General features: G+C 45.0%; 1 protein-coding gene across 1 annotated transcript; it reads right to left on the bottom strand.

The window, feature by feature from the left end:
* Positions 1–213,257: 213,257 nt before the first annotated feature.
* On the bottom strand, positions 213,258–880,568 carry LOC147725836 (vomeronasal type-2 receptor 26-like). The gene is made up of 6 exons (XM_086962796.1): positions 880,327–880,568; positions 771,924–772,215; positions 653,624–654,457; positions 315,736–315,972; positions 217,204–217,327; positions 213,258–214,141 (listed from the first exon to the last, which is right to left on the bottom strand). Exons 1-6 carry the CDS (start codon positions 880,566–880,568, stop codon positions 213,258–213,260), a joined length of 2,613 nt encoding a protein of 870 aa, XP_086818922.1.
* Between the last annotated feature and the right edge of the window lie 135,294 nt (positions 880,569–1,015,862).

Here is a 1,015,862-nt window from a genome sequence, read left to right as displayed (position 1 = left end):
GACTTCACCCCAGCTGCACCTCTGATGAATAGAGCCTCGAGGCGCTAGAAGTATAACCCTTCCCCTGGACTCTGGGTCACAGTGCAGCTGTCTCTCTCTGACTTCACCCCAGCTGCACCTCTGATGAATAGAGCCTTGAGGCGCTAGAAGTATAACCCTTCCCCTGGACTCTGGGTCACAGTGCAGCTGCCTCTCTCTGACTTCACCCCGGCTGCACCTCTGATGAATAGAGCCTTGAGGCGCTAGAAGTATAACCCTTCCCCTGGACTCTGGGTCAGGGTGCAGCAGTATATAGCTGACTTCACACCAGCTGCACGTCTAATGAATAGAGCCTTTAGGCGCTAGAAGTACAACTCTTCCCCTGGACTCTGGGTCACAGTGCAGCTGTCTGTCTCTGACTTCACCCCAGCTGCACCTCTGATGATTTAGAGCCTCGAGGCGCTAGAAGAGTAACCCTTCCCCTGGACTCTGGGTCAGAGTGCAGCAGTATATAGCTGACTTCACACCAGCTGCACGTCTAATGAATAGAGCCTTTAGGCGCTAGAAGTACAACTCTTCCCCTGGACTCTGGGTCAGAGTTCAGCAGTCTATAACTGACTTCACCCAAGCTGCACCTCTGATGAATAGAGCCTCGAGGCGCTAGAAGTATCACCTATCCCCTGGTCTCTGGGTCAGAGTGCAGCTGTCTGTCTCTGGCTTCACCCCAGCTGCACCTCTGATGTATAGAGCCTCGAGGCACTAGAAGTATAACCCTTCCCCTGGACTCTGGGTCACAGTGCAGCTGTCTCTTTCTGACTTCACCCATGGTGTTTGCCTGATAGTTAGAGCCTCATGGTGCTAGAAGTATAACCCTCCCTTGGACTCTGGGTCAGAGTGCAGCAGTCTATAACTGACTTCACACCAGCTGCACGTCTAATGAATAGAGCCTTTAGGCGCTAGAAGTATCAACTCTTCCCCTGGACTCTGGGTCAGAGTGCAGCTGTCTGTCTCTGGCTTCACCCCAGCTGCACCTCTGATGAATAAAGCCTTGAGGCGCTAGAAGTATAACCCTACCCCTGGACTCTCGGTCAGAGTGCAGCAGTATATAGCTGACTTCACACCAGCTGCACGTCTAATGAATAGAGCCTTTAGGCGCTAGAAGTACAACTCTTCCCCTGGACTCTGGGTCAGAGTGCAGCAGTCTATAACTGACTTCACCCCAGCTGCATCTCTGATGATTTAGAGTCCAGAGGCGCTAAATGAACCACCCTTCCCCTGGACTCTCGGTCAGAGTGCAGCTTTCTGTCTCTGACTTCACCCCAGCTGCACCTCTGATGAATAAAGCCTCGAGGCGCTAGAAGTATAACCCTACCCCTGGAATCTCGGTCAGAGTGCAACAGTATATAGCTGACTTCACCCCAGCTGCACATCTGATGAATAGAGCCTCGAGGCGCTAGAAGTATAACCCTTCCCCTGGACTCTGGGTCGGAGTGCAGCAGTCTATAACTGACTTCACCCCAACTGCACCCCTGATGAAAAGAGCCTCGAGGTGCTAGAAGTATACCCTTCCCCTGAACTCTCGGTCAGAGTGCAGCAGTCTATCTATGGCTTCACCCCAGCTGCACCTCTGATGAATAGAGCCTCAAGGCGCTAGAAGTATAACCCTTCCCCTGGACTCTAGGTCACAGTGCAGCTGTCTAGAACTGACTTCACCCCAGCTGCACCTCTGATGAATGGAGCCTTGAGGCGCTAGAAGTATAACCCTTCCCCTGGACTCTAGGTCACAGTGCAGCTGTCTAGAACTGACTTCACCCCAGCTGCACCTCTGATGAATGGAGCCTTGAGGCGCTAGAAGTATAACCCTTCCCCTGGACTCTAGGTCACAGTGCAGCTGTCTAGAGCTGACTTCACCCCAGCTGCACGTCTGATGAATAGAGCCTTGAGGCGCTAGAAGTATAACCCTTCCGCTGGACTCTCGGTCGGAGTGCAGCAGTCTATAACTGACTTCACCCCAACTGCACCCCTGATGAAAAGAGCCTCGAGGTGCTAGAAGTATACCCTTGTCCTGGTCTCTGTGCCACAGTTCAGCAGTCTATAACTGACTACACCCCAGCTGCACCTCTGATGAATAGAGCCTCGAAGCGCTAGAAGTATAACCCTTCCCCTGGACTCTGGGTCAGAGTGCAGCTGTCTAGAACTGATTTCACCCCAGCTGCACCTCTGAAGAATGGAGCCTTGAGGCGCTAGAAGTATAACCCTTCCCCTGGACTTTAGGTCACAGTGCAGCTGTCTAGAGCTGACTTCACCCCAGCTGCACGTCTGATGAATAGAGCCTCGAAGCGCTAGAAGTATAACCCTTCCCCTGGACTCTGGGTCAGAGTGCAGCTGTCTAGAACTGATTTCACCCCAGCTGCACCTCTGAAGAATGGAGCCTCAAGGCGCTAGAAGTATAACCCTTCCCCTGGACTGTGGGTCACAGTGCAGCTGTCTGTAACTGACTTCACCCCAGCTGGACCTCTGATGAATAGAGCCTTGAAGCGCTAGAAGTATAACCCTTCTCCTGGACTATGGGTCACAGTGGAGCAGTCAATAACTGACTTTACCCCAGGTGCACCTCTGATAAATAGAGCCTCGAGGCACTAGAAGTATAACCATTCCCCTAGACTCTGGGTCACAGTGCAGCTGTCTGTCTCTGGATTCACCGCAGCTGCACCTCTGATGAATAGAGCCTTGAGGCGCTAGAAGTATCACCTTTCCCCTGGACTCTGGGTCAGAGTGCAGCTGTCTGTCTCTGGCTTCACCCCAGCTGCACCTCTGATGTATAGAGCCTCGAGGCACTAGAAGTATAACCCTTCCCCAGGACTCTGGGTCACAGTGCAGCTGTCTCTTTCTCACTCACCCATGGTGTTTGCCTGTTAGTTAGAGCCTCATGGTGCTAGAAGTATAACCCTGCCTTGGACTCTGGGTCAGAGTGCAGCAGTCTATAACTGACTTCACACCAGCTGCACGTCTAATGAATAGAGCCTTTAGGCGCTAGAAGTATCAACTCTTCCCCTGGACTCTGGGTCAGAGTGCAGCTGTCTGTCTCTGGCTTCACCCCAGCTGCACCTCTGATGAATAAAGCCTCGAGGCGCTAGAAGTATAACCCTACCCCTGGACTCTCGGTCAGAGTGCAGCAGTATATAGCTGACTTCACACCAGCTGCACGTCTAATGAATAGAGCCTTTAGGCGCTAGAAGTACAACTCTTCCCCTGGACTCTGGGTCAGAGTGCAGCAGTCTATAACTGACTTCACCCCAGCTGCATCTCTGATGATTTAGAGTCCAGAGGCGCTAAATGAACCACCCTTCCCCTGGACTCTCGGTCAGAGTGCAGCTTTCTGTCTCTGACTTCACCCCAGCTGCACCTCTGATGAATAAAGCTTCGAGGAGCTAGAAGTATAACCCTACCCCTGGACTCTCGGTCAGAGTGCAACAGTATATAGCTGACTTCACCCCAGCTGCACGTCTGATGAATAGAGCCTCGAGGCGCTAGAAGTATAACCCTCCCCCTGGACTCTGGGTCGGAGTGCAGCAGTCTATAACTGACTTCACCCCAACTGCACCCCTGATGAAAAGAGCCTCGAGGTGCTAGAAGTATAACCCTTCCCCTGAACTCTCGGTCAGAGTGCAGCAGTCTATCTATGGCTTCACCCCAGCTGCACCTCTGATGAATAGAGCCTCAAGGCGCTAGAAGTATAACCCTTCCCCTGGACTCTAGGTCACAGTGCAGCTGTCTAGAACTGACTTCACCCCACCTGCACCTCTGATGAATGGAGCCTTGAGGCGCTAGAAGTATAACCCTTCCGCTGGACTCTCGGTCGGAGTGCAGCAGTCTATAACTGACTTTACCGCAACTGCACGCCTGATGAATAGAGCCTCGAGGTGCTAGAAGTATAACCCTTGTCCTGGTCTCTGTGCCACAGTTCAGCAGTCTATAACTGACTACACCCCAGCTGCACCTCTGATGAATAGAGCCTTGAGGCGCTAGAAGTATAACCCTTCCGCTGGACTCTCGGTCGGAGTGCAGCAGTCTATAACTGACTTCACCCCAACTGCACCCCTGATGAAAAGAGCCTCGAGGTGCTAGAAGTATAACCCTTGTCCTGGTCTCTGTGCCACAGTTCAGCAGTCTATAACTGACTACACCCCAGCTGCACCTCTGATGAATAGAGCCTCGAAGCGCTAGAAGTATAACCCTTCCCCTGGACTCTGGGTCAGAGTGCAGCTGTCTAGAACTGATTTCACCCCAGCTGCACCTCTGAAGAATGGAGCCTTGAGGCGCTAGAAGTATAACCCTTCCCCTGGACTTTAGGTCACAGTGCAGCTGTCTAGAGCTGACTTCACCCCAGCTGCACGTCTGATGAATAGAGCCTCGAAGCGCTAGAAGTATAACCCTTCCCCTGGACTCTGGGTCAGAGTGCAGCTGTCTAGAACTGATTTCACCCCAGCTGCACCTCTGAAGAATGGAGCCTCAAGGCGCTAGAAGTATAACCCTTCCCCTGGACTGTGGGTCACAGTGCAGCTGTCTGTAACTGACTTCACCCCAGCTGGACCTCTGATGAATAGAGCCTTGAAGCGCTAGAAGTATAACCCTTCTCCTGGACTATGGGTCACAGTGGAGCAGTCAATAACTGACTTTACCCCAGGTGCACCTCTGATAAATAGAGCCTCGAGGCACTAGAAGTATAACCCTTCCCCTAGACTCTGGGTCACAGTGCAGCTGTCTGTCTCTGGATTCACCGCAGCTGCACCTCTGATGAATAGAGCCTTGAGGCGCTAGAAGTATCACCTTTCCCCTGGACTCTGGGTCAGAGTGCAGCTGTCTGTCTCTGGCTTCACCCCAGCTGCACCTCTGATGTATAGAGCCTCGAGGCACTAGAAGTATAACCCTTCCCCTGGACTCTGGGTCACAGTGCAGCTGTCTCTTTCTCACTCACCCATGGTGTTTGCCTGTTAGTTAGAGCCTCATGGTGCTAGAAGTATAACCCTGCCTTGGACTCTGGGTCAGAGTGCAGCAGTCTATAACTGACTTCACACCAGCTGCACGTCTAATGAATAGAGCCTTTAGGCGCTAGAAGTATCAACTCTTCCCCTGGACTCTGGGTCAGAGTGCAGCTGTCTGTCTCTGGCTTCACCCCAGCTGCACCTCTGATGAATAAAGCCTCGAGGCGCTAGAAGTATAACCCTTCCCCTGGACTCTGGGTCGGAGTGCAGCAGTCTATAACTGACTTCACCCCAACTGCACCCCTGATGAAAAGAGCCTCGAGGTGCTAGAAGTATAACCCTTGCCCTGAACTCTCGGTCAGAGTGCAGCAGTCTATCTATGGCTTCACCCCAGCTGCACCTCTGATGAATAGAGCCTCAAGGCGCTAGAAGTATAACCCTTCCCCTGGACTCTAGGTCACAGTGCAGCTGTCTAGAACTGACTTCACCCCACCTGCACCTCTGATGAATGGAGCCTTGAGGCGCTAGAAGTATAACCCTTCCGCTGGACTCTCGGTCGGAGTGCAGCAGTCTATAACTGACTTTACCGCAACTGCACGCCTGATGAATAGAGCCTCGAGGTGCTAGAAGTATAACCCTTGTCCTGGTCTCTGTGCCACAGTTCAGCAGTCTATAACTGACTACACCCCAGCTGCACCTCTGATGAATAGAGCCTCGAAGCGCTAGAAGTATAACCCTTCCCCTGGACTCTAGGTCACAGTGCAGCTGTCTGTAACGGACTTCACCCCAGCTGCACCTCTGAAGAATGGAGCCTTGAGGCGCTAGAAGTTTAACCCTTCCTCTGTACTCTCAGTCAGAGTGCAGCAGTCTATAACTGACTTCACCCCAACTGCATGTCTGATGAATAGAGCCTCGAGGTGCTAGAAGTATAACCCTTGTCCTGGTCTCTGTGCCACAGTTCAGCAGTCTATAGCTGACTACACCCCAGCTGCACCTCTGATGAATAGAGCCTCGATGCGCTAGAAGTATCACCCTTTCCGTGGACTCTGAGTCAGAGTGCAGTAGTCTGTCTCGGGCCTCACACCAGCTGCACCTCTGATGAATAGAGCCTCGAGGCGCTAGAAATATAACCCTTCCCCTGGACTCTGGGTCAGAGTGAAGCAGTCTATAACTGACTTTACCCCAACTGCATGTCTGATGAATAGAGCCTCGAGGTACTAGAAGTATAACCCTTGTCCTGGTCTCAGTGCTACAGTTCAGCAGTCTATAACTGACTACACCCCAGCTGCACCTCTGATGAATAGAGCCTCGAAGTGCTAAAAGTATAACCCTTCCCCTGGACTCTGGGTCACAGTGCAGCTGTCTCTCTCTGACTTCACCCCAGCTGCACCTCTGATGAATAGAGCCTTGAGGCGCTAGAAGTATAACCCTTCCCCCGGGCTCTGGGTCACAGTGCAGCTGTCTCTCTCTGACTTCACCCCAGCTGCACCTCTGATGAATAGAGCCTCGAAGCGCTAGAAGTATAACTCTTCCCCTGGACTCTGGGTCAGGGTGCAGCTGTCTGTCTCTCACTTCACCCCAGCCGCACCTCTGATGAATAGAGGCTCGAGGTGCTAGAAGAGTAACCCTTCCCCTGGACTCTGGGTCACAGTGCAGCTGTCTGTCTCTGACTTCACCCCAGCTGCACCTCTGATGAATAGAGCCTCGAGGCGCTAGAAGTATAACTCCTCCCCTGGACTCTGGGTCAGGGTGCACCTGTCTGTCTCTCACTTCACCCCAGCTGCACCTCTGATGAATAGAGCCTCGAGGCGCTAGAAGTATAACCCTACCCCTGGACTCTGGGTCACAGTGCAGCTGTCTGTCTCTGACTTCACCCCAGCTGCACCTCTGATGATTTAGAGCCTCGAGGTGCTAGAAGAGTAACCCTTCCCCTGGACTCTGGGTCACAGTGCAGCTGTCTGTCTCTGACTTCACACCAGCTGCACCTCTGATGAATAGAGCCTCGAAGCGCTAGAAGTATAACCCTTCCCCTGGACTCTGGGTCAGAGTGCAGCAGTCTATAACTGACTTCACCCCAGCTGCACCTCTGATGAATAGAGCCTCGAAGCGCTAGAAGTATAACCCTACCCCTGGACTCTGGGTCACAGTGCAGCTGTCAATCTCTGACTTCACCCCAGCTGCACCTCTGATGATTTAGAGCCTCGAGGCGCTAGAAGAGTAACCCTTCCCCTGGACTCTGGGTCACAGTGCAGCTGTCTGTCTCTGACTTCACACCAGCTGCACCTCTGATGAATAGAGCCTCGAAGCGCTAGAAGTATAACTCTTCCCCTGGACTCTGGGTCAGAGTGCAGCAGTCTATAACTGACTTCACCCCAGCTGCACCTCTGATGAATAGAGCCTCGAAGCGCTAGAAGTATAACCCTTCCCCTGGACTCTGGGTCAGGGTGCAGCTGTCTGTCTCTGACTTCACCCCAGCTGCACCTCTGATGAATAGAGCCTCGAAGCGCTAGAAGTATAACCCTTCCCCTGGACTCTGGGTCACAGTGCAGCTGTCTGTCTCTGACTTCACCCCAGCTGCACCTCTGATGATTAAAGCCTTGAGGCGCTAGAAGTATCACCCTTCCCCTGGACTCTGGGTCAGGGTGCAGCTGTCTGTCTCTGACTTCACCCCAGCTGCACCTCTGATGATTTAGAGCCTTGAGGCGCTAGAAGTATAACCCTTCCCCTGGACTCTGGGTCAGGGTGCAGCTGTCTGTCTCTGGCCTCACCCCAGCTGCACCTCTGATGAATAGAGCCTCGAAGCGCTAGAAGTATAACCCTTCCCCTGGACTCTGTGCCACGGTGCAGCTGTGCATGTCGGGGGATAAACTGGTCACTCAGAGAATCATCCGGGCGGTGCCTCGAACATCTGTCTGGTGCTTTAACTCCAGGAAGGAGTTATTCTCTCTGAGACTGATAATGAACCGCCTTCTCTTCCTTCATCTTGTGCCCTCAAAAAGTCTCTCTCTCTTCCACCAGAACAACTAAGGCAGCCAGAGTATTGCATAATTAAGGATATCTGGTGTTCAATTAGTGCCCGGATCAAGAGCCTGTCGTCTCCTCTTCCTGGAAGTATTTATTTTGTTTTTTTATAAATGCTGTTCAGAGTAAGAGTCATGCCTGCCCTTGAGCTGCAGCGCGCATGCGTGACCCGTCCATGTGCGGATGGACCCTCGACCCCGGCACAGCCCTCCCGCAGCTTCCAAGGGTGAAGGAAAGCATCCGTGAACACAGAGCATCCTGGGTAAACATGTACGTGCTGGGCCTCGTCAGGAGTCCACTGGCCCCAGCCATTGCCCTCACCAGCCCTGCAAAGACAGCCCCCATGTACCGACCCCCATCACAGCTCCACTATCACCACAACTCGAAGATACAAGACCCCAAAGAGACAAGAACGGCTCGAGCGGCCCCGAGCGCCCCTCGGAATGGAAACTATTCAAAGACAGTCTACACTTTCCTATCATGTGCTTATCTCTCCCTCTGTCCCGAGCAGGCAATCCGATGCTGCGAATCAGCGCTCTGCTTATCACTAATCAAAATCCCAGCTAAACAAGCACAAGTAAAGCACACAGGCTGAGCACTGCTGACATACCTGGAGTCCGGCTTCACAGCATCAGCACCTCTGCTCCTGGACACATCTCCCTTCTTGCAGCAGAAACAACACCTAAGAGTCTGTGAAATGGGGCAGCAGGACAGACTGCACATGGGACGGGCCATGCCCTCTTCTTATAGACGAGACCAGCTCCATATGATGAAATATTGCATCAGGATTACAGACCTCTACTTCGACCTATAGATAGACTGCAGGTCAGAGCACCAGATGGAAGAAGAGCACAGTCGATTATTCCATTTTAATACTTCAATCTGAAGGGGATTCGGATTAAAAACATGTTTGTATCTTGCGGTTTACATCTCTGAGGTTTGCAAAATAGAGCACAAGGGTAAAAAAGAAATTGTTGAACTGAACAACCATCAGCACAGATTTTTGGAAGGCCTATGGTCCTGAGTCAAGAAGGGAAACTTACACTTTATTTAAAGTTTACAATTGTTTGCTACTCACAAAAAGATATTACTAGTACCATCTTTACTCTGCTTGCTGAGTCTGCACATACAAAGATCAGACTGTCCTATCATTTATGTGTAGAGACTCGGCAGTATCAATCAATCAAAGTACTTGTAAAGTGCGCTACTCACCCGTGAGGGTCTCAAGGCGCTGAGGGGAAGGGGGTGTCACTACTGCTCAAAGAGCCAGGTCTTGAGGGCTCTTCTGAAGGCGAGCAGGTCCTGGGTCTGCCGTAGGTGGGTAGGGAGGGTGTTCCAGGCCTTGGAGGCGAGATAGACCAAGGATATGCCACCGGAGGTCATTCGTTGGATGCGGGGGACAGCGGGGAGTGTGAGGCTGGCGGAGCGGAGCTGGCGGGTGGGGTTGTAGAGGCTGCGTCTGCTGTTCAGGTAGGCTGGTCAGGCATTGTGGAGTGCTTTGTGTGCTTGGGTGAGGAGCTTGAAGGTGATCCTCTTGTCGACTGGGAGCCAGTGTAGGTCTCTCAGATGGGGGGTGATGTGGCTGCGATGTGGGAAGTTGACGATCACTCGAGCAGAGGTGTTTTGGATGCGTTGTAGTCATTGTAGGTGTTTGGCTGGGATTCCTGCGTAGAGTCCGTTGCCGTAGTCCAGTCTGCTGCTGACGAGAGCCTGTGTCACTGTTTTTCTTTTTTCGGTCAGAATCCACTTGTATATCCTGCGGAGCATGCGGAGGGTGTTGTAGCAGGGGGAGGAGACGGCGTTGACGTGTTTAGTCAAGGAGAGAGAGGAGTCGAGGATAAAGCCTAGGTTGCGTGCATGGTCGGTGGGTGTCGGTGCTGCTCCCAGTGTGGTCGGCCACCAGGAGTCGTCCCAGGCTGAGGGGGAGAGTCCGAGGATGAGCACCTTCGTTTTGTCTGAGATCTTCTTCAACCGGCTGCTCTTCATCCAGTCTGCAACGGCCTTCATTCCCTTGTGGAGGTTGGTTTTGGCGGTGTGTGGCTCCTTGGTGAGGGAGAGGATCAGCTCGGTGTCATCAGCATAGGAAATGATGTTGAGGTTGTGATGACGGACTACTTGTGCGAGGGGGGCCATGTAGACGTTGAACAGCGTCGGGCTGAGGGATGAGCCCTGGGGGATGCCCCAGATAATGTCGGTGGCTTCAGATTGGAAGGGTGGGAGGCGGACGCTCCGGGGTCTGCGGAGAGGAAGGATGTGGTCCAGTCAAGGGCATTCTCTTGGATTCCAGCTTCTAGGAGGCGTGTCTTTAGGGTGCAATGGCAGACCATGTCGAAGGCGGCCGACAGGTCCAGGAGGATCAGTGCTGATGTTTCGCCGTTGTCTAGTTGGTAACTGATGTCGTCTGTGGCCACGATGAGGGCTGTCTCAGTGCTGTGGTTTCGTCTGAATACAGACTGGGACGGATCCAGGATGTTGTTGTCTTCTAGGTGGCAGGCCAGTTGCATGTTGACAATTTTCTCGATGACTTCGCCGGAAACGGGAGCAGGAAGATGGGCTGGAAGTACTTAAGGTCCTTGGGGTCTTGCTTGGGGTTCATGAGGAGGGCGTTGAGTTTGGCGTCCTTCCATCTTACCGAGAAAGTCACTGATTCGAAGGAGATGTTGATGAACTTCCGTAGTTTGGGTGCAATGGCTGCATCTGTTTTGTTGAATACGTGGTGTGGGCACTGGTCTGACGGAGATCCTGAGTGGATGGAGTTCATGACCGTGCATGTCTCGTCATTGACATTGGACCAGGAGGTCAGGCAGGTGGTGCTGGTGGTGTTTTCGGGGGGGTGGGGTCTGGCGTAGTTGCGGTGGTCATGGTGTTGAAGCCGGAGTGGATGTCAGTGATCTTGCGGTGTGAGAAAGTGGCTAGTGAGTCGCATAGTTCTTGTGAGGGCGAGATGTCGTTGGCGTTGGTGCTGGGGTTGGAGAGTTCCTTTACGATGCTGAAGAGCTGTTTACTGTCGTGTGCGTTGTTATCCAGGCGGTCTTTGAAGGAGGATCTCCTGGCTAATCTGAAGAGATGGTGATTTCTGCGGGTGGCGTCCTTGTGGGCTGCATGGTTGTCCGGTGTGCGTTCGTGAAGCCATATCTTCTCCAGTTTCTGGCAAACGCGTTTGGAGGTCTGGAGGTCGTTGGTGAACCAGGTGGCTTTCTTGCTGGTGTGTCTGTTGGAGGGTTTCTTGAGCGGGCGAGGGTGTTGGTGCAGTCATTGATCCACTGTCTGAGGTTGTGGGCTGTGGCTTCTGGGTTTGTGGGGGCAGTGGGTGGGTTCTGGGCAAGGGTGGTGATCAGCTGGTCTTCGGTGACTATGCTCCTGCAGCGGCGAGGTAGCTGTTGGGTGCGGTGGTGCATGGTTGGTTTCTTGAAGGTGAAATGGATGCAGCGATGGTCGGTCCGGTGGAGTTCGGTGATGTAGTTGAAGGTGACGTGAGTGCCTGTGTAGCAGGTGGGGTCCAGCTTGTGGCCGGCAGCGTGGGTGGGTGTGGTGATGAGTTGTCTAATACCGAGGTTGGCGAGGTTGTCGATCAGGGTGGCGGAGTTGGCGTGTTGTTCTTGAGGTGGAAGTTCAGGTCTGGAGGAGGATGAAATCCGTGGAGGCGTGGGTGCTGGCGAGGTCGGCGATGGAGTCGCTGAACTGAGCCCGGGGACCAGGGGATCTGTAGATGAGTGTTCCTCTGAGGGTGGTGTTGGGGTTGATGTGGATCCGGAAGTGCAGGTGTTAGGCGGTGTTGAGGGTGTTGTCTGCGTGTGAGGAGACCTTGAGGGTAGACTTGTGGACGATGGCTATTCCACCTCCGATTCCGTTGGCACGGTCTCTACGGGTGATCTTGTAGCCATCCGGGATGGCTATAGCGATGTCGGGCGCCAAGGAGTCATTCCACCAGGTCTCGGTCAGGAAGGCAACTTCTGGGGCGAAGGTGTCGAGCAGGTCCCAGAGCTCGATGGCGTGTTTGCGAGCGCAGCAGATGTTGAGAAGTATGCAGTGGAGGTTGTTGTGTCGGTTCTTTGGATGTTTGGTGGCTCAGTCGCAGGTGAAGCTGCAGGTGTGGCAGGTGAAAGGTCCGTGGGTGAGTTTTGGGGTGGTCTGGAAGCAGCTTTGGTGTTGGCTGGTGTTGAGTGCATGGAGGGTTCTGGTGTCATAGCAGAGTCTGGTGTTGTAGCGGTTGCGGGGTCCAGGGGTTCTGGCGCTGGGCCAACAGCGCGCCTGCTGCGTGTGTACACCATTAAGGCCGGGAGGGTGGGTCAGTGGCGAATCAGCTGCATGAAATAAACAGAACAAATGAAATGTAGTACGGTCACAGGCAAACCAGTCAACCAGGGGCTCACTGAGGGAGCGGCAGCAGGGGAGAAGGCACAAACACACTGGCGGTGCTGTGCGGCGTGGGGAGCGACCTGACCTGCGAGCAGGGACAAGGTAGTAAAGTTACTACTAGTAACATATCTTTGTGAATACCAAACAATCCTAAACTTACAGTAAAGTGTAAGTTAACCTTTGTGAATCAGGCCCTATCTTTCTAAACATTAAAGCACTAACAGACAGGATTATTGCAATTATATCTGCAGCTCTGGTGTTTGTGCTAAACTGACCAAGATTTCCAGGATAGATCAACAGAGCAGTTTGCAAAAAGAATGCATAATGCAATAATACATGGAAAAATGTGTATTTCAGATTGATTTTAAGATAAAAGATTTGTTAGAAATGGGATCTCCGGCTGGCCAAGGCTCGCGCCAAAACCAGTTAGAGACCACCACTCTAAGTCAGGGCAAGGGAGTTACACACCAAGAAAACCCCTGCTCACCCCCTTGGTAACGTGACACGAGCAGTAAGGCTAAACTCGGAGGCGTTGGAAGTTAAGCGTTTTTGCACGCACCCTGCAACAACACCCAAGGCCCACCACAAAGGAAACTCCACACAAGGTTATATATAAATATAGCCTTGTAGTGTAGTTCCTATTTTCCCAATAGGCCCTGCACATTGGAATAACATAAACAGTAGTATTGACTTAGAAGTGCGGATCTTCCAGGCCTCTACTGACTATGCTAAACTTAATTGGGTTTGTTACCAACTAGCTCAGAGGTCACTGGAAACTTTCTTGACTGAATAGGAAGTGATCAGCTTCCCTGGTACAGACAAGAAGGGATTCAGTTTTCCAACAACAGTGCAACATGACAACTTTGCTCCTCAGATAAGAGTCAATCTCTAGAGTCGTGTGAACAATAGACAGTTATTTTACTCAGTCAGTTGTTGTTCAGATTACTTTCACAATATGTAGAGAATAGAGAGACGGGCGTTTTCAATAAAGGGTAACATTTATTGAACAGTCTTTCTTCTCGTACAAGAGAATTGAATTGCCACAATTGCAAGACTTGTTATTATAAAAAGTACGTACAGTAAGATGAGTATTGTGAAATAATACTGTAAAAGCATTGCTATGGTTTCTTAGCCATACAATGGTTTAAAATGAATAAAACATATATACATTCATATATACATTAGGCTAAAATACTCAACTGGTGCATCTAACTACGCCTACCCCAGTGTACCTGACCTAAGCCTAATACTTGGGAGGGGAGTAAGAAAGTAGCTTTAAGTTAAGTTGGTTTTGCCAAGGATTGCTTCAAGAATTCTCTCAAAGGGTTTAGTCAACACCATACCTATGGAATAGAATGATGGAGGTCTGGCATCTCCTTCAGGGAACTCGATATCCCAGTCACTCGCAAGAGTAGACTGGAAACGCCGGAGCTGGATTTCTCTGCAGGAGAAAAGACAGCGTCTCTCTCTGCAAGTCGAGGAAGAGGAGGGGCAGCGTCCGCGGGCAGCTTGCATCTGCTGGGCTCTTGCAGGGGGACGGCTGTTCAGCTCCTAAGTTCACCACACCATCGTTCGCTCGTTAGCAGCGATAGCAGTAGCGATAGCAGCTATGGAATCATCAGCATAACAGCAGCAACTTCAGCTTCAGCGAAACAGCAGCGTTTGCTTAAGGCAATGTTGGTAATATTTATACCTGAAAGGTGCCTTGTTTGCCGTAAGTTTTTGGACATAAGACGTCAATAAAGATGTCACTAGGAAGTGATCGTCTATCAGTGCTCATTAGAGTTCTATTACTAATCAAAACATAGCAAGCGGGGCTTTCCCAGGTTGCTGAGTTTTTATCTTGTTGAAGAACTCGGAGTGTTAATCTAGGAATCTTAGATAGTAACTTCTGCTATGTCATTGCACTAATTAGCTGCAAAGGAAGTGGCAGAGGAAGCGATTCTGAAATGTGGCTCTGTCCGTGTGAGGCCAGAGACGAGTTTCTGAATATTGCATTTGATCGGTTATGCCAATATATGGGTATAAGGGGATTATAGCTGTATAGGGGCATAAGGTCACAGTATCGATCAGGGTCCTAGATGAGAACGCAGCACCCACTCCACGTATTCATGTCCATCAAATTACTAAAACTAGATCAATAAGATGCATGTGTAACATTGCCCACCCCAAAATACATATATGCATTTGAAATAGGCGTATTTGTAATACGTGAAAATATAGGTACTGTACGTTTTTGAAGCATAGAAATCATTCAAAATTATAGCATATGAAATCAATGAACGATTTTGCAAAAAGAATTATACATGAAATATCTCTGAATACAGAAAAGAAGGGCAAGATAATTTCATCACATATAAATGCATTGCAGTAAAATGTGCTAGAGGCTGGTGCAAAGTTCTTATTTCTCTAGATGTATCTAAAAATAGAAGTAGAAGCTTGTGTTCTCTATGAATAGTTCTACTTTAAGCAAAGAATTTTTCGTGCCAAAAACAGTGAATATTAAAAAGTGTTCAACTCAAAAGAATTATTGCTTGAACGGGGAAAATAGAGTTCCAACGCTTTTAGCAGTTTTTGTTGTTCAAAACGGAAGGCCGAATTCAGAGTTCATGGGAACGCTGTGTGTTGGAATGCTTCTCTAAAGTTATTGTTTCTGTTCGGGTGAGAACATCATATCAGACAGGCTCTCAAAGAATTGGTCTACAAAATCAGGTGACAGTTCGACCAAATTCGATAGTGCTGTAACTTGGCAGGTGTGAGAATGATTGCTGTCATCAAAGGCTGGATCAGCAATGTTCACAGAAGGTCGTACCTGGGTGATGTTGCTTTTTTCACTCGCTCCACTGTTACCACCTAGTCGTAGTACAGGAGTCTCAACGAATGCCGTCATCAGGATTGGTAGCCGCTGGGGACAACACATTGCGTGAGCCGTTATCGGACTGAGCAAAGTATCGATATCCATTGGTACTGCTGATGGAAGTGCAAGACAGGTGTCCAACACGCACTCATCTCCGCATAGCATACATCGTAGTACAGGTAGGATGCAGTTTTGCCATATAGGTCTGAATGAAAGGAACCAGGTCATGTTTAGATCTCTCAGCCTGGCCAATCCAAGGACTCTAGTTATTCTGTCCCGGTAGCGCACTGCTAGGACTGTTTCTTTCATTCCCATAGGAGTCATGAATGAGCTGTGGCTTGCCATATCGAAGCAGGAGGGTCAAAAATAAAATCCCTGCTACAAGTCTCAAAAATAGGGGTATGCCGCCAAAGACTGAATGGACAAAATTAGGAACGATTCCCAGAATTGCTTGAAATGGTGTAAGCAGTCCCGTAAAAATCGTCTTAAATATGCCTGGGATGCCTGTGGCACTATACATGTTAAGGAGTTGGCTCAGCATTTCTACGAAATGCACGGGGCAATTTGTTGATAAAAGGTCATGAACCTCCGTAGCTGTCCTTGCAACTAGGAGATCATACGTCTCTTTTGATGACGTGATGGGCACTGTTGTCTGCAAAAGCACAGACTTCATTTTGCTTAAAGTATCAATTCGTATAGAAGAGAAATGCAGATGAGGCCAGATGGGAGTCTCTATGTCTCCAGGGCCGCTCGGGAACAATGCTTGCATACAGCATTTGACCATGGAAGTTACGCTTACGAGATATGCTTTCCCTGGCAAAAGGCCACAACATCTGTGATCCGTTCTTAGAATGTAACTCCCATTCGCGAGCTGCATAAAGAAAGGCTCTATCTGCTTTGCAGGTGTGACAAGCTGGTGGCATGAAAGGTTGTTAGAATTACCTTCACAGGCTCCATGTAAATTAATACCCTGGCACAAAAGTATACCGCTTAGTGAACATTTACAGTTTTCACCACTAAGAAATACATTTTTGTCGCTGTCACTATAGCATGAATGTGTGTATGGTAATTTCCATGCTGACTTAACATATCCTTTACCTAATCGTTCATACTGGCCAGTAGGTATGTATTCAAGGCACTTTTTAAATCGGAAAGTTGTTATCGGAATTGTGATAATCCCGTGTATTATCCATTCAATGACAGGACTTTCTGACATTGTCAATGGTAATCTCTCAAGTTTTTCGATGCTCAGGATTGTATAGTCTGCTCCTTTCTGTGCCAAGCTGATTTGTTTATCAGTAAGGTTAAAAATGGAAAACAATGACGTTGTGTTGATTAAACGCAAAGGCACATAGCCTGAACGAAGATTTTGCAGCATCCAGCCTAATTGTACAATAGAACGTAATTGTGACTGGCCATGCTGTAACATTAGCAAGTCTCTGTCTATTATATCAAAGGCAGAGGATACAATATTGTCCAATGAATTTATTCTGGAGGACAGAGTCATTAACCCATTGTCCATTACAGAATGTGATTTTCCAAATTAATACAATCAATTCTTTCAGCTGTTTCAATTTGTGTGACTTTCCAAGCCTCGTTGTATGCAGCATAGATACTGGTCGCTATGAAACGCTTTTGACGCTGTTTGCGTGGTCCCATAATAAAATCGCGCAAATCAGCACCATCTTTAAGTAAAGACAAGTGTTGCTTATTTTCAGCCAGTGTGGATGATCCTAGCCATTCGAGGCAGAATTTCCCTACACTGTATGTTGTTACTATCCCTGGATGTTGTCTCTGGGAGTATCTAGGGTCTTGTCTGGTCATTTTTAACCCCTGTGTTTTATTCAGGAATCTATCTTGACAGTTGTTTGTGTCAGTGGGCCAGATTAACCACTTTTTCCAATCAGGATGTGTTCTGTTTAAATGTAAAATTTTAGTTACGTCTATCTCAATATCTGTTGTTGCATTTTCAGGTATTGGTTTTGGAATAGACGGTTTGTAAAGGTCTTTAATCTTAGCTAGGCCAAGACAGGATGTTGGATGAATTGTGTCATTTAAAAACATCATCTGTTCTGGTATCATGCAGGTTCTGAATAATGCTTTTAGGCCTTGTACCTGCCAATCTTTTGTACACAAAATGGTTTTTGTTTCAATGTTATTTTTCCAATAATCAAAACCAAATGTCATCATTTTTTCATAAAATGCTTCTGAATATTTCAATTTAGTGTTTGTCTGCATTGTATTCATTCCTGTTTTATCTAACAGTTTGTAATAAAACGTTTCTGCATCACTGGTGTTAAACCCTGAGAAGTACTTGAATTTCTCAAAGAATGTTTTAGAACTGCTTTTTGGTGGTGAAGCACAATGTTCCCATTGGTTATACTTAAAAACATTTCTAGGCTGTGCAGTTTTATGCAAATAATGATTGCCATAATGTGTAAAACAGAACATCTGTTCATAACTAGACGAACCTTGTAAATAATCATGTTCTGTGAATCTAGCTGAAATTACTAAATCAGACATCATGTTATTAATACTGTCAAAGTCCCAATCATCAGAGAATTTACTAGGTTGGACAAAGTCACTTAAGGAAACCTTCAGTTGATGAGGATACATCAGGATCTCGATCGGACCATAGATCTCATAGTCAGTTTTCTCCCATACTACCCCACCGGGTATTGGAATGGCTGTGACGTTAACTGTTGACAGTTCTCTTTTCTTCACGTGGGATAATCTGTGTGGTTTGAGGACTAAGTTGATGTTCTGACTTGCTGTGTCCATTGTATTGTAATAAACCTTCCTAAAATTAAAACAAAAATTAGGCATAGTAGGAGTATAAATACCCCTGAACTAATCCAATGCTTAATCAACGGTGCATCCAGATATACTTCTTTGATTTGTTGAAAGAGTTCAGTTGCTTTTTCTTTAAAAGTCTTTTTTGTTTCTGGCATCACTTCGGAGTTGCTTTGATCCTCGGAAAAGTTGTCAAAGTCGATGAAATAACCAGAGGCAGTTCTGTCAATTGTTGGAATTGTTCTTTCAATTTGTCTCTCGATAGCACTTTCTGATGCCACATCATTGTAGACTGGTGTTTCTTGACGAACTGTTTCAATCTGTGTCTCAAGAGGCACGAGTTCCATGGCATTATTGCATAGTCCATCTCTGTGCACTGCAGGCTGATCGAATGTGATTAGTCTTTCAGGTTGAACCTCTCGGATTGTTGCAAGTTTGGGTATTCTGTTGTTTCTTGGGAGTCCACTGGGCCTACTATTGATTATAGGCCACATGCTTGTGGTTTTACCAGGTCGATTGATACAACTCTGTTCTCCTTTTTACCAGCAAGGGGCGGTAGTACTACTGATCTTGTTCCGGTGACTGCCAAGACAGGTACTACTTTTCTGTAAGAAGGCCCAAATTCCTTCTTCACCACTATTTTTCTCTGACTAGATCCCCAATCTTTGGAATCCGGACAGGCCTTGCTGGGGCTGTTGCTTGTGGAGCCTCGTCAGTGGAATCTGGCTGTTGCTTTAACTTTATGTTGCTTAAGTATTTTCTTGTTTCATTCAAGTCCTGTAAAACAGCCAAATGATCTTTGATGTCAAAGTCTGTTTTCTTATCTTGTACCACTGATACTTGACTATCTAAGTCCTGAACTCTCATTATAGTTCTGAACAATAGTTTGTATGGTCTGAAACCTTTTAGAGAATTTCTTGGCAAATTATTAAGACTGATTTGGACACTTATTAGATGTTTGACCCACCCAGCACCAGAACCTAATACCTTTGCTGTTATAGATTGCTTTATGTCCCGGTTTTTTCTTTCTACCACACTGTTTCCTTCGGGGTGTGACGGACAAGAATACCGCAACCCAACTCCCATGCTGGCCATGGCCTCCTTATAAGCTCGAGAGCTGAAAGCAGGACCCTGGTCAGAATGGAACATGGCAATTGCGTATGTGCCGATAAAGACTCGCAGATCTTTTATAACCGTTCTGGCGTCTGCTGAGCGCTGGAGGCCACATTTTTTAAGTGTGTTTAGCCTTAATGATGTACAATGGGACGCGTTTCTCTTTTTTGATAGCGCAGATAGATTGCCTAATGCTTTCTATTAGGGCTTCTGACAATACACTTGCCGGTTCTCCACTGCGATCTCTGTTGCAGTCTTCACAGTTTTTTGCAAAGTCATGAATACCTTCACTCATTTCCGGCCACCAGTACTCTGATTCTAATTCTCTCAGAGAGTCCCTGATTGTTTGGTGTCTCAGACCCAACCCCATATGTGCTTCCTGTAATAGGAAGCCCCTCCGGTCCCTGTTTGGAATTACCATCTCCCCCACTCCAGGGATTCGAGCAAAAGGAACGGAGTTTGCATCAATTACGTATGCATAATTGAGTGGATAGTTCAAGGGTAGTGCTGCACAGTCGCCTTTTACGGTCGTTTTTACTGCCAGCATGGTTTCCCTGTCTATGTATTTTTCTGCACACTTTTTTGTGGCTACGGAAGGCGGTTTAGTTGCTTCCGCTGTGGCTGTATTAGCCAATGAATTCCCTGCAACGTGAACGCCATCACGTTGAAGACTCTGTGCGTGTATCACATGAGTCTTTTGTAGTTCTTTCTGAAAAAGAGCTACCTGTTTCCAGAGCAATTTATGCTTTATTGTGGCACCTGTGTCATCTTTGTAATTGTTTTCAATCCAGCTCTGCAATTTATTATTGTAAGAGTTGACGCAAAAATGAGAATCGCACACGATTAGTGTCTGGAATTCACGTTCTGCATTTCCGAGCACCATCTTTAAAGATCTGATTTCAGCTCTCTGAGCCGAACAGTTTCTTACTGATTCAGTTTTTGTTATTTTCGGTCTGAATTTACTGCACAGCCAAAGACCTTTACAATCGCACAGGCTGCATCGTAGGATTGGCTCTCTACGTTGAAATGCTGTACAAATCTATCTGTATAGATTATACAGGCGTACTGTGGGAGAGGCAGAAGTTCGATTGGCAGAGGATATTCTTATTCATATTCTAAATCATTCAGTTCTTCGAATTGTGGGGCGAAATAGTATTTCACATCTTCCGCTCCTAGAGAATCTTCATACTGTATCCATTTCGGATCCAGTGACACTGTAGGCAGGTTTACTGGGCTGAATAGCGCCTCGAAGGCAGATTTCGCTGTGAGGATATTATTCCTTTTACCATGTGCTAATTCTCTTTCATTTGCTAATGCAATTTGCACTGCTTTCACAGTATTTTCTGTGTGACTGAATGTTTTTTCTGCTTGTGTGTACAAGTGAGATTTGATTGAAATTGGTACCTTTTCTCCCTCATTAGAGGTCAGGTACGTGAATCCGCATCTTCCTGGGATAACTCGGATTACAAGATTGTGTGTGTTGTCACGTGTATCTAATTTTGTTTTTGCTAACATGTCTGTTTGCAGTGATCTCAAAATTTCTGTGTGTTTTTGAGTCCAGGTGATTTGTTTAAAATCAGGTTTAATTAGTTTGTAGAGAGGTTTACCCCCTCTCTGCTTAATTTAGAATGTATGTTCTACCGAAATTCAGAAAGCCTAGAATCGATTGTAAATTCTTCAGCGTTTTTGGAGCTTGGAGTACAGCGCACTTCTCTAAAAAGTTGTCCGCTAGGCTTTTCCCTTCACTTGATAATTCCTATCCTAAAAATAATACTGTCAGATGGGCAATTCGAGACTTTTTAAAGTTGAATTTGTAACCCTCTGCTGCGAACCCAAGTATAATGGAGTTCACTCTTTTCAAGTGAGTCTCCAAGTCGTCGTCTGTGAGATAGATATCATCTACGTAAGATAATGCCTCATCATCATATATTTGTAGTAACTCTGTTACTCTAGCTGAGAATAGTCCTGGGCTGTTCTTGAACCCCTGTGGGAGCCTACAGAAATTTTTCCTAGACCCTAATTATGTTGTTCATTACTGCAGCACTATGCGAATTTTGTACTGCAAATGTTTTGCAACATGCATTAAGGTGTCTGTAGTCCAAAACTAGACGATATGAATTGTCTGGCTTGGAGACAGGAAACAAAGAATTGTTCATTTGAGAGGTGCATGTTTCAATCACCCCCTGGTATTCAAGTTGATCTAAGATATCCCTGAATTGTTTTTTTAGCTTCTTGCTTAATGGGATACTGCCTTTAGGCAGTTGGTTCACTTTTTAACTGCATTTTGTGAGGAGGTGAGTCCTCATCCCATCCTACGTGATTTTTATATAATGCCAGTGCCTGGGCCACTGCCCATTTCCTTGCATAAGTATATTTTTTGTGAATCGGAATGTGATTCGAGAAGGCAGGCATAATCATTTCTTTGCCACGAGGGCACTCCCTGACAAACTCTGGGGGCCAATCTTTTTCAGCAAACAGAATATCATAGCCTTTTGAGAGTTTATCCCAAAATAGACCCTTTATTTTCCTAGTCTTATCACCCTCTATACTCAATGTTACTTTGTATATTTTATGGGGCTCGCTAAGTCTGGTGTCGGCAGTTTCAACCTGAATGTATTCATTCGTGTCCACTGTCTCCAGATGACTCATCAAGATCTTGCGGGCTATACTGATTTCTGCTGCACTGTCTAACATTGTCTGTGCCCACTCCCCGTTTTTCAACTGTGTCCTCAGTATTCTCGGCATGGTTGATTACTCTAATACTGGCTACCTTCTTTTTTGGAAATTGAGATTTTTTACTCTGAGCAGGTTCCTTGTCTTTGGACTTGGTGTGCTCTCCTGGGTCTGACCGTCCTCTTCTTTCCGATTTCTGCGAAAAAGATCTAGAGGGACGTGTATCAATACTTTGATATCTATCAGGTTTTTTCAAATTATCCCTATTTCTAAGGTTATATCTGGTGTTCTCGAGTTGGAGTTCTTTCCCTCCGTCGAGGAGACCTTCCTCTGGACTGGAAAACGTTTTCCTTGGGAGTGGATGGTTTATTTCCATCCCAGCTCTTCTTAGGAGTGTTTGAATTATTTTTAATAAATAATTTTTCTGGATTTTCGAGCAGTTGGGGCTTTACTGGTTTCCCACCCAAGCTGTCTCTACCTAATTCTTCATAGCATTTCTCTATGATTCTGGCAAGCTCAATTGGCTGATCTGTTATATCTGTTTCCCTCAACTTCTGGCGGATCGCCACAGATGCTGCTTCTCCTTTTATGTTGGCTAGTAATATAGCCGAGACCTGCTTGAAGTCTTTCAGTAATTTCATACCAAGAGTTAAAGCAGGTTCTGGACCGTATTCATTTTGAATCTGTCTTAGTACATCTGGTATTACCGCCAAAGACGGAACACCATGTGTTTTTGTGTAAATGGAAGCAAAGACTGTACCCCAAGTGTCACAGTCCTCCACGTGTGGTGCGATTCCCATACGAAGGCAGATGGTCAAGATTCTGTGTTTCTCGATAGGGGTAGTACCAGGAAATACTGCCTCGATTTGAGTGGTTTTCTGCGCTAACCAGAAAGGAATTTTTTCCAGTTTTATGGGTGTGTTACCAAGACATGACTGTATGTTCTGTGGTTTAATTTTATTAGTGTTCCCCTGGTGAGGGGTCAGCTGTGGTACAATAACAGCTGGTTGGACTGTTGCGGTCCGCATTACATATTGGACTAAATGCCTATGTATTTTTATAAGTGTTTTTAGCTGTACTAACAGCTCTTCTTTTGAAACTTTTTTCAATGTCCGGATGTGGTGTGTAGCTGGCTAGAACCGGCCACGTTGCTCCTGGTCTACCTAGTGGACCGAGCCTGGTAATATGATCATTATGTTTTAGGGCGCCTTTAAACTAAAGTAAGTGTTCTTGGTATTTTAATGGGATTTCAGTCTCCTCGAAAGGAGCGTACTCTTCCGGTGGATCCTCTACTGTATAGTAGTGGAACTCGTGTGTTGCGGCGTTTGCCGCTGGAAATTGTATCCATGAATAGAATACCTCTGTCTGCCGATATTCGTGTGCCTCTATCACGAAGACGACTGTGCCACCTAGTGTGGTCAGTCCATTTTCTATAAGTTTTAACGTTATAGATTTTCTTAAATGTGCCGGGATGATTATTGCACCCGGTACAGTAGTCCCGTCGGGACCCTGCTGAGTCGCATTTACTGTGACATCAGCTCAGTTGTTTTCTACTGACATTTTATAAATGTAGGTTTTGCAGAGCAGGTCTCCAAGGAGACAAATATTAGGTGCCCAATATTTTGTAACACTGTATCCTTCAACATTGAATAAACCAGAGCTTTACATAGGAATCTCTTCCTACTGAGTTTGGGCGGATTTTAACCTTTCACCCACTCCAGACGTCTATTGGAGTATTTACGGGAGAAAGGGGTCTGTGTGAAATATGCATGACTGAATTACTCTAACGTCTTGCGTTAGTTTATCGCCTTACCAAACGTTGGGCGCCATGTAGTGTAGTTCCTATTTTCCCAATAGGCCCTGCGCATTGGAATACCATAAACAGTAGTATCGACGTAGAAGTGCAGATCTTCCAGGCCTCTACTGACTATGCTAAACTTAATTGGGTTTGTTATCAACTAGCTCAGAGGTCACTGGAAACTTTCTTGACTGAATAGGAAGTGATCAGCTTCCCTGGTACAGACAAGAAGGGATTCAGTTTTCCAACAACCGTGCAACATGACAACTTTGCTCCTCAGATAAGAGTCAATCTCTAGAGTCGTGTGAACAATAGACAGTTATTTTACCCAGTCAGTTGTTGTGCAGATTACTTTCACAATATGTAGAGAATAGAGAGACTGGCGTTTTCAATAAAGGGTAACATTTATTGAACAGTCTTTCTTCTCGTACAAGAGAAATGAATTGCCACAATTGCAAGACTTGTTATTATAAAAAGTACGTACAGTAAGATGAGTATTGCGAAATAATACTGTAAAAGCATTGATATGGTTTCTTAGCCATACAATGGTTTAAAATGAATAAAACATATATACATTCAAATATACATTAGGATAAAATACTCAACTGGTGCTTCTAACTACGCCTACCCCAGTGTACCTGACCTAAGCCTAATACTTGGGAGGGGAGTAAGTAAGTAGCTTTAAGTTAAGTTGGTTTTGCCAAGGTGTGCTTCAAGAATTCTCTCTAAGGGTTTAGTCAACACCATACCTCTGGAATAGAATGATGGAGGTCTGGTATCTCCTTCTGGGAACTCGATATCCCAGTCACTCGCAAGAGTAGACTGGAAACGCCGGAGCTGGATTTCTCTGCAGGAGAAAAGACAGCGTCTCTCTCAGCGCGTCGAGGAAGAGGAGGGGCAGCGTCCGCGGGCAGGTTGCATCTGCTGGGCTCTTGCAGGGGGACGGCTGTTCAGCTCCTAGGTTCACCACACCATTGTTCGCTTGTTAGCAGCGATAGCAGTAGCGATAGCAGCTATGGTATCATCAGCATAACAGCAGCAACTTCAGCTTCAGCGGAACAGCAGCGTTTGCTTAAGGCAATGTTGGTAATATTTATACCTGAAAGGTGCCTTGTTTGACGTAAGTTTTTGGACATAAGACGTCAATAAAGATGTCACTAGGAAGTGATCGTCTATCAGTGCTCATTAGAGTTCTATTACTAATCAAAACATAGCAAGCGGGGCTTTCCCAGGTTGCTGAGTTTTTATCTTGTTGAAGAACTCGGAGTGTTAATCTAGGAATCTTAGATAGTAACTTCTGCTATGTCATTGCACTAATTAGCTGCAAGGAAGTGGCAGAGGAAGCGATTCTGAAATGTGGCTCTGTTCGTGTGAGGCCAGAGACGAGTTTCTGAATATTGCATTTGATCGGTTATGCCAATATAGGGGTATAAGGGTATTATAGCCGTATAGGGGCATAAGGTCACAGTATCGATCAGGGTCCTAGATTAGAACGCAACAGCCTTTGTATTGTACTAAACAAATTACATAAAAACACATACTTTACAATGTGCCAACAGGCACGGGCAGAATTTACAGGGGATATATGTACAGGACAGGGTCACATGGACCACTGTCAGGAATATGCACTTTTAGATCTAGAATACTTGTTAGAAATAGCATTTTGTAGGAATAGTAATACTTGAAAGGATAGCGCTTAGAACATACAACAATAATAACTGTAGTACAAAATACAAAATAGCACACAACCAGTAATCACTGGTAACAGGTAAGTACCACCTATGCAACCCTAACCATCTTAGGAAAATATCACGCAGGGAACCAGGACCTCACTAGCAACACCAGTACTTGGAAGAACAACCACCTAAGCATCACAATGCAATTAGGGGTATAGGCATAACAGCATTACACATGATGCATAAAAACACATTCAGAGGTGCAGGAAGAACACATGAAGCAGAAAAACACATTCAGAGTGCAGGAAGAACACATGATGCATAAGAACATGCTCAGAGGTGCAGGGAAAACACATCAATCAATCAATCAATCAACGCATTTATATAGCGCACTACTTACCCAGAGGGTCTCAAGGCGCTGGGGGAGGGGGATCTGCTACTGCTCGAACATCCAGGTCTTGAGTTGCTTCCTGAAGGCGAGGTGGTCCTGGGTCAGGCGGAGGTGGGTGGGGAGGGAGTTCCATGTCTTGGTGGCGAGGTAGGAGAAGGACCGTCCCCCTGTGGTGGCTCTTCGGATGCGGGGGACGGCGGCGAGGGCGTGGCTGGTCGATCGAAGCTGGCGTTTGGGAGCGTAGAAGTTGAGGCAGCTGTTGAGGTATCCTGGGCCTTGGCTGTGTAGGGCTTTGTGTGCATGGGTGAGGAGACGGAAGGTGATTCTCTTGTTGACCGGGAGCCAGTGCAGGTCTCTCAGGTGTCCGGAGATGTGGCTGCGATGGGGGATGTCCAGGATGAGTCGTGCTGAGGCGTTCTGGATCCGCTGGAGTCTCTTCTGGAGTTTGGCGGTGGTTCCGGTGTAAAGGGTGTTGTCGTAGTCCAGACGGCTGGTGACGAGGGCCTGGGTGACCGTCTTCCTGGTCTCAGTGGGGATCCACCGGAAGATCTTACGCAGCATGCACAGGATGTTGAAGCACGACGAGGGGACGGCGTTGACTTGTCTGGTCATGGAGAGGGAGGAGTCCAGGATGAAGCCCAGGTTGCGTGCGTGGTCTGTTGGTTTGGGTGCGCTGCCTAGGGTGGGGGGCCACCAGGAGTCGTCCCAAGCGGCGGGTGAGGATCCCAGGATGAGGACTTCCGTCTTATCTGAGTTCAGTTTCAGGCGGCTGTTCTTCATCCATTCGGCTACCTCTTTCATCCCTTCGTGAAGGTTGGCTCTGGCGATGGCGGGGTCGTTGGTAAGGGAGAGGATCAGCTGGGTGTCGTCGGCGTAGGAGATGATGTTGAGGTTGTGCTGGCGTGCGATGTCTGCGAGGGGGCTCATGTAGATGTTGAAGAGGGTTGGACTGAGCGAGGAGCCTTGAGGAACGCCGCAGATGACTTTGGTTATATCAAGAAAGGGAATGCCAGGACTCGAATTCAAATCACAGCAGCTTGTTTATTCAGCTGATGTGTACCCTCTTTGAGTGACTTAAAGAAGGTATTTCTTCAAATATTTCACTTTTGTTAAATATTACAAGGCTGTATAAAAGTTGACGGAACCCAAATGTTAGGGGTTGACACATAAACATAGGGTGACATAATTAAAGTCAGGTTGCCCAGAATGTCGATTGGTTGAAAAATTAGTTGTAAAAAAACCAGTCTCGGTGTACATGATTTAGAGTTAACCGTGATTTGAATTGTAATTATACTTGAATGCTTTATTTGTTTTGTTTAAAAGTTTGTAATGTTTTGAAACATTGTACTTTTTGTTTTCTCAACGAAAGGAAATGTTTTATCCTCTGAAGTGTCATAAAATGTAAATATGTATTGAAATATTTAACAAAAGTGAAATATTTGAAGAAATACCTTCTTTAAGTCACTCAAAGAGGGTACACATCAGCTGAATAAACAAGCTGCTGTGATTTGAATTCGAGTCCTGGCATTCCCTTTCTTGATATAACGTATGTTGTCCAGCCAGGACCCGTAGGACAAAACCCCCCATTGATTAAGCAGATGACTTTGGTGGCTTCAGATCTGAACGGAGGGAGGCAGACTCTCTGTGTCCTTCCGGCGAGGAAGGAGATGATCCACTCCAGTGCCTTCTCCTGGACTCCGACGTTGCTGAGGCGTTGTACTAGGGTACGGTGGCAGACAGTGTCGAAGGCCGCGGAGAGGTCGAGGAGGATGAGGGCCGCTGTTTCTCCGTTGTCGAGCAGCGCTCGGATGTCATCGGTGACTGCGATCAGGGCGGTCTCGGTGCTGTGGTTGGCCCGGAAGCCATATGATGAATAAAAACACATTCAGAGGTGCAGGAAAAACACATGATGCATAAAAACACATTCAGAGGTGCAAGAAGAACACATGATGCATTAAAACACATTCAGAGGTGCAGGAAAACACAATTGCGCAGAAATAACATAGGCCACAACCTGCGACTGACCCCAGGCCAACTGACCTCTCTGGGGCTAGGAAGCCCTGTGTCCCAAATGTCAAGGGGCCTAAATGGAGCTGCTGCCCACTAAGTGCTGGGCAGCTGTGGAGACAATGGGACCAATCCGGTGGAGCCTCTTGGGCTCTGAACACAACCTGCCCCCTTGGATGCAGGAACCTGGAAGGCTCTGGCCACCAAAACACTTGTGCCCTTTGAGCCTCTCTGGGCTCAAGAACAACTGTGGGCCAAAGTGGGAGCAGCCCGCTGCCTTTCGGGGCCGCTTCACCAATCCAAAATGCCCCCAAAGACGTTGGAGTCCCTCTCAGGGTACTCAAAGTAAAATTGTGCCACCGAGCCTCTGCGGCTCGAAATAAAAGAAATGCCCTTGAGCCTCTCAGGCTCTGGAGAAATGCCCCCGTAATGTAGAAGCCCCGGTCGGGGGGGCTCGGAGTGGACAAATGCCCTCTGAGCTTCTTGTGGGCTCAAAATGCCTCAATGCCCCCTGAAGCCCTCGTGTGCTCAATCAAGAATGCCCCGGGTGTGGGAGTCTCTCTCTGGGGGACTCGAAAACCATAATGCCCCCGGGAGCCTCGAGGGCTCTAGATCAAATGGCGGCACTAATGTTGGCGTCCCTCACGGGGGACTCAACAGACAATGGCCCCTGGAGCCCTCTCAGGGCTCTAAAACAACAATGACTCGTGTTGGGGGTGACAAAGGCGGGGGCGGCCCAGTGCCTTCTGAGTCCGCCCCAAGAATATGCCCGGTCCCCCACGGGGCCTTTAAAGAACAATGGAGCCCCCTTGGAGCCACGGGGCTCTGTTCAACAAAATGCCAGAAAATGCGGCACTTTAGTAGAGGAGCGACCCGCTGCCCTCCGGGGACGCTCCTTGCTAAATTGGGACCCTCCGTGAGACATCCCCACTCGCCGGAGAGGCAGCGGCTCCGCGGGGCTTCCCTTCTACTTTCTGTGGCGGCCGGGGCTCCTCTCAGCCGGGCCTCTTTCGCGGGGCTTCCCTTGCTTCCTGGAAGCCCCACTCACGGGTGACGTTGCTGGGTTTGCCTTCCGGGTCACGCTAGGCAGCGGCCTGGAGGGTTTTCCTCCTATGGCTCGGGCCGCGGCGATGCAACACGGGGTTGGCTCCTGGTTAAATTAAACAAACAACTCTTTCGGCCGTGTCCCTGGCGGGGTGGGCACCCGTCAGGGGTTTAGTAAGTTTAAAAGAAAGCGCTCCTAAGCGCTAGGGTTCACAAAAACGGCAGATAAACAGGGTGGGCACCCGTGCCGTAAATCAGCAACCAGAGGAGGAATCTCCCCACACGCTGGGGGATCCCTTAGGCCAGGGATCACCGCTCCAGCGGCGCAATTGCGCTATTTTCAGGAGGGGTGGTAGGAAGGAATCAAAAAGTCTTTAGGCAGGCAGGGGGGGCAAGGCTGGGCCCAGGGGACAGCTCACAGGGCCCTCCAAGGCAGGGAGGCAGTCCCAGTGGCATTCCTCCTGGTGCCCAGCAGCAGCAGCATCCCCCCTCAAGAAAAGGATCCAGGAAGAGAACAACTTTCATGTGGACACAGCCCCTTTTTATACAGGTACATCCTTTCTTCCTTAGGTGCAGGGTGAAGGTAAAACCAGATGCAACTGGTTTTGGAGCAGTGTGATGTGCTCAGCCCCTCTTCTCATTCACTGGCCTGGCGAGGGACATTAGACGCACCTCAGGGGGCAGAGCCAGCATTGTGTGGGGAAAGCCCAGCCCTATTCAGGTCCCAGGTGCACTCCTCTCTCACATCAGCATGCTAATCTCAACACTCACTGTCGGGGCAGACCCATCCTGACTTCTGTAGCTAGGCTCACCAACCAGCTCCAGCCAATCACACGCCAGACACAAATTACACTGGGTCAACATAACAAGCAAAAAGTTTAGGGGTGAACCTGCCAGAAGGGACAAGTCCACACATTAGGCTTACAAAGAAACGACCACACGGTTCAAAATAGATATTGTAGAAATAAGAACATATAAAATAGTTAGGGCTTCTCAGTGCGCACTCCTTGCGACATACCTGATGCATCATATTTATGTATGATGCATCATGTCGCAAGGAGTTACAGATACATCAGTATTTCGGATGTATCTGCAAGCGCAAAAGAGACGCATTGCTGGAGTGTGTCATAAAAGTGACGCAACTCCAGCAGTGTTTCCTTTCACATGGGCAAACCCCATGTGAAAGGGCCTGCATCAGTCATACGCCTGCTGTGAGGCAGGTGCAATAGTTTGATGCAATGGCGTCCTAGAAGTAACGCAGTGAAATCTCATTAATTTCACTGCGTCACTTCTATGAGGCTTTTTCCGGGGGAACGCCCCCCTGCATTCATTATACCAGGAGAAGGTATAATGTAGCACAGGGGTTTACAAAGTGACACATCTGCTTAGATGCATCACTTTGTAAATAGTGCGCAACAGGAGGCATGTTTTACACCGCCGATGCATCACAAAAAGTCCTAAATTTAACAAAAGAGTAAAAATTATGACTATCAAAGATATTGTACATATCTGGCAGGCAATGGCTATAAGGTTTAAATTACCTATATTTCTCAAATATTATTCGATATGGGGAAATCCAGCTCTCCCGGACGTGTTTCAGGATCCAGCAGGCAAATTTTGGGCGACTTATGGAATAACTAGATTGGGTGATCTATATAATGATAAAGGGCTCAAGCTATTCAAAGATTTACAACTAGTTTATAAACTCCCAGATCATTTTTTGTTCAAATATATGCAGATCAAAAACTATCTTAAGCCAAATTTGGGAGCTAATGAAATTAAACAATCAGACATTTGGGATTGCATTTATGGAGGGAAGACTAAATCAGTTATTGGTTTAATGTATGCTTGTTTTTTCAGTTTTAGGACAGAGGGCAGTGAAAAACTGGCAGGACAGTGGACACAAACACTGAGAATTAATGTAACACCGAGAATGGTTGAACAGGTTTTATGCAATGTCAAGGATTCAGTTCATTCTGTTAGTTTGCAGTTACAGCAGTTATGTATTACATGTGGGTTATATTACACGCCGGCAAGAATTGTTCAGTGGGTCAAGGGAAATAATACAGGGGCTAAGGCAAACTGTCCAAAATGTGGGTTATATGCAGCCAATCTGAAACATATGTTCAAGGAATGCCCAAAATGAAGGGGATATTGGAACGACATTGAAAATAAATATTACATCTTAAATTAGGATTGGGTCAACCACTCACAGATCTTGAAATTATGCTGGGATATAAAGATGATGCCCCAACGAATGGTCAAGTTAGATGGAAGGTAATATGATTTACTAAAAGAAATGTAGTAATATGCCCTCCTATTTAAAATAAAAAGGAAAAGGATATCTTATATACATTTTGTCACCCCACACAGAGTAGCAATTTAAACAGATGGAATGTCTATTAATATGATTTTGATTTTGGTTTTGTGTATGATGTTCAAAAATGATCATTACATTTAAATCAATGTATTATGTATAAAATAAAAATAATATTTAAAAAAGTGACGCATCAGAAGTGCAAAACTGACACAAGACCTCATAAATGAGGCCCCTACTATTTTGCTCCTGATTTAGAGGAGGGACGGATCTGTCCGTCAGGCTGGCTGATCACCGTACTTAGAGTTTGGCCTGACGGACCACTGTCCAATATAATGAACAATGGTCCATCACCTAATCCTCATTCCTGATTATTGGCCCCCCCATCCACCACCGACAGATACAACTCCATCACATTGGTATGGTGGGCCCCTATCCACCACATTTAGAGTTGTCAACCTTCCGAGTGGGATGGAGGGACCTTCAACGCAGAGGACAGCAATGGTGGATGGGGTTTCTGGCAGTAGATGTCCATTAAGATGATGGACACGTCCATCAACACAAAACTTCAATGAATCAAATTAACTGAACACTGCAGCTCATACAACAAAAGGCACTCGTCCAAACACAGAAACCATATACCTATTACAACAAAAAAATCAGCAGCAGACCTACGCCAACTTTTCTTTTCACAATGTTTGGAAGGGGACACCCAAGATTCTCTGAAATGAGTAAAGGGGGTGAGGCAATTAGGGTCAACCAACAGTTGTTTGTAGTCCTAGTCCATAAAACCATGAGCAAGAGAAGACACATATGTGCCTGAATAGTGGATCAGGTAAATGCTGTCTGCAGGAGCATACTCCCACAGGAGGACATCTGCAAGTGGTGGACTGACCTGCTAGCTTCCAGGGCACATCAAGCTTCCCACGCAATTGATGGTACCTGAAAGGTTTTCAACCTCATGCACTGCGAGGAGAATGTGTTGCCCTTACTCTACCCTGAAGGCATTATATGAATTCCAGCTGGAGCGGAGACTGGTAAGTATAAAGTCCCCAGTCGGCTCGGATGCCGGCAGAGAAGTACCGACGGACAGAGCGGTGCTTCACTCTTTTCCTGAGCCGTTGCCAGGTGGGGTGAGGTCTCTACCTCTTTTGAGTCTGTGATATATACGACTCAAGAGACAAGATATGACGTGGACACCCAGTGTACTCAGGTGATCTCTGTACTTGTCTCTTTATTATCATTATCTTGAATACATCTTTTATTTTTGTTGTCACTTCGTTGCAGTAGCTATTAGTCGCTTAGGTCCTGAAGAAAGCAAGGACATAATATGTCAGGAGTTGCTGAAACATATTGACCTTGTACTACATCTAGGCAGTTATTTTATGAAAACTGTCACTGACTATTTTTAATGTTGGAGGAGTGAGTAGCAACAGAATAAAAATTGTCTTCAGTGTTCCCTCATCCAATTTTATCACACTTCTTTTTCTTATTTTTTTACACTTTTTTTGCACTGCGACATCAGTCGCTCTGCTTCACTAATACCCTCATAACAGAGTAGCAAGACCATAGTGAGACCTGTCTGATCGGGTGCGGGCTGTTACCATCTAGGCCATCTTCTGTGAAAGTTACAGGCTCTTTCATAAAAGGTTGTGAAGGAATCCCAAACGATGAAGGGCGGTTCTGTGTGGTGACTGATGGGTATCCTCAGTTGACCATTATATAGGCTTTTGAGGGTTGATCCTAGATATACGCTGTAGTTAGGGTTAGGTGTCTTGTTCATTCACATTTTGCGTATACATTTACCTTTTCCTAGACCCTTTGACACTTTTGTGTAGATAAGTTTGATTAGGGAACGTGTCAAAGCTTGGTCTTAAAAAGTCCCTTCGGCCCCCAAAAAATCGGTATTATGTTTGTTTGTTTAATTTTTTTTAAAAGTATAAATACTAACCCTCTATCACTAACAAAGTCAACCTCTCCACACTCTGGTACCCTATTCTCTACCCCAAATCTCTACACTTATGACAACTTATTCACACATTTGCTAAATTACATTTGTCACAACTCACTATATACTTTACCAAATCACAATCTACTATTTCATCACTCCGTTAAACAATTTTCTTTAATACAACTTCTAATAGAAAACCATTTATACAGGTGTAACATCAAATTTTTAGCACAGAGCACACCTTCTCCCATTTAATACCTACGTCTCACAATTCACTCATAGCAATATAAGCTTTACCCACTCACATTCCACCCTCCTACCTAATCATGATCTGCTATTTCTTTTACTCTAGTGCACCACTTTCGTTAACACAACTTGTGAGAAGGTGAATTATTGTGGTGGATGGTAACCCGCCATAAGTCATAATGCCACTGTATAGTTAGATCCAGTCAAAAGGTTCAGTAATTTAAAAATAAACTCAACCTCTGTGATTGCCATGCTATAGAGCAGAGAGGCTTAATGTGCACGGGGCGAATCAACTTGGAAGGTTGGTCTTCTGGTAGTCCAAAGAGGGATGCTTAGATAAGTCCCTTTAGATACATCCACTTGTCCCAGGACCTCATGAACTGAACCTGTTGGTCAAGGCACTCCATCAAAGGCCACCAGCATGGTCAAGGCCAGGTCCCAGCTAGTAATGTTCAGCTGGGTACTTCAGGAAAGTCCTCTTGCAGCTTGCTGTGGCTCTGAAGCTTATAGAGGAGGTCAGCCAACTCACTTAAAGTCCCCTTCTTTGTCTGGGGTAACGGTGGGAGCAGGTACAGCCCCTGGCTATCCTCTCAGGTTCCAAACCGTAGGATGAGTCCAGTTATGTTTTGAGGAGGGTACCAAAGGATGGCATATTTATGCCCAGCACTATCTTGTGGGTGAGGATAACTCTTGTTCACTGTTTAAACCAATAGAGAAATGTTCCCATGTGTAACCCTGCTTACTGTCCCAGCAGTTTGCAGCAGTTCCTCTGTCACCTTCTGCGAACATGCCTCAGTGCACTTAACTCACTAACTGCAAGTTGAAGGAACCCTTCTCCCCTTGTGCAGAAACTGTGAGCCTATCCAGAGGTGTGGCTAAGGTAGTAAGTTGTCCTCCCCCCAGTGCCTTAGTGCATGGGTTACTTTTACATTTCCATTAAATGGGCACATTTTCGCACCATATACCATAGCCTTATAGGGAAGTTAAATATTTTATTGTGAAGGAAGGCAATTGCTACATGTTCTACGGCTCAGAGCATATGTACTGGAACCAGGTTAGCAGTGTCCAAATACACACACTCAAACAACCTGCAGCATCCATCACAAACAATGGGGAAGACCATGAAAAAAAGAGGCTCTTCCTAAAAGCCCCTGACAAAAGGCGAGAAGTTACTCCTGTCTCATCTGCATTAGCCACAGGAGATGTCTGTGGTCCGATTGAACCTGGAACTGAGTCCCAAACAGGTAGGGACTGTGGGAGCAGATTTAACATTTTTTAATACAACACACAGCACTAAACAACTTGCTGTACTGAGGTGGGGTAGTGTTCTAGCATAGTTCAGATGTGTTTATGTACCATAGGGGATCATGCTAGGGATAGCTTTCTTGGGTTTAAGGTAGTGCAGTGGTGTTTTTGTAGTGTATGGGGTCGTGGTAGGGTACTGTCCTAGGAAATAAAGTGGTGTTTTGGTAGAGTAGGCAGTTGTGATGAGTTAGATTTAATGTTTAGGGAAGTAAAGTGGTGAATAGGTAGTGTAGGTGATCATGCTGGAGGTAGATCAAGGGTTTACAGTAATGCAGTGGTGTTTGGGTAGTGTAGGAAATGAGTCTGAGGGTAGTGTCAATGCAAGACTACGTGTACCTTTTTTCAGCAAAAACATCAAGCATGCATTCCATATATTTCAGAACTGAATATTACTTTTAATACTAAACTCATTTCCGAAACACATAACCAATTACTATTTTTTAATTCTACCAAAATGTGAGAACACAATACATTTTTAACCAATTACATGTCGGGAAACACCTGAATTACCAAAAAGCTTCTCTCAGAGTGATTCCTAAATGCACAGACTCACTGTGTGACTCTAGACAAATAACAATATTTCTTATACATACAGTAGTAGGATAGTATAGTGTTGTTTAGGTAGTGTAAAAGGTCCTGGGGTGATAGATTTAAGTTTTAGAGAAGTGAAATGGTGCTTAGGTAGTATAGGGAGTAATACTGTGGTAGTGCTCTAGCACAGTGCAGTGGTGTTTATGTACCGTAGGTGATTGTGCTAGGGATAGCGTTTAAGGGTTTATGGTAGTGCAATGGTGTTTATGTACTGTAGGGGATCATGCTAGGGATAGCGTTTTAGGGTTTAAGGTAGTGCAGTGGTGTTTGTATTGTGTAAGGGGTCATGATAGGGTAGTGTTATAGGAAATACAGTGGTGTTCGTGTAGAGTAGAAGGTTGTACTGGGGTATATTTAAGGTTTAGGGTAGTGAATTGGTGAATAGGTAGTGTAGGTGGTCGTGCTGGAGGTAGATTAAGGGTTTAGGGTAGTGCAGTGGTGTTTGGGTAATGTAGAAAGTCATACTGATGGAAGTGTCACTGCAAGACTACATGTACTTATTTGTCTGCAAAAACATCAAACATGCATTTCATATATTTCAGAACTGCATTTTACTATTAATATTAAACTCATTTTGGAAACACATAACCATTGACTATTTTCTAATTCTACCAAAATGTGAGAACACAATACGTTTTTAACCAATTACATGTTGGAAATCTCATGAATTACTAAAATGCGTCTGTCCTGCTGTGATAGATTTAAGCTTTAGAGTAGTGAATTGGTGTTTAGGTACTATAGGGAGTAATACTGTGGTAGTGCTCTAGCACAGTGCAGTGGTGTTTATGTACCATAGGTGATTGTGCTAGGGATAGCATTTTAGGGTTTATGGTAGTGCAATGGTGTTTATGTACTGTAGGGGATCATGCTATGGATAGCGTTTTAGGGTTTAAGGTAGAACAGTAATGTTTGTGTAGTGTAGGGGGTTGTGGTAGTGTAGTTTACTAGGAAATAAAGTTTCATTAGTATAGAGTGCTTCTATCAAAATAATTCCTAAATGCACACAAGACTCACTGTGACACTCTAGACAACCAACACTATCCATTGCATTTTACCAAAACACATTTCATATTCTAGAATGATCACTGCATTTTAATGTAGACATTTGAGTCATTTTTGCAAATAAACAAAACACAACTGATGTCTAATTATACCAAAACATGGGAAGAGCATAGTTATCTGTCTGCAAGCACATAACATACAAAAATGCTTATCTCAGAATGCTTTTTAAATGCACACACACTCACAATGCACCACATACATTCCCTCACAAATTAATAACTCACCTTTCAAATTGTTTTGTAGAATACAAAATATGTCAGTCACACAGCAGATTTTCTAATACAGAATCTCTGTTTTGAACACCTCTCAAGAGAACCAAAGAATGGCACAGTTTCACTCTTATTTTGAACACATATACACCTTCACATCAAATCACATTACTTCCCTCAGTAATTCAAAAACAAACACACATTTCTATTGGTTACAGATTTCAACCCTTTCCAAATTACATAAATTTCATGCCTACCCTCATCTGCCTTCTGCCTGTTACCATCTTACCATAAAAACCGTTCATGGAACACTTAACTGAGCACACAGGTCAACAGTTCATCGCACGATGTTGCTAATGAAAACAGCAAGTTTGCTTGACTTCTCAATATACCAGCTTATCCTACGTAATGTTCTTTTCAATAATTTTTGATAACCAATAAGAATCATGTTTTTAAAAAACAGAAACAAGCACCCTAGTTTTCATTGTAGAATGCTGTCAAAACCAATTATTTATTTTCTGTTTTTCAACACTGCATATTATCCACCATTTTAGAAACTGCCACTTCATTTACAGATACCATCTGAATACGTCCAGACTTCCCTTCAAGATGCTTAGAGTGTGGATTGTGGGACACAGCTTTAATTTCTGGAGCCATGGGTTCGCAGAACAGAAAGTAATTTACAAAGTCCTAGGTTTACCAAACGTAGACATTAAATGGATTGGACAGAGAGGGTTAAAGTGGCACCAATTGATGACATTGGTTACAGCCTTTTCGCATCTCCAACACCCTGACCTCATAATGGTGCACTGAGGTGGCAATGACCTAGGCACTTTGACTGGGGTAGGTCTGGAAATGCTTATGAAAGACACCTTTGGAGAATTGATTTCACTTTTACCAAAAACTGCCTTTGTCTATTATAACATATGCCAAAGGCAGAAATAGAACTGGTCCAATGAATTTTGCCCACAGATTGCAAGGAAACATGTGAATAAATCTGTTTCTGATTTTCTCCGAGACTATAGAATGGGGTCCATATGCCACAACAATCTGCGTTTCAATATGCATGGCATGGCATTAGCGCTGGGACGCCCCTTCGCTGGGGTAGCTGTGCGCTTTAGAAACCTTTTAACATAAAATCCATAGGAGAGATGGTGTACATTTTACAGATGAAGGTAACAGAGTCTTTCTCTAGAACTTCAGACTCTGCATCGGTACTTACTTGTAGGTACTAAAATCTCTCAATAAACACAAGGGCTCTTTTTAGAACCACCTAACAACTAAACACATAAGCTTGATGGATATCTGAAAAATATTATTTGTTTTTGGCTTGGAGTCGCGCACCCAATGCATGAGGAGTAGTGCATCCAATGCGCACAAGTCATGCACCACACGTGCTGGAGTCGTGTACCCTATGGGTTAGACACCGTACATCCAACGCGTACACACTAGGGGCCACACTGAGCGCAGCGCTGGGTGCACGACTCCTAATTTTACGTAAAACAAAATGTGCCCCTATCAGTAATTTTTATTATCCCCGGGCACCCCATCCCCCGGGGCTTATGTAATACGTTGGAGACCGTGGGGGAAGCCTGAATGACCCCACAGTCCCAGCCGGCTCCCCACGTCCTTTGGGAACCCACGTCCTTCGGGAGCTGGCATTGCTTTTCCTCAGGGGGAGCTGCTAACATGCTGCTCCCCCTGAGGAAAAGCGATATGCTTTCCTATTTGGAAGAGAGAACAGGTTTCCTGCTCTCTCTTCCAAATAGAAAAGCAGTTTGAAATGACAGGGTGGGAACTGCAAGGCTCCTGCCCTGTCATTGCAAATGGCAGTGTCCCGGGGGTGGGCACCCTGTGACACTGCAGGAGCTGGCCCTGCTGGGTGGCGGTCCCCAGGGCCCCCCTCTCACTGTAGTGGAGATGAGCTTTGTATTCACACAGTGTTAAGTTAGCAAGAGCTTATTAGAAGTTTAAACGCCATTTTTACTTTCCTGCTCTGCATTGCACACGGCACACACTGGTGCTATTGTTTAGAGAAGGCTGAGTATTTAGCTTCACAGGGAAATGACTTGTTTTTCTTCACTTCTAAACTGCTTCGGGAGTTTACGCTGTACAGTGAGTGCCGCGGCAGTCAAGGTGAACACTGTGCCTGTTATTCGGAATAATCAGCGCACATTGTAGTCATAACACATATGCAGCTGTGGCCATCTCTGATACTGGCGCGTTTAATAATGCACTGTGCTGGCATGATCACACACACTTGGAGTACATTTGTATGTTGGGAGCTTGTGCAGAACTCGATGTGATCTGCTTCTGCTAATACCTGAGGATTGGGGCCGCTCATGTAATCCCATGAGACCTTCTGTAGTTATAAAGTAACCAACTAGCAAGGGAGGGTGAAATAATATTTTAAACCTGTATCCATTTAGCATTATAACATGCCTTGTCCCTTAGTATTTTATGGAATAGTAACTATGCTGACAATCTTTTTTCTAATAATATTTTTGCTTGCATTAGCTAAGATGCTGCACCTGAGATCACAACGTTAGACATAAATATTTTAAACTTGCTCGTGTCTCCTTTACTCCCTGTTTTAGACTGGTATAAAAGTGTAATGAAAGAGTGTTCTTGTTTTCCACACCTCCTGAGGTAACCTAAGTCGCATTTTCTGGGTTGTCTAATCATTGGTATTTTCGCTATAGGATGAAGAACCAATGTGACACTGATGCTAGTCTGGTAGGGCGTTTGTGTACTAAAGTGAGTTTTGGTACGCCCTAATTCACTGAGGTCCAAAGTCTCTGTGCACAGTTCTGTGTAGGAGCAGAATCCCTGCAACACCGGAATGCTTTGAACCCCTGGGGGGTGGCAGTCCCCAGGGCTGGGGGGACCTAAGAGCCCCCACACCCATTTTAAACAAGCTCCGGGGGGCCTGGTCCCTGGGGCTGCGTGGGGGGGGCACCGTGAGCCCACCGCATATATTAAGTTACATTCCCAGGGGGTGGAAGTACCCGGGGCAGTATGGGGGGGATTGGGACCCCCCACACTATTGTTTTAAAAATGCCCCAGGGATTTGGCCCCTGGGGTAAAATTAAAATATATAGCGCGGGAGATCGTGTTTCCTTTTTTTATTGGATGCGTGGATCCTACGCGCATTCCACTTTTTACAAACATATTTCACAGACTTCTTTAGCCTCGCTTCTACCGAGGCACAAAATGGCTGCCAACAGTTTCTAATTTCGAATGTTGACAACCACTTGACAGCCAATTATCAATCAGCGTGTGATCGAGTGGGTGCACTTATGGTACGATGACAATCAGCACAGGATCCGCGGATCCACTGCGCCCATAGATATATATGTACATTTAAATGTAATTTTCTCAGAAACTACTTAACAGATTTATACCAAATAAGCAAAAGGCATGAGTCTCAACTGAGGACTACCACTTAGCCAAATTTGGTGTCATTCCGTTCAGCAGTTCGGGCTGTAGCTGCGGCTAAAGGTCCTGTGGGAAATTGCATGGGGAAAATGCGTTTTGGGACCTCCCTTTTTACTCAGTCCACGCTTGACCAATCACCCTCAAACATTCGGGGAAGGAGGGGAACTGAGCTGGCCAAAAGTGTGGAAAATCTCACATACATTCATCAACTGGTGCAAAAGTTATTCCAAATAGAATGTTGCAGATTTCCTATGGATGATAGGTCCTAACTTTAACTACCTACTGGCGACCACCAGTAGGTAATATACTACCTACTGGCAGTCACCAGTAGGTAGTTATAGTTAGGACCTATTTTGAATAGGAAATCCGCAACATTCAATTTGATGAATCTTCGCAAAATTTTCAAAACTGGTGGGACGCTGCAGTCCGCGCTTATCCTGTAAGTCTTGCAGGGATTCGTGAAGCGGGGTCTAAGAAAAAAGGGGGGTCCTAAACGTGTTTTCCCCATGCAATTTTCAATAGGTACCATTCATCACGGCTACAGCGCGAACGGCTGAACGGATTTACACTAAATTTGGCAAAGTTGTAGTCCTTGGTTCAGACTCGTGCCTCTTGCTTATATGGTGTAAATCTTTGTAGTAGTTCCTGAAAAAATTACAATTTAAAGTACATATATATCTATGGCCTCGGTTGTTCCGTGCAATATTATAAGCTCACAGTCATGATCATGCGCAGAAGGCTGATTGGCTGTCAACATTCGAAACCAGGAAGTGTTGGCAGCCATTTTTTGAAGCGAGGATCTAGAAATCAGTGGAACGAGTTTTGAGAAATGTATATAGGGGGATGGTAAGAAATATTTTGACCCTCTAAACCCACTTAGGGGGTCCCAAAAGGACCCCTAAGGCCCAAGAAAGATGTCTTTATTTTTAAACCGAGAAATGTGCGCTGGATGCATTGATCCGCCGTACAAAAACATAGAAAAGAAGCACGGGCTCCTGTGCTCGTTTTTTAAAAATAAGCTACGTAGGAAGGAGAAATCCTGGGGTCTAAAATATTGCATTTGAAGTGGGGGCCGAGAAAAAGGGTGGTCCCAAAACGGGTTTTCCCCATGCAATTTTCCATAGGAACTGTTCATCACAGCTACAGCCCGAACAGCTAAACGGAATTACACCATATTTGGCAAAGTGATAGTCCTTGGTTCAGACTGGTGTCCTTTGCTGAAATGGTGTAAATCCATTCAGTAGTTCCTGAGAAAATTACACAATTAAAAGTACATATATATATATGGCCTCATTGGATCCGGTCATCTTGTCCCGATCATGCGCTGATTGCTAATTGGATGTCAATTGGTTGTCAACATTGGAAACCAGGAAGTGTGGCAGCCATTTTGTGCCTCAGTAGAAGCGAGGATCTAGGAAATATTGGGACAAGTGTTCAACACGTATAAAGGGGGCAAGTAAGGAATATTTGACCAGCTTAGGGGGTCCACAGGGTCCCCAAAAATTATTTTGGGGGGGGCGGGGAAACTGAGAAATGTGCGTTGGGTACATGGATCCGCCGTAAGAAAAAAAAAACGAAGCAGGGGCTCCTGTGATTTTTTTCTAAAAATTAGCTACTTAGGTGGGTCTAAAATATTACATTTGATGGGGGTCCTGAGGGGCCCTGTAGCCCGGGGACCACAATTCCTCGGTGCTACAAAATAAATGGGTGAGGGAGCTCAAAGGTATGTCTAAGGCCTGAGGATTACCACCCTCTGTGGCTTTTTATATTTTGAGAGGGAGGCCGTGTGGTCTCCATTCTGGAAGCCTTGGGCACCACCACCCGGCAGGAGCGGCTCCTGCTGTGTGTCAGGGTGTCTACCCCGGGAAACTGCTGTTTGGTATGGCAGGGCGAGAGTCGAGGTTCCCATTGTGTCATAGCAAACTTGAGGGCATATTAACATTTGCCATTTCTCCGCAAATTAAACAAAATGCCAAAAATGTGGCTATAAATTATTTCACCCTAGTTACTAGGTGGCGGTAAGATGCATTAATGCATGCTAGAAGCCGGTTTGCTAAGAGTTCGCCTCGCTTCTCCAATGAGTTGCAATGTAGGTGTTCTCAGTGGCATTTTAGGTGTTTCTATGAGAATATAAAAAGGAAGAGGGGGGTATGACAATAGAGTTGTATTTACTAGGCGGTCTGGATTTGTAGACTGATAGGAAAACTCTCGCTAATTGCGGTTTATGTCGGATCCTAGCATCTGTTCTGAAGTAGACTGAAGCATGTTTAATATGCGAGGTGGATTGATATTTTGAGTCCACAGTCTTATATTAATAAGCTTTTCACTTAGGAACATAAATTATCGCTGTATTTCTCACGATATTGGGGGCATATTTACAAGGACAGCGTTAAAATTGACATTGCTTTAGCGTTAGGAAAGTGTTGTTAAAGTGGCCATAATGGCTTAATAATAGGATTTTTTGAAAATGTATGAGAGATCCAATAGAAGCTCAGGAGTACACCAGAACATGTTAACGCTGTCCTTGGTAATATGCCCCCAAGTTTGCTATGGCAGGGCGAGAGCCTCGGCTCTCACTCTTGCATAGCAATTAGCTATATTGAAAAAATCTTCTGGTAAGATAACAAAGGATTTTGAAGTCCAATATCGTCGTTTTAGTTGTAGTTTGCTGCCGTTAAAGCAGCGACAATTTTAACGCCGTCCTTGTAAATATGCCCCTAAGTTTTGTAATGTCGACAATCCCCTCTTCCATTTAAATAGGCACGAAGTACTTAGTGAAGTGCATTGTGAATCATGAATTGACACTGTCTAATTGTGATTGATAGAGAATTCAAAGAGTTGTGTACTTCTTTTTCTCATAATGTACATAGAGGTAGATTTAAAAGTCCCTTGTGCCACTATTGCATCTCTTTAACCATGGGTCAAGTGGTGCGAAAGTGGCACAAGGGGCTTGTAAATCTGCTACACAGTGTTTTGTCTTAGTGTGCTTTGCTCTCTGTCATGTTGAGGATCTTGGGTAAATATAACAGTTTCTGGACAGCCAGTACCTTTCAACCTACCCCCAACCTGCTTACTGCCTGTTACCATAGTAACAGTTCAAGGATCACTTAAGTGAGCACACAGGTTACAAGTTCACCACACAATGTTCATAATCCAAACAGTTACTGTGCTGGAGATTCTAAAATTTTCCATAGGAACCATTAATCGCAGCTACAGACTATGGTAAAGAGCTGGTAAAGATGTAGCCTCAGTATTATACTTCTAGTTATAAACATCATCACTATTTTAATTGTTTAATGTTTTCTAAGCATATGATTTTCACACTAAATAATAAATAACTTGAAACACAACTTTAAGATAACAATATAATAAATAACTAGAAACATAACTTTAACATAACAATATAATAAACAAAATGTGAAATGAATTCCAATGGAAGGAGGGTGGGTAACCTGAAAAACAAAAATGAAAATAAGTGTTTAAAATCAGATTGATGTGACTGAATGAGGTCAAAGATCACAAATTAAGGTAACACTTGGCAATATTTTGGTTATTTGCACATCTGCACGGGTGCCTGCGACATTCCATCTCTCATTTAGGCCCACATTGAAGAGGTGACTGTACGGAAGTACCTACTGTGTCAGATTTACAGTATGGGCCAACAGATCTTTAAAATGATTCAGAGATAAGACAGAATTAGGTGAGAGATCACTTCACTATGCAGGACAATATTGATTATTACAAACACATTTAATTGGATGCATTGTGTATCTAGGCAGCTCTGCTTACTTTGTGTGAACACTGTGGCCAACAGAGTTCACATCTTGAGTTTTGATTTGGTTCTACACTGCAGACTGTATTAAATTCAACCTTGATTTTTTTTATCAGCAGAGTGTACAGCAGCGTCCATAAGAGAGAGAAAGAAAGAAAATACAACATTAAAAGTGTGAGAAAGAGAAAATAATAGATGGAGCAGGGGAGGTAGTGCTATTAACGGAGAAAATCTTCATAGCTCACCTTTTTGCCTCCGTTTAGTGTCCAAGCACGTGCCGGTTCATAGTGCATCTTCAGGTTTAGTGATCTGAAAGATAGAATGGAGTTAATAATAGCAGAGTACATACTACTGCAATAGTAGATTTCTGCTTTATGTCTTTGCACACACAGGATACTGTATTACATCTAAGCATAGGCGAATTTAGCGAATCTCGCGTTCGCGAATTTTGCGGATTTGCGAACTCACAATCCGCAAAATCGGCGAATTCTCGCGAACTTGCGGATTTTTTTTTTTTGTGTTCGCGCGGGTTTCTGCCTGGTCGCGAGGGTTTTTGTACAATTTCGCAAACGCGAACTTACCTGTCGGGTCGCAAGTTTTGCGAACTTGTTGTTTCTACGTGTCCAGCCTGTTTGGGACACTCTTCTTCATCACTGCCACCCTCTGTCACCACATGCCACCCTCTGGCTCACCCATGCCACCCTCTGTTTCATCACAGCACCCTCTGGTTGTCCAGTGTACATTATTGTGGCAAAGCAAAGCACACCTTCCCTGCCTCAAGTGACCTGAATTAATTTGGGGCTGATTAATGTGTCACAGAATATTTTTTTAGCTGGCACCTGCTTCCTTAGTGCTTCCTGATTAGTGATCTGTTGCACTTGCTAAGTGCTTTCATTGTTGCAAAATTAGTTACAACACCTGCCCTGCCCCAACTGACAATAATGAATTAGGGGCTGATTAATGTGTCACTGGATTTGAACTTCCAGCCTGGCTCCTGCTTGTCTGCCTTAGCTGTAATTCAGGACCTTTGTGTAACTATTCTGAGGGTCAGAGCAGGGTCACATAATAGTTGTAAGTAGGCAACTGAACTCTGGAGGGGCCCCTCAGGAAGCACTACAGGAAATGGCTACTAATGATGAGCTTGAACTTTTGAACCTGGTAAGTAGTTTCAGTTTTGCTAAGATCGTATTTCTGCAATTTAGCGCTTATTCTCGGGGCTCGAATTTGAACTGGGAAGCCGCGAACTCACGCGAACAGTGCGAGCAAGCCATAAAATCCGCTGCTCGCGGATTTGCTGATTTTGCGGGAAATTCGCAAATCTCGCGGATTGCGAATTTACCGAAAATCCGCAAAATCCGCGAGCGGAACAGATTTTCCGCCCATACTTAATTACATCAACTTCCACTGCAAGGAGGTGTCTGTGTGCTCTTTTTCTCCCAGAGTACTATACCCCATGCACTCCCAGTGCATCGCGATGAGTTCTCATTACTGCATACCCAGACTGTTGCCCCCCATTGACTCCCAGAGACCGGTGGTGAGTTTCTTTTCTTGTGCACTCAGGGGCAGATTTACAAGGTCCTTGCGTCATTTTTACGTCACTTTTCCCATGTTAAAAGTGATGCAAAAGTGGTGCAAGTGACTTGTAAATCTGCCCATCAGACTGTTGCAAACAATCCATCCTCACTGCCCGAAGGTAATTTTACATTCCTACGCAGTCAAGCTTCTGCACACTACCCCCTCTCTCCGCTCACAGGTGACTTGTTGTTGCACCGGAAACAAGCTTCTTTGCTCACCTTGTGCCATTGGCGTGATCAAAAATGGTGCTTTCGAGGTGTTGGGGACACAAATTTGTGAAACACAACCTGTAAGATAAAAAGGAAAGTAACATGTGGTGTCATTGCTTTATCAAAGTAGAGAGGAAATGAAAGAGTGACTGAAAAGAATATTTGCAGCTCACCTTTCTGTCTGTGGTGTGTTTTTCACCACGTGCTGGGACATAATGCACCCTGAAGCTCTACATCTTAAAGATAGTAATGATTGGTATTTGTTAATGTCTTAATGTGGAGTAGATTTACATCGCCCTTTCACATACCTTCCCTCCAGCATTTAAAAAACAACTATTTGTACAGTTCCGACTTATTTAATAGGCTTCGATGTTTGTACAATTAGTATAGTAGTAATGTTTTTTATCCGGTTGTGAAAGCAAGTGGTGCGCAGGAAAACACGTGGCTTCGATCATCACAAGCGACGGACATTTGATTGAATATTACAACTTTCCTGCTATTGTAAAAAAAATACAAATGCAATAAGATGGCGTATGCCTAAATCGCTGCGTCGCCTTTTTGTATCCATCCTGCTGCACCCTATATACTCCCTCCGCTGCGCCCCCAGGCCAGACAGATCACCTTTTCATGGACAGGGCACCTTCTACATCATGCAGTCCTGCTCTGCCATCAAGAAGTCTCACATATGGTGCTGACTCTTGATATCACTATGGCTAAGGACATACTCGTGCTCCCATCATGATCGCCGGTTGCTCACCTGCTAAGTCCTTGCTGCACCACTAACTCAGTGACCAAAGAGGCAACGCATGTGGTTGTGGGCTCCCAGCTTGGTGGTTTGGGCCTACATGAGGTGTCCGAACCACTCGATGGGCCATCAGAGCACTTGCGATGTGAGCAACTCTAAAATGGTATAGAGCACGTGCGCCCCGTATTTTTATAATTGTTAGGGTCAGGTGTGTAGTGACGTATGTGCTGGATGGGTGTGATGTGGGTGTATACCAGCCATGAGGGAGTGTGTGTGTGCCGTTCTGACAACTAGACCTGAAAATAAGAAATCACTACAATCGAAATCTGAGCCATGTACGTACTGTTGTTGTGTTTTCCTGGAAGCATAAGGGGAGTGTGCTGGACTGACGTATGCCAGTGCTGCGCAAGGCTGTGAACGATGAGGCGTGGTTCCGTCGTGAGCTATATGAAACATCTACTGATTTGGGTATCCATGTTGTAGTGCTGCTGTCTTACTTGCAAATGTGCCATTATGTCTGTAAAGTCCCACAATATGGCTAACATGGAAGGTATGGGGTATCACTGACCCTATATTCATCCATAGATGGACACATAAAAGATGGTTGACATGACGCATTTCTGCGAATATGAATGTTTGTTGTACATTCAGTGGAGTGTTGTAGCTGTAGTAATACAGGGCTGTGAAAGGTTTAGGTTGCAGTTTTTGGCACATGAAGGGCAGATAATATATAAATGTACGTGGTCATTTAGGTATACTGTCGAAGTTGGTGCTTGAAATCATTGTTCTGTCTGCAGTGTAGATCGAAGGCGGTAGTTGACACAGACATAGAGGAATTTTTTTGTCACATAATTTAACAAAATCTGAGGATACAGTACAATTATCTTTGCCTTAAATAAATCCATACTGAGTTCAATGTTGTCTGTAGTGCTGATTAAGCATGGGCAAATTTTGCGGATTCGCGATCCGCGAATTTGAGGATTTGCGAATTAGCGATCCGCAAAATTCGCGAATTTGTGTGAGTTTGCGGATTTTTGTATTTGTGCGTGTTCGCGGGGCGCTTTGCGTGTTCGCAGGGTTTTTTTTGTGCGAGAATGCAATGCGCCCTCTGGTTCATCACTGCCACCCTCTCGTTTTTGTGCCCTTCTGCCCTCTGTACCACTCGTTTTTTGTGCCTTTCTTCCCTCTACCCCACTCGTATTTGTGCCCTTCTGCCCCACTTTTTGTGCCTTTCTGCCCCACTCATTTTTGTTCCCTTCTGCCCTCTGCCCAACTCGTTGTTGAGCCCTTTCTGCCCTCTGCCCCATTCGTTGTTGAGCCCTTCTGCCCTCTGCCCCACTTGTTTTTGTGCCATTCTGCCCTGTGCCCCACTCGTTGTTGTGCCCTTCTGCCCTCTCTCCCATTTGTTGTTGTGCCATTCTGCCCTCTGCCCCACTCGTTGTTGTGCCATTCTGCCCTCTGCCCCACTCCTTGTTGTGCCCTTCTGCCCTCTGCCCCACTCCTTGTTGTGCCCATTCTGCCCTCTGCCCCACTCATTGTTGTACCTTTCTGCCCTCTGCCACACTCGTTGTTGTGCCCTTTTGCCCTCTGCCCCACTCCTGTTTTATTTTAGAATGGCGCCGGCAATCTGCCAGCGCCATTCTAAAATAGTTACTAAGTTAGCTTCATCAGGAAGCACTAATAGATAAAATAAAGCAGGTGTTCGAGTTGAAGCTCAAATTCAGTTAATCTCCAGCACCTGCTTCATTTTATCTATTAGTGCTTCCTGTTGAAGCTAACTTAGTAACTATTTTAGAATGGCTCTGGCAGCTTGCCGGCGCCATTCTAAAATAGTTACAAGCTTGAAACTTTTGCCCCCCGGATCTGTTCCGTTCGCGGATTTGCGGATTTTCGGCAAATACGCGGGAATTTGCTGATCGCAAATTTGCCGAAAATCCGCAAAATCCACGAGCGGAATGGATTTTCCACCCATGTGCCTCTAATATCAAGTTGTAAACTCTACTGACCACAGTGTAGATCGAAGGCAGCAGTCAGCACAGACATCGATGAAGAATTTTTATCACTTATATTAACAAAGCCCGAGGACGTAGAGTAGAATTGTCTCTGCCTTACATAAATCAAGGATAACTTCAATGCTGTGCATAGTGTAGATACAAAGCTGAATTCAAGTTTTTAACCCTGCTGTCCTTAGTGTAGATCAAAGGTAGTAGTCGATACAGACATAAGTCTGCGGTGTTGTCGCGCTGAGTTTGTAATAGGCCTGTATCGAGAAGGCACGTGGTCATTGCAGTAGCCACATGGCAGGGTGAGGGCCTTCGCTGTGGTGGAGTCTCTTTTCTTTGCAGAAGTGAACCATCCCAAGGTGTAGGCTAATTATTTATAGTCTTACGCTGATGTTGCGTACGTTGGACTAGCCTACTCCGCTTCTGCTTCAAGGGGGACGGACAACATAGCTACATGATCAAGATATTCCCCAGTGTATGAGATAATACGGTTGCGTCCACTGTACAGTACACTACACATATCAATAGTATATGTACACGCGAAAAAAAATTTGGTTTGTATAGTGAGTTGTTTATAGCATATCATCGATAGTATTAGCAGTGTGTACATTATTTTGATGTGTGAGTTCCTTCCCTTATACATAGTTGATTGCCATATCTCTGAACATTGAGCTAGTGTGCTGTTGAGGAGATATTGAGGTAGTAGAGAGGGAGCAGTCAGGAGGGGTGGTTGTTGTGGGGGTGGCGCTAAGTGTTGTGATTTTGTAGGGTGTCAGAAGTGTATAATTAGTACCTCTATTACATTTTTGTCTTTAGATATGGGTGTGAGTTGGATGTAATTCACACAGTACATAGTCGACGTCCTTACACTAGTTAAAAGTTAATATTAATTTGTTAGTGGTGAATGGAAATATCGCCTGTTTTTTTAGGTAGCATTATAGATTTGGTTTGTTGTTGAAAGCATGGGAAGTGGTCGGTTTTTTTGTTATTGTTTTCCACGGGAACGCTTCGTTTCTATAATATTGACATTAGTTGTGGTTCTGGTTTCGTAGCGATTTTCTAGGAGGAAGGAATACATTGAAGAGTGGTAATATTTGCAGATTGTACTACATTGAGAACGGGATGATAATTAAAAAAGATAGAAAAAACAGATATGCTTAATGACCATTATAATTAGGAATTATCATTTAAAAAACCTTTGACATTCACTGAAGAAACCATAGGTTTCAGGCAGGTTATAGTAAGAAATTATCATTTAAAAAACCTTGGAAATTCATTGAAAAAAACATAGGTTTCAGGGGTTTTATACTTAGCTGTACATTTCACTCCTACAAAACCATTGAATTTCCTCTGTTATAGTTTATTTATTTATTATTTATTTAGGGACTTGTAAAGCGCCTGGTGACCCAAGGGCATCCCCGCGCTGTAAGAATTGTTCTCCAGATGAGAAGGGGGAAGAGGGGAGGACTTTATTTAGGGAATAGAAGTGTCTTCAATTTCTTCCGGAAGACCATAGTTAGTTGTATTAACTGTAACTCTCGCGCCCGCAATCTACTGGTGATGATGTCACATATTACATCATTCATAACTTGGTCAGTGACATCACTGATGACATCACTGACGACATCGCAAATGTTAATGTTAATGTCATGGAGCATTTGTACAAGCGCACGGCTACTCCAAGGAGTGTCCCGGCACTAGGAAAAAAGAAAAAAGAAAGAAAGGAGATCCTGGAAAGAGCAACACCGATACTTCACTGCTCCTACCTAAATCACATTATTGCTGAAACAGCCAGGTCTTAAGCTGGCATCTGAAGCTCAAGAGCTCAGTTTCTTGTCTCAAGGGTAGAGGTAGCGTGTTCAATAGGCTACTCACTACCATCTGGAAGGAGCGCCCCCCCTTCCTTACCCTAAAGGCTTTAGGCATTAACAACAAATGTTGGGTAGATGACTTCAACATCCTAGCTGGAATGTAAGGAATAATTATTTTTCTGATGTACTGTGCTCCACTGTTGTGCAACGCCTTGAAGGCTAACACCAGAGATTTGAAATCAACTCTGTTTTTTACTGATAGCCAGTGCAGTCGGCCGGATTCTGGACAACCTGGAGTCGCTTCAGTAAGTACTTTGGGATTCCTAAATAAAGCACATTCACATAGTCCAGCCTCGACATTATCAAGGCCTGGACCACCGTCCTTCTATGTGCCAGTGGCAGTAATGGGAGGACATTTCTTATAATTTTTAACAGCCTAAAGCATTTACCAGCCACAGCCTGCTCCTGTGACTTCATAGAAAGATCAGAATCCAGCATAACTCCAAGATTTTTAACATTGGTGACAGGGATGGAAGGGGCCGGTTGGTCCTGAGGCCACCACTTCCTCCATTCATGATCCAGGCTATGTCCGAAAAACATAATTTCGGTCTTGGCAAGATAATTGATTCTGCCGAAACCAGTCAAACACAGTCTTCAGACATAAATGTATCTGGGCTTCATTAAACAACACATATTTTTCATAAGTAAACAGCAGTTGTGTATCATCCGCGTAGTTCAAAACCTTGGCCCCAAGATTCTCCGCTACAACAGCCAAAGGTGCCATATAAATATTAAAAAGAGTGGGGCTCAAAACTGAGCCCTGAGGCAACTTTTTGCTGAGAAATGTCAACTGAATAGGGTGGCACCCAGACAGATTGTTGACGGCCTACCAAAAAGGAAGTAAACCACTTCAAGACCGTGCCCCCCAGGCAGCATTCCCTCAGCCTCTGAAGGAGTCGCCCATGGGGCACAGTATCAAAGGCCGCCGAGAGGTCTAATAATACCATAACTGCCTTGCCTCCTCTATCCAGGATGAGTTTGATACTTTCTGAGACTTCAAGTAGGGCTGTCTCTGTACTATAATTTTCCCTGAAGCCCGACTGACTCGGGTGAAGGGCATTGGTGGCTTCAAAAAAATCTGAGGTGACCTTATTTACATGCTTTTACAAAGTCTTAGCGAAAAAAGGGAGCAATTAAATTGGCCTATAATTACTGGCTACGGTAGGGTCCGATGAAGGTTTCTTCGAGAGAGGTAAGATTTTGCCCTGTTTCCATCAGGTCGGGACCTGCCCACCAGACAAGGAAAGGTTCAGGACTTTATTTACGGCAGGGTTTAGAACTTCCGCAATAGATGCTAATATTTTAGCTGGGCATGGATCCACAGGGGACCCCGATTTAAGTATCTTCATAATGTAGAGTGAGGTGTCAAGTGACATCAGAGGGAACTCCAGCAGAGAGGCCCCCATCCGGTCCTCCCTCAGAGAGCACCCCTCATTCTGATTCAGGGAGACAGACATAGCAAAGGTTTCCTAAATGGTTTTGATCTTATGATAGAAAAAATCAGCAATCTGAGTGGTCCATTCAAGCGTGGGGGCAAAAGAACTCTGAATCGCTTTAGGAGAGAAAAAATCCTTTACAATCCTAAAGAGTTCCCTGCTACTATTTCTGGCAATGTCAATATTAGGGGTCAGATATCTTTTTTTCTCGTTGCGTACCTTAAGATAATGTACTTTCAGTGCCTGTTTATATATATGTTTACTCTTCAGGTCAAAACTCCTTCTCCATACACGTTCCAAACTTTTATAAGCACTCTTGCTTTTCTCAGTTCATCTGTAAACAAGGGGACACAAATACTTTCTTGCGAAGCCCTGCATGACTTTAAAGGAGCAAGATGCACTTCTGCAGCCAGCTTTCAAGGGCAGAGACATCGTCTTCCAGAAACCCCTCTCCAGGTATGGGGTAGTGACCTAATATTTCAGTCAGGGAATCATGGGTAATAAGCTTAAAGGAATTATTTTGTTTGATCACTGCTCTTAGATCAAGTCTCAATCAGATCTTTCTCCAACCAAAACATGATAAAAAAATGGTCAGACCATATATTAGGGAGGGTATTTTCAAGAACAATACTGCTTGTAGAGAAAATCTGGTCCAAAGTATGACCTTTCTCGTGGGTAGGAGATGTTACAAAGGGCAACAAACCGAAAATATCCAGGCATTCACATAGCTTCTTAGAGTCAGTGGCCTCCTTTTGATCGAAGTGAAGGTTAAAATCTCCAAGAACCATACACTGGCTAAATCTGGTCGCAATCGGTTCTATGGCATGGCCGATGGTTTCTAGAAAATGGCTGGGTTGCCCCGGTGGTCTATAAATTATTACCCCGGCAAATGACTGGTGGGCGGAGACTGACGTAAAAAAACCTAAGCCTTCTGCATCTTCAAGACCAGACATAGATATAATTGAGCATGGGAGGGAGTTCTTAAATATAATTGCAACTCCACCTCCTCTGCTACCAGATCTATCTTTCCTAATAATCCTATATTCTGAGGGTATGGCATTCATCAGAATGGGGTTAGAGCCCTCATGCAGCCAGGTCTAGCTAATAAACAGGATATCCGGCTTGGCATCTGAGAGTAAGTCATAGATTTGATCTTCATGCTTCTTTATGGATCTAGCGTTAATTAGAATAGCCTTAAGCTTGTCCCCGGCCATATCCGCTTGGGCACATTATGATATGGGAGTAAGGTCATTTTCAGCTGCAAAGTTTTCCTCTTTCCCACTGCAAGTCCCCCTCCAATTACATGTGTTGCAATGCAGATGCACCAAGTCTGCCGATAGCTTCATCGGAAGATGACTTCTGCTTTGGTTACCAGCGCAGTGTGCCCTTTTATCTCCTCCAGAGCAACTAGACTGCCCCACAGGAAGGAAAAATGGCAGCTCAGGAATATAAATCAGGCAGTGAAAGACCAGTTCAAGTCCCCGCCTGCCCAGCATTTTACACCACCCCCAAAACGAATTCCCACACAATTCAAAATACAGTGTCACCACAAAAAGGATAGCAAATAATTGTATTTTAAAAGTGCTTTCAGGAAAAATTAAAAATCGGGTATTTTTGTAAAATCGGGCATGAAGGAGCTGGAAAGAAATGTCTACTCGTAACAAGGGTCGGGCGCGCTGGTGCAGCGTGCCCTTTTATCTCCTCCAGAGCGACTAGACCGCCCTGAAGGAGGAAAAATGGTGGCTCGGGAATATAAATCAGGCAGTGAAAGCCCGGTTTGAGTCCCCGCCTGCCCAGCATTTTACACCACCCCCAAAACGAATTCCCACACAATTCAAAATACAGTGTCACCACAAAAAGGCTAGCAAATAATTGCATTTTAAAAGTGCTTTCAGCAAAATTAAAAATCGGGTATTTTTGAAGCACATTCAGCAAAATGTAAAATCGGGCATGAAGGAGCTGGAAAGAAATGTCTACTCGTAACAAGGGTCGGGCGCGCTGGTGCAGCGTGCCCTTTTATCTCCTCCAGAGCGACTAGACCGCCCTGAAGGAGGAAAAATGGTAGCTCGGGAATATAAATCAGGCAGTGAAAGCCTGGTTTGAGTCCCCGCCTGCCCAGCATTTTACACCACCCCCAAAACGAATTCCCACACAATTCAAAATACAGTGTCACCACAAAAAGGCTCGCAAATATTTGTATTTTAAAAACGCTTTCAGCAAAATTAAAAATCGGGTATTTTCGAAGCACATTCAGCAAAATGTAAAATCGGGCATGAAGGAGCAGGAAAGAAATGTCTACTCGTAACATCACTGATGACATCATCCACGTGACAATCCGATACACCTCATCATACACTAGTATAACCTTTCATCACTCACTGTGAAATACAGAGTACCATATTTGAATCCATTGACACAGCAATACAAGTATCAAAAAACCCAGTCAGTGGTTCCTAGATCTACACACACATCTAATCAATTAACTATAGATTCACTCATACATGTTGTCAATGATCAATAGAACACTATCAAGTATACTTATATACCTATATTGACATTACACACCAGCTCACATCGTATTCAGTTATGCAGTCATCCTACTCACATTTGCAAACAAAGTGTCATATTTACATTTACTCATCTACACACTTATACAAACAGCACTTCATGTATTCATATAGATTGTAACTCAAACTTAGTATGTTATGAAATCACTATTACAAGTAAACAGTTATCCATACAGTCACTCATGCAATTAATGAGTTTTCTGTATAATTATTTATATACAACTGTCACATACACTGCCTTTTATTTTTCTAGTTTGTTGGACATGTACCATTGAGAAATATATTTACTCATCACCACACCCATAAAGATATTCACTCACCCAAACAACTACTATAACACGTAGACTTAACCTCATATTCATACTGAATTAACTATTCACATATCTTTGGTCATTCAAAGGTCCCCCACTGAACCACACACACATTCACTCTCCCATACAAATAATCAGTTAACTAATCAATAACTAATATAGACATTCATGTAGCTAGTAACCAACTGGTGCATCAGTTTACACAACAACTGGCCAAGTAATATAGATATTCACACAGTTTAGTCACTATCCAATTTATTTAGTGAGACACTATAAATGACTCAAGTAAACAATCAATCGCACTGCTACTAAATCCTCTAGCCAGGTATTTATATATCCACTGATTCTTCAATGCAGATTGGTGAATATATAATACATATTTAAATAACAAACCAAACCACATTCACTGGATGATTTCATCAGTGATGTCATTTGAGATGTCATCAGTGATGTCCCTGACCATGTCATGAATTATGTCATATGTGACATCATCACCAGTGGATTGCGGGCGCAAGAGTTACATTTAGTACAACTAACTAAAACGGAGTAATTTCAATGATTTTGTGTGAGTGAAATGTCCATCCAACTATAACAACCCTGCAACCTATGTTTTTGTTCAATAAATATATATAAATTCACTGAAAAAAACCATAGGTTTTCAGGGGCATTATAATTAGTTGGACATTTCACTTGTACAAAACCATAGAAATTCCTCCTTTATATTTAGTACAGCTAACTATAACTTGTGCGCCGGCAATGCAATGCTGATGATGTCACACATTACATCACTCATGACATGGTCAGTGAATTCACTCATGACATCACTGATGACATCTCAAATGACATCAGTGATGGCATCACTGATGACATCATCCAGTGAGTGTGTGTTTTTCTGAAAATTAAGTATGTTTTATATATGTATATCCCAAGGTCGATGGAAGAGTAAATGTTGTAAAAATGATAGGATAACTGACTGATTAAGTGTATCTTACTGAATACATGGGTTAGTGAGTAATGTTTAAATATGCAAATATCTGTATCAGTTTCTCACTGTGTATACGTGGCTTTATGGGTTGGTAAGTAGCTACATTAGTGTTTATATAGGTAAATAAAATTAGTATCAGTATAAGTGTGTGGGTGTCTGTATGGTTTGGTAGGGGGTATTACGTGGTGCATTGATGCATGAAAGATTGACTTACTGTTTATATGTATTGAAGACAGCATGTGTGCAGGACTGTGTGGGTGGATGAGTGCTTGTATGGGTGTGTTAGTGAGTGAATGTCTCAATGGTGTCTTTCTGAGTAACTACATATGTATACGTGAGTATTGTTCTATAAGTGAGTATAGGTGAGAGTGAGAGATTAGAAGAGTTCCTATATAAATTAGTATGTGTTTCTAGAAGGGATTGCTAAAAAGAGTAAGTATATTTAGGTTTTTGTAGAAGTAAGTGTGGTGGTGCGTGTATAACTGTATATGCAAGTTAATGGACATTTGATACTTTGCATGTGTGACTGTGTATGAGTAACTCTATAGATGAGTGTCTATGTATAACATGATGCACAGGTGTATGAGTAAATAGGATGAGTGAGTACATGTATGAGTGACTGTATAGGACTATTGGTGAATGAGTGGATGTGCGTGTAGATCTTGGAATTACTGAATATGTGTGTTTTAAGTGGTATTGGTATGTCCATTGTTTTGAAAATGTTTTTACTCTTTTGAGTGTGTGTATCAAAGGTTATATTAGGGTGAGAGGAGGTCTGCCACTCTATCACAAGGATGATGTCATCAGTGATTTCGTTTGAAATATCATCAGTGATGTCATGAGTTATGTAATATCTGACGTCATCAGCAGTGCATTGGTGGCACGCAAGTTATAGTTAGCTTAAATAACTATAACGGGGGAACTTCTATCGTTTTGTACAAGTGAAATGTCCAACTAACTATAATGCCCCAGAAACCTATGTTTTTTTCAGTGAATTTCTAAGGTTTTTTAAATGCTAATTTTTAACTATAACCTGCCTGAAACCTATTTTTTTTCAGTGAATATATATATATATATATATATGTGTGTGTGTGTGTCAGAAAACACATTCTATTATACATTTATACATTAAACTATTTAAAAATCTATAACAGTTCCCAGTAAGGAAAGGGTTTGATGGCGGCGGGGTGAGAGAGGGACCAATTTTACCATATAATACCCTGAGACATTCTTATCACTCAGCCAGCATAAACACCTGTGTAGGCCCTTCTGTTTAATATATAGGACCTTGGATAGTGCTGCCATTTTTCTGGTTAGCAGGTCAAGGGCATGTTTGATCAAAATCTTATCCAGTTCCACTCTGTGTGAGGCCTCCTGCTCTAAACTAAGAGCCCCCACTCACCCGTGCGCGAAGTTCACAAATGTTAAAGTTCAACATCCCTCTATTCTTTCGACATAAAGCAGACCGCATCCTAGGTCTGTGCATGAGATTAGGGAACTTTCTCACCGCAGCAGTACATTACACGCGCAATTTATAGTGAGTCCAACTAACTATAACGTGGAATTTCAATGGTTTTATGTCAGTAAAATTTCCAGGTAACTATAACTGGTGTGAAACTGTCAGGATCCTTCCTAATGAACGGCCAGCAAGAGTTCTCAAAATGAGCCAACAGGACTGGAATCTGGCCCCTTCCTGGTCCAAGGCGTGGAATTCACGGAATTCCAAGATGGCGGGCGAGCAGGACAACTGCCAGCCTAAGCTGCCAGTCTAGTCTCCTGAACATTCTAGAACAGAGTTCAGGTGAGGCGCGCGCTCTATCAGAGCTGCGCACTTCATCAAGAATTCAGCCCGAGGCAGTTAGAGATTTCGAGTTAGAGTAGGAAACGTTTAAAGGAAAGGTTATTTACTGATTTCCGGAGCAGTTTAGAGATTTATTCCTGGTAGCAACTAGTACCATACTTTCCCTGCAGAAATTGCCACGTTGGGGTCTGACAGAAGAAAAGAAAAAAAAAGAAACATTCTGAGAGACTTCTTCAAGAGACCGTGTGCCGCTTCAGGAGCAGAGCCAGCTGTCTTCACGTCAAAGAAAACGGCTTTCACAGAGCTAAGTGAAAATTAATTTAGACAGTATTGTTGCAGAAAAAAGGAATTACGCTTTCAGCCTGTGACATTTAAAATCTAAGAGATAACAGTTGCGTTTTCAGCAGGTGTTTCGAGACACAGCAACAAGAAATTAAACTCGTCTCCCAGAGAATTGTAAATAGTTGTTAAAGGGCAATTAAGACAATTACTTGAAGTAAATGGAAAGAAAGGCTTACCTGAATCTAGTGAGACGAATAACTCGAGCAGGAAAGTAGCAGTCTGAAAAGAAGAAAGACAAGTACAGATCACATAAAAAGAATAGCGGAAAGCAGCATTGATGAGGTATTCACAAGCCAACATACAACACAAGAGGAAGAATAAAAGACACAGAGTTGCATAGCGTGGTAGGTCTGTAGTCTAGAAAAACACATATTCTAAGAGAAATAATAGAGTGGAATATTAACACAGTCATTTCATTTTAGTGAGTTTGAACACAAGGCAACTCCAGTTAAGAAAACACACAGTAGAAAGAAGAGCTGCAGGTCTATGCAGTCCCATGGGTATGTCGGTTTAATTAACAATAGAAGGAGGTAGAACAGAGTTAAGATTTATAGGCAAAAAATATTTGTATGTTTTAGTATTCACAGGAACCTAGTTTGGCTGATAAAGTCAGAGGAGGATTCGCTGGAGTATCGAGGGACCGGACCAGTCTCTTCTGTGCCTTTCTTTTATTATGGTTATTTTCTCCACTTTTCCCCTTCCCTTCTTCTGATTGCTTGGAGTTATGATTTTAATCTGACTCCGACTGATTGGAGAGAGGGAGTTGGAAAGTAAGCATCTTCTGTTCCTGTGCAAGTCGACATAGAAGAAAAGGATTGGAAATTCGTGGAGCCCTGACAGAGTGAAGTGCCCACGTTGTAAATTTGCACCCGAACAGAATGGCTGAGGGGGTTAATTTACAGACCTTAGGGGCGGTATTGGATGCCATCCAAAAAGAGTTAGTGACAGTTAAGGAAGAGAATCGGGGTTTGAGGCAGGAGGTGATAAATGCCAGAAAGGAAACAGCAGAGTTGGCGCAGAGGATTAGGGAGTCACCTCCAGGAAATAGGGAAACTCCCACCACATCAGCTGGGGATGTCAATAGGTTAACTACACAGGTGATACATTCTTTGTCACCAGTCATTCCCTTAGCTGCACCAGAGAGATTTAGTGGGGACCCACAGAAAGCTCAAGTATTCATTACGCAATGCTCCCTGCATTTCATGTGTCGTCCTTCTATCTTCCCCGACGCACAATCTAAAGTGGCATTCATCTTGTCTTATTTGAGCGGAGATGCAGCAGCCTGGTCAATGCCCATAGTGACTCGAGATGACCCTCTCCTGCAGAATTATGATGAATTTAAAAAAGAATTCTTGCGCATATTTGATCGAAGGCGAATCTCTCAAGCTGTAGACAATGAGCTATTAGAATTAAAACAGGGGAATCGAGATTTGGTGGCGTATTTGGCCCACTTTAATAAGTTAATAATGGAAACAGATTGGCCAGAAAGCAAAAGAACAGCAATTTTTTATCGAGGCCTGAGGGATGAATTAAAGGACGGGTTGGCGCAGATTCCCAACCGACCCACAGAGATTTCAGCTCTCATAGATTTGGTCCTGGAGTTGGATTTCCGGCAAGGTGAAAGCCGAGGTGAAAGGAAGCGAGAATTTCGAAGCACCGTGCCCCGTTTTGAAAGGGCAAGAACAGACGTAGGAAGAGTTGCGGAAGGGTCCAACAACCCAGAACCCATGCAGATAGGGGCAATAAGAGGTCCGCTTACCAAAGAAGAAAAGGAAAAGAGACGAGCCAGTAATTTATGTATGTATTGTGGTTCCGGTGGACATTTTGTCAGGAATTGCCCAAAGAAACCCAAGTGATCGTACAAGCCGAAGGAAAACTAGTTGCACCACCTGTAGAAGGAGTTGTACAGGTGGATGCGAGTCAAAATCCAACTCCACAAGAGCATCAGCTGGCCAATACGCTGCAGTCATCCTCCCCGCATCTGATTCAATCCATGACAATTAAATTCCGTCAGGAGGTTAAGAAAGGAGTGACGGTGATGGTGGATTCAGGGGCAACAGGGAACTTTTGCAATCAAAAGTTTGCTGCCAAAATAGGATTGAAGGCAATACTCAAGGAAAAGAGTGAACCAGTTAGAGCCATCGATGGAACAAACCTATCTTCTGGGCCCATAGTGAGTCATACCGAAATGGTGCGGTTGATGAGAGAAGATGGACATCAGGAAGAAATCCAGTTTAATCTAATCGATGCTCCTCAATTCCAGCTAATCTTAGGACTTCCTTGGCTCACAGAGCATAATCCGACCATCGATTGGGCCGCAAGAACTATAGAAATGACTTCGGATTATTGCAAGAATCATTGCTTTGGAGACCAAAAGAAAAAAGATCAAGACAATCCAGCTCAGGCCTTGTGTTCAGCGAATGCAGTCGTGTGCGTAATCAACACACAGTCAATACCATCGCAATATCAAGATTTTGAAGATGTGTTTGATGAGCAGGAAGCTGAACAACTACCTCCGCATAGAGTATACGATTGCAAAATAGACTTTGAACCAGGAGCAAATATGCCATGTAGCCGAGTTTATGCTTTAACTGAGAAGGAGCATAATCATTTAAAGGAATACATTAACAAGTATTTGGCTAACGGATTCATTCGCCCCTCCCAATCTCCGGTATCTTCGCCTTTGTTTTTCGTGCCTAAGAAGGAAGAGGGCGAGTTAAGAACTTGCATAGACTATCGCGCAATCAATCGGATAACCAAGAAAAATAGGTACCCCCTCCCCCTCATCTCAGTTTTGTTGGACCAGGTGAAAGGAGCTCAGATATTCACCAAACTGGATTTGAGGGGGGCCTATCATCTCATTCGAGTAAGAGCCGGCGATGAGTGGAAAACCGCCTTTAGAACTCGCTTTGGATTATTCGAATATCAAGTGATGCCTTATGGGTTGTGCAACGCCCCAGCTGCGTTCCAGCATTTCATAAACGATGTCCTTAGTGAGTTTATCGATCAATGTGCAATAGTGTATATAGACGACATCTTGATATACTCCGTCAACACCCAGGAACATCAGAGTCAAGTGAGAAGAATATTACAGAAGCTGAGAGAAAATAAGCTGTTCATCAAACTAGAGAAGTGTGCCTTTGATGTGACAAAAGTGGAATTCTTGGGGTTTGTCATCTCGCCAGCTGGAATACTCATGGATCAGCGAAAAATTCAGGCCGTCTTGGAGTGGAAGTCTCCGACCAGTGTGAAGGAAGTACAGGCATTTATTGGCTTCGCCAATTTTTATCGAAGATTTATCAGCGAATTCTCTCGGCGAATGCTGCCTCTCACACAATTATTGAGAAAGGGAGTAAAATTTCAGTGGACAGCAGATGCAGAGATGGCATTCAAGGCATTGAAGGAAGAATTCACGTCAGCTCCAATTCTTCTTCACGCAGACCCATCAGAACCCTTTTATGTGGAGACAGATGCCTCAGATTTGGCAGTGGGTGGAGTTCTGTCTCAGAGAAATAAGGAGACAGGTCAATTGCATCCGGTTGCATATCGTTCAAGAAAGTTGTCACCAGCTGAAATCAATTACACAATTACGGAAAAAGAACTGTTGGCAATAAAGGATGCCTTCAAGGAATGGAGACATTATTTGATGGGAGCTCATCATATTGTAACGGTGTACACGGACCATCGAAACTTGAAATTCTTGAAGTCAGCTAGAACATTAACCCCGAGACAGCTTCGTTGGTCATTATACTTTGCCGACTATGACTTTGTCATCACATACAGGCCAGGAGCGCAGAATGGCAAGGCGGACGCCTTGTCTTGAATGGGAACCGGAGAAGAAAAAGATCAAATCAAGACACAAGCCATCATTCCAGAAACCAAAATCATAGGCGTTGTTGAAACTCTGAGTGTGAAAGAACAGATATCTCGAGCCTTGTCACCAGCAGAGATGTTGGAGTGGACGCAGCAGGAAGACAATAGAGAAGTAGTAGATGGTCTACCTTATCACTCAGGAGCCTTGTATTTGCCTACTTCAACACTGCAGAACCAAGTCATGAAGGAATGTCATGATCATTTGTTGGCTGGGCACAAGGGAGAACAGAAGACGATGGATTTAGTAAAAAGAAGTTATTGGTGGCCACAAATGAACAAAGACATAGAGAGATATGTGAAAACTTGTGAGATATGTGCGCAGGGGAAGTCAGAACGACAGGCACCTAAAGGGCTTTTACAACCCTTACCTACTCCTCCCTATCCTTGGCACACAATCACCTTAGACTTGATAACAGATCTCCCTTCCTGTCAAGGTTTCAATACTATTTTAGTAATAGTCGATGCATACACCAAAATGACACATTTTGTGGCTATGAAAGGAATTCCAACGGCAAAACAGTTAGCAACACATTTCAGTGCTCAGGTTGTGCGGTTGCATGGAATTCCTAAGGTTATTATATCAGACCGAGGAACCCAATTTGTTTCTCATTTCTGGAGAACCTTCATGAAGGCACTTGGAGTAGAGACACGTTTGTCCACCAGTTTCCATCCGGAAACGGATGGACAAACAGAACGAGTGAACCAGGAGGTAGAGCAGTATTTGAGGCTATATACCTTAAAACAGGGCGGGGAATGGTTGGACTATTTGTGGGCTGCTGAGTTCGCTCATAACAACGCCACAAATGTGTCCACTGGTTACTCCCCGTTTTATTTGAATTATGGCAAACATCCAAATGTTACTATGTTAGATGTTTCGCTCCCAGTTCCAGCAGTTCAGGATTTGGTGACACATTTGAGTCAGGTACATAATGCAGCATCAGAAAATCTAGAACAGGCAAAGATTAAGTATAAGAAATATGCAGATAGGAAGAGAAGAGATTCCCCTCACCTAGAGATAGGGGAGGAGGTTTGGTTAAACACCAAGAATTTGGCCTTGAAAGGGAATCGGAAGTTCCAGCCTCGATTCATTGGTCCCTACCCTATTGAAGCACAAATTAATCCAGTGACCTATAAACTGACACTACCCACGAAACTCAAGGTTCACCCAGTCTTTCATGTTTCTTTGTTAAAAAAGGCAGTTCCAGGATTAAGACGAGAGAGTGCTCCACCACCAGTTCAGTTGGAAGCTGGAGTGGAATTTGAGGTTAAGGATATTTTAGATTCCAAAAGAGTGAAGAGTAAGCTGTACTATTTGGTGGATTGGAAGGGCTATGGACCAGAGGAACGCTCTTGGGAGTTAGAGTCAGATGTACATGCACCTAGATTAGTAAGACTTTTCCATCAGCGAAACCCAACCAAACCCGGACCGGGAGGGCCTTCCTTGGTGGGGGGTACTGTCAGGATCCTTCCTAATGAACGGCCAGCAAGAGTTCTCAAAATGAGCCAACAGGACTGGAATCTGGCCCCTTCCTGGTCCAAGGCGTGGAATTCACGGAATTCCAAGATGGCGGGCGAGCAGGACAACTGCCAGCCTAAGCTGCCAGTCTAGTCTCCTGAACATTCTAGAAAAGAGTTCAGGTGAGGCGCGCGCTCTATCAGAGCTGCGCACTTCATCAAGAATTCAGCCCGAGGCAGTTAGAGATTTCGAGTTACAGTAGGAAACGTTTAAAGGAAAGGTTATTTACTGATTTCCGGAGCAGTTTAGAGATTTATTCCTGGTAGCGACTAGTACCATACTTTCCCTGCAGAAATTGCCACGTTGGGGTCTGACAGAAGAAAAGGAAAAAAAAGAAACATTCTGAGAGACTTCTTCAAGAGAACGTGTGCCGCTTCAGGAGCAGAGCCAGCTGTCTTCACGTCAAAGAAAACGGCTTTCACAGAGCTAAGTGAAAATTAATTTAGACAGTATTGTTGCAGAAAAAAGGAATTACGCTTTCAGCCTGTGACATTTAAAATCTAAGAGATAACAGTTGCGTTTTCAGCAGGTGTTTCGAGACACAGCAACAAGAAATTAAACTCGTCTCCCAGAGAATTGTAAATAGTTGTTAAAAGGCAATTTAGACAATTACTTGAAGTAAATGGGAAGAAAAGGCTTACCTGAATCTAGTGAGACGAATAACTCGAGCAGGAAAGTAGCAGTCTGAAAAGAAGAAAGACAAGTACAGATCACATAAAAAGAATAGCGGAAAGCAGCATTGATGAGGTATTCACAAGCCAACATACAACACAAGAGGAAGAATAAAAGACACAGAGTTGCATAGCGTGGTAGGTCTGTAGTCTAGAAAAACACATATTCTAAGAGAAATATTAGAGTGGAATATTAACACAGTCATTTCATTTTAGTGAGTTTGAACACAAGGCAACTCCAGTTAAGAAAACACACAGTAGAAAGAAGAGCTGCAGGTCTATGCAGTCCCATGGGTATGTAGGTTTAATTAACAATAGAAGGAGGTAGAACAGAGTTAAGATTTATAGGCAAAAAATATTTGTATGTTTTAGTATTCACAGGAACCTAGTTTGGCTGATAAAGTCAAAGGAGGATTCGCTGGAGTATCGAGGGACCGGACCAGTCTCTTCTGTGCCTTTCTTTTATTATGGTTATTTTCTCCACTTTTCCCCTTCCCTTCTTCTGATTGCTTGGAGTTATGATTTTAATCTGACTCCGACTGATTGGAGAGAGGGAGTTGGAAAGTAAGCATCTTCTGTTCCTGTGCAAGTCGACATAGAAGAAAAGGATTGGAAATTCGTGGAGCCCTGACAGAAACCTATGGTTTTTTCAGTGAATTCAATAGGTTTTTTAAATGCTAATTCCTAACTAAAACTGGTGTGAAACCTATGGTTTTTTCAGTGAATTTCATAGGTTTTTTAAATGCTAATTCCTAACTATAACTGGTGTGAAACCTATGGTTTTTTCAGTGAATTTCATAGGTTTTTTAACTGCTAATTCCTAACTTTATATAGGGCCACATACCTATGTGTTTTTTATTGAATTCTAAGGGTATTTTTTAGCAAATGTCTATAGCTAAGAAAGGTATTTTTTTCTAAACATGAATCCTATATTGTATATTAATATAATATTTTTTTTAAAAGTATATTCATTTTTTTTTATGTTTCACCCTGGAGCGCTCCCGGGGCGCGTACCAGTGAGCTCACCGTTGAGCGCAGTACATCGGCACGCCCCAGTGCGCGTATCGGGACGTGCCTGCGCACCCGTTAGCGCACCCCAAAAAAAAATAAAAAAAAATAATGAAGGAGTGAGCATGAGCAAAGGGGACAGAAACAGTGGTGTAAAGAGAAAGAGAGCTAGAGGGAGGAACACAGAGGGACTGTGTAATAGATAGTAAAACAGAGAAAAGGTATAAGAGGAAGTAACTGAGAAAAGGAAAATGAATAAGGGAGCAAAAGAAGAGAAGATGGAGGAAGAATACTAAAGCAGAGGTTCTGAGAGAATGTGAATGGGTGATGAAAGTAAAAAAAAGGAGAGTAAAGGATGGGGAATGACAGGTAGTGACGGAACCAGAGAAAAGGAACAGCGGTGACGGAGGGAAAGAAAATAGCATTGAATGTAAGTAAAGAGGAGTGAAAGAGGGTGGATAAAAGTGAATAAGGGTAAGACATGGGGAGTGACAGAGAGAAAGAACAGAGAGAGTAAAGGAAGGAGTGTCAGAAAGGGACTGGGTGAACCAGAAAAAAAAGGTAAGTGAGGGAGTGTGGATGAGCATGGGCACTGAAAGAAGTTGAATGTGGTAGAAAAGTAAGGAAAAGAGAAGTAAACATGGAGGATAAGAATAAGTGAGGGAAGCAGAGTAAGGAAACAGGGGTGAGGTAGGGTGAGAGAAAAGTAGTGAGGTTAAAGCAAAGAGTGATGACAAACTACATTTTGTAGTCACACTTACCATGTAATTAATGAAAATTTAATTGCATGTTTAAACTACACTTTGTATCTGTGAAAGACAAAAGAAAAAACAAGTTATAATTAGTAAAATATATATTTTAAAATAGAAGAAACAGGTAAAGAGGTAAAAAATCAAAAAAAGTGTACTAAGAAATAAAGCAAGAGTTAAGGATACAGAAACAGAAATAAAGTAATGTAGAAAGACAAAAAAGAGGGAAAAAGAAATAGAAGGAGAACAAATTACTGAAGATAAGTAAGATACTAAAAGATTGTGAGATACAAAAACGAAATCAGGAAAGAGAAGAAAGTAAAAGGAAAATGACTGAAAGGGAAAGGAGTCTAAATTAAGATCCTTTAATAAGAAAGAGGAATGGAAGATGACTGAGAGTGAGTGAAGGGGAGTCACAGAGTGAAGGGATGAAAGGAATGAGGTTAATATAGAACGATAGAGAAAAAAGGAGTGAAGAAGTAAGTACACAGAAAGACAAAGGGAAGGACTAGGTGAAGTGCAGTACAATGAGTGAAGAAAGGAAAAAGAGTAAAGGAGCAAAAGAAGGAAAGAGCGGGGAAGAGAACTAAAGCAGTGGTACTGAGAGAATGTGAGAAAACTGAAAAGTGGTGCAAGGGAGAGAGGAAATGCAGACAGTTGAAATTGGATTGAGGAGTTGTGAAACAAGTGGAGTAAAGGAACAGCGATGAAACAAAGTGAAAGAAAGGCGGTGTAAGTGAGTAAAGAGAGCTGAATAAGGGTGTAAAAAGGAAAATGAGTGTGAGACAATGGGAATACAATATAAATTACACAATGCAAACTATAGAATGACTTATACAATATGTTATATTGTTTATTTTTGCTGTTCTCAGAAAATACTGAATTTTACTTAAAACAGTGAGTTCAAACTCTTCATCATATGACAGCGGGAATAAAAACACAATCTAAAAGATTGTGTTTCAAAAAACCCATATAAACTTACAAATCATATATGTACACTAATCTTTGATTCACTTACTTTTCCTTGAGGCCAAAGAGTAGATAGTGAAGGTCCTTTTGGTAGAAAAAAGTCTGCTGTTCTCTAAAACTTCCATTTCATCGACTTCCTATGAAAAAAGATCTAAGAACATCTGAAATAATTCTCAACGTTTTCATTTTCCTCCTTGTGTTAAGTTATGACTTATTACTCATACCTTGAATTTTCCTTATGGCCAAATAGTGTCAGATATATGAGTATATTTTGAATTTTCTCTAATTAAAGTCTGAAATTACTGTTTACCCGAAGTTTTCAAAGAAAAGCTAATATGATATTTTCACAATGTTTAAAAATGCATATTCTCTTTTTTGATCACTCATGTTCAACATTTCCTATAAAACTGATATCACTTACTATGAGATCCACTTACAGTACCTATATGAGATACATAATTTTAAACATTAGACTAACTAACTAACTAACTAAATAACTTTTATTAACTACTCCCATCTTCAAAGGCCAATTACCTTTACTAAAACTTTGGTTTTAAAAACACTAGGTAAGAATTTTTAAAGTCATAAGGCAAACGTTGTTTATAAGTCAAATGAGAATCATTGCAGTAACTCCAACCTTTTTGACATTTTAAGTAGCATGTACAATGTCCTGATGTTTTCGAAGGACCGTCATGATAAATAATAGCTACAGTTGTAAAGGTTCTTCCTGAAATTGATAACTGAGAAGCCACAAATTTTTTGATACAAGTTGTCAATTTAGTTCCATCAGGTCTACATCGTTGGAAAACTAAAATGATATACTGACCATAACTTTGTATAAATAATGTGGACAGCATTGGACACTTAAATTGGGTACACACCATATTATGATCTGCTGCTTTAACTAGATTATTAAATGACACTGATTTACAGTCTGGTAAAGTCAAATATATAAATCTTTCAGTGTCTATTCTAGTAGTACTTGATGAACTACAATTGTGGTAGTCATGCTGCCATTGATAAGAAAGGCTAAAAAGATTTTCTACATCTACACCGTCATCTTCCAAAACACCAAACATATACATTAAAAATTCCTGACAATCCTGCTGAATGTTCTGTTAAAATTTATCTTGACCAGAACACATGTCTAAAATATTTCGAATTTCTGTTACACTTTCTATTTTTGCTCTATCACTGCTACATTTCTCAAACACAGAATTCAATAAACCACACAATCTTTGATCTCGATTTTCAACAATCTGTTCTTGTAAAGTTTGAAGAAAAAAAACAACATTAACCACTACATTAGCAGAGCAGTTGACACCAGAACTGTTTTCAAACTGAAATCCAAAAACATTTTCATCAGAACCCTTTTTCATTCTGTTTTGATTTACATTTTCATCTACTTTTTGTCTTTTTGCTACTACCTCACTGCAATTATTCTCATTTCTTCTTTTTCAGCCTACCACACGTTTTTCAAACAGAGGATATGGAGGCAAATGTGGAGCATACTCTCTTCTTAACCTATTGTATTCTTTAACACAATCTAGATCTGCACAAATCTTTGTCTCATCACACTCAATCAAGTACAATCCTGATAAAGTTCTGACTCGTGATAATGCCACATATGCCATACCCTCTTTAAACACAGATCTTCCAATGTTCACCAAAGCACTATCTACACTTAAACCTTGAGATTTATGAATTGTCACTGCATATGCCAAACAAACAGGAAACTGTTTTCGGCGAACATATAAGTCTTTTACAAGCAGAAATCTAGCAGAACAACAACTGATTTGTTGTACTTGCTCAATGCCATCAAATTGTATTTTTAAAAATTCAATTCCATCTCTATTTCTATAATTCACAAAATCAACAACATAACCCATTGATCCATTTACCAGACCTCTTTCAACATTTAAATTCTTTCTCAAACTGATGCAACAATTTAAACACACATTCAGAGTCTTTTCAAAACCAGCTGTTTTAGAAATACTTTTCTCTAATGAATCCAATTTTGTTTTCAAATTTTCTGACAAAACAATTGTTGCACCCATAAGCTCTATTTTATCTATTACTTCCAGTTTTACAATTTCTTCATTTTCTAACTTTAACATTTTGTTGTTGAAGATGGAACATTCTTGCAGAGTTGGCATCAAACATATCCCAGATTTCTTCTCAGTCATTTTTTAAAAAAATATTCTCTGGAAGAATGTTTTCATTTGGATACAAATTTTAAAATAATCGAGCATGTAAAGCTTCTTTCTCAAGCTCACTTACTCCTCCGATTCTTACATCTTGTAGAATATTTTTATGATCTTTATCCTTTGCTTGTCGCATATTTTGAAGCAGTTCTGCATATTTAAAATTTAACCATATATTACCGTTTCCAATGCTTCCAAGGGACTTCCTGGTATCTTCATGCGTAAGCATTTTAAACACTGGTTGTCCTTTTACTGGAGTCAACTGCAGTAGATCTCCAAAAACAATAATGTGTTTTCCTCCAAATAACACATCATACTCTGTTCTAAGAATTTCTTGCATTCTCAAATGCACAAAAGCAAGCATGAGATTTGAGACCATGCTTACTTCATCAATGATAAGAAGTTTCATTTTCTTCAAGACTCTGGAAACTTCAGAACACACATCTCCAGATAGCTTGTTGTAATGCAATTTATTATCATGCTTAACTGGCAGCATCAGTAAACAATGAAGAGTACTCCCTTTAATGTTATGTGCTGCCAGTCCAGTTGGAGCGGTAACAACACAAGACAGCAGTGATTCAGTTCTTTTATGCAAATATGTTGCAATGGCTTTAATCAGAAAACTTTTTTCCTGTTCCCGCTTCTCCACTTACATACAGTCAAACAGGCTTAAATGATGTACATGAGCACACTTTTTCTGTTCTGTGACTTCGTCATATATCTTTTTCTGCTCAACGTTTAGTTGCTTTCCCAAATCTTTTAAGTTAACGACATCCTCTTGAGCTTGTTCCATAGCTCTTTCCACCTCATCCATGGCAGTTGCAGCTTCATTTTGGATAATTGGTCTTCCTAGTGGATCCTGACTCAATGAAGTAGAACTCTGAATGTGCACTGTCTCTAGCAATCTCTTCAGCAATTGTGGTTTCTTGCTCTATTTCTTCGTTCAACATTTGCAGATAATTTGGAAAAACAGGACTTTCTTTGGTATCCTTAGTTGCATTAAAGGAGTCTTCATAACAGAGAAAATCTCCAAGTAGTTCCTCTTCTGTACGCCATGGTTTAAAGAGTTGCAAAAGAGCTAAATAGTAAAATTCTCTTTTGTCCGGAGCTTCGCAACTCAATTTCCGATGATTAATCAAATGGCCTTTTCTCTGCTTCACTAGACATCCTTCATACCCAATGACAGCATATTTACCATTATTGATATCTTCTGTAATGTTCCTCTTATAACTGTAGTTTTGCATACAAACAAGTGTTCTCAAGGTGAGTACTTCTATTTGGATAGTTTGTATCCAACATGTTTGTCTTCAAAATATCTGTACTATTTGGTTCTTTCTCCACCAAATATTCAATTTCTTGTACAGATTTCAAAAATCGGAATCGTGTTGCAGCAAGACCTAGACTCACCCAAATGATTGTTCTTGATTTGGCATAGAGACTTGCTGATGATAACCGATCAGAACATTCATATGCTCCAATTTCTCGATGCAACAACATCTTCAGACTGAAACTGTATAATTTTTTACTTATACTCTTTTCATGCAAAATGTCTTCCCACATTTCCTTCAGTTCAGTCTTTTCTTTTTTTGTGATGTAAGAAGTCACATATCGAGCCACAGCAATAGAGTTGTCAGCAACAAACTGAATATCCATGTTAGCATTCCACATGGATAAAATCACTGGGTTGCAGTTGTTGATATACTTGGACTCTTCGTTTCTTTTTAAATTGTATCTATTTTTTGGTGATTTCCTTGTCACAGTATGCCACAGAGAAGACATCAAAATATTTACTCTTCCTTTAGAAATCACTGATCGTGGAAACGCAAAACAACATTTTAGGTAGAATTTCTCTATGTTTTTAAATTTTCGACGACAGTACTTTCCACAACGATAAGATTGAAAACGTAAAACCTGTTGCCTTAAACTGTTTTCTTCAGTAGTTTTTGGAACAGCACATGTTGAATATTCTTTAATGAAACTCATCATTGTGTCATCCGTATCAGTTCCAAATTTGGGTGCATCTTTAATCCATAACAACATATGTATATGAGGAGCACCTCTCGCTTGATATTCCTTCCTTCAAAAGAAATCCAAAACCTCTCCAAGGGGAGGATTTTTTTTGTTGGTAATAAAAGACATCATAGCTTGAAATCTATGATTAAAATATCTGCAAACATTCACTGGATCCAAAGAACACAGTTCTCCAGGTGTTTTCAATTCTATATTTTGTATGTTTCCATTTGCCTCTCGTAGAAATTGAAGTAAGTCGTCCCATGCATACTCAGCACAGCTAAGAGTGAGGAACCATGCAGGAGTTCCTACGTTTTTTAGCATACATTTCAATTCCCCATGACGATGGAACCAATACTCGTTTGTTCCACGCTGACATGCCATGAGATTGATTAGCTGAGATTCCAAAATACTGTCTTGCAGATTGACTTTCTCCATAATGTCCCTCGCCGAAACATTTTGCAGATGAGCTACACTTTTCAGTATATGATTAATTGCATAAGAAAGCCTAGACAAATCACTTTCATACAGTAGATGAAACAAAAACGGAATGCATTGACAAAACCTTGGATCTTCAGCATATAATCTTAAAGTCCGGTATTCAGCTGCAGGAATTTGAACTGGTCGATCGTCATATCATCCACCTCGAGCTGTTGGAAATAACTGTGGAAAACAACGAGCTTCCAAACTTTCTTCCCATACACTAATAGGACTTCCTTTTGCTGCTTTCATTTGAAACAAGTCAATTGCATTCCCCATTACTTCTTTGGACTGCAAAGGATGAACAGTATAATGTTCATATATTTCTTCACTTCTAGACACATCAGCTTTTTCAATTTGGCCAACTGAACAATCACTGTCTTCTTCTGTAGCTGTTTCCTCTGCTCCAACACTTACATCTTTATAGTACTCATTGTTTTTGACCAAATACAACATTGCCTTTTTGACTTTCCTATCATCCACTAAATCTTGCCAGATTTTCTTACTCTTTGTCGGAACCCCATTAACTAGAATAACCAGAGGATCCTCTTCTACTCTTTCTACACCAATTGTATCAATATTTTTCTTGACATCTAGAGGCAAATAAACAACTCTTCCCTTTAATCCTCTTTGTAAATCTGTAGGAGGTAATTTCCCTATCTTAGGCAACATGCGAACAATAGCTTGAAAAGGATGGACTCATTGAATCAAAATTGATTCATAAGTATTTAAATCCATCAATTCAGAAGGAAAATCTATCAACTGAGGATTATTATGAGCAGCTCTAGCAGGCATTTGGAAAGGGGCGACCACTCGGTCCCCCCGAACGTATGGTAGGGTGCCCTGACCCCCCCGGGAAACCATTTTGGGCGGGAGGCGTGTCTCGGCTGGTATGCCCGAAGCGGCGTAGCCGGGGCGCGCCTTTTTCCCGCCCAAGAGGGGTTGTCCTAGACACCTTCACCGTTGTCCACGCCCTGTAGGCGGATCGGAGGAGGGTACACACCCTCCCGAGGAAGAATAAAAGGAGCAACAATCCAAAGAAGCACCCTCTTGTTCCTGTGCTTGGAAGCTGCACCTCCTCGTTGCACGTGAGCCCTCGACGGAACAAGGAGCCAATTTTGAGAACTTGTAATTTTTGTGCTTCTCTTTTCAGTGACTCCGACTCTTTGGATCCAGGACCTCGTCGAGCGGCAAGTTTCGAATATCCGATAACGATGCCTGGCAAGAAGGTTGGAAAGAAGGTTGGGACCGAACAGATGCTTCGCATGCTGGTGAAAGACATGGCGAACATGAAAAAACAGATGGCGACAATGAATAAAACAGGCAGGCCGAAGAAAGTCATCGGACCAGCATTGACGGGAGTAGTCCCTGCCGGGAGAGGTAAAAGGGCCAGGAATGGGGCGGCAGGGGGGGAAGCCCCAGTTCCCGAGTCACCCCCGGCGAGCCCGGTCAGTCCAGTGGAGGCCCCAGTTCCGATCCCGAACGCGGGACAGCCGATCCCTGTTGTGGTTACACCCGTTAACGAGGAGGGTATGCCTCCCGAGTTGGCAGCCCAGTTAGCTGCATGGTTAGGCAAAAGCACCGAGGGTGCTACGGCGCCAGGAGACACGGCCGAAGAGGCCAGGTTACTAATGAAGCAGTTGCGGCAGTTGAGAGATGCTGCGAAGGTGCCTTGTCCTCTTGTTTCCCCTCAGGTTCCCTCGGAACAACCGGCGTCTGGCGTTGGAACAACAGCAGGATCAGCTACCGATTCGGGTAAGCAGTCGTTGCCAATGGCAAGGGAGGGACGTTACCCTCAAGAAGGGAAAGGGTGGTTCAACATATCCCGATGGCCACGAAAGAACTGATCTGGGCTGATAAATATGTGAACATGTTTCCTCTCTTGACCGTCCACGTTAAAAGTCAGAAGGATTTGTTGCATACGAGTGTATGGCGTGCAAAAATGGCGGGATTCAGGGTGGATGAGACGATCGCTAATTGGGCCAGGGCGTTTGCAATGTTCACTGCGATCATGGGGGAACGTAGACCAGAGGTATTGACTGAATTGGCTTGCTACCAGACACGTATAATGGATTTCTATGAGACGTATGAAGGCAATCAATGGCTGGGTTATGATAATAAGTTTCGTAAGGCCAAGGAGCACGACTCATCTCTGACGTGGGATTGTTTCGACTCCATCTCTTGGCAGAAGCAGCTCATGCCGAGCACGACGAAGCCGTCTTCGCTTGGCGGGAATGGGGCGGAGCCCTCCCGCCATTATCCGGCGGCGCCCTTTCGGGCAGCCATCAGCAGTGATCAACACACAAGGGGTAGTGGGAACTCGGGTAGAAAAGGGGTCTGTTGGAGCTTTAACAGAGTCAAGTGCACGAGGCCACAAGGGGCATGTAAGTTCAAGCATGAGTGTGCGGGGTGCGGACAATCTTCACACCCCGAGAGTTCGTGCAGAGCCAAGAATGGTGATACAGGGAGTAGAGGAGGAGCCAAACAGGTCTAATGTCGACCGAGGGGCACCGCTACCTACTCCCGTGGACATCATGGCGATGATCCCTTGGCTGAACGAATACCCTGATCATGTCTCCGCCGGGGTGTTGCGAGACGGTTTCTCATATGGTTTCCGCATCCCGGCGGGGGATTTTCGGGGGGAATCACAGTGTAAGAACCAACTGTCGGGTCAACAGAATACGGCGGTAGTGCAAGCTAAGATTGCAAAAGAGGTGGCCCGTGGTCGGGTTGCTGGACCCTATGGGCATCCGCCAGTTGCTAACTTCATTTGTTCACCGTTGGGAGTAGTCCCCAAGAAGGACCCAGGTGAGTTTAGGTTAATCCTTAACTTGTCCGCTCCTAGGGGTCTTTCGGTGAACGATGCAATTGACCCCGGAGTTTGTTCGGTGCGGTACGCCTCCTTCGATGAGGCCATCGCCATGTTGAATCGCCTGGGGCCCGGAGCGCTGATGGCAAAATCAGATATTGAATCAGCGTTCCGGTTGCTCCCGGTACACCCGCTGGATCACCGTTTGTTAGGTTTTGTGTTTCAAGGACGCTACTACATGGATAAATGTATGCCAATGGGTTGCTCTGATAAATGGGCAGTAGTCAGGTGCAAAAGTAACTATATATGTCTATGGGTGTGCAGTAGTCATGTGCTGAAGTTGCTATGAATGGGAAGTGCCTAAAATTGTACAACTCCCATGTAAATAAGTGTCTATGAGTGGGGACTAGTCAAGTGCAGAAGTGCCTATAATGGTGCAATGGCCATGTTCAAAAGTGCCTATAAGTGTGCAGTAGCAGGTGAAGATATGTTTATGAGTGAGAAGCAGTCATGTGCAGACATGGCTATTAGGGAGCAGTAGCAACCACAAAATCGTCTTTGAGTATGTAGCAGTCATGGGCAGAAGGGTCTATGAGTGACTAGCAGTCATATGTGGAAGTGTAAATGAGTGGACAGTAGTCAGGTACAGAAGGCTCTATGACGGTGCATCAGTAAGGTCTAGAAATGTCTATGAGTGGGCAGCTGTCATGTGCAGAAATACTCATGAGTGTCTAGAGGCAAGCGCAGAAGTGGCTAGGAGTGTGCAGTAGCAGATGCAGAATTGCCCATGAGTGTCCATAAACCAGGTGCTGATGTTTCTGAGTGTGCAGTGGTCAAGTGCAGAAGTGCTTAGGAGGTAGAGCAGTCAGGTGCAGAAGTGCCTCTGAGTAGGCATTAGTAGGGGCAGAAGTGTCTATGAGTGGGCAGCAGTCAGATGCAGAAGTGCATATGAGTGAGCAGTAGTCAGATGCTGGAGTGTCTATAGGTTAGCAGCAGTCCGGTGCAGTAATGCCTATGAGTGGGCAATAGCAGGTGCAGAATTGTCAATGAGTATGCAGTAGTCATGTGCACAAGTGGTTATGAGTGAGCAGCAGTTAGGTGAAGAGCTGCCTATGAGTGTGCAGTAGTCAGGTGCACAATTCATTATGAGTGGGCAACAATCATGGACAGAAATGAGTATGAGTGTGCAGCAATTATGTGCAGAGTGCTTATAAGTGTGCAACAGTCAAGCACAGTAGTGGATATGAGTGGGCAGCAGTCAGGTGCAGAAGTGTCTATAAATGGGCAGCAGTCAGGTGCAGAAGTGTCAATGAGTGTGCTGTAGCAGGTGCAGAAATGCATATGAGCATGCAATATGGGATGCAGAAGTTCCTATAAGTGGGAAGTAGTCAGGTGAAGAAGTGGCTATGAGTGTGCAGTAGTCAAGTGCAGACATGGCTATGAGTGGGCAGAAGTCAAGCGCAGAACTGACTATGATTATGCAGCAGTCATGTGCAGAAGTGGCTATGAGTGTGCAGTGGTCAAGTGCAAAAGTGCTCATGATTGTACAGCAGTCATGTGCAGAAGTGCCTATGAGTTTGCAGTAGCAGGTAAAGAAGTGCCTATGATCAGGCGCAGTCATGTGTGGAAGTGTCTATGAATGGGCAGTAGTTGGGTGGAAAAGTCTGTATGAGTGGGCAGTAGTGGGGTACAGAAGTGGGTACGAGTGGGTAGCAGTCAGGTACAGAAGGGTCTATGCATGTTCAGTAGATATCTGCAGACGTTTAGTGGAATGGTGTGGCTCACTGGTTGGAGGCGGCAGACCCGGAAGCAGAGAACGGCCCGGGACCAGGGTTCAAATCTTGACGCGGTAGGGTCGTGGACCAGGGTCAGCGGACTAGAGTATTTTTTTCCTCGGTGCCTACTCTAACCAGTGATCACACTCGGCAACTCTGAGCATTAGCTTGCCTCATCTCTACAACGGCCCCCCACATTCGCCGGGGATGCCTGGTTTCACCTTGGAGATACCCAGTAGGGACCACCTCACAGGGATAGCCAGGACGGGTTCCCCAGCGGTCTACAGCGCCAGGACGCCTCAGGGCAGCAGTGCGCTTTACCAGATACATTACATTACATTACATTTCTATGAGTGTGCAATAGAAGGTGCACAAGTGCCTATGAGTGTGCAGCAGTCATGTGCAAAAGTGCCTACTAGTGTGCAGCAATTTGGTGCAAAAGAGGATATGAGTGTGAAGTAGTCAGGTACCGAACTAGCATTGAGTGGGCACCAGTCAGCTGCAGAAAAGTCTATGAGTAGACAACAGCAAGTGCAGACGTGTCTATGAGAAGGCAGTAGTCAAATGCAGAAGTATGTATGAATGTGCAGCAGTCTTGTCCAGAGTGCCTATAATTATGCATTAGCAGGTGAAGAAGTGCCAATGAATGTGCAGGAGTCATGTGCAGAACTGTCAACGAATGTGCAGTAGTCAGGGGCATAAGTGGCTATGAAAGGGCAGAAGTCAGATGCGGAAGTGGCTCTGACAGGGCAGTAGCGGGTGCAGAAGTGCCAATGAGTGAGCAATAGTCAGATGCAGAAGTGCCTGATTCACAAAGGCAATCTCTGACAAAAGTCTAACTTTATGACTTTTGGTATTTACAGAGGTGAGCCCATCATAATATGGCTGGCGATGTCTAATGGACACCGCAACGATATGAACCCTTTTGCGTCCTGGCCGCAAGGCGCCCAGGGGCGGAAAAGCGGAGGATGGTGTTTCTGTCCGTCGCGGTCCCCCCACCATAGTAATATGGCGGGGGAAATGGGTGGCGGGCAGGCAACGATGTCGGGCGGATTGCCACCACCCGCATGGCGGTGGCGATCCGCCCAACATCCTAATGGGCCCCTTAGTGTTGAACTTAATGTTGACACTACTGTCAATGTCCAAGCTTAGAGCCCAAGTTGAGTCTGCTCAGATTTTTGTGCCCTTTGGCAATTTCTTTTGCACCAATCCAAGGAATTTTACCAATCAACAGTTCAACTGTGGATCATTGATAGCAACACAGGGCAGCAGTGCCTGCCTCCGTGAACGGATACCTCTTTGGTTGTACAGAGCTTTCAGCATTTGTCTTCTTTCTTCCAGCAACTCTTCACAGATGCATAGCAGATGCAGTAAGTCCTCAGTGTTCAAGCCACACAAGCAACAGCTCTGCACAGGTGCGTAGCAGATGCAGTAAGTCCTAAGTATCAGAGGCAGTGTGTAAAGCATTTGTAAATAAGTAATATTTATCTGAACTTCAAACAAGATCAAACTACAAAATTCCACAGCACAGTATCAAAAATATCCTTAAAAATAGGTAATTCTCTTGAACACAGTCTCTAGCAGCAAATAACTCCACTTTGATTTATTACGGCGTAATGACCAAAGAAATCCCAAAGTATGGTGCCAACCACGAGATGCGCGGTGTTGGGCCCACAAACAACAGTACCTCAGAAAAGCAATGAAACAAAGATGGCTCACGGCATCGGGGAGATGATGCTTAACTGCTGCCGCGTAGGGTCGGTTCCTTATGATTCCAGGGAAGGTGAAGACGCTGTTCATTACTGCAGCGCAGGGGAGGTGAGACAACTGTTCCCTACTACATCGGGGAGGTGATGTCACGATGACACTGAAGCTTTTGTCCCTAACGATGATGCAATGTCAATGGATTCAGGGAGTCACCAACATCGAGGATTGGATCCGTGATGATGAATTTGCCTTCTGAGTCTATGTGGCACAGCATCAGGTGTCGGCCTACCTCGCAAGTCGGAGCGGCACTCACGGCTCCGGGCAGGTTATGGCATCGCTCGCTGGTGTCGATGTGACAGAGCGGCCGGCGGCCGGCGTCCGGTCTTCTTCGCAAGTTGGAGCAGTGCTCACAGCATCGGTGCAGATTATGGCATCTCTCTCCGGTGTCAGTGTTTCAATTTCCTTCTGTAGTAGCTAAAACAGCATCTCTAGATGCAGGAAGATGGAAGTGATGAAGTCTTTGTGTTCCCGAGACTTCCGAACAGGAGGCAAGCTCAGTTTGAAGCCCTTGGAGACCTTTTTTGCAAACAGGTGACAAAGAAAAATAGTAAAGTCCTTCTTCTCCTTTCCTTGGATGCAAGCAGCCACTGCAGGCCAACCCCAGGCAACAAACAGGCACAGGGGGTAGGCTTATCCTTGGCAAAGGTTTCCTCTTGATTTCCCAGTAGTGATCTAAATTTGTGGGGTCTGGGCCAAAATATTTATATCGCAAAATCATTTGTTTTCTGAAGGCAGAGTGTCGGGACCCAGCCAAAACCAGTTCCGTCCTCACTGGTGCAGCTTCCTGGCAGGAGGTGGCAAACAAGATCAAACTACAAAAATCCACAGTACAGTATCAAAAATATCCTTAAAAATAGGTAATTCACTTGAACACAGTCTCTAGCAGCAAATAACTCCACTTTGATTTATTACGGCGTAATGACCAAAGAAATCCCAAAGTATGGTGCCAACCGCAAGATGCGCGGTGTTGGGCCCACAAACAACAGTACCTCAGAAAAGCAATGAAACAAAGATAGCTCACGCCATCGGGGAGATGATGCTTAACTGCTGCCATGTAGGGTCGGTTCCTTATGACCCCAGGGAAGGTGAAGACTCTGTTCATTACTGCAACGCAGGGGAGGTGAGACAAATGTTCCCTACTACATCGGGAAGGTGATGTCACGATGACACAGAAGCTTTTGTCCCTAACGATGATGCAATGTCAATGGATTCAGGGAGTCACCCACATGGAGGATTGGATCCGCGATGATGAATTTGCCTTCTGAGTCTATGTGGCACGGCATTAGGCGTCGGGCCTACCTCGCAGGTCGGAGAGGCACTCACGGCTCAGCGTAGGTTATGGCATCGCTCGCTGGTGTCGATGTGACAGAGCGGATGGCGTTGGGTCTTCTTCGCAAGTTGGAGCAGTACTCACAGCTTCGGTGCAGATTATGGCATCTCTCTCCGGTGTCAGTGTTTCAATTTCCTTCTGTAGCAGCTAAAATATCATCTCTAGATGCAGATGGATGGAAGTGATGAAGTCTTTGTGTTCCCGAGACTTCCGAACAGGAGGCAAGCTCAGTTTGAAGCCCTTGGAGATCTTTTTTTCAAACAGGTGACAAAGAAAAATAGTAAAGTCCTTCTTCTCCTTTCCTTGGATGCAAGCAGCCACTGCAGGCCAACCCCAGGCAACAAACAGGCACAGGGGTAATCTTATCCTTGGCAAAGGTTTCCTCTTGATTTTCCAGTAGTAATCTAAATTTCTGGGGTCTGGGCCAAAATATTTATATCTCCAAATCTTTTGTTCTATGAAGGCAGAGTGTCGGGACCCAGCCAAAACCAGTTCTGTCCTCACTGGTGCAGCTTCCGGGCAGGAGGTGGAGACAGCATTGTTGAAAGCAGACCAGGCCGATTCAGGTGAAAAGGAAATCTTCTCCCCCTACTCCAAATGCAACCCAGGTCTATTCAGCCCAGCTCTGACTCATCAGACTTCTAAAGCCACTGCCCTTCTCAGCCCCTGCCATCCAAAAAGCCAGACATGCAATACTCAAACTTAGCAGAGGCACACTAGATGCTTAGGCAAGAAAATACCTACTTTCTGAAAGTAGTATTTTCAAACGCAGAATGTAAAAATCACCCTCCCTTAAAGATGAATCTTAACATTCTGAGTTCAGGCAAACTAAACTTTATTTTCCTATCTTGTTCCTAGGGTAAAATTAGATATTTTCCAAATCGTTGCATATGCAATGTAGATAACATGTCTGATCAACAATGTGATCTTGATTTGCTGTTTTTAGCAATTTGTTAAAATACACTGTTTTGCAGTCTGGTATTGTTAGCTATAGGAATTGTTGTCCATGGATTTCAGTAGTAATAGGTAAATAAAAAAATCTTATGGTCCCATTTGTCACTTAGTCCATATAAGTTATCAATGTTTATTCCTTTGCCTTCTAATACGCCCAGCATGACCCTTATAAATTCCTGTGCAGCTTATTTCATGTTGAGGGTAAATTTCACTGATCCGCTACATATATCCAATAGATGTTCAATGCCAGAAGCAGTATGTCTCTTACTTCTCACAGTAAGCAACTGTTGATGTAAATGATGTAGTACAGAACAAATTCTTTTTTTCATGGTTTTCCATGATTTCGTTAAGAAGGTGTGGTAAATAAAAGACTACATTCAGAACTACATTAGCAGAACAGTTGGTACCTGAACTGTTTTATAATTGGTAGTGTTGGACTTGGCCCTTCTGGCAGGTTCACCCCTGAACTTCTTGCCTTTTAATGTTACATCATTATAGTCATTTCTGGTCTTTTCGCACTTTAGCACTTTGGCGCAGTGTATAGTGTCTGTGCTCCTAAGTGCGTGTGTGAGATTGGCCTGCCCTCCCATAGGAATGCATGGGGGATATGTGTGTCCGTGGTAGTTCCCGATGTGTGGGGAGTGCAGGGTCGAGTTTGGTGTGTGCGGACTCGTGTTATTAAATGCTACGCAATGATGTGTGCAGCATTAATGTGTCTAGTGTGGAAGTGCCACATCTGTGTCATAAATGTGAATTGACTGTCTGGCTTGTGATTGGCTGGAGCTGGCTGGTGTGCCTAGCCTGTCCCCTGAATTGGGGGAGGGGCTGAGCACAACAGAGTACTCCAGTACCAGCTGCGTCTGGTTTTCCCACACCCTGCACCCTAGAGACAAAGGGATTTGGTGTATAAAAAGAAGCTGTGACCTCATGGTAAATGTTCTTGTTCCTGACTAGAATCTGCCAGGGACGTGCTGCTGCTGGGGCCCAGGGGAAGGCTTGCCTCCCTGGGCCCGGCCCAGCCCCTGGATGTCTGATGGACTTTTCCTTGCTTTGGGGCTTCTTTCTGCTCCAGTTACTCCTTTGGAACTTTGCCTTTCCTCCCAGAGAAGAGAAGGATCCTCTGCTTCATGAGGGCGCTTTATTTTACTTTGGTAATACCCCTGGGAGCACTGTGCTCCTTTTCCTTGTAGCCCCTTTAAGAGGGAATCCCCTGGGGAGGGATTCCCCTGTGACTCCTGCCTGGCGGGTGCCCGCCCCGCATATTCAGCTGGATTGTGTGTTCTACTCGAGCAGGATCCTACCCTGCATTTGTTCCTTTGTTGTTGCCTACGGGGGCCACCACGTTTATTTATTCAAACATTTAGGCACGGGTGCCCACCCCATTTTAATGCCAGTGACTATGCGGGTGCCCACCCTGCTGTTTATTTTTCCGACCGAGCGAGCCTACCCCTCGTTTTTGCCCGCGAAATCACCACCGCAGCTGTGGGTCGAAAACAGGAAGCCAGGCAGCCCTTTGCCTGGTGGTGGGCTGCCTGGCTTCCTGTGAGGAGGTAGAGATGCGGGGCTCCTGTGAGCCTGAGAGAGCCCTGCATGTATGGAGATGGCAGCAGAAGGGCCCCGAGGCACATTGTTGGTGCCTGCCCCCCTCCCTTATGAGGAGTGTTGCTGGCAGAGTCTGCCGTGTCTGAAGAGGAGAGTCCCGCCAGAAGGAGAGGAGCCAGTGAGTGTGACCTGTGTACAGTGTTGAGGGGGGGCGTTGGGTCACTTTGCAGGTGCCCACCCCTCCCCTCTTGCCGGTGCGGTGTCTAGAGCCGGAGAGACTCCACCGGTGCAGGGGCATTTCCGGTGGTAGAGCGGCCCCGGTTTGCAGTGGGCCGCTCCCACATCATTTTGCAACATTTGTTTTAGAGCCCCGTGGCTCCAGCCTGATTTGGGGGCCCTTGTTGTCCGAGCCCCCAGAAGGGGACTCCAGCGTCTGTTGGCATTTCCTGGTCATCTAGAGCCCACGAGGCTCCACCAACAAAGGGGGTATTTCAGAGGGTAGACCGGCTTTGTTGGCAGCGGCCCACTCCGTCAGTGTGGAGCACAGATATTTCAGAGCCCATGAGGCTCCACGTTGTTTTGGGCACCATTATTTATTCAGAGCCCCAGAATATAGCCAAGAGGCACGCTGGTGCCAGGCTCAGTTCCTACAGCTGCCCAGCACTTAGTGGGCAGCTGCTTTGTTTAGGCCCTTGCGAATCTTCATTGGCTGCCTGCGCAGCCAGCCAAGACATTCTGGACATTGGGCCTGTGAGCCCCTGAGAGGCCAGGTTGGCATGGGTCTGTGATTTATGCATAATCATAATATGCTTGTGATACCTCTAAATGTGTTTTAATGCTTGGGAGGTTGTTTTTCCTAGTATTGGTTATACTTGTGAGTTCATGGTTCCCTGCGTGATAAATACCAAAGGTGGTTAGGGTTGCGTAGTGTATACCTACCTTCTACCAGTTGTTACTGGTTGTGTGCTACATTTGCTATTTGGTGCTACAATTATCCTATGTTCGAAGTGCTATTTCTACAAAGTGCTAGTTCTACCAAGTGCTTAACCCTGACAGTGGTCCACGTGGCCCTGTCCCATGTATATAATCCCTGTAAATTCTGCCCTTGCCAGTGGCACAGTTCAAATTGTGTGTTTATTATTTCATGTGTTTGGTATAATACAAAGGCTATTTTTATATGTAACCTTGTGTGGAGTTTCCTTTGTGGTGGGCCTTGTGTTTTTTGTCCTGGGTGCGCGCGTAAACGCTTTACACATTGCCTCCAGGATAAGCCTGACTGCTTGTGCCAAGCTACCAAGGGGGTGTGCAGGGGTTATTTTGGCGGATGACTTCCTTTCCCTGACTAGAGTGGTGGTTTATGCCTGGCTTTTGCGCAAGTCTTAGCCAACCAGAAATCCCCATTTCTAACAGGTATCCTACAACATCACCATCAGTTCCCATTTTTTTCATTTAAGCCCTCAACTTTCTTTTTAATGTTTTTTTTACCTTGAACTTCAGTTGAATGTTTGATATATTTCCTTGTGGACACAGTATACGGTTCTCATATATTGGGTATTGACCTTAAGGAGGAGCATAAAATCTTCTTAAGCAATTGTACTCTCTTACACAACTTGCATCAGCGCTAACATTTTTCCCATCAAATTCAATCAAATACAAACTGGACAATGTTCTTAGCATGATGCCCAATCTATCTACCTTCATTTATCTGGTCAAATGTTCACAAAATCACAACTTTTCCCATCGCTCAATTTACCAATCCTTCCACTACATTCAAATTATGATGCAATGTTACTCTACAGAGTTACATACATGTAAACACTTTTCTAATCCGGCAGTTCTAGATACAGTCTTTTCCAAATAATCCAATTTAGCTTGTTGTTTTTCTCAAGTAGAATTTTTAATCATTGGTGCTCCATTTTGTCAATAGCTTTAATTTACATAATTTGTTGTTTTTCCAGTTTCAGTAGTTGTCCATTAAAGTTAGAACACTCTTGTAGTGTAGGCATTAGACAAACTATTGATTTCTTTTCTGCCAGCATATTGTGCATTAGTTCTGCTGGTGTTTTTTCCAGATTTAAACTAATACCTTATTAGCTAACTTTCTAAAGCTTGTTTAGAATGTTTAGTCAACATGCCAATTCTTATGTCTTTAAGCATATTTCTGTAAACTTCATCAGCTGCTTGTTGTATATTTTTAACAAGTTATTTATATTCAAAGTTTAACCAAATATTTTCATTTCTGACACTTCCCAAATATTTTCTTGGGCGGGTTAATCCAGTTGGAGGTGTTACAACACAAGATAAATGAGATTCTATAGTTTTGTGTTTATAACTGGTCAAAACGTTAATAAAGAAACCTTTTCCTATTCCAGCTTGACCACTGAGGTACAATAGAATAGGTTTAGATGATGAACATTGGCGTTCCTTTTTTTCATGCAGCAAACCATGTTGTCCCAGCTGTTTGACTTGGAGCCATATTTCTTTTTGCTCATTATTTAGTTGTTCTTTTCACTTTACCATCTGAATAATGTCCTGTTTTGCATTGCAGTTATTGCCTCATTCATGGCTATTGCTGCTTCATGTTCAATAATTGGTTGTCCTAGTGGTTCTTGAGTCAGTGGACCAGTACTTTGACTACTTTCGGAACTAGCTATTTCAGCTGTAATAGTACTTACATGTTCCATCTCATCATTTAACATTTGTTGATAAGTTGGAAAAATTGTGCATGTAATGCTGCATTTACTTGCATTAACAGAATCTTCATAACAGTTTCACTACGCCAAGGCTTGAACAGTTGCAGAAGTGCTGAATAGAAAGATTCTTATCTGGACTTTCAACACTGAGTTTTCTGTGGTTGATAAGATTTCCTTTCGCATGTTTTAATAAAAATCCATAACAACCAATTACTGCATATTTCTCTTCTTTTATATTTTCTGCAATATTCCTTTTAAACCTGTAATGTTGAAGTATTTCATACAGACATAGATTTTCTGAGATGTGGACTCTTTTTGGGATAGTATGTATCCAACATATTAGGTATTGATCTATTCTGCCCTAAGTATTCGATTCCATGTAAAGATTTCAATACTCTATTCCGTGTGGACGCAAGACCTAGACTTACCCAAATGCTCCCTCTTGACTTTGAATATAAACTGGCTGAGCTCAAGATATCCGAACATTCATAGGATCCAATCTCTTAATGGGAAAGCATTTTCAAGCTGAAGCTGTACAATTTCTTGCTAAGACTCTTCTTTGCTAAAATTTCTTGGTCATTTCTTTCATCTCTGTATTTTCAGATTTGTTTATATATGATGTAATATGGCGAGCAATAGCAATTGAATTATCTGCAACATACTGAATATGCATGTTTGCATGCCACATTTTCAAAATGACTTGATTGTAGACATTAATATAATTTGAAGCTTCTGTTCTTTTTAAGTTGTATGTATTCTTGGGATATTTCTGAGTTATTGTATGTCTTAGTGCTAACAAAAAAAGATGTACTCGTCGTTTACAAATTATAGGATGTGGCAATCCAAAATAACAGTTTGTATAAAATGTCCTTTTACATTTGTATTTTCTGCAGCAGTATTTCCCACATCAATAACTTTGTATGCATAAAATGTGTTGTCTTAGGCTCTTCTCTCCACCATCTCTTCGAATGGCACATGAAACATACTATCAATAAAAGACAAAACAGTTTCTTCACAATCGGTTCAAAATTTCTGTGCCTTTTTTATCCATAATAGTATCAGTACATGAGGAGCACCTCTGGCTTGATACTCCTTTATCTAAAAGAAATCTGTTACCTCTCCAAGAAGTGGAATATTTTCATTGCAGATAAATGACATCATAGCTTGAAACCTCTGATTAAAATATCTACACACATTTACAGGATCCATGGAACACAGTCTTCCAGCTCTCTTCAATTCAATGTTTTTGCTTCTTTTAGAAAATCAAGCACATCTTCCTTACAAACCATGTAGGAGTACCTACGTTCCTTAACATTCATTTAAGTTTTCCAAGATGATAAAACCAATACTCATTGGTACCACGTTGGCATGCCATCAAATTAATTAATTGAGATTCTAAGTTGTCATCTCTTTGTTCAACATTGTCAATGAACAATTTTGCAGAAACATGTTGTAGACGTCCTTTTCTTTAAATGTGGTTCACTGCATACGAAGGTGCAGGTAAATCGCTTTCAAACAGAAGATGAAATATATATGGAATTGTTAGACCTGGCACCTTGGCGTGGGTCTCCCTTCCACTTTTTGTTGCTGTGCCTCATATGTTCTTGCTGGTGTTAGCTGCTCAGAGCACTGTGCCACTGCCATCCAGTGCCACATTGCAAGTGCTCCCTGTGTAAAATGTCTATATTGATTAAATTCCATGATTGGCTTATTTGGTTTACTGTCAGACTCTACTACAGTGCACCAGGAGTGCCTAGGGCTTGTAAATCCAAATGCTGCTGGTGGGCTTGCAAACAAAACAGGTGATGGACCGAATGTGGATCAATGTCACACACTCACCCCAGTCCGAAGATCTGGGCCCAAATCCATCATTTTTTTGCACTCCACACCACCCTGGGTTAGACAATGGCGATATGCAAATCAGCTCTGACCCTGTGCCCCATGGGAACAGTCCAGTCCGAACTACAAAAGCCATGTCCTTGCCAGAACGGAATCAAGCATCCGAGGACCGGACCGGTTTCGAGGTAACACCTCTTATCAGCCCGGCTAGCTTGACTCCAGTGGTGTGGAGTGCCTGGGACCCACGTCTGGGCATCCCCAGCGCACTTAGGGCGGAATATGCAAACAAAACAGGTGATGGACCGAATGTGGATCAATGTCACACACTCACCCCAGTCCGAAGATCTGGACCCAAATCCATCATTTTTTTGCACTCCACACCACCCTGGGTTAGACAATGGCGATATGCAAATCAGCTCTGACCCTGTGCCCCATGGGAACAGTCCAGTCCAAACTACAAAAGCCATGTCCTTGCCAGAACGGAATCAAGCATCCGAGGACCGGACCGGTTTCGAGGTAACACCTCTCATCAGCCCGGCTAGCTTGACTCCAGTGGTGTGGAGTGCCTGGGACCCACGTCTGGGCATCCCCAGCGCACTTAGGGCGGAATATGCAAACAAAACAGGTGATGGACCGAATGTGGATCAATGTCACACACTCACCCCAGTCCGAAGATCTGGGCCCAAATCCATCATTTTTTTGCACTCCACACCACCCTGGGTTAGACAATGGCGATATGCAAATCAGCTCTGACCCTGTGCCCCATGGGAACAGTCCAGTCCGAACTACAAAAGCCATGTCCTTGCCAGAACGGAATCAAGCATCCGAGGACCGGACCGGTTTCGAGGTAACACCTCTCATCAGCCCGGCTAGCTTGACTCCAGTGGTGTGGAGTGCCTGGGACCCACGTCTGGGCATCCCCAGCGCACTTAGGGCGGAATATGCAAACAAAACAGGTGATGGACCGAATGTGGATCAATGTCACAGACTCACCCCAGTGCAAAGATCTGGGCCCAAATCCATCATTTTTTTGCACTCCACACCACCCTGGGTTAGACAATGGCGATATGCAAATCAGCTCTGACCCTGTGCCCCATGGGAACAGTCCAGTCCGAACTACAAAAGCCATGTCCTTGCCAGAACGGAATCAAGCATCCGAGGACCGGACCGGTTTCGAGGTAACACCTCTCATCAGCCCGGCTAGCTTGACTCCAGTGGTGTGGAGTGCCTGGGACCCATGTCTGGGCATCCCCAGCGCACTTAAGGCGGAATATGCAAACAAAACAGGTGATGGACCGAATGTGGATCAATGTCACACACTGTAAATGTAAATGTAAATGTATGTATAGGCATTTATATAGCGCACTACTTACCCGTAGGGTCCCAAGGCGCTTTGACCGCTGCAAAACCCTTCCTGGCTTCCCTGAGAGATGGTCCCTTAATGGGTATCTCCAGGGTGAGACCAGGCATCCCCGGCGGTCTGGTGGGGCCGTTAGTGAAGATGAGGCAAGCTAATGCCCAGAGTTGCCGAGTGTGATCGCTGATCAGAGTGGGCACCGAGGCGAGAGAATTATCGAGTCCGCTGACCCTGGTCCAGAAACCTGCCGCGCCGGGAATCGAACCCTGGTCCCGGGCCGTCCTCTGCTCTCGGGTCTGCCGCCTCTAACCAGTGAGCCATACTACTTCACTCACCCCAGTCCGAAGATCTGGGCCCAAATCCATCATTTTTTTGCACTCCACACCACCCTGGGTTAGACAATGGCGATATGCAAATCAGCTCTGACCCTGTGCCCCATGGGAACAGTCCAGTCCGAACTACAAAAGCCATGTCCTTGCCAGAACGGAATCAAGCATCCGAGGACCGGACCGGTTTCGAGGTAACACCTCTCATCAGCCCGGCTAGCTTGACTCCAGTGGTGTGGAGTGCCTGGGACCCACGTCTGGGCATCCCCAGCGCACTAAGGGCGGAATATGCAAACAAAACAGGTGATGGACCGAATGTGGATCAATGTCACAGACTCACCCCAGTGCGAAGATCTGGGCCCAAATCCATCATTTTTTTGCACTCCACACCACCCTGGGTTAGACAATGGCGATATGCAAATCAGCTCTGACCCTGTGCCCCATGGGAACAGTCCAGTCCGAACTACAAAAGCCATGTCCTTGCCAGAACGGAATCAAGCATCCGAGGACCGGACCGGTTTCGAGGTAACACCTCTCATCAGCCCGGCTAGCTTGACTCCAGTGGTGTGGAGTGCCTGGGACCCACGTCTGGGCATCCCCAGCGCACTTAGGGCGGAATATGCAAACAAAACAGGTGATGGACCGAATGTGGATCAATGTCACACACTCACCCCAGTCCGAAGATCTGGGCCTAAATCCATCATTTTTTTGCACTCCGCACCACCCTGGGTTAGACAATGGCGATATGCAAATCAGCTCTGACCCTGTGCCCCATGGGAACAGTCCAGTCCGAACTACAAAAGCCATGTCCTTGCCAGAACGGAATCAAGCATCCGAGGACCGGACCGGTTTCGAGGTAACACCTCTCATCAGCCCGGCTAGCTTGACTCCAATGGTTTGGAGTGCCTGGGACCCACGTCTGGGCATCCCCAGCGCACTTAGTGCGGAATATGCAAACAAAACAGGTGATGGACCGAATGTGGATCAATGTCACACACTCACCCCAGTCCGAAGATCTGGGCCCAAATCCATCATTTTTTTGCACTCCACACCACCCTGGGTTAGACAATGGCGATATGCAAATCAGCTCTGACCCTGTGCCTCATGGGAACAGTCCAGTCCGAACTACAAAAGCCATGTCCTTGCCAGAACGGAATCAAGCATCCGAGGACCGGACCGGTTTCGAGGTAACACCTCTCATCAGCCCGGCTAGCTTGACTCCAGTGGTGTGGAGTGCCTGGGACCCACGTCTGGGCATCCCCAGCGCACTTAGGGCGGAATATGCAAACAAAACAGGTGATGGACCGAATGTGGATCATTGTCACACACTCACCCCAGTCCGAAGATCTGGGCCCAAATCCATCATTTTTTTGCACTCCACACCACCCTGGGTTAGACAATGGCGATATGCAAATCAGCTCTGACCCTGTGCCCCATGGGAACAGTCCAGTCCGAACTACAAAAGCCATGTCCTTGCCAGAACGGAATCAAGCATCCGAGGACCGGACCGGTTTCGAGGTAACACCTCTCATCAGCCTGGCTAGCTTGACTCCAGTGGTGTGGAGTGCCTGGGACCCACGTCTGGGCATCCCCAGCGCACTTAGGGCGGAATATGCAAACAAAACAGGTGATGGACCGAATGTGGATCAATGTCACAGACTCACCCCAGTGCGAAGATCTGGGCCCAAATCCATCATTTTTTTGCACTCCACACCACCCTGGGTTAGACAATGGCGATATGCAAATCAACTCTGACCCTGTGCCCCATGGGAACAGTCCAGTCCGAACTACAAAAGCCATGTCCTTGCCAGAACGGAATCAAGCATCCGAGGACCGGACCGGTTTCGAGGTAACACCTCTCATCAGCCCGGCTAGCTTGACTCCAGTGGTGTGGAGTGCCTGGGACCCACGTCTGGGCATCCCCAGTGCACTTAGGGCGGAATATGCAAACAAAACAGGTGATGGACCGAATGTGGATCAATGTCACACACTCACCCCAGTCCGAAGATCTGGGCCCAAATCCATCATTTTTTTGCACTCCGCACCACCCTGGGTTAGACAATGGCGATATGCAAATCAGCTCTGACCCTGTGCCCCATGGGAACAGTCCAGTCCGAACTACAAAAGCCATGTCCTTGCCAGAACGGAATCAAGCATCCGAGGACCGGACCGGTTTCGAGGTAACACCTCTCATCAGCCCGGCTAGCTTGACTCCAATGGTTTGGAGTGCCTGGGACCCACGTCTGGGCATCCCCAGCGCACTTAGGGCGGAATATGCAAACAAAACAGGTGATGGACCGAATGTGGATCAATGTCACACACTAACCCCAGTCCGAAGATCTGGGCCCAAATCCATCATTTTTTTGCACTCCACACCACCCTGGGTTAGACACTGGCGATATGCAAATCAGCTCTGACCCTGTGCCTCCTGGGAACAGTCCAGTCCGAACTACAAAAGCCATGTCCTTGCCAGAACGGAATCAAGCATCCAAGGACCGGTTTCTGGCTATCAGCCTTCATCAGCCTGGATAGCTTGACTCCAGTAGTGTGGAGAGCCTGGGACTCACGTCTGAGTATACCCAGCACACTCGGGGTGAAAATTGCAAAAAACACAGTTGATGGACAGAATGTAGAACAATGTCATACATTCACCCGGTACAAGGATCTGGGCCTAAATCCAGCTGATTTGCATATCGCCATTGTCTAACCCAGGGTGGTGTGGAGTGCAAAAAAATGATGGATTTGGGCCCAGGTCTTCGGACTGGGTGAGTGTGTGACATTGATCCACATTCGGTCCATCACCTGTTTTGTTTGCATATTCCGCCCTAAGTGCACTGGGGATGCCCAGACGTGGGTCCCAGGCACTCCACACCACTGGAGTCAAGCTAGCCGGGCTGATGAGAGGTGTTACCTCGAAACCGGTCCAAGCACCGTCTGCCTCAATCAACGCGGCTTTCCGCTCATTGATTTGTAACATTGACTTCCACGAGCCGTAGCTCGCACTGTGACTGTCCGACATCTCAACGTACAACGCTCGCTGCATCAAATTATCCTGGTCGGAACGACACGTATACTGCTGCTGAGTTTGAGTCTACCAATCACACCTGGAGAGGAGTACGCCTCGCACATCCGTGTCGAACCGCCGCACAATGGATCAATGACTGTACATCTCAGCTCCCGCAGTACGGCTCGTATGCCGCAACGTAAGCTGAATGCACAGCATCAAGCACTGTCCGCCTCAATCAATGCTGCTCTCTGCTCAATGACTCGTACATACAACCTCAACAAGCCAGAGCTCGCAGCGTGACTGGCCGACAACGCATAGTGCATCGCCTTCTTTTTGCAACGCATCGTACGTGCCGGACGCACCAAGTAAAGGTACTGTGTATGACTTGAACCAACATCCTGAACGCATCGGACAGAAGAGTCCGCTGCGCTTGTTAGACTCTTTGTGGTATTTTCATTGTCGTGAGAGCCGGACAAAGAGTACGAATCACACAGAACTCTAGAACTATGCATTTTAACAAGAACTCTTTATTGCTAATAGTACTGTGGGGTATTTTTGTCGTTATTTGGTCTTGTGCTTAATCTTATATAAAAACTAACATTTTTGATACAAAACCTGTGTGGTGTCCATTTGTAGTGTTGTCACTTGATTACTGTATGTGTTCACGAATGCTTTACACACTGCCTCTGAGATAGGCCTAACTGCTCATGCCAAGCTACCAAGGGGGTGAGCATGAGTTATCTTGGGAGTGTACCCCCTTACCCTGACTAGATGATAGGGTCCCTACTTGTCACAAGTACCTACCTGTGCCAACTAGAGATCCCCGATTCTAACAAGAATGAACTGCCGAAATATTGCATCTTCACAATATGTTCTTGTTGATCGGTATTCTGAAGCTGGAATCTGTAAACCTCACTCATCAAATCGTCCTCCTTCTCCAGTGGGAAATGGCTGGGGAAAACAACAAGCTTCTAAACTTTTTTCCTATACACTCATGGGAATTCACTTTGCTTTTTTCATTGGAAATATTTCAATATTGGTTACAATTATTTATTTTGAATGGAAGGATGTAGTGTATAAAGTTCATAAATCTTTTCAGTCCTGCACTCGTCCACTTTTTCAAATTGTCCAGTTGAAATTACTCTTTCAACGTGTAAGCATATTACGTCTTTATCAATATTCACATTCTTATAATAAATGTTATGCTGTCGCAGTTATATTGAAACTTTTTGAAGTTTGCTAACATCTACAAACTCTTGCTAGGCCTGGGCTTAATTTGCAGTGGCGTAGTCAGTGTAAACTGCAGTTAGTGCTGGTATTTCTGTCGCTCGGGTAGAAATTCTACTCAAGCGGCGGACTTACCGTCTGCAATTGTGAGCGGGGAAAAAACACCACACCACATCGCGAAGTGGAGTTTTCTGCACTCTGCCAGTTCCACAGAGTGCGGAGTGCAGAAAACTCCACAAACTGAGCAAAGCTCACCGCACAGGCCTAACACAGATTTTACGACTCTTTGTTGGTATACCCTTCACTAGATGAACAACTGGCTCATTTTCTTCTCTGTGTGTACCAGTAGTTTCAATGTTTTTCTTAAAATCTAAAGGTAAGTAGACAACTCTTCTTTTGAGACCTTTTTGTAAATTCTTGGTGGCAGTTTACCTCTTTTAGGCTCCTTATGAACTATGACCTGAAAAGGGTATACAGATTGAATAAGAACATACGCATATGCATCCTGGGGATTTAGGGATTACAGGGAGGTTTTTAGACTATTAAAATATGATACTACCCCTGTGATTGTGTTTGCGACCGCCAGATACTTGATGTCAATGTGGTTTACAAGACGAGCAAGAATTAACCTAATTAACTGTCAACCAGTTGCTCCTGCGCTGGCATAATTATTGTAACCCAATAGGTTGCTCACATCATAAATCACCCTGGGTCTACCCATTGACTGTCCTAGCTTTAAAAGAATTCGCCCTGGGTGTATTTACTGATTGCCCTATTTTTATCCTGAATTGATTTTTATTATGTCTGTACCTTCACAGTCACTTCTCACTAATTTTATGAATTCAGGTCTTTTTGAATGCTGTATAATATTTGAAACGTTTTATTTGTATTTTGTACATCGTGCTTATATTGTTTTCAACCAATGATAAAGCTTTTTGACTGACTGACAATCCCACTTATATTCCGGGGTTTGTGTACGCCTCCCTTAAAAAATCTTCAGCTATTACCTCTTCCACATTCCTACAAACCATTTTTTCCTTAGGAATTGGAGAACCACCTTTCATCTCATTGCATCGACCACTAGTACCAACTACATGTACTGAATTGTTCTGCTGAAAATAGCTTTTTTTATTAAAGAAAGGCTCAGTACTGGAAGTGTGCATCCATTTTCCACTGAAACATTTACATAGGTTACATTCATTCATTCAAAATTATCTGTATTTTTTCAAAATTTACAAATCCTAAAAAGAAGATCACCCAAGTTTATTCTGTTTCACATTTCAAGAGTAAAGTCTCTACCAGAGTCATGAATTTTACTCCACGGCATATGAGGATGTTCGATGACGCGCCCAACCAGCAAGTGACCGGCTGCCTGCAGGTGCAAATTCTTAAAACGTCTAGGACTGATTTCAATAAAAATATTCTTTCTTTTTTTACTGTCTTGCACGTGCACATTAGATCGCACAAACTTTCTGTGTGGTACCCACAAAGGCGGCATGTCTTTTTTTGCTTTTTGCTTTTCCATGTTGGATTTAAATCTTTTGAGCAATGATCACCCAGTCTATATGCCATGAATTTTATTTTTAGCGATAGCCTAAAGTGCGCTTCAAGGTAGAGTTGTGGTTTTATTCTTTTGTATGAGTTGATTACGGACCAAGCATGACGGCGTTTAGCTAAAATTCTTTTGTCTTCTATCAAGGATAGTAACTTTGCATTTAGTTTGCAAACTTTGTTGAACGATGTTCGTTCCAAATGGCAGAGTGTAAATATATGAGGTCCCGAAGGATAATGGAGGATTAGGAAGGTCACATTTTACAGTTTAATGCGTATTATAAGGTCAAAGTGTTTAAATTTTATCCAAAAAAGGAAACAAACAGAAAAACAAACCCCCCTTTAACTTGGTCAATAAGTTACATGACTGTCAGGTTCAGAGCAGTCCGGTGCATATATGGAACTAAAACGCATTTAAGTGCTTGGAGTCAGGTAGCAATGGGCTGGCTTATATTTCCAATGAGCTAGACTGCGTGGTTAGAGGAGGCTCACATATGTTCCCCCTGTACTCGTTCCACCTGGACCATATGTCCACCCATTTGCGAGGACAGCCTCTTGAGACATACACTGTCTTTTCCTGTAGCATGCACCAGTCCATGTCGCATTGCCAGTCTCTCAGTTTCGGCGGATTAGGATCACCCCACAGCCTCGCAATGTTCCTTTTCGCCACCATCAGCCCAAGCGTTACCCAAAGTCTCCCTTTGTGTGATAAGTCAGTTGGTTCCCATATGTTGAGCAGGCATCTTTTGGCCTCCAGTCGAATTTCTACCTCCCACACCTCCTGCATGCAGTGCACCACTCTCCCCCAGTACATTTGCACTTTTTGGCACCCCCAAAGGATATGAAAGAAGGTACCCTCTGCACCACATCTCCTTCTGCAGAGTCCGTCCCCACCTTTTCCCATCAATTGCAGCCTAGTACATGAAATATAAATTCTGTGTAGTATTTTCAGTTGAACTAGGCGCAGTCGGGCTGATATTGCCACCTCACGGGGAGAGGCAAGAGCATACGTCCATTCCTCCTCATCAATTTCCAACCCATCAGCAATCCATTTCTCTTTTAAGGGAAGGAGTAGGTCGGCGGGAGTTATTGAGTAGTTTTTTGTACGTGAGAGATATTGCGTGTTCTGGAATAAGGCCATATAATAGTCTGTCTTCAAGAGGGGAGCTTTGAGGCAGTGTGGTGTCAGGTGGAATGTTTGTCTGAAGGGAGTGTCGCACCTGTAAGTATCTGAAGTATTGGGCGTGTGCCAGTTCGTACGTTGCCTGCAGCTGGGCGAATGTGTGAACACCTTTAGGGCCCCAGATGTCTTTTATTTGGGAGATCCCTATCAGGTCCCAGTTCCGGAACCCTTTAGTACGACCCAGGTTGCCTAGTGTTTCCGAAGCCCAGAGTGGTGTAGCCATGGTGGGGACCCCGGACCAGCCTAGTGTTTTGTGGGCTATGTGCCATATCTGTACCGAGTGTTGTGTAGGCCCAGTGAATTGATGTTTTCCCATTTTAGAGTAGAGTGCATTTTCATAGTTCCCCCCAGGGAGTTGCCATCTGTCCATCCCATAGGCCGGATCATTTCCATCCCCATAGGTCCCTTGATTAATCGCCGAGAGATGGGCCGCCCAGTAGTACTTACGGATGTCGGGGAGGGCTATGCCACCGTCATACCACCCCAGTGTGAGTTTTGACAAGGCAATACGAGGGGCGCCCGCCCAAAGGAGGGTACGCTGAGCCGCCTCAATTGCTGTGAAGTAGGCGTTAGGCACAAGGTTGGATAATTTTGGAGGGCGTAGAGGAACCTAGGCAGCGCCATCATTTTGAATAAGGCAGCTCGGCCTAGTAATGACAATGGCAAGTCCTGCCAGGACTTGGCCTCTCTTTGGAGACGCCGTAGGGGAGGGCAAAGATTACGCTCGTAGGATAGGGCCTTGTCCTTGGAGATGAACACTCCCAGGTATTTGAAGCCTTCCTCAGCGACTGTGATGGGACACGTGTCGGGGAGCTTCGGGGGATCCCCGCTGAGGACGTAGAGATACGATTTGCTCCAGTTGACTCTGAAGCCGGAATTGCGACCAAAGCTCGAGAAGATGTTGAGTGCAGCAAGGATCGACCGTCGTGGCTTGGAGAGGTATAGAAGAATATCGTCTGCGTAGAGGGATATTTTGTCTTCCCATCCCTCTGCCCACTCTATTCTTCGAAGGTATACGTCTTGTCTGATCCAGGCAGCCAGCGGTTCAAGGGAGAGGGCGAACAGGAGGGGAGAAAGGGGGCAGCCCTGTCTTGTTCCCCGCTCTAAAGTGAAGACCTCCGATACCTTGTTATTCACTAGGACCTGTGCCAGCGGCTCCGAATAAAGGAGACGAACCCACGCCGTAAAATGGGGTCCGAAACCCAGTTTACTCAGAACAGCGAACATGTATGGCCATTCTAGGGTGTCAAACGCCATGGTGGCGTCCAGGGAGACCACAACCCAAGCACCCCGTGTAAGCGTTGGATATTGAGGGCTGTATTGGGGTGTGGCATAAAGCCTGACTGGTCAGGATGTACCAATGTACCCAGTACTGGTTTAAGTCTATTGGCGAGTGTTTTCGCCAGTATCTTTGGCTCAGCGTTGAGGAGGGAAATTGGCCTGTAGGAGGCACAGGATTCAACTGGTTTCCCCTCCTTTGGGATTGCCACTATAGTAGCAATGCGCTTGTCACGTGGCAGTATTCCTTCCTTTCTGCTGACCTCAAACATGGATTTAAGATGCTTACTAATAGTACCAGGTTTAATCTTGTACAATTCTATCGGGAGGCCGTTGGGTCCCAACGCCTTCCCTGGCCGGAGTTTCATTATTGCGCGCTGTATTTCGGCCTCCGTGAGCGGGCTATCAATAGTCTCCCGATCCTCATCAGATAGACACGGCAGTCAGATATCGGCGAGGAGGGCTATAGAGTCTTCCTCTGGACAGTCAGACACCCTCGTATAGACCTGCTTGTAGTGTCTAGCAAACTCGTCCACTATATCCCGAGGCTCTGTGAGAATCACTCTAGATTGCGTCTGAATTAACGGGACTATCTTCCTGGCCTGTTGCTTTTTATCTAGCCAGGCGATGGTTCATATTGTTTCTTAATTTCCAGCCAGCATAGGTTGTTTAGTGATCCTGTTTCTGATGCTCTAAGTTTCCAACACCATTTTGCAAAGATTGCTTTCCTCTGGTAGACTTGCTTTTGTAATCCAAATTCCAGGCGTATTTGTGCTTGGGACGATCCTTTAAAAAGATTAAATAAAGATTTATATACACTAATCTGTAATTCATTTAGGATGTTGATTTCTTTCCTGTGTCATATTTCCAACCCATAAGACAAGGTAGGTAACAATTGGTCTGCCATGACCTTTAGAAGATGATTGTACGAGGGGCATTGAATTTTCTTTTGGAGTAGTTTATAGGCGAAGGTCAACGATTGTGCTTTAGCTGTGATATCTTGTTTTTGTTCCATCATGGACATGTTTCTGCACAGTTTGATACCCAAATATTTATATGTGGTTGTCTCCTCAATTTGAATGTTCTTTGCATACCATCTAAAAGATCCTTTGCTCGGGCCCGCCAGTCTCACGACCTTTGTTTTTTTATTGTTGAGTTCCAAACCTACTAGGTCAAAGTACTCTGTTAATTTGTTTATCACCCTTTGTAGCCCTATTTGGTGTGTGACTTAAAACCACAATATCATCTGCGTATTGCAGAAACTGAATTGATTCATTTGCCAATTTCGGGGGGTGACCATTTACCTGTAGCAGGTAACTGTCTAGGTCTGCCAGATACACTTTAAATAAACTTGGAGAGAGCACACAGCCCTGTTTAAGTTCATTTCTTATATTTGTTTGTTGTGATATCCTTCTCCCATCTCCAAGTTTTACTTTGGCCCATGTTTCGCTGTATAAGGCGATTATTATATCTATTAGTTTCTGAGGGAGCCCCCAAGATTCTAGTTTTTTCCCAGCCGGTCTCTTGGCACTCTGTCGAACGCAAATTTTAGATCAATATAGCATGCCAGAAGACCTGCCTTCTTTTATTTCTGCTCTTTCTATTAACAAAGATAGGATGGTGAGATTTGTAGTGCATCCCATGCCTTCTCTAAAACCCGTTTGGAACTTCGGGACTATTTTGTTTTTATTTATCTATTCCTGTAGATGGCGTAATATACTTGAAGAAAAAAGTTTTGCTTCTACTTCGATGAAGGCTATCAGCCTATAGTTCCCGGGTTCCAATCTGCTCCTGTTTTTATAAATAGGGTGGAAGATGTTACCATACCAGGACCGTGGTATCTTTTCATCCCTGAAGAGTTGGTTGAAGAGTGGGGTAAGATAATTTGCCCAGAAGTCGGGGTCTTGTTTAAATAGGGTGTTTGGTAGCCCATAGGGGCCAGCTGCGCCTTCGGCTTTACATTTTTTTATCAATAGATTTGTTTGTTTCACTGTTGTCAATGGGGATGGCTCCATAGGTGTCCCGCTTGGTGTTTCTTTTTCCCATTTGTCTTTTCCGTATGTTGTTACTTCATTTCCCACGTCCTTTCCCTTGTTTGTTTCCTTCCTTGATTCTGTGCAGGAGGATGCAACGTATTGTTGTTGTATAGGGTGTCTATGTGTTTCAGCCATGAGTTTTCACTTATTCCTATGTTTTGCTGCAAGCCAGGTCCTTTTGATAATTTGTTGATTCGGCTCTAGAATTTGCTGCTATTTGGGAGTTTACTTGTCCTTAGCTGGTCTACCCATATTTTCCCCGTGTTTAGCCTTTTTGCAATTCCACAATCTTTTTTATATTCCCTCCGCATTTTCTGTAACTCGCTGTTGCTATTTACCAGTCTTTTTCTTTTACTTTTCTCCTACATAAACACCGTTCCTTTGTCTAATGCTCACATTCTCTTCAATATTAAAATAAATAATGTTTATTTTATTTCAAATGCTAGGTCTACTGCGCATTCAATCTGTTGCTTGTTTTTATTAGCTGCTCATCTTTCTTTTATATTTTTTAGAGTCTTTCAATACATTTTGTACTACTTTAATTCTAAATATTATTTTTCTTAAGTCCCTATGTTCTTTCAGCCTTTATGTTATATCTATTGTTGTAACAACAAAAGAAAAAGAAAAAGAAAAACGCTGTTCCCTGGGGAGAATGAGGGCGAAGGAGTGCGTAACCAAGCCCAACCAACCGGTAAGGCACAGAAGGTGGGAAGGGAAGGGGGAGATTCCCCTTCCGGAACTAAAGCCCTCACACACCCAGCAAGCTAGGTATCATGCTTCATCATTTGGGTTTTGCTCCTCGTCAAACTGGCGCTGCAATGTTTGACGGGCTCCCATAAAGGGGCTCTTTATCGGAGATCTTTTATTCCTACCAATTGGTGCATGTGGGTATGAGGGTTTTAGGGAGAGTGTAGACGTGTATGTGATTGTGGGAGTATTAAAAAAAGTGAGTGAATCCTCTGGGATTTTTTATTAGTGTGGTTTACTACTTTAATAAAAACAGTGAGTAGAGTGGGACTCGCTAGTGATATGATCCAGCGGTGTCTAAATCTACCTAAAGGTCAACATGTTTCATGCTCAGAAGAGGAATTCGTCAGGACCTAAACATCAAGTGGTGAGTGCTACACATCAAGGGAAGGGGAGATACTACTTCCACTTCGAAAATTCAATGCAGGCCAGGTGGTCCTGCAGTTTCTAAGTGAGACCTAAGAAAGGGCAACAAAAAGGTACATCTTACTGCCCATCAAGCATGGTGTCATAAAACAAGGTCGCCACTGTTGGTTACATACTCATTCGTAACAGCTGAAGGGGAAGGAGGGTAGTAATAATACATTAGTATCAATGACCTAGTGATTTACTCATATGTTAAGGCAATGCAAGCGGTCCAAGGTAGGAGTAAACACGGGCCGGGTTAAAAGACTGAAACACGAGTCAACTGGCTCAACAACTGTAAGCAGGCTAAAAGAAACAAAATACAGGTTCGTTTGAAGTCTCACCCTACTAAGGAAAGAGGAAGACTTCAACGGTCATCTCCGGTGTGCTTGATATCCTCAAGGTGAGGTACCTAAGTAAGGGGAGAGAGAAAGAGAGACACGAGTAAACGGGGTAGGTAAGTGGCCGTGGGGAGACCAGAACACGCTTGGTCATAATGAGGATGGTGAAGCGATGTGTCACAAGTCTAGCAACCCCAGGGGGCAGTTCAGTATCCCGTTTAATGACCATGAGGATGGGCAAGAGTGTCCCATGTAGAAAAGCGGGCAGCGATGTCTTCCCACCCCGCTTCCTCGTAAGGGGGTAATGGCGAGGCAGCGCAGCCACACGAAACCAACAAAGGCACCACGACTCACCCGAGACCATCCACAAGTACCGTAAATGCCAGTCAGAGGCACAAGCAAGTAAGCGCAACAGCCCAGCCTCACATGAAAGTAGGCGGACCATGTGAGTGTCCAGATGGGGCCCTCACAGGGCGTGAATCAATAAAGCTTACCTGTCCGCAGTCTGGACTTGCCTGTAGAACCTTCCCGCTAGTCGGGGACTGGGGGAGAGACCGGAGCAAAGTCTCGATGGCGGCTCCCATCCAAAAAGGCTTCCGATCCAATTCTCGTAGACCTCCGTCACGTGATGGGGGTGCTAGCAGGAAAACCTGCACTTGCGCGGTAGCGTTAAGAGCCGGCCCGAGTAGGCCACTCAATTGTGTCGGCCATATTGTAGTGTGTTCAGGGTACACCCATGGTCACATGCCCGAAACTCTCTCAGTAAGGAGAATCGAATCAATGTCTGTTATAGTATCTAGGTATTTTTGATAAACAGAACACAGGACACTTAGAGGGTGTACAAGGTCAGGGTAAACTTAGGCAGGAAAATGAGCTCAGGGGTGGAACTCACAAGGCCCATAACTCGTATATGATTTGGAGATATCTTCTGGGAAGACCTACTAGTGTCGTAAACTATGGAGTGGATGTATCTCTAACTAGGTCAATTAAGTGGAGATAAATGCAATTTTATAGTCAAAGCAGCTGGGGCCAAATGGGGCGGTCCAGAAAGGAAGTTGGACACAGGGCAAGGTTGGTGAGTGTCCAGTTCAAGTCAAAGACAGACAACCCCAGGGGATGGAGTCATTGAGGCCGGTGCTGTCTGTGGCCAGGTGGTGGACCCATCTCTGTTTAATTTTAAAGAGAGCCTGGGGTGTGATCTGTCTGTGGGACTCTAATACAGTCCAGTGTAGACTGTTTGCAGAGTCGTTCATTTCTAGACAGTGTGTGTAAAGCTTTGTGTGTGTTTTCTGGCACCTAATATTACTTCTGTGTTCCGTGATGCGTAAATTCACTTGCCTCATGGTCATACCAACGTAGAAGATAAATGCACCAGGGGGTGTTGCAATTTGTTTGATGCCTACGATGCCAAATAAAAGCATCAGTGAGTTGGATCTCCTTGCTGGCACTAGTTTGGCCACACACTGAGCAGCCTCCGCATGGGTAGTGGCCTGTCACAGGTGGGAGATCCCACAGGGTTCTTTGTGTGCCTAATTCTTTGACCCTGGGCCTCGTGTGTACAAGCTGGTCATTCAGGTTGGTGGTACGTTTAAAAGCAAACATTGGACGGGGCAAAGATAAGTCACCAGAATTGACAATCCCCCAATGTTTGTTAATTGTCTTCTTAATGTGTGTAGAAGACTTGCTGAAGGAAGTCACACATGTGATGGTTTCAGATTGTTCATTAGTTTTGGTTTCAAGGAGCGTCTCTCGTGGATTGTTCAGAGCCCTCTTGTAGGAGTTTTGGACTAGCCTCTGTGGGTATCCCCTCTCCTGAAGTTTACTTTGGAGGTGTTTGGCTTCTTTTTTATAGTCCTCCAAGAGGACTATAAAAAAGTGAGGCACAATCCATGATGAAGGGAATGGGAGTCGGAGAGGACCAATCCTCTTTTCGTAGGCCCGCTTCTACTGCCTCTAGGGTGGCTTGTTGAGGAATATTAGTATACAATGCCTCTACATCTAGAGTGACCAAGAGGTCCACTCTGTCTGTCTTATTGATGTTGTTAATTAGGCGTAAGACATCCCTGGTGTCCTGGAGTAAGGAAGGGATTTTTCTCACTAGGGGTTGGAGAAACTTGTCAATGAATTTGGACAATGGTTCGAGCACCGACCCAATCCCTGAAAACAATAGGCCTGCCGGAGACAGGTGATGTACCCACATGAATATTAGGTAAGAGGTAGAAGTATGGTATTCTAGGGTTGTCGGATATCAGGAAGGATGCCTAATGTTTGCTGATCCACCCGTTAGCTTTGCCTTCCGTAACTAGAGAGATTATCTGGGCAGCGAGTCTCGGTGTCGGGTCAGCAGCGAGGGGAGTGTAGTGTGTGATGTTGGAAAGTTAACGCTTACACTTGCAGTCATAGTCCTTGGTAGATTGTATCACAATGGCACCCCCCTTATCTGCTTGTTTGATAATGATGGTGGGGTCATTAGCAAGTGACTGGATGGCCTCTCTTTCAGTTTTACACACATTGTGGTAGGTGGGGGAGACAGGTCTGTTTTGAAGATCCTTCATTACAGCACCCTCGAAAAACAATATCTTGACGGGAACCATGTTGTTAGAGGGGGTAAAAGTTGAAGGGTTACACAAACCAGTTTCATCTGGTTCAGTGTCTGTCATGGAAAAAGGCCTTCAGGCGCACTTTTCTGAAAAACTGTTTAAGTTCACAGGTCTCCTTGAATTCGTCTGGGGAAGGTGTGGGGATGAAGCTTAATCCCTTCTCCAAGACCTTGGTCTCAGTGGGGGAGAGGATTCTCTCAGAGAGGTTAACCACTAGGCTCTGTTGTCTCATAAAATGACTTTTTTTAACATCTCCATTTGCATTTTGCTTCTCAGTTGCTTCTCAGTTGTAAAACATTCATTTTTTAAACATTTTTGTGACTTTTTTCAATCTGTATAACTGTTGTTTTCTTGTCACCTTTTTTGATCTTTTTTCATCATTTTGAAAAAATGATATATTTATATTCATAATAATGAATAAACAAATAATAATAATAATAATAATAATAATAATAATAATAATAAGGAAGTTTATAGAGCGCCTGGTGACGCCATCCCGGCGTGTCCCCGCGCTGTGGAGAGCAAGTTATCAGAGACATACAGACATCCCAACACCCAGCGCCTTTTCAGCTGCTTATAGTTTATATAAGTACGTTTTTAGCATTGTTCTAAATTTAGTTTCAGTTTCTTCCAGCCTTAGGGATGTGGGGAGAGCATTCCATTTTTTTGCCACTACATATCTAAAAGAGCGACCACCTAGTTTTGCTCTTTTTACATGGGGGATCGTCAACAAACCCATCCCCTCTGATCGTAAGGCTCTGGTTGGCTCATACCTAAGAACTATATCTAGCAAATAGGGAGGGGCTTTATGTTGGAGTATCCTGTGGCACATTAAGTGGGCTTTGAACATCACTCTCTTCTTGATCGATAGCCAGTGTAGAGCCGCTAATGTTGGTTTTGATGCTGTTTTTCTGGGGAGTCGTAATACAAGACGAGCTGCTGTATTTTGGAGGACCTGTAGGCGCTTTAGACTGTGTTCTGTAGCACCCAGGAACAAGACATTCCCGTAATCGATACGGGAGGTCACCAGCGCCTGGGTCATAGTGCGTCTAGCCTCCAGCGGGAGTAAATCCAGGGTGCGATTTAGTGTTTTCAGGACCCCAAAACATTTTCCAACGAGGCGACGAATGTGGCCTTCGTAGGACAGAGTGGGGTCTACCCATACACCCAGGTTTTTGGCTTCTTTAAAGGGGACAGGCGTGGGACCCAGACATGTTGGCCACCAATCTGGAGACCAACTCAGGTTGTTCCCACCCACAACCATTACCTCCGTTTTAGATCCATTTAGTTTCAGCCAATGTGCGTCCATCCATTCGGCTAGTGCTTGCATGCAAGCCTTAAAATTAGATGCTGCCGTTGATGGTGCTTGAGACAGCGAGATCAGCAGTTGGGTGTCGTCTGCATAGGAGACCAACTCTACTCCGTACGCCCGCACCACTTCGGCCAAGGGGGTCATATAAAGGTTGAAAAGAGTTGGACTCAGGGCCAAGCCCTGAGGAACCCCCTGTTCTAAGGCCATCTCTGCTGATCTACTTTCAAGTACAAGTACATATGTAGAATATTGTACTCTACACGTTAGCAAACCTGTCACAAGAACACACACCTTTGAACAGTAAAATGGGAAAGATTGCTGTTTTAAATTTTGATACCCCCAACATTCTGAGCAGTTGGTGTAAACTGAAGCTGCAAGAGGAAAGTGATGGTTAAGACATGTTCACAGAGGGATTAGTGATTAGGCCACTTCCTATAAGTCTGTGGAAATGTGCACTTGACATAGGCCATGTAGGTTTAGGGCCATGTCTCCTTTCTCCATCACTCTGTAAACACACATCCTGGTGCACTACTATGTCTGGATGATGTCCCCTTGGCTTTTGAGAGTCCTTGGGGGCCAACTAGCCCTCCTGTTACCTCCATTAAGGCCCACACAGCTGGATTGCTGAGTGTTGGTCAGAGGTCACATTCCCTTGTTCCGTCACTCTGCAAACTCGTCTCCGGGCACACATCTACTTCAGGTAAGAAGTCCACTTTAGTCTTGAGGCACTCAGGAGGCAAAGGGGCATCATCCCCCCACCAGCAGTGCACGTGTCGTAATTTGACAATGGCTGAGTTAGCGCTTAGCTGTGCTACACGTTTCCCCGCTTAAATTGGCTATACCTGGAAATGCCATTTCGTATGTTACGACGGCCATCTTAGATCATGAGTGGCCTCGTGGCCAGCGTGCCCTTTAGTCCGTTGTCCGTGCCACTGACCATTCGAGTTTGCCTAGCAACAGGCTATATTTAGTACTGGTCAAGCCGGTACATGCGCAGTCCCCACTGACCAGTTACCCCTCAGGAATGTGCCGCCAAACTGACCAGCGGGTTTGTAACCCTCCAATGAGCTGGCTGTGTTCCAAAAGATGACCATATATGTACATAACGCTCTGTAACTGTGTGCCGCCTATCTTTTTATTACCTGCAAATTGTATAAAAGAGCGGGTCACACCGATGTTCGGTGTGATACTTCTTGCATTACCGAAGGGTGCTGTAGGGATGTACCACCACCCCATGGGGTCTTAATAAACTTGTTCTTTGAATTTTTCAGTTTCCGTGCCAACAGTTCTTGAATGTAAGTGGGTTATCTTCGGAGCATGTAGGCCTTGGGAACCCGATACCACGAATTGGCGACCACGAAGGGACTCATCGGCGACTCGGATGCCCGAAGGAGAGGTCGTGACGAAGGTTTGGAAACTCGCCATGGACGCGTACGCTGCCACCGAGTGACCCGAGTCTTGGCACCCGCGGTGTTTCTTCCTTTCCTTCTGATCTGACCTTCCAGGTGGCGCCGGTCTCCGACTGAGTTCTTGATCGTCTGTGTTGCTGGATAAAGTGCCGTTTGGCTGATTCGATTAAAAGACCTTGGCAGTTGGAATCTGGACCTTTGAGACTTTGGGTAAGATTTGTGATTGGTAAGGTAGTCTGCGGACGCTTACTGAAGTTCTATGATTTGTGATCGGTAAGGTAGTCCTCGGACGCTTGCCGAAGTTCTATGACCTATGACTTTGATTTGAGTTAGCTAACATTTGTGAATTTGTGAACTTTGAATTTATATGTGTAGTGCACTTCACATAGGCAGGCATGTAGAGATGTTTCTCTAATTTTGTTTTTTTTTCCTTTGTAAATGTAAATGTAAATGTGGGGTATTTGTAAAGCGCACTGTTACTCTAACCGAGTGTCCTGGCGCTGCAGACCGCTGGGGAAACCATCCTGGTTTTCCCTGTGAGATGGTCCCTTTCTGGGTATCTCCAGGGTGAAACCAGGCATCCCTGGCGTCTGTGGGGGGCCATTGTAGAGATGAGGCAAGCTTAATGCCCAGAGTTACCGAGTGTGTTCCCAGGTTAGTGTAGGAACTGAGGCGAGAATTATCGAGTCCGTTGACCCCTGGTCCACAACCTTGCCGCGTTGGGAATTGAACCCTGGTCCTGGGCCGTTCTCTGCTTACAGGTCTGCCGCCTCTAACCAGTGAGCCACACCTCTCCGCGGCACATTTGTGTGAAGTACTGTAAGTGCCATTTTATACGGTATCGCGCTTTCGTGAACATGCCTGTTTTAAGCACACTCCGAGGGATATACTGTCTTGGAAATGGTACCACAATTAGGTTAGCGGAAGCACAGCCGGCTCCACCAGAAGGAACACCAAATCGTGAAATGTATATCAAATTTGGCCTTCCCCCTATAATGTACAGTAAATTATGGAATAAGTATACTAAATCGGATCCTGAATTGCAATGGCCTCTACATGGGTCGTTCGATTTGCGTAAAGTACAGTTTGTGGAGCAATGTTTGTTTCAACGAAGGTCTAGACAAAATATGTTTGATTGTGTACGAATGTGGGAGAAAGCGGTGCGTGAGCGAATGAAGCGTGAAGTTGCCTTGGCGGACAAAGAGCAGCGCAAGGCTGCTCGAGATAAGGCTTTACAGCATGAGGAAAAGGAGGCTCAGGAGAAGAAAGAGAGGGAGGAACGGGAACGTAAATTGCAAACGACTGGTCAATTCCCTATTCGCCGCCCGTTTTATCCTGTCCTTAATAATGAAATTGATGATTTTTCATTGCTAGATCGATCACCGCCTCCATATGTTTCGCCTACGGCTCCAGCTGCAGATTTGGATGATGATGGACAGGATAAGCCGGGAAAGAAGGGTGTATCTGGTCTCAGGTTTTCTGCGGAGAGATCCGCACATTTACGTAGTTGGGCTCGTAAAGTGAATACGAATTTTGTTTCTCAGTCTGAAGTTGTTACGGAAAGGGGTAATTGGACAAATCAAGAATTACTGTATTTTCTGGCTACTTTGGCAGATGAAGTTGTTACCGCATATCGTCAACTTTCAGATACGTTAGAATCTAAAGCTGTGTCAGTTCACCGTGAGAATCTGGATAAAGGTTTATTTGATCTTGCAGATGTTGATGCCCTTTACAAGCAACTGATCCAGCTGCGAGACGAGACTACCAGATTGCGGGACGAGCGGAAAAAGAATAAGGAGTCCGGGCCGGAGTCTAATGGGCAGTCTAAGGAGTGTTCTCTCCGGGGTTCAGATAAGAGTTCTGCACTGCATGTTATGCCTATGCGTGAAGCCGCACCCTTGTATGTTCCACCAAAAGGGGAACGTACAGACGATGATAAATTGTCAAAGGATGCAAAGGGATATTTTGTATATAACTGGGTGTATACGCCTTGGAATAGAGCAGATGTTATGGCGTTGAAAAATTCTTTACCTGATCTTCGTAAAAATCCAGCGGCATTCTATGAAGGGGTGGAAGGGGCTATTTCGTCTTGAGTGATGACTCTTGTTGACATAGATCTGTTTTTTGGGTTAATTCTTCCGCCTGATATGTGGAGACAGATCCGTAAAAATAATGATGAAACGATACTCGGGGGAACATGGAAAGAAATAACTGCAGCTGATTTAGATAGGGAACCGGCGTGTAAGCCTTGCCAGTTGATTTTGGACCTCACGGCGGCTATCTTGAATAAATTAAAAACGCTCGTACCTTCTAAAAAGATCGATTGGACTATGTTAGCTTCGTGCAAACAAAAGCCAGTGAAACGGTTTCAGATTTCTTTACACACTTCGAAGAGGCGTTTCATGATTACAGTGGTCAATCTTTAACAGAGGATACGGGTCGGCATTTCTTTGTAGATAAGTATGTGGCTAATCTCCTACCGGAGATTGCAAAGCGATTGAAATCGAGTGAAAGTTCCTGGGCCACGGCGACCCCTGCGTCTTTGTTAACTATGGCTCAGTATTATGAGCGGCAGGAGTTGGAGGCTAAAGAAAGTGTTGATAAAAAAGCTAAAGAATTGAAAACGAAGGTGATGTTGGCACAGGTTTGTGGAACACAGGGTAGAGGGCAGGATAGAGGTAGACGAGGTGGAGGCACTACGTCGTTTGGTCGTACGGATATAGAGGAGGATCAATGTGCGTACTGTAAAGAGTTTGGGCATTGGGCTGACGATTGTCCGGTACTTCGTGAACAACGTAGTCAGCGTGGTCGAGGAGGTGGTAGGTCGAGAGGAAGTTATACGGGAGCAAGAGGTGGTGGAGGTGATCGTGGAAGGACTGAGGAGAGGGGCCGTGGCCAGGATGAACGAAATACTTTTGATAGACGGAACCAATAACAGATATCGGAGGGTGAGAATGTGGAGCACCAGGATTATGTGCATGCATAGGACTGCGTAGGATGGGGTACGGAATCAATTGAAGTGCCGGTAGATCAGAAGGGTCCATATGTAACAGTGGGCATCTTGGGTTCTACTGATCAATTTCTAGTCGACACAGGAGCTACTCGTAGCGCTTTGTCAAAAAACTTGGTTCCGAAGGCTCCCCTGTCTGGCGAAATGATAACATGTGTAGGGTTCGATGGCACACCCTCCCCTAGCCCATTGTCAAAACCCCTTGCACTTTGTCTTGACAAATTTTTTAGTTTTGGTCAATTTTTGCTATCGCCCCATACACCAGATAATATCCTGGGCATTGACTTGCTTAAATACTTTCGAGCAACGATACGGTGCGCTCATGAGGGAGTGCGGGTTATCCTGAATGACAATTATCCTGACTCAGATAGGTTTTGCACTATACTAGACATTCCAGCTTTGGCCTCTCTCCCGCACACGTTATGGGCGACCTCAGACACGGATGTAGGAGAGATGCGTATTCCACCTATTCATATTACTGTTCAGGAGGGGGCCTCTCTGCCACGGGTACCACAGTATAAGATTTCGAGGGAAGGTGAAATTGCCCTGACACATATTGTTCAAGATTTGATAACTGCAGGAGTGGTGGAGGAGGTTCCTTATAATGTTTGTAACAGCCCTATTCTTCCGATTCTTAAGAGAGATACTGACGACAAAGTCTATCGGTTTATTATTGACTTGAGAGAAATTAACAAAATTGTCATTCCCCAATACCCGGTGGTGTCCGACATTACGACCTTGCTCACATTGGTCCCACCAACGGCCACGACCTTTAGTGTAATTGACTTGAAAAATGCGTTCTTTTCCATCCCTGTCCATCCTGATAGCAGATATTTGTTTGGTTTCACGTTAAATAATAAATCGTATAGATTTTGTCGTGTTCCTCAAGGTTACACTGAGAGCCCGAGCATTTACAGCCAGGCTTTGAAAAGACAGCTTGATTCCTTTGAGTTACAGTCGGGGGTTGTCCTTATCCAATACGTGGATGACCTTCTGCTTGCTGCAGATTCTTATGAACAATTTGAGGAGAGTACGATTGCGTTGCTTTCTTTTCTGGCACAGAATAATCACAAGGTTTCTAAGAAAAAGCTTCAATACTGTATACCCACGGTGACCTACCTCGGTCATCTTTTGTCTAAGGAGGGGCGTGCATTAACATCAGATCGAATTCAGGCGATTTTAGATACACCAGTCCCCCGCACACAGAGAGATGTACGCGCCTTCATAGGGTTAACGTCCTTTTGTAGGCAGTGGATCATGGGGTTTTCGTACATTATAAAACCTTTGCTAGCGTTACTGTCCAAAGCTACACCAATGCCCCTTGAATGGACAGATGAATGTCAGAATGCTTTTGAACAATTGAGACAGGCCCTTTGCTCCGCCCCTGTATTAGGCACACCAGATTACATGAAGATTTTCACATTGTACGTGCACGAGAAAGAAGGGTGCGCGTTATCCGTGTTAGTGCAAGCACACGGGGATAAGCAGAGACCATGTGTGTATTTCTCTGCCATTCTTGATCCTGTAGCACGAGGGTTACCTGGGTGTTTTCGAGCAGTGGCAGAAACAGCAGTAGGGAATAGTGTTATCTCACAAATTGTTGGTGCTAGTTCCCCACGCAGTAGATGCCCTGCTAAATCAAACAAAGACTCAATATCGTACGAGTGCACGGTTAACAGGATATGAGCTTACACTTTTGGCGCCACATATCACACTGAAAAGATGCGCTACCCTGAACCCTGCCACTTTATTGCCCTATCCGGTCGAGGAGGGTCAGGAAGACAAACAACACGACTGTGTTTTTCTGACCGAGGAACAGACAAAGGGTCGTGTTGACCTGCAGGATATGCCACTTCCAGATGTGAATGGGGAACTGTGGGTTGATGGATCGTGTTTGAGGCTGCCAGATGGTACGACTTCCGCAGCCTATGCGATCACGACACTTAAGACAGTGGTAGAAACAGCTAGAATACCACAGAAATCGGCTCAAGCAGCGGAGCTGATAGCCTTGAGAAGAGCCTGCGAATTGAGTGCTGGCCCATGTGTGAACATATACACAGACAGCCGGTACGCCTTCGGAGTAGCACATGACTTCGGGCTACTCTGGAGAGAACATGGGTTTTTGACTTCTCACGGAGTACACATTATGCACGGAGAACTAGTGCGTGATCTCCTAAACGCGTTGCTTTGTCGAAAGAAAGTAGCGATAATAAAATGTAGTGCCCATAAAAAGATCACTGATAAAGTGGGTCAGGGAAACGCTTTTGCGGACAGCATAGCGAGACAAACGGCTATGTCCCGAACTGACTCCCCCATGTACGTGACACAATCACAGGCTGAGCGCTGGAACGATGCTAGAGCAGAGATCTTAGATATTCAGAAATCAGCTACTGAATCAGAACTTGCGGCATGGGCAGCAGATGGGGTGCTAGATGATGAAGGTTGTTGGAGAAGTAAGGACATGGAGAAATGAAAGTTGCCTGCGGCTTACTTACAAGCGATGGTCCAGATGGCACATGGGTTGGCGCATGTGGGAGCTCTTGCAATCACTCGACTGTTAACACGAGTTTGGGAACATCCCGAGATTGCTAATAACGCCAAGAGAGTAGTGCAGACCTGCCTGGTATGTTTGCAGCACAATCCTGCAAAGGGGACCCACACTCCGAAAGGAGGGTTCGTTCCACCTTCTGCACCATTCGAGGTACTCCAAATGGATTATATCCAGCTTGAGCGTTGCAACAATCTGAAGTATGTCTTAGTGGTGGTATGTGCTTTTAGCAAATGGGTAGAGGCTTTCCCCACGAAAGACAATACAGCTTTGACAACAGCTAAGGTGTTGCTTAAGGAGTTTTTCCCTCGATTTGGAGTTTGCAAATTTTTGTGGAGCGATAATGGGCCTCATTTTGTCGGGAAGATTGTGGAGTATGTGCTGAAGGGGCTAGGGATTCAGCAGAAGTTTCACGCTGTGTTTCACCCTCAGTCGGCAGGTCTTGTTGAGCGGTACAATGCCACGTTGAAACTCAAACTGGCTAAGATTGTGGCATCCACGTCGTTGAAGTGGCCGGATGCTTTGCCGCTAGCATTACTCTCTCTTAGATCCGTGCCCCACTCGCGAACTGGCCTCACACCGTATGAGGTGGTGTTTGGAAGGCCTATGAATATTTGGGGGGTGCCCAAGCCGCGATTAATACATGATGTGCCTTGTATAATGATGAATGATTATTTGGCACGATTAACAAATGATTTGCTTTCTTTTCATCAACAGGTTCGAGAAGCGCTCCCTGACCGCTCTACTGGAGAGGGCCATGATCTTCGCCCTGGTGATCACGTTATGATCAGATCGTTTGAGAGGGCGAGCAGCTTGGAACCGAGGTGGCGGGGCCCTGAGCAGGTCCTTCTGGCGACCCGGACAGCTGTACGAGTGACCAATAGGAAGCGGTGGGTGCACTCAACTCTCTGCCGTCGTGTCTCTCCTGATCTGGTGAATCCTGCTGTGTTAACAGACTACAAGGAAATTTTGGAGAAGGAAAAGAGCCCAGCTGTGACATCGGCCGAAGTTGAGGGAGCCTTCCCGGACCACACTGTTTCTGGACGAGAGCGCTATAATCTGCGGCCACGATAAAGAAGAATTTTTTTGGTTTTTTGAGACTGGTTGGTTACCGCTCTGGGGTTTGTGAAACGGAAACCGGGAATCTCAAGGGGGGGGATCAGTTCTGCCAAGAGTAGCGACACCCGTCTTGACCCCGGAGAAGAAAACAACGGCTACCTCGGAGCTCAGCACCGTATTTTTTCTTTTTTAGGTATATACATATGTATATTTGAGACTTTGTGAACAATTTGAACTATCTGAGACATTAAGAACTTTTTGAACAATGGTGTCTTCCGCATCACGAGACAAAAGAATACTTGGTGCCATCCTTTTTGTCTTGACAATCGTGGTAATAGCTGTGATAGCCTGGGTAGTTGAACTTGTGGTGCCTGTACGTGAACATTTACTGCCGACTACCCCGGCTCCATCTGAACATTTTCACTTCACGTTGCCCTATCATGAAGAACGGCACCGACAGACTTATTTGAACAATAGCTTTATTCAGATTCTGCATCATACGCATAATATGACAAACACGTCTAATTGCTGGGTGTGTGGGATGTTGCCTGGGCACCAGAAGAAAGGGGGCACTACACTCATTCCTCTCCCGTTTTCACATAATGGATCCTGTAATGCCTGGTACACTCTCCTCTTCACTCTGAGATGGCCAACAAAAGGGGGGGTGCTTTTCCGTTTGAATAAAATTTGTTATCACGACAGGGATGAGTTTCCACGGGCTGAGGGTACTCGATTTGAATGGGAGGAGTACCGCCCCGATAATGTGTCTGCCCCGCGTGTGTACAGTAATCAACGGAATATCAATGTATCCAGCTCACATGTCATTAATGTCATTGCTACTAAAGCTGATTTGTGTATACGTAATAAAGGGTCAATACCGGTGGGGAAAAGTGAATGCAACACCACACTTACCTTTGATAGTCCGAATGGCATCTCATTTGTAGCATTTATTTTATTTATTTTATGGAGTTTGTAGAGCGCGCAGCTACCCCCGAGGGGGTGTCCCGGCGCTAAAATCCAGGGGTACCCAAGTGAAAGGGGAGGTGAAAAAGAAGGAGATGAAGGGGAGACTAGAGTCCGGAGAAAAGCCAGGTTTTAAGTTTGGCTCGGAAGATGGTTTCAGAGGGACAAAACCTCAGCTCAAGCGGAAGGGAGTTCCAAAGTCTGGCAGCAATGACACCGAAACCTCTGCCACCGGTTCTGGACAGTCTGAAACGGGGCGAGATCAGGAGGCGGAGGTCATTGGATCTCAAGGATCTGGTGGAGCGGGATATCGAGACCCGATTTTGCAGGTAAGTAGGACCGAAGTTGTTGACGGCTCGATAGGTAAGAGTGGGGACCTTAAACTGGATGCGGCTAGCCACAGGGAGCCAGTGGAGTTTCCTCCGGTATGCAGAGACAGATTGACGGTACGGGATATTACCGATCAGTCTGGCTGCAGCATTCTGGACAATCTGCAGCCGGCCAATCAGGTACTGGGGAGCCCCTGCATAGAGGCTATTGGCATAGTCCAAGTGGGACGTGATAAGGGCCTGGGTGACTGTGCGGCGGGAATCCATGGGGAGGTAAGGAAGGATCTTTCTTATCATGCGTAGTTTCATGAAGCAGGCGGAAGTAACTTTATTGATCTGAGTTTTACATGACAGGGAGTCATCAAATTGGAAACCAAGGTTCCGTGCCGAGTGAACCGGGGATGGGGCAGGATCAAGAGCCGTAGGCCACCACCAAGAAGAGGGGATAGAGGTTTTCTGATTAAAAAACAGAACCTCTGTTTTATCTGCGTTCAATCTAAGGTGGTTCGTAGTCATCCAGCCACTGATGTTAAGGAGGCATTGGCGAAAGTTGAGAAATGCGGAGTCCGAGTGGTCCCGAAAGGAAAACACCAGCTGTGTGTCGTCAGCGTAAGAGACCACCCTGACTCCGTAAGATTCCACCACGTCCGCCAAGGGGGCCAGATAGACGTTGAAGAACAGGGGGCTTAGGGCGGAGCCCTGCGGCACCCCACAAGATAGAGGTTTTTTCTCTGACTTAAAAGGGCGTAGCAGTACCCTTTGACTTCTGGATGAGAGGAAGGACTCGATCCAGCCGAGGGCAGTGCCACCGATGCCTATCTGCTTAAGACGATCCAGGAGGATGGAGTGAGAGACCGTGTCGAATGCCGCGGACAGGTCGAGGAGAACCAACATGGCCTCCTCGCCCCTGTCCACGCACTCCCGGATGGTCTCAGACACCTCCAGCAGGGCCGTCTCGGTACTGAATCCTGCTCTGAAACCGGATTGGGATCCATGAAGCAGAGAGTGGTCTTCTAAATAGTCCGTAAGTTGGAGCTGTACGGCTTTCTCCAGGACCTTGGCGGGTTTAGGAAGAAGGGAAATGGGACGGTAGTTGGAAAAGACAGCGGGGTCTGCGTCTGCCTTTTTCAGAATGGGGATCACCAATGCCTCCTTCCAGGTGGTTGGGAAGAAGCCATGGTGAAGGGAGGCATTCCAGACGGAGAGGAAAGGGCAAGCCAGTGAAGGCGCCAGTTCTCCCATGATTTTAGCGGGGATCGGATCGGAGGGGGCACCAGATTTACAGCCGATGAGTAGTCTGATAGCCTCGTCCTGGTTGAGTGTATTGAATGCAAGGAAGGATGGAGACTCAGGGGGACTGATAGGGGAAGATGGAGTGACAGACTCTGTGGGGAAGGAGACACAGAGTTTGTTAATTTTTTCCAGAAAGAAATCTGAGAGTCCCTCACAAAGAACCTGACAGGCGGTGTTCTGGGGGGCCCTAGCCGGAGGGTTAATAAAGTCTTTAACGATGTTAAAGAGCGTTTTAGATGAATTTTTGGCTTTATTGATTTGAGCGGCAAAGTGGTCTTTCATCGCGCATTTTTTAAGTTTAAGGAATTGTTTTAGGGCCGTTCTGTAGAGATGTTTGGCTTCAGGGTCGTAGTTAAGTCTCCACTTGCGTTCTAGAGCCTTACATCTGCTTTTCTCCTCCCGAAGGGGGGTGGAGAACCAGGGAGCCGAGGGTCGCGACCTGGTGGAGGAAATGGTTATCTGGGGGGCAATAGAATCAATTGCTTTGAGGAGAGTAGAGTTCAACCTAGAGACATTTTCATCAATGTCCGGGGAGAGGTGCTCCGACTGATAGTGGAATAGTGGATCCAGGGTAGCGCAAGTGACCTTATGCCACTTTCTTCCCAGTTCCTTCCTAGGGGCCATTGGGGCAGATTTGCGTCCCAGAGTGAAAGAAAATGGGACGAAGTAATGATCGGTCCAGGTCAGAGGGAGAGGCTGAAGGACAGTGATGAGCGGGAAGTTGGCGAATATAAGGTCCAGGGTGTGGCCTGCCACATGGGTGGGACCTACAACCAGTTGTTTAAGATTGAGGCTATCCATGGTGTCCACCAGGTTGGTAGCCTTAGCGCAAAGCGGGTTGTCGATGTGGAGGTTAAAATCGCCCAGGACAATGAAATTTTGATGTTTAATAGATAGATCAGCCAATAAGTGGACAAGGGCACTGAGGGAGGGGGCGGTGACGGGAGGGGGACAGTAAACTAGTGTGCCAGCTAAGATTGCTGACGCGGAGTCAGAGATTGAGAAGTACATAGCTTCGATTGTACCTATTTCAGCAAGTTTAGTGAAAGTCAGCTGGAAAGAGGATTTGAATATGACGGCTAGACCACCACCAGACTTACCTCCGGCCCGATTCAGGCATTTGATGTCATAACCTGGGGGGGTAGCCAGATAAATATCCGGCGAGGAAGAGTCTGTGATCCAGGACTCAGTTAGGAAGAGAATATCCCATTCATCAGACGAGATGGACATCCAGATGTCATTGGCGTGACGGGGAAGAGATCGGCAATTGATCAGACCTGCTCGCAAGGTATACTGATTAGAGGAGGATGGCTGTGATGGTGGGCAAGGGGAGAGACGAGGTTGGCAGGGCGGGAGTGTAAAGTTGCATTGTGGGCAGAGATAATGAGCGGTTTCCAGGTGATTGGGGATGCAGCGAGGGCAGGTCGGGCATGAGCGCGTATTAAGTAGGTGTAGTTGGGCAGTAGTCCAGCAGATGCGGGTGGGGCAAGAGGAAGAGGCAGGGGGACTGGCCCTGGGCCCGGTCCAGGCCCGGACGGGCCCAGACGGGCTTGCCTTTGGCGCGCCTTCGGCGCGCTGACGGCGCGCCCGCTGCGCCCGTCCGCTGCGCTTCCTGGCAAGGCACATCTTTTATGTTCGTGTGAGAAGGAACATGGGGGTGTGGCCAGCTGAGGTGGGCGTGTCCGCCGTGGCGCCTCGCCCTCAGTGATGGCGACAGGTAGCGTTCGTTGCAGCGCTAGGAGCGCTGTTTAGGTGCACAGGTAAGTGAGGTTTAAAAGCAAAGTATCACACAGAAAAGTTTTTAAAAGAACATAATTCACTCCCGGCTTCCGCCTCAGGAGACTCCCAAATTAAAGTGACGCGCTTTCCAGCCGCGCGCACTTTATAGTGTCAGGGGAGGGGGCGTGGCCAGCTGAGGTGGGCGTGTCCGCCGTGGCGCCTCGCCCTCAGTGATGGCGACAGGTAGCGTTCGTTGCAGCGCTAGGAGCGCTGTTTAGGTGCACAGGTAAGTGAGGTTTAAAAGCAAAGTATCACACAGAAAAGTTTTTAAAAGAACATAATTCACTCCCGGCTTCCGCCTCAGGAGACTCCCAAATTAAAGTGACGCGCTTTCCAGCCGCGCGCACTTTATAGTGTCAGGGGAGGGGGCGTGGCCAGCTGAGGTGGGCGTGTCCGCCGTGGCGCCTCGCCCTCAGTGATGGCGACAGGTAGCGTTCGTTGCAGCGCTAGGAGCGCTGTTTAGGTGCACAGGTAAGTGAGGTTTAAAAGCAAAGTATCACACAGAAAAGTTTTTAAAAGAACATAATTCACTCCCGGCTTCCGCCTCAGGAGACTCCCAAATTAAAGTGACGCGCTTTCCAGCCGCGCGCACTTTATAGTGTCAGGGGAGGGGGCGTGGCCAGCTGAGGTGGGCGTGTCCGCCGTGGCGCCTCGCCCTCAGTGATGGCGACAGGTAGCGTTCGTTGCAGCGCTAGGAGCGCTGTTTAGGTGCACAGGTAAGTGAGGTTTAAAAGCAAAGTATCACACAGAAAAGTTTTTAAAAGAACATAATTCACTCCCGGCTTCCGCCTCAGGAGACTCCCAAATTAAAGTGACGCGCTTTCCAGCCGCGCGCACTTTATAGTGTCAGGGGAGGGGGCGTGGCCAGCTGAGGTGGGCATGTCCGCCGTGGCGCCTCGCCCTCAGTGATGGCGACAGGTAGCGTTCGTTGCAGCGCTAGGAGCGCTGTTTAGGTGCACAGGTAAGTGAGGTTTAAAAGCAAAGTATCACACAGAAAAGTTTTTAAAAGAACATAATTCACTCCCGGCTTCCGCCTCAGGAGACTCCCAAATTAAAGTGACGCGCTTTCCAGCCGCGCGCACTTTATAGTGTCAGGGGAGGGGGCGTGGCCAGCTGAGGTGGGCGTGTCCGCCGTGGCGCCTCGCCCTCAGTGATGGCGACAGGTAGCGTTCGTTGCAGCGCTAGGAGCGCTGTTTAGGTGCACAGGTAAGTGAGGTTTAAAAGCAAAGTATCACACAGAAAAGTTTTTAAAAGAACATAATTCACTCCCGGCTTCCGCCTCAGGAGACTCCCAAATTAAAGCATCTCGCAATACTTATTTCATTTGTGGAACGAAAGGTTATCATCAGCTTCCGTTGGGATGGTTAGGCACTTGTTATGTATCTTTTGTACTACACCCTGTATTCATCGCCCCACCAATGTACCATAATGATTATATTTTGTACCACGACTTTGTTTTGAATCGTGTCAAACGGACTGTTCGACCAGACCGATACTGCCTTACAGCAATATGTGGACTTTAATTTGGGACTGTTTTCCTTTGTAGGGGCCGCTTTAAATAGTCGGAAAGTACGACGATTGACCCGTGTTGTTGAGGCTGTAGCCAATGATACTGCCATTGCACTTGGGAATATTACGGAAGAACTCCAGATTTCTATAATTGTTACACTTCAGAATAGAATGGTGTTAGACGTAGTTCTAGCTGACCGTGGGGGGGGCATGTAGAATTATCGGAAGTAGCTGCTGTGTTTATGTACCTGACAATTCACCATCCGTTTATGATGCTATCTCTAAATTGCATAAGATAGATGCTGAAATACACCCGGACAATGGAACTTGGACTCTTTCAGGGTGGTTCTGGTCAATGCTTACCGCTTGGGGTTGGAAACTGCTAACGGTTCTATGTATCATTGTAGGGATACTGTTCTCTGTATGCTTATGTATTCAATGTGGCCCAGCTTTATGTTCTATGTGCTTATCAGCTTGCATACCATCAAAACGAGCTCTTGCTCATGACAAAATGATGCTTCATAAAGAAGTAGCTCAACTAATGCTAATTGATATCGAGGATGAACACCCTGACTATGTCCATTATGAGGTAGCTTCAGCTAAACGCTAAAAGGGTCGTCAGTCGTAATTTGACAATGGCCGAGTTAGCGCTTAGCTGTGCTACACGTTTCCCCGCTTAAATTGGCTATACCTGGAAACGCCATTTTGTATGTTACGACGGCCATCTTAGATCATGAGTGGCCTCGTGGCCAGCGTGCCCTTTAGTCCGTTGTCCGTGCCACTGACCATTCGAGTTTGCCTAGCAACAGGCTATTTTTAGTACTGGTCAAGCCTGTACATGCGCAGTCCCCACTGACCAGTTACCCCTCAGGAATGTGCCGCCAAACTGACCAGCGGGTTTGTAACCCTCCAATGAGCTGGCTGTGTTCCAAAAGATGACCATATATGTACATAACGCTCTGTAACTGTGTGCCGCCTATCTTTTTATTACCTGCAAATTGTATAAAAGAACGGGTCACACCGATGTTCGGTGTGATACTTCTTGCATTACCGAAGGGTGCTGTAGGAATGTACCACCACCACATGGGGTCTTAATAAACTTGTTCTTTGAATTTTTCAGTTTCCGTGCCAACAGTTCTTGAATGTAAGTGGGTTATCTCCGGAGCATGTAGGCCTTGGGAACCCGATACCACAAATGGAGAGGAACATTTGCAGAGTGGTGGATAAAGCGGCAAGGCCTCTGACCACCTCTCGGAAATCTAGCTGTGTGGGGCTCACTGGAGGTAACAGGTGGTCTCCTTGCCCACTAAGGACCCTTAGTGCCCAAGAGGACTTTGGGACAGATGTGCAATAGATTTATGCATGCACAAATGGGTTAAGACCGTTTGCGCATGCAAAAAAACAGTGGGCCATGTACTAACCCTATTTTGTGAGTCGCAAACAAATTGCGACTTGCAAAACAGGGTTTAGCGACTCGCTATTAGGAAGAGGCATTTCCTTCCTAATAGTGACTGCAAAAGGCATGTTAGAATGTTTTGCAACTGCAATTGCAGTAGCAAAACACTCTAACATGCCCAGTATCTTCTCAGAAGGATGGTAAAGCACTCGCAAATGTTAAGGGGTCCCCGGTAAGCGTGGGCGGAAAATCCGTTCCGCTCGCGGATTTTGCGGATTTTCGGGAAATCCGCAATCCGCGAGATTTGCGGATTTCCCGCAAAATCCGCAAATTCGCACGCAGCGGATTTTTTGGGCGGCGCGCGGCGTTGGTGATACAATTTTTGCGGCGCGCGGCGTTTATCATCGTTTGCCGAGTTGTTTTTTTCGATAGTTTGCGAGTGCTGCGCCATTTTGGATCTTGCTGTGTGATCCCGCGGGAATTGGCGAGCGCGATTACGTCATCGCGGCTTGCCAGCGATAGTTTGTCAACGCGAGTACGACGAGATCACGTCTCGCGGTACTTCGCAATTGCGAGATTTGAGATGCGGCGCGCGAAAATATAAATTTGCAATTCTGCACAAGAAATCCACCAGCAAGCAGCATAAACCTTCTAGAAATGATGATTTTTATGTGAATAACTCCTTAGTTTGACATTTGCCTGCACTTTTTTAGCGAGGAGTCCATTTTGGGGAGGGGGGCAGGGGGGTGGGAGGAAGGAAGTGCCCCATAGTCTTCAACTTCCTGTTCCTGTTCAGCAGGCTCCTCCCAGTGCTTTGTCCATCTCCTGGTCACTTTTCATTCGGATGTGGACCTGGAAGGATTACCTTTTGTGGATGCTGCTGGATCTTTGGATTTGAGGCCTTTTTGACTTTCTTTGGATCACTGTTGGATTAGAAATTTTACAAGTAAGTTTGTTTGGGGCATTACAGTTGCTGCAACTAAAATTTTGGGATTTTCGATTTTTGGGCTGTTTTGGGGCCTTTTCCCAGGGGTACTCAGTGGTGGGTGGACTGATTCTTTCTGTGGGTTGTCTTGAATTTAAACATCATGGAGGCCATAGATGAATTGGGATTGTGCTGATTTTTCTGTGTTTTTCGATTTTTTTTTTTTGTAAAATTTTGTGTTTTTCGATTTTTGACCTGTTGTTGGGGCCTTGACCAGGGGTAGTGAGTGGTGCATGGGGCCTAGTCTTTCTGTGGGCTGTCTTGAATTTAAACATCATGGATGGAATGGGATTGTGCTGATTTTGCAGTGTTTTTCGATTTTTGGGGGTGTTCATGGGGAGGGACATGCCATGTGGCTGGTGGCCATTTTGAGTGCAGCTACAGGCACTGGCCATGTGCTGGCAGGCAAGTGGCCATTTTGAATGCAGGCTTTGTTGTTAGGCCTCCAACCATTTTGCCTACTTTTCAACCTTTATTTATGCCAGGGGTAGTGAGTCTTGCATGGGCCTAGTATTTCTGTGGGTTGTCTTGAATTTAAACATCATGGAGGCCATGGATGGAATGGGATTGTGCTGATTTTGCAGTGTTTTTCGATTTTTGGGGGTGTTCATGGGGAGGGACATGCCATGTGGCTGGTGGCCATTTTGAGTGCAGCTACAGGCACTTGCCATGTGCTGGCAGGCAAGTGGCCATTTTGAATGCAGGCTTTGTTGTTAGGCCTCCAACCATTTTGCCTACTTTTCAACCTTTATTTATGCCAGGGGTAGTGAGTCTTGCATGGGCCTAGTATTTCTGTGGGTTGTCTTGAATTTAAACATCATGGAGGCCATAGATGAATTGGGATTGTGCTGATTTTTCTGTGTTTTTCGATTTTTTTTTTTTGTAAAATTTTGTGTTTTTCGATTTTTGACCTGTTGTTGGGGCCTTTTCACCAGGGGTATTTGAGTCTAGCATGGGCCTAGTCTTTCTGTGGGCTGTCTTGAATTTAAACATCATGGAGGCCATGGATGGAATAGGATTGTGCTGATTTTGCAGTGTTTTTCGATTTTTGGGGGTGTTCATGGGGAGGGACATGCCATGTGGCTGGTGGCCATTTTGAGTGCAGCTACAGGCACTGGCCATGTGCTGGCAGGCAAGTGGCCATTTTGAATGCAGGCTTTGTTGTTAGGCCTCCAACCATTTTGCCTACTTTTCAACCTTTATTTATGCCAGGGGTAGTGAGTCTTGCATGGGCCTAGTATTTCTGTGGGTTGTCTTGAATTTAAACATCATGGAGGCCATAGATGAATTGGGATTGTGCTGATTTTTCTGTGTTTTTCGATTTTTTTTTTTTGTAAAATTTTGTGTTTTTCGATTTTTGACCTGTTGTTGGGGCCTTGACCAGGGGTAGTGAGTGGTGCATGGGGCCTAGTCTTTCTGTGGGCTGTCTTGAATTTAAACATCATGGATGGAATGGGATTGTGCTGATTTTGCAGTGTTTTTCGATTTTTGGGGGTGTTCATGGGGAGGGACATGCCATGTGGCTGGTGGCCATTTTGAGTGCAGCTACAGGCACTGGCCATGTGCTGGCAGGCAAGTGGCCATTTTGAATGCAGGCTTTGTTGTTAGGCCTCCAACCATTTTGCCTACTTTTCAACCTTTATTTATGCCAGGGGTAGTGAGTCTTGCATGGGCCTAGTATTTCTGTGGGTTGTCTTGAATTTAAACATCATGGAGGCCATAGATGAATTGGGATTGTGCTGATTTTTCTGTGTTTTTCGATTTTTTTTTTTTGTAAAATTTTGTGTTTTTCGATTTTTGACCTGTTGTTGGGGCCTTTTCACCAGGGGTATTTGAGTCTAGCATGGGCCTAGTCTTTCTGTGGGCTGTCTTGAATTTAAACATCATGGAGGCCATGGATGGAATAGGATTGTGCTGATTTTGCAGTGTTTTTCGATTTTTGGGGGTGTTCATGGGGAGGGACATGCCATGTGGCTGGTGGCCATTTTGAGTGCAGCTACAGGCACTGGCCATGTGCTTGGCAGGCAAGTGGCCATTTTGAATGCAGGCTTTGTTGTTAGGCCTCCAACCATTTTGCCTACTTTTCAACCTTTATTTATGCCCAGGGGTAGTGAGTCTTGCATGGGCCTAGTCTTTCTGTGGGTTGTCTTGAATTTAAACATTATGGAGGGCATGGATGGATTGGGATTGTGCTGATTTTGCAGTGTTTTTCGATTTTTTTGTGCTCTATAACTGAACTGATGTTCCTCTGTCTTCCATTTTTTTTAGGTGCACAAGACTCAAGAGAACCACCAGTGCCAGGAAGAAGTCCTGCAGCGGTGTGTGTGTGCAGCATAACGTCACGCGACGTCACGTCTGGCCTCAGACAACTCTACAATTCGTGCAACTGCGGCCTGCTGTCTGACCTGCTCTGAAGAAGATGGCCCCAAAGAAAGTTCTCCGTAGCTCCTCTAGCAAGAAAGTTGCTAGTAAGGAGCAGAAGAAGCAAGTTACCAAGGAGGCTGGTGTGCCACCCGCCACTTTTTTTGGGAGCAAAAAAAAAAGTACGCCTGCAGCAGCAGGATCTGCTGGGGACCAACCTGAGAGCAGCACCCCTGCTCCATTGGGTTCAGTGCCTCCACCACCACGCCAACTTAAGTCAAAGCCCTTGAGTGCTTCAGAGGCAGTCAGTGTACTTCTCCAATCACCATCGACCAGTGATGTTGGCTCATCGCAAGAAAGTAGCAGCAATGTCCCTGAATCAACACAGGTTGTTGTAACTCATCTGACAAGTGTTGAACAACCACAGCCGCAACAACAACACCATGTGCAAGTACACGCCCAAGTACATGTGGAAGGAGAGGCAGCAAAAGGAGATGCGCAAGCAAAGGTGCATGGACGTTCACAAGTGCCCACAATAGTTGTTCCTCCCGAAGTAGGGGCACATTTGGAAATCGACAATGAAGCTGAGGTATCATTGGAAGCCACTCCTCCTGATGATCATTCATTGTCTTCCACATCCCTAGCAAGGAAAAGATCAAGGGGGGTGTCTACATCTTCTTCAAGCCCACCTCGTTCTGGTGCAAGTGATCTGTCTTGGGAACCACGACAACTGCGGTCTGACAGTGAGGCAGAGGCACACCATGATCTGCCACCGGTACCTAAGCGTAAAAGGAAGGTCGTCCAAAAACTCAAACCTATGGAGTGTGATGAGGCTCAACAAGAAGTGACAGATACTGCTGGTGATGAAGCCTCTCACGATGACGACGAGGCAGTCATCACAAAGGTCACTGCAGCCCCACCGGGCATGCAGCAAAGAGACATTTTGACCCTATCCCGAGAAGCTGCTGAGCGTGATGATGATGTCGGCGAGGAGGCAATGGAAATGGAATCATTAGATTTGGAGTTAAGTAGTACACCAAAACCTACCGCTTCCATATTTCTTCCTCGCAAGAAGGTACCCACCTCGTCCTCGACCTCAATTCGTGGTGGTGAAAGTGCAAAACGTACTGAAGTTCGGCAATCCACATCCTCCACTTCATCTGTCATTAGCAGCAGGACCACCACCACCAGTATCGCCGCCTCCTCCGGCCCCCGAAGACATTTCAAGTCTCCAGTTTGGGACTTCTTTAGTGTTTGCCCAAAAAAGGAAAACGTAGCCATTTGTAGCCTTTGTAAGCTTCGATTTAGTCGTGGTAAGCTTGGTTCTAACTATGGTACCGGAGGCCAGAGAGGTCATCTTGAGAGAAGGCACCCTGTCGAATGGTTTCCGCACCTAGAGGCGGTCAAGAAAGCCGGAATTGCACGTAATGAAAACGTTGATTTGTCATCTGCTGATGACGAGGAGGTAGAAGACGATTCAAACACTTCACTTACACCCAGTTCCCATGTCAGCAGCACACCCCATGGGAGCCACACTAAGAGTGTGGGAGAGAGTGAGACATCAATGCGGAAAAGTTCATCAGCGAGCGTAACTGGGTCGAAGAGATCATCATCATCCCGTAAATCATTGGTCCAGGGCAACATTAAAAAGATGTTGTTTACAGAAGCGCAATATGAACGCAACCACCCAATGACCCGTCTGTATAACACTAAGCTGGCTAAAATGCTAGCTCTGGACCTTCTCCCTTTTTCTTTTGTAGAAGGGGTTGGTTTTCTAGAATTAGTGACAGTGCTCTGCCCTAAATGGAAGGTTCCTAGCCGGTTCTATTTTGCCCGAGTTGCGGTTCCAGCACTACATGAAGATGTTCTGAAGGTGATTGGGGCAGCTTTGCAGAAGAGTGCTGTTCACACTATACATCTGACAACAGACATGTGGACCAGTGGCGCAGGCGCTGATTACATGTGCATCACTGCACACTGGGTCTCTTTTTCAGGGGCTAAAGCAAAGCTAAACTCAGGTGTTGACACTAACATTGTTTTTAAAGGTGCTCGGAAACATGCAACACTAGCCATGTTTGGTTTGGAGAAACGTCACACAGCAGAAAACATTTTGGATGTCTTTAACACAAAGGTCCTTAACTGTCTGTCCCCACTAAAACGCAAGGTTGGTTATGTTTCCACAGACAATGGCTCCAATATAGTTAAGGCCATGAGGGACGGTTACTATTTCAGAGTGCCGTGTTTGGCGCACTGTATAAACCTGGTTGTCCAAAAATTCTTGGGTAATAAACGCAGTGCAGCGTACAGTGTATTGGAGAACTGCCGAAAAATTTGCAAGCATTTCAGGCATTCTTTTAAGGCCCGCAAGCAGCTGAGGAGCATGCTATATCAAAGTCAAATGCCAGTGAAAGCACTCATCCAGGAGGTGGTAACACGTTGGAACTCAACCTTCTACATGCTTGAGCGTCTGTATGAGCAGTATACGCAACTCGATCAATATTTCTTGAAAGAGGGTATAGAGGAGCTGAGGATGGGTGGGCCGCAATGGAACATAGTTGAAAGCCTAACACGCATGCTTCGTCCTTTTGAGGTCTTCAAACGTGCAGTCAGCAAGGAGGACTCTAATTTGGGAAAAGCTATCCCATTGTTGTACATGCTGGAGGACCAACTGAAGGAGGTGTGTTCTGTGTTTCGAAAAGATGACAAAAAGAAAGACTCTTTGCTTCTGGCTGAGAAATTATTAGAGCTCCTACAAGGTGATGAACGTCTTCAAAAGATCCACTCAGAACAGCATTACATTTGTGCTACTATTCTGGATCCACGCTACAAAAAGGCGCTGGCAGGCAGAGCATTCTTTCCTTTTGCTGATGAAGATGTTACAAAGTACAAACGTTGGCTAGCCTTGTCAGCCAAGAAGTTTGAAACAGAACGGCTGGAAATTGAAGGAAATGGCAGTACATCAGCAGGCCATCCCCAGTCAAAACAATCCACTTCTGCACCTGTGGCTGTGGCACAAGTGACCTCTCAGCCGTTAAAGACACCGGCAACCGCATCATCTGCACGAAAGACAGCAGAAACATTGGAGGCTGAAGAGGATTGGCTAGCTCTGCGTGGGTTTGGTTCTCAAAAGGCCAGAGGCACAGCAAGAGCTACGCAAAGTGGAGGAACCTTGGAGGAGGACCTTGAGTCGATGGTGAAGGACTATCTGAATGACTCCACAGAGGTCTATGTTAATTCTGACCCATTGGCGTATTGGCATGGGAAAAAAGAATTGTGGCCACAGCTCACCAACCTGGCTTTAAACTACTTGTCTTGCCCACTCGCAAGTGTGTCTTCTGAACGGGTTTTCAGTGCGGCTGGTGGGATTGTAACTCCCAAACGGAGCCGCCTCTCGCCCAAAAATGTGGAGAGGTTAACAATGATCAAGATGAATCAGCACCTCATACCACCAGATATAAGAGTACGAGAGAGCGTGCCGGATGAAGAGGAGGTGGCCAGCACCATAGATGAGGGAATTTCTACTCTGTCAGGTGGCACTGACCTCACCCGGGCTGAATTCGCAGAGTATGATGACGAAGCCTTATTCTTATTCCTGGACCGTGATTCCGACTTCGAGCCCTGAAAATGAGACAACGAATCAATAACTTTCTTTTTCATCCTTATTCACTTTTATTCCTGTGTGTCTGTCTTTCTTTGTTGTGCACAGTTAATATAATTCAAACTTTAATCAGATAATCACAAAGACAAGCCCATCAGCAGAACTGTCTTCACTTGTTTGCTAATTTATTTGAAGGTGCCGCAGTCTGCATTCCTCAGGTTCACAAGTTCAGAAGAACATGCTCCTCTATCCTCCTCCTCCAGACTCCTATTTCCATCAAAGCAGAGGGCTGGTTTACGCCCAATGAAGAAAGACTCAGCACTTGTGGGGGTGTTGTTCTACCTCTTTGCAGGTGAGTTGACGGGTCTGGGGCCATTGCTGGGAAGCACTAAAAGTGGTTTGTGCCAAATCCGAGGCGGAAATTTTTTTGTGTTTTTGATGACTTGCTTGCCTTTGAGGTGCTCTTAGGGGGGGTTCCGTCTGTTTGTGGGTGAGTTTCATGGTCTGAGAGCATTGCTGGGACACTCTAATCTTGATTGCATTTGCTTTTCAGGAAATCCGTCGTGCCAACCCCGACTTATGGCCCAGCTACGCAGCGCGTTTGGACCGAAGGCCCAGAAATATTGCAAGTATGAGAGTTTGCTTTTGGCCTGTTTGGGGGTGTTATACTTCTTGGCGGGTGGGTTGCCGGGTCTTGGGGCATTCCTGGGAAGGTCTAATACCGGGTAGAAGTGGTTGGGACTAAATCCAGGCCGATTTTTTTTTGGGCTATTTCTGACATTTTGCTCTATGTAGCGTTTTCGGGGGCCTGTTTGGGGGGCTTCCTGGTGTTTCTGGGTGAGTTTCGTGGTCTGGGAGCACTGCTGGGACACTCTAATCTTGATTGCATTTGCTTTTCAGGAAATCCGTCGTGCCAACCCCGACTTATGGCCCAGCTACGCAGCGCGTTTGGACCGAAGGCCCAGAAATATTGCAAGTATGAGAGTTTGCTTTTGGCCTGTTTGGGGGTGTTATACTTCTTGGCGGGTGGGTTGCCGGGTCTTGGGGCATTCCTGGGAAGGTCTAATACCGGGTAGAAGTGGTTGGGACTAAATCCAGGCCGATTTTTTTTTGGGCTATTTCTGACATTTTGCTCTATGTAGCGTTTTCGGGGGCCTGTTTGGGGGGCTTCCTGGTGTTTGCGGGTGAGTTTCGTGGTCTGGGAGCACTGCTGGGACACTCTAATCTTGATTGCATTTGCTTTTCAGGAAATCCGTCGTGCCAACCCCGACTTATGGCCTAGCTACGCAGCGCGTTTGGACCGAAGGCCCAGAAATATTGCAAGTATGAGATTTTGCTTTTGGCCTGTTTGGGGGTGTTATGCTTCTTGGCGGGTGGGTTGCCGGGTCTTGGGGCATTCCTGGGAAGGTCTAATACCGGGTAGAAGTGGTTGGGACAAAATCCAGGCCGATTTTTTTTGGGCTATTTCAGACATTTTGCTCTATGTAGCGTTTTCGGGGGCCTGTTTGGGGGGCTTCCTGGTGTTTGCGGGTGAGTTTCGTGGTCTGGGAGCACTGCTGGGACACTCTAATCTTGATTGCATTTGCTTTTCAGGAAATCCGTCGTGCCAACCCCGACTTATGGCCTAGCTACGCAGCGCGTTTGGACCGAAGGCCCAGAAATATTGCAAGTATGAGATTTTGCTTTTGGCCTGTTTGGGGGTGTTATGCTTCTTGGCGGGTGGGTTGCCGGGTCTTGGGGCATTCCTGGGAAGGTCTAATACCGGGTAGAAGTGGTTGGGACAAAATCCAGGCCGATTTTTTTTGGGCTATTTCAGACATTTTGCTCTATGTAGCGTTTTCGGGGGCCTGTTTGGGGGGCTTCCTGGTGTTTGCGGGTGAGTTTCGTGGTCTGGGAGCACTGCTGGGACACTCTAATCTTGATTGCATTTGCTTTTCAGGAAATCCGTCGTGCCAACCCCGACTTATGGCCTAGCTACGCAGCGCGTTTGGACCGAAGGCCCAGAAATATTGCAAGTATGAGATTTTGCTTTTGGCCTGTTTGGGGGTGTTATGCTTCTTGGCGGGTGGGTTGCCGGGTCTTGGGGCATTCCTGGGAAGGTCTAATACCGGGTAGAAGTGGTTGGGACAAAATCCAGGCCGATTTTTTTTGGGCTATTTCAGACATTTTGCTCTATGTAGCGTTTTCGGGGGCCTGTTTGGGGGGCTTCCTGGTGTTTGCGGGTGAGTTTCGTGGTCTGGGAGCACTGCTGGGACACTCTAATCTTGATTGCATTTGCTTTTCAGGAAATCCGTCGTGCCAACCCCGACTTATGGCCTAGCTACGCAGCGCGTTTGGACCGAAGGCCCAGAAATATTGCAAGTATGAGATTTTGCTTTTGGCCTGTTTGGGGGTGTTATGCTTCTTGGCGGGTGGGTTGCCGGGTCTTGGGGCATTCCTGGGAAGGTCTAATACCGGGTAGAAGTGGTTGGGACAAAATCCAGGCCGATTTTTTTTGGGCTATTTCAGACATTTTGCTCTATGTAGCGTTTTCGGGGGCCTGTTTGGGGGGCTTCCTGGTGTTTGCGGGTGAGTTTCGTGGTCTGGGAGCACTGCTGGGACACTCTAATCTTGATTGCATTTGCTTTTCAGGAAATCCGTCGTGCCAACCCCGACTTATGGCCTAGCTACGCAGCGCGTTTGGACCGAAGGCCCAGAAATATTGCAAGTATGAGATTTTGCTTTTGGCCTGTTTGGGGGTGTTATGCTTCTTGGCGGGTGGGTTGCCGGGTCTTGGGGCATTCCTGGGAAGGTCTAATACCGGGTAGAAGTGGTTGGGACAAAATCCAGGCCGATTTTTTTTGGGCTATTTCTGACATTTTGCTCTATGTAGCGTTTTCGGGGGCCTGTTTGGGGGGCTTCCTGGTGTTTGCGGGTGAGTTTCGTGGTCTGGGAGCACTGCTGGGACACTCTAATCTTGATTGCATTTGCTTTTCAGGAAATCCGTCGTGCCAACCCCGACTTATGGCCTAGCTACGCAGCGCGTTTGGACCGAAGGCCCAGAAATATTGCAAGTATGAGATTTTGCTTTTGGCCTGTTTGGGGGTGTTATGCTTCTTGGCGGGTGGGTTGCCGGGTCTTGGGGCATTCCTGGGAAGGTCTAATACCGGGTAGAAGTGGTTGGGACAAAATCCAGGCCGATTTTTTTTTGGGCTATTTCTGACATTTTGCTCTATGTAGCGTTTTCGGGGGCCTGTTTGGGGGGCTTCCTGGTGTTTGCGGGTGAGTTTCGTGGTGTGGGAGCACTGCTGGCTATATATACTTTACTTTGCAAGAGGTTTGAAGCAAATCCATGGTGGCTGAGGGGACTTAGGGCCTAGCTGCAGAGCGCGCGCGGAGTGATTTGGGAAATTTGTGAAAAAGTGACTAAGTCCCCATTTTTGTACTTTTGCTCTTTGGCTGTTTGGGGGTCTTCTACTCGTTTTCTCCTGGGTTGACGGCTCTGGGGCCATTGCTGGGAAGCTCTAATACCGGATAAAAGTGTTTTGGACCAAATCCCAGGCGGAATTTTTTTTGTGTTTTTGATGACTTGCTTGCCTTTGAGGTGCTCTTAGGGGGGGTTCCGTCTGTTTGCGGGTGAGTTTCGTGGTCTGGGAGCACTGCTGGGACACTCTAATCTTGATTGCATTTGCTTTTCAGGAAATCCGTCGTGCCAACCCCGACTTATGGCCTAGCTACGCAGCGCGTTTGGACCGAAGGCCCAGAAATATTGCAAGTATGAGATTTTGCTTTTGGCCTGTTTGGGGGTGTTACGCTTCTTGGCGGGTGGGTTGCCGGGTCTTGGGGCATTCCTGGGAAGGTCTAATACCGGGTAGAAGTGGTTGGGACAAAATCCGCGCAGAAAAGCCTTTAGTTTTGGCACTTTTTGTAACTTAGGGTTCGTTAGGGTTAGCCCTAGCAGCAGGATTGCATGTGTTTCGGGGTGTTCTAGATTTTTCAAACTGAGTTCTGGGGTCTTAGAGCACTCGTGAGAATGTGTAATTTTGGTTGCAAGTCATTTGAAGAAAATCCATGGTGGGAAAGGGGGGATTTGGCATAGTTAAAGAAAGCCTTTGCCACTATTCTTAACTTAGGGTTCGTTAGGGTTAGCAGTATTTCTATTGCATGTGTTTGAGTGGGGGGGATTTCGAGTCTTGGAGCGATGCTGGCTATGGCTACTTTTGCTTGGTTGCTTGCAAGTGGTTTGAATGCAATCCACGGTGGGTAATGGGTAATTAGGGTACTTCGGCCTACTTTTACTTTCAAAGTAAGTTTTGTCACCAGTTTTCTGCTAGGCCTCGTTTTTTGAGATTTGATTGGGGGTCTTCTACATTTTTGCGACTGGCTTTAGTAAGGGTCTGGGTGGGAGCACTGCTAGGAAGATCTAATTTTGTTCTAAAACACAGTTTACAGTACACCTAGCTTGAGGGGCAAGATCCGATACATTAATTTGCCCATACATCCTTCAAAAGGTGACTCAGAGTACGCACTTTCAAAAACATTGTACTGTCTACTAGGAAAAACAAATTGTGACTTTTTGCACTCCACAGCCTACATGCCTTATATTTATTTATCAGTGGTGTTGTAATATTATATCACTTCCTGTTTTTCGTTGAATAATTACAGGCCGGGTTTCAGTCTCTGCAATGGGGAAAAAAGGATGGAGTCAGGCTTCACAGTAGCGAGCCACAATTCAGCATCAGGCAGGCAGTGGACAGGGTGTCTTCTGGTGACCAACATCGATGGACGAAGCGTCGGCTGCAATGGAGGAGTGCCGCTAATAGGAGGATTTTTTTTCTGCGGGCAACTTACTTACCACTTCCAACAGGACCACTACAACCACATAGATACAGTATCCCTTGCCTTTTTCTCTGACTGTGACTGCATTTCTTGGCTCTCTCTCTGCTTCTACATTGATCCCTTAACACATCACTTAGTCCACTCCACTATCACATCTGCACCACACATAGTCATTTGTAAGTGCTCCTACGTAATTCGCAAGTCGCAGCACGCCCCAGGCCGTAGAGGACTGGGATGGCCCCAATGATGAAGCATGTCACCAAGGGGCAACCCTGGTGAGTGAGGGGACACCTAGAAAAAAAGCAATTTCTCCTTTTCTATCTACTATACCTTCTGTCAGGTTACGCAGCCCCTAAGCGCCTACCGTACTATGAAACTACATTTCCCATGAGTAGGCGGGAGACTTGCAGACTATTTAGTGAGACTATATGAGAGTACCCTTGTATGTTAGGACAGCACTTCACTGATGCCTGTCTTGTCTTCTGTTACAGGTATCCTTTCCCTGCTGACCCTACCTTTACCCATCCCACATTTTTTATTTTAGTTTGTTATTTTTCTCCCCCGCCTAATGCCTCGAACACCCTGTGTTTACACTTCTGGGTGTTGGTGACATTTGGAGGTGGAACCATATTTGCATCGACTGGATCACGGGGAGTAAACCTGACACCTTCCAGACCAACCCCATTGAGTGTTGTTGTGAATGGATTTATAGTGACCAGCAAGGCTCTCAGGTATCTGGCTACAGAGACCTTATGTTGAATATAGTTATCAATATTTCCACCCACGCCCTGTACTGTCGCATTCTTTCTTCCACAGTTGTCGAAAGTACTAATTACTTTTAACTGACATGCATGCAGTTACAGTAGTGTATGCACTTTCAAAGATTGAGGGATAGGTTTGTACCCAAAGATTTGTTTATGTTCACAATTGTTCGTCCATGCTGTGCTACTTTTTCTTGTCTCCCAAAACCTTTCCCAAAAACCCCCGTACCCATCCATTTTTCAAACCCTAACCCTCTTCCCCCGGGCTGTGTGGTTTTGATTGATGTGTGACTAAATTACAGCAATAAATCCACACACTTGCTGGGGAGGATAAGGTGATAGCAACAGGCTGGTGAAGAATTCCGAGGATATATTCTTACTCTGCTTGACAAAGACCCATGGCTAATGTCAAAGAACTTCAACCGAATTAGTTATACTTTAACATTTGTTAGGCTACAACGTGGCACTGTTCTAGTGTACTTCTGTCACCTGCTATATTCTGTATTGTACCTTTGTATTGCTCAGGAGGACAAACCAGATTTCATTTTCTTTTTTTCATAGGCAAGCAACTGCCACTGTGTCACACCAGTAGTACCACCGCTATGAGGAAATTTTATCCGCCCAGGATTGCCAACCTTATTTGCTGTTTCCCGTGGAGCCAGCCCTGGGCCTAGCCCTACTTGCAAACAGAAATTACAGGTAAGATAGGCGTTTGGTTGGAGGTAGTATAATGGAGTATTAGGAGAGACGAGAGATTTGATTGACGGTAGTACTACTAAAGTCCTAGGACTATTCAGGAAAACAAACTTACTGTTATGTTAAACCCCCACCCACCAGACTCAAAAGCAGTAAAAAACAGGTATGGTCAGATAAAGTTTCAAAAAGTATATTTTTATAGCCCTAACAAAAGAATCTCCCGCAAGACCCTCCCTAACCCCAACGATTGTCCTTCAAAAGTCCCCAAAAATCACAACTCCCAATTCCCACCCCCCAAAAGTCTCTAAAAAAGGGGCAAGGGACACTATGGCAGGGTGCTGTTGGAATTAGCAGCCAGGGCATCATGCTCCTTGCGGAGGGTGGCAAGTTCGAAGCGGAGGCCCTCCACCACGTTCTTATAATTATGGACCTCCTGCTCCAGGTAGGACAGTCTGAGGGATAAGCGGCGCCGGTGTGCCTTGCAAATCCTGTGAGGGGCAGCTGCTTTCTTTGCTGCTGGGCGGTGGCGTTTGGCTTTGGTAGCCCGGCTCCGTACCGCTGGAGCACTGCGCTGGCTGGCAGCCCGCACGGAGGAGGAGGCAGCTGTCCCAGTGGACGTTGTTGTTGTTCCAGACTGCGTCTCCTCCTCCTCCAGGGCCACCAGCCGCCGATATTCAGCAACAGTGGCATCCAGCCTCCGTTGCCGGGCCATTCGAGCCTGCTCCTTCCTCCTTGATGGTGTCTTGGATTTGGAAGGAGCAACTACATGAAAAAAGAAAGACATAGTCTGTAACCAATGCTCCTTAAGATTAACACAAAATGATTGAGCAGAAAGTTGTCACAGTACAAGTAGCAAATTGAAAGCACAGTGCATAACTATTGAGGACAGTATCTATGTAACCTCCGACTTCTTCATCCTTGCTCTAACATTAGTGGGAGTTTAAGGAACAAATTCTACGAGCACTATGGACTTCTATTACAGTCGACTATGACAGTACACCACTCTTATTCTTCTTCTTCTCTCTTGTTTAGGACAATTGGTACGTTATCTTATGCAAGCCGGCATAATGCCAGCGCAGTGAACTTGCACCCGAGAAAAACAGACGCACACCATGGTGAGTGAGACAGACTTGCGTTACTGTACCGGTCCAGTACATGCAGATGGTGAAGCTCTTACTTTTCTATTACGGGTGGCACTGAGAATACTCTGTTAAAAGGGCTACTGCTTAATTAATTTAGCTTTCACCCTACAGTGCAAATGAGTATTAGAAAAGGAAAATGAAGAAGCTAAATTATCTGATTATCTATCACTTCACATGGGATGTATTTGATGTCATATGGGATGACTTTAGGTGCTTTGCTTATTATTGAGTGAACAGTGATACCCCCACACATGAATGACGTACTACTACTAAACTAAAGTTATTAAGGGAGGTAGGGAGTGCCCACCGTAATAACTGGATATATGCTGTGCTTGCAGTTGCAATACAAACTACTGCTACTATTCATGGTAGTCTTTGGACAACGTTACAACTTCTTTTCCTTGCCTTTCCTACACTGGAACGGACGTGCGGGTGCGGTGTTACATGCTCTTCAAAGTAACACTTAGTTCATCCAGTGACCGTCTACTCTCTCTAGATTCACATATGCTATCTAAGAGTCAGATAGTACCATGAATGATCCAGGCATCCATCCATTCAAAGTATATTGCACACATACAGTTTCTGTCTCACCCACCCAGGCTGTTCTCCTTCCACCCATCCTTGCTTCATCATTCACCCAGCCATGCACCATACCATTTTCTTACCTTCCCAGCCACCTCGGGGACCAAGCAAACACATATCATTCTTCTTTGCCAGTCATCATTACATTTCTCGTGCTTCCACACTTACTTACACCCTTCTTTCGCTTTTCGTTCATCCCATCCATCAAGTTCACCTCAGATCTGATTGGGATTCTTCTCGCCAAAAACTTCACAGCTAAGTCGAAGTACATTTAGAGGAGGCTACTACCTGCTTTTTTTATAATACACCCGTGCAGAAAGCACACTCTGCAGTCTTCAATCTCAATGACTAAGGAATGTATAGCTTACCTCTGCCCGCCACCACCGTGTGAACCCTCACAGGCATGTCCTTTTCCGGCACTTGCACCGCCTCCTCCCCAGAGTTGTCCTCCTCGTCCAATGCCACCACCTCCGCGCTGGCCCCGTCTCCAGATGTTCCACCTACAAAGTACATTTAATAATGTTAGAATACACCACTCACTACTATATAATATTTGGTCTAGGAGGAAGAAAGAAATGTGAAAAAAAGTGTACAATTTAATAATTTTTGACTGTGTACTCTAGAGTAAAAAGGTCCCTTTTTCCAGGGAAGGCTGTTGTCTTGCTGCACTTTTTGGCACAACTGATGAATGTTTGCTTTTTACTTTTTAACACGCACCACTTTTTCTCCTAACAGACAGAACCTTGACTTCTAAGAACACGAGCAGGATCAAGTTCAAACCAGGTGAGAGCTCGGCTCGACCACAAGAAATGTGTCCAATTAATCGTCAGCACTAAGCACTTTTCCATTTTCAGTTACACGTTCACTTTTATGACAAACTTGAATTTAATAAATGTGTTTACTTTTAATAAAGCTTTTAAACTTAAATAGAGTCTGTGGTTTTTGGTCCTCCAGACTAGAGTGGATGAGCTAAAGGTTTTCAAATTTTTGCAAGCATGAGTCCGTGCCTCTGCCATCGGTGACTTTGGGAGCTAAATGACTCTGCCACACTATCTAGTCAGTAAGGAGATTGGGGCCGGGGTTCAACTACAAAGTCTGTTATCACTGAGGTATGTGGAAAGTCTAACAGTTACAGCACCTATTATAATTGATAAGCTAAGCGATGCATTATTTAGTGTCCATAGTTCTGTTTGTGCAGATTTGTCCCTGCAACAGTAGTAGAATGGATTGTCCTATCCAAACCAAAAGTAAAGTAGTATCTTATTATTTCTTGGTGGTGGTCATTCACCTTTTTATTGTTGGCAATGGTCAAAGCATAAACATTTAGAATACTTGAAAAGACAATATGGACAATCCCAGAGGACTACACTCAGTGCATAGAGCTATTGCTGACTAGAATGGGAGTCCAATGGAAATGCCAAATGTGCAATCTTAGTTAGCTACACAGACAGACTAATAAGAATAATCTAGTAATACCACACGGAGTCATAGGGATAAGAATTTAGATCCTGTCTACAAGAAGATCAAAGACGATTTAGAAAAAATCGAATGAGGAACGCTAGGAAAAAATAAGTACTCTATATTAAAATTAAAACTTACTGGGGCCAGCAAAGGAGCCCTCGACTGCCCGGTCCTGGCCTGCATCGACAACAGCACCCTCCTCCTCCTCCTCCTGTGTCCTCCTCTTGCCCCTGGGGGAAGCTGATGTACAACATGAAAGAAAGAAAAACAGAAAACATGGATGATATTTATTTCTCAACCAAATCAAACATTTAAAAAAGAACTAACAAAGTAACAAAATATTTTTGCGAAATAGCAAATAGGGAACGACTCCACGGGATATATTATTGACCAATCTCATGTGGTCGACTACGTCATTACTTTAGTATTGCTTGATTTGCGGACCGTCGAATTGGAAACTACCCTATGTAACTCACTAAACAAAGTACTAAAAAGGTTTGCCTAGGATTGGCAGGCAGCAGTCCGCAGCACGCAAAGTGACAGCCAAAGTCCATTGTGATTGAAGATCAGCGACAACACTAAAGTTTCCTACTACATTCACCAGTCATTAAAATACTCAAACTATTAATCCACCACCACTATTTCTTCTTATCGCCATGTGTACAAAGGAAGGACTGGACTTGAGTCTGTAGGGGCTGATTTATAAGGCCCTTGCGGCTCTTTTGCTCCATTGTTGCGTGACTTTTGTGACGCAGCGACAGCACATAAGAGGCGCAATGGTGCGGCGTATATTAACAACGTGACGCATCTGGGAGATGCATCACGTTGTAAAGCCCTGCGCCAATAGGGGTGTTCCGGCGCAAGGGAGGGCGTTCCTGCGCAGGAACGCATCCTAAAAGTGGCTGAGGGAAATCTACAAGATTTCAATCAGTCACTTTGAGGACAATGATGCGTGACTCAAACCCTGCGCCTGCTTGAAGCAGACGTACGGCTTGACGCAGCATTGGGGAGATAGGGCACCCCAGAGAATTGATGGAGCTGCACCATCGTTGCGACGCAACTCCAGCAATGCGCCACCTTTACGGCACAGATGCGTAACGCTTTGGTGACGTTTTGGGCCCATGGCGCGCCGCATTGTAATACGGCGCACCATGGGTGATGGTGGCGTGACGCACAATTACTGGCGCATCCCTGCAACTTTGCAGGGATGCGCCGGTAATTAAAAATCTGAACCTTAGTGTGTAGCATTGCGCAGTTCTTTCAACTACACTCATACATAATTTCACAGGCCAATGAAATGAACACAAAATCTAAAACAAATAAGCATAGTAGCAACACTACTGAGAAGGAGAGCAGTGTACCTGAAATGCACAGAAGATTTTGAAATAAAATGTACCTACAATGTAATGAGCAGCATTATTGCTCTTGTAAAAAAAACAAAAATTTGCAATATAATAACACAGCAGGAGAAAACATAGTAGTAAAGACATAGCTACTACTACTCACCAAGCCCGGGGATCTCAAGGCCAAGGAGGTCGAGCAGATCTCGCTCACGGGTCAGGACATCCGTCCAGCGGTGGGTGGCCTGGTTGTAGGTGCGCCAGACCCGAGAGTGGTGGTAAATGGCCTGGCACACCTTCTCCCACCGCTTCCGGCGCTCCCGGGCCCCGTACCCGGCACTGATCTTGCCGCCTCCCATGATGGTCCTGGGGAGGCGGCGCTGAACATAAAAAATGAGTTGGCCCACCTCCTCCGGGGTAAAGATCTCCCGTGGCATCACTAGCTCCCCCCTCAAACGCCCGCACGGGAGCCGGACACGGGGTGCGGGACCCTTCCCCTTCTCAGGATGCTTCCCGGCTCCCTTCACCATGGTCTGGGCGGAAAGGAATAAAGAAAATAGAATAGGGAAGAGAAGAAAAGAAAAGAGTTTACAAAAGTAGTTTAAAATTAACCAAAAGTAGCAGTAAACACAAAAATATAGGGCTAGAAAAATAGAGGGATAGATAATAAGTAAAATAGATAAAAAAAAACTTCAAACAAGCAAAGGATGGCAGAGATTGACAGAGGATACAAAGACCATGCCCAGAACCATAGCAATGAATGAGAAACAAGATGGCCGCGCCCGTTCACGACCGCGCGGGTAAGTTCGCGCGAGATTTTCCTTGCGAACACGCGCGAGACTGTACTGGCAAACCGCGGACTTTGCGAGATTACACTTCGCGCCCGGAAACGGAAATACGTCAGGCAAACAAGATGGCTGCGCCCTTGCACGACCGCGAGGGTAACTTCGCGTCTTGCGCTACGAGCGGCTCGCAAAAACGCACAAAACCTTGCCAACTAACACGCTGCAAAAAAAACAAATTGCATATTCGCACGAATTTGCGGCTTCCGAATCCGATCTTGCGCGTGTTCGCACCCCGCGAACCCCGCGAAATTGCAGAAAAACGAGTTTTTCAAAAGTGAAAGCACTCGGCAGGGGCAAGAGTTCAAACTCATCATTAGTAACAATTCCCGGTAGTGCTTCCTGACTGGGGCCCCTCCAGAATTCAGTTGCTAGTTGCAACAATTGTATGACCCTGCTCTGACCCTCACAGCAGGCTCATACAATAGCTACAAGTAGGCCACAAAGAAGGTCCTGGGGAAAAAAAATGCACTGCAACAGAAAGCAAAATTACAGATAAGGAAGCAGGTGCCAGACTGGAATTTTAAAACAGTGACACATTAATAAACTAACCCCAAATTAATTCATCTGAGTTGAAGCAGGGATGGTGTGCTTGCTTTTCCCCCCCATAATCTACAGTAATGATGAACCAGAGGGTGGCATTGATGTAACAGAGGGTTGCAGTGGTGAAACAGAGGGTGCTGGGAACCTGTGATGATGAACCAGACGTAGAAACAACATAATTCGCGACCGTTGCGCGACGAAATGTAAGTTCGCAATTGCGAACTGGTACGAAACCCTCGCGAACTGGCAGAAATCCTTGCGAACACAAAAAAAAAAAAAAATCCGCAAATTCGCAAGAATTCGCGGATTTTGCGGATTGCGAGTTCAAAAATCCGCAAATTCGCGAACGCGAGATCCGCAAAATTCGCCCATGCTTAGTCCCCGGGAGATAGCAGGAGCCAGCCCTGGGGGATGATGATCCTCAGAGCCGCCAGTGGCTCCAGACGGGGTATGCACAGACGTTCCAGGGCCTTTTATGGCCCAGGTTGGGAAGCCGTGGGGCTGCCCTCCGACTAATATTTTACACATGCCCTGGGAAGATTGTGGTCCCCGAGGTGAAATATAGCCCTGAAGGGGGGATGCCTGGCCCCCTTCCCCTAATTTTTGTGGCCCATGGAGGTACTGGTCCCCAGGGAAAATTTCAACTCAGAGGGGGGTCCTTTACCTTTAAAATTAAAACATGCCCCCAGGACGTGACCCAATAGGGGCTGGGTAAAAAACAAATCTGGGACACTATACATGGTTGTTTGAAGATGTTTCCCACGGATTCAGAACCTTGTAAAATTTTGGGGGAATTATTAAAAAATGCTTTGTTGCCTGGCTGAACCCAGAGTAAGATAACCCAAGGGTTATCTTACTCTGCCCCCTTTTCTTTATGTTTTTGTTAGGACTCTGGTGAGGTCAATTTCCAAAATGGCTGCCAAAACTTTGTGTTTGAAGGGTTGGCAGCAAATCAGATATCAGCACTGGGACTGTTGAATCCCTGGAGAATGTTTGTCCTTATATTTACAAATTTGGATTTCGTGTAATAACTCTAAAAACAGATTTACACCTAATACCAGATTTTCTAGACCAAGAGCTACTTTTCTGCCAAATTTGATGCAGTGCTTTCCAGTGGTTCAGGCTATACTTGTGTGTAAAATCTCTATAGGAATTAACACAGAAATGAACTTTTTTTATCCTGTTTTCTTGGCTCCCTGCTTGACCGGTCACAAAGAAACCTTCCATGCACAACAAGTCCCAATGTGACACTTTCATGAAGATTAGACAAACAATGCTAAATATATAGGCAAGTCAAAAATGCTTTTCCTACTTATAACTACCTACTGGTGACCTCCAGTATGTAATATATACATGTTGCATGGCTACTGCAAAGGTCTTCTGGATTAGATTTTTTTTTAATGAGGCATGGCCAGAGTGTCCACAGTGTGATGCCATTAACAGGCGGTTGGTCTTGTGAAGGTCATTGATGGTGGGGGACCTGGCTGCCTGCGGGGGTTAGATGCACAACCTGGCCACAGGCCTGACCATGCATGGCAGAGGCTAGCTGCCTGTGGGGGGGTTGGATCAGAGCCTGCTGCCAACTTCATACCATGCACAGCAAAAGGCTTTGCATGGCAGTGGTTTGGATTGACTTTTGCTAAACAAATCTTGCTATACATTAGAAAAAAAAACTTAAAATTCACTGATAAAACAAAGGGTAAAATTACGTTATAGTGGAATAATAATAATATCGAACCTTCCATTAAAAAAACCTCTGAAATATACTGAAAAAACCAAAGGTTTAAGAGACGCCATAGTCCTGAGTGAACAACTGTGCAGCAGGGGAAGTGTAGAGAGGTGTTTGCAGGGTTCTGTGTGGACTAATACGCAATCAACAAATTAACCAAACCGATGCCCATCCAACAACCCCAATGGGCATATGAGCTTGTGGATCGATTAAGTTCTGCAAAGTAGTTGAATATCTAGGACTTGGTCAGCGGGTACTAGCAAATTGATTTGACACAAAACACCAAGGAGAATAGATACTGCATTCTCTATTCCAAAGGGTGATATAAGTTCAAGGTGAAAATCTGCGGTTAAATAGAGGATCGGGTTTGGCAAGAAAGGCTTAATATTCGGAAAAAGGTTGGAATATTCAGATGATTGTATCCGTGGGACCCCACTCTCTACCAAACATTTTTTAAAGTAGAAAAAAAGCAGCATGGGGCTGTGTGGACATAACTTGACCCAAGGCCAATGTCCAGAACTCTCAAATAGCCCCCCTTAAGTAAAATAATTGGGTAACCAGTACCATGAAATTAGACCCAGGGAGTGTGATAGGGTTGGGTGTAGAGCAGATGAGGGCCCAATCTGGGGTTGGCAGTAAAAGCGGTTGGTACTCAAGTTTGGATCCTCAAGGATTAAAGCTATCAGTAGGTGTTGAAATATCAAAAGAACTAATGTTTAAAAATGAAAAAACACTGAAATTCACTACTTATAGTTTAGTGTATATAATATAGTTCTAACTACAACTTGAATCCCTGTCATGCAGTACTTCTGAACTCACTTATTACATCACTCATGCCATATTAAATGGTATCATGGAAAACATTACTAATGATGTCACAAATAGCCATTTCCCCCCAGTGCAATGCAGGTCTGACCCTTGACAATGCAACCTTTTAAATCATCCTAGTACCGACTGGAGCACCCTGCAGGCATCATGCCTTTGGATAACGTATCCTAACGCAACATTAAGAAAACCTTAAATAGGATCTGTCCTTGGAAGTCATATGTCCACTATTCCCGATTTTCTATATTTCTTATACTTGTTTGTGTTGAAGTAAGACAGTGATCACCCTTTCCTTGACTAAAGAGCTTCAAGGTGCAGCATTAAATTCCAGCGTTTTTTTTTTTCGTAGCTCAATAAATAAATCAACAATTAAACACATAAAATCATTTGTCATGTAGTTCATATAAATCTTTATATTATCTGCACGTTTAGACAACGTACGCAGCAGGATTGGATTCAGACTGATTACAGAAACCCTCACCGTGTATGTTCTCCTGTATACCAGCTAGCTCACAGTGCCACTATAAACCCCTCTTACCAAGGAAAGAATAGTTCTCGGCAACTATCGAACATGACAACTCTGTTGTATTAGGGATTGTGGAAACAGTACAATACTTTTTGCTTAGTCACTCAAGCTCACTTCCTCTCAGAGAAATACAAGGAATAAACAGTGGGGACATTTTCAATAGGCATTTATTGAACCATTGTCATTTTAATGTAAAATATGTGTGCTGAAACAACCATGAGACAGAAACAGATATAAATGTTTATTTATTTATTTATTTTTATTTTGAAATTTTTATATAGATCGAACACGATCTTTGCAGATATCAGAGCGCTTTACAAGACAACGGGGGTGATACAGTAATACAATGTAATAGTTGAGGTAGTGAGGTAGTTGCATAGTAGTTACATAGTTACATAGGTAGGTCAAAGAAAACATGAGGTAGGTCACAGGTGAGGTAGTGAAGGTACAAGGTGCATAGTCAAACAGTTGTGCCAATACTATAAAGTGCAAAAATAAGGAGCATATACTTGCTTAAGCGTGTTTAACATTTTTAGAGATAGCATAAAGGAGGGCATAGTTGGTGGGTGAGTGCAGAATGTGTAGTTACATAGGTGCATCAGTAGTACAAGAGTAGGGATCGTTGAGGTGATGTAGGTACAGTGTGCAAAGTCAGACAGGTGCGTCAACAATATAACAATATACAAAGAGGGAAGGTAGACAATCAAGTAAATCGATAATACAAGTAATACATAAAGACCAAGGTGGTCAGGCAGGTCTTATAGAGCAGATTCATGAGAGATACAGAATAATAGATCATATGTGTTTAGCCATGAGGAACGCTTTTACTTCTTTCTTAAAAAGTTTGTTGGAGGAGATGAGCCTGGTTTCAGGTGGGAGTGAGTTCCAGATCCTGGGTGCCATTCCTGAAAAGGAGCGTTTATAGGTTTTTTCCTTCCGAAATCTTCGAGGCTTCAGTAGAAGATTGTTTGTGCTTCTAGTAGTTCTAGAGCCACCCGAAATTGTCAGCTTTTGAGTGAGGTAGGCGGGTGAGTTCATGTGTACAGCCTTGTGTGTCATGCAGGCGATTTTCAGATGAATTCTGGCTTCAAAAGGCAACCAGTTCAGGGTTTTAAAGTCAGGGGAAATATGCGAGTGTTTTTTTGAACCAGTGATGAGTCTCGCTGCAGCGTTGAGGGATGCTCTTAGGGGTGCCGTTGTAGTTAGGGGGAGCCCGCAGAGGGCGGTGCTACCATATTCTATGTGCGGGATAACTATAGATTGTACTGCAGTTTGGAAGTCTTTGGCTGGAAGGAAGGGTTTAAGTTTTCTCAAGGTATTGATTTGGAAGTTCGCTCCTTTGGTTGCCTTGCTGATGTGCTGCTGCATGTTGAGATTGGCGTTGAGTGTTATGCCTAGAGATTTTGCCGAGTCTACGACGGTAGGTTGTACATTTAGAGCTGTTAAGTGTTTAAGCCATGTTTGGGCCGTAGAGATTTTTGCGGGAGGTGAGATCAGGAGGAACTCAGTCTTCAGCGCATTGAGTTTGAGGTGATTCTCAGCAAGCCAGGATTGGGTGTTTCTGATCGTGGTGTTCAGAAGCATGATGTCCTTGGGAGATTGTATTTTGAGATAAAGTTGGGTGTCGTCGGCATACATGTGAAAGTGAACATTGGATGGCTGTAGCAAAGTAGTGAGGGGTTCCATAACTAGGTTGAACAGTGTTGGGGAGAGGGAGGATCCTTGAGAGACGCCTAGCGATACAGGTACCGGAGGGGACAATAGGTTATTACTTTTGAATCTTTGTGACCGGTTTTGTAGAAAGGAGGTGAAACACTTGAGAACAGTCCCAGAAATGCCCATTCTTGTGTTTATCAGTTCGAGTAAGTTCTCATGTTTAACTGTATCGAATGCTGAGGAGAGATCCAGGAGGATGAGGAGGCAGGTATGGTTTTGGTCTAGGATTTGGAGGGCGTCGTCCACTATGTGAGTCATGGCCGTTTTGGTACTGTGCCCTGCTCGGAAGCCTGACTGATGGGCGTTGAGGAGATCAAACTTGTCTATGTGTTTAGTCAGTTGTAGCTGTACGCATTTCTCCAACAGTTTAGCGAGGGTGGGAATATTTGTAATAGGGCGGTAATTGTTTAGATCAGTGCCGTCTGCTGTTGGTTTTTTTAGTAGCGGTGTGACTTGCCCGACTTTGAGGGCGTTAGAGATGGATCCTTGTTGAAGAGAGCTATTGATAATCTTAGTCCAAAGTGGGAGGAGCAAAGGGGTAAAGTCTTTTACAGCGTTAGCCGGAAGGGGGTCAGTGAGGTGATTGGATGGTTTCAGGGTGCTGAGCAATCTGCCAATTTCTTCTTCGGAGTAGGTGCCAAAGGATGACCATGTGGCATTGTTCTTTGGTTCAGGCATAGCTGTGTGTTGGGGGTTGGAGTACAGGATTGCGTCATTGAGGAGATCGCTTCTTATGTTGTCAGTTTTTTGGATAAAGAAAGCAGAGAAGTCTTCACAGGAAGGTGTAACGCCCATGGTGCTGAGTGTCTGGGGTTGTTCTTTGGATTGTGTTCTGTTTAAGTCAAATAATTTTCTTGGGCGGTTTTTTGCTTGGGCGAGCTGGAGGCTGAAGAAATCTCTTTTTGAGCGTTTTATTTTCCTGAAGTAGGCGTTTCTATGTTTATTCAGACTTTTTAGGTGCGCTGCAGAAGGGGCTGACCTCCAAGTGCGCTCTGCCAATCGCATGGCCCGTCTATCCTCATTGAGGCTCCCGTCATACCATGGGTTGGAAATCTTGGACGAAATTCTTTTCAGTTGCATGGGTGCAGCCTCATTGATTATTGTGGACATAGCATTGAGATAGTGGTCAGTCAGTAGTTGAACGTCCGTAGCGCCGGGAGGAGGGAGTAGTCGATTGCGGCTGTTGGGCGGTAAGGAGATTGGGTGGAGTTTCTTCAAGTCTCTTTTCCAAACTTTGGGCTTAGAGGGTTGAACAGGGTTAAATTTAGGTTTTTCATTGATGAGGAAGGAGACAATATGATGATCTTACCAGTCACAAGGTTGGATTGACTCAAGTTGAATAGCGTCCTCTTTGGATATGATAAGGTCTAGGATAACCAGATCTCTTCAGTAATGGGTAACCAGATCTCTTCAGTGGTGGGTAGCTGTACCAATATTATTCGACAGCTACGGAAACTAGTACCCGTCATCTCCCAATCTATGTTACGCTCCATTGTCGCAGCCACCGTGCTTTCAAGGATAGACTATGGAAATGCCCTCTACCTTGGTCTGCCAAAAATCCTGACAAACAGGCTGCAGGTTGTGATGAACGATGCTGCTCGCCTCATTTTTAGACTGCCAAGACAAACTAAAGCATCTCCCCTGTTACAGAGCCTCCACTGGCTCCCTATTAAGGAGCGAGTGGAATTCAAAAGTTTGTGTATAGCCCACAAAGCCATCTATGGCATGGCGCCTGCATACATTAAAGACCGTGTGGCGGTGTACAGCCCAATGAGAACCCTCAGATCCTCAGACTCTCAATTGTTGGTCTGCCCTCGGTATAAACTTGTCACCAAGGGTGGAAGAGCCTTCTCGGTGTTGGTTCCTCAACTATGGAACACACTACCTGAGCCACTGCGGAGGGAAGAGAACTTCCTACGCTTTAGAAAGGGGTTAAAAACGCTGCTATTTAGGAGGTCCTTGAGTGCCAACTAGGCTATTGGTTGCCTCTCTGTGTTGCTAAAGTTGTTGTTTGTACCATCGATTTCCGAGCGCTTAGAGGCCTGCAGGTGATTGGGCGCGTTACAAATTAAAAATAACAATAACAATAACAATAACAATAGAGCCTCTCTCGTGGGTTGGGCTATTGCATATTTGGGTGAGATCAAGTGCGTTGAGGAAGCTTTTGAGGCGGTTTACCACTGTGTCACTGCTGTCATTCCAGTGGAGATTGAAGTCGCCAATCGAAATTTGGGTGTTCTGCCGTCCCGAGTTGGCTGATATTGTATCCATGAGTTGTTGGGAGAAGGAGATCTTGTCCCTCTGTGGGTGGTATATAATGTGTAGTGAGCATACCGGTTTGCTTTCACTGATGACATCAAGGCAGAGGTATTCACAGGATGTAAGTGAGGGGGTAGACCCTTTAGAGACTGAGAGGTTGCTTCTGTAGATACAGGCAATTCCACCGCCTGTCTTTTTGGCCCTGTCAAGTCTAATGATACAGTAGTTGGGGGGGACTAGGATATCCAAGATAGGTGTAGAGGAATCAGACAGCCATGTTTCAGTTAGAATGGCTAGATCCGGTTCCGTAGACATGATGAGGTCGGCGACCTCCGCGGAATGTCTTTGGGCCGATCTGCAGTTGAGAAGTATGCATTTAAGGCTAGGGGTGCAAAGGGTGGAGGAGGGTTCTATAGTGAGGGGTACATTAGTGAGGTTGTTTGGGACGGCGCCTCTGTTGTTATCCTTTTGGTGCCTGAGGGGGTTAGAGATAATCGTTGGGATGGACATGTGGTTGGTGGCTAGGCGATTTTGGGGAGCCGCAGCGTAAGAGTGGAGAAGGGTGAGTACGTCATGGTCTGAGATCGTATTGGTAGTGCGTCTGGGGCGATTGGTGTTATTGCGATAGGGGGTAGAGGTCCAGTGTGGGGAGAGATGTGTGATAAGGCGAGTAGGAGGTGATGAGGAAGTGTTGTTAGGTGTAGTGGGAATATTACGCTTGGTGGTAATGTGATTGCGATTGTTATTGCGATTGGTGGTATTGCGAGGGGGGATAGAGGTCCTGTGTGTGGAGTGTTGTGTGGTAGGGCGAGAAGGAGGTGAGGGGGAGGTGTAATTAGGTGTAAGGGTGGTGGTGGGATGAGGGTGTCGGGGGTATGAGATGAGCAACTCTTTGATGGAGTGTAGTTCTTCTTTCATTTGGAGGAGGGTGGACATAATCATGTCCAGCGTGGTGATGGGCGCGGGGTTGGGGGGGGTACTGGCGGTGAGCAGGCGAATAGGTTGCTGGAGACGGGGGGGATCGGGGTGGAGAGGTGGAGCTGGTGAGGGGGTTGGATGTGTTAGTGAGAGGATAGGTGTTGGGGTTGGTGTTGGCGTTATTGGGAAGGGCATCAGTACTATAGGGGGAAGGGTAAATGGGGGCGATGTGGAAGCTGGCTGTTGTGGGGGATGAGGTGTGATAGTGGGGTGTGAGAGGTTGAAGGAGGGGTGAAGGCTAGGCGTGACGGGAGTGCTAAGTGTGGGGGGGGAGATAGGCGGAGAGAGAGTCATGTTGTGTGGGGTGCCATTGGGGGAGGAGGGGTGTTCTGAGAAGATTGGTGTGGAGGATGGGGCAGGAGTGCAAAGTGTGGGGGGGGATGTGGGAAGATGAGCGGAGGTACGAGGGTTGGTAGGGAGAATGGGGAGCAGGTGGTGTATGAGGAGTTGATATCTATGTCTGTGAATGAGGGTGGGGGAGGGGTAGCTGCAACAGGTGGGTAATTGACTGCAGTGTTGGGTGTGACGGTGAGGTGTGTGTGGTTCTGGTGCTGAACTGGGTTAGGAGAGTTAAGGGTGGGCGCTGTGACGTCAGGGGAGGTAGGACAGAAGGTGGTATGCGTGTAAGTCCGAGGGTTGGAAAGGTGCTCTTTGAGAGTGGGGACCAGGTTGTCAAGTAGTTCCAGGTTCCTGTCTGTCGCTTGAATTAGGACAATCCCGTTATTGTATATAGTGATGGTGGTTCTGCCTGGGAAGAGTTGGGATGGTGTGATGGAGAGGGTTAGGCCATGAGCGGTTTTGTTGGTGGTGGAGACGGTGAGTAGGATTAGGAACGCTTTTCTCCATTGAGCTCTGCGTGAGGTGTGGAAGATGATATCAATGTTCAGGGCTCCATTGCTCGGTGAGAAGTAGGTGTCGGCAAAGGGGGTTTCAGGGTGCGACCTCATGAAGTTGTGTTTAAAGCATTTAGCGGCTTTTTTGGTGAGAGAGGAAGGGTAGTTGATTCTATATGTGTGCTTGCCGATGAGATTCATGTTAGGATGGCTGTAGCGGTGGGTGTGGGAGGAAGAACGATAATAAGACACATATGCAAAGAACAGCTGTCAACCGTTGGTTACAAAGCACAGGAGTGACACTAGTGAGTGGCCCAAAGTAGGCAAAAAGAGTATAAGAGGTAGCAATCAGTGCAGACCTGGAACAAACAGTGCGTAGGTGCAGCTTACTAAGTGTACAATAAATGAGAGGTAGCAATCAATTAAGTGGAGCCAAATTGACACATCAGAATGTAAGAGGTAGCATCGGTGTAATCCAGGAATAGTAAGTGAGATGGGAGCAGCTTACAGGACTTAACCAAATAAAGGAGGTAGCGATCAGTGAATAATAGGGATAAAAGTGAGGTGGGTGCAGCTTACAACCTATACAGTATACAAATAGGAATAAAATACTAATGAATTACTGGAACCAATATAGGTGCAAACAAATGACTGCAATAAACAAATATGACACTAGTGAGCAACCGGTAGAATATGTGGTGGCAATCAGTGCACTGTCTGTGAGGAAAAGTGAAAATGGGTGTAGGTTACATAAAGTGTACAAATACCAGTAGTAATATAGTACTTCAGTAGAAGGCAGACACTTAATCACACAAAGATTTAAATACAGAGCTATGTAAAGACTGTGGTACCGATAGTCAAGAGTAGTCAGAAAGACTAGTCCATGATGGCCGCCATAGAGAGAAAGAGTAGTCTAAAAATGGCCGCCAAGTAGGGGGGGATAGAATCATTAGTCCTCTTTTAGTTGTTGCTATTTTCGGAGCAGGGAAGAGCAGTTTCAGATCTATTCCGCTGGCTCGGGATCTTGCATGCCATGGGGAGTTTTATCTCAGCTTTTGTTATCTTAAGTGGAGCTGCTGAGGGGCCTTGTGGGTTCCGTCGGTACAGGAGGGGATTAAGTGCTCACTTTATGGCCCTGGCCATTTTGAACAAAAAGATTTTTTTTTCCTTCAAAACAAGAGGTTTTTTCAAACAAAAACGAGTGGTGCAAATTAAGTACCTTTCGAGCACAAACGAGTGGGGCAAAGTAAATACCTTTTCCAGCCTTCGCTTCAGCCTGTGCTCTGCAGACCCAGCCTCAGGGGCAAAGATGATCTTTGGCAGCTTTTGCAGCTCTGCTCCCAGGGTCACGGTGGCAGTGGCGCTCAGATCCACAAGCTCACCTCCGAGCCGAAGGGGGGCCGCCTCTGCTCTTGTGTATTTTTCATTGTGAGGCACGATACCGCTGGGGTGAGAAGCAAAAGGGGGGGGAGGAACGACGAGCCCCCCAACAGCAAGGCGCCAGCTTCCTCCAGTGCCTCGACGGTGGCTGCAGGCGGGGGACGAGCAGCCAGGCACACAGCTCACCAGGCAGGGCAGGATGCGCTGGACACAGCCCGCAGCGATCAGCCAGGCGGGGAAGCCCTCACTCGCCCGCGCTCCGCCAGTCTGCCACGTCCCGCACCTCTTCTGCCTCCACGACCGCCGGGCGCCCACCTCCTCCGACGTCACCGTGAGGCGCAGGAGACAGACCGGAGCGAGCAGCAAGGCGCAGAGCCCAGCGGACGAGACAGGGCACACAGCTCCCAGCGCGAGCCGGACACTGGAGGTCCCGGCAGCAACCACAGATGGGCAGCACCATTCCGCAACGATGTGTCCATCGTACTCCAGGCGCCAGCAACGGTCCAGGTCCAGGTCCACTTCAGCAATGTCCCGCAGGCAACCACCGACCTTGCCAGGCACACCAGACGTCCCCAGCCGGCTCCAGGCAGCAGGCATCCGTATCGAGCTCCGCAAGTTGGTCAGCGGGGAGCCCAAGGTCCGAGGAGGAAGGCGGGAGTGGCTCAGTCCTCTCCTGCGGGTCTCAGTCTCCAGTCAGGTCGGGGATCCTCAGCAGGTTTCATCCAGCCGGTGAGGAAATTACTTGTTTAAATCCTGTTACTTGTAGTTACTTTTGCGTAGCGTTGCTCAAGACGGTGCAGCTCGGAGCTGACAGGGATAAAACCAAAAAACTGGATCCCCATCACAGGAGCTCTTACAGAGAGCTCCTATCCGGCGGCCACCTTGACATGATTTGTAAGCGCCATTAGAGTAGATTCCAACCATAGTATTAAAACAATGAATACAGGCAAGTATAAAAATACATGACAGTAATAATGCATTCTCCTATAAAGCAACACTGTCTAGATGTACCTACGTGTGCCTAACATGCATGTAGGTGTAGAACCAAGAATTCCCCTATGATAAAGCCAATCCCATTACCTGATTCCAGAGACATTGAGGGCCGTCTTGGACTTGAGATGGACATTCTGCGAGGGATGTCAGGCCTCTGTGAGCTGGAGTGTCTATATGCAGGAACCTCAGCATCTTCTTTTCTCCTTTCCCTGCCTCAGCAAAGATATGGTGTGTATTCACCCAAAATGTTACCCTCAGGGGATATACCTTGCTGTGTCATGTCGGACTAGGATGACATAAGGAATTACCTTAATACATAGTTATTATGCAGGAGATAGAAATCATGGTAAGATTCCAAGAATCCTCATGCATAATGAATGAGGCACGTTTTTGGAAAAAAACTTACTTCCTTTAGGCAGTATCGTAACTAGGTAAAAGGTCAGTACCAAGAACCATTATGTAGAGTAATGGCAGGGGAAAGATAGGTGAAAGGGTTGGTTAGTACCTGAGCCTAAATCGGGGTACCTGTATGAGACATAACAGCCATCCTCATCCTACTGGATGCCATAATAAAAAGGACTAAAAATGTTCTAAATTAATCTAATACTTAATAAGTCTATGTGTTAAAAAAAGCGTGGAGAGATGCAACGTCACTGCTGCTTGCCATTACAAATGACGGTCCCTGCAAGGCCTCACCGATCAGGTCAATTGAACACATATGATCTTCTGCAGTGCAGGGGAAGCCTGTACACGATCCAAGTTCTGCATGCCTGTAGAGGAACCGGTCTCTCTTTCAATGGAGCTGAAGCATCCTGAGGTGACTCTAAGAATGCAGACATCAACATGGGAATAAACGGAGGAAACAAAAGTACATGGGCCTTTAACTGGTCCACTAAAGGATCAACATCTGGTGGTGCAACCGATGGAAGTGTTAGACAGAGATCCAAAATACATTCTTTTCCGCATAACATGTATAATTGGACAGGCAGAACACAGACAATTCAAACTTGTTGAAAGGATCGGAACCAAGACTCACTTAGTTCCCAAAGGTGAGGTGTGCTCAGATGGAGTACCATGCGATCACGGTGTTGGCGCTCCAACAGCTCTAAGATCGCCCCCCCCAGCCCATCTCCTTGTAGACTGGGACGTCCCTTGCTGAGCAGAAACATTATAATCAGGATTAGTAGCAGGATTAGCGGAAGTCCTCTGAAAATGCTTCTGAATACTGACTGTATGAAGGCTGGAATCACTCTAGTAGACTGTCTGAAAGATACTTAACAGTCCAGAACCAATAGTCTTAAATAATTGTACTATACCCTTCATATCAGACATGTTAAAGATATGCTGTACCATTTCTGAGAAATTGAAACAGCAGTTTCTTTCTAGTCATTGTTATTGTTATTGTCACTTTTAAAGCACACTATCACCCTATGGGTATCATGGCACTATCATACATGTGCCCAACGGAGCTCATAGTACTTGGGGTATCTAACCAAGTGAGTGAAATCATGCGCCAGGATGGAGCCATGTCTTCAGCCTTTTGGTAAACTGAAGAATATCTTCCAGCTGTCTCATCTCAGGTGGACGATTTTTCCAGAGTCGCACAGCTGCAATGATAAAGGCCCTCCCTCCTCATTTTGTTCTTTTAAATCTTGACACTTTCACCAACTTAGCAGAGGAAGAACTGAGGCTCCGGGCAGGCGAACACCAGGCAAATTTGTTCTTCATTGGTGTATGTCCAGCCCCATGCACAGCCTTAAACACAAGCGGTTGTATCTCAACTGAGGACCTTCTGACCTGAAGATCAAAAGTCTATTGGGCCGAGGTTAAAGGCACGGTTTTCAATAAAAGCATGGCTTTCATTTCACTGAGTATTAAACCATATAAATGAAACATTAAAAAAAGTCATAACAGTTCCTCCGTGACTGTGTGGGTCAGTGGAACCAATACTTGCATAGAGCAAGTAACCCTGGAGCCCACAGTGACAAGATTTGCGATGCCAGGAAGCATTCCACAACAACCTTGATCAGTCATCATAAAGTAACTCCCATTTAGGAGCAACCTGTACACTGGAATAATCACAGCAGATGTGGAACCTTTCAAATGACAGGATTCGTTTTCAACTGAGCCATTATATGCCCCGTGAAGCATGTTATCCTGGCAAATGAGTGATCCACTCAAAGAGTTCTTGCAGTCTGTACTGCTGAGAAAGAAATCCATGTCCCCAATTGTGCTTCGAAATCCATACAGTAATTCCCACGACTCATTGATTAATTCCTTACCCATCTCTTCATATCTTCCCACCTGTAGTTGTTCTTCACATTACTCAAACTGGAAGGGTGTGACCAGTAACATTGTATGGGCATGAATTAACCATTCTGTGGGTGGTGACTCTGCCACAGTACAAGGTAATTGGTCCAGGTTTTCAATATGCAGCATTAAAAATTGTGTTCTTCTTTCTGCCATTGGGCTCATCTCTCAGCCCGACACTGCTCAACGTCTACATGGCCCCCCTCGCACAAGTGGCCCGCCATCATGACCTCAACATCATCTCCTACGCCGATGACACTCAGCTCATCCTCTCCCTCACTAAGCACCTGCACACCACCAAAACCAACCTCCACGAGGGAATGAAGGCCATTGCCGACTGGATGAGGAGCAGCCGCCTGAAACTGAACTCAAACAAGACTACTGCTTTTCAGTCTAGCCAAGTCTGTCCGGGAGGTTTTATACAAGGTGGACAACCAATCTGAGGATTTAGCGGATGTGACCTCAACCCATCTCTTACATATTTCTCGCCTAGCCAACAGCATAGAGTAAAACAAAAAACTCCTGCTCAAGCCTGTGATTTCACTTGATATACCAAAAATGACAAGACTGAGAGGAACGTGTACTAAGGTGGCCCAAAATATCTGTTAAGGTGTTTCCTACTCTCTTCTAGAATTCTTGGATGGCTGGACAGTCCCAGAACATGTGCATATCAGAGGCCTTCACCATACCACATTTTTTGTAACTGGCAGGGAGACCATTAACGATTTTAGAAAGCCTAGCCGGGGAAAAATAGGCCCTGTGTATAGAAAAATAGTGGTTTCTCCTGAACCAGGCTGGTTTTACAAATGTAAATAATGTGTTAAAAGAAATGTGTAGTGTAGATGATCCCCACAGTTCTTCGGCTAGCCTACAATCCCCATCAATAGCTTCCTCAATAGACCAGTAAAAGAAAGATACTTCTCTCTTCTCTGCGGGTATCTTACCAGTTGCTCTTCCGGCGCGTTCCCTGTACCTGTTGGTTTTTTCAGATTCTGGAACCAACTCTTTAATTGTAAATATTTATACCCACACATACCTTTCTCCAATTTGTTATTTAGTAGTGCCCAAGGTAAAAGTGAATGTTCAACTGCCACGTCTCCCTACATCAGGATCCCAGCTCTTTTTAGAGGGGCTGCTAATTTATCCTTCAGACAGCTCCCGGAGAACCCCACAGTGGAGCCAGACTTAAAAAGTAACCTAAACCAGTGCATTGTTTGATTCTAGTCGATGTACGAGCTGTACTCATTAAGACCTTCAGCCTCATCTTCTTAAAAAAATTCTGGTCTCCACATTTAAAAAGAAAGTCCTCTTTTGGTAGCCTGCCCGATCTAACATAGCCAAACATGTTACCCCCCTCTCTGATGAATCAGGTGATTTCAACAACATTCTTGAATGTATCAGCTGGAATTCCCAGGCGTAGTACTGCAAATCTGGCAATGTCAGGCTCCCCTTTTCCCTCCTGCACCTTCATTTTTTCCAAAATATCCTCAGCGCTTTATAGGCCCACACAAATGAATTAATAGACTACTGATGTTTAGCAATTGTGAGTGTCTTAAAAAATAAAGAAATGCTGTTGAAAAGAAGAGTAATTTTTGGGAGGATTACCATCTTGATTAAATTGATTCTCCCCAAAACAGTCAAAGGAGGATGGGCCTAAGATTTCAAGAGTTTCTGACATTCTCGTGAAACATTCGCCAGATTGGTCTCAGAGATCTTGTCTATATTATGGACAATCTTTACTCTCGGATATCTCATCTTGTTCTTAATTTGATATCGACACCCCAGCAAGTTCCAAGCCATTTTGTTTGTTTTCCCTACATTGACCTTGTATCCTGAGACTAGGCCAAAATCCTGTGCTATGTGAATGACATGGGGGTAAGACACTTCGAAATCTGATGAAAGGATTAGTACATCATCAGCATACAGGGCTACCTTCCTCTCCCATGCTCCGCATTTAAATGGTGTGATGCTCGTCTCGTCCATGAGACGTTTAGCCAGAAGCTCTATGTACATATTAAATAGGAGGAGGGACAGGGGGTAGCCCTGTCTAGTTCCTCATTTTATCTTAGATTGTTTGGTCAGATTGCCTCGCTGAAGGATAACTTTATATAAGATTGATGACTCGACTGAAGTTTGGCCCAAAGTTGAAGTTCTCCAACACTGTGGCTAAGTAGTTCTAATTAACCCTATCAAATGGCTTGGGGCGTCTAGTGTCATTGCTGCCAAAGGAAGAGAAAAGGTGGAGGCGAAATCAATGGCACCTATGAAATCATGGGTAAGATTGAGAAGAATCCTTCCTCTCAAAAAACCTTTTTAAACTGCACCCAGTTTATCGGCCAAAATTCTAGTAAAAACCTGATTATGCGCATTTAAAAGTGAAATGGGTCTATCTGACCCACAGTTGACTGGAGGCTTTCCAGGTTTTAGAATCAGTGTTATGGTGGCTTCTCCCCAGGAGATAAGGCGCCTCATTCATTCAAGCAATATTTTATTAAAAAGGGTTGTCATTATCGGTATTATCACTTTTCCCAAGAATTTATACAGTTCTACAGGAAGGCCATATGGCTATCTGGCCCCATGGCCTTACCAGCTTTACAGGCAGAAATGGCTTTCCTGACCACCTGTTGAGATATCTCTGAATCTAGGTTTTCTCGTTGGGAGGCAAGTGGTTAGGTTGACCTGATTCAGCCATTTCCGTGCACAGTTGCTATCTACCTCATTTCCTTCATTGTACAGATCTTGAAACAAGTTAAAAAAAGCTTCTCCAACCTCTTCGTCACTAACTGCTGTTAAATAAGTATATTCATTATCAATTTGTTTTATTAAATTTTGTACCCTGTCCATTTTAACCTTCCAAGCCAGGAGTTTGCTAGCCCCCTTACCGTATTCGAAAGGGCAACCTTACTAGCTTCTCTTCATTTCGAGATCCTGATCTGTATAGTATCTTCTAAGTGATCTTTCAAAGTTTTCAATTTCATGGCATGTGCCTGGCATGTTACTTAGTCAACCTCCTTATTGATTAGCCTTTCAACCTTCTTAATTTCGTCATCAATATGTGCAATTCTCTTCCTATAATGCTTGTTCTTGTGAGAGATCCTACTTGTTACTAACACTCTCAGATAGGACTTCAAGGTGTGCCACACCACCGGAATCTCTGCCGAGCCCATGTTTGTATTTAGGATAAAATCCTGAGCGAGTTAACAACCTTCTGATTCCTCTAAAAGAAGTGTGCGATCGAATGTCTACACTCTCAGTTGTTCTTTTTCTAATAAATTCAGGTCCATCCACACTGTCGTGTAGTGTATTAGGTGAGGAGTCAGATAACCTATATCCTCAATTTTGCCCCTCAAATCATTGCTGATCCGAATGTGGATTTGTGTCCGTATTTCCGATTACAAAATGAGAAGCCTAATTTTGTGCCCAATCTTTCCCTCCAAATATCTGATAAGACATTTTACCTAATCATCAGCTGGAGGTGTGCCGCTGGAGGTATGCCCTTGATTTAGATAAAATGTTTTCCCTACTGCTTTGGGATTTATCCAATTGAGGATTCAGAACTATATTAAGATCTCCTGGTAAGATGGTTGAATCTGGACATCCTAGCAAGTTCCCAAAAATTGTTTTCAAAGCAGTGAGGTCATACTGGTTGGGGCCACAATAACCTAGAAGAGAGGCTTTTGCTTGCTTTTTCACTAGGATAGCAAACTCCCTAATGTTAGCACTTTGTCAGGAACTGACACAGTGCTCCACCCATCTAAGCTCCCCAAAGATCTCACTTATTTCATCTCTCAGGAGATGTGTTTCCTGTAAAATAATGATCTGTGCAGGGGAGTCTTTGAGATATTGGAGAATTTTTTCCCTCCTGCTTTTAACCCGGAGACCATTGACGTTCCAGGAAAAAACTGTAACAGCTTCATGGTGGATCGAGAAGTGAAACCCTAAACATGTCTGATTTCTTCAAGTGTCGGCACCAAACCAAGAACAATAATCAGTAGAAAACAATTTGGGCAATAGGCGAATGACGATTTTTAATTTTGTTTTTACCCAAATGCTCCCCCACCGTTGCTCCCCCTTCCCCCTTCCCCACCCTCGAAACCCTTCCAGAAGAACCTTTCCCTCATTTACCTGGACTATAAGTCCAGATTCTGCTTGCTGGGGCGCTCTGTCCCTAACTATTCCATCTTTATATATTGAACAGACAGCTAAGAACTCTTATTACCACCATTACTGGTGATGTTTTCTGGTCTTGGCCTGGTCTTGGGCTAATGTAGTGTTCTGTTATGTTATACTATGTTGTGTAGTGTTGTATAATGTTGCATTGTGACCCCATAACCTCTATAGCGCTCTCGATCCATGTGTATACTAATTTGCACCTAATTTCTGACCCTAATAAGCTCATGTATAACTTTACGCCAAGTTTGAGTTTCTTACGGATTTTTTGTTAAAATTGTAAGAGCTCCTCCGCTTCCTTCACTGTCCTCAAAATATACATTTTATTGTTGTGCATAATATTTAAGTGTGTTGGGAATTTTAATTGGGCAACAGCCCGAGTTTCCTCATCGTCCGTTTTTTACCCTAGCTCCCATTGTCGATCTAATGTGAATCACACTAGATCCAGACAAATTTCAAAAGTGAAGTCTCTAGGTTTCAGTGCCTTCTGCTTTAGAGCAACATTTAATATCTTTTCCCTCAGAGCAAAGGTCACAAAGTTTATTAATATTTCTCACTTTGTTTGATTGGGGTTTCTCCTAAAGGGGTCCCTATATATCCTTTGTATGTCTCTCCTAAGGTCCTCCTCAGACTCCTCAATCTGAACTGCTTATTTATTGAGGATCACAATGAAAACCTTTAGTTCCTCTCCCTCTTTGCCCTCAGGGATATTCAAAAGACGTAGATTGTTTCGCTGGGAGTTGTTTTCCAGTGATTCTAGTCTATCTAGGAACTCAACTTCTTCTTTCTTGAGAGTCCCAATATCAGCTTTAACTGCTCCCACATTATCTTTGAGTTTCCTCAGGGATATTCAAAAGACATGGATTGTTTCGCTGAGTGTTGTTTTTCAGTTATTCTAGTCAATCTATGAACTCAACTTCTTCTTTCTTGAGAGTCCCAAAATCAGCTTTAACTGCTCCCACATTATCTTTGAGTTCCTCCACTGAGTTTTGTAGAGCCACAGTACTGGAGTTGAAAAGGTCAAATGTCTTCTCAAGCGATTCACAGAAAAGCCTGATCTCTCCCTGATTCGACTCTGACATAGAAAATCCATTCTAATATCTGTAGATAAGATAGAAAAAAGAGCTTCTAAAGATGCCCCTGAGAAACTCCCTTTCTCCGAAACCTTTCCCCCTTCTCCACAGCTATTACCAGTACCAGAACCATAATTACTCCCAATGCCATTGCCATTACCATTGTTGTTACAACTGCCACTGATGTCTATATTTCCTGTGACAATGTTTACATTGTTGGTATGCTCATCTCCTTCAGCTGAGGACATTATTGTGCCTGTTATGCCTACTATGTCTGTCCCTGAAGGTTCAAAATTGCTTACTGGTTCAATTTGGTTCAGCTGGTACACGGCAGGTAAGAGGAGTATTGTCGGTATTGGTGGAAATATTCCATATAACCTGTAGTTGACTGTCTTCTTAGCCCCAGTTCTTTCCTAAGAGTCTCTCCCTGCTTTGCTACACCCAGTACTTGTGGAAGAATTTAAAAACATGACCTTAGTGAAGGAGTGATTTTTATTTTAGAATCTAGGAAGTGACCCTTCTTCTTACTGATTTTGGAGCCTCTTCCTCTGCCCTTAATCTCGAAGGACTGAGAGGGTGAGCTATCTTTCGGTTCTGTTTCTTCACTTGTACAACCTTTCTTATATGCGTGTTTGGCAAGTTTGCCCACTAAAGGGAGCTTAATATTGTTCTCAGTCTTCTTCTCAACAATTTTCGCTTTTATATACCCTCTTGCCACACCTTGTTTCCTGTCCCTCTTCGCGGATTGTGTTGTCGGGGCCTTTCCAATCAAAGGTGTGGCATTTCCTGATCGACCAATAAGTTGTATCACATTGGTCTCAGGTAGCCCCCCCCTCCTGGCCCTCCACTATCTGTAGAAGGCTCTCAAGGTGAAGAGGTAGTACAAACTCACCATTCTCTGTAGCTTTACTTGTGCCCCCCTCCTCCTGGCTTCCCAATAGTTGACATTGGACCAGTGCAGGGCACAAAATATTTGGAACCAACCCGCGGCTCTCCAGCGGCAACCCCCGACCTGCTTCCTCTGCACCGGCAGTTCTCTCCTGTGCAACCACAGCATTGTGACTTGTGCTGCCTCTGCCCCTTCTGGACTCCACACAAAACGGACAAAACAGACCACAAGCCGCTGCCCTCCACCCCCTTCTCAGCTCCATGGCCGCTACAAACCAACGGCGGAGATCTGCAAGTGCTCCAATGCACATCCCTCAGCTAAACCAAACCAAACGCCAAATGTTGTTGTCTTTAAAAATTACGCGAATCGCGCAATAACCCACTTTTTTTCAATAATTTTAATAGTTTCAAATATTTTTCAAAATGAAACCTTAATGACTATTCCATTTACAAACATGCCATCGCTATCACCACAGTCTTATCTTGCGGATTCTTGCAGTTTTGCTGTTCGTTGAACGCACGTCAGAGCTAGTAGGGACAGGAGTGCCACCAGTGGCAAGCGGCCGCACAGCTCATAGCCACCATGTTCTCCTTAAACAGGGACGTATTGTTGATAAATCGCCAAGGCACATAAACAGAATGAAAACGATTGTGGCATCCTGCTCAACAACATAATAGAATGTAACTCAGAATGTACGTGTTGTAATATGGACAAATCCTGTTCCAGTATATATATATATCAGAAGATACAATGTTGCCAGGTGAATAAATCCTGGATGTTAAAGTCGTCATACCATTATCAACCACTGCTAAGGCATTTTCTAGGTTAATTCTGTCAATTTCACAAAGTCTCTCTGCAACTTCCTATTGAGAGATTTTCCAAATTTCATTATGAACAGCGCATAAGAAACATTTCTGATGTGGCTTCCGGGGACCCAGCAAAAAGTCCCTGTAAATTCATTTCTTCTGATAGCAAGGATAAGTGTTGTGTCACCTGGGATAGTTCGAAGTTTTCAGCCAATTGAGGCACAACTTTACAACACTGTATGAAGTCACCACCCACAGATGTTCTCGTTGTACATAGCAATGGTCCGGCCTATGGATACTAAACGCTTTGGTGGTACCCTTGAATCATATTTGCCACTTACTTGTGTCTGTAGGCCAAACTGACTATCCCTTCCCTCAATGTGTGATGGTGAGGGAATCTGAAGTGTATTCAAATCTTTGTTCTTGGCTAGTCCAAGACAGGAAGTCTGTTGCAGAGTGTCATGCGGAAAGATAATTTGCTGTGGAGTGAGGCAGTCTCAAAATAGTACCTCTGTTCCTTGAACTTGCCAATCCTTTGAACCCCAGACTGATTTTACGTCTATAGTGTCTTTCAATAAGTCAAAACCTTGTTCAGACAATTGGGTAATGAAGGATATAGAGAAAATGTGTATGGCGTTTGTTAGCATACTGTTCTGTGCAGTTGGACGTGCAACCTTATAGTAATATGAGGTTGGGCCTGAAGTATTAAACCCTGAAAAATAGAGAACTTCGGTGCAAATGTTCTTGAACTACCTTTCAGAGGTGTTGGGCATTGTTTCCATTTTGGGTATGAGAATACATTACTTGGGATACTGAAGTCATGTAAAAAGTGATGACCATAATGTAGGTAACAGTACATTGTATCATAATCAGTTGTGTCCTACAACATTTCAATGCGTAAAAATGCAGCAGATTGTTCTAAATCAGACAACATGTTATTTACAGTTTTATAATCCCAATCATCAGAAAATGTACTGGAAGTAATGATATCATTCAAAGAAATTTTAAATACATTAAGTACATTACATACATTAAGTATTTTCAAAAGTTCATTGGGACCAAATACATCACTCTGTCCCAAACTTAACCATCAGGAATTGGAACAGTTGAAATGTTTATGAAAAACAGGTCTCTTTGTTCAAGATGAGATGACATGTGAGGTTTCAGGATCAACTTCACATTAGATACTTCAGAGCATTCCTGGAGATAGTTTCCATTCACTAGACCAATCCAGAACAGAAAAAAAATATTAGTTATTATCCAGAGTTGTATCCAAGGTAATACTAGGTAAGTCTTTTCCAGAAAACTGTAGACTTCATGAAGCTGTTGTGTATGGGAAACTGGAGCTGGCGTTGATTCAGGTTCACTAGGATCAAGAGAGAAGTTATCAAATGTAATTTTTGTTTAAATTTTCTGTTTCAACAGTAATGAGTTTCATTTCCTCACCATGGGAGGAAGATCATTCTCCTACCTAGCTGCCAAAACCTGGAACTCACTTCCCATGCACCTTCGCCTCACTCAAAACCACCTAGCATTTAGAAAGCAGCTTAAAACCTGGATATTCGAGAAGTAATTCCCCACCCCTCCTCAAGCGCCTTGAGACCCTCTGGGTATGTAGCGCGCTATATAAATTTATTGACTTGACTTGACTTGACTTACCTTGTATTGTTGACTCTCAAATTTCCATCTAAAGGTCCTGTGTGGTACTTAGAGGAGAGCGTTGCTTCCCAGAAGCCCACAATGCCTACTATTCAGTATCTGCCACATAGTGGGGTTTGATCAGATCTATGAATACAAATCGGTTTTCTTTTTTGCTGGCAAAACACAGAAGAAGTACTGTTCTTGTTCCTTTGAGAGCCAGGACATGTACAAGCTTTCGGTATGATGGCCCAAATTCTTTCTTGTCCACAATCTTTTCTCTGACCAGATTACTGACTTTTTGGATTCAGACAGATCTTGCCAAGACTGATTTGACTTCCCCAGTGGTGGTACATTTTAATTGCACACTGCTTTGTAGTGCCTGGAATTTATTGAGGTCCTGAAAAACATCCAATTGTTAATTGATGTTAAATGGTTTTTCATCCATCACTGTGGTTTCATAATCAAGATCATGTACCCACATGTTCCTCCTAAATAGGACTTTGTAAGGAGTGACACTACCTAGGGAGCCTAATACCCTTGCTGTTAAAGATTGTTTTAAGTCGCGTTTTTTCCTTCTCATGACCATATTTCCCTCTGGATGGTACGGAGAGGAGTACCACAGTGCAACACCCAAACTTCCCATAGCTTCCTTGTAAGCCCTAGAGCTAAACGCGGGGCCATGGTCAGAATATAATGTGCCAACTGCATATGTCCTTATGAAGAATAGCAAGTCTTTTATAACAGTAACAGAGTCAGATGAGCACTGAGATCAAACCCACAGGAATCAAGAGCATAAATACACTGCCACCAAGATATACTTGTAAGCCCCATCTGATTGTAGGGGGCCGCAATGGTCCAAGAAGACACAAGCGAGTGGTCTGCCTGATATCAATAATGGTGTCTGCGCAGGACGTGCAACGGGGAAATCCTTCATCTGCTGACAGATGTCACATTTAAGACAAAATTTTCCAATAACGTTGTTTCTGTAAATAATCTTTTGCAGTATCTCCAGCATGTTCAGATCCTCATGTTCAGCTACTAGTAATCCTAACCTGTGATCCATGTTCGATATTACTCTATCCCCTTCTCACAAAGTTTGAGCATACAGAATGTTATTTGCAACTAACATTGCTTTAGTATGGCTGAGCTTTTGTGTAAAGCACTGACAGCTACCATTATTTATTACACAGAAGACACTTGATCTAAGAGACACGCCGTGCATTATGCTGAGACTTAAGAAATATCCAAGGAACTCGATACATCGTCGAAGCTGACTGACTACATTTGACCTCAACCGCCCTGAGGAAGCCCCAGGCTGGATGGCCTTGTAAGGGGTGAAACACATGTTGGTTCTTCACTCATCTCACCCACTCTGGTGAACAGAGTGCAAATAAATGTTCAAACATTTAACGTGAATTATTGGAATTCTTGCCAGGAAAAATCATTGAAGAATTTATCCTGCCCTGACAAAAACATGTTGCTTGTTACTTACTTTAGGGGGTCAGGGATTGTACCCCCGTCTAGGGCAAGAATAAAAGAGAACACTACATGCTCATTGTGTGGCGAGTAAGGGATTTGAACCTTTTACCCCAACACTCCTTGAAGCTACCATTATTTCTCTGTCTATTCTAATTCTAGAATGAGTGATTGCAGGATCTACGGCTTTACAACATGTGTTTTTAGTTACTGTTCTGTCAGTTTGGATTTTGTCTGTTTTTCCCAGTAGGTAGTCTTTTTGGCATTAAGTTTGGATGTGACAGGTCGGAGTAGTCTGTATAGAAGTGAGACTTGGTGCCCTGTCTTGTTTATGTTATACATAAACTGGAAGATAGATGGCGTTTGTCTGCGTAGTTTTTTTTTTTTTTTTAAACCTTTATTGTGCAGGTGGAAGCATACATATACGGGCCTACAACCAGTCAGGCCGGACACGACACATTATGAAAGCACATGAGACAATAATAAGATTTCCCGGCAGTCACCCAACGTTGTACAAGCAAGCGATCTAATAAGAAAAGGGCTGAATATGACCGCTGGAAACAGGATTAAGGAAGGTTAATTTTATATTATAATAGGGAGTATAGCAGGATCAGTTGCAACTTTTAGCCATCTAAGTTCCCTTGGCGGGCCACATGTCCAACATCAAAACAGAAGGGCATCGATAAAAACAGGTAACAGCCGCGGTTAACAGGAATCAACTTATAGACACCCCAGTTCAGAACAGTCCCACCGTGGCCCATCACGCACCCGTCGACCACCTATATATGTGCTAGTACATAACAGAGGAACCAGAGCAGCAGCTTAGTTGTATTCATCCTCTATACTAACCCAAGTACATAGAAAAAAAAAGGGGGGGGGAAGGAGGGAGGAAAAAGTATTAGAAGAGGGAGAGAAAGAACGCCGCACTACTGCACGCGCCCCACAGCGATAGAGAGATCTGCTATCGGGGTTAGGGCGTGTAAGTCATGATATATGCGCAATCAATACCGTAGAAGCAAGCAAGTCATCCCCCATACCGCCAGCTATCATACCCTGGGAAGCACGTACAGCCACAGCGTCATCAGGAGCAGCAAGCAGTATATGTGTAGTCTCGCCGCCCAAGAAAGCGAGGTCTCCCCCGCAAGGTAACAGCGGAGCCACACCAAAGCAGTTCGAATCGAGCATCCACCTCGCTCCCCAGTCATTCGGGCATGAACGGGCCCTGACGTGGGGCCCACGCCCGCACCCGCCACAATCAAAGCTACCTGGAGATTCGGGGCCGCAGGCATACAGTCCTGCAGATGCACAGCGGCAGCACTCCTCGCAGCAGCTGAGGGGGGCGAAGGAGCACACATTCGAAGTCGAGCCGCGTTGAGGTTCCGTGACAATTGTAAGTGGTGTTTTCGACTCGCACGAATATGGTCGAGTTTTCGCATATATATTTGTGAAATAAAGACCGTAGGGCCACGCGCGTACTTCCTTCTGGTTAGTAGGTCTTGACACTAGGTTAAAGACCGTCGGTTCCTGGGAACTCCTAGGGATTGACTGCTGCTACACAGAACGAAGTGCGTCAAGAAACGTTGCGGACGGTCGTAGGGGATGGCATTTTCGAAGCTGACGGACTTGGAAGGAGCTCAAGCGCAAAGATTTAAGCTGCAGCAACTCAGTCGTACCAAATGTTTTATGTTCCAAATATTCGTATTGTTTTTGACTGTTTCTGCATTATTGCCGGGTGGGGTGTATTACACGATGTCTTACTTCTTACCTTCTGCTACACCTACTCCTACCCCTGACCCTAAACTTACCTCCACTGCTTCTCCTCATTCTTTTCATATCTTACCTGAACACGAGCAGGCTAGACGTGCAGAATTCCGCAACAATTCCTTTATTCAGCTCCTTCATCAGCATCAGTTAGTGGTTAACACTACTAATTGTTGGGTGTGTGGGTTGATGCCACATACTACGGATAAGGGAATTCCATATCTGGTGTTACCGTATAGTTCCCAAGGGTCTGCTCGAGCATTTCAAACAATGTTTCGAAGCGCACTGGGTTTCCACCCCATTCGAGAACCACGTTCCCCCTACTCTGGTCCTACCTCGTACCAAAAACCTTTGTCTATAGCAATTGAAGACTTAGATAGCGATATCTATGATCCCTCGCTTATTCCTGAAGAAGAGGTACAAGCCTACAGGGTCCTGAGTAGAGGCGAGTATAGTGTGTTCACCAGTGAAAAACAGCCTAAAAGCTCGCCTCCGATATGGGTCGTACCTCACATTGGTAATTTTTGTCTAATAGGTCGTGGCCGAAGATCGAAAGCCCGACTTGGAGAGAGTGCTTGCACCGAAAATTACATGCTGCCGATGGTCTCGTCCCCTGTGTTTCTGGCAGCCAAGGGTAGATACTTTATCTGTCATGATCGTGCATATGCATGGTTGCCCTCTGACTTTATGGGCTCATGTTTTATCGCAAACTTGTTGCCTCCGACGTTCACTGTAGATGCAGATTATCACAAGACTAGAGTTGTGAGAGGCGTAATTAGCGAAGAGGATACTGCCGGCCAAGAGGCCGGAGACTTTTTCAAGGGTTTCCTCCCGTTTTGGGGACCTATGGTTAATAGTAGGAACCTGAGACAGTTGATTCGAGTGGTAGAATCAACAGCTAATATTACTGCCAGTGCCCTTGGTAATATCACCACAGAACTTCAGGCGGATAGACTTATGACGTTACAAAACCGTATGGTTTTAGACGTGATCTTAGCAGATCGAGGTGGGGTATGTAAGGTGATCCATTCGAGCTGCTGTATTTTCATTCCTGATAATGCTCCGACTGTCTATCAAGCCATCTCGAAGTTGCATAAGATCTCCGAATCCATGCACGTGGATGTAGGGGATTGGACGCTACTTGGATGGTTTTGGGGCCTGATGTCGACTTGGGGTTGGAAGATTCTGATGATCATCGGAGTCGTTGTGGCATTCCTGTTCACGTGTTGCCTTTGTGTGCAGTGCGGTCCTGCCTTATGTGGCCTCTGTGCTACAACGTGTATGAGACAGCCACCTGTTACCAAGGGGACTCGGTTGGACAGAGCTATGCTACAGCAACATCTCGATGGTCTGATGAATATCGAATATGATTCCGACTAGTGCTTGCCTACATGAGGGCAAAAGGAGCGTCTGAGGTTAAGTGACAATTGTAAGTGGTGTTTTCGACTCGCACGAATATGGTCGAGTCTGGTATCTACGAACCGCAAATGACGAGTTTAGTAAGTGTGCGCAGTTTCGCTGTGCTAACTTAAACCGTTTGTTTGTTATGTGGGTTTTTCATCTGTACCCACGGGTTCCATCTTAGATCCGGCATCCATTTTGTCTCTTGCCCTCAAGTAGCCAGCGAACGGACGCTGTCCGCTTCGCGACCCTGGGACTCCCAAGATATTTGCGGAAGACACATGTCCTTTGTAAGTGTCTTTATGACGAGGGGGATGATACTGTAAGGCAGATGGCCCCGCTCGAGGCTCATCTTGCCGTGCCGGTTTATTGTCTCAGCCATGCATCTCATTAGGCACGTCCCTCTGATGCCTGTATCTCGTGTTTCCCGATACCTCCCCTTTTACACCCTTTCCGATCTCCCCACTGTCTCCATCTTCCTCTGCACCTGTCTTTGCTCCTATTTCGATCTGTTTTTACTGCCGATTGGAATGCACTAATGTTGGGAAGATGGGTTTTTACAGTTGGGAACCGCCAAATGTTTCTGCACTTATGTTCCGGACCTTGTGTGTATCAAAGTGACCAAAGAGACCCCTCTGGGGGATAATTGTGGGAACCGGGTTGTAAACCTTTGTGTATCATGTTGTCCTATGGGTAAATTCTGTATAAAAGGAGCGATCCACAGAACCAATTTGAAGCAGTCTCCCCAAGTTGCACGTGTTGTACTTGTCGTGACTTCTGTGTTCCCTGCAGTAAATAAACCTTGAATCTTTGACGCCGAAGGAAGTGTCCCGTGTCTCTGTCATTCGTACGCCGGAGCAGGTTACCCACGAAGGTTTCAGGTGTTGTTCCCTGGCACCGCTGGGTCTTAAAGAACCCAGTCCTTCAGTGTCCATGAGGGACGGCCCAACAAACATGGCGGCAGACCGATTATCTTTCACAACGGAGCCGAAGACCATGGCCTCACGTAAAGAATGCAGGGTGCCAAGGACATCACCAATCGTGTGCTCACGATCACAGGACGCGGCCCTCGTGCACTTCAGCAACCCAGGTTCGCCGCTCCGAGTAGATCTGTGACTCAGGGCACCGGTCGCCATCTTGTAAATTCAGCCATGCCCCTCCGCGCCTCAACTTCTGGAGTGGGCTCTCAAGCAAGGCCCACCGCTGGAGTCCCTTCGAGCCACGGAAATGGCAACCTTTGTGCAGAAAGGAGGGCCACCAAAAACGGGGATCGCCAGCGGCACCGTCCCACGGACACCGCCCGCCGAATCCGGGCAAAGGGCTTCAAGATGGCCGGACAGGGCAACAAAGGGGGGGCATGCCTCCTGCGCGGTCTACCCCTATCCGCAGCGGGCCGCGCACTACCACAGGGCCCCCAGGCCGCCAGACCGGGCCCGGTCAGTAGCCACCGGCACAACCGCACAACGGCCTCTTCAGCCGACCCCTCTCCTCCACCAGGGGCCGCCGCCGACACCCTCACTCCGGCCGACCGTCACAGGCAAGTCCCCGGTCTGCACGCCACGAAGGCCCCAGACCAAGCAAGGGCATAACTCCAGATCCGCAGCACACAGGAGCCCCCGGGACAAACGGTGAGTGGGAGCATTGTTTCACCATTCCATTTCTTGCCGAGTGTGTCGTCTCGGAGCAGGATGAAGATCAGGATATGCGTTTAGGCAGGAAGGTTGGTGGAGCCGAGCTACGGTGCGGCCATCACGGTCGCGAGCTTGGCTCCTCCCCCTGTCTGCGTAGTTTTGATTTAGTTAAGGCTGTTTTGATCGGCAGGAAATTAAAGAGTTATAAATCTGGGAGGTTGTGTTTTTTTTCAGATTGTTGAAAATGTATGGCATTCCTCCCGTTTCCAGTTGTACTGGGAACTGAATTCCTTGCTTCCTCCATGTACTCATGTCTAGTGTTTTCAGCCTGTATTTAATCTAGTGGTTAGACCACAGTGTCTCCCACTGCGAGTTTTTGATGCTGATTTCTAGGTTACGGTCTACCTTCAGTAGCGCTTGTTTTGTGGTCTTTAGGATCGGGTTGTTGTTGAGTGCTTGTTTGTTAGCAGTGTGAGGGTCTCGGTGTTGTTCAGCACGGCTTTCTCTATGGCCAGCAATGTTGGCGTGCATTTTTGTATAGGGAGCAGCCAGTGCACCCCTTGTCTGGCTATGAATGCTTGTTGAAATGTTTTCAAATCCAATAAGTTGAGCCCGCCTAATTTTTTCCCCAGTCTCAGCTTCCGGAGGCCTATTCTAGCTTTTTCCTTTCTCCATATAAATTTGTTGACCATTAGGTCTATTTTCTTGGGGAAGTCTTCTGTCAGGGTCAGGGGAAGCATGTCTGTCAGGTAGTTGATTATAGGAGTTTCCATCATTTTGATGGTGTCTATTCTGCCCGACCATGTGATGAACTTGGGTGACCCCGTGTCTAGTAGTTCTTTATCTTTCCCAGCGTGAGCTTCTTGTGCAGTTCTAGTGTGCCTCTTAAACTTCTTTTAAATTGGATGCCCAGATATTTGACAGCCTTTGGTTGCCAAGCTAGGCCTGTGTTACCTATTACTTCCCTGGTTGTGTGTATGTTGAGTGGCATACACAACACAACAGCTTTGACAACCAAACCGGAAACCAACCCACCCACCATCTGCTGACCATCTTCCCCCCATGAACACCCTTAACGCTTGGAACCCAATCTCCACTGAGGACACCATCCGCCTGATGAATTCCATCCACTCAGGATCCCCCAGAGACCCATGCCCTCACCACATCTTCAACAAAGCACACTCCGTCATAGCACCGCACCTCCGAGACGTCATCAACTGCTCCTTCAACTCCGCTACCTTCCCAGAAGACTGGAAACACGCTGAACTCACTGCCCTTCTGAAAAAACCAACAGCGGACCCCACCAAACTCAAAAATTACCGCCCCATCTCGCTTCTTCCATTCCCGGCCAAAGTCATCGAGAAAGCCGTCAACAACCAGCTCGCCGCTTTCCTCGAAGCCAACAAATCCCTCGACCCCTCACAATCTGGCTTCCGAGCAAAACACAGCACTGAGACCGCCCTCATCGCAGCAACAGACGACATTCGAACTCTACTGGACAACGGAGACACAGTCGCCCTCATCCTCCTCGACCTCTCTGCAGCATTCGATACAGTCTGCCACAGCACCCTTCTACAACGCCTCAATAACATCGGAATCCAAGGAAAAGCACTTGAATGGATCACCTCGTTCCTCACCGGAAGAACCCAGAGAGTCCGCCTTCCTCCATTCAAGTCCGAGGCCTCTGAAGTCATCTGCGGCGTACTTCAAGGATCCTCACTCAGTCCCACCCTCTTCAACGTATACATGAGCCCCCTCGCGGCCATCGCACGCCAACACAACCTCAACATCATCTCCTACGCGGACGACACTCAACTAATCCTTTCTCTCACCAATGACCCCAGCACCGCCAAAACTAACCTACACGAAGGAATGAAAGAAGTTGCCGAATGGATGAAACAAAGCCGTCTGAAACTGAACTCAGACAAAACAGAAGTCCTCATCTTAGGTACTTCCCCCTCTGCATGGGACGACTCCTGGTGGCCGGAAGCCCTCGGAAAAGCACCCATCCCGACAGACCACGCACGGAACCTTGGCGTCATCCTGGATTCTTCACTCTCAATGAACAGACAAGTCAGCGCCGTATCCTCTTCCTGCTTCAACATTCTTCGCATGCTCAGAAAAACATTTCGCTGGATCCCCCCCGAAACAAGGAAAACAGTCACCCACGCTCTGGTCACGAGCCGACTGGACTACGGAAACACCCTCTACGCGGGTACTACCGCAAAACTCCAGAAGAAACTCCAACGAATCCAAAACGCATCAGCCAGGCTCATATTAGACATCCCACGCAACAAACACATCTCTGGTCACCTTAAAGACCTCCACTGGCTACCCGTCAATAAGAGGATCACCTTCCGACTGCTTACCCACGCACACAAATCACTCTACGACATCGGACCAGATTGCCTCAACTCTCGACTGTCCTTCTACACCCCCTCCCGCCAACTACGGTCTTCCAGCCAAGCCCTCGCCACTGTACCTCGCATCAACAAGACCACCATGGGAGGCAGATCCTTTTCATACCTGGCTGCTAAAACATGGAACTCACTCCCCGCTTACCTTCGCCTCACCCAGAACCACCTAGCGTTCAGAAAGCAGCTTAAAACGTGGATATTTGACAAATAATCCTCCTCTCCTTCCTTAGCGCCTTGAAACCCTCTGGGTATGTAGTGCGCTATACAAATTTTATGACTTGACTTGACTTGACATGCATTCTGATTTGTCTTTGTTGAGTTTGTAGCCTGAGTCTTTGGCATATGTTTCGATTATGTGCATGAGTGCTGGTATAGAGTGGGCTGGGTTGCTTGTTTATATAAGTAGATCGTCCGCGTAGGCGGGCGATCTTGGCTGATGTGTTGTTAATTGTTATTCCTGTGATGTCTCCGTTTGCTAGGGCATCTGTGATCAGAGGTGCTAGAGCTAGTAGAAACAGTTGCGTTGATAGCGGGCACACTTGTCTCGTTCCTCTTTCTAGATCGAAAGGGGCCGATGAGCCACCATTTATGGTAATTGTAGCTGTCGGCTTTTTGTACAGCACCATGACTTTCTTCGTGTACTCATCCCCTACATTGTACACTTGCAAGCATTTCTCAAGGAAGTACCAGGAAACCCTGTCAAACGCCTTTTCGGCATATAGTGTGATTGCGACGGCCGTGCGGGGTGAGTTTGAGGAGTGTTCTATGACTTGGCATAGGAGTCTTGTGTTGTCGTGCAACATGCGAGATTTCATGTAACCTACTTGCATGTTTCCAAACAGCTGGTGTTATATCTTATTTAGTCTTGTGGCCAGTACTTTTGCTCATATCTTGCAGTCTAGGTTAATTAGCGATATGGGGATGTAGTTTTGGGGCCCTTGTTGGTCCTTATCCTCTTTTGGAACGACAATTATGTTGGCTTGTGCCATTGTTTCTGTTATTGTCCCTTCTGTCCGCAGTGGTTGAAGGTTCTGGTCAGAACTGGTGTGAGAAGTTCTTTGAATTTTTTTTAAAAGGGTGCTGTGTAGCCGTCTGGTCCTGGTGCTTTGTTCTCTTTTAGTGAGTTTATGGCTATTGCTATCTCGGTCTCTTTGAAATCTTGGCCTAGTGTTTTCGCTTCCTCTTCCAATATCTTGGGTAGGTTGAGTCTTTAGGTAGTCTGTGGTGCCTGCCTTGTCAATGTTGTCATCTTTTGTGTATAGTTCTTTGAAGAACTCCCTGAAGGTTTGTAGGATTTCTATGTGGCATGTATGTGTTTTGTTGTGCTGGTCTGTGATAGTGGATATGCAGTGCGGTCTCTGCTTGCGTGTGAGGTATGTCGCTAGTGTTTTCCCTGCCTTGTTTGCTCGCAAAGGTTGATCTGCTTGTACTTTCTTATCCACAGTCCCACCGTCTCGCTGAGGATTCTATTAAATTCATGTTTATTCCCTGTCAGTGCTAGAAGGAGTTCTGAGTTTGAGGTGTTGTCTATGTGTTGGGTTTCTAGTTGTTTCATGTCCATTTCAAATTTGTCGAGCTGTGATTTTGCATCTTTGTCCCACTTGGCTTTGATTTCTATCAGGCTCCCTCTGATGGTTGATTTAAGGGCCGCCCACTGGCATTTTGGGTCGGTATCTGGTGTGTTGTTCTCATTAATATAGTTTTTGATTGCTCTCTCTATCGTGTCTTTGTCCTCCTGCTTTGCGATCATTATGTTGTTGAACCGCCATCTGCGGGTAATGTGGTCATTGTGCCTGCCAGTAAGGTGTAGACTTATTTATTTATTTATTTATTTAGAAGTTTTCTATAGCGCTAACAAGACCCGAAGGTATCAGAGCGCTTCACAGTAGTGGGCATGAAAAAGAGAACAACATGAAACAAACCCAATAAAAGCAATCGGCGACAGACAATTTGGAAAGAAGAAAAGTTCGGACAGCAGGGCTTCTCAGTACTGGATTCAACAATACCGCATGGATTCTGAGACGTTTGCAGCTCCAAGTTATCCATAACCAAGGGAGCGGATCAGGCACAAGGATTTAAGTTGGCTCTTGAATTCTGCATAGGACAGTAGAGTTCTGATGTGCGGGGGGATGGCGTTCCATATTTTGGGGGCATTTCCTGAGAAAGAGCAGTCCGCAGTTCTCTTCCTTCTGGTTTTTGGTAGGATGAGCAGTAGGGAATTAGAGCTTCTCAAATTTCTGGCTTGGCCTGCTTTTTTGAGCTTGTTAGCCAGGTATTCCGGTTTGCCGGTGTGGAGGGCCTTGTGGGTTAGGCAGGCCGTTCTGAAGGTACTTCGCATTTCCACAGGGAGCCATTCGAGTTCTTTAAGAGCCGGGGAGATGCGATCATATTTTTTGCAGCCTGTGATCATTCTTGCTGCCGCGTGAAGTGTTGTTTTTAGTGGAGCCAGGTGGGATTTGGGGATGCCTGTTAGGATTGAGTTCCCATAGTCCAGTCTTGATAGAACTAGAGATTGCGTGGCTAGTTTGAGGTCCTTGTTGGGAATGTAAGGTTTAATTTTGTTCAAAAGTCTGAGGTTGAAGAATGCGCTTTTCGCCGAGTTCTTAAGGTGATTTGTCAGGGTTAGTTTAGGGTCTAAGGTGAAGCCCAGGGATTTAACGGAGTCGGCTAGCGTGAGGTTACCCTTGAGAGCATCGATCGACTTTAGCCACTCGGTGATTTGAGGGTTATCTTCTTTGTTTGAGATGAGGAGTGTTTCTGTCTTATCGGGGTTGAGTTTCAGGTGATTCTTTGTCAGCCAGTCTTGAACTTCATTTAGGATATCGTTGAGTCTCTGGATGTCTTTAAGAGAGGAGATTTCCAGGTAAATCTGCGTGTCGTCCGCGTAGAGGTGGAAGTTGATGTTGGCGTTCCTGAGTAACTTAGCGAGTGGCTCCATGTAGATGTTAAAGAGCTGGGGGGAGAGCACCGATCCTTGAGGGACACCCTTGTTGACTTGCTGGGTATCGGAGGTGAAGTTCTTGATTTTTATTAGTTGCGAACGGTTGTGTAAAAAGGAGGAAAACCACTTGAGAACTACCTCGCCAAGGCCGGCTCTTTCTTGGAGAGTCTTGATGAGGAGCTTGTGGTCCACCGTGTCGAACGCTGCTGAGAGATCAAGGAGTATGAGGAGGCAGCACTTGTCAGCGTCAAGAGATCCATGGATGTCATCTATGATGTTCAACATCGCGGTTTCAGTGCTGCGGCCTTGTCTGAAGCCAGATTGGAGGGGGTCCAGGAGATTGATTTTGTCCAGGTGTTGCGTCAGTTGCAGGAGTACACAGCGTTCAAGTGTTTTCGAGAGTAAAGGGAGGTTAGATATTGGTCTGAAATTGTTCAGGTCAGTTGAGTCGAGACCGGGTTTTTTCAGGAGGGGAGTGACTTGTCCCATTTTTAGACAATCGGGGACCACACCGCTTTGTAAGGAGCTGTTTATGATTCTTCCCCAGATAGGCGCTAAGGTAAGCTTCATTTGTTTGATTAAAGATGGGGGGATGGGGTCTGAGATGTGTGCTGAAGGTTTGGAGGTCGAGATCAGCGCGATTATCTCAGTTTCCTGGACGGGGCGAAAGCTTAGCCAGGGGGAGGGAAAGGAGTCGGATGGGAGTGCCACTGGGGAGGTCGAGTAGCTCTTCTGGAGGTGTGGGTTGTTGATGTCTAGAGATAGTTCGATTTTTTGGACTTTGACGTTGAAGAAGTTGGCAAAGTTGTCACAGAGTTCTTTGGAAGCCTGTAGGGTTGAGGGCAAGGGCTTTGTTGTTTGTTGTCTGATTATGTTGTAGAGTTCTTTGGGTCTGTTTTTGGATTTGACCAATGCCTCACGGAAGAAGCTGGATTTCTTGTTTTTGATATGGTTGTTGTACTTCCTACGGGCTGATTTTAGTTGAAGGCGGAGAATGGCGGTTGGGTTGTTTCTCCACTTTCTTTCTTTGATTCTCAGGTTTCTTCTTTCTGCGTTGAGGTCCGCAGTGAACCAGGTTCTGGATGGAGTGGCTCGGCTTCTTTTGAGTTTAAGAGGAGCTAGATTGTCAAGTATGGCGACTACCCCCGAGTTATAGTGGTCGACGAGGTCGTTGGTCGAGAGGTGCATAGTGTTATTTGAAAGAAGAGCGCTTAGTTGACCTTCCAAGATGTCTTGGGGTACTTGGGAGAGGTTTCTCGACCATTTAGGCGGGTCTTGCGGAGGTTTAAGCGAGAAGATGGGGTGATTGATGTGGAATAAGATCATGTGGTGATCTGACCAGTCAACTGGTAGTATGTGGTTGACCGTGATAGAATTCTTTTGGGCAATGATGGCGTCCAGTGTGGCTCCTTTGTAGTGAGTCTCCTCAGTACAATGTTGGGTGAGGTTGTTCTCATCAAGGAGGCTAGATAGCGATTTGATTAGAGGGTTGTGGGTCTCATTCCACCGGATGTTCAGGTCGCCAAGAATTAAGTTTTTGGAGTCGCCCAGTGTGTCTTGTGCAATCAGGTTTGATAATTGGTCTCCGAACTCGTTATTTCTGCCCGGCGGGTGATAGAGTAGGTGGCACAGTGGAGAGTCATTGTCTTTTGTCTTGATGACAGTGGATAGGCATTCAAAGGAGTCATACTCGAAGGAGGCGGTTTCTGTGATGCTCCAGCTGTCCTTGTGGATGATAGCGACCCCACCTCCTCGTTGTTCAATCCTATCTTTGGAGATGAGGGAGAAGCCGGGTGGAACCAGCATGTCTAGGCAGGGAGGGGATGTCTTATTAAGCCAAGTCTCCGTGAGGAACGCAACGTCAATGTCATGGGTGAGGATGGCTTCGGCTAGGTCCGTTGCGTGTAGAGAAGCCAATCTGCAGTTGATTAGGAGGCAGTTGGTGAATTTCTCCTGATTACTGGTGGTTCCCTCTTCTGCAAGAGTGGTCTGAGACCGTTCTTATTGCTATATCTGTGTGTTCTATCAGGTACGTATGCGACTTTGAGATGAGATTGAAGTCGATTCTGCTGTATGTGTTGTGCGGGTTGAAGTAGAAGGTGTAGTCCCTGGTGTCTGGGTGCTGTAGTCTCCATGGGTCTTGTAGCTCAAATCTGTTGCTGATATTTTTCAGGATGTTTTAGGAGGCAAAGGGTCTCGTCTGGTAGCTTGATTGTCTGTTTAAGGTGTGGTCTAGGACTAGATTGAAATCCCCAGCTACGATATTCAAGTTGTGCGTTTGGTTCTTTTCCAATTTCCTTGTTACCCCCTCCCAGTACGTTGTGTCATCTGTGTTTGGTGCATAAATGTTAGGTATGGATATTGTTTCCTCTCCCCTTTTGAGTTGGGTACACAGAAGTCTGCCTTCGTCATCTTGTTCTACACTTTCAATCGTTATTTTGGACTTCAAATCCATCTCGCTTTAATCTTATTCCGTCTTCTAATGATAGTTTGGTTTCCTGCAAGAGGATGATATCCCCTTTCGTTTTCGCTAAGTAGTCTAATATATTTTTCCTTTTTACTGGTTGGTTCAGGCCCTTGACGTTCAGGGACATAACCTTGAGGTCAGACTGCAGTGTGTCCATGCTACTCATTGTGGTTGAGTGTTAGTTGCGTTATTCCCAGCTTGTGAGTGCAGTGGTAGTTGTTTTGTGTGTAGGATCTTCTTGTGCGAGTGACTGGTGTGCTGCTTGATTGCTCATGCTTTCTGCCTGAGGATACGTTTAGTTTCTGGACATGACTAACTTGTCAAACGTGATGGACATGACGGACATAACAAACTGGACGCAACAGAACCCCCCTTCCTCTTACCCTTCCCCCCTCCAATCCCTCCCCCCAACTGACATGTCTTACCGAAAGCATGCAACAGCAAGGTCCTCTGCCCCCCACCCCCTGGGACGTAGTATAGTTTGGTTAACTTTTTCTTTACAAAACGTCTTTTGGGTCACACACAACCCCACACTTTGAAGTTGCATAGTTTTAGATAGGCAAGATCCCCCTATAGTCCCGTCTATAAAAGGATATCTTTGTTCCTGGGTAGATCGTCGCTTTCTGGCCAAGGTCTTGTGCTTGCTCTTGTTGTTGATTCTGCTCTCGAATACTCTATTGTTCTTTTGCGTTTTCTTCAGTTTAAGGTAAGCTTGTGTAGACCTTATATGAGGTAGATACTTTGCTTTGAATGTGGTAGATATGTTGCTGGTTGTGCTCTGTTTCGTGTTATTTCCTTTATTTTGTGCCACTCCTTTTATGTCCATCCTGCGAGTCTATTTAGCTTTATTGTCCTGTGACGCTCTTCTTTTCGATGATGCGGTCACCAGTTCCATTTCTTGTGGTTTGGTTGATGACAGGTATCGCGATAGCTCTGAAGGGTTATCGAAGATTATCGTTGTTCCTTTGTTGTTTACTCTGAACCTTGCTGGGCCAACAAAAGAGAAGGTGATGTTTTTCTTCCTTAGTTTGTCTCTTTGCCTCAGGAAGCCCTTTCTGATGTCTACTGTGGTTTTCGAGTAGTCCTGCGTGAGGATGATCTTGTTGCCATCCCGTTGCAGGTTCGGGTTTTTCCTTGCGACTCTGAAAATGGCTTCTGTTTGGTGTGAGCGCAGGGGTTTGCATATAATTGGGCTTGGTGTTTGTCTATTGCCTTGTTTGTATGCAGGTACTCTGTAGGATTTGTCCAGCTCAAAAGGGAATTCGAATTTTCGATTTGTTATGTTTGGGATGAGGTCTTGAAGCATGGCTACGCAAGAACCAGCTTTATCTTCTTCTCCTTCTGGTATGCCAAGAATTCTTATATTCCCCTTTCTCTGTCAGCTGCTTGCTTTTGTAGGTCTGTTGTTGCTTTGGCAATATTTCCCATTGCCTTGCTCGCTAGCTGTGATTTGTCTTCTATGTCGCTCACTCTCTGCTCTACTGTTGATAATCTGTTGTTAGCTGTGTGGATGTCTGCTCTACATGCCGCTAGCTCGAGTTGCATGGTGTCGGTTGTTTTTTTCGTTGATTTGGTCAAATCGTAGACTTCGGCAAGTTTTTTGAGTATACTGTCTAGGGTACTGCTGATATCAGCTTTCTGTTTAAAGGAAGAATCTGGCGTGCCCTCGGCTTTCGGCTTTTTTTGTTGTTGTGCCACCTTCCCATCTCTCCCTGCCATTTTACACTGCCCTCTTTTGCTTTGTAAGAGCTCAAATCTCCTTTTGTTGCCTTGTGGTGGTGCTAGAGTAGATTTCTTATTTTGACTGTTTGTGCACCCTTTGTTTGGTGTTGGGTATGTTAAAACTGCATTCAAGGACCAGCTGGACAACAACGCACACAACTGCAAGGAACTCTTCAACATCGTGAAAGAGCTCTCCAACCCCAACGCCGGAAACAACGACATCACCCCATCGCAAGACCTCTGCAACTCCCTCGCCTCCTACTTCCACAACAAGATCGCGGACATACACAACAGCTTCAGCACTCAACCGACGCACGCCATGACGGAACCAACGCCCCCCACCACCACCCTCCGCGCCTGGACTCCGATCAGCACCGAAGACACCGTCCGCATGATAAACTCCATCCACTCCGGATCTCCGACCGACCCCTGCCCTCACCACGTCTTCAACAAGGCTGACGCTGTCATCGCACCCCACCTGCGAGACATCATCAACACCTCCTTCGACACCGCCACCTTCCCGGAGAGCTGGAAGCACGCCGAACTCAGCGCTCTACTAAAGAAACCAACAGCGGACCCCACCGAACTCAAGAATTACCGCCCCATCTCGCTCCTCCCGTTTCCAGTCAAAGTCATCGAGAAGACCGTCAACAAACAGCTGGCCGCCTTCCTCGAGACGAATGGATCCCTCGACCCCTCATAGTCTGGCTTCCGAGCCAACCACAGCACCAAGACCGCCCTCATCGCTGCCACCGATGACATCCGAGCCCTGATGGACAACGGAGAAACAGCCTCCCTCATCCTCCTAGACCTCTCCACGGCATTCGACACTGTCTGCCACCGCACCCTAGTGCAGCGCCTCAGCAACGTCGGAATCCAGGAGAAGGCACTGGAATGGATCATCTCCTTCCTCGACAGAAGAACACAGAGAGTCCGTCTACCACCGTACAAGTCAGAGGCCACCAAAGTCATCTGCGGCGTCCCTCAAGGATCCTTGCTGAGCCCCACCCTCTTCAACGTCTACATGAGCCCCCTCGCGGCCATCACACGCCAACACAACCTCAACATCATCTCCTACGCTGACGACACCCAGCTGGTCCTCTCCCTGACCAACGACCCCGCCGCCACCAGAGCCAACCTTCACGAAGGGATGAAAGACGTAGCCGAGTGAATGATGACCAGCCGCCTGAAACTGAACTCAGACAAGACAGAAGTCCTCATCCTGGGCTCCTCGCCCCCCGCCTGGGACGACTCCTGGTGGCCCCCTGCCCTGGGCACCGCACCCAAACCGACAGACCACGCACGCAACCTGGGCTTCATCCTGGACTCCTCCCTCTCCATGACCAGACAAGTCAACGCCGTCTCCTCGTCGTGCTTCAACATCCTGCGCATGCTACCGAAGATCTTCCGGTGGATCCCCACCAAGACCAGGAAGACGGTCACCCAGGCCCTCGTCACCAGCCGACTGGACTACCGCAACGCCCTCTACGCCGGAACCACCGCCAAGCTCCAGAAGAGACTCCAGCGGATCCAGGACACCTCAGCCAGACTCATCCTCGACAGCCCACGACACAGCCACATCTCCGGAAATCTGAGAGACCTGCATTGGCTCCCCGTCAACAAAAGAATCACCTTCCGTCTCCTCACCCACGCACACAAAGCCCTACACGATCAAGGCCCGAGCTACCTCAACAACCGCATCAACTTCTACGCTCCCAAACGCCATCTCCGATCAGCCAGTCACGCCCTCGCCGCCATCCCCCGCATCCGAAGAACGACAACAGGAGGAAGGTCCTTCTCCTACCTGGCAGCCAAGACCTGGAACTCCCTCCCTCCCGACCTGCGTCTGACCCAAGACCACCTCTCCTTCAGGAAGAAGCTCAAGACCTGGCTGTTCGAGCAGTAGCAGCAACCCCCCCCCAAGCGCCTTGAGACCCTCCGGGTAAGTAGTGCGCTCTATAAATGTCTTTGATTGATTGATTGATTGATTCTTGTGCTTGAGCTTCTTCCCCTGCAGCTGCTTTCCGCCTATAGTGTTCCTCTGGGTGCCTTGTGTTCTATGTCTTTTGTTTGTCTTTTCTCCGTCTTGCTTGCAACTGCAGCTATTTGCAGTTGTTAAAAGGTTGTAAAAAAGGTCAAGGTGCACAACTTCAATGTTTTCAGAGACTGTTAACTTAGATAAGGTCAACAGAAATGATCACATAAGCTATTACTTGTATTCTTGAAAGTTATTTTATTCAATTCAGTTGAAAATGTAAGGTATACACAGGAACTACAGCTGACGCATTTTGTCCTCTTGGGACTTCTTCAGGGCAAAAGTAGTCACTAAAGGTAATGTTCTTGGATATTCTCCCGTAGTTAAGGGATGCGTGAGTATGTCAGTGACGTTCTATTTTGGTACAAATGGCATCCTGTTTAACAAACAAATCTCCGTGGAGGATTCTGTTCTGGCGGATCAGTTCTTATTAATAGGCGGTGTATGTCTATTCGTAGTCAAATTCAGCCAAATCACTCGCGTAATAAGAGGTATTTCAATATTGTGCATACAAGCCTCATCAAAGTGAAGGTAATAATCCAATAATGTTGGAACCAGGGTAGCGAACGTGGAATGGAAGTTCTGTCTGTCGTCTTCTATTGTTTTCTTGTTGTGGGGGAAATATATAATGATCCTCCCGCTTGGGCACTCCTAATAAAGTGAGCTATAGCAACCCCTGGTTCCTAAATCAGCGTGCAAAGCGGCGTCCTCCTCCATTAGGTACCGGCAGCTGCGGAGAAGATCCAAGAACATTACCTTTAGTGACTACTTTTGCCCTGAAGAAGTCCCAAGAGGACGAAACGCGTCGGCTGTAGTTCCTGTGTATACCTTACATTTTCAACTGAATTGAATAAAAGAACTTTCAAGCATACAAGTAATAGCTGATGTGATCAATTCTGTTGACCTTAAGTAAGTTAACAGTCTCTGAAAACATTGAAGTGGTGCACCTTGACCTTTTTCAAATCCTTTCACAGTTCATGTTTTGAACCGACACTGTAGCGGTGGGTGTCTTTGAAGTGTGCACACAGACTGTCCCATGTACTAGAGTGTGGGCCAAAAATATTTTTGGGAGAATATTTGACTAGGTGCTGTTCTGTTGGGAATCCTCCACTGTTGTTCTTTTTCTGAACAAATTGTTAAAAGGTTGTGTTGCAGTTGCACTACTGTGTGTTTTGTCTGTATCTCTGCTATGTTAATATTATGTTTCGTCTGTCCATTTCCTTGGTTATTTTTTCTCCGTTTTGTGTTTATATGTATCTATAGAAGAACAATGAAGGTTTTGTCTTTGCCGTCCTTACTCTGTGTTTGGGCAGGATTGATTCTTGTTTCCTGTCTCTTCTTTGCCTTCTTTGCTTTTGTGCCGCTCTCACTGTGGTTGATAAGATGACTGCTGGCTTGGTGGCGGGTGGCGGTGCGGTGCAGACCATGACTTTCGTCTTAAGTTGACCTATTTTGAAGTTGGGCAGCGATCCGATTTTAGAGGTTGTGCTGTTTTTTTTTTTAACCTTTGCACAGGTGGGCCCTTGCTGCAGTGGTTTAGTTCTGTTGATCATTGGCTTCGTACAATTTTCCTCTCTCTTTCTCTACGGCACGCCTTTAAGATGGCCACCCACTTGGTTGCAGTTTCATTTTAGTTCTGTGCGCTTTTGGCAGCGTATGTCTGGTGTGGCTGGGCGGCTACACTGCCTCCCACTGGTAGATCGGGTGGCCCGAGGCTCTGGTGTTGGTTGCTTGCCTTTTTCGGTCACTTGTTTTTTCATATTGCTCGCGCTTAGCGTGCTGCGTTCGATCTCCAGGGGTGTACACGGCTACTTTACCAAGATGGCTGGTCTTCGGTACGGTACGGCTGAGCGGCTTCACTGCCTTCCACCGTTAGATTGGGTAGTACGAGTCTCTGGTGTTGCTCGCTTGCCTTTTCGCTCGCTCTTATTTTCTCTTATTTTCCCGTAATGCTCACGTTTAGCTTGTTGAGTTCGATCCCTGCGATCTCCACTGTTGCTTTACCAAGATGCACACTTTCGGTGTCACAGCTCAGTTTTTATGCTTCTGCGTTGGTAGAGCACGGTAGGGCTGTTGGCTCCTATTGCTCCTCCGGTGGGTAGGTCACTGGAGAAGCTTCTGATCCACCTGTTCTTGGTCCGCCTATCGCTCACTCGCTCACCATTATCTTTAGTTGTTGTGTTGTTATGCTGGTTTCTTAAGATGGCCGCCCCCTTGAACAGCTAGATTCCCTTTCGTCGCTGGGCTCTATACCCTAGCTGGGGTCTGCGTCTTTTGCACAATCTTTTGGCTAAGGGAGGCCTGCTTTCTTTTGTTAGGGGGAGCGCAGGCACTGACCTTGTTTTTTCATTTGCTTCAGCAATGCGAGCGTTCCTTCATCAGTGAGTTGTTGTTCGGTGGTTTCTTCTAAACGGTCACCGCCATCTTGTTTGGTCCGCTACTACCAAGCGGCTGCTACTGATTTTGCTTCATTTTGGTCTTGGGTTAGGGCACTCCTTATTCTGTGCCAGACGAGTTCCAGTTGTGATTGTGCTGTTTGGTTCTTGGAGTGGCTCATGATGTTTCGCCGATTTTCTTGGTTGAGTCCCGGAGTGTGGCGGAGCGCTGAACTTAGTCAGCTCTTCCCATCACTGTCCAAATCATTAATATTGAGTTTTAAATATCATAGGAACAGAATATCGAAATCAAGAACATCAAACATTGAGGGAGTGCGCAGCGGCGGCAATATGGCCATGACCTGAGGAGTTCCGTAGCGCCGAGCCACGTTTTCTCCCAAAGGCTGCCCACAAAGGAACGCCCATGCATCGGAAGTTGCCGGGAATGAGTGGGCAAGTTTTAGCTGAGTTTGTGGTTGATTCGACCACCATTTTGTGCTCTCCTGCTGCAGCATGCTATTAAAAGTTAGGCCGCCTTCCTCAAGACCAACATATTGAGCGTTATGGCACTGCTCCTATTTCAACATTCAAGATGTTTGTGAACAAAAGCTACTTCTCAGAGTTTTAAATGCCTGGGCTTCTGTTTACTTGGATTTTTTTTCCAGTCAGATGATGTTTTGATCATCTCCTGAAACTAGCTTGATATAAGGCATATATCCTTGTTTTTTTATAGTGACTCTTCTTCGCACACAGTATCGTTTTACTAAATACTGTTTGTATATGGCTTTGGTTTTACAACTTTTTACAAGCATGCTGGTTGCATCGTCCCTTGAATTTTGCTAAGTTGTAGTATTTTTCTCTGATAAAGGCCATTTCTGTGCACAATGTATATGTCGGCTGCTGGCTCATTACCCCTCAGCCTCTGCTTGACTTAATTTACGGTGACTTTGTCATCTTTTCTTGGCCTATACAAGTGGTGTTTTGTGTCCGCCTCACTTATCCTTTTTACCATGGAGCATTCGTAGTCTTATAAATCTCATGGGGGTGCAGGTGCTCCTTCTGGTGGTCGCAAAGACTCAGCGACTAACACTAGTAAGCAACTTAAAAAGGATCCTTCCTCTCCATCTAAATCACCTCTCCCCCTCACATTAGAGGATATCATGTATGAACTGCGCCTCATTCGTCCTTTTATTTCAGGAACCACTGTTACCCTTCAAAGTATTGAAGAGAAGTGGTCTGGCCTTGATTTAAGACGTTCTGATGTTGAACAAAAGATAAGCGATGCACAAGATTTAATTGCCAAAGTCAACAGTCTCACTAAAGAAGTTAACCAACTCAAGAAAACTAAGGAGGACTTGGAAAATCGAAATTGATATAATAATCAATGCATTTATGGAATTCCAGAAGGTTCAGAAGGTTCTGACATGATCTCCTTCCTGAAACCTCAAGTCTTGCAAATTGCTGGCCTTCAAAAATCAATAGACTTCAATATTCAAAGAGCGAAACGACTAGGGCCTCAGAATGCATCTTCATCTGCTAAACCTAGAGGTATCATTGCATATTTCTTGCTGTATTCTGACCTTATGACGATCCTTAATGCTGCCAAACAACATAATCAGATGATATGGACTGGCTGCAAAATCTTTTTTTAGTCAGGATGTCTCTAAACCAACAGTTAACAGACATAAGGAATTCCTCTACCTCAGACCAGCCTTGAAGTCCATGAATGCTCGGTACGGCCTTTTACACCCTTGCTTCTTTAAAGCAACCTATAAAGACAGAACATATTAATTTGAGGATCCAGCTGACTTTCAGAAGTTTATCCACACTCATCGAGGATAACCTAGGGATTTTAGCAAACATTGAATGTCTTGCATTCTGTTTTTCATGCATAATTCTATCCTTTTAAGTTTAATGTGTGGAGTCTTGTATCTTAATTCTCATGTAAGATTCTCATTTATTTCTTTTACGTTCTTCCTGTGCTGCTCTATTGTTGAAGATTCATGACTCCACCGTCCTTTTGTCTATTTTGTCTGACTCATATCGTGGTACACAGATAAAATATCGATTTTTAAATATCGACATGCGAAAATATCGAAGTTTAAATATCGAAATACAAAAATATCGAAGGTAAGTAATATCGATAGTCTAAATATCGATATTGGTATGATATCAGTAATATCGAAGTTGTAAATATCGATGTTAATAATATCGAAATTAATAACTTTGATGTTACTAATATCAATTTTTAAATACATTTAGTGTATATTATATTGTATTTATTATGTTTTATTATTTATTTTTAATGTTATTTTATTAAATATTGTCTTTTACTACTGTAGCGGGTTGTGGGTTTATAGGGGAATAGGGTGGGAAGTAATTTAATTATGTTAAATTAATTATTAATTAGTAGGAATTATTAATTAATTAATTGAGAATTATTTTTTTATTATTTTTAATTAATTTATTAATTGATAAATATGTTCTGTAGCGGGTTATGGGTTTATAGGGGAATAGGGTGGGAAGTAATTTAATAATAATTAATTAATTGATATATGTTTGTACATATTTTAATTATTAATTAATTGGTAATTAATTTCTATTAATTAGTTAATTAATTATTATAATTTTTAACATATTTATAATTATCAATTAGTTTGTAATTAATTATTATTAATTATTTAATTACATTAATTATAGTGAATTTTTTATATATAATTTATTGTTATTCTTAATTAATTAATTGGGCAAAATAATATTAATTATTAAATTGAATTAATTACAGCAAATGTGCTAATATATTTACTTTATTGTTATTGTTAATTAATAATTAATTGGTAATTAAATAATATTAATTAATTTTGGGTACAGGGGTATTTTTAAGGTTCAGGGTCAGTTTTCAGTTCATGGGTACAGGGGTATTTTTAGGGTTCAGGGTCAGTTTTCAGTTTTTGGGTGAAGGGGTATTTTTAGGGTTCAGGGTCAGTTTTCAGTTTTTGGGTAAAGGGGTATTTTTAGGGTTCAGGGTCAGTTTTCAGTTCATGGGTAAAGGGGTATTTTTAGGGTTCAGGGTCAGTTTTCAGTTCATGGGTAAAGGGGTATTTTTAGGGTTCAGGGTCAGTTTTCAGTTCATGGGTACAGGGGTATTTTTAGGGTTCAGGGTCAGTTTTCAGTTCATGGGTAAAGGGGTATTTTTAGGGTTCAGGGTCAGTTTTCAGTTTTTGGGTAAAGGGGTATTTTTAGGGTTCAGGGTCAGTTTTCAGTTCATGGGTAAAGGGGTATTTTTAGGGTTCAGGGTCAGTTTTCAGTTCATGGGTACAGGGGTATTTTTAAGGTTCAGGGTCAGTTTTCAGTTCATTGGTACAGGGGTATTTTTAGGGTTCAGGGTCAGTTTTCAGTTCATGGGTAAAGGGGTATTTTTAGGGTTCAGGGTCAGTTTTCAGTTTTTGGGTAAAGGGGTATTTTTAGGGGTCAGGGTCAGTTTTCAGTTTTTGGGTAAAGGGGTATTTTTAGGGTTTAGGGTCAGTTTTGGGTTTTTGGGGTACAGGGATATTTTTTGGGTTCAGGGTCAGTTTTGGGTTTTTGGGTAAAGGGGTATTTTTAGGGTTCAGGGTCAGTTTTGTGTTTTTGGGGTACAGTCGTACAGGGTAAAAATAAAATAAATTTAAATTAAATCAATTAAATGAAATAAAAAAATATAAAATTACATTTAATTATTAAGATTTTAATTTATTTTAAATGTATATGTATTAGTTTTCATTTTTTAATTATGTTTTAATATTTTTATTTAATATTTGTAACATTATATGTATTTTATAATTATTTTTACATTATTATTAATACATTTAAAAAAACGATATTTTTAATTACGATATTTTTGTACTACAATATTATTTTTTCGATATTTTTGTACTTACCTTGTTAGGGATAGGATTCCGATATTTTTGACTTCGATATTTTTGTCCCGATATTTTTGTACTTCGATATTTTTGATTTCGATATTTAGTCAGACATTCTCATATCGTAGCTTTGTTCCCTAATGTCTGGTAAGTTCCCTTCCTCCGATTTTTATTCGTTTATCATCTTTTTGGAGTTTTTCTCCCTACCTTTTTTTATTGTCTTTTTTTTCTTGATTGTTATGGCTAATGCCACTTGGCTTTCCGTCATCTCTTCTATTCCAACTTTTCCCATGCAGCTGTTTTCCTTTCCTCTATTGCTCTTCCTTCCCTCCCTTTTCCCTCTCTTCTCCTTTTCTTGCTGTATTCTGCCTTTCCTTTTCCCTCTATTCATCTCGGCCTGTTCCAGTGGTGGTCATATGGTTCAATTTTTTCTCCCTTAATTGTCCCTTGCTATCTTCATCTTTCCATTTATTTTTTATCCTTATGTTCTCTTCTTCACACCTTTTTTGACTTCTCTTAAGCCAACTCATATTCAAATTTAAGGGATGAATGTTTTTGCGTTATCTCATGGAATGTCAAAGGTATTCACAACCCTGCTAAAAAATGTATTTTATCTCATTTAGCGAGCTTAAAATGTCAAGTTGCATTGTTTCAAGAAACGCACCTTAATTTACATGACCTGTCTTCACTGCATAAACAATGGGTAGGAGAAGCATGTAATGGGTGGGACTGCGCATGTAATAATCTCCTTCTGCTCCCCGGCAGTGAACAACAAAAATTGAGTTATTTTTTTGTTTCATAAGTCATTAAATGATCAGTTACAAAATATGTTTCATGATAATAATGGCAGATGGTTGTTTTTAAATAATACTGTTAATAACACACAACTTTACTTTTGTAATTTTTATGGCCCTATTGGCATTGATTTAACCTTTTGGAATTCATTTTCCACACTTCTTTCTGCACAAGCGACTGATGATTTAATTGTGGGCCGTGATTGTAAACAACTGATGGATTCCTTTTTGGACCGGAATTCAAAAAACAGATATGTTCCCAATAAGATACAGAAATCCTTTTATAGAGCTATCTCTTCCAGAGGCCTAATAGATTCCTGGAGAATATCTCACCCTGTCACACTAGAATTCTCCTTCTTTTCTCCTGTTCATATATCTCACTTATGTATAGACTATATTTTTCTAACTTAGCATGATTTCCAATTTATGACTAATTCAGAAATAGGTTCACTTCTTATTTTAGATCATGCCCCCATTATTCTGGACGTGGACTACCCCTTAACTTTTGGCGCTTTAATAACTCTCTCATCCTTGACTCCCAGTTTATTGAGCAATTCACTCCTTTCATGGAGGAATTCTTTCACAATAACCTTCACTCTACTTCTCAATTTCACTTTATTTGAGATGACTTCAAGTCTGCAGCCAGGCCAGAGGTTTTATTTTTGACTTTGCATCTCGAAAAAGGAAAAAAGCCTTTTCACAGTCACTTGACATTCTTAAACAAATTAAAGAATTTGAACATCTATATTTCACCTCAAACTCCACTGATACACTATCTTCTCTTATCAAAGCGAAAATGCAATATAACAAGCACTCCTGGGACTGCGCATGTAATAATCTCCTCAAATTCAATGCAAAAATGTGTGCAGGGTGGAACAAAGCAGGCAAATCCCTTGCAAATGTTCTTAAAATCAAAAAGAAAAATCCTAAATTATAGCTATTACTGATACCCATGGACTTCGTCAGTCCTCTGATAATATAATTCATGATTGTTTTGTTCAATATTACTCTTTCCTTTACACTCTATCCCAAATCCCCTGATAATCTTACAGATCTTTCATCCCTAAACAATCCTATTTCAGAAAAGGAAATAATCCAGGCCATTACTCTCTTACTCAAAGACAAAACACCCGGTCCGGATGGCTTTACTGTTTGATTTTACCTTCACTTTAAGAACAATTTAATACCACTCTTACTTTCATTGATCAACCATTTTCTTACCAAAGGAGAATCTAGGGGATCTTTTACACAAGCAATGCCATGGTTAATCCCTAAAAAAGATAAGGACCCTTCCCTTTGCAAAAACTACAGGTCCGTGTCTTTAATCAATACAGATTGTAAAAATCTATACCAACATTTTATCCATTCATATTAACACAGTCATTCCTGACATCATTAATAATTTTCAATCTTGGTTTGTCAAAGGTAGATCTATTACAATAACTTGAGAACTCTCCTTAACATCATCCCTCTTGCTTCAAAGATGAACTCCCCAGTCGCAGCTATCACATTAGATGCTGAAAAAGCATTCAATAGGGTTAGCTGGGACTTTATGTTTGGAGCACTGAGATTGCACAGATTTAGCCCCCCATTATTCAATATATTCAATTATTCTATTCTGCCCCCTCTACTTCTGTTTGGGTTAATGGCTCCCAATCTAATTATTTTCTCTTCATAGAGGCACCAGACAATGTTGTCCCCTTCCCCTCTACTTTTTATTCTCACTTTAGAACCTTTTTAAGAAACAATTCAGCGTTTACCATCTTATGCTGGCTTCACATTTCAGAATATTGAGAATAAATGTACTGCTTATGCTGATGATATCCTACTCTACATTTTCAATCTGTCCACTTCTTTACACTCGCTTTTCTCTTCATTACAAGAATACTCCTTAGTCTCTGGATAGAAATTGAATATAGATACATTTGAAGTTTTACCTCTAAATTATTGTTGCCTCTCCCATATATTTCATGGTCTGGCTTTGCATGGAATCCCAGGAATTTTAAGTGCCTAGGCATCCTGTTCACTAACACTATTAGAGAAACTAATAAATTACCAGAACGGACATACTGGAAAAGATCTCTGCAGTCATTAATGGTTGGTCCCCTCTTTTCTTACCCTAGTGGGGGAGGCTAGAAACTATTAAAATGATTAAGCATGGGCGAATTTTGCGAATCTGGCATTCGCGAATTTTGCGAATTAGCGAACTCGCAATCCGCAAAATCCGCGAATTCTCGCGAATTTTCAGATTTTTTTTTGTGTGTTCGCAAGGATTTCTGCCAGTTCGCAAGGATTTCGGACAGTTCGCGAGAGTTTTGTAACAGTTCGCAATTGCGAACTTATATGTCGGCTCGCAACGGTCACGATTATGTTGTTTCTACGTCTGGTTCATCATCATAGGTTCCCAGCACCCTCTGTTTCACCCCTGCCACCCTCTGTTTTACCCATGCCACCCTCTGGTACATCAATGCCTTATGCCACCCTCTGGTTCATCATCACTGTAGATTATGGGGGGAAAAAGCAAGCACACCTGCCTGCTTCAACTGACATTAATTAATTTGGGGTTGATTTATTAATGTGTCACTGTTTTAAAATTCCAGTCTGGCACCTGCATCCTTATCTGTAATTTGCTTTTTGTTGCAGTGCAATTTTTTTTCCAGGACCTTTGTGGCCTACTTGTAGCTATTCTATGAGCCTGCTGTGAGGGTCAGAGCAGGGTCATACAATTGTTGCAACTAGAAACTGAACTCTGGAGGGGCCCTTGTCAGGAAGCACTACAGGGAACGGTTACTAATGATGAGTTTGAACTTTTGAACCTGCTTTCACTTTTGCAAAACTCGTTTTTCTGCAGAGCAGCATTACAGCAACTTTAATGCCCCACCAAGCTTATATGAGAAAGTTGATTTCTAATCCAAAAGTTATCCAAAGTAAATCAAAAGGCCTCAAATCTAAAAAAGTGCAGGCGAATGTCAACCTGAGGAGTTATTCTGATAAAAATAATCATTTTCAGAAGGTCTCTGCTGCTTGCTAGTAGATTTCTTGTGCGGAATTGCAATTTTTGTAATTTCGCGAGTGCGAGATTGTTGATTCCCGCCGCACCTACATGTTCGTAATTGCGAACTTACACCGCAAAGAAAAAAAATTTGCTGCGTGCGAATTTGCGGATTTTGCGGGAAATTCGCGAATCTCGCGGATTGCGAATTTACCGAAAATCCGCAAAATCCGCAAGCGTAACGTATTTTCCGCCCATGCTTAAAAATGATGCTTCTTCCTATCGAGAATTTCTATCTCTTGATGCTCCCTATTTCTCTCCCACTCTATTTCTTTAAAACCAGAAACCACATCATAACAAAATTCTTATGGAATAATCGCAAAGCTAGGGTTTCTCTCTCCTGTCTCCAACCACCAAAAGATTTAGGGAGAGTCAACTTTCCTAAACTTATTCATTTTCAATCAGCTTTCACTTTAAAACACATTTGGCTTTCTTTAACAGATTCATTTAGTCCTCCCATAACAGCTTGGAGCTCAATCGAGCTTACACAAATGTCACCTTTCTCATTCCTTATAGCTACTCGTTTATCTCAGCCTCTGAAGCGGTTTCTAAGCCCCATATTTAAACACTCCAATGCACTCGAATCTAAAAAATGCACGTCCTGCTCATGTGTTGACAGTGATTTTCTTCATTCTTTGCCCATTGGTTATATCCCATTGGTCTCACATATGGTCAAAATTAAATGGCATTTTAGCTACAGACTTTCCTTTTGAGATTGTTCATATTTTCTGGGTGATTCCTTACCTCCATGGAATGTACAATGTAATGTACATAAATGTATCAATCTATATATAGCCATTTCCTTTCAGATAATCACAACCAATTGGAAAGATACTTCAAAAGTTTCCTACAATGCCTGGTGGAACCTGTTATGTGATCATCATAGACGTGACCGTGCCTTTGTCACCACAGTCACCACAGTACCTTTGTTGATCAAATGGTTACCTTTAATTGATTTCCACTCTAGACACATTCCTTGAAGTTTACCTTTTCTCTCTTTTCTATTTTCAATTCTTATTATTACCTGCATTTCGCTTTTATTTTGTTATGAATGAATGAATTGAGTTTTATAGAGCGCACATAGCTGCCCTGAGGCGTCCAAGCGCTGAGATTACTAACTGATGCTTACAATGCTTGAGGGAAGGTTATCTACCCAACTACTAATTAGTGAACAGGAACGTTTTCAGCTGTTTGCGGAAGGAAATGAGATCGGGGTTGGACCTTAGGTGCTGGGGGAGGACATTCCACAGCTTGGCCACATTATAGGAAAAAGAGCGGCCTCCCGATCTTGATTTCTTTATTTTTGGAACAGTGGTTCAACATCCTGCGCATGCTACGGAAGATCTTCCGGTGGATCCCCACCGAGACCAGGAAGACGGTCACCCAGGCCCTCGTCACCAGCCGACTGGACTACGGCAACGCCCTCTACGCCGGAACCACCGCGAAGCTCCAGAAAAGACTCCAGCAGATCCAGAACGCCTCAGCCAGACTCATCCTCGACATCCCAAGACACAGCCACATCTCCGGACATCTGAGAGACCTGCATTGGCTCCCCGTCAACAGAAGAATCACCTTCCGTCTCCTCACCCACGCACACAAAGCCCTACATGATCAAGGCCCGAGCTACCTCAACAGTTGCGTCAACTTCTACACTCCCAAACGCCAGCTCCGATCAGCCAGTCACGCCCTCGCCGCCGTCCCCCACATCCGAAGAACGACAACAGGAGGAAGGTCCTTCTCCTACCTGGCCGCCAAGACCTGGAACTCCCTCCCGACTGACCTGCGCCTTACCCAAGACCACCTCTCCTTCAGGAAGAAGCTCAAGACCTGGCTCTTCGAGCAGTAGCAGCACAACCCCCCCCCCAAGCGCCTTGAGACCCTCGGGGTAAGTAGTGCGCTCTATAAATTTCTCTGATTGATTGATTGATTGGCCAAGTTGGCATTGGTTGAACGCAGCTGTCTGGCAGGGTGATAGGGTGTAATGAGGGGAAGATTCATTACTGGGCCTAAAGACCAAAAGGCCTGATGAGCAATACAGAGTGATTTAACATTGACACTTTCCCTAACGGGCAGCCAGTGCAGTCTCCTTAGGCCGGACTTTACTGAAGATCTGCGGGGGATTTGTAAAAGAGTCTGTGCAGCGCAATTTTGTATGAACTGCAATTTGCGCAGGGTGAAGTCAGGGGCTCCCAGGTATAGAGCATTCCCGAAATCTAACCGTGATTGGATCAGGACCAGAACCACGGTCTTTCTTGCTTCGAAGGGGAGTAGAGGGAGGATCTTTCTGATGACTCTGAGGATGCTGAAACAAATGGCAGATAGTCTTATTGCCTGCTGGTCGTATGACAAGGACCTGTCCAGCCAGATACCAAGGCTCTTAATGGTATCTTTAGGTGCTGGGGCAGGTCCTAAGCAGGGTGGCCAAAGAGTGTTAATAGAAGATGGTGCGAGACGACCTAAGAGCATGAGCTCAGTCTTGTCTCCGTTGAGTTTGAGAGAAGACTTGTTCATCCAGCTCTTAACCATCTCCAGGCAGCCTGCAAGATCCACTCCCGCTATGGAACCACCTTCCTGCGCCAGAGAGACCACCAGCTGAGTATCGTCCGCGTAGGTAATGATCTTGATATCATACGGATGGACGATCTCAGTCAGTGGCCTCATATAGACGTTAAACAACGTCGGGCTCAGCGATGATCCCAGCGGGACTCCACATCCCAGAGGCTTACTGGTGGAGGTGACATTTCCCTCATATACCTGAAAAGATCTATCATTCAGGTAGGACCTGAACCACTCCAATGCTTTGTCAGATATTCCGGTATCCAGGAGACGCTGCAAAAGGATGTCGTGGTTAACGGTATCAAATGCAGCGCTTAGATCGAGGAGGATGACTGCCACCGATCCTCCCTGATCTAAGATCCTTCTGGACTCCTCTGTGACAGCCAGTAGTGCAGTCTCTGTCCCATGCTTGGGCCGAAAGTCTGTCTGGGAGGGATCGAGCAGCTGTTTTTTTTCGAGAAAGGTTGTTAGTAGCCCGTTTATGTATTTCTCCAAGATTTTGGATGCCCAAGGTTATGAACTTAATGATATTGAATATATATTTCATGTTGCCTATCTTTTCTTTCTATCCCTCCCCCTTCTCTCTCTCTTTCCTCTCCCTCCCTTCCTTAAAACAAAATACTTTTAGAAAAGCTTTTTTTCCTTGGTATAGTTTAAATATCCCTTTTTAGGGCTGAACTGCCTAAATGTTAATTTTGATTTTCTTTCACCTTCTTTTTATTGCCATATGTTTCTGAACTGATGTTTTACTATGCCTATTATATTCAATATAGCTTTCTAAACTTAAGAATATCAAACATTCAATGCTGTTCTTCCTTGCCTCATAGTATCCCTTCCTGCATAGCCTGCTATATATCCGTTTATTGTATTACTCATCCTGTGTTATTTGACTTGTAATTAAGTTGTGATCCCTTTTTTTGTATTCTTACTTGATGGCGTCATTGCTATTATGTCTTTCCTTCCATCATTTTTGTAAAGCGCTCTGATATCATATGGGATCTTGTTTGCGCCGTATAAAAGTTATAAAAAAATCAATGACCAGAATATCGACCTGAAGGTAAGAAATATAGTTTTTCTTAATATCAAAGTTTGTAAAATCGATAGCAAAAATATTGATGTTAATAATATTGATGTTTATACTAATGTAATGTTTTACAGTAAGTGTGTGTTCTATATTTTTTGTTAGGCATTGTACTGTTTTTTAAAATATATCTATCAAATTTTTAGACGTCAATCAATTTTTTAAAGTGAATTATCCGTTTTAGTAACGTAGCGAGTTGTGGGTTTATAGGGAATAGGGTTGGAAGTAATTTAATTATAAAATTAAATAATATTTTTTAGGAATTATTAATTCTTTTTAATTTCATTTTGTGTTTTAGTTCTGTAGCAGGTTGTGGGTTTATAGGGGAATAGGGTTGGAAGTAATTTAATTATAAAATTAAATAATATTTTTTAGGAATTATTAATTCTTTTTAATTTCATTTTGTGTTTTAGTTCTGTAGCAGGTTGTGGGCTTATAGGGGAATAGGGTGGAAGGGAATGTTATTGTAATTAAGTAATTATTAATTTTTATTTATTGGTATTGATAATGAATTAAATGTTAATTATTAATTGGTAATTAATTTTTATTACACATAATTATTGGTATTGATAATTATTATTGTGTTGATTAATCATGAAATGGTAATGTATTTGTAGTAATTGATTAATTGACAAGTAAACTCATTGTGTGGAATTTTATGCGGAGTGAGTTGTGTGCTTCTTGGGGAATTGGGTGAGAAGAAATGTATCGTTATTAAAGTAATTATTAATTTAAATCTATTGTATTTTTAATCTACTGTTAATTTATTAATAAATCATTTAATTACAAAAACTATTTAATTCATAAGTATGTTATATATAACCCCTACGATATCCAACGCTTTCCCTACTGTTGCACTCTTTGGTGTAGGAATAGTAATTTTTACCCCTACAGGATCTAACACTTTCCCTGCTGTTGCACTCTTTGGTGTGGGAATAGTCATGTTTACCCCTATGCTATCCAACACTTTCCCCACTGATTCACTCAATGTAGGGGGAATAGTAATTTTTACCCCTACGCTATCCTACACTTTCTTCACTGTTGCACTCACTGGAGTGATTTGATTGAGAACTACTCTGTTTATTTAGTCCAAAGTCTTTAAACACAAAAAGAACTTGTAAACAAATAAAACCACACAATTCTTTAAAACTAGATTAGCTTAGTACATATGTTAAAAATGTTGGTTTCCACCTTCTCTTCCAAAAGCATCAAAGTTTTCAATATTATATACACAAATTAAATAAATAAAATTAATTGAACCCCGGTACCATTAATACTCTAATTTAAAAAGGGTACCTTGTCCACATCCTTTCCCCAATAGCAGCAATAATTATTATTTAAAACAGTTGGATCCATAAAATGTTCGTTAGGCTAAGATTTTTATATACTCAGAATAGGGGGATTTAAAAAGCAAATAACATTTCTAACCTCGCTTGAGTGTATCCCGTACAAAACGGTTTAAGCCTTTTATGTAATTTCCTAGTGCAATAGCAATATACATTTTCTCAGACTTAAAACCGCATGCCAATCTAGCAATATATGCAACATTTTGGATCTGGTCCCAAGCCCACATTTACATGTTCCATCTGGGTATAACTTTTCTGCCTGTATTTTTCCCTCCATTAGCCCTGGGTTAATGCTGTTTCGTATTCTTAGGATTTCGCACCTAAGCCTGTGGTTAGGCAGAGTTTTCAGATACGAATTCCAAGCAGCATTTATCCTGGAGTTTATTATACCTTGAACTGATTTTTTCTTACTCAGGTACTCCCGATCGTAATTCCTTGACTGCTCCAAGCCTTGGTACCTGAGGGATCTCTTGGTAAATTCTACATCCAGGTGGTGCTGTGTTAAACTCACGTTTAATCTTCCTGCTATTACCTGGATTTTCCTTCACGCTTTCTTCGCCCATTTGAAACTACTGTGCCGGATCTCCTCACTACACCAATGTGACACTCCCCCTGGAACCTGGCGTTTCCAGAATCTTAACGGAGACATTTGGACCTGACTGCACCACGCTATTGTTTCTGTCTCCATTCTAATTGCCTGAATCATTGCAGAGCTTGGTAGGGACAATAGAGTTTTTAAGGCCTTACCTTCATCCCGATCCCACCCTCCTTTACCACTTAGATGAAGAACTACTGCCCCATATATTACTTGAGGTGGAATCATAGTTTCATTAGGTTTTAACATTGGTCTATGCGACATATCCCCATAATCTTTATTACATTTTTTTAGCCCACAACTAGATGAAAAAGATTTTGTTTTTTGGGCTTCTAGGTGGGAACACCATTTTAGGGAGCTGTCGAACCAAAGGCCTAAATATTTATATTCTTTTACAATTTCCAGTTGTATTTGTCCTAAAAACCAGCTACATTTTTTGTCTCTCTTACCAAAACATAAAATCTTCGTTTTATCCAAATTTACAACTAAAAACTTTGCTCACAGTATTCTCTAAAAACATTTCATTTCCTTTGGAGCCCAAGTTCCGTATGATCAATTATCACAAGGTCATCTGCAGAATAGAAGACTTGCTACTTTCATACCACTTATTCTGGGGTTTGCACTTCTTTCCACTTCCAGTGCTGCTGGTAAATCAGCTAGGAATATTGGGAAGAGCTGGGGGGCCAAGGGGCAACCCGGTCCTAGCCCATTCTCTATGGCTAGTTTCTGTGTCAATGACCCTTCTCTATCCTTAATTACTTGGACCTAGTTAGTCAAGTCAAGTCAAGTCATGAAATTTGTATAGCGCACTACATACCCAGAGGGTTTCAAGGCGCTTAGGAAGGGGAGGAAGATTATTTGTCAAATATCCATGTTTTAAGCTGCTTTCTAAACGCTAGGTGGTTCTGGGTGAGGCGAAGGTAAGCGGGGAGTGAGTTCCATGTTTTAGCAGCCAGGTAAGAAAAGGATCTGCCTCCCATGGTGGTCTTGTTGATGCGAGGTACAGTGGCGAGGGCTTGGCTGGAAGAGCGTAGTTGGCGGGAGGGGGTGTAGAAGGATAGTCGAGAGTTAAGGCAATCTGGTCCGATGTCGTAGAGTGATTTGTGTGCGTGGGTAAGCAGTCGGAAAGTGATCCTTTTATTGACGGGTAGCCAGTGGAGGTCTTTAAGGTGACCAGAGATGTGTTCGTTGCGTGGGATGTCTAATATGAGCCTGGCTGAGGCGTTTTGGATTCGTTGGAGTTTCTTCTGGAGTTTGGCGGTGGTACCTGCGTAGAGGGTGTTACCGTAGTCCAGTCGGCTCGTGACCAGAGCGTGGGTGACTGTTTTCCTTGTTTCGGAGGGGATCCAGCGAAATGTTTTTCTGAGCATGCGAAGAATGTTAAAGCAGGAAGAGGATACGGCGCTGACTTGTCTGTTCATTGAGAGTGAAGAGTCCAGGATGACGCCAAGGTTCCGTGCGTGGTCTGTCAGGATGGGTGCTTTTCCGAGGGCTTCCGGCCACCAGGAGTCGTCCCAGGCAGAGGGGGATGTACCTAAGATGAGGACTTCTGTTTTGTCTGAGTTCAGTTTTAGACGGCTTTGTTTCATCCACTCGGCAACTTCTTTCATTCCTTCGTGTAGGTTAGTTTTGGCGGTGCTGGGGTCGTTGGTAAGAGAAAGGATCAGTTGAGTGTCGTCCGCGTAGGAGATGATGTTGAGGTTGTGTTGGCGTGTGATGGCCGCGAGGGGGCTCATGTATACGTTGAAGAGGGTGGGGCTGAGTGAGGATCCTTGAGGTACTCCGCATATGAGTTCAGAGGCTTCTGACTTGAATGGAGGAAGGCGGACTCTCTGGGTTCTTCCGGTGAGGAACGAGGTGATCCATTCAAGTGCTTTTCCTTGGATTCCGATGTTATTGAGGCGTTGTAGAAGGGTGCTGTGGCAGACTGTATCGAATGCTGCAGAGAGGTCGAGGAGGATGAGGGCGACTGTGTCTCCATTGTCCAGTAGAGTTCGAATGTCGTCTGTTGCTGCGATGAGGGCGGTCTCAGTGCTGTGTTTTGCTCGGAAGCCAGATTGTGAGGGGTCGAGGGATTTGTTGGCTTCGAGGAAGGCGGCGAGCTGGTTGTTGACGGCTTTCTCGATGACTTTGGCCGGGAATGGAAGAAGCGAGATGGGGCGATAATTTTTGAGTTCGGTGGGGTCGGCTGTTGGTTTTTTCAGAAGGGCGGTGAGTTCAGCATGTTTCCAGCCTTCTGGGAAGGTAGCGGAGTTGAAGGAAGAGTTGATGACGTCTCTGAGGTGCGGTGCTATGACGGAGTCTGCTTTGTTGAAGATGTGGTGAGGGCAAGGGTCTGTGGGGGATCCTGAATGGATGGAGTTCATCAGGCGGATGGTGTCCTCAGTGGAGATTGGGTTCCAGGCGTTAAGGGTGTTCACGGGGGGAAGATGGTCAGCAGATGGTAGGGTGGGTTGGTTTCCGGGTTGGTTGTCAAAGCTGTTGTGGATGTCTGCAATCTTGTTGTGGAAGAATGAAGCTAGGGAGTCGCAGAGGGTTTGAGAAGGGGTGATGTCGTTGGAGTTGGCCCAGGGATTGGAAAATTCCTTGACGATGTTGAAAAGTTCCTTGCTGTTGTGGGTGTTGTTGTCAAGTCGATCCTTGAATGCTGTTTTCTTGGCTTTTCGGATCAGTTGGTGGTGAGTGCGGGTGGCGCTTTTGAAGGCGTCCTTGGTGCTGGTGGTTGGGTCTTTTTTCCAGGCCTTTTCAAGGGAGCGGCAGAGTTTCTTGGACTTCTTGAGATCATCGTTGAACCAAGAGGCTTTCTTGCTGCCAGGTTTGCTTTGACGTTTTTTCAGTGGGGCTAAAGAGTCGGCGGTGTTGGATAACCATAGGGAGAAGTTGGCGGCGGCTTCGTTGGCGTTAGAAGAGTGGGCTGGGGGGTTTCGAAGGAGCGATGTGGAGATTTGGTCCGTGGTGATTTTGTTCCAGTTTCTTTGAAGGGTAGGTTGGGAGTGGTTGATGGGTTTCGGCTTGTTGTAGGTGAAGTGAACGCAGCTGTGGTCGGTCCATAGGACATCCGTAGTGTGGCTGAAAGAGACATGATTGCTGGATGTGAAGATGGGGTCGAGTGTGTGACCTGCGATGTGGGTGGGGAAAGTGACTAGTTGTTTAAGTCCGAGGTTGTCGAGGTTGTCCACGAGGGTGGCGGTGTTGTGGTCGTTTATCTTTTCAAGGTGAAAGTTGAGGTCTCCCAGAAGAATATAGTCTTTGGAGGGGAGCGCGTGTGGAGAGATGAAGTCCGTGATGTCTTCACTGAATTTTGCGCGAGGTCCTGGTGGTCTGTAGAGGAGGGTGCCTCTGAGTGTTGTTTTGGGGTCGATATGGATTTGGAAGTGAAGGTGTTCGGAGTTGGCGAGGTTGGCGTCAGAGCAAGTTGAGATGCGGATGGATTTCTTATGAACGATAGCGATTCCTCCTCCTGTGTGGGTGGTACGGTCTTTGCGGGTGATCTTGTAGTCTTCAGGGATGGCAATGGTGATGTCTGGTGCGGAGGAAGCGTTCATCCATGTTTCTGTTAGGAAGGCGACGTCTGGAGAGAAGGAGTCTAGTAAGTTCCATAGGTCAATGGCGTGCCTGTGCACCGATCGGGTGTTGAGAAGGATGCATTGAAGGTGGTTGGGGTCGGGAATCTGTGGAGTGGTCGTAGCGGAGGTGTTGTCGGAGCCGATGAATTTGCAGGAGTAGCAGGAGAAAGGTCCATGGGTGTGTCCAGGAGCGGCTTGGACGCAGTTGGGAGCGCGGCCGGGGTTAAGAGCTAGGAGGGTGGCGGCATCGTAGGTAATGCGGGAGGGCTGGGCATCGCGAGGGGCAGGGGGTCTGGCGCTGGGCGCGGTCCAGGCGTAGACGGGCTTACCTTTGGCGCACCTTCGGCGCGGCCGTAGCGCGTGGACGCTGCGCGTGGGGGCATTGGTCATAAATGGGGAGTGGAGGGGGCGGAGCGTGGGAGGGTCAGCTGGGAGGCGGGGTCTAGGTGCAGGGAGGGTCTGCAAGGGGTCCTAACAAAATGGCTGCACAGTAAACAAACAGATCAGCAAAGCTCCGACAGCAATCTCGAGGTGCAACAATCAAAGCGCTAGCAGAAACAAATGCGAGGCAAGTAGCGTTATTGAGCGCTGCGTGAAATAATTAATTAAAGCACTTGCAGAGGCACTAAAGCGCACAGGTCACGAGCGCTGCACAGTCAATAATTAGAATAGCGCCTGGAGTACAACTTAGCACAGGACACGAGCGCTGAGCAGAATCAATTGAAATTAAAGTGCCAGGAGTCCAAATGAGCACCGTTCTCGAGCGCTGCACAATACCAGTGATACCAGCAGGAGGGGGAGGTGAGGGGAGCGGCCGCTTCTGCGAGGAGCAGGACGGTCACAGCTGTACACGAGGGCAAGCACAGGCTCTACCTCTGTGGGTGGGAGGGTCAGCTGGGAGGCGGGGTCTAGGTGCAGGAAGGGTCTGCAAGGGGTCCTAACAAAATGGCTGCACAGTAAACAAACAGATCAGCAAAGCTCCGACAGCAATCTCGAGGTGCAACAATCAAAGCGCTAGCAGAAACAAATGCGAGGCAAGTAGCGTTATTGAGCGCTGCGTGAAATAATTAATTAAAGCACTTGCAGAGGCACTAAAGCGCACAGGTCACGAGCGCTGCACAGTCAATAATTAGAATAGCGCCTGGAGTACAACTTAGCACAGGACACGAGCGCTGAGCAGAATCAATTGAAATTAAAGTGCCAGGAGTCCAAATGAGCACCGTTCTCGAGTGCTACACAATACCAGTGATACCAGCAGGAGGGGGAGGTGAGGGGAGCGGCCGCTTCTGCGAGGAGCAGGACGGTCACAGCTGTACACGAGGGCAAGCACAGGCTCTACCTCTGTGGGTGGGAGGGTGAGCTGGGAGGCGGGGTCTAGGTGCAGGGAGGGTCTGCAAGGGGTCCTAACAAAATGGCTGCACAGTAAACAAACAGATCAGCAAAGCTCCGACAGCAATCTCGAGGTGCAACAATCAAAGCGCTAGCAGAAACAAATGCGAGGCAAGTAGTGTTATTGAGCGCTGCGTGAAATAATTAATTAAAGCACTTGCAGAGGCACTAAAGCGCACAGGTCACGAGCGCTGCACAGTCAATAATTAGAATAGCGCCTGGAGTACAACTTAGCACAGGACACGAGCGCTGAGCAGAATCAATTGAAATTAAAGTGCCAGGAGTCCAAATGAGCACCGTTCTCGAGCGCTGCACAATACCAGTGATACCAGCAGGAGGGGGAGGTGAGGGGAGCGGCCGCTTCTGCGAGGAGCAGGACGGTCAAAGCTGTACACGAGGGCAAGCACAGGCTCTACCTCTGTGGGTGGGAGGGTCAGCTGGGAGGCGGGGTCTAGGTGCAGGGAGGGTCTGCAAGGGGTCCTAACAAAATGGCTGCACAGTAAACAAACAGATCAGCAAAGCTCTGACAACAATCTCGAGGTGCAACAATCAAAGCGCTAGCAGAAACAAATGCGAGGCAAGTAGCGTTATTGAGCGCTGCGTGAAATAATTAATTAAAGCACTTGCAGAGGCACTAAAGCGCACAGGTCACGAGCGCTGCACAGTCAATAATTAGAATAGCGCCTGGAGTACAACTTAGCACAGGACACGAGCGCTGAGCAGAATCAATTGAAATTAAAGTGCCAGGAGTCCAAATGAGCACCGTTCTCGAGCGCTGCACAATACCAGTGATACCAGCAGGAGGGGGAGGTGAGGGGAGCGGCCTTTAGGATGGCCAGTAGTGAGGTTCCGTGACGATTTGAGCCCGTGTTTTCAAATTTGTCGGAAATATATAATATTGGTATCAGCGAACCGCAAATGATCCATTTAGCATACCCTGGTGTTTTCGCTACGCTACAAGCAAGAGCACTCCTTTTATTAACACATTTCTGATCTACCCACGGCATCCATCTTAGATCATGGCAGCCATTTTGTATTTCTTGCCCTCACATACGCAATAGCCTCTGATCACTTCATTTCGATTAAGGACACGTAGCCTTAGCCGGAGATTCACCTCTTTCATGACACGTGCACCTTAAACCAGATCACGCTGTAGCTACATGACTCGACAAAGGCTGCCTCCTCTGCCCGAGGCCAGTCCTGCTAAACTGGTCTTCGTGTCCATTGTCCTGATCATGATTAGGCGGCCGAAGCCGGTAGCCTTGCCCATTTACAACCCACAAACATCTCTTATCCCGCTTTCCTATCTTCCACACCTGGCTCCGTTCCTTTCTTTCTGAATCTTTATTAGGGGGAGGTAACGAAATTTACGATGAGGCGGTCCGGCTCTTGAATGCAATATTGACAAGGGATTGTGATGAACTAGTGGGAACCCCTCTTCGTAGATGTTTCGTATCAGATTTTATCAACGGTTCCTGTGTACGCCAAATATTTATTGTTTATGACACAAAGGCTTTGGGAATGTACCAACATGTGAAGAATTCGCCTGAAGGCCAAAATTTAGTATATAAGGAGCAACCCACTTTGTACAATTTGAACAGGCTCCTAGATACTGCCCATGCGTAGTTTCTGTGACTTCTGTGTCCCTGCAGTAATAAATCTTTGGTCTTTGACGCCACCATCGAGAAGCCCGTGTTTCTGTTCATTTGTGCACCAAGGCAGGTGGAACTCCGGGGTCTTTGGGTGTTGTTCCCTGACACCTCTGGACGGAACCAAAAAGTCCAGAACTCCAGTAGGCCTTCCGGTATATCATACTTTATCAGGCACTCCTATAAGCTCTTGTGATCCATTGAGTCAAAAGCTGCCCGAAAATCAACAAAGCAGCAATACATTTTCCTCTTTTGCTCTATTGATTTCTGGGTGAGCGCCCAGAGGGCGAAACAATAGTCTATGGTGGAATGACCTTCTTTGAATCCCCCATGTTCAACCTGTACCACTGAGTTCTGGTTCACCCAATCTTTTAGTTTACCTAGTATTATTTTTGCCAAGATCTTTTTGTTGTGCTCCTGCCCAACCCACACACTGCAGGAACGAGGATCAATCCAGTCCACTTCCCCGACTCACCAGCCACTCACTGAATGATACAATGAGGAAGCTGCTGACCCAGAAAAGAGGGTGGAAATCAAAAGGTAACCAAAACTTCCACCCTGGGAACGTACGGTACAAGGTACACCCACCTCCTTCTTCTGCACCTGCATACAAAGGGAAACACAAAACATGCCCTATGATAATTTATCAGTCCCCACTCCTACCTCTGAGCATATGACCATAATCCAATGATTACCCTTTCACATACACTTACCAATAGCATGAGCAGGCTTCGCTTCAAGGAGTAGTCAGTCAAACTCTTACCCGAGATAACCTCTCTCAGGTGACTGATGTGCAAGACGGTCCGTCTTGAAAGGGTGTTTGGTTTGGTTTGGGACAAAAAATAGGAACTTACAGGGTAAAAAACACACCTATTCGTCAGGCATGAAAAACCCCTGTATTGTGTGACCTCGGGAAAAGGGGGGGTAAAATGCTCCTCAGACGCGTTATCAATTCCGCTCCTTAGCGTTCTAAACAGAGGAAAAACCCAGCCGGGTTTCCTCGCGGAATGGACGATAACGTCACTTCCGCATACAACGATGCGGACAGGTCGCGCTCCAAACAACAATGCGCGCGAATCGCCGGTACTTTCACCGCGTCTCCGTGACAGGAGAGCGGTAATAACAAACAGGAGCCCCTGAATGCCGGCTACTAACGCCCAACACGGACAAGGGAAAAATCAATAACAAAGGGGGCGGAAAGGGGGTGGGAAGGGCTGAAAGTATTCTAAAGGACCCTAACTGAAAAGGCAATTCAAGAATAAACGGGGCGGGCAGGAACGGGGTATTTACATGAAACAAGGCTTCAGAAACAGGAACTACACAAGGAAGGGGATAAAAAAGGTATCAGAAAAAAGGGAAATAACCAAGTCTCTGCACGAGCCCGTGCAGAGACAGCTGCAATCAACAGGAAAGCCTGGAGCCAGGAAACAGGAACCCACAGATAGCAATAACAAGCATGGACATAAGGGTAGGACTCCTTTTTATGCTACTGGTGTGTCATGTGATGGTATTGGACATGGTCAACAAAAGAGGACTGGGGACCAAATCCTAACACTTTTTCCCAATATCTTTCAGATTAATTAATCTGTTGTTCTTTGAGGCATGCATATCGCCTTTCTTGTGTATAGGCCGAATTATTATACCCTTCCAATTATTTGGGCACTTCCCAGTATCTAAAATGACATGAAATATCCTAGAAAATAATTCGGCCCACCAGTTCAACTAAGTTTTAATTATCTGGGCAGGGACGTTGTTTGGACTGGCTGCCCTTGTTAAATTCAGAGATTTTATTGTGTTTTTCACTTCTGTGGCCGAAAAGTTGGCTTTTAAATCTGCTACCAGACCGCTCCAATCCGGTTGCACACCCTCTCCTGGTTCTCTCCCTGGGCTGTATAATTCCAGCAAATATTCCTCGCAAACAGCTTCTTCTACCACACAGTTCACTGTATTCTTTGTTTCTGTTGCCTCAAGCAACTTTGTCCAACAGTCTTCTGTATATGTTCTTTTTGCCCTCCTAATTTACTTGTTATATTCTCTTTTTAGTTTTGTGAGAATATCAACCCTAACCTGTTCATACTTTATGCTAAAACATTTCTTTGAGAACCACCTTTTTTGTCTTTCTGGCTTTTTTTGTTCATTTTGGCATTTATTGTATCTTTCCTCAGACCATCGCAATGGCTTTGGACCACTTCTTCAATTTTTCCCACAGACCAATTCAAACACTGACCACTTCCTGTGCCTAGATCTAGGTTCTGCTGCAATCTTACTAACCGGGCTATATATACTTCTGTAAGCCTCATTGTGATCTGCATGGGATATCCCACCTGTTGTTCAATGACTTTGTTACAGGATTCAAATGAACATCTAGGAGGTCTAGTTCTAAAGTGTTATTGTCACTTCCTTCTCTGTTTGTAATTATAAATCCTTTAATTAAATAAAAATTCCAAGGTGCCGAAAAGACGGAATCTATTGGGCAATTTTGTGAGCCTAATTTAAATGTTGTCTTTGCTGGAAAGTCTACGGTTGATCTTCCATTTAGGCAAAAGATGCTTTTAGTCCCCGAATAGTTTCCCAGCTGAATATCATTGGTTGTGGAGACACAATCTGGGAAAGTTGCTTAAGTTATATCATAAGCCTTCAACAATTCTTGGAACCAGCAATCTACTTTCTTTGGGTGCAGTTTATGATTAAAATCCATCGTTAATATAATCAAATCTGTGCCATACTTTCCACATATTACGTCCATGTCTTCTTTAAAATATCCCATTTCAACCGCATATTTCTCTGTACTACCCCATTGCATATACACATTTAAAAGCATCAGTATTGTATTCTTTCTGTCGGTGGCAGATAATGTTAACCTACATGCAAGCAACCATTTACATTTTGCGGTTAATTTATCTTTTTCACAAATTTAGTTGACAACAATGTCATTATTCTCCCCGCTGGGTGCCCAAATATTTGCTTCTTTGCTAAGGGATTGAACCATCGAATTTCGGGGTCTTGCCGCATAGCCAGTTTTCCTAGATACAGATGATCTTGATATTTTTTCCTAATTTCCTTAAATGTTCTTGTTTAGATTGATCTCCAAGGCCATTTATGTTCCAGGAAGCTATTCTTATGCCATGCGGCATACCCTATACCTATTGGACGTCATCTAGGAATCCTTCCTCCCCAAGCACCTCAGTATACCTATTTGAGGGGCCTACTTAGCTTATTCCCTGACTTCAGTTTCCCAACCAATTTTCCACATCTGTATTATTTGGTACCATTTAAAAATGTCCCAGGACTACTCCTTCATCTTCTTCCAGGTCAATTACCCTTACCCATCTCTTTCTTAATCCTGTTTGGCACCTTAGAAAATTATTTCCTTGCAACTCCTTCCCTTCTACTTCTTTTTCCACTTCCTCTTCGGATATTATCCATATCCCTACCTTATTTACCTCTCACACCGCTTTTTCTGTCATAATATTTACGAATCTGAGTACACCAATACCCTGGTCACATCCTTTCCTTCCATATTTTGCTTAAATCCCACTTGCCTTAAGTCATTTGACCCTTTACCTTTCAAGTTTGGGTACTGGGCAAACGCTTGCAGAAGTTGTGACCTATTTAGCGGCAACCTCTTCCTTAACTTCTTACCAGCTTTACCTATTGGGATTGGTTCAAAGTATATCCACGTATACTCTTTACCCTCCTTCCTTACCCCTTTTGATGCCAGACGTTGTACCATGTGTGCCATATTTATCTGATTATCGTGCCTACTAATTCCTGGCTCCCGAGTATTCCCCGGTTGTAAATTTGCTCCGTAGCCATGACCTGGATGACTACCGGGGATTTTGGGTTTAATTAGAGTTATGTACCTTACTTGTTTCTCCTGCGTATATGAGTTATTATCTAATTGTGCACTTTCAAATATTCGACTAATGGTGTTGAGTGACTTTGATTCTTACACCCTATCCCCACCTCGCACCTCAACAACCCTTGATCTTTTCACTATCTTGTCACTCCCCTTTTTTTGTGGATTTCTTTACTACTCGTCCCACTCTGTTTGCTATGCTAGCCCAAATCTGGGGACCTCGCCTCTTCTTATTACTTAAATTGGCCATCTTGATATGTAAACCTCACGTATTTCTTTTGGTGAGTCAACGGTTTCAGCGTGTTCCTCTACAAAGGTCTGTGGGTCAGGGTCTGGGACTGGTCTTACCATAGATGGCATTTGACATCTAATCCCCTGGAGCTCACCCTCTATCTTGGCTAGATAGTTTTATGTACTTTTAAAATGTCATTGTTTGACAGTGTAACTTCTAGAAGCCTTTGTAGAGTTCTCTGTAATATTAGCATAAGGTCCAACATTGAAGACGCGGGCATTGCAGAGAGTTCCAGATTTGACCCCGGGGTTAAGTTCAGTTCCACAGTTTGTTCTGCCACTGTTTTTGGGTTATCAAGCCAATTTTGATTTCTTTCCGGCCTTAACTCTCTACCAGGTGTCCCCTCTTCTTCTATCCTCATATCCTCATTTGAGATCGTGCAATCCCCGTTTCCTACCTCCGGATCATAAGTAAACAGACCACGTGGTAAAGAAGACGACCGTGGTGACAATAGTCCCTTTTGGTTCCATAAGAGCTTTAGAGACTGATTGGTCAAAATTAGCTACTCAGTTGTATGCTCCTCAAGGGGTGGAGAGATATTCCCATTCCCACTCCTACTCCCACTCTCATTCTGCAGAGCGGCCTCTATTATCCTATGTCAAGAGCCTTCACTGGTGAAAAAACTTTTTTCAAATATTTCCCCATGAATTCTTTTATTCACCTTGTTTTTTGCTTATGGCCACACTTCTCTTTGCTTTTTTCTTTGTTCCCTTCTCTGGTCTCGGATCTGGGTTCCCTCCACTTTCTCCAGAGGCTCCCAAATCCACTGAGATCGCTCTTGACCCCATACTCTAGCTCCAGGATACTTTTGTTTTTCTAGGGGGTCATCCCCGATGCTCGACCCTGGGATTACAAACTCTGCGTACTCCCAGGTTAGGTCCAGCTCTTTGAAGGCTCAGGGTGAGCAACTAACAATACCACCAGCAATCCATCAGACAGTGTGTAATATCATAGGCTCACACAAAATCGCGAACTCCAGCACTTACCTCTGTTGTGGGTGCCATTTACCCATGCCCGTGCCTGTATCCATGTCCCCGAGGCCACCGAGCCGTTCAGCCTTTCAGTAATTCAGCCGCTCGGCGTTTTCTTTGTGTTTTTCCACTACCTGCCAGCTCCATTCTGCTACGCTTGTCGCTCTCATCGTTCTCCTCATCGGCGCTGGTGCGCTGGAGCTGGCACTGTCTCTGGCGTATGGCGTAGGGTCGGGGCTACTGCAAGCGGGAAGCAGGAGTTAGGTATTCGGCGTACAGCACAATAGTGGGAATAGTAATTTTCAGCCCTATGCTATCCAACACTTTCCCTACTCTTGCACACTTTGGAGAGGGAAAAGTAATTTTAACCCTCTGCTATCCAACACTTTTCCTACTGTTGCACCCTTTTGGGTGGGAATAGTATTTTATACCCCTACGCTATCCAACACTTTCCCTACTTTTGCACTCTGTGGAGTAAGTATATGTATTATTTTATAAATGTATATGTTTAATTTGTTTTAACTTTATAGGTATTAATTTTAAACATGTTTTAATATTTTTAACTATGTTTCTTTTAATTATATGTATTATTTACTTTAGTTCACATTATTGTTTTAAAATTTTACAACAATTTTTTTACTTCAATATTTTTTGGGGGATATTTTTGTACTTACCATGGTGTAGATAGGATGTCGATATTCTTGACTTTGATATTTTTTCTCCAATATTTTGTTAACTCGATGTTCGGTCTGTCGATATTTTGTCAGTGATCTCCCAAAAGTAGGAGATTGAGGTGGGCTATTTTTGATTTTTGAAATCGAATTTGTAGCCTTCAGAGGCGAACCCAAAAGTTATGTTGCTCGCCGTAAATGATCCATTAAATCATCATCCATCAGAAAAATATCATTTTCATAGTACAATGCCTCTTCATCCAAATTCTGAATTAACTCAGTTAATCTAGCTGTGAATAACCCCGGACTGTATTTATACCCTTGGGGGTGTCAACAGAATCGAAGGGAGAACTGAGCGCTAACAATGCTGTCAAATTTCTTTGTATTTTCATCACACAATGTTATTCAATAATGCGCCACTGTGGGCAGTCTGTACTGCAAATGTTTTAGTGCGTGTGTTCAGATGTCAGTAGCCTAAAACTAGACTTTATGTATTATGATGGTTCAGTACAGGAGGCAACGGGTTATTCATTGAAGAGGTAAAAGTTCCAATCACACCCTGGTATTCAAGTTGATATAAGATCTCCCTGACTTGTTTTTTCACTTCTTGTTTTATTGGGTATTGTCTCTGTGGTGTTGAAGTAGTTTTTACTGGGATTACATAGTGAGGTGACTCAGCATCCCACCCAACATGGTTGCAATATAATGCTGGAGCAAGTGCTACCACCCACTCCTACGCGTCTGAATGTTTTAAGTTTAGTGGAATGAGGTCAGAAAAAGCTGGTAAAATTACCGTTTCTCCCTTTGGTCAATCCATAAACATTTCTGGCGGTCAATTTTTTTCAGCTATTGTTTCTTCTGCCGCACTGTCTAGCATCATCAGGGCTCATTCCCCATTCATAAGTTGAGTCCTCGGAATTCTGGGCATATCCAATCTTTGAGACCAGCTACCTTCTTCTTTTTAAATTGAGGTTTTGAATTTGGTTTCTCTTCTTTTTTGGAAGTATCGTCTGAAGCACGTTGAGTGTCTCTGGACTTTGTACGCTCTTCTTGTCTGTGTTTTTACCGTCCTTCCCTCTCAGACTTTTTTGATGTACCCTGAAAGGAACAATAGTAACAAGAGGAAGGTGTATCAGTATCCTGATACTGTCCATGTTTTTTAATGTTATCTCTATTCCTACGGTTGTACCTCCTTTCGGAGGGCTCCTTGTTGAGGAGATACACCCCTGGATTTTGACATATTTTCTCTATTCTTTTGTTTTTGAGTATTATTGTCCCATTTATTCTTAGACAAATGCAGTGTTTTCTTGGTTATCTTTATCAAGCCCACCCAGGAGTTAAGGTTTTGTCGCTCTAGCTCCAAAACTATCTCTACCTAATTCGGCATAGGTGTCTTCAATATTTTTATGTAAATCCTGCTCCTGTTGTAAAGTAGTGAAATCCCTCAGGCGTTGGCGTATTACCATTGCTGCTGCCGCCCCTTTTATATTTGCTAATATAATAGTTGATACCTGGGTAAAATCTTTTGACACTTTCATCCCTAAGTTCAGAGCAGGCTCTGCTCCATAATCATTCTGTATTTGTCTTAATACATCTGGTGTCACTGATATTGAAGGGATACCATGATGTCTGGTATACATGGCAGTGAAAACTGTACCCGAAGAGTTACAATCTTTTATCTGTGGAGCTATACCCGTTGGCAAGCAGATTGTTTGCATCCTGTATTTTTCTTGAGGGATTCTGCATGGAAACACTGCCTCTAGGTGTGTTATGTTTTTTAGCTATCTAGAGGAGCATTTGCTCATGTCTAGTGGGTATTTTACCCATAACTGTGTTTAGAGTTTGTGGAGTTATCTTAGCTGTAGACCCCTGAATGTGTCCTATAGGTGTAGCCGTTGTTGGCTGAGGTGTGAGTGTTCTCATCATGAACTGTGTCAGGTGTCTGTAAAGTTTTATTATTTCTTTATGAAGTGGAAGTAAGTCAGCTACTGGCATTGAGTCAAAGTCTTGATGTGGTGGGTAAGCTTCGAAGACTGGCCAAGTTGCTCCATCTCTTCCCAGCGGACTGAGTCCAAGTGTACAATATTCATCTGGTGTTTCATCTTCAGTGTAAGAATGAAATGTATTTGTGCATGCATTCGCTGGCAGAAATTTAACCCATGAATAGAATACCTCTGTTCTGTATGATTCATGTGCTTCAACCACAGAAGTTACCGTCCCACCCCTAGCTATGACTCCATATTCTGCTAGTTTTAAAGGTTAGTTCTGACATTTCCTGAAATGTATATTTCACCTTCCTGCTCTTCCTCCCTTGCTGCAGTTGCATGTTGTGCTGGTTCAGCAGTCTTTGTCAATGTTTATTGAAACAGGAGAAGATTCATAGAAACTGAGATAAGGTTTTATGCACAGCAGGGAACTATTTGTCCTTCAAGATTGATAAACCTACAGCCGATACATATGATATGTCTGCTCAGCTGTGGCAAAATGTTCCCAGACGTCTGGAAAAATGTGAGTAGGGGTCTGTGAGAACAGCCTGACTGAACTACTCAGATTTGACTGTTAAATAAGTACCAAACCAAGTGTCATGTTGTGTTGTTCCTTTAAATCTCTATAGGATTTGTGCTTTTAGATAATGCAGGATTGTTGTCCAGACTGATTCCAGACACCCCCACAGCGTATGTTAGCCTGTTTACCAGCTCACTCACAGTGCCACAATAAACCCTTCTTACCAGGGAGACAATTGTTCTTGGCAACTATCGAACATGACAACTCTGTCCCATCAGGGATCATGGACACAGTAAAGTGCTTTTTGCTCAGTCGCTCGTGCTCACTTCGTCTCAGAGAAATACACAGACCAAACGGCGGGAACATTTTCAATAAGCCTTTATTTAAGCATCATCATTCTAATAAAAAAGAGGTTTGCTAAAACAACCATATGACAGAAACGGGTATAAATGATTGTAAACACCAATAGAGTAAAAGGATGGTAGAGTCCTACCATAGTGCTAAAACATGAATACAGGCAAGTATAAAAATACATGACAGTATTAATGCACACTTCCATGATACAACACTAACCAGATGTATCTACGTGTACCTGACATGTATGTAGGTGTTGGACCAAGAATCCCCTATGATAAAGCTAACCCCATTACCTGATTCGGGAGACTTTGGGACCCCATCTTGGTCTCGAGATGGACACCTCGCGAGGGATGTCATACCACTGCGATTTGGAGTGTCAGTGTGTCAGCATGGAAGTCCTTCTTTCCTCTCCCTGCCTCAGCAAAGATATGGTGTACATACACCCAAAGTGGTACCCTCAGGGGATCTACCTACCTGTGTCATGTTAGACTAGGATGACGAAAGAAAGACCCTAAACATAGTTATTGTGCAGGAAATGGTAGTCCTGTTGAGATTCCAAGATTCGTTAATTATAATGAATAAGGCTAGGTTTCAGAGAAAACACCAAGTCCTTTAGACAGTCCCATAACTTGGTAAAAGGTAAGCGCCATGAACCGTTATTTAGTGTAATGGCAGGGAAAATAAGGATGAAATGTTTAGTTGCTTCCTGTATCTGAGTACCTGTATGAAATGTAGCACATGTTTATATATCGATCTTCACAACATATTTCTGGCTCATCGAAGCATTTTAAATCAGAACTATTGCCACTGCCCGGTTGAATGGTACTCTGTCAACTGACCATGGACTGGGGCTTAGTTAGGCTTGCAGGGTCTTCGTGGTCTGCAGTACCTGCTGATCTCTGCATGTGTCAGCAGTAGTCATTCCACTCTTGCTGCTATTACGGCGCCTTTGGCATTGGTGTTGTTTCATCATCACAATATGCAGCATCCACTCACTTCAGGCAAGTTCTTCTTGATGTTGTTGTAAATAATATGACTTTTTTTTCCTTGCTATTATCTTCCCTTCTTGCTTACTGTGAATGCCATGTGATAATCAAGTTATTCAAAAAGTGGATATGTACGATCTCATCAAGCGCACAGCCTTTTCATGGCAGGGTTCTTATGTAGATATGATAAATAAGGTAGCATGAATATGTTCAGAGCATCCAATCATTAAAGCTGACCATGTCAATAATTAGATGATTATCATGAAATAGCAGAATTTGTAGAAGGTTGAATTCTGAGTTTTTCATCACATAATAGAGTGAAAATATCTAAAGGGTATAACTACATGCTCTGCTGATTGTTTATTCTAAAAGTAATCAACAAGCTCTTAATATTTTTTTTTTTAAATGGACGGAGAGCTGGGGTTTTGAAGAGTGTTTACTCCTGAGACAACAAGACAAACATAATCACAGCACCAACTATAACTGAAGGCTTCTGGGAGGCAATTGGCCTGAGGTCGCTCTCTGACTGGCTGTCTATACTTATATCAAACACACTCAGCTGCCTTTTTTGGATGAAAATAGCCGGGTTGCTATTAAACCGAACAATAAGCTGCATTAGTAGGTGTCAGTGAATCCTCTTTGAAACTCAGAATAGGAAATTTTACTTGCAAATATATTGGAATTAGTATAGAGCTTAGAAATTGAAAATTAGGGTTTTAGTGCTATAAAATATATACAGCGGATACCGTTCATATCTTTTGCACTAAATTATGATTTTAATTTTAAAAGTATGCATTTTAAAATGTACATTTTGTTTTCTATTGATTTTTGAATGTATTGTTCATTTACAAAGAATGATTTTGTGCTCCACTAACTGTCCTTAAATTCATGCCAACCCTAAACTACGGGTCATTGATATTCAAAGACGGTATCGCAGCATGGCTGTACAAAGCTGAAAGCCAATGTGGTGGGCTCTTGTTCCATCTGACAGATGCCCCTCCATCATCCCAAATACAATTGGAAGGCACAGATCCTAGACAACTATGCCAAACTCAAGTCGGCACCCACAGGATCCAACTGCTATGGCTAGGTGTCCAAGTTCACAAGCTCCAATGAGAATCTTAGATGAGGAGCTGGATAGAATTTTAGGACACGCAGTGCATTATGAACCAAAACCTTTCATCAAAGGTAACCTAAACATATTTAGCTAAACATGCTAAAATATTATTGGGAGATGAGGACAGGTGCAAATTAGCACAAATGACTTGAGTGGATCTACCCATAGCTCTCTACCAAGATCTGGGGAAAGTATCATATCTTTTCAGCCATATGAAACTGGTCTTCAAAAAATAATTTATGAGACTCAGATGCATACTGAAACCAATAAAAGCGTACAAATGTGGGCGCCTAAAAGGCTCCTGTGATTATAATTGTTGACTATGTAGGTTTTTGTCTAAAAAAGCCAAAGGGGCTACTATTGGTAACGCCAATACCCCATCATATGGGCATGTATCAATGTAACAAGGCTATCACTGCATGTCTGAATGCCATCACTGGACTTTAGCCCAAGAACAGCCCTTTAAGCCTGATGTTATTGCACTATGCTCTTTATTCACCAGCCTGCAGCCTTAGTTTGACACCTTGTCCGGAACTAGTGAGGATTAGGTATGTTTAGCCTAGGCTGAGGACAAGGGAGACTTGATAGGGTCCTAGGGCTGGGCGGAATTTGCATAGTCGCGCTATGCAAAGCACTGCAAAACTGTAAAAAAACCTCTGCGAGCGTGCAGAGTTCGCGAACTTGCGGAATTGCTTATACCGCCGGTTTGTGATGCTTTTTTCCTGTTTGCAAGCGCTGTTTGCGTGCTTGGGGGAAATATCTCTCGCGCACACATTTTGAAAGCGCAAACAAGCAAAAAATTCTGCGAAGCCGAGGATCATGGAATTTTTGGCAATTCAGTGTTCTCCGCAGAAAAAGCAAAATTACCCAAATTCTCCAAATTCCACAAGCAGAGCCGAATTTACCGCCCAGGCCTACCCTTGACATATTATGGGCACTACACTAGGACCGCCAAAGAACCGCTCACCAGTGACGGTAATACTTGTAACCTGGTGAGCTGTGTCCACACAGGTTTGGCAGTGTGGGAGTGCGGCAGTGGCGTGTCAATTCGGCATCCAGACCGCAAGCTTGGATTTTTGGAGGTGTTGCTATATGCTTTATAATTAAAGTGACAGTAACAACCTTGTGTGGTTGTGTGGGGGTATACTTACTATGTGTTTGCTGTTTTTAAATGGGTTAGGAGTTCATTATAGCTACTGCTTTGTTTATTTGAGAGTGGAACATATATGAAAGGGACACTGTTGTTTTGATAGTCACCATGTATGGTGTATATCTTTCCATATTTTGAAGGTACCTTCGCTATCCAGGTTTGAAATTTGGTACGTTTTATTGAGATGTTTGCAGTGGAGAAGATTAGCGTTCTTTTTGCTATTGTCATGCAAAAGGAAGGATTATTTTTTATGTGTGATTGTTAACTGATCTGGTATGTCTATGTCCTGATATGTTCTACAAGCAGGTCAGGTGTTGCTTGAGCCTTTTTTAGTGAAAGTAATCGGACATTTTAAAGTGTGGATAGTTAGTAGTTCGCCAGTTATGTGTTCACGAACTTTGGGTAGTATGTCTTTAAGGTTTTTTTAGAGTACTATTGTGTGCCTCTCTCATGTCTTGTGAAATTTCTCTCACTTTATTCTGTATCATTTGAGGGGTGGATGTGCTCGTTCAATTAAATTCGAACATTTTATTTTTTAGTTGCCCTTTCATAGCATGCATGAGAATAATATTTAGTACATTTCCAGTTTACAGGTTCTATTGATGCACTTTCACAGCTGTAGGTGTCATTCAGTGTTTCCTTTCAAAATTTGAATTACAAATTTCCCATACTTTTGGTACGGTTCAAATGTAATTGTAATCCATAAATACACGAGTTATCATAAATTAACATTGGACTGTAAATGAACTTGACCCATAAAAAGAAATATGTGCTTCCAGGTGGATCTATAGCACTATTTTCCCATTAGAGCCTCTCATTGCATCTAAGCATGGCAAGTACAACTACTGAAGATCAAAAAAACTTGAAGAAGACGGAAGTTGAAACACGTTGTGGTGTTTTGGTTCAGTTATGCTGCTGCTGCTTAATAAATGGATTCTATCAGAGGAATCCTTTGGGAGTGCAGGGCTGTGATTTGGAGTGCTTTACCCCCAACGCTGCACCAAAAGTCATATAATATGAATTTATTTGTTTTGACATTATGTTTCTTTGCATTTGAATTTTAATGCTCATAGTTAATAATATTGTTTCAGATGTGTTTATTGAGATTTTTTGGGTGCACTCTTTCTATGGGGCTAAAGTTTACATTTTGGGTGATGTAATATATGTTTTTCAAGTAATTGGTTTATGTAAAAATAGGGTTGTGATGTTTTTATTGATTTTTGTTGTTTTTTTATGATGGGTTTGTAGTCAATATTGTGTTAATCAATATGTTTGACATGAAATAAGTTTATTTATAGGTAACAATATTATTTTGTGATATCGGATATGTAGAAATCAATACTTTAAAAAAAAATATCTGTGTGCTTGATATTAGTGATTTTTATAGTTATGTCTCCAACGTCAATATTCTTTTCTTGCTATTTAATTTCTCATATTTGTGGTTCTCAACATTTGTTGGATTGATAATATGCCACTGATCAATAAGCCTATGTGCGGATCACTTTACTATGTTTGTGATATAAATGAATGATCCCATTTGAAATACTAATACATTTTCTAATGGAAGAAGATAGAAAAGCAGATGGTCTTCACCATATTCCATGTTGATCAGGTTATACATTTGGTTTTGTGACTACCAATTATTTTTAGCTCTTAAATGCATCTTTTGTTGATATCTGGTCTGAACAGAATGATGTAACACTTTGGAATGAATATACAGCCGAGCAGTCCAGCACTGGAAGCCAAGATGGCAAAGATCTCCACGGACACCATGTATCTACCCTTAGAGCTAAGGTAGGCTGGAAGGAAGGACACCCAGACGCTGCAGAACACCAGCATGCTGAATGTGATGAGCTTGGCCTCATTGAATCTATCAGGAAGGTTCCTGGCGAGGAAGGCCACAGTAAAGCTGGCAAAGGCCAGCAGACCCATGTAAGCAAGCATCCCGTAGAAAGCAGTGAATGAACCGTTGTCACACTGTAGGATCACCTTTCCAATTTCAGACTGAGTGTCAGTGGCTGGATGAGGAGGATAAGTTAGCAGCCAAGTGAGACAAATTACTACTGCCCCCAGTGTGCACACGAGGACCATAGACGCAGACACCTGAGATCCCAGCCATCTGCTTAACCTGCTACCTGGCTTGATGGCATTGAAGGCAATTACAACAGTGATGGTTTTCACTAATACGCAAGACACAGCAAGAGTGAAAATAATGCCAAATGCAGCTTGTTGGGTCAAACATGTCAATAATGCAGGGCGTCCAATGAACAGAAGAGAGGTGAGGAAGGCCAGCAGCAGAGATAGAAGGAGAGCGTAGCTGAGATGCTTGTTATTGGCCTTCACTATTGGGGTGTCCCGATATCTGAGAAAGATTCCCAACAAACCAGCTGTGAATATGGATAGTACAATAGCTACAGATGCCAACACTGCTCCAAGGAAATCACCATAAGAGAGATAAACAATGGCTTTCTGGATACAACCATCCTTTCTATCAGTGGGCCACTGGTCCTCGGGGCACTTCATGCAAGATTCCATGTCTAAAATATAAAACATCAGATTAAAATCAAATTAAAAATATAAATATTGCAAATAGCTGATCAACATAACAGAGCACAAATGAAAGTGAACCTGATATTTGATAAGAAATGTATCAAAAGTTTCGTCCATAAAGAGCTATAGCTGCTCTCGGACTGTAAAGCACGTTGATACTATGGGATCAATGGATCATATATGTATGTTGCTGTGGACAACATAGCATTATTACAGCACAATCAATTATTCCTATTCCCTTTTGCATTTCTCAATGTAGAGATCATGGTGTTCAGTTTAGACAATCCAGTTTGAGGTATAATCCGATGTTCACATTTTTAACAGTGTGTTGCTGTACAATAGCAATAAATCATTTAATGCTGTGGAGTGACCACAAGTGAGAACTCCCCCTCTTATTTCATTTGTCTCAGGTTTTCCTATTGAGTGAATACTATTCTCCATCTGTAGTCTTTTTGTTTATAATGAGAGTACTAAAATAACTGTTCAGTAAATAACTTGGGGCCAGATATACAAAGCGTTTTTGTAGTTGCAAAATCAAAATATCTGATTTGTATTCAACCTAAAATGCTTTTTTCCTGTAGAACCACCAAACTACAATCCTACAGGATCTCAATTTGGGTTTTCAATTCTGTATTTAGAAAGAGTTAATATTGATGCTGAATCTCAGTGGAATGTATTAATGCTTTGGAACCGACTTGCAGTTGCAAAACTTTTAAAATGTACCACCTCCTGAAAGGAGGAGGCAACCCCTTCACAAATTGGAAGGGGTTCACAATGCGTCCTTTCCCCTTTGAGAAAGGTAACAAAATATCTTTTTGAAGAGCAGGCACTGACTAGTCCCAAAGACCAGTACCTAAATTTGAAAAATTAAAGGTAAACGCTTAATTACTTTATTTTTAAACCCATCCTAATTTCCTTTAAATAAAACATTCTAATTTGTTTTAAAACGTTATTTTTTTAAAGCAATCACATATATGGTGGTCTGCTGACCCCAGCAGGCCAACAGCCCTCTGATGGCTATAATTTCTAATTGGTTGCCACTGTGAACTGCCAAATTACTATTCATGAGGTACATTGATATGTGGCCCCCTATGAATATCTAATGTAAAAATAAAAGTTTCAAACATTAGGAATGGGAATCACCTAATTGCGATTCTGAGAACAACTTTTTCCTTCTCCCTCAAAGCAGTGCAATCGTTTTCAGTAAGTAATTAAAGTGAATAAGGGAAGGTTTTTTGAACAAGTGAACGCCAAAGTGTTTTGGTGCCAGCAGATCCTCAGAAAATAGCCAAAGTGAACAGAGTTTTTTAGAGAAGGCAACAAAAATCTATGGCCCAGATGTAGGTAAATCCGATTTACCGACTCTAGAATACCGAATTTTACCGATTCGGCATTCTAGATTCAGTAAATCAGATGTAGGCAAAAAATCAGTAATTTTTACCGAATCTGTATAATTCGGTAATTACCGAATCGGTATTTACCGATTCAGTAATTGCCATTGATTGATATGGGCCTACAGGCCCATAGGAGTCAATGTCAATTACCGAATCGGTAAATGGCGATTCAGTAAAATTACTGATTTTGCAAGGGGGACAGGGTGTCACTTTGACACCCTGTTGCACCCCTGATTTTGGCTTGTGGGCCATGTGACACACATACATGCCCTTAGGGCATGTCTGTGTGCCACATGGCACAGGTGTACATGCACAAATGTGCATGTACACTGGAATTCGTTATTTACCATGCAATTATATTACATGGTAAATAACGAATCGGTATTGGCCTGTGGCACTGTTTGAAGTGCCACCTACATCTGTATTTACCGATTCAGTAATTGGCGACATACATCTGGCCCTATGTCTTTAGTGACCTCCTAAATAGAGTATAACTCGGTTGAGATCTTAAAGACAGAGTCAGAGAGTTGTTTACTGGCTAGAAAAGAAAAACTCCAGCCTCCCCAGGTAGCCCTTTTTATTTTTGAAATGACCACCAATTTAGCAAGAGAAAATCTTAGTTCTCCGAGTGGGGAATACCACTTGAACATATTCTGAGAGTATAAGGGGCCTGAGCCATGCAAAGCTTAGAGAGCACCTTAAATTTGTTGCAATAAATAAATAAATACATTTCACTTTCTCATCCACCGGCAGCCAATGCAGACCCTGGATTGTTTTGGAGACGGTAGCAGAGCTGACACTTTCTGTAGAGATTGAAACTTTGACTGAAATGGTTTGTTTTTCCCTAAATAAAGGGTGTTACTGTTATCTCTCCTAGATAGTATCAGAGCTGGCACAACAACTAAAGCAGTTCAATAGCAATGAAAAGGAACCTTTTTAGTATCCTAATTAAATAAAAACAAGAAGATGTAGTGCAATTGATCTGACCTGAAAAGTTTAGACGTTCATCAAATAAGATACATACATGTTGAACCTTCGGGACCAGAGAGGCCAATGGTTCAAGATTAGTAAGCCTCCATGGATTGTTCCAGAACAAATTGTTCCTCCCAAATAGAATAACCTTTATCTTCTCAGTGTTTAGTTTTAGTTTTCCTGCATCCAGACTGAAACATGAGTCAAACAGTGAAATATAAGCCATCATGACTACCTTATCCGGGATTGATATGATTAGTTGCATATCGTCTGCATAGGAGACGACAGAGAGACCAAAGGATTGATTAACTTACACCAGGCGAGTGATATCAATCTTAAAAAGCGAGGGAATTAAAGAAAAACCCTGAGGCACCCCACAGGGCAAAGAGAAAGCAGCAGATTTATAATTGCTCAACTTCACTTTAGCTAAGAAGGAGCGTAACACTTGCTGCTGCACTGCAATGCATATAAATTTGGTAAACAGACCCCTAGGTCTCCTAATTCTCAAACGATAGCAATAGGGTGTGCTGTAGAAGATGACAGTGATAGTTAACATTTCTGATAGATATGCCACTTATGTTATCATATTTTTCTTACACTCTTCAGCCTCATTTAACATCAGTGCTATTGCAGTAGTCAGACATTAAACAGACAGTAGAATACATTTTAATTGCTTCTTTCACCTGTGCTATTTGAATACTCCCCTTCTGCACATGGCACACAGTAGAAGCAACAGATGGGCTTCCCTTCTATAGGAGCTTTACGGTACCCTGGAAGGCAACTCTCACTGCAGACTGAGCAGGGAATCTGTAATAAAACAAGTGAAGGACTATAAACAAATTTAGAAAGAGTGTGATACCTAAACACAATGACTGCAATATAGCAAGAAGAGAAACACAGTCACCGACTGATCGAATAGTTCTTTGTTACAATCATCAGGTCACAGTGTTGTTCTAACAGGACATATTAAGTACTTAAGATTGTATCGGTGTACCTAGGTCCACAAAGAAGCTGTAAGGTGGGTCTTAAATGAGGCTGGAGGTTCCTTTCACACGGAGGAGTTGACACTAAACATAAAGTAGGTTACATGAGGATAACAGACACAAATATAAATGCTTACTTTAGAGGATAATTTTTGTAGGAAACCCAGGCACAACACAAATCTGCATTAGTGTTTTTTTGCAGCATTGATTATCTAGCAGATGTAGTGTTCTAAGTAATAAATGCTGAGTTATGGACTGACCAATCGATTGGGAACCAAGGTACAGTTTAAGCAGGATAAGGCTGGCCCCTGTATCTGATCCATGCTCCATCGTGATTGGCCTGGACTTGTGGAGTTGACTAACCCTGGGAGGCCAACTACGCTACGCTCGTGAAGTTTGGGTAGTAGGTGCTACTTTGCACTACGCGAATTGCAAGTAGGACAGTGAAAAATCGCATCGCGAAGTTGGCAGTTTTTGCATCAAGTTGGCAAACGTAAACTTGCAAAATGACATCCCGGCGAGACTTTTTCCTCTTTGCGATCAGCAACATCAAGTTGGCAATCGCAAAAGAGGAAAATAAATCTCTGGGCGAGATTCTCAACGCGGGGAGGTCAGGTTTCTCATTGCGAGTGGTCGCGAATGCTCGTGACCGCTCGCAATGAGAAACTAAAAGTCCGCGTTGAGAAAGCTGCTGCTTGAGTGAAAATCTACTTGAGTGGCAGAAACGACAGCTTCCACTGTGCGAGATGCTGTTTTCAATGATTGCACAGTGCGGACAAGCATCCAGCACTGTGTAATCATCACGAACAGCGTATTACACAGTTTGCGTAGCGCTATGCGTTTCTTGCGTTGTGCGAAGTGCACTCCGCAGAGCTACGCATAGCACAACTACGCGAACTACGCCCAGGGTTACATTTGACACTGTCTAGCATGACCAGATATTCCTGGTTTATGCTTTTAAGCAATACATTTCAAGATATTATTAAATAATTCATAACTGCAGTTATACTTATTGTATTTTTGTTTTTTTGTCTTATTTTGTTCAATTTACAAAGCTATGTTTTTTAACCAGATGTGGTATTTTTTGTGTGGTGTTTTCAGTGTTTTACTCTTGGAAGTGCTGCACAAATACTTTACACATTGCTTCTTAAGTTAAGCCTTCCTGCTCTGTGCCAGGCTACCGGAGTGTGAGCACAGGTTAATTTAGGGTATGGATCTGACGACCTATTAGATGACACTCAGTTTGGTTTCCGACAAGGTCATGGAACAGAAACTGCCTTGATTAAGGCCGCAGATGAAATAAGAACTACAATGGACGACGGAGGACAGGCTGTCCTGATTTTGCTGGATCTATCTGCGGCTTTCGACACGGTCGATCGGTCCACCATCGGTATTTAAACACAAAGCCAGAGATCTTATCACATCCTTCCTGGCTGACCGCAAACAGGCAGTTAAGTTAGGTACTTTCACCTCTCCTACCTTCAGCCTTCCTTGCGGAGTGCCGCAGGGTTCCTCGCTAAGTCCGACCCTTTTTAATATCTATGTTTCGGACTTAGCGAGGGTAATAAAAGCCTATAACATCAACCTAACAACATACGCTGACGATACCCAGTTGGTATTATCCATACACAAAAATGGTTCCAAGATAGCAGCAAACTTCAAGGACGGCATGAGGGCCATCAGCAGTTGGATGGCTTCCAACTGTCTAAAACTTAATTCTTCAAAGACGGAAGTCATGCTCTTTGGTAGGATTCAGCCTCTGTGGTCTCCCTTATGGTGGCCGGAGGAAATGGGAACTCCACCTCAACCAGTCAGTAAAGTCAGAAACCTGGGAGTTATATTTGATGATAAACTCCTTTTCCATCATCATGTGAATGCTGTAGTATCATTATCATTCAACATCTTAAGGAAAATAAAAAAACTTCTCCCTTATCTTCCTACAACTACAGGAAAAACACTAATATCAACACTGGTGTTTTCACACACTGACTACTGCAATGCCCTCTTCCTCAACGCACAACAAAAGGTCATCTCTAAACTTCAAATGATACAAAACGCCTCAGCCAGAGTTCTATTGGGCTTTCCTAAATTTAGCTCTATCTCTAGATATCTGGACCAACTGCACTGGCTTCCGGTCAGAAGTCGCACGAAATTCAAGGCCCTTTGTATTGTCTACAAGGCAATAAATAACGTGGGACCCAAATTTCTTAGGAATTCATTCAAGCCTTTGGCAACCCCCCAAACGCTTCGTTCTAACACTGCTCATCTGCTCCACGTACCCAGAACAAGGAAAGTTAACTGGGGAGACAGATGTTTTACCATCGCAGCCGCAAAACTATGGAATTCCCTTCCTTTTAATATAAAATCCAGTCCAACGCTATTCATCTTCAGAAAGCAGCTAAAGACATGGCTGTTCTCTCAATGATATGATTATTCATAAATCACTTCAAATACTGCTTCAGAGATCTATTTTATTGGTATCAGTTCTAGCCCTCAGCGCCGAGACACCTAAGGGTAATTGCAGCACTTTAAAAATTGCATAAATAAATAAATAAATAAATTGTGGTTCCTGCCTCGACAGGGGGCATACCTCTGCCAACCAGTAACCCATTCTCTAACAATTGTGAAAGACACCTATTAATAAAGGGGATAAATTTTTAGGTGTTTATTCCAATATTAAAGTCAGCTGTACATCAGCCAAAGTGACTTTCTCTAATCTTACACAATTAGCATTCCAGTTCAGTTCAGGAATCCAATTTTTAAGACTCCTGTGTATGATTTGGCCTCCAAATAACAGGACCTTCAACACTGTCAAAGACTCTGCTAGTTCTTGTGAGCATTTGCCTTTTGTAATGAAAAAGGCTGTTGAAACATTGCCAAGTTACTTTAAACAAAAGCTTTGTTTAAGACCTCACCTGAAATATAAAAGGTTTGTTCTCAAATGTATGTTTCAACTTTGTGAACGTTTTCCATGTCTCATATGGGCACATTCTGAGGATGTTTTTTTCCCATTAAAAGGTGGTTATTCCTCTGCCAATGTATTTTTTCTACTCACAAACTGACTGCTAGCCCCACTCTGGAATTCACATACAGAATTCGAACTAACATATACATCAAATGTTTTTAGTTTGTTAAATTGGGTTTTGTGGAGAAGTGTGGCTCAATGGTTAGAGGTGGCAGACCCGGAAGCTGAGATCAGCCCGGGACCAGTGTTCGATTCCCAACGAGGCAGGGTCTTGGGTCAAAATGTCCGCGGGCCTGATAATTCTCGCCTCAGCGCCTACTCTAACCTTGGGCTCCACTCTGCAACTTGCTTGCTTAATCTTCACAACGGCCCCTTCAATGCAGGGGATGCCTGGTCTCACCTTGGAGGTGCCCAGAAGGGACCATCTCACAGGGAAAGCCAGGACGGGTTCCCCAGCTGTATACAGCGCCGGGACGCCTGCGGTGCGGGCAGCTGTGTACTTTACAAGTATACAACATTTACATTTACATTTACATGTGCATATATACAGGTATGCATAGAGTGTAAGTCTTGGTAGCGAGAAAGAGCCCCAAACGTAGTTAGAAGATATTTCCTAGGAGAAGGAGGACCTTTGGGGGGAGGGGACCATTACATTCTTGAACTCTAGAGAAACAAGCATTTACAATGCAATAGGTCTTGCATTTGCGAGAGTTTAAGTTATTTGCATTATAATGACAATGCCTTTTATTTGTTTTGAATACCAGTACATAAATAAAAGGCATTGTCATTTACAATGTCAATAGCTCAATCTCATGCAAATGTGATGCCTATTGTATTTTAAATGCTTGGGATCATTAATAAAGAAAGAGGACTCCTCAAATTCTAGTTGTCCCTTTGATTTCCTGCTAGAAGATATGTTTGCTGAACAGCCTATGATGTTCCAGCACCACTAGTTTTCCCACTACAGTGCACACAATAATGTTACTTCTACAGTGGGGCACTGTAATGCCAAATCTTTCTAGTTTTGGGTTGTTCTCACCTGAACTTCAATCTTACCTCTGTAAAAATAAATCCACTTTTTTTAATAATAGTTAAATAAAAAATTTCCATAGGACATAGACATGTCCAAGTACTCCAGAACTGGAAGATACATTAACATGAGCAGATCCAAAGTCTACAATCCAGGTACAAAGATAATCACTTGAAGTCCTGCAGGCCCTGTCGTGTAACTGTGCTACCTCCAGAATGCAAATTACCAAAACTTGCGAAAAGCACTAAGTAAAACAAGCAAATCCCAGCAGACCATCAGACTACACATACATCATTGAAAATTAATCTTCCTTTACACTCCCTCATCCCCTTTGCAAAATGTAAGCACTTCACTTCTTAATGGCAAGGCTTGGAACACAATGATTCCTGTTTTGCTACATGTCTGTAGATGGTGTATACCCCTCCCCAAATGTTCAATCACAACTTTCGACTGTTTCAGGAAATAAACAAATTGCAATAATAAATGGGCCTCCAGCCCCTTCTGTAGCCAGTCACGGTATCTTCAGGTTAATCAATCATCAAAGAGGGTGATGAGAAACTGAGGGACACCAAAGACCAGAATTCTGCCAATTCATTTTTTGGTAATCTGCCCTGTCTACCAATGAAGGATGCACCCATTTCAATCAATGGGGCATAGCCTTTAAAGCTTATTGACACAGTATTCTATGCATCAGTATTTCAAATCACACTAAGGGAGGATATGTGAATAGTAGTCCACAAACAAGAAGTCATTCAGTTACACAGTTCACACCTCCAGAAAATAAGGTATGGACCCAAGCTTACCCCAGTGGCCCTGCTACCCAGAAGCCACTGCTAGTGAATAGAGAACTGCTCCCTTACCTGATCGATGTTCAGTTAAAATGTTCCTCTAAGTCCTGTAATTTTGTTATCCCTTGCAACTGTAATCGAGAAGCCACACTTGGCATATCTCCATTTTCAGTCATGCTGTGAAGCACTACCCTCGCTCTCCATTTAGTATCTTTTCTTTGCTCTGGTCTAGTTCTATTTCATCCATGCTGACAATGATCTCTATAAATGGTGACAATGTACTACTAGTTAGGTTTACACATCAGGAATATTTAAAAAAAAAGAAATGTGCTATCAACTATGGACAATATAACAACATAGATGACTCTGATGGACCGCAACATCTTAAATGAGGTACAGGACAATTGTTATAAGGTGCAGGTTAAGACAAATAGAACATTTTAGGTAAACCTTAACCATATGGTGCATGACAGAGACCTGGCCTGACTGTAAACCCCAGAAACACAAATATGATGAGATTAGAAACAAAATACAAAAGTAGAGGGTTGCAGTGTGGTAACTGTTCGACTCCAGGCTCCCGCACTGAAAGCGTAGGGCTTTCATTTCAGAAAGAGTAGCATTATAGTAAACAGTGGTTTTGCTCTTTCAACCTCTGTCTGCTTTTCACTTCACTCCATTGGTCTACTTTCTATTTGTTGGGCTCCCTTTCAGATCCACTGTTTCTACTTGCTTCCTCTATAAAACCTCGAATTTGATCTGTTCCAACAAATCTGTCTAATCCTTCTATAGCACTTGGTTCTGCTCCTATTGTTTTGCTCCATCTGCATCATATGTTGCCTTCCCTGTGGCCTGCAGTGCTGTTTTCATCTTCCTGTAACCCAGTTCTCTGCCGTTTTGCTCCATTTGTGACCCACTGTTCAGGTTTATTTGTTGCATCTATGACTTCTATTCGGCTCAATGACTTCTGTTCTATCTGTGATTCTGAGGGACTTGTTTTGTTCACTCTGTTCTGCTCCTCTCAAACTACTTCCACCTGTGGGCCATGAACATCTACTTTTGCTTCATCTGCCCAAGTCCATCTATGACTCCGTTTTGCTCCCTGGGTGATGTTTGCTACACAAACGTTTGTTTCACTCTAAAGTCTCTCTCGGCTGATATCCAACGTCTGAGGGCCCAGCCTATTTTAGGGATTCCAGGAAATCCCTTCCATCCAACTGCTCTGCCCTTTCCTCGTGTGAAAGAGGATATATTGTACCATTTTCATTGCATGCCTGCTGTGTGAACTATATTCGATAAGAAAGTGTGCATTGTTATAATATATACCAAACGACAACAACCACAAAAATCCAAGAAATCATATACAAACGCACTCAACCAAGTGCCTTTTAGAGACATTGTTATGTACATGCAACAATTCCATATTGCTATATCACAACGGCACTTGCTAGTCTATTATATTCCATCTACATATCTTCTTACTCCACTCTGAACAAAAAAACAAAAAAAACACATAGGACACCTCTGTGAGAAACGAAGGTATGTGGAAGAGGGCAGCGGGTCAAGAAACCACATCTACCCAACACATATGTACATATCGGCCCAATGACTAAAAGATGAATGAATGAATGAATGAATATTGAGTTAGCGCATAGTTACCCGGAAGCATCCCAGCGCTAAACCAAAACAGAGAGACCGGAGTGGAAACCAGAGAAATAAATGTACAAGATTTAAGGAAATAGGTGGGTTTTTAAGAATGTCCGAAAGCGCCGATGGCAGGATTCGGCCCGTAATTTCAGGGGGAGGGAGTTCCACAGTATAGCTGTGTTCACCGAGAATCGCCTTCCTCCAGTACGTGCCTTTTTCACTCTGGGCACAATGACCAGATGCTCGCCATCTGAACGAAGTGGTCTGTTGGCTTTGTAGGGTAGGACTAATTTCTTCAGTATGGGGGGCCCCTTACCCTGCAACAATTTGTGGGCGATACATAGGGATTTGAATTGTACCCTTTCGCGTATTGGAAGCCAGAGCAGCAGTTTAAGTGCATGTTTGGCTGAGGTTCTGACTGAGGTGCCCGTGAGAAGCCGTGCTGCAGCATTCTGAATCTGCTGGAGTTTGTTGAATGTGGTCTCTGGTGCACCGAGGAGGATGGCGTTGCTATAATCCAATCTGGACAGGATCAGACCCTGGATAAGCAGCTTCTTAGAGGAGTGTGGAAGAAGTGGCAGACCCTTCCGAGCCGATCAGAGGAGGCCAAAACATACTCCTGCCATTTTTTGGCTAGGGTCCTGAAGGAGAGATCCTGTTCCATCCATACCCCAAGGCTTTTGATCTCATTTTTTGGGTCAGGGGGTCCCCCAGACAGGTGGGCCAGATGTTGGGGGGCAGGGAGGGCCCTTTATGCCCTAGTATTAGAAAAAAAGGGGGGTTGATTCAGTTGAGGGGATCAGAGGTGGAATCTCTAACAATATTTAACAACACTATTACCTCTGACACCATAAATGAAAAGTCAATCTTTTCACAGAAGTCCCTTTTATTGACTCTGTATTATTGTTCATTCAATTTTCTTTATATATTTATACATTGGTATCCGCATTTTTCAAGCGCTCTCCTTTTTACACAAAAAATCATAAGGGTTATTACCACAACAAAACGTGTTTGTATCACAAAAACAATGGGTTATTACCACAACAAAACGTGTTTGTATCACGAAAACATATAACTTACACAAACATATATACATTCACAATACAATCAAAAAAAGGTGCGACTGTACACTTCATTTGTATAATACATTCTAGTCATTTCTAATCATCCTACTGTGCTTAGAGCAAGTTCTAGATCTGGGGTGTATTTATCCCTCAGGTTTTTTGGATTGAATCAATAGTCCCATAAAGTGTAGGAGAAAATAACTCTTAGCAATTATGCTCTTCGGGGGATAAGTCTTTTTTCTTATATATACATATAAGTGTAGTTGTCGAGCATAAAGTACTCCAATCCACTAGATACTGCCAACGCGTTTCGACCGACTTATTGTGAGGACTGGATCTACTTTTGTAGTGCGGTCTTCATCAGGGCTGAGATTGGGTTGTAGGTCATCACCTGTAAGAGGTAATGGTGCCATTTCAGTATTAGTGTACAGGTGTTTTATAATTAGACATGTGTGATTAAACAGAAATGTGATCACGTACCATTTGTCTTTTCAGTCCATATATTGGAATGCTGTTGTTTCTTTTCCAAGGTGTCTGGAATCGAGGTTTTTGTTTTCTCTGTGGGGGGAACATGGCGTAATGAGTTCTTTTGTTTATGGTCTGCTCTAGTGTCATTGAAAATTCTGCATTCTATTCTAGTTGTTGGTCTAAAGTTGAGTTTATTTATTAATTTAGGAGCAGGTTTTGTCATGGAGAACAGAGTGCTCTCAGCGGAGCTTGAGGCTCAGAGCGTTTATTTGGCTTAGCGCTATGGGTCACAGGTACTCGGTTACTGTTTCTGTGAGTTTCGCTTATGCGTTGTGTTTCTCTCGGCGTGGCTAGCGGTTTGGGGCGTAAACTTTGCTCTACGCGCAAGGACAGAATTCAAGTGTTCGCTTGTCAAAGGAGCTTGTTTAGGAGCTTGTTCTGCTCCTAAATTAATAAATAAACTCAACTTTAGACCAACAACTAGAATAGAATGCAGAATTTTCAATGACACTAGAGCAGACCATAAACAAAAGAACTCATTACGCCATGTTCCCCCACAGAGAAAACAAAAACCTCGATTCCAGACACCTTGGAAAAGAAACAACAGCATTCCAATATATGGACTGAAAAGACAAATGGTACGTGATCACATTTCTGTTTAATCACACATGTCTAATTATAAAACACCTGTACACTAATACTGAAATGGCACCATTACCTCTTACAGGTGATGACCTACAACCCAATCTCAGCCCTGATGAAGACCGCACTACAAAAGTAGATCCAGTCCTCACAATAAGTCGGTCGAAACGCGTTGGCAGTATCTAGTGGATTGGAGTACTTTATGCTCGACAACTACACTTATATGTATATATAAGAAAAAAGACTTATCCCCCGAAGAGCATAATTGCTAAGAGTTATTTTCTCCTACACTTTATGGGACTATTGATTCAATCCAAAAAACCTGAGGGATAAATACACCCCAGATCTAGAACTTGCTCTAAGCACAGTAGGATGATTAGAAATGACTAGAATGTATTATACAAATGAAGTGTACAGTCGCACCTTTTTTTGATTGTATTGTGAATGTATATATGTTTGTGTAAGTGATATGTTTTCGTGATACAAACACGTTTTGTTGTGGTAATAACCCATTGTTTTTGTGATACAAACACGTTTTGTTGTGGTAATAACCCTTATGATTTTTTGTGTAAAAAGGAGAGCGCTTGAAAAATGCGGATACCAATGTATAAATATATAAAGAAAATTGAATGAACAATAATACAGAGTCAATAAAAGGGACTTCTGTGAAAAGATTGACTTTTCATTTATGGTGTCAGAGGTAATAGTGTTGTTAAATATACTTTATGCCCTAGTAGCATAATTTCTGTCTTGGATCCATTCAGCTTGAGGGAGGACTCACACATCCAGGTATAGATATTAGATAGGCAGGAGCGAAGGGTTTCCGGGCACTGGGCATGTTGGGATAAGGAGACGACCAGTTGGGTGTCGTCAGCGTAGCTCACGATTTTGATTCCAAATGGGCAACCACCTCCTCCAGTGGGGCCATGTAAACATTAAATAATGTGGGGCTTAGGGATGAGCCATGTGGTACCCCGCGCTGGAGGGGGATTGCCACTGATCGCGAGTTGCTGTCCCAGACTTGGAAGGTGCGGTTGCTGAGAAATGAGGTCAGCCAGGACAAGGCGGTCCCTACTACACCCAGTTCTGACAGTCACCGAATGAGGACTTGATGATCGACAGTGTCGAAAGCTGCACTCAGATCCAGGAGGATCAATGCCACTGATCCTCCTGAATCTAAAATGCGTCTTGACTCCTCGACGACTAGCAGGAGGGCGGTGTCCGTAACCTGTCCAGGACGAAAGCCAGTTTGTGAGCTCCGGAGAAGGTCATTGGACTCTGAAAAATGGGAGAGTTTTTGCTTGACCAATCTTTCCGTGATTTTACTAAGTCCAGGAAGAAGTGAAATTGGTCTGTAATTGGCTAAATCTACCAGGTCTAGGAGAGGCTTTTTGAGAAGGGCTTTCACAGTAGCTCTTTTCAGCCAGGTGGAACCATTCCCTGAAGAAGCGAGGCATTAATAAGGTTGGTGACTGGTGTAGCAATGGTGGTTGCGATCTGTTTCAGGATCCGCATGGGTACAGGATCTCTAGGGGATCCGCTTTTGACAACGGCCAGGGTTTTAATTACCTCGTCCTCTGACACTGGACCGAAGGCTTCAAGCTGGGTGTTGAGCAATACTGGTTGGCAGCTAGTATGTATGTATGTATGTATGTATAACACACTTATAAAGCACTTCTGTCACCCAACGGGCATCCTGGCGCTGAGATCAAGCAGATCCTGAAGCACAGTCAATGCGGAGTCGACAAAAATAAACTACCCTGACCTAGGGAACATATGTGTTTTTAATTCTTTTTTAAAGGAAAGAAGGTCTCCTGAGCATCTGAGCGACAGTGGCAGATCATTCCACAACTTAGATGCCGTGAAGCCAAAAGAGCGGCCATCCATTCGTTTTCTCCGAATCTTGGGAACAACAGCCAAATAGGCAGAGGCAGATCGGAGAGATCTGGTGGGGGTGTACCAGGAGAACATCTCCTGTAGGGGCAGCGGTCCCGATCCATGCAAAGCCCGGAAAACCAGGCATAAAGCCTTAAACTCAATCCGCTGAGGGATTTGAAGCCAATGCAAGCCTCTAAGAGCTGCGGAAGACGAGTCAAAACGTCGACGGGAAAGTGCTAATTTGGCCGCGAAATTCTGCACTCGTTGTAGCTTGCCTATCGCCGTAACAGGTGCCCCCAGAAGCAGTGCATTGCAGTAATCGAGTCTGCTTAAAATGATGCTGCGCACTACTTCTGGTCGAGCATGGGCGGGGTGTAGAGGGAGAATCTTCCGTAGGGAACGCAGCAGACCCATACAGGTAGACACTGTTTTGTCAATGAAACCATCCAGTTGAAGATTAGGTTCCATTGTCACTCCCAGGTTCCGAACCGAGGTAGCTGCTGCTGCTGTACCCTGAAAGGAGGGGGGCCAGAAGTCCTGTGGTAGAGGTCGAGGGACCCGTTCCACTGAGCAATGCAACACCTCTGTCTTGGAGCTGTTAAATTGCAGCGAGTTGTTACACAGCCATGTTACTGTGGTGACCATACAGTGGTGAAAGGTCTCCTGAGACACTGAATTCTCCCCTTCAAAGGAGAAAATGAGCTGGGTTTCATCGGCGTAGTTGGTGACTGAAATGCCAAAAGATTTAATTAGCTTGACCAGGGGGTGGAGGTAAAGATTAAAAAGAATGGGGCTGATGGCCGAGCCCTGGGGTACTCCCTGACCGACCCTTTTGATGGTGGACTTAAAGGGGGCAGAGCAACCACCTGATGTCTGTTGGCCAAGTATGATACAAGCAAATCCCGGGCCAGGCCCGTCACGCCAACCACCTCCAGTCTCCTGGTCAGGATGGCATGACTGACCGTATCGAACGCTGCCGACATGTCAAGCAGCACTAGAAAGGCTGCTCGTCCATAGTCGGCACGCGAACGAAGGTCACTCAAGACAGTCACCAAAGCTGATTTGGTTCCATGCGCTGGTCTGAAACCAAACTGCGCCGCGTCCAGACAGTCATTAACTTCCCAAAAACTGGACAGATGTTTTGTGACCAGTTTTTCCAGAATCTTAATCGGAAAGGGAAGTAATGAAATGGGTCTGTAGTTAGCGGGGCATAGGGGGTCCAGTGACTCTTTCTTCGGCAATGGAGATACAACCGCTAATTTCCAGCTATCCGGCACCTGGGCAGAGCCAAGAGATTGGCAGCAAATTGCGTGGAGAGGAGGGAACAGCTCTTCCCTAAAAACTTTCCAGAGTTTGTGCGGAAGTACATCGAGAGGAGAACCAGAGGATACACTATACGCTAGAGCACCAAACTCTGCGAAGGACGGAAGAGGAAAACTTTCCAGCCTGGCTTTTCCAGCCTCCATCTCAGATGTAGGTGAGTGAGCAGCTCCTGGTGTCATGGGACTCAAATAATAAATGTGGTAGAGGTCGAGGGACCCGTTCCGCTGAGCAATGCAACACCTCTGTCTTGGAGCTGTTAAATTGCAGCGAGTTGTTACACAGCCATGTTACCGTGTTATCATATCTATAATATTCAATCTTCATTTCTTACTCCACTCTGAACAAAAACAAAAAAAAAACACATAGGACACCTCTGTGAGAAACAAAAGTATGTAGAAGAGGGCAGCGGGTCAAGAAACCACCTCTACCCAAAACATATGTACATATCGGGCCCAATGACTAAAAGATGCCTCAAAAAGTACCAGCCAGAAACAAACACCTTTCCATGGAAGCTGGACAAATGGCTAGTGACATTTAGCCACCAAAGAGTTCCCGGAGGCCGAGAAACTGAGGGAAATAAAAAGAACCGTATGGTTCCATAATACTACGCTATAAAGGCCCCACAGGATCAGACACTTCGTATTCATACCATCCACTGATAGACAACTTTACAAAATATTATGTAGGCCATTTGGGGCAACTTCTGTCCGGTCGGTGATAATCACAGATCGGTAAAGGGCGTCAGTCTCCGAAAGGGTTACAGGTACTTACAAATGTTAACAGTGTGCTATAAAAAAGGTGGTGTAAGAAACAGAAGAAAACCAGCTGTGAAGTCAAGGGCTTGGCTGTCACATGTTAAAGACTCAAGACAGCATAACAGGTTTCTGCTCGGTGATCGGACTGGAATATGCACAGAACACCGAATAGCAAGGAAAGCGCTATTTTTGGATTTGCTGCTCCGAATTTAGATGTAAAACGCAGGAAATGTTTCAACTATCAATAATTTCTCCTTAGGGTTAGTGCAGTGCCATTCGGAGAGGGAGAAAAGCGGAGCTCAACCAACTCTTTACCTCATATTCTGAAAATGAAACAGACGAGGAATTGTTCGCCTACTCTATTCCTACTGTAATTATCTGTCTGACAAATGAACCTGTCATTAAATCAGCAAAGGGTCCACTTATGGACAAAACCATATTTTTTTATTTTAAATTTGATGAATGAGCCATAGATTGTGAGCGGTCCAGCATTGAGCAAAAAAATGTGCAAATCACTTGTGTAACTAGGCACGGCCTCACCAGTCATTCTCGGCAGCCAGTCTTTCATTTGAGGGAATACTTTGTGTGTGTCACCTTATTTATCTCCACAGCACAGGCAAAAATGGCGCTAAGGGCACGAGCGCTGATGACACCCAAGGCCAGCAAATGCCCCTTACGTGCATGGCTTTAAGTGCTCGGCACCGGCAGTCCTAACAAGCAATGTCTGCAAAGGTACATGAGGTGTAAATGTCTCAAATATTTCCTCGTTATTTGTGGAGAGTTATCAGCCTGTCTGCAGTGATAAAGAGAGACGTAGGTACAGTTTTGGTAGGTATGAAACCACTGAAAAGAGGAAACAAGGAAAACAAGTGGGGCACGCACAACACACCAAGACATCTGTTTCCTATTATCGCGCATGCCTCTGAGCACGATAATTGCAAACAGATGTCGGGTCTGCAGGTAAACTACACCAATAGGCCATGGGCGGAGCAATGCACCCGCCTATGGCCAATTGCGTGCTGTCTTTGTTAAAAAGACACACACAAAGGCTAATAGGCTGTCAGCTAAAATACACACACACATGAGCATGTGAAAAGTTGTGGTCAGCTCCAAGAGGTCGTTTTCCTATTGCAGCGCATGCGTGCTGCTATAGGCTCGACCTAAAAATAGCAGAGGTTTCCCGGTCCTTAGCTTTATTTCCTCGATTTCTTCAATGGAATAATACAAAAGTGTCTGAAAGAATCAGCATGGGAAGGTTGTTGCAATCAGACATAGTTTTTTCTTCCTTATGGAGACAAGTTCATAAGGTGGTGGCTATGAAAGAGAATCAGAACTCAGATACGTGGATGTTAAAGGAAGTCTGGACCTTTCTGGATGAACACAGTATAACACCTTGGCTGCTAGAGTCATTCTTCCTCTATGCTGGAACATAATGGAAATGGGTGGCTTGATGACGAGCTGAGCTCGTCATGAGCACGGAAGGGGTTAAATCAGTTATTGCTACATTTGAATGGGATCATTAGATCAATGGGATAATTCCCTCCTTGAGAGTCAGTGATTGTGAGAGTTGCTGTATAGATGAGTGTATATACATAATGATGTAATATGTGACATCATCAGCAGTGCATTGCTGGGGCACGAGTTATAGTTAGCTGAACTAACTATAACAGCAGCATTTCTCTGCTTTTGTACGAGCAAAATGTCAAACTAACTATAACGTGCCTGAACCCTATTTTTTTTTCAGGGAATTTCAATGGTTTTATAAATGCTAATTTCTAACTATAAGGTCCATGAAACCTATATTTTTTTCAGTGAATTTCAATGGTTTTATAAATGCTCATTTCTAAATATACCGTCCCTGAAACATGTGGTTTTTTCAGTAAATATATATATATATATATTCTGAGCAACAGGTCAGTCTTTCGCTAGGCAAGGGGTAAATGGTCTGGCTTTAAAAGGGGAGCTGAGGTCCCCCTGTAGGCAGGTGCAATAAGTGACTGTCCCCACCTTCCATTAGATGCTTTTAATGTCCATGGGACCACCATTATTTCATTGCAAGATTTGCACATGGGGGTGCACTGAATGTGTGCCATCTCTGCATGACGCACAGTCAGGGTACTCCCTGATGCCATCTTTGCCCCTGTACCTGTGTCTGTAATATGGTGAAGGTGAAAGAGAGTTTTTAATTTGCAGGGGTCCTTGGAAATGGGGCTCTGTCACTGTGGAGTTCTGGACTTTTTCGGTACCGTCCAGAGGTGTCAGGGACGACACCCGAAGACCCCTGAGTTCTACCTGTCTCGGTGCACAAATAAACAGAAACACAGGCTTCTCGATGGTGGCGTCAAAGACCAAAGGTTTATTACTGCAGGGACACAGAAGTCACAGAAACTACACGCGGGCAGAATCTAGGAGACTGTTCGAATTGTATTAAGTGGTTGCTCCTTAAATACAGAATTTTTGGCTGGGGGCAACATTCTCCACATACTAGTGTGTTTCTCAAACATGATGTCCTAAACAATAAATATTTGGCGTTACACAGGAATCGTCAACCATATCTGATGTCAAAATATTACGAATCAGAGGTTTTCCACTGTTCCATCATAATCCCATGTCATCTTTGCATTCAAGAGCCGGACCGCCTCATCGTAAATTTCGTTACCTCCCCCTAATAAAGGCCCAGAAGGAAAGGTGCAGAGCCAGGTGCAGAAGATAGAAAAGCAGGATAAGAGATGTTTGTAGGTCGTAAATGGGCAAGGCTACCAGCTTCGGCCACCTAATCATGATCAGGCCAACGAACACGAGAACCAGTATAGCAGGACTGGCCTCGGGCAGAGGAGGCAGCTTCTGCCGAGTCATGCAGCCACAGCGTTTCTGTCCTAAGGTGCACGTGTCACAAGAGAGGTGAATCGTCAGCTAAAGCCTACGTGTCCTTAATTGAAATCAAGTGATCAGAGGTCACTGTGTGTTCATTGACTATGTGAGGGCAAGAAAACAAGATGGATGCCATGATCTAAAATGGATGCCATCGGTGCATCGGAAATGTGGTTATAACAGGAGTGCTCTTGCTCGTAGCATAGCGAAAACACCAGGATATACTAAATGGATCATTTGCCGTTCATCGGTACCAAAATTATGAATTTACGACAATGTTGAAAACACGGGTTCAAATCGTCACGGAACCTCAGACCCTCCTTTTGCCCTTACATAGGCAATTACTCAGTCTATGTCAGAGTCTATCTCGATGTTCATTAGGTCAATGACATGTTGTTGCATCATCATCCTTTCTCGCGCCTTGTCTCCAAATACAGGCGGTTTTCTGAGACAGGTTGCAGCACAGAGGCTACACAAAGCGGAACCACATTGGATAATGAGGCAGCACGAGAATAGGAATACCAAGATAATACCAACAACCATCAGAACCTTCCACCCCCACGCTGAGAGGAGAGTCCAGAGCCATTCCATTAAGGACCAGTTTCCCTTGTCTACATGGATAGAATCAGAAATCTTATGAAGCTTAGAGATCGCTTCATATACTGTCAGAGCATTATTGGGGATAAAAACACAGCAGCTCGATTGGATCATTCTGCATACCCCACCTCGATCTGCAAGTATTACGTCAAGAACCATACGATTCTGCAACGTCATGAGACGATCCGCCTGGAGCTCAGCTGTTAAATTACTAAGGGCACCCGCAGTTTCTGTAATAGTAGATTCAACTACCCGTGTTAGCTGACGTAGATTTCTACTATTGGCCATAGGCCCCCAAAACGGAAGGAAACCTTTGAAGACGTCTCCGGCTTCCTGACCAGCGGTATCTTCCTTGCTGAAAACACCTCTTGCTACTCTGGTCTTGTGATAATCTGGAGAGGCAGTGTATGTCGGAGGCAATAGTCGAGCAATATAGCATGAACCTGAAAAGTCAGCAGGTAACCATGTATACGCCCTATCCTGACAAATGAAGTAGGTACCCCTAGCAGTAAGAAAGGCAGGGGAAGAGTTAGACGGATACACGTAAGTCTCAATGCACTCACTCTTCCCTAGCTGAGCTCTTGGATTTCTCCCATATCCTTGCAAACAGACTTGACCTCGGTGAGGTATGACCCAAATTGGAGTGGAGCTCTTACGCTTGCTTTCACCCAAACTAATGCGATACTCCGTAGAATTCCAACTCAGATATACTCGTAATTCATCTTTAGGATAAGATGGGGTGTTATTGACGTCTTTAATCATGTCAATGATTCCCTTGACTAAAGCTTTATTGGCAGAGTTATATTTAGTGGAACGTGGTGGACGCGGAGGATAGGTCTCAAGGGCATAGACAAAAGTAGTCTGAAAGGCCTGAAATGATCCATTATAGCTAAAAGGCAAGACCAAATAGGGAATGCCTTTATCCATAGTGTGTGGTATCAGACCACATACCCAGCAGTCTGTGGTGTTAACTACCAGTTGGTGTTGATGCAAGAGTTGTACAAAAGTGTTGTTTATGAATTCTGAGCGTCAAGCTTGTTCGTGTTCAGGAAACGGATGAAAGGAATGGTAAGAAGCAATAGTAGAAGAAACAGGATCAAGGGGAGGTACTGTAGTTGTTATCGGTGCAAAGATCAAATGGACGCCTAAGACGATTCCACTCACCAACATTATTAAAATAATTAAAAACATAATTGCACATTGTATCATAAAACATTTGTTGTGTAGAATCTTGTACAGTCTATTTCTGCGAACATAAATTACATTCTCTCGGTGCAGCTCAGGAAGCTCCATCTTCTACAACCGCTCGCGACCACTGATGGTATGTACGTAGTTGAAAATGCCTCTACCAGCCCTGGGAGTTCCCAGAACTGACCGAAAGACCGACCTTGTGTCTGGCCCCCGCAGATTCAACTAAGCACAAAGCCACGACCCTACGGCTACCCAGACGGCAAGGTATTAAGCACAAATAGAAATGAACAATGTTTGGCAAACTTCCTGGCTAGAGGCAATGTATCAGAGCAAAAATGATTAAAAATAGGCAGTTTCCTGCTTTATTAGTCTTTTGATTGAGAACGTAAGTTGTATCTCAGTTTTCCTGGTGCAGTTTGATCCGGAAATAGATTATGTTCAACAGGAGTAACAATGTTCAGGTTCGCAGATGACAAGTGTTCGTTTGATGCAGAGGACAAATGCTCAGTGTTCAGAGGAGCAATTTCAGATGGGGAGTCAGAGTTCGGTGGATCAGTAATTAGTTCTGCATCGCTGAAAGGAATGTATCTAGGAACTGGTTCGGTTTCAGAGGCACCAATTCCTTTTCTCACCCAGTTATCGTAAGGAAGCGGTAAGGGAACACGCTTTGCGTGCGTCGCGTGGATCCAGTTTTTTCTACCGGCCACTCGTACAGCAGTCCTCGTCGCCAGCAGCACCTGGAATGGTCCAACGAATCTTGGTTGAAGATTTCTGGTTCGTCCAAAGTTCTTTACAACGACCAAATCTCCAGGTTTCAGCTGATGGCCTGGACTTTCAGGAGGCTTTGGCAATGCATCGAAAACCTGTTGATGAATGAGACTCAATTTAGCAGTCAAGTCAAAAAGATAATCGATTAACATTGGGTATTCCAGCTGCTTAAACGACTGAACACTATCTTATAGGGACTAAGCCCTACTAGGAAATGCACAGTCGCTCTTGTGGATAGCAGGGCCAAAGGTAAGGCGTCTGGCCAGGCCAAGCCCGTGGAGGCTTGTATCTTAGCCAGTTTCAGTTTGAGGGTGCCATTGTACCCTTCAACTAAACCTGCTTACTGGGGGTGATTCGCACTGTGGAACTTTTGCTTTATCCCTAAGCCTGCACACACACTCTGCATAACTTTCCCTAGGAACTCACTTCCATTATCTGACCATACAATCCGTGGCATTCCGTATCTGGGGAAATATTCTTTGAGGAGAATTTTGGCAGTAGACAAAGCAGTATTGTCTTTAAGTGGATAAGCTTCGATCCATCTTGAAAAAGCACAGACTACCACTAGGACGTACTTGAGATTATTACATCGATCCATGTGAATGAAGTCTAACTGAATCACTTCAAAGGGACAGGAAGGAGGAGCGAAATGACCAGCAGGTGTGGGTGTTCCCTTGCCAGGATTATGCATCAAACATATCATGCAGTTTCTCACCACTCTTTCTGCACACTTACTAATTTCATCATTCTTCCAGACTGGTGCTAACATCTAACAAATCCCTTTAGAACTGATGTGCGCTGCTCCATGCTCCATCGTTACTACCGCAAGCACGTACGCATCAGGCAACATCCAACGCTGCTGTTCCGTCAAACCAATCCAACATCCATTCGAGTCCAATTTACCCGTTTCTTTCCATGCAAGTTTTTCCTCTTCAGTCGCTTCTTCTTGAATCGTTCTCACACTTTCCATTGTGTCTTCACACATTCCCGAATCAGTAACCCATCTTGCAGACGTTGCAACATACATCCTACTCATCGGGTTTCTAGCTGTCTGTTTTGCTGTCTTGTCAGCAAAGGCATTTCCTCGACCAACATCATCCGTGATTGCTCGATGAGCACTGCACTTCACAATCGCAACTTCCACTGGTAAGGTTAGAGATTCCAACAAGTCATTAACTAGCTGACCATGCTGTATCTTAGTCCCATGGGACATAATAAAACCTCTTTCCTTCCACAATCGTCCAAAACTATGGGCTACGCCAAATGCGTACTGACTATCTGTGAACACATTCACTCTCTTTCCCTCACGCTCTAGTCAACGCAATCAATTCTGCAGCTTGGGCAGAATTCTGACTCACTCTTGCAGTCTCCACAATCGTACTCAAAGTCGTTACTGCATAGGCATCTGTCACATCACCATTCTCCAATTTAAAACACGACCCATCAACATACAACGTGCCATCTGGATCAGACAACGGAGTGTCTTTTAAATCAATTCTTCCTTTTGTCTCCTCCTCAGTTCTAAAACAACAGTCATGTGGTTCAGAATCACTCGACTCTTGACTAGTCGGCAACAATGTTGCTGGATTCAATACATTGCATCTTTTGATCTGAATATGACTTGCTAACAGTGTCAGCTCATAGCCTGATAATCTAGCACTGGTAAGATGCTGCGTCTTTGTTCAGTTCATGAGTGTATCCACGGCATGTGGAACCATGACCACTAGCATGTTGTTCATAACCAAACCAGCAGATTGCCGAATGGACGCTGCAGCTGCCGCTGTAGCTCTCAAGCAACTAGGCAACGCTCTGGCTACCGGATCTAATGTTGATGAAAAATACGCACAAGGGCGTTGTTTATCACCAAATTGCTGCGTCAGAACACTCAAGGCGCAACCTTCTCTCTCGTGGACATAGAGTGTAAATGGCTTACTGTAGTCAGGTGTACCCAACACAGGAGCTGAACATAGTGCATTTCGTAACTCAGAAAAGCTCTGCTGACATTCATCAGACCATGGCACTGGATTCGGAACACCTTTCCCAGTCAAAGCCACTAACGGTTTAGCCAAAAGAGAAAAATTTGGGATCCATTGCCTACAGTATGAAGTAATACCCAAAAACGCACGCACTTCTCTCTGTGTGCTAGGAACATTCATCTGCGTAATTGCTTTTATTCTCTCTGGGGTCAACCTTCTTCCCTCCTTTGACAAGAGATGACCTAGGTAGGTCACTTCTTGGCAACAGTATTGCATTTTGGAAGGAGATACCTTGTGGTTCAAATCAGACAAATGATGCAATAAAGAAATTGTAGCTGCTTTGCAGGTTTACTTGTCATCGGCAGCCACTAGAAGATCATAGACATATTGCACTAAGGCAGAACCAGGAGTAAGTACAAAGGAACTACGGAAACACCCTCTACGCCGGTACCACCGCAAAACTCCAGAAAAAACTCCAACGCATCCAGAACGCTTCAGCCAGGCTCATATTGAACATCCCGCGCAAAGAACACATCTCCGGTCACCTGAAAAGCCTCCACTGGCTCCCCGTCAATAAGAGGATTACTTTCCGGCTCCTAACCCACGCACACAAAGCACTCTACGAAATCGGACCCGAATGCCTCAACACACGACTGTCCTTCTACACCCCCCCACCCCGCCAACTACGATCCTCCAACCAGGCCCTGGCCACTGTACCTCGCATCAAAAAAACCACCATGGGAGGTAGATCCTTCTCCTACCTGGCAGCTAAAACCTGGAACTCACTTCCCACTCACCTTCGCCTTACTCAGAACCACCTAGCATTCAGAAAGCAACTTAAAACGTGGATATTTGACAAGTAAATCCCCACCCTTCCTTCAAGCGCCTTGAGACCCTCTGGGTATGTAGCGCGCTATATAAATTTATTGACTTGACTTGACTTTTTAATGCCTGACTGTAAATAGATGGGCTTTCACAATAGCCTTGTGGAGCACGTTTAAACCTGATGCTTCGGCCTCCTAAAGAGAAGCCGAAAATATCTCTGCTTTCCTCGGCTATCGGAATGCTGAAAAAGGCATTTTTCAAGTCGATCACAGAGAACCACGTGGCTGTAGCGGGGATCAACGTTAACAATGCAGTAATGTCTGGCACCACAGGAAACTGTGGAATCACAATTTTATTAACCTCTCTAAGATCAATTACAAATCTATAGACTGGAGGTTTTGTGGGGTCAGTTCGTTTCAGAATAGGCAATACAGGACTATTACAGACATTTCCTCTAGTTTCCTCTATTACATCCTTCTTGATCAAGTCTTGCACTAGCAATAGGAGCGCACGCTCACCTTCACTAGTGATTTTGTATTGTGGGATTCGTGGAAATGTAACATTTGCTTTCAAAGTCACTACATATGGTGGGATTTCCAAAAGACCTACATCGTTAGGACCAGTCGCCCAAAAAGTATCAGGGAGAGAACGCAGCTCCAGTGGGAGCGCATCCATTGACAAATACATCGGGGAGGTGATTCTCTTACCTAATGTAAGCTGTACTCCTGAAGGAGAACAGTATAATGTCGCATATAGGCGTTTTAACAAGTCTAAACCAAGCAGATTTTCATTACAACCAGTCGTCAAAATCAAGGGAGCTTTCAATTGACGAGGCCCAACAGAAATAGACAAAGGGCCAGAAACAGGGTTGTGAACAGGGGCGCCTGAAAAACCTACAGAAACATTTGTTAAGCCGGACAAAAGTGCGCCAGGGAATTTTGCATGTATGATAGAACTTTTTGCTGCACCAGTATCCAACAGAAACGGTTCGACTACACCTGATGTAGTTACTGCGACATAAGGCCCACTCTAGTCTACTGGAACTAACACTACTCCCTCTCTTTGTCCATGGCTGTCCTAGTACTCATTTTGCTGAAATTCCTCACCAACTTCACAATAATCTTCAACATGATACTGTTGAGATCTAGCTGGCTGTGTAGACTGACCATTTCGTTGATCAAAATAATTAGACGGGCGATCATTCGTTTGCGGAGGCATAGTACCTCGTCCTCGACCTCTAGAATTTTGCATAGAACCACCACGACCTCTCTGAGCTGCTGCAGCATTATTTTGTGCCAATACCGGACACTCATTCTTGTAATGACCTTCCTTTTAGCAATAAGCACATTGATTCCATTGGTATTGCGGTCTCTGTGAACCATAGTCAGTCCTCTGATACGACCCTTGCTGTGTATTCGTTTGATTCGTGCGGGCGGATATGCTTGTTGCAAAAGGACTTTAGTTTTTAAATCTTTCGTCTTTTTATCTGATTTTTCCTTCTCTTCTTTATCCCTATTTTCATAGTACTGGGCAGTTGCAAGTATCTGCGCAGTCGTAGAGACAGCCCACGCACTTTCAGAATTCTTTAATTTATTACTAAGCTCTGGCAATAGATTGTGCACAAACTTATCAACAAATAATCTCTGACCTCCTTCTGTGCTCATATCCTGACCACTGTGATCTACGAAAGTCTCTTCGAATCTGGTGAAAAAGTCGGAGACGCTTTTGTCTTTCTCTGCCTGCATGCGGACAACTTGTCCCAATTAACACGCAATGCCGGCATCAGAGTTTTCATTAGATCAATTATTCTACCGGGCAAATTAGCAATTAAAGGTTCAGGTTTAGAACCCCCAATTTGTTTACCATCTGCCGCAATAATAGCTGCCCTGTCACCACCTAGAGCAACTGGATGATTTTCTCTACGAATTTTAGCCCAAATTGGTTGCGGTATTACATTACCAAATAGCATATCAATGTCCGCTAGATTCATTACGCAAGCCTCAACTGTTTGCGCTAACTCTTTGTAGTACCCAGCAGGATTTTTACGCGGATCTGGCAAGGCCTGTTTTACTGCTAACACTTCAGCTCGCTTCCACGGAATGTGTATCCACACTCTCTGGAATTGCGCTGGAGCGGCTGCAATACCACGTACTGCATCAGCTTGTACAGCATCGCGCCATATCGGCAGAACCTCTCTCATAGGGTATTGTCGACCTTTATTTGCGCTACCACCCCTTGGTGAACGGAGAGAAGGATCAACCCTACAATCTAAAATTAGTTCTATTGCTTCTTTTATCTCCTGACCAACTATCATTCCTGCGGCAAATTTTTGTTGAATATGAATTAATTCGTCTGGAGCTTGTTCAGAATCATTCTCATCCCATTCCTCACGCAATAGAGAACACATAACATCAAACACATAGCGTTGTGTCGGTTCGTTCCATTGCATAAATGTATCTAGTACATCTCGTACACTATATCTTCCCACTTTCCAAACCCATCTAAGAGCAGTGGAATCTAATATTCCTCGTTCTTCGATATTAGGAAGTTGACTACGTCTCTGAACAGATTCAGAGGCAGGACTCTTAATCAAAGTTTTGTAGAAAGGAGAGAGAATATTAGAGACAGAATCAGTGATTCTCCGCCGAACAGAAAGCGGTGTCATATAGCTAGAGGAAGTTTGAAGTAGAGTAGTAGTCGGGACAGAAGAAACAGTACCAGTAGGTGTAGGAGGCAAAGTAGCTTGCAAAACAACAGGTATTAGAGGCACAGGTATAGGCAAAGGAGCAGGAGCTGGCAACCCTGGAAGAGGAGGTGCCGGAGGAACATTGATAACCACAGGGACGACAGGAGCTTGATTCAGGGGAGCAGGAGCAGGTATACCAGGCTGTCCAGCAACCGGTAACACAACATTCGGCAGAGGTGGAGCCGTAGCACCCTGTGCATACGGTGGGGGTGACCTCAACAAATAAGACAACAGAGGATCATTTTCAGAATCCTCCAATATCTTAGTTGTACTCGATGGCAAAGCAGGGTAGCACTTGTCTATCGCAAAATTACGCTCTCTATCGGCTACCTCTATCGCTTTCTCAGATTCATTGAGTTGCAGCTGCTTAGCAGACTGTTCTAGAGTCAACTCCTGTTCTTTCTGTTCTTTCTTCAACTTTTTAGTCTCTCTCTGTTTGGATTCTTTTCGCCAACAACGGAAAGAATCAAACATTGCCGGCCGGGCTTTCTTTTTAAACAATCTTCTTTCTAGATTATCGAGAATTTCAGGTTCAAAACTACCATGTAGTGGCCAACTAAGGACACCATCTTTCTCCGTATAGTGGATCCATACCTCGTTATAAGAGATAGGGCCCACACCAAATTTGCAATAAAGATCATAAAGAGGAGTTCCAATCGGAGGAACCGAACATGAGTCCTCCAACCGGGAATCGCTGTTGCAACCAAAACATGAAAACAGACAACTTTTCCGACTTACCATTTTATAAACCGGAACACAGAACAAACACAAACTACAGTGCGCACTCGAACTTAGGCCTACCAAAGAGAACAAATGTATCGATACCCAGACTAAACCAAAAGATTATCGTAACTAGAACAACCAGTGATAATCTTACGAAACCAAACCAAACCAAGGAACTAAAAGGATTATCCGACCCCTTACGAAGTAACCAAACAACTCGCAACCACTTCATACTTAACTGAGGTACTGAAGACGTCACCAAGGAGAAACCCGTCACGTCTTGCTGTACTAAGGTCTGCACCTCGGGTCCAAGACAGGGCGACGGTCAAGGCAACAGACCACTTCAGCCGTCCGAACGGGAACCCTCGTGGAAGAGAACGTCAGGCCACTTTTGCGATATGCCGGGATCGATGAAGTGGGGCGCCTCCATCCGGAATCTTCACACAAAGTTTCTCGAACTCTTCAGGCTTTTGGACCGGAACCAAATGACGTCGCCCCACGATGGGCGCCAATTGGAGTTCTGGACTTTTTCGGTACCGTCCAGAGGTGTCAGGGACAACAGCTGAAGACCCCTGAGTTCTATCTGTCTCGGTGCAAAATAAACAGAAACACGGGCTTCTCGATGGTGGCGTCAAAGACCAAAGGTTTATTACTGCAGGGACACAGAAGTCACAGAAACTACACGCGGGCAGAATCTAGGAGACTGATCGAATTGTATTAAGTGGTTGCTCCTTAAATACAGAATTTTTGGCTGGGGGCAACATTCTCCACATACTAGTGTGTTTCTCAAACATGATGTCCTAAACAATAAATATTTGGCGTTACACAGGAATCGTCAACCATATCTGATGTCAAAATATTACGAATGAGAGGTTTCCCACTGTTCCATCATAATCCCATGTCATCTTTGCATTCAAGAGCCGGACCGCCTCATCGTAAATTTCGTTACTTCCCCCTAATAAAGGCCCAGAAGGAAAGGAGCAGAGCCAGGTGCAGAAGATAGAAAAGCAGGATAAGAGATGTTTGTAGGTCGTAAATGGGCAAGACTACCAGCTTCGGCCACCTAATCATGATCAGGCCAACGAACACGAGAACCAGTATAGCAGGACTGGCCTCGGGCAGAGGAGGCAGCTTCTGCCGAGTCATGCGGCCACAGCGTTTCTGTCCTAAGGTGCACGTGTCACAAGAGAGGTGAATCGTCGGCTAAAGCCTCCGTGTCCTTAATTGAAATCAAATGATCAGAGGTCACTGTGTGTTCATTGACTATGTGAGGGCAAGAAAACAAGATGGATGCCATGATCTAAAATGGATGCCATCGGTGCATCGGAAATGTGGTTATAACTGGAGTGCTCTTGCTCGTACCATTGCGAAAACACCAGGATATACTAAATGGATCATTTGCGGTTCATCGGTACCAAAATTATGAATTTACGACAATGTTGAAAACACGGGTTCAAATCGTCACGGAACCTCAACTGTATATGATATTCTTATTGTCTGTAACAATGTTGAGAATAGTCAAAGTAATCGTATTGCCTCGAAGAGGTAGTTTGGATGACTCTGACTGACCTACATGTAACCTCCCACTGGACACTGAATATTTCATATGACTCAATTAAAAGCCTTTCTCACGAAACCATTAAAAACCTGTCCGAAAATGAAATCCTCACACTAAAATCTAAGCCTCACAATCGGTTTGTAGTAGCGACCTATGTTGAGTTGAACCTGTATCCTTATCTGTGACTCTTTTTGTTAAATTCCCATAAATTATGTCTTTTAAGGCTGAGAATGGCCCTATTTAATGTCTCGGAAGTTCTCAAAAGATGGAAACTTACACAGGCAGGATATTCCTGCCACTTCTGACCATACCAGAGGAAATCACTGACCCAGGTATTGTGTTCCTACACTGGGTTCGCGTGGGAACAGTCATTTTGGCTTAAGCCAATTATTTTGAGAACTGAACATTCGCTTATGTCAGGACGAAATCGGCCACTGTTTTAAGGGAAGGGATTTCAAGATCACAGTGTGCTTTCTAAAGTTTATGAACAGTGGCCACTGAAGTTCCTCACTAGCGAACCCTGCAAACGCTGAAATACAGCACATACGCTACATCTCATAAAATAATATTCAGTCTTGCACTTTAGATAATATTTTAAGAATCCCCTTTTAACCACCCCACATATGTTTGGTATATATGAACTGTGGGCCATATGTACGATGAAGTGGCGGAGAGTGTCGTTAGCCTTCTGGGCTTAATGACATGCTATGCCACTTCGGAAATGCGGGGCTGCACCATATTTACAAGAATGTGGTGCAGCCGTGCGTTTCCCCCTGTGATGGCGCTAAGTTTCACAACTTAGCACCAATGCAGGCACCCTTGCACGAGAGTGCAAGGGTGTCTGTGAGCAGGGGAGGATTGGTTATGTGAAGGAAGTTGTCCCTTCCTGCACATAAACAATCCTAAAATGCCATTTTGTAACTATCATGTGTGCTGCTTCGGAGTTTGGCGGCTTTTGTCCCCGGGGCAGCACTGAATATCACCGAGTCTGAGACTGCGAGTGCGATGAGAAAATGGTAGTGTACCGCTAGCTGTGACGGCGGGTGCAGCGATAGATCAGTAGCTGTGCAAAAGTGGCTGAGATGGACTGCGGCAGCCCTGCGGGAGCAGACAGAGCACTTTAGGCTGTGGTGTGCGGTCAGGACAGCGGAGGTGTGATCGGACTGGCGGGTGCCTGCAATTGCTGTAGCTGAGGAGGCCCTTCACTGGAAAGGGTGGAGTGTAAGTGTGAGCGGGAAATCCGTTACGTTCGCGGATTTTGCAAATTTTTGGGAAATCCGCAATCCGCGAATTTTGCGGATTTCCCGCAAAATCCGCAAAAAAAAATCCGCGAGCGTAATGGGTTCAAAAGTTGAACCCCCACTCATGCAACTATTTTACAATGGCGCCAGCAAGCTGTCAGCGCCGTTGTAAAATAGTTACAAAGTTAGCTTGCGCAGGAACCACTAGATAAAACGAAGCAGGATCCGGTTTATTTTATCTAAGTGCTTCCTGTGCAAGCTAACTTTGTAACTATTTTACAACGGCGCTGGCAGCTTGCTGGCGCCATTGTAAAATAGTTACAGCTCACAGCTCACTCAAGGGACCCCTGCGCCCTTCGGGATGATTGCATAGTAACACACACATGGACGCTCGAACTAGTTGATGCTCAAATTCAGTGACTCATTCATTAGCCCAATAACAATCGTGAGCGTTGTCGAGGCTGGACAGGTGTGCCTTCTTCCCAAATCTACAGTGGAAAATCAGCAATGATGCTGGATAGGCTTTGCATCCTTGACTTTCAAGAGCACAATACCCGTGCTGTTCCTGTGACCAGGAGCTTCTTTCTCTCCATCTGCTGAACTGATCTTTCTCTGACCTTTTATTCACACAAGACAAGGCACATACCCTACTGGGCACATTGTGTTCGCACGGGTTTCTGCAAGTTCACACGCGTTTTGTACAATTTCGCAATTTGCGAAATTGAGAAATTGTACAAAACCCTCGCGAGCTTGCAGAAACCCGTGCGAACATAAAAAAAAAATCTGCAAATTCGCGGGAATTCGCGGATTTTGCAGATTGCGAGTTCGCAAATCCGCCTAGGCTTAGTGGAGTGGCCCTTGCTGGGGAAGAAAGCCATCTGGAGCAGGATGACATGAGCTGATTGTGGGGTGATCCATCCGGGCCGCACAGTAGAAGCAGTAGCGGGGGGCCTGGCCACTGGTGGTGAGTGGGGCGCTGGCGAGAGCTGGATCTGCTGGGCAGGCGTGGCACTGAGCCCGGCTGGGGTGAGGTGCCTCGGGTGTCCGCGCTGTTGGACTGCGATAGGTGGAGGTTTCAGCTGTGCTCCATTCCTTGACTAGCAGGTCCCGGTGCTGTCCCTCGGTCCTGGTGTTGCTCCCGGGATTCGTCTATGCCCCACTACTGTCCCTACACTGGGTGTGTGGGGGTGGAGGACCTTGGTGAGTTACGCAGGTGAGGGGGAAAACAGCAGGGGCGTATGCCGGGGAGCGCAGACACACAGTGAAACCCCCAACTGGTCATTGAAGAGTTGCCCATATCCAGACATACCAGAGGGCTCGTTGAAAGACACAGCATTTACGAGACACTCGTGGGGTGGCATGGATGGGTAGCAGTGGGGCCCCCAGAGCAGGCAGTGCGTGGTGACAGCGAATCATTGCTTGTGGAGGTTGCTGGTGACCTGGGTGCCGGTGAGGTGAGGAGTTGTTGGCTGCGCCGGCAGTGCGGGCAAGATCAGAGTGCTTCGTACAGGCTGAGTGAACCTGCAAATATGGGCAAATCTGAGCCGAAGCATGCGAAACTACAATTCGAAAATAAGAGACTAACCCGAACTGCAGATGGCTCGGGGGACCAGGGTGAATCCACAAGTGCCTCAGGCCTAGCAGAGGGGGTGGAAGATGACACAAGATCAATCCTTCTGAAGCTACGTGCAGGGATGAAAACTATTGATAGTAAGTATTATGCTCTGGCAACGGGAATCAATTTGGTTAAAAAGAAAGTTGAGGAACATGAAAATAAACTGGATGTTCTCGAGAACAGGGTGTCTGATGAGCATGATGCACAGGCGGAGTCACGTACACAGCTGCTTCAGATGGAAAAGGTGCTGGCGGTGATCAGCGCCAAGAATGAGGATTTAGAAGCGCGCTCGCGCAGAAACGTCTGCATACTCGGTCTATCGGAAACCACGCCCGTTAACAAAATGGAGCCTTTCATAGATGTACTATTTGGCCCGGCCCTGTTGGGGTTGATGATAGTGGAGAGGGTGCACCACTCCTTGGGGCCACGGCCCAAGCCGGGTGCACCTCCAATGCCAATCATTGCACGACTCCTAAACTACGTTGACAGGGAGGCTGTTCTGAGAGAAGCCAGAGCCATAGAGCCAGTGGTGTACAAAAGAGACAAGCTATCGCTCTTCCCTGATTATACACCCGTGGCGCAATAGGCACGGAGAGAATTTGTGCCAGTGAAAAGGCTACTGAGAGAGGCGGTGGTACCCTATGCTATGATGTACCAGGCCAAATTATAGATCACACATGAGGAACAATCGCACTTCTTAACGGACGCAAAATCGGCGCTGACATTAGCGAAACACATTTGAAAGGTGAAGCTCTAGCAGAAGTCAGTAGAAGTTGCAATGTTGTAATCGGGACTGAACGATCAGGAGTGAGTCTAAGGAGGTTGTCTTGGTGGACCGCAGTGCTGCCTGAAAGAATCGAACTGGCGACGGCATAGACGATGATGGACCTCGTTTGAGTAGGGGCGGTGGAGGGGACACAGTTCTGGCAGTTATCATAAAGTTTTATTGTTCAGTGGGAGGAGTATTGTATGACTGTTGGTAGCATTTTGTAGGAGGTAAGGGGGGCAAATAGTGATTCTGGCAACTGCACCTCGATGCAGGATCTCGTGCCGAGACTCTCCCTGATGCGGGTGTTCCCCATATAGTGACTGGGGTAACGAAGAGCAAGGGGTTGGGGATGTGGGGGGGGTGCATGGTCTCGACCTGTTTGGGAGGTTGTAGTGGGTGGCGGGCGGGAGGGGATGGAGGGGAGAGGGATGTTGTTGTTTGTTTTGTGTTTTGTTCTTCTTTTTGTAGGCAATCCATGTTTTTCAATTGTCTGTCAGGGGAAGCGATGCTGAGAGGCGGTAATATGCCTGGCGTCCCTCTAGAGCTGGATAGCTTTCGGTTGATCACAAGCTATACACTACTAGATGGCAGGTAGATGTAGACTGTTAACATGGAATGTACGAGGCCTCAACTCTCCCAAAAAAGTAAGACAGGTGGTGTTATACTTGAATAGACACCAGATACACATCGCTTTATTGCAAGAAACACACCTGACCAAATATACTGAGCTGGAGATTGCGAGTCGATGGGCGGGCTTCCGTCTGGCTGCATCATACTCATCTTATGCAAGCGGTGTACTGATTATGGTTAAAAAATGGGTGGAGTTTACGCCACTGCACACTTACACAGATGAAGAGGGGAGATGTGCGATGGTATGCGGTAAGCTATATGGTGAGTTGATATCTGTTGTTAATATGTATGGCCCGATATTGGATGATCCGGCTTGTGTAGACCGCATTAGTGGAAGGTTGTGTGGGTGGCCAGCCTCTCCTGTAGTATGGGGGGGAGATCTAAATACTTATTTGAATGTGATATTAGACAAGTCCAGCCCCGTCTCACACCGGACCCCCAAGGTGGCTAAAAGTATAGTGAGAGCCATGGAGGTATTTGGGCTATATGACATTTGGAGAGAAAGACATCTGCCGATGAGGGAAGGTACACTTGCAACACCTACATATGGAAGCTGGTCGTGGCTGGACTACCGGCTGGTCAGAGGAGAGGTGATGGACTGGGTTGTTGAGGTGACACATATGGCTCGAACACTATCGGACCACAGTCCGGTGATACTGGAGGTGGTGGTCCTGGGGGCAGTGAGGCGACCTTTCACTTTGAGACTGCACTCTGAGGCGTTATTTGATCCAATCTATGAGTCCACTGTGAGAGAGGCTAAAGTACAATATTTTGCTTTGAACAAAGGGACAGTGGAAGAGTCTTCTAAGTTGTGGGAGGCCTTTAAGGTCACAATTAGGGGGGTCTGCATAGAAACCACAGCAGGCATCCTAAAGGACATACATACCCAACTCCAAAACACTGAAAATAGACTGCATGCGTTGGAGAGAGAGTACTCAGTCAAACCAGAGGCGGGAACATTAGCTCATATACAGGAACTAATCAGGGTTTATGAGGACTTAGCTGACACAGAGATAAAGTATATCTCTAGAAGATTTGCAGCAAGACGGTATGGGGACCTGGACGCACACTAGCGCTCAAAATCAGGGAGAGGCTGGAGCAGCCTCGAGTGGTCATGATAGTTGATGACTTGGGGGGCGAGCATTACAGGCGGGAGGATATTGTACAACAATTTCGCAGCTTCTATGCAGAGCTTTATAAGTCGCGCAGTGCTGCAACGGAACAGGAATTTGAGGCATACCTAGATAATATCGCTTGTGCCTGGCTCTCTGATGTACAGAGGAAATATCTATGTTTACTCATAGATGAGCAAGACATAAAGATGGCGATAGCGGCGCTGACTAATGGAAAAGCGCCTGGCCCGGATGGGCTCACAGTAGAATTCTATAAGAAATATGCGGACCTGCTCACCCCGCACCTCTTGGATATGTACCCTGAGGCATACGAGGGTGGAAAACTGCCTCCTTCCCTGAGAGAGGCCTTGGTCATTACGCTCCTTAAAAAAGATAAGCCACCGGAGAGTTGCGAGTCCTATCATCCGCTGTCACTCATTAATATTGACGCCAAAATATTGGCAAAGATTTTGGCAACTAAGCTGCAGCCGTTGCTACAGGGGCTAGTACTACCTGACCAGGCAGTTTGCATTCTGGAAAGGTTCACCTCGCACAACCTCAGCATGATTTTCTCAATGTTTCATGTTTTAGACCCCAGTTTGGAGGCGGCAGCGGTGCTGCTGGACGCGGCTTACGCATTCGACTCAGTGGAATGACCCTATATGTACCACGTGCTGCAGTGCATGGGCTTCCCCCCACACTTTGTGCAGTGGATTAAAGTGCTGTATACGGTGCCGACTGCAAGGGTGCAGGTGGGGGGACTGACATCCGAGTCATTTTGCATTGAGTGAGGCACTAGACAAGGCTGTCAACTGTCGCTTTTGTTGTTTGCGATAATTCTGGAGCCGTTGGCTTGTGTGATACGCCAGAGACACAGGGAAACTGCACTTAATTTTGATTACAGACCGGTGGCGATATCGCTATATGCGAATGACATGGTTCTATTTGTGCGAGAAGCGGCCACATATTTAACACAACTGCTGCGGAATATGTCCAGTTTGGCTATATATCGGGCCTCCACATCAACTGGGAAAAATTGTACATTATAGCGCTGACGGAGCGCACTACTAAACGCAGTTTGGAGTTCTAACTGTGGGCAACTGACCCTATTAAATATCTGGGAGTCTGGGAGTCTGGATTCATCGCGATCCGGTAATTGTGGTTCGTGAGAACTATGTAAGGGCATGTTTGAAATTGGAGGACTGGGTACATGTCTGGATTACGCTGCCTCTTTCGCTGGCTGACCAAATTGTGTTATTCAAGATGATAGTGCTGCCGAGGTTCCTTTACCTTTTTGTGAATATTCCTGTGGTACTCACAAAGGCTTTCTTCAAGAATCTTCGGAGCCAGCTGATCCGGCTGGTATGAGAGGCAAGGCGGCGAGAGTGCAGTGGTCGATTCTCACAAAGGGATATGAGAGGGGAGGTTTTGCGGCCCCAGACTTTTATGCGTACTACTTGAGTGCGCAGGCCCAATATGCTTATCACTGGTACAGACCACACGCTTCTACTCCGCATGTTGCAGTTGAAGAGGGTGATGCTGCTCCGATCCCTCTCCTTAGCATTATCACTCATTACGCGCGTGGCACTCCTATATCAGAAATAAATGCGCTTGGCCCCACGATTGCGGCCTGGAGTGATAAAGGGCGCCTAGCGCGAAAGCTGCCGCTCTATGCCTCACTCATGCATTTAGAATATCATGCCGCTTTGTCAGTCACGCATGGAGGCCCCACTATGAGATTGCTGCGGGAAGCAGGAATTGTACATATGAGTGACATTTATCCACAGCTCCAGAAACGCTGCAGTGTGTCAGCAACCAGTCACTTCTCTTTCGTTTTGCAGTGCATGGACTGATGCACGAGGTCCGGACGCATTATCTCACGTATCCGCAGGAACCCCATGAGCTGTTTTCACTGCAGTTTGTGCTTTCCTCTCGCCCAATAAAAAACTGGTGTCCCAACTGTATAGGATGATGAAGGATGAAACTGTTGAGATGCCTGATAAAAGTTTGGAACGGTGGAACGGTGGAATGAATGCCTGCACCATTACGGAGGAGAACTGGATGCACATTTGCGATATGACAGGGAAACTCACAATGACTTCTAACTTGCGGATCATCCACTTTAAATATATTCATCAAGCGTATCATAACCCAGCGAGGCTACACAGGTTTGGGTTGCCTGGTACTACGTGTTGTGATAGATGTGGGCAAAATTGGTCAGATTTCATGCACTTGGCGTGGGGCTGTTGGAGAGTGGGTGAGTTTTGGAGCGCAGTAGTGGGCAGTATACAGGAGATGGTTGCGGTAGACATGCAGTGCAATCCGCTGGTGTGTCTGCTCTGCTGTGTGCCACACATTCGTGGAGTGGCTGGCACTTTTGTGAGATTAGCGCTATCACGTGAGGTGGCAGATCTAAACATAGTTTATTGTCGAGACACTCTTAATACATATGTGGAGGAGTTGCTGGTCAGTTCTCGGCCGAGGGACATCTGGGAGCCTCTGATATTGTACTTAATCAGTAAGTCGGTGTGATGCTTTCCAAGTATAAATGCCAAAGGAGGGGGGTTGGTACAGTTACAAAGACGTAGAGGTGAGCTGTACCTGCTCGTAGCTGGATGGGCTGGAGGGGTGGCTGATGGTGGACACACAGCTGTGGCATTCTTAAGAATTGCCTATTTTCTTGTTTTTTCTTTTTCTTTGTAGATCGATTTTTGTTTTTTGAGTATGACGTTATTGTATAGTTTCATTGTATAAGGTTATTGTTCTCCCTGCTGGTCCAAACGTTAGAAAGGTTGCAGAATCAAGGTGTTGATTGCTGTACGTGGCGGGGGGGTTTGAAAATGGCAGACAAGTGTTTGATCTCAGTCAAATATTCTGTTCTTTATTTATTTTGATTATTGATTTAAGTAATTGTGTAGTGTTTGTGGTGTCAAAAGAGAGTGTCATTTTCATTTGATTTACAGTATGTTTTGTCCTTTAATATAACATCAATAAAAAAATATTAAAAACCAAACCTTTTTTTGCGTTTGTGTTTCGCATTTCTGCGGCACCGCGTTGACTTTATCGCGGACTTTTGACACGTTATTGGGAGCCTATCGCATGGTACTGCCATGTTGAGAATACAATGTTAACACTGCAATATTTTCCCGCAATAGACTGCGATGTGAAGCGTTTTGTTAAGCTTATTTTGCGGTAATTATCACACGTTCTTGAGAATTTCCCCCCTAGTGGGGTTAGTAAATAATATCTAATATTTTGCCTTGAAAGTTTGTTTGACGCAACACACGATCATCTTCAGGTCTCTTGCTTTGCATAACATACACAGCGATAGGTTGGGCATCCTTACCATTCCGTGGAAAGGCGAGGGTTATGGTCCCACCTATTCATCAGTCTTAATTCAAATAACGCTGCTCTAGCGCTGCGCGCATATCGCTCCTTGCCTGTAGAATTTTAAAGATTCACTTGCCTTGTTTTATGTAAATTGCGCCGAGCGCTTCGCGCTTTTAATTAGTATTCTTCTACCGCTTAGGGGGAAATAAGGGAGTCTTACCCGCACCATAATCGCCACATACCCACATTTGTGGGCTAGAAGGGACTCGGGGGCTCTGCAGCATCATCGCGCCGGTTGTGAGCGCCATCTTGGAGTGGGGAGAAGTCCTTCCACTCTCAGCGCCATCTTGGTGAGGGAGAGACACTCGCCCTGCCAGGACCCACGTGACATCCAGTCGGCCATTTAAGATGGCCGCTAGACAAGTGTGCAGCGACGGTGCGCAGCGGGGGCGCCGTAGGGGCGCCGGAGGTGCGCCAGAGGTAAGCCCGTTTGCGCCCGTTCGCGCAACGGACGCGCTTAGGGCCGCTACCTCTGGCCCCTCCGGTCCAAACCGCATAGCTTACACTCGGAGTGAGCTCATCGAACTCAGACCTGGGCAGGACCCGGTCAGACCTTCTACCTCCAAGCCAATCACCAGTGGTTTGCTTAATGTCAGATCCCTCTGTAAGCACCACACGGAAATAGCCTTCCTCATTGAGTCTGAACAGCTCGATGTCCTCTTTCTCACAGAAACGTGGACTCGGGAGGACTGTGAGGTCGAGCTGGGCTTAGCCTGCCCTTCAGGATATAAAATTAGCCACTCACCGCGCCCACTTAACCGACGAGGGGGAATCGGATTCATTCATAGAGACTCGCTTACCCTCTCCCAGTTAAAGATTCGAGAGGTACCGGGATTTGAACTGATGGGTTTCTCAGTCAAACAGCAGGAGTCGATCTGCTGCTCGGGTGTTCTTTGTTACCGTCCCCCGGGACCAGCACCATCCATTCCTCTTCTCATTGACCTGATCTATGAACTTGCCAGCTCCCACTCCAGGTTATTAGTTCTTGGAGATTTCAATCTGTGGGCAGGCAGCTCGCTGGACAATGCATTTTTCTCTCTTAGCCAAGCCTGTACAGATATCAACTTAGTACAGCTGGTGAACGCCTCCACGCATCGGAGAGGCCACACTTTGGACCTGGTGTTTGCGGATCCTCAATGGGCATCATTCGTGGACATCAAGTGCCAATATTGGACGGACCACTTTCTGATCAGGTTTTCCCTTTGGTCGGAGGACCCTACTTCGCGTAAGGCTGGACTACCTCTAGCTAAGCTAGAGAGACCTTGGTCCTGCATCCTAAACACTGTTCCATTGCCGAACATCTTAGATGAGGACTTCAAACTTGGCAATACAGTCGAAGATAGTTATACCCTCTTCTGTCAGTCCATAGCTAGCTCGCTGGATAAGTTAGCGCCCCTTCGGAAGTCGCGAGGGAGAGTGAACCGAGCTAGTCCTTGGTACACGAGCGAACTTCGCCAGCTCAAACTCGACTGCAAACGCGCGGAAAGGGTCTGGAGGAAGCAGTACCTAGACTCTGAGAAAATTGCATTTAGGTCTGCTATGCATAAATATAAAGCTCAAATTAAGATAGCGAAAGCGACCTTTCTTGAACTCACTCTGAATCAGGCCCCAAACAAGGCTCAGGCCCTTTTTAAAATCGTTAAGGACCTGGCTCACCCTACGTGTGTGGCTAGTGCTGTTCCCTCGTCGCAAGCTCTTTGTGACTCTCTTGCGGATGCCTTTGAGGAAAAAATCCGTAAAATCCTAGCAGGTCTGCAGGACCCACGGAATTCCACCACTGAGGAGGGAGCTCCGGAGGAGATGGCCAGTCGACCCCTGCAGAGGGCTACTAATCTCTGTCAGGAAGCTCCGGTCACGCCCTCCAGTCGACACCGACCAGATGAGCAGCCCCCCAGCTTGGGAGCTCCGGCGGCGGAAGCCAGTCGACCCCAGCTGAGTAGCCCTCCTTTCTTTCTTTTGGATCAGGCCCTCAGCTTGGGAGCTCCGGCGACTGCGGCCAGTCGACCCCAGCTGAACTGTTCTTCCCTCGCAGCCCCTGATTCGGCTCCATGCTTGGGAGCTCCGGCAATTGTAGCCAGTCGACCTCAGCAGGGTAGCCTTCTCCTTCTTCCTGTGGAGCCAGCTCTCAGTCTGGGAGCTCCGGCGAGCGAGGCCAGTCGACCCCAGCTGAGTGGCCCCTCTGTCCCCACTTTGGATCAGGCTCTCTGCTTGGGAGCTCCGGAGACCGTAGCCAGTCGACCCCAGCAGAGGAGTCCCTTTTCTCCTTCCTTGGAGCCGGCCCTCAGTTTGGGAGCTCCGGCGAGCGAGGCCAGCCGACCCCAGCTGAGTAGTTTCCCCCTTCCATCCCTGAAGGAGTTCGGCGACTTAGCCCTGACGATTTCTTCTGGTTCGCCTTTGGATCCTCTCCCTCCAAGACTATGGAAGGTGTTTCAAGAGGACCTCTTCCAGCCCCTGCACGCCATCTGCTGTCAGTCATTCGAGACAGCTACTGTTCCAAGCTGCTGGAAGAAGGCAGTGGTATCCCCGCTTTTAAAAAAACCTACGCTCGACCCTGCCTGCCTCTCTAACTACCGGCCAATTTCCCTGCTCCCTTTTCCGGTTAAAATTATGGAAAAGCTGGTCACCCGTGCTCTGTCCAGTTTCCTAGAAGGGAACAGCTGGTTGGATGAGACGCAATTCGGCTTTCGCCCAGCGCATGGGACGGAATCCGCGTTGGTGACCGTGCTAGACAATCTGCAGGCGCGAGTCGACAGCGGTCGGGCAGCATTTTTGGTGCTGCTCGACATGTCGGCCGCGTTCGACACGGTCAGCCATCCCACCCTGATTTCTAGGCTGGAGGAATGCGGGGTCAGTGACAAGGCCAGAGATTGGTTAATCTCCTATTTGGACTGCCGTCAGCAACGGGTTTCGTTACCCCCCTTCAGTTCAGAGGAGCGGAGAGTGGGACAAGGAGTACCTCAGGGCTCGGCCATCAGCCCCATACTCTTTAATGTCTACCTCCGCCCCCTAGTCCAGCTCATTAAAACCTTCGGTATCTCCGCATTTAATTATGCGGATGATACCCAGCTGGTCTTTTCTCTGGAGGGACAGGATGCAGTTACACTGGAGACCTTTCACCGGTGCATGCAGGCGACAGCGGAATGGCTCCGGTTGAACTCGCTACAGTTCAACGGAACAAAGACGGAGGTCTTACACTGTTCCACTGATCGAGTTCCTCTCGATCTCCCAGTAGACTTCTGGCCTCCGTCCTTCTCAGAGACGGTGTCTGCGGCACAATCAGCGTGCAATTTAGGCGTCACTTTTGGGCCTAACCTGCAGTTGGATCTACATGTGAATAAGATCTCTTCAACATGTATGATGCTGATTCGTATGCTGCGCAAGGTCCTTCCTCTCCTCCCTGCGCAAGCCAGACCAGAAGTAGTGCGTTGTACCATCCTAAGTCGACTTGACTATTGTAACGCACTACTTCTGGAGGCCCCGGTAACACTCTTGGGCAAGTTGCAAAGGGTGCAAAATATCGCTGCTAAACTCGCCCTTTCTCGCCCCTACCACAGTTCTTCTACGGCAGCACTGCGAGAACTTCACTGGCTGCCAGTTCATCTACGGGTGCGCTACAAAGCAGCGTGTATTGTGTTTAGGGCTATTCATGACCTGGGCCCCATTCCTTTGCGGCGAATGTTTGCCTGGTATTGTCCATCTAGAGCTTTACGCTCCTCGTCATCCAGGCTACTGGTAGTCCCACGATTCCAGAGAGTGAGGATGGGGGGGCCGCTCTTTCAGAGTAGCGGCAGCCAAACTCTGGAACTCTCTGCCTATATCCTTGAGAAGCCTTGGAGATCTCTTATCTTTTAGAAAGGCTCTAAAAACTCATCTTTTCCCCAGGATAGGCTGAGCTACTGTTTTCATTGAGTACGGGTCAAAGCGCCAGGATGCCCTTGGTGGTGACAGGTTGCGCTATATAAGTATGCCACAATACAATACAATACAAATATATCTGAGGCATGTACAGTGAGAGGACATCCTAGGTGCGATAAAAAGTGTCTTTATTAGGCACTAATACAGGATAACTCAAGAAGGGGTTGCCATCCCTGTAGGATAAGTTGTCAGACAACTTCACGTACACAAATGCTTCCCTGTGAAAGTCTGAACCTCTTTTCATGCACTTAATGTACAAACGAGTTTCCCCTTCGTGCATTAGTCCTTGGGCCCAGCTGTGAGCCATGAAGACAGATGTGCAGCCACTCTGGTGTACAGAGCCAGGCACACCCTGGAGGTATTCCTCTGGAGCAGTGATTGGGTGTGAACCAGCTCCTCCCACCATCAACATTCGGTTACAATTCATAATTTAAAGGTCTGACTCGTGATGTAGGTGACCACCATAAGACTTGCTTGAAATGTGGCGTGTTAACCCTACAACTGTCAACTTAAATGCAACTTCTCGCCGTGGTGTAATAATACTACATTCCAATAGTAAAAGCAGCGGCGGCGTTACCAGCGCTCCGTGGTGTTTCTCACTGGCCTTTCCTAATGAAACACTAAATTGACTCCATTTTGCTGGTACTTCCTTTGTTTCCAGCACAGCGGCGGCACTTCGAAATTAGGCCACAAAGGGCGGCTATCCAAACAACCGTCCAGAAAACCAAGGCGCCAGAATCTTGAACAAGAGGCAGTGAGCGCACGGCTGACATTAAATAGACATTTATTTAAGGTTAGACTGCTAAGTAACATACAAATGTTATACCAATTAAACAACATGAAAACGTAGCGACCTCATTCACACAGGTTTGCGGCAAGGTGTACGCAATCTGCATTCTGTTTTCCCGCCAGGCTCGTGTGATCATACATTTAGGCAATGGAACATTTAGATTTTAAGAAAAATAGCAAAATGACATATGTTGCTGGTGCGCAATGAAAAAACAATGCGTCCAGAGAGTGGCACAGAGCTAGCAATGGGTGTAAACTCAAGCCGGAAGTACAATCAAGGTCAACTTAGCACTTGATGTCACACCCTCTGCACTTTTTTACTCAGACAAATGCATCCAACTTTCCTAGGTGTGTTCTTTTGTTTTAGGTCTCTGTGGATAAATAAACTCCTACATTTGTTTTAAACAACTAAGGGGCCTATTATGATCGTGGGTGGATCGCCACCGCCTGACCGCGGTGGTGACCCACCCGCCAGAACTCTCCGCCCGACGGCCATATACACCCCACCACATAGCATGACAGGAGTACCGCAGCGGATGGAAAGACCGTCCGCCACATTTCCGCCGGCAGGCATCGTCACGTTTGCCTGTGGGGCAGAAAAGGCCAACAATATGGTGGCAGTGCCTTGCAGGCACCGCCATCCATATTAGGATGGGTGCATGGGGCATGCCTTTCCATGACAGAGATTGCGCCATGGAAAGGCATGCGGAGAATGCCTTTGGGGGCCCATTGCAGGCCCCAGGGGGTGGGGGGTAGATGCCTGTACTTGGGGGGTACTTGGTACCCCCTTCATTGGCATACACAAGGTGGCAGGTACCACGTGGGGCCTGGCACGTTGTGCATGCCAACGCACAACATGCATATTTTGCATTGCAGCGGGTGCTGCTGACAGCACCACAGGCCACATTGCATAATATGCAGGATGTGACCACCAGGGTGGCGGACGCATTTTTATTGGCATAGCAGGACTGCCACACCTCTGGCAGTCGGTCCCGTTTACCGTGCTGGGGTATAGACAAGGGGTTGTACCCAGAAAGTGTCACTGGGACCTGGGCTATCAAAGTGATAAGAGGAAGGGGTCCCAGTAATCAAAGAACAGTTTACTAAATAATAACAAATAAATCAACCAAGAAACAAATCTGTCCACATTGTTTTAATCACAATGTGAAATGTATATAACAAATATATAATTTTGTCTCAGAACGTGAACATGGTTTCACAGTGCCCCAGGTATAATAAAGAAACAAGGGGAGGGGGAGTGATCCTGTGAGGAGGAAGTGGAGGGAAGGAGGAAGAAATTCTCAAGTGACAGTTTAATCAAAATATATACATCATTTGTCCTCACTACACAGTGTGTGTAGAGATGGGGACCACAAGGTTCAAATAATTATTTCCACAGAACAACAAGGTTCAGAAAATGAAAACAATGGGGCGTGGAGTTGGTAATGCGAATAGTTGTCGACGTTTCGACCCCCTAGTATGCAGGTAGAGTTGCTATCCTTGCTGTGGGGTCTTCATCAGGACAGGGGTGGGGACACACCTATTTAATATAAATGTATAAATTAGTGTAGGAAAACGAATCCCTATATTATTCCAATGAAAAGCACATCAGTACTAAAATCAAGTGGTGGGGGAGAAAGTCATTGCTGTGCCATAGAATTAGTGTGAATTAAAATGGTACGCCACATGGTTAGTGTGCGTTAGAATAATTGGCAATTTAATCATGAGCGCATGAAGGACAATGGAATAGCGCTAAGTGAACAGATTAAATCTGAGGGTCTTACGAAAGAAGGAAAAGCAGCCAGTCCGGGTGGGAAGGCAGCAAATGGACATCTCAATACCCACTGAAGGGGAATCTAGTAGGCTCACAATATGGGCAAGAACGAGCAATATCCAGGTATTAGCAGATAAATTAAAACTTACCACGAAGTGGTATTCAAAAGACCGTGGTACAGTCTACTGGCGCGGTCCAGATAAATCGTCAATGGTGATGATACTGTTAATACGCAATCAAGGCGAACAGTTAGACCTAGTTGAAGATAGGCCGATTAGTTAAAAGATCTAAAATAATCAGGAAGGTGAACTTACCACGAGTTGGTATAGGGACGACCCCGATTTAATCTATTAACATGGTCCAAGGTATTGTCGAATAAAGTGGAACTGCAGAGTGTAAATAATAGAGGGGAACCATTATCACAACGGGCTGGATAAATCATAACAGTCAGAGTGAGACAGGGATTGAAATTGTCTCGCAAAGCTCTGGGGTGGTGACTGTTATAGTGTAATAATGAATTCCTTTCGGTGGGTTTGCGGTAGAGTGTTGTTAGTAGGTGGCCCGAACATTCATAGATGGTAAGATCAAGGAAATTGATTTTGTGGTTGTCTAATTCAATGGTAAATTTGAGGTGTCCCGATTGGTTATTCAGCCAACCAAAAAACAGCATCAAACCATCCAAGTCTCTGTTCCAAATTGGCAAGATGTCATCTATATACCGCATCCAGAGACCAAGCTGGTCTCTGAATGGGTTGACTTCGTTGAGAAAAGTGTCCTGCTCAAAGGCTGCCATGTACAAAATGGCTACATCAGGAGCAAAGGGCGCCCCCATTGCCACTCCGGATGTTTGAATATAGAATTTGTCTCTGAATATGAAAAAATTCTTTGTCATGGCTATACGTAATAGGGCAACAATGAACTCGGTTGGGACTTGAACTGGTGCCAGGCGTTGATTCAGGCAGCGTGTAATGACCGTTAATGCCTCATGTTGGGGGATCGATGTATAAAGAGATACAACATCACAGGTGGCGAGTCGTTGCTGTGAGGAATCAAATGCAGAATTTTCAATAATGTTAATGGTGTGCATAGTATCCCATAGGTATGCAGGAGTGTCTTCCGCCAGTGGTTTCAAAAAGAAATCGATATATTTACCTAGGGGCTCAAGCATGGAGCCACACCCCGAGACAATTGGACGACCAGGGGGGGCTACCGTGGACTTGTGGATCTTTGGCAGAGTATAGATAGTTGCCAAGTGTGGATGCTTTTAATTCAAGAAATTGAACTCTAGTTCTGATAGAAAACCCTGTTCAAGGCCCGCTTGGGTTAGCTCCAAGATCTCATGCGCAATAGTCTTTGAGGGATCTGATCTCAATTGCTGGTAACTGGTCCCATCATTCAATTGTCTGAGAATTTCGGACTCATAGGCGGTGATGTCCTGCACCACGATTGCTCCGCCTTTATCAGCAGGTTTGATAATAAGTTGTTCATTGTTGGCAAGCGATTGTAAGGCCATTTTCTCATTCTTACTGGTGTTATATTTGATAAATGGTTTAGTACCCAACAGTTGTAGCACATCTCTGATGACAACTGATTCATAAGCAAGGATCTTATGCGACATTGTGCTATTGAATGGGACAAACGTGGAAGAAGGTCTAAGCCCCTTAACCAATGATTGTGTCGAAGGTTCAGAGTTACGGAAGAAGTATCTTAACCTAATCTTCCGAAAGAATTGAAAAAGCTCAGTGCGAATAATGAAGGCATCAGGATTATTAGCGACTCCTCTCGGGGATAATTGTGGGAACCGAGTCGTAAACCTTTGTGTAGCATGTAAACCTATGGGAGAATAATGTATAAAAGGAGCGACCCACAGAACCAATTTGAAGCAGTCTCCCCGAACTACACCCGTTGTACTTCCTGTGACTTCTGTGTTTCCCTGCAGTAAATAAACCTTGAATCTTTGACGCCGAAGGAAGTGTCCCGTGTCTCTGTCTTTCGTACGCCGGAGCAGGTTACCCACGAAGGTTTCAGGTGTTGTCCCCTGGCACCGCTGGGTCTTAAATAACCCAGTCCTTCAAAGTCGAAGGCGGCTCGTAGGTCCACAAAAATTGTGTACAAACTGCCGCCCTCGAACTTTGCTATCCTCCAATAGATTAGATTCAATCTAAAAACCTGGTCCACAGTGGAAACCCCCCTCCTAAATCCCGCCTGGTAGGGACTAAGTGCACCCACCTCCTCCATCCAATCCTGAAGCCTGTTCAACAAAACCCTGCCAAACAGCTTCTGTGCTACATCTATCAGACTGATTGGTCTGTAGTTGGCTGGGAGGAGGGGCGAGCCCTTTTTAAAGATGGGGACCACCTCTGCCCCCAGCCAAGTACTAGGGATTTCCATTCCACTGAGAACACTATTGAAGAGGGCAACAAGGTAAGGCACCCAGACAGTGGGCTCCTGTTTAAACAAGTCCCCCGGTAGGCCGTCCAGTCCCGGCAGCCAGACCTGAGATGCTAGCAGTGACCTCACCCAGTGTTATTGGATCCCCTTGGCAGCCCGGCCGGTCCACCTCATTGGAGGCAGGGAGTTCTCCCGGCTCAGAGCTGTACAGGGACTGGAAATGAGCCTGCCACACCCCAGGTGCTATATTAGGCTCTAGTGCCGATTGTAAACTCCCTGATCCCCCATTCACGGTCCTCCAGAACAGGCGTTGATCTTGGATCGCTAGGGCCTTGGTGAGTTCTTCCCACTGTTTTTCTTCCCATTCCACTTTGGCCTGGACAAGAAGCTTCTTGTAGGCTCGCCTGCTTTGTTTAAGGCGTTCCCCTCCTATACCCTCCTTAATTACTCCAAGAAGTTCTGTTTTGGCCCGTCTACATGCTGTGTTGTATCACAATGTATTGCCTTGGCGCCTCTCCCGTGGCTTCCGTGAACTACAGGTTAAATGGGGTGCCACAGCTTTTATAAGTTCCGCATGGGCCTTATACAATTTAGTCTGGGAGTCTCTATTGTTTGCCTCTATGTCAAGGCTCCCCACGGTTTCCAAGATGGGAGTAATCTCAGCATAGAGCAAAGGGAGTTTATCCTTATTTGTAACCAGATGCTCCCACCTGATTCTTCTCCTGCTGTTATCCAGGAGAAGCGCGGGGTTGTTCCCTTCCACTTTAGGCACTGGAGCTTGGGGGGCTGGATGAACAAGGTCGAGCTCAAGGGCGTTGTGGTCGCTATCGGTCCTTTCCGTCACCCTAAAATCCTGAATTGTTGGCCACCTCACGAATTGGGCCAAGACATAGTCCAAGCGGGACTCTCTACCCAGTCTATTGTAGGTAGTTTTACTGGGTATGCCGGATCTCATTCGCCCATTACAGGCTCTGATTCCGAACCTTAGGGTGAGGGCAGTGATTTGTAGGGCTAGTGGGGTCCATGCTTTCGGGGGTGGAGCTTCTACCGTGGGTACTGCCCACCTAGCCTCTTCTTCCGATGAGAACCCTTCCAGGAGGCCGGGGAGTGGCTCAAAGTGAGAATTAAAATCCCCGCCCACCACATAGTATGAGTCATTCGGCAGTTCAGATAAAAATTTCGAAAGTTCGTCAATGGTTGGTGATTCTTTTGCCATTCCCATCGGCCTGGAATAGATGTTAACCAGCACAAGTTTGACTTTGTTTGGCCATAGTAGTGAGACCGCAAGAATGTCTTCGGAATTAAACGGACACCGTGTGGCCACACAGCCCAAATGAGATGCAACCCACGTCGTAAGCCACCCTGACGGACGGCCTTTACCTTCCCACCTTGCTGGGATGGAGAATGATGTATAGCCTTGGTGCCCATAGTCCTCTCTGGCCCAAGTTTCCTGGAACATACATACATCTCCAGTCTCGATGTAATTTACCCAGTCCGGCTCACCCAATTTGTTGGCCAACCCCCGCAATGTTCCAGCAGATTAGCTTCAAATGTTCAGGGGTATCGGTTGCCATGCCATAGTGGTTGGGGGAAATTTTTCCAGGCACCACTTTCATCGAAGGGCCTGAGACAAGGGCAGCAGTGGGTGCAAGTGGCTCAGAGAGTCTAAGAGAACTGTTGTCCACAGGCAAAAGGTCCTTGGCTGTCCCCTGGGCTGAGTCTGAATTATCAGCGGTTGGCTGGAAAGATCCGGTGGCTCCGTTAACAAAAGGCACTAGATCGTTCAGTGGGCCAAGGTTTATGCCAGTAGCCACAGTAGGAGGTTCAGAAGGTCCTCAGGAGCCGTTATCCCAGGTCACTGGCTGGTGTACAGCGAGTCAGTCGACCCCGTCCAAGCCGTTCAAACAGTTGAAACGATTAAAGTGGAAAAAGGGTGTATCCGGCGGTTGGAAGTGCGGGCGTTGTGCATAGTCCTTGTGTCTGCGTCTGCGTTCCACCCTTGTCCATTCATCATGCGGTGGGGCCTGGTGCATGCGAATGGGGGGGGAAGAAGAAGGATACTGGGAGAGTCTGAATGGTAGAATCCAGTGATCTATTTACTCCTTCACAGATGTGCAGAACGGTGCCCGGGTCTTTGAAAGTTACCAGAATACAATCCCCTATTATGGTTTTTCTGGTCTTCCCTAACCAGGGGACCCTTCTCACCATAATAATCTCATTGTTAAAATGGGATGGTAGGGGTCGGTTCCAATTAAGCCATTTGATGACCTTTTTCTTAAGGGATTGGTAATCTTCGTTTTCCCCTGATCTTAGATGGGGGGCACCTGCTAAGACCACCGTTAGGCTATTGGCTTCAGGCGGGAGGTCTGGCCTCCGTGGTCTTGGGGCTTGCCGGATTGGAGAATGTGGGGGGGCTTTACCGTCTTCTTGGAATCTTGTATTGGTCTCTGCCTGAGATCTATGGGGGGCATGGTCTATTGGTTGAGTGGGACCATTGGTTTGGTTGTTAAACTGTGCCTGAAGTGGGATAGCCATAAGTGGTTGCAAAGGGGGTGTAGATGGCACACTCTGGCGGGAGGCTTTGCTGGTAATTGTTGGAGCTCCTACTTTTGGAGGGTCCCCTGCGGAAAGATGAGTTCCCACTAGCTTGGTTTGCTTACTGACTAAGGTGTTCAGGGTAGTAAGGGAAGTTTCTAATAGAGTGAGCCTAATCTCAACTTTTTTCAAACTGTCGCTAATGGGCTGCAGGAGGGAGCGGAGTAAGAATTCGATACTTCCTGTGGCTGTGAGTGGAGGGGTTTTGTTCGGTGTGTTAGCCTCTAATTCTTTGGTAGTATCAGCTATAGTGGGGCTTTGAGCCTTAGGAGGTGGGATGGCAGGCACGATCTCATTAACCTTCCCCGGTAGGAGTGGGTTAGTGTGTTTCTTGCCGAAATCAAGATGAGATAGTTTAGATTTCCCCTGTCCCCCAATTGACTTCCTAGTGCGTTTACTAGGTGGAGGCCTATGCACCTCCACCACAACATTTGGTTTTAGCTTACTTTTCTTAGCTGTTTGCATAGGGGGAGTTTGGGTTACCAGGTTAACAGGGGTAACGGATAACAATGGGGGAGTTAGGTCTGCGTACTTTCCGGGCACTCTCCCTGGGGTGGAGGGGATTTCCCCTAATAAAAGAGGGAAGTCCTCGAGGGTCGGGGGATTTGAGGTGTTAAGGGGCGTACCTTCCTCTTGGGAGGTAGGGTAGGGGATGATCTCATTCAGGGGTCTGTTTTTCATGGATTCTATAGAGCGCCTCCGCTCCGCCCTACGTTTCTCTAGTGAGCTTTCCTTGCCCATATCTGCCTTAGCTGATTTGAAATAGTTGTCCAAAGTCCCTGTGCTGGAGGCCCCCTCCCTTGATGGAGTTTCTCGTGGTGGTGGGGAGGGCATTACCTTATTTATATTGGGAACTGGGATTAAGGGAATGGGCCCGGCCCGGCCTCCTTCGGCCCCGGACGGCCACAGACGGTCCCGCCCTTGTCCCGGGCTTCTCCCGGCGCCCTCCCGCGTGCTCCCGCGCAGCAGGGCTATTCCCTCCTTTTTGTTGGTTTGCAAAGGACACCAAGGGGGCGGGCCGGCAGGGAGAGGAGCCCAGCTGGAATCGGGCGCGCGGAGACTCCTGGTCCGTGGAGTCCTCCGCTCTACCCTCGCAGCCCTGCCGGTCAGAGAATCACCAGGTGTTGCCCCTAGAAGTAGACAGCCGCTGTAAACCGCGAAGCGGGACCCGCGAAGCGGGTCCGGCGAGGCGTGGCGGCTCACAGCAGGCTGGATCTGGGTCCAAGGTATGAGGAGGTCTGTGCAGCGTGGAGGCAGGGATTCCGCCAAAGGTGCGTTTACCAGCGACTTAAGACGAGAGGTGATGGGGGCGGGGCCGGAAGGGAGAGGAGCCCAGCTGGAATCGGGCGCGCGGAGACTCCTGGTCCGTGGAGTCCTCCGCTCTACCCTCGCAGCCCTGCCGGTCAGAGAATCACCAGGTGTTGCCCCTTGAAGTAGACAGCTGCTGGAAACCGTGAAGCGGGACCCGCGATTCGGGGTCCGGCGAGGCGTGGCGGCTCACAGCAGGCTAGATCTGGGTCCAAGGTATTAGGAGGTCTGTGCAGCGTGGAGGCAGGGATTCCGCCAAAGGTGCATTTACCAGCGACTTAAGACGAGAGGTGATGGGGGCGGGGCCGGCAGGGAGAGGAGCCCAGCTGGAATCGGGTGCGTGGAGACTCCTGGTCCGTGGAGTCCTCCGCTTTACCCTCGCAGCCCTGCCGGTCAGAGAATCACCAGGTGTTGCCCCTTGAAGTAGACAGCCGCTGGCAACCGCGAAGCGGGACCCGCGAAGCGGGTCCGGCGAGGCGTGGCGGCTCACAGCAGGCTGGATCTGGGTCCAAGGTATTAGGAGGTCTGTGCAGCGTGGAGGCAGGGATTCTGACTGGATTTGAGAGGCTTGGGTACAGCGCGATGTTAAGACCGCAGGTTTCTGGCACTGCGCCCGGTCATTCCATTTTCACAACTCACAATTTTTTTTTACATCAATGATGTTTTCTGTGAATGTTAGTTTACTGAAAGATATGTGTGTGAGCAGATGCAACGTTCAGTTTTAAATGTGACAATGGCGGTCTTGTTCATGTCTTCCGATTCAAGGTCGGTATTCGCTGCCAAATATAAAGATCAAGAAACGCATGCGTGGGGTACATAGTCTGCATTCTTAAAGGAAAGCAAATGAAGGGTTATTTTTACCACGTTAGCATTGTCGTTTAAAAAGTTATAGTGATTTATATTATATGTTAAGAAAGTGTCACTGATGAAGACTGAAAATAAATCCTTATAAATGATAGGGACTGGTGTATTTTAGAAAAGGTGTGTAACATTACATGAATTGTGGAAAAAAAAATAATGTAATTGAAAGTGTATGGTTTGAAAATGAAAAGTAGAGGTTTATAGTTCACGTTTTGAAAGCAGTTGTAGAGGGTCAGATGAAAGTGTATGGTTTGAAAATGAAAAGTAGAGGTTTATAGTTCACGTTTTGAAAGCAGTTCTAGAGGGTCAGATGCATGATAGATTTATAAAAAATAGAACATGTTTTTGAATAGTTTTTAAATAGTATTATGTACAGGAAGGTGTCCCTTCCTGTACATAAACCATCCACTGCATTTGCTTCTTCCATGTGGGCTGCACAAGGCAGCACACATGTAAAAAAGCAAAAAAGAGGATAAATAATGCATCTAACCTCTTTTCGCCATCCACAACAACCACTGCATGCCCCTTTCAAGTTAAGCATAGCGTGAAAGGGTGCCTTATGTACAAGGCAGCGTTAAGCCACATTAAGCGGCTTAACGCTGCCTTGTACATAGGGTGCATCCCCTATCGCCACAGGGCTTGTACATATGCCCATGTGTGTTTTAGATGTATAAACTGTACGTGTTTTAAAGATTTGAATCCTTTCATTTAACTATGAAATAAAGATTCTTATAATCATATTAAGGACAAAATTCTGAGTTGGAGAAAGTAATTTCTGCCGCACCTGATTATGAGTTCCTCGACGTGAACTTTCACCCAGTGTTATCATGTGTAACACACAAAACTTCCTCTTGTAAAAAACTGAGATCTGTGTGCAGCGACAATGTCAGAATTAGGAATAAATATTGCGTCTGAGTTGTGCGTGATTACTGCACCTAGGGGCATATTCTCAACAATTTATCACTGACTTATCTGCACTTTCTCACAGTCAAAGTGGCAAACATTCATCGCCCTATTCGCAAGCTGGTGCTAACAGCCCATATCGCCTCTTTACCAGCAATAACAGCCGCAAAACACATCGCCACAGATGGCCCTGGCAACTAACGCTAATGAGATGTGGAATAGGTGTTCCCGTGCAAAAAGCAACAAACACACCAGTTAGCAACATTCTCAACGACAAGCAAGATGAGCCATGAGATCCCAAAACAGGCAATAAGATGCGTTAGCAGCTGGAATTTAACACCTGCTCTGACCTGATGTAAAGTCAGATGACAACCTGAACCAGAAAAGGGAGCCCAGCCCAGAGCCACACCTGAAGAACAACAGATCCCATGGAGCTAATGATCATGCAGCTCGGAGCCCCAAGAGGGCCACAACACCCACCACCACCACCCCACCTTTGAGTTTTGTGCCTTTACGGTGCTGAGATATTGGTGAATTACATACTCTTGTGTATTGTTTGTCATCAGATGTCTTGTTGAGGTCAGGGTGTCGTAATTGGCCCGGCCGCATTAGCGATTAGCTGAACCTACACGTTGTCCTCCTTAACTTGGCTATATACGGAAACGCCATTTTGAATGTTGCGGCGGCCATCTTAGACCATGAGCGGCCTCGTGGCCGGCGTGCCCTTTAGTCCGTTGTCCGTTACACTGACCACCCCAATCTGCCCAGCAACAGGCTATTTTTAGTATTGGTCAAGCCGCACATGCGCAGTGCCCACTGACCCGTAAGCTTTCAGGAATGTGCACCAAACTGACCAGCGGAGTTGTGCCCCCTCCAATGAGCTGGCAGTATTCCAAAACATGACCATATATGTCCTTAAATGTGTCTTGACTTTTGCCGCCTATCTTTTATTGCCCCAAAATTGTATATAAACGGGGTCACACCGGTGTTCGGTGTGATACCTCTTGCATTACCGAAGGGTGCTGTTTGAGTGTACCACCACCCCATGGGGTCTTAATAAACTTGTTCTTTGCCTTTTACAGTTTCCGTGCCAACAGTTCTTGAGTATAAGTGGGTTATCTCCGGAGCGTGTAGGCCTTGGGAACCCCGATTTACATCAATTGGCGACCACGAAGGGACTCATCGGTGACTCGGATGCCCGAAGGAGAGGTCGTGACGAAGGCTTGGAAACCCGCCATGGGCGCGCGCTGCCACGAGTGACCCGAGTCTTGGCTGCCACGGTGTTTTTTCCTTTCCTTCCGATCTGACCTTCCAGGTGGCGCCGGTCTCCGACTGAGTTTTCGAAGTGTCTGCATCGCTGAGAAAGTGCCGTTTGGCTGATTTGGCTTACAAAACCTTGGCAGTTGGAATCTGGACATTTGGGAATTTGGGTAAGATTTGTGATCGGTAAGGTAGTTTTCGGACGCTTACTGAGGTCCTATGATTTATGTTCGGTAAGGTAGTCTTCGGACGCTTACTGAAATTCTGTGATTTGTGATCGGTAAGGTAGTCCTCGGATGCTTGCCGAAGTCCTATGATCTACGTCTTTGATTCGAGTTAGCTAACATTGTGAATTTGTGATCTTTGAACTTATATGTGTAGTGCACTTCACATAGGCAGGCATGTAGAGATGTTTCTCTAACTTTGTTTTTTTTTTTCCTCTGAGCGGCACAACCGTGTGAAGAACTGTAAGTGCCATTTTGTTCGGTGTCACGCTTTCGTGATACTTTTCGAACATGCCTGTTTTTAGCACACTTCGAGGAATGTGTTGTCTTGGAGAAGGTACCTCAATTAGGTTAGCAGAAGCACAGCCGGCTCCCCCAGAGGGAACACCAAATAGGGAAATGTACATAAAATTTGGCCTTCCCCCTATTATGTACAGTAAATTGTGGCATAAGTATACTAAGGCCGATCCTGAATTACAATGGCCTCTACACGGGTCGTTTGATTTAAGTAAAATACAATTTGTAGAGCAATGTCTGTTTCAACGTAGGTCTAGACAAAATATGTTTGATTGTGTGCGAATGTGGGAGAAAGCGGCGCGTGAACGAATGAAGCGTGAGGTTGCCTTGGCGGACAAAGAGCAGCGCAAGGCTGCTCGGGATAAGGCTTTACAGCTTGAGGAAAAGGAGGCTCAGGAGAAGAAAGAAAGGGAGGAACGGGAACGTAAATTGCAAACGACTGGTCAATTTCCTATTCGCCGACCACTTTATCCTGTCCTTAATAATGAAATTGATGATTTTTCTTTGTTAAATCGGTCACCGCCTCCGTACGTTTCGCCGACGGCTCCGGCTGCGGATTCCGAGGATGATGGACAGGATCAGTTGGGCCAGAAGGGGGTATCGGCTCTCAGGTTTACTGCGGAGAGGTCCGCTCATTTACGCAGTTGGGCTCGTAAAGTGAATAAGCATTGTGTTACTCAGGAGCAGTTGTTAACAGAAAAGAAAGGGTGGTCGGATCTTGAATTAATGTATTTTCTGTCCAGTCTGGCGGATGAAGTTGTAAACGCATATCGTGAACTTTCTGATACGTTAGAGCCTAAAGTGTTGTCAGTGTATCGTGAGAATTTAGCTAAAGGTGATTTTGATCTTTCAGATGTTGACGACCTGTTCAAGCAATTGATCAAGCTGCGGGATGAGACAACCCAATTGCGGGAGGAACGGAAACGGAGGCAAAAGGAGTCCGAATCGGAGAATAACGGGCGGGCTAAAGAGTGTTCTCTCCGTGGTTCAGATAAGAGTTCTGCGTTGCATGTTATGCCTATGCGTGAAGCCGCGCCTTTGTATGTTCCACCTAAAGGGGAAGGTACGGATGATGATAAATTGTCGAAGGATGCGAAAGGGTATTTTGTGTATAATTGGGTATACACGCCATGGAATAGAGCAGATGTCATGGCATTGAAAAAATCTTTACCTGATCTTCGGAAGAATCCGGCGGCATTTTATGAGGGGGTGGAGGGGGCTATATCGTCTTGTGTGATGACTCTTGTGGATATAGATTTGTTTTTTGGGCTAATTTTACCACCTGATATGTGGAGGCAAATTCGTAAAAATAATGATGAAACGATATTGGGGGGGACATGGAAAGAAATAAATGCTGCAGATCTGGATAGAGAACCAGCATGTAAGCCTTGTCAGCTAATTCTAGACCTTCCGGCAGCTATCTTGAATAAATTAAAAACGCTTGTTCCCTCCAAAAAGATTGATTGGACCATGTTAACGTCGTGCAAGCAGAAACCCGATGAAACGGTCTCAGATTTCTTTACACGCTTCGAGGAGGCGTTTCATGATTACAGTGGTCAATCTTTAACTGACGATACGGGTCGGCATTTGTTTGTAGATAAGTATGTAGCTAATCTCCTACCAGAGATTGCAAAGCGATTGAAGTTGAGTGAAAGTTCCTGGGCCACGGCGACCCCTGCGTCCTTGTTAACTATGGCTCAGTATTATGAGCGGCAGGAAGTGGAGGCTAAAGAAAGTGTAGAGAAAAAGGCGAAGGAATTGAAAACGAAGGTGATGTTGGCGCAGGTTCGGGGAACACAGGGTAGAGGGAATGATAGAGGTAGACGAGGTGGAGGAAACGCATCGTATGGTCGTACGGATATAGCGGAGGATCAGTGTGCGTATTGTAAGGAGTTTGGGCATTGGGCTGAAGATTGTCCGGTACTTCGCGAACAGCGTAGTCAGCGTGGTCGAGGAAGTGGAAGGTCAAGAGGAGGTTATACTGGAGCGAGAGGTGGTGGAAGTGATCGTAGGCAGACTGAGGAGAGGGGCCGTGGCCAGGACGAACGAAATACGTTTGATAGACGGAATCAATATCAAATTTCTGAGGGAGAGAATGTGGAGCACCAGGATTATGTGCATGCATAGGATTGCGTAGGATGGGGTAAGGAATCAGTTGAAGTGCCGGTAGATCAGCAAGGTCCATATGTAACAGCGGGCATTTTGGGTTCTACTGATCAATTTCTAGTCGACACAGGAGCTACTCGTAGCGCTTTGTCGAAAAACTTGGTTCCGAGTGTCGTAATTGGCCCGTTCGCATTAGCGATTAGCTGAACCTACACGTTGTCCTCCTTAACTTGGCTATATATGATAAACGCCATTTTGAATGTTACGGCGGCCATCTTAGATCATGAGCAGCCTCGTGGCCGACGTGCCCTTTAGTCCGTTGTCCGTTTCACTGACCACGCTTATCTGCCCAGCAACAGGCTATTTTTAGTACTGGTCAAGCCGCACATGCGCAGCTCCCACTGACCCGTAAACCTTCAGGAATGTGCACCAAACTGACCAGCGGAGTTGTGCCCCCTCCAATGAGCTGGCAGTATTCCAAAACATGACCATATATGTCTCGAAAATGTGTCTTAACTTGTGCCGCCTATCTTTTATTGCCCCAAAACTGTATATAATAGGAGGTCGCACCGATGTTCGGGGTGATACCTCTTGCATTACCGAAGGGTGCTGTTAGAGTGTACCACCACCCCATGGGGTCTTAATAAACTTGTTCTTTGCCTTTTACAGTTTCCGTGCCAACAGTTCTTGAGTGTGAGTGGGTTATCTCCGGAGCGTGTAGGCCTTGGGAACCCCGAAATACTTCAATTGGCGACCACGAAGGGACTCATCGGCGACTCGGATGCCCGAAGGAGAGGTCGTGACGAAGGCTTGGAAACCCGCCATGGGCGCGCGCTGCCACGAGTGACCCGAGTCTTGGCTGCCACGGTGTTTTTTCCTTTCCTTCCGATCTGACCTTCCAGGTGGCGCCGGTCTCCGACTGAGTCTTCGAAGTGTCTGCATCGCTGAGAAAGTGCCGTTTGGCTGATTTGGCTTACAAGACCTTGGCAGTTGGAATCTAGACAGTTGGGAATTTGGTAAGATTTGTGTTCGGTAAGGTAGTCTTCGGACGCTTACTGAAGTTCTGCGATTTGTGATCGGTGAGGTAGTCTTCGGACGCTTGCCGAGTCCTATGACCTTTGATTTGAGTTAGCTAACATTGTGAATTTGTGATCTTTGAACTTATATGCGTAGTGCACTTCACATAGGCAGGCATGTAGAGATGTTTCTCTAACTTTCTTTTTTCCTTTTGAGCGGCACAATCGTGTGGAGAACTGTAAGTGCCATTTTTGTCCGGTGTCACGCTTTCGTGATACTTTTTGAACATGCCTGTTTTCAGTACACTCCGAGGAATGTGTTGTTTAGGAGAAGGTGCCTCAATTAGGTTAGCGAAATCACAGCCGGCTCCCCCAGAGGGAACTCCAAATAGGGATATGTACATAAAGTTTGGCCTTCCCCCTATTATGTACAGTAAATTATGGCATAAATACACCAAGGCCGATCCTGAATTGCAATGGCCCCTACACGGGTCGTACGATTTGAGTAAAATACAATTTGTAGAGCAATGTATGTTTCAACGCAGGTCTAGACAAAACATGTTTGATTGCGTGCGAATGTGGGAGAAAGCGGCGCGTGAGCGAATGAAGCGTGAGGTTGCCTTGGCGGACAAAGAGCAGCGCAAGGCTGCTCGGGATAAGGCTTTACAGCTTGAGGAAAAGGAGGCTCAGGAGAAGAAAGAAAGGGAGGAACGGGAACGTAATTTGCAAACGACTGGTCAATTTCCTATTCGCCGACCGCTTTATCCTGTCCTTAATAATGAAATTGATGATTTTTCTTTGTTAGATCGGTCACCGCCTCCGTACGTTACGCCGACGGCTCCAGCTGTGGATTCCGATGATGGCGGACAGGATAAGTCGGGCAAGAAGGGTGTATCTGCTCTCAGGTTTACCGCGGAGAGGTCCTCTCATCTACGTAGTTGGGCTCGCAAAGTGAATAAGCGTAGTGTTACTCAGGATCAATTGATATCAGAAAAAACGGGGTGGACGGATCTTGAATTGATGTATTTTCTGTCTTCCTTGGCTGATGAGGTTGTAAGCGCATATCGTGACCTTTCTGATACGTTAGAGCCCAAAGTGTTGTCAGTGTATCGTGAAAATTTGACTAAAGGTGATTTTGATCTTTCAGATGTCGATGACCTGTTTGCGCAATTGATCAAGCTGCGGGATGAGACAACTCGATTGCGGGAGGAGCGGAAAAGGAAACAAAAGGAGTCTGAATTGGAGCATGATGGGCAGGCCAGAGAGTGTTCTCTCCGTGGTTCAGATAAGAGTTCTGCGTTGCATGTTATGCCTATGCGTGAAGCTGCGCCTTTGTATGTTCCGCCGAGGGGGGAAGGTACGGATGAGGATAAATTGTCAAAGGATGCAAAAGGGTATTTTGTGTATAACTGGGTTTACACACCATGGAATAGAGCAGATGTCATGGCATTGAAAAATTCTTTACCTGATCTTCGGAAGAATCCAGCGGCATTTTATGAAGGGGTGGAGGGGGCTATATCGTCTTGTGTGATGACTCTCGTGGACATAGATTTGTTTTTTGGGTTGATATTACCACCTGATATGTGGCGGCAGATTCGTAAAAATAATGATGAAACGATATTGGGGGGGACATGGAAAGAAATAAATGCTGCAGATTTAGATAGGGAACCAGCATGTAAGCCTTGTCAGCTAATCCTAGATCTCCCGGCAGCTATCTTGCATAAATTAAAAACGCTTGTTCCCTCCAAAAAGATTGATTGGACCATGTTAACGTCGTGCAAACAGAAACCCGATGAAACGGTTTCAGATTTCTTTACGCGCTTCGAGGAGGCCTTTCATGATTATAGTGGTCAATCTTTAACAGATGATACGGGTCGGCATTTGTTTGTAGATAAGTATGTAGCTAATCTCCTACCAGAGATTGCAAAGCGATTGAAGTCGAGTGAAAGTTCCTGGGCCACGGCGACCCCTGCGTCCTTGTTAACTATGGCTCAGTATTATGAGCGGCAGGAAGTGGAGGCTAAAGAAAGTGTAGAGAAAAAGGCGAAGGAATTGAAAACGAAGGTGATGTTGGCGCAGGTTCGGGGAACACAGGGTAGAGGGAATGATAGAGGTAGACGAGGTGGAGGTAACGCATCGTATGGTCGTACGGACATTGCGGAGGATCAGTGTGCTTATTGTAAGGAGTTTGGGCATTGGGCCGAAGATTGTCCGGTACTTCGTGAACAGCGTAGTCAGCGTGGTCGAGGCAGTGGAAGGTCAAGAGGAGGTTATACTGGAACGAGAGGTGGCGGAGGTGATCGTAGACAGGTTGAGGAGAGGGGCCGTGGCCAGGACGAACGAAATACGTTTGATAGACGGAATCAATATCAGATTTCGGAAGGAGAGAATGTGAAACATCAGGATTATGTGCATGCATAGGATTGCGTAGGATGGGGTAAGGAATCAGTTGAAGTGCCGGTAGATCAGCAAGGTCCATATGTAACAGCGGGTATTTTGGGTTCTACTGATCAATTTCTAGTCGACACAGGAGCTACTCGTAGCGCTCTGTCGAAAAACTTGGTTCCGAGGGCTCCCCTGTCTGGCGAAATGATTACGTGTGTAGGGTTTGATGGCACATCCTCCCCCAGCCCATTGTCCAAGCCCCTTGCACTATGCATTGACAAATACTTTAGTTTTGGCCAATTTTTGTTATCACCCCATACCCCAGACAATATCCTGGGCATTGATCTGCTTAAATATTTTCGAGCAACAATACGCTGCGCTCCAGAGGGAGGGCGGGTTATTCTGAACGACAACTACCCTGACCCTGATGATTGCCCTGACCCTGACAGATTTTATGCCATTCTAGACATTCCTGCTTTGGCCTCTCTGCCGCACACGTTGTGGGCGACATCAGATACGGATGTGGGAGAGATGCGCATTCCACCAATACACATTACTGTTAAGGAGGGGGCCCCTCTACCATGAGTGCCACAGTATAAGATCTCGAAGGAAGGTGAAATTGCATTGACACATATTGTTCAGGATTTGATTTCTGCAGGGGTGGTGGAGGAGGTCCCTTATAATGTTTGTAACAGCCCTATTCTACCGATTCTTAAGAGAGACTCAGATGGCAAGATCTATCGATTTATTATTGATTTGCGTGAAATAAATAAAATTGTCATTCCCCAATACCCAGTGGTGTCCGATATCACGACTTTGCTTACTTTGGTTCCACCGACGGCCACCACTTTTAGCGTTATTGACTTAAAGAATGCGTTCTTTTCCATCCCTGTTCACCCAGATAGTAGATATCTGTTTGGTTTTACGCTCAATAATAAATCGTATAGATTTTGTCGTGTTCCCCAAGGATATACTGAAAGCCCTAGCATCTACAGTCAGGCTTTGAAACGACAACTAGATTCCTTTAAATTGCAGTCCGGCGTTGCGCTCATCCAGTACGTGGATGACCTTCTACTTGCCGCCGACTCCTATGCACAATGTGAACAGAGTACGTTTGCGTTGCTTTCCTTTTTGGCACAAAACAATCACAAGGTTTCCAAGAAAAAGCTTCAATACTGTAGACCCCAGGTGACCTACCTCGGTCATCTGTTGTCTAAGGAGGGGCGGGCATTAACATCTGATCGAATTCAAGCAATTTTAGACACACCAGTCCCCCGCACGCAGAGAGATGTGCGTGCCTTCATAGGGTTGACGTCCTTTTGTAGACAATGGATCATGGTTTTTTCACATATCATAAAACCTTTGCTAGCATTACTGTCCAAAGCCACACCGATGCCTCTTGAGTGGACAGATGAATGTCAGAGAGCTTTTGAACAGTTGAGGCAGGCCCTTTGTTCCGCACCCGTGTTAGGGACACCAGATTACACAAAACTTTTCACATTGTACGTACATGAGAATGATGGGTGTGCGTTGTCAGTGTTAGTGCAGTTACACGGGGATAAGCAGAGACCATGTGCATACTTCTCTGCCATTCTGGATCCTGTAGCACGAGGGCTGCCTGGGTGTTTTCGAGCGGTAGCGGCAACAGCAGTAGCCATACGACAGAGTGAGGGCATAGTGTTATCACACAAATTGTTGGTGCTAGTCCCCCACGCGGTAGATGCCCTGTTAAACCAAACAAAGACCCAATACCTCACGAGTGCACGACTTACAGGATACGAGCTGACACTCTTAGCGCCACACATAACATTGAAAAGATGCGCTACTTTGAACCCTGCCACCTTATTGCCCAATCCGGCCGAGGAGGGTCAGGAAGAAAAACATCATGATTGTGTTTTCCTGACTGAGGAACAGACAAAGGGTCGTGTCGATTTACAGGATGTGCCACTTCCAGATGTGGATGGGGAACTGTGGGTTGATGGATCGTGTTTGAGGCTGCCAGATGGTACGACTTCCGCAGCATATGCGATCACGACTCTTAAGACGGTGGTCGAAACAGCTAGAATACCACAAAAATCGGCTCAGGCAGCAGAGCTGATAGCCTTAACAAGAGCCTGCGAATTGAGTGCCGGATTATGTGTGAACATATACACGGACAGCCGGTATGCCTTTGGAGTGGCCCATGACTTCGGGCTTCTTTGGAGGGAACGCGGGTTCTTGACATCACACGGGGAGCACATTATGCACGGAGAGCTAGTGCGTGATCTCCTAAATGCGTTGCTTAGTCCTAAAAAAGTAGCGATAGTGAAGTGCAGTGCCCATAAGAAGATTACGGATAAAGTGGGTCAAGGAAATGCCTTTGCAGACAGCATAGCAAGGCAGACGGCTATGTCCCGAACTAGCTCCCCTATGTACGTGGTACAATCACAAGCTGAGAGATGGAGTGATGCTAGAGCAGAGATACGGGATATTCAAAAATCAGCCACAGAATCTGAACTTGCGGCTTGGGCAGCAGATGGGGTGCTAGATGACGAAGGTTGTTGGAGAAGCAAAGACATGGAGAAGTGGAAATTGCCTGCGGCTTACTTACAGGCGATGGTCCAGATGACACATGGACTGGCCCATGTCGGAGCTCTTGCAATCACTCGCCTTTTAACACGAGTTTGGGAACATTCTGAGATTGCGAATACTGCAAAGAGAGTAGTGCAGACCTGCCTGGTATGCTTGCAACACAATCCTGGGAAGGGGACCCATACTCCGAAAGGAGGGTTCGTTCCACCTTCTGCACCGTTTGAAGTGCTTCAAATGGATTACATCCAACTCGAGCGCTGCAACAACCTGAAGTACGTCCTAGTGGTGGTGTGTGCTTTTAGCAAATGGGTTGAGGCCTACCCCACGAAAGACAATACGGCTTTGACAACAGCTAAGGTGTTGCTTAAGGAATTCTTTCCTCGCTTTGGAGTTTGCAAATTTTTGTGGAGCGATAATGGGCCCCATTTTGTTGGAAAGATTGTGGAATATGTACTGAAGGGGTTAGGGATTCAGCAAAAGTTCCACGCTGTATTCCACCCTCAGTCAGCAGGTTTGGTCGAGCGGTACAATGCCACGTTGAAGCTTAAGCTGGCCAAAATAGTGGCGTCTACATTGTTGAAGTGGCCAGATGCGTTGCCGCTAGCACTACTATCTCTCAGATCAGTACCCCACTCACGAACTGGCCTTACGCCCTATGAGGTGGTGTTTGGCCGCCCTATGAATATCTGGGGGGTGCCCAAGCCGCGATTAATACATGATGTGCCTTGTGTTATGATGAATGATTATTTGGCACGATTAACAAATGATTTGCTCTCTATTCATCAACAGGTTCGAGAAGCGCTCCCTGATAACTCCACTGGAGAGGGCCACGATCTTCGTCCTGGGGACCATGTAATGGTCCGTTCGTTTGAAAGAGCAAGCAGTTTGGAGCCCAGGTGGAAGGGCCCCGAGCAGGTCCTCCTGGCGACCCGCACCGCAGTACGAGTGACGAACCGGAAGCGGTGGGTGCATTCGACACATTGTCGCTGTGTCTCTCCGGATCTGGTGACTCCTGCTGTGTTGACTGATTATAAGGAGATCTTGGAGAAAGAAAAGAGCCCAGCTGTGACGTCGGCCGAAGTGGAGGGAGCCTTCCCGGACCAATCTGCTACCGGAAGAGAGCGTTACGATCTACGTCCACGATAAGAAGATTTTTGTTCCTTTTTTTTATGACTGGTTAGTTACCGCTCCAGGTTTGTGAAACGGAGACCGGGAATTCCAAGGGGGGGGGATCAGTTCTGCCAGAGTAGCGACACCCGTCTTGGCCCGGAGAAGAAAACAACGGCTACCTCGGAGTTCAGCACCGCATTTTTCTTTTTTAGGTATACACGCACGTGTATCTGAGACAATTTGTGAAAACATTGTGAACAATTTGTGCCACTTGAGACTTTGCACAAACTTTTTTGAACTATGGCACCAACGGCATCTCGTGACAAGAAAATATTGGGTGCCTTTCTCTTTGTCTTGACCATTGTGGTGATTGCTGTTATAGCCTGGGTAGTCGAACTTGTGGTGCCTGTACGTGAACATTTGCTGCCGACTACCCCGGCACCGTCTGAACATTTTCATTTTACATTGCCTTTCCATGAAGAGCGCCATCGCCAAACGTATTTAAATAACAGCTTCATTCAGATTCTTCACCACACGCATAATATGACCAATACCTCTAATTGCTGGGTGTGTGGAATGTTGCCTGGGCACCAGAAGAGAGGGGGCACCCCACTTATCCCACTCCCGTTTTCGCACAATGGGTCATGCAATGCCTGGTACACCCTCCTCTTTACTCTGAGATGGCCAACTAAAGGGGGGGTGCTTTTCCGTTTGAATAAAGTATGTTCCCATGACAAGGATGGGTTTCCCCGGGCTGAGGGTACACGTTTCGAATGGGAAGAGTACAGGCCTGACAATGTATCTGCTCCACGTGTATATAGCAATCAGCGAAATGTGAATGTATCTAGTGCTCATGTCATAAATGTCATTGCTACAAAAGCCGATTTATGTATTAGAAACAAGGGCACGATTGCAGTGGGGAAAAGTGAATGTAACATTACTCTCACGTTTGATAGCCCGAATGGCATTTCATTTGTTGCATCTCGAAACACCTACTTTACATGTGGAACGAAGGGGTACCATCAGCTTCCAGTGGGGTGGTTGGGCACGTGCTACGTATCGTTTTTGCTACCTCCGGTATTCATTGCCCCTCCAATGTACCACAATGATTACACATTGTACCACGATTTCGTTTTGAACCGGGTTAAGCGAACTGTTGCCCTAGAGGACATTGATCAAACGGACACTGCATTACAACAGTATGTGGATTTTAATCTGGGACTATTCTCCTTTGTGGGGGCTGCATTGAACAGCCGGAAAATAAGACGACTGACACGCGTTGTCGAGGCTGTTGCGAATGACACTGCCGTTGCCCTGGGGAATATTACGAGGAACTACAGATTTCCAGAATTGTCACCCTCCAAAATCGAATGGTTTTGGACGTTGTTTTGGCTGATCGTGGGGGGGCATGTAGAATTATCGGAAGCAGCTGTTGTGTATACGTCCCGGACAATTCTCCATCTGTGTATGATGCTATTTCCAAGCTGCATAAAATAGCTGCTGAGATACACCCTGACAATCGGACTTGGACACTTTCAGGATGGTTCTGGTCCATGATTGCGACGTGGGGCTGGAAACTGTTGACAATTCTCTGCATACTTGTGGGAGCAATGTTCTTTATATGCTTGTGTATTCAATGTGGCCCCGCCTTATGTTCAATGTGTCTATCAGCTTGCTTACCATCGAGGCGAGCTCTTGCCCATGACAAAATAATGCTACACAAAGAGGTGACACGAATTATGTTAATAGACATCGAGGACGAACATCCTGACTATGTTCATTATGAGGTAGATTCAGCTAAACGCTAAAAGGGTCGTCTGTCGTAATTGGCCCGTTCGCATTAGCGATTAGCTGAACCTACACGTTGTCCTCCTTAACTTGGCTATATATGATAAACGCCATTTTGAATGTTACGGCGGCCATCTTAGATCATGAGCGGCCTCGTGGCCGACGTGCCCTTTAGTCCGTTGTCCGTTCCACTGACCACGCTTATCTGCCCAGCAACAGGCTATTTTTAGTACTGGTCAAGCCGCACATGCGCAGCTCCCACTGACCCGTAAACCTTCAGGAATGTGCACCAAACTGACCAGCGGAGTTGTGCCCCCTCCAATGAGCTGGCAGTATTCCAAAACATGACCATATATGTCTCGAAAATGTGTCTTAACTTGTGCCGCCTATCTTTTATTGCCCCAAAACTGTATATAATATGAGGTCGCACCGATGTTCGGGGTGATACCTCTTGCATTACCGAAGGGTGCTGTTAGAGTGTACCACCACCCCATGGGGTCTTAATAAACTTGTTCTTTGCCTTTTACAGTTTCCGTGCCAACAGTTCTTGAGTGTGAGTGGGTTATCTCCGGAGCGTGTAGGCCTTGGGAACCCCGAAATACTTCACGAGGGCTCCCCTGTCTGGCAAAATGATTACGTGTGTAGGGTTTGATGGCACACCCTCCCCCAGCCCATTGTCCAAGCCCCTTGCACTATGCATTGATAAATATTTCAGTTTCGGCCAATTTTTGTTATCACCCCATACCCCAGACAATATCCTGGGCATTGATTTGCTTAAGTATTTTCGAGCGACAATACGTTGCGCTCCAGAGGGAGTGCGGGTTATCCTGAATGACAATTACCCTGACCCTGACAGATTTTATGCTATTTTAGACATTCCAGCCTTGGCCTCTCTACTGCATACGTTGTGGGCGACCTCTGATACGGATGTGGGAGAGATGCGTATTCCACCAATACACATTACTGTTAAGGAGGGGGCCCCTCTGCCACGAGTGCCACAGTATAAGATTTCGAAAGATGGTGAAATTGCATTGACACATATTGTTCAGGATTTGATTTCTGCAGGGGTTGTGGAGGAGGTCCCTTATAATGTTTGTAACAGTCCTATCCTTCCGATTCTTAAGAGAGATACTGACGGTAAAATCTATCGATTTATTATTGATTTGCGAGAGATCAACAAAATTGTCATCCCCCAATACCCGGTGGTGTCTGATATTACGACCTTGCTTACCTTGGTCCCACCGACAGCCACCACCTTTAGTTTCATTGATTTAAAGAATGCGTTCTTTTCCATTCCTGTTCATCCTGATAGCAGATACCTGTTCGGCTTTACACTCAATAATAAATCGTATAGATTTTGTCGTGTTCCCCAAGGTTATACTGAGAGTCCTAGCATCTAAAGCCAGGCTTTGAAAAGGCAGCTAGATTCCTTTAAATTACAGTCTGGCGTTGCGCTCATCCAGTACGTGGATGACCTTCTGCTTGCCGCTGACTCCTATGCACAATGTGAACAGAGCACACTTGCGTTGCTTTCCTTTTTGGCACAAAACAATCACAAGGTTTCCAAGAAAAAGCTTCAATACTGTAGACCTCAGGTGACCTACCTTGGTCATCTGTTGTCTAAGGAGGGGCGTGCATTAACACCTGATCGAATCCAAGCAATCCTAGACACACCAGTCCCCCGCATGCAGAGAGATGTACGTGCCTTCATAGGGTTGACGTCCTTTTGTAGACAGTGGATCATGGGTTTTTCACATATCATAAAACCTTTGCTAGCATTACTGTCTAAAGCCACACCAATGCCTCTTGAGTGGACAGATGAATGTCAGAAAGCTTTTGAGCAGTTGAGGCAGGCCCTTTGTTCCGCACCTGTGTTAGGTACACCAGACTACACGAAACTTTTCACATTGTACGTGCACGAGAATGATGGGTGCGCATTGTCAGTGTTAGTGCAATTACACGGGGATAAGCAGAGACCATGTGCATACTTCTCTGCCATTCTGGATCCTGTAGCACGAGGGTTGCCTGGGTGTTTTCGAGCGGTAGCAGCAACAGCGGTGGCCATACGACAGAGTGAAGGAATAGTGTTATCACACAAATTGTTGGTGTTAGTTCCCCACGCAGTAGATGCCCTGTTAAACCAAACTAAGACCCAATACCTTACGAGTGCACGGCTAACAGGATACGAGCTGACACTCTTGGCGCCACATATTACATTGAAAAGATGCGCTACTTTGAACCCTGCCACTTTATTGCCCTATCCGGCCGAGGAGGGTCAGGAGGAAAAACATCACGACTGTGTTTTCCTGACCGAGGAACAGACAAAGGGTCGTGTCGACTTACAGGATGTGCCACTTCTAGAAGTGGATGGGGAACTGTGGGTTGATGGATCGTGTTTAAGGCTGCCAGATGGTACGACTTCCGCAGCATATGCGATCACGACGCTTAAGACAGTGGTAGAAACAGCTAGGATACCACAAAAGTCGGCTCAGGCAGCAGAGCTGATAGCCTTAACAAGAGCCTGCGAATTAAGTGCCGGATTATGTGTGAACATATACACGGACAGCCGGTATGCCTTTGGAGTGGCCCATGACTTTGGGCTACTTTGGAGGGAACGTGGGTTTCTGACATCACACGGAGAGCACATTATGCACGGAGAGCTAGTGCGTGATCTCCTGAATGCGTTGCTTGGTCCTAAGAAAGTAGCGATAGTGAAGTGCAGTGCCCATAAAAAGATCACGGATAAAGTGGGCCAAGGAAATGCCTTTGCAGACAGCATAGCAAGACAAACGGCTATGTCCCGAACTAGCTCCCCCATGTACGTGGTACAATCACAGGCTGAGCGATGGAGTGATGCTAGAGCAGAAATACGGGATATCCAAAAATCAGCCACTGAATCTGAGCTCGCGGCTTGGGCAGTAGATGGGGTACTAGATGACGAGGGTTGTTGGAGAAGCAAAAACATGGAGAAGTGGAAATTGCCTGCGGCTTACTTATAGGCGATGGTCCAGATGACACATGGACTGGCTCATTGCGGAGCTCTTGCAATCACTCGGCTTTTAACACGAGTTTGGGAACACCCCGAGATTGCCAATACTGCAAAGAGAGTAGTGCAGACCTGCCTGGTATGTTTGCAACACAATCCTGGAAAGGGGACCCATACTCCGAAAGGAGGGTTCGTTCCACCTTCTGCACCATTTGAGGTGCTTCAAATGGATTATATCCAACTCGAGCGTTGCAATAACCTGAAGTACGTCCTAGTGGTGGTGTGTGCTTTTAGCAAATGGGTTGAGGCCTACCCCACGAAAGACAACACGGCTTTGACAACAGCTAAGGTGTTGCTTAAGGAATTCTTTCCTCGCTTTGGAGTTTGCAAATTTTTGTGGAGCGATAATGGGCCCCATTTTGTTGGAAAGATCGTGGAATATGTACTGAAGGGGTTAGGGATTCAGCAGAAGTTCCACGCTGTATTCCACCCTCAGTCAGCAGGTTTGGTCGAGCGGTACAATGCTACGTTGAAGCTTAAGCTGGCCAAAATTGTGGCGTCTACATCGTTGAAGTGGCCAGACGCATTGCCGCTAGCACTGCTCTCTCTTAGATCAGTACCCCACTCACGAACTGGCCTTATGCCTTATGAGGTGGTGTTTGGCCGCCCGATGAATATCTGGGGGGTGCCCAAGCCGCGATTAATACATGATGTGCCTTGTGTTATGATGAATGATTATTTGGCACGATTAACAAATGATTTGCTCTCTATTCATCAACAGGTTCGAGAAGCGCTCCCTGACAACTCTACTGGAGAGGGCCATGATCTCCGCCCTGGTGACCATGTGATGGTTCGCTCGTTTGAGAGAGCAAGCAGTCTGGAGCCCAGGTGGAAAGGCCCCGAGCAGGTCCTTCTTGCGACCCGTACCGCAGTACGAGTGACAAACAGGAAGCGGTGGGTGCATTCGCAACATTGTCGCCGTGTCTCTCCGGATCTGGTGACTCCTGCTGTACTGACTGATTACAAGGAGATCTTGGAGAAAGAAAAGAGCCCAGCTGTGACGTCGACCGAAGCTGAGGGAGCCTTCCCGGACCAAGCTGCAGTCGGACGAGAGCGCTACAACTTGCGTCCACGATAAGAAGATTTTTTGGCCTTTTTATGACTGGTTGGTTACCGCTCCAGGTTTGTGAAACGGAAACCGGGAATTCCAAGGGGGGGGGATCAGTTCTGCCAGAGTAGCGACACCCGTCTTGGCCCGGAGAAGAAAACAACGGCGACCTCGGAGTTCAGCACCGTATTTTTCTTTTTTTAGGTATACACGTACGTGTATCTGAGACTTTGTGAACAATTTGTGCTATTTGAGATTTTGCACGAACATTCTTGAACTATGGCATCAACGACATCTCGTGATAAGAAAATATTGGGTGCCTTTCTCTTTGTTCTGACTATTGTGGTGATAGCTGTAATAGCCTGGGTAGTCGAACTTGTGGTGCCTGTACGTGAACATTTGCTGCCGACTACCCCGGCTCCTTCTGAACATTTTCATTTTACATTGCCTTTTCATGAAGAGCGCCACCGCCAAACGTATTTAAATAACAGCTTCATTCAGATTCTTCACCACACACATAACATGACTAATACCTCAAATTGCTGGGTGTGTGGGATGTTGCCAGGGCACCAGAAGAGAGGGGGCACCCCACTCATTCCACTCCCGTTTTCGCATAATGGGTCATGCAACGCATGGTACACCCTCCTCTTTACTTTGAGATGGCCAACAAAAGGGGGGGTGCTTTTCCGCTTGAATAAAGTATGTTCTCATGACAAGGATGGGTTTCCCCGGGCTGAGGGTACTCGTTTTGAATGGGAAGAGTATAGGCCTGATAATGTGTCTGCCCCACGTGTATACAGCAATCAGCGGAACATTAATGTATCTAGTGCCCATGTTATAAATGTCATTGCTACAAAAGCCGATTTATGTATCAGGAATAAGGGCTCGATTGCAGTGGGGAAAAGCGAATGTAATACTACTCTCACGTTTGATAGCCCGAATGGCATTTCATTTGTTGCATCACGAAATACATATTTTATCTGTGGAACGAAGGGCTACCATCAGCTTCCATTGGGGTGGTTGGGCACGTGCTATGTATCGTTTGTGTTACCTCCTGTATTCATTGCCCCTCCGATGTATCACAATGATTATACCCTGTACCATGACTTCGTCTTGAATAGGGTCAAACGAACTGTTGTTCTGGAAGACATTGACCAAACAGACACTGCATTGCAACAGTATGTGGACTTTAATCTGGGACTATTCTCCTTTGTGGGGGCTGCACTGAACAGCCGGAAAATCAGACGACTGACGCGTGTTGTCGAAGCTGTTGCGAATGACACTGCTATTGCCCTGGGGAATATTACCGAGGAACTACAGATTTCCAGGATTGTCACACTCCAAAATAGGATGGTATTGGATGTTGTTTTAGCTGATCGTGGGGGGGCATGTAGAATTATCGGAAGCAGCTGTTGCGTGTATATTCCGGACAATTCTCCATCTGTGTATGATGCCATCTCCAAGCTTCATAAGATTGCAGCTGAGATACACCCGGACAATGGAACTTGGACACTTTCGGGATGGTTCTGGTCCATGCTTGCAACATGGGGCTGGAAACTGTTGACGATTCTGTGTATACTTGTGGGAGCTATGTTTTTCATATGCCTATGTATTCAATGTGGCCCAGCTTTATGTTCAATGTGTTTATCAGCTTGCATACCATCAAGACGAGCTCTTGCCCATGACAAAATGATGCTTCACAAAGAGGTAACACAAATAATGTTAATAGACATCGAGGACGAACATCCTGATTATGTTCATTATGAGGTAGATTCAGCTAAACGCTAAAAGGGTCGTCTGTCGTAATTGGCCCGGCCGCATTAGCGATTAGCTGAACCTACACGTTGTCCTCCTTAACTTGGCTATATACGGAAATGCCATTTTGAATGTTGCGGCGGCCATCTTAGACCATGAGCGGCCTCGTGGCCGGCGTGCCCTTTAGTCCGTTGTCCGTTACACTGACCACCCCAATCTGCCCAGCAACAGGCTATTTTTAGTATTGGTCAAGCCGCACATGCGCAGTTCCCACTGACCCGTAAGCTTTCAGGAATGTGCACCAAACTGACCAGCGGAGTTGTGCCCCCTCCAATGAGCTGGCAGTATTCCAAAACATGACCATATATGTCCTTAAATGTGTCTTGACTTGTGCCGCCTATCTTTTATTGCCCCAAAATTGTATATAAACGGGGTCACACCGGTGTTCGGTGTGATACCTCTTGCATTACCGAAGGGTGCTGTTTGAGTGTACCACCACCCCATGGGGTCTTAATAAACTTGTTCTTTGCCTTTTACAGTTTCCGTGCCAACAGTTCTTGAGTATAAGTGGGTTATCTCCGGAGCGTGTAGGCCTTGGGAACCCCGATTTACATCAATGGGTTGTTTGTGCATGTGGGTGTGTCAGAGTGTGACCTGCTCCTTTCCGGATGTGGTCCAAACTAATCCACCTCAGTGTCGTGGCGTGCACAATGTCATGGTGATGGTACTGCAGCCATGCTGATCGTCATGTAGAGTCAATTGAATTGTCGGTATGGATCACCAATATGCATCTGTGCAGGGTTTTGCATGTGTTCATGTGTAGGTTGTGGGATTGTTGATCTGTGGGGTGGGGACCCTTTGGGCACATGGTGGACAGCGGCCTACCTGGTGTTTGTATGTTTGCTGCATTGTGCCACGGAGATCAGGGACATAATCCAGGGTCATTGTGGGTTTGCCGTGTGCTACACATCGTTGTGCATGTGTGCCATTGTGCCCATCTCCCCCATCCCCCCAGTTCCTGATCGTTACTCACCTTGTTGATGTTGTGTCAGGTTCTACTGAGCTGTGTCCAGACCCCCAACTTCTTGCACGTTTCTACACTGATTACTGTGGCCACCATTTCCTCAAGCTCCTCCTGTAGAGCAGGACTCCCACCTCCAGTCGCTTTTGCAGTGTTCCTGTTGGCAGCAGGTTTGTGCTTGGTTTGGCTTTTCACATCATTCAAGCGCATCTTGGCCTCCTCCATTGACCTCTTCGACAATCCGACTGTATTCCTGTTTGTCAAATTGAAGTTCAGTTGATGGTAGTGTTCTTTCACCTCTGTGACTCTGATCCGGTTTTGCTGCGGACTGCATCCTGTCTTCCTCTTCCTCTTCTCCTTGGCCTTCCTCGACCCTGAGGTTTCTTGCTGGTGGTATGTGGGGCTTATGTGGTTTATGTTGACCTCTGAATCCGGTCTGAGTGCATCCATGGTGCTACACAGTTTATAGTTGTTTCGCTTTGTTTTTGTTCAGCGTTTATGGTGCCTTTTCCCGCTTGATGTGTGGGAATTGCAGGCCTGTTGCTGATTTTCACTGTTTTTTGTGTCACACTTGGCTTCAGCACAACTTTTTTTGCGTTTCTGGGGCGTGGCTTAGGTGTGTTGCAGAATGGCTGCCATCAGAGGGAGCTCTGCGGGCCAGAATTCTCACCGGGCGAATACCATCCTTCTAGTCCCCCACTACTTGTGGTGCAACTCCCTAAAGGCATGCGAGCTAGTTAAGGGCACAAGTTGGCGGAGTTTGACGGCTTTTGTCCCCGGGGCTGCCCTGAATATCGCCGAGTCTGAGACTGCGAGTGGGATGGAAAATGGCGGCGTACCGCTAGTTGACCCGCAAAAGCTGTGACGGTGGGTGCAGCGATTGATCAGTAGCTGTGCAAAAGTGGCTGAGACGGACTGCGGCAGCCCTGCAGGAGCATACAGAGCACTTTAGGCTGTGGTGTGTGGTCAGGACAGAAGAGGTGTGATCGGACCGGCGGGTGCCTTTAATTGCTGTAGCTGAGGAGGCCCTTCACTGGAAAGGGTGGATTGGCCCTTGCCCTGGGAAGAAAGCCGTCTGGAGCAGGACAACATGAGCTGATTGTGGGGTGATCCATCCGGGACGCACAGGAGAAGCAGTAGCGGCAGGCCTGGCCGCTGGTGGTGAGTGGGGCGCTGGCGAGAGCTGGATCTGGTGGGCCTAGCCGGCGCTGGGCGGGCGTGACACTGAGCCCGGCTGGGGTGAGGTGCCTCGGGTGTCCACGCTGTTGGACTGCAATTAGGTGGTGGTTTCAGTTGTGCTCCATGCCCTGACTAGCAGGTCATGGTGCTGTCCCTCGGTCCTGGTGTTGCTCCCAGGATTCGTCTATGCCCCACTAGTGTCCCTACACTTGGTGTGTGGGAGTGGAGGACCTTGGTGAGTTACGCAGGTGAGGGGGGAACAGCAGGGGCGTAGGCCTGGAAGCGCAGACACACAGTGCTGGTCATTGAAAAGTTGCCCATATCCAGACCTACCAGAGGGCTCGTTGAAAGACACAGCGTTTACGAGACACTCGTGGGGTGGCATGGATGGGTAGCAGTGGGGCCCCCCGAGCAGGCAGTGTGTAGTGACAGCGAATCATTGCTTGTGGAGGTTGCTGGTGACCTGGGTGCCAGTGAGGTGAGGAGTTGTTGGCTGCGCCGGCAGTGCGGGCAAGATCAGAGTGCTTCATACAGGCTGAGTGAACCTGCAAATATGGGCAAATAAGAGACTAACCCAAACTGCAGATGGCTTGGGAGACCAGGGTGAATCCACAAGTGCCTCAGGCCTAGCAGAGGGGGTGGAAGATGACACAAGATCAATCCTTCTGGAGCTACGTGCAGGGATGAAAACTATTGATAGTAAGATTGATGCTCTGGCAACGGGAATTGATTTGGTTAAAAATAAAGTTGAGAAACATGAAAATAGACTGGACGTTCTGGAAAACAGGGTGTCTGATGAGCATGATGCACAGACGGAGGAACGGACACAGCTGCTTCAGATGGAAAAGGTGCTGGCGGTGATCAGCGCCAAGAATGAGGATTTAGAAGCGCACTCGCGCAGAAACAACGTCTGCATACTCGGTCTATCAGAAACCACGCCCTTTAAAAAAATGGAGCCCTTCATAGATGTACTGCTGCGCAAGCTATTTGGCCCGGCCCTGTCGGCGTTGATGATAGTGGAGAGGGCGCACCGCTCGTTGGATCCACGGCCCAAGCCGGGTGCTCCTCCGAGGCCAATCATTGCACGACTCCTAAACTACGCTGACAGGGAGGCTGTTCTGAGAGAAGCCAGAGCCATAGAGCCAGTGGTGTACAAAGGAGACAAGCTATCGTTCTTCCCTGATTATACACCTGTGAAGCAATCGGTGCGGAGAGAATTTGTGCCATTGAAAAGGCTACTGAGAGAGGCGGCGGTACCCTATGCTATGCTGTACCCGGCCAAATTAAAGAACACACACGAGGAACAATCGCACTTCTTCACGGACGCGAAATCAGTGCTGAAATTCACGAAACACATTTGTAAGTTGAAGCTTTAGCAGCAGTCAGTAGAAGTTGCAATGTTGTAATCGGGACTGAACAATCAGGAGTGAGTCTAAGGAGGTTGTCTTGGTGGACCGCAGAGCTGTCTGGAAGAATTGAACTGGTGACGGCATAGACGATGATGGACCTCGTTTGAGGAGGGGCGGTGGAGGAGACACAGTTCTGGCCGTTATCATTAAGATTTATTGTTCAGTGGGAGGAGTATTGTATGACTGTTGGTAGCATTTTGTAGGAGGTAAGGGGAGGCAAATAGTGATTCTGGCAACCACATCTCAGTGCGGGATCACGTGCCGAGCCTCTCCCTGATGCGGGTGTTTTCCATATGGTAACTGGGGTAGCTAGGAGCAAGGGGTTGGGGATGTGGGGGGGGTGCATGGTCTCGGCCTGTTAGAGAGGTTGTAGTGGGTGGTGGGCGGGAGGGGATGGAGGGGAGAGGGATGTTGTTGTTTGTTTTGTGTTTTGTTCTTCTTTTTGTCGGCAATCCATGGCAATCCAGGCAATCCATGTTTTTCAATTGTCTGTCTGGGAAAGCGATGCTGAGAGGCGGTAATATGCCTGGCATCCCTCCAGAGCTGGATAGCTGTTGGTTGATCACAAGCTATACACTACTAGATGGCAGGTAGATGTAGACTGTTAACATGGAATGTACGAGGCCTCAACTTTCCCAAAAAAGTAAGACAGGTGGGTATAGACGCCGAGGGCTGGTTTTCCGGTTTTGGCGGCCATATTGGGTGTGGGCCGGGCTGGTGACGTGCTCTAGCAGCGCTTTAAAAACGGACGGCGATGACTCCGCGCAGCGGACACGTACAGCGGACGCGCCGGACCTGCGCCAGAGTCGTGCCAGAGTCCTGCCCGTCTGCGCCCGTCCGCGTCTCGGAGGCAGACGGCGCGGCGGGAGTTGCTGGGTCTAGGCTTTCTTATTCCACGGCTGATCTTCTGACAATTAGGAAAGGTATGGCCACGTGTCAGATGGTCTTTCCTGGACGGTATAGAGGTAAACGCCAGTGCCCTGGCTGTGGATGGCTCCCAGGTAATTCCCCGGTGTTCGGGGCCTCTAGCCCTAAGACCACTGCTAATTATAAGTGCCTTTTACTCAATACTCGCTCCTTGAGCAGACATGCTCAGGATATCTACGAGCTGTAAACGGTTGAAAAACCTGTATGCCTAATGCTCACGGAAACGTGGCTAGGGGAGTCTTCAAACCCTGATATTGCTATTGCTATCCCTCCTGATTATGTAATTTATAGACATGATAGACCTATCGGGAGGGGTGGAGGGGTCGCGATTGTGGTCCAAAGATCTGCCACATGTGTGGTTGTTCCTATGGCACCCATTTCTGGTTGCGAGTCCCTGGCTTTTGCTATCGCCCTATCTTCTCATCAATCCTTTTCGGGGCTCCTGGTCTACAGACTGTGAGAAGTTGGCCCGATATGCAACGTTCGCTATTCTAGCGACCGCTATGTATCGTTCCAACGACCCTTATGGTGTTTGGTTGTAAGTCAACCTATAGACCAGCTATCCTAGTAGCGTGGATACGAGCAGTCTAAGGCTAAAGACTCGAGAGGGCGCGTTAAGCCAGCTGTTTACCACACATGTACCCCTTGAACACCCAGTGAAAGGACACCACACAAGTGTTATGAAAATAAACAGTATATTTATTAAGAATCACAACAGCCCTGTACTCTTTATGAGGACAGGGTACTAAGCACAAACCAAATCTCTTTAACAAATACTTCAAGTGCACAATTAAAACAAGTGTCCGAGGACACGGAAAGTTTAAGGTCTCGGGCGGACCCGATAAGGCAAGTCGGAAGCGAGGGACTCAGGACCCTAGAGTAAGGAGGCTATGCAGGCACCGAAATGCCGAGTTACCTAGCCACGAGGGCTGCGGCTGCACAAGTCTTACAGGCGTCGGGGTCTTCCCTGACGAGCCAGGAGCCGGAAGAAAGGAGTTGCTGGCCGGCGACCAGTGCTGAATAGTTCGTAGAGATCCAAGCCTGGATCGGAGATCGATGAAAACCTGAAAGCAGAGGGGACCAAGTTCGTACTACTAGCCAGTAGTCAGAGGGTACCAGGAAGGCACCGGTTGGCCGTCACCTCGACCAGGTGAGTGGGCGACGTTAGGCTCTGCAGTCTCACGGACCAGGAGGCGTTGTCGGCGACCACGGTGGAGGTGCGAGCTGTCCCACGAAGGATGATGCTGTCGGCGTCGCTGGGCCCAGGATGGGGCAACAAGCCTTGGCAAATCTCAGGGCCACGTGGTGGGCCTAAGATGGCGTCTAGAGTGGACCAGGAGGGTCCGGGGTGCTTCTCGCAAAGATGGAAGCAAGGGCCAGTCTGGAACAACCAGACCAGCAGTGTTGTTTGTCGGTCGTCGTCAAGGAAGGGCACCAGCCAGCGGCTAGTGACCAGACAACGGGCTGAGCAGCGAGCAGAAGGGCCCCACGCAGATCGTGGAGATGCCGGGGGGCTGCACTTCGGTGCTGGAGCGGCTCAGGGTCGGGGCTTCTCGGACCCCAGAGCACTCACCAGAGAGTTACCTCGATGGTCGTGCTGGTTTTAAGAGCGTGCAGGTTCTGATGATGGCCGGTCCCTCGAGGTCTCGTCGCACCCACAGATCACAGCTGAGCTGATGACGTGGGTAGAGGTCAGAGGTGCCAGGGAAGCCGGTTCTCGTCGAGCTGGGCCGTCGGATTCCTTGAGGAAGGACTTACAGCAAACCGCAGAGTTCTTAGGTGGTGCCTGCTGATGCAGGGTGACTACTCCTTAGTCACAAGGGAGAATCTTGAGAAGAGTCTTGAATGTCCTTTCGTAGAAAGTAGTTCTTGAATCAAAGATGATCTAATTTGGAAGGGTCCCCGCTCCGGCCTTTATTCTAAAGAAAGGGTGGGTACATGACTAGGTCCTGCCCTAAGGGTGGGACCAGGAAGGGGGGTAGTTACACCCCTCTCCCCTGCCGGACTTTCCCCAGGCCAGGGCTGTTGCCCCTGGAACTGGTTCTAACCGGCAGATGCGTAGTGAGCACCGGGGCGCCACTCCGCAGTCACCTTCTCGCAAAAGCCCTACCTACCCAGAATACACAAACCCTGTCTGGGACGGTGCGAACACCGCCCTCGACAGGAAACCCTTTGTCCGAGCGCTCCTCGCTGGAAGGACTCCCAGCAGCAGGAGGTCAGACTCGTGTCTGTGGTGGCAGCATCCATTTTGTGGAGCTGAGGCTTCAGTTAACTTTAACCGGGGTTCACAGTTACGTACATGTCGTGTCCCTCTAGAAGGGTGGAATGCTAACCTCATCGCCAGAATTGGTGAGAGGGCAGCACCCCGATTCGTATGACACCTTACTCGACATGCCTTGATAACGCGACACCGGAGTTACCGATATGGTACGCGTCATCATGGAACAGCCATTGGGTCTTGATTCCGCAAGCTGCAACCGGGCTCGGCTCGGGCCTGAACCTAGCTCACACGAGCCCACGCACTCTGCCCTCAGGATTGTTAAGGCCTGCCATAGGAGTGACTGATAGGAACTCGAGTGTCCATTGTATGGTTAGATATAGTGCTACTATACCTAAAGCGAAGGGTGGTTACACGTCTTCGCCCCAGCTGTCGTGCAGCCAGTTGTGTCAAATTTAGGAGGCCAGCCAGGGGTGGCATAATACATGCTTCAGCCCCTGGCGGCCCTGGGTACACCTATGCCCTGCGTTACGGGGTCTGATAAGGTGGCCCAGTACCAATTGGTAAATGCACCTAGGGTACATATCGTAATTTAGAAAGAGAACAGCCAGGCTGGGGGTCTGATTAGCAGGCCCACAGCCAGAGAAAGTCGTAAACCAGTGAAACAAAAGCAAAAAATCTGGGTGATCATAGGATTGCAGACCCTACTCTCCTACACAGACCACCTGGTCTGCGAGGGTCTTTTTATGAGGAGTTGCAGGCACTAATCACGGCACTTTGCCTCAAGACAGAACACTGTATTGTGCTTGGGGATTTTAACATACACATGGATGCTGGGATGGACGGCGATTCAATTAAAATCAATGACATCACCGCCTCCCTGGGTCTTATTCCCTATCTGTATGTTCCTACCCATAACAAAGGCCACACTCTTGATCAGGTGTTTTCTACCATACCTCTTGCTATGGCTAGTCCCGTCCCCGTCCTTTGGTCAGACCATTTTCTGATTTGCTTTCAGATTCAGGGAACCAGCAAATCACCTTGTGTAAATTCTAATCATTTCAGGCACCCTAGTCGGGCATATCATCGGGTGACTCCTGAAAGTTTGGCTCAGGCCTGTTTGGAGCATCCCTGTCCCCTATCAGGTGACTTAGAAAGTGATCTTGACTTGTTACAGAAGTGGTTAGTGGAGCGGTTGGATGAGCTTGTTCCGCTTATTGCGCCCCGGTCATCCACAAGGCGGACATCGGCGCCTTGGTTTACGGAGTCTCTTGCACTGTCCAGGCGTAATTGCAAGGCAGCAGAGAGGCTTTGGCACCAGCAGTATGATCTGGAGGCCATGGCTGCCTATAGGGCTACTATTAAGGTCTATCATGCAGACATTTTGGCAGAATAAAAGAATTATTTTTCTGCAGGAGTTGAGAAGGCTTCAAATTCTTGCAGGGAAATTTTTACTATTGTCAAGGAGTTTGTTACCCCTAAGGCCAGTGCATTGCATCATGAGTTTTCTGAGCCATGGGTGATTTCGTTAGCGAACTTTTTTACAACTAAAATCAAGCGGATTCAAGATTCCTTCCCCTCCGCGGGCCCTAGTGTTGTTACCATCCCGAGGAACCAGCTGATCTCGACAGCAGAATCTGGTCCTTTTCTTTCAGAGTTTCCAGCTATCTCTGACTCTATCTCCCAGGACCTCCTTTCGAAACTTAAGTCAGGCTCTCCCTCGGACCCCTGCCCTGCTACTTTTCTGGCCAGGGCTGCAGAAGTTTTGAACCCTCTGATTAATCCGGTTCTTAATTTATCACTGACCAGTGGTGCTGTCCCTTTGGTTTGGAAACAAGCAATGGATGTTCCACTCCTTAAAAAGCCGGGCCTTGATCCCGAGAGTCATGCCAACTATAGGCCAATTTCTCTTTTGCCTGCTCTTGCAAAGATAGTGGAAAAGCATGTTCATTTGGTGCTCTCCACTTTTCTCGAAACTCATAGCCTGCTGCACTCCACCCAGTCAGGCTTTCGATCAAATCTAAGCACCGAGACGGCGCTTCTGGAAATCAATGAAGCCATTAAGGAAGTGTGGATTCAGGTGGAAGAGCCATGCTGGTAATGTTAGATCTGTCGGCGGCTTTCGACACCGTCCCTCATGAGGGTCTACTCAGCAGACTTTATGAGATCGGTCTGAGAGGGACGGTGTTGAGCTGGTTTAGATCTTATCTAGCTGGTCGCCGGCAGGTGGTCTGGGCCCCCCTGTACTCAGCCGAAGTGCCGCCTTTGGAGGTCGGAGTCCCACAGGGGTCGGTGCTTAGCCCGACTCTGTTTAATATCATCATGACCCCTTTGGCGGTGCTGGCGGAGTCTTTTGGGGCTCAGATCATGTCATACGCCGATGACACCCAGCTCCTTTTCACTTGTGGTAAGGGAGCTGAGTTCAATGGAGAGAGCATCCGCTGGTGCCTTGGGGCTGTTTTCGACTGGTTTCAGCGAAACAGCCTCAAGTGAAACCCTGACAAATCAGAGGTGCTGTTCTTGGGGTGTCAGGCTGACCCGAGTTGGCAGGATTGGTGACCTGTGAACATGTTTCCTCCCCTGTCCTCTTCTCTGGTGGCTAAGAACCTTGGGGTCAAAATTGACAACAGCCTATCTCTTAAGTCCCAGATCTTGGGCCTGACTGGCACTTGCTATGGTCTCCTTAAAATGTTGCGCAAGTTTCGTCCCTTGCTCCCTTTGACACATAGGAAGACGACGGTCCAGGCTCTTATCTGCTCCAGGCTGGACTACTGAAATGTTTTATATTTGGGTCTTCCGGACTATCTACTACAAAAACTCCAGGTGGTCCAAAACTCGGCGGCACAGGCAATTTTTGGCCTACCTCGACGAGCGAGAGCCTCGGACCTGTTAGGAAGCGGATTGTTTTTAAAGCACTTACCCTGGCCCATTAGGCACGGTGCGGTGGGAGCTGAATATATCCAGAAACGCCTTGCTTTCTACAAACCTACAAGATCCCTTAGATCGGAATCTCTTGGTTTGGTTATTGTCCCTGCTGTTAGGAAAGCAAGGGTAGGGGGACGTTCTTTCAAACACCTGGCTCCTCAGTTATGGAACCCCCTCCCCCTGTTGCTTCACTGTACCTCGAACCTGCTGGCCTTTAGAAAAGGTCTGAAAATGTGGCTCTTTGGACAGTGATCGGTCTGTTTTTTTTTTACCTTTTCCTTACTCCTTCTGTAGCTTTGCTGTGGGTCGGAAAGCGCCGGGACACTCCTTGGAGTAGCCGAGCGCTATGTAAGACACCCATAACATTAACATTAACAGATACACATCGTTTATTGCAAGAAACACACCTGACCAAATATACTGAGCGGGAGGTTGCGAGTCGATGGGCGGGCTTTCGTCTGGCTGCATCATACTCATACTCATCATACTGGTTAAAAAAGGGGTAGAGTTTACGCCACTGCACACTTACACAGATGAAGAGTGGAGATGTGCGATGGTATGCGGTAAGCTATAATGTGCGTTGATATCTGTTGTTAATATGTATGGCCCGATATTGGATGATCCGGCTTGTGTGGACCGCATTAGTGGAAGGTTGTGTGGGTGGCCAGCCTCTCCTGTAGTATGGGGGGGAGATCTCAATACTTATTTGAATGTGACTTTAGACAAGTCCAGCCCCATCTCGCACCGGACCCCCAAGGTGGCTAAGAGTATAGTGAGAGCCATGGAGGTATTTGGGCTATATGACATTTGGAGAGAAAGACATCTGGGGTTAGCCTACCGAGGTAAGTGGAGCCTGCATTTGTTTCCCTGTACACATGAACACTGATTGTACCGCACTCTACAGGCAGAAGTTGCTAGCTTTTCAGAATTTGGTTGGGACTAGGTGTGGGCAGAATTTGCGTAATTGCGTTACGCAAATCTCAGCGAAATGGTAAAACATCTCTGCGAACACGCAGAAATTCCACAAACACGTGGAATTGCTTGTTCGTGATGCTTTTTTACTATTCGCAATCGCTGTTTGCATGCTAAAGGGGAAATATCTTGCTAACACGCATTTTAAGAACGCAAACAAGCAAATAATTTCGCAAAGTTGCTGAACTCTGAATTTTGGACGATTTCGAGTTCTCCGCAGAACGCAAAATTACCCAAATTCCGCAAACGGAATGTAATTTACCACCCAGGCCTAGTTGGGACCCTGTAAGTTTAGACTGGGCACTCAGATCTGACTTATCATTATTGGCAGCTCAGTTATTGAAATCGGATATGGGGATCCCACGGTGATGGGCAGAGTATTGAACCTCATTGGCCGGTCCTGCGGGTATATGACCTATACAAACTAGGGCACACAGAACCACCTTACCTGGACCAATATCCTTATTTATGCCATCAATATAATCCCTCATATTGCTTAAATATATATCTATGGAGGAAAGCTTAATTAACATAACTTCAAGTACATTTTTAATACAATTAGTTAAGTCCTCTTTGAGTGTTCCAAGGAAAGGTGTCAGATGAGCGTGAATGGAGTTTTCCACAACAGTAGCGCAATGGACTTTGGCCCACTCTTCCGTGCCCAATAGTCCTCTACTCCCCGCCCCAAGCAGAGTCAATAGTATTTGCCCCCAACTTCAAACCCTTTCTGTGTTTGCTCTTGATTATAGCTCCCATTGTGGCAGCTCCCCCAATCTTCTGCCACAGTCTCCCATGGGATAATGGGCAGTGGAAAGAATATCTCATGGCACCTCAATAGGGGCTTGCTCTTCCGTCTCAGAGTCTAAATCAGTGCTAGCACCATTTAAATAGGATTGTACGCTTTCACTTGGTATCTCACAAGAGGTGTTCTGTAAGTTCTTATCAGGGCTAAAGTCTCCCCCTAATCCCAGCTGCTCCTCCATAACATGGATTTCCTCATTTAACACCCCAACAGCTGTTGTCAGATATGAAATACTGAAAGCCTAGTTATCCAGTATTAGGGGTGTCTTTCATAGATTCACATGCCTGAATCATTCCCCGTCGTCGAGACGGGAGCCTCCGGTAAATAAAAAAGTAATGTCCATAGACATACATAGAGAAAAAGGGTCTAAGGGCCTCCCCTTAGTAGCCTTTCCTTGTCCTTATGTAAAAAGGACCAAACTCTCACAGTCAGCCAATCAGCTCCGACCTCCCTCTAGAACCTTCCTGGGAGGAGCCTCAGTCCCTCAGATTTTCTACCGCACGTTGTGCTAGGGAGTCTCCAGCCTGAGCTCTCCTCAGGATTACTCAAAATCCATCAAACTTTCTTGGAAAGTGTTCTCTGAACCCTCAACTCTTCAAGGACTACTTCACTACACTGTCTTGACAGTAAGTGTGTTTTTTCCACTGCTTCTTCCATGTCTGACTCAAAGAAGAAAGCCCTGTTCAGGGCCTGCTCTTCCTGTAGCAAGAAAAGAATCCATGTGGATGATCAGCACGACCTGTGCTTGTATTGCCTTTACCCGGACCATGTCTCAGACAAATGCAAGATTTGTAGGTCTTTTCCAAAAAAGACCGTGAGAGATAGGGAAGGTCGCCTTCTTATTTGGCTGGACAGGCTTAAGGACAGAGACAATCTGGACTCCTCTGTGAGCAGTGTTTCCAGGACCTCAGCTGTCTCTCAAAAGAGGCCTAGGGTGTCTTCCCCTGGCCCCTCAGACACTCCTCCTACGAAGACCCACAAAAAGTCTTCAGAGGCGAGATCTGCGACATCTTCAGTGTCTGCTAAGGAGGATAAAACCTTTAAGAAGCCTGCTCCGTCCTCTAGACAAGCCCAGAGGACTACCTCAGTCACGACCACAGTGTCTACCACATCAGCGTCGTCGCCTTCAGCGTCGACGACGACGACTACGTCCTCCTCATCTTCAGGTAGACCTGTTTCTTCTATTAGTCTCCTAAAATCGTCGACGACGACAAAGACCAGGTCGACAACGAAGACTACACCGTCGACGACGCCGTCGTCATCGACGAGCCCATCGTCGTCGAAGGCGCTACAAAGGATCCCACCGTCGACGACGAAGGTGTCGACGAGAGACTCGACGACGAGGACGTCGTCTAAAAAAGCACCGTCGACGAAGACGTCGACGACGACTTCGCAGTCGTCGACGACCAAGATCCCATCGCCCACTCCACCGTCGACGAGGACCTCGTCGACGACTCCGTCGACGAAAGGCTCGTCGCCGAAGACCCCGTCGACGAAGACTCCGTCGACGAAGGACTCGACGACGACACCAAAGACTCCGTCGACGAAGGACTCGACGACGACACCGTCGACGGAGGGCTCGTCGTCGAAGGGGGCACTGCCGGAGCCATGGAAAAAATCGAAACCTGTAGAGGTATCGACCCTGATGCTGCCGCCGTCGACGGTTCCCTCAACGACGACAGGCTCTGATGTGCAGTCTGGCAAGCCTAACAAACCACAAATTACCCCGGAAACAACGTCTCCGAGCAAAGTGGAAAAGCAACCACCTCAGGAAATCTTCCAAAGCAAAGAATCCGAAGAGGATGACCATCTGGATCCCGCTACTTCGGTCTCGGACCTTAACATCAAATGCCAAAGCACTGATGAGGAGCAGGAAGACTTCACCTATCAGGAACACTCTGTCCAGACTAGTGTCCGCACGGAAGTCACCCCCATGATATGCTTACCGGCGACCCTTGTTGATGACTTAAGATTCCTTGTACAAGATTACAAGCAACGCTTTCCAGAGGCGGACAGAGGCGGTCAAGCGCCTAAGATTCATGCGACTGAGGACAAGGGGAATCAGACACCTACAGTCCAAGTACCAGTGTCCACACCAAAACAAACTCAGCATCACCCTCAAACCCACCATGACGTCCAGCCTCAGGTGGTGGTCTCTTCGGACGATGATGAGGATGAGGAGGAACTAGAAGAAGGAGAGGTCTAGGAGGTACACTCGGACCACTCAGACAAGGATGAAGAGGATGAATATGTAGCATCATCCCCAGCTTCACCACAACCACGTCAAGCGGACTCCCCGCCTGTGGACATTGCCGGCTTCCATAAGCTTGTGGAGAGAGCAGCAAAGAGATTCCATATGGCTGTGGAATCAACAGAAACGGACTGTTTCTTGCACGATTTTAAGGAACAGACTCAAAAGTCCGCAAAGGCTATTCCAATTATAGAATTTTTGTGGGAACAAGGAAAGAAATTAATGCTGACACCTGCTTCTGTACCGGCGGTTGTTCCACGCCTAGACAAGAAATACAGAGCACCACTTACTGCGGCGGCTTGCCTCAATGGTCACCCCAAACTAGACTCGGTGGTGACGCAGGCGGCCCAGAAACACTCCCGCAACCCTTCCTCACCACTGTCCGCTCCCCCGGACAAGGAGGGCAGGAAACTTGACACGATTGGAAAACGTTTCACATCCACATCGGCCATGACCATCAAGGTGGCCAACTCCATTGCCTTGTTGGGGCGTTACAATCGCCAGCTCTGGGAGGACATAGCCCCTTACGTGAAGGAACTACCTGATGCAGTCCAGGGTGAGGTGAAGGCGCTCCTGGTGGAAGGTCAATCTTCAGCAGCGGAACTAATTGACTGTGCTATCGACGCAGCCATGACAGGCTTCCGTCAACTTGCGGGGGCTGCAGTCCTATGACGCCAAGGATGGCTGAGAGCAACATCATTCCGCCAGGAAGTACAATCGAAGGTTCTGGACATGCCCTTCGACGGGCAACACCTTTTTGGAGAAAAAATCGACGAGGCACTGCAGGCCATTAAGAAGGACACAGACACTGCAAGGGCACTGGGCACTCTGCAGTCCAGAAACCAGTCCTTTCGGGGCAACAGATCCAGAGGACAGTCCTCTTATCGAGGCTCCTATCAGAACAGGTCCTCGTTGTCATACATTCACAAAGGCCAATACCAAAACAAACAGCAACAAGGCCGCCAGTCTTCGTTTGGAAGATCTAGCTACAGAGGTAAAAATACCAAGAGGGGTGCTGGCGGCTGCCAGTGACCGATTACTCCAGCCAGTCCAAGCACCCTCTCCATCCTTTCAAATTGGAGGAAAACTGACCCATTTCCTCACCAATTGGCAGTACATCACCACGGACCGGTGGGTTCTTCAAATTATTCGATTCGGCCACTCTCTCGAATTCACCTCCATCCCTCCCAATACCCCTTCACGCAGACGGACGCACAAACACCCGCGCCTGCTTCTCAAGGAACTTTCGACAATGCTACAGAAAGGGGCAATCGAAAGGGTGCCGGCATCCTCACAGGGGAAATGATTTTACTCCCACTTCTTTCTTGTACAGCAAAAAGAGAACAAGTGGAGGCCCATCCTGGATCTCCGGGCGCTCAACACCTTCCTACGGAGCCAATCGTTCAGGATGGTGACGATTCAAGAAATTCTGGGCATTCTAGAGAAAGGAGATTTCATGACATCATTAGATCTCCAGGATGCCTACTACCACATCCCCATCCTCAGAAATCACCGGAAATTCCTGAGATTCGAGGTGGCGGGCCGTCACTATCAGTTCAAAGTCCTGCCATTCGGCCTCAAGTCCGTGCCGCAGATTTTCACGAAGTGCCTTGCGCCAGTGGCAGCCTTCCTGCGTCAACTGGGCCACCAAGTCTTCCCCTACCTAGACGACTGGCTGGTGAAAGATCCCTCACCTGGAGACGCAGTCACATCCTCCAACGCCTGCACCAATCTCTTTCAGAGACTGGGATTGACGCTCAATCTCAAAAAATCCTGCATGGTCCCCACAACGAAAATTACCTTCCTAGGGGCCACATTGGACACAGAGTGCACAAGAGCCTTCCCCTCGAAGGAGAGGACGGACAAGATCTTATCCCTGGCCACGGCAGCAAAAACGCACCTAAAAGTTCGGACTTACACCTCCCTCCTGGGGATGATGTCTTCCTGCATACTCCTCATCCCGCACTGAAGACTCAGAATGCGGCCCTTGCAGGAGGCACTCACGAGCCAATGGACTCAAAGTACTGGCTCCTTCGAAGACATTATTCGGATCACACCAAAAATGTCCAAAGCTCTGCAATGGTGGAAACGTCGCCAGAATCTAACTGTAGGGTTACCGTTTCTCCTTCCAGCATCACCTCTAGTGATACCCACAGACGCCTCCCTAGAGGGATGGGGCGCTGTTCTCCATGACCTTCGGATCAGAGGCAAATGGGACACTCAGGAAAAATCGCTCCATATAAACCTTTTGGAGCTAAGAGCCGTGTATCTGGCTCTCCAGGCCTTCTTGCCACGCATCCAGAACTCCCCGGTGCTCGTCAGGACAGACAACACCACGACGATGCACTATCTCAACAAACAGGGGGGAACGCGTTCGCTCTCTCTCTCACGCGAATCGCAAAAGATCTGGAACTGGCTAGTGCTGCACGGAATCCCGCTCAAAGCGGAATATGTCCGAGGAAAGGACAATACCATCGCGGACGCCCTGAGCAGGCAAAAATCCCTCTCCCATGAGTGGGAACTTTCAGACAGCGCCCTCACTCACATCTTTTCTCTATGGGGAGTCCCGAACATCGACCTCTTTGCCACCAAGAGGAACGCCAAATGCCCAAGCTACGCAAGTTGGCATCCCCAACAAGGATCACTAGGAAATGCATTTTCCATCGGATGGTTCAGCGCCTTTGCATACGCTTTTCCTCCATTCCCGATGATCCCACGGCTCCTCAGGAAGATGAAGGTGGAACCCTGTAACCTGATACTAATTGCCCCGTTCTGGCCGAGGCAACACTGGTTCTTGGATCTGCTTCGACTCTCCATCAGATCACCGATTCGCCTGAAACAACACCCGAACCTCCTGACGATGTCCAACGGGCAAGTGCAGCACCCGAACCTCCAATCGCTCAAATTATCAGCCTGGCTCCTGAGCACAGAGAGTTCGGTGGCCTGAATATCCCACAAGACTGCAGGGATGTATTAGCCAAAGCAAGGGCAGACAGTACGAACAAAACCTACACTCTCAAATGGAAGAGGCTCTGCATTTGGTGTTCCGACCAGGGCCTACGGCCCCTCGCCATCACCCCTGAACAGATATTACCATACCTCCTGCATTTGGCTCAGTCGGGACTGGCGCATGCGTCCATCAAGGTTCACCTGGCGGCTATCCCGAGGTTCACCAGAACTGTCACAGGACCTTCTCTGTGGTCAAGTCGGCTAGTCAAGCAATTCCTCAAGGGGCTATACAGATCCTTTCCGAGGCCTCGGAAAGTACCTCCTACATGGCAGCTTAATCTGGTACTCAACCAACTCATGCGTCACCCGTTTGAGCCCATTCATCGGGCATCTCTTAAACACATCTCATGGAAGACAGCGCTCTTGCTCGCTCTAACATCTGCCAGAAGGGTTAGCGAGCTGCAAGCTTTGTCCATTCAGGAACCATATATGCAATTCAGACATGACAGGGTGATACTGCAACCAAACCCTAAGTTCATTCCAAAAGTACCTTCGGACTTTCATCTCAATGAACCAATAGTCCTTAAGTCCTTCTTTGCCAACCCTTCAACAGCAGCGGAAAGGTCGCTGCATTCTTTGGACCTTATGAGATGCCTAAAGTTCTACCTGGACAAGACTAAGGCTCTCAGGAAATCTTCACAACTGTTCGTGGCATACAGCAGACCACGAATGGGCCTGCCTCTCACGAAGCAAAGCATCTCCAGATGGATCTCCTCTGCGATTTCATTCTGCCACGACAAGGCCGGCCGGCCTTTGAATGATCATGTTAGTGCTCATTCCACCAGGGCAATGTCCACGTCAGCAGCACTGTTTGCTGGAGTGCCGATCCTGGACATCTGCAGAGCGGCGACCTGGAAGTCACCGCATACTTTCTCAAGACACTACTGCCTGGATATCGAACTCCAGAAAGATGCGGCAGTGGGCCAGGCGGTGCTTCGCCATCTGTTTCAGTAAGGTGAGCCTTCCTACATCCCGCCTTCCAGGTATGCACATTCTTGCTCTGATGATGTTCTATCCATGCTGTCTCCGTGTCTCCGAGCAACTCTACTTTACAAATGTGCTACTATGATTGCTAGCTATTCTGATTCAGGCATGTGAATCTATGAAAGACACCCCTAATACTGGATAAGAAATGCGTTACTTACCTGTAGCAGCAGTTATCCAGTATTGGTGTCTTTCATAGATTCACATGCAACCCTCCCGCCTCCCCTGGAAGGACTCACTTCCCTCTCGGACTATATTACGCCAACCTAGCTGGGTGCGTACGAAAATCTGAGGGACTGAGGCTCCTCCCAGGAAGGTTCTAGAGGGAGGTCGGAGCTGATTGGCTGACTGTGAGAGTTTGGTCCTTTTTACATAAGGACAAGGAAAGGCTACTAAGGGGAGGCCCTTAGACCCTTTTTCTCTATGTATGTCTATGGACATTACTTTTTTATTTACCGGAGGCTCCCGTCTCGACGACGGGGAATGATTCAGGCATGTGAATCTATGAAAGACACCAATACTGGATAACTGCTGTTACAGGTAAGTAACGCATTTCTTTCTGGGAATCTTAGCCTTTACTTTCCCCCCATCAGAATTAGAGGGACATTTTCTCTTACCCATGGCAAGTTGTAGATGAAAGAGGCCTGGCCCAGTCCAGTCTCTGCTACGTGCTGCCGGTGTCATATGGGTCCGCCCTTGGCCTGGGATTTGCCTGTGCACAGCCTGGGGTCCCCTGTGCATGTTCCTCCCTGCGGGCCCTGTGGTGCTTTTCAAGGCACCTCCGGGTGCATGTGAACAGCGTTGATGGCAGCTGATTGCTGCAAAAGAGCCTGGGACATGTAGTCCTGTCCTGCTCCCCCTTTCTGGTCTTGGTGGTGAAGACAGCAAAGGTAAGGGACTTCCCATGCTGCGGGAGCCCTCTGGGGCTTTGCAAGGCACCTCCGAGTGCCTATGGACAGCGTCGGTGGCAGCTGCTTGCCACAAAGGAGCATAGGATGTGTAGTCCGGTCCTGCTCCATCTTCCGGTCCCGGCGGTGATGGCAGCAAAGGTAAGGGACTTCCCTTGCTGCAGGAGCCCTCTGGGGCTTTTCAAGGTGCATCTGGGTGCATTTGGACAGTGTCGGTGGTGGCTGATTGCCGCGAAGGAGCCTGAGATGTGTAGTCCTGTCCCGCTCCCCTTTCTGGTCCTGGTGGTGATGGCAGCAAATGTAAGGGACTTCCCACACTGCGGGAGCCCTCTGGGGCTTTTCAAGGTGCATCTGGCTGCATTTGGACAGTGTTGGTGGTGGCCAGTGCCTTATTACTAATCTGGCTTTCATCAGGACTGTAAAATATGTGTGAGTTAAAATAGGGGTTGTGTAGTGTAGTCTATGTGTCTACACGCCCTAAAGTGTATCTAACTGTGAGAGGGGGGATTCCCTTCTCAAGATCACGCTTTCAAGGCTTGTTTTTTGCTCCAACGTTATTGAAGTGGCAAGGTTCTGCGAAGGAGGCACAACAGGTCCCACACTGCTGCTGGCCAGAAATCCTGGCCACACCTTGCCACTACACAACCCCTATTTTAACTCACACATATTTTACAGTCCTGATGAAAGCCAGATTAGTAATAAGGCACTGGCTGAAACATGTTGACACTCTAAGGACGTAGGAGGTCGTAACCCGCCTCTAACGTCCCACAGCCTTATTTTTAACCGCTGACGGAGGCCCTTTTAATAAAGTATCCTCACCTCAGGGACCATCCGCCAAGCCGTTTTAACTTCACATACCTGAACACCCCACACCGCACACACAGTGACATACCTGCTCCGCTGTAATCAGGCGTCGAAGCACACCCGGGACACGCTAGGTGTCACTGGGTGGGCCCGATGATGAAGCATGCCACCAACTAGGTTGGTGGGTGAGGGCTTTCCAAAGACACCCAACAGGTGCCACTGCCAATCGGCAAAACCATACTGAGTCGCTAGGAAAACAATAATAATAATGTCAGATTAACCCCTGCTCTTGAGCTAGTCTCCTTTTGATAAACTTAATTATAGAGGCTGCTCAGCAGTATAAAAATAATGAAGTAGACAGTGCGAATGAGATGCTGGAGAGACAACATCGCATGGAAATCGATAGATGCTATCCGATGCTGCCTATTCCCTCCTCAGACAAAAGTAAGGACTTGGAAGTAGGCATGAGCGGATTTTGCGGATTGGCAATCCGCGAATTTGCGGATTTGCGAACTCGCAATCCGCAAAATCCGCGAATTCCCGCGAATTTGCGGATTTGTTTTTTTTTTGTGTTCGCCCGTGTTTCTGCCAGTTCGCGAGGGTTTTTACAATTTCGCAATTTGCGAACTTACCTGTCGGGTCGCAAGTTTTGCGAACTTGTTGTTTCTACGTGTCCAACCTGTTTGGGACACTCTTCTTCATCACTGCCACTCTCTGTCACCACTGCCACTCTCTGACTACTCATGCCACCCTCTGGCCCACCCATGCCACCCTCTGTTTCATCACCACACCCTCTGGTTGTCCAGTGTACATTATTTTCGGCAAAGCAAAGCACACCTTCCCTGCCTCAAGTGACCTGAATTAATTTGGGGCTGATTAATGTGTCACAGAATATTTTTTTAGCTGGCACCTGCTTCCTTAGTGCGCCCTGATTAGTGATCTTTTGCACTTGCTAAGTGCTTTCATTGTTGCAAAATTAGTTACAACACCTGCCCTGCCCCAACTGACAATAATGAATTAGGGGCTGATTAATGGATTTTAACTTCCAGCCTGGCTCCTGCTTGTCTCCCTTAGCTGTAATTCATGACCTTTGTGGCATATGTGTAACTATTCTGAGGTTCAGAGCAGGGTCACATAATAGTTTCAACTGGCAACTGAACTCTGGAGGGGCCCCTCAGGAAGCACTACAGGAAATGGCTACTAATGATGTGCCTGAACTTTTGAACCTGGTAAGTAGTTACTTTCAGTTTTGCTTAGATCGTATTTCTGCAATTTCGCACTTATTCGCGGGGCGCGAACTCACGCGAACAGTGCGAGCAGTGCGAGCAAAATCCGCTGCTCGCGGATTTGCGGATTTTGCAGGAAATTCGCAAATCTCGCGGATTGCGGATTTCCCGAAAATCCGCAAAATCCGCGAGCGGAACGGATTTTCCGCCCATGCCTACTTGGAAGAAGATTCCCTAATGTCTTGCTTATTGAATTCACCTCTGCCCTATGCCCAAAATCCTAATGCACCTCCGTTACCCCCTCCTATTGCTCAACCAGAGGTTGCTCAATTGCCGATTGTTCAGCAACAGGCTCAGCCTACTAATGCTTCTTGCCTACCTCTGATCCGTCTTTGGAAACTGTAATTCAGCCCCCATCTCCTCCTCAATCCCCCGCTCTTGTTCCTCAGTTGGCTACGTTCCAGTCCCAGTTGCCTTCCACATCTGTAATGCCTCCTGTTCTCCTAAGGGATTCCCCTACTTCACACAGGAGACTAGCAGATGCTTTTTTCGAATTTCTTTTCTCCTCTTCTTGGGTCTTTGAACTTGTCTCCAGCTTTCTCTAGACAACAATCTCGTTGTCAACTTCCTTTTACAGATGAGAAAGTAATTTTGGGTTCCCTAGCTCATAAATGGATTGAGAATGGACTAGAATATAGTGCAGGGGACATTATGAGTTCCTTTCATCAATGGGTAGAGCCCACACAAAGATATGTTTTTAATGTCATGTGTCAGACTCTTATCAAAGGTTGGGAGGATATGGAGCGGGATACGGTTCCTTCGGAGTTACTGAAATTACAAGCTGATTTTGATAAAGGTTTTATTGTAGGACCACGAATTGAAGAGGTGGTGAATAGACCTGTTGCGTTTTGAACAATGTTCTTGTCCCTATCTTTTTCCGAGGCTGATCCTGCTAAAAAACAAGGCATTAAGAATTATCTGATGTGTGAAGTTCCTCCCGTATAGAGAGAAGAGAGGGTTGGCCCGCCTCAAATTCCTGCTCATTTCCAGCGTATATGGGTTCACGAACCCCAGAAAAGGTCTGAAGTATTGGTGCTTAAACAAACTCTTCCGGACCCTCGTAAAAATCCTGCTGGATATTATAAGGAATTGTCTCAAACAGTTGAGGCTTGTATTATGAATTTGGTCGATGTTGATATGTTATTTGAAAACGTTGTTCCGCAAGCATTATGGGCACAGATTCGCAGGGAAAATCATGTTGGTGAATTAGGTGGTGATTGGGCTGCTATTAGAGCCGCTGATGCAAATCAAGTGGGTGGTGCAAAGCCTGAGGATCTGATTACGGCCCTACCAGGCAGAATAATTGAATTGATGACAACTATGATGCCTGCGGTGCGAGTAAATTAGGATAAGCTGGCTGCATGCAAGCAAAAGAAAGACGAAAGCATCTCGAATTTCTTCACTTGTTTTGAAGAGACGTTTATTGATCATAGTGGTCAGGATTTGAGTGTAGAGGGTGGTCAGCGGTGGTTTGTGGATAAGTTTGTATATAACTGGCTTCCCGAATTATCAAATAAATTTGAAGAGTTCTGAAAGTGCATGGGCTGTCTCTTCCCCTGCTAAAATACTGGCTACTGCACAGTATTATGAGAATAGAGATAAGGAGGAGAAGGAGAAACAAGAAAAGAAAAATAAGGATTTGAAAATGAAGGTTCTTTTACAGCAAGCTTATCCTCCGCGCCCCGCACAGCGTCAGTTTTCTCATCCCCCGCAGTTTCAGAAAGTGTTCCAGAAACCTGAGTATTTTGCACCCCGTCCTTCGTTATTTCCTAATCAATGTGCGTATTGTAGGGAAGAGGGACATTTCAAGAATAGTTGTCCGGTTTTATTACAGCGTAATAATGGTATGTCTGCTCCACGAGGTCGTGGTAATTTTCAGACAGGACATAGACGTAGAGGACCAGGTGTGTCCTCTTAGGAGCAGTGTTCTTTTCCTCCATCTACTAGGAATTACTTTGATCAACAGAGAGTTCAGTCTACGCAGTATTATAATGATGAGTATTGTGAAGAAAGGGCTGACGATTTTCAGATTGAATAGGACAGCCATGGATGAAGTGAGGGGGTTGTGTCGATTCCAGTAGATCAAAATTGGCCGTATGTCATTATTAATACTATGGGTGTTTCAGAACCATTTCTTTTGGATACTGGTGTGATGAGAAGTTCTATTATGCATTCTAAACTCCCTGGGGCACCTTTGTCTGGCTTAATAAATACTTCTGTAGGATTTTCTTGCGCCCCAGTCCGTAATCCGGTTTCTTGTTCCTTGCCCATTTCGATTGGTCCCTATGATTTGAATGCTCCACCTATTCTGACAACTGGTTGTTGCGAGAACTTGCTAGGTCTGGATTTGTTGAAAAAGCTACATGTAACATTGTATTGTTCCCCTTCTGGTGTGCATCTTACGTTAGGGAGGAAATTAACATCTTCCATGTATTTGTCCCGAGACCAGTTTCCACCTGAGTTGCTTTCTCTTCCTGAAAGTCTTTGGGCTACTGGCCCAAATGACGTGGGTCGTCTTGCAATACCACTGTATGTTGTCACAGTTTAAGAGAATGTTAGAATGCTACGCATTCCTCAATACCGTATCTCTAGTGATGGAGAGAGAGCACTTTTGGCTATTGTTGATGATTTTATTCAGAAGGGTGTGGTTGAAGAAAGCAGAGGCAATGTTTGTAACAGCCCCGTTCTTCCGATTCTTAAGAGAACTGATCCTTCACAGCCTCCTGTTTATCGATTTGTTATTGACCTTAGAGAAGTCAATAAAATAGTTGTGCCACAGTTTCCTGTTGTCCCGGACATTACTGCTTTGTTGACGATGATTCCCGCTTCGGCAGCCTGGTTTTCAGTCATTGACCTCAAGAACGCTCTCTTTAGTATTCCTATTGCGGAAGAAAGTAGGGACATCTTTGGTTTCTCTTTAGGTGGCCGAAGTTTTAGATTTAAAAGAGCACCTCAAGGCAATTGCAAAAGTCCCTCCATCTATGGCAAAGCTCTTAAGTCACAACGTGATGCTTTCTCTTTGCCTCCAGGTGCTATGCGTATTCAGTAAGTGGACGATTTGCTGGTGCTTGCTGATACGGAAGATGTGTGTAAGCATGTGACTGTTGCGTTGTTTTGTCATTTGTCCGCTCTACATCATAAGGTGTCTCCCTCTAAGTTGCAATATGCCCACCAAGAGGTTACCTATTTAGGTCATCTCTTGTCGAAGGAGGGAAGGCGATTGACCCCAGAACGTATTCATGCTATTTCACTGATGTCTGTACCTACCACACAGAGAGAAGTGAGTGCCTTTTTGGGTATCACTTCCTACTCTAGACAATGGATTCCCAATTTTTCACTTTTTCCCAAACCACTGTTGGCATTAAAGTTGAAAGATACGCCCCATCCGCACCCTTGGACGGATGAATGTCAGAAAAGCTTTGTTTATCTACGTACTGCTTTGTGTTCTGCTCCAGTGTTGGGTACTCCAGATTATAGCAAGTCCTTTCCACTGTACGTACACGAGAGAGAGGGTTGCGCATTGTCAGTTTTGACACAGCAATTTGGAGATAAGCAGAGGCCATGTGGCTATTTCTTCCCTACACTAGACCCAGTAGCTAAAGCTTTGCCCAGTTGTCTCAGAGCTACAGCAGCTGCGGCGATTTCTATTAGACCGTCTGCCAGATTAGTGTTGGATAACACACTCATTGTTTTGGTTCCACATGCAGTGGATACCGTGTTGTACAGAACAAGAACACAGCATCTTAAGAGTGCTTGTTCATCTGGATACGAGCTGACACTTCTAGAGAGTGATATACATATCAAAAGATGTAACACATTAAACTCAGCTACACTGTTACCACTCCCAGATGAGAAAGACGTTCAGGAAAAACATGATTGTTTTCTTCGTACAGAAGAAGAAACAAAGGGTAAGATTGATTTAAAGGACACTCCGCTCAAGGACCCGGATGGAATCCTATGGGTGGACGATTCTTGTTTCAAGCTTCCAAATGGGGAGACTACTTATGCTTATGCTGTCTCCACCTTATGCACAATTGTTGAGAAGGCACGTATTGGACATAATTCAGCCCAAGCAGCTGAATTGATAGCCCTGACTAGAGCGTGTGTGTTGTCGAAGGGAAAGAGAGTGAATGTGTACACAGATAGTCAGTATGCATTTGGTGTTGCACATAGTTTTGGTAAGTTATCGAGGGAGAGAGGATTCTTTACCTCTCACAGGACAAAGATCCAGCATGGTCAGTTAGTGACTGATCTTCTTGAGTCACTTACCTTACCTGCACAGATAGCGATTATAAAGTACAGGGCACATAAGAAAGTCATAGATGATGTGGGTCGTGTAAATGCGTTTGCAGATGAGGTAGCAAGAACTACAGCTAGAGACATGGCTAGCCGAATGTATGTGGCAAGTCCTGCAAACTGGGTTAGGGAAATTGGAATGTGAGAAGACACGATTGCGAGTGTGAAAACGATTCAGGGAGAGGCTACTGAGGAGGAATTGAGAACGTGGGAAGAAAGTACGGGAATGTTAGACTCAACGGGTTGTTGGACGGAATTGTCGGAACATCAGCGATGGTTATTACCGGACGCTTATGTATTGCCGGTTGTAACTATGGCTCATGGTCCAGCTCACATTAGTGCGAAAGGCATATGTAAGCTCTTAGCCCCTGTGTGGCCAAATGAAGGAATCCCGAAATGTGCAGAGAATGTGGTTAAGCATTGTATTGTTTGTTTAATTCATAACCCAGGAAGGGGTACCCCAAGTCCGGCAGGTCATTTTGCTCCCCATCATATCTTTTTGAGGTGTTGTAGATCGATTACATTCATATGGATCGATGCAACAACCTTAAGTATGTTCTGATGGTGGTATGTGCCTTTTCCCGCTGGATAGAGGCCTACTCCTTGAAAGATAACACTGCTCTATCAACTGCTAAATTGTTGCTTAAAGAGCTCTTCCCCAGATATGGTTTGCAGCGAATTGTCTGGAGTGACAATGGACGTGAATTTGTGGGTCAAAATATGCAGAAAGTGTGTTCTGGTCTTAGTGTTAGACAGAAGTTCTATGCGGCAAACCATCCACAGTCAGCGGGTTTGGTTGAGTGTTATAATGGTACACTCAAGCTTAAACTAGCTAAGATTCAAGCCAGTTCGGGTCTTGCTTGGCCAGATGCCTTGCCCCTAGCTCTTTTGTCAACCAGAACTACTGTGCACTCTTGTATGGGACTTAGCCCGTGTGAAGTGGTATTTGGACGCCAAGCTAATATTTGGGGTGTCCCTCGTCCCAAGATATACTCTGACATACCATATCCTCTGTTAAATGATTATTTACATGACTTGACTATTAAATTAAGTATTATTCGTCAACAGGTACAAAGTGCTTTGCCGGAGGCTTCCACAGACCCAGGTCACACCATTTTGCCCGGTGACTGGGTCTGCATCAAACAATTTCAACGAACTAAGAACCTGGACCTTCGTTGGTCTACGCCTACGCAAGTTTTGCTCAACACCCGCACAGCTGTGAAGGTGGTCGGCAAGCGAAATTGGGTGCAAGGCGTGCACTGTAAGAAGGTGCAATTGCCATTACCCTTCGACCAGTGGATTTGCAGTGGTGTAAGGAAATCGGACACTGCAGCGGTTCCTTGTTTTGTGCCTTTCAGTGATGCTCAAATTTATGGAACTCAGTCTGAAAAAGCAGATGATGCTATTCTTCAATCCGCTGTGCCTGAGCATCTTCGAATAGACACTACCAATCCAGAAACTCTATTTAAGGACCAGACCGTGCCGTTCAAAACACACTACAACCTGAGGTTGAGAGCTGACCAAAGGAACACTTTGACCACTTTTTTCCTTATTACTTAAAGACATTTTCTTTCCCTTTTTTGGACTTTTTTTTATGTGATATATTTAGTATTAGATGTGCCATCTGTCTCCGTCGCAGGGTCACAGTAGGAGACTCAGACTGTAACCTGTTTTTTGTTCTTTTAGCAACTGGCTACGGCCTCAGGATATACAGAAGTAAGTAGCTGAGTGATTGAGGAAGATTGCCGTGAGCGATTTTTTTTTTAGGGAAAATGGATGGTACAACAACCTTAGGTAGGGAAAATAGGAAGCAGGAAATGAGATTGAAATATTGTCGATTTGGCGTAACTTTGTGTGTTTTTATGTTTTTGTGTATTTTATTAGCTTACAAAAGTTGGATTGTACATATTCTACACCCGAGAAATGTAACTAATTATACAACTTCTTTTCCCTCTCGTCTTTCTGTCTTTTCACATAAAATGCATTCTCTACCCCCTCATGAACAGATAAGGAGAGCTGAATATATGAATAATACGTTCGTCCAGTTGTTGCACCAACATCAGTTGGCTATTAATATGACTGACTGTTGGTTGTGCGGACTTATGCCACAAAATACGCGAAAGGGGATGCCATATTTGGTTCCTCCCTTTTCATATGAAGGTTCAGCTTGGGCTTACCTGACTATGTTTTCAGCCGCATACCACAACAGACTTAGAAGCCCTGTGAAGACTTCTGGGAATGGATTGGACTTTAGCCATAGCACCTTGATTAAAGGTATAGTGGTTATGGCTAAGATAGTAGAGAAGAGCAAGATTCAGTTGGATGAGAAGAGAGCTTATGATGGATGGAATGTTACCCACTATGTTTCTAGCCTTGGTGACAAAACTAGAAAGGGTGAGTCTTCTCCTGTATGGACTGTACCCCATCAAGGTAATCTTTGTCTCCAAGCCAACAGGCGTACCCTGCGCCGCCGGGTCTTAAGGCTGCGGTTCTCCAAGACTGCGAGGCCCAAGTGACCTTGGAGGGCTTCGACACTTTGGGGATCTTTATTACTGGAGATCCCATGGTCTATACAGCTTGGAATTTGCAGCCAACCTCTAGACTGCCTCCAAAGTGACATCTGTCACTTGTGGACCCTCCCTCTGTTGCTGCTTAGTAGAGTGGCACTGTTCAGAATGATGGCGTTGCCATGTTTTTTGTATGTTTTCCAAAATACCCCCTATCCAGTTCCAGACACGTATTTCAATGCCATTGTTAGCTTGGTTTGCACGTTGTTGTGAAAAGGGGCTCCCCCAAATATCGCCCAAGGTTCTTAAAACATAACAGACTTGCACGATTAGAACTGGCCGGAGGCACTGGCCTCCCCAAGAGAAGTGCCTATCAGGGCCTGTTTAAAACTGGTCCAGTTAAAAATCCTACATATAACTTATATATCATGCACCACCCTAGTGAAGATGGGACACAGGACTGACAATGTTTGTAACAGGAGTTGTTGAGAGGTGGGGTCTTTCTACCACATATTCTGGGCATGTCAAGAAATCCACTTTTATTGGTAGGCGATAATATCCTGCATGTCAGGCGTGGTGGGGGAGGAACTGGCACTTCGCCCTAATGGTATCTCCTAAATGTGTGGGAGGATTCCAACCTGGGGTGTGCAGAGCAAACGTGGGCTATGTTAGGTTTTACGGTGGCTAAACACCACATAGTACGACAATGGGGGAAGTAGTGCTTTCCAGGCTCCGGGATTAGAAAAAAAACATGGATTGGTCCAAATGGAATGACTACAGGGGAAATCCATGTACTCCCCTTGGGAGAGACTTTATTTTCCAGGATTCAGGCAGAGTCGGATGGAATTATGCAACAAGGAGAGGTTTGATTGCTGTATGGTTTTGAGAGGGGCTGAGATATACCTTGTACTGTGCTGTAATTATGTTTAGTCTATGTCTGAATGTGCACAAATATCAAGTTGTCATTTCTGCTGTGTTGAAAAAAAATATATATTTAAAAAAAAGAAAAATGCCACTTCTGTCCATCAGTTGTTCTTTAGGCACTTTTAGAAAGTTGGCATGCTTCTGCTCTTAAGCCCTGTGTGCCTATGCCTGTTTCCAATACATGTATGAATTGGGTGACAGTTTAGTGTAGTCCCTCTAGATAGTCACATACAAAGGGAACTGAGGTGTGCCTGCTGGGCCATTTCTCTTCCTGTTAGGTCATCCATCCTGGGCATGATTGGCAGGAAGAGCTGACATTTACATCTGAATCAGGCTGTGCCTGACCCCGTATAAAGAGCTGCTTTGTGGTGTGTCTAGGGCCAGGGAAGGAAGTGCCTTTGTGCACTCCAAAACCCCTTCTTAAAGTGTCCCTACTTCAAAGGCATCACTGGATATCAAAACTGAACTTGTGACCCCTCCAAGCAAGTGCAATTCTGGACCTGTGGATAATCTGCCCGGAAGAATGACCTCGGTGCTGCTGAATGAATACCACTCTGTTGGGCAGTTGCTCTGGGAGAGCTGCCTTTCTGCTGTATTGCCCTCCACTAAGCATGGGCGGAAAATCCGTTCCGCTCGCAAATTTTGCAGATTTTCGGTAAATTCGCAATCCGCGAACGCTCTCGAATTTACCAAAAATCCGCAAATTCGCACGCAGCGGATTTTTTTTTCTTGGTGATACAATTTGGCGGCGTGCGGTGTAAGTTCGCAATTGCGAACATGTAGGCAGCAACAATCTCGCACTCGCGAAATTACGAAAATTGCAATTCTGCACAAGAAATCCACTAGCAAGCAGCATAGACCTTCTGAAAGTGATGATTTTTATCAGAATAACTCCTCAGGTTGACATTTGCCTGCATTTTATTGGATTTGAGGCCTTTTGACTTTCTTTGGATCACTTTTGGATTAGAAATCAACTTTCACAAGTAAGCTTGTTTGGGGCATTACAGTTGCTGTAATGCTGTTCTGCAGAAAAACGAGTTTTGCAAAAGTGAAAGCATTCAGCAGGTTCAAAAGTTCAAACTCATCATTAGTAACCATTCCCTGTCAAGCTTCCTGACTGGGGCCCCTCCAGAGTTCAGTTGCTAGTTGCAACAATTGTATGACCCTGCTCTGACCCTCACAGCAGGCTCATAGAATCGCTACAAGTAGGCCATACAAGGTCTTGGAAAAAAATTGCACTGCAACAGAAAGCAAATTACAGATAAGGAAGCAGGTGCCAGACTGGAATTTTAAAACAGTGACACATTAATAAATCAACCCCAAATTAATTCATGTCAGTTGAAGCAGGGCTGGTGTGCTTGCTTTTCCCCCCATAATCTACAGTGATGATGAACCAGAGGGTGGCATTGATGTACCAGAGGGTGGCATGGGTGAAACAGAGGGTGGCAGGGGTGAAACAGAGGGTGCTGGGAACCTGTGATGATAAACCAGACGTAGAAACAACATAATCGCGACCGTTGCCGACAATTGCGAACTGGTACAAAACCCTCACTAACTGGCAGAAATCCTTGCGAACACACAAAAAAAAAAATACGCAAATTCACGAGAATTCGCGGATTTTGCGGATTGCGAGTTCGCAAATTCGCAAAATTCGCGAACGCCAGATTCGCAAAATTCGCTCATGCTTACCCTCCACGCTGCCTGCTGCCCGCTCTACCTGTGTGAGAAGAACTGGACCTACACCTCTTGAACCCAGAGTGACTCCAGGGGTAGTCACTAAGAATATTTCAACAATGCGATATCTATGTAGATAAAGTGGCGAAGTACATCCATGAGCAAGTCAAACACACAAACATGGTCATCCATTATTTACATATATTCCTATTCTTCAGAGTCTGTTGATGCAAAAGGAATCACAGTCTGCAGAGATTATACATAGATTTATACATTCAAGTAATTGAGTAATAAAAATACCTCTTCATCACTTATCCTTCCTTTGTAATTACAACAGCTGAAGATAGTGCAAGTCAAGCAAACTCACTGTATTGAAGTGCACACAGGGCACAGCTTAGAAGGGATACCTGATGACTTGTAACAACAGATCCATTTAGGGACCCAGGTGAATTCCAGACGAGGAAGCTTGTGTCGATGGAAAGCTGATGACCAGGTGGAGCTGAAGAGTCAAAGGTTCCAACTTGAATGCTTGATTTGGTTCTATTAGGAAATATATCCGTAGCCAAAACATCATAGAGAGCTGGCACCTCCCCATTATCATCAAAACCAAACTCAGCTCCTGCGGTAGTCTTGAAATGAATCTTCTGAAGGAATTTATTTACCTAAAAATAGGATGAAATGGATTTGATGTGGCTGAAAGTTAAGGTATGATAGCGTTCATATTTATATACTTCTGAGAGAAACATCAATTATTTAGTGCCTGTTTGATCTAACACATTTGTTAATAGATGAGATTCATTCAGAAACATTAGTATTGCACATTTTTAGAGCTCCAATGTACTGCTTTTGCAAGGATTAACAGAAATCGAGTAGGACAGAATACATATTGAATATTTGCACATTATTCCATCTAACTACAGCTCCGGCATTACTATGCTTTGGCGGGATACTGCTCTGCTTGAAGTCAAGTTGGACTAGTGCAGTTTAACCGTTAGATGGAGCTCAGTTCACAAAGCTTGGGGTTGAAGAGGTACTCTTTGCTAAATAAGGTAAAGTCTGAGTGCACCTAATGTGGGTTGCAGAGGTTGTTTGAAAATAGGCCCACAAACCACATGGGACAGTGTCACAGTTATTATCTGATGTCATCTGTAATCTGTCAGATGTCATCATTCATGTTATTTAACACCATGGTGCAAGGGCACCTGCATTGTAAGCAGGACACCTCCCTGCATACAATCAATCCTCTGAGACATTTTCCTCAGAATGCAGCACACAAAGAAGAGAAAATAATGAGGAGAAATAAATATATTTCTCCTTGTTTTGCCTCTCCTGGGAAGGCGAATCATTTTTACACATTCCCAGGTCCACCACTAATGGTTACGGCAACTCTGGGCTATTGCTCTGCTTGAAGTCAAGGCAAGGCATTTTGAGACCTGAAAGGTGTTAAGAAAGCCTCAAACATATTTACTTTCTTGAATGTTTTATTGAACATATTTTGTGATAATCAATATTATTTCAATTGTAATGTATGAATTTATGAAATATACATTTGTTACTTGCGCATTTCTGATAAAGTCAATTGATCTGCTTTACATAGGTCAATATGTTGACCCCTTGTTCAAGCCAATGTAGCAGGAATTCTGTTCTCCTAAAGAACTGTGCATAGAGACCTGGAACCTCGGTGAATAGGATGGCCCAAAGCTCACCTCAGTACCCAAAATCCCCTTACCGAGCTACCTACAGTGTCTCATTGGTCATAACAAACTCCCAATGCTTAGACAGACCAGAACATGAACTTAGATTACCTCAGGTATCGTGGAACACATGAACACTCTTTCACTATATAATCATTTCAAACCAGAACATGGAGTAAATGAGGACACGTGCATGTTTGAAATATTTATTTACTAATGCATGGTTCTCAAGCGCAGTATCTTGTACAATACTAGCAAACATATTATAAGCAACAAAGTTCTCAGCATAGTTATCAGTCCATAAAAGGCGAATGGTGACAGCATACTAAGATGCAGAAATGAAAAGGAATTAACAATGCCTAATTCCCACCCTCCCTATTTAGCATGGTATTTTATATCTATGAAGGTCTCATTTGGGTTTTAGCAGGGCGGGCCCATACCTCAAAATCTCAGTGGCAGAGGATCACATCATCTTCCACCAGCTCTCTGCATGCGAAGCACCATCAAGTGTGTTTCGTGTGTGTTCAGCACAACAATATAAAACCCGCCTAGAGCCAGATTTTGGCAGCAACATGTGTGTTATGTCTATGGAAGTGCGAAGATCAGACTTCACAACAACATCGTGTTGAGTTATCCATGCAGCCTTCAGCACTCACTGTGCAGACAGTGTACCGAGCAAAACTGATATCAGAGCAATAACATATTATTTCTCAAGTAAATCACGAAGCTCTTCTGGGTTGAAAGCTAAAACAACAATTATGTGTTGTGTGCAAAATGAGGCAGAAAGGTAAAATGGCGTTTAAACATTTAATAAGCTTATGCTAACTTAACACAGTATATAGAAAAGAATTAGCTATATGACACCAATAAGCTCACTGCTTTTTATATGTTAGTGCTCTGAGCCTTTGTCAAAGCCGGCATGTCTGCCTTACCCTATTTTGTTACATGTGATAGGTCTTGGCGCAATGGTTATTCCACCCCAATGGTGATGGATCTCCAGTCCGCTGAGCTATAAAACCCATAGGACATAATGGGACTAATATTTCAGTGGATGGGATATCCATCACCGTTTGTGATGGAGTAACCCATCATCTGAGATCTAACTCAGCCCCATAGTCAGCCATGCACAGTGGGGGTTAGGCACCCAGGCGGATGCCGCAAACTAACATGGGCATCTTGGTTACAGTAAAAAAAGAAAATTCACTAAAAGTAACAAAGGTTAAACTGATATTATAGTTAGGAATTGTAATAGTATCTTACTTTACATTAGGAAAAAGCCTTAGGAACTCACTAGAAAATAGAAAGTGGATTATGTTGAAGCCCAGTGCACCACCAGTGCTTTTAATGAAGTTCCGGTGACCCGCTGGGCCTACCCATATCTACGAGGTCAGGCAAAGCCGCTCTGCATGGCTTTTAAATAGTCTCATAGACATGGTGTGAGGCAACGCAGTGCAAGTCGCTGCATTCCCTCACACGTAGATGGGGAGGCGTGCCATGGGGGTTACATTGGGTATTCCCACTTGACACCCGCGGCATTTGACACATTCCCAGATTGACAACATGCTGTAAACCTGGAAATGCATCAGAGCCGACATCTCCCCAAGGGTGACGTGTACGGAATGTTTTTGTGAGGGACAGTGTCCCTTCAACAACATAAACAACCTGATTTCAACACAGTCACCCTTACACCACAGTGCAAAGGTGCCTGTGTTGGTGTAGCCATTTGTGCGCCAGCGCTGTGAAAGAGGACAGGAATGTGTCTCATCTCATATATACGGCACATTCCAACCCTTTTGTATTGATGTAGGGCAGCACTACAGGGAGGCTTTGGAGCTGCCCTACGGCAAAAATATTGTAAATGAAGCCCTAGGTTTAAAGGGTCATTAGAGTTCAGTGAAAATGTCAGTTTACACATAATATTTTACACTTGTACCTAAAAAGTAACTACAACTCTCTCCCTAGCCAAGCACTCCTAATTATCTCACGCTTTACATCACTTGTTACATGTTTTATGAGACCATTGAGAACGTCAATACTGCATCTGAAATGACATAATCAATAACAATTCTGTGCATGGTGGGGTGCAATTTACTGTTTCTTTAGAACACAATTTATAGTTTCTGGACATAACCATAAGTGGTTTATTTCAGTGTAAAAATGTATGATTTAACTGACATTTTCACATAAATATAATGTCCCTTTAGCCTTTAGTGTCTTCTGTAGATATATGTCCCTTTCCATTTACTGCCCCTCAACCAATAATCTTTAAATGTACCTGAGCTTTACCCTTCTACTCAGTATCCATAGCTCCCTAGACACGTTCATACAATACTATATTATAGAAACACCCATACCTGAAGACATGCATGTTTTTCAAGATGTTGCCTCTTTACCAATGTATAAATACATGAATAAATGACCAAACCACTTATAGTTAATCATTCAGAATTCATCATATTTTATTTAGGCAAAACCCTCTTCTGTTCATCGTCATGAGGTTGGTGAGTGTTGGTGATTATTAGGTTTTCTGTCTGAATTGTAAATGTGATTGAGTGGTTTAGTTAGTGGGTGAGCAGCTGAGTTATAAATAACCAGAATCACAGACTCTAGTAAGTAATCTTTACATGCCAAAACAGTCATCCACAGGCAAAATCATCATACAGACATTCTGACCATGCATCAGACTTACGTGTGTGCCATCTCGAATTTGGGAGAATGCTCTTTGGAATGAATCTGAAAGGAGAAATACTAGGGATTTGACCAGCTAACATTAACCAAGCGACTTCCTAAAGTGAATATTTGATATATCATAATACAAATTTATAATAATGTCACTAGATGAAGACAAATTGTCACTTGGATTCTAGGCTTACAGAGGTAGTTCATATTTTTTTCTTTTTGCATGTGTCACCCCGAGTGGGACGGGTATGCCCAGGTGTGGATCCCGTATTCTCTATGCCACTGGAGTCAAGCTATCCTGGCTGATGAGGGCTGAAATCCCAAAACCGTTACTAGGATGCTTGTTTCCAGTCCAGAGAGGACCTGGCCTGGCAGTTCGGGATGGACAGGTCCCACTGGGCTCAGGATCAAGACTTATTTGCATATGGCTTGGTCCAAACTGGAATGGCATGGTGAGCAAACACATGATGGATTTAGGCCCAGATCTCTGTACTGGGGTGAATATATGACATTGTTCTGCATTCTGTCCATCAATTGTTCTTTTTACAGAGGTTGAACAGCGGGTTAGTGATGCTTAAGCTGCAATGGCAGAATTAGATTCCCTGTCCAAAGAAGCTGGTCTATTACAAAAGCAGACAGAGGACTTAGAAGACTGCAACAGATGCAACAAACTGAGAATTTATAACATCCCCGAAGGCAAAGAGGGCTCACAAATCACCCCTTCCTTAATGTGAATGTTCCCAATATGGTTGGCATGAAAGTTTTTTCTGACCTTAGTATTCAAGAGTTCATCATATTGGCCTTCCACATATGTCATGCATCCACTGGATCCATGGAATCACTGCCTTTTTTCTGTAATAATCTGACCTTATGAAAGTCCTCAGGTACCAAGTAACATAAACAATTGTTATGGTCTGGTCATGAGATTTTTTCAGTCAGAATGTAGCCAGATCAATGGCCACCCACAGGGAAAAAAATTTGATTTGAGTTTGGCTCTCTGCTCCTCTCCATGAACGTGAGATATAGTCTTTTTCCCCTATGTTTCTTTGAAGTTACCTATAAGGAATAAAGAACCACCTTTGATCGGACGATCTGAAACAACTCATCCATACACATAGACAGAGAGATATATAGTTTCTTCCTTCCTATATTCTCCGCTGGTTAAGAGTATATCCATTATGTGATAACCAACCTATTATTTAATCAAAGTACCTCTTACTTATATCATATTTTCAAGTCATCCTCCATTTTTTATTTCCTATGTATTGTCACTCTGTGAGGATCTGGTTTGGGCTGGCTTCTGCTTTTATGCTCCACCCACTTCAACATTTATCATATACTTAATTTTTACTCTAATACTCATGGCTAACCTCTATTGGCTTTTGTCATCTTTTCTTCATTAATAACATGGAGTTTCTGTACCTCCCTACTTTCTCTTTTCTCTCTCACCTTCCTATCTAGCTCTATACTCTTTCCTTTCCTCTCTCCTTACCTTCATTCCCTACTACAACATTTCTTTCCATATGCAGCCTTCGTTTACTGGTGTTTTATCTGTTCATTTTTCCTATATTCTTTTAATGTTATAGTATTTCACAATATTGGTGTATTTAAGGTTTTAATGATAATCTTCTTAATAGATGTCTGTTATGAACTATTTACGTGATGTGTCTTGGACAAAGCCAAAAAAGGCATACAGAACCAATACCATGTCCACCATCAGCAGTCAACTTTTTACATAAGAAAACAAAACAGTACTGCTCCAGGGCAGGAGACACTAAATCAGGAGAAAACAAAGCAATCCACAGCTCCGATACTTTTTCCATATGGCCCCTTCAGCTATCATACATCATGAAAAAGTGACCATCCCTTCCAAGTACAGTTAAAGCACAGCAGGCTTCGAGGACCAAGGAGGGGGCCCCACATATACCCAAAGAACTGCCATGCTCCTCATCACCCGTCATTTATTGTTTTTTTTAAATTTGTTGTTATTGTTTTTTTAACATAAGACAAAACAAAGGCGCAATATGTCAACTCGTAGCCAGTCAGACCAGATCCATACGACAAGTTGCAAAGAATAACATAGCATTTCGCATCCCAGTACATGTTGCAGTGTTATACAGTAAAATCTCTACTTATCAAACGTTTGGGCGTAAACAATGGGCATTATCAGAGGTACAATAAGCAAGGTCAGCGTATCCATTCCATTACAGAGCTCTTCATATTACACTTATGTCCCATACATAGCAATAAATGTAATACATCACCTTGACACATGAATTAAAGTGTATCCACACCCTTTATTAGCAAGCAGAGTCCAATTACATTTCTGTCTACCCCTCAATGCAACCCAAATCTTGAAATTCCTGGTCTTCAGCTGCCCGTGACCACTCCAAGAATAGTTCCCATATATCCTTTGGGCGGGATGTGGATGGCATCTGCTCCCAAAAGAGCTTCAATTGAGTATGCCCATAGGTCACATCCAGTAGCAAAGCCTTAAATTCTGGCACACGCTTTCTACCCCAGCGCATAGCAACTTGTCTACGAGCATATAACAGTAAAAGAGCATGCAATTTAAGCCTCTTGGGCACTGTGTCACGCACATATCTTAAAAGACCCAGCAGTGGGGATAGTTGGTCATCTCTGCCAATAATCCTTTTTACTGCACTAAATATCTCGCTCCAGTATTCATGTAAGTGCGGGCAGTCCCATGCCACATGTAGAAATGTTGCCCGATCACACCCACAACTCCAACACCTAGCATCTTCCCTCAACTGCATGCATACAAACTAACCGGAGTTAATTAATTCCCCATTCCAAAGCTCCATGGATTTTGGCCTCACAACTGGATAAGATGACTGCATAAGAGTGTAAAGCCTCGTAATCAGCGTTTTTGCCGATTGCGACTTAAGCACATTTATCCAGTGGTAACATGATTGGGGGTGCGTCAGGGAACTCCGTCTGCATTGCACGACATGCAGTGGATATCTGGTGGTACAGAAATCTTTCTGCAAACGGCACAACACCCTCGTCAGTATCCAGGGGGAGGGGGCCTGAAGATTCCCTCTGGGTAAAGGTCTTATCGACACCTTTCACCATGCATGCTAATGTAGGAGTATTTTCCAATAGCATTTATGGCGCATATAGCGTCTTCACACCTGCCTGTTTCTGGAGTTCCTGCCATGCCCAGCAAAACATCCCAGCTGTATCAACATCCTCCCTTGGCCTACTAACAGTGCAATATAATGCCACAGCTAGCGTTGTCGGAGCCACCGGGTCTCTCTCGACCGCAACATGGGGCTGAAATGAGGTCTCATGTGCACATAACGCATATAGTTGCATATCAGGAGATCCCAGCCCGCCCTGTTTCAGGGGAAGAGTTAAGAGATCCCAGGATACCCTGGCCTGCCCTCCCAACCACACCAAGGACAGCAGCTGTGTACGCAACAATGAACAAAAATGTTTAGTAAGTGGTATAGGCACATTCACAGAAAGATAAAGAAATGTAGGCAATATAATCATCTTCGCCAGAGCCACTTTACCCGCCACAGATAGAGGCAATGTAGACCAAAGAGCCACCTTTCCTTCTAGCCATGAATAAGCCCTCCCAATGTTCAGTGTCCATATGTCTTGACGACTATGGCTTAGCCACACCACCAAATATTTAACTTCGGTAGCCTCCCATCGAAGGGGGAACTCAGAGCAGACCTCCCTCGTGCCATCAGTAAGCGGGAATATCACAGACTTAGACTAGTTTATAGAAATGCCTGTAAATCCCCCAAATCTTATAAACTCATGCAGCACTGGATCAAGATTTACCTCCGGGTAAAGAATGTAAAGTGTAACGTCGTCGGCATAAATAGAGATCACAAGACTACGTGCGCTAAATCCTATTCCTCTGGCAGTATGGTGCTGTCATATCCGTGCATCCAACGGCTTCATAGCTATAGAAAATAATAACAGTGACAGCGGACATCCCTGTCTCATACCTCTTGATATTCGGAAAGGACCTGACACCATGTCATTTACCCAGACCCGAGCTCTAAGCGCCTCATACAGCAGTTTTATTCTATTAATAAATAGGGGGCTGAATCCCATGCGTTGGAGGACCAAGAATAAATATGTCCACTCTAAGGAATCAAATGCCTTAGTGGCATCTAGGAATATCGCTGCAGCTTGAACACTAGAATGTAGGTAATGGATGACTGAGAATAGCGTCCGCAGATTATGCGACGTCGATCTCCAGGAATAAAACCCGACTGGTCAGGTAATGCAATCATTGGTAACATTGGTTAGAACCCTCCCAGCAGACCCGGCAGCAAGAAGACCCCCTGGTTCACCGACGAAATCAAGGAATCCAAGAAGAACTGCCGCACCCTCGAGAAAGCCTGGTGGCTCGACCAGACCACAGACAACAGGTCCGCCCTCAAGCACGCCACCCGCAAACACCATCAGCTGATTCGCGCCACCAGGAAGACACCACTCAAAGAACAACTGGAAAACAACGCCCACGACAGCAAGGAACTCTTCAGCATCGTCAAAGAGTTCTCCAACCCCAGCGCCGGAAACAACGATATCACTCCCTCGCAAGACCTCTGCAACTCGCTCGCCGCGTTCTTCCACCGCAAGATCGCCGACATACACAACAGCTTCGACGCACAGACCACGCACCCTATCACCGAACCAACGCCCACCACCACCACCCTCTGCAACTGGACCCCGATCAGCACCGAAGACACCACCCGCACGATGAACTCCATCCACTCCGGATCACCAACCGACCCCTGCCGATGCCATCATCGCACCCCATCTCCAGGAAATCATCAACTCCTCCTTCCACACCGCCACCTTCCCGGAGAGCTGGAAGCACGCCGAGCTTGCCGCCCTCCTGAAGAAACCAACGACGCCCCCCCCCCCGACCTCAAGAACTACCGTCCCATCTCGCTCCTCCCTTTTCCTGCCAAAGTCATCGAGAAGACCGTCAACAGACAGCTTGCCGCCTTCCTCGAGACAAACGGATCCCTCGACCCCTCACAGTCCGGATTTCGGGCCAACCACAGCACCGAGACCGCCCTAATCGCAGCCACCAACGACATCAGAACCCTGATCGACAACTGGGAAACAGCGGCCCTCATCCTCTCTGCGGCATTCGACACTGTCTGCCACCGCAACCTAGTGAAGCGCCTCGGCAAACATCGGAATCCGGGAGAAAGCTCTGGAGTGGATCATCTTGTTCCTCGCCGGAAGAACCCAGAGAGTCCGTGTTAGACCTGTCTGGCTTTTTGCGTAGTCCCTCCAATGTATTATTTATTTTTTTCCCTTTTTGCCCCTCATACCCTTAATAATTTTTGTGTCCACTAGTTTTTCTAGGTGTTGGTCAAGGGGATAGGTGTTCTTTTGTCCCTCATAGTTTTTCACCTCAGGCCCAGAGGCCTGTTCTGTCAGGAAAATGCTGTAATTCACAAAATGGAGGGCCCTAACTGTTTCCAACTGCCACATCTTAGACTGCCCCATAGGATAACCTTAGGCCTTCCAGAACTTTCTGGACCCTACTGGACCCTGTGGGGGTTGTCTATAAAAGGGCAGGGGTTGGGTAGCCATTTTGTGTTGACCAGAGAGTGGAGGAGTGAGGCAGTGGTGAGAGGAGGAGGACGCACTGGGAGCAGTTAGTTTGTCCTTGTGACAGACAGCCACTACAGGGAGACGTTCCCCCTTCAACCCCTGACCAATCCCTCCCAACCGCCTTCTTCTACTGCAAAGATCGATCTGTCCGCGGTGGAAGCCCCTCTCTAATCCCTGGCCCCATTGATCCCTGTCGGAACGCTCCTGCTGGGAGACTTCACCTTATTCCCCCTTTGGCAGAGCTTCACCTACCAGCGTTGTGGAGGAAGCAGATTCAAGCCAGGTGTTGTGTTCTGTATTTCCCCGAAGCTTCGAGGGAGAGGCGAGTGTCTGCGGAGCCTTTGTGGCCCTGAGAAGTGAGCGTTCCGCTCTGGGCAGCGTTATCCTTGGAGCCAGGTGAGGGGAAAGACTGTGAGCGAAGGAGTGGAGACAGGGCGGCACCAAGCGGGAACACTAGTCCCTCGCGCCCGCGCTGCCTCGCTCCTTGTCTGTGGAAGCGGATCCTGTTACGCGCAGGCCTGCGGGAGGCGAGGCCAGCGGGAGGCGGGGCCGAGGAAGGAGCGTGTCTCAGAGGCGAGGCGCCTCAGTGTGCGAGTGGCCTGGGACACGAGTTGGAAGCGTCAAGGAGACGCGCAGGCCCAGTGGGAGGCCGGCGGACCCCTGTGTAGCGTCTCGGCGGGAAGCGGAGAGCTGCTCTTCTGCCCTCGTTCTTTGCCGCTAAGGGAGCCCTCGCCTAGCGCTGTGTCGAGGTAGCGTGGCTGCACTGAGGGGATCGGTAGGGAAGGCAAGCCGCCCTACAGGAGCTCCTCCTTCAATCCTTTTGTTCCCCTCTTCCCCCAGCAGTACTGTTCAGCGTGGCAAGGGGACCCTCAACGAAGTAAGGAGAGTGGGCGTGTGGGAAATCAGTGAGCAGGGAGCCTCTTCTACCGGCAAAGAGTCCTTGATACAGGAGGGGATTTCCTAAACCTTCTCAGTTGTCATTAGGGATTACAGGCTGACAGGAAGCTAAAGAGCCTGATAAAGAGGTATCAGAGGAGTGATCCTAGCCATCCTACAGGGTGCCATCGTTGGGTTGACTGCCTGAAAGAAACCTATCACTTGTGACCTCGCCAGAATGTCCCTAGAGTAACTGAGGTTATTGATCTTCCCCACTTTAGTCAATTGCTCAATGACTGTACCCTCTTTACTAAAAAGTGTGTGAGACAGAGGGGTATACGTGGAGGAAGTTATAGGGGTTTTCTTCAGTGTTCAATTGTCCTGCTTCTCCCCTTTAATTGAATTGTAATGTCATGAAATTGTAGAACATAGGTCTATTGTGATTCCTACTAAAGTTGAATATGTATTGAAGTGAACTGTTGATGTCAGTAATGAATTGATTTGGTAATCTGAAAAGTAATATCATCTATTCTCAAAACAAGCTGTAAAATACTAAACTGCATTTCTGAACCAAAGAGCAGAGCTATATTTTTATAAAGCAGTACTTATTTTTCCAACTTTGGTGTAGTGTTATTTTTGTGTGCTATTGCGTGGATTTACTATTGGGTGGTTTGCAACCTTACACTTGTGCCTCTAGAATTGTATGTCTTGCCCCTAGGCCAGGCTACCCTAGGTGACCTGACATCCCAGGTTCCAACAGATTGGTGCCTAGCGGTGGGATCCTGACTTGGTTGCAGCTACTCAATAGTAATTCAACGTAATACACTAAACCTACACCAGGAGTTTTCTCCTTGTGGCCCTCCTAATTTGTCTTTTTATTTTTCCAAATTTGTTCCTGGTGTTGGAGTTTGCCTTGGAAAACCTAGAGGTCTATTCTGTGGCTCAGCTGAAAGTGTTCTGCCAGCAAATGGGGGTATTTTTCAAGCATGGTGCCAGGAAGGGGGAGCTCCAGACCAGTCTCAGGGCTTGGGTGGAGGCACACCAAGAAAGGAAGGAGGAGGATGAAGGGGTAGACCAGGACACAGTGGTGGAGATAGATGGGTTATTCCACTCTGAGGGGGACAACTTACTCCCAGGACCAGTGTCCTACTCCAGAAGGGGCAGTAGCGCCTCTGGGGGAAGCTTAACTGAAGCCGAACTCACTGATAGGAGGGAGAAAAGACAGTTGAGATGGGAGTTGGCTAAGTTGGAGCAGGAGAAGGAGGAGAGGAGGATGGCCCATGAGTTCAGGCTGAAGGAATTAGAACTCAAGAGCCTGCAACAGGGGTCTTCTCCTGAAATGAATGGTGGCAGCGAGACAAAAGAGACAGCCAGGGAGTCCAGACCCTATTTGCCGAAAGACCTTACAGCTAGCTTCAGTCAGGGGGATGACATAGCTAAGTGGCTGGCTGCTTATGAGGTCTCCCTAAGAGCCCATGGGGTGCAGGAAAAGCACTGGGGGGGTGGTTTGTATAAATACATGCCTCCTGCTGGTCGGGACACCTTGCTAGCCCTGGAACCAGAGGAACAAACCAACTACCCCACCATGAAGCTGGCGTTGTTAAGGAAGTTTGGGCTTACCCCAGAAAGGTACCGTCAGAAGTTCAGGGGGAGCCACAAATTAAGCACCCAGAACTGGGTGGACTTCCTTGACTACGCCAGAAAGGCCTTAGAGGGTTGGGTCAAGGGCAGCGAGGTGAAGGATTATGAGGGGCTGTATAATCTATTTTTGAAAGAGCACCTCCTCGAGAAATGTTTTCCCGAGCTGCGCCAACACCTGGTGGACAGCAAGCTGACCAATCCCCGGAAGCTTGCAGAGGAAGCGGACATCTGGGCAAGTACCCGGGTGTCCTCAAACAGGACTGGAGGGGATTCTCAAAAAGCCGGACAGGGCGCCCCCCAGAAGAAGGAGGGGGGAGATAAAAAGAAGGAGTTCTCCAAAGGTCCCCAAAATAATTTCCAAGGAAAGGGAGCAGGTTTCACCCCTAGGGCAAACCCGCCCAGAAACCCTAATCCTGGCCAAAGCCAGCAGCCAAGGGTTCTCCACTGTTTTGAATGTGGTGGTGTTGGACATTATAAGGGGGATGTCAGATGCCCAAAGAGACCACCCCCTCCCACCGGAGGAAAGTCACCGGGAGTAGCTAGTGTTGCGCTCGGGGAGGAGTTGCCCTTAGATAAGGGGGGTGAGTGGGCGGGTGTCACCTTAGTGTCCCTGGGAGAGCGGGAGATGGTTCCAAAGATCCAGGTGCCCCCAAATACTACAAAGTATGGGCAATGGGTCACCATCAATGGCCAGAGAGGGGAGGCTCTGAGGGATACAGGAGCCAGTATGACTATGGTGAGAAGTCAACTGGTGTCTCCAGAGCAGGTGGTTCCTAATGTACTCCACCCCGCCGCGATGGCTGACGGCAGAATGGGCCACTATCCAGTGGCTGAGGTTCCCTTTGAGTGGGAGGGGGTTGCAGGTTCACTTCGAGTTGCCGTAAGCCCTACTGTGCCAGTCGATTGTCTGTTGGGGAATGACATGGAACACAACACTTGGAGAGAGGTGGAATACCGGACGCATTCTGCGATGCTGGGTACACCTGACTGGGCCTTTGTGAGCACACGGTCTGCGACAGCCCGGAGAGGGAGTTCGCCTGGGTTGGAGCCTGGAACAATGGCCCAACCCGCTGCTAAAAAAGGACAGACCCGGAGACAGGGAGAGCCTGCTCTGGCTTCCACACCCCATGAGACAGATCGGCCACCAGCGGTGGTGGACCAGGAGTCCGTGGAGGGGGAAGTAGACTCTCTGGAGGATTTACCCATTCCTGCTGAGTGGCATGTTAAGGGAGGTCCTACCAGAGAGGAATTCTGTAAGGGGCAGAGGGAGTGCCCTACCCTTGAGGGACTGAGGCGACAGGCTGAAGCCCAAGCAGCAGGTGATGTTACGGGACACTACCATATTTACTTGGAGGAAGGACTCCTCTACAGTGAACCCAAGGTACCCTTGCCTGGTTCATCAAGGGCCTTGGTAGTCCCGCAACAATTCCGAGCCTTTCTGCTTAAATTGGCTCATGCTATACCCCTGGCAGGACACTTAGGCCAGGACAAGACCTTTGCACGGCTTGTCCTCCACTTTTACTGGCCTCAGATGAAAGTGGCGTCCAACACTTACTGTCGAACATGTGTAACCTGCCAGGCCAGTGGGAAAACAGGGGTGAAGCTAAAGGCTCCCCTGGAACCACTTCCAGTCGTTAGCACACCCTTTGAGACGGTGGCCATCGACATTGTAGGGCCTTTAGATCCACCAACAACAGCTGGTCACAGGTTTATCCTGGTTCTGGTGGAACATGCCACACGGTACCCAGACGCAATTCCTCTGAGGACAGTCACTGCACCTGTAGTGGCGAGAGCCCTAATGGGGATCTTTACCCGAGTGGGATTTCCCAAGGAAGTTGTGTCCGACAGGGGGAACCAACTTCATGTCAGCTTACATGCGGGCAATGTGAAAGGAGTGTGGAGTGACCTACCGGTTCACCACTCCTTATCACCCCCAGTCGAATGGACTGGTTGAGAGGTTTAATAAGACCTTGAAGGGCATGATCAGAAGTCTGCCCGAAAGCCTGCGGAGGAAATGGGACGTCCTCCTACCCTGTTTGCTCTTTTCCTACAGGGAAGTGCCACAGAAGGGAGTGGGCTTCAGCCCCTTTGAGCTTCCGTATGGGCACCCTGTACGCGGTCCTCTCAGCCTGGTGAGGGAAGGTTGGGAGAAGTCTCCCAGGAAACCCCCCCAGGATGTGGTGAGCTACATGCTGGCCTTCAGGAGCCAAATGGCGAAGTTGTGGAAGCAGGCTTCTGACAACTTGGAGGCCAGCCAGGCAGTCATGAAAGAGTGGTATGACCACAATGCTCACCAGGTGGAATTGGAGCCTGGCCAGAAAGTGTGGGTGATGGAGCCTGGAGAGCTTAGTGCCCTCCAGGATCGCTGGGCAGGCCCCTTTGAAGTGTTGGAGAAGAGGGGTAAGGCCACATACCTGGTGGACCTTAAGACCCCTCGACAGCCCCTATGGGTGCTGCATGCCAACCGTCTCAAACCCCACCATGAGAGGCCCGAAGTCATGTTGATGATGGTGACTGACGGGGAAGAGGAAGCGGAAAGCGAACCTCTCCCAGATCTATTCTCGTCTCAAGAGAAGGATGGGTCAGTGGAGGGAGTGATTCTCTCTCCTACTCTAACTCCTGAGCAACGGGAGAACTGCCGCCAGATCTTGGAGCAGTACTCTACGTTGTTCTCCCTTGTCCCGGGAAGGACTCACCTGTGTACCCATGACGTGGACACAGGGGACAGCCCACCAGTGAAGTCGAAGACCTACCGGCTGTCCGACAAGGTGAAGGCTAGCATCCATGGAGAGGTTGCCAAGATGCTAGAGCTGGGAGTTATTGAACCTTCCAACAGCCCTTGGTCCAGTCCGGTAGTGCTCGTGCCAAAAGCCGCACCACCAGGCACCACACCCGAACTGAGGTTCTGTGTGGATTACCGAGGACTGAACTCAGTGACAAAGACTGATGCTCATCCGATCCCTAGGGCGGATGAATTAATTGACCGGCTAGGAGCTGCCCAATATCTGAGTACCTTTGACCTCACTTCGGGGTACTGGCAGATCTCCTTGACAGATGGAGCAAGGGAAAGGTCAGCCTTCTCCACGCCTGAGGGACACTTCCAGTTCTGTGTGATGCCCTTCGGGCTCAAGAATGCCCCTGCCACATATCAGCAGCTGGTGAATCAGGTCCTCTCTGGAATGGAGAGTTTCTCTGCTGCTTACCTGGATGACATTGCTGTCTTCAGTAGCAGTTGGGAGGACCATTTGCAGCATTTGCAAGCAGTTCTCCAGGCCCTGAAACAGGCTGGATTGACAATCATGGCCAGCAAATGCCAGATTGGGCAGGGGTCGGTTGTGTACCTTGGACACTTGGTGGGTAGGGGGACTGTGCAGCCCCTGCAGGCGAAGATTGAGGCAATCATGGCCTGGGAACCCCCCAAGACACAGACTGAGGTCCGAGCTTTCCTGGGCCTCACAGGCTACTACCGTCGCTTTGTGAAGGGGTATGGCACTATTGTAGCGCCCCTCACAGAGCTCACCTCAAAGAAACAACCTCGACGGGTAGTTTGGACGGGAGCTTGTCAGCAAGCTTTTGAGAAATTGAAGCAGGCGATGTGTGCGGCCCCGGTCCTGAAGGCCCCAGACTTCTCCAAGGAGTTCATTGTTCAAACAGATGCATCAGAACATGGCATTGGGGCAGTGTTATCGCAACTAAATGAAGAGGGCCTGGATCAGCCTGTAGTCTTCTTATCCAGGAGACTGCTTCCCCGGGAACAGAAGTGGAGTGCAATTGAGAGGGAAGCTTTAGCGGTGGTGTGGGCTCTGAAGAAGCTGCGGCCATACCTCTTTGGCTCGCACTTCCTGGTTTAGACTGACCACCGACCCCTTCGTTGGCTGATGCAAATGAAGGGGGAAAATCCCAAGCTGTTGAGGTGGTCCATCCCCCTACAGGGAATGGACTTCCGGGTGGAACATCGGCCTGGAGTGGACCACGCCAATGCAGACGGTCTCTCCAGGTATTTAAGCCTTAGTGATGAGGACTCCCAAGGGGTTGGGTAGTTCTCCCCACTTTCAGCTGGGGGGGACGCGTGTTAGACCTGTCTGGCTTTTTGCGTAGTCCTTCCAATTTATTATTTATTTTGTCCCCTTTTTGCCCCTCATACCCTTAATCATTTTTGTGTCCACTAGTTTTTCTAGGTGTTGGTCCAGGGGATAGGCGTTCTTTTGTCCCTCATAGTTTTTCACCTCAGGCCCAGAGGCCTGTTCTGTCAGGAAAATGCTGTAATTCACAAAATGGAGGGCCCTAACTGTTTCCAACTGCCACATCTTAGACTGCCCCATAGGATAACCTTAGGCCATCCAGAACTTTCTGGACCCTACTGGACCCTGTAGGGGTTGTCTATAAAAGGGCAGGGGTTGGGAAGCCATTTTGTGTTGACCAGAGAGTGGAGGAGTGAGGCAGTGGTGAGAGGAGGAGGACGCACTGGGAGCAGTTAGTTTGTCCTTGTGACAGACAGCCACTACAGGGAGACGTTCCCCCTTCAACCCCTGACCAATCCCTCCCAACCGCCTTCTTCTACTGCAAAGATCGATCTGTCCGCGGTGGAAGCCCCTCTCTAATCCCTGGCCCCATTGATCCCTGTCGGGACGCTCCTGCTGGGAGACTTCACCTTATTCGCCCTTTGGCAGAGCTTCACCTACCAGCGTTGAGGAGGAAGCAGATTCAAGCCAGGTGTTGTGTTCTGTATTTCCCCGAAGCTTCGAGGGAGAGGCGAGTGTCTGCGGAGCCTTTGTGGCCCTGAGAAGTGAGCGTTCCGCTCTGGACAACGTTATCCTTGGAGCCAGGTGAGGGGAAAGACTGTGAGCGAGGGAGCGGAGACAGGGCGGCGCCAAGCGGGAACACTAGTCCCTCGCGCCCGCGCTGACTCGCTCCTTGTCTGTGGAAGCGGATCCTGTTACGCGCAGGCCTGCGGGAGGCGAGGCCTGCGGGAGGCGGGGCCGAGGAAGGAGCGTGTCTCAGAGGCGAGGCGCCTCAGTGTGCGAGTGGCCTGGGACACAAGTCGGAAGCGTCAAGGAGACACACAGGCCCAGTGGGAGGCCGGCGGACCCCTGTGTAGCGTCTCGGCGGGAAGCGGAGAGCTGCTCTTCTGCCCTCGTTCTTTGCCGCTAAGGGAGCCCTCGCCTAGCGCTGTGTCGAGGTAGCGTGGCTGCACTGAGGGGATCGGTAGGGAAGGCAAGCCGCCCTACAGGAGCTCCTCCTTCGATCCTTTTGTTCCCCTCTTCCCCCAGCAGTACTGTTCAGCGTGGCAAGGGGACCCTCAACGAAGTAAGGAGAGTGGGGGGGTGGAAAATCAGTGAGCAGGGAGCCTCTTTACCGGCAAAGAGTCCTTGATACAGGAGGGGATTTCCTAAGCCTTCTCAGTTGTCATCAGGGATTACAGGCTGACAGGAAGCTAAAGAGCCTGATAAAGAGGTATCAGAGGAGTGATCCTAGCCATCCTACAGGGTGCCATCGTTGGGTTGACTGTCTGGAAGAAACCTATCACTTGTGACCGCGTCAGAATGTCCCTAGAGTAACTGAGGTTATTGATCTTCCCCACTTTAGTCAATTGCTCAATGACTGTACCCTCTTTACTAAAAAGTGTGTGAGACAGAGGGGTATACGTGGAGGAAGTTATAGGGGATTTCTTCAGTGTTCAATTGTCCTGTTTCTCCCCTTTAATTGAATTGTAATGTCATGAAATTGTAGAACATAGAAGGTCTATCGTGATTCCTACTAAAGTTGAATATGTATTGAAGTGAACTGTTGATGTCAGTAATGTATTGATTTGGCAATCTGAAAAGTAATATCATCTATTCTCAAAACAAGCTGTAAAATACTAAACTGCATTTCTGAACCAAAGAGCAGAGCTATATTTTTATAAAGCAGTACTTATTTTTCCAACGTTGGTGTAGTGTTATTTTTGTGTGCTATTGCGTGGATTTACTATTGGGTGGTTTGCAACCTTACACTTGTGCCTCTAGAATTGTATGTCTTGCCCCTAGGCCAGGCTACCCTAGGTGACCTGACATCCCAGGTTCCAACAGTCCGCCTCCCCCGTTCAGATCCGAGGCCACCAAAGTCATCTGCGGCGTACCGCAAGGATCATCACTCAGCCCAACCCTCTTCAACGTCTACATGAGCCCCCTCGCAGCCATCGCACGCCAACACGACCTCAACATCATCTCCTACGCCGAGGACATCCAGCTTATCCTCTCCCTTACCAACGACCCCACCTCCGCCAGAGCCAACCTACATGAAGGGATTAAAGACGTGCCGACTGGATGAGGAACAGCCGCCTTAAACTGAACTCAGACAAGACAGAAGTCCTCATCCTGGAATCATCACCCTCCGCCTGGGACGACTCCTGGTGGCCCCCGGCCCTGGGGCACCGCTCCCAAGCCAACGGACCACGCACACAACCTGGGCTTCATCCTGGACTCCTCCCTGTCGATGACCAGACAAGTCAACGCCGTCTCATCTTCGTGCTTCAACACCCTGCGCATGCTCTGCAAGATCTTCAGATGGATCCCCACTGAAACCAGGAAGACCGTTACCCAGGCACTCATCACCAGCCGACTGGACTACGGGAACACCCTCTACACCGGAACCACAGCCAAACTTCAAAAAAGACTCCAACGCATCCAGAATGCCTCCGCACGACTCATCCTGGACATCCCCCGACACAGCCACATCACCGGACACCTGAGAGACCTGCACTGGCTCCCCGTCAACAAGAGAATCACGTTCAGACTCCTCACCCACGCACACAAGGCTCTCCACGACCTGGGCCCCAAGTACCTCAACGACCGCATGACCTTCTACACGCCCACCTGCCAGCTACGAGGAGGAAGATCCTTCTCCTACCTGGCAGCCAAGACCTGGAACTCCCTCCCCACCCACCTTCGGCAAACCCAGGACCATCTCTCCTTCAGAAAGCAGCTCAAGACCTGGCTATTCGAGCAGTGACATACCCCCTCCCCCAGCGCCTTGAGACCCTCCCGGGTGAGTAGCGTGCTTTATAAATGCCGTGATTGATTTATTGATTGATTGATTGATTGATTGATTGATTGGAGACGGTTTGCCAGTAATTTGGTATATATCTTGACATCAACATTAATCAAAGATAGTGGCCTGAATGAATGAATGAATGAAGTGTTTTTTATATTGCGCAAACTTAGCCCAAAGGGCGTCAAGGCGCCTAAATCAAATGTGGAGGTTAAGACCCCTCTCTGCAGCATTATCTCATAGGTAAGCCCTCTTGAAGAAGAAAGTTTTAAGAGCCTTCTTAAATGTCTCTATTGAGGGAAGAGTTTTTATTTCAATAGGGATGGAATTCCAAAGCTGAGGGGCAACCACGGAGAAGGCTCTGGCTCCCCATCTAGCAAGTTTAAAACGGGGCACAACAAGTTGACAGAGTTCCGTAGAGCGAAGGTCTCTTGTAGGAACATAGCGCGAAAGAAGAGAGCCCATGGCACTTGAGGGACCTTCTGTCAATGCTCTGTAGGCCAGACACAGAATTTTAAAGGAAATTCTGTGCTGGACAGGAAGCCAATGAAGGTCTTTCCTGGCCACAGTAGCGGAAGAGGATTTGGGGAGGGCCAGGAAAAAAGCGCGCTGCAGCATTCTGCACAATCTGCAGTCGGTGTATAAGGCTTTTGTTGGCTTCCATATACAGAGAGTTACAATAATCTAACCTTGAGCCCACCAGGGCGACTGCAACCTGTTTGCGAGCCTGGGGGGAAAGATATGCGCGGATTCTGTTAAGTATCCTGATCACACCCCAGCAGGTGGCCACTGTCCTGTTGCCTTGTAGGGACAGAGAAAGTGAGGTGTCAAATATTATACCAAGGTTTCTGGCAGATTGGGAGGGAGTGGGGCAGATGCCAAGAGAAAGTGGCCACCACTCACTCGACCAAACATCTTGGTTTTTCCCAAAGATCAGCACCTCAGTCTTTTCACCGTTCTGTTTGAGGGAATTTATAGTCATCCAGTCTGCCATATACTGCATGCATACCCTGAAACTGGCGGCAGATGTCCTAACAGAGGAGTGAGCCAGTGACACCATGATCTGGGTGTCATCTGCGTAGGATACCACCTCCATCCCCTGTGATCTAATTAGTCTTGCCAGGGGAGCCACATAGATGTTGAATAGGGTCAGACTTAAGGCCGACCCTTGTGGCACCCCACTCTGCAGTGACTTAGCAGGGGAGAGGTGGTTCCCAAGCATCACTCTCTGCTCCCTATCCAACAAAAAGGAATTGAGGAGGCTCAAGGCCGGTCCCATAACACCAGCTTCCCTAAGCCGAGATGTAAGAATGGCGGGGGACAGGGTGTCGAACGCGGCCGTGAGGTCTAACAGAACCAAAACCGTAGTTTGGCCAGCGTCCCTTTTGCGTCGGATGTTATCGACCACACAAGTGAGAGCGGACTCAGTGCTGTGATGTTTTCTGAAACCATGTTGCGTGTTATCAAGGTATTCAGATGAATCAAGGAAGGAGGACAGATGAAGGTTCAGATGCGCCTCGAGCATCTTAGCGGGAGCGGGAAGGAGGGAAATCGGTCTAAAGTTTTTCAAAAGGGCCGGATCGAGGGACGGCTTTTTAAGAAGAGGTTTAACAATCGCCTTCTTCCATACAGGAGGAAAAGAACCCTGAGTGATAGCTTTGTTCATAACCTCAAGCATGGGAGGAAGAAGTTTATTTCTACATTCTTTCAGTTTTTTCAGTGGAAGAGTATCCTGGGGGGAGCTAGATTTGGTCCTGTAAAGTAACAGGTTCAATCCTTCCAGGGATAAAGATGGAAATTCCATGAGTAGGCGGGAAGGATCTTTGCCTAAAGAATCGAGACTGGATATGACAGGCGGGATGCTTTGATCCAGAGCATGGCACTGGGCTTCTAAGGAGACATGTATATCAAGAATTTTTTTATGAAAGAAGTCAGAAATATTATTGCAAACCTCTTGCAAACTAACTACGGGATCTGGGATTTGTAGGGAGCATAAGGTGTCGGCGATTTTAAAGAGCTCCCTAGAAGAGGAGAGAGAGCTGGTGAGATTGGAGAAGTACTCCTGCTTCTCTGTTACCACTCTTCGTTTATATTCCCGCAGTGCAGACTTGTGAGCCTCTCGATCACTAGGGTCCCAAGATTTCCTCCAGATTCTTTCACTGCTCCTACATCCCTGTCTAAGGAGTCTCAGCTGATCAGAAAACCAAGGTGCCGTGGGTTTTCGGCGAGCTACATAACGCAGAGATGAGGGGGCAAGTTGTTCAACTGCATTGGAAATGGAGTCCGTAAGATCTTGAGCTGCCTCGGCTGCGTCTTTTAAAGATAAAGATTCGGGGGTGAAGACAAGAGGGGAAAGAGCCTCATCAGAGATAATCCTAAGGTTTCTCCTGAGGGTGAATGGCGAGGTTTCCAAGTTAGTAGGGCATGAGGCAGGGATGGAGTCTAGCTCATTTTCGGCCTTTTCAGGTTTCAATAGCGTAATAATCATAGCCTCCCTCATTGATTGGGGCAAAATTTCCGTCTCCAGTGCCTCCTCATAAACTACCAGTAATTTTTGAGCCAACTTCTCAGCTTACGCCTTATAGAAGGCAGTCGTCAGGCCATCCGGACCCGGAGCCTTGTTTAGAGGTAAGATTGTAATCACTTTCGCCACATCTTCTTTCTTTATGGGTAAATCCATGTATAATCTGTGGTTATCATTGTACCACGCCAGGGCAATTGAATCTCAAAATTCCGACATGTTATCTGGATCAGCCATTCCAGTTGTTTTATACAGGTTGGAATAGAATTCCTGAAACGCCTTCAGTATTCCTTCCTGGCCTCTAATAGTCTCCCCCGTTACACTGTTAACCTCATGCACAAACGTGGTCCCTGTCATTGGCCTGATCATATTTGCCAGTGTGCACCCCGGCCTATCTCCCTCTCCATAGTGTCAGGCTTCTGCATACTTGCCAAGGAATTTCACTTCCCTAGTTGCCTCTTCCTCAAACTCTCGCAGTTTAGTTTTTAAAAGGCCTGCTATCTGAAGGTCAGTTCGCAGATACATCTAGTTCTCTAGATCTTTAATCTCTTTTTCCAACCTAGCCAACGTCCCCCTGATGGCCTTCAACACCTGCCTGTCTCGCAATACACTGTCCACGTACAACGTCTTTAAAGGTGTCTCATAATATAGCCTCAGTCTCTACTGATCCATCATTTGTTTCAAAGTACAGCTCTATGTCCTTCCGGATCACTTCTGTGAATGCTTCATCTAACAAAGCGTTCTGAGGTAGATGCCAGGTAAAAGCTCGTGAGGGGGCTCCGGACAAAGCTTGACGGAGGATGCAAGGTGCATGATCTGACAATGAACGCGCCATATGGGCTACCTCCACAGTCCAGGTTGCAACGTTTCTTGAATCTAGCTAAAAGTCCAATCTGGACCAGGCATGGTGTTGGGTGGATATACATGTTCCTTCCCTTAGGTCGGGGTGTGTAATAATCCAGGGAAATTAGTCTTTTAAAAGGTTTATTAATCAGCACAGCATAAGATCCTTGTACAGCAAAAACAGGATGACAACTGACAGGAAATGCAGAATGTTACATGAGCAAAGCTCTGTTCAGAACATAGAATGCATTAAGAAACATAACATGGTGCATGCACTTAAAGGACCAAGAGGAAAAGGTTAAGCAACAGTAAAACTCATGACAAGGATATAAAACATCTCCTTTTTTAAAGGAAATGAACAAAATTAAGATTACACAAAGTCTTGTAGAGAAGCAGGTTTCCTTCTGACTCGCATATCATTTTTGATTCTTGATGCCACAGAGTCAGAAAAGGAATCAGGTTGAATTTCATCATTAAAATTATTACATTGACTAAGATTAACTTGAGACTGTATCACATTTTGTGTAGGACACTTAGCTACTTTACCTACATTCCAAACCTTGCCATCTTGGGTGATGACAGAATTATTGAAAACTTTTTTTATCTGAATGGGTCTTCCATACTTACTCATACCCTTGCTAACCATAAAAGGTTTCAGGATCCTGACCCAAACCCCAACCTCCAAGTTATGTTCTCTTGTCTTCCACCTCTTATTGTACCACAAAGCTGACTTGTTTTGTTTGCACCCAAATTTGTCTGCAAACCTTTGGATGTCTACCACATCCTCTGTAAAATCTTTACATTTTTCCTTAAACCACCAGGGACATATATTAGACGCAGGATCCCTTCCTTTAAGTAGTTTAAAAGGACTATTTTCTGTGGTGGTATGAGGAGTTATGCGATAAGTCCAAATCTTCTCTCTAATCACATTTAACCAATTACTTTTCTCTTTAATAGCATCAGAAGCAAAACTCTTTAGTACTCGGTTAAATCACTCAACTTGTCCGTTCTCATGTGATTCATAAAGAGATGTCCAACTGTGCTTAATGTTGCAATTCTGTAAAAATGATTTCATCCAGATTATTATTATTATTATTATTATTATTGCATTTATTGAGCGCACAGCTACCCGGAAGTTTCCCGGCGCTTGCCTTGGGAACCCGTCCTGGCTTTTTCCCTGTGAGATAGCCCCTACAGGGCATCCCCAAGGAGAAAGCCAGGCATCCCGCCGCAGGGGGGCCGTTGTGGAGATTAAGCAAGCTTAATCCCCAGACTTGCAGAGTGAGAACCCATGATTAGAGCAGGCACCGAAGCGAGAATTATCGAGTCCGTGGACATTTGAGCTCAAGACCCTGCCGCGTCGGGAATTGAACCCTGGTCCCAGGTCTGACCTCAGCTTCCGGGTCTGCCTGCTCTACACCGTGAGCCACAGCTGCACATCATTGTCAGATACTAACACAGAAGGGCACCCCTCTCTTGCAAAAACTTCTTTGAAAAAGGCAATAACAGCATCAGAAGTTGCCTTAGCAACACATTTCACTTCTGGCCATTTCCGATGATAATCTATAATAACTAAAGCAAAACGTGAGGCTTCTGGTAAAAGATAAAAACGGCCTGAAATATCAAAAGCTATTTTACTCCAAGGAAATTCTGGCCATTTCACAGTTTTGAGAGGTGGAAAATGCAATTTTAGCATCTTATCACTCGTACAGCACTCACTACACTCTCTAACAGTACGATCAACAAATCTGTCCATCCCTGGCCACCAAAAATGTAATCTGATCAGGCTCTTCATTGCCGAGATTCCGGGGTGAGTTTTATGTGCCAATTTTAGTGTCAACTCTTGTACTCCACTAGGCCGGATACATTTCCCAGCTTTGAAAATCAATCCACCTTCACACCATAACTCTTCTGCAACATTATAAAACGTAAGTAAATCATCTCTGACATTGGTTTTGTTTGGCCAACCTTCTAAGAGACATTTTTTTAACATTACAAATTTCTCATCATCATCTTGACATTTCATCCAAAATTGTTCAGTGATGTCCTGATATTGAGGAGAAACCAAATCAGACAAACCTAGCACAAAATCAACCTCCCTGAGTCCATTCACTCGGTCATTACTACTTTCACAGGGACGGCGCGACAGACAGTCATCAGTAACATTTTTTTTTCCAGGGATGTATTCTACTGAAAAATTGTATTCTTGTAACTTTGATGCAAGGTGTGCAATTCTTGCTGTGGAATTCCAACCTCCTCCTACAGATAAGATATGTTCAAGCGGTTTATAATCCGTTCTTAAGATAAACTTGCTGCCCCAAATGTAAATTCTATAATGTTCGATAGCCCAGACACAAGAAAGCAACTCTCGTTCAATGACTGCATACCTGCGCTCCGTCTCATTTAACGTCCAAGAAGAAAAAGACACATTCCATTCCATCACACCATCACACCATCCGTCTGAGATAACACACACCCAAGACCATACAGACTTGCATCAGTGGTGATGATGCATTTCTTCCCCATCCTAAAAGGTTTCAAATTTGGTGAATTGACAATATCATTCTTATTATCAGTGAATGCTCTTTCTTGTTCTGCTTCCCAGACAAACGCATGGCTTTGCCTTAGTAATCTTCTTAAAGGCTCCATTTTGGTAGAAACATTTACAACAAATTTGCTGTAAAATTCGCACATACCCAAAAATGACAGCAGTTGTTCCTTATTGCTTTGGGCAGGAGCGTTAAGTATAGCTTCTACATTTGATTTTTTAGGAATCAAACGCTCCCCCGATAACGTGTGTCCCAAGTACTCAACAGATTCCTAAATAACTTGCATTTGTGTGCTTTGAGGGTAAGACCATATCTTTCAAGTCTACTACATACCTCATCTAAATGTGATTAGAAAAGATTAAGATATCGTCTTGAAAGCATTTCACAAACAAATCAAGGTCTCTAAAAATTTGGAACATAACCCGTTGAAAAACAGAAGCGCCAGAAGCCAACCCAAAACACATTCTTTTGTATTGAAAAAGTCCCATGTGAGTGATGAAGGCTGTACATTTTTTGGATTCTTCCGTGTGCTCAATTTGATGGTACGCTGACCTAAGATCCAGGGTAGAAAAGATCTGCGCACCATCAAACAGGGAAACAAGCTCATTAATATTGGGGAGGGGATGACAATCAATAATAATGTTAGAATTGAGTGCCCTCAAATCAATGCAGACTCTCAACTTTTGATCAGGCTTCCGTACAAGAACTATGGGCGAAACCCATTCTGACGACTCAATAGGCTCTATGATATTATCCTTCAGCAAATCATTTAACATTTCTTTTAACTCGTCTCTAACATTAAGAGGAACTCCTCTTAGTTTTTCTTTAACCGGAAGTGCCCCATCCTTAAGAACAATTTTATGTGTGAAATTTTTCAATTTCCCTAACTGGTCACAGAAAACGTTGTTAAACTTGTTGCTCCGAAAGGAGATATCATTTTTTCCTTCTCAACTAGTACAAATAACATTTATCATGTCTTGCTCACTACAAAGAGAGACAGGATCTTTGACATGTGGATTTAACTTGATGCCAAGTTCCCACTGGTCATGCTAACCGAGTACATTGACTCCCTTCACTGCAATATACAGTTTTATGTGAGCCAACCTGTCCCTAAAACTTAAAGGAACGTTTAAATAACCTTCAATATCAATCATGTTTCAGTTGAAACTTTCTGCTATTATATCAGATTGTTGTATTATAGAAATATCACACATATTTTGCAAATTTTCGTTAAAATATTCCCTGGTAATTATGGTCCACGGGGACCCTGAATCTACCATAAGTTCAATTGCAACAGTATAAACATAAAAAACACATTTGGTTGACTTCGTACTGGTTAGAATTCACATCCACTTTGAACAATAGAGACAACATAACCTCTGTCAAAATCTTGTCTCATTTCCTCAACATTGCTAATAGAAGAAACTTTTGCAGGAATAACATTATTAGTGGATGGACGTGATTGTCCAGCACGTAATTGACTATTATAACGTTTTTCTCCGCAAACGTTAATAAAATGACCTAACCTACCACAAATATGACATTCTTTACTAATAGCAGGACAACCTTGGAATGACGCAATATGTGATTTGCTAGCACACCTAAAATAAGAAAAAGAATTATTAGAAAAGTGTTCTCCTGTTATTGATACTATAAGAGTTTTTTGCTCTCCCTTGAGTAGGAATAAAATGTTTGCTGTCTAATTTGGGCTTTACAATGCATACTTCTTCTTCAGTAGTGGTTTTGCTAGAAGTAGAACTTTGTTTACTAACAATGTCCATCCATTTTTCTGACATTTCCGTGGATTTAGCGATGGTAATAGTTTCCTCCAAATTTGGATCACCTATGCACCACAATTTATCTTGAACTTTTTTGTTCTTAACATGAACAATAATTAGGTCATGAATCATTTCGTCGGACATGACTCCAAAATTACAATGCAAGGATAAGGCTCTTAATGCAGTGAGGAACTCATCAAAAGATTCATCCTGCTTTTGTGATCTAGTGTAAAATTTGAAGCGATTTAGAGCAATATTAGCTGTAGGTTTAAATCTTTTCTCCAATCTGTTAAGAGCTTCTGTATAAACATTTATAGTATCACCACTGCCAGAAGGAACTGTCAACTGTGGTAAAGTTCTAAAAAGCTCTTGTCCCTCAGAGCCAATACAGTGTAAAAGAATGCTTTTTTTTCTTTCCGCCCCCATGCGTTCTCCATCAATAGCTCTCATATAGTTGAAAAATTGCTCCTTCCATCTAGACCAAGGCATGATCTGTAAAAATGTTGCTGGAGGGTCAAACTGCATTGTTATAATAAGCAACTGAAATGAATTAGACCAAAATGTAATAAAATAGCATAAAACAAAAATAAAACAGTTTAATAGTACTTGCCCAGATAGTGATCCACAAGAGAACCGAAGAAATCAGATTTGACTTGAAGCTGACACAATCAAAAGAAAACTATAAGCGTTGTATTTGGTATAACAGAAGATGGATTTCAATAAACTTTGTTTCAGTATTTAATCTTAAAATGCGTGGAAATGTACGGTTTAAAGGAAATGTACACGTTAAAATGAAAGATCCTCTGATGCTTATAGCTGCCCGGCCACACACAGTAGGATTCGATGATGTCAGCGTCGTTCGAGGGATTAGAGGAAAGAAGTGAAGGACAACTAGCTGCACGCGCTTACATCAGTGTCGTCAGCTCCAATGAAAACACACAGCAATGGTTGCCAAGAACGTCAGATTGAACGTAATGCAGTGGAAATGGTTGCCGAATGATCCAGACGTCAGCTTAAAGGTTCGTTCCTCCGAGTGATACAGACATCCTCTTAAAGGCTCGAGCAGGAACGGCAACGTAAGGCAACAGTGAGTTTAAAAGATGCGTAAAAGAAAATTAATCTCTTTAAATGTTGATGAATCCAAGAAGGCAGTTAATACATCAGAGGTACATTACCCACTTCTCAGCAGAATGGTAGTAATATTTTCCTCAATGTCTTGAATTAGGAGAACAAAACGAAAATCCAAATTGTAGAATAATGTAAAAATGGGTTCAAACTCCAGTCCTGTGCTGGAAATGGCTGAAGTAGGCTTGTCCTCGTCGCCAAAAATTATAATAATCCTGGGAAATTAGTCTTTTAAAAGTTTTATTAATCAGCACAGCATAAGATCATTGTACAGCAAAAACAGGATGACAACTGACAGGCAATGCAGAATGTTACATGAGCAAAGCTCTGTTCAGAACATAGAATGCATTAAGAAACATAACATGTCGCATGCACTTAAAGGACCAAGAGGGAAAGGTTAAGCAACAGTAAAACTCATGACAAGGATATAACATGGTGTCTGTCCCTCCAAATGTCCAGAAGCCCCCCATCCAACATTATATCGTGCAGGGCTATGCACGCTTGTGGGTGTAGCGATTTAGCTTTGCCCCTTCTATCAGCCTCATCTGACAGCACTGCGTTAAAATCCTCTCCCCAGATCACAGTTTGGCATCCTAGTGCTCTTATCTTGGACCATATAAGTCGGAAAAAATCAGGGGAGTCCGTGTTTGGACCATACACTGCAGCAAACGACACCTCTTCACCCCCCAACCTCCCATTCAATAGCACAGAACGACCTTCCGGGTCTACATGTGTATATGTACATTTCCAATCAGAGCCTCTCTTAATAAGGATAGCGACTCCTCTCGCATAGCTAGAGTAAATTGCTGAATATATCTCCCCCCATCTGCTATGTTTAAGTCTCTGCAATGGTGTTCCATTCAGCTGCGTTTCCTGCAGAAAACGTATATCTATAGCATGTGTCATTAAATATGCATGGACTAGCCTCACTTTCCTGTCATCATTCAAACCACTGACATTCCAGGTGACAATGTTCAACGTTTTTCCATTAGGTGTCAATACAATAAAGCAAACATATAGTGATGTCCCTTATGCTTACAACATCGTACCAGCATTACTACTGTGCTATGTGTATGATCCTGCCATTTTGTCTTAAATAAAATGACACCCCACACCCCATTCCACCCCCCTCCCACACCAACCCCCCCATTAGGTTGTAGTGTAACCCTCCCATGTGTAACATTTACTAATATTAACAGTTCATAGGGAATCTTCCCAGGTGTGCGAGGGTAGACCGGCTTACTCCCCCACTTTCGCAGGGTGACCAGTGTTTTACAGCCAGTGCTTACCATGTACCACTAGAATTGGCAAATTGAACTATTACAAGGCAGTGCCAGATGTGGAGGGATACCAGCGTGACACTCCCACATAGTCAGCAGCACTCCTGGTCTACCCTAGGGAAGAACATTGCAATCCAACTTACCAGACAGCTAATATCAGCCTTAACAAACATACAGGAACTTTAACCATTATTGCAACATTGTTTCAGTCATTGTCACTTAGCCTGCGGGATTCAGACTCGTATGCAGCTCCTTTCTTTTTGGCCTACTTGCCAGCTACATGTTTGGCGAAATTCAGCGCCGATTTTGCGTCCGTGAAATAGTGCGGTGTGCCATCATGAGACACCTTCAATTTCGCCGGATACAAATGGGAGTACGGGATTTGTGCTTGTAATAGGAGTCGCTTGGCTGATATGAATTCTCTTCTTTCAGCTTGTACCATTGGAGTAAATTCTGGATAAAAAGAAATAGTGTTCGCCTGGTACGTGATCTGTCCTTTCTCTCGCGCCGACCGCAGTTTTGTGTCCCTATCTTGGTAGTTCAGCAATTTTATCAGTATGGGACGTGGTGTACTCCCCACTGGTGGCTTCAGGCCCAGTGTTCTGTGCGCCCGCTCCACAATGAACACTGTTGAGAGGTGCGGATCAAACCGAGCATGTAGGAGATCTGACATATAGGTTTCCATTTTGGACATCGCTGTCGTTTCCGGAATGCCCACCATGCGCATATTGCTTCTACAAGAGCGGGCTTCTAAGTCATCATTCTTGTCTCGTATGACTCCCAGCAGCTTATCCATATGGAGCAGTTGCTCCTTAGTTTCCGTCTGAAACTCATGGAACTCCACCTGTCGGTTTTCTAGACCATCCAACCTCGTCTCAGGCACCGACACCTGAGTCTTCACTGTGTCAAGTTGTTGGGTCAGCGTATCCAACTTGGAGTCAATACTTTTGATGCTCAAATGCATCTCTAGTAGCAGGGCCTTCACATCTTCGTCCCCTGCCCCGGACTGCATATCCATCTCCGAGCCGCCCATCTGTTTTGTTTTGCCTGGTCAAACGCCTCGAGTCAAATGTGATCTTCGGCTGTTTAGGATCTTGTTTACCAATATTGACCCCAAAATGGGGTTTCACTTTGCAGTTTGTGCTGCCGGGAGTAAAGTCACATGTGAGGGAAGCACAAATCTTGGGAGTTCCCTATAGCACCACAGGCGCTCACCCTAGCAGCGTCGCTGCCCACAGCAGATATTACAAGGCATAAAACAAGTACATTTGTTCAAGTCCTCTGCAAATCAACGTTGACGTAGCGGGTTAGTGGCACACACCGGAGTTTGAGGTTCCGTGACAATTGTAAGTGGTGTTTTCGACTCGCACGAATATGGTTGAGTCTGGTATCTACGAACCGCAAATGACGAGTTTAGTAAGTGTGCGCAGTTTCGCTGTGCCAACTTAAACCGTTCGTTTGTTACGTGGGTTTTTCATCTGTACCCACGGGTTCCATCTTAGATACGGCATCCATTTTGTTTCTTGCCCTCAAGTAGCCAGCGAACGGACAATGTCCGTTTCGCGACCCTGGGATTCCCAAGACATCTGCGGAAGACACATGTTCTTTGAAAGTGTCTTTATGACGAGGGGGATGATATTGTAAGGCAGATGGCCCCGCTCGAGGCTCATCTTGCCGTGCCGGTCTATTGTCTCAGCCGTGCATCTCATTAAGCACGTCCCTTTGATGCCTGTAGCTCGTGTTTCCTGATATCTCCCCTTTTACACCCTTTTCGAGCTCCCCACTGTTTCCATCTTCCTCTGCACCTGTCCTTGTTCCTTCTTCGATCTGTTTTACTGCCGATTGGAATGTATTAATGGTGGGAAGATGGGTTTTTGCAGTCGGGAACCGCCAAATGTTTCCGCACTTATGCCCCAGACCTTGGATGTATCAAAGTGACCAAAGTGACCCCTCTCGGGGATAATTATGGGAACCGAGTTGTAAACCTTTGTGTACCATGCAACCTTATGGGAGAAATTTGTATAAAAGGAGCGATCCTCAGTAGCAATTTGAAGCAGTCTCCTCGAACTTACACTCGTTGTACTTCCTGTGACTTCTGTGTTCCCTGCAGTAAATAAACCTCGAATCTATGACGCCGAAGGAAGTGTCCCGTGTCTCTGTCATTCGTACGCCGGAGCAGGTTACCCACGAAGGTTTCAGGTGTTGTCCCCTGGCACCGCTGGGTCTTAAATAACCCAGTCCTTCAGTTGGCGCCCAATGTGGGGCTGCATCAGTGGTACCGGTCCAAGCCCGACGATCGTGAGGAACTTCGTGTGAAATCTCCGAGGGAAGGTGCACTCCGCTTCATCGATCCTGTTGTCGAAACAAGTGGCCCGAAGACTTTTCCCGCGAAGATTCCCGCCTCCTGACGGCTGCGACGGACTGCTGCCCTGACTGTAGACCTGTTTCGGCGCCTGGCGTAGACCTTGGTATAGCGAGACGACTGACGGGCCTTCCTGGTGACGCCATCGATCTTAGAGTTAAGTATTTGTGGGTCGCTCCCAGAGTTCTTGGTTGTGGTTGCTTAGTTGTTGCATGGTTCCATTGCATTTGTGGTTCTTGGTACTTTGTTGTGATATTTGACGACTGCAGCCGCCAAAGACCGGGGGTTGTTGCTCTTTGCAGGGACTTGGTAAATCCCGTAACCCTTGACGTTTGTGAAACTCGGCTAGTGTGCAAGATGCCTGGTCGCAGTACTTTGTTTAGTTGTTTCAGACGTTGTGGTACGGATTCCCGACTGGAGGACTCGTGTCCGATACCTCCGGTTGGAACTCCCACTTATGAGCACTACAGCAAACACGGGCTAGGCCCGATTACTTTGAATGATTACTGGATTCGTTATACCAAAAGGGATGGTGCCCTTAGTTGGCCACCTCATGGTAGTTTTGAGACAACGATTCTAAATAATCTTGAGGCTAAATTGTTTGAGAAAAAGTCAAGGCCGGCCATGTTTGATGCCTTTCGGTTGTGGCGTAAAGAAGCCCGACAGAAAGAGATCAGACAGACTAAACGTAATCAGAGAGATGGTGTTGCTACCATTGTAAAGAAAGCAGAGCAGTTTCAGCGTGATAAGGAGGATAAGGAAAAGGAAGTGTTTGATAGGCTACAACGTATGTCCATAGATAAATGCTATCCTGCTTTGCCAATGGAGTCGGATAAGAAGGAAGAATCAGTTGAGGATCCTTTAATGTCTTATCTTATGAAGTCACCACCTCCGTACGTACAGGGTACCGCAGCTCTTGTGGCCCCCCCTGTACCTGTTCCTCAACCTGTTCCTCAACCTGCACCCGTTCTTCCGACTGTTCCCGCTCCTTTGCCTACTGCTATTCCTACTGCTCCTCCGCTTCCACATACTCCTGCTCCCGCTACTGCTCCTGTTCTACTTACTCCTGTTGCTTCCTCTGTTTCTACCCCTTCTCTTGTTAGTCCTTTGTGCTATACTTCTCCGGCTACTCGAAGTCGTACTCCTTCGGTTGCGGCTAGTTGTTTCCATTCTCTTGGTCCTGTTTTTGGGTCCGCTGGTTCGGACGGTCCTCAAAGACGTAGTCAGCTTCCAGGTAACAGGGAACGTGCTGCGCTATATAATATGGCAATGGGTTGGGTGACGCACCCTCTTAGAAATCCTCCACGTGCCGTACTTAATACATTCTGTCAATTCAATGTACCGACACGTGTTCGAAGAAATGTGCAAGACTCTGCGTGATCAGATATCGGCCGATGCATCTGATGATGTGTTGACCGCTTTGTCTGATCTCCAGCTTCAGTTCTCGAACGGACTGATAGTAGATACTAACGTTTGACGTGCTGTTGAGCGGTTGTTATCTTTCCGTCCCACTCCTATACCTCAAGCCTTGTTCGTTGAGGATGTTGAGAGTCAGTTAGATGCATCTGGTCAGTTCCCCATGCGGGAAGTTCCACCAGTGTGGATGCCAGGTAACCCTGGCGCTGCTCCACCGATCTTGCCGCATTTCCAGAGAGTATGGATACATCTCCCATGGAAACGCTCTGAAGTTTTACAGGTGAAGCAATCTTTGCCTGACCCTCGCAAAAATCCTGCAGGGTATTATAAAGAATTGTCGCAGCTCGTAGACGCTACGATAATGAATCTTGCCGATATCGACATGCTGTTCGCAATGTCGTACCTCAACCGGTATGGGCTAAGATTCGTCAGGAAAATCACGTAAACGAATTGGGTGGTGATTGGGCTGCCATTGTAGCGGCGGATGGGTTGCAAACTGGTGGTGCTAAACCCGAACAGTTGATTGTTGCTCTCCCTCAGAGAATAATTACGCTAATGAAAACTCTTATGCCAGCTATGAGAGTGAACTGGGACAAATTGTCAGCTTGTAGACAGAAGAAAGACGAGAGTGTCTCTGATTTCTTTACGAGATTTGAGGAGGCATTCATCGATCATAGTGGTCAGGATATGGGCACTGAGGGTGGTCAACGGTTGTTCGTGGACAAATTTGTCTCTAACTTATTGCCCGATTTGAGCAATAAATTAAAAAATTCTGAGAGTGCGTGGGCCGTTTCTACCTCGGCTCAAATATTGGCTATGGCACAGTATTATGAGAACAGAGAAAAAGAGGAAAACGATTGCGCTGATAAAAAGACGAAAGAACTTAAAACAAAAGTGTTGTTGCAGCAGGCCTATCCTCCGCGTTCCAATCAGAGCGCTCCTCAGTAAAATAGACCGCAGTCGCAATCGAATAGGTCACAACCTCGAAATGACTCCTCTTCCCAAAGATCTTCGTTAGGGTACAATCAGTGTGCCTATTGTAGACATGAGGGTCATTTAAAATTCAACTGTCCCGTTCTAAACGATCGTAACAGTGGTAACTCATCTAGAGGAGGTCCTGGTGGTTCTCAGCAGACATCACGTGGTAGGGGTCGAGGTGCTCCAAATGATCGCTCAGATAACTCATCCAATTCCAAAACCTGTTTTGATCAACGTGGATCATCGCAAGGAAGATCTGCTCAGTACAATGTAGATGATTATTACGTCGATCAGGATGCTGACGACAGTAATTACTAGGACAGCCATAGACAAGGAGAGGGAGTGTGTTGCATTAATAAAAAAGATACTTCTTTAAGTAAATTAATCCTGTAGACGTTGGTATACTTAAGATGGTATTTATTAGTTAAAATAGGTGAAAGGAAGGTAAAAAGGAGTAAGGGAGAAGGCCCCACCGGGAGCAGCATCCAGCTGCTCAGCCCACTCAATCAAACTGACCACACATTCAAAACATGCACACAGGAACATTCCAATGACATCACACACACACAGGCTGAGCAGCAGGGAAGGAGATGATCAGGATATAACACATCTCCCTCTTTTAAACAATGAAAACAAGAGAGAGAGGATGTAACTAAATACAGTGAGTCCTGACGATGACAAAAACAGGATTTTAAATAACAGTCAACATAAGAAATGAATAACTGTAAGTAATGTCACGAAATGAACAGTCAACATATAAAATGAATAACTGTAAATAATATCATGAAATAGCAATGAATCATCATGAAAGATACATAGAGAGGAAAAATATCTTTTCGCACAAAACCAGGAATAATGTCTTCTCGCACCAAACGGAGAGAGAAAACACATACAACCATCCCCCATCTCAAAGAAAGACACAAAATATTACCAATCATGCCAGTTGGCCAGACTGTCACGAAAAGCAATACTAGGGAACCAAACCAAACAAAAAAGCGTCCCAATAGAATAACAAATTTAGGACGTAGGAGTTACCACGCTGTCCAAAACCACTTAACAAAGTATAAAGAATAGAGCGCATAACACCTAATGCATGGGGTACATGGCTACCTAACGACTCTCTGTAAAACTGAACACCTCTAACTAAATAGAGCACTTGCGTGGTTCAGAAAAAATAGAACAAGAATAAACAGAACTGAGGACTCATCCTCATAAGATTTGATAAACAAATGGAGCACCTCAAACCATGAGCACTAATGTGGCTCCTCTCACTATTACATAAGTGGTTCATCAAAGATCAGCATAAATAAATATCAACATGTAATGAACACCTCAAATTAATTGAGTGTGAACCCCTCTATTTAAAATAGAGCACTACTACTTAAGTGGTTCATCAAAAATCAGCTTAAACAAATATCAAAACGTAATGAACTCCTCAAATTAATTGAGCACAAAGTGGTTCATTTATATCAATAAATTCAAAGTTTGTCAAAACTAAGCATAGTAAACCTGACCTTAAAATCACCCATTGAAGAAAACACTGTAAATAAATTAATTCATAAATTTCAGCATAAAACAGTTCCAAGTAGTGTAAGAAATTAAGTAAATCACTCAGAACGCAAACAAACCAATACCTCAATATCAGTACATAACAGTTCCATAAATCACTTAAAACACAACATGTACATAAATTTATATATAAATAGTGACTGATGGAAAATAAGAAACTAAAATAATAAAAGTAGTCACCGTTGTCATGTCAGATGTTGTGGATTGCGAGACCTGAATAGAAAAAAAAAACAGTACCTTGTCTCTTGGAATATAAATGAAAAGATCTCAGGGAGTTCATAGCGTGCCAGTCGCTGTGACACGATGATGAAACGATGGCAGAAACCCACAAAAGCAAAGCATTAAGGCAGAGACCCTGTAGAAATGAAAACGTTTGATCCACGAGCAGCTCAGCGCATTAAGAACTTATCAATGTCCTTCACATCAGGAAGCGCTTGGTTAACGAGGACAGCACGCAACAAACATCATGCTGTCAGTTACTCCTTCGCCCGATGGCTCACAGAGAAAATGCGCTTCAAACAAGGCGGTGACTCATCGGCGGTGACTCATCAGCTGACGTCAGGAGCAGAGCGCGAGGGGAGCTTCACATCGCCAGCACCTCGGAACCCTCAGACGACGTCATCACAAAGGCTGAAGCAGAGGAAAGGCAAGGATCTCCGGAAACCAACTGACAACTCAACCGCCATACCCAAACAGGACGGTGAGTGTCAGAGTTTTACATCAAAAGGTCGGAGTTTTGCATGACATGCTCCGTTAAATTGAGCGCGCTGGCATAAAATTGTCTCTGAACACTGCTGCAATTAACTTCAGATTATTAAAAAAAACGGAAGCGTCAGAGTGGAAACGTGTACACATGCTTGCAGATAATGAATTGAAAAGGCAGTTAACTTCCATGAACGCAGCGCTCATTTGTTTCAAAGCTGCAATTTACTTTTAAATGGTCCAGATATCAGTCACAATCCACTTTGAAATACCGCAGTAATAGGTTTCAATAATCTTCCAAGTTTATAAAGTGAACAGCCGCCTCAGATAAATTACTGAAAGGTTGACATCTTTGCTCTTGCAATATAAATAGACGTTTAAGTTGCTAAAGGGTTCGCATCTTTGCCCTTGAAATGTAAATAGTTATTTTAAGTTGGCTCTGAACATCTTGACAAAATATATTGAAAAATAAACAGTCATTTTAAGTTGGCTCTGAACATCTTGACGAAATATATTTAGGTTTTCCACCGTTTTTCTCTGACAACAGTCATAACTCGAAACTTTGATGTTCCAGCCAATAAATCTCCCAGTTTAAAATTCAATAATCTGTAGAAAGACCAACGCTTGAAACATACCTTATTTGATGTTTCCTGTAGGCTGTCAGATGTGACATGACACCGGTGGGGCATCAAAAGCGTTGATAGTCTTCTTTTAAAAGCTTTACTTTCCATCTTTGTAGTTTCATTTTTTAAATCCAGTTCCTGCACACGCAGTTCTTTCCGTCTCGTCGCCATTGTTGCATTAATAAAAAAGATACTTCTTTAAGTAAATTAATCCTGTAGACGTTGGTATACTTAAGATGGTATTTATTAGTTAAAATAGGTGAAAGGAAGGTAAAAAGGAGTAAGGGAGAAGGCCCCACCGGGAGCAGCATCCAGCTGCTCAGCCCACTCAATCAAACTGACCACACATTCAAAACATGCACACAGGAACATTCCAATGACATCACACACACACAGGCTGAGCAGCAGGGAAGGAGATGATCAGGATATAACAGAGTGGTATCAGTTCCGGTTGATCAGAGAGGGCCTTACGTCGCAGTTGCTACATCGGGCGTCGTTGAGCCTTTTCTGTTGGACACTGGTGCAGCGAAAAGTTCCATAATGCATTTGAAAATCCCTGGCGCACCTTTGTCTGGCTTAACTAATGTTTCCGTTGGATTCTCTGGCGCCCCTGTTAGCAATCCAGTTTCACGCCCTTTGCCCCTTACAATTGGGCCTCGTGAGCTCCAAGCTCCGTTGATTTTAACTACTGGTTGTGGTGAAAATCTTTTGGGCCTGGATTTGCTAAAATGCTTGTATGCAACTTTGTATTGTTCTCCTGCGGGTGTAAAGCTTACGTTAGGAGAGAGGGTTGTCTCTCCTATGTACTTGTCTCTCGATAAGCTTCCACTGGAATTGAGTTCTCTTCCTGCATCTTTGTGGGCAACAGGTCCCAATGACGTGGGCCTGCTTGACATCTCCCCTTATGTTGTTCAGCTGAAATCTAATGTACGATTGCCACGTATTCCCCAGTATCGTATCTCCCTTGATGGTGAACGAGCACTGTTAGCGATCATTTATGATCTAATTGAGAAAGATGTTATTGAAGAGACACGGGGAAACGTGTGCAACAGCCCTGTATTACCCAATCTAAAATGTACAGATCCTTCGAAACCGCCTGTTTATCGTTTTGTTATTGATTTACGGGAGGTAAATAAAATTGTGATTCCTCAGTTCCCTGTTGTGCCTGACATCACGGCGCTACTGACTCTGATTCCAGCTTCTGCATCATGGTTCTCGGTGATCGATCTGAAGAATGCTTACTTTAGCATTCCGATTGCCGAAGAAAGCAGAGACCTTTTCGGTTTCTCTCTTGGTGGTCGCAGCTTCCAGTTTAAGTGCGCTCCTCAGGGCTACTGTGAGAGTCCATCGATTTACAGTCAAGCCTTGAAGGGTCAACTGGATGCATTTTCGTTGCCGGCTGGTGCGGCCTTAATCCAATATGTCGATGACTTATTGGTGACTGCAGATACTCAGGACATTTGCAAAGTTGCTACGGTGTCGCTGCTGCAACATCTCTGTGACTTACATCACAAGGTGTCACCTTCTAAACTCCAATATTGTTGTCAAGAAGTAACCTATCTAGGTCACTTATTGTCAAAGGAGGGAAGACGGTTGACCCCAGAGAGAATTGCAGCAATTGCACGAATGACTGTGCCAACAACCCAACGAGATGTGCGTGCCTTTCTAGGTATCACGTCATACTGCAGGCAGTGGATTCCAAATTTTTCATTGCTAGCGAAACCATTGGTGGCTCTTACATGCAAGGATGTTCCAACTCCTTTACCATGGACGGAAGAATGTCAGAAAAGTTTTTCTGAATTACGTGACTCATTGTGTTCGGCTCCTGTGTTAGGTACCCCTGACTACAGTAAGCCGTTTACACTATATGTTCACGAGAGGGAAGGTTGTGCTTTGAGTGTCTTAACGCAACCTTTTGGTGGTAAGCAACGTCCATGTGCATATTTTTCCTCGACCTTGGACCCGGTAGCTAGAGCATTGCCGAGTTGCTTGAGAGCAACAGCGGCAGCTGCGGTGTCCATCCGACAATCAGCAGGATTGGTCATGGATAATATGCTTACGGTGATGGTTCCGCATGCGGTCGACACTCTTTTGAATCGTACGAAAACTCAGCACCTGACGAGTGCGAGGTTGTCTGGGTACGAGTTGACGCTGTTGGCAAGTCACATTCAGATAAAACGTTGTAATGTCCTGAACCCGGCGACTTTGTTACCAATTAGCACAGAGTCAGATGAAATAGCAGCCCATGACTGCTATCTGAGGACTGAAGAGGAAACAAAAGGTCGAGTGGACCTTAAAAACACTCCTTTGGAAGATCCAGATGGAACTTTGTATGTGGATGGTTCATGTTTTAAATTGCCGAATGGTGATGTGACTACTGCGTATGCTGTTGTGACCTTGAATACTGTTGTGGAAACTGCGAGATTGAATCAGAACTCTGCTCAGGCTGCAGAGCTGATCGCTCTAACTAGAGCGTGTGTGTTAGCGAAAGGGAAACGTGTGAATGTGTTTACCGACAGCCAATATGCATTTGGCGTCGCGCATAGCTTTGGACGGTTGTGGAGAGAGAGAGGTTTTATGACATCGCATGGTACGAAGATTCAGCATGGACAACTTGTGAATGATCTTTTGGATGCACTTACGTTGCCTAAGCAGGTAGCGATTGTTAAATGTAGTGCACATCGTAAGGTGACGGATGATGTTGGTCGTGGTAATGCATTTGCGGATGAGATTGCTAAGGAGACTGCCCGGAACCTTAGCACTAGAATGTATGTGACGAGTTCGGTTAGGTGGCCTACAGAGACTAGTATGTGTGAGGACACTATCGAGAGTGTGAAAGCGATTCAAGATGAGGCCACCGAGACTGAAAAGACGAAGTGGAAAGAAAGTACGGGAAAGTTGGATGCGAATGGTTGTTGGGTTGATTTGTCGGAACATAAGAGATGGATGTTGCCGGATGCGTATGTGCTAGCTGTTGTGACAATGGCACATGGGTTAGCACATATTAGTGTGAAAGGTATCTGTAAGCTGCTGTCCCATGTGTGGAAGAATGATGGTATCACGAAATGTGCTGAACGATTGGTTAAGAATTGTATGGTATGTATGTTGTACAATCCTGGTAAGGGGACCCCAACTCCTCCTGGCCACTTTGCTCCCCCTTCATGTCCTTTTGAGGTGATCCAATTAGACTTCATCCATATGGAGAGATACAACAACCTGAAATACGTTTTAGTTGTGGTTTGCGCGTTCTCCCGATGGATCGAAGCCTACCCTCTTAAAGACAATACTGCCCTGTCGACTGCGAAAATCCTACTGAAGGAATACTTTCCTCGGTATGGAATGCCTCGGATTGTATGGTCTGATAACGGAAGTGAGTTCGTGGGGAGTGTGATGAAGAGTGTGTGTAAGGGCCTTGGAATTAATCAAAAATTCCATAGCGCCAATCATCCCCAGTCAGCTGGTTTAGTTGAAGGGTATAACGGCACCCTTAAACTAAAGCTAGCGAAGATTCAGGCTACGACTGGTCTTTCGTGGCCTGACGCTTTACCCTTAGCTTTATTGTCAACTAGGGCAACTGTACACTCCCGAGTAGGGCTTAGTCCCTATGAAATAGTGTTCTGTTGTCCTGCGAATGTCTGGGGGGTCCCTAGACCGGGTGTGTTCTCCAGTCTTGAATATCCAATGTTGATTGACTATCTTCATGATCTGACTGATAAACTGAGGTTAATTCACCAACAGGTTTACGAAGCATTGCCGACGCAGACGGAGGGTCCAGGCCACCAGCTCCAGCCCGGAGACTGGGTGGTAACCAGAAATTTTGCCCGTAAGAAGAATTTGGAACCCCGGTTCACTGGACCCTACCAGGTCCTCCTTGCCACGAGAACTGCCGTCCGTTTAGAGGGCCGAAAAAAATTGGGTGCATGCCACCCATACAAAGAAAGTTCATTTTCCTTTACCGGCAGACTCGTGGGTGAGGAGGGGCATTGCTTCAACTGAATCCGAAGGATTGCCGGCGTTTGTACCTTTTAGCGACGCACAACCTGTCGGAGAATCCTCAGTGCAGCAGAAAGACTCTGTTGAACATTTGTCATCAAAAGACTCGAGACCAGAACATTCGACTGATCAACAGGACTCTGTTTCCTCATCGGATCCTTTGTTTGATGAACATACACGTCCTGGGAAAACACAATACTTTTTGCGTTCCAGCACTAAGGACAAATAAAAAGATTTCGTTCTGTCCCTTGACAATTGCATTATCCCGTTTTCCACGATCAGTCTGAACACCCGTATCATTGTAATTATTTTTGTATATATTGAGTTTCGTTCCACATGTATTTTTGCTTCCACAGCTGAGAGACATTTTGCATATACATTGTGAATAAAGGCCGTAGGGCCGCGCGTGTACTTCCTTCTGGTTAGTAGGTCTTGACGCTAGGTTAAAGACCGTCGGTTCCTGGGAACTCCTAGGGATTGACTACTGCTACACAGAACGAAGTGCGTCAAGAAACGTTGCGGACGGTCATAGGGGATGGCGTTTTCAAAGCTGATGGACTTGGAAGAAGCTCAGGCGCAAAGGTTCAAGCTACAACAACTTATCCGTACCAAATGTGTTATGTTTCAAATGTTCATATTGCTTTTGATTGTTTCTGCACTATTGGCGGGTGGGGTGTATTACATGATGTCGTACTTCTTACCTTCTGCCATACCTACTCCTACTTCTGACCCTAAACTTACCTCCACTGTATCCCCTCATTCTTTCCATATCCTACCTGAACACGAGCAGGCTAGACGTGCAGAATTCTGAAATAATTCCTTTATTCAGCTCCTTCATCAGCACCAGTTAGTGGTTAATACTACTAATTGTTGGGTGTGTGGACTGATGCCACATACCACGGATAAGGGAATTCCATATTTGGTCTTACCGTATAGTTCCCAGGGTTCAGCTCGAGCATTCCAAACAATGTTTCGAAGCGCACTAGATTCTTATCCCAGTCGAGAGCCACGTTCTCCCTACTTTGGCCCTAGCTCGTATCATAAGCCTTTGTCCATAGCGATAGAAGATTTAGATAGAGATATCTATGAGCTGTCGCTCATCCCAGAGGAAGAGGTACAAGCCTATAGGGTCCTGAGTAAGGTCGAGTATAGTGCGCTCACGAGTGAGAAACAGCTTAAAAGCTCGCCTCCGATATGGGTCGTACCCCACATTGGTAATTTTTGTCTAATGGGTCGTGGCCGAAGATCGAAAGCCCGACTTGGAGAGAGTGCTTGCACCGAGAATTACATTCTGCCGATGGTCTCGTCCCCTGTGTTTCTGGCTGCCAAGGGTACATACTTTGTCTGCCATGATCGTGCGTATGCATGGTTGCCCTCTGACTTTATGGGCTCATGTTTTATCGCAAATCTGTTGCCTCCGACGTTCACTGTAGACGCAGACTATCACAAAACTAGAGTTGTGAGAGGCGTAATTAGCGAAGAGGACACTGCCGGTCAAGAGGCAGGAGACTTTTTCAAGGGTTTCTTCCTGTTTTGGGGGCCTATGGTTAATAGTAGGAACCTGAGACAGTTGACTCGAGTGGTGGAAACGACAGCTAATATTACTGCCAGTGCCCTTGGTAATATCACCACAGAACTTCAGGCGGATAGACTTATGACGTTACAAAACCGTATGGTTTTAGACGTGATTTTAGCAGATCGAGGTGGGGTATGTAAGGTGATCCATTCGAGCTGCTGTATTTTCATTCCAGATAACGCTCCGACCGTCTATCAAGCCATCTCAAAGTTGCACAAGATCTCTGAGTCCATACACGTGGACGTAGGGGATTGGACGCTACTTGGGTGGTTTTGGGGCCTGATGTCGACTTGGGGTTGGAAGATTCTGATGATCATCGGAGTTGTTGTGGCGTTCCTGTTCACGCGTTGCCTTTGTGTGCAGTGTGGTCCTGCCTTGTGTGGCCTCTGCGCTACAGCGTGTATAAGACAGCCACCTGTTACCAAGGGGACTCAGCTGGACAGAGCTATGTTACAGCAACATCTAGATGGTAGAATGAATATCGAGTATGATTCCGACTAGTGCTTGCCTACATGAGGGCGAAAGGAGCGTCTGAGGTTCCGTGACAATTGTAAGTGGTGTTTTCGACTCGCACGAATATGGTCGAGTCTGGTATCTACGAACCGCAAATGACGAGTTTAGTAAGTGTGCGCAGTTTCGCTGTGCCAACTTAAACCGTTCGTTTGTTACGTGGGTTTTTCATCTGTACCCACGGGTTCCATCTTAGATACGGCATCCATTTTGTTTCTTGCCCTCAAGTAGCCAGCGAACGGACGTTGTCCGTTTCGCGACCCTGGGATTCCCAAGACATCTGCGGAAGACACATGTTCTTTGAAAGTGTCTTTATGACGAGGGGGATGATATTGTAAGGCAGATGGCCCCGCTCGAGGCTCATCTTGCCGTGCCGGTCTATTGTCTCAGCCGTGCATCTCATTAAGCATGTCCCTTTGATGCCTGTAGCTCGTGTTTCCTGATATCTCCCCTTTTACACCCTTTTCGAGCTCCCCACTGTTTCCATCTTCCTCTGCACCTGTCCTTGTTCCTTCTTCGATCTGTTTTACTGCTGATTGGAATGTATTAATGGTGGGAAGATGGGTTTTTACAGTTGGGAACCGCCAAATGTTTTCGCACTTATGCCCCGGACCTTGGATGTATCAAAGTGACCAAAGTGACCCCTCTCAGGGATAATTATGGGAACCGAGTTGTAAACCTTTGTGTACCATGCAACCTTATGGGAGAAATTTGTATAAAAGGAGCGATCCTCAGTAGCAATTTGAAGCAGTCTCCTCGAACTTACACTCGTTGTACTTCCTGTGACTTCTGTGTTCCCTGCAGTAAATAAACCTCGAATCTTTGACGCCGAAGGAAGTGTCCCGTGTCTCTGTCATTCGTACGCCGGAGCAGGTTACCCACGAAGGTTTCAGGTGTTGCCCCTGGCACCGCTGGGTCTTAAATAACCCAGTCCTTCAAGTTCCTTGGGGCTTCGACAACCTGTGTCCCACTCTGCAACGTTATGTATACGCAATATACTGCAAGCGCACCCTCAACCCCTACCGCCTCTCTCCACAATCAACCACTTTATTTCTTCAGCATGGATCAAGTTACGACCATCTCCTCACTTCCCACCATTCAGTGCCACTTGTGCCGCCTCTCCCACAACAGCATTCATCTGGCAGGCTTCCAGCGCAGACCAGCAGTGTCAAGCCAGATATCAGTATCCCATGGGTCGAGCCTAGATATAAGCTGTTCCACACAGTCAATATACCTCTCTGCCGCTCACACCCTGAGGACAGCAGCCAGTGCAGCGCCCCTTCACTGCTCTCTATCAGGTTATGGTTCTATCTGCCACACGATTCCAGTTTGGCTCTACTCCGTCGCGCACTTCAATGTATACCGGCCGATCCCTTCATCCACCTTTCATCCACTGCGGGTCTTCCCCCTTAATCACCGGTCGTATCGGGGCTACCGTGAACTCATAGCTGCGCCGTCTGCCAACATGCACAACCCGCTATGTAGCATCCAACTTCAGGATTCAGATCCACAGGGCGCTGCCATTTTGTTGAAAGTCAGGCACATACACTACAGTAGTTTTCAGCAAATACTTCCAAACGGCCCAAACTTTCCACTCGTATCAAAGTTATACTTGCACTGACCGAGTCGCAGGCATCTGGTTTCGCAGTCCGTCAGGTGTTTTTGTATGCTTTTCACAACCTCACGTAGTTGCGGCCTCCAGCCTCACTCTTCTCCACGGGCTCGATTTTAGCAGCAATGCAGCAGTCCTCGGCCTCGGCTAGCGCAGCTCCTCCCGGTCTGGCCTCGCTGTCCACAGAATCGTGTCTAGCAAGTCGTGTTTCTCACCACTTTTCTGTCAGTGCGTGCACAGCCTTCTCCCCCACAAGCCAAAGTTTACAACAGGGCAGCAGTAGCTTTTCTTTCAGGATCGGAGGAGCTCGCTCAAAGCGTCCATCTTGCAGCGCGGTTAGCCACGCCCCCCACCCATCATTTATTGTTGCATCCTTTGTTGCCCATAAGGCCCACAGCAGCTATCAGGCCACAGGCACATGTCAGCACCTGCTACATAGATATGTCAAGAAAGGGGTCCAAACTTTTTCAAAAGTAAGCCCTGTATCACTTTCCATGGCATATAGGCCCCAAATCTTAACCCCCCAAAGCGTCATCATCATCAAACATCTTTATTTTGGTTTTACAGTACCATAAAAGAAGTAAGCACATTAATCTTATATGACAATAAACAGGATAAAAGAGCCATGGTGGGGGTCACTAGGTCCTCCCACTGGAAAACAACCACTCGACTAGCGGCAAGGATACAGTGCTGCTCTAGCATTTAGAGGTGGTGTATTGTTCCATGTAGAGGCCCAAACCTACTTCAATGAGGGTATCACTGTCTTTGGGATTTTAAGCAGAAGAACTCTAACAGTATATATATATATATATATATATAACAGCTGTGATAAAAATATCTTCTTAAGGCATTTAAATGATCTACCCCTCCACGAAACCTCAAGTCAACCCTATCAATAGAGGTCCTTGAAGAGTGTGTCAAGAAGAGGTGGGATATTAAAAAGGAACATATCGGAGGGGTTCTGGGGGATGGATACAACTAGGTTTTGGAAGCTACTGTGCCCATGAAAGACCTGTAGTTTCAACAAGCTGTTGAAGTTTGGCTGACTGTTGAAGGGCCAAAGCCCTATTCCCACTGACTCTTTATAAAAAGATGTTAAGCCGGACACCTCCCTATACTCATGTAGTGCAGCCTTAAGAGTGGCCAGAAAGTCACTGGGAGAGGTCATAATCAAAGAGTATCGCAGACGAATATCATTATCTTTAACTTCCTGTCCTCCAAAGGGAGACCCTGTATGTGGGCCTTTGATTTGACCTTTTGTATAAGGGGTTTAACCCCTTCGAGGCTGATGACGAGCTGGGCTCGTCATGGTGTAGCCTCCTCGCACACTGATGACGAGCCCAGCTCGTCATGAACAATGGGTTTTTTAAAAAGTCAGCGTTCCAGCAGAATAAGAGCAGCGCGCATGTGGTTAATGCACAATACAAACAAAGAGGGAGTGAAGGCATATCCCTGACAGGTTCCTCTAGATAGACAGAAGATCACAGTTTTAATCCTTGTAGATACTGTTAAATGATTGCCCAGGATGTAAGATTTTAACCTCATCGCTGCTACACATATTCCCCTCCTGTGCTGAAAAATCATTATCATTATGGTTTCATGACGGAACGGTTCCGTCATCAGCACAGCTCCACTGTGCCTCATGACGGAACCGTTCCGTCTTGAGCATCGAAGGGGTTAAAAGTGAACCTACAGTCACCAGGGTCAAACCCTTGGTCAAAATTGCCAGTTGACCTGGTCAAACATTCCCCCATCTAACAACAAGAGAAGCAGCTGCTTACCTTCATTCAATAGCATTGACCATCAGTCGAATGTTATTCCCTGTCTGGCTTTGTCTAATAAAGTCATTCTAATAAGAACAAACAAGCATGGGCCAAAGCCCTGCTAGATTATCATTCTAGATCTTTGTAAATATTTTGATGTTTCAGAAGAAAATTGGTCTATATGATCCACATTGACCAGGAGGTTTAGATGGCTTCACAGTCATAGAGCTCACAGTAATTGCATGCATCGGGTGTGAGCAGGTTAGCAGCAGCCAGCCACAGGTGAGCTGAATTCCTCCACCCATCCTTGGCCTGCAGGGATGGAGACAAAGCAGTGGCCAGGTAATTCTAGGTAATGGAGATTCAGGCATGAGCAGGCTGGCTTCCACAAAACCCAGCAAGGATTGGGAATGGATGTCATTTACCAAATATTGTCAAAATGGCTGGAAGTCAGTATATGCATGAAGGGGAAGGTCCAGAAGCGTATTATGACAGTGGAAAGGCTCACAATTCAGCTTCCTGGTGGTGGGCACAAGAGCACTGGGAGCACGACGTGACAGGCTATATATATATATATATATTCACTGAAAAAACCATAGGTTTCACACCAGTTATAGTTAGCTGGAAATGTTACTGACATAAAACCATTGAAATTCCACGTTATAGTTAGTTGGACTCACTATAACTTGCGCACCTGCAATGCACTGCTGATGACGTCACATAATACATCACTCATGACATGGTCAGTGACATCACTCATGACATCACTGATGACACCATCCTTGTGACAGAGTGACAGACCTCCTTTCAGTGTAATGTAACCCTTGAAACACATATTCAGAAATAGAAACTAACATTTTCAAAAAAATGGACATACCCATACCTTATATAAAAACAGTGAGTTCAAACTATTCATCATATGACAGCGGGAAAAAAAAACGCAATCTAAAAGATTGTGTTTTAAAAAACCCATATAAACTTACAAATCATATATCTACACTAATCTTTCATTCACTTACTTTTCCTTGAGGCCAAATAGTAGATTGTGAAGGTCCTTTTTGTTGGAAAATACTCTGCTGTTCTTTTAAATTTCCATTTCATCGACTTTCTATAAAAAAAGATCCAAGAACATCTGAAATAATTCTCAACGTTTTCATTTTCCTCCTTGTGTTAAGTTATGACTCTTTGTTCATACCTACACCTTTCCTTACGGCCAAATAGTGTCAGATATATCAGTATGTTTTTAAATTTCTCAAATAAAACTCTGAAATTACCGTTTACCCGATGTTTTGAAAGAAAAGCTCATATGACATTTTCACAATGTTTAAATATTCATATTCCCTTTTTGGATCACTCATGTTCAACATTTCCTATAATACTGATATCACTTACTATGAGATCCACTTACAGTACCTATATGAGAACTGGATTTTTTAGATTATGTTGATCACTTTTACTCACAATATAATTTTAAACAGTAGACTAACTTTTATTATCTGCTCCCGTCTTCATAGGCCAATTACCTTTACTTAAACTTTGGTTCTAAAAACACTAGGTAAGAATTTTTTAAGGCAAAAGGCAAACTTTGTTTATAAGTCAAATGAGAATCATTGCAGTAAGTCCAACCTTTTCGACATTTTAAATAAGCTGTATATTGCCCTGATGTTGTCGAAGGACCGTCATGATAACTAATAGCTACAGTTGTAAAGGTTCTTCCTGAAATTGATAACTGAGAAGCCACAAAATTTTTGGTACAAGTTGACAATTTAGTTCCATCAGGTCTACATTGTTGGAACATTAAAATGACATACTGACCATAAGTTTGTATAAATAATGTGGACAGCATTGGACACTTACATTGGGTACACACCATATTATGATCAGCTGCTTTAACTAGATTATTAAATGACACTGATTTGCAATCTGGTAAAGTCAAATATATGAATCTTTCAGTGTCTATTCTAGTAGTACTTGATAAACTACAATTGTCGCAGTCATGCTGCCATTGATAAGAAAGGCTAAAAAGATTTTCTACATCTACACCTTCATCTTCCAAAACACCAAACATATACATTAAAAATTCCTGAAAATCCTGCTGAATGTTCTTGACCAGAACATATGTCTAAAATATTTCGAATTTCTGTTACACTTTCTATTTTCGCTCTATCACTGCTACATTTCTCAAACACAGAATTCAATAAACCGCACAATCTTTGATCCCGATTTTCAACAATCTGTTCTTGTAAAGTTTGAAGAAAAAAAACAACATTAACCACTACATTAGCATAGCAGTTGACACCAGAACTGTTTTCAAACTGAAATCCAACAACATTTTCATTAGAATCCTTTTTCTTTTTGTTTTCAATTACATTTTTATCTAGTTTTGTCTTTTTGCTACTACCTCACTGCAATTATTCTCATTTCTTCTTTTTCGGCCTACCACACGTTTTTCAAACAGAGGATATTGAGGCAAATGTGGAGCATACTCTTTTCTTAACCTATTGTATTCTTTAACATAATCTAGATCTGCATAAATCTTTGTCTCATCACACTTAATCAAGTACAATCCTGATAAAGTTCTGACTCGTGATAATACATATATGCTATACCCTCTTTAAACACATAACTTCCAATATTCACCAAAGCACTAGCTACACTTAAACCTTGAGATTTATGAATTGTCACCGCATATGCCAAACAAACAGGAAACTGTTTTCGGCGAACATATAAGTCTTTTACAAGCAAAAATCTAGCAGAACAATGACTGATTTGTTGCACTTGCTCAATGCCATCAAAATTAATTTGAAAAAATTCAATTCCATCTCTATTTCTATAATTCACAAAATCAACAATATGACCCATTGCTCCATTTACCAGACCTCTTTCAACATTTAAATTCCTTCTCAAAGTAATATGGCAATGTAAACACACATTCAGAGTCTTTTCAAAACCAGCTGTTTTAGATATGCTCTTCTCTAATGAATCCAATTTTGATTTCAAATTTTCAAACAAAATAATTGTTGCTCTCATATGCTCAATTTTATCTATTGCTTCCAGATTCACAATCTCTTCATTTTCTAACTTTAACATTTTGTTGTTGAAGATGGAACATTCTTGCAGAGTAGGCATTAAACATATCCCAGATTTGTTCTCAGTAATTTTCTTAAAAATATTCTCTGGAAGAATGTTTTCATTTGGATACAAATTTGAAATTAATCGTGCATGTAAAGCTTCTTTCCCATGCTCACTTACTTTTCCAATTCTTACATCTTGTAGAATATTTTTATAATCTTCATCCTTTGCCTGTCGCATATTTTGAAGCAGTTCTGCATATTTGAAATTTAACCATATATTAACGTTTCCAATGCTTCCAAGGGACTTCCTGATATCTTCATGCGTGAGCATTTTAAACACTGGTTGTCCTTTTACTGGAGTCAACTGCAGTAGATCTCCAAAAACAATAATGTGTTTTCCTCCAAATAACACATCATACTCTGTTCTAAGAATTTCTTGCATTCTCAAATGCACAAATGCAAGCATTAGATTTGAAATCATGCTTGCTTCATCAACGATAAAAAGTTTCATTTTCTTCAGGACTCTGGAAACTTCAGAAAAAGCATCTCCAGATAACTTGTTGTAATGCAATTTATTATCATGCTCAACTGGCAGCATCAGTAAACGATGTAGAGTAATCCCTTTAATGTTATGTGCTGCGAGTCCAGTTGGAGCGGTTACAACACAAGACAGCGGTGATTCAGTCCTTTTCTGCAGATAAGTTGCAATTGCTTTAATCAGAAAACTTTTTCCTGTTCCCTCTTCTCCACTTACGTACAGTCGGACAGGTTTAAATGGTGTACATGAGCACTCTTTTTTCTCTTGTCTGAATCCATGTTCAATCTGTTCTGTGACTTCGTCATATATCTTTTTTTGCTTAACGTTTAGTTGCTTTACAAAGTCTTCTAAGTTAACTACATCCTCTTGAGCTTATTCCATAGCTCTTTCCACCTCATCCATGGCCGTGGCAGCTTCATTTTGGATAATTGGTCCTCCTAGTGGATCCTGACTCAATGAAGTAGAACTCCGACTGTCTTGAGAACTGTCTCTAGTAATCTCTTCAGCAATTGTGGCTTCTTGCTCTATTTCTTCGTTCAACATTTGCAGATAATTTGGAAAAACAGGACATTCTATGGTATCCTTCGGTTGCATTAAAAGAATCTTCGTAACAGAGAAAATCTCCAAGTAGTTCCGCTTCTGTACGCCATGGCTTAAAGAGTTGCAAAAGAGCTAAATAGTAAAATTCTCTTTTGTCTGGAGATTCGCAACTCAATTTTCGATGATTAATCAAATGGCCTTTTCTCTGCTTCACTAGACATCCTTTATACCCAATGACAGCATATTTTCCATTATTGATATATTCTGTGATGTTCCTCTTATAACTATAGTTTTGCAGAACTTCATACAAACAAGTGTTCTCAAGGTGAGTACTTCTATTTGGATAGTATGTATCCAACATGTTTGTCTTCAAAATATCTGTACTGTTTGGTTCTTTCTCCGACAAATACTAAATTTCTTGTACAGATTTCAAAACTCGGTTTCGTGTTGCAGCAAGACCTAGACTCACCCAAATTATTGTTCTAGATTTGGCATAGAGACTTGCTGATGATAACCCATCAGAACATTCATATGCTCCAATTTCTCGATGCGATAACATCTTCAAACTGAAACTGTATAATTTTTTACTTACACTCTTTTCATGTGAAATGTCCTCCCACATTTCCTTCAGTTCTGTCTTTTCTTTTTTTGTGATGTTAGACGTCACATATCGAGCCACAGCAATAGAGTTGTCAGCAATGAACTGAATATCCAAGTTAGCATGCCACATGGGCAAAATCACTGGGTTGTAGTCGTTAATATACTTGGACTCTTCGTTTCTTTTTAAATTGTATGTATTTTTTGGTGATTTCCTCGTCACAGTATGTCGCAGAGAAGACATCAAATTATTTACTCTTCCTTTAGAAATCACTGATCGTGGAAACGCGAAACAACATTTTGTGTAGAACTTGTCCTTGTTTCTGAATTTTCGACGACAGTACTTTCCACAACGATGGGATTGAAAGCGTAAAACTTGTTGCCTTAAATTGTTTTCTTCAGTAGTTTTCGGAACAGCACATGTTGAATACTCTTCAATGAAACTCATCACTGTTTCATCCGAATCAGTTCCAAATTTGGGTGGATCTTGGATCTTCAGCATATAATCTTAAAGTCCGGTATTCAGCTGCAGGAGTTTGAACTGGTCGATCGTCATATCGTCCACCTCGACCTGTTGGAAATAACTGTGGAAAACAATGAGCTTCCAAACTTTCTTCCCATACACTAATGGGACTTCCTTTTGCTGCTTTCATTTGAAACAAGTCAATTGCATTCCCCATTACTTCTTTGGAATGCAAATGATGAACAGTATAATGTTCATGGAAAGGGGCGACCACTCGGTCCCCCCGAACGTATGGTGGAGTACCCCGATCCCCCCGGGAAGCCATCTTGGGCGGGAGGCGAGTCTCGGCTGGTATGCCCAAAGCGGCGTAGCCGGGGCGCGCTTTTTCCCGCCCAAGAGTGGGTGTTCCTAGACACTGAAGCCGCCAGCCACGCCCCCAGAGGCGGGCGGAGGCGGGTTTACACCCGCCCGAAGAAGGATAAGAGGAGCGACGAGCCATGGAGGCATCCTCTTGTTCCTGTGCTCTGAAGCTGCACCTCCCCGCTGCACGTGAGCTCGAGACGGAACAAAGAGCCAATTTTGAGCGTTGTAATTTTGTCCTTTTTCTTTCAGAGATCATCGTTCGAGAATGCCGGGCAAGAAGGTCGGAAAGCGGGTCGGTACCGATCAGATGCTTCGCATGCTCGTGAAAGACATGGCTGAGATGAAGAAGCAGATGGCGGCAATGAACGGTGTAGGAGGCCCGAAACGAGTTGTCGGACCAGCATTGCCGGGGATAGTCCCTAGCGGGAGAGGTAGAAGGTCCAAGAGGGGGGCAACTGGGGGAGAGACCCCGGTTCCTGAGGCGCCGCCTGCGCGCCCCGATACACCGACGGAAGCCCCGATCCCTGTCCCGAAGGAGGGGCAACCAATACCGGTTGTAGTCACCCCCGTGAATGGGGAGGATATGCCTCCCGAGTTGGCGGCACAGCTGGCAGCGTGGTTGGGAAAAGATAGCGAAGGCACCACGGCGGATGACGCCAGGGCAGTAATGAGGCAGTTGCGACAGTCAAAAGAAGCCGCGAAGGCACCATGTCCTTTTGTTCCCCCGCAGGCTCCAGTGGGTGAAATCGCAGCAGGCACGATTTCGGCAGCGACTATGGTTACAGCCTCTAGTTCAGGTAAGCAGCGACTGCCGATTGCGGGGGAGGGGTCTGTACCCTCGAGAAGGGAGAAAGTGGCTCAGCATATCCCGATTGAAATAAAGGAGAGGATATGGGGTGAGAAATATGTGAACATGTTCTCTTTGCTAACTGATCATTATGAGATCGAGCACGTGAAAGGTCAAAAAGAGTTTATGCACCCGAGTGTTTGGCGCGCCAAGATGGCCGCTTTTAAGGTCGATGAAAACATAGGCAATTGGGGCAGAGCATCTGGCATTTTTACTTCAATTATGGGGGAACGTAGGCCGGAAATGTTGGCCGAGTTACCCGTGTACCAGACACGTATTTTTGAGTACTCTCAGTCATATGAGGGCAATCAGTGGTTTTGTTACGATAATATTTTTAGGAAGGCCAAGGAGTTCGACACATCGCTGACGTGGGATTGTTACAACTCCATTTCTTGGCAAAAGATGGAGAAAACAGGCATGTTAAAGGCACCATTGGTGGGGGGAAGCGGGGGAGAGTTTTCCCACCATTCATCTGGGGCGCCCTTTCGGGCAGGTTCAAGTAATGAGCATCACTCGAGATCAAGTGGCAATACAGGCAAAAAAGGCATCTGCTGGAATTTTAACAGGGGAAAGTGTACAAGGCCCCAGGGGTCATGCAAGTTTAGGCACGACTGTGGGGGGTGTGGGCAATCCTCGCATCCTGAGACCATGTGCAGAGCCAAAACGGGTGATAACGGAGGTAGGGGAAGCGCTAAACAGGTCTGAAATAGTCCGAGGGGCGCCTTTACCTACCCCGGTTGATACCATGGCAATGATTCCTTGGCTCAATGAATACCCGGATCATGTCTCCGCTGGGGTGTTGCGAGATGGGTTTTCGTATGGTTTCCGCATCCCAGTGGGGAATTTTCAGGGTAAGGCACAGTGGAGGAACCAACTGTCGGTCCTGCAGAATACGGCGGTGGTACAGGCGAAGATTGAGAAAGAGTTGACCCGGGGTCGGGTAGCCGGACCATTCGACATGCCACCAGTTGCTAATTTTGTTTGTTCCCCCCTGGGAGTGGTCCCCAAGAAGGACCCGGGTGAGTTTCGATTAATACATAACTTGTCCGCCCCGAGAGGTCTTTCGGTGAATGATGCGATAGACCCGGAGGTGTGTTCGGTGCGGTACGCATCTTTCGATGAGGCCGTCGCCATGTTGAATCGCCTGGGGCCCGGAGCGCTGATGGCCAAATCAGACATTGAGTCAGCGTTCCGGTTGCTCCCGGTACACCCAGACGATCAGCGTCTCCTCGGTTTTATGTTTCAAGGGCGCTATTACATGGATAAATGTATGCCAATGGGATGCTCCATATCTTGTGCTTATTTTGAGAAATTCAGTTGTTTTTTGCAATGGGTATTCACAAGAATGACGGGGTTTCAGCATGTTATGCATTATCTTGACGATTTTCTGTTCCTGGGGGCAGCTGGGGATCCAGAATGTGCATTAGCTCTAAATGAATTTTGTGGTCTGATGAACCAGTTTGGTGTGCCATTGGCACCAGGTAAGACGGTGGGGCCCACAACCTCCCTCGAGTTTCTCGGAATAGAGCTCGATTCACTGGAAGGTTGCTTCCGGCTGCCCAAAGAAAAGGTGGGGAGATTCAGGGCCTCCCTGGAGGCATGTATTCGGGAAACCAAGGTGAACTTGCATCAATTGCAGCAAACTGTGGGTCAGTTGAATTTTGCCCTTAGAGTAATGCCAATGGCCCGCCCTTTCTCCCGCTCGATTGCTCAAGCCATGGTCGGTCTTAAAGAAGGGCACCATCGCACGAGGCTCTCGGCCGAGATTCACCAGGACATGCGCATTTGGTTGGCATTTCTGGCGGATTTCAATGGTCGGGTGGTCTGGAACAAGCCGGCTGTGTCCTCCGAGGAGTTGGGGCTGTGGACAGATTCGGCAGGGAGTATAGGCTTTGGCGCCATATTCGGTACTCACTGGTCGGCCCAAAAATGGCCGTCATGGTGGCACGAGTGTGGGCTGATGAGCAACATTGCGTTTCTCGAACTGTTCCCTATTCTGGTGGCCCTACAAACATGGCCTGAGGGGTTCCGGGATCACTCTGTGGTGTTCTGGTCGGATAACATGACCGTGGTTGAGTGTATCAATAGTCAGGCAGCTCGATGCAAATGGATTCTGAGATTGCTTAAGGAAATTGTGTTACTATGTATGCAATTGAATGTACTCTTCAGGGCGAGACATGTGCCAGGAGTACTGAATCAGGCGGCTGATGCGCTTTCTCGTTTCCGTATGCAGGCCTTCTGGGGTTTTCTGCCCACAGCGGACCCGGTGTCGGCACCATTTCCCGAAGCTCTCTGGTCTCTCGGTGCCCCGAACTACAAAACCTCGTGGGAGAGAGTTTAGCACCCAGGACGAGGAAGGCATATGAAGGGGCGTTCCGTTGTTATCAGTCTTTTTTGGGTTCGGCTAGGGGAGAGTTTTGGGGTCAGGAAGAATATGTTGTAAAGTTTTTGCTGTCATTACATCAGGCAGGCAAATCGGTAGCCATGGCCCAGAGGCATCGGGCCGCCATTTCCTTCATGGCGCGGGCTCATGGGATCCAGGACCCTACTGCATCTTTCGTAGTACAGAAAGCGCTGCGTGGGTGGCAACGCCTTGAGGGTCGCAGAGTAGATGAAAGGCACCCGATAGGTCTGGAGAGGTTGGCTCTGTTATTTTCCATTCTCCCTGCGACTTGTTCATCACAGTCTGAAACAGTGTTATTCAGGGCCGCTTTTGCATTAGCATTCCATGGGGCTATGCGGGTGAGCGAGCTGGTGGCAAGAAACAAGCAGGATACGGGGGGGACTGTGCCAAGAACATGTTCTAGTTAAGGGGGACACTATGATTGTCTCGTTTGCCAGGTCCAAGACCGATCAGGGTGCGATCGGGGACAGTGTAGTAGTCCAGCGGATTCCCGGATCTCCCATGTGCCCCGTGGTGTGCGTTGAGGAATATTTGGCGCAGAGGGCGGCATCGTGGGGGGGGACCTTGTTGAGACAAACTGATGCCACCCCACTGACGAGGTTTCAGTTCCAGCGGGTGCTTGCAATGGCAATCTCTGCCGCGGGCTTGAACCCGGGCGAGTTTGGAACCAACTCCTTCCGGATAGGGGCTGCTACAGAGGCTACAGCCAGGGGTCTGAGTGTGGAAAAAGTGAAACAACTGGGGCGTTGGTCCTCGAATTGTTACAAACGGTATGTGCGGTTGCACATGTTGTGAAGCTCTAATCATGTACTCACGCTTCTTGTTTTTGTTTGGTTTACAGTTTCGCAAGCTTACGAGGCGGGGCGGACTGTGCAGTCGACCCGACACCTGGGAACCAGCGGTCAAAGATCACCGGCTGAGGAAAAAGTGGTGTGGGTCGTGGGCCACTCATACGTGAGGACGTATTCAAAGCAGGTGACATGATTCACATGGCTGGGGAATACGGGTACAGGGTGACCTTCTACGGAAGGGGCGGGCTCTGTATTGACCAGTTTCAACCTTTTGTTGAGGGTTTGTTAGGGCGGACAAGGTCACCGCCGTCTATAATCATAGTACATCTCGGGGGCAATGACTTGGTGACCATTGGTAGACGACTACTTCTCGAGGCGATATTATCCACAGTAAGTTGGTTGGCGAGAAGAGTTCCAGGGTGCACGATTGCATGGTCCCATATGATTCCACGAAAGGTGTGGCGGGGGGCGAATTCTGTGTCTGCTATAAATCATTCAGTGAAGAAGGTAAATAACAAATTGGGTAGACTGTTCCGTTCTAGTTCATTGCATTCGATTCCTCATGGTTGTATTAGGGGGGACAGTATGTATCTAGAGGATGGGGTACATTTGTCTGGGGTGGGGAATTCTTTACTCATAGGAGACCTCGTGGCATGGCTAAAGAGTTTACAGCATGACCTATAGGTAGGAGTTTTGTGGGGTTTCCTGATAGCCGGTCAACTATCCGGCCTGTGGCGGTAAGGTCATGATCGGTGAGCAGTAATTGGAAGATCCCTATGGGGGGGGCGTCACCCATTACGGATGGGAGCGCCCGGGGGGAGGTGGCCATTGGCCCCTCAATGGGGAGGCGGTACCTTCTAAGGAGGGGACGCCGAAAGGAAAAGGAAGGCGGTCAAGGCCCCTTCCTGGATAGGAGGGGCTACGGGCCCCTCCTGGGAATTTCCCGGGGCCAGGACATCTGCGACGGCAGATGTGGTAAGTTGTGTGGGGTGGGGAGGGGGGTCTACGCTACCTTCTAGACACCTCACACGAGTCCTCGGACGACCAATAAGATGGCGTCGAGTTAATGGGGCCCCCGTCAAGAAAAGGGAAATTGGTATGTGCACATGAGGTGCAGTCCTCTGTGCGGCTGCCCCTCACAAGTGAGGGCGGAGTTCTGGTTAGGGATCTGACACCGGTTACGACCTTGCCGTTGGCCCTTAACGTTAGGATGTACAATTTCAATTTAAAATGCATTTGTAGGATGTTAGTATCGGCTAGGAGAACCTTTGTATTAGAGATGTGTTAAGGTCAGCCAAAACATCGTAATGTGGAAATGAAATTGTACATGATATGAAACTGTTATTTTAATGTTTTAATTTTGTTTCATATTTTAATAAAAACGGCCGGGAGGGTAACTCCCTCCCGCCTTCCAAAAGTTCAGAAATGTTTCCGTATTCCCATTCTTGGGGATTGTGTTGAGAGGGGGTGGTGAGTATCTCAGCCATATGGAAAGGGGCGACCACTCGGTCCCCCCGAACGTATGGTGGAGTACCCCGATCCCCCCGGGAAGCCATCTTGGGCGGGAGGCGAGTCTCGGCTGGTATGCCCAAAGCGGCGTAGCCGGGGCGCGCTTTTTCCCGCCCAAGAGTGGGTTGTCCTAGACACTGAAGCCGCCAGCCACGCCCCCGGAGGCGGGCGGAGGCGGGTTTACGCCCGCCCGAAGAAGGATAAGAGGAGCGACGAGCCATGGAGGCATCCTCTTGTTCCTGTGCTCTGAAGCTGCACCTCCCCGCTGCACGTGAGCTCGAGACGGAACGAAGAGCCAATTTTGACCCACCCACCAGCCCCTGAGGACAGCAAGTTGTTTTTTGGAAATAAAGTTATATGATGTGATAATTCTTTTCTTTCAGGTCGTTCTGAGTAAAGTTATGATTCAGTATGCAATAAAGTGGATATTTCGTTTAATCTGTTTTATCGAATAAAATATGTTGCACCTAAGTTGGTCAGTAATGTTTAGCAGCTCATACTTGGAATAAGTGTCCTTTTTCTTTAGTCTCTCTAGTTTAGTTTGTCGTATTTATTATTTGGTCGGGCGGTAAGGTCATGATCGGTGAGCAGTAATTGGAAGATCCCTATGGGGGGGGCGTCACCCATTACGGATGGGAGCGCCCGGGGGGAGGTGGCCATTGGCCCCTCAATGGGGAGGCGGTCCCTTCTAAGGAGGGGACGCCAAAAGGAAAGGGAAGGCGGTCAAGGCCCCTTCCTGGATAGGAGGGGCTACGGGCCCCTCCTGGGAATTTCCCGGGGCCAGGACATCTGCGACGGCAGATGTGGTAAGTTGTGTGGGGTGGGGAGGGGGGTCTACGCTACCTTCTAGACACCTCACACGAGTCCTCGGACGACCAATAAGATGGCGTTGAGTTAATGGGGCCCCCGTCAAGAAAAGGGAAATTGGTATGTGCACATGAGGTGCAGTCCTCTGTGCGGCTGCCCCTCACAAGTGAGGGCGGAGTTCTGGTTAGGGATCTGACACCGGTTACGACCTTGCCGTTGGCCCTTAACGTTAGGATGTACAATTTCAATTTAAACTGCATTTGTAGGATGTTAGTATCGGCTAGGAGAACCTTTGTATTAGAGATGTGTTAAGGTCAGCCAAAACATCGTAATGTGGAAATGAAATTGTACATGATATGAAACTGTTATTTTAATGTTTTAATTTTGTTTCATATTTTAATAAATACGGCCGGGAGGGTAACTCCCTCCCGCCTTCCAAAAGTTCAGAAATGTTTCCGTATTCCCATTCTTGGGGATTGTGTTGAGAGGGGGTGGCGAGTATCTGCCACCAGCCATATATATTTCTTCACTTCTAGACACATCAACTTTTTCAATTTGGCCAACTGAACAATCACTGTCTTCTTCTGTAGCTGTTTCCTCTGCTCCAACACTTACATGTTTATAGTACTCATTGTTTTTGACCAAATACAACGTTGCCTTTTTGACTTTCCTAACATCCACTAAATCTTGCCAGATTTTCTTACTCTTTGTCGGAACCCCATTAACTAGAATAACCAGAGGATCCTCTTCTACTCTTTCTACACCAATTGTATCAATATTTTTCTTGACATCTAGAGGCAAATAAACAACTCTTCCCTTGAATCCTCTTTGTAAATCTGAAGGTGGCAATTTCCCTATCTTAGGCTCCATGCGAAAAATAGCCTGAAAAGGATGGACACAATGAATCAAAATAGATTCATAAGTATTTAAATCCATCAATTCAGAAGGAATATCTACCAACTGAAGATTATTATGAACAGCTCTAGCAGGCATTCTGTTTTCATTTCATTTTTTAAAACAATAATTACAAATACGCTGATCAGAATCAAAAGAATTCTCCACCAACAAATAAGTTACACAATCCTGCCATTCACTATTGTTTTCCATTTCAGTTTTTGCATATCAATCAACTAACCTAATCTGAATCTTATAATGAGTCCGTCGACAACACACACTAGTAAAATTAGGCCTTTCACTTGATTTAACCTTAAACTTGGTAATTTCCTCGTCAAACATTTCTGTACTTAAAATCTGTACATTGCCTTCCACATTACCATTTATTACTATATCCATTTCTACACTGTCCTCTTTGGCCCCAAAATAACAAAACTCAATTTCTTCACAAATGCTCTTCACATCTAATTCAGATCAATGAAAAAGAGCACTGTTTAACTGTTTAAGCTTAAGTGCTGGACTTTTTGCATAATACAACCTTCTCACTAATTTCCTCACTTTATTATGATGCACTGCTAACATCCTAAAATGATTAAAAACACTCTGGCATACTTTTATAGAAAGACAAGCCAGTGAATGCCCATGCAAACCTGTCTTTTCTCTCACTCTGCAAGGATCTAACTCTTGCAAGATCATCATTTTCTGTTTTACACTTTTCTTACTATATGTACGTAAGAAATTACGAAGCAAATCGATTGAATCCTGTCGCACACTACAAATACTACTACACTTCCATGTGTACACTGGACCCTTAGTACGTCTCCCTAAAACTTCATCAGCTAACACCTCTTCTGCATCTCTAGAAACAAGTTTCTCTTTTTCCATCAGACAACCGTCTTTCACCTCATATGCTCGACCACTGGTGTCAACTGCATGCACCAAATCATTCTCCTGGAATTAACTCTCCTCATTAAAAAAGGGCTCAGAACTTGAACTTTGCATCCATTCTCCTGAAAATACTTCACAAAAATTAGTCCGATTAATTATTCTTTTCCATCTACTGTTCGATTTGAAAACATCAATTGCCTTGTTAAGTATCCTAATTCTATTGATTACTAAAATAAATATTTTTTTCTTAACTTCGAAAGCCTGATCAACAATCTTCTCTACACTTTTCTTTTTCTTGTAGAAAGCAGATCTCTGTTTACCTTTCTTCATATTTTTTAACAAATTTAAAAACTACCCTATTACGAAACATTCGTCTACAAATGTCCCTAAATTGGTTTTGTCTTCTATTACTATACATACTGTTCTCTCCTGGTCCCGTAGTAACACTTTTGGGGGGGCCTCTCCTTCCTTTTCAAATTTGCTCTCTCCTTCTGTATATTCTCTTTCGCATTATCATTTTTTTTTGCTCTACATATATTCCGAAAAAAAGACTTAGTTGTCTTACCAGAAGCTTTTTTTGTGTTTTTTAAGTACTTGTTGTAGAGGAGTGCTTTAATTCCGTTGCTGTTTTTGTTTTTTTCCGTATGGCATCTTTCCTTCTCCTCTGCCTTGAAGGCATATTTCCAAAACTTTTGAATTGTTGATATCAATCTGTGGTAAAGAAAATAATAACACATTAATGACCACTATTACCAAACAACAAAGGAATGACAATAAGCAAACGATATAAACACTAGTTTACAACATATCTAAGTTTATATCACAGCAACTATATAACTAGGAGTAAGACAGACAAAAACAGCTAGACGGAGTAACACAAAGAGACAGACAGAGTCAGAGAAAGAAACAGGTAGAGGGAGTAAAACATAAAGAAGGAGTAAGACAGAGAGAGTGTATAATATGGTGTAAGACAAAGAAAGGATGTAATATGGAGAGGAAGTAAGTCAAAGAAAGGGAGAAAAAGAGTAAATCAGAAAAAAGGTGTAACAGGGTGTAAGACAGAGAGAGGGTGTTAGAAGGGAAGAGGATGTAAAAGAGACTTAAACAGAGAGAGCCTGCTTGGTAAAGAAATGTTGATGCATAAAGGAATTGCATTTTGAAAATAAGTGACATTTCAGTAGTGTAATAAAATACTTGTACATATGACCTGTGCTCTGTTTTTTTTTTAATTATTTAAAAAAAGATTTACAGCACATGAATTAGTTTTACATTATTCACAAGGTTTATATACTGTGTACATGATTGCACATTTTACCTGTGTTTCCTCAGATTAGGAAGCAGTTTGTGCAGATGAGGTGAGGCCTGTCCAGAAGCGCAGAGGAGGTGAAGCCTGTCCAGGGGAGAAGAGATGGTGAGGCCTGTCTCTAAGAATGCAGTCGACTGGATTTCATGAAGCCTCTACCGCACTGCATTCTTTGACACAGCCCTCACCTCCTTTGCACCCCTCGACAAGCTTCTAACCCACTGCACTTGTGAACACAGGCCTCACCTCGTCTGCACACCTGTACAAGCCTCACCTAATCTACAACCCTAAACAGGCTTCACCTCATCTGCACCCCTGGACAGGCCTCACCTCATCTACACTATGTATTCCTTCTCAAAAATGTAAAAACCATTAATTTGCCCCAAAATCGTTTTTCGCATCACATTTAGGAAACACAGCACAGGTCCTATGTACAAGCATTCCATGTCACTAGAGACACTTCTCAATTTTACATAATGCAATTCCCCTATGCTGCAAAACCTATTTACCAAGCATTATCCAAAAACATGACTCAAACCAAACAGAAAGAAGCTCAATCTGCATCCTAATCTGAGGTAACGCAGGTGAGATCATTCTAAAAGGTTCAAATATATTTATTTAATGAGCAAACACTATTAATTCTGTCTCAAAAATATAAAAGCCATTCATTTACCCCAAAATCGTTTTTTAAATAACATTTTACAAACACAGCACAGGTCCTATGTACAAGCATTCCATGTCACTAGTTAAACTTCTCAATTTTACATAAAGCAATTCCTTTATGAGGCAAAATCTATTTACTAGATTAGGAAGCACATTAAGCTTTTCATTCTTCCTTTGTGTCATATTTCTTGATAATACTTGGTAAAGAAATGTTAGTGCATAGAGAAATTGTATTTTGTAAAAAAGTGAGGTTTCAGTAGTGTAATGAAATACTTGTACATATGACCTATGCTCTGTTTTTTTAAATGTTATGTAAAAATTGATTTACAGCACATGAATTGGTTTTACATTATTCACAAGGTTTATATACTGTGTACATGCTTGCACGTTTTACCTGTGTTTCCTCAGATTAGGAAGCAGATTGTGCAGATGAGGTGAGGCCTGTCCAGAAGCGTAGAGGAGGTGAGGCCTGTCCAGGGGAGCAGAGGTGGTGAGGCCTGTGTCTAAGAATGCAGTGGACTGGACTTCATGAAGGCTCTCCCCCACTGCATTCTTAGACACATACCTCACCTCCTTTGCACCCCAGGAAAGGCTTCTCTCCCACTATACTCTTGAACACAAGCCTCACCTCATCTACAACCCGGAACAGGCTCCACCTAATCTGCACCCCTGGACAGGCCTCACCTCATCCACACCCCTGGACAGGCCTCACCTCATCTACACTATTTATTCCTTCTCAAAAACTATAAAAACCATTCATTTGCCCCAAAATCATTTTTCGCATCACATTTAAGAAACACAGCACAGGTCCTATGTACAAGCAGACAATTTCACTACTGAAACCTCACAATTTCACAAAAGACAATTCCTCTATCTTGCATATGTTAATATCAAGCATTTCCCAAAAACATGCCACAAACCAACAAGAAAGAATCTTAATCTGCTTCCTAATTTGAGGTAACGCAGGTGACATCATTCTAAAAGGTTCAAATATATTTATTTAATGAGGCAAACACTATTAATTCCTTCTCAAAAATATAACAAACATTCATTTACCCCAAAATCGTTTTTAAATAACATTTTACAAACACAGCACAGGTCCTATGTACAAGCATTCCATGTCACTAGTGAAACTTCTCAATTTTACATAATGCAATTCAACTATGCAGCACAGTCCATTTATCAAGCATTATCAATAAACATGATACAAACCAACAAGAAAGAAGCTCAATCTGCTTCCTAATCTGAGGTAATGCAAGTGACATCATTGTAAAAGGTTCAAATATATTTATTTAATGAGGCAAACACTACTAATTCCTTCTCAAATATATAAAACCCATTCATTTACCCCAAAATTGTTTTTTAAATAACATTTTAGAAACACAGCACCGGTTCTATGTACAAGCATTCAATTTCACTACTGAAACGTCACTATTTAACAAAATACAATTCCTCTATCTTGCATATGTTGATATCAAGCATTTCCAAAAAAACATGCCACAAACCAACAAGAAAGAATCTCAATCTGCTTCCTAATTTCAGGTAACGCAAGTGACATCATTCTAAAAGGTTCAAATATATTTATTTAATGAAGCAAACACTATTAATTCCTTCTCAAAAATATAAAAGCCATCCATTTACCCCAAAATCGTTTTTTTAAATAACATTTTACAATCACAGCACAGGTTCTATGTACAAGCATTCCATGTCACTAGTGAAACTTCTCAATTTTACATAATGCAATTCCTCTATGCAGCAAAATCTATCTACCAAGCATTATCAAAAAACATGATACAAACCAACAAGAAAGAAGCTCAATCTTCTAACTAATCTGAGGTAATGCAAGTGACATCATTGTAAAAGGTTCAAATATATTTATTTAATGAGGCAAACACTATTAATTCCTTCTGAAAAATATAAAAACCATTCATTTACCCCAAAATCGTTTTTTAAATAACATTTTAGAAACACCGCACAGGTCCTGTGTACAAGCATTCAATTTCACTACTGAAACTTCACTATTTCACAAAAGACAATTCCTCTATGTTGCATATGTTGATATCAAGCATTTCTAAAAAAAATGCCAAAAACCAACAAGAAAAAATCTCAATCTGCTCCCTAATCTGGGGTAATGCTAGTGACATCATTGTAAAAGGTTAAAATATATTTATTTAATGAGGCAAACACTATTAATTCCTTCTCAAAAATTTAAAAACCATTCATTTAGCCCAAAATCGTTTTTTAAATAACATTTTAGAAACACAGCACAGGTCCTATGTACAAGCATTGAATTTCACTACTGAAACTTCACTATTTCACAAAAGACAATGCCTCTACGCAGCAACATGTTTTAACCAAGCATTATCAAAAAACATGACACAAAGCAACATTAAAAAAACACAATCTGCTTCCAAATCTTTTCCATAGAGCATACAAGTCTCTATCTAAATTAAATGAATCATTACTTACCTTTACACATGCTTTGGGAGATTGAGAACAGTGTCAGACACACACACCAATTTTTCTTTAGCAGAGCAAAAGGTATGTACTCAAGACACTGCAACCATGACTGGCACAGAAAACGTCTAATTCTACACACATATGCCTCATTTTAACCAATCAAAACTCTTTACTCACTATTTTCAAACCAACACCCTTCCCCCCTTAGACCTTTCTACCTGTTACCATAGCAACTCCCTCCTTACTGAACTCTCAGGTTCAAAAGTTTATTCTACAATGTTGCCAAGGAAGTCAGCAAGGATGTTTGACCTCTCAATACACCAGCTTATCAGGTGCAATATTTATTTAATTGACTTTTTCTTAACCATTCAAATTGCTTCTTTCACAAAACACAACCATGCACCCTAACTTTTAGTTTTCAACTATCTAAATCCACCAATCATTGCTTGTGATTCAAGAGCAGTGAAACTCCACAATTATTTTTTCGTAAACTCCTACTGTTCCAACTGCCATTTCATTCCCACACTTCATCTGACTGCACCAGAACCTTCTCTGTTTGGATTATTGGACATAGCTACATCCACTGGGCTCACAGGTATAGCTAGCAGAACTTTTCACGACCTTGATTTATCAAAAGTGGAAATCAAGTGGATTGGCCAGAGAGGATTCAGATGTCACCAATTGATAGGATTGGTGAAAACCTATTTGCATCTGCCAAACCCTGACCTCTTAATAGTGCACTGTGGCGGAAATGACTTGGGCACTTTAATTGGGGTAGGTCTGGAAATGCTTTTAAAGGACACCTTTGGTCAATTGATGACACTTTTTCCACAAACTGCCTTGGTATATTCCAATATATGTCAAAGACAGAAATGAAACTGGTCCAAACAATTTTGTACACAATTTGAGAAAGCACGGAAACATGTGAATAAATCTGTTTCTGCTTACATGAGAGACTATGGAATGGGTTCAATATACAACAATAACTTGTGTTACAACATGCAAGATATCTACAGAGGAGATAGTGTGTACTTTTCAGATGAGGGGAATAGAATATTCCTCCTGAATTTAAGACTGTGCATTGGAACCTACTTGTAGGTACCTAAATCAGACACAGAACCTAAAAGCTCTTTTCAGGGCTACCCTACGTTTGATCACTCTAAATTATTATTTTACTCTAACTTTTTTCACTATTTTTCACCAAAGTACACTCCCCGGTGCGCGTACCGGGTGCTCCCCCCGCGAAATTCTTTTTAAAAAATCGGTTTTTTTTGCCTATATAGGCCTCCTAAGCCCCCCTCAGAAAACCTAGGGGATCAGGGGCTGTCTACCGTGCCTCCTTCTACCCATTCCCAACGTTGTTTGTCCTCCATCTTGTGTCTCAATTGTACCGAAACACAAGATGGCGGACTCCTCCAGCGCTCCCGGTGCGTGTACCGGAGCGCGCACCGGTAAGCGCTCCCTAAAAAAATGTGGGAAGTTAATTTTCATAAAAACCACAGGAGACACTTTCACCAAATATAGAATAGGCCCTACTACATAGCAGTCCATACCATTTCCCAAATTTGGTGGTATTCCATTGAGCCATTTAGGCTTTAGCCCTGTCTAAATATCCTGAGGTAAATTACATGACAAAAACACTTATGAAAGTGTTGGAATTTACATCCAATTAAAATGTTACTTACATTTTGTACTTTTATGTGCTGACATTTGATTGATTAAGTACATGAATATATATGAAAAATGAGAGGGAAACACAGCCATTTTGACTAATACTACCTGAGGTACATTTTGAAAGAATTTTCACAGAAAACTTCAACTACTTTGAAAAAGGTAAGTTGTTAATTTGGAAAGGGAACTATGTTGTACACTTTAAGTTAATTTGGGAAAACGTTTTCTGATAGTTATATACTGTCCCTCTGTAAAAGTTAGAGATTGAGATACACTTCTCTATTATAATTATTGATTGAGTTAGGCTTCTCTGGTATAATTATGAATTTACTTAGGCTTCATCACAGGCACTTTTTAATAGTTCTACTTCGTGCCTGAAACCATACACTGCTCAAAAATTACTTCACTGTTAAAAACTCAGAAGTACTTGTCTGAACTTAAACCCAACCGTACCCTAACTCTACTGATATAGTTATTTTTTATGCAATTTACAGCAAGAAAATGGAAGGAAAACAAGACAAAATTAATATTTCTTTCGAAGTTGTTGTTGAGAACAATCCTGAGGAAGATATGGATGACTTGGACTTCATGGATCAGTCACTGGACCAACAATTACTTGACATTGTTAAAATATTAGAATCATTGAATCAAAATGAGGACATTCCAGATGATCTAATGTTAGAAGTTCTTTTAAATTTTGAAAAATCACAACAATAAATTTATATTTAGTAATTAAAAATTATTTGAGACATTATTCATTATTATATGTAATTTATGAAATAGTACCAAAACTATTATAATATAAAGTGAGACTTATTGTGCAACTTTTTTGTGTTACATAGTAAGTTTACTCATAGTTACTATCTTTCTCCCACTATATTATCTCCAATGTGTATTTTACATCTCTTTTTCAACATAAGGGAGCAGGATAGACTACCCCTGATCCCCTAGGACGTTTCAGGGAGTGCTTAAAGTATCTGTTTCTGCTTTCCTGACAGACTATGGTATGGATTCCATATACCACAATAACTTCTGTAACAACATGCAAGATATCTACAGAGCAGACTGCATTGGTACCTACAAGTAGGTACTTAAATAAAAAATAAAAAAACAACAAAAGAACATTTTTTTAAAACAACTACTTTTTTTTAAAACTGTCATTCTTTTTCCCCATGGTACGCTCCCCGAGGCACGTACCGGGCGCTCCCCCCGCGAAAATAAAAAAAAAGTCATAATTTTGTTTTGCCTAACGGGGCTCTTTTATGGCCCCCACATCAAACCTAGGGGGTCAGGGAGGGTCTACCCTGCCCCATTTTGGTCATTTCCCCCATTGTTTTTGCCACCTCTTGTATCTCGATCCTACCGAGTCACAAGATGGCGGCAGCTCCGGACTGTTTGGAATGTTTACAGACACCCGAGAGCCAATCAGCTTTACGCGCGTGAACTCGCGTAGCACGCTGGTACGCGCCCCGGTGCACGTACCGGAGCGCTCTTATAGATATATATATATTTTTAACCTAAACTACTCAAAATCCACTGGAGCACATATCTTGAGACATAGCAAAGGCACATCGGGCTACCAGTCCCTACAATATTGCCAAGTTTGGTGGAAATCCATTCATCCGTTCGGGCTAAAAGTGAGGTCGACCGCCCAATGGAAATTAACATGGGGAAAACACATTTTGGGACCCCCTTTTATCTCAGCCCCCACTTGACTAATCCCCCCAAACTTTCAGGTAAGGAACAGAGCGCGGCGAGGCAAATTTGAGGAAATTTTCAGGCAGATTCCTCAACCGGCGCCAAAGTTATTCACAATAGAATGTTGAGATTTTGTATTGAAAATAATCCTAACTATAACTACCTACTGGCGACCGCCAGTAGGTAATAAATATATATATATATATATATATATCCAAAGAAAATCCAAGTATTGACTGCCTCCACCAGATCGAGAGTTGCGTCGTCTTAATAGGACTCCTTGGATTGAGTCCCTCACACTTCTTTCCATAAACGACCACGCCAGGTGAGATTTTCAAAGTTTCTTTATTGCAGCGGCAATAAAGAAACTTTGAAAATCTCACCTGGCGTGGTCGTTTATGGAAAGATATATATATATATATATATATATATATATATATATTCACTGAAAAAACCATAGGTTATAGACCATATATAGTTAGGAATTCACATTTATAAAACCTTATTTTACTCACACAAAACCATTGAAATTCCATATATATAGTTAGTTGCACTAACTATATATCGCGCACCCGCAATCCACTGCTGATGATGTCACATATTACATCATTCATGACATGGTCAGTGACATCACTGATGACATCACTGATGACATCTCAAATGACATCACTGATGACATCTCAAATGACATCACTGATGACATCACTGATAACATCTCATTTGACATTACTGATCACATCACTGATGATATCATTCATGTGATAATACGATGAACCTCTTCAGACTCTAATATAACCTTAGATACAATCAGTGTAAACAGACACTCACAGACTGTCACTCATCCATGGAGTTACTCACACACCTAGTCAGTCATGCAAAGAATCAATCACACCTCCATTTCCTCAACTATACAGTTATACAAACTTTACTTATTCAAACATATACTAACACATATTTACTCTCTTATACAATCCCTGATACAAGTTCACAATGATCCATACAGCCACTCACACATTCACTGGCTCTTATGCACAGTTATTTATATATGTCAACTCTCACATGTACTGTGTTTTACATATGTACTTACTTTGACATGTAGCACTGAGATATCCATTCACTCACCAATACACTCATGCACACAGTCAACCGCCCATACAGCTGTTTCCACATGCACTTTTGAAACCATACATCTAGTGAATCAACTGCTCACACATCTATGCACAGTCATACACCTCCCAGCCACCCACACACACACTCAGTCTCCCATACAAATACTTGGGCAACCAATCAATAACCCATATAGTTACTCATATAGCTACTTATCAACACATGCAACAGTTTACAGAACAACAGACATAATGATGCACAAATTAAGACAGTTTAGTCACTAACCCATGCACTCAGTGAGACACATTTAATCACTCACTCATACAGTCAGTCATGCACCTACTAAATCCTTCATCCAGACAGTTATACATCCACTCATTCTTCAATATGTAAGACATATTTTAACTTTACAGAAACATACAGTCACTGGATGTTGTCATCAGTGATGTCATCAGTGATGTCATTTGAGATGTCATCAGTGATGTCATCAGTGATGTCACTGACCATGTCATGAATGATGTAATATGTGACATCATCAGCAGTGGATTGCGGGTGCGCGATATATAGTTAGTGCAACTAACTATATATATGGAATTTCAATGGTTTTGTGTGAGTAAAATAAGGTTTTATAAATGTGAATTCCTAACTATATATGGTCTATAACCTATGGTTTTTTCAGTGAATTTTCAAGGTTTTGTAAATGCTAAATCCTAACTATATATGGTCTATAACCTATGGTTTTTTCAGTGAATTTTCAAGGTTTTGTAAATGCTAATTCCTAACTATATATGGTCTATAGCCTATGGTTTTTTCAGTGAATATATATATATACATACATATATAAACATATATCATCTGTATATCTATATAAATACAAACATAAATGCATGCATACATATACTTATATGCATTTTAGGGTTGTTAGGGCGTTTTCGTGTGTATTATGTTGCTTTTTTAGGGCTTTTGGGTCAATTAAGTAGGGTTCCCGGAGCCTAGGGCTGAGGGGCCGGTTCAGTTTCGTGCGTATTGGTGTTGGCAAGGTTTTGAGGGATTTTGGCGGTTTTTGGTCGAGATTTGGCCGTTTTATGGCTTTTTTTTGTGTTTGCGGGGGCGCGTATTCGGGTTGAAATTCGTCCCCGTTCCAGTGAATGGATTGGGCTGATTTTTGGTGAGATGTTAGGGAATCGCTGGAACTAGTGTCCAGCCAAGTTTGAAGCGGATCGGAGCAGTGGAAGTGCTTTAAAGAGCAATTTTTGTGCGGAGTAGTGAATTGCCATGTTATTCAATGGGAGTTTTTGGTGCGCATGGAGAAGGTGAATTTGGGGTGTTCCAGTTGCGCTAGAGGGACGGGGCTTGGGTGAGCTGTAGGGAGAGTGGATCGGAAGGTGTGCCGAATTTTTGGGATTTGTTGGCCGAAGGGAAGGGTGTGCTTGGGCAAAGTCGATTTGGTGAAAACGGTGCGTTATTTACATGAAAGTTGAAAAAACACTAATAAAAGCAAAGCTAAAAAGCCACCTCATTACAAACAGAATGGCTTTAACTTAAACGAGGGCGAGATCTATTGCATTTTCAATGCTTGTTTACTTTGGTTCCATCAAGAAGGCATTCAGATGTGTCACACATTTGCCATAAATTCTGAATGTTAGCACTCTAGTTGCACATTAGATCACTGTAGTAAAGCTACTGCTCACCAGGGACGTCTGCTGCTGGTATTCAAAGTGCATGTTTCAGTCTGCATGTCAGAATTTTTTTAATGAAATAGAAGAGGATTTGAGAAGTCACTCAAAATGATCCCTAATTTTTCTTTCTGAAGCACTAATCATACTTTCTATGGCAAAATTAACCCCCTCATGTTGTTCCTTTTTAAATTGAGTGTTTTCAGACTTACCACTTCATTCCAATCAAGATGGCTTCTGGTGTGCCATACTTTTGTCATAAGTAAGACTGTTAGCGCTCTAGTTGTTCTTTAGAACACTCTGGGACATTCTGTCATTGGGCTATACTTGGGGTACATCTGGGTGATATTTGGGCTACATTTAGGCTCTTTTGTCTCTGGTGGCCATCTTGGGAGACTATGTCAGAATTTTTTAATGAAATTGAAGAGGGTTTGAGAAGTCACTCAAAATGTGCCCTAATTTTTCTTTCTGCAGCACTAATCATAATTCATATGGCAAAATATACCCCCTCATTTTGTTCCTTTTTAAATTAAATGTTTTAAGAGTTACCACTTTATTCCAATCAAGATGGCTTCAGGTGTGCCATACCTTTGTAATAAGTAGGACTGTTAGCGCTCTAGTTGTTCTTCAGAACACTCTGGGACATTCTGTCATTGGGCTATACTTGGGCTACATCTGGGTGATATTTGGGCTACATTTGGGCTCTTATGTCTCTGGTGGCCATTTTGGGAGATTGCATGTCAGAATTTTTTAATGAAATAGAAGAGGATTTGAAAAGTCACTCAAAATGTGCCCTAATTTTTCTTTCTGCAGCACTAATAATACCTTCTATTGCATAATATACCCCCTCATTTTGTTCCTTTTTAAATTAAATGTCTTAAGAGTTACCACTTTATTCCCATCACGATGGCTCCAGGTGTGCTATACCTTTGTAATAAGTAGGACTGTTAGCACTCTAGTTGTTCTTTAGAACACTCTGGGACATTCTGTCATTGGGCTATACTTGGGCTACATCTGGGTGATATTTGGGCTACATTTGGGCTCTTTTGTCTCTGGTGGCCATTTTGGGAGACTGCATGTCAGAATGTTTTAATGAAATAGAAAAGGATTTGAGAAGTCACTCAAAATGTGCCCTAATTTTTCATTCTGCAGCACTAATCATACTTTCTATGGCAAAATATACCCCCTCATGTTGTTTCTTTTTAAATTAAATGTTTTAAGAGTTACCACTTTATTCCAATCAAGATGGCTTCAGGTGTGCCATACCTTTGTAATAAGTAGGACTGTTAGCGCTCTAGTTGTTCTTTAGAACACTCTGGGACATTCTGTCATTGGGCTATACTTGGGCTACATCTGGGTGATATTTGGGCTACATTTGGGCTCTTTTGTCTCTGGTGGCCATTTTGGGAGACTGCATGTCAGAATGTTTTAATGAAATAGAAAAGGATTTGAGAAGTCACTCAAAATGTGCCCTAATTTTTCATTCTGCAGCACTAATCATACTTTCTATGGCAAAATATACCCCCTCATGTTGTTTCTTTTTAAATTAAATGTTTTAAGAGTTACCACTTTATTCCAATCAAGATGGCTTCAGGTGTGCCATACCTTTGTAATAAGTAGGACTGTTAGCGCTCTAGTTGTTCTTTAGAACACTCTAGGAGGCTGCAGTAGAACACAAAGGAATCAACTGACAGTCTCTGTCCTTGTTGGATGTACATGTTTTACTGAGAATGTCAGACTTCATTTTCACATGACTGAGAAAGATAATGTGAATTTACAGAAAATATGCTTTCAGTTTAGCTTATAGATCCCCTTCCAAACCACTGTGGGAAAATCATGAGATATTAGTTTTCTTTCAAACAATATTCATGATATCACAGCAGAAGGTTTTTTCACATGGTAAAATCACCTTAGAACCCACCACAATTCCTAAAACGAGTGTGGTACCATCAACAAATGATTTATAATGTAACTAAAGTCCTAAAACCCTCTATTAACTACAATGCTTTTTAATGAGGTGCTATCATGTATATTGGTCCCAAGATGGCTGCCAACACTTCTTGGATGAAGTGCTGACAGCCAATCAGATCAGATGTGTGGTTAGGCTCCGCCCAGATATATATATTTTTTTGAACCTAAATTACTCAAAATCCACTGGAGCACATATATTGAGACCTAGCAAAGGCACATCGGGCTAACAGTCCCTACAATTTTGCCAAGTTTTGTGCAAATCCATTCAGCCGTTCGAGCTAAAAGTGAGGCCAACCGCCCTATGGAAATTAACATGGGAAAAACGTGTTTTGGGACCCCCCTTTTTTCTCGGCCCCCCCTTGATGAAACCCCCCCAAATTGTCAGGGGCTGCTCAGAAACAAAATGTTCCATTTTCCTGAAAATTTCAGCCAATTCCGTCCACAAACGCCAAAGTTATTAGACATAGAATTTTCAAAAATCCCATAGAGAAAAAATCCTAACTATATATACCTACTGGCGACCGCCAGTAGGTAATATATATATATATATATATATATATATATATATATTCACAGAAAAAACCATAGGTTATAGACCATATATAGTTAGGAATTAGCATTTACAAAACCTTGAAAATTCAGTGAAAAAACCATAGGTTATAGACCATATATAGTTAGGGATTTGCATTTACAAAACCTTATTTTACTCGCATAAAACCATTGAAATTCCATATATAGTTAGTTGCGCTAACTATATATCGCGCACCCGCAATCCACTGCTGATGATGTCACATATTACATCATTCATGACATGGTCAGTGACATCACTGATGACATCACTGATGACATCTCAAATGACATCACTGATGACATCTCAAATGACATCACTGATGACATCACTGATGACATCTCATTTGACATTACTGATCACATCACTGATGATATCATTCATGTGATAATACGATGAACCTCTTCAGACTCTAATATAACCTTAGATACAATTAGTGTAAACAGACACTCACAGACTGTCACTCATCCATGGAGTTACTCACACACCTAGTCAGTCATGCAAAGAATCAATTGCACCTCCATTTCCTCAACTATACAGTTATACAAACTTTACTTATTCATACATATACTAACACATATTTACTCTCTTATACAATCCCTGATACAAGTTCACAATGATCCATACAGCCACTCACACATTCACTGGCTCTTATGCACAGTTATTTATATATGTCAACTCTCACTTGTACTGTGTTTTACATATGTACTTACTTTGACATGTAGCACTGAGATATCCATTCACTCACCAATACACTCATGCACACAGTCAACCGCCCATACAGCTGTTTCCACATGCACTTTTGAAACCATACATCTAGTGAATCAACTGCTCACACATCTATGCACAGAGTCATACACCTCCCAGCCACCCACACACACACTCAGTCTCCCATACAAATACCTGGGCTACCAATCAATAACCCATATAGTTACTCATATAGCTACTTATCAACACATGCAGCAGTTTACAGAACAACAGACATAATAATGCACAAATTAAGACAGTTTAGTCACTAACCCATGCACTCAGTGAGACATATTTAATCACTCACTCATACAGTCAGTCATGCACCTACTAAATCCTTCATCCAGACACTTATACATCCACTCATTCTTCAATATGTAAGACATATTTACACTTTACAGAAACATACAGTCACTGGATGTTGTCATCAGTGATGTCATCAGTGATGTCACTGACCATGTCATGAATGATGTAATATGTGACATCATCAGCAGTGGATTGCGGGTGCGCGATATATAGTTAGCGCAACTAACTATATATGGAATTTCAATGGTTTTATGCGAGTAAAATAAGGTTTTGTAAATGCAAATCCCTAACTATATATGGTCTATAACCTATGGTTTTTTCACTGAATTTTCAAGGTTTTGTAAATGCTAATTCCTAACTATATATGGTCTATAACCTATGGTTTTTTCTGTGAATTTCATTGGTTTTTTAAAAGCTAACATCTGTAGCTGTAAAATGTATTCTTCTTTAAATCTTAAAATATATTTTAGATGTTTATTGATAATTTTTTTTTTAATATTTTTTTTTCTTCGCTTCTAGTTCGCGAACCGGGAAGCTTTCCGTTAGCTCATCTTCATGCCGCGACCTAGTCCGCGAACCGGTCAACGTTACGTTAGCGGAACTGTGACGCGTCGCGGAAGCGCGACGTATCACGTTGTCGCGTAATGCGTCTAATGACGCGCTGCGTTAGCGCTCCCGGAAGTGCTCCGGACCGCTAACCGGAAGCGATCCGAGACGCGGCGCGGACCGCGTAACGTAAGCGGAACAGGTCATGTGACTTGTTTATCAAACTTTTCATTGGTTCATTTCACTTTTGGTTTCCAAATGATGTATGACTAGGTCATGTGACCTAAAAATAACACTTTTCATTGGTTCAGAACTTTTGCTTTTCCCAAATCATGTAAACCCCTCCTTCTTTCCTCACTCTGACTTTCATCTTGGTGAGAGAAAGACCATTTACCTGAAGTTCAACAATGGCTTCCATTCTTGCTGCAGCTGGTGCACCCCCACCACCACCTCCACCTCCTCATAAGAAGAGAGGACCACCAAGTCAATTTACCTCCAACAGAGAGCAGGAAGAGGAGGAAGAAGAAGAAGATGATCCAGATCAACAACAATTTATCCCAGAGTTGCCCCGTGTTTCAAAGAGAAAAACTAGTTTCATCTGGCAGTTTTTTTCCATCCCTCCAGGGGAGAAGAAGGTGAATGCGAAATATGCCACCTGCCTCATCTGTGATTACAGATTGTCAAGAGGCACAGAGAAGAAATATAGTATGGGCAACTATACTATGCATCGACATATGACCAGGTGGCATCCCTTGAACTACAGCCGGGCTGAGTTAAGGGACCTACAAGACAATCCCCCGACAACTCCTGTGGCCAGATCTACCTCATCAATGTCTTTGTCAGGAAGAGAGGCACAGGAAACTGTGCCAAATATTCAACCAAATTTCCAACATATGAGGTTTACTTGTATATATTGCGGTGCTATGTTGTCGTATGGGAACATGAGCATCAACTTGATTAATATGGTGTTCGAAAACCATAAGTGCCCTAATGCACCCAAGCAGTAATTTTTTTTTTGCTCCTGTTGAGCCGTTTTCAATGCCTGTTTTTTTGTTGTTTCCCCTCCATAAAAAACACAAAAAAACATAAAACTGTTCTAAAAATACAAAAAAATCAAAAAATGTTCAGAAAAAAAAAAAAATATATAAAACAACAAAAACAAAAAAAAAAGTTCTTTTCAGAACTACCTCCCCTTTCAAATAAAATTGCTAGAATGTTTATCACTCTGGCAAGCTCTATTTCTTTTGGTTCGCTTCAAGTTCGCTGACCGGTTCGCGAACTTTAAGCGAACTAAAAAAATATTTTTTTTAAAAAAAGAAGAGTTAGTATAAGGTAAGTAAACAGAGAATAATGTAAAAAGAAAGACAGCTATAGAGAGTAAATGAGAGATAGTGTCAGTGACATCATCAGCAGTGCATTGCGGGTAAAAAGAGTAGAAAACATTTACCTTATAATTCTTGTTACCTTTTTAAAATATTTTTTCATACTTTCAATCTGTAAAACAGAGAACAAACATTTCCAAAAATATTAAAACATGTACTTAAAAATTAGAAAAGACAAGGGAAAAGGTTCAAGAACAAACAGTTTTTCAACAACTTTGACATTTACAGAAGTCTCTGCTTCTCTACGTCCCCTACACAATCCTAAATATATATATTTTACAAAAAACTGTATCTTGATGTTGAAGAACTGAGGCCTATTTTGGAACATGGTGCTTTTTTTGCACTGCTAATGTCTCACAATAGTGATGCAAATGCAGCGCAAAAAAGATGTAAAGCCATCATAAAATTGTGTCTAACATTTTAAATGATTGTTTCAGGATGCAAATAAGATGTCTGCTTTCAACAGCTTTCTTTGAGGTGAGGCCTATTCATTTTTTTTTTAAAAAAAACAGTACCCAGAAGTACAGCACTGTAAGGATTAAAATTGACACTTACAGAAGACTCAGTTTCTCCATATCTACTTCACATTTCTAAATGTATATCATAAGTACAAAAAGCAAAACATTAATTATACATGTTAAATGGTTTATTTTTGCTGTTCTCAGAATGTATCAAATTTCACTTAAATCAGTGACTTGAAGGTATTCATCATGTAACAGCGGGGAAAAAAAACACAATCAAAATGATTGTGTTTAAAAAACCCATTCAACATAAGAAATCTGAATTCAAAACTCCTTAAAATTAACTTACTTTCAATGACGTCGAAGGATGTCCTATGAACAGCGTCCACTGTGTTGTGCTATAAATATTGTCAGCCCGCCACTTTCTGAAAGAAAACCTCCAACGATTCGAAAAATATGCTACATACAAGAAAAGACTTCTCACATTCTACCACATGTTTCCACTTGGCCAAATCATGATGCAGCTATTCACAAGTCTTGTAATTCTTCCAATCAAATCCCGTCATTTTCTATATTCGCAACTTTCAAAAAGAAAACATTTAAGATAATTTTCACAATCCTGGACTACTAATATCTTACCCTTCTTTGCCACTCATGTTCTCCTTTTCCTATGACACTGATACTGCTTACTATGAAGCAGACTTACTTGCATCAGGTTTATATAGTCGGATTTTACAAAATAACATTACAATTAAAAGTTTTGGACCAATAATCTAGACAGCATTGCAGACTTACATTCCCTCAACTAGATGAACCTTTTCCAATTCTTCATAGGAAATCTCGAGATTCTTTCTTTAAAATTTTGGTTTTAAAAACACCAGGTAAGAATTTTTAAGGTCAAACGGCAATTTTTTTTTGAAACTTACAACGGAATCATTGCAGAATGACCAGCCGTTTCGAGACTTTAAATAAGCTGTATAATGTCCTGAAGTAGTTGAAGGACCATCGTGATAGATAATTGCTACAGTTACAAAAGTCCTTCCTGATATTGAAAGCTGAGAAGCCACAAAATTTTTTATTAAAGTTGACAATTTTGATCCATCAAGCCTACATCGTTGCATCATTAAAATGACATACTGGCCATATCTACGTATAAGTAATGTTGACATCATTTCAGATTTACATTGGCTACACTCCATGTTGTGATCCGCTGCATTTACTAGCTTATTAAAGGAGACTGATTTACTGTCTGGCAAAGTTAAATATATAAATCTTTCTGAGTCTACACTAGTAGTACTTGATACCCTACAATTCTCGCAGTCATGCTGCCATTGATAAGAAAGCCCAAACAGTTGATCTACATCTACACCCTCATCTTGCAATACATCAAGCATATACATTAAAAACTCCTGACAATCTTGCTGATTATTTTCAGAGAAGTCTGTTTGACCTGAACATTCATCTAACAGATAACGAACTTCAGACACACTTTCTACTTTTGTTCGATCAGTGCTACATTTCTCGAAAACAGAATTCAACAAACTGCATACAATTTGTTCTGAATTCAACAGAATCTGTTCTTTTAAACTCTCTAGTGAAAAGAGAACATTAACCACTACATTTGCATAGCAGTTGACACCAGAACTGTTTTCAAATTGAAAACCAACAACATCTTCAACAGAATCCACTTTCTTTCTGCTAACAATTTTCGGTTCATTGACTTTTAGTCTTTTTGCAACAACCTCCCTACTATTACTGCTATTTCTACGTTTCCGGCCTACCACACGTTTCTCAAACAAAGGATATTGAGGCAAATGTGGCGCATACTCTCTTCTTAACCTATTGTATTCCTTAACACAATCTAGATCCGCACAAATGTTTCTGACATCACAGTCAATCAAGTACAATCCCGATAAAGTTCTAACTCGTGACAATGCCACATATGCCATACCCTCCTTGAACACAGAACTGCCAATATTCACCAATGCACAGTCTACACTTAAACCTTGCGATTTATGGATTGTCACCGCATATGCCAAGCAAACAGGAAACTGTTTACGGCGAACATATAAGTCTTTAACAAGCAAAAACCTAGCAGAACAACGACCAATTTGCTGTACTTCCTCAATGCCATCAAATTTAATTCTTAAAAATTCTATTCCATCTCTATTTCTGTATTTCTCAAAATCAACAACATTACCCATTGATCCATTTACCAGACCTCTTTCTACATGTAAATTCCTTCTCAAAATGATTCGGCAATTTAAACACACATTCAAAGTCTTTTCAAAACCCGCTGTTTTAGATATAGTCTTCTCTAATGAATCCAATTTTGATTTCAAATTGTCTGACAAAATAATTGTTGATCCCATATGCTCTAATTTGTCGATAGCTTCAAGTTTCACAATCTCTTGCTTTTCTAAATTCAACATTTTGTTGTTGAAGATGGCACATTCTGCAAGAGTTGGCATGAGACATATCCCGGATTTCTTCTCAGTAATTTTCGGAAAAATATTCTCAGGCACAATCTCTTGTGTGGGATATAAATTTGACAGTAATCGTGCATTTAAAGCTTCTTTCCCATGCTCAGTCACTTTTCCAATTCTAATATCTTGTAGAATATTCTTGTAATCTTCATCCTTTGCCTGACGCATATTTTGATGCAGTTCTGCATAATTGAAGTTTAACCATATATTGACGTTGCCAATGCTCCCTAGGCACTTCCTGGTATCTTCATGCGTGAGTATTTTGAACACAGGTTGACCTTTTACTGCTGTCAGCTGCAGAAGATCTCCGAAAACAATGATGTGTTTCCCACCAAATAACACATCATATTCAGTTTTAAGTACTTCTTGCATTCTCAAATGCACAAAGGCAAGCATGACATTGGAAACCATGCTTACTTCGTCAATGATAAGTAGTTTCATTTTCCTCAAGACTCTTGAAACTTCACAGCAAGCATCTCCAGATAACTTGTTGTATTGTAATTTGTTGTCATGCTCCACCGGCAGCATCAGTAGACGATGCAAAGTAATACCTTTAATGTTATGTGCTGCCAGTCCAGTAGGAGCGGTGACAACACAAGACAGCAATGACTCAGTCCTTTCCTGCAAATAACAAGAGATTGCTTTAATGAGGAAACTTTTTCCAGTTCCCGCTTCTCCACTCACGTACAGTCGGACAGGCTTCAACGATGTACATGAGCACTTGTTCTTCTCATGACTTAATCCGTGCTCAATTTCCTTGGTAACTTCATCATATATTTTCCTCTGCTCAACGTTGAGTTGTTTTTCCAAGTCTTCTAAGTTAACTGAATCCTCCTGAGCATGTGCCATGGCTCTTTCCACTTCATTCATAGCAGTGGCAGCTTCATTTTCGATAATAGGTCCTCCAAGTGGATCTTGACTCAATGAAACAGAACTCTGACTGTCCTGAGAACTGTCTCTGGCAATCTCGGCTGCAATCGTTGCTTCCTGCTCAATTTCCAAAGTTAGCATTTCTTGATATTTAGAAAAAGCAGGACATTCTATGGACTCCTTGGCTGCATTGAAAGAGTCTTCGTAACAGAGGAAATCTCCAAGCAGTTCCTCTTCTGCACGCCAAGGCTTGAAAAGTTGCAAAAGTGCTAAATAAAAAAACTCCTTTTTTTCTGGAGATTCACCACTCAATTTTCGATGGTTTACTAATTGGCATTTTCTTTGCTTGACCAGGCATCCCTCACTTCCAATTACAGCATACACTCCTTTCTCAATATCTTCTTTGATGTTCCTCTTGAATATATAATTTTGGAGAACCTCATATAGACAAACATTCTCAAGGTGACTGCTTCGATTTGGATAATATGTATCCAACATGTTGGTCTTCAAAATGTCGGTACTGTTTGGTTCCTTTTCTGCCAAATACTCAATTTCCCGGACAGGTTTTAGAACTCGATTTCGCGTTGCAGCAAGACCAAGACTCGCCCAAACGAGACTCCTGGATTTGGCATAGAGACTTGCTGAAGACAACCGGTCAGAACATTCGTAAGCTCCGATTTCTCGATGCGACAACATCTTCAGACTGAAACTGTACAACTTCTTGCTGAGGCTCTTTTCATGGGAAATGTCCTCCCACATATCCTTCAGTTCGGTCTTTTCTTTTTTGGTGATGTAAGATGTCACATACCGAGCCACAGCCATACAGTTGTCAGCCACAAACTGTATATCCATGTTAGCATTCCACATGGACAAAATCACTGGGTTGTAGTCATTGATGTACTTGGACTCTTCGTTCCTTTTCAAATTGTATGTATTCTTGGGTGATTTCCTCGTCACATTATGTCGCAGCGAAGACATCAAACTGTTCACTCTTCCTTTAGAAATCACCGGTCGTGGAAAGTTGAAACGACATTTGGTGTAGAACTTGTCCTTGTTTCTGAATTTACGACGACAGTACTTTCCACAACGATGGCTTTGGAAACGTAGAACTTGTTCTCTTAGACTTTTCTTCTCCGTTGCGTTTGGAACAGCACACGTAGAATACTGTTCGATGAAATTCATCACTAAGTCATCCGGATCTGTTCCAAATTTAGGTGCATCCTTGATCCACAACAACATATGTATATGAGGGGCACCTCTTGCTTGGTACTCCTTTCTCCAGAAGAAATCCAACACCTCTCCAAGAGGTGGATTCTTTTTATTTGTGATGAAAGACATCATAGCTTCAAATCTATGATTGAAGTACCTGCATACATTCACTGGATCCAAAGAACACAGTTCTCCAGGTGTCTTGAATTCAATGTTTTCAATATTTCCATTTGCCTCTCGTAGAAATTCAAGTAAGTCTTCCCAGCCATACTCGGCACAGCTCAGAGTGAGGAACCATGTTGGAGTTCCTAAGTTCCTCAGCATACATTTTAAATCACCATGACGACGGTACCAGTACTCATTAGTACCACGCTGACACGCCATGAGATTAATTAAGTGAGAATCCAAAATACTGTCTTGGACATTGACTTTATGCATAAAGTCACTTGCCGAGATGTTTCGCATCTGTATACCACTTTTTAAGATGTGGTTCACTGCATATGACAGTCCAGACAGATCGCTTTCAAACAGGAGATGAAACAAATAGGGAATGCATTGCCGAAACCTAGGATCTGCTGCATACAATCGTAAAGTCCGGTATTCAGACGCAGGAATTTGATGAGGTCGCTCATCATATCTTCCTCCTTGACCTGTGGGAAATAGCTGTGGGAAACACCGAGCTTCCAAACTTTCCTCCCAAACACTAATGGGACTCCCTTTGGCTTGTTTCATTTGAAACAACTCAATAGCATTCCCCATGACTTCCTTGGAATGCAAAGGATGAACACTATAATGTTCATATATTTCTTCCCTTTTAGAGGCCTCTACTTTCTCAATTTGGCCAGCACACAAATCGCTATCCTCTTCATCACTTACTTCCTCTTCTGCAACATATACATTCTTATAGTACTTATTATTTTTCTTCAAATACACTGTTGCCTTTTTGACTTTCCTAACATCCACTAAATCTTGCCATATTTTCTTATTCTTTGTCGGAACCCCATTAACCAAGATAACCAGAGGTTCCTCTTCCACTTTTTCTATTCCAATTGTGTTAATGTTTTTGTTCAAATCTAGAGGCAAATAAACAACTCTTCTCTTTAATCCTCTCTGTAAATCTGCTGGAGGCAACTTCCCTGTCTTTGGCTCCATTCTTACAATAGCCTGAAAGGGATGGATACTTTGAATCAAAATAGATTCATAAGTATTTAAATCCTTCAATTCAGAAGGAATCTCAACCAATTCCAGATTATTATGAACTACCCTAGCAGGCATCTGGTTTTGGTTTAATTTATTACAACAATAAGTACACACACGTTGATCCGATCCCAAATCAAAATAATTTTCTACCATCAAGTATGTGGCAAAATCCTTCCATTCACTATTATTTTCCCTTTCACTTTTTGCATATAAATCCACTACCTTAGTCTGATTCTTATAATAAGTGCGTCGACAACATACACAAGTGAAATTAGGCCTCTCACTTGATTTCATCTGAAACGTGGCAATTTCCTTCTGAAAATTATCTGTACTGGAAACCTGTACATTATCTTCCACATTACCCTCTACTTCTGGGTCAATTTGAACATTCTCATCTTTACTACCAAAGTAACAAAACTCAATTTCTTCACAAATATTCTTCACATCTATTTCAGAACCATGCAAAAGAGCAGCACATAATTGTTTAAGCATAATTGCTGGACTCTTAGCATAATACAACATTCTCACTAATTTTCTCACTTTATTATGATGCACTGCTAGCATCCTGAAATGATGAAAAACACTCTGGCATACTCTCCTGGAAAGACAAGCCAGTGAATGACCACGCAAACCTGTCATTTGTCTCACTCTGCAAGGATCTAAATCTTGCAACAACTTCATTTTCTGCTTCAAACTTTTCTTATTAAATGTCTGTATAAAATCACAAAGCAAATTGATGGAAACCTGTCGCACACTGCAAATAGAACTACACTTCCAAATGTACACAGGACCCTTAGGACGTCTTCCTAAAACCTCATCACTTAGCGCCTCTTCTGTCTCTGTTGTCACAAGTTGTTCTTTTTCAACTGGACAACCATCCTTCACTTCATAAGCTCGACCACTGATGTCAACTGCATGCACCAAATCATTATCCTGAAAATAAGTCTCCTCATTAAAAAATGCCTCAGAACTTGAACTATGCATCCATTCTCCGGAAAAAACTTCACAAAAGTTAGTACGATTTACTACTCTCTTCCATCTACTTTTTGTTTTGAAATCAGAAATTACCTTGCTTAGTTTCCTAATTCTATTGATTACCAAAATAAACAACTTTCGCTTAATTTCAAAAGCATGATCAATAATTTTCTCTACATTTTTCTTCTTCTTATAAAATGCCGCTTTCTGTTGGCCTTTCTTTTTAATATTTTTCAATAAATTAACTAATATCCTATTACGGAACATTCGATTTCGAATGTCCCTAAACTGTTGTTTCCTTCTACTATCATGCACAGAGTTATCTCTTCCTCTACCAGTAACATTTGTGATGGGTCTCTCCTTTCCATTTAAATTACTTTTCTTTTTGTGAACTGAAACATTTTTTTGAGCAAAACTTTTTTTACTACAAATATTTCTTAAGAATGATTTCGTGCTCTTACCCGGACCTTTCTTGGTGTTTTGACAAGTATTTGGGGAAGAGGACTGCTGCAATAAAACATCATCCTGCTGTCTTTGACGTTTTCTAGCCTTTCTTATTCTACTTTTGGAAGGCATTTTACAAACTATGAAAGAATCTGCAGTTGAATCTGTGGAAAAATATAATATAAAATGTTATTTACCACTATTACCAAGCAGTAAATAAATAACAGTCATCTAAAACTTAATGCCGTACTAATTATTTAACATAGCAAATATTTTCCACCAGCACTGCATCACAAAAATGACACTCAATGGTACAAAACAGGCATACAACACTCATAAATCACTCCCTAATATTTTAAATCATTAATTCAGGATGACGATAAGATGTAGCCTATCTAAAGATTTGTTTAGGCCCAGATCTTTAGACTGGGGTGAATGTGTGTCATTGATCCACATTCATTCCATCACCTGTTTTGTTTATTTGAGGTGAGGCCAACACATGGTTGCAGATAAGATTATCACTGAAAAAAACCAAGGTAAAAAAACATGTGAAGGCCTACCAATGAAGTAAATCATTAAATGAAAACCAATACATTTCTGGAAATATGCACTACTAGTGCTTCATAAGATGTTTTGGGTCATATTTATAAGGCATTTGAGTGTCTAGTATGCTATTTTACGTTGTTCATGGTGCAAATTTATTGTAAATACGCTCCCACCTGCGGTTGGCAAATTTAGATTTTGATTATGGGAGTTAGATAGGCATGTTAATAATTTCCCAAAAATGGTGTATAACCCCAAACAACCTTTGAAGCAAATGCTCTTAGCCATGTTATCCACCTCCCATTGGATAACATGGCTAAGAAGTGCTTGCAAATGTGAAAAAAACGGCCGCAATGCATGAATATCGCAGAAAAATCAGCGATATTCATACATTTTCCAGCAAATGCTCTTAGCCATGTTATCCACTTCCTATTAAATAACATGGCTAAGAACTGCTCAGGGCCTCATGAGGAACGCTTTCCATTTAAAAAGGGAAAAATAACATCAAAAACACTAAAATGCCTTCTAAATATGACCCCAAACAACCTATGAAGCTCTAACAGTACATATCCTGAAATTTAATTGATTTCAAAATTCGTTTTTAAACACAGCATATAAATCAATTGTATACCTGCATTCATGAAGAAATGACTAAAAATGTCCTTGAGACACATGATTGTGTTTTCTGGAATGCCCTAGCACCATTTTTGGGACACTATTAACATGGCTAGGTAACTCCCATAATCAAAATTTAAATTTGCCAAGCGCAAGTGGGAGCGTATTTACAAGACACTTGCCCCAAGAGGAACGCTTTCCATTTAGAAAGGTAAACATAACATCAAAGACACTAAAATGCCTTCTAAATATAGCCCTAAACAACCTATGAAGCTCTAAAAGTACATATCAAGAAATGTAATTGTTTATCACAAATGCGATTAAAAACAGCCGCAATGCATGAATATCGCTGAAAAGTCAACGATATTCATGCATTATCCAGCAAATGCTCTTAGCCATGTTATCCACCTCCCATTGGATAACATGGCTAAGAACTGCTCGCAAATGCGAAAAAAAACGGCCGCAATGCATGAATATCGCAGAAAAGTCAGCGATATTCATGCATTTTCCAGCAAATGCTCTTAGCCATGTTATCCACTTCCTATTAAATAACATGGCTAAGAACTGCTCAGGGCCCCATGAGGAACGCTTTCCATTTAAAAAGGGAAAAATAACATCAAAGACACTAAAATGCCTTCTAAATATGACCCCAAACAACCTATGAAGCTCTAACAGTACATATCCTGAAATTTAATTGATTTCAAAATTCGTTTTTAAACACAGCATATAAATCAATTGTATACCTGCATTCATGAAGACATGACTAAAAATGTCCTTGAGACACATGAAAGTGTTTTCTGGAATGCCCTAGCACCATTTTTGGGACACTATTAACATGGCTAGGTAACTCCCATAATCAAAATCTAAATTTGCCAAGCACAAGTGGGAGCGTATTTACAAGACACTTGCCCCATGAGGAACACTTTACATTTTAAAAGGAAAACATAACATCTTAGACACTCAAATACCTTATAAATATGGCTCAAAACAACCTATGAAGCTCTAGCAGTACATATCCAGAAATGTAATTGATTTCTTAAATCGTTTTTAAAAACAACATATCTGTTTCAGCTTACATAACAAACCATGGAATGGGCTCCATGTACCACAATAACTTGTGTTACTGCATGCCAGAATGTTAAACCAAATATGCAATTACAATTTCTCTATAAAACTAATTCTATTACTATATCACTAGAGACAAAACCACATTTTAAAAACACAGCTTTCTTCATCATTTTCTCCTTAAATCATACTATTCTCTATCTAAATTAAATAAATCTTTTCTCACCTTAGCAAATATTGTTTGAGTTTTGAAAACAGTCTCAGAAATACACCAAATTGTCTTCAGCAGAAGAAAAAGGATGCACTCCAAAGGCTGCAGCTATTGAAAGCACAGAAATACAGATATTCATTTCACATATCTCTCATATTAGCCAATCATACCTCTTCCCTCACTTTTTTCAAATCAAAACCCTTCCCCCCTCTGCCCTCTCTCCCTTGTTTCCATAGCAACCACCTCCTGGAAGACCTCTCATGTTTGCAAATTCACACAACAATGTTTCAATTGAACTCTGAACTCTCAGTGCACCTGCGTATCCAGAGCAATCTTTCAATAAATGTTTCTTCCTTGACCATTCAAATTACATCTTTCAAAGAACACATCCATGCACCCTAACTTTCTGTTTTCAGAAATGGAAATGCACCAATCACTGCTAATGAATCATTAGCATTGTAAATCCACAGTTTTTTTTCTTTAGAAACTCCTACTGTTTCAACTGCCCTTTCATTACCACACTTCATCTGACTGCAGAACAACCTTCTCCCACCATGTTTAAGGTCTGGATTGTTGGACATAGTTACATCCACTGGGCTCAAAGGTATGCTGAGAGCAGAAATTTACCTAACCTCAATTTACAAGATGTGGAAATTAAGTGGTTGGGCCAAAGAGGATTAAAATGTCACCAATTGATACCATTGGTGAAAACCTTTATGCATTTGCCAAAACCTGACCTGTTAATAGTGCACTGTGGAGGTAATGATTTGGGCACTTTGACAGGGGTAGGTCTGGAAATGCTTTTAAAGGACACCTTTGAGCAATTAATGGCACTTTTTCCTCAAACTGCCTTGGTATATTCCAATATATGCCAAAGACAGAAATGGAGGTGGTCCAACCAATTTTGTCCACAAATTGAGAAAGCGAGGAAGCATGTAAACAAATCTGTTTCAGCTTACATGAGAGACCATGGAATGGGCTCTCTGTACAACAATAACTTGCGTTACTACATGCAAGATATCTACAGAGGAGATGGAGTTCACTTCTCAGATGAGGGCAACAGAATTTTCATTCTGAATTTAAGACTGTGCATTGGTACCTACTTATAAGTACCTAAATGTACCATAAACCCAAAAGCTCTTCTCAGAGCTACCCTACATCTGATCACTCACAATTATTATTTTTCTCTAACTTTTTTCACTAATTTTCCACAAAATTCGCTCCCCGGAGCGCTACCCGGTTCGCTAACCGAAAGCTAACCTCGCGGATTTTTTTAAAAAAAGTTTTTTTTCCGCACATATAAGCCTCCTCAGCCACGCTCAGAAAACCTAGGGGGTCAAGATAAGTCTACCATGACCCCTTCTACCCATTCTAAACATTATTTGCCCTCCATCTTGTATCTTAATGCGACCGAAACACAAAATGGTGGACTCCCGTGACGCTTAAGGTTCGCTAACCGGGCCGCTTTCCGGAAAGCGGTCCTAAAAAAAGGCGGGAAAGTAATTTACAGAAAAACGACTAGAGACACTCTCACCAAATATAGATTAGCTCATACTACATAACAATCCCTTCCATTCTCACAAATTTCATTGAAATTCCATTTAGCCATTTAGCCTGTAGACCTCTCCAAGTACCGTGAGGTAAATTACTTCACAAAACACATCTGAATTGTTGGAATTGACAACCAATGAAAATGTTACTTTCATTTTCTACTTTTATTACCTGACATTTGATTGGTTATATACCTGTATATATATAAAGGGAGAGAAGGAAACACAGCCATTTTGACTACTACTTCTTGTTGTACCTCCTATTTCAATAGCTTCAAAAAACTTCAACTTCTTTGTGAAGGTAAGTTATAATTTAATATATTGTGCACTATAACTTAATATAGTAGACTTTTTCTGCTAGATATACACTATCCCTCTGTAGTAGTAATGTATTTAGATAGACTTCTCTGTTATAGTTATCAATGGAGTAAGGCTTGTCTTGGTTAAATCACATACACTTTTTTATAGTCCTATTTCCACTCTCATACTATACACTGCCAAAAGATAAATTCACTGATAAAAACTGCCTATCTAAAATTAATCCCAACAGTGCCCTATCTCTACTAATATATATTTTTTTAATCCAAATTTCAGGCAAAATGGAAGGCGAGCAGCAAGTTTCTTTTGAGATGGACCTGCAAGAGAGCAGCCAGGAATTAATTGAACAAATTGACATGGAATTTATGGATGAAAGCTTGGATAATGAACTGCTGCAATGTGTCCAAGCAGTAGATGTCCTCCTTGCAAATGAGGACATTTTGCAACCTCACAGATTGCAAACAATATTTCAAGAAAATAATGACATTTCAGACACTGAAATGTTAGAAAGTTTAATAAATTATGAAAAAGAATCAAAATAAAAAAAACACTTTAAAAAAAAGAAAACAAAAAAAAACAAGAAAAACAACAAACAATTAACATACAGCATTAGAAAAGTCTTTCATTCTTTTATCCATAAAGTTCGCTGCCCAGAACGCTTTCCGGTTCGCGAACTTGGCGCTTACCACGCAAAAAAAAATTTTTTTTTTTTTTTTGGACCCTCCTAGGCCCTTTTAAAACCTCCACATAAAACCTAGGGGGTCAACGAGGATCTACTATGCCCCCTTATGGTAATTTCCCCCTTTGTTTTGGCCTCCTCTTGTCTCTCGATCCTACCGAGAGACAAGATGGCGGCCGCTCCGGACTGTTTAGAATGTTGACAGACACCGGAGGGCCAATCAGCTTCTCATCGCAAAGTTCCGATACGCGAAAGGTTCGCTAACCGGATAGCTGCCCGGAGCGCTGTTACAGATATATATCTTGATTTAAACGTTAATTTCTCAAAATCCACTGAAGCACATATATTGAGACCTAGCAAAGGCACATCGGGCTAACAGTCCCTACAATTTTGCCAAGTTTCGTGAAAATCCATTCAGCCGTTCGGGCTAAAAGTGAGTCCAACCGCCCTATGGAAATTAACATGGGAAAAAGGCGTTTTGGGACCCCCCTTTTTTCTCGGCCCCCCCTCCACAAAACCCCCCCAAATTTTCAAGGGCTGCTCAGAAACAAAATGTGCCATTTTCCTGAAAATTTCAGCCAATTCCGTCCACAAACGCAAAAGTTATTAGGCATAGAATTTTCAGAAATCCCATAGGGAAAAAATCCTAACTATATATACCTACTGGCGACCGCCAGTAGGTAATATATATATATATATATATATATATATATATATATATATATATATATATATATATATTCACTCAAAAAACCATAGGTTATAGACCATATATAGTTAGGGATTAGCATTTACAAAACCTTAATTTACTCGCACAAAACCATAGAAATTCGCATATATTGATAGTTGCAATAACTATATATCGCGCACCTGCAATCCACTGCTGATGATGTCACATATTACATCATTCATGACATGGTTAGTGACATCACTGATGACATCACTGATGACATCTCAAATGACATCACTGATGACATCACTGATGACAACATCCAGTGACTGAATGTTTCTGTAAAGTTAAAATATGTCTTACATATTGAAGAATGAGTGGATGTATAAGTGTCTGTATGAAGGATTTAGTAGGTGCATGACTGACTGTATGAGTGAGTGATTAAATGTGTCTCACTGAGTGCATGGGTTAGTGACTAAACTGTCTTAATTTGTGCATCATTATGTCTGTTGTTCTGTAAACTGCTGCATGTGTTGATCAGTAGCTATATGAGTAACTATATGGGTTATTGATTGGTTGCCCAAGTATTTGTATGAGAGACTGAGTGTGTGTGGGTGGCTGGGAGGGGTATGACTCTGTGCATAGATGTGTGAGCAGTTGATTCACTAGATGTATGGGTTCAAAAGTGCATGTGGAAACAGCTGCATGGCAGTTGACTGTGTGCAAGAGTGTATTGGTGAGTGAATGGATATCTCAGTGCTACATGTCAAAGTAAGTACATATGTAGAACACAGTACATGTGAGAGTTGAATATATAAATGACTGTGCATAAGAGCCAGTGAATGTGTGAGTGGCTGTATGGATCATTGTGAACTTGTATCAGGGATTGTATAAGAGAGTAAATATGTGTTAGAATATGTTTGAATTAGTAAGGTGTGTATAACTGTATAGTTGAGGAAATGGAGGAGTGATTGATTCTTGTCATGACTGACTAGATGTATGACTAACTCCATGGATGAGTGACAATCTATGAGTGTCTGTTTACACTGATTGTATTTAAGGTTATATTAGAGTCTGAAGAGGTTCATCGTATTATCACATGAATGATATTATCAGTGATGTGATCAGTAATGTCTAATGAGATGTCATCAGTGATGTCATCAGTGATGTCATTTGAGATGTCATCAGTGAATCTCAATGGTTTTTAATAGCAAATATGAAAAGCTGTAAAATGTCAAGTACGTGGTAGGTAAACACATTTTTGTATTTATGCACGCTGATGTGCTTTGAACGCTGCCCCCCCCCCCCTCCTCTGTTCTTTTAAAAATTGGAAGAAACAAAAAGTATTCCCTTCCATAAATAACCCAAGACTTTAATTTTGTTATGGCAAGGGAACGAAATAGAGAATAAACTATAGTTGGTCACCATGGGGTTTAAAGAAGGGATGGTTCTTCACCAGATTAGATATTTTCCCAGACCCTCATTCTCCAATGTGATGAACTAGGCTAAAATTCTTCTGGTGCCTGCACCCTGTCACAGAATATCACCCTAAAACATGGAATCTCCCAAACACCAGATTGAGTTGAACCCCACAGTAAGCCTTATTTCTTCAGGGCGTCAGAATTTCTTTTGCTTTGCTCATGGAAATTGTGGGATATAGGAGAGATAAGGTGTCACCATTAAGAAAGGGTAGTATTTAAATTTGCATATCAATTATGTTAAACCTTTTAGACATATGATATGCTAGCTTGAACTTATGCTTTACATTTGAAGCCAAATTCAACAGCTTAAGTAAGTAGGTTTTCGTAGTTGTAACTTTAAAGGGTGATCTAGAAAGCTGTAAAGATTTTCTAAAACAGTGGAGCATATTTAGTTTTTTAATGTACATGTTTATGAAACGATTACATAAATGAAACATTTGTGAGTTTTAAATTTCCGGAGAAGTATAATTCACCAATAGCTTTCTCTGTAAATGTTTTTCCATTAACAATCCCAGTTCCATCACCCGCCCAGGATATCACTACTGTTAGTTGTCATTGTTGCTTCTGTTTTAATAAAAAATGTTTTAAGGTGTTTACTGTTTTTGTTGCGATGTAGATATTTATAAGTTATTAAAGTGTTATAATCCTACTAATTTTTTATCGATTATTGCTCTTTGAGATATTCCCTGTCTACAAACAGAGAAGAATAGGAATATTCTGTCTCCCTTTGCAGATAGTGAAGGATAGGTAATGCGGACTTTTGTCCCCCGTTGTAATCCATCATGCCTGTTTTTCTCCCCACTGATTGATTGATTGGCTGGACATTTATTGTTCAAGGAATAGTTCTTTCGAGGTATTCTCTGTTTGCAAATAACGTGGAATAGAAATATTCTGTCTAGTCTTTGCAAGTAGTGAAGGGTGGGTAATGCGGACCTTTGTCCCCCGTTGTAATCTGTCATGCCCATCTACTCCCCACTGATTGATAAACTAGTTCCACCCGGACCATTTATTAGAGGTACATCATCTGGCTCAACCGGAGGGTACCCCTAATAAAGAAGACATATGTAAAATACGAAGTAATCACTGTATCCTGTTAAACAGAAACTTTAGCATGAAACACACTTGAAAAGGAAGGGAAAGAAATCGAACAAAATCAGTAGGCCACTGATGAGTTATTGACTTCGCTAGAAATAAGAAACATGAAAGTGGTGAGAGAAGCCAAGCTTGACGTTACGGCAGCCACGAGGTAGCTAGGCTCCGCCACCCCGCACTGCTCCAAGCATGTCTGTCCCACCGCCCGCCACGCCCAATAATGGTAACATGAAATAGATACAAATCATCAGATACCTACCCCCATTCCGGAAACTCCAGAAGTGCAACAGGTTCGCGGCTACACCCATCCGGAAGACGAGGCCGTCGGCACGTGTAGGGCGAGTCCTGCTGGCAGCCGTCGGCCGGGGAGGTCATCGCGTAAGGTGGGCCAGGAGAGGAGCCGAGGCCGACGGGATCCCTTGTCCCATCCTCTTCTTTCTTCAATAATGGCTGCGACAACGGGGGGGGATGTCTTGCACATGCCACCGACCCCCCCCTCCCCTCGTATCTCCTGGTCTGGCCCCGGCTTGGTATGAGCTCCCCGTTCGGTCCTGAAGCGGCACCCTGCAGGCCACGGGGTGGATGTCTTGCCTCTGCCTCCGACCCCCCCCCCTCTTATCGCCTGGTCCAGACATCACGGATATCAACGCCAGGTGTCGGCGTGGGGTGCGCTGGGAGGGAGAGGCGGCGCGAACGAGCCTCTCTCACCCCCCCAGGTGGGGGCCCCTCAGCTGCACCCCCAACGCTCCACTCACCCAACAAAAGGTCTTGTCCACTATTGCGAGGCAATGATGCTCCGCTCACCCAGCGGGGGTCTCGTCCACTGTTGCGGTGCAACAGCGCTTCTGAGTTCAGCTAGAAAATGAGTCCTGCATCCAGAAACGTTCTCCTCGACTTTGAAGATTCTATAAGAGCCACGGGGGCCCCCGACCCCCGCAGACACCCTAGATGGGGAATGACTGCCATGATCATCCACGGAACGACCACGACGTAGCCGCAGGACGTCGGCGTGCTCATGCCAGCGCAGGCCTCAGTCTTGAAATGACCAAAATCCTGCAAGACTACCAACTTGATCAGTTCCGGTGGGACAACAGTATGACCCGGTAGGAGAGATTGTTGCCTCCCACCCCACTTTGACTGATGGTTCATGTCGCCATTCCCCTCTGCTACCCTTCAACGAAAACTTTTGGACTGCCGAAAGAGGTCCCGGTCCAACCACGAGTTTGTGGAGACATTTTGACTATACTTGGACCTTCCTGACCTCACCCAAAATGGCGCCGGTACAAATGAAACTCTCAACTCCTTGTTGTGCCCCGATTGCTCAGCCTTGATATCATGAGATATGTATGCAGTTTTTAGCACATGAATTGATATGGGATAAGACTGATTATATGTTTGGACAATGAATTGATCCGGGATGGGTATTGATTATACGTTCGAACAATGAATTGACATGGGACGGATACTGATTACACGTTCGGACAATGAATTGATATTAAGTTCTAATGTATCATTGATTACTGTATTTATTGAAGGTTAGAATTGTCGACACTTTTGGTACTTGCTCACACTGAATTATCGATATGATTTTGTCGCACTTGTCGCACTTTTTACTGATTATATGTTCGGACAATAAATTGATCCGGGATGGGTATTGATTATACGTTCGAACAATGAATTGACATGGGACAGGTACTGATTACACGTTCGGAAAATGAATTGATATTAAGCTCTAATGCATCATTGATTACTGTATTTATTGAAGTAATACTGATCTCTCCGCATGAAATTAATTTTCCACATGCTACACAAGTCAATCTCATCTGCCCAAAGTTCTTTTGCAGATTTGGGACCGTTTCCCTTGCCTCTGACTCACTTATTGCTAAGTCATTGGTGGATGTTTTTGCCGGTCGGGGGTTATCCCCCAAATCTCGAAGGTTTGCTTTAGAATAATTAAAAGGGTGCCACCTCTCCATGTGCCGATGCATGGTATGATTACCATAGCAATATTTTTTTTCGGTCCCTCTCGAGAGTTTTTTTTTTGCAGATGAGGCAGGTAACGAACCTGGCTTTAACTTTCTTTTCATGAGAAGGAAAAGTAAAAAATTGCCAAATAAAATTCACTTTCGCATGGGACGTTCTTGGCATTTCTTTTAGTTTTTTAATGTACATGTTCATAAAACGATTACACAAATGAAACATTTGGAGTTTTAAATTTCCGGAGAAGTATAATTTACCAATAGTTTTCTCTGTAGATGTTTTTCCATTAACAAACCCAGTTCCATCACCCGCCCAGGATATCACTACTGTTCCCCATGTCATAAAACCTTAGGATGTTCAATAACTGAAACAGCTAATATGGGTTTACTTACCGGGGACATCTTTTGTTCTGTTTTGTAAAGTAAAACTATTGTGAACGCAAGTATTATACATAGTAAGTGTTTAATATAGCATTTGTCAGTCATTGGTTAAGCAGCTAGGACCTGTTCACTCTTGACACCCCAGGTGCTGTGTATGTTGCACTATAGTGCTGCATCGGGAATACGGACAACCTTATTGATGTTGATTTTTCATTATTGATTATTGTAAAGAAATGGCGACTCCCCCCTTTAGCAGATTAGCTAAATCTTTGCGTAATTTGGGCATAAAAGTTATATTATTGGAAGTAGATGGGTATAGTTCTGGTTAATTTCCATTCAGAATGTCGTACACAGCACCACTCTAGGTAAATATGCTGCCTTGGGACTATTCGCACAACAGACCGCTACTGACCATTGTTGCTTCTGTTTTAATAAAAAATGTTTTAAGGTGTTTACTGTTTTTGTTGCGATGTATATATTTATAAGTTATTAAAGTGTTTTTTTCCTTCTACTTTTTTGTGAGTGCTATATATTTTTAATGTGACACATCATTGTGAAGACTTTGATGTACAAAAAGGCATCCCTGGAATCTTCCGCTTCAGGCTCGTCCCACACACCCTCACAGTGAGAATCCCCTCTCCAATCACAATACAGGATGGTTATCAGATTGCAGGAACGCGTGTAGTGTGACGGATCTCATCGGGTGGGGGCCTTGATCTACTGTAACTTCTTTGAAGAGGGGTGATTCTTTACAGTTGAGGCCATAAACTACATCTGCAGGGCTAGGTGATAGCCTGGGACGGGCCTGGACAATCGTACACAGAGGAAGAGGAGTGTCAGAGGGTGCGGTAGTGAATAGGGTGAAAGGCAGGTGTCGGGCGGGCACAGGGTGTGATTCTCAGAGAAGAACAGCGCAGATGGGAGGAGGTTTCTAGCCCATACATGAGAAAGAGAGCGGGAGTGACCAGTGCGTGGGGGAGATGCTTGCGAGGGTGCAGACAGTGGGTCTGGTCAAGGCATCTAAAATGGCTGCTGTGCTACACAAAAATGTGGCATTGCAAAAAAGGCAAGATGGCGCAGACAATGTTTATAAATAATGATTTATTTATAACAAATAAAATATTTACTCGCAGTGACAAAATGGCGGTCAACACTTCCTGATTTCCATCGAATCGAATGTTAACAGACGTCACGCAGCAAAAAAAAAAACGCTCACGCACACCCGCTGGAAGACATGTATCAACATATATGAGCCTCCTCAGCCACCCTCAGAAAACAAAAGGGGTCAGGATACGTCTCCCGTACCCCCTTATACCTAGTAATTTAATGAAATCGAAACACAAAATGGCGAATTCACGTTTCGCTACCAGTTTGCGACCCGGTTCGCGAACCGAGAAGCGCTTCTAGCGCGAAAAATCATTTTTTTTTATTTGCCCCACGGGACCCTTTAATAACCCCAACATCATTCCTAGGGGTTCAAGAGGGGTCTACCTAGCCCCCTTTCATTAAATTCTCCCTTCGTTTTTCTCCTCCTCTTGTCTCTCGATCCTACCGCAGACAAGATGGCGGCCGCACCGGACTGTTTAGAATGTTGACAGACACCGGACAGCCAATCAGCTTCGCTACGCAAAGCTCCGTTACGCGAAAAGTACACGATCTGGAGTGCTATCTGGGACGCTGTCACAGATATAAGTGTTTTTTAAACGTTAATTTCTCAAAATCCACTGGAGCACTTATATTGAGACCCAGCAAAGGCACATCGGGCTAACAGTCCCTATAATTTTGCCAAGTTTCGTGCAAATCCATTCAGCCGTTAGTTTGCGACCCGGTTCGCGAACCGACAACCGCTTCTAGCGTGAAAAATCAAATTTTTTTTATTTTCCCCACGGGACCCTTTAATTACCCCAAAATCATTCCTAGGGGGTCAAGAGGGGTCTACCTTGCCCCCTTTCATTAAATTCCCCCTTCGTTTTTCACCTCTTCTTGTCTCTCGATCCTACCGAGAGACAAGATGGCGGCCGCATTGGACTGTTTAGAATGTTGACAGACACCGGAGAGCCAATCAGCATCGCTTCGCAAAGCTCCGTGATGCGAAAAGTACGCGATCTGGAGCGCTCTCTGGGACGCTGTCACAGATATATACATTTTTTAAAACATTAATTTCTCAAAATCCACTGGAGCACTGACCATGTCATGAATTATGTAATATGTGACATCATCAGCAGTGGATTGCGGGTGTGCGATATATAGTTATTGCAACTAACTATATATGGGAATTTCTATGGTTTTGTGCGAGTAAATTAAGGTTTTGTAAATGCTAATTCCTAACTATATATGTTCTATAACCTATGGTTTTTTCAGTGAATTTCAATGGTTTTTTAATAGCAAATATGAAAAGCTTTAATATGTCAAGTACGTGGTAGGTAAAAATTTTCGTGTCTATGCACGCTGATTTGCTTTGAACGCTGCCCCCCCCCTTTTTTCTTTTATCAGTATTCTCTCTTTGCAGATAGTGAAGGGTAGGTAACGCAGGCCTTTGCCCCCGTTGTAATCCGTCGTGCCTGCTTCTCTCTCCATTTGATTGATTGTTATCCAAGCATTTACTGTTTTAGAATTGGTTCTCTTTGGTTCATTCTCTAATAACAAACAAGCACAGAGTCGCAATACTCTGTTTAGTCTTTGCAGATAGTGAAACATTGTTTTAAAAAACAAAAGGAATCGAGCAAAATCAGTAGGCCACTAATGGGATCTCTTTTTGACCTCGCTAAAATAGAAACATTAGGAACAACCCCTCATGAGAAATACGAAACTAATGAGATGAACTGAGCTCGACGCCATGATGGCTGCAAGACAGCTCGGCTACGCCACCCACCCCGCCCAAATTCTATCAGTTCCGGTGGAGCCCCAACGTGAACAGGTAGAGAAGAACTAGCCCTCCCCTCTTTGACTGAAGGTTCTTGTAGCCTGTCCCTTCTGTTGTCATTTAACAGAACTTTTTGGACTACTGAAAGGGGTTGTGTTCCGACCGCTGGTTGGTGGAGACATTTTGACTATATTCTGGACCTGCGTTGTCGCGTAATGCGTCATATGACGCGCTGCGTTAGCGCACCCGGAAGTACTCCGGTGCGCAAGGGGCAGCTTCCCGGAAGCGATCCAGAGCGCGGCGCGCAGCGCGTAACATAAGCATAACAGGTCATGTGACTTGTTAATAAAACTTTTCATTGGTTCATTTTACTTGTGTTATTCTAATGATGAAAGGCTTGGTCATAATAACGCTTTTCATTGCTTTCGAACATTTTTTTTTCTTAAACATATATGTTATAATGTTCCAGGCTAGTGTATTTTCCCGGGAAATTTACAACTGTCCTGCAAGTAAAATGTTCCTATTTCGAGAAAAAGGGCGTTTCTTCATCCCATGAGGGAGCCGTTGAGCAAAAGAGGCTCGGCCTGCTGTCTTAGTCGCCGATAGGCCTGAATATCAGATTCTTATCGATCACTTTATGTTGCAGGAGTAGAAAACACAACAGCCCTTGACCATTTATCTTTACTGCGTTCCTGCGTATTATACCTTTTAACCGTCATGTAATTGGACTGCTTTATTTCACTTGCTTTTTATTGATTCGAAAACAGTGGCTATTGTTCAAAACTTTTCCAATGTAAGTACTACTACCATGTTTTGTTTTAAAAACCTTTATTGTGAAAATGTCAGTATACAAATACGGGCCTATAACCACGTGGGCCGGCCACGGAGCAAACTGGAATCGTATATGATGAGGGGACATTTACACTGTAGAACAACGTAACGGGCGACCCATTAGGTTGCAAGAACTAAGGTGTCTAACATTTGCGGGATCGGTGGACGTACATTTTATAATTAAAGTACGACAGGGCCAGTTACAATAAAATTATCTAGATATACATTTGCGGGCAAGTACCATGAGTGACGTTAAATCGAACTTTCAATAGTACAGTAATCAATAACACATCAGAACTTAATATCAATAGGGATGTCCAAATGTTCAATCAGTACTCGTCCCCGCCCGCCATGTGCTTCAAAACTGCATACGTATCTCGTGATATCAAGGTTGGCCAACCAGTACACAACAAGGAGTTACGAGTCCCATTTATACCGGCGCCATTTTGGGCGAGGCCGGACAGGTCCAGGATATAGTCAAAATGTCTCCACCAACCAGCGATTATGATGATGTTCATAAGCTCTATTGATTAGAATAACACTCCTCTCTCCACATGAAATTAATTTGCCGCAAGTTAAACATGTCATTTTCAATTGTCCAAAGTTCTTCTGAAGATTTAGAACCGTTTCCCTTGCCTCTGATTCTGTCACTGCCACTTCATTGGTGGATGTACTGGCAGGTCGGGGATTATCCACCAAATCAAACTGCAGATGAGATGCCTTAACCTGGGGAGGCGGAAGAGGTCCGTTTACACCGCCTCAAACCACCCCCCCTCCGCACCCCACGCCGTCTTTCGACGCCGTATTGTAGAATGGCCACACCAGTGCGGCAACTTGCTGGACACCACCTCGGTGCCATCCGGATCTCGGCGCGTTCGACTCACTGTACCGCAAGAGCGGGAGAAACTCAGCTGGACACGCCGTCTTTCGGCGCAGCATTGTAGGATGGCCACACCAGTGCGGCAACTTGCTGGACACCACCTCGGTGCCATCCGGATCTTGGCGCGTTCGACTCACTGTACCGCAAGGGCGGGAGAAACTCAGCTGGACGCGCCGTCTTTCGGCGCAGCATTGTAGGATGGCCACACCAGTGCGGCAACTTGCTGGTCACCACCTCGGTGCCATCTGGATCTCGGCGGGTTGTGCTGCCTTCAGCCTACTGTAGCAGCAAGTGCGGGCGCAACTCGGCTGGACGGCGTGTGAAACGCTAAGGGGCGCCGCACTGCAGATGAGGTGCCTCCACCTGGGGAGGCGGAAGAGGGCCGTTCGCTCCGTCTCCCCCCGGGCACCCCACGCCGTCTTTCGGCGCAGCATTGTAGGATGGCCACACCAGTGCAACTTGCTGGACACCAACTCGGAGACATCCAGATCTCGGCACGTTGTGCTGCCTTCGGCCTATTCGCACATCGGTCCGCTACTGACGCCGCCTCATGGGCCAACGGATTTTGTACGCTTTTTATAGCCCAAAGCCGCATAACAGGTCATGTGACTTGTTTATAAAACTTTTCATTGGTTCATTTTACTTTTGGTTTCCTAATGATGAAAGGCTTGATCATATGACCTAAAAATAACACTTTTCATTGGATTAAAACATTTTTTTTTCCCAAACGATGAAAGACCCACCTTTTTTTTTCTCACTCGGCAATCAAAAATGGTTCCGTTAGATGACAACAGAGGGGACAGGCAACAAGAACCATCACTCAAAAAAGGGGAGGGCAAGTTCTTCCCTACCGGGTCACATTGGGGCTCCACCGCAACTCATTGAATTGATAGTCTACAGTGTTTCTGAATGTTTCAGACTGAAGCTGGCGTCAGCATGAGAGCACCACCATCTTGTATCTCCGTTGTGGCCATTCCACAAGAAATCATGGCAGCCGCTCCCCACCGGAAGCCTGCGGGAGTCGGGGGCCCCCAAGACTTTTGTAGAATCTTCAAGGCTGGGGGGACGCTTTCGAGAATGGAGCCCAAGCCCTAGCAGACAAGTGTCCGAGTTCCAAGGTGTCCCAGGGCCATTTTAGGACCAGGCTCAAATCCGAAGAGCCGGCCGCCATTTTAAGAGTCCTGGGGCAGCCGCCTATAGCTGCACCGCAAGAGTGGGCGCTACAAAACTACATGGTGAGCGAGACGCTGTAGCCGCAAGAGCGGGCAATAAACAGCTGAATGGCGGATGAGGCACAGTATAGAAAAAGCGGGCGGAATGGCAACTGAAACGGTAAAGGGGCGCCCCAGTACAGCAGACGAGCCTCCACCCGGGGAGGCCCGTTCACGCCGCCTCCCCCCTCCCCCGGGGCGCCCTAGGCCGTTTTTCGGAGCAGCATTGTAGGATACCAAAACCAGTGCGGGAACTTACTGGACATCACCTGGGTGCCATTCAGATCTCAGCGCGTTCTGCTGCCTTGGACTATTCGCACAACAGACCGCTACTGACGAGGCACAGTGCAGCAAAAGTGGGCGGAAAACCGCTGAATGGCAAGTGAAACGCTAAAGGGGCGCCCCACTACAACAGACGAGCCTCCAGCTGGGGAGGCCCGTTCACGCCGTTCCCCTCCCCCCCCCCCCCGCCCCCCCCCCCCGGGGCGCCCCACGCAGTTTTTCGGAGCAGCATTGTAGGATACCAAAACCAGTGTGGCACCCAGGTGACATCACCTGGGTGCCGTCCAGAACTCAGCAAGTTGAGCTGCCTTGGGACTATTTGCACAACAGACCGCTACTGACCATTGTTGCTTCTGTTTTAAAAAAAAAATGTTAACGTGTTTACAGTTTTTGTTGCTATGTATATATTTATAAGTTATTAAAGTTTTATAATCCTACTACATTGTTGGAGTGCTATATATTTTTAATGTGACAAATAATTGTAAAATCTTTGATGTACAAAGAGGCATCCCTGGAATCTTCCGCTTCAGGCTCGGTCCCACACACCCTGACAGTGAGAATCCCCTCCCCAATCACAATACAGGATGGTAATCAGATAGTAGGAACGCGTGTGGTGTGACGGATCTCATCGGGTGGGGGCCTTGATCTACTGTAACTCCTTTGAAGAGAGGTGATTCTTTACAGTTGAGGCCATAAACGACATCCGCCGGGCTACGTGATAGCCTGGGACCGGCCTGGACAATCAGACACAAAGGAAGGGGAATGTCAGAGGGTGCGGTAGTGAATGGGGTGAAAGGGTGGTGTCGGGCGGGCACAGGGTGTGATTCTCAGGGAAGAGCAGCGCAGATGGGGGGAGGTTTATGGCCAGGCATAAGACAGAGAGCGGGGGTGACCAGTGTGTGGGGGAGTTGCTTGCGAGGGTGGGGAGCCATGCTGAGGATCGGCGGCGTGCAGAGAGTGGTTCTGGTCAAGGCATCTAAAATGGCTGCTGTGCACGACAAAAGTGTGGCATTGGAAAAAAAGCAAGATGGCGCAGACAATGTTTATCAATACGAATTAATTTATAACAATTATTTTTAACAATATATTTACTCGCAGTGTCAAAATGGCGGTCAACAATTCCTGATTTCCTTCGAATCGAATGTTAACAGACGTCACGATCGGCGGCGTGCAGAGAGTGGGTCTGGTCAAGGCATCTAAAATGGCTGCCTTGCACGACAAAAGTGTGGCATTGGAAAAAAAGCAAGATGTCGCAGACAATGTTTATCAATACGGATTCATTTATAACAATTATTTTTAACAATATATTTACTCGCAGTGTCAAAATGGTGATCAACACTTCCTGATTTCCTTCGAATCGAACGTTAACAGACATCACGCAGCAAAAAAAAAAAAAAACGCTCCCGCGCAGCCGCTGGAAGACAAGTATCAACATATATGAGCCTCCTCAGCCACCCTCAGAAAACATAGGGGGTCAGGATACGTCTCCCGTACCCCCTTATACCCATTTCTCACATTGTTTTTCCTCCATCTTGTAATTTATTTAAATCGAAACACAAAATGGCGAATTCCCGTTTCGCGTCCCGATTCACTACCCGGTTCGTGAACCGGAAAGCGCTTCTACCGCAAAAAATCAATATTTTTTTTAATTTTTGCCCCACGGGACCCTTTAATAACCCCAACATCATTCCTAGGGGGTCAAGAAGGGGTCTACCTTGCCCCCTTTCATTAAATTCCCCCTTCATTTTTCTCCTCCTCTTGTCTCTCGATCCAACAAGAAACAAGATGGCGGCCGCTCCGGACTGTTTAGAATGTTGGCAGTCACCGGAGAGCCAATCAGCTCCGCTACGCAAAGTTCTGTTACGCGAAAAGTTCGCGAACCGGAGCGCTATCCGGGACGCTGTCACAGATATATCTGTTTTTTAAAACGGTAATTTCTCAAAATCCACTGGAGCACATATATTGAGACCCAGCAAAGGCACATCGGGCTAACAGTCCCTACAATTTTGCCAAGTTTCGTGCAAATCCATTCAGCCGTTCGAGCTAAAAGTGAGGCAAAACGCCCTACGGAAAACTCAATGTTAAAAACGCGTTTTGGTACCCCCCTATTTTCTCGGTTCTCCCATGACGAAACCCCTCCAAATTTTCAGGGGCTGCTCAGAAACAAAATGTGCCATTTTCCTGAAAATTTCAGCCGATTCCGTCCACAAACGGCAACATTATTAGACATAGAATTTTCAAAAGTTCCATAGAGAAAAAATCCTAACTATATATACCTACTGGCAACCGCCAGTAGGTAATATATATATATTCAATACAAGGAAATGAATCGCTGCACACTTCTTGGATCTTCACGCAGTTATTTAATGGACACACTGTCCAGAGTTACACACTATGATCGAGGATCAGGTACACTGATTCACGATCCATTCTGCTCGTGCTTTGCACGATTGCGAGCTAAAAGCGAGAATATCCCATAACTCTGGGATCGCTTTCAGTGAAGTAACCTGATTTACTAGCAGGCGCGGCCCTCAAAGCGCGATTCAATTTGAGCAAAACACTAGGGACAACTACAAGTCCCAGAATGCCCCATGATAATTAAAGTGGCGTGCATCAGTATAAATACAGAAAGCAAAAAGGGACTATTCACAATTACTACCGTGACCAGGAACTACGGTTGGAAACGCGTAGGAGTGTGGCACGTTTGAATAAATAACTGCGTCAAGATCCAAGAAGTGTGCCGCGATTCCTTTCCTTGTATTGAATAATTCTTGAGACACTGTCCTGGTCTCAACGCTGGCACCCACTGAACAGTGCTCCCGCTCCCGCCACCTCCTCCACAATCTGCCTGAAAATGTCCTCAAATTTGCCTCGTGGGGCTCCGGTCCTTCCCTGAAAGTTTGGGGGGGGGGGTCCTGAAGTGAGGGACGAGATACAAGGGGGTCACAAAACTTGTTTTCCCAATGTTAATTTCCATAGGGCGGTCAAACTCACTTTTAGCCCGAACGGCTGAATGGATTTGCACCAAACTTGGCAAAATTGTAGGGACTGGTAGCCCGATGTGCCTTTGCTATGTCTCAAGATATATGCTCCAGTGGATTTTGAGTAATTTAGGTTCCAAAAAATATATATATCTATGGCCGCGCCCTGGTACGCGCACCGGGGAGCGCACCGGGCACGCTACGCGACTTGCGCACGGAAATCTGATTGGCTGTCGGGTGTCTGTAAAAATTCTAAACAGTCCGGAGCGGCCGCCATCTTGTGTCTCGGTAGGATCGAGACACAAGAGGTGGCAAAAACAAAGGGGGAATTAACCATAAGGGGGCAGAGTAGACCCCCCCTTACCTCATAGGTTTGATGTGGGGGCTATAAAAGGGCCCCGCGGGGCAAAAAAATATTTTTTCTTTTTTATTTTTGCGGGGGGATCACCCGGTACGCGCGCCGGGGAGCGCACCAGGGAGCGTACTAAGGGGATAAAAGAATGACAGACTTTTCAAAAATGTTATGTTTATTAATTGTTCTTATTTTTGTTGTTTTTTATTTAAGTACCAACATGTAGGTACCAATGCAGAGTCTAAAATTTAATATACACTGTCTCCTTTGTAGATATCTTGCATGTTGTTACAGAAGTTATTGTGGTATATGGAATTCATACCATAGTCTGTCAGGAAAGCAGAAACAACATGGAGGCAGGAGATGATAAAGAGATGTTAAATACACATTGGAGATAATATAGTAGGAGAATGGAAGTAACTATGAGCAAAATTACTATGTAACATAAAAAAGTTGCACAGTATGTTTTAAGTCTCACTTTATAATATATCTATTTTGGTACTATTTCATAATTTACATATAAAAAAGAATAATGTCTCAAACAATTTTTAATTTTTCAATAAAAAATATTGCTGTGATTTTTCAAAATCTAAAAGAATTTCCAACAATATTTCGTCAGGTATGTCCTCATTTGGATTCCATGATTCAATTTCTTCTACACAATTAAGTATGTTTTGGTCCAGAGACTGATCCAAAAAGTCTAATTCATCAATGTCTTCCTTAGGATTGTTCTCCATATCAATTTCAAATGAAATATTAATTTTATTTTGTTCTTCCATTTTTTTGCTGTAAATTGCATAAAAAATAAATATATCAGTAGAGATAGGGCACTGTTGGGTTTAAGTTCAGACAGGTACTTGTGAGTTGTTAACAGTGAAGTTATCTTTGGGCAGTGTATGGTATGAGGTAGGAAGTAGAAATATAAAAAAGTGTATGTGTAGAAGCCTAATATAATTCATAATTATACCAGAGAAGCCTAATTCAACCTATAACTATAACAGAGAAGCCTACCTCAATCTGTAACTATAACAGAGGGACAGTAAATAACTGACAGAAAACGTTTTTACAAATGAACTTAAAGTGCCCCTTCACAAAGTTGTAATCAAAATGGCTGTGTTTCCCTCTCATTTTTCATTTATATTCATGTACATAACCAATCAAATGTCAGGAAAAAAAAGTAGGAAATTAAAGTAACATTTTAATTGGTTGTAAATTCCAACACTTTCATATGTGTTTTTGTCATGTAATTTACCTCAGGATATTTAGACAGGGCTACAGCCCAAATGGCCGAATGGAATTCTATTAAATATGGGATAATGGTAGGGAGTGGTATATAGTAGGGTCAATGCTATATTTGGTGAAAGTCTGTCCAGTAGTTTTTATGTAATTTCGTTTCCCACATGTTTTTTGAGGAGCGCTCACCGGTGAGCGCCCCGGTACGCGTACCCGGAGCGCTACGGGACTCCGCCATTTTGTGTTTTGGTCGAATCGAGACACAAGATGGAGGACAAACAACGTTGGGAATGTGTAAAAAGGAGCACAGTAGACACCCCTTGACCCTCTAGGTTTGCTGAGGGGAGTTTCGGAGGGGCATATATGCCCCAAAGAATTTTTTTTTTTTAAATTTCTTGGGGGGAGTGCCCAGTACGCGCACCGGGGAGCGTACCGGGGAGCGTACCCTGGTGAAAAATAGTGAAAAAAGTTAGAGAAAGATAATCATTTTGAGTGATCAGAGGTAGGGTAGCTCTGAAAAGAGCTTTTGGGTTCTGTGGCTGATTTAGGTACCTACAAGTAGGTTCCAATGCACAGTCTTAAATTCAGGAGGAATATTCTATTCCCCTCATCTGAGAAGTGAACACCATCTCCTCTGTAGATATCTTGCATGGTAAAACGCAAGTTATTGTTGTATATTGAACCCATTCCATAGTCTCTCATGTAAGCAGAAACCGATTTATTCACATGTTTCCGTGCTTTTTCAAATTGTGGACAAAATTGGGTGGACCAGTTCCATTTCTGTCTTTGACATATATTGGAATATACCAAGGCAGTTTGTGGAAAATGTGTCATCAATTGATCAAAGGTGTCCTTTAAAAGCATTTCCAGACCTACCCCAGTTAAAGTGCCAAAGTCATTTCCTCCACAGTGCACTATTAAGAGGTCAGGGTTTGGCAGATGCAAAAATGTTTTCACCAATCGTATCAATTGGTGACATCTCAATCCTCTCTGGCCAATCCACTTGATTTCCACATTTGTTAAATCAAGGTTGTGAACATTTCTGCTACCTGCATACCTTTGAGCTCAGTTGATGTAGCTATGTCCAATAATCCACACAGAATACATGATGAGAGAAGGTTCTGGTGCAGTCAGATGAAGTGTGGGAATGAAATGGCAGTTGGAATAGTAGGAGTTTACAAAAAAATAATTGTGGAGTTTCACTGCTCTTGAATCACAAGCAATGATTGGTGGATTCAGATAGTTGAAAACTAAAAGTCAGGGTGCATGGTTGTGTTTTGTGAAAGAAGCAATTTGAATGGTTAAAAAAAGTCAATTAAAGAAACATTTCATCGGATAAGCTGGTGTATTGAGAGGTCAAACATCCTTGCTTAGTTCATTTGCAACATTGTAGAATAAACTTTTGAACCTGAGAGTTGAGTAAGGAGGGAGTTGCTATGGTAACAGATAGAAAGGGCTGAGGGGGGAAGGGTGTTGGTTTGAAAATAGTGAGGGAAGAATTTTGATTGGTTGAAATGAGGCATATCTGTGTAGAATTAGAGGTTTTTTGTGCCAGTCATGGTTGCAATGTGTGGAGTGCATACCTTTTGCTCTGCTAAAGAAAAATTGGTGTGTGTGTGTGACATTGTTCTCTATCTCCCAAAGCATTTGTAAAGGTAAGAAATGTATTTTAGATAGATACTTGTATGCTCTATTGAGAAGATTTGGAAGCGAAACGCGGTCGGACAAGGGATAGAGGCTGCAGAGAACCACGCCTCTGCGTAGTCTCCCGTGACCCAGAACCTGGACTCCACCCTCGTAATGGCGACGGCGGGACGCTAGCTGCTCTGGACCGGAGCTCCCTGCCTGAAGGCTAAGCAGACTAATCCCTCGGAAAAAGGCATTGGATATTGGGCGGAGGTTTAAAAAAATAAACGCTGAGAAAGTTGCTGCTGCTGCAGTTTCTGTCACCACGTGTATCTGGACGGATTGTGGAGTGGAGTGTGTGTTATACAGGAGGTTATACAGGAGGTGCTCCCAATATCAGCTACTAGGCGCGCTGTTGGGGAGCTCAAGCGTACTTCTTTTACCTTCTGCCTTTGAGGTGAGCGGCTGTTGGGCTGTTTGGGGTGGCAGCTACTTGTGGACTGCAGACTGTGGATTGCTAAGGACATTAGCCGCTCCCTGAGCCTGCTATAGCAACAGATCTCTGGACCAGGACCAGGGTGCACCACCCGGAACTTGTCAAAACCCGGTGCAGATTTATTTATTTATTTTTAATTTATTTTTTTCTAAAAGCTGAAATAACCTTGGAATCTGGGGGTGAAGGAGAGAAGGGGGTGAAAGAGTAAAAAAAGGAGAGGCTACAATGGGTAAGCCCATGAAGGAGGAAGAGGACGTAGTAAAATTAAGTAAAATCGAAATGGCCGCTCGTTCAAAGGCAAGGACTCGACTCGCTCAAGCCAAAAAAGCTACACGTAAGGCAGCCAAAGAAGAGAAGAGCAAAGACAGGATGAACTTTCTCCCCCCTCTCCCTCCCTGCAGGACAAGGGCACAGGAAAATAGCCATAGAGGGGTGTAAAAGTTTGGATTCTATGGATCAACCCGAGGCAGGGGCTCAAGCGCAGAATCCCACTCCTATCCCTGTGGTAAATATTTAATTACCGTCCTAATTTCTATGCAGGTAAGTACTAAAAACAAAATAACTAAATCGGAAAGAAAGACGCAGAGTCCGTGGTGTTTTATTCCTTAAAAAGGAATGGTTCTTGAACCGGATATCGGGTTCCTGACACCACTGGGGTTCAGGAAGGGATAGAGCATACTTTATTGATAAGACATAACTTTTATACTTAAATCATATAATGGAAACCAATACAGTAGGCGTAACAGCTGAGAGAAACAAGATAAAAGCACACACGTGTTAGCAATACGTAATCAGAAGGCGTGAACTAGGTGTGAACATAGAGGTGTGTGCTAGAAACGTCACATGAAAGTGTCACAAGTGGGTGGGTACATAGCAGAATCTTGCAATGTCAGCAGAAATCTGAGATTTGGATGCGCGCGCAGCTGCATGACGTGTGATTGACGTGGAGCTGCAGGGTGCAGGGGACTTGACATTTACACTAGAGGAAAGAGACAGAAGTCTGGCATGTCAGATCAACTCGTTCCTATATCATATCTGATATCTGATGTTTGGGAACCATATTATCTAGAGGGAAAGGTCTCTTGGGCAGAGGCTATTCTATACTGACTGTGAGTGCGTGTATAAGCGTCTACGTGTCTGCATGAGATGCGAGGGGGCACGGGCCTTCCATGGTAACAGGAGCTATGAATTACTTGCATGGAGACAGTGAGGCCGGGCCCTTTGCTCTGCAGCTGGAAGGATGTTTACTTGAACTAGTAGGCAGGAATGTATTTTTGAGGAGCGGAGCAGATAATTCGAAGGTTGAATACAGTCTTGGCAGGCAACAGGCTGAGCTAAGCGCCGTTAGCCGCGCAGGGAGTAAGTCAGAGGTCACGGGTACAGAGGCAGGCCCAGGCTGAGGCATTAAGAGTCAGAAGGCAGGAAAAGGCTCGATGGCAGAATTCAGGGCCTACTTCGCCAGAGCTGAAAAACGTGTAAAGTAAAAAGACGTTGGCAAGGCATACTTAGGAACGGAATATTCAACCCATTTAGGGTGGATCTGAAAGAGGACATGTTAACGTTGGACGCAAATGTATTTGCGTCTTCATAGCTGGCACAGGAGGGAAGTTACATGCACTTTAAGCTCGTACATGGAGACGGTGGGGTACACGTTAGGGAACATATCTTGACCATAAAATGTATATTTCCTCATTCCCTCCTTGTTCCCTACGGACCCTTCATGATATATCGATCCTCATGAATCGATCAGTCTGTTCATGTAACATCATTTGCTCTTCTTTCTTCTTTTCGCGTTTTGAGTGGAAACTTGAATGCGGAATACATGATGTGGCGCACAGACCACAAATCGCTGGCCCACATTGTAGGCACAGGCAGCAACTGAATACTATGAGAAGGGCAATGCCTAGGAAGGATAGGATCTTCCATCCCCAAGCGGTCAACGTTGTCCAGAACCAACCGGACCAAGTCCAGGTGCCTGGATTCTGATGTATCAAACTTGCAATTTTATGAAGACGTGTGATAGCTTTATATACTGTTGGCGCGTTTTCTGGAATGAAAACACAGCAACACGACCCGATGACCTTACAGGCTCCGCCCCTATCTGCTAGGATGACGTCAATAACAAGACGATTTTGAAGAACAACAACCCGCATGGCAGATTGCTCCTCTGTCAAGTTGCCTAGAGCGGAAGTAGTTTCATTCACTACTGCTTCGAGGGTTCTAGTTAATTTTCGTATCAGTTTACTATTAAAGACAGTTCCTAAGTAGGGGAAGAAACCTTTATTGAAATCTGTGTATTGCTCCCATGCCGTTTCAGTATAGTCGACAATCGGGAGATCTCTTCGGAGTCTATTCGTTACTAGATTTGTATTTCTGTGATAATCAGGAGGGGCTAGGAAAACAGGTGGCAGAAGGAATGCAATGTAACAGGTACCATCCCAATCTGGAGGTAAGCGTATGTATGCGGTATGGCCACAAACAAAGTAGGAATGACGAGTAGCTCTAAATGTAGACCTGCCTTGGTCGCTGAATTCGACCACAGTAGTACATTTACTATGACCTAAGTGTACTGAACCCTTCTTTCTGACACATAAGTCACCCGTGACTGGTAATACTGACATAGCAGGGAGAACTGGTGCGGCTTCGGATTCAACAGTAAGAATCATGAGGTTAATTGTATAATTACCTAATCCATATACTTCATTTTCTAGATCAGTTCCTGTCCTAGTGGGAAGTCCCTTCTTGTCAGGGTAACAGGCGTTAAGCAGAACTAAGTTCAGGTTTCCCCAAACCCAACTTCCTTCGAAAACAGCAATATCGGAGTCTAAAGAATTAATTAATCTAAACCATGCTCCACATGAGCCATTGTGAGTGAACGGGTATGGAAAGAGAGGCAGAACTCTCTTGTATTTCTGATAGGGAGGGAGTCGGCCACATATCCAACAGTTTGTAGCATTATTAGTCTGATGGGAGTGATGTAACATACTAATGAATGTGTTGTTACGCAGCGCAAGTCTGTAAGATAACTCATGTGGGGGTAATTCGCTAAAAGAATGTTCGGCAGTGACATTGTAAGCAGATTGGGTACGCTTGAAGATAGGGTAATATATATGCAACAATATACTGGCAGCAATAATCAGAAGGCTTGGAAAAAACATAACCAATAAAGTCACTATACAGTGACTACGAAGTGATTTACAATATGCACGTTTCTTAAGTTGTCTCTCTCTCTCTCTATCTCGGTCTAGGGGATACATGTCAGAAACTAATTTAACCGATTCACCTAGAGGAGGACTTAAACAATTAAACTGTCTGACTTGCTAGACCGTAACTTGGATTTATACTCCTCTTGCGGAGTTTTCTCTCTCTTGGAAACTTCAAAGTCACTAGAATCGGGGCAGTCCTTTGAGGGGGTGGAAGAGTCAGTGTCTGGCAACAGTTCATTACACTTTTTAATGTGACTCGTATGGATCCACCCCTTTCGGCCCTCCACCTTGATTGCAGTCCTCATGGTCAGAAGGACGAGCTTCGGCTCCTGCCAACGGGGCTCCAGCGGACTCCTCCTATCGAAATTTCGTATCAGAACAGTATCACCAGGACGGACATCGTGTGGCTTCACATCAGTGTTGTCGGGAAAAGCTGCGGCAACCTGTGAACGACATGATTGGAGTGCAGACATCAAGGAGGCAAGGTAATCTGTCAGCATATTACAGTCAACATCGGTTATTTTCTTAGGCATGGGCGTCCCCCACACATTTGGTGGTCGGCCAAAGACCACCTCATACGGGGATAGTCCTGATCTCGAATGGGGGACCATTCTCATGTAGAATAGTGCAACTGGCAGGGCGACTATCCAGTCGACCCCTTTCTCTTTACATATTTTGCCGAGACGTGTCTTCAGTGTCTGATTGTGCCTTTCTACAAGGCCAGCTGCCTCGGGATGTCGGACGCAATGGAATTTCCACTGGTATCCTAGCAGAAGTGAAACCTGCTTCATGAGCTCGGATGAGAATGGCTGTCCGTTATCTGAGTACACGATACGAGGCAAGCCGTACCGTGGGAAGAATTCACGAACCAGCTCTTTGGCAGTGGTCGGGGCAGTGTAATCTGGGACTCGATATGCTTCGGTCCAACAGGAAAGTGCACAAACAACTACGAGGACGTACTTGAATCCTCGACAACGGTCCATCTGGATATAATCCATCTGGAGGACTTCAAAAGGGTGATCGGGAGGATGAAATCCACCTTGCTCTACAGGGACGCTTTTACCTGGATTGAACTGACAACAGATCATGCAAGTACGCACTTTCTGTTTTGCGGCTGCTCGTAAATGTTTGTTGTACCAGAGATTCTGTAAACTGTCTAACATCGCTTTTTCTCCTAGGTGTGCTGGACTATGTGCTGTATTTATTATGACTTGAACCATAGGGTCGGGGAGAAACCATGTAGATTTCCCCTTTGTCATCCATCCTTGATCTGTCTGGATCCCTCCTAGTTCAGTCCATTTCTTGATTTCATCTGGAGTGGCATGTGTCTGAATATCGATTACATCTAGTGTGGGATCCCTAACTGTCATACAATGTGTCGGCACTACTGTCTTTGTCACATCAGTTGTCTGGGTGTGAGTCAATGCTGTATGTTTTGCTGTTTGGTCTGCCAGGTCGTTACCCTGGGAAATAGAGTCTGTAACTTTAGTATGTGCTTTACACTTCATGATAGATATGCCTGAAGGCAGATGTATTGCTTCTAACAGTGCTTGAATAAGGGGACCGTGTTGAATCTTGGCACCGTGAGAGGTCAAGAAACCTCGTTCTTGCCATAACACTCCGAAGTCGTGTACGACTCTGAAAGCATAACGTGAATCGGTGTATATGTTAACATTTCTGTTCTTGGCTAGTATACAGGCTTGGGTCAGAGCGATAAGCTCTGTTGCTTGAGCGGACAGTGTATCAATACGGTGTGTTTCCTTGACTTCAGTTTCAGTGGTCACTGCATACGCGGCCACCAATTCTCCTGTGTTTGTTCTCATACATGAACCGTCCACGTAAAGTGTCAGGTCTGGATTTGTCAGTGGAACATCTGTTAAGTCTCGTCGGGGCTTTGTTACTGCATTAATGATCTCTATACAATCATGCGGGGCTGAATCTGTCATAATCGAAGGTAACAATGTTGCAGGATTTAGAATGTTACAGCGTCTGATTTCTATGTGTGGCTGGAATAGCGTCAATTCATAACCTGTCAGTCGTGCTATAGTCAGGTGTTGAGCCTGTGTTCGGTTTAGAAGGACCTCTACAGAATATGGAACTTGTACTGTCAATGGATGTCCTAATACTATTGAGTCGCTTTGTCTGATTGCTAGGGCTGTCGCTGCAACTGATTTTAAGCACGCAGGCAGAGCCTGGGCCACTGAATCCAATGTACTTGAAAAATAAGCACAAGGCTTATGTGAACCTGCTTGATCTTGAGTGAGGACAGACAATGCTGTACCATCACGTTCTGTAACAAAAAGTGTAAAAGGTTTGCTGTAACATGGTGTTGCTAAAACTGGTGCTTGACATAAAGCTTTCTTTAATTCCTCAAAGGCCTGTGTATGTTCCTGAGTCCAAGGGAGGGCAATCGAAGTCGCTGCCTCCTGTGTTGTCAACTGAATGAGGGGCTTAGCTAGAAATGCATACTGAGGAATCCATTGTCTGCAGTACGAGGTGAGGCCTATAAAGGCCCGCACTTCCTTTTGTGTCTGAGGTTGTGGCATGTTTACAATTAACTGGATGCGATCAGGAGTGAGCTGTCTCCCCACTTTGGACAGCAAGTGACCCAGGTACACAACTTGCTGAACACAGAATTGTAGCTTCGAAGGAGACACCTTGTGTCCCTTGTCGGCCAGAAAATGTAAAACTGTCAGTGATGCTTGTTCACATTCGGGTTCACTTCGTGCGGTGATCAGCAGATCATCGACGTACTGTAGTAAGGCAGTGTTAACTGGCATCTGGATACAATCAAGTTGTCTTTTCAGTGCTTGGCTATAGATGCTGGGGCTTTCTGTGAATCCTTGAGGTGCGCGTGAAAATTTGAAACTTTGTCCATTTAAACTGAATCCGAAGAGATATTGGCTCTCTGGATCAATGGGTACACTGAAGAAGGCGTTCTTGAGATCAATTACAGTAAAGAACGTCGCTTCTGAGTCAATAGCAGTCAATAAGGATGAGATGTCGGGAACCACAGGATACTGTGGAACAATGCATTTATTCAGTTCTCGTAAATCAATCACCAGCCGATATACTGGCGGTGCATTGGGATCAGTACGTTTAAGAATCGGAATGATAGGGGAATTACAGATATTGGAGTCGGTTTCTACAACCACTCCTTGGGCAATGAGCTCTTCAATGATTTCCAGTAAAGCCACTACAGCATCGGGTGGTAACTTGTATTGTCTGATTCGCGGTAAAACAACTCCTGGTTTGAGTGTAACACGGTATGGTGTGATGTGCATGCAACCTACATCGGTTGGGCCTTGTGCCCACAGGTGTTTCGGTACATTTTTCAATCTGACATCAAACTCTCGTAATACATAGTGACCCTTAAAGTCACGTAGAAAAAGTCTAACTCCTTCCGGAGAACAACATATCACAGCTCCTAGAGCCTTCAATGTCTTGATAACCTTCTGGACATGATTTCGTGAGTAACAAGTCTGTAACGCGTGATAATGGACCTACTGCTAGGGGGACTGGTTTCGATACTTCATTTACAATAGGCTGTCCTGAAAAACCAAGGGAAACATTCTGTGAGCCTGAGAGGGGTGCCCCTGGGACTTCATCATGGCTGATTGTTGTGCGGCTTGCCCCTGTGTCAATTAAAAACTTTCTGTCTTTTCCCAATACTTGACTGTGTACATAAGGACCCTCTTGATCTACAGGAATCTCAATAAGAGGCAAGCCAACCTCCCTCTCTAGGCTGTTTCATGTGTATCGCTGATAATCGGGATAATCAGATTGGGCATACTGGCTCATCTGCCGTGAAACTTGCTGCGTAGCGGCAATAGGCTGTGGCTGTGATACCGCTGCGGTCTGTACTGTATGTGGTGGAGCATGCATAGGCTGTGTATTCTGGGAAGTCTGTTGCTGGACCTGGTCTTGTCTAGGCTGACGCGGTCTTTCTTTAGTTTTACCTGTTGCTATATTGTGTTTCAGGACTGGACATTCATGTATGTAGTGACCTGGCTGTTTGCAATAGTTGCATGTCCCTTTAACGGGAGCTGCTGAATTACCTGTCTGGGTCGCACCCTTTCTCTGACCGTCGGCTGGAACCGACTGGGCCACTAACATTTTCATTTTCGTGTCTTTCATACGTCTCTGTTCGTGATCCTGTTCTTCTCTAATTCTGTTCTGGTGGTATTGTAACATTTGTAACATCTGGGATGGCGTATTTGCTTGCCATGTACTTTCAACCTTATATACACGATTCTTAACTTGTGTCAGGGAGTTCTCAACTAATTTTGTTACAAAAAGATGTGGGTATGACTCGCTACCTGGTTTCAGGCCACTATTAATAATGAAACATTTCTCGAATCTTGAATAGAAATCACTAGTATCTTCATCGTGTTTCTGTTTACAGGCTGAGATTGCGTCCCAGTCTTCCTTTTTAGTTGTCAATAATCTTGGCAAAACCTGTACTATTAAACCTGGTAATGCTTTAGCTTTGTCCCCAAGGCCTAGCCCTGGAGTACGACCTTTTTCCTCGTCTTCTATTTCAGTCCAAATAATCTTTTTATCTCCCACCTCCCATTCTTTTTCCTTGAGTTTCTCGTAAATGCCGGTGGGCAGCAGTACTTTTAATAATTTCATAATATCCGTATACGTGTAATCTCCCATGAGTAACATGTCTTTAAGTTCTCGGTGAAAACCTGCAGGGTCTTTATCATGACAGGGTACTAGTTTCTTCATTTCTAACAGTTCTAACTTTGTTAAAGGTGTGTACACAAACACACGTTCCAAGGCATGATTGGCATTCATAACTGGGTGTACTTCTTGTAAAGGATTCTGCCTGTCAAAATGAAACATTTTTCTTTCTGGGGGCGGAGCTGAAACATATTGTGGGCCTAAGAAAGTGTTATATCTGCGGCGTTGTTCTATAATTATTTGAATTAACTTGGTACTTAGGCCTCTCCATCTATTCATAAGTAGTGCTACTAATGTATCAGGTAAGGGACCTGGATCAGAATGTTGTTGTCTGTATAACGTGATGAGATGCTGAATCATGTATACACCAGCTAATTTCTGCTCGTCTGGGGAAAGGTTCAGAAATGTCTGTGCTACTGTATCATCATTGTATGTACTAGTATTGTCAGCCCATAGTACTGCTGACCGGGCTAGTTCTTGTTCATCCATAGAATTGAGTACATGATACCCCATTCGTTCTTGAAGACTTTTATCGGTACCTTGAAACAGATATTCAGGAGAGCTTGGTTTTAATATACCAGAGAGAAAAACTCTCTTGCTTTCTGGACGAATGCCTTTTCTAAGGTAATTTCCCTTACCCACATATGCTATCATTTTTTTAGCCGTGTCATGTTCTTCAGGTCCGTCCTCCTCGGAGGAGTCATTCCTGTCACTTTCTTTTTCTTTTTCTTTTTCGTGTATTTCTATTACTGCTTTTCTGATTTTCTTGTACATACTTGCTATACAATTTAGTTTATCATGGTTTCCGTCGGCTATATTTTGACCCCACCTGTTTAGTGCTTCCATCTCTTCCTGGTCTACTCCAGGCCTGTCTCGTTCTCTTCTTAAGCAATTTATGAAGAAACGTAATATACAACCTTGAGTGTCAACTTTCTGGTGAGCCAGGGCCTCCTTAATACTTTCAGGATTTTCCCCAGTCTGGATAAAATGATATATTCTATCTAGGTGTTCAGTCATTCCTGGAAATAACACTAGGTAATCTGTAACTTTTCGTAAACGTAGGGATGCTAACAACATTCTATCGTCTTTACCGGGTACTGGATCGTATCTGCAAATTGGAAGTGGTTCTTTAAGCATGTCTAATCTTGGTGTTTGCGGTGTACGTTGCTTCATTATGTCCCTAAGGTTCAATCTGTGTGTTGGTGGCGGGGTCTGGAGACCTCCTGTCGCACCTCTTGTAGCGGAGGCTTGAAAATTGTATGTCTGTGGAATCGGTATCTGCACCTGAACTTGTCTCTTATTAGGATCAGGCGCAATCGGATTTGGTATATTAATCTTAGATGTGGGAAGTGGTGGAGGTGGAGGAACAGGTGGAGCAGGCTGTCGAACGGGTGAACTTTGTTGCGGCAATGGCTGGACATTGTCTCGGAGCGGGTTGCCACCTCCGTCACCGTCAGTAGGCGGTACGTTGGCACGTGGGTTGGTGTAAGCGGGAGCTACATCGTCTAGATAGGAAGCAAGGAATATGTCTTTGGTGGTCCTGTGACTTACTTTAGTCGGAACCGATGGCGGCGGCAGATCTTTCAGTATTTCTGAAGTGGCTTCAGGCAAACCCTCGGCCACAAAGTACATGCCATTTACAAGATTGTTTCGCATGCGGTCTACTTGTTCTGCTTTTACTCGGATCCCTTCGTTAACTAATTTGTTTTCTCGGACTTTATCCGACTCTTCTCTATGTCTGTCTTCCTTTCGGAGTGCTTTTTCGGCACGTTTATGTGATTCTTTACGCCACAACTCTATGGCATCTTTCTGAGATTGTCTGGCTTTCTTTTTCCATAGCGCTTCTTCTACTTTCATGATGCACTCGGCATCCCATGTTCCTGTAACGGGCCATCTGTGTCTCTCCTCTAGGTGCTTGGTATAATCGGCCCATAAATCTAGATACAGTATGGCATCTAAGCCATGCTTATGGTACATAAAACTTCCAGGAGTGTCCCTAGGGGGGATAGGAATTTCTTCCTCTAGTATCCCTTTCCTAGTTCCTATCTGTCTTAATTTATTGAAAAACGGCATCTTGTTACTTAGTACTGGATACTCGATACTTGTCACTTACTCTGAACACAGCTAGTTACACAAAAACACAGTAATGTACATCAAACAATCACTCATACCACGACATTAATCACATGAAAACATTTTTAACACATATGACTACCCTTGATACTAGATGTACTGCTAAACAGCACAGATACACTGTTGAGAACAGTGCAAGAACTTGAATGCCTGATGTACTGCTAAACAGTACAGATACACTGTCTAAAACAGTGCAGACCGTGTTTGTGTACCCAAACCCGTCTTTACCGGATACATAATAATGCACCCGTCTAGATGCGTCCCCAGCAATGGTACTCACCGGGAAGCACGGAACAGAAGGCCTCGGAAAACTCGACTGGACTGGATCGGACTGGACTCGACTCGACTCGACACGTGGATACTTCGGAACTGGTGGGCCTCTTGACACCTCGGACCTTGCTTCTTTCGGCTAGGCTCTGGTCGGGATCCTCCGCACTCCTCACCGCCTCGTCTGGGTGCTGATCGCAGTCTCCGTCACCTCCGTAGGCCTGAGGGAGATACAAGAAATCCTGCGGGTACGCGTAATTGTCCGTCTTGACTTATGGCAGGGGGCAAAGGTTGCAACGCACCAACAGGCGCATAAGGTGGGGGAGGGGTCCCTATTCAGGCGCCAAAATAATGTGGTAAATATTTAATTACCGTCCTAATTTCTATGCAGGTAAGTACTAAAAACAAAATAACTCAATCGGAAAGAAAGACGCAGAGTCCGTGGTGTTAGAGTTCTTAGGGGTTTTATTCCTTTAAAAGGAATGGTTCTTGAACCGGATATCGGGTTCCTGACACCACTGGGGTTCAGGAAGGGATAGAGCATACTTTATTGATAAGACATAACTTTTATACTTAAATCATATAATGGAAACCAATACAGTAGGCGTAACAGCTGAGAGAAACAAGATAAAAGCACACACGTGTTAGCAATACGTAATCAGAAGGCGTGAACTAGGCGTGAACATAGAGGTGTGTGCTAGAAACGTCACATGAAAGTGTTACAAGTGGGTGGGTACATAGCAGAATCTTGCAATGTCAGCAGAAATCTGAGATTTGGATGCGCGCGCAGCTGCATGACGTGTGATTGACGTGGAGCTGCAGGGTGCAGGGGACTTGACATTTACACTAGAGGAAAGAGACAGAAGTCTGGCATGTCAGATCAACTCGTTCCTATATCATATCTGATATCTGATGTTTGGGAACCATATTATCTAGAGGGAAAGGTCTCTTGGGCAGAGGCTATTCTATACTGACTGTGAGTGCGTGTATAAGCGTCTACGTGTCTGCATGAGATGCGAGGGGGCACGGGCCTTCCATGGTAACAGGAGCTATGAATTACTTGCATGGAGACAGTGAGGCCGGGCCCTTTGCTCTGCAGCTGGAAGGATGTTTACTTGAACTAGTAGGCAGGAATGTATTTTTGAGGAGCGGAGCAGATAATTCGAAGGTTGAATACAGTCTTGGCAGGCAACAGGCTGAGCTAAGCGCCGTTAGCCGCGCAGGGAGTAAGGCAGAGGTCACGGGTACAGAGGCAGGCCCAGGCTGAGGCATTCAGAGTCAGAAGGCAGGAAAAGGCTCGATGGCAGAATTCAGGGCCTACTTCGCCAGAGCTGAAAAACGTGTAAAGTACACCACAAAAAGACGTTGGCAAGGCATACTTAGGAACGGAATATTCAACCCATTTAGGGTGGATCTGAAAGAGGACATGTTAACGTTGGACGCAAATGTATTTGCGTCTTCATAGCTGGCACAGGAGGGAAGTTACATGCACTTTAAGCTTGTACATGGAGACGGTAGGGTACACGTTAGGAAACATATCTTGACCATAAAATTTATATTTCCTCACCCCTACCCAGGTCTCGGTCTTAGCTCCATCTCAGGCTACAGAGGAAAAGATGAAGAGTGATAGTGGAGGAAAGGAACTGAGGAACTTCCCTCTATTTGCTAAAAAAAAACTCCCCCGAAATCTCTCCCGCCACCTCCTTCACAATCTTCTATTGTCTCCATTGACATTGTTGACCTCAGAGATTCTGCTCTAATGGAGGGTGATGATCAAAGACCCGAGGCTTTATTGATACATGCACCGCAAATCCCCCACATAGCAACAAAGGAGATAACTATGGAAGGGCAGACTCGACAAAATGAAATATTTGGAGCAGGAGAGACAGAAGATTCTAGTCTACCCAGTTCGGAAGCAAGATATCAGTTAGATATTCGTGAGATGTTAAACCTGATCCTGGACGAAATCCGGGAAATAAAGAACAACCAGCAAACCGAGATAGCTGCTCTCCACGCCAGGATGGATAAATTGGAAGAGTTATGCACGGCGCTCTCGATCAGAGTTCAAGAGGCAGAGGGGAGGATCTCTGTCCTCGAGGATCGTAAAAATCTAGCTATGGGGGAGGCTAAGGAAGCAGCAAAGAAGATGATCTTTATGGAGAACAAGCTGGAGGAGTTCGAAAAATACTCACGAAGATCCAACTTAAGGATTGTGGGGGTTCCGGAAGGAACAGAAGGCTCTGATACTATCCAGAGGGTCAATTCCTTCATCCAGAAAGCAGTTCTACCTGAGTTTGAAGGAGACCTGACTATAACTAGGGCCCATCGAGTCCCGGCACCGAGGTTTGCAAATTCAACATTCCCGAGAACTATTTTACTGAACTTTGCAGACTACAGGATCAAGGAGAGGATTCTTTCAAAAGCCTATCAGCAACGCCAATTTGCTGTGACCGAAACTATAAAATGTAGGATCTTTTCCGATATGACAGCGGCAGCAGCAAAAAGAAGGAAAGAATTTGTAAAACTTCTGCAGTTATTCAAAGCAAACGGTGCTCAAGCCTCGATTGCTCAGCAATCAAAGCTGAAAGTCCTGGTCAGGGGAACGTTTTTTTTATTTTCGGATCTAGATGAGGCGCAATCTCTTTTGAAGGAGATTTCCTCAGGGGGTAGGGAGTGAAAAGGTGGGGAAGGAATTTACTTTTTTCCTTGTGTTTTCGCCTTTTTTCGCCTTTTTTCCCCTTCTTTGTGCAATGTTTTTATGTCTTCTCTTGGTATTTTGCAGGCACGAGGAGGGAGGGAGGAAAGGGGGGAAGGGAGAGAAAAGGGAGGAAAAAAAGAGAAAAAAAGGCGAGCAAAGGCATAGGGTGAACTAGCGCTTTATAAGAAATATTGTGAAAAACAGGGTGGGTCCAGTTAGACTGGTCACTAAGGGTGTAGAAAGAAGACACCCAGTTGAGAAGGAAGGGAGGGAGGAATGTGGTCTGCGCGGAAGTTCAGGGTGTTACCACATTCCTGGGGTGGGTGGGCCAAGGGGGAGGGAAATGCAGTAAAAAGGAACATAGGTAATGGATGTAACAGTTGTTTTTTAAGCATTAGGTACTTAACAAGGACAAGAAATGTCTCTCAAGATGAATCTTGATGTATGTAAGATCCTGTCAATTAATGTTAATGGTATGTTGAACAAACACAAATATGGGGCTCTCTTGAAGTGGGTAATCTCACTGAATCCTCAAGTGGTCTACTTTCAAGAGACACATCTGAAAACAAACGCCCGTAATTTGTTTATTCCAAGATATTTTAGTCAAGGTGTTTTTTCATCTGCAGGGGTTGCCCAGAGAGGGGTAGCAATTTATTTCCCTAGGAATCTACCCTGGGAGTTTATCCAGATCAAAAGGGACTACAAAGGGAGGTGGCTTTGGGTTTCAGTTAAACTTCATGGGAAAGCTCTAAATTTTGTGAACTATTACGGCCCTATTCTTGATGACGTTTCTGCTCTGAAAGGAATTCATGAGGCTTTAAGAGGTGTCCCAGGACAGATTATTTGTGGAGGGGATTTTAATTATATCCAAGATCTGAAAAGGGACACTTTAAATAAAAATAAAAAACAGTTGAAGCCCAAAACTAAAGGCTCTCTCGAAGAATTGATATGTCAAGTCAAGTCAAATAGGCTTTATTTCGACATAAAAAATATCTTAAAAAGCGTACATACATGGTAAATTCAATTAAAACATTACTAGATAAAAAACATAAAAAGCCCTTAATATACTAAGACTCAACGTTTTTTTCTACGATTTCTGAAGGGGGAATTTATTTAAATTAGCTAAAAAAGAAATAGGCCAGAAACAGACCATATGTTAAAATCATGATTAAACAATTTGCCTAAGTCTTTTTGACCGTATTCGCCATGCCCAACCTAGGTACTTCGAGGTGGCGCATGCGAAGAATGAACGAGTGTCTGTAAGTAAGATTCGTAGTGCCACATTACAATGTCTGGTGCCCAAGGTGAGACACATTGGTTTAATCCATTTCATGCGAGGAACCTTGTAGGCAGGGCACTCGAATAACAGATGGGGGACAGATTCACGGCGCTGAGGGCAGAATGGGCACCATGGCGCAGTCTGGTATGGAATTTTCCAGTGGCATGTGAGCTCCATTACAGGGAGAAGACCTACTCTAAATTTGAAATACAGGGATCTATCCCATGGGGCAGAAATAATGTCCAGATACAATTCTCTGATGGGGACATCTTTGAACTCCACAATGTTTCTGGTGGATTTACAAGTCGTTGAGGAAGAGTTTCTTTTGTTTGCCACCCATGACCAATAGAGTTGTTTTAACATGGATTTAGGCAGGGCTGACTGTTGGTGCCATGCTTCTTCCAGCCCCAGATTGGCAAGTAGAGCCTTAATGTCCCTTAGCCATTTTATTTTTGCCCAACCTGTGGAATGAATTATCTCCCGTAGGCCATCCGCATAGCTTGAGAGCTCTGGCACTCTCCAGATGCGGGCCCACAGTAGCAGGGGGCGTAATTTTGCTTGATCTTCAATCGCCCGGCAGCCCATGTCCAGTTGCAAGGGTAGAATAGGGACAGAAGGACCGAGAGACATTAGGCTTCTCAGGAAGGCATTCTCGGCTCGGGTTAGCTCTTTCATGTTTGACATCCCCCAGAGCTCTGCCCCATAAAGTGCTGCACTCACTCCTCTGGCCGAGTAAATGTCCATTACTGCCGCTATTGGTCTTGTAGATGCTGCTCTCTGCTCTTTCAACAGGGCCCCAGTCACTCTTTTCAGGCTCAACAACATTTTAGTCAAATGACAGTCCCATTTCATAGAGTCCACCAAGCGGATGCCCAGGTAGTCAAACATCTTGGTTCTTTCCAGTGCAACGGGCCCCAATGTTGGAGGGGGGCCGAGCTTTTGTGGGGGGTTCAGAATGAGATACTTAGTTTTGTCTGTATTGATACAGAGACCTCTCTGCTTGCAGAAGTTGTCAAATCCGGAAAGAAGCTGCTGGAGGCCCATTGGAGATTTTGACAAAAGTAAAGTATCGTCAGCAAAGAGCAAGGTAGGGATTAAGCGACCTGCCAGATGGGGCGCATCTGCTGGTATCTGGGTCAAGAAGTCCACCACCCCATTTACATATAGGGAGAATAGGGTTGGGGCAAGTACGCAGCCTTGCCGCACACCTCTATTCACCTCTATTCTTGGGGTCTTTTGTCCATTTGGCCCCCAGCGTATTTGGGCGTAGTTATTTTCATGGAACCTCATGATCATATGGAGCAAGTAGGGTGGCATACCGAGGTCACACAGCACCTTCCACAAGTTGTTTCTAGGCACCAAATCAAAGGCCGTCCGGAGGTCGATGAAGTCCAGATATAAGGTACCCTTCCCAATCGTGACGACCTTCCAGTAGATCATGAGCAGCCTTAACGATTGTTCTATTGTCCCTGTACCGGCTCTGAACCCAGCCTGAAAGTCCGAGAGTATCTTATTTTCGTCTGCCCACTGCTGGACCCTAGATAAGAGGACCTTACCCGCCACTTTTTGGGAGCAATCTATTAAGCTAATCGGTCTATAATTAGCTGGGTCGTCTCTTGAGCCTTTCTTGTGCAGGGGGACCACCTCAGCTGCCATCCAAGAAGCAGGGAGGGGGCGCCTGCCATAGCTGCGTTCAGTAGCGATGCAATTAGCGTACCCCATTCGCTTATGTCCATGCGGAGAAGGTCACCAGGAAGGCCATCAGGTCCAGCTGCTTTGCGGGGGACCAGAGATTTTATGGCACTTTCAGCCTCTTTCCTGGAGAATAAGCTCTCCTCATAGCTGCCATCACCTTGATGGATCTGAGGTGGGTGGAAAGTCCATCGCTTCTACAGCAGATGCTGTATACAGTTTTGAGAAGTGTGAGTACCACAGATCTTCGGTTATATTGCATGTAATGACAGTGTCCAAAGGTCTGTGTTTCTTTCGTAACAAGTCCCAAAAACCTTTTGCATTTTTTTCTGCACTAGCTGCACGAAGTTCCTGCCAGAAGGCATCTTCCCAGTCTCTCCTGGCTGCCTTTAATACAGATTTGTAGGACTTGCGTTTGGCAGCTATTGCTGATGCATCACCACTCTTTACTGCCAAGATTAGGGCTCTCTTTCCAGCACGGCACGCCGATGAGTACCAGCCTGATTTGCCCTGTCGCTTATCATGGTTTTTGTTTCCCTTAGTGTTTAGTTTAACCATGAACAAGTCCCCTATCGATGTCGAAACCTCGCTAAACATAGCTGAAATCTTGTGCGGGCTGGGAGGATGACTTTCCAAAATTTCAGAAGCTGCAACAATAACGGCTCTGATGCAGGATAGTTTTTCTTCATCAATAGCCACTTTGTCCCATTTTAAACGTCTGGGGCAATTTGAGGGGACCACCCCCCCCGATGACCTCTGCTCAGATGCGTCAGGAGCTCCAAGAAATGAGCCGCTGTCCCTCCACCAATGTATTAGGGATAATGAAAGTGCATTGTGATCACTTTCCAAGGAAGGCAGAACTATCATGTCCTCCATGTAGGCCCACAAAGGAAAGTTTAAAAGGATATAATCTATCCTAGATGAGTGACCCACTCTATTATACGTGTGCGCCCCCTCTAGGTCTGACTGTGTTCTCCCGTTGGCTGCTCTCAAGCCATACTCTAGTGTGAGGGAATTCAATTGGACGATTTTAGGTGTCCATCTTTTGACAATTAGAAGATCAAGGGATGGAACGCCTCTCCTTGAATCTTCGACATGCAGGTCCAAGGATTCGTCGGCCATCAAGGGCTCGAATGTGCAGTTAAAGTCCCCCATCACCAAAATTAGAGAGTCTCCACGGCACTCCCCCAAGGCTGCTTCCAGAGCCATGAGGGTTGGTGACGAGGCCCTCCCTGAAACCCCTCGTGTGTAAATATTAAAAATCTCCAGTTTCTCAACTTTATTTGGGCATTTTACTGTGAGCCACATCAAATCTGGTGATTTTTGGGGATGATGGTGTACTCCCCATCCTAGTGATATGTCGACCCAGACTAGGAGACCTCCAAATGGACGCCCTCTTCCTGATACTGGGATACCTGCCGGGACAGAGAAGGTAGCATGTCCTACTCTGTGCCTTGGTTCCACACACCACGTTTCTTGGAATGCACAGACTGCGTGGGGCTCAGTGAGCGCCACCCAATCCGGGGCATCCAACTTATTATTTAAGCCTGCCACATTCCAGATGATAGCCTTCAGGGTAGGGCGAATCGGAGACCCAGCACATCCAGCGTCCCCACCCGGGGCCCCCGAGATTTCTACTCCTTCCATGGACTCAGTAAACTCAGTCCGACAGCCTAAGGGAGAGGGGGTGAGGGAGGTGGGCGTGGGTTGGGGCGCAGGGGGGTTAACTAATATCGGGGAGACCCTCCCAGCTGTGCATGGTACAATAACCTTAGGTAAGGGGGCGTTTAATACCACTTGATCGCCAAGTCACCAACCCCATCCCTGGGGTGGGGCCGCTTGGGTCGGCGTCCATGCCCTAGCTCTAACATCCAAGGTTGGATAATGGGGGTACCATGCGCCTCTACCCCCATCCGGCAAAAACTTCTTAAACCCAGGTGACGGGGGGGGGCGATAGAAGTACCCCAAGTCCCTAGTTTGTATGTCGCAGAAGTTGTGTAGCGACTGCTGGCTGCAGATCATACCTGCTGCTCTAGGATCGCTGAAATTAATCAGCACGCAGTCCCCAGTTAAATCCTTGCGTCTATTGCCAATCCACCCCACACGACGGACATAGGCTATTCTGCCATCAATATGCCCTGGGAGGGGTCTATTTGCTTTAAGCCAGGAGAGGGTCTTGTGTTTGAGATCAGAGTACAACTCACAAGAACCCTCTTCAAGCTCCGGGACCCCCGTGAGGATTACCACATACGGTTTGCACCCAGGGGGGAGGCTAGCATTGGGTGTGTATGTTTTTGCCCTGCCTGATGATAGTTTAGCTGGAGATTTAGCTAAGGGTTTAGGCGCAGCCTGACTGCCAGAAATGGGAATGGATAGAGTTATATTTCCATTCGGCGTGGTTGGCGCATTTCCTGCTACTTTAGAGGTTGACGCTATAGGCTAAGGATTGGGAGCAAAGTTAACCTTGGGGGCCTTTGGTGCTTGAGTATTGGTTTTTTTCCTTTGGGGGCCCGAACTGGGTCTAAGATTAGAGGTTTGTGGAGCGGGGCTGGTTCCAATGTTAGATTGTAGTGTCTGTGGGGCCTCCCCAAGTACAGGCACTTTTTGACGAGACATTGGCTCCGAGGGTACTAGGGTAACAGCACCACTCCTTGACCCTCCATTGTCTTCGCCCTGCATCTTGGAGTGAAATTTAACCAGTGATTTCACAGCGTAAAAATTATCCAACATTGATTGCTCAAGGGTGGCTAATTTTCGTGTGAGACTGTCGATCTTATCTGCAAGGGGCATCACCACAGACCTGATTAGGCTCTCAACATCTAAGGGTGGGGTGGCGATGTCAGTGTGCACAGCCTGGGGAACTGGGGTGGTGCTAAAAGACGCTGACGGGCCTGATATGCCTAGCGGGCAAACAGGACCCTTGGGTAGAGAAACTCTAGTGTGGATGGTAGTGGTTTTTGGGTGTAGAATGTGGTTTGAGGAGGTACCCCCTTTGGTCACATTGTGCCTACTTACTTTACTGTGTGGCTTTTGAGAACCCCCCCTGCGAGGGCTAACAGGACGCTTTCTCTTCCTGTGTGCAGCTAATCCTGGTGCTGGTTTCCCTGATGGGGTAGTTTCTGAAGCCGCTACTAGGGAGGTACTAGCTTCAATAGGTGCGGCTATGGGGGGAGGGTTTAAAGCTTCGTTGGGCGTGACAGAAGGACTTTGGGCATTGTAGATCTCATGATCAAGTTCATAGTTTTGGGCCCCCAGCAAAGGCTCAATTGGATCAGGTGGGTTTGGGTGTGTTGAGTCGTGAGCAATGTCTAGTGCAATGGTCGATAGCCTTTCTAGGCTTGCCCTGATCCGACTCACCCTCTCGTCAATGTCCGGAGAGTCAGTTACCACCAATGGTGTAGTTGGTACATTTACTGGACTAGGGGCTAGGGCAAGGGCGCCCAGGGATGAGCGCTTGTGTGATAGGCCCTTGGAGTCCCGGGATAGTCTTCGTTCCGCTAGGATTATCTCCTTTTCTACAATGGAGACAGCCCGAGTTATAAATTGATCCATTGTACCTATGACTACGTCTCCCGCAGCTTTCCTAGATTTGCTTGCTCTGGTGCCTGTGGCCATGCTCCCGTAATTCCTGTGACCGCTTAGCAGAGCCAAGAGATATGGCCAGGCCCGGCCTCTTCTGGCCCCTGATGGCCAAAGATGGTCCCGCCCTTGTCCCGGGCTTCTCCCGCGATGCTCCCGCGTGCTCCCGCACAGCGGGGAAGCGGCGTTCCTTTATGGGGGAGTGAAGCCAGGGGTGGGAGGGGCAACAGGTCAGCAGGTGTGCCGGAAAGCAGGGGCTCCTGGTTAGGTGAGTCCCTGCAGCGGCGCTGATGGTGCGAGCGTGATCCCTGCTCCCTCGAGTCCTTCCTGAAGGCTGTGAGAAAACGTGCTCCCAACAGCCACACGAGCCCAAAACAGCAACGCGGCACCCGCGGAGCGAGTGCGGCTAGTTGTAGAAGAAAGCAGCTACAGCAGTAGCAACAGCGACCACAAGAGAACGCCGGTAAGCCCTCGGCGTGTGTGTGTCCCACTGGAGTGAGGAGTTCCGCTGCTTTTCACCCTCTGAGCGAGCGGTGGGAGGGGCAACAGGTCAGCAGGTGTGCCGGAAAGCAAGGGCTCCTGGTTAGGTGAGTCCCTGCAGCGGCGCTGATGGTGCGAGTGTGATCCCTGCTCCCTCGAGTCCTTCCTGAAGGCTGTGAGCAAACGTGCTCCCAACAGCCACACGAGCCCAAAACAGCGACATGGCACCCGCGGAGCGGGTGCGGCTAGTTGTTGAAGAAAGCAGCTACAGCAGTAGCAACAGCGACCACAAGAGAAGCCGGTAAGCCCTCGGCGTGTGTGTGTGTCCCACTGGAGTGAGGAGTTCCGCTGCTTTTCACCCTCTGAGCGAGGGGTGGGAGGGGCAACAGGTCAGCAGGTGTGCCGGGAAGCAGGGGCTCCTGGTTAGGTGAGTCCCTGCAGCGGCGCTGATGGTGCGAGCGTGATCCCTGCTCCCTCGAGTCCTACCTGAAGGCTGTGAGCAAACCTGCTCCCAACAGCCACACGAGCCCAAAACAGCGACGCGGCACCCGCGGAGCGGGTGCGGCTAGTTGTTGAAGAAAGCAGCTAGCAGCAGTAGCAACAGCGACCACAAGAGAACGCCGGTAAGCCCTCGGCGTGTGTGTGAATACCAACTACGGGATCCTTGGCGCTCCAGGAATGTAGAGTGGGAGCTGTTTACATGTTATTCTCATCGATTCCGGACTGCATCCAGAATAGATTTTTTCTTGATATCAAGATCTCTGCAGATCTCAAATAATCTGATTGGATGCAATCCTTTTTCCGATCATGGCAGAATCGAATTAGATCTTGCTTTGGGAGAAGTCGATAGGGAGCGCCCAAGATGGCAGCTGGATCGTACTTTGCTTCAAGACCAAACCTGGGTATCAGGGTTTAGATCATGGATTGTGGAATATTTTGAAATAAATGCAGCAGCACGGGGCAAGATAATTGCTTTCACAAGCGCCCAGGCGAAGGAGAGTAAGCTAAAAATAGCTAAATTACAATCTGCTGTCGAGGAGCAGTATGTATTACAGCTTCAGTTTCAGCCAAATCAATTGGAACAAGCAGAAGCATGTTTAAGGGATTTTTTTATTCTTGAAGAAATAAATAGTTCAAAAACTTTCCAGCAGAAAATTTACAAAGACAGTCAGTTGGTTGGGAAATTACTAGCCAACTCTGCAATAAAAAAACAGGAATCTTCACATATAGTGAAAATACAGGACCCTCTGACTGGGATTGAAGAGGTAGAAAGTGAGAAGATTTCCGGGACTTTCCTGGACCACTTTAAGAGAATGTATTCCGCAAACTATCAGGTAGAGGAAGAAAGGATTCACGAGTATTTCGCGAATATAGAGATTCCTAAAATCTCAGAACTTCGGAAGACTCAAATAGGTAGTGAATTAACTGTTTCAGAAATTCGTAAAAGTGTCAAGGCAACTGCTGGGGCCAAGGCCTGTGGCCAGGATGGGTACCCTATCGAATTTTATAAAGTATTTCTTGCAGAACTAGAACAACCCTTAAAAAAATTATTTAACCATTTTAAGTTAGGTGGCCACGTTCCTCGGGTTTTCAAAGAATCAACAATTATATGCTTTATAAAAAAAGATAAAAATAAGGATGATGTACATTCATACAGGCCAATCAGCCTTTTGAACTCAGATTACAAAATGTTCATGAAGATATGGGCAGAAAGATTTGTTCTGGCAGCCCTGGATGTAATCCATCATGATCAGACTGGGTTTATTGCAGGATGCTATATTGCCACAAATACGGAATATCTAATTCAGGCATTGGACTATCTGAATGTCAGTTTGGTGCCAGCTTGCATTTTAATGGTCGATGCCGAAAAGGCATTCGACCTGGTGAATTGGGAAGCCCTATTCTATTCTCTCGGCCAATTTGGACTTCTGGCGCAAATAGTTAAGATGCTACGTAATATATATACTGGAGCATCTGCTCAGGTAATATTTAATGCGAAACAGGCCGGGAGAATTAATGTAACCAGGGGCACTAGGTAGGGCTGTCCCTTATCTCCCCTGCTTTTTACCTTTTTTATTGAGCCCTTGGTGGCAAGGATTAGGGATAATGCGGCTATTTTGCCCCCTATCATCGGCATGTCTAAACTAAAATTATTTGCCGACGACATTATCCTTTATCTTGCTCCTGAAAAGAAGGTAGTTGAGAATTTATTGAAAGAGTTTAAAGCGTATAAAAAGATCGGGGGATATAAGATAAATGATAAAAAAACTGAAGTCCTTGCTTTAAATACAGATATAGGGTTTCTCCCTAGTTTCTTGCAAGACCAAGCTGCAAGAAGAGACCCAATAAGATATCTGGGTATTTTTGTAACTGCAGAGTATGATAGGCTTTTTGACCTGAATTACATCAGAATGAAAAATAAAATCAAGCACCTGTTAGATAAATGTTTTTTGCTCCCATTGTCAGTGATCGGTAGGGTGTCAATGGTTAAAATGTCAGTTCTGCCTCTACTTATATTTTTGTTTACTAATGTACCGATAAAAATTTATTTGTCTTTTTTTAAAGAATTAGAAACAATGTTAAGAGGATTTATCTGGAGCAATACAACTCCAAGAATTAAGCTCCAGGCGGCACAACTCTCAATAGATCAGGGAGGGTTTGCGTTACCCCACTTAAAGACATATTACAAAGCTGCTTTTTTTGATATAGTGGCATGTCTTTTGAGGGTTCATCAGACAAGAGATACATTTTTTTGGGAGAAAATGGTTCAAGAAGCAGGTTCCCAGGTTCCCAAATCCCAAAGCTTCCTAAAAAATTGAGGTATAAGACGCTGAAAGAATATACAACGCGCTTGCTGCTGCTTTTTAAAAAACATGGGTCTGATGGTTCCCAGTATCTAAGTTTGTCCGAATGTAGTAAAATAGAACTTCCATTAAGTTTGCCTAAGATTAAAAAATGGGAATCGTGTGGGTTTCGGGAGTTGAGAGACTTGCTAGTCCAAAATAGGGTTATTAGCTGGCAAGAGGTAAAAACTAGAACAAACATTCTAAGGAGACAGTCTTTTTTTGAATATCTACAGGTTATTAAGTGGCCTGTTGAATGCCCCTAATAACTTACTAAATACCCTTTATGGAAGGAAGAGCAGCGGGGTAGGGCAGTGGTATAAATTGCTCAACTGCTCGGGTCAATCCCCACTGATCGATAAACATTTGAATAAAGTAAGTCTCTCGACCCAGTGCTTTTTCTCCTTGAAAGATTGGGAGGCTCTCTGTTTACTGGGAAACAAATCCTTGCGCGCTGCCAACTATAAGAGGATGGCCTTCTTGTCCCGTTGGCTAGCTTATTATACGCCTGAGGCTATGGAAAGAATGTTTCCTGGAACAGAAAATAAGTGTTTTAGATGCTCAGAACATGGTCAGGGAGGATGGTATCATATCTTTTTGCCTGCCCGATGTTGGAATCTTTCTGGAAAGAGATATTTGCGGAAATTGAACTGGCCAATGGAAAATCATTTTTGCCAATGGTAGAAGCGGCCTTGTTTGGCATAAACAAGGATAGGAGCAGGTTTAACAAATCTGAAGAGGTATTTATATTTATATCATGTGCGGTCGCTCGCTCTTTAATACTACAAAACTGGAAATCAAGGGAAATTCCATCACTGATAAAATGGTTCAATAAGATGAGGAAAACCTGTGTCTTTGAAAAAGCATACGCTGGCAGAGTAGGTTCTATTAGGAGGTTTGAAAGGAATTGGAAGTATTTTGGGGATTTGGAACAATTAAAGGAGGGATGAGCTGAAAAAGAAGGATGGAGATAAGTAAAGGGTCTTTACATTCGACTGCACTAGCACTTTTCACTTTATTATAGCTTTTTGCACTTGTAGTAGCACTTTATTGCAGGGTTTTGCACTTTCTTGCAGTGTCACTTTATAGATTGCGGATTTTGCACAGACCCTTCTTGATAAAATTGTTGTTTGTATTCCCTTTCTGTGCTTTATGAATTTCTTCTACTCTTCCTAATCCTTGTTTCCCATGCCTGATATATATATTTTTTTAAAGCCTTTTTAACTATTGAAATGATTATTGAAAATGAAAAATGAAAAGATGTTCTGTACCTTTGATTATCCATTGCTATGTTCAATAAATTTTTTTTTTTAAAAAGAGAAGATTTGGAAGCAGATCGTTTTTTTTAATGTTGTTTTGTGTCATGTTTTTTGATAATGCTTGGTTAAAACATTTTAATGCATAGAGGAATTGTATTTTGTGAAATAGTGAATTTTCATTAGTGAAATTTAATGCTTTTCTATAGGACCTGTGCTGTGTTTCTAAAATGTTATTTAAAAAACGATTTTGGGGTAAATGAATGTTTTTTTTAATATTTTTGAGAATGAATTATTAGTGCTTGCCTTAATAAATAAATATATTTGAATCTTTTACAATGATGTCACCTGCATTACCTCAGATTAGGATGCAGATTGAGTTTCTTTCTGGTTGGTTTGTGTCATGTTTTTGGATAATGCTTGGTAAATAGGTTTTGCAGCATAGGGCAATTGCGTTATGTAAAATTAAGAAGTTTCTCTAGTGAAATGGAATGCTTGTACATAGGACCTGTGCTTTGTTTCTAAAATGTTATTTTAAAAACGATTTTGGTGTAAATGAATGCCTTTTATATTTTTGAGAAGGAATTATTAGTGTTTGCCTCATTAAATAAATATATTTGAACCTTTTACAATGATGTCACCTGCACTACCTCAGAATAGGATGCAGATTGAGTTATTTCTGGTTGGTTTGTGTCATGTTTTTGGATAATGCTTGGTAAATAGGTGTTGCAAAATTTAAATGTTAAATTGAGAAGTTTTTCTAGTGACATGGAATGCTTGTACATAGGACCTGTGCTGTGTTTCTAAAATGCTATTTAAAAAACGATTTTAGGGGCAAATCAATGGTATTTACATTGGGCCTTATTTATGATTGCCAGTGCGTCACTTTTAACATGGGAAAAAGTGACGCACCGGTGGCGCAAGGCCTTTATAAATAAGGCACTGAGTTTCTTTGCTGTTGGTTTGTGTCTTGCTTTTTGATAATGCTTTCTATCAACATTTGCAAGATAGGGGATTTGTATTTTGTGAAACAGTGAGGTTTCAGTAGTGAAATTGAATGCTTGTACATAGGACCTGCGGTGTGTTTCTAAAATGTTATTCAAAAAACGATTTTAGGGGTAAATCAATGGTATTTACATTTGGGCCTTATTTATGATTGCCTTGTGCCGCCGGTGCGTCACTTTTAACATGGGAAAAAGTGACGCACCGGTGGCGCAAGGCCTTCATAACTAAGGCCCTGAGTTTCTTTGCTGTTGGTTTGTGTCTTGCTTTTTGATAATGCTTGCTATCAAGATTTGCAAGATAGAGGATTTTTCAAACACAGCACAGGTCCTATGTACAAGCATTACAGGTCACTGGTGAAAGTTCTCAATTTTACATAATACAATTCCTCTATGCAGCAAAATCTTTTTACCAAGCATCATCAAAAAACATGACACAAACCAACAAGAACGAAGCTCAATCTGTTTACTAATCCGAGGTAATGCAGATGACATCATTGTAAAAGGATCTAATATTTTTATTTCGTGAGGAAGACACTATTAATTCCTTATCAAAAATATAAAAGCCATTCAAAGACAATTTCTCTATGCAGCAAAATGTTTTAACCAAGCATTATCCAAAAATATGACTAATCTGAGGAAACATAGATGACATGATTGTGAAATGTGCTAATATATTTTTTGAATCATGCAGATACTATCTAATCAACCTTTTTCTTTGTAATATTCTAGCCTTGAGTTACTCCCTATTACACCTTTTGTCTGTTTTATACTGTCTCTCTTTCTCTTTCTGACTTTTTTCTCTCTTCCTGTTACACGTTACATTACGTTACGTTATGTTAAAATTATTTGTAACGCGCACTATCACCATCGGTTTCTTGGCGCTCATTGACAGGTAACGTGATCCAGAGTGAGAGGGTTAGTCATATGCCTCTGTCTGACCTACTTCTTGTAACATCCTGTCTCTGATTTACTTCCTCTTACACCCTCTCTCAAACTTAGTCTCTATCTCTTCCTTTACAGGCTCTCTCTGTTTTAGTCTCTTTTACAACCTTTTCTCTTCTAACACCCTTTCTCTGTGTTACTTCCTGTTACACCATTTCTCTGTTTTACACCCTGTTACATCCTTTTTCTGACTTACTCCCTTTTTTTGACTTACTCCCTCTCCCTATTACATCCTTTTTCTGTCTTTCAACATATTATGGAAAGGGGCGACCACTCGGTCCCCCCGAACGTATGGCAGAGTACCACGATCCCCCCGGGAAGCCATCTTGGGCGGGAGGCGAGTCTCGGCTGGTATGCCCGAAGCGGCGTAGCCGGGGCGCGCCTTTTCCCGCCCTAGAGGGGGTTGGCCTAGACACTGACGCGGCTGGCCACGCCCTAGGGGCAGGCAGGGGCGGGTTTACGCCCGCCCTGAAGATGGATAAAAGGAGAAGCAAGATCCGAAGGCATCCTCTTGTTCCTGTGCTCTGAAGCTGCACCTCCTCGCTGCACGTGAGCTCGAGACGGAACGAAGAGCCAATTTTGAGCGTTGTAATCTTTCTTGTTTATTTTCCAGATACTCTGTTGAAGAATGCCGAAGAAGGCGGAAAAGCGCATGACTACTGACCAGATGCTGCGCGTTCTTATGAAAGAGATGACCGAGTTAAAGAGGCGAATGGATGAAAACGAGAAAGGGGGACCGAAACGTCCTTTGGCGGGAGCAGCCCCGGGAGGGAAAAGCAAGAGGCCCAGGAGAGGGAGAGCTGTGGAAGACATCCCGGGCCCCAGTACCCCGCTAGAGGCACCCACCCCCGTGCCGGAGGGAGGGAATCCGATTCCTGTGGTGGTCACCCCCGTGTCCGGGGACGATATGCCGCCCGAGCTGGCAGCACAATTAGCAGCATGGTTGGGTAAAGATAGTGAGGGCGCCACGGCTGTCGACGTGCAGGTGCTGATGAAGCAACTGCGTGAGTCACGGGAAGTAGCAAAGGTATCCACGCCGGCTGCGGCAGTAGAGAAGCCACAGGGGACAGGTTCGGTCGCGGAGACACCGTCCGGTTCAGGTAAGCGGCCATTGCCGATTGCAAGGGATGAGTCTGCACCTTCTCGTAGGGAAAGGGTGGGTCAGCATGTTCCCTTGGCTATTAAGGAGAAGATATGGGCGGGAGAATATGTAAACATTTTCTCGTTACTTACTGATCACTATGAGATGGAGCATGTTAAGGGCCAGAAGGATCTCATGCATCCGAGTGTTTGGCGCGCAAAAATGGCCGCCTTTAAGGTGAACGAAAACATTGGCAATTGGGGCAAAGCGTGGGGGGTCTTTACATCGATCTTGGGGGAACGTAGGCCCGATCTGCTACACGAATTGCCGATTTATCAGTCACGAATCATGGGGTACTCGGTATCACATGAGGGTAATCAGTGGTTCTGCTATGATAATCTGTTTAGAAAGGCTAAAGAACATGATAAAAACTTAACTTGGGATTGTTATGATTCTGTGTCTTGGGATAAAATGAAGGAGACTGGTATGTTGACAGTGCCATTGGTGGGGAGTAACGTCGGCGAATCCTCCCGCCAGTATGCGGGGACGCCCTTTCGATCAGGTGCGGGTATCGACAATCACTCGAGGCCTGCCGGAAATACAGGAAAAAGGGGGGTTTGTTGGAACTTCAACAGGGGTAAATGTACCAGGCCCCAGGGATCGTGTAAATTTAGACACGAATGTAGTGGGTGTGGGCAATCATCCCATCCTGAGTCCACGTGCAGAGCCAAAACGGGTGATAATGGGGGGAGGGGAGGCGCCAAACAGGTCTAACATAGTCCGAGGGGCGCCTTTACCTTCCCCGATTGATACTCTGGCGATGATCCCCTGGCTCAGTAAATACCCGGATCGTACTTCTGCTGGGGTGTTGCGGAACGGGTTTTCTTATGGTTTCCGCATCCCAGTGGGGGACTTTCAGGGTGTGGAGAAATGTAAAAATCAGCTATCGGTCTTGCAGCATACGACCGTGGTACAGGATAAAATCCGGAAGGAGGTGACTCGAGGTCGAGTCGCCGGCCCGTTTACTGTACCCCCGGTTCCTAACTTTGTTTGTTCCCCTTTAGGTGTGGTCCCAAAGAAGGACCCGGGTGAGTTTCGGCTGATACATAATTTATCAGCCCCACGTGGTCTTTCCGTTAACGAAGCGATAGACCCGGAAGTGTGTTCGGTGCGGTACGCATCCTTCGATGAGGCCGTAGCCATTTTGAATCGCCTGGGGCCCGGGGCGCTGATGGCAAAGTCTGATATCGAGTCAGCGTTCCGGTTGCTCCCGGAACATCCAGCCGACCAGCGGCTCCTAGGTTTCATGTTTCAGGGTTATTATTACATGGATAGGTGTATGCCGATGGGGTGCTCTATATCCTGTGCCTATTTCGAACAATTCAGTAGTTTTCTACAATGGGTCTTCACAAAGAAGACGGGTTTCCAACATGTGATGCATTACCTTGATGATTTTTTGTTCCTGGGGCCAGCTGGGGATCCGGAATGTGGGCAGGCTTTGGCTCAATTTTGTGTTTTAATGAATCAGTTTGGCGTGCCATTGGCACCAGGTAAGACTGTGGGGCCTTCCACTTGCCTCGAGTTTCTGGGGATCGAGTTGGACTCCGATGAAGGTTGTTCTCGTTTACCTGCCGAAAAAGTGTCAAAGTTCAGGACATCCCTGCAAATATGTATAAATGGATCCAAGGTTAAGCTGCATCAGTTACAGCAGCTAGTTGGCCAGTTGAATTTTGCCCTGAGGGTTATACCAATGGCCCGCCCCTTTTCTCGTTCGATTGCTCAAGCCATGGTCGGCCTGAAGGAGGGCCATCATCGCACGAGGCTCTCGGCTGAGGTCCGCCAGGACATGCGCATTTGGTTGGCATTCCTGGCGGATTTCAATGGTCGGGTCGTCTGAACAAACCAGCCGTGTCCTCGGATGAGCTGGGGCTGTGGACGGATTCGGCAGGGAGTATAGGTTTTGGTGCCATCTTCGGCACAAGATGGTCTGCACAAAAGTGGCCGACATGGTGGCATGACAGTGGGCTGGCAAGTAACATTGCTTTCTTGGAACTTTTCCCCATTTTAGTGGCCCTGAGAACTTGGCCCGAAGGGTTCATGGATCACTCTGTGGTATTCTGGTCTGACAATATGACCGTGGTCGAGTGTATCAATAGCCAGGCAGCACGATGCAAGTGGATTTTGAGACTACTCAAAGAAATTGTTTTACTGTGTATGCAATTGAATGTGTTATTCAAAGCAAGACATGTCCCAGGGGTAATGAACCAGGCAGCTGATGCACTGTCTCGTTTTCGTATGCAGGCTTTCTGGGGTTTTCTTCCCACAGCGGACCCGGAGCCGGCACCCTTTCCCGAAGCTCTCTGGTCTCTCGGTGCCCCGAACTTCGTAACCTCGTGGGAGAGAGTTTAGCACCCAGGACGAGGAAGGCATATGAAGGGGCGTTCCGGTCCTATTTGGCCTTTTTGGGGACTGATAGAGAGGAGCTTTGGGGCCAGGAAGAGTGGGTGATGAATTTTCTGATGTCCTTACATCGGGTCGGGAAATCGGTGGCCACGGCTCAGAGGCATCGGGCTGCCATTTCCTTTGTTGCTAGGGCCCACGGGATCCTTGACCCGACAGCGTCTTTCGTTGTACAGAAAGCGCTACGAGGGTGGCAACGCCTTGAGGGTCGCAGAGTAGATGAAAGGCGCCCGATAGGTTTAGATAGGCTGGCCCAGTTGCTATCCAGACTCCCTGCTACGTGTTCATCTCAGTTTGAGACAGTGTTATTCCGAGCCGCTTTTACGCTGGCATTCCATGGGGCTATGCGGGTAAGCGAACTAGTGGCGAGGAACAGGCAGGATGTGACAGGAGGATTGTGCCAGGAGCACGTCCGGATCAGAGGGGAGACGATGACGGTCTCATTTGTCAGGTCCAAGACCGATCAAAGTGGGATGGGTGACTGCGTAATCATACGCAGGATTCCCGGGTCCTCCATGTGCCCGGTAAGGTGTCTAGAAGATTATTTAGCACGAAGGGTGGCATCATGGGGGGGGACCTTGTTGAGACACGCTGACGCCACCCCACTGACAAAGTTTCAGTTTCAGCGGGTGCTTGCGATGTCGATTGCCGCTGCGGGCTTGAACCCGGGCGAGTTTGGGACCCATTCCTTTCGGATAGGGGCTGCTACAGAAGCTACAGCCAGGGGTCTGGATGTTGAACAAGTCAAACGGGTGGGGCGTTGGTCCTCCAATTGTTATAAAAGGTATGTGCGGTTGCACATGTTGTGAAGCTGTAGCAATGTACTCACGCTTCTTGTTTTTGTTTGGTTTTCAGTTGCGCAAGCCTACGAGGCGGGGCGGACTTTGCAGTCGACCCAACACCGGGCCAGCGGTCAGACATCACCGGCTGTGAAAAAGGAGGTGTGGGTCGTGGGCCACTCATACGTGAGACGTGCCGCGGACGTATTCAAGGCAGGTGATATGATTCACGTAGCTGGGGAATACGGGTACAGTGTGTCCTTCTACGGAAGAGGCGGTCTCTGTATTGACCAGTTCCAATCATTTTTTGAGGGTTTGCTAGGGCGGACGAGGTCACCGCCGTCCGTAGTCATAGTACATCTTGGGGGCAATGATTTGGTCACCACTGGTAGACGACTTCTTCTTGAGGCGATGCTTTCCACTGTAAGTTGGTTAGCGAGGAGAGTTCCAGGGTGCACAATTGCATGGTCCCATATGATCCCACGAAAAGTGTGGTGGGGGGCTATTTCGGTTCCTGCTTTAAATCATTCTGTGAGGAAGCTTAATAACAAAGTGAGTAGGTTGTTCCGTTCCAAGGCACTGCATTCTATTCCACACGGGTGTATTAATGATGATGGTATGTATTTGGGGGATGGAGTGCATTTGTCTCGGGTGGGGAATGAGTTACTCATAGGAGACTTCTTAGCATGGCTAAAAACGTTACACCATGACCTTTAGGTAGGAGTGTTGTGGGGGGTCCGGATAGCCGGTCAACTATCCGGCCTGTGGCGGTAAGGTCATGATCGGTGAGCACTAATTGGAAGATCCCTATGAGTGGGCGTCACCCAGCACGGATGGGAGCGCTCGGGGGAGGTGGCCATTGGCCCCTCAACGGGGAGGCGGACCCTTCTAAGGATGGGTCGCCGAAAGAAAAGGAAAGGCGGTCAAGGCCCCTTCCTGGGTAGGAGGGGTTACAGCCCCCTCCTGGGGAATTTCCCGGGGCCAGGACGTCTGCGACGGCAGATGTGGTAAGTTGTGTGGGGTTTGGGGGGGGGTCTACGCTACCTTCTAGATACCTCACACGAGTCCTCGTACGACCTCTAAGTGGCGTCGAGTTTTATTGGGGCCCCCGTCAAGTCAAGGGAAATTGGTAATTGCACTTGAGGTACGCCTCTGGGCCGCTCCTCACAAGTGAGGGCGATATTTCTGGGTTAGGGATCTTGACACCGGTTACGACCTTGCCGTTGGCCCTTAAACGTTAGGATGTACAATTTCAAAATTTCAAGTAAATGTTTTGTAGGATGTTAGTTCGGCTAGGAGAACCTTTGTATTAGAGAATCTGTTAAGGTTAGCCAAACATCGCAATGTGGTAATGAAATTGTACATAATATGAAACTGTTTATTTAATGTTTTAATTTTGTTTCATATTTTAATAAATACGGCCGGGAGGGTTACTCCCTCCCGTCTTCCAAAGACTTCAGAACTGTTTCCGGTTTCCCATCCTTGGGGATTGTGTTGAGAGGGGGTGGCGGGTATCTCAGCCATATGGAAAGGGGCGACCACTCGGTCCCCCCGAACGTATGGCAGAGTACCACGATCCCCCCGGGAAGCCATCTTGGGCGGGAGGCGAGTCTCGGCTGGTATGCCCGAAGCCGCGTAGCCGGGGCGCGCCTTTTCCCGCCCTAGAGGGGGTTGGCCTAGACACTGACGCGGCTGGCCATGCCCTAGGGGCAGGCAGGGGCGGGTTTACGCCCGCCCTGAAGACGGATAAAAGGAGAAGCAAGATCCGAAGGCATCCTCTTGTTCCTGTGCTCTGAAGCTGCACCTCCTCGCTGCACGTGAGCTCGAGACGGAACGAAGAGCCAATTTTGACCCACCCACCAGCCCCTGAGGACAGCAAGTGGTTCTTGAATAAAGCTGATGGATAACTCTGATTTTCGTTTACAGGTTGTGGTTTTATCGTGATGATTTTGATTATGTAATAAAGAATGGTCGATTTGTGTTACGTTTCGCAAATAAAGAAATTCTGCTTTAGTGTTCATTGTTAAGCAGGCTTTAATAAAATTGTAGTAGTTGCTACTGTCTTTCTTAGTTTAGTTATTTAGTTAGCATTGTCGTATTTATTTTGGTCGGGCGGTAAGGTCATGATCGGTGAGCACTAATTGGAAGATCCCTATGAGTGGGCGTCACCCAGCACGGATGGGAGCGCTCGGGGGAGGTGGCCATTGGCCCCTCAACGGGGAGGCGGACCCTTCTAAGGATGGGTCGCCGAAAGAAAAGGAAAGGCGGTCAAGGCCCCTTCCTGGGTAGGAGGGGTTACAGCCCCCTCCTGGGGAATTTCCCGGGGCCAGGACGTCTGCGACGGCAGATGTGGTAAGTTGTGTGGGGTTTGGGGGGGGGTCTACGCTACCTTCTAGATACCTCACACGAGTCCTCGTACGACCTCTAAGTGGCGTCGAGTTTTATTGGGGCCCCCGTCAAGTCAAGGGAAATTGGTAATTGCACTTGAGGTACGCCTCTGGGCCGCTCCTCACAAGTGAGGGCGATATTTCTGGGTTAGGGATCTTGACACCGGTTACGACCTTGCCGTTGGCCCTTAAACGTTAGGATGTACAATTTCAAAATTTCAAGTAAATGTTTTGTAGGATGTTAGTTCGGCTAGGAGAACCTTTGTATTAGAGAATCTGTTAAGGTTAGCCAAACATCGCAATGTGGTAATGAAATTGTACATAATATGAAACTGTTTATTTAATGTTTTAATTTTGTTTCATATTTTAATAAATACGGCCGGGAGGGTTACTCCCTCCCGTCTTCCAAAGACTTCAGAACTGTTTCCGGTTTCCCATCCTTGGGGATTGTGTTGAGAGGGGGTGGCGGGTATCTCAGCCATATACACTTTCTTTCTCTTAGTCCTTTTGTATGTTTTACTCCCTCTACCTGTTTCTCTGTCTGAGTCTCTCTGTGTTTTTGTGTTACTCCCTCTAGCTGTTTTTCTTTGTCTTACTCCTAGTTATATAGTTGCTGTGGTATAAACTTAGATATGTTGCAAATTAGTGTTCATATTTTTTGCTTATTGTCATTGCTTTGTTGTTTGCTAATAGTGGTCTATAATGTTTTATTTTTTTCTTTACCACAGATTGAAATCAACAATTTCAAAAGTAAGCAAAAATGCCCTCAAGGCACAGGAGAAGAAAAAATACCATACGGAAAAGAACAAAATCAGCAACGGAATTAAAGGAATCCTCTACAACAAGTACTTAAAAAAACCAAAAAACTTTCCTGGTAAGACAACTAAGTCTTTTTTTCGCAACATATGTAGAACAAAAACAAATGTTAACGGTAATGTGAAGATCCAGAAGGAGAGAGCAGATTTGAAAAGGAAGGAGAGGCCCTCAAAAAATTTCTCTACTGGAGCAGGAGAGAAGAGTATTGATAGCAATAGAAGGCAAAATCAATTTAGGGACATTCGTAGACGAATGTTTCGCAATAGGGTAGTTGTAAATTTGCTAAAAAATGAAAAGAAAAGGTAAACAGAGAGCTGCATTTTACAAGAAAAAGAAAAGTGTAGAGAAGATTGTTGATCAGGCTTTTGAAGTTAGGAAAAAATTATTTATTTTAGTAATCAATAGAATTAGGATACTTAACAAGGCAATTGATGTTTTCAAATCGAACAGTAGATGGAAAAGAATAATTAATCGGACTAATTTTTGTGAAGTATTTTCTGGAGAATGGATGCATAGTTCAAGTTCTGAGCCATTTTTTAATGAGGAGAGTTACTTTCAGGAAAATGATTTGGTGCATGCAGTAGACACCAGTGGTCGAGCATATGAGGTGAAAGATGGTTGTCTGATGGAAAAAGAGAAACTTGTGTCTAGAGATGCAGAAGAGGTGTTAGCTGATGAAGTTTTAGGGAGATGTTTTGGTATTGGATACTTTTCCCATCACGTGGTCAGATCATAGGGCTATTATCTTTGGGATACATATCCAGATTATAAACCCCCTTCCCCCCAGGCCACGAACCAGGATTGGGACTCGTGCCTGGAAGAATGCGGATATCCCTCAGATGCTAGATCTCTTGGCTTCTTCTTGTCCCAAGGGAGGAAGCAATCCTACATTACTAGCTTTCGATTTCCAAGACTGGATTCGAAATGCCGCTGATCAAGTAGCCCCGGAGAAGTTCATGAGACCTAATAGAACGTCTACGTCCGCGGCCTGGTACACTGAAGATCTCAGACTCCATCGGCAACATTGCAGGAGCCTGGAAAGGCGTTGGAGGAAAGTTTACTGCCCCATAGCCAAGCAAACCTATAAAGATGCCCTTATAATATACAAAAAGGCGATTATCGCTCGAAAAACTGTATTTTTCTCTGCCCAAATAGAGAATGCCAAAAACTCTGCTAAAGAGCTGTTTTCTGTTGTCACCACTCTGTCCACTCCCTCCACGGGCCCCGGGGTTGAACCCTCACAGACTTTTTGTAATGATCTATTCACCTTTTTTACTACCAAGGTGGCAGACATATACTCATCCTTCGAAGGGGATACAAGGACTAGACTTAGAGTTTGCACTGAGGAAGAAGTAACCTCTGCTCATGATCATGATCGCCTTCCCTGTTTTGCTTCCATTACGCAAGACCAGATTAGCAGACTCATTTCCACCATTAAGTCTGGTTCCCCCTGGACCCCTGCCCTCCATCTGTGATGGCAAACCTTACAGAAGTGATCTCACGGCCACTCATGGAAATCTGCAATACTGCATTCCAGACCGGTCAATATCCCAGGTCATGGAAGAAGGCTGTGATTAAACCACTTCTGAAAAAGCCCTCCTTGGATCCTACAGCTGTGGCCAGCTATAGACCTATTGCGTGTCTCCCCTTTCCTGCCAAAATATGCGAATCTCTGATGAACAAGCAACTCTCAGAGTTTGTCGATACTCACCAACTTCTTGACGAAACGCAGTTTGGTTTTAGGAAAGGGCATGGAACGGAGACCGCATTATTAAAGGCCTCAGACGAGATCAGAGCTATTATGGACCAGGGAGGTGCGGCCGTCCTGATCCTTCTGGATTTGTCTGCAGCTTTTGACACGGTCGACCATGTCATTCTGGTCGACCGTGTCACAGCTCTGGGGATAAACGGCACGGCCAGGGGTCTTATTTCATCTTTCCTGGAAAACCGTACCCAGACAGTGAGGCAGGGTGATTTCTACTCCCCTATCTCTGCACTCACTTGTGGAGTCCCACAGGGCTCCTTGCTAAGTTCCACGTTATTTAACATCTACGTAGCGGACTTAGCAAGGGTAATAAAGGCCCATGGGGTACGGCTAACATCTTACGCAGACGATACCCAGCTGGTTCTGGCAATCCATAGAGACGGCCCAGCTGTGGCAGCCAACTTCCAAAAAGCCATGCTTGCGGTCAGTACTTGGATGGCCTCTAATTGTCTGAGGCTTAACTCGGACAAGACCGAGATCATGACCTTCAGCAGGCTTTCCCCGTAATGGTCTACTATCTGGTGGCCTGCACAGTTGGGCCCTCCTCCTGTCCCGGTAGAAAAGGCCAGAAACCTGGGAGTTATTTTTGACAGTAAACTATCTTTTGGCCTTCACGTCAACAAGGTTGTGTCATCAGCATTCTTTATCTTAAAAAAGATCAAGAAGTTACTGCCTTATCTCCCTATCTCAGCTGGGAAGACTTTGGTCTTCACTTTAGTATTCTCAAAAATAGACTACGGGAATGCCCTCTTCTTAAACACTCAGAAGCGTGTTTTAACGAAGCTACAGTCTATTCAGAATGCGGCTGCAAGGATTCTTCTTGATATCCCTCGCCGCCAGACTACTACTCCCGCCATTCGTCACCTCCACTGGCTGAGAGTAGAGAGCCGAATTAAATTTAAGGCCCTCTGTATTGCCTATAAGGCAGTGCATGGCGTCAGACCCAGGTTCCTCACAGAAGCGTTTCAGTTGTATACACCCAAGAGGCAACTTAGATCTGCTAATACCTGTCTCCTTTCAGTACCGCGCACGAGAACTGCCACCTGGGGAGATTGGCGTTTTTTTGGTGGCTACTCCGAAACTTTGGAATCTTTTGGCATTGGCGATTAAAACAGCCCCTAACCTGATGACTTTCCAGAGGCTCTTAAAAACGTGGTTGTTTAACCAGTAACTGATGTCTGACATCCAGTAAATTGATGACTGATCTCTATTAGCTACTCATGCGCCGAGACACCCCAGGGTATTCGTTTGCGCAATAAAAATTTTGAAAATAAATAAATAAAGATGTACTAAGGGTCCAGTGTACACATGGAAGTGCAGTAGTATTTGTAGTGTGCGACAAGATTCAATCGATTTGCTTCGAAATTTTTACGTACATATAGTAAGAAAAGTGTAAAACAGAAAGTGAAGATCTTACAAGAGTTAGGTCCTTGCAGAGTGAGAGAAAACAGGTTTGCATGGGCATTCACTGGCTTGTCTTTCTAGAAAAGTATGTCAGACTGTTTTTCATCATTTGAGGATATTAGCAGTGCATCATAATAAGGTGAGGAAATTAGTGAGAAGGTTGTATTATGCAAAAAGTCTAGCACTTAAGCTTAAACAGTTAAACAGTGCTCTTTTGCATGGATCTGAAGTAGATGTGAAGAATATTTGTGAAGAAATTGAGTTTTGTTATTTTGGGAACAAAGAGGACAGTGTAGAAATGGATATAGTAATGGATGGTAATGTTGAAGACAATGTACAGATTTCAAGTATAGAAAAGTTTGACAAGGAAATTACCTAGTTTAAGGTGAAATCAAGTGAAAGGCCTAATTTAATTTGTGTGTGTTGTCGACGGACTAATTATAAGATTCAGACTAGGTTAATTGATTTATATGCAAAATGTGAATTGGAAAAAAATAGTGAAAGGAAGGATTTTGTAAGTTATTTGTTGGTGGAGAATTCTTTTGATTTGAGTTTTGATCAGCGTATTTGTAATTATTGTTTGAAAAAATTAAATGAAAATAGAATGCCTGTTAGAGCTGTTCATAATAATCTTCAGTTGATAGATATTCCTTCTGAATTGATGGATTTAAAAACCTATAAATCAATTTTGATTCAATGTGTCCATCCTTTTCAAGCTATTGTTCGCATGGAGCCTAAGATAGGAAAATTACCTCCTACAGATTTACAAAGAGGATTAAAGGGAAGAGTTGTTTATTTGCCTCTAGATGTCAAGAAAAATATTGATACAATTGGTGTAGAAAGAGTAGAAGAGGATCCTCTGGTTATTCTAGTTAATGGGGTTCCGACAAAGAGTAAGAAAATCGGGCAAGATTTTGTGGATGTTAGGAAAGTCAAAAAGGCAACGTTGTATTTGGTCAAAAACAATGAGTACTATAAATATGTAAGTGTTGGAGCAGAGGAAACAGCTACAGAAGAAGACAGTGATTGTTCAGTTGGTCAAATTGAAAAAGTTGATGTGTCTAGAAGTGAAGAAATATATGAACATTATACTGTTCATCCTTTGCATTCCAAAGAAGTAAGGGAGAATGCAATTGACTTGTTTCAAATGAAAGCAGCAAAAGGAAGTCCTATTAGTGTATGGGAAGAAAGTTTGGAACCTCGTTTTTTTCAACAGTTATTTCCAACAGGTCGAGGTGGACGATATGACGATCGACCAGTTCAAATTCCTTCAGCTGAATACCGGACTTTAAGATTATATGCTAAAGATCCAAGGTTTCGTCAATGCATTCCATATTTGTTTCATCTACTGTATGAAAGTGATATGTCTGGGCTTTCTTATGCAGTTAATCATATACTGAAAAGTGAAGCTCATCTGCAAAATGTTTCGGCGAGGGACTTTATGGAGAAAGTTAATCTGCAAGACAGTATTTTGGAATAGTATGTTATGTTATGTTATGTTATGCATTTATTTTTATAGCGCACGGCTACTACAGAGGAGTATCCCGGCGCTTTATCGAGGCAATTCAGAATAAAAAACATAACACCATACAGCGAACAACTGAGAAAGAACAACAGAAGTACTAAAGGTTAAAAAGCCAAGTCTTCAGGCTCTTCCTAAAGTGAAGCAGATTAGTGGAGAAACCATAGGGCCAAAGGAAGGGTGTTCCACAACTGAGGGGCCTTTAGACTAAAGGAGCGCCCTCCAGTGTGTGCCTTCCTAAATCGAGGAACCACAGCCAAGAACAGAGATTCGGATCGTAAAGATCTGGCAGGGCGGTAGAAGGCAAGCCTGCGTTGGAGGTATTTCGCGCCCACGCCAAAAAGCGCTTTATGCGCCAGCGTCAGAACTTTAAACATGATCCGCTTCCAGATGGGCAACCAATGTAGCGACTGCAACAAACCAGAGGCTCCAACTTGCCTACGGAGGCCAAAAATAGCGTGAGCTGCAGCGTTCTGCACAACCTGCAGCCGCTGAACAAGATAGTTCGGGAGACCACTGTACAGGACATTAGCGTAGTCCAATCAGGAGCCAACCAAGGCCTGTACAGTGATCTTTCTATGCTCCTCCGAGAGCAGTGGCAGAAACTTCCAGAGCATCTTGAGTAGCCCAAAGCAAATGCCCGTTAGACCACGTACATGTTGCACCAGTGTCAAGCTGTTAACCATCTTCACACCCAGATTCTTTGCCACCAGCGATGCAAGGGCAGGGGGACACATATCCGCTCAGCTAATCAATCAATCAATATCTCAGCTAATCAATCTCATGACATGTCAGTGTGGAACAAACGAGTATTGGTTCGGTCGTCATGGGGAATTGAAATGTATGCTAAAAAAATTAGGAACTCCTACATGGTTCCTCACTCTTAGCTGTGCTGAGTATGCATGGGACGTTTTACTTCAATTTCTACGAGAGGCAAATGGAAACATACAAAATATAGAATTGAAAACACCTGGAGAACTGTGTTCCTTGGATCCAGTGAATCTTTGCAGATATTTTAATCATAGATTTGAAGCTATGATGTCTTTTATTACCAACAAAAAAAATCTTCCCCTTGGAGAGGTTTTGGATTTCTTTTGGAGGAAGGAATATCAAGCGAGAGGTGCTTCTCATATACATATGTTGTTATGGATTAAGATGCACCCAAATTTGGAACTGATTCGGATGACACAGTGATGAGTTTCATTGCATAATATTCAACATGTGCTGTTCCGAAAACTTCTGAAGAAAACAGTTTAAGGCACCAAGTTTTACGTTTTCAATCTCACTGTTGTGGAAAGTACTGTCGTCGAAAATTTAAAAACAAGGAGAAATTCTACACGAAATGTCGTTTCGCGTTTCCACGACCAGTGATTTCCAAAGGAAGAGTAAATAATTTGATGTCTTCTCTGCGACATACTGTGACAAGGAAATCACCAAAAAATACATACAATTTAAAAAGAAACGAAGAGTCCAAGTATATCAACGACTACAACCCAGTGATTTTATCCATGTGGAATGCTAACATGGATATTCAGTTCGTTGCTGACAACTCTATTGCTGTGGCTCGATATGTGACGTCTTACATCACAAAAAAAGAAAAGACTGAACTGAAGGAAATGTGGGAAGACATTTCACATGAAAAGCGTATAAGTAAAAAATTATACAGTTTTAGTCTGAAGATGTTGTCGCATCGAGAAATCGGAGCAAATGAATGTTCTGATTGGTTATCATCAGCAAGTCTCTATGCCAAACCAGGAACAATCATTTGGGTGAGTCTAGGTCTTGCTGCAAGACGAAACTGAGTTTTGAAATCTGTACAAGAAATTGAATATTTGGTGGAGAAAGAACCAAACAGTACAGATATTTTGAAGACAAACATGTTGGATACATACTATCCAAATAGAAGTACTCACCTTGAGAATACTTGTTTGTATGAAGTTCTGCAAAACTACAGTTATAAGAGGAACATCACAGAAGATATCAATAATGGAAAATATGCTGTCATTGGGTATGAAGGATGTATAATGAAGCAGAGAAAAGACCATTTGATTAATCATCGAAAATTGGGTTGCGAAGCTCCAGACAAAAGAGAATTTTACTATTTAGCTCTTTTGCAACTCTTTAAGCCATGGCGTACAGAAGAGGAACTACTTGGAGATTTTCTCTGTTACGAAGATTCTATTAATGCAACCAAGGATACCATAGAATGTCCTGTTTTTCCAAATTATCTGCAAATGTTGAATGAAGAAATAGAGCAAGAAACCACAATTGCTGAAGAGATTGCTAGAGACAGTTCTCAAGACAGTCAGAGTTCTACTTCATTGAGTCAGGATCCACTAGGAGGACCAATTATCCAAAATGAAGCTGCAACTGCCATGGATGAGGTGGAAAGAGCTATGGAACAAGCTCAGGAGGATGTAGTTAATGTAAAAGATTTGGTAAAGCAACTAAACGTTGAGCAGAAAAAGATATAAGTCACAGAACAGATTGAACATGGATTCAGACATGATAAAAAAGAGTGCTCATGTACATCATTTAAGCCTGTCCGACTGTACGTAAGTGGAGAAGCGGGAACAGGAAAAAGTTTTCTGATTATGGAAAGGGGCGACCACTCGGTTCCCCCGAACGTATGGTTGGGTGCCCCGATCCCCCTGGGAAACCATTTTGGGTGGGGGGCGTGGCTAGGCTGGTATGCCCGAAGCGGCGTAGCCGGGGCGCGCCTTTTCCCACCCAAGAGGGGTTGTCCTAGACACCTACACCGAAAACCACGCCCAGTAGGCGTACCGGAGGAGGGTACACGACCTCCCGTGGAAGAATAAATAGAGCAGGAATCCGAAGAAGCGTCCTCTTGTTCCTGTGCTCTGAAGGCTGCACCCACTCGTTGCTCCTGAGCCCTTGACGGAACAAGCAGCAATTTTGAGAACTTGTAACCTTGATGTTTCTCTTTCAGCTACTTGGAGTTCGAAGAGTCCGGAACCCCGTCGATCGGCTAGGAGCGGAATACTCGACATCATGGCTGGGAAGAAAGCGGGAAAGAGTTCCGAGACGGACAAGGTGTTACGCCTATTGTCGAACTGGATGGCTTGCATGGACCGAAAACTCAGACAAGTCCAATCGATCGGTAGAGGTTTGACGGAGGCCAAAAAACAGCTGGCTGCACTGAGCAACCCGGGTCACTCTAAGCAGGGAATAGGCCCGGCCTTGCCGGGAGTCGTCCCTGAGGGTAGAGGGAAACGGGTCAAGAAGAGGGCAGTTTCGGGGGAGGTTCCGGTCCCAGAGGTACCCCCAGTCGCCCCCTCATGCCGGTAGACAACCCGGTACCAAATCCTGATATGGGGCAGCCGATCCCGGTTGTAATTACTCCCGATAATGATGAGGATATGCCTCCCGAATTGGCCATCCAGTTGGCAGCATGGCTCAAGAAAAAAGCAGGGGGATCAGTGGCCCCTGGAGATCCGGCCGAGGAGGCCAGACTAATAATCGAGCAATTGCGGCAGTCGAGAGATGTCGCAAAGGCGAATGTTCCTCTTGTTTCCCCACAGGTAGCACCGGTAGGACCTGCAGTTGGTCACGAGAAAACGGCGGGAACAACGGCCGAACCGGGTAAGCTCGCATTGCCAATGGCGGGGGAGCGTTCATTACCCTCGAGGCGGGAGAAGGTGGCACAGCACATCCCCTTGGCCACAAAAGAGTTAATATGGGGGGACAAATATGTTAACATGTTTTCCTTATTAACTGACCATCGCGAGATGGAATATGCTAAAACCCAGAAGGATTTGTGGCACCCGAGCGTCTGGCGCGCCAAGATGGCGGAATTCAGGGTGGATGAGACAGTAACGAATTGGGTTAAGGCCTTCTCTATATTTACGCCAATCATGGGGGAACGAAGACCCGAGCTCATGACTGAGTTGACTTGCTATCAAAATCATATTATGGATTTTTATTCAATGTATGAGGGGGGGAATGGAAAGGTTATGACACGAAATTCAGGAAAGCCAAAGAATATGATGCTACTTTGACTTGGGATTGCCTGGACTCGGTGTCATGGCACAAGCAGCTCCTGCCAGGGGTGGCAGGTACGTCCTCGCCAGGCGGGAGTGGGTCGGGGGTCTTCCGCCAAAAGCCCGCGGTGCCCTTTCGAGCGGGCGCCGGTGGGGATTACCAGCCTAAGACCGGTGGGAATGGCGGCAAGCGGGGGGTCTGTTGGGGCTTCAATCGAGGCAACTGTAACAGACCGCAGGGAACATGTAGGTTCAAGCATGTATGTGCGGGCTGTGGGAACTCCTCACACCCGGGGAGTTCATGTAAATCGAAAAATAGCGGGACGGGAGGAAAAGGAGGCTCTAAGCAGGAGTGAGGTAGAACGTTGTGACCGATTGCCTACACCCGTTGATCTCATGGCTATGACTCCTTGGTTAAACAGATACCCTGATCATGTATCCGCTGGGGTGTTGAGGAACGGATTCTTACATGGCTTCCACATCCCGGCGGGGGATTTTTGGGGGGACTCCTTCTGTAAAAACCAGTTATCAGTACAGCACAACCCATGCGTGGCAGAGAAGAAAATAGCAAAATAAGTCAGCTTAGGGCGAGTGGCAGGGCCTTTCCATCGCCCGCCGGTGGCAGAATTCATCTGTTCCCCGTTAGGGGTTGTCCCGAAGAAAGACCCGGGGGAGTTTAGACTTATTCATAACCTGTCTGCTCCAAGGGGTTCCTCGGTGAACGAGGCCATTGACCCAGAAGTCTGTTCAGTACGGTACGCATCGTTCGATGAGGCCGTGGCCATGTTAAATCGCCTGGGCCCCGGGGCGCTGATGGCGAAATCAGATATCGAATCGGCGTTCCGGTTGCTCCTGGTACACCCACAGGATCAGCGCTTGCTAGGTTTTGCATTTCAAGGGAGTTATTACATGGATAAATGCATGCCTATGGGTTGCTCCATTTTTTGTGCCTATTTTGAAATGTTCAGTTGTTTTTTAGAGTGGGAATTCACCGAGGCCACAGGGCATAGGCATATTATGCACTATCTTGATGGCTTCCTGTTCTTGGGAGCAGCCGGCGACACGAGATGTGCGCAGGCGCTGCACGACTTCTGCATCCTCATGAGGGAGTTTGGAGTCCCATTGGCACCAGGTAAGACGGTTAGACCATCTACTTCACTGGAGTTTCTGGGAATTGAGCTCGATTCTGTGGAGGGATGTTTCCGTTTACCGATGGAAAAGGTACCCAAATTTAGGGCTTCCTTGATGCAATGCCTGGGTAGGGAAAAACTGACCCTGCACCAGTTACAGCACACAGTGGGTCAGCTTAACTTTGCTTTGAGGGTAATACCAATGGCCCACCCCTTCTCACGCTCTATTGCACAAGCCATGGTCGGTCTCAAAGAGGGGCACCACCGTACGAGACTGTCGGCAGAGGTTCGCCAGGATATGCGCATTTGGTTGGCATTTCTGACGGACTTCAACGGTCGAGTCGTGTGGAACAAGCCGCCAGCGTCTTCAGACTAACTAGGTCTGTGGACTGACTCAGCGGGGAGCGTGGGATTTGGCACCATCTTAGGTAATCGATGGTCGGCGCAAACATGGCCGGCCTGGTGGCACTCCAGTGGTCTCACAGGTAACATTGGGTTCTTGGAGTTATTCCCCATTTGGGTTGCTCTGATGGCATGGCCTGACGACTTCAGGGACCGCTCAGTGGTGTTTTGGTCTGATAATATGACTGTGGTCGAATGCATTAACCAACAGGCAGCACGCTGCAAATGGATCTTGAGATTGTTGAAGGAAGTTGTGCTGCTTTGCATGAGACTGAATGTACAGTTCAGGGCGAAACATGTGCCAGGCGTACTGAATCATGCAGCTGATGCACTCTCTCGTTCACATATGCAGGCGTTCAGGGGTTATCTACCTACAGCGGACCTAGTGGCGGCACCATTCCCCGAAGCACTATGGCTAATCGGTGCCCCGGACTACAAGACCTCGTGGCAGTAAGCTTAGCCCCCAGGACAAGGAAGGCATACGAAGGAGCGTTTCATTCCTATTGCACATTTTTGGGACCAACAGGGAGTCAGAGCTGGGGTCAGGAGAAATCCTTCCTGGGGTTCCTGGTAGCGCTGCACAGAGAAGGCCGATCAGCGGCAACGGCCAGTAGCCATAGGGCGGCCATTTCGTTCATGGCGCAGGTGCATGGCATAAGAGACCTAACGGGTTCCTTTTTGGTTAAGAAGGCCCTTCGCAGCTGGCAGCGCCTCGAGGGTCGCAAGCAAGATGCGAGGCGCCCGATTGGCTTACACAGGTTGGCTCTACTTGTAGCGAAACTAGACGAAACGTCCTCCTCCCATTTCGAAGCAGTTCTGTTCCGGGCAGCTTTCGCATTAGCATTCCATGGGGCTATGCGGGTGAGCGAACTGGTCGCAAGGAATTAGAAAGACGTTGAGGGAGGCTTGTGCAGGGATCACGTCCAAATTAGGGGTGATTCGATGGTGGTCTTGATAGCCAGGTCCAAGACCGACCAGGGGGCTATGGGGAATAGTGTTGTCGTGCAGCGCGCGCGAGGGTCCCCCACGTGCCCAATAAAGTGTATAGAGGAATACTTGGCACTAAGGGCGGCTACATGGGGGGGGGGTTTGCTGAGGCACCAGGATGGCACCCCGATGACGAGGTTTCAGTTCCAGAGGGTGCTAGCACTGACAATCGCTGCTGCGGGCATGGATCTGTGCGATTTTGGGACCCACTCCTTTAGGATAGGGTCTGCTACTGAGGCTACAGCCAGGGGTCAGAGTGAGGAGGAAGTGAAACAGTTGGGACGATGGTCCTCGAATTGCTTCGAAAGGTATGTGCGATTGCACATGTTGTAAAGATCAATTGACATGCACTCACGCTTCTTGTCTTTTGTTTGAATTACAGTTTCGTGAGCCTGTCACGCGGGGCAGAATTTGCAGTCGACCCAGCACCAGGAGACCAGCGGTCAAGGTTCACCGTCTGGAGAGAGAGTGGTATGGGTCGTGGGCCACTCATATGTGAGGCGCGCCGGGGACGTATTCAAAGCAGGTGACGCGACTCACGCAGCTGGGGAATACAGGTACAGAGTGGCCTTCCATGGGAAGGGCGGGCTCTGTTTTGACCAATTCGAATCATTTCTTGAGGGTCTCCTAGGGCGGATAAGGTCACCGCCATCTGTAGTCATAGTAAACCTGGGGGGCAATGACTTGGTGACACTGGGTAGACGAGTGTTGTTCGAACAAATTTTGTCTGCTGTCAGCTTGTTGGCTAAAAGAATCCCAGGGTGCACAATTGCCTGGTCCCACATGATTCCCAGGAAAGTATGGCGGGGGGGCCTTTCAGTGTCAGCACTGAACCATTTGGTGAAAAGGGTTAATAATAAAATTGGGAAATTGTTTTGCTCTTCGCAGTTGCATAGCATTCCTCACGGGTGTATTCGGGGTGATCTCATGTATCTGAAAGATGGGGTTCACCTGTCCAGGGAGGGGAATGATTTACTCATAGGAGACTTCATAGCATGGCTATGGGGTTTGAGGAAGCATGACCTTTAGGAGGAGTTGGGGGGGCCGGATAGTCGGTCAACTATCCGGCCTGTGGCGGTAAGGTCATGATCGGTGAGCAGTAATTTCAAGGTCCCTAGAGGGGGGCGCCACCCACAACGGATGGGAGTGCCTGAGGGGAGGCGGCCATTGGCCCCTCCCATGGGGAGGCGGCACCCACTAAGGATGGGTCGCCTAGGGGGAGATGGCCATAGGCCCCTCCCAGGGGCGGAGGCGGCTAGATGCCACTCATAATAATTTCCCGGGGGCCGGATATCCGCGACTGCGGATAGAGAGTGTGGGGATGGGGGGGAGTCCATGCTGTCCTTCCTACAGATACCTCACACGGGAACTCGGATGACCTTTAAGATGGTGTCGAGTGGAAAGGGGGCCCCCACCACGACAAGGGAAGTTACAGTTGGCAACGAGGGTAGAGTCCTCTGCGTATGCGCCACTCACACAGTGAGGGCGAGAGTTTTGGTAGTAGGGATCTGACACCGGTTAAGACCTTGCCGTTGGCCCTTAATGCTAGGATGTACAATTTTAATTTAGAATGTTTACATTTGCAGGATGTTAGACTCGGCTAGGAAACCTTTGTATTAGAGATCTGTTAAGGTTAGCCAAAGAACATGTCTTCATCGAAATGTAATAAATGTAAAATTGTACATAATTATGAAACTTTTATTTAATGTTTTAAATTTTGTTTCATATTTTAATAAATACGGCCGGGAGGGTGACTCCCTCCCACCTTCCAAAAGTTCAAACTTGTGTCCGACTTCTCCCATCCTTGGGGATTGTGTTGAGAAGGGGTGGCGGGCATCCCGGCCATATGGAAAGGGGCGACCACTCGGTCCCCCCGAACGTATGGTTGGGTGCCCCGATCCCCCGGGAAACCATTTTGGGCGGGGGGCGTGGCTCGGCTGGTATGCCTGAAGCGGCGTAGCCGGGGCGCACCTTTTCCCGAGAAGAGGGGTTGTCCTAGACACCTACACCGAAGACCACGCCCAGTAGGCGTACCGGAGGAGGGTACATGCCCTCCCATGGAAGAATAAATAGAGGGGGAATCCGAAGAAGCGTCCTCTTGTTCCTGTGCTCTGAAGGCTGCACCCACTCGTTGCTCGTGAGCCCTCGACGGAACAAGCAACAATTTTGACCCACCCACCAGCCCCTTATGGCAATGTTGGTTTTAAATGAAGTTTTGCTGAGTAGGCCTTTTTTCCTTTGTAGAAAAGTAAAAGAATGTTTATGATAAGGATGTGACTTCTGCCATGTAGGATAATGTTTTTCTTGGTAGGAGTGAGCAGTCGATGACGCATCGAGGAAATGTCAGAATATTTTCCTTTAGTAGGTAAACAACTGTCGTATTTATTTTGGTCGGGCGGTAAGGTCATGATCGGTGAGAAGTAGTTTCAAGGTCCCTAGAGGGGGGCGCCACCCACAACGGATGGGAGCGCCCGAGGGGAGGCGGCCATTGGCCCCTCCCACGGGGAGGCGGCACCCACTAAGGATGGGTCACCTAGGGGGAGACGGCCATAGGCCCCTCCCAGGGGGGGGAGGCGGCTAGATGACCCTCCTACTAATTTCCCGGGGGCCCGATATCCGCGACGGTGGATAGAGAGTGTGGGGATGGGGGGAGTCCACGCTGTCCTTCCTACAGATACCTCACACGGGAACTCGGACGACCTTTAAGATGGCATCAAGTGGAAAGGGGGCCCCCACCACGACAAGGGAAGTTACAGTTGGCAACGAGGGTAGAGTCCTCTGCGCATGCGCCACTCACACTGTGAGGGCGAGAGTTTTGGTAGTAGGGATCTGACACCGGTTAAGACCTTGCCATTGGCCCTTAATGCTAGGATGTACAATTTTAATTTAGAATGTTTACATTTGCTGGATGTTAGACTCGGCTAGGAAACCTTTGTATTAGAGATCTGTTAAGGTTAGCCAAAGAACATGTCTTCATCGAAATGTAATAAATGTAAAATTGTACATAATTATGAAACTTTTATTTAATGTTTTAAATTTTGTTTCATATTTTAAGAAATACGGCCGGGAGGGTGACTCCCTCCCGCCTTCCAAAAGTTCAAACTTGAGTCCGACTTCTCCCATCCTTGGGGATTGTGTTGAGAGGGGGTGGCGGGCATCCCGGCCATAAAGCCATTGCATCTTATTTGCAGAAAAGGACTGAATCACCGCTGTCTTGTGTTGTAACTGCTCCAACTGGACTGGCAGCACATAACATTGAAGGGATTACTCTACATCGTTTACTGATGCTGCCAGATGAGCATGATAATAAATTGCATTACAACAAGCTGTCTGGAGATGCGTGTTCTGAAGTTTCCAGAGTCCTGAAGAAAATGAAACTTCTTATTATTGATGAAGTAAGCATGGTCTCAAATCTAATGCTTGCTTTTGTGCCTTTTTAGAATGCAAGAAATTCTTAGAACAGAGTATGATGTGTTATTTGGAGGAAATTACATTATTGTTGTTGGAGATCTACTGCAGTTGGCTCCTGTAAAAGGACAACCAGTGTTTAAAATGCTCACGCATGAAGATACCAGGAAGTCCCTTGGAAGCATTGGAAACGTTAATATATGGTTTAATTTTAAATATGCAGAACTACTTCAAAATATGCGACAGGCAAAGGATGAAGACTATAAAAATATTCTACAAGATGTAAGAATCGGAAAAGTAAGTGAGCTTGGGAAAGAAGCTTTACATGCTCGATTAATTTCAAATTTGTATCCAAATTAAAACATTCTTCGAGAGAATATTTTTTAAAAAATTACTGGGAAGAAATCTGGGATATGTTTGATGCCAACTCTGCAAGAATGTTCCATCTTCTACAACAAAATGTTAAAGTTAGAAAATGAAGAGATTGTGAAACTGGAAGCAATAGATAAAATAGAGCATATGGGTGCAACAATTGTTTTGTCAGAAAATTTGAAGATAAAATTGGATTAATTAGAGAAAAGTATATCTAAAACAGCTGGTTTTGAAAAGACTCTGAATGTGTGTTTAAATTGTCGTATCATTTTGAGAAGGAATTTAAATGTTGAAAGAGGTCTGGTAAATGGAGCAATGGGTCATGCTGTTGATTTTGTGAATTATAGAAATAGAGATGGAATTGAATTTTTAAAAATAAAATTTGTTGGCATTGAGCAAGTACAACAAATCAGTCATTGTTCTGCTAGATTTTTGCTTGTAAAAGACTTATATGTTCGCCGAAAACAGTTTCCTGTTTGTTTGGCATATGCTGTCACAATTCATAAGGTTTAAGTGTAGATAGTGCTTTGGTGAACATTGGAAGTTCTGTGTTTAAAGAGGGTATGGCATATGTGGCATTATCACGAGTCATAACTTTATCAGGATTGTACTTGATTGAGTGTGATGAGACAAAGATTTGTGCAGATCTAGATTGTGTTAAGGAATACAATAGGTTAAGAAGAGAGTATGCTCCAAATTTGCCTCAATATCCTCTGTTTGAAAAAAGTGTGGTAGGCCGAAAAAGAAGAAACGAGAATATTTGCAGTGAGGTAGTAGCAAAAAGTCAACAACTAGATGAAAATGTAATTGAAAACAGAATGAAAAAGGATTATGATGAAAATGTTGTTGGCTTTCAGTTTGAAAACCGTTCTGGTGTCAACTGCTATGCTAATGTAGTGGTTAATGTTATTTTTTTTTTCTTCAAAGAACAGATTGTTGAAAATCGGGATCAAAGATTGTGTGGTTTATTGAATTCTGTGTTTGAGAAATGTAGCAGTGATAGAGCAAAAATAGAAAGTGTAACTGAAATTCGAAATATTTTAGACATGTGTTCTGGTCAAGATAAATTTTCACAGAATATTCAGCAGGATTGTCAGGAATTTTTAATGTATATGTTTGGTGTTTTGGAAGATGAAGATGTAGATGTAGAAAATATGTTTAGCCTTTCTTATCAATGGCAGCATGACTGCGACAATTGTAGTTTATCAAGTACTACAGAATAGACACTGAAAGATTTATATATTTGACGTTACCAGACTGCAAATCAGTGTCATTTAATAATCTAGTTAAAGCAGCTGATCATAATATGGTGTGTACCCAATTTAAGTGTCCAATGCTGTCCACATTATTTATACAAACTTATGGTCAGTATGTCATTTTAGTTTTCCAACGATGTAGACCTGATGGAACTAAATTGACAACTTATATCAAAAAATTTGTGGCTTCTCAGTTATCAATTGCAGGAAGAACCTTTACAACTGTAGCTATTATTTATCATGACGGTCCTTCGACAACATCAGGACATTATACATGCTACCTAAAATGTCAAAAAGGTTGGAGTTACTGCAATGATTCCCATTTGACTTATAAACAACATTTGCCTTTTGACTTAAAAAATTCTTACCTAGTGTTTTTAGAACCAAAGTTTTAGTAAAGGTAATTTGCCTTAGAAGATGGGAGCAGTTAATAAAAGTTAGTTAGTTAGTTAGTCTAATGTTTAAATTATCTATCTCATATAGGTACTGTAAGTGGATCTCATAGTAAGTGATATCAGTTTTATAGGAAATGTTGAACATGAGTGATCAAAAAAGAGAATATGAATTTTTAAACATTGTGAAAATGTCATATGAGCTTTTCTTTGAAAACTTCGAGTAAACGGTAATTTCAGAGTTTAATTAGAGAAAATTCAAAATATACTCATATATCTGACAGTATTTGGCCATAAGGAAAGTTCAAGGTATGAGTAATAAGTCATAACTTAACACAAGGAGGAAAATGAAAACGTTGAGAATTATTTCAGATGTTCTTAGATCTTTTTTCATAGAAAGTCGATGAAATGGACGTTTTAGAGAACAGCAGAGTATTTTCCTATGAAAAGGACCTTAACTATCTACTATTTGGCCTCAAGGAAAAGTAAGTGAATCAAAGATTAGTGTACATATATGATTTGTAAGTTTATATGGGTTTTTTTAAACACAATCTTTTAGTTTTTTTTCCCGCTGTTATATGATGAAGAGATGGAACTCACTGTTTTAAGTGAAATTCAATGTATTCTGAGAACAGCAAAAATAAACTATGTAACATGTTGTATAAGTTATTCTATAGTTTGCATTGTGTAATTTATATTGTATTCCCATTGTCTCACACTCATTTTCCTTTTTCCACCCTTTTTCAGCTCTTTTTACTCACTTACACTGCCTTTCTTTCACTTTGTTTCATCGCTGTTCCTTCACTTCACTTCTTTCACAACTCCTCAATCCAATTTCAACTGTCTGCATTTCCTCTCTCCCTTGCACCACTTTTCAGCTTTCTCACATTCTCTCAGTACCACTGCTTTAGTTCTCTTCCCCTCTCTTTCCTTCTTTTGCTCCTTTACTCTTTTTCGTTTCTTCACTCATTGTACTGCACTTCACTCAGTCCTTCCCTTTGTCTTTCTGAGTACTTACTTTCTCACTTCTTTTATCTCTATTGTTCTATATTAACCTCATTCCTTTCATCCCTTCACTCTGTGACTCCCCTTCATTCACTCTCAGTCATCTTCCATTCCTCTTTCTTGTAAATGGATCCTCATTTAGACTCATTTACCTTTCACTCATTTTCTTTTTACTTACTTCTCTTTCCTGATTTCGTTTTGGTATCTCACATTCTTTTAGTATCTTACTTACCTTCAGTAATTTGTTCTCCTTTTATTTCTTTTTCCCTCTTTTTTGTCTGTTTACATTACTTTATTTCCTTTTCTGTATCCTTCATTCTTGCTTTTTTTTTTAATTCCCCTTTTTTTGATCTTCTATTTTAAAATATATATTTTACTAATTATAACTTTCTTTTGTCTTTTACAGATATAAAGTATAGTTTTAACATGCAATTACGTTTTCATTAATTATATGGTAAGTGTGACTAAAAAATGTAGTTTGTCATCACCCTTTGCTTTAACTTCACTACTTTTCTCTCACCCTACCTCACCCCTGTTTCCTTACTCTGCTTCCCTCACTTATTCTTATCCTCGATGTTTATTTCCCTTTTCCTTACTTTACTACCACATTCAACTTCTTTCAGTCTTCCTGCTCACCCACATTCCTTCACTTTCCTTTCTTTTCTGGTTCACTCAGTCCCTTTCTATCACTCCTTCCTTTACTCTCTCTGTTCTTTCTCTCTGTCATTCCCTATGTCTTACCCTTATTCACTTTTATCCACCCTCTTTCACCTCTCTTTACTTACACTCACTGCTCTTTTCTTTCCCTCCGTCACCGCTGTTCCTTTTCTCCGGATCCGTCACTACCCGTCATTACCCATCCTTTACTTTTCTTCCATTTACTTTTATCACCCATTCACATTCTCCCAGAACCTCTGCTTTAGTCTTCTTCCTCTTTCTTCTCTTCTTTTGGTCCTTTATTCATTTTCCTTTTCTTACTTACTTCCACTTATACCTTTTCTCTGTTTTACTATCTATTACACAGTCCCCCTGTGTTCTTCCCTCTAGCTCTCTTTCTCTTTACACCACTGTCTCTGTCCCCTTTGCTCATGCTCACTCCTTCATTATTTATTTATTTTTTTGGGTACGCTCCCGGGACTCGCCCGGGTACGCGCACCGGGGCACGCACCTGGAGCGCTCCAGGGCGAAACATAAAAAAAAAAAAATGAATATACTTTAAAAAAAAGGTATTATATTAATATACATATATATATATATTCACTGAAAAAAACATAGGTTTCACACCAGTTATAGTTTGGAATTAGCATTTAAAAAACCTATGAAATTCACTGAAAAAACCATAGGTTTCACACCAGTTATAGTTAGGGATTAGCATTTAAAAAACCTATGAAATTCACTGAAAAAACCATAGGTTTCACACCAGTTATAGTTAGGGATTAGCATTTAAAAAACCTATTAAATTCACTGAAAAAAACATAGGTTTCACACCAGTTTTATTTATCTGGAAATTTTACTGACATAAAACCATTGAAATTCCACGTTATAGTTAGTTGGACTCACTATAACTTGCTCGCCTGCAATGCACTGCATTTTACAAGTAAGTTGGTGTTGTTTGTTTGGGGCATTGCAGTTGCTGCAACTACAATTTTAAAACTTTTTCACAACTGTAAAAAAACAATATTGTGGCCTGTGGGTAGCCACAGTATCCAGTAGGCCCAGGGTCAGTCATGGGTGCATGATACAACTGTGATACAACTGTTTCTGTGATTTTTTTTAACTTAATTCTCATTTATTTCATGGAAGTTTTTATGTTATATGTTGATTTTTTTTTATTTTGGGGTGTCTGTAAAGCTTCACTAGCCAGTAGGCCCAGGGGTACTGAGTGGTGCATGGACCAAGTCTTTCTGTGGGGTGTCTTGAATTTAAACATCCTTGAGGGAATGGATGGCATTGGATTGTGGTGATTTTTGTTTGCTTTTTTACTTTTTGGGGTGTTGTTGGGGCCTGGCCATGTGGGTGGGGGCCATTTTGAGGTCTGGTCCAGGCAGGGCCTGGCCATGTGGTGGGGGCCAAGGGCCTATTTTGAAGCCAGGCAGTGTGATCAGGCCTGCACCCAGTTTGCTTTGCTTTCATCCATTTTATGCCCAGGGGTACTGAGTGGTGCATGGACCAAGTCTTTCTGTGGGGTGTCTTGATTTTAAACATCATTGAGGGCATGGATGGCATTGGATTGTGGTGATTTCTGTGTGCTTTTTGACTTTTTGGGAAGTTTAACTGATGTTCCTCTGGCTTCCATTGCTTTTAGGTGCACAAGATAACCACCAGTGCCAGGAAGAAATCCTGCAGCGGTGTGTGCAGCACAACGTCACGTGACATCACGTGTGGCCACAGACAAGACAACTTTGCAACTCGTGCAACTGCTGCCAGCTGTTCTGACATCTGAAGAAGATGGCCCCAAAGAAAGGTGGCCGTAGCACCTCAGCGAAAAAAGTTGCCAGTGCCACTGCCAGTAAGAAGGAGCAGAAGAAGCAAGTGGCACCACCTACCAAGGAGACTGGTGTGCCCACCGACACATTATTTGGGGAAAAAAAATATGCCTGCAGCAGCAGCGGTGTCCGCCGGGGACCAAGCTGGAAGCAGCACCTCCGCTTCATTGGGCTCAGTGCCACCACGCCAAGGTAGGTCCAAGACCATGAGTGCTGCTGCGGCAGCCACTTTGGTTGTTCAATCACCATCGACCAGTGATATTGGCTCATCACAAGAAAGTACCATCCAATCAATGCTGGGTGTAACTCAGCTGACGAGTTTTCAACAACCACAGCCACAACGACAACCACAGGTGCAACTAGTACAAGCGCAAGTTCATGGGCAAGGAGAGGCGCAAGGAGAGGCGCAAGGAGAGGCGCATGGAGAGGCGCATGGAGAGGTGCAACTAGAGGCGCATGGAGCGGCACAACTGCCTACAACGCTTGTTCCTCCAGAAGTAGGGGCACATCAGGAAATTAATATTGAAGCGGAAGTATCATCGGTGGAGGCCACTCCTCCTGATGTTTATCCATTGTCTTCCAGATCCCCAGCAAGAAAAAGGTCAAGGAGGGCTACTACTACTACAAGTTCTTCTTCAAGCCCCCTTCATTCTGATGACCTTGATTCTGATTGGAACCCACTAATACAGTCTGAGAGTGAGGCACGCCATGAACCGACAAAGGTAGCTAAGCCCAAAAGGAAGGTTCCCGCAAAAGTTCAAATCATGGGTGATGACGAGGAACAAGAAGTAGTGTCTTCTGCTGCTGATGAACAGTCTGACGATGACCCAGTCATCACAGTCATAACTCCAGGCCCAGTGGGCATACAGCAGACAGACATTGTAACCCTATCCCGAATGGCTGCTGAGCGGGATGTGGATGTGGGCGGCGTGGCACTGATACCACCACCAACGCAGTTAACTACAACACCAACACGACCTACAGCTTCCATATTTTTTAGTCAGAAGGGCCGGCAGGTACCTCCATCCAGCTCAACCTCAAGTAGTGGTGCTGTAAGTGAACAACAGAAACAAATTCAGCCACGCCCATCCTCCACTTCATCTGGCATTGAAAGTCAAAGTTGCATCTCCACCACCAGCAGACATTTCCAGGCTCCAGTTTGGGACTTCTTAACTGTTAGCAAAAAGGCGGAAAACATGGTTGTTTGTTCGATTTGTAAAGTATCAGTTAGTTGGGGTAAGCTTGGTACCAACTATGGAACCGGAGGCCAGAGAGGTCATCTGAAACAACACCACCCTATCCAGTGGTATATGCACCTAAGAAGATCGAGGAAGCCAAAACAAAAACAAATCCAAATGTATCCCTTGATATTGCATCTGATGATGACGAGAGGCTGATCGTGCAGGGGGGAAGTGAAGAAGCGACAGACATTTTTTCTGGTACACCCAGTACCCCTGGCAGCAGCACTGCAGTGGTATCGCTCACACCCTCTACCCCTGCAACATGTATGAGGCACACTAAGAGTCTAGTAGAGACACAAATGCGAAAAACTACATCACTGGGCCTAACTGGTTTGAAGAAGTCATCATCATCATCATCACCTAAAATGGTCCAGCCCACCATTAGCAGATTGTTCTGGTCGGAGGCGCCATTTGAACGCAACCACCCAACGGTATGTCTGTATAAAGCAAAACTGGCTAAAGTGCTAGCGCTGGACCTTCTCCCTTTTTCTTTCGTGGAAGGGGTGGGGTTTCTAGAATTTGTGGCAACAGTCTGCCCTAAATGAAAGGTTCCTAGCCGGTCCTACTTTGCCAGGGTTGCTGTTCCAGCACTACATCAAGATGTGCTGGAGGTGATTGGCGCAGCTATTCTGAAGAGTGCTGTTCACACTATCCACATGACAACAGACATGTGGACCAGTTGCTAAGCCCTTGATTACATGTGCATCACTGCACACTGGGTCTCTTTTGCAGGGGTCACACAGCAGTTAAAACAAGCAGGTGATGTCACGGAGAAAGTTTTTCAAGCTACTCGCAAACATGCAAAAGTAGGCGTGTTTGCCATGGAGAAATCTCACACTGCAGCTAACCTTTTGGAGGAGTTTAACAGGAAGGTCAAGGAATGGCTGCATCCAAGAAATCGAATAGTTGGTTATGTTTCCACGGATAATGGCATTAATATAGTTAGGGCCATGACTTATGGTGGATATTTCAGAGTGCCATGTTTGGCGCACTGTATTAACATCATGGTGCAAGAATTCTTGAAAAAAGAAGACACAGTCATCAAATTACTGACCATCTGCTGAAGAATCTGCACACATTTCAACCATTCTTTTAAGGCCCGGAAGCAGCTGAAGAGCATTCAACATGAACGTAAACTGCCAGTCAACGGACTATTCCAGGAGGTGGCAACACATTGGAACTCAACCATTTACATGCTTGAGCGTCTGTCTGAGCAGTGGGGGGTAATAAATAAGTATGTCTATAAGCTGGGTTCTACTCAGAAAGAAATGAGGCTAGAGTTGGAGGAATGGAAGCTAATTGCAAGCCTGACAGACATGCTTCGTCCTTTTGAGGTCTTCACACGTGAAGTCAGCAGGGAGGACTGTTCTTTGGGCAAAGCTATCCCATTGTTGGTCATGCTAGAGCCCCAACTGAAGGAGGTGTCTTCAACGTTCAGAGATCATGGTGAAAAGCGAGAAGCATATGATTTGGCGGAGAAGTTATTAAGGCGCCTACTTCACAATGAAAGGCTTCAAAACATACATACAGAACAGCATTACGTTTGTGCCACTATTCTGGATCCACGGTACGAAAAGGCAGTGGTTAGCAAAGCATTCATTCCTTTTGATGATGCACATGTTTCAAAGTACAAACATTGGTTCGCTGTGTCAGCCACTCGGTTTGGAAAAGAGCGGCAGAAATTGCAAGGACACAGCACAAGTACCACTGAATCAGCAGGCCATCCGGCGTCAAGTTCCACTTCTGAATCCGTGGCCGAAGTGAGTCACTTCCCCTCACAGCCGTTAACGACACCAGCCACCATGTCATCATCATCCTCACCTGCACCGGGCCCCAAAAAAATATTGTCGGAAGCGGATTGGCTAACGCAGCATGGGTTTGCTTGGTCCAGTGCTGTAAAGGCCAAAGATTGCACACAAAGTGGAGCAACCCTGGAGAACCATGAGTCGGTGGTGCAGGCCTATCTGGATGACCCAACAGAGGTCTGTGTTAATGAGAACCCATTGGTTTATTGGTATAGGAAAAGGGATGGATGGCTACTGATCACCAACCTGGCTCTAAATTATTTGTCTTGCCCACTCGCAAGCGTGTCTTCTGAACGTGTTTTCAGTGCTGCCGGTGCCATTGTAACTTCAAAAAGGACCCGCATATGGCCCAAAAATGTGGAGAGGTTAACAATAATCAAGATGAATCATCACTTCATACCACCCAATTACAAAATACGTGAATGCACGCAGGAAGGAGTGGACACCGACTTAGTTGACGCCGATGGAAGTTCTTCTCTGTCACCTGACCTACTCCTGTCTCAATTCATAGACTTTGAGGACGAGCTCTACTTCCCTGACAACGAGGCCTGAAAATGACTTCCTTTTTTTCGTCCTTATTCACTTTTATTCCTGTGTGTCTTTCTTTGTTTTGCAACTTTTATCACAACAAAAGTCTAATCACCTTATCACAACAAGTCCATCATCAGCACTGTCTTTATCTTATTTTCCTTATTGATTTGAAGGTGCCGCAGTCTGCATTCCTGATGTTCACAAGTTCACAACTCAATCATGCTCCTCCTTCAGACTCCACCATCCATTTACCTCAAGGCAGATGGATGTATTGTGGAGAAAAAATAAACTTTGTCTTTGTAGACGAGTGCCCTCAAGTGGGACTGAAATAACTGACTGACTACATGCTTGCTGATTGTTGACAGACTTACTTCTGAAATTGACAGGAGAGGCTGCCGTGGCCTGTGGGACCTCACTTTCCGAAGAAGATGCGGAAAAAAAGTAGAACAGGTAATGAATAATGAGAAGATGGCATGCAGTGGACAGCAATGGCTGTCTGTCTCTGTTGAAACCAATTGCTGTTTGTTTTTTGTGTTTTTTGTGAACAGCGAAATTTGCTGTGTTTTGAATATACCAGTATTGCAGATTTTTGCGGGTTTCTTTGGGGGTGTTGTAGATTTGCGGTGCTGGGTCGGGGGGTCCGGGGGGTCCGGGAGCACTTCAGAGAAGGTTTAATTTTGAGTGCATTTGTTTTTAAGGAAATCCATGGTGGAAAAGGGGAGTTATGGCCTAGCTGCAGAGGGCGTTTGGACATAATTGAAAGAAGGCCGAAAATATTCTAAGTATGAGATTTTCCATTTTTGCTTTTTGCCTGTTTAGAGGGTTCTGCTTTTTTGCGGGTGGGTAGGCGGGTCTTGTGGCATTGCTGGGGAGGTCTAATATCGGAATCAAGTGGTTTTGACAAAATCCATGGTGAAAATGTTTTTCCATTTTTGCTCACTTTCCCTTTTTTGGGGGGCTGTTTGGGGGGTTCCTGGTGTTTGGGGGGAGTTGGAGGGTCTTGGAGCAACGCTGGGTATGGTTAGTTTTGATTGCAAGTGGGTTGAAGAAATCCATGGTGGCAAAAGGGAGTTAGGGCCGAGCTGCAGTGCGCTTATTGAGTGATTTTGGAACTGGGCCTAAATATTTCTCAGTCAGTGGGGGTGTTAAACTTGTTTTTGCCTGGGTTGACTGGGTTGACGGGTCAGGGGTTGGGGGGTCTTGGATCAATGCTGGGTATGGATAGATTTGATTGCAAGTGGTTTGAAGCAAATCCATGGTGGCAAAAAGCAGTTATGGCGTAGCTGTAGAGTGCGCATGGAGTGATTTTGGAACTGGGCCAAAATATTTCTGAGTGCCTGTTTTTGTATTTTTGCTTTTTGCCAGTTTAGGGGTCTTCTACTGTTTTTCGCCTGGGTTAAAGGGGCTGGAGGCATTGCTGGGAAGGTCTAATACCGGATAAAAGTGTTTTGGAGAAAATCCATGGTGAAAAAGTTTTTCACTTTTCAGAGTTTTCGCTCACTTTCGTGTTTTCAGGGGCTTGCTTGGGGGGGTTCCTGGTGTTTGGGGAGGGTTGGGGGGTCATGGAGCAACACTGGGTATGGATAGATTTGAATGCAAGTGCTTTGAAGCCAATCCATGTTGCAAAGGGGAGTTAGGGCCTAGCTGCAGAGCGCGCATGGAGTGATTTTGGAACTGGGCCATAATATTTCTAAGTGCCCGTTTTTGTATTTTTGCTTTTTGCCTGTTTGGGGGTCTTCTACTTTTTTTCGCCTGGGTTGACTGGTCTGGGGGCATTGCTGGGAAGGTTTATTACCGGATAAATGTGTTTTGGAGACAATCCATGGTGAAAAAGTTTTTCACTTTTCAGAGTTTTCGCTCACTTTCGTGTTTTCGGGGGCTTGCTTGGGCGGGTTCCTGATGTTTGGGGGGTTTGGGCGGTTTTGGATCAAAGCTGAGTATGGATAGATTTGATTGCTAGTGGTTTGAAGAAAATCCATGGTGGCAAAAGTGAGTTAGGGCCTAGCTGCAGTGCGCGCATGGAGTGATTTTGGAACTGGGCCAAAATATTTCTAAGTGCCCGTTTTTGTATTTTTGCTTGTTGGCTGTTTGGGGTGTTAAACTTGTTTTAGCCTGGGTTGACGGGTCTGGGGGCATTGCTGGGAAGGTCTAATACCGGATAAAAGTGTTTTGCAGACAATCCATGGTGAAAAAGTTTTTCACTTTTCAGAGGTTTCGCTCACTTTCGTGTTTTCGGGGGCTTGCTTGGGGGTTCGTGTTGTTTGGGGGTGGGGTTTGGGGGGTCTTGGAGCAATAGATAGATTTGATTGCAAGTGGTTTGAAGCAAATCCATGGTGGCAAAGGGGAGTTAGGGCCTAGCTGCAGAGCGCGCATGGAGTGATTTTGGAACAGGGTCAAAATATTTCTAAGTGCCCGTTTTAGTATTTTTGCTTTTTGCCTGTTTGGGGGTCTTTTAATTTTTTTTCCCCTGGGTCGACGTGTCTGGGGGCATTGCTGGGAAGGCTTAATACCGGATAAATGTGTTTTGGAGACATTCCATGGTGAAAAAGTTTTTCACTTTTCAGAGTTTTCGCCCACTTTCGTGTTTTCAGGGGCTTGCTTGGGGGGGTTCCTGGTGTTTGGGGGGGGGGTTTGGGGGACTTGGAGCAACGCTGGGTATGGATAGATTTGATTGCAAGTGGTTTGAATCAAATCCTTGGTGGCAAAAGGGAAGTTAGGGCCTAGCTGTATAGTGCGCATGGAGTGATTTTGGAACTGGGCGAAATATTTCTAAGTGCCCGTTTTTTTATTTTTGCTTTTTGCCAGTTTAGGGGACTTCTACTTTTTTTCGCATGGGTTGACAGGTCTGGGGGCAGTGGTGGGAAGGTCTAATACCGGATAAAAGTGTTTTGGAGACAATCCATGGTGAAAAAGTTTTTCACTTTTCAGAGTTTTCGCCCACTTTCGTGTTTTCAGGGGCTTGCTTGGGGGGGTTCCTGGTGTTTGGGGGGGGTTTGGGGGACTTGGAGCAACGCTGGGTATGGATAGATTTGATTGCAAGTGGTTTGAATCAAATCCATGGTGGCAAAAATGGAGTTAGGGCCTAGCTGCAGTGCGCGCATGGAGTGATTTTGGAACTGGGCCAAAATATTTCGAAGTGCCCGTTTTTTTTTTTTTTGCTTGTTGGCTGTTTGAGGGTGATAAACTTGTTTTCGCCCGGGTTGATGGGTCTGGGGGCATTGCTGGGAAGGTCTAATACCGGATAAAAGTGTTTTGGAGACAATCCATGGTGAAAAAGTTTTTCACTTTTCAGAGTTTTCGCTCACTTTCGTGTTTTCGGGGGCTTGCTTGGGGGATTCTGTTGTTTCGGGGTGGGGTTTGGGGGGTCTTGGAGCAATGCTGGGTATGGATAGATTTGAATGCAAGTGGTTTGGAGCAAATCCATGGTGGCAAAGGGGAGTTAGGGCCTAGCTGCAGAGGGCGCATGGAGTGATTTTGGAACTGGGCCAAAATATTTCTAAGTGCCCGGTTTTTTATTTTTGCGTTTTGCCAGTTTGGGGGTCTTCTACTTTTTTCGCCTTGGTTGACGGGTCTGGGGGCATTGCTGGGAAGGTCTAATACTGGATAAAAGTGTTTTGGAGACAATCCATGGTGAAAAAGTTTTTCACTTTTCAGAGTTTTTGCCCATTTTTGTGTTTTCGGGGGCTTGCTTGGGGGGGTTCCTAATGTTTGGGGGGGTTTGGGGGTCTTTGAGCAACGCTGGGTATGGATATTTTTGATTGCAAGTGGTTTGAAGCAAATCCATGGTGGCAAAGGGGAGTTAGGGTCTAGCTGCAGAGCGCGCATGGAGTGATTTTGGAACTGGTCAAAATATTTCTAAGTGCCCGGTTTTTTATTTTTGCGTTTTGCCAGTTTAGGGGTCTTCTACTTTTTTTCGCCTGGGTTGACGGGTATGGGGGCATTGCTGGGAAGGTCTAATACTGGATAAAAGTGTTTTGGAGACAATCCATGGTGAAAAAGTTTTTATCTTTTCAGAGTTTTCGCTCACTTTCTTGTTTTTGGGGGCTTGCTTGGGGGGTTTCTGTTGTTTGGGGGTGGGTTTTGGGGGGTCTGGGAGCAACGCTGGGTATGGATAGATTTGATTGCAAGTGGTTTGAAGCAAATCCATGCTGGAAAAGGGGAGTTAGAGCCTAGCTGCAGAGCACGCATGGAGTGATTTTGGAACTGGGTCAAAATATTTTTAAGTGCCCGTTTTTGTATTTTTGCTTTTGGCCTGTTTGGGGGTCCTCTTCTTTTTTTCGCCTTGGTTGATGGGTCTCGAGGCATTGCTGGGAAGGTTTAATACCGGATAAATGTGTTTTGGAGACAATCCATGGTGAAAAAGCTTTTCACTTTTCAGAGTTTTCGCTCACTTTTGTGTTTTCAGGGGCCTGCTTGGGGGGGTTCCTGGTGTTTGGGGGGGTTGGGGGGTCTTGGATCAATGCTGGGTATGGATAGATTTGATTGCAAGTGGTTTGAAGCAAATCCATGGTGGCAAAGGGAAATTAGGGCCTAGCTGTAGAGCGCGCATGGAGTGATTTTGGAACTGGGCCAAAATATTTCTTAGTGTCCGTTTTTTTATTGTTGCTTTTTGCCAGTTTGGGGGTCTTCTACTTTTTTTCGCCCTGCGTTGACGGGTCTGAGGGCATTGCTGGGAAGGTCTAATACCGGATAAAAGTGTTTTGGAGACAATCCATGGTGAAAACATTTTTCACTTTTCAGAGTTTTCGCCCACTTTTGTGTGTTCGGGGGCTTGCTTGGGGGGGTTCCTGGTGTTTGGGGGGTTTGGGGGTCTTGGGACAACGCTGGGTATGAATAGATTTGATTGCAAGTGGTTTGAAGCAAATCCATAGTGGCAAAGGGGATTTAGGGCCTAGCTGCAGAGCGCGCATGGAGTGATTTTGGAACTGGGCCAAAATATTTCTAATTGCCCGTTTTTGTAATTTTGCTTTTTGCCTGTTTGGGGGTCTTCTATTTTTTTCGCCTTAGTTGACGGGTCTTGGGGCATTGCTGGGAAGGTTTAATACCAGATAAATGTGTTTTGGAGACAATCCATGGTGAAAAAGTTTTTCACTTTTCAAAGTTTTCGCTCATTTTTGTGTTTTCGGGGGCCAGCTTGGGGGGGGTTCCTGGTGTTTGGGAGGGTTGGGGAGTCTTGGATCAATGCTGGGTATGGATAGATTTGATTGCAAGTGGTTTGAAGCAAATCCATGGTGGCAAAGGGGATTTAGGGCCTAGCTGCAGAGGGCGCATGGAGTGATTTTGGAACTGGGCCAAAATATTTCTAAGTCCCCGTTTTGTTATTTTTGCGTTTTGCCAGTTTGGGGGTCTTCTACTTTTTTTCGCCTGGGTTGACGGGTCTGAGGGCATTGCTGGGAAGGTCTAATACCGAATAAAAGTGTTTTGGAGACAATCCATGGTGAAAAAGTTTTTCACTTTTCAGAGTTTTTGCCCACTTTCCTTTTTTCGGGGGCTCTCTTGGGGGGGTTCCTGGTGTTTGGGGGGTTTGGGGGTCTTGGGGCAACGCTGGGTATGGATAGATTTTATTGCAAGTGGTTTGAAGCAAATCCATGGTGGCAAAGGGGATTTAGGGCCTAGCTGTAGAGGGCTCATGAAGTGATTTTGGAACTGGGCCAAAATATTTCTAAGTGCCCGTTTTTTTATTTTTGCGTTTTGCCAGTTTGGGGGTCTTCTACTTTTTTTCGCCTGGGTTGATGGGTCTGGGGGCATTGCTGGGAAGGTCTAATACCGGATAAAAGTATTTTGGAGACAATCCATGGTGAAAAAGTTTTTATCTTTTCAGAGTTTTCGCTCACTTTCTTGGTTTCGGGGGCTTGCTTGGGGGGTTTCTGTTGTTTGGGGGTGGGTTTTGGAGGGTGTGGGAGCAACGCTGGGTATGGATAGATTTGATTGCAAGTGGTTTGAAGCAAATCCATGGTGGCAAAGGCGAGTTAGGGTCTAGCTGCAGAGCGCGCATGGAGTGATTTTGGAACTGGGTCAAAATATTTCTAAGTGCCCGTTTTTTTATTTTTGCGTTTTGCCAGTTTAGGGGTCTTCTACTTTTTTTCGCCTGGGTTGACGGGTATGGGGGCATTGCTGGGAAGGTCTAATACTGGATAAAAGTGTTTTGGAGACAATCCACGGTAAAAAAGTTTTTCTCTTTTCAGAGTTTTCCCTCACTTTCTTGTTTTCGGGGGCTTGCTTGGGGGGTTTCTGTTGTTTGGGGGTGGGTTTTGGGGGGTCTGGGAGCAACGCTGGGTATGGATAGATTTGATTGCAAGTGGTTTGAAGCAAATCCATGCTGGAAAAGGGGAGTTAGGGCCTAGCTGCAGAGCACGCATGGAGTGATTTTGGAACTGGGTCAAAATATTTTTAAGAGCCCGTTTTTGTATTTTTGCTTTTTGGCTGTTTGGGGGTCTTCTACTTATTTTCGCCTTGGTTGATGGGTCTCGAGGCATTGCTGGGAAGGTTTAATACCGGATAAATGTGTTTTGGAGACAATCCATGGTGAAAAAGTTTTTCACTTTTCAGAGTTTTCGCTCACTTTTGTGTTTTCAGGGGCCTGCTTGGGGGGGTTCCTGGTGTTTGGGGGGGTTGGGGGGTCTTGGATCAATGCTGGGTATGGATAGATTTGATTGCAAGTGGTTTGAAGCAAATCCATGGTGGCAAAGGGGATTTAGGGCTTAGCTGCAGAGGGCGCATGGAGTGATTTTGGAACTGGGCCAAAATATTTCTAAGTGCCCGTTTTTTTATTTTTGCTTTTTGCCAGTTTGGGGGTCTTCTATTTTTTTCGCCTTAGTTGACGGGTCTGGGGGCATTGCTGGGAAGGTTTAATACCAGATAAATGTGTTTTGGAGACAATCCATGGTGAAAACGTTTTTCACTTTTCAGAGTTTTCGCCCACTTTTGTGTGTTCGGGGGCTTGCTTGGGGGGGTTCCTGGTGTTTGGGGGGGTTTGGGGGTCTTGGGGCAACGCTTGGTATGGATAGATTTCATTGCAAGTGGTTTGAAGCAAATCCATAGTGGCAAAGGGGATTTAGGGCCTAGCTGCAGAGCGCTCATGGAGTGATTTTGGAACTGGGCCAAAATATTTCTACGTGCCCGTTTTTGTAATTTTGCTTTTTGCCTGTTTGGGGGTCTTCTATTTTTTTCGCCTTAGTTGACAGGTCTGGGGGCATTGCTGGGAAGGTTTAATACCAGATAAATGTGTTTTGGAGACAATCCATGGTGAAAAAGTTTTTCACTTTTCAGAGTTTTCGCTCATTTTTGTGTTTTCGGGGGCCTGCTTGGGGGGGTTCCTGGTGTTTGGGAGGGTTGGGGGGTCTTGGATCAATGCTGGGTATGGATACCCAGCCTGGGTTGACGGGTCTGAGGGCATTGCTGGGAAGGTCTAATACCGAATAAAAGTGTTTTGGAGACAATCCATGGTGAAAAAGTTTTTCACTTTTCAGTTTTTGCCCACTTTCCTTTTTTCTGGGGCTCTCTTGGGGGTTCCTGGTGTTTGGGGGGTTTGGGGGTCTTGGGGCAACGCTGGGTATGGATAGATTTGATTGCAAGTGGTTTGAAGCAAATCCATGGTGGCAAAGGGGATTTAGGGCCTAGCTGTAGAGGGCGCATGAAGTGATTTTGGAACTGGCCAAAATATTTCTAAGTGCCCGTTTTTTTATTTTTGCGTTTTGCCAGTTTGGGGGTCTTCTACTTTTTTTCGCCTGGGTTGATGGGTCTTGAGGCATTGCTGGGAAGGTTTAATACCGGATAAATGTGTTTTGGAGACAATCCATGGTGAAAAAGTTTTTCACTTTTCAGAGTTTTCGCCCATTTTTGTGTTTTCGGGGGCTTGCTTGGGGGGGTTCCTAATGTTTGGGGGGGGTTTGGGGGTCTTTGAGCAACGCTGGGTATGGATATTTTTGATTGCAAGTGGTTTGAAACAAATCCATGGTGGCAAAGGGGAGTTAGGGTCTAGCTGCAGAGCGCGCATGGAGTGATTTTGGAACTGGGTCAAAATATTTCTAAGTGCCCGGTTTTTTATTTTTGCGTTTTGCCAGTTTAGGGGTCTTCTACTTTTTTTCGCCTGGGTTGACGGGTATGGGGGCATTGCTGGGAAGGTCTAATACTGGATAAAAGTGTTTTGGAGACAATCCATGGTGAAAAAGTTTTTATCTTTTCAGAGTTTTCGCTCACTTTCTTGTTTTCGGGGGCTTGCTTGGGGGGTTTCTGTTGTTTGGGGGTGGGTTTTGGGGGGTCTGGGAGCAACGCTGGGTATGGATAGATTTGATTGCAAGTGGTTTGAAGCAAATCCATGCTGGAAAAGGGGAGTTAGAGCCTAGCTGCAGAGCACGCATGGAGTGATTTTGGAACTGGGTCAAAATATTTTTAAGTGCCCGTTTTTGTATTTTTGCTTTTTGCCTGTTTGGGGGTCCTCTTCTTTTTTTCGCCTTGGTTGATGGGTCTCGAGGCATTGCTGGGAAGGTTTAATACCGGATAAATGTGTTTTGGAGACAATCCATGGTGAAAAAGTTTTTCACGTTTCAGAGTTTTCGCTCACATTTGGTTTTCGGGGGCCTGCTTGGGAGGGTTCCTGGTGTTTGGGGGGGTTGGGGGATCTTGGATCAATGCTGGGTATGGATAGATTTGATTGCAAGTGATTTGAAGCAAATCCATGGTGGCAAAGGGAAGTTAGGGCCTAGCTGTAGAGCGCGCATGGAGTGATTTTCGAACTGGGCCAAAATATTTCTAAGTGCCTGTTTTTTTATTTTTGCTTTTTGCCAGTTAAGGGGACTTTCACTTTTTTTCGCATGGGTTGACAGGTCTAGGGGCAGTGGTGGGAAGGTCTAATACCGGATAAAAGTGTTTTGGAGACAATCCATGGTGAAAAAGTTTTTCACTTTTCAGAGTTTTCGTCCACTTTCGTGTTTTCAGGGGCTTGCTTGGGGGGGTTCCTGGTGTTTGGGGCGGGGGTTGGGGGTCTTGGAGCAACGCTGGGTATGGATAGATTTGATTGCAAGTGGTTTGAAGCAAATCCATGGTGGCAAAAGGGAGTTAGGGCCTAGCGGCAGTGCGCGCATGGAGTGATTTTGGAACTGGGCCAAAATATTTCTAAGTGCCCGTTTTTTTATTTTTGCTTTTTGCCAGTTAAGGGGACTTCTACTTTTTTTCGCATGGGTTGACAGGTCTAGGGGCAGTGGTGGGAAGGTCTAATACCGGATAAAAGTGTTTTGGAGACAATCCATGGTGAAAAAGTTTTTCACTTTTCAGAATTTTCGTCCACTTTCGTGTTTTCAGGGGCTTGCTTGGGGGGGTTCCTGGTGTTTGGGGCGGGGGTTGGGGGTCTTGGAGCAACGCTGGGTATGGATAGATTTGATTGCAAGTGGTTTGAAGCAAATCCATGGTGGCAAAAGGGAGTTAGGGCCTGGAGGCAGTGCGCGCATGGAGTGATTTTGGAACTGGGCCAAAATATTTCTAAGTGCCCTTTTTTTTATTTTTGCTTGTTGGCTGTTTGAGGGTGATAAGCTTGTTTTCGCCTGGGTTGATGGGTCTGGGGGCATTGCTGGGAAGGTCTAATACCGGATAAAAGTGTTTTGGAGACAATCCATGGTGAAAACGTTTTTCACTTTTCAGAGTTTTTGCTCACTTTCTTGTTTTCGGGGGCTTGCTTGGGAGGTTTCCTGGTGTTTTGGGGGGTTTGGGGGTCTTGGGGCAATGCTGGGTATGGATAGATTTGATTGCAAGTGGTTTGAAGCAAATCCATGGTGGCAAAGGGGATTTAGGGCCTAGCTGCAGAGGGCGCATGGAGTGATTTTGGAACTGGGCCAAAATATTTCTAAGTGCCCGTTTTTTTATTTTTGCATTTTGCCAGTTTGGGGGTCTTCTACTTTTTTTCGCCTGGGTTGACGGGTCTGGGGGCATTGCTGGGAAGGTCTAATACCGGATAAAAGTGTTTTGGAGACAATCCATGGTGAATTTTTTTTTAACTTTTCAGAGTTTTCACTCACTTTTGTGTTTTCGGGGGCTTGCTTGGGGGGTTTCTGTGGTTTGGGGGTGGGTTTTGGGGGGTCTGGGAGCAACGCTGGGTATGGATAGATTTGATTGCAAGTGGTTTGAAGCAAATCCATGCTGGCAAAAGGGAGTTAGGGCCTAGCTGCAGAGCACGCATGGAGTGATTTTGGAACTGGGTCAAAATATTTTTAAGTGCCCGTTTTTGTATTTTTGCTTTTTGCCTGTTTGGGGGTCTTCTACTTTTTTTCGCCTGGGTTGATGGGTCTCGAGGCATTGCTGGGAAGGTTTAATACCGGATAAATGTGTTTTGGAGACAATCCATGGTGAAAAAGGTTTTTCACGGAGGTCCTCATTCTGGGCTCTTCACCCTCCGCCTGGGACGACTCCTGGTGGCCTCCCGCCCTGGGCCCCGCACCCAAACCGACAGACCACGCACGAAACCTGGGCTTCATCCTGGACTCCTCCCTCTTCATGACCAGGCAAGTCAACAACGTCTCCTCGGCGTGCTTCAACATCCTAGGTATGCTACGGAAGATCTTCCGGTGGATCCCCACCGAGATCAGGAAGACCGTCACCCAGGCCCTCGTCACTAGTCGACTGGACTACGGCAACACCCTCTACGCCGGCACCACCGCCAAGCTTCAGAAGAGACTCCAGCGGATCCATAATGCCTCGGCCAGACTCATCCTCGACATCCCACGAACCAGCCACATCTCCGGACATCTGAGAGACCTGCACTGGCTCCCCGTCAACAAAAGAATCACCTTCCGCCTCCTCACCCACGCACACAAAGCCCTACACGACCAAGGACCGAGCTACCTCAACAACCGAATCAACTTCTACGCTCCCAAACGCCACCTCCGATCAGCCAACCACGCCCTCGCCGCCGTCCCCCGCATCCGAAGAGCGACTTCAGGAAGAAGATCCTTCTCCTACCTGGCCGCCAAGACCTGGAACGCCCTCCCGACCGACCTGTGCCTGACCCAAGACTACCTCTCCTTCAGGAAGAAGCTGAAGACCTGGCTGTTCGAGCAGTAGGGGCACCCCCCTCCCCCCAGCGCCTTGAGACCCTACGGGTAAGTAGTGCGCTCTATAAATGCCATTGATTGATTGATTGATTGACTTTTCAGAGTTTTCGCTCACATTTGGTTTTCTGGGGCCTGCTTGGGGGGGTTCCTGGTGTTTGGGGGGGGTTGGGGGATCTTGGATCAATGCTGGGTATGGATACATTTGATTGCAAGTGGTTTGAAGCAAATCCATGGTGGCAAGGGGAAGTTAGGGCCTAGCTATAGAGCACGCATGGAGTGATTTTCGAACTGGGCCAAAATATTTCTAAGTGCCCGTTTTTTTATTTTTGCTTTTTGCCAGTTTGGGGGTCTTTTACTTTTTTTCGCCTGGGTTGACAGGTCTGAGGGCATTGCTGGGAAGGTCTAATACCGGATAAAAGTGTTTTGGAGACAATCCATGGTGAAAAAGTTTTTCACTTTTCAGAGTTTTCGCCCATTTTCGTGTTTTCGGGGGCTTGCTTGGGGGGTTCCTGGTGTTTGGGTGGGTTTGGGGGTCTTGGGGCAACGCTGGGTATGGATAGATTGGATTGCAAGTGGTTTGAAGCAAATCCATAGTGGCAAAGGGGATTTAGGGCCTGGCTGCAGAGCGCGCATGGAGTGATTTTGGAACTGGGCCAAAATATTTCTAAGTGCCCGTTTTTGTATTTTTGCTTTTTGCCTGTTTGGGGGTCTTCTATTTTTTTCACCTTAGTTGACGGGTCTGGGGGCATTGCTGGGAAGGTTTAATACCAGATAAATGTGTTTTGGAGACAATCCATGGTGAAAACGTTTTTCACTTTTCGGAGTTTTCGCTCACTTTTGTGTTTTCGGGGGCCTGCTTGGGGGGGGTTCCTGATGTTTGCGGGGGTTGGGGGGTCTTGGACCAATGCTGGTTATGGATAGATTTGATTGCAAGTGGTTTGAAGAAAATCCATGGTGGCAAAGGGAAGTTAGGGCCTAGCTGTAGAGCGCGCATGGAGTGATTTTGGAACTGGGCCAAAATATTTCTGAGTGCCCTATTTTTTTATTTTTGATTTTTTACCAGTTTGGGGGTCTTCTACTTTTTTTCGCCTAGGTAGACGGGTCTGGGGGCATTGCTGGGAAGGTCTAATACCGGATAAAAGTGTTTTGGAGACAATCCATGGTGAAAATGTTTCTCACTTTTCAGAGTTTTCGCTCACTTTCGTGTTTTCGGGGGCTTGCTTGGAGGGATTCCTGGTGTTTGGAGGGTTTGGGGGGTCTTAGAGCAACACTGGGTATGGATAGATTTGATTGCAAGCGGTTTGAAGCAAATCCATGGTGGCAAAGGGGAGTTAGGGCCTAGGTGCAGAGCGCGCCTGGAGTGATTTTGGAACTGGGCCTAAATATTTCTAAGTGCCCATTTTTGTATTTTTGCTTTTTGCTTGTTTGGGGGTCTTTGACTTTTTTGCGGGTGGGTTGGCAGGTCTTGGGGCATTGCTGGGAAGGTCTAATATCGGAATCAAGTGGATTGGACTAAATCAATGATGAAAAAGTTCTTCGGTTTCTGCTCACTTGCCTGTTTTTGGGATGCTGTTTGGGGGGGTTCCTGGTGCTTAATTAAAATTAATTTAATAACGATTTGTAAAGTGCCTGGTGACCCAAGGGCATCCCCGCGCTGTAGGAGTTGTAATCCAGTTGAGGGAGAGGAAGAGAGGAGAGACGTTTATTTAGGGAATAGGTGTGCCTTCAACTTTTTGCAAAATACCAGGTAGTTGGGTTCAAGTCTGAGGGAACGTGGTAGGGCGTTCCATCCAGTGACTGCTTGAACAGAGAAGCGTCGTCCTCCTGTACGTGTCTTTTTGAATCTGGGAATGTTGGCCAGGTGCTCATTCTCGGATTGTAGGGATCTGGGTGCTTTGTAGGGTGTGATCATGCTGCTGAGGATCGCGGGGCGAGATCCGTTGATCAGCTTGTGTGTCGTGCACATGGCTTTGAATTCCACCCTTTGGCGCACAGGGAGCCAGTGCAAGGCCTTGAGGGCTGGTTTGGCTGACACTCTGGAAGGAAGGTTCATGAGCAGGCGTGCTGCAGCATTCTGTGTCCGTTGCAGTCTCGTCATGGTGGCCTTAGGGGCTCCCAGGTAGACCATGTTGCTATAATCCAGACGAGACAATACTAGTCCCTGGATCAGAAGTTTCCTGGAAGCGGGTGGTAAAAAGGGGAGAATCTTGCGGGTCATGCGCATGAGCCCGAAACAGGTGCCCGAGGTTTTGGCTGCTTGCGTCTTCATAGAAAGCTCTGGTTCGAGCCATACGCCGAGGGTCTTGATTTCACGCTTCGGGGGGGGGGATTTCTCCGAACACGTCGGGCCAGAGTGCTGGGGGGATGGTCGTCCATTGTTTCCCCAGGAGCATCACTTCCGTCTTTGACCCATTTATTTTAATGATGAGTCACTCATCCAGCTGTGGATTTCTGTGAGGCAGTTGGTCAGGTTGTTTGGGTGGTCGATTAGTAGTGATAAGGAGACAACCAGTTCAGTGTCATCAGCGTAGCTTACCATTTTTATGTCAAATGGTGTCACCACGTCTTCAAGGGGGGCCATATATGCATTAAAAAGCGTTGGGCTCAGGGAAGAACCCTGAGGGACCCCGCTTGTGAGGGGGAGGGTGGACGAGTGGTGATTGTCGTCCCATACCTGGAACATGCGCCCAGTGAGGAAGGATTCAATCCAACTGAGTGCCGTCCCGGTGAGCCCTGCTGCCGCGAGTTGATGGAGAAGGACACGGTTGTTGACTGTGTCGAAGGCTGCGCTGAGATCCAGGAGGATCACTGCCACTGACCCTCCTGAATCCAGGATGCGCCTTGCCTCCTCGATAACGGCAAGAAGGGCGGTGTCTGTGCCATGACCCAGGCGGAATCCAGTCTGGGATTGCCGTAGTACGTTGTTAGTCTCGAAGAACTGAGATAATTGTCCATTGACCAATTTCTTGGCTACCTTGCTGATTCCGGGGAGGAGTGATATTGGTCGATAGTTTGACATGTCCGCTGGATCGAGCTGGGGTTTTTTTAGAAGTGCCTTTACCACCGCACTTTTCCAGCTGTCAGGGACAGATCCCTGGGCAAGCGAGCTGTTGATAAGCTCCATGACCGTGGGAACGATGACAGGGGCCACGGTTTTGAGGAATCTGATGGGTGCCGGGTCCAGAGGAGATCCGCTTTTCATTTTAGTCAAGGTTCGTTCTACCTCTGTGCAGGTTACTGGCCAGAATGTCGCAAGTATGGGGCGTAAACTGCTTTCGGTCTGGCGGGGGATGAACGGCTGGCCATGTGGCTAGGGGGGCTGGGCGGTGGGAGGGAAGCCAGGATGCGGGAGATTTTGTCGTTGAAGTAGGAGGCTAGTTCATTACTTCGGTCGACCCGGGGGGAGATGGAGGGAGGAGTGTTAGGTACTTTAAGCAGCTCCTTTACAATTAGGAAGGATTCCCTGGCTGAGTTGGAGGATTCTTTTATCCGCGCGTCGTAGTGGGAAGCTTTGGCGTGCCTGATGGCCTCTTTATAGAGTCTGACTGTGTTATGGTATGCTTCCTTGCAGGCGTGCTTGGGGATGGGTTTTGGGTTCTGGGAGCACTGCTGGCACAGTCTATTTTTGATTGCATTTGTTTTTAACGAAATCCATGGTAGAAAATGGGAGTTATGGCCTAGCTGCAGAGCGCCTGTGGACAGTATTGAAAGAAGGCCGAAAATATTCTAAGTATGAGATTTTCCATTTTTGCTTTTTGCCTGTTTGGGGGGGTTCTGCTTTTTTGCGGGTGGGTTAGTGGGTCTTGGGCCATTGCTGTGAAGGTCTAATATCAGAATCAAGTAGGATTTTGACAAAATCCATGGTGAAAAAGGGGGGTTAGGGCCTAGGGTTAGAGTTAGGGTCAGGGTTAGTGTTAGGGTTCTGAAATCGCTGTTTCCACTTTTCTCATAGCTTGAGGGGAAAGATTTGCAAATTTCGCCCACACTTATTTATCCTTGAAAAGAAGACTTGTGACACTGTGCATTTGTTTGCTCTCTGCTTTAATTCATCCCTCCAGCTATTTAATGTACAAATTGGTTCTTCTCTCTGATGGCAGATAGTGAAATTACGTAATTACTGCAGCCCTGTACTGTCACATTGTTTTTTCTTCATAGTACATTGTCGAAAGTACTAATTACTTTACAAAAATCTATCCATTTAGAAAACTACTTCATGCATGCAGTAGTGCATGCACTTCCTTTATGTCCCTTAAAAGATTTATGAATAGCTTTGTATTCAAAGATTTATTTATCTTCATTTGTTGTTTGTCCATGCTGTGTTTTTTTTTCCTCTCTCCACAAATCTTTACCCACAAACCCCATTCCCATCCAAGTTTCAAACCCTGACCCTCTTCCCCTGGGCTGTGCGGTTTTCCTTGAGGTGTGAGCAAATTACAACAATAATTCCACACACTAGCAATTTGCCAGCACAGTATAACATTTTGGCATGTATCTTTCCGCTGTCTTTGTAGGCCAGTACCAGTGAGAGTTTCAGGAATTCTACTACCAGGCAGCACTATGGACTCAATACATAGTCAGAGAGTCAGAGAGTACACAAGTAGAAATTAATTACTTGTACGTGAACTTGTGCTAGGTGGCATAATGACAGCTCAGTCAGCTTGCACCCAAGAAAAAGAGACACAAGCCATGATGATGCAGACTTGAATGCATTACTTTAAGCAGTATATGCAAGTGGGGATGGGAAGCTCTTACTTTTGTATAGGGGTGGCACTGGCCCTACTCGGTTACATCAAGGGCTACTGCTCAATGTAATTCTCAATTGTTTAGTACTACAAAAGGAAAATGAAGATGATTAATTTCTGATCATGTCTCCAGCCGATCACATGATCTCTTTGCTTATGTGATGCATGACTTTAGGTGCTTTATTCTGATAGATTGAGTGAACAACAGCGATAGTCCTCCCATGATTAACGCAGCAGAAAGAACATTATGAACATAGGGAGTGAGTGTGGTAACCATAATTGCCGGAGGAAGGGACTTGACTTGATATAATTGTCAACTATACAATACATACAAAATATATGCTGTGCTTGCAAAATAAACTACTGTACTGTTACTTTAGGCAAGGGAGAGTTTCAGAACAATCACAACTTGTAGTATTTGGATTTCCTCTGCTTTGCTACTCTGGCACAGACATGCTGTTCGAACAAAGTAACACTCTTCATGAACTGAGCGTCTGCTCTACATACACCTCTGCTATGTATGAGGAAGAAGATACCATCCAGGCTTCCAAAGTAAATGTCTATCATTTTTCTTAATGTCTCAACTGTAACAACTTTACTTTTTTTCATCAACCAAATAATACCCTTTTCATTTTATTTGGTAAACCACCGTCTTCTTGACTTGCATTTGAGTTTCACCCAAATGATATATTGCAATGCACACCACACATGAATTTTCTGATTGACCCACACAGACAGTCATTTTTTCTTTCTCCTCCAACGATCCTTGCTTCAAGCAGCCATGCATCTGATTCCTTCCTATAAGCCACCTCTTGCTGCATTCAGAAACACGTATCATTCTTTAGTCATAAATGTTATGACTCGCTAGTCCTTCCATTGGCCCTTTTCATTCTTCACATCCCTCACGTTCATCTGATATGACTTGGCTTCACGATAAAAGTTTCCCAGCTGATGTGAAGTCAAATAGAGGGGTCCATTGCTTACTCGAGAACTACCACCGCTAATGCTATTGCTAAGTCAAGGGTGACTGTCGTCTCCGTGATTGGCTAAAATGTAGTTCTAAATCAGTAACTGTTCTTAACAGTACAGTGTACTTGTAGTAGTGTACTTTCTATTGTACAGTACATCATACATTCCTTTGCGAGCCTACCCTGAAATGTCAATAAGTAAGGAGTATAATAATAACTTACCACCGTCCGCCGCTGCTGAGCCATCCCCCTCAGCTCATCCTCGTGGCGCCGCCGCTTCAGTGGACATCTCCACGCTGCTAGCCCCGGCATAGGTGGTGGCAAGTGCTGCATCAGATGTTGTGATGCCTAGAAAAAACATGTCATATTTTTAGATGCCATACACCAACCCCTACTTCGTCTCGTAATGGAAGAGAAAAGGTTAAACAATTTTTTTTGTCACGGTTTTGGGGAGGGTGTTAACTTATATGCTTAGCCATAACATGCAACTATTTTTGGCACAACTGATGAATGCTTGCTCTTTAACGTGCATCATTTTTATAATTACAGACAGAACCAAATACTCCTCATCACAACCAGGAGGACTTGAAGTTCCAACAAGGTGAGGGCTCCAGAGTAACGCACAGTTACTTCTGACTGAGGTATGTGGAAAGTCGAACTGCACCTATCATCAACAATGTCCTATTTCTCTTGTCCATACTTCTGTCTGTGCAGAATAGTCCCAGAAACACTAGCGGTATGGGATGTGCTACTATCAAATCAAAAATACAACTACTAGCTTATTCTGGTGGACATTGACATTTTGTTTATGGAAATTGTCAACGCACTAACATTAAGAAGACTGGAATAGACAGCAAGGGCAACCCAGAGGGCTGCACTGAGTGCTCTTAGAGCTATTGCTGGACCAGAGTTTTGTTTACCCCGTTTGCCGACTAGGCAAGCTTAGCTACCTACATAGACCGACTCAGAAATAATAGTAAATAGTAGTAGCACAGAGAGTGATGGTAGAGAGGCAGGATAAGAATGTAGAAACAGTGTACAAGGAGATCAAAGACTATTTTGTAAAAAATAGAGTTAGGGAATTATAGTTATATTAACAACAGAACTACTTACTGGGGCCAGCGGAGGAGCCTGCACTGGATCGTTCCTCCTGCCCACTCTGTTCCACCGGAGTCTGGGGTGGTGCTGTCCTCTTGCCCCTGGGAGGTGCTGATGATCATGAAATAAACACAAACATGGATGATTGTTTTTTAGAAATATTTGATTTCTTTGACCACAATCCTAAATTATCTTGGGGAAACAAATTAGCAAGAATTGCACTACATGTATAGACCTATCGGATCTGGTAAACTCGGAGGATACTAGTACAGTATTGCTAGATTCGTAGACCGTCTACTTGGAAAGTCATGTAAATCACTAACTAAACCAACAACAAAAAGGTTCTACTATGACTGCCAGCACTCAGCAGCACGCGACGTGACAGACAGGATTGCCGACCAAATAACAAGTCATAATATACTCAACCTGAACCTATCAATCCATCACTATCTCTTCTTCTTATTTATTTATTTATTTATTTTTTAAACTTATATGGCGCAACAGCTACCCAAGAAGGGTTTCCCGGGGCCTAAGAGCACAGCATCAGGGATGGACTAATACAGCAGAGGTCGTTCAAGGTTACTGATCGAACAACCAGGTCTTTATCTCTTTACGGAACCTGGAAAGACTTCCCTCCTTTTGTATGTGAAGTGGTAGTGTGTTCCAGATAGAGCGACCCTGATGGGCAAAGGATCTTCCTCCCATCCTGGAGAGCATAAATCTAGGTACACAGAACTTTTCAGCTGATTGAGAGCGTAGGGTTCTTGTTGGAATGTAGGGATGGGCTAGTGTCTGAAGGTATTTGGGAGCGGTACCTGCTCTGATTTTAAACATAATACGATTTTCCACCCTCAACCAGTGCAGTTCACGCAAGTAGGGGGACACACTGGTGTTTTTAGGTATATAGCAAAGGAGTCAGGAAGCTGCATTTTGTACAAGTTGCAGTCTCTTTATGACTGCCTTATTTGCACCCATGTACAAGATGTTCCCATAGTCAAGCCGGGATGTAATTAAGGCATTGACTACTGTTTTTTGCCAGGGGATAGGCAGCATCCACAGGATCTTCTTGAGCCATTTTATGATAGTAAAGCAGAGACCCACTACTTTGCTAGCCTGTTGCTTCATGGACAATGCATTGTCCAGAATTACTCCCAAATTTCTTGCATGAGGCACTGGTGTTGGAAGATCACCCATCTGGGCAGGCCAGTGTGATGTACTCCAGAGATCTGGCTTTCTTGCCCAGAAGGAGGATCTCCATATTGTCTCCATTTAATTTCAACTGGTTAGTTGTCATACAGTTGAAGATGTTCAGGAGACCGTCTTTGAGAAGGGACGAAGATGATGATTGGGATTCAGAGAGTGAAAACACAATCTGCATACGTCATGAAGGTGAGTCCTGCTTTTTCCACTAGGTCTGCTAAGGGTCTAAGATATAGATTGAAAAAGAGCGGGCTAAGGATGGAACCCTGTGGTACTCCATGAGGGGAGTTGAAATGTCCAGAGCATGCAGTAGCAGATACTATTTGGTATGTTCGTTGGCTGAAGAAGGATCTAATCCATTGCAGAGCAGCTCCACAGATTCCATTTTTTTCAATCATAGTGAGTAGCCTTTTATGCGACACAGTGTCAAAGGCTGCGCTTAAGTCGAGTAAAATAAGCGCAACCGTATGACCGTCGTCGAGGAGTTCCCTAATGGTTTCAGAGACTCCCAATTGGGCAGCTTCTGTAGAGAAACCCGCTCGGAATCCTGACTGGGTAGGGTGGAGAAGGGCATTTTCTTCTGAGAAAAGAGTTAGGGCTGAGTGCACATGTCTTTCCAGACATTTGGAAAAAGCTGGGAGGAGTGAGATGGGTCTGTGATTGGCTAATTTTTCCGGATCTGCTGTGGGTTTTTTCAACAGTGGGGACACTATGGCATGTTTCCATAGGGTAGGTACTGTGGCTAGCTCTAGAGATGAGTTTAAAGTGTCTGCAATAATTTCAAGGGTGGGCGTATCCAATAATTTTAATATATTGATAGGAATGGGATCTTGTGGAGAGCCAGACCCAATCGACTTCATGATGGAAATAAGAGTGTCGATTGTAATGGGCGGCCATTTTTGTAGGGTTTGATTTACGGTCGGAATGTACTCCCATTCTTCCTTCGAAGCAGTGTGAAGGTTTTTCTTATCTATCTCAATGATTAATTTATCGATGTTATCGTAGAAAAATTGGGCTAAGTCCTGACATTGCTTCTCATTTAGTGGGCGTGATGGGGCTGTAGTTTGAGCTACCGCAAAATCTTTGACCGTGTTGAACAATGTTTTAGCTATATTTACAGCTCCCGTGATGGTATTGGCTACGTACGCGGCACTTGCTTTTTTACATGCGGTATGGTAGAGATTTCTAGCTGTATGGTACCTAGTTTTTTTATCAGGGTCGAAATCTTTGCGCCATACTCTTTCAAGAGCCTTACATTTGGTTTTTTCCTCTTTAAGTGAGTCATTAAACCATGGGGCAGCGGGACGGTGTATATTACCCTTGGTATTGGGAGTGGGTAGACAGGACTCAGCCGCATTGGTAAGCCATAGTTGGGGGCAGTAGCAATACTTTCCATAGTTTGGTTCTTATTGGGCGGGTTCATACTGAGTTCCATGTTGAGTTTAGAGATATCTAAGGATTTCCAGTTTTTCCTTAGTGCGGCCAGTAACATATTATGGTCAGCAGAAGTAATGAGTAGTTTGAGAATAAATTTAATTAAAAAATGGTCAGACCAACACACAGGAGTGGTGTGATTCCAGGTAAGCACGAACCCTCCTGAGGCGGATGCCGGAAGTTTCTCTGTTGTTATTTTAAAAAAATTCTGTCACGTATTGCTGATTTTAAAAGCACTCACTTGTTTGTAAACTTCAGGACTCTGTCCTCTAGCGCACCACACAGCCGAGTAAACGCTGGTCGCGGACCCTTCCAAACAAACATTTCCCGCTGGGGAGACGCGAGGCCACGCCCACTCGGAGGCCACGCCCCCCTCACTCTGCTTAAAAGCGCCAATCCCTGCACCTGCAGTTAGAAGCACGAACCTTCCTGAGGCGGAAACCGGGAGTTTCTCTGTTGTTATTTTAAAAATGTTCTGTCACTTATTGCTGATTTTAAAAGCACTCACTTGTTTGTAAACTTCAGGACTCTGTCCTCTAGCACACCGCACAGCCAAGTAAACGCTGTTCGCGGACCCTTCCAAAAAAATATTTCCCGCCGGGGAGACGCGAGGCCACGCCCACTTGGAGGCCATGCCCCCCTCACTCTGCTTAAAAGCACCGATCCCTGCGCCTGCAGTTAGAAGCACAAACCCTCCTGAGGCGGAAGCCGGGAGTTTCCCTGTTGTTATTTTAAAAATGTTCTGTCAAGCACTCACTTGTCTGTAACCTTCAGGACTCTGTCCTCTAGCGCACCGCACAGCCGAGTAAACGTTGGTCGCGGACCCTTCCAAACAAACATTTCCTGCCGGGGAGACGCGAGGCAACGCCCACCCGGAGGCCACGCCCCCAGGCCACTAGCACTCCTTATTTAGCATGTGCTTGTACCGTACGCCCGTCATCGCCACAACATCGCCTTTCGCCAGTCCCCCTGGTCGAACTCTGCCTCAGGTGCCCTTTCAGTACGATAGAGAACACCTCCTTGCCTTAAACCCTGGGCGGAGATGTGTTGACGTTACAGGCATTCTTGGCCACACAAGCCTCCAATGCAATTTCTGCCATTTCACCGCTGCTAGCCCGAGTCGCACTCAAAGAAAAACGATACTCACCTACCACTTCTCTCCTCACGATTCTTCAACTCAATGTCAGGTCGCTCATCAAACATCATCTTGAGATTAACTCCCTCATTCTGGATGAGAACCCTGACATTCTCTTCCTCTGTGAAACCAGGCTACGGGACGGCACGTCTGCCATTCCCAACCTCACGCTCCCTGACGACAACCACATGTCAACTTTAAATCGTGACGCGAGAGGCGGTGGCATCGCAGTAATTTACAAAAAGCAATTTGTTTGCTCATTCACTAAAGAAGATCTTCCTGGCTGTGAATGTGCCCGCTTTAAATTTACAACTACTTTACCCTGTCTGGCCTTTACATCTACCACCCACCTGGCTCTGCTTCCAGGTTTATCGAAGCCCTTCTTGAGGTGGCAAATGCTCTTGTGACCAAATCTGCTAATTTCACCATTCTAGGCGACCTCAACCTTCATTTTGATCTGTCTAGCGACTCCACTATTAAAAATCTTCTTGCCGATCTTTCTGCCCTACAACTTAATTCCCTTATTCAGGCTCCAACTCATTTAGTCGGACATACTCTAGACCCGGTCTTTACCAACATTCAAGAGGTCACAACAGAGATGCCTATACCAATGGGATGGACGGACCACTACCTCATTAAACTGACTATCCTAGTCAATGGACGTGCGCATAAAATTGAACCAACCCGCCGCCTTAAAAGACCATGGCACAAACTATCCACCGCTGACTTCCACGACACCCTTGGTGAATTCCATCGGGGAGCCAACCAAGACATCAATACGACCTACAGCGCCTTTAATGACTGGATTACGGGAGGAATTGACACTCTCATTCCAGCTAAATGGACTAAAGGGCGTACCACACCCTTCAACCCTTGGTACAATGACACCCTTAAATCCATGTGCAAGGAATGTAAAAAAGCAGAACGTCTCTGGAGAAGAAAATTCGACAGTGAGGACAAAGCTAACTATATATCAAAACAAAAATTGTACCACAAAGCGATCCGCACGGCTCGCGCAGCTTTCTATGCTGACAAAATCAATTCGAGTCCCAACCCTGCAAAAATAGTTTTTAAACTCGTCCAAGAACTTCAGAGCACTAGGTCACCTTCTCCCAACATTGCATCCGCGGAACAATGTGAGGAACTCGCCACGTACTTCATAGAGAAAGTTCAAAATATTTACTAAACTTTCTCTCAGCACCCCCTCAACCCTATCAATCCGACCAATTCCAACTCTGACTATACTCCTCTAACTCAAATCCCTGATATTTCTACGGACGATCTTATTAAACTGTGCAGAAAGGTGAAATCAGGCTCCCCTGCGGATCCTATGAGCCCTACTCACTTCATGGACTCGCTCGACTTCTTCCTGCCTCCCATGACTGCCATACTCAACCTCTCCTTCTCCTCTGATAATGTTCCGACAGCCTGGAAACAAGCATGGGTTTCACCCATTATCAAAAAACCCACCCTAGATCCATCTAAGCCGGAAAACTTCCGACCCATATCTCTGCTCCCTTGGCTGTCCAAAATTGCAGAGGCCCACGTAAACAGCCTCCTGTCCAAACACATGGACCTGAATAACATCCTGGACCCATCTCAAAATGGGTTCAGACCGGGCCACAGTACGGAGTCTGCCCTTCTGGCTACCTCCGAATATCTCCGGACCATCTTAGATTCCGGTCAAAGTGCTGCGCTGATCCTTCTCGACCTCAGCGCAGCCTTTGACACGGTATCCCACGACATCCTTCTTAAGCGTCTGGAGATGACCGGAGTCTCTGGCCTCGCTTTGACCTGGCTCCGCTCCTTCCTTGAGGACAGATCCTTCTGGGTGTCAGCCCCTCCATTTCTATCCAAACCCCGTCCTATTGCACAGGGAGTCCCTCAGGGCTCCGCGTTGAGCCCTTCTCTCTTCAACCTTTACGTGCAGCCTCTTGCTGCAGTGGCCAAAGAGTGGGGGCTGACGTTGGTGTCATATGCCGACGACACCCAGCTGGTCATCACCCTCACAGAAAGCCCCTCCATCTCGGCCTCTAGTTTCAGGAATGGCCTTGCGGCAGTGGCCCAATGGATGACGGATAACTATCTACAATTTAACGCGGGAAAAACGGAAGTGCTGCTCCTTGGCAAAAACACCAGCCTTTGGAATTAGCACTGGTGGCCGTCATCCCTAGGCCCCATGCCCCCCCCCTAAGTCTCTAGGAGTCTGGATGGATGCTTCACTCAGCTAAGACTCATACCAAGAGAGTGGCCGCCACCTGTATAGGTCTATTGAGAAGTCTCAGCTCTATACTTGGCTTTTTCGACTCGAAGGTCCGACAGCTGATCGTCCAAGAGACAATCCTTTCTCGCTTGGACTACGCTAATGTCCTCCTCCTAGGCGCAAACAAAGGAGAAATTGCAAGACTCCAACGCGTGCAAAATGCGGCGGCAAGAGCTTTGGTCGGCCTTCCCCGCAGATACTCAGCCAGAGCTACCATCCGCAAACTACACTGGCTACCCGTTGACGCCAGAATTCAATTCAAAGCCCTCATCATGATCTTCAAAATCTTTAAACTGGGAAGTCCTACTCTCCTTCAAAATCTCCTCATTCCTTACTTTCCAGGACGTGATATGCGCTCCTCCAACCAGTACCTCTTGAGCGTTCCCCGCACAAAGCTTTGCCACATTGGGTCTTAGGACCTAAGCTTTGGAATGCTCTGCCACCCACCCACCCTGCGATGAGGGTGGTCTGGAATCACTCGACCACCCTCATCGCAGCAACAGATGACAGACGACATTCGAACTCTACTGGACAATGGAGACACAGTCGCCCTCATCCTCCTCGACCTCTCCGCAGCCTTCGACACAGTCTGTCATAGCACCCTAATACAACGCCTCAGCAACATCGGAATTCAAGGAAAAGCATTGGACTGGATCTTCTCGTTCCTCGCTGGAAGAACTCAGAGAGTCCGCCTCCCCCCTTTTAAGTCAGAGGCCACCGAAGTCATCTGCGGCGTTCCACAAGGATCTTCTCTCAGCCCTACCCTCTTCAATGTTTACATGAGCCCCCTCACAACCATCGCACGTCAACACAACCTCAACATTATCTCCTACGCTGATGACACTCAGCTGATCCTCTCACTCACCAAAGACCCAATCACCGCCAAAACCAACCTACATGAAGGGATGAAAGAAGTAGCCGAGTGGATGAAGCACAGCCATCTGAAACTGAACTCGGACAAAACGGAAGTCCTCATCTTAGGTGCATCCCCTTCCGCCTGGGATGACTCTTGGTGGTCAATGGCCCTAGGAAAAGCTCCCATACCGACGGACCACGCGCGGAACCTGGGCATCATCCTGGACTCCTCTCTCTCGACGACCAGACAAGTCAGCGCCGTCTCATTGTCGTGCTTCAACATCTTACGCATGCTCAAAAAAACATTTCGCTGGATCCCCACCGAAACAAGAAAAACGGTCACCCACGCACTGGTTACTAGCCGTCTGGACTACGGAAACACCCTTTACGCCGGCACTACCGCAAAACTGCTGAAAAAACTCCAACGCATTCAAAACGCCTCAGCCAGACTCATACTAGACATCCCCCGCACAGACCACATTTCCGGTCACCTGAAAGACCTTCACTGGCTCCCTGTCAACAAAAGGATAACGTTCTGTCTCCTCACGCACGCACACAAAGCCCTCTACGAACATGGACCTGACTGCCTCAACACGCGCCTTTCCTTCTACACTCCCACCCGCCAACTACGTTCGTCCAACCAAGCCCTCGCCGCTGTTCCGGGCATCCACAAAGCCACCATGGGGGGAAGATCCTTCTACTTAGCGGCCAAAACCTGGAATTCCCTTCCCATCCACCTCCGCCTTACCCAAAACCACCTAGCCTTCAGAAAACAGCTTAAAACCTGGATATTCGATAAGTGAACCCCCCCTCCTCAAGCACCTTGAGACCCACTGGGTATGTAGTGCGCTATATAAATTTTGACTTGACTTGACTTGAAGGACTAGACTTGAGTCTCTAGTCTCTCTAGCATTACGCAGTTCTGTAAAGTACTACACTCATACATATTCAGGCCAAATGAGCACAAAGTTGCAAACAAGTAAGCATAGTAGCAACGCCACTGAGCAGGCGAGCACCTGCAATCACAGAAGCTATTTAAACGTTAATATACCTGCAATGTAATCGAATAGGCAGCATTCTTGCTCTTCGGCAAAAACATACATTAGCAATATAATACAGAGCAGAAGAAAACAAAGTAGTTATTAAATAGCTACTCACCAAGGCCAGGGATCTCCACACCGAGCAGGTGGAGCAGGTCCTGCTCGCGGTCAAGGATGTCCGACCACCGGTGCGTTGCTTGCTGGTAGTTGCGCCAGACCTTTGACTCTCTCCGCATGGCCGGCACACCTTTTCCCACAGCTGGCGACGCTTCCGAGGGCCATACCTGCCGCGATCCTGCCCCCTGCTGCCACGGTCTTGGGGAGGTGGCGCTGCACATAAAAGATCACTGCGGCCATCTCCACCGCGCTGAATGTCTCCCTGGCCATCACTTCCTCCCCTCGCAACCGCCCGCAAGGGAGCCGGGTAGGGGGTGCGGGACCCTTCCCCTTCCCCTTCCTCTTCCCAGCTCCCTTTGCCATGGTCCTGTACAGCAGAAAGAAAAAGGAAAGAAAAGCGAAAAAGTAAAGAAAAAAAAGTTTAAAAAAGTAGATTTAAAATTAACAAAAAGTTGAAAAAAACACAAAATATACATCTAGAAAAAAAGAGGGATAGATATAGACTAGAAAAGATAAAAAAATTCCAAAGAAACAAAGGATTGCACAGATGAAAGGAGGATTAGAAAGCATGCACAGAACCATAGCAATAATTGAAAAACAAGATGGCCGCACCCATTGAGGACCGCGTGGGTAAGTTTGCGCGATTTTTCCCCTGCGAGTACGCAAAAACTCGTAATAGCGCGCCGCACACAACGCGACATTGCCAATAGCGCCCGGAAACGGAAATACGCAACGCGCACAAGCTGGCCGCACCCATGTACGACCGCATGGGCAATCACGCGGTCGGTGCGTGGCAAGCGGTCCGCGAATTGGCAAAAAAATGCGCGAACATGCAAAAAAAAGAAATCCGCAAATTTGCACGAATTCGCGATTTCTGCGGATCACAAATTCACTTTCGTGCGATCTCGCGGACCACGAATTCGCAAATTTCGCTCATACTTAAATAGGAAGTTGACCATTTTTTATTCATTCAGTGCCATTCTCTACTCAGAGAAGCATCCTGATACATCCTGCTGCTCTTTGCATCATTCATGGCCCCAACATGGCTAAGGAATTTGATGAGAAGGCACCCCCCCCCACAGTGAGACTGAGTTAAATATATTTAGTGAGGTGGTGCTTGCAAAGTACCCTCAGGTTTTTGTGTGAACAGATAGGTAGCCGAGTACTGCAGCCCATGCCCAAATTTGGAGGGACATTACCACATCCTGCAGTGCAAGGGAGTGTACAAGTGGTGGGTCGAAATGTTCAGAAAATGCTGGAAGACTTGCAACACTTGGCTCAAAAAAAGACCCAGGACATTATGGATGTGTCCTCCCAGCTGCATACAAAGCGCCCCCGACTGGCCCCACCGTACCAGAGGGTCCTACAAGTTGCCTTGTTGGCTCTCTATGCTCAGCTGAGTGTGTTTTAGCAGCAGAGAGATGGTAAATACATGCACTTTATTAAGTAATTCATTATTTGTCGCCTGTTTTTGCATGAGTGGTGGGAGAGAAATCCTCTCATGTGTTATTTGTCACTTTTAACATAGTCATAGCTGCAACATGTCCATACAATTGTATGCCATTCAGCTATTGTTTTCAAAGAATTCTGGGACTTGGAGTGCTCATTGTACAAATGAATAGGATTGCATTACAAAAGCATTTCTTCAATAAAAAACTGGGAGTGGCATAAATAGGGACACAAGCACCTTTGGAAAGATGATGCTGCGCTGAATTGTTTCTTAAGTATGGTTGTAGTATGACAGTCTGCGATATGACTATGTCCTAGCATCCATGCTTTTTGTTTGCTTTGTTTCTCTTAACTATTTGTTAAATTAAATATAGTCAAGACTAAAATTGGGTAACTTTACCTTACTTCATATTAAACATACATATCCAAAATGTTTGAATTTGCATATTTTATGAAGAATGTCACATAAGCTATGTTTTCAATTTATATATAGCAATACTAAGTAAGCGCATATGCTTTGCAGTATGCTTCCTAAACAAATCCTTATTGCAAGTGAAACAGTGACTTTACTCTGGCAAAAATTGGAAGTTCTCTTGAGTAATATTTTTTTTTTAAATGCCAATTTTTATTATTACCTTCAACATATTATCTGTGAAAAACGTTCATGTTTTTGAAAACGTTAATTGCACTTGATATAATTCAAAGTTATTATATTTTACTACACCCAATAACCATTAGTTAGGTCAATGAAAGCAATGTAAGAGTGCAGTAGGGAGGTTCATAACCAGTCTTATGGTGGTGTTTTGAATGGTTTGGAGCTTGTGTGTGAAGTGGGTGGGTATTCCATGGTAGAGGGTGTTGCCGTAGTCTAACATGCTTGTTATCAAAGCCTTGGTGACGGCCTTCCTGGTGTCCGGGGGACATTTGAAGACCTTTCTGAGCATGTGGAGCATGTTGAAGCAGGTGGATGTGACAGCGTTGATGTGGAATCTCATGGAGAGTTTGGTGTCTAGGATAATGCCTAGGTGGGTGTTGAAGTGGGACCCAGTTTGCTGGACCACCAGATGCAGCCCAGCAGAAGTTGCTAGGTCTAAAAATCCGGACTTCCGTTTTCTCAAAATTGAGTTTCAGACAGTTGAAGCTCATCTATGTGGGGATTTCCACCATGCAGCATTTGAAGATGTTTTTGGTGTTTATTGGGTATTGTGAGAAGGACAGGATGAATTGCGTGTTATCACAGTATGACGTGATTCTGAGTCCTGAGTCGATGGGAGTGGGTTAATGTTGAAGGGGTGGGGCTGAGGGATGAGCCCTGTGAGACTTTGTAGCAGATGTCTTTGGGTTTGGAGGTGAAAGGCAGCAGCCTGACCGGTTGTGTTCTTTTGGTCAAGAAGCAATGCTTCCTGGAGCATTGAAGGGCAGGTCCTTGAATTCCTGGGTCATGGAGTCTGGTGATGAGTATGCGCTGGGAAACCATGTTGAATGTGGCGGAGAGAGTGAGTAGAAATAGTGCTGCAAAGTGTTCTTGGTCCATGCTGGTGCAAATGTCATCTGTTGCTGAAATGGAGTCAAGCAAGAGAACTCATCCGAATTGCATTATAATAATTATCAACATTTGTAACCTAAGCTAACACATGTTTTTTTTTTAATAACTTTCTGTTACTAACGAATGAAACAGTTGAGAGAAACCAAATAAGGCAGTGGAAAGAAATTGAGGGTCTGAGATTTTGTTAAATACACTGTGACTCTGCCTACACATATATATTTGTGTATTTACACTTTTCAGCAGCCAAGCAAATTCTCAGCAGCACCAGGGGAAGGAAAGATGATTCATGCCCCACAATAGGGCACATCAGCTTGAGACCTTAACTGACGATGAACCATCGACCAGAACAGGTAGTGATCAATGCCAGAGAATTACTCGACCATTAGCTAAAAGACTCCGGTGAAGGCTGAACCGGCTCAAGGGGTGGCAAGGAAATGGATACCCCCAGCCAAGAGGGGGAATAAGTAGGGTCTCCAAGCTTGCATAAAGAACCTTTAGAGGTAATGTCTTTAGAGGAGGCCCCAACATCATTTTAGCCTGCAGCCAGCCCTTCTCTAACTCATGAGGACACCATTCTAATGGGGTCTCAAGTTACACCCCCAGCCACTACTTCTCCTTCCAGTGCCTGCCTAAAAGACCACACGTCGAGAAATACATCTGCCCCCACACCCATCTTGTGAAACCCAATCCATTCTATCTCTGTTCCTGTGGCTGCACTCAAGGGATTGATGATAGCCATAGAGGAGGCCTACACAGTGATCTCTAAGGATATCCAGTGCCAAATTAGAGAGGTTCAGATGCTCCGAGAAACACTGCCTGGCCAGCCTGAAACTTTCACTGCTGCCATCACCAACTTGACTGCAGCTACTTTGTCTACATTGGCGTGTAAGCCCACCTAAAGTACTGTTGACCGGTTTTCTACTTTGTCTATCTTTACTATTTCCTTGCTACCCCTTGCATGTCTCTTCCCATTGGGTGTCCGGTCCTGCAGAGGCCAGACACATTTTGGCAGTATTGGAAGAAGATTGAACTTTATAATAAAAACTGAGAGCTAGGATGGCCAGTGACTGTCCCCCAGATGTTGCTTGGGGGACTAACATTACTATTTTTGTTAACTGTGAACTCTTATGTTTGGACTGTGTTTTGACTGAGAACTATGTTTGCGTCCATTTGTATATAGACTAGTTCTCCTGATGCTTCCTTACTTTTTTTTATGTTGACCGGCCACATCCAAGTTCCCTCTTCCTTTCTGCCTGAAGACTTTATTTGTGTTAATTTCTCCCTTTCTATCTGTCTTTGTTGTGACCTATATTCATATAGAAGTGGTTTTGTCCAAAACTAAAACATGTTGAAAATATTATTCGTTATTCTGCATAATATTTGGTGTATTCAATGTGGTTACATGAACATGTGTTGGTATTTAGTATATGCTTTTAACATGGCATCTTCTGACTAAAATTGTCTTATTCCAAATGTAGTACTCACAAAAAGTGATATTGAAAGATATGTACTACAGCCAGAGAAATGATTACAAAAACATACATTCAACGTGAGGTTAGGGATTGTGAATAGTGGATATATTTATTTAATTATTTAATGAGTTTTATATAGTGCTGGTTAGACCCGAAGGTATCAGAGCGCTTTACATGAGAATCCACAAAATTACATCAGTTAACAGGTTACATAAGTTACTAGTAAAACATATAAAGAGCATAGGAGATGAGATAAATGGAGCATAGAAGGGTTAGGGGGTAAGGTGAAGGTGTAGGAGGGAGATACGACAGCAAGACGAAGGAAGCATGCCAAGTCCGGCTGGGCAGGTGACAGCCTAGGGGAAAGTCGATGGCCCATCTCCTCTTTAGCTATCAGGTAGGTCCACAGGGCATCGGTTAAATTGCAAGGGCTCGGTTAAAAAACATTTAAAGAGCATAGGAAGATTAGGTAGTAATGGTGCATAGAAGGGTAGGGGGAAGGGTAAAAGGGTAGGGGGGAGATACAACGGAGAGATGAAGGAAAGTCTGCCTAAATTCCGACTGGATAGGACAGCCGAGGGGGAAGTCCACAACCGATCTCCTCTTTAGCTAACAGGTAGCTTCACCGGGCATCAGTCGGCTAGCTAGGTCGTTTCAGTGTGGTCAAAAGACCTCACTTTAGCTACTCTTTTTGCATTGTTGAATATTACGCTAACTTGGTTAATGAGCCGCCGATTTCTATGGTGAACCTCTTGGCGTTTTCCAGGCTGGGAAGACCTCGTCCGGCGGCAGCATGATGCTCTTATCCAGGCACTCCCCGCTCCTGCCACCATTGATCGCTGCCATCTTGTAAAGTGGTTCCTTTTTTTCTTAGAACCCACAATAGCACAAGAGACAGTATATGTCCAACTCATTCTCCTAGCAGAAACGAGAATCCAATCTCATCTGATCTCCGCATGCTTAGCTTATAAAATATGTTGCCAACCACACACTCAAGGTATGTCTGCTTGCAGAAAACGAAAAGCACAAGAAACACCATACCCACACTTCAAAAGACCACAATGCCTCTCCACCATCTCACTCTTGCAGGTGCACCAAAAAAAACTCCACAAAAAAAAATGGTGAGTATCAAAACATATTTACAATATTTACAGGGATATCTTTAATGACAGCAGTTGTGGAATTGAAGATCTTTGTGAGTGTGTGCTCATTTTGGGTGTGTGACAATGTATGAGTGGATGAGTGGAATCTGCCTGGAGAGATACTTCAAGTTGCTGAACTGGTGGAGCCAGTGCTGTTGCAGGCGGGGTGCCGGAGGATGTGCTGGTGGGGGTGCCAGGGACTATATATATGGAGCATATGATTGTGGAGGTGGATAAGCTAACATTCCCTCAATCATCGTCATTGCCAATGCATGGAGTTTTGCATTCTGTATCCAACACATATTGAGTTGACAATCAAAAAACGGTAGTGGTGGATGCGAGGGTTGCACATCAATGGTTAAATATGTAAATAATGGGCTATGAAGTACAGAGATTGATCTTGATAAATCAAGAAGCATAGAGATGTGTAATGGTGCCACTCAGTGTAAAAATCACCCCACTACCTTAGGTGCAAAAAACACAGGTACCCACAGAAGTAACCTGTGAAATAGTACACAACAAAATATACCCCGGCACTCCCTATATTTGGATTACAAATATGTGACCTTATTGAGTCAGAACTAATGGAACGTAAGTCTAATTAACCACAGGAAAACACCAGAGATTTGTTTTACAAATATTCCTAAATTTATTACATACAAAAATTCCAATTCAGTTACAAACATTTCAATACCATTTTTTACAGGACTGAGTATACTACACATTCAACAAATAATACAGGAATAATTTTCCTCAAATAGTAGTAATGTCAATCAGTCCTTGTAACAGAACACCAGAATAGCCAACACATGTTTCGTCACATCCCTGATGTCCTCAAGGCACTTGAAAAGTAATTGTGCTATTAGACGATAGTAGTTCGCCAATACATTTTTTCTGACAGAGTAGGTACATCACTTAAGATTCCCAGTAACATCCGAAGGTTCAAATTTCACATGAAGAGTCCCAAAAGACTTCAATTGAATCTCGAATAGTGCATTCAATAGGGTCTTTGAGATTGACTTTGCATCTTATGCCAATGATAATTCAACAGCCAGGTATTAAAGTCCTGCTCCCTTGTTAAAGTCCCTTGTCTTTGGCTCAGGCCTTTAATGCTGTAGTGGGCTTTTAATAGCTGGTAATGCTCGCTACGGCGGGTTATAAGGCTACATTGAAACATTTGCATATGCTGTAAAATCATTTCTGCAAGAGTGAGGTATTGTTCAAAGTATTCAGTTTTGTAGTAACATACAAAAATGTGTTCCGATCAGAGTGCACACGGACTGACGGCGGCAAGGAGAGTTAGGAGCGGGAGGCAGCAGGAGGCAGCTGGTTTCTCAGATCGCCTCCGCTGGTTTTCTCGGCTCACGGCTCTTGCCAATAGCTGTCAACAGCCGGAATCCACGGCAGACAAACTGCAAGTGCGGGTTGAGCCAGAGTTGAAACCGCAACGTTTTTTCTTGGTGCTAGGCACTTTGCTCTGCTCTGCACTCTCCAAGCCATGATTTACTCCGTGCTTTCTCCCCGGGGAGGGAGGCGCAGGAGTTGTCAGCGGAGAAGTGCAATGTTTTGACCGGAGAGGCCCCATTTCAGCCAGGGGGTGGCCCCAGATCCCTTTCCAGTCCCCGTTAGCAGTGGGTCTTTGACAGCAGGGAAGAGCAGGAATCAGAGTGGATCTGGGGGAGATTGCAGTGCCAGTGGCCACAGAGGAGATGATTTTGCTCTCCTACATAGAAAGGAATAACGGGAGAGGAGTGAAAGAGTTAAGAGGTGAGTGCAGTTTGGCTGAACTTCATTTTATCTTATCTTATCTTATTCGGGATTTGTTAAGTGCACAGACACCCAGAGGTTTCATGGCGCTGAGAGACAGATAGTGACTAAAGAGACAGATGGTAACAATGCTCTAGCCATGCGCTTGTTTGAATAGCCAGGTCTTCAGGGCTCTCCTGAATTCTACTAGCTTAGTGCAGTTCCGAATAGACAAGGGAACGGAGTTCCAAATTTGGTCTATAGGGAGCCAATGGAGGGAGGCTAGCAGAGGTTTGGCCGACTTCCTTCGATTGCTCTTAAAAATTAATCTGGCCGCTTGATTTTGGGCAATCTGCATGCGTTTAACGAGCGCGAGGGGTAAGCCCAAGTAGATGGAGTTTGAAAAATCCAGTTGTGAAAGGACCAAGGCGATTACCACCTGAATGAGAGCAGAATGAGTTAGCAAATGAGCTATTTTTTTGATCTTTCTTAACTGAAAAAACAGGAAGAGATCACTGTTCCGACCTGGGTTTTCAATGAGAGGTCGGAGCAGAGAGTGACTCCAAGGCTTTTCACTGACTGAGAGGGGGAGGGAGCCGTGCCCATCGAGACTGGCCAAAAGTGGGGGCCCCAGCTTAAGGCGCTGTTACCGGGGAGAACAAGCTCGGTCTTTCCTGGGTTGAGCTTAAGATGGTTTTGGTCCATCCAGCTCTGGATGTGCAGCATGGTGGTTTGGAATTCCTTAGTAGAGTCCGTAAAATTGAGGGGGAATATCAGCTGTAAATCGTCCGCGTAGTTGTAGATTGTGACTTTTCTGTGTTTCAGAAAGTGCAAAAGCGGTTTGAGATATAAGTTGAAAAGGAGGGGGGATAATGAGGAGCCCTGTGGGACACCGCAAGAGGTGGAGAGTTTGGGTGCTATAAAGTTCTCCAGATTTACTGCCTGGGATCTGTCCATTAGAAAGGACTTAATCCAGTCAAGGGCTGCGCCATTGAGGCCGGCTTGTTCGACACGGTGTAATAAGATGGTGTGATCCACCGTGTCGAACGCAGCCGACAGATCGAGGAGTACGAGGGCTTGATGAATTCCATTGTCGGCGTTGGTCCTTAAAGTATTCTGGACAGCGAGGATTACCGCCTCGGTGGAGTGTGCCTGGCGGAACCCGGCTTGGTTAGGCTCCAGGTAGTCGGATGTTTCTATAAAATTGGATATGCAGCTGGTAACATGGGCTTCGAGCAGTTTGGCGCCATAGGGGAGAAGGGATATGGGGCGGTAATTGGAGAGATTGGAAGGATGAGCCCCCTGTTTCTTAATAAGAGGGACTAAAGTAGCGTCTTTAAATGAGTTGGGGACTATTCCTTGTAGTAGGGATGTGTTCAAAAGGGAGAGTATGCCTTGAGGTAGTGTGGTGTAGACTTCCTTCAGTATATGCGGAGGGCAGGGATCATTGGGGGACCCAGATTTTACACGGTTCATCAGCTCCAGCAATTTGGGTGGGTCGATGGAGGGGATCATCTGGTAGCCCTCTTTGGGGAGGGGTGGCAGAGCCAAGGTCTCCCCTCTGCTGACAGGTACTGGACTTTCGAGACTGTGGTGCACAGGCGGCATACATTTCTTGAGGCAAAACGAGCCCTCCTCCTCCCCTAAGGAGCATCAAAAACAGAGGTGAGGGGGTTACACAATAGAAGGAGCGTGACTCTAAACACTCTGAGGTCCAAAGGGCAATTGGCAAAGTATGATTAACACAAGAAACATAAATAAGATATAATCATAAGTGTAAGGTTGTTTTAAGTATTCAACAGCCACTGGACAAGCAGAGTAATCAGAGCAAAAAAAAAATGGAAAAAAGAGCAGAAAAAAGATGCGTGCGAAAGGGGACACAATGCGGTCTGGAAGGACCCGTGGAGCGCCCTGTCACGGAAAATAAAAGAAAATGAAGAGAGCGAGGGAGGAGTCACCTAAACTGGATACTTCACAGGAAACAGTGCACATTCTGACAATGGAAAAGAACAGGACTCCGCTCTCATAACAACAGAACAAAACAAAGTAAGATCGGCAAAATAAAAAAAGAGGGAGGGATATGAAATAACGGACATTATAATAGCATAAAGTTCATTGAAAGCAAGCCCCAGAAATAGTAATTCAAATCTTAATATGGAGGGAGAGAGTAAAATTGATAAAAGAAATACAATTATCTGTAATTTGAGAGATCAAGGCCTAGAGGAGAATGAAGCTGGTAAAATCATGCAAGGTACTAATACAACTCAAATAGGCACAATCCAAGCAGAGTTTATAAATTGAACTCGAGGGACTCTATCTCCTTCTTAAACCTTAACAGCAGGGATTATTTGAGCCCATCGGCAACTGAAAAAAATCATCAGAGTCCATTTGGACCTCCGGAACTAGATTTTCCTCTAATTGATTTACTTAATACTTCAATGCTTATACAGAGGATGAGCCAACGGTTGGTTAACTATCCATCAGAACAGCCACAACTATTTTCACAGGGAGAGAAGGGCAGACTGAGGGACAGCTTAACAATAACCCAAGCACATTTGGGACTGGCAGCATTAGCCCTCTGGGTAAAAAACTATTTAACTGTGGCAATTTAATGCTGGCACCTTTAATTATTAAATCTGAGCATTTTCTGGCCTTGTTAGAGGAAAATGAGTCAATAGGAAGAAGTTCTACCCCTAAGCAAAATTACAAAACCCAGGATTCAGCAAATAAAACACCAGCCAGTACATGGGGGATACTTCTATCAACCAGGGACACAATATCGAAAGCAATTCAGCATCAGCCTGACAAGTATGACCCACAGGTGGACCTGTTCAACGTCATGGCAGTACATATAACGACTATTGACAACAAGTTGTAAGCATTGAATGACCTGGTTAGGAAGGCCTAAAAGCACAACAATACACAGCAAGTTACCTGCCAATGTGCAACAGCAGGAGACAACCTACAAGTTTCATCAAGATTCTTACGGAAATATTGATGGAAGTAAAAGCACAAGCATTAAGCCAACCTATGAGACTAAGGGGCAGATTTACAAGCCCATTGCGCCGCTTTTAAGCCGCTGTTGCGCCATGGTGAGCGGTATTTACAACATTACGTATCTCCCTGATGCGTTACTTCGTAAATCCCTGCGCCAGAAGAGGCGTACCATCGCAGGGGGAGGTGTTCAGGTGCAGGAACGCCTCCCAAAAGTGGCTGAGTGAAATCTACAAGATTTCACTCAGCCACTTTTGGGCCCATGATGCGCCAAAACCCTGCGCCTGTTTGGAGCAGGCATAAGGATTGACGCAGCATTGTGCACATAGGGCCCCCCAAGCCTTGCAGGAGCTGCGTCACGCTTGCGATGCACCTCCAGCAATGCGCCGCTTTTACGGCACAGATGCGTGACGCATCTGTGCCGTTTTTGCCCCATAGTGCGCCGCATTATACATGCGAACAGAAGGAGTCAGGTCCTGAGCGGGACTGAGGGGGGCTGGACCGTAATTTATGAGAAGAAGCAACAAAGTGCCCACACCTCTCAGAATAAACAATGATTCAAGAAATTGTACAAGTGTAACTTAATGACACATGTGGAGGTACTTTTATTTATACCCACTACTCATAATTTTTATATTTTTCAGAAATTTGTTTTAAAAAAGCAAGAAAAAAGGTAAACCCACAAAAACGATACAGTGATTATACAAACGATTGTAGACAATTGTGAACGACAACAATTCATGGAAAACGTGAATACACAGAACAAAAATACTAACAACACATTTAGTAATTCATGGTTACATATAAATGCCTGTTTTGAAACCACCAAAGCGAAGTGAAAGAGCAAGAGCTTGCACAATGTTCATTAGCATAGGCACATTTAATGTATTGATACGCTCTTGCAAAATGCCGACGCGTTTCGGGTTCGAGCCAAACGTGTTCGAACCCTCATCAGGGCTTTGTGAGTTGTCTGTGTGAAAAAGAAAAAATGGAATAAAATTGAAAGCCAGGACTCACATGAATCAATGTAATTCATGAGGTTGTGAAAAAAAGGGGGGGTACCTGTAATTATCAGGCTCCTATGAACTGATCGATGGACAATAAGTTACACTTGTACAATTTCTTGAATCATTGTTTATTCTGAGAGGTGTGGGCACTTTGTTTCTTCTTCGCATTATACATGCGGCTCATCAAGGGTGGCGGAGCTGTGGCGCACAGTTACTGGCGCATCCCTGCCAAAATGCGTAAGTAATTGTAAATTTGCCCCTAAGAGTGAAAGACTATGAAACCAAAGAGCCAATGAAAATGGAGGTGATTTAAGAAACATCCCAAACAAGTAAGGACAACACTTTTCCCATATCCAAAAAACAAGAGCCATAACCCCATGCAAACAGTACAAATATAATCATAGAAGACAAGAAAAAGAATATGAATACAAATACATAGCATAGGCGAATTAGTAGTCTCAAAAAAGGACAAAAAAGGCAAAGAAAACCCTGTAAGAAAGGGAACAGTAGCCAACAAGACAACATATGACAACTGTTCTCATAGTATAGGAAACAAATGACTCTGGAAGCTCAGGATCAAAACAAGGAGGATACAGAATCAAATAAACAACCATCAGATATGCAGGTAGTTAAACTCATAATAACAAGTTCAAAATCAGTTCGCAGATTAACAGAAAAAACAAAAGACCCATCAACCTCAGCTCTTCACACTGAAATAGCAGTTTATCAGGAGGATGACATAAAAGCACAGCATAAACAGGAAATAAAGCAGCCTAACATAGTACATCAAAGCCCGGAAGAAAATACTTTGTTGAAAACAATTGAACGCACGCGTAAACCAAAGAGCCCAGAATACAAAGAAAGTCAACAACCGGAGTTGACTCGGAGACAAATCGTTGTGTCGGAAAGTGTAAATAAAGCCCACGAGTGGGATAAGAACAAGCAACCAGAAGAGTGCCCCCAACACCAAAATCTCGACATAAGAGGGAATGACCTAGAGAAGCAACACATAAAAGGGGGAGGCCAAGCAAACAAGTTTCTGTTAATCCCAAATTATGCATCAAGAGGGCCGTTTGATACTTTAAATAGAGGCACAGTTCTGAAACTAACTAAGGAAATATGGAACCTTGCCCATATCAAATCTTCTGACTTAAGCCCAATTGAATTTAAAACTCACCCCCTAAGTAACAACAGAGAGGCAACAATGACAAATTGGGACTCAAAGGAGATAATAGAGTAAATATTGATAAAGCACCACATTTTCAAAGCATGGGGGATTAAGCTACAACAGATCGAGCCCCCACATTATCCAGGACCACTGCTTCCCTCAATGGGAAGAGGGAGATCGGTTTTAGGAGGAGCCGCGGGTACAGGTTTTAATCAGAGAACTTGCGAAAATCTAACAATTGTCAAGTTTGTAAGTAGCTCCATCCAGGGTGAGGATCCTCCTGAACACAACAATGGCACCCCGGCAAAATCATGATAGCTCATGGCCCAAAAATAATCGAATCACAATGCAGCCTGACAAATCAATAGAAAACCCTAACATGGTGCAAAGCAACAACATCAGCATTTTCTCCTGGAATATTCATGGGCTAAAGAACGTACTACAAAAGAATGATATTATGACATTCCTTCAAGATCACAATATAATCTTGATGCAGGAAACAGTGAGCCCATCGCCAATATACATCACAGGCAAATCAGCTCATCATGAAGCAGTTAATAGATCTGCGAAATTTGGTTACCCAAAAGGGGGTTGTTCCGTATTTGTTTCGATAAAACACAACTGGTAGACAGAAAAATTGGAAACCAGACTAAACCTGATTTTAGCAATCAAGGTAGACAATCAGAAGGCGAGCATTTCAACAAGAGTAATCATTCTAATAAAAGTTTATATCCACCCAAGAAAAGAAACAAAAGGCAAACACATGAACATTTTCCTTGAAATAATAAAAACAATACATAGACAACACACATTACCTCTGTTTATCATCACTGGAGACTTTAATACAGATTTGTGTAAGAAATCTTAAAATACTCGTCAAAGTGAGAATGCATATAAAGCGCAACTTGAACAGTTAGGGATACGCCATCTGAACGGAAACACAAAATATGACTCACCTGCATCAATCACTTTTGTAAGTGGGAGTAAAACAGCAACTATTGACCACACATTGGTAGTGATTTTGGAAAGCCTCAGGTATGCCAATTTAAAGTAACTCCTCGAACTGAGAGAGACCATTTTCCACAAATCATCAGGATGATATAAAAAACTGATTTGATACCATCAATTAAAGAAATAACTATGGGCCCTCAAGTATATAATCTAAAGAACCCGAAATGGAGAGGCACGCTGATGACGGAGGACTACTCCTGTGCAGATTCCATAGATGTAATAAAAAACTAATTAAATCCACAAGAAAATATGAATTTAGAAGAAGGTGAACAGCAAAAGGCATCGGAAACATTTCAAGCAAAACATCAACTAAGTAAGAATAATTTCAGCACAACACTCAATAATATATTTGGATCACATGACTAGTACATCGGAGAATAAATTAACCAAAAAAAGCGAATATTAAAAGAAATTAGGAAAATCAGGAAGCAGCTTAGAAAAGTCCTCCAACCGGATAAAAAAAGATTGCAAAATGTAAGAACTCAATATAAGAAAAATTGCTGAAAAGCAAAAACAAGATCAAAAATTAACCTGTGGTATAAACTCTTGATGGCAAGTTAACATGAGAATAGTAAAACAATTTGGCAGTTGCTAAACAGATTGTCTCTAGCAAAGAATAGACAACAAAATGTGGGGATAAACGCTGCCTCATGGGACACTCACGTTCAAGGAATGTTCGTTGATCAAGAGCCTAAGGTTAAAAAAGGGAGCATAGATGTAGATTCCTTAATGCGAGAAGGCTTATTCCAAGAATCCTAGACAGACAACACAGTTTATGAGAAGGATAACACAAAAAATATACAACACAACGCAAATTCATTGTTAATACCAGACATAGATCAATTGATAAGAATCATAAAGAAATTAAAGCCAGATGGTGCGTCAGGACCAAACGGAATTCCAAACACACTATTTAAAGGAGAAGTGATATGTTGGGCTCAGTAATTCTTTCCGCTATTCAATGAGTTGTATCGCACAAATCGAATCCCGGACTCATGGAAAGGTAACATCTTTCAAACGATATTTAAAAGTGGAAATCCGTCATCACCAGCAAATTATAGGCTCATTGCCTTAATTGACGTAGAAGCAAATCTCTATGCCTCCTGCCTATTGGAGCACCTTATTTCATGGACGGAGGACAAAAAGCTTATACCGCGGTTCCATACAGAATTTAGGGCAGGTATGGGGACATCAACAAATTTAACAGCATTAAGATTCTTAGCAGAAAAGGCAAAAAACAGAAGACCGAACTCTTTGCCTGTTTTGTAGACCTTAATTCCACATTTGATTGAGTGCCTTGCGTGCTCTTATGGAAAACATTGGCTAAATGGGGGATTAACAGCAGTCTGATGAGGGCTATTATCGAGTTATGTACAGGAACCTGGGAGTAGGTTAAAATTGGAGATGGGAAACGAGTGACAACAAAATAGAGACAAGGAACAGATTAAAATAGGGGTGTGTGGTAGTCCCCAACTTGTTTAATTTATATCTTGCCAACCTTGCAGAAGCTCTTCAGGGCCTTTTCGAGCTCTCCCTGTGTGAGCACCAGGGCTGCGAGCTATTCTGAGACCAGATTCCTTCATTGCTGTATTTTAAATGTGATTGCACTTGTTTTATATTTCATTTCAAATTGTGCTGAAAAATCTTCTGGGGGCATTTTAATTCTACTAGATTAACTGGGAATATGTTAGAGGCACTCTAACACCCCTCTCCACGCTATCTCACCTTTCTTTCGCCTGCCTTGCTGCTTCATTGATTGCAGGCGCCGGCGGGCGCCATTTTGGGTGTGGGCTGGGGCTGCGCTCTAGTCGCGCTGGCCTCCCGCCCTCCCAGACTACTTAGCTGGCCGTTTTCAGTCGTTCGCTGCCTTTTCGAGCTCTCCCTGTGTGAGCACCAGGGCTGCGAGCTATTCTGAGACCAGATTCCTTCATTGCTGTATTTTAAATGTGATTGCACTCGTTTTATATTTCATTTTAAATTGTGCTGAAAAATCTTCTGGGGGCATTTTAATTCTACTAGATTAACTGGGAATTAGTTAGAGGCACTCTAACACCCCTCTCCACGCTATCTCATCTTTCTTTCGCCTGCCTTGCTGCTTCATTGATTGCAGGCGCCGGCGGGCGCCATCTTGAGTGTGGGCTGGGGCTGCGCTCTAGTCGCGCTGGCCTCCCACCCTCCTCACAGCCAATAAATGAGCACTAACAACAGACGGCGCAGCGGGCTGGCGCAGCGGGCGCACGCCAAAGCCGCGCCAAAGCCAAGCCTGTCTGCGCCCGTCCGCGGCCGGACACGGCCTAGGGCCATAACCCCTGGTCCCCGACTGCTGTACTCATCTCTGCACCTAAGAGAGCTGAATCCTGGTAACACCCATCAGGATTGTACCCCCGCCTCTCTTACTGTTGGGAGGGACACTAGCCCCCCCCTTGTCCAGGCTGTGGCTACCAACTTCCTCATTCCCACCCTCTAACCCATCTAGATCCTAATTATGTCTCGCCCTACGCTGCAGACAATGCTCCCCCGCATGGCTGTCGAGCTGCGCTTATCAACACGCGCTCACTCCCTTGCCACAGTTTTTACATCAAGGAGTTCATCATCGCTCATAATCTAGATCTACTGTTCGCTACTGAGACATGGGCAGATGCCGGCTCAGGTCCGGATTTTTGCGACGCTATCCCAGATGGTTATAGCGTTGCTAGACATGATAGGCCCATTGGAAGAGGTGGTGGTCTCGCTATTATCTACAAAGATAAATACCGGACAACACTCGACCCTATAAATTCTGTTAATTGTGATTCAGCTGCCTTTGCGATTAACATTAACTCCAAGCAAGCCCTAAAGGGTATAATATTATACAGACCCCCAGGTCCTCGTAGCGCCTTTCTCTCCACTCTTTCCGACCTAAATGACAATGTTGTCGGCTCAGAAAACTACACGATACTTGGAGATTTTAATTTCCATCTGGAAGAGAAGGATAATTTTGATACTATTCAACTAACGACTGACCTCTCCAATTTAGGACTTCACCAATTAGTTAAGGGCATAACACATCAAGCTGGACACACCCTTGATGGTCTGTTCACCAATGATCCTGACATCTCGATACTGGATATTATTCCCATCACGTGGTCAGACCACAGGGCTATTATATTTCAACAAAACATACGACCCTCACATCCTTCATTTCCGAGACCCCGAACTAGGGTGGGGACGCGGGCTTGGAAAAACGCGGACATTCCTCAGATGCTAGATTCCCTTGCCTCCTCCCTTCCTCAAGGAGGAAATTCTTCAGCATTATCAGCTACAGATTTCCAAGATTGGATCCGAAGTGCCGCCGATCTAGTGGCCCCGGAGAAACTCTCGAGACCTAACAGAGAATCGCCTTCGGCTGCCTGGTATAATGAAGATTTAAGACTTCATCGCCAACATTGTAGAAATCTAGAGAGGCGCTGGAGAAAATCTTACTGCCCCATAGCCAGACAAATTTATAAAGATGCCCTTACGATTTACAAAAAGGCAATAGTGGCCCGAAAAACTGTCTTTTTCTCGGCACAAATTGAAACCACTGCCAACTCTGCCAGAGAGCTGTTCTCCGTTGTTATGACCCTGTCCACCCCCCCCTCTGGCCCTGGGGTAGAGCCCTCACAGACCTTTTGTAACGATTTATCCACCTTCTTCACCACAAAGGTGGCAGATATATATGCTTCATTTGAAGGGGATACCAAAACTGAACACAGAGGTGGTAGTGTGAAAGAGGTACTTTCTCATCATAATGACGACTCTTTTTTATGTTTCTCACCTGCCTCTCTTGATGACGTTATCACTCTCATCTCATCTACTAAATCTGGTTCCCCTTTGGACCCTTGCCCCCCTTCTGTGATGCAAAAACTCACTGAGGTGATCTCACGCCCCCTCATGCAGATCTGCAACACTGCATTTCAGACAGGCCAATTTCCAAGCATATGGAAGAAGGCTGTTATAAAACCCCTTCTGAAGAAACCCTCCCTAGACCCCACAGCCGTCGTCAGCTATAGACCCATTGCCTGTCTACCCTTCGCCGCCAAAGTATGCGAATACATTATGAACAGACAGCTTTCAGAGTTCGTTGAGACCCACCAACTTCTCGACGAAACGCAGTTTGGCTTCAGGAAAGGGCATGGGACAGAGACCGCCCTGATTAAGGCCTCTGACGAGATCAGGGCAATCATGGATCAGGGGGGGGGGCGGCTGTCCTCATCCTTTTGGATTTGTCAGCGGCCTTTGACACGGTCGACCATGCCACCTTAGTCGACCGTGTCACAGCTCTGGGCATAAACGGTCCGGCCAAGGATCTCATTTCATCTTTCCTGGCAGACCGTACCCAGACTGTAAGGCTGGGAGATTTCTATTCACCCATCTCTGCACTTCCTTGTGGAGTCCCACAAGGTTCCTCGCTAAGTCCCATGTTATTTAACATTTATGTAGCGGACTTAGCGAGGGTAATAAAGGAATATGGAATACGGTTAACATCTTATGCAGATGATACCCAGCTGGTCCTGGGCATTCACAAGGACGGCTGCACAGTGGCAGCCAACTTTCAGAAAGCTATGCTTGAGGTCAGTACCTGGATGGCCTCTAATTGTCTTAGACTCAACTCGGACAAGACCGAGGTTATGACCTTTGGAAAACTCTCTCCAGAATGGTCGGCTAACTGGTGGCCGGAAAAGCTCGGCCACCCACCTGTCCCAGTGGAAAAAGCCAGAAACCTGGGAGTCATTTTTGACAGCAAGATGGTCTTCGACCTGCATACAAACAAGGTTGTGTCGTCTTCATTCTTTATCCTGAAAAAGATAAAGAAGCTGCTGCCTTATCTCCCTCCCTCAGCTGGGAAGACTTTGGTTTCTACCTTAGTCTTCTCCAAAATGGATTACGGAAGCGCTCTCCTTCTCCACACCCAGAAGTGAGTCATAACAAAGCTGCAATCCATTCAGAATGCGGCAGCCAGGATTCTCCTGAGCATTCCTCGCCGCAATTCTACCACTCTTGGCATTCGTCAACTCCACTGGCTGAGAGTTGAGAGGCGCATCAAATTCAAGGCCCTCTGTATTGCATATAAGGCAGTACACAACATAGGACCCAGGTTCCTGACGGAAGCCTTTCAGCCATATATTCCTAGACGGCAATTAAGATCGGCCAATACCAACCTCCTCACTGTGCCACGTACAAGAGCCGCCACCTAGGGAGATAGACGTTTCTTGGTGGCCACCCCAAAACTCTGGAATCTTTTGCCACAGTCCATCAAATCTGCCCCTAACCTGATGAGCTTCCGCAGGCTCCTAAAAACTTGGTTATTTAACCAGTAAAAGGATCACTGACCCCAGTAGCTCCACAGCGCCGAGACACCCCAGGGTATTTGTTGCGCTATAAAAATTACGAAAATAAAAATAAATAAATAAATGATAACTGCCACCCTCCTTCTCTGGCGGACAGGTAACAAGATATCTTCAGTATGCAGATGACATTGTTCTATTAAGCCAAACGTCAATAGGACTACAACACAGCATGAAAGCTCTAAAAATATATATAGACAAACAAAGATTAAAAATAAATCTGCAAAAAATGAAAGTAGTTTGACTGGTAGACTGTAAATATGTCATACTCCTTGTTCGTGGAAATGAAAAAAGTCAAGGTAGCTGAAACACGTAAATACCTAGTGTGAGAAGTTGGCCTGGTACATAATGCTCACTAATTCTAGTGATCACTTTGTACCATGCCAAGCAACCGTTACATTGGTGAGCAGCGGATTGGGATCTGAGCTTGCTGTTGTTTTACCATTACAATCTTTGAGATTATCATTTGAAAGATCATACAGGTACCTGCTAGGTACATATAAAACAAGACTAGTATACATAAGTTCTACTGAACTTAGTTGTTGTAGAGCAAAGGGAGTAGCATACCCTGACTACAACTACTAGATAGGTTTAGTAGGTAAACACCAGTGTAGGTAGATTGCAACACATCCACCCACACTAGAGCAATGTCTGGAGCAGAGGGGTCCAGTGGGAACATCCCTGTTGAGAGTGACCCTCCAAGGGCACCATCCAGATTTGCTATTTTTTCCTTTAAGGAACTAAGACAGCTTTCTGTCTTAAGGGGTCTGAGGACAGGGCCTTCCCCTACCAAAGAGCACCTAAGAGAGCTCTTGGATCAGTCTGAGACTCTAAAGACCTCTAAGGCAGACCCCACAGGGGATGCTGAAGGAGGCCATCCTTCAGAGGATGACACTGTAGATACCCCTGGCCCTATCATCCTAGTAGATGAGGAAGCCCCCATCACTGGAGCTCCTCAGGTAGATGAGGAGTAAGAGGAAGAGGAAGAAGAGACAGAAGGGGAAGCAGTGAGTCAGATGATGACAGAAATAGTCAGGTCATGGTCAGTAGACTGAACCAGGCTAACTTAAGCCTATTTGGGACTGAATCAGGTAACAACCCATTCAGACCCCCAGGTGGACTTAACCAGAAGCCTAGGAGGAGAAGGACTCACTCAGGTGACTCTAACAACTCCCATGCTTCTAGAGGTTCTCATGGTTACTCCAGAAGGGAGATGACTAGCCCTCAGAGAAGGGAACATGAGGCCAAAATGAGAGAGGCTGAGCTTAGGATCCAGAGGCAAGAGTTAGAGGTTGCCCTGGCCCAAGAGAAACTTGCTAGAGCAAGACAGCCTAGAGAGAGTGGGGTAATAGAACCCACTGGTGGCAGCAATATCCACAAGGATATTTATTTTATTTATTTATTTATAAAGTTTTGTATAGCGCGGACAAGACCCGTGGGTATCAGAGCGCTTAACAGGGAAAAGAGTTACAGGTATACATTATAGTAACAGTAATAACAACAACAAATAGTTATGAGGTAGAGGGTAATATACCGTAAGGACATGATTAGATATATAATTACTAGTGTCTGTGCAATTAGCATTAGGTGACGAACGAGGTTTAGCTTGTGTCCTAGTACCAATACAAGCTCGATGAGGTAGGGTTATATGGCAATCCAGTGCATATCAAGGATAAGATGGATAAATAAATAGGGTGAGAAAGCCGTTACATATATTATGTCTGTGAGATATAGTTATAAGTTCACAGACAAGTGAGGTAGTTATAGGTTCACAAAATACGAAGTAGCAATAACGTGTCTAGCCTCGGCTTGACCATGGAAATACAGTTCGATATCAGTTATTGATCCTCCAATTTTCATGCCGCGGACAACCCTCTGTTAGCGTAAATGATCATCCCAATAGTCCATCGGCTTCTTTATGTAGGGTATTTACTCATCAAGTGGGTCTTCAGTTCTCGTTTGAATGTTGCTGTATTTTGAATCTTCCTGAGGTTTGGAGGGAGTGAGTTCCAGATTCTGGGAGCAGCTCCAGAGAATGCTCTGTTGTATGTCTTTTTCTTGTGGAAAAAGGCTGGTCGCAATAGTAACTCTTTTGTGCTTCTGGTAGGTCTGTTACCTCCTGATAGCTTAAGTTTCTTGGCTAGGTAACTAGGCGTGTTGTAATGAACCGCTTTATGTGTAATACAGGCCATCTTCATTTGAATTCTGGCCTCGTAAGGTAGCCAGTTTAGTGCTTTCAGGTGTGGAGATATGTGATCAAATTTCTTCGATCCCGTGATTAGTCTAGCCGCTGCGTTGAGGCAGGCTTTTAGTGGTGCTGTGTCTGTTTTCGGAAGGCCAGATAATGTGGTGCAGCCGTATTCGATCCTCGAGATCACTAATGATTGGATAGCCAGTTTTAGATCCCTCGCTGAGATAAAGGGTTTCAGTTTTCTTAAGTAATTCAGGTGGAAGCGGGCGCTCTTGGCCATTGAGTTAATGTGTTGTTTCATGTTGAGGTTTTCATCTAGCGTGATTCCTAGTGATTTAGCTGAGTTAACTAGGATCGAGGTGCAATTTAGCGCCGTCACCAGTTTAGTCCATTCCTTAACTTCAGATTGGCTCCTTGTCGGTGAGATTAGCAGGAATTCTGTTTTCAGGGTGTTTAGTTTCAAATGGTTCGTTGTTAACCATCTCAGGGCTCTCTTTAATGTCTCGTTTATTCGGTCAATGTCCTCAAGGGAGGTGATCTTCATGTATATTTGCGTGTCATCTGCATACATATGATAGGATATCTGAGATTTTTGAAGGATCTCTGTGAGAGGTTCTACATACAAGTTGAATAGATCGGGGGATAGCGTTGAGCCTTGTGGGACCCCGATTATATTGGGTGTCGGGGAAGATATTACTTGGTTAACCTGGAATCGCTGAGTCCTGTTCTGTAGGAAAGAGTTGAACCATTTCAGCATGTTTCCGGACAAGCCCATCCTATCTTGTAGCCTGGTCATTAGTATTTCGTGCTTTACCGTGTCAAATGCTGATGACAGGTCTAGGAGGATCAGTAGACATGTTTGATTTCGGTCTAGAGCCTGTAGGGCATCATCGACAATATGCAGAATCGCAGTCTCAGTACTGTGCCCTGTTCTGAAACCTGACTGGCAATCATCTAACAGCGAGAACTTGGTGATGTGTTGGCCTTGTTGGCCCTGCACACATTTCTCAATGACTTTGGCCAGTAGAGGGATGTTAGTCACTGGTCGATAGTTGTTTAGATCTGTTGCATCAGCTGTCGTTTTTTTGATGATGGGTACTACCTGTCCTGTTTTTAGGCAGTCAGGGAGGATCCCTTGTGCAAGTGAGGCATTTATTATCTCGGTCCAGATTGGAACTAGCGTGTGGCTGATTTCTCTTACACATTTTCCCGGTAGAGGGTCTTGATAGTGGTTGTTTGGTCTCATTTCGGCCAGCGTTTTGGCGATCTTTTTCTGGTCGTATAATTCGAATGTGTCCCAGTTTGCCTTGTTTTTTTTTTGGAGACCCTCTGTTGGCGCATTGGTCTCATTTTTAGATGGAGGAAGGGTCATAAGGTTGGCTGCTGCGTTTGTGAGTTCAACTTCTAGCATTTTCGATTTTTCTGTGAAAAATGATGAGAATTCCTCGCAGCTTATTCTCTCGAACCGTTTTGGCTAGTTTATTTGATTGTTGTTTTAAGATCTCGAAGAGTTTTCGTGGTCTGTTTCTGGCATTGTCCAGTTCCGCTCTGATAAATTATTTTTTGGAGTTGATTATCTTTTTGTTGTAATCTTTTCTTGTTTTTCTGAGGGCTCTCAGCTCGGGTGAGGCGGGATGTTGTCTCAATTTCCTTTCGGCCATTCTCAATTTGCGCCTGTCCTCGTTCAGTGACTCACTAAACCAAGGATTTTTTGGCTTCTCTGAGCAATTTTTCAGTTTTTGGGGCATGGTGTCATTAACGATATTACCGATCACCGTTGTGTAGTGATCGGTCAGCGCATTGACATTTTGCTTATTAATGGGTGGCTTCAGGTCTTTCTCACACCTTTCAACCAGTAGTTCAATATTAGCCTCTTTTGTGTCTCGGATCAGTTTCTTGAGCTTGCGTGGTTGCACGGTCTTTCCCTTTTTCATTGTAGGTATCGTGAATGTTATGATGTGATGGTCGGACCAATCACATGGTTCTATAGCGAGGATTGATGTCTCTGTATTTCTTGAAATAATCCAGTCTAAGGTCGCTCCTTGTGTGTGAGTGGGTTGGTTGCATGCTTGTGTAAGTTTTAGCTCACAAAGGAAGTCTTTAAGCGAGTTGACCAGCTTGTCATTGCCGTCGTTCCAGTGGAGGTTAAAGTCGCCTAGGAATATGTTATTGGCCTCCGAGTTAGAGTTGGTCGTTATGATCTCTATCAATTGCTCTGAGAACTTTGCGTTGTCTCCTGGTGGATGGTAGAATGCATGCAAGTTGCAACTTTGGTTATTTGGTGATCTCACATTAATACCAAGGTATTCACAGGATTCTAGGGGGTCAGACTGGAATTCACGGACCTCAATCTCTGAACGGTGAATGCACGCTATGCCTCCTCCTACGTTCCTTGGTCTGTCTAACCTGACGATGTTATATTGTGGTGGTATTAGGAGATCCATGGTAGGCGATGATGATTCATTGAGCCATGTTTCGGTGAGGATGGCCAGATCAATTTCATTGTTAATGATAAGGGCAGCTATGTCTGATGCATGTTTCGTTGCTGAGCAACAGTTAAGAAGTAGGCACTTCAGGGGTTTCTGTGAATTAAAGAGTTTTACACTATCAGATTCGGCTGCGGTTAGCTGAATATGTTGTAGATTTTGGTGAATTGCTTTCCGGTCATTCTTTCTGGAAGTTCTGTTAGAGTCAATGGGTACAGTTTTGATATTCTCCTCTCTTCCAAGGGCAATTTGTTCGGTTTGTTCATAGGATCGGAGTAAGGCCAAAGCTTCTTCATTAGACAAGGGCTTGGTCCTGTTAGGTCTGTTGGGTCTGAGTACGAGATTCTGGATGTGTGAGACCTTGGTGTGCGTACTTATCGCCATCTCCCTGATTCTTCCAATTATCTGTGATATTTTCCTCGAGTTTTGTGCCAGGTTTCCTACGAGTTTCTGGAGTTCCTTGACTTCTTTCTGTGTTCGGGATGAATTCTTATATGGGATAAATCTGGCTGGATGGGTATTGCAATTTGCTCTTTTCCATGACTGATCTGTTCTAGTTGCCATAGATCTTTTCTTGGTATCCTTGGTTTGGTTACGAATACTGGGTCTATTGGAGGTGTCCTCATTACTTCCTGTATTAGGGGATGTAAGGGGTGTTTTTGTGAGTATGGCTCTATGGGACTCATGTCTTGCATTCGAGGGAGGATGTGAAAGGTCGATGTTATCTGCCTTGTTTATTCCGTTAGCTTCATGGAGGGACTCGTTTGGAGTTGAGGTGCATTCTTCATGCGCGGTCGAGTTGTGCGTAAGCGGCAGCTGAACTTTCCTTGGTGTCTGGTAATTCTCTTTGATTCCAAGGTTAGTAGATATCGCTATCCTTTCTATCTCAGTCTCAGGTATTACCCTCGTGTTTTCGGTTAAATCTCTAGTGTTAGAGGCTTGGTTGTTCCGGTCGTCCGATTGACTGGTGTCTCTAGTGTTGGATTCAATGTATTCAGGTGTGGCATCTGGTGGTGTCATGTTTTGTTGGTGGTTTGGTCTTTCTATGTATTTCTTTAAGTTATGGAAGGTTGTCTCAAATTTCTCGAGTTCTCTGTTGGCTGCTTGTATCAGCACTATTCCTGTTTTATACATGGTAATGTATAATTCTGTCTCACTTCTTTTCGTAAGGGAGGTCGTTATTTTTGTTCCATATGGTATGTTTTTTATAGTTTTGGTGAAAAGCATTTTTGTAAGGGCGTTGCGCCATTTAGCTGTTTTGTCTGTGTAGAATATAAGGTCAAAAGACAGGTCTTTTGATAACAGAAACCTGAGTAAGATTGTGCCCCCCCTACAAAGCTGGGGATGATAGCCATAAATGGATAACTGCAATGGAGAGAGCCTGCAGAGTACAGCAGATCCCTCAGGAGCAGTGGGCAGCAATCTTGTGGCTCTCCTTTGAAGGTAGAGGCCGAGACAGACTCCTCACAGTTAGTGATGGGGATTCTAGAAACTACCTGGTCCTGAAGAGTGCTCTGATTGATGGGTTAGGCTTAACCACTGAACAGTACAGGTTAATGTTCAGAGATACCCAGAAGACACAGACTCAGGACTGGTCTGAATTTGTTGAGTGTGCCATTAAGGCTCTGGAGGGATGGTTGCTGGGAAGCAAGGTTACAGACTATGAAGGATTGTATAATTTGCTGATGAGAGAACACATTTTAAATAATTGTCAGAACCAGCAGTTGCATCAACATTTGGTTGACTCAGATTTGACCTCTCCCCAAGAATTGGGAAAGAGGGCAGATAAATGGGTAAGAACCAGAGTTAAGCAAAAGAACCAGAACCAGAACCAGGGTGGTGACCAGAAGAAAACAGACCAGAAGGGTGGGGAGCAGAAAACTAAAGACCAGAAGTCTTCAACAGGGCCCCAAACTGATACAGAGGGTGGGTCCCAAACTTCCAAGAAGAAGAAGAAAGAAGGTGAGAAGAAACCCTGGTGTAAAACTTGTAAAAACACCTCTCACTGGACAAGTGAGTGTAAAAAGGGTGGAGCCCCCAGCACTGCAGCCCCTAAGGCAACTGCACCCACTAGTACAGCTAGAAGTGCTGGTCCACAAACCAAGGGGATAGTGGGTATCACCTTGGGAACTGAAGGAGATTCTGACCTAGTCAGAACCCTTACACAGGCTGTTCTGATTTGTGAAGGGGACATAGATTTGACCCCTGACATCAGTCCCAGTAACCTGGGCAAATACAGACAGACGCCTTTGATTAATAACAAAGTGGCTCAAGCTTACAGGGACACATGTGCCAGTGTCACAATGGTGACACCTAACTTTGTGGACCCTGGACAATACATGCCAGGTGATAATTACCTGGTGACCAATGCCAGCAATGTCACTACTACACATAGTGTGGCACTTGTTAACTTTTCCTGGGGAGGGGTAACTGGCCTAAAAAGGGTTGTGGTTAGTGCTGATCTCCCAGTTGAATGTTTGTTGGGCAATGACCTGGAGAACTATCTATGGTCAGAAGTTGAGTACAGGACTCATGCAGAGATGTTAGGGATATCATCACATGTCCTTGCTGTGACCAGGTCACAGGCCAAAAAGTGCCTCTCTGAACCTCAGGTCTTGGATCCTGGAACAATGGACCAAGCACCTTCCAAGAAGAAGAACAGGAGGGTTAAGGCTGTGCCTTCCCAACTGCCTGCAAGTGAGGATCAAGCTTCACAGGAAGCTGGTCTTGGGACCCCTGAAGGAACTGTCTCTGAAGAACTTGAGCCTGATCAGGTTGAGTTTTTGGGGACAGGGGGACCTTCTAGGGCAGACTTGGGGCAGGCTCAGTTAACCTGTCCTTCTCTTGAACCCCTCAGACAGCAGGCTGCTGCTAAGGCTGCTGGGAATGCTCAAGGTGGCCATAAAGTTTATTGGGATGAAGGACTCCTTTACACAGAGGGTAGAGACCCCAAGCCTGGTGCAACCAGGAGGTTGGTTATACCTCTGCAATTTAGGGGTTTCCTTCTCACCTTAGCCCATGATATTCCTCTAGCAGGACACTTAGGCAAGAATAAGACCTGGGACAGGCTTGTCCCTCAATTTCACTGGCCCCACATGTCTAAAGACACCAAGGAGTTTTGTCGCTCCTGTGAAACCTGCCAAGCCAGTGGTAAAGCAGGTGGAACAACAAAGGCCCCCCTGATACCACTACCTGTGGTGGGGGTTCCCTTTGAAAGAGTGGGGATTGATATTGTAGGTCCAATGGATCCCCCTACAGCATCTGGGCACAGATTCATACTGGTGGTAGTGGATCATGCCACCAGGTACCCAGAGGCAATTCCACTTAGGACCACAACAGCTCCTGTTGTGGCCAGGGCCTTACTTGGAGTTTTCTCAAGAGTGGGGTTTCCTAAGGAGGTAATATCTGATAGAGATGCCAACTTCATGTCAGGATATTTGACAGCTATGTGGAAGGAATGTGGTGTTAACTACAAGTTCACCACTCCTTATCATCCACAATGTAATGGGCTTGTTGAGAGATTTAACAAGACCCTAAAGGGCATAATTAAAGGATTACCTGAAAAGCTAAGACGAAGATGGGACATCCTACTGCCCTGCCTTTTGTTTGCTTACAGAGCGGTCCCTCAAAAGGGGGTCGGCTTCAGCCCCTTTGAAATGTTGTTTGGGCACCCTGTAAAAGGACCCCTGTGTCTGGTGAAGGAGGGATGGGAGTTACCCCTCAAAAAGCCTAAGCAAGACATACATAGTGGACTATGTACTTGGTCTCCGCTCCAGGATGGCAGAGTACATGGAAAAGGCATCCAAAAACCTTGAGGCTAGCCAAGAATTACAGAAAGCTTGGCATGACCAAAAGGCTGTCCTTGTTGAGTTTCAGCCTGGACAGAAGGTATGGGTGTTGGAGCCAGTGGCCCCAGCAGCACTCCAAGACAAATGGTCTGGACCCCATACAATTCTGGAGAAGAAGGGAGAGGTTACCTACTTGGTGGACCTAGGAACTCCCAGGAGCCCCCACAGGGTGCTCCATGTGAACAGATTGAAGGCATATGTCAACAGGGAAGACATGGGCTTGCTCATGGCTACAGATGAGGGACAGGAGGAAGAGAGTGACCCTCTCCCAGACCTGCTCACTCAGTACCCTGAGGATGACTCAGTTGATGGTGTGGCCTTAGGTGGCAGCCTCACTGAACATCAGCAACATGACTGCAGACAAGTTCTACAGGCATACAGGCATATGTTCTCATTGACACCCAGTCAGACTAACTGGTGTACCCATGTGGTGGACACTGGTGACAGTCTTCCTGTAAAGAGCAAGATTTACAGGCAACCTGACCACGTCAGGGACTGTATAAAGACTGAGGTGCAAAAGATGCTGGAATTAGGTGTTATTAAACCTTCAGAGAGCCCCTGGGCTAGGCCAGTGGTTCTGGTCCCCAAACCTCACACCAAAGATGGCAAGAGAGAGATGAGGTTCTGTGTGGATTACAGAGGACTCAATGCTGTCACCAGGACAGATGCACACCCTATTCCAAGGGCAGATGAGCTCATTGACAAGTTGGCTTCTGCAAAATATTTGAGCACATTTGACTTGACAGCTGGCTAATGGCAAATCAGGTTAGCTGAGGAGTCTAAAGCCAAGACAGCATTTTCTACCCCTAGTGGGCATTATCAATTTGTGGTGATGCCCTTTGGTTTGAAAAATGCACCTGCCACCTTCCAAAGGTTGGTGAATCAAGTCCTCACTGGGTTGGATGACTTTTGTGCAGCTTATCTGGATGATATTGCTGTCTTTAGCTCCACCTGGGAGGATCACCTGGTCCACCTGAAGGAAGTGCTTGAGGCTCTGCAAAAGGCAGGCCTCACTATCAAGGCAACAAAGTGCCAGATAGGGCAGAGCAAGGTTGTATACCTGGGCCACCTTGTAGGTGGAGGCCAAGTTCAACCACGGGAGAGTAAGATCCAGACCATCAAGGACTGATCCCCTCCAACTACCCAGACTCAGGTCAGAGCTTTCTTGGGCCTGACTGGGTACTACAGGAAGTTTGTTAAGAACTATGGGTCCATTGTGACTCCTCTTAATGATCTGACATCTAAAAAGATCCCCAAAAAGGTTCAGTGGACAGAAAACTGTCAAAAGGCATTTGATGACCTGAAGAAGGCCATGTGCTCTGCACCTATTCTGAAGAGTCCTGACTACTCAAGAGAGTTCATTGTCCAAACAGATGCTTCTGAGTTGGGAGTGGGATCAGTGCTTTCACAGCTTAATGTAGATGGCTAGGACCAGCCCATTGCTTTTATTAGCAGAAGGCTGACCCCCAGAGAGAAACGTTGGTCAGCTATTGAGAGTGAGGCCTTTGCTGCGGTGTGGGCCCTGAAGAAGTTGAGACCATACTTATGTGGCACTCACTTCAAGATACAGACCGACCATAAGCCCCTCTTATGGCTTAATCAGATGAAGGGTGAAAACCCCAAACTACTCAGGTGGTCCATTTCCCTACAGGGGATGGACTTTACAGTGGAGCACCGCCCAGGGACTGACCATGGCAACGCAGATGGTCTCTCCAGGTACTTCCACTTAGTACATGAAGACACAACTGGTCAAGGTTAGTCTAATGTCCCTGCGTTTTGGGGGGGGGGGTTATGTAGGAGAGTAGGGTCTGCTATCCTATGGTCACCCCAAATTTTTGCTTTTTGCTTCACTGGTTTATGACTTAATGTGGCTGTGGGCCTGCTAATCAGACCCACAGCCTGCTGTTCTCTCTCTAAATTACTGCCAATGCACTTTAGGTGCATTACAAATTGGAACTGGTTCACCTTATTGGCCCCTGTAACAGTGTACCCTAGGTACCCATGGCATAGGTGTTTACAAGGCCTACCAGGGGCTGCAGCATGTATTGTGCCACCCCTGGCCTCCATATTTGACACAACTGGCTGATCACTCAGCTGGGGTAAGTTGGTGTAATCACCCCTTACTTAGGTACAGTATGCCTGTGCCTAACCCTAAACTGGACACATATGTTCCTATCAGCCACTCCTATGGAAGGCCTCATCAATCCTGGAGGCAAAGTGCTTGGAAATATGTGAGATGGTGCTCTAGCATGAGCTGAGCCTGTCTGCAGCTGTCAGGAAGCACTCCCTAAGCTGTTCCGGGATATTGTCATACCATATACTCTTAAGTGCATTATAATCCTCACGGTTAAATGCTATCTTTAGTTTGGCTTTATCAAAACATGTCGAGTAAGGTGTAATACGAATTGGAATACTATCCCCTCGACAGTTCTGTTGACGGGGATAGCATTCCACCCTTCTAGAGGGACACGACATGTGTGTAGCCTTAACCCCGGTTAAAGTTAACCAGAGCCTCAGCATCACAAAATGGATGCTGCCACCACAGACACGAGTCTGGCCTCCTGCTGCTGACCGAAACTCGGCAGATGGTGGCCTGGACAAAGGGTTTCCTGCCTTGGGAGGTGCGAGCACCACCCCAGACAGGGTTTTGTGTATTGGGTAGGACAGGGCTGAATAGAATCAGACATGCCCGGGGCACACAAGGTGTCCCCGTGCATAGGCCAGTCCAAACCGGTCCTGGGACTTTCCAGACCCAGGCCTGGTGAAGAGCTGGACAAAGGAAAGGGGGTGTAACCGCCCCCCTTCCTGGTTCCTCCCAGAGGAGGGACCTAGTAGGTGATCCACCCCTCAGATTGGGAATAAGAGTGGGAGCAGTGCCATTGCACAGCAGATCCTCCTGAATCAACTTTAAACAAAGAAGAAGACTGGACTTCGACATTCTGCTGCTCAGAAGACTGAAGAGAATCTCCCTTGTGGCCTAGGAGTGGCCACTCTGTGAACACAGGCACCAACCAGCAACTCGACGTCTGCTTTGCCGCCGCCTCCCGCCGGAGCCCGAGCCCAGAGCCCGACAAGACTCAGACTCCCAGACCTCTCAGAGCCCGATCCATAGTCCCTGCAAAGAAGGGACCCGTGGAGGCACCGAGTGACGTGGGACCGGACATCTTGGAAGACACTCTAAAAGCTGACTGCGCAGCATCTGGGGAATCCTCAATGTTGTGCTCTGGGGACTGAGAACCCCCACCATAGAGCAGCCCTTGCACTGAAGATCAGCCCCCCAGCATCTCCACGATCTGCGTGGGGCCCTTTTGCATTGTGCCACTCGACGCGCCATCCCGGCCACTAGCCACCTGTTCAGCGGCCATCTTGGCGACGAAACCGACAAACTACAGAGCGGGTCTGGTTGCTCCAGACTTGCCCAATCGCCTGTGAAAAGGAGCACTCGCTCTGACCTTGCTGGTCCGAGTGTTAAGTATCTTTTGATTCCTGTGTGGCTTGCATTAGCCAAGGCCTGTTTGCTCAGATCAGGTCGCCAACACCGCCAACAGCGAGAAGCCTGCGTGGGACAGCTTGTGACCAACTCCTGGACGTCCTTGACCCCCGGGGTCCACGTGGCTGCAGAGAGAAGCTACCTGACAACACCTGTTTGGACCCGACATCGCCTGGTTCCAATCTGGTTCCTCGGTAGTCACTGGCTAGTGACTTTGAACATTGTCCCCTCTGCTTCCAGGTCTTCACAACTTTAGATCCACCCTTGGATCCACCGGAACTCTTCACATCGAGCCGCCTGCAGCATCTTCAGCTCCAAGCACCATCGACCAGCGTGACGAAACCCAACCCTAACCCTACTTCGACCCTGTGCACCTGCTTCCTGTGGGTGAGGTAACTCAGCTCCGCCGGTGTTCCTACACTGGTACACATCTCAAGGGCCTGTGTCTTAAGTTTCAGCGTTCCAGGTCACTCGGAAGGTTCCTAACTATCTAACTTTGTACTTTTTACGCACCATAGACTTTACATTGGAAAGTGCGTGCACTTTGAATACTGTCCCGCGGGCCTTTCCCGACTTAGTCACTGCTAGTCTCGAATAGCTCCAGCGATTTCCAATGCCCTAGGCCTGTTCCCATTCCGATTGGTATCTCATATACCACTTTCTTAGTATATGGTTTAGGTGGCCCCTAGGGCTCATCCATATTGTGCAACTTTTGTGTATTTTAAACTGTCTTGTGATTTAACGCTTGTGCTTCTGTGCTCATAAAGAGTCCAGGGGATTTTATAGTTAATAAATCAATATATATTTTCGGTATCCACAGCCATCAGCGGACTCATCCCTACCCCCGTTTCAAACCCACCACCAACAAATAACATTACTAATAGCACCCTTCCTGGCGCCCCTCTGTTTGCACCGATCTCTGCTGCTGTTGCTGAGGATCCACCCACAGAAAAAGGGACTTTCGAGCTTGTGGTTGAAGCTTCCCCACTGGTACTTATCCTTGCCAATGTTCCTCCTTTGGCTCAAGGAGAGCGGGAAACAACATCTTCTCTAATTAACAAATCTTTATCATGGCTAACCAACAACATGGTAATCACTCCATGGGGAAAACAGCAACTCTCTCAAGAGCTCGTCAAAGCTAGAAGGGTCCAGTGGATTGGGGACAGGGTGAAAAAGTTTCAGGGGGAGTGCGTCGTTCTACACTTCTCTGACCCTGGGGTTCTGCCCAACATCCTACCTAACATTCTACCACCACAAAGGAGATCAACCTCTATAGTTCCATTGACTCTGGATTTCTTCTATCCCAGAAAGGGTAGTGGCCCAAACGCAAGCATCCTAAGAACCAAATGGAACATTGTGACTAAAAGAGGGAGGAAGGATGTCGCGTCTGTGGATTGGGGCCTGGGGCTGGAAAATCGTTTCTCTGCATTCTCTAATTTAGAAGACTGCGACTGACAACCATCTATCGGTAACCCCATCCCCTTGCCCTGCGTTGACAAAAGAACTCCTGACGCAATCAGTAATTTTACAACAGGCTGTACCCAGGGGTATCCGCTCAATGACCCTCCAGGTCCATCAAATGTAATTACCATTAATCAGGCCAATGGGGGCAGGGCGTCACATAAGCCCACTACACACCCCTGTTCTCCTATGACACTCATTTCGAAGGAAGAAACAGGCTGTAAAATTATAAGCTGGAACATCGCCGGAATTAGCACAAAAAGGAACGACAACGAGTGGGTCTCCTTCGTCGCAGGCCACGACGTCATCGCCCTACAAGAAACTTGGGACTTGTCTTCTAATCAATGGTTGGACGGTTTTGTAGGTTTTTCAGTCGCGGCCCGCCCCAGTGCTGCAGGCAGAGCGAGGGGAGGTCTTTCGACCTTTTTTTCTTTGGACCTCTCTGGCACACTGAAAAAAATTGATTATGATTCCCCAAATTGTCTAATTGTGGAAAGGCAAATCTGCCCATTAAAAAGCATTCTGTTCATCAATTTCTACAACTCTGTTAATAAGGAATTTGGGGGCAATAACATTACCCAACTGGACGCATTTTTAACTGCTTTTATCCAAAATTCCCCCTCCAGTCATGAACTGGTGTTAATGGGAGATTTTAATATTCACCCCTGTAATCTGGGTTGCACCATCCTAGGAGTTACGGAGGCTTGGGAACAGGAGGGTCCACACTTCGAACATACCAGGCGTGGTGAGGATCTGGAGGATTTTCTGGCCAAATTTAACCTCCTTGAATTTACAGCAGGAGAGGGGGTACCTAGAGCATCAACGTTCAAGGGCTCCCCCATGGGTTCTATTATTGATTATATTTTTGTGACCTCTGCCATTTTTAATTGTATTATTTCCTATTGTACTGTGTTTTCGCCTTTTAGTGATCATAACCCTGTTTTCCTGTGCATCCGCTGGGGGGGTGCTTTGGGTCCCATGCCAGGGCATTTTAAACAGGGCCTCACCCTTCGCACAACAGACCAAGGCAGGCGTTTGAAATGGGGGAATGTGGTGGCAGATGAGTTTTACACTAATATCGGCCAAAAGATTGAAGAGCACATCAAAATCTGTCAAGATCCGACTGTGCCAGGTAATGACATCATGGCCGCCTTTCAATCAATATGTCATATAGTGGCTGAGAATCTTACGGTATCAAAGGGTAGGGGTGAACAAAAGCTGCATAAATGGTTTGATTCTGCTTGCACCAGGGCCCTTAGAGATTTAAAAATGGCCCTTAAAGCACAACCTAGGGACAGGGCTTTGGTTTCAGTATTGAGAAAAGAGTATAGGGCCGCCACAAAGTCCAGAAGGGACAGCATCAAACAGGAGGCATGGGACCAACTAAACGACATTAACATCTTGAGAGACAGCAGGCAATTCTGGGCCGTAGTAAATCACCCTTATTTTTCAGATTCTCCAAATCTAGATACCGATTGTGTAATACCCGATGAGAAGTGGCTGGCCCACTTCAGATCTGTCTATGGCGAGCCTGGTGCCTGTTCGCTGCCACAAAAGCGTGCAGGTTCTGTGGCCACACCTATACAATTCAACAGCGGGGAAGTGGAAAAAGCAATCTGTGCCACAACAAAGAATAAAGCCCCCGGCCCAGACGGAGTACCAGCTGACTTTTATTTACACTCCCCCAATTTCTGGGCTGGTATCCTGGCCAAAGTGTTCACAGCCGCAAACACCACGCCCCCCCCCAAATACATGGGCTACGTCCACCATAGTGCCTATATTTAAAAAGAGCAGAAGGGATGACCCAGGGTGCTACCGGCCCATTTCTCTCCTGGACTCTGCTATTAAGATCCTGGGTAGAGTCCTTTTAGTGAGATTAAGAGATAGCCTGGAGGATTGCGGTGGCCTGGCTGACATACAGTATGGCTTTAGGGAAAAAAGGGGCACGCTAGAACAGTGCTCTAACCTGCACCTTCTGATTTCCAAGTATACGGTGGCCAAGGAGGGGACCTTGTATTTAGCATTTATGGACCTCTCCTCGGCCTTCGACCTGGTCAACAGATCGAAACTTTGGGAAATCCTAACTAACATGGGAATCGACGCCGACTTGGTGGCTTTTATAGCTTCTATGCATCAGGATTTATTTGCTGCTGTAAGAGTAACCAAAGAGGGAAGATGCACGTCAAGTTTTAGATCTCTACGGGGAGTTAGGCAGGGATGCATATTGGCCCCCTGTTGTTTACTATCTATATAAATGACCTAGGCAAGCATTTACTCGAGGCAGCATGTGACGTACCGCGTGTAGGAGAAGTTAAGATCCCTGCTCTCTTATACGCGGATGATGCTGTACTCATTGCACGCACAGGGGTATGCCTCCAAAAATTGTTGGATGCTTTTGGGACTTTTATGGACCGGTTGGACCTGAAGGTTAATGCATCCAAATCGCACACCATGGTTGTAGGGACACAAGGGAAAAGTGGCAAGAGAGGAACCAAAACCTTCTTTTGTAAAGGGGAGATTGTGTCAGGAGTTCCCGTGTTTCCATACCTGGGAGTGCTCTTCGATAGCAGGGGTACCTGGGGCCCACAGATACGTGCAAAAAGCCTAGCGGTTACAAGAACATCTAGGGCCATCTTAAGTTTTGCTAAAAGGCTGGGACATAGACCCATGAAGGCAATCATCCAGGTTTACAACAGTAAATCCCTTCCTGTGGCTCTGTATGGTGCCTCCTTATGGGGTTACACACGACTAGAAGAAATCCAGGTAGCCGAAAATATTTTTTTACGTTCAGTCCTGTCCCTCCCCCAATCCTCCCCGGTTTTCTCCATTCATACAGAACTTGGTTTGGATTACATCCAGGACAAACTGAGATTGGCCCCATTAATATACTGGCTTAAGACCTGGTTAAACCCTGAACTTCTGTTAAATCACACGATCATGAGGGATGTGATGAGTTTAGAGTACAGTCACAAGATACCATGGATGGCGTATTTGCACAAATCTTTTAATGAACTAGGACGACCAGAATTATTCACCTCCCCCTCGTGTATCACAAAGCAGGACGTGAGTCTTATAAAAAAGCAGTTTATGTCTAGGGCATACATGTTGCGAGAAGAAGTCGAATTATCAAAACCATCTGTTCGAATGCATTATTTGTCACTCCAGTCACCTGCAATTGAACCCTATTTATGTTTTGTCACTAATCCGTTCCATAGATTTTTGCTAACAAAATTCAGATTTAACACTATTCATTTTTATTTGGGCCATTTTAATACCTGGATGAAACCTGAGTTAGCTCCCCCCTGCACTTGTGACAATTTTTCTGTTCAGGACAGTTTACATTTTGTTATGTTTTGCGATTTCTTCTCCGACCAAAGGAAAAAATACCTGTTACCAGTCTTAAGAGAAGCGGGCTTCTCCCAGGTGAGACCTGCCATGTTATATTTAAAATCACTGGGTAACATCTGTATTACTTTCGCCATGGCCAATTTCCTTGTGGCAGCAACCAGAGCCAGAAGGGGCATGAATTTGGAAATCTGATGTACATAATGTGTTTCTTAAAACATTTTAACGTACTGATTTTTCGTCTCATTAACTTGCTCATAAATGAAATTGTTTAATTCCTTTTTAAATTGTAAATAATACTGTTTTTATGTACTTTGTATGATTTTAACAAATCGAATAAAGTTAATTTGACTGACTGACTGAATATATATTTTCAATATATATCTGTGTGGTGTCCCTTTCATTTGGTACAGGCCGCTTGGCAACAGATACAGATTACTTGCACTGCCTATGCAAGACCTACAAAACTTGAATCTAATAACATTTGTACACTTGCCTGATGATGACATGGTAGAGGGCCCAGGTATTGCTGCCAGTATGTTGTCTGATCCCCTAGATGTATCTTTATCTAGGTTGACAATCACAGACTTGTTCCTGACAGCAGCTAAATTAAAGGCAACCAACACATATCGGAGCCTTTTAGTGTGTGCTTATTTTTTCTTTATTTGACTTTTATAGTAACATACTACAGAAAAAGAAAAAAGAAAAAGAAGCAAATACATAGAACTCTTTGTAAATGCATCGAAACCCTTACATCACATCGGTACTCCAGGACAAACAGGGCATGATCTTGTACACATCGATTTAGCTGCATTTACAATGATGTTGGAAGGGGAGTTGCTCTGTTTGCTCAGAGTTTTAGATGGGAGCTGAGGGGGATCCAATCATCTTTGGGGTGAGATGTTGTGAGCATCAGTGTCCTATAGTCCTCCAGTCTCTCTTGGTGGTACGCCACATCCTTCATCTAATCATCAAGTCTAGGGCTTGTAAGCCTTCCTCAATGCATCACCACCCTTCTCTTTGCAAGAAGTAGTAGCATTGCCATCAGGTGTTGGGTCCCAGCCAGGGTATCCTTTATTTATCCCAGCAGGGCTGTAAGTGAAGTTTGGGGCATTAGGGGGCATATGTATCAAAGAATGGTTTTGCAATTCTAATAGCTATTTTTAGAGAATCGCTAAATGAGATGTAATTCAAAATTAGCAAATATTTTGCGATTCCTTAGCATTCCTTAATTGCGAATCTAAATTGTGAGTTGTAATTAGGTAATGGCTTCCCATTAATTTCTATGGCCCAAGAGGCCCATGGGAATGAAATGGAATTGCAGGCGCAATTTGCAAGTGCCTAAAAGCTACTCGCAAATTGCGCATGCAATTTCAAGAATGCAAGGGTTCCAAAACGACACCCTGTTGCACTGCTGAAATGTGCATGTGTGCACATGCGGCGCACATACATGTCCTAAGGCCATGTATGAGCGCCACATGGCACTTTGAAAAATGCAAAAAAAAGTGCATTTTTCAAAGAATCACATATTACTACCAACTTCAAGTTAGTGGTAACTTGTGATTTCTTAACCCAAAATCGCACAACTTCAGTACTTCCTACATTGCATTTAAAGAATCACAATGTGCGATTCCTTAAATGATTTGAAAAACAGGGAATTGCAAATTTCGTGATTCCCTATTTTGCAAGGGCCTTTTGGGATGATACATCCCACAAGGCTTTTTTCCGTTCGCAAACCGTGAATCGGTCTGTTAGAGAAATGAAACAGTGCTTGATACATATGCCCCTAGAATCTCTATTATCACTTCTATACAAATGAGAACCACATCCCAGTATACAGTCAGTCTGGCACATTCCCAGGCAAGGTGTCAGACTTCAACTCCATCATCCCCTCAACACTCACTTATGTCTCCAGGGGCAAGGCCATCTATTGCAGGACTGTGGTTGTGCAATAAGGACAGTGTAGGAGTTTTTTTAGCCCCAGCCTATAATTGGGCAACAGCAAGCTAGTTTAGAAGCAGCAGTACCTCCAAGTCCCTTCCTTAAGCACATCGCCCAGATCACACCTATCTCAGCAGTACCCTGGGCAGGATCACAGGGGTTTAACCTGCATGGCAGAGTACCTGCAAATGATCAATCATTTTGGGGATGACAGGCCTGCAGGCTTATGGAAAAATGAGATGTGTGCTGCCTTACAGGTGTTGCTCAAGCTGTAATATAATAACATGTCTAATGGCGTACAATGGGTACCTGCTTGTAGGTCCTGCATGGATAGGAATTGCCCTGTGCGGTAATGGTCACCTATGCTCTCCAGACCCAGCCTGGGCAGCCATCATTTGCCAACTACATCTATAGCTGGTGCCAGCACTGGGTTATCAGTGAGTGAGAGGTCTGCAGGTAAGACAGGCAGGCTCTCATAAGGAGACATTCACATGGGCACACATTGCAAAGAACTGTGTCATCTCCTCATGTATGCCCGCAGGTGAGTTGCAAATCACTGTGTAAGGGGCCGGTCTCAGTAGAGTCTTCCTCTATTTTAGTTTGGTGTAGAAATTTGACTGGATGTATCCAGTAGAAAGCATATTGCGCTTGTGCACAGTAGTAGTGGAGCTCTATGTCTGTGGTGCATAGTCCTGGTCAGTGAATACCAGGAAAGTCTCGGCTATCGGCAAGCCCATGTCTACTGGATCAGGAGAAAGCGAATCCTGGTGAAAAATGCTCCAGTGAGTGGAGTGCAAATGTTTACAAACAAGTACAGGAGCTTAGGTAGCACTTCCATTTGTTCAACAGCCACACGCCTCAGGATGTATAGTGGCAGTCGAATCCTTGGAGTGGGCTTATGTATTTGTGCTCTTGCAGCCCTTAGGCTTCAGCCCAAGATGTTATCCTGTGGATCAGACTCCTGTACACATGCTCAACAAACAGATCATAAGGTGAAAAGAAGACCTAAAGTGTGCAAGGCGAAGAAACTCTTACATGACGTTGTGGTCAATGACTACAGTTCATCGCTAGAGGACACTACGGATACTACAGATGCCAGGCCACACCTCTTTGTCAGGGGGCTGAGGTGGAGAGCAGCACAGCGTAGTGAAATGTCAGCATCAGAGGAGTGCCACCACGCCACCTTTGGTCATTCCTGGGCAGGCAGAATCACCCGGTCATTCATCCGCTCCGGCCACCCTGTCTGGCACCGGCCACCCAGTCTGGCACCAACTGGCCTTCCCAAACTCCGGCCACTATTTCAGAGGTGAGAGTTGAAAGGGTTAAGGGGGACCTGATTCAGTTTCAAGGCCCTCCACTGCCCCCAGCTTCCACTGCTCTGGTTACATCTCCAGCAGCCTGGTCTCTCTGTTTGCTCCCAACTGCGAGCTGTGAGATGTGGTGGGCTCTGTGGACTGTGTTTGGCTGTGTTGGCTGTGGGGGGCCTGCCACTGCGATGCCTTCTGTCCTGTGTCTCGCAGCACACTCTGTCCAGGACACTCCAGGTCATTTCATACAGCCTTACCAGAGACTTGTTATAAGACCAGCTCAGGACTCACAAGGTATGCTGGTTGTACCTGGATTGTGAAGCAGTGATCCCCGGGATCTAAGCTTTGATTTTTCTCAAATTCCTTAACTTGGAAATTTGAGGGACATTGAAACTACACTATGTCTGGTCATTTTTGGAGGAACCAAGCCCCTTCAGGGTGCTACCATACTTTGTATGTGGCAATAAAAGGCACAAGTGGCAAAAGAAGTGCAAGAGGATTAAACACCTGCTATTTGGAGTGCTGCTAACTTTGAGGTGAGGAGCATGTGAGGCATAAGAGGTGTGGAGGAAGATTTTGGGTTCTGCTGCTGAACAGTAGCAGAGACGGTCTGGCTAGGTCCAGGTGCGGTCTTCAAGTCCCCTGTGATCCCCCCCACACTTGGCCCAAAATTAACAACAGTTGTTTTTAGTACCAGCTACACCACTACTATTACTATTGAAAGGATGTTCAAATGAAAGAAAACAAAGCTGAGGAATGTGTTGGGCTCACGTGAGCCAGCTACAAGTCGCAGGGCAGCATTGATTAGGGACCGCTACCAGAGGGTAGAGCTGCTCGGGAGTAGGATGGCCTCGCTAGGGTTAGGTGCGGCCTGCTAGCTCCCTGAGAGCTCTCTGACACTTGGCTTAAAATAGCTGTTCTCAACATCAATCTCAACTCCCTAAACACCCCTTTTATTCCATTTGTATAACGTCTTCATGGTTTCTATAAACTCAGCCAATAATCCTAGTTAATTTCAAGTTTACTATAGTATTTAGAATGCTCCTGATAACCAGCTTGCCTATTGCACGAGGTCTGATCTCTCTTGAGTTTATAAAATGTTAACTGATTTTTTTATGCTTCCCGGCATGGTGTCCCCAGCAGCTGCTTCTGAATGTGCAAATACCCAGCCCTCTCTCAGGGATTATTTAAAATATCCAGAAAACCCCCATAAAGACTTATATCATTTTAGTCAAGTCTGGATCTTGTTAACACCTCCCAAAAAAATATAAACATCGAATACCAGGCAGTAAATTTGAGAGAGTGTAGATTGTAAAGTAAATTGTAACCGGGTGCATGGGTAGTGCATAGGTCTGGCACTACCCATGCAGTCATCCAATCAACCAGGCACTACTCATGAACTCATCCATTCACTCCTGCACTATCATTTCACTCATCCATTCTGCCAAACACTACCCATGCTCTCATGCATTCACTCAGGCACTACCCTTGCACGCATTCATTCACTCAGGGACTACTCATGCACTCATCATTTTGCCCCGGTACTACCTATGCACACATCCAATCACCAATCACTACATTTGGACTCATCCATTCACTCAGGCACTACTCATGCACTCATCATTTCACTCATGCACTACCTTTGCACACATCCATTCACCCAGTCACTACATTTGCACTCATCCTTTCACTCAGGCACTAGCTATGTGCTCATCCAATCACCCAATCACTACCCATGCACTCATCCAGTTAACCAGGCACTACCCATGCACTCACCCAATCACTCCTACACTGTATGTGCACTCACCCAATCACCGAGCCACTACCATGCTCTCATTTTATCACTTGGACAGCACTCATCCAAATACACTGACACAACTCATACTCTCACCCAATCTTACATGCACTTCTCATCCAGTCAATAAGGCACTACTCATGCATTCATAAAATCACTCAGGGACTACCCATGCACTCATCCAATCACCCTGTAAGTACCCATATACACATCCATCAACTCAGTCACTACCCATGAAGTCATCCAATCACCCAGCCAGTACCCATGTACACATCCATCAACTCAGTCACTACCCATGAAGTCATCCAATCACCCACACATTCAATCATGCAGTCACTATCCATGCAATCATCCATTCACACATGCACTACCCTTGCACTCATCCATTCAGCCAGGATCTAATTATGCACTCACCCATTTACTCAGACACTACCCATGCACTCATTCTTTCACCCAGGCACTACCTGTGAACACATCCAATCACCCAGTCACTACATTTGCACGCATCCCTTCACTTAGCACTTCCCATGCATTCATCCAATCACTCTGGCACTACATGTGCAGTCACCCCATTACCCTGCACTCATCCAATCACTCAGACATTATACGCATGTACCCATCCAATCACCCAAGCATTACCCATGCACACATTCATTCACTACATACAAAAGAATAGGACAAAGCATATTTTCACCACTAATAACATACGTATAACAAACATAATGTCTATCTTTAACCAGAATAAGCGGTTCAAGAAGCACCTTTTTATTTTGTAACTCTTTTGCTATTTGTATTTTTGAACTATTTCGATTTTATTTTTTTACTTTTTGAAAAAAAACTTTCAGACAATATTTCTTCACAGTGAAGAAACAATTTAAGTACAAAATAAAACTAACACTTGATTCTTGATAAGTGTTATATCAGCTAAGATAGAGTGTTCTCCAACACATAAGATAGTTTGGTAATTGCGGAAATGTATCCCTGCATCTGCCAACTCAGGATATGTCATCGGTTGTGGTGAACAAAGTACTCCACCAGATTAAGTACTAGCTTCACCACGTTGAGCTTGCTCTCTTTTCTCTGTAGCACACTGCTTCGTTGCAAGTCAACTAGGTTGGATGGTTGGAACGTGCTTCATCATAGCAAACATTGCTAACGCCACACATTTCCATTCTGAAAATACAAGGATGTGCTATATTCACAAGAATGTGGCACACCCTTGTGTTTCCCCTAGTGATGGCACTGAGTTTAGCTGCCCAGCGACAAGGAAGGCACTGTGGCACCATAGTGCAAGAGTGTCTGGATTGGAAGTAAACAAATTGGCCCAATTAGGGTCACACGGGTCACTCACGACCACCTCTAAGCCCAAATGAAGAGTTGGTCAGACAGTAGAGTATACAAACCAATAAAGTTTTGTTTTTTTAAAAACTTTATTTATCATTTTTAAATAATAAGACAATGATGCATCTCTCTTTACATATCATAGTGGGTAAATTATATTAAAAATGGAAAGCGCGCATACAAAACACAAATTAATACATGGTATATCGATCGGGCTACTAAGAAACAATGAACTGTATAAATGGGGGAATATGTGAGATATAAGGCACAGAAAGAGGAAATGAAGAAGAAGAAAAAGGCATATACAACCACACTAACATTATATTGTATATTTAATAGCATGACACCACAAAAAAGACATCAAGGGGCAAAAAATCAAGCAAATAGAAAACAGATGCAAATCGTTTACAATTGCAAGGAACATCAGCCAATTCCCTCAGGAACTATGTGTATTCTGGCTGAGACTGACGGTCAGCAGCAAACTTGGTAATGTAGGAGCGATATGGCCCCCAAATATCAACAGGTCTGGACGCACTGGGGACCTGTGTGGAGTACTCCACACAATTAGTATTACAAAAGTCCATGCTCTCAAGCCATGACTTCAATCTCAGAGGTCATCTATCACACCATAGTAATGCAATTTCCCTCTTTGCCAGAATCCCAGTGCGGCAAGCTTTCGAACAGTGCGTGGGGAGTTGGAAACATAGCCCAGCAGCACAATTTCTGGAGTGGGGACCAGGTTCATGCCTAAAGTGTCACTGAGAGTACGGTGTACCTGGGACCAGTAACCATGAAGAAGGGGACAGGTCCAAGAGAGGTGGGCGAAATCTGCAAAGGGGGCCTTGCACTTGGGGCAGTGGTGGGGACGACTAAGGTCTATTCTATGTGAAAGTGTTGGGGTGTGATACAACCTACAGAGAAATTTAAAATGGATGAGTTTGTGCCTATCGTTCAGGGAAATTTCTTACTAGCTTTACAGCACTTTTCCAATTGAATGTCTGAGATGGGTTTCCCCAGATCCTCCTCCCACGCGGTACGAACTTTAGCGTCCAAAGCGGGGATTGAGACACTGCACAATTTATATAATTTAGAAACCATGTGCGCCCCCGATGGGTGTTGGATGAGAAGCTTAAGCAGGGGAGCAGAGTCAGGAGCCAATGGAAATGTAGGAAATGAAGCTCGCAACATGGATCATAATCTAGTCAAAGCAAAGGAGTCCATGAACGAGCGTTCAGGGAAACGAGGGTCCTCAGATGTGGAAAAAGCGTGGCCCTCAAGAAAGAGGTCACCAATGGTATGAACGTAGAATTTAGCCAATGTGTTTTTGACAACTAATTCCCCGGTGATCGGGAACCAAGAAGCATTGGGCAAAGAAAGGGCCGCTGAGTACAACTGGTCCAGGCCAAGAAGCATACGCAATCTGACCGGTCCAGCAGGTTGACGAGACAGTCTGTATGTCCTGCGGGTCACATGCGGGTCACATGCGGGTCACATGGGAAGAGAGGAGCCCAGGAAGGACCGAGTCTGCTTCAGGTTTCAAGTACAAAATGCGAGAATCTGGGTGGGACCAAGGGTACGCGTAGGAACATTGTGCGATTAAAAAATAGAGATAAAAATTGGGAACGCCGAATCCGCCTCTTTCATATGGAAGAGTCATCACACACCAGGCGACACATGGATTTTTGTCTCCCCAAACTAAGCGCAACAACAAGAGCACAGTTGGGGAAAAAAACTTTGGTGAGAGGTATCAGGATATTATTAAAAAGATATAAAAATTGAGGGAGGACAACCATTTTAATTATGGCAATACGCCCTGCCATAGATAAAGGGAGGCAAATCCACCTCTCAACCTGGCTCTCCAGTAAACTAACTGCACCACCATAATTTAATCTAATCATGGCGGCAGTATCCAGATGAATATGAACACCCAAATATTTGACTGAATCGAGACTACACTCAAGGGTGGAGGGGCAATTCCAAATGAAAGTGCTAGGAGTAAGTGGAAAAATCACTGATTTGTGCCAATTGATACGAAGGCCAGAGAATTTGCTAAAGTGGGTTATTTCCAAGATAAGGGGTTCAGGATTAATGTGAGGCATCTTGACATATAAAATCGTATCGTCCGCATACAGTGAGATCAGGAGAGGACCAGTACGGAACTGGAGCCCCCGGTGTAGATGCTTTTCTTGAAAATGACAGACCAGAGGATCCATCCTCAGGATGAAAAGTAGTGGGGATAAGGGGCATCCCTGACGTGTGCCACGCGACAAGGAAAACGGCTCGGTAATAGTGCCATTAAGGCATAGCCTAGCCGTAGGCGCAGTATATAAAAGCGCCACCGTGGAGACAAAGTATTCTGGCATGCCCATGCGTCTCATGATGGACAAGAAGAAGGGCCACTCCAAAGAGTCAAACACTTTCTCAGCGTAGAGAAGGATCGTGGCAGCCGGAGTAGAGGGGTCTATTCGAGGTAAGACAGAAAACAGGGTCCTCAAGTTCAAAGAAGTGGCGCGATGTGGCACAAAAGCAGACTGTGCTGGGGATATGATAGCCTCCATCAACAATGAAAGACAGATGGCGATAACTTTAGCAAGAATCTTATAGTCGAGGTTTAATAAAGAGATAGGCCTGTACAAGCTGCATAATTTGGAGATTCTGCCCGGTTTGGGAAGACGAATAATGACTGCCTCTCTGAACATGGGGGGGCAGACAGCCCGTCTCAAGTGCCTCGGCATATACTTCCACTAACCGCAGGACTAAGGCCTCTTTGTAGGCCTTATAAAACTTGGCGGAAAAGCCATCTAGTCCAGGTGCCGAAGAACCCCTTAACGCATCAATAGCTTTGACTATGCTATCTTGAGTGATGGGCACAGCTAGAAATTCTTGCATATGTTTTTCCAGATAGACCATGGCGATCTCGTTGAGGTAGTCACCCTGATCCTTCAAGTCGCCCATCAGTGTGGACGTATATAAAGTTTTGTAATAGGACAGTAAGGTGTTGCAAATTTCTGGCGTGGAATGAAGTAGATCACCCTGTGGACCCACAATTTCTGTGATGTAAGACGAGTTATAAGGGGGGCGAAGTAGCTGAGCTAGCAACTTGCCAGGCCTGTCGCCCTCACCATATTGACGTGCTACGAATTGTTTGGTAGGAAATTTCAGTTCCCTGTCTGCTTCATCTCTAAATTCCATCATTAATGACAAGCGTCTGGCTTCCCTCTCACTGGAGGGGGTCAGTAATAGTTCCCTGTCTAACGCAGCAATGTCTTTTTCAACACAGGACAGTGTGGAACGAATGTCCCTCAACACACCAACATGTTTAGTAATGCAAACTCCACGAATGTACGCCTTGAACCCCTCCCACAGAACCACCCAGGATTCCACCGACCCATTTTTGAGGTCGAAATAATCCTCGATTGCCTGCCAGACTTTCTCTGTAAAGACAAGGTCAGATAGTGCCCTTCCGGGAAATCTCTACTGTCTCGCATATCCACCCAGTCTGGGGACCTTTAATTTAAGAACAATTGGAGAGTGGTCTGACAGTGAGCGAGGGAGTGTGATGAGGTTTTCTACCTAACCGGCTACCGCAGGAGAAATGAGCCAGTAGCCTCTTCTGGTCCAGGTATTGTGGAACCCTGAATGATGGGTAAAGTCAGGAATATGTGGGTGTAGCCTCTTCTCGATGTCTATTAAGGAGAATTGTGCGAACATGTCAAGCAGAACCGGGCGTGATCTAGTTTAAGTATCGGGGGAAGAGGATGTGCTGTCTCTAGCGGGATTCATCAGTAAATTAAAGTCACCGCCTACAATCAACAGTCCAGGTTCGAGCGTGAGAAGGCTCATCTGCAGGTCTTGGAAAAAGGAAGGGGAGTCGACGTTCGGGCCATAGATCCCGACCAGTGTGAGTTTATGTCCCATAAGAGTCCCACTGACAATCAAATAACGGCACTCTTCGTCAGTCGTAGTGTTGGAAAGAGCAAACGGTACTCGTTTGTGTATAACTATGGCTACTCCTCTTGAATATCTACTATAGTTAGAAAAAAAACGGTGTGAGCCCTAAATTCTGGCGACGTGAGCATTTACGGATGACCATATAGCCTCTATTCTGGCCGGACCTTCCCTATTACCAGATACACCCCTGGGAGGGACAACCACGGTCCGGGACGAATGGGATAAATTATCCACATTGAGAAAATGGCAAATTAGGATAGCTCTACATGGAGCATTAATGACTGAATACCTAAGGGCTGGGGCAGCACCAGCCAGCCTTTTGGTGAGGTTGGAACCCAAAATATTCCTGGAGGATAAGCGGTTCCGGGTGGACTGGAGCTACATAGCAAACAAGTGCACCTGTGACTGGCTCATCTTGATAATAAACACAACACAGCCAAATGGCTAAGTGAAGAGCTCCTCAAATAAATATTGGATCTCGAGATGAGCATAAAGAATGACACCACGATAAAAGATGGGAAGGAACAACTGTCCAGAATCCAAAATGATTTGGGTGAATACCAAGCCTACATGATCAACCAGAAAATTAAGGGCTTAAAACGCAATCTAGATAGATTCAGTCATGAATGGGCCTTCCCGTAAACAGAAGACCAATATTACCAACAAACAACTAATCAGAATACAGGACTTCCACGTGGGAGGGGTGGGCGATACCCAGGCAAAAGGGCCCGCTACAACTGGGCATTTGATAACACAAGCAGTGAAGATGAAGAACAGGCTGCACCTCCACACGGGAACACTCGAGTGAGGTTTAATTCCCAGGACAACACAGATCAAGACCTGGGTGCCCTCTTCAGGGCTTTTTTAAGACAACATCCACCAGACCTGAGAGGGGCAAACTCCGGAGGCAGAGGCAGGGGACGGTGACGCCAGACTCTCAATGCGACCTGGCAAGTGTTCTCCCCCAGAATCACCCATAGCAGGGGACGAGCGCCAATATAGATCCTAAAAACAACATTGCCGTCAATCTACCGCATTACACACTCACTGAAAGCGAAAACGCTATCCTGAATAAAGGCGTGGGGTATGTCCCAACTCTGAAACATGACAGTTTTCAATTCAGGGGTGAATTTAATGGATTAATGTAGAAGATAAAACAAAAAAAAAATTTGAAGGCAAAGAAATGACACCTTCGAATTTGTTTTGCACTAACTTATGGCAACCTTCAAACGTCACACCCCTTAACCACCAAGTGGGCCCGGCAGTGACGGTCTTTGAGCAAAAGGTCGTCAAAGACATTAGTAACTTAGAACAACAACAAACGATGACACACAGCAACATGTCTAAAGCAGACTGGATGGCTATCAAATCCCTCCAGGACAACAGCTCCATCACCATCAAACCCGCCGACAAAGGTGGGGGGAAGGTGGTGATGAACACCACAGATTATGAGAACGAAATCAACATACTCCTAGGAGTCAGAGAACATTACAGACCACTGGCCAAGGACCCCACCAAAGAATTACAAACCATCATACTTGCCATGGTAGCGACAGCTAGGGTGAAGATATGGCTCACAACCAAGGAAGCAGAATTTCTGGTCAATCCATCACCCAGGGTACCGGCTTTTTACATCGTGCCAAAAATACATAAAGCCCAGCGCCCCCCGAGGGCTGCCGATAGTTTCTGGTATCAATTCAGTACTTGAACCTCTGTCCCAGTTCTCGGATTTCTTCCTCAGAGAATGTGTGATATCGCAATTGTCCTATGTACAGGACACTACTGACATACTTAGATACCTACAGACAGTGACATATAACCCTGCTGAACAATTTCTAGTGACGATAGACAACGAGTCACTTTATACAAACATCCCCCAAGGTGCAACGCTGGTGGCAGCAGCACGCTCCTTGAGGGAGTGTGAATGGTTTTACGACACGGCACCCACATTTGTACTGCAATGTATTGAGATTGCACTGACGAGCAATTTCTTTTCGTACCAAGACCAGCTGTACCTCCAAACATCTGGGACCTCGATGGGGGCAACTTTTGCCCCTAGCTTGTCTTGTATTTATGTGGGAAAGTTCGAAACCAACTACATTTACCATGCATCCAATCTCTTCCAGGGGAACATTGTCTTCTGGAAGAGATGACATCCTATGTATTTGGAAGGGGTCTGAAACTGAACTGCAGAAGTTCTTGGCCTGGCTCAATAGCCTTGACAGATGTCTAAGATTCACATGGCATGTGGATCGGCTTAATGCCACATACCTGTACCACGACATACAGGCTCTAGACAATAAATTAATAACAAAGGGCCATCAGAAACCGACCGATAAAAACTCGTTATTACACTATAGGTGCTTCCATCCAAGGGCGCTCAGGGACAACCTTCCAGTGGGACAATTTTTGAGATACCGCAGAAATTGCTCGTCCACGGAGAGTTATTTAGAACAAACTGAGGAACTGGCCAGTAAACTCACCTCGAGAGCCTACCCTCGGAAAGTCATGAAACAGGCATGCACGCGGGCCCTCAATATCCCTAGGGAGGCCTTAATGAAAAGACACACCAGAGAACAGAAGGAATGCATCTGGTGGTCACAACTTTTGGTCCCTGCTCCACGAAAATACGCTAGATAATCAGTAAACACTGGCACCTACTGAGCACTACCACAATGCAAATGCCTCAACCCAGATTCACCTTCAAATGGTCCTCAAGCCTGAGGGACAGACTTGGTTCACACACGCCCTATGCGGCAGACGAAGGAATCTGGTATTCCACCTGGACACTATCCATGTGGGGGTTGCACAGTCTGTGCACTAACGAGCAAGTCCGAAATGATTACACGGTTTAATGGGAAGACCTGGTATCTCAACAGTTTTAGTAACTGTAATTCTAATAACGTTATTTACAGACTTACATGCCCTTGCGGGATGCACTGGATAGGGCTTACAACAAGAAAAATTTAAATTAGAATCTAAGAACACCTGAGCACACTTAAAGCAGCCAAATTGACCACCAAACTGGTACAACATTTCATCACACAAAAACACCATCCCAGGGATCTGAGGTGGCTTGTGATTGAAAAAGTGTTGAGTAACCAATATAATATGGAGAACAGACTCTTCAGGAAAGAGGCACGTTGGATTTTTGAAGAGGGTACAGACCGTCATGGCCTGAATGATGTTATTGAATGGAATAGAATATCTACCACTTAGTTCATACAACACTGTAATTACACAGAGACTACGATAATTAGCATCAGGCCGGACCAATTACTGGTGGTCTGCTAGCTCATGATGATCAGTATAGAGCACAATGTTCTAACTGGGGGCCAGGATATTGTATCCACTAATACCAAGTAACTCACCATATGTATGGACTATGATATACATGAATAGCTCTGTTAGGGCGTGGTGTCCGACTGGGCATTCTCGCCTCGCTCTGATATACAGTCACCAATGATAGCACATTGAAGTGGCACTATGAGTCGAATATACAATATTAGCAACAGACACGTATGTACGCAAAGGTACATTTACAGGGAACTTTTAAAGTAGCTCTAGGGGCTCATAGGCCTATGAGTGGTAGTAGCCACCCACCGAGAGTGTATTGACTAGTTTAGGTGCTATAAACCATCAATTAACTATACACACTCCTGTTTAGAAATTATGACTGTACCTCCGACTTTTTGGATGAGATGACTAAAATAAGTGATAACACTGGTAACAAGTAAATCAATATACATTTGATCCTTTAATTAAAACCGGAACTAATACCGAGGCAGCACTGGGAAGTAGATACAGCAGCTTCCTGATTAATCTCAGATTGAACACCCCGTTCCAAGATGACAGCGGTGCATACGCCTGCTCGGGTACCCACGCACTGGGATGTCAGGGTGTAACCACGGACGCCAAAATCACGTGGGCTGGCTCGGCTTGCTTAATAAACAAACACCAGTGAGCAGTCCACATAGACAGGTGAGCGGAGGCCATTCCTGCATGAATTTCGGTAAGGTTAACATTTCCTACTACACCAGCAGAATCACGTTGTTGAAGCATGGCTTGAGCATAGCAGGTAGAATGACGAGAAAGGGGTCTAGCAAAGCGCGCTTCGTCTTCCCTGACGCCATCGCCTCCTCTTCAAAGAAATCATGAATCGGGCGGCAGGGCGTCTTCTCTGTAAGTAAATGTTAATCTAACTGGGGGATGATGTATACATTCGGTGACATCCCTAGCAGACCAGCATCAAAGTAATATGTATAAGGGCGCAGTGATACTAGCAAGTCACATAGATATACAGACATGGAGAAGCAAGTAACGAGTGGAAGGGATATGATTGTTTCGAATGTTTTTAAATTGAACATATGTCTCCCCCCATTTTAGAAACTGACCTAGGGCGGTTTACGAAACCTAATGTGAGCTATAGAATCCGGCAACCCTGATCCTTCTACGGGGGCAGTGGTAGGCATGAGTTCAACAGCCACCTGGTAATGTATTCTTTGATACACTAGACGGTGTAGTTGATGTTGCCGCTGGGTATATCCCAGCAAGACACAGTGAGTAAATGTTTGTGTGTGCTTTTATTTTCGTGTACAACCACAGGTACAATATACGGAGAATCAAGACGTGCAGAGATCACGCTTACCCATAGCCCTGATGAAATTGCTGGTAAATATAACTAGGCAATGAAACATGTTGGCTTTTTAAACAGAGTGGGCACACAGCATTGAATAAAATTAGTCGAGCCAGTGTAGCCTATCACTTTTTAACAGGTGGTGGGACCAGATCTCAACGTGTGAGTTTGGCATACCATATTGGGTCTTCTACACACAACACGTACAGGTGTTCTTTTTCTGCACTGTTTTTTGTACCCCTTATGTTGATAATTGGCAGATGCTGATGATGAGAACGTGAGGATACAGGCGAGTACCAGCCTGTTAACTCCTCCCCGGGTGTTGCTCCCGTGAGGCTCTGCCAACTCCCCTCCCTACTTTTTTTGAATGTTACATCTGTTCAGGAAGGCACTGGGAGGTTATGGTTTAGTTACACGGTTGTTACGCACACAGTTTTATCGTTTGAAAGTTGCGACTTTATTGAGCACACAAAGACAGGAAGTTGTAGAAGACGCTCTGTCTAAGAGGCACAAATACATATAACAGGGGACACAGCGCACTCACCAGGGTGCAGCGTTGTTGGCGGAAAGGGACCGCTTACTGCCAGGAGCCAGGAAGGAGTCGCGGCGCTCTCTGTCAACGAGCGCCGCCGCAGTCCAGCGGGGGCAGAGACTACATCCCCCAGAGTCCCTAGCGGGAGGAAGACGCGGACCACGTTTTGGCGCCAGGCAGCGCATAAAGATCAGGACTTCCCCCGGCAGAGCGGGGGACACAGCGCACTCACCAGGGTGCAGCGTTGTTGGCGGAAAGGGACCGCTTACTGCCAGGAGCCAGGAAGGAGTCGCGGCGCTCTCTGTCAACGAGCGCCGCCGCAGTTCAGCGGGGGCAGAGACTACATCCCCCAGAGTCCCTAGCGGGAGGAAGACGCGGACCACGTTTTGGCGCCAGGCGGCGCATAAAGATCAGGACTTCCCCCGGCAGAGCGGGGGACACAGCGCACTCACCAGGGTGCAGCGTTGTTGGCGGAAAGGGACCGCTTACTGCCAGGAGCCAGGAAGGAGTCGCGGCGCTCTCTGTCAACGAGCGCCGCCGCAGTCCAGCGGGGGCAGAGACTACATCCCCCAGAGTCCCTAGCGGGAGGAAGACGCGGACCACGTTTTGGCGCCAGGCGGCGCATAAAGATCAGGACTTCCCCCGGCAGAGCGGGGGACACAGCGCACTCACCAGGGTGCAGCATTGTTGGCGGAAAGGGACCGCTTACTGCCAGGAGCCAGGAAGGAGTCGCGGCGCTCTCTGTCAACGAGCGCCGCCGCAGTCCAGCGGGGGCAGAGACTACATCCCCCAGAGTCCCTGGCGGGAGGAAGACGCGGACCACGTTTTGGCGCCAGGCGGCGCATAAAGATCAGGACTTCCCCCCGCGACGCGGGAGCGCGCGGGAGCAGCCCGGGAGAAGCCCGGGACAAGGGCGGGACAGTCTACGGCAGTCCACGACAAGACCAGGCAGGGCTGGGCCACCGACCGTACATTTTCTGCTAAAATGGGTAAGCGGAAAAGCGGAGCTACCGCAGATGATGGTGGGAAAAAGGCAAAAGTGGCAAAACAATCTGATTCCATCTTGTCCTACCTTACTTCTGCGGTGGGTGCTTTAACTAAAGAAATCGCCACAGCTCAGCAAGAACTGGGTATATTAGCCAAGTCCCCCTCCACATCCATATCACCCGAAGCACAAGCCATTCCCTTAGAGCCTGATGTTATTATAACGAAACCCACTACTGCTACTGTTTCCACTTTACCACAAGCTTGTGCATCCCAAACTTTGCTTCCCACTGTGACTCCGGACCCACTGGGTAATTCAAAATTGTCCTCGAAAAAACGAAAGAAAAGGGAGGTCCTTCCACAAGTCAGAAATGGGATGGAGGAGTCTTTGAAGGACCATCTTGAGGCTCTTTTTGAGGAACGAATTGAACCCCTACTAGTGGGAATTGCAAAGGACATAGTAGATACCATGAACACATGTCTCGAAGGCTTGCTAAAAAAATGCATCCTGATAGACGATATAGTAAAAAAACTTGATAGCATGTCTTTTGGTAATAAAAAGGGTGTAGAATGTCACAGCGTACAGCAGTTACCTTTACCACTTCTTGTGGCCACTTCTGAGCCCATGGAATCAGATAGTGTAGGGCTACAGGTCCCCCAACCATCCATACCCATCACCCGACAGGAGGTCCCCTTAACATCAGGGGAAACTAGTTACTTGGAAAGCAAGATTCACCTAAATTTTCCCCCTGCGGTAGTACCCTATGTAGCTGATTTCCTAGGGGTCCCCCCGTTAAGGCAAGGCGAGGAGGAGTCTACTCCCGCACTTATAGGAAAAGCAAAAAAATGGTGCGATGACCTAAGTAGCGGTGATTCAAACACATCCTCTAGCATCATAGCGGCGAGAAGGGTAGGGTGGGTGGGAAAACGGGCAAAAAATGTGAAAGGTGACTGTGTGGTGATAAACTTTAATAATGATCATTGCCCGATTACCCTGTTCTGGGATGGATCAGACATTAAGGTAAACGACAGTCTTAGGGCGGTTCCATTAGGTTTCTTTTACCCCCCACAGACTCGCTTCAACCCACATAGGATGGCCCCCCCCAATATTGTCCCAGCAGCTAATGGGTGGCAAACTGTAACTAGGAAAGCAAAACGAAATTCATCTATAAACTATAACACAGGCCCAATTATGGACCTGGTTAATCGCTTTAATCCCTTAAGTGACTTGAATACAAACGATTGACTACCAACATCTTTAACACCACCTATAATAGTCAAGCCTGAGAGGGTAACTTCCTTACCATGCACATTCATGACTTGGAATGTTGCAGGAATAAGAGCTAAAAGAACGGACCCTACATGGATTCAATACATTTCCAAACATAAGGTTATAGCTCTGCAAGAAACTTGGGACACTTCACTTTCCTTTTCCTTAGATGGCTTCCTAAGCTTTACAATACCTGCTAGTTCTAATAACGCGGGGCGAGCAAAAGGGGGGCTTATCACATTTTTTTCTCTAGATTTAGTAGGGACTTTTAATTTGTTGAATTCAGGTTCCCCAAACATCCTAGCAATAGAATGGACAGTCTCCCCGAGTTGTATTATACTTGTAATTAACTTTTATAACGCCTGGGGTGGACTAAATGAATCTGAACACTTGGATTGTTTGGTGAACTTTATAAACAAATACAGTCAAAATTCACATACTCTCTTCGAATTTTTTTTAATGGGTGATTTTAATAGCCACAAATGTCAATTGCCCTGTCAACCATTAGATGCAGATTCTCCTGCTGGAGCCTGCATTCCTCACTTTGAACACACCAAAATGGGGGAGTCACTTGATTTATTGTGTGCTAATTTTAATATGTATGAATCATACAAAACTGCTACTAATGAGAAGGTCCCCACCTTTAAAGGTACAACTAAGGGATCGATAATTGACTACATATTCATGTCCTCAGGCTTGATTTTAAAGACAAGAGACTATAAAGTTACTGTCTCACCCCATAGCGATCATAACCCTCTGTCAATTGAAATACACTGGAGTGACTTATGGCGCAAACAGGTGGACCAACCTCGGGTTTGCGCCATGGCGGTGCCCAGTGATCAGGGCAGACGGCTCAGATGGGGTATGGCCATGGAGGAAAATTTTATGGAAACCTTACTTCCTAAAATTGAGGGACCGATAGAAACTTGTCTAGACCTTACTGCCTCGAACCCTCAGGTTGTCACTGCTTTTAATTGTATTTGTGCACAAACCGCCAGGGATCTTACAAAACCCAATTCTCAGTACCCCACAAAGCCCCACAAATGGTTTGATAGCAAATGTTCAAGGGCACACATCTCTCTGCAGCCGGCCCCTGCTAAGATGTTGGAGACCCATTTGAATTTCCATCTTTCAAACTTCCTTGACACCTCAGGCTTCCTGGACGGGTCCCAACATGGTTTCAGAAAGCTGCATAGCACGGAGTCTGCCCTGACGAAAGTCATGGATAACATCCGCAGAAAAGTAGATTTGGGTCTCACCACCGTACTGGTGCTGCTAGATCTTTCAGCAGCATTCGACACCCTGTCTCCCCTAACTTTAACATCTAGGTTAAGGGAGGCAGGGGTAGATGGACCGGCGCTTAGCCTCCTGAGCTCCTTTTTACATCAACGAGAGCAGCGTGTCATGCTAGGTGAATACCTCTCCCCTGCTAAGTCTTTGCAATGTGGGGTGCCACAGGGGTCGGCATTGAGTCCGACCCTGTTCAACATCTACGTGGCCCCCCTTGCAAGACTAATAAGATCTCAGGGGATGGAGGTAGTGTCGTATGCTGACGACACGCAGATTATGGTATCCCTGACCCACTCTGTAAGTGAAACTGCTTCTAACTTTAGGGCCTGCATGCAACTTGTTGCAGAGTGGATGGTCTCTAACTCCCTAAAGTTGAACGGGGACAAGACAGAGGTCCTGGTCTTTGGCAAGGACCAGGACATGTGGTCAGGTGATTGGTGGCCTCCTTCTTTAGGTAGCTGCCCTATACCTACACAATCTGCCAGGAACCTAGGCGTCATCTTTGACACCCAGCTCTCCATGGAGCTTCAGGTTAACAGAACGGTGGCTACCTGTTGGGGTGTCATCAAGACCCTGAAAAGGATCGTGCACTATCTGTCACCACAGGCACGGAAACAGGTGGTGATTGCCCTTGTTGGCTCAAGGCTTGACTACTGCAACTCAGTATACGCCGGGGCCAACAAGGGCCTGCTTCAGCGTTTGCAGGTCATACAGAACGCTGCAGCGCGGTTTGCTCTCGCTTTGCCCTGGTTGGCATCTATGACCCTAGCAAGGAAGAACCTCCACTGGCTCCTCATTCCCTCAAGGATCACTTTTAAACTCCTTTGCCTTACATATAAGGCTCTAACTGCAGGCTCGGCTGATGCTCTTGGTTCATTACTCACCAGATATGTTCCGAGCAGATGTTTACGATCCAGCGAGCTTAACCAACTGGTAATTCCCAGAGCCAAGAAGGCTAGATGGGGGAGCAAAGCTTTTTCCATACTTGCACCTCTGACGTGGAATTCACTCCCCCTTGAAATCAAACTACTTCCTTCCCTCGACCTCTTTAGGAAGTCACTGAAAACTTGGCTCTTTATTAAGGCATACCAGTAGGCTCTGTTTCTGTCTGCTAACAGCTTTTTATTTGGCTTAGGCGCCTTGACGCCCACTGGGCATAGTTGCGCATTACAAATGATATTGCATTCTTTCATTCACACAGAGAACTGAAACTGGCCCTCAAGGCTAAGGATAGGGATAAAGAATTAATTTCTCACTTGAGGCGGGCCTATAAAGCCAATGTGAAGGCAAGGAAAAATGAAATTAAAAACAACGCATGGAATGATCTACTTAATGTAGATGTCCTGAAAAATAGTAAACAATTTTGGGAAATCATTAATCATTCCTTTTTTTCAGGGGAGAACAATCTGAGTACAGATTGTGTAATTCCCGATGAGAGATGGGTACAGCATTTTAGCAATATTTATGGGGGTGAACCGTCAAATTGCCCAAGTATTACTGAGGTGGTCCACTGTGCAGCCACAGTGGTGTTTACGGAAGAGGAGGTCCTTAAAGCCATTATGGATACCACAAAAAATAAGGCACCAGGCCCCGATGGTGTGCCGGCTGACTTTTTTAAATATTGCCCAGCACTCTGGAGTAAAGTATTGACCAGAGTGTTTAGAGCAGCAAATGAAGGACCCCTACCTCAAACATGGGCATCATCTACAATCGTTCCCATCTTCAAGAAGGGAAACCGGGAGGACCCTGGGTGTTACCGCCCAATCTCCCTTATCGACTCCACTTTTAAAATCCTAGGTAGAGTCCTTTTGGTTAAACTAAGGGAAAATTTAGAACAGAATGGGGGACTCTCGAATATTCAATACGGCTTCCGTGAGAATAGGGGGACGCTGGAACAATGCTCCAATCTCCACCTTCTAGTCTCCAGGTACACGGTGGCCGGGGAGGGGTCAGTTTATTTGGCCTTTATGGACCTCTCCTCGGCCTTCGACCTGATGAATAGGAGTAAGTTATGGACTCTTCTACCAGAGCTAGGCATAGAGGAACCCTTGGTGGCATTTATGGCAAGGTTACACCAAGATCTCAACGCAAAAATACGAGTTACCAGGGATGGAAGGTGCACGGAAAGTTTTAAATCTGAGAAGGGGGTGCGCCAGGGTTGCATCCTGGCCCCCCTTCTCTTTACCATCTATATAAATGGCCTGGGGAAATACCTAGAAACAGGACTGGCCGATGTACCGCGTGTAGGAGGAGCCCAGATTCCAGCCCTCCTATACGCGGACGATGCCTTCCTAATAGCACGAACAGGCATTAGCCTACAGACCCTTCTGGACCGCTTCGGCTCCTTTATGGAGAATCTAGACTTGAAAATTAATGTTTCTAAGTCCCACACTATGATTCTAGGCCACAGAGTAAACATGTTGCAAAAAAAATCATTCATTTGTAAAGGGGAGACTCTTTCTAGGGTACCAGTTTTTCCTTACCTCGGAGTCCTTTTTGATCAAAGAGGGTCCTGGGTCCCCCAGATTAAAGCAAAGAGCCTTAGCTTAGCACGATCTTCATCAGCCTTGTTGGCCTTTACAAAAAGATTGGGAGCCAAACCAATGGAGGCGGTGATTCAAATATATAACAGTAAGTGCGTACCAATTGCCATGTATGGGTCTGCGATTTGGGGTTACGCAGACATGGCAAAAATACAGAGGGTAGAAAATGGTATTATTAGGAACTTTTTATCCGTCCCTAATTCCACACCCACCTTCTCTATCCATGAGGAAATAGGTCTACCATACATTACTGATAAATTAAAACTAGCCCCCCTCCTTTTCTGGGCCAAAACATGGCTGAACCCCGAGCTAACGCTAAATCATGCCATCCTTAAAGACGTTATTGCAAGGGATAATGCCATGAGAATTCCCTGGCTAAAATATATTAAAACGACATTACTTATGCTGGGAAGACCGGAACTTTTTAACGACCCAACCAACATCAGAAGGGAGGATGTCAGATGGATTAAGCAGGCGTTTCTGGAGAGGGCTTGTTTGGATAGAGAAGAGTCGGAATTGAGGAAACCCATGGTAAGGGCACATATAGTTTTAACGACCTCGCCCGCCTTGGAACCATACCTAAAAGTTGTGACTAATCCTCTCCATAGACTCTTACTTACAAAATTTAGGATGAACTTAATCCATTACTCCCTAGGAAATTTTCCTGTGTGGTCAAAACCTGAAGACGGTCCGCCATGTGGATGTGACCAATTTTCAGTTCAAGACACCCTCCACTTTATATTTTTTTGTGGGTTTTATAGTAGTGAAAGGGCAAAATACCTATTCCCTGTCTTGAAAGCGGCGGGTTTTACTCAAATAAGGCCAGCTTTAATCTTCCTCCAAATGTTAGCAGATACTCACACCATGTTTAGTGTTGCTTGCTATCTAACTGCTGCATTTAGATCTAGGAAGAAAAGATTACCCCAGATAGACCTATTTTAATATAAATTTGTTCTTAAATGGAGAATTTTTAACACTTGTAAATAAATTTGTAAATTTTGGTATATTTGTGTAACAACCTGATGAAATGAAGTCATTAAGTAGAAAACTTTTGTAATGAGATCAAGTGATGTTTTTAAAAATTGTATTTTAAAAATTGTATTTGTATTGTGCCCTTTTATGATTTTAACAAAAATCGAATAAAGAGTATTTTGACTGACATATAACAGGGATCACTGATTCCATGGTGTACTTGGGCAGGCCATTGTTGTTCTAGATGTCTTGAGTGGGGGGCGGCCTGTATAAACCCCTTTTCATTCCCCCTGAGGCCCCTAATAGGTGAGAGGAGTCAGAAGAGGACAAGTGTATCTCCTGTAGAAAGGTAATATCAATGTTGTGTCTAGTGATGTAGTTGAAAACCTGTTTACATTTTTTTGTATTATTCAGCCCCCGAACGTTCCAGGACATCAGAGAAAGCCCGGAAGCCCATGGCTGAAGACCTAACTTGGCCATGCAAGAATCAATATCAAAGTTAATCTGAAGTGCACGCTACTCCATCTCAACCTAAGAGCATAATAAACAATGCAACAATCATAAACAAAAAACTAAACAAAATCCTGCCCCCCCACCCAGCCTCTTGTCAACCCCCAAGAGGCGAACCCACTGAACTAATTTAGCGCAACATCTTAATGTGCATGACACTGACCAAATAGGAAAACAATAAGCAATTCCAAAAAACCACACAAAAATCAAGAAATCGAAGGCATCCGCCATGGGGGGCAGCAACGCCACGACGGTCAGGTAGACCCATATGACAAGTCACGAATAAGCAGAGGAAATGTACAAGATCATGTAACACAGCAAAATTAAAAGGATATGAAGTACTGAATCATTAGCCAGTCCCTGGATCCATGAAGAGTTCTATGCTTTTTGGGAGTCGCCCTCCACAGGAGAAAGTGAACCAGGAGCGACAGCAGCGCCCAACTCGTTTTTCTTGTAGGTCTGGGAGAACTCCTGCGCCTCCGTGGGGGTGTCCAAAATGTGAAACCTGCCGGCAACATCTACCTTTAGTCGCACTGGATAGAACATTCCATACTTAAGGCCCAGGTTCCTCAGGGTAACCTTGACGCCATTGTACTTACGTCGTGCCTCCTGGACCATGAATGTGAAATCAAGAAAGAAAGACAAAGTACTGCCCTGCCACTGGACCTCACCTTTCTTGCGCGCTACATGCAGAGCAGCATTGCAATCACGGAAATGTATGAGCCTTGCAATGATGGGGCGTGGAGGTAGGCCAGGGTGAGGACGGGCCCCAGTGATGTGTGTGCCCGCTCCACCACAAACCCCTGCGTGAACACTTCTCCTTTTCCATGAAGATATCCATGCGTCCAGTTGAGGTTGTTTCTGCCATGCCAAGGATGCAGATGTTATTGCGTCGGCTACGTGCTTCAAGGTCCTCGTTCTTGATGGCCACATTTTTGAGGATCTTCTCCATTCGCTCCAGACTTTTCAACGATTTTGAGTCGCCGCCCTCTATATCCGAGACTCTGGACTCCACCACATCCAAACGCCAGTCGTGAGCCTGGACCTTAGACCCCATGTCAGCCAGCTTTTGCTCGAGGCTGTCAAAGCGGCTGTCAAGCGACTTGAAACTGGCTCTCATCTCACTCATCTTGTCAGTGACCAAAGAAGTTGCGTTGTTCCGATCAGCAGAATTCCCAGTGCCCGTGGAGGAGCAAGGGGGTATCAGAGGTGAGGCCGGCGAAGAATCCACAATCTGGCCAAGCGATGGCGAGGGCGCAGAGCTGCAGCACCTAGGGCCAAGGAGCGAAAGCAGATGGCCGCGTCCGCCTACCGAGCAAAAGCTTTATGTCCCAAAATAGCACCGCAGTGGAGGGCAATAGGTTCGCTCCAGGACAGCTATCGGGCAAACACTGAAGCCTCCCCAAGCGTGCAGTAGTCATCAACACCATACCCCAAATGGCTGAGGTGGGGGGCCCAGGGAGACCGGGAAGCAGGGCTGTACAATAGAGGCCACAGGACGGCCGGGCGCTGGCAGCCAGATCGCGTGCAGCAGTTCAGGAGCGAAAGGTAGCGTTGCAGTCGGGGCGGAGGCAATGGGCCGCCACAGGGGAAGGGAGGGCGCTCACCCCCACAGGACCCGCCACCACTGCCGCGCCCCACCGTGGCACACGGGGCACCCACTCCAGGCCCCCGTCCACCGGAGAGGACCGCAACTTCAGGCCCGGGACCACGCAGAAAGCCCGATAGCCGAGAGCATGTCCCGGAGACCGGGATCCAGGCTGGCCCAGCCCCACAAAAGAAAGGGGGAGGGGGATGCACCGAGCACCGCGAGGGAGCGCAGCCTGCAGCACGGACCCCATAGGCGGGCTGGGCACAGATAGGATCTCCAAGGGAGAGGGAAGTGGGGTCCTCAATCCCCTCCACCGTTCTCGTGCCTCACACTCTTGCAAAACACCAATCGGGCACAAGAAGGCTGCAGATGGGGACTGTTGTTGAAAGAAGCAAGTTTGCTGGACTCAGGAATGAGTTAAATTATTGAAATATGGATAGTTGGAAGCACAGCCGGCGGAGCTTCAAGCAGAGGCAGCCATCTTGGTTGCCTCTGTGGCCGCGCCCCCAACCAATAAAGGTTTAATCAAAGTACTCTCAGAGCAGAGCCCTGTCTGCCCAGTCACTAGGAGTGCTGCAGAGGGACAGACATCAGCAAGCATAACAATGCATTATTTACACTTCAAAACCACTGAAAGCATGCCCACCATGGAATTTTCCAAAGAGATGCAGCTGGACAGCCAATTACAAAGGAATACGTTTTGATTCTGAAACTGGGCATATATTATCTACTATTCAACGTGACTCTGCCTGTACCCACCACTAGACAAGTGGGAGCATGCCTACGTCTAAAGGAAAGGTATGCCCTAATAAGAACAGTGCATTCATTAGTTCAGCAAACCTGAGCACCGAAGAAACATAACCTAGAGAAGGCTGTTTCTTTGAAATACCAAAGGATTAGTTTTGATCATGATACAAAATGGCGCCCTTCCACAAAATGGTGCAGTGAATGCTAACTTACCTTAAACAATGCTAAAGAATATTTTTCTATTCTAATACGGGAAGATTGTTTATGTGCAGGAAGGTCTCCCTTCCTGCACCTAAGAAATCTTTAAATACTGCTTTGTAACTTCTATGTGTGCTGCTTATTGCAGCACACTTAGAAGTTGTAAACCGGCATTTAAAAAAAAGATCTTTGGGTGGGTCAGAGTGCGTGTAACTGTCTATATGGATGAGTGCATGGGCGAGTCAGTGGCTGTACAGGTTAGTGAATGTGTTTGTAAAGGGCTCAACCGGTGAGTGAATGTATGTGTGTGTATGGCTGTGCTGGTGAGTACACGATTGTGTCAGAGGTCTGTGGGTTAGTAACTGAATATGTGAAAAACATTATAGATAAATGTTTGGGTATGTGAGTGATTGTATGTTTGACTGAGTGATTGAGAAAGTATCCGTACGAGTGAGTGTGTAGTTGTGTTAATGACTGTATTGTTCAGTGAGTATATGATAGTATCTGTATGAATACATGAGTGGATGTGTGTCTAATTGTATAGGTGAGTAAATGGCTATGTGATTGACTCTATACATGAGTGAATAGATGAGTGAATAGATATGCGAGTAGCTCTATGAGTGACTGACTTTGTGTGAGTGGTGTATGTGTGTACAGGTGGATATATCAGTGGCTATATTAGTGAGTGAGCACTATATTTGTGTCGAAATATGGGTGACTGAGTAGATGTGTGTGTTGTCATATGAATCAGTGAGTGGGTGTATAAGTACTGGTATGAGTGTGTTAACCCCTTCGATGCTGATGATGAGCTTAGCACGTCATCAGCTACGGCGCTCGTATGCTGATGACCAGCTGAGCTCGTCATGTAACGCAGGTTTTTGAAAAATCCAGCGCACAGCGGGAATACCGCTAGTGCGCAAGGGGTTGATGGTTTTGAAAATGGTAGTGTGGAAGTTGGAGTGGGTATATGAAATGTTATATTGGGGTTTGAATGGGTGCATAAGAGATTCTGTGAATTATCATTTAAAAAAAAGGGAGAGGTCTGTTGGAAGAAGGGCAATCACCACTTCGAAGTTGTGGTAGGTCCAGCCACAGTTTTGCCCTAAGGACAATAGTAATTACAAGTATACTGGGTTGTTCCTAAGTAAAAAGAAATTAACGTGTATCTTAGGTATAAAGGATGGTGTAGGGTCCCAAGAACTCCTACATATGGGCATCCATTATGTTGGATGTAATGCCCTCACACACCCTTTCAGGTGTCATGCTTCATCATCTGGACTTGCTCCTCAATGGGTCGGCGGTGCAATACCCAACGGGCAACACCTCAAAGAGGGGCTCTTTGGCGGAATTCTTTTATTCAGCTGCCATTTAAAAGAAGTGCGGGTGTGGGGCCAGTACTGTGTAGACGTTTGAGTGTGAGTTAAAATAAAGCTGGGGTACTGGGAAATTACTTTATTCTGGGGGTCCCCTGCTTTAATTAAAAATAAAACTATCCGCTACTTGCTGGAATGTTATGCTTCCAGTTTGCGAGTGACAGTATAGTATGTGCTGTGTTTGGTCGACATGTTTCTCGCTCTAAAGCAATTAGCTAGTGATTCTTCAGGACCTATCAGTAGAAAGTGATTCTAAAGTGTTAACAGTCTACGTCAATGTAATTGATGTCAGTCAGACAACCAATCTGTTATGTATCGCTCACAGAAAAAAGGGTGTTTCCTGCATCATAACTCTGTCGCTCTGCATCTCCCTGGATTGGGAGAAAAAGGAGCAAATCACAACAGGTATGTAAATACAACCATAGAGTGGAGAATGTACATTCCTAGTGCCATGCTAGATCCAGTGTTGCTAGCATATGAGCTATAACTAAAAAAAACACGTGTTCATGCAGATCCTTAGTGAGCAATGTGGTGGGCATGATCATGTGGATGGTTAGGCCTGTTAATTAAAATTAAATGTTAAAATCAAAGTAGATACAAAATTAAATGACACGGAGTCGGGTCAACAGGGTATGGTGGTTTGGCTAAAAACTCACCTAATTGGTCTTGTATACAGTCCCCAACAGTGTCTGGCGGGTTATATAATGTGTTGAACCATCAAAAATCTGGCAGGTTATAGGAGGAGAGCCATTATTCAAAGCTAATTCCTGGTAGTGTGTATCACTAGCTAATAGTTCAACAAAACGGTTATGGGTTACTGGCTAATCCATTTTCATAAGCTAGCCTCCTTATTGCCAAACAACTACCTTTGAACAGGCAGTATTGAAAGATATGAAAAACATGACTGGACACAGAAACCATGCTAATATCTCTAAAAAAGATCTTGAGATACTTGAATCCCTGGCAAATGACTCCAAAATAACGATCAAACAAGCAGACAAGGGAGTTGCCACCGTGCTGATGAACACAACCGACTATGACGCTGAATGTCATAGACAACTGAACAATGCACGTTACTACACTCCCATCCCCCAGAACCCTACTGAAAATCTTAAAGACACCATCTCAAGGATGGTAGAGTCAGCTGAATGCCAAGGGTGGATGAGCAAAAAGGAGGCAACATTTCTGGCCAAAAAAGATCCCCAGGTTCCAAACTTCTATATTCTCCCCAAGATTCACAAGGAGATCACCCCAGTTCCAGGCCGCCCGATAGTCTCCGGGATTGACTCGGTACTGGAACCGTTGTCGCAATTCTGCGACCACTTCCTTCAACCTTTGGTCGAAAATATCACATCCTATATACATAATTATCAACCCACTCAGAGACTAAAACACCCACTAACAAACTCACTCACACACAGATTCACTCACTCAGAGCTCTACACAGACAATGGTGCATCCTTTCACAATTTTACTGAGCTACTGATGTAGGCAGTCCGAGACCCACTCAAATGCTAACGCACACATCTCACATCCGCTTAGACAGTGAGATATCCACTTCGACTCTGATGGACCCACTGCGACCTTTATGTCCTGACCTAGTGAGACACTGATACACTCACTCTTAGACCCAAACAGACACTGATGCACAATTTAACAGACCCACTTAGTTACTGATGTATCATACAGTCTAGAAAGCTGCTGGTGGTATATATTTTATTATGTAACTAGAATAGATTTTGGTACTGATCTGCTGTTTTTGAATATCAACAAGACAAGAATAAAATGTTGTCACAATAATTGATTCATCTGCTCTTTTTTTTTCAAACATTGTCTAGCTTGTTTATATAACTTTGATAGGTAGAGCAGCTTGCTAAACTGTCTGATATCTTGACTTTCCCCTATTGCTCAACCTCTATCGTTCCAGGGGTCCACTCTTACCTAGTGGTTAGTCACTGATGTAGTCAGTATGAGACGCACTGAGATACTAATAAGCTAATTCACACATCCACTCACACACCCCAAGACACTAACATAGTCAATCAGACAATGATGTAACCATTGACAGACTCAGTGAGAGATTCAGATATGTACTCACAGACATACTCAGATTCTGATATAGTCATTCACAGACCGTCTCAGACACTGACACACCTATTCAGAAACCCACTCATAGACTGTTCCACCCACTTATGGACCCACTCAGAGACTAACACACTCACTGAGAAACACATTCAGATATTGATGCACCCTCTCACAGACCCACTCAGACACTGATGCACCCATTAACATACTCACTCAGACACTAAAACTGTCACTCACCGATCTACACAGACACTAATGCACCCATTTGTAGATCTAGTCAGACATTGACACCCTTTAGACAATGGTTCACCCACTCACATAGTTACTAGTAGAGTGATGCAGCAATTCATATTCACTCTCAGATAATGATGCACCCATTTAGAGACCCATTTATTAAGTGAGACAACCAGACACTGTTTTTGTGAGACACATGCATTCATTTACATTTCCACTTAGACTTAGTGACTGTCTGGTGCACTCTGTCAGAAACCCACTCAGACATTTGTGAAGCCTCTTAGAAGGTACTCAGAGAGAAGTATACTCCTACATTCACATTTACAGAGGATCATTTTTTATATGTATAGAAATACAATTGTATTTAAAATATAAAATGTGTCGTGTGCATTGAGATCATGCTTTTGATTTGTGGATCCATGATGGGTTCACAAATCCAGAAATTATTTTTGACAAATATACTTTTGAAACACACTTTTCAGTTTTGGGTCATTGGATGCTTCTGAGAATAACCTTTGTGTTCATTGTAAGCTTGTTGCACCCACTTGTAAGTGTGGATGCACAGTTTCAGGTTGCTTAAAAGCACATTGTTCCCTTCATCTGTGAAGTGAACTCCAACACTTTTTTTGATCCTATGCATGTCAAAATGCAGGTCATTGTTGATGGATCCCATGCTATAGACTCTAAGGTAAGAAGAAACATTTTTATTAAAAATGCTTCCTGGATTTGTAAATCTGTGGACAGAACTAATTTGGCCACGTTCATGTCTGTCTTTGGCACAACTTTGAGTACACAAAGAGTATTTGAAGGAAAAGTGACATCAGTTGTGCGAAGGTATCCTTGATTAGGATTTCTAATCCTACCCCAGTGAGTGTGCCAAGGTCATTTGCCACCACAGGCCACAATCATGAGGTCAGGAGATTGAAGATTTAAAAAGGTTTGTAACCATAGGCAGTGTCAGGAATGCATACTGCACAGGTGCCTTTAGTACTTGTGTAATTTGTCAACATCCCAGTGGTCTCCATATCAATCACATTGTAATCAATCATTTTTTATTAAAATGCCTAAAATATGTTTATTGGTACCATAAGACATATTATTGTAGTCCTAGATTTTATTCCTTAATTGTTGTTGCTGTCAATGTATGGTTTTCCAGTGGTGCTGCCAATGCTTGTTGTGTTTTATTGGCAGCATACATTTCTTGTTGAATAGAAAGGCTTATTGGAGCCTGGAGGACGCACATTGACTTGATTTCCTCATTCCTAGGGAGGCATGCAAGACCATGGCGCATGACGGTTGCTAGGCACATGAAATAATAACGTTGCCAGGCACGTTATGAAAAACGCCTGACAACGCCCTGCCAGTAGCTATAAATAGCACTTCCCTTCAGAATACGGCACTTGGCTTTTTGTTTTGCTGCGTCTGGACTGTGTGTGAAGCTTGTTCTCCTGGTGGCAGAAGAACTGAGTTTCCTGTCATCAGGACATGTCAAGGACTCCCTCTGTTCACACGGAGGCTACATTCGGGACTAGGAAGCTAAGTGAACGCTTCATCTTTACCGCATGTTCTGCTCAGTGTGTTTCATGTTTTGAGCTGACAATACTTGAGCTTCTGAATAGAGCGCTTTCCTGTTGATTAGTTTTTTGGTATAACAAAAAACCTTTGCTCTGATAAATGACTAGAGTATTTTCATGTGGACATTATCATTGATGATTTGGATTATTTGACATTATATTTCGATTATTCATCTTTGAACATTTAGAGCATAAGCGATCATTATCTTCATGCACCAGAGACAATCAGCACGGCACTCATTTACTATTACCATGTTCCCATACTATTAGGGTGAGAGAATGTCAGAGTGAGGCATATGACTACTTCCTGAAGAACTGTTACTTGATAGTATATTACAATTTACTCTGTGTGTCTCCTGGAATTCAATTGTTATACCTAAAGCATAGTAGTTCCACAGATCCCTGAGATGAGAGATAGTGCACCAAGAGTCTCACTCCTATATCATTAAAGGATATCTGGACGTGTGAAAGGACATAGATTTCTATGAAGCAGCAAGTGGTTAAGGTTGCCTCTACCTATTTTACTATTTTAAAATGGCTCAGAAGAATTCTCTGGATGCTTCCCACCTCCACGCAAAAAACTGTCACCAAGGCCTTGATCGTGTCCAGATTGGACTACAGCAATGTGCTGTATCTGGGTTCAATACAAGGAGGTGCTTCGAAAGCTGCAAGTCGTACAGAATTCTGCGGCCAGACTTTGATGCCAATTACCCTGAACACCCTCTATTACTGGTCCACTTCATGACCTCATCAACTAAGGATTGATAATCAAGCTAAATTCAAAACCCTCTGTTACATGCATAGGATTCAAAAGGGCTCAGCACCGCACTATCTTGCCACTTTGTTACAGCCTTACATCTCATCACGTCTCCTAAGATGCTCTAACCAGTTAAGATTGCAAGTTCCTAGGGTTAAACGAGCGCGAATGGGTGGCCGTTCATTTGCCTATCTGGCTCCTTCACTATGGAACTCACTTCCATTTCTTTTACGTCAAGAAACAAGATACCACAAATTTTGTAAAGATTTTAAAACATGGCTTTTTAATCACTAGAGTTTTTGACCCCTTTTCTCCTTGTAGTGCGTGTCCGTAGGCACCGGGAAACCTCCAGGTAGCTGTGCGACAAATCAATTTTAAAAATAATAATAATAATAAACCTGTGTTTTCAGTAATATTATTGTTTGTTCATCATAACATATCCCCGTTTATTCCTAAGTTACAAGACAAGCAATGCTCTCGCAGTCTCAGATTGTCGATCCTGGCTGGCCAGGTGACAACAGAAGAGTAGCTGTGTCTTTTTCTCTTCTCTTTCTCTCATTCAAATACTCTTCCCTCTTGGGACACCTGCCAGAGCTTCTGTCTATACCAGTAGCAACAAGAGGTGTTCTAGGAGGACTGGGGAATAGTCATCGCCCCTGTAGACAGTCCTGGATTTAAGGTGAGTTGCTTGACTCACATCGAACAGGCAGCAGTTGGTGCCACTATAATTCTTCCTGTCAAACCTATTAATATCTACATTATACAAACAAAAGTCTTTGTCAATACCTTTGTCTCCAGCATACTGTTTGCCCCAGGAAATACAGCTGTGACATACAATCAATACTGTAAGCATTTTAAAGGCAGGTGTGCAAGGCATCAACCAATGTTTATAGCTGAATAAGACAGCTATTATAATGAAGGCTATCAAAAATGGGCAACAGAATGTCATTTAAGAAAAGGAGATACATCATTGGGAGTTCATAGTCATTGCCTACCTAAAAATAGGTTGCATCTTGGTTTGCAAAAAAAGTACCTTTCTGATTTATTAAGGAGAAAATATTGAAAGGTACAGTACACTGGATAAGCTAATATTTTAAAGTAGTCATCCACACCTGTTATTGTTGATTTGGAAGAAAATGTGCTGCATTAAAAAATATGGTGAACTTTGACTTCCTGGTATAATTGAATGTTGCAGAAACTGTTACCATGGAAATTAAGGTGAACCAGTGTGGGGGCAAGCGGGAAAAATACTCTGCTGCTCTACGCGCAGCAAAAAAGTCTGCAAACTCCGTGAACAGAGCAGGGTTCACTACTCAGGCCTAAATAATAGGACTATTATTGGAAATGGGTTTTTGAACTCCCTTAAGGGTTTGCAACTCCATTGCAATGTTACACTGGGGGTCGTGCTGAACAGCACAGACGAGTCACGACTCCACTAAGTTAGACCACCAGATTGGGTTAATTTAGAAGAGGATAATGGAGGTTTAATATAACTATTAGGGGGAGAGGAGTTGGCCTAAGGGCTAGGGCTGTAGACCTCGAATCTGGGGAACTGGGTTTGAGTCTCTGCAATGACAGCTGAACATCCTGTGATTCTGAGCAAATCACTTAATCTCCCTGTGCCTACCAAAATTAATGTGTCCTCATGTAATGCAACGGGTGCTATGTAAAGCGCTCTGATACCTGATTCGGATCAAGTTTGCTCTATATGAAACTCTGTAAAAAAAAAACTATTCTATAGAAAGTAGTTTCCAATTTTGAAAAAGGAAGGGAATATTTTGATATGTTACTTACATGGTTTTCGTTGGAAAATAAGAGGGACATTATGCCATTACTTGTTCTTCCTTATTGAAAGTGCTACATCAATTTAATGTGTTGGGAAGTAAATTATCTAAGAATTTTTGATATTTCTAAAATCTATAACCAGATTTTACGGGTGAGTTACAAATGTGTATGGAGTGTGATCTATGACGCAGGAGTACTTATTGATTGTAATGAATTTTTTACCTATGAGATGGACTATTTTTAAAAGTTGTGAAGTGTTAGAAAAATGTTAAGTTAAAAACATGATGCCAAGTGTATTAACCTTCATCCTAGTCCATATAACTCTCTACAAAGGTAGATTACAAGTAGGTTGTACATAGTGATATGTGTGTTTGAAACTGAAATCCTATTCCATCAAGTTTGAGTGCCTGAGTTCCACCATGTCCCATGTATGTATGTACTTCTCCGTGTTGTTTGACACATGTGGTCACTTAAAAAGTATGCGGTCTATGATACCCCTAGATAAATCTTGTCAGAGCTACTTCAGCATTCAGTTTCACAATCACTGATCCCTTAGCTAGGCAGGTCTCGTGGTAGCACTTAAACACACATCTTCATCCCTGGCTGCCCTGTATAGTGAGCACAAAGATTTCCATGCTGTTCTTCTTCACACATATTTACAGAGGATACAGTGTGAAACAGAGGTAGGGTCATACCTATAGCCTACATTACATGTGTTATCTCACACCTCAAAGGCACTGACACAGGGATTGATGTGTGTTGAAAAATGCTGACACCTATAATAGTGCCGTGAGAGGAGACAGTCTTTCATTTTGGGCTGGACCTGGCACTGTGAGCTCCGTCTGTGTAATTAAACTTGTAGAGAAATGTGAGGTTTTAAAAGATATTGCCAAATGTATTAAGCTTTTTCACAGTCCATATGTTTCTCCACAAAGTAAAACTACAAGTAGGCCACAGATAGTGAAGTGTCTGCTTGAAACTGAAAGTTTATTCTGTCAAGTTTGAATGTCAGAGGGGGGCACTAGAGAGTCCGCAGCATGATGGCCGCGCACTAGCGCAGCTCTGCTGGCTGGTATGATAATCCACTAAATATCTACATAAATGTGTGCTGCCTAAGCCATCCGACCTCAGTTTCTGCAATACAAAGGCAAATGCGACCTGTTGCCACTGCTCTGCACTCCTGAATCACCCTGAATGCGGAGAACGGGGACAAAATGCTACTCTCCCTGAACGTGGGCAAGATGGGCGTGAATGGCGATGTGGATCTTGCCCGACGAGCATAGAGATCGTCAGGCAAGACCCACACCTCCCAACCTCTGTCCTAAAGAGGTGCAGAGCTGGTGAGTGCCCATTACCGGCACTATTTATTGAAGCAATTGGCTGTCTGAGGTGAAAGGATGGTGAAGTGCGATACTACTGATGCACTCAAAATGGCGGCTCACATCGGAGTACGGTTGGCCCAGCACTCGTGCCAGGCCCATCACCCTCTCACCTGCTGAGCGAAGATCATGCTGTATGCACTACGGAATGCAGCCCATCTCCATGTCTGATGTCGACAAGTGATGCAAGCTAAGAAAAACGGTGCCACTCTCAAGGTGCACAGACTCGGCCATTCTGTATCCTGCAATAGTGCTGTGTCAGGGGATACCAACCACCGGCGCTGTGCATAACAATATCTAGCTGTGTGCTGAGACAGAACGGTGGGGTGCTCAAAATGGTGGCGCTCACCGGACCGGTGCCTACCCTGTAGCCGCAGCGAAACCACAGTGCACCTAATCCATCATTCCCCCCGGCAGTCAAAACTGCGTCTGGGGTGGATGAGCTGCCGACTATGCCAGTTCCACATGAATAATGTAGGCAAGTGATGCACGCTACTAAAAGTGAATCTACAAATGCACTGCAATCATGCTAACTGATGCTGGCTGCCGCATTTTGAGGCTCTAAAAAATGTGTGCCCTAGCTCCTATTCTGCTTTGTGGACACAACAAACTCCCCTATCCGCCTCAGCACTCCATAACTGCAATGCCCCAGGGCAGCAAATGCCAGATGCAGTAACATGTCGTATCTGGTTCCCACTGTACTGTGCAACTGCAGGTTGTGGTGACTACAGATGCAGGCTTCTCAGCGCGACTACAGGAATGGTGGAGAACAGACCTGACAAACCCTATCTCTCGCGCTGTGTCCGAACTGCTCTCTGCATCGCCCTTGTATGCACACAGTGCTTTCAGTGCCTATACCAGCTGAGAAATCCTCTGCCAAACCACCAGAAGCAGCATCTATAAGCAACCAAGCGCAAAGCCTCCAGCATGTGGGTAGTACCATTCACCAGAGCGCCCTCTCAAAAGTGCACCCTCCCTCAGGTAACTGGCAGCAGCTTAAGCCATCAGGATAGGAGTATCACCTCTCGCCTTGAACTAATCTGCTCACAATAGAACCAACATAGCAAGAACGACAACCTGGTATTAGTGCCATTATGACACCTGGGTGCAGGTGAAGCTGGGAAGTGGGACCTATCTGTCTTCCAGAGTCCGCACGACTAAAGGGTTAAAACAAGGGTGTGTGCTGGCCCTGACTTTGTTCAACCTATTTATGGCAGACTTATCTGGCCGACTTGACACATCCAACTCCCACTCTCCGAGGCTGGGAGGAAAAACCCTGAGTAATTTATTATATGCAGATGACGTGGTACTCCTTAGCCACACACATATTGGCCTCCAGAATTTGCTGATCGAAATGCACAGCTACGCAATGGAAAATAATTTAAAAATCAATCTAAGTAAAATGCGTACAATGTCGATCAACACCAGGAACAAACATCAGATGTCCTGGACTCTGGGTGGCCAAAAAATAGAGTCTTCACGTGAATACAAATACTTGGGACTTATCTTTGACACCGCCGGCTCATTCATTCGGCAGATGGAGGAAACTAAAAGAAGAGGTGCCTTGATCGCCATCACATTGAAAATCTAGCAAACCAACTATTGGGGCCAACCTTGACACCATATCTAAAAGTCATCCAGGCTAAATTGCTCCCCTCAATTTCTTACGGCAGCGAGGCATTACGAGGAAGAGAACTTAGATAACATCCAGGTAAAAGCATATAGAACTCTGTTCTCACTTCCGTCTTACACCTCGCCTGCCCAAATTAAGCTGGAGTTTGGCCTAAAAAAACAAGACCTTGCAAGACAAGGAGCCTACATTATCTGCTGCCACAAACTCCGCTCTTCTTCCAATGATACCTTAAACGCGATGCTGTGGCAAGACATACAAAGCAGGGATGTATCTCAGGCATGCTCCCACTTAAAGGCAGCATTGGGGGCTGTCAAGGCTTCCGCACTTTGGGACATGCAACTGGGTCACAACCCGTTTAATAAAGCGGTTTGGAAAAACGTAAAAAATCTTTCCCTAATAGAGGACAAGGCCGCTTTTGCTAAAAGAAACCATGCGTGGATGACATTAAACACGTATACATCCCTGACACCACAACTTCACTTCAGCTAGGGCTATCCCAAAACCATCAAACTGAGGTTTCTGAAATACAGATTAGGGATCCTGCCCAGCAGAGAGCATCAACCACAATGGCTCAGGAGCAATGGCCATGAAGCCTGTCCGCTCTGCAACCAAGCAACTGGAGACATACTCCACATGACCTGTCTCTGCGAGGAGCTCCGACAAGTCCGCCGACAGCTACTACGGGACCAGCTCAAGCAGATAGGGACCAGCACGCGCAGGCAGGCTGTGCTTGCATGCTTGAACCCTGGGAATACAAAACTGAATTGTAGATACGTCAAGTTTCTGACCACGATAGAGCAAAGACTACCAAATCTACAACTTGCAGCAAGCACGGGTTCTGGCACCTAGCGGACGAATTTTGGGCTACAAACGCCTAGCCCGGCCGGGCTCAGAGAACTCTGCTAGACAATTATTCTCGGTCCCTCACGGCTTGAATTTTAATAAGGACAATTACACAGACTATTCTCACCATATTTTAAGTAATTTTTTTCATTGCAACGATTGTATTGGTTTCAATTAACTATACAAAACAAAATTTATCTTATCTGGTATAAGTGCCTGTCATCAGGTGCGAGCATGGGTGATCATCGCATCCACCCACCAACAGAGCTCAAACTGTGAAGTAAAACACAAAGGACCGCACGTAACGTGGCAAAACCATCTGTGGTAGAAGACGTGGATCTATTGTTTACAGATCAAAGATAAAAATGGTCAAAACTGATAAACTGCAAGCAAAATTGCCATTTGAACCCCGCAGAACCTCCAGACTCCCTGGATCAACGCTGACGCCAACCCAGAGATGGAGAAAATGGCTGAAGCAAATATGGAACTCTCACTAAACGCAATACACCAAAGCTTATAAATCGTCGACGGGAAGAAAAACACGCTAACTAAGACTGAACAATATGTCCACCAGACTAGACAAACATGGAGAACGTCTAGATGCCTTAGAACAACGTGTCTCATCAGTCGAGGACAAGTCATTTGTGACAGCAAACAAATGCACCGATATGGATAAACTTCTGGAGGTCATAAAAGCCAAAAATGAAGACCTCGAAACCCGATTAGCTGAAACAATTTCTGCATCATGAGGATACCTGAGAGCACCAACACCGGCTGCCTCAAAGATTATGTTGAAAAAATGCTGAAAGACATGTTTGGTGCAGAACACTTTCCTCCTATGCTTATAGTGAAAAGAGTGGATAGATCTCTTGCACCCAGACCTCCACCTGGTACCCCGCCATGACCCATAGCGAACAGAATCCTAAATTATAGAGATAGGGAGAGGGCACTTCGGCTGGCGAGAGAGAAACAACAACTACACTATAATGGATATGAGGTGTCCATATACCCGGACTTCACAGTATCAGTTCAACTAGCCCGAAAGTACTTCAGCCCTGTCAAGAAGAAACTATGTGACATGGGTGTTCCCTATGCAATGCTTTACCTTGCCAGACTATGTATCACATATGAAGGAACAACGAGGAACTTGGCAACACCGAAAGCAGCTCAAGACTTCCTTAAACACATTCGATCGAAACAAGCAGTCTCGAGAGAATCCTCTTCACCAATAAACTTGAGCTCCTAAACTGTCACATGTGTGTGTCTCAGAATCGGACAACACAAGTTGCATGACATGAGTCAGTAGCCGATACACGCTGGCCGGTCCTGACCCCATCCTTTGACTTCCACCCAATGTTCTCCAAATGAACTTAATATCAATAAACTATCCATGAACAACAAAACTATTGTATATATCACTTCACAATCACCAGGCCTGTTGCCCCTCCGAACCTGCAACCTATGCCACCGGCACGCCGGTACCAAAGTTATGTTATAATCTAGAGCAATGACTCATATGTTGTACCTATGGACTTTTTGGCCCACTACACTAAAATTGTTATAAGATTAAATGCAATGTATCGTCTCGCATTTCCTAGGAATTCCATAGCTACTACCGTACTCTGGACCCATCTGTTTGCGGATGGTACACTGAGCACCTGGCCGCTCCCTGACAGGTAATCCCTAACGTAGTTAGGTTGCTATCAACAGTTAAGTTATGGGTGTGTCTTTGGTATGATTGGGATGCTAAAGTGGGTGGGGGTAAATGTGGGTTACATGTTTTGTTTTTCCAAATTCTAGAGTGATGGTTAATAATGCACTTATATGTGTACACAGACTGCTATGTCATATAAACAGCCAAGCAGCATCTACTGATAACCGCACACAAACTACACTAATCCTCAATAACTACCAACTCAGCTACCCTAATGTATAAAACCACTACTGCACCACCAATACGGTTAACCACATGGATTGTAAGAGGTCTCAACAACCCAGGAAAGATTAAACAGGTGCTTGCGTACTTACAAGGACATCACATAAATATGGTCCTGCTCCAGGGAATGCACCTACTTAAGCAAAAGGCAGATGGGAAGCGATGGGCTGAAACAGTGATCGCATCTTCTGACTCCTCCTATGCTAGAGGTGTCAAGACCTTAGTTAAAAAGGGGACGTAATTTGTTACAGAACAAATACTATCTTGTACGCAAGGCAGGTATGTGATACTCATTGGCATACTACGGGGATCAAAGGTAGGCATCATTAATACATACGTCCAAATGTGGGTGACCCCGAATTCTTCGCAAACATTTGGAACATACTTCCAGAGCTACTAGATATGAAACTAACTTTGGGTGGAGATCTGAACTTAGCGTTAGATACAACACAAGACAGATCACCTGCAACAACTGAACACCACCAGGTGCAGCCACTCTATACTAAACGGTATGGCAGAATTCAGACTGCACAATATATGGTGTATGCGCAATCCACATACACATAAAAGCACTCACTCATCATCCGTACATGGGAGCTGGTGTAGACTTGACTATTAGTTGATAACAGAAATAGCGAGTATATGTAGACAAGAAGTTAAACACCTCCCCAAAACTTTATCAGATCACAAACCTGTCATACTAACTCTTAATATTCCAACGTACATCCCTCCACCATTTGTATGGAGTTTCAACGCCACAGCACTTTTAGACCCAATATAGGAAAAAACCATTCGGGTGGCAGTTGAATTTTTTTTTTGCACAAACACTCGGTAGACAGTGCGAGTGTGCTGAGGGAGGCTTTCAAACAACACTGTGAGGTGTATGTATTAGCACTAATGCTGGTATATTAAGAGAGATAAGAACACAACTAAAGAAAACTGAAGCCAATATTCAGAAATTAGAGGCCGAACACAATATCTCTCGCAATGCTGCTATATTGGGTAACATCGGAGATGAACTAACCAATTACAAGAATTGGCAGATTGTGAAATTAAATACATATTGTGATGACATACATCTCGAAAACTGGGAGAGGGGGTAGACCAGGTCAAATCTTAGCACAGACTGTCTGACTGGAACATAAGCAGCAAGCAGTTCTAAAAATGGTAGATGCCAAAGGTAACATCCCAAACAATGTACAAGACACAGCACTTGCATGGCTATCGGATGGACCAGAAGGACTTTCTGGTGCAACCAATTACCATAGACGACATACAAGAAGCCATAAAAACACTACTTAATGGCATAACCTCCAGCCCTGGTGGCTTTTTAGGAGGATTCTATAACGAATATTCAACGTTGATTAGCCCACATAATGCTGAAATGTATGAAGATGCATATAATAAATAGATCCTTCCATCAACACTACGAGAAGCATGAATAGTAGCGTTACTGAAGCCAGATAAAGATCGGAGCAAAGCGAATCATATAGACCGCTATCCCTAATAAGCACTGACGCTAAGATACTAGCTAAAATTATAGCTACTAGATTACAGCCACTCATGCAGCCTATCGTTCCACTGGATCAGTCTGGTTTTATACCAACCCGTTCGACAGTGCACAGCATCCGTCCCATATTTGTACTCCTGCACCAACCAAACGCCAACTTTATAGCTGTCACTGTGCTGCTTGCTGCAGCTAAGGCATTTGATTCTGTGGAGTGGACGTATCTGTTCATATTGCTAAACTTGTTCAAAGTTCTAGATACCAAGCCCACTGCACGCATCAAAGTGAATAAACACATTTCAGATATCATACACATTCAAAGAGGAACACAGCTGGAATGCCCACTATCCCCTTGCTATTCTCCATTGTACTGGAACCCCTGGCATGCAAAATACATCAACAGCATGCACATACCACATTACGGTTACATTTACGACCTAACAGCATATCAATGTATGCGGACCATAAAGTATTATTTATACGTGATGCCAGTATTATTCTCTCACCGGTATTGAGAGAATGTATTACATTTGTATGGCAATCAGGCCTGCAAATAAACTGGAACAAATCTGCAGTGCTTCCGCCCATGAAAACTAAATAACATGCAATTTGTTCTCGCCTGGCACGAAGACCCCATTAAATATTTAGGAATATGGATATATTGTGATCCATAAATCGTGCTAAGAGTAAATTACAACATGGCCATTGACAAACTTGAAGTGCAAATTGATAGGTGGATAAATCTATTGCTCTCCCTAGCAGACAGAATATCACTCATAAAGATGGTGGTATTGCCCAGAGTGTGTATATCTTCACTAACATCCCTATAACCCCACCTGCCCCAACATTCAAAAGACTAAAGGTGAATCTTATGAAAGACATATGGGCAGGTAAACAAGCACAAATAAGTTCATGCACACTGACTTTACTGTATAAACAAGGTGCCTTGACAGTGCCAGACGTATTACTTATTTATGTTGCAGGCACAATGTGCACACTATTGGTATCACCCGGTACCTTATATGCCACACCTTGCAGTAGAGGATGGAGATGTCAATCCCATAGCACTCTCTAACATACTACCACACCACCAACCTCTTTATCCAAACACAAAATCAATACTATACAATTTCCATCCTCAGCTTGGCTACAAATGGGCCACATGATCCACAAAAGCCCGCTATAAGCACCAACTATGCCGCTCAATCAACACCCTTCATTATCTTTCACTCAAGACAAGGGAAGTGTGGAACTTCTAGGGCAGGTGGGTCTAGTGGTAATGGGGATCTATATATTACTGGGACATTTATCACCCCTGACGACCTCTCATGTGTAAGTAGCCACACAATGCTATTCAAATTTACATATCACAGACTCCTTGAAGCAATAAAAAAGCTCTACACCAACTATCCAAATGAGTCACCCACGCTAGAGCTGTTACAGCTGATAATCACAAACCCAGACAATACTCACATAGTGGTGAAACTCTATAGAATTCTGCAAGATGGACTAGGCGAAATAATGCACAGTGCTCAAGAGAAATGGAATAAGACACTAGACACACCATTGGAAGACAACGAATGGCAATCCTGCTGCACACTCACTGAATTGCTCACTCCCAATGGTAATTTATGTATAATACACTACAAATACACACACCAAGCATATCACACTCCACTCAAGCTGCAGAAATATGGCCTATGTGGCGTTGTAAAATGCCGTAGATGTGGGATGGAACACGCAGATTTTGTGCACCTTGCATGGTACTGCATTAAAGTTAGATTGTACTGAGAGCAGGTAGTATAATTACTGGGGGGAATGTTCAACTGTAGAATGGTTTGCTCACTGAATCTCTGCTTACTGGGCTGTTTAACGCATTTGCAATCTGCTAAGCAAAAATGTGGAGCTTTCGCATTGCTCCTTGCAAAAAGAAAAATTGAAATGCACTGGGAGAGTAAAAAGTCCCACACGGTTGAACGCTGTGCAATGGACTCCATACTCTGAAGAGACAATTTCTTATTATATGCAGAAGAGCTGCCGTCAGCTGCCAAACCTACAAACTTTTGAGAGCCCATTTACTTAAGTGCTCATCCCAATCTATGTAAAAACAATGTACAAAGTGATTAGTTGGAATAACTATGTTCAACCACATAAGCTGCGTGATTATAAGTATGACAACTGTTAAAACATGCTTGGATTGTTTATTATCAATGTTCTGTAATGATCAATAAAATCTTATTAACAAAAAAATTCAAAAATAAAAAAGTTTGAATGGCTGACTGCTACCATGTCTTAGGTATGTTTATACTTCGACATGTAGTTTGAAATATGTGGTGCAGCTGATGACTCTAAGTTAAAATCTGCATGGTCTATCATATAAGTAGACAAATCTTGTTAGAGCCACTTCAGTATTCAGTCCCAGAAGCTCAGAGCACTTTGCTAGGCATACCTTATAGAAGCACTTGAGCACAGAACTTCATACCTGGCTGCTCTGATAGTAAGCAAAAAGTGTTCCAGGCTGCTTCTTTTATACATATTTACATGGGATATAGTATGAAACAGAGGTAGTGTTTTACTTATAGCCTACTTTACATGTGGTTTCTCGCCCCTAAACGGCATTGACATCATGATTGAGGTCTCTAGAAAGATAGTGACACTAATAAGAGTGCCAAGAGAGGAGATAGTCTTTCTTTTTGAGTTACGCCTTGCACTGTGAGTTCTGTCTCCTCATGAAACTGGTATAGAAATGTTGGTTTAAAACATGTTGGCAAGTGTATTAACCTCTATCCTACACCATATATTACTCCACAAACTAAAACTACAAGTAGGCCATAGATAGCGATGTGAAACTGAAAGCATATTCTGGTTAGTTTGCATTTCTGACTGCTACCATTTCTCAGGTATGTTGGTATTTCTTTGTGTCATTTGACATATGCGGTGCAGCTAATGACCCTAACTTGAAATGTATACACTGTATGATGCCCCTAAACAAATATTGACAGAGCTACTTAAGCATTCAGGCCCAGAAGCACAGATCACTTAGCTAGGTAGTCTTCATTGACACACTACAAAAACACAACTACACTCCCCTAAAACCTAAAAGACTACCCTGTGTATGACCTCCCCCTACCCTAAACACTTCAAAAATACAAAGCCCCTCTTAGCTCACGCATTTTTACATCTCATGCGTTGTAACGCTTGCGAAGTAATGGTATGCGGAGTATAAGCCGCAAAGTAATGTGTGATTACCAGATGAGATATGCTGAGCACCTGTCTCTACAAGAATAACAATCACAGAAGATTTTTAAACGTAATGTACCTGCAATGTTAGAAAGCAGCATTCTTGCTATTCGCTATTTGCAATATATAACACAGCACAAAAGAACACAAAGTAGTAGTAATAATTAATAGCTACTCACCAAGCCCCGGGATCCCAACACCTAGCAGGTCCAGCAGGGGCTTCACCCAGTCTACGATATCGGTCCACCTGTGCGTTAGTTGGTTAGGGGTGCGCCAGACTCCAGAGCTGAGAAACACTGCTCAGCGCACCTTTGCCCACCGCTGGTGATGCTCCCAGAGCCTGTACTCGGACTCAGGCCTGCTGCCAGGATTAAGGGGAGGTGGCACCGTACAAAAAAAAACAGCGCAGCCACCTCCGGCTCACCAAATAAGGCCCATACCTGCACCCATTCTGGGTGCCGCCTTCTGCAAGGAAGGTGGTTGTGGCTACAGCTATGAGCCCTGTGGCCCTTTGCCGTGGTTCTGGGTAGACAGGGGCGGAAAATAAAAGGTAGGAAATAAAAAAGTAAGTAAAAAAAATGATAAAGCAAGTAATAGAAAAAGAGTGAAAAAGTAGTGAAAAACACACAAAAAGTAAAAAAAAACTCAAAATATAGTATCAGGGAAATAAAGAGATAGATAATAAATAAAAAAGATGAAAACAAGTTTCCAGAAACAAAGGATTGAAAAGGTAGAGGGAGAATAGAAAAGCAGGCCCAGATCCATAGCACAAAAGTGAAAAACAAGATGGCCGCACCCATTGCAACTCTATGGGAAAGTTCATACAATATTTCTCCCCCGAGCATGCAATACGCATTCCCGAACAGGAAATATGCAGCACGAACGGGAGGGACTAGTGAAAAACAATATTGCCGCACTCATTGGCACCCTCATGGGTAAGTTTGCGAGATATTTTTCTGAGCACGCAAACAGCATCTCAAACATGCAAGACCCATTCCGAACAGGATAAACACATTGCGACTGGGCAGAACAAGCAACTCTGCATGATTGCAAAACTCCACGTAGCTCGCAGAATTTTTTTTGTCACTTCGCAGAACTCCGTGTAGCGCGACTATGCAAACTCCGTCCAGGCTTAGTTGTTTTCTGAGCTATCCAGAATGGCATTTGTTTGTATTTTGCGGTATCTTACCCATTACTGCATGTAATGTTTGCAGTGAAATTTTAGTTGCTATATTTTTGAACATGAGGTGTATTTGTTGTTACCATCGCTGGCTGTACTGTAAGGAGCATTTCTCAAGGACTTATTGCAGAGTTAACTGCACTTTATCGTAGCCAAAGGGGTGATAAATGTATTGCCCCATTCACAAGCTGGTGCAAACAGCCCATATCAACCGTTCACCAGTGATAGCAGCTGCAAAAAACATAGCCACAGATGATGCCCGCAAGATGCAGTGTAGGGGTTCCCATGCAAAAAGCCGCAATGACACCACTCCTCAACATTCTCAACGACCAGCCAGATGGGCGATAAGAACTCAAAACAGGCAATAGGGCATGTTAGCAGCCGAAACTTAACACCTGCTCTGAACTGGCATAAAGTCAGACAGCAGCCGGCCCAGAGAAGGGAGCCCAGCTCAGATCCACACCTGAAGGGCAACAGATGCCATGGAGCTACTGATCATTCAAATCGGAGCCCTAACAGGCCCACAACACCCACCACCACCACCCCCAGGCCTGCCAAACCCCAGATCCCTCACCACCCATCGGAGCACCCTCGCACTACCCCCCGGACCACCACAGAGGCAGCACAGATACACACAGCAGACCTACAGAAAGCGCACCAGCCTCACAGACTTAACACCAGAGTATGCCATTGCCCACTACAGGCTCAAAGGGACAACCATCCTCCGCATCTTGACTATCATAGCCCACAGGCTGATGGTACCAACACAGTGGACAACCAACATCCCTCCGCAGACAAAGCTGCTGGCCGTGCTGCATCTGTTGACCTCTGATACCTTCCAACCAACAAAAGCCAGAGTCGGAGGAGTCTCACAGCCAGCCCTATCAAAGTTCCTCAAACCTATCTTGGATGCATTCACCAGCTTGGTACCCCGGTACCTATACTTCCCCCACACTGCGCGGTAATAGCTGGAGACCAAGCAAGGCTTATACGCCATAGCTTGCTTCCAGCACATGTTGGGGCAATCAACTGCACACATGTCCTACTTGTGCCCCCTGCCGACACTGCACACAATTACAGCAACAGAAAGCACATGCATTCCATCAATGTGCTTGCAATAGTGGACCACCGGTGTCTCTTCACCAACGTCGTCGTCAACTACCCAGGCAGTGTGGATGACTCCTACATCTTCCAACAGTCCATCATCAACCAGCGCTTCCAGGTTGGTACCTATGGGAATGCAATGTTCGTTGGTAAGTACCAAATGAACACACCACACATCTCAAATACACAATCATGCAATCCACAACTCTGGGAATGTACACGTCACAGAGTCACAAACAACATGCCAAACATGCCCACACACCAGAAACGACAGCACAACTCACTGTGGGAACCCGGCCTAGTCATGTACATGAGCCATCAACGTCATGGCACCTCGGCTACAAAATAGCAGATTATGGGAAGAGGAGGGAACCAGGTATGTGCAAAGTAGGTGATGTGACTAATGAATGAGACTGCACACAATGTCAAGTGTGGCGTGAATGTGTTGGACAGACTGCAGTATGCTGACCACAGACATATCCATGTTGACACACACCACTGGTGTTTGGAGTGTAGTGGACAGTGGATGCACCAAGTCACCACAGCCAGTGGGGGAGAACAAGGAAATGTAGCTTGTTACATCCCCCTCATAAGTGTGTGCGGAGTGGGCTGGCCCGACATATGCCAGGTCAGCGTAGGGGTGTGAATGAAAAGCACATAACTCTGGGCTTGGTCCTCTTCTGGAAGGGCCAACGTCCCTGCCAGAGCTGAGCCTCTCACCCCTGCACAAGTCCTACACCGTGAACGCTGGTGCCTGGGATCCTGTGCGCCTGTTGCACTCCAGGCCGGTGGTCCCCGAAGCTGTCATGGCCTCCCCTGCACGTCCAGGCATCACTGCTCACCTGCTGACACTGGAGTTTGTCAAAGAGGGCCCAGCATGTGCCCCTGCAATCTCCAAGCCTGAGACCCATGACCTTGGCAGCCTACTCAGATCATCATGACACCCGTAACACAGGTCAGTGGAACTCCTTTCTCTTTGATGTACTCCACTAGCATACACAGCGGACAAGTAGGTCACACATTTGGAACTGAGTCTTGATTACACCATGGCAGAGAACATGAATTATGGATGAGTTTATGTCACCATACCCCCTTCGATGTGGTGCCACCAAGGCTGTGCATAGGACTCCCACCAAACCTGTCTGTGGGCCCTTACTGACTGCGGCCTTCGGCCTACACAGCGGTCCTGCAGGCCTCACACTAATCCAATGCAGTCCGTCACAGGCAGGACACGGCATCGTCGCCTGCTGCACACCCGCCCAGCTCTGGTGCCACTGCCTCCATCAGCTACAAATCTAATCCACATGCCATTCCATTGTCGTGTGCTAGAAATCCAGGAGGATATGGCTGGACAGCCACATTAACCTGCGCTGACCGCTGCCTCAGGCCAACAATGCAGCCAACTAGGTCACACTTTTGCAACTGAGTATTGATTTCTTCATGGCTGTGTTCACGTCACAGTACGCAAGGAGAGGAGTAAGAGGAAGACGTGCTTCAGTCCAGAGGAGAAGAAGGCTCACCTTTATGGAGGTGAGGGGGCACTACCAACAACTGCACTGGTGGCACTGACTCTCTGCAGCGCATGCCTACCACACTGTGGCTGTGGGCCACTGCTGACCGCTGCCTCCAGCACACAGTGCGGTGGGCTAGGTCACACAATTTGAACTGAGTCTTGCTGTCTACATGGCAGAGTCCATCTCATTGTACAGCCTCATCGTAGACTGCATCCCCTTCCAGCTCTGGTGCCACTGAGTGTGTGCCCTGAAATTCATGGGCAATCTCTGGTTGAACATTGGTGGCGCCTGAGCCCATGGGCTGGGGTTGTCTTCATCTTCATGTAGCTGATACTGATATGGTGGAAAAGAGCAGTTTGTAGCATTCATTTCTGCCATTTGCCTGTTTGTGCTTGCTTCTGCCCTCTGTATCATACCCTGGAAGGACACCTTCCACTGTCCATCGCAACCTTCTGCAAAATAACCCCTAGGTAAGCATGAGCGAATTTTGCGGATCTCGCGTTCGCGAATTTTGCGGATTTGCGGATTCGCAATCCGCAAAATCCGCGAATTCCCGCGAATTTGCGGATTTTTTTTTTTTTGTGTTCGCCCGTGTTTCTGCCAGTTCGCGAGGGTTTTGTACACTTTCGCAAATTGCGAACTTACCTGTCGGGTCGCAAGTTTCGCGAACTTGTTGTTTCTACGTGTCCAGCCTGTTTGGGACACTCTTCTTCATCACTGCCACTCTCTGTCACCACTGCCACTCTCTGACTACTCATGCCACCCTCTGGCCCACCCATGCCACCCTCTGTTTCATCACCACACCCTCTGGTTGTCCAGTGTACATTATTTTCGGCAAAGCAAAGCACACCTTCCCTGCCTCAAGTGACCTGAATTAATTTGGGGCTGATTCATGTGTCACAGAATATTTTTTTAGCTGGCACCTGCTTCCTTAGTGCGCCCTGATTAGTGATCTTTTGCACTTGCTAAGTGCTTTCATTGTTGCAAAATTAGTTACAACACCTGCCCTGCCCCAACTGACAATAATGAATTAGGGGCTGATTAATGGATTTTAACTTCCAGCCTGGCTCCTGCTTGTCTCCCTTAGCTGTAATTCAGGACCTTTGTGGCATATGTGTAACTATTCTGAGGTTCAGAGCAGGGTCACATACTAGTTTCAACTGGCAACTGAACTCTGGAGGGGCCCCTCAGGAAGCACTCCAGGAAATGGCTACTAATGATGAGCCTGAACTTTTGAACCTGGTAAGTAGTTACTTTCAGTTTTGCTAAAATCGTATTTCTGCAATTTTGCACTTATTCGCGGGGCGCGAACTCACGCGAACAGTGCGAGCAGTGCGAGCAAAATCCGCTGCTCGCGGATTTGCGGATTTTGCGGGAAATTCGCAAATCTCGCGGATTGCGGATTTCCCGAAAATCCGCAAAATCCGCGAGCGGAACGGATTTTCCGCCCACGCCTACCCCTAGGACATCGACCAGTATACGCTCAGCTCGTATGGCTCTACTTCAGTGCACCACAAGTCACATGGCGGTCTGCCTGTGCCAGCCACTGTGCATCCGGGGCCACTAACTCTGTGCTGCACAAGTCAGGGACCCTTGAAATTTGTACCTTGTATTGCTGATTGTCTGCTCACTGTTGTGGTTTTTGCCAGCACCAACCAACCCCTGAGTGGAGGCTTACACTACCCACCACCCCTCCAGCACTGGTGTCACTGGAGATGTGACCCTGGCAATCAAAGGTGCCGGGAGCACGCGCCCGTAGCCAGTTCCACAAACTCACTCAGTGTGTCCATGATGTCATTATGTATGCATGAGGGACCGGACCATTTCACATTACATAGTGCTGTGTAACCCATGCGCAACCATGTCAGCGCAGGCATGGTATAGACCTGGGACATGTAACTTTGTCGTACCTCCATGTGAGCGTAAGTGTGGTGGACAGGCATGCAATAGTACAGTGTAGGGGAGTGGGTCCTCCACACTTAGATCTGGTTGTGGTTCACTGTAGGCCTTGCCAATGATGTGGCTGAATCGTGTGTCTGTTGTAGTGTCTCTGCCACCCGTCCCGCAATTGACAATGTTACTATGTGGCATGCCCCCAGTGTTGGTGCTCGGCTGAAGGGGTACACGGAGGAGGACATACCCGCTCAGGGTCAGGGATCACACATGCCAACTGGTGTGTGTGTAGCTATTAGCGCAACATGAGCCAAAGATGTACCCTGAAATGCATTTTGAGTTCAGCCAGGCAGGTGCTCTACATCTGTGTCAGCCCTGTCCTTGAAATGGGCCTACACACATGTGGCAGGCAACACTCTGTGCAGCATCATCACTGTGTTGTAGTCAGGCTTGTGGACATGCGCAGACAGGCATGACAATGGTGTGCCATAGGGCTGCATGTGATGCAATCGGGCTGCACAAACTAGTGAATGTGCTCAGGTGAGAAAGGTGCAGCAGTGAGGTTACGTAATACACATTGATGCAGCTCATTTACAACACACAGTACATGTCATACAGGAATCACTAAGGCACACATATCACACACCAAGGCACCAGTGAGCCTGCCAACACATCATGAAGTACGTAGTCTTGACTCGTGTCTCTCTGCACTGTCACAGGTAACCAAGAATATGCACTCTGTGCTTGGATGATGACACCCCGCCGAGCCACTACCACACAAGCCCAGAGGCAGTACAATTTGGCCCACAAACTCACCAGGGACATCGTGGAGCGCTCATTTGGTGTGTTTTTATTCACATTTAAGGCTCTTGTACACCCCAGACCTCGTGTGCAAGATGATTGTTACAACATATGTGTACGCAGCAAAACCCCATGGATACGAGTGCCAGAAGCACCGGATGATGATGATGAAGGTGAGGCAGGTTGACCACACCCCACTGCAGCCGCAGCAGGAATAGCCCGTAGGGACTACATCATTGACAATGTTTTCTCTGGTTGACATCACATTGTGAGGGTTCTTAGCAGTAATGGGACAGTATGATGACTGACTACAGGCACAGCATTTGCAAATAAATGCCTTCCAATTAACATTCCCTGGGTGCATGTCACTCATATATACAGGCACTTCACTCAGACAACCTTTGCAGAGATGTGTGTGCCACCACCTAATTTCACCTGCACCCAGGTGAAATTGTCAAATTGTCAAATTACGACACAGGTATCCGTATGCAGAAGTTCTAGCAAAGTGTGATGCGGTATGCCCCGTTGAGCCAGTTTTCCCCACAATCTGCTCATACCAACGTTATTGAAGGCAGCGCTGAAGTCAATATAATATAAATGTAGAGGTATTTCTGAGGCTTTGGCTGCGTCAATTAGTAGCGAAATAGTGAGGATGTTTGTGGATGTAATTGCCATTTTGCGGAAGCTGGTCCGATTCAGCGGTATTATGGAATTCATCTCGGCCCAGTTTGTCAGCTCCTCTAATACAGTGCCCGAGAAGTATTTTGCTTCAATGTCTATTAAAGCTATTTGGCAATAGTTATTGGCCTCTGCTTTATCACCTGTTTTGTAGATTGGCACTATGGTTGAGCCTTTCCATGATTCCGGAATTCTATTTAACCGCCTAACTTCCAAAAATATTAGATTCAGGATGATCGCCCAGTCCTCGCACTTCGCTTTAAACAGGGCTGGTGGGATTCCGTTCAAACCAGGGGCCCCTTCCTTCCACCCTTTGGCTATCAGCTTCTTGATTAAGAGGGGCTGAGAGCAGCTGTCTGGAGTGAGAGTGGTGTTTTATTTGAGCGGCGGCGCCTGATCCCTCATACGCGATTTACTTGCTCCATCTTGATCTCCGGGAGTCCTGCTTTCAGCCATTAGTGTTCCAGCACTATCGGTCTGATTGTTGAAGTGAGTGGTAAGGAACTTTACCCAGTTTGCTTCTGAGATGTGTGACCCAATACCCTTGTGGCATGGGTGAATAATCCTGTTCACCGTCTTCTAGAAGCCAGCGCTGTTATTGCTGTTTGTTTTGTATAAAAGTTTTGCCTAAAACACATTCGTAAGGTTGCTGTCGATGTTCCATTTCAGACTTTTTAATTTTGCCCGTTGCTTATTCAAGGAGGCTCGTGCAGTGGCGTTCCCTGGGGTTCTTCTCAGCCAGAGCAGTGTTGTATTTATTGATGTTTTGGTATATTTCAGCTGCTATCTCTGGTCCTTCGAGATTTAATTTTTCTCCCATGCTTTCTGGGAGGTGTTTTTTGTTTGTGCATATTGATCTAAAAGCTTGTCTGTGAACTGTTCCCAGTGGGCAATTTTGTCTTCCGTGCTGAATGTTGGCGACCTAAAGAGTGGAAAGGGGTGACCACTCGGTCCCCCCGAACGTATGGCGGAGTACCCCGATCCCCCCGGGAAGCCATTTTGGGCGGGAGGCGAGTCTCGGCTGGTATGCCCGAAGCGGCGTAGCCGGGGCGCGCCTTTTCCCGCCCAAGAGGGGGTTGTCCTAGACACCAACACCGCTAGCCACGCCCTGGAGGCGGATTGGAGGTGGGTCCACGCCCGCCCGAAGAAGGATAAAAGGAGCGACAAGCCAAGGAAGCATCCTCTTGTTCCTGTGCTCTGAAGCTGCACCTCCCCGTTGCACGTGAGCTCGAGACGGAACTAAGAGCCAATTTTGACCCACCCACCAGCCCCTGATGACAGCGATTTGTTGGAATAAAGTCGAGTGTCGTGATATTGTTTCTCTTACAGGTTGTTTTGAATAAAAGTTGGTAATTTGGTGTGTAATAAAGTTGATAATTTTTTCCTTTTCAGCATGTTTTATTCAGCAAAGTAGTTGCACCAGATGCTCGGTAGAAATTATACTTTGATGCTTAAGTATAAATTGTCTTTTCTCCACTTTAGTCTTAGATTGTCGTATTTATTTTGGTCGGGCGGTAAGGTCATGATCGGTGAGCAGGAATTAGAAGATCCCTAGAGGTGGGGCGTCACCCATTATGGATGGGAGCGCCCGGGGGGAGGCGGCCATTGGCCCCTCAAACGGGGAGGCGGTCCCCTCTAAGGATGGGGACGCCGAAAGGGAAGGCGGCCATAGGCCCCTCCCTGGGGAGGAGGGGCTAGGGCCCCTCCTGGGAATTTCCCGGGGCCAGGACATCTGCGACGGCAGATGTGGTAAGTTGTGTGGGGTGGGAGGGGGGTCTACGCTACCTTCTAGACACCTCACACGAGTCCTCGGACGACCACTAAGATGGCGTCGAGTTAACAGGGGGCCCCCGCTAAGACAAGGGAAATTGGAAGTAGGCACAGAGGTACAGTCCTCTGTGCGACCGCCCCTCACAAGTGAGGGGGGAGTTCTGGTATTAGGGATCTGACACCTGTTACGACCTTGCCGTTGGCCCGTAATGTTAGGATGTACAATTTCAATTTTGAGTAATGCATTTGCAGGATGTTTAGTATCGGCTAGGAGAACCTTTGTATTAGAGATGTGTTAAGGTCAGCCAAGAACATCGGAATGTGTAAATGAAATTGTACATGATATGAAACTGTTATTTTAACGTTTTAATTTTGTTTCATATTTTAATAAATATGGCCGGGAGGGTAACTCCCTCCCGCCTTCCAAAAGTTCAGAACCGTTTCCGTCTTCCCATCCTTGGGGATTGTGTTGAGAGGGGGTGGCGGGGATCTCAGCCATATTGAATTGCTGCTTCGGCCTTGGAGTTTGTGTTATTTATTGTGCAATTTATCCTTCTTAAGCTGGATATGGATCTGCGCCCCAGAATTACATCTGAGCTGATAGGTCTTGCTGCGGTTGCTGTTATTTGAAATTCTTGCGGTCGATGGTTGCTATCGCCCTTTGCTACGGTCGCTGTTATTTGAAATTCTTGTGGGCGATGATCACGATAGACTGCGATGTTGACAGTTGTGTTAAGTTACTTTTGCGATGGTTATCCCACGTTCTTGAAAAAATGCCCCTAAGTGTCCTCATGATGAATTGCGTCATGTTCCAGTAAGGTTTTATTGATTCTTTGTGAAGTATGAGTAATTCTGGTCGTGGCATGTTTTCAATGTCAGGAAGTGGTGTGTAGGCTGCTAATATTGGCCATGTTGTTCTTTCTCATCCGGGGGCGAGTCTTACTCTGTCTCTTATTTAAACCAGTATAAGTGTTCCTGGTATGTGAACAGAACCTCAATCTCCTCCTACAGACAGTATTTCGCTGTTGCAGCACCTTCTGTGTAGAAGTGAAATGTTTTTGTCCTTGCATTTGCTGATGGGAATGTAACCCACTATTAAAATACCTCAGTCCTGTATGATTTGTATGCTTCAATCAAAAAAGCTACTATGCCACGCCTAGACGTTAGACCATGTGCAAACAGTTTTCAGGGTGACTGTATTTCTAATATTTTCCGCAATGTGAATTACATCTTCATTTCTTTTTCATCTGCAAGTTTTGCCCGACTCTTTTCACGTTGTCTGCATCTTCAGTCATTGTTTTTAGAGAAGAAGAACTTTTCAAGGATACTAAGATAAGGTGTTTTGCACAATTTTAGGAGCTTTTTGTCCTTCAAGCTAGATTAACCACCAGCCAATAAATAGAATTTTTCGCCTAATCAGCTGTTGCTCTGGTGTTTTGTGCGTAGGGATTTACAACACTAACATGACTGTACTTCTCAGATTCCACTGTTAAATAAGTACCCAACTCGCATTGGTGGTGCCATGTTGTGTAGGTCCTATGGAAAGTATACAGGATTTGCACATATAGACAACATACACTGTAGGATTGGTGTGAGATGAACTCTGATCACCACCACCAGGTACGTTGGCCTTCTGTACCAACTAGCTCTCAGTACCACTAGAATCTCCTCTTACCCAGGAGAGAATAGCTTCTGGCAACCATCGAACATGACAACTCTGATCCCTCAGGACCATAAAAGCAATATATTACCTTTTGTTCAGTCATTCATGCTTAATTCGTTTATCTCAAAGAAATACACCAAATAAAACAGGCTTGGATTTTTCAATAAGAATTTATTGAGCAGTTGTTATTCTGGTGTAAAATAGATGCGTTGCAACAATCATTAAACAGTATAAGATAATAATAATGAACAGTACTATAAAGGTAAAAGAATGATATAGTTCTATAATCTTACTATAAGCATGAATACAGTCAAGTGTAAAAAACAGATGTTAAAAAGATGTGTACTCCTATGATGCCTTCTCTAACTAGATGTACCTACGTATACCTAGGTTGGGTGTAGGTGTTAAGCCAGGAAACCCTCTAGGATGTAGTCAATCTCATTACCTGAAGTGTGAGACTCTGGGACCGCGTACTGGTCTGGAGCTGAACACCTGCAAGGAATGTTAGATCACTGTGAGCTAGAGTGTGTGTTTGCAGGAACCTCAGAGTCTCTGGTTAATGTGTCTGGTAGGAAGACTCAATCTCCTCTGTCTATTTGTTTTTTTTTAAACTGTGTTTTTATTGCAGATAAATAAATGACATACAAACATTTGTTCTGAGTGTCCCGTCTCCCAGTAATGGTCCGCACCATTCGTAAAATAAACTTCACACAGCCATTCAGGCCACATCCCGGAGGCCGGGCGGAAATAGTTACTTAGTGCCAAACTAGAAACACAAAAGGAAACAATGACATCTACTCGGTAAAATGATCTAGCATCTGCTTTTCTTTTCTTCCTCAACCCTTAACCCCAACACATAACTGGCACTGATGCTCAACCGATATGATAATTAGTACTAACAGAAGCAGGTAGTCCACCTCCCGCCTACTAGCCTCCTTTTGTAGCTGCCTCGTATAAACACCCCTCCGAGTACTACCCTCTAAGCAAGGGGGTGCTTTAACCAGTCATCCACCCTAAATGTCACATCTGCTATCTTCAACGTGCAGTCCCCCCACGTGCTAACACAAGAACTCTCACTTACCCCTCCCATACCCTCCCCCCTGATAACTGCTGGTGTGGGCCCAGTGTCGGTACAACTAAGCATGGGCGAATTTTGCGAATCTGGCGTTTGCGAATTTTGCAAATTTGCGACCTCGCAATCCGCAAAATCTGCGAATTCTCGCGAATTTGCGGATTTTGTTTTTTTGTGTTCGCAAGGATTTCTGCCAGTTCGCAAGGATTTCTGACAGTTCGCGAGGGTTTTGTAACAGTTCGCAATTGCGAACTTACATGTCGGCTCGCAACGGTCACGATTATGTTGTTTCTACGTCTGGTTCATCATCATAGCTTCCCAGCACCCTCTGTTTCACCCCTGCCACCCTCTGTTTTACCCATGCCACCCTCTAGTACATCAATGCCTTATGCCACCCTCTGGTTCATCATCACTGTAGATTATGGGGGGGAAAAGCAAGCACACCTGCCTGCTTCAACTGACATGAATTAATTTGGGGTTGATTTATTAATGTGTCACTGTTTTAAAATTCCAGTCTGGCACCTGCATCCTTATCTGTAATTTGCTTTCTCTTGCAGTGCAATTTTTTTTCTAGGACCTTTGTGGCCTACTTGTAGCTATTCTATGAGCCTGCTGTGAGGGTCACAGCAGGGTCATACAATTGTTGCAACTAGCAACTGAACAATTGTTGCAACTAGCAACTGAACTTTGGATGGGCCCTTGTCAGGAAGCACTACAGGGAACGGTTACTAATGATGAGTTTGAACTTTTGAACCTGCTTTCACTTTTGCAAAACTTCGTTTTTCTGCAGAGCAGCATTACAGCAACTTTAATGCCCCACCAAGCTTATATGAGAAAGTTGATTTTCTAATCCAAAAGTTATCCAAAGAAAATCAAAAGGCCTCAAATCTAAAAAAGTGCAGACAAATGTCAACCTGAGGAGTTATTCTGATAAAAATAATCATTTTCAGAAGGTCTATGCTGCTTGCTAGTAGATTTCTTGTGCAGAATTGCAATTTTTGTAATTTTGCGAGTGCGAGATTGTTGCTGCCCGCCGCACCTACATGTTCGCAATTGCGAACTTACACCGCAAAGAAAAAAAATCCGCTGCGTGCGAATTTGCGGATTTTGCGGGAAATTCGCGAATCTCGCAGATTGCGAATTTACCGAAAATCCGCAAAATCCGCGAGGGTAACGGATTTTCCGCCCATGCTTAGGTACAACTAATCCCAAATGAAAGAGACCTGTAGGATCACTACTCATCTGTCCTTGTATCTCCTGGAACTTCATTCAGTACCTCCCCTCCCGTGTCCCCTTCGGCCTCCTGATAGTCGCGTAATGTGTGTACTAGTTCTTCCCATGCTCGTGCCATTTCCATACTCCTCTCATTAGCTCTGCGGGCTGCTTGTCGGAGTCTAACTGCACCTTCACTACAGGCCCATCTAAGCAGTTTGTTCGCCCATCGTCTGCAAGAAGGTCCCTCTCTCGATTTCCAATGGCAGGTTATTTCCCTCTGGGCTAAGATTAGACCCAGATCAATGAATTTGCTAGTGATTTTGTTTGTTTTCGCATGAGGAAACCAGAGCAACAAACAAGTCGCCTTATCATACTCCTCCTGCCGGTCGGTGATCTCATTAATAAGCACTCCCACCTCAGATCAATAGCTCCCCAGTCGCGGACAGTCCCACAACATATGATCTAGTTCCACGGCAGGCATCGAGCATCTAGGGCACGTTGCATCTTGCACCTGGAAATATCTCCATATCTTCCCCGGTGTAAGGTCAGCTCTATGCACTATAAAAAAAATGCACTTGATGGAAGCGGGCATTCCTACATCCCTTCCATGTCCGTTTCAAGATACGCCCCCATGTTGATTCCGGTATAGGCTTCCCCACACTCGCCTCCCACTTTTGTTTTAGGACCGTCAGTGGTTCCAAGCCCTCATGCAATATCCGAGAATGCAGGCACGTAACCGCCTTGCAAGTGCCCGCCAACATCACCACATATTGGCAAGCCATTGTGGTCTTCGGCTCTGCCTGCCCAGACTTTCAATGCTTCCTAATCGCTGTCGTGACAGCCATGTGCAATAAGAAACTTCCATCGGGATGGCCGAATTGGATATGCATTGCCCGAAAGGGCAACAACTCACCGTCAGCGTATAGGTCGCCTACCATATGAAGTCCCATCTCTTCCCACTCCGCGAGCGGGGACCAGTCCCCACCGTGCGGTAATGCTGTCAGCATTTCCAGCGGGATTTCAGGTGCGTATGGGTGCACTACACCCGCCCTCTTCTGACTCCTATTCCAGCACAACCTCAGGGTCCTTTCCTCTAGGGTTAAGTCCCGTAGCACTAGCTGCTGCTGCATGATGATATACGAGAGGACATGCCTCTGTATTCCTGTCCCTCGGGCATGGTCTGGGCCCCGAAATTCTCTAGCAATATTCTGTGTTAGGAACTGCTGCTGCGCTGCTATGTAGTAAAGTTCGAAGTTAGGAACTGCCATTCCCCCCTCTGATTTTGGCCTCAACAGCATATCCAGCGCTACTCGCCACCGCCCATGACCCCATAGGAAGTCGATGGTGAGCGTCCGTAATTCTTTGAAGAAACAGGGAGGTATCCATATCGGCAGTAATAAAGTAGCCGGGGCAAAGCCGCCATTTAAGGCAGCGCCACTCTCCGCACCACGTAAAGGGGAAGAGTCGCCTAAAACCCCATACAGCCCCTCAGAGCACGCATACAGCGTCCTATATTCCCCTCCAGCATGTCTGCAGCGCTATGATAAATCCAGACCCCCAAATAGGTGAAGCATGAACTCTCCCACATCAAACCAGCGGCCAATGGCGGCAGGGGCATATCCTCCCGCAGTGGGAAAACGCATGTTTTAGTCCAATTCACTCTGAGTCCCGATAGCTTTCCAAAGTCCGAAAGCAAGTCTACCGCCCCCTGCAATGCTTCTGTTGCGTTCCCCAAAAACAACAGCAGGTCATCTGCATACAATGAAATGTAGTGCGGAGTACCACCACACATGACACCACCGTAGGCCGTCCCCGCACGTGCTCGGGACGCCAAGGGCTCGATTGCTAGCGCGAACAGTAGGGGCGAGAGCGAACATCCCTGCCTAGTTCCCCTCCTCACCGGGTACCCCGCAGATATCACAGGTCCCAAGCGCAGCCTAGCAGTAGCAAGGGAATACAGTACCTTCGTCCAACATCGAAAGCGCGCTCCCAGACCAAAATTTTCCAAAACCTTATCTAGGTAACCACACTCCAGGCTATCAAACGCCTTTTCTATGTCCACGGACAACACGGCTGGCATTATATCCGTCACTCCCCAATACTTTTACTAGGCGTCGGATATTGTTTGAGGTATTCCTAGTGGGAATATACCAAGCTTGATCCGCATGGATTAGTGCAGTCATGTGGGCCAGCAGTCTTGTAGCCAGCATTCGGCTCAAGATTTTATAGTCCACCGTCAACATAGACAGGGGTCTATAGGCGGTCACATCACTACTCTCCCTTCCTGGTTTCAGTAAGGGGACAACCAGCGCTTCCCTCATGGATTCCGGTAAGTGGCCTAATTCTACCGCCTCATTGTATACCTCCACCAAGTGAGGCGCCAGGAGGTCGATGTATTTAACATAGAATTCTATCGGTAGGCCATCCACTCCTGGCGTCTTGTTCTGAGCCATTTGCTTAATCGCTCCCCGAACCTCTGCCAAGGTTATAGCTTGGCCCAGATTCTCGGCATCTTTTTCATCCAACTGTGGGAGTTGGATTCAAACCAAATAGTCCCCCGTGTCCAGCAAGCCGGCCCCCTGGGAACTCTGGTAAAGTGTCTCATAGTAGCCCAAGAAACGCGAGATAATCGCATTCTGGGAATAGACCATTTCTCCTGTCTCCGTACGTACGTTCAAAACCGGGCACCCAACCATCGTCGGGTTCGCCATTCTCGCTAGTAGTGTACCCACCTTGTCCCCCTCGTCATGAACCATCATCAGGTATTGTCTGTAATCAAAGCTCCGTAGCCTCTCTGTTTCCGCCGCTACCGGTTCCTTAGCCACTAAGAGCTGCTCCTGCAGTGTCTTTTGCTCTGGTCTCTGTCTCTCTAATGCCTGCAACGCCTCCTCCGCCTTTTTAATATTCGCCAGGACCACTAGTCTCTCCTCAGAGTGCTTATTTATACACAACCCTCTCATCACAACTTTAAACGCGTCCCACTCCACAGCCCTTATTCACTGTGAAATAGCGTTCAATACCATTCCTAATTTCAGAACTAAAGACCTGATCCTCTAGGGTGTTTTAGTTGCAATCTCCAAGTGGGGATCGCCGCCCTCTCACGCTGCCATTGGAAGGACACCAACTGAGGATTATGATCTGAGATGGTCCTAGCCAGGTATTCCGAATGCGTCGCCAGCTGCGCTAATGAATTGCTACATAAGATGGTGTAAATTTTAACATGCAGTGGGTGAAGTGCTGAAAAAAACGAATAGTCCCTATCTCTTGGGTGATGTCCCCACCATACATCGACCAATCCACACCCATATTGCCAGTCTACCCTCTGCTTCGCTATCCTGCGGACCTGTGAATCAGTCAATGGTGGGTGCGATCTGTCTAATGTGATGTCAGTGATTGAGTTAAAATCTCCCCCAGTGTGACCTGGCCCACCAAATAATGTGCTAATGCCCCTGATATTTTGTCCAAGAATCGGGGCTCTTCCGTGTTCGGGACATAGAGACTGCAGAGCACCACATCCCTGACAAACAATCTTCCCTCCACCGCCACATACCTGCCCTCCGGGTCAATGACAGTATTTCTAGCCTGAAATGGAATCCCCGCTCTCACCCACACCAGGACTCCCCTGGCAAATGCAGAGTAGGCGGTGCCAAATATTTGACCCCGCGATCGCTTCTGCAACGCAGCACATTCCTGCTTGGTAAGATGTGTCTCCTGAAGCAGCGCTATTTGGATTCCCTGGCGCACCAAATACGCATGCACCCTGTGGCGCCTGGACATTGTATGCAATCCACGTACTTCCATGTAATACATTTCAGTTCACACCAGAACCAAAAAAAAAAAAAACGTCAACACTCCAGGGAACATCCCCGACCCTCCCCCCCCAGAACAGGACCCAATAACTGATTATCAGCCCCCATCCAAACTCCCATAACAACACCCACCATTCTAGTCTGTAGTAGCCACTACAAATAGCCTTAAGGGCAATAAGAGGGTGGTTCAGGGCCAACGGGTGGCAGGACTCGCCTCCACCCCTAGCCTCTAGATCCCTTGTGAAAAGGCGTCATCTGAATTACATTTCCAAAGTGTACCATGTACCTTGTTTCTGCCAGGAGCAGTCCACAGGAAGTATGCTCTAGGAGGGGTCAGTTGTTAAAGATTCCTTCTGCCGTTTGGGGGGTGACCACCGGCCCTTTGTCACTGTCAGCATCTGAAAGTTCTGCCCTGGTTTTTCCCCCACCCCACCCTCATCAGAATCCAATTCCATTGTCGATCCACCTTTTTGCGAGCCCGTGATCGCTGCCATTGCAGCCAGGGCTCCCTGTCTGTCGGCAGCCATTTGGTCTCTCTTTTGCGTCTTCCGAGTCTTATTCCGCTTGCGGAGTCGTTGTGATTTGCGCAACTGCAGTGGTTTTGGTTGCCCACGTTCCCCTCTACCTCTACGGTCCGTTCCAGCCCTATATGATTCAATCCAAGTCCATGCTTCCTCTGGGGTTAGAAAAAAGTGCGTAGTCCCATCCATAATGACTCTCAATTTTGCTGGGAAGAGCAGAGAATATTGTATCCCCTCATCTCTGAGTTCCTTCTTCACCGTTAAATAAGAAGCCCTGCGCCTTTGAACTTCTTGGGTGTAATCCGGAAAAATCGTGACCGCACTGTTGTCCACTTGGAAAGGCCCCGCCGATCGTGCTCTCTGAATCAGCAGGTCTCTATCTCTGAAGTGAAGAACCTTGACTACCACCGGCCGAGGGGGATGACCCAGTAAAGGTGGCTTGGCCGGAACCCTATGCGCCCTCTCAAGGGTGAAGAAGGGGGATAGACCCTCTGGGGCCACAACCGTCTTGAACCAATTCTCCATAAATGCGACCATATCAGCCCCCTCTGACTTTTCGGGCAGACCCACTACCCGGACGTTATTATGCCGATTACGGCTTTCGGAGTCCTCAGCCCTCTTTTCCAAGACCGCCATGCAGGCCAGCACATCAGTCAGTTTGTGTTCCACTGTGACCACTGCCGGTTTCAGGTCTTGCAGTATCAATTCGTTTTCTTTCACCCTGTCCACCAATTTGGAGTGATCCACTCTCAGGAGCCCCATTCCCATTGCCACTTGCACTATGTCCTGGTGCAAGGACTCCTTAGTCGCCGCTATGGCATTCAGGATACTGTCAAGGCGTTTATGTAGCCGCTGCTCCTGCGCTGTTACCTCAGGGTCAGTGTGAGCACCCTGGCTGTCCCCCGCCTGGACATCGTCCTGAACGGCCGCTCCCCTCGCTCCCTGCTCCCATCCCAGTGCAGCGTCCACAGCCCACAGCTGAATCTGGTTTTGCCTGTGACTCGCCTGCAGAGTCTGGTATCGTGGATCTAACCTGCTCAATTCGCTCTGTGCATTTTCTAGAGGCAGCGCTTTGTAACTTATATGTGCATGTAGTTTTGGCAGCGCTTTTTAACCTATAAGTGCATTCATTTTAGACAGCTTGTTTTTTAAATTGTCAGCGCTCTTACCGGGACTCTCTGTGTGAGCACGCTGGTACTTATTTGCATTAGACATTACCAGGCTTCGCATTGCGCCCTCCCGGTTTCACTTTCCAGCCACCCCACCATCTTGTTGTTGTGCTTTTCCCCTGGCCCGCCTCCACGTCCCCGCCTCCCAGCGGACCCTCCCACCCACGGATAGAGAGCTCACCTCCTCCCAGGACTGATTGTGACCGCCTGGACATCGTCCTGAACGGCCGCTCCTCTCGCTCCCTGCTCCCAGACCAGTGCAGCGTCCACAGCCCACAGCTGAATCTGGTTTTGCCTGTGACTCGCCTGCAGAGTCTGGTATCGTGGATCTAACCTGCTCAATTCGCTCTGTGCATTTTCTAGAGGCAGCGCTTTGTAACTTATATGTGCATGTAGTTTTGGCAGCGCTTTTTAACCTATAAGTGCATTCATTTTAGACAGCTTGTTTTTAAATTGTCAGCGCTCTTACCGGGACTCTCTGTGTGAGCACGCTGGTACTTATTTGCATTAGACATTACCAGGCTTCGCATTGCGCCCTCCCGGTTTCACTTTCCAGCCACCCCACCATCTTGTTGTTGTGCTTTTCCCCTGGCCCGCCTCCACGTCCCCGCCTCCCAGCGGACCCTCCCACCCACGGATAGAGAGCTCACCTCCTCCCAGGACTGATTGTGACCGCCTGGACATCGTCCTGAACGGCCGCTCCCCTCGCTCCCTGCTCCCAGCCCAGTGTAGCGTCCACAGCCCACAGCTGAATCTGGTTTTGCCTGTGACTCGCCTGCAGAGTCTGGTATCGTGGATCTAACCTGCTCAATTCGCTCTGTGCATTTTCTAGAGGCAGCGCTTTGTAACTTATATGTGCATGTAGTTTTGGCAGCGCTTTTTAACCTATAAGTGCATTCATTTTAGACAGCTTGTTTTTAAATTGTCAGCGCTCTTACCGGGACTCTCTGTGTGAGCACGCTGGTACTTATTTGCATTAGACATTACCAGGCTTCGCATTGCGCCCTCCCGGTTTCACTTTCCAGCCACCCCACCATCTTGTTGTTGTGCTTTTCCCCTGGCCCGCCTCCACATCCCCGCCTCCCAGCGGACCCTCCCACCAACGGATAGAGAGCTCACCTCCTCCCAGGACTGATTGTGACCGCCTGGACATCGTCCTGAACGGCCGCTCCCCTCGCTCCCTGCTCCCAGCCCAGTGCAGCGTCCACAGCCCACAGCTGAATCTGGTTTTGCCTGTGACTCGCCTGCAGAGTCTGGTATCGTGGATCTAACCTGCTCAATTCGCTCTGTGCATTTTCTAGAGGCAGCGCTTTGTAACTTATATGTGCATGTAGTTTTGGCAGCGCTTTTTAACCTATAAGTGCATTCATTTTAGACAGCTTGTTTTTAAATTGTCAGCGCTCTTACCGGGACTCTCTGTGTGAGCACGCTGGTACTTATTTGCATTAGACATTACCAGGCTTCGCATTGCGCCCTCCCGGTTTCACTTTCCAGCCACCCCACCATCTTGTTGTTGTGCTTTTCCCCTGGCCCGCCTCCACGTCCCCGCCTCCCAGCAGACCCTCCCACGCTCCGCCCCCTCCACCACCTATGTTAGTCAGATGGTTCCACGCGCAGCGTCCACGCGCTACGGCCACGCCGAAGGTGCGCCAAAGGTAAGCCCGTCTACGCCCATCCGCGCCTGGACCGCGCCCAGCGCCAGACCCCCTGGCCCTCGCATTGCCCAGCCCTCCCGCATTACCTACGATGCCACCACCATCCTAGCCCTTAACCCCGGCCGCTCCCCCAACTGCGTCCAAGCCGCCCCTGGACACACCCATGGACCTTTCTCATGCTACTCCTGCAAATTCATCGGCACCGTCAACAACTCCGCTACGATCACACCACAGATTCCCGACCTCAACCACCTACAATGCATCTTGCTCAACACCCGTTCGGTCCACAGGCACGCCATTGACCTATGGAATCTACTAGACACCATCTCTCCGGACGTCGCCTTCCTAACAGAAACATGGATGAACGCCTCTTCCGCCCCAGACATCACCATAGCCATCCCAGAAGATTATAAGATCATACGCAAGGACCGAACCGGCCACACAGGAGGAGGAATCGCTATCGTCCATAAGAAATCCATCCACATCTCAACCAGCTCTGACGTCAATCTCGCCAACTCTGAACACCTTCACTTCCAAATCCACATCGACCCCAAGACCACACTCAGAGGCACCCTCCTTTACAGGCCACCAGAACCCCGCGCACAATTTAGCGAGGACATCACGGACTTCATCACTCCACACGCGCTCCCCTCCAAAGATTACATCCTTCTGGGAGACCTCAATTTTCACCTTGAAAAGAACAACGACCACAACTCCACCACCCTTTCGGACAACCTCGCCAACCTCGGACTTAAACAACTGGTCACTTCCCCCACCCACATCGCAGGCCACACTCTCGACCCTATCTTCTCCTCCAGCAATCATATCTCCTTCAGCCACACTACGGATCTCCTCTGGACTGACCACAGCTGTGTTCACTTTACCTACAACAAGCCCACATCCAACAACCACCCCGAACCCACTCTGCGAAGAAACTGGAACAAAATCACCATCGACCAGATTTCCTCATCGCTTCTTCAAAACCCCCCCGCCCACTCCTCAAACCCCGACCAAGCAGCCACCAACCTCACCCAATGGTTATCCAACAGCGCCGACATCCTAGCACCACTGAAAAAATGACAAATCAAACTAGGCAGCAAGAAGGCCTCCTGGTTCAACAATGATCTTAAGAAATCAAAGAAACTCTGTCGCACCCTCGAGAAGGCCTGAAAAAAAGACCCAACCACCAGCACCAAGGACGCCTTCAAAAACGCCACCCGCATACACCACCAACTGATCCGGAATGCCAAGAAAGCCGCTTTCAAGGACCGACTAGATAACAACGCCCACAACAGCAAGGAACTTTTCAACATCGTCAAGGAATTTACCAATCCCTCGGCCAACTCTAACGACATCACCCCCTCCCAAGCCCTCTGCAACTCCCTAGCTTCATTCTTCCACAACAAAATTGCAGACATCCACAACAGCTTCGACAACCAACCCGGAGACCAACCCACCCAACCATCTGCTGGACCTTCACCCCCCTCGAACATCCTTAATGACTGGAACCCAATCTCCACTGAGGACACCATCCGCCTGATGAACTCCATCCACTCAGGATCCCCCACAGACCCATGCCCTCACCACATCTTCAACAAAGCAGACTCCATTATAGCACCGCACCTCCGAGACGTCATCAACTGCTCCTTCAACTCCGCCACCTTCCCGGAAAGCTGGAAACACGCTGAACTCAGAGCCCTTCTGAAAAAACCCACAGCGGACCCCACCGAACTCAAAAATTACCGCCCCATCTCGCTCCTTCCATTCCCGGCCAAAGTCATTGAGAAAGCTGTCAACAACTCCTCACAGTCCGGCTTCCGAGCAAAACACAACACTGAGACCGCCCTCATCGCAGCAACAGATGACATTCGAACTCTACTGGACAATGGAGACACAGTCGCCCTCATCCTCCTCGACCTCTCCGCAGCCTTCGACACAGTCTGCCATAGCACCCTTCTACAGCGCCTCAGAAACATCGGAATCCAAGGAAAAGCACTAGAATGGATCACCTCGTTCCTCACCGGAAGAACCCAGAGAGTCCGCCTTCCACCATTCAAGTCAGTGGCCACTGAAGTCATCTACGGCGTACCACAAGGATCTTCACTCAGCCCCACCCTTTTCAACGTATACATGAGCCCCCTCGCGGCCATCGCCCGCCAACACAACCTCAACATCATCTCCTACGCGGATGACACTCAACTGATACTATCACTCACCAATGACCCTAGCACCGCCAAAACTAACCTACACGAAGGAATGAAAGAAGTAGCCGAATGGATGAAACACAGCCGTCTGAAACTGAACTCAGATAAAACAGAAGTCCTCATTTTAGGTACCCCCCCCTCCGCATGGGACGACTCTTGGTGGCCAGAAGCCCTTGGAAAAGCACCCATCCCGACAAACCACGCACGGAACCTGGGCATCATCCTGGATTCCTCACTTTCAATGAACAGACAAGTCAACGCCGTCTCCTCATCCTGCTTCAACATTCTTCGCATGCTCAAAAAAACATTTCGTTGGATCCCCACCGAAACTAGGAAAACGGTCACCCACGCTCTGGTCACGAGCCGACTGGACTATGGAAACACCCTCTACGCCGGTACTACCGCCAAACTCCAGAAAAAACTCCAACGAATCCAAAACGCCTCAGCCAGGCTCATATTAGACATCCCGCATAAAGAACATATCTCTAGTCACCTGACAAACCTCCACTGGCTTCCCGTCAATAAGAGGATCACTTTCCGGCTCCTAACCCACGCACACAAAGCACTCTACGAAATCGGACCAGAATGCCTCAACACACGACTGTCCTTCTACACCCCCTCCGCCAACTACGATCATCCAACCAAGCCCTTGCCAATGTACCTCGCATCAACAAAACCACAATGGGAGGTAGATCCTTCTCCTACCTGGCAGCTAAAACCTGGAACTCACTTCCCACTTACCTTCGCCTTACCCAGAACCACCTAGCATTCAGAAAGCAACTTAAAACGTGGATATTTGACAAGTAATTCCCCACCCCTCCTGAAGCGCCTTGAGACCCTCTGGGTATGTAGTGCGCTATATAAATTCTCTGACTTTACTTGACTTGACTTGCTCTGCCTCATCCTCCTTTCTCGATTTCGGCTTCATCACACCGCCGTTTGTGGTCCCTTGTGCTAACTAGTCCACTGCCGCTATATGAGGTGTTCCGAGCTTGCTCCCCTGCAACCCAATGGGCTATCCACGTTGTCCCAATTGTCCCTGGTCAATACCCAGGTCTCCGCCTCCGCCAGCCAGCACCACTCCTGGTCTCTGGTCTCCTCGCTAGGATCAGCCGTCACCTGCGCCTATCTCCCACCAGGCCCGGGTCGTCTACAGCTACTCGGTACACAGCGGGAGTTGCCTGCAGTACAACCAGCCTTGCGTGTCCCCATGCTTTCCATCAGGCTACTAGCTTGCCGCCCTTAGGCCGTTCTGCAGCAGATACGCCATTAAGCGCCACAATGCGGATCGACCCCTCCAGCTCGTATCGGTCTGTCAGGGCGCAAGTCCAGGCGGCTAGCCCCGCTGCTATGAGAAACGTGCTCTTGGCAGCGAAGGCGCAGCTCCGGTTTACAACTGCCACTCTCTCTCAGGGGCCAGTGGTGTATCAAATCCTGCCGATATAGTCCACTCGCCCGTGCACAGGTGTCACCCACCAGGGGGTCAGGTAAGGCACTACCAGGGGTCTATTAATTGTATAATACTTAAGGGATCATTGCCGGCCAGCCGAGGTATACACGCACTGTCAACACATGTGGTGGAGCGCAGCGGCTCAGTGCTCTCATCCACTACCAGACCAAGCATATGCACCGCAATGCAGCACCCGCATCGCCTCCAGCCACCGCCGTCTGAGGGCTCACAACCGCTCCTCCATTCTCTCAGTTTGTGCCATGCTGCAGACCCGCCCCTGCCTCCACCGCCTAAGCACCGGGTGCAGGCCCACAGCGCCGCACTCACCAGGGTCACCAGGGGGGTCACCGCACACTTCTGCTTGCCGCTCCCGACCTCCATCGCGATGTCCCCCCGTGCAACAGCACCCCCCCGGGCGCTAGGATCCCGCAAAAGTCCAGGTCAGTGCCTCATCACCGTTACTGCTCCCTGTCTCGTAACGGCTCCCCTTCAGGATACAGGCCTCCACGCCCGAGCTACCACTCATGGGTTACCTCACTGTGCAGTGTTTCGGAGCTCTCTCTGCTGCCAATACATCCAGCGGTCACCGTCATCAGCTGGCTTAGTTCCCAAGGCAGCAACCAGCTGCTGCCATCATAAGTCGCCGCCCGGGCCGTCTTTTCCGCGGCACAGGCACTCCAGCTATGGCCTCCCCCACAGTCCGCCGGACCCCTCCTCTGTACAGCAGGTTGTTCAGTGCCCCGTCCCGCTGCTATCTTCCGGCCCTGTTCTCCTCAGCAATCCCGTAGCTAGTCTCACTGCCTCGATCTCCCCGATCGTCCGGAGGTCACCGCCATTTTGTCCGCAGCCCTCAGCTTCCCCAGCTGTACCGCTGGTTCTCGTGGCACAGTAAAGCCTCCAGCCGCCACCAAAGTGCTCACGAAGGCTGCCCCAGGTGTTCCGCTCAGTGGTCCTGTACTTTAGAGGACATACAGGATATTTCACAGGATTAATTGTGGGATCGGGCGCGGAGCTATCGGCTCACGCCGCCGTCTCCATCGGTGCCCTAGCCACGCCCCTTCAATCTCCTCTGTCTATCTTAGCAAGATGTGATGTATGTATTCCCATAGGTCTCCCAGGGGTCCTACAGTGCCCTATTACTGTGTCGGCCTAAGGATGACATTGGGCATGAACTTTAAACGTAGATTTTATACAGGAAATGGCAGTCCTGCTTTGCTTCCAAGAATCCTCATGCATATAATGTATGAGATTCCAAACTAAGGAAAACCAGCTTTCTGAATGCAGTGTAATATCTAGGTAAAAGGTCAGTCCCTGTAAACCGAGACAAGTGTAATGTAGGGAGAGAATATAGGTGAAAGATAACACGTTTACCAAGGCCTATATTATGGTACCTATATGGAATATAACACTTAGCGTTGGCTAGCCGCGAGCGAGAACAAACTCAAAAAGTTGGCTATAACTCCTCCTTACGAGTGTAACGCAAAGTGACCCAAACCCCGAGATCTCCGCGAACGGCGCAGAATTTATCACCCATCTCTACTAATGGCCCACTTTCTTACACCCCCTTAAATATAGTTGACGTTTAGACATTCATGAGCAAATACAATCATGGCCAAAGTAATGTTTCTAGGAGCATGATCACCTCATCCAATGAAACTCAATTGAAGAAAATGGAAGTACTGAGAAACGTGGAAATCAAAACAAACAGATGTACTGATTCCCTAATAAAAGTTGTAATACTTAACTACAACTCTAGGACTGTGAGCTTTATTCCTGTGTGTTAAGCGATTGAGCTGAAATCCTATTTAGCACATGTTAAAAAAGTTCAGAAACCTATCCTTTAATTTTTAAGCTGTATTTGTGTCTAGATGTAGGGGTTAAACACTCATAACATAGGATGAAAGTAGGTTTCTGTTTTCAATACATGGGCTATCAAGATTTAAATGTCTTATAGCCACAATGATGTTGCTTTGGTGCAATTATTATTGCAGCATTCCATCTGGATAAACAAGAAACCCTTTCTCACTCAACTTGTCTAATGATCTTACATCATATCGAACAGCTTTGCCAAGTGCTGTGGGTGTTTCTTTAAATACTCACCTTTTAAAGTTGAATATTGTGTTTTCATAATTCTGACACTCTTAAAAGTATTCGTAGAAGTGATTGAAGCTGAACTACTCTGCTTGTGTGATAGCTTTCGGGAGATTTTACGAGGTTCAAAAATATTGTCTATGCTGACATGGACCATTGGAAAGACAACTTAAATAGAACTTTCAACAGGCATTATTACTTTAGATTACTGCTGTGCAGCAAAGCTCGAGAGTAACTAAGGGATTCTGGGTCTTCCTCCATCTGGCCCTTTGGAAATCACCTCAATCAATGTTTTTGAATATGAGCTATAATATTTTCTTTGAAAGAGGTTGCTCTAAGAAGCATTTTATATTTTCTCCATTTCATTGATCTTAATGTATAATATTTTCCTTAAGATGCTGTTGTGATCTGTTTAAGGTCAACATGGCAGTTTTTCACTGCTGAACTTCCACTATGGTTAGATTTTTTTTCCTTGAAAACCTCTCTGCAGGATGTGTCTTTACTGGCTGATAATAATAATATGTAAAAGGGTCATGCTTCAATTATACTTCTAAATACTGTTTATTCAATACCTACGCCATGATCCTTGACATTCTGGGGCCACAACTAGTAGATTATGTAAGCCACAAAGTCAAGCCCATCCTTTTCAGAGAAAGAAAAACCTAGCACAAGTCTCATAGCACTCTCACAGATCTATGTTAACAAACCTGCCAGAGAATTGTTTACCTTCAGGTCATTTTATACTGAATACCAAAAAACTATTCACATATCTACTGCTATTTTACAATTAGTCAATATCTGTTTTTCTTTTATTTTCCAGTCTACAGCATTTGAGGGTAAACTATTGTCATAATTATAAGCATCTCAAAATATGAAATGAGTGGATGGGTGAAGGTCAAATACACTCCAATAACATTCCATTACAATTTGGAGATAGTGTTTTACTATTTACTCTCTCATAGATCGATCTTTGTATATTTTGTACCAAATTGTGTGCAGGCATTGCTATTGTTGTGGTTTTAATTAACTGAACAATAAACATAGTTTCCCTCCCTCCTTTGTGCAGGCATTGTGTACCTTTTATGCCAATAGGCTTAAAGACAGAGCACAGTTTTTCAGCATCCGTTCACAAGTTGTCCATCGGACTTACTCGGCCCCTATCACAAGTACTTGACATGCATTTTTCCGCTTTGATTATCTACAGAGCAAATATGGGCTTTACTCGTGCCCTGTTTTGGTTGCATCTCACAATAAACATCATACATTTTTAGGACATCATTTTAAAAAAAAACAATACACTTTTTCAAAATAAGGAACACAGAAAATAAAGTATACAAAGATATTGAATAAATAAATAATAATGCCTAGCTCTTTCCTCAAAACCAAAATATGTTCTTTACATTTTTAATCACCTAATCAAAATATATATTACAAATATATGCGGAAAATGATCGATTACTAGAAGAAAATAAATCTTGCATGTTTTTCAAGAAGCCGTTATGTTTGCTTAAAATATATGTGTTTTTAGGTAACTATACATATTTATTATCTGATTAGGAATTATATAACTGTATGAAACTTGTTTTATTTTAAAGTGAAGATACTTCAAATACAAACTGCATTGTTTTATCAACACGTCTAAATACTTAAAATAATGTTTAAATATCTGAAGGGTGCATTGTTCTTTACAACATTGGAATTTACTAAAATGCCTATTTTTTTTACAAATATTTTAAACCTCTGTCTACAATGTCATACACATTCAGGGAATACATTTAAATATAAAGTTAGAGAGAAAACAATTGATGACAGAAATGTAAATTTACTAAAGTAACCCAAAGCAACAAACAGTAGGAAGATAAATAATGCAGTTAATTTCTAGTAGTAATCTGATCACACTGCCACAAAAATTGGAGCACATTCAAATTTTTGGGGAGAATAATGTACTTTTTTAACCACAGATAAAATACATTGTTGAAAGGGCATACATTATGGGGGTGATGGTATATATTATCTTTATTACTCTAGTAGAGTAACTTTAAGTCCAATTTCAATGATGTTGAAGGTATGTAAATTTGGGGGGAGGATTCCTATTTACTATCATAACTTCAATAAAAAAAAAAAAAAATGCAGAAATCATACTATTAAAACTCCAATATCCTAAACACTGAATAAAGTTAGAACTTCCTCTTAAGGAGAGTTCCCACAACTGGGGTTGGTGGTAAAATGCGTTTTTATAACTCATGTCCTATAAACATTATCAAAAGTGCTCAAATTTTTGGGGTAATTAAATTCACTGTTCAAACTCCAGTCCTATAAACACTGGAGAAATCATACATTTGTAGTTGTGGGATTTACTCTTCTAATTCTCTTCTAAGAAACATTAGGCATAGACGTGAATTGAGTGGGAAGGAAGTGATTTAATTTTCTAACTCCAGTCCCTTCAACATACAGCAAAAGTGCATACATTAAAGGGGAGGGATTTTTTGTTATATCTTTTGAACAATACTTTAGGTTAGTTGACATTAAATTAAGAAGGGACTCACTTTCCTCCTCCTGACCACCATCAGTGACCTCCAGGATGGTCATGCCAATCCTGTCCTGGTGCCGTTTTAGGTGATTTACGGGGAGTACCCTGTGAGGGCTTCTAGTCATGCCTACATCTACCAGGTAGGTGACTTATCCTTTCTTCTACAAAATGGGACAGAGCCCAGTCCACTTGTCTATGAGGGCCCTGGGTGCCCCAGCCTCCAACTCCCACATAAACTGACCTGGTTGGTATACATTCTTTGGTCATACCAGTGCTTGATAAGCTATTCTTAAGCTGCTTCTTTGTTCTCTTCATGTATGTTGATGGACAGAATGCAGAACAATGTCATACATTCACCCCAGTACAGAGATCTGGGCCTAAATCCATCATTTGTTTGCTCGCCATGCCATTCCAGTTTGAACTTAGCCATATGCAAATCAGTCTTGACCCTGTGCCCCATGGAAACAGTCCAGCCCGAACTGCCAAGCCAGGTCCTCTCTGGACTGGAAACAAGCATCCTAGGACCGGTTTCAGGCCTTCAGCCCTCATCAGCCAGGATAGCTTGATTCCAGTGGTGTGAAGAGCACTGGACTCACGTCTGAGCTTACCCGTCCCACTCGGGAAAGCATGAATAACATTAGCCTCAACCATCTAGTCACCAACCCCATACACAATGCAGGACACAACCTCAACTCCATCTTTAAGGCAAGCTGTCAAATACAGCAAAAACAATGGATTTAGGCCCAGATGTCTGTACTGGGGGAATGTTTATTTTCTTATGTAATGTATTATGCTGCGTGTAATGCTGAAGATCTGGATTTGAATTCTGCAAACTATTCTGATTTATTTTATTACCAGCATTATGGCCATCATAACCTACATAAAGCTAATACATTTAGGAGTGTTGGTAATTACACACAATGGGAACATTGCTCAGCTCCCATTGAAGGCAGTTCGAAGACACTTTTGAAAAAATGTGCGTACTTTACTTATATTAAAAAATCCAATCCAGATTTGTTTTATTTTAAATGTAACACTACACCCAGTTCTAAAGTCAGGGTGTGGTACTGAAAATTCTGGACCCGTGTTATAAACATCGTCGTATCATGACGATTTTTGTATCAGCAGACCGAGAATGATTGGAATACTATGCACAAGCATTTTTGTCATATTCGGGTGACGAAATCACCCTGAAATCGGAGTTTCCGTCCTGAACCCCCGGGTTCCATTTTGTGAACGGCAGCCATTTTGTGATTGCCCTCACATAGGCCAATGACTAAGGCCAAAAATGAGTCCGAAGGACACGTACACCTTTGCTGACTCCTCTGTGACCTGGGCAAGCTGACTCCACTGCCTGAAGCCAAACCTGTTCGGCCAGTTCCTTTCCCAGTGGCCGAACGAGATTAGTATCAAGGCACAACATATCATAAACCTTTCATCGCACACAAACCATGGCTAATCTTACGCACACCTGTCCCTGTTAATTTCTTTATGACTTGCTTTACGAGGAGGAGGTGCCCGTTTTTATTGAGGGTCCGTGGATATCTGATGAAAATACTGGGCCTTGCCGGGTAATTGATTGTGGGCTGGACAAACTGAAAAATGGGCTTGTCATCATGACTCTGATTTTTCTTTGTAGTGAAAATATGTGAATGGTCAACTGTAAAATAAGGAATGCTTGCCTAAAGCATAATATTTTGTATAAAAAGAGAAGGCTGGCTTTGTAAGATTGAGCAGTCTCCTGAGAATATACACCGTGTTGTACTTCTAGGATACCTGTTACTGGCTGCAGCCAATAAATACGATCTTTGACTTCACCAAGAAGACTCTGTGTTTCTGTAGTCTGAAACAGGAAGGACTCGAATCTTCGGGTGTGTTCCCTGGCACCGCTGGGTTCTTAAAAACCAGTTGGCGCCCAACGTAGGGAGATTTCAGCAGTACCGGTCGAAGCCAGAGGTTCGTGAGGAGCTTCGTGTTAAAATTCTGGAGGAAGGCCGCCACTTCATCGACCCCTGTATGTCGACGTGGTCCAAAAGTCTTTGCTGCAAGGTTCCCCGCTTCCCGACGGCTACGAAGGACTGCTGCCCTGACTATCACCGTGTTTTGGACCCTTGATGATTGGTAGAGCGAAACGATAGACGAGTCTTTTGGTGACATCATCAATACCTCAGTTAAGTATAAGTGGAGCGTCTCCCATTCCTTAGTTTGGTTCTTAGTTTGGTATCCCCCTTGGGATCTTTGATTTGGAACTTGCAAGTACCAAAGCCGAGGGACTCGTGTATTCACAAGACTATCGTATTCGATAATCCTTTGAAGTGTGAAGCTAGACTAGAGAGCGAAGATGCCTGGTCTTGGAAATTTGTTTTGTCTTGGTTGTAATAGGGATTCCCGATTGGAGGACTCGTGTCCGGTTCCTCCGATTGGAACTCCAACCTATGAACTATATGTGAAACATGGCATAGGCCCCATCACATATAATGAAGTATGGATCCGATACACCAGAAAGGATGGTGTTTTAAAATGGCCCCAAAAAGGTAGTTTTGACACAGAGATTTTGGATAATCTAGAGGTTAAACTTTTCAAGAAGAAAGCCCTGCCGGCGATGTTTGACTCTTTCCGCCTATGGCGTAAGGAAGCCAAACAGAAGGAAATTATATTAGTAAAGAGAAATAAGAGAGAAAGGGGTATCTCGATAATGCAAGCTGCTACGCAGTTTAAAGATAATGAAGAAGAACAGGCAAGTGAGCAGTTGCACAGGCAACGTAAAATGGCGATTGATAAATGTTCTCCAGTTTTGCCGCCTCTTCAGCAAGATGCAGCAAAAGAACTTGAAAAAGATCCTTTAATGTCACACTTATTGAGTTCACCACTCCCTTATGCGCAGAGTGCTACAGCACCTCCACAACCTTTAGTTGTGCAACCTCCGGTTATTGTGCCTCAGGTTCTTCCACAGCCGCCAGCTCCTTTTCAGTTGGCTCCTACTCCTATGGTGCAGCCCCCTCAAGGGCCGCCGACTTTGCTACCTGCTCCATCTGTACTTCCTACGACTTTGCCTACTGCATCGACTGCCTCTTCTGGTATTTCTTCTGATACTGCCTCTGAGTCTGCCTCTGTTTTTCCTCCTGTTCTTTCGTTGACTTCTCCTTCTGTTCGACAGAGAATAACTGATATCGTTGATAACCTTCTATCTCCTTTCTTTGGAGCAGCAAGTATGACCCCTGTTTCAACACGCAAACAGTTGCGTAGTCAAATGCCTGATTCTAGAGAGCGGGAGATATTTGATCATTTGGCACATAAATGGATTACAGACCCGATAAGATATGAGCTAGAATCTGTTATGGATGTCTTCCATCAATGGGAAGCATCAAAACAGAGATACGTTTTTGAGAAAATGTGTGCCTTTCTTTGTGAGGAATTGGAGGAAAATGATTTGGAATCCAATCCGCCTGAGTTGTGTCGTGTACGGTTCGAGTTTGCAAAAGGCACAATTATGGGTTCTGATGTTAAGAAAGCAGTTGCGACATTGTTGTCGTTTAGGAGTGAGGGTATTTCCCAGTCGTTGCTTGAGTCTGATTTTTCTGTTAAGAAGAAGGCGAGACAATATCCCATGAGAGAAGTTCCCCAAGTTTGGAGAGAAGGGGACGCAAATGCTAATCCATCCATTCCGCCACATTTTCAGCATGCGTGGGTACATGTTCCAAGGAAGCGAGCTGAAGTTTTGGCTCTTAAACAGACATTGCCTGATCCCCGTAAAAATCCTGCAGGGTATTACAAGGAATTACCACAGACTGCAGGCTCATGCATTATGAATTTAGCTGATATAGACATGTTGTTTAGAAATGTTGTTCCACAGCCTTCATGGGGAAAGATTCGTCATGCGGATCATGATCAGGAGTTAGGTGATACATGGGCTAATATTAGTGCTGCTGATGGCAAGTTGGTGGTGCTAAACCCAAGCCCTTGGTAGAAGAACTTCCTGGTAGGATCATTACTTACATGAAAACTTTAATGCCTGCGATGCGTGTGAATTGGGATAAATTATCTGCGTGTAAGCAGAAGAAAGATGAAACAGTGTCTGATTTCTTCACCAGGTTTGAAGAAATGTTTATCGACCACAGTGGTCAAGATATCAGTACAGAAGGTGGTCAACGGTTGTTCGTTGACAAGTTTGTGCACAATTTGCTTCCAGATTTGTGTAAGAAATTGAAAGATTCAGAAAGTTCTTGGGCCGTTTCCTCTTCAGCACAGATATTGGCTACTGCACAGTTCTACGAAAATAGGGATAAAGATGAGAAGGATAGAGCAGACAAGAAAACTAAAGAATTAAAGACTAAGATTCTTTTACTACAGGCGTATTTACCATGTGGTGGTTAGAGTAACTATCAGCAACCTCAACAGTTTCAGAGAAACTCACAAAGGTTTGAGTTTTCTCAACCACGTGTTCCTGGAGGTCCCAACCAGTGTTCATATTGTAAAGAAGAGGGTCATTTCAAGTATAGTTGTCCTAATTTGTTACAGCGTACGAATGGTGCTTCTGGCGCAAGAGGTCGAGGTGTTCAACAAGCTCCTAGAGGTAGGGGACGTGGAAATTTCCCCCAGAACGCGCGCTCCTTTCCGCCTCAGAATTTGATGAATAGTTTTGATCAGCAGAATAACGCATCTGGTAGGACAGCTCAGTACTATGCTGATGACTACTATGCAGAAGATGAGAATATGGAAGGTAATAATTGCTAGGACAGCCATAGACAAAGAGAGGGAGTTGTTTCAGTTCCAGTAGATCAGAGTGGACCTTATGTTGAGGTGATTACATCAGGTGTGTCAGAGCCTTTTTTGTTGGATACTGGTGCTACAAAGAGTTCTTTTATGCACTCAAAACTCCCTGGCGCACCTTTGTCTGGCGAAATGAATGTTTCAGAAGGTTTTTCTGGTGCCCCGGTTAGGAACCCGATTTCTAGCCCTATGTCCCTTTCTGTTGGACCTTGTGAATTGGAAGCACCCCTTATTCTGATGACAGGTTGTGGTGAAAACTTGTTGGGATTGGATTTGTTGAAAAGATTGTATGCGACATTATATTGTTCTCCTTCGGGAGTACAACTTACATTGGGTAAGAAAGTGGTCTCTCCAATGAATTTGTCGAAAGATAAACTTCCGACCGAATTGTCGTTTCTTCCTGATATTCTTTGGGCTACTGCTCCTAATGATGTGGGTCTTTTGGAAATACAGCTATATGCTGTGACATTGAAAGCCAATGTTAGAATGCCGCACATTCCCCAATACAAGATCTCTAGCGAAGGTGAAAAGGCGTTCTTAGCGATCATTTATGATCTGATTGAAAAAGATGTTGTTGAAGAGACAAGAGGCAACGTTTGTAATAGTCCTGTTCTGCCTGTTTTGAAGCGTACTGCTCTTTCTCAGCCACCTGTTTACAGATTTGTGATTGATCTTAGAGAGGTCAATAAAATAGTTGTGCCTCAGTTTCCAGTTGTCCCTGATATCACTGCCCTATTGACTATGATTCCAGCTTCAGCCACTTGGTTCTTGGTGATTGACTTGAAGAATGCTTAATCCCCGTCTTCGTCAGCTTTGAGCCTTAAAAACTCTTGAGACCCCCTTCGAAGACGACCGGTTTTGACATTTTAGACAAGCTGATGCCGGCGCTTTCTATCCCGGTAACCACCCGACTACTGCAGCGGCTGCTGCGAGGACGGATCAGCAGCTCCGGGATCGGTTGGTTGGGTCTTGCGGTCAGCCAGCGTCTGAGCGCCGGTGTCCTTTGGCTACGGAGGATGTCCCCTAAAAATCCTAACCCGTTGCCGCCGAGACAGACCCGGAACAGCAAACAGGCGGTGGCCACAGCAGCGGCGGCCACGACGACAGCAGCGGCAGCGCCAGCACCCCCGGTAACCTTCCTTCCCGTTTCTGCTCCTACCGCTGCTACTATTGTTGATGCACCCCAAGTTACGGCGCCAACCATAGCGACGGCAGCGGCCGCTCCCCCAGAGATTTTGGAGCTGTCAGAGAACAATGGGAGCAATGAGGCGATTGTGTGCACCTTTACTCAAGCGCCTGCTTCAGCTCCTGCTTTAGCTCCTGCGGGGGAGAGGAAGACTACCAGCACCAGCACCGTCGCATCGAAACAGGTACTGAGACCTTCTGTTTTTCCAGCTGGGCTGCAGAATAAGGCAGACAGAAAGGGGGCTAAAGCATCAGCCACTTTGAGGGGGGCGCTGGGAGAGATAGTCCCACAACCCCCACAAGCCTTAAAGAATACTTCCACTAATCCAATACAACAGAGGGAAGGAATAACAATGCCCCTATGCTACCAAGGTGCGGAGTCAAATCTAAGCCCCGAAATAAGTAGGGGCGCAGACTCTAGCGACTCCTTAAGTGTACAGAATCTGACTATGGAGCCCGATGTTAGTAAAATAAACAAAATCTGTCCCAAGTCACCTTCTAAGATAATACTAAAGATACCCCCTAATGACATTAATCCAAGTAATTTGGTGGATATAACAGAAGCCCATGGGGGCGAACTTGAGGTGCCTGAGGCGACTGAGGAGACGGAGGAGAACCCAACACATATTCTGCTACCCGTAGATAACGAGATCGATTCTTACGAGGATTGGGAGGCGGAATCTGAAGTTGAAGAAGACAAGACCCCAAAAAATAAGGAAAAGGGCAAGCAGAAGTTTAAGAAAAACAACAGGGCCGGTGCTATCTCTAAACGACCAAAATCAAAGACTGGTAGTAACCTACCCTTGAGAAAACACACATTGGAAAAAAGCCCGCTAAGAAGCTGGATTGTTACAAAGGGTCTGGTTAAAACTATGACACTGCGGCTATCTGGCGGGAGCCCTACAGACACCCTTTCAGTAACGATACCCCCGGGGAATAGCTTACCAATTGATTTAGATAACTTACCCTTGATGGAACAGACCGAAGGGCAACAACCTCAAGGACAAGTACAGGAACAAGATCAAGACCAAGACCAAGACCAAGACCAAGACCAAGAGCTGGCGAAGGAGCCTTATAATGGGTTGGAATCAAGCTTATCGGATGAGGCGAGCATTAACTACTTGAACATCGACTCCACCGCTCTACATTCAACTACTCATTTATCTACTCATTTATCTACCCAACTGCACAACCATGCAGCAGGTAACCCCTCTCCTACAACCGAGATATGTGGGGATTCTCCCTCGACCCCCCCCAAACTACCGACCCAACTAGAGAAAGAGCCGGAGTTGGTACATCCTCTCTAGACGAAATACTTATCACGCTGAGCAAACAATTGAGCAACCAGCGGGCAGAGGCACAGGAACACTACCTTCAGCTTAGGGAGGATAACAACAAGATGCAATCTTCCTTACAGGACCTTACCACCAAAATCGGGGGGGTCTCCCAAGAAACCATAGAACTGCAGGAACGTGTGGTTCAGGTGGAGGAAATAAATATCAAACTTGAAGGAGCAGTAGGAAAACACGATGACCAGCTGAAGGCACTGCAGCTAAAGGTCGAAGATTTGGAGAATAGACAAAGACGATCCAATCTACGACTTTTTGGTATCCCGGAGAGATCAGAGGGCGCGGACCCCAGAGCTTACATAGTGGGGGTATTTCAGAAGGCCTTCCCAGACCTAGCGGACTGGGACTGGGACTCGCAAATTCAGAGGGCCCATCGCTTGCCCCTGTTCCAGAGGAATAAAGGAAACCAATTCCCTCGCCCTTTTCTCATATATTTTGGCAACTTCCTTCTACGACAAGCGGTTTGGCAGAGAGCTCGCCCTAACTCCCCGATTGCGGTAGGAGAGCTCTCGATTTTTGCACGCTCAGATCTTAGCAGGGATACTATGGAAAGGAGGTGGCAACTCCGGAAACTCATGGACCCAATTAAAGATCACGGAGGGCAGGTATTTCTTCAAGAGCCCGCACGCCTCAAGGTTATAAGAAACGGACATACGTATTCCTTTAACGATGTAAAAGAGGCAGAGAACTATCTCTCTAGTATTAGCTCTAATCAGAGCTAAAAACGCAATATAACAGCATTGTCACTACTGATGAATTGGGTACATGAGGGTACATGAGGGAGGCCGAGGGGGAGTAAACACACGGTATACACACGTGGGGGTGGAGGGGAAAAAAGGGAAGGGGGGAAAAAAACAAAACAAAAAAAAATAATAATAAAAAAGTGTGGGGGGGGAAAAAATTCACGCAATTTTTACAGTTTGTATCATGAAGTTTGCTTATGGAAGTGGGGGGGGGCGGGAGAGACTCATGGGTGTGTCACCATACGTGCTGCCTCACCAACGGCGGCAGCTACTGGAGGGTGGTTCTTCCCCGGCTGGGGAGAGAGCCAGGGGGAGGGGGATGGGAGGGGGGTGGGGCCCCTACTCCGCAGGTTGGGGGCAAGGGGAGGGGAAGAGGGGGGGGTTATAGTAAAAACTGTTGGCAGGATGACAGGGGGAATCAATTCGATAAAGTTTGCAACCTTTTACTGATTTCTGATGGTACCATTTTGTGTTATAGAGGCTCTAGAGAACTAGCTTTCTTACATGGTTATTTGAAGAGGAGCGTAGTATTTTCACTGGCATTAAAATGCATTTTATAAAATGTTTAGCTTGGAACGTGGCAGGGCTGAATAGCAAAAATAAAAGATCCCTAGTAGCAGAAGAGCTGAAACTACATAACCCCCATTTTTGTTTATTAATCAGCTATGCAAATGTTAAATATGTCCTATGTGCCGTTTATGGCTCAAATATAGACGAACCAAAGTATTTTGACCAACTAAACGTGAAACTTCTGGATTGGGCGGGGGAGATAATTGTAATGGGAGATTTTAATTGCATTCTAGACTACAAAATTGATACAACTAAACCTCACGTACATCAAAGGATGCATAGGACTAGATCATCAATATTAGATTTATGTCAGATACATAACATTAAAGACGCTTGGAGGTATTTATATCCAACCCTACCAGGATATACGTACTATTCTGCTCCCCATAAGATGTGTAGCAGATTAGACATGGCTCTAGTGAGCGATAATTTATTACGGACAGGTTATTTGATCCTCTGTCCCCGGATCACATCTGACCATAACGCGCTAATATTGACATTTAATACACAAAGTACCAGGACACCACCTAGGCCATTTTCTTTTCCAAGATATCTAATTTCAGACACTACTTATGTGACACAACTTAAGACTCATATAAACGAATTTATTAACATCAATAGGAATTCAACCGGGTGCTGTATGGTTTGGGATGCTTGTAAGGCAAGCATTAGGGGCTTTACCCAGGCGTACGTTCTTAGGCAAAACGCAGAACAAAAGCAACATAAGATTACAGTACTAGAGAACATAACCAACCAAGAAGACTTATTAGCTAAAGCTTTACAGATCAATTCTCCATCGGCAATGGAAATTAACATAAAACTTAGCGCACTGAAAAATGACATAAAAGCTAATCTTATTCGTAAAAATAGCGCAAGGATTCAGAAATTTAAATTTGCCCAATATGAGGGTGGAGACAAGATTGGTAGAATTTTAGCCTACAAGGTGGCGGAAAAAAGAGCTGACACACTAATTCCTAACATTCGAGGACTGGGGAACAAGATATATAACCGACCACAAGACATACTAGACCAATTTGCATTATATTACGAAAACTTATATACCCCGGACAGTCCCGTAAATATAGATCAAATTAAGGAATACTTGAACGACTACACAGTAAACACAGAGAATTTATTAGGTTTGGATGCACTCTCCAACGACATACAATTGATCGAACTTCAACAGGCTATCAATACATTACCAGCAGGAAAGGCGGCAGGGAAGATTCGATACCTCTAGAACTGTATAAAATCTGTAGACTAGAACTAGAACCACTTCTTTTAGAAGTAATTCAATCAATCGGAATAAATGGAACAACCCCTAAATCCTGGAACCGGACCAAAATAATTTTTTTTTTAAAAAAGGGGAAGCCTAAAGAGGAGAGAGGGTCATATCGACCCATCTCTCTAATAAATACAGATGCCAAAATATTCGCCAAGATCATCGCACTCAGACTTGCCCCATACATGCCTAGAATTGTAAACCCGCAACAACACGGCTTTATCTCAGGGAGAGACACAACGATACACGTAAACATGGCAATAACGGCATTCGATATTGCGGAGATTGAATCCACCCCACTCGGTATGATACTATTAGATGCTGAAAAGGCTTTCGACCGGGTGGGGTGGACTTATCTCTGGTGCGTACTGTCTAAAATGGGCTTTGGGGGCAGCTTCCTAAAGGGTATAAAAGCGCTCTATGATAAACCTACCGCCTGTATTAGTTATGGGGGCCTGACCTCATCAGAATTCCCAATAAAGCGGGGGACCCGGCAGGGGTGCCCCCTTTCTCCCCTTTTATTTGCTCTTACACTGGAACCTTTCTTATCTGCCCTTAACTCCCAAATATTGAATGCTCCTTTTAGCTCCAGTTCACAGGAACTGAAAATGACAGCTTATGCTGACGACATTGCAGTATACACCACAGATGTAGCCAAGGCATTGAAGGGGATATATATTGAGGCTGAGAAATTTGGGAAGGTGTCAGGCTATAAGCTTAACCAGCAGAAGACGCAAGTTATAGCCAATTATTCTCCTATCGCACCTATTCCTGAGATATGTAAAGAGGCCACTTATTTAGGGGTGAAACTAACAGCTAGAATACAAGACATCAATAAGATAAACTATAATGACCTGACTAAAAAGACTACTCTCATATTGAAAAAATGGAACAAACTGCCTCTGAATATGATTAGCAGTATAAACCTTATAAAAATGAAAATACTCCCTAAATATGTTTATTTATTCCGATCGATTCCACTGGCATTAAATAATAAATTCTTCCAACACTTAGATGGGATTTTTAGTAGCTTTATTTGGGGTTACAAAAAAATCAGAAGGTCACTAAAAATGCTGAAAAACAATATAAATAAGGGAGGGTTGAATGCCCCAGACTTCAAACTATATTTTTGGTCTTCATTTATTACACGCATACGCTCTTTACTGCATGGGGGTAGTACACTTTTTTTTCATTATTTTATGTTAAAACAAGACTCATTATCCTTTTTGTTCAGAATCAACGACCCAAATTATTACAAAAGGGTAAGATTTAAGACTGCTAGAGATATCATTAAAATATGGGAAAACATATTAAAATTCTGTAAAACAACTTTTTTCCACTCAAAATTACCATTGTGGGGCAACCCAGGTCTCCCGGCTATATTTACAGATTCCACCATCAACAGCTGGGCTTCTTCAGGGATTAATATTTTAATGGACTTATATGGTGGGCAAGGGTTTCTAGATTTTAACACGCTTAAACAAATATATGATTTACCTGAAACTTCAAGATTTAAATATATGCAAATCCACGATTATTTGATTAATAAAAAAAAGATACTAACTTTGTCTGAATGCGATATATGGGCATGCCTTTATACAAATAGGAACAAATCCACTATCAGTGAAGCTTATCGAATATTCAACACATTCAAAACAAATGATAATGACAAACTGGCTTTGAAATGGAGCATACAATTAAATCTAAATGTTACGCCCAAGCAGATAGAGAATTCTCTTACTAACATTAATAAACTGGTACGCTCATCTAGCCTTAGGCTCCAACAATATCGAACGACTTGTATGCTCTACTACACACCTGAAAGGATCGCTAGATGGTCTCCGAACCCTACGTTTAGTAGCCGTACCAAATGTCCCAAATGTTCGGCTGTAGCAGCTAATCTAGTTCATATCTTGTACTCATGCCCCAAACTTAAGAGCTTTTGGGATGATATACTGAGGGTTTTAAGAATAAAAAATATCCCACTGCCCACCATCACGGCCGTTTCGGTTCTGATAGATTTTAATTTATCTACATCTCCACTATCTCCTTTAACGACTATATTGTTTTCATGTGCTAAATTAACTTTAGCTAGGGCTTGGATAGATCTAGATACTCCGACGGTTTGGAAATGGTGGACATTGGTAACAGAGGTACATGCTATGGAATTGGCTCTAGCTAATCTCAGGGGAGCACGATCTTTAAAAAAATTCGATAGAATCTGGGGTAGCTTCATAGATTAAAATCAGGAATTTGTTTTCATACTGTTGAAATGTGAAACTCTCATGTATTAAAAATGTAACTGCAACTTTAATTAAGATGACCACACACCATAACTAATCTGTTTTTTTTTTAATTATTTAATTTCGCTAGTTTCCTTTCTGTAAACAACTTACGATTGTCTTACGAATGTTTGCTGATTTTTGCTCTCTTGTTTTTTTTCTGTCATCCTGTCAACATCAATAAAAAAATAAAAAAAAAATAAAATGAAGCTCAACGGGGAGAAGACGGAGATTCTTCTCCTAGGTAAAAAGAGAGATCTGTGGCAGGATACCCATTGGCCGCCATCCCTGGGTGCTTTTCCCAGCCCGGCTACCCAAGTCAGGAACTTAGGGGTATGCATCGACGACTCTTTATCGATGAAACAGCAGGTCAATAAAGTAGCTGGTACGTGCTTCACTATCCTTAAATGGCTGCGGAAGATCATCTGGATGCTGCCTGTGGATACCCAGAAGACCGTAGTCAATGCACTTATTACATCTAGGCTTGACTACGGTAACATCTTATATCTGGGTTCCAATTCAGCTGTGATTAAGCGACTCCAACTGGTCCAGAACTCCGCAGCCAGGCTGCTATGTAAGATCCCTAGGACAGCTAGGATCTCGAAGCATCTAAAGGACCTGCACTGGCTTAGAGTTGAGAACCGGGTTCGGTTCAAAGCATTGACCTATATGTTTAAAATCAAGGCAGGGACCGCACCAAAGTACCTGCAAAAACTGGTTAGGCCCTACGTTCCTGAACGCAACCTCCGCTCTTTAAATGGAGCATACTTTGTGGTTCCTAGATTTAAACTGGCCCGTATGGGGGGAAAGTCTTTTTCCCATCTGGGACCAGTCCTTTGGAACTCCCTTCCCTTAGCCCTGCGTACGGAGGAAAAACTCGCCAGCTTTAAGAAAGGCGTTAAAACCTGGCTCTTTGATAAATAATCGCGGTCTTTGAACGGGTTGTTTTCTGCGCTTTCTGTGCTTTCAGCCTTCCAATCTTTGCGCCGGGAAACCCTTTGTGGGTATCTGCGCGCATTATAAGTGCAAAAAATAAATAAATAAATAAAAATATCGATCCTGGATCATGGGTGCTGGTCAAGAACTTCCGGCGGACAAAGAATGATCAGCCCCGTTAGACCGGCCCCCACCTCGTCCTTCTCTCAACAAGATCAGCTGTTCGAGTGGAAGGGAAAAAGAACTGGATCCACGGCGTACACTGCAAGAGGGTCCCTTTGCCTCTACCGTACGACCGGTGGGTCCAGGAGGGGATCGCTGACTTTGAGACTGAGACTGTGCCTCGTTTTCTGCCTTTTAGCGATGCACGTGTAAAAGGAACAATTTCTGAACGAGAAAGTGACAATCTTTTGCAAGAAGCTGTGCCACCGTCAATTCGATTGAACACTAGAGAGCCTGAACTCTTGTTCCAGAACCAGACAGTACCTGGAAAAAGCCGATATAATTTGAGGCCGAGAACTATGGACAAATAAAAAAAAAATATTTTTCTTTGCTTTTTTTGAAAGTGCAGCTCTCTCATCTGAGAAACTTTCTTATTTTTGTTTTTTGAACTGCCATCCGGGTTCAGCTGTAGGGTTGTGGTTGCCCAAGTCTTTGGAGTGCAGCTGAAGACGTTAGGTCGACAGTTCTGGTCGGTCTAAGGGAGTTGCCCTGGACTGGCAGAAGCATTCCTTAGCATAGAACACCCTACCACCGCGAGCAGCTATTAGAGAGGGTGGAGTTTTTCGAGATGGAGAGACCTGCCAAACAGATTGACCTTAAAGCCAGAATGTGTATAATGATGACAAAGAAACGATTTTTGTTATTATGTATTTTCATGTTGCTTAGTGTAATGACGTTTTTAATAGGATATGTTTTATTCTCTTTTCAAGTGACATTTGCACCCACTACACAGCCCATACCTCCTTCTACTGTTTCCTCGCATTCTTTTCACCCTCTGCCTGAACACGAGTCCGCTAGAAGATAAGAATTTGTCAATAATTCATTCGTTCAGCTTCTACACCAACACCAATTAGTAGTAAACACAACTAACTGTTGGGTGTGTGGTCTTATGCCTCATACTACTGGTAAAGGTATCCCTTATCTGGTCCTGCCATTCAGCCATAATGGTTCTGTGTGGGCATACAGAACGATGTTCATATACGCTCATGAAGTCAACCCCCTACGTTCTGTGAAAGATAATCCTAAGAATAGTGCTCTAGTTAAGGGTATAGTAGATATGATTAGGGAAGATATTTCCTATGAGACTATTCCGAGAGATGAGACACTAGCATATATTGGATGGAACGTAACAGGATATGGAGTTACTCTGAGTGAGAACCAGCGAGCAAAGAGATCCTCCCCGATTTGGATTGTACCCCATCAGGGTTACCTATGTCTGCAAGGTAATGGCAAGAATCCCAGAGCTCAGTTAGGGAAAAGTATCTGCACTGAAACATATGTTTTTGCGTCTCAGACTTCCCCTTCGTTCCTAGCAGCTACGGGTACCTATTTCATCTGCCATGATAGAGCTTATACATGGTTGCCCCCTGACTTCTCGGGCACATGTTTTGTTTCGTTCCTGTTGCCTCCCACCTACACGGCCGCGGCAGATTACCATAAGACAAGGATAGTTAGAAGTGTCATCAGTAAAGAAGACACTGCAGGACAAGAATTTGGAGATTTCGTAAAGCGTTTTTTGCCGTTTTGGGGGCCTATGGTTAACAGCAGGAACATAAGGCAATTGACAAGGGTGGTTGAATCCACTGTAGTTGTAACCGCCGGTGCCCTTAGTAATTTGACTGCTGAGCTCCAGTCGGATCGCCTTATGACTCTTCAGAACAGGGTCGCATTAGACGTCATACTTGCAGACCGAGGTGGGGTATGTAAAGTGATCCAAACAAGTTGCTGTGTTTTCATTCCAGATAACGCTACGACAGTCTACCAGGCCATTTCCAAACTGCATAAGATCTCTGAATCTATTCACGTGGATAAAGGAGATTGGATGATCTTAGCCATTCTTTTCCTGTTCTGTCTGTGTGTACAGTGTGCTCCTGCAATATGTGGCCTCTGTGCTACATCGTGTGTAAGGAAACCTGTATCAAGAGACGAGCTAAGTAATAGGATGATGCTACATCTCAATGACTTTATGAATATAGACCTGGACTCAGATTAGCTTGAGTATAGGTAATTGCCTATGTAAGGGCAAAAGGAGGTCTGTGGTACTGAAAATTCTGGACCCGTGTTATAAACATCATCATATCATGGCGATTTTTGTATCAGCAGACCGAGAATAATTAGAATACTATGCACAAGCATTTTCGTCATATTCGGGTGACGAAATCACCCTGAAATCAGAGTTTCCGTCCTGAACCCCCGGGTTCCATTTTGTGAACGGCAGCCATTTTGTGATTGCCCTCACATAGGCCAATGACTAAGGCCAAAAACAAGTCCGAAGGACACGCACACCTTTGCTGACTCCTCTGTGACCTGGGCAAGCTGACTCCACTGCCTGAAGCCAAACCTCTTCGGCCACTTCCTTTCCCAGTGGCCAACGAGATTAGTATCAAGGCACAACATATCATAAACCTTTCATCGCACACAAACCATGGCTAATCTTACACACACCTGCCCCTGTTTCTTTCTTTATGACTTGCTTTACGAGGAGGAGGTGCCCGTTTTTATTGGGGGTCCGTCGATATCTGATGAAAATACTGGGCCTTGCCGGGTAATTGATTGTGGGCTGGACAAACTGAAAAATGGGCTTGTCATCATTACTCTGCTTTTTCTTTGTAGTGAACATATGTGAATGGTCATATGTAAAATAAGGAATGTTTGGCTAAAGCATAATATTTTGTATAAAAAGAGAAGGCTGGCTTTGTAAGATTGAGCAGTCTCCTGAGAATATACACCGTGTTGTACTTCTAGGATACCTGTTACTGGCTGCAGCCAATACATTCACCTAGAAGACTCTGTGTATCTGTAGTCTGAAACTGGAGGGACTCGAAGTCTTAGGGTGTGTTCCCTGGCACCGCTGGGTTCTGAAAAACCCAGTACTTCAGTGGCCACCCACAATGATTTACTGTATTCCAAGTCCTTTATTGATCAGTTGGCTATAGGTGGCTATGAGCTATGGAAAGATACAGTCGATCCTAAATCTGTTTGGGTTTCTAGATCCTGGCAGGTACAGGAGACGGAGGCTTTACATCGCGCTTGCCTTATCCCAACTCAAATCCGGTTTCTAAACAGTTTGATTTATCAAACAGCCTGTTTTGGTTTTGCTACTTCAAAACAAAAAAAATGCTCCGAAAATTCCTGATCTGCAGGTTTATGAGACCTGAAACAATCATACAGAGTTGACCCTTGGTGAATTGCAGTCATTACTTTCCAATGATTCGTTCAATGTTTCTAGCCTGGACCCCCAGGTTGGTTGGTTTGGCAAACAAGTTCAGATTGTTGCCAACACCGTTTCCTCGGCAAGGCACCTGGTTTTGTACAGGATGGACCTGATCCACGTTTTTCTAGCTCCCATTCCGTTACAACCTATTAAGTAGGTGAATTATGTCAGAATTCTTTGAAACAATCAGCGCTAACGTCAGTAAAACAATTTATCTTTATTAACAAATGATATTGGGCCCAATTACCAGAACTAACTTAAGACAAAATCCTAAATTTACTACTCTTGGTATTTACATAAGGCATTTAGTAGTAGTAAAGTTAGGATTTTGTCTTAAGTCTTTATTACGTCTGTCTTAAGTCTGTCTTAAGTCTATCGTAAGTTTGTCTTAAGTCAAGTTTAAGACAAAATCCTAAGTTTACTACAACTAAATGCCTTCTGTGAATACCAAGATTAGTAAGTTTAGGATTTTGTCTTAAATTAGTTCTATGAATCGGCCCAATTGTTTGACATATTTTAGAAAAGGACCCGCAGGTCCTAGATCGATGATATTTATTTATGCTATTTACAATGAAGTCTGGAAACTGTCACAAGTTGAAGCAGCTTCGCGTCTTAGGGCAAAAGACCAAGCTAATTTGGAAAAAGTACTTGCAATAGTTTATAATAGCATTAACTCTCTGTCCTCCCACATTTACACATTGGACAATGTTGTCTCATCTGTTGTTGATATTGTACATGATGAAGTGTCTGTTTTTGTATCATGGTAAAAATCATTTGTGTTCAATCATGCAGTTTGCATGGACTTTGCAAACTTTAAAGATGGGTAAGGTTCCTTGGGATTGCATGAACGCGTCCTCATTATTTTTGCCATTTAACTTGACAGATAGACAACAGTTTATGTCCATGAAGGATGCTTCATACTCTCTGTTACACATTGAAAAGTTAGACCCTTTGCCTTTTTCAGTGGCTGACACTGATTCAGCGGTATGGCTCATCTATGGGATAATAACTCTGCCATTTTTCTTCTTTAAGCTTAGTTTGTGCATGCAACAATATCCCCTGGGCCGATATGAACCCCTAGGTAGCGCATTCCGTCCCGAGGTGTGGTCATTGCCATTCACATACAGATGCCTACGGGATGACAAAGAGGTGTATTTAACTGGGAAATCATGTGTCTCCTTACCTGATCATTCACTTATGTGCAAAAATATTAGGTTGCATGGCGCTTATAATTTAGAAGCTTTAAATTTAGCATGTGTTTTAAAGGGTAATCCAGTACCATCTATCACACCTATGTTTACCCTGCATGTAAAACCGTAGCTATTTACTTTCAAATAATGAAGAATGTTTTAGTATGTTAGCTGTCATCCCTTACATTCTTACAGTCTCACAACGTATGTTTTGCTGTACAAATGTGCTTTTTCTACCCCCACATGTGAGGATCGTCATCCCGATTTGGCCTTCCATTCTAACCTTGAAGGCAGAGTGCAATAAATTGAGCAGGATAAGAGTTTTATTGTCCCAAAAAGAAGTTGTGCTCACATCTTCCTGTGAAACATTTGTCCTTCATGTGGCTAACACCCGCACAGAGGTGCAAGCGCTTCCTAACACTGACGTCCCACTTCACTTCAGTGCCTTGATCTATACAATGGTCATTGCCTCTACTACTACAGCCTTGGCCCATTCTTTTAAACTTGTGGGCTCTGGACTTGTGACTTCATTCCAAACTATATTTGTTGTGATACCCGATGACATCTGTCCCCCACATATATTTAGAGAGGTAGGACTAGCCATTCCCCAAGTAGTACTTTCATTATTGAATGAATCACTCACACAAGGCAAGGTCCCTGGTAGTTTTAAGAATGCCCTGCTCATCCCACTGTTGAAAAAACCTGGTGCAGACCCACTCGATCCGATTAGTTATAGGCCCATATCCCTCTTACCTTATGCATCTAAGATTCTGGAAGCCTATGCCTCCTCTTGCCTGTCCAAGTTCATTGAAAAATCTGATTACTTGGAACCAAATCAGGCTGGTTTCCGCCCCTGTCACTCAACGGAGGCCGTGATTCTGGCTGTCCAGAATACTTTAAGATCAGAGGCATACATCAGGCCCTTGTACTTCTTGACCTGTTGGCCACGTTCGACACGGTTGACTATACCATCCTTGTCAACCGTGTCGAACAAGCCGGTTTGAGAGGTTCTGCCCTTAACTGGATCACCTCCTTTATAACAGGGCGTTCGCAGTCAGTAAGACTTGGTAATTATACAGCTCCTAAAATTCCAACCACATGTGGGGTCCCTCAAGGTTCCTCATTATCACCTTTATTATTTAATCTCTACCTTCGCCCATTACTTTATTCTTTGCAGAACTCCAAAGTTACCATCTACAAGTACGCGGATGATCTCCAGCTTGTCTTTCCACTCAACACTGCTGACTCCGTGACAGTAAGTAAGTAAGTAAGTATTTTTATTGTTTTTAGGTTAATTAAAACCATTACAAAAGTACATTGATAGTTCATGCATTCAGATAAAAGATTGTAAAGAAAGATATATTAGTTTTTTAAAACAAGAGAACTTAATAAAAACGTTTTGGTACGGCTATATGGTCATGATGTAAAGTCTTGGCCATTTTTCAACTAGTCCAGTCTTGTGCTCTCTGCCAGATTTTTTAGTTTCAGTTCCAGACATTTCAAGAATTTTACCAACTTCCCGTTTAGTGGGGGAAGGCCTGGGTCAAAACAAGCAAGAACTGCTTGTCTACGTGTGCGGATTTTTTGTTCGTTGAAGGCAGTTTTTAACAGGGCTACTCTTTCCTCTTTCAGCCTTGGGCAGATACATAATAGGTGTTCGAGATCTTCATTTTCTGCCCCGCACAGCCTGCATTTTGTCCCACAGTCCCTTCTCAACCATGGTTGCAAATGTGGAATAGAGGGTAAAATTCCTAGCCTGTATTTTAAAAAGGCTTCTTTTGATTTCCTGCCGTACCCCAGACTAAAGTATGCCTGTCGCCCAGGCGATTTATATGTGGCCAGAGTCATCCAAGCGTGTCGCCTTTGTGAAAAAGTCGCTTTATCTTCCAAGTGCGATTGACTTTTTATGCTCTTGTTTACAACACGCTTGAACTGCGCATGCGGTAAAGGAGTTTCCCATAGTTCTTTGAGACCTGTGACAGTCAGGGATTCCTCTAAGAAAGTTTTTGCCGGCAATTGAAGAGAGCTGCTTAAGTCTAGCCATAGCAGATGGTTAAGTGAATTTTCTGGCGAGTTCTTGATTTTCTGCCAGCACTTTATGTACGCGCCTCTCCTCGCAAGGTTTTGGGAGGTCAGTCCAAACTCTAGCCGGATCTGGGCCTGTGAGGTATAGGTTGGCAGGTTAAAGAGAAGTCGATAAGCCTTTGCAATTGTTGTGTCCAGCAGTTTCGCGTCTTTGCCTTTTAGAGCCTCACTGCCGTATGTAATAGATGACTCTAGCTTAACTTGTACCACACGGAGCAGTGGGAGTAGAGTAGGACCATTTAGATTAGACTTTAGCTGTTTGAGCGTGGTCGCTATCAGCATCCCTTTCCTCCTGATTCCCTCTAATTGGTTCGAGAAGCGACCTCCTTTGTCAAACAATATTCCCAGGTATTTATATTCTAAACAGTTTGCGACAACCTTTGTTCCAAGGAACCAAGTATGCAGCTTTTTGTTCCCATTTATAGACAGAACTTTGGTCTTGTCAAGATTTATTTCCAACAGGTTCGCTTCGGCATATCCTTGCAGTGCGTTGATGAGGTTTTGGAGACCTATTTTGGTGTGGCTGACCAGGACCACGTCGTCTGCGTAAGATATACTGGGCAACGCTTTACCTCCCAAGCGTGGGGCGTGCCCATTGCAGATTTCTAGGGCGGGTGGTAAGTCGGCTGTAAATAAGTTGAAGAGGGTCGGTGCTAAAACGCACCCTTGCTTTAGGCCGTTAGTGGTCGGGATGCGCCTGGAGAGGTGTGTGCCGTTGCCGAGTTTTACCTGGACCCATGTATTGGTATGCAGTTCGATCAAAGAGTGCAGAAGGGGGTCGGGGATCCCCCAGGAGGCCAATTTTCTCCAGAGGAGACCCCGGTTAACGTTATCAAACGCCGCCTTAAAGTCGACAAAGCAAAGGTGAAGAGCCTGTTTATTCACTCTCGCTTTGTCGATAAGTTGCGAAATTGCCAGCAAGTTTGTCGTAGTTCCCGTTTCTCTGCTGAACCCAGTTTGACTCGAAGGAATTATGTTGTGGTGTGTTGCCCATTCGCACAGGTGGGTCAGCAGGAGCCCCGCAAAATATTTGGCCTCGATATCCAGGAGTGCTATCAGCCGATAATTTTTTGGCAGCATTCTATCCCCCGCTTTATAAATTGGTGAAATGATTGAACCCCTCCATGAGGCAGGAAGAGTTCTAAATCGACTCACAGATATGTAAAGAGAGGTCAGCGTTTTTGCCCAGTATTCTGGCTCAAGTTTGAAGAGGGCCGGAGGAATCCCGTTTGGCCCTGCTGCACCGTCCTTCCTTCCCTTCGCAATTAGCTTAACCAGAGCCGCGGAGATTCCAGATTCGAATTCTAACCAAGTTTTTATTGTTTGTGACGGTTGGCCCTCTAGGACTCCCTGGGGCTTACTTGTGGTGGCGACCTGCTGGTTAAAATGCGAGTCTAAGAAGGATTCCCATGAAGATTTAGTGATGTGGGACGTTATTCCGCTGTTTTTTGGATTTATAATTTTGTTTATTGTTGACCAAAACTGGGAGCTGTTGTTGCCCTTTGAGTCATGATGAAGTTTTGCCCAGAGGTCCTCTTCGTTGGATCTTTTGACTCTCCATTTCAGTTTTTTAAGGTCCGTCCGAACCTTCTGAAGTTTTGCAAGAAGGACCTTATCCCCCGGGTTTTTTCTTAGCGTTTTTAGCTGTCTGTTAATCTCTTTTTTGTGGGATTTTAGGGCTGATTTCTGGGAGCTTGAGATCCTCGTTAGGGCACCGGAGCCAGCAGATGAGCTGTGCCGTACGATAGCTGAATATTGGTTTGCAAAATCGGCCGTAAATTGTTCCCAGCCTGCTACAGGATCGCCTGTGGGGTAGTTTATGCTTTTTAGTTGGTGTTTAGCAGCTTGTAATACCTCAGGCGTATTAGCGACTGAGGTTTTGATCCGTTTAAAGTCTATGGTGTGGCTGGCATGTGGGCCTGTTGGATTTAGAAGTATCAGGTCCGGGGGGGCACAAAGAGAGACTTCCTGAGGGCGATGGTCACTGTCTCCCTTGTCCCCTAGATTGAAGCCCAAAATGTTATGGAAAAGAGGAAGAGAGACCAGCGTATAGTCAATTATCGAGGATACGTAGCCTGAGTTGAACGTGGCCGTGGGTGGAGAGTCTTCAGGGAATCTTCCATTTAGGACCCTCAAGCCCATATGTTCTAAGTCTTCCAACAGGACCTTTGCCGACTTGGCGATTTTCCCTTGGCTGCTCCAAGTTTGGTTTGGGATGTTCCAATGGTAGGACTGGGTCTGAATTTCACTGTTCAGGGATGATCCTAGAATACATTGGTTGAAGTCACCAGAAACAATTAGGTAGGGTGTAGTTTGCGTTGTCAGGACATGATGTAAATAGTCTGTTAAACGCTTTGCCTCTTGTTTTTTCTTTTTTGGATTAATGTAGGTGTTGATCAGCTGGACCTCTTTCTTGTTCCTACCAAGATTTAATACCAACTCGACAGTATTTATGGATGGAGAGTTGGAGGTGAGCACCTGTACATTGCCAACAGTTGAGATTTTAGTGTAAGTTGCTAGGCCACCTGCCAACCGACCGAACTTACTTCTTCTTATGGCTGGGGAATGATGGCAGGTATAGCCCTCTAGATGGACCGGCTCCTCCAGCCATGTCTCCTGGAAGAGAATGATGTCAAATAGTTTCAGGTATTGTAGGAAGTCGGTGTCCGCTGCTTTATTATTAAGGCCGTTTAGATTCCACGAACATAGCTTCAAGCGTGGTGTAGCCGGGCACAGGCCTGACTCAGTTCGTTGTCTTTGTCAATGGCGGGTATGAGATGTGTTACATATTCTGAAGAGTCGGTCTTCTACCGTGCCATGGGGATTTGCCGTCCATGAACTGTTTTTAAGCCCTGACACCTGGCAGGTTGTTGGAGATCGACCCAATGCACCTTTCAGCACCGACCTTGTTTTCGAAGTTGTTATAGGTACTCCCTCCTTGGGCCTCTCAAGCAGGGGCAGCGGGTATCCGATGTTGTGATAAAGGGCAGATTTAATCCCCCATTTTTTGAGGAGATTTTGCTCTTCTAAGATTTTACTAGCGATTTCGGATGAAATCCATGTTGCTTTTGTTGCTTCGTTACCGTGTGGTTTGTCAGGTTCTAGAAATTCTATAGAGAGAAGGTCGGCTGAAGATAGGTTATTTAATGCTGGTATTGTCCTGAGTAATCGTATGAGATTGCCTCTGTTCAGGATATCAAAAGAGCCTTTTGAAACGTACTCTGGGGTGAAGAGAACAGTGGTAGGTGTCTTGCTTAGAACAGTCGCCTGAACGATTGGCAGATGGGGATGACTTTGAGTCCCTAGCTCGCTGTTAACGGGCTGGGATGGATTTCCTGGGCGAATACCCCCGGGAGAAAAATTCTTAAAAACTGGAGCAGCTGGAGCAAGAGGGGCGCTCGTTACGGTGGAGTATAGCTGAATTTGGAGACTCTGAGGTGTTGTTGGCCTGTACTCTTGAGCTCGGGATCCTTCCCGGTAGGTGCTGATGAGACCTGCTTGTCCCCAGTCCGAGTTATGCTTACACTGTTCCCCTCTTGTTTCAGATGTTGAAGGCGGGATGATGGAATTGTTGGCTTTTTCGTTATTCGGGTGGCAGTTTCCCGGCGTGCGGTGGTTGACATTGTCGGAGCCAGGCAGGGCCGTCCACTCCACCTGTGAGAGGACCCCAGTGGGGTCTACAGGGTGTGGTTCGTTAGCGGAGGGTCTTGGCCACGTAGCGGTGGGTTTTCCGGAGGTGACTGGTCCTGGCGTCGAGCCGTGGGCTAGCTGCTCCTGCTTTCTCACTGCCTTAAAAAGCGGATACACTACTGGCATGCTTGTAGTAGTCAGTTTATTGCGGCCTTTCCTCCTTTGCTGCCTTCGTCCTTTCGCGTTCAGGGGCAGAGTGTTATTCTTTAGGGGAGGCGTGGTGGTTGTTGTCGGATGGCCCTCTGGTAACGCCTGATCAGCTGATGGTGGTGTCAATCCCCCCTTCTCGGCAGAACTGGCTGCTGTAGGCTCTCTGTTTGACTGTCCGGAGAAAACTGTTTCACTGAAATTGGTGTACTCGTGCCTTGGATTTTGCCCTTTTGGTAACCCTTCAATAAGGGATGAAACTATTTCGGGGAGGGCTGACAGTTTGTCGATAATAGGCCCACAGCTGCACACTAGCTTTGCCTCTTGCTGGGCTCTGATGATTAACGAGTTGAGTTGGCCAAGTTTCTCGTCTATTCGCCCAACAAAAACAGCCAGAGTGTCTAGTAGGGTCAGCTGCAAGTCCATTTTGTCGGATTGAAAATGAAGAGTGTCTACAGTTCGTTGGAAGGTGTTTAGCAAAATATCCCACGTGTTTGCCATGTCTGATGTTTGAGACCTTGGTGGAGGGCTTTTTTGGGTTTTCCTTTCGTTGGGGGTAGACGACAAAGAGGAATTCGGTAAGGTGGTTAGATCCTGCAGAGCGCCCTCACAGTCGTGGCCCCTTTTTGTTTGCTGATTTTCTTTTGTTGGTGCCTCTGTGAGCGAGGAAGGATTCGCCGATGTTTCCGGAATGTATGAGGCAACTAGTTCAGCCCATTCCTGAGAGCCCAGGTAGGTTAAATTGGCGGGGCCGTCACTCCCAGGGTTTGTCGTGTTATCCCTGTCCTCTGTTAGATGGTCTCCAGAGATCTGAACTATTCCAGTGCCATCCTTTGGCATAGGGTGAGATGTTGAGCTGTCCGGATGGACTGATAGGTCTAGAAAACTTTTGTCGATGGTCAAGGAGTTGTTTGCATTATGTAAGTTGTCACTGCTTAAGACTTCTTGCCGTTGGAAGTGGTCCTTACAGCTGCAAGTTGTGGGGTTGTGCGAGACATAGTTTGAGTTCTGACTGGTGCCTTGTGCAGGTAAAGTAGTTAATAGCGGGCGGGAATTGATACACATAGGAGATGTAGGTACCTGTGGGGCGGACGTGACCGCGGTGTCATCCAGCCGTGGGCCTGCTGGGCTACAGACGGCCGTGACTGTGAGATTGTCTGTACCTGTGGGACAAGGGTTTCCCTCCACAGAAGAGCGCGAAACCGATTGGCCACCTACGGTTGGAACGCTGTTCGTGATACCACTTCCGTGGCCCAGGGGTTGGTCGTTTTGCACTTCACAAGGCGATAGTGGGAGTAATGAATTCTGGAGACCCAAGACATTCTCGCTGGACGAGAAGATGGTAGAAAGTGGGTCTTTCAGAAAGTAGAACTTAGATGTGATTTTTGGCTGCCGAAGGTTGGAGCGAGGATTAGAGTCCTGCAGAGTTTGGTCGCCAGCCACAGCGCTTTCTCCTAGGGGAAAGTCCCAGCCCCCGCTAACACCAGGTGCGTTGTCCTTTATGTTAACAGCTGCATTCTGCTTGGCTATGGCTTTTGCCTTGCCCTTTGGCTTTGGCTTTGGCTTTGGCTTGCTCTCGATTTGAACCCTTTTTTTGCCAGACCTCATAATGAGATTGAGCAGTGGCTTAAGCCAGTGGGAGCAAGAGCACGCTTAGCTTTACTGTCTGTTGCTGACTGTTGCCGACTGTTACTCAGAGGTGCTCGTTCAGAGGTGGGACTCGCTGGGGGAGAGACAGGCTCCAGAATCGCAGAGTGTCGAACGCTGATCCTCGCTAGACTGGGCGAAAGGTGATGCGACTGCAGCTTGCTGCGTCAGTGACTCAATTGTTCGCTGCAGCTGCGGTTGACTAACAGGACCTCCTGATTACTTAGTGACAAGTGGCTATGTTAAAATTGTAGGTGCTATGACGTCTGTGGCAATTTAGCAGTCGCGTGAAGCATTGTTGTACATGCCTTGTTGTACATGTAGGCGAGCACACAGACGAGACAACACACACTAGGGAAACAGTGGTGAGTCCTCGGGCTCACTTGCTGGCAGTACAAGTCGGGAGTTTGTTGGTGTAATTGCCCTCGTTGGGGGGGGGCGAGGAAAGGGGTATCTCACCTCCCCACTGTGCCTGCGTCGCCTCTCCTCCCCCTCCTCCACCACCACAGGTCCGAGCAAGGTGCAGCGCAGCTCGGGCTCAGGGGGTTCGTGGAGCGCCGGTCAGCCGCTGAGGAGGCAGCTTGAAGGGGTCAACGGGTCCTCGGGAGCTGGGTTTGCCGAGTCCTGCAGACCAGCAGTCCGACTATCACCAGTAATCGGCGTGCAGGATCCCAGGAGAGACTGCTGAAAACCTGGCCGAACGCCCGTAGGGAGGGGCGGGAGCGGGGGCTGGAGCTGATTCCAAAGCGCACTCCCCGGTTCTCCAGCCTCCAGCCTCCGATTCACCGATGTCAGCCTCTACACGCCCTCTGCTCAAACCTCGAGCTCTGCAGCAGCACCGGCAGCGGCCATGACAAGGAGCCAGCAAACGCCCACGCAGTTGACCGCTGGCGGCTTCCTGCTCTTAGCTTCAGGAGTACTTCAAAAGTTTTGTTCAGGACGCTGAACAGACCGCTGCTACCACCTCTCCCCTCGAGGCTGGAATCCACGCTCTGTGGCTTGTGCGTATCTCTCTGCTCTCTGCTGCCGTGACAGAATTTCAAAACACGATGACACACATACAGAGATGGATGAATCTCAACCATCTAAAACTTAACCCAGCAAGACAGAGCTGATCTTGCCTGGGAAAAGTGAATTGAGTTGGGGCCCATGTTTTTGGCCATCTGACATGGGAGCCCCACCCACAAAATCCCTCTCTGTAAAAAGCCTGGGGGTTACGTTGAGCGCAGATCTATCTTTGAAGGGACAAGTTGGAACAGTAGTCTCCGCTAGTTTTTTCCAACTTAAAAAAATAAAAAAATAGCCCAGTTCCTGACACAATCTGCTCTTCTTCAGGTAGTCATTGCTCTTGTTCTTTCCCGACTGGATTTTTCCAACAGCCTTTATTTGGACTCCCAGTTGGCCAGTTGAAAAGACTTCAGCTTGTCCAAAACCAAGCAGCCAGGCTGATTTGTAAACAGTCCAAATGGCAGTCCATCAGACCCGGCTTGGAAAGATTACACTGGCTACCTGTAAAACAAAGAACTGAGTTCAAAACTGGATGCATTATTTTCAAAGCCTTGCAGGACACTGGACCAAAATTCATTAGGAATCTTGTTTCTAGGTATAACCCATCTCTAAACCTTCGCTCTGCGCATAGAAGCCTTCTGACTGTACCCTCTTTTAAGAAAAAACGGTTGGGGGGTAACTGCTATGATCACCTTGCAGCTACCTTTTGGAATTCCCTTCCCCTGCCTATTAGACAGAGCCCTGATCTTCTTACTTTTAGACGCTCTTTGAAGACCTGGCTTTTTAAACAGGCTTACTGTTAAAATATTGGTTTCTTATACAGGCTCACGCTCAGAGAAATTACTAGTGTTATGTTCCTCTCCGATAGCGCCATGAAGCCAACGGGCGTACGTGCGCTTAATAAGTAATTTTTTTAACATAACATAACCGCCATTTTTTAATTCTATTTTCTCCAGCATCTTCAGCAGCTTTCCATGAATACTTGCCTTGGCAGCTGGGGTGCTGCTGTTGATTTGCCTGCTTCGAAATGGCTGCTCTCTCTGCGGTTACAGCTTCATAGTCATATGCTTGAATCCTACGGTACTCTCCCCCTTGCCACTCTAAGCGTGGCTTATGGATTGTCTTTTAGATTTGCATACTTCACCTGCGTGCAACGTGTCTTCCACTGCCTGGAATGCTCCTTTGAATGGCACTGGATATTTGCCTCCTGCTCCAGATTACGAACTGCTAATGATTCCACTTGTGACACATGAGCTAGAATGTTCCAGTGTTGGGATTATGGCCTGCCGGGCTGCGCTTTGCATTTCAGCAGAATGGGATGCTTGTGCAGCTGCACATGATTTCCTACAACAAACATTTTCTTGAAGAACACGCAGGTTGTCCTTAGATGGTGCTAGAGACTCCCATTGTTGATGAACATGTATGTTCGTTCACTTTGCTGAACTGGATGGCGACTCTCTTTTCTGATAATAACAATGACTTCCTTTTGCACGTACACGCTTATGGATTGACTTGGCTGACTTCCATCAGCGGTCGGAAACGTTTTTAATGATTTTTTTGGGGTTGGCTTTTCCCCCTTTTTTTCTCCCTCTAACTTTTTTGCCCAAATCTTCCTGTTGAAATGAATGCACTTAATTCTTGCTCACTCTGACTTGACCTATGTATTCTATTGAGTCCATTGTCCATTGGCCTGACCAAAGGGAGGATGCAGTGAGGATATGGGGTTAACTGCAGACATTGTTAAGTTAGCATGAGTGAAACATATGCTTCGACACCATTTTGCCACTTTTGCACACAACAAGGCAGGGCTCTGTTCTCATAAATACATGGCTTGCCTTCTTCACATGAGAACGTTCTGATTTTCACATATCTAGACATACGCTACGCTCTGTGTCTGCACAGCGTGTTCAGGGTCGAATAACCATGTATGCTGTTGATTCACATTGGTCGGTCCCACGCACATTGACATAACAGGAGGCACAGATGTCCAACTAAAACCCAGGTGCTTTTTAATATGGCATTACATGCATGAAAGGGCACTTGGAGAAAACCTTACCAACTGAGATGATCTGTGATTGTCCTGGGATGTGATCAATTGCATCTGATCTTGGAGGTATGGGGTCCACTGACAAAGCCTAGAGGTCTTCTATAATTATACATAAATGAACTTCCAGCACAGGCAGGGTGGTAAAGGTGCTGTAGTCCTGTTTCCACTGCCATTATAAAATGATGTTCCCTTTTGTGTTTTATGGAATTGTAAGAATGCTGATTGTATTATTCTTATGCATTTTGCTGCTAGTGTTGGCTAGGGTACTGCATCTTGGAGCATGTTAGTTAAGATAAGTATTTTAAACTATACCGTGTCTCTGATTACTCACGTTCTGGACTAGTATGAGTGTTAAAGCGGAAGAGTGATCTTGATTCCCATTATTCCTGAGAGTTTACTAAGTCACATTTTCTAGGTTGTGTAATCATTGGTAGCTTCGCTGTAATACGGAGAATGAATGAGACGACTATTGCTAGTCGGATTTGCGTTCTAGGCACTGACGTGGCTTTTTGGTACACCACAAGGCACCGAGGTACTGGTTTCCTGCACATAGTTCTGTGCATGAGCAGAATCCCTGCAACATTTCCTTTTCTGGGTGCTAGCCTTCATGGCAGCATTATGTTTGGCATGGGAGACAGACCCCACAGCCAAAAGCAGGTTAGACCCCCTGACCCTCGTGGTCATGTTGGGGTCCCTCAAGTGTTGGGTAACCTCTGTGGGTAAGCTAGGTGTTGCACTAACACAGTTAAGATTAGAAGAGGCAGGCACATTACTACCGAAGATAATAGGGGAGTAAAAAGTAAAACAGCTTTAGCAAAGGTTAGATAAAAAATGGGTCCTATCACTGTTGAGATGGGTCAGCTTCTGAGAAGGACCGTCCTTACAGAGAGTATGTCAGGCAGAGTAGGCTTGCAAAAGATAACCAGTTAGCTCACTTATTACTTACCTAACAAGCCAAAATTATTCTCCCAGATGTGGGTTGAGTCAGCTGGTCATGTTATCTTGGAGGGGATTCTATAGCAAGCTGGGCTTCTTTGGAGATACCTCCCACTTTTTGCCCTTTTTCGATCTGCTAGATACTGGTTTTGACTCTGACAGTGCACTGGGGCCTGCTAAACAGACCTCAGTGCCAGTGCGCTTTCCCAAAAAAGCTAACTGAATTAGAACACTGAATTAGCACGGCACTCATCACTTCTTTTAAGTACCTTGTTTATTGTACCAGTGGTAGCCAGGTCAAGGGTGTTAAGAGAGGTCACCAGTGCTGAAGAATTGTATTGTGCCTCCCAGTGTGACCCAGGAAAAGTATGTCTGCAGGTCTGCCATTGTAGCCCTGGATGAGCTGCCGTCTGCTCGAGAGTGACTCTGCGCACACCATGTGCTGCAGAGCCACACCACTGCCTTAATGCTCTTAAGTTTGTCCTCCTAAGCTCAGGAGGTAGAGTGCAATATATTAAAGGTGTTGATATGATTGTTCCTACATATATTTCCCTACAGTAACTTTCTAATACAAGGTCTACTGTAAGTAATTGGTGGTCCATCAGAGAATATGGGTTGGATACCGAGCAAACTTGAGCTAGCCAGTTCCATTTTGGCATCACCAAATTGTATTGTGTGTGGTGTCAAACACTGTGCTATTTCACCCCTGACAAGATTCTCATTTGCCACCTTGCGTGGGTACCCTCGGGCATACAAAGATCCAGTGCCTTGGCTGGCTTCCCCAAGCCACTTGCTTTCAAGACTAGAGTCTGCCCTCCTGGTGGGATGTGCTAGCACTTCCCCAGGATATAGACAAAGGCATGGGAAGGAAGGAGGTCACACCTCCTCCCTCCCAGGATGGCTAGTGTGTACAGTCATCAAGGTGGTGTGCCTAAAAGGCTTCCCAACCCTTTATGTACAAATGTAATTGTCCCCCAAACTCGGAGAAAGCCCTTCCCACACCTGAAGCAGATATGCTTGCAGGAAGGTGGGGGAATCAAATATGAAGGAGGCATACAACTCCAAAGGGATACCTACATCTTTAGGGTGGCTAGGTGATCTGTACCTCCAGCCAAGAAAGGGTTCAGCCATTTTGGGGGACCCTCAAATAGAGCATCCTTGATAGCACAGTGACATAGAGCCTCTGGATGTTGTCACTTCAGGAGTGGGTTAGCCACAGGGACCAGTAGCCCATTGGCCACTACCCTCAAACCCCTAACACCCCCTAAACTAGGATTTAAGTGGCTTTCCTGACACCATATCTTCACTTCTGACTTTCAGTCAAAGAAGAGGCACAAAGAAAATGCTGTCACCGAAAACAGGACTTTGGACTCTGCTGCAGTGCTTAGATAGGACACTTAAGTGCACTGAAGAGACCATGTACTGGGACTGTGCGATGATGTGTGTCCGTGGGAAAAGCTTGTTGCTCACAGCAGGAGGATCTCGAGTGATGTCAAAAACCAAAGCAGACTCCTTGGATTGGTGGGACCAGTCACCTGCAAGCTGCACACAAATTGACAGTTTGCTTGAAAATAATTGTGATTGGCTGGGCCTATCGAGAGTGAGCCCAATCTGAAGAGGTGTCCTGCAAGCCTGGAGTGGTAGCTAAGCTTTCCCCATGGCTCAAGCCACTACTCTACTCCTGTCAAAATCCAGCCACAGAAGTAACCATGGACCATATTTTTTTTTGTAGCCATGGCTTGATGATATCTAGTCGGGTGATCAACCCTGTGAACGTCATCTCCAACATGAGAACATCTCACAGTGACAGACGTCGGCAATGACACGGCTGCTGTGGTATTGCATTCTGAAGATGGTGTATCCGATTGTGTATCAAAGGGTCATTGGTGATTGACAGCTGCCAGCTACATCTGCACCCAGAGCCATTGAACATCGTACATGAAATCCAGCTGTTGAACCTAGGTCCTAGGACCTCAAAGGCCTCTACTCTCAGAGGATAGACCTCTTCACCAAGGACGGCCAGTGCATATCTGCACCCAGGCGTCCTGGGCAAGGTAAGAGAGTATTGACTTGTAGGCCTTGATCTGGGGACCCGCAAAACCTTATCCACAAGAGGGTTTGGTTGAACTCACCCTACATGTGCCTGAGTGTCACCTGTGATTTGCCTCACTCATTTCAATGAGACCAGTGTGATAGTTTGAAGTGCATCTATTTTTGAAGACGTTAATGATCCAGAACTCCGGTTGCATTTATGATACAATGCTTATTTTGGTGTCGACATTTATATAAAAAATCATTTATACATTGGTCTCAAGATTTCTTTTGAGTCTTGTCGCTTACTTATTGTCAATGCTGATACTGTGAAATGCTGAGCTCCTGTTCCTCGGCGTACACCTGACTGCTCTGTGCGTCTCTGTCAGGGATGAGCTAAGGCTGATACGGGTGATTCTGTGGTCCACTTTTGGATATTGTGTTAGTATTACATGATAAGATCCGCCAGCCGTATCACATGATACTTCCACCTTGCATCACTCACGCTCCGCCAAATATGCTCCTTGCATTATATAGAATATCATGAATGAGAGCAGAAGTTTCCGGGCGTTGTGCTGTAGGAAACAGTCTGGAAACAGCTGCAGTGGAATTTTCAGATTGCATCAAAAAGCGAACTTGTCTCTGGCAGATTTAAATATTTTTGGGGAATCAAGATGGCTGCTGAGCCCTTTAGATTTGTGTTTATTTATCATCCCATAAGTTTCCTTCATCTCTTCATCTTGAAACATGGACTCATCAAGTCAAGTCAAGTCAGCGAATTTATATAGCGCACTACATACCCAGAGGTTCTCAAGGCGCTTAGGAAGGGGAGGAGGATTACTTGTCAAATATCCACGTTTTAAGTTGCTTTCTGAATGCTAAGTGGTTCTGGGTAAGGCGAAGGTAAGTGGGGAGTGAGTTCCATGTTCTAGCAGCCAGGTATGAGAAGGATCTGCCTCCCATGGTGGTCTTGTTGATGCGAGGTACAGTGGCGAGGGCTTGGCTGGAAGAACGTAGTTGGCGGGAGGGGGTGTAGAAGGACAGTCGAGAGTTGAGGCATTCTGGTCCGATGTCGTAGAGTGATTTGTGTGCGTGGGTTAGCAGTCGGAAAGTGATTCTCTTATTGACGGGTAGCCAGTGGAGGTCTTTCAGGTGACCAGAGATGTGTTTATTTATTTTATTTATATTCTTATAACGCGCCTGAATCAGCCCCGAAGGGATATCTCCGCGCGTGGCTCCTGAATAAGAGGGATAAATCATATTTGGGGGATGACAGAGAAAGGGTCAGGTTAACCAGATATGAATAGGAAAGTTTTTAGTTGCTTCCTAAAAGAAAGAAGATTGGAGATCTGTCTCAGCTGCGGTGGTAGAGAGTTCCACAGCAAGGGGCCTTTTAGGGAGGGTGCTCGGCCACCCTGCCTTGCTCTGGTAACTTTCGGTATGTGTAGCAGCATAGCGCTGCTAGATCGCAGAGCACGTCCGGGGCAGTAGAGGAAAAAAATATCTTTTAGATATTTGGGACCAGACCCATATATGCACTTATGCATGATGCAGCAAAGTTTAAAACTCACCCTCTGTTGCACTGGGAGCCAGTGAAGGTGGCAAAGGAGGGGACGAGAAGGGGTACGGGGAGGAACATTCAGGATGAGTCTTGCCGCGGTGTTCTGCACCACCTGCAGTCTGCGTATTTGTTCTTGGTTGGCGGAGCTCAGTAGACTATTGCAGTAGTCTATCCGTCCAAGGATTAGGGCCTGAACCAATGTTTTCCTATGGATGTTCGGTAGGAAGGGGAAGATACGCCGTAGGAGACCAATAGTGCGGAAACACGTTCCCGCGACCTGGCTGACATGATCTTTCATGATCAGATTTTGATCCAGGCGTACCCCCAAATTTTTGATGGTCTTTTTGGGTGATGGGACAGGTCCTAACTCAGATGGCCACCAGTCCGGCGACCATAGCAGGGTGGCCCCTCCAAACAACATGACCTCTGTTTTGGTCACATTGCACTGGAGGAAGTTCTGGGCCATCCAACCAGCCACCGCTCTCATGCCGTTTAGAAAAGATTGCATGACTGCAGGTGTGATGGTTTGAAAGGGAAACAACAGCTGGGTATCGTCAGCGTAGGAGATTGGTGAGAACCCATAAGATCTAATGATCTCAGCCAGAGGGGCCACATATACGTTAAATAACGTGGGGCTCAAACATGAGCCCTGTGGCACACCTTTGGTAAGCTTCCTGCAGACAGATTTGTGGGAGCCTAATTTAACAGCTTGTTGTCTGCCTTCAAGAAAGCTTTCAAGCCATGCAAGGGCGGTCCCCCTTACTCCCACTCCCTTCATACGGTCGAGAAGAATTTTGTGCGACACCGTGTCGAAGGCAGCGGACAAATCCAATAGCACCAGAATCGCTGAGCTCCCCCTGTCCAGTGACATTCTGATGTTATCTGTCACTGACAGGAGGGCCGACTCGGTGCTATGGTTGGGCCTAAAACCAGATTGCGAGTGGTCCAGGCCGCCCGCTGCCTCGATGTAATTCGACAGGTGTGCATTTACATGCTTCTCGACCAGCTTGCTGTAATATGGCAGAAGGGAGATGGGACGGAGGTTGGAGAGTTCCGTCCACGGGAGGGCCGTATTCTTGCGAATAGGGTTCACCACTGCAGTTTTCCAATCAGTTGGAACTTTTCCCTCTTTAAGAGACTGATTAATTATATCCTGAATGTAGGGAACTAACAGAGTAGGGAGGGAGTTTAAGATTTTAACAGGGATGAGATCATCCGGCGATCCAGATTTTATTTGGGTCATTATGGTGTGGAGCTCATCAGTGTTAATAGGAGGAAATGTGATTAATGTGAAGTTGGTATTTCTGCTGGGGGAGGAGACATTCAGAGTGTCGCTATTTAGTTGGGATACTAAAATTTTTTCATGGATGGTCTCTATTTTGTTTTCAAAGTATAATGATACTTCATCGCATAGACTTTGTGAGAAGTCATCAGGACTTATACAAGCCATAGGTTTTACGAATGTTTCCAAAATCTTATACAGTTCTTTGGGAGAATTTCCGGCTTCAATGAGCTGTTGGGCAATGTTGTTTTTACGGGCAGCTTTAATATGTTTGTAGTAGTTAGTTTGAGCTGCTCGATGTGCCTTGTTGTTCTCCTCCGTGTGTGATCGCCGCCATCTCTTTTCTATCCTCCTACACTCCTGTTTCTCTTTTCTGAGAGCCTCAGTATACCATTTTTCTTGTTTGGCCACAGGTAGTTGTCTAAAAGTTTTCAGGGGGGCAATTTTATCAATGGCCACAGTTAGAGAGTGCTGAAGCGTAGTTAGCTTGTGTTCTACATCCTCAGTATCTCTAATCTCAGGTTTTTCCCACACCTTTTCTAGCGCCTCTAGCGTGAGTTTCTGCCACTGTCTACGTATAGTGGAGGGTAGAGATTTCTTCTGGGGACCGTTGTTAACTTTAAAAATAGTAAAGTTTAATAAGAAGTGATCTGACCAATTGACTTTAGTGGGTTTATGACACAATATATTATCGAAATTGGTGTATATCAAATCGATACAGTGTCCACCTTCATGGGTGGGGTCCTGATTCCTTTGTGTGAGACTAATGGTTGTCATATCAGTAAACAGACCGTTGGTTCCAATGGAGTCAGGTTGGTCGGTATGAATATTAAAATCTCCGAGGAGAAGAAAATCTTCATTAGCCCGTATATGAGGGCTTAAAATCTCTAAAAGAGATGTAGAGAAGCTGGGACATGGAAAAGGTGGTCTATAAACAAGAGCGCCTTTGCTGGTCTTTCTGTTGGGGAGGGTAGTTCTGAAGATCATAATTTCCATTTCCTTACAACATAGTTTATCTAAGATGTCTAATTTAAGAGACTCTTTATAGATTATGGCGATGCCGCCACCAGTTTTATCAGGGCGATCAGAATGTTGAAATTTATAACCCACAGGCACTCCCACATTAATGGCAGATACCGTATGTGGTTTTAGCCAAGTTTCAGTAATGAAACAGAGGTCTGGAGTCAAGGAATGTATTAAGTCCCTGTTCGTTGCGCGGGATGTCTAATATGATCCTGGCAGAGGCGTTTTGGATTCGTTGGAGTTTCTTTTGGAGTTTAGCGGTAGTGCCTGCGTAGAGGGTATTTCCGTGGTCCAGTCGGCTCGTGACCAGAGCATGGGTGACTGTTTTCCTGGTTTCGGTGGGGATCCAGCGAAATGTTTTTTTGAGCATGCGAAGAATGTTGAAGCAGGATGAGGATACGGCGCTGACTTGTCTGTTCATTGAGAGTGAGGAATCCAGGATGACGCCTAGGTTCCGTGCGTGGTCTGTCGGGATGGGTGCTTTTCCAAGGGCTTCCGGCCACCAAGAGTCGTCCCATGCAGAGGGGGATGTACCTAAGATGAGGACTTCTGTTTTATCTGAGTTCAGTTTCAGACGGCTGTGTTTCATCCATTCGGCAACTTCTTTCATTCCTTCGTGTAGGTTAGTTTTGGTGGTGCTGGGGTCATTGGTGAGAGAAAGGATTAGTTGAGTGTCGTCTGCGTAAGAGATGATGTTGAGGTTGTGTTGGCGGGCGATGGCCGCGAGGGGGCTCATGTATACGTTGAAGAGGGTGGGGCTGAGTGAGGATCCTTGTGGTACGTCACAGATGACTTTAGTGGCCTCGGACTTGAATGGTGGAAGGCGGACTCTCTGGGTTCTTCCGGTGAGGAACGAGGTGAGCCATTCAAGTGCTTTTCCTTGTATTCCGATGTTACTGAGGCGTTGTAAAAGGGTACTGTGGCAGACTGTGTCGAATGCTGCAGAGAGGTCGAGGAGGATGAGGGCGACTGTGTCTCCATTGTCCAGTAGAGTTCGAATGTCGTCTGTTGCTGCGATGAGGGCGGTCTCAGTGCTGTGTTTTGCTCGGAAGCCAGATTGTGAGGAGTCGAGGGATTTGTTGGTTTCGAGGAAAGCGGCGAGCTGGTTGTTGACAGCTTTCTCGATTACTTTGGCCGGGAATGGAAGGAGCGAAATGGGGCGGTAATTTTTGAGTTCGGTGGGGTCCGCTGTGGGTTTTTTCAGAAGGGCGGTGAGTTCAGCGTGTTTCCAGTTTTCCGGGAAGGTGGCGTAGTTGAAGGAGCAGTTGATGACGTCTCGGAGGTGTGGTGCTATGACGGAGTCTGCTTTGTTGAAGATGTGGTGAGGGCATGGGTCTGTGGGGGGTCCTGAGTGGATGGAGTTCATCAGGCGGATGGTGTCCTCAGTGGAGATTGGGTTCCAGTCGTTAAGGGTGTTCACGGGGGGGGAGTGTTCAGCATATGGTTGGGTGGGTTGGTCTCCGGGTTGGTTGTCGAAGCTGTTGTGGATGTCTGCAATCTTGTTGTGGAAGAATGAGGCTAGGGAGTCGCAGAGGGCTTGAGAGGGGGTGATGTCGTTGGAGTTGGCCGAGGGATTGGAAAATTCCTTGACGATGTTGAAAAGTTCCTTGCTGTTGTGGGCGTTTTTGTCAAGTCGATACTTGAATGCTGTTTTCTTGGCCTTTCGGATTAGTTGGTGGTGAGTGCGGGTGGCGTTTTTGAAGGCGTCCTTGGTGCTAGTGGTTGGGTCTTTTTTCCAGGCCTTTTCAAGGGAGCGGCAGAGTTTCTTGGACTTCTTAAGATCATCGTTGAACCATGAGGCCTTCTTGTTGCCAGGTTTGCTTTGACGTTTTTTCAGTGGTGCTAAGGTGTCGGCGGTGTTGGATAACCATAGGGTGAAGTTGGCGGCGGCTTGGTCTGGGTTAGAAGAGTGGGCTGGGGTGTTTAGGAGGAGCGATGAGGAGATCTGGTCGATGGTGATTTTGTTCCAGTTTCTTTGCAGAGTTGGTTGGAGGTGGTTGATGGGTTTTGGCTTGTTGTAGGTGAAGTGAACGCAGCTGTGGTCAGTCCAGAGGAGATCCGTAGTGTGGCTGAAGGAGACATGATTGCTGGAGGTGAAGATGGGGTCGAGTGTGTGACCTGCGATGTGGGTGGGGGAAGTGACCAGTTGTTTAAGTCCGAGGTTGGCGAGGTTGTCCAAGAGGGTGGTGGTGTTGCGGTCGTTGTTCTTTTCAAGGTGAAAGTTGAGGTCTCCCAGAAGGATGTAGTCTTTGGAGGGGAGCGCGTGAGGAGTGATGAAGTCCGTGATGTCTTCACTAAATTTTGCGCGGGGTCCTGGTGGTCTGTAGAGGAGGGTGCCTCTGAGTGTGGTCTTGGGGTCGATGTGGATCTGGAAGTGTAGGTGTTCGGAGTTGGCGAGGTTGGCGTCAGAGCTGGTTGAGATGCGGATAGATTTCTTATGGACGATACCGATTCCTCCTCCTGTGTGGCCGGTACGGTCCTTGCGAGTGATCTTATAGTCTTCAGGGATGGCAATGGTGATGTCTGGGGCGGAGGAAGCGTTCATCCATGTTTCTGTTACGAAGGCGACGTCCGGAGAGATGGTGTCTAGTAGATTCCATAAGTCAATGGCGTGTCTGTGGACCGAGCGGGTGTTGAGAAGGATGCATTGTAGGTGGTTGGGGTCGGGAATCTGTGGTGTGGTCGTAGCGGAGATGTTGTCGGTGCCGCTGAATTTGCAGGAGTAGCAGGAGAAAGGTCCATGAGTGTGTCCAGAAGCGGCTAGGACGCAGTTGGGGGCGCGACCGGGGTTAAGGGCTAGGAGGGTGGCGGCATCGTAAGTAATGTGGGAGGGCTGGGCAGCGCGAGGGGCAGGGGGTCTGGCGCTGGGCGCGGTCCAGGCGCGGACGGGCGTAGACGGGCTTACCTCTGGCGCACCATCAGCGCGGCTGGGGCGCGGTCGCTGCGCGTGAACGCTGCGCGCGGGAACTCCTGTCATATATGGAGAGTGGAGGGGGAGGGGCGAGGGCGGCTCAGCTGGGAGGCGGGTCGGGCACACGAGGACGACAACAACAAACAAAATGGAGGCGGGGGGAGGAGCAGAGCGGAGTGCTATTGGCAAACGCGCAAACAATGTTAGGAAACAGCAAAATTAAATAACTAGAGCGCTAATGAGACAAAGCGCTAAACAAGGCACACAGCAGGCGAAATGAAATGCAGGTTTACAAGTGAATCTTAAGCAAAGCAGCGCTACAATACCAGGTGTCTGCCAGGGACACAGGGAGCGACCACTCAGTCCGTGAGGAGGAGCGAGTCACTCATCGAGCTGAATGATGATGCATTCCTCGCATTATCAAAACAACAAGATTGTAACAAAACAAATATTGTCTTGATAATAATAATAGTAATAATGATCATAATAATATTAATATTAATAATAAGAATGATACTAATAATAAGAATAGTAATAATGTTACTACTAATAATAATAACACTAGCAATACTTCTACTACTACTACTAATAATATTAATGTTAGTAACACTAATCGTAATAATACTAACAACAATAATAATAACAATAGTAATAACAATAATACTAATAATAACAATATTAATAATATTACATATTTACAATTGAGTTTAAATACATTTTAGTCGATGCCCATGCCCTCATAGTACCGACGCCCACACATACTCTATCCCAAGTGTGAAAATATGGCCCGGGGGTACTTTGTTTACACCGGAGTAACCAGAGTAATTTCAGAAATGTCTCATTACTCTTGAGATGTGACTGAAATTACATGATTACTTCAGCTTGAGTAATTACGAGTAATTTCGGGCACAAATACTGCTCCAGGAGTGCAGGAACAAGGATCTAACAGAGAGTGAAGCCGCTGACGTCTGCTGTGAGCTGTCTGTAGCATCTCATTCTATTTTCTGAGTGCAAAAAGCATCCTCAGGCCCAGTTCAGACACAAGGGTGTATTTTGTTCTTAGAAAATAGTGCTAAATGCTGGATTACGATTCTCGTGTAATTATGAATCGATACCACAATTGCAAGTAAGAAAGCTATAAAGAAGTATGTCAGTTACGCCCAGCCCTAGTGAAAATCCATGGAGGCGAATGATCAACTCAGTAGTATGTTTTCTAAAGTGATTCTACTGAGGATAATATGACATATCCTGTTGGGTATAGCCCATATCAGACGAAGTTTGACCTGCCAGCATTTTACTGTTCCATCTACTGAACATCTGTAGAACACTTTACTCTATGCATTATACTATCAACAGATATATTTAAAACCTATACTAAATGAAATACATGAAGCTGCTGTTAAAAAGTAATGGCCAGGGGCTCAGTGTTATTATGGTAAGAGGCACATATGGCATTGCAGGTGTTTGCAAGATCCCTTACCTTCCAGGGCTTGAGATCCTGATGGAGGCTCCCAGCAGCACCAGCTGTTCCTTCCTTGGAGGTTGATTCAAGCATCTCATGTAAAGCGTGTGCTAGAGCATAGACAGCTGTGTAGACACTGAATGTATGTCTAAAGTTCACAACATCATATTCGGGCACATCAACACTTTGCAAAGTTTCATTTTCTGAACAAAAAGGTTCATTAAACACGCTGCTATTCTCTCTTCCAGCTGACACACATTGAAAAAGATCATCCCAGCGGAGGTCCCAGGGACCATCCTCTATAAACCTGGCAGTATTGACACTATGAAGAATATCTTTAAATCCAATGATTTCCCCTTTCTTGACTGTAAATGTGATGATTTTATGTAATGTTTTCCAGGCATCTGGAATGATAACCAGATTCTCTATATCAACATCCCCTAACACAATCCAAACCTTAGGAGGCACATGGTCCAAAACACACAAATAAACAAGTTTAATCATTTCCATCCCTGAGCCGGACAGAATGATGACCTGAGCGGTAGATTTATTGATAGCCCTTACGGACAGAATCATCATTTTATCAGCCGTTTTCGGGGCTGATTCTGTAGCAGGTAACATATAAAAGTACTCAACGCATCCTCCACCCTCGGTGATCAGCGTCATCAGTTGTCGCAAAGCTCTCTCACCGCTGTCAGTCTCTGGGACAATAATCCCAACCCAGCTCCAGGAAAACTGTTTTAACAACTGAGAGATGCCTTCCAGCTGGGAGGACTCATCGGGAACAGTCCGGTAAAAGGAGGGAAATCTCAATTTGTTACTGAAAATGGGGTCCATGGCTCCAAAACTAATCTGTAAACGAGAACAAAATATAGAGAGAACTAGTGAAAACTCTTATATGGGCTATGAGAGACAGACAACATTTTAACAAAAGATTGGGTAATTAAGAGAGCAAATATAGCGCAAATCACTGGTCTGAATGAAGATAAGATATTGGCATAGCAAACCTGATCTTCAGAACGATTATTAAATATTTAACAAAAAATATATTGTGATTAACTCATTTTCTGTCAAGGTATTTAGGTAAAATACCTGTTTCACTTCTGATTATGCACAAAAAGGTTTGCTAAACAGCGAGATCGAGAAACTTGTTTTTGAAAACAATGGCATATAATCGATCCCACAGCATGGCCCAGGAATGATTGATCTTTTTCTGTCCGTACTACTTGTAGAGTGATACATGAGGTAACCCTGCTAATGTATGCCGTTTTTTTAAGTGGTCAGATGCAACACAACTTGCAAAAGGCTTTGTGTAAGGTTCTGGTCATCTTCATCACTGAGTATTAACAGAAATGCAAAGCTACTCATAGTTCTTAAGCCTCTTTATGATGGCAAAGCTGCTTGTGGGCTCAATACAGCCTGGAACGTGTTGTAAATTGACTTTCCTCCCTAGTAAGTCGGAGTCAAGTAGCCAGTTCACATAGGTTAGCAGGTAATAGGTTTGTTGAAGAGGTTCCAGGTTACTTAACCCGTTTCCTGCTCATGACGGAACCAGGCCGTCATGAGTCACGGGCAGTGTGTGCTCATGACGGCATGGTTCCGTCATGCGGCTGCCGCTCCTCCCACACACATTAATTCCCCACCTATGCAGGCAAGTTAATAAGCGGGCGGGGCCATGACGGAATCGCGCCGTCATGAGCACATGCCGCCCGTGTCTCATGATGGCGTGGTTCTTTCATGAGCAACGCAGCGCCGCGCTCACCCCCTAACCCACCAAAATTCAGGGCCGCAGCAAAGGGGTTAATAGAACACCTCGACAGCAGCAGCATCCTCTCTGCACAGCCCACTCGCTCTTTCTCACCGTCATTCCACCCACAGCAGAGTATAGCAGACGCCTGATGTTTGATCAGCGTTGTTTGTGAGAGTTAGGCTAATAGTTTCTGTACACGTGGCAGAAAGGGAATGCAAGAACCTGAGTGGTAAATTGAGGGAGCTGGACATACAGTACTGGGGACGATCAAGGGTCGAGTCAGGATACCACGTGGGTGGGCGGCACCCTCCAACTTACTTTAACAGGAAGACGCCGTCCGCCCTGCCAAACAGCTGGACTTCACTCGGAGCTGCCACCTAGAGGACGATGGTGTAAAAAAGAATGCATGCAGGTAATGAAAGAGACATTCAAACCTGAGGCAGTACACGCATCCACTAGTGAAAGTTGTGCATTCATTCTTAGACCACATTTGTCATTTAAATCCAAGAGTCACTCATTTCACGCACAGTGTAAATATTGGCCAGTGTTTGGTATCGTTCGCATTGTTAGAGAAAAAGAAAAACAGAACATATTTATTACTATTGGCTTACTGGATTGTCCTGGCGACAAGGGTCCCACTGTGCTGATGGCTTATGAGACGGTTGGGGGAAGGAACCGCCAACACAGACGCCTCAAACTTTTCTACTAATTTATAACTAACCACCTTTTGTGACGTCACTTCTGGCGACAGCTTTCCCCCACTTCTTTTTTGTGGATTTGTGCCCTGGGGAGGATACAGGTACATGTGTCAGACAGCGCTCTCCTGTGTTTGGAAATGTGGTTTCCTGTTCAATTTCCTGTGGGGTAGACAGGTTTCTTTGGAGGTTCTATATCAGACTCCCAGCAACATAAATATCGATCAAATATAGCAAACAATCATGAAAGTAAGAATATACTTACACACACACACACACACACACACACACATGCATGTTGCAAGATATGTCAATATGAAGTTAAGAAAAGTAAATAAGAATGTTAAGAAGTTCCTTCTTAACTCCACATACCGTGACAATGTCTGAGAGCTAGTGTGTGTGTGTATCATCATCATCCTCAAAGTTCATACATGTGAAGATATTTTTTCCAGGTTGAGATTTGTATCTTGGTGTTTTCCTATTAAATCTTTCCTGAAAACAAGAATGCCTCAGTTTGATTGAGGTGTTTATGAGTAACCCCTACAAGAAGGTCGGATCACAGTGGTAAAAGTGTGACAGGATCAACTTTACTTGTGAGTTCTGTGAGTGTTGTAATGTGTTTTGAAAGAAAGCCCTTTGCCAAAGTGGATATAGTTAAAGTAAAGCAGGTGATATGCAGGGCAGGCCATGTAGACACAGCACAAGTTAGACCGTTGGGCTTTACATCCCAGAGGAGGAAAAGGATGAGTAGGATTGAGCTGATGCCGCCTCAATTGTGAGAGTCTTTGTCAATGGCAGCCCCAGTGCAACCCCCTGAGTGCGTGTATGTTGGAAATATGCATCACAATAATTTGCTCCTGCAATAAAGTCGGGCAGGCTGAATTTTCAACAAGTAGAGCTCAGCAGGGTAAAAGGCGCAAATATCTGAATCTCATTCCCCATCTGAATTGGAAAATTCTATTTAGTCATATTTACCGTTTCTGAAAAATAACAATCACCAGGGTATCAGTATCAATAATGCCTATCACAATAAAGGAGGATGAGGAGATTTTGGGTCCAGTATACACTCTCCAAATATCTAGATCAATACAACAAAGTATACTGTTCTGTATTTAACTCTAGGAAACTCTCTCTAGAGCTTGAGACTGGGTATTGGGAGCAGGTGCACTAAGGAAAGATTGCCCTACCCACCCACGGGTGGCATGCTTCATCATCACACTTGCTCCACGCTGGGCTGTCAGTGCAATGCCCCCCATTAGGATATACAAACCTGCTAGTTGAGAGAGCCTGTCCCCTACCAAACTACGAACCGTTAGACTCAGGCAAGTAAATCTAACAGACAATCCCAGCACCACCCCAGTCTAGGGCTAGAACGCCCTAAAGTTCAACGCCACCGCCCGTCGCGTTCAGCCCATCGAACCTCTGTGATGCAAAGAACGGGTTCGCCCCCGTGAGCACACCCAAGCGACAGGGAGATTCATAGCGGTTCAGGACAATGAATCAAACAGTGGGGGTGAGCAACTGGATCCTAGTCCTCCGGGATCTATCGACCAGGATGGCACATCACTATTATAATCCACTCCGAGTGGTGGTGATCCCTAAAGTGATGGGGAACACACAGTGTTGTTAAAATGCCCCTCACACACCAACAGGCCCCTTGGTGTCATGCTTCATCATCGGGGCCTTCGCACCCCTCTACGGGATGCGGGGTGCTACGACTCGTGGATACGCAGGAGCACTTGAAAGTGAACTATATGAGGGGGTGTGTTGCTAAAGTGTGAGTAGGGTGAGGTGAAAAAAGTGAATGGTTAAAAAATACCTGGCACGTGGGAGAAAAAAAGACTTTTATTAAATCCCCGGCTGGTATTATTAAAAGCAGTGCAAGGCGTGGTTGTGTGAATACGTACTGGGGTATCGCAACCACTATACAAAGTGTCAACATGTTTCGGAGCTCGGGGGCTCCTTCTTCAGGACAAGGATAAGCACTTACCCTCCCCTTACTCACATGTAAAATGTAAAAGTGTATAAAAATAATTATAACAATGTGTAATGTTCCTAACTATGTTATATATGTTAGTGAGTGTAGTTGCGCCCAGTTGGCGTTAGAAAACCTGTGGAGAGAAAGCATAGATAAACACAATGATCTATAATGCACAGACCAGTGGAGAAAAAAAAAGCTTCTCTGAATACAACAAGGATAGCCCAAAAATAAGGGAACCCTGTAAGAAATAAAAAATAATACAGATACAAATGGACATAGCACAACACTTACAAACATATATACAGAACACTTAATTACTCTCTGCTCAGATGGAAAGGGAGCAAAAAGTAGGTAAAGTAAGGCTTACTTAAAGTTCTCAAATATAGGACCTCATGAGCCTATGCGTATTATTGGGGGATCCTTCCTTTCTGCTCAGAAAAAGACCTATAAAACATTAATAGGATTCAGTTGGTAATAGGTACCAAATGCACCAAATCGACAGTATACTGCTCCTTCTTATGACCCAAACTCACGGTTACTGCAATGGCTAGTCGCCTGCCTTCCCTCAACGCGGCTCCGATGAAGTGAGCATGGATCGCGTCAATTTCCCTTTATATACTCTACCGAGTGGTAATTAGTGATGGTAAATTGAATAATGAGGCCCGGGAGATGCCCAAATACGGAGATCGTAAACCATGTGATACGGTGTTGCGCGATCGGCAAACCCTGTCTGCCGCGCATGCGTATATCAGCTCAATCCAATATTCAAGGCGCATGCGCGGGACACTAAGCGACCGCGCATGCTTGAAAAGAGGGGCACTGCGCCGCTTGGAGCATATCGCGTATGAGGGAGAGCGAGCATGCGCGCTGGGGCTGAAGATAGAAATCGACTTGCATGCGTGCAAAAAGACGACCTGGCTTATTAAAGGCTCAGGAAGCTGGGGCTAATGATGGTAATAAACACGTGTGTGTGTTAAAATCAGTAGGGCAAAGAAACGATATGGCTTATGAAAAGCTCAGGAAATAAACCATAAAACAGCTCACCGTGTGTAAAGAAGTGGCTATAGTAATGAAGAGAAAGACTCGCTCAGTGGGCTTACTCTCATAGGAATCCCAGGATGTTGATGAAAATAGCCCCTATTGGCTATGTCTCTTCCTATTTACATGGGTACTGACAGAAGAACAAGAACAGTAGGACTGACTCTCTGGAGGCAAAATGACCTGATAAAACCCAGGGTAATGATTAGAGATGTCGAGTGGGATAGCTGAATATAGTTTATCTCAGGAGGTTCCAAGGAATGGAATCATTAAGCCCAGTGGTGTCGGTTCCAAGGCGGAACACCCACCGTTGCTCTTTTTCCAAAAGGCCCATTTCCGAGGGCAGTTGTTCTATTATTGTTCACTGCAACTCATTGACACAGTGCTGGTGTTCAATAAAGTGGGCTGACATTTTTGTTGTAAGTTTTTTGCACCTGATGTTACTTTTGTGCTCATTCAGTCTCACTTTCACCGGTCTAGTAGTCATTCCCACATATTCCTTACCACAGGGACACGTGATCAAGTATACAACATTCTTGCTGTTGCAATTAGTAAACACACGTTGTTCCCATTGTGTTCCGTTTGAAAAAGTCAGAGTTAAGCTTTTTTTAGTGAGATGACAATTGTTACAGTTGCCACACGGATGGTGGCCATGTATGCCCTGCAGTCTTGGCTGGTCACTTTTTGTAGGTAGTGGTCTTGTGTGGACGAGCATGTCTCTCAAGTTCTTGCCCCTTCTGTGTGCAAATAGAGGCTTCTCCAATGTTAGGCCGCCACTTGTCAAAGTGCGCCAGTGCTTATTGACCAGTTTTGTAACTTGATTGGTTACTGGGCTGTATGTGGTGACACATACTGTTCTCTCCCCTGCATTATCGCTCCGTGGATTATCCTCCAGGAGGGCCTCACGGTTGTTATTTCTAGCCCTTTTCGATGCTTTTTGGATCACAGTTTCTGGATATTGTCTCTGTCTTAGTTTCATGCTGAGGTCTTTGGCCTGAGACTTGTATTTGGCAATGTCACTACAGTTCCAACGTAAGCGCAGGAACTGTCCATAGGGTAGATTCTCCCTCAGATGATGCGGATGAAAGCTGTCAAATCTGAGGAGACAATTCCTGGCTGTCGGTTTGAAGTGGGTCTCTGTCTTCAGGATACCTGCTTCATGATAAATATTTAGGTCCAGGAACACCATGCTCTTATTTGACACCTGGTGTGTAAATCTGAGAAATGCATTCTGGTTGTTCAGCCAGTGAGTGAACTAAGATACCGGGGTCTCATCTCCTTCCCAGATTACCAAGATATCGTCAATATACCTTCGCCAGGTGTGAATCCTCGCCCTGTGTGGATTATCTGGATGGAGAATTTTTCTAGATTCCAGATGATGATGATAGACATATAGTCCGGCCAGGCTTGGGGCAAAAGTGCTGCCCATACTGGTCCCATGTTTCTGCCAGAAAAGAGTGCCCTCATACTCGAAAAAGTTTTTTGTTAGGGCCAGTGAGATGCATTCCAATACTACACTCCGGGGGGTGTGGTATTCCCAATTTGTAGAGTGCAGTACCTCCTCAATAATTTGTAAGGTCTCATCATGTGGGAGGCTCGTATAGAGGCTCTCCACATCCAGGCTGAGGAGCATCTGAGAGTTGGGATCAAAAGTCTGGTTTTTTAACAGTTCGAGTACTGCTTTTGTATCTTTCAGATACGTGTCAGTGGCTTGTACAATAGGTCTCAGAAAGGCATCGGCAAACTTGGACAGTGGTTCCAAAATAGATGAGATGCCGGACACGATTGGGCGACCTGGAGGGTTTTCTAGGTTTTTATGCACTTTGGATATTGTGTAAAAGTATGGGATGCGTGGATTTTTCTGTATCAAAAATTCGGACTCTTTCTTGGTTATCCAATCGTGTGCAAGAGCCTCTTCCACCATACCACCTATTCGTACTCATAGTGACTCAGTGGGGTCTTCAGTCAGGATCTGGTAGTTCCTTTTATCGGAGAGAAGCCTCCTGCATTCTTTGCTCAGTATGGGCAGCACTTTTGCCACAAGCCTGGCCGGACTATATGTCCATCATCTGGAATCTACAAAAATTCTCCATCCAGATAATCCACACAGGGCGAGGATTCACACCTGGCGAAGGTATATTGACGATATCTTGGTTATCTGGGAAGGAGATGAGACCACGGTATCTGAGTTCACTCACTGGCTGAACAACCAGGATCCATTTCTCAGATTTACACACCAGGTGTCAAATAAGAGCATGGTGTTCCTGGACCTAAATATTTATCATGAAGCAGGTATCCTGAAGACAGAGACCCACTTCAAACCGACAGCCAGGAATTGTCTCCTCAGATTTGACAGCTTTCATCCGCGTCATCTGAGGGAGAATCTACCCTATGGACAGTTCCTGCGCTTACGTCGGAACTGTAGTGACATTGCCAAATACAAGTCTCAGGCCAAAGACCTCAGCATGAAACTAAGAAAGAGACAATATCCAGAAACTGTGATCCAAAAAGCATCGAAAAGAGCTAGAAATAACAACCGTGAGGCCCTCCTGGAGGATAATCCACGGAGCGATAATGCAGGGGAGAGAACAGTGTGTGTCACCACATACAGCCCAGTAACCAATCAAGTTACAAAACTGGTCAATAAGCACTGGCGCACTTTGACAAGTGGCGGCCTAACATTGGAGAAGCCTCTATTTGCACACAGAAGGGGCAAGAACTTGAGAGACATGCTCGTCCACACAAGACCACTACCTACAAAAAGTGACCAGCCAAGACTGCAGGGCATACATGGCCACCATCCGTGTGGCAACTGTAACAATTGTCATCTCACTAAAAAAAGCTTAACTCTGACTTTTTCAAACGGAACACAGTGGGAACAAAGTGTGTTTACTAATTGCAACAGCAAGAATGTTGTATACTTGATCACGTGTCCCTGTGGTAAGGAATATGTGGGAATGACTACTAGACCGGTGAAAGTGAGACTAAATGAGCACAAAAGTAACATCAGGTGCAAAAAACTTACAACAAAAATGTCAGCCCACTTTATTGAACACCAGCACTGTGTCAATGAGTTGCAGTGGACAATAATAGAACAACTGCCCTCGGAAATGGGCCTTTTGGAAAAAGAGCAATGGTGGGTGTTCCGCCTTGGAACCGACACCACTGGGCTTAATGATTCCATTCCTTGGAACCTCCTGAGATAAACTATATTCAGCTATCCCACTCGACATCTCTAATCATTACCCTGGGTTTTATCAGGTCATTTTGCCTCCAGAGAGTCAGTTCTACTGTTCTTGTTCTTCTGTCAGTACCCATGTAAATAGGAAAAGACATAGCCAATAGGGGCTATTTTCATCAACATCCTGGGATTCCTATGAGAGTAAGCCCACTGAGCGAGTATTTCTCTTCATTACTATAGCCACTTCTTTACACACGGTGAGCTGTTTTATGGTTTATTTCCTGAGCTTTTCATAAGCCATATCGTTTCTTTGCCCTACTGATTTTAACACACACGCGTGTTTATTACCATCATTAGCCCCAGCTTCCTGAGCCTTTAATAAGCCAGGTCGTCTTTTTGCACGCATGCAAGTCTATTTCTATCTTCAGCCCCAGCGCGCATGCTCGCTCTCCCTCATACGCGATATGCTCCAAGCGGCGCAGTGCCCCTCTTTTCAAGCATGCGCGGTCGCTTTGTGTGCCGCGCATGCGCCTTGAATATTGGATTGAGCTGATATACGCATGCGCGGCAGACAGCGTTTGCCGATCGCTCAACACCGGATCCCATGGTTTACGATCTCCGTATTTGGGCATCTCCCGGGCCTCATTATTCAATTTACCATCACTAATTACCACTCGGTAGAGTATATAAAGGGAAATTGACGCGATCCATGCTCACTTCATCGGAGCCGCGTTGAGGGAAGGCAGGCGACTAGCCATTGCAGTAACCGTGAGTTTGGGTCATACGAAGGAGCAGTATACTGTCGCTTTGGTGCATTTGGTACGTATCACCAACTGAATCCTATTAATGTTTTATAGGTCTTTTTCTGAGCAGAAAGGAAGGATCCCCCAATAATACGCATAGGCTCATGAGGTCCTATATTTGAAAACTTTAAGTAAGCCTTACTTTACCTACTTTTTGCTCCCTTTCCATCTGAGCAGAGAGTAATTAAGTGTTCTGTATATATGTTTGTAAGTGTTGTGCTATGTCCATTTGTATCTGTATTATTTTTTATTTCTTACAGGGTTCCATTATTTGTGGGCTATCCTTGTTGTATTCAGAGAAGCGTTTTTCTTCTCCACTGGTCTGTGGATTATAGATCATTGTGTTTATCTATGCTTTCTCTCCACAGGTTTTCTAACGCCAACTGGGTGCAACTACACTCACTAACATTTATAAAATATATGGGAACAAGACACATTGTTGTAATTATTTTTATACACTTTTACATTTTACATGTGAGTAAGGGGAGGGTAAGTGCTTATCCTTGTCCTGAAGAAGGAGCCCCCGAGCTCCGAAACATGTTGACACTTTGTATAGTGGTTGCGATACCCTAGTACGTATTCACACAACCACACCTTGCACTGCTTTTAATAATACCAGCCGGGGATTTAATAAAAGTCTTTTTTTCTCCCACGTGCCAGGTATTTTTTAACCATTCACTTTTTTCACCTCACCCTACTCACTCTTTAGCAACACACCCCCTCACATAGTTCACTTTCAAGTGCTCCTGCGTATCCGCGAGTCGTAGCACGCCGCATCCCGTAGAGGGGTGCAAAGGCCCCGAGGATGAAACATGACACCAAGGGGCCTGTTGGTGTGTGAGGGGCATTTTAACAACACTGTGTGTTCCCCATCACTTTAGGGATCACCACCACTCGGAGTGGATTCTACTTTGTTTATGCATATAACTAGGGAGACTGAATCCACTGACTCTCTCTCTCCCCCCCTTTGTTAAAGTCTTGTTTATAGACAGTGCACAGCTGTGGGAGCCCCTTCCCATTGTTAGATACCCACCTTTGGACCTACACAGACACTTACAAAACAGGACACTATCTTGAACCTTCCTGCCCTCCTCACTTTACATCATGGAGGATGAACATGGACTGACCTACAGCGAGGATGACATTGATCGCATTCTAGCAGATGTTAATCCCTTTGAAGGCCTCAGTAACACTGACCCAGGCCCTGCTGTAGCGGACTGGGATGAATTAATGAATGCACGGAAAACCCAAATCAGAACAGCTCTTCATGGCTTACTGATGAGGGAATATTTACGAAACAAAATGGCCCCGCAGGGTTTATTGGTAAAAACTGAACCATTTATCTTCCAAGAGGACCTTGTTTTTAAAAAAGCATGGTCACTTATCTCGTGGCACTGTACCAGGGATTGGTTGGTACTTATAGTCCAAACTGCCGCAAGAAAATCAGTGGAATTGAAAGTAGAGATCCAGAAACTGGAAGTACAGTTAAAGGCTTTCATTTCACCAGCGGATTTAAAGAAAGGCTTGGAAGAGTTGAACCAACAAATGAAAGAGTTTGAGGCAACCTTAAAACAAAGTAAATTTAACAAATTAAAAAAAGATAAAGATCGATTTACCCCTGAAAGAGCCTACCCATACACACGAGCTGACTATGTCATGAAAGACAATACAAGCGATACGGACAGTGTGAACTCGGATGGCAGTAACTCAAGCACAAAGTCAGGAGGTTTTCAACAAAGAAAGCAAAGGGGAGGGTTTCGACAACAAAGAGCCTAATTTCCACCCCAGAGAGGCTGGCGGGGTTTTCAAGGACCTCAATTCAACCCTTATCAACCCCCTTTCCAATTCCCACAGTACCAGTTTGTCCCACCACAAATGGGACAAATGTACCGTCAATGGGTCCCAGATCAAACCAATACACCCCAGAATGCACAGCCTTTTTTATCCTGGGGCCAGGGATCCCGCAGGGGGAGGAACAAAAAGGGCAACAACGTCAATTGGCATCTCACAGAGGAGGCAGACCCACGGGTGTTGACGAGGAGCATGACGGCGAATCAGGCTTCGACGAGCAACAAGGGGACCTAATTATTAATATAACCCCATGGCCCCTTAATGAAGTGCAAAGGAAGGTACTCAACAAAGGTTTGGGATATGTCCCCACCAATAAACCAGACATTTTTCTACTGCATAAAGAAATGCAGGACTTTATCCGAACCATTAAGTTGCGGGCTTTCTTCAAAGATAAGGAACCATCTACAGAGACCTCAGATACAGGTTTAAAACCTAGGTCAACCTTCACACCGCTGGATCACCAACTCCCGGTTGAGGTATTGGCCTTTGAAAAAGCCATAATGCAGGAACTGAAATGTTTGGAAAATAAACAAAGGGTTTTTCAGAATATGACTAGAATGGAGAATGAGGCAATTAAGGAGTTGAGGTTGAATAAGAACCTAACCATAAAACCCGCTGACAAGGGTGGGGCAGTGGTTATCCAAACCACCCCAGTCTATGACAAAGAATGCAGGAGGCTTCTCTCCGATAAAAGGAACTACCAGATCCTGACTGAAGACCCCACTGAGTCACTACGAGTACGAATAGGTGGTATGGTGGAAGAGGCTCTTGCACACGATTGGATAACCAAGAAAGAGTCCGAACTTTTGATACAGAAAAATCCACGCATCCCATACTTTTACACAATACCCAAAGTACATAAAAACCTCGAAAACCCTCCAGGTCGCCCAATCGTGTCCGGCATCTCATCTATTTTGGAACCACTGTCCAAGTTTTCTGATGCCTTTCTGAGACCTATTGTACAAGCCACTGACACGTATCTGAAAGATACAAAAGCAGTACTCGAACTGTTAAAAAACCAGACTTTTGATCCCAACTCTCAGATGCTCCTCAGCCTGGATGTGGAGAGCCTCTATACGAGCCTCCCACATGATGAGACCTTACAAATTATTGAGGAGGTACTGCACGTTACGAATTGGGAATACCACACCACCCGGAGTGTAGTATTGGAATGCATCTCACTGGCCCTAACAAAAAACTTTTTCGAGTATGAGGGCACTCTTTTCTGGCAGAAACATGGGACCAGTATGGGCAGCACTTTTGCCTCAAGCCTGGCCGGACTATATGTCCATCATCTGGAATCTACAAAAATTCTCCATCCAGATAATCCACACAGGGCGAGGATTCACACCTGGCGAAGGTATATTGACGATATCTTGGTTATCTGGGAAGGAGATGAGACCACGGTATCTGAGTTCACTCACTGGCTGAACAACCAGAATGCATTTCTCAGATTTACACACCAGGTGTCAAATAAGAGCATGGTGTTCCTGGACCTAAATATTCATCATGAAGCAGGTATCCTGAAGACAGAGACCCACTTCAAACCGACAGCCAGGAATTGTCTCCTCAGATTTGACAGCTTTCATCCGCGTCATCTGAGGGAGAATCTACCCTATGGACAGTTCCTGTGCTTACGTCGGAACTGTAGTGACATTGCCAAATACAAGTCTCAGGCCAAAGACCTCAGCATGAAACTAAGACAGAGACAATATCCAGAAACTGTGATCCAAAAAGCATCGAAAAGGGCTAGAAATAACAACCGTGAGGCCCTCCTGGAGGATAATCCACGGAGCGATAATGCAGGGGAGAGAACAGTATGTATCACCACATACAGCCCAGTAACCAATCAAGTTACAAAACTGGTCAAAAAGCACTGGCGCACTTTCACAAGTGGCGGCCTAACATTGGCGAAGCCTCTATTTGCACACAGAAGGGGCAAGAACTTGAGAGACATGCTCGTCCACACAAGACCACTACCTACAAAAAGTGACCAGCCAAGACTGCAGGGCATACATGGCCACCATCCGTGTGGCAACTGTAACAATTGTCATCTCACTAAAAAAAGCTTAACTCTGACTTTTTCAAAAGGAACACAGTGGGAACAACGTGTGTTTACTAATTGCAACAGCAAGAATGTTGTATACTTGATCATGTGTCCCTGTGGTAAGGAATATGTGGGAATGACTACTAGACCGGTGAAAGTGAGACTAAATGAGCACAAAAGTAACATCAGGTGCAAAAAACTTACAACAAAAATGTCAGCCCACTTTATTGAACACCAGCACTGTGTCAATGAGTTGCAGTGAACAATAATAGAACAACTGCCCTCGGAAATGGGCCTTTTGGAAAAAGAGCAACGGTGGGTGTTCCGCCTTGGAACCGACACCACTGGGCTTAATGATTCCATTCCTTGGAACCTCCTGAGATAAACTATATTCAGCTATCCCACTCGACATCTCTAATCATTACCCTGGGTTTTATCAGGTCATTTTGCCTCCAGAGAGTCAGTCCTACTGTTCTTGTTCTTCTGTCAGTACCCATGTAAATAGGAAAAGACATAGCCAATAGGGGCTATTTTCATCAACATCCTGGGATTCCTATGAGAGTAAGCCCACTGAGCGAGTCTTTCTCTTCATTACTATAGCCACTTCTTTACACACTGTGAGCTGTTTTATGGTTTATTTCCTGAGCTTTTCATAAGCCATATCGTTTCTTTGCCCTACTGATTTTAACACACACGCGTGTTTATTACCATCATTAGCCCCAGCTTCCTGAGCCTTTAATAAGCCAGGTCGTCTTTTTGCATGCATGCAAGTCTATTTCTATCTTCAGCCCCAGCGCTCATGCTCGCTCTCCCTCATACGCGATATGCTCCAAGCGGCGCAGTGCCCCTCTTTTCAAGCATGCGCGGTCGCTTTGTGTGCCGCGCATGCGCCTTGAATATTGGATCGAGCTGATATACGCATGCGCGGCAGACAGCGTTTGCCGATCGCGCAACACCGGATCCCATGGTTTACGATCTCCGTATTTGGGCATCTCCCGGGCCTCATTATTCAATTTACCATCACTAATTACCACTCGGTAGAGTATATAAAGGGAAATTGACGCGATCCATGCTCACTTCATCGGAGCCGCTTAGAGGGAAGGCAGGCGACTAGCCATTGCAGTAACCGTGAGTTTGGGTCATAAGAAGGAGCAGTATACTGTCGCTTTGGTGCATTTGGTACCTATTACCAACTGAATCCTATTAATGTTTTATAGGTCTTTTTCTGAGCAGAAAGGAAGGATCCCCCTATAATACGCATAGGCTCATGAGGTCCTATATTTGAGAACTTTAAGTAAGCCTTACTTTACCTAATTTTTGCTCCCTTTCCATCTGAGCAGAGAGTAATTAAGTGTTCTGTATATATGTTTGTAAGTGTTGTGCTATGTCCATTTGTATCTGTATTATTTTTTATTTCTTACAGGGTTCCATTATTTTTGGGCTATCCTTGTTGTATTCAGAGAAGCTTTTTTCTTCTCCACTGGTCTGTGCATTATAGATCATTGTGTTTATCTATGCTTTCTCTCCACAGGTTTTCTAACGCCAACTGGGCGCAACTACACTCACTAACATATATAACATAGTTAGGAACATTACACATTGTTGTAATTATTTTTATACACTTTTACATTTTACATGTGAGTAAGGGGAGGGTATGTGCTTATCCTTGTCCTGAAGAAGGAGCCCCCGAGCTCCGAAACATGTTGACACTTTGTATAGTGGTTGCGATACCCTAGTACGTATTCACACAACCACGCCTTGCACTGCTTTTAATAATACCAGCCGGGGATTTAATAAAAGTCTTTTTTTCTCCCACGTGCCAGGTATTTTTTAACCATTCACTTTTTTCACCTCACCCTACTCACACTTTAGCAACACACCCCCTCACATAGTTCACTTTCAAGTGCTGCTGCGTATCCGCGAGTCGTAGCACGCCGCATCCCGTAGAGGGGTGCAAAGGCCCCGAGGATGAAGCATGACACCAAGGGGCCTGTTGGTGTGTGAGGGGCATTTTAACAACACTGTGTGTTCCCCATCACTTTAGGGATCACCACCACTCGGAGTGGATTCTACTTTGTTTATGCATATAACTAGGGAGACTGAATCCACTGACTCTCTCTCTCCCCCCCTTTGTTAAAGTCTTACATCACTATTATAGGCTGACCCCATTGAAGATTCCAGCGAGAGATGAAGGAGAAACATTTGCACGCCAGTTCATCGACTTGCTAGCAGACTGGGCTCAGATGGTGAACCAATTTGACTGGTCCTGGCCCAGGGGAGGGTCATTTGAGCCAGAGGGCATGGCTACGGCAGAGGAGTGCAGCAGATACGAGAGAGGAAATCCCAAGGGGAATTTCTCCTACGTACAGCAATGCCTCGTGAGGTGGGAGAGAAGGAAAGAACAGGAGAGAAGGGAAAGGAAAGATAATGGGATTAGGTTGGGACGGAACCAGGACGTCACTGTGAAATCCATGAGCAAGGAAGAGACAAACCTGGTCAGAACAGCTGTGACCACAATGGAGCAGAAGGCATCAGCAGCAATGAACGTGCAGCCACAGAGGTTCGGTAAGGATAAAGCATGTAGTATCAGGATTCGAGAAAGCAGAACAGAATGCTCCCATAGACTGGACCATTTCATAACTCCTCCTCTGGTCTCATAAACAGATAAGCTGCAGGACCAACCTGGGTCAGTGCTGCATCTGGTGGATAACACACACACACTCTCAAAATGCCCCATTCTGTCATGACCCAACGGTCTGAGGAAATAACCACCGTAACTGTGTTGATAAATAACACACCTTACAGCTTCCTAATTGACGCAGGGGCAACAAAATCATGTCTAAAATAAAGGATCAAAACCTCTGGTGATAGACATGGGAGGCAGCTGCATACTGCAACAGCTGCTATGTCACCCATCATCCTCAACCAATCTCCTATGAAGAGATTCAACGGCCAACCTGAACATGAACATTCATATCTCAGAGATGGGATAATGACCCGGTGAACCTCTGAGGTTAACCCATTGAGACTCATGTCTCGAACCCGCCAACATCGCACAGACAGGCCGATAAGAGCGACACCCACAAACCTGATGGCCTGTACTAATCTGCTCCTCACAACGACGGCTAATGCACCAGATCTGCTGGGTCAGAAGTTACAGCTGCCCTGCAAATACTTTCACCTGCTGGGTGGGTCACTGTTTTATGGAATCCCAAGAGGAGCTACTGTTTTGTTTGGAGGCCATTGAATCATGGCCCAAATATGGGGTTCTGCTGGTCACCGACTGAGCGATCGCAATGTGGGCATGTATAAACTTTGGAAGGTATATGTAACCATAGACACAGAACAGAAGTAAGCCAAACAACCCACATTGAATGTTTCATCAATCTAGCTGTGAGTAAAAAATGAAAGGTTGATAGAGCCTTTGCGACTTCATGTCAGGAGAAACCCTGAGGAGGGCAGAAGAATAAGGATTTCCATCAACTGCCCTTGGTGGTCAGTGTCATCATTTGGGAAACCAAAGGCGCCCTATGTCACCTCAGCTCTTCTGGCAATGAGCCAAATGTTGGTAGACTAGACGTATAGTAACAAGGAAGAAAAGTGCAGTGCAAAGAATATAAATGTGAGTGAATTAAAAAAAAGTCGCAACAGTGGCCCAAAACTCTTTATTGATGACCACTGGTGGACTTATTAAAAAATACAGTGTCGGTTTCGAACAAATCTACCGAAAATGGTCTACTAGTTTCAGCCGCTATGGATCTAAGAACCCCGGCTTTCTTCAGGACCTAATTAATTTTGCTACTGCATTAAGTATGGTGATAATAAAAAACTAACAAATATCACAGTGTTAGATGTATGTGACCAATCACAATACCTCCATACAGGATGGTTGATACTTCATACTTCACCGTCGGTGCCCCGGGTATGTCTCAGGACATACCCGGGGTACCGACGGTGAGGGCAGTGCCTCCTTCTTGACCTGAGTCAGAGCCAGGTGAGGTGAGGCTTTCTACCTCATACAGGATAGGTATGAAGTATCAACCATCCTGTATGGAGGTATTGTGATTGGTCACATACATCTAACACTGCAGATTGGCTCAAACCACCTAGACCTAGCGTTTGCGTATCCTGGGCAAGCCAATATAAGATGCGCAACACTCTCTTTGGAAGCCCCACAAGACGGGCATTCTTCAGCGGTCTGATGTGGAGGACACCACTTTGCAGTGGTTTCTTCATGCCTGTTTCTGCATCTCTCATGCCTCTTTCTGTACCTCTGTTGCCTCTTACTGCACTTTTTTTACTCTTTCCTCACCCCTTTTGCCTCTTGCTGCTCCTCTGCTTCTTCTTTCTGCACTTCCAATGCCTCATTCTGCATTTCTTCTGCTTCTTTCTGCACTTCTGTGCCGTCTTTGTGCATCTCTCTGGCTACTTTCTGCACCCCACTTCCCTCTTTCAGCACCCGTATTGCTTTTTTTCTACAGATCTATTGACTCTATCTGCACCTCACTTGCCTGTTTCAGCACCTCTGTTGCTTTTTTCTGCAGATCTTTTGCCTCTTTCTGCAACCCACTTTTCTTTTTCTGCACCTCTCTTGCCTATATTTGCACCCCTGTTCCCTCTTTCTGCACCTTTCCTTCCTGTTTTCACACCTCTGTTGCCTCTTTCTGTACCTCTGTTGCCTCTCTCTTCACTTCCCTTGCTCGTTTCCTCAAACGTTGTGCCTCTTTCTGCAGCCTTTGCGCCTCTTTCAGCACCTCTGTTACTTCTTTCTACACTTTTCTTCCTTCTATCTGCACCCCTCCTGACTCTTCCTGTTCCTCTCTTGCCTCTTTGTGCACATATCCTACCTTTTTCTGTGACCCTCCTTCCTCTCTCCCCACTCCTCTTTCCTCTTTCTGCACCGTTGTTGGTTCTTTCTGCACTGCTCTTGCTTCTATCTGCACCTTACTGGCCTCTTTAAGCATTTCTCTTGCTTCCTTCTACACTTCTCTTGCTTCTTTCAGCAATTCTCTTACCTCTTTCTGAACTTCTTTCCTTCTTTCTGCACCCCTGCTGCCTCTTTCTGTACCTCTCTTGACTCTTTGTGCAACTCTCCTAGCCCTTTCTGCACCCCTTTTGCTTCTTTTTACACCCCAGTTGGTTCTTGCTGCACTACTCTTGCTTCTTTCTTCTTTCTGCACCTCACTTGCCTCTTTCTGTACTTCACTTGCTTTTTTCTGTACCTCTCTTGCCTCTTTTGGCACCTGTGTTGCTTCTTACTGCACTTCTCTTGCCTCCTCCTGCACCTCTTAGTTATAGGTAGTTTTACTGCCCCTGCCCTATTATGTACTAGGGCCATACAGGGAGGTCATACCAATCACAGGGATACCCCAACCCGTAGTGGACACTAGTGTATATAGGTGTTTCACTGTATTCTAAGTGTCCTTCTTCATAGCCCTAGCTCTGGACCTGGTTAGTCAGAATCGTTTACCACTACTACCTGTCAGCAAAAAGTTGTGGGCACATGATGACTTTGCATCAAGGCCTCTTTCTGTTCCACTGTTGGTTGATTGTGCACATCTCTTGCTTCTTTCTGCACCTTTTTTCGTCTTTCTGGACTTCTGCTGCGTCTTTCTGCATTTCTCTTGCTTCTTTCTGAACCTTTCTTCCTCTTTTTGCACATGTCCTACCTTTCTAGGCATAGTTAGAAATTAGCATTTAAAAAAACCTTTGAAATTCACTTAAAAACCATAGGTTTCAAGTACGTTATAGTGAGAAATTAGAATTTCAAAAACCTTAGAAATTCACAGAAAAAAACACAAGTTTCTCTTTACCTCCTTTTGCACCTCTGTTGCTTCTTTCTGTACTTCTGTGGGTTCTTTCTGCACTGCTCTTGCCTCTTTCTGCATCCCTCTAGCCTCTTTGAACACATTTTTTGCTTCTTTCTGCACTTCTCTCTCCTCTTTCTGTAACTCTCCTGCCTCTTTGTGCACCACTGATGCTTATTTCTGTACTTCTTTTGCCTCTTTCTGCACTTCTCTTTCTTCTTTCAGCAGCTGACTTACCTCTTTTAGCACCTCTGTTGCTTTTTTCTGCACCTCTTCTGACTCTTTCAGCACCTCTGTTACTTCTTTCTGCACTTTTCTTTCTTTCTGCATCTCTCTTGCTACTTTCTGCTGTCCTCACTTGCCTCTTTCAGCACCTCTATTGTTTTTGTCTACATAGCTCTTGCCACTTTCTGTACCTCACTTGCCTCTTTCACCACTTCTGTTGATTTTTTCTGCAGTTTGTTTGACACTTTCTGAACCCCTCTTTTCTCTTTCTGCACCTCTCTTGCTTCTTTCTGCACCACTGTTTCCTCTTTCTGCACCTTTCATGCCTGTTTCTGCATCTCTCATGCCTTTTCTGTATCTCTGTTGCCTATTTCTGCACGGCCCGCCCGCCGCCGCAACACCATCTCTGGTGCCCCTCACCACTGTTGCTGTTGGCTCTCTCTTCACTACTCTTGCTTCTTTCTTCTTTATGCACCTCACTTGCCTCTTTCTGCACTTCACTTGCTTTTTTCTGTACCTCTCTTGCCTCTTTTGGCACCTGTGTTGCTTCTTTCTGCACTTCTCTTACCTCCTGCACCTCTTAGTTATAGGTAGCTTTACTGTCCCTGCCCTATTATGTATTAGGGCAAACAGAGGAAGTCATACTAAGCATGGGCGTAAAATTTGTTTCGTTCGCGTAATTTGCTAATTTTTGGCAATTTCGCGATGCGCGAATCACGCAAAATTGTCAAAACATTTGCAATTTGCAAGATCGTGGATTTTTTTGCTTGATTGCGCTTGACAAATACAATATGGCGGCGTTCGGCATTGACTTACCTTGATTCTGAGTTAGAAGAGTTGTTTTCCTCCCTGTTTGCATGTGCTGCATGAACGCACAAGAGCTTTTCGACCGAGAGTACGTCATTGCGGCCCGCCATCTTGCACAGCGATAGTTTGACAACGCAAGTACGTCATACGGGCTCGCGATCACGCATCGCGGGACTAAACAATTGTGAACACGTAGATGCGGCGCGCAGATGACTTCCGGCAGGAGATTTGACCAGCTCTCAGAAATTGCAATTCTGCACAAAAAATCCACCACAGGCAGCATAAACCTTCTGAAATTGATGATTTTGATCAGAATTCCTCAGATTGACATTTGTCTGCACTTTTTTGTGCAAGGAGACCATTTTTTGGGGGGTGGGAGGAAGTAATTGCCCCAGAGTCTCCAACTTCCTGTTCCTGTCCACCAGGCTCCTCCCAGTGCTTTTTCAATGTCCTGGTCACTTTTCATTTGGATCTGGAGCTGGAAGGATTACTTTTTGTGGCTGCTGCTGGATATTTGGATTTGAGGACTTTTTGTTTGGATCACTTTTGGATTACTTTTGGGTTTGAGATTTTACAAGTAAGTTTGTGTTGTTTGTTAGGGGTATTGCAGTTGCTGCAAGTACAATTTTAAAACTTTTTCACAACTTTAAAAAAATATATTGTGGGTAGCCAAAGTATCTAGTAGGACCGGGGTTAATCATGGGTGCAAGATACAACAGTTTCTGTAAGTTTTGTGGAACTTAAATCTCATTTATGTCATGGAATTTTACCTCACTGTTATATGTGGTATTTTTATTTTTTATTTTGGGGTGCCACACTAGCCAGTAGGCCCAGGGGTAGTGAGTGGTGCATGGACGAAGTCTTTCTGTTGGGTGTCTTGAATTTAAACATCATTGAGGGCATGGATGGCATTGGATTGTGGTGATTTATGTTTGTTTTTCGACTTTTTGGGGTGGTGTTGGGGCCTGGCCATGTCAGTGGGGGCCATTTTGAGGCCTGGTCCAAGCAGGGCCTGGCCATGTGGCTGGGGGTCAAGCGGCCATTTGGTAGCCATTCAGTGTGCTGAGGCCTGCACCCAGTTTGCCTTGCTTTCACCCATTATGCCCAGAGGTACTCAGTGCTGCATGGACCAAGTCATTTTGTGTGGTGTCTTGAAATTAAATATCATTGAGGGCGTGGATGTCATTGGATTTTGGTAATTTTCTGTGTGTTTTTTTCCTTGACTTTTTGGGGTGGTGTTGGGGCCTGGCCATGTGGGTGGGGTCCATTTTGAGGCCTGGTCCAGGAAGGGCCTGGCCATGTGGCTTGGGGTCAAGGGGCCATTTTGAAGCCATGCAGTGTACTGAGGCCTGCACCCAGTTTGCCTTGCTTTCACCCATTAGGCCCAGGGGTACTCAGTGGTGCATGGACCAAGTCATTTTGGTGGGTGTCTTGAATTTAACATCATTGAGGGCATGGATGGCATTGGATTGTCGTGATTTTTGTGTGTGTTTTTTAACTTTTTGTGGTGGTGTTGGGGCCTGGCCATGTGGGTGAGGGCCATTTTGAGGCCTGGTCCAGGCAGGGCCTGGCCATGTGGCTGGGGGTCAAATGGCCATTTTGAAGCCATGCAATGTGATCAGGCCTGTACCCAGTTTGCCTTGCTTTCACCCATTATGCCCAGGGGTACTCAGTGGTGCATGAAACAACTCTCTCTGTGTGGTCTCTCGTATATTAATGTAAAAACATCAATTTTTGATTACAAATATATTTGCAATTTAAAATGTTTGGTCTTTCCGTTTTATTGTGTGTTGTAATAATATAAATGTCTAGTTTAAAAGTATTAATCGAAGCACAACATATGCACCATTTATTTCACTGACGTTCCTCTTCCTGCATTTCCTTAGGTGCACAAAGACGAATCGGACTCATCGTTCATCATCAGTGCCAGGAAGAAGTCCTGCTGTGGTGTTTGCAGCACAAGGTCATGTGTAGCCACAGACAGACAACTCTGCAACTCGTGGAACTGCGGTCTGCTGTTCTGACATCTGAATAAGATGGCCCCAACAAAAGGTGGCCGTAGCTCCTCTACCAAGAAAGTTGCCAGTAAGAAGGAGCAGAAGAAGCAAGTGGCGCCACTTACCAAGGAGACTGGCGTGCCGACCAGCACATTTTCTGCGGTAAACAAACTATGTCTGCATCAGCGGGGTCCGCCGGGGACCAAGCTGGGAGCAGCACCTTCGCTTCATTGGGCTTAGTGCCACCACGCCAGCTTACGTCCAAGTCCTTGAGTGCTGCAGAGGCAGCCACTTTAATTGCTCAATCACCATCGAGCAGTGATGTTGGCTCATCGCAAGAAAGTACCATCCAATCAACGCAGGGTGGAACTCATCTGGCGAGTGTTCAACAACCACAGCCGCAACAACAACCACAGGTGCAAGTACTACAAGTCCAAGTACATGCGCAAGTAGAGGTGCAAGGACAGGCGCCAGGATAGGCGCAAGGACAGGTGCAAGGAGAGGCACATGGAGAGGGGCAAGGAGAGGCGCATGGAGAGGTGCATGGAGAGGCGCAACTAGAGACGCATGGAGCGGCACGACTGCCCACAATGCTTGTTCCTCCAGAAGTAGGGCACATCAGGAAATCGAAATTCATGCAGAGGTATCATCCGAGGAAGCCACTTCTCCTGATGATTCATTGTCTTCCAGACCCCCAGCAAGAAAAAGATCAAGGAGGGCTATTACAAGTTTGTCTTCAAGCCTCCTTCCTTCTGATGATCTTGATGTTGATTGGAACCCACCACCAACAACAACAATGCATTCTGAGTCTGAGAGAGAGGCACGCCTTGAGCCGACAAAGATAGCTAAGCCTAAAAGGAAGGTTCCCACAAGGCTTTCAATTATGGGTGATAACGACGAACAAGAAGTGATATATTCTCATGCTGATGAACAGTCTGACGACGACCCAGTCATCACAGACGTCACTCCAACCCCAGCGGGCATGCAGCGGATAGATATTTTTACCCTATCCTGAATTGCTGCTGACCGAGATTAGGCTGGCGTGGAACTGGTACCACCACCAACACAGCTAACTAGTACACCAATACCACCTACAGCTTCCATATTTTCTCGTCAGAGGGCCGGCACGGACCTCCATCCAGCTCGACCTCCGTTACCTCAAGTCGTGGTGCTGTAAGTGCACAACAGACTAAATGTCAGCAACGACCATCCTCCACTTCATCTCGCATTATAACTGAAAGTAGTACTTTCGCCACCAGCGCACATCTCCAGTCCCCAGTTTGGGACTTCTTTACTGTTAGCTCAAAGGTGGAAAACATGGTCATTTGTTCAATTTGTAAGATTGCAGTTAGTCGTGGTAAGCTTGGTACCAACTATGGTACCAGAGGCCAGAGAGGTTATCTCAAAAAACACCACACTATCGTTTGGGATGCGCACCTACGGAAGATCCACGGAGCCAAATGTACAACAAATCCAAATGTATTAATTGATATTGCATCTGATGATGATGATGATGATGATGATGATGATGATGAGGGCCGTATCGTGCAGGGGGGGAAGTGAAGAACCGGCTGACATTTTTTCTGGTACACCCAGTAACCCTGGCAGCAGCACAACCTCTACCCCTGCAACATGTATGAGGCACAGTAAGAGTCTGGGAGAAACACCAATGCGAAAAAGTAAATCAATGAGCCTAACTGGGTTGAAGAAGTCTGCATCATCATCCCGTAGAACGGTCCAGGCCACGATTAAAAGCATGTTTTGGTCCGAGGCGCCATTTGAACGCAACCACCCAACGGCACGCCTTTAAAATGCTATGCTGGCTAAAATGCTAGTGTGGACCTTCTTCCATTTTCTTTCGTGGAAGGGGTGGGTTTTTGATCATTTGTGGCAACTATCTGCCCTAAATGGAAGGTTCCTAGCTGGTCCTATTTTGCCAGAGTTGCGGTTCCAGCACTACACCAAGAGTTGCTGGAGGTGATTGGGGCAGCTTTGCAAAAGAGTGCTGTTCACACTATCCACCTGACAACAGACATGTGGACCAGTTGCCAAGCCGTTGATTACATGTGCATCACTGTTTTGCAGGGTTAGAGACAAGATAGTTGCAGGTGTTGACACGGACACAGTTTTTCAAGCTACTCGGAAACATGCAACAGCAGCCATGCTTGCAATGGAGAAATCTCATACTGCTGTAAACATTTTGGAGAAGTTTAACAGTAGGGTCTATGAATGGCTGCATCCAAAAAAGCGCATGATTGGTTATGTTTCTACGGATAATGGCAGTAATATAGTTAGGGCCATGAGTGATGGTAGCTATTTCAGAGTGCTGTGTTTGGCGCACAGTATGAACATTGTCGTGCAAGACTTCCTGAAAAAAGAAAACCCAGTCAGCAAGTTACTGACCACCTGAAGAAGAATCTGCACACATGTCAGCCATTCTATTAAGGCACAGAAGAAGTTGAGGAGCATGCAACGTGAACGTAGACTGCCAGTCAGAGGACTCATCCAGGAGGTGGTAACACGTTCAAACACAACCTCCTACATGCTTGAGCGTCTGTCTGAGTAGTGGGTGGTAATCAAGGAGTATGTCTGTGAACTGGGTTCTACTATGAAAGACCTGAGGCTAGAGGTGGAGGAATGGGAGCTAGTTAAAAGCCTGACAGACATGCTTTGTCCTTTTGCGGTCGTCACGCGTGAAGTCAGCAAGGAGGACTATAGTTTGGGCAAAGCTATCCCTTTGTTGCGCATGCTACAGCACCAACTGAATGCGGTGTCTTCAACGTTCAGAGATGATGACCAAAAACAAGACTCATATCAGTTGGCAGAGATCCTATTAAGCCGCCTAGTTGACAATGAAAGGCTTAAAAAACAGAACAACATTACATTTGTGCCACGATTCTGGATCCATGGTACAAAAAGGCAGTGGCCAGCAAAAAATTCATACCTTTTAATGAAGCAGATGTTACAAATTACAAACATTGGATAGCTCTGTCATCCACTCGGTTTGAAAAAGAGCGGCAGAAAATTGAAGGAACCGGCAGAAGTAGTACTGAATCAGCAGGCCATCAGGCGTCAAGGTTCACTTCTGAATCTGAGGCCGAAGGCAGTAATTTTCCCTTATAGCCATTAACGACACCAGCAACCGTATCATCATCCTCCTCACCTTCACCAGGCCCAGCCATAATATTGTCGGAAGCGGATTGGCTAACTCATCAAGGGTTTGCTCGTTCCAGTGATGCAAAGGCCACAGATGGTTGGCAAAGTGGAGCACCCCTGGATAACCTTGAGTGGATGGTGCAGGCCTATCTTGATGACACAATAGAGGTCTTCCTTAATCCTTAATCAGAACCCAGTGCTGTTTTTGCTACAGTAAAGGAACTCAATGGCCACTGCTCACCAATCTGGCTCTAAATGATTTGTCTTGCCCACTCGCAAGTGTTTCTTCTGAACGTGTTTTCGGTGCTGCTGGTGCCATTGTAACTTCAAAAAGGACCCGCCTCTCGACCATTAAAGTTGAGAGGTTAACAATGATCAAGATGAATCAGCACTTCATACCACCAGATTACAAAATACGTGAATGCACGCAGGAAGAAGAGGACACCGACTTAGGTGATGGAAGTACTTCTCTGTTAGCTGACCTATTCTCGTCTCAATTCACAGAGTTTGAGGACGAGCTCTACTTCCCTGACACCGAGGCCTGAAAATGACTCCATTTTTTTTTGTCCTTCCTTATTCACTTTTATTATTGTGTGTCACTGTCTGTCCTTGGTTTGCATTTTGTACCGTCCAAAACAAAAGTCTAATCACCTTAATCACAACAAGTCCATCAGCAGCACTGTCTTTATGTAATTTCCTTATTTATTCGAAGTTGCCGTAGTCTGCATTCCTGAGGTTCACAAGCTCACAACTCAGTCATGCTCCTCTATCCTCCTCCTGCAGACCCCCCCCTATCCATTTCCCTCAAAGCAGATGGCTGGATTGCGCAGAATAAAGAACCTTTGTCTTGTAAGACGAGTACCCTCAAGTGGGACTGGAGTACCGACTACACATTGCTGATTGCTGACAGTTACTTCTGAAATTGACAGGTGATGCTGCCCTGTGGTTGTGGGCCTTCCTTCACTCTCAGAAGAAGATGCGGACAAAAAGTGGTGTAGGTAATGAATGAATAATGCGAAGATGGCATGCAGTGGACATCAATGGCTGTCTGGCTCTGATGAAAGCAATTGCTGTTTGTTTGTTGTGCACAAAATGAATGATATGTCTTATATTATTATTTAATCTTTTACACACTAAATGTAAGTCAAGTCTACTCGGCTGTTTTTTACTTGTTTAATTCAAATTGTACTTAAACTGCAGGGGCCACTACATTGCATTTTAAAATATGCAAACTGTCCTTGGAATCACTGTTTGCCAATATACCATGATGATTGATGATGAGTGTTGATGATCAAAGTTAAATAAGATGTCTTTTTTCTTAACAGTCCCTCACTTGGATGGTTGGATCATCATCTTCGGTTTACGGGAGAACTATGTCCAATTCGTGAGTGGCAAACATGTAAACCAGTCAACCACAACTTCTACAGCAGAAGTACATGTCTGTTTAACCGTGGTATGAAGTGGTGGTCGAGCCACTGTAGTGTTGTTAGTTATGCCAGGAAGAGTCCAGACAGCAGTTCATGGGGCTATGTGCCTTGCTGCTAACAACTCCATATGCTGCAAGGGTAAAAAAAAAAAAAGAATCCCAGCTGCTAGAGGCTGGAAGGGCAGGCCTCAGTGAGGTAGCAGTATTGCATGTTTTTGGGGGGCTACTTGGGGGTGTTCCACATTTTTGCGACTGGGTTCAGTGGTCTGGGAGCACTCCTGGGAATGTCTAATTTTGTTTGCAAGTGGTTTGAAGAAAATGCAAGAACCATAGCAATGAATGAAAAATAAGATGGTCGTGCCCATAGACAACCGCGTGTGTAAGTTTGCGCGATATTTCCCCCTGAGCTCGCAAAAACGCCCCCATAATCGCTCCACGCGCACAATGCAAGCATGCAACTAGCACCAGGAAATGGGAATACGCAACGCGAACAAGATGGCCGCACCCATGTAAGACCACATGGGTAACTTCGCGGTCGATGTGCTGCAAGCGGTCCGCAAATACGCAAAAAGCCCCGTAAACACGCAAAAAACCCTCAAATTCGTACGAATTTGCGGATTATGCAGATTGTGAATTCGCATTCACGCAATTTTGTGGAACGCTAATTCGCGGATTTCGTCCATACTTAGGTCATACCAATCACAGGGGTAACCCAACCCAAAGTGGACGCTAGTGTATGTAGGTGTTTTCACTGTATTCTAAGTGTCCTTCTGCATAGCACTAGCTCTGGACCTGGTTAGTCAGAATCAGTTACCACCACTAGGGGTGGGCGGAATTTGCAAAATTCACTTTCGCAAATTATCACGAAAATGTTAAAAATCTCAGCGAACATGCGGAAATATCGCGATGATGCAGAAGTCGCTCATGGGCGCAGCCATTGTTATGAACGTATCTAGGACCCTATTTAAATATTTCCGATTCATGCCCTTATGTGGTTATAACAAATCATATCCTTATAAAGGCATAAGAATCATATCCATATTTAGTCATAGCCAATGCAGTCCAAATACGGCAAGGCTCCCATAGACTCCTAGAAAGTACAACGCGTTCTTTAAACAAACCAAGCCTCCAGCAGCCTGGGAATTCCCCCTGCTTTTGTTTTGATTTGTAAAAGAACTCCTGGAGTCCAGAAAGAACTGTAAGTTCTTAGTGACGTCTTATGTCCAACCTTACGTCAAACTCGGATCCTTCCAGGTATAAATATACCAGCATCTGCCTTAAGCAAACACATGGTGGTTTGGAGCAGATCGGCTATCTACTTACCCGAAGCCCAGCTGAAGCGAGTGCCGAAGGAAGCCGACCCTCCCCTTGACGCACTGAGAGAGACGCTGTCTTTTCTCCCGCCGAGAAATCCAGCTCCAGTGTTTCCAGTCACCCTTGCGGGTTGCTGGGAGATCGAGTCCTGAGAAAGAGATACAAGACCTCCTTCATTCTATAACCAAGGTACGGAGCTAATTAGATCCTTAGAGAATTATTGATTCAGATTCTTGGCGAAAATACTTAACTTAAACTGCAGCTCACTTACTCCTTCCCACGTACTAGGCTTAGGTTAGGTACACTGGGGTAGGCGTATCTTAGAAGCACCAGTTGAGTACGTTTAGTCAATGATTTTTTTAAAGTATTTATATATTTTATCCGTTTTAAGTATCTTATGGCTTAGAAACCGTATCAATGCTTTTACAGTATTATTTCATAATACTCCTTTTACTGTACGCACTTTACTGCATGATAAGTATTGCAATTGTGGCAATTCATTTTTCTTGCATGAGAAAGAAGACTGCTCAATAAATAGCCACTTTTATTGAAAACGCCTGTCTCTCTATTTCTCTGCACTCCTGGTGAATTTAAGCATGCTTGATTGACTGAGTGAAATAGCTGTCTATTGTTTTCACATGACTCTGGAGATATACTCCTTATTCCGGGGGGGAGCAAAGTTGTCATGTTTATGCGGTTGTCAGAAACTAATCCCTTCTTGTCTATTCAGGAAAGTTAACTCATTCCTGTTCATTCGAGAAAGTTTCTAGTGACCTCTGAGCTAGCTGGCATTCATAATTAAGTCTAACATATTCACTAGAGACCTAGATGACCTCAGTCCTACGTCTAAACTATCGTTTATGTTATTCCAATGGACAGAGCCTATTGGGAATATAGGAACTACACTACACCATCTTGTTTTCACTTGTCCCGCCCGCTCGCAATGCTTACTTCCTGTTCCGGGTCGGCCGATGCATGCTCGCACCCATTCGCTCTACTTATTTCCTGTTCGGGAAAGCTTTTATTTGTTTGCGCTGCTTTTTGCGTGCTCGGGGAGAAAATATAGAGCGAACTTGCGCACGTGGTCGCAATGGGCGCGGACATCTTGTTTTTCACTCTATTGCATGGCTCTGGGGCGTGATTTTGAATCCTCCTTGTATCTTTGCAATCCTTTATTTCCAGCCACTTTTTAAAAATCTTTTTTATTTGTTATCTCTCTAACTATTTTCCTGCTTCTATATTTTTGGTTTTTGTCTACTTTTTTTTGTTTTTTAGCTACACTCACACGAGAGAAGGCGGACGCCATCTTGGGGGAAGGCAGGGGCAGCGCTCCAGTTGCTGGCTGACCCCCAACCTCCCAGCTGATTTAAATGCCCGTTTTCAAGACGCACGGCACAGATCAAGTGTATTTACACCCCTGAGGCGGAAGCCGGGTGTTGTTAGATAAGGAGGGATTTTACTTTATTAACTCTGCTGCTATTCACATTTTTTAATTTACTGCACGATCGTTTTTAAAAAATTGTGTTACCACGTTGTGTATTTTGTCCTGTGATTTTAGACTTGACATTGCACTGTTTTCAGCCCGAAGCGCTTCCCTATATCCACTCACCTTCCTCGCACAGCAGATTACTTGCTGGGGCGAGAGAAGGCGGACGCCATCTTGGGGGAAGGCAGGGGCAGCGCTCCAGTTGCTGGCTGACCCACGCCCTCCTCTACTCCTCCTATAAATAAACAACTATCCCCAATGGCGCAGTTGGCGTGCATAGCGGGCATGCCGGCAGCGCGCCTAAGGCGCACCTAAGGCAAGCCCATCTGCGCCCGTCCGCGATAAGACCGCGCTGAGCGCCACGCCCTCTGGTACTCCTAGATCCCATCAAGGAGGTAAGGCTATTTCATACTCTAGCAACTATTTGAGGAACATAAGAAACATAATGAGAAGTCCGTGCTGTCCTCACTTTGAGGCAGACTCTCTGATTAACTTACAAATCATACAATGCTCAAATTGCATGTATAAACTTACACTCCCAGTTCCTCAACAAATACAACATTTGCCCCAACCAAACACTAAGGCCAAATCTATACAGTGTGCGCTTATTAATGCTCGGTCCCTCATAAAACATAAAGAGGATATCCTTGATTTTATTCAAACCCAGAACCTAGATCTCCTCTTTGTTACAAAAACATGGGCGGATCAATATTTTGTGGTTAGGCAAGACAGACCCCCAGGGAAAAGAGGAGGTGGCATCGCCATTGTATACAGAGACAACTTGGTAACAAGGATAGAACCAACTAACCTTGAGTCAGCGGAAGCACTCACCTTCTGCATTAAACTTTCCCCCATACAATCCTTTAATTGCACTCTTATTTACCGCCCACCCTCCCCGCGAACCCCCTTTCTAGCATCTCTCAACACATTACTAGAGTTTATAGCAGCTAAACCGGACTATAGCATACTAGGTGATTTTAACTTTCATCTAGAAAATCTTAAGGATAGAGATTCGTCAACTTTACTGTCTGACCTTTCCTCTGTAGGTCTCAAATGACTGAATACCGGTCCTACCCATCAGGCTGGGCATACATTGGACGGTATTTTCTCCAACAATCCTTACATGCTGCACTAATGTTTACCATCACAACCAGAAACGTTAAAAATACAACCCTGTTAAACCGCTGCACACAATTTAGAGACTGGAAGAATCTGGACGATTCAACTTTACAGTCCACTCTGTTCATTACCCAACCAGGGGAAACAAAGGATGCACATATCGCCTCAGAAAATTATACAGCCTGGCTCAATAATGCCCTTAAAGTATTGGCCCCTGTAAAATCTATACGGCCAAACTGCAACACACCCTCAGCCCCTTGGTTCTCCGGAACTCTCAGATTGGAAAGGCAACGTTGTCGAAATCTAGAAAGACGTTGGCGAAAACACTACCATAACAATGATAGAGATGTATACAAAAAAACCCTAGCCTCCTACAGAAAGCTGCTAATCATAGAAAAACAAAAATACTATACGGAGCAAATAGAGTTAGCAAAGAACTCAACTAAACAACTCTATCAAGTGGTTTCGAATCTGTCCACTCAACCCTTGTGCACCACCATTGAACCAACTCAAAATCTCTGCAATAAACTGGCAGACTCTTTCAAACTTAAGGTCAACGACATCTATGCTAATTTTTCCTCAAAACTAACCTCAGATCCCCCGAGCTCAAACAAAAATCACTCCCCCACTCCCACAGTTTTGTCTGAATTTACTCAAACCACCCCTTCTCAGATAAAGGAAATCATGGCCACTATCAAGTCAGGATCACCACTGGATCCATGTCTTCCCATGGTAATAAAACCAGTGACTGATTTAATAGCTCCCATCTTAACAAACATTTGTAATGCTATGTTTTGTTCAGGTTCCTACCCCTCTGTTTGGAAGAAAGCAAATATTAAACCCTTATTAAAAAAACAAGCCTGGACCCTGCAGAATCCAAAAGCTACCGACCTATCGCTTCCCTTCCTTTTCCGTCAAAAATATTTGAAAAGATCATGAACCATCAGCTGGCCAATTATATCGACCAGAATAATCTTCTTGATGAGACCCAATTCGGATTCATAAAGGGTCACGGAACTGAAACTGCCCTAATAAAGGCGGCAGAGGAGATCAGAGTGATCATGGATCAAGGAGGTGCATCAGTCCTAATATTACTGGACTTGTCTGCGGCTTTCGACACGGTCGATCACAACATTCTGATCGACTGTGTCGGAGAGATTGGCATTCAGAACAAAGCCAAATCACTGCTGTCGTCTTTTCTCTCTGGCCGTGAGCAATCAGTTAAACTGGGTGACTTCCTCTCCCCTGTTTTCACTTTACCCTGTGGTGTTCCCCAGGGATCCTCGCTAAGTCTGACACTATTTAACATCTATGTGTCGGACTTGGCGAGGGTTATTAAATCCTACGGTATTGGGTTAACATCTCATGCTGATGACACCCAGCTGGTACTGGCTGTTCATAATAACAGAGGAACAGTTGCGGCCAACTTTCAGGATGGTATGATGGCAATCAGCTCCTAGATGGACCATAATTGTTTAAAATTAAACTCAGACCAGACGGAGGTCATGATATTTGGTAGTCTGACCCCGTCTTGGTCTCCAATATGGTGGCCTTCTGACTTAGGCCTTCCCCCAACCCCGGTCAATAAATTCAGGAATTTAGGAGTTCTATTTGACAACAAGTTGTCATTTGTAAGCCATGCCAATGCGGTAGTCTCAGCATCTTTTTACACTTTAAAGATGATTAAGAAATTACTACCGTTTTTGCCAGCCAGTGCAGGCAAAACCCTGATGTCAACCTGGTTCTTTCTAAGGTTGACTATTGTAATGGATTACTCCTAAATGCCCAAGAACAAGTACTGAACAAGCTACAACTTGTCCAAAACGCCGCCGCCAGAATCCTGACAAATACTTCAAAATTTTCCTCAATTTCCCCCATGATCCGACAATTGCACTGGCTCCCAATTAGGAGTCGCATTAAATTCAAGGCATTATGCATCACCTACAAGGCCAGGAACAGCATGGGGCCAGAATTTTAAAAAAAAGCCTTGTCAATTAATACGCCCAAAAGAGCACTGCGCTCCGCTACAGCCAATTTGCTACAAATTCCGCGCACTAAAAAAGTGAATTGGGGGGACAAACGCTTTACTGGTGCGGCCCCCAGGCTTTGGAATACTCTTCCTCTCCAAATAAAATCTTGTCCTTCCTTGATGAGTTTCAATTAAAAACATGGCTTTTTATTCAATAAGATCTTGATCTCCTTTTGCACATGATCTGTACAGCACCGAGACACCTTAGGGTATTTGCGCGCTAAATAAATTGCATAAATAAATATATAAATACCTTTTCACTCTTTTTCTATTTTCTGTTACTTCCTTTACTTTCTTTTTAAATTTTATTACCTTTTCTTTCCTGCCCCATCTCTCTCTCCCCAGAACCATGCCAAAGGGTAGGGCTTGCAGCAGCCAGAGCCGCGACCGCCTTCCATGCGAAAGGCAGCGCCGACAAGCGGTGCAGGCATGAGCCTTATTTGGGGAGTTGGAGTTGGCTGCACTTATCTTCTTTGTGCAGCGTCACCTCCTCTCAACCCTCAGGGCAGGTGGCTGGCCTGGGTCCGGGTACGGGCTCCGGGAGCATCAACAGCACTGGGGGAAGGTGCACTGGGCAGTGTTCCGCTGCTCTGGGGTCCGGCGCACCCAGGCACAGTTGACACACCAGTGGTCTGACATCCTGGACCATGAGCAGGACCTGCTGGACCTGCTAGGAGTGTAGATCCCGGGTCTTGGTGAGTAACTATTTAATTATTACTACTTTGTGTCTGTTCTTCTGCTCTGTGTTATATATTGCAAATATCTTTTTTTCTTCCAACCAGCTAGAATGTTGCTGCTTACATTCCAGGTTAATTAGGTTTAAAAGTCTTCTGTGATTGCTATGACACAGGTGTTCTTCTGCGCTACTACTAATCTTACTTGTTTGCAACTTTGCAATTGCGCTCGCTTAGCGTGATTATGTAAGAGTTTATTTTAGAGAAATTAAGTTACATAATGCTATAGTGACTCTAGTCCTTACTTTGTCCTGTCACTAAGAGATAGGGGCGGATTGAAACCTAGGTTTAGTTTCTTTATATGAGTTTGTAATTTTTTAGTGGTATGCTTGATGCCCCCTCAGTTACGTCATGTGCTGCTACTACCCCAGTCTTTTTTAGAACCTTTTCTAGTTTGTTTAATGAGTGGTAATAGGCTTAGCACTAGCAGAACATTATCATCAATCAATTGTCAACCCAAAATTAGGTGTATACAAAAAATGTAGTCATGTGTCCCCCATTTGACCATATGCATTGTTGAGGACTAAAAGAAGTGGAAATGCATACTAAATGTACAATTGGCACGCCTGGAATAGGTGGGCTAGGTTGGGTGGTACGTTGCACTTATGCTTAGTTAGTATTCTGGAATCAGAATGAAAGACTGGATTAGTGTTGATAAATAGGAAGTAGTCGATCCACAAATCCCCCGATACTATTTGTTGACCAGATGACATCGGTCAATTTAGTTATTGCAATTATTTTTTACATAAGTGTTTTTGACCGTTCTTTAGAAATATTTTATTTGTTTGACAGCATCCATCAATGTGTGTCTCTTTCTTATATCTTTCCTGTTCAGCACCCAGGGGCAGGCAAACAGAGAGTGGGACTCAGTCGGAGAGAGAACAGCAACAACACCAGGACGACACCAACGAGGGCTCCTCTGCTGGCCCTAGTAAGTTTTCTTGTATTTAATAATAATTCTTATTCCATAACCTTTACTGCACCATATTTTTCCCGAACTATTGTTTTAGTTTCCTAATGCTATTTTACCAACAATTATCCTTTGATCTGTACTGTTTTGAAAATCCCTGCTTTTGCTATGATGACTCTCTGTACTACTACTACTACTATTAGTCTGTCTGCACTGTAGTAGGTAAGCTTGCCCAGTTGGCCACTCTTTATTTAAAAGGTTGTAAATAAAACTCAGATTCACCAGTAGCTCTAGCCATTGAGTCCAGTCCTTTGGGTCGTCCTCTTCTTGTTCTACTTCTCTAGTATTATTGATCTTGAATCTTTGTTAATCTTGAGGCCTTGACAATTCACACCAACAAATGCCCAAGCAGATTTATTACTATTTTGATATGATAGGACATAATACTACTGTTGTAGGGATTTTGCACATACAGACCTTTGCATAAGAAAATAGGATGTTGGTGATGGTAGGTTGGACCTTCCACAGACACCTCAATTAGAAGTTCAGAACCCACCACAATCCCCTGCCTGACTAGTTATAGTAGTGTCTTGTAATAACTATTAGCTCTCCGAACCCTCTCCCCAAGATACCCAACAAGTAGACAACCCAGAACATAACACACCCAACCTCTCAGTCGTGGAAGCAATGCACATGCTTCCTTTAATTTTCTCACTCGTGTAAGTCCACACCAAATACCAACAAGTAAACAACCCAGAACATAACACACCCAACCTCCCAGTTGTGGAAGCAATGCACATGCTTCCTTTAATTTTCTCACTCGTGTTAATCCACACCAAATACCACCAAGTCTATGTAAGTTCAAAATGTTGATTGACAAGCTCTGTACATTTACATAAACATTGTTTCACTTACTTACAGTTGTCAATTAAGTCATGATAACTGTGGAAGCACCACCATCCCCTAGGTAGGAATTTAGTTTATATAAATGTATAACTGAAGATCTGAGTGAAGGGACCCCTCACCTTAGAAGAACCTAGTACTAGTAGTTGTTGCGTCATAAGCTCTGCAAAGCTCTGGTTCATAGAAGGGAATCTTCGGTCTGTGATGCGAAAAATGAAATGGTGCGCGTTAGTATATTGCAAGCATTTCTCAGCCGTGCCAAAAAGTGTAGCATTTATGGATAAGCAATATGGACTAACAGTACACCAGAACTTCATGAAAAAGTGGCTTGTTAATGTTTTGGTTGACCGCTTGTACGCAGGGCTTAGACAGTAGCAGTGTGAGGTTATGTGGGCTCAAAGGTATCTTATACAACAAGCTGCAAGGTAACGTCACATGTGCAAAAATAAAAGAAAAAAAGGTAAAATGGTAAAATGGCTCGGGCTAACTAAGCAAAGGCTAGAATGACTCTAGGGACCATATATAACTACTAGTGTCTACTCGACTACTACCTGATTTGTACTAGTGATGTATGTTATAAACTATTAACTAATTTTTCAATCTTGCTACTGACCAATAGGGGGAGGGGTATATGATGCCTAAAAAATGTGTAATGTTTGCTACGCACACTACCCACGACTACCATTGCAGGGGCCAGCCAAGGTGACACGGAGGGAGAGGATGCAGCAGTTGCCTAGGATACCGATGGAGCGGTAGAGGGAGTTCCAGCACCAATGGTGGGCGCTGGTATGTTAGATTCATAATCCTTAACTATTGTTGACATTACACTCACTGCAAGGGTGTACTTTATGTATACTGTACTGTTGTACTGTTGAGACTTAGGGCCCCATTAGGATGGCGGGCAGATTGCCCCCGCCGGGCCGGCGGTAGTCACTGCCGACCCCGCAGGGGCAAACCTCCCGCCATACCTCTAGAAAAGACCCCCGCCATATTACAATAGCTAGGGAGTCCGCGGCAGATAGAAACCGTCCGTCGATTTTCCACACAGTCGACATGTCCTCGACCGGGTGGAAAAGGTTTCAATATGGTGGCGGTGTCTGAACACACCGCCAGCCATATAATCTGCATTTTGGAATGCCTTTCCATGGCAGCATTGCTGCCACGGAAAGGCATGCGGAGTATGCTTGGCATGCTCGTTGTGGGCCCCCATGGAGGGTACCTACCTATGCTATGGTACCCTCTGCCTTTCAAAGCACAATGAGGCATGCTCCGCACGGGGCCTGTCACGTTGTGCTTGGAAAAGCACAACATGTATTTTTAGTATTGCGACGGGCGGTGTTTTCGGCACAGCCCACCACAATGTTAAAAATACGGGTTGCACCCACCACTGTGGCGGGTGCATCCTAATTGTCCCTACGGGACCCCCACCCTTTTGGCGGGTGGTCCCTTTTTAGCATGAGGATGCCGCCATCCGATGTTCTAAGTAAGTAAGAGTTGTTGTGAACGTTTGAATAGTGAAGAAGACACCCTTTAATTGGCATAGGGGCGGGAGTATTGAGTACCCAATGGCCTCATCTATCTGTGATTTCAACTCCGCTTTGAAAATTTTATGGAGAAGACTAAAAGTCAGATCAGATCACCTGGTGTTCAACTAAAAATGAAAGACGAGTGGAAGGAAGAAGGACTGGCGAGATTTAATAAATGTTATGTACTGTGCTTTATAGTGCCACCATGCCACTATGTGTATAATTAACTTGTCTTACTGTTTTTCTAAGAGTATATTTTACAATTGTCTTGTTTCTTTTTGATATACAGCTACTCCTTCCAAAGTTGATCAGAAGGAGTTGGCCGCCAAGGCACGGTGCCGGAAACTGGAGGCAATACAGTGAGAATACCGGCGGCTGATGGTCTTGGCAGAGGAGGAGGAAGAGACTGCTGCAGCACCTGAAACCTCCTCCAGTGCCCCAGGCCCCAGCCACCGCCTTCCAGCAGTACGGCGACACTGTCTGGCAGCCGCCCGCCACCGCAACACCATCTCTGGTGCCCCCCACCACTGTTGCTCCTGCTGCCGCACTCTCAAGCGCTGTGTCACCCGTTTAGAGGAACAAATGTGTGTCGGCCTCCAATCCCGCCACTCCTCGTAGAGTCAATGTCTTCTGCCCCTTTTTTAATTCTTGTTTGGGTGGGTGAGATTTGGGCATTGGGGATTTTTAAACATTTGGACTTCAGTTTCTTACGGACATTGGTTGGGGTTAGGGTGGGGGGTGGGTTCAGCTTTTGTGGGTTTTACATAGTTTATTTTTGTCATGGTAATAATAAATCTATATTTATACTATAAATGCAATGTTGATAATGTTTTGTAGGTGGGGTTACTGTTTTACATCACAGTGCTTCTTTGCTGGTGCAGGTCCGCCCATAGCTAGTGTTTCATTTAAATAATTGCCTGACTGTGTAAGACACAAACAGATAGATGCGACACCCCTCACTTATTGAGTTGTCCTACCAGTACTTTGTCTCTCTCTTCTAGTCTATGCATTCTTTATCTGGACTCAAAGGGGTGTGTGAATTCATTGAAAACATGTCCATTCTTAATTATGCCTCCCCCAAACTTCTCTTTTCCTTTGTTTGATGTTTAACTTAGGCACAGCGATGGCTGCATGGTGAAGATGGTTTCCTTTTTGTACCATGCCATGATTGGGGAGGTAGTGGTAGTATAGTAGTAGTAGTAGACACTGGCAGGGCAGCAGCATTTTGAAAAAAGAAAATGAGACAATCAGTCGCCTTTGAGAGACTGTTCGAGGGGTAGTAGAATGAAGTACAGTACAGAACTTACCGAGCAACAATAATATGCTTAAATATTTTTCAACAAAACATAAAGATGGTGGGGATAGCCTACTAGACAGAGTTACAAACTATAGTTGTGTCAAGTCACTTGACTAGGCCTACAGCGTAACAGTTAGTGCTGTGTATGAGGAATGACAACAAATCAAATCAATGCCGGCAATTAATGCTGAGGTATATGTTCCTTTCTTAAACAAAAATCACCTCCAACATACACTGCTCATGGGTGGGCAAGCAGAAGAAGATCATCGCTCTGCCTTGAAATTGAAGTACTGTTTCTTTCGCCACATTCGCCCCAGCAAGCATGTGATTTATTATTGGGGTACAATTAATTTAGTCACACCTCAATAAGTCACTCCGTTTAGAGTATATTTTTTTAAAGAGTTGGACAAAGGCAAAGCACGTATCTATTCCAAACATAGCATTTTACAATTTAAGTTAGTAAGCACCGCAGCCATCTCACCGCTACGCTCGACTCCACTACTACACAGACATTTGGGTCTGCTGTGGTTGTTGTTGACGTGTTTACCTTTAGGCTTTATGCCACTCATGGAACGTCCTCCTGACTTGTTTATTCCGTCAATCATCTCCGTTACTGGTACTCACTGACTGTGAAGGTCGGCCCACCGTAGAAGTAAAATTCTGTTATTACACAACAAGAGTAGAACTCTTATTGACTTGAGTCACTCTCTTTAGTGTGTACAGTAAGACTACTAGTACACTTTCACTTCACTTCGTGCACAACAAACAAACAACAAAAACACAAACACCAATCGCTCAGAGTCAGATGTCCAATGCATGCCATTCATTTTTTCATTACCTGTTCCTTCTCATCTTAGCTTAACGGGCCGTCTTTTTCTCCATCATCATCATGGACGGTGCTGTTGTCATATTCAGTGCGCAGATGGAGGCCCCTTCCTGATTTCAATCAAAAGCAATGTATCAAGCTGCAGTAGAAGTATACATTTCTTATTTGCAAGAAGGGGAAAATTCACCTTGAGTTACCGTTAGTGTGTACTGTAGAAAGATGATTAGAGCACAATGACATAATAACTTGATGCACAACAAACAACAACAAACTCAGTCTGCAAATCGGTGTCCAATGCGTGGCATTAATCATTACCTGTTCCATCTCATTTTTATGGGCAGTCTCTCTTGGCTCTGAAAGGAGGATAGCTATAGTAGTCATCATGTTCCACTTCTTTTGGCGGGACTAGGAAAGTTTTTATTGTTTCTTCTATTTTCCATCATCCAATCATCATGAGGGCAATGGATTTAGGCGGGAGATTCGGTATGATGGAGTGGAGGAGCTGAATTCGGAAGAATGTACTGCCAAATGCAGACACCTGAAAGTTGTATTTTGAAATAAGAAGAGCAGAAGATGGTGTTAAGGGAATGGATTTGTTGTGATTCACAAGTTTGTAACCGGAACAACAAACAAGCAAAACAAAGGAAAAAAAGTGAGAAAGACTAGTAAGTGCAAGCCTAATTGTCAGGGAAGTATAGCTCGTCCTCAAACTCTGGGGGTTCAGCCAGTAGGAGGTAATCATCATGTGACACACTATTTCCACTGTCCTCCTCATATTCCTACCTTGCTTCATGTATTGTGTAATTCGGTGGTATGTAGTGCTGATTCATTTTGATCATTGTTAACCTCTCCTCGTTTTTTGGCGAGAGACTGGTCCTTTTCACTGTTAAAATGTAACCAGCAGCATGGAAAACTGGTTCGGAAGAGACACTTGCGACAGGGCAACCAGATAGCTTATCGCCAGCCTGCTGCGCAGTGGCCATTCAGACCTTTTCATGTACCAATTCTGCAATGGGTTTTGATCAATATACACCTCTTTTGGGTCGTCCAGATAAGCCTGGACCATCCGCTCAATGTTCAGGGGTGCTGGTGCTAACCTTTCGGGCTCTTTTCTCTGTGCATCAGCACTGCGCTTATTAATGCCTAACTGTAAATACCAATCCTCTAATGATTCTACTAAGCCTAATGATCCAGTTATTGTTATTGTTGTCGATGGTGATGGTGATGGTGAGTGTTGTGATCCAAACGTACTGCCCTCAGCCTCCGAAGTAGCACTTGATGCCACATGCCCTGCTGCAGTACTTCTTGTGGGTTATTCTTGTAGGCTTTAAATTAGCAGCCATTCATTTTCCAACTTACTCGCTGCCTCAGCTATCCAAGTGTTGTACCGGGCAACATCCATCTCTGAAAAAGGAAAGAATGTCTTAAGTCCCAATTTTGCCCGCGGATCCAGAATTGTGGCAGAAATGTAATGTTCTTGTAGAAAATTTTTATTTTCTATTCTTGTATTTTCAGCTAAGCGACGGGCTAAGCTCTCCACCAAGTCAAAGGCTTGCTTTTTGCCCTCTAAACCTTTGTATGATTCAGACACCTTCTTCAGCTGATGCTCTAGCATTTGCAATAATGGGATAGCTTGGCCCATTGTACAGTCGTCCTTGCTGACTTCACGTGTGAAGACCTCAAAAGGACGAAGCATCTCAGTCAGGCATTAGGCTAGGTCCCATTGCTCCATCTAAAGGGTCATGCCTTTCACAGTAGCATCCCCTCATCGCATGACATATTCATTGAGTGGCCTGTACTGCTCAAACAGACGATCACGCATGTAATACGATGAGTTCTAACGTGTTGCCACCTCCTAGATTAGTGCTTTGACTGGCATCCTATATTCACGTTGAATGATCCTCAGCTGCTTCCAAGCTTTAAAAGAATGGCTGAAATGAGTGCATATTCTTCGGCAGATGAACTGTAAGTTGCTGACTATGGGTTCTTTTTTCAGAAAGTCTTGAACTATAATGTTTATGTAGTGCGCAAACCCTGAAATAGGAACCAAGATCCATGGCCTTAAGTACATTACTGCCATCATCTGTGGCAACAAAACCAATACTAAGCACTCTTGGGCGCAGCAATTCAAAAACCTTGCTGCGAAACTCTTGCAAAATGTTTACAACAGGATGAGATTTCTCCATGGCAAACATGGCTACAGTTGCATGTTTCCTAGTAGCTTTAAAAATCTCAGCTGTGTCAACAGCACCTCGTTCAGATAGCTTATCTCTAACCCCCACAAAAGAGACCCAGTGTGCAGTGATGCGCATGTAATCTGTGGCTTGGCAACTGGTCCACATGTCTGTTGTCAGGTGGATATTGTGAACAGCACTCTGCTGCAAAACTTGTCCAACCAATTCTAGCACATCATGATGTAGTGCTGGAACAGCAATTCTTGCAAAATATGACCGGCTGGGAACCTTCCATTTAGGGCAGATGGCTGGCACAAATTCAAGAAAACCCACCCCTTCCACAAATGAAAAAGGGAGACGTTCCAGAGCTAAGATTTTAGCAAGCTTCGCATTGTACAACCGTGCCGTTGGTTGGTTGCATTGGATTGCCCATCTAACCCAAGCATGCTCTCAGTGGTAGGCTGGATTACTTTCCTTTGTGGTGCTGTTGTTTTCATTAACCCACTTAGGCTCAATGACGCAGCTTGTCTCATTGCGGTCCTCGGTCGCCTTGGTGTCTCAGCCTGAGTCTGAGTATGGCTCTTACTGCGGTGCCACTCAGATGTTACTGAGGAGGATGTGGGCGTTACCACTGGGACTGGGCTAGAAATGTCTTCCTCTTCTTCACCTTCCACCGCAACAATATCGTCCCCTGATTCTTCATGACCAAGGTCAATGGGTTGACTTTTTCTACTTTCTTTTAAGTGAAGTAGGTGATTCTCCCACACACTAGTGTTGTGTGTTCTGAGATGACTTGCTTGGCCTCCAGTACCATAGTTTGTACCAAGCTTACCCTGCCGAACACCTTGTCGAATTTGAGCATATAGCAATGTTCTCTTCCCTGGTGCTAACAGAAAAAAAGTCCCAAACTGGGGAGGAAAACTTTCTGGCACTGCTGGATGTGGCACTTTTAATACCAGATGAACTGGAGGGTGTGCTTGGAATGTGATGATGACTCTGTGCAGCTACACTGTGACTTTAACTACTACTACCTACTGAGATGGTTGAGATGGATGAAGGTCCTTGCCGGGCCTTGGAAAGTATTGCAGCTGGACATCGTGGTGGTGTAACCATTGTAGGTGATATCTCTGCTACATCCCGCACAGTAGCAGCCTTTCTGGATAGGGTGAGAATGTTGGTCTCCATCCCCTTTGGGGCGGGAGTGATGTGCGTGATGGCTGGCTCGACTTCATCAACATCATCCCCCTATTCTACATCTACGTCCATAACTCTAACTAAATTTTTTCTGGAACCTTCCTTTTCAGAAGCATTGACTTGTGGCGTGCGTCACTCTCAGACTGAGCTGGTGGCTGCCAAGTGGCATCACGGTCCTCAGAAGCGGGGATTGAAGATGAAGATGATGTATTAAGCCTCCTTTTCCTTGATGGTGGTCTGGAAGACAATAGATCTTCCGAAACAGTGGTTTGCTCCACTTTGTCTGCAGGAAGCTCGATTTCCTGAAATGCCCCTACATCAGGAGCAACAACTACTATTGTGGGCTGTTCTTGTGGCTGCTGCTGTTCTTGCGGCTGCTGTTCTAATTGCGGCTGCTGCTGCTGTTCTTCTTGTGGCTGCTGCTGTTCTTGTGGCTGCTGCGGTTCTTGCGGCTGCTGATGTTCTTGCGGCTGCTGCTGTTCTCATTGTGGCTGCTGCTGTTCTTGATGCAGCTGCAAACTTATCTGCTGAGTTTCCGCCTGCATTGATTGTTTACTACTTTGCGATAATGACATTTCAACATCACTGCTCGTTAGTAGACTGGCTACCTTTGCGACGCTCAAGGGCTTGGGCCTAGGTTGGTGGGGTTGGCCCGCTGGTGCGGAGGTGCTGCTCCCAGCTTGGTTCCCAGACAATGCTGCTGCAGGCGTAGCTTTTTTTTTGGGCCCCAAAAGAATATTGGTCGGCACACAAGTCGTGGTTATTGGCACTTCCATTTACTGTTCCTTCTTCTCACTGGCAACTTTCTTGGTACTGGACCTGGTACCTTTCTTTCGGGCCATCTTCTTCAGATGTCAGGCTGGACGCAGATGCAAAACAAATTGTGGTCACACGTGGGCGTGATGCGCAGCAGGACTTCTGTCTGGCTGGCAGTACAATGGGTGATGATTGATGATGACACCTCCTCCTCTGGCTTTTTGTGCACCTAAAAGCAGATAAGCCAGGAGAAGAACATCAGTGAAATGTTGCATTTGTTGTTGTGGTTCAGTTACTTACTACTGTACAACAAAATATATAGTCTAGCCATTTCTGTCAACAAGGGCTATGTTATACTACTGTGAATACACACACTACACTCTCAGGAAGGATAGGAAAGAGAATAAGAACAACCAAAATAAAAATGTAATGAAGTGGGGTGGTCCCTATTTTACTTTAAATTATTAGAGCATCACATCATTCATGGAGCTGCTGCTGGCGCAGGGGGTGGATGGATGGAAGCAGTAAGCCAATAAGACAACCTTGCAGGCCTATATGGCAAAAGCAGGACACTACTACCTCCTAAAACAAGGAAAGGCCACTAGCCACATGGACAGTTGGACACTCAAAAAATCACAAGCAACAAGCAGGGGGCCTGGGAAACACAAGGAGCTGACAAAAGGCCTATAAAATCCAGGCAAAGGATGCATGCTAAAGCACACTGCTCTGCCTTTTTAATGCAACAAAATGCAAATACGAAAATTCACAGGCCCCAAAAAGTCTGCTCTGCAGGGTGCATTGCACACTAACACACACCAGACACACACAACAAAGGCATGTCTTTAAGACGCCCAAAATCAGAAAGCCCACCCCAAAAAACACACTTCCCAAATCAATAATCAATAGTGCTTCATTCGGTATTTAAAAAATACCATAAAATTACATATTTATACATTTAAAAAAAACAATTAAAATACAATTCATAAATATCACCTGCCCACTACAGAGTTAAAATTAAAGAAGATTGCCGGGAAATTAATTCAGCACAACCCTCTTGTATTCTTTAGCCTTAAAGCTACCTTAATAAAATTCATAATACGAAACAGTGTTAGAGGATCATTGGCCGTTTGCAAGAATAATAGGGCAACCTTGGCGTGTCTGAACTTAGCCTGTTTTAAAATACCTACTAAAAAACTGCGCCTGGGTAATACATAAAATGGAAATAATAATACAAAATGAAGGGTGTTCTGCGGAGATTGGTTGTCGCAGCCGCAGGCACTCTTCTGCTTAACAGTTAAGGTAAAACCTGGTGAGTCGCCCAGTAAGTGGTGTAAAAGGTTGAGCCTAAAAAGAGTGATTACAAATCTGTCATGCGCATTAGACCTGAGAGCGAGATAAGGTTCCTCATCCTCCTCTGTCTTGACCATACTGTGGGCAGAGACTGTGGGTTTACCTCCTTCCATTACTGCTCTACGTGAGGCTACCTGCTCCAGAAAGATTCTCTTGTCTCTGAGTTTGTCAAGGGGGATAATTTCCGCTGGTTTTGTGAAGAGATCCTTACAGTCAATTCCTTCAAGGGAAGTCTTCACATATTTTAACCATGGGATTCTCATTCCTTTATCCCTTTCCAGGCAATCGCTGATAATTTGTCTACTCAGGTCTTCCTCCGTGTTGGTCCAGATCTTTAGCCAGGCCATAAGTGGTCTAACCTTTACCAAATCCTCAATAAAGGGCCTGCCCATTTCCTCATGGGCGATCAGGGCCGGTGTACTTTGTGGGATTTTGAGCACCTTTCTCAAGTATTTGATCTTTTGCAGCTGTAATTGTCGGGTATTAACAAAACCCCAGACTTCTGACACGTAGGTCACTTTTGAGCAACATATTGAGCTATACAAATTCATGATTTGCTCCGGTGACCACCTACACAGCCTCCGCCCATAATTCATTATAGCACCGGTCGAGGCCACTAACGTGGTGTACCGCTCATCAATTAATATTTTAAAAATTAAAAACCATTCGAATAACAGGCCATGGTAGGAAAAGGTTTGTACCTGTCCTATTTTATGTGCACCTATTTTATAGGAGAACTTCTTGCAGTTTAGTTAAAGCCAACATGACAAAGGACTTGGTCAGATTAGCCGATAGATCTAGGGTATCCATAAAACTAACAAACTCGTCTATCAGACACTGATGTCCCTTGGGAGTGCGGGATAGAAAGACTGCGTCATCCACGTACAACAGCATTAGGATGGGTCGAGTGCCTACTCTTGGGGAGTCCACCTTTAACTTGCCTAGGGCCTGATCTAGATTGTTTGTGTACAGAGAGAACAGAAAGTGGGCCAGGATACATCCCTGTCTGATCCCACTAGTACAGGGAAAAGATACTGTACTGGCTCCTTCTAGATTGAAGCGCACTTTGGCTGAGATGTTCCAGTGCAATGCTTTTAAAATATTTACCAAACCCTGATCCACTCCTAGACTGGTCATCAGGGTCCACAACTTCTCTCTGTTTACACGATCAAAGTCTGCGGTGAGATCCATGAACCCTAAATATACTGCTTCATTGCTGGCTATGGTATACTTGGCCACCAATAAATAAAGTTTCAGACACTGATCCGTCGTCGATCTCCCTGCCCTGAATCCATACTGGACATCGGTAATAATGTGGGGTTCCTCAGCCCAGTCCATAAGGCGCGTTAGGATAACTCTACCCAGAACTTTAGCTGTCACGTCTATCAGTGAGATAGGTCGGCAACACTGAGGGTTGTCCCTGTTCCCTTTTTAAAATATTGGGACTATTGTTGCCGATGACCATGAACTCGAGAGGCCAGTTGCGACAGCTGCGTTTTTCACCATTGTGAGGATAGGGGCCCATAACTCAACATTGCTTAGAAAAAGGTCTAGTGGGATGCCATCTGTACCCGGGGCTTTATGTTGTATTAAACCCTGGATGGCCACATGGCCAGGCCCAACATCAGAAAGCACACCCCAAAAAAACACACTTGCCAACTCAATCCAATGCCATCCATGCCCTAAATGATGTCTAAATTCAACAGACCACACGGAAACACTTGATTAATAAAGCTGTGGCTACCTGCTCTGAGCCTCCTGGATGAAACCAGGCCTGTTGGCTGACAAGGCCAGACAAGCTTGTAGGTCTAGGCTTTAAAATGGCCAAGAGCTACATGGCCAGGCCCAACAACATCGGAAAGTCCACCCCAAATAAACACATTTCCCAACTGAAATTGATGCCATCCATGCCCTAAATAATGTCTAAATTCAACAGACCACACAAAAAAAACACTTGATTAATAAAGCTGGTGCTACCTGCTCTGAGCCAACTGGATGAAAGCAGGACTGTTGGCAGACAAGGCCAGACAAGCTTGCAGGCTATAGGCTTCAAAATGACGACCAGCCACATGGCGAGGCCCAAGAACATCAGAAAGCCCACCACAAAAAAGAACACTTGCCTACTCAATCCAATGCCATCCACGTCCTAAATGAATGTCTAAATTCAATAGACCACACAGACACATTTGAATAATAAAGCTGTGGCTACCTGCTCAGAGCCTACTGGATGAAAGCAGGCCTGTTGGCAGACAAGGCCAGACAAGCTTGCAGGCCTAGGCTTCAAAATGGCCACCAGCTACTTGGCAAGGCCCAACAACATCAGAAAGCCCTCCCCAAATAAACATATTTCCCAACTCAATCCAACACCATCCATGCCCTAAATAATTTCTACATTCAACAGACCACCCAAAAAACACTAGATTAATAAAGCTGGTGCTACCTGCTCTAAGCTACCTGGATGAAAGCAGGACTGTTGGCAGACAAGGCCAGACAAGCTTGCAGGTCTAGGCTTCAAAATGGCCACCAGCCACATGGCCAGGCCCAACAACATCAGAAAGCCCACCACAAACATACACACTTGCCAACTCAATCCAATGCCATCCACGTCCTAAATGAATGTCTAAATTCAAAATGACCACACAGAAACTATTGATTAATAAAGCTGTGGCGACCTGCTCTCAGCCTACTGGATGAAAGCAGGCCTGTTGGCAGACAAGGCCAGACAAGCTTGCAGGCTATAGGCTTCAAAATGGCCACCAGCCACATGGAGAGGCCAAACAACATCAGAAAACACACCACAAACATACACATTTGCCAACTCAATCCATTGCCATCCATGCCCTAAATGATGTCTAAATTCAACAGACCACACAGAAAAACTGGAGTAATAAAACTGTGGCTTCCTGCTCTGAGCCTACTGGATGAAAGCAGGTCTGCTAGAAGACAAGGCCAGACAAGCTTGCAGGCCTAGGCTTCAAAATGGCCACCAGCTACATGGCCAGGCCCAACAACATCAGATAGCCCACCCCAAATAAACACATTTCCCAACTCAATCCGATGCCATCCATGCCCAAAATAATGTCTAAATTCAACAGACCACGCAAAAACACCTGATTAATAAAGCTGGAGCTACCTGCTCCGAGCCAACTGGATGAAAGCAGGACTGTTGGCAGACAAGGCCAGACAACCTTGCAGGCCTAGGCTTCAAAATGGCCACCAGCCATATGGTCGGGCCCAACAACATCAGAAAGCTCACCACAAAAAAGCACACTTGTCAGCTCAATCGAATGCCATCCATTCCCTAAATGAATGTCTAACTTCAACAGACCACACAAAACACTTGAATAATAAAGCTGTGGCTACCTGCTCTGAGCCTACTGGATGAAAGCAGGCCTGTTGGCAGACAAGGCCAGACAAGCTTGCAGGCCTAGGCTTCAAAATGGCCACCAGCGACATGGCTAAGCCCAACAACATCAGAAAGCCCACCCCCAAAAAACATATTTCCCAACTCAATCCAACACCGTCCATGCCCTAAATAATGTCTAAATTCAACAGACCACACAAAAAAACACTAGAATAATAAAGCTGGTGCTACCTGCTCTGAGCCTACTGAATGAAAGCAGGCATGTTGGCAGACAAGCTTGCAGGCCTAGGCTTATAAAAGGCCACCAGCCACAAGACCAGGCGCAACATTATGAGAAAGCTCACCACCAGAAAACACACTTACCAACTCAATCCAATGCCATCCATGCCCTAAATGATGTCTAAATTCAACAGACCACACAGAAACAATTGATTAATAAAGCTGATGCTACCTGCTCTGAGCCTACTGGATGAAAGCAGGCCTGTTAGCAGACAAGGCCAGACAAGCTTGCATGCCTGGGCTTCAAAATTGCCAACAGCCAGATGGCCAGGCCCAACATCTTCAGAAAGCCCACCACAAAAAAACACCGCTTCCCAACTCAATCAAATGCCATCCATGCCCTAAATGAATGTTTAAATTCAACAGACCACAGATAAACACTTGATTAATAAAGCTGTGGCTACCTGCTCTGAGCCTACTGGATGAAAGCAGTCCTGTTGGCAGACAAGCTTGCAGGCCTAGTCTTCAAAATGGCCACCAGCTACATGGCCAGGCCAAACAACATCAGAAAGCCCACCCCAAATACACACATACCCCAACTCAAGTGATGCCATTCATGCCCTAAATAATGTCTAAATTCAACAGACCACCCAAAAAACACTTGATTAATAAAGCTGGTGCTACCTGCTCTGAGCCAAATGGATGAAAGCAGGACTATTGGCAGACAAGGCCAGACAAACTTGCAGGCTATAGGCCTCAAAATGGCCACCAGCCACATGGCGAGGCCCAACAACATCAGAAAACCCACCACAAATAAGAACACTTGCCTACTCAATCCAATGCCATCCACGTCCTAAATGAATGTCTACATTCAATAGACCACACAGAAATATTTGAATAATAAAGCTGTTGCTACATGCTCTGAGCCTTCTGGATGAAAGCAGTCCTGTTGGCAGACAAGCTTGCAGGCCTAGGCTTTAAAATGGCCACCATCTACATGGCCAGGCCCAACAACATCAGAAAGCCCACCCCAAAGAAACACATTTCCCAACTCAATCCGATGCCATCCATGCCCTAAATAATGTCTAAATTCAACAGACACCACAAAAAACACCTTATTAATAAAGCTGGAGCTACCTGCTCTGAGCCAACTGGATGAAAGCAGGACTGTTGGCAGAGAAGGCCAGTCAAGCTTGCAGGCCTAGGCTTCAAAATGGCCACCAGCCATATGGTCAGGCCCAACAACATCAGAAAGCCCACCCCAAAAAACACATTTCCCTACTCAATCCAATGCCATCCATGCCCTAAATGAATGTCTAACTTCAACAGACCACACAAAACACTTGAATAATAAAGCTGTGTCTACCTGCTCTGAGCCAACTGGATGAAAGCAGGCCTGTTGGCAGACAAGGCCAGACAAGCTTGCAGGCCTAGGCATCTAAATGGCCAAAAGCAACATGGCCAGGCCCAACATCAGAAAGACCACCCCAAAAAAGCACACTTCGGAACTCGATCCGATGCCTTCCATGCCCTAAATGAATGTCTAAATTCACCAGACCACACATAAACACTTGATTAATAAAGCTGTGTCTACCTGCTCTGAGCCAACTGGATGAAAGCAGGCCTGTTGGCAGACAAGGCCAGTCAAGCTTGCAGTCCTAGTCTTCAAAACGGCCACCAGCCACATGGCCAGTCCCAACAACATCAAAAATCCCACCACAAAAAAGCACACTTGCCTTCTCAATCCAATACCATCCTCGCCCTAAATGAATATCTAAATTCAACAGACCACACAGAAACAATTGATTAATAAAGCTGTGGCTTCCTGCTCCCAGCCTTCGGGATGAAAGCAAGCCTGTTGACAGACAAGGCCAGACAAGCTTGCAGGCCTAGGCTTCAAAATGGCCACCAGCTACATGGCGAGGCCCAACAACATCGGAAAGTCCACCCCAAATAAACACATTCCCCAACTCAATTGATGCCATCCATGCCCTAAATAATGTCTAAATTCAACAGACCAAACAGAAACACTTGACTAATAAAGCTGGTGCTACCTGCTCTGAGCCTACTGGATGAAACCAGGTCTGTTGGCAGACAAGGCCAGACAAGCTTGCAGGTCTAGGCTTCAAAATGACGACCAGCCACATGGCGAGGCCCAACAACATCAGAAAGCACACCACAAAAAAGAACACTTGCCTACTCAATCCAATGCCATCCATACCCTAAATGAATGTCTAAATTCAAAAAGACCACACAGAAACTATTGATTAATAAAGCTGTGGCTACCTGCTCTGAGCCAACTGGATGAAAGCAGGCCTGTTGGCAGACAAAGCCAGACAAGCTTGCAGGCCTAGGCTTCAAAATGGCCAAAAGCAACATGGCCAGGCCCAACATCAGAAAGACCACCTCAAAAAAGCACACTTCCGAACTCGATCCAATGCCTTCCATGCCCTAAATGAATGTCTAAATTCACCAGACCACACAGAAACACTTGATTAATAAAGCTGTGGCTACCTGCTCTGATCCTACTGGATGAAAGCAGGCCTGTTGGCAGACAAGGCCAGGCAAGCTTGCAGGCCTAGGCTTCAAAATGGCTACCAGCCACATGGCCAGGCCCAACAACATCAGAAAGCCCACCTCAAAAAAGCACACTTACCAACTCAATCCAATGCCATCCATGCCCTAAATTGTGTCTAAATTCAACGGACCACACTGAAACACTTGATTAATAAAGCTGTGTCTACCTGCTCTGAGCCTACTGGATGAAAGCAGGCCTGTTGGCAGACAAGGCCAGACAAGCTTGCAGGCCTCATCTTCAAATGGCCACCAGCCACATGCCGATGCCCAACAACATCAGAAATCCCACCACAAAAAAGCACACTTGCCTTCTCAATCCAATACCATCCACGTCGTAAATGAATATCTAAATTCAACAGACCACACAGAAACATTTGATTAATAAAGCTGTGGCTTCCTGCTCCCAGCCTTCGGGATGAAAGCAGTCCTGATGGCAGACAAGCTTGTAGGCCTAGGCTTTAAAATGGCCACCAGCGACATGGCTAGGCCCAACAACATCAGAAAGCCCACCCCAAATAAACATATTTCCCAACTCAATCCAACACCATCCTTGCCCTAAATAATGTCTAAATTCAACAGACCACACAAAAAACACTAGATTAATAAAGCTGAGCCTACCTGCTCTGAGCCTACTGGATGAAAGCAGGACTGTTGGCAGACAAGGCCAGACAAGCTTGCATGCCTGGGCTTCAAAATGGCAAACAGCCAGATGGCCAGGCCCAACATCTTCAGAAAGCCCACCACAAAAAAACACCGCTTCCCAACTCAATCAAATGCCATCCATGCCCTAAATGAATGTTTAAATTCAACAGACCACAGATAAACACTTGATTAATAAAGCTGCGGCTACCTGCTCTGAGCCTACTGGATGAAAGCAGTCCTGTTGGCAGACAAGCTTGCAGGCCTAGTCTTCAAAATGGCCACCAGCTACATGGCCAGGCCAAACAACATCAGAAAGCCCACCCCAAATAAACACATTTCCCAACTCAAGTGATGCCACCCATGCCCTAAATAATGTCTAAATTCAACAGACCACCCAAAAAAACACTTGATTAATAAAGCTGGTGCTACCTGCTCTGAGCCAAATGGAGGAAAGCAGGACTATTGGCAGACAAGGCCAGACAAACTTGCAGGCTATAGGCCTCAAAATGGCCACCAGCCACATGGCGAGGCCCAACAACATCAGAAAACCCACCACAAATAAGAACACTTGCCTACTCAATCCAATGCCATCCACGTCCTAAAGGAATGTCTAAATTCAATAGACCACACAGAAATATTTTAATAATAAAGCTGTTGCTACCTGCTCTGAGCCTTCTGGATGAAAGCAGTCCTGTTGGCAGACAAGCTTGCAGGCCTAGGCTTAAAAATGGCCACCAGCTACATGGCCAGGCCCAACAACATCAGAAAGCCCATCCCAAATAAACACATTTCCCAACTCAATCCAATGCCATCCATGCCCTAAATATGTCTAAATTCACCAGACCACACGAAAAACACTTGATTAATAAAGCTGTGGCTACCTGCTCTGAGCCAACTGGATGAAAGCAGGACTATTGGCAGACAAGGCCAGACAAGCTTGCAGGCCTAGGCTTCAAAATGGCCACCAGCCAACTCAGCGTAATGTTCAAAACTGGCATATACCCTTCCATCTGGAAAAAAGACGGTCATCAAGCCCCTTATAAAAAGCAACCTAGACCCAGCTGACACAGCCAGCAGACTGCTTCACTGCTTCTACCAACAATAATTGCAGAGAAAGTAATGAACACCCAATTGGCAAGTTTCATCTAGCAACATCATTTATTAGATAATACGCAATTTGGCTTCAGAAGGAGACATGGCACCAAAACCACCCTCATAAAAGTATCGGATGGGATCAAAAAAATCATGGAAGGAGCCGCGGTTCTCGTCCTGTTGGACCTCTCTGCATCAATTGACACGGTCGATCACGCTACCCTGATCGACCATGTCACTGCATTAGGTATTTGTCACAGGGCCAGGGCCCTCTGTTGCAATGTAGAAAATGTACTTTGTAAGGTAAGAAGATCCAGTAGTCGTAGGTATTCTTGAAAGGGTGTTTATTAATTAAAAAGTGGTAAATAGGTAAATAGGAAGGCCCCACCGGGAGCAGCATCCAGCTGCTCAGCCCACTCATTCAAACTGACCACACATTCAACCCATGCACACAGGAACATTCTAATGACATCACACACACAGGCTGAGAAGCAAGGAAAGAGATGATCAGGATATAACACATCACCCTCTTTTAAAACAATGAACACAAAAGAAAGGAAGAAAACTAAATACAGTATGCCCTGATGATGACAAGGTCAGGATTTCAAATAAGTAGTCAACATAAGAAAATGAATGACTGTAAATAATATTATGAAATAGCAATATATCATAACATACAAATTGTTGCATAAAAGATGAAAAGAGGAATAATATCCTCTCGCACAAAACCAATGTGGAATCACATAACCACCATCCCCCATCACAAACCAAACCCAAAATATCACCAATCATGCCAGTTGGCCAGACTGTCACAAAAAGCAATAAAAAGGGAACCCAACTAAATAAAATGCACGGAGTATGTGACTTCCCAATGGCACCTCTAAATCATGTATACAACTGAGCATTAACAGAAATGAGGACTCTGCAACCTCATATAATTCAATCTGAAACAGATGGAGCACCTCAAACCATGAGCACGTATGTGGCTCCACAAAATATGCATCCTAAAATTCCAAACTGGAGAACTAATCTTCAGAAAACACACTTAAACAGATGGAGCACCTCAAACAATGAGCACCTATGTGGCTCCGCAAAATATGCATACTAAAAATCCAAACTGGAGAACTTAAACAGATGGAGCACCTCAAACAATGAGCACCTATGTGGCTCCACAAAATATGCATACTAAAAATCCAAACTGGAGAACAAATCTTCAGAAAAATACACACTAGCATTGAACTCCTCAAAACATATGAGCACTTAAAGTGGTTCAAAGCAATAAATGTAGACTCTGCACGACTCTTCGCAGGAAAAATGTGAACTCCTCTATTAGAATATGAATATATGTGATATATGAAATAAGTGGTTCATCAAAAAATACAGCATAAATAAATCTCAACACTTAATGAACACCTCAAATAAATTGAGCACATATGTGGTTCATTTCCATAAATAAAATCTAACATTTCCACGACTCAGCATAGTAAAACCTGACAACTAAAATCGACATTTAAAGAAAGACAGTAAACATAAATTAATTCATCAATTTCAGCACATAACAGTTCCACGCAGTAAAAATAAATAAGTCAGTCATTCAGAACACAAACATGTAAATAAATACACATGTGTTTAGCGAATGATTGAAAATAAGAAACTAAAATAATAAAAGTAGTCACCGTTGTCAACCGGAAAACATGCTAGACGTTGTAAGTCATGAAGAAATAAACAGTACCTTGTCTCGATGAAATAGAACCAAAACATCCCAGAGACTTGTGGAATGCAGGGTTTCAAAGAAAAGATAGCGTGCCAGTCGCTGTAACAAATTGAAGAAATGAAATAGGCAAGTATGATAAAGCGTGCCTATTGCTGTAGCACGATGGTGAAATGCGATGGCAGACACTTAGAAAGGCAAACCATTAGAAAGGAAACGCTGTAGGAATGAAAGCGTTAGATTGATGACGACAGCACGCAGCAAGCATCACGCTGTCACGTCTTCACCAGATGGCTCACGGCGAAAATGTGCTGACTGAAGAAAACACCGAATAGACAAAGGCGGTGACTCATAGTCTGACATCAGAGCAGCAGAACGCGAGGAGACCTTCACTTCGCTAACTCCACGAAGCCCTCAGAAGACGTCATCAAACAGACTGAAGCAGGGAAGGGGCAAAGATCGCTGCATACCAACTGACAACTCAACCGTCATCCCCAAACCGGACGGTGAGTGTCAGAGTTTTAGATGAAAAGCAAAGAAAGCTTACTGAATGTGACAGCTCTGTTCAGTTGGGTGCGCTGGCGTAATTAGTTGTCTCTATAATTATCTCTTAAACACTGCTCAAGATATCTTCTTATTTTAACGAGATAGGAAGCTTTAGTGTGAATAAGGTCATAGCTTGTACACAATACTTGCAGAGAATGAGTTTTCTTCAGACCGTTTTCTTTCCATAAAAGCGCCACTCATTTGTTTCACAGCTTTATAATCTACTTTGAAATAGTCCAGTTAGCTGTCACAATTATCCTCAAACGTTTATAAATAAACTGAAAGCAGCCGCCTCAGATATGCTCATATTTAACGGATGACAGAAGCAAAGTTCAAAACATTTCAAAATTGGTCGTAATAGCAGGTTTCAGGTTTCAAACTCCAGCTCACAAAATATTTAAAATAACAAATTGAAGGCAGGTTCATTTAAAGCAATATGAATCAAACATTGTCCAACGCCTAAACAATACCTTTAGAAAAGATGTACTCAGTAGGCTGTCAGATGTATCATGACACCGGTGGGGCATCAAAAAGCGTTGCTTGTCTTCATTTAAAAACTTTTCTTCATATCTTGTAGTTCCATGTTTCAGAAATTGTTCCTGCAAGCGTAGTTCTTTCTTCATCGTCGCCATTGTTGCAATGTAGAAAATGTACTTTGTAAGGTAAGAAGATCCAGTAGTCGTAGGTATTCTTGAAAGGGTGTTTATTAATTAAAAAGTGGTAAATAGGTAAATAGGAAGGCCCCACCGGGAGCAGCATCCAGCTGCTCAGCCCCACTCATTCAAACTGACCACACATTCAAACCATGCACACAGGAACATTCTAATGACATCACACACACAGGCTGAGCAGCAGGGAAAGAGATGATCAGGATATAACACCCTCCTCACGTCATTCCTGGCTGATCGTTCATAATCAGTCACGCTTGGCACTTTCACCTCCCCCTCATTCTCTTTTCCATGCAGGGTACCCCAGGGATCCTCGCGAAGCCTGACACTGTTTAACATCTATGTGTTCGACTTGGCTAGGCTCATCAAAACCCACAACCTGGCTCTCACCTCATATGCTGATGATACCCAACTAGTGTTAGCAATACATAACGATGGTGCGAAGGTTGCAGCCAACTTCCAGAAGGGAATGCTTGCCACAAACTCATGTATGGCTGACAACTCCCTGGGATTGAATTCCAGTAAGACATAAGATATGATCTTCGGTAATGTCTCACCATCATGGTCCTCTCTTTGGTGGCCAACAGACCTAGGTATACCCCCGTCTCCAGTCGCAAAGGTTAGAAACCTCGGAACCATTTTCGACGCTAAGCTGTCTTTCATGCACCATGCAAATTCAGTGGTATCATCAGCCTTCCAAGCCATCAAAATTATAAAGGAACATCTCCCATATCGCCCTTCCTCAGCCGCGAAAACATTGATCAGTACACTTGTTACGTCCAAAGTGGACTACTGTAGGGGATTATTCATCAATGCACAAGAAAAAGTTCTTTAAAAACTCTAGCTGATTCAAAACGCAGCAGCTAGGCTGCAGACAGGTACTCTTAAATTTAAGCCATCTCCAATGTAGTCCGCCAACTTTACTTGCTACCAATCAGGAGCAGATCCAATTTTAAAGCTCTCTGCGTCGCTTATAAGGCCATACACACCACTGGTCCTAATTTCCTCAAGCAGTCTCTTTGACCCTACAATCTCCCCAGACTATTGCATTCCACAAATGCCAATCTTCTTATTGTTCCCCACACAACAAAAAGCCTCCTGGGGCGACAGATCATTTCTATGTGCCACTACAAAACTCTGGAATGGGCCTGCCACTGACATCAAGACTAGCCCCACCCTGTTCATTTTTAGGAAACAATTAAAGACCTGCTTTTCAATCAGTGATTCACTGTGTCGTAATTGGCATGGCCGCGTTAGCGATTAGCTGAAACTACACGTTTTCCTCCTTAACTTGGCTATATATGAAAACGCCATTTTGAATGTTGCGGCGGCCATCTTAGATCATAAGCGGCCTCGTGGCCGGCGTGCCCTTTAGTCCGTTGTCCGTACCACTGACCACTTCAGTCTGCCCAGCAACAGGCTATTTTTAGTACTGGTCAAGCTTGCACATGCGCAGTCCCAACTGACCAGTTACCCCTCAGGAATGTGCGCCAAACTGACCAGCGGAGTTGTGCCCTCTCCAATGAGCTGGCTGTGTTTCAAAACATGACCATATATGTACATAAATGTGTTCTAACTTGTGCTGCCTATCTTTTATTGCCCCAAAACTGTATATAAATCGGGGTCACACCGGTGTTCGGTGTGATACTTCTTGCATTACCGAAGGGTGCTGTTTGAGTGTACCACCACCCCATGGGGTCTTAATAAACTTGTTCTTTGCCTTTTACAGTTTCCGTGCCAACAGTTCTTGAGTGTAAGTGGGTTATCTACGGAGCATGTAGGCCTTGGGAACCCTGATTACTACAAATTGGCGACCACGACCAGGGACTCATCGGCGACTCGGATGCCCAAAGGAGAGGTCGTGACGAAGGCTTGGAAACTCGCCATGGATGCGCGCTGCCACTGAGTGACCCGAGTCTTGGCTCCCACGGTGTTTCTTCCTTTCCTTCCGATCTGACCTTCCAGGTGGCGCCGGTCTCCGACTGAGTTTTCGAGTGTCTGCGTTGCTGGGAAAGTGCCGTTTGGCTGATTTGATCACAAGACCTTGGCCGTTGGAATCTGGACATTTGAGAATTTGGGTAAGAATTGTGTTCGGTAAGGTAGTCTTCGGACGCTTACTGAAGTTCTATGCTTTGTGTTCGGTAAGGTAGTCTTCGGACGCTTACTGAAGTTCTATGATTTGTGATCGGTAAGGTAGTCCTCGGACGCTTGCCGAAGTCCTACGATCTATGATTTGATTTGAGTTAGCTAACGTTTGTGAATTTGTGATCTTTGAACTTATATGTGTAGTGCACTCCACATAGGCAGGCATGTAGAGATGTTTCTCTAACTTTGTTTTTTTTCCTCTGAGTGGCACATTTGTGTGGAGTACTGTAAGTGCCATTTTATACGGTGTCACGCTTTCGTGATACTTTTTGAACATGCCTGTTTTCAGCACACTCCGAGGGATGTGCTGTCTTGGAAATGGTACCACAATTAGGTTAGCAGAAGCACAGCCGGCTCCCCCAGAAGGAACACCAAACCGTGAGATGTACATTAAATTTGGCCTTCCCCCTATTATGTACAGCAAATTATGGCATAAATACACGAAAACCGATCCTGAATTGCAATGGCCTCTACATGGGTCGTTCGATTTGCGTAAAGTACAGTTTGTGGAGCAATGTTTGTTTCAACGCAGGTCTAGACAAAACATGTTTGATTGTGTGCGAATGTGGGAGAAAGCGGTGCGCGAGCGAATGAAGCGTGAAGTTGCCTTGGCGGATAAGAGCAGCGCAAGGCTGCTCGGGATAAGGCTTTACAGCTTGAGGAAAAAGAGGCTCAGGAGAAAAGAGAGAGGGAGGAACGGGAACGTAAATTGCAAACGACTGGTCAATTTCCTATCCGCCGACCGCTTTATCCTGTCCTTAATAATGAAATTGATGATTTTTCATTGCTCGATCGGTCACCGCCTCCGTACGTTTCACCAACGGCTCCAGCTGAAGATTGGGGATATGATGGGCAGGATAAGTCGGTAAAAGAAGGGTATATCCGCTCTCAGGTTTACTACGGAGAGGTCCGCACATTTACGTAGTTGGGCTCGTAAAGTGAATAGGAAATGTGTTTCTCAGGATGACGTGATTGCGGAGAGGAGTAGGTGGTCGGATCTTGAATTAATGTATTTTTTGTCTAATTTGGCGAATGAAGTTGTTGCCGCGTATCGTGACCTTTCAGACACGTTAGAACCTAAATCTGTGTCAGTACATCGTGAGAATTTGGATAAAGGTTTATTTGCTCTTTCAGATGTTGACGACCTTTTCAAGCAACTGATCCAGCTGCCGGATGAAACAACCAGATTGCGGGAGGAGCGAAAAAGGAGGCAAAAGGAGGCCGAGTCGGAGCCTGACGAGCAGATTAAACAGTGTTCTCTCCGGGGTTCAGATAAGAGTTCTGCATTGCATGTTATGCCTATGCGTGAAGCCGCACCTTTGTATGTCCCTCCTAAAGGGTAAGGTACAGATGAGGATAAATTGTCAAAGGATGCGAAGGGGTATTTTGTATACAATTGGGTGTACACGCCCTGGAATAGAGCAGATGTTATGGCATTGAAAAATTCTCTACCTGACCTTCAAAAAAACCCGGCGGCATTTTATGAAGGGGTGGAAGGGGCTATCTCGTCTTGTGTGATGACTCTTGTTGACATAGATTTGTTTTTTGGGCTAATTCTTCCACCTGATATGTGGAGGCAAATTCGTAAAAATAATGATGAAACAGTACTGGGGGGGACATGGAAAGAAATAAATGCTGCCGATTTAGATAGGGAACCGGCATGTAAGCCTTGTCAGTTAATTCTAGATCTTCCGGCGGCTATCTTGATTAAATTAAAAACGCTTGTTCCTTCTAAAAAGATTGATTGGACTATGTTAACTTCGTGCAAACAAAAGCCCGATGAAACGGTTTCAGATTTCTTTACACGCTTCGAGGAGGCATTCCATGATTACAGTGGTCAATCTTTAACAGATGATACGGGTCGGCATTTGTTCGTAGATAGGTATGTGGCTAATCTCCTACCGGAGATTGCAAAACGATTGAAATCGAGTGAAAGTTCCTGGGCCACGGTGACCCCTGCGTCATTGTTAACTATGGCTCAGTATTATGAGCGGCAGGAATTGGAGGCTAAAGAAAGTGTTGATAAAAAGGCGAAAGAATTGAAAACGAAGGTGATGTTGGCGCAGGTTCGGGGAACACAGGGCAGAGGGAATGATAGAGGTAGACGAGGTGGAGGGAATACGTCGTATGGTCGTACGGATATAGCGGAGGATCAGTGTGCTTACTGTAAGGAGTTTGGGCATTGGGCTGACGATTGTCCGGTACTTCGTGAGCAGCGTAGTCAGCGTGGTCGAGGAGGTGGTAGGTCGAGAGGAGGTTATACAGGAGCGAGAGGCGGCGGAAGTGATCGTGGAAGAGTTGAAGAGAGGGGCCGTGGCCAGGATGAACGAAACACGTTTGATAGACGAAATCAATATCAGATTTCGGAGGGTGAGAATGTGGAGCACCAGGATTATGTGCATGCATAGGACTGCGTAGGATGGGGTAAGGAATCAATTGAAGTGCCGGTAGATCAGCAGGGTCCATATGTAACAGCGGGTATTCTGGGTTCTACTGATCAATTTCTAGTCGACACAGGGGCTACTCGTAGCGCTTTGTCGAAAAACTTGCTTCCGAGGGCTCCCCTGTCTGGCGAAATGATTACATGTGTAGGGTTCGATGGCACACCCTCCCCTAGCCCATTGTCAAAGCCCCTTGCACTATGTCTTGACAAATTTTTCAGTTTTGGTCAATTTTTGTTATCGCCTCATACACCAGATAATATCCCGGGCATTGATTTGCTTAAATATTTTTGAGCAACGATACGGTGCGCTCCTGAGGGAGTGCGGGTTATCCTGAATGACAATTATCCTGACCCAGATAGGTTTTACACTATCTTAGACATTCCAGCTTTGGCCTCTCTACCGCACACGTTATGGGCGACCTCAGATACGGATGTGGGAGAGATGCGTATTCCACCTATACACATTACTGTTAAGGAGGGGGCCCCTCTACCACGAGTGCCACAGTATAAGATTTCGAGAGAAGGTGAAATTGCATTGACACATATTGTTCAGGATCTGATCTCTGCAGGCGTAGTGGAGGAGGTCCCTTATAATGTTTGCAACAGTCCTATTCTTCCGATCCTTAAGAGAGATACTGACGACAAAGTCTATCGCTTTATTATTGACATGCGAGAGATCAACAAAATTGTCATTCCCCAATACCCGGTGGTGTCCGATATTACGACCTTGCTTACATTGGTCCCACCAACGGCCACAACGTTTAGTGTAATTGATTTGAAAAACGCGTTCTTTTCCATCCCTGTCCATCCTGATAGCAGATATTTGTTTGGCTTCACGTTAAATAATAAATCGTATAGATTTTGTCGTGTTCCCCAAGGTTATACTGAAAGCCCTAGCATCTACAGCCAGGCCTTGAAAAGACAGCTAGATTCCTTTGAGTTGCAGACTGGCGTTGTTCTCATCCAGTACGTGGATGACCTTCTGCTTGCTGCAGACTCTTATGCACAATGCGAAGAAAGTACAATTGCGTTGCTTTCCTTTTTGGCACAGAACAATCATAAGGTTTCGAAGAAAAAGCTCCAATACTGTAGACCCCAGGTGACCTACCTCGGTCATCTGTTGTCTAAGGAGGGGCGTGCATTAACATCTGATCGAATTCAAGCAATTTTAGACACACCAGTCCCCCGCACGCAGAGAGATGTACGTGCCTTCATAGGGTTGACGTCCTTTTGTAGACAGTGGATCATGGGATTTTCACACATCATAAAACCTTTGCTAGCGTTACTGTCCAAAGCTACACCAATGCCCCTTGAGTGGACAGATGAATGTCAGAAGGCTTTTGAACAGTTGAGGCAGGCCCTTTGTTCTGCACCCGTGTTAGGCACACCAGACTACATGAAACTTTTCACATTGTACGTGCACGAGAATGATGGGTGCGCGTTGTCAGTGCTAGTGCAAGTACACGAGGACAAGCAGAGACCATGTGCATACTTCTCTGCCATTCTTGATCCTGTAGCACGAGGGTTGCCTGGGTGTTTTCGAGCGGTAGCAGCAACGGCAGTAGCCATACGGCAGAGTGAGGGAATAGCGTTATCGCACAAACTGCTGGTGTTAGTTCCTCACGCAGTAGATGCTCTACTAAACCAAACAAAGACCCAATACCTTACGAGTGCGTGGTTAACAGGATATGAGCTGATACTTTTGGTGCCACATATCACACTGAAAAGATGCGCTACCCTGAACCCCGCCACTTTATTGCCCTATCCGGTCGAGGAGGGTCAGGAAGAAAAACATCACATATGTGTTTTCCTGACCGAGGAACAGACAAAGGGTCGTGTAGACTTATCGGATGTGCCACTTCCAGATGTGGATGGGGAACTGTGGGTTGATGGATCGTGTTTAAGGCTGCCAGATGGTACGACTTCTGATGCCTATGCGATCACGACACTTAAGACAGTGGTAGAAACAGCTAGGATACCACAGAAATCGGCTCAGGCAGCAGAGCTGATAGCCTTAACAAGAGCCTGCGAATTGAGTGCTGGCCTATGTGTGAACATATACACAGACAGCCGGTACGCCTTCGGAGTAGCACATGACTTCGGGCTACTCTGGAGAGAGCGTGGGTTTCTGACGTCTCATGGAGAACACATTATGCACGGAGAGCTAGTGCGTGATCTCCTAAACGCGTTGCTTGGCCCAAAGAAAGTAGCGATAGTGAAATGCAGTGCCCACAAAAAGATCACGGATAAAGTGGGCCAAGGAAATGCCTTCGCAGACAACATAGCGAGACAAACGGCTATGTCCCGGACTAGCTCCCCTATGTATGTGATACAATCGCAGGCTGAGCGATGGAGTGATGCTAGAGCAGAAATATTGGATATTCAAAAATCAGCTACTGAATCAGAACTTGCGGCATGGGCAACAGATGGGGTACTAGATGATGAGGGTTGTTGGAGAAGCAAAGACATGGAGAAATGGAAATTGCCTGCGGCTTACTTGCAGGCGATGGTCCAGATGACACATGGACTGGCGCATGTTGGAGCTCTTGCAATCACTCGACTGTTAACACGAGTTTGGGAACATCCCGAGATTGCGAATACAGCTAAGAGAGTAGTGCAGACCTGCCTGATCTGTTTACAACACAATCCTGGAAAGGGGACCCATACTCCGAAAGGAGGGTTCGTTCCACCTTCTGCACCATTTGAGGTACTCCAAATGGATTACATCCAACTTGAGCGCTGCAACAACCTGAAGTACGTCCTAGTGGTGGTATGCGCCTTTAGCAAATGGGTTGAGGCCTTCCCCACGAAAGACAACACAGCTCTGACAACGGCTAAGGTGTTGCTTAAGGAATTCTTTCCTCGCTTTGGAGTTTGCAAATTTCTGTGGAGCGATAATGGGCCTCATTTTGTTGGGAAGATTGTGGAGTTTGTACTGAAGGGGTTAGGGATTCAGCAGAAGTTCCACGCTGTGTTCCACCCTCAGTCGGCAGGTCTGGTTGAGCAGTACAATGCTACGTTAAAACTCAAGCTGGCCAAGATTGTGGCATCCACGTCGTTGAAGTGGCCAGATGCTTTGCCGCTAGCACTGCTCTCTCTTAGATCAGTACCCCATTCACGAACTGGCCTTACACCATATGAGGTGGTGTTTGGGCGCCCCATGAATATCTGGGGGGTGCCCAAGCCACGATTAATACATGATGTGCCTTGTGTTATGATGAATGACTATTTGGCATGATTAACACATGATTTGCTTTCTATTCATCAACAGGTTCGAGAAGCGCTCCCTGACACCTCTACTGGAGAGGGCCATGATCTTCGCCCTGGTGATCATGTGATGATCCAATCGTTTGAGAGAGCGAGCAGTTTGGAGCCAAGGTGGAAGGGCCCCGAACAGGTCCTCCTTGCGACCCGGACCGCTGTACGAGTGACCAACAGAAAGCGGTGGGTGCACTCGACACACTGCTGCCGTGTCTCTCCGGATCTGGTGAATCCTGCTGTGCTGACCGACTACAAAGAGATTCTGGAGAAAGAAAAGAGCCCAGCTGTGACGTCGGCCGAAGTTGAGGGAGCCTTCCCGGACCACGCTGTTGCCAGACGAGAGCACTACAACCTGCGTCCCCGATAAGAAGATTTTTGTTTTTTTTATGTACATGACTGGTTGGTTACCGCTCCAGGTTTGTGAAACGGAGACCGGGAATTCCAAGGGGGGGGATCAGTTCTGCCAGTGTAGCGACACCCGTCTTGGCCCGGAGAAGAAAACAACGGCTACCTCGGAGTTAAGCACCGTATTTTTCTTTTTTAGGTATACACGCATGTGTATTTGAGACTTTGTGAACAATTTGAACTATTTGAGACTCTGTAAGAACTTTTCTGAACTATGGCATCATCAGCATCACGAGATAAGCGAATCTTGGGTGCCATTCTCTTTGTTCTGACTATTGTGGTGATAGCTGTAATAGCCTGGGTAGTTGAACTTGTGGTACCTGCATGTGAACATTTGCTGCCGACTACCCCGGCTCCATCTGAACATTTTCTCTTTACCTTACCCTACCATGAAGAACGACATCGGCAAACTTATCTGAATAACAGTTTTATTCAGATTCTTCATCACACGCATAATATGACCAATACTTCCAATTGCTGGGTGTGTGGGATGTTACCGGGGCACCAGAAGAGAGGGGGCACCCCACTCATTCCACTCCCGTTTTCTCATAATGGATCCTGCAATGCCTGGTACACCCTCCTCTTTACTTTGAGATGGCCAACCAAAGGGGGGGTGCTTTTCCGTTTTAATAAAATATGCTCCCATGACAAGGATGGGTTTCCACGGGCTGAGGGTACTCGATTCGAATGGGAAGAGTACAGGCCTGACAACGTATCTGCCCCGCGTGTGTACAGCAATCAAAGAAATATCAATGTATCCAGCTCACATGTCATTAATGTCATTGCTACTAAAGCCGATTTGTGTATTAGAAATAAAGGTTCGATTGCGGTGGGGAAAAGTGAATGTAACACCACACTTACTTTTGATAGCCCGAATGGCATCTCATTTGTAGCATCTCGAAACACGTATTTCATTTGTGGAACGAAGGGTTATCATCAGCTTCCATTGGGATGGTTGGGCACGTGCTATGTTTCGTTTGTGCTACCTCCTGTATTCATTGCACCACCAATGTATCACAATGACTATATCTTGTACCACAACTTTGTCCTGAATAGAGTCAAGCGGACTGTTGTTCTGGATGACATAGACCAGACTGATACTGCCTTACAACAGTATGTGGACTTTAATTTGGGACTATTTTCCTTCGTGGGGGCCGCTTTGAACAGCCGGAAAATAAGACGATTGACACGTGTTGTCGAGGCTGTAGCGAATGACACTGCCATTGCCCTAGGAAACATCACTGAGGAACTACAGATTTCTAGAATAGTTATGCTCCAAAATCGGATGGTGCTGGATGTAGTTCTGGCTGACCGTGGGGGGGCATGCAGAATTATCGGAAGTAGTTGCTGTGTGTACATACCGGACAATTCTCCATCTGTTTATGATGCCATATCAAAGCTCCATAAAATCGCGGCTGAGATACATCCGGACAATGGAAATTGGACACTTTCAGGATGGTTCTGGTCAATGCTTACTACTTGGGGCTGGAAACTGTTAACGATTCTATGTATAATTGTGGGGGCACTGTTTTTTGTATGCCTATGTATCCAATGTGGCCCAGCCTTATGTTCCATGTGCCTGTCAGCTTGCATACCATCAAGACGAGCTCTTGCCCATGACAAAATGATGCTTCATAAAGAAGTAACACAAATAATGTTAATAGACATCGAGGACGAACATCCTGATTATGTTCACTATGAGGTAGATTCAGCTAAACGCTAAAAGGGTCGTCTGTCGTAATTGGCATGGCCACGTTAGCGATTAGCTGAAACTACACGTTTTCCTCCTTAACTTGGCTATATATGAAAACGCCATTTTGAATGTTGCGGCGGCCATCTTAGATCATAAGCGGCCTCGTGGCCGGCGTGCCCTTTAGTCCGTTGTCCGTACCACTGACCACTTCAGTCTGCCCAGCAACAGGCTATTTTTAGTACTGGTCAAGCTTGCACATGCGCAGTCCCAACTGACCAGTTACCCCTCAGGAATGTGCGCCAAACTGACCAGCGGAGTTGTGCCCTCTCCAATGAGCTGGCTGTGTTTCAAAACATGACCATATATGTACATAAATGTGTTCTAACTTGTGCCGCCTATCTTTTATTGCCCCAAAACTGTATATAAATCGGGGTCACACCGGTGTTCGGTGTGATACCTCTTGCATTACCAAAGGGTGCTGTTTGAGTGTACCACCACCCCATGGGGTCTTAATAAACTTGTTCTTTGCCTTTTACAGTTTCCGTGCCAACAGTTCTTGAGTGTAAGTGGGTTATCTACGGAGCATGTAGGCCTTGGGAACCCTGATTACTACAACTGTGTCTACCTATCTTTTCGTCAGTCCACCTGTGCCGAGACACCCTCGGGTATTTGTGCCCTCTATAAAATGCATAAATAAAATAAATAAATAAACAATTTTACTGCCTTATTAACTGAGCACGCTGGGAGCAGTATAGTGAAAAATAGTTGAATAATGTTTTAACTTTTTCTCTTTTATTTGGATTGTAATGATTTAATTATTCAAACAATAAAGTGATATTGATCTCGTAATCCAGTTGTGAGGGACTTAATGGAGGTAACAGGAGGGTCTCTTTGTCCCTAAGGACCTTCAGCATCCAAGAGGAGTTCATCCCTCATCTAGTAGTGCTCAAGGAGGCGCATTTGCAGAGTGATGGACAAAGAGGGCAGAACCTCCAATGAACTCTCAGCAATCCCACTCTTTGGGGCTTACCAGAGGTAACAGGAGCGACTCTTGGCCTCCAAGGACCCTCAGCATTCAAGGGGTCTTCATTCCCCAACCAGTAGTACACCAGGAGGATCTTTTGCAGAGGGGTGGAGAAAGGGCGCATGGCCTCCAATGACCTCTCAGCACTCCTGCTTTATGGGACTTACTGGAGGCAACAGGAGGGGCTTTTGGCCCCCAACGACCCTCACCTGCCATGGTGACTTCATTCCCAAACCAGCTATGTGCCATGAGACCCCTTTTCAGAGTGATTGATAATGGTGGTGGGGCCTTTGGTAACTTCCCCCAGAGCTGACCTTTTAAACAAGCATTTACAATGCAATGGTGTTGCCTTTGTTAAAGTTAGAGCTATTGGCATTGCTCTTGACATTATTTTTATTTATGTTTTTTAACATAAATAAATGGCATTGTCATTTACAATAGCAGGGCACAGGGAAGGGGGCGAGGAGAGACTAAGGAGAGCTGCGGCCTCAGGGAAGGGGGGCGAGGAGAGACTAAGGGTAGCTGCGGGTTCAGGGAAGGGGGGCGAGGAGAGACGAAGGAGAGCTGCGGGCTGTTGTTGTAATGCTTGCATGGATGAGTTGGTGGATGCATGGATGGGTGCATGCATGGATGGGTGTATGGATGGGTGTATGGATAGATGCATGGATGAGTGGATGGATAGATGCATATATACAGCCAATCCCTCAACAATTTATGCAATCCACCAACCCATCCAACCAACAACCCATCCATGCATCCACCCATACATCCATGCATCATGCATACATACATCCATCATGCATCCATCCACCCACTGCGTCCCACTCCGACCCCTCTAAATATAACTCATTTTTCTGTATATAGAGATGACTGTATTCACTAGTATATGCAGTAGACCTTTCTACTCTAACATTCCTATGTGACTTTTGCAGTACATCTATTCATAGCCCTTCCATATGTATATAGAAATGTAACGAGAATCAACAGTCTCTTCTTTTTGTGACTACATCTAGTACATTTCAATTGTTTTCCTGTTTGTATCTTTTACTTAACGCATGTAAATCAAAGTCCCTAGGTTTGGCAACGGGTTCCTATCTAAAGCGCTCTGACACCTTCGGGTAAAGTTTGCGCTACATAAAATCACATTAAATAAAACTTTACCCCACAAATCCAACCATCCATTTGTGCCTAGGCTTACATTTGTTTCTAGGCTTACATTTTACGGCCTCGAAGCACGCATGGCAGGGGACAGTTTTAGGCGCCAAGGGAGGGTAGGGAGCAGAGTCAGAGTACTTCACGAAGGTAGGGGGCAGTTTTTTATGGTTCAGGGCAGGGGGCTGCGGTACTTTTTGGAGCATGGCCTTATTTTAAAGGGCTCAGTTCAGGTGGAGGAACAGCACAAAACACCAGGCAGACAGAGGGCAGAAGGACACAAAAACGAGGGGAAACAAATATAACTGAGGGCAGATTGGCACAAAAAACTAGGCAGACAGAGGGAAGAACTAGCACCAACACCAGAGGTGAGAACGGGAAAGATGAATTAAAATCCATGTGTAATTCAACCACTCCACAAAACCAGTGTTTCCATGTGAAAAAAATGAATCAAACTAAAAGCAAATCATGAGCATGCGCCACCTTAAGCCCTTGACACAGGTACAGGTACGGAAATAATTGGTAAAACAAATAAACCAACACAATCAATGATGGAACAAACTACTCAACTGTCGCACAATAAAATCATGACAAGTGGATTGCATCCAGTCTATTTATAAACAGCATAAAAGTACCAGCACCCAGAGAGACAGGGGAGGGCCAGTAACTTCCTACTCTTCCACCTCAAGCGTGGTCTCCAGATAACAATATGGGGACTAGATAACCTCCTATAAGGATCAAGCAAAATACAGTGGAAGGAATTACTCAGTCCGTAGCTCTAATAAACAAGAAAGGCAAAACATAAACGATGTACTAAACCAAGCCTATTTGTTTAAACATCGAGTCCACTCTCTTACCCGGTAAAACATAGACATTCCTTAGTAAACACTCGCTGCTGGTCCCTAACACGGTGGCCCACCGTCCTCTTAAATCGTTCTAGCGGTGTCCGCCAACTCTGTAAACAAAGGGCACCAATATTAAAGTAAACACTATTGGTCGCCCTCCCACGGCACTATATCCTACTATCAATTCACTGTCTTCCCAAAGTAACCATACACACAATGGTCACGTACTTGTGCGTTCTAAAGTTTACCACGTAAGATCTCTATGCTCTTTCAGATTCAGCTCATATCTAACGCGGGAGCGAGCACCCAACAAGTACGTTGCTCAGCGTCTCACGTGATCGTTCCTTCCTGATCACATGATCTGCCCCAACAAGACCAGTAACTGAAAAAGGACTACCACCTACAAGGTGGATACTCCTTAAAGTGGCCGAGAGGGAAAAACCATGCTTCCGGTGTGTTTTCTATCACAAGAGTAAACAAGACGAACGGACAAGTACAACCACGCCAATGGAAGAAAACGCGAGAAAGCCCCCGAATCTGGTCCGGCATTGACGGACAGATCCGGCTTCCAATGGCTAGCCTCCCTTTATGAAGCTAGCCAATGGGAGTCGGGGGACGTTCCTATATCCCATATTGTAATCATTAGGATTTCGCCTGCGCTAACTGCTTGCGCAGTAACGCCAGGCAAAACCTAAAAATATGATTAGGAAAATGGGGCCTTTCCCCGGGCTCATTTTGGCCCTGGGGACTGCATTCCCAAGGCCAGGTCTTTCTGCAATGGGGACGGGAGTCATCCCAGGCCAACTTTGGCTCTGGGGACAGCATTTCCTACAGCTCAGCCCTTTTAGTTTTGTTTGCAAATAGAGGAGGGGGATGTGTGGCCCCTCTACATGGGTTAATTTTGGCCCGGGGACCTCCTCTGCTGCGGCCTGGCCTATTTGTAGTAGAGTAGAGATGTGGTGCAGCCTCTCTCCTGGAGGTGATTTTGGTCCCAGGGACCTCATCTCCTGGGGCCTGGCCAATTTTATATAATCCATTGGAATGGGAGCCATGGGCCCCCTCCCAGGCCTATATATGTCCTGGCGACTCCACCCTACGGGATCCAGTCATGTCTGCTGGGTGCCCCCAGGGTACCCAGTCTCCACTGGGTCAATGGCGGAAGCCTGAATGGCCCATGGTCCCTGCTGACTCCCTGCCTCCTACAGGAGCCAGTATTGCTTTCAGACATAGGGAGCTGCTAAATATGCAGCTCCCTGTGTCTGAAAGCAATTCTTCTATGCTTCCAGCAAACAAGAGCATTTTAGCAGCTTTTGCATGCAGGCAGCAGAGTGTTGGCTGTGAATTGTTAGGAGCTGTAAAGCTTCCACCAAGCCACAGTAAACAGCTATTTCCTGGGGTGGGTACCCTGGAACATAGCAGGAGCTGGCCCTCGGGGGTGGCTTTTCCCAAAAACCATCAATGGCCTTCTTGAGGTCTCTGAGGCCCTTTGCAAATGCATGGACGCAGGCTAAGCAGAGATGTTAGTGCTTCCCGGCGTGGCACGACACGGTCTTTCATACTATTTTGATTGAGACACTTTACAGTCTCGGGATTCAGGACACCCCTATGTCATGGATTCAATCCTTCCTAAGTGGCCGCACTGAACAAGTCTCCTTTCAGACATTGTTTTCGAGGAGAAACCCCTGAGTTGTGGAGTCCCTCTGGGCTCTTCTCTGAGTCCACTATTTTCTAATTTATCTCTCTCTCCTCTGGCTGCATTGGTAGAATCCTGTGTAGTCAGAGTCTTACAGCCCACTTCCAGGCAATGGGACATTCATAGAAAAGATTCAACTGGGGAGATACCAAGTAGACGATCAGAATCTATTGCTCCGGAGGGAGCAAAGATGGGTGTATCGTTTAAAAAGTCACCTGGTAGGACTGAATGATGACATTCCGTGGCAAGCTTTAAGCAGACAATAGCTCAGAATACAGAGATTAAGCTATTGATGCCCTTAGAGTAGAGCCTCTCAGTCCCAGCAACAGGGTTGGCCTCAGTACCAGAGGGGTCTAGATATCCCAGAAATATCCACATAGGGCTTACTGTATATGCTGCTGCACTCTTTAGAACTGACTGGGATTTCCACGTTAAGATCTATGTCTTATTGAGAAAGACGAAGAGGGTGTTGAATCCATCTAATAGGTCCCTACACTGTGTGTATTCTCCCTAATTGGAACCCCTATACAGGTTGATCTAGATGTATAGGAGCGGAGGCACGGGACACCACTAAGGGGTGTGTACGCTATAACTATAAACTCTTCCTTAGGGACTTTCTTGTCAATTATCTGAATGTAACCTGACTTCCTTAGAAGTATTTTGGTCTTCATTTACATTTTTTACGTTAGTAATTGGGAAATGTGAATGGCCATCATCACTTCATTTTGGGATAATCCATGCCTTATTACCATGGGTAACATTAGAAATTTTTTTCCCTCAATATCATGCTATTTTAATTAAAATATCATCCTCTGCTCCCATAGCAGCCTCGAACCCGGGTCTCAGCGTGCTATGGGTGGGAGAAACTACATTTCCCATGATCCCCGGTGACACGTGGGTGACGCGAAGACGTCCGTTGACGTGGTCACGTGGGACGCGAGTGCATCCCAGAACAACAAGAAGGCGGGTGCACCACCGCGTACTCTATCTACGCGGTGCCACGGGTTGTACCAGACTCGGGGAGGACAAGCCATAAGAACGGTATCGTGGGGCGCTGACTAGGAGGAAGGGGCTAATTGCTAATGACTACAGGCATAAGCGACTACTTTTTAATTGATAAGGGCAAAACGTGAGTGCACGAGCTTGGATGGGTGAACGCTTCTGACATAAGCGGGTTTTAAGGTTTGACGAGGGCAATTTTGAGTGCTGTAGTACGAGTGGGGATCGCTCCTGGCATAGGCGATTTCTCCACTCGTGAATTAGATGGCAATTATACTGAAATAAGAACACAGGAGAGTGCTTGACATATAAGAGGGACATATACTTTTCATCGCATTGTTCCCTCTATATGTTTTATTTACAGATTGTGTTCTCTGGCGTCCTGTACACCGGACACCAGTGCGAGTGTTTGTAGCTCGGTAAGTCAATTGACAGTGTGTTAAACCTACAATGAGACTATTACTACAGTTTTGGTTGCTGTAGTGTGGAATCGGTTTTTGTACTGGACATAGTGTTTTCTTAAGCATTTGGGACTGCTGTCTGTAATAAGACAGTGAAATTGTTTACTAAAAGGGATGCATACCTAAGATCCTCAGACTACACAGGGATTCTTAAGGTTGTTTTTAATAGCCTATGCAGGATCAAGCATTTGGGGCTTTCTACAAAACATCAGACACACCATTTAGTGGCCAAGAAGTATATTATTGAAAATTGGAATGGGTGGATACACACAAGGGTCCTCATCCGCCCTCTCTGTTCTTATTTTTTCTTTGCCACAGTGATTGTTTTCCTGCACTTAAGGGGACACTCTCCACAGATTATACAGGATTGGTAAGGATCCCTCTGACCTACCTCCCTGTAGGGGTAATAATTTTCCCCCAGATTACGGGGGGACCCCGAGAGAAACCGAATGCGACGGTCCTGACGAAGACCGGAGTGACCATACAGGCGCATCAAAAGCGGTCGAAACATGTTGACTCTGGCAGTGGTAGGAGGGAAGCCTTGAGGTTCCTAATCATCTCCTGAAGGCATTTTCCCATCCTCTGTTTTTTCATCTTTTTAATCCGAGCCCTGATGGACAATGGAGAAACAGCGGCCCTCATCCTCCTAGACCTCTCCGCGGCATTCGACACGGTCTGCCACCGCACCCTAGTACGGCGCCTCAGCAACATCGGAATCCAGGACAAGGCGCTGGAATGGATCATCTCCTTCCTCGACGGAAGAACACAGCGAGTCCGCCTACCACCGTACAAGTCAGAGGCCTCCGAAGTCATCTGCGGCGTCCCCCAAGGATCATCCCTGAGCCCCACCCTCTTCAACGTCTACATGAGCCCCCTCGCGGCCATCGTACGCAAACACCACCTCAGCATAATCTCCTACGCCGACGACACCCAGCTGATCCTCTCCCTGACCAACGACCCCGCCGCCGCCAGAGCCAACCTGCACGAAGGGATGAAAGAGGTAGCCGAGTGGATGACGACCAGCCGCCTGAAACTAAACTCGGACAAGACGGAGGTCCTCATCCTGGGCTCCTCACCCTCCACCTGGGACGACTCCTGGTGGCCTCCCGCCCTGGGCACCGCACCCAAACCGACAGACCATGCACGAAACCTGGGCTTCATCCTGGACTCCTCCCTCTCCATGACCAGGCAAGTCAACAGCGTCTCCTCGGCGTGCTTCAACATCCTACGCATGCTACGGAAGATCTTCTGGTGGATCCCCACAGAGACCAGGAAGACCGTCACCCAGGCCCTCTGGACTACGGCAACGCCCTCTACGCCGGGACCACCGCCAAGCTCCAGAAGAGACTCCAGCGGATCCAAAACGCCTCAGCCAGACTCATCCTCGACATCCCACGATCCAGCCACATCTCCGGACATCTGAGAGACCTTCACTGGCTCCCCGTCAACAAGAGAATCACCTTCCGCCTCCTCACCCACGCACACAAAGCCCTACACGACCAAGGCCCGAGCTACCTCAACAGCCGAGTCAACTTCTACGCTCCCAAACGCCACCTCCGATCCGCCAACCACGCCCTCGCCGCCGTCCCCCGCATCCGAAGAGCGACTACAGGAGGAAGGTCCTTCTCCTACCTGGCCGCCAAGACCTGGAACTCCCTCCCGTCTGACCTGCGCCTGACCCAAGACCACCTCTCCTTCAGGAAGAAGCTGAAGACCTGGCTGTTCGAGCAGTAGCGGCACCCCCCCCCCCCAGCGCCTTGAGACCCTACGGGTATGTAGCGCGCTTTATAAGTGTCACTGATTGATTGATTGATTGATTGGTAGAGGTGCCATGTAAAGTTTAATAAAGTTGTTTTTCTAGTTGACACCTTTAATCAGTATTAAATCACTCCCTATACTGCACTATTTCTTTGTCGCACTTTTTGGTTTTTGAATACACAAGGTGTTTGCACTATTTTCACCACAGTGGATGCACTAAGTGTTGTGTCTGTTTAGTCTGTTTGATTATATGTTTTGTTAAGTGGAATTTATTATTTTTCCCCCTCCCTTACGCTCCATCCTGTGTGGGGTACACCAGGGCGTATTGTAAGCAGGCCCGATGATGAAGCATGTCACATACCTCGGTATGTGAGTGAGGGCAGTTTTCTCAACTAGAGCGACTTGCCCCAATGGGGCTGACTCTATTCTTTACCATATTAATATATACGGTATTATTACTTACTCTTCCCACCCCTTTCGTGTGTACACTAGTGTTCTCTCGGGGGTCCCGGGGTGGCGGAGTATAAACTGTCTTTGACCCTCGCCCCTCTTTTGTGATTACAGAATCCTGTGTAGTCAGAGTGATCTCTTATGCTGACAACACAATATGAGTTGTCATTTAAAGATCAGTCTGAAGCAGCTTTTTCTATTTTCAGATGCTGTCTTTGTAACATCTCCACCTGGATGTCACTAAACACGCTTAGGCGACAGTGGGAGCAGCCCTTGCCTCAAGGGGATCGCACCGCTCTCGAGTCCGCACAATCTGGGTGCAGCATGTGCTGATATGGGCTGATAGACTCGGACTCGTACCGACAATCCACGATCGCCGGGCGCATATGCAGGCTGAACCTGTACTGGAAACTAGACCGGGCGGTGCCCGAAGGAAGCTGCCATTTGGCCCGGCCCCCTGGTCCGATACGGGACAGAGCTGAGAGCGCACAATTAAACTAGATAATCTGCCCCTCTCCACGATATCTGAGGGGCCTCATAAGTACAGAGCCCTGAACCATTAAGGAAAGGATCGCTGGGTAGTCTGTAATTAAATGTCACCTGGTAAGCGTTGCTGGGGTGGCAGCATTGTGGACACAGTGAGCTCACTTTCGTCTTATTTAACACATGGAGTTTTTCAGAATTTTCTGAATCAGCTGCACTGGCACATTAAAATAGCTGACAAGGCTGTGTGAGGCAAGGAGGAACAAAATGGCTGGTCATTCTAACAACGAGGGTGAGAGGCACCCCCCCCAATGTTGTAAAATTGACAGCGATTTAGTTAAGCGTTAGCGAAAGACATCTGAGTTTTGCCGTTAACTTAGCATCTTACAGCCTCCATTTTGTATTCATCATTAAGAGAATGGGGTAACCCAAAACGTCAAAAAGACCTGGGTAATAAATGTTATTCAAAAACCATGGTCTCAGACAATTATTTCTACTCAAGACAAACAAATCAAGTGATTATTTAAACCTTCTCTTAGTTGTGGGACATGTCCAACAGATCAGCCCAATTCATTGAATGATTGTTTATATGCACAAAAAACAAAAAAGCAACAGCAGTAATTATAGATTCAGGGCAATTTTAATTCATTGCATTCATGGCTATCTCAATATATAAAAAGTTTTGGTTGCCCAAAGGAGAATGTGCAGAAAATTGAAATGTAGAGTGCTTAATAGAAAAGTAGAAAAAGAGCATAGAATAAAATGTACACTTTTATATATACATGCAGTGGATTCGCACAATAGACAGTTTTTTAAATGGCCTGGCGTGTAGTATAGATTCTAAACACTTTTTAATGGAGACATTGCTTCCAAATTTGTATTGCACTATAAGGTGTGTAACACCATCCAGGACAGAAATTCTACAGCGTCGACGTTTCGACTCGTCTTGAGGCCTTAAGGCAAATTAAACCGTGGCCATGCGAGTCTTCATCAGGAAGACTCATTGTATTTATGGCAGCCATTTTGTCTGCCACGCACTACCTTGTGTCAACCAGGTGTGTTGTCCTACCTTTCTGCTCATGGCCTTTGAATCTGCCCGGCAACAAGCTATTAATAGCATTTCTGTCCTTGCTGCTGACCGTTAGGGTCCGCATCTGTTATCTGTTAGCCCTAGACTGGAATGTGCTAGCTGAGACCCCAAGACAGTTAAACTCCTCCCACTGATCGATTGTGCTCCTCGAGATTACATTGTATGGACATAAATTGTGCTCTTAAGCTTTGTACCGCCTTCTTTTGAGCCCCTGGGTGGGTATAAATAAGCCTTGTGTCTGGTAGCCCTGTGTGCTACTTCTAGCAGTCCCGAAGGGTACTGTCCGAACTTTAGCACCACCTCATGAGGTGTAATAAACTTTATGTTTTGTATTTCCAGTTTCCATGCCAACTTTTTCCTTTGGGTTTGAGAACTCTGTGCGCAGAAGGGCAAACCCCTTTCACTAGCGGGTCTGGCTGAGGCCTGCACTACACCAACATGGGTCAACCTTGTCTCCGACCGATACCATCCCAGGTGGATCAAATACCAAGCACTGCAACTGAAGTAGGACTAAAAACAAAAAAAAATGATGGAAAAATGTGCATAGAAATAAAAACAAGACTACAACCATCATCCCTTAGTCAATGGACAAAGAAATAGGACTGACAACTGCTTAAGAGGCTTTGTACAAATGAGGCAGCCATATTGGAAAAGCTCCACCACAAGGATATAACATGCACCCTATGTCCTCCGTTCTCCTTAACCAGCTACCACAGGTTAGAATGTCTACGTAACTCTTTTAACTTACATTTCAAAAACAGACTTTATAATCCATTACTTTATCTTTCTGCCCAATACTACTATACCTCTTCATCTTTCGTCATGCTGGTCTTTCTACTTACATTACTTTCGTCCTGCTGGTCTGTTAACTTAAATTTTACCAACAGACTTTATAACCCATTATCTTATAATCTATCATTTTATCTTTCTGCCCACTACTACTATACCTCTCTATCTTTCGTCTTGCTGGTCCCTCATCGTACCTCACACACAATGCCAATAGCACACTTTCGGATTCCTGAACTCTTCCCGCCCCCACACCCAGATTAGTACCTAGCCAGTACTACAATTGACACGCCCTCATACTTATCCACCTCGTTATACCTGGCCTCACACATCCCTCCAATACCCACCTCCCTAAGCTCGTCCCCACACCGTATAAAACAGGCTGCTAAACGAGACAATCATACAACACTTCACCAAGTATATTGTGCTAATTATGGAGCTCACAGGCACACACACCTACACCATCACTTACCCCCAATCTCTCAAAAAAGGCTGCCAAACAATTCAAACACAATCTTATAAAACATCACTCTGAAACACACATTTTTCTCAATACACAACGGACACACAACTGATAATATAATTTTCTATACGAAACAAAGAGCGCAATGGAGAAATGCATTCCTAACCCTATTTACACTTTCCGCCACCAGGAAAATCACCCATGACCCAGTTATGTATATCGCTCTCTCCTAATTTTTCTAAGAGACTGCAACAATTACCATCTACAATAATGGAACCATCCTCATGCAATCTATGGATCGTAATCTAAGCCTCTTAGACAACATCTTCCCAATTATCAAAGATCAAGTGTCTAAACCCAAACGGACACTCAGGCTACCCCCTCCACTAATACTCAATTTACCCCATGGCCTATCCCGACTGACAGCAACATTACTTCATTCAGACCTTTACCTGCATATGACCCCTTTTATACTCCCGGACCTCCCCCTACACTAATACACGTCAAATCACCTCACTGAACCCTCCTGAGAACCCCGTTCCTCCACTACACAGGCCAATATTTGTAACGGAGACACAGTCCACCACCCCGCGCCTGACACCCACATTACTTGCCTATCCAAGACAGCCGAAGCTACCTACGCACCCCCAGTATACACCGAACACCCTTTAACCACTACAACAGATGATCCTTTGGATAACACCCCTTCGCCCGAATGTCTGACATAATATCGACAGACAGAATATCGAACTACAAAAATATCGGAACAAAAATATCGACATCAAAAATATCGGTATCCTATCTTCATAAAGGTAAGTACAAAAATATCGAAAAAAAATATCGTAGTACAAAAATATCGGAATTAAAAATATCATTTTTTTAAATGTATTAAAAATAATGTAAAAATAATTTTAAAATACATATAATTTTACAAATATTAAATAAAAATATTAAAACAAAATAAAAACTAATACATATACATTTAAAATAAATAAAACACTTAATAATGTAATGTATTTTTTTAATGTTATTTAATTGATTTAATGTAATTTCTTTTGTTTTTACCCTGTACACCTGTACCCCAAAAACCCAAACCTGACCCTGAACCCTAAAAATATCCCTGTACCCCAAAAACTCAAAACTGACCCTGAACCCTAAAAATACCTGTTTACCCAAAAACTGAAAACTGACCCTGAACCCTAAAAATACCCCTTTACCCAAAAACTGAAAACTGACCCTGAACCCTAAAAATACCCCTTTACCCATGAACTGAAAACTGACCCTTATCCCTAAAAATACCCCTTTACCCAAAAACTGAAAACTGACCCTGAACCCAAAAAATACCCCTTTACCCAAAAACTGAAAACTGGCCCTGAACCCTAAAAAAAACCCTTTACCCAAGAACGGAAAACTGACCCTGAACCCTAAACATACCCCTTTACCCAAAAACTGAAAACTGACCCTGAACCCTAAAAATACCCCTTTACCCAAAAACTGAAAACTGACCCTGAACCCTAAAAATACTCCTTTACTCAAAATCAATTAATATTATTTAATTACCAATTAATTATTAATTAACAATAACAATAAAGTAAATATATTAGCACATTAGCTGTAACTAATTTAATTTAATAATTAATATTATGTTTCCCAATTAATTAATTAAGAATAACAAAAAAGTATATATATAAAAAATTACTATAATTAATGTAATTAACTAATTAATTAATTACCAACTAATTAATACTTAAAAACTTAAAAATATGTACAGAATTATATTAATTAATTAACTAATTAATATAAATTAATTACCAATTAATTATTAATTAAAATATGTACAAACATATATTGATTAATTAATTATTATTAAATTACTTCCCACCCTATTCCCCTATAGGCCCATAACCTGCTACAGAACATATTTATCAATTAATCAATTATTAAAATTAATTAAAAATTATTTCTCAATTAATTAATTAATAATTCCTACTAATTAATGATGAATTTAACATAATTAAATTACTTCCCACCCTATTCCCCTATAAACCCACAACCCGCTACAGTAGTAAAAGACAATATTTAATTAAATTACATTAAAAATAAATAATAAAACATAATAAATACAATATAATATACACTAAATTTATTTAAAAATTTATATTAGTAACATCAAAGTTATTTATTTCGATATTATTAACATCGATATTTAAAACTTCGATATTACTGATATCATACTAATATCGATATTAAGACTGTCGATATTACTTACCTTCGATATTTTGTCCCGTCGATATTTAAACTTCGATATTATTGTATATCGATATTTAAAACTCAATATTTTGTTTGTGTACCCCTTCGCCCATCACTAACATTCACGCCACCGCAACTTTGCCAAACACCGACACTCATAGTAAGCACTCCCCTCACGCTAGACCACCACCCTTATTTCAGTTGGTAGAACATATTAAGGCACACCACTCAGAGGACATAGAGGACATGCTGCCCTCCATTAACACCTAGGCCCCAAGTATACTTCCAAAACCCACATCCCAGCCATCCACCACCACAGCCCACCCACCCACATTCACAACACTACCCTCACCCTCATCCCAGTTATCCACCCAACAACCCACCTAACACACACACTCACACCTGCAGCACTCCTACCTTCCCTACACACAGTTGCCCAAAACCACACACCAGGCCAGCCCTCACCGCTTGTACTGCTTGCATCTACACCCATAACACAGACCCATTCCCCATTCGTAGCCACCCCCACAGTCCATCCAACACACACACTCTCACCCGCAGCACCCCTCCCATCCCCACTCACATATACAACAAACTGCACACCAAGCCAGATCTCACTGCATGCATCCACATCAGCACCCATAACACAGCCACATACCTCACGCCCGCCGGCACAAAACTCCAGACTTGATGAGATCATGATCTCATTAAATCAAATCAAAGAAAAACTCCAAGCGCTCAATGATCATTTCTCGAGACAATCATGGGGAATTAGAGCAACAAGACACTTCAAATCTAGCTGGCCCAGGTACCAACTAACAACTAATGCGAATCTCTACTGTCCCAGTTGGTCCTCAATCCCCTCCTATAATAACTCATCCCGACCAATTAGAAGCACCAACCCACTCTCAGAGAGCGATTTACTTTCCCTGGTGAGCTCGTATGACCCCGCTCCCAGGAAGCCACCCACTCCAGCATCATCGTTGATTCCTACTTCGTTGAGTCCTTATAGGACCATTAAACCAAACACTAGAGGCATCACAAAAAACAACGTTAAAAGAATCCCTATCACTCAGGAACCCTCCTCAACCATCAGCACTCCCAAACTCCAATGTATACTCTTAAACTGCAGATCGGCCGCTAGGCATGCAGCGGACATAGCTGACCTCATCCTCTCACAAGAACCAGACCTGATAATGCTAACTGAAACCTGGCTATAGGAATCCTCCACACCAATCATTGACATTTTAGTACCACCCAATTACAACATCATCAGACTAAACAGAGACAGAGCCGATAAGTCGGGGGGAGGTATCGCCTGCATGCATCGTAGTAATATCTCAGTAAGCAGAGCCATTTCTCCAACATTCCCATCATGCGAATACATGTGCCTTGACATCCATAGCAAGGGCAAACCTGTCTGCTCTCTCCACATCATCTATCACCCACCAGGCGAGAACCTCGTCTTCCTCGAACACTTCATGGATATAGTATCTTCAAACACGGGGCGTCAAATACCCAAATATGCCTTGGAGACTTCAATCTCCATTGGGATGATCATAGTGATACAGCAGTGAACAGTCCAGTGGCGGTTTTTATGTGAGGGCGTTGGGGCTCCACCCTCGTTACTTTCACCCCCTGGGTCAGACATTTGAAGAGTGTAAAAAATATTTGTATTTATCTGTTTTTCAATTGTTTTCAATTTAGACACATGAGACACACCTCTTGCCTTTGTTGCTGTGGGTCCGGGCCATCATTTCTGATGAGTCTCCTTTCACTGCAAGTCACGCTGATTATTTTAATTTACTAAAGCTGCATGTGACCGGGCCCTGCAGAGTCTTTTGCCGGCTGACAAGCTCACAGCCCAGAAGGCTGTGATGTCATCAGCTCGGCAAAGACATTGCCTCGAGGACCAATCTCCATCCCCTGATGACGTGGCAGTGAAGTTTGCCCCGGGCGCTTCAGGCTGAACCCCTGTATTGCCACAGGCTTCACGTCAGTCAGGGGATGGAGAGGAGGGTTACCCCACCCTTTCCCAACTCCTCCCTGTGAGGAGTTGGGAAAGGGTGGGGTAGAGGCTGCAGGCAGGCGAGATGGGAGGAGAAAAATCGAGTCTGCGCAGTTTGTCACCAGGATTTCTGAAGACACTGCGCAGACTCAAGGTATCTGCTTCCTGCGTTTCTGGTAATTGTAGGCCGTGAGGACGCCAGTTACAGCTCCAGCTTGGCAGTCAGGATCAGCAGTAACATGCAAGGATTGGGGCACTGCCGGTGTGCATTCCCTTGAAGCAGTCTGATCCCGAAGGTTCCCGAGTCAACAGGCATCAAGCCCAGGCAGGCAAGTACAAAAAATCTGGAGTGGCCCATGCGTCAGCAAAGCAATACAGAATCACTGTCTGAGTCAAAACATGTTGCTTTGACAGTGAATCTGAATTGTTAAACTAAAGTAAAGTAAAGTTGGTATTTAATGTCTAAGGTATGCTTGCTGGACCAGCAAGATGGATTTCTTTTCAAAGTTTTAAGTTCTGAAATCCTTACTCATCTCCTCGGAGGATAAAGGGAGGCCTGGGGTGTCAGAGGGAAGATATTACAGTTTATCACTGGCCATAAATCAGCAGCAGTGGTCGCGGTGCCAGTCTAAAGAGATTTCATGTTCAGGTGACTCCGCATACAAAACATGTTGAGTCCAAAACGTCTCCATTTATGAGCAAAGGATGATTTATCAGTCTTTCAAACTAATTAAACTCTCAGTTATTTTTGGAAAAGTAGCTAAGTAACAGCAGCTTTTCTGTCGAAAGCATCCAATCCTATTACTGACTATGTTATGAGGAGTGTGTGATGTTTGTAAAATGGCCAACATTGATGTTCGTCTATTTATGTGCATGAACATTGCCACTGTTCAACATGTTAGTGACGTAGACAGACAGGAATGCACCAGTGCAGTGAGGCCTTTGTGTGGACTCTCCGGGGTTTTGGTGTACATAAACCAGAGCCTGGACACTGCCTCAGCAGTGAGTTACTTAACTTGCTACAATATTTTCTTTTTAGCTCTGTAGAAAAAAGTTAGCTTGTGCTGTGAGTTGTAAACCCCTCTGCTTGGTGGGGGGGAGGGGTAGTGCCAGGTGAGAAAACATAATTGGCCATAAATCAGCAGCAGTGAGTATGTGTGCCAGTCTGAGGCCATGCCTCCACAGTAGTCAATTAGATTTTACTTGTACTATGTTCCTTGCACATTCATTTTTTTGCTGGACTTTTTTGAATTACTTTAAGCTCAGTCGTGGCCTGCATGATGTTTAAAACAAACCTCTAAACTATGCACTGAAGACTGCTTTTTTTAAATTCAAAATCTTTATCCATCAATGGATTGAACACTTTTGAGAGATGTTTTAAATTTGTGTAATTTGACAGGCCTTGAGACCTTATTTTGTATTGTCATTGGAAATTAAAGTCTCTGTTTTTTTTAAAACTGGCAAAACAGCAGCTTTCTTGGTGAAATCATCCAATCCAATGAATGGCTGGTAGTTGTGTGTGGTGTTCATATAATCATGCCAACAGCAATTTTTGTGTATTTATGTTTGGACACTGTTGATCATGTTAGTGTATAAACAGACAAAAGTGCACAACAAGTGCAGGGTGGCCTTTGTGTGGAGGGTTTTGGTGTCACTGAAAGCATGTTGCTATGTACACAAACCAGAGCCCAGCCTCTGCGTCAGCACTGAGTTGCTTGGTTGGCTGCACAAAATATGTCTTTTCTGCTCTGTGGGGTAAGGCTTGATCCAAAAGAAGGACAACTAGGGATGCTGGGATTGTATGCAACATCACCCCAAGAATGCAATGACTTTGGAGGGGTGACTCCGGGGCAACATTTTGCTGCTTAGTTCAATATTATGTTCATTCGTCAACATGAATCATTGTCTCCTTGCCATTGGTCAGTCAGATCCTTGAAATAGGTGTGGTTACTGGCATCCAAGTTGTTGTCTCTCTAACTGAGAAATCAATCAAGAAACATCTCGCCATCTGCACACATTCCTTAAGAAGGAAGTCTGGCTTACCTACAAACCTAGGACATTTCCAAGGTACTTTAAATGTTCTAGTACAAAAGCCTATGAAAGCTATTGCTTTTTGTTCCTTTTGGTTGAACGTTCACTGACAAAACGTTTTGTGTTATCCCATTGTTTGCTAAAGATTTGCATGGCAAATGGTGACCTGCCTCCCAAAATTGCTGTGTCTCGTTTAAGTGAACCCCAATGCTTTACCATCACCCCCTTGCACCGCCCAGCCCCAACACACTCAAATTTCACCAGTCACCACTTGAACAGTTTCAAGAATTTCCTAGTGGCCCTAGACCTAACGCAATTCTGCAACATCCCCACACAGGACAAAGGTTTGATCCTGGACATAATAATCTCTAAAACAGACTCCATTCAGCTAGAGTCGATCCAACCATGCGATTGGGTAGACCATCACATCATCACCTTCACAATTAAGGAGCCGGTGAACCTGAACTCAGCTCAATCCACAAGACCAAAAGTGTGGAAAAGAGACCCGAGAAAACTCAACCCCAACACCTTGCCTCCCTCCTGTTACAACCTACTGCTGCCCCCCACAGGATCTTCCAAAGTACATGATCTCACCGACCATTACCTCTCGGCCATGACATCAATAATAAATGAGGTTGCACCTCTTCAACTAAAAAGAGTCTCTATAAAAGATTCTAACCCTTGGTACAACAGAATACTCAACGAAGACAGGCGTTCACTCAGAACTCCCGAACGTGCCTGGAGATCAATACCATCCGCCAACCACCTCAAGACTCTCAGGACAAAGAAAAACACATATTACCGAAGATCAAGGGCACCAAAGCTGACTTTTTCAGCCTACAACTTGTCCAGGCAAGAAATCGTCCCAAAAAACTCTTTGAACTGATCAAACCCAATCTAAAGAGGCACCTCAACCCCCACAAGATATAGAATGCCCGCCACCAAACTGTGAAGAATTCTCCACCTTCTTCACCCTGAAGACCGATACCATCAAGAACGACCTCTTAATTGATCTAACAATATACGCAAGACCGCACACACAAATCCCTCCAACACTCCTAACCACGCCATGCCAACTCTCATCGAAGCCCAACCTAAAAAACGATGCAGACTGGTCATCATTTGCCTCCTACTCCGAAGATTCCATAGGCAAAATGCAAAGTGCACTGAACCCTGCCAACCACTTCTCTGACCCGCTTCCTGCAAACGCAGTCAAAGTCCATTGCTTCTACCTCTCAGGTCCAAGATCATAAACAGTTCGCTACAACAAAGTTGCATCTCAGATACCCTCAAAGTAGACCAGGTATCACCTATTCACGGCAGACACATGGACCTAAACAACTATCGCCCTATCTCCAATATGCCTACCGTAGCCAAGCTTCTGGAAAAATGTGTGCATCTACAACTGACTAAGCATATTGATCACTTTGACCTACTTAACAAACACCAATCAAGTCAAGTCAAGAGATTTATATAGCGCGCTACATACCCATAGGGTCTCAAGGCGCTAGAGGGAGGGTGGGGAGTTACTTGTCGAATATCCAAGTTTTATGTTTAAAGTATTTTATTAGAAAGGTACAGCTGCATATGGAAAGCAATTTACAAATATGCAATGGGTACTGCGAGAGGCATCCCAAGATCAAAATTCTAATGTCCCTGCTTTGAGGCTGCTCCGATGTCCTGCCTCTCGCATGGAGACGTACACAAGGAAAGGATAGAGAGAAAAAAAGCATTGCCCTGTGGGCTTGTACCTCTAAACAACATCCCCCAACAAACTCCCCCCCCCGCCCTCCCTGTCCAGTGCTGTATATCATGAAAGCAATCTGTCATCCTTCATCCTTCCGACCCTGTTCTTGCCTGTGGGTCCATGGTTATCCCCCCCTGAATGAAACAATGCCTCACGAAGGGGGCGTAAGCCTCAGCAGTCTGAGGTACCTCGGGCATGTAATTTCTGTAAATTCTGAAGCCAGCAGTGAGTGAAAGGGTTGCCACAGTTCCTCAAAACCAGTCACATCCCCTGCTAACGCGAGGGACAGTTTTTCCATCCCCAGAACATCTCGCAACCTGTGCAGCCAACCAGTGCGTGAGGGAATGGTGGGTGTGCGCCAGTGTATCAGTATGTTCTGCACCGCAGAACCCAGCATAATGGCAATCTGCCTCCCCCTCCTAGATTTTAGTGGATACATTAAGTCATTTGGGAGACCCAGCAAGGTATATGCTGGAAATCGAGGCAGTTCAATCTCGAAGCATTTATCAATCTCGTCTATCACTGTCGACCAGTAGGCTTGTAGTACTGGGCAGTCCCAGAGGATGTGTGTTAGTGTACCAATCTGCCCACACTCTCGCCAGCATCTGTCGCTAAGGAGCCTGTTCATTTTGTGTAGTCTTTCTGGGGTGTGATACCAGTAGGTGGAGATTTTAGTGAAGGTTTCTGTGAGGCCCACGTGATAGGCCGAGTGTCGTGCCCTGTATGAAATACGTTCCCACTCCCTAAGGCTAAGCGTTCTTCCCAGTTCTTTATTCCAGCGCTCCCTACCGGGAATGTAGAAGTGGGAAGACGGGAGCTGAAGCATCTTGTATAGGTCAGTAATAAGTTTGGAGTCCGAAGCGTGGGTGATTAGCCACCGTTCATACGGTAGGAGCTTCCTGTCCGCAAATTCTCTCACGCTCGGCTGTAAGGCCCAGAGTCGTACCTGCCAATATCTCATGCGGTCTGATTCGGTCATCTGATAAGTATCTTTAAAGCACTGGAAGGGGATAAGTCCCTCTGTCGCGTACATGTGGAAAAGTGCCCTACAGCCCCTGTCCCTCTAGTGTGAGAAGGCCCCTTGCTGCATCCCCGGTGTGAAGTCGGGATTGTCTACAATCGGTGTGAAAGGCGAGGGAAACATGGTGAGGTCGAATGTGTGATTTGTGGCTTCCCACACTTTCAGCGGAACCCGCGTGATGTACTGAGGTTCCGTGACGATTTGAACCCGTGTTTTCAATATTGTCGGAAATACATAATTTTGGTATCAGTGAACCGCAAATGATCCATTTAGCATATCCTGGTGTTTTCGCTATGCTACGAGCAAGAGTACTCCTGTTACAAACAAATTTCTAATCTACCCATGGCATCCATCTTAGATCATGGCAGCCATTTTGTGTTTCTTGCCCTCACATACGCAATGACCTCTGATTTCTTCATTTCGATTAAGGACACGTAGGCTTAGCCGGAGATTCACCTCTCTAGTGACACGTACACCTTAGATCAGAACACGCTGTGGCTGCATGACTCGACAAAGGCTGCCTCCTCTGCCTGAGGCCAGTCCTGCTATACTGGTTCTCGTGTCCGTTGCCTGATCAAGATTAGGCGGCCGAAGCCGGTAGCCTTGCCCATTTACGACCCACAAACATCTCTTATCCTGCTTTTCTATCTTCCGCACCTGGCTCCGCTCCTTTCTTTCTGAATCTTTATTAGGGGGAGGTAACGAAATTTACGATGAGGCGGTCCGGCTCTTGAATGTAATGTTGACAAGGGATTGTGATGGACTAGTGGGAACCCCTCTTCGTAATATTTGACATCAGATATTATCGACGATTCCTGTGCAACGCCAAATATTTATTGTTTAGGACACAAAGATTTGGGAATGTACTAGCATTGTGAAGAATTCTCCTGAAGGCCAATATTTCGTATATAAGGAGCAACCCTCTTTGTACAAATTAAACAGGCTCCTAGATTCTGCCCGTGTGTAGTTTCTGTGACTTCTGTGTCCCTGCAGTAATAAACCTTTGGTCTTTGACGCCACCATCGAGAAGCCCGTGTTTCTGTTTATTTGTGCACCGAGACAGGTAGAACTCCGGGGTCTTTGGGTGTTGTCCCCTGACACCTCTGGACGGAACCAAAAAGTCCAGAACTCCAATTGGCGCCCACGTGGGGCGACGTCATTCGGTACCGGTCCAAAAGCCTGAAGAGTTCAAGAAGCTTCGTGTGAAGATTCCTGAGGGAGGCGCCCCACTTCATCGATCCCGGCATATCGCAAAAGTGGCCCAAAGTTCTCTTCCACGGGGGTTCCCGTTCAGGACGGCTGCAGTGGTCCGTTGCCTTGACCGTCGCCCTGTCTTGGACCCGAGGTGCAGTCCTTAGTACGGCGAGACAAGACGGGTTTCTCCTTGGTGACGTGTTCAGTGCCTCAGTTAAGTATTTAGTGGTTGCTAGTTGGTTACTTCGTGAGGGTTGTTAAAATCCTTTTTGTTCTTGGTTTGGTTTGGTTTCGTAAGATTATCACTGGTTGTTCTGGTTACGATAATCTATTGGTTTAGTTTGGGTATCGATACATTGGTTCGCTTTTGGTAGGCCTAAGTTCTTGGTTCGAGTGCACATTCCTGTTTGTGTTTGTTTGTTCTGTGTTCCGGATTGCAAAATGGTAAGTCGGAAAAATTGTATGTTGTCGTGTTTTGGTTGCAACAGTGATTCCCGGTTAGAGGACTCATGTCTGGTTCCTCCGATTGGGACTCCTCTTTATGATCTGTACTGTAAGCATGGTGTGGGTCCTATATCTTATAATGAGGTGTGGGTCCGATACACTGAAAAAGACGGTGTCCTTAGTTGGCCACTGCATGGTAGTTTTGAACCCGAAATCCTTGATAATTTAGAAGCGAAATTGTTTAAGAAGAAAGCCCGGCCGGCAATGTTTGATTCCTTCCGTTACTGGCGAAAAGAATCTAAACAGAGAGAAATTAAAAGGTTAAAGAAAGAACAGAAAGAGCAAGAGTTGACTTTAGAACAGGCTGCTAAGCAGCTGCAAGTCAACGAGTCTGAGAAGGCCATAGAGGTGGCTATTAGAGAGCGTAATTTAGCGATCGACAAGTGCTATCCTGCCTTGCCATCGACTGCAACTAAGATAGTAGAGGACCCCGAAAACGATCCTCTGCTGTCTTACTTGTTACAGTCACCCCCACCGTATGCACAGGGTACTACGGCTCCGCCTGTACCAAATGTTCAATTGCCGGTTGCTGGACAACCTGGTGTTCCTGCTCCTGTCCCTAAGAATCAAGCTCCTGTACCTCCTGTGGTTAATGTGAATGTTCCTTCGGCACCCCCTCTTCCTGGGTTGCCGGCTTCTTTGCCTATACCTGTATCGCTTACACCTACTGTTTCACAAGCTACCTTATCTGATACTCCTACTGTTCCTGGTCTATTTGTTCCTACTGCTACTGTGTTTTCTACATCTGCTAGTATTATGACTCCGCTTTCTGTTCGTCGAAGAATCACTGATTCTGTCACTAATATTCTGTCTCCCTTTTATAACACTTTGATTAAAACTCCTGCCTCTGAGTCTGTACAGAGACGTAGTCAGCTTCCAAGTACTGAGGAACGGGGAATCTTAGATTCCACGGCTCTCAGATGGATTTCGAAGAGTAGGAGATATAGTACGAGAGATGTACTAGATACATTTATGCAGTGGAATGAACCAACGCAACGATATGCGTTTGACGAGATGTGCTCTCTTTTACGTGAGGAACTAGAAGAAGATGACTCTGAATCGAATTTAGAAGACTTAATTAAAGTTCAGAAAGAGTTTGCTGCAGGTATGATAGTAGGTCAAAATATAAAAGAAGCGATGGAACTAATTTTAAGTTATAGGAATGATCCATCACTTCGTACACCAAGGGACTTAGAGAAAAGTAGTACTAAGCAGAATCGCCAATATCCGATGAGGGAGGTTCCTCCAATTTGGCGTGAAGCTGTGCAAGCTGATGGGGTCCGTGGTATTGCAGCCGCCCCGGCCCAGTTCCAAAGAGTGTGGATACACATTCCGTGGAAGCGAGCCAAAGTGTTAGCAGTGAAGCAGGCCTTGTCAGATCCGCGTAAGAATCCTGCTGGATACTATAAGGAGTTAGCACAGACAGTTGAGGCTTGTGTTATGAATCTAGCGGACATCGACATGTTATTTGGGAATGTAGTTCTGCAACCAATTTGGGCTAAGATACGTAAAGAGAATCATCCAGTTGCCTTAGGTGGTGATTGGGCAGCTATCATTGCGGCGGATAGTCAGCAAATTGGTGGTTCCAAACCCGAACCTCTAATTGCTAATCTTCCAGGTAGGATAATTGACTTAATGAAGACTCTGATGCCAGCACTGCGCGTTAACTGGGACAAGTTGTCCGCATGCAGGCAAAAGAAAGACGAAAGTGTCTCTGACTTTTTCACGAGGTTCGAAGAGACTTTGGTAGATCAGAGTGGTCAGGATATGAGCACAGAAGGAGGACAGAGATTGTTTGTCGATAAATTTGTTCACAATTTGCTACCAGAGCTCTGCAACAAATTGAAAGATTCCGAGAGTGCGTGGGCTGTCTCTACAACTGCGCAAATACTTTCAACTGCACAGTATTATGAAAATAGGGATAAAGAGGAGAAAGAGAAATCAGATAAGAAATCAAAAGATTTAAAAACTAAAGTTCTTTTGCAACAGGCATATCCGCCTCGCATGAATCAGACGAATACGCAGCAAGGGTCATATCAAAGGACAGATTATAGTTCACCGAGGCCTCAATATCAGTGGAACCAGTGTGCATACTGTAAGAAAGAGGGTCACTACAAAAATGACTGTCCGATCTTAGCGCAAAATAATGCTGCAGCAGCTCAGAGAGGTCGTGGTGGTTCTATGCAAAATTCTAGAGGTCGAGGACGAGGTGCTATGCCTCCACAAACGAATGATCGCCCTTCTAATCACTTTGATCAGCGAAATGGACAGTCTGCCCAACAAAATAGATCTCAACAGTATCATGTTGAAGATTATTGTGAAGTGGATGAGGGATTTCAGCAAACTGGGTACTAGGACAGCCATGGACAAAGAGAGGGAGTAGTATCAGTTCCGGTAGATCAGAGTGGGCCTTATGTCGCAGTAGCAACATCAGGTGTAGTCGAACCGTTTCTGTTGGATACTGGTGCCGCAAAAAGTTCTATCATTCATGCGAAACTCCCTGGCGCACCTTTGTCTGGCTTAACAAATGTTTCTGTAGGTTTTTCAGGCGCCCCTGTTTACAATCCCGTATCTGGTCCTTTGTCTATTTCTGTTGGACCGTGTCAATTGAAAGCACCCCTGATTTTGACGACAGATTGTAATGAAAATCTGCTTGGTTTAGACTTGTTAAAACGCCTATAAGCGACATTGTACTGTTCTCCGGAAGGAGTACAGCTTACATTGGGTAAAAGAATCACCTCTCCGATGTACTTGTCAATGGATGCACTCCCACCAGAGCTGCGTTCACTCCCTGATACTCTTTGGGCGACTGGTCCTAACGATGTAGGCCTTTTGGAAATACCACCATATGTAGTCACTTTGAAAGCAAATGTCAAATTTCCACGAATTCCTCAATACAAGATTTCTAGTGAAGGTGAACGTGCACTTTTACTAATTGTACAAGATTTGATTAAGAAAGGTGTGGTTGAAGAAACTAGAGGAAATGTCTGTAACAGTCCTGTATTACCGATTTTGAAACGTACTGATCCTTCAAAACCTCCAGTATATAGATTTGTTATCGATCTCAGAGAGGTTAATAAGATTGTGGTTCCGCAGTTTCCTGTGGTTCCAGACATTACTGCCTTGTTAACGTTGATTCCTGCTACAGCCACATGGTTTTCAGTCATCGACTTGAAGAATGCGTTTTTTAGCATTCCGATAGCCGAGGAAAGCAGAGATATTTTTGGTTTCTGTCTAGGAGGTCGAAGCTTCAGGTTTAAACGCGCTCCACAAGGCTATTGTGAGAGTCCGTCCATTTACAGTCAAGCATTAAAAAGTCAGTTAGATTCCTTTGTACTTCCTTCTGATTCTGCCCTAGTGCAGTATGTAGATGATCTTCTAGTGGCTGCCGATGACAAGGAAACTTGCAAAGCAGCTACAATCTCGTTATTGCATCATTTGTCTAATTTGAATCATAAGGTGTCACCTTCAAAAATGCAATACTGCTGCCAAGAAGTGACCTACCTAGGTCATCTCTTGTCAAAGGAGGGAAGGAAGTTGACCCCAGAGAGAATAAAAGCAATTACGCAGATGAGTATTCCCCGCACACAGAGAGAAGTACGTGCCTTTTTAGGTATTACCTCGTACTGTAGGCAGTGGATCCCAAATTTTTCTCTTTTAGCAAAACCATTGGTAGCTTTGACTGGGATAGGTGATAAACAACGCCCTTGTGCGTATTTTTCATCAACATTAGATCCGGTAGCTAGAGCATTACCTAGTTGTTTGAGAGCTACAGCGGCAGCTGCGGCTTCCATTCGACAATCTGCTGGTTTGGTGATGAACAACATGCTAGTAGTCATGGTTCCTCATGCTGTGGATACAATCATGAATAGAACTAAAACGCAACATCTTACCAGCGCTAGATTATCAGGTTATGAGCTGACATTGCTAGCTAGTCATATTCAAATCAAAAGATGCAATGTATTGAATCCAGCAACATTGTTGCCGACTAATCAAGAGTCGAGTGATTCCGAGCCCCATGATTGTTGTTTCAGAACCGAGGAGGAGACAAAAGGACGAATTGATTTAAAAGACACTCCGTTGTCAGATCCAGATGGCACGTTGTATGTGGACGGGTCATGTTTTAAATTGGAGAATGGTGATGTGACCGCTGCTTACGCAGTAACGACTTTGAGGACGATTGTGGAAACTGCAAGAGTGAGTCAGAATTCTGCCCAAGCTGCAGAATTAATCGCTTTAACGAGAGCGTGTGTTTTAGCTAAGGGAAAGAGATGGAATGTGTTCACAGATAGTCAGTACGCGTTCGGCGTGGCCCATAGTTTTGGCCGTTTGTGGAAAGAAAGAGGTTTCATTACGTCCCATGGGACTAAGATTCAACATGGTCAGCTAGTTAACGACTTGTTGGAATCTCTAACCTTGCCGACTGAAGTTGCGATTGTGAAATGCAGTGCTCATAAAGCAATCACGGATGATGTTGGTCGGGGGAATGCTTTTGCTGATGAGACCGCTAAACAGACAGCTAGAGATATGATGAGTAGAATGTATGTTGCAACGTCTGCAAGATGGATTTCCGAGTCTGGAATGTGTGAGGATACAGTGGAAAGTGTGAAAGAAATTCAGAAAGAAGCAAATGAGGAGGAAAAGCTTGCATGGAAAGAGAGTACGGGTAAATTGGACTCGAATGGATGTTAGATTGATTTGTCGGAACGACAGCGTTGAATGTTGCCTGATGCGTACGTGCTTGAAGTGGTGACGATGGCACATGGAACAGCACACATTAGTTCTAAAGGGATTTGTAAGATGTTAGCTCCAGTTTGGAAGAATGATGGAATTAGTAAGTGTGCTGAGAGAGTGGTGAAAAATTGTATGGTATGCCTGATGCATAATCCTGACAAGGGAATCCCAACACCTGCTGGTTACTTCGCTCCTCCTTCCTGCCCCTTTGAAGTGATTCAGCTAGATTTCATACACATGGATCGTTGTAATAACCTAAAATACGTCCTGGTGGTAGTCTGTGCTTTTTCCAGATGGATCGAAGCATATCCACTGAAGGACAATACTGCCTTATCAACTGCTAAAATTCTTCTCAAGGAATATTTCCCGAGGTACGGAATGCCACGGATTGTATGGTCAGATAACGGAAGTGAGTTTGTAGGGAAAGTTATGCAGAGTGTGTGTGCCGGTTTAGGAATATAGCAAAAATTCCACGGTGCAAACCATCCCCAGTCTGCTGGTTTAGTTGAGGGTTACAATGGCACCCTCAAACTAAAACTCGCTAAAATACAGGCATCCACGGGTTTATCCTGGCCAGATGCACTACCCTTGGCTTTATTATCAACGAGAGCGACTGTACATTCTAGAGTAGGGCTTAGTCCCTACGAGATAGTTTTCGGTCGTCCCGCTAACATTTGGGGAGTGCCTAGGCCAAAGGAATTTTGTTCTCTAGAATATCCAATGTTGATTGATTACCTTTACGACTTGACTGCTAAATTGAGTCTTATTCATCAACAGGTTTTCGATGCATTGCCAAAGCCACCGGAGAGTCCAGGTCATCAGCTGAAATCAGGTGACCACGTCGTGGTGCGGAACTTCGCCAGGACAAAGAACCTTCAGCCCAGATTTACCGGCCCCTATCAAGTACTACTAGCAACGAGAACTGCTGTTCGTGTGGCCGGTCGCAAACACTGGATACATACAACGCACGTCAAACATGTGCCCCTGCCCCTTCCTTATGACGACTGGGTTAAGAAGGGAATTGGTGCCTCTGAGTCGGAGCGAACACCCAAGTTTGTCCCTTTCAGGGATGCCGAATTGATAACTGACATATCAAACTCTGACTCTCCTCCTGAAACTACTCCTTTGAACTCTGAACATTTGTCCTCTGCATCTGAAGAAACTCAGCCATCTGCGAACTTGAACATTGCAACATCTACTAATGACACACTATTTTCCGATCAAACAGTTCCTGCAAAACTAAGATACAATTTACGGTCTCGTAATATGGACAAATAAAGCAGGAAACTGCCTATTGTGATATTTGAATTTTGAACTTTTGCCTTCAGCCAGGAAGTTTGCTATTGTTTTATTGTTTTTTAAAATTGCCTTGCCGTCTGGGTAGCCGTAGGGTCGTGGCTGTGTGCCTAGTTGAATCTGCGGGGATCAGACACAAGGTCGATCTTTCTGTTGGTTCTGGGAACTCCCAGGGCTGATAGAGGCATTTTCATCTACGTACACATCATCAGTGGTCGCGAGCGGATTGTAGAAGATGGAGCTTCCTGCGCTGCAACGAGAAAATGTGATCTATGTTCGCAGAAACAGACTTTACAGAATTCTCCACAGCAAATGTTTTCTGATGCAATGTGCTATTACATTTTTAATTGTTTTGATAACGTTGGTGGGTGGAATTGTCTTCGGTGTGAATTTGATTTTTATGCCAGTAACTACAGTACCTCCCCTTGATCCTGCTACTTCTACTGTTTCTTCTATGCACTCTTTTCACCCGTTTCCTGAACATGAGCAAGCTCGACGCTCAGAATTCATCAATAACACTTTCGTACAACTCTTGCACCAACACCAACTGGTAGTTAACACTACAGACTGCTGGGTGTGTGGCTTGATACCCCACACTATGGATAAAGGCATTCCCTATCTGGTGTTGCCTTTTAGCTATAATGGATCATTTCAGGCCCTTCAGACCATTTTTGCTTATGCCCTTGAAACCTATCCTCCGCGTCCACCACGTTCCACTAAATATAACTCTGCCAACAAAGCGTTAGTCCAGGGAATTATTGACATGATCAAGGATGTCAATAATACTCCATCTTACCCTAGAGATGAATTACGAGTATATTTGAGTTGGAATTCTTCAGAGTATCGCCTTAGTTTGGGAGAAAGCAAGCGTAAAAGCTCAACTCCAATCTGGGTCGTGCCTCACCGAGGTCAGGTCTGTTTGCAAGGAAATGGGAGAAATCCGAGAGCTCAGCTAGGGAGGAGTGAGTGCGTTGAGACTTACGTGTTTCCGTCTAACTCTTCCCCTGCTTTTCTTACTGCTAGGGGTACCTACTTCATCTGTCAAGACAGAGCGTACACATGGTTACCTGCTGACTTTTCAGGTTCATGCTATATTGCTCGATTGTTGCCTCCGACATACACTGCTTCATCTGATTATCACAAGACCAGAGTAGCAAGAGGTGTCTTCAGCAAGGAAGATACCGCTGGTCAGGAAGCTGGAGACTTCTTCAAAGGTTTCCTTCCATTCTGGGGGCCTATGGCCAATAGTAGAAACATACGTCAGCTAACACGGGTAGTTGAATCTACTATTTCCGAAACTGCTGGTGCCCTTAACAACTTGACAGCTGAGCTTCAGGCGGATAGACTCATGACGTTGCAGAACCGTATGGTTCTAGACGTAATACTTGCAGATCGAGGTGGGGTATGCAGAATGATCCAATCGAGCTGTTGTGTTTTTATTCCCAATAATGCTCCAACTGTCTATGAGGCGATCTCTAAGCTACACAAGATTTCCGACTCTATACACGTAGACAAGGGAAACTGGTCCTTCATGGAGTGGTTTTGGACTCTGATATCAGCGTGGGGATGGAAGGTTCTGATGGTCATTGGTGTCATTTTAGTATTCCTGTTCTCGTGTTGCCTGATTATCCAGTGTGGTCCAGCTCTGTGTAGTCTTTGTGCTGCAACCTGTTTTAGAAAACCACCTGTGTTTGGAGAAAAGGCTCGAGAAAGGATGATGATACAACAACATGTCACTGACCTGATGAGCATAGAACTAGATTCTGACATAGACTGAGTAATTGCCTATGTAAGGGCAAAAGGAGGGTCTGAGGTTCCGTGACGATTTGAACCTGTGTTTTCAATATTGTCGGAAATACATAATTTTGGTATCAGTGAACCGCAAATGATCCATTTAGCATATCCTGGTGTTTTCGCTATGCTACGAGCAAGAGTACTCCTGTTACAAACACATTTCTAATCTACCCATGGCATCCATCTTAGATCATGGCAGCCATTTTGTGTTTCTTGCCCTCACATACGCAATGACCTCTGATTTCTTCATTTCGATTAAGGACACGTAGGCTTAGCCGGAGATTCACCTCTCTAGTGACACGTACACCTTAGATCAGAACACGCTGTGGCTGCATGACTCGACAAAGGCTGCCTCCTCTGCCTGAGGCCAGTCCTGCTATACTAGTTCTCGTGTCCGTTGCCTGATCATGATTAGGCGGCCGAAGCCGGTAGCCTTGCCCATTTACGACCCACAAACATCTCTTATCCTGCTTTTCTATCTTCCGCACCTGGCTCCGCTCCTTTCTTTCTGAATCTTTATTAGGGGGAGGTAACGAAATTTACGATGAGGCGGTCCGGCTCTTGAATGTAATGTTGACAAGGGATTGTGATGGACTAGTGGGAACCCCTCTTCGTAATATTTGACATCAGATATTATCGACGATTCCTGTGCAACGCCAAATATTTATTGTTTAGGACACAAAGGTTTGGGAATGTACTAGCATTGTGAAGAATTCGCCTGAAGGCCAATATTTCGTATATAAGGAGCAACCGTCTTTGTACAAATCGAACAGGCTCCTAGATTCTGCCCGTGTGTAGTTTCTGTGACTTCTGTGTCCCTGCAGTAATAAACCTTTGGTCTTTGACGCCACCATCGAGAAGCCAGTGTTTCTGTTTATTTGTGCACCGAGACAGGTAGAACTCCGGGGTCTTTGGGTGTTGTCCCCTGACACCTCTGGACGGAACCAAAAAGTCCAGAACTCCAGTACGAAGCATAGAGATTCGGGGGCGGGGTGGTCGGCGAAGAAAGGGTATTTCTTGTAAAGGCCGCCCGGCTACCGCTTGATCCTGGAAGAGCCAGTGTTTATCGGACTCCCACCTGCTCCATTCCACCAGATATCTCAATTGGGATGCCTGGAAGTATTTGCGAAGGTCGGGAACTCCCAGCCCTCCTGATTCTGGTGCCAGTGTCATGAGGGTGCGGCGCATTCGGGGTTTGCGGCCCTGCCACACAAAGCGGGACACATCAGTTTGCATTTGTGGGATCCAGCCCTTGGGGGGTTGTAAGGGCAGCGCTCGGAATAAGTACTGAATTTGGGGAAAAACTGTCATTTTGATCGCTGCTACCCTACCAAGCCAGGAAATCGTCCCTTTGTTGTATCTCTCTGGCCTTGAAAGAGAATTTCTTCCAATACAACCAGACCATATACTACGGTATGACAGCTTCCATCCCAGACACCTCAGGGAGAATCTACCGTATGGACAATTCCTGCGTCTCCAACGCAAATTGTACAGAATTGAACCAATTCAACTCACAGGCAAAAGATCTGAAAACGAAATTAATACAAAGACAATACCCCGTCAGAACCATCGACAGGGCAATGAAGCGGGCCAAGAATAATCACAGGGACGCACTCCTAGAAGACAATACACAGGACAAAGGATTGAACAAAAGACCGATATGTGTCACGACCTATACGACCATGTCTAACGAGGTGTCGAAAGTGATAAACAAACATTGGATGATACTGAACTGCGGAAGTATGGAGTTCGAGAAACCAATGTATGCACATCGCAGGGGTAGAAATATCAAAGACATACTGGTACACACCAGACCCGGGCAAATTCCAACTGGCAGACAGACCACCATTGGAGTCCAAGGACACTTCTCATGTGGAGATTGCAGCAGTTGCCATCTAACTCAAAAAAGCAAGATCTTAACTTTCAGAAACGGTACAACATGGGAGCAAAGGCAATTTAATAATTGCAACACGAAAAATGTTGTCTACATGATAACATGCCCATGTGGCCTAGAGTATGTAGGCATGACTACCAGACCTGTAAAAGTAAGAATAGGAGAACACAAGAGCAGCATACGCTGTAAAAAAACAACTACTAAGATGGCGTCTCATTTCTTGGAACACCAACATTGTGTCAATGATTTACGTTGGACAGTAATTGAATGTTTACAATCCGAAACTGGTCTGTTTCAAAAAGAACAACGATGGGTTTTTCGTTTGAGTACTCACATCAAAGGCCTCAATGACGATATTCCATGGGGCCATCTGTCTGGTACAAACTAATACAGATACCTGCAAAACCTGAAAGGAATGCAATTATATGGGCTGTTTTTATCTCTGAGACCACATGTCCTTATCAACACTCACAGACTTATCCCATGAGTTGCCTCAAATACCGCCCCTATAGTATCTTAGCTAGATTTCCCTAGTCTTTAATCCACTCCTAACTAATCACAATGATAAAGGAAGTGTAACCAGAACGACCGAAGGGACTAATATTCACTCTCCTTCTTTTATCCTTTCAATATCAATCAGAATCGCTTTTATTCTAAAGCCTTCTGTAGAAAAGTGTAATCGAACACCGCGCATGCGCATACACCCCCACTGACATGCACATGCGTCCAAAGCAGCCACTTTTGGCCGTGCGGGCGGCCAATGCGCATGCGCTAAGCGAGCCCTATGGAAACTATTCTATTTAACATGCTAATAGCAATACGCGTCACTGCGGGAATGTGGCCATTATTGTGATAGGCGCACTGGCGGATTCTCCTTATATGGACTGCGCCTCACATCCGAAAATTAACGAATCACAGAGCGATCAATCAGCACCTCAAGGCCTATATATGACAGGGCCCTGAACGCTAGCCATTATCAGCGGAGCAGCGTTGGGGGGTACAAAGAGGTAATCTTTGGCGGATTCTGTGAGTATTAAGTAGACAAACTATCAGAGACCAACTAAGCACAACCCTAAACAGTGAGTAAAGGATATTGAAACCATTTCTTTACCCACATAGATTACGAATCCATCAACCCACCCTGACGTTCTTGATATGCTCATGAAGCAGGAAAATACCATAACAATGAGTATGTTTCATAGAACCAGTACAAACTACAGTGTGTCATTTATGTTGTGTGTTGTGTCTGTCCTTTTTTTCCTTACAGGTTTATTTAACTATTGGGGCTCCAGGTGACTGCACCTATTTCAGCCAGCCCTTTGTGGCAACCAAATTTATTCGCTATTTCTTTTTCTTTTTAGGTCATGCAACTGTATGAACCAATACCGCTGTAGCCACACTATAGCCTCATTTCATCACTGTAAAGAGTTTCACTTTTCTTTTACTTCCAAGAAAAACATTTTTTTCTATAAAAACTCGTGAGTAGGGTTGGGAAGTTGTGCCCCCGTCCTGTAGAAGGAACACCAGTTCCGAAACATGTCGACGCACACCAGAGGTAATGTCTATAATAAAGACAATTAACCTCACCTTGCACTCCTTTTATTAGTACCAGCTCGAGGTCTCGAATAAAGTTTTTTCATAGAACCTACTAGCCAGGTACTTTTTAACCCTCACCACACCCTCCACTCACATTCTCAGATACCCCACCACTTACACCTTACACACACCACACATAGTCAACTCTGACAGTGCTCACATGTAGTCGCTGGTCGCAGCACGCCGCATCCCTCTAGTGGGATGCGAAGACCCCGATGATGAAGCATGACACCAAGGGGCCTGTTGGTGTGTGAGGGGTATTTTTCACAGCACTGAGTGTCCCCCGTTTCTGGGGCCTGCACTCGGAGTAGGATTCTTTTTATACAACATGGTTTGCTGCACACAAAAAAAGAATGCCAATGTTCATCATTTAAGCCCATTCTATTGTACATCAGTGGTCAAGCTGCAACAGAAAAAAGTTTCCTAATTAAAGTTTAGAGCAGTTATCTACATAAAACTACAGAAGCTGTATGGAGATGCTTGTTACGAAGTCTCAAGAGTACTACAAAAGTTAAACTTACATGTTTGACACTCTTCAGCGTCATCCAGGAACATGATGCCGAAACCACCTCCCTCTCCAGCAATGCCAGATGGCCTACCGTCTCCTCCTGGACCGTAGTCACCACGAGGACACCATTTTGACAATGAAAGGCATCTACTCAGGGGCTCAATTGATCCCTGTCCACCACACATCTCCCACAGAGCCTCCACCAACATCGCCTCCGAACTACGATGCACCATAAACACCACCTTCAAGACCGGCACCTTTACTGATGACTAGAAACACGCAGAAGTCAGACCCCTCCTCAAGAATCCGTCAGCAGACCCCCCCCCCGGACCTCAAGAACTACGACCCATCTCCCTCCTCCCCTTCCCAGTCGAAGTCACCAAGAAGATTGTAAATGCCTAGCGAACAATATTCATTGAAGAAAACTCCATCATCGACCCCTCCCAATCTGTATTTCGAATCAACCACAGCACCAAGACCACTCTACTCGCCGCCCAGATGACATCTGCACCCTCATTCGACCAGGGACACACCATAGTGGTTAAGTACAATAGTAGTGCCTGAGTGATTACATGAGTGCAACAGTAATGCCTGGGTGCTTAGATCAGCGCATGGGTACTGCCTGAGTGAAATGTTGAGTGCAAAGATAATGCCTGGGTCATTGGAGGAGTGCATGGCTAATGCCTGAGTAAATGGATGAGGCCATGGGTAGTTCCTGAGTGAATGAGTGCATGGGTATTGCCAGTGTGGTTTCATGAGTGCAGGGGTAGTGCCTGGGTGATTGGATGAGTCCAAGCGTAATGCCTGGGTCATTGGATGAGATCATGGGTAGTGCTGGAGAGAATGGATGAGTGCATGGGTAGTATCTGAGTAAATGGTCGAGTGCAAGAATCGTGTCTGAGTGATTGCATGACTGCATGTGTAGTGCCTGAGTGATTGAATGAGTGTGGGGCATTGCCTGGGCGATTGGCTCAGTGCATGGACAGTGCTTGAGTGATTTCATGAGTACAACAGTAATGTTGGTGCTCATATCAGTGCATGGGTACTGCTTGAGTGAAAGGATGAGTGCAAGGGTAATGCCTGGGTCTTTACATGAGTTCATTGGTAGTACCTGAAAGAATGGATGTGTGCATGGGAAGTGCCTGGGTGAATGGTTGAGTACAAGAATAGTGCTTGCAAGAGTGTATGGGTAGTGCCTGGGTGATTGGATGAGTGCATGGGTAGTGCCTACGTGAAAGGATGAAAGCAAGGGCAATGCCGGGGTCATTGGATCAGTGCATGGGTAGTACCTAAGAGAATGGATGAGTGCATGGGTAGTGCCTGAGTGAATGCTTCAGTGCACGAGTATTACCTGAATTATTCCATGGGTAGTACCTTGGTGACTGCATGAGTGCAGGGGTACTGCCTGAGTAGCATTCAATTGAATATGTTTTTTTTAAAGCTCCATTTTAACTGCGTTACCTTCGGAAAACTACCTCATTCAGCTCAAGGCTTTTCCTGACTACTATTGCTCCTTCCCTTCAAAATACCTAGACAATGGATTGTGGGTCACATCTATATCCGTTGAGCTCAAAAGGCTGCAAAAAAGAGCGGTATTGACATATGGAATGTGCACATTACTTGGTTTAGCTAGATAGGGTTAACGTTTATACAGTTGCTGGGTTTGATTAAAATTCATGGTGGATTCCCAAGCTCCTCGCCTCATGATTGTGCACTGTGGTGGCAATGACGTAGCTCAATTGAGTGGGGTAGGGCTGGAAAATCCTAATGAAAGAAAGCTTTGCAAAACTGATGTCACTTTTTCCTCACACTGTCGTGGTGTACTCTAATATATGCCAAGGACAGAAAAGGAAGTGGTGAAATCTATTCTGTCCACAGATTGAAAAATTCAGGAAGCATGTCAATAACACTGTTTATGCATTCCTCAAAGACCACCGCATGGGCTGTACCTATAACAACATTCTGCGTTTTGACAATGCATGGAATTTTATAGAAATGATGGAGTGCCCTTTACAGATGGAGGCAACAGGGAGTTTCTAAGTAACCTGAAACTGGACATATGGTCTTATGTGTAGCAGCCATATACACACAACCTACGCAACAGCTCTTGTTTAGAGCCACCCTAGTTCCCGAGATATGGTTACTTTTTTTTCTTAAAGATTTTTTGGGGGATAATCTTTTCCGGCTGACATGTTGCGAAAACGGCAAGCAAACGCAGACATTCATTGACCACCAACATGTTTAAAATTATATTTTTGTACTGAGTTTCTTTAAAAACCATCTTTCAGACCTATTTTCCATTTTCACTGTTATTCTGGATGTCACAATGGCGTGGTTAACACATATATAAAAAAACAGCAGATTTCCCTTTTCCCCAGTTTTTTCAAGAATAAATTCTAGCGGGTCATTACATTCTAAAGCGACCTTTCCATGAATATGAGAAGAGTCTTTGCGTGAGTTACCAAATGTACAAAACGTCTTTGAAACAATTATTTAACAGGAGCACATTATCACACATGAGCTTAAAATGTCTTTTATTAAAATACTTTTACAAAATATCAGTATCCTTCTGGTGTCATGTTTTACATAATTTCAAAGTTATTAATCACAATTATATAACAACTTTTAATTAAAAACATATACATACACAAATTTCTGCTTCAGAAAGGAAGCTGAGAAGGGAGGACGTCGTGCCGGAACTACTTATACACTATTTGGAACAATTTAAAAAAATTCCAACTGGGTGGATTTTTATTGAACAACATAATAACAAGAAAAAGTAACAAGAGAAGCCCCAAACAACTAAGATCCATATTCAGGAACCTCGGACCTTTAAAACATAAAGACGTCCCCCGCACCCTCAAAGAGGAGAAAAATCAGTAGCGGAAATCACATCGCCTACTTAAACCTCACAGAGGAGAAGTTAGCATGTCCCTCGTGAAAATAATCAAAGACAAGAAGTAAATACTTTGCCAGGAAGGAAATAATCCCTAGCTTGACTTATTTGAGATTTTCAGAGTTTTTTAGCTGCACATACCCATTAACCCCCAGCACAGTCAGATGGGACTGTGAATTTCCGCTGACAGGGTGCTATGGCACCAATTAGTATTTAGGTACTCATCTCCACACAGAAACTGACCAGGTCATATGATTGAATTATGGGCCACCAATACACACTTTTGAACGCCAGGTAGAACGTTGGATTAAACTTCCTCTCTGGCTGGTAGTGTCCCTGATTAAAATGGTTGTCTTTCCTAGGTTCCTGTTCCTGTACCTGTTTCAAAATTTACCAATTCCACTCCCAACAAATTCTTTCTTACACTACGCTCACACCTCATTGAGCTAGCATAGGGTGGTAAGATTGCAAGGGTTAACTGGCACACATTAACTCTTCCATATGAAAGAGGTGGGCTGGGGGTCTCGAACTTCCAAATATACTGGTTGGCAGCACAGTATACTTTTGCATATTCATGGTATCACCCTGATGCCCGTATACCTAATTCCACATTGGAGGCTGACCTGGTAGACCAACCCCCCTCAATACTAAATTACCCAAGGGCTTTCCCAGAGAGCTGGTGGATATCCAAACCATCACCATGACTAGCTGGGCATGGCGTAAACTAGCTACGGTTACCAGGTGACACAAGATGTACTCCTTACACATCCCACTCACAAACAATCCATGGGTGCCCATTACTGCAAATAAAATTGACACTCATCACATATTCATTGGTAACCTATGGTGATCTTTTCTTGGGTGGACAGATTTTACAACTGGCAGAAGATGAGAGGTTCCGAAATGTGACATTCATGAACTGATTCATTCTGAACAGACTGTGGTGTGCTCTTAGAGCCTTAATGCCTGAATTCCCTCTAGAGCCAAAATCATTTTTGCATTGACTACTCTGATCACAAGGGCACAAGGGGACCACTTAGTCTCAAAACTATACAAAACTTCTATGTCACTGATGTCAACTAATGACACGAAAATCAGTGAGGTTGGGTGCGGGACTTGGCCCACCCAAAAGACAACACACGATGGGCTTTCAGTTGAATGAATGAATGAATAAAGTATTTAATAAAGCGCACAGTGGCCGAACGGCTTCCTGGCGCTGGGGACCTAATCAGAGCTCAGCAGAGGGAACCCAAGGAGGATTAGGAAGGGAATGCCTGAGAGAAAAGAAAAGTTTTAAGAGCTTTGTGGAAGTGAGTGTAGATGGGAATGGAACGGATAGAGAGAGGAAGACTGTTCCAGAACTGGGGGGCCAGGACTGAGAACCGAGAGCCCCCCGTTATGGAAGCGGGGGATATGAAGAAGAGAAAGAGAAGAAGAGCGGAGAGTGCGGACCGGGGCATGAGAAGAAACAAGAGAAGTGATGAACAGGGGCGCAGAGCGGAAATGAGCCCGAAAAGCTAAACAGGCCAATTTGAAAAAGGATCTAAAGTGAACTGGAAGCCAATGAAGTGATTTGAGAACCGGGGTGATGTGAGAAGATTTGGGGAGGGAAAGGATAAGATGAGCAGCTTGATTTTGAATGGCCTGTAGGCGGCGGGATTTGTAAGCCGGTATGCCCACGTACAGGCCATTCCCATAGTCAAGGCGGGAGATGACAAGGGCTATGACTATGGATTTAAGTGCATCAGTAGAAAAAAAGCGTGACATTTTCCGGAATAAATGAAGAGAGAGAAAGCAAGAGGACACGACGGAGCTGATCTGACTGTGCATGGATAAGTCATGACTGACTTTAATACCAAGAGTGCGAACAGAAGAAGCGGGCACCGGGGGGGGGCTCAAAAGAAAGGGGCCAATGTGCAGGGGACCAAGGGTTGGAGGGGCCACCAGTGAGAACAAGTTCCGTCTTGTCTGGATTGAGCTTCAGATAGTTAGCGCTCATCCAGTCAGAGATGAAGACTAAAATGGAGCAGAACTTGGGAAGAGAATCAGGGGAAGAGGAAAGATAAAAGACGAGCTGGAGGTCATCTGCGTAGTTGTACACCGAGACCCCCAGCTCAAGGAGAGAGGTGATGAGGGGATGAATGTAAAGATTGAAAAGGAGGGGGGAGAGAGAAGAACCTTGGGGAACGCCGCAAGTGACAGGGCGGGGGGGAGCAGAAAAACCGGGGAGATGGACTGCCTGTGACCTCTCCCGCAGAAAGGACGCCAGCCAGGAGAAGGCTGCGCCCCGAATGCCCGCTGCGCTGACACGGTCGAGAAGGATGAAATGGTCAACTGTGTCAAACGCAGCGGACAGATCGAGAAGGACCAGGGCTTGGGGGAGGTTAGAATCGTCCAAGACTGCGAGGACCACCATCTCCGTGGAATGGCCCGGGCGGAATCCCGCCTGGTGGGATGCAAGGAGGCCGTTCTCCTCTATATAAGTGGAGAGGCAGGAATTGACATGAGCTTCAAGGATCTTGCCGAGGTAGGGAAGAAGAGAAATGGGGCGGAAATTGGAAGGAAGAGAGGGATCTAGGCCAGTTTTTTTTAGAATAGGAAGGACTATAGCGGATTTGAAGGAAGAGGGGACAGATCCAAGAGCCAAAGAAGAATTAAGAAGAGCAAGAGGGGGGGCAGGACAGTTGGTGAAAAGAGTTTTGAGAATGCGTGCTGGTACGCCATCCGCAGGAGAACCGGACTTGGTTTTGACCAAAAGTTTTAAAAATAAATCGGTGGAGATGGGAGGGAAAAGGGCGAAAGAGGAAGAGGGACAGATAGGGGAGCAGGTGGGACGGGGTTGAGGCACTGTGGGAATGTTGGCTTTAATCTTCACGATCTTGTCGATAAAAAAGTTGTTAAGTGAAGAACAGAGGGACTGTGAGGGAACTAAACTAGGAGTGGAGTGATCAGAGGTGGCGAGATTGTGGACCAGAGAGAAGATTTCACGGGGTTTGTTGTTCAGTTGTTCACGGATCAAGGAGTTCACTCTGAATAGCAGGCATAAATTGCTTCATTTGAAGTTTTTGTGGAGGTCATACATGTCTCCAGGTAAGTTACATTTCTTTGATCACACAAGACCACAAGCTTGTCCTAAATGCATGACATACTATGCAAACGTTGCCCATATGACTTGGAATTGTGTAAAACTAGCTAATTATTGGAGGGTGATTTATGTGGAACTTAGCCGGATGACTGGGTTGGATCTCTGGCCTACGCCCTCAAGTCACCCCGAAGGGTTACTTGTGGAACCTCCCTAAGCAACTTCGTCGATACACATCTATTGCATTATTATTAGTTAAACCTGAAATAGCCATAGCCAGTGGAAGCAAGAGTGTCCCTACTGTGAAAGCGTGGTTACATAGTCTCATTTACCAAAATAAAAGAGACTGGTTGGTATCAGTGCCACACACAAAATAAGCTTGGTGAGGTGGTAGAAGTTTTGTTCACTGTGCGGCAAAAGCCGTTTCACCTGAGAAATACCAAAGATCTCTTAACTTTTAGGAAAGGCTTAAAAATCTGTCTCTTTGCCCAATAAAACTTTTTCTTCCATTTCTAGCCTTATGGGGATCTAACTAGGGCCCGGACACCCCCGGGTAACCGCTATGCTTTAGAAAATATCATTAACATAACATATTAATAGTGATATATATTCCTCCACAATGCTGGACATGTCTAGACCCAGAGATTTTTGGTGTCCCAAGAGGGGTATTTTTAGAAATTGAACAATCCTCCTCCCCCTTTCCCCAGCTGGAATAGTCCTAATGGGTGTGGGATGAAGTTCCCTTCCACTGAAGCTTACTCATTTGGTGATATATTGCAAGTTAATTATTATTGTGCAAGTTGAAGAGATTGTCATGTATGGAGTTCACAACAGGATCATATGAGGTCATGTAGAACATATTGTTTATTGTACTATTTCCGTTTATCCATCATTAAGTTAAGAAAAGTGTAGCAGACGTATTTGCTTTTTTGTAAGCATTGGCGAATTTTGCAGATCTGTGATCCACAAATTCAACCGAAATCGGCCCCAAAAATCTGCGAATTCGCGGAATCCTGGATTTTTAAATGTATAAGTGCTTTTCCGACACTACAGCTGCTTAAAGTGCTTTAGTTGTCTCCAGTGACCATGTGTGTTGCTATGCCATTGCGCCAAAGGGCGCAGGGGTCCCTTGAGTGAGCTGTCCATCAAATTGGGTAAATGGAGGGAAGACGGTGCACACTGCTAGTGTGTGGGCGGGGCCAAACAGGGGGGGGGCTTCTATGCGATTTCACATGCCTCTTGTTTGTATAAAAGGTCAGAGACCGACCAGCGCAGAAAACGATGAGAAATAAGTTCATGGTCACAGGAACTGCACAGGGATTGCGCTTGTGGAAGTGAAGGATGCACTTTGTATCCTTCACTTTCGCACGCGCAATCCCTGTGCAGTTACTGTGACCAGGAGCTTGAGTTTTCTCCAGTGACCATGTGTGTCTTACTATACCATCGCGCCGAAGGGCGCAGGGGTCCCTTGAGTGAGCTGTCCATCAAATCGGGTAAATGGCGGGCAGAGGGTGCACACTGCTAGTGTGTGGGCGGGGCCAAACGGTGGGTTTCCATGCGAGTTCACATGCCTCTTGTGTGTATAAAATGTCAGAGACTGGCCAGAGCAGCAGAGGAGGAGAAAAAAGCTCCTGGTCATAGGAACTGCACAGGGTTTGCGCTCATGAAAGTGAAGGATGCACTTTGTATCCTTCACTATCACAAGTGCAATCCCTGTGCAGTTCCTGTGACCAGGAGATTGAGTTGTCTCCAGTGACCAGGTGTGTGTTACTATGCCATTTCGCCAAAGGGCGCAGGGTTCCCTTGAGGGAGCTGTCCATCATAGTGGGTAAATGCCGGGAAGACGGTGCACACTGCTAGTGTATGGGCGGGGCCAAACGGGCGGGGTTCTCTGCGAGTTCACATGCCTCTAGTGTGTAACAAAGGTCAGAGACCAATCGGAGCAGCAGACAAGGAGAAATAAGCTGCTGGACACAGGAACTGCACAGGGATTGCGCTTGTGAAAGTGAAGTATGGAGAGGCCTTTATCCAGCATCACAGCTAATTTTCATTGGTAGATATGGGGAGAAAGCACACCTGCTCAGCCTCGACAAAGCGCACAATTGTTTTTGGGATGATGAATAAGTTACTGAATTTGAGCTTCAACTCGGGCACCTGCCACCTGCTTACTTGTAACTATACTTTGACCTTGACTGACATATTTAGGGTCAGGACAGGGTCAGAGAATAGTTGAAAGTAAGCAACTTAAACTTTTAAAGCTTGCTAGTGCCATCTGTAACTATTCTCTAACCCTGCATGACCTGTTTAGGATCAGGACAGGGTCAGAGAATAGTTGCAACTAGCAACTCTGGCACCTGATTTATTTATATCTGTAAGCCCATCCTGTTGAGGTTTAATATACAGGAGCATCGTGCCACAATAAACCCTGCCCTTCATATTTATCCAAGAAGACGCCATTGTTTTGTGCGATACCTCTACTCACCTGGAGAACTTTCTATTGGCTAATCAGTAAGTGCTCAATACACAAGAGGGTAGCAGATGCACACCAATTTTATAGATTTCATCATTTTGCTTAAATCTTTTTTCAGTTTGTCCCTGCTTGCATGCAAACCGGATCAGTGCCTCGCCTCGAAACACTTATGTAAAACTCCAAAACCTTGACAGCAACTGACTACTGCATTTCCGATCGCACAGCCATAAAGACATGCTTGTTTTCTTCCAAATTTCATTTATTCCTTGTACTCCAATATCCTCAATGCTTTTTATTTCTTTCTGTTGGGATGAAAATTCATTCCGCTCGCGAAATTTGCTGATTTTCTGCGATTTCGCAATCCGCGAATCTCGCGAAATCGCGGTAAAATCCGCAAATCAGCGGGGACGGATTTTCAGCCAAGCACTCACAGGGTTACAGCAGCAGGTGCAAAAGTTGAAGCTAATTTTTTGTAACCTTTTACAAAAGAGTTACAAAGAAATTAACTTCAACTTGGGCACCTGCTGCTGTAAGCCTGTGAGTGCTTCCTGGCGCCTCGTTGCCTACTTGCAACTATTCTCTGACCCTGCTCTGACCCTTGAAGCAGGGTCAGAGAATAGTTACAAGTAGGCAATGAGGCGCCTGTCACGAAAATTAAACCTCAACAGGAAGCACTGACAGATATAAAAACAAGCATTTGCAATGCAATCGGTCTCGCATTAGGAACGTTTGAGCTATTGGTCTTGTAAAACAATTTTTTTATTTTTGTGTTGGTTTTGAAAATAGCTAAATTAATAGCTTTGTCATTTACAATGGCAACAGTTATAACTTTTGCAAATGTGACACCTATAGCATTTGTAATGCAACATGTTTTGTATTTACGCGACTTAGATGTATTGATATTACAAATTACAATGGCTTTTAATTTTTCTAAAATAATTAATACTTAAATAAAAGTGATTTTAATTTATAATGGCAATAGCTTAAACTTTTGTAAATAACTTCTGTGAAGATTATGTTCAGTGTATTTTATTGTGACGAAAATCCAAGAACAGAAGTGAAATATTAACATCTTTTTGTGACATTTGTAATAAAGCTTAAAACATTGAGAGAACATATTTGAACCAGTTGTTGTTGAATGGTTGAGCAGATTGATGCTGGGGTGGCGCTGAGTGGTGCTGAGTGGTGCTGTGGTGATGCTAAGTGGTGCTGTGGTGGTGCTGAGTGATACTGGCATGGTGCTGAGTGATGCTGGGGTGGTGCTGAGTGGTGATGGGGTGGTGCTGAGTGGTGGTGCTGAGTGATGCTGTGGTGGTGCTGAGTGGTGCTGTGGTGGTGCTGAGTGATGCTGTGGTGGTGCTGAGTGGTGCTGTAGTGGTGCTGAGTGATGCTGTGGTGCAGCTGAGTGGTGCTGTTGTGGCACTGAGTGGTGCTGAGTGATAATGTGGTGGTGCTGAGTGATAATGTGGTGGTGCTGAGTGATGCTGGGGTAGCGCTGAGTGATGATGTGGTGAGGCAGAGGGCAGAAAGGCACAAAAAGCAGTCTAACAAAGAGCAGAAGTCCAGAAAAACAAGGGGAAAACGTGTTTAACAGAGAGCAGAAGGGCACAAAAAAACAGTCTAACAGAGGACAGAAGGGCAGAAAAACAAGGGAAAACGAGTCTAACAGAGGGTAGAAGGGCACAAAAAACGAGTCTAACAGGGTGCAGAAAGGCACAAAAACGAGTCTAACAGAGGGCAGAAGGGTTCAAAAAAAGAGTCTAAAAGACGGCAAAAGGGCACAAAAACAAGGGAATAACAGAGGGCAGAAGGGCACAAAAAACAAGTCTAACAGAGGGCAGAAGGGCAGAAATACAAAGGAAAAATGAGTCTAACAGAGGGCAGAAGGGCACAAAAAACGAGTCTAACAGGGGGCAGAAGGGCAGAAAAACAAGGGAAAAACGAGTCTAACAGAGGGCAGAAGGGCAGAAAAACAAGGGAAAAACGAGTCTAACAGAGGGCAGAAGGGCACAAAAAACAAGTCTAACAGGGGGCAGAATGAATCCCGCCCTGCGTGTTTGTCCACGCAGATGCCACCTTTTTGTGCAATACCTCTACTCAACTGGAGTACTTTCTACTGTCTAATCACTAAGTGCTCCCTCGTTGGCTAAATGTATAGGGGCAGATTTACAATAACTGGCGCATCCCCAGGGATGCACCAGTTATTGTGCGCCGCAGCTCCGCCACCCATGGTGTACCGCATTTACAATGCGGCGCACCATGTGGCAAAAACGGCACAGATGCGTCACGCATCTGTGCCGTAAAAGCAGCGCATTGCTGGAGCTGCATCGCAAGCGCGACGCTGCTCCAGCAATGCTCTGGGGGGCCCTATCTCCCCAATGCTGCATCAAGTCTTGCGCCTGCTTCAAGCAGGCGCAGGGTTTTGACGCAGCATTGGCCTAAAAGGGGGTGAGTCAAATCTTGTAGATTTCACTCAGCCACATTTAGGAGGCGTTCCTGCGCAGGAACGCCCTCCCCTGCGCCGGAACGCCTCCTGATGGCGCAGGGCTTTACAACATGACGCATCTCTCAGATGCGTCACGTTGTTAATACCCAGCACCATGGCGCATCTTTTGTGCTGCCACCGCGTCACAAAAGTGACACAACTGCGGCGCAAAAGAGGCACAAGCGGCTTGTAAATCTGCCCCTGTGTTACAGGCACACATGGTCACTGGAGACACATCTTCTGGCCCTTTACGCAGCTGCAGTGTAGTAAAAGCACTATACATTTACCCAATGAGGGAGCACTTACTGCAGTAGCCAGTAAAAGTAGTCCAGGATAAATTGCAAAAAAATTAGCGAAATTTGCAAATTCGCAGATTTTTTTGCGATTTCACGGGGAAATCCGCGAATTCGCGGAACGCGAATTCGCAAATTTTGCCCATGCTAAATTCACAATAAGGCTGATCAAAGTCCCAATTTTTTGAATGAGGCAGCTGTGCCCATCCAGGCCTCTTACTACATCACGTGGGAGTTGCAATTCATGTTAAGAAGCTGGTGTAAAAGCGTGTCCCAATGCATTTCGGGCCCATATTTAGCCCTTCATCAGGGGAAGCTGTTCAAATTGAAATAAAATACAGCCTCCATTAATCTTCCATACTCCATTACCCCAGAGTTCATACAAAAGTGTATGCTCTGATGAAATCACGTATCAATGCAATCGGTGAAATAAACATGACTCAGCCCCTTTGTAATCAAAAAGTAAACGAAAACTTTTTTCACCACTCTCCCTTAGTGCCTAAATCCAATTGCCACCTAATGGAAAGTTTACTGCCGGCAGTAACCTCCCCCACCCCATCCTCGATGTAAAACCTGCCAATTCAGCTGCAGTGCTTCATAAAAATTCCCCAATATGAATACGTGAACATTAACCCATTGCTTGTCTTTTCCCTTTGATACCTCATTGTATATTTATTACCCAAAACCCTCTGAACTCATAGCTTCGCTATGCAACCTCCCCCTGACCCGTTCTCTTGTTCCTAAAATGCTTGTGACCTATCTCACTCAGCTCATTTGTCCATGGAAGTAATTTCAAACAGATGTCACCCAACTAACTCCTCCCCCATGCTCACGTTTTAACTTCTTACTCTGACAGGGATTTATCCAATCAGCAATGGCTAATCTGTTTAAATCCTCACTCCTCCCACCTAATCATAATACCATTGTGTCCCTCATTTTATCTAATCGCGCTGCATGCTATTGCCTAACTACATATCCCATGAGCCCTTCCATCTAAACAAAAAAACCTTTCTCAAGAACAATCATCCCCGAGTTGATATCGTCAAAGACTACGTGTCCCTAATCAGTAAGTGCTACCTCGTTGGGTAAATGTATAGTGCTTTTCCTGCACTACAACTGCGTAAAGTGCCAGAAGAGTTGTCTCCAGTGACCATGTGTGTGTTACTGCCATCGTGCCGAAGGGCGCAGGGGTCCATTGAGTGAGATGGCCACCCCTATCCCAAAGAAAAATCCGCCGCTCGCAAATTAGCGAATTTTTGGCAATTTTGTGAGATTCGCGGATCGCAGAAATTGCCAAAAAATCCGCAAATTTCGCTAGCGTAGCAGATTTTTGGCCCATACTTACTTTTATGTCAAAAATGGTAAATAAAGTGTTAAAAAACACAACAACAAAGGTGTTCTACCTGCACCGCCACTGCCTCTCTAGCCTCCAACAGTTCCCTCTGTTTGTCCGCTTTCTCACGTCTGTCCTGTTCTAGTTCTCTTAGGTGCAGGTCATCCCTCTGTATGTCCTGAAGTAGCACCTTCTGTGTACCTGTCATCTCTGATATACAGCGCCCTCTAATTACTGTTTAAATGCATCCCACTCTACTAATGAGTTTGCTGCAGTGTTAACGTTGTCTTGGAAATAATGAACAATAGCTGTGTCTGTCGCTTCATGAAACACATGGTCCTCTAGGGCCTCGGGTCTCAAGCACCAGGTGGTGATATTGGGTCACGCACAGGACCATTGCAGGCTTATCAACTTGGGAATGTGGATGGATATCGTAATAGTGAGGAATTCACTACTGCAAACCCGCTTATGTACATTGGGTGTCACAGTGTAGCATCTAATCGGAAATTCATTTCATGCAGAGCTGAGTAAAAGGAGTAATCTCGGGTCCCAGAGTGCTGTGCTCTCCACGAATAGATCAATCCACTTTTCTGTTGCCAGTTGCATCATGTCTCTGCTAGTTTGTGTGTGGTTGTGTAAGGGAGCAGAAGGTGGGGCTGGTCAAGGGTAACATCTGATGTTCAATTAAAAGCCCAGCCCAATAAAACTGAACCTGTAAGTACAGAGGCCAGTTTCCCAGAAAGGTGTGAAAAGAAGATTGGTTGAGGTGCGTATATGCTACCCAATATGAGATTTGTGCCGTCTAGTCTTGCAGCAACTACCACATATCTGCCTCCTGGGTCAATAATCTGTTTTGTGCACTGAAAGGGTACACACGCCCTCACCCAGACCAGGACTCCTCATGAAAATTTGGAATAAGTGATAAAGAATGCTTGACCCCTCCAGAGATGCTGCAAGTCCGCTCTTTCTTTCGCTATTATGTGGGTTTCCTGAAGTAATGCAATCTCCAAGAACAAGTATGTGTGTATTTTATGACACCGTCCCATTGAGTGCCTTAGGTACTTCTTGTGCTCACTAAAAACCCCCCTTGTGACAAGCCTGCCCCCCCTTAACATTCACCAATCGCCACCAAAAAAAAAACTCCCCTTCCCCAGGACAGGCACCAGAAAACTAGTTCCCATCCAAACACTGCTTAAGTACTCAATCATCTAGTACCGGTTACAGGGCTGAACAACTTACAGTTTTGGACCCAGATCCCCACAACGCCACTTACCCGTTAAATGCACCAATCATTCCGTCCGTACCAGCTATTTGCGGACCTTGTTACCTTGGTGCAGAAAGCTAGTTATTTTAGCCCTACCTCAAGAACAAGTGCACATTGTATCCCGAGGTCCACAGTTTGAAATACTTTTGCATATTCATACACAAAATCGTCAGCTGTCTCGGTTGTGATCTCTGGCAAGTCCATCTCTGAGGTTCATTGTCACTGAGATCCGGTGAAGTATCTGATCTTTCCGCTTGCATTCCACTCTTACTTGAAGTAGGACTGGGCCTTTTTGCATATGTTTTGCCACAGACTGAAGCGCTTTACGATGTTCTAGGCTGAGCTCTCTGGGAGATGGGGCTCTGGACCCTGTTTTATTGCTGAGAAGGCTCTGTAGCAGTGAATTTGAAGAGGAATTATGATGGACTCTGCATGTCCAGCCACTCCCAGGCCTCTTGAGGTGTCACGAAGAATCGAGGAACAGCAGGGTTCGCCACTCTGAGCCATTTATTTTTATTATTTATTTAGCGACTTGTAAAGCGCCTGGTGACCCGAGGGCATCCCCGCGCTATAAAGATTACATCCTGATGAGGGGGATAGGGTCGAAGGGTTTATTTAGGAAACAGAAGGGTTTTGAGTTTTTTCCTGAACGTCAGGTAACTGGGCTCCAGTCTGAGGGAGCGTGGGAGGGAGTTCCATCCGGTGGACGCTTTTACAGAGAAACGTCGACCTCCGGTGCGTGTCCTCTTAAATTTGGGGATATTGGCCAGGTGCTCGTTCTCGGACCGTAGAGCTCTGGGTGCTTTGTAAGGAGTGACCAGGCCGCTGAGGATCGCAGGTCCCGAGCCATTGATTAGTTTATAGGCCGTGCACATGGCTTTAAATTCCACCCTTTGGCGGACTGGGAGCCAGTGCAGAGCCTTAATAGCGGGTTTGGCGGATACTCTTGGAGGTACGCTCATGATTAGACGAGCTGCTGCAATCTGGGCTCTTTGCAGTCTCGCTAAGGTGGCTTCCGGCGCACCCAGGTAGACCATATTGCTATAGTGTAGCCGTGACATTTTAAGGCCCTGAACTAGTAGTTTCCTGGACACGGGCAGTAGAAGAGGGAAGATTCTGCGGATGGTCCGCAAGAGCCCAAGACAGGTCCCTGCCGTTTTGGCCGCTTGAGTCTTCATTGAGAGGTCGGGTTCTAGCCAGACTCCGAGGGTCTTGATTTCGTGTTTCGGGGTAGGGATTTCCCCGAACACGTCTGGCCAGATCGCCGGGGGGATGGTCGCCCATTGTTTACCCATGAGCATCACTTCGGTTTTGGAACCGTTGAGTTTTAATGACGATTCGCACATCCACCTGTGAATTTCGGTGAGACAGTTTGGTAATTTGTCTGGGTGGTCGTCTAGTTGGGATAGGGAGACGACTAATTGTGTGTCGTCAGCGTAGCTCACGATTTTTATCCCGAATGGTGTTACCACATCTTCCAAAGGGGCCATATACACGTTAAAAAGCGTGGGGCTCAGGGAGGAGCCCTTAGGCACCCCGCTGGTGAGTGGAAGTGTGGACGAGTGGTATTCACCGTCCCAGACCTGGAACGTGCGTCCGGTGAGAAAGGACTCTATCCAGCTGAGTGCCATCCCAGGGAGCCCTGCGGTCGCCAACCGATGAAGGAGGACACGATGGTTGACCGTGTCGAAGGCGGCACTCAGATCCAGGAGGATCACTGCCACTGATCCTCCTGAGTCTAGAATGCGCCTTGCTTCCTCGATGACGGCAAGAAGGGCGGTGTCTGTCCCGTGTCCCGGACGGAACCCGGTTTGGGATTGCCGTAGAATGTTATACGTCTCGAGGAATCGGGAGAGTTGACCATTCACCAGTTTCTCGGTGATCTTGCTAATCCCCGGGAGGAGGGATATGGGTCGGTAGTTTGCCATATCAGTTGGGTCAAGTTGAGGCTTTTTAAGGAGTGCCTTCACTACTACACTTTTCCAGCTGTCGGGGACTGATCCTCGTGCAAGTGAGCAGTTGATAAGCTCCGTGAGTGTGGGGGTGATAGCGGGGGCCACGTTTTTGAGAAATCTCATGGGTGCAGGGTCTAAAGGAGATCCGCTTTTTATTTTATTCAGGGTTGCTCCCACCTCATTAGGCGTTACTGGCCTGAATGTCTCAAGTTGGGGACGTGTTCCCGTCTGACCGGGGGGCTGAGTATTGTTCCTGTGGGTGGGGGAACTAGGAGGGGGGAGGGATGTAAGGATACGGGCGATTTTGTTGTTAAAATATGTGGCTAGGTCGTTGCTTCTGTCTACCTGGGGGGTGGTGGAAGAGGGGGAGATGGGAACTTTCAGTAGCTCCTTCACGATGAGGTAGGATTCCCTAGAGGAATTTGAGGCTTCCTTTATCCGGGTGTCATAGTGGGAGGCTTTGGAGAGCTTAATTGCAGTTTTATAGATTTTGACTGAGGAGTGGTAGGCCTCTTTGCTGGCATTATGCCAGCCATGCAGGGAACAATATTGCGTATGGCAATTGTAGTTGGCATAGTTTCTTTTAGAGAGCCAAGAAGGATGCCCTGTTCCACTGGACTTCCCTTGTGAAGCCCAGAAAGATCATTATTGCACTAATGTCGATTTTGTCAAGCTCACTGTAGGATAGAGTCTCTAAAATGTAAAAGGTGTGCCACCATTGGTCTGGGCGGTGCTCCGGGCCTCAGCGGTCTTGCTGGAACTCTATGGGCCCTTTCCAGTGTACAGAAGGGTGACAACCCTTCTTGGGCTACTTCTGTTCGATCCAGTCTTCCAAGAAGCGCACCATAGTTGTCCCTTCCGCTTTTACCGGCACTCCAATGATTCAAATATTTTGCCTGTGGGGCCTACCCTCTCTGCCTTCGGCCCGTAATTCCAACAGTTAGATTTTAGCTTCCAGGTCCGTAAGTGACTTCTGCCTCCAGTTACCGTCTGTGGGAGGCCACCCAGTTCTTTCCCAGTAGTTCTTACCCATTTGTTGAACTTCCGATGGTCCTCTTTTAATAGGCTTAAGTCTGTGCCTATCACGTCAATTTTCCCCTCCATCACATCTCTGGAGGCTGTGATTGCTTGCATGATGTCAGACAGCGTTGGTCTCCTGGGAGCCGAGTCTTTCCCCAGTTCCATCACTTCTTCTTCATCATCTGTATGGGTGAGTCTACACTGAGGACATTAAAGCCTCTCTTCTTTTGAGTTCTCTCCATCTTTCCGGCAAATGACTGAGCTTTCTTTGCCAGGACCAGATATGTTCTGCAATGCTGGGGGTCATTCTGTTAAACTACTACTGTCTATCGGTCGTGGCACTGCTTGTGAGATCCCCAGGCCTTCTTCTCTGTTACGACTGCTGTGATCACATAAGAAGTCTGCCCTCTTGCTTGTCTAGTTTGCCACTGAGGTCTGACTCTACCTCACCTCCAACTTCTCCATTTCTGCTGTTTCTGCTGAAGTTGCCAAACTCACTCCGGGGTGGCAGTGCTCCTATGTTACTGATTATGCTCTGCGTTAGGAGCCCCTAGGTTGCTCTCTGCTGTGCACTGATGCGGTTGCTGCTGGCTGGATGAGCGCAGCACAGTTGGGTCTATGGCAGTATGAGGTTCTGTGACACCAGATGGACCCTCCTCATCTCACTTGTTCCCCTGCTCTGTTTGTGCCCTCAGAACTCGTTATGGTAACTGCCTGCCTAGTACAACCCGGTCTTACAATGCTGCGGTCACTCCCTGCGTCCAATTACCACCATTATCCATCGTGCACCAGATCTTTCATTTTCTATTCTAGGCACTCAATTCCTGGGGTCAACACTATGGGCCCGCTCCGGTTGCCGCAGGCCTTTGCAAGGCCGGTGTCAATGAGTAAACAGGCTTGTTGTTGCTGGCCACTCCTGCCCAGGTATGATTTCCAGAGTGACCAATTGCTGCACAGGTCTGCCTCAGATGCAGGGCCTTTACAGTCTCCCTCCAGGGACAGCATACTCCCTGACCCCCATGGTGGTCTTCCGACGGCGAGTCTTTTCAGCCCAGGTAAGTGCTGGGCTCACCTGGGCTATTGAATGCCACTTCTGTTCCACGCTGCACTGCCTTCATATTTCTGGGGCTGGCTGCACAGTTTTTTGACGTGGGTGCCCTCGCCCCACCACCTCCGTCCCACTACACGGCTCCAATTACTAGGCACTGTGGGTGAGCTGACTCGGGATATCCCGCTACCACAGATTTCTCCTATGTCTTCACCAGTTAGGACTCCTCCGCTGAGTAGCCTCCTCCTCAGCACCAGGTGGTTGGCGTTCACCCGACTGACTGTGTGAGGATCTCTGGGCAGCCTATGCCGAGGGCGCCATCTTGCTGGCTGTTCCCCAGCATCTTGACAGGCCAGCTTTGGGACCTGGACTGTCTTCTTGAAGGACTCTGGTCCACTCTGCCTTAATCTGCACCCCTGGGCCCCCTCTGCTCAGCTGGGCTATGTAGGCACCCTCCATAGGGCTCTGTCACACCAGGATCAATCCCCACTTGGCAGGCCATGTCAAAAGCAGAGGACGCTCCTAGGCTTGGGTGCCATTTTGAGGCTGATTCCGTTCCTTCAACTCGCTCTCACCTCTGCGAATTGTGACCCTTCCAGGGGTAGTACGCGTTTTACCTCACAACTCTGCAAGCACTCCAGTGTCTCCGGTACACAGATCTGTTAAGGGGCTGCGACCAGGGTTCAGGATCGATGATTTGGGACAGCAGCAGACGGAGCTCCATGGTCCACATCCACTTACATTGGCTTCAAGCTGAGCCCTCCCTTGAAGTCAGTACTGCTGTGTTCAAAACATCAGCACAATAATGATTCCTTCTCATCCATACCAGAATGCAACCCATTCTCCCCAGGAAAAGACACCGTCATAAATGAGTGTTGCTTTGCAAATGTCTGACATTGCTAGTTGTCTCTGTGTATCGTTTTAGATCTGTCTAACAAGTGCTGGAAAAGTAACAACAGGTACATACTTTGGAGTGATAACTTGTATACTTCTAACATGGACAAGATATGCAGCGTAACGATCATCTTAAAAGTGTTCAAACTAAAATTCCCAGATGAGTTTGCCAAGTTCATTAAAAATGAATGAAACCAGGGCACCAGTGTCAGGCAGTAGTGTGTGGGGTGAGGTTCTGGAAAGAAAGTCAGGGGAGAGAGACACCAAGTCACAATAATAGAGTCAGTGGTGAAAGGTGGGGGAGAGTACAACATGAACATAAGAAAGGATGACAAGTGTGACTGAGCAGGGTGAGATCACTGTTTATCATTGACTATGCTACTCTACATAGAGATCCATCACATTCAAATCAATCTCATTCCTACTCTACTAGGAACAGTCGACCCCAAACTGACAGACAAAAACACAAGCAACATCAGTCTAATTTCAGCCTACGTATTACATCAACATGCTGTCCCTTCCCTTTATTTATTCTCCTAATTTTCACATGTTTACATTGAACCAAGCCTCCATGTTCATGAATGGCCTAAACAAAGTTGCTGAAACACACAAATGTTTAGGATGTTCACTCACCAAGCATGTTTCCTACCTGAGGATACCTGTAGATTCCTAGGAGCTCGGCTATTGAGAATGATGTTGTAGATGACAGGTCTCCAATAAACCCAACCAGTGTGCCATTACTCTGACAGCTATAGTTTGGGACTGGATACTCCCTCTTTGACAAGATGTTAAGTGTGGCTTGAAGAGATTTCATCACACTACTGCAAGAATCATAGATCTGATAACCCAGAGTGAAGTTTCCTAAGAGATTATGGTTTCTGTTGATCTGTTCTGTGGCATAGATTAGAGCCAGAAGATGCCGAAGATGGCGGTAGGATGCGCTGAAAGATAAACAACAAGGTTGGCCCATGGTACCATGAAGTTCATATTTCAGCAGTTAGAACAATGAGATTGATACTACCAGTTGACACCAAATTTAAATGTGCTGTAAGAGTGGAACACTCAGAAATAATCATAAATATGTGATCTCCGCAGAAAGTGTTATGATAAATGAGTTCTTATCAGTACCATGAATCACATAAACAGTGCATTTAAAAAAAATTATGGTAATGGAATGTGTCCTAAACATACACAAATGTGAAGCTGCAGGTGCAACGCAAATTGATATTAAACAATGTGAAAGTATCATTGTCACTGGGTGTATTGATATTATACTATGTGAAAGTATCATTGTCACTGGGTGTATTGATATTATAGTATGTGAAAGTGTCATTGTCACTGGGTGTATTGATATTATAGTATGTGAAAGTATCATTGTCACTGGGTGTATTGATATTATATTATGTGAAAACACCATTGTCACTGGGTCAATTGATATTATACTATGTGAAAGTATCATTGTCACTGGGTGTATTGATATTATAGTATGTGAAAGTGTCATTGTCAATGGGTGTATTAATATTATACTATGTGAACGTATCACTGTCATTGGGTGTATTAATATTAAATTATGGGTGAAAGTATCACTGTCATTGGGTGTATTAATATTATACTATGTGAAAGTATCACTGTCATTGGGTGTATTGATATTATACTATGTGATAGTATATTTGTCATTGAGTGTATTAATATTAAATTATGTGTGAAAGTATCACTGTCATTGGGTGTATTAATATAATACTATGTGATAGTATCTTTGTCAGTGGGGGTATTATTATTATACTATGTGAAAGTATCACTGTCAGTGGGTTTATTAATGTTATACTATGTCAAAGTATCACTGCCATTGGGTGTATTAATATTACATTATGTGTGAAAGTATCACTGTCATTGGGTGTATTGATATTATACTATGTGATAGTATATTTGTCATTGAGTGTATTAATATTAAATTATGTGTGAAAGTATCACTGTCATTGGGTGTATTAATATAATACTATGTGATAGTATCTTTGTCATTGGGTGTATTAATGTTATACTATGTGAAAGCATCACTGTCATTGAGTGTATTAATATTAAATTATGGGTGAAAGTATCACTGTCATTGGGTGTATTAATATTATACTACGTGAACGTATCACTGTCATTAGGTGTATTAATATTAAATTATGTGTGAAAGTATTACTGTCATTGGGTGCATTAATATTATACTATGTAAAAGTATCACTGTAATTGGGTGTATTGATATTATACTATGTGATAGTACATTTGTCATTGAGTGTATTAATATTAAATTATGTGTGAAAGTATCACTGTCATTGGGTGCATTAATATTATACTATGTAAAAGTATCACTGTAATTGGGTGTATTGATATTATACTATGTGAAGGTATCACTGTCATTGGGTGTATTAATATTATACTATGTGAAAGTATTACTGTCATTGGGTGTATTAATATTAAATTATGTGTGAAAGTATTACTGTCATTGGGTGCATTAATATTATACTATGTAAAAGTATCACTGTAATTGGGTGTATTGATATTATACTATGTGATAGTACATTTGTCATTGAGTGTATTAATATTAAATTATGTGTGAAAGTATCGCTGTCATTGGGTGTATTAATATAATACTATGTGAAAGTATCACTTACATTGGGTGTATTAATATTATACTATGTGATAGTATCTTTGTCAGTGGGTATATTAATATTATTCTATGTGAAAGTATCACTGCCATTGGGTGTATTAATATTAAATTATGTGTGAAAGTATTACTGTCATTGGGTGTATTAATATTATACTATGTGAAGGTATCGCTTTCATTGGGTGTATTAATATTATACTATGTGAAAGTATTACGGTCATTGGGTGTATTAATATTATACTATCTGAAAGTATCTCTGTCATTGGATGTATTAATATTATACTATGTGAACGTATCACTGCCATTGGGTGCATTGATATTATACTATGTGCTAGTATCTTTGTCAGTGGGTGTATTAATATTATACCATGTTAAAGTATCACTGTCATTGGGTGTATTAATATTATACTATGTGAACGTATCACTGTCATTGGGTGTATTAATATTATACTTTGTGAAAGTATCTCTGTCATTGGGTGCATTGATATTATACTATGTGATAGTATCTTTGTCAGTGGGTGTATTAATATTATACTCTGTGAAAGTATCACTGTCATTGGGTGTATTAATATTATACTATGTGAAAGTATCTCTGTCATTGGGTTTATTAATATTATACTATGTGAAAGTATCACTGTCATTGAGTGTATTAATATTATACTATGTGAAAGTATCTCTGTCATTGGATGTATTAATATTATACTATGTGAAAGTATTACTGTCATTGGCTGTATTAATATTATACTATGTGAAAGTATCTCTGTCATTGGGTTTATTAATATTATACTATGTGAAAGTATCTGTCATTGGGTGTATTAATATTATACTATGTGAATGTATCACTGTCATTGGGTGTATTGATATTATACTATGTGAACGTATCACTGCCATTGGGTGCATTGATATTATACTATGTGCTAGTATCTTTGTCAGTGGGTGTATTAATATTATACTGTGTGAAAGTATCACTGTCATTGGGTGTATTAATGTTATACTATGTGAAAGTATCTCTGTAATTGGGTGTATTAATATTATACTATGTGAATGTATCACTGTCATTGGGTGTATTAATATTATACTATGTGAAAGTATCCCTGTCATTTGGTGCATTGATATTATACTATGTGATAGTATCTTTGTCAGTGGGTGTATTAATATTATACTCTGTGAAAGTATCACTGTCATTGGGTGTATTAATATTATACTATGTGAAAGTATCTCTGTCATTGGGTTTATTAATATTATACTATGTGAAAGTATCACTGTCATTGGCTGTATTAATATTATACTATGTGAAAGTATCTCTGTCATTGGATGTATTAATATTATACTATGTGAACGTATCACTGTCATTGAGTGTATTAATATTATACTATGTGAAAGTATCACTGTCATTGAGTGTATTAATATTATACTATGTGAAAGTATCTCTGTCATTGGGTTTATTAATATTATACTATGTGAAAGTATCTCTGTCATTGGGTGTATTAATATTATACTATGTGAACGTATCACTGTCATTGGGTGTATTAATATTATACTATGTGAAAGTATCTCTGTCATTGGGTGTATTAATATTATACTATGTGAAAGTATCTCTGTCATTGGGTGTATTAATATTATACTATGTGAACCTATCACTGTCATTGGGTGTATTAATATTAAACTATGTGAACGTATCACTGTCATTGGGTGCATTGATATTATACTATGTGATAGTATCTTTGTCAGTGGGTGTATTAATATTATACTCTGTGAAAGTATCACTGTCATTGGGTGTATTAATATTATACTATGTGAAAGTATCTCTGTCATTGGGTTTATTAATATTATACTATGTGAAAGTATCACTGTCATTGGCTGTATTAATATTATACTATGCGAAAGTATCTCTGTCATTGGGTTTATTAATATTATACTATGTGAAAGTATCTCTGTCATTGGGTGTAATAATATTATACTCTGTGAAAGTATCACTGTCATTGCGTTTATTAATATTATACTATGTGAACGTATCACTGTCATTGGGTGTATTAATATTATACTATGTGAATGTATCTCTGTCATTGGATGTATTGATATTATACTATGTGAACGTATCACTGTCATTGGGTGCATTGATATTATACTATGTGATAGTATCTTTGTCAGTGGGTGTATTAATATTATACTATGTGAACGTATCACTGTCATTGGGTGTATTAATATTATACTATGTGAACGTATCACTGTCATTGGGTGTATTAATATTATACTATGTGAAAGTATCACTGTCATTGAGTGTATTGATATTATACTATGTGAACGTATCACTGTCATTGGGTGCATTGATATTATACTATGTGATAGTATCTTTGTCAGTGGGTGTATTAATATTATACTATGTGAAAGTATCACTGTCATTGAGTGTATTAATATTATACTACGTGAAAGTATCTCTGTCATTGGGTTTATTAATATTATACTATGTGAAAGTATCACTGTCATTGGGTGTATTAATATTATACTATGTGAACGTATCACTGTCATTGGGTGCATTGATATTATACTATGTGATAGTATCTTTGTCAGTGGGTGTATTAATATTATACTCTGTGAAAGTATCACTGTCATTGGGTGTATTAATATTATACTATGTGAAAGTATCTCTGTCATTGGGTTTATTAATATTATACTATGTGAAAGAATCTCTGTCATTGGGTGTATTAATATTATACTCTGTGAAAGTATCACTGTCATTGCGTTTATTAATATTATACTATGTGAACGTATCACTGTCATAGGGTGTATTAATATTATACTATGTGAATGTATCTCTGTCATTGGATGTATTGATATTATACTATGTGAAAGTATCACTGTCATTGGGTGCATTGATATTATACTATGTGATAGTATCTTTGTCAGTGGGTGTATTAATATTATACTATGTGAACGTATCACTGTCATTGGGTGTATTAATATTATACTATGTGAACGTATCACTGTCATTGGGTGTATTAATATTATACTATGTGAAAGTATCACTGTCATTGAGTGTATTAATATTATACTATGTGAACGTATCACTGTCATTGGGTGCATTGATATTATACTATTTGAAAGTATCTCTGTCATTGGGTGTATTAATATTATACTATGTGAAAGTATCTCTGTCATTGGGTTTATTAATATTATACTATGTGAAAGTATCTCTGTCATTGGGTGTATTAATATTATACTAAGTGAACGTATCACTGTCATTGGGTGTATTAATATTATACTATGTGAAAGTATCTCTGTCATTGGGTGTATTAATATTATACTATGTGAAAGTATCTCTGTCATTGGGTGTATTAATATTATACTATGTGAAGGTATCACTGTCATTGGGTGTATTAATATTATACTATGTGAACGTATCACTGTCATTGGGTGCATTGATATTATACTATGTGATAGTATCTTTGTCAGTGGGTGTATTAATATTATACTCTGTGAAAGTATCACTGTCATTGGGTGTATTAATATTATACTATGTGAAAGTATCTCTGTCATTGGGTTTATTAATATTATACTATGTGAAAGTATCACTGTCATTGGCTGTATTAATATTATACTATGCGAAAGTATCTCTGTCATTGGGTTTATTAATATTATACTATGTGAAAGTATCTCTGTCATTGGGTGTATTAATATTATACTCTGTGAAAGTATCACTGTCATTGCGTTTATTAATATTATACTATGTGAACGTATCACTGTCATTGGGTGTATTAATATTATACTATGTGAATGTATCTCTGTCATTGGATGTATTGATATTATACTATGTGAACGTATCACTGTCATTGGGTGCATTGATATTATACTATGTGCTAGTATCTTTGTCAGTGGGTGTATTAATATTATACTATGTGAACGTATCACTGTCATTGGGTGTATTAATATTATACTATGTGAACGTATCACTGTCATTGGGTGTATTAATATTATACTATGTGAACGTATCACTGTCATTGAGTGTATTAATATTATACTATGTGAAAGTATCTCTGTCATTGGATGTATTGGTATTATACTATGTGAACGTATCACTGTCATTGGGTGCATTGATATTATACTATGTGATAGTATCACTGCCATTGGGTGTATTAATATTATACTATGTGAAAGTATCTCTGTCATTGGGTGTATTAATATTATACTATGTGAACATATCACTGTCCTTGGGTGTATTAATATTATACTATGTGAACGTATCACTGTCATTGGGTGTAATAATATTATACTATGTGAACGTATCACTGTCATTGAGTGTATTAATATTATACTATGTGAAAGTATCTCTGTCATTGGATGTATTGGTATTATACTATGTGAACGTATCACTGTCATTGGGTGCATTGATATTATACTATGTGATAGTATCACTGCCATTGGGTGTATTAATATTATACTATGTGAAAGTATCTCTGTCATTGGGTGTATTAATATTATACTATGTGAACGTATCACTGTCATTGGGTGTATTAATATTATACTTTGTGAAAGTATCTCTGTCATTGGGTGCATTGATATTATACTATGTGATAGTATCTTTGTCAGTGGGTGTATTAATATTATACTCTGTGAAAGTATCACTGTCATTGGGTGTATTAATATTATACTATGTGAAAGTATCTCTGTCATTGGGTTTATTAATATTATACTATGTGAAAGTATCACTGTCATTGAGTGTATTAATATTATACTATGTGAAAGTATCTCTGTCATTGGATGTATTAATATTATACTATGTGAAAGTATTACTGTCATTGGCTGTATTAATATTATACTATGTGAAAGTATCTCTGTCATTGGGTTTATTAATATTATACTATGTGAAAGTATCTGTCATTGGGTGTATTAATATTATACTATGTGAACGTATCACTGTCATTGGGTGCATTGATATTATACTATTTGAAAGTATCTCTGTCATTGGGTGTATTAATATTATACTATGTGAAAGTATCTCTGTCATTGGGTGTAATAATATTATTCTAGGTGAACGTATCACTGTCATTGGGTGTATTAATATTATACTATGTGAAAGTATCTCTGTCATTGGGTGCATTGATATTATACTATGTGATAGTATCTTTGTCAGTGGGTGTATTAATATTATACTATGTGAAAGTATCTCTGTCATTGGGTGTATTAATATTATACTATGTGGACGTATCACTGTCATTGGGTGTATTAATATTATACTATGTGAAAGTATCTCTGTCATTGAATGTATTAATATTATACTCTGTGAAAGTATCACTGTCATTGGGTGTATTGATATTATACTATGTGATAGTATCTTTGTCAGTGGGTGTATTAATATTATACTCTGTGAAAGTATCACTGTCATTGGGTGTATTAATATTATACTATGTGAAAGTATCTCTGTCATTGGGTTTATTAATATTATACTATGTGAAAGTATCACTGTCATTGGCTGTATTAATATTATACTATGTGAAAGTATCTCTGTCATTGGATGTATTAATATTATACTCTGTGAAAGTATCACTGTCATTGGGTGTATTGATATTATACTATGTGATAGTATCTTTGTCAGTGGGTGTATTAATATTATACTATGTGAAAGTATCTCTGTCATTGGGTGTATTAATATTATACTATGTGAACGTATCACTGTCATTGGGTGTATTAATATTATACTATGTGAACGTATCTCTGTCAATGGGTGCATTGATATTATACTATGTGATAGTATCTTTGTCAGTGGGTGTATTAATATTATACTATGTGAAAGTATCTCTGTCATTGGGTTTATTAATATTATACTATGTGAAAGTATCACTGTCATTGGCTGTATTAATATTATACTATGTGAAAGTATCTCTGTCATTGGATGTATTAATATTATACTATGTGAAAGTGTCATTGTTACTGGGTGTATTAATATTATACTATGTGAAAGTGTCATTGTCACTGGGTGTATTGATATTATAGTATGTGAAAGTATCATTGTCACTGGGTGTATTAATATTATACTATGTGAAAGTATCACTGTCATTGGGTGTATTAATATTAAATTATGGGTGAAAGTATCACTGTCATTGGGTGTATTAATATTATACTATGTGAAAGTATCACTGTCATTGGGTGTATTGATATTATACTATGTGATAGTATATTTGTCATTGAGTGTATTAATATTAAATTATGTGTGAAAGTATCACTGTCATTGGGTGTATTAATATAATACTATGTGATAGTATCTTTGTCAGTGGGGGTATTATTATTATACTATGTGAAAGTATCACTGTCATTGGGTGTATTAATGTTATACTATGTCAAAGTATCACTTCCATTAGGTGTATTAATATTACATTATGTGTGCAAGTATTACTGTCATTGGGTGTATTAATATTATACTATGTGAAGGTATCACTGTCATTGGGTGTATTAATATTATATTATGTGAAAACACCATTGTCACTGGGTAAATTGATATTATACTATGTGAAAGTATCATTGTCACTGGGTGTATTGATATTATAGTATGTGAAAGTGTCATTGTCACTGGGTGTATTAATATTATACGATGTGAAAGCATCACTGTCATTGGGTGTATTAATATTAAATTATGGGTGAAAGTATCACTGTCATTGGGTGTATTAATATTATACTATGTGAAAGTATCACTGTCATTGGGTGTATTGATATTATACTATGTGATAGTATATTTGTCATTGAGTGTATTAATATTAAATTATGTGTGAAAGTATCACTGTCATTGGGTGTATTAATATAATACTATGTGATAGTATCTCTGTCAGTGGGTTTATTAATATTATACTATGTGAAAGTATCACTGTCATTGGGTGTATTAATGTTATACTATGTGAAAGCATCACTGTCATTGCGTGTATTAATATTAAATTATGGGTGAACGTATCACTGTCATTGGGTGTATTAATATTACACTATATGAAAGTATCACTGTCATTAGGTGTATTAATATTAAATTATGTGTGAAAGTATTACTGTCATTGGGTGCATTAATATTATTCTATGTAAAAGTATCACTGTAATTGGGTGTATTGATATTATACTATGTGATAGTACATTTGTCATTGAGTGTATTAATATTAAATTATGTGTGAAAGTATCACTGTCATTGGGTGTATTAATATAATAGTATGTGAAAGTATCACTGTCATTGGGTGTATTCATATTATACTATGTGAAAGTATCACTGTCATTAGGTGTATTAATATTAAATTATGTGTGAAAGTATTACTGTCATTGGGTGCATTAATATTATACTATGTGAAAGTATCACTGTAATTGGGTGTATTGATATTATAGTATGTGATAGTACATTTGTCATTGAGTGTATTAATATTAAATTATGTGTGAAAGTATCACTGTCATTGGGTGTATTAATATAATACTATGTGAAAGTATCACTTTCTTTGGGTGTATTAATATTATACTATGTGATAGTATCTTTGTCAGTGGGTATATTAATATTATTCTATGTGAAAGTATCACTGCCATTGGGTGTATTAATATTAAATTATGTGTGAAAGTATTACTGTCATTGGGTGTAATAATATTATACTATGTGAAGGTATCACTGTCATTGGGTGTATTAATATTATACTATGTGAAAGTATTACTGTCATTGGGTGTATTAATATTATAGTATCTGAAAGTATCTCTGTCATTGGATGTATTAATATTATACTATGTGAACGTATCACTGCCATTGGGTGCATTGATATTATACTATGTGCTAGTATCTTTGTCAGTGGGTGTATTAATATTATACCATGTGAAAGTATCACTGTCATTGGGTGTATTAATATTATACTATGTGCTAGTATCTTTGTCAGTGGGTGTATTAATATTATACTGTGTGAAAGTATCACTGTCATTGGGTGTATTAATGTTATACTATGTGATAGTATCACTGCCATTGGGTGTATTAATATTATACTATGTGAAAGTATCTCTGTCATTGGGTGTATTAATATTATACTCTGTGAAAGTATCACTGTCATTGGGTGTATTAATATTATACTATGTGAAAGTATCTCTGTCATTGGGTTTATTAATATTATACTATGTGAAAGTATCACTGTCATTGGCTGTATTAATATTATACTATGTGAAAGTATCTCTGTCATTGGATGTATTAATATTATACTATGTGAACGTATCACTGTCATTGAGTGTATTAATATTATACTATGTGAAAGTATCACTGTCATTGAGTGTATTAATATTATACTATGTGAAAGTATCTCTGTCATTGGGTGTATTAATATTATACTATGTGAACGTATCACTGTCATTGGGTGTATTAATATTATACTATGTGAACGTATCACTGTCATTGAGTGTATTAATATTATACTATGTGAAAGTATCTCTGTCATTGGGTGTAATAATATTATACTATGTGAAAGTATCTGTCATTGGGTGTATTAATATTATACTATGTGAACGTATCACTGTCATTGGGTGCATTGATATTATACTATGTGATAATATCTTTGTCAGTGGGTGTATTAATATTATACTATGTGAAAGTATCTCTGTCATTGGGTTTATTAATATTATACTATGTGAAAGTATTACTGTCATTGGCTGTATTAATATTATACTATGTGAAAGTATCTCTGTCATTGGATGTATTAATATTATACTATGTGAACGTATCACTGTCATTGAGTGTATTAATATTATACTATGTGAAAGTATCACTGTCATTGAGTGTATTAATATTATACTATGTGAAAGTATCTCTGTCATTGGGTGTATTAATTTTATACTATGTGAAAGTATCTCTGTCATTGGGTGTATTAATATTATACTATGTGAACGTATCACTGTCATTGGGTGTATTAATATTATACTATGTGAACGTATCACTGTCATTGGGTGCATTGATATTATACTATGTGATAGTATATTTGTCAATGGGTGTATTAATATTATACTCTGTGAAAGTATCACTGTCATTGGGTGCATTGATATTATACTATGTGATAGTATCTTTGTCAGTGGGTGTATTAATATTATACTATGTGAACGTATCACTGTCATTGGGTGTATTAATATTATATTATGTGAAAGTATCTCTGTCATTGGGTGTATTAATATTATACTATGTGAAAGTATCTCTGTCATTGGGTGTATTAATATTATACTATGTGAACGTATCACTGTCATTGGGTGTATTAATATTATACTATGTGAAAGTATCTCTGTCATTGGGTGTATTAATATTATACTCTGTGAAAGTATCACTGTCATTGCGTTTATTAATATTATACTATGTGAAAGTATCTCTGTCATTGGGTTTAATAATATTATACTATGTGAAAGTATCACTGTCATTGGCTGTATTAATATTATACTATGTGAAAGTATCTCTGTCATTGGGTTTATTAATATTATACTATGTGAAAGTATCTCTGTCATTGGGTGTATTAATATTATACTCTGTGAAAGTATCACTGTCATTGCGTTTATTAATATTATACTATGTGAACGTATCACTGTCATTGGGTGTATTAATATTATACTATGTGAATGTATCACTGTCATTGGCTGTATTAATATTATACTATGCGAAAGTATCTCTGTCATTGGGTTTATTAATATTATACTATGTGAAAGTATCTCTGTCATTGGGTGTATTAATATTATACTCTGTGAAAGTATCACTGTCATTGCGTTTATTAATATTATACTATGTGAACGTATCACTGTCATTGGGTGTATTAATATTATACTATGTGAATTTATCACTGTCATTGGCTGTAATAATATTATACTATGCGAAAGTATCTCTGTCATTGGGTTTATTAATATTATACTATGTGAAAGTATCTCTGTCATTGGGTGTATTAATATTATACTCTGTGAAAGTATCACTGTCATTGCGTTTATTAATATTATACTATGTGAACGTATCACTGTCATTGGGTGTATTAATATTATACTATGTGAATGTATCTCTGTCATTGGATGTATTGATATTATACTATGTGAACGTATCACTGTCATTGGGTGCATTGATATTATACTATGTGATAGTATCTTTGTCAGTGGGTGTATTAATATTATACTATGTGAACGTATCACTGTCATTGGGTGTATTAATATTATACTATGTGAACGTATCACTGTCATTGGGTGTATTAATATTATACTATGTGAACGTATCACTGTCATTGAGTGTATTAATATTATACTATGTGAACGTATCACTGTCATTGAGTGTATTAATATTATACTATGTGAAAGTATCACTGTCATTGGGTGTATTAATATTATACTATGTGAAAGTATCTCTGTCATTGGGTTTATTAATATTATACTATGTGAAAGTATTACTGTCATTGGCTGTATTAATATTATACTATGTGAAAGTATCTCTGTCATTGGATGTATTAATATTATACTATGTGAACGTATCACTGTCATTGAGTGTATTAATATTATACTATGTGAAAGTATCACTGTCATTGAGTGTATTAATATTATACTATGTGAAAGTATCTCTGTCATTGGGTGTATTAATTTTATACTATGTGAAAGTATCTCTGTCATTGGGTGTATTAATATTATACTATGTGAACGTATCACTGTCATTGGGTGTATTAATATTATACTATGTGAACGTATCACTGTCATTGGGTGCATTGATATTATACTATGTGATAGTATATTTGTCAATGGGTGTATTAATATTATACTCTGTGAAAGTATCACTGTCATTGGGTGCATTGATATTATACTATGTGATAGTATCTTTGTCAGTTGGTGTATTAATATTATACTATGTGAACGTATCACTGTCATTGGGTGTATTAATATTATATTATGTGAAAGTATCTCTGTCATTGGGTGTATTAATATTATACTATGTGAAAGTATCTCTGTCATTGGGTGTATTAATATTATACTATGTGAACGTATCACTGTCATTGGGTGTATTAATATTATAGTATGTGAAAGTATCTCTGTCATTGGGTGTATTAATATTATACTCTGTGAAAGTATCACTGTCATTGCGTTTATTAATATTATACTATGTGAAAGTATCTCTGTCATTGGGTTTAATAATATTATACTATGTGAAAGTATCACTGTCATTGGCTGTATTAATATTATACTATGCGAAAGTATCTCTGTCATTGGGTTTATTAATATTATACTATGTGAAAGTATCTCTGTCATTGGGTGTATTAATATTATACTCTGTGAAAGTATCACTGTCATTGCGTTTATTAATATTATACTATGTGAACGTATCACTGTCATTGGGTGTATTAATATTATACTATGTGAATGTATCACTGTCATTGGCTGTATTAATATTATACTATGCGAAAGTATCTCTGTCATTGGGTTTATTAATATTATACTATGTGAAAGTATCTCTGTCATTGGGTGTATTAATATTATACTCTGTGAAAGTATCACTGTCATTGCGTTTATTAATATTATACTATGTGAACGTATCACTGTCATTGGGTGTATTAATATTATACTATGTGAATGTATCTCTGTCATTGGATGTATTGATATTATACTATGTGAACGTATCACTGTCATTGGGTGCATTGATATTATACTATGTGATAGTATCTTTGTCAGTGGGTGTATTAATATTATACTATGTGAACGTATCACTGTCATTGGGTGTATTAATATTATACTATGTGAACGTATCACTGTCATTGGGTGTATTAATATTATACTATGTGAACGTATCACTGTCATTGAGTGTATTAATATTATACTATGTGAAAGTATCTCTGTCATTGGATGTATTGATATTATACTATGTGAACGTATCACTGTCATTGGGTGCATTGATATTATACTATGTGATAGTATCACTGCCATTGGGTGTATTAATATTATTCTATGTGAAAGTATCTCTGTCATTGGGTGTATTAATATTATACTATGTGAACGTATCACTGTCATTGGGTGTATTAATATTATACTATGTGAAAGTATCTCTGTCATTGGGTGCATTGATATTATACTATGTGATAGTATCTTTGTCAGTGGGTGTATTAATATTATACTCTGTGAAAGTATCACTGTCATTGGGTGTATTAATATTATACTATGTGAAAGTATCTCTGTCATTGGGTTTATTAATATTATACTATGTGAAAGTATCACTGTCATTGAGTGTATTAATATTATACTATGTGAAAGTATCTCTGTCATTGGATGTATTAATATTATACTATGTGAAAGTATTACTGTCATTGGCTGTATTAATATTATACTATGTGAAAGTATCTCTGTCATTGGGTTTATTAATATTAGACTATGTGAAAGTATCTGTCATTGTGACGTAAATAATTAATTTACTATCTTAATTTCTATACAGGTAAGTACTTAATCAATAATAACTCAGATCGGAAGAAAAAAGACAGAGTCCGTGGTGTTAGAGTTCTTAGGGGTTTTATTCCTTAAAAAGGAATGGTCAAGACCAGGATATCATATTCTGACCACCCCAGGGGTGTCAGAAGGGATAGAGCAACATTTTATTGACAATACATAGCTTATATACTTAATTTACACCATAAGAAGTAATGCAGTAGGCGTAACAGCTGAGAGAAGACAAGATAACAGTATCCACGTGTTACTAGTACGTAATCAAGAGGCGTGGACTAGGCGTGAACTGGAGGTGTGTGCTAGGAACGTCACAGATAGGTGTCACAGGTGGGTGGCACTAAGCAGAGATGTGGCAATGTCAGCAGAAATTGGAAACTTGGATGCGCGCGCAGCTGCATGACGTGTGAATGACGTGAAGCTGGAGGGTGCAGGGGACTTGACATTCGAACTGACGGAAAGAGACAGAAGTCTGGCATGTCAGATCAACTTGTACTTTTATCATATCTGATATCTGATGTTGTAGGAACTAAGCTATCTGGGCGGAAAGGTCTCTGGGGCAGAAGTTATTCTATACTGACTGAGAGTGCGTGTATAAGCGCCTAAGTGTCTGCAGGAGAAGCGTGGGGGCATGGGCCTTCCATGGGAGCATGGTAACAGAGGCTATGAATTACTTGAATTACTTGCACAGAGACAGGCCGGCCCTTCGGCTCTGCAGCTGGGAGGATGTTTACTTAAACTAGTAGGCAGGAATGCATTTTCGAGGAGCAGATCAGATAATTCGAAGGTTGAAGTCAGTCTTGGCAGAAAACAGGCTGAGCTGAGCGCGAGGGGCCGCGCTGGAAGTAAGTCAGAGTTCACGGGTACAGAGGCAGCCTGGGCTGAGGCCCTCGGAGTCAGAAGCCAGAAAAGAGGCTCGGTGGCAGAAATTCAGGGCCTACTCAGCTAGAGCTGGAAAACGTAGAAGTACACCACAAAAAGACGTTGGCATGGCATACTTAGGAACGGACTATTCAACCCATTCAGGGTGGGTCTGAAAGAGGACATGTTAACGTTGGACGCAAATGTGTTTGCGTCTTCATAGCTGACACAGGAGGGAAGTTACATGTACTTTAAGCTGATACATGGAGTCGGTGGGGTACACGATAGGGAACATAACATGACCAAAATTTATATTTCCTCATTCCCTCCTTGTTCCCTCCTTGTTCCCTACGGACCCTTCATGAAATCTCGATCCTCATGAATCTCGATCCTCATGAATCGATCAGTTTGTTCTTGCAGCATCATTTGCTCATCTTTCTTTCTTTGACGGTTTGAGAGGAAACTGGAATGTTCAATGCAGGATGTGGCACTCAGTCCACAAATCGCTGGCCCACACTGTAGGCACAGGCAGCAACTGAATACTATGACTAGGCCAATGCCTAGGAAGGATAGGATCTTCCATCCCCAAGCAGTTAACGTTGTCCAGAACCAACCGGACCAAGTCCAGGTGCCTGGATTCTGATGTATCAGATTTGCAATTTTATGAAGACGGGTGATAGCTGTGTATACAGATGGCGCGTTTTCTGGGATGAAAACACAGCAACTTGACCCGATGACCTTACAAGCTCCACCTCGATCTGCCAAGATGACGTCAATCACAAGACGATTTTGAAGGACAACAATCCGCATAGCAGACTGTTCCTCTGTTATGTTACTTAAAGCGGAAGCGGTTTCATGTACTACTGCTTCAAGTGTTCTAGTTAATCTACGTATTATTTTACTATTTTGGACGGGGCCTACAAAGAAAAAGAATCCTTTATTAAAATCTGTGTATTGTTCCCATGCCGTTTCAGTATAATCGACAAGCGGGAGGTCTCTTTGGAATCTATTGCTTACTAGATTTGGGTTACGATGATAATCAGGGGGAGCTAAGAAAACAGGGGGCAGAAGGAAAGCAAGGTAACAGGTACCATCCCAATCTGGAGGTAGACTTATGTATGCGGTATGGCCACAAACAAAATATGTATGTCGTCTAGCTCGGAATGAGGACTTACCCTCATCAGTGGATTCAATAGCAAGAATCATAAGGTTTTCTGTGTAATTGCCTAACCCATATACTTCATTTTCTAGATCAGTTCCTACGGAAACAGATTGACCTTCACTATTAGGGTAACAGGCGTAGAATAGGACTGAATTAAGGTTTCCCCAAATCCATTCCCCTTCGGGGGTAACGGCAATAACGGGACCTAAAGATTTAGGTATTTTATTAAGAATTTTAAACCATGCACCACAGGAGCCATTGTGCGAGAATGGATACGGAAAAAGAGGCAGAGCTCCCTGGTATTTCTGATGGGGAGGGAGTCGGCCACATACCCAGCAATTGGTAGCATTGCTGGTCTGATGAGAGTGATGTAACATACTAATGAATGTATTGTTGCGCAGCGCAAGTCTGTAAGAAAGTTCATGTGGAGGCAATTCGCTAAAAGAATGTTCAGCAGATACATTGTAAGCAGATTGTTCACGCTTGAGAATAGGCCAGTAGATAGGTAGCAGAATACTAGCAACAATAATTAAAATACTCAGAATAAACATGATTAATAGTGTCACTATACAGTGACTACGAAGTGATTTACAATATGCACGTTTTTTGAATCGTCTCTCTCTCTCTCTATCTCGATCTAGGGGATACATGTCAGAAACTATTTAACCGATTCACCTAGGGGAGGACTTAAACAATTAAACTGTCTGATTTGCTAGATCGGAGTTTCGACCTGTACTCCTCTTGGGGAGTTTTTTCTCGTTCGGTAACTGTAAAGTCTTTTGGCTCAACACAGTCTTTGGTGGGGGTGGACGAGTCTCGGTCTGGTTTCAGTTCATGGAATTTTTTCACATGACTCGTATGAACCCACCCCTTTCTCCCTTCGATCTTCACGGCGGTCCTCGTGGTGAGAAGGACGGTCTTCGGGGATTTCCAGCGGGGCTCCAGCGGACTCTTCCTATCAAAATTTCGCACCAATACTAGATCCCCAGGACGGACATCATGCGGCTTTACATCAGTGTTGTCAGGGAAGGCTGCGGCAACCTGTGAACGACATGATTGGAGTGCAGACATCAAGGAGGCAAGGTAATCTGTCAACATATTACAATCAACATCAGTGATTTTCTTTGGAATGGGCGTCCCCCACATATTCGGTGGTCTGCCAAAAACCACTTCGTACGGGGATAGCCCTGATCTCGAGTGGGCCACCATTCTCATATAGAACAGTGCCACTGGCAGGGCGACTATCCAGTCGACCCCTTTCTCCTGACATATTTTTGCAAGGCGTATTTTTAGTGTCTGGTTATGCCTTTCTACAAGGCCTGCAGCTTCGGGATGTCGGACACAATGGAATTTCCACTGGTATCCTAGCAGTAAAGAAACTTGCTTCATTAGCTCGGACGAGAAAGGTTGTCCGTTATCTGAGTACACGACACGAGGCAAACCGTACCGTGGGAAGAATTCACGAACCAGCTGCTTGGCAGTGGTCGGAGCAGTATAGTCTGAGACTGGGTAGGCTTCGGTCCAACGGGAAAGTGCACAAACAACTACAAGGACATACTTGAATCCTCGACAACGGTTCATCTGGATATAATCCATCTGGAGGACTTCAAAAGGGTGATCGGGAGGATGAAATCCACCTTGCTCTACAGGGACGCTTTTACCTGGGTTAAACTGACAACAGATCATGCAAGTACGCACTTTCTGTTTTGCGGCTGCTCGTAAGTGTTTATTACTCCAGAGATTTTGTAAACTGTCTAACATCGCTTTTTCTCCTAGATGTGCTGGACTATGTGCTGTATTTATCATGACTTGAACCATAGAGTCAGGGAGAAACCATGTAGATTTACCCTTCGTCATCCAACCTTGATCTGTCTGGATCCCTCCTAGTTCAGTCCACTTCTTTATTTCATCTGCGGTGGCATGTGTCTGAATATCAATTACGTCTAGAGCGGGATCCTTAACTGCCATACACTTTGTCGGTACTATTGTCTTTGTCACATCAGTTGTCTGGGTGTGAGTCAGTGCTGTATGTTTTGCTGTCTGGTCTGCCAGGTCATTACCCTGGGAAACAGAATCTGTAACTTTAGTATGTGCTTTACACTTCATAACAGATATGCCTGAAGGCAGATGTATTGCTTCTAACAGTGCTTGAATGAGGGGACCGTGTTGGATCTTGGCACCATGGGAGGTAAAAAAACCTCTTTCTTGCCATAACATGCCGAAGTTGTGTACGACTCCGAACGCATAACGGGAATCAGTATATATGTTGACATTTCTGTTCTTGGCTAGTATACAGGCTCGGGTCAGAGCAATAAGCTCTGCCGCTTGAGCGGACAGTGTGTCAATACGATGTGTTTCTTTAACTTCGGTTTCAGTGGTCACTGCATACGCGGCCACTAATTCTCCTGTATTAGTTCTCATGCATGAACCGTCCACATAAAGTGTCAGGTCTGGATTTGTCAGTGGGACATCTGTTAAATCTCGTCTAGGCTTTGTTACTGCATTAATGATCTCTATACAATCATGCGGGGCTGGATTTGTCACAATTGAGGGTAACAATGTTGCGGGGTTCAGAATGCTGCAGCGTCTGATTTCTATGTGTGGCTGGAATAGCGTCAATTCATAACCTGTCAGTCGTGCTATAGTCAAGTGCTGAGTCTGGGTTCTGTTTAACAGAACCTCTACAGAGTGTCGAACTTGTACTGTTAATTGATGGCCTAAAACAATTGAATCACTCTGTCTAATGGCTAATGCTGTTGCTGCTACTGACTTCAGGCACGCAGGGAGTGCCTGGGCTACTGAATCCAATGTACTTGAGAAATAAGCGCAAGGCTTATGTGAACCTGCTTGATCTTGAGTGAGGACAGACAATGCTGTACCATCACGTTCTGTAACAAAAAGTGTAAACGGTTTGCTGTAACATGGTGTCGCTAAAACTGGTGCTTGACATAAGGCTTTCTTTAATTCTTCAAAAGCTTGTGTGTGTTCCTGAGTCCAAGGGAGGACAGTCGAAGTCGCTGCCTCCTGTGTCGTTAACTGGATGAGTGGTTTAGCCAGAAATGCATATTGCGGAATCCATTGTCTGCAGTATGAGGTGAGGCCTATGAAGGCCCGCACTTCCTTTTGTGTCTGGGTTGTGGCATATTTACAATTAACTGAATGCGATCGGGAGTGAGCTGTCTCCCCACTTTGGACAGCAAGTGACCCAAGTACACAACTTGCTGAACACAGAATTGTAGCTTCGAAGGGGACACCTTGTGTCCCTTGTCAGCCAGAAAGTGTAAAACTGTCAGTGATGCTTGTTCGCATTCGGGCTCACTTCGTGCGGTGATCAGCAGATCATCGACGTATTGCAGTAAAGCGGTGTTAACTGGCATTTGAATACAATCGAGTTGTCTTTTCAGTGCTTGACTGTAGATGCTGGGGCTTTCTGTGAATCCTTGAGGTGCGCGGGAAAATTTGAAACTTCGTCCATTTAAACTGAATCCAAAAAGATATTGGCTGTCTGGGTCAATAGGTACACTAAAGAAGGCGTTCTTGAGGTCTATTACAGTAAAGAACGTTGCTTCAGAATCAATAGCAGTCAATAGGGAAGAGATATCGGGAACCACAGGGTACTGTGGTACAATGCATTTGTTCAATTCTCTTAGATCAATCACCAGCCGATATACTGGCGGTGCATTGGGGTCGGTACGTTTAAGAATCGGAATGATGGGTGAATTACAGACATTGGAGTCGGTCTCTACGACCACTCCTTGGGCAATGAGCTCCTCAATGATTTTCAGTAAAGCCACTACAGCATCGGGTGGTAACTTGTATTGTCTGATTCTGGGTAAAACAACACCTGCCTTGAGCGTAACACGGTATGGGGTGATATGCATGCAACCTACATCAGTTGGGCCTTTTGCCCACAAGTAATCTGGCACATTTTTCAATCTGACATCAAACTCTCGCAAAACATAATGACCCTTGAAATCCCGCAGAAAGAGTCTAACTCCCTCCGGGGAACAGCATATTATAGCTCCTAGAGCCTTCAGAGTTTTTATTCCTAACAGATTTTCTGGGCATGATTTCGTAAGCAACAAGTCTGTAATACGTGATAATGGACCCACAGCCAGGGGAACGGGTTGCGTTACCTCATTTACAATAGGCTGTCCTGAAAAACCAAGGGAAACATTCTGTGAGCCTGAGAGGGGTGCCCCTGGGACTTCATCATGGCTGATTGTGGTGCGACTTGCCCCTGTGTCAATTAAAAACTTTCTGTCTTTTCCCACTACGTGACTGTGTACATAAGGACCTTCTTGATCTACAGGAATTTCAATAAGAGGCAAGCCACCTTCCCTCTCTAGGCTGTTTCATGTATATCGGGGGTAATCTGGGTATGCAGACTGGGCATACTGGTACATCTGTTGCGAAACTTGCTGAGTCGCGGCAATGGGCTGTGGCTGTGGTACCGCTACTGTCTGTGCTGTGTGTGACGAGGCATGCATAGGCTGTGTATTCTGCATGGGTTGTTCGTTCTGTGAGGTCTGTTGATGCCCATGGTCATGTCTAGGCGGATGCGGTCTTTCTTTAGTTTTACCTGTTGCTATATTATGTTTCAGGACTGGGCATTCATGTACATAATGACCTGGCTGCTTGCAGTAATTGCATGTCCCTTTAACGGGAGCGGTAATGTGACTTGTCTGGGTCCCACCCTTTCTCTGACCGTCGGCTGGGACTGTCTGGGCTACTAACATTTTCATCTTCGTGTCTTTCATGCGTTTTTGTTCCTGATCGTGTTCTTCTCTAATTCTGTTCTGATGGTATTGGAGCATCTGTAACATCTGGGATGGCGTATTTGCCTGCCAAGTACTTTCAACTTTGTACACTCGATTCTTAACTAATGGTAGGGAATTCTCGACTAATTTTGATACAAAAAGATGCGGATATGACTCGCTACTTGGTTTGAGACCACTATTAATAATGAAACATTTCTCGAATCTTGAATAGAAGTCACTAGTATCTTCATCATGTTTCTGTTTACAGGACGAGATGGCGTCCCAATCTTCCTTTCTAGTTGTCACTAATCTTGGCAGGACCTGTACTATCAAACTGGGTAATGCTTTAGTTTTCTCCCCAAGGCCTACCCCTAGGACACGTTTACTCTCTTCGTCTTCTATTTCTGCCCATGCAATCTTTTTGTCCCCCACCTCCCATTCCTTTTCCCTTAATTTCTCGTAGATGCCCGTGGGCAGCAGTACCTTCAACATTTTCATGATATCCTCATACGTGTAATCCCCCATTAGTAACATGTCTTTAAGCTCTCGGTGAAAACCTGCCGGGTCTTTATCATGACACGGGACTAGTTTCTTCATTTCTAACAGTTCTAACTTGGTCAGAGGCGTGTGAACATACACGCGTTTCAAGAGATGATCTTCACCCATAACAGGGTGCACTTCTCGTAAGGGGTTCTGACTTTCAATGCCACCCAGGCGTTGCATGTGATACATTTTCCTTTCTGGAGGCGGGGCGGGAACATATTCAGAGCTTACAAAAGTGTTATATTTATGTCGTTGTTCCAGAATTATTTGTATTAACTTGGTACTTAAGCCTCTCCATCTATCCATGAGTAGTGCTTCTAGTGTTTCGTGTAAGGGACCTGGGTCAGAATGATGGTTTCTGTACTTGATGAGGAGGTGCTGAATCATGTATACACCTGCTAATTTCTGCTCATCTGGGGAAAGGTTCAGAAACGTCTGTGCTACGGTGTCATCATTATATATGTCTGGATTTTCGGCCCATAATATGGCGGACCGGGCTAGTTCTTGTTCATCCATAGAATTGAGTACATGGTACCCCATTCGGTCTCGAAGCCTTTTATCAGTCTCCTGAAACTGATGTTCAGAAGAATTCGGGTTTGTTAAGGCAGAGAAGAAAACTCTCTTGCTTTCTGGACGAATGCCCTTCCTAAGGTAAGTTCCCTTACCTACATACGCTATAGTATCTGTAGTCTTTTCTGGTTCTTCACGTTCCTCTTCCTCCTCGGAGGAAGCCTTTTCTTTCTCTTTTTGGTGTGCTTCTATCACTGCTTTTCTTATTTTCCTGTACATACTGGCTATGCAAGTCCCCTTGTCATGTTTTCCTTCAGATATGTTTTGGCCCCACTTGTTTAGTGCATCTAATTCACTCTGATCTGTCCCAGGCCTATCTCGTTCTCTTATTAGACAATTTATAAAAAATCGTAATATCTGTGCTTGAATGTCGACTTTCTGATGCTCCATGGCATCCTTAATACTGTCAGGGTCTACTCCAGTCTGAACAAACTTATATATTCGATCTAGGCGCTCCTTCATTCCTGCATAGCACAGCAGGAAATCAGTAGCAGATCTTAACCGTAGTGATGCCAACATCATTATATCATCTTTTCCGGGTACTGGATCATATCGGCAAACTGAAAGGTTTTCTTTGAATATGTCAAGGCGGGGTGACCTGAACGTGAGAGGACTCTGCATATCCCTGAGATTGAATCTGTGTGTTAATGGCGGGGTCCGGAGACCCACAGTCGCACCTCCTGAAGCGGAAGCTTGGGCATCATCTCTATGTGGAGTCTGTATCTGAACTTGAATTTGTCTTTTAGTAGGGTCAGGTAAACGTGATTTCGGTAGGTCAATTTTGGGTACGGGAAGTGGTGGGGCTGGCGGAACAGGGGTAGTCTGTCGTGGTACTGGCGGAATACGATCTGGGGGCAGGTTACCACCCCCGTCCCTGTCAGTAGGCAAGGCACGAACAGGCAGATTGGTGTAAGCCGGTGCTACATCCTCTAGATAAGAATTTAGGAATATATCTTTAGTGGTTCTGTGCATTACTTTAGTTGGGATCAATGGTGACGGTAGGTTTTTCGGTGTTTCTGAAATGGCCTCAGGGGAACCCTCGGACGCAAGATACATGCCGTTTACGAGATTGTTTCGTGCACGGTCTATTTGTTCTGTTTTGACTCGGATCCCTTCAGTAACTAATTCGTTTTCTTGGGCTTTTTCTGATTCTTTAAGTCTGTCTTCTCTACGGAGTGTTTTCTCAGCACGCTTATGTGCTTCCTTACGCCAAAATTCTATGGCGTCTTTCTGAGATTGTCTAGCTTTCTTTTTCCATAATGCTTCTTCTACCTTCATGATGCACTCGGCATCCCATGTAGCGGGCCATCTGTGTCTTTCGTCTAGATGTTTAGTATAGTCGGCCCATAAATCTAGATATAATATGGCATCTATGCCATGCTTGTGGTACATAAAGTTACCTGGAGTGTCCCTAGGGGGGATAGGAATTTCTTCCTCTAGTATCCCTTTCCTAGTTCCTATCTGCTTTAACTTGTTGAAAAACGGCATTTTGCTTACTTAGTACTGAATGCTCAATCCTTGGTTTACTTAATACTGGGTACAGCTAGTTATACAAGAACACAATAATACACATTAAAACAGTCACTCACACAACGACATTAATCACATGGCAAAACATTTAAAGGCACATATAACTACCCCCCTACACTAGATGTACTGCTAAACAGCACAGATACACTGCTGAGCACAGTGCAAGAACTGAAAAATTCGGATATACTGCTAAACAGTACAGATACACTGTCTAAAACAGTGCAGACCGGACTTGTGTACCCAAACCCGTCTAGATACGTCCCAGCAATGGTACTCACCGGGAAGCACGGAAAACAGAAGGCCTCGGAAAACTCGACTGGACTCGACTCGACACTTCGGAAAACTTCGGACAACTTCGGAAAACTTCGGAAACCTGGTGGGCCTCTTGACACCTCGGACCTTGCTTCTTTCGGCTAGGCTCTGGTCGGGATCCTCCGCACTCCTCACCGCCTCGTCTGGGTACTGATCGCAGTCTTCGTCACCTCCGTGGACCAGAGGGAGATGCAGGAAATCCTGCCGGTACGCGTAAGTTCCTTCTAGCTGATGGCAGGGGACAGAGCTTGTACCGCACCTACCGGCGCGTGAGGTGGGGGAGGGGTCCCTATTCGGGCGCCAGAATGACGTAAATAATTAATTTACTATCTTAATTTCTATACAGGTAAGTACTTAATCAATAATAACTCAGATCGGAAGAAAAAAGACAGAGTCCGTGGTGTTAGAGTTCTTAGGGGTTTTATTCCTTAAAAAGGAATGGTCAAGACCAGGATATCATATTCTGACCACCACAGGGGTGTCAGAAGGGATAGAGCAACATTTTATTGACAATACATAGCTTATATACTTAATTTACACCATAAGAAGTAATGCAGTAGGCGTAACAGCTGAGAGAAGACAAGATAACAGTATCCACGTGTTACTAGTACGTAATCAAGAGGCGTGGACTAGGCGTGAACTGGAGGTGTGTGCTAGGAACGTCACAGATAGGTGTCACAGGTGGGTGGCACTAAGCAGAGATGTGGCAATGTCAGCAGAAATTGGAAACTTGGATGCGCGCGCAGCTGCATGACGTGTGAATGACGTGAAGCTGGAGGGTGCAGGGGACTTGACATTCGAACTGACGGAAAGAGACAGAAGTCTGGCATGTCAGATCAACTTGTACTTTTATCATATCTGATATCTGATGTTGTAGGAACTAAGCTATCTGGGCGGAAAGGTCTCTGGGGCAGAAGTTATTCTATACTGACTGAGAGTGCGTGTATAAGCGCCTAAGTGTCTGCAGGAGAAGCGTGGGGGCATGGGCCTTCCATGGGAGCATGGTAACAGAGGCTATGAATTACTTGAATTACTTGCACAGAGACAGGCCGGCCCTTCGGCTCTGCAGCTGGGAGGATGTTTACTTAAACTAGTAGGCAGGAATGCATTTTCGAGGAGCAGATCAGATAATTCGAAGGTTGAAGTCAGTCTTGGCAGAAAACAGGCTGAGCTGAGCGCGAGGGGCCGCGCTGGAAGTAAGTCAGAGTTCACGGGTACAGAGGCAGCCTGGGCTGAGGCCCTCGGAGTCAGAAGCCAGAAAAGAGGCTCGGTGGCAGAAATTCAGGGCCTACTCAGCTAGAGCTGGAAAACGGAGAAGTACACCACAAAAAGACGTTGGCATGGCATACTTAGGAACGGACTATTCAACCCATTCAGGGTGGGTCTGAAAGAGGACATGTTAACGTTGGACGCAAATGTGTTTGCGTCTTCATAGCTGACACAGGAGGGAAGTTACATGTACTTTAAGCTGATACATGGAGTCGGTGGGGTACACGATAGGGAACATAACATGACCAAAATTTATATTTCCTCAATTGGGTGTATTCATATTATACTATGTGAACGTATCACTGTCATTGGGTGCATTGATATTATACTATGTGATAGTATCTTTGTCAGTGGGTGTATTAATATTATACTCTGTGAAAGTATCACTGTCATTGGGTGTATTAATATTATACTATGTGAAAGTATCTCTGTCATTGGGTTTATTAATATTATACTATGTGAAAGTATCACTGTCATTGGCTGTATTAATATTATACTATGCGAAAGTATCTCTGTCATTGGGTTTATTAATATTATACTATGTGAAAGTATCTCTGTCATTGGGTGTATTAATATTATACTCTGTGAAAGTATCACTGTCATTGCGTTTATTAATATTATACTATGTGAACGTATCACTGTCATTGGGTGTATTAATATTATACTATGTGAATGTATCTCTGTCATTGGATGTATTGATATTATACTATGTGAACGTATCACTGTCATTGGGTGTATTGATATTATACTATGTGATAGTATCTTTGTCAGTGGGTGTATTAATATTATACTATGTGAACGTATCACTGTCATTGGGTGTATTAATATTATACTATGTGAACGTATCACTGTCATTGGGTGTATTAATATTATACTATGTGAACGTATCACTGTCATTGAGTGTATTAATATTATACTATGTGAAAGTATCTCTGTCATTGGATGTATTGATATTATACTATGTGAACGTATCACTGTCATTGGGTGCATTGATATTATACTATGTGATAGTATCACTGCCATTGGGTGTATTAATATTATACTATGTGAAAGTATCTCTGTCATTTGGTGTATTAATATTATACTATGTGAACGTATCACTGTCATTGGGTGTATTAATATTATACTATGTGAAAGTATCTCTGTCATTGGGTGCATTGATATTATACTATGTGATAGTATCTTTGTCAGTGGGTGTATTAATATTATACTCTGTGAAAGTATCACTGTCATTGGGTCTATTAATATTATACTATGTGAAAGTATCTCTGTCATTGGGTTTATTAATATTATACTATGTGAAAGTATCACTGTCATTGAGTGTATTAATATTATACTATGTGAAAGTATCTCTGTCATTGGATGTATTAATATTATACTATGTGAAAGTATTACTGTCATTGGCTGTATTAATATTATACTATTTGAAAGTATCTCTGTCATTGGGTGTATTAATATTATACTATGTGAAAGTATCTCTGTCATTGGGTGTATTAATATTATTCTATGTGAACGTATCACTGTCATTGGGTGTATTAATATTATACTATGTGAAAGTATCTCTGTCATTGGGTGCATTGATATTATACAATGTGATAGTATCTTTGTCAGTGGGTGTATTAATATTATACTATGTGAAAGTATCTCTGTCATTGGGTGTATTAATATTATACTATGTGAAAGTATCACTGTCATTGGGTGTATTGATATTATACTATGTGAAAGTATCTCTGTCATTGGGTGTATTAATATTATACTATGTGAAAGTATCTCTGTCATTGGGTTTATTAATATTATACTATGTGAAAGTATCACTGTCATTGGGTGTATTGATATTATACTATGTGATAGTATCTTTGTCAGTGGGTGTATTAATATTATACTCTGTGAAAGTATCACTGTCATTGGGTGTATTAATATTATACTATGTGAAAGTATCTCTGTCATTGGGTTTATTAATATTATACTATGTGAAAGTATCACTGTCATTGGGTGTATTGATATTATACTATGTGAAAGTATCTCTGTCATTGGGTTTATTAATATTATACTATGTGAAAGTATCACTGTCATTGGGTGTATTAATATAATACTATGTGAACGTATCACTGTCATTGAGTGTAGTAATATTATACTATGTGAAAGTATCTCTGTCATTGGGTTTTGTAGTGTAGTTCCTAGTTTCCCACTAGGCCCTGCACATTGGAATAACATAAACAGTAGTATCGACGTGGAACTGCGGATATTCCAGGCCTCCACTGACGATGCTAAACTTAATTGGGTGTGTTACCAACTAGCTCAGAGGTCACTGGAAACTTTCTTCTCTGCATGGGAAGTGATCAGCTTCCCTGGCACAGACAAGAAGGGATTCAGCTTTCCAACAACCGTGCAACATCACAACGTTGCTCCTCAGATCAAGAGTCAATCTCTAGGGTCGTGTGAAACAATAGACAGGTATTTCACTCAGTCAGATTAGTGCAGTTAACTTTCACGAGATGTAGAGAATAGAGAGACGGGCGTTTGTCAATAAAGGGTTAACATTTATTGAACAGTCTTTCTTCTTGTACAAGAGAAATGTATTGCCACAATTGCAAGACTTGTTATTATAAAAAGTACGTACAGTAAGATAAGGATTGTGAAATAGAACTGTAAAAGCATTGATATGGTTTCTTAGCCATACAATGGTTTAAAAGTAATAAAACATATATACATTCATATATACATTAGGCTAAAATACTCAACTGATGCTTCTAACTAAGCCTACCCCAGTGTGCCTGACCTAAGCCTAACACGTGGAAGGGGAGTAAGTAAGTAGCTTTAAGTTAAGTTGGGTTTGCCAAGGTTTGCTTCAAGAATTCTCGTCTAAGGGTTTAGTCAACACCATACCTCTGAATAGAATGATGGAGGTCTGGTATCTCCTTCAGGGGGCACTCAATATCCCAGTCACCCGCGAGGGCAGACCGGAAACGCTGGAGCTGGATGTCTCTGCAGGAGAAAGGCAGCGGCTCTCTTCAGCGCGTCGGGAGGAGGAGGCGGGGGACAGCGTCCGCGGCAGCTGGAATCTGCTGGATGTCTTCGCAGAGGGACGGCTGTTCAGCTCCTAAGTGTACTGCACCATTGTTCGCGCTTTAGCAGCAATAATGGTATCAGTAGCTTCACCACCAAGGGACAGCAGCAGCGTACTGCCTGCAGCAGCAATGGGATGCACAACAGGGTGCACGGCAGCACGACAGCTTGCACAACAGCTCAACAGCTCATTGCTTTAGGCAACGTTGGTAATATTTATACCTGACAGGTGCCGGGTTTGACGCAAGTTTGCTGGACATAAGACGTCAATTAAAGATGTCACTAGGAAGTGATGGCTATCAGTTGCTCATTAGAGTTCCATTACTAATCAAAACACAGCAAGCGGGGATTTCCAGGTTTGCTGAGTTTTTATCTTGTTGAAGAACTCAGAGTGTTAATCTAGGAATATCAGATAGTGACTTCTGCTCTGTCATTGCACTAATTGGTTGCAAAGGAAGTGGCAGAGAACTATGCTGGAATGTGGCTCTGTTCGTGTGAGGCCAGAGATGACTTTCTGAAAATCGCACTTGAACGGTTATGCCAATATAGGGAATAAATGGATTTATAGCCAAATAGGGGCATAAGGTCACAGTATCGATCAGGAACCTAGATAAACACGCAACAGTTTATTAATATTATACTATGTGAAAGTATTTCTGTCATTGGGTGTATTAATATTCAATTATGTGTGAAAGTATCTCTGTCATTGGGTTTATTAATATTATACTATGTGAAAGTATCGTAATCAGTGTGTGTGCTGATATTATACTATGTGAAAGTATTATTTTCACTGGGTGCATTGATATTATGCTATGTGAAATTAGTATTGTTACTGGTTGTATTGATAGACTATGTGAAAGTCTCATAAGCAGGGTGTGTGCTGATATGTGAAAGTAGTATTTTCACTGGGTGCATTGATATTATTCTATATTAAAGTCTCATTATCACTGAGTGTATTAATCTTTCCAATTTGTAAAGAAAAGCTATGGAGTTCTGTCAGGTTAGCGTAGTGTGTTCTGAAGGATTAGCATGGTGATTTATTGTCTAGGTTTACGCTATGTTGAATAGACAGTTAACATGATTGGAAAAACATTTCTCCCTATTATATTCCTTTTGTCATGGCCAATGTGTGAGACAGGAGAAGCGCTAAGAAATCTTTCTTCCTGATAGCAGAAGCCATCAGTGCCCTGATTATGTATGTGCATGTCAAAGAAGTGACATTTTGAATGAGTTCCTGATGTTTGTTTTGTGTTTAAAACTTTAGCTGTCATAATGTAAGGGGAGCTAGAAAGAGTAACTTTAACTAATTATTCTCCTCACTGATGAAATAGACTGGCGCCACAAACTGACTGACCGATCATGGACATTCGCAGCCTGCTGCTTCCAAAGGTTGACCTTCACACCTCATCAAATTCAAACTACAACAAAGTGCCTCATTGTTGACCGTATGTGTGATCAGAGGTAAACTGCAGTGGAAGGTATTACCTGTTAGGCAGTAGGGTCTGAAAAGGGGGAAAATTTACAAAGCTGGTGTTGTCCCCCTAAATATTTATATGACAATCCATACCATTGAGTTGCAGATTTCCCAATTCTGATTTTGCTAAGACCGATTTTCTCCTCCAGCTATGAGAAGGCAGTGAACTACAGCTACCTAGTGAGCAGTGGTCAGACAAGTAGCTTGGCTCTGTTCTGTCTATTTCCTGTATCTAAACAGCAGAAATGAGCATGAATAAAACTATGTTGACACAATAAGGACAATTTCCTCACATTAGGTAGGCAAAATGAGCAGTCCAACTTCTGCTGCTGCTAAGGGACCTGGCTGGGCATGGCACATTTAAGGGCGTTGAGGCTTACCCAAAATATTCAAGCACCAAGTACGGCATCTTTGAATTACCGCGAGGCATGAGACAGCAAACTTTCTTGATTGTGGTGTTGGCAGAGTTCATATGGTGCCAAGCACCTACTTGTTACACAAGAAATAAGCAGTGGTGACCCCAAAGGTATAATGTATCTATGGCTCTTTGATAGATCTTGGTATAGTAATGGAGAGGCAATATATGGATGGATGATGGGGCTTAATTCTGTTTGGTAAATTTCTTAAATCTGTTTGTTACTCCCTTTCATTACTTAGCTGACCTCTTCTTTCTCTTCTGTCCCCCGCTGAGTATGACTTATTTTAATTTACTAACGTACCTGTAGCTCTGTGTGAGTTAACTGTTATAACTGGTGCTGTTAGTCATCTGGAATGCATGATCAGTGGAAGCTGGCTTGTAAAAGATTCTAGCTTGCATCAAATAAATTCCCTGTGCTTCAAGTCAGTGACCCAATGACTGTGGGAATAAACCAATCCAAATTGTCATTTGATTTGGGTTATTTTTGCTGCTGCCTAATATTCTTTCAGGATCTAAAAAGCCTTGAAGATATATAACAGTTGTGTACTTTTCTATGTTACATTTATAATTAACATGTCACTATACATTTCATTATTGAAAGTAAGCTTGTAGTTTTCATATTTTTACATCTGTATTTTGAATAGTGTTTTTGTCTCAGCAAAGTAAGACTGAGGGTCCTCTTCACAAAATACATTGTGTAGTACTTTAATCTCAATATTAAATTCTAGTGAAGTAGTGTGGCTCACTGGTTAGAGGCGGCAGACCCGAGAGCAGAGGACGGCCCGGGACCAGGGTTCGATTCCCGGCGCGGCAGGTTTCTGGACCAGGGTCAGCGGACTCGATAATTCTCTCGCCTTGGTGCCCACTCTGATCAGCGATCACACTCGGCAACTCTGGGCATTAGCTTGCCTCATCTTCACTAATGGCCCCACCAGACCGCCGGGGATGCCTGGTCTCACCCCGGAGATACCCATTAAGGGACCATCTCTCAGGGAAGCCCGGAAGGGTTTCGCAGCGGTCGAAGCGCCTTGGGACCCTACGGGTAAGTAGTGCGCTATATAAATGCCAATACATATCTAAGGGTAAATTTCCTCCTCTCCAATCTTTTCTATGGAGAGATCCACTCACATGTATGTTTACTACTAAATAGTAAATGCTTGAAGTACCAGGAGTAATGCCAAAAAAAATTGAATACTTACTAGTAATTGTCATTTAATAGATTAACCAACAAGAAAAACAGCCATAGTCCCCATCATTGGCATCACCTGGTCCATGAATACCTTGACGGTTGCTCCCTTTTATGACTAAGTTAACACAAAACTTGCAACCCTAGATCCCTCTCTGAATAGCTTCATTCTACCAAGTATCCCTCACAATATACTTTTATTAGAGAACCATCTAATGTCCCAGTCAAACCTCACCCTGTTTTCCCCAAAAAATAAGACAGCAACTGCCATCAAAGACCTAGACATCTACCCAATAAAAATATGTATCTTCACATCGCTTGCGAATACATCGCATGCCATTACATCGCAGTTGTTACAACGACCGTGTTGTAACAACGCAAACCAGTTCATCGCAAGTTGTTACAACGACTTAGTTCTTTTGATGTCAGCACATTTTTCTGTTTGAAGAAGGGCACCATGGGAGATGATGTTCATTGGTATAGAGCAGTTCAAACTACGAGTGGGGGTGGAGGCTTGTAGCTAGATCACTCACAGGTGTGTGACCTTTCTCTTTAAATGACGAAATGAGCCTGAAGGAAAAACGTCTTTTATTTCTGCCACGCACGAAGTGAAGTGAGGTCTTGCTGCCGGTTGCAGCTTTGAAAAGGTAAAAACTCTAGAGAAGAGGGATGTTTGGCTTTTGAGGAGAACTGTCGATCAGGGAGTGAGTTGTATTGTATCATGCAGATTGAGCCATATGCCGATAAACGTTCTGGGAGAGAGCAGGTTTTGAACACAGAGGGAAAGGAATGGGAAACACAAACAGCTAATGGTTTCAGTTTAACACGACAGAGGGGCACTTAAGATAACTGTTTTAGTTAAAGAATAATGATGAGTAGTCAGCTTCATTGTTTTTTCATTTCATTTTCAGTCAAACCCCTGACGAAGAGTTTTATAATTCGAAATGCATTGGGAGCCTTTTGATGTCATTTTTACGCTGTTGAACAATGTTTGTCTGCACATGCCCTCGTAAAAGTCTAGAATGGCCACGTGTGGCACTTGAAAATGAGGAATGAATAATTCCAAGCACAAACATGATGTCTCCGCAGTGATGTGTTTAAAGAGGATGCATGAGTTAAGATGTTGGATTAATGCTTATCACCAAGTTATGAAGATGTGACTATATAAGTCAAGTTTCATGAAGGAATGATTTCCCAAACCGCAGTGCACCAGACGGGCTCAGGAGAGAAGTGCCCCATTTGATTCGTTAATGCCTCACTCTGCCACTTCAAAAATGGAGGCTGCACCATCTCTACAAGGATTTGGTGCAGCCTTGCGTTTACCCCTGCGCTGGCGCTAAGCTGAGCAGCTTACCACCAACACAGGCACCCTTGCACCATAGTGCAAGGGTATCAGCGTGCAGGGGAGGATTGTTTATGTGCAGGAAGGTGTCCTTTCCTACACATAAACACTCTTTAAATGCCATTTTGTCACTTCTATGTCTGCTGCTTAATGCAGACCTCACGAAAGTTTCAAAATGGGATTTTTTGTTATGATTGTTTATGTGCACCTTCCTGGAATTAAACAATCAAATGTATTTAGCTTCTTCCCATGCGTGCAGCCGCACACACGGGAAAAGCATTATTGAGGGGAAGTGAAGCATTTCTCCTTGTTTCGCAAAGTGAAGACCAGGGAGCATATTACCAAGGGCCATTATCGCCGCTTTAGCGGGACTTTTTCCCGCTGAAGCAGCAATAATTTTATCGCCCTATTACCAAGCTGTCGCTAACTCCAGTTAGCGACAGCTTGTAGGCGATAGCGGGCATTTTGGGGCCCACTTTGCATGTCAGCGATAATTATCGCTAATGACATGCCAAGTGGGCGTGCCAAAATGTCAGCGACTGAAAATAGTCGCTGCAATCGCTATCGCCTATGATCAACACAGGCGTAGTTTTGGAAATATTCGCGCTAAGCCAACACAGCGATAACTATCGCTAGTTGTTGGTAATATGCCCCCAGGTTTTCTCTGGTCTTAACTTTGGTGCTGCCTCCTATTTACGCTACCTTTGTAAATAGGGGGCAGTGTCAAAATCAATGGGTGTTGCGGTGGCACGCCCACGGCAACACCCACTGCCTACCACGTTTAATTGCTTAATGCTGCCTTATAAATAGGGCTTTGCCCTATCTCCACAGGAACGTCAGAAGAAGTGAAGTTCCTGTGGCATTAGGGGCTCGTACATATGCCCCTAAATGAGATGGTGAAGGCAGATCTAATTTGGGAACATTTTGGGAGCAGAACATAGCTCACAGATGTACAACAGCAGAAGATGAAATCATTCACCAGTGGGGTCGTGGCTTCGGCGCCGATGAAGATGGCCACGGTCACAGTGAGCTCCGTCAGACCGTAATGTGACGGGAGACACTCTGGCTCTATGAAGGAGTGTCCGGCTCTCGTTTTTCAAGGATTTAGATGGTGGAACATCGGTGGCTTCAGGAAATCCTTCTCTGGAGGTGCGGGGTGAGCCACACATTGTGCAGTGTCTTGAGTCGTTTTCACAACAACAGAGGTATGAACGTATTATTTTAATAGTGGGCTCACTGAGTCACCCCCATCCACACATCCACCCGTAGCCACTTAAATAGTGAAAACGACTCAAGACTTGCACTATCACTGCACAATGAGAATTCCATCTCCCCATTGGAACAATCACTATCACTACACAGTCCGCTGACGCAGTAATTCACGCATGCCACTGCGATTCCGAGTATTGTGAAAACTGTTTTGTAATGCTCCAGTACCTGGCACAAACACCCTGCACCGGTTCACACACTGCGAATTCGAGTGTGATACAAAGTTGGCAGACATGTGTAAGCTACTCCTTAAGTTTTTTTAAAAATTCTCTTCTCTCGTTTCTCCTAACAGGCTTTATTTCATTCAGGCATGCTTTGTTTATTGTTAAAGTCCTGATGATGATCCCATGTATCTAGTTGAGCATTAGGGATCCAAACGTCGACACCCATGAGTGGGTTCACACTCACAATATTGTCAAATGAGATTGTGTATACTCCACTCCAGGCGACACTGCTATTGATCTTTGATTTATTTACAGTGCCCTGTTCTTGCTCTCTTCCTTTGCCTGAAAAACACCCTTTCACCCTACTCCTATTTTTCTTTTCCCTCTTTTGGTACGGCACAGGCTTGTGTCATGTTATCCTAAATGTATTGAATATTGGACATTGTTCTGTGAAAATAAATTCCTTTCCCGGCTGGGTTAGGAAACCTAAAATCGTATAGTATTCCATTGTGTTCCTATACTGTATTGTATTTATGTTTGAATAAGCTAAGCACCTTTGTTTCTTATAACGCAGTCATACCCATGGTACTTAGCTATCCGTTGGGTCCCCCTTGTTTCTAAAAAACGCTTGAGCGCAATCACCAGGATTGCAGGGTTGTTCTAAACTCTTGATACCTCACCATTGAGGTTGACCTACCTAGTGCCTCTTGTACACACACCTCTATATCCTCCTCAAAATACTCTCTTCTTCTTCTCATAAGCCTTAGGAGATGTCAGACCATGCCCCTTTGTACACCGTAGATCACATCAAGCATTTATGCACATTACCGTCACTATTATCAGAAACCCCAGATGCCCCAGTAACTGTAGTGTCCAGCTTACCAGAGCAATTAGAAAAGCTAAAGAAAAAACAGGTTAGACTACAATTGATGGTACTTATGCTAACGGATTATCTTAAATCCGGAGTGATCCCACTTGGCTTACAGGTGCGTAACATCCCTGGCATATTTACAGATAATCCCAAGTATATTACAAACTTCAGTCATATCGGGACCACATGTTCAAGACAGTGGCTAGCACTTGGCATTGATATTGCTACAGAGACATTAAAAGCACTCGAGACAGAAATTGCTGACCTACTTAAACAAATTAATGACTCCGACCCTACAGCTGAATGCAAAAAATTGCTAGAACAAGTAGACAAAACAGTAGCTGATTATTATCGCATTGAACAGAATAAGAAATCAAATACAATTAAAAAGGATATTAAAAATTATAGTGCCGAGTCCACTTACCCATATCTGAACAAAGATTTCTACACCAACAGACCCTACTTCAATCCCCAGAATAGACCCTGGGGTCGTTTTAATAAACGACAAAATATAGTGGGGTTCTCAGACACCTCAGAGGACTCATCTGATAATTCAGATCCAGGTGAGGGAGGGAGTAACCCAAGAAGAGGGCGCGGAGGAGCACAAGGCAATCATTTTTTATCCAGAGGTCAGCCAGGCACCCCACAGAGAGGGAAGGCCAAGAAACCCAGGAATTGGTTCTACGCTCCTGGAGAGCGGAGGACCCGCAACAACTTTTACCAGTGGTAGCATCCACACCACAAAATATGACTGAAACACTACCAATTTTCAATCTATCTAACCACATCTTACAGCATTCAGAATTAGAACTCTTGAAGAAAGGGCTCTCTTTTGTCCCTACGGTGCGCCCAAACTATATGGAATTGCAAACGGAGCTTCTTCGTTTCTTCAGACTGGTTCGGCTGAAAGCATTTTTTCAATTGCATCCTACGCCTGAACCAAATCGTAACACCCCCTTCTGTCCCCCCTCCACCTTTCTACCAACGGCGAGTATGATTCCGCCAGAGATCATCACGTTCGAGAAACTTATCCTCAAAGAGCTCGAGATATTGGAAAAGAAGAAATTGTTCATTCCATTCAATATTCCCAAAATTGAAAAGGAGGCAATAGACTCACTTAAATCTAACACTGACTTAATCATCAAAAGCGCGGACAAGGGTGGGGGCATCGTCTTGCAAAATATTGACACATATAAAGATGAGATCAACCGCCAGTTGAGTAACAGGGAACATTACCTGAGACTGGGCCGCAATCCAACGGTTGAAATCCAAACTCTGATTAAGAAAATCACCACAGATGCCAGAGATGAGGGCTTTCTCAGCAAAAAGGAATATAACTTCCTTAACGTTAAGTGTCCACGGCTCCCTGTTATCTACACCCTCCCAAAAGTTCATAAGAGCCTTGAGAACCCACCAGGCCGACCAATAGTATCGGCCTGTGGCTCAATTTTGGAACCGTTAGGGTCCTATGTGGATTTTTTCATTAAGGACTTTGTGCCTTCCACGTGTTGTTAAGTCCTTGACAGCATGGAAATGATTAATCTTGTCGAACATCAGCCCTTTGACCCCAACAATCAAACACTCTGTACCCTTGATGTAGAGTCGCTCTACACTAATATACCCCAGGGAGCGGCTCTACGGGTCATTGAGAGAACACTGGACTCTAGACCACGTCCACACAGTGTACCGACAATGTTCATACTTCAATTACTAGAAATATGTCTCCCAAAAAATTTTTTTGTTTTTGACGGGGCATTCTTCCAGCAGATAAAAGGCACCTCGATGGGAGCGATTTTTGCTCCCCATCTGGCAATTCTGTATATGGATGCATTAGAGACGGGCACAATCCTAGCTGACACCAACCCATTCAGAACTAGCATTGGGATCTGGCGCCGCTATATAGATGACATTTTTCTAATTTGGAATTCGGACAAGGAAATTCTGAATTCATTTCTACATTGGCTGAACAATAACTGTGACAATCTGCAGTTCACTCTCTCACATCACAACACTGAGATACCATTTTTGGATCTCACGATTTATCATGAGGAAGGCGAGTTACTAACTCGCCTTTACAGGAAACCAACAGAACGGAATACCTTACTTAGATACGACAGTAACCACCCCAAAGCTCTCAAAGACTCACTCCCCTATTCGCAATTCCTCTGGATCAGACGAAACTGTTCGTCAAAAACTGATTACTTCAGGGAGGCAAGTGTCCTGTGTTAGCAGAATAGTAAGAAATGCCTCAAAACGAGCATGGTACTGTCCCAGAGAGACCCTGCTCCAACCAAAAACTAGGCCAAGTTCTGAGAGAAAAGCCTGTGTCACAACCTTCTCTCCAATCTCAAATAAAATCCGTAAAACCATTCTGCGACACTGGCCAACCCTAAACTCGGGTCAACTAACGTTTGACAAACCCTTGTTTGCATTCAAAAAAAGTAAAAACATAAAAGACCATCTTGTCCGGGCAGCCCTACCTGCACCACCCCCAAACAATACAATTGAGTCAAACTGGGGTTTGCCACCGCTGAGAGGTCATGCTAATTGTGGTCAATGTATTGTGTGTGATTTGACACTGGAGGGGCGCACTTTTAGTCACAATAACATCACAATCCACATGAAAGATTTCACGAACTGCAATAGTTACAATGTAATTTATGCGATTCTATGCCCTTGCCCTCGTATGTATGTAGGGCAAACAACACAAAAAATAAAAACAAGGATAAGCCAGCATCGGAGTCGTATAAGGTGTGGAACCCTAAACGCCCCTTTGGTTGAACACTTTGCCAGCATGAATCATACAACAGATGACCTAAAGTGGACCATCCTGAAGTCCGTCAAAATACCACAGAGAGGTGGTAATCTGCAGCAACTGCTTAACCGGGAGGAATTGAAATCCATCATACAATTCAACACCATTCAGACAGGTCTCAATCGGAGTGAGGACTGGACTACACTACTGTGATTGGACTAATGATCTGTGGAAACGTTATCACGAAACTAAAAGAGAGTTAGTTTCAAAGAAAAAACTGTACTGTTCAAAGATGAAATCCACAAGTGGATACAACATGTAACAGAAATGCATGACATGATATGTATAAAAAAAGAACGGATTTGGGCATTTGGAAATAGACTATTTTAATGTTGTTTTATTTTTGTCACCCATCACTCTTGATGTCACATTGTCACTATCACCGTCGATATGCCCGTGCACTCCCACACTCCCATGTTCGGCCCACCTAGCCATCCACTCCAAGATGGCGGCCACCAAGGCCACTCGCCTTTCCAAGATGGCAACCGCCGCATTAATCATGTGATCGATGAGGGAGTACACAACCCGCTCGCTGACACTTGCCGCGGCATGGAAACCGGCATTGACCCAGTATCCCTTGTTTCTAAAAAACGCTAAAAAACTTTCGGCCCATATCACTGCTTCCTGCCCCGGGCAAGATGCTTGAGATCCATCTCAATCGCCATCTACCTTCCTATCTGGAGAGCGCAAAGCTTTTGGACATTTCCCAACATGGGTTTCGAGCTGCCCACAGCACTGAGTCTGCTCTCACAGTTGTGGTCAGCAACATCCGATGTGAGGTCGACAGGGGACAGACTACGCTGCTGGTGTTGCTTGATCTCACAGCAGCCTTTGATACTCTGTCCCCTGTAATCCTGGTTGATAGGCTGGAAGGGATAGGGGTGGGAGCTACTGCCCTTAAACTCCTGTCCTCTTTTCTTCACCAGAGACCCCAGAGAGTAAAATTGGGTAACTTTTTTTCCTCCTTCCAGTCCTCGCAATATGGGGTTCCGCAGGGCTCCGCTCTGAGACCACTTTTATTTAACATCTACGTGACCCCACTTGCTAAAATATTACGATCTTTTGGTTTCCAGGTATTGTCATACGCCGACGATACCCAGATCACTGTCTCCACTACTCAGTCGGCAAAAGATTCTGCCCTTAAATTTCGAGCATGTATGGAGGCAGTCTCGCAATGGATGGTGCGAAACTATCTAAAATTAAATGGGGAAAAGACGGAGGTTTTGATTTTTGGAGGAAACCAAGACATCTGGTCTGGGGATTGGTGGCCTCCCTCCTTGGGGGATTGCCCCCAACCCACCCATTCAGTCAGGAATTTGGGCGTACTAATTGATCGGTTCCTCTCCTTTGACCCTCAGGTCAACAGAACAGTGTTCACCTGCTGTGCCATCATCCGGATGCTTAAAAAGATTGCCCCATATCTGTCGCCTGAGGCCTGCAAACAGTCAACAGTTGCCCTGGTTTCCTCCAGGCTCGACTATTGCAATGCACTCTATGGTGGCATTAATAAGAAGTCTCCCCATCGCCTCCAGATGGTGCAGAATGCCGCAGCCAGGATGGTCCTGAACCTCCCTAGGCTTGCATCTCCAACCCAGGCCAGGAAAGATCTCCACTGGATACCGATTCAAGCCAGGATTTCTTTCAAGCTTATCTGCCTGGACCATAGGGCAGTTTTTGGATCAGTTTCTGAAGTTACCAGGTACTTTGTCAGCCCCTACACTCCCAGCAGAACCCTTCGCTCGGCCTCTAAGAATCTTCTTTCTGTGCCCAGATTTAAAAGGGCAAAGTGGGGAGGAAGAGCTTTTTTCCATCCTGGCCCCTCAACTGTGGAATTCTCTTCCTCTTGAACTTTCCAATCAGCCCTCACTGGGGATTTTCCGTAAACTTTTAAAGACCTGGCTCTTCTCTCAGCTCTACTAATTCTGTGCTTCCTTCCTTGCTGAGACCCTATGTTTGTTTGTTGTCTGTGCCTTGATGCCCTCTGGGTTAAGTTTGAGCATTACAAGATCCCCATTCATTCATTCATTCATTCAAGCAGGCATAAGGAACAGAGTTTATCGCTACTTTGCGTGTCGCTCTGCAGGTTAGCGTGCCCATTGAAAATTGGTTAAATGTCACTTAGTGACATTTCTCCAGTTACGCCAGGGCAGGAACGACAACTTTGCATCTCATTAGAGATGCAAAGATGGGCGTTGGGGGAAAGGGTGATAATGCAAGGATTCACGCAATAGCGTCACCTTACTGATTAGGCTATAAAATGATCGCTGATTTCAATCCGAAAACAGATGCTATAGCGGCGAAAATGTTATCACTGGGGCTTGATGATATACCCCCCAGTTCTTTTCCTGGTACCCACCCTTAGACTTTGTAGAGCTTTGGGGCCCATCCTGCTGAGCAGGTTTTTGGGAGTCTTGAGTAGTTTTCATCTTTTGCTTGATCACCCTCTTTCCCTTGGCCCTTTTTTATAGTCTTGAGGAATAAGTTGACCTATGTCTACCTGGGTAGTGAAGTAATTTCTGTGGATAACAATTACTCAACAGATGCTCTTTAATTAATACATTTAAAATAGTCATGCTACCTATCAAGTAGCCATCTAGTTGTGTTCATGAAAAGTCTACAACGACTGCGGGTTTTTTGAGTCTCCTTGAACCTGATCCTCTACCCTTCAGTGGTGGGTCCAAAGCTGTCAATCAGGGTACTCTTCATGTGGTCATAGGAATCCACATCTGTCTCATTAAAGGTCAGCAGTCTATCCCTGCATTTACCTGAGAACATTTCTTAGCGGAGACAGACCCAATACTTCAGATTGACCTTCCTTGCTCTACAAGCTCCTCCTTGCTTCTGTATAGTTAGGGACAATCCACTTGAGGATTTAGGGTCTGAGTTTCTCTCCCTAGTCATAATTGTTGCTGCCACCAGAGATGAGGCATAGGCACTTCTCAGCTCTTTCTTTCTCAGAGACCAGGAGTTTAGCCACTAATGCTATCCTCTTGTCCGGTGTCTGGAGATCTGCATGTTCAGTATCTCTTTCTTCTGAGGCACTACTAGGAGGTACAAGGTACAAGGTAGTTTATTATGATGACTATTTAAAATCTTACAACATTTTAAACTAAAAGAAGAATTCAAAGTTAAATTCCAGTTTAAAATCATATAAAATGACATTACATAGTCTTTACAACCTATTAAGTATTTGTAATAGCTGTGTCTCTGAGTTTCTTTTTGGCTAGCAGTAGGAACTTTACAAAGGCGGAGTTTAAAATGATATAATTTGAGATCATACATTTCATCACGGCCTGCCTACATGACCGTATGCCGCATGAGTTAAAATTAGCTTTTAGCAATGATTTTCTCTCTTGGAGGAGTTCAGGGCAAATACACAAAAGATGTTGAACGTCTTTCTAACCCCTATTGCACAGTCTGCATTTCGTTTGGGTTACTTGAAATTCCCATGGGGGAAGATGGCAAAGCCCTGGCAAGGATCCGAATCTCGCATTGAGGAGGACCTGCTTGTTTTTTTGCGTCCACGGGGTTATTATATATTGTTGTATCTCCTGCTTATTGTAACCATTTAGCACCATCCAAGCGTGTTTCCTCTTTGTAAGGGTAGCTTTTTCTTTTACTATGGATAAGTGTGCTGCGGTTTTGTTAATGATTTTCTTGAATGATGTCTTTGTTATATTCGTTTCCCATATAGTCGTAACCCCAAACTCGTTAATTGAATCTCTAAGATATAGAGCTGCAGAGGAGGTAGTATCCCTCTTTATTTCCCTCCATAAGAGCAGTGATATCTCATTTTGTTGGTCGCTTTTTATTTGATTCCAAACTTTTATAAAATGGCCTTGCCTTGCGTATTGTTGATTGGTTAAACCAAACTCCAACCTTACTTGCGCCGGGGAAGCATTCACTGGGAGGTGAAATAACACTCGGTATATTTTGGTTATCATTTTGTTCAAAATATCACTGTCTTTACCCATTAGGGCTTCGCTACCATAAGCGATGGTGGGTAGGAGTTTTGCACCGCCAATGCTCAGGAGAGGTCCATACGACAAAGAGGGAAGCGATTTCTGCACAGTTCTAAATGCAGCCGCTAGTGAGTTCGCTTTTTTTTGAGCATCAGGTATTTATAGGCCTCTACTTGTTCAAGTTCGATTTTATCCATGAACCATTGGCTTTTATATTTCAGCTTAATGTTTTTGGCTATTACCATAATCTTTGTTTTGGTCTCGTTTATAACCATTCTGTTCTCTTTAGAATAGGTATAGGTCCTTTTCATTAAGCGCTGCATGCCCACTTTTGTGTGGCTCCTAAGTATGACGTCATCCGCGTACATCAGGCATGTGAGCCACTTGTCAGCTAGTTTGGGGGGGTGCGCATTTTCCTCATCCAATATTCCTGGAAGGTCCGCAAGAAACAAGTTAAAAAGAAGGGTGGCTAAAACACGGCCTTGCTTCAGACCTTTGTTAGCTCGGATAGGGTTTGACCATCCCCCATCCTCACACTCACCCATGTCTATGAATATAACAGGCGGAGAACATTAAGTAGGGAGACTGGAATTTTCATTTTTTCAAATTTTTTCCAGAGTAGTTTTCGATTGACACAGTCGAACGCGGATTTAAAATCAATAAAACAAAAATACAAGGGTTGTTTTGATCTTATTGATTTGTTTATAAGTAGGGCTAGAACTAGAATGTTGGTCGAAGTACCTAATCCTTGGATAAAACCTGTTTGGTTAAAAGGCATTATTTTTGCTTCCGCCACCCAGGCAGTTAGTTTTGTAAATATTGTTCTGGCAAATAGCTTAGCATCGGAATCTTGCAATGTGATAAGTCTATAATTTTCTGGCGGTGCCCAACTACCTTTTTTATAAATTGGAATAATTAAGGATCCGTGCCATGTCTTTGGTACCGTTCCTGAACGAAAAACTTCTATATACAGTTTCTCTAGGTAAATTGCCCATAATTCCGGGTTTTCTTTGAAAAGCGCAGACGGTATCCCATTTGGTCCAGGAGCACCGTTCTTCTGTTGTTTTATGAGTTTGATAATCTCTTCTTTTCCTGTATGGTATTGTGTATCCATATCATCATCATGATAGGTAAAGACATTCTCTTTGTAAGATTTATGCTCTTGTTGTATTTCCATGAAGGTTGCCTGTATGGGGTCTTGATTCGAATGTTTCTTCAAGAACTTGTACCATTCCTGCTCCGTTATCGGAGATGAGATGACATGCTTGTTGGGTCTAGAAAGTCCATTGATAAGGTACCAAAAGTCTCTTGAATTCTTCTTGTTGCTTGCAAAAAATATTTTTGCCCAGATTGATTGTTTCGCTTTGTTTTTCTCATCCCATATCAATTTTTTCAAATTCTGATTTATTAACTTTAACTTTCCTATGATTTCTGCGTTTACCCTCCAGTTTCTTAGTCAGTCTTATGGTCCTATTTTGTTCTTTTTTCAATGCCCTAATTGTATGAGGTAGATTTAGGTTACCATTTTTTTCCTTTTTGGATGCGTTTCCATTTTTAAACCTATTTGCTTTAGTTTGGCCTTCAGTTTTAATCAAAGTCTCAATCAGATTTTCCCATTGCTCAATTACTGACTTTGATTTAATGTCTTTCATGCATTTATCCAGGATCTTCTCCACTTGATCATTCATTTCCTCTTTATTACTAATGTTCCAGGTCAATTTTTTATAGTTGATAATACCAATATGCCCTTGAACCGTCGGATAGGCTTTTTTCATAGATATTCCAGTATCCATTAGTATTAACTGCTGGGCATGGTCCCTTTCAGTTACTTTATTTAGTTGGTATGAGATGATGTTATGGAACATATATAGTGTAGTCATGGTGTAGTCAATCCTCGAGTTCACGTTGTGACCGAAGTAGCTGTAGCTTGGTGGGACGTCCGTTTTTATTCTACCGTTAAGTATTCGAAGTCCCATTGCCTCCATATCCTTTACAAATTTCTGTCCTATTTTATTTGTAATGCTGTTGTTATCTGTCCCAATGTCTTGCTCAGGAATGAGCCATTGATGGTTTTGCAGTAGCGTGGTCTCATCTCTTGGATGAGATGACAATAAGTTGAGATTAAAGTCGCCGAATATCAGAAAATCTGCTTTCGGATCCTCCAACATTTTATTAATTAGAGCGTTGTTCAGGGTTCCACATGTTGATTCCCTACTTTTGTTGGTTCGCAGAATATAGACCGTAATCAAGTATAATGTTCTAGGATTTTGAGAAAATATTTTGGGAATAAGTTTAACCATCAAAATATTTGAATCATCGATCTTGACATGCTCATGGTCGATATGCAACGCATTAGAAATAAATATTGCCTGCCCTCCACTGGCTCTCCCGAACGTCTGCTCTTTCTTCGCATTTTCATAGTAGCCGGCATAGCCAGGAAGCATAAATGGGTTAAGTTCCCAGGTTTCCTGCAAAACCACAATGTCTGGATTTCCCTCTATAGAGTCGATTTGTGCATTATGAATTTTTCCCGTCAAACCATTGATATTCCATGAAAGTAGTCTAATTCTTTTTTAACTTCACTATTATCTCCTATTAGAGTAGGATTGCCATATCATTGTGGGTATTTATTATGGAGTGCCATGTTAATCCATTTATCATTAATTTCTAGGTTTCTTTCTGGTGCGTTTAGAAAGATGGGGCATACCTTTTTTTCCGGTGATAGTGCGTTTTTTAAGATTGATGAAGTCTTTGGCCCTACCAATTTATTCTTTAGTGATGTATCAATTTCTTTAAACGGGGTAGGGTAGACCTCTGGGGTTTGCTTAGTTACTATTATGCCCCAGGATTTGAATGTCATCTGCTCCTTCATTATCTGTTCAGCTATGAGAAATGATGTTAATGAGATTAGGGTTGGAGTCTGGGTGCTCTGTTTATCCTCCATAAACTGAACAGAAATAATGTCTTCAGTTGAGATGTTATTCAGTGAGGGTATGGATTTGAACAGTCGGAGTAGATTCCCTCGATTGAGTATGTCGTGGCAACCTCTAGAGCGAAATTCTGGGGTGAATATAATTTTCTCACTAATTTTTGGACTATGTCGAATAGCGGACTCCTTTTTCACAATTTGTTGCGTTTTATAGCGGATAGTTTTATTCCCGTCCCTTGATGTAATCTGGAGGTGGTCTCTTTCAGGTGTTATTTCGGGACAGGTTTCTACCCTCCGTACTGTGAGGTCCCTTACAGTACTAGGAGTGTTCCCAGCAATATTACCTTCTTAGGGGGCAGTGTTGTATTCAGACTCAATTAAACCACACTAGCCCCAGCATATAGGGGGGGGAGGGAACTAGAGGCACAGGGTGCCAGGAGCTAGCCAGCCTCCAAGATTCAATGTTACACACAAATGAGGCTGCTCCCAGAATAGAATGACCAGTAGTGCTCAAGAAGTCAAATTCATACTGTGAGTGTTGGCATCTCACAAAAAGTGACGGACTGGCCTCACACACCACCTGGTGCCATGCTATATCATTGTCCGTCCTCGCCCTCTAAATCTTGGTTTGATAGAGGGTGGGCATACACCTGACACCAGGGATGCACTTCTAAACTAAGTGGGGCCCGCGAATAGTGAGTGTGATTTTAAAAACCATTACAATTGTCTAATTAATTTTAAAAAGGTGGGCAACTGTACAGTATTAAAACAGTGGTGCGGTGAATAGAGGAATGTATTATCCCCTCACCGTGGTGTATAGGGTCGACATGTTTCTGCCCAATACCAATACCAATCTTGTGATAAGGGAAAACCAATATGTGGGGTGATCTTTTGTCACTCCTCTCACTGAATTCAGAGTCACCATCACCTACTACTTGCACTTCATCTGCCTCCTCTTCCGCAGGGGGTTTGCATCTTCTCTCATATTAGTGTGGCTGCGCAGCCTTGGGCTTAACACAGGGGAGTGTAAGACACGCAAAGTTTAGTAAATGACAACAAGACTCAAGAAGGAGATCCACGGATATTTATAAAAATCAGCAATTATCTTCATATATGTTTAGGCATCATAGAAAAATCATTCAGGTAAGTTTGTTTTTACATATACATTCTTTTCAGTTACAAGTGGACACTGCAATTTCAGAGTTATACAATGTTATCCTATGGAAGGAAGAATAAGTTCCAGAAACAGGTACAGTACAGTGACTTACAGGACCAATCTCCAGGAGTTAAGGTGAGTGGTCAACAAGGTCCAAGGTAGCACCAGCTGTACATGACCAGTGGCACAAGGATGACTGGCTGCAGGGTACAAAACAGCATCGGGAGCCCAACAGATTTCAAAGGGGAGTGGGCTCGGGATGAAGTTTCTACATGGGCCATGGGGACACCTTTTGTCCTCTTCTCCAAGGCCAAGGGACAACGGGTGCAGAGGGGTCTTTAGGCAGCAGGTTTTTTTTTTACCTCAGGCGAGTCCATTAAGGGTTACACTACCATAGGCATGGGCTCTGGAGGTCTGGAAATCCTTGTTTGCAGTGTTGGCCCACTTCAGCTCAGGCCATAGGAGCTAAATGCAGTGGTGATTTGAGGTGTCTGTTATTGCCAGTTCCAGAGCCCTCAGAGTTGCTTTTTTGGAGTTTCTTCTTGAATAGGTCCACTGTTATCAATAGTCTTGAGTCTTTTTTTAAGGCAGGCCGTCCTCCTAAGTTTCTGAAGTCACAGGTGCAGAATGAGTCGACTTTGGTGCAGTTTTAGACGAGTGCTGCAGCAGGCCAGATGGGCTGGGGCCAAGTCAAGTGCTCTCTTCGGTTTTCTTCTGCGGCTCATCTGTGTCCTCTCTCTTCTTAGGTCATCAGGATCAGCTTCTCTGGTGCTGGGGACTCTCATAAATACTGAATTTAGAGGCATTAAAGAAGTGTAGGGAAGTACTGACTCTTTGAGTCACTATGCCCCCTATATGACTACTTCCTGTGGGAAGTAGGCATAACCCTGTCAACACAAACATGGCTACCTGTCAAAACATGTTGCACTTTAGAGTTAGCCCACCTTAGGGGTGGTACTAGCCTGGGGGTGGCACGTCTATCTGCCTAGCCAATGCTCCTGCATTTTCAAGCCCCAAGGAAAATCAGGATGTAAATGTAAATGTAAATGTACAGGAATTTATATAGTGCAAATCACCAAGCCGTTTCTAAGCGCTTGCTTAGGGAACCCGTCCTGGTATTCCCCTGTGAGATAGCCCCGGCAGGGTATCCGCAAGGTGAAAGCCAGGCATCCCGCCGCGAGGGGCCATTGTGGAGATTAAGCAAGCTATTGCCCAGAGTCGCAGAGTGTGAACCCGTGAATCGAGTAGGCACCGGAGCGAGAATTTGTGTAGTCCATGCACATTTTAGGACTCAAGACCCCGCCGAGCCGGGAATTGAACCCTGGTCCCGGGCTGACCTCTGCTTCCAGGTCTGCCTCCTCTAACCAGTGAGCCACATTTCTCCACTGGGTGGTGTACAGAGGAAGGTTACCACTAACCTTGCAGCCGGATACAGCAGAAATGATGGAGACGTTAGTTCACCCCTTCCCCTAGTTTGTGATACCCATGAGCATATTAGTATACATACAGCACAGATACCACCCACACAAGAGGAAGGGATAAAAGGGGACAAAAGAAACAATAACGTAGCTGTTGTAGACTCAGAATAAGGATGTCAACTGAAGATGTAATTCTCACTCTCCTAAACGCCACCCCGTAAGCCCTGTAAGTGAAGACACAATACACACATGAGATGACCCCCAGTTAATGTGTATAGAACCACCAGGAACCTATATGTGCATGAACTTACTTTGAATACAGCTTTAACCCGTTGCCAGCGCTGAAAATATTCCGCGCTAGTACAAACAAAATCACAAAGCAAATTGATGGACTACAAATACTACTACATTTCCAGGTGTAGACTGGTACCTTAGGACGTCTTCCTAAAACCTCATCACCTAACACCTCTTCTGCATCTGCAGACACAAGTTTTTCTTTTTCAACCGGACAACCATCTTTAACCTCATATGCTCGACCACTGGTGTCAACTGCACGCACCAAATCATTGTCCTGAAAGTAACTCTCCTCATTGAAAAAGGCCTCTCAACTTGAACTATGCATCCATTCTCCTAAGAAAACTTCACAAAAATTACTATGATTAACTACTCTCTTCCATCTACTATTTGATTTGAAATCAGAAATTACCTTGTTTAGTTTCCTAATTCTATGGATTACCAAAATAATAATAACTTTCGCTTAATTTCAAAAGCCTGATCAATAATTGTCTCTACATTTTTCTTTTTCTTATAAAATGCCACTTTCTGTTGGCCTTTCTTAAAATTTTTTAACAAATTGACAATTATCCTGTTGCGGAACATTCGCCTACGAATGTCCCTGAATTGATTTTCCCTTCTACTGCCATGCACAGACTTATCTCCTGCTCTAGCAGAAACTTTTTTGACGGGCCTTTCCTTTTCCTTTAAATTGTCTCTCTTCTTATGCACTAAAACATGTTCAATACTGGTATTTTTTTGTCTGCAAATTCTTTTTAAAAATTATTTCATTTTCTTACCCGGAGCTCTTTTGGCGACTTGATACGATTTAATAGTAGAGGACTGCTGCAAATCTTTACCAAGGTGGAGTGTAAGTCGCTTTGCTTCTTTTTGTTTTCTCTGCCTTGAGGGCATTTTTAAAGTTTTCTAAAGATCTTCAGTTAAATCTGTGGAAAATTGTTTAAAAAATTGATATTAACCACTATTACCAAACAGTAAACCAATAACAGTAGGCAAACAATTAACACACTAGTTGTCAATTCTACCTACAGTAATTTAACAACATAGACAAAGGGGGCGTATTTACAAGGCACTTGCACCATGGGGGAAGTGAGTTAAAATTCCAAGAACACATAGGGTCGTATTTACAAGGCCTTTGCACCAGGGGAAAGTGACTTAAAATTGCCAAGCACAGATGAGCGCGTATTTACCACACCCATGCACCAGAGGGAAGTGAGTTAAAATTGGCAAGCACACATGAGGGCGTATTTACAAGGCCCTTGCACCAGGAGGAAGTGACTTGAAATGGCCAAGCACACATGAGGGTGTATTTACAAGACCCTTGCTCCAGGGGAAAGTGACTTAAAATTACCAAGCAGACACGAGGGCATATTTACCACGCCCATGCACCAGGGGGAAGTGAGTTAAAATTGCCAAGCACACATGAGGGCGTATTTACCACACCCATGCACCAGGGGGAAGTGACTTAAAATTGCCAAGCAGACATGAGGGCGTATTTACCACACCTATGCACCAGGGGGAAGTGAGTTAAAATTTGCAAGCACACATGAGGGTGTATTTACAAGGCCCTTGCACCAGGAGGAAGTGCTTTGAAATGGCCAAGCACACATGAGGGTGTATTTACAAGACCCTTGCACCAGGGGGAAGTGACTTAAAATTACCAAGCACACATGATGGCGTATTTACAAGGCCCTTGCACCACCATAAAGTATGGCCTATCCAGAGGTATGGTGGATTGTCTGTCTGCTATGGTAAAACCAAGAAATATCTAGGAGCAAAAAGGCAGGTCTTGCAGTCACAAAAGTTTATTTAAGGTGAGGCCTACTCAGGGTTGCAGATGAAAGTTTGGCTTGTTGAAGAGTACAGAGGACAACAGATGAAGTGAGTCACTGCACACTTGAACAAAAGCCAGACCTCCTCTGTCTCCCTGGACAGGCCTAAACCTCATCTGCACAATGTGATTAGTAATGTTAGGAAACACAGGTGATGTAATTGAAAAACGTGCACATATTTTTGCTCATTTCACAATCACATCACCTGTGTTTCCTCAGCTTAGGTATCTCATTGAGCAGATATAGTCTAGCATATCCAAGAGTACGCAGAAGGTGAGGACTGTATGCAGCAGTGCAATGTACACAATTCTCCTCCTTTGACAATTACAAAAGCCTCAGCATATCCATGCCCCCTAAACAGTTCTAAATGTATATCATTATTATCATAGTGACTATGAAACTCTAGCAGTACATATTGTGAAACCTAAATGACTTCAAGAAACGAGTTTATAAACCGTCAAACAAGCAAATTATTCTCCCATATTCATGTTGGGAAATGAAATATTTATTTAAAAAAGCAGACCCCATGTTGTCCTTCTCATAAATGTGAAAAGTATTTCTTTTTTTTAAAAAAACGATGTTCTGGTCATAATTTGAAAACACAGCACAGCTCCTATGTACAAGCACACCCTAGCTGGCTTCATTATTTTCTCCAAAAAGCATACTAATCTCTTTCTAAATTAAATAAATCTTTTCTCACCTTAGCACGATTTTTAAACACATCATGTAAGCAAATTAGTCTCCCAGATTCATGGAAGAAGTACCTTAAAATTGTCTAGCACACATAGGGGCGTATTTACAAGGCACATACACCAGGGGAAAATGATTTAAATTTGCAAAGCACTCATGAGGGTGTATTTACAAGGACCTTGCACCACCTTTAAAGTCACTTTTAAAATGGGGAAAATGATGTGAATGTGTCTCATAAGCCTTGTAAATATGCCCCTATGTTGACTATGTACCTCTTGCAGAACATATTGTGAAACCTAAATGACTTCAAGAAACAAGTTTTTAAACCAACAAACAAGCAAATTATTCTCCCATATTCATGTTGGGAAGTGAAATATTTATTTTAAAAAGCACACCCCATGTTATCCTTCTCATAAATGTAAAAAGCATGTCTTTTTGTTAAAAAAACTATTTTCTGGTCATAATTTGAAAACACAGCACACCTCCTATGTACAAGCACACCCTGTCAGTACTAATACTTCACATTATCTATAATTATAATTTGTCAAAGAAGCAAAATCTTTTGGGAAAAAAATGAAAACACTTGACACAAAACAACATTTTAAATGCACACCTGGCTTCCTATTTTCTCCATAAACTATACTAGTCTCTATCTAAATTAAATGAATTTTGTTCTCACCTCAGCAAATGCTTTTTGAATTTCAAAACAGTCTCAGACACACACTAATTTTTCTTTAGCAGAGCAAAGGGTATGCACTCCAGAGGCTGCAACCAACAAAGGCACAGAAATGCTGTATTTCATCATACATATCTCTCATGTCACCCAATCAAAACTCTTCCCTCACTTTTTCCAAATCAACAACCTTCCCCCTCTGCCCTTTCTGCCCTTTTTCCATAGCAACTATCTCCTGCCAGACCTCTCATGTTTACAAGTTCACACAACAATGTTTCAAATGAACTCTGAACTCTCAGTACACCTGCTAATCCACTGCAATGTTTCTTAAAATCATTTTTTCTTAACCATTCAAATTACATCTTTCAAAGAACACATCCATGCACCCTAACTTTGTGTTTTCAGAAATGGAAATCCACCAATCACTGCTAGTGAATCATTAGCACTGAAACTCCACAGTTTTTTTTCTTTACAAACTCCTACTGTTTCAACTTCCATTTCATTCCCACACTTCATCTGACTGCAGCAGAACCTCCTCTCACCATGTTTTCTGTCTGGATTCTTGGACCTAGCTAAATCCACTGGGCTCACAGGTATGCTGATAACAGAAATTTACACAACCTCAATTTACAAAATGTGGAAATCAATTGGATTGACCAAATGGGATTGAGATGTCACCAATTGATACCATTGGTGAAAACCTTTTTACATTTGCCAAACCCTGACCTCATAATAGTGCACTGTGGAGGAAATGATTTGGGCACTTTGACTGGGGTAGGTCTGGAAATGCTTTTAAAGGACACCTTTGAGCAATTGATGGCACTTTTTCTTCAAACTGCCTTGGTATATTCCAATATATGCCAAAGACAGAAATGGAGGTGGTCCAATCAAATTTGTCCACAAATTGAGAAAGCAAGGAAACATGTAAATAAGTCTGTTTCAGCTTATATGAGAGACCATGGAATGGGCGCCATCTACAACAATAACTTGTGTTACTACATGCAAGATATCTACAGAGGAGATGGTGTGCACTTCTCAGATGAGGGAAACAGAGTTTTCATACAAAATTTAAGACTGTGTATTGGTACCTACTTATAAGTACCTAGAACTTACACAGAACCCAAAAGCTCTTTTCAGAGCTACCTTAACTATAATTACTCTTTTTAATTTTCAAATGTACCTTTTTTCACTAATTTTCACTTATGTTCGCTTCCGGGTTCGCTACCCGGTTCGCGTACCGGCAGCACACCGCGCAAAAAATTAAATATTTTTTTCCGACATATATGAGCCTCCTCAGCCACCCTCAGAAAACCTAGGGGTCAGGATATGTCTCCCGTGCCCCCTTATACCCATTTCCTGCATTGTTTTCCCTCCATCTTGTGATTTATTACATCCGAAACATAAAATGGCGAACTCACGTTATGCTACCGGTGAGCTACCCAGTTCGCGTACCGGGAAGCGCTTCTACCCCGAAAAATCGAATTTTTTTATTTGCCCCACGGGACCCTTTGATAACCCCCACATCATTCCTAGGGGGTCAGGAGGGGTCTACCTTGCCCCCTTTCATTAAATTCCCCCTTCGTTTTTCTCCACCTCTTGTCTCTCGATCCTACCGAGAGACAAGATGGCGGCCGGTCCGACTGTTTAGAATGTTGACAGACACCGGAGAGCCAATCAGCTTCGCTTCGCGAAGTTCCATTACGCATCATGTACGAGAACTGGAGCGCTAACCGGAGCGCTGTCACAGATATATCTGTTTTTTAAAACGTTAATTTCTCAAAATCCACTGGAGCACATATATTGAGACATAGCAAAGGCACGTCGGGCAAACCATATATACAATTTTGCCAAGTTTCGTGTAAATCATTCAGCCGTTCGAGCTAAAAGTGATTCCATCCGCCCTATGGAAAAATGAATGGGAAAAACGCGTTTTGGGACCCCCCTTTTTTCTCGGCCCCCCCTTGACGAAACCCCCCCAAATTTTGAAAATTTCAGCCAATTCCGTCCACAAACGCCAAAGTTATTCGACATAGAATTTTCAGAAATCTCATAGGAAAAAAACCCTAACTATATATACCTACTGGCGACCGCCAGTAGGTAATATATACATACACATACATATATATAAATGCATATGCATATATATGCATATATATGTGTGCGTGTAGAGAGAGGTAGAGAGGTAGAGGTGTAGAGGCAGAGAGATCAATCAATCAATCAGGAGTTTGTTAAAGCGCGACTACTCACCCGTAAGGGTCTCAAGGCGCTAGGGGTGGGGGGGTGGGTGGGTGCAGGTTCCATTCCGTCAAGGAGGGGTCTGTCGAAGAGCCAGGTTTTGAGGTTTCTTGCGAAGATGGGGAGCGATGTTGTCTGTCTGAGGTGGAGCGGAAAGGCGTTCCATGCATTGGCCGCGAGGAAGGAGAAGGAGCGGCCTCCGGATCTGGTCTTTCTGGTGCGGGGTACCACGGCGTAGGAAAGCTGGGCTGATCGTAGGGTCCTTTGGGGTGCGTGGAATTTGAGTCGGCTGTTCAGGTATGCTGGTCCGGTGCCGTGGAGGGCCTTGTGTGCGTGGGTGAGCATCTTAAAGGTGATTTTTGCCTCGACGGGGAGCCAGTGGAGTTTGCGCAGGTGCTGGGAGATGTGGCAGTGTTTTGGCAGGTTGAGGACCAGTCTTGCGGAGGCGTTCTGGATGGTAGAGGTAGAGAGGTAGCGGTAGAGAGGTAGAGACTAGTAGAGAGAGAAGTAGTAGAGAGCAGCAGAGAGTGAGTAGCAGAGAGAGAGAATAGTAGAGAGTAGTAGAGAGTGAGTAGTAGAGTGAGTAGTAGAGACTAGTAGAGAGAGAGTAGTAGAGAGTGAGTAGTAGAGAGTAGTAGAGAGTGAGTAGTAGAGAGTGATTAGTAGAGAGAGAGTAGTAGAGAGTGAGTAGTAGAGAGTAGTAGAGAGTGAGAAATAGAGAGTGAGTAGTAGAGAGTAATGGAGAGTGTAGTAAAGAGTGAGTAGTAGAGAGAGAAAGTAGTAGAGAGTAGTAGAGTAGTAGAGAAGGAGTAGTAGAGAGTGAGTAGTAGAGAGTAGTAGAGAGCAGTAGAGAGAGTAGCAGAGAGTGAGTAGTAGAGAGTAGTAGAGTGAATAGTAGAGTGAGTAGTAGAGAGTAGTAGAGAGTGAGTAGTAGAGAGTGAGTAGTAGAGAGTAGTAGAGAGTAAGTAGTAGAGTGAGTAGTAGAGAGCAGTAGAGAGTGAGTAGTAGAGAATAGTAAAGAGTGAGTAGTAGAGAGTGAGTAGTAGAGAGTGAGTAGTAGAGAGCAGCAGAGAGTGAGTAGCAGAGAGAGAGAATAGTAGAGAGTAGTAGAGAGTGAGTAGTAGAGTGAGTAGTAGAGACTAGTAGAGAGAGAGTAGTAGAGAGTGAGTAGTAGAGAGTAGTAGAGAGTGAGTAGTAGAGAGTGATTAGTAGAGAGAGAGTAGTAGAGAGTGAGTAGCAGAGAGTAGTAGAGAGTGAGAAATAGAGAGTGAGTAGTAGAGAGTAGTAGAGAGTGTAGTAAGAGTGAGTAGTAGAGAGAGAAAGTAGTAGAGAGTAGTAGAGTAGTAGAGAAGGAGTAGTAGAGAGTGAGTATTTGAGAGTAGTGGAGTAGGAGAGAGTAAGTAGTAGAGAGTAGTGGAGAATATTCCAAAGTTTGGCACAGCACCACTTGCACAATAAGTCCAATCAAATCATATCACTTAGAGTCCTTATTGAAGCGCTGAATCTTGGTGTATATTCAAATGCTTTTATTTTCCTTAAGTTTATGTACCACAGCCAGCCGAAACGTTTCGTTCTGTACAACAGAACTTCTTCAAGGCGTTCTTATTTCCTTCAAGTTATTTCGGTATCCTGTTGTCATATAAATAGATATTTCTTCCAAATGTTAGACGAGACGTAAGTACATTCTTATTCAAAGTGACTAGGTATCAATTTTACCCACACAATTCGGGCAGACTTGAGTAATTTATAGCATCCTCAAAGTCAGTCTTTCAAAAATTCCAAAGTATAGGACATGATAACCCAAATCCAAATGTTTCTCAAGAAAAGTCATTTTCAATCATTCGGAATATCGGTGTTTGGGCAGATATGACCCAGGGACCCCCAGTATGCAAGGGGAATTAGTCCCCCCTCTGCAAACGCGCCAGTGGCCTGCGTTGCAGAGATGTGTAAAAAGGGGCATAGCCTCATTACACCTCTGTGCAATGCAGCCCCCTGGTGCATACTGGAGGTTCCAGGTGGGCTAGTTGGCCCCCAGGGACCCCTAGTATACAAGGGGAATTAGTTCCCCCTCTTCAAACATGCACGGGGGCTACGTTGCAGAGAGGTGTAAAAAAGGGTGTGGCCTCATTACACCTCTCTTTAATGCAGCCCCCTGGCGCATACTGGAGGCTCCTGGTGGGCTAGTTGGCCCCCCGGGAACCCCCAGTATGCAGGGGGAATTAGTTCCCCCTCTGCAAATGCGGCAGGGGGCTGCGTTGCAGAGAGGTGTAACAAGGGGCATAGCCTCATTACACCTCTGCAATGCAGCCCCCTGGCGCATACTGGAGGTTCCAGGTGGGCTAGATGGCCCCCAGGTGCCCCCAGTATGCAAGGGGAATTATTTCCCCCTCTTCAAACATGCACGGGGGCTGCGTTGCAGAGAGGTGTAAAAAGGGAAGTGGCTTCATTACACCTCTCTGCAATGCAGTCCCCTGGCGCATACTTGAGATTCCTGGTGGGCTTTCAGGTCTTATATAGTTAGGAATTAGCATTAAAAAACATAGTTTTCAGGCCTTATATAGTTAGGAATTAGCATTTAAAAAACCTATGAAAGTCACTGAAAAAACCATAGGTTTCACACCAGTTATAGTTAGTAATTAGCATTTAAAAAACCTATTAAATTCACTGAAAAAAACCATAGGTTTGACACCAGTTATAGTTAGCTGGAAATTTTACTGACATAAAACCATTGAAATTCCCACGTTATAGTTAGTTGGACTCACTATAACTTGCGCGCCTGCAATGCACTGCTGATGACGTCACATATTACATCACTCATGACATGGTCAGTGACATCACTCATGACATCACTGGTGACACCATCCTTGTGACAGAGTGACAGACCTCCTTTCAGTGTAATGTAACCCTTGAAACACATATTCAAAAATAGAAACTAAAATTTTCAAAAAAAAAGAGATACCCATACCAATTACAACAACCAATTCAGTAATACCACCATCTATATACACATCCACTCATTCACCAACAGTTCTATATAGTCACTCATACATATATTCACTCATAATAAGTAGTGAAACACCTATACATCCTGTTACACACCGACAGTCATCCAAAAGTTACTCACACACATATTCACACATGCAAATAAACTATTGAACATCCATTTATTTGCATATACAGCTATACACACACTACCACCTTACTTCTAAGGAAACTTACACATACTTCCTCTCTTAAACAATCACTTATAGAAACACATACTTATTTGAAGAAGAACTCTTTCAATCTCTCACTTTCACATATACTCACATATGTAGTTACTGATATAACACTAGTGAGACAGTCATTCACTCACTAACACACACATATACACACTCAAACATCTAATAACCCATATACAGACACATGTAGCTACTCACCAACCCATGCAGCCACTCATACACAAAGTGAAACACTGATACAAACATTTAAATATTTAAACAATACTCGCTAATATATGTATTCACTAAGATGCACTTAATAAGCCAGTTAACCAATCAATTTTTAAAAAAAAACATCCATTAAGACACTTATTTAAACATTTATTATTCCATCAACCTTTACATATACATATATAAAACATATGTATTTTTCAGAAAGACACACATTCACTGGATGGTGTCATCAGTGATATCATGAGTGATGTCACTGACCATGTCATGAGTGATGTAATATGTGACGTCATCAGCAGTGCATTGCAGGCGCGTAAGTTATAGTGAGTCCAACTAACTATAACGTGGGAATTTCAATGGCTTTATGTCAGTAAAATTTATGTTTTTTTTCAGTGAATTTAATAGGTTTTTTTAATGCTAATTCCTAACTATAACTGGTGCGAAATCTATGTTTTTTTCAGTGAATATATATATATATATATATATATATATATATATATATATATATATATATATATATATTACCTACTGGCGGTCGCCAGTAGGTATATATAGTTAGGATTTTTTCTCTATGGGATTTTTTAAAATTCTATGTCTAATAACTTTGGCGTTTGTGGATGGAATTGGCTGGAATTTTCAGGACAATGGCACATTTTGTTCCTGAGCAGCCCCTGTAAATTTGGGGGGGTTTCGTCAAGGGGGGGCCGAGAAAAAAAGGGGGTCCCAAAACGCGTTTTTAACATTGAGTTTTCCATAGGGCGGTTGGCCTCACTTTTAGCTCGAACGGCTGAATGGATTTACACAAAACTTGGCAGAATTGTAGGGACTGTTAGCCCGATGTGCCTTTGCTAGGTCCGAATATATGTGCTCCAGTGGATTTTGAGAAATTAACGTTTTAAAAAACAGATATATCTGTGACAGCGTCCCGGTTAGCGCCCCGGTTCGCGAACTTCACGCGTAACGGAACTTCGCAAAGCGAAGATGATTGGCTCTCCGGTGTCTGTCAACATTCTAAACAGTCCGGAACGGCCGCCATCTTGTCTCTCGGTAGGATCGAGAGACAAGAGGAGGAGAACAATGAAGGGGGAATTTGATGAAAGGGGGCAAGGTAGACACCTCTTGACCCCCTAGGAATGATGTTGGGGTTATTAAAGGGTCCCGTGGGGCAAATTAAAATTTTTTTATTTTTCGCGGTAGAACCGGGTCGCAAACCTGTAGCGTAACGGGAATTTGCCATTTTATGTTTCGTTTTCATTAAATCACAAGATGGAGGGAAAACAATTTGGGAAATGGGTATAAGGGGGCACGGGAGATGTATCCTGACCCCCTATGTTTTTTGAGGGTGGCTGAGGATGCTCATATATGTTGATACATGTCTTACAGCGGCTGCGCGTGAGCGGATTTTTTTTTTTGCTGCGTGACGTCTGTTAACGTTCGATTCGAAGGAAATCAGGAAGTGAAGACCGCCATTTTGTCACTGCGAGTAAATATATTGTTAATTTCAAAGCGTTGGAACATGGAAAAGGTAGAGATTGTCTTGCTGCGTAGTTTTTCTCAGGGTGTGAAGTAAGGCCCCGGTTGTGCTTATACTCACGGTGGGGTCTTTGAACACTTTAGCAAATGATGATCCAAGCTGAGGCAAAGGAGGGTTTCAGTCGGGGGGGAGCAATGGTGCAGTTTTCACTTTCATGTCTAAGTGTTAAAATCTGGTTTGCGATGTCAATATAATCAGCGCCACCTTGTCCCCACTCAGGCACGTAGGCTCTAGCAAGCAGCAGCCATTTTGAAAGCGCTATGGCCCCTCTGCCCCTCGTCGGTCCCCAGTGCGTCTCCCTGGCGCTATGAACACCCCCCCTCTCTGACCTCCCCCGTTCTCTCTGTGGAAAATGAATCCGTATTGATAAACATTGTCTGCGCCATCTTGCCTTTTTTCCCTGCCACACTTTTGTCATGCACGGCAGCCATTTTAGATGCCTTGACCAGACCCATTCTCTGCACGCCGCCGATCCTCAGCACGGCTCCCTACCCTCGCAAGCATCTCCCCCACGCACTGGTCACCCCCGCTCTCTCTCTTATGCATGGGCCATACACCTCCCCCATCTGCGCTGCTCTTCCCTGAGAAACACACCCCGTGCCCGCCCGACACCTCCCTTTCACCCTATTCACTACGGCACCCTCTGACACTCCTCTTCCTCTGTGTCCGATTGTTCAGGCCGGTCCCAGGCTATCACCTAGCCCTGCGGAAGTAGTTTATGGCCCCAACTGTAAAGAATCACCCCTCTTCAAAGGAGTTACAGTAGATCAAGGCCTCCACCCCATGAGATCCGTCACACCACACGCGTTCCTACTATCTGATAACGATCCTGTATTGTGATTGGGGAGGGGATTCTCACTGTAAGGGTGTGTGGGACCGAGCCTGAAGCGGAAGATTCCAGGGATGCCTTTCTGTACATCAAAGTCTTCACAAGAATGTGTCACATTACAAATATATAGCACTCCAACAAAGTAGTAGGATTATAGCACTTTAATAACTTATAAATATATACAACGCTCCAACAAAGTAAACACGTTAAAAAAAACATTTTAAACAACTAATTACAAGGCAGCCTGCTGCAACATCCATCTCAAAGCATTCACCGTCCGCTTGACACTGTCCTTGCTCCTCCCTCCCCGGAGTAGCAACAATGGGCTGCTTTGGCCTGTCTTTTAGTCGGCTTTGGGTTATAAAAAGCCTACAAAATCTGTCGGCCTGTGAGGCGGCGTCAGTAGCGGACCGTTTTGCGAATAGGCCGAAGAAAGCCAACGCGCCGAGATCCGGACGGCACGGATGTGGTGTCCAGCAAGTTGCCACACTGGTCTGGCCATCCTCCAATGCTGCTACGAAAAACGGCGTGGGGCGCCCCGGGGGGGGAGGCGGCGCAAATGGGCCTCCCCCGCCTCCCCAGGTGGAGGCTCCTCAGCTGCAGTGGGGCGCCCATTGGCATCCAACTGAGTTGCGCCCACTCTTGCAACACAGTGCCTCGCTCGGCCAGCTGAATTGCGCCTGCTCTTGCTATTACAGCGCCTCACCCGCCATCCAGCTGAGTTGCACCCACTCTTGCGGTGCAGCGATAGGCGGCTGCCACAGGACTCTCAAAATGGCGGCCGGCTCTTCGGATTTGGGCCTGGTCCACTAAAATGGCCCTGGGACACCTTGGAACTCGGATGTTTGCCTGCTAGGGCATGGGCCCATTCCCGAAAGCGTCCCCTCAGCCTTGAAGATTCTACAAAAGTCACCAGGCCCCCCGACTCCCGCAGGCTTCCGGTGGGGAGCGGCTGCCATGATTGCTTGCGGAATGGACACGACGGAGCCATGAGATGGTGGTGCTCTCATGCTAACTCCAGCTTCAGTCTGAAACATCCAGAAACACTGTAGACTACCAATTCGATCAGTTCCGGTGGAGCCCCAACGTGACCCGGTAGGGAAGAACTTGCCCTCCCCTCTTTTGACTGATGGTTCTTGTTGCCTATCTCTTCTGTTGTCATTTAACTGAACCTTTTTTGACTGCCGAAAGGGGTTCTTGTCCGACCGCTGGTTGGTGGAGACATTTTGACTATATCCTGGACCTGCCCGGCCTCGCCAAAAATGGCACCGGTATAAATGGGACTCGCAACTCCTTGTTGTGTACTGGTTGTCCAGCCTTGATATCACGAGATACGTATTCAGTTTTGAAACACATGGCGGGCGGGGACGAGTACTGATTGAACATTTGGACATCCCTTTTGATATTAAGTTCTGATGTGTTATTGATTACTGTATTATTGAAAGTTCGAATTAACGTCACCCATGGTACTTGTCCGCAAATGTATATCTAGATAATTTTATTGTAACTGGCCCTGTCGTACTTTAATTATAAAATTTACGTCCACCGATTCCACAACTGTTAGACACCTCAGTTATTCCAACCTAATGGTCCGCCCGTTACGTTCTTCTACAGTGTAAATGTCCCCTCATCATATACGATTCCAGTTTGCTCTGTGGCCGGCCCACGTGGTTACAGGCCCGTATTTGTATACTGACATTTTCACAATAAAGGTTTTTAAAACAAAACATGGTAGTAGTACCTAGATTGGTAAAGTTTTGAATAATAGCCACTGTTTTCGAAACAGTAAAAGGCAAGTGATATAAAGCAGCCCGATTACATGACGGTTAAAAGATATAATACGCAGGAACGCAGTAAAGATAAATGGTCAAGGGCTGTTGTGTTTTCCACTCCTGCAACATAAAGTGATCGATAAGAATCCGATATTCAGGCCTATCAGCGACTAAGACAGCAGGCCGATCCTCTTTTGTTCAACGGCTCCCTCATGGGACGAAGAAACGCCCTTTTTCTCGAAATAGGAATATTTTACTTGCAGCACAGTTGTAAATTTCCCGGGAAAATACATTAGCCTGGAACATTGTTAGTGATAAACTGTAAATGTATCTGGGTCCTTTGCTTTACAAGTCAGAGTGAGAAAAAAAAGGTGGGGCTTTCATCATTTGGGAAAAAAAATGTTCTAAACCAATGAAAAGTGTTATTTTTAGGTCATATGACCAAGCCTTCCATCATTAGGAAACCAAAAGTAAAATGAACCAATGAAAAGTTTTATAAACAAGTCACATGACCTGTTATGGGGCTTTGGGCTATAAAAAGCCTACAAAATCCGTTGGCCTGTGAGGCGGCGTCAGTAGTGGACCGATGTGCGAATAGGCCGAAGGCAGCACAACGCGCCGAGATCCGGATGGCACCGAGGTGGTGTCCAGCAAGTTGCACTGGTGTGGCCATCCTACAATGCTGCGCCGAAATACGGCGTGGGGCGCCCCGGGGGGGAGGCAGCGCGAACGGTGCTCTCCCGCCTCCCCAGGTGGAGGCTCCTCAGCTGCAGTGGGGAGCCCCTTGGCGTTTCACTCGCTATCTAGCTGAGTTGCGCCCGCTCTTGCGACACAGTGCTTCACCCGCCATCAAGCTGAGTTCCGCCCGCTCTTGCGGCACAGTGCATCACCCGCCATCCAGCTGCGTTGCGCCTGCTCTTGCGGCACAGTGCCTCACCCACCATCCAGCTGAATTGCGCCCGCTCTTGCAGCACACCGTCTCGCCCTCCATCCAGCTGAATTGCGCCCACTCTTGCAGTGCAGCGATAGGCGGCTGCAACAGGACTCTAAAATTGGCGGCCGGCTCTTTGGATTTGGGCCTGGTCCACTAAAATGGCCCTGGGACACCTTGGAACTCGGACGCTTGCCTGCTAGGGCATGGGCCCCATTCCCGAAAGCGTCCCCTCAGCTGTGAAGATTCTACAAAAGTCACCGGGGCCCCCGACTCCCGCAGGCTTCCGATGGGGAGCGTCTGCCATGATTGCTTGCGGAATGGCCACGACGGAGCCACGAGATGGTGCTGTTCTCATGCTGACGCCAGCTTCAGTCTGAAACATCCAGAAACACTGTAGACTACCAATTTGATCAGTTCCGATGGAGCCCCAACGTGACCCGGTAGGGAAGAACTTGCCCTCCCCTCTTTTGACTGATTGTTCTTGTTGCCTATCTATTCTGTTGTCATTTAACGGAACCTTTTTTGACTGCCGAAAGGTGTTCTGGTCCCCCCGGTGACTTTTGTAGAATCTTCAAGGCTGAGGGGACGCTTTTGGGAATGGGGCCCATGCCGTAGCAGTCAAGCGTCCGAGTTCCAGGGTTGCCAAGAGCCATCTTTGCAGGCCAGGCCCAAGTCTGTGGAGCCGACCGCCATTTTGTGATCTCCATGGCAGCCGCCTGTCGCTGTACCGCAAGATTGGGTGCAATTCCATTGGATGGCGGGTGAGACGCTGTAATAGCAAAAGCAGGCGCAAATTCAGCTGGCCGAGCGAGGCACTGTGTCGCAAGAGCGGGCGCAAGTCAGCTGGTCGAGTGAAGCGCTGTGGTGTACCTGAGAAACCTCCACCTGGAGAGGTGGGGGTGGCTCGTTCGCGCCGCCTCTCCCTTCTAATTAATTAATTAATTGTGTGCTTATATAGCGCTGGAATCACTCCCGAAGGGGTACCTCCGCGCTTCGACCGCTGCGAAACCCTTCCTGGCTTCCCTGAGAGATGGTCCCTTAATGGGTATCTCCAGGGTGAGGCCAGGCATCCCCGGCAGTCTGGTGGGGCCGTTAGTGAAGATGAGGCAAGCTAATGCCCAGAGGTGCCGAGTGTGATCGCTGATCAGAGTGGGCACCGAGGCGAGAGAATTATCGAGTCCGCTGACCCTTGTCCAGAAACCTGCCGCGCAGGGAATCGAACCCTGGTCCCGGGCCGTCCTCTGCTCTCGGGTCTGCCGCCTCTAACCAGTGAGCCACACTACTTCACTAATGCTACTTCACTAACTTCTAGTGCACACCACGCCGTCTCCTGGTGCAGGTATATGTGATGGTCGGATCAGGGCACCGCAGGACGTGTCTTCAGGTCAAACGGATTGTGGGACAAGGTCCAGAATGGAAAAGTCAGCAAAAGGCAAAACGTTCCGCGTATGTCGGGGGCGATCTCAGGCCACACCAGGGCAACAAGACTTGGGGAGGGGGCAGGAGCCAAGCGCCCCCTCCGAGTCCACGCCACCACACCGCCCCTCGGGGGCCTCTGTCAAGCGGTTCAGGGAGGCACCGCATCACATTGCTTTCCAATGCAGTCAGGTCATCAAACAGCCCCCACTTACTTTGAGAATAGTGAAGCTGCAGCAGGTGCAAATGAGCTTCAGACAGTGTTACAAGCGCTGCTCGGAACCCTCAACTATGGCACCCAACATCCAGGACTTATGCCATTTGTGCAAGGCAGTGACATCGAAGCATCTCAGGGACCAAGCAACATACCATATCCAGAGTCCTTCCTACAGCCTCTGCCTTCCTTCTTACCTAGTTATGGTTCTTTCAGTCCCACTCCAGTCTTTTAGTCTGTGGATGGAAAACCATGAACCTACACTCACCTATGAAAATCTTACTATTGATGCTTGACTGAGGCCAAGGAGATCAGAGTGCATGTCTGTGTAAGGTGATGAACCTTTGGGGAGATGATGTTACGTTTAAACGTAGCCCCTGAGTGCTTAATTCGCTTCTGTTCTCTGTCACTGTTGTTGATTTTGAGCCCCAAATACAAAGGCTTGTTGTTGCTTGTGAATCCCCAAGTGTATATTTGCCCATACTGATCCATCTCGTAGGCCACAGAGTAGTCGGGGAGAAATCGCGGGAATGGCGGCATGCATTTGGATCGATGTTGCAGCAGGCTGCCATGTAAATAGTTATTTAATAACATGTTTTACCCTGTTACTTTGCTGGTGTGTTGTATATATTTATAATATTTTCATAGGGTTTGTCGTTATTTTGGGCGGGGTGGGCGGGGGAGCCGAGCTGTCTTGCAGCCATCATGGCGTCGAGCTCAGTTCCTCTCATGAGTTTCATATTTCTCATGAGGTGTTGTTCCTAATGTTTCTATTTTACCGAGGTCAAAAAGAGATCCCATTAGTGGCCTACTGATTTTGCTTGATTCCTTTTGTTTTTTCTAACGATTTTTCACTATCTGCAAAGACTAAACAGAGTATTGCGACTCTGTGCTTGTTTGTAAATAGAGAATGAACCAAAGAGAACCAATTCCAAAACAGTAAATGCTTGGATAACAATCAATCAAATGGAGAGGGAAGCAGGTACGACGGATTACAACGGGGGCAAAGGCCTGCTTTACCTACCCTTCAATATCTGCAAAGAGAGAGTACTCCTAAGAGAAAAGAGGGGGGGGGGGGCAGCGTTCAAAGCACATCAGCGTGCATAGACACGAAAAGGTTTTTACCTACCACGTACTTGACATTTTACAGCTTTTGATATTTGCTATTAAAAAACTATTGAAATTCACTGAAAAAACCATAGGTTATAGACCATATATAGTTAGGAATTAACATTTACAAAACCTTGAAAATTCACTGAAAAAACCATGGGTTATAGACCATATATAGTTAGGAATTAGCATTTACAAAACCTTATTTTACTCACACAAAACCATTGAAATTCCATATATAGTTAGTTGCACTAACTATATATAGTTAGTGCGGGTGCGCGATATATAGTAAGTGCAACTAACTATATATGCGAATTTCAATGGTTTTGTGTGAGTAAAATAAGGTTTTGTAAATGCTAATTCCTAACTATATATGGTCTATAACCTATGGTTTTTTCAGTGAATTTTCAAGGTTTTGTAAATGCTAATTCCTAACTATATATGGTCTATAACCTATGTTTTTTTCAGTGAATATATATATATATATATATTACCTACTGGCGGTCGCCAGTAGGTAGTTATAGTTAGGATAATTTTCAATGTTAAATCTCAACATTCTATTTTGAATAACTTTGGCGCCGGTTGACGAATCTGCCTGAAATTTTCAGGAAAATGGTCTCATGGCGGTCCGGTCCTTCCCTGAAAGTTTGGGGGGGATTCGTCAAGCGGGGGCCGAGATAAAAGGGGGGTTCCATAGGGCGGTCGATTTCACTTTTAGCTCGAACGGCTGAATGGATTTCCACCAAACTTGGCAAAATTGTAGGGACTGGTAGCCCGATGTGCCTTTGCTATGTCTCAAGATATGTGCTCCAGTGGATTTTGAGTAATTTAGGTCCAAAAAAATATATATATCTATAGCAGCGCACAGGTGCGCGCACCGGAGTGCGCTCCAGGCGCGACACGCGAGGTGCGCATGGAAAGCTGATTGGCTCTCGGGTGTCTGTAAACATTCCAAACAGTCCAGAGCGGTCGCCATCTTGTGTCTCGGTAAAATCGAGACATAAGAGGTGGCTAAAACAAAGTGGGAACTGACCATAAGGCGTCAGGGATAGACCCCTTTGACCCCCTAGGTTTGATGTGGGGGCTATAAAAGGGCCCCGCGGGGCATTTAAAATATTTTTTTTTTTTTCGTTTTGCGCGGGGGAAGCGCTCGGTGCGCGCACCAGGTAGCGCACCGGGGAGCGTAAAATGAGGGAAAAAGATGACAGAGTTTTAAAAAAATGAAGTTTTCATTTAGAAATTGGAGGTAGTTCTTAAAAGAACTTTTTTTTTTCTTCTTTTTGTTGTTTTATATTTTTTTTGTGTTTTTGGAACTTTTTAAACTTTTTTTGGCTTTTCAAAACAGTTTTATATTTTTTTTGTATTTTTTAGGGGGAGAAACAAAAAAAGGGAATTGAAACTGGCTCAACTGGAGCAAAAAAACAAAAAACCCAAAAAATTATTTCTTTTTGGGGCACTTGTGATTATCACCTGCAAGGACGATGAGCTTAACACTTTGTTCCCCATAGGAGATAAGCTTGCCACAAGCCTTACAAGTAATTTTAAAATCAGCAAATCTTGGCTGAATGCAAGGCATCACCTCAGATGTTTCTGGTTGCGAGGAAGAGGGTTGTTTTCTTTGGGAGGGGGTCCTTGATGACTGGGGGAGGTTACTGGCCAGTTCCCGGAACTCTGCGCGAGAGTAGTTGTTTGGATGCTTTCTTGTCATGTGCCGAATCATGGTATAGTTACCAAAAGAATATTTCTTATTTGGGTTGCCCCGTGAAAGTTCATCATTGCAGATGAGGCAAGTGACTTTGGGCGCATTCACCTTTTTTTGCCCCTCTGGGATTGAAAAAAACTGCCAAATGAAGTGTGGTTTGGGTTTATAAGGTGTGTTTTCTTCAGGCAGCCATCTTCTTCTCCCCTCCTCCTCTTCCTCTTCCTCCTCCTCCTGTTCTTGACCACCAATATAATTTGGAGCTGGTCCTCTTGGTGGTGGTGGTGGTGGTGGTGGCTGAGATGCACCTGCTGCTGCTGCTACTGAAGCCATTTTAAAGTACAAAAAGGTAGAGAGAGTTCCAAACAGATCTTCCTCAGTCAAAGGACAAAGTCAGAATAAGGAAAAAAGGTGGGGGCTTTCATCATTTGGAAAACAAAACTGTCCTTAACCAATGAGAAGTGTTATTTTCAGGTCACAAGACCAGGGGCTTCATCATTATGAAACTAAAACTGTTATGAACCAATGAAAAGTGTTATTTTCTGCTGTCACTGACCATGTCATGAGTGATGTAATATGTGATGTCATCAGCAGTGCATTGCACGCGCAAGTTATAGTGAGTCCGACTAACTATAACGTGGGAATTTCAATGGTTTTATGTCAGTAAAATTTCCAGCTAACTATAACTGGTGTGAAACCTATGTTTTTTTCAGTGAATTTAATAGGTTTTTTAAATGCTAATTCCTAACTATAACTGGTGTGAAACCTATGGTTTTTTTCAGTGAATATATATATATATATATATATATATATATATATATATATATATATATATATATATATATATATATATATATATATATATATATATATATATATATATATATATATATATATATATGTGCATATTATATTAACCGAGTTTTACAAAACATCACCCACTTAACAACAGAATACATTTAGTTCTATAACATTAATCTTACAATGGGGCTAAAACTGTACCCATTGTTAGAAAAGGGATCTCAAATTGGCAGATGTACACACACTGTGGACCACCACTCTGGTCCAGGTCAGTAAGACATATAATACATTTTAACTGTGCAACACACACAGTAATACAATGAAAACACCACAAAAAGTAAGATGATAAACAATAGCAGAAAGAAAAAATGCAAACAAATCATAAGAATTACAAAGTAAAAGAACAGGCTATTCAAGTGGCATACCGTGGGACTTGCAGTGAAGTTGGAGAGACATACAAGTGCTCAATCAAGCCCTGTTTTAGAAAATAAATGAGTAGAAAATAGAATACAGTACAGGTGTATCACCAAGGATGTAGCATTGTATGCGCATAAATTATGGAAGATTTGACAATTTTTACTGTGGGTCGTATGTGAAGGAAAAGGCGTCAAGGTACTTCCATAGTTTCCTGTGTGTGTGTTTTACGCCATGGAGAGGCGTGAAGTGCGATGTTGTCAGGCCCTCTAAGGAAGGATACCATTCTTGTCACATTCTAAAGGAGACGTCTCTGAAGTCTTTCCACTTATTCAGTATCAAAGGCCAAAGTGAGCATAAGATCTAACAAATAACGATCATTCTCATCTGTGATCTTTGGGTCTAGAGCGCCTAGTAAGATATACGAAAATTCCCTCGGAGGGACTATGTTGAAAGTTGTGGTTATACATTTGTAGATCATATCCCAATATATTTGTAGGATAGGGCAAAGGAAGAACATATGAGTATGGTTGCCAAAATGAGCATTACAGTTCCAACATGTAGGGCTCTCACTGAGGTAAAGTTTAAAGATCCTCTCAGGGGTCCAATGTATCCAGTTTATTATCATAAGCTTGGTATGGGATAATATTGGAGAGATTGTATTCGAGAAGGGGGTGATATGAATCTTCTTCCATTCAAATGGGTTTTTACTAGAGTTAGGTTCAGATTCCCATTTTACTTCACACGTCATGTGAGATTTGGGGATGGCTTAGGGGATAGGAGCTTGTATATTTTAGAGATGGTGTGTCCTGACTTTAGTAGCTGTAGCATCTTTGAAAGTAAAGAGGGGTCGGAAGGTTTTATAGAGCACGTGAGGAGTGATTTTAATTTTAGGAATGTTTAAAAATCTATTGGGTTTAACCCGTCTCAAGACTGAAGCTCGGAGAAAGGCAAGGGGAGGGTCCCTGTAAAAAGGTCTTTGACTAGATTGAGGCCACTGTTCCCAATAGAGCATGCTTCCATTAACCTTCAGTTTCGGATTGCGCCAGAGCGAGGTCAAGTTGGATTTGTTAATTTTTAGCATGGAAGAATGATCCAGTCACAGTAGGACTCTTTTAGTGTTAAGCAAAATATATTTTGAGTGGGGTATGAAAGATATATCCATAGTGAGGTCAGGCAAGGGCATATCATTGACGATTGATCTTTCCATGTCCAACCAGACTGGGATGTAGTCAGCCTGTGGAAGTAGCCAGTAAGATCCCTGTTTACAAAGATACGTAGTTTGATAGTTCCTAAAGTTCGGCAGGCCCAGACCACCTTTTTCTTTTACCAATTGAAGTTTTTTTCATGGATATTCTGGTTCTCTTACCTTGCATGGGGAACCTGTTAAAAAGTTTATGGATCCTGCTCAGGAAGTTGTTTGAGATCATCATTGGTAGCATGCTAGCTAGATAGTTTACAAGTGGAGTAATAATCATTTTTAATATCAGTCAAGTCAAGTCAAGTCAAGTCAGTAGATTTATATAGCGCGCTACATACCCAGAGGGTCTCAAGGCGCTCTTCCCCACAAGATAAAAATTTAGGTGACCAACCGTCTAGCAATGAAGATATTTTCTTGAAGAGAAGATTTTCATTGGTCTGAAGGGTGGTGATCAACTCTCTTGTGAAGTCTAAGCCTAGGTATTTGAAGCAATTAGGTTGCCATAAAAGACCTGAGTGGCCAATGATTTCTTTTCGCCAAGATTGTTCAGGAGTTTTACCAAAGTCTTGTCTTTATTCAACTTATAACCAGACATTGCAGCAAATTCTTCTATTGAGGACATAAGTGCAGGAATAGCAGTTTCAGCTTTCTTGATATAACTAACATGTTGTTGCTTTTAGCAGTTATGTTGACCTTGCAGTTGTTTAAGCATATCCCAATAATCTGGTTATTGTTCCTAAGTCGATAGAGGAAAATTTCAATTGCTAAAAGGAATAGAGAAGGGGAAAGAGGACACCCAGGTTAAATTTATTGAGTGTTGCTCTCAAGTATGTCCAATCAACTTTATCAAAAGCCTTTTCAACATCCAAAGTGATTGCCACTGTCGCTGAGTCGGTAAGTTTGGCTTTCTCTAGGGCATGATATATAATACGAGTATTATCACTTGGTAGTCTGTTTTTTAAAAACACCTACTTGTGAAAGGTGGATGAGTTTGGGTAGGACAAATTGTAGACACTTAGCAAGAATCATTGCATAAATGTTGCAGTCTATAATAATTAGAGATATAGGCCTATATTGTTTAGGGAGTATTGGGTCCTTCCCTTCCTTGGGAATCACTGCTATGATAGCCTCTGCCGGTGTACCATTAATCTGACCTGAGTCACTAGATTTGTTGAACATGTTTAGAAGTGGGGAATCAGTACAGAAGAAAAGCAATTGTAAAATTTAACATTAAACCCATCAGGCCCGGCGCCTTTCCAACTTCGGGGGCCTTAATCGTGTTTTAGATTTCTGTAGTGGAGATTGGGTTGTTAATTTAATTTTTATCTTGTTCTAAGAGGGCAAGTGGGGTGCATCTGTTTAGATAGACCTGGGTTTTTGTACTGTCCATATCATGGTTCTTACTTTACAGAGTGCTTTAGAAGTTCGTAACCCCTTCCATGCTCATGACGGAAAATAAAATAGGAAAAACAAGATCCAAAATATAAGACCTACCCACCCACATCCCTAAACCTCCCATCCAACCCAGAGGGAAGTGAATTGGCGTGGTGACAGTAGAAGAGAGCTTTCCTCCCATGAGGCCAGACAAGAATGCATTGAACGCATGAATGCATGAGTCCAATCTATGGCTGAAGGAATAAACGTATAAATGTATAATACAGAGAACTGATAACTGAGTGCGCTTAGACTGTGATATGAATCATTGCAATATGTGAACGAACAAATAATTAACGAGTTAACATATATAACAGCCTATACGTACTAGCCGTATGATGCAGAGTGGAGTAAGTAGTGTGATATAACTCCATATTCAACAGTATCCATTGGCCAGTTTATCATCTAACCCGCCTAGCCAGTAGTGATATTCATAAACCGTTTCACAACAGATCGCTAACGGGGCATAAACAATTGTAAACTCAGCACAATAGTTCACAGGAGGGATCAGTTACCTAGCTGATTATTAACAGGTGCAGAGAAATATCTTACTGCCAAAAATCCAGTGACCAGACAATGTATCTATCCTTTAACCTGATGTCTATATGATATTACCAGGTGCATATCCGACAATTACCTGACGACCTTCAGTAAGGACGAGAGATTCAAGCCAGATCCAAATCAGAGGCCTGTGACATTAACATATTAACACAAATGCACATCAAATTAGCTTAAAGAGTCACGCATAGAGAACAACTGAAGGCCAAGAGAGTTCATCTTGCCTGTCGCCCTACAGTAAGGACAGAAGTTTAAAGTCCATGGCCTACATTATCACATCAATTAACACATCAATTTAGCTTAAAGAGTCGTGCATGGAAATCAATTGAAGACCAGGAGAGTTCATCTCACCTATGTGTGATGATAGATGAATCAGACAGAAGAATCAGACCTTTGACCTTAACATATCACGTTAGTTTGAACAGTCGTGCATGTAGCTTCAGATAAAGGCCAGACCAGTACAAATTGATGCTATACAAGTCACATGAGGAATCGTGCATGTAGCTTAAGGTAGAGGTCAAGAGAGTTCAAATTGCCATTTTGCAGTTCGTGTGGAGTGTTGATAAAATGGAGAATTATGTGTTTATGGTAGATGGCCCTAAGACCGCCGTACTCGTAAGAGATTCATCTTTCCCGTCAAGGAATCTTTTCAGTTGTAGGTGATCTGTGAAGAAGTGTGGAGAGCCCTGAATCATTACACAGAATGTTGCTGGGCCAAAGTCAAACTGATAGCTCAAGGCTCTTTGTCTTGGACGAAGTGCCAGGAAACCTTTTCTTGTATCCACAGTCTCTTTGCTGTAATCTTGTGCGATAAAAAAGTTGTTTTTCCAAAGGATGTGATTAGTTTTACGCATGTAGGCAAGAATCTGTACTACATGCTGGTAGCGGAGAGGTTAACAAACCATTGGTCTAAGAGTTTTCTGGTTCACAAGGATTCTAGTTGGAACCCGATGGGCTCTAACAAACTCTAGGGGTTTACTAAAAGACAGGTTAGTGGCTGGGTCTTCCTCCCCTTCAGGAATTCCCAAAGTTCTTAAATTCCCTCTTCTATTCTATCTTCAAGCCCTGAAAGAAGTGTTGTTATAGAGTTTGTCGTGATTGTTAGGCTTTTGAGGGATTTGTCCATTTTGGCTTCACAGTGTTCTAACTGGCTGATTCTGCTTTCTGTTTCTGTCAATCTAGTGTTGGTGTCCCTAATATCTTGTCTGATTGCAGAGATTTCATCTTTCATGGATTTAGCGAGATCGTGGACCTCTACTAGTTTACTTAATATGGTATCCCTCATAGCGCTGATGTCGTGTTTGCTTTTGTTAGGAGAATCTGGATTTGGCGGGTCAGCCTTGATTCTTTTGAGGTTTGTCTTAACCTCTTTGTTTGCCATTTTTGCGCAGTTACCGTGCTTCTTCAGTTTTTCTTGTAGACTCCGGCTGGTGTCTGTAGTGATGATCTTAGAAGTTATCTTAATGGTAAAAGGAAGAGTAATGTCAAGAACACCGTGGGGGCACTGGTTAACACTGGTTGTTACTGGATATTACTGGTAGACACTGATACACATTTGTTAAACCATATAAGCCACTGGTAGACACTGGAAGAAAGTGGAAGACATTGGTAGTCATGGATAGGCATTGATAGACACTGGTTACTAGGAGCAGGATGACCCTGGTTAACATTGAACACTGGTTGTTATTGGTTGACGTAGAACATTAGGCACAGGTTGTCACTGATTGTCACTGAACGTTGAGTACTGTTGACTGGTGCAGCAAAGCGAGACAACAGAGGAAAGAAGAGTTTGTTGTCTGGACGCTATTTTGCTGTTTGGCTTTGCAGAATCTGCTAGAATCTTCTAGAATATTATTATGAGCGCCATGCTAAGGACAAGCATAGGGTAGCAGATGGTGATTGTGATTGTCTGGTCCACAACGTAGGTGAACCACAGAGGTATTACTTTGAAGGTTGTTATTTCAAAGGCAATAGCTTTGAAGAATTTGATCAGAATTTGATCAGCTCTGAGCAGAATAGCGATTTTACAGGGCAGAAAAAACAAAGACAATCATAGACCTCACGTGATGTCCTCCATTTCAAAGTCAGGCATCCCAAAGGCAAAGCATGAATATAAGTGCACTGTGCTGCTTTGCGTTAAATTGCCTCTTCTAGCTTGATATACAGAGCACTGAAGCACTAAAAGTCGTGGCTGCTGTGTGAAAGGGCTACAGTATTGCAATAATTACAGACCCGATTTGTCCGCCTTTTTGTGTCCAAGCCGCTCTGCGTACAGGGTTTAGCAACAAGGCTTCTCTTAACATAAATGCGCCTGGTTAAGCCGTGCACTAATCTGTTCTGTTACTGTTGTGACTATTGATGCTTTTAAGTACCCCCAAAACGTGTGATCGCTGAGATCGCCAAGACCTCTGTGGAGCTGCAGCATTTGTAACTATTACGGTTTTGACATTTTGCTCTCACGCCAATTGCTAACAGGCATCACAGGTATCATAGTTCACAGTGCACGAACGCTGCTTGTGCTTTTGCCTGGGTCGCTATACAATCCTTACGAGCAATGAGTCTTGGTCCTTTAAATACTGTCAATGCTCCGCTTTGCTGTTTTGATTGTAGGTCTGATTGTAGGTCTAGGTTTAAACCTAAGTGCAAATTGCAGGTATGGCCGCCATCTTACACAGATACATATACGGTCACAGCGGGCAAACCCCTACTTATTGGCTTTAAACAGCTAGAAGAACGTTGATTTGGACCCGGACTCCTTTAAAATTGCTCTGTCTTACATATGGTGATTGACCGGTGTGCAGGAAGGACTCGCACTCCTCTCTTGAGGTCGGTGGTGCAACGAGGCGCAATGGAGTCAGGTTACGTAGCCGGGCCAGACAGGGTGAAGATCCTAAGGGCAGAGACGAAGAGTCTGTCGCTGCATCCCAAGCAGGCAAAGCACCGACTTTTTGACACCGCTAGGTGCCTCAGGGGTTCTGCCACAAAATCACTGGTAAAGGTCATTTCATACATTGCTGGAAACGGATGAAAATGCATCATCTCTCAGTGGCTCCCACATGATGCACTTCACATACATTGCATCATATCTCTGTTTGCAGCTACTCCCCAAATGAGGCACTTCACTTACGTTGCATCAATTCTCTGCTCGCAGTAGCTCTCCACGTGAGGCACTTCACATACATGGCATCATCTCTCTGCTCGAAGTGGCTCCCTACATGACGCACTTCACATACAGTGCATCATCTCTCTGCTCGCACTGGCTGCCCATGTGACGCACTTCACATACATTGAATCACACATAGTCCAACATTCGAAGATGGCCACCGTGGAGGAGCCCTCATAAGGAGCTCCCGGTTTGGGGATTACCTTCTGGTAGTTATCACAGTACAAACCGCTCCTTTCCGACCATTGGCTCGCTCCCGGCCCTGGACCACCAACTTTGCTCACCCGAACAGACCGGGATCCCTTCAACAACCATCCTACCTGCTGGGCGACCGCTGTGATGGCTGGGGTGCTGGCTTCTCTCCCACACACTACCAAGGGCCCCCGACCGAAGAGCACAGAGGGACACAGCACTGCAGTGACTGGGGTGCTGCCTTCCCCCCTGCTCTGCCCTGATGCCGGGTGCATGGGGTCTGGCCTGCCGCCGATTTAATTCCTCCATTTTGGTGAGCCTGGGACTGATCCCGACATCTCCGATGAACCCGCGACTCCCTCTCGCGGCAGACCGTAAAGAGAAAAGCGTGGCACAGCACCGCGGGGGTTGTGGTGCTGCCTGCCCCTTCATGCTCAGCCCAATCGCCGGAGCTCTGAATTCCTACAACCTCGGCAGCCAGCCCTGGGGACCTCGCTGTGACTTTGACGAGAGGCCGATGAGGAAGTGATCCCATGGATGGGGCAGCAGCAGTGCGCTTCTGATGGACTGCCCTGCCCTATAAATCCCTTGCCTGGAGCCCGGTAGAGCCACGCTGGGAGCCTTCGTCTTGCGGTGGCCCCCCAGCACGCCCGATTTCCTAACTAAGTTGGGTGACCCCAAGTTTGTGAATGTCTGCAAACCGATTGCTGCTGGGGCTGCATGGACTCAAAATGGCGGGGGACCGCCATCTCGTGAATCAATAAAATCCCCAAATCCTGCCTGCAGTATGCTATGCTATGCTATGCTATGCTATAGTGATTTGTATAGCGCACGGCTGCCTCAGCAAAGGGGCATCCCGGCGCTGCGGAAGGACAGAGTACAGTGAGGTGGAGACGCTAAGGAGGGAACTATTGTTGAAAGAGGTGTGTTTTGATAGCCTTTCTAAAGACTAGGAGATCCTGAATCCCGCGGATAGCTTCAGGGAGACTATTCCATAGGTTGGCCGCTAGGAAGCTGAAAGAGCGGCCCCCCACTCTAGCCAGTCTGGTGCGGGGGACGATCGCAAGATGCTGCCCCTCTGACCGGAGCAATCTCCTAGGGATGTACTCTGACAGAAGTGGGCGAAGCATTGGGGGGGAGGAGGTTTTAAGAATTTTGAAAGCGAAGCACAATGCTTTGAACTGGACCCTTTTGCCCACCGGGAGCCAGTGCAGTTTCTTCAAGGTTCCCGATATAGAGGAATGGCGCGGGAGACCAACCAGAGCCCTGGCGGCCGCATTCTGAACTCTTTGCAATCTAGTGATTTCAGCTAGATTAGCTCCCAATAAAAGGGAGCTCGCATAGTCCAGTCTGGAGAGAATGGTCGCCTGGACGATAAGTTGGCGAGTGCGGCAATCAAAGAACTTCAGAATGGGCCTGATGTTACGCAAGACGCCAAAGCATGTGGCGGCAACTTTTTTGGTGTGGTGAGTGAACTTTAAAGCAGAGTCCACCCAAACTCCCAGGTTTTTGACACATTCCTTAGGCGTAGGGGGAGGGCCTAGCACATCCGGCCACCAGTTGTCACCCCAGGACGAGGTGTTTTTGCCCAGGAGGAGAATCTCCGTTTTCCCGGCGTTTAGTTGAAGAAAATTCGCCGTCATCCAGTTGGTGATGTCAGTGAGTGTCTGTTTGAAGTGTTGAGCCTCCAGACCACTGTTGTCATTAAGTGACACCACCAACTGGGTATCGTCGGCGTAGGAAACCAGGGCAAGTCCATTTCTTCTAGCTACCTCTGCCAGAGGGCGGACATATACATTGAACAGGGTGGGGCTCAGGGAAGAGCCTTGCGGCACTCCCTGTCCAATGTTATGTTCCTCAGAGATGTAAGGAGGGGTAGAGACTCTAAAAGACCTGTTCAAAAGGAAGTCTCTAAACCATTCCAGCGCTGGCCCTGTGATTCCAATCTCCTCCAATCTCGACAAGAGGACCTCGTGTGACACCGTGTCAAAGGCAGCACTGAGGTCCAACAGGACCAGTGCTGCCGTGCCTCCGGTGTCTAGGATGGTACGGAGGTCCTCTGAAACACTGAGCAAGGCGGTCTCGGTGCTATGACCAGCTCTAAACCCGTGTTGAGAGTCATCCAAGATGTTATTGGTAAGGAGGAAATCTGTCAGAATATTGTTGACGTGTGCCTCGATGATTTTGGCAGGCCAGGGGAGCAGGGAGATAGGTCTAAAGTTCTCAGGAAGCGAGGGGTCTAGAGTGGGTTTTTTCAGGATGGGAGAAACCCAGGCCTGCTTCCACTTGGAGGGAACTTTAGCGGTCAGAAGGGACCAATTGATGATTTCTCGGATGTGCTCAGTGATTGATTCAAGGGCTTCGCAGAAGGTATGCGGTTTAAGGGGATCTGCCGGAGAGCCTGATTTAATCTTTTTGCAGATTTTTAGGAAACTCTCTCGCTCAAGCGTGGGAAAAGAGGAGAGAGAGGGCCTAGTAGGATCAAAGATAGCAACTGGCTGCGGGCCTTTGGGAAAGGAGTCGTAGATTTTCAGGATCTTGTTGGTGAAGAAATTGGCCATGTTGTTACAGAGGTCAGGGGAAGTGATAGTGGTGTTAACAGTTTTCTTTGCGGTGAGATCTTTCAAGATTTTAAATACAGCTTTCAAGGTGTTAAGGCTGTTATTAATTTCCTTGGCATAAGAGAGTAGAGGGTATCTAGGCGGCCTCCCCACCCCTGCTAGCGCTCTCTTCCTGCCAGCGCTCTCCACAGATCGCCTTTACACAGAGGGGTTTATGGCTTATGGTTACTCTTAAACAAGTGTCTGATTGCTGATGGCTGCTTGGACCTAAAATCGCGGCGCCTCACCAGATATCTACTCTCCTGTAGTATTTCTGCTGCACACTATACTGGCCTATGTGATTATGACTCACACCCCAAACTGATCAAACAATCCCAACAACCTGGCCTGCTGCCTGACCCTATGATGGCGGCGATATGTGGACATTGCAACGGCCTACCTATGCCTGACCAACAGCTTCCCAAGCCCAGCAAATTGCTGAAACTAAAACCTGACCCCAAAGCCCTATTAACCTGCCTCCCCATGCTGCACTGCTCTGGAACAGGATCCCAGCACCCCCTGTGAATAATAATAACAATAATATTAATAAAAACATTTATTAAGCGCCTGGTTACACAGAAGGACAGTGCGTCCCCGCGCTATGGATGCATACCGACAGAACTCCAGAACAAAGTGCCACAGCTCAGGGGGGAACAACGGAAGGTGACTAGATCTTTGGGAATAAAAGAATTTTCAATTTCAGCCTGAAACGTATGCGGGGAACAACCAACTGCATGCTCCCCATAGATCTCAGCAATCGTTTAGGACGATACATGGCCATCATCTTTTGTAAGTAGATGGGGCCATGGCCATAGGCAATTCGGTGGGAGATACACAAGATTTTAAACCAAATGCGTTTTTGTATGGGAAGCCAGTGCAAAATCTGAAGTGCCCGTTTACCCGATGACCTCCTAGGCATTTTTAAAACTAGCCTGGCCGCAGCATTCTGGACACATTGCAGTTGGCTCAAGTCCTTTCTGCTGAGACCACAGAGCAAGGAATTCCCATAATCGAGATGTGGGGTGACCAGGGCATGCGCTAGGGATTTCCTAGCTTTAAACGGAAGAAGATCCAGGATCTTACGAATCACCTTAAATGTTTCCCGACTACATTCCTCACATGTTTGGAGTAGGAGAGATTAGAGTCAAGGGTTACCCCCAGATTTTTCACTGTGGCACATGGAGAGGGCACAGCCCCCAAGTCCGCCGGCCACCAGGCTGAGGTCCAGACGGAGGGAGAAGGGCCAATGATGAGAAGTTCCGTCTTATTGCCATTAAGGCGCAGACAATTACCCTTCATCCAGCTAGTGAGTGCAACAAGACAGGAGGAGAAGTTCTCTGCAGCCCCAACTGGTTTATGAGATAACGTAATCAGCAGTTGGGTTTCATCTGCATACGAGACAATATCCACCCCATAAGACTCCACTAATCTTGCCAGGGGCTCATTATATAAATTGAACAGCGTAGGGCTCAATATAGAGCCCTGTGGAACCCCCGTCTAAGAGATCTTGGTCTAGATTTATAAGGGGGGCAGTGAACTTGAAAGTTCCTGTCCGCCAGAAAGGAACTCATCCAATCGAGTGCTTGGCCCGCTACTCCCATCTCACTGAGGCGTGCGAGAAGACCCGAGTGCGACACAGTGTCAAAACCCGCACTCAGGTCCAATAAGATCAATGCTGCAGTGTGACAATCGTCAGCTTTGTGGCGTAGCAATTCAGTGGAAAAGAGAAGAGCAGTTTCCATGGAGTACTTTGCCCAAAAGCCTGATTGGGAGGGATGGAGAAGAAAATTATCCTCCACAAAGCTAACCAGTTGGTTATTCACCAATTTCTCAACTACCTTAGCACAAAAAAGCAGAAGGGATATGGGGCGAAGGTTATCTAAGTGAGTCATGTGGTCCAGAGAGTTCCGACATTTATACCCTGGTTCGCATTATCACCACCCAGGACCAAGGGCGGCGACTGGTCTAACCACTCAGCTCTCCACCACAGTCCTACCCCACACATGGCCTTATCTGTGCACCGTGAGCACGTGTGGACATCTTCCCTTACAATCAGGCAACGGGCAACTGCTTAACTGACTCGTGTCACTACTATAGCTCCCACACTAGCCAACATGGCTGGGCCCAGCCTAAATGATACTGGGAATTTCCCTCCTACTCTGGTCCATCCCCTCAAACTATCCAAAGCTGCCTCAAAGACCATCAAGCACTCCACCCTGAAGGGTCACCCCGAGACATTAATCTCAGACCTACGCTACAGCACAGATAATTGCAAACAAAACAGGTGATGGACAGAATGTGGATCAATGTCACACATTCACCCCAATCCAAAGATCTGGGGCCAAATCCATCGTTTTTTTGCACTCCACACCACCCTGGGTTAGACAATGGCGATATGCAAATCAGCTCTGACCCTGTGCCCCATGGGAACAGTCCAGTCCGAACTACAAAAGCCATGTCCTTCCCAGAACGGAATCAAGCATTCGAGGACCGGACCGGTTTCGAGGTAACACCTCTCATCAGCCCGGCTAGCTTGACTCCAGTGGTGTGGAGTGCCTGGGACCCACGTCTGAGCATCCCCAGCGCACTTATGGCGGCAATTGCAAACAAAACAGGTGATGGACAGAATGTGGATCAATGTCACACATTCACCCCAGTCCAAAGATCTGGGCCCAAATCCATTGTTTTTTTGCACTCCACACCACCCTGGGTTAGACAATGGCGATATGCAAATCAGCTCTGACCCTGTGCCCCATGGGAACAGTCCAGTCTGAACTTCAAAAGCCATGTCCTTCCCAGAACGGAATCAAGCATCCGAGGACCGGACCGGTTTCGAGGTAACACCTCTCATCAGCCCTGCTAGCTTGACTCCAGTGGTGTGGAGTGCCTGGGACCCACGTCTGAGCATCCCCAGCGCACTTATGGGGGCAATTGCAAACAAAACAGGTGATGGACAGAATGTGGATCAATGTCACACATTCACCCCAGTCCAAAGATCTGGGCCCAAATCCATTGTTTTTTTGCACTCCACACCACCCTGGGTTAGACAATGGCGATATGCAAATCAGCTCTGACCCTATGCCCCATGGGAACAGTCCAGTCCGAACTACAAAAGCCATGTCCTTCCCAGAACGGAATCAAGCATCCGAGGACCGGACCGGTTTCGAGGTAACACCTCTCATCAGCCCGGCTAGCTTGACTCCAGTGGTATGGAGTGCCTGGGACCCACGTCTGAGCATCCCCAGCACACCTATGGCGGCAATTGCAAACAAAACAGGTGATGGACAGAATGTGGATCAATGTCACACATTCACCCCAGTCCAAAGATCTGGGCCCAAATCCATTGTTTTTTTGCACTCCACACCACCCTGGGTTAGACAATGGCGATATGCAAATCAGCTCTGACCCTGTGCCCCATGGGAACAGTCCAGTCCGAACTACAAAAGCCATGTCCTTCCCAGAACGGAATCAAGCATCCGAGGACCGGACCGGTTTCGAGGTAACACCTCTCATCATCCAGGCTAGGCTGACTCCAGAAGTGTGGAGTGCCTGGGACCCACGTCTGAGCATCCCCAGCGCACTTATGGCGGCAATTGCAAACAAAACAGGTGATGGACAGAATGTGGATCAATGTCACACATTCACCCCAGTCAAAAGATCTGGGCCCAAATCCATCGTTTTTTTGCACTCCACACCACCCTGGGTTAGACAATGGCGATATGCAAATCAGCTCTGACCCTGTGCCCCATGGGAACAGTCCAGTCCGAACTTCAAAAGCCATGTCCTTCCCAGAACGGAATCCCGCATCCGAGGACCGGACCGGTTTCGAGGTAACACCTCTCATCAGCCCGGCTAGCTTGACTCCAGTGGTGTGGTGTGGAGTGCCTGGGACCCACGTCTGAGCATCCCCAGCGCACTTATGGCGGCAATTGCAAACAAAACAGGTGATGGACAGAATGTGGATCAATGTCACACATTCACCCCAGTCCAAAGATCTGGGCCCAAATCCATTGTTTTTTTGCACTCCACACCACCCTGGGTTAGACAATGGCGATATGCAAATCAGCTCTGACCCTGTGCCCCATGGGAACAGTCCAGTCCGAACTTCAAAAGCCATGTCCTTCCCAGAACGGAATCAAGCATCCGAGGACCGGACCGGTTTCGAGGTAACACCTCTCATCAGCCCTGCTAGCTTGACTCCAGTGGTGTGGAGTGCCTGGGACCCACGTCTGAGCATCCCCAGCGCACTTATGGCGGCAATTGCAAACAAAACAGGTGATGGACAGAATGTGGATCAATGTCACACATTCACCCCAGTCCAAAGATCTGGGCCCAAATCCATTGTTTTTTTGCACTCCACACCACCCTGGGTTAGACAATGGCGATATGCAAATCAGCTCTGACCCTATGCCCCATGGGAACAGTCCAGTCCGAACTACAAAAGCCATGTCCTTCCCAGAACGGAATCAAGCATCCGAGGACCGGACCGGTTTCGAGGTAACACCTCTCATCAGCCCGGCTAGCTTGACTCCAGTGGTATGGAGTGCCTGGGACCCACGTCTGAGCATCCCCAGCACACCTATGGCGGCAATTGCAAACAAAACAGGTGATGGACAGAATGTGGATCAATGTCACACATTCACCCCAGTCCAAAGATCTGGGCCCAAATCCATTGTTTTTTTGCACTCCACACCACCCTGGGTTAGACAATGGCGATATGCAAATCAGCTCTGACCCTGTGCCCCATGGGAACAGTCCAGTCCGAACTACAAAAACCATGTCCCTCCAAGAACGGAATCAAGCATCCGAGGACTGGACCGGTTTCGTGGTAACACCTCTCATCAGCCCGGCTAGCTTGACTCCAGTGGTGTGGAGTGCCTGGGACCCACGTCTGAGCATGCCCAGCGCACTTAAGGCGGCAATTGCAAACAAAACAGGTGATGGACAGAATGTGGATCAATGTCACACATTCACCCCAGTCCAAAGATCTGGGCTCAATTCCATCGTTTTTTTTGCACTCCACACCACCATGGGTTAGACAATGGCGATATGCAAATCAGCTCTGACCCTGTGCCCCATGGGAACAGTCCAGTCCGAACTACAAAAGCCATGTCCTTCCCAGAACGGAATCAAGCATCCGAGGACCGGACCGGTTTCGAGGTAACACCTCTCATCAGCCCGGCTAGCTTGACTCCAGTGGTGTGGAGTGCCTGGGACCCAAGTCTGAGCATCCCCAGCGCACTTATGGCGGCAATTGCAAACAAAACAGGTGATGGACAGAATGTGGATCAATGTCACACATTCACCCCAGTCCAAAGATCTGGGCCCAAAACCATCGTTTTTTTGCTCTCCACACCTCCCTGGGTTAGACAATGGCGATATGCAAATCAGCTCTGACCCTGTGCCCCATGGGAACAGTCCAGTCCGAACTACAAAAGCCGTGTCCTTCCCAGAACGGAATCAAGCATCCGAGGACCGGACCGGTTTCGAGGTAACACCTCTCATCAGCCGGGATTGCTTGACTCCAGTGGTGTGGAGTGCCTGGGACCCACGTCTGAGCATCCCCAGCGCACTTATGGCGGCAATTGCAAACAAAACAGGTGATGGACAGAATGTGGTTCAATGTTACACATTCACCCCAGTCCAAAGATCTGGGCCCAAATCCATCGTTTTTTTGCACTCCACACCACACTGGGTTAGACAATGGCGATATGCAAATCAGCTCTGACCCTGTGCCCCATGGGAACAGTCCAGTCCGAACTACAAAAGCCATGTCCTTCTCAGAACGGAATCAAGCATCCGAGGACCAGACCGGTTTCGATGTAACACCTCTCATCAGCCCGGCTAGCTTGACTCCAGTGGTGTGGAGTGCCTGGGACCCACGTCTGAGCATCCCCAGCGCACTTATGGCGGCAATTGCAAACAAAACAGGTGATGGACAGAATGTGGATCAATGTCACACATTCACCCCAGTCCAAAGATCTGGGCCCAAATCCATCGTTTTTTTGCACTCCACACCACCCTGGGTTAGACAATGGCGATATGCAAATCAGCTCTGACCCTGTGCCCCATGGGAACAGTCCAGTCCGAACAACAAAAGCCATGTCCTTCCCAGAACGGAATCAAGCATCTGTGGATCGGACCGGTTTCGAGGTAACACCTCTAATCAGCCCGGCTAGCTTGACTCCAGTGGTGTGGAGTGCCTGGGACCCACGTCTGAGCATCCCCAGCGCACTTATGGCGGCAATTGCAAACAAAACAGGTGATGGACAGAATGTGGATCAATGTCACACATTCACCCCAGTCCAAAGATCTGGGCTCAATTCCATCGTTTTTTTTGCACTCCACACCACCATGGGTTAGACAATGGCGATATGCAAATCAGCTCTGACCCTGTGCCCCATGGGAACAGTCCAGTCCGAACTACAAAAGCCATGTCCTTCCCAGAACGGAATCAAGCATCCGAGGACCGGACCGGTTTCGAGGTAACACCTCTCATCAGCCCGGCTAGCTTGACTCCAGTGGTGTGGAGTGCCTGGGACCAAAGTCTGAGCATCCCCAGCGCACTTATGGTGGCAATTGCAAACAAAACAGGTGATGGACAGAATGTGGATCAATGTCACACATTCACCCCAGTCCAAAGATCTGGGCCCAAAACCATCGTTTTTTTGCACTCCACACCACCCTGGGTTAGACAATGACAATATGCAAATCAGCTCTGACCCTGTGCCCCATGGGAACAGTCCAGTCCGAACTACAAAAGCCATGTCCTTCCCAGAACGGAATCAAGCATCCGAGGACGGGACCGGTTTCGGGGTAACACCTCTCATCAGCCCAGCTAGCTTGACTCCAGTGGTGTGGAGTGCCTGGGACCCACGTCTGAGCATCCCCAGCGCACTTATGGCGGCAATTGCAAACAAAACAGATGATGGACAGAATGTGGATCAATGTCACACATTCACCCCAGTCCCAAAGATCTTCGCCCAAATCCATCGTTTTTTGCACTCAACACCACCCTGGGTTAGACAATGGCGATATGCAAATCAGCTCTGACCCTGTGCCCCATGGGAACAGTCCAGTCCGAACTACAAAAGCCATGTCCTTCCCAGAATGGAATCAAGCATCCGAGGACCGGACCGGTTTCGAGGTAACACCTCTCATCAGCCCGGCTAGCTTGACTCCAGTGGTGTGGAGTGCCTGGGACCCACGTCTGAGCATCCCCAGCGCACTTATGGCGGCAATTGCAAACAAAACAGGTGATGGACAGAATGTGGATCAATGTCACACATTCACCCCAGTCCAAAGATATGGGCCCAAATCCATCGTTTTTTTGCACTCCACACCACCCTGGGTTAGACAATGGCGATATGCAAATCAGCTCTGACCCTGTGCCCCATGGGAACAGTCCAGTCCGAACTACAAAAGCCATGTCCTTCCCAGAACGGAATCAAGCATCCGAGGACCGGACCGGTTTCGAGGTAACACCTCTCATCAGCCGGGATTGCTTGACTCCAGTGGTGTGGAGTGCCTGGGACCCACGTCTGAGCATCCCCAGCGCACTTATGGCGGCAATTGCAAACAAAACAGGTGATGGACAGAATGTGGTTCAATGTTACACATTCACCCCAGTCCAAAGATCTGGGCCCAAATCCATCGTTTTTTTGCACTCCACACCACACTGGGTTAGACAATGGCGATATGCAAATCAGCTCTGACCCTGTGCCCCATGGGAACAGTCCAGTCCGAACTACAAAAGCCATGTCCTTCTCAGAACGGAATCAAGCATCCGAGGACCAGACCGGTTTCGATGTAACACCTCTCATCAGCCCGGCTAGCTTGACTCCAGTGGTGTGGAGTGCCTGGGACCCACGTCTGAGCATCCCCAGCGCACTTATGGCGGCAATTGCAAACAAAACAGGTGATGGACAGAATGTGGATCAATGTCACACATTCACCCCAGTCCAAAGATCTGGGCCCAAATCCATCGTTTTTTTGCACTCCACACCACCCTGGGTTAGACAATGGCGATATGCAAATCAGCTCTGACCCTGTGCCCCATGGGAACAGTCCAGTCCGAACAACAAAAGCCATGTCCTTCCCAGAACGGAATCAAGCATCTGTGGATCGGACCGGTTTCGAGGTAACACCTCTAATCAGCCCGGCTAGCTTGACTCCAGTGGTGTGGAGTGCCTGGGACCCACGTCTGAGCAGCCCCAGCGCACTTATGGCGGCAATTGCAAACAAAACAGGTGATGGACAGAATGTGGATCAATGTCACACATTCACCCCAGTCCAAAGATCTGGGCCCAAATCCATCGTTTTTTTGCACTCCACACCACCCTGGGTTAGACAATGGCGATATGCAAATCTGCTCTTACCCTGTGCCCCATGGGAACAGTCCAGTCCGAACTACAAAAGCCATGTCCTTCCCAGAACGGAATCAAACATCCGAGGACCGGACCGGTTTCGAGGTAACACCTCTCATCAGCTCGGCTAGCTTGACTCCAGTGGTGTGGAGTGCCTGGGACCCACGTCTGAGCATCCCCAGTGCACTTATGGCGGCAATTGCAAACAAAACAGGTGATGGACAGAATGGGGATCAATGTTACACATTCACCCCAGTCCAAAGATCTGGGCCCAAATCCATCGTTTTTTTGCACTCCACACCACCCTGGGTTAGACAATGGCGATATGCAAATCAGCTCTGACCCTGTGCCCCATGGGAACAGTCCAGTCCGAACTACAAAAGCCATGTCCTTCCCAGAAAGGAATCAAGCATCCGAGGATCGGACCGTTTTCGACGTAACACCTCTAATCAGCCCGGCTAGCTTGACTCCAGTGGTGTGGAGTGCCTGGTACCCACGTCTGAGCAGCCCCAGAGCACTTATGGCGGCAATTGCAAACAAAACAGGTGATGGACAGAATGTGGATCAATGTCACACATTCACCCCAGTCCAAAGATCTGGGCCCAAATCCATCGTTTTTTTGCACTCCACACCACCCTGGGTTAGACAATGGCGATATGCAAATCAGCTCTGACCCTGTGCCCCATGGGAACAGTCCAGTCCGAACTACAAAAGCCATGTCCTTCCCAGAACGGAATCAAACATCCGAGGACCGGACCGGTTTCGAGGTAACACCTCTCATCAGCTCGGCTAGCTTGACTCCAGTGGTGTGGAGTGCCTGGGACCCACGTCTGAGCATCCCCAGCGCACTTATGGCGGCAATTGCAAACAAAACAGGTGATGGACAAAATGTGGATCAATGTCACACATTCACCCCAGTCCAAAGATCTGGGCCCAAATCCATCGTTTTGTGCACTCCACACCACCCTGGGTTAGACAATGGCGATATGCAAATCAGCTCTGACCCTGTGCCCCATGGGAACAGTCCAGTCCGAACTACAAAAGCCATGTCCTTCCCAGAACGGAATCAAGCATCCGAGGACCGGACCGGTTTCGAGGTAACACCTCTCATCAGCCCGGCTAGCTTGACTCCAGTGGTGTGGAGTGCCGGGGACCCACGTCTGAGCATCCCGAGCGCACTTATGGCGCCAATTGCAAACAAAACAGGTGATGGACAGAATGTGGATCAATGTCACACATTCACCCCAGTCCAAAGATCTGGGCCCAAATCCATCGTTTTTTTGCACTCCACACCACCCTGGGTTAGACAATGGCGATATGCAAATCAGCTCTGACCCTGTGCCCCATGGGAACAGTCCAGTCCAAACTACAAAAGCCATGTCCTTCCCAGAACGGAATCAAGCATCCGAGGACCGGACCGGTTTCGAGGTAACACCGCTCATCAGCCGGGCTTGCTTGACTCCAGTGGTGTGGAGTGCCTGGGACCCACGTCTGAGCATCCCCAGCGCACTTATGGCGGCAATTGCAAACAAAACAGGTGATGGACAGAATGTGGATCAATGTCACACATTCACCCCAGTCCAAAGATCTGGGCCCAAATCTATCATTTTTTTGCACTCCACACCACCCTGGGTTAGACAATGGCGACATGCAAATCAGCTCTGACCCTGTGCACCATGGGAACAGTCCAGTCCGAACTACAAAAGCCATGTCCTTCCCAGAACGGAATCAAGCATCCGAGGACCGGACCGGTTTCGAGGTAACACCTCTCATCAGCCCGGCTAGCTTTACTCCAGTGGTGTCGAGTGCCTGGGACCCACGTCTGAGCATCCCCAGCGCACTTATGGCGGCAATTGCAAACAAAACAGGTGATGGACAGAATGTGGATCAATGTCACACATTCACCCCAGTCCAAAGATCTGGGCCCAAATCCATCGTTTTTTGCACTCCACACCACCCTGGGTTAGACAATGGCGATATGCAAATCAGCTCTGACCCTGTGCCCCATGGGAACAGTCCAGTCCGAACTACAAAAGCCATGTCCTTCCCAGAACGGAATCAAGCATCCGAGGACCGGACCGGTTTCGAGGTAACACCGCTCATCAGCCGGGCTTGCTTGACTCCAGTGGTGTGGAGTGCCTGGGACCCACGTCTGAGCATCCCCAGCGCACTTATGGCGGCAATTGCAAACAAAACAGGTGATGGACAGAATGTGGATCAATGTCACACATTCACCCCAGTCCAAAGATCTGGGCCCAAATCTATCATTTTTTTGCACTCCACACCACCCTGGGTTAGACAATGGCGACATGCAAATCAGCTCTGACCCTGTGCACCATGGGAACAGTCCAGTCCGAACTACAAAAGCCATGTCCTTCCCAGAACGGAATCAAGCATCCGAGGACCGGACCGGTTTCGAGGTAACACCTCTCATCAGCCCGGCTAGCTTTACTCCAGTGGTGTCGAGTGCCTGGGACCCACGTCTGAGCATCCCCAGCGCACTTATGGCGGCAATTGCAAACAAAACAGGTGATGGACAGAATGTGGATCAATGTCACACATTCACCCCAGTCCAAAGATCTGGGCACAAATCCATCGTTTTTTTGCACTCCACACCACCCTGGGTTAGACAATGGTGATATGCAAATCAGCTCTGACCCTGTGCCCCATGGGAACAGTCCTGTCCGAACTACAAAAGCCATGTCCTTCCCAGAACGGAATCAAACATCCGAGGACCGGACCGGTTTCGAGGTAACACCTCTCATCAGCCCCGCTAGCTTGACTCCAGTGGTGTGGAGTGCTTGGGACCCACGTCTGAGCATCCCCAGCGCACTTATGGCGGCAATTGCAAACAAAACAGGTGATGGACAGAATGTGGATTAATGTCACACATTCACCCCAGTCCAAAGATCTGGGCCTAAATCCATTGTTTTTTTGCACTCCACACCACCCTGGGTTAGACAATGGCGATATGCAAATCAGCTCTGACCCTGTGCCCCATTGGAACAGTCCAGTCCGAACTACAAAAGCCATGTCATTCCCAGAACGGAATCAAGCATCCGAGGACCGGGAAGGACATGGCTTTTGTAGTTCGGACTGGACTGTTCCCATGGGGCACAGGGTCAGAGCTGATTTGTATATCGCCATTGTCTAACCCAGGGTGGTGTGGAGTGCAAAAAAACAATGGATTTGGGCACAGCTCTTTGGACTGGGGTGAATGTGTGACATTGATCCACATTCAGTCCATCACCTGTTTTGTTTGCAATTGCCGCCATAAGTGCGCTGGGGATGCCCAGACGTGGGTCCCAGGCACTCCACGCCACTGGAGTCAAGCTAGCCGGGCTGATGGGAGGTGTTACCTCGAAACCGGTCTGGTCCTCGGATGCTTGATTCCGTTCTGGGAAGGACATGGCTTTTGTAGTTCGGACTGGACTGTTCCCATGGGGCACAGGGTCAGAGCTGATTTGCATATCGCCATTGTCTAACCCAGGGTGATTTGGAGTGCAAAAAAACGATGGATTTGGGCCCAGATCTTTGGACTGGGGTGAATGTGTGACATTGATCCACATTCGGTCCATCACCTGTTTTGTTTGCAATTGCCACCATAAGTTTGCTGGGGATGCCCAGACGTGAGTCCCAGGCACTCCACGCCACTGGAGTCAAGCTAGCCGGGCTGATGAGAGGTGTTACCTCGAAACCGGTCTGGTCCTCGGATGCTTGATTCCGTTCTGGGAAGGACATGGCTTTTGTAGTTCGGACTGGACTGTTCCCATGGGGCACAGGGTCAGAGCTGATTTGCATATCGCCATTGTCTAACCCAGGGTGCTGTGGAGTGCAAAAAAACGATGGATTTGGGCCCAGATCTTTGGACTGGGGTGAATGTGTGACATTGATCCACATTCGGTCCGTCACCTGTTTTGTTTGCAATTGCCGCCATAAGTGCGCTGGGGATGCCCAGACGTGGGTCCCAGGCACTCCACGCCACAGTGGTCAAGCTAGCCGGGCTGATGAGAGCTGTTACCTCGAAACCGGTCCGGTCCTCGGATGCTTGATTCCGTTCTGGGAAGGACATGGCTTTTGTAGTTCGGACTGGACTGTTCCCATGGGGCACAGAGTCAGAGCTGATTTGTATATCGCCATTGTGTAACCCAGGGTGGTGTGGAGTGCAAAAAAATGATGGATTTGGCCCCAGATCTTTGGACTGGGGTGAATGTGTGACATTGAACCACATTCGGTCCATCACCTGTTTTGTTTGCAATTGCCGCCATAAGTGCGCTGGGGATGCCCAGACGTGGGTCCCAGGCACTCCACGCCACTGGAGTCAAGCTAGCCGGGCTGATGAGAGGTGTTACCTCAAAACCGGTCCGGTCCTCGGATGCTTGATTCCGTTCTGGGAAGAACATGGCTTTTGTAGTTCGGACTGGACTGTTCACATGGGGCACAGGGTCAGAGCTGATTTGCATATCGCCATTGTCTAACCCAGGTTGGTGTGGAGTGCAAAAAAACGATGGATTTGGGCCCAGATCTTTGGACTGGGGTGAATGTGTGACATTGATCCACATTCGGTCCATCACCTGTTTTGTTTGCAACAGCACAGACAATAGCACAGTTATCAATGACCTGAACTTCTGCTCCAGAATATCCCCCTACTGGCGCAATACCTTTGTGCACCTCCTTAAAGTACGTGCAATCAGGAACATCCCTCTTGGTACCAAGCTTACAATAGAACCCTCTGCAACCCTACGAGCTGACCTCACAATCAACCTTTACAAAAGCGGCATTGTCCTGATCCAAGCCTCATCCAGGAACCTTAATAAAATTGCAAGCTTCTTCTCTACCTTCAACAACCATGTGAACGAGTCTAACAGAGCATCTATCACTTACCCTGTCCACCCTCCGACCAGCCCGACTAGCGTCCTAGACTCCCTCCACCCCGTCACCTTTTGGCTCCCAACACAGATCATCCCATCCCCCCTTGCATGACTCCTGGCAGTACCAAGAGAATAGCCATTCCCTGCACCAGACAACCATCTAACCAGCCCAACTAGCGCCCCCAGACATCTCCCAATCAGCAATTCTTGGGCTCCCAACACAGATCATCTCACCCCCCCTTGCACGGCTCTTGACCGCACATGGAGAACCATCATCCCTGCACCCCTGACCTCCTAACCTTCAGGTCCCCACTCCAACTACGACCCTGAGACACCCCTACCCACCTGCAACATAGATCCAACCTGCCCACCCAGCCCACAAACAACCTCTGTAAGAATATCTACCACCGCTCCGCCCAACCTCGCTAACTCATCTCCTAGCCCCATCAATAGACCTCTCTCCAGACCTTTTGTCCACTTCCCGCCAGTCCAACACTCTGACCATGAGACAGGTCAGTCGCAGGAAACCCACGTCACACCTGATACTAAGATTCTAGATCTACCACCCTCCCCCCTAACACCAACTGTGAGAACTGGGGTCACCAGTTTCACGGGGTAGCTTGGCGCAAACAGGTAGGGACCCGAAAGGTTAGGTGTAAAGTAACCATACAGCACACACTCCAACTGACACAGGAAACACACACAATAACTGACTCAACACCAGCTGTTTTGTTAAAATCAATACACTTTTATCTAGATCAAAATTCAGGGTTGGCAAATCATTCAGGGCAAACCAATAATCACTTGAGCATTAACTCATTAGTAACATTTCCTAGTCGGCACAGTTAATCCTCTCCTGTAGAAAAGAACAGGCAACATTCCATCATAGAGGCCTAGACAACAGTAAACCCATTCTTTGGGAACGTAGGCAGAAGCAAAACCTCTCTTGTAGAGGGACAAGCAACAATTCATTATGGAAGCAGGCTAACCTGTTCATAGAACAATTTCAAGTAACACATTCCTCATATGCAAGTGTGGTCTGACCAACGTTTCGGAGGACCAGTTCCAATTGAAAACGTTTCTTGTGAAAGTTGATTACTAGAGGGGGTAACATCTGCATCAATGGCATAGCAGTCACATCAACAGGGTTTCCTGCTCGAGGGTATGCGGGAAAGAACACTCTCCTAGCCAGGGGTTAACTCGGGCACAGTATGTTAGCAATTACTAGAAGTCGGGGGCCCAGTTTAAGAGGCCTCCACCAGCTTCTCTCCTATTCTGAGCCTTCAGTCCCAATCCGGGGTTAACAGGGCCTAATCACAGTCTCCGGTAGAGGAGGGCGGTTCTGGGGCGGTGATGGCAGCCCGAGAGCTTGGGGGCTGATGGGGGGGCTCATGCTCTCTTGGGAGCTCCCTTCGAGGGCAGCAGGACGGGTCCCAGGTCTCTCTTGGCCTTACTGAGCCCGGGGACCAATCAAACGCGACTGAGGGGAGGTGCACCCGTGGCCGCCAATGGCAGTGCAACCTGCGGAGGAGTGTCAGCCTCTCCCCAATCGCTGGGCAGCAAAGGCAGGGTTGCCCCCGGCACTTGGGGGGACGTGATGGCTTCTGGGCCTTACGCGGCCCAAGGCAACACTGCAGCGGCCCTCTCCTGACGCCAGGGGCCAAAACTAAGGTGACGCCAGCAGTGGGGGACTTCCGCAGGCCAGCGCTGGTGCTGCAACGGTAGAGGGAGGGCCCAGGTCACCTTCTAGGCCTCAGGAGCAGCAGCAGGAATCCTCAGCAGCACCTGGGGCAGCCGGGAGCGCTCCCAGGCACAGCGCGTCCCCGGAGGCACAGCAAGAACCGTGGCTGCGGCAGTGAGTTCACAATCAACGCTTCAATGGGCACCACGCCCAAAGGGACAGTAGCTCTTCCAGGGGCCTCAGCAGCAATTTCCTACGGGCACAGTCTAGGCAGTACAGCGCTTTGACCAGCGTCAGTGTTCAGTGGCACAGCGCTTCTCTGGAGGCACAGCAGGAGAGCGCTGGAGAGGCAGCACAGTTAGTTTAGGTAGTTAGGCAGGACAGGCCACACAACGGTGGCAGTACAACACTGGGGCACAGGCTGAGCAGGGGAGCGCAGAGATGATACAGTGCCAGTACCTTGTTGATCCCCCAGCAGTCCTTCTGGCAGATAAGTGTTCTTTTTGGCGCTTGATGGCTCCTGCGCCCTTTTCAGGTAGTTTCTTGGGTGGGGGGGGTTGAGTTGGAGGCTTGAGGACAGGCTGGTTCCTGTAGCTCACTGCAGGTGGGTCCCTGGATTCCCCCACACTGGGCCAGATCAGTGTGTTTGGTTAGAGTCCCTTACTTAACTTGGAAGGCTGTGCCTAGGCCCAGTCACTCACAGTGGTATAGGTTCCTCCCTAGGCCCTACTGCCTAAGACTCCTGCGTAGGTTCTCCGAGGTCAGTGATGCCCCAACTGACAAAAAGTATTTCCCTCCTTTCCTTAAATGATCCCAGGTCAGGTGGCCACTCTCTAAGGTGGCAAATGAAGACCCCTCCTATATTCTGAAAGGTTCCAGGACCTTCCACAGTCTAGCTATGGGCAGAAAAGGCGGGCTGGTATTGCAACAGTATCTTAAGGTCCCAGCCAGCTCCTGGCTACTAGGGTGCTACTAAAAAGACTACTCCACAGTAGCAGGGGCCTGTGTCAGCCATGTTGGTAGGAGAGAGCACCTACACCTTAGCACTGATTAGGAATGGTAAGGCGCCTGGAGACCTAGGTCCAACGAATAAGAGGGTGGAAAAAACAAGGCAAGGGCAAAAAAATGGGAAAGACCACCCTGGGGCTGACAGGTCTATCACCCACTCTTTACCTTGAGTCTGATAGTCTGATAATACCATCCCAGAACCAATGCCTCCCTTCCCGCTAACGTCTCCCGCCTATAGAGATCTCGAAACACTGCACTCCAGAGCAGGCAAACTAACTCAGAGCATCCACACCTCCATACTAGATCTTATGAACCTCCATCACCTTGCTGAACTCTCCCTCGCCATCATCAAAACCCAGTGGAACTCCACCCCCGCACACCACAGGTTTAGCTAAGCACCCTCTACCACTACCCTTGAGACAACTTCGCCCGCGCAAGCAAACCCCTAGTCAACTTGACCTTACTGAAGAGGAAAACGTTAGAGACTACAATCCATACCAAACCACCCTTTGCTCGTTAGGCATGAGAGCTGAACATGCCATCCACATTGTCTCTATCAACACCAACAGATCTGCAACTTTCCACAACAGAAATGTGGTCAAGAGTAACCTTGCACCTGTTCACTTATCCGATCGGCATTCAAACACGTCGTTGACGATACTGCACTCATCCTACACAAAAACCCCAACCTCACTATTCTAACAGAATCATGGCTCAACAATTCCTTTTCCCTTGCCTAGACTTCTTAGCCCCACCCGGCTACAACATCGCCCGGCTGGACAGACAATCTAGCAAGAAAGGATGAGGGCATCCCGTGCTCACTACGCAACTGGAGTCAAGCTATCCTGGCTGATGACAGCTGATAGCCAGAAACCGGTCCTAGGATGCTTGATTCCGGTCCAGGGAAGACATGGCTTGGCAGTTCGGGCTAGACTGTTCCCATGAGGCACAGGCTAAAGTCTGATTTGCATATGGCCATGTCTGAACTGGAGTGGTGAGGTGAGCAAAATAACGATGGATTAAAACCAGAATTGTGACTGGGGATGAATGTTTTGACAATGTGCAACATTCCGTCCATCACCTTGTTTGTTTTGCCATTTGCCCTATGTAGGATGGGTATAGCTCAGAAGTGGGTCCCGTGCTCACTACGCCACTGGAGTCAAGCTATCACGGCTGATGATGGCTGATAGCCAGAAACCGGTCCTAGGATGATTGATTCCAGTCCAGGGAAAACATGGCTTGGCAGTTCGGGCTGGACTGTTTTCATGAGGCACAGGGTCAAGACTGATTTGTGTTACATTCGGAGGTCTCTGGTTGGCACATGTAAGTACTTGTGACAAGCAGGGACCCTCTCCTCTAGTCAGGGCAAGGGACATGCTCTAGAAAATAACTCCATCCACTGACCCATCTTGCTCTCTGGTTACCAGGAGGTCAGGAAGAGGCTCAGTCTCCTCCTCCATTCCATCATCTGTGGCTAGGAGCATGCCCACTTCAGACCTCTCCAAGTGGGGCTTCAGGCGGTTGACATACAGTACCCTCAAGGGGTTCCTGGGCGATTGTAAGTCCACCAAATAGGTAACTGGACTCTTGCACTCCACAACCTCAAAGGGGCCAGTCCACTTATCCTGGAGTGCACAAGGCTCCACAGGGGCCAAGACCCACACCTTCTGAACAGGATGAAGCTCTACCAGAGTGGCATTCTGGTTGTACCTCCACTTCATTTCCTCCTGGCTGGATTCCAGATTTGCCTCAGAACCTAGTCTGGTTCCTAAAGGCCAGCATGTAGCTATATACATCCTGGGGAGGTTTCCTGGGACATTGCTCCCAGCCTTCCTTGACCAGACTTAGAGGTCCTCTCACTGGCTGGCCATACAGGAGCTCAAAGGGACTGAACCCTAGATACTTCTGTGGTACTCACGGTATGCAAAGAGAAGGCATGGTAAGAGGTGGTCCCACTTATGCCTCATGGGTTCCTCAAGACCCATAATCATGCCTTTTAGGGTTCAGTTGAATCTCTCAACCAACCCATTTCGTTGGGGGTGGTGAACTTGAAGGTTACACCACACTCTTGCCAAAGAGATTTCATATACTTGGATATGAAATTGGTACCCCGGTCAGACACCATTTCTAGAGGGAATCCCACTCTGGAGAAAATTCCCATCAGTGCCTGTCTCACGACGAGGGCAGTCACTGTCCTCCGGGTACCGGGTGGCATGATCCACCAGGACCAGGATGAACCTGTTGCCCATGGCTGTCCTGGGGTCCAGTGGCCCCACAATGTCAATTCCCACTTGCTGGAATGGGGTACTGACTACAGGGAATGGCTAGAGAGGAGCCTTCTGCTTCCTCCCACTCTTCCCACCTGCCTGACAAGTCTGGCAGGTCTTACAAAGAACATCTGAGCTCCTACGCATTTGGGGCCAATGAAAGTGGGTGACAAGCCTTTCAAAGGTCTTGTCCTGCCCCAAATGTCCTGCCAATGGCACATCGTGAGCCAGCCCCAGTAGGCTACCACCAGCGCACGGGCTGACCCAGGTTCAGCAACCTTAGGCTCTGAATACAGGAGGTCATTCTCCCAATAAATGAAATGTGACCGAGACTGAGACTGTAGCCTGTTCTCCAGTCTGCTGCCGCAGACCCACGATAGAGGGGCATTCTTCAGCTCCCTGCAGAATAGGCTGCAGGGCATCGCCCTCAAGGTCTGCTTCCTCCTGGTCCGTGGGAACTTCAGGGGCTGGTTTCCCGCGCCTCCTGCGCCCTCTCTCTAAGACGCGAGTCGACAAGGGCAGTCTGCATTTTTGATGCTACTTGACATGTCGGCCGCGTTCGACACGGTGGACCATGAAGTACTACTTGGCCGTCTTCGGAGTGCGGGAGTGAGCGGTCTGGCCCTAGACTGGCTCACTTCTTATTTGGATAACCGACAACAAGCCGTGGCATTACCACCATTTCGATCAGCCACTAGGCAGGTGAAACAGGGAGTCCCTCAAGGATCGGCAATTAGTCCGATCCTATTTAATATATATCTCCGCCCCTTGATAGCACTGATAAAGTCATTCGGCATATCTGTAGTCAACTATGCCGATGACACTCAGTTGATTTTTTCATTTGAGGGATCAGAGACCATTTCAAGGGATGCCTTTCACCGTTGTATGGCAGCTACAGCAGCATGGTTGCGAGCCAACGCATTGCAATTCAATGGGTCAAAAACAGAGGTACTATACTGCTCCTTGGACCGAACTCCCCGTACACTACCGGCCGATTTTTGGCCAGTGTCCATCCCGGGCTCGGTGGAGGCGGCAGAGTCAGCTCGCAATCTGGGAGTTCTATTCGAACCCAATTTGCAGCTTGATGCCTCCGTAAACAAGACGGCAGCAACGTGTATGGGTTTGCTCCGTGCTCTACGGAAAATCTTGCCACTTCTTCCACGGGGCTCCAGAGCTGAGGTAGTGCGTAGTTCCATTGTCAGTAGGATCGACTACTGTAACGCACTACTTCTGGGTGCCCCGAAGATTCTGGTCCTAAAGCTCCAAAGGATCCAGAATATGGCCGCCAAATTAGCCTTGTCTCGACCGCGGTCCGCCTCTTCATCGGCAGCTTTGGCCGATTTGCATTGGCTCCCAGTCCAGCAGAGAATCGCGTTTAAAGCTCTCTGCCTTGTTTTTAGGGCCCTGCATGGACTGGGACCAATACCTCTTCAGAATCTCTTCCTCTGGTATCAGGCAGCCAGACCTCTAAGATCGTCTTCGGCGTTCCTGGTAAAAGTCCCTAAAATCAATAGAATGAGAATGGGTGGTCGCGCTTTTAGTTTTACGGCTGCCACGCTGTGGAATACTCTCCCTCTGGCACTGAGGAGTTGCCTTGATCTGCTTACTTTTAAAAAGAACCTTAAAACTTACTTGTTCCCTAGAGTAATGTAGCTTATGTAACAGATGTATGGATAGGTCTCAGCGCCAGGATACCCTTAGGGTGACAGCTGCGCTCAACAAGCAATAAATAAATAAAAAATAAAGAAATAAACTGGTTCCTGGGCCTCTCCTTCAGCCTCCAGGACCTCTTGAGCACCCCTACTGCCTGCCATCGACCAGGTGGTCACGCACGCCCACTAAAGCAAACCCACCATTTTCAAGTGAGTTGTCTTCTCCACCTTTTCCCAAGGGGAGCTCTCCAAGTCGTTCTCTAACAAACAGTCTACAGACATGGCAGTTCTCACAGCTACTTGCAGAGTACCAGAGACCCCCCCACTCAAAGGGAACCTGAGCCATAGGACAACGACTCTCAGTGTTGTCAGCATTGACAACACGGCAGTATGCATGGGGGACAACCTGCTCTTCAGTCACCAGGTGATGCTTGACAGCAGTCACACCAGCTCCTGTATCTCTGACAATCATTGACGGTCACCCACCACCGATACTTCTGAGTGTTAGGAGGCAGTTGGTTCTCAGGGACCATCTCACTGTCTCTTAAAGAGAATTGGGGCATCTGAACAGGATCCCACCCACCTTGGAATTCTACCTCCTCCCCAAAGGCTACACTAGCTATTTGCCGGGGCGGAGCACCAGTGGGTGCTGGTTTACCAAACAGGCGAGACTTAGGATCTTTGGCAAAATGACCCGGTTTGCCACACTTATAACATTTCAGGGACCCTCTTTGAACAGGGTTACCTGTCCGGCCCCGGTCTGCTTCTAGGGTGGGGGAGGCTGAGAATCTTTCCCTTGGTTCCCTTGGGAATTACTTTTTGGACCCTCTTTGGAACTCCCTCTGTTTACCCTTATCCCCCCACTCTTCTGCTTGGGACCCTCCCCACCCTTGGCGGAGTCTCCCACGTGACCCTTGTGGACCCTGTTGCTGAACCCAGTGGTCTGCCTCCTCAGCAAGCTTCCTAGGGTTAGTCAGCTTGCTATCTATCAGGTGCTGGCGTAGCTCAGGAAAAAAATTACGAGACAAGTGCTCCCAGGCAATTAAATCAAAGAGATCTTGAAAATCATTAACTTTGCTACCCTTAACCCAACCATCCAGTGCTCTGAAAAAAAAAGTTATATTCTCATCATGCATACTATTAGGAATCTTGGTGCACCCCTGAACCTGTGTCTGTACAATTCAGGAGTTAACTCATACCTGGTCATCAAAGCTTTCTTCATATGTGGGTAAGAATTATAAACTTCAGCGGGCAAATATAAGAGTGTGTCCCGCCCCTCAATAAGGAACCGCCCCCACAACCTCGCTGCCCAATCTCTCTCAGGGACCCGGTGGGAAGACATGGCTGCCTCATAGGCCTTGAACCACTGCTCTATGTCATCATTCTTAAAAAATTATTTCACCTCATACTTTGGCATGTACACCCTTGACTATAGCTGCACTGCTGTTGCGCTGCCACCAGGGGGAGGATGCTCCAAAGTTTTAGCTTTCAGCTCCAGCTCCCTCAATTTCATCTCATGTTCCAATCGGATCTTTTTCTCTTCCATGGCCAACCTTTGACTTTCCATTGCCTTCTGTCCATTAAGCCTTGCCATCTCCATTTAATGGGCCCTGGTTTCCTTCCTGTCCGCCAACTCCTCTGGCGACAGGACTCTGCCAAAATCATGGACGCTTTCTGGTGGTTCAATGACCACCACATTCTCAGGTGCCCTTGACTCCATCCAGGCCTTCAGCGCCCTGTGGTATTCAGGCTTGTTTCTACATGCGGTTATGGGAACTTTAAATTTTTGACGCTGCCGATTTTTCCTCTTTTGACTTTCTTTACACAACTTTATTGCTACCTTTGATTCAAATTCCTTGGACCGCTAATAATTTCTACCACACTCACACACTTTCTGGCATTTTCACGCTTTTTGATATATCACATTCTCCTGATTCACACTTTTCTCATACTGTTATTTATGTATTGCTATCTTTTTTTTAGACAATCGTTTGTTCGTGGCCTTTATTGAATTGCATTGTGTCTACAATTCTGATATTGGACCAGAAGTGTCCATAACGATGTATTTAGGTATTCGTTTTTCTCATTGATTGGTATTGTCTACATATTCACTTATACACATGTTTTTTCAGCGTCTTCTCGTTGACCCGAGCACCCTGAGAACTCTAGGTCACCAATCCCATTTCTATCTTCACTGTTTAAGCACCACGGGGTGTATGAAATCTAACTCGCGTCTTCCTGGTTTACTGAATGTTTCACATTGCCGGAAGCTACTGCACAATTGAGAATAGTTCCTAGAGCTGCTAAGGCATGCCCTGATTTTCACCTTAATTTTAGCGCTTACTCGATGAGTATTACACTGTCACACCTAACAAGTTTACTGCTCTTCACTTTTTGTTTTCCTGCACGGATAAAGATCCTTCTACATGATTTGCCACAAATACTGTTTCAAGTAGTTAAACAACGGTTTGGGTCTGCCCACACTTCTATTGTCACTATTCTCGTTCACAATGGGGGTATCTATATTTCCCACCCCTCAGGGTAACGTCCCTTGATTCTTCGACTCTCTTCATCTTTTTGCGACCATTGGACACAACAGGGTATCCACGACCACCAGAGAGAGCACTTCTTTGTAATCGCATACTTCAGCTCAACTAGACGTTTCTGAATCCAGTCTAGTTTCCTTATAAATAGTAGTTGAATACCCACACCCTCACGCTCATGCACATCCATTCTATTCTACCTTTCCCCTTAAAAGGCACATTTAACCACTTAGTCGCATCACTAATGTTGTTTTAATACATTCTGTGACCAAACAGATCAGCGAGAGTTTGTGACATTTACATTCTTTCTCAGATTCCCCCTGATGAAGTGCTATGCATGAAATGCATAGGGGATAATGTCTACTGTTGAAAATCTTTAAACATTCAGATTTTGAAAAACTTTTGTATATATACCATTGCAAATATGGATCTTCAATCATATGAGGAAATATGATGATGATATAAGGAATTTGTTGAAATTAAATATACAAGATTATGATCTATACATTTGTAGTTTACTTGTTCCTTTATGAACACAACGCGTTGGCGCGAATCTGGAGTGCACAAAGTTTGACCTTACACGGTGTAAGGCTTCTGCTTCACGTTTTGTTACGCACCTCAGGGACTAGGAAGTGAACACCTTGAGCACCCAAAGTGTTGAAAATTTGTCTACTATCTGGTTAACCCACAATAATAGAAAATGCAGGGGTACTAACCATTTGTTTCAACTTTACATTTTAGGCAGAAGCCCCTCAGCCGGGCCTTGCTGTAGATGTCTAATCTCTCTTCTTCCCAATCTACTTCTTCAATTCCTTCAGAGACAACAGATGCTGCCTTTTCCACAGACTTTGGGCCAGGCATGACTTCTTTAAAAATGGAGATCTCTCAGTAAAGCAAAAGTCAACAAGTATATGGGTGCGTTATTGGTCTGAACTCACTACGTGGCGTTCAATAATCACTGTACATGCACCATGAATGCAAATTCGAAACCCTAACGGCTGCCTCCAATGTTAGATTTGGGGGTCTCTGGTTGGCACAGGTAAGTACTTGTGACAAGCAGGGATCATCTCCTCTAGTCAGGGAAAGGGACTTACTCTAGAAAAGAACCCCTGCTCACCCTCTAGGTTGCGTTGCACGAGCAGACATGGCTAATCACCGAGCATTATAGGTTAAGCATTTATAACAGTATACAGTAATCAGATGACCCACCACAAAAGGACACCAGTCTAGTGCTTGTATGAAAAAATAGCTTGTTTTATATGTATAGATCAAGAGGACTTAAGACAAGACTCAAATAATGTTTCAAATGAGGCCACAATAATTTGTATGCAAGGATATGATTATTTAAAAGAAAAGCGTCTCTTTCAGGCTCATGCGTGTCGTGCTAACTGTACGGGACGTTGCAGGATTGATCGTACCAGAAACACAAAAGATTAAGCAACGGGCAGACTCTCAGGTCTGGTGCGCACAAGCCAGAAAACGATTCCCACAGTACCTTTGTTGTGTAGAATTGTGGACGCAGATGAGGCGCGCGTAGGCGAGACGTCCTTGTGGCAATCTGGCCGCCCCTCTCCCAATGGTGCATGTCCAACTTATGCAGGCGTCTCTGACTGAGACGTACGAGCGGTATGCCCCTGGGGAGTGAAGCGGGTGATCCTAGGCGTGGAGCCTTCGGCGTACGTGACGTTTGTTCGTGTGGTGCCTTCCAATCGGGGGATGCCTTTCCTTGTTGTCAGCAGCGTGACGTCTGGGAGCTAGTACGCTTCGGCGTATGAGTTGTCTCCTTTCGTGCAGGGCTGCTGTTCTCTGGTGCGTATTGAAAAGGGGGCTGGTACGCTTCGTACAGGCTGAACTTGTGATGCGCTCCTTTCAAGATTTTTTCTGCAGCGGGGACGCTGCGAGCAGTGCCTCTTTTCAGAGGAGGGTGAAGCGGGTGTGGGCGACCCAGCGGGACGGTGTGAGTGCGGCTCACAGGCGGAGCGGTTCACACCGGGTGGATGGTCACAGGTACTTCTTCACGGCTGTCCAGGGGTACGGGACGCACTTGGCTGGCGGCTTCAGCAGCAGGGGAAGATTGGTCAATTTCCAGCGGCTCGGGTACAAGCGGGTAGAGTCCAATGTTCCTGGAACTCCAGTCAGTGGGCCAGCTCGCTTCCAGGCCCTCAGAGATCGTTTTGAAGCAAAAGTCCTTTTAGAAAATAGCAAGTCTTTGTAGGCTCTTCCTCTCCTTTGGCAGCAAGGCAACCACTTCAGGCCAATCCCCCGGGATAGGGCTAGTCTTCCTCCTTCAGCTTTCCCGGTTCCTTCTCCTCAGGCAGAGGTTTCTTCTTGGTTCAAAGCAGTATCTGTTTTCTTCAGAGCAGGGCTACTACTCGTATACCCAAAATTTAGCTTCTTCTTTCGGTGATCAGGGCAGAGACTTCAGACGCTCCCCAGGGGGTGGAGCCAGCATTTTGTTGGCAGAGCACAGCCCTATTCAGAGTCAAGGGGAACTCTTCCCATCCATCCTGGTGTAATCTGTAGTGTAGTTCCTATATTCCCAATAGGCTCTGCGCATTGTAATAACATAAACGATAGTTCAGACGTAGGACTTAGGTCTACTAGGTCTCTATTGAATATGTTAGACTTAATTATGAATGCCAACTAGCTCGGAGGTCACTAGAAATATTCTCGAATTCATAAGAAGGGATTAGTTTCTGACAACCGCATAAACATGACAACTTTGCTCCCCTAGAACAAGGAGCATATCTCCAGAGTCGCGGAAACAATAGATAGCTATTTTACTCAGTCAATCATGCATGCTTAGTTTCACCAGAAGTGCAGAGAAAAAGAGAGACAGGCGTTTTCAATAAAAGAGGTTATTTATTGAACAGTCTTCTTTCTCATGCAAGAGAAGTGAATTGCTACAATCGCAATACTTGTCATAAAGTAAAGTGCGTACTGTAAAAAGAGTATTATAAAATAATACTGTAAATGCATGGTATGGTTTCTAATCCATACGGTGTTTAAAATAGATAAAATACATACATTGATAAAATAATGACTAAACATACTCAACTGGTGCTTCTAAGATACGCCTACCCCGGTGTACCTAACCTAAGCCTAGTACATGGGAAGGATTAAGTGAGATGTAGTTTGAGTTAAGATAGTTTCTGCCAAGAATCTAAATCCAGAATTCTCTAAGGGTCTAATCAGTTCCATACCTTTGAATTAGAATGAAGGAGGTCCTGTATCTCTCTCTCAGAACTCGATCTCCCAGCAACCCGCAAGGTTGACAGGGAAACACTGGAGCTTGATTTGTCGGCAGGAGAAAAGACAGCGTCTCTCTCAGTGCGTCAGCGGGAGGATCGGCTTCCTTCAGCACTTGCTACAGCAGGGCGTCGGGCAAGTAGATAGTTGATCTGCTCCAAACCACCGTGTGTTTTGCTAGGGCAGATGCTGTATATATTTACACCTGGAAGGTGCAGAGTTTAACGTAAGGTTGGAAATAAGACGTCACTAAGAACTCGCAGTTCTTTCAGGACTCCGGGAGTTCCAGGACAAATCAATACAGAAGCAGTGGGAATTCCCGGGCTGCTGGAGGCTTGGTTTGTTTAAGAACACGTAGTGCTTTCTAGGAGTCCATGGGAGTAGCCTTGCCGTATTTGAACTGTATGGCAATGTCTTTATTTGGGTATGATTCTTATGCCTATATAAGGATATTATTTGATATAACCACATAAGGGAATAAATCGGGAATTATTAACTAGAGTCCTAGAATCATGTACAGCAATCTCTCTATTCACCACCTGGCAGGCCCAGCCTGTCTCCTGGAATTCCCCAGCCATGTCACTCACAGAAACCAGACAAGCAGAGGCGGCCTAAAATGGTTATGTCGTAATTTGACAATGGCCGGGTTAGCGCTTAGCTTTGCTACACGTTATTTCCCTTAACTTGGCCTTATTTGAAAACGCCATTTTATATGCTACGGCAGCCATTTCAGGGAATGAGCGGCCTCGTGGTCAGCATGCCCTTTAGTCCTTTGTCTGTACCACTGACCACTCGAGTTTGCCCAGCAACAGGCTATTTTTAGTAACGGTCAAGCCTGTACATGCGCAGTTCCCGCTGACCAGTCACCCCTTAGGAATGTTCCGCCAAACTGACCAGTGGAGTTGTAACCCCTCCCATGAGTTGGCTGTGTTCCAAAAATGACCATATATGTACCTAAACTCTGTAACTTTGTACCGCCTACCTTTTTATTACCTGTAAATTGTATAAAAGAAGGACTCGCACCAACGTTCGGTGTGATACTTCTTGCATTGCCGAAGGGTGCTGTAGGAATGTACCACCACCCCATGGGGTCTTAATACACTTGTCTTTTGTACTTTTCAGTGTCCGTGCCAACAGTTCTTTCAGTGTAAGTGGGTATTTCTGCGGAGCATGTAGGCCTTGGGAACCCAATACCACAGTTAGGCAAGCAAATACTAACTTTGTAAAAGTAGTATTTGCAAACACAGGATATTAAAATAAACTTTACTAAAATATGTATTCTGAGTTCAGGCATACTAATCTTGACTCTCTACTATGTTCTCTGAGTCTGTTGGGATTATAGAGTATAATATTTCCAGCAGCCCATCCTGGCCTATGGAGAACAGGTAGCCTTACAACAGTGAAAAACAAAAGTGGCTGTAATTCACTATTAAGGCATGCCACACACATCAGGGCTTGTCCTACCTTATCCTTACACTGCACCCTGCCCTTGGGCCTACCATATGGGGTGATTAATATTTAGTTAAGGGAAGGTTTAGGGACTGGCAAGTGGGTGCACTTGCACAGTCAGCATGACAGTACCAGACTGCATGCTGGTTCTGCAATGGCAGACCTTAGACACATTTTACTAGGCCGCTTCCGTGGGTGGCACAACCAGTGCTGCAGGCCCACCAGCAGCATTTGTATTTACAAGCCCTGGCACTCCTGGTGCACTTTACTGGGGACTGACAGTAAACCAAATAAGCCAAACATGGAATACAATCACATAAAACAATTTACACATAGGGAGCACTTGCACTGTGGCACTGGTTGGCAGTGGCACAGTGCTCTGAGCAGCTGACACCAGCAAAATCACATGAGGCACATCAGCAAAACGTGGAAGGGAGACTCACTCCAAGGTGCCAGGTCTAACAATGTGCATATGGACATGTCTGAACTGGGGTGGCGAGGTGAGCACAATAACGATGGATTAAACCGAGATCTGTACCTGGGGGCAAATGTTTTGCCATAGTGCAACATTCCGTCCATCACCTTATGTGTTTTGCACTTTACATACATGGCATCATCTCTCTGCTTGCAGCGGCTCCCTACATGATGCACTTCACATACATTGCATCATCTCTCTGTCCACGTGATGCACTTGACATACATTACACCATTGCTCTGCTCTGCAAACCCCTTCTTGAGGCCAAAACAATGTCAATAAACATAACATAATATAAAACACATGTAGACTAACAAGGTCGTCAAGGATCTGCCCCCCCCTCCATCTCCGGTGATCATAGTACATGTCATTATTTACAAGAATTTTACAAAATTGAAATGAAATGTTAGTTGACCTTGACTGTGCAAAATGTCACTCTGGGCAGTAGCGTCATTCCACGTGTTCATAAGATTGTGTTATGGGTGCCTGATCACATAGAATGTTTTTTCAGGTTTTTTAACTTTTTTTTTCTTGCACTAGTTGCTCTCCCTGGAGTATTTTATTCTCCCTCCTTCGCTCAAGTGTTTTATTATTTAAATGTGGTCTTTACTTTTAATTTTGTGAACATTTCCTTCCAGTATGGCATGTAAGGTGCAAGGGCAGGGCAGGGCAGGGCAGGAGTGTGTCTGGCCAGCCCTGCTGCTGCCAGCTGTACAATATGGAAGAGATTGCATCACTGACTGATCAATCATGCAGCACCCCAGAATGTGTGCAACAGATGTCACACATGCATTACAGCATTAACCAAACAATCAAAGCACTCTCCAATGTTGTTGTGAGCTCCCCATCTGCCCATGCACCTTAGCAGCATACCTGAATATGGGTATATAGTGCAAAGCAAACATTTAAATACATTGTTTCCTTTCACTAAAGACTGCCAAGGAGAACAATTGGACATGACGTACTACATTCTGCAGCAACCAGCTGTGTAGTGCCTTTGTGAAACTGTCCTGCATTGTACTTTGTGTCCCACATACATGTTGCTTCTGGTTCCAGCACCCACTAGAGCCAGGCCTGGTCCTCACTCACTTGCAATGGTGCTTTTGCTGCCTTCTTCTCGTTTACGTCTTCGGTACTGAATCAAAGTGGTGACATTCACAGCATCACCCTTACCTTTGAGCTTAGAGTATTCTGCATCCCTGGAACCTACCACAGCCAGTTGTCAGCAATCAACCACCACAACACCCATGGCCCCCTCCCTGACGCAGAGAGAGACAACAAAGTGACCTGCGCTGCTTCACCTTACTCAATATCTATGAGGCCATGAAAAGCTCCACAGGGGGGCTCTGCGCGTCTGCATGGAGATGATTGAGAGGCCTACGCCCCCGGAGCATCATACACAGTGACCTGCGCTGCTTTACCTTACTCCATATCTATGGGGCCATGTAAAGCTCCACAGGGGGGCTCTGCGCGTCTGCGTAGAGATGATCGAGAGGCCTGCACCACCGGAGCATCATACACAGTGACCTGCGCTGCTTTACCTTACTCCATATCTATGAGGCCATGAAAAGCTCCACAGGGGGGCTCTGCGCATCCACGTAGAGATGATTGAGAGGCCTACGCCACCGAAGCATCATACACAGTGACCTGCGCTGCTTTACCTTACTCCATATCCATGAGGCCATGAAAAGCGCCACGGGGGGCTCTGTGCGTCTGCATGAGAATGTTTGAGAGGCCTACGCCACCGGAGCATCATACACAGTGACCTGCACTGCTTTACCTTACTCCATATCTATGAGGCCATGAAAACCTCCACAGGGGGGCTCTGCGCATCTGCATGGAGATGATTGAGAGGCCTACGCCCATGGAGCGTCATACACAGTGACCTGAGCTGCTTTACCTTACTCCATATCTATGAGGCCATGAAAAGCTCCACAGGGGGGCTCTGCGCGTCCGCGTAGAGATGATTGAGAGGCCTAAGCCACCGAAGCATCATACACAGTGACCTTCGCTGCTTTATCTTACTCCATATCTATGAGGCCATGAAAAGCTCCACAGGGGGGCTCTGCGCGTCCGCGTAGAGATGATTGAGAGGCCTACGCCACCGGAGCATCATACACAGTGACCTGCGCTGCTTTACCTTACTCCATATCTATGAGGCCATGAAAAGCTCCACAGGGGGGCTCTGTTTGTCCGCATGAAGATGATTGAGAGGCCTACGCCACCGGAGCATCATACACAATGACCTGCGCTGCTTTACCTTACTCCATATCTATGAGGCCATGAAAGCTCCATAGGGTTGCTTTGTGCATCTGCATAGAGATGATTGAGAGGCCTACACCACCGGAGCGTCATACACAGTGACCTGCGCTGCTTTACTTTACTCCATATCTATGAGGCCATGAAAAGCTCCACAGGGGGGCTCTACGCGTCCGCGTAGAGAGGATTGAGAGGCCTACGCCACCGGAGCATCATACACAGTGACCTGCGCTGCTTTACCTTACTCCATATCTATGAGGCCATGAAAAGCTCCACAGGGGGGCTCTGCGCGTCCGCGTAGAGATGATTGAGAGGCCTGCGCCCCCGGAGCATCATACACAGAGACCAGCGCTGCTTTACCTTACTCCATATCTATGAGGCCATGAAAAGCTCCACAGGGGGGCTCTGCGCGTCTGCGTAGAGATGATTGAGAGGCCTACGCCACCGGAGCATCATACACAGTGACCTGCACTGCTTTACCTTACTCCATATCTATGAGGCCATGAAAAGCTCCACAGGGGGGCTCAGCGCGTCCGCGTAGAGATGATTGAGAGGCCTAAGCCACCGAAGCATCATACACAGTGACCTGCGCTGCTTTACCTTACTCCATATCTATGAGGCCATGAAAAGCTCCACAGGGGGGCTCTGCGCGTCTGCGTAGAGATGATTGAGAGGCCTACGCCACCGGAGCATCATACACAGTGACTTGCGCTGCTTTACCTTACTCCATATCTATGAGGCCATGAAAAGCTCCACAGGGGGGCTCTGAATGTCTGCATGAGGATGATTGAGAGGCCTACGCCACCAGAGCATCATACACAGTGACCTGCGCTGCGTTACCTTACTCCATATCTATGAGGCCATGAAAAGCTCCACAGGGGGGCTCTGCGTGTCCGCGTAAAGATGATTGAGAGGCCTACGCCACCGGAGCATCATACACAGTGACCTGCGCTGCTTTACCTTACTCCATATCTATGAGGCCATGAAAAGTTCCACAGGGGGGCTCTGCGTGTCCGCGTAGAGATGATTGAGAGGCCTACGCCACCGGAGCATCATACACAGTGACCTGCGCTGCTTTACCTTACTCCATATCTATGAGGCCATGAAAAGCTCCACAGGGGGGCTATGCATGTCTGCATGAGGATGATTGAGAGGACTACGCCACCGGAGCATCATACACAGTGACCTGCGCTGCTTTACCTTACTCCATATCTATGAGGCCATGAAAAGCTCCATAGGGGGGCTCTGCGCGTCTGCATGAGGATGATTGAGAGGCCTGCGCCACCGGAGCGTCATTTATGAAGACACTTCGGTGGCGCAGCCTCTTGTAAATGAGGCCCATAATGTGCACGTTTGCATATAGTAAGACGCCCGCAATACCAATAGACTGGCATGTTTACTAGCCTCCAATAAAAGGCCTGTGTTGTGGGCAGCTTTATTTTACCACATAGATGCATCCATAGCACACATCACATCAGTATAATACAAGAATGTTGACAACTCAATAAACTGCTTTTAAACATATATTTACCTCCTTCTTTACCAGATTAAGGTGGTGCTGACTAAATAGAGGTCTGATGGGTCTCACTTTATTTTCTGGGCTTGAGTCAGTTTTTCAAAGGTGTGAGGGTTGCTACATCATGAAGGGGGGAGACTTACTGACCAGGGGAGAGTTTAGTTGTAGCCCACCATCCCTGACTCTTGTTCATGTGCCCTGAGGCCCCCTAGTGGTGAAAAGTGGGGCTACCTGCATCTCAGAAGGGTTGATTGACAGGTGAAATAGAAGGGTTTAGGCTGCAGCAGTCAGGCTACTCTTGCATTTAGAGCATTAGTGTTTAAAGGGGCTCACGGTTCAATGCCTTCCATTCAGAGACCTATAGGGACTCTATGTGGACCGGGGTCGATCCACACGACTTGCTTTAAAAGCCTCAGACACCTCTCAGAGCTCAGATCTGATGTCTACGGGAAAGGCTGGGGGCCTTTTGAGGAATGCGTGTGTAATGCAGAAGACAATCAGAGTAGTGCTGGTTTTGATATAGTTAAACATATAATAACTTACAGTCCGCAATCCCAGATATTTGTGTAGAGCCCATCCAAGATCCATGGTGCATCAGTCGTGTACACATGTACTATCCCTCCGAGCATGAGGTCTCCCTCCTTGTAGTGTCTCTGCTGGAACTTGTTCTGCAGGGCGCAGCCAGATGTTTGCGTCACAGCTTCACACAGTGAACACTGAGGCACCAGTGACAACAGCAGTAAGCTCCACCACAAAACACAAGAGCAGCTATCCAGGTCTTGCATTGCTGCTGGTGGTGGAGGGCAGGGAGTGAATGATGTCACACAGAAGCAGACTGATGCATATGCAGTGTGACGTGGATCTGTGACCTCTGACGTGGATCTGTGACCTCTGACGGTGCCGCGAAGCCTTCTTTTTCTGCTTCACCCTGTAAACTGAAACACCAACTCCCTTCAATCAACAAAATACAGCGTCACTTAGAGATGGCTCCTACTCTCACACAGTAGTTCTGAAGGGTCAGAGTGCAGCTGTCTCTTTTTTTTTTTTTTTTTTATAGTTTGAAGTTTATTAAAGCATAAGGAAGTAAAGACAGAAAATGAAGAAACAGTCATAAGTTATAAAAAACAAGAAATCTCTCTTACAAAATGATGGAACTGATCAAAATAAATATCTTATACAGAAAAATAGGTATCCAATAACTGCTTAGGAATATAGGGGACTGAGGGAACAGACTGAATAATAAAATGTATAAGTGATTAAAAAGAAACAGAAGATGCAATTAATAAAACATTACATATAATTAAGAAAAATGCAATCACGGTGGTATTTGAACTTCAACATTACGTACTGGAGAAGTGGGAGGAAGTCTGACAATTCTGGATAAATATTAAGTAAGGGGGAGCCATAAAAGGTCACATTTGATTGCTAGGGAGATAGGGGAAACAAAATTGGTGTCTAGACGATGATTAAAACAAACTGCGTTCCACCAAGCAGGAAAGGAAACATCTTTAGCCTGTTTCCAATGTGACGTGATATGGTGAAAGGCAATGGCTATCAAGAGGTCAAGTAATTTATGTTTATGGTGGGACTCGGAAAAAACAGGAGAAAGAGAACCTAGAAAAATATGAACATTGGAAAAGGGGAAATTGAAATTGAAAATTTTTTGAAATTGGGACCAAACTAATTGCCAGAAATGTAAAATGGGAGGACATTCGAACAGCATGTGTTTCAAATCAGCCAAAGGGCAGGGACAGGACCAACACGTGGAGGAAGTGTCTGAGGAGAATGATGACAGAATTAAAGGAGTAAATAGTGTACGGTTATAAACAAAGAATAAAGTTTGGGTAGTGTTGGCAGCTCTGGATGTACTGTGAATTTTAGACCAAATTTTGTCCCATAGAGTAAAGGGCCAAATTTGAGACAAATCTTTTTCCCAAACCAACTCAACTTTAGATTTAATACGTTCAGTAGAAGATTGTATAGATTTATAGAGAAAAGAAGCAGAGGGGGATTGGTCGAGGGCATTAGAAACAGGAAGATGTGTTACAGGAATAGAGTTGGTGGCAGGGAGAGAAGAAAGATATTGAGTAAGGGAGGGAATCAGCGCTAAGTACTGTTTACGAGAAGAGGATGGCAACGAAAATTGAGTTTGGAGGAGGTGAAAAGGAAGAGGTTGAGTGCCGGAAAGAAGTTGAGAGACCCATTTTAAGCCAAGAGAATGCCAGGATTTCCAATATAACGAGCGATTAAGAATTTTAAGGTGTTTATTATGCCAAATAGGTTGGGTATGGGTAGAGGAAGCAGAAGGGTAGGAGGATAATAAGTAAGGTTGAAGAAGAGAGCGTGAGTAAGAAATAATGGGGGAACGGAGAGACGTTACATTAGAGGAAAAGGAAAGAACCTCATTAAACTCATAAGGATGAAGGAAAGAAGATTCTAACGTCAGCCATAGGGGGGGATAATAAGGAAAATCTGAAGAGAGCCAACGCAAGGCTTGCTTTAAGGAAAAAGCATTATGATAGGATTTAAAATTAGGAAATTTGACTCCACCCAGGGATTTATCCTTTTTCAAAACAGAGAGGGCTAGTCGAGATTTCTTACCTTTCCACAGAAATTTCAACAGAATAGAATCTATCGACTTGAAATATTGGTCTGGGATACGAATGGGAATCATGGAAATAGAGTAAAGGACTAAAGGTGCTAGCATCATTTTGATGGAGTCAAGACGACCCCACCATGAAAGAAAGAGAGGATTCCAACGATTGATAGATGCAGTAAGCTTACTGGAAATAGATTCGAAATTGAATTTAAGAGTGTCGGAGAGACGAGGGGCGAGCCAAACACCTAGATATTTAATCTTAAAGGGCTGCCAGGAAAAGCCAGATGCATCAAATAGATGTTTTTGACAGAGAGGATTTAAGGGGAGGATTTCGCATTTGTCAGTATTAAGACGATAACCAGAAACATTAGAGAAAGAGGAAACTTGATATAGAAAGGAAGGTAAAGTTGTTTGGGGGTCTGAACAATAAAATAGTCAAGTCAAGTCAAGTCAGAAATTTATATAGCGCGCTACATACCCATAGGGTCTCAAGGCGCTTGAGGAAGGGGGGAAATTACTTGTCGAATATCCAAGTTTTAAGTTGCTTTCTGAATGCTAGGTGGTTCTGAGTAAGCCGAAGGTGAGTGGGAAGAGAGTTCCAGGTTTTGGCTGCCAGGTAGAAGAAGGATCTACCTCCCATGGTGGTTTTGTTGATGCGGGGAACAGTGGCTAGGGCTTGGTTGGAGGATCGTAGTTGACGGGAGGGGGTGTAGAAGGACAATCGTGTGTTGAGGCATTCGGGTCCGAGTTCGTAAAGTGCTTTGTGTGCGTGGGTTAATAGGCGGAAGGTAATTCTCTTATTTACGGGGAGCCAGTGGAGGTTTTTCAGGTGACCAGAGATGTGTTCTTTATGCGGGATATCAAGAATGAGCCTGGCTGAGGCGTTCTGGATGCGTTGGAGTTTTTTCTGGAGTTTTGCGGTGGAACCGGCGTATAGGGTGTTTCCGTAGTCCAGGCGACTCGTGACAAGTGCGTGAGTGACCGTTTTTCTAGTTTCGGTGGGGATCCAGCGAAAGGTTTTTTTGAGCATGCGAAGAATGTTGAAGCAGGATGATGAGACAGTGTTGACTTGTCTGGTCATTGAGAGTGAGGAGTCCAGGATGACGCCCAGGTTCCGTGCGTGGTCCGTCGGGATGGGTGTTTTTCCAAGGGCCTCTGGCCACCAAGAGCCGTCCCAGGCGGAGGGGGATGTACCTAGGATTAGGACTTCTGTTTTGTCTGAATTCAGTTTCAGACGGCTGTGCTTCATCCACTCGGCTACTTCTTTCATTCCTTCGTGTAAGTTGTTTTTGGCGGTGTTGGGGTTCTTGGTGAGTGAGAGGATCAGTTGGGTGTCGTCAGCGTAGGAGATGATGTTGAGATTGTGTTGGCAAACGATGGCTGCGAGGGGGCTCATGTATACGTTGAAGAGGGTGGGGCTGAGTAACGATCCTTGCGGCACGCCGCAGATGACTTCAGAGGCCTTTGATTTGAATGGAGGGAGTCGGACTCTCTGAGTTCTTCCGGTGAGGAAAGAGGTGATCAATTCCAGAGCTTTTCCTTGGATTCCGATGTTGCTGAGGCGCTGTAATAGGGTGCTGTGGCAGACTGTGTCGAAGGCTGCGGAGAGGTCAAGGAGGATGAGGGCGATTGTTTCTCCATTGCCCAGTAGGGTTTGAATGTCATCTGTTGCTGCGATGAGTGCGGTCTCAGTACTGTGTTTGGCTCGGAATCCGGACTGTGAGGGGTCGAGGGATTTGTTGCTTTCGAGAAAGGCGGCAAGCTGGTTGTTGACAGCTTTCTCGATGACTTTGGCCGGGAAAGGAAGGAGCGAGATGGGGCGGTAGTTTTTGAGTTCGGTGGGGTCAGCTGTGGGTTTCTTCAGAAGGGCGCTGAGTTCTGCGTGTTTCCAGCTTTCCAGGAAGGTGGCGGAATTGAGGGAGCAGTTGATGACGTCTCGAAGGAGTGGTGCTATGATGGAGTCTGCTTTGTTGAAGATGTGGTGAGGGCATGGGTCAGTTGGGGATCCTGAGTTGATGGAGTTCATCAGGCGGATGGTGTCCTCGGTGGAGATTGGGTTCCAGTCGTTAAGGATGTTCAAGGGGGGAGAATGTCCTGCAGAAGGTTGGGTGGGTAGGTCTTCGGGTCGGTTGTCGAAGCTGTTGTGGATGACTGCAATTTTGTTGTGCAAGAAGGAGGCTAGGGAGTCGCAGAGGGCTTGAGAGGGGGTGATGTCGTTGGAGTTGGCTGATGGGTTGGTAAATTCTTTGACGATGTTAAATAACTCCTTGCTATTGTGGGCGTTGTTATCTAGTCGGTCTTTGAAGGCGGCTTTCTTGGCAGACCAGATTAGTTGGTGGTGTATGCGGGTGGCGTTTTTGAAGGCGTCTCTGGTGTTAGAGTTTGGGTCTTTTTTCCATGCTTTCTCGAGGGAGCGGCAGAGTTTCTTGGATTTCTTAAGATCATTGTTGAACCAGGAGGCCTTCTTGCTGCTTAGTTTGTTTTGATGTTTTTTTAACGGTGCTAGGGTGTCGGCGCTATTGGATAGCCATTGGGTGAAGTTAATGGCTGCTTGGTCGGGTTTTGGGGAGTGGACAGGAGGGATTTGGAGGAGCGATGACGAGATCTGGTCGATGGTGAGTTTGTTCCAATTTCTACGCAGGGTGGGTTGAGGGTGGTAGTGGATAGTGGGCTTATTGTAGAAAAAGTGAACGCAGCTGTGGTCCGTCCAATGAAGAGCTGTGGTGTGGCTGAAAGAGACGTATTTGCTGGAGGTGAAGATAGGGTCGAGTGTGTGATCTGCAATGAGGGTGGGGGAAGTGACAAGTGGTTTGAGTCTGAGGTTTGCGAGGTTGTCCAGAAGGGTGGTGGCGCTGTTATCATTGCTCTTTTCCAGGTGAAAATTGAGGTCTCCCAATAGGATGTAGTCCTCGGAGGGGAGGGCGTGTGGGGTGATGAAGTCAGCGATATCGTCATTGAATTGCGCCCGGGGGCCCGGGGGCCGGTAGAGAAGGGTGCCTCCAAGTGTGGTTTTGGGGTCGTTGTGGATCTGGAAGTGAAGGTGCTCGGCGCTGGCAAGGTTGTCATCTGAGCTGGTTGAGATGTGAATGGAATTCTTGTGGACGATGGCGATGCCTCCTCCTGTATTCTTGACGCGGTCCTTACGGATGATCTTGTATCCTTCTGGGATGGCAATGGTGATGTCTGGGGCTGATGAGGCGTTCATCCATGTTTCTGTTAGGAAGGCGACGTCTGGTGAGATGGTGTCTAGAAGATTCCAAAGGTCGATAGCATGTCTGTGGATTGAGCGGGTGTTGAGCAGGATGCATTTTAGGTGGCTGGTGTCGGGTTTCTGTGTCGCGTTGGTGGATGATGAGTAGGTTTTGGTGCCGTCGAACTTGCAGGAGTTGCATGAGAAGGGTCCATCGGTGTGTCCAGGAGCGGCTTGGGTGCAGTTGGGGGAGCGGCTGGTGTTGAGGGCTAGGAGGGAGGTGGCATCGTATGTAATGCCGGGTGGGTGGGTGATACGTGGGGCAGGGGGTCTGGCGCTGGGCGCGGTCCAGGCACGGACGGGCGTAGACGGGCTTACCTTTGGTGCACCTTCGGCGCAACTGGGGCGCGATCGCTGCGCATGAACGCTGCGCGAAAGTGCATCTGTCATATATGGGTAGTGGAGGGGGAGGGGCGAGGGCGGCTTAGCTGGGAGGCGGGGCGGGCTAAATAGGACGGGTTTCTACACCGAGCACAACAACAAATACAAACAAAATTGCAGCGGAGGGGTGAGCAATGCAGAGCGCCGGGAGTTATCGCGCTATAAAAGTGAAAGTCACTGTGGCAATAATAAACGCTAACAAAGCTAAGCGGCAGCCAAGGCAGTCTTCAGGCAATTATTTAAAGTTGGTTTCGAATCAAAGCGCAGCACAACGATACCAGATCTCGCCAGTGAGACTGGGGAGCGACCACTCAGCACACCAGCGATATATCATCCGCATATACCGATAATTTAACTTGCTGTTGAGAACCATAATGAAAACCAGAAATATTATCATCGAGTCTAATATTAGTTAAAAAGGGTTCTAAAGCTAAAATAAACAAAAGAGGAGATAGAGGGCAACCTTGACGTACACCCCTTTGAAGGGGAAAATAATCAGAAGTGATACCATTAGCAAAAATAGAAGCATGGGGGCTAGAATAAAGTAAAGAAATAAGAGAAATGAATTTAGGTGAGAAACCGAACCAACGAAGAGCCTGAAACATAAAGTCCCATTGTAGTGTAGTTCCTAGTTTCCCACTGGGCCCTGCGCATTGGAATAACATAAACAGTAGTATCGACGTGGAACTGCAGATATTCCAGTCCTCCACTGACTATGCTAAACTTAATTGGGTTGTGTTACCAACTAGCTCAGAGGTCACTGGAAACTTTCTTCTCTGCATAGGAAGTGATCAGCTTCCTTGGCACAGACGAGAAGGGATTCAGTTTTCCAACAACCGTGCAACATGACAACTTTGCTCCTCAGATCAAGAGTCAATCTCTAGGGTCGTGTGAAACAATAGACATGTATTTCACTCAGTCAGTCTAGTGCAGTTTACTTTCACGAGATGTAGAGAATAGAGAGACGGGAGTTTGTCAATAAAGGGTTAACATTTATTGAACAGTCTTTCTTCTCGTACAAGAGAAATGTATTGCCACAATTGCAAGAATTGTTATTATAAAAAGTACGTACAGTAAGATAAGGATTGCGAAATTGAACTGTAAAAGCATTGATATGGTTTCTTAGCCATACAATGGTTTAAAAGTAATAAAACATATATACAGTCATATATACATTAGGCTAACATACTCAACTGGTGATTCTAACTACGCCTAACCCAGTGAGCCTGACCTAAGCCTAACACGTGAAAGGGGAGTAAGTAAGTAGCTTTAAGTTAAGTTGGTTTTGCCAAGGTTTGTTTCAAGAATTCTCGTCTAAGGGTTTAGTCAACACCATACCTCTGAATAGAATGATGGAGGATTGGTATCTCCTTCAGGGGTCACTCTCGATATCCCAGTCACCCGCGAGGGTAGACCGAAAACGCTGGAGCTGGATTTCTCTGCACGAGAAAGGCAGCGGCTCTCTTCAGCGCGTCGAGGAAGGAGGGGGGACAGCGTCCGCGGGCAGCTGGAATCTGCTGGATGTCTTCGCAGAGGGACGGCTGTTCAGCTCCTAAGCGTACTGTACCATCGTTCGCGCTTTAGCAGCGATAATGGTATCAGCAGCTTCACCACCAAGGGACAGCAGGCTGCAGCGACAGAGTGCTAGCTTCACCAACACGGGGTCTTGCAGGCAGCTTGCATCAGTAACTCGTACAACAGGCATTGCTTAAGGCAACGTTGGTAATATTTATACCTGACAGGTGCCGGGTTTGACGCAAGTTTGCTGGACATAAGACGTCAATTAAAGATGTCACTAGGAAGTGATAGTTATCAGTTGCTCATTAGAGTTCCATTACTAATCAAAACATAGCAAGCGGGGATTTCCAGGTTTGCTGGGTTTTTATCTTGTTGAAGAACTCGGAGTGTTATCTAGGAATATCAGATAGTGACTTCTGCTATGTCATTGCACTAATTGGTCGCAAAGGAAGTGGCAGAGAGAACTATGCTGGAATGTGGCTCTGTTCGTGTGAGGCCAGAGATGACTTTTCAGAAATTCGCACTTGACCGGTTATGCCAATATAGGGAATAAATGGATTTATAGCCGAATAGGGGCATAAGGTCACAGTATCAATCAGGAACCTAGATAAACAAAAGCCTTCTCGGCATCAAGAGAAATGGCAGCTAGTGGAGTAGAGAGGGAGGTGGCCTTACTCAAAATGTTAAAGAAAACACGAGAGTTATCTGACGATAGACGGCCTTTAACGAACCCCGATTGTTCAGGGCCAATAAGTTCCGGTAACAGAGGATCTAATCTGAGAGCTATAATTTTGGCGAAAATTTTATAATCTGTGTTTCCCAGGGAAATTGGGCGATAGTTTTTACATAAGGTATGATCTTTATCTGGTTTGGGTATTAGACAAATTATTGCTTCTTGGAAAGTTCCCCGAGAAGATCCGGAATCCGCAAAGGATTGAAATAACAGAAGTAGTTTAGGGAGGAGAAGGGAGGAAAAGTGATTGTAGAACTCAATGGTGAAACCGTCAGGTCCAGGCGCCTTACCGTGACAAAGGATTGAAATAGCATGTGAAATTTCAGAGAGGGAAATATCCAAATCCAGTGATTGAAAATCAACATGAGAGGAGTGAGGGGAGGGGATATCTTGAAAATAAGCAAGAAGATCAATAGGATCAGGACTAGACTCAGGAGTGTATAAAGTTTGGTAGAAGGAAACAAATTGAGCTAATATGTCCTTATCCTTAAACAGAGAAACACCAGCCGGACCTTGTAAAGATTCAATTTTTGTTCTTTCTTTTCGTATCTTGAGATACTTAGCTAGGAGTTTGCCCATTTTGTTTTGGCCACCGTAATAGCGAGAATTGCATTTAAGGAGAGAGTTTGATGCTGCATTTGTGGTAAATTTATTAAAATCAAATTTGGCAGATATAAGTTCACGAAGAGAAGATTCAGAATTAGAATTATAATAGGCATATTCTAACTTCTTAATGTTATCTAAAAGTTGAGTTGATTTAGAGATTGATTGTTTTTTCTTTTGAGAAACGAAATTAATAAAGCCCCTAGTGGCCGCTTTAAATGAATCCCACACCGTGACAAAGGGAGATTCAGGGAGGTGATTTAGTGTAAAGAATTCAGTGGTAAAAGCTGTAAATTGAGTGCAGATAATGGAGTCAAGGAGTAAAGAGTTATTAAATCTCCAGCGTCCTGAATGAGGAGAGAAAGGGATAAGATCAATATCAACGAAGACAGGAGCGTGGTCTGAAATTAAAATGGAACCGATGTCTGAGTGAGTGGCAAGTTGTGCTAGGGGTTTGCTGAGGAAGAGGTAATCAATACGAGGTTGGGAGTTATGGGTGGGGGAATAAAACGTGTACTCTCTAAGGTCAGGATTACATAGTCTCCAAATGTCAACTAGAGCATTATTTCGAATAGATGTAATAAATTGGGAATGCATTTTGGAGGGAACAAACTTAACTTTGGAATTCTTGTCTATAAAGGGGTCTAGGACTTGATTGCAATCACCACCGAAAATAACATATTGTTCAGTAAGTGTAACAAGTTTGTCAGAAATAGCAGGCCAAAACAATTTATCAACACCTGTGGGAGCATAAACATTGAAAATAACTATAGGTATTTTATCAATAAGAAGATTAATAAGAACCCAACGACCATTAACATCACTTTCTTGAGATATAACTGAAACTGTTAACTTTTTATGACACAATATAACAGTACCATTTTTCTTACCCAAAGCAGGAGAGTGAAAAACATGTCCCACCCAGCAACGCTTGAGTTTGATAGCCTCCGTGTCCGAAAGGTGGGATTCTTGGAGGAGGGCTACATCAGCTTTAAGCCTTGTCAAGTGTGTTAGAACACATTGACATTTAATGGGGTTATTTAACCCCTTAACATTCTAAGTAACTACACGGAATATAAAAGATCAATAGAATGATATAAATGAAAAGATGTAGTAAAAAGTGAGCCGAGAAGATGAGAAAATAGTAACAAGAATAGAAAAATAGAATTTGTAAGAGAAAGAAATCAGGAAAAAATAATGAGAATATAGTAAGAAAAAGGAAGAGAAAAGAGTAAAAAAGAAGATAGTAAAAGAGAACAGTAGAAAAGATAGAAAAATGCGAGAAGAATGTAGAAACATATCAACAGATACAGAACAAAGAAGAATGAGGGGTGACGACGCCAGAAGAAGACGACATCGACAACGGAAACTCACACCGTCGAACACCTGAGGAACCAGCAGAGGATCGAATTGAAGGGGAGCATAGGTACACCGGGACGAAGAACATGGGGAGAGGATCTGTAAGAAGACAAAAATCAAAAGGGGATGTTAGAGAGACATATGATATACAAGATAAAGAAACTGCACGATACACTACACAATACTAGGGTGCGAAATACTAGGGCAAGATGTACTCAGCAGGATGGAGGAAACAAAAACAAGATACGGCAGGGTAACAGAAAGGCAAACAGTATTAGTCTAACATGGTAAAACATGGATGGTTAAACAGCTCTCGCAAATTCCATGCTATCGGTTTCATGATGACGAACAAACTCTTCAAGGGCTTGTGGATCTTCGAACGTTGTTGTCTTGTCTTTGTAGGTCACCTTGAAGAGACATGGATGAATCAGTCCAAACCTGGCACCGAGAGCTCGCAGTCATGGTCTCAAATCAAGGAACTGTTTCCGATGATCAGCTGTCACTTTAGCGACATCCTGAGAGAGGTATAATCGGTGACCCTCCCACATAACTTGTTTTTTAGCTTTTGCTGCTGAAAATACTTGAAGGAGGTCAGTATATTGTAAGAACAACATGATGACTCCGCGGGGTTTGGTGGAAACTTTAGGACCAAGTCTGTGCGCACGTTGAATGTTAAGTGATGAGGAAGGAGGAAGATCCAAAATTTTAGGCAAAAAGGTTTGGAAAAAAGCTGTTGGATTGGACCCTTCTGTAAGTTCAGGAAGATTATAAAGGCGTAGGTTGTTTCTATGATTGCGATTTTCCAACTCCTCTGTCTGTCGTTTCAGAAGAGAGACATCCTTTTCTAACAGTGAAATTTTGGCACAGGAAGTTTGAAGAGTCTCCGTAGATTGTTCCACCAAAAGAACCCGCGATTCAAGAGTAGACCATTTGTCATGAAGAAATTGCAAAGTTTTAGTGGTTTCAGCCATGCAGGGTTTGAGTGCACGAATTTCCTCAAGGATAAGATCCATAGATGCTGTGTGCGACGAAGAGCCTGGAGAGGGAGGATCTTTTTTCAGACGCTTCGTTGAACCGGGTTGCAAAAGCTTACTTGAGGGAGTAGCTTTAGGAATTGCCCCAGGAGTGACATCCGGCTTAAGGGAAACGGGGTCATCCATGATCCGTGCTGTGGAGTCAGAGTCCGAGGAATGACGTGGTTTGTCCTTAGAAGCAGTAAGCTTGAGGTTACGCAGCTTCCCCATCAAAGGCAAGGGAGAAAAATAGCAGTGCCACCACAGATTCCAGAGGAGAAGTTTCTATCAATAAATTACAGGAAATACGTTTTATGATGAAATACTGTAGAAAGCGTACAGGAAATGCTCCGAACAATGATGAGAAAAGGCCAAATGGTAGGTGTATCACATACAGCTTCTCCGCAGAAAAAACCTCCACAAATATAAATATTGCACCAATAGGGTATCACCGCATGTCAAGGAACAGAAAATCCAAACGCCCAAGGTCAGCAGCAAAGAGGATATGCAGTAAATTCATGAAGTGAATATGACATAGGAGTCAATGGTCGTGAGGAAAATTACTGCGATGGCAATGCGAAGTGAGAAACTCTGTGGTAGACATGCAGGATTGTGTTTAGTAAATTGCGATAAAAAGAGGCGCCAGTCATGAAGATACAGCGTGGAGCGCTGAGGCAGCGTGAAGGAAAATGGCGCTTGTACGTCAAAAAATTAACAAGGAGAGTAGCAGTTGGAGAGGCATCATGTACGTGAGAATACTATTGAGGCAATAGGCTGACAATGGAGAGTTCTGCAGAGGAAACGCTGAGGCAGAAAAGCGGCATTTGCCGGGTGAAGAAATATCGCGGCAGAATGCGATAAAATGGCGGCCGCATAAATAGCGAACCGCGTCACAGATGAGAGGAGCGCATAACGCTGGAGTAGAGGAAAGCAGCTTAGATCTTCCTGCTCACCTCATGTTCCGACAGCGAAATATGCTTGTAGTGTCCATAAATATCCGGTATACGCGGAGAAATTCGCCGGCGCCGGTGCTCGGTTAGCGGAGCTCCGGTATCAAGCCGCCATCTTGTGCGGCGCTCAAGCCACGCCCCCCAGCTGTCTCTTTCTGACTTCACCCATGGTGTGTGCCTGATAGTTAAAGCCTCATGGTGCTAGAAGTATAACCCTCCCCTGGACTCTGGGTCAGAGTGCAGCAGTTTATAACTGACTTCACACCAGCTGCACGTCTAATGAATAGAGCCTTTAGGCGCTAGAAGTACAACTCTTCCCCTGGACTCTGGGTCAGAGTGCAGCAGTCTATAACTGACTTTACCCCAACTGCACGTCTGATGAATAGAGCCTCGAGGTGCTAGAAGTATAACCCTTGTCCTGGTCTCTGTGCCACAGTTCAGCAGTCTATAACTGACTTCACCCCAACTGCACCCCTGATGAAAAGAGCCTTGAGGTGCTAGAAGTATAACCCTTCCCCTGAACTCTCGGTCAGAGTACAGCAGTCTATCTATGGCTTCACCCCAGCTGCACCTCTGATGAATTGAGCCTCAAGGCGCTAGAAGTATAACCCTTCCCCTGGACTCTAGGTCACAGTGCAGCTGTCTAGAACTGACTTCACCCCAGCTGCACCTCTGATGAATGGAGCCTTGAGGCGCTAGAAGTATAACCCTTCCCCTGGACTCTAGGTCACAGTGCAGCTGTCTAGAACTGACTTCACCCCGCCTGCACCTCTGATGAATGGAGCCTTGAGGCGCTAGAAGTATAACCCTTCCGCTGGACTCTCGGTCGGAGTGTAGCAGTCTATAACTGACTTCACCCCAACTGCACCCCTGATGAAAAGAGCCTCGAGGTGCTAGAAGTATAACCCTTCCCCTGAACTATCGGTCAGAGTGCAGCTGTCTGTAACGGACTTCACCCCAGCTGCACCTCTGATGAATGGAGCCTTGAGGCGCTAGAAGTATAACCCTTCCCCTGGACTCTAGGTCACAGTGCAGCTGTCTAGAACTGACTTCACCCCGCCTGCACCTCTGATGAATGGAGCCTTGAGGCGCTAGAAGTATAACCCTTCCGCTGGACTCTCGGTCGGAGTGTAGCAGTCTATAACTGACTTCACCCCAACTGCACCCCTGATGAAAAGAGCCTCGAGGTGCTAGAAGTATAACCCTTCCCCTGAACTATCGGTCAGAGTGCAGCTGTCTGTAACGGACTTCACCCCAGCTGCACCTCTGATGAATGGAGCCTTGAGGCGCTAGAAGTATAACCCTTCCCCTGGACTCTGGGTCAGAGTGCAGCAGTCTATAACTGACTTTACCGCAACTGCACGCCTGATGAATAGAGCCTCGAAGCGCTAGAAGTATAACCCTTCCCCTGGACTCTGGGTCACAGTGCAGCTGTCTCTCTCTGACTTCACCCCAGCTGCACCTCTGATGAATAGAGCCTTGAGGCGCTAGAAGTATAACCCTTCCCCTGGACTCTGGGTCACAGTGCAGCTGTCTATAAGTGACTTCACCCGAGCTGCACCTCTGATGAATAGAGCCTCGAGGTGCTAGAAGTATAACCCTTCCCCCGGACTCTGGGTCACAGTGCAGCTGTCTATAACTGACTTCACCCCAGCTGCACCTCTAATGAATAGAGCCTCGAGGCGCTAGAAGTATCACCTTTCCCTGGTCTCTAGGTCAGAGTGCAGCTGTCTGTCTCTGGCTTCACCCCAGCTGCACCTCTGATGAATAAAGCCTCGAGGCTCTAGAAGTATAACCCTACCCCTGGACTCTCGGTCAGAGTGCAGCAGTATATAGCTGACTTCACACCAGCTGCACGTCTAATGAATAGAGCCTTTAGGCGCTAGAAGTACAACTCTTCCCTTGGACTCTGGGTCAGAGTGCAGCAGTCTATAACTGACTTTACCCCAACTGCACGTCTGATGAATAGAGCCTCGAGGTGCTAGAAGTATAACCCTTGTCCTGGTCTCTGTGCCACAGTTCAGCAGTCTATAACTGACTTCACTCCAACTGCACCCCTGATGAAAAGAGCCTTGAGGTGCTAGAAGTATAACCCTTCCCCTGAACTCTGGGTCAGAGTACAGCAGTCTATCTATGGCTTCACCCCAGCTGCACCTCTGATGAATAGAGCCTCAAGGCGCTAGAAGTATAACCCTTCCCCTGGACTCTAGGTCACAGTGCAGCTGTCTAGAACTGACTTCACCCCAGCTGCACCTCTGATGAATGGAGCCTTGAGGCGCTAGAAGTATAACCTTTCCCCTGGACTCTAGGTCACAGTGCAGCTGTCTAGAACTGACTTCACCCCGCCTGCACCTCTGATGAATGGAGCCTTGAGGCGCTAGAAGTATAACCCTTCCGCTGGACTCTCGGTCGGAGTGTAGCAGTCTATAACTGACTTCACCCCAACTGCACCCCTGATGAAAAGAGCCTCGATGTGCTAGAAGTATAACCCTTCCCCTGAACTATCGGTCAGAGTGCAGCTGTCTGTAATGGACTTCACCCCAGCTGCACCTCTGATGAATGGAGCCTTGAGGCGCTAGAAGTATAACCCTTCCCCTGTACTCTCAGTCAGAGTGCAGCAGTCTATAACTGACTTCACCCCAGCTGCACCTCTGATGAATAGAGCCTCGAGGCGCTAGAAGTATAACCCTTCCCCTGGACTCTGGGTCAGAGTGCAGCAGTCTATAACTGACTTTACCGCAACTGCACGCCTGATGAATAGAGCCTCGAGGTGCTAGAAGTATAACCCTTGTCCTGGTCTCTGTGCCACAGTTCAGCAGTCTATAACTGACTACACCCCAGCTGCACCTCTGATGAATAGAGCTTCGAAGCGCTAGAAGTATAACCCTTCCCCTGGACTCTGGGTCACAGTGCAGCTGTCTCTCTCTGACTTCACCCCAGCTGCACCTCTGATGAATAGAGCCTTGAGGAGCTAGAAGTATAACCCTTCCCCTGGACTCTGGGTCACACTGCAGCTATCTATAAGTGACTTCACCCGAGCTGCACCTCTGATGAATATAGCCTCGAGGCGCTAGAAGTATCACCCTTCCCCTGGACTCTGGGTCACAGTGCAGCTGTCTATAAGTGACTTCACCCGAGCTGCACCTCTGATGAATAGAGCCTCGAGGCGCTAGAAGTATAACCCTTCCCCTGGACTCTGGGTCACAGTGCAGCTGTCTCTCTCTGACTTCACCCCAGCTGCACCTCTGATGAATAGAGCCTTGAGGCGCTAGAAGTATAACCCTTCCCCTGGACTCTGGGTCACACTGCAGCTATCTATAAGTGACTTCACCCGAGCTGCACCTCTGATGAATATAGCCTCGAGGCGCTAGAAGTAGAACCCTTCCCCTGGACTCGGGGTCAGGGTGCAGCTGTCTGTCTCTGACTTCACCCCAGCTGCACCTCTGATGAATAGAGGCTCGAGGTGCTAGAAGTATAACCCTACCCCTGGACTCTGGGTCATGGTGCAGCTGTCTGTCTCTGACTTCACCCCAGCTGCACCTCTGATGAATAGAGCCTCGAGGCGCTAGAAGTATCACCCTTCCCTTGGACTCTGGGTCACAGTGCAGCTGTCTGTCTCTGACTTCACCCCAGCTGCACCTCCGATGAATAGAGCCTCGAAGCGCTAGAAGTATAACCCTTCCCCTGGACTCTGGGTCACGGTGCAGCAGTCTATAACTGACTTCACCCCAGCTGCACCTCTGATGATTAAAGCCTCGAGGCGCTAGAAGTATAACCCTTCCCTTGGACTCTGGGTCAGAGTGCAGCTGTCTATAACTGACTTCACCCCAGCCGTACCTCTGATGAATAGAGCCTCGAAGCGCTAGAAGAATAACCCTTCCCTTGGACTCTGGGTCAGAGTGCAGCTGTCTATAACTGACTTCACCCGAGCTGCACCTCTGATGAATAGAGGCTCGAGGCGCTAGAAGTATAACCCTTCCCCTGGACTCTGTGCCACGGTGCAGCTGTGCATGTCGGGTGATAAACTGGTCACTCAGAGAATCGTCCGGGCGGTGCCTCGAACATCTGTCTGGGTGCTTTAACTCCAGGAAGGAGTTATTCTCTCTGAGACTGTCAATGAACCGCTTTCTCTTCCTTCATCTTGTGCCCTCAAAAAGTCACTCTCTTCCACCAGAACAACGGCAGTCACAATATTGCATAATTAAGGATATCTGGTGTTCAATTAGTGCCCGGATCAAGAGCCTGTAGTCTCCTCTTCCTGGAAATATTTATTTTGTTTTTGTTTTTTTATAAATGCTGTTCAGAGTAAGAGTCATGTCTGCCCTTGAGCTGCAGCGCGCATGCGTGACCCGTCGATGTGCGGATGGACCCTCGACCCCGGCACAGCTCTCCCACAGCTTCCAAGGGTGAAGTGAAGCATCCGTGAACACAGTGCATCCTGGGTAAACATGTACGTGCTGGGCCTCGTCAGGAGTCCACTGGCCCCACCCATTGCCCATCCCAGCCTGCGAAAGACAGCTCTGATGTACCGACCCCCATCACAGCTCCACTATCACCACAGCTCAGACGATACAAGACCCCAAAGACACAAGAACGGCTCGAGCGGCCCCGAGCTCCCCTCGAAAGGGAAACTATTCAAAGACAGTCTACACTTTCCTATCATCTGTTTATCTCTCCCTCTGTCCCAAGCAGCCAATCCGATGCTGCGAATCAGCGCTCTGCTTATCACTAATCAAAATCACAACTAAAAAAGCACAAGTAAAGCACACAGGCTGAGCACTGCTGACATACCTGGAGTCCGGCTTCACAGCATCAGCACCTCTGCTCTTGGACACATCTCCCTTCTTGCAGCAGAAACAACACATAAGAGTCTGTGAAATGGGGCAGCAGGAAAGACTGTACATGGGACAGGTCATGCCCTCCTTCTTATAGACGAGACCAGCTCCATGTGATGAAATATTGCATCAGGATTACAGACCTCCACTTCAACCTATAGATAGACTGCAGGTCAGAGCACCTGATGGAAGAAGAGCACAGTCGATTATTCTATTTTAATATTGCATTCTGAAGGGGATTCCGATTAAAAACATGTTTGTATCTTGCGGTTTACATCTCTGAGGTTTGCAAAGTAGAGCACAAGGGTAAAAAAGAAATTGTTGAACTGAACAACCATCAGCACAGATTTATGGAAGGCCTATGGTCCTGAGTCAAGAAGGGTAACTTACACTTTATTTAAAGTTTACAATTGTTTGCTACTCACAAAGATATCTTACTAGTACCATCTTTACTCTGCTTGCTGAGTCTGCACATACAAAGATCAGACTGTCCTATCATTTATGTGTAGAGACTCGGCAGTATCAATCAATCAATTAATCAAAGTACTTGTAAAGTGCGCTACTCACCCGTGAGGGTCTCAAGGCGCTGAGGGGAAGGGGGTGTCACTACTGCTCAAAGAGCCAGGTCTTGAGGGCTCTTCTGAAGGTGAGCAGGTCTTGGGTCTGCCGTAGGTGGGTAGGGAGGGTGTTCCAGGCCTTGGCGGCGAGATAGACCAAGGATATGCCACCGGAGGTCATTCGTTGGATGCGGGGGACAGCGGGGAGTGTGAGGCTGGCGGAGCGGAGCTGGCGGGTGGGGTTGTAGAAGCTGCGTCTGCTGTTCAGGTAGGCTGGTCAGGCATTGTGGAGTGCTTTGTGTGCTTGGGTGAGGAGCTTGAAGGTGATCCTCTTGTCGACTTGGAGCCAGTGTAGGTCTCTCAGATGGGGGGTGATGTGGCTGCGATGTGGGAAGTTGACGATCACTCGAGCAGAGGTGTTTTGGATGCATTGAAGTCATTGTAGGTGTTTGGCTGGGATTCCTGCATAGAGTCCGTTGCCGTAGTCTAGTCTGCTGCTGACGAGAGCCTGTGTCACTGTTTTTCTTTTTTCGGTCAGTATCCACTTGTATATCCTGCGGAGCATGAGGAGGGTGTTGTAGCAGGAGGAGGAGACAGCGTTGACCTGTTTAGACATGGAGAGAGAGGAGTCGAGGATGAAGCCTAGGTTGCGTGCATGGTCGGTGGGTGTTGGTGCTGCTCCCAGTGAGGTCGGCCACCAGGAGTCGTCCCAGGCTGAGGGGGAGAGTCTGAGGATGAGCAACTTCGTTTCGTCTGAGTTCTTCTTCAACCGGCTGCTCTACATCCAGTCTGCAATGGCCTTCATTCCCTTGTGGAGGTTGGTTTTGGCGGTGTGTGGCTCCTTGGTGAGGAAGAGGATCAGCTCGGTGTCATCAGCATAGGAAATGATGTTGAGGTTGTGATGACGGGCTACTTGTGCGAGGGGGGCCATGTAGACGTTGAACAGCGTTGGGCTGAGGGATGAGCCCTGGGGGATGCCGCAGATAATGTCGGTGGCTTCAGATTAGAAGGGTGGGAGGCGGACGCTCCGGGGTCTGCCGGAGTGGAAGGATGTGGTCCAGTCAAGGGCATTCTCTTGGCTCCAGCTTCTAGGAGGCGTGTCTTTAGGGTGAAATGGCAGACCATGTCGAAGGAGGCCGACAGGTCCAGGAGGATCAGTGCTGATGTTTCGCCGTTGTCTAGTTGGTAACTGATGTCGTCTGGGGCCACGATGAGGGCTGTCTCGGTGCTGTGGTTTCGTCTGAATACAGACTGGGACGGATACAGGATGTTGTTGTCTTCTAGGTGGCAGGCCAGTTGCATGTTGACGATTTTCTCGATGACTTCGCTGGAAACGGGAGCAGGAAGATGGGCTGGAAGTACTTAAGGTCCTTGGGGTCTTGCTTGGGGTTCCTGAGGAGGGCGTTGAGTTTGGCGTCCTTCCATCTTACCGAGAAAGTCACTGATTCGAAGGAGATGTTGATGAACTTCCGTAGTTTGGGTGCAATGGCTGCATCTGTTTTGTTGAATACGTGGTGTGGGCACTGTTCTGACGGAGATCCTGAGTGGATGGAGTTCATGACCGTGCATGTCTCGTCATTGACATTGGACCAGGAGGTCAGGCAGGTGGGGCTAGTGGTGTTTTTGGGGGGGGGGGGGTCTGGCGTAGTTGCGGTGGTCATGGTGTTGAAGCCGGAGTGGATGTCAGCGATCTTGCCGTGTGAGAAAGTGGCTAGTGAGTCGCATAGTTCTTGTGAAGGCGAGATGTCGTTGGCGTTGGTGCTGGGGTTGGAGAGCTCCTTTACGATGCTGAAGAGTTCTTTACTGTCGTGTGTGTTGTTATCCAGGCGGTCTTTGAAGGAGGATCTCCTGGCTAATCTGAAGAGGTGGTGATTTCTGCGGGTGGCGTCCTTGTGGGCTGCATGGTTGTCCGGTGTGCGTTCGTGAAGCCATATCTTCTCCAGTTACTGGCAAACGCGTTTGGAGGTCTGGAGGTCGTTGGTGAACCAGGTGGCTTTCTTGCTGGTGTGTCTGTTGGAGGGTTTCTTGAGCTGGCGAGGGTGTTGGTGCAGTCATTGATCCACTGTCTGAGGTTGTGGGCTGTGGCTTCTGGGTTTGTGGGGGCAGTGGGTGGGTTCTGGGCAAGGGTGGTGATCAGCTGGCCTTCGGTGACTATGCCCCTGCAGCGTCGAGGTAGCTGTTGGGTGTGGTGGTGCATGGTCGGTTTCTTGAAGGTGAAATGGATGCAGCGATGGTCGGTCCGGTGGAGTTTGGTGATGTAGTTGAAGGCGACGTGGGTGCCTGTGTAGCAGGTGGGGTCCAGCTTGTGGCCGGCAGCGTGGGTGGGTGTGGTGATGAGTTGTCTAATACCGAGGTTGGCGAGGTTGTCGATCAGGGTGGCGGATTTGGCGTTGTTGTTCTTGAGGTGGAAGTTCAGGTCTCAAGGAGGATGAAGTCCGTGGAGGCGTGGGTGCTGGCGAGGTCGGCATGGAGTCGCTGAACTGAGCCCGGGGACCAGGGGATCTGTGGATGAGTGTTCCTCTGAGGGTGGTGTTGGGGTCGATGTGGATCCGGAAGTGCAGGTGTTAGTCGGTGTTGAGGGTGTTGTCTGCGTGTGAGGAGACCTTGAGGGTAGACTTGTGGACGATGGCTATTCCTCCTTCGATTCCGTTGGCACGGTCCCTACGGGTGATCTTGTAGCCATCCGGGATGGCTATAGCGATGTCGGGCGCCAAGGAGTCATTCCACCAGGTCTCGGTCAGCAAGGCAACATCTGGGGCGAAGGTGTCGAGCAGGTCCCAGAGCTCGATGGCATGTTTGCGAGCGGAGCAGATGTTGAGAAGTATGCAGCGGAGGTTGTTGTGTCGGTTCTTTGGATGTTTGGTGGCTCAGTCGCAGGTGAAGCTGCAGGTGCGGCAGGTGAAAGGTCCGTGGGTGAGTTTTGGGGTGGTCTGGAAGCAGCTTTGGTGTTGGCTGGTGTTGAGTGCATGGAGGGTTCTGGTGTCATAGCAGAGTCTGGTGTTGTAGCGGTTGCGGGGTCCAGGGGCTCGGGCGCTGGGCCAACATCGCGCCTGCTGCGTGTGTACACCATTTATCAGCGGCGAATCAGCTGCATGAAATAAACAGAACAAATGAAATGTAGTACGGTCACATGCAAACCAGTCAACCAGTGGCGGCAGCAGGGGAGAAGGCACAAACACACTGGCAGTGCTGTGCGGCGTGGGGAGCGACCTGACCTGCGAGCAAGGACAAGGTAGTAAAGTGACTACTAGTAACATATCTTTGTGAATACGAAATAATCCTAAACTTACAGTAAAGTGTAAGTTAACCTTTGTGAATCAGGCCCTATCTGTCTAAACATTAAAGCACTAACAGACAGGATTATTGCAATTATATCTGCAGCTCTGGTGTTTGTGCTAAACTGACCAAGATTTCCAGGATAGATCAACAGAGCAGTTTGCAAAAAGAATGCATAATGCAATAATACATGGAAAAATGTGTATTTCAGATTGATTTTAAGATAAAAGATTTGTTAGAAATGGGATCTCCAGCTGGCCAAGGCTCGTGCCAAAACCAGTCAGAGACCACCACTCTAAGTCAGGGCAAGGGAGTTACACACCAAGATAACCCCTGCTCACCCCTTTGGTAACGTGACACGAGCAGTAAGGGTAAACTCGGACGCGTTGGAAGTTAAGCGTTTGTGCACGCACCCTGCAACAACACCCAAGGCCCACCACAAAGGAAACTCCACACAAGGTTGTATATAAATATAGCCTTGTAGTGTAGTTCCTATTTTCCCAATAGGCCCTGCACATTGGAATAACATAAACAGTAGTATCGACTTAGAAGTGCGGATCTTCCAGGCCTCTACTGACTATGCTAAACTTAATTGGGTTTGTTACCAACTAGCTCAGAGGTCACTGGAAACTTTCTTGACTGAATAGGAAGTGATCATCTTCCCTGGTACAGACAAGAAGGGATTCAGTTTTCCAACAACCATGCAACATGACAACTTTGCTCCTCAGATAAGAGTCAATCTCTAGAGTCGTGTGAACAATAGACAGGTATTTTACCCAGTCAGTTGTTGTGCAGATTACTTTCACAATATGTAGAGAATAGAGAGACTGGTGTTTTCAATAAAGGGTAACATTTATTGAACAGTCTTTCTTCTCGTACAAGAGAAATGAATTGCCACAATTGCAAGACTTGTTATTATAAAAAGTACGTACAGTAAGATGAGTATTGCGAAATAATACTGTAAAAGCATTGATATGGTTTCTTAGCCATACAATGATTTAAAATTAATAAAACATATATACATTCAAATATACATTAGGCTAAAATACTCAACTGGTGCTTCTAACTACGCCTACCCCAGTGTACCTGACCTAAGCCTAATACTTGGGAGGGGATTAAGTAAGTAGCTTTAAGTTAAGTTGGTTTTGCCAAGGTTTGCTTCAAGAATTCTCTCTAAGGGTTTAGTCAACACCATACCTCTGGAATAGAATGATGGAGGTCTGGTATCTCCTTCAGGGAACTCGATATCCCAGTCACTCGCAAGAGTAGACTGGAAACACCGCAGCTGGATTTCTCTGCAGGAGAAAAGACAGCGTCTCAGCGCATCAAGGAAGAGGAGGGGCAGCGTCCGCGGGCAGCTTGCATCTGCTGGGCTCTTGCAGGGGGACCGCTGTTCAGCTCCTAAGTTCACCACACCATTGTTCGCTCATTAGCAGCGATAGCAGTAGCGATAGCAGCTATGGTATCATCAGCATAACAGCAGCAACTTCAGCTTCAGAGGAACAGCAGCGTTTGCTTAAGGCAATGTTGGTAATATTTATACCTGAAAGGTGCCTAGTTTGACGTAAGTTTTCGGACATAAGACGTCAATAAAGATGTCACTAGGAAGTGATTGTCTATCAGTGTTCATTAGAGTTCTATTACTAATCAAAACATAGCAAGCGGGGCTTTCCCAGGTTGCTGAGTTTTTATCTTGTTGAAGAACTCGGAGTGTTAATCTAGGAATCTTAGATAGTAACTTCTGCTATGTCATTGCACTAATTAGCTGCAAAGGAAGTGGCAGAGGAAGCGATTCTGAAATGTGGCTCTGTTCGTGTGAGGCCAGAGACGAGTTTCTGAATATTGCATTTGATCCGTTATGCCAATATAGGGGTATAAGGGTATTATTGCCGTATAGGGGCATAAGGTCACAGTATCGATCAGGGTCCTAGATTAGAACGCAACAGCCTTTGTATTGTACTAAACAAATTACATAAAAACACATACTTTACAATGTGCCAACAGGCACGGGCAGAATTCACAGGGGATATATGTACAGGACAGGGCCACATGGACCACTGTCAGGAATATGCACTTTTAGATCTAGAATACTTGTTAGAAATAGCACTTTGTAGGAATAGTAATACTTGTAAGGATAGCGCTTAGAACATAGAACAATAATAACTGTAGTACAAAATACAAAATAGCACACAACCAGTAATCACTGGTAACAGGTAAGTACCACCTATGCAACCCTAACCATCTTAGGAAAATATCACGAAGGGAACCAGGACCTCACTAACAACACCTGTACTTGGAAGAACAACCACCTAAGCATCACAATGCAATTAGGGGTATAGGCATAACAGCATTACACATGATGCATAAAAACACATTCAGAGGTGCAGGAAGAACACATGAAGCAGAAAAACACATTCAGAGTGCAGGAAGAACACATGATGCATAAGAACATGCTCAGAGGTGCAGGGAAAACACATCAATCAATCAATCAATCATCACATTTATATAGCGCACTACAATCCCTCTCAGGGTCTCAAGGCGCTGGGGGAGGGGGATCTGCTACTGCTCGAACATCCAGGTCTTGAGTTGCTTCCTGAAGGCGAGGTGGTCCTGGGTCAGGCGGAGGTGGGTGGGGAGGGAGTTCCATGTCTTGGTGGCGAGGTAGGAGAAGGACCGTCCCCCTGTGGTGGCTCTTCGGATGCGGGGGCGGTGGCAAGGGTTTGGCTGGTCGATCGAAGCTGGCGTTTGGGAGCGTAGAAGTTGAGGCAGCTGTTGAGGTTTCCTGGGCCTTGGCTGTGTAGGGCTTTGTGTGCGTGGGTGAAGAGACGGAAGGTGATTCTCTTGTTGACCGGGAGCCAGTGCAAGTCTCTCAGGTGTCCGGAGATGTGGCTGCGACGGGGGATGTCCAGGATGAGTCGTGCTGAGGCGTTCAGGATCCGCTGGAGTCTCTTCTGGAGTTTGGCAGTGATTCCGGCGTAGAGGGTGTTGTCGTAGTCCAGACGGCTGGTGACGAGGGCATGGGTGACCATCTTCCTGGTCTCGGTGGGGATCCACCGGAAGATCTTACGCAGCATGCGCAGGATGTTGAAGCACGACGAGGAGACGGCGTTGACTTGTCTGGTCATGGAGAGGGAGGAGTCCAGGATGAAGCCCAGGTTGCGTGCGTGGTCTGTTGGTTTGGGTGCGCTGCCTAGGGCGGGGGGCCACCAGGAGTCGTCCCAAGCGGCGGGTGAGGATCCCAGGATGAGGACTTCCGTCTTATCTGAGTTCAGTTTCAGGCGGCTGTTCTTCATCTATTCGGCTACCTCTTTCATCCCTTCGTGAAGGTTGGCTCTGGCGGTGGCGGGGTCGTTGGTAAGGGAGAGGATCAGCTGGGTGTCGTCGGCGTAGGAGATGATGTTGAGGTTGTGCTGGCGTGCGATGTGTGCGAGGGGGCTCATGTAGATGTTGAAGAGGGTTGGACTGAGCGAGGAGCCTTGAGGAACGCCGCAGATGACTTTGGTGGCTTCAGATCTGAACGGAGGGAGGCAGACTCTCTGTGTCCTTCCGGCGAGGAAGGAGATGATCCACTCAAGTGCCTTCTCCTGGACTCTGACGTTGCTGAGGCGTTGTACTAGGGTACGGTGGCAGACAGTGTCGAAGGCCGCGGAGAGGTCGAGGAGGATGAGGGCCGCTGTTTCTCCGTTGTCGAGCAGCGCTCGGATGTCATCGGTGACTGCGATCAGGGCGGTCTCGGTGCTGTGGTTGGCCCGGAAGCCATATGATGAATAAAAACACATTCAGAGGTGCAGGTAAAACACATGATGCATAAAAACACATTCAGAGGTGCAGGAAGAACACATGATGCATTAAAACACATTCAGAGGTGCAGGAAAACACAATTGCGCAGAAATAACATAGGCCACAACCCGTGACTGACCTCTCTGGGGCTAGGAAGCCCTGTGTCCCAAATGCCAAGGGACCTAAATGGAGCTGCTGCCCACTAAGTGCTGGGCAGCTGTGGAGACAATGGGACCAACCCGGTGGAGCCTCGTGGGCTCTGAACACATCCTGCTCCCTTGGATGCAGGAGCCTCGAAGGCTCTGGCCACCAAAACACTTGTGCCCTTTGAGCCTCTCTGGGCTCAAGAACAACTGTGGGGCAAAGTGGAAGCGGCCCGCTGCCTTTCGGGGCCGCTCCACCAATCCAAAATGCCCCCAAAGACGTTGGAGTCCCTCTCAGGGTACTCAAAGTAAAATTGTGCCACCAAGCCTCTGCGGCTCGAAATAAAAGAAATGCCCTTGAGCCTCTCAGGCTCTGGAGAAATGCCCCCGTAACGTAGAAGCCCCGGTCGGGGGGGGCTCGGAGTGGACAAATGCCCTCTGAGCTTCTTGTGGGCTCAAAATGCCTCAATGCCCCCTGAAGCCCTCGTGGGCGAGTCTCTCTCTGGGGGACTCGAAAACCATAATGCCCCCGGGAGCCTTGAGGGCTCTAGAACAAATGGCGGCACTAATGTTGGCGTCCCTCATGGGGGACTCAACAGACAATGGCCCCTGGAGCCCTCTAAGGGCTCTAAAACAACAATGACTCGTGTTGGGGGTGACAAAAGCGGGGGCGGCCCACTGCCTTCTGGGTCCGCCCCAAGAATATGCCCGGTCCCCCACGGGGCCTTTAAAGAACAATGGAGCCCCCTTGGAGCCACGGGGCTCTGTTCAACAAAATGCCAGAAAATGCTGCACTTTAGTAGAGGAGCAACCCGCTGCCCTCCGGGGACGCTAAATTGGGACCCTCCGTGAGACATCCCCACTCGCCGGAGAGGCAGCGGCTCCGGGGGGGCTTCCCTTCTACTTTCTGTGGCGGCCGGGGCTCCTCTCTGCCGGGCCTGGACTTCCTCTTTCGCGGGGCTTCCCTTGCTTCCTGGAAGCCCCACTCACGGGTGACGTTGCTGGGTTTGCCTTCCGGGTCACGCTAGGCAGTGGCCTGGAGGGTATTCCTCCTATAGCTCGGGCTGCGGCGATGCAACACGGGGTTGGCTCCCAGTTAAATTAAACAAACAACTCTTTCGGCCGTGTCCCTGGCGGAGTGGGCACCCGTCAGGGGTTTAGTACGTTTAAAATAAAGCGCTCCTAAGCGCTAGGGTTCACAAAAACGGCAGATAAACAGGGTGGGCACCCGTGCCGTAAATCAGCAACCAGAGGGGAAATCTCCCCACATGCTGGGGGATCCCTTAGGCCAGGGATCACCGCTCCAGCGGCGCAATTGCGCTATTTTCAGGAGGGGTGGTAGGAAGGAATCCAAAAGTCTTTAGGCAGGCAGGGGGGCAAGGCTGGGCCCAGGGGCCAGCTCACAGGGCCCTCCAAGGCAGGGAGGCAGTCCCAGTGGCATTCCTCCTGGTGCCCAGCAGCAGCAGCAGCCCCCCTCAAGAAAAGGATCCAGGAAGAGAACAACTTTCATGTGGACACAGCCCCTTTTTATACAGGTACATCCTTTCTTCCTTAGGTGCAGGGTGAAGGTAAAACCAGATGCAACTGGTTTTGGAGCAGTGTGATGTGCTCAGACCCTCTTCTCATTCACTGGCCTGGCTAGGGACATTAGATGCACCACAGGGGGCAGAGCCAGCATTGTGTGGGGAAAGCCCAGTCCTATTCAGGTCCCAGGTGCACTCCTCCCACACATCAGCATGCTAATCTCAACACTGACTGTCGGGGCAGACCCATCCTGACTCCTGTAGCCAGGCTCACCAACCAGCTCCAGCCAATCACACGCCCTACACAAATTACACTGGGTCAACATAACAAGCAAAAAGTTTAGGGGTGAACCTGCTAGAAGAGACAAGTCCACACATTAGGCTTACAAAGAAACGACCACACGGTTCAAAATAGATATTGTAGAAATAAGAACATATAAAATATCTAGGGCCTCATTTATGAGAAATGACGCATCGCTGCGTGAAAGCAGAGATGCGTCACTTCTCAGTGCGCACTCCTTGCGACATACTTGATGCATCATATTTATGTATGACGCATCATGTCGCAAGGAGTTACAGATACATCAGTATTTTGGATGTACCTGCAAGCGCAAAAGAGACGCATTGCTGGAGTGTGTCATAAAAGTGACGCAACTCCAGCAGTGTTTCCTTTCACATGGGCAAACCCCATGTGAAAGGGCCTGCATCAGTCATACGCCTGCTGTGAGGCAGGTGCAATAGTTTGATGCAATGGCGTCCTAGAAGTAACGCAGTGCAATCTCATTAATTTCACTGCGTCACTTCTATGAGGCTTTTTCCGGGGGAACGCCCCCCTGCATTCATTATACCAGGCGAAGGTATAATGTAGCACAGGGGTTTACAAAGTGACACATCTGCTTAGATGCATCACTTTGTAAATAGTGCGCAACAGGAGGCATGTTTTACACCGCCGATGCATCACAAAAAGTCCTAAATTTAACAAAAGAGTAAAAATTAAGACTATCAAAGATATTGTACATATCTGGCAGGCAATGGCTATAAGGTGTAAATTACCTATATTTCTCAAATATTATTCGATATGGGGAAATCCAGCTCTCCCGGACGTGTTTCAGGATCCAGCAGGCAAATTTTGGGCGACTTATGGAATAACTAGATTGGGTGATCTATATAATGATAAAGGGCTCAAGCTATTCAAAGATTTACAACTAGTTTATAAACTCCCGGATCATTTTTTGTTCAAATATATGCAGATCAAAAACTATCTTAAGCCAAATTTGGGAGCTAAACAATCAGACATTTGGGATTGCATTTATGGAGGGAAGACTAAATCAGTTATTGGTTTAATGTATGCTTGTTTTTTCAGTTTTAGGACAGAGGGCAGTGAAAAACTGGCAGGACAGTGGACACAAACACTGGGAATTAATGTAACACCGAGAATGGTTGAACAGGTTTTATGCAATGTCAAGGATTCAGTTCATTCTGTTAGTTTGCAGTGACAGCAGTTATGTATTACATGTGGGTTATATTACACGCCGGCAAGAATTGTTCAGTGGGTCAAGGGAAATAATACAGGGGCTAAGGCAAACTGTCCAAAATATGGGTTATATGCAGCCAATCTGAAACATATGTTCAAGGAATGCCCAAAATGAAGGGGATATTGGAACGACATTGAAAATAAATATTACATCTTAAATTAGGATTGGGACAACCACTCACAGATCTTGAAATTATGCTGGGATATAAAGATGATGCCCCAACGATAGCGCCTCTTTTTACAATTCTGATGGCCGCGGCCAGGTTGGCTGTTGCCAGGGTATGGATCTCTGATATACCACCTGTTGCAGGAGATTGGTGGATAATTATTAATGATATTTATGGTCTAGAATCAGCTCTTGCGAAGGCAAGGGAATTGGATAAACGGTCAAGTTAGAGAGGCTTTGGGGACCATTGTCGCTAGATGGAAGGTAATATGATTTACTAAAAAAAAATGTAGTAATATGCCCTCCTATTTAAAATAAAAAGGAAAAGGATATCTTATATACATTTTGTCACTCCACACAGAGTAGCAATTTAAACAGATGGAATGTTTATTAATGTGATTTTGATTTTGGTTTTGTGTATGATGTTCAAAAATGATCATTACATTTAAATCAATTTATTATGTATAAAATAAAAAGAATTAAAAAAAAATGACGCATCAGAAGTGCAAAACTGACACAAGACCTCATAAATGAGGCCCCTACTATTTTGCTCCTGATTTAATGGAGGGACGGATCTGTCCGTCAGGCTGACTGATCACTGTACTTAGAGTTTGGCCTGACGGACCGCTGTCTATTATAATGAACAATGGTCCATCACCTAATCCTCATTCCTGATTATTGGCCCCCCCATCCACCACCGACAGATACAACTCCATCACATTGGTATGGTGGGCCCCTATCCACCACATTTAGAGTTGTCAACCTTCCGAGTGGGATGGAGGGACCTTCAACGCAGAGGACAGCATTGGTGGATGGGGTTTCTGGCAGTAGATGTCCATTAAGATGATGGACACGTCCATCAACACAAAACTTCAATGAATCAAATTAACTGAACACTGCAGCTCATACAACAAAAGGCACTCGTCCAAACACAGAAACCATATACCTATTACAACACAAAAAACCAGCAGCAGACCTACGCCAACTTTTCTTTTCACAATGCTTGGAAGGGGACACCCAAGATTCTCTGAAAATGAGTAAAGGGGGTGAGGCAATTAGGGTCAACCAACAGTTGTTTGTAGTCCTAGTCCATAAAACCATGAGCAAGAGAAGACACATATGTGCCAGCATAGTGGATCAGGTAAATGCTGTCTGCAGGAGCATACTCCCACAGGAGGGCATCTGCAAGTGGTGGACTGACCTGCTAGCTTCCAGGGCACATCAAACTTCCCACGCAATTGATGGTACCTGAAAGGTTTTCAACCTCATGCACTGCGAGGAGAATGTGTTGCCCTTATTCCACCCTGAAGGCATTATATGAATTCCAGCTGGAGCGGAGACTGGTAAGTATAAAGTCCCCAGTCGGCTCGGATGCCGGCAGAGAAGTACCGACGGACAGAGCGGTGCTTCACTCTTTTCCTGAGCCGTTGCCAGGTGGGGTGAGGTCTCTACCTCGTTCGAGTCTGTGATATATACGACTCAAGAGACAAGATATGACGTGGACACCCAGTGTACTCAGGTGATCTCTGTACTTGTCTCTTTATTATCATTATCTTGAACACATCTTTTATGTTTGTTGTCACTTTGTTGCAGTAGCTATTAGTCGCTTAGGTCCTGAAGAAAGCAAGGACATAATATGTCAGGAATTGCTGAAACATATTGACCTCGTACTACATCTAGGCAGTTATTTTATGAAAACTGTCACTGACTATTTTTAATGTTGGAGGAGTGAGTAGCAACAGAATAAAAATTGTCTTCAGTGTTCCCTCATCCAATTTTATCACACTTCTTTTTCTTATTTTTTTACACTTTTTTCTGCACTGCGACATCAGTCGCTCGGCTTCACTAATACCCTCATAACAGAGTAGCAAGACCATAGTGAGACCTGTCTGATCGGGTGAGGGCTGTTACCATCTAGGCCATCTTCTGTGAAAGTTACAGGCTCTTTCATAAAAGGTTGTGAAGGAATCCCAAACGATGAAGGGCGATTCTGTGTGGTGACTGATGGGTATCCTCAGTTGACCATTATATAGGCTTTTGAGGGTTGATCCTAGATATACGCAGTAGTTAGGGTTAGGTGTCTTGTTCATTCACATTTTGTGTATACATTTACCTTTTCCTAGACCCTTTGACACTTTTGTGTAGACAAGTTTGATTAGGGAACGTGTCAAAGCTTGGTCTTAAAAAGTCCCTTCGGCCCCCAAAAAATCGGTATTATGTTTGTTTTTTTGAATTTTTTTTAAAAGTATAAATACTAACCCTCTATCACTAACAAAGTCAACCTCTCCACACTCTGGTACCCTATTCTCTACCCCAAATCTCTACACTTATGACAACTTATTCACACATTTGCTAAATTACATTTGTCACAACTCACTATATACTTTACCAAATCACAATCTACTATTTCATCACTCCGTTAAACCATTTTCTTTAATACAACTTCTAATAGAAACCCATTTATACAGGTGTAACATCAAATTTTTAGCACAGAGCACACCTTCTCCCATTTAATACCTACGTCTCACAATTCACTCATAGCAATATAAGCTTTACCCACTCACATTCCACCCTCCTACCTAATCATGATCTGCTATTTCTTTTACTGTATTGCACCACTTTCGTTAACACAACTTGTGAGAAGGTGAATTATTGTGGTGGATGGTAACCCGCCATAAGTCATAATGCCACTGTATAGTTAGATCCAGTCAAAAGGTTCAGTAATTTAAAAATAAACTCAACCTCTGTGATTGCCATGCTATAGAGCAGAGAGGCTTAATGTGCACGGGGCGAATCAACTTGGAAGGTTGGTCTTCTGGTAGTCCAAAGAGGGATGCTTAGATACTTCCCTTTAGATACATCCACTTGTCCCAGGACCTCATGAACTGAACCTGTTGGTCAAGGCACTCCAGCAAAGGCCACCAGCATGGTCAAGGCCAGGTCCCAGCTAGTAATGTTCAGCTGGGTACTTCAGGAAAGTCCTCTTGCAGCTTGCTGTGGCTCTAAAGCTTATAGAGGAGGTCAGCCAACTCACTTAAAGTCCCCTTCTTTGTCTGGGGTAACGGTGGGAGCAGGTACAGCCCCTGGCTATCCTCTCAGGTTCCAAACCGTAGGATGAGTCCAGTCATGTTTTGAGGAGGGTACCAAAGGATGGCATATTTATGCCCAGCACTATCTTGTGGGTGAGGGTAACTCTTGTTCACTGTTTAAACCAATAGAGACATGTTCCCATGTGTAACCCTGCTTACTGTCCCAGCAGTTTGCAGCAGTTCCTCTGTCACCTTCAGCGAACATGCCTCAGTGCACTTAACTCACTAACTCCAAGTTGAAGGAACCCTTCTCCCCTTGTGCAGAAACTGTGAGCCTATCCAGAGGTGTGGCTAAGGTAGTAAGTTGTCCTCCCCCCAGTGCCTTAGTGCATGGGTTACTTTTACATTTCCATTAAATGGGTACATTTTCGAACACCATATACCATAGCCTTATAGGGAAGTTAAATATTTTAATGTGAAGGAAGGCAATTGCTACATGTTCTACGGCTCAGAGCATATGTACTGGAACCAGGTTAGCAGTGTCCAAATACACACACTCAAACAACCTGCAGCATCCATCACAAACAATGGGGAAGACCATGAAAAAAAGAGGCTCTTCCTAAAAGCCCCTGACAAAAGGCGAGAAGTTACTCCTGTCTCATCTGCATTAGCCACAGGAGATGTCTGTGGTCCGATTGAACCTGGAACTGAGTCCCAAACAGGTAGGGACTGTGGGAGCAGATTTAACATTTTTTAATACAACACATGGCACTAAACAACTTGTTGTACTGAGGTGGGGTAGTGTTCTAGCATAGTTCAGTGGTGTTTATGTACCTTAGGGGATCATGCTAGGGAAAGCTTTCTTGGGTTTAAGGTAGTGCAGTGCTGTTTGTGTAGTGTAGGGGGTCATGGTAGGGTACTGTCCTAGGAAATAAAGTGGTGTTTGGGTAGAGTAGGCAGTTGTGATGAGTTATATTTAATGTTTAGGGCAGTAACGTGGTGAACAGGTAGTGTAGGTGATCATGCTGGAGGTAGATTAAGGGTTTACAGTAATGCAGTGGTGTTTGGGTAGTGTAGGAAATGAGTCTGAGGGTAGTGTCAATGCAAGACTACATGTACCTTTTTTCAGCAAAAACATCAAGCATGCATTCCATATATTTCAGAACTGAATTTTACTTTTAATACTAAACTCATTTCTGAAACACAGAACCAATTACTGTTTTGTAATTCTACCAAAATGTGAGAACACAATACATTTTCAACCAATTACATGTCGGGAAACACCTGAATTACCAAAAAGCTTCTCTCAGAGTGATTCCTAAATGCACAGAATCACTGTGTGACTCTAGACAAATAACAATATTTCTTATACATACAGTAGTAGGATAGTATAGTGGTGTTTAGGTAGTGTAAGAGGTCCTGGTGTGATAGATTTAAGTTTTAGAGTAGTGAAATGGTGCTTAGGTAGTATAGGGAGTCATACTGGAGTAGTGTTAAAGCATATTGCAGTGGTGTTTATGTACCGTAGGTGATTGTGCTACGGATAGCGTTTTAGGGTTTATGGTAGTGCAATGGTGTTTATGTACTGTAGGGGATCATGCTAGGGATAGCGTTTTAGGGTTTAAGGTAGTGCAGTGGTGTTTGTATTGTGTAAGTGGTCATGATAGGGTAGTGTTATAGGAAATACAGTGGTGTTCGTGTAGAGTAGAAGGTTGTACTGGGGTATATTTAAGGTTTAGGGTAGTGAATTGGTGAATAGGTAGTGTAGGTGGTCGTGCTGGAGGTAGATTAAGGGTTTAGGGTAGTGCAGTGGTGTTTGGGTAATGTAGGAAATCATACTGATGGAAGTGTCACTGCAAGACTACATGTACGTATTTGTCTGCAAAAACATCAAACATGCATTTCATATATTTCAGAACTGCATTTTACTATTAATACTAAACTCATTTTGGAAACACATAACCAATGACTATTTTCTAATTCTACCAAAATGTGAGAACACAATACGCTTTTAACCAATTACATGTTGGAAAACACATGAATTACTAAAATGCGTCTGTCAGAGTGATTCCTAAATGCACAGACTCACTGTGTGATTCTAGAGAAATAACAATATTTCTTATAAATACAATAGTAGAGTAGTATAGTGGTGTTTGGGTAGTATAAGGGATCCTGCTGTGATAGATCTAAGCTTTAGAGTAGTGAAATGGTGTTTAGGTACTATAGGGAGTAATACTGTGGTAGTGCTCTAGCACAGTGCAGGGGTGTTTATGTACCGTAGGTGATTGTGCTAGGGATAGCATTTTAGGGTTTATCCTTCACTACATAGTGCAATGGTGTTTATGTACTGTAGGGGATCATGCTATGGATAGCGTTTTAGGGTTTAAGGTAGAACAGTAATGTTTGTGTAGTGTAGGGGGTTGTGGTAGTGTAGTGTTCTAGGAAATAAAGTTTCATTAGTATAGAGTGCTTCTATCAATATAATTCCTAAATGCACACAAGACTCACTGTGACACTCTAGACAACCAACACTATACATTGCATTTTACCAAAACACATTTCATATTCTAGAATGATCACTGCATTTTAATGTAGAAACTTGAGTCATTTTTGCAAATAAACAAAACACAACTGATGTCTAATTCTACCAAAACATGAGAAGAGCATAGTTATCTGTCTGCAAGCACATAACATACAAAAATGCTTATCTCAGAATGTTTTTTAAATGCACACACACTCACAATGCTCCACATACATTCCCTCTGGTGGCTGCCGACTGAATTAGGATGTATCTTTGATTGCTGACCGCTGGTGTCTCGCTGCTTTTCCTCATCGTGGTCTGCAGCCGTGTGAAGGTGCTCTTCGGGACCCGCAGCTGTGGTATTCCCGGCGTATGCTCGGACTGCACTTGCTGTAACTCTCCGCTCGGCTGGGCGGTTTCTGTTGTGCTGGGGCAGGCGGGGAAGCTGCATCGGCGCTTGACGAAAGATTTGAAAAACCACACGCTGAATTTCGGTGCAGCGGTGAACTCGGATGCTCGGCTGCTTGGGGAAAGCTTTGAAAGCTTTGAAAATCACACGCTGAATTTCGGTGCAGCGGTGAACTCGGATGCTTGGCTGCTTGGGGAAAGTTTTGAAAGCTTTGAAAACCACACGCTGAATTTCGGTGCAGCGGTGAACTCGGATGCTCGGCTGCTTGGGGAAAGCTTTGAAAGCTGCCGCTCGTGTAAGGAGTGAGACTGCGGACTTTGCCTGCGGCCATACCTGGGACTTCTACATTCACGGAGCCCTCCAGTAACCCTTCACTGTGACCTGGGAGCAATCGGCTCGGTTACCAACCCCGAGGGAGAGAGACAAAGGCCACCAGCACAGGGAGCGGGACTGCGAGGACCAGAAGTGCTTGCGCCGTCCACCGCGCGCACCTGGTTCCTCTTCCCGCCCCCTCCTCCCTCTGACCTTCCTGTGGGCAGAAATACTCCTCGCGGCCCCCGCTGGCGCGGGTGCCGCTCGTGTAAGGAGTGAGACTGCGGACTTTGCCTGCGGCCATACCTGGGACTTCTACATTCACGGAGCCCTCCAGTAACCCTTCACTGTGACCTGGGAGCAATCGGCTCGGTTACCAACCCCGAGGGAGAGAGACAAAGGCCACCAGCACAGGGAGCGGGACTGCGAGGACCAGAAGTGCTTGCGCCGTCCACCGCGCGCACCTGGTTCCTCTTCCCGCCCCCTCCTCCCTCTGACCTTCCTGTGGGCAGAAATACTCCTCGCGGCCCCCGCTGGCGCGGGGGCCGCTCGTGTAAGGAGTGAGACTGCGGACTTTGCCTGCGGCCATACCTGGGACTTCTACATTCACGGAGCCCTCCAGTAACCCTTCACTGTGACCTGGGAGCAATTGGCTCGGTTACCAACCCCGAGGGAGAGAGACAAAGGCCACCAGTACAGGGAGCGGGACTGCGAGGACCAGAAGTGCTTGCGCCGTCCACCGCGCGCACCTGGTTCCTCTTCCCGCCCCCTCCTCCCTCTGTCCTTCCTGTGGGCAGAAATACTCCTCGCGGCCCCCGCTGGCGCGGGTGCCGCTCGTGTAAGGAGTGAGACTGCGGACTTTGCCTGCGGCCATACCTGGGACTTCTACATTCACGGAGCCCTCCAGTAACCCTTCACTGTGACCTGGGAGCAATCGGCTCGGTTACCAACCCCGAGGGAGAGAGACAAAGGCCACCAGCACATGGAGCGGGACTGCGAGGACCAGAAGTGCTTGCGCCGTCCACCGCGCGCACCTGGTTCCTCTTCCCGCCCCCTCCTCTCCTCCGCTATTTCAGCTCCGCCCAGAACGCGAACGCAGAATGCGCGCGGACGAAGAAGCGGGCGAAGACCGGGCAAAGAGCGGGCCGTTCGAGGACTGAGCGGACTGGACTGGCAACTCCTCTTTCGCCCCGCATACCATCTCCAACCCCAATCCAGGACTACAAACTACCGCGACCCCTTCTCCCTCCCTCTCCCAGTGTTACTACTTTTCTCCATTTCCTTAAGGCATGAGCTCTAGGATGACTAGGAGCAAAGCCTCCAAAAGTGGCCACCCGATTAGTGGCCCTATGGACGACTTCATTACCCGCACTAACATCGCTATAGATCAGGAAATATCGAAACTCCAAGCCAGGGTATCCCTAGAGCTGGGTGCCGCTAGAAGGCTGTCGGAAATTATTGCCACTTCTAAAAAATCTTCCCTAGGCCCCATAGCTGCAGCTATCACCCCAGAGCGAACTACCATTCCCAGGTGTGTTGTCACACAGGTTGAGGTCCATCCGACCCCGCCCCCTCTGACTCTTATTCCACCTCCCGCCCAACTACCTAAACTAATCGAAGTGGGTCTACCCGCCACTTCTTGCACCCAGAATGCAAGCGCTAAATTTCCATCTCCGATGACATTTAATGCCCCTGGCGCAATCCTACCTAAACGGAAACACCGTTCTCGCTCCGCTTATTCGCGGAAGAAGGCAAAGATTGCGGTGTCTCATGATTTAGCAGGAATAGATGGCGTAGTCAGCACCACTCAGGGTGTACAGGTTCCTGTGGTACAGCCCGTAATGGAGGGGGGGGGGGGTTAACCACCAAGTCAGCCCCTGAGCAGGTCACCTTGATTTCTGAAGATGAGGGCCCGCGGGTAGATGGTTTGGCCAACAACGATAGAGAATTCATTGATCTAGTGTGGGAAACTCTAAAAAAACTCCTCTCCCCTCTAGACCTCAGACTCTCAAGGATCGAAAATAATTTACTTGAAATGGAAAAGAGTATTATTGCTCTTGCCACTCTCGGCCTGAGAAGTCTTGAGAATAAGGTTGATCCAGACACTATTATATCACCTCTAGTTTCAACACCACAAGCCCCTCAACCCCTCCCTATAATCCCTACCACTCGCCCGGTCCCCAAACCAAGGACAGTGCCTGTGGATCAAATTTTAACTGGTACAAACCCCAAGGCCTCTAAACGCGCCCCTTCACACCACCCTGCAAATCCCAAACCTGGAGCCATCCCCAAAAATCATTCTGGCGACAAGGGCTACCAGCCTACTCAGGATCCCCCAGTCAAGTGCAACTTTAGAGGGGGCTACATTGACCTCCCACCTGAGGCCAATGACTCTGTGGTTGTCCTAACGGGTGTTCCTCAGATTGGTAACGACCAATATGAGAATCATTGGTCCTTGAAAAATAAAATAATGCATTGGCTTAATGTCAATAGACCAATTCCCAATGGCCATAGAAGTAGAGTCTTGATGGTACGTAGAACCCCATGGGTAGGTCAAACGAGAAAGAGCAACCCTGGGGATTGTATAGTTGTAACATTTGACGACCCTCACGCAGCACAGCATATATGCTCGTGGCCCTGTAGTGAAGGATCATCTGTCATCCCCAGGCCATTGTCCTTTTTCTATCCTCCACGCCCTACATATAACCAATTAAACAACTGGTCACTTGTTAACCACCAAGCTAGGAGAAGCCGCCCTAACAATCGTGTGGATCCCTACCCAAACTGGAACGGGTTCCCCACTTCAAATAGATTTGGAGGCCTGGAGGAAGTAGATTGACTCCCCAGGGACCTGGAAGCTGAAGGCCCCCCCGTTTCTCCTTGTGGTGGTAGGGATGCCCTAGTCATCGACCTCCCTCCTGACCTGGCTAGAACATCAAGCAGCCCATCTCGGGAGGGTGGACCGAGGACTATGAGCAAGGTCGTTCCAGTCGATCTGACCCCAGGTGATTCTTGCCCAGGTAGTAGGAAGGTCCAGTTGGTTCCCCTTCATACTTCTCCTCTGCCTCCTACACAAGCCATGCTAGCGCCAAACCATGCGTTGGAGGATACTACGACCTCTAACATCCTTCAAAACGAGCCCTTAGATAGTTTTCCTGCAGAGGCTGTGGTCTCCACATTCGAACCTGCCCACTCCGCTGTTTATTCTTCTATAGAGGCGCCAGTGCTAAAGATTTTAAGCTGGAATGTGGCAGGGCTTGTCCGCAACCTCGATAACCCAGAATGGAATGCGTTTCTTGAGCCTTACAACATCTGTATCCTGCAAGAAACATGGTCACAGGAACCAAAACATAGGGTAGGCTTCGCAACCTACTTTGTTCCAGCTCTTCAGCAAAGTGGATCTAAGGGCCGACCATCGGGAGGCCTTTTAATATGGGTCAGCATTGCTTTGGGCCTGAAAGTAAGTTCTAGGCCCACTAAATCTCCTGACCTACAGAGAATTTCAATCCACTGCGAAGGTGGGAGGATTTTAGAGGTTTTTAACCTCTACCTGAGAGGCGCTAGGAATGGGTCATCAAACCTACCATCGACAGGCCTAAGTAATGACCTGGCTGCTTGCAAAATTGACTCCTATGTTCTCCTTGCAGGCGATTTCAACTGCTGTTTCGAGCCATTGGCAAAGGAGGACATTTTGGAATCCTTCGACGAGGACACAAAAAGAGGAATTCCGATATTGACTCTTGATCCAATCCCAAAATGGACGCAAAGTGCGATAGACATAAATGCACTTTGCATGGAGCACAATTTGCGTTCGACGAATGGTCGTTCCAATTCGGATCCTGAAGGCGCCCATACTTACAACAGGACTGGCCACACCTCCAGAATCGATTTTATCATGTTGAACTACAATCTTTGGCCTCTCCATAATGACATGGAGGTTATTGTTTCTACCGACAGCGACCATAACCCCCTCTCTTTAACTCTTATTTCCCCGTGGCAGACAAAGAAGCAGGATAAGCCCCCCCATATCTGGAAATCATCTCATAATGTTGCTCCGACAAACTGCAGCAGGCGCTTGAAGTGGGCTAAAGTCAAAGCAGACGAGGGCAGACTGTTGCAAGCTGGGGCCATTTTGTCTGGGGTGGAGTCTCAGCTCGATGTTTTATGCTCATCTAGCCTAAATGTGTTACCCTTATTTATAGAGACCATAGAAGTGCTGAGTGATCTGTTTGTTATCCCTCAACCTAAGGTCAGGTCTGCTGCTAATAGTGTCCCTAAGGCTGAAGATAAATGGTACTCTGCCAAATGTAGAGCTGCAAAGAAGGACCTTATCTATGCAGTAAAAAATAGGGACCCAGTGACCATCAGTTCCGCAAGGAAATCTTACAAAAAAGCGGTGGCTGAGGCGAAGGAGATTCATGAAAATCACTTTTGGCGGGAGTTAACTGAGGCAAGCAATAGGAAGGACTCTAAGGGGTTCTGGGATCTCTTGAGAGCAAGAAACAAGCCCATTGATCAGCAGTTAACCTGCAACATTCCCGGCGATGTATGGTTTGCCCATTTTTCCAAATTATACTCTGCTACACCGGGGGAAACTCCCCCTCAAGGCTCCACGATCTGCCCAACAACTATTCCTCTTGTCATCGTCGACCCCTTCACTACCCAGGAGGTCGAAAGGGCAATTAGTGGTATTGTTTCTAACAAGGCTCCAGGCCCGGACGGGATTCCTGGTGATCTGCTGAAGTCCCACCCAGCAGTATGGGGTAGATTAATTGCCACACTCTTAAATGAGGTTCTACTGGGAGGCTCCTTTCCGGTCTCTTGGAAAGGCGCTGAAGTGGTGCCAATCTTTAAGAAAGGCAGCAGGGATGATCCAGCTAACTATCGTCCCATCAGTTTGCTGGATTCAACCCAAAAGGTGGCAGGAAAAGTGGTACTGGGCAGGATTTTGCAGTGGATCGACGAGGAAAAGATCCTGTCTGACTTTCAGGCAGGATTCAGATCAGGGACAGGCACCATCGAGCAGACATTCCGTCTCCTAATGCTTTACTGGAAAGTAGTGGTGCTGGGAGGGGGCAGTTTGTATTTAGTCTTCATTGACTTGCGTACTGCCTTCGACCTGGTCCCACGGGCACTACTTTGGAACGTCCTCGATGGTCTAGGCCTACCCCCCTACTTGCTGTCCCTGCTCAGGAAATTCCATGAGGACAATTTCGCCCAGATCAGATGGGGTGTCCAGGGAGAAAAAACATCTCGAATCCCAGTAGACAGGGGCGTCCGCCAGGGATGTGTGCTCGCCCCCACTCTGTTCTCTCTTTATGTCAATGGAGTGGTGGAGCACCTGCTACAACATCCTGCAGATGCACCTACCCTGGCGGGCATAAAAGTGCCCACGCTCCTGTTTGCGGACGACACCCTTCTGATATCTAAATCTCCAGCGGGCATCCAGAAATTGCTCACTTCCTTCAAATCCTTCTGCGACTCCAAGGGACTTGCAATAAACATAGGTAAGACAAAATTCCTTGTCCTCAACCCCCCCAAGAAATCCGTTATTCCTCCTGTCTTAGACTCTATCCCTCTGGAAAGAGTCAAAGAATTCGATTATTTAGGAATACGCCTCAGCGATACCATGACCTGGAAAGCTCACCACCAGAAGGTATTTCTGACTCACAAAAGGGCTACTGGAGCCTTGCTTAAAGAGCAGCGAGCCTCATCTTTAAAACCAATAGGGGCACTGATTGATATCTATAGAGCAAGGGTTGTGAGCGCAGCCCTGTATGGGGCTGAACTGTGGGGTTTACAGAGAGTTGATACCCTGGCCCATCTCGAAAACAACTTTCATAAAGATCTGATGAGGCTACCTCACAGTACCCCCACAATCCCTCTCTTGTTAGATACAGGCACACGCCCAATTTGTGAGCAAGCAAAATTGCGTCCCTTGCTACTCTGGTCTCGGATATGGAATGTCCCTGAACTCTGTAGCTATGCGGATGCCCTAAGAGATCTTTTGTCGCTCCCAGGCTGTAATAAGGTACCCTGGTTGAGGGAAGTCAAACTTCTGCTCTACGAGCTGGGTTTGGGAGATGCCTGGGTCAACAAAACCGCACCCCCCAAACAGTTACTTAAGAAGGTGTATTGGCTCTGGGTAGATAATAAGCGAATGACTAACCCCAACCATTGTAAATCTGTCGTCCAGTTCTTGCTAGTTAAGGAGTTACCTTATAGGGAACCCTATCTGGACCAAATTCATAACTCTGGAGACAGATCGCTGTATTTTAAGTTTAGGGTGGGTGTGCTCCCTTTAGGACTATTCACTTCCTCTTGGAACCCTCCGCATCAAACGCTCCCTTATTGCCCGTTTTGTGATACAAAGGTCGAATCTGTCGCCCATTTTTTGTTTGAGTGTGGAATTTATGCAGCGCCAAGATCGAAATGGCTGAAGCCCCTGTGTAAGACTTTGGGAACAAGGTCACATGTTGAAGCCCTACGCATATTGCGCTCAGATGCACGCCCGTTTTTTGCATGTTGCATGGCGAAATTCTTAGGTTGGGCTTGGCGCTTAAGAACTTCAAGGTTGTTGCTGCTCCAGTAAGTGTCCCTTGATAAAACTAAATTTCATGCTGGTGTATATATGGAAAAGGTTATTATTATCTGCACACTTGTTTTTAACGCTTTTATCCCTTGAATCTTAAAGCATTATACTGTATATTCTGTATTGTTTTTATTTGATGTTGTACTGCTTTTATGATACGTACTGTATCGAAATAAAGTTATTACTAACATTCCCTCACAAATGAATAACTCACCTTTCAAATTGTTTTGTAGAATACGAAATATGTCAGTCACACAGCAGATTTTCTAATACAGAATCTCTGTTTTGAACACCTCTCAAGAGAACCAAAGAATGGCACAGTTTCACTCTTATTTTGAACACATATACACCTTCACATCAAATCACATTACTTCCCTCAGTAATTCAAAAACAAACACACATTTCTATTGGTTACAGATTTCAACCCTTTCCAAATGACATAAATTTCATGCCTACCCTCATCTGCCTTCTGCCTGTTACCATCTTACCATAAAAACCATTCATGGAACACTTAACTGAGCACACAGGTCAAAAGTGCATTGCACGATGTTGCTAATGAAAACAGCAGGTTTGCTTGACTATACCAACTTATCCTACGTAATGTTCTTTTCAATAATTTTTGATAACCAATAAGAATCATGTTTTTAAAAAACAGAAACAAGCACCCTAGTTTTCATTGTAGAATGTTGTCAAAACCAATTATTTCTTTTCTGTTTTTCAACACTGCATATTATCCACCATTTTAGAAACTGCCACTTCATTTACAGAGACCATCTGAGTACGTCCAGACTTCCCTTCAAGATGCTTAGAGTGTGGATTGTGGCACACAGCTTTAATTTCTGGAGCCATGGCTTCGCAGAACAGAAAGTAATTCACAAAGTCCTAGGTTTACCAAACGTAGACATTAAATTGATTGGACAGAGAGGGTTAAAGTGGCACCAATTGATGACATTGGTTACATCCTTTTCGCATCTCCAACACCCTGACCTCATAATGGTGCACTGAGGTGGCAATGACCTAGGCACTTTGACTGGGGTAGGTCTGGAAATGCTTATGAAAGACACCTTTGGAGAATTGATGTCACTTTTACCCAAAACTGCCTTTGTCTACTATAACATATGCCAAAGGCAGAAATAGAACTGGTCCAATGAATTTTGCCCACAGATTGAGAAAGCAAGGAAACATGTGAATAAATCTGTTTCTGATTTTCTCCGAGACTAAAGAATGGGGTCCATATGCCACAACAATCTGTGTTTCAATATGCATGGCATGGCATTAGCGCTGGGATGCCACTTCGCTGGGGTAGCTGTGCGCTTTATAAACCTTTTAACATAACATTCATAGGAGAGATGGTGTACATTTTACAGATGAAGGGAACAGAGTCTTCCTCTAGAACTTCAGACTCTGCATCGGTACTTACTTGTAGGTACTAAAATCTCTCAATAAACACAAGGGCTCTTTTTAGAACCACCTAACAACTAAACACATAAGCTTGATGGATATCTGAAAAATATTATTTGTTTTTGGCTTGGAGTCGCGCACCCAATGCATAAGGAGTAGTGCAGCCAATGCACACAAGTCATCCCCACACGTGCTGGAGTCATGTACCCTATGGGTTAGACACCGTGCATCCAACGCGTACACACTAGGGGCCACACTGAGCGCAGCGCTGGGTGCACGATTCCTAATTTTACGTAAAACAAAATGTGCCCCTATCAGTAATTTTTATTATCCCCAGGCACCCCATGCCCCGGGGCTTATGTAATACGTTGGAGACCGTGGGGGGAGCCCGAATGACCCCACGGTCCCAGCCGGCTCCCCACGTCCTTTGGGAGCCCACGTCCTTCGGGAGCTGGCATTGCTTTTCCTCAGGGGGAGCTGCTAACATGCCGCTCCCCCTGAGGAAAAGCGATATGCTTTCCTATTTGGAAGAGACAACAGGTTTCCTGCTCTCTCTTCCAAATAGAAAAGCAGTTTGAAATGACAGGGTGGGAGCTGCAAGGCTCCTGCCCTGTCATTGCAAATGGCAGTGTCCCGGGGGTGGGCACCCTGGGACACTGCAGGAGCTGGCCCTGATGGGTGGCGGTCCCCAGGGCCCCCCTCCCACTGTAGTGGAGATGAGCTTTGTATTCACACAGTGTTAAGTTAGCCAGAGCTTATTAGAAGTTTAAGCGCCATTTTTACTTTCCTGCTCTGCATTGCACACGGCACGCACTGGCGCTATTGTTTAGACAAGGCTGAGTATTTAGCTTCACAGGGAAATGACTTGTTTTTCTTCACTTCTAAACTGCTTTGGGAGTTTACGCTGTACAGTGAGTGCCGCAACAGTCAAGGTGAACACTGTGCCTGTTATTCGGAATAATCAGCGCACATTGTAGTCATAACACATATGCAGCTGTGGCCATCTCTGATACTGGCGCATTTAATAATGCACTGTGCTGGCATGAGCTTGTGCAGAACTCAATGTGATCTGCTTCTGCTAATACCTGAGGATTGGGGCCGCTCATGTAATCCCATGAGACCTTCTGTAGTTATAAAGTAACCAACTAGCAAGGGAGGGTGAAATAATATTTTAAACCTGTTTCCATTTAGCATTATAACATGCTTTGTCCCTTAGTATTTTATGGAATAGTAACTATGCTGACAATCTTTTTTCTAATAATATTTTTGCTTGCATTAGCTAAGATGCTGCACCTGAGATCACAACGTTAGACATAAATATTTTAAACTTGCTCGTGTCTCCTTTACTCCCTGTTTTAGACTGGTATAAATGTGTAATGAAAGAGTGTTCTTGTTTTCCACACCTCCTGAGGTAACCTAAGTCGCATGTTCTGGGTTGTCTAATCATTGGTATTTTCGCTATAGGATGAAGAACCAATGTGACACTGATGCTAGTCTGGTAGGGGGTTTGTGTACTAAAGTGAGTTTTGGTACGCCCTAATTCACTGAGGTCCAAAGTCTCTGTGCACAGTTCTGTGTAGGAGCAGAATCCCTGCAACACCGGAATGTTTTGAACCCCTGGGGGGTGGCGGTCCCCAGGGCTGGGGGGACCTAAGAGCCCCCACACCCTTTTTAAACAAGCTCCGGGGGACCTGGTCCCTGGGGCTGCGGGGGGGGCACTGTGAGCCCACCGCATATATTAAGTTACATCCCCAGGGGGTGAAAGTACCCGGGGCAGTATGGGGGGGATTGGGACCCCCCACACTATTGTTTTAAAAATGCCCCAGGGATCTGGCCCCTGGGGTAAAATTAAAATATATAGCGCGGGAGACCGTGTTTCCTTTTTTTATTGGATGCGTGGATCCTACGCGCATTCCACTTTTTACAAACATATTTCAGACTTCTTTAGCCTCGCTTCTACCGAGGCACAAAATGGCTGCCAACAGTTTCGAGTTTCGAATGTTGACAACCACTTGACAGCCAATTATCAATCAGCGTGTGATCGAGTGGGTGCACTTATGGTACGATGACAATCAGCACAGGATCCCCGGATCCACTGCGCCCATAGATATATATGTACATTTAAAAGTAATTTTCTCAGAAACTACTTAACAGATTTATACCAAATAAGCAAAAGGCATGAGTCTGAACTGAGGACTACCACTTAGCCAAATGTGGTGTCATTCCGTTCAGCAGTTCGGGCTGTAGCTGTGGCTAAAGGTCCTGTGGGAAATTGTATGGGGAAAATGCGTTTTGGGACCTCCCTTTTTTCTCAGTCCCCGCTTGACCAATCACCCTCAAACATTCGGGGAAGGAGGGGAACTGAGCTGGCCAAAAGTGTGGAAAATCTCACATACATTCATCAACTGGTGCAAAAGTTATTCCAAATAGAATGTTGCGGATTTCCTATGGATAATAGGTCCTAACTTTAACTGCCTACTGGTGACCGCCAGTAGGTAATATACTATCTACTGGCAGTCACCAGTAGGTAGTTATAGTTAGGACCTATTTTGAATAGGAAAACCGCAACATTCAATTTGGAATAACTTTGACGCCGCTTGATGAATCTTCGCAAAATTTTCAAAACTGGTGGGACGCTGCAGTCCGCGCTTATCCTGTAAGTCTTGCAGGGATTCGTGAAGCGGGGTCTAAGAAAAAAGGGGGGTCCTAAACGTGTTTTCCCCATGCAATTTTCCATAAGTACCATCATCACGGCTACAGCGCGAACGGCTGAACGGATTTACACTAAATTCAGTCCTTGGTTCAGACTCGTGCCTCTTGCTTATATGGTGTAAATCTTTGTAGTAGTTCCTGAAAAACTTACAATTTAAACTACATATATATCTATGGCCTCGGTTGTTCCGCGCAATATTATAAGCGCACAGTCATGATCATGCGCAGAAGGCTGATTGGCTGTCAACATTCGAAACCAGGAAGTGTTGGCAGCCATTTTTTGAAGCGAGGATCTAGAAATCAGTGGAACAGTTTTGAAAAATGTATATAGGGCGATGGTACGAAATATGTTGACCCTCTAGACCCGCTTAGGGGGTCCCAAAAGGACTCCTAAGGCACAAGAAATATGTTTTTATTTTTAAACCGAGAAATGTGCGCTGGATGCATGCATCCGCCGTACAAAAACATAAAAACGAAGCACGGGCTCCTGTGCTCGTTTTTTAAAAATAAGCTACATAGGAAGGAGAAATCCTGGGGTCTAAAATATTGCATTTGAAGCGGGGGCCGAGAAAAAGGGTGGTCCCAAAACGGGGTTTCCCCATGCAATTTTCCATAGGAACTGTTCATCACAGCTACAGCCCGAACGGCTAAACGGAATTACACCATATTTGGCAAAGTGGTAGTCCTTGGTTCAGACTGGTGTCTTTTGCTGAAATGGTGTAAATCCATTCAGTAGTTCCTGAGAAAATTACAATTAAAAGTACATATATATATACATGGCCTCATTGGATCCGGTCATCTTGTCCCGATCATGCGCTGATTGCTAATTGGATGTCAATTGGTTGTCAACATTGGAAACCAGGAAGTGTGGCAGCCATTTTGTGCCTCAGTAGAAGCGAGGATCTAGAAAATATTGGGACAAATGTTCAACACGTATAAAGGGGGCAAGTAAGGAATATTTGACCAGCTTAGGGGGTTCACAAGGACCCCTAGGGTCCCAAAAAATGATTTTGGTGGGGCGGGGAAACTGAGAAATGTGGGTTGGGTACATTGATCCGCCGTAATAAAAATAAAAATGAAGCAGGGGCTACTGTGATTTTTTCTAAAAATTAGCTACTTAGGTGGGTCTAAAATATTACATTTGATGGGCGTCCAGAGGGGCCCTGTAGCCAGGGGACCAGCATTCCTTGGTGCTACAAAATAAATGGGTGAGGGAGTTCAAAGGTTTGTCTAAGGCCTGAGGATTACCACCCTCTGGGGCTTTTTATATTTTGATAGGGAGGCCGTGTGGTCTCCATTCTGGAGCAGTCAAAAGCCTTGGGCACCACCACCCCCCAGGAGCGGCTCCTGCTCCATGTCAGAGTATCTACCCCTGGGAAACTGCTGTTTGGTATGGCAGGGCGGGAGTCGAGGTTCCCATTGTGTCATGGCAAACTTGAGGGCATATTAACATTTGCCATTTCTCCGCAAATTAAACAAAATGCCAAAAATGTGGGGATAAATTATTTCACCCTATTTACTAGGTGACGGTAAGATGCATTAATGCATGTTAGCAGCCGGTTTGCTAGGGTTCACCTCGCATCTCCAATGAGTTGCAATGTAGGTGTTCTCAGTGGCAAGTTAGGTGTTTCTATGAGAATATAAAAAGGAAGAGGGGGGTATGACAATAGAGTTGTATTTACTAGGCGGCCTGGATTTGTAGACTGATAGGAAAACTCTTGCTAATTGCGGTTTATGTCGGATCCTAGTATCTGTTCTGAAGTAGACTGAAGCATGTTTAATATGCGAGGTGGATTGATATTTTGAGTCCACAGTCTTATAGTAATAAGCTTTTCACTTGCGAACATAAATTATCGCTGTATTTCTCACGATATTGGGGGCATATTAACTAGGACAGCATTAAAATTGTCATTGCTTCAGCATTAGGAAAGTGTAGTTAAAGTGGCCATAATGGCTTAATAATAGGCTTTTGAGAATTTATGAGAATTCCAATAGAAGCTCAGGAGTACACCAGAACATGTTAACGCTGTCCTTGGTAATATGCCCCCAAGTTTGCTATGGCAGGGCGAGAGACTCGGCTCCCACTCCTGCATACCAATTAGCTATATTGAAAAAATCTTCTGATAAGATAACAAAGAATTTTGAAGTCCAATATCGTCGTTTTAGTTGTAGTTTGCTGCCGGTAAAGCAGCGACAATTTTAACGCCGTCCTTGTAAATATGCCTCTAAGTTTTGTAAGGTCGACAATCCCCTCTTCCATTTAAATAGGCACGAAGTACTTAGTGAAGTGCATTGTGAATCATGAATTGACACTGTCTAATTGTGATCGCTAAAGAATTCAAAGAGTTGTGTACTTCTTTTTCTCATAATGTACATAGAGGTAGATTTAAAAGTCCCTTGTGCCACTATTGCATCTCTTTGAACATGGGACAAGTGGTGCGAAAGTGGCACAAGGGGCTTGTAAATCTGCACAGTGGTTTGTCTTAGTGTGCTTTGCTCTCTGTCATGTTGAGGATCTTGGGTAAATATAACAGTTTCTGTACAGCCAGTACCTTTTAACCTACCCCCAACCTGCTTACTGCCTGTTACCATAGTAACAGTTCAAGGATCACTTAAGTGAGCACACAGGTTACAAGTTCACCACACAATGTTCATAATCCAAACAGTTACTGTGCTGGAGTTTCTAAAATTTTCCATAGGAACCATTAATCGCAGCTACAGACTATGGTAAAGAGCTGGTAAAGATGTAGCCTCAGTATTATACTTCTAGTTATAAACATCATCACTATTTTAATTGTTTAATGTTTTCTAAGCATATGATTTTCACACTAAATAATAAATAACTTGAAACGCAACTTTAAGATAACAATATAATAAACAAAATGTGAAATGAATTCCAATGGAAGGACGGTGGGTAACCTGAAAAACAAAAATGAAAATAAGTGTTTAAAATCAGATCGATGTGACTGAATGAAGTCAAAGATCACAAATTAAGGTAACACTTGGCAATATTTTGGTTATTTGCACATCTGCACGGGTTCCTGCGACATTCCATCTCTCATTTAGGCCCACATTGAAGAGGTGACTGTACGGAAGTACCTACTGCGTCAGATTTACAGTATGGGCCAACAGATCTTTAAAATGATTCAGAGATAAGACAGAATTAGGTGAGAGATCACTTCACTATGCAGGACAATATTCATTATTACAAACACATTTAATTGGATGTATTGTGTATCTAGGCAGCTCTGCTTACTTTGTGTGAACACTGTGGCCAACAGAGTTCACATCTTGAGTTTTGATTTGGTTCTACACTGCAGACTGTATTAAATTCAACCTTTATTTTTTTTATCAGCAGAGTGTACAGCAGCGTCCATAAGAGAGAGAAAGAAAGAAAATACAACATTAAAAGTGTGAGAAAGAGATAATAATAGATGGAGCAGGGGAGGTAGTGCTAATACCGGAGAAAATCTTCGTAGCTCACCTTTTTGCCTCCGTTTTGTGTCCAAGCACGTGCCGGTTCATAGTGCATCTTCAGGTTTAGTGATCTGAAAGATAGAATGGAGTTAATAATAGCAGAGTACATACTACTGCACTAGTAGATTTCTGCTTTATGTCTGTACACTCAGGATACTGTATTACATCTAAGCATGGGCGAATTTTGCGAATCTCGCGTTCGTGAATTTTGCGGATTTGCGAACTCGCAATCCGCAAAATCCGCGAATTGTCGCAAATTTTATTTTTTTTGTGTTCGCGCGGGTTTCCGCCAGGTCGCGAGGGTTTTTGTACAATTTCGCAAACGCGAACTTACCTGTCGGGTCGCAAGTTTTGCGAACTTGTTGTTTCTACGTGTCCAGCCTGTTTCGGACACTCTTCTTCATCACTGCCACCCTCTGTCACCACATGCCACCCTCTGGCTCACCCATGCCACCCTCTGTTTCATCACAGCACCCTCTGGTTGTCCAGTTTACATTATTGTGGCAAAGCAAAGCACACCTTCCCTGACTCAAATGACCTGAATTAATTTGGGGCTGATTAATGTGTCACAGAATATTTTTTTAGCTGGCACCTGCTTCCTTAGTGCTTCCTGATTAGTGATTTTTTGCACTTGCTAAGTGCTTTCATTGTTGCAATATTAGTTACAACACCTGCCCTGCCCCAACTGACAATAATGAATTAGGGGCTGATTAATGTGTCACTGGATTTGAACTTCCAGCCTGGCTCCTGCTTGTCTGCCTTAGCTGTAATTCAGGACCTTTGTGTAACTATTCTGAGGGTCAGAGCAGGGTCACATAATAGTTGCAAGTAGGCAACTGAACTCTGGAGGGGCCCCTCAGGAAGCACTACAGGAAATGGCTACTAATGATGAGCTTGAACTTTTGAACCTGGTAAGTAGTTTCAGTTTTGCTAAGATCGTATTTCTGCAATTTAGCGCTTATTCGCGGGGCGCGAAGTTGAACTGGGAAGCCGCGAACTCACGCGAACAGTGCGAGCAAGCCATAAAAACTGCTGCTCGCGGATTTGCGGATTTTGCGGGAAATTTGCGAATCTCGCGGATTGCGAATTTACCGAAAATCTGCAAAATCCGCGAGCGGAACGGATTTTCCGCCCATACTTAATTACATCAACTTCCACTGCAAGGAGGTGTCTGTGTGCTCTTTTTCTCCCAGAGTACTATACCCCATGCACTCCCAGTGCATTGCGATGAGTTCTCATTACTGCATACCCAGACTGTTGCCCCCCATTGACTCCCAGAGACCAGTGGTGAGTTTCTTTTCTTGTGCACTCAGGGGCAGATTTACAAGGTCCTTGCGTCACTTTTATGTCACTTTTCCCATGTTAAAAGTGATGTAAAAGTGGTGCAAGTGGCTTGTAAATCTGCCCATCAGACTGTTGCAAACAATCCATTCTCACTGCCTGAAGGTAATTTTACATTCCTACGCAGTCAAGCTTCTGCACACTACCCACTCTCTCCGCTCACAGGTGACTTGTTGTTGCACCGGAAACAAGCTTCTTTGCTCACCTTGTGCCATTGGCGTGATCAAAAATGGTGCTTTTGAGGTCTTGGGGACACAAATTTGTGAAACACAACCTGTAAGATAAAAAGGAAGGTAACATGTGGTGTCATTGCTTTATCAAAGGAGAGAGGACATTTAAGAGTGACTGAAAAGAATATTTGCAGCTCACCTTTCTGTCAGTGGTGTGTTTTTCACCACGTGCTGGGACATAATGCACCCTGAAGCTCTATATCTTAACGATAGTAAAAGAAAGATGTTATGATTGGTATTTTTTAATGTCTTAATGTGGAGTAGATTTACATTGCCCTTTCACATACCTTCCCTCCAGCATTTAAAAAACAACTATTTGTACAGTTCGGACTTATTTAATAGGCTTCGATTTTTGTACAATTAGTATAGTAGTAATGTTTTTTATCCGGTTGTGAAAGCAAGTGGTGCGCAGGAAAACACGTGGCTTCGATCATCACAAGCGACGGACATTTGATTGAATATTAAAACTTTCCTTCTATTGTAAAAAAAATACAAATGCAATAAGATGGCGTACGCCTAAATCGCTGCGTCGCCTTTTTGTATTCAGCCTGCTGCACCCTATATACTCCCTCCGCTGCGCCCCCAGGCCAGACAGATCACCTTTTCATGGACAGGGCACCTTCTACATCATGCAGTCCTGCTCTGCCATCAAGAAGTCTCAATTATGGTGCTGACTCTTGATATCACTATGGCTAAGGACATACTCGTGCTCCCATCATGATCGCCGGTTGCTCACCTGCTAAGTCCTTGCTGTACCACTAACTCAGTGACTAAAGAGGCACCGCATGTGGTTGTGGGCTCCCAGCTTGGTGGTTTGGGCCTACATGAGGTGTCCGAACCACTAGGATGGGCCATCAGAGCACTTGCGATGTGAGCAACTCTAAAATGGTATAGAGCACGTGCGCCCGTCTTTTTTATTGGTAGGGTCAGGTGTGTAGTGACGTATGTGCTGGACGGATGTGGTGTGGGTGTATACCAGCCATGAGGGAGTGTGTGTGTGCCGTTCTGACAACTAGACCTGAAAATAAGAAATCACTACAATCGAAATCTGAGCCATGTACGTACCATTGTTGTGTTTTCCTGGAAGCATAAGGGGAGTGGGCTGGACTGACGTATGCCAGTGATGCGCAAGGCTGTGAACGATGAGGCATGGTTCCGTCGTGAGCTAAATGAAACATCTACTGATTTGGGTATCCATGTTGTAGTGCTGCTGTCTTACTTGCAAATGTTCCATTATGTCTGTAAAGTCCCACAATATGGCTAACATGGAAGGTATGTGGTATCACTGACCCTATATTCATCCATAGATGGACACATAAAAGATGGTTGACATGACGCATTTCTGCGAATATGAATGTTTGTTGTACATTCAGTGGAGTGTTTTAGGTTGCAGTTTTTGGCACATGAAGGGCAGATAATATATAAATGTATGTGGTCATTTAGGTATACTGTCGAAGTTGGTGCTGGAAATCATTGTTCTGTCTGCAGTGTAGATCGAAGGCGGTAGTTGACACAGACATCGAGGAATTTTTTTTGTCACATAATTAACAAAATCTGAGGATACAGTACAATTATCTTTGCCTTAAATAAATCCATACTGAGTTCAATGTTGTCTGTAGTGCTGATTAAGCATGGGCGAATTTGGGGGATTCGCTTTCCGCGAATTTGAGGATTTGCGAATTCGCGATCCGCAAAATTTGCTAATTTGTGTGAATTGCGGATTTTTTTATTTGTGCGTGTTCGTGGGGCGCTTTGCGTGTTCGCAGGTTTTTTTTGTGACACCCTCTCGTTTTTGTGCCCTTCTGCCCTCTGTACCACTCGTTTTTGTGCCTTTCTACCCTCTACCCCACTCGTATTTGTGCCTTTCTGCCCCACTTTTTTGTGCCTTTCTGCCACACTCATTTTTGTTCCCTTCTGCCCTCTGCCCCACTCGTTGTTGAGCCCTTCAGCCCTCTGCTCCACTCGTTTTTGTGCCATTTTGCCCTCTGCCCCACTCGTTGTTGTGCCCTTCTGCCCTCTCCCCCGTTTGTTGTTGTGCCATTCTGCCCTCTGCCCCACTCGTTGTTGTGCCCTTCTGCCCTCTGCCCCACTCCTTGTTGTGCCCATTCTGCCCTCTGCCCCACTCGTTGTTGTACCCTTCTGCCCTCTTCCACACTCGTTGTTGTGCCCTTCTGCCCTCTGCCCCACTCCTGTTTTATTTTAGAATGGCGCTGGCAATCTGCCAGCGCCATTCTAAAATAGTTACTAAGTTAGCTTCATCAGGAAGCACTAATAGATAAAATAAAGCAGGTGTTCGAGTTGAAGCTCGAATTCAGTTAATCTCCAGCACCTGCATCTATTAGTGCTTCCTGTTGAAGCTAACTTAGTAACTATTTTAGAATGGCTCTGGCAGCTTGCCGGCGCCATTCTAAAATAGTTACAAGCTTGAAACTTTTGCCCCCCAGATCTGTTCAGTTCGCAGATTTGCGGATTTTCGGCAAATTCGCGGGAATTTGCTGATCGCGAATTTGCCGAAAATCCGCAAAATCCACGAGCGGAACGGATTTTCCGCCCATGTGCCTCAATATCAAGTTGTAAACTCTACTGACCGCAGTGTAGATCGAAGGCAGTAGTCAGCACAGACATCGATGAAGAATTTTTATCACTTATATTAACAAAGTCTGAGGACGTAGAGTAGAATTGTCTCTGCCTTACATAAATCAAGGATAACTTCAATGCTGTGCATAGTGTAGATCCAAAGCTGAATTCAAGTTTTTAACCCTGCTGTCCTTAGTGTAGATCAAAGGTAGTAGTTGATACAGACATAAGTCTGCGGTGTTGTCGTGCTGACTTTGTAATAGGCCTGTATTGAGAAGGCATGTCGTCATTGCAGTAGCCACATGGCAGGATGAGGGCCTTCACTGTGGTGGAGTCTCTTTTCTTTGCAGAAGTGAACCACGCCCAAGGCGTAGGCTAATTATTTATAGTCTTACGCTGATGTTGCGTACGTTGGACTAGCCTACTCCGCTTCTGCTTCAAGGGGGACGGACAACATAGCTACATGATCAAGATATTCCACAGTGTATGAGATAATACGGTTGCGTCCACTGTACAGTACACTACACATATCAATTGTATATGTACACGCAGAAAAAAATTTGGTTTGTATAGTGAGTTGTTTATAGCATATCATCGGTAGTATTAGCAGTGTGTACATCATTTTGATGTGTGAGATCCTTCCCTTATACATAGTTGATTGCCATATCTCTGAACATTGAGCTAGTGTGCTGTTGAGGGGATTTTGAGGTAGTAGAGAGGGAGCAGTCAGGAGGGGTGGTTGTTGTGGGGGTGGCGCTAAGTGTTGTGATTTTGTAGGGTGTCAGAAGTGCATAATTAGTACCTCTATTACATTTTTGTCTTTAGATATGGGTGTGAGTTGGATGTAATTCACACAGTACATAGTCGACATCCTTACACTAGTTAAAAGTTAATATTAATTTGTTAGTGGTGAATGGAAATATCGCCTGTTTTTTAGGTAGCATTATAGATTTGGTTTGTTGTTGAAAGCATGGGAAGTGGTGGTTTTTTTGTTATTTTTTTCCACGGGAACGCCTCGTTTCTATAATATTGACATTAGTTGTGGTTCTGGTTTCGTAGCGATTTTCTAGGAGGAAGGAATACATTGAAGAGTGGTAATATTTGCAGTTTGTACTACATTGAGAACGGGATGATAAATAAAAAACCTTTGAAAATCACTGAAGAAACCATAGGTTTCAGGCAGGTTATAGTAAGAAATTATCATTTAAAAAACCTTGGAAATTCATTGAAAAAACCATAGGTTTCAGGGGTTTTATACTTAGCTGTACATTTCACTCCTACAAAACCATTGAATTTCCTCTGTTATAGTTAGTTGTATTAACTCTAACTCTCGCGCCGGCAATCTACTGGTGATGATGTCACATATTACATCATATATAACTTGGTCAGTGACATCACTGACGACATTGCAAATGTTAATGTTAATGTCATGGAGCATTTGTACAAGCGCACGGCTACTCCAAGGAGTGTCCCGGCACTAGGAAAAAAGAAAAAAGAAATAAAGGAGATCCTGGAAAGAGCAACACCGATATTTCACTGCTCCTACCTAAATCACATTATTGCTGAAACAGCCAGGTCTTAAGCTGGCATCTGAAGCTCAAGAGCTCAGTTTCTTGTCTCAAGGGTAGAGGTAGCGCGTTCCATAGGCTACTCACTACCATCTGGAAGGAGCGCCCCCCCTTCCTTACCCTAAAGGCTTTAGGCACTAACAACAAATGTTGGGTAGATGACTTCTTTTTTTTTTTTTTATAAATTTTTTATTGAACATAGCAATGGTTAATCAGTGGTACAATGCATCTTTACAGTTTTAAATAAATAAATAAAGAAGAAAGACATCTATATACAAATTTATATCAGACATGAGAATTAGGAAAAGGGGAAGAGATTCATCGAGCACAGCAAAAAGGGAATACAGATAATGATTTAATCTAGAAGGGACTGTGCAAAATCCGCAATTTATAAAGTGTTGTTGTAAAAAAGTGCAAAAGCCTACAATAAAGTGCTACTGCATGTGCAAAGAACTATGATACAGCGATAACCAAAAGAAGTGCTAGTGCTTTTAATTGTACTAACCCTTTCTTTATCTTTATTCTTCTTTGCTGCTCATCCCTCCTTCAGTTGATCCAAATCCCCAAAATATTTCCAATTCCTTTCAAATCTCTTAATAGAACCTACTCTGCCCGCATATGCTTTTTCAAAAAGACAGGTTCTCCTCATCTTATTGAACCATTTTATAAGTGATGGAATTTCCCTTGATTTCCAGTTTTGTAGTATTAAAGAGCGGGCAATTGCGCATGATATAAATATAAATACCTCCTCCGATTTGTTGATATTGCTTCTATCCTTGCTTATTCCAAACAAGGCTACTTCTACCGTTGGCGGAAATGGTTTTCCAATGGCCACTTCAATTTGCGCGAATATCTCTTTCCAGAATGACTCCAACATCGGGCAGGCGAAAAAAATATGATACCATCCCCCCTGGCCATGTGCTAAACATCTAAAACACTTATTTTCTGTTCCAGGAAACATTTTTTCCAAAGCCTCTGGCGTATAATAGGCTAGCCAACGAGACAGAAAGGCCATCCTCTTATAGTTGGCAGCACGCAAGGATTTGTTTCCCAGTAAACAGAGAGCCTCCCAATCTTTGAAGGAAAAAAAGCACTGGGTCGAGAGACTTACTTTATTCAGATGTTTAACAATGAGTGAAGATTGGCCAGAGCCATGGAGCAATTTATACCACTGCCCTATCCCGCTGCTCTTCTTACCATAAAGGTTATTTAGTAAATTATTGGGGGTATTCAACAAGCCACTTCCTTCCTTTTTAATAAAATGAGTGATCTGGAGATATTCAAAAAAGGACAGTCGCCTTAAAATGTTGGATCTAATTATCACCTCTTGCCAACTAATAACCCTATTTTGGACTAGCAAGTCTCTCAATTCCCGAAACCCACACAATTCCCATTTTTTAATCTTCGAGAAACTTAACGGAAGTTCTATTTTACTACATTCAAACAAACTTAGATATTGGGAACCATCAAAACCATGTTTTTTAAAAAGCAGCAATAAGCGCGTAGTATATTCTTTCAGCGTCGTATACCTCGATTTTTTGGGGAGTTTTGAGGTCTTTAAAAAAATAGGGATTTGAGACCCTGCTTCTTGGACCATCTTCTCCAAAAAGAAATTGTCTCTTGTCTGATACACCCTTAAAAGACCTGCCACTATATCAAAGAATGCAGCTTCGTAGTATGTTTTTAAGTGGGGTAGCGCTAACCCTCCTTGATCTATTGTGAGTTGCACCACCGGGAGTTTAACTCTAGGAGTTTTATTACCCCAAATAAATCCTCTTAACATTGTTTCTAATTCTTTAAAGAAAGACAAATTAATTTTTAACGGTACATTAGTAAACAAAAATATAAGTAGAGGCAGAACTGATATTTTAACCATTGACACCCTACCAATCACTGTCAGGGGTAGCAAGAGCCATTTATCTAACATATGCTTGATTTTATTTTTCATTCTCGTGTAATTTAGTTCTAAAAGCATATGCAGTTACAAAAATACCCAGATATCTTATTGGGTCTCTTTTTGCAGCTTGAGCTTGCAAGAAATTAGGGAGAAATCCTGTATCTGTATTTAAAGCAAGAACTTTGAGATGTCATTTGAGATGTCATCACTGATGACATCTCAAATGACATCACTGATGACATCACTGATGACATCTCATTTGACATTACTGATCACATCACTGATGATATCATTCATGTGATAATACGATGAACCTCTTCAGACTCTAATATAACCTTAGATACAATCAGTGTAAACAGACACTCACAGACTGTCACTCATCCATGGAGTTACTCACACACCTAGTCAGTCATGCAAAGAATCAATCACACCTCCATTTCCTCAACTATACAGTTATACAAACTTTACTTATTCAAACATATACTAACACATATTTACTCTCTTATACAATCCCTGATACAAGTTCACAATGATCCATACAGCCACTCACACATTCACTGGCTCTTATGCACAGTTATTTATATATGTCAACTCTCACATGTACTGTGTTTTACATATGTACTTACTTTGACATGTAGCACTGAGGTATCCATTCACTCACCAATACACTCATGCACACAGTCAACCGCCCATACAGCTGTTTCCACATGCACGTTTGAAACCATACATCTAGTGAATCAACTGCTCACACATCTATGCACAGAATCATACACCTCCCAGCCACCCACACACACACTCAGTCTCCCATACAAATACTTGGGCAACCAATCAATAACCCATATAGTTACTCATATAGCTACTTATCAACACATGCAACAGTTTACAGAACAACAGACATAATGATGCACAAATTAAGACAGTTTAGTCACTAAACCATGCACTCAGTGAGACACATTTAATCACTCACTCATACAGTCAGTCATGCACCTACTAAATCCTTCATCCAGACACTTATACATCCACTCATTCTTCAATATGTAAGACATATTTTAACTTTACAGAAACATACAGTCACTGGATGTTGTCATCAGTGATGTCATCAGTGATGTCATTTGAGATGTCATCAGTGATGTCACTGACCATGTCATGAATGATGTAATATATGACATCATCAGCAGTGGATTGCGGGTGCGCGATATATAGTTAGTGCAACTAACGAGATATGGAATTTCAATGGTTTTGTGTGAGTAAAATAAGGTTTTGTAAATGCGAATTCCTAACTATATATGGTCTATAACCTATGGTTTTTTCAGTGAATTTTCAAGGTTTTGTAAATGCTAATTCCTAACTATATATGGTCTATAACCTATTGTTTTTTCAGTGAATTTTCAAGGTTTTGTAAATGCTAATTCCTAACTATATATGGTCTATAGCCTATGGTTTTTTCAGTGAATATATATATATATATACATACATATATAAACATATATCATCTGTATATCTATATAAATACAAACATAAATGCATGCATACATATACTTATATGCATACAGATGCATGTTATTTACATGAAAGTTGAAAAACCACTAATAAAAGCAAAGCTAAAAAGCCACCTCATTACAAACAGAATGGCTTTAACTTAAACGAGGGCGAGATCTATTGCATTTTCAATGCTTGTTTACTTTGGTTCCATCAAGAAGGCATTCAGATGTGTCACACATTTGCCATAAATTCTGAATGTTAGCACCCTAGTTGCACATTAGATCCCTCTAGTAAAGCTACTGCTCACCAGGGACGTCTGCTGCTGGTATTCAAAGTGCATGTTTCAGTCTGCATGTCAGAATTGTTTTAATGAAATAGAAGAGGATTTGAGAAGTCACTCAAAATGATCCCTAATTTTTCTTTCTGGAGCACTAATCATACTTTCTATGGCAAAATTAACCCCCTCATGTTGTTCCTTTTTAAATTGAGTGTTTTCAGACTTACCACTTCATTCCAATCAAGATGGCTTCTGGTGTGCCATACTTTTGTCATAAGTAAGACTGTTAGCGCTCTAGTTGTTCTTTAGAACACTCTGGGACATTCTGTCATTGGGCTATACTTGGGGTACATCTGGGTGATATTTGGGCTACATTTAGGCTCTTTTGTCTCTGGTGGCCATCTTGGGAGACTGTATGTCAGAATGTTTTAATGAAATCGAAGAGGGTTTGAGAAGTCACTCAAAATGTGCCCTAATTTTTCTTTCTGCAGCACTAATCATAATTCATATGGCAAAATATACCCCCTCATTTTGTTCCTTTTTAAATTAAATGTTTTAAGAGTTACCACTTTATTCCAATCAAGATGGCTTCAGGTGTGCCATACCTTTGTAATAAGTAGGACTGTTAGCGCTCTAGTTGTTCTTTAGAACACTCTGGGACATTCTGTCATTGGGCTATACTTGGGCTACATCTGGGTGATATTTGGGCTACATTTGGGCTCTTTTGTCTCTGGTGGCCATTTTGGGAGACTGCATGTCAGAATTTTTTAATGAAATAGAAGAGGATTTGAAAAGTCACTCAAAATGTGCCCTAATTTTTCTTTTTGCAGCACTAATAATACCTTCTATTGCATAATATACCCCCTCATTTTGTTCCTTTTTAAATTAAATGTTTTAAGAGTTACCACTTTATTCCCATCACGATGGCTCCAGGTGTGCTATACCTTTGTAATAAGTAGGACTGTTAGCGCTCTAGTTGTTCTTTAGAACACTCTGGGACATTCTGTCATTGGGCTATACTTGGGCTACATCTGGGTGATATTTGGGCTACATTTGGGCTCTTTTGTCTCTGGTGGCCATTTTGGGAGACTGCATGTCAGAATGTTTTAATGAAATAGAAAAGGATTTGAGAAGTCACTCAAAATGTGCCCTAATTTTTCATTCTGCAGCACTAATCATACTTTCTATGGCAAAATATACCCCCTCATGTTGTTTCTTTTTAAATTAAATGTTTTAAGAGTTACCACTTTATTCCAATCAAGATGGCTTCAGGTGTGCCATACCTTTGTAATAAGTAGGACTGTTAGCGCTCTAGTTGTTCTTTAGAACACTCTGGGACATTCTGTCATTGGGCTATACTTGGGCTACATCTGGGTGATATTTGGGCTACATTTGGGCTCTTTTGTCTCTGGTGGCCATTTTGGGAGACTGCATGTCAGAATGTTTTAATGAAATAGAAAAGGATTTGAGAAGTCACTCAAAATGTGCCCTAATTTTTCATTCTGCAGCACTAATCATACTTTCTATGGCAAAATATACCCCCTCATGTTGTTTCTTTTTAAATTAAATGTTTTAGGAGTTATCACTTTATTCCAATCAAGATGGCTTCAGGTGTGCCATACCTTTGTAATAAGTAGGACTGTTAGCGCTCTAGTTGTTCTTTAGAACACTCTAGGAGGCTGCAGTAGAACACAAAGGAATCAACTTACAGTCTCTGTCCTTGTTGGATGTACATGTTTTACTGAGAATGTCAGACTTCATTTTCACATGACTGAGAAAGATAATGTGAATTTACAGAAATATGCTTTCAGTTTAGCTTATAGATCCCCTTCCAAACCACTGTGGGAAAATCATGAGATATTAGTTTTCTTTCAAACAATATTCATGATATCACAGCAGAAGGTTTTTTCACATGGTAAAATCACCTTAGAACCCACCACAATTCCTAAAACGAGTATGGTACCATCAACAAATGATTTATAATGTAACTAAAGTCCTAAAACCCTCTATTAACTACAATGCTTTTTAATGAGGAGCTATCATGTATATTGGTCCCAAGATGGCTGCCAACACTTCTTGGATGAAGTGCTGACAGCCAATCAGATCAGATGTGTGGTTAGGCTCCGCCCAGATATCTATCTTTTTTGAACCTAAATTACTCAAAATCCACTGGAGCACATATATTGAGACCTAGCAAAGGCACATCGGGCTAACAGTCCTTACAATTTTGCCAAGTTTCGTGCAAATCCATTCAGCCGTTCGAGCTAAAAGTGAGGCCAACCGCCCTATGGAAATTAACATGGGAAAAACGCGTTTTGGGACCCCCCTTTTTTCTCGGCCCCCCCTTGATGAAACCCCCCCCAAATTGTCAGGGGCTGCTCAGAAACAAAATGTTCAATTTTCCTGAAAATTTCAGCCAATTCCGTCCACAAACGCCAAAGTTATTAGACATAGAATTTTCAAAAATCCCATAGAGAAAAAATCCTAACTATATATACCTACTGGCGACCGCCAGTAGGTAATATATATATATATACATATATATATATATATATATATATATATATTTTTTTTTTTTTTTAATATCCCATATGAGGAATTCGTGAGGATGAAACGAAACTGCTCAGAGGACAGGAATATGAAAAAGGAAATCATTGAAAGCACAAAAAGACTAAGAGGAAGAGGATACTCAGAACATGTCCTAAAAAAATTTACAAATAAGATTGAGAGAATATCACGCACAGAAATTTTAATAAACAGAGCTAGGAAACAAAATGCTGTGGAAAAAACTCAACAGATTCCAAGACTGATACTAACATATAGTAAGGAGTCTCACAAGATACGTCAGGCAGTACAAAAATTCTGGCCTATCCTCAAACAAGACGCAGACATGGCTAAGTTAATGGGGCCGAATCCCCAGATCACTTTCAAGAAAGTACCATCAATAAAAGACACCATAGTTCAAAGCCACTTCAACCAAAGAAAACAACAAAAGAGCAAAAATCCAAATTGACTGGAGAAACAACAAAACGGCTTTACTAGATGCCAAGTTTGCAAAACATGCAAAATTGGCATAAATAAGAAAAACATAAGAGATCCAGAGGGAAGACTGATTGAAATCCGGAAAAAGATCACATGCTCAACGCAATTTGTGGTGTACGCCATCCAGTGTAATTGTGGAATGCTATACATAGGAAGTACAATTTGTAACTTGAAAAAACGGATCCTGGAACACATCAGGGCAGTCAAAAATAAAGATTTGGCCTATGCCACAGCGAAACACCTGTCAAGCTGCCAAGGAGGAAACTGGAGAAAAATGTCATATTTTGCAATAGACTCTGTGGAAGAACACGAAAGGATTGGAGATCGGAAAAAGAAACTCCGACAGTTGGAATCAAAGTACATTATAAGGCTAAGAACTAAAATACCTGGAGGCATGAACTTTGACGAGGAGCTCTATGTGCATTTGGAGTAACAAGCAGAGATAAGGAGGCCCCAAAAAATATCTGCCTTTATAAGAGACAAAAGACAATTTGGCATGCTAATGTTAGGTACAGGCAATTTGATATGGGTACTATACCATAATGCGAGATACCAACAGGAACACAAAGGTGTAATGAGTGGCTCTCATATACACATATGTATATATAAAAAATGTTTTGAAATATTATAAACATGAGAAAGGTATATTCTTCCAATAACATTGATATACAAAGTGTTTTTGAAATGCATGCCAAAACGTCTGACACTATACACACTGGGTTCTTTATGAAATGCATTGCAACAAAAATATCCCATAATATGAATTGTGAACTATGTCTAACAAAAAGTGAATTCTTGTATGTTAATATGGACTACATATCCCAGAAATCTATAGGAATAGTAAAAATCAAAAAAGGAGTATAAAACAGTTGCAAGAAAGTAGTGACACTTACCGTGAGCAAGGCCATCAGGCTGAAACGCGTTGGTGTTAGACTGGGCACTGTAATAAATCAGTGAAAAGAAGTTGCTGTGTGCGGCGTCCTTTGTTCGAAAAATAGTTTTTTGGCCATTGGTCTGGCCCAACGCCAGCACCCGCTGTGGAGCGATCCTGCATTAAGACCACATTGTGTAAAAATATATACATATATATATATATATATTACCTACTGGCAGTCGCCAATAGGTATATATAGTTAGGATTATTTCTCTATGGAACTTTTGAAAATTCTATGTCTAATAACTTTGGCGTTTGTGGACGGAATTGGCTGAAATTTTCAGGAAAATGCCACATCTTGTTTCTGATCAGCCCCTAAAAATTTTAGGGGGTTTCGTTAAGGGGGGGCCTAGAAAAAAGGGGGGTCCCAAAACACGTTTTTCCCATTCATTTTTCCATAGGGCGTTTGGCCTCACTTTTAGCTCGAACGGCTGAATGGATTTACACAAAACTTGGCAAAATTCTAGGGACTGTTAGCCCGATGTGCCTTTGCTGGGTCTCAATATATGTGCTCCAGTGGATTTTGAGAAATTAACGTTTAAAAAAACAGATATATCTGTGACAGCGTCCCGGATAGCGCTCCAGTTCGCGAACTTTTCGCGTAACGGAACTTTGCGTAGCGAAGCTGATTGGCTCTCTGGTGTCTGTCAACATTCTAAACAGTCCGGAGCGGCCGCCATCTTGTCTCTCGGTAGGATCGAGAGACAAGAGGAGGAGAAAAACGAAGGGGGAATTTAATGAAAGGGGGCAAGGTAGACCCCTCTTGACCCCCTAGGAATGATGTTGGGGGTTATTAAAGGGTCCCGTCGGGCAAATAAAAAAATATTGATTTTTTTGCGGTAGAAGCGCTTTCCGGTTCGCGAACCAGGACGCGAAACGGGAATTCGCCATTTTGTGTTTCGATTTAATTAAATTACAAGATGGAGGAAAAACAATGTGAGAAATGGGTATAAGGGGGTACGGGAGACGTATCTTGACCCCCTATGTTTTCTGAGGGTGGCTGAGGAGGCTCATATATGTTGATACTTGTCTTCCAGCGGCTGCGCGTGAGCGTTTTTTTTTTTTTTTTTTGCTGCGTGACGTCTGTTAACGTTCGATTCGAAGGAAATCAGTAAGTGTTGACCGCCATTTTGACACTGCGAGTAAATATATTGTTAAAAATAATTGTTATAAATTAATCCGTATTGATAAACATTGTCTGCGCCATCTTGCTTTTTTTCCAATGCCACACTTTTGTCGTGCACGGCAGCCATTTTAGATGCCTTGACCAGACCCACTCTCTGCACACCGCCGATCGTGACATCTGTTAACGTTCGATTCGAAGGAAATCAGGAAGTGTTGACCCCCATTTTGACACTGCGAGTAAATATATTGTTAAAAATAATTGTTATAAATTAATTCGTATTGATAAACATTGTCTGCGCCATCTTGCTTTTTTTCCAATGCCACACTTTTGTCATGCACGTCAGCCATTTTAGATGCCTTGAGCAGACCCACTCTCTGCACGCCGCCGATCCTGAGCATGGCTCACCACCCTCGCAAGCATCTCCCCCACGCACTGGTCACCCCCGCTCTCTGTCTTATGCATGGGCCATAAACCTCCCCCCATCTGCGCTCCTCTTCCCTGAGAATCACACCCTGTGCCCGCCCGACACCACCCTTTCACCCTACTCACTACTGCACCCTCTGACATTCCTCTTCCTTTGTGTCTGATTGTCCAGGCCGGTCCCAGGCTATCACGTAGCCCTGCGGATGTAGTTTATGGCCTCAACTGTAAAGAATCACCCCTCTTCAAAGGAGTTACAGTAGATCAAGGCCCCCACCCGATGAGATCCGTCACACCACACACGTTCCTACTATCTGATAACCATCCTGTATTGTGATTGGGGAGGGGATTCTCACTGTGAGGGTGTGTGGGACCGAGCCTGAAGCGGAAGATTCCAGGGATGCCTCTTTGTACATCAAAGTTTTTACAATTATGTGTCACATTAAAAATATATAGCACTTCAACAAAGTAGTAGGATTATGAAACTTTAATAACTTATAAATATATAGAACGCACCAAAAACAGTAAACACATTTAAAAAATTTTTTTAAAACAGAAGCAACAATGGTCAGTAGCTGTCTTTTGTGCGAATAGTCCCAAGGCAGCACAACGTGCTGAGTTCTGGATGGCGCCCAGGTGATGTCACCTGGGTGCCGCACTGGTTTTGGTATCCTACAATGCTGCTCTGAAAAACGGCGTGGGGGGCGGCGTGAACGGGCCTCCCCAGGTGGAGGCTCATCTGCTGTAGTGGAGCGCCCCTTTACCTTTTCAGTTGCCATTCCGCCCGCTTTTGCTACACTGTGCCTCATCCGCCATTCAGCTGTTTATCGCCCGCTCTTGCGGCTACAGCGTCTCGCTCACCATGTAGTTCAGTTGCGCCTACTCTTGCGGTGCAGCGATAGGCGGCTGCCACAGGACTCTTAAAATGGCGGCCGGCTCTTCGGATTTGGGCCTGGTCCACTAAAATGGCCCTGGGACACCTTGGAACTCGGACGCTTGTCTGCTAGGCTTGGGCTCCATTCTCGAAAGCGTCCCCTCAGCCTTGAAGATTCTACAAAAGTCTTGGGGGCCGGCGACTCCCGCAGGCTTCTGGTGGGGAGCGGCTGCCATGATTGCTTGAGGAATGGCCACGACGGAGCTACGAGATGGTGGTGCTCTCATGCTGACGCCAGCTTCAGTCTGAAACATCCAGAAACACTGTAGACTATCAATTCGATGAGTTCCAGTGGAGCCCCAACGTGACCCGGGAGGGAAGAACTTGCCCTCCCCTTTTTTGAGTGATGGTTCTTGTTGCCTGTCCCCTCTGTTGTCATCTAACGGAACCTTTTTTGATTGCCAAGTGAGAAAAAAAAAGGTGGGTCTTTCATCCTTTGGGAAAAAAAAATCTTTTAATCCAATGAATAGTGTTATTTTTAGGTCATATGATCAAGCCTTCCATCCTTAGGAAACCAAAAGTAAAATGAACCAATGAAAAGTTTTATAAACAAGTCACATGACCTGTTATGCGGCTTTGGGCTATAAAAAGCGTACAAAATCCGTTGGCCCATGAGGCGGCGTCAGTAGCAGACCGATGTGCGTATAGGCCGAAGGCAGCACAACGCGCCAAGATCCGGATGGCACCGAGTTGGTGTCCAGCAAGTTGCACTGGTGTGGCCATCCTACAATGCTGCGCCGAAAGACGGCGTGGGGTGCCCGTGGGGAGGCGGCGCGAACGGCCCTCTTCCGCCTCCCCAGGTGGAGGCACCTCATCTGCAGTGCGACGCCCCTTAGCGTTTCACACGCCGTCCAGCCGAGTTGCGCCCGCACTTGCTGCTACAGTAGGCCGAAGGCAGCACAACGCGCCGAGATCCGGAAGGCACCGAGGTGGTGACCAGCAAGTTGCCGCACTGGTGTGGCCATCCTACAATGCTGCGCCGAAAGACGGCGTGTCCAGCTGAGTTTCTCCCGCTCTTGCGGTACTGTGACTCGAACGCGCCGAGATCCGGATGGCACCGAGGTGGTGTCCAGCAAGTTGCCGCACTGGTGTGGCCATCCTACAATGCTGCGCCAAAAGACGTCGTGTCCAGCTGAGTTGCGGTCACTCTTGCTGCTACAGTACGCCGAACGCAGCACAACGCGCCGAGATCCGGATGGCACCGAGGTGGTGTCCAGCAAGTTGCTGCACTGGTGTGGCCATCCTTCAATGTTGCGCCGAAAGACGGCGTGTCCAGCTGAGTTTCTCCCGCTCTTGCGGTACAGTGACTCGAACGCGCCGAGATCCGGATGGCACCGAGGTGGTGTCCAGCAAGTTGCCGCGCTGGTCTGGCCATCCTACAATACTGCGCCGAAAGACGGCGTGTCCAGCTGAGATTCTCCCGCTCTTGCGGTACAGTGACTCGAACGCGCCGAGATCCGGATGGCACCGAGGTGGTGTCCAGCAAGTTGCCGCACTGGTGTGGCTATCCTACAATTCTGCGCCGAAAGACGGCGTGGGGTGCCCGGGGGGAGGGAGGGAGAGGCAGCGTAAACGGACCTCTTCTGCCTCTCCAGGTGAAGGCATCTCATCTGCAGTTTGATTTGGTGGATAATCCCCGACCTGCCAGTACATCCACCATTGAAGTGGCAGTGACAGAATCAGAGGCAAGGGAAATGGTTCTAAATCTTCAGAAGAACTTTGGACAAATGAAAATGACATGTTTAACTTGCGGAAATTAATTTCAGGTGGAGAGAGGAGTGTTATTCTAATCAATAGAGCTTATGAACATCATCATAGTCGCTGGTTGGTGGAGACATTTTGACTATATCCTGGACCTGTCTGGCCTTGCCCAAAATGGCGCCGGTATAAATGGGACTCATAACTCCTTGTTGTGTACTGGTTGCCCAACCTTGATATCACGAGATACGTATGCAGTTTTGAAGCACATGGCGGGCGGGGACGAGTACTGATTGAACATTTGGACATCCCAATTGATATTAAGTTCTGATGTGTTATTGATTACTGTACTATTGAAAGTTCGATTTAACGTCACCCATGGTACTTGCCCGAAAATGTATATCTAGATAATTTTATTGTAACTGGCCCTGTCGTACTTTAATTATAAAATGTACGTCCACCGATTCCGCAAATGTTAGACACCTTAGTTCTTGCAACCTAATGGGTTGCCCGTTACGTTGTTCTACAGTGTAAATGTCCCCTCATCATATACGATTCCAGTTTGCTCCGTGGCCGGCCCACGTGGTTATAGGCCCGTATTTCTATACTGACATTTCCACAATAAAGGTTTTTAAAACAAAACATGGTAGTAGTACTTACATTGGAAAAGTTTTGAATAATAGCCACTGTTTTCGAATCAGTAAAAGGCAAGTGAAATAAAGCAGTCCAATTACATGACGGTTAAAAGGTATAATACGCAGGAACGCAGTAAAGATAAATGGTCAAGGGCTGTTGTGTTTTCTACTCATGCAACATAAAGTGATCAATAGGAATCTGATATTCAGGCCTATCGGCGACTAAGACAGCAGGCCGAGCCTCTTTTGCTCAACGGCTCCCTCATGGGACGAAGAAACGCCCTTTTTCTCGAAATAGGAATATTTTACTTGCAGGACAGTTGTAAATTTTCCGGGAAAATACATTAGCCTGGAACATTATAACATATATGTTTAAGAAAAAAAAATGTTCGAAAGCAATGAAAAGCGTTATTATGACCAAGGCTTTCATCATTAGAATAACAAAAGTAAAATGAACCAATGAAAAGTTTTATTAACAAGTCACATGACCTGTTATGCTTATGTTACGCGCTGCGCGCCGCGCGCCGCGCTCTGGATCGCTTCCGGGAAGCTGCGCCTTGCGCACCGGAGTACTTCCGGGTGCGCTAACGCGGCGCGTCATATGACGCATTACGCGACAACGCAGGTCCAGAATATAGTCAAAATGTCTCCACCAACCAGCGGTCGCAACACAACCCCTTTCAGTAGTCCAAAAAGTTCTGTTAAATGACAACAGAAGGGACAGGCTACAAGAACCTTCAGTCAAAGAGGGGAGGGCAAGTTCTTTTCTACCTGTTCACGTTGGGGCTCCACCGGAACTTATAGAATTTGGGCGGGGTGGGTGGCGGAGCCAAGCTGTCTTGCAGTCATCATGGCGTTGAGCTCAGTTCATCTCACTAGTTTCGTATTTCTCATGAGGGTTGTTCCTAATGTTTCTATTTTAGCGAGGTCAAAAAGAGATCCCATTAGTGGCCTACTGATTTTGCTCGATTCTTTTTGTTTTTTAAAACGATTTTTCACTATCTGCAAAGACTAAACAGAGTATTGCGACTCTGTGCTTGTTTGTTATTAGAGGATGAAACAAAGAGATCCAATTCTAAAACAGTAAATGCTTGGATAACAATCAATCAAATGGAGAGAGAAGCAGGCACGATGGATTACAACGGGGGCAAAGGCTTGCGTTACCTACCCTTCACTATCTGCAAAGAGAGAATACTCCTAAAAGAAAAAAAGGGGGGGCAGCGTTCAAAGCACATCAGCGTGCATAGACACGAAAATGTTTTTATCTACCACGTACTTGACATTTTAAAGCTTTTCATTTTTGCTATTAAAAAACCATTGAAATTCACTGAAAAAACCATAGGTTATAGACCATATATAGTTAGGAATTAGCATTTACAAAACCTTAATTTACTCGCACAAAACCATGGAAATTCGCATATAAAGTTAGTTGCAATAACTATATATCGCGCACCCGCAATCCACTGCTGATGATGTCACATATTACATCATTCATGACATGGTCAGTGACATCACTGATGACATCACTGATGAAATTTCAAATGACATCACTGATGACATCACTGATGACATCAATCATGTGATAATATGATTAACCTCTTCAGACTCTAATATAACCTTAGATACACTCAGAGTAAACAGACACTCACAGATTGTCACTCATCCATGGAGTTATTCATACACCTAGTCAGTCATGCAAAGAATCAATTACACCTCCATTTCGTCAACTATACAGTTATACACACCTTACTTATTCAAACATATTCTAACACATATTTACTCTCTTATACAATCACTGATACAAGTTTTCAATGATCCATGCAGCCACTCACACATTCACTAGCTCTTATACACAGTAATTTATATATGTGAACTCTCATATGTTCTTTGTTTTACATATGTACTTACTTTGACATGTAGCATTGAGATATCCATTCACTCACCAATACACTCATGCACACAGTCAACCACCCATACAGCTGTTTCCACATGCAGTTTTGAACCCATACATCTGGTGAATTAACTGTTCATACATCTATGCACAGAGTCACACACCTCCCAGACACCCACACACACACACTCACTCTCCCATACAAATACTTGGGCAACCAATCAATAACCCATATAGTTACTCATATAGGTACTGATCAACACATGCAGCATCTTACACAACAACAGACATACTGATGCACACATTCAGACAGTTTAGTCACTAACCCATGCACTCAGTGAGGCACATTAAATCATTTACTCATACAGTCAGTCATGCACCTACTAAATCCTTCATCCAGACACTTATACATCCACTCATTCTTCAATATATAAGACATATTTTAACTTTACAGAAACTTACAGTCACTGGATGATGTAATCAGTGATGTCATCAGTGATGTCACTGACCATGTCATGAATGATGTAATATGTGACATCATCAGCAGTGGATTGCGGGTGCACGATATATAGTTATTGCAACTAACTATATATGCGAATTTCTATGGTTTTGTCCGAGTAAATTAAGGTTTTGTAAATGCTAATTCCTAACTATATATGGTCTATAACGTATTGTTTTTTCAGTGAATATATATATATATATATATTCACTGAAAAAACCATAGGTTATAGACCATATATAGTTAGGGATTAGCATTTAAAAAACCTTATTTTATTTGCACAAAACCATTGAAATTCCATATATAGTTAGTTGCACTAACTATATATCGCGGACCCGCAATCCACTGCACTGATGACATCTCAAATGACAACACCCAGTGACTGTATGTTTCTGTAAAGTTCAAATATGTCTTACATATTGAAGAATGAGTGGATGTATAAGTGTCTGGATGAAGGATTTAGTAGGTGCATGACTGACTGTATGAGAGAATGATTAAATGTGTCTCACTGAGTGTATGGGTTAGTGATTAAAGTGTCTTAATTTGGCAATCATTATTTATGTTGTTCTGTAAACTGCTGCATGTTTAAATCAGTAGCTATATCAGTAACTATATGGGTTATTGAATGGTTGCCCAAGTATTTGTATGGGAGACTGAGTATGTGTGTGGGTGGCTGGGAGGTGTATAACTCTGTGCATAGATGTGTGAGCAGTTGATTCCCTAGGTGTATGGGTTCAAAAGTGCATGTAGAAACAGCTGTATGGACAGTTGACTGTGTGCATGAGTATATTGGTGAGTGAATGGATATCTCAGTGCTACATGTCAAAGTAAGTACATATGTAAAACACACTCCATGTGAGAGTTGACATATATAAATAACTGAACATAAGAGCCAGTGAATGTGTGAGTGGCTGTATGAATCATTGTGAACTTGTATCAAGGATTGTATAAGAGAGTAAATATGTGTTACTATATGTTTGAATAAGTAAGGTGTGTATAACTGTATAGTTGAGGAAATTGAGATGTGATTGATTCTTTGCATGACTGACTAGGTGTGTGAGTAACTCCATGGATGTGTGACAGTCTGTGAGTGCCTGTTTACACTGAGTGTATCTAAGGTTATATTAGAGTCTGAAGATGTATTATCACATAAATGATATCATCAGTGATGTAATCAGTAATGTCAAATGAGATGTCAGTGATGTCATCAGTGATGTCATTTGAGATGTCATCAGTGATGTCATTTGAGATGTCATCAGTGATGTCATCAGTGATGTCACTGACCATGTCATGAATGATGTAATATGTGACATCATTAGCAGTGGATTGCGGGTCCGCGATATATAGTTAGTTAGAGCCTTTCACTTACCTGGACCTTGCCGCCACCGCCTTGAGTCACAGGAGTCACAGGAGCAGAGAGCAGCAGGCGCGAAGGAGCGCAAACACCGACGCCGCCACCGCCAAGAGTCCCAGGGCACCGGACTCCGCGCCGCCGCTCCGGGAGACCACAAATCCCGGCAGGCCTCGCGGCGGCGCGTGTGCAGTGACGCGGGACGTCGCGCATCAGAGGGCGCCAGAGCCCTAGAAAGGAAGGAGAGCCCCGGCAAGCGGGGGGAGCCTTTCACTTACCTGGACCTTGCCGCCACCGCCTTGAGTCACAGGAGCAGAGAGCAGCAGGCGCGAAGGAGCGCAAACACCGACGCCGCCACCGCCAAGAGTCCCAGGGCACCGGACTCCGCGCCGCCGCTCCGGGAGACCACAAATCCCGGCAGGCCTCGCGGCGGCGCGTGTGCAGTGACGCGGGACGTCGCGCATCAGAGGGCGCCAGAGCCCTAGAAAGGAAGGAGAGCCCCCGCGTCGCGGGACGCGAGCGGGACGCCCGGGGCGAAGCCCGGGCAAAGGGCGGGCCGTCTGAGGCCGTCCGAGGTTGTCCAAGGTTGGGTTGGGCCTGGACTCTTGGCTCGCTGCCTGGAACTGCTGTTGCTGAGCTGTGAATACTGCCGACCAGCCTGATACGTAAGTTACATTGACTCTGGTTGCTCATACAGTTTATCATGCCCCCTAAAAAGCTAACCACGTCTACTAACACTATGGAAAATTATCTGGTGCAAGTAGTAGAAAAAATCAACCTTGATAGAAGAGCCTCTTTGGGAATAGACTCATCTGCTCAATCTCCATTTATCGATATCGAGGCTGATGACCCTTTCGGCCTTTTAATAAACAACAGCACCAATAGTGCCACTCCTGATTTGTTCCCAGATACTATCACTATACAGCCAAGTGGTACTGTTGCTGGAGCTGAAGATTTGAGTGCCAACGAGGTACTGGCTGATATTACTATTAGCCAGGATCAAACTATCTCTCCTCCAGCACCGGTCCTGGGTAAACGGGAATGCCTTAGGTCAGCCAAGAATCGAGTAGCAAACCCCCCGAGGAAATACTCTGAGGAAGAGGAGCATGATTTGACAAGTGAAGCGTATATTACACTTTCGAACGCTCAATTTAATAAACTGATAACCCTAATGGACTCAAAAATCAAAGGCGCGATGAAGCCCTTAGTTAGCAAAATAGACAAGCTAACTTCTGAGGTCAACCGTTTGGAAGGTCTACTACAAAAAACAATAGATGACACTGGGAAAGCACCAGGAAGTATTCTTGCAAAGATAGAGGAATCTGTTAATAAATCTGTAATTGCAGCCGTTGGTGGTCTTAACACTGTCACTGCCCCGGTAACGAACACCCTAATGGCAAGCAATAACACTCTCCCAGGTGATTCTCATACTGCCCCCATCCCTGCTCCTGCTGTTGAAGACACGTTTACTGAAAACGGGACTTTTGAACTTGTGGTTGAAGCTTCTCCATTGGTACTTGTCCTTGCCAATGTTCCAGCTCTGGCTCAAGGTGAGAGGGAAACAGCATCCTCTCTACGAAACAAATCTTTATCATGGTTAACCACCAACATGGTAATTACTCCTTGGGGAAAGCAGCAACTTTCTGAAGAGCTTGTCAAAGCACGAAGGGTTCAGTGGATAGGGGATAGAGTAAAAAAGTTTAAAGGGGAGTGTGTTGTTCTTCACTTCTCTGACCCTGGGGTCTTGCCCAACATCCTACCAAATATCTTGCCACCACAAAGACGAACAACTTCAATTGTTCCTTTGACTTTGGACTTCTTTTACCCAAGAAAGGGAAGCGGACCAAATTCAAGTATTCTAAGAACTAAATGGAACATTGTGACTAAGAGAGGGAGGAAGGATGTTGCCTCAGTTGATTGGGGTCTGGGGCTAGAAAATCGATTTTCTTCATTATCCAATTTAAGTGACTGTGATTGACAACCACTCATTTGTAATGATGTGTCTGCACCTGCTGATGCCATAAGTTTATCATGTATAGCTCATTACCCTATAGTAACTAGCCCGTTGGGGCCTCTGATTGCTGATCAAACCAGGGCACCGAATTTTATCATTGTAGATCAGGGCATAGGGGGTAACGTGTCAAACATGCATTCTACAACTAATGATATACCTACGACTCCAATTTCAGGGAATATCCTGTCATGGAATGTAGCAGGTATATCTTCTAAAATGGAAAGCGCAGAATGGTTTGAATTCATAAATAGGTATGACCTCTGTATTTTCCAAGAGACTTGGGCATGTGAGCCTACTTTTGCTTTGGGGTATCTAAACTTTTATGTTCCGGCCACTAAGGGTCCCAAAGGGCGACCTATGGGGGGCCTTACGATATGGATTAGGCAGTCCTTAAAGATTGCTGTACAGAGCGTGGTACTTGACCAAAAAGATATTCAGCTTATACGACTGTCCAGTGACCTACCCCTCTCCATGGATGTATATAATATCTATGCCAGAGGTGGTAGTAAAGGTAGATCTGAGGTTCTTATGAGCCTTTCTAATATTCTTGAGATTGAATCTGCAGGAAAAAACATCCTAATTGCAGGTGATTTGAATAGGACATTTGAACCTTTAATCACTGGTGATTCTCCCCTGGGATCAGAGGAAGACAAACTTTGGGACATTCCCACACTTGAGTCCCCCCCGATAACCAGATGGACAGCTGACATCTTAGGTCTAAATGCCATGTGCTTGGAGCATGGGTTACGTGCCCTGAACGGCCGAACCCAATCAGACCGTGTACCTGCCATGACATTTAACAATGGTCGAAGCAAAAGTCGTATTGACTACGTTATTTGTAGTACATCGCTATGGCCATCCCTTATTGATATGGTAGTCACTGCCAGAATAGAAAGTGACCATGACCCGCTATGCGTCTCACATAACTGGTGGACATCTAATGCAAACTTTTCAACTAATTGTCATTTACTTGTGCCGCCAATGATCACGCAATCCAATAATATGCGTAGGTTAAGATGGTCTGGTGTTAAGACGGACCAGCAGGCCCTGGAAAAGATAGGTGCAGCTGCAGACAAGGCCATTCGGGCACTGGAAAATATCACTGATTTAGAAAATGGACAGGATGAGGCTAAAAATGTTCATACATCTCTTTTTGATGAAGTTAAAAAAATCTTTTTAAAGCCCGCAAGAAATATCAAGGCTTGTCCATTTAAAACAGCAAAGTGGTATAACCAAGATTGCAGGAAAGCAAGATTGAAACTAGGAGCTGCAATTAAAAATAACAATCTGTCTGAGACTCGGTCTGCTAGAAAACACTATAAAAATTGTATCGCCAGGGCAAAAAAAGATTGGGACGAAGATCATTGGCAGAAATTGAGATGTGCTAGTGAAAGTAAAAATTCTAGACAATTCTGGCACATCGTCAAATGGGGACATGATAGACCTCCAGAGCCTCCTAATAATAATGTCCCTCATGACGCCTGGGTTACGTTTTTCAAAGAGCAGTATTCCTCTAGGGGTCAGCCTGCTAGCAATAATAACCCCACTTATGTGTTCGCAGAGGAAGATGTTTTCATGTTAGGCGAAATCCTGTCTGCTTTGAAATCCGTCCATAGGGGGAGAGCACCGGGTAATGATGGTGTCCCGGCAGATGTCTTCTTAAATGACACCGACCGGTGGAGTAAGTACATCTGCCTTTTATTAAACCGCTTAGCAAGAGGCGCTGAAATCCCGGTTTCTTGGAGGGGTGCCGTCATTATACCAGTATACAAAAAGGGGGATCGTGCGCAACCCTGCAACTATCGCCCAATCAGCCTAATAGACACAGTCCAAAAGGTGGTAGGACGTGTTATTATCAACAATCTGCTTGACTGGGCTGAGGAGCAGAACATTTTATCCCCTTTTCAGGCTGGCTTTCGCAAAGCAACAAGTACTGTAGATCAGGTCTTTCGCTTTCAACTAATACAATGGCGGACAGTGGTACTGGGCGGATGCAGCCTGTATGCAGCTTTTGTTGACTTGCGGGCTGCATTCGACCTGGTGCCGAGGGCAAAATTGTGGGAGGTGCTGGCTGCCCTAGGGGTCCCGATGATTATCCTAACTTTGATTATGAGACTCCATGAGGGCACTTATGCAAAGATTCAATGGGGAGGCTATGGCAATGACACTATTGACTTCCCTGTCGAGCGGGGGGTTCGGCAGGGTTGTTCAATGGCTCCAACACTGTTTACTCTTTTTATAAATGGAATCGTTCCCCTTATGCAAGCTGAGCCTGTAGATGCTCCCTCTCTTGCTGGTGCAAAAGTTCCAATTTTAATGTTCGCAGACGACACCCTAATTTTATCAAAATCCCCAAGTGGTCTGCAAAAGGCATTGATAATCTTTGATACATTTTGTTGTGATCATGGCTTGGAGGTAAATGCAGCTAAGACAAAGCTCATGGTTTTTAATCCCAGTAGGAAATTTAAACCCAAAATTACCTTGAGTGGGCGCTGCCTTGAAGTCGTGAACTCCTTTACTTATTTGGGGATACATATCTCAAACAACAATAGATGGAACCACCACTTAGATTTAGCTATATTAAGGCATAAACAGCTTGCTGGTACCATCATTAAGGAGCACGCGAAATCCCTAACTAAGCCAATCAAACCGCCACTGATCATTTATGAGGCTAAAGCAATAGGGTCTGCACTATACGGGGCAGAACTGTGGGGGCAAGAAAACCTCCATGAGTTACAGAGGTCAGAGAATAGCTTCCTCCGTAAACTAACTGGTACCCCACAGAGTACTCCCCTCTTGCCACTCAGATATGAACTTGGTAGAAAGGGAATTTCTGCAATGTGTAAACTTCGACCAATATTATATTGGCGCAGAATCTGGACCACCCCTGAATTGTCACAATATGCAGAAGGATTTGCTGATGTAATCAAGGCAGATCGATTTCATGAAATTAAATGGTTTAGATCTCTGAGAACTGCATTAATTGAACTAGGGCTGAGCGAACTGTGGTCGGATCCTACCGGGTCCTCCTTTCCACCAAAGCTGTTTATAAAAAACCTCTACTGGGAACATGTTGCAAACAAGAGCCTTCTTAGTAATAGTAACGGGTCTATGACGACTGCCTTCCTCGAAGCTAAACTGTTTCCAATGTTTGAGATGTACTGGGATATTATATCTAAATCCCTGGATAGGAAACTGTTTTTCCAACTGAGGGCTGGCTCACTACCTCTTGGTAATTTAACATCTAAATGGAGAAATAGAGGCCCAGCAACTTGTTTAGCATGTGGGGATGGGAATGAGACTCTGGGGCATTTCTTGTTTGTCTGTCAAGCATACTCTGTTCCGAGACGTGTCTGGCTGGCTCCCATGTGCAGGAATTTGGGCACTAAAAGCTCTATGGTAGCCTTACGAATCATTAAAACTACGCCTTTAAATTGGATTGTCATAGCAACTGCAAAGTATTTGGGGTGGGCATGGGTAATTAGGCAGAGACTGCTAGTAGAGTGACTACTCTCTGCCTAGTTGTTCAGGGACTGCTAGTTTATCTATTCTCTGTTCCCATGCCTGGAGTCTTTCTGACGAAAACTTATTTAAATTAATTTTTAATCATGTACGTTTTTACAATATGAACTTTGCACCTTGATGTTTACAACTTGATGAAATCTGTTTTTTAAACAAGGAAATATTTCCTTTTTAATGTGTTTGTGCTCAAGGTCATGCTGACCTTGTAATTTAATTGTATTTTTATTATGTGTTTGTTTGTCTGCTTTTATGAGTAATTACTCGAATAAAGCACTTTTGACTGACTGTTAGTGCAACTAACTATATATGGAATTTCAATGGTTTTGTGCAAATAAAATAAGGTTTTTTAAATGCTAATCCCTAACTATATATGGTCTATAACCTATGGTTTTTTCAGTGAATTTTCAAGGTTTTGTAAATGCAAATTCCTAACTATATATGGTCTATAACCTATGGTTTTTTCTGTGAATTTCATTGGTTTTTTAAAAGCTAATATCTATAGCTGTAAAATATATTCTTTATTAAGTGACGTATCACGTAGCCCGTGAGACGCCTCATGATGCATCGCATAACCGTGACGTATCGTCTCTGCAGCGCAAACCAAACCCAAAACGTAAGCGCGCCAGAACACGCTTAAAGATATATATATATATTTTTTGAACCTTAATTAGACAAAATCCACACGTGCACATATCACAAACTTTCAAAAAACACAATATGTCGGACTCCCGTTACGCTGCCGGTTAGCTGCCCGGTTAACGTACCAGGAAGCACCTTTACCGCGAAAAATCGCAATTTTTTTTTTCTTTTGCCCCGCAGGGAACTTTAATAGCCCCCTCATCAATCCTAGGGGTTCAGGAGGGGTCTGCCTTACCCCATTCATTCATTTACACCTTTTTTTTTCCACCTCTTGTCTCTCGATCCTACCGAGAGACAAGATGGCGGCCGCTCTGGACTGTTTACAATGTTGACAGCCAATCAGCTACTCCTCAGGATTTTTTTTTTTTTTTTTGGCCCCGCGTGGTTTTATAATATCCCCCTCATCAATCCTATGGGGTCAGAAGGGGTCTACCTTGCCGTCTTTCCTTCATTTCCCCCTTTGTTTTGGTCTCCTCTTGTCTCTTGATCCTACCGAGAGACAAGATGGCGGCCGCTCTGGACTGTTTACAATGTTGACAGCCAATCAGCTACTCCTCAGACTCCCGTTACACTGCCGGTTAGCTTCCCGGTTAGCTGCCCGGTTAGCTGCCTGGTTCGCTTACCAAGACGCGTCTCTACGGCGAAAAAATCTGATTTTTTTTTTTTTTTTTTTTTAGGCCCCGCGTGGCTCTATAATATCCCCCTCATCAATCCTAGGGGGTCAGAAGGGGTCTACCTTGCCCCCTTTCCTTCATTTCCCCCTTTGTTTTGGCCTCCTCTTGTCTCTCGATCCTACCGAGAGACAAGATGGCGGCCGCTCCGGACTGTTTAGAATGTTGACAGACACCGGAGGGCCAATCAGCTTCGCATCGCAAAGTTCCGATACGCGAAAAGTTCGCTAACCGGATCGCTGCCCGGAGCGCTGTTACAGATATATATCTTGATTTAAACGTTAATTTCTCAAAATCCACTGAAGCACATATATTGAGACCTAGCAAAGGCACATCGGGCTAACAGTCCCTACAATTTTGCCAAGTTTCGTGGAAATCCATTCAGCCGTTCGGGCTAAAAGTGAGTCCAACCGCCCTATGGAAATTAACATGGGAAAAACGCGTTTTGGGACCCCCCTTTTTTCTCGGCCCCCCCTTGACGAACCCCCCCCAAATTTCCAGGAGCTGCTCAGAAACAAAATGTGCCATTTTCCTGAAAATTTCAGCCGATTCCGTCCACAAACGCCAAAGTTATTAGACATAGAATTTTCAGAAATCCCATAGGGAAAAAATCCTAACTATATATACCTACTGGCGACCGCCAGTAGGTAATATATATATATATATATATATTCACAGAAAAAACCATAGGTTTCACACCAGTTATAGTTAGGAATTAGCATTTTAAACACCAAATAAATTCACTGAAAAAACCATAGGTTTCACATCCAATATAGTTAGCTGGAAAGTTTACTGACATAAAACCATTAAAATTCCCACGTTATAGTTAGTTTGACTCACTATAACTTGCGCGCCTGCAATGCACTGCTGATGACATCACATATTACACTAAAAAGCCCCCTGCCTGGATTGATCGTGTGTATCTCGGCCGAACTGAGCATCCCTTCTGAGGAATTCTGAATTTTTGTAAAATTCCTAGAAATGTGCTAGATAACGTCCTGCACCACCCGGATTTGAGAGTGGCCGCTGCTTTTATATTTTGTTGCCCCCTTTGCTCTACACCGTGTACTTGCCCTGATGAAGGTGCGGCCGTAGATCATGCCTAGCACTGAAACGCGCATCGGCGTGACCATCTTGTGTCCTGCTAGTACCATCTTGATTCCCCAGCAAGTTGCTGAGAGGATACCGCAGGACATCCTCAGTGTATCTGTGTACGATGTGTACTGAGGATTTTGTATTGTGTTAACTAGATCTGATTGATGAAATGTGTGATGTTAGTTTAGTGGAATGATTCTGGGTTGATGAATGAAAGATGAGTGGGTGTTGTGGGGCGTTGTATTTATTGTGATCAAAATTCTCTGTTATCTACACATGTTTGGATCATGAAGTTTTTGTATATTTGTTTAATAATATCTATATCCTAAAAATGAAAATAAAATGATATATATTTTTTCTATCTTTTTTATCTTTGTGTGATCAATTAAAATGTCGCGGTCTTGAACAGTAGTGAGCTCAAAGTTGCGCTTATTAAAATTGTTGGACTCTTTATGAGCCTTTAATCAAAATATATAGGGCAGACTTATCTTCTTTGGTCTTTGATCATTTTTCCCTGCTAGTCTGCCCTGCATCTTTCTCAGGGGGCCCCTCTGTGTATTCGTTCCCCGAGGAGGATGTAGTCAGCGGAGGGGAGGGCGTGCGGGCTGATGAAGTCGGCAATTTCTTCGCTGAATTGTGTGCGTGGTCCCGGGGGTCTGTAGATGAGGGTGCCTCTGAGGGTGGTCTTGGGGTCGGTGTGGATATGGAACTGCAGGTGTTCGACGACTGTGAGTGTGTCGTCGGAGTTGGTCGTGATGGTGATGGTGTTCTTGTGGACGATGGCGATGCCTCATCCAGTCTGGTTAACGCGGTCCCTCCGGGTGATCTTGTATCCGTTCTGGATGGCGATGGCGATGTCGGGCGCTGAGGAGGCGTTCATCCATGTTTCCGTGAGGAAGGCGACATCTGGGGATGTCGAGTTGAGGAGGTTCCAGAGCTCCACAGCGTGTCTGTGGATGGAGCGGATGTTGAGCAGGATGCACTTGAGGTGGTTGCTGCTGGGGTCGGCTTGGTGGGTGCGGTGCAGGTCCAGATGCAGGAGAACTTGCAGGATTGGCAGATGAAGGGCCTTTGGGTGCGTCTCGCGGTGGCTCAGTAGCACCCGGGGGTTCTGCTGGTGTTGAGGGCATTGAGGGTGGCAGTGTCGTAGGTCCGGCGGGTGGGGTGGTCTCTGCGGGGGCCAGGTGTTCTGGCGCTGGGCGCGGTCCAGGCACAGACGGGCGCAGACGGGCTTACCTTTGGCGCACTTTCGGCGCTCAATCGGTGCTCCCACTGCCCGTGTCCCCTGCGTGGTCGCTCTGGGGGCATCATAAGTAAGAAGCCGGGAGGGAGGAGCAGCTGGGTGGTGGGAGCGGGGCAGTGAATGGAATCACAGGGGGGCGGGCCGCAGGGAGTCAGCGGCGGGAAATCCATGAAGCAGTGGGCAGCGGGAAAGTCCCAGGAGCAGCGGGCAGCGAGCGAAGGAATCTGCAGGCAGGAGGCGGCAAGGCAGGCAGGAGCGGCAGCAGGGAGTGGGGCGACCAAGCCCTGTGTAGGGCTGAGCGGTTGGATTCAATGCTGGTTTAGAAATTGTGTAATGTTTTCATTGGAGTTGGAAATATGCTCATATTTTTTGAGCACATTGTGCAACCTGTAGCATGGGTAGAAGGAATGAAGTGAATGTCTGGAGAGGGATAGGAATAGCAGATAGAAAAACATATGAAATGGTGGGGAGATGCATAAACACACAGCTATGTCAAATATTGTGCACCCAGCTTGTAAATATGAAGGCAGACAAAGCAATCCTTGACATAGCTGTGTGTTTTTAAATGCTAATTCCTAACTATAACTGGTGTGAAACCTATGGTTTTTTCAGTGAATTTAATAGGTTTTTTAAATGCTAATTCCTAACTATAACTGGTGTGAAACCTATGGTTTTTTCAGTGAATTTCAAAGGTTTTTTAAATGCTATTTCCTAACTATATCGAGTTTCTAACCTATGATTTTTTTTTCAATTTGCTGTTTTGTGTAAGTATTATTTATTATTTTTTTATTTTTTATAATAATATTTTAATTTTTTTAAATTTTTTTAAATAATTTTTTCCTGGGGCGCTCTGGGTGCGCGTACCGGTAACCTCTCCGGAAAGCACACCCAGAGCGCTACTTGCGTTCATGAAAAAAAATATGAATGAAAAGTAAATAATAACGCAAGACATTTAGTACCATACATATAAAAGCAGTATTTTTGAATAAGGAAATGAAAATGATTTTGCATTTCCGTGAAACTATCAAAATGTCACTTAGGCGCGCCGCGTAAGCCCCCCGGAAGCGCCTTCGTTCGCGCCGCGTATGCGCCCCCGGAAGCGCCTACGTTCGCGTCGCGTTAGCGCCCCCGGAAGCGCCCCCGGAAGCGCTTCGGTGCGCGCAGCATAAGCGCGTCAAGTCATGTGACCATAAAATAACACTTTTCATTGGTTGCTAACAGTTTTTTTTACAAAGAATGACATCCCCACCCATTTTCCTTCACTTCTTCTTTCACTTTTGTGACTGAAAGACCTGCCTTTTTGCTCTCGGTTCTTTGTTGGATATCTTGGATTATCATGGCTGCCAGACCATCCAGCAGTAAAGATGACTCCAATGAATTCATCGATGAAGAGCCTCCTCAGCCAAAAGTCAAAGAACATTTCATCTGGAATTTTTTTTCCATACCTGATGACCAGAAGAAGGTAAATGCTCCAAAAGTGGAGTGTAGGATCTGTCACACAGTCCTGTGACGGGGTGACCCCACTAAAAAATATTCTTTTGGGAACTCCACAATGATTCGCCATGTGGAGAGGAGGCACCCCCAGATTTTTTCCCGGGAAAGGGCCAGGGCTCTGGCACAAGAGGTTCCCAGTGATGGGGCCTCTACATCAACCGGAGGACCAACAACATCGGTGAGGGGGAGATCACAAGAGCTGGTTCCGAACATTCAGCCTGCATTTAACAAAGGCATCCTTAAATGCAGAGACTGTGATCAGCTAGTTTGCTATGGGGAGAAAAGTGTTCTGCTCATGGTTCGAGCATTGGAGAACCATCGCCGCCGTTCCCAGCACTAATTTTTTTTTGCTCCTGTTGAGCAGTTTCCATTTTTGTTCTAAAAAAAGAAAAACGAAGAAAAAAAAAGTTATTTTCCGAACTACCTCCATTTCTCATCAAAGAGTTATATTCTTAAAAAAATGAAAAAGAGTAAGTGAAGTGGAGTGCATTGATAAAGGAAAGGAAAATGAGTAAGAAAGAACAGAAAGGTATTAGAGGAGAAAGGAAGTGAAGTAGGGGGACTGAAAGAAGGTCAGTGTTGCGAAGGAAAGTAAGGAGAAGGAGACTGAACATGGGGAATGTGGATATTCAAAGAAAATGTAGAAAAGGAACGGGGGTGTGGAACGGTAAGAAAAGATGCATTGCTGGAGTTGCATAATTTTTGTGACACACTCCAGCAATGCATCACTTTTGGACTTACAGATACATCTGAAATACTGACGTATCTGTAAGTACTTGCGACATAATACGTCATATATTTAATTGCGACATAATACGTCATATATTTAATATGATGCATGACTAGAAGACTGAAGGTCTCATTTATGGGGCCATGTGTCACTTTTACGCCAATGGTGCGTCACTTTTTGTGACGCACCAGTGCTGTTAAAAATGCACCTTATTGAGTCATAATTACAAAGTGACGCATCTAGGTAGATGCGTCACTTTGTAAACCCCTGTGCCACATTATACCTACGTCAGGTGTAATGTATGCAAAAGGGACGTATTGACGCAAAAAGGGTCGTAGAGGTGATGCAGTGAAATCTATGAGATATCTCTGCGTCACTTTTATGACGCTGTTGCGTCCAAATCTTGCGCCTGTTTCACAGCAGGCGTAAGACTGATGCAGGCCCTTTCACATGGGCCTGGCCCCATGTGAAAGGATGCATTGTTGGAGTTGCATCAGATACGTCTGAAATCTATATATATATATATATATTACCTATTGGCGATCGCCAGTAGGGAGTTATTGTTAGGATTATTTTCAATGCAAAATCTCAACATTCTATTGTAAATAACTTTGGCGCCGGTTGAAGAATCTGCCTGAAAATTTCCTCAAATTTGCCTCGCAGAGCTTCGGTCCTTCCTTGAAAGTTTGGGGGGGATTAGTGGGGTGGGGGCTGAGATAAAAGGGGGGTCCCAAACCGTGTTTTCCCCATGTTAATTTCCATAGGGAGGTCAAACTCACTTTTAGCCCGAACGGCTGAATGGATTTCCACCAAACTTGGCAAAATTGTAGGGACTGGTAGCCCGATGCGCCTTTGCTAGGTCTCAAGAAATGTGCTCCAGAGTATTTTGAGTAATTCAGGTTCAAAAAAATATATATATCTATGGCGACGCCCCAGTACGCGCACCGGGCGAGCTACGCGACTTGCGCGCGGAAAGCTGATTGGCTCTCGGGTGTCTGTAAACATTCTAAACAGTCCGGAGCGGCCGCCATCTTGTGTCTCGGTAGGATCGAGACACAAGAGGTGGCAAAAACAAAGGGGGAATTGACCATAAGGGGGCAGAGTAGACCCCCCCCGACCCCATAGGTTTGATGTGGGGGCTATAAAAGGGCACCGCGGGCCCAAAAAAAAATTCTCGATTTTTGCCGGGGGAGCGCCCGGTACGCGCACCGGGGAGCGCACCAGGGAGCGTACCATGGGGAAAAAAGAATGACAGACTTTTCAAAAAATTGTAGGTTTATTAATAAAATTGTTCTTTTTATTGTTGTTGTTTTTTTTTATTTAAGTACCAACATGTAGGTACCAATGCAGAGTCTAAAATGTAATGTACACCGTCTCCTTTGTAGATATCTTGCATGTTGTTACAGAAGTTATTGTAGTATATGGAATTCATACCATAGTCTGTCAGGAAAGCAGAAACAACATGGAGGCAGGAGATGATAAAGAGATGTTAAATACACATTGGAGATAATATAGTGGGAGAAAGGAAGTAACTATGAGCAAAATTACTATGTAACATAAAAAAGTTGCACAGTATACTATAAGTCTCACTTTATATTATATCTATTTTGGTACTATTTCATAATTTACATATAAAAAAGAATAATGTCTCGAACATTTTTTAATTTTTAAATAAAAATGTATTGCTGTGATTTTTCAAAATCTAAAGGAATTTCCAGCATTATTTTGTCAGGTATGTCCTCATTTGGATTCCATGATTCAATTTCTTCCACACAATTAAGTAAGTCTTGGTCCAGATACTGATCGAAAAGTCTAATTCATCAATCTCTTCCTTAGGATTGTTCTCCAGATCAATTTCAAATGAAATATTAATTTTATTTTGTTCTCCTTCCATTTTCTTGCTGTAAATTGCATAACAAATAAATATATCAGTAGAGATAGGGCACTGTTGGGTTTAAGTTCAGACAGGTACTTGTGAGTTTTTAACAGTGAAGTTATCTTTGGGCAGTGTATGGTATGAGGTAGGAAGTAGAAATATAAAAAAGTGTATGTGTAGAAGCCTAATATAATTCATAATTATACCAGAGAAGCCTATTTCAACCTATAACTATAACAGAGAAGCCTACCTCAATCTGTAATTATAACAGAGGGACAGTAAATAACTGTCAGAAAACGTTTTTACAAATGAACTTAAAGTGCCCCTTCACAAATTTATAACTTACCTTATAGAAAGGTGATGAAGATAAATGAGTAAATCTTTTAAAGATGAATCTCAGGTAGTTGTAATCAAAATGGCTGTGTTTCCCTCTCATTTTTCATTTATATTCATGTACATAACCAATCAAATGTCAGGAAAAAAAAGTAGGAAATGAAAGTAACATTTTAATTGGTTGTAAATTCCAACACTTTCATATGTGTTTTTGTCATGTAATTTACCTCAGGATATTTAGACAGGGCTACAGCCCAAATGGCTGAATGGAATACTATCAAATGTGGGATAATGGTAGGGAGTGGTATATAGTAGGGTCTATGCTATATTTGGTGAAAGTCTGTCCAGTAGTTTTTATGTAATTTCGTTTCCCACATTTTTTTGGGGAGCGCTTACCGGTACGCGTACCAGGAGCGCTACGGGAGTCCGTCATTTTGTGTTTCGGTCGAATTGAGACACAATATGGAGGAAAACCAACATTGGGAATGGGTAAAAAGGAGCACAGTAGACACCCCTTGACCCTCTAGGTTTGCTGAGGGGACTTTCGGAGGGGCATATATGCCCCCCAAATTTTTTTTTTTAAATTTCGCGGGGGGAGCGACCGGTATGCGCACCGGGGAGCGCACCGGGGAGCGTACTCAGGGGAAAAATAGTGAAAAAAGTTAGAGAAAGATAATCATTTTGAATGATCAGAGGTAGGGTAGCTCTGAAAAGAGCTTTTGGGTTCTGTGGCTGATTTAGGTACCTACAAGTTGGTACCAATGCACAGTCTTAAATTCAGGAGGAATATTCTATTCCCCTCATCTGAGAAAAGCACACCATCTCCTCTGTAGATGTCTTGCATGTTGTAACGCAAGTTATTGTTGTATATTGAGCCCATTCCATAGTCTCTCATCTAAGCAGAAACAGATTTATTCACATGTTTCCGTGCTTTCTCAAATTGTGGACAAAATTGGTTGGACCAGTTCCATTCCTGTCTTTGGCATATATTGGAATATACCAAGGCAGTTTGTGGAAAAAGTGTCATCAATTGATCAAAGGTGTCCTTTAAAAGCATTTCCAGACCAACCCCAGTCAAAGTGTCCAAGTCATTTCCACCACAGTGCACTTTTAAGAGGTCAGGGTTTGGCAGATGCAAAAAAGGTTTTCACCAATGGTATCAATTGGTGACATCTCAATCCTCTCTGGCCAATCCACTTGATTTCCACATTTAATAAATCAAGGTTGTGAAAATGTCTGCTAGCTGCATACCTTTGAGCCCAGTGGATGTAGCTATGTCCAATAATCCACACAGAATACATGATGAGAGAAGGTTCTGGTGCAGTCAGATGAAGTGTGGGAATGAAATGGCAGTTGGAACAGTAGGAGTTTACAAAAAAATAATTGCAGAGTTTCCCTGCTCAATGATTGGTAGATTCAGATAGTTGAAAACTGAAAGTTAGGGTGCATGGTTGTGTTGTGTGAAAGAAGCAATTTGAATGGTTAAGAAAAAGTCAATTAAAGCAATAATGCCCTGGATAAGCTGGTGTATTGAGAAGTCAAACATCCTTGCTGAGTTAATTTGCAACATTGTAGAATAAACTTTTGAACCTGAGAGTTCAGTAAGGAGGGAGTTGCTATGGTAACAGATAGAAAGGGCAGAGGGAGGAAGGGTAGGGTTTGAAAATAGTGAGGGAAGAGTTTTGATTGGTTGAAATGAGTAAGCATGGGCGGAAAATCCGTTACGCTCGCGGATTTTGCGGATTTTTGGTAAATTCACAATCCGCGAACGCTCGCAAATTTACCGAAAATCCGCAAATTCGCACGCAGCAAATTTTTTTTTCTTGGTGATACAATTTTGCGGCACGCGGCGTTCACTTACCGTCATTCAGCGTTTGCCGAGTTGTTTTTCTCGATATTTTGCAAGTGCTGCGCCATTTTGGATCTTGCTGCGGGATCCCGCGGGAGTTTGGTGAGCCCGATTACGTCATTGCGGCTTGCCACCTTGTACTGCGAGAGTTTGTCAACGCGAGTGCACCGTGATCACGTATTGCGGGAGTTCGCAATTGAGAACTTGTAGATGCGGCGGGCAGCAACAATCTCGCACTCACGAAAATACAAAATTTGCAATTCTGCACAAGAAATCCACTAGCAAGCAGCATAAACATTCTGGAAATGATGATTTTTATCAGAATAACTTCTCAGGTTGACATTTGCATGCATTTTTTTTTGCAAGGAGTCCATTTTTTGGGGGGGGAGGAAGGAAGTGCCCCACAGTCTCCAACTTCCCGTTCCTGTTCAGCTGGCTCCTCCCAGTGCTTTCTTCATGTGCTGGCATTCGTATTCTTCACCTGGAAGGATTACTTTTTGTGGATGCTGCTGGATATTTGGATTTGAGGACTTTTTGAATTTCTTTGGATCACTTTTGGATTAGAAATTTCACAAGTAAGTTTGGGGCATTACAGTTGCTGCAACTACAATTTTGGAATTTTCGATTTTTGGGCTGTTTTGGGGCCTTTTGCCCAGGGGTACTCAGTGGTGGGTGGACCGAGTCTTTCTGTGGGGTGTCTTGAATTTAAACATCATGGAGGGCCTGGATGGTTTGGGATTGTGCTGATTTTTCTGTGATTTTTGTTTTTTTGGGCTGTTATTTTGGCCTTTTCAGCAGGGGTAGTGAGTGGTGCATGAGCCTAGTCTTTCTGTGGGGTGTCTTGAATTTAAACATCATGGAGGGCATGGATGGCATGGGATTGTGCTGATTTCTCTGTGTTTTTCGATTTTTTGGGGTGTTCATGGGGACAGGCCATGTGGGCGGGGGCCATTTTGAGCGCTGCTACAGGCAGGCCCAGGCTATGTGCTGGGAGGCAGGGGGCCATTTTGAATGCAGGCAGTGTTCTTAGGTCTGCAACCATTTTGCCTAGCTTTCAACCTTTATGCCCAGGGGTAGTGAGTGATGCATGGGCCTAGTCTTTCTGTGGGGTGTCTTGAATTTAAACATCATGGAGGGCCTGGATGGTTTAGGATTGTGCTGATTTTTCTGTGATTTTCATTTTTTTGGGCTGTTGTTGTAGCCTTTTCAGCAGGGGTAGTGAGTGGTGCATGAGCCTAGACTTTCTGTGGGGTGTTTTGAATTTAAACATCATGGAGGGCATGGATGGCATGGGATTGTGCTGATTTTTCTGTGTTTTTCGATTTTTTGGGGTGTTCATGGGGACAGGCCATGTAGGTGGGGCTATTTTGAGTGCTGCTACATGCCCTGGCCATGTGCTGGGAGGCAGGGGGTCATTTTGAATGCAGGCAGTGTTCATAGGTCTGCAACCATTTTGCCTAGCTTTCAACCTTTATGCCCAGGGGTAGTGAGTGATGCATGGGCCTAGTCTTTCGGTGGGGTGTCTTGAATTTAAACATCATGGAGGGCCTGTATGGCTTGGGATTGTGCTGATTTTTCTGTGATTTTCGTTTTTTTGGGATGTACAACTGAACTGATGTTCCTCTGTCTTCCATTGCTTTTAGGTGCACAAGACTCAAGAGAACCACCAGTGCCAGGAAGAAGTCCTGCAGCAGTGTGTGTGTGCAGCATAACGTCACGCGACATCACGTCTGGCCACAGACAACTCTGCAACTCGTGCAACTGCGGCCTGCTGTTCTGACCTGCTCTGAAGAAGATGGCCCCCAAAAAAGTTCCCCGTAGCTCCTCTAGCAAGAAAGTTGCCAGTAAGGAGCAGAAGAAGCAAGTTACCAAGGAGACTGGTGTGCCGCCCGCCACATTTTTTGGGAGTAAAAAAAAAGTACGCCTGCAGCAGCAGCAGGATCTGCTGGGGACCAAGCTGGGAGGAGCACCCCCGCTCCATTGGGCTCAGTGCCACCACCACCACCACGCCAACTTAAGTCCAAGCCCTTGAGTGCTGCAGAGGCACTTAGTCAAGTTGTTCAATCACCATCGACCAGTGATGTTGGCTCATCGCAAGAAAGTAACAGCAATGTCCTTCAATCAACAGAGGTTGTTGTAACTCATCTGACGAGTGTTGAACAACCACAGCCGCAACAACAACCACATGTGCAAGTACAAGCCCAAGTACTTGTGGAAGGAGAGGCAGCACAAGGAAATGCGCAAGCAGAGGTGTGTGGAGGGTCACAAGTGCCCACAATAGTTGTTCCACCAGAAGTAGGGGCACATCAGGAAATCGACAATCAAGCCGAGGTATCAGTTGAGGAAGCCACTCCTCCTGATCATTCATTGTCTTCCTCATCCCTAGCAAGGAAAAGATCAAGGGAGGCATCTACATCTTCTTAATGCCCCCTTCCTTCTGATGATATGGATCTAATTTGGGAACCACAACAGTCGTCTGAGAGTGAGGCACACCATGATCTGACAAAGGTACTTAAGCGTAAAAGGAAGCTCGTCCAAAGTCTCATGGTTATGGAGTGTGATGAGGCTCAACAAGAAGTGGCGGATACTGCTGCTGATGAAGGCTCTCATGACGACGACCCAGTCATCATAAAGGTCACTGCAGCCCCAGCGGGCATGCAGCAAACAGACATTTTGACCCTAGCCCGAGAAGCTGCTGACCGTGATGATGATGTCAACAAGGAGGCAATGGAAACACAACAATCATTGGAGTTAACTAGTACACCAACACGTACAGCTTCCATATTTCTTCCTTGCCAGAAGGGACCTCCATCCACCTCGACCTCAATTAGTGGTGGTGAAAGTGCACAACGTACTAAAGTTCGGCAATCCACAGCCTCCACTTCATCTGGCATTAGCAGCAAGACCACCGCCACCAGTATTGCCACCTCCTCCGGCCCCCACAGACAATTCAAGTCCCCAGCTTGGGACTTCTTTAGTGTTTGCCCAAAAAGGGAAAACTTCACCATTTGTAGCATTTGTAAGGTTGCAGTTAGTCGTGGTAAGTTTGGTAGCAGCTATGGTACCGGAGGCCAGAGAGGTCATCTTAAGAGACAGCACGCTGTCCAATGGTTTGCGCACCTACAGGCGATCAGGGAATCCCGAATTGCACGTCAAGAAAACGTTGATGTTTAATCTGATGATGACGAGGAGGAGGAAGACGTGTCAAACACTTCACTTACACCCAGTACCCCTGTCAGCAGCACACCCCATGTGAGTGACACTAAGAGTGTGGGAGAGATTGAAACACCAATTCGAAAAAGTTCATCAGCGAGCGTAACTGGGTCGAAGAAGTCATCCTCATCATCATCCCATATATGCTTGGTCCAGGGTAACATTAGAACCATGTTGTTTACAGGAGCGCTATATGAACGCAACCACCCACTGACGCGTCTGTATAACACTAAGCTGCCTAAAATGCTAGCTCTGGACCTTCTCCCTTTTTCTTTTGTAGGAGGGGTTGGTTTTCTAGAATTAGTGGCAGCGCTCTGCCCTAAATGGAAGGTTCCTAGCCGGTTCTATTTTGCCAGAGTTGCGGTACAAGAAGATGTGCTGGAGGTGATTGGGGCAGCTTTGCAGAAGAGTGCTGTTCACACTATACATCTGACAACAGACATGTGGACCAGTGGCGTAGGCGCTGATTACATGTGCCTCACTGCAAACTGGGTCTCTTTTTCAGGGGTTAAAGCAAAGCTAAACGCAGGTGTTGACCCGGACCAAGTTTTTAAAGCTGCTCGGAAACATGCAACACTAGCCATGTTTGGCTTGGAGAAACGTCACACAGCACAAAACATTTTGAATGAGTTTAACACAAAGGTCCTTCACTGGCTGTCCCCAAAAAAACGCCAGATTGGTTATGTTTCCACGGATAATGGCGCCAATGTAGTTAAGGCCATGGAGCTGGGTGACTATTTCAGAGTGCCGTGTTTGGCGCACTGTATAAACCTGGTGGTTAAAAAATTCTTGAGTGATAAAGACAGTCCAGCGTGCGAGGTAGTGGACACCTGCCAAAAAATGTGCAACCATTTCAGCCATTCTTTTAAGGCCCGGAAGCATCTGAGGAGCCTGCTACATGAACGTCGAATGCCAGTGAATGCACTCATCCAGGAGGTGGCAACACGTTGGAACTCAACCTTCTACATGCTTGAGCGTCTGTATGAGCAGTATACGGTACTCGATCACTATTTCTTAAAACAGGGAACAGCTCAGAAGGACCTGAGGATGGATGCGGCGCAATGGGACATAGTTAAAAGCCTGACAGACATGCTTTGTCCTTTTGAGGACTTCACGCATGCAGTCAGCAAGGAGGACTGTAAATTGGGAAAAGCTATCCCATTGTTGTACATGCTGGAGCACCAACTGAAGGCGGTGTCTTCTGTGTTTCAAAAAGATGAAAAAAACCAAGACCCTTTTGTTTTGGCGGAGAAATTATTAGAGCGCCTACAAGGTGATGAACGTCTTAAAATGATCCACTCAGAACAGCATTACATTTGTGCTACTATTCTGGATCCACGCTACAAAAAGGCGCTGGCAGGCCGAGCATTGTTTCCTTTTGCTGATGAAGATTTTACAAAGTACAAACGTTGACTAGCCTTGTCAGCCAAGAGGTTTGAAAGAGAACGGCAGCTCATTGAAGGAAAAGGCAGTACATCAGCATCAGCATCAGCAGGCCATCCCCAGTCAAAACAATCCACTTCTGCACCTGTGGCTGTGGCACAAGTGACCTCTCAGCCGTTAAAGACACCGGCAACAGGATCATCTGCACCAGACACAACAGTAACATTGGATGCTGAAGAGGATTGGCTAACTCTGCTTGGGTTTGGTTCTCAAAAGGTCACAGCAACAGCTAAGCAAAGTGGAGGAACCTTGGAGGACCTTGAGTCGATGGTGCAGGACTATCTGAATGACTCAACAGAGGTCTATGTTAATGCTGACCCATTGGCGTATTGGCATGGGAGAAAAGAATTGTGGTCACAGCTCTCCAACCTGGCTTTAAACTACTTGTCTTGCCCACTCACAAGCGTGTCTTCTGAAAGTGTTTTCAGTGATGCTGGTAGCATTGTAACTCCCAAACGGAGCCGCCACTCGCCCAAAAATGTGGAGAAGTTATCAATTATCAAGATGAATCAGCACCTCATACCACCAGATTACAAAGTACGAGAAAGCACGCCCGATGAAGACGAGGTGGACAGCAACATAGATGAGGGAATTTCTTCTCTGTTAGGTGACACTGAGCTCACCCTGCCTGAATTCGCAGAGTATGAAGACGAAGCCTTATTCTTATTCCCTGACACCGAGCCCTGAAAATGAGACAATGAGTCAATAACTTTCTTTTTCGTCCATATTCACTTTTATTCCTGTGTGTCTGTCTTTCTTTGTTGTGCACAGTTAATATAATTCAATTTTTAATCACCTAATCACAAAAACAAGCCCATTAGCAGATCTGTCTTCACTTTTTTGCTTATTGATTTGAAGGTGCTGCAGTCTGCATTCCTCAGGTTCACAAGTTCACAAGAACATGCTCCTCTATCCTCCTCCTCCAGACTCCTATTTCCCTCAAAGAAGAGGGCTTGATTACACCCAATGAAGAAAGACTCTGCACTTGTGGGGGTGTTCTACTTCTTTGCGGTGAGTTGACGGCTCTGGGGCCATTGCTGGGAAGCTCTAATACCGGATAAAAGTGGTTTGGACCAAATCGGAGGCGGAAATCTTTTTGTGTTTTTGCTGACTTGCTTGCCTTTGAGGTGCTCTTTGGGGGGGTTCCGGGTGTTTGTGGGTGACTTTTGGGGTCTGGGAGTACTGCTAAGACACTCTAATCTTGATTGCATTTGCTTTTCAGGCAATCCGTTGTGGAAAACGGGAGTTATGACGTAGCTGCACAGTGCGTTTGGACCGAAGGCCGAGAAATATTGTAAGTATGAGATTTTTCTTTTTGGCTGTTTGGGGGTGTTGTGCTTTTTTGCGGATGGGTTGGCGGGTATTGGGGCATTGCTGGGAAGGTCTAATACCGGATAGAAGTGGTTTGGACAAAATCCATGGCAAATTTTTTTTGCTATTTCTGACATTTTGCTCAATGTAGCGTTTTCGGTGGCCTGTTTGTGGGGCTTCCTGGTGTTTGTGGGTGGGTTTCGGGTATGAGAGCACTGCTGGCTATGGATACTTTAGATTGCAAGAGGTTTAAAGCAAATCCATGGTGGCAGAGGGGAGTTAGGGCCTAGCTGCAGAGCACGCGCGGAGTGATTTTGGAAATTTCCCCAAAAATGACTAAGTCCCCATTTTTGTACTTTTGCTTTTTGGCTGTTTGGGGGTCTTCTACTAGTTTTCGCCTGGGTTGACGGCTCTGGGGTCATTGCTGGGAAGCTCTAATACCGGATAAAAGTGGTTTGGACCGAATCAGAGGCGGACATTTTGTTTGTGTTTTTGCTATCTTGCTTGCCTTTGAGGTGCTCTTTGGGGGGTTCCGGGTGTTTGTGGGTGACTTTTGGGGTCTGGGAGCACTGCTGGGACACTCTAATCTTGATTGCATTTGCTTTTCAGGAAATCCGTGGTGGAAAACGGGAGTTATGACTTAGCTGCACAGCGCGTTTGGACCGAAGGCTGAGAAATATTGTAAGTATGAGATTTTCCTTTTTGGCTGTTTGGGGGTGTTGTGCTTTTTTGTGGGTGGGTTGGCAGGTCTTGGGGCATTGCTGGGAAGGTCTAATACCGGATAGAAGTGGTTTGGACAAAATCCATGGCAATTTTTTTTGCTATTTCTGACATTTTGCACAATATAGCGTTTTTGGGGGCCTGTTTGGGGGGCTTCCTGGTGTTTGTGGGTGGGTTTCGGGGTCTGGGAGCACTGCTGGCTACGGATACTTTAGATTGCAAGAGGTTTGAAGCAAATCCATGGTGGCAGAGGGGAGTTAGGGCCTAGCTGCAGAGCACGCGCGGAGTGATTTTGGAACTTTCCCAGAAAATGACTAAGTCCCCATTTTTGTACTTATGCTTTGTGGCTGTTTGGGGGTCTTCTACTAGTTTTCGCCTGGGTCGACGGCTCTGGGGCCATTGCTGGGAAGCTCTTATACCGGATAGAAGTGGTTTGGACCAAATCGGAGGCGGAATTGTTTTTGTGTTTTTGCTGACTTGCTTGCCTTTGAGGTGCTCTTTGGGGGGGTTCCGATGTTTGTGGGTGACTTTTGGGGTCTGGGAGCACTGCTGGGACAGTTTAATCTTGATTGCATTTGCTTTTCAGGAAATCCGTGGTGGAAAACGGGAGTTATGACCTAGCTGCACAGCGCGTTTGGACCGAAGGCCGAGAAATATTGTAAGTATGAGATTGTCCTTTTTGGCTGTTTGGGGGTGTTGTGCTTTTTTGCGGGTGGGTTGGCGGGTCTTGGGGCATTACTGGGAATGTCTAATACCGGATAGAAGTGGTTTGGACAAAATCCATAAGGAAAAGCCTTTTGGCACTTTTTGTAGCTTAGGGTTCGTTAGGGTTTCGGGGTGTTCTAGATTTTTGCACCTGAGTTCTGGGGTCTTAGAGCACTCGTGAGAATGTGTAATTTTGGTTGCAAGTCATTTGGAGAAAATCCATGGTGGGAAAGGGGGGATTTGGCATAGTTAAAGAAAGCCTTTGCCACTATTCTTAACTTAGGGCTCGTTAGGGTTAGCAGTATTTCTAGTGCATGTGTTTGGGTGGGGGGGTTTTCGAGTCTTGAAGCGATGCTGGCTATGGATACTTTTGCTTGCTTGCAAGTGGTTTGAATACAATCCACGGTGGGTAAGGGGGTATTTGGGCCTACTTTTACTTTCAAAGTACGTTTTGTCACCAGTTTTCTGCTAGGCCTCGTTTTTTGAGATCTGATTGGTGGTCTTCTACATTTTTGAGACTGGCTTTAGTAAGGGTCTGGGTGGAAGCACTGCTGGGAAGGTCTAATTTTGTTCTAAAACACAGTTTACAGTAAACCTAGCTTGAGGGGAAAGATCCGCTAAATTAATTTGCCCATACTTATTTATCCTTCAAAAGGTGACTCAGACAGAGTACGCACTTTCAAAAATATTGTACTGTCTATTAGGAAAATCAAAGTGTGACTTTTGCACTACACAGCGTCCATACCTTATATTTATTTATCAGTGGTGTTGTAATATATCACTTCCTGTTTTTCGTTCAATAATTACAGGCTGGGTTTTAGTCTGTGCAATGGGGAAAAAAGGATGGAGTCAGGCTTCACATTAGCGAGCCGCAATTCAGCATCCGCCAGGCAGGCAGTGGACAGGGTGTCTTCTGGTCACCAACATTGATGGGCGAAGCGTCAGCTGGAATGGAGGAGTGCCGCTAATAAGAGGAATTGTTTGCTGCTTGCAACTTACTTACCAAATTCAACAGGACAACTACAACAACATACAGATACAGTATCCATTGTTTTCTTTTATGAGTGTTACTGCATTTCTTGGATCTCTCTCTGCTTCTAAATTGATCCCTACAGCCATTCTATAGGTTTTACTTCGGCTATTTTTTAAACCTAATTTAATGTAGCCCTGTACTGTCGCATTCTGTCATTCACGGTTGTCGAAAGTACTACTTACTTTTCAGTAACAATGCATGCAGTAGTGCATGCGCTTCCTTTATGTCACGTAAAAGATTCATGGTTAGCTTTGTACCCAAAGATTTCTTTATGTTCAATTATTGTTTGTCCATGCTGTGCTTTTTTTTTCTCTCAACAAAACCTACCCAAAAAGAAACCCCCATTCCTATCCATTTTCCGAACCCTAACCCTCTTCCCCCGGGCTGTGTGGTTTTGCTTGATGTGTGACTAAATGACATCAATAATTCCACACACTTGCTGGGGAGGATAAGGTCATAGCAACAGGCTGGTGAAGGAATCCGAGGATATATTATAGACTTACTCAGCTTCAGTACTATTTCTTGTAGTAGTAGCCAATGTCAAAGAAATCCAACACAAATACAAGTTATACTTTCAATACTTTACCATTTGTTAGGCTACATTGTGGTACTGTTCTAGTGTACTGTCACCTGCTATATTCTCTATCGTACCTTTGTAATGCTACAGTAAGGACAAACCAGGTTTTATTTTCTTTTTTTCCATAGGCATGCAACTGCCACTGTTTCACACCACTAGTACCACTGCCATGAGGAGGACATTTCATCCGCCCAGGATTGCCAACCTTAATCGCCATTTCCCGTGGAGCCAGCCTTGGGACTAGCCCTACTTTCAAACACAAATTACGGGTAAGATAAGCGTTTGGTTGGAGGTAGTATAATGGAGTATTGGGAGAGACGAGAGATTGATGGTAGTACTGCTAAAGTCCTAGGACTATTCAGGAAAACAAACTTACTGTTAAACCCCCACCCACCAGACTAAAAAGCAGTAAAAAACAGGTATGGTCAGATAAAGTTTCAAAAAGCATATTTTTGTCGCCCTAACAAAATAATCTCCCGCAAGACCCTCCCTAACCCCAACGATTGTCCTTCAAAAGTCCCAAAAACAACCCAACTCCCAATTCCCACCCCCCAAAAGTCTCTAAAAAAGGGGCAAGGGACACTACGGCAGGATGCTGTTGACTTTAGCGGCCAGGGCATCATGCTCCTTGCGGAGGGTGGCATGGTCGAAGCGGAGGCCCTCCACCAAGTTCTTATAGGTTAAGACCTCCTGCTCCTGGTAGGACACTCTAAGGCATAAGCGGGGCTGGCGTGCCTTGCAAATCCTGTGGGGGCAGCTGCTGTCTTTGCTGCTCGGCGGTTGGCTTTGGTAGCCCAGCTCCGTACCGCTGGAGCACTGCGCTGGCTGGCAGCCCGTGGGAGCACGGAGGAGGATGCAGCTGTCCCAGTGGATGTAGTTGTTGTACCGGTAGACTGTGTGTCCTCCTCCTCCAGGGCCACCAGCCGCCGATATTCGGCGACAGTGGCATCCAGCCTCCGTTGCCGGGCCATTCCAGTCAGCTCCCTCCTCCTTCATGGTCTGTTTGATTTGGAAGGAGCAACGTTATGAAGAAAGAAAGACATAGTCTGTAACCAATGCTCCTTAAGATTAACACAAAATGATTGAGCAGAAAGTTGTGTCACAGTACAAGTAGCAAATTGAAAGCACAGTACATAACTATTGAGGACAGTATCTATGTAACCTCCGACTTCTTCATCCTTGCTCTAACATTAGTGGGAGTTTAAGGAACAAATTCTACGAGCACTATGGACTTCCATTACAGTCGACTATGGCAGTACACCACTCTTATTCTTCTTCCTTTCTCTTGTTTAGGAAAATTGGTACGTTATCTTATGCAAGCCGGCATAATGCCAGCGCAGTGAACTTGCACCCGAGAAAAACAGACGCACATAATGATGAGTGAGACAGACTTGTGCTACTGTACCGGTCCAGTACATGCAGGTGGTGAAGCTCTTACCTTTCTATTACAGGTGGCACTGAGAATACTCTGTTAAAAGGGCTACTGCTTAATTAATTTAGCTTTCACCCTACAGTGCAAATGAGCACTAGAAAAGGAAAATGAATAAGCTAAATAATCTGATTATCTATCACTTCACATGGGATGTATTTGATGACATATGGGATGACTTTAGGTGCTTTGCTTATTATTGAGTGAACAGTGATACACCCACACATGAATGACGTACTACTACTAAACTAAAGTTATTAAGAGAGGTAGGGAGTGTCCACCGTAATAACCGGATATATGCTGTGCTTGCAGTTGCAATACAAACTACTGCTACTATTCATGGTAGTATTTGGACAAAATTACAACTTCTTTTCCTTGCCTTTCCTACACTGGAACGGACGTGCGGGTGCGGTATTACATGCTCTTCAAAGTAACACTTAGTTCATCCAGTGACCGTCTACTCTCTCTAGATACACATATTCTATCTAAGAGTCAGATAGTACCATGATCCAGGCATCCAACCATTCAAAGTATATGCACACATACAGTTTCTGTTTCACCCACCCAGGCTGTTCTCCTTCCACCCATCCTTGCTTCATCATTCACCCAGCCATGCACCATACCATATTCTTTCCTTCCCAGCCACCTCGGGGACCAAGCAAACACATATCATTCTTCTTTGCCAGTCATCATTACATTTCTCGTCCTTCCACACTTACTTACACCCTTCTTTCGCTTTTCGTTCATCCCATCCATCAAGTTCATCTCAGATCTGATTGAGATTCTTCTCGCCAAAAACTTCACAGCTAAGTCGAAGTACATTTAGAGGAGGCTACTACCTGGTTGATTTATAATACAACCGTGCAGAAAGCACACTCTGCAGTCTTCAATCTCAATAAGTAAGGAATATATAGCTTACCTCTGCCCGCCACCACCGTGTTATCCCTTACAGGCATGTCCGGCACTTGCATCGCCTCCTCCCCAGAGTTGTTCCCCTCGTCCAATACCACCACCTCCGCGCTGGCCCCGCCTCCAGATGTTCCACCTACAAAGTTTATTTAAGAATGTTAGAATACACCACTCACTACTATATGATATTTGGTCTAGGAGGAAGAAAGAAATGTGAAAAAAACAGAATACAATGTAATAATTTGTGACTGTGTACTCTCAAGTAAAAATGTCCCTTTTTCCAGGGAAGGCTGTTGTCTTGCTGCACCTTTTTGGCACAACTGATGAATGCTTGCTTTTTTATTTTTAACACGCACCACTTTTTTTCCTAACAGACAGAAGCTTGACTTCTAAGAACACAAGCAGGATCAAGTTCAAACCAGGTGAGAGCTCAGCTCGACCACAAGAAATGTGTCCAATTAATCGTCAGCACTAAGCACTTTTCCATTTTCAGTTAAACGTTTACTTTTATGACAAACTTGGTTTTAATAAATGTGTTTACTTTTAATACAGCTTTTAAACTAAAATAGACTCTGTGGTTTTTGGTCCTCCAGACTAGAGTGGATGAGCTAAAGGTTTTGGAATTTTTGCAAGCATGAGTCTGTCCCTCTGACATCATTGGGGATCAATCATCGGTGACTTTGGGAGCTAAATGACTCTGCCACACTATCTAGTCAGTAAGGAGATTGGGGGTTGAACTAAAAAGTCTGTTATCACTGAGGTATGTGGAAAGTCTAACAGCACCTGTTATAATTGATAAGCTAAGCAATGCATTATTTAGTGTCCATAGTTCTGTTTGTGCAGATTTGTCCCTGCAACAGTAGTAGAATGGATTGTCCTACTATCCAAACCAAAAGTAAAGTAGTATCTTATTCTTTCTTGGTGGTCATTCACCTTTTTATTGTTGGCAATTGTCAAAGCATAAACATTTAGAAGACTTGAAAAGACATTATGGACAATCCCAGTCGAATGGAATTGCCAAATGTGCAATCTTACTTAGCTACACAGACAGACTAATAAGAATAATCTAGTAATACCACAGGAAGTCATAGTCGAGGCAGGATAAGAATTTAGATCCAGTCTACAAGATCAAAGACGATTTAGAAAAAATCGAATGAGGAACGCTAGGAAAAAATAGGTACTCTATATTAAAATTAAAACTTACTGGGGCCAGCAAAGGAGCCCTCGCCTGCTCGATCCTGGCCTGCATCCTGAACAGCACCCTCCTCCTCCTACTGTGTCCTCCTCTTGCCCCTGGGGGGAGCTGATGTACAACATGAAAGAAAGAAAGACCAGAAAACATGGATGATATTTGTCAACCAAATCAAACATTTCAAAAGAACAATAACAAAATATTTTGGTGAAATAGCAAATAGACAACTATTCCACGGGATATATTGACCGATCTCATGTGGTCTACTACGTTATTAGTATTGCTTGATTTGCGGACCGTCGCATTGGAAACATCTTATGTAACTCACTAAACAAAGTACTAAAAAGGTTTGCCTAGGATTGGCAGGCAGCAGTCCGCAGCACAAGAAGTGACAGACAAAGTCCATCGTGATTGCAGATCAGCGACAACACTAAAGTTTCCTACTACATTAACCAGTCATTAAAATACTCAAACTATCAATCCACCACCAATATTTCTTCTTATAGCCATGTGTACAAAGGAAGGACTGGACTTGAGTCTGTAGGGGCTGATTTAGAAGCCCCTTGCGGCTCTTTTGCTCCATTGTTGCGTGACTTTTGTGACGCAGCGGCAGAACAAAAGAGGCGCAATGGTGCGGCGTATATTACCAACGTGACACATATGGGAGATGCATCACGTTGTAAAGCCCTGCGCCATCAGGGGGGCGGTCCGGCGCAAGGGAGGGCGTTCCTGCGCAGGAACGCAGCCTAAAAGTGGCTGAGGGAAATCTAAAAGATTTCAATCACTCACTATAACGACAATGATGCATGACTCAAACCCTGCGCCTGATTGAAGCAGACGTACGGCTTGACGCAGCATTGGGGAGATAGGGCACCCCAGAGCATTGATGGAGCTGCGCCATCATTGCGACGCAACTCCAGCAATGCGCCGCCTTTACGGCACAGATGCGTAACGCTTTAGTGACGTTTTGGGCCCATGGTGCGCCGCATTGTAAATACTACGTACCATGGGTGGTGGTGGCGTGGCACACAATTACTGTAGCATCCCTGCTACTTTGCAGGGATGCGCCGGTAATTAAAAATCGGAACATTAGGGGCAGATTTATGTTAACTGGCGCATCCCCAGGGATGCGCCAGTTAACGTGCGCCACAGCTCCACCACCCATGGTGTGCCGCATTTATAATGCGGTGCACCATGGTGCAAAAACGGCACAGATGCGTGACGCATCTGTGCCGGAAATGTGGTGCATTGCTGGAGTTGCGTCGCAAGCGCGACGCAGCTCCAGCAAGGTTCGGCGGTGCCCCATCTACACAAGGCTGCGTCAAGACCTACGCCTGCTTCAAGCAGGCGCAACATTTTGACGCAGCATTGCCCTGAATGTGACTAAGTGAAATCTCATAGATTTTACTCAGCCACTTTCAGGAGGCCTTCCTGCGCAGGAACGCCTCCTTATGGCGCAGTGCTTTACAACGTGACGCATCTCCTAGATGCGTCACGTTGTAAATAGGGCACATTGTTTGCGCCACAGTTGCATCAAATAAAGTGACGCAATTGCAGCACAAAGAGGCGCAATGGCCTCATAAATCTGCCCTTTAGTGTCTAGCATTACGCAGTTCTTTAAACTACACTCATACATAATTTCACAGGCCAATGAAATGAACACAAAATCGAAAACAAATAAGCATAGTAGCAACACTACTGAGAAGGAGAGCAGTGCACCTGAAATGCACAGAAGATTTTGAAATATAATTTACCTACAATGTAATCAGCATCATTATTGCTCTTGGTAAAAAACAAAAATTAGCAAGATAATAACATACAAAGCAGGAGAAAACAGAGTAGTAAAGAAATAGTAAAGAAATAGCTACTACTACTCACCAAGCCCGGGGATCTAGTCAAGTCAAGTCAAGTCATAGAATTTATATAGCGCACTACATACCCAGAGGGTCTCAAGGCGCTTAGGGAGGGGAGGAGGATTACTTGTCAAATATCCACGTTTTAAGTTGCTTTCTGAATGCTAGGTGGTTCTGGGTAAGGCGAAGGTAAGTGGGAAGTGAGTTCCATGTTTTAGCTGCCAGGTATGAGAAGGATCTACCTCCCATGGTGGTCTTGTTGATGCGAGGTACAGTGGCGAGGGCTTGGCTGGAAGATCGTAGTTGGCGGGAGGGGGTGTAGAAGGACAGTCGTGAGTTGAGGCATTCTGGTCCGATTTCGTAAAGTGCTTCGTGTGCGTGGGTTAGAAGTCGGAAAGTGATCCTCTTATTGACGGGTAGCCAGTGGAGGTTTTTCAGGTGACCAGAGATGTGTTCGTTGCGTGGGATGTCTAATATGATCCTGGCTGAGGCGTTTTGGATACGTTGGAGTTTTTTCTGGAGTTTAGCGGTAGTACCTGCTTAGAGGGTGTTTCCGTAGTCCAGTCGGCTCGTGACCAGAGCATGGGTGACTGTTTTTCTGGTTTCGGTGGGAATCCAGCGAAATGTTCTTTAGAGCATGCGAAAAATGTTGAAGCAGGATGAGGTGACGGCACTGACTTGTCTGTTCATTGAAAGTGAAGAATCCAGGATAACGCCTAGGTTCCGTGCGTGGTCTGTCGGGATGGGTTCTTTTCCAAGGGCTTCCGGCCACCAAGAGTCGTCCCATGCAGAGGGGGATGTACCTAAGATGAGGACTTCTGTTTTATCTGAGTTCAGTTTCAGACGGCTATGTTTCATCCATTCGGCAACTTGTTTCATTCCTTCGTGTAGGCTAGTTTTGGCAGTGCTGGGGTCATTGGTGAGTGAAAGGATCAGTTGAGTGTCATCCGCGTATGAGATGATGTTGAGGTTGTGTTGGCAGGCGATGGCCGCGAGGGGGCTCATGTATACGTTGAAGAGGGTGGGACTGAGTGAGGATCCTTGTGGTACGCCACAGATGACTTCAGTGGCCTCGGACTTGAATGGTGGAAGGCGGACTCTCTGGGTTATTCCGGTGAGGAACGAGGTGATCCATTCAAGTGCTTTTCCTTGTATTCCGATGTTTCTGAGGCGTTGTAAAAGGGTGCTGTGGCAGACTGTGTCGAAGGCTGCAGAGAGGTCGAGGAGGATGAGGGCGACTGTGTCTCCATTGTCCAGTAGAGTTCGAAAGTCATCTGTTGCTGCGATGAGGGCGGTCTCAGTGCTGTGTTTTGCTCGGAAGCCAGACTGTGAGGAGTCGAGGGATATGTTGGCTTCGAGGAAAGCGGCGAGCTGGTTGTTGACAGCTTTCTCGATGACTTTGGCCGGGAAAGGAAGGAGCGAGATGGGGCGGTAATTTTTGAGTTCGGTAGGGTCCGCTGTGGGTTTTTTCAGAAGGGCGCTGAGTTCAGCGTGTTTCCAGCTTTCCGGGAAGGTGGCAGAGTTGAAGGAGCAGTTGATGACGTCTCGGAGGTGCGGTGCAATAATGGAGTCTGCTTTGTTAAAGATGTGGTGAGGACATGGATCTGTGGGGGATCCTGAGTGGATGGAGTTCATCAGGCGGATGGTGTCCTCAGTGGAGATTGGGTTCAAGTCGTTAAGGGTGTTCAAGGGGGGTGAATGTTCAGCATATGGTTGGGTGGGTTGGTCTCCGGGTTGGTTGTCGAAGCTGTTGTGGATGTCTGCAATTTTGTTGTGGAAGAATAAAGCCAGGGAGTCGCAGAGGGCTTGAGAGGGGGTGATGTCGTTGGAGTTGGCCGAGGGGTTGGTAAATTCCTTGACGATGTTGAAAAGTTCCTTGCTGTTGTGGGCGTTGTTGTCTAGTCGATCCTTGAATGCTGTTTTCTTGGCCTTTTGGATTAGTTGGTGGTGTATGCGGGTGGCGTTTTTGAAGGCGTCCTTGGTGCTAGTGGTTGGGTCTTTTTTCCAGGCCTTTTCAAGGGAGCGGCAGAGTTTCTTGGACTTCTTAAGATCATCGTTGAACCATGAGGCCTTCTTGCTGCCAGGTTTGCTTTGACGTTTTTTCAGTGGTGCTAGGATGTCGGCGCTGTTGGATAACCAAAGGGTGAAGTTGGTGGCGGCTTGGTCTGGGTTAGAAGAGTGGGCTGGGGTGTTTAGAAGGAGCGATGAGGAGATCTGGTCGATGGTGATTTTGTTCCAGTTTCTTTGCAGAGTTGGTTGGGGGTGGTTGATGGGTTTCGGCTTGTTGTAGGTAAAGTGAACGCAGCTGTGGTCAGTCCAAAGGAGAGCCGTAGTGTGGCTGAAGGTGACGTGATTGCTGGAGGTGAAGATAGGGTCGAGAGTATGACCTGCTATGTGGGTGGGGGAGGTGACCAGTTGTTTAAGTCCGAGGTTGGCGAGGTTGTCCAAGAGGGTGGTGGTGTTGCGGTCGTTGTTCTTTTCAAGGTGAAAGTTGAGGTCTCCCAGAAGGATGTACTCTTTGGAGGGGAGCGCGTGTGGAGTGATGAAGTCCGTGATGTCTTCACTGAATTTTGCGCGGGGTCCTGGTGGTCTGTAAAGGAGGGTGCCTCTGAGTGTGGTCTTGGGGTCGATGTGGATCTGGAAGTGAAGGTGTTCAGAGTTGGCGAGATTGACGTCAGAGCTGGTTGAGATGTGGATTGATTTTTTATGGACGATAGCGATTCCTCCTCCTGTGTGGCTGGTACGGTCCTTGCGAATGATCTTATAGTCTTCCGGGATGGCAATGGTGATGTCTGGGGCGGAGGAAGCGTTCATCCATGTTTCTGTTAGGAAGGCGACGTCTGGAGAGATGGTGTCTAGTAGATTCCATAGGTCAATGGCGTGCCTGTGGACCGATCGGGTGTTGAGCAGGATGCATTGTAGGTGATTGGGGTCGGGAATCTGAGGTGTGAGCGTAGCGGAGGTGGTGACGGTACCGATGAATTTGCAGGAATTGCAGGAAAAGGGTCCATGGGTGTGTCCAGGAGCGGCTAGGACGCAGTTGGGGGCGCGACCGGGGTTGAGGGCTAGGAGGGTGGTGGCATCGTAGGTAATGCGGGAGGGCTGGCCAAGCAGGTCGAGCAGATCACGTTCACGGTCCAGGACATCCGTCCAGCGATGGGTGGCCTGGTTGTAGGTGCCCTGGACCCGAGAGTGGTGGTACATGGCCCGGCACACTTTCTGCCACCGCTTCCGGCGCTCCCGGATCCTGTACCCGCTACCGATCCTGCCGCCTGCCATGATGGTCCTGGGGAGGCGGCGCTGAACATAAAAAATTAGTGCGGCCACCTCCTCCGGGCTGAAGATCTCCCGGGGTGCGACTGTCTCCCCCCTCAAACGCCCGCACGGGAGCCGGGCACGGGGTGCGGGACCCTTCCCCTTCTCGGGATGCTTCCCGGCTCCCTTCACCATGGTCTGGGTGGAAAGGAAGCTAAATAATAAAGAAAAAAGAATAGGGAAGAGATGAAAAGAAAAGAGTTTGAAAAAGAAGTTTAAAATTAACCAAAAGTAGCAGAAAACACAAAAAAATAGGGCTAGAAAAATAGAGGGATAGATAAAAAAAACTTCAAACAAGCAAAGGATGGCAGAGATTTAGAGAGGATACAAAAAGCATGCCCAGAACCATAGCAATGAATGAGAAACAAGATGGCCGTGCCCGTTCACGACCGCGTGGGTAAGTTTGCGCGGGATTTTCCTCGCGAACACACGCAAAATTGTACTTGCGAGCCGCACACTTTGCGAGATTACACTTCGAGCCTGGAAACGGAAATACGTCATGCAAACAATATGGCCGCGCCCTTTAACGACCGCGAGGGTAACTTCGCGCCTTGCGCTACAAGTGGCTCGCTAAAACGCACAAAACTTTGCGAACTAACACATCGCAAAAAAACAAATCGCATATTCGCACAAATTCGCGGCTTCCGAAACCGATCTTGTGCAAGTTCGCGCCCCGCGAATCCCGCAAAATTGCAGAAAAACAAGTTTTGCAAAACTGAAAGCACTCAGCAGGTGCAAGAGTTCAAACTCATCATTAGTAACCATTCCCTGTAGTGCTTCCTGACTGGGGCCCCTCCAGAGTTCAGTTGCTAGTTGCAAAAATTGTATGACTCTGCTCTGGCCCTCACAGCAGGCTCATAGAATAGCTACGAGTAGGCCACAAAGGTCCTGGAAAAAAATTGCACTGCAACAGAAAGCAAATTACTGATAAGGAAGCAGGTGCCAGACCTGGAATTTTAAAACAGTGACACATTAATAAACCAACCCCAAATTAATTCATGTCAGTTGAAGAAGGGCAGGTGTGCTTGCTTCCTCCCCCCCCCCCCCTAAATCTACAGTGATGATGTACCAGAGAGTGGCATTGATGTACCAGAGGGTGGCATGGGTGAAACAGAGGATGGCAGTGGTGAAACAGAGGGTGCTGGGAACCTGTGATGATGAACCAGACGTAGAAACAACATAGTCGCGACCGTTGCGAGCCGACAAGTAAGTTCGCAATTGCGAACTGGTACCAAACCCTTGCGACCTGGCAGAAGCCCTTGCGAACACAAAAAAAAAATCCCCAAATTTGCGGGGATTCTCGGATTTTGGGGATTGCGAGTTCGCAAATTCGCAAAATTTGCGAACGCCAGATTCGCAAAATTCGCCCATGCTTAGAAATGAGGTATGTCTGTGTAGAATTAGAGGTTTTCTGAGCCAGTCATGGTTGCAGTGTGTGGAATGCATACCTTTTGCTCTGCTAAAGAAAAATTGGTGTGTGTGTCTGATATTGTTCTATATCTCTCAAAGCATTTGTAAAGGTAAGAAATGATTCATTTAATTTAGATAGAGACTTGTATGCTCTATGGAGAAGATTTGGAAGCAGATTGTTTTTTTTAATGTTATTTTGTGTCATGTTTTTTGATAATGCTTAGTTAAAACATTTTGATGCATAGAGGAATTGTATTTTGTGAAATAGTGAATTTTCAGTAGTGAAATTGAATGCTTGTATATATGACCTGTGCTGTGTTTCTAAAATGTTATTTAAAAAACGATTTTGGGGTAAATGAATGCTTTTTATATTTTTGAGAATGAATTATTAGGGCTTGCCTCAATAAATAAATGTATTTGAACCTTTTACAATGATGTCACCTGCATTACCTCAGATTCGGATGCATATTGAGCTTCTTTCTGGTTGGTTTGTGTCATGTTTTTGGATAATGCTTGGTAAATAGGTTTTGCAGCACAGGGGAATTGCATTATGTAAAATTGAGAAGTTTCTCTAGTGACATGGAATGCTTGTACAAAGGACCTGTGCTGTGTTTCTAAAATGTTATTTTAAAAACGTTTTTGGTGTAAATGAATGCCTTTTATATTTTTGAGAAGGAATTATTAGTGCTTGCCTCAATAAATAAATACATTTGAACCTTTTACAATGATGTCACCTGCATTACCTCAGATTAGGATGCAGATTGAGCTTCTTTCTGGTTGGTTTGTGTCATGTTTTTGGATAATGCTTGGTAAAATGGTTTTGCAGCATAGGGTAATTGCATTATGTAAAATTGAGAAGTTTCTCTAGTGACATGGAATGCTTGTACATAGGACCTGTGCTGTGTTTCTAAAATGTTATACAAAAAACGATTTTGGGGTAAATGAATGCCTTTTATATTTTTGAGAAGGAATTATCAGTGTTTGCCTCATTAAATAAATATATTTGAACCTTTTACAATGATGTCACCTGCATTACCTCAGATTAGGATGCAGATTGAGCTTCTTTCTGGTTGGTTTGTGTCATGTTTTTGGATAATGCTTGGTAAAATGGTTTTGCAGCATAGGGTAATTGCATTATGTAAAATTGAGAAGTTTCTCTAGTGACATGGAATGCTTGTACATAGGACCTGTGCTGTGTTTCTAAAATATTATACAAAAAACGATTTTGGGGGCAAATCAATGGTATTTACATTTGGGCCTTATTTATGATTGCCTTGTGCCGCCGGTGCGTCACTTTTAACATGGGAATAAAGTGACGCACCGGTGTCGCAAGGACTTCATAAATAAGGCCCAAATGTAAATACCATTGATTTGCCCCTAAAATCGTTTTTTGAATAACATTTTAGAAACACACCGCAGGTCCTATCTACAAGCATTCAATTTCACTACTGAAACATCACTGTTTCACAAAAAACAAATCCTCTATCTTGCAAATGTTGATAGCAAGCACTATTAAAAAGCAAGACACAAACCAACAGCAAAGAAACTCAGGGCCTAATTTATGATTGCCTTGTGCCGCCGGTGAGTCACTTTTAACATGGGAAAAAAGTGACGCACCGGTGGCGCAAGGCCTTCATAAATAAGGCCTTGAGTTTCTTTGCTGTTGGTTTGTGTCTTGCTTTTTGATAGTGCTTGCTATCAACATTTGCAAGATAGAGGATTTGTATTTTGTGAAACAGTGAGGTTTCAGTAGTGAAATTGAATTCTTGTACATTGGACCTGCGCTGTGTTTCTAAAATGTTATTCAAAAAACTATTTTGGGGGCAAATCAATGGTATCAATGGTACTCAGGGCCTTATTTATGAAGGCCTTGCGACACCGGTGCGACACTTTTTTCCCATGTTAAAAGTGACGCACCAACAGCACAAGGCAATCATAAATAAGGCCCAAATGTAAATAACATTGATTTGCCCCTAAAATCGTTTTTTGAATAACATTTTAGACACAATTTCACTACTGAAACATCACTGTTTCACAAAATACAAATCCTCTATCTTGCAAATCTTGATAGCAAGTATTACCAAAAAGCAAGAGACAAACCAACAGCAAAGAAACTCAGGGCCTTATTTATGAAGGCCTTGCGCCACCGGTCTCAGTCTTTTTTCCGCAACATATGTAGAACAAAAACAAATGTTAACGGTAATTTGAAGATCCAGAAGGAGAGAGCAAATTTGAAAAGGAAGGATAGGCCCTCAAAAAATCTCTCTACTGGAGCAGGAGAGAAGAGTATGGATAGCAATAGAAGGCAAAATCAATTTAGGGACATGCGTAGACGAATGTTTCGCAATAGGGTAGTTTTAAATTTGCTAAAAAATGAAAAGAAAGGGAAACAGAGAGCTGCTTTTTACAAGAAAAAGAAAAGTGTAGAGAAGATTGTTAATCAGGCTTTTGAAGTTAAGAAAAAATTATTTATTTTAGTAATCAATAGAATTAGGATACTTAACAAGGCAATTGATGTTTTCAAATCGAACAGTAGATGGAAAAGAATAATTAATCGGACTAATTTTTGTGAAGTATTTCTGGAGAATGGATGCATAGTTCAAGTTCTGAGCAATTTTTTAATGAGGAGAGTTACTTTCAGGAAAATTATTTGGTGCATGCAGTTGACACCAGTGGTCGAGCATATAGGGTGAAAGATGGTTGTCCGATGGAAAAAGCGAAACTTGTGTCTAGAGATGCAGAAGAGGTATTAGCTGAGGAAGTTTTAGGGAGACGTACTAAGGGTCCAGTGTATACATGGAAGTGCAGTAGTATTCCTAGTGTGCCACAGGATTCAATCAATTTGCTTAGAAATTTCTTACGTACATATAGTAAGAAAAGTGTAAAACAGAAAGTGAAGATCTTTCAAGAGTTAGATCCTTGCAGAGTTGGAGAAAACATAGGTTTGCATGGGCATTCACTGGCTTGTCTTTCTAGAAAAGTATGTCAGAGTGTTTTTCATCATTTTAGGATGTTAGCAGTGCATCATAATAAGGTGAGGAAATTAGTGATAAGGTTGTATTATGCAAAAAGTCCAGCACTTAAGCTTAAACAGTTAAACAGTGCTCTTTTGCATGGATCTGAAGTAGATGTGAAGACTATTTGTGAAGAAAGTTTTGTTATTTTGGGAACAAAGAGAACAGTGTAGAAATGGATATAGTAATGGATGGTAATGTGCAAGACAATGTACAGATTTCAAGTATAGAAATGTTTGACGTGTGAAATCAAGTGAAAGGCCTAATTTAACTTGTGTGTGTTGTCAACGGACTCATTATAAGATTCAGACTAGGTTAGCTGATTTATATGCTAAATGTGAATTAGAAAATAATAGTGAGTGGAAGGATTTTGTAAGTTATTTGTTGGTGGAGAACTCTTTTGATTTGAGTTTTGATCAGCGTATTTGTAATTATTGTTTGAAAAAATTAAATGAAAATAGAATGCCTGCTAGAGCTGTTCATAATAATCTTCAGTTGATAGATAATCCTACTGAATTGAAGTATTTAAATACTTATGAATCAATTTTGATTCAATGTGTCAATCCTTTTCAAGCTATTGTTCGCATGGAGCCTAAGTAGGGAAATTACCTCCTACAGATTTACAAAGAGGATTAAAGGAAAGAGTTGTTTATTTGCCTCTAGATATCAAGAAACATATTGATACAATTGGTGTAGAAAGAGTAGAAGAGGATCCTCTGGTTATTCTAGTTAATGGGGTTCCGACAAAGAGTAAGAAAATCTGGCAAGATTTAGTGGATGTTTGGAAAGTCAAAAAGTCAACGTTGTATTTGGTCAAAAACAATGAATACTACAAAGATGTAAGTGTTGGAGCAGAGGAAACAGCTACAGAAGAAGACAGTGATTATTCAGTTGGCCAAATTGAAAAAGTTGATGTGTCTAGTAGTGAAGAACATTATTCTGTTTATCCTTTGCATTCCAAAGAAGTAATGGGGCATGCAATTGACTTGTTTCAAATGAAAACAGCAAAAGGAAGTCCTATTAGTGTATGGAAAGAAAGTTTGGAAGCTCGTGGTTTTCCACAGTTATTTCCAACAGGTCTAGGTGGACGATATGACGATCGACCAGTTAAATTTCCTGCAGCTGAATACCGGACTTTAAGATTATATGCTGAAGATCCAAGGTTTCGTCAATGCATTCCGTATTTGTTTCATCTACTGTATGAAAGTGATTTGTCTGGGCTTTCTTATGCAGTTAATCATATACTGAAAAGTGGAGTTCATCTGCAAAAAGTTTCGGCGAGGGACTTTATGGAGAAAGTCAATCTGCAAGACAGTATTTTGGAATCTCAGCTAATCAATCTCATGGCATGTCAGCGTGGAACAAATGAGTATTGGTTCCGTCGTCATGGGGAATTGAAATGTATGCTAAGAAACTTAGGAACTCCTACATGGTTCCTCACTCTTAGCAGTGCTGAGTATGCATGGGACGACTTACTTCAATTTCTACGAGAGGCAAATGGAAACATACAGAATATAGAATTGAAAACACCTGGAGAATTTGTTCTTTGGATCCAGTGAATGTTTGCAGATATTTTAATCATAGATTTGAAGCTATGATGTCTTTTATTACCAACAAAAAAAATCCTCCCCTTGGAGAGGTTTTGGATTTCTTTTGGAGGAAGGAGTATCAAGCGAGAGGTGCTCCTCATATACATATGTTGTTATGGATTAAAGATGCACCCAAATTTGGAACTGATTCGGATGACACAGTGATGAGTTTCATTGAAGAATATTCAACATGTGCTGTTCCGAAAACTACTGAAGAAAACAGTTTAAGGCAACAAGTTTTACGTTTTCAATCTCATCGTTGTGGAAAGTACTGTCGTCAAAAATTTTAAAACAAGGAGAAATTCTACACAAAATGTCGTTTCGCGTTTCCACGACCAGTGATTTCTAAAGGAAGAGTAAATAATTTGATGTCTTCTCTGCAACATACTGTGACAAAGAAATCACCAAAAAATACAAACAATTTAAAAAGAAACAAAGAGTCCAAGTATATCAACGACTACAACCCAGTGATTTTATCCATGTGGAATGCTAACATGGATATTCAGTTCGTTGCTGACAACTCTATTGCTGTGGCTCGATATGTGACGTCTTACATCACAAAAAAAGAAAAGACTGAACTGAAGGAAATTTGGTAAGACATTTCACATGAAAAGAGTATATTAAAAAATTATACAGTTTCAGTCTGAAGATGTTGTCGCATCGAGAAATTGGAGCATATGAATGTTCTGATCGGTTATTATCAGCAAGTCTCTATGCCAAATCAAGAACAATCATTTGGGTGAGTCTAGGTCTTGCTGCAACACGAAACCGAGTTTTGAAATCTGTACAAGAAATTGAATATTTGGCGGAGAAAGAACCAAACAGTACAGATATTTTGAAGACAAACATGTTGGATACATACTATCCAAATAGAAGTACTCACCTTGAGAACACTTGTTTGTATGAAGTTTTGCAAAATTACAGTTATAAGAGGAACATCATAGAAGATATCAATAATGGAAAATATGCTGTCATTGGGTATGAAGGATGTCTAGTGAAGCAGAGAAAAGGCCATTTGATTAATCACCGATAATTGAGTTGCGAAGCTCCAGACAAAAGAGAATTTTACTATTTAGCTCTTTTGCAACTCTCTAAGCCATGGCGAACAGAAGAGGAACTACTTGGAGATTTTCTCTGTTATGAAGACTCTTTTAATGCAACTAAGGATACCATAGAATGTCCTGTTTTTCCAAATTATCTGCAAATGTTGAACGAAGAAATAGAGCAAGAAACCACAATTGCTGAAGAGATTGTGCCGCTCGTAGTCGTTCCCTGTGCAGGACTCTGTGGGATCACTTGTGGACACTGCCCTGATTTGGTGAATAGCGTGTGGAACTCTGAGCCCGTGTGCTCCAGCCCTGGATTTCGCGCTGTGCTGAGGGAGAGGGACGCTCAATAACCCAGCGGGAGCGGGACTTCGAGGCACAGAGTTACTAGCGCCTGCTCATCACGCGCCCTGGATTTCGCGCTGTGCTGAGGGAGAGGGACGCTCAATCACCCAGCGGGAGCGGGACTGTGAGGCCCAGAGGTGCTAGCGCCTGCTCATCGCACGCACCTGGTGCCTCTTGCCGCCCCCTCCTCCCTGAAGGCTTTTAACACAACTTGCGTCCCGCTCCGTGGGAGCCGCTCATAGTCGTTCCCTGTGCAGGACCCTGTGGGATCACTTGTGGACACTGCCCTAATTTGGTGAATAGCGTGTGGAACTCTGAGCCCGTGTGCTCCAGCCCTGGATTTCGCGCTGTGCTGAGGGAGAGGGACGCTCAATCACCCAGCGGGAGCGGGACTGCGAGGCCCAGAGGTGCTAGCGCCTGCTCATCACACGCACCTGGTGCCTCTTCCCGCCCCATCCTCCCTGAAGGCTTTTAACACGACAGGCGGCCCCCGCTCCGCGGGAGCCGCTCGTAGTCGTTCCCTGTGCAGGACTCTGTGGGATCACTTGTGGACACTGCCCTCATTTGGTGAATAGCGTGTGGAACTCTGAGCCCGTGTGCTCCAGCCCTGGATTTCGCGCTGTGCTGAGGGAGAGGGACGCTCAATCACCCAGCGGGAGCGGGACTGCGAGGCCCAGAGGTGCTAGCGCCTGCTCATCACGCGCACCTGGTGCCTCTTCCCGCCCCCTCCTCCCTGAAGGCTTTTAACACGACTCGCGGCCCCCGCTCCGCAGGAGCCGCTCGTAGTCGTTCCCTGTGCAGGACTCTGTGGGATCATTTGTGGACACTTCCCTGATTTAGTGAATAGCGTGTGGAACTCTGAGCCCGTGTGCTCCAGCCCTGGATTTCGCGCTGTGCTGAGGGAGAGGGACGCTCAATCACCCAGCGGGAGCGGGACTGCGAGGCCCAGAGGTGCTAGCACCTGCTCATCACGCGCACCTGGTGCCTCTTCCCGCCCCCCTCCTCCTCCTATTTAGCCCCGCCTCCTGACGCTTAAGCGGGACGCGCGCGGACGGAAGCGCGGGGGCGAAGACCGGGCAAAGAGTGGGCTGTTTGAGGCCGTTCGAGTACGGGAGAGTCCGGTCTGGGCTATACCCCTTGGCCTCACTTCCATTGTTGTTGACATTAAATTTGCCAGTGGTACACGCAGAGGACTAAGTGCGATGTCTACACGTGAGTACAGAAGCAGGGCAGCTAAGGGGAAGTTGCAAAATGGAACACTTGATGACTTTATCACCAGAACCAACATTGCAATAGACAAGGAGATCAATAAGATGCAGCATAGGGTCTCCACTGAACTTGATGCAGCTAAAAGGTTATCCCAGAAGATGGCCAACGCCAAGAAATCCTCTCTGGGTCACTTTGCTTTTGCTAAAACACCGGACCCCATAATGGGTCCAGCACCAAACTTAACATAGGCAGTTATCCACCACCAACCAGTTTCGCCTCCCTCAGTCTTAGTAGTGGAGGCCGGATCTCAACATGAAGCCCCCATATCACTGCTCAGGATGGGAGGGGTAGACGGGCCCCCCATGGAAACACCACCAATTACCAAATGCAAGGACAGGAGTGTGAGAACCCCCCCTAACCCCCAAAGGGCTCCAACCAAAAACGAAAGCGTAATACCACTACCGCCTATTCTAGGAAAAAGGCTAAGGTTGCAAAGGCCCAGTTACCCTCTCAGGTACTAGCCCAGCCATCCCACCTATTCGCTCCCATGGTAAATAGTTGCCCCCCAGCTCCTGATTCTAGTCCAGTGAAGTCGATGGGGGAATACAAGAACCTCGTAATTGAAAGTGAGAATGGTGGGGTACCACTTTGTATGATTGAAGGGAAGGATATTGAATTCTTAACAATTGTGTTGGAAACGTCAAAAAAACTGCTAACCCCTTTAGAACTCAGACTTTCCCGTATAGAATCCCAGCTCCTCGAGACCGAAAAAGCATCCTAAATCTTGCCACCCTGACTATGCCTGGTAATATACCATCTAGCCAACCAGCTGTGATTAACATTCCTCCAGTAGTGGTTGTCACCCCGCCAGTACCCCCGGTAACTAAACCTGTTCCAAAGCCCCAGCATAAGGTTCCTGTAACCACCAATGACAATAGAGTAGCGGGAATTGCAAACGAGTTGCCGGCTCCACCTGTATCAGCTCCGGAAGTACTGGCTGCCCCGAGGGCTAAAGACCGCGATACTTATTCACAGAGACAAAAATCTTCTAAAAACCGCCATAGGGGTTATGTTGATCTTCCCCCAGATGTAAGACCATACGTAGTAGTCCTCACGGGGGTGCCAGAAATTCAGTACCAACAGCAGGAGGATTTTGGGTCTTTAAAAAATAAGGTCATCCATTGGCTCAATGTGAATAGACCATTACCCAATCACCTGAGAAGTAAAATTCTCATGGTGCGACGCGTCCCTTGGATAGGCACATCGCACAAATCTATCTCAGGTGATTGTGTTATAGTCTCATTTGAAGATCCCAATTAAGCATGAGCGAATTTTGCGGATCTCGCGTTCGCGAATTTTGCGGATTTGCGGATTCGCAATCCACAAAATCCGCGAATTCCCGCGAATTTGCGGATTTTTTTTTTTTGTGTTCGCCCGTGTTTCTGCCAGTTCGCGAGGGTTTTTACAATTTCGCAATTTGCGAACTTACCTGTCGGGTCGCAAGTTTTGCGAACTTGTTGTTTCTACGTGTCCAGCCTGTTTGGGACACTCTTCTTCATCACTGCCACTCTCTGTCACCACTGCCAGTCTCTGACTACTCATGCCACCCTCTGGCCCACCCATGCCACCCTCTGTTTCATCACCACACCCTCTGGTTGTCCAGTGTACATTATTTTCGGCAAAGCAAAGCACACCTTCCCTGCCTCAAGTGACCTGAATTAATTTGGGGCTGATTAATGTGTCACAGAATATTTTTTTAGCTGGCACCTGCTTCCTTAGTGCGCCCTGATTAGTGATCTTTTGCACTTGCTAAGTGCTTTCATTGTTGCAAAATTAGTTACAACACCTGCCCTGCCCCAACTGACAATAATGAATTAGGGGCTGATTAATGGATTTTAACTTCCAGCCTGGCTCCTGCTTGTCTCCCTTAGCTGTAATTCAGGACCTTTGTGGCATATGTGTAACTATTCTGAGGTTCAGAGCAGGGTCACATAATAGTTTCAACTGGCAACTGAACTCTGGAGGGGCCCCTCAGGAAGCACTACAGGAAATGGCTACTAATGATGAGCCTGAACTTTTGAACCTGGTAAGTAGTTACTTTCAGTTTTGCTAAGATCGTATTTCTGCAATTTTGCACTTATTCACGGGGCGCGAACTCACGCGAACAGTGCGAGCAAAATCCGCTGCTCGCGGATTTGCGGATTTTGCGGGAGATTCGCGAATCTCGCGGATTGCGGATTTCCCGAAAATCCGCAAAATCCGCGAGCGGAACGGATTTTCCGCCCATGCCTAATCCCAATACTGCACATTTTATCCACTCATGGAGCAATCATGGAGCCAATTCACCTATCGCAACTAGACCACTAACTTATTTCTATCCCCCGTGCCCCCAATCTCAAATGGGGGGAAACTGTAATTGGAACACGATGCCGGCACGAAACTGTGTGCAGGGTGGGTTATCCAACTACGGGCAAGGCACATATGGAGGGTGGAACGGGGCCCCCACCCACAATAGATTTGGATGCCTCGAGGATGTGGACTGACTTCAACATAGGGCAACTGACACTTCGTTCCCGGTAGATTTACACAGCTCTCTGCCTGACCCCTCACCTTGTCCTGTCCCCGTATCACCAATACCACATAGGATTACTGACACACTGGCATATTCACACTGCTCCCCGCCATGCTTAGCTACACCACCAGCACCAAATTTCCCCGGAGACTGCAAACAAATCACGGGCGATATTAAGTATAGGGAGGAGCAGGCTGATGATCATTCTGAGAGGGGCACACCCACTGAGCATGTGAAAGATCAAGATGGTACCACCAACACATGCCTAGCTGTTCATACCTACAAGGATAAAGCCTCTCTTGAGGTGCTCAAAGTAACTTGTTTTCCGGCACCTGAGGTTTTGTCCTTTTCAAACTACAGCCAGTCAAGGATAAGTAGGTGTACACAGTCTCTCAATCCTACCGAGGAGCGGGGGGCACCGAGCACACTCTCGATACTTTCTTGGAATGTGGCCGGGTTGGCTAATAAATTGGATTCCGCAGAGTGGGTGGAATTCATTGAGGGATATGATATTTGTCTGTTCCAGGAAACGTGGGCTAGAGAACAACACTCCCGTATAGGGTACGCAACCTTTGAGACAGTGGCAAAATGTGATGGGAAGGGCCGACCGTCTGGCGGTCTGTCGATCTGGGTGGGCTCCCATCTTGGATGCAGGGCAAGAAACCTCAAAACCAATTCCCCGTACTTGCAGTGTGTTGTCCTAGAGTGGGCATCTGGTGCGAGAGTAGCATTAATAAACGTATACTCTAGACCAGTTGCCATTACGGGCACTTCGGGAACTATCGAGGACTTATCTGCGTTTATCGATTGCACTACCCTCTGTCCATAACTCGTAATTGGGAGGGACTTTAACACCCAGTTTGAGCCCCTCCCGGATCATATGGAAGGGGTAACTAATGAAGAGGATGATCTCTGGGCGATACCCATCGTGCCGGGTCCACCCGTAAAAGCATGGTCACCTTTAGTCACTCAAATACTATCCTTTACCCTATCCCACTTGTTGAGGGCTTGCAATGGGCGGGTTAAGGGAGACATCGCACCCCAGCACACCTTCAACAGACCAGGGCACGAATCGCGGATAGATTATATCCTGGTGCCGATAAAGGATTGGGCCAAAGTGAGGGACTTTACAATACTTAGTAGGACCGACAGTGACCATAATGCATTGTCACTGAGACTTATTGTACAGGGTGTTCCGATAGCAAACACAGATAAAAATTCAGCATCCCCGGAGGGCCTAGTTGCAACCATCAACAGACGCAGAAATAGATGGCCAACGTTAGTGCAGAACCCACAAAACATTCAAAGGCTATATGAGGCAGTGGTCCCTGCCCTCGAAAAGGTCAGGGATCTCTTTCCTCAGTCACCCACCCCCGATAAGTTCAGTGCGCTTGGGGATATTCACTCCGAGCTCTGTACCAATCTAGCAGAAGTATTGAACCCGGACGCCAGGACGAAAAAGGCCAAGGGGAAAAGAGCCTCTTGGTTCAATGCTGCCTGCAGAAGAGCAAAGGCTGCCCTTTTGGAGTCTCTTAAAACACGGGAAACTCCTAGCAAGATCAGGGATATACGGATGGCCTACAAGTCCACCATTTGTAAAGCCAAAATAGAATGGGACCAGGATAACTGGTCGGAAATGACGGCTGCCCTAGCAGTCCATGATGCCCGCAAATTCTGGCAGATGGTAAAGCACGGTTCAGCTGAACCATTAGCAGCAGTAAATGCAAATATTTCTGCCACTGTGTGGGAGGACCACTTTAAATCCCTGTATAGTGCGCCCGACCAGAGCCAAGTTGGGAACCCACCCAAACCTGTAATGGACCGAACCCCTGAAACCCTACCCCAGATGGATGGGTTTACCCTGGGAGAACTTAAAATTGCAATTTTGGGTCTCGCGGCTGAAAAGGCGCCAGGCCTGGACAAGCTCCCAGGTGATCTTTACAGGCACGAAGTTAAGATTTGGGCCCCGTACTTGAGGATGCTGTTCAATGCAATCTTGAACGGCATGATGATCCCCCCAACTTGGCTGGGGGCAGAGATAGTACCTATATTTAAGAAGGGTTCGCCTCTGCTCCCAGCCAACTATAGGCCAATAAGCCTGATAGATGTTTCTCAGAAACTCTTCACCAGGCTACTTTTGGATCGTCTGTAGGATTGGATCTTGGATCACGATATTCTGAGTCCACTCCAGGCGGGATTCAGAAGGAAGATATCCACCACAGACCAGGTCTTCCAGCTCGCCCTCATTTTTGGGAAAACGGTACAGCTGGAGGGTGGCAGCCTCTACACTGTATTCGTGGACCTAAGGGCGGCCTTCGACCTGGTCCCCGCAGAAAACTCTGGGAGGTGCTGGCCAGACTGGGGGTCCCGAGGGGCTTGCTGGAGATGATTATTCATCTCCATACTGCCAACTTTGCTCAGGTGAGGTGCGGTAAGGATGGGGCGTTGTCTAATCGATTCCCCATTGACAGGGGGGGTAAGGCAGGGTTGCGTGCTTGCACCGATCCTGTTCTGCCTCTACGTCAACAGGGTAATCGCTCACCTCAATGGAATTGCCAACCTAGATGCTCCCAAGCTGGCAGGCAGCAGGGTGCCAGCGATCATGTTCGCCGATGACACCCTGCTGCTCTCAAAGTCCCCAATGGGGATACAGCGTGTCCTAAATGGTTTTGTAGATTTTTGTGGGGAACATGGCTTAGAAATCAACACCTTAAAGACAAAATTTATGGTCTTTAATTCCCCACCTAAATTACGATTTACACCTACCATTGGCCAGACCAGTCTTGAAAGGGTACACACCTTTGAGTATCTTGGGGTCATGATAAATGAAAAAATGACTTGGTGCACACACCAACAGAAAGCACTACTTAAATTGACCCAGTACTCGGGAGGGGTTTTGAGGCTAATAGGAAATAACAGGTCATCTATCAAACCGGTCGGCCCACCACTCCAGATATACAAGGCACAGGCAAGGGGGGCCGCTATGTATGGCTGTGAGCTATGGGGCCACGTAGTCTCCCCAGACCTAGTGAAAGAGGAGAACAAGTTCATTAGGCAGGTGGCCCGACTCCCGCCCAGTATACCCCTTGTCCCACTAAGGCTAGATCTAGGGCTGCGACTTCTAAGCGAAGAACTGGCACTGCGTCCCTTGGTTTATTGGCGGAGGCTGTGAGCAGTCCCGGAACTGATCAGATATAGGCAGGGTCTACAAGAGGTCCTAGCCATGCCTAATGCTGGGAAAATTAAATGGCTAAAATTCATCAAAACTGAACTAGAGGGCCTAGGCCTATCGACACTCTGGTCTGATCCCTTGACGGCATGTCCATTAATTTCCAGAAAAAGGCTGGCAAAGGTCTACCACGACAGTAAACTAGCAGCACTCTGTCGTCAGGCAACACTGGGGTCACTTACGGATTCATTTTTATGTATTAAGGATCATTACAGTTTTGAACCAGCCTTGGAAAAAATCTATCCTGTCTTACTCAGAAAACTCTACCTGCAGTGGAGGCATGGGACCCTCCCACTAACTAGTAAGTGGAGAGACCCAACTATTAGTTTATGCCCGGCTTGTAGAGTGGCCAATGAATCAGAGCTCCACATGATCTTTTTTTGGCCGGCCTATAAAGCTCCCCGCAAGAAATGGATTGTCCCTATATGTAGGAGCTTGGGGTTTGCGGAGTGCTTGGCCGCATTCAGAGTACTGAAAACAGACATGGCTGACCACATTGTTTTTGCTGTAGCCAAATACTTAGGTGCAATGTGGCCGCTGAGGATACAGAGCCTTAAGGCCGGTCATTGACTGTACCTCAAAACCTGAAACTTTGTATATTGTAAAATTTCCACGCATTAGGATGAATTGTGATGTTTTAAATGTTTTATTGTTTTAAAAATTATTAATTGTATCTTATGTATCTTTTATGGTGATAATATTACCGAAATAAAGATTTATGAATGAATGATTGCTAGAGACAATTCTCAAGACAGTCGGAGTTCTACTTCATTGAGTCAGGATCCACTAGGAGGAGCAATTATCCAAAATGAAGCTGCAAATGCCATGGATGAGGTTGAAAGAGTTATGGAACAAGCTCAAGAGGATGTAGTTAACTTAAAAGATTTGGTGAAGCAACTAAACGTTGAGCAGAAAAAGATATATGACGAAGTCACAGAACAGATTGAACATGGATTCAGACATGAGAAAAAAGTGTGCTCATGTACATCATTTAAGCCTGTCCGACTGTACGTAAGTGGAGAAGCGGGAACAGGAAAATGTTTTCTGATTAAAGCCATTGCAACTTTTTTGCAGAAAAGGACTGGATCACCGCTGTCTTGTGTTGTAACCGCTCCAACTGGACTGGCAGCACATAACATTAAAGGGCTTACTCTACATCGTTTACTGATGCTGCCAGTTGAGCATGATAATAAATTGCATTACAACAAGCTATCTGGAGATGCGTGTTCTGAAGTTTTCAGAGTCCCGAAGAATATGAAACTTCTTATCATTGATGAAGTAAGCATGGTCTCAAATCTCATGCTTGCTTTTGAGCATTTGAGAATGCAAGAAATTCTTAGAACAGAGTATGATGTGTTATTTGGAGGAAAACACATTATTGTTTTTGGAGATCTACTGCAGTTGATTCCAGTAAAAGGACAACCAGTGTTTAAAATGTTCTTCCTTCTAGCTCTCTTTCTCCTTACACCACTATCTCTGTCCCCTTTGCCCATGCTCATTCCTTTTTATTTATTTTCTTTTTTTTTGGTACGCTCCCGGGGCGCACACCGGGAGCGCTCCAGGGTGAAACATAAAAAAAAAATTAATATACTTTCAAAAAAAGGTATTATATTAATATACATATATATATATTCACTGAAAAAAACATAGGTTTCACACCAGTTATAGTTAGGAATTAGCATTTAAAAAACCTATGAAATTCACTGAAAAACCATAGGTTTCACACCAGTTATAGGTAGGGATTAGCATTTAAAAAACCTATGAAATTCACTGAAAAAAACATAGGTTTCACACCAGTTATAGTTAGGGATTAGCATTTAAAAAACCTATTAAATTTACTGAAAAAACCATAGGTTTCACACCAGTTTTATTTAGCTGGAAATTTTACTGATATAAAACCATTGAAATTCCACGTTATAGTTAGTTGGACTCACTATAACTTGCGCGCCTGCAATGCACTACTGATGACGTCATATATTACAGCACTGATGACATGGTCAGTGACATCACTCATGACATGTGTTTTACATATGTACTTACTTTGACATGTAGCACTGAGATATCCATTCACTCACCAATATACTCATGCACACAGTCAACTGTCCATACAGCTGTTTCCGCATGCACTTTTGAACCCATACACCTAGGGAATCAACTGCTCACACATCTATGCACAGAGTTATACACCTCCCAGCCACCCACACACATACTCAGTCTCCCATACAAATACTTGGGCAACCATTCAATAACCCATATAGTTACTGATATAGCTACTGATTTAAACATGCAGCAGTTTACAGAACAACATAAATAATGATTGCCAAATTAAGACACTTTAATCACTAACCCATACACTCAGTGAGACACATTTAATCATTCTCTCATACAGTCAGTCATGCACCTACTAAATCCTTCATCCAGACACTTATACATCCACTCATTCTTCAATATGTAAGACATATTTTAACTTTACAGAAACATACAGTCACTGGGTGTTGTCATCAGTGATGTCATCAGTGATGTCATTTGAGATGTCATCAGTGATGTCATCAGTGATGTCACTGACCATGTCATGAATGAAGTAATATGTGACATCATTAGCAGTGGATTGCGGGTCCGCGATATATAGTTAGTGCAACTAACTATATATGGAATTTCAATGGTTTTGTGCAAATAAAATAAGGTTTTTTAAATGCTAATCCCTAACTATATATGGTCTATAACCTATGGTTTTTTCAGTGAATTACCTACTGGCGTTCGCCAGTAGGTATATATAGTTAGGATAAATTCCCTATGGGACTTTTGAAAATTCTATGTCTAATAACTTTGGCGTTTGTGGATGGAATCGGCTGAAAATTTCAGGAAAATGGCACATTTTGTTTCTGAGCAGCTCCTGAAAATTTGGTGGGGTTTCGTCAAGGGGGGGCTGAGAAAAAAGGGGGGTCCCAAAACGCGTTTTTTGCATTGAGTTTTCCATAGGGCGGTTGGACTCACTTTTAGCTCGAACGGCTGAATGGATTTGCACGAAACTTGGCAAAATTGTAGGGACTGTTAGCCCGATGTGCCTTTGCTAGGTCTCAATATATGTGCTCCAGTAGTTTTTGAGAAATTAACGTTTAAATCAAGATATATATCTGTAACAGCGCTCTGGGCAGCGATCCGGTCCGCTTACTTTTCGCTTATCGGAACTTTGCGCGCAGAAAGCTGATTGGCTCTCCGGTGTCTGTCAACATTCTAAACAGTCCGGAGCGGCCGCCATCTTGTCTCTCGGTAGGATCGAGAGAGAAGAAGAGGTGAAAAACGAAGGGTGAATTTAATGAAAGGGGGCAAGGTATCCCCCTCTTGACCCCCTAGGAATGTTGTTGGGGTTATTAAAGGGACCCGTGGGGAAAAGAAAAAAAAAATGATTTTTCACGGTAGAAGCGCTTCACGGGCCGCGAACTGGGCCGCAAACTGGTAGCGAAACGGGAATTCGCCATTTTGTGCTTCGTAAATTAAATTACTAGTTATAAGTGGGTACGGGAGACGTATCCTAATCCCCTATGTTTCCTGAGGGTGGGTGAGGAGGCTGATATATGTTGATACATCTCTTCCAGCGGCTGTGCGTGAGCTTTTTTTTTTTTTTTGCTGCGTGACAGTCCGGAGCGGCCGCCATCTTGTCTCTCGGTAGGATCGAGAGAGAAGAAAAGGTGAAAAACTAAGGGGGAATTTAATGAAAGGGGGCAAGGTATCCCCCTCTTGACCCCCTAGGAATGTTGTTGGGGTTATTAAAGGGTCCCGTGGGGAAAATAAAAAAAAAATGATTTTTCACGGTAGAAGCGCTTCACGGGCCGCGAACTGGGCCGCAAACTGGTAGCGAAACGGGAATTCGCCATTTTGTGCTTCGTTAATTAAAGTACTAGGTATAAGGGGGTGCGGGAGACATATCCTAATCCCCTATGTTTCCTGAGGGTGGCTGAGGAGGCTGATATATGTTGATATATCTCTTCCAGCGGCTGCGCCATCTTGCCTTTTTTCGAATGCCACAATTTTGTCGTGCACGGCAGCCATTTTAGATGCCAGGCTGGTCCCAGGCTATCACCTACCCCTGCGGATGTAGTTTATGGCCCCAGCTGTAGAGAATTCAGACATGCCAATCCTCCTGATTCAGGCGTGTGAGTACTGATTTCAGTGCTAGTCTCCCGCCTCCCGATTTCTGCAAGCAAAAACCCGGGGGCATATTACTAACAACTAGCGATAATTTTTGTCTATAACTTGTTTAGAGACAAAAATTATCGCCGCACATCGGCGATTTTTATCGCAGATAAACCTTGCTATTATCGCAGAAAAGTCAGCGATATTCATGTATTATCGACCTAATGCTCTTAGCCATGTTATCCACCTCCCATTGGATAACATGGCTAAAACCTGCTCAGGGCAGGTGTTAGCTTTTGGAGATATTCGCGCTTAGTGCGAATATCTCCAAAAGTTGGTAATAGAAGGTAGCGATGTTAGGGACTGTTTCCAGTCGCTAACATCTTGGCACGCCACTTTGCATGTCATTAGTGATAAGTATCACTGACATGCAAAGCCGGGCCCAAGATGGTCGCTATCTCCTTTTAGGTGTCACTAACTGGTGTTAGCGACAGCTTGATAATAGGGAAATAATTTTATCTCCGCTTTCATGGTTTTTAAAGCCAAAAAAGCGGAGATAAACCCCCTTGCTAATATGCCCCACGATTCCTTGGGGGTTTCAGCTGATAGGGCTTGGTATTGTGTTACATGGTAATTTTTCCATGAAACGTCAGAGGGTCGATGTAGGGGTTCTAGAAGAGGTGATAAACCATTTAAGCCTCATGAACAAGCGCATGGTCTTTTAAAGATTTCTGAAGTACTCGGGGCGGCGGTGTGTGTGTGCCCTCTTTCAGGAGCGGGCGGGGGGGCACTGCCAGCAACTTGCCAGGTCAGGTAGTGTTCAACACGTGCATCACCCTTTCTCTGCTTGCTATTGCGCTCCATGCTTCGGAAAGGTAAGAAAAAGAACGTGCATTTGAGTTTGAAATGTCCGATCCTGCAGCAGCACACTTCCAAAGCCCACACATGACAATAACCCGATTCAAGGCCCCATTCACCCGTTTTTCAAAAAATAGATAACACTCCAACAAAGTAAGGTTATAAAACTTTATTAACTTTTAACGATAATGAACAGAACAAAAACTAAAAACATTTAAACATTTATTAACACAAAAAGCAACAATGGTTAGAAGCTGTCTTTTGTGCGAATAGTCCCAAGGCAGCACAACGTGCAGAGTTCTGGACGGCACCCAGGTGATGTCGCCTGGGTGCCGCACTGGTTTAGGGATCCTACAATGCTGCTCCGAAAATTGGCGTGGGGCGTCCCGGGTGGGGCGGGGGGAGGCCTCGTCAGTAGCGGTCTGTTGTGCGAATAGTCCCAAGGCAGCACAACGTGCAGAGTTCTGGACGGCACCCAGGTGATGTCGCCTGGGTGCCGCACTGGTTTAGGGATCCTACAATGCAGCACAGAAAAACAGCGTGGGGCGTCCCGGGTGGTGCGGGGGGAGGCCTCGTCAGTAGCGGTCTGTGTCCAGTGTCACATGGCTGACACAACATGTACGACAGGCACCCAGGTGATGTCCAGTAAACTGCCGCACTGGTTTTGGTATCCTACAATGCTGCTCCAAAAATTGGCGTGCGGCGGCCCGGGGGGGGGGGGGAGGCGGCGTGAACGGGCCTCCCCAGGTGGCGGCCATTCAGCTGTTTACCGCCCGCTCTTGCGACTACAGCGTCTCGCTCACCATGTAGTTGAGTTGTTCCCACTCTTGCGGTGCAGCGATAGGCGGCTGCCACATGACTCTTAAAATGGCGGACGGCTCTTCGGTTTTGGGCCTGGTCCACTGAAATGGCCCTGGGACACCTTGGAAGTCGGATGCTTGCCTGCTAGGGCTTGGGCTCCATTCTCGAAAAGCGTCCCCTCAGCCGTGAAGATTGTATAAAAGTCTTGGGGGCTCCCAACTCCCGCAGGCTTTCGGTGGGGAGCGGCTGCCATGATCGCTCGCGGAATGACCACGACGGAGCCACGAGATGGTGGTGCTCTCATGCTGACGCCAGCTTCAGTCTGAATGATCCAGAAACAAGGTGGGGCTTTCATCGTTTGGGAAAAAAAAATGTTCTAAACCAATGAAAAGTGTTATTTTTAGGTCATATGACCAAGCCTTCCATCTTTAGGAAACCAAAAGTAAAATGAACCAATGAAAAGTTTTATAAACAAGTCACATGACCTGTTATGCGACATAGGGCTACAAAAAGCGTAGAAAATCCGTTGGCACGTGAGGCGGCGTCAGTAGCGGACCGATGTGCGAATAGGCCGAAGGCAGCACAACGCGCCGAGATCCGGATGGCACCGAGGTGGTGTCCAGCAAATTGCCGCACTGGTGTGGCCATCCTACAATGCTGCGCCGAAAGACGGCGTGTCCAGCTGAATTGCGGTCACTGTTGCGGTACAGTGACTCGAACGCGCCGAGATCCGGATGGCGCCGAGGTGGTGTCCAGCAAATTGCCGTACTGGTGTGGCCATCCTACAATGCTGCGCCGAAAGACGGCGTGTTCAGCTGAGTTCCGGTCACTCTTCCGGCACAGTGACTCGAACGCGCTGAGATCCGGATGGCACCGAGGTGGTGTCCAGCAAGTGGCTGCACTGGTGTGGCCATCCTACAATGCTGCGCCGGAAGTCGGCGTGGGGTGCCCCGTTGGCTTATGAGGTGATGTCAGTAGTGGACTGATGTGTGAATAGGTCGGAACCAGCACAAGGCGCCAAGATCCGAATGGCAAGTCCTGGATGTTGAGTGCCTCAGTTGAGATTTCTGAGCAGTGCTTGTAGAACTGTCTGAAGCTTATTTGCACCTGCTGCAGCTTCACTAGGTCCGGCGGAACTTGTTGCCTTTTCCTTTCTGCTTCTTTTCCTACAATGCGTTTCTTCTGAAGACACGACCAGGTCCCTGAATGTGTGCAGGGGGACGCTATTGAATGAATGAACGCGCCGAGATCTGGATGGCACCGAGGTGGTGTCCATCAAATTGCCGCACTGGTGTGTCCATCCTACAATGCTGCGCCGAAAGTCGGCGTGGGGTGCCCCGTTGGTTTATGAGGTGATGTCAGTAGCGGACCGATGTGTGAATAGGTCGGAACCAGCACAAGGCGCCCTGCACTGTTGAGCCTTTTTCAATGTCTGTTTTTTGTTCTTTCCCTTCCATCAAAAACAAAACAAAAATACAAGGCGCCAAGATCCGAATGGCAAGTCCTGGATGTTGAGTGCCTCAGTTGAGAGTTCTGAGCAGTGCTTGTAAGACTGTCTGAAGCTTATTTGCACCTGCTGCAGCTTCACTAGGTCCGGCGGAACTTTTTTCCTTTTCCTTTCTGCTTCTTTTCCTACAATGCGTTTCATCTGAAGACACGACCAGGTCCCTGAATGTGTGCAGGGGGACGCTATTGATTGAATGAAAATGGCGGCTTGACACAAAGCTGACTCAAGCGTTACTGTTGGTGCTATACAGACAAAAATTGGTTTTCAGTTTGTACATTCTTCAGGTTTTTTTTTCCATCCAAGTCTGATTGAGAGTTTGTAGAAAAATGGCTTCAGATTTTCCACATACTACTCTTCAACATTCTTCCTAAATGTAACAATGTGAAACTCACTAGGAGAACGGCTGTTTCTGTTTCCTTTCAAAATGCTGCCACCAATATTTTCTGAATGGAAGACATCATCTTGTAACATAAAGGGCCGAAAGGGGTTCTGGTCTGGCCGATGGTTGGTGGAGACATTTTGACTATATCTTGGACCTGCCCGGCCTCGCCCAAAATGGCGCCGGTATAAATGGGACTCGTAACTCTTTGCCCGCAAATGTATATCTAGAAAATGTTATTGTAAGTGGCCCTGTCGTATTTTAATTACAAAATGTACGTCCACCGATACCGCAACTGTTAGACACCTTTGTTCTTGTCACCTAATGGCCCGCTCGTTACGTTCTTCTACAGTGTAAATGTCTCCTCATCATATACGATTTGAGTTTGCTCCGTGGCCGGCCCACGTGGTTATAGGCCCGTATTTGTATACTGACATTTTCACAATAAAGGTTTTTAAAACAAAACACGGTAGTAGTATTTTCATTTGTAAAGTTTTTACTTTTAGTGACTGTTTTCGAATCAGTAAAAGGCAAGTGAAATAAAGCAGTCCAATTACATGACGGATAAAAGGTATAATATGTAGGAACGCAGTAAAGATAAATGGTCAAGGGCAGTTGTGTTTTTCATGTCTGCAACATAAAGTGATCGATAAGAATCTGATAATCAGGCGCATCGGCGACTAAGACAGCAGGCCGAATCTCTTTTACTCAACGGCTCCGTCATGGAAGGAAGAAACGCCCTTTTTCTCGAAAAAGGAATATATTTTACTTGCCAGACAGTTGTAAATTTTCCGGGAAAGTACATTAGCCTGGAATATTATAACATATGTTTGAAAAAAAAATATTGTTCGAAAATAATAAAAAGCGTAATTTTTAGGTCATATGACCAAGCTTTTCATCATTAAATTAACAAAAGTAAAATGAACCAATGAAAAGTTTTATTAACAAGTCACATGACCTGTTATGCTTACGTTACGCGCTGCGCGCCGCGCCTCGGATCACTTCCGGGTGCGCTAACGCGGCGTGTCATAAAACGCATTACGCGACAACGTAGGTCAAGAATATAGTCTAAATGTCTCCACCAACCAGCGTTCAGAACACAACCCCTTTCAGCAGTCCAAAAAGTTCTGTTAAATGACAACAGAGGGGACAGGCAACAAGAACCATCAGTCAAAGAGGGGAGGGCAAGTTCTTCTCTTCCGGGTCATGTTGGGGCGCTACCGGAACTGATCGAATTGGTAGTCTACAGTGTTTCTGGATGTTTCAGACTAAAGCTGGCGTCAGCATGAGACCACTACCATCTCGTAGCTCCGTCGTGGCCATTCCACGAGCAATCATGGCAGCCGCTCCCCACCAGAAGCCTGCGGGAGTCGGAGGCCCCCATGACTTTTGTAGAATCTTCACGGCTGAGGGGACGCTTTTCGAGAATGGGATCCAAGCCCTAGCAGACAAGCGTCCGAGTTCCAAGGTGTCCCAGGGCCATTTTAGTGGACCAGGCCCAAAACCGAAGAGCCGGCCGCCATTTTGAGAGTCCTGTGGCAGCCGCCTATCGCTGCACCGCTAGAGCGGGCGCATCTCAACTACATGGTGAGCGAGACGCTGTAGTCGCAAGAGCGGGCGGAAAACAGCTGAATGGCGGAAGAGGCACAGTGTAGCAAAAGCGGGCGGAATGGCAACTAAAACGATAAAGGGGCGCCTCACTACAGCTTGTCTTCAGGTCAAACGGATTGTGGGACAAGGTCCAGAATTGAAGAGTCATCAAAAGGCAAAAAGTACCGCCGGACCCCGGGAGCCGGCCGCCTATGTCGGGGGCGATCTCAGGCTACACCAGTGCTATAAGACTTGGGGAGGGTGTCGGAGCCAAGCGTCTTCTCCGAGTCCATGGCCATCACAGCGCCCCTCAGGGGCCTCCGTCAAGCTGTTTAGGAAGGTAACATATCATATTGTTTTCTAATGCAGTCAGGTCCACAAACGACACTCACTTACTTTGAGAATAGTGAAGCTGCAGTAGGAGGAAATAAGCTTCAGACAGTGTTACAAGCGCTGCTCAGAACTCTTAACTATGGCACCCAACATCCAGAACTTATGCTATTTGAGAATGGTAGTGACATCGAAGCATCTCGGGGACCAAAACCATTAACGTACTTTCACGTATGAAAATCTTACTTGGGGAGGGGGCAGGAGCGAAGCGCCCCCTCCCAGTCAGCGCCACCACACCGTATGTTGAAAATCTGAAGCCATCGTTCTACAAAGTCAACCAAACTTGGATTGAAAAATCTAGAAAAATGTACAAACTGAAAACCAGTTTTGGTCTGCATAGCATCAGTAACAACGCTTGAGTCAGCTTTGTGTCAAGCCGCCATTTTGATTCAACAAAGCACAGGCATTGAAAAAGGCTGAAATTCAGAACTCTAAACTATGGCACCCAACATCCAGGAGCTTGCTATCCGGATCTTGGAGCCTTGTGCTGTTTTCGATCTATTCACACATCGGTCCACTACTGACATCATCTTATAAACCAACGTTATGTAAATAGTTTTTTAATAAAATGTTTTACCCTATTTCTTTGCTGGTGTGTTGTCTATATTTTTAATATTTGCATAGGGTTTGTCATTATTTTGTGCGGGATGGGTGATGGAGCCGAGCTGTCTTGCAGCCCTCATGGTGTGGAGCTCAGTTCATCTCACTATTTTCGTATTTCTCAAGAAGGGTTGTTCCTAATATTTCTATTTTAGCGAGGTCAAAAAGAGATCCAATTAGTGGCCTACTGATTTTGCTCGATTACTTTTATTTTTTTACACGATTTTTCACTATCTGCAAAGACTAAACAGAGTATTGCGACTTTGTGCTTGTTTGTAAATAGAGAATGATCCAAAGAGAACCAATTCTAAAACAGTAAATGCTTGGACAACAATCAATCAAATGGAGAGACAAGGAGGTACGACGGATTACAACGGGGGTAAAGGCCTGCGTTAACTACCCTTCTGTATCTGCAAAGAGAGAGTACTAACAAAGGCAAAAGAGGGGAGGGGGGGGGCAGCGTTCAAAGCACATCAGCGTGCATAAATACGAAAATGTTTTTATCTATCACGTACTTGACATTTTAAAGCTTTTCATATTTGCTATTAAAAAACCAATGAAATTCACAGAAAAAACCATAGGTTATAGTGGATATATAGTTAGGAATTTGCATTTACAAAACCTTGAAAATTCAATGAAAAAACCATAGGTTATAGGCCATATATAGTTAGGAATTAGCATTTACAAAACCTTATTTTACTCGCATAAAACCATTGAAATTCCATATATAGTTAGCTAACTATAAGCGCTAACTATATATCGCGCACCCGCAATCCACTGCTGATGATGTCACATATTACATCATTCATGACATGGTCAGTGACATCACTGATGACATCACTGATGACATCTCAAATGACATCACTGATGACAACTCAAATGATATCAATGATGACATCTCAAATGACATCACTGATGACAACTCAAATGACATCACTGATGACATCTCATTTGTCATCACTGATCACATCACTCATGTGATAATACAATGAACCTCTTCAGACTCTAATATAACCTTACATACACTCAGTATAAACAGACACTCACAGACTGTCACTCATCCATGGACTTACTCACACACCTAGTCAGTCATGCAAAGAATCAATCACACCTCCATTTCCTCAACTATACAGTTATACACATCTTACTTATTCAAACATATAATAACACATATTTACTCTCTTATATAATCCCTGATACAAGCTCACAGTGATCGATACAGCCACTCACACATTCACTGGCTCTTATGTTCAGTTATTTATATATCTCAACTCTCACATGTATTGTGTTTTACATACGTACTTACTTGCACATGTAGCAATGAGAAATCCATTCACTCACCAACACACCCATGCACAGTCAACCGCTCATATAGCTGTTTCCACATGCACTCTTGAACTCATACTCCTAGTGAATCAACTGCTTACACATCTATGCACAGAGTCACGCACCTCCCAGCCACCCACACACACACTCAGCCTCCCATTCAAATATTTGGGCAACCAATCAATAACCCATATGGCTACTCTTATAGCTACTGATCAACACAAGCAGCAGTTTACACAACAACAAACATACTGATGCACGAATTAAGACAGTTTAGTCACTAACCCATGCACTCAGTGAGACACATTTAATCACTCACTCATACAGTCAGTCATGCACCTACTAAATTCTTCATCCAGACACTTATACATCCACTCATTCTTCAATATGTGAAACATATTTTAACTTTACAGAAACATACAGTCACTGGATGTTGTAATCAGTGATGTCATCAGTGATGTCACTGACCATGTCATGAATGATGTAATATGTGACATCATCAGCAGTGGATTGCGGGTGCGCGATATATAGTTAGCGCTTATAGTTAGCTAACTATATATGGAATTTCAATGGTTTTATGCGAGTAAAATAAGGTTTTGTAAATGCTAATTCCTAACTATATATGGCCTATAACCTATGGTTTTTTCATTGAATTTTCAAGGTTTTGTAAATGCAAATTCCTAACTATATATCCACTATAACCTATGGTTTTTTCTGTGAATATATATATAGTTAGGATTTTTTTGAATAGGGATTTCTGCAAATCCTATGTTGAATAACTTTGGCATTGATGGACGGAATTGGTTGAAACTTTCAGGAAAATGGCACATTTCGCTTCTGAGCGTCCCCGGAAAGATTGGGGAGGTTTCGTGAAGTGGGGGCCAAGAAAAAAGGGGGGTCCCAAAACGTGTTTATTTAAGTAGCAACATGTAGGTACCAATTTTAGACTCTGTCTAAAATTGAATATACATCGTCTCCTTTGTAGATATCTTGCATGTTGTTTCAGAAGTTGTTGTGGTATATGGAATTCATACCATAGTCTGTCAGGAAAGCAGAAACAATATGGAGGCAGGAGATGATAAAGAGATGTTAAATACACATTGGAGATAATATAGTTGGAGAAAGGAAGTAACTATGAGCAAACTTGCTATGTAACACAAAAAAGTTGCACAGTATATTTTAAGTCTCACTTTATTTTATATCTTTTTGGGTAATATTTCATAATTTTCATATAAAAAAGAAATAATGTCTCAAACAATTTTAACTTTTAAAACTTACATTTATTGTTGTGATTTTTCAAAATCTAAAAGAATTTGCAACATTAATTCATCTGGTATGTCCTCCTTTTCATTCCAGGGTTCAATTTCTTCAACACATTTAATTAAGTCTTGGTCTACAGTGTCATACAAAAAGTCGATTTCTTCTTTGTCTTCCTTAGGATTGTTTTCCATATTTATTTGAAATGAAATATTATTTTCATTTTGTTGTGCTTCCTTTTTCTTGCTGTAAATTGCATAAAAAATAAATATATCAGCAGAGATAGGGCACTGTTGGGTTTAAGTTCAGACAGGTACTTGTGAGTTTTTAATAGTGAAGTTATCTTTGGGCAGTGTATGGTTTCAGGCAGGAAGTAGAACTATTAAAACGTGCTTGTGATGAAGCCTAAGTAAATTCATAATTATACCACAGAAGCCTAACTCAATCAATATTTTAAATAAATAAGCCTTTCTCAATGTCTAACTCTTATAGAGGGACAGTATATAACTAACTGAAAACATTTTACAAAATTAACTTAAAGTGCATAACATAGTTCTCCTTTCAAATTAACAACTTACCTTCTTCAAAGTAGTTGAAGTTTTCTGTCAAATTCTTTTCCAAATGTACCTTAGATAGTGTTAGTCAAAATGGCTGTTTTTCCCTCTCATTTTTTATATATATTCATGTACTTAACCAATCAAATGTCAGCACATAAAATTACAAAATGTAAGTAACATTTTAATTGGTTAAAAATTAAAACAGTTTCATATGTGTTTTTGTCATGTAATTTACCTCAGGATATTTAGACAGGGCTACAGCCCAAATGGCTCAATGGAATACCACCAAATTTGGGTAAATGGTAGGGACTGCTATGTAGTAGGGCCTATTCTATATTTGTTGAAAATGTCTCCAGTGGTTTTTCTGTAAATTACTTTCCCACCTTTTTTTAGCGAGCGCTTACCGGTGCGCGCCCTGGTACACGTACCGGCAGCGTTACGGGAGTCCTCCATTTTGTGTTTCGTTATAATTGAGACACAAGATGGAGGGCAAACATTGTTCGGAATGGGTAGAAGGGGGCACGGTAGACACTTCCTGACCCTCTAGGTTTTCTGAGGGGGGCTTAGGACGCTCATATAGGCAAAAAAAAAAAAATTCACGTGGGTAGCGCCCGGTACGCGCACCGGTAAGCGTACCGGGGAGCGTACTTTGGTGAAAAATAGTGAAAAAAGTTAGAAAAAGATAAACGTTTTGAATGATCAGAGTGGGGTAGCTCTGAAAAGAGCTTTTGGGTTCTGTTGCTGATTTAGGTACCTACAAGTAGGTTCCAATGCACAGTCTTAAAAGCAGGAGGAATATTCTATTCCCCACATCTGAGAAGTGCACACCATCTCCTCTGTAGATGTCTTGCATGTTGTAACGCAAGTTGTGGTTGTATATTGAACCCATTCTAAAGTCTCTCATGTAAGCAGAAACAGATTTATTCACATGTTACCGTGCTTTCTCAAATTGTGGACAAAATTGGTTGGACCAGTTCCATTTCTGTCTTTGGCATATATTGGAATATACCAAGGCAGTTTGGGGAAAAAGTGTCATCAATTGATGAAAGGTGTCCTTTAAAAGCATTTCCAGACCAACCCCAGTCATAGTGCCCAAATCATTTCCACCACAGTGCACTATTAAGAGGTCAGGGTTTGGCAGATGCATAAAAAAATTATATTAAATACATATAAAATATATTTTTCCTTTAAAAGAAGAATTCATTTTACAGCTTTTGATATTTACTATTAAAAAACCATTGAAATTCACTGAAAAAGCCATAGGTTATAGACCATATATCGTTAGGAATTAGCATTTACAAAACCTTGAAAATTCACTGAAAAAAACATAGGTTATAGACCATATAAAGTTAGGAATTAGCATTTACAAAACCTTGAAAATTCACTGTAAAAAACCATAGGTTATAGACCATATATAGTTAGGAATTAGCATTTACAAAACCTTATTTTACTCACACAAAACCATTGAAATTCGCATATATAGTTAGTTGCACTAACTATATATCTCGCACCCGCAATCCACTACTGATGATGTCACATATTACATCATTCATGACATGGTCAGTGACATCACTGATTACATCACTGATGACAACTCAAATGACATCACTGACAACATCACTGATGACATCATTCATGTGATAATACGATGAACCACTTCAGACTCTAATATAACCTTAGATACACTCAGTGTAAACAGACACTCACAGATTGTCACTCATCCATGGAGTTACTCATACACCTAGTCAGTCATGCAAAGAATCAATCACACCTCCATTTCCTCAACTATACAGTTATACACACCTTACTTATTCAAACATATTCTAACACATATTTACTCTCTTATACAATCCCTGATACAAGTTCACAATGATCCATGCATCCACTCACACATTCACTGGCTCTTATGCACAGTTATTTATATATGTCAACTCTCACATGTACTGTGTTTTACATATGTACTTACTTTGACATGTAGCACTGAGATATCCATTCACTCACCAATACACTCATGCACACAGTCAACCACCCATACAGCTGTTTCCACATGCACTTTTGAAACCATACATCTAGTGAATCAACTGCTCACACATCTATGCACAGAGTCATACACCTCCCAGCCACCCACACACACACTCAGTCTCCCATACAAATACTTGGGCAACCAATCAATAACCCATATAGTTACTCATATAGCTACTTATCAACACATGCAACAGTTTACAGAACAACAGACATAATGATGCACAAATTAAGACAGTTTAGTCACTAACCCATGCTCTCAGTGAGACACATTTAATCACTCTCTCATACAGTCAGTCATGCACCTACTAAATCCTTCATCCAGACACTTATACATCCAATCATTCTTCAATATGTAAGACATATTTTAACTTTACAGAAACATACAGTCACTGGATGTTGTCATCAGCTATGTCACTGATGATGTCATGAATGATGTAATATGTGACATTATCAGCAGTGGATTGCGGGTGCGCGATATATAGTTACTGCAACTAACTATATATGCGAATTTCAATGGTTTTGTGTGAGTAAAATAAGGTTTTGTAAATGCTAATTCCTAACTATATATGGTCTATAGCCTATGGTTTTTTCAGTGAATTTTCAAGGTTTTGTAAATGCTAATTCCTAACTATATATGGTCTATAACCTATGTTTTTTAATGGACAATCTCCACCAGGGGTCTCATATAGATGTTAAAAAGTGTGGGGCTTAATGAGGAGCCATGGGGTACTCCACAACTGAGCGGCAGCCAATTGGAGACAACATTTCCTTCAAACACCTGGAAGAAGCGGTCTCTAACGGAAGGACTGGAACCATGCTAGTGCAGTGCTGGATACTCCTAGACTCTTAGGACGGAGGATCAAGGTGTTGCGATTGACAGTTTTGGAAGTGGCACTGAGGTCAAGGAGGATGATTGCTGCTGTTCCTCCTTGGTCCAGAATACTTCTGGCCTCCTCCGTTACCATGAGGAGGGCAGTCTCGTTCCCCAACTGGGGACGGAAGCCGGTTTGGGAGTGGTGGAGGAGGACATTCGATTCCAAGTACTCAACCAGAACGGACTTTATTTGCTTTTCTAGTACTTTGCTCAGCCAGGGGAAGAGGGAAATTGAGCGGTAGTTGGCTAGATTAACCTGGTCAAGGTTGTTTTTTTTTTTGAAGGGTTTTAACTAGGGCACATTTCCAAGAGGGCGAGGCCATGCCAGAAAGGATAGATGAGTTTAGAAGATCAAGGATAGCAGGATGAATGATGTTGGTGACTAGTTTAAGGGACTGAGGGGGAGCTGGAGGTAACTTTAGCCATGAGTAAGTCCAGTGAAGCTGTGTCCAGCAGAGAGAATTCCCTAAGCGAGGTTAACGATTCAGCGGGTGTACCTGAGGTATGAGGGGCTGGATGTTCACCCTGGGAACCTGGGAAAGACATATAGATAGTTTGAATTTTTTGTAGAAAGAATTCTGCCAGGTTGTTACAGCGCATGAGTACTCCTTCAGAGGTTTGTTGTTTGTGGGGCATGTTAGAGAGAGTTTTCGCTATTTGGAAAATGACTTTAGGGCAGTTAGCGGCAGTGTTGATTTTCTCCTCATAGAAGGTGGCTTGGGCACTATTTCAGATCTGTAATATCTGATTGACTTTCTAGATTCAGAATAATTCTGTCTCCACCTTTGCTCTAGTCTTCTGCATTCTTGTTTTATTTCTCTGAGCTAAGGGGAGAACCAAGGTGCCGATTTTATCCTTCATTTCTTAGTGGTGAGGTTTGTAGGGAGGACTAAGTCGAGGGGGCAGGTAATCCAGTTGTTGAGAGAATGGGATTAAGATCAGTGGCTGGTCTAGAGGCCTTGAGAACTGACATCCATGGGGCAGTGGGGAGTTTGGAACAGTTCCGCTCCAGATCCAAGATGGGATTGGGGGAGGGGGAGGCTGGACTGCCCAAGTAAAGGGACCAGGTAGTGTTCTGACCATGGGAGCGGCTGGGGGTTGTCTACGGTAAGTTCAGGTAAGTTACTGAAGAACGGGTCGAGTAGGTGGCTTTGGCATGCGTAGGGGAGAGGACTTTCTGCGTGAGCTGAAGTGCGGATATGTTTGAGACAGTTCCTTGGCCGCGTTGTCATTAGGGTCATCTACATGAAGGTTGATGTCCCCAAGCATCGTAAAGTTGGAAGGGACGAAAGCCAAGTTAGCAACCAAAGTAGGAAGGGCAAGAGAAATTTGCCTGGTGCCCCAGGTGGGTGGTAGATTAATAGGCACATCAACCATTGCATGGCTAAACACTTATAGGGCGAGACCTATTGACTATGCCAATGCTTGTTTTTACTAGCCCCGGGCAAGTAGATCTCGCCGAACACTGTCCAAGTCAACTGACCATAGTTGGATGACCTAACGGGGAGGTTTGGGGTCTCTGCACCCCTCTTCTCAATAACTTCATCCACCTTCTCTCCTACATTAAACAAAAAAAACCTTTGGCATCCTATCTGCTGGGCACAGTGCAGGGGATTGTATGGACCC

This window comes from Lissotriton vulgaris, chromosome 3_1 (genome assembly GCF_964263255.1).
Source record: "Lissotriton vulgaris chromosome 3_1, aLisVul1.2, whole genome shotgun sequence".
NCBI classification, from domain to species: Eukaryota; Metazoa; Chordata; class Amphibia; order Caudata; family Salamandridae; genus Lissotriton; species Lissotriton vulgaris.
The sequence above is the reverse complement of the archived record's forward strand: the minus strand, read 5'-3'. Positions and strand labels throughout refer to the sequence as shown.

Excerpts from the sequence above, each read along its gene's own strand:
- LOC147725836 (XM_086962796.1), bottom strand. The coding sequence starts at position 880,568 with ATGCAAGACCTGGATAGCTGCTCTTGTGTTTTGTGGTGGAGCTTACTG. Across the intron at positions 217,328-315,735 it reads CTGGGTCCCTAAATGGATCT|ATTCCCTGCTCAGTCTGCAG; the intron begins GTTGTTACAAGT and ends GTTTTATTACAG. Across the intron at positions 214,142-217,203 it reads GGAGTATTCAAATAGCACAG|ACATGGAATCTTGCATGAAG; the intron begins GTGAAAGAAGCA and ends TTTATATTTTAG.